This window comes from Triturus cristatus, chromosome 2_1 (assembly GCF_964204655.1).
Source record: "Triturus cristatus chromosome 2_1, aTriCri1.1, whole genome shotgun sequence".
NCBI classification, from domain to species: Eukaryota; Metazoa; Chordata; class Amphibia; order Caudata; family Salamandridae; genus Triturus; species Triturus cristatus.
The window spans coordinates 370575935-371602687 of NC_140581.1; the positions used below are offsets into that span (position 1 = coordinate 370575935).

The 1026753-nt window shown below is 46.4% G+C and overlaps 2 protein-coding genes across 7 annotated transcripts; one reads left to right on the forward strand and one right to left on the reverse strand.

Moving 5' to 3' along the window:
* Positions 1–179692: 179692 nt before the first annotated feature.
* On the reverse strand, positions 179693–743584 carry IL6ST (interleukin 6 cytokine family signal transducer). 6 transcript variants are annotated; one of them, XM_085631350.1, is made up of 19 exons: positions 743489–743584; positions 742994–743404; positions 611054–611159; positions 605760–605840; positions 593082–593111; positions 530911–531222; positions 518911–519031; positions 507305–507468; positions 503989–504137; positions 413079–413238; positions 403774–403853; positions 369372–369585; positions 368352–368534; positions 354250–354351; positions 341320–341466; positions 264301–264441; positions 211303–211399; positions 182619–182700; positions 179693–181109 (listed from the first exon to the last, which is right to left on the reverse strand). In XM_085631350.1, the coding sequence occupies exons 4-19, from the start codon at positions 605824–605826 to the stop codon at positions 180411–180413; spliced, it is 2748 nt and encodes a 915-aa protein (XP_085487476.1). In that variant the 5' UTR covers positions 605827–605840; positions 611054–611159; positions 742994–743404; positions 743489–743584; the 3' UTR covers positions 179693–180410. The 6 variants fall into 6 exon arrangements, with proteins under 6 accessions (XP_085487476.1, XP_085487472.1, XP_085487478.1 ...); XM_085631346.1 differs by adding an exon at positions 513786–513860 and having other exon boundaries at positions 742994–743574; XM_085631352.1 differs by lacking the exon at positions 530911–531222 and adding an exon at positions 513786–513860 and having other exon boundaries at positions 742994–743574.
* A 2801-nt stretch (positions 743585–746385) lies between these two features.
* On the forward strand, positions 746386–748755 carry LOC146865326 (uncharacterized). Its single transcript, XM_085640725.1, has 2 exons — positions 746386–747336; positions 747628–748755. The coding sequence occupies exons 1-2, from the start codon at positions 746910–746912 to the stop codon at positions 748623–748625; spliced, it is 1425 nt and encodes a 474-aa protein (XP_085496851.1). The 5' UTR covers positions 746386–746909; the 3' UTR covers positions 748626–748755.
* Positions 748756–1026753: the final 277998 nt, after the last annotated feature.

Consider the following 1026753-nt stretch of genomic DNA (forward strand, 5'->3'; position numbering starts at 1 on the left):
CTCTAGTCACAGGGTTGAACCAATAGTTCAGTGGGATCATGTGTCCATTGCAAATAATTTAATGGAATAGTTGCAGATTTCTAGTTTATATAACGTAGCTCAGTGGATTAATGCTTCTGTTGCAAAAATCCCTATTCAAACGGAATGTCACAAGTTACATTGAACCACATCCTGAGACAACTGGGCCAGGAGGACCCTAAAGAACACGGACTTATTGTTAGGTATGAAGCAAACGGAGCAGTTGAAAAGAAAAGAAACAAGCATTGGCATAGCCAATAGGTCTCGCTTTTGGGACCTTATAAGTATTAAGTGATGCAGCACAATATCCTTGGTGCAACAACATCAACTGTTGCATGGCTAAACACTTAGGGGCATATCAACAAGGCGGCGATAAAAGATAAAAAATTATCGCCGCTTTAGTGCCAGTTTCCGGCGATAAAGCGGTGATAATTTTAATGCCCTATCAACAAGGCGACGCTAACCCCTGTTAGCATTACTTTTCCGGCGATAGCGACCGGAATTTTATCGCCTTTCAAGCCAGCGATAATTAACGCTAATGACATGCAAAGTAAGCGTTCCTGACTGAAATTTCACGAAAAAAGTCGCTAACACAGCTGCTCACTATTATCAAGGATATCGCCAAACTGCTTAGCTACAAAAAAACGCACGCTAACTCCCGCTAACTCCAGTTTTTAACACCTGATAAAAACCTGACTTACACTGGAGATAAGTGGGAGTATATAAGGGAGAGTCGGCCCGAGCTTCCCCAGAACAGCCACAGAAGCCATGGAGGTAGTCATAATGCAGATTGGAGTCTCACCAAGGCAGCAACAACAACAACCACCGCCAATGCCACCACCACCAGGACCACCAGCACCCATTCAGTGACGAAGAAGACAGCGGGCACTGCGCAGACGTGTCTACCTCACAGACTTAAGGCCAGAGGAAGTCATAGTCCACTACAGGCTCAAAAGGTCATCCATCCAGCACATCCTGACCCTCATTGCCCACAGGCTGACGCCACCAACACAGCGGACAACCAACATCCCTCCGCAGACAAAACTGCTCGCTGTGCTACACTTTTTGGCCTCTAGGACATTCCAACCAACAACAGCCAGAGTCGGTGGAGTATCACAGGCAGCCTTCTCAACCTTCCTCCCCACTGTCTTGGATGGCATACTCAGTCTGATTCCTCAGCACCTTCACTTCCCCAACACTGTGCAGGAGCAGATTGCCATTAAGCAAGGATTCCATGCCATTGCTGGCTTACCAAAGGTGATCGGTGCAATTGACTGCACACATGTACCATTTGTGCCCCCTGCGGACAGCGAACACATCTACCGCAACAGGAAGCACACCCATTCAATTAACCCCTTCGACGCTTGTGACGGAGCGGTTCCGTCACGTGCGTCGGTTGCGCTGTGCGCATGACGGAACCGCTCCGTCATGGCCCCGCCCGCGCACGGAATCTTCAGCGCGGCGCGGAAATCCGCGCCGCGCTGAAGGGGTTAATGTACAGGCAATAGTGGACCACCGCAGACTGTTCACAAATGTCATTGCCAAATTTCCAGGGAGTGTGCATGATGCATTCATCTTCCGACAATGCATCATAAACCAGCGCTTCCAGGATGGCACATATGGAAATGCATTGCTTGTCGGTAAGTACCAACTGAACTCACCACATGCTCAAAAAACACAATCATGTTGACCCATCAAGAGGGAGGATGTTAATACATTGCCTAGGTACTGATTGGGGGGGTGCACAAAATGCATGGGCACATGCTGATGTATTGTGTACGAGGATGAGGTATACAGGCTCCACTGTGTAGAGCACGTCTACTCATAGTATGGCCCACGTGCTGCCAGCGGCCTGGCAAGACTTTCTTGTTGTGCCGTGGACCTTGCAGACATTGTACCTGTGTGCCATGTCTGCAGATTTCATAAGAGTGCCACCAAACACTGCCGCACCAGCGCAGACTCCGAGAGACTCTGCACCATGGGGGATGTGCGAGTCCAGCGATAGTCAGAGTGGAGATGCATGTGCGCCAAGAGGTGTGTGTGCCCAGGAAGCTGTCCCAGCCCAGGCTGCCAGGGGGGGAGGTGACAGAGGGAGAGAGAGGCAAGGAGACAGAGGGATGAAGGCGACAGAGGGAGGGAGACCGAGGGCGACCGAGGGAGGGAGACAGAGGGAGGGAGAGATAGAGCAAGGGAGGGAGAGACAGAGCGAGGGAGGGAGACAGAGAGAGGGAGGCAGAGAGAGAGAAAGAGAGAGAGAGATGTGTGTATGCCAGGTCTGGTGGCTCAGTGAATGAGGGTGTCCCTTACTCACTAGCCCTGCCCCCTTCCCCACTGACCCCACCCCCACCCATGCAGCACACTGCCACAAACCACAAGGCAAATTTGGGACCAGAGAGAAAGTATGTGAGTACCCATGGTGTAGAGTAACCCCCAGTACCTGGCCATCTATGTACCTAATCAAAGTCATCCGGACTGGTATCCCAGTCCGGTGTGTGGTCGCAATGTTGATGAAGATGATCATGTTGCAGTTCTTGTTGCCGGTGACCTATTAGGGTGACCCAACATTTCACAAGTACTCACACATGTACAATCAGTGTGTCAATTCTGAGCTTTGTCGTGACCAAGGTTGTAACAATGCATTTTGATTGTAGGAAGTGCAGAGTGTGGCAAATGTGCATGCATAGGCCGGAAAATGTGTAATGAAACCACCATACAGCGCCATTGGTGTTGACTGCAGTGTTGTTGGTGCTTCTGTTGATGGTGTCTAGTAGCATCTCCTCTCTCACTCTGCCAAACATATTTCTCATTCTCATCCCTGTGATATGGTGTGTCATGTGGTTGCCCGATGAGTAAGTGGATGTCTATCCGGCCACTACTTGTATGTTGAAATAGATAGGTCAAATGCTAAACAATTACAAATGCGAAAAAGTGTGGAAAGGTGAGCCATGCCATGTGTATCAGCTTGGTGAAGTGTGTGGCCAGTCAGATCTGGTCAAATAAACCACATAGTGTAAATGATTAGGAGAAGTGGTGTCATGTGAGTTTCATGCCCTGCTAGTGACAGATGACCCAGGCCATGAAGTTTACGTTGTGTCAAAAATTATTGTTGATGCTGTTTTCAAACCTTCACTGTCTCCAGTGGGCCCTGCAGGTGAGGTGGCTGCGGACTGTCCCTCGTTATCTCACGGAACATACAATTGCATGGCTTGTGTGGTGTCATAGGTCGGCCATCAGCATGAGATGCATGTCTGAATGTGAGCTGTATCATTCGTGGCCGATGTCATTTTACCATTCATATGGCGGTGACTGCGAGGAGTGTGGATCAGTGCCCTGGCTAGATGTCAGGAGAGCCAGGCTGCCTGTTGGTGTCTGTGGTTTTAGGGCAGGTCTCAGTTCCATTGTGTACATTTGTGGTGACACGTATGCAACTATGCAGCAAACACAAGCTAAATGGCTGGTCGGACGATCAACACTGAGGCAATGTACTCAGCATTGATGCTGCTAAATAGCCAGAAGCAACACATGTCTAACCTAAGTCTAAAAATTGCTATAATCACAAGATAATAAACTGTCAACACTGCCAACATAGGGGCATATCAGCAAGGCGAGGCGATAGAATTATCGCTGCTTTTGCGGCCGTTTTCGGCCGAAAAGCGGCGATAATTTTATCGCCTAATTATCAAGCTCACGCTAACGCGTGAAAACTTGCGTTAGTGTAGGAATTCCTAACGCCCAGCTTTGCATCTCTAATGAGATGCAAAGTGGGCGTTCCTGACCTGAAATGACAGGAGAAATGTCGCTAAGCGACATTTCTCCTATCATCAAGCCCCACGCTATGAAGCATAGCGGCAAGAAAAGTAGCGATAACCCCTGTTATCGCTACTTTCCTTACGCCCGCTTCAGGACTGACTTAGTCATGATATCCTATGGAAGGTGGATATCATGGCTAAGTTTGTGAGTCCCTATCATCAAGCTAACGCCATATTGCGTGAGATTATCGGTGGGTTTCCCGCGATAATGTCACGTTAGGCAGTTAGCGTGAGGATTTTTATTGCTTTTGAGATAAGCGTTGCTAATAGCACGCTATCTCAGCGATAAAAATCCACGCTAGCCGGCGATAATTATCCTAGCGCTAAGTGCGCTTAGCGATAATTATCGACGGTTGTTGCTGATATACCCCAAAGTAGGCCTATTGAATCATGTACCCATCTATCCCTCATATGTCATAGGTGATCAAGGATATGCTCTCTGCCCGTGGATGATGACACCCATACGAAACCCCACCACCCAGGCACAGAGGCAGTACAATGCTGCACATCGATGCACACGTGGTATCGTGGAGCATACATTTGGCGTGCTCAAGCCACGTTTCCGTTGCCTGGATATTACAGGTGGCAAACTGCTGTACAGCCCAGAAATGGTGAACAAAATAATACTGGCATGTTGTGTATTGCACAACATTTGTGTCCGCACAAATGCCCCCTGGATACAAGTGCCTGCAGCACCGGGCGATGAACAGGATGATGACGAGGATCAGCGAGGTGGCCCACACCCCACAGCCACTGCGGCTGGAATTGCCCGAAGGGACAGGATCATAAATAATTACTTCACATGAGCACATCAGATTTTGAATGATAAAAGCAAATACATGTATGTATTAAGGGACCTCAAGTACTGTTTGTGACAATAAGCAAACTCAACACACATACCCTGTCTGCAAGTTACTCTCCTGAATCAGTATAACACTATGAAATGTTACCATTGTACAATAATTGCAAATAAGAGTACCAAAGTAAAATCATGCTGTGTATGTTTCATCATCCCAGAGAGTTGCAATAGTGTGTCAAGTGTGCACAAGCTGACTTTACAATGAGTAAAATCGGGCACACAACTCATCAATGGTTTTGTCAAATACTATGTAATTCACGATACACAGGGTGTACTTGACATGATAATTTATAATGTATGGTCTAGGAACTGACAAAAAATGCTTTGATTGGTAAATCCGTTGTTAAATATAACTGTTAAGGCCGTGATAAGGGGGCCAAATCAGAATATTGGGTGTGGAATGGGGCACTAACCTGAGAAGTGGGTGTGGAATGGGGCACAATGTGGAGAAGTGAGTGTGGAATGGGGCTCAATGTGGAGAAGTGGGTGTGGAATGGGCCCAAATCTGAGAAGTGGGTGTGGAATGGTGCTCAAATATGAGAGGTGGGTGTGAACTGTGTGTCCCAGCAGAAAAATGGGTGTGAATTTGGTGCTCAATTTGTGTCCTAATGTGTCCTAAATTGGGTGCATATCTTAAAAGTGGGTGTGAACTGTGGGTCTAAGCTGTAAATTGGGTGTGAAATGGTGCCAAATGGGGGAAAGAAACTCTGCATGCATCCAAGACATTGAATGAGCCAACAGCAAGGCTCACATACACACCATCCCTAGACACCTTCATTAAGACCGTCAACACCGGTCACGATGTTTAACAAATTGGCTCATTGGCAGTATGACCCAACAGACAAGATGAACTATCTGACCATCTCCCTGCAACCCGTGGTGGACAAAGTCACTGAGAGATCCATAAACACCCAGCTGACTGGATACATTGAAGAGAACTCCTTCATGGACTACTCCTAGTCTTGTTTGGGTATCAAGCACAGCACCAAAAACGTACACCATGCTGACAATGCTTAAATATGCATGCCACTTGACCTGTGTCACATTGCGGACAACACATCCTACTACACCTCTATGCAGCCTCAAACACCCTCTCACACACCACACCCCAGATGCCAGACACCACCACAAAGGGATACGAGGAACAGCCCTCACCTGGATCCACTCCGTCTTTCCCGCAATAAGCCAAAGGACCCTCACCCACCCCTATCTCCTAAACCACAGGCAACAACTGCAGAGTCTCCTCCACCTGCTTCAATACCCTCTGTATGCTCAACAAGATCTACAGATGGATCCCGACAGACACAAGGAAAACAGTCACCCAGGCCCTCGTCAGCAGCAGACTCGACTACGGAAATGCACTCCACGGCTGAGCCACCACCAAGCTCATCAACAGACTGCAAAGAATCCAGAATGCCTCTGCACGCCTGATCCTCGACGTCCCGCATCACAAACACATCACCCCCCACCTGAGGAACCTGCACTGGCTCCCCGTCGATAAAAGAATCTCCTTCAAACTCCGGATTCACACACACAAGGCACTCCACAAGACCAGCCCGGACTATCTCAACAGTAGACTCTCCTTCTACGTACCCAACAGGAAACTCTGCTCCGCAGACCTCTCCCTGGCTACCGTCCCATGCATCCGTAGTACCAGAGCCGGAGGCAGATCCTTCTCCCACCGCGCCGCCAAGACCTGGAACACCCTCAACCTACGACAAACCAAAGACCTTCTAACCTTCAGGAGACGACTCAAGACCTGGCTGTTCAACCAGTAGCAACAGCATCCCCCCCTCTCCCCACCCTCAGCACCTTGAAACCCTTGCGGGTATGTAGTGCGCTTGAAAAATTATTTGATTGATTGATTGATTGCTTGAGTACCACATGGAGCGTCACTAAGACACACGTTTTGCTATATGCACATGTCCCCACTCACTGCCATTGCTAGACAGCACGGGGTAAGCATATCATCCAACACAGACAACACACAGCTCATCCTCCCCCTCATGAATAACGCAGAAGACACAAAAGCCATCTCCCAGGAATGAATGTCGGAACTAGCAGATTGGATGACACACCTCTGCATCAAGATCAACTGTGAGAAGACTGACCTCCTCATCTCCGCTCCATCCACATCCGCATGGGACAACCACTGGTGGTTGTCTGCCCTTGTGAGCCCGCCCTCAGTGACAGACCATACACGCAAGTTTGGCATCATCCCAATCCACCATCATCCTGCCCAGCCAGATCTACTAAATTGCGTGCTACAGCTGTCTACAGATCTAACCAAATCCATCACAATGGATAACCCCAGGATGCATTAAAATTGTCACAAACGCACTCATCCCCAGCAGACTGGACTACTGCAACAAACTCTACGCAGGGAGATACAAAATGCCACTACACAAGTTCTAACACAGCCTGAAAGCTGCAGACACACCTGTCTTCAGAAACCCACGTCCCAAACACAAGAGGCAACACATACAGAACATCCAATGTAGCACCGACAAGGCGAAAGTAAGCCTTAAACTACTCTCACACACCTACAATTCACTACACATCATCAGGCACAAAGATATCCACGAGAGAGTCAACCTCAACATCCCCAAGAGGAACTGCTGCTCTGACAACCTTGCCCTTGCAGACTCGACCGGGATCGGAAAATCACAAGGCAGAGGAAGAGCTGCCACCTACGTCGCCAGCAAAGCCATGGACGAGATAAAAGTCAACTTCAAACAATCTCACACCCAGCATGCTTACATGCGGAACGACAAGACATGGCTATTTGGCTGAGGCGGAGCTGCACTCCCACTCCCCTACAGCGACTTGGGAGCCTCAAGTGTGAGTAGGGCACATCATGCCCACCCTTATTGTCGGATTGATCTCCGCACATACTCATCACCTACAGACCACCCCAGGTGAATAGTGCCCTTACAATTCACATCTCTTTTTTGAATGAATGTCTGTGAAATTACTATGGGGCATATTATCTAGGACGGCGTTAAAAATTATCGCCGGTTTAGCGGCAGAAAACTGCTGCTAAACCGGCGATATTGAGCTTGATAATATGCTCTATGGAATTCCCATAGAAGGCCATGTTCTGGTGTGAACATGGGCTTCTATGGGAATTCTCAAGGGCATATTATCAAGCCCATTATCGCCGGTTTAGCGGCGGTTTTCTGCCGCTAAACCGGCGATAATGTTAACGCCGTCCTTGATAATATGCCCCCAAAAGAGGTGGGGATGTGTAATGTCACATGCCATTTTGGGTGTCAACTGTCTTGGAACATAAAAGGTAGTCTGTGTATGCCCCTGATAAAGTGTTGTCTATGGAACAACAATTCCCATTCTGTTGGGCGCAGGGGGATACACAGTAGCTGGGCCTACAACGTGCTCCGACTCTTGCCTTTACAGCGAAGCTCAAATATTCAACACTGTTGGATGAGACGGCTAAGGCGCTGGACGCCTGCTCAAAACTGAGCCTCACATGGTTTGGATGCATAGCGGGAGTGAAAATGTAGATTCTTCCAACCATTTCCTACGTATGTCAATTTGGACACATGGTGTTCCACCCCTATGCACTCACACAATTGAAAGTCCTCATTAATAAGTCTGTGAGGGAGGGCAAGCGGACTTGCCTCTCACTTGTGCAGCTTACATGGCCGAAAATGCAAGGTGGCCTGGGATTGCCCCTCATTGGTGGCTACTAAAAAGCCACATGCCTTTGATATATAGTTGAATGGAATAGGCTGCTATCGGAGAAGCAATAGAACTTCATGGACCAGTCTGTGGCGGGCAAAAACATCTGGATCTAACTGTGGCTAGCCCATAAGCACTGGCCCTGGGGCTTGTACTCTTTGCCGGTTAGGGCGCCCACCCACAAGGTCTTGGACAGGGTGGCAGTATGGAAGGGGTGGACCTCTTTCCCCTCACCGACGAACTACAGTGTGGATAACCCAGACTTGCCCCCGGGACAGGAATCAGCGATATTCCATCGCTGGCAAAAACAGGGCTGCAAGAGCATAGGGTCTATCTTTGATCTAGAAGGGCTTGTGCCATATCTGCGGCCCCTACAGGATTATGATTTTCCCACTGCTGATGTGTATTCATAATGCCAAATAACACACTGGGTCACGGGACTCGACGTTGGTTACGTCATATGCGAAGTGGTTAGCGCGTAAGGAGGACAAACATTCCCTCATATCTGAGCTGTAAAAAATGCTTTTCACCAGTCTGAGTGGTCAGTGCAAAAAAGTGCAGGTTTTGTGGGAAATGTAGCTGGTGAGTCCAATTTCATCGAAGAAATTGGAACGTATCCTGTATTGCGCGCACCACACTGCGCACAGTGGAGCGGGGGCTGGAACCTCCTTCAAAGTTTGCTCTCATTGGTGTTGCACACCTGTGAAACTACATGTCTGGGATAAAAGCAAGCCAGATCGCAGCTGTCGGGGATGCTGGATGACTGGTACCCTTGTGCACTTACTCTGGCATTGTCCAAAATTGAAAAGATATTAGGGTGAGTCCTTAGATAACATAGATACAGCGTGCGACATTGCAATGCACTCTCCTTGGCCTTTCACATCCGAAGGCCTTCCCACTAACATCCCTCAGGGGTAGGCAAATAGTCCCAGCATTGCTGGCGGACAGGCAGGTTATCCTAGCACAGTGGGGTACAGTGGCAGTTCCAGTGCTCCTGTCCTGGTTACAACGTCTAAGGAACCTATTAGCGCTGGAGCGTCTGTCTCGGGGTGCAGAGGGAAGGGTGAGAGATTTTGCAACTCTGTGTTGCCCCTTTGTGATTTCATTGTCCAGAGATATGTGGGAAGTCACATGCCCAAAGTACTTGCAGGTCTGACGCATTCCACCAATGAGGCAATCATCCTCCACCGCTCACCCAGTGGAGTGACGATGGGGCTCCCTTCCACACATATTGTGTATGCTTACTATCATCTAGGTAGGCTGCAACCAGTGCGGAAGGTGGGGTTGTGGGAGGGTTATTGGGGGAGGGGTGTCTTTTCTCCCTTGTTCTTGATTGTTTTGCTTGTCTGTTTTACATGGTTATTCTTTGGAAAATGGAAGACGCTCTTAGTGGCTTGTTCGCTCTTCCGGTATGCGGCCGGCCTCCGGGTTGCGGCTTAAACGCTGTGTAAATGCTCATAATGCTTGCACGGCCGGCATCCGGATGTAGTCAGCAAGCTGTGTTTGCCAAATTAGCCTGCCTTCCTATAAAAATATATAACCCTAAAATGGAGTCTGCCTTCATTGTACAAACCTATCTTCACATTGTATTATTGTGCTGTGACCAGAGTTTTAGCCTGCATGTCCATCATTGCTATAAAAATGGCGGGGAGTGAGATTCTTATCTCAAACACGATGATATGTCCCCCGCGCATTTAAAAGGACATGGCTGGACACACTCCCCAATACTGTATCAGCATCAGGCCAGTAGCAGCCTCTTAGCGTGAAGAAACACATTGCAAACTATGAAACATGCCGCATACACATTACAGTAAGCCTATGGACATTAGCGGGCCCTTAGCATGCAGATTCTGATCGCATGTATTCAGCCTGATGACATTAGCTGCCCCTTAGCGTGCAGATTCTGATCGTATTAAATAAAACATGCCGCATACACATTACAGTAAGCCTATGGACATTAGCGGACCCTTAGCGTGCAGATTCTGATCGCATGTATTCAGCCTGATGACATTAGCTGCCCCTTAGCGTGCAGATTATGATCGCATTGAATAAAACTGGACGCATACACATTACAGTAAGCCTATGGACATTAGCGGGCCCTTAGCGTGCAGATGCTGATCGCATGTATTCAGCCTGATGACATTAGCTGCCCCTTAGCGTGTAGAATCTGATCGCATTGAATAAAACTGGACGCATACACATTACAGTAAGCCTATGGACATTAGCGGGCCCTTAGCGTGCAGATTCTGATCGCATGTATTCAGCCTGATGACATTAGCGGCCCCTTAGCGTTCAGATTATCATCGCATTTAATAAAACGGGCCGCATACACATTACAGTATCAGCCTGAGTACATTAGCGGCCCCTTAGCGTGTAGATGTTTGTCGCTTTGTACAAAAACTGCCTCTAACACACAGGAAGTGATGTATGCCTGCTTCCTATCTCCTTGTGTGTGGCATTCACTTTCACTTTCTCTTTTGAGCACATTGTGGTTTATTTGGCTGAGTGCGGAGGTGTTTTGTGGATTGTGCTGGTGGAGAGTGGATTTTGGAGTGTTGCTGTGTTGCTGTGTCCTGTCTAAAGTGTATTTTTGAATTATTTCACATTTTATTTACTTTTTACTGTCTACTGTCCTCAGTCTTGTTGTGTTTGTTGTGGGTTATTTTCGTTTACTGTCATTAGAGGGTTTTCTTTTGGTAGTCTTGGGTGAGAACTGGGGTGTGTGGAGATGCCGGCGGTGGGAAGGTCAGGGCAGATGTCAGAGGGAGCATTGGGGGGCTTCCTGTGGCTGGGGCGGTGCTACCTGCCTCTGATGCTGGAGAGGGAAGGACGTATCCTCCAGGGCTACGGTGTGGCTGTGCGGAAGTTGCGGTGGGAGCGTGTGTGGGTGCAGATGCTCCGCTGCTTCAAGGTCAACAAGACCGTGCGCCAGTGGAAGCACCGCTGGCAGGACATGCTGGCACGGGAGGCCGACCTGTTGGACTACACAGGAGTCATGCCTGGCATCCAGGGTGGTAAGTACCAATTCCCTTTTTGTCCATGACTAATGTTACGTACATATATGAGTGACGTGTGTGACAAGAAGATATGATGTCTTAATGCTGTCCCAAGACCGTGACACTGTAACAACGTGGTTAATGCAATGCAACTTGCTAAAAATACTTGCGCATGATGGCCTTGACTTTGGATTTGTAGGACTCACTCTTCCCACTACAGTGTGTGCAACAGTACGGAAGGTGTTGGGATAGTCAATCAAAATACCCATTATTGATGTGCGCCATGCAGTGCAAGGTGGAGTGACGATTGGCGTTGCAATGACCGCGTAGATTACGTTTGCCACTGGAAATACCACATAAGAATGGAGATCCCCAGTGTTAACCATCCCAAAATACACATGCTTAATGTAAGCGTATACTCAGCAGGAAGGGTTGCAGGGGCGTGGCGGTGTTTGCATGTTGAAGTATAGCAAGGGGTGTGTCTGTTGAAGAGCAATGTTCAGAGTTAGTGCTTGGAGATGGGGAGAAACGTTGCCTGTCAGAGGTGTAGCGGAAGGTTGCCACAGGCCATGTCTGCAAGGTAGGAAAAGGAGCAGACTCACAATCTGGTCTCTCTGGGGCGGGGGAACACGGCATAGGCCAGCTGGTCGGATCGTCGGGTCCTTTGATGTGCCATGGAAAGAAAGTTGTACATTAAGGTATGTTGGCCCAGTGTTGTGGATGGCTGTGTGAGCCTGGGTGCACATCTTGAATGTGACTCTAGCTTTGATGTGGAGACAGTGGAGTGTGCGCAGGTGGTGGGAGGTGTGACAGGGGCCTGGCAGTGTGAGGATCAGTCCTGTGGTTGCATTTGAGATGTCCTGCAGCTTGCGGATGTTTTTCATGTAAATTCTGTCATGGACTGTGGTGCTGTAGTAGGGTGAGCTATTGCACAGAGCATGAGTGAGTGTCTATTTGTGTTTGAGTAGGAGTCATTTGGCTATCTGACATAGGAGGCAGAGTGTGTGGAAGCACGATGATGAGCCCGGATAGATCTTGCAATTATCTTGTACATCGAAGTCCATGATGGATTACATGTTGCCTGCCTTGTCCGTGTTGGGGTGTGGGTTCCCCATGCCGTGTAAGGACCCTGTGTAATTCCATGCGTGGAGGTTTTGGAGGATGATGGATACTTATCTTTTGTTGTTGCTCACTTGTATGCAGCTCTTTGACATTCATTAAGCAAGCTCTGCCATGGCTTTGCAATACTTGTGTTTGTCGGAGTTGTGTTAGTTGGATGTGTCGAGGAGGAGTTGCCAGTCGTATGCCTATGATACAATGTTGAGTCCATAGCTAATCCCCATTGTGGCGTGCGGAGCCATGTAGATGTCAAAGATTGTAGGGCTGAATGAGGATATCTGCGGGACTCCACGGCTGGTTGTTGTAGGCTCCAAGACAACAGAGGTGTGTCTGACCCACACCGTATGTACGTTGAGGAAGGAGCAGATCCAGTTGAGGGCCTTGTCTTGGATCCCTTTGTTGTGGAGTCTGCATATTGGTGGGCTTTGTGAAACAGTGCTGAACGCCGCAGCGATCGGTCAACGATGATGAGTAAAACGGTTTTGTTTTGCGCTCCGTGTGGATGAGGTGCCTTGATATTGCGTGACACAACTCATATGTGCAGCTCGGCCAGCAGTGATGTTTTGGCTGTGCAGCCTCTGCTTCCACAGGTTCGTGTGTGGATGCCTTTCAAAGTAGGTCCAGTCATGTGGCCAACATGAAGTCAACACCACAGGGATGTAGCATTGTCTGTCACTGTAACAAGTCACATTGTGAATATGCCACATTTGCTGGGGTTTGCTAACAACACCTATTTGCGTTTGTCCTCTCACGGATGGACGCCAACCTATCCCTGCGGGTGACATCGACCGTTTCCGGGACCCACACGCCACTGGTGAGTAGTGACAAAAAATATTGGCATGTTGTGTGGTCATGAGTATCTGTGCCAAATGCAACACGTTGTTGATTAGCAGTATGGGTGTGTATCGCATGTCAATTGCCTACGATGTGCAGAGGTATTCAGCCTTTCCGATCTGTGTCAAATATGGTAGTTTAAAGGGATACAATGCATCTTATTCAGAGTTGTGACTTTGTCCATCAACAGTCAGTGATACACATGTCAATGTATGTGCCTATTTCCGAGCAATTAATGCTGCCAACAAGGCATTTACACTGCAGTTGTGTTGTCAATAGGCCACTAGCATTTACTCCCATGTTCATTTGCGCAGCCTAGGCAAGATGGCATACTTACATGCGGTAAACATCGTCCAAGGGGCGTGCAGTGGGTGTAGCATTGTGCACAATGAGGCAGTGCTATTATGTCTGTACGAGGTCAGACATCTTGGCACAGTGATACCTAAGGTATGCTGCATAGCACAGAAGCAGAAGTGGCAGGGTGTAGCTCAGATCCAAATTTGTCAATGGCGTGTTACACAAACACATTCCATAGATGTGTACGTCAATTGAAATTTGATATTTGCGCACTGCAATGGTGTTGACAGGCTATATCCGTGTGGACATTCCATGCTGGAATCAGGATCATGTGTACCAACTCATCTGACACAATTGGTGACATCACTCAACACACATTTCATACGTATGCATTAGCTATGCATCATTTGATGTCACATAGATTGGCAAATCCAGCCTGCGGCAACAATATCTGTGTGCACGCATTAGCCATAACAATTACACAACCCTCATGACCCCAGGGTGCCATTACAATGTGTAATCCATTGTAACAGTTTGCGTAGTTGATGCATGCATGTTGATCTCTACTATGTAGTGAGAGTGGGGGTTACAACACATGCATGAGTGGCAGTTGTGGGTCAATGATGTATCCCCCTCGCAGTGGATGACTATCACCAATTGCATAGTAATGGTGGAGTGAGTAAGTGCCTAAGTCAGCATTCATACCCCAAACATGTTTCCATGTGTGCGGCATGATGCAGCATGATTGCAAGTGTGAGTAGGGCAGTCCCAGTCCTGTTATTGTGCATGTAGTGTGAGACTACAATAGGTAGTTATTCACACCTGCACACATACACCCTTGCCTGTCTTGGCACTGACTTGATTTACTGCACACAGTTCCTGGGGGACACACATGGCTGCACATGTGCATTGTACTTTTGATGCAGCTGTCTGTCACAGGATGGGAGAGGGTTGTGCTGTGCACGTAGGGGTTATGCCTCCCGAATGAAGTCAATTGTACATGTCACCCACAGCCCGGTTGTCCAATGGTGCCATGTTTGTAGCGTGTCCTTAGCTTTCAGTTGTGTCAGTGCATGTACCATGCCATGCACTGTCATGTCAGTATCCACAGCATGTAGTTATTGAATCATGCGTAGACATTGGGTTTAACAGGTCAGTCCTTGACTTAACAGGGTGAAGCGGATGTGTTGCCGCCCATGTTGTTTTTAACTTGTGATACAGATCTCATGTTGGACGGTTACATAGTGTAGGGGACAGAAAACTGACATAGATTTGTTTTCTCTCAGACAACATGACACCTGAGGAGCAGCACCGATTCCAGGTCGCCAAAGACGGGTACCTCCACGTGCGTAAGGTCCATAAGGGATTTAGAATGATGGCAAGGAGGTATTGGGCCGAGAAGAAGGCAGAGACCTGGAAGTCGCTGCCGGAATGTGTCCTGACCGGCAGCGGCAACATACCAGCAACCTCAGGTGCCAGTGTGGGCTCCCAACCTGTCAATCCCCCTGCCGCCACACCCGCACAGGTGCCAGGCCACCATGCGCCGCCACCTGCACCAGCACCCGCTCCTGCCCCCATGGATCCTGGACTGTCCCAACTGATACAGATGGTACAGAACAACACAAATATCCTCCAAGACATACGCCGGGAATTTCTCTACCTCAACCGGCATCTACATGAGATCCGGACACACCTTGGACTGCAATGAAGACTGCCCCTGTTCTCACCCCTCCCCCTCTTCTCCCTTCCCACAATGTCCCTATTTTAGTATTATGTTGTGTAATGTCATAGTTGTGTGTGTTAGTTAGCATAGTTTTAGTGTAGGCTTAGTTAGGATTAGCTTTAGACTTTTTTACTTATTGAATGTTATAGGATTTGGGGATCGGTTTCATTTATCTTTGGGTGGGGGGTTGATGTATTTATTCATTTTCTGTGTTTGTAAATAGTTAGGTAAGATAGATTTAGTTAGTAAAAATATTTGTAGTTAGTTTAGGGCTAGAGTTAGGGTCATAGATTAGTGTAGGGTTGTTTTATATATATTATTGTTGAATAAATCTTGTTAATTTTAGATTTCTGCTTGCACTTATGTCATGGCTGATGTGGGGGAGTGGGGCTTGCCCCATTGTGTGCAACTCATATCATCACTGGAGTAATCATTGTATGTGTAACTATGGTCCTGACCTCTCACTCTGCAGGATGGATTGAGGCCAGATACCTTAGATGTGAGCACAATGACCTTGCATGTCTGATAGATTAGCAATTATGATTTACAGCCTACTCTGGTGACAGTTCATTGTGACCTCCAACATCTCACATGTTCCTGGGCATGGCCAATCGATCTTCATTCCATTCATGCTGTTGGTCATTTGTGGGTCCATTGTTAACGTCACATGGCACGACAGTGTTAGAGAGTTACATGAGTTATATGAGACTGAGTCATGAGTTTGGAATAGAGGTCACTCACAGGTGTCTTGGAGTATTAGCACTGTTCGGAATACAGACTTAACTTCGAGTTTCTTGCTTTTGTGACACACTTAATCATTACAGTTATGCTTTTGGACCTGATGATGTTTGTTTGCAGGCACACAGTCCTACTGCACACAAGTGGTGACATGCTGCATTGCTCCCTGTACCAACAGTGCCATAGCCACTCATCCCAGCTGTAACTTTCGCATTGTCTCATGGTGATGACACCCTTGTAATCTTGCCGCTGATTCAGAATATATGCTAAATGCAGTTCAACTGACATCCGTGGGCACATTGCCCAATATGTGTGCACTTCATGGCAGTGCTCAGAAGTTGCTTTGGCATTGTTTGTGCACAGGTAGGGGCTGACTGACGCTATGCACTTTTGCTTCAGTAAGTATTGTAAAATCAACTTCAGTGTGTCTTGCTTTGTAGTTCCATGTATGTATGTTAGACCTGTGCCCTTGGGTCTCCTCAGCAATGTGAATCTGTTGTGAAGACCTAGAGATGTGACATGCAATGTGCTACATCACAACAATCTTTGACCAACACGTCCTGTGTAAGGCGATATGCCAGGAGATTATGCTTTGCTATCCTTCTTGGTGACACTACTTGTGTCCTGCAACAGACTTGTACATGTTGTCACACATGCATATTGTGAGAAAGTGGCTAGGTATATACTGTTCCCAAATAGGTACAGTGTGAACAGAGTCCACAGTCACCAGAGTTTTGGCAGAGGTTAAAGTTAGGTATAACCTTACTCTCTAAGGGGCATATCAGCAACAACCGGCGATAATTATCGCTCAGCGCTCTTAGCGTGAGGATAATTATCGCCGGGTAACGTGGATTTGTATCGCTGAGATAGCGTGCTATTAGCAACGCGTATCTCCTCAGCGATAAAAATCCTCACGCTAACTGCCTAATGTGAGATTATCGCTGGAAACCCAGCGATAATCTCACGCAATGTGGTGTTAGCTCCGCTGATAGGTACTCACAGGGGATATCCACCTTCCATAGGATATCATGGCTAAGTCAGTCCTGAAGCGGGCGTAAGGAAAGTAGCGATAACAGGGGTTATCGCTACTTTTCCTGCCGCTATGCTTCATAGCGTGGGGCTTGATGATAGGATATCGCTAAAGCGACATTTCTCCTGTCATGTTAGGTCAGGAACGCCCACTTTGCATCTCATTAGAGATGCAAAGCTGGGCGTTAGGAATCCCGACGCTACAGCAAGGTTTCACGCGTTAGCAAATGTTAATTTTTTATCGCCAGCTTGTAAATATGCCCCCAAAGTGGTAGCTTGGTCAAGCAGTAAGGCAGTATCAGAGGACAGTGTAAAGCATTTGTTGTACACACTCAGTCAGCAAATGGTCTCACACACTCAAGAACTGAACTCTTGGCCAATGGTTTTTATATAAAAATATATGTTTTTTTTTTTTTAGAACCAACAATAGGTATCAAAATATACTTCCTCAGATTGAGAGGCTTTAGTTACATACTTTTGCAATATGCAATTGACTTTGGTAGGTAATAGTTACAAGCTGTTGCAATAGGCAACACAATTTCAAACACAATAATACATTGAGCTCAATGTGAGTTTGAAGTTATTTGCAATAGATTACTTCCAGGATTACTTTTCTAATTCAAGGACTGGATCCTAGATTCAGTCCTGGGCAAGGTCTTGGAAACATGTGAGTAAATTCGTTGTAGTTGCTGTTGTGATTTTCAGGCAATATTTTGCTATTTCGAAAGTTGACACAGAAGAAATTTAACAGAAAAACTGGCAATGATTTCCTATGGAAGAAAATTGTGTTATTGGTAAGTACGGTTGTGAGTGCTTTTCAGGGTCAGTGCTGGGCACCAAGATCCAGCAGTGGGATCTCTCCTAATAGCAGGTGAGTATTTCCGTTTTTGTTGCTTGGTTGATTTTAGGCGAATATTTTAACTTTTAGAATCTCCACACTTAGAAGAAATTTCTCATGAAACCAATCAATGTTACCCTATGGAATAAAATTGGGCTATCGGCTTTTGGGTAAGTACTCGACTGGCAGAGTTAAGGTTCTGGCCACAGACTCAGGGGTCCCCCAGGGTCAGGTTGGTACAGTTGTTACACCCTCTGCGGCACTGTGGCGGACGGGGGCAGAGTGAGTTCGGCCCGATGTTTTCCTATGGGAGGCAGGGGGGCCTTGGTTGGTGGCTGCTGACTAGCAGGCCATGCAGCTGTGGGAGCTGGGCTCCTGGTCACTTGCTCAGGGCAAATGGGGAAGTAGGTAGGAGTAGAAGTTACACTGCCAGGACCACTCGGGCGGGTGGGTGCAGGGTGCCTTTGACCCTTCGTGCGCTCAGTGGATTGCAATGGGAAAGCTTCAGGACGAACATAGGCTGCAAGCTCGGGTCGAAGATTCTTCATGTGCCCCCACCACTTTGGGAGGTAATTTGGGAAGTTGGAGGGTGGATATGTAGCCAGGAGTCGGGCACAGGGGGCCGCAGGGCGCCGGGTGCCGGGGTGACTTTTGGTCTTGGGAAATCTTACCCTCTGTTGATTGTGGTTAGGGGGTCCCTGGTTCTGAGGCTGCCGGCGTCGTCATGAGCGTCGAGGTGAGACCTTGGGGGCCAGATTTGGGGTCACAGTCGCCGGGGTGGACGTCATCTGGGTCTTTGTCCAGTCCGGCACAGGCCAGGCTTGGCCGGTGCAGAGTGTGCAGGGTTTACGGTTCCGGGATGATGCCAGGGGTTAGAAACTTGCTTTGAGCAGAGCTACTGCTCATGGGACTCCCAGATGATCAGAGTCACAAGGTAGCCAGGTCCTCCGGGGTTTGTGAGGTTGCTGGCCACAAGTGGGGCCGGGCTTTGGCAGGAACAGGTTCAAGGGTCAACAGGCCGGTATGGCTGGGGCCAAAGCAGTTGGTGTCTTCCTCTTCTTAGCAGCTGCACGGCAGGTTTTCTTTCTTCTTGCTCTTCTTTGCTTTTTCTGAATCTGGAGAAGGAAGGTTCAGGGTGCCTCTAAATACTAGGTTTAGTTGCATTACAGGTAGGTACAGGGCAGGGACCAATGGGTCCCTGCCCTGAGGTGGGTACACACACTATCCTGCCACTCACCTGTGGGAGTGGGCCAGTAGCCTAGTCCTGATTGGTCAGGGCTTCCCATCTTCAAGATGGAGAGCGCCCGGAGATGGGCTTCACCTTGCCTCCCCCGCCTGAGGGTAGGGGTGGGCAGAATGGCACATCCCCTGTCCTTATTTTGTGTTTCCGGCCAGTCTTCCCGCCAGAGTGGGGGTCAGAACCGGGGGGGGGCAGTTTTCTGGGTACAGCAAGTGGCCTGGAGAAGCTCACAGAGTCAGCATGCCTTTGAAGCTTTCCCCTGGCCATCCTGGGGCAGGAGACCTAGCACCTCGCCCAGGAGAGCGGGGGCTCTCCACCCTAGGGTCCAGCAACATGTCTGATGTGTGGCAGCCTAGGCAGTCTCCAAGACCAGGGGGCATCTCTAAGATGCCCTCAGTAGTGCTTTGTACATTAAATCACACACTGGCATCAGTGCGGGTTTAATGTGCTGAGAAGTTTGATACCAAACTTCTCAGTCTTCAGTGTTCCCATTATGGTGCTGTGGAGTTCGTGTTCGACGAGCTCTCTGCACCATATACTCTTAAATGGCAGCACTGCACTTACAGTGCCCAGGAATGGACCTAAGTACTGTAGGTGCAGAGGGCTAATGCTCCTGTGCCCACACCACTGACATAGGGCACCCAGCCAGAGGGGTGGATGATGTATGCCAGGGCAGTGTAGGTTGTGTGCATGCAACACAGGGATGTATGCCATGTCGACTCTTTGTTTTGCCTTGTACCCAGACACTCTGCCTGCAAGGGCAGTGTGGTTGTGTTAGGGTACAGGGCCTCTAAAGGTGTCACAATAAGTGCTGCATCCCTTAGAAGCCTTCCCTTGGCACAAGACCCTGGGTACCTAGGGTACCATTTACCTGGGGCTGACATGTGGCCAGGGTTTGCCAATTTTGATTTTTAGTGTTTAGGGAAGGAACATAGGCCCTGGGCACCTGATTGGCAGGAGTCCAGGGCACACTCAGTCAAAGTCCATTCAGCAGTTCAGCATAAAGTGGGGGAATACCATGTAAGAAATATGGCACTTTCTCACACATATGTCATACATGTCGGGGGGTCAGAGTTGGTACATTGCTAGATTGTGCTATCTGATCAATGCGGTCAGTGCAATTAGGCCCGTGTAATCTCGCGGGACCCCCTGTGCCCCCTCTTCACTGTCTGACTCCGGTTGTCTCATCTGTGCCGTCATCGCAAGTGTTATTTAGTTTGGCCCACTGTGCCCCCTTCTGCCGGGTTTCGTTGTATTGCTCATTTACATTTCTTACCCTGTATTTGGACACGTGTTTTTTAAACCGCCTCCGCTCTCCCTTCCCGCCACAGTATCCCCTGCTGAGCCGCACAGCAACACGCACATTCGTACCGCCCACATGCCAGGCTGATCCTCCCACCTCCCCTTCCACTGACGTACATCCACGCCGGGGCCGCGCAAAGTGCAGGAACATCCTGGGCCCGCAAACGCAACTACACACGTTACCACTACGATGCTAGCACACTCAACGCCCTCAACATACTTCCTGCCCGGAACAGAACACACACAAGGACACCTCTCCAGCCGGAACTGCATTGTTACCAGCATCCGATTTGCAAATCCACCCACTGTGTTGGAAGCCAACTACCTCAGATGCATTGTCCCCAACACCAGTCACAGACGCCAACACACAAGTGAACTCTGGGACCTACTCAACTCAACCTCCCCAGACATGGTCTCCATGACAGTGACCTAATTGTCCCCTCCTCGGAACACTACCTCGCCATAGCCATCCTGTGCAGCTACAAGATCAACCACAGGGACCGCACCAATGGAGTAGGAGTAGGAATTCCCATCTTCAACAGGAACACATCAGAGCCTCAACCAACAAAGACAACATCCTTATCAACGCCGAACACCTGCACTTCCAGATCCACACCAATCCCAACACCACCCTCAGAGTAACCCACGTCTACAGAGCCTCCAGACCCCAAACACAGTTCTGCAACTCGATCACCAACTTTGTCAGTACACACGCCCTCACATCCACAGACTACATCCTTCACGTTGACCTGAACTTCCACCTCATTTACATTAACAGCACCGTATCCACCACCCTGATCGACAACCTGGCCAACCTTGGCCTCATACAACTTGTCACAACACCCACTCACCACAACAGCCACACGCTTGTCCACATATTCTACGCAAGCTCCCACGTCTACTCCAAACACACAACCAACCTCCACTGGAACGAACATCGATGCATCAACTTCGCATTCCAAAAAGACACCACGCGCCACCACACCCAACAGATCCACTGGCACTGCTGGAGCAAAGTCACAGAAGCACAGCTAACCAGCAGCCTTGCCTGGAGCACAACCACCGACACTGACTCCACCGCCCAGAACCTCAGACAAGGGATCGGCGACTGCGCCAACACACTCGCCCAGATTAAGACACACTCCAACAGACACACCAGCAAGTAAGCCAGCAGGTTCAATGCAGAACACCAGGCCTCAATGCTGACCTGCCATGAGCTAGTGAAGAAATTGCACCATGAACAGACACTGGACAGCTACGCAACCCACAAAGACGCCACACGCAGACACCATCACCTTCAACCTAGTGAAAGAACTCTCCAACACCAGCTCCAACACCAACACCATCCCACCTTTGCAAGACCTCTGCAACTCCTTTGGCACTTTCGTCCATCGCAAGGGTGCAGACATCCACGACAGCTACAACGCCACGACTGCCACGAATGGCACTGAGACCTCCATCCCCACGGACTGCATACGCACCAACCCCCTGCTCTCCTGGACCAACATAAATGACACAAACACAATGCACATCTGGTACAACATCCACTCCGGATCAACGTCAGACACATGCCCACACCACATCTGCTCCAAAGCCAGCCCCACCATCGCACCCCATTTCCAGATGGGCATCAACATCTCCATCGTAAATTCAACATTCACGTAGAGCTGGAAGCACGCCGATATCAACCCCTTACTCCACAAACAAAAGACTGACCCCAAGGACCTCCTGAACTTACGCACCATCTCCCTGCTACCATTCCTGTGAGGGGTCATTGCGAAGACCATCAACAGACAACTGACCCATTAACTCTATGGGAACAGCATCCTGAAACCGTCCCATTCACGCTTCAGCGGCAACTCCTGCAGCAAACTGGACTCATTTCCGCCACCAATGACATAATGCCACAGATGGACAACAGTGAAACAGCAGCACTCATTGGCCAGGACCTGTGATTCGCCTTCAACACTGTCTTGCACCGCACACTATGCACACGCATACACGACACCGAGATCAGAGATAAGGCTCGTGACTGGACAAACTCCTTCCTCTCCGGCAAAACCCAGTCCGCCCACCTCCACCCTTCCTGCTCAGAATCCACATTAATCATCAGCAGCTTACCCCAGGGCTCATCCCTCACACAACATTGTTCTACATGTACATGTCACCAATCGCACACGTTACCTGACTGCACAACCTCAACATCATCTCCTACGAGAACGACAGCCAGCTGATCTTCTCCCTCACCATGGCCACCCTCACTTACACAACCAAACACCATGTAGGACTGTAAGACGTTGCTGAGTGGAGGAAGAACTGCCAACAGGAGATAAACATCGGACAGGACAGAAATGCTTATCCTCTAATCCACCCCCTCCGCCTGGGACACCTCCTGGTGTGCGGCCGCCCTGGGAACAGATCCAACACCAACCAACCACGCACGCAACATGGGGTTCAACATCAACTCTACTCTCTCCATGCCAAAGCAGGTAAACGCCGTCTCGTCCTCCTGCTTCATCGCCCTCCAGATGCTTGTCAAGTTCTACAGGTGGCTTCCCACGAAACATGGAGAACAGTCACACAGGCACTCAGCAGCAGCAAGTTGGAATACGGTAACACCCTCTATGCAGGAGCCTCGACCAAACTCTAAAAACTACTTAAACGCATTAAAAACGCCTCTGCACGCCTGGTCCTCAACATCCCTCACCGACTGCACATCACACCCCACCTGGGAGACCTGCACTGGCTCACCGCCAACAAGTGTATCACCTCCATGCGCCTGAACCACGCACACAAGCCACTCCACAACACCGGACATGCATACCTCAACAGACGACTCAGCTTCTGCACCCCAAACCAGCAGGTCCGCTACACTGACATTGCAATCACCACAGTCCCCCGCATCTGGAAAGCTAACTCCTGTGGAAGATCATTATGCCACCTCAACGCAAAGAACACTCTCCTCACACTCCTGCGGCAGGCACAGCACATGCTAACATTAATGAGACTCCTCAAGAACGGGATTTCCAAGCAGTGGCAGACTCCCACCCCCCGCTCCTTGAGACACTCACAGGTTAGTGGTGCACTTTAAAGATGTTGTCATAGGAAAATTAGCTTGATTGCTTTTGCACATACACGGTCATCTCACTGCCTATCCGTGTCAGGTGACACATGCACATTGATTGTATTTGCCTTGCTGGACCTTCTTGTGAATTCACAGCCCCTTACTTATTGCCTTACTTAAATACTTGATTGTTCATGGAAACACGCACCTGTGTAATTTAAGGGAATTTATTTAAAAGACAAGGTTTGGAATGGGCCAGAAGTGGCCCAGAAGACACGGGATTGGCAGGATGACCGTTGGAGTAGCAGGCAGAGTCCATTGTGAATGACCGAGACAGGGGAAGAGGCGGATTTTGCAGTGCCATTGTCAATTAAAAAAAGGAGATTTGCTGTAGGTCAATGTGTGGGTCCAAGCTGTGTGTTGGTGGACGTCGGAAGACAGTGGGAGAGGAAGGTCAGTGGAATGATGGTATGTACAATCCGATGGTGTGACAGGCCTCTGTACATCACTGCTAGCTGGACTTGAGCATTACCATGGTGGCAGTTTCATCCTCAAATTCGTCCGATGATGTGTCATGTGTCTCACATGTGGGTGGTGGTATGGTGGGAGCAGCACTGTGAGGCACAGACACATCAGGGTGCGGAGCTGAGGATGTGGATGCGAAAGCAGCAGATGTTGTCGCAAGACCGTGGGGAGGTAAAGATGTCATATGAAGGAGCATGGCCTGCCATGTCCGTTCCAGATTGTGCTGGTGTTGAGCCGTGGCAGCCATCTGTTGGAGCTCCCTACGCTCCCTGGCCTTCATTATCCCTGACAGTCTGGATAATGCAGCACAGACACCACTGGAGCTATCCTGCCGAGACAGTGTGTCTGCTCTCCGGATCAGGACCCCAGCAATGTCATCCAGGGTGCGTTGGATGTTATTGAGGGGAGTGTGGATGTCTGACATCCTCTGCATGTTGTTGTCGAGGCGATTCAGACACCCACTGAGCTCATCCAATTTGGCTGCCAGGCTCTCCAAGCCCACCCGCACATAGTCCCATGTCTCACGTTGGACCTCAACACCATGGTGTGAAAGGCCGCATATGGGTTGCCTGGGTCCTGTGAGGCAGCTGTGGTGGGAGGTGCTTGCTGCTGGGTGGTTTGTGCATGGGGTGGGCTAGGCGCAATGCTGCTGGGTAGCCCTGCTCCTGGAGTTGGTGTGTCAAAGGAATCGAGGAGACGCTGAAATTCATCCGCATTGATGGTGGGTGTTTCCGACGAGTCATCGTGGCGGAGTGGGTCGTCCTGCTGTCCAGGAGGTGTTGTCTCTCCCTCTGAAATGTTCATGGGAGATACAGTTTAACAGTGGAATCCATGTATGGGCATGCATTATTTGACTTAACAATCAGACTGAGGGAGACTGTACATTATAGATATTTTGTACAATATGCATGATAGTTTCTGGATGGCGATTATTTCGGAGACATCACAGATGTGAGGGTGTACTTGTACATTGTAATATCACAAGTTGCCTAGGTGAGAAATGTGTCTTGACAGTGTCTACACACAAATGCTACCTGTTGTGTCCTGGTTTGTGTTATGTGAATAATGCAGTCCGCAACACCTATTAGGCAATGTTGATGTACTCAGATTAGTATGTGTGTACACTGCATTGTGTGATGGTGGCACCTGCTGCCTTTGTTTAGCTACCCCTTGTCACTTTCATGAAATGGGCCTTTGACTTCTGTGTATGGACAATGCAGACATGTGGAAATCTGTGTGGATTGTGTGTCCTTGTCAGAGTTGTGACACTTGTGCATAGTAGGTCATCAAGTGTCTTGTTCACTTCAAGGGTTGTGTGTACATAAGGTTGTGACAGGGTGTGACATGCTCCCTTGAGGATGTGTTCCACACTCCGCAACATCAGTAAGGTGTCCTGCACCATGTGAATCTCTTTGTCCTGCAGGCATTCTATCCATCATGCCCTATCACATGCCTTATCAGTGTGGCTCAAGGAGTTGCAGCTTTGCAGGGGCTTGCACATGTGCATGTGTTTTGTGTGCTATTAGTAATGTGTGATGAGTGCCCACTTTTGGCACATTGGCAATGGGAGCCTACTTGGGGGCATGTTATCATGGACGGCCATCAGTGGCGTAGCTAGGGGGGCTGTGGGGAAGTCCGCCCCAGGCGGCACTATTTTGGGGCGGCCGCGCGGCACTGGTTGCCCGTTGCGGCCGCGGCAGCCTTTTAGAATTTATTTGGGGACACTGTGTCCCCAAATAAATTATAAAGGCCGCCGCAATGGGCCACCAGTGCCGCGCTCGCCCAGTTTGAAAGTGCAAGCGCTGCGCGCACCTGACCTGCTGTTTTTTGTAGTAGCTCACTGCTAGTGCGCCAGCGCCAGCAGTCACAGTGCTTCAAAAATTGCATCCACAAGGTCCCACGTTTGTGTTTGTATGTCCCAGCCTCCAGGGCCGTCAATCAATCTTGCAGCACGCGAGCGCTACCAATGACGACCCTGGGCCGACATTAAATGATTTATTTTGGCCAGCCCTCGCGATGAGAACGACGTAGCAGTGACGCGTCACGCACTACGCGCTCTCGCGCTCATTCTGGCCTGGGGCAGTCAGTGGCAGTACTGCTCTTTGGGCGATTTGCTGGCTCTGGAGTCTGGCTGCTGATTAAAGTGAACGAAGTTCGAACCAACCACTCCTGCCTGCCATAGAGGTAAGAGGAGAGTTTTCAGAGGGGATATTTAGTGAGTGGCAGAGTGGCAGCATAGCTGCCAAGGTTTCAGATGTGACATTTTCTCATAACTTCAGATTCTTCAGTGTAATTATGATTGACATTTCAACGACTATGAGCATAGCTGCCAAGGTTTCAAATTGCTATGTGTGACATTTTCATAATTAAATTGTAATTATGAGTGACATTTCAACGACTATGAGTGACACTTTTTTGCAAGCAAAACTCAAGCAATGAAGGCGAGGAAAACATATATATATATATATATATATATATATATATATATATATATAATATATATATATATATATTTCATTCAAAGGTGTCCACCAACGGAGATGCACTCAAACACAGGCAGGAAACCGCAAATCCCAGCAGAGTCCTTTATTTAGACAACAACAGGCAGCATCCCCAGTGCAAAGTTAGCCCTACGCGTTTCAGAGCTGAAATGCTCCTTGTTCACGGGCTGTATGCAAATTGGCAGTTCTGCGCAAGCACTCGTCCTGTAATTGATTGCTTTTATACCCTCAGGTGGGTAGATGACAACGGCCTCCTGGGACTCGTAGTGCCTGCCCCATTCCTCTGCCTCGAAGCATACATAAATATTTAACAAGCTCCAATGAGCCTCCGGGTTTGGTGCCAGTGAAAATGAAAGTCAAACCTGCATTTCTGCTTTCGTGATTCCAGTGTATCTAGAATCAGCAGTCCACTAGATTATCGTGGCGGTGCATCGTCCCCGACCTGGACTGGCCGGAAATAATTCATTCAAAGGTGTCCACCAACGGAGATGCACTCAAACACAGGCAGGAAACCGCAAATCCCAGCAGAGTCCTTTATTTAGACAACAACAGGCAGCATCCCCAGTGCAAAGTTAGCCCTACGCGTTTCAGAGCTGAAATGCTCCTTGTTCACGGGCTGTATGCAAATTGGCAGTTCTGCGCAAGCACTCGTCCTGTAATTGATTGCTTTTATACCCTCAGGTGGGTAGATGACAACGGCCTCCTGGGACTCGTAGTGCCTGCCCCATTCCTCTGCCTCGAAGCATACATAAATATTTAACAAGCTCCAATGAGCCTCCGGGTTTGGTGCCAGTGAAAATGAAAGTCAAACCTGCATTTCTGCTTTCGTGATTCCAGTGTATCTAGAATCAGCAGTCCACTAGATTATCGTGGCGGTGCATCGTCCCCGACCTGGACTGGCCGGAAATAATTCATTCAAAGGTGTCCACCAACGGAGATGCACTCAAACACAGGCAGGAAACCGCAAATCCCAGCAGAGTCCTTTATTTAGACAACAACAGGCAGCATCCCCAGTGCAAAGTTAGCCCTACGCGTTTCAGAGCTGAAATGCTCCTTGTTCACGGGCTGTATGCAAATTGGCAGTTCTGCGCAAGCACTCGTCCTGTAATTGATTGCTTTTATACCCTCAGGTGGGTAGATGACAACGGCCTCCTGGGACTCGTAGTGCCTGCCCCATTCCTCTGCCTCGAAGCATACATAAATATTTAACAAGCTCCAATGAGCCTCCGGGTTTGGTGCCAGTGAAAAGGAAAGTCAAACCTGCATTTCTGCTTTCGTGATTCCAGTGTATCTAGAATCAGCAGTCCACTAGATTATCGTGGCGGTGCATCGTCCCCGACCTGGACTGGCCGGAAATAATTCATTCAAAGGTGTCCACCAACGGAGATGCACTCAAACACAGGCAGGAAACCGCAAATCCCAGCAGAGTCCTTTATTTAGACAACAACAGGCAGCATCCCCAGTGCAAAGTTAGCCCTACGCGTTTCAGAGCTGAAATGCTCCTTGTTCACGGGCTGTATGCAAATTGGCAGTTCTGCGCAAGCACTCGTCCTGTAATTGATTGCTTTTATACCCTCAGGTGGGTAGATGACAACGGCCTCCTGGGACTCGTAGTGCCTGCCCCATTCCTCTGCCTCGAAGCATACATAAATATTTAACAAGCTCCAATGAGCCTCCGGGTTTGGTGCCAGTGAAAATGAAAGTCAAACCTGCATTTCTGCTTTCGTGATTCCAGTGTATCTAGAATCAGCAGTCCACTAGATTATCGTGGCGGTGCATCGTCCCCGACCTGGACTGGCCGGAAATAATTCATTCAAAGGTGTCCACCAACGGAGATGCACTCAAACACAGGCAGGAAACCGCAAATCCCAGCAGAGTCCTTTATTTAGACAACAACAGGCAGCATCCCCAGTGCAAAGTTAGCCCTACGCGTTTCAGAGCTGAAATGCTCCTTGTTGTTGTCTAAATAAAGGACTCTGCTGGGATTTGCGGTTTCCTGCCTGTGTTTGAGTGCATCTCCGTTGGTGGACACCTTTGAATGAAATATATATATATCGCCAGTAGATAGTTATAGTTAGGACCGTGTTTCCATAGGAAATCTGAAAATTCTATTTTGAATAACTTTGGCGCCGGTTGACGAATCCTCGCGAAATTTCCAAAACTAATGGGGCGCTCCGCTCAGCTCCTACCCTGAAAGTCTCGGGGTGATTCGTAAAGCGGGGGCTGAGAAAAAAGGGGGGTCCCAAAACACGTTTTCCCCACGCATTTTACCATTGGACCTTTAGTCGAAGGTACAGCCCGAACGGCTGAACAGAATTACTTGAAATTTGGCAGAGAGGTAGTCCTCAGGTCAGGGAAGTGCCTTTTGCATATATGGAGTCAATCTGTTCAGTAGTTCCTGAGAAAATTGCATTTAAAAGCACATACATATCTATAGCCGCGCACCGTGCGCGCACCGTGCGCGTACCCTAACGTGCGCGAGCGTAATTCTGATTGGTGGTTACATGTCAGTCAACGTTCGAATCGGTCGAAATCAGGAAGTGTCGGCCGCCATTTTGTTTGTTGTGGGTGCGAGAGTGAAACAGAGAGGTGGCGAACGTGAAAAGGGGGCAGGGTAGAGAGTTCCTGACCCCCTAGCCTTTGTCAGGGGGTCCCTAAAGGACCACGAAGGGTGAAAAAACATTTTTTTTTTTTTTTTAAATCACGGGGCGCGCACCGTGCGCGCACGGTGAAAAACCATTAAAAAAAAAAACGTACAAATTCACTTAAAAAACCATAGGTTTCACGCACGGTATAGTTAGGAATTAGCATTTAAAAAACCTTGCAAATTCACTTAAAAAACCATAGGTTTCACACATGTTATAGTTAGGTGGACATTTCACTCGTAAAAAACCAATGAAATTCACCCGTTATAGTTAGGTCAGATAACTATAACTCGCACGACCGCCACTCTATCACAAGGATGTCATCAGTCATGTCATGAGTGATGCCACTGACCATGTCATGAGTGATGAAATATGTGACGTCATGAGCACTGGATTGCGGGCGCGTGAGTTATAGTTATCTGACCTAACTATAACGGGGGAATTTCATTGGTTTTTTACGAGTGAAATGTCCACCTAACTGTAACATGTGTGAAACCTATGGTTTTTTAAGTGAATTTGCAAGGTTTTTTAAATGCTAATTCCTAACTATAATGTGTGTGAAACCTATGGTTTTTTCAGTGAATATATATATATATATATATATATATATATATATTCACTGAAAAAACCATGGGTTTCACACACGTTATAGTTAGGAATTAGCATTTAAAAAACCTTAGAAATTCAGTGAAAAAACCATAGGTTTCACACACGTTATAGTTAGGAATTAGCATTTAAAAAACCTTAGAAATTCAGTGAAAAAACCATAGGTTTCACACATGTTATAGTTAGCTGGACATTTTACTCGTAAAAAACCAATGAAATTCCCCCATTATAGTTAGTTCAGCTAACTATAACTCGCGCGCCCGCAATGCACTGCTGATGACGTCACATATTACATCACTCATGACATGGTCAGTGACATCACTCATGACATCACTGATGACATCTCAAATGACATCACTGATGACATCACTGATGACATCATCCTTGTGATAGAGTGGCAGACCTCCTCTTCCCCTAATATAACCTTTGACACACACATTCAAAAATAGAGACTAAAATTTACAAAACAATGGACATACCAATAACAGTTACAACAACCTCTTCAGTAATTCTAAGATCCACATACACATCCACTCATTCACCAACAGTCCAATACAGTCACTCATACATGTACTCACTTATCATATGTACTCATACACCTATACATCCTGTTACACAATGCCACTCATCCATAGAGCAACTCACACACATAGTCACTCATGCTAATAAAGAATCAAACATACATTTACTTGCATATACAGTTATACACACACCACCACACTTACTTCTACGGAAACTTACACATACTTAGTCTTTTAAACAATCACTTATAGAAACACATACTTATTCATACAGGAACTCTTTCAATCTCTCACTCTCACATATACTCACATATATACACCAATAGTCACATATACTAGTTTTAAACATATGTAGTTACTCATAAAGACACTATTGAGACAGTCATTCACTCACTAACACACCCATACACACACTCATCCACCCATGCAGTCCTGCACACATGCTCTGTTCAACACATACAAACAGTGAGTCACTCATTCATGCACCTATGCACTACGTAATACCCCCCACCGAACCATGCAGACACTCAGACTGATACTCAAAAAACCAACTAATAACCTATATAGACACCCATGTAGCTACTCACCAACCCATGCAGCCACTTATACACAAAGTGAGAGACTGATACAGATATTTACATATTTAAACATTACTCACTAAGCCATGTATTCACTATGATACACTTAATCAGTCAGTTACACAATCAATTTTTCAAAAACAAATCATCCATTTAGACACTTATATACCCATTTATTCTTCCATCGACCTTGAGATATACATATATAAAACATATTTAATTTTCAGAAAAACCCACATTCACTGGATGATGTCATCAGTGATGTCATTTGAGATGTCATCAGTGATGTCATGAGTGATGTCACTGACCATGTCATGAGTGATGTAATATGTGACGTCATCAGCAGTGCATTGCGGGCGCGCGAGTTATAGTTAGCTGAACTAACTATAATGGGGGAATTTCATTGGTTTTTTACCAGTAAAATGTCCAGCTAACTATAACATGTGTGAAACCTATGGTTTTTTCACTGAATTTCTAAGGTTTTTTAAATGCTAATTCCTAACTATAACGTGTGTGAAACCTATGGTTTTTTCACTGAATTTCTAAGGTTTTTTAAATGCTAATTCCTAACTATAACGTGTGTGAAACCCATGGTTTTTTCAGTGAATTTGCAATTTTTTTTAAATGCTAATTTTTTTTTTTTCTTCTATTTTTTCTAACATATTTTTATTTTAATTTTCTTACCTTTTATAAAGACTATGATTTAATTTTTTTAATTCTTTAATATGTTTTTTTTATATATTTTTTAAAATAAACATGTAAAATTTATTTGCAGTACTTTTTTTCTATTTTGTTTTAAATTTTTTTAGTACGCGTACCGTAAGCTCACGGTAAGCGTACGGTTTACGCAACGTCCGTAATTTTCCTACGCTGCTTGCGTATAGTTACGCAATTTGCGTAGCCGCGCGTACTCCGCGTGGGACGCGTACGCGTGTACGCTACACGCGCACGTTACGCGGAAGTGTCGGGTAGTGACTGTTATGCGCATGCGCGCAAGCGCGTGTCTTTTTTACGCGCATGCGCACTTTTGCCGTAAGCGTACCGTAAGCGTACCGTAAGCGTACGGTAGGTCATGTGATCATGAAACACAACTTTTGATTGGTTGAAACTACTTTCAGTTCTAGAACTCTCCTACACCACACCCATTCCCCTCATTTCTGCTTGTGATCCCTTGGGAGAAGGAGCTGGTTTGTCTTTGGGATACGATGGCAGAACAGCAGAGCTCTTCTGAGAGTGAGGCTAGCACTAGCAGCACTGTCTTGAGGCAGAGATCGAGGAAACAAAAGCCCTCTTATGTATGGGATTATTTTACTTTTCCTGAAGGCCAGCAAAAGGTAAATGCACCCTTAGTGACTTGTAAGCTGTGTAAGCGTGTACTTTCTAGAGGTAATCCTAACAGGAAGTATTCCTTTGGGAATCACACCATGAAGAGACACCTCCAGGATGTACACAGAAGGACACATGGTCATCTTTTTGGAGGTAACTCTTCAGAAAGACAAGCCAGTACATCCACAGCAGCTCAGCCTGGACCATCATCTGCAGGGCTGACTCCTTCTTCTGCAGGTCAGGTGAGCCCTTCATCTGTGGGGGGAGAATCTCCTTTTGCTGGCCCTCTGGAAATCAACCCTCGATTTCGGAAGGTTGATATTCGATGCACATTTTGTCAAGATCTAATTTGCTATAGGGAGACCAGTGTTTCCCTAGTGAACAACAAAATAGATCAGCACATTTGTCGCTTTGAATAATTTTCCCATGCTTCCTTTCCTCTGTCCCTGCATGAACACAACGGTTCTTTTAAGAGCCAACCTTATCTTTCATCTTTTTTTTACATATGTTTTTAAAAACTTTTTTTTTTTTTTTACCGTACGCGTACGGTGCGCGTACTTTTTTTTTATTTTTTAAAAAAAACACTAAAAATCAATTATCACATTACAAGGTCCTTGAGAGACTACAATTATTATTATTGACTTACCATACTCACTCAAAAAAATATTTATTCATTTGTTTTTAAAAAAAATAGTTTTAAAAATGGTTCTAGTTTTCGAAATTTTTCTATATCTATCTGGAAAAAAAGAAAAAAGTATTAATATTTTTAAAACATTTTATAATACAGTACACATATTTACATTTTTTTCCAAAAAATATTTTTGCCTTATTTTTGCTGTTTTCAGAATATATTGCATTTCACTATAAATTGTGAAAGCAATTGCATTCATCATTTTACAGCGGGCAAAAAAAAATAACAATCACAAAGATTGTATTAAAAAAGCCCTGATTCTTTTTTTACTTAAACTTAACATTATAGAAATGCATAATATTCTAAAAAAATATCATCTAATACCAATACTTATTTCTTTAAAATACCGTCTGATATGTTTGTTTCAGAAGTATAATCACAATATTATATCTCAAATAACTCCAAAATACATCTGATTTCATTTCCTTTAGACCAAATAGTAATTTTAAATTTTTTTTTGGAATAAATTTCCAACGGTAATCCAATAAAATTCTAAAGTTTAATTTGTCCAGATCTCACCGATTCTCTGTAACATTTTGGTTCACGAAAATTTTTTGAATAATTTATTAAGTCCACAATAGAATTGGTTACTTTTCCGCATGGCCAAATAGTAATTTTTTAAATCATTTTTGAAAAAATTTCCAATGGCAGTCCAATAACATTCCAAAATTTAAAATGTGCAGAAGTTACCGATAATCTCTAAATTATTGGTTTTTCAAAGTTTCATTAAAAATTTAAAAAGTCCACATTACAATTGGTTATCTTTCCATTAGGCCAAATGATAATTTAAAAAATCTTTTTTCTACAAAATTGCAATGGTAATCCAGTAAAATGGTAAAATTATTTTGTCGAGATCTTGCCAAATCTGTCTAAAATTTAGGTTTCAGGAAGATTAGATAGGAATTTGCTAAATCAAAAGGCAAATGTTGTTTGAAAATCAATTGGGAATCATTACACAGTGTCCAGCCTTTTTCACATTTAAGATAAACTGTGTAATGTCCAGAAGTAACAGTAGGTCCATCATGGAAAATTATTGCAACAGTTACAAAAGTTTTTCCTGAAATTGATAATTGCTGTCCTGTAAACTTCTTTATTAAAGTATCCAATTTTGAACCATCAGCTCTACATCGTTGCATCATTAAAATTACATACTGTCCGTATTCCTTTAAAATTAATGTTGAAAACATGTCAGAATTACACTCACTACATTTCATGCTATGATTAGCATCTTTAACTAATTTTGCAAAAGTGACTGTTTTACTCTCTGGCAATGTCAAATAAATAAATCTTTCATTATCAACAATAGAGCCACATATATTATAACAATTATCACAACTATGTTCCCATTTATAAGAGAGACCAAAAAAAATGTCAATGGGAACTCCTTCTTCTTCCACTACCTGAAGAAAATACATCAAAAATTCATGTGCATCTTGCTGTTCATTTTGAGAAAACTGTGTTCGTCCTGAACATACATCTAAAAGTTTTCTAATTTCAGTAGCACTTTCTATTTGAGTTTTATCTTTACTCAGCTTTTGAAAAAGGAGACTCAGCTCTGAACAGAATCTTTTTCCCTGATTTACTATTATCTGCTCTTGCAAACTTTTCAGATAAAATGCAACATTCAGCACTACATTTGCGTAGCAGTTGACACCAGAGCTATTTTCAAAATGACATCCTACAACCTGTTCTTCATTTTCCTTTTTCTTTTTGCTTGCAATTACATCACTCCTCTTTTTTTTCCTCTTCTCTACATCTTCATTACAGATATTCTCATTTTTTCTTTTACGAGAAACTACACGTTTCTCCAACACAGGATACTGACCTAAATGAGGAGCATAGCTTCTTCTTAATCTATTATACTCCTTTACACAGTTTGTATCAGCACTAACTTTTGAGTCATCAAAGTCTATCATGAATAAACCTGATAATGTTTTCACTCGTGACAAAGCTACATATGCCATACCTTCTTTGAACACAGTTGAACCAATGTTCACAAATGCACAATCTACAGTCAATCCTTGAGACTTGTGAATAGTTACAGCATATGCTAGAGAAAACGGAAACTGCTTCCTACGTACATATAAGTCTTTCACAAGCATAAAACGTACTGTACAACGACAAATATCTTTAACTTCTTCTATCTGATCAAATTTTATTTTTAAACATTCAACTCCTTCTTTTTTCTGGTAATTAATAAAACCCACAACTCTTCCCATCGCTCCATTAACTAAACCTTTTTCAACATCCAAATTTCTCCTTAAAAATACTCTACAGTTCATGCAAACATATAGATTTTTTTCTAATCCAGCTGTTTTGGAGATGTTCTTCTCTAGTGAGTCCAATTTATTTTTCAGTTTGCCTGTTACTGTGACACTAATTCTTCCATCCTCAATTTTGTCCACTGCTTCCAATTTCCTGATCTCTTCCTTTTCCAATTTCAAAAGCTCCTCATTGAATATTGAGCATTCACGTAGAGTTGGCATTAAGCAGATGACACTTTTGTTTTCTGCAATGTTCTTGTATATCTTCTCTGCAACTATTTCTTCCTTTGGAAATAAATTATGTAGCAGCCGACTCTGTAATGTTTTTTTGCCAACTTCTGTGAGTAGTCCAATCCTGATATCTTTCAGAATACTTCCATATTCTTCATCGTTTGCTTGCCTCATATTAGTAGTAAGTTCCTTGTACTCAAAGAAGGACCAAATATTTGTATTTCCGATGCTTCCCAATGACTTCTTCGTGTCTTCATGTGTGACAGTATTAAACACTGGTTGTCCTTTAACTGGAGTAAGTTGCAAAAGATCTCCAAAAACTATGACGTGTTTTCCACCAAATAACATGTCATAGTCTGTCTTCAAAATTTGCTGCATTCTTAAATGCACAAAGGCAAGCATTAAGTTTGATACCATGCTCACCTCATCAATAATGAGAACTTGCATCTTCTTCAATACTCTTGAAACTTCCAAGGATGCTTCTCCAGTTAGCTTGTTGAATTGTATTTTGTTCTCATGCTCCACTGGTAACATTAGCAAACGATGTAAAGTGATTCCTTTTATGTTATATGCTGCTAACCCAGTTGGAGCAGTAACCACACAAGACAAAGTAGAATCCGTTTTTTGCTTTAGGTAGCTTCTGATGACTTTTATTAGGAAACTTTTTCCAGTTCCAGCTTGTCCGCTTACATACATCCTGATTGGATGAAATGATGTGCATGAGCACTCTTTTTTTTCATGTAGAAATCCGTGATCAATTTTGTTTTTGATCTCTTCATAAATTTGTTGCTGCTCTTGATTCAGTTGTCTTTCCAAATTTTCTAAGTCTATAAATTCTTCTTGAGCTTGATTCATAGCCGTTTCCACTTCATTCATGGCTATTGATGCTTCATTTTCAATGATTGGTTGTCCTAGGGGATCTTGACTGAGTGTTCCTGAACTTTGGCTGTCCTGAGAACTATCTCTAGCGATTTCTGCTGCAATTGTAGTTTCCTGATCAATTTCTTTATTTAACATTTGCAGATAAGTTGAGAATGTACTGCATTGTATGCTGTCTTTGCAAGCATTAAAAGAATCTTCATAGCTCTGGAATTCTCCCAGTAGTTCATCCTCTGTACGCCATGGTTTAAACAACTGTAAAAGAGCCAAGTAGTAAAATTCCTTCTTGTCAGTAGTGTCGCAACTCAGCTTCCGGTGATTTATCAAACTTCCTTTTGTTTGCTTCACCAAACATCCTTCTTCACCAACGACTTTATATTTTCCATTATTGATGTCTTCTGTGGCTTTCCGTGAATAAATGTAGTTCTGCAGCACTTCATAGAGACACATGTTCTCCAGATGTTGACTTCTCTTGGGATAATATATGTTCAACATGTTTGTTTTCAAAATATCTGTACTTTCTGGGTCATTCTCGGCCAAATATTCAATTTCTCCTACAGATTTCAGTACCCGATTTCTCATTGCTGCAAGGCCTAAACTTGCCCAAATTATTCTTCTTGACTTCGAGTAGAGGCTTGCGGAAGATAACCTATCTGAACATTCGTAGGATCCAATTTCTCGATGCGATAACATCTTCAAACTGAAACTGTACAGCTTCTTACTGACAGTCTTCTCGTGAGAAATCTCTTCCCACATTTCCTTCAATTCTGTTTTTTCTGATTTCGTAATGTAAGACGTTACATATCGAGCAACAGCAATGGAATTGTCAGCTACATACTGTATATCCATGTTAGCGTTCCACATGGATAAAATGACTGGGTTGTAGTCATTTATATTTTTTGATTCTTCTTTTCTTTTTAGGTTGTAGGTATTCTTAGGTGATTTTCTTGTGATAGTATGTCTCACAGCTGACATAAAACTGTTGACTCTTCCATTTGAAAGAACAGGTCTAGGAAATCCAAATCGACATTTAGTGTAGTATTTTTCTTTGCTCTTGTATTTCCGTCGACAGTATTTTCCACACCGATGACTTTGGAAACGTAAAACTTGCTCCTTTAACTTGTTCTCTTCTGTGCTTTTTGGTATAGCACATGTTGCATATTCTTCAATGTAAGATAACACTGCTTCATCAGCATCTGTTCCAAACTTTGGGGCATCCTTGATCCACAACAGCATATGAATATGAGGAGCACCTCTTGCCTGGTACTCTTTTCTCCAAAAGAAATCCACTACTTCTCCAAGGGGTGGATTTTTTTTATTGCAGATGAAGGACATCATAGCCTCAAATCTATGATTGAAATATCTGCAAACATTAACCGGATCCAATGAGCACAGTTCTCCTGCTGTCTTGTATTCGATGTTTTTAATGTTTGAATTGGCCTCTCGTAGAAAATCCAGTAAATCATCCCAAGCGTACTCGGCACAGCTTAGGGTAAGGAACCATGTTGGTGTTCCTAAATTCCGTAACATGCATTTTAGTTCACCATGGCGTCGGTACCAATATTCATTTGTCCCACGCTGACAAGCCATCAGATTGATCAGTTGTGTTTCCAAATGATCATCTCGGTGCTGCACTTTCTCCATAAAATCCTTAGCAGACACATTTTGTAAATGTACTCCACTTTTTAAAATGTGATTTACTGCATAAGACAGTGCAGACAAGTCGCTTTCAAATAAAAGATGGAACAAATAAGGAATACTTTGTCGAAATCTGGGATCTTCAGCATATAGTCTTGTAGTCCGATACTCAGAAGCTGGAATCTGTTCTGGACGTTCATCGTATCGTCCTCCTTTTCCTTTAGGAAACAGCTGGGGAAAACATCGAGCTTCCAAGCTCTCCTCCCATACACTCACGGGAGTTCCTTTTGCTTTCTTCATCTGAAAGAGATCAATATTGTCTCCCATAACTTCTTTCGAATGAAGAGGATGTATGCTAAAATGTTCATAAATTTCTTCTTCCTTTGACTTGTCCACTTTTTCAATTTGTCCAGTTGGTATTTCTGTGTCTTCTTGTAAATCTTCTTCTTCTTCTTCTTCTTCTATATAAATTGATTCATACCATTTGTTATTTTTTTTCAAATACAAATTTGCTCTTTGTACTTTCCGCACATCTACCAGCTCCTGCCAAATCTTCTTATTCTTTGTAGGTACACCATTAACCAGAATAATTAATGGTTCAGTTTCCAAAGTATCCGCATCAATAGTTTCCATATTTTTTTTCAAATCCAAGGGCAAATACACCACTCTACCTTTTAAACCTCTCAGTAAATCTGAAGGAGGTAATTTACCAGTTTTGGGCTCCATACGTACTATGGTCTGGAACGGATGAACACATTGAATGAGTATAGACTCATATGTATTTAATTCAGAAAGTTCAGCAGGAATAGCATCCAATTCTAAATTATTATGTACAGCTCTGGTCGGCATTCTATTTTCCTCTAACTTGTTGTAACGGTATTTACAAATACGCTGATCTTCACCCAATTCAAAACAATTTTCTAGAAATATATATGTGGCAAAATCCTTCCACTTATAATTATCTTCATTTTCACTCTTTCTGTAGAGATCAACATTCCTAGTTTGTTTTCTATAATGAGTTCTGCGGCAACAAATACAAGTAAAATTTGGTCTTTCATTAGAGACTATTGCAAATTTTGTTATGTGATCATTAAATGTGTTACTTACAGAGGGTTCTACATTCTCTTCCACTTCTTCCTCATTTACTGTGTCCTTCTCTGCACTGTTTTGTTCAGGACCAAAGTAACAAAACTGAATTTCATCAACAACCTTCTCAACATCTGATACTGTTCCTCGGAACAGAGCCCTATTCAATTCATTTAACTTTATTGCTGGACTTTTGGCAAAATACAACCGTCTCACAAACTTTCTCATTTCAGTATGATGAACAGCCAGCATCCTAAAATGATGGAAAACACTATTGCACACTTTTCTAGATAGACAAGCCAGAGAATGACCCTGCAAACCAGTATTCTCTCTCACTCTGCATGGATCCAGACTTTGAAGCACCTTAATCTTCTGTTTTACACTTTTTTTACTATATTCTCTTAGAAACTCTCGAAATTTGTCAATAGATTCCTGACGCACAGTGCAAATACTACTACAATTCCAAGTGTACACTGGGGCTTTAGGACGTCTCCCCATTGCCTCATCTGCCATCACTTGTACCTCATCTCTTGGAACCATTATCTCCTTCTCCATTATGCAACCATTTGTTACTTCGTATGAACGACCTCTGGTGTCAACTGCATGCAGCAAACTATTACTTTGAAAATAGCTCTCTTCATTAAAAAAAGGTTCACTACTTGAACTATGCATCCACTTTCCTAAAAACACTTTACAAAAGTTTGTTCTGTTCACTACTCTTTTCCTTTTGCTATGTGATTTCAGTACATTAACCATTTTGTCTAATGTACGCATCCTATTCAAAATTAATATGAATAGTTTCCTTTTTAATTCTAATGCCTTTGCTGCAATGGCTTCAATTTCTTTTTTTCTCTTGTAATATTTTGCCTTTTGCTTATATTTCTTCACATCCTTTATCAAATTGGACATAACTCTTCTCTGAAACATTTTTCTACGTATCTCTTTAAACGCTGTTTTTCTGTTTATGTAAATCTTTTCAGTTGCAGAAGGTATATTTGCATTAACTAAATTCTCAATTTTTTCCTGTTCTGTTCGTTTCGTAACATTCTTTCCAGTACAGACATTTTGTACATTTTTCCTTGTTTTGAATATATTTTTAAGAAATAGTTTTTTCTGCTTACCAGAAGATTTTTTCTTTTTCCCAACATGAGCATCTTCTACTAACTTTGGTCCTCCAGTTGTCTTCAAATATAGTTTTTTTTTTAGCGTTTTTTGAACTCTGGATTTTGTAGGCATCTTAAATTTTGTTCACTGCTCTTCAGCAATACCTGAAAAAAACTAAAAAAAAATTCCTTTATTGTATTTAAATATATTACTACATTTCTTTTCACAATAGTCACAAAACGAAATTTCTATGCCAATTTGAATGCACACTAACTGCTCTTTTTTTTGGGCAAGTGAAAATCACTTTTACAAACTGTCACATTATGAAACCACTTTTCAGATTTTTTAAAAAGCCCATGTCCAGACTGCTACACTGCAGCAAGGGCAAACAGCCTTAGTGATGCTGAATGTATTTGCATTACAGACTGAAACCTGAAAACCCCACTCGCTTGTAAATACTGTGCATGATTATACATGGCAAGCACATGGGTGTGTGCTAAGAGTCTGCTTCTTCCCCCAAAAATTCGCTCCCCCTTTCCATCTAATGCAACTGTGAAATCACCAGAGCAATACGCAATAAATCTCTGCCTATAATTCCTCTCTGCACACAGAGTCATGTTTTCACATTAGTCCCAAAACGAAATTTCTTTGCCAATTTGAAAGCACACTTACTGCTCTTTTTTTTTCGGGGCAAGTGAAAATCACTTTTACAGACTGACACATTATGAAACCACTTTTTTTGATTTATTTAAATGCACATGTCCAAACTGTTTTTTCAGACCACCACCATGTGTATTCTCGGTGACTGCCTACACTCCAGCAAGGGCAACCAGCCTTAGTGATGCTGAATGTATTTGCATTACAGACTGTAACCTGAAAACCCCACTCGCTTGTAAATACTGTGCATGATTATACATGGCAAGCACATGGGTGTGTGCTAAGAGTCTGCTTCTTCCCCCAAAAATTCGCTCCCCCTTTCCATCTAATGCAACTGTGAAATCACCAGAGCAATACGCAATAAATCTCTGCCTATAATTCCTCTCTGCACACAGAGTCATGTTTTCACATTAGTCCCAAAACGAAATTTCTTTGCCAATTTGAAAGCACACTTACTGCTCTTTTTTTTTTCGGGGCAAGTGAAAATCACTTTTACAGACTGACACATTATGAAACCACTTTTTTTGATTTATTTAAATGCACATGTCCAAACTGTTTTTTCAGACCACCACCATGTGTATTCTCGGTGACTGCCTACACTCCAGCAAGGGCAACCAGCCTTAGTGATGCTGAATGTATTTGTATTACAGACTGAAACCTGAAAACCCCACTCGCTTGTAAATACTGTGCATGATTATACATGGCAAGCACATGGGTGTGTGCTAAGAGTCTGCTTCTTCCCCCAAAAATTCGCTCCCCCTTTCCATCTAATGCAACTGTGAAATCACCAGAGCAATACGCAATAAATCTCTGCCTATAATTCCTCTCTGCACACAGAGTCATGTTTTCACATTAGTCCCAAAACGAAATTTCTTTGCCAATTTGAAAGCACACTTACTGCTCTTTTTTTTTTCGGGGCAAGTGAAAATCACTTTTACAGACTGACACATTATGAAACCACTTTTTTTGATTTATTTAAATGCACATGTCCAAACTGTTTTTTCAGACCACCACCATGTGTATTCTCGGTGACTGCCTACACTCTAGCAAGGGCAACCAGCCTTAGTGATGCTGAATGTATTTGCATTACAGACTGAAACCTGAAAACCCCACTCGCTTGTAAATACTGTGCATGATTATACATGGCAAGCACATGGGTGTGTGCTAAGAGTCTGCCTCTTCCCCCAAAAATTCGCTCCCCCTTTCCATCTAATGCAACTGTGAAATCACCAGAGCAATACGCAATAAATCTCTGCGCACATGGGTGTGTGCTAAGAGTCTGCTTCTTCCCCCAAAAATTCGCTCCCCCTTTCCATCTAATGCAACTGTGAAATCACCAGAGCAATACGCAATAAATCTCTGTTTTTTCAGACCACCACCATGTGTATTCTCGGTGACTGCCTACACTCCAGCAAGGGCAACCAGCCTTAGTGATGCTGAATGTATTTGCATTACAGACTGAAACCTGAAAACCCCACTCGCTTGTAAATACTGTGCATGATTATACATGGCAAGCACATGGGTGTGTGCTAAGAGTCTGCTTCTTCCCCCAAAAATTCGCTCCCCCTTTCCATCTAATGCAACTGTGAAATCACCAGAGCAATACGCAATAAATCTCTGCCTATAATTCCTCTCTGCACACAGAGTCATGTTTTCACATTAGTCCCAAAACGAAATTTCTTTGCCAATTTGAAAGCACACTTACTGCTCTTTTTTTTTTCGGGGCAAGTGAAAATCACTTTTACAGACTGACACATTATGAAACCACTTTTTTTGATTTATTTAAATGCACATGTCCAAACTGTTTTTTCAGACCACCACCATGTGTATTCTCGGTGACTGCCTACACTCCAGCAAGGGCAACCAGCCTTAGTGATGCTGAATGTATTTGCATTACAGACTGAAACCTGAAAACCCCACTCGCTTGTAAATACTGTGCATGATTATACATGGCAAGCACATGGGTGTGTGCTAAGAGTCTGCTTCTGCACCAAAAAATTCGCTCCCCCTTTCCATCTAATGCAACTGTGAAATCACCAGAGCAATACGCAATAAATCTCTGCCTATAATTCCTCTCTGCACACAGAGTCATGTTTTCACATTAGTCCCAAAACGAAATTTCTTTGCCAATTTGAAAGCACACTTACTGCTCTTTTTTTTTTCGGGGCAAGTGAAAATCACTTTTACAGACTGACACATTATGAAACCACTTTTTTTGATTTATTTAAATGCACATGTCCAAACTGTTTTTTCAGACCACCACCATGTGTATTCTCGGTGACTGCCTACACTCCAGCAAGGGCAACCAGCCTTAGTGATGCTGAATGTATTTGCATTACAGACTGAAACCTGAAAACCCCACTCGCTTGTAAATACTGTGCATGATTATACATGGCAAGCACATGGGTGTGTGCTAAGAGTCTGCTTCTTCCCCCAAAAATTCGCTCCCCCTTTCCATCTAATGCAACTGTGAAATCACCAGAGCAATACGCAATAAATCTCTGCCTATAATTCCTCTCTGCACACAGAGTCATGTTTTCACATTAGTCCCAAAACGTAATTTCTTTGCCAATTTGAAAGCACACTTACTGCTCTTTTTTTTTCGGGGCAAGTGAAAATCACTTTTACAGACTGACACATTATGAAACCACTTTTTTTGATTTTTTTAAATGCACATGTCCAAACTGTTTTTTCAGGCCACCACCATGTGTATTCTCGGTGACTGCCTACACTCCAGCAAGGGCAACCAGCCTTAGTGATGCTGAATGTATTTGCATTACTGAGTCCAACCTCAAACCCTTAAACTATTCTTTTTTTTTCCAGTACACCTTAATTTATTGTGAAAACATACTCCATATTATTTTACATGTTCCTCACATTTAAATTTCTCCCAAAACAGAAAATGATAAACGCAACTACAACAAAAACAATTTCCATTTCTATTATTCATTTCTTAAGTTACCACATACATCCCCTCTCAAACTGTAAACTCACCTTTAAAATTAGTTAGTTGTGAAAGAAATGTGACACTCAAACAGCAGATTATCAGAGCCAGGATCTCTGTTGTGTTCACCTCTCTCCTCTCAGCAGAACCAGATAATGGCAAACTTTCCCTCTATTTTTCCACACATATACATGTAAGTTTCAAATCTCAGTGCTTCCCCCTTTTTTTCAAATGTAATCACACATTTCTATTGGTTGAAAACCAACCCTTTTCCAAAAGTACCCTTCCCCCAACTTGACTTCTGCCTAGTACCCTTCCCCCAACTTGACTTCTGCCTGCTACCATAGCAACAGCTCATGGAACACTGCTGTGTTGAGTTAGGTCAGAAGTTCGCCAAACAATGTTTCAATTCCACAGAGCAAGAGTGCTTGACTTTTCAAACCTAACAGCAAATCCATAGTACTGTTCTTTGGTTACACATTTTTTTGTACCAATACAAAACATGCTTCTATTAATTTACACATACAGCCTAGTTTTTATTCTAGAATGGTATGAAACAGCCAATCAGTTCTTTTTGTTTTGAAAAAAATATGTATGCCTCCATTTCCAAACTGTCTTTCTTTTCATATTGCCATTCTACTGAAAGACACCTCCTGAGTGCATCCAGATCTCCTTTGAAGATGTTCACAGTGTGGATTGTAGGGCACAGCTATGTCTTCTGGAGTGAAAAGTTTGCAGAGAAAACAGATATGGTGAGAGACCTTGCTTTGCCAAATGTAGACATTAAATGGATTGGTCAGAGAGGGTTAAAGTGGCACCAATTGATGCCATTGGTGAAATCCTTCATGCAAATCCAACACCCTGACCTCATAATAGTGCACTGTGGTGGCAATGACCTAGGCACTTTGACTGGGGTAGGTCTGGAAATGCTTATGAAGGACACCTTTGCACAACTGTTTTCACTTTTCCCTAAAACTGCCTTTGTGTTTTCCAACATATGCCAAAGGCAAAAATGGAACTGGTCCAATCATTTCTGTCCACAGATTGACAAAGCAAGAAAGCACGTCAACAAATCTGTTTCTGCTTTCCTCCGTGACTATGGTATGGGTGCCATTTACCACAACAACTTGCGTTATGACATGCAAGACATTTATAGAGGAGATGGTGTGCACTTCAATGATGAAGGGAACAGAGTCTTCCTTTTGAACCTTAGACTCTGCATCGGTACTTACTTGTAAGTACCACTAAAAAAATGACTTCATAAACACAACAGCTCTTTTTAGAGCTCCCTAATATCTAAACTCTTAAATCTGCTTTTCATTTATTTTTTTTTATTTTTTTTACCGTACGCTTACCGTAAGCTTACCGTACGCGTACCCCGTGATTTTTTTAAAAATCAATAAATGTTTTTTTTGTACTTTTCTGTCCTTCTTTGACCCCCTTACAAATGTTAGGGGGTCTGTAACTCTCCTCATTGCCCCCTTTTCTTGTTTTCACTCTTTTTTTTCAGAGTGAAATACACAAAATGGCGGCCGCCGCTTCCTGGTTTCGGCCGATTCGAATGTTTACTAAGATCTAAGAGCCAATCAGAATCGCGCTCGCGCACGCCACCGTACGCTTACGGTAAGCGTACGGTAAGCGTACCGTAAGCGGGCTCAGATATATATATTGATTTAAAGGCTATTTTCTCAGAATCTACTGAACAGATTTACACCAAACCTACAAAAGGCACTTCCTTGACCTAGGGACTACCTCTCTGCCAAATTTCGAGTAATTCTGTTCAGCCGTTCGGGCTGTAGCTCGTTCTAAAGGTCCTATGGAAAAATGCATGGGAAAAACGCGTTTTGGGACCCCCCTTTTATCTCAGCCCCCACTTGACGGATCCCCCCGAGACTTTCAGGGTAGGAGCGGAGCGTAGCGCCCCACCTATTTTGAGAAATTCGCGAGGATTCATCGACCGGCGCCAAAGTTATTCAAAATAGAATGTTGCAGATTTCCTATGGAAAAGGGGTCCTAACTATAACTACCTACTGGCGGTCCGCCAGTAGGTAATATATATATATATATATATATATATATATATATTACCTACTGGTGGTCCGCCAGTAGGTAATATATATATATATATATATATATATATATTACCTACTGGTGGTCGCCAGTAGGTAGTTATAGTTAGGACCCCTTTTCCATAGGAAATCCGCAACATTCTATTTTGAATAACTTTGGCGCCGGTCGATGAATCCTCGCGAATTTCTCAAAATAGGTGGGGCGCTACGCTCCGCTCCTACCCTGAAAGTCTCGGGGGGATCCGTCAAGCGGGGGCTGAGATAAAAGGGGGGTCCCAAAACGCGTTTTTCCCATGCATTTTTCCATAGGACCTTTAGAACGAGCTACAGCCCGAACGGCTGAACAGAATTACTCGAAATTTGGCAGAGAGGTAGTCCCTAGGTCAAGGAAGTGCCTTTTGTAGGTTTGGTGTAAATCTGTTCAGTAGATTCTGAGAAAATAGCCTTTAAATCAATATATATATCTGAGCCCGCTTACGGTACACTTACCGTACGCTTACCGTAAGCGTACGGTGGCGTGCGCGAGCGCGATTCTGATTGGCTCCTAGATCTTAGTAAACATTCGAATCGGCCGAGACCAGGAAGCGGCGGCCGCCATTTTGTGTATTTCACTCTGAAAAAAAAGAGTGAAAACAAGAAAAGGGGGCAATGAGGAGAGTTACAGACCCCCTAACATTTGTAAGGGGGTCAAAGAAGGACAGAAAAGTACAAAAAAAACATTTATTGGTTTTTAAAAAAATCACGGGGTACGCGTACGGTAAGCTTACGGTAAGCGTACGGTAAAAAAAATAAAAAAAAATAAATGAAAAGCAGATTTAAGAGTTTAGATATTAGGGAGCTCTAAAAAGAGCTGTTGTGTTTATGAAGTCATTTTTTTAGTGGTACCTACAAGTAAGTACCGATGCAGAGTCTAAGGTTCAAAAGGAAGACTCTGTTCCCTTCATCATTGAAGTGCACACCATCTCCTCTATAAATGTCTTGCATGTCATAACGCAAGTTGTTGTGGTAAATGGCACCCATACCATAGTCACGGAGGAAAGCAGAAACAGATTTGTTGACGTGCTTTCTTGCTTTGTCAATCTGTGGACAGAAATGATTGGACCAGTTCCATTTTTGCCTTTGGCATATGTTGGAAAACACAAAGGCAGTTTTAGGGAAAAGTGAAAACAGTTGTGCAAAGGTGTCCTTCATAAGCATTTCCAGACCTACCCCAGTCAAAGTGCCTAGGTCATTGCCACCACAGTGCACTATTATGAGGTCAGGGTGTTGGATTTGCATGAAGGATTTCACCAATGGCATCAATTGGTGCCACTTTAACCCTCTCTGACCAATCCATTTAATGTCTACATTTGGCAAAGCAAGGTCTCTCACCATATCTGTTTTCTCTGCAAACTTTTCACTCCAGAAGACATAGCTGTGCCCTACAATCCACACTGTGAACATCTTCAAAGGAGATCTGGATGCACTCAGGAGGTGTCTTTCAGTAGAATGGCAATATGAAAAGAAAGACAGTTTGGAAATGGAGGCATACATATTTTTTTCAAAACAAAAAGAACTGATTGGCTGTTTCATACCATTCTAGAATAAAAACTAGGCTGTATGTGTAAATTAATAGAAGCATGTTTTGTATTGGTACAAAAAAATGTGTAACCAAAGAACAGTACTATGGATTTGCTGTTAGGTTTGAAAAGTCAAGCACTCTTGCTCTGTGGAATTGAAACATTGTTTGGCGAACTTCTGACCTAACTCAACACAGCAGTGTTCCATGAGCTGTTGCTATGGTAGCAGGCAGAAGTCAAGTTGGGGGAAGGGTACTAGGCAGAAGTCAAGTTGGGGGAAGGGTACTTTTGGAAAAGGGTTGGTTTTCAACCAATAGAAATGTGTGATTACATTTGAAAAAAAGGGGGAAGCACTGAGATTTGAAACTTACATGTATATGTGTGGAAAAATAGAGGGAAAGTTTGCCATTATCTGGTTCTGCTGAGAGGAGAGAGGTGAACACAACAGAGATCCTGGCTCTGATAATCTGCTGTTTGAGTGTCACATTTCTTTCACAACTAACTAATTTTAAAGGTGAGTTTACAGTTTGAGAGGGGATGTATGTGGTAACTTAAGAAATGAATAATAGAAATGGAAATTGTTTTTGTTGTAGTTGCGTTTATCATTTTCTGTTTTGGGAGAAATTTAAATGTGAGGAACATGTAAAATAATATGGAGTATGTTTTCACAATAAATTAAGGTGTACTGGAAAAAAAAAGAATAGTTTAAGGGTTTGAGGTTGGACTCAGTAATGCAAATACATTCAGCATCACTAAGGCTGGTTGCCCTTGCTGGAGTGTAGGCAGTCACCGAGAATACACATGGTGGTGGTCTGAAAAAACAGTTTGGACATGTGCATTTAAAAAAATCAAAAAAAGTGGTTTCATTATGTGTCAGTCTGTAAAAGTGATTTTCACTTGCCCCGAAAAAAAAAGAGCAGTAAGTGTGCTTTCAAATTGGCAAAGAAATTTCGTTTTGGGACTAATGTGAAAACATGACTCTGTGTGCAGAGAGGAATTATAGGCAGAGATTTATTGCGTATTGCTCTGGTGATTTCACAGTTGCATTAGATGGAAAGGGGGAGCGAATTTTTTGGTGCAGAAGCAGACTCTTAGCACACACCCATGTGCTTGCCATGTATAATCATGCACAGTATTTACAAGCGAGTGGGGTTTTCAGGTTTCAGTCTGTAATGCAAATACATTCAGCATCACTAAGGCTGGTTGCCCTTGCTGGAGTGTAGGCAGTCACCGAGAATACACATGGTGGTGGTCTGAAAAAACAGTTTGGACATGTGCATTTAAATAAATCAAAAAAAGTGGTTTCATAATGTGTCAGTCTGTAAAAGTGATTTTCACTTGCCCCGAAAAAAAAAAGAGCAGTAAGTGTGCTTTCAAATTGGCAAAGAAATTTCGTTTTGGGACTAATGTGAAAACATGACTCTGTGTGCAGAGAGGAATTATAGGCAGAGATTTATTGCGTATTGCTCTGGTGATTTCACAGTTGCATTAGATGGAAAGGGGGAGCGAATTTTTGGGGGAAGAAGCAGACTCTTAGCACACACCCATGTGCTTGCCATGTATAATCATGCACAGTATTTACAAGCGAGTGGGGTTTTCAGGTTTCAGTCTGTAATGCAAATACATTCAGCATCACTAAGGCTGGTTGCCCTTGCTGGAGTGTAGGCAGTCACCGAGAATACACATGGTGGTGGTCTGAAAAAACAGAGATTTATTGCGTATTGCTCTGGTGATTTCACAGTTGCATTAGATGGAAAGGGGGAGCGAATTTTTGGGGGAAGAAGCAGACTCTTAGCACACACCCATGTGCGCAGAGATTTATTGCGTATTGCTCTGGTGATTTCACAGTTGCATTAGATGGAAAGGGGGAGCGAATTTTTGGGGGAAGAGGCAGACTCTTAGCACACACCCATGTGCTTGCCATGTATAATCATGCACAGTATTTACAAGCGAGTGGGGTTTTCAGGTTTCAGTCTGTAATGCAAATACATTCAGCATCACTAAGGCTGGTTGCCCTTGCTGGAGTGTAGGCAGTCACCGAGAATACACATGGTGGTGGTCTGAAAAAACAGTTTGGACATGTGCATTTAAATAAATCAAAAAAAGTGGTTTCATAATGTGTCAGTCTGTAAAAGTGATTTTCACTTGCCCCGAAAAAAAAAAAAGCAGTAAGTGTGCTTTCAAATTGGCAAAGAAATTTCGTTTTGGGACTAATGTGAAAACATGACTCTGTGTGCAGAGAGGAATTATAGGCAGAGATTTATTGCGTATTGCTCTGGTGATTTCACAGTTGCATTAGATGGAAAGGGGGAGCGAATTTTTGGGGGAAGAAGCAGACTCTTAGCACACACCCATGTGCTTGCCATGTATAATCATGCACAGTTTTTACAAGCGAGTGGGGTTTTCAGGTTTCAGTCTGTAATGCAAATACATTCAGCATCACTAAGGCTGGTTGCCCTTGCTGGAGTGTAGGCAGTCACCGAGAATACACATGGTGGTGGTCTGAAAAAACAGTTTGGACATGTGCATTTAAATAAATCAAAAAAAGTGGTTTCATAATGTGTCAGTCTGTAAAAGTGATTTTCACTTGCCCCGAAAAAAAAAAGAGCAGTAAGTGTGCTTTCAAATTGGCAAAGAAATTTCGTTTTGGGACTAATGTGAAAACATGACTCTGTGTGCAGAGAGGAATTATAGGCAGAGATTTATTGCGTATTGCTCTGGTGATTTCACAGTTGCATTAGATGGAAAGGGGGAGCGAATTTTTGGGGGAAGAAGCAGACTCTTAGCACACACCCATGTGCTTGCCATGTATAATCATGCACAGTATTTACAAGCGAGTGGGGTTTTCAGGTTACAGTCTGTAATGCAAATACATTCAGCATCACTAAGGCTGGTTGCCCTTGCTGGAGTGTAGGCAGTCACCGAGAATACACATGGTGGTGGTCTGAAAAAACAGTTTGGACATGTGCATTTAAATAAATCAAAAAAAGTGGTTTCATAATGTGTCAGTCTGTAAAAGTGATTTTCACTTGCCCCAAAAAAAAAAAGAGCAGTAAGTGTGCTTTCAAATTGGCAAAGAAATTTCGTTTTAGGACTAATGTGAAAACATGACTCTTTGTGCAGAGAGGAATTATAGGCAGAGATTTATTGCGTATTGCTCTGGTGATTTCACAGTTGCATTAGATGGAAAGGGGGAGCGAATTTTTGGGGGAAGAAGCAGACTCTTAGCACACACCCATGTGCTTGCCATGTATAATCATGCACAGTATTTACAAGCGAGTGGGGTTTTCAGGTTTCAGTCTGTAATGCAAATACATTCAGCATCACTAAGGCTGGTTGCCCTTGCTGTAGTGTAGCAGTCTGGACATGGGCTTTTTAAAAAATCTGAAAAGTGGTTTCATAATGTGACAGTTTGTAAAAGTGATTTTCACTTGCCCAAAAAAAAGAGCAGTTAGTGTGCATTCAAATTGGCATAGAAATTTCGTTTTGTGACTATTGTGAAAAGAAATGTAGTAATATATTTAAATACAATAAAGGATTTTTTTTTTAGTTTTTTTCAGGTATTGCTGAAGAGCAGTGAACAAAATTTAAGATGCCTACAAAATCCAGAGTTCAAAAAACGCTAAAAAAAAACTATATTTGAAGACAACTGGAGGACCAAAGTTAGTAGAAGATGCTCATGTTGGGAAAAAGAAAAAATCTTCTGGTAAGCAGAAAAAACAATTTCTTAAAAATATATTCAAAACAAGGAAAAATGTACAAAATGTCTGTACTGGAAAGAATGTTACGAAACGAACAGAACAGGAAAAAATTGAGAATTTAGTTAATGCAAATATACCTTCTGCAACTGAAAAGATTTACATAAACAGAAAAACAGCGTTTAAAGAGATACGTAGAAAAATGTTTCAGAGAAGAGTTATGTCCAATTTGATAAAGGATGTGAAGAAATATAAGCAAAAGGCAAAATATTACAAGAGAAAAAAAGAAATTGAAGCCATTGCAGCAAAGGCCTTAGAATTAAAAAGGAAACTATTCATATTAATTTTGAATAGGATGCGTACATTAGACAAAATGGTTAATGTACTGAAATCACATAGCAAAAGGAAAAGAGTAGTGAACAGAACAAACTTTTGTAAAGTGTTTTTAGGAAAGTGGATGCATAGTTCAAGTAGTGAACCTTTTTTTAATGAAGAGAGCTATTTTCAAAGTAATAGTTTGCTGCATGCAGTTGACACCAGAGGTCGTTCATACGAAGTAACAAATGGTTGCATAATGGAGAAGGAGATAATGGTTCCAAGAGATGAGGTACAAGTGATGGCAGATGAGGCAATGGGGAGACGTCCTAAAGCCCCAGTGTACACTTGGAATTGTAGTAGTATTTGCACTGTGCGTCAGGAATCTATTGACAAATTTCGAGAGTTTCTAAGAGAATATAGTAAAAAAAGTGTAAAACAGAAGATTAAGGTGCTTCAAAGTCTGGATCCATGCAGAGTGAGAGAGAATACTGGTTTGCAGGGTCATTCTCTGGCTTGTCTATCTAGAAAAGTGTGCAATAGTGTTTTCCATCATTTTAGGATGCTGGCTGTTCATCATACTGAAATGAGAAAGTTTGTGAGACGGTTGTATTTTGCCAAAAGTCCAGCAATAAAGTTAAATGAATTGAATAGGGCTCTGTTCCGAGGAACAGTATCAGATGTAGAGAAGGTTGTTGATGAAATTCAGTTTTGTTACTTTGGTCCTGAACAAAACAGTGCAGAGAAGGACACAGTAAATGAGGAAGAAGTGGAAGAGAATGTAGAACCCTCTGTAAGTAACACATTTAATGATCACATAACAAAATTTGCAATAGTCTCTAATGAAAGACCAAATTTTACTTGTATTTGTTGCCGCAGAACTCATTATAGAAAACAAACTAGGAATGTTGATCTCTACAGAAAGAGTGAAAATGAAGATAATTATAAGTGGAAGGATTTTGCCACATATATATTTCTAGAAAATTGTTTTGAATTGGGTGAAGATCAGCGTATTTGTAAATACTGTTACAACAAGTTAGAGGAAAATAGAATGCCGACCAGAGCTGTACATAATAATTTAGAATTGGATGCTATTCCTGCTGAACTTTCTGAATTAAATACATATGAGTCTATACTCATTCAATGTGTTCATCCGTTCCAGACCATAGTACGTATGGAGCCCAAAACTGGTAAATTACCTCCTTCAGATTTACTGAGAGGTTTAAAAGGTAGAGTGGTGTATTTGCCCTTGGATTTGAAAAAAAATATGGAAACTATTGATGCGGATACTTTGGAAACTGAACCATTAATTATTCTGGTTAATGGTGTACCTACAAAGAATAAGAAGATTTGGCAGGAGCTGGTAGATGTGCGGAAAGTACAAAGAGCAAATTTGTATTTGAAAAAAAATAACAAATGGTATGAATCAATTTATATAGAAGAAGAAGAAGAAGATTTACAAGAAGACACAGAAATACCAACTGGACAAATTGAAAAAGTGGACAAGTCAAAGGAAGAAGAAATTTATGAACATTTTAGCATACATCGTCTTCATTCGAAAGAAGTTATGGGAGACAATATTGATCTCTTTCAGATGAAGAAAGCAAAAGGAACTCCCGTGAGTGTATGGGAGGAGAGCTTGGAAGCTCGATGTTTTCCCCAGCTGTTTCCTAAAGGAAAAGGAGGACGATACGATGAACGTCCAGAACAGATTCCAGCTTCTGAGTATCGGACTACAAGACTATATGCTGAAGATCCCAGATTTCGACAAAGTATTCCTTATTTGTTCCATCTTTTATTTGAAAGCGACTTGTCTGCACTGTCTTATGCAGTAAATCACATTTTAAAAAGTGGAGTACATTTACAAAATATGTCTGCTAAGGATTTTATGGAGAAAGTGCAGCACCGAGATGATCATTTGGAAACACAACTGATCAATCTGATGGCTTGTCAGCGTGGGACAAATGAATATTGGTACCGACGCCATGGTGAACTAAAATGCATGTTACGGAATTTAGGAACACCAACATGGTTCCTTACCCTAAGCTGTGCCGAGTACGCTTGGGATGATTTACTGGATTTTCTACGAGAGGCCAATTCAAACATTAAAAACATCGAATACAAGACAGCAGGAGAACTGTGCTCATTGGATCCGGTTAATGTTTGCAGATATTTCAATCATAGATTTGAGGCTATGATGTCCTTCATCTGCAATAAAAAAAATCCACCCCTTGGAGAAGTAGTGGATTTCTTTTGGAGAAAAGAGTACCAGGCAAGAGGTGCTCCTCATATTCATATGCTGTTGTGGATCAAGGATGCCCCAAAGTTTGGAACAGATGCTGATGAAGCAGTGTTATCTTACATTGAAGAATATGCAACATGTGCTATACCAAAAAGCACAGAAGAGAACAAGTTAAAGGAGCAAGTTTTACGTTTCCAAAGTCATCGGTGTGGAAAATACTGTCGACGGAAATACAAGAGCAAAGAAAAATGCTACACTAAATGTCGATTTGGATTTCCTAGACCTGTTCTTTCAAATGGAAGAGTCAACAGTTTTATGTCAGCTGTGAGACATACTATCACAAGAAAATCACCTAAGAATACCTACAACCTAAAAAGAAAAGAAGAATCAAAAAATATAAATGACTACAACCCAGTCATTTTATCCATGTGGAACGCTAACATGGATATACAGTATGTAGCTGACAATTCCATTGCTGTTGCTCGATATGTAACGTCTTACATTACGAAATCAGAAAAAACAGAATTGAAGGAAATGTGGGAAGAGATTTCTCACGAGAAGACTGTCAGTAAGAAGCTGTACAGTTTCAGTTTGAAGATGTTATCGCATCGAGAAATTGGATCCTACGAATGTTCTGATAGGTTATCTTCTGCAAGTCTCTACTCGAAGTCAAGAAGAATAATTTGGGCAAGTTTAGGCCTTGCAGCAATGAGAAATCGGGTACTGAAATCTGTAGGAGAAATTGAATATTTGGCCGAGAATGACCCAGAAAGTACAGATATTTTGAAAACAAACATGTTGGACACATATTATCCCAAGAGAAGTCAACATCTGGAGAACATGTGTCTCTATGAAGTGCTGCAGAACTACATTTATTCACGGAAAGCCACAGAAGACATCAATAATGGAAAATATAAAGTCGTTGGTGAAGAAGGATGTTTGGTGAAGCAAACAAAAGGAAGTTTGATAAATCACCGGAAGCTGAGTTGCGACACTACTGACAAGAAGGAATTTTACTACTTGGCTCTTTTACAGTTGTTTAAACCATGGCGTACAGAGGATGAACTACTGAGAGAATTCCAGAGCTATGAAGATTCTTTTAATGCTTGCAAAGACAGCATACAATGCAGTACATTCTCAACTTATCTGCAAATGTTAAATGAAGAAATTGATCAGGAAACTACAATTGCAGCAGAAATCGCTAGAGATAGTTCTCAGGACAGCCAAAGTTCAGGAACACTCAGTCAAGATCCCCTAGGACAACCAATCATTGAAAATGAAGCATCAATAGCCATGAATGAAGTGGAAACGGCTATGAATCAAGCTCAAGAAGAATTTATAGACTTAGAAAATTTGGAAAGACAACTGAATCAAGAGCAGCAACAAATTTATGAAGAGATCAAAAACAAAATTGATCACGGATTTCTACATGAAAAAAAAGAGTGCTCATGCACATCATTTCATCCAATCAGGATGTATGTAAGCGGACAAGCTGGAACTGGAAAAAGTTTCCTAATAAAAGTCATCAGAAGCTACCTAAAGCAAAAAACGGATTCTACTTTGTCTTGTGTGGTTACTGCTCCAACTGGGTTAGCAGCATATAACATAAAAGGAATCACTTTACATCGTTTGCTAATGTTACCAGTGGAGCATGAGAACAAAATACAATTCAACAAGCTAACTGGAGAAGCATCCTTGGAAGTTTCAAGAGTATTGAAGAAGATGCAAGTTCTCATTATTGATGAGGTGAGCATGGTATCAAACTTAATGCTTGCCTTTGTGCATTTAAGAATGCAGCAAATTTTGAAGACAGACTATGACATGTTATTTGGTGGAAAACACGTCATAGTTTTTGGAGATCTTTTGCAACTTACTCCAGTTAAAGGACAACCAGTGTTTAATACTGTCACACATGAAGACACGAAGAAGTCATTGGGAAGCATCGGAAATACAAATATTTGGTCCTTCTTTGAGTACAAGGAACTTACTACTAATATGAGGCAAGCAAACGATGAAGAATATGGAAGTATTCTGAAAGATATCAGGATTGGACTACTCACAGAAGTTGGCAAAAAAACATTACAGAGTCGGCTGCTACATAATTTATTTCCAAAGGAAGAAATAGTTGCAGAGAAGATATACAAGAACATTGCAGAAAACAAAAGTGTCATCTGCTTAATGCCAACTCTACGTGAATGCTCAATATTCAATGAGGAGCTTTTGAAATTGGAAAAGGAAGAGATCAGGAAATTGGAAGCAGTGGACAAAATTGAGGATGGAAGAATTAGTGTCACAGTAACAGGCAAACTGAAAAATAAATTGGACTCACTAGAGAAGAACATCTCCAAAACAGCTGGATTAGAAAAAAATCTATATGTTTGCATGAACTGTAGAGTATTTTTAAGGAGAAATTTGGATGTTGAAAAAGGTTTAGTTAATGGAGCGATGGGAAGAGTTGTGGGTTTTATTAATTACCAGAAAAAAGAAGGAGTTGAATGTTTAAAAATAAAATTTGATCAGATAGAAGAAGTTAAAGATATTTGTCGTTGTACAGTACGTTTTATGCTTGTGAAAGACTTATATGTACGTAGGAAGCAGTTTCCGTTTTCTCTAGCATATGCTGTAACTATTCACAAGTCTCAAGGATTGACTGTAGATTGTGCATTTGTGAACATTGGTTCAACTGTGTTCAAAGAAGGTATGGCATATGTAGCTTTGTCACGAGTGAAAACATTATCAGGTTTATTCATGATAGACTTTGATGACTCAAAAGTTAGTGCTGATACAAACTGTGTAAAGGAGTATAATAGATTAAGAAGAAGCTATGCTCCTCATTTAGGTCAGTATCCTGTGTTGGAGAAACGTGTAGTTTCTCGTAAAAGAAAAAATGAGAATATCTGTAATGAAGATGTAGAGAAGAGGAAAAAAAAGAGGAGTGATGTAATTGCAAGCAAAAAGAAAAAGGAAAATGAAGAACAGGTTGTAGGATGTCATTTTGAAAATAGCTCTGGTGTCAACTGCTACGCAAATGTAGTGCTGAATGTTGCATTTTATCTGAAAAGTTTGCAAGAGCAGATAATAGTAAATCAGGGAAAAAGATTCTGTTCAGAGCTGAGTCTCCTTTTTCAAAAGCTGAGTAAAGATAAAACTCAAATAGAAAGTGCTACTGAAATTAGAAAACTTTTAGATGTATGTTCAGGACGAACACAGTTTTCTCAAAATGAACAGCAAGATGCACATGAATTTTTGATGTATTTTCTTCAGGTAGTGGAAGAAGAAGGAGTTCCCATTGACATTTTTTTTGGTCTCTCTTATAAATGGGAACATAGTTGTGATAATTGTTATAATATATGTGGCTCTATTGTTGATAATGAAAGATTTATTTATTTGACATTGCCAGAGAGTAAAACAGTCACTTTTGCAAAATTAGTTAAAGATGCTAATCATAGCATGAAATGTAGTGAGTGTAATTCTGACATGTTTTCAACATTAATTTTAAAGGAATACGGACAGTATGTAATTTTAATGATGCAACGATGTAGAGCTGATGGTTCAAAATTGGATACTTTAATAAAGAAGTTTACAGGACAGCAATTATCAATTTCAGGAAAAACTTTTGTAACTGTTGCAATAATTTTCCATGATGGACCTACTGTTACTTCTGGACATTACACAGTTTATCTTAAATGTGAAAAAGGCTGGACACTGTGTAATGATTCCCAATTGATTTTCAAACAACGTTTGCCTTTTGATTTAGCAAATTCCTATCTAATCTTCCTGAAACCTAAATTTTAGACAGATTTGGCAAGATCTCGACAAAATAATTTTACCATTTTACTGGATTACCATTGCAATTTTGTAGAAAAAAGATTTTTTAAATTATCATTTGGCCTAATGGAAAGATAACCAATTGTAATGTGGACTTTTTAAATTTTTAATGAAACTTTGAAAAACCAATAATTTAGAGAGTATCGGTAACTTCTGCTCATTTTAAATTTTGGAATGTTATTGGACTGCCATTGGAAATTTTTTCAAAAATGATTTAAAAAATTACTATTTGGCCATGTGGAAAAGTAACCAATTCTATTGTGGACTTAATAAATTATTCAAAAAATTTTCGTGAACCAAAATGTTACAGAGAATCGGTGAGATCTGGACAAATTAAACTTTAGAATTTTATTGGATTACCGTTGGAAATTTATTCCCCAAAAAAATTTAAAATTACTATTTGGTCTAAAGGAAATGAAATCAGATGTATTTTGGAGTTATTTGAGATATAATATTGTGATTATACTTCTGAAACAAACATATCAGACGGTATTTTAAAGAAATAAGTATTGGTATTAGATGATATTTTTTTAGAATATTATGCATTTCTATAATGTTAAGTTTAAGTAAAAAAAGAATCAGGGCTTTTTTAACACAATCTTTGTGATTGTTATTTTTTTTTGCCCACTGTAAAATGATGAATGCAATTGCTTTCACAATTTATAGTGAAATGCAATATATTCTGAAAACAGCAAAAATAAGGCAAAAATATTTTTTGGAAAAAAATGTAAATATGTGTACTGTATTATAAAATGTTTTAAAAATATTAATACTTTTTTCTTTTTTTCCAGATAGATATAGAAAAATTTCGAAAACTAGAACCATTTTTAAAACTATTTTTTTTAAAAACAAATGAATAAATATTATTTTGAGTGAGTATGGTAAGTCAATCATAATAATTGTAGTCTCTCAAGGACCTTGTAATGTGATAATTGATTTTTAGTGTTTTTTTTAAAAAATAAAAAAAAAGTACGCACACCGTACGCGTACGGTAAAAAAAAAAAAAAAAAGTTTTTAAAAACATATGTAAAAAAAAGATGAAAGATAAGGTTGGCTCTTAAAAGAACCGTTGTGTTCATGCAGGGACAGAGGAAAGGAAGCATGGGAAAATTATTCAAAGCGACAAATGTGCTGATCTATTTTGTTGTTCACTAGGGAAACACTGGTCTCCCTATAGCAAATTAGATCTTGACAAAATGTGCATCGAATATCAACCTTCCGAAATCGAGGGTTGATTTCCAGAGGGCCAGCAAAAGGAGATTCTCCCCCCACAGATGAAGGGCTCACCTGACCTGCAGAAGAAGGAGTCAGCCCTGCAGATGATGGTCCAGGCTGAGCTGCTGTGGATGTACTGGCTTGTCTTTCTGAAGAGTTACCTCCAAAAAGATGACCATGTGTCCTTCTGTGTACATCCTGGAGGTGTCTCTTCATGGTGTGATTCCCAAAGGAATACTTCCTGTTAGGATTACCTCTAGAAAGTACACGCTTACACAGCTTACAAGTCACTAAGGGTGCATTTACCTTTTGCTGGCCTTCAGGAAAAGTAAAATAATCCCATACATAAGAGGGCTTTTGTTTCCTCGATCTCTGCCTCAAGACAGTGCTGCTAGTGCTAGCCTCACTCTCAGAAGAGCTCTGCTGTTCTGCCATCGTATCCCAAAGACAAACCAGCTCCTTCTCCCAAGGGATCACAAGCAGAAATGAGGGGAATGGGTGTGGTGTAGGAGAGTTCTAGAACTGAAAGTAGTTTCAACCAATCAAAAGTTGTGTTTCATGATCACATGACCTACCGTACGCTTACGGTACGCTTAGGGTACGCTTACGGCAAAAGTGTGCATGCGCGTAAAAAAGACACGCGCTTGCGCGCATGCGCATAACAGTCACTACCCGACACTTCCGCGTAACGTGCGCGTGTAGCGTACACGCGTACGCGTCCCACGCGGAGTACGCGCGGCTACGCAAATTGCGTAACTATACGCAAGCAGCGTAGGAAAATTACGGACGTTGCGTAAACCGTACGCTTACCGTGAGCTTACGGTACGCGTACTAAAAATTTTTTTTAAAAAATAGAAAAAAAGTACTGCAAATAAATTTTACATGTTTATTTTAAAAAATATATAAAAAAAAACATATTAAAGAATTAAAAAAATTAAATCATAGTCTTTATAAAAGGTAAGAAAATTAAAATAAAAATATGTTAGAAAAAATAGAAGAAAAAAAAAAAATTAGCATTTAAAAAACCTTGCAAATTCACTGAAAAAACCATGGGTTTCACACACGTTATAGTTAGGAATTAGCATTTAAAAAACCTTAGAAATTCAGTGAAAAAACCATAGGTTTCACACACGTTATAGTTAGGAATTAGCATTTAAAAAACCTTAGAAATTCAGTGAAAAAACCATAGGTTTCACACATGTTATAGTTAGCTGGACATTTTACTCGTAAAAAACCAATGAAATTCCCCCATTATAGTTAGTTCAGCTAACTATAACTCGCGCGCCCGCAATGCACTGCTGATGACGTCACATATTACATCACTCATGACATGGTCAGTGACATCACTCATGACATCACTGATGACATCTCAAATGACATCACTGATGACATCATCCAGTGAATGTGGGTTTTTCTGAAAATTAAATATGTTTTATATATGTATATCTCAAGGTCGATGGAAGAATAAATGGGTATATAAGTGTCTAAATGGATGATTTGTTTTTGAAAAATTGATTGTGTAACTGACTGATTAAGTGTATCATAGTGAATACATGGCTTAGTGAGTAATGTTTAAATATGTAAATATCTGTATCAGTCTCTCACTTTGTGTATAAGTGGCTGCATGGGTTGGTGAGTAGCTACATGGGTGTCTATATAGGTTATTAGTTGGTTTTTTGAGTATCAGTCTGAGTGTCTGCATGGTTCGGTGGGGGGTATTACGTAGTGCATAGGTGCATGAATGAGTGACTCACTGTTTGTATGTGTTGAACAGAGCATGTGTGCAGGACTGCATGGGTGGATGAGTGTGTGTATGGGTGTGTTAGTGAGTGAATGACTGTCTCAATAGTGTCTTTATGAGTAACTACATATGTTTAAAACTAGTATATGTGACTATTGGTGTATATATGTGAGTATATGTGAGAGTGAGAGATTGAAAGAGTTCCTGTATGAATAAGTATGTGTTTCTATAAGTGATTGTTTAAAAGACTAAGTATGTGTAAGTTTCCGTAGAAGTAAGTGTGGTGGTGTGTGTATAACTGTATATGCAAGTAAATGTATGTTTGATTCTTTATTAGCATGAGTGACTATGTGTGTGAGTTGCTCTATGGATGAGTGGCATTGTGTAACAGGATGTATAGGTGTATGAGTACATATGATAAGTGAGTACATGTATGAGTGACTGTATTGGACTGTTGGTGAATGAGTGGATGTGTATGTGGATCTTAGAATTACTGAAGAGGTTGTTGTAACTGTTATTGGTATGTCCATTGTTTTGTAAATTTTAGTCTCTATATTTGAATGTGTGTGTCAAAGGTTATATTAGGGGAAGAGGAGGTCTGCCACTCTATCACACGGATGATGTCATCAGTGATGTCATCAGTGATGTCATTTGAGATGTCATCAGTGATGTCATGAGTGATGTCACTGACCATGTCATGAGTGATGTAATATGTGACGTCATCAGCAGTGCATTGCGGGCGCGCGAGTTATAGTTAGCTGAACTAACTATAATGGGGGAATTTCATTGGTTTTTTACGAGTAAAATGTCCAGCTAACTATAACATGTGTGAAACCTATGGTTTTTTCACTGAATTTCTAAGGTTTTTTAAATGCTAATTCCTAACTATAACGTGTGTGAAACCTATGGTTTTTTCACTGAATATATATATATATATATCAAAAATAACCACATCCACCAGCTTCAATACTCCTGCTGCCGCTTGCGAAGTAGTACACAAACCAATTTAAGGTGCAATTTTTCATTTATTTGCCCAGAGCGACGGCCATAACGTTTCGGCTCTCCTAGAGCCTTGATCACATGACAGCGTTGTGCTCGTAGAGCCACATATTTAAAGTGCTAGTGCTTGCTACGTTCAACATCACATGGGGAGGTCACATGAGGGTTTTTTTTTCCTTTTCCATAGACATAGTAGAAACAATATAATGATTTCATACAAACAGAGCTCTTGTTGTCACTGGGATAATACACCAGAGAGTAGATAGCAAGAACAATTGTAAAAGATAGTTGTAAAAAATACAAATGTATCTTTGCAATGCTCAAAAGTAAATCATATTAAAAAATAGCAGCATAAATGCCCATACATTCTAAAACATGATTGTATATCATTATTACCAATTTAACTGCAGTAATCAAAATGTAGAAGCAAACTATTGTTTCAAATACTAAAAATAATCAAAAGTAAAAACCATATATTTGATATGATGTCTACTATGACAGAACGATAAATATGTATTGATACCCCAAAATAAATACGCCTGATGGAACAGAGTAGCTATGTAAATAAAGTGCATATGTGCCAGTGCAAATAAAAAACTAATGAATGAAATATGTTCTATATAACAATGATTCGAAATCGGACACACCCACCGGTGTGCCACATTTGGGATAATACCACATCTAGTAGCTGCGAACAATAAAGTTTTATAGGAGTAGGTATGAAATAGAATTAACGATTTAATTGGAAACGGGATGGCCGGATATGGATAAGGGAGGTTTCATAGCGTGTGAGGCTTGAGCAGTGTCTCCAAGGGTGGCATTGTACAGGAATGATTGACGGATTCAGATGTGCAAATACGCAAGAATTGCCAATACAGTACAATATGTCAAAATAAGATAAATAGTAAAATACTAAATAAATAATTGCATTATTAAAACAATTAAATAGATTAAGACACAAGACTAAAAAAGTTAAAGATTGCCTACTGTACATCTGATTCAAATTCCATATAAATACATAAATAAGACACAGGGTAAAATCCAAGGGGGCGACCAGAATTATATCGTCATCACCAAACGGAAACCTAAGCTCATTTGAATTAAGATTGGATAAAAGATGATTTTAAGTGCTCAGTTATATAGGTCGAATTTAGCCCAAGCATGCGTGCAGATCCTCAGTCATGTTTAAACCAGTTGGGGTCTTGGTAATTAATTGCAGGATATAGCGTGTTTCTAATCGGCGCAACTTGGTCTCCCGATCCCCTCCCCTTCTGCTAGGTACAATGTAGTCAATAACAAAATAACTGAGTCCCTTGATGTCACTTCTGTGGGTTTCTTTAAAGTGCCTAGCTATGGGGTAGGTATTATCTTGGTTGGAGATTGCGCGTAAATGTTGCAGCACTCGTTTGTGAGCCGCTAGTTTCGTGCTCCCCACATAACTGAGATTGCATGGACAGGTTAGGACATAGATCGCATATTCAGTTTTACAAGTTAGCAACTTGTTAATCTTGTGCTGTTTGTTACTGAATGGGTCCAAGTATGTTTTTGTGTTAATACCATGGACACATGCTTTACAGGTTTTGCACTTGTAAAATCCACTATTCAGTTGCAGCCAGGAAGTTTTATTGATAGTTTCAGGACTCGTATTAACCAATGCTTCTCATATTGAAGGGGCCCTACTGTAGGTGATCAAAGCTCTTTGTGGGAGCAAAGGGCCAATTATTGGATCACTCCGTGCAGTGGGCCAATTCCTGTTAATTATTCTCCGTATTTCCATTTGCTGCTTGCTGTAGCCCATAATGAATCTAAAGGCATCGGGTGAACTACTGTCCTTCCTCCCCTGATTAGTCTGGGTTGTGGCCATACTGGTGACACTGATAGTGGATGTTAGTAATTCATCTCGGCTAAGGGCATTGGATCTAGCAATGGCACTATCAATAACGCTTACAGAGTAGCCTCTCTCCCTAAACCTTTGCCTGCTTAGTGACTGAGCTGCTTTAAGGTCCTTTTCATTTCTACAAATACGTTTGAGCCGCAGCATTTCACCATAAGGTATACTCCTAATCAGGTGGGGCGGGTGGGCACTGGATGCATGAAGGGTAGAATTGCCAGCAGTTAATTTGCGGAACAATCTAGTTTCTCGTTTGCCTGCCTGTATATAAACTTCAGTATCTAGAAATGTAACACTGGATTGGCTGCAGGTTGCTGTAAAGTGGAGGTTTAAGTTATTGACATTAAGGTTCTCAATAAAATTGTGTGCCTCTTCCAAAGACCCATTCCATATAACAAAGAGGTCGTCTATAAAACGCAACCAGACTATCACATTTTCTTTAAGGCTTTTGGCATAATCCATCTGAAGTATCGTTTCCTCCCAGTAACCCATGTGGAGGCAGGCATAGCTTGGGGAAAAGCTAGCCCCCATAGCTACGCCCCTCAGTTGACGGTACAGAAGGCTATTAAACATGAAATTGTTGTTCAGCAGGCAAAATTCAAGCATCACGATCAGCATCTCATTATGGGTTTCAAATAGAGCGGGTTTCCTTGATAAAAAGTGTTTGATGGCATGAATGCCATCGTTATGCCCAATACTCGTGCAGAGTGAAGTCACATCAAGGGCCAGCATCCAGTATTCATCTTTCCATTTAACCTTATTGATCTTGCGCAGAAAATCCCCTGTATCTTGTACATAAGAATCCAGTGATTTTACAAAGTCCTGTAAGAAAAAATCAATATATTGTGATGTTTTTTCATACATGCCGTTCCGGGCTGAAATGATGGGTCTGCCCGGGGGTTTGCTAGAATCTATGTGCACTTTCGGAATAAAATACAGGGTGGGGATGACTGGATTGTCATTGTTCAGGTAATTGTACTCCGTTTCAGATATGAGCTTATGTCTCCTCCAGCTCGCCAATTTGCTACCAAATTCGTTGTTGGATGCCTGTATGACTGCCGCAGTTGTGCGGGTATAACAGACCCTGTCATTGAGTAGATCGAAGGCTTCATGATCATAATACTCCTTTGTTAACAAGAAAATATTGCCCCCTTTGTCACTTTGACGGACAACGATCGTCTTATTGCCTTTGAGCTTGGAGATAAGTTGATGGTATTGCTGTGTTTGCCGATTATATCGGCGTCGTCTATTTAGAGTTTGCATATGCAGTGTTTTGATTCCTGCAATTACATTTTCATTGAAAATATCAAGGGCATCTCGTGGCATAATAGGGTTATATGTCGATTTGGGTCTGAACGAGGTAACCAGCCCCAGCAGGTTAATACCAGTCCGAGGATTAGCTTCATTATTTCCGCCTGTACCCTCAGTATCCCATAGATCCTGTATGGCCTCCTGCAGGGATGTTTCATGTGCAATGTCAACAGTATTGCGTTGATTATTTTGAAGTGCAAAAGATTTCTTGAGCTTCATCTTGCGTACTGCTTTATATAGGTCGAGGCGCGTGGCGGCATAATCAAAATCATTTTGCGGTGCATATGATAAGCCTAAGGAGAGAATTATTTTATCACCCTCCGATAGTTCCAATGGCGTCAGGTTGATAATGGTATTGGTATTCTCAAGGATTACTGGTTCTTCGCCCAAAATCCTCTTCCTCTTCTCCTGTTCAAGCTTGAGGCTCCTCTTCCTCGCCCTCTGCCTGGATTTATAGTTTGTTTGTTTGCGTCGCGATCCATAGTTGCTGGCCTCGGGCGTAGAGTTTGCCTCCTCTCCACGCATAAAAAATTCATTTCTTGAGCTGGAGTCGGTTTGGGAATCGCACCTGCTGCCAGATTACCACGCAGTTCTGATTCAGAGTCACTGCCGCCCAGGGAACTGAGGTCTGATTGAGTGGTGTCGTTGGTATAGGTAACTTTGTTCACATCCCTGCTGGGAAGACTTGCTTGGGGTTTCGGAACACGCAATGAATCATATTTCCTTGCGAACGTGAAGATCTGTCCCAACTGGTAGTCGTTGCGATCACGTTGAAATTTAAATGTCTTTCGTTCCATAATTTTCGTCTCTTCCTTCTTGAGCCTGGCCACCATATCATTCCTCAATCTCGTTTTTTCTTCAACTTTATCAATTTTGTCAAGATCCTCATTTAGTTAATCAATTTCTTTAAGTAACTGGGCCCTATCGATATCAGCATATTTTATTAGAATTAACACCAGCTTACGCAAGGACTCCAAGTTCGTTTCTGCCCATTCACGCATTAATTCAGGGTTCGGATTTTCATAGCTGGGGGCCGTTAGAATGCGTAGCCCTCGAGGAATCCGATTCACGTCAATATATCGTTGGAGGGATTTTGACTCCCACCACTTACTTTGTTCGCTTCGTAGCTTCTTTTCTAGTATCCTGAACTTGTCTTTTAAAGAAGTGTCCTGAGTGACCACATCCGTGGTGTGTCCGTTTCGACTCACTGTCGGCAAAGGGAGGCTGTCAGAAAACATAGACAGTGCTGCAGCCTCCCGTTCACGCACGCTGTCCGCCGTCATGCTCAAATATGGGCTCCCTTGGTTGGCGTGTGGGGGGTCTAATAAGATTGTATACATAAACAACCGCAACCGCCCAGCGCCGCACCAATACTCTCAGCTTCCCCGATACCTCAATAGTAGATTCAATGGAGTCTCCGGTCCCTTTCCTGCCGTGTCGTCCGACCGCAGCTAGAGAGGGCCTCCTCCGTCGTATTTCCTTGCAGTCCGTGTCCACAGTCCTGCCGATGACGGTATTGCGGGGGGTCAGACGCCAATTCTTCCTTTCGGGAGTATGCACATCCGGGTATAACCTGGAAACAGTTTCACTTTTTTGACGCCGACCAAACGTCGGAGAGGGTTCCGTGTATAGATCGCGTGAAACCAACTGCGATCGCATATATCAAAAATAACCACCTCCACCAGCTTCAATACTCCTGCTGCCGCTTGCGAAGTAGCACACGAACCAATTTAAGGTGCAATTTTTCATTTATTTGCCCAGAGCGACGGCCATAACGTTTCGGCTCTCCTAGAGCCTTGATCACATGACAGCGTTGTGCTCGTAGAGCCACATATTTAAAGTGCTAGTGCTTGCTACGTTCAACATCACATGGGGAGGTCACATGAGGGAGGTTTTTTTTCTTTTCCATAGACATAGTAGAAACAATATAATGATTTCATACAAACAGAGCTCTTGTTGTCACTGGGATAATACACCAGAGAGTAGATAGCAAGAACAATTGTAAAAGATAGTTGTAAAAAATACAAATGTATCTTTGCAATGCTCAAAAGTAAATCATATTAAAAAATAGCAGCATAAATGCCCATACATTCTAAAACATGATTGTATATCATTATTACCAATTTAACTGCAGTAATCAAAATGTAGAAGCAAACTATTGTTTCAAATACTAAAAATAATCAAAAGTAAAAACCATATATTTGATATGATGTCTACTATGACAGAACGATAAATATGTATTGATACCCCAAAATAAATGCGCCTGATGGAACAGAGTAGCTATGTAAATAAAGTGCATATGTGCCAGTGTAAATAAAAAACTAATGAATGAAATATGTTCTATATAACAATGATTCGAAATCGGACACACCCACCGGTGTGCCACATTTGGGATAATACCACATCTAGTAGCTGCGAACAATAAAGTTTTATAGGAGTAGGTATGAAATAGAATTAACGATTCAATTGGAAACGGGATGGCCGGATATGGATAAGGGAGGTTTCATAGCGTGTGAGGCTTGAGCAGTGTCTCCAAGGGTGGCATTGTACAGGAATGATTGACGGATTCAGATGTGCAAATACGCAAGAATTGCCAATACAGTACAATATGTCAAAATAAGATAAATAGTAAAATACTAAATAAATAATTGCATTATTAAAACAATTAAATAGATTAAGACACAAGACTAAAAAAGTTAAAAATTGCCTACTGTACATCTGATTCAAATTCCATATAAATACATAAATAAGACACAGGGTAAAATCCAAGGGGGCGACCAGAATTATATCGTCATCACCAAACGGAAACCTAAGCTCATTTGAATTAAGATTGGATGAAAGATGATTTTAAGTACTCAGTTATATAGGTCGAATTTAGTCCAAGCATGTGTGCAGATCCTCAGTCATGTTTAAACCAGTTGGGGTCTTGGTATTTAATTGCAGGATATAGCGTGTTTCTAATCGGCGCAACTTGGTCTCCCGATCCCCTCCCCTTCTGCTAGGTTCAATGGAGTCAATACCAAAATAACTGAGTCCCTTGATGTCACTTCTGTGGGTTTCTTTAAAGTGCCTAGCTACGGGGTAGGTATTATCTTGGTTGGAGATTGCGCGTAAATGTTGCAGCACTCGTTTGTGAGCCGCTAGTTTCGTGCTCCCCACATAACTGAGATTGCATGGACAGGTCAGGACATAGATCGCATATTCAGTTTTACAAGTTAGCAACTTGTTAATCTTGTGCTGTTTGTTACTGAATGGGTCCAAGTATGTTTTTGTGTTAATACCATGGACACATGCTTTACAGGTTTTGCACTTGTAAAATCCACTATTCAGTTGCAGCCAGGAAGTTTTATTGATAGTTTCAGGACTCGTATTAACCAATGCTTCTCTCATTGAAGGGGCCCTACTGTAGGTGATCAAAGCTCTTTGTGGGAGCAAAGGGCCAATTATTGGATCACTCCGTGCAGTGGGCCAATTCCTGTTAATTATTCTCCGTATTTCCATTTGCTGCTTGCTGTAGCCCATAATGAATCTAAAGGCATCGGGTGAACTACTGTCCTTCCTCCCCTGATTAGTCTGGGTTGTGGCCATACTGGTGACACTGATAGTGGATGTTAGTAATTCATCTCGGCTAAGGGCATTGGATCTAGCAATGGCACTATCAATAACGCTTACAGAGTAGCCTCTCTCCCTAAACCTTTGCCTGCTTAGTGACTGAGCTGCTTTAAGGTCCTTTTCATTGCTACAAATACGTTTGAGCCGCAGCATTTCACCATAAGGTATACTCCTAATCAGGTGGGGCGGGTGGGCACTGGATGCATGAAGGGTAGAATTGCCAGCAGTTAATTTGCGGAACAATCTAGTTTCTAGTTTGCCTGCCTGTATATAAATTTCAGTATCTAGAAATGTAACACTGGATTGGCTGCAGGTTGCTGTAAAGTGGAGGTTTAAGTTAATGACATTAAGGTTCTCAATAAAATTGTGTGCCTCTTCCAAAGACCCATTCCATATAACAAAGAGGTCGTCTATAAAACGCAACCAGACTATCACATTTTCTTTAAGGCTTTTGGCATAATCCCTCTGAAGTATCGTTTCCTCCCAGTAACCCATGTGGAGGCAGGCATAGCTTGGGGAAAAGCTAGCCCCCATAGCTACGCCCCTCAGTTGACGGTACAGAAGGCTATTAAACATGAAATTGTTGTTCAGCAGGCAAAATTCAAGCATCACGATCAGCATCTCATTATGGGTTTCAAATAGAGCGGGTTTCCTTGATAAAAAGTGTTTGATGGCATGAATGCCATCGTTATGCCCAATACTCGTGTAGAGTGAAGTCACATCAAGGGCCAGCATCCAGTATTCATCTTTCCATTTAACCTTATTGATCTTGCGCAGAAAATCCCCTGTATCTTGTACATAAGAATCCAGTGATTTTACAAAGTCCTGTAAGAAAAAATCAATATATTGTGATGTTTTTTCATACATGCCGTTCCGGGCTGAAATGATGGGTCTGCCCGGGGGTTTGCTAGAATCTTTGTGCACTTTCGGAATAAAATACAGGGTGGGGATGACTGGATTGTCATTTTTCAGGTAATTGTACTCCGTTTCAGATATGAGCTTATGTCTCACCCAGGTCGCCAATTTGCTCCCAAATTCGTTGTTGGATGCCTGTATGACTGCCGCAGTTGTGCGGGTATAACAGACCCTGTCATTGAGTTGATCGAAGGCTTCATGATCATAATACTCCTTTGTTAACAAGACAATATTGCCCCCTTTGTCACTTTGACGGACAACGATCGTCTTATTGCCTTTGAGCTATATATATCAGTAATTACACCCATTTGAGCAAAGAGAAACTCTAAGAAGACTAAAACTGGTGCAAATGTCTGAGCCTGTGGACTCATAATTACAATAACATTTTGAAAATATCACACCTAGCAATCTGAAAGCTTGGCAGCTATGCACTTTGAGGCTGCTCTTTATCAACTGACGTTGGAACTACACAAAACAACAATGTACAGTAGAACGCTTCTTACTGTGTATCATCTGTGACTTGTCCATGCACATCAAGGGTTGAATCTCTTTGGCAGTACCCCCATATAAGTCATGTAGATTGAACAATTTTCTTCTCTAATGTATAATTTATATGTAGCTTACTCAAATTATTTTAACTTATGTTGGTAATATATTTTAATGGGCACATCTAACAGGGGGTCACAGTAGTGTAGCACAATACAGCCCATCCCATAATCTCCATGATTATCTCATGTACATCCAGGGTTCTATTCCCTGGCTTTACATCCCTTCATTTTCAGTTTGATTGTTATTGTCTTCTTTAATTTAGTCATAATGTGTGATATTATTTTGGCAATATATTTAAATAGACACACCTAACAGCATCTCATGTAAGTTTAGCATAATGCAGCCTACCTGGTTTGCTCAAGACTCACCTATGTACATCTACTTCCTTTAATCTAGATGTATTTCACTTGTATTTTAGCAGCTGACAATCACACTTAACGTGCTTCATGTCGTCTTTGTCTTGTATCTATTTATTTGCCCTGCACATTTCTTTATTTCGAAACATTGACCATTCTTGGCCCACATCAGAACCTCACTGTGGTAGAACATGCTTCTCCACCTATCAACCATTAATCCCCAGGGCTTGATTCTCAGGTAGCATCTTTCAACATTCCATTGCCTTGTTTGCTTTCTTTTATTGTAATTAATTTTCTAATTACATTTGTGATGGTTAACCCTTAAAGTTGCGCCGAATCTCTGTATTTCCACAAGATGACTTTACATTACACACATTATGCAGCAACAGTGTTTTGTGCAAGTGTGTTAATGCGTCTCACATGAGTGTTGCAAACAATCCAATCCAAAAAAGCTTTATCCGACACTTTGTCATAAAAGCATTTTACATATGTATACATGATTATTCCGGAATACAGATAAAATCTAGTAAAATATGTGACAAAGAGATAAATATCCTGCAATAATTATTACCACTGGAGCAGGTTACAATTAAAAAGAGTTAAAAAATTGCCTTAAAAAACAGATAATAAAAAATTGCAATAAAAAAATTGTACAGTATCATCATTTCTTTTGTTCACTTACAGTTAATTTTGACAATAGAGTAAATCTGCTGCCTGGGCAATATAATTTTCATTGTGTCAATCAATCTACGGCTATCTAGTTTTAAACAGTCAAATTTGCTCGTGTTATTGTAAGTTTTAGCCTTATTACCCACGCCCACCCCAGAAATTTGGCAGCTCCTATAGAGATATACGATAAGGTGCTAGTACGTATTATCCTTTCTGCCTTCGCGCTCTTCCTCGTACCCAACATTTTACATATAGGTTTCAACCAAATCCGGCGCGGGGCTGCATAAGCTGGGCACACATATAGCATATGGACAATAGTTTCACTACATGATGAACAAACTGGGCACTTGTCATCAACTGAGCTCGACCACCTAGATGTAAAAGATTTAAGAGGCAGCGAGCCCACTCTCAGCTGGAAATACAGTTTTCTATCCAACGGTTTGGTTATGGTGTCCCAGTAGGGTTCAAAGACAGGGCTGTCCTTAAAATTCAAAAACAGACCTGTCAATGAAGATGATTCACTATATCTTTGGGTGTTATGCACCACTACCTCCCAGTACCTTTCTTTTAATGCTTTTTTTGAGGGAAAACATGCTGAGAGTGGATCCAACCAGAGAGAATTCATCCCCATGCTTGTAAGTACATCCCTGACTCCCCGCAACCAAATTATCTTGTGGAAAGTATCAGAATGAATAACATCTATAAAACTCAATGCATACAACTTCAATTCCGGTGTGGTCCACAATCTATGCCAGTATAAAACGGGGCGTAGTTTTGCAATATCTGATATGGACTTTCTGCCAAGCTCACAGAGCAGAGGGCACTGTGGTGTACTTTGGGGGATATTGGTGATACTACGCAGGAATCTATTTTCAGAGACTCTAAGTTTGGGCATATTCTCGAACCCCCAGACTTCGGCACCATAAAGGGCCGCACTGACCACTTTCATGTCGTAAACCCGGAGCACAGGTCGCATAGGTTTAGTGAGTGACTTTTTGTGCTCCGCATTTAGCGCACCTGCCAGTTGCCGATGTTTGAGTGTGGCAAGATCAATTTGCTAATTCCACTTCATATCACTCTGAATGTTTACCCCCAAATAAGTGAACGTTCTAACTTGGTCCAGTGGTTGGTTATTCATAAAAATTTTTCCTTTAAAACCATTATATGAATTAAAAGTCATAAACTTTGTCTTAGATACATTGATTTCTAGACCACGAGCTGTACAAAATTCTTCAAAGATAAGCAAAGCTTGCTGAAGTCCGCTCGGGGTTTTTGAAATTATCAAGGTATCGTCGGCGAACATTAAAATGGGTATTTTGGTTCCTGCAAGTGTTGGGGCATCAGTATTCACGGATGATATGTGATCCACTATGCCGTTGAAAACAACGAGAATAGGGTGGGTGACATAGCGCACCCTTGGCGCACCCCTCACTCTACTGGGAATGTACTAGTGTCCATGCCCTGGGACCCCCATCGGATTCTAGCTGAGTTATCCTCGTGCAGCCTAATTACTATTGATAAGAGTTCACTTGGCAACCCTAGGTCTTTCAAGGTTACCCACAATTTGGTGCGTGGTACTAAGTCAAAGGCCGCCTTCAAATCCACAAATGTGGCATAAAGACTGCCTTTGCTCAGAAACACTACTTTCCATTAAATAAGGATAAAGCGAAACACCTGATCAATGGTGCTAGTGAATGCCCGGAATCCGGCTTGCAGAGGGGACAATATATTATTGTCGTCTATCTAATCCTGTATCTTACTTAGCACTAACCTACCTATGATCTTCTGTAATGAGTCTATCAAACTTATGGGTCGATAATTCCCAGGTAATGATTTATCCCCTTTTGTATATACGGGGACTATTATCGCACCTGCAAACAATCATGTCACTGGCCTCCTCCAGGCAACAAACTATCTTATCTTATGCTGCGTGCAGTCTATTTTATACTGTGTGTAATACACTATTTAAATTAATTGCATACATACTCTGCTTTCTGTCACAGGCTGTGCCCTCATAGCACCATAAATACAAGTCACTATTCTGTGCACCAACAAGGATTCAAATCAGTGACCCTCCGGCTACAGACTTAGACATCTGAGGTGATCAAATCAACCAACTGAGTTTTCTGGCAGCGCAAAACATTTCCAGTTGAGCTAAGGCTAGGGAGCCTTTTAGCCATTTGAAGGTCCTTATTTTCATTGCTTTACAGTCTCCTGCTGAACTTCCATCTATCGTACCCTAACCCAACCCTCTTTCACTTCTATACAGTTGTTTTTGAAAGATAAAGAATCACAGGCTTCGACACTGTTACGTTGGTTTTGGGTTCCCAGAGCATATCACGTTTGTGCAGGTCCACACTGCTTTAATGGGGGGACCATGATGTATGGTCATTTAATATCAGCTGTAGATGATGGATCCCTGAACAGTGTCATGTATGGGAATGTTTGCATTGTGCTGAGGGGATTACCAGGTAATTGTTCACGCAGCTCTCTGATGGATGTCACATGCGGTTTTTCTGAGTCCCCAGATAGATCATGCAGTCTGTGTGTTCTCTTTTGTACTGCCAGTCACCGGTGTATTCAACTGTGTAGCCTCGGACCGTGTCATGTATGTGCATGTAACTTGCATGATCGAGGTAACTATTAGCGGCGATACTACGTGTCTCTCGGACCTCTTTCAAGTGCTTGCTGTCCTTTTTCCCCAGACCCCCCTCCCTCCCTGGGGCGGCAATCTGAGGAATAGCCCCGGGCACCACAAGCTCTAGCTACGCCTCTGACGGCCATGGTGTTATCGGCGCTTTAGCGGCAGGAAACTTCCGCTACAAGCGGCAAAGATGTTCTGGAAAATATGCCGCATAGAATTCCAGGAGAAGCACATGTTCTGGTGTGAACATGGGCTTTGATTGGAATTCTCTACAGCATGTTATCAGGCACATTATCACTGCTTTGGTGGCAGTTTTATGCCGCTGAAGTGGCGATAATTTTAAGAACGTCCTTGATTATATACAATGTGTTTTTTCTACAAAGCTGTACTGTGTAGGTCACATGTGTCTCTAAGTCGCTTTGGCTCCTTGTGATTTGTGTTGTGTGCATTGCGTCTGTCATGTTTAATCTGGCATGGTTTGCTTCCTGGACTTGTTTTGGATTACCCTTTCAGAGTAAGGTGCAGCATGTATAGCAATTGTTGTTGCTGTCTGAGCAGACAGTGTCCACACCCATTACCCACAGATTTGGTCCCACATGTGGAGTTTGTATGGCAGTGGTGGGCCGTTTTGTGCATCATACCAGGCGCTGACATTCTAGACTCTGCATGAGCGCTTTGATTTTAGAAGGGGGGACTACATACTCCATGCAGCGATCACAGCGGATATTCATGTGCATTGTAAAGGTGACCAAGCAGGACCTGAGCTTTCTTTAGAGTGCCAATACATATTGACAGCAGCTGTAAAGTTTAAGGCAGTCACATGCGTGTACATGCGCATGGATCTCGTAGAGCTGCCCCCTTTGGACATACTTAATTGAAATGGGAAGTAGATGTAGGGAGAGAGATACCGGAAAGGGCTTGTGCTGAGATTGCAGAGTAAGCATGGAGGTGCACCAGGCACACCCGCTTCCAAAGGCTTCTTTTTAATGTTTTACATCGCCTTACCTCACACCGGCAAAGTCAATGCATGTTTCTACACTGACTCATGGGAATGCACAAGGGTTCAGGGAGAGGGGGAAAACTTCCCTCAAATGATTTGGGGGTGACCAATTTGGGCTACTTATTGGACCGTAGTGATGACACTATTGAAGGTGTTGATGGACAGGGAGGTAGATCTGGCGTTGGGGGCTTGTATCCTACATTGCTTCCCACACACGGCTCAAAGTGGGATTGCCGCAAGTTTATGGATAGGGGATTATTAGTGGCAATGAGGGGATATTACGATGCACTGGAAGGCAGGTAGGGCCACAAATTTAGATCAATGGGAGTGAGAGTTCACCAAATGGGCAGAGTGTGATGGGATAGTTGGGCTACTACTGGTCAAGGGTACGGTGAGCAAGGGATTACTTGAGGCGGCTAGGCTATGGGCCCATTTCTTTGGACCATTGGTGGACGAAGACAGCGAGAGTGATGTCAACACTGAGCCAGGTGAGCTGGTACCAGGGTAGGGCCTTTATAGCCCGTAGATGTAACCATTCAACACCATTGTAGACATGCATGGTGGGTGAATCTAAAGCGGCAGCCTGTTCATTGTGGGGCATATTTACAATAACTGGCTCAAGCGTGACGCAGCTCCAGCAATGGTCTGGGGGGCCCAATCTTCTGTTGTGATGGTGTAAGGGGTGCATTTTGGCAGCATGCTGCGTCTCTATGTGATGTGGCACTTATTTTGTGGTCTGATGATGTACTTGGACTGTGTTTTTCTGACGTTTCAGTGCACATTGCAATGTCAGTGTGTCCATCAAAGTGTGTCCATGCCACCATGCACAGGGCTATCTGGGACCTGAACCACAGTAATTGTGGGTATGCAATGCTATTTATTGTACATGTGTGTGATTGTGGCCATCCACCCCCGTCCACCCACTCCATAGTTTGTACTCACCCTGTGGTTGTGTCTGGTCACCTACAGCAGTGTCCCGACCCGGCACTCCAACCACCGTCTCCTCGTGATGACTTGCGCCACCATTTCTTCCTGCTCATCCAGCTCCAGCTGGGGCCCAGGGCTACCACCTCCAGTGGCCATGGCTGCCCTCCGGTTGTCGGCCATCTTCCCCTTAGTGTTCTTTTTGCTGTCGTTCCAGCGCTTCTTTACCTCCTTCATGGTCCTCCTCTTCCTCTCTCCCACAGCATTGACCTTTGCTGTGATCTCCTCCCAGATCTATTTCTTCCTGGACAATGGCACTGTCCTCCGGATAAATAGCTCCTGCTGGTGTTCAGCCACCAGGCCATACAGGACCTGATTCTCCTGGTGGCTAAACCTGGGGTTCCTCCTCCTCTTTGCCTTCCCCTGGCTCTCTCCCTGCTTCTCCTGGCTGGCTGTGGCGTTTGCTGTGGGCTCCGCGCTTGGCCCCGCTGCCTCAATTTCTCTGGTCTCTCCTCTGGTATCCATTTTGTTTTTCTTTTTTTTTTTTGGCCTGCTTGGGGGCCTTTTATTGTGCATTTTCCCGCTTGCTGCGTGCAAAATGCAGGCCTGTTGGCAATTGTCGGGCTGATTTTGGAGATTATTGGCTTAGCGTGACTTTTCGCGGCTTAGCGTGCATTTTTTTATCGCCGCCGCTAAGATTTTATCGCCATCCATTGGCGCCGGAACTGATAGCTATCGCTGGCTAGCGGCGCCTTGATAATACGTCGCTACTGTGGCGATAAAAAATGGACTTCGCCGGCGATAAAAATTTTAGTGCTAACAGCGCTTAGCGATAATTATCGCAATTTGTTGTTGATATCCCCCTTATAAGGTCCCAAAGGCGAGACCTATTGCATCGTGTCGCAAGCACGACGCAACTCCAGCAATGCTCAGGGGCTGCTGTCGCGGGATGGAAAGAGGCTCTGAGGCAGAGGTAGAGACTGAAGTTGTTTTTATTGCTCGGAACACTCTTTTCTTGTATAGGTTGGGTCTGTAGAAGGGGAGAGGGGAGTCGTCCTCTGGTTCTGTGTCGGCCCGTTTGGAGGGGGTCTTCTTTCCTCTTATTCTCCGGTCCAGGATGCCGTATTCTCCTTGGAAGGGGGCAAAACTCCGGTCCGCACGGTGCGTGTAAAAAGAGAAGGGAGACCGTTTCAGTCTAGTGCTCAAGATGTACATAAAAGTGAGGGGAGGGGGAGTGAGGAGGTACACCGTGTCCTTTTTCCTATCCTAAGTGTCAGGGAAGTGAGGGAACGGGTACCGGGAAATGAGTCTCCTAGGGTTTAGTTATTTTCTGCCGACCCGCCCAACCCGAGATACGAGCCCGTACCTGCTGGTGCCACGCTTCTCCGGAAACGTGGTAGGGCGAGTCACCGAGCCGTTGGCCTCCTGGCTCCGCCGTCTGTGTCCTCGTTCTGGGGGCTGCTCTCTCGTCCTTTCCGTCACTCTCCGATATCTCCTCTCGGGGTGCTCGCGTCTCTCTCTCCTCTTCGTTCGTCCTCACGCACACTCCTCTCCCGGTGCTTCCGCGATTTGAACACCTTCCTTCCTCGGCGTCATCAAAGGGGGCGTGGCTGGAGACAAGTTTGTCCCAATTAAAGAAACAGGGATCTTCAGTGCCTGCCGTACTTCTGAGGTCCGTTGTCCGGATTGGCGCTTCGGGCTGCTAGAGGTAAAGAGGGGAGAGGGGAGTGTTCACACAGTCAGACCGTAACCGTAGGCTGCCTTCCCGTCCAGGGCTTGATGCCTCGTTACAGCCTCCAACGGAACGCCCACCCTGCATATATTAAACCTGACGCAGCTTTAATGTAGCGCCGGGCTTTACAACGTGACGCATCTCCCTAGATGCGTCACGTTGTAAATAAGGCGCAACATAGCACATGTTTTACGCCGCCGCTGCATCACAGAAGTGACACAACGGCGGCGTAAATGTCTCGCAAGGGGCTTGTAAATCTGCCCCTTTAATTTGCCATACAATAAAGGGGAAAAATGGGTGATTTGTTGAGTGAATGGAGTCTCAAATATACAACTTGCTTCCGTTTCTTTTCAGAAATATGCCATTTTGTGGCTAAAGGGCCACACAGATCTCAGGCTTCCTAACCCACTGAGCTTTCTTCCCACCTATCTTGAGATAAGCCTGCGGCTGCTCAGAGGGCAGGGGATTAGGAGCCATTCATCTGTTCTTACGATAAACCTTCAGGGGCTTACGGGAGTCATGAAAATTAAATAGGGTCGTAGCTGGGACGAACAGAGACTAAAATGTCAGCTTTAGGTTGTTCTTCAAGCTCAAGGAACGTCGACCGCCAGGAAGAAGTTTTCGTCGAAAGTGGTCCCCTTAATGGCCTGCGACTCACCGGTCCTTTCCCTCGCATCCTTTGAAGCAGGGAAGCCATGGTGGCAGGTGACGAACAGCACCAAGCTTTCCTTACACAAACCATTACAGGATGTGATGCAAATGGAAGACATAAACTGGGAATTGAGGTGTGGCAGCAGAAAGGTGTGGAGTCACCAGGGTGGAGTCACGAGGTGTGGTGACTGACAAAGAACTCAGGGGCATATTATCAAGGACGGCATTAAAATTATCGCGATCATTTTTAACGCCGTCCTTGATAATATGCCCCATATATATATATTTCGTAAGAACTTTGCCCTACTTAGGGGCATATTTACAAGGGCTGTATCTCCGCTTTTTTGGCTTAAAAAGCCCAAAAAGCGGAGATAAAAATGTCGCCCCATTTACAATAGGGTGCTAACATGCATAATCGCATGTTAGCACCCTTCTTCCCAACGCTTCCCTCTGCATCTCTAATGAGATGCAAAGTGGGCGTCACTGAGCGTTCCCCGAATGGACTACCTTGCAAATATCGCTGATGTTCACATCATGATATTTACAAGGCAGCCCACAGGATTTTAGCACACTTTAGATTTTGCCGAAAACGTCCGTTTCCGCCAAAAACTAACATCTGCTAAAATCCAGACTTACCTATGCTTTACATAGGGGGTGGATTATGCTGATACGACCACAGGGTCGTATCAGCAAGGTTATCGCCGTTTTGCAGGGAACATCGCTGGAAAACCAGCGATGTTCCCTGCAAAACAGCGATAACCTCGCTATCTCTGGAATTTACATACATTCCAGAGATAGCCAGCGATAAAAAAGTTATCGCTAAGCACGGCCAGCGATAATTATCGCTGGCCGTTGATAACATGCCCCTAAAATAAGCAAAAATGACAAATGTGACCGCAAAACTGTTCTGGTTTACTTCATTGGCTACTAGCAGACTGCACTATAAAGTACTTTATGGGGTTAAGAAACCTACTGCAGGAGGAGGAGCCTAGCGCGCAACCAAGATGGCCGCGTAGGTGCGAGGCTCCCGAGGACCTCCGCGACCTCCTGCATAAATCCTGACAGAATCCTGTCCCAGATGAGGGGACTGTATTTGTGAGCCCGAGCAGAGGTGACGCCCGTTTTCCGTTTTTAAATCGGACCTCGGACACCGGCAGGAGCATCGATTGAGGTTTGCGGCCTTCTCCACACCGGCCCCCCGTACTGGAGTTGTGGGGCGATCCGGACACAAAGTGAACAACAGCGGCGGGCAAGGCTGGGTGACTCGCGTACCCCGCACTTTCACTTTCGCTTTTGCGCCCTCCCTGCTGCCAGGCGAGGTTGGGTTGCGGGGCGGTGTGCGGTGGTGTGGTCTCGCTGGGGTGCCCTGCCGGTCCGCCAGCTGCGGTCCGTCCTGCGGAGCGGTGGTCGCTCCCCCCTGGACCCCTTGAACTGGATTGTCGGCCCCCCCCTTTCTTGAGGAGACTGACTCGTCTTGGGGATCGAAACCATGTCCACAAAACAAGATGGCGATCGGGCTAAGATAAAATCGACCCGCCGTGGCGCGGCCCAGCAATCCAACAGTATGGACCGCTACACCCTCCAGAAGGGATCCCCAGAGGCGCCGCGTAGGTCCCCTACGGGCCCGACTGATGCTTCCGCTCTGCCCACGGACCTGACCCTCCGAGACGTCATGGGCGCCATCGCCGAGATGAAGGCCTCGGTGGACCAGCGCTTCGACACTCTGGCGCAGAAGATTGACTCGGTCCTCGTGGACGTGGGCCTCGTGAGGGCTGATTTGTCTAAAACCAACGACCGGGTCGACTCTTTGGCCCACTCTACCACGGGCCTCACAACGGACGTGGCGGCCCTCCAACAGGAGGTGCGCAGGCTTGGCCAGGCGAGCGCCCTGATGAATCGTCGGCTGGAGGATTCCGAGGGTCGGGCCCGGAGGAACAACGTCCGCATTATCGGGGTGCCGGAGGGACGCGAGGCGGAGGCGGCGGATCTATTTGTTGAGGACCTGGTTCTCACCCATCTCCAGCCTCGGGGGCTGAGTAAATTCTTTGCGGTGGAGCGTGCCCACAGGGTCCCCGGGGGTAGGCCTAAGGTTGGAGCCCCTCCGAGGCCTCTCATCGCCCGGATCTTCAATTTTCGGGACAGAGACGCTATCCTACAGACTTCCAGGCTACAAGGACCGGTCAAACTTGACAATATGGACATCAATTTCTATCCTGACTTCACTCCGGCAGTCCAAAAGCAGAGACTGAGCTTTCTTGGTGTTAAACGTCGCCTAAGGGACCTGAATCTCAAATATGCGATGCTTTTTCCAGCTAAGCTGAGAGTGGAGGTGGATGGCCACACGCACTTTTTTGATCGACCCGAGGTGGCCGGGGACTGGCTAGACACTTTGCCCGGAGATCGGGGCCGGGGGGGGGGGGGGGGGGGTGCGGTTGGTGGGGAGGGCCCGCCGGATCAGGACTGAGGGACTAATGGTAGGCCTTGCTCTGGACTGCGTTGTTGTCACTATTGACTGTTAGGGTAAGTTCCCCTCCTGTGGAGGTCGTGTGGGGTCTCTTGGGGGATCTCCCTCCTCCTCTGGGGGACTAGTTAGTTTTCTTATCTATGGGGCGACAGGCACACTGCACTTTGGGGGGGCTGTTCGGGCTCATGCAGGGGTGCAGGGTGGGGGGAGTTCTGTTGGGTTGGGTGGGTTGGGGTGGGGTGGGGTTCGTTTCTACCGCAAGGCAAACCCGTTATTGTATTGTTGTTTTTGAGATGCTCTGGGGGGGACAAATGATGGCTTTGTTATGTGATGGGGGGTAGGGATTTGACTTTGTTATCCTGGAATGTTAACGGACTGGGTGATAGGATCAAGCGGGGTGTGGTCCTGCAGTATCTGAAACGGATTTCGCCTGATGTGGTCTTTCTGCAGGAGACACACCTTATTGATAACTCCTTTTGTGCCATGAATCGCCGTGGCTTTCGATTGGTGGCCCACTCGGGCTTCACATCAGGCTCACGGGGGGTGGGCATCATGGTCAAGACCTCGCTCCCGCTAAAAATAGACGAGGTGCGCCATGATGAGAGGGGACGCTACACTGTCTTGGTGGGGAGGATGGAGGGCAAGGTAGTTGTCTTTGTCTCTGTGTACGTCCCACCGGGGCTACAGTCCACCACCTTTGCAGATCTGGGACGCCTCCTCCTTGACCTCCCGGGGGGGCTTCTGGTGGTTGGGGGGGATTTCAATGCGGTGGCTTCTGGGACTATGGATCGTCATCCCCCTAGGGACCTCCCCCGGGCACAGGCGTGGTTAGCGGGCCTTTTAGACACACTGGGATTGGTGGACTGCTGGCGTTTAAAGCATCCCGCCCAGCTGCAGTACACCTTCCATTCGGGTGCCCATGGTAGCCTCTCGCGGCTTGATTATGTCCTTGTCCCTGCGGCCTATGCTGGGAGGGTGGGAGAGGTGCGCCATCTGGCGCGGGGTATTTCAGATCATTCCCCGCTCCTATTGCACTTGGGTGTCTTCCCGAGGGGAGAGGGCAGGGTAGCCCCAATCAATGCTTGGTACCTGCGTGACCCCACTATTCGTGCTGACCTGATTAAATCATTGCAACGGTATTTTGAGGAGAATGTGGGGTCCGTTCCGTCGGCTATCTCCCTGTGGGAAGCCTTCAAAACAGTTCTCAGAGGGGAGGCCCTCTCCTTTATCTCCCATGCCCGCAGACGCGCACAGGAGGAGGTGACCCGGGTGGAGGCCGAAATTACTGAATTGGAGGGTGGTCTGGGGAGTGGGGTGACTGACGCGGCGCTGCATGTTCTACACCTTAAACAGGCGGCCTACAGGGCCCTCGTCACGGAGGCGGCCAGGGGCCTTAGCAGAGAGCAACAGGGGCGACTGTACGATGTGGGTGATAAGGCTGGCAAACTGATTGCGTGGTTGGATAAGAAGGAGAGAGCTAGTCGTGTGGTCCCGCTGATTGAGAGGATGGATGGTGTACGAATTACTGAGCCGGAAGGCATTGTTTCTTGCTTCGCGGATTATTTCCGCGAGGTATATTCTCCGGTCTCTCCCTGCTCGGAGGAGGATTCCCATGCCCTGCTGCGGGACATCGCGCTGCCCTCGCTTTCAGTGGAGGACAGGGATTCGTTGGATGCCGCTCCCACCTCGGATGAAATCGCCCTCGCCATACGCTCGGTCGCCTCGGGCAAGGCCATGGGCCCGAATGGCCTTCCTATCGAATTGTATAAGCTGCGACCGGATGTACTGGCACCTCACCTCCGCGCGATGTTCCTTGCGGCCCACTCGCGGGGCTCCCTCCCGCCGGACCAGCGTCTAGCTACCATCGTGGTTATCCACAAGGAGGGGAGACCGCGAGACCGGGTTACATCCTATCGGCCGATCTCGCTCTTGAATGCGGAGCCTAAAATCCTCGCCAAGGTGCTTGCCAACCGGCTGGTCGGCGTGGTGGGCGATCTGGTCCACCAAGACCAGTCCGGCTTTATTCCCCATCGCAACACGGCCCTTAACCTGCGGCGCTTGCACGGGGTGCTCGCGCGTGTTCCATTCGTGCGGGAGCCGGCCATCTTGGCGTCCTTGGACGCCACCATGGCGTTTGACACGCTCGAGTGGCCGTACATCTGGGCGATGTTGGCGAAATTTGGATTTGGCCCGGGATTCATCAGCTGGGTCAAATTGTTGTACTCTGACCCATTGGCGCAAGTGGTGGTGAATGGTCGAGTCTCGGCCCCATTCGTGCTGGGACGGGGCACGCGACAGGGTTGCCCCCTGTCGCCGCTCCTGTTCGCACTGGCCTTGGAACCCCTGGCGGAGTGGCTGCGGTGGCACCCCTCTATCCGTGGTCTCCGTTGGACCCCTGAGTATGAGGACCGCGTGTCCCTCTACGCCGACGACATCCTGTTGTACTTAGCCTCCCCGCGTAAATCACTGACTGTCCTGGTCGATGTTCTGCGCTCCTTCGGCCGTAACTCAGGTCTTGTCATCAACTGGGCTAAATCCTGTGTCTATGTGCTTTCCGGGGAGGCTCCTGTTCTCCCGCGGGGCTGCTTGATCCAGATTGCCTCGCAGGGGTTTCGTTACCTGGGCGTCTATATTACGCTGGACCCGGTGGCCCGCTACGAGCGGAATTTGCTTCCCCCCCTCCAGCGCTTGAAGGAGGACGTCGCGCGCTGGCGGCGCTTGCCGCTTTCGCCGCTCGGCCGGGCGGCATTGTTCAAGATGATGTCATTACCGCGCTTTCTGTACGCTCTCCAGAACTCGATGGACCTGGTCCCGGCGCGTTACTTCCGTGAGGTGGAGAGTTTGCAGCGCCGCCTGTTCTGGGACGGGAGGCCGCGTATAGCCCTGGCAAAGTTGACGCTCCCGTGGTATGACGGAGGGATTGCCCTCCCGGATATTAAGCGGTATTACTGGGCCTCCCAATTAGCTGCAATTAATCACGGCCTTTACGGGCCCGCCTTAAACCCGGCATTTGAAATGGACAAGATGCTCCTGCCCGGTGGCGATTACAATCGAGCGCTCTACACTAGCGTGCCCAATTCCCGCCTGACGGGACCCACGCGTGTCATGGTGCGAGTATGGCACGCGGCCAATGCAGCTATGGGATGGAAGGACCGTTTGACCCGGGCGTCACCGTTGTATGCGTCTGAGAGGTTGGGCTCCCTATGGACCTCGAAGGGCTTCGATAGGTGGGACACGATAGGCATTAGTACAGTGGGGGACCTCTGGACGAGGGGAGGATTCAAAACATTCGAGACACTGCAGGCGGAGTTTCAGCTGCAGGGCAGTGAATACTTTCGATACCTGCAGGTCCGTCACGCACTGGGTTCTGTCTTCCCAGACGTGGCCGCCATCCCGGAGTCCTCCCCACTGGAGGATAGAGTGCTAGATGGCCACGTACCGGACAGCACGATCTCCCTCATCTACAAGAAGTTGATTAATGACCGCTCGGGCTTACTGACTGGGCTCCGCGAGGCTTGGGTTGCCGATGGGTTGGAGCTGGACGACGAGGACTGGATTTCCGCGGTGGCCTCCCCGAAGGAGGTGGCCATCCCGGCTCGCCTTCGCTTCGTCCAGCTTAAGATACTTCACCGGGTGTACATGACGGGGCCAGGGCTTCTGCGTATGGGCTATGCCGAGGATGGACTGTGTAAGCGTGGGTGCGGTGCATTGGCGACTTTTTTACATATTCTGTGGGAATGTCCGAGGGTGGAGCGATTCTGGCGTGGTGTGCATGAGGTCCTGCGAGCGGTTACGCATGTCGTGCTGGTGCCTGAAGCGAGGAGATGCCTGCTGAATGTGTGGGAACCGACCGACTACTCGGTTCCGCAGACGCGATGGGTGACGCTGGGTTATATGATTGCTAAACGTGACATCGCTCAACTGTGGGGATCCCAGAGGCCCCCGGCAGTGTCGGCCTGGAAAGAACACATGGATTGGTGCATGTTCCGAGAGAAGGTGGTGTATGTGGCGCGGGGTAAGCCTGGGGCGTGGCTGAAGGTGTGGGGCCCCTGGAACGCCTACCGCGGGGGTATTTGCGAGCCGCCGTTGTTGCCTCCCGCTTCACCAGCTCCGTCCCCCTAGATGACCCCCTCCCTCAATCCCGGGCACAGTGTTTTCCCAGTCCCGGACCTATTCCCCTTCCCCTCCTTCGATTTTAGTGTATGGTTGGGGTCCCCCCATTTGAGGAGCATATGTTGTCATTTTCGCTCTCGGGTTGCCTTGCGGGTGTGGTTTTATGTTGTTGTGTTGTATAAAACGAAACCGTATTGTGGGCTCAGAGTCATGTGGCCCACGTTGTTGATACCTCCTGCTTTAGCGTCTCTGTAACGCCAAGTGCCTTATTGTATATATGTCATTTATTTCTGTCACTTTAGCGGCCGGCCGGAAGGTTGTAGGCCCATACCTGTATATATTTGAGATTGTAATAAACGGTTTCAACAAAAAAAAAAAAAAAAAGAAACCTACTGCACTGATCTTCGTTTGCACAGCAATTTCCAGAGCATTACAATTGCAGCATAACTCTGGTGGTTCATGCACTTGCTAGTGAGAACTGTGGGGCATATTATCAAGGACGGCGTTAAAATTATCGCCGGTTTAGCGGCAGAAAACTGCCTCTAATGCGGCAATAATGGGCTTGATGATATGCCCTGGAGAATTCCAATAGAAGCCCATGTTCACACCAGTTTTCTGCGCTATAATTTTAATGCCGTTCTTGATAATATGCCCCACAGTTCTCACTAGCAAGTGCATGAACCATCAGAGTTTGATAATATGCTGCTAAGTGATTTTCGCAGAGTCACAGGATGGTGAGCCGACGCCGAGGCTCGAACCCGGTTCCTCATCTGCATGGCTACATCCTCTCTCCTTTGAGTCATCATAAAACAGTATGGAGGATTAGTGCACCCGTTGCCAGCACAACGTGTAACAAGCAGGTCACTGATGTATATTTTATGTTGATAGCTCAGTGGGTGACTGATTTTGTCGCAGAGACCCTTGTGTTTTCTGCAGGTCATACATTACAATAGTTGTACTACAGCACTGCGGGTTATGAGCCAGCATCAAGGAGCTACATGCATATTACAAGGCATAAGTTCCAAACGCGCTGCGTAGGTGAGACCTAAAAATGACCAGTACGTGCCACCCAGGCCCAGTCATCCTTATAGCTTTGGAGTCTTGAAATAGTCTAAGGGGCATATTATCAAGCAGGGCGTTAAAATTATCGCCGCTTTAGCGGCAGAAAACTGCCGCTAAAGCGGCGATAATGGGCTTGATACTATGCCGCAGAGAATTCCAATAGAAGCCCATGTTGACACCAGAACATGGGCTTCTATGGGGATTCTCAAGGGCATATTATCAAGCCCATTATCGACGCTTTAGTGGCAGTTTTCTGCCGCTAAAGCCGCGATAATTTTAACGCCGTTTCTTGATAATATGACCCTAAATTGTCACACTTTTAGGATGAATGTGAAGTTTAGTAGTTGTGTTGTTACTATCATGGGTAGCATGGTAGGGGCGATGTATGGTGAAAGCTGCAGTGGCCTTCAAGTTTTGATGATAACCCTGGAACGTACTTTTTTTTTTGTACAAATCAAGCACTGCCTCTGAGTCAGTCAATCAATCAATCAATCATAGCATTTGTAAAGCGCACTACATACCCGTGAGGGTCTCAAGGCGCTCGGGGGGGGGAGCTGCTACTGTTTGAAGAGCCAGGTCTTGAGAAGTCTTCTGAAGGTCAAAGTCTGATGACAAAATAATACCTATCTACCGGGCAGTAGTGTCATTGACATCTGCTCCGTGAGATTTGATGACGCGAGGCCTCGTCAATAATGGACACTTTGGCACGTGGCGCTGCCTAGTTACCAGAGGGGCCTGGCCCGCTCCAAGAAAGGCGTTGCTGGTGAGAGGGAAAGACAAGAGCATCTGGGCGGTGCGGCTCGTCAGAGATCCTCTCTGCTAAACATGGCGGGAAGGGGGAGCCGGGGCGAGAGGAACGGAGACCAAAATCATTTTTTCTTCTAAGGTAATTTACATATTCTTCGTTTGTCCCTTGTCACACTTCCTAAGCTTTCAAAGTGGCTGTATGTGTCCTACTGTGGGTATTCAGCATGGGGGAAGGGCTGGCCAAGGCGGATCTCCCACAATTACTGACAGCATGACTGACCCACTGTTGTCTGTGGGGTAGCATGGGATTTATAGTCCAGTAGAATTCAAGAGAAAACTGAATAATAGTGCTTTAAACTGACTGGAACTCGCGGTTTTCCCCTCCTGAGTGCCGGGACTTCTCCTTGGCCAAGGAGGGTACCGGTGCTCATAGTGTCAGCCAAGCAGACTCAGATGTATTAGTTCTGTACTTTATCCATGTGATTAGATGCAGAAAGGTACTGATTTGCATTATCGCATTGGTGGGAGAAGGGGGGGGGGGAGTGGAAAGGACCAGTCACGCACTCATAATCAACCACGCAGGCTCAGATTAGAACCTGAGCAATCATTTAAACTGTACTTTTGAAACAGGGGTCTTACCAGCCATGTCGCAGGATGCATGGAGAAATGTTCATTAATAACGGCATTGTGGATCTCCAGGACATTGGCAACTAGCGCGCGCGCCTCGCTCAAAAGTGGGGGGAGTGCAGCAGGGACGCGCAGCATTTCCCTTGCGGGAGCGAGCGCGATAAGTGCTACCAGATGGTGCGGCTCGCTCCCGCAAGGGAATCGCCAAACGTGCACGCGTTGCCATTCAAAGCAATGCAACGCGTGCATGTTTTTGACTGCAATACTGAATCAATTTCAAAAGGTCTTTTTCCTGGGCATCGCATGCGTGCTGCGTAGGCGAGACCTAAAAAAACCTATAGCACCCCTTAATAACATTTGGGTTGCTTAAGCTCGTTAAAAATAAATCTTAACATTTTTTTATATATTTTATAGTTACAGAGATATGGCACACGACCAGAGTGCCAATGATCGACCATAAAAATAAATTAGGAAAACAAAAACAATGCTCTATTTGCTACTTAAATGAAATGAAAAGTCTAAGATATAGAGGTGCAGTATTATTTCTCAGTAATACAGTTTAGCACACTTACTAAGTGGCGACCAGTTTCTCAAACTGGGGCATCTCAGACTATAGTGTGAAGCCAATGGACACACTGTGTGACCGAAGTCGTGTTCTTCTTACCTGTATCATCTTTCCTCTTGCTGCATTAAGCATCCATCTGTGGTAGTTTACGCCACTTACATGCTCATCGCCGCCCCCACAATCACAGCTTCTAGACATTCAGTTATCAATTGCAAATTAACTAACTAACTCAGGGGCATATCAACAAGGGCTGGCGATGTAATTATCGCCGCTTTAGCATCCGTTTTCGGGCGAAAAGCGGCGATAATTATATCGCATTATTTACAAGGACACGCTATCGCGTGTTTCCTTGAATCAGCTCCTGTTTAGTTCACGCCTCGCTTTGCATCTCTAATGAGATTTGCAAAGTAGGCGGTCCCTGCAAAAACTAAGGGAAAATGATCTCTAACTGCGGGGCATATCATCAAGGGCTTTATCTCTGCTTTTCTGGCTTTAAAAGCCAGAAAAGCGGAGATAAAACCAACGCCCTATCAGCGAGAGGGTGCTAACATGCGTATTAGCACCCTTTTACAGTACGCCTACCTTTGTATCTCTAATGAGATGCAAAGTGGGCGTTCCAAACATACACTACATGTCAGGAGAGCAATAACGCGTCTTTGCGCTATCAGCAAGGATGCCCTTGCATTTTAGCAGACGTTAGTTTTTGGAGAAACCTGCTGTTTTCTCCAAAAAATAACGTCTGCTAAAATCCTGACTAAGCCACCCCTAACATTGGGGGTGGATTATGCTGATATGACCACAGGGTCGTATCAGCAAGGTTATCACCCTTTTGCAGGGAACATCGCTGGGAAACCAGCGATGTTCCCTGCAAAACGGCGATAACATCGCTATCTCTGTAATTTTTATAGCCCTGGAGCAGCGCGTTGATGATAACGCGCTACCAGGGCGATAAAAAGCAGAGATAGCCAGCGATAAGAAAATTATCGCTAAGCACGGCCAGCGATAATTATCGCTGGCCGTTGCTGATATGCCCCTAACTAACTAAAAATCCACGGTGAAGCTTAAGAGTCTGTGAAAGATACATGGGCAGCAATGGTAAAGAAGTCCAGTGCTTTTCTGTGGCATGCTGGGATTTGATGTCCTGTTTATTCTATTCCAAATTCGGGCAAACATGTCCCATAATCAAAATAAAATTCCTGGACTGCATGGCCCTACCTGAACTCGAACAAGGCTATTTCCAGCTGATCAATGTTAAATTCACTTGTATAAATGACATTTGTTTGGGACTGCCGCAGGGGATTACAGCCCCCCCCCCCCCCACTCCCTATCCATCTCAAGCCCAGGAGGAGGGACTCTAATGGAGGGCAAGCGCTTATACAAAAATGCTTTCCAAAGCGCACACACTCACGAGTGTTGGCTAAGTTTTAACAAACTTTTTTATTGTCACTGTCAGGCACACATTTATCATCTAAAATCAGAATTAAAAAATGGTTTAGGAAGTCCGGTTCGGACGCCCACACAGTGATTTTGGGAGCCTTTGGCTGCTCTCAAATGAACGTTGGGCTCACAGATTGGGGGGCATAATAACAAGGGCTTTATCTCCGCTTTTTTGGCTTTAAAAGCCAACAAAGCGGAGATACAATTATTGCCCTATTTACAAGAGAGTGCTAAACATACATAATCGCATGTTAGCACCCTTTTTCCTAACGCCTCCCTTTGCATCTCTAATGAGATGCAAAGTGGGCGTCACTGAGCAGTACAGCCTTCCAAATATCGCTGATGTGCAGATCGCGATATTTACAAGGCTGCCCCAGCATTTTAGCAGACGTTAGTTTTTGGAGAAAACCGCTGTTTTCTCCAAAAACTAACGTCTGCTAAAATCCTGACTTATCCATCCCTAACATAGGGGGTGGATTATGCTGCTACGACCACAGGGCCGTATCAGCAAGGTTATCACCCTTTTGCAGGGAACATCACTGGAAAACCAGCGATGTTCCCTGCAAAACAGCGATTTCCCCCGCTATCTCTGGAATTTTTATCGCCCTGGAGCAACGCATTTTTGATAACGCACTACCAGGGCGATAAATTCCAGAGGTAGATGGTGATGAATAACAAAGCGCTAAGCACGCTTTGCGTTATTCATCGCGGTTGCTTGCTGATATGCCCCTGGATGTGTTAGAGAGGCACGAGGATTTCCTGAAAAAAATATAATTCAAGTTAGAATCTTTCCAAAAACTAAAACCTTACATTTTGATGCAGAAAAAGTACGATATGAAGATAATTTAGTCTGTGTGCAGACAGGGGACGGCTCCCTCATTTTAAACAGGACTGGAGGAATAAAAAAGTGTAGAATATGTGCGAGGAATTTTCCCTCAGTGCTAAAATAACATGTTTTATTCAACCCAACACTACTGCTCTCACACAATCGATCTCAGAAGGATGAACAAGAGATTATCTTTAGAAAGTAAGTAAAGCTTCTGGCTTGCAAGTTAAAGAGTTCTCTGTAACAAAGCACACAACCCACAGAACTCATTTCCACTACAGGGGCAAGCGTAGAGAATAAAAGGACAGCACTAGTTCACGTTACACACGATGAAAGCAATGGGAGTTCCGAGGATAAAACCGGAGACCAGGCAAGGAACGGGCAGACAGGCGGACATGCCTGCTCCTTGTTGTCTTCCTGCCACCACATTAGGGGGCAGATTTACAATGCCCTTGTGCCACTTTTGCGCCGCTGTTGCGTCACTTTTGTGTTGCAGCGGCGGCGTAAACCATGCGCCACGTTGCACCCCATTTACAACGTGACGCATCTAGGGAGATGCGTCACGTTGTAAAGCCCTGCGCCACATGAAACCTGCGTCAGGTTTCATGTGGGCGTTCCAGCACAGGGGGAGGGGGGCGTTCCGGCGCAGGAACACCTCGGGAAAGTGACGCAGTGAAATCTACAAGATTAAACGCAGTCACTTTTCTGACGCTGGTGCGTCAAATACTTATGCCTGCTTCAAGCAGGCGTAAGGTGTGACGCACCATGTTAGGGATAGGGCAGGTTGGAACAGTGTGGGAGTTGCGTCACGCTTGCGACACAACTTCAGCACTGCACCAACATTACACCAGCAGATGCGTCACGCATCTGCTTATCCTTGCGCCACGATGCACCGCATTGTAAATGCGGCGCATCAGCGGTGGCGCAAGGGCAAACTTGCGTGACACATCCTCCCTGGCGCATCCTTGCTGATTTGCAGGGATGCACCAGAGAACGTAAATCTGCCCCTAGGTTTCTATGAATGTCCTGTTTTAAAAGCGAAGGGGAGGAGAGATGCACACAGGAGGTAGAAGAAGGAAAACAGACGCCACAGGTGGGGGAAGCAAAACTGAGGGGCAGGTGGGAGAAGGGACACAGAGGATGTGGGTGAGGGCTCACAGAGGACATGGGGAAGCAAATGATAGAGAGGGCAACATGTAGGGCACGGGGAAAATAGCAAGGGGCATATTAACAAGCCAGGCGATAAAATTATCCTTGGCAAAGGCAGGAGTCGTAGGATTTGAAGAAAGCTGTTTACTCGGACCAGCAAGGTCAGAGGGGCTTCTCCTTTGGAGGAAAGCAGGGGCCAGTCTGGAGCAACCACACCAGCATCGTAGTTTTCAAAGTTCGTCGCCAAAATGGCCACTAGCCAACGGGCCAGGGACCGGGCAGGCGCATCGAGATACAAAGTGCAGAGGGGCCCCACGCAGATTGTGGAGATGCTGAAGGGCTCACCTTTGGTGCAGATGCTGCTCGGATGTTGGGCTTCTCAGGACCCAAAGCACAACTTGGAGGAAGCCTCTGTTGTTGCGCTTGCAGCTTGTCGAGTGTCTTTTCAAGATGGCTGGCTCCACGTGTCTCGGTGCCTCCACGGGTTCCTTCTTTTCAGGGACTGTGGATCGGGCTGTGAGAGGTCTGGAGGTCCAGGTCTTGTCGGTCTCTGGGCTCGGGCTCCGGCAGGAGGCGGCGGCAAAGCAGACGTCGAGTTGCTGGATGGTGCTTGCGTTAGCAAGATGGTCACTCCCTGACCATAGGGGAGATTTCCTTCTGTCCTCTGTGCAGCAGAGCGTCGAAGTTCCCGTCTTCTTCTTTGTAGTAAGTTGATTCCAGGATGTCTGAAGTCTTAGGACACAGCTCCTACCTTTAAGCGGATTCTAGGGGCCGGACTACCTGCTAGGTCCCTCCCTAAGGGTGGGACCAGGAAGGGGGGTGGTTACACCCCCAATCCGGTTTGAACTGGCATATGCACCGAGGCTCCTTGTGAGCCTCAGGCATGTCTGATTCTATTCAAGCGCTACCTGACCTGAGAAAAATAGAGATTATGACAAAGCCTATGTGTCCCCTATGTGTTCCCCAACGTTTTTGTGCACATGCATGTACGCCATGCATTTTCCCTCCATGGCCTGTCAACCATGATGCCTATGCTATAACGTGGCCTGCCATCAAGTCTCCCATGAGAGAAACGACAAATCTGCACTGAGGCCTACACGTTTTGCATCATGTTTTCCTGCACTCGTGCCATTTTCATGAAAGCCCATCCTGTGGCTCAGCCGGAGCCCGAAAAGAGGTTTCAGGCCGCAGACGCTCTGAGAGCTGCAGCTGCGTATCCTTGGCCTCGCACACTTGGGCCTCAGCCAAAGGGGCCCAGTCCGGGGTGCCGAGATAGTATTGAGCACGATTATCTGCTTACTCCTACTGAATGACATTCCTGCCTGGAAAAGGAGGAATAAACAAAACCCGCCTGCAAAGGATAGAGCCTAGCCTTTCTGTCTCCTTTCCAAGTGATTGCAAAGCTCACGTCAGTGAAAAGCCCATAGCCCCCATGTAAGGCCCACGCAGTGAATAAAGAAATAGAAGCCACATCGGCTCTTGGTGATGGGCAACCTATGTCACAGATCAGTTCCTGCTCCGGACTTTAGATATCAGATAATACAAGATGTGCTGGTCGTCCTGACACTGAAGGCCTCTCTTCCAGACTCCCCGACTGCACAGCAGCCTTCCCCCAGTTACACGTCAGTTACACGTCATGCTCGAGTTGAGCACAAGTAAGGCAAAGTTCCAGTAAAGTTCCAGCTGATCACGCAACCCCCTCCAGGTACCCACCCACCTATGACACTCACCTATGACTCATCAAGTGGACGCCCACATGGACACCCACCTTCACGCCTACTTACACGCCCACATGCTCTTATCTCATTCTCTCTTGCTCTGCCTGAAGCGCTCCTGCTTACGTATAATAATGAATGTATATATACTGTACTCTGTGAATAAAGTGGCAGAAGACCCTTCCTGATCCCTTGTGGTGATGGAACCATTCTCCCTATAACTCGAGTTATTGGAATAAAGCCCTTTTGAACCTGATACCACGGACTCAGCCTCTTGCTTTATGCATGATCCTATTGATACCTATAGAAATTATGAGTGCGTAATACTTTATTTACGACATTATATGGTGCCCGAAAAGGGACGAATCCCCTTCCCCACGCGCCAGAGATGAGGGTCCAGTTTTGCCCCCTTCTACAGCCGTGACGGACTTCAAGTGTACACGTCGCGGGTTTTCCCGCCAACTCCCTCAGGCCAACGAAGGAGACGGACTGCGACCAGGCATCCATACGAGGCGGTGAGGATTGCGGATCGTCCCGACCCAGAGCCCACCCTGCGAGAGAGCTGTGTCCGAGGTTTCTAGAGATCCACCAAAGATACGCCATTCCCGTGCAGCGTCGAGTGTCCGAGGCCTTCAAGTTCTGCTTCCCGGTGAGTTTCATGGGGGTTGCATAAAGACGGGTTCATTTAATGAACACGGTAAAGACGTGTCTCACTTGTGAGACCGGTATGGTTGTGCTGTATTCCAGTGCATAGAGTTTTCAAGTATTCAAGTGCATGCATAAAGTATTCAAGTATTCAAGTATTCAAGTATTCAGGTGCACCGATTCAAATGTATGAATGTTGTTGTCTTAGTCAGGTTCAGTTAGGTTTGAATGTGTCAGGTTTGTATGTAAGATTGTTTCATTGTGATGTTTTTGTTTTTTGGTTACATTTCAACATGCCGTTGTTTTCGAAACTGCGTAAAATATGTACCAGGAAAGGTGTACTAGAGGAATCAGTTAACATTCCGCCTAGAGACACACCTGGACATTTCATGTACTGTAAACATGGTTTAGATGCCGTGTTGTTTTTAGAGCTATGGGTGGATTACACGAAGGATTTAGAGACACAGTATAGATGGCCTATCACGGGAACATGGGATGCGGAATGCATTATGAAGGTAGAGGAAGAGCTATGGAAGAGGAAATGTAGACCTGCTCAGAAGGATGCCATTGAGTTTTGGCGCAAGGAATCACATAGAAGAACAGAGAAAGAGTTCCACAAAGCCGAGAGAAGTAGACAGGAGTCTGAAAAAGCCAAAGAAAAGAAGTTACAGGAGGAAGGGGAGCGGGTAGAAAGAGAACAGGCTGAAAGAGAAAGAAATACTGTCGTTGCTGGTATTTATCCCGTCCTTTCAGAGGAACTAGCAAGAGTGGCCCCAGTAGAAAGACCCGTTAGAGTGCCACCGCAAGTACCCCGAAAGATAAGACCAACAGCATCCGAAGCGTTTATTAACACCTACCTAGAGGAATCCCCACCAGCATACCTAGACGGATCTTTCCCTGCACCCCCAACACAGGCCCAGCTCCAGGAGCTCGAGGACGGCGGGGAGGGATCCGGGACAGCATCAGGAGGGGGGCCGACTGTAAAAGTTGACATCTCCGAATGTATATACGATCCAGATCCAGGAAAGGGCAATATGCTTGTGATGTCACTACGACTTAGACGAGCAGTCGCATATTTGGAAAAATTACCAGATATGGATAAAGACCTAAAGAAAATGTACAAATTCAGAAGAACAGGGGAGGGTCCTGAGTGCATAGCAGAGGCCACACAAAACAGAAAAGTAATTATTAAGAACTATATCCTTCGTTTCCTAATTAACTGTCTGATCAGGGAAAAAGACGAAGGTGACGGGGACGTACATCCTTGTTATATAGGTTGGAGTGATCATATAGATGCCGGTCAGCATGATAAATCAGGACAGACAGACAGCATGTTGACCAAAAATCCGAAAGGCAATAATAGCCTCACACAAAGCAGGACCGGACGGAAAGGCTGAGTCATCCTCTGATGACGAAGCCGGGGACAAAGACAAAGTACTATACGTGGGCCATGCCCGACAGTTCGAGAGGCCCAAGGGCATCAATTACCGTAAACAGGGAACGGCTATAAAAGAAAGATATTCCCTTGAAAGTTTATTCCAAATTACCGAAAAGGCCCTGAATAAATGGATAGGTAACGACCAGCCCCTCACCCCGACCGAAAATGAATTAGCACGGTCAGCCACCCTGTGGGTGTCCCAATATGATACATATAATAATGATATAGTAGCCCAAAGGTTCTTGAGCCTCCCACCAAACGAACAGCGCATAGCTGGTGTTTACATGGTCCAACATTTGATTACGTTGTCAAAAGGAAATTGAGAGGGGTGTAGCTAGAGAAAGAGCAACACCTGTGATTTGATGACACCCCTAATGTACAAAGTGTTAACGAAAAATAATTAGTGATCGGTTAAAAGTTTAGCTTGAGAAAAAATTGTGGGTATTCCGAATTTGCAAATTGTTCAAGAATACAGGTTTGTGTTCTTGGTGGTTCAGTGAGCCAATGTGCTGGGTCCAGACGGTTGTGGGTCCTGATTCACGCTGAACATGCAGAGACTCGCACCTATTAGAGGTTGATAAAATAAGTACCATTGTGCGAAGTAATACCCAATCTCTGCTCTGTGCTAGTAAGTTATGTGCTGTACATTATTCACCGTGAGCGTTTTACTAATCTGAGATTGGAAAAATAAGATTACGATCCCCTGAAAACAAATTGTATATCAAAAACAATTTTTCAATAGGGCGAATTATTGCAGTTTATATGGAATTGGGAAGACTTTTTGTCTTTGACAGCTTCAGAGTGAGGAGAAGGTGGGGGCTAAAGAGCGCAGAATGTGATGCAGAAATCGAAGGCAGATTCTGACCTTGAAGCCTGTAAGGTGGGGGCTAGGAAAAGGAGCGGAAAACGGGAGGTGAAATCACTGCTTAGAAAGCTTCTCTGACATAGCATCTGTGTAATGCCTGCAGCCGGAGAGCCTTGAGGGCCAGGAGTAGATAGAAAACAGATGGCTGGCAGCCCAGGCTCAAGCCGGGCTGAGGGGCTATTTTTAGCTTCTCTGATACAGATAGGGCAGCTGAGAAATGAAACTCGAGAAGCCTTCCTTTGTTCTATTCTGTGCAAGACTAGTGCCCCAGGAAATGTCTACTGAAAACTGTTGTTTTTCTTTCTTAACTACTGTTGAATTGATTCTAGAACAAAAAGTAAAATGATGCTCTTGCTTGATATTTTAAGGGCTATATGTCTATATAAAAACGATTTTCAAATTCAGACAATTTTCACAGTGGAAATTGTGGCCCAAAGCTGCCACCAGTTGGATTGGCAAAATGATCCAAAGGTTACAAGTATGAGAAGAAACATGAGATATGCGCCTTCAAATAGGAAATCGGGGTACATTGTGTTGAAATAGATGCATAACACCTTTCCAAAAAGAAATGTTTGTGTGTTTTTCATTTTTGATTATTCTTGCTGGTCCTGTGTGTCAGAAATAACACAGTCAGTCCAGCTGACAGCTGCTCATCATTAAGATGACCTTCTGTCAGATGGGGGGTGATTAAGGCAGGAAAGGAAAATCAGTTATTGATTATAAGCCTGACAAATTAAGCCTCTGAGCTGTAGGTACGGTAATTGCGCATCACTGCTCATTTATATATGTTATTGTAATTTGTCTATGCTTTCTGTGCTTGGTATACTGATGGCTTGGCATATGTATTTTATATATGTTTTGTTTTTGTGTCGTATTGACCAGTCTGTTTAGCATTAATACAAGTTCTCCTGTGCAGTACAGAGATGGTCGTGACGACGTCAATCTTTGCGCAGCGCTTGGCTGGAACTTGTTCACAATTACTAAATTTCACAGACATGATATTACCATTATCATGTTGTTAAAATAGCAGACAACATGTTATCAGTGTATGTCTAATTGGTATTGGAGATGAATAAAACAAAAAAAACAAAAAAAAGTTATGCAAGACTAAAATATGTGTCACATGACTGCCCTTCTCTTATAGACAGGCAGCCTCGGTCATATGTTTCCAGATTGGACATTAAGGAACCATTATGATCTGTACACTCGCATCTTAACTCTTGAAATGCCTGTTTTAAATAAGGACTGCCACCCCAGAGTGACAACTCTGCCTTTTAGAATGTTGTAAATGGGCTTTCACAAATGAGGCTCGGTATTTAGGGTAATGAGAAAATATCTGACAGGATTTCCTTTTTCAAGTTTGCTTTAGTAAGCTCATTCTTGTAAATGGTGGCGCCAAAAGTTGACATGTTTTTAAATTAGGCTATTGGGTTTGGGCTTCTGAAGGGAGACGTTTGAATATGAAAGGCGAGGGATGCAGCTTATTGTATAGGTGGAAATTATTGCAAAATGACTGGTTTCTTTAGCAGATAAATTATTAATTATGAAATTATCAACATTAATAAATGTTCTTAAACTTGGTTTTCCAAATATTTAGGAAGCTTAGCATTCCTATTAGGGCCTCCTAGCATTAATATTGACTTCAGGTTGGTGTAGGTTCACATAATAGGGACATTTGCATATGAGATGTCATTTGGCCAGCCTATGAGCTCACACAATGAGGTTTGTACATCTGCTAGAAGGATTTCTCGCCATTTCAAATGCGCTGTGCATCTCCTATAATTTTGCTTACGCCCAGTTGCTACACACAGGGTTTGATAGTGTTTGACAGCAGTGAAATCTGTTTCAGATTTCCTCCTGTCAAAAAGGGGGGAAGGAGGAGAATATTGGCTTCCTGCTGGCCCCTGAGGAGGTTCGCTTCCCGCTAGCCCCTTAGAAATTAGCCCCCTTAGAAATTAAGCCGAGGAAATAGGTATGTTGCTCTTCCCTTTTTCTCATGTTTTATTGTGATCTTTCAGGGGAATTAGTTGTGGGCACCAGAACGTATTCAATTGATTTCTGGCCTTTCACAGCCCAAGACACAAAAGGAGGTACGTGCATTCATTGGCCTCACTTCATATTGCAGGCAGTGGATTCCCCAGTATGCTTACATAGCCAGGCCCCTAATACAGTTAACGACACAGGAGGCAGCTTCTACTAATGTCCTCCCTTGGACACAAGAACACACTGTGGCATTTGAAGAATTGAAAAGAGCTTTATGTCAAGCACCAGTTTTAGCAACCCCTGATTACAACAAATCTTTTATGCTTTTTGTGACAGAGCGGGATGGAACAGCACTATCTGTCCTCACACAAGATCATGCAGGAAAACACAAGCCCTGTGCTTATTTTTCTAGTACATTGGACCCAGTAGCCCAGGCTTTGCCTGCGTGCCTAAAATCTGTTGCAGCAACGGCCTTAGCAATAAGACAAAGTGACTCGATAGTGCTGGGCCACCCCCCTGACAGTACAAGTACCGCACGCAGTGGAGGTTCTCTTGAACCGGACACAAACCCAACACCTGACTATAGCAAGACTGACAGGTTATGAGCTGACGTTATTTCAACAACACATAGAGATCAGACGATGCAACATACTGAATCCTGCTACTCTTTTGCCCTCTAGTATAGAAAACGTTCCACCACATGACTGTGTTGAAGTGATACATACCGTGACTAAACCAAGACAAGACTTGACAGATGTTGCACTCCCAGACCCTGACCTAACACTCTATGTTGACGGCTCATGCATGAGGACGGGGGCGGGAGAATTAGTGGCAGCGTATGCAGTGACCACTGCTACTGAAATCATAGAGACTAAAAGAATAGACATACTGTCAGCACAAGCAGCAGAGCTCATTGCTCTGACACAAGCATGCATAAGAGCTAAGCACTTGAGAGTAAACATTTACACCGATTCACAATATACATTCGGGGTAGTTCACGATTTTGGAGTACTATGGAGAGAAAGAGGTTTCTTGACCTCTCACGGGGCCAAGCTACAGCATGGCCCCCTTATACAAGCCCTTCTGGAAGCGATACATTTACCGACAGCCATAGCTATCCTGAAATGCAAAGCACATACTAAAGCCACAGATACCATTTCTCAAGGCAATGATCTGGCAGACCGAACTGCTAAACAGACAGCTCAGACCCCACTAGACATGACGAACTCACAGATACCATCAATGACCAAAGCCATGACAGTCAGGGATCCTTCCAGGGATGTACAAGACATACAGACACATGATACTCTAGACGAATTAAAGAACTGGTCGGAACAAGGAGGGGTACTGACTGATCAGGGTTGGATGACTAAGGGCAAGGCAACATGGTTTCTTCCTGATTCGATGGTACAAGTGATCATAAATACCGCACATAGTCCTGCACACTTAGGAGAGAAAGCAATGCTAGACAGCTTACAGAATATCTGGTTCAACAAGCACCTGCGTGCAGCAGCGAAACAAAAGGTCAGAACATGTATGATCTGTTGCCAATTCAATCCAGGTAAAGGCATTCCGGTGGAACAAGGTGGATTCTCTCCACCTGACCATCCTTTTGAAGTCCTCCAAATGGATTATATCCAAATGAACAGATGTAGAGGTTACAAATATGTCCTGGTAGTTGTATGTGCACTCACAAGATGGACAGAAGCTTATCCGGTCCCTGATTATACTGCTGTAACTACCGCCAGACAATTGGTGCGAGAGTTTTTCCCACGCTATGGATTACCGCGTGTCGTATATTCCGACAACGGTCAGCCTTTCTCCTCTGAACTCATGAAGCAGGTGTCCCTTCTGTTAGGGTATACCTGGAAGTTTCATTGTGTGCGACATCCTGAAGCAGCAGGCCTTGTAGAAAGGCACAATCAGACCCTAAAGACAAAACTAGCAAAGATTTGTGCAGAAAAAGGTGTAGATTGGACGGTAGCCCTGCCGGTTGCCCTCTTTTACATGCGAATGGTAGCCCATTCTAGAACTGGCTTATCCCCCTACGAAGTGGTCTTTGGTGGACCACCGAATATGTGGGGCACTCCGATGCCTAAAAAGATTACTGATGTTGATAGTAACATGCTGACAGATTACCTGGCTTCCTTAATGTCTGCACTACTCTCTTGTCGTTCGCAGGTTGCCGCCGCCTTCCCTGACAACACCCAGGTCAAGGAACACTCCATCGCTCCTGGGGATTATATTTTAATAAGGAACTTTGACAGGACGAGTCCTCTTGAGCCGAGGTGGAAGGCGCCGAAGTTAGTGCTATTGACCACAAGGACAGCCGTTAAAGTCGAAGCATGGAAAGGATGGCTGCATATACATCACTGCAAGCGCTACTTCGGGAATAACGACTCTTTTAAAAAAGAAACGAACTTTTCAGACTTTGAGCCCCCTTTACTAGTGGAGACTCCTCAGCAGGAGTACAAAGATAAACTGAGATCTAGAAAGCCAGACCCCGTTTGATCAATTAAGTCCACTAGGTGGTGAATCGGTTGAACATGTATTCTGACTTGCATAAGATCTCGGACAATGATAATGATAAAAAGAGCAAGATGAAAAGCCAATACTGTAAAATATTACGTGGTAGATGTATAGTGACTTTGATTTTTCTATCTCTTCTGTGCATCACGATAATATGTATCAGCTTAATACTGCATGCTATTTTTCCTCCTATTGCCTCACTCTTACACTCCTCCACTAATGATACCATAAAGCATACATTTAGTGATCTGCCATCCTATGAGCTATCCTATCGACTTGCCCTGCGCAACAATACCTTTATTCAGATGCTGCACCATTCACATCAGACTAGCAATGCTACAGACTGCTGGGTCTGTGGCCGACTTCCCCCGTATCAGAAGGTGAAGGGAGTGTTGCCTCTTTTCCCTTTTCCGTTCTCCCATAATGGTTCTTGCGGAGCATGGTTTGCCTTAATGACATCCATCAACGGTGATGCCAAAGAATGTCAAGACAAGGAGTGTAGGGGTGACTGGGTATGGGGTAACTTGAATAAAGTCATGAATGAAGCATGTTTCCCAGACGAAGAAGGTCTTCCCCAAAGAAAAGGTACAGATCTAGAAAATGAAGAGTATCAGCAAGGAAATGCGACTCTCGACTTTATAATGTTGAATGTCAAGCCCATACACAATGTAGGTCCATCCTCAATTACAATCCTGCCAGTAAAAGGGGACTTGTGTGTCAGAAAAGAAGGCTCAGTACATTTGGGGCACAGCGAGTGTAATACTATAATAGAGTTTAAAGACAAAGGAAAGTCCTATTTCAGAGCATCACGACACACCTACTTTATTTGTGGCCAGACAGCCTATGTACAGCTGCCCTTAGACTGGGGTGGGACGTGCTACATATCATTTCTTTTACCACCCGTTTTCTTGGCCCCATCGAACTATCATCAAGATCACAAACTAGCACTTATCAGACACAGACGAGGGCTCGATGCCTCCGGCATTGACCAGACCGAGACAGCTTGGGAGCAATATACAGATTTCAACAAAGGATTCTTTTTCTTCATAGGTCCCGTCCAGAATAGTAAACTTATCCGTAGGCTAACAAGGATTCTAGAAACAGTTGTAAAAGAGACTGCATCAGCCCTGGGGAACTTGACCCAGGAACAGTCTGCTATGAGAATGGTCGTTCTTCAGAACCGCCTTGTTCTTGACGTCATCCTGGCGGATAGGGGCGGGGCTTGTAGAATCATCGGCTCCAGCTGTTGCGTTTTTATTCCTAATAACGCACCATCTGTATACAAAGCAATAACAAGGCTCCACAAGATTGCCCAAAGCATACATCAAGACCCAGGCACGTGGACTTGGTCCAGTTGGCTCTGGGGAGTAATATCGGCATGGGGATGGAAAGTGTTGACCGTCTGTGGGTTAATACTACTAATGGTATTCAGTTGTTGTCTATGTCTGCAGTGTGGCCCGGCCATTTGCGGCCTGTGTGCTACTGCATGTGTTCCACGTCCCCATATACAAAGCATTGAAAATGGAAAAATAATGCTGCAAGAACAGATCGACTGTCTCATGAGAATAGATGTGACATGAAGGGTCCACTAGGGGACAAGGAGGGAATGAGAAAAATAGAGATTATGACAAAGCCTATGTGTCCCCTATGTGTTCCCCAACGTTTTTGTGCACATGCATGTACGCCATGCATTTTCCCTCCATGGCCTGTCAACCATGATGCCTATGCTATAACGTGGCCTGCCATCAAGTCTCCCATGAGAGAAACGACAAATCTGCACTGAGGCCTACACGTTTTGCATCATGTTTTCCTGCACTCGTGCCATTTTCATGAAAGCCCATCTTGTGGCTCAGCCGGAGCCCGAAAAGAGGTTTCAGGCCTCAGACGCTCTGAGAGCTGCAGCTGCGTATCCTTGGCCTCGCACACTTGGGCCTCAGCCAAAGGGGCCCAGTCCGGGGTGCCGAGATAGTATTGAACACGATTATCTGCTTACTCCTACTGAATGACATTCCTGCCTGGAAAAGGAGGAATAAACAAAACCCGCCTGCAAAGGATAGAGCCTAGCCTTTCTGTCTCCTTTCCAAGTGATTGCAAAGCTCACGTCAGTGAAAAGCCCATAGCCCCCATGTAAGGCCCACGCAGTGAATAAAGAAATAGAAGCCACATCGGCTCTTGGTGATGGGCAACCTATGTCACAGATCAGTTCCTGCTCCGGACTTTAGATATCAGATAATACAAGATGTGCTGGTCGTCCTGACACTGAAGGCCTCTCTTCCAGACTCCCCGACTGCACAGCAGCCTTCCCCCAGTTACACGTCAGTTACACGTCATGCTCGAGTTGAGCACAAGTAAGGCAAAGTTCCAGTAAAGTTCCAGCTGATCACGCAACCCCCTCCAGGTACCCACCCACCTATGACACTCACCTATGACTCATCAAGTGGACGCCCACATGGACACCCACCTTCACGCCTACTTACACGCCCACATGCTCTTATCTCATTCTCTCTTGCTCTGCCTGAAGCGCTCCTGCTTACGTATAATAATGAATGTATATATACTGTACTCTGTGAATAAAGTGGCAGAAGACCCTTCCTGATCCCTTGTGGTGATGGAACCATTCTCCCTATAACTCGAGTTATTGGAATAAAGCCCTTTTGAACCTGATACCACGGACTCAGCCTCTTGCTTTATGCATGATCCTATTGATACCTATAGAAATTATGAGTGCGTAATACTTTACTTACGACAGACCAATACACAAAATCCTGTCTGGGGTGGTGCACGCACCTCCCCTGGCAGGAAACCCTTTGTCCACGTCTCCCAAGCTGGAAGGACTCCCAGCAGCAGGAGGGCAGACTTGTGTCTGTGGTGGCTGCATCCATTTTGTGGAGCTGAGGCTATGTCTGATTTTACCCGGGTTTCAGGTACTGTACATGTCGTGTCCCTCTAGAAGGGTGGAATGCTAACCCCGTCGCCAGAACTGGCGAGGGGTTAGTATTCCAATTCGTATGACACCTTACTCGACATGTTTTGATAAAGCCAAACCAAAGATAGCATTTAACCGCGAGGTTCATAATGCACTTAAGAGTATATGGTATGACGATATCTGGAAACGGTAGAAGGAAGTTGTTCCGACCACTGCAGACAGGCTCAGCTCATGCCAGAGCACCATCTCACATGGAACCAAGCACTCTGCCTTCAGGATTGTTAAGGCCTGCCATAGGAGTGACTTATAGGTTAACATGTGTCCCATTTAAGGTTAGGTATAGGTATACTACACCTAAGTAAGAGGTGGTTACACCAACTTACCCCAGCTGAGTGATCAGCCAGTTGTGTCAAACTTGTTAGGCCAGGCCAGGGGTGGCACAATACATGCTTCAGCCCCTGGTAGGCCTTAGATACACCAATGCCCTGGGTACCTAGTGTACACTGGTACAGGGGCTCACAGGGTGATCCAATTCCAATTGGTTATGCACCTATAGTGCATAGTGTCAATTTAGTAGAGAGCACAGCAGGCTGGGGGTCTGATTAGCAGGCCCACAGCCTCAATATGTCAAAAACCAGTGAAGCAAGAAGCAAAAACTTGGGGTGACCATAGAATAGCAGACCATACTCTCCTACACAACCCCCCCCCCCCCAAACGCAGGGACATTAAACTAACCTTGACCAGTCTCGTCTTCATGTCCTAAGTGGAAGTACCTGGAGAGACCATCTGCATTCCCATGGTCTGTACCTGGCCGGTGCTCCACTGTAAAGTCCATCCCCTGTAGGGAAATGGACCACCTAAGCAGTTTGGGGTTTTCACCCTTCATCTGATTTAGCCACAAGAGGGGCTTATGGTCGGTCTGAATCTTGAAGTGAGTGCCAAACAAGTATGGCCTCAGCTTCTTCAGGGCTCACACCACAGCAAAGGCCTCCCTCTCAATAGCTGACCAATTCTTCTCTCTGGGGGTCAACCTTCTGCTAATAAAAGCAATGGGTTGGTCTTGACCATATACATTAAGTTGTGACAGCACAGCTCCCACACCCAACTCAGAAGCATCTGATTGGACAATAAACTCTTTGGAGTAGTCAGGACTTTTCAGGATAGGTGCAGAGCACATGGCCTTCTTCAGGTCTTCAAATGCCTTTTGACAGCTTACTGTCCACTGAACCTTTTTGGGCATCTTTTTGGATGTCAGATCATTAAGAGGAGTCACCATGGACCCATAGTTCTTAACAAACTTCCTGTAGTACCCAGTCAAGCCCAAGAACGCTCGAACTTGAGTCTGGGTGGTTGGAGGGGACCAGTCCTTGATGGATTGTATCTTACTCTCCAGTGGTTGAACTTGGCCTCCACCTACAAGGTGGCCCAAGTACACAACCTTACTCTGCCCTATCTGGCACTTAGAGGCCTTGATAGTGAGGCCTGCCTTTTGCAGAGCCTCAAGTACCTTCTTCAGGTGGATCAGGTGATCCTCCCAGGTGGAGCTAAAAACAGCAATGTCATCAAGATATGCTGCACAAAAGTCATCCAACCCAGTAAGGACTTGATTCACCAACCTTTGGAAGGTGGCAGGTGCATTCTTCAGACCAAAGGGCATCACCACAAATTGGTAGTGCCCACCTGGGGTTGAAAATGCTGTTTTGGCCTTAGACTCCTCAGCTAATCTGATTTGCCAATAGCCAGCTGTCAAATCAAATGTGCTCAAAAACTTAGCAGAAGCCAGTTTATCTATGAGCTCATCTGCCCTTGGAATAGGATGTGCATCTGTCCTAGTGACAGCATTGAGTCCTCTGTAATCCACACAGAACCTCATCTCTCTCTTGCCATCTTTGGTGTGAGGTTTGGGGACCAGAACCACTGGGCTAGCCCAGGGGCTCTCTGAGGGCTCAATGACACCCAGTTCCAGCATTTTGTGTACCTCAGCCTTTATACAGTCCCTGACGTGGTCAGGTTGTCTGTAAAGTTTGTTCTTTACAGGGAGACTGTCACCAGTGTCCACCACATGGGTACACCAGTCAGTTTGACTAGGTATCAGTGAGAACATATGTTGAAATGATTGTAGAACCTGTCTACATTCAATCTGCTAATGCCCAGTGAGGTTGCCTCCAAGGGTCACTCCTTCAACTGAACCATCTTCAGGGTTCTGAGACAACAAGTCTGGGAGAGGGTCACTCTCTTCCTCCTGTCCCTCATCTGTAGCCATGAGCAAGCCCATGTCTGCCCTGTCAACATATGCTTTTAACCTGTTAACATGGAGTACCCTGTGGGGACTCCTGGAGGTGCCTAGGTCCACCAAGTAGGTAACCTCTCCCTTCTTTTCCAGGATTGTATGGGGTCCAGACCATTTGTCTTGGAGTGCTGCTGGGGCCACTGGCTCCAACACCCATACCTTCTGTCCTGGCTGATACTCAACCAAGACAGCCTTTTGGTCATGCCAAGCTTTCTGTAAGGCCTGGCTTGCCTCAAGGTTTTTAGATGCCTTCTCCATATACTCAGCCATCCTGGAGCAGAGACCAAGTACATAGTCCACTATGTCTTGTTTAGGCTTTTTGAGAGGTAACTCCCATCCTTCCTTCACTAAACACAGTGGGCCTCTCACCGGGTGCCCAAACAACAATTCAAAGGGGCTGTAGCCAACTCCTTTTTGTGGGACCTCTCTGTAAGCAAACAGAAGGCAGGGTAGAAGGATGTCCCATCTTCGCCTGAGCTTTTCAGGTAATCCTTTGATCATACCCTTTAGGGTCTTGTTGAATCTCTCAACAAGCCCATTGCATTGTGGGTGATAAGGGGTGGTGAACGTGGAGTTGACACCACATTCCTTCCACATAGCTGTCAAGTCTCCTGACATGAAGTTGGTACCTCTGTCAGAAACCACCTCCTTAGGAAACCCCACTCTGGATAATACTCCCAGCAGGGCCCTGGCCACAACAGGAGCTGTAGTGGTCCTAAGGGGAATTGCCTCTGGATACCTGGTGGCATGATCCACTACCACCAGTATAAATCTGTGCCCAGATGCACTGGGGGGGTCCATGGGACCCACTATATCTATCCCGACTCTTTCAAAGGGAACCCCCACCACAGGTAGTGGTATTAGGGGGGCCTTTGTTGTGCCACCTGATTTGCCACTGGCTTGGCAGGTCACACAGGAGCGACAAAACTCCGTAGGTATCTTCATTCATGTGAGGCCAGTGAAAGTGAGGGACAAGCCTGTCCCAAGTCTTGTTCTGGCCTAAGTGTCCTGCTAGAGGAATATCATGGGCCAAGGTAAGAAGGAAGCCCCTAAATTGCAGAGGTATAACCAACCTCCTGGTTGCACCAGGTTTTGGGTCTCTAGCCTCTGAATAAAGGAGCCCATCATCCCAATACACTTTATGGGTACCTTGAGCATTCCCAGCAGCCTCAGCAGCAGCCAGCTGTCTGAGGTGTTCAAGAGATGGACAGGTTAACTGAGCCTGCCCCAAGTCAGCCCTGGAAGGTCCCCCTGTCCCCAGAAACTCAACCTGATCAGGTTCAAGCTCTTCAGGGACAGTTCCTTCAGGGTCCTCTAGATCATCTTCCTGGGAAGGCTGATCATCACTTGGAGGCAGGGGGGAAGGCACAGCCTTAACCCTCCTGTTCTTCTTCTTGGAAGGTGCTTGGTCCATTGTTCCAGGATCCAAGACCTGAGGTTCAGTGAAGCACTTTTTGGCCTGTGACCTGGTCACAGCAAGGACATGTGGTGATATACCTAACATCTCTGCATGTGTCCTGTACTCCACTTCTGACCATAGAGAACTCTCTAGGTCATTGCCCAACAAACATTCTACTGGGAGGTCTGCACTAACCACAACCCTTTTGAGGCCAGTTACCCCTCCCCATGATAAGTTAACAATAGCCACACTATGAGAAGTAGTGGCATTGCTGGCATTGGTCACCAGGTAATTCTCACCTGGTATGTACTGTCCAGGATCCACAAAGCCCGGTGTCACCATAGTGACACTGGCACATGTGTCCCTGTAGGCTTGAGACACTTTTGCATTTATTAAAGGAGTCTGTCTGTACTTGCCCAGGTTACTGGGGCACACAGTCAGGGACAAATCCATGTCCCCATCACAGATCAAGACTGCCTGTGTAAGGGTTCTGTCTAAGTCAGAATCTCCTTCAGTTCCCATAGTGATTCCCACTACACCCTTTGTCTGGGGACCAACACTGCTAACAGTAGTACTGGGAGCAGGTGCCTTAGGGGCAACAGTGTTGGGGGCTCCACCCTTCTTACAATCACTAGTCCAGTGAGTTGTATTCTTGCAAGATTTGCACCAGGGTTTCTTTGGACCTTCTTTCTTCTTCCCTTTAGGTTGTTGGGACCCACCCTCGTTAGTACTAGTTTGGGGCCCTGTTGAAGACTTCTGGTCTTTGGATTTCTGATCTCCACCCTTTTGGTCTGTTTTCTTCTGATCACCCCCTTGGCCCTGGTTCTGACCCATTTGTCTGCCTTCTTTCCCAATTCTTGGGGAGAGGTCAGATCTGAGTCAACCAAGTGTTGATGCAGTTGCTGGTTCTGACGGTTATTTAAAATCTGTTCTCTCATCATCAAATTGTACAATCCTGTATAATCAGACACCTTACTTCCCAGCAACCAACCCTCCAAAGCCTTAGTGGCACATTCAATATATTCAGACCAGTCCTGAGTCTGTGTCTTCTGGGTATCTCTGAACATTAACCTGTACTGTTCGGTGGTTAAGCCTAACCCATCAACCAGGACACTCTTCAGGGCTCTGTAGTTTCTGACATCCTCCTCTCTAATAATGAGGAGTCTATCTCTGCCTCTACCTTCAAAGGAGAGCCATAAGATTGCTGCCCACTGGTCTTCAGGAACCTGCTGCACTTTGCAGGCTCTCTCAAGAGCAGTCATCCACTTGTGGATATCATCCCCACTTTTGTAGGGGGGCACAACCTTGGACAGGTTCCTATTGTCAAAGACCCTATCTTTGTCCCTAGGGACAGTGCTGCCACCAGTGGGTATAGACCCACCCTCTCTAGGTTGCCTAGCCTTGCTCAGTTTCTCTTCCATCAGGGCTACTTCTAGCTCCTGCTTCCTGATCCTCAGCTGGGCTTCCTTCATTCTGGCCTCATGTTCCCTCCTCTGAGGGCTGGTCATCCTTCTCTTGGAGTGACCTTGAGAGCCTCTAGAGGCATGAGAAGCATTAGAGTCACCTGAGTGATTCCTCTGCCTCCCAAACCCCTGGTTAAGTCCACTAGGGAGATTCAATGGGGTGAACCCATTGTCAGTCCCAAGTAGCCTTAAGTTAGCTGAGCTAGGTCTAGCACCTGGCACTGGGCTATCTCTCCCATCTAAACTACTACTACTGTCAGATTCACCCCCTTTGTCATCCCTGTCCCTATGCTGATTCTCATCTCAACTAAGGGGCGCCTGTTGGAAAGGGGTACTTCAGTAGCATCTTCAGAAGGAGGGCCTCCTGTTCCTGTTCCTGTCCATAAGGGGTCTAACTGGGAGGCTTTCTTGAGAGCTCTCTGATCTTCATCAACTTGTAAGAGTTCTCTGAGTTCAGCAGAGGTAGGGTTCCTGGGCTGTTTAAGGCCCCTGATATTTGCCAACTGCCTGAGCTCATTTTGATTTAGGGTAGCAAAGATGGTTGGTGCTCTTTGGGGGTCACTCTCGACAGAGATGGGTACATTGGACCCCTCTGCCCCAGCTATTGCTCTTAAGTGTGGGTGGATGTGTTGCAACTACCTACACTTGGGTTTTCCTACTAAACCTATCTAGTAGTTGTAGTCAGGGTGTGCTACTCCCTTTGCTCTACAACAACTAAGTTCAGTAGAACTTAAGTATATAACTATTCTTGTTTTATATGTACCTAAAGGTACCTGTATGATCTTTCAATTGGTAACAAAGAGATTACAGAGGTAAAACACAGCAAGCTCAAATCCAACCGCTGCTCACCAATGTGAGAAGTTGGCCTGGTAGATGATGTTCACTAGTTAAAGTGACCACCTTGTACCATGCCAAGCAACCCTTATGGTGTGGTTGTAAGTCAACCTTTTCGGACTAGCTGCCCTAGTGGTAGCGTAGGCTAAGCAGTCTTTGAGGCTAAACTCGTTAAAGCGTGTTAAGCAAGCTGTTTTACCATATGTAACCCCCTTTTATACCAATGAAAGGACACCACACAGATATATATTCAAAATATATATGTATTTATTACTCAAAGTATCCCCTAGACTCTTTATGAGCACAGGAGCACAAATCGTTAAACAAGAAAGTATTACAATATACAGAAGTTGCACTTTATATGGATAGGTCCTGGTGGCCGATCAAACCATATACTAAAATAGTGGTATAAGTACCACGAACAGGAAAGGGAAAAGGCCTAGGGCCTCTAGAATCGCTGGGCCTACAAGGGGCTAACTTCAGTTAGTGACCAGGAGGTCCACGGGTCGCGTGTGCAGTGAGGAAAGTTACACGCGCGCTCCCATAGGTTTTCAATGGGTGCGTAAATGTTCAAAAGTTACTGCTAGAAGGGTCTTCTGGATGGACTACGAACTTAAGAATTAAAACACAGACACTAGAGAGGTTTCTCTACACTTGGGCATCGGAGTACCAGCTTTACCTCACCCACAGGAAGCGGGTGCATAGGTCTCGAAGTGCGTCGGGTTTCGTCTATCTGTTCAATGGAGCCTGATGACAAAGATGCTGCAGGCGGTCGGTCCAGAAGAGATGCGGTGGATCCAAGGGTGGATCGGAGTTGTAGAAGACCTGAAAGCAGAGGGGACAGTGTTCACAGTCACTAGCCAGTGACCGGCGTGGCACCAGGTAGGTACCAGGCGATGTCGGGTGCAAACAGGTGAAGAGGTGTAGCTTGTCTCCGCAGCCACGTGGTCCCTGAAGGTCGACGACGTCCAGGAGTCGGTTCACGAGCTGTCCCATGCAGGCTTTCGCTGTCGGCGGTGTCGGCGACTTGAAAGAAGCAAACAAGCCTTGGCAAAGGCAGGAGTCGTAGGATTTGAAGAAAGCGGTTTACTCGGACCAGCAAGGTCAGAGGGGCTGCTCCTTTGGAGGGCAGCAGGGGCCAGTCTGGAGCAACCAGACCAGCATCGTAGTTTTCAAAGTTTGTCGCCAAAATGGCCACTAGCCAACGGGCCAGGGACCGGGCAGGCGCGTCGAGATGCAAAGTGCAGAGGGGCCCCACGCAGATCGTGGAGATGCTGGAGGGCTCACTGTAGGAGAGTAGGGTCTGCTATCCTATGGTCACCCCAAATTTTTGCTTCACTGGTTTTTGACATATTGAGGCTGTGGGCCTGCTAATCAGACCCCCAGCCTGCTGTTCTCTCTACTAAATTGACACTATGCACTCTAGGTGCATAACCAATTGGAAGTGGATCACCCTGTGAGCCCCTGTACCAGTGTACACAAGGTACCCAGGGCATTGGTGTATCCAAGGCCTACCAGGGGCTGAAGCATGTATTGTGCCACCCCTGGCCTGGCCTAACAAATTTGACACAACTGGCTGATCACTCAGCTGGGGTAAGTTGGTGTAACCACCTCTTACTTAGGTGTAGTATACCTATACCTAACCTTAAATGGGACACATGTTAACCTATAAGTCACTCCTATGGCAGGCCTTAATAATCCTGATGGCAGAGTGCTTGGTTCCATGTGAGATGGTGCTCTGGCATGAGCTGAGCCTGTCTGCAGTGGTCGGAACAACTTCCTTCTACCGTTTCCAGATATCGTCATACCATATACTCTTAAGTGCATTATGAACCTCGCGGTTAAATGCTATCTTTGGTTTGGCTTTTTCAAAACATGTCGAGTAAGGTGTCATACGAATTGGAATACTAACCCCTCGCCAATTCTGGCAACGGGGTTAGCATTCCACCCTTCTAGAGGGACACGACATGTACAGTACCTGAAACCCGGGTAAAATCAGACATAGCTTCAGCTCCACAAAATGGACGCTGTCACCACAGACACAAGTCTGCCCTCCTGCTGCTCGGAGTCCTTCCAGCTTGGGAGACGTGGACAAAGGGTTTCCTGCCAGGGGAGGTGCGTGCACCACCCCAGACAGGTAGGGCTTGAATAGAATCAGACATGCCTGAGGCTCACAAGGAGCCTCGGTGCATATGCCAGTTCAAACCGGTCCTGGGGCACACCAGCCCCGGACCTGGGGCGAGCTGGGCATAGGATTTGGGGTGTAACCACCCCCCTTCCTGGTCCCACCCTTAGGGAGGGACCAGGAAGGTAGTCCGGCCCCTAGAATCCGCTTAAAGGTAGGAGCTGTGTCCTAAGACTTCAGACATCCTGGAATCAACTTACTACAAAGAAGAAGATGGGAACTTCGACGCTCTGCTGCACAGAGGACAGAAGGAAATCTCCCCTATGGTCAGGGAGTGACCATCTTGCTAACGCAAGCACCAACCAGCTACTCGACGTCTGCTTTGCCGCCGCCTCCTGCCGGAGCCCGAGCCCAGAGCCCAACAAGACCTGGACCTCCAGACCTCTCACAGCCCGATCCACAGTCCCTGCAAAGAAGGAACCCCTGGAGGCACCGAGACATGTGGAGCCAGCCATCTTGAAAGACCCACGACAAGCTGCAAGCGCAACAACAGAGGCTCCCTCCAAGTTGTGCTTTGGGACCTGAGAAGCCCAACATCCGAGCAGCATCTGCACCAAAGGTGAGCCCTCCAGGATCTCCACGATCTGCGTGGGGCCCCTCTGCACTTTGCGACTCGGCGCGCCTAACCGGACCCTGGCCCGTTGGCTAGTGGCCATCTTGGCGACCTAACTTGAAAACTACGATGCTGGTCTGGTTGCTCCAGACTGGCCCCTGCTGCCCTCCAAAGGAGCAGTCCCTCTGACCTTGCTGGTCAATACAATCAGCTTTCTCCATTCTTCACGACTTCTGCTTTTGCCAAGGCTTGTTTGCTTCTTTTGAGTCGCCGATACCGCCGACAGCGAAAGCCTGCATGGGACAGCTCGTGAACCGACTCCTGGATGTCGTCGACCTTCAGGGACCACGTGGCTGCGGAGACAAGCTACACCTCATCACCTGTTTGCACCCGACATCGCCTGGTACCTACCTGGTGCCACGCCGGTCACTGGCTAGTGACTGTGAACACTGTCCCCTCTGCTTTCAGGTCTCCTACAACTCCGATCCACCCTTGGATCCACCGCATCTCTTCTGGACCGACCGCCTGCAGCATCTTTGTCATCAGGCTCCATTGAACAGATAGACGAAACCCGACGCACTTCGAGACCTATGCACCCGCTTCCTGTGGGTGAGGTAAAGCTGGCACTCCGGTGCCCAAGTGTAGAGAAACATCTCTAGTGTCTGTGTTTTAAGTCTTAAGTTCGTAGTCCATCCAGAAGACCCTTCTAGCAGTAACTTTTGAACTTTTACGCACCCATTGAAAACCTATGGGAGCCCGCGTGTAACTTTCCTCACTGCACACGCGACCCGTGGACCTCCTGGTCACTAACTGAAGTTAGCTCCTTGTAGGCCCAGCGATTCTAGAGGCCCTAGGCCTTTTCCCTTTCCTGTTCGTGGTACTTATACCACTATTTTAGTATATGGTTTGATCGGCCACCAGGACCTATCCATATAAAGTGCAACTTCTGTATATTGTAATACTTTCTTGTTTAACGATTTGTGCTCCTGTGCTCATAAAGAGTCTAGGGGATACTTTGAGTAATAAATACATATATATTTTGAATATATATCTGTGTGGTGTCCTTTCATTGGTATAAAAGGGGGTTACATATGGTAAAACAGCTTGCTTAACACGCTTTAACGAGTTTAGCCTCAAAGACTGCTTAGCCTACGCTACCACTAGGGCAGCTGGTCCGAAAAGGTTGACTTACAACCACACCATAAGGGTTGCTTGGCATGGTACAAGGTGGTCACTTTAACTAGTGAACATCATATACCAGGCCAACTTCTCAGACTCACCTTTGGTGCAGATGCTGCTCGGATGTTGAGCTTCTCAGGACCCAAAGCACAACTTGGAGGGAGCCTCTGTTGTCGCACTTGCAGCTTGTCGAGTGTCTTTTCAAGATGGCTGGCTCCACGTGTCTCGGTGCCTCCACGGGTTACTTCTTTTCAGGGACTGTGGATCGGGCGGTGAGAGGTCTGGAGGTCCAGGTCTTGTCAGTCTCTGGGCTCGGGCTCCGGCAGGAGGCGGCGGCGGCAAAGCAGACGTCGAGTTGCTGGATGGTGCTTGCGTTAGCAAGATGGTACAAAAGGGGGTGGTGATGGACGGAGCATCAGAAAAAATCAAATACTCACACCCAGTCAACAGATCTGGGTTTGATCCATCACCGTTCTTTAGCCCACTCTGCCACCCCAGTTCAGCCATGGCCATATGCAAATCAGTCTGACCCTGTGCCTCATGGGAACAGTCCAGCCCGAACTGCCAAGCCATGCCTTCCCTGGACCGGAAACAAGCTTCCTAGGACCGGTTTCTGGCATTTCAGCCGTCTTCAGCCAGGCTTGCTTGAATCCAGTGGCAAAGTGAGCAAGGGACTCACGTCTGAGCATACCCTGCCAACTTATGGCGAACAAAGCGGTACAAAAGGGGGTGGTGATGGACGGAGCATCAGAAAAAATCAAATACTCACACCCAGTCAACAGATCTGGGTTTGATCCATCACCGTTCTTTAGCCCACTCTGCCACCCCAGTTCAGCCATGGCCATATGCAAATCAGTCTGACCCTGTGCCTCATGGGAACAGTCCAGCCCGAACTGCCAAGCCATGCCTTCCCTGGACCGGAAACAAGCTTCCTAGGACCGGTTTCTGGCATTTCAGCCGTCTTCAGCCAGGCTTGCTTGAATCCAGTGGCAAAGTGAGCAAGGGACTCACGTCTGAGCATACCCTGCCAACTTATGGCGAACAAAGCGGTACAAAAGGGGGTGGTGATGGACGGAGCATCAGAAAAAATCAAATACTCACACCCAGTCAACAGATCTGGGTTTGATCCATCACCGTTCTTTAGCCCACTCTGCCACCCCAGTTCAGCCATGGCCATATGCAAATCAGTCTGACCCTGTGCCTCATGGGAACAGTCCAGCCCGAACTGCCAAGCCATGCCTTCCCTGGACCGGAAACAAGCTTCCTAGGACCGGTTTCTGGCATTTCAGCCGTCTTCAGCCAGGCTTGCTTGAATCCAGTGGCAAAGTGAGCAAGGGACTCACGTCTGAGCATACCCTGCCAACTTATGGCGAACAAAGCGGTACAAAAGGGGGTGGTGATGGACGGAGCATCAGAAAAAATCAAATACTCACACCCAGTCAACAGATCTGGGTTTGATCCATCACCGTTCTTTAGCCCACTCTGCCACCCCAGTTCAGCCATGGCCATATGCAAATCAGTCTGACCCTGTGCCTCATGGGAACAGTCCAGCCCGAACTGCCAAGCCATGCCTTCCCTGGACCGGAAACAAGCTTCCTAGGACCGGTTTCTGGCATTTCAGCCGTCTTCAGCCAGGCTTGCTTGAATCCAGTGGCAAAGTGAGCAAGGGACTCACGTCTGAGCATACCCTGCCAACTTATGGCGAACAAAGCGGTACAAAAGGGGGTGGTGATGGACGGAGCATCAGAAAAAATCAAATACTCACACCCAGTCAACAGATCTGGGTTTGATCCATCACCGTTCTTTAGCCCACTCTGCCACCCCAGTTCAGCCATGGCCATATGCAAATCAGTCTGACCCTGTGCCTCATGGGAACAGTCCAGCCCGAACTGCCAAGCCATGCCTTCCCTGGACCGGAAACAAGCTTCCTAGGACCGGTTTCTGGCATTTCAGCCGTCTTCAGCCAGGCTTGCTTGAATCCAGTGGCAAAGTGAGCAAGGGACTCACGTCTGAGCATACCCTGCCAACTTATGGCGAACAAAGCGGTACAAAAGGGGGTGGTGATGGACGGAGCATCAGAAAAAATCAAATACTCACACCCAGTCAACAGATCTGGGTTTGATCCATCACCGTTCTTTAGCCCACTCTGCCACCCCAGTTCAGCCATGGCCATATGCAAATCAGTCTGACCCTGTGCCTCATGGGAACAGTCCAGCCCGAACTGCCAAGCCATGCCTTCCCTGGACCGGAAACAAGCTTCCTAGGACCGGTTTCTGGCATTTCAGCCGTCTTCAGCCAGGCTTGCTTGAATCCAGTGGCAAAGTGAGCAAGGGACTCACGTCTGAGCATACCCTGCCAACTTATGGCGAACAAAGCGGTACAAAAGGGGGTGGTGATGGACGGAGCATCAGAAAAAATCAAATACTCACACCCAGTCAACAGATCTGGGTTTGATCCATCACCGTTCTTTAGCCCACTCTGCCACCCCAGTTCAGCCATGGCCATATGCAAATCAGTCTGACCCTGTGCCTCATGGGAACAGTCCAGCCCGAACTGCCAAGCCATGCCTTCCCTGGACCGGAAACAAGCTTCCTAGGACCGGTTTCTGGCATTTCAGCCGTCTTCAGCCAGGCTTGCTTGAATCCAGTGGCAAAGTGAGCAAGGGACTCACGTCTGAGCATACCCTGCCAACTTATGGCGAACAAAGCGGTACAAAAGGGGGTGGTGATGGACGGAGCATCAGAAAAAATCAAATACTCACACCCAGTCAACAGATCTGGGTTTGATCCATCACCGTTCTTTAGCCCACTCTGCCACCCCAGTTCAGCCATGGCCATATGCAAATCAGTCTGACCCTGTGCCTCATGGGAACAGTCCAGCCCGAACTGCCAAGCCATGCCTTCCCTGGACCGGAAACAAGCTTCCTAGGACCGGTTTCTGGCATTTCAGCCGTCTTCAGCCAGGCTTGCTTGAATCCAGTGGCAAAGTGAGCAAGGGACTCACGTCTGAGCATACCCTGCCAACTTATGGCGAACAAAGCGGTACAAAAGGGGGTGGTGATGGACGGAGCATCAGAAAAAATCAAATACTCACACCCAGTCAACAGATCTGGGTTTGATCCATCACCGTTCTTTAGCCCACTCTGCCACCCCAGTTCAGCCATGGCCATATGCAAATCAGTCTGACCCTGTGCCTCATGGGAACAGTCCAGCCCGAACTGCCAAGCCATGCCTTCCCTGGACCGGAAACAAGCTTCCTAGGACCGGTTTCTGGCATTTCAGCCGTCTTCAGCCAGGCTTGCTTGAATCCAGTGGCAAAGTGAGCAAGATGGTCACTCCCTGACCAATATTGGAGATTTCCTTCTGTCCTCTGTGCAGCAGAGCGTCGAAGTTCCCGTCTTCTTCTTTGTAGTAAGTTGATTCCAGGATGTCTGAAGTCTTAGGACACAGCTCCTACCTTTAAGCGGATTCTAGGGGCCGGACTACCTGCTAGGTCCCTCCCTAAGGGTGGGACCAGGAAGGGGGGTGGTTACACCCCAAATCCTTTGTCCAGCTCGCCCCAGGTCCGGGGCTGGTGTGCCCCAGGACCGGTTTGAACTGGCATATGCACCGAGGCTCCTTGTGAGCCTCAGGCATGTCTGATTCTATTCAAGCCCTACCTGACCAATACACAAAATCCTGTCTGGGGTGGTGCACGCACCTCCCCTGGCAGGAAACCCTTTGTCCACGTCTCCCAAGCTGGAAGGACTCCCAGCAGCAGGAGGGCAGACTTGTGTCTGTGGTGGCAGCATCCATTTTGTGGAGCTGAGGCTATATCTGATTTTACCCGGGTTTCAGGTACTGTACATGTCGTGTCCCTCTAGAAGGGTGGAATGCTAACCCCATCGCCAGAACTGGCGAGGGGTTAGTATTCCAATTCGTATGACACCTTACTCGACATGTTTTGATAAAGCCAAACCAAAGATAGCATTTAACCGCGAGGTTCATAATGCACTTAAGAGTATATGGTATGACGATATCTGGAAACGGTAGAAGGAAGTTGTTCCGACCACTATAGACGGGCTCAGCTCATACCAGAGCACCATCTCACATGGAACCAAGCACTCTGCCTTCAGGATTGTTAAGGCCTGCCATAGGAGTGACTTATAGGTTAACATGTGTCCCATTTAAGGTTAGGTATGGGTAAACTACACCTAAGTAAGAGGTGGTGACACCAACTTACCCCAGCTGAGTGATCAGCCAGTTGTGTCAAACTTGTTAGGCCAGGCCAGGGGTGGCACAATACATGCTTCAGCCCCTGGTAGACCTTAGATACACCAATGCCCTGGGTACCTAGTGTACACTGGTACAGGGGCTCACAGGGTGATCCAATTCCAATTGGTTATGCACCTAGAGTGCATAGTGTCAATTTAGTAGAGTGAACAGCAGGATGGGGGTCTGATTAGCAGGCCCACAGCCTCAATATGTCAAAAACCAGTGAAGCAAAAAGCAAAAATTTGGGGTGACCATAGGATAGCAGACCCTACTCTCCTACAGATGTCCTTCACATCTAACATGGGTTTCAATTGGAATTCCATAGAGCATATTATCAAGCCCATTATCGCGGTTTTAGCGGCAGTTTTCTGCCGCTAAAGCGGCGATAATTTTATCGCCTGGCTTGTTAATATGCCCCCAAATTAGTAAGAACAAATTGAAACTGGGGGTAAAAGCACACAAGCACACGCTTTACAGGTAATTAGTTGTGTGCATTCTGCACTGCAGCTGCAGCAGCTTTGTGCGAAGTTCACTTGCTCAGACTGCATCCAGAGGGCAGGGGTGAAGGCTCTGGATCAGTGTCACGCCGGGGCCCTTTCACGTCGGGCTGTAAAGCTTAATGTTCTGTCCGTCAAAGCATTTAAACACACAGAGGAGGGGGCGTGGCCAAGATGGCGGAGTGAGCGGTCGCACTCTCTGTGAGCTCCTGAAACCCCAGGCCCTTGGACCGAGAATTTTAGCAGTATCTCCCCCATATCTGCTGGGAGATCGCGGGGAAAGAAGGGGACTAACAGCGACCCGGCGGTGGGACTCAGCGAGGCCCCCGAACGATATCGCAGGAGGCCGCGGAAGGCAGGCGCGGGACGGAGCAGCAGGGAGGGGCCGAGAGCCGGAGCCTGCCGACGCGGACCACGGTGCGGAGCCAAAGCACTCCCGAGGCTGGGCCGGCGAGAACCAACCCCGACTGCCGGAGTAACCGGGAACGGGACTGCCAGAAGAACCTCACGGGGAGAGGTCGATTGAAGACGGCGGGAGGCGGAGCCGAGGCCGGGGCCGGGGCCCGGAGCCACTACACGGCACGGAGCCGGGGGCGTGGCCTACAGGCGGACAACGAGGTGGAGAGCGACAGCGGAGCCACGCATCGGAGGCCCCGGTGAGGAGGTACTCTGGCGAGATAGCCTGTGCGGCAGCCGGTCCTGGGCTCCGCGGGGGACACGACGGATGGCCCCGCTAGCCGCCTGACGTCAGAGGAGGAGCGGCAGAGAGGTACAGGGCCCAGTGAGGAGTGCGGAGGAGCGTGAGGGGTGAGCGCGGCAGGAGAAGAGGTCTAGGTGCACCCGGCGGCCTGGCCAAGGGCCCGGCACGCATCTGCCTGGGGGAGTCACCCCTGTATTGCTTAGAGATGGACAGTTCGCCTGACGGAGCAGCCGGTGAGCCCCGGAGGGCTGCAACAGCGGAACCGGGCCCGGATCGGGCGATCTAGGCCCCTGGGAGGACACGTGGCATCTTCCGAGGAACGGCCAGGGGCCTGCGGAGGGCGCCACCTGCGTAGCCGGGGGCCGGGTGGAGGACCTAGTGTATCCGGCAAGACTCGGAGTGGACGGTTTCCCTCCCCCCCTGGCCGGCGCTGTTCCCTGGGAAGGGCTGCAGAGAGAGAAAGTAGGCCCCACGGACTCGTGCTGCCACCCAGGGGTGAGAGGCAGCAGCACCGGGACTGAAGGCCCGAGAGAGGAGCAGGCTGAGGAGACCCTCCTGCGGTGTGTCACGTCAACGGGCCCGAGAGGTGAGGTGTGGGCTCGGCGGGGCCCTGGCGGTGGTGGGCTGGTGCCGCCCGAACAACCGACGCAGCAGGAGGACGGGTGACCGAAGAAGCGTGGAGCGAGCCCCCGTGGCCTAGCGACGCCGGTGGGCGGGTGGAGCACCCGAGACACGGGAGGAGCCGGCCGCCCCCTACCAATGGCGGGCAGCAGAAGCAGCAAGAAGGGGGACCGCACTCTCCCGGAGTTGCTCAGCAGGAACCACCAGAGGGTGGACAGGGGGCAACCGTCGCCGGCTCCTCCGGGGGTGCGCAGGAGACGGACGAGAGAGAGCCGCCGGTGACTAGAGCCTTCATGGATTCACTCTTCAGCTCCCTTAGGGATGACTTTCAAACGCTGAAACAGGAGGTCGCCGGGGAGATGCGAGAGGTGCGCAGAGAGGTGGACGGCCTGGGAGAGCGGGTGGCTTCCGTGGAGGGTGCTGGTCAGAGGAGGGACGAGGACATTGAGCAGTTGCAGCAGGAGGTGCTGCGCCTCCGAGACCAGCAGCTCGACCTTCAAGCCCATAATGAGGACCTTGAAAACAGATCCAGGCGGAACAACATTCGGGTCCAGGGAGTTCCGCACGCGGACGAGGGGTCTGATGTGACTAGCTACCTGCAGAACCTGTTCAGGGAGATCTTGGGAGAGGCGACGGACTTCCCCATCCGGATTGACAGAGCACATAGGGTGGGCCCGCCGAGACGCACGTCGGCACCACCGCCGGATATTCTGGCCTTTCTACCGGACTTTCCACTCAAGGAGCGCATCTTGGCTGAGGCAAGGAAGAAGCCATCCCTGACCTTTCGAGGACACCCAGTGGCTTTGTATCAGGACTTATCTGCCATAACACTTCAGAAACGCAAAGCTTTCAGGATTGCCACAGACTTTCTGAGGGAGCACAGCACGCCCTACGCCTGGTGGCACCCCTTCCGACTCATCTTTCGGTGGAATGGCACTTTGCACCAACTACGCTCCCTGCGGGAGACCTGCGGGGTATTGGGCATTCCTGAGACGGAGGAAGATACGGCTACGCCGCACCGGAGGCGCGTTACCAGAGACGGCTGGCAGCGGGTGACGGGGCGGAGCTCTTCTGGCCGCACCGAGAGGCCGGACTCACCCACCATCAGGGCCGGCATGGCCGGCGCGGTGCTCGAGGTGGCCAGAGACACTGCCGCTGGTGACGTCACATTGACGGCGTAAGAACACTCCGGGGGGAGATCATCACAGCTTACTTCACTCTGCAGGTTTGGGGGCTCTGGGGGTGGAGGGGGTAGCGGGGAGGAGACGGTGGCTGGACGTCCACTTAAGTTACTCACCACAGACTAGTCCCTCGTGGGACTCGGCTGGGACTATGGTTCATTGGGGTTGGGGGTCGGGGGAGGGAGGGAAGGGTGGGGTTTGGGGTTGTTCGACTGTTGTCCAAGGGGTTGCTTGTTGGGGGTCGGGGGGGTTCGTTTAGGTTGTGGGGCTGAGAGAGGGGAAGGGAGTGGTTGGGGGGTTGGGTGGGAGTGTTGGGGGGGCTCGGGAGGGGAGGGGGGAACGTCCAGTGCACCACAGGGATTACGGCCGCCTTGGCGGCGCTCTTGAGACGGACTCCGAGCCTGCGGAGGCTTTGCGCTACTTCACCTGTCCTTCCCTATGCCGCCTACCACTCTTAAGCTCGTGACACTTAATGTTCGGGGCCTCAACAACCCGGTTAAGCGGCGCGCTGTGTTATCCCTACTAGAAAGCACCCGAGCAGACATCTGCCTCCTCCAGGAGACTCACTTGTTGCCTCGGGACAGCCACAGGCTCCGATCCCACAAATTCCCAACTCAACTCTTCTCTTCTGGCAACACTAAGACGGCGGGGGTGGCGATTTTGGTGGCCAGGCAGTTCAGGGGAGAGATCTTGCACAAACAATCCGAACAGAAAGGGAGACTATTAGCCTATAGGTTCAGGGTGGGGGGTATCCACTTCACAGTGGGATCTGTGTATAGCCCAAACGAACAACAAGAACGCTTCTTACGCGCAGCTTTGGAAGACGTCACTGCCTCACAGGACAGGCACATTATCCTCGGGGGTGACATCAATATGGTCTTTGACTCGGCCCTAGACAGATCCGCGCTTCGCTCTCCGCAGGCGGGGGAATTCTCGGCCGGGTGTAAGACACAGCTGGCGGAGCTGGACCTCCATGACCTCTGGCGCCGCATGCATCCTACTGATAGAGACTATTCATACTACTCCCACGCACACAAGACCTACGCGCGCCTGGATCATTTTTTGGTCACCGCGCCGCTATGTGCGATGGCTACCGCGACAGAGATGGGGGTGGTCTCCCTGTCTGATCACGCTCCGGTCATCGTCGAGCTTAGACTGCCGCCGATCTCGGGTCCACCGCGGGTTTGGCGCCTGCAGGACACATTGCTGCATAGGAAGGCAGTAGTCACGCAAGTGATGCATGCCATTCAGGACTACCTGTCCCATAATGCGGATTCCAACACTTCGCAAGCGACACAGTGGGCTGCCATGAAGGCGGTGATACGGGGGGAGTTTATAGCTCTTTCCTCAGCCGACAACAAGGAGCGGCGGCACAAGAGGGAGGAGCTCACCCAGCGGGTCCGCGAATTGGAACAGGTGCACCGCAGGACAGGGGCTCCCCGGGTATGGCGGCAGCTAAAGGAGGCCAGAAAGCTCTTGGCGGCCCTGGACATGGACCGCGCGGAGTACGCGGCTTTGCGCTTACGCCATGCCTACTACACGGGTGGGGATAGATGTGGCCGGCTGCTGGCGAACAGGCTTAGAGCAGCTCGACAACAACAGTTAGTGAAGGAGGTCTCCGACTCCACGGGGTCGATGGTTACGGAGGACACCCATATAGCTGAGGCTTTCCGGGGATTTTATGCGGACCTCTATTCGGGGGACCCCCCGGATGCATCGGCGACGGCGGCCTATCTGGACTCGATTGCCCTCCCCTCCTTGACGCCTTTGCAGGCGGAGCACCTTGACAGGGATATACAAGTTGAGGAAGTGATTTCCGCCATCGCCCGACTTAAACACGGGAAGGCCCCGGGGCCGGATGGCTACACATCCCTTTTCTACAAAACGTTCTGTGCGACGCTGGCCCCGCTTCTCACGCGCCTCTTCAACTCCTTCACTGCTCCCGGGGCCATCCCACCGGACCTGCTGCAAGCCTCTATCACGGTTATCCCCAAACCGGGGAAGGACCGGACGCAATGTAGTTCCTACAGGCCGATCTCACTCTTGAACGTGGATCTTAAGCTGTACACTGGGATCCTAGCGGCCCGGTTGGCTCCCCACCTACCGGGCCTTATAGACCCAGACCAGGCGGGCTTTGTCCCGGGACGGCAGACGGTAGACAACACCAAGCGGATAGTTCACCTCTTAGAAAAAGCATCACGGATCCCAGGGGAGAGAATGATGCTCTCGGTGGACGCGGAAAAGGCGTTTGACCGCGTCCACTGGCCTTTTTTGGAGCAGGTTCTGCGGAAGGTGGGGATAGGGGACAGATTCCGATCATGGATTCTCAATTGCTACAAATTTCCGACGGCAGCGGTACGGGTGAATGGCTACAGCTCCAGAAGTTTTGCCATTGAGAGGGGCACGAGGCAGGGTTGCCCGCTGTCGCCCTTGCTCTTCGCCCTGTACATGGAGCCTTTCGCCCAACGGGTGCGTCACAACCCAGCAGTGAAGGGGGTGAGGTTCGGAGGCTTCACTCATGCCATTAGCCTGTATGCGGATGACGTCATACTGTCGCTGGATGATCCGCTCACTGCCCTTCCGGCGTGTATCGAGGAGTTGGACTCCTTTGCCGCGGTTTCGGGATTCAAAATGAACGTGGGGAAGTCAGTGGCGTTGGATGTGTCGCTCAAGCCAGCTACTAGGACTTCGTTGCAGGACCTCTTCCCGATGCTCTGGTCGAAAGATTTGGTGCCTTATCTCGGGATTCAGCTGGCTCCCACCTTGCCGGCTATGGTGGCGGCTAATTATGCCGCTTTGGGCAGGAAGATTCGGGAGGAGATAGGCCGGTGGGATCGCAGCACCTTGTCATGGCTGGGCAGAATAGCTGCCATCAAAATGACTGTTTTGCCCCAGATTTTGTATTTGTTTAGGGCGTTACCATTGCAGCCACCTGCAGGCTGGATCCAGCAGACGCAGTCGGACCTGGCTTGTTTCATATGGCGGGGCAAGAAGCCCAGGATGAAGAGGGCGCTCTCTATGCTTCCGCCGGAGGCCGGGGGGCTGGGGATCCCGGACCTCCGCAGGTACTTCCAGGCAGTGTAGTCACGCTACTTGGTGGAGTGGAGTAGGTGGGAATCCGACAAGCACTGGCTTTTTCAGGATCAAGCGGTGGCGGGCAGGCCCTTGCAAGAGGTGCCGTTCCTTCGAAGGGCTCACCGCCCGGCGAATCTATATGCCTCCTTCGTTACGCGAGTACCCCTACGGGTCTGGGATGCTACCAACGCTGTGCACGGCCTGACAACATTCCCTTCACCTCTCACACCCTTGCTGGATAATCCGGACTTCACCCCGGGACTGGAGAAGGGGGCCTTCGCTCTCTGGCGGGAGGCGGGGTGTCGGGCCCTGTGTCATATGTATGACCCGGAAGGGGTCATCCCCTTCGTGCGCTTCAGACAGGAGTATGCGCTCCCGGAGACCGAGAGGTTGCACTACCTACAGGCTCGCCACTGGGCGCTGCATCCACAGGTGCGAGAGACGGCTGATAGGAGACTTCTCCCGTATGAGCGATGGCTTCTGACTCGCACGTCCGACGCGAAGCTGATCACCGATCTCTACAAGCTGTTACAAACACCCTCCTCCCACTTCTATAATCCGGGACGGGAGCGCTGGGAGAGGGAATTGGGCAGGTCGCTGAGCCATAAGGAATGGGAGCAGGTGGCATATAGGGCCAGGCACTCGGCGTACCATATGGGACTCACTGACACGTTCACCAAAGTCTCGACGTACTGGTACTACACCCCGGAGCGCATACACGACATGGATCACAGCAAGGACGCTAACTGCTGGAGGGGATGCGGGCGGGTGGGCACACTGCTACACATCCTGTGGGGCTGTCCGCTCCTCGACTCTTATTGGAAGGAGGTGATAGACGATATCGACTCCCATTTTGCCACTGAACTGCCGCGCTTCCCCGCATACATATTACTGGGCCTCCCGAACGGGTTGATGTATCCCTTGAAATCCCGCAGGGGTAGACAGATAGCTATTGCACTGGGATCGGCGATGCAGAACATCCTCGCGCACTGGCGCTCCAAGACACTCCCCACTGTCACGGGCTGGCTTCACAGATTATGGCATGTGTTGGGGATGGAGAAATTGTCGCTTACACTGGCAGGGGATATAGAGCAGTTCAATGATCTCTGGCAGCCGTTTCAGTCCCTGCTGGTAACTGAATTTAGGGAACTGACCTGCCCGAGATATCTTCGCCTCCTGCGGCTTACGGCCCTGGAGGAATCTGCCTCTTAATTGGGAATGGGGTGGAGTCCCTCTGGGAGAGACAGGGAGGGGGAGACGGAGAGGATCAGACCCACGCACTGGACGGGGGGAGGGCAGGGTTTGGGGTGGGGGTATGGGAATTAGGGGTGGGGAAGGATGGTTCGGGAGGGGGGGGAACTGTTTTTGATTGTTACGGCACTGTTTATCATCGAGGGTCACAGCGGACTGCCGTATTATTAGAATGTTCGCTACAGGGCCTCCAGCCCGGCTTCTGACTTCGCCGCTGTACTCGTATACTCACGATGTGTCATATTGTTTGTTTCTATGCATTGCAATAATAATAAAAACATTTTAAACCTAAACACACAGAGGACAAAAACGCCCCTGCCAGGGAAGTGAGCATCCAGGGCGCACCGAGCGCCCTCTGAAAAGTGATACTATGGACAGCAAAGCAGCACTGTGCGCCAGCGAGCGGCGAGGGGAGGGGGAAAGAAAAAGGAGTGCATCGAAACAAAACATCTGGCCCAAGGATCCAAGTAGTACGGGCAATCGCCAGGGCTGGAAGATATGCAAATCAGTCTAACCCTGTGCCTCATGGGAACAGTCCAGCCCGAACTGCAAAGCCATGCCTTTCCTGGACCGGAAACAAGCTTCCTAGGACCGGTTTCTAGCATTTCAGCCGTCTTCAGCCAGGCTTACTTGAATCCAGTGGCAAAGTGAGCAAGGGACTCACATCTGAGCATACCCTAACAACTTATGGCGAACAAAGCGGTACAAAAGGGGGTGGTGATGGACGGAGCATCAGAACCAATCAAACACTCACACCCAGTCAACAGGTCTGGGTTTGATCCATCACCGTTCTTTAGCCCACTCTGCCACCCCAGTTCAGACATGGCCATATGCAAATCAGTCTAACCCTGTGCCTCATGGGAACAGTCCAGCCCGAACTGCCAAGCCATGCCTTCCCTGGACCGGAAACAAGCTTCCTAGGACCGGTTTCTGGCATTTCAACCGTCTTCAGCCAGGCTTGCTTGAATCGAGTGGCAAAGTGAGCAAGGGACTCACGTCTGAGCATACCCTGCCAACTTATGGCGAACAAAGCGGTACAAAAGGGGGTGGTGATGGACGGAGCATCAGAACCAATCAAACACTCACACCCAGTCAACAGATCTGGGTTTGATCCATCACCGTTCTTTAGCCCACTCTGCCACCCCAGTTCAGACATGGCCATATGCAAATCAATCTAACCCTGTGCCTCATGGGAACAGTCCAGCCCGAACTGCAAAGCCATGCTTTCCCTGGACCGGAAACAAGCTTCCTAGGACCGGTTTCTGGCATTTCAGCCGTCTTCAGCCAGGCTTGCTTGAATCCAGTGGCAAAGTGAGCAAGGGACTCACGTCTGAGCATACCCTGCCAACTTATGCCGTCCATCACCACCCCCTTTTGTACCGCTTTGTTCGCCATAAGTTGACAGAGTATGCTCAGACGCGAGTCCCTTGCTCACTTTGCCACTGGATTCGAACAAGCCTGGCTGAAGACGGCTGAAATGCCAGAAACCAGTCCTAGGAAGCTTGTTTCCGGTCCAGGGAAGGCATGGCTTGGCAGTTCGGGCTGGACTGTTCCCATGAGGCACAGGGACAGACTGATTTGCATATGGCCATGTCTGAACTGTGGTGGCAGAGTGGGCTAAAGAACGGTGATGGATCAAACCCGGATCTGTTGACTGGGTGTGAGTGTTTGATTAGTTCTGATGCTCCGTCCATCACCACCCCCTTTTGTACTGCTTTGTTTGCCATAAGTTGACAGGGTATGCTCAGACGTGAGTCCCTTGCTCACTTTGCCACTGGATTCAAGCAAGCCTGGCTGAAGACGGCTGAAATGCCAGAAACCGGTCCTAGGAAGCTTGTTTCCGGTCCAGGGAAGGCATGGCTTGGCAGTTCGGGCTGTACTGTTCCCATGAGGCACAGGGTCAGACTGATTTGCATATGGCCGTGTCTGAACTGGGGTAGCAGAGTGGGCTAAAGAGCGGTGATGGATCAAACCCGGATCTGTTGACGGGGTGTGAGTGTTTGATTGGTTCTGATGCTCGGCCATCACCACCCCCTTTTGTACCGCTTTGTTCGCCATAAGAAAGTCTCCCAGCCATGGTACAACGAAACCCTCAGGACATCTAGGCAGGAGTACTGCAGGCAAGAACAAAAATGGAGAAAAAAACATGAGGTCAAAGAGAAAACTATCTATAAAAACAAAAAATGCATTTTAGCTGCTAAAAGTTACTACTATTCAGAGCAAATAAAGTTAACCTGCAACGCCCAAAAAACTTTATTCCAAGTCATAAAAAAACTGGTAACACCAACCAGCCCCAACATTGTCATGCCAAATAAAAAATTCTGTGATGCTCTGGCCATGGCGTAACGAAAATTGAGGGGGCCTCCCTGCAAGGTAAGTAGAGGGGCCCCCTCCGGGCTCAATCAGGAGCTATCTGGCCAGAGTGCAGTGCCAAAGGGGGCCCCCTGGAGCTTGGTGCCACCCCGCGCTGCGGGGGCCTGTGTTACGCCCCAGTGCTCTGGTCGACTTCTTTCAAGAAAAAGTAGCCAACATCTTCAAAAAATTCACCGCAGGCAGAACAGTCATCTAACCGAATGGACAAGCTCTAAACCCCACATCAGCCACATTCTCTACCTTCAAGGTTCCCTTGGAAGAACAACTCATGAAACTAATTCCAGCCATTAAATCTGGTGCTCCACAAGACCCTTGTCCACCTAAAATAATGCACATGACCCCAGCACAAGTGGCACAACATCTGGGGCAAATCTTCAATAACATGTTTGCGGGGGGAGTTTTTCCTATGCTATGGAAGTCTGCCTCCATTCTGCCTTTGTTAAAAAAGCAAAATCTAAATGCCATGGACAAAAACAACTATCGCCCCATCTCTAGACTCCCTTTTGCCGCAAAGCTAGTGGAGAAGGTAATGAATGAACAACTAGCAGAATATATAGAGGAAAACTATTTGCTGGAGGACACACAACACAGGTTCAGAAAAATCACAGTACTGAATCCGCTCTGGGGTTAGCCACCGAAGACATCTGCAAAATACTAGACAAGGGAGGGACAGCAGCTTTAATTTTGCTTGATCTCTCTGCGGCGTTTGACACGGTCAACCATGAGATTTGGTTGACCAGCTGCGGAGCCTGAGAATAGAGGATACAGAACTAGACCTACTCCAATCCTTCTTCGCCAACAGACAACAAAGTGTGGCGCAGGCAATTTAACTTCCAGGCCTTTCTTCCTGCCCTGTGGCTCAGCCCTAAGCCCAGCACTGTTTTACCTTTAAATTACACCATTGGCAACACTTATCAAGATATCTGGGGGCATATCATCAAGGCGGCGCAAAAAAATTATCGCCGCTTTTGCGGCCGTTCTCGGCTGAAAAGCGGCGATAATTTTATCACCTAATCAGCAAGGTCACGCTATCGCGTGAATCCTTGCATTATCGCCCTTTCCCCAAACGCCCATCTTTGCATCTCTAATGAGATGCAAAGTGAGCGTTTCTGCCCTAACATAACTGGAGAAATGTCGCTAAGCGACATTTCTCCAATTATCAATGGGCACGCTAACCTGCAGAGCGACAAGCAAAGTAGCGATAAAGTCTGTTATCGCTACTTTCCTTACGCCTGCTTCAAGACTGACTAAGCCATGATATCCTATGTAAGGTGGATATTATGGCTAAGTATGCCTTGCCCTATCAGCAAGCTTTCGCCAAACTTTATGAGAGTATTGCTGGATTTCCAGCGATAATCTCACATTTGGCAGTTAGCGCTTGGAATTTTATCGTTTTTGAGATAAGCGTTGCTAACAGCACGCTATCTCAGCGATAAAATTCCACGTTGCCCGGCGATAATTATCCTAGCGCTAAGTGCGCTTAGCGATAATTATCGCCGGTCCTTGATAATATGCCCCCTGATTTCTCCTTAACGTCTTATGCAGATGACACTCAAATCTTGGTGTCATTAGCAAAATCTTGACAGTAACTCGGGTTCTGTCTTCAGAACCTGCATGTGTAATATAAGCAATTGGATGGACAACAACTGTCTCAAATTAAATGCCACTAAAACGTAGGTCATTATTTTTGGCAAGATCCTTCCTACTGGACGCCGGAGTGGTGGCCGCTAGAGCTGGGCGTCATTCCCAAACCAACTAGCAGAGTAAAAAATCTTGGGTTCCTGTTAGACAAAGAAATGAAGCTGAAAGACCAAGTAAACAAAAAGACATCCACCTCATTCTGCTCCTTGAGGCTTGTAAAAAAGATTGAAAAATTCCTGCCACCTGAGCTTTTGAAAACAGTAGTCATCGCACTAGTACTTTCTATTGATGGTGCAAGGACTCGTTTATGTGAGACTTGCTTTGATTCAATTCACTCATTTAATTTATTAACATGAATTATTAATTGTGTTTTTGTGATTAATCCTTGCACATTATATTTACATAAATAAGACAGAGAAGCTTGCTTATGTGTTGTCTAACCAGTAATACGGATAGCGGTCTAAAAGCGCGGCTGTAACAGGGAAAATTCTACTGTGCATGCGTCAATTACATCTGCGTAATGTGATGTTTAACAGCTTTGGAGGGAATTTCTCACGCATGAGCAGAATGCACTAACATGGCGTCTTCAAGACCCACATGCATGGCACCTGCTTTGCTATTTAGAAAACGCTTTATTTACTAAGAGCTAATGCAGGGAAAGTACTAAAGGGAAATGAGTAGAGATAGGTGGTATACAGTAAATCATTAATTTCTTGAATTATTATTTTCTCTTTTGACCTTTTATTAGTTCATATTTTGGGCCTTCTTGCCAAAACCCGACTGATTGAGTGAAAACCTTCTGCGCATGTGTGACCGCTACTTCCCCTGGAAGAATGATCCCATGATTGGACCACATCCAAGGCCACTGATCGCTAAACCCTGGGAACCCAGCTGTCCGAAGTGCATTGGCTGAAGTCATATGAACATTATTAATAAAAATGTTTCAACTGTGAATAAATTCCGGTGGGAATAACGTAAAATGCATATTAATAAGGGGATGGGTTTGGGAACAAAGAAAAGTGCTATGCTATCATGGTGTGATGACAGAATTGCCCTTGCCTGTGCAATCAGAATTCGTATTTTTATGAGATTGCAACTTTAGGGGGTGGTAAAAGAAATCCCAAAAGGTATAATTAAGGTAGTTTAGTTAGTTGGGGTGTGCGTGATCCTGAGAGAATGCTGAGAGGAAAGATGCTGTCGGAGTTATTGATGATGCTGATGCTGTAAGATGCTGAAGAAGATTCAATTAGAGAAATTACCTATCTAAAGCAATTGATTAGAAGAAGATTGCGGAAGAATCTCGAGGAGGAAGAGAGCGTCAGAGAGGGGTGCGACGTGTTCGGCGGTCTAGAGAGGTTCACTGTCCTGTCCTGATTCCTGTCCTGAAGTCTTTGTCCCTGATCTTTCCCAGGGACCCTTACCAGCCCTTTGGCCAGGGGGTTGGTCTTCACACCATCTGTGGTAATTATAAATTTTGTATATTTCCTGATGTACTGCTGTTTCTATCCTCTCTTTCCTGAGCAACGTCAATCTATTGAATTTGTGAGAGTATTTGAATTGATTGAATCTTCCTCCCTAATGATTGATGGTGTCCGTGGTGTCTTTGAATGGTTCACTCACATTTAAACATAAGATAAAGGTTTTGAAAACTTCCCGAGTCTGTGTTTATTATTATAGATTAATTATTTTCAAGAGAGGTCATGTGCATCGTCACCATCAACTAGTTCCAACTAATTTGGTTCATCGACCAAATGGAAAGAACTTATTGATCAGTGATAATAATTAGGAGTAAAATACGAATTACTGCAGTACTGATCAATTCATGAAATAAACAAACTTCCCTCCAGCGGCTAACCAGGTGAATTTGAGTGTATGTGTTATTGATGGGCCCAGGTGAATATATGGTATTGGAGTATCTGTTGTTGGTACGCCGCTGGATCAGTTTTCTGGTTGAAGAGTTATGGTTATTATTGACTAGTTTGGTGATGAGTATTGATTATTTATTTATGTTTAACAAATCCGTTCGCATCGCGTTTTATGTTGTCTGGAAACACAAGTACAGTGATACCTGGAACTCCAGGGAAGGAATAGCGGGTGGTAAATGGAAGCCACACTGCTCTGAGGTTACTCATCTGTTGGAATAGCACTGAGAAGCTATGCAGGGCTAGCAGTGTTAAATTAGGGAATATTTTGTATAAAAGTGAGAGTGATTGATAGGAGAGAGTTAGCTGGTAAAACTTTGGTGTTATATCACCTAGAAAGGGTAACACTGAAGGAGTAGCAGGATCTTCCGAGCTAGAGTGACAGCAAAAGAGTTCAATGGTGAAACTTTGGTCTTACATTACCTAGAAAGAGTAACACCAAAGGAGTAGCAGGTTCTTCTGAGCTTGAGTGAAGAGTAACTCGAAGTTCTTATTCAATGAAGAGTAAGCGGAATGTGTTACTTGCAGTGAGCAAAAGAAATCTATCCTCTATTTAGTGGAACAGGCAAAGTAGCGAATGTTTTACGTTGTAACTAATGAAGAATTTAATGAAAAGCATGGAGAAAAGTTATCGTATTACCTTGTGAAGGGAGGGTCAGTCGCCGGACTTAGACTGACGTCACAGTGTGCCGCGCTGGGATTGGTGGAAACAGCGGGCGTGTGTGACAAACGTAGATTATGAAGGAGGGGTCAGTAGTAAGGAGTGATACTGACGTCACAAGAAGGCCGCGCTAGGATTGGTCAAACCACGAGCGTGAGCCAGAGTTTGATTGGTTGGGAAAATAGAAGCTACTTTAGGATTGGACAAAGAGAAAACAAAATTGTATGCGAAATTGGGAAAAGGCTATTGTAGGGATCGCCAGATTTTTAGGATTTGCGGAATACAATTTTATACCTCGATGCTTATCTAAAATGCATAGAGAAGAGAGAAAAATGTCAGTAATAAAAAGAATTAAGAATTTCTTTAAGAAAGACAAGCCCGTATTGACTAGAGAGGGGATTCTTATCCTTCCACCAAAAACACCTGCTTCATTTATGATGATGGAGAGAGGTTATCATACCTGTGTATGGTTGGAGAATTGGGTAAACTACACCACAGGTGATGGAGTCTTAGCTTTCTCAGAATATGCTACATTCAATGGGAGAGTTCTTCAGAATTTGAGAATGAGAATGAATGATTTAGAACCAAGTCCTAGTTATATGAGAGAGAGAGAAGCGCGGAAGAGGGAGTATTTAGGGAGTTTTTCCAAGATATATGAATGGATCACAAGAAGATCAGATGAAACAATGGAGAAGAGCTATGGTATCAGAAGGGTTATATCCAGTGTTGATGGCTGAAGAACAGACAGGTAGCAAGTGTAGAGAGAAAACAAAGCACATGAATGTGACAGGGTATGGTCAAGCAGAGGATGAATTTTTAGAGGATATTTTAACTGAAAATCCTCCCCCATATCAGGAAGGACTCAATATAGTAGTCACTCCAAGTGCTCCAGTATTAGGAACTCCTTTAATTCCACACATTTTGCATGATAATTCAATAAATAGAGTACTCCAAGAAAAGGAAATTGAGGCTCTGAACAAAACAAGAGAAGAATTGATACAGAAAATAAATCAATTGAATTTGCCTGCAGATGCCCTGACAGTACCTGTAATTATAGGTCCTGTTATACCATTATTCGGGAATAAAGCTAATATTCAAAATTCTCAAACTGTACCTGCCCCAACAAGCAACCACAGAACAGAAATAATAATAACAGAAGATCAAATCAGTGAGTGCAGTTCAGTCATTTCATTAACGGATCTCCCTATAGGAGAGCCAGTAATTGGAACTCCAAAAAGAAGTTTACCTGATCATGGGAGGGAAAGAGGGACAGTGGCACCTTCAATCACTAAAAGAACAACAGTGGTTACCCCAGAAGATTTGGAAAGGTGGTCGTAGAAAGATGTAGTTCAGTCCCAAAGATTTTAGACATTTATAAAACGAAAGTGGAGTTAGAGGAAATGATTGCTGGAAATGTGGGATTAGGGAGATTGAATGATTACAATGAATTAGAATTGTGGTTTGTATGCAGGAGTATTACACGAAATGCAAAGGTGTATCATGAAAAATTGATGGAAATGGCTGCAGAGATTGGAGTAGACATAGGGAAGTCTAAGGTGTTTCAAAAGTGGAATTCACAGACAACGATTTGGAAAACATGAATGTGTATGGTAGAAAATTACAAGTAAAAGAGCTAATGAACATTTTGCAGAAATGGGGAGATATGGACAAGTGGAAAACTAGGTGGACAAAAAAGAAGGAGGAAGCAAAGGCTAGGGAAGCGTCAACATCTGCTTTCTTACTGAAAGACAAAGAAAAGGTAGAGAAGTTATGTCCCATGAGAGAAGTACCGGGTGGGGGATATGTTCATGTCCCATGGAGCAGACAGGATATTTTGTCATTTACAAATGATTTCCCGAAATTGAGAGAAAAACCTGTGGAGTGGTACAAGCAGGTTGAGGTTTGTGAAGGTTTCAAAGGTTTTGTTGAAGGACCTGGATGGTTTGTTTGACATTGTGGTACCGGCAGATTTGTGGACAGAGTGTAAAATTACAGTTGATTGGCCAAGTGAGGAATATCCAAGAGAGGCTAAAACAGGAGCACCCTCAGATGATGTGATGAAAAAGTATCACCAAGAGATTACTTTTTTAAAAGGGAAAACTCCCCCAAAAGAGACAGATTGGGTAAGATAGACAGGACAACTCAAGAATCAAATGCGTCTGTAAATGCCTATTATGAGAGGCTGTTACATGTGTTCAAGCAATACAGTGGTTTTGAAAATATTGTCGATAAAGACATGGGACATTTTGTGTATCGGTTTGTGTATGGCTTGAAACCAGAGATTAGTCAGATGATTCAGCAGCATATGCTTAGCTGGCAAAGCAAAAGCATTGATGATATTTTAAAGTACGCCAAATATTGTGGTGACGATATTGAGGCCAGACTTCAAAAGTTAAAAGAGAAAATGATGTGGGCACAAGTGAAATTGGCAGAACAGCAGGAATTCAAATTAAATGCAGAGACTGACAAGGAGTTGAACCAGAGTGATCAGGGAATGAATGGTGGTAAATTGAGAGGACGAATGAATAGAGAGCATGCGAAAAAGAAGTTTCCATGTTACGGATGCGGAAAGCTTGGACATTGGAGAAATGAGTGTAAGAAAATTCAGAATAATAATGGGCCAAATCAAAATTTAAACCCACAGACGCAGACTGAAGGGGTTGTGAATCAGACACAGCAGGTAGTCAATCCACAGTATCAGGTACCTCCAGCTCCTATGCCAAACTTTGTGAACCCCCAAAAACAAGGTATGGACGCCGGATTTCCAGGAAGAAGTGGTAAGAAAAATTCTGTGATTTCACAATATCTTTTGAAAAGTAATGACAGTCACTTAGATGATTGACGGTGCCTGAGAGGGGAGGAAGAGGAGTGCGTACTTGACGCATCCTTGCCGGTAGATCAGTGAGGTCCATTTATTGATGGGAAAGTGGGAGGTAATGATATCACTTTTCTATTGGATACTGGTGCGACCCGTTCTACTGTGAGAACAGCAAACATCCCAAACCTACCCCTCTCGGGAGATAGTATCCAAGTTGTTGGTGTTTCAAACCAACAAATTAAAACCCCACTTACAAGGCCAATGGAGGTGCATATTGGTAATTTCAAAGATATGCATCAATTTATTGTTTGTGATTCCAGTCCTGTAAATTTATTAGGTAGAGACCTGCTGTGCAAAATGAATTGCACAATCTATTGCACACCGGATGGTGTTGCTTTTCAAACCCCTGATGAAGATCTTATCTATAAAGTCATGCTTGCCAAACAAGGTACTGAAGCAAATGAATTTTCTCTGATGACCCCAAATGAATTACCAGAAGAATTGAGAACTACAGTGAACCCAGAAGTATGGGATTTTACAGGAAAAGAAATTGGATTAATGGCTACATCCAGTAAAAGTGATAGTGAAAGAAGGTGCAGTTCATCCAAATACTAGACAATACAAGATGAGTCCAGAAGTAAAAGCAGGAGTTGCTTTAGAAATTAAGCGGAGGATTGAACAAGGCATTCTAAAGGGAATAATGAGCAGTCCTTGTAATTCGCCCATAATAGGACGTAAAAAGCCTAGTGAAAAGTACAGAGTAGTACAGGATTTGAGAAACAAATAGAATTGTGGTGCCTTGTTGTCCAGTAATGCCAAATCCTGCAGTGATTTTATATCAGATACCCTGGAATGCAGGCTGGTTTACAGTAATTGATTTATGCCAAGCTTGTTTCTCTATTCCTTTGCATCCAGATAGTCAGTATCTTTTTGCCTTTAAGGTTGAAGACCGTGTCTTGGCATGGTGCCAAGTTCCTCAAGGGAATAATGAGAGCCCCTCAATCTTTAACCACATCCTGAAAAAGTGTATGGAAACACTAGTCATGCCCCGAAAGTCTGTCCTGGTGCAGTATATTGATGACCTGCTGGTCGCATCAAGGGCTTGCGAGGACTGTGCCACTGACTCAATTGCATTATTAAACCATTTGGCAGAAGGAGGACACAAAGTATCTCCTGAAAAATTGCAGTTTTGTAAACAAGGAGTAAAATACTTAAACCACACCTTAGAAAGAGGAGTCAGAAAAGTAACTACAGAAAGAATAAAAATAATAAAACAAATGTCACTACCTCACACTCAAAGAGAAATGAGAATGTTTCTGGGAGTAGTTGGATATTGTAGACAGTGGATTATGGGATTTTCCTTGTTGGCAAAACCATTAATCCAAATGACCCGAAAATGTGCAAATGACCCAATTGTTTGGACTGATGAATGTGTTGAGGCATTTATAAGATTACGAGACTGTCTGTGTGAGGCCCCTGCTTTAGGCATGCCTGACTACACAAAAGAATTTGCATTGTTCTGTTGTGAAAGAGAAAATTGTGCACTTTCAGTTTTGACTCAAAGGCATGGAATGAGCAGACGTCCAGTAGCCTATTTTTCTACTTCTTTAGACCCTGTAGCTTCAGCTCTACCTGGCTGCTTAAAGGCAGTTGCTGCTACTTGTATGAGCTTAGAACAAAGTGAACCTATTGTAATGGGACATACAGTCAAAGTTTTCGTCCCACATTCAGTTGAGATTCTTCTAACCAGAACTCAAACTCAGCACCTTACTCCCAGTCAGATGACTAAGTGCGAAAGAGTGATTCTGGGAGTAGAAAACGTGACAGTAGTGTGATGTACAGTATTAAACCCCGCAACTCTACTGCCAGATCCCACCTGTGAAGAGGTAATGGATGAAATAGATCATGATTGCTTAGATGTAACAGAGCTGAAAGACCCAGATCACAAGCTATTTGTAGATGGCTCTTGCCTGAGAATTGAGGGAGAAGGACTTAATGCTGCTTTTGGAGTTTGCAAAATTTCAGGTGTAATTGAAGCATCCCATTTACCAGTAGTAAAGTCTGCACAAGTAGCTAAATTGATGGCTTTGATTAAAGCATGCAAATTTGGGAGAAATTGGAGGATAACCATATTTACTGACAGTCAATACGGTTTCGGGATTGTGCACGCAAAGGCCAGATTTGGCTGCAGAGGGGATTGCTGACTTCTTCAGGATCTCCAATAAGAAATTGTAAAATTGTGAAAGAGCTATTGGAAGCAATTCAGTTGCCAAAAGAAGTAGCATTGGTCAAGTGTGCTGCTCACCAGTCAGGAAATGACTATGTGACGGCCAGTAACCAATATGCTGACCAAATTGCTAAATATTGTGCAAAAACTAATATGGCAGTGAATCGAAAAATTGAAACAAGTGAAAACAGATGCCAGCTTATGTTTTTCTCAGCTCCAGAAACATGGGAAGAGGTGAGGCAGCTACAGGACGAGGTTGAGGTGAGCGAAAAGGAAATCTGGTTAAGGGCAGGTTGCATCTGAGGAGCAGAAGATGAGGTTTGGGTATACCCGGACGGTAGGCCAGTTATGCCAGACTGCTTACTTTCCCCAATGGCCCGATTGTATCACGGTGACACTCATGTAGGCAGGGATGCCATGATTAGACTTTTCTGACAAAATAGGTATAATCCAAAGTTCAGGGTGGTCGCTGAGAGCATTTGTCAGAGATGCTTAATTTGTCAACAGCAAAACCCAAGCAGAAAAACAGTAGTCAGTTGGGGAAAAATTGGAAAGGCCGAAGGTCCATTTGTGAGACTACAGTTAGACTTCATTGAGTTACCTCCATGTAGAGGGATGAAGTATGTCCTTGTTATAGTGTGTTTGTTTTCACGATGGATGGAGGCATATCCCACTAGGAGAAATGATGGTCTCACAGTTGCTAAATTACTGTTGAGTGAACTGATCCCACTTTTCGGTTTCCCAGTCACTTTGGAATCAGATAGAGGACCTCATCTTAACAATGAGGTAATTCGATTAATCTGTGAAGCATTCAAAATTGACCTGAAACTGCACTGTGCATACCACCCAGAGGCTTCTGGAGCGGTTGAACAAATGAATGGCACAACCAAATCGAGACTGGCTAAAGTGTGTGCATCCACATCATTGTCATGGCCAGATGCATTGCCTCTTGTGTTGATGGGACTCCGAAGTATTCTGGATATGAAAACCGGACTAAGTCCCCACTAAATCATCATGGGAAGGGCAATGAGACTAGCCTTTATTTCTGGAAATAAATTGATGAGTATAAATGATGATTTGGTATTAGACTATTGCAAAGGATTGGCTGACCTAGTGCGTTCTGTCTCTCACCAGGTTGTAGAAGACACATTTGCCAGGCAGCCAACGCAAGCACATGATTTGAATCCTGGAGACTGGTAGTGAACAAACACGCCAGGAAAACGTGCCTAGCACCGAGGTGGGATGATCCTCGTCAAGTCATACTGGTTACTACCACTGCAGTAAAGTGTGCAGGATTAGCCAATTGGATTCATGCTAGTCATGCCACTGCCCAGACTACTGACCTCCCTGTGCCTCTTATGGTTGGCGCACTCCTCTGCCAAGTCGATTTGCTTATCTGGTCTTCTTTGTTGAGAGACATGGCGGGTGCAGGTATGGTACCGAGACTTCTGAATCGCATCTCTCCCAACCTAAAGCCTGCGGGCCAGAACACTTTCAGAATCATATATCCCCCGAACCTTTCAAAAAATGCTGCAAAAAACTTCAAACATAGACTTCTCAAAACCCATCCGGAAACCCTTATCTCAGACCCCTTCTTCTTCATCAATAAAGGTGCTACCATAAATGATCTCATCTTCTACACTAAACGCCATGCTCAATTCCGGAAGGCCATTTACTCTCTCCTTAAGATCTCCTCTTCCCTTAAAACTCTTCATGATCTCAGAGTGATAGTTGTGCCCTCCTTAGCCTGTACAGCGGAAGCTACCATTTCAATTTACAAAAACGGAACGATCCTTATCCACGCTTCTGACCGTAATCTTATGCTGTTTGACAACCTTTTCCCCACCATCATGAAGACAGTTGCCAACTTCAGTGCCGCCCCTCTTGGAGATCATGGCTCAGCTATGGTCCCCCTGGCTGTGCAAACTCTATCTTCTGCCTCCCTACCATCAGCTGCTAACACTACCTTGGTCCCGAAGGGCCCCCTGTAGCTACCTCCACGCAGATTATGAATTCCACAGCATTACACATGGTTCCGAAGGCCCCCCTCTAGCTACCCCCACTCAGATTAACGATTCCACTGCATTACACGTTGTCAACGAGCCGCGACAGCACGCTCTGCTCGAGAGTCTACATTCTCCCCACCACTCACAGTTAGCTGGTTCTAATTCTCCCAGGGCCACTGGCCAGAACGCTGTTCGGTTTTGCCCCAGGATCCCTGCCCCCAGTCCAACCAGCAATCCCGACCAGGTCCGACAGGCGGACATGGGTCACCTGCTGTCCGTCCCCTCCCCCCATCCCACACATCCCCCCATGCACACAGCTCCATCTCACTGATTTCCCTGCCCCTGGGCCCACTCACATGCCACCTGCCCCATTCTTCCCTTCCCCCACTAGCTATCCTCTGCCACAGGGCTCCCAGGACCTAACCTCTCATCCCTAATCATACACTTCCTTGGAAACCCGTCTTAATGAGATTTCACTCTGCCTGCAACAGCTCATGGCTGATGTACGTAGCCTTTCTCGCATTACTGAGGATCTGTCAGTTAACTCCAGACTAAGCCGCTCCATTATGACCAATTTCCATCTACGCTCGCTCCCAGACTGTGGCTGTACCCGGCGCCCTCCCTCCCCCATCCGTGGCGAAACTCTTCCCACTCCACCCGCGTACCCCATAGGTGTCCCTCCGCTCCGCATCCTAATGACCCCTATCGACCCTCTTGTGGTAGATCGTGATATTCACTCTCTCCTACTCTCATATGAGCTGGCACTTCCCTCCTCCCCATCTAACGTCCATATAATTGAATCTATCCCTCTGGATCCCTTCAGGGAACCTAGGCCAACCTTAAGAACTTTAAATGTGAACAACATCATGATAGTCCCCCCCACTCTACCTCCAACACCGGACACCGTGCATCCACATCATTGTCATGGCCAGATGCATTGCCTCTTGTGTTGATGGGACTCCGAAGTATTCTGGATATGAAAACCGGACTAAGTCCCCACTAAATCATCATGGGAAGGGCAATGAGACTAGCCTTTATTTCTGGAAATAAATTGATGAGTATAAATGATGATTTGGTATTAGACTATTGCAAAGGATTGGCTGACCTAGTGCGTTCTGTCTCTCACCAGGTTGTAGAAGACACATTTGCCAGGCAGCCAACGCAAGCACATGATTTGAATCCTGGAGACTGGTAGTGAACAAACACGCCAGGAAAACGTGCCTAGCACCGAGGTGGGATGATCCTCGTCAAGTCATACTGGTTACTACCACTGCAGTAAAGTGTGCAGGATTAGCCAATTGGATTCATGCTAGTCATGCCACTGCCCAGACTACTGACCTCCCTGTGCCTCTTATGGTTGGCGCACTCCTCTGCCAAGTCGATTTGCTTATCTGGTCTTCTTTGTTGAGAGACATGGCGGGTGCAGGTATGGTACCGAGACTTCTGAATCGCATCTCTCCCAACCTAAAGCCTGCGGGCCAGAACACTTTCAGAATCATATATCCCCCGAACCTTTCAAAAAATGCTGCAAAAAACTTCAAACATAGACTTCTCAAAACCCATCCGGAAACCCTTATCTCAGACCCCTTCTTCTTCATCAATAAAGGTGCTACCATAAATGATCTCATCTTCTACACTAAACGCCATGCTCAATTCCGGAAGGCCATTTACTCTCTCCTTAAGATCTCCTCTTCCCTTAAAACTCTTCATGATCTCAGAGTGATAGTTGTGCCCTCCTTAGCCTGTACAGCGGAAGCTACCATTTCAATTTACAAAAACGGAACGATCCTTATCCACGCTTCTGACCGTAATCTTATGCTGTTTGACAACCTTTTCCCCACCATCATGAAGACAGTTGCCAACTTCAGTGCCGCCCCTCTTGGAGATCATGGCTCAGCTATGGTCCCCCTGGCTGTGCAAACTCTATCTTCTGCCTCCCTACCATCAGCTGCTAACACTACCTTGGTCCCGAAGGGCCCCCTGTAGCTACCTCCACGCAGATTATGAATTCCACAGCATTACACATGGTTCCGAAGGCCCCCCTCTAGCTACCCCCACTCAGATTAACGATTCCACTGCATTACACGTTGTCAACGAGCCGCGACAGCACGCTCTGCTCGAGAGTCTACATTCTCCCCACCACTCACAGTTAGCTGGTTCTAATTCTCCCAGGGCCACTGGCCAGAACGCTGTTCGGTTTTGCCCCAGGATCCCTGCCCCCAGTCCAACCAGCAATCCCGACCAGGTCCGACAGGCGGACATGGGTCACCTGCTGTCCGTCCCCTCCCCCCATCCCACACATCCCCCCATGCACACAGCTCCATCTCACTGATTTCCCTGCCCCTGGGCCCACTCACATGCCACCTGCCCCATTCTTCCCTTCCCCCACTAGCTATCCTCTGCCACAGGGCTCCCAGGACCTAACCTCTCATCCCTAATCATACACTTCCTTGGAAACCCGTCTTAATGAGATTTCACTCTGCCTGCAACAGCTCATGGCTGATGTACGTAGCCTTTCTCGCATTACTGAGGATCTGTCAGTTAACTCCAGACTAAGCCGCTCCATTATGACCAATTTCCATCTACGCTCGCTCCCAGACTGTGGCTGTACCCGGCGCCCTCCCTCCCCCATCCGTGGCGAAACTCTTCCCACTCCACCCGCGTACCCCATAGGTGTCCCTCCGCTCCGCATCCTAATGACCCCTATCGACCCTCTTGTGGTAGATCGTGATATTCACTCTCTCCTACTCTCATATGAGCTGGCACTTCCCTCCTCCCCATCTAACGTCCATATAATTGAATCTATCCCTCTGGATCCCTTCAGGGAACCTAGGCCAACCTTAAGAACTTTAAATGTGAACAACATCATGATAGTCCCCCCCACTCTACCTCCAACACCGGACACCCCCATTAGTCTCAAATGCGCGCTCCTAAACTGCAGATCGGCTGTTAAACACGCAGCGGATATTGCTGATCTCATCCTTGTCCAGGATTTGGACCTTGTAATGTTGACCGAGACATGGCTAAATGACTCAGCCGCTCCCATCCTTTCTAATGCCTCCCAACTTTGATATCATTAGGTTGGACAGAACTAGCTGTCATGGGGGAAGAATCACTTGCTTACATCGTAGTAATTTAAGAGTCATTCATACCGACCTCCTGCCCATTGATGTGACAGGGGGCAAGAATCACTCATGCAAACTGCACACATTCTACCACCCCTCGAGACAATCTTCCTTTCACAGAACAGATTATGGACATTATTTCGGCCAACTGGGATTTCCAAGGCACGCAGTTCTTCCTGAGTGACTTCAACCTCCACTGGAACGATGTAAACGATGTGCTGGTTAATAGCCTTAAATCCTTCCTACTTGACCTCAATCTTATCTAAATATGTGACAGCCTTATGCATACCACAGGAGCCACGTTAGATCTGGTTATTGGTAAGCCAGACAGTTTCCACCTGGAGTCGATCCTCCCAAGTGAATGGACATATCACTATTGCATCACTTTCATCGTCCATGAATCGGTAAGAGCAAGCAGATCCCAACCTAAGAAACTTCGGGGTATATCAGCAACAACCGGCGATAATTATCGCTAAGCGCACTTAGCGCTAGGATAATTATTGCCGGCTAAAGTGGATTTTTATCGCTGAGATAGCGTGCTATTAGCAACGCTTATCTCAAAAGCGATAAAAATCCTAGCGCTAACTGCCTAACATGAGATTACGCTTCATAGCGTGGGGCTTGATAGGAGAAATGTCGCTTAGCATGCTGGATCACAATGAGTCGTGCATACTGATCCTTCTCGACCTTTTGGCAGCTTTTGACACTGTCAAACATGATCACCTAATTGACCTCCTAGAACACAGGATGTGGCTATCGGGCCGGTTTTAAGCTGATTCTCTTTGTTCCTTCAGAACAGATCCCAGTGTTTCAAGGTGGATCAATCCTTGTCCCACCCTGCACCAGTCACCCTGGGTGTTCCACAAGGTTCAGCTTTGTACCCCACGCTCTGTAACCTGTTCATGTAGTCTCTGATGGAAATTTTAAAATCATCCAGCATTCACTATCATATGTATGCGGATGATACCCAACTATACCTGAAGATCACCTCCCCTGAAGACATCCAGTCCCTCAACTCAGTCCTGCTGGAAACACAAAGCTGGCGCCTGAAGCTTAATGCTCTTAAAACGGAATTCCTACTGATCTCACCCCACAACCAATTCCTCGTCATGGAACAATGGCTGAATCAGCTAACTGCTCTTAACTGCAGTCCACACCTCGTGGACTCGGCCTCATCTCTGGGTATCATTTTAGACAAAAGCCTGAACATGCAGAAGCACATCAGTTCCCTCACCAAAGGAGCGACCTTAAGACTGCAGTTGAAGGATTAGTGATCTCAAAGCTGGACTATGGCAGTGCAACACTCTGTGGCCTGCCTAGAGTGACGATGGCTTCTCTTAGGGCTACCCTTAATTCCGCTGCTAGGCTTTAAACTGGTACTAAAAAATACCACCACATCTCTCCTGACTTGTGTGAACTGAATCGGATTCAGTTAAAAATTGCATGCATGGCTCACAAAGCCATCCACTTCAAGACCCGGCTGTACCTAGCGCAGAAATTGGAACTCTCTTGTGGGTCTAGAGCTTCCAGAAGCGCCAGCACCCTTTGGCTTAAGCCTTAAAAATTCAAGAAAAAAAAAAGACGTACAACGAGCCTTCTCAGGGTTGGCTCCGAAGATCTGGAACTCCCTTCCCCCTGAAGTCAGGGTGAACCCTTCTACTGTCCTCTTCAAAAAAGAGGTCAAAGGGCTCCTGATGAAGAGATTTCTGCCTTCGGATTCGGGTCCATACACGTTGTCTCTGGCTCTGCCTCCGGGTTCACGATTAGATCGGACTATGCTAGACTCTGACTCTGCCTGTGGGTGTGTTTACTTCCCTCACGAGATTGTTGGACTATTCTACACTTTGATTTTGTCACCTGTCTATTCTGCTTTGTATGTTTATACCCTCTGATGCATAATCTGTATTATTCCCTTATGATGCATAATTTGTAAAGTGCTCTGATATCCTCGGTGGTCATGTTCGCGCTACAAACAATTTTCTAAATAAATACATTTAAAAAATACCAAACGGGTACCAGCTCCTTCTGAGACTGAACAACTGACTGAGACAGTTGAAGTAGCTGAAGGTTGTGAAGTCGAGTAATCTAGAGAATTGGATCCTGAAATAGTAGACCTAGAACAACCGAGCACAAGCCAGGAGGGATGGATACCAGAAATTGATATACCTGAAATAATTGTCCAAACAAGAAGCAAAACAAGGTTAGACAGACAGGACGATAGTGAGGACTTGATAGGTGTCGAAGAACATGCTGAGGACGAAGAGAACGAAGCAAATCCAGAAGCTGAGCAGGAACAGACAGGGAAAGAAGAACACACTCAGGTAGATGAAATTGAAACTAATTTCAATCCTGGGGAGGGACAGTTAGGAGAAGAAGAACATGGATGAGCAGCAGTCAGGCAAATTGCAATAAGACCTGACTAGGACCAGTTAGGAAAAGAAGAACAAGTTTGGGTGGAAGAAGAAGGACAAGCTAAAAACAGTCCCAAACAGGACCAACTAGAAGAAGAACTTGTTCATGTGGATGAGATAGTAAACAAAAGACCTGAACAGGAACAGATAGAGAGTGAGTCAACTGCAACAGAACAATTTGTACCAAACCCCAATAATAATAAAAGAACATTGAATAAAGACAAAGAGGGTGCTAGTGCAGTACAAATGAAAAGAGCCATAAAAGGTGACAACTGGCCAGGAGGAGTAAAAAAACCGAGATATGTTCTGAAAAGGATAATTGAAAAGCCAGAACAAGTGAATGAGATCTCAAGTCAAACCCGAACAAGACAAAAGAAAGAAAGAAACCGACGAAGAAGTCCGAGATTGAAAACTCTGAACAATAAATATCAAGGCCCTGAATGGACCTAGATTATATTGGAAGAGTTTGAAAATCTGGACATAAGATAGGAATCTGAAAATCAGAATCCTACACCAGTGAAAGAAAAAGAGTGAGATTTCATTCAATTAAATTCTGAAAATTCTGGGTGCTAAAGTAAGAGGAGAAATTATCCTCTTGGATTAAAATGTCTAGAAACAGAGTTACTGAGCAACCGAAACAAAATTGTGTACAAAGATGTTGTAGAGCATTCATATGTAGTATTATAATAGTGATACTAATATGGTTACTTTTAACAGTAGCAGTTCCGGTACTAATGACAACAAACAAGAAAAATTACACAGGTACTAATGAGAATACAGCTACATATAAAAGAGATAGGGTAGAATTACAAACAGCAGATGAGGCAGATATCCATCACACAGTGACAGATAATGACACATCTTTAAATCTCTTCACAAAGTTATTAATAGAGTATGTTGACACAATGGAAGTTAGTGATTTTTATGTCTTATGAAATTACCAGCATCAGTATCAGAGGGAGTCACATATCACATACCTTTGACATATGGTATATCATGTAGTGTATTAGTGAGTCTGTTTTATTAGTTTGTATTTTGGGCCTTCTTGCCATAACCCGACTGATTGATAACCTTCTGCGCATGTGTGACCGCTACTTCCCCTGGAAGAATGATCCCATGATTGGACCACATCCAAGGCCATCGATCGCTAAACCCTGGGAACTCAGATGTCAGAAGTGCAGTGGCTGAAGTCATATGAACATTATTGATAAAATTGTTTCAACTGTGAATAAACCCGGGTGGGAATAAAGTAAAATGCATAATAATAAGGGGATAGGTTTGGGAACAAAGAAAAGTGCTATGCCATCATGGTGTGATGACTGAATGCCCCTTGCCTGTCCAATCAGAATTCGTATTTTTACGAGATTGCAACTTGAGGGGTTGGTACATAAATCCCAAAAGGTAGAATTAAGGTATTTGGGGTGTGCGTGATCCTGAGAGAATGCTGAGAGGGAAGATGCTGTCGGAGTTATTGATGATACTGATGCTGTGAGATGCAGAAGATTATTCAATTAGAGAAATTACCTATCTAAAGCAATTGATTAGAAGAAGATCGCGGAAGAATCGCGAGCAGGAAGAGAGTGTCAGAGAGGGGTGCGACGTGTTCGGCGGTCTAGAGAGGTTCACTGTCCTGTCCTGAAGTCTTTGTCCCTGATCTTTCCCAGGGACCCTTACCAGCCCTTTGGCCAGGGGGTATGTCTTCACACCATCTGTGGTAATTATAAATGTAGTATATTTCCTTATGTACTGCTGTCTCTATCCTCTCTTTCCTGAGCAACGTCAATATATTTAATTTTTTAGAGTATTTTAATTGATTGAATCTTCCTCCCTAATGATTGATGGTGTCCATGGTGTTTTTGAATGGTTCACTCACATTTAAACTTTAGATAAAGGCTTTGAAAACTTCCAGAGTCTGGGTTTATTATTATAGATGAATTATTTGCAAGAGGTTATGTACATTATCACCATCAACTAGTTCCAACTAATTTGGTTCATCGACCAAATGGAAAGAACTTATTGATCAGTGATAATAATTAGGAAGAAAATACAAATTACTGCAGTACTGATCAACTCATGAAATAAACAAACTTCCCCCAGCGGCCAACCAGGTGAATTTGAGTATGTGTTATTGATGGGCCCAGGTGAATATATGGTATTGGAGTATCTGTTAATGGTGCGCCGCTGGATCACTAGGATCGACTACTGTAATAGCCTCTATCTCAATCAGGTCCGTGAGGGTAGTGGACGTCTGTGCTCGAATGCCTGTATAGAGCCATGTGACTAGGTGGCCAACCCCCCACATATAGTAAAGTAGATCGTGTTGTGGGGGCTTGCTGCGTTGAGGCTCTCATGTCGCCCTAATATAGTGCACAATCATTGCATGTAGCAAGTAAAGATGATCTGGTGCGCCAGTATTCCGCACAAAGGTGGCATGGTCCAATAGGACAACGTGTCAGATTTAAGGCTCTTTGCCAGGCATACACATCATTGCATGGACTGGGGCCAATCCGTTTCAAGGAGAAGCTCAAATGGTGGAATACCAGGGAGTTCTCTTCCCTCAGGCTCTGCTATGAACCTGACAATCCCCCCTTTTAAGAGGACCACCTGGGGAGGGAAGAGCTTTTTCAGGACCACAGCTATCCTCTGGAATGGCCTACCACTGACACTAAAAGCCGACCCCCTCTTTACTCGCTTTCAGAAAGGCCCTGAACACCTGGCTCTTCTCCCAGGACTGGGGGCCAGATGTACTACCATAGTGATTTGCGACTCGCAAATTGCGACATATTGCGAGTTGCAAATCACAATGTACAACAGTGTCTGAGACACTGTTTGCGATTCCCAATGGGGTCGCAAATTGCATGCCTCGTGAATATTTATGAGGCACTCGCAATTTGCGACCCCATTGGGAATGGCTGGCCCTCCCTGGTATGGTGGCCTGCTGGGCTCAGCAGACCTCCACGTCTGGCACTGCTTTCAAATAAAGCAGTTTAAGTGCAGCCCTCTTTCCTTAAAGGAAAACAGGATACATTTAAAAAAATTAAAATGAAACGTTTTCCTTTCATTTTTTAAGGGTAGGTAGTGTTCCCTGGGACCACTGCCTGCCCCTAAATAATATTTTACCCCTGCATTCACAAAGGGACCCCTTCCCTTTTGCGAGTGCTTTAACACCCTTCTGAGAAGGGTGGTAAACTGCGACTGTTTTGTGACCGCAATTGCAGTCGCAAAACAGTCATACATAGGGCTCAGACTCGCCATTAGGAAGGGACAACCTCAGAACGCCCCTTCCTATTAGTGAGTCGCTAATCCTATTTAGCGAGTTGCAAATAAATTGTGACTCGCTACATAGGGTTAGTACATGGCCCTTTTGTATTTTGCATGTACAAAAGGGTCGCAGACCTGTTTGGACGTGCAAAATAGGTTCGTACATCTGGCCCTAGGAGTCATCGACGCATCGGCCACAACCCCCATCAGCTCCTCAGTTACAATCGATTCAATTCCGCCAAGACGCCCTTGGGCAAGAGTTGGCGCTTTTTAAATAACAAATCAAATCAAAATCAAATTAAATCCGGCTCCACCGACCAGAGGTATTCCATTCAGGCTGGAGTCTCTGCCCTATTCCTATGAGCTAGGATTTGGCCCCCACTGGACCCTGATAAAAACCAGCCTCTAGACTACACAGAAGACACCAGATGTGAGGAGATCTGGCAGAGACCAGTGGTCTGGACATCTTTCCAGATACTGGCTTGTCCTCTCCTTCTACCTTGGCTATGGAGCTGGGAGCCTTATTTGCAATGGCGGTGAGATGAGCGGCTGAAGTCCTGGACCTTCTTCTGCCCACTGTGTCTGTCAAGAAGAATGTCTTGACGAGGTGCTTCAACTGGGAGTGACCCCATCTGAACTGCTCCTCCAGTATAATGAAACCCTGACAGATGTCCTACGTGGGGCCTAGTCCATTCCCTACACCGAGGCTCCTGTGAATAATTGCCTGTCGCCATTGCCTCACCTCAGGGGACCCCAGTTTCCTCACCCGGGACCCCAGTTTCCCCACCCAGCACCCCACTCCAGAGATCTTGGTGGCCCAATCCTCCTCTTACAAAGTACATCCTGTGGCATTCCCTACCACTCCACACTGCATGGAATCCAAGAGGCTGGATACCTTTGGGAAGAAGAGGTTTGCTTCCACCAGCCTGGCACTTTGGTTGGTAAACACCTCATGCCTTTTTAGGCCAATAGTCACACTCACCCTGGGACTTGGTTGCGCATGTGCTGCCTGTGGATCCAGAGGAGGACCGAGACATACTCTCTCAGGCAATGGCTGATGGGAGGGATGCAGCTAAGTTCACCATACGTTGTGGACTGGATACGACCGACTAGCTAGGCAGAGCAGTTCCATCGTCGGTGGCCCTTGGGCACCATGCCTGGTTGAGAACCGCTGACTTTTTTGGTGATATCCAAGCCTCAGTTATGGATATACCCTTGGATGGCAGACTCTGGAGTGCTTCAAGAATAGCAGAGCTAAGGCCAAGTCCTTGGGCTTTTCTATGGCCCCTCGCCACAGAGGGAGCTTTCAGCTCTGTTCCTACTCACCCAGCCACTGTGGCACGCAAGCTTCCCAGCCCCTGCGTGGGCAAGGTCACAGTACTCACAGACCTCATGGGTCAGATAGCCAGAGGTGGGGCCAGTCCACTGTCCCCCTTGCAGCCACAACCTCCAAGCCTCTTTAGTTTACCCTCCGACCATCATCGGCACCCAGTGGGTAGTATGATATGTCATTACCTGCAGCACTGGATGTCTATAACACCTGACCTCAGGGTTCTCCAGATTGTCTGAAAGAGCTACTCCCACCCATTTTTGACTAACTCTCAACCCATGCCACCCACTTGTGACAGGCTGACGTAGGGACACATTTGCTCCGTCAGGAAGTGGGGACTCTCTTGGCTAATGGTACCATAGAGTGGGTGCCGGCTTCCAAAGTAGGTAATGGTTGTTATTCCAGCCACTTTCTGGTGCCCGAAAATGATGGAGGACTTCATCCTATCCTGCAACCTCTCAGTTTCTTCCTAAAAAAAGAAAAATCCAAAATGCTCACATTTGCTAAAGTCTGTCTGCTTTGAACCTGGGAGACTGGATGGTAGCGGTGGACTTACACGACACATACTTCCACATTCCCGTTCTGCCTCCCCACAGATAGTACTTGCGATTTTCGGCTGGCCACAATCACTTTCAGTTTGCCGTGCTCCTCTTTGGCCTTACCAATGCCCCTTGGGGGTTCACCAAGGCAATGGCAGTGGTTGCAGTTCATCTGCGGAGATCAGTGGTGCAAGTCTTCCCCTGTCTCAATGACTGGCTGTTGAAAGCGGGCTCGCCCCAGGCGGTCCTCTCCCACCTCCAAACTTTGACCGACCTCCTGCATTCTCTGGGATTTGCTATCAAGGTACCGAAGTCACACCGGATCCCTTCTCAGACACCTTCTTTCATCGGAGCTGTTTTCGACACAGATCAGTTTTGGCTTATCCTCCCATACAGAGAGTTCAGGATATTCCTATGATACAGATATTTTAGCCTCTATCCTGGGTTCCTATGAGACTGACTCTGAGGCTGGTGGGCCTCATGCATCTTGCTAGTGACGCACGCTCATTGGTATATGTGGGCTCTGCATTGGGACCTGAAGTTCCAGTGGGTGCAGCTTCAGGAAAATACCTCTAACATAGTCCAGATCTCAGAGATCACTGTGGAAGACCTGCAGTGGCGACTTACGGACCACGATGGGGTCATCCGCAGACTCCTCTCCCTATCCCTTCCCAACCAGATCTGATGGCAGTGACAGATGCGTTACTCCTGGGAGAAGGCGGCCATCTACGAGTGGTGGTGATCAAAGGACTCTGGTTTTTGGCAGAATCCAGACTCCACATCAACCTATTGAAACTCCATGCGATACGATTTGCACTGAAAGCTTTCCTACCCTCCATCAACAGAAGGCTAGTGAAGGTGTTCACAGACACCATCACCATGTGGTACTGCAATAAAAAGGGCGGGTGAGGTTGTGGACCCTTTGCCAAGAGACCCTGCGTCTCTGGACATGGCTTGAACTTCAGAGCATTTCCCTGGTGGTTCAACACCTGGCGGGCTCCCTGAATGCCAGACTGGATAAATTCAGCTGACGATGACTAGTGGATCACAAATGGTGTCTCCAACTAGAGGTGGTGCAAGGTCACTTGCAGCAGTTGGGAGAACCTTGGACCGATCTGTTTGCCACCACCGATAACGCACAATGTGATCACTTATGCACGCTGGAGTTTCCAAGGCAGCTATAGTTTGAAGACGCTTTTAGTCTTGAGTGGAGCTCCAGCCTGTTGTACGCCTTTCCACAATTCCACTCCTGCCCAGACTTCTCAAGATCAGGAATGACCAGGACCAAGTCATCCCTGTGGCTCCGGACTAGGCTCAGAGAGTCTGGTATACTGAGGTGTTGAGCATGTCCACTGGTCGTTCAATCAGGCTGCCCCTTTGGAGGGGGATCTTCTGTCGCAGCAGCAGGAGAAGGTTCTTCACCTAAACTGGTCAACACTCTGCCATCATGCATGGAGATTGAGCGGTGATAGTTGACAGCTTTGGACTTTCCACCCGAAGTCTGTGATTTTATTTTGGAAGCTTAGTGTACCTCCACCAAAACGGTATACGCCGGCCATTGGAGCAAGTTTGTGGCATGGTGTATAGCCAAACAGGTTGACCCCTTATCGGCCCCCTTTTCACAAGATCTTTTGTTCTGCCTTACACTAGCCCAGCAGGGCTCTGTATTGGGCACATAGAAGGGTTATTTGTCTGCTATATCCGCTTTTCTGCAACTGCCAGATCAGCCCTTCCTCTTCAAGTCCCCTTCGTAAATAGGTTTCTTAAATGTCTGCAATATGTTTCCTCCTACTCCCTTCTTTATGCCCCAATGGGACGTTAACTTGGTTCTTACCTTTCCGATGTGCGCTCTGTTTGAGCCGCTTCATACCTTCCCTCTTAAGAAAGATCTGAGGTAGTAATGCATATGAGAGCGCACATCAAAAAAGATTATTATTTTCGAGTTGGGTATGCAGTAGTACTTGTCAGAACAAGAAAATAGGTCACATAGCAAGATCAATTAGTGGTGCCACTCGGGATAAAAGAGTACCCTACTACCTGGGTGCTAAAATGCATGGGTCATGCAAACAATCCCCGTGCTAGACAATATTTGAATAACGATATCCCGGCACTCCAAAGTTACAGTTGCAATTTGTGTTGGTTATTAACCACAAGAGCATAGAACAAAATATTATCAATGATACTGGCTACAGAACAGATTAGGTCCTCACAGTAATATGTAGAAAAAAGGATAATTTAATTGCGAGTTTTTACAAAAATATGAAGGAATCGCAATCATGAGTACACTTCAGAAATCCCTAATACAATGGGTAACAGTCAATATTTCATGAAAAGAGACCATGCGGTCTCCAAATCTTAGTCCAGATGGATAACAGCCGACACGTGTTTCGTCACGTATAGTGACTTCCTCAGGGCTGCAGAAAAAATATCAAAATCTTAATTGACTGAGTAGAATACATCATGCGATTAATACATTCACTTTTCTAGTTTTTACTAATCTTAAAAAACTTATTGTTATAAAATTGGAGATTCCTAGAATAAAGAATGGGAAAAAAAGAGAAACCCAAGAAAGAAAGAATTTTTATAAATTAAAAGAACCTACTGAGTATGTAGCAAGCCAAAGGAGTGATATCTAGCGATCAGAAATAAGTAAGAAAAGAAAACAATATAGAGAAAAAATTATTGTTTATCCCATCACCATACCAAGTGTGAAAAAAGTGGGTCATTTAATAACAGTAGCTAGGTAAGTATCTCAAGTCAAGCATAGGTACTAACCTTTTATTATAAGTTAGTGGAGATAATATCAGTAACAGTCGTTTGTTTAGACTTGTTCCCAACGATATTTCCAAAACTCCAATCAAGAATAAGGGAGATTCTGTATAAAGTTCAAAAGAAAGCTACATTACGGATAGACAAAATGACAGAGAACCAATTAATATTAATATATATAACCGGTTGAGAGATTTAAGTATTTGATTTAGAAAAAAGAGGGTAAGTCTCCCGTAATCATTACCTTTATAGTTGTTTATAGGTATTGTCTGTTTCCTAAAGAATGGTTCTGGTGTTTGTACAACTTGTCTTGAAGATTATAGAGTCTCCATCAGTTGTAACTAATATAAGTAAAAAACAAAAATGAAATAAGTGTAAAATTGGTATAAAGAGACAAAGAAAGACTGAGTAAGTCTAATGCATAAAAGTGTACATTGTTATACCTAAGGTAGAAGAATTATAGACCAAACTGTGATGTGCTATGGTCAGAGTACTTAGTTATGTTGTCTTTTCGGATAAGTGGACGTTGTCACATTCCTCGTGTGATTATTTAATTAATGGTTCCTAAATAATGAAAGAGTAATAGAAAAAATGAGATCTCCAAACACAATGATCATTTCAGTTAAAACAAGTTGTTAAAAACCCTCTTACTTCATATGGTCATTGACTCCGCCATGCTACGTGGGGTCAGAAAACCGGCTATGGTGAGCCCTGCAAAAGAAAATGGGTCAGGAGAAAGGATGTATTGAGATACACGAAGGTAATGTTGTTTTAAGAATATATTTCAAGCTAAGCATGACTTCCCTCTTAGGCTTATCACCAGCAAGATGGGCTTTCTGGTGGTAATTACATCTGCCCGGAGGTTCAGTGAACTGTAGGTACTGTCATCTCAGCCGCTGTACTTTACTTTTTATTCAGATAAACTGGCCCTTCGGACTCAAGCATCCAGTCACCCCATTCCAAGTAGGCCAGTTCAACATCTTGCCTACCTTTTACTCTCTGCCTCATAGCTCTAAAGGAAGAGGAGTCAACCGGTTGGATCCAAAAAAAGCTTTGTCATTCTACATTGACTGCACAAAACTGTTCTGGGTGGACGATCAACTGTTTGTGGGGTATGTCAGGGTCCAGAAAGGGAATGCCGTGTAGAAATGATCTATCTCCCAATGGATTGTACTCTGCATTAAGATCTGCTACGCACTGGTCAAGAAGCAACCCCCTGAGGGTTTGGGTGCTCATTCCACAAGACCCAAGGCTGCGATCCCCTTAGCAGGTGGAGTTCCAGTCCTGGACAACTGCCAGGCAACGATGTGGGCCGTGAGACACACATTCACCAAGCATTGCTACCCAGACAGTCAGGTCAGTTCGGATGGGCACATTGTCTGTTCGGACCTGCAGAACTTTCTAGTTAAAATTTTTGCAGACCTGTTAGTAGTGACCTCAGTTGGTTCATGACTTTCTCTAGTGGGAGATGGATTGCCTAGTCTGGGCATAGACTCTGGCTGGCACCGCCTTGCTCTCGACACTTCAGACTTTGGCGTTATACAACTCTAAGGACCAGATTTCAGCCATGACGCAAAATGCTAGTCGGTTATTACAAAGCCACGCAAGGGGTAATTTGTGCCCCCTTACTTGGCCTTGTAAAAAAAAATGTAACGTAACGCAGCAGCTTCCGCTGCATTGCTTTACATTTCATTCTGGGAGGTGTTCAATGCGCGGGACATGGGCGTTCCCATGCATCCACCCATGGATTTCATGCAATCCCAAACTTACAAAGGCTTGTAAAATATGTGATTGTATGAAATCGCCACACCTCCCAGAGGCTGGCATAACGAGGAGAAAAATCCTATTTTCTCCTCGTTATTTCTTCTTTATACGTGACTGAAATCTGCAAAACCCATAGAATGAGGAAAATGCCTCAAGAAATTGTTTTTTTGCAGGAAGATGTGCCGTCCTGCTCCACAACAATTCTTCTTGTAAATCAGGTACCCTTGCACTGTGGTGCAAGTGTGCCTGCATTGGCGCTGGGCTTCCTGAAGTGTGCAAGCACTATGAGTGAGAAGAAGTATACCATATCTTAGTAGATATGACGCATTTCTTATCTCTCTTTCAAGCAACGCACCACAGCAAGTTGCCTTGCTACACTGCGTTGCGTGAAAGGTTAGTAAAATTGGTGCCAATTTCTTATCTGCCTTCTCTTACCCCTTTCTGGGCATTTAGTACAAGTGTTCATTATCCTGTCTGATTAGCCCTTCTTTGAGGTCCAAAATTACTAACGTTTTGAGTCATGGTTTCACTACTTTTTGGCACTGTTGTGCAAGTGAGATTGCATTGGTGCTAGGCTTCCTGAAGTGTGCCAGCACTATGAGTGAGCAGAAGTATCTTAGTAGATATGAGGCATTTCTGATCTCTCCCTCTCGTGCAATGCAGCATAGCAAGTTGCCGTGCTATGCTGCGTTGCGTGAAAGGTTAGTAAATCTGGTTTTAAGTTCTTATCTGCCTCCTCTAACCCCTTTCTGGGCACTTAGTACAAGTGAATGTTCTCCTGTTTGGTTAGCCCTCGTAGATGCTGCATTCTGAAGCACAAATAGAATTCAAAGGTTTGTTTTTGTGCAGGAAAGTGCCCCTTCCTGCACAAAACTAATTCTGTCTGCAACACAGATACCCTTGCACCACGTAAAAAGGGTGCCTGCTTTGGCACTAGGCAGCACAATGTGGGCGGCCAACGCATGACAGGAATGCACTGTATCATATTAAATACGGTGCATTCCTGCCCTTTCCCTTATACACAGCGCAGCACAGCAAGATGGTTTGCAGCGCTGCGTGAAATTATGATAAATCTGCTCCCCTGTGCCTATCCGGGTTGCACACAGGGTATGTCCCTAAGACAGCCTTCTGACCTTTTAGGGAGGCATGAAAACAACTCCAAGGAAAGGAGACAATTTATTTATTTGAAGGTTTTATATAGCGCGAACATCAGAAGCCTATGCGGGAGAGAAGTGTTACCTCTCCCTGGCAGGGATCACACAGGTGTTAGCTCAAAAGGCAAGCTTCAAAGGAGATGCAGGCCCTCAAGGGCAAATGGTGAACACATGGGAGAAAGGTTACTCTATTGTTTATGTAGACAAGCTGGCACTCGTGAAAGAGATGTGCCGTGTAATGTTAAATACAGCACATTCCTGCCCTTTCCATTTCATCCAGCAAAGCTAAGTGGCTTGCTGTGTTGCGCTGTATGAAAGTTTGATAACTTTGGGCCCCAGTTTTACTACAGGCAGTACACTTGTGTTTGCGCCAAAATGGTGCACCTACCCGAGAGAGGAGTACCAAGGCGAAAAAGATTAATTACTCCTTGTTACCTCCTCTTTCCATATTTGCTGCATTCCACAGCACAGATAAAAAGAGGAATATGCCTCTGAGGATCGTTTTTATGCAGGTGTCCCTGCTGCACAAAAGCAAGCCTGCCCATAACACAGGTACTCTTGCACCATGGCGCAAGGAGCCTGTGCTTGCGCTAGTGCCAGCGCTATGACTAAGCAGAAGTGTGGTGTACGTTAGTAGATATGGTGCTTTTCTGCTCTCTCTCTTTCACGCTGCAGTAAATTACCTTGTTGAGATGCATGAAAAATTAGTAAATCCGGACCCTAGATTATTGGAAATTAGTGCACATTGCCTTCAGGAATATTTACCACGTGCACTGCTTTTTCGACTGGAAATCTGGGCCTGGATGGGGCAGTGAGCCGGGCAGGCCCTATCTTAGCACTGGCTGCACAGCACCCCCTCCCCCACATCACTCACCTACGTTCCTAGTATTGATGAATGGTTGGCATTTTGCCCTCCGTCCTGTGTATGGTCTTACTGTTCTGGTTACCAATGACAAGCTTTGAGCAGGGTCATTCTCCGCTTCTGTGGTTATCACAGCAGCAATGATACTCCTCCTTTTAAGGCTGCATAGGACCGACTAGGCTTTGCTCTTGAAGACGTGCACATATCTACTATCTATCACAATGGCATGACTAGGCAAACGCTCTATAATAACTTTGAAAATCAGGGGGAAACACACTGCTCAGGTACAAGAGGTCCACATAGTCCCGTTTCAGGAATCTCACTTAATGCTAGGAGGAGGCGCCAAACCTCAAGCGCAGGGGAGGGCTAATCTTCTCTACTAACTTCTCAGATTACCCTAGAAGGGCTGTGATCTGGGTGAGGGAGGGAGCCCCCTTCAAGTCAGGAGCTCTACAGATAGACAGAGTGGGCTGATTTGTCTGGGTTGAAGGCAGGTTTAATGGGACTCCTGTGGTGCTTGGCAGAATTTATGCACCAAACATGGAGCAAAAAGCATTCTTGTGCTGGATGTTGGAGCAACTCGCCGTGAGTTCACATTCAATGGATACTACTTCAATGATATGTTAGATGTTACGCTAGATAGGTTGCTCCTGCTGATACCACAAGCACAGACTGGTCACAATGAAAGGGCACGGTCACACAGGCTCACGCAATGATTCTTGTTGGATGTAGGAAGGGCATACAACCCAGGGGTTCGGCTATACTTCTTTTAGTCCACACGTCTCTGTCTCAGACTATCTGGGTAGAACCATTTCGGTTTGAAATTCATTGTCACTGGGATTGACTTGGAGCAGCGCCAATCCTCTTATCCCCTGATGGTGGCTTCCGGTCTCTGCGTTAGAAGACACAGGGGCATATTTACAAGCCCTTGTCGCCACCACAACGTCACTTTCAGTGACGTTGTGATGGTGATAGGGGCGTCACCTTATTTACAAGGTAGCATTAAGCCACTAAACGTGGCTTAACGCTGCCCTGTAAATAATGCACCCTTTCACGTTGTATTTAGCGTGAAAGGGGAGGGCAATGGGTGTTGCAGTGGGCGTTCCACCACGCCACCCATCGATTTTGACGCTGCCTCCTATTTACAAGGCCAGTGTAAATAGGAGGCAACGCCAACATTAAGACCAGGGAAAACCTGGTCTTAAACAGGCAAAACGAGGAGAAATGCTTTATTTCTCCTCGTTTTTCCTGTTTCCATGTGTGCTGCCTTGTGCAGCACACATAGAAACAGCAAATTGCATAAGATAGTTCATGTGCAGAAAGGTTCCCCCTTCCTGCACATAAACTATCAATGAAAAAAATGTTGTTTTGCAACTTCTATATGTGCTGCATTAAGCATTTAAAGATTGTTAAAGTGCAGGAAGGGCTATCCAGTTTCATAACATTATGGATAAGTAAATGCCTTTCGATGTATAGTTTAATGTTTTTATATTTACGTCTAATGTGGAACATTTACATTGCTTTTATGGTTTTTATTTTAAAACCAATTAATATAAGGAATGAACAAATCTTAGCACCACGATCCCATGCGCTTGAGTATGTGCGTGTATGCTAGCGGAGTGATGTGCAGCATATGGGTGTATGAGAGAACTAGAGACACAGGCCTGTGGGTTCCATTTTGGAAGCACTGAACCTGTTCATGTGCACAAGATAACGGGTGAGGGTGCTATTCCAGATGGTGGAAATGTATTGCTGACATTCTTGAGAAGGGAGACAAATAACCCAGGGAAAGAGGAGACAGGCTTCACCTTATACATTTAATTGGGTCCTTTCTGGTACAGTGGGCTGCTGACTAGTCTTCCTGGAACTGCTATTTGGTGGCTGGTTGGGCTGGAGGTTGGAAATGCAGTATTTGTTGCCAGGTTGTGAATGATCCATACAATGGGGCTGCCCTGTGTCTCTCTTCCCAATTCCAGTCAGACGTGACAGTCAAGGTGCAGACTGTTCATACCTCTGTGTCAGCCACACTTACAAAGATCATGAAGATATACAAATGGCTGGTCTCATCTAATCGCCCCTTCACACTCCGAAGAAAAGAGACTGCAGTCCCACCCTTCATCCCCCCAAACTTCCGGATAGCAGTGCCCAGGAGCACTAATCAGCACAGTCTTGCAGCAAAAGAACCTAGTTGAATTTCTTTTTTTATTGATATCCAGTATACATAAAAGTATTCAACAGTACACAGATATAGCAGAGACAAGATACTGGTTATACATAACTCGCCCAATGTTACACCCATTTTTCTACAATTACACAGAGTATGAATGATGACTGATGTACATCCCACTTTACCATTGTGGCAACCAACAAGTTAGGTTCCTAGCCCAGTATCAACGATGGGCACATTTATTATTCTTTTACACAGTGCAAAGCAGGAAGCCACTGTGCTGCCTTGCGTAAAATGGCAGGAATGCACAGCATTTACCATTAAAAGGCACATAACTGTCTTTTACTGGAGCTGGCACACTTTTGGCTGCCTAGCGCCAACGGAGGCAAATTTAAATCATGGTGCACGGGTGCCTGCATTGTAGGAAGGATTGTTTTTGTGCAGGAAGGGACACCTTCCTGAACAAAAACAATCCAGAGAGGCATTTTCCTCTTTCAATGTGTGCTACAGAATGCAGCAAATGTAGAAAGAGTAAACCACTAAAAGATTTTTCTGCTGAGTACAGTTCACTTGGGGAGGCATAGTATTTTGACGCAGACTCAGGTCAACTAATAATGGCAAATCTGGGAATGCATCGAAATCCATGGGTAGATGTGTGAAAACACCCATACTCCAACAATGGAACGCCTCCCTGCCGCAGAGTAACTCAAGGGATGATTTGTGCTGCCTTGCGTTACTCTAGATATATCAAGCCTGGCGGGGACACGCAAGGTGGCCTTGTGTGGCTTGATAAATCTCACTAAGGTTTTACATCGCCCTTGCACCTCACTGTGTGGTGCAAGGCGATGCAAAACCTTGATAAATATGGGCTGATATGCTCGAGGTATTAGGAACAAATAGAGTCTACATACGCATTTATCAAATATGATACATCACACATAAGTAAGTATAGTCCGTTCTCAAGAGACGATGTATAGGTACCACGCAAACAATAAATCTGCTGTAGAAAGTCTAAACCAGACTGTCTAGATATTGTCTGAGAGGTCCCCAAATGTCTCTTGTCTGGCCTGATGGAGATTGCAGCTCTGAATGTTTCAGCCATTGTTGCTCCAGTAGGCAGCATCCCTCAGCCAGTCTTCCGTAGTAGGGGTTGAACCCTTGTTCCATGAGCCAGCAGTAACAGTACCGCTGTTAACCTTCTTGTGGGTTTGGGGACAGATTTAAAACATTTCAGGAGCATTAGTTGTAGGGAGGAGTCAATGCGTATGCCGGGTATTTGGCTAATGCCCCATGCTACCTCCTTCCAAAAGGACAGTATTGTCTGGCATCCAACTCTAGGTGTAAAAAACACAGCCATGCCAGCTAGGCATTGAGCGCATTAGACGGTTTGTTAGGGTCCATGGAGTGGAGGAGCTTTGGAGTCCAATATATTCTATTTATGAACTTAAAGTGGAAAAGCTTCTGCATATAGTTTATAGAAATAAGTTTGGCTTGTGTGCAACAGAGGGTCCATGCTCCATTTCCCAGGCCCTCCCCAAGGTCTTGTTCCCACTTAATGTCCGTCACACTATCTGTGCGAAGAATGCCACCAGTGTACATCTTATAGGGGTAAGATATCTGCCCTCAAGTGGCTGGCACAGGGATAAGCTGTGCTAGGGAGGGTACGCCAGTGGCTTCTTGGGGAAGAATGCCAAAAGTGTACATCTTATAGGGTCAGATATCAACCCTCGAGTGGCTGGCACAGGGATAAGCTGTGCTAGAGAGGGTCGCCAGTGGCTTCTTGGGGAAGAATGCCACCAGTGTACATCTTATAGGGGTCAGATATCAGCCCTCGAGTGGCCGGCACAGGGATAAGATGCACTAGGGAGGGTACTCCAGTGGCTTCTTGGGGAAGAATGCCACCAGTGTACATCTTATAGGGGTCAGATATCAACCCTCGAGTGGCTGGCACAGGGATAAGATCCGCTAGGGAGGGTACTCCAGTGGCTTCTTGGGGAAGAATGCCACCAGTGTACATCTTATAGGGGTCGAATATCAGCCCTCCAGTGGCTGGCACAGGGATAAGATGCGCTAGGTAGGGTACGCCAGAGGCTTCTTGGGGAAGAATGCCACCAGCGTACATCTTATTTGGTGGGATATCAACCCTCGAGTGGCTGGCACAGGGATAAGCTGTGCAAGGGAGGGTACTCCAGTGGCTTCTTGGGGAAGAGTGCCACCAGTGTACATCTTATTGGGTCAGATATCAACTCTCGAGTATCTGGCACAGGGATAAGCTGTGCTAGGGAGGGCACGCCAGTGGCTTATTGGGGAAAGTGGGCCACAGATCTGAAGCTGCAGTCTGACTCTAAAAAGCAAGTGTGTCAAGAGCTGTAATGTGTCCATTATCGTAAAGTGTTCTAGAGATAGGAATTTACCATCACTTGAAAGGAGCCCATTTTTAGGTCTCGCTTACGCAGCGCGCATGCGCTGCGTAGGAAAAAGACCTTTAGCAATTGAGTTGGTTTTGAGGCCAAAAACGTGCATGCGTTGCATTGCTTTCAATGGCAACGCGTGCACGGTTGGCGATTCCCTTGCGGGAGCAAGCAGCGGCGCCATATATTATCAATTATCGCGCCTTGCTGCTCGCTCCCTCAAGGGGATCGCGCAGGCCCCCTCCTCTCTCCCCTCCCCTTGCTGCCGCGCATGCTTGTGCTTGTTTTGTTTCCTTTTGCATATATTGTATGGTATTGCTTTCTCGAAAATAGGAGACAGTACGAGGATAAAATGCATCATAGGAATGCTAATGATATTTTTATATACAGCGCTGCATACCGCACTAAGCGCTGTCATCGTCTTTGCTTTCTTAGGAAATATAGTCTCACTGCTGGCCAGCGTCCTCCAGAAAGCCTATTAATGTGCTATTGTTGTGCACGTGGGCCGGTCTGCAGACCAGGCCGGCCCATTGGCCTGCATGGGAGCCTAAGAATAGGTCACACTCGCCCTCCTTGTAGAAAGGCACCGACCGTTCCTCGAGAGGATTCACCGTCACTACTGTGCACGCGGACAGCGGCGGGGCTGGCGGCCACGAGCCACCGCAGGGCTCTGTTTGTGTGCAGGAGCGGAGGATGTAAATGAGCCTGGAGCGACTGTACAAATAATTAATGGCAGGGACACCGTAACGTGCGCTGATGAATGACACTTCCTTCTCGCGTTCCGCCCGCATCGATTAGCGCCGCCTGCTCTCGTTGCTGCGGGGGGTAAAGAGGTGATGGCAGCTCACCTGCCCCCTTGTGTTAGCCTTCCTCAGCTCGAGGTGGTGGCTGTAGCGCCGTTGTAGGAGAGACAACCAGTGTCCCCCAAGCACTACTCTGTGCATCACTTGCTCTGCGTGGCTCTTGGTGCGAACTAGGGGGTTGGCAGGGGTGTAGCTGTCAATAGTGTAGCGGGTGCAGGGGCATCAAGGCCCAGGGGTATGATGGGCAATTTTCAAAGCAATGATGGCTTTTTCACTACCACACCAGGTGGTGGTAGCGGTCTGGGGGGGGGGGGGGGGGGGGGGGGAGAGGTGTTGTTTCTTGCATATTGCATGGGTGTGGCGAGGCACCCATGCTAGGACACTGCCTGTCGGAACTTGAACAGATGACGGAGGTTCCGCGAATGCCTTCAGGGAGTAGACATGGTGTGCCGGCCCAGCTGCTGGTGGGCAGCCTGTCTGTTGGTGCCCAGGCTCCGGCCTAGAGTTCTCGGCCCATTGTTCACAGAGAGATCTCCAGCCACCCGTCTGCCTGAGCTCGGCTCCTCTCTCGGAGGGGGTGGGAGATTCCGTGAGCAACATTTAGTGCAAGAGAGGGCCTGGACAACACCAGTTTGAGGTCACCAGCTCACCCGACTTGTCAGGCGTGTGCATGTGATCTGAACAAGGGTGCACTATCAGATATGCATGATACGTGTGTGTGTGCATCTGGTGTGTTGTATCTTGTGTGTGCACTGTGAATTTTCTTAACGCTGTACTGCTGTTCTTCTGTGTCAGGCAAGTTGTATTCATTAATCTGGGAGTGTTTCGTGTTTGGCATTTGTGTGCATCTACTGTGCGAATGCCTTGTTTGCGCCTTGTATGGGTTTGTGTCTATATGTGCGAGGTGCCTATTGTCTGAGTGTGCTTTTTGTGAGTTTCAGGTGAGCATGTCATGTGTGTACATTGCGCTCCCGGGTGTGTGCAGGTGAGTGTGGAATGCGGTTGATAACGTGATGAGCACTGGGTGTGGATCTGTTGGGGGTGTTTGTGCGTGCCATTGAAGTGGTGTGGATCTGCTATGGTGTGTGTATTGGACATTGCTGTAAATTACTATTCTTTTCTGATATAGCGCCTCATACCACACACCTGCCATTTGAGAGGACTATAAATGTCATTACACAATTTAATGGTACCCAGTTTACTCAAAGTGGAAGGATGAGCCGGGGATTTGAACTTGCTCCACATTTCAGCTGCAATTCACCGACTGTTTCAACAGCAAGCACTCAACCAACCGAGCCACCTTCGGCTTTTGAGCTCTCGCGATATAAGCGCGAGAAATTATATGTCTCTTTTGACATGCAAGTCCTTTCAGGAGGGTCAGTACTAGGACTGACACACGTGGCATGTACAAGAGACCGCTCACACACATGCATAGCCCCTTTAACAAAGGTAAGATTCGGAGTGGAAACGTACCCATGCGTAAAATGTCACAACGTCAGTATATCCAAAGAATACCCGTTAACTAGTCGATGCGCCCTGGCATGCGTCATTCCGCCTCGTCATTTGTGCGTGAATATCAGGGGTGATTAACATACATTTATTTTAACGCAGTGATAAAATATGAATATTGTGCTTGCGAAACTCCGAAACGTGGTGTTCCACATGTTTGACATACACAACGAAGACATGCCCCACAGAATAGTAGAACCGGGGGACAGCCTCACATCACCACAAAGCCAGACTGCCCAGACACATACCATGCCTGGCGTTTTACGCGTAATTATGGTTTCGCCTCACTTGCCACCTAATCCATGGGCCATGATCTAATTCATGGCTTGCAAAATTCAACAAAACATTTTATTTCTAGCTCAAACTGATCAAAAGGTAATAAAAAATGCCCCACTTGGTGATGTGCAGTAGCAGACCCTCTGCAAAGGTTATCTGGTCAGTGTTTAGTTGCTGATTGCAGTATCCGCTTATTAATCGATACTAATAAGGTGAAACTTTAGTCCAGAGTGTACTAACGCTCGTTAAAATGTCAAAATAGTGAATTTACCAATTTCCACAGGCTCCACTTTGCGCCACATAATCTGCCTTATCCTGCTGCATGAATTAGTCAACCCTGAAGCATAATTTAGTCATCCATTGCAGAACTGGTCCAGTTTCCCTAACCATACCACTAAAGAGAGATACAAACTTCACTAAGCAGAAAGCAGGCACTGTGGCACACAATGTGGTGGACTTTTTTCTCTGCCTCCACGCGTCCACAATGGAACAGAGAAACAGGCCACCTGTTAGAAAGTCACTGATAAGGTGAACGCAATGGTGGTGGAAAAACCTACGGTGGGAGAGAGAGAAAGAAAGTGGCAGGATGAGAGGAGGCATGTGAAGAATTAGTTTGCCAGTGCCCATGTGGTAGCTTTACTCCCTGGTGGGAGGATGTCCAGCATGTAGCAGCATATCGTGGACACCATGCACCATCTGTCTGTTCCCGAGAAGAATGTTCTTGCAGCATGTTGCACCATGCAAATTTCTTCTGGAAATTCAGGTCCAGGCTACCCTCTGATGGATCTTTAGTTCCGGTTTGGGGCTGTCACAGCAATCAATACAATTAATTAATGCAAAGCATGTTTGGACCCACAAAGATGACAAAGAGTATTTGATTTGCAAACCATGAAGGTTTTACTAAAAAGATTAGCAAAGTTACAAATTCAAACCATCTAATGAGTTGTAAGGCAATAGCCATTGCATGAAGGCATTAGCCAATATAATTCAAAGCAATCTAAACCATAAATGTAAAGACTGTTATAAATGTGTCTCAAAATAAATCAAAGGAGACTCAGTTTTCCCATAGAAGGGAAATCCCTACTAATTTAAACTAGGAAAAGGTCAGGAAAGTTTACAAGTCAGGCAGAAGGTGTCAGCATGGAAAGCCTCTGAAAGACCAGATATATAAATTAAATAAAGCTATGTCTAGTAAGCGGGGAAGGCATCCTCCCAAAAGTCAATTAAACTTCTTCGGCCAAGAGAACAAGCATTGGCATAGCCAATAGGTCTCGCTTTTGGGACCTTGTAAGGATTTAGATATGCAGCACAATATCCTTAGTGCAACAACACTAACTGTTGCATGGCTAAACACTTATAAGGTCCCAAAGGCGAGACCTATTGGCTATGCCAATGCTTGTGTGTTATTCCCACTGCTCCTGTGCCTCTTTTTGAAAAGAGTGGGTGCTAGGGTCAGGTCACTGGCGATGTTAAGGGACAGCGAGTAGAGACAGTGTCATTCAGCCCACCAGCGATTGTCCTCTGAGACCAGCCGCTGCATCGCACGCGGTGGATCAGCTGGCGAGGTTTAGTGGCTTATATATTGCTATTATGGTGATTAGCGTTTCTATAGCAACCTGTTTTTTTTTTTTAATGTGCACGTGTGAACTAATAGGCTACAAGTTTTATGCTCTTTTTATCATTAGCCATGGTAAGAAATGTTTTTTTTTATTTAAAGCGGTTTGCAATGGTTTTAATTAACTATGCAATTCAATACACTTGAATATAAATCGGCTGCACAGTGGGGTTGTGCCACATGATAGCAGCGTTCTAGGTCAGGTACAGCAAAGCTCCCTCTATTGTAAGGCATGGTGAGTTCTGTCCATCTCAGCCTAGGATGTGTGCCGCAAAATAGCAGTCTGTTCAGATGTGAGTGTATTTTTACTGAGGGACAGCGGGATGTTCAATAAAACATTTTGGGGCGTACGATCATTTTTTAGTGCTACTCTTCCCGCTAACGACCTTGCATCTATGCACGTGCTCGGAGATTCGACTTGGCCGGCAAATAGTTAGCCTGTATTAGCGCATATCTGTGTCTTGAGACAAGTACACCAGATACATGACCAGTCCCTCACATCAACTGAGTGAATATTGTGTTACTGGTTGTATAGCCACAGCTGGAAGTTGTATCATTTCCGATTGCCCCCAGTTTATGCGGACTCCAGACAATCCACCATATCGAGCTACTTGCTGAGAAGTTCTTTAAGGTGTGCCCAGGTTCTTTTAGAAAGAGCATCACATCATCGGAGTACATGGACAGCGGGGCACGTCTACGAGGGAACGCTCTGCCTCTGTGAGCATGATGCGTTCCTAACCAGGCTGCCAGAGGCTCCATCACCGAGGCAGAAAGGAGGGGCAAGATAAGGCAGCCATGATGGGTTCCCCTTTGAATGAGGAGGGTTTTGTGGTACATTCATTGGCAGGTATGCGCCCCGCCCTAGGGGGGTCTGTGTATAGTAATATAACATGGCTCATTACTGTACTGCACAATACTACGGACAAAGAAGACCATACCAGAAAGTGAAAAGCGAGCGTCGCAACGAGGAACACAGATATGCATTTATTCCAGGATGCATCTCGTGAAGCAGCGCAAAAACATTCCTAAGTTAGATGTTGCCCTGCCCGGTATCAACACAGACTGACCCGCTAGCACCAGGTTACTCATTAAGGGGTTCAGTCTATTACCTGCCACACGGCCAGGAACATCTTGTCAATGTTCACAAGGTAGGACTGGCAGTCTTGGGTGCACATCCAAGGTTTTTAGTCGTCACTGTCTCTCATATGCTCGGGGGTCGGTTTCCAAGACTGAGCGCTTCTTCACTCAAGCCCCTTAGTCTTTGGGTCAAAATCGCATTGTATTCCTTATAGAATTGAGAAGTAAGCCAGTTGGGGCCTGAGGGTTCCCCCTGCATGCCTTCAATTGAGTCACGACTGCTGTACACTGATGGGTTCTTGCAAAAAGTCGCCCATTTCACCCTCTAATCAGGATAACACTATTCAGTCCAGATAGCTAGTTTTGGCACCTGCCTTGTGGTGGTTGTAGAGGTGTATACATCTGTATAGCATGGTTTGAAGGCTTGGAGTACTTTAGTTCAACCGGGTATATTGTTCTCAGGGTCAGTTTTTAAGGGGTGTGCTAGAGTAGGTTTGCAATCCTGCTTTAGAAGCCACACTAAAGTCCTGTTGTGGCGTTCACCCTCTCTGTATTTTCGAGCATCAAACGTAGAGCCAAGCTAGTAGAGTAAAACACATGCTTCCCAAATGTTTCTAGGAGCTTTAGTTCCCGGTTTGGTGGAGTGATATTGAATGCATTTTAAGTGAACTTACTCGTTGAGGCCTGCACTCCCAGGCTTTCTGAAGTGGTGGTTAAGTTAAAAAGTCAGGATCCCCTGACGTCCAGAACAAGGCTTTACACACGACCCAAAAAGGGTGTCTGTAACGGTCTGTTTGAATAGTAGAAGTAAAGGCTCCATATTGGTTTGCCCAGGCTGAAGCACCTCTGTGAGACACTAGTCTAGTCTTTACCTCCATTGTTGGCATTGTACGTAAAGGGCCTCGGCATGGCCATTACAAAGGAGGCACTTTCTTCTGTAGCGGGTTTGATGGAGGAACTAGTACCTTGTCTAGTAAGGAGTTCAGGCCACTGGCACTTTGGAGGTACTCAGACCATTTATTATCGGTATAGGTTAGGGCAACTTCGTCCCCAGGATCATAGAGGTCGTTATCAGAAATAGGTCCAAATGAGGCATGTGGTGTGTGGGCCCTTGCATGTGGTAAGGGCAATGTTCATTGAAAATGTCAATGTTCTTCTGATTTCGAGGCATGCAAAGGGCTCACAATAAAGAAAGGAGTGGGAAGTGCACTATGCCCAAAAGGAGCATGGCAAGCAGCACTGAGGAACCTGCAGGGCATACAGGAAAAGAAGCGGCCTGGCAGGAAGAAGGAGTGCAGCTGCAAGGCTGAGCACGCTTGGGATTCATGAAAAGGACCACTCAGGAGGGAGCATAAAAAGCAGCATGATAGAACCTGTTTGATAGGCTTGGAAAGGTGTACCCCACCAGAAGCACAGAGTGCAGTGAACGCGGTAGGCTAGAACCCACCAGGCATGCATTAAAGGACAGGCTGTGCGGAGCAACACAAGAGTGGCGGCCAGCAGCCATGCAGCATTCAAGACCTGGCGCGCAGAAGCTGATGTCACTATGATGAGGAGGCACTACTTTTAGAGTATTTACATCCACAAAATGCCCATGGCTGATATCAACTTGCTGTTACCAAAATGCCATTGACTGATAGCCCTAAGATGCAGTGCCCAAAGTCAGCAGAACAGTGGCCAATGGCTGAAAGGGGCTGTCCAAAAGATCCTTTCTGTAGATGTAGGTGTGTGCAGTGTGTGTCTTAAGAGGACAATAGCTCTCGCAAGTGACGTAGACAAAATCTAAAAAGAATTGTGTGGCTTGACAGGGAACAAAAGGCAGTGACAACTGTGGACAAGACTAATGGGCGACGCTTGCCATTCTTATCTAAACGTCATGACTTGAACTCAGTGCAAGGAAAACTAGTTCCACATTTATTAATTATTAGGGCAGGTGCAAAGCTAAGCAGCACTTCATGACATAAGTAAGTCTGGGCGGTGAACTCTGCTCCGCTCGCGGAGATTTCCACACTCCGCGTTACGCAGAGCTCGCAGAGTTTATTCCCCTCGCTCGCGTTCATCAATGTCAAGTTAGCGAGCAAAATTGAATATGCTACTTACCAGTATGCATCTGTTCTTGGCATGTAGGGCTGCTGACATTCATATCTGTGCATAGATCGCCGCCTAGTGTTGGGTCCGGATGATTGCACATTGTTGTCCTGGAAGAGTCTTCGAAGTATCCTGAGATGGGTGACTCCTCCCCTGGACCACAGTGCGCATGGGCATCCTCTCCATCCCCAGATTGTTTTTCGCCATTGTGGCAGTGATGGAGTAGATACAGGAAGTGATGACCATGCTATACAGTAATTCTGAGAGCTGCAGCTGCGACAGGCGCCGGGGAGGAGGGTGGACGATATGAATGTCAGCAGCCCTACATGCCAAGAACAGATGCATACTGGTAAGTAGCATATTCAGTTCGAGGCATGTGGGCTGCTGAATTCATATCTGTGCATAAAATACACAGCAGTACCTCCTATTAGCGGCGGCTACCCGTGCCAGCTGCAGCAGTCTGAAAAAGAGTTTTGAGAACAGCCTGTCCTACAGCTGCCTGCTGTTTTGAGTGTACATCTACACAGTAGTGTTTGGTAAATGTATGTATAGTGGACCATGTGGCTGCTCTACATATTTCCTGTAAAGGAATGTTTCCCAGGAAAGCCATGGACGCCCCTAACTTTCGTGTTGAGTGGGCTCGTGGTGGAATCGTTAATGTGCGTTTAGCTTTTTGATAACAAATTTGGATACATTTAACGATCCATCTGGCTATACCTGTTTTGGAAATGGTGTTGCCTTTGTGTTGTGGAGAGAAGGCAACGAAGAGTTGTTTAGTCTTCCTAAAGTGTTTAGTTCTGTCAATATAGTACATGAGGGCCCTTTTTACATCTAGTGTGTGGAGCATCCTCTCTGCGACATTTTGTGGGTTTTGAAAGAAAACAGGCAGTTCAATGGTTTGGTTTATGTGGAACTGTGATATTACTTTAGGCATGAATTTGGGGTTGGTACGTAGTACGACCCGGTTTGCATGAACTTGTATGAATGGCTCTTGAATGGTTAGTGCCTGGAGTTCACTAACTCTTCTTAAGGAAGTGATGGCAAAAAGGAAAGCCACTTTCCAGGTGAGGAATTGAATCTCACAAGAATGGAGAGGTTCAAAGGGTGGACCCATTAGTCTGGTGAGGACCAAGTTGAGGTTCCACACCGGTGCTGGGGGGTGCCTTGGGGGAATCACCCGTTTAAGTCCTTCCAAGAAGGCTTTGATGGCAGGCACTCTGAATAAAGAGAGGTGCTGCCTGTTTTGGAGATAGGCTGCTATTGCTGTTAAATGGACACGTATTGAGGTGTATGCCAGATTGCATCGGTATAGGTGTAATAGATAGCAGATTATGTTCTGAATAGATGCGTCTAGCGGGTTAATGTGATTGGTGTTGCAATAAATGACAAACCTCTTCCATTTGGCTGCATAGCAAGCTCTGGTAGTGGGTCTCCTAGCTTCCTTAATGATCTCCATACAGTCAGGTGGCAGGTTTAGGTAGCCAAACTCTAGGACTTCAGGAGCCAGATTGCCAGGTTCAGCTGTAGCGGATCTGGGTGCTGAATTTCTCCATGGTTCTGCGTCAAAAGCGCGGGTTTGATCCGCAGCCTTTGATGCGGCACCACGGAAAGTTCCAGGAAGGTGGTGTACCATGGCTGGCGTGCCCATGTTGGAGCAAACCAGGATGAGTGTCAGTGAGTGCTGTCGCAGTTTGCGTGCCACCAGCGGTATCAGCGGCGCTGGGGGAAAAGCGTACGCAAATCTGCCGGACCAGTTCATCCATATCGCATTGCCCTGCGACTGTGGATGTGGGAACCTGGCGGCAAAGCTTTGGCATTTTGCGTTTTCCCTTGTGGCGAATAGGTCTATTTCTGGATGACCCCACTGCTGGAAGTACGGTTGGAGTACTGATGGGTGTAACTCCCACTCGTGCATCTGGTGGCTGTGTCTGCTGAGCAGATCCGCCATCTGGTTGTCCCTGCCTGGGAGGTGTTCCACCATGAGGAATATGTTCCTCTGAATGGCCCACTTCCACATGCTCTGAGCCAGATGAGACAACTGTGGAGAGTGTGTTCCTCCCCGTTTCTGTATGTAGTACATGGCAGTCATGTTGTCCGTCCGGATCAACACGACCTTGTTGCACAGGTGTACTTTGAATGCTTTCATCGCCAGGAAGATTGCCATCAGTTCCAGAAGGTTGATGTGCATCTTCTTTTGTTGTGTAGTCCATAGTCCCTGCACTGTGTAATTGAGTACATGAGCTCCCCATCCCTGGAGAGACGCGTCCGCTGTCAGTATTATTTGTGGAACAGGCTCTTGGAACGATCGGCCCTTGCAAAGGTTTTGTGGATTCCACCAATGTAGAGAGTTGTATGCCCGACCGCTCACCAACACTAGGTCTTTTAGTTGCCCGTGAGCCTGATTCCATTGACGTGCTAAGCACTCCTGAAGCGGGCGCATATGTAGTCTCACGTGTGGGACTATGAAGATGCAGGAGGCCATCATGCCTATCAACTGCATGAACACTCGCGCCGGAAGGGAGTGTTGAGGTTTGAATTTTGAGATCAGCAGTTGCATGCTGTTGATTCTCACTAAAGTTGGCTGAGCTGTGGCAGCCAGAGTGTTGATTGTCGCGCCTAAGTACTGTTGTACGTGCGCAGGTTGGAGACTTGATTTTGGGTAATTTAGTGAGAATCCCAGATCGTGAAGAAGGTGAATGGTGTGGGACATGTGGGTGGCACATTGTTGTGCTGACTTGGCCTGAACTAGCCAGTCGTCCAAATAAGGGAAGACGTGAATGTTTTGTCTTCGCAGATGCGCGGCCACTGTCGCCAGGCACTTGGTAAAGACCCTGGGTGCTGTTGTTACTCCGAAGGGGAGAACTTTGAACTGATAGTGATTCCCTTGAATAGTGAATCTGAGGTATTTCCTGTGTGAAGGGTGTATTGGTATGTGGAAGTATGCATCCTTCAGGTCTAGCGTAGCTAGGAAATCCCCCTGACTGAGTAGTGGGAGAACCTTTTGGAGGGTGAGCATATGGAAATGCTCCGATAGTATATATAGGTTTAGGGGTCGCAGGTCTAGGATAGGTCTGAGCGAGCCGTCCTTTTTTGGGATCAAGAAGTACAGAGAGTACACCCCTGTGCCCTGCTGGGCGATGGGCACTACTTCTATGGCCCCTTTTGCGAGCATAGCAAGCACTTCTTGCTGGAGTAAATCTAAGTGTTCGGCTGACATAGGACGGTGCTTTGGTGGTATGTTGGGTGGAGTGGAAGTTAGTTCCAGACAGTACCCATGTTGAATGATGTCCCTGACCCACCTGTCCGTGGTGATGTTCTTCCATGCGGACAGGAACAGCTGGAGTCGTCCCCCGACAGGTGTTAAGTGGTCGGGGGGTAGGGAGAGGGCGTCACTGTTTGTTCTTTGGGGAGGACCTGGTGTTGCCATATCCACGTCCCCTGCCCTTGGTGCTGGATCCACGATATACACCCCTGTTGTTTTTCTCGTAGGTGGTTTGTGTGCCGCCTTTAGCATACTGTTGTTGTGACCCCTGACCCCTTGACGTTCCCCTATTTCCAGTGCGACGAAAGGAGCCACTACGGAATTGTTGCGTTTGTAGCGCCCCCATAGATTTGGCAGTGCCTGTGTCTTTTTTTATTTTCTCTATGGTAGTGTCAACGTCTGGGCCAAATAAAAATTCCGTGTTAACTGGTAAGTTGAGGATATTGTTTTGGATCTCGGGTTTGAAGCCTGAGATGCGTAGCCAGGCATGGCGTCGCAGCATGACACTTGTGTTTATTGCCCTGGCCGCTGTGTCAGCTGCGTCTAGGGCGCATTTTATGGACGCATTAGTGAGGAGTTGTCCTTCTCTAATGAGGAGTTCCGCTGACTCTTTATACTCCTCCGGTAGATGTTGGAGCAGTGACTCCAGCGTGTCATAATGTGACCTGTCATAACGTGCCAGGAGTACCTGTGTATTGGCAATGCGCAGGATATTCGCTGCTTGCGCTGCAACACGTTTGCCCGATGTTTCAAGGACCTTTGACTCTTTGTCTGGGGGAGGAGCATCACCAGTCGTCTGTGAGTGGGCTCTTTTGCGAGCGTTGGCAACCACCATAGAGTCTAATGGCAACTGACCCCTAATGTATTTAGGGTCACCAGGTGCAGGCTTATATTTCTTTTCAATCCTGGGGTTTAACACCCGGGCTCTTGAGGTGTCCTTGAAAATGTCTTTGGCAGGCTTCAGAACCCCTTTAAGCATGGGCAGAGTCTTGACAGTCCTTTCTGAAGATGCGAAAGTGTCAAGCAGGAAGTCCTCCTCAATGGCGTCATAATGTAGCTCCACGCCATGATGAGCAGCAGCCCGTTCAATAAGGGCATTAAATGCGGCCGTGTCCTCTGTAGGAGACGTTTTAATATTGTAGAGTTGCGCATCCTGAGTATGTGGCGTGATACTTTGGTCTGTGGGGTCATCCCATGCCTGATCAGGGTCTTGTGTTTCATCGGGATCTGCGTCCCCGGGGTAGATGGTATCGTCCCCACCATATTCCTGCATTGGGTCCGATTCAGAAGGGGTAGGAGAAAAGGACTGCGGATCTAGTTGGAGGGGATGGAAGTGTTCTTGTAGCACTGGTTCCTGCTCCGCCGGTAGCTTGCGTTTAAGGGGAATTTTGTATGGCACCTCTTCCCTGACTGGCGTTATTTTGCGCTTGTGGAGCATTAGCCTGCCAGTGTCGGCGTCGATAAATTGTGGCCCTGAAGAGCCTTGCTCTGTTAGGCCAGAGGTGGTGGACTGTGTGTGGAGGACACGTGTCCGAATTTGAAAGAGTTTCGGTGCCGATGTCGGTGGCAGCCCAAAGGTAATGTTGGGGGGCTCCGAGTGCACTCTACAGGGTGAGGTAGCGTCGGGACCCGAGGTGGAGTGGAGGGCTACCCGGTCCCGGATGCGTTGTAGAGATGTAGATACCTGCCGCACAGCAAACTGAGATGGTGGTTTGGTGGGCATCTTGGTAGTAGGCGTGGAGGCCGACCCCGACTTTTTTGTCGGAAGGGGGTCACTGGTTTGAAGGGATGAATCGATAGTCGACGTAGTCGAGGACTTATTCGGCATCGGTGCTTTAGGCGTCGACGTAGCCGAGGCGGCCATTTTGACTGCGGAGGTTACAGGCTTCGGTGTCGGCGCCTTGTGGTGCCCGAGGGCACACTTCTTCTGTGCGTCGACCGCGTCTGCTGCGGTGAGCTCGGCGCCGAAGTCTCTCTGTACGCGTTCGTAGCCGACGACTTTTTTCGGCGCCGGGGCAGTGGACTGTTTCGACGCCTTTGATCCGACCACCACCAGTTTCACTTTCGATTTTGAAGGGACTGGAGCGATGGATGTGTTTGGGTTTAACAACCCGGTCGTCTTTGGTAATAGTGGCTCTTGCATAGTGTTCGATGCCGGGCCAGAAGGCGGGGCCGAGGAACCAAGTATTAGGTCTTGGGTAAGGCCCGAAGGCGATCCCTCGACCGGAGCCTGACGACGATGTACAATTTCGGCCTCCGTTTCGACGGATTGGCCTAGCTCCTCGGGAGAGCTGTCTTCTTCGGCCCCATAGGCTTCGTCGAAGTCCCCTACCTCGTCGACGGCTTCTTCACGTCGAAAGAGCACTTCGTCATCGTCGTCCGATTGGGAACCATGCTCTGAAGCGGGGCTAGATACTATTTCTTCCACGCTCTCGGTGTCCTCGTCCTCGGTGCTGAATATATTGGTGGGTGCGGGCGCTGCCTGCTGCGCCTCGAGCCTCGCTGCCCGTCGGTTCCGCAGAGTTTTCTTGGATCGGAACCGCGCGCAGGCCATGCATTTCGATTCGTCGTGATCCGGCCAGAGACATTTGTTACAGACTGGGTGGACATCGATGTGAGGGTACTTGGCGTGGCACAACGGACACCTCTTGAACGGAGTCCTCGATTCCATCGTCGATCGAGCGTCGAAGTTTGGACCAATTCGGGCCGAAAGTTGGAAGAGGGTGTGGAACACTAGAACTAGTAGTCGACACCGAACGGTAACTGTACCGACGAAAACTATAGGCCTTTTGGCCTAAAACTAAGTATTCCGAAGTTGAGCTAAGATAGTTGCATCCGAACCCAATGGCGGAAAAAAACAATCTGGGGATGGAGAGGATGCCCATGCGCACTGTGGTCCAGGGTAGGAGTCACCCATCTCAGGATACTTCGAAGACTCTTCCAGGACAACAATGTGCAATCATCCGGACCCAACACTAGGCGGCGATCTATGCACAGATATGAATTCAGCAGCCCACATGCCTCGAACACACCTTCCGCCGAGATTTTTCCTTGTCAATATCAAGTTGGCGAGCAAAAGCGTGGAAAATCAACCTCCCATTGCGATTTCTTAACGCAGGCGGTCAGATTTCTCAATGCGAGTGGTCGCATATGCTTGCGACCGCTCGCATTGAGAAACTGTCCGTATACGTCGAGAAAGCTGCAGCTCGGGTATAAATCTCCTCGAGCGGCAGAAAGGAAGCAACACCCACTTGTGCTGTGCATGGTGCGGTTCGCGATGATAGCACAATGCAGCCACGCACCTGGTACTGAAAATCATTGCGAACAGCATTTATTCAACGCACTCCGCCACTTGAGGAGCTCCACTTAGTGCGGCAGAGTTTTTTTTGCACTTCGTAGAGTTCCATGTAGCAGAACTCCGCCCAGGCTTAGACAAAGCAATTCAAATGGCAGCATCAAACAACTTTCTGATACAAACTATGTTTTGTACTGTAAAGTTGACAAGGGCACAGAGGAAAATGGCTCTGCATATCAACAAGTCAACTGTCCTCATTGGTTATGCAAAAAGGGCATAACGAGGAAGAGACATTGCAAACACCCACATTGTCATGGAAAGCCAGATCTAATAACATAGCAAGACATGTCTTTGCAGGAAATCATAATACCATCGGAAATCAGACATAAAAACGGGGTAAGCAAAATATATCCAACAAGTAAGATGTGTCGTGAAATCCCACATTTACATGGCACACCCTTGGGTGGGGATCCTAGCACTGCAATTTGAACGGAGGGCGTATCTCAAATACAAATCACATGCAATCTAGTGATGGTCACACCACCCTAAATAACACTGACTAATCTTTTACCCTTTTGGCCATTAGGCTAACAAATGATTTAATCTGCAATATGTTATAAGAAAGAAAAAAGACAGAGAAAGAATATAGACGATAGTCGTCTAACTGCTTAACATAATAACATTTAATATGATACACAATGGCTGTTTATTACTTTACTTCAAGGTGACATACAGTATTATAAAATGTGAATAAGTGACGAACATTGTAGAGCATAACTAAGGTATACAATTTAAGGATTATAATATTTGGATAGCATGCCTTAGCTACCATAACTAGATGGCCAAAAGCTGAAAACGTATGGATCTGTTTTCCATACTTCAAACTCAATCAGATATATTGGTGTATTTAAAAAAATTGCCTCCCCATGATAGCAGCATTACAAAAAAATCTAAAATATACTTATTGTAGGGAAAATATGGATACCATTTTACTTCTTATTTTCCTGAAATACATTTGAAATGCATTAGTGTTGAAATGCAATTTGTATTTTCTTGAAATACATTTGAAATCCATTAATGTTGAAATGTCATTTTTATTTTCTTGTAATACATTTGAAATGCATAAATGTTGAAATGTAACCAGAATGAGCATGGATGCATAATACTTTTCTTTTTGCCTTTTCTGGTGGATCATTTATGCATAAATCATTCATTTGACGTGGACCACAAGCACAGAGTTCATTAAAGAGGAATGACTGCAACATCCTTGTGCAGCCACTTCTCTCAGAAGTGCCAAGAGGTAATTCTGAGGTAAAAGTCGCCTCACCATGCCATAGAAGAAACCGCATTGAATAAGTAGACTATTTTTAAATACGTTAATGAAGTCAGTAATGCAGAGAGATATTACTCTCTTTAAAATTATATCGGCAATTGTGCTCCTGCACAATTGAGGGAAGAGGTGAGGCGCCGCGGCCAGGGCAACTGACGCTGGAATCTGGGGCTCACGGTTCGATCCCCGGCACAAGGTCAGCCCAGCACCATGTGACTCTGGGCAATAGCTTGCTTAATCTTCCCCACGGCCCCCAGCGCCGGGATGCCTTCGGGTAGCTGTTTGCGCTTAACAAATACTGGATTTACATTTACAACCTTGAAAGCGCAAATATGTTGTATATTTAGGTTAATATAGCCTCCTCTTCCTTTCTTCCTTTTCCTGAATGTAAAGCATTTCAGTCCTAATAGGCACCCAAACAACTTTTTCCATCTCCTTTTTACCGCCAGCATCAGAGTTGCTAGGATACATTTTCTGACACCATGTGTCACATGAAAGAGCCCAGGAAAATCACTCAAAACATCGACACAGCTCCAAAATAGTACCCCTGAATCAGCAATTAATATTAAGTACTATCTAAAAGGCACAATGAAATGTCCCTAAAATCGTAGATGACAGAGTTGATTTTTATTTTATTTATTTATATTGGTCAACACCATGACGAAACTCTCTTGCAGCTCGGGAATGGACAGTTGGAGAGCATAAGGAAGATACTATATAAAAGGAGATTATAACCACCTTTGTCAATGCAAGTAACGATGTAACAAGATTAACATTCACTGGCAGGGTGTTGGAGAGGTGTAGGGAAAAAGACTGCAAATCTATAGTCCCCAAGATTGGCATCTACTGCTGGGGAGACAAACTGTAGCTGATCAGCTGACCGTAGGAAGCAAATCTGCTCATACCAGACAGACACTTTTCTCCCGGTAAGAAAGAGGCTAGACATGAGGCTATTTAAATGTTAAGCACAGAAGAATGAACATTGGCCTCCGAAGAAAACCATGGAGAGAATTTTCACATATTGACCCCAAGTGCCTTTGTTTGACGCCAAAGACTAGAAGGACCACAGTTTTCTGAACTAACTGCAGCACTACTGTGATTTTAGATCCAATTTGTGTTCTCATGACTGTCTGATGGAAATTGTAGACCTGGGTGGGAGGTATAAAAGGGAGTACTCTCATTAGCTAGCTAAACATGAACAGGGAAGTGTGCACCACAGGAAAATACCTCATCTAAAGGAAGGAAAATGAAACGGTGTGGGTAGAAGGGACGGCAGCCAGGTTGTTTACAGAGATGCAGGGGACAATATAGCATATGTCTGTCTATCTTAGTTGTGCTCCAACCCACTACTGCCACTATCTCCTGGTTCTTTGACATCACAAAAGATATTCAGCATTGCTAATGCTGGCATAAGAAATTTTCAACAAAAACAAACTTATGTTATTTCTTTTCCAAGTTTCTAATGTTACTGTGTAATACTATAAGAAAATTATAAATAACGAAACAGTTAAAAAAAAAAAACAACAAAAAAAACAAAATGAATGGTTCCTTACTGTGTAGAACGTGCATTACAAATTCAAGGCTAAGGTAGAGCAAACAATCTTATGCTGTGTATCAACAAGCATTTAAATAATGGCACAAATAACCCCCAGGAACTGAACACATTATATATTCTTAAGAATATAAATTCTTGTGAGCTACGATTCATGTTTTCTCTGCTATCAGAAAAAAACATTTGTAAAGTAAAAGGTGAACCTGTGCTTGAGAGCACTAGAACACTGCACACATGCCACATTCCTTCAACAGGGAAATAACATGATGCTACACTAGAAAGGTTAACTATGATGAACGATTCTTTTGAAAGAGGCGTTTAGTGCTATATTTGAACATTCCATCTGAAACATGTACCTCCAGGTTCAAAATGTGACCTAATGGCAAAAAGTATTCTGCTCGAAATTCTTTAAAAAAAAATATATATATATATTCTTACAATTTATCACTGCTGTTAACCAAATCATGTGTAAAGACTTTGTTATTATATATGGTAGGAGATTGACAACAATGAAAAGGAAGGATTTCTGTACTTGTGTAAAGCACTGTAAGATTTTCCTTCCGTGTATAACCAGGGTACTGCATTTTCTGCCAAAATTTCCAAATAAATGATTTCAAATTCCGCATTTTGAAGCGATAAACTTTCAACCGACCCAGCATCCAATAAGACACTACATGCATAACTACAGGAGCCTCCAGATCTGCTTGGTAACACTGCTGTCACATTCCACGTTTCTACATCAGGCTGATTGCATCAAACTGATGTTCCAGTTTTCAACTGGATATAACCACACTTAAAACAGAAAGTGGCACTAAGACAGTGCTTCAACATGGAGTATGAGGTAGAAAAGCAGCAGTTAACACATCTAAAAGTCACATATGTAAACCAATGACCAGCAAATCCAAAGTAAATACTTGACAAACCTAAATATCGTTAAAAAGTATGTCCGGAGGAAAACAAGAAATTAGTCACCATTTAAAATTTTCACGAAGCACATGCAAAGACTATAATAATAGATTTCATCTAACTTATAAAGTTACTTTACGGTTAAACTGAGCTCAGATAAGAAAAGTGTTAATTTGAAGGTTGATAACTGCTGCCTTTTCTGAAAAAAATAACAATTTTGCAAAAAAACTAAAAACAAAACAAATCATGTTTGACTAGAGGTTTGATGGGTTTGCCACTCAAATTTCGTGAAGCAATGTTTTCTTACGTGCACAGCCAATAACAGGGAGATGCCCACAATTCGAGAAATTGGACTCCGCTTGAGAACTTCTAGATTTAATAGGCTGGTCGATGGATGATTTTTGCCTACTCAGAGAAACCAGTGCTGCAGGTTCTGGAACCTCTTTAAGAAAAAAAATTGGTTGAACTGATGAGTGCAATCCAAAGGGTGACGAGGGTAAATATAAGAAGAGTGGTAAATGCCTTTATTCTTATGAATAAAGTCTTGTTTGACCAGTCAAGAAGCCCTAGGCAAACGTTAAGAATAGCATCCACACTTACTAAAATACATCACTATAAAAATTTCACAGGGACAATATGGTAAAGCTATTAAGATTAAATAAAACTGTGAGACTGGCTTGGAATAGCACCATCAAGAAACAAAAAGTCCTCATGGTTGAGTTTGAATGGAAAGAAAGATGTATTTGGTGGGCATTACAGAGGAAATGGTGATCAAAATTGGACAATTTCAGAAGTTTTTAGTTTTTATACCTTATCTATGATGTTCTTAACCCAAGGTATTTTACTGCCTATAAATATAGCCACCTCTTTGACAGTGTTTATCTGAATATAACACTAAATTGCACTATTTTATCACCCCGTCATAATTATTATCTAGATCGGTGGTAAATAAGGACTTCAATGTATATCACCTTACTTTTGGTGGTGGCAAGTCAAGCAGGGGAGGCAGCGCCTCGAAGGAAGCAGAGCGCAGCCTCGATCAAGGTTGCAATGGCGCCACCTTCGAGTCAGATAGCACAATGGGTACCTCGTCCCCCAGTGTCGCTGGAGTAGACATTTGTGTCGATGCTCCAGGACCAGGCAAGAGAGTGGCGCTGGAGGCAGAGTTGGAATGGGAGCAAAAGGAGAGACAGTGATGGATTCGAAGGGGCCAACTGGCGCCGAGGGCAAACCCAGGTGGAAGGCGTCTCGGCTAAATGCTACCCGAAAACATGCCAGAGGGAGTCAGTAAGGATACAGAGAGTATAAGCATGGCCTTGCATCACTCTTTGATCTACCTCGGTGTCTGGGACAGCTCTGGAAACTTTGGTTATATGTGGCATGGACTTTGGGAGCAAGATCGAGAGGCATGGTAACACCCTCACGCCTTCTCAGGAACTGTGAGAGTAGCGGGAAGGGCCGGAGTCCTGCTTGGACTTTTTATGACATTTTTTTCCGACTTGCCTGAAGAACTGGAGACCTATGATGGCCGACCTCGGGAATTACTCTTGGACTTCATAACTGGGAACAAGTCCAGGGCAGAACCTTCGACTTGGACTGTCCTCGTTGCTAAGTTTTCCAGCGCCTGGTGACATAATTTCACCTTACGGTCTCACGTGGCATTCGGGTTTACCGATGAGCAGTCACTGCAGGCCTTTAAAGTTATTGCTGAACCCCAGGCACCACAGGCAAGTCCAATGAGGATCTGTCACAAACACTTGTTTGCAGCAGTCCTTAGAGGCTATTACGAGGAGAGGATAATTCCCTTGCACACTAGATTTACAAAAAGATTTTATGAGGTAAACTTGTCTCTGATTAAAGAGAGGTAGCTATTAATCCAGGGCTAATGGTGCAGAAAGCAAAGAACTGATGTCAGTGCTCTGGGGAGGCATCTACATAAGTCCCACACGTAACTTCTGGAGCTAAACGTCACCACATACCAACACGCTGAGATATGCTCAAAATTTTCTGGGTCTAGTCAGATGCCAAGTGAACATTCAAAAGGTGAGGAATCTGCGGTTAGAAGTCTCTATTAGAAAAAAATAATTTATCCACATGCTTTTGTTTCCATTACATCAACCTATATACACACAACCTGAAAACACACACACACATATATATATATATATATATATATACATTTCTTTGGCTGGCCAGTTAGGAAGGCACATCTAGGGAAATTGAATACAAAGGGGCAATTAAAAGACTATTTGTTCCTGAATTTGAACTATATGACCATATGTGATCGGTTTGGAAGTATGGATGTAATTTAAGCAATAGTAGACAATACAGAAGGCTACATTCTAGAAGACTGGTACATGTCTTGAGGTTGTGTACCTTCAGCTAAGGAATTACAGCAGAATTCACTCCACCTACACTGGAAAATATTTAAGATGTGACAAGCATTGTATAAAGAAAAAACTTTGGGGTTTGTTATTAAAATTAGAAATATTCTTCAATAGCTGAAATGTTAGGCTTCCGTAACTGTGGAACAACATCAAGCACCCATAAAACTCCTTTGTTGATGCTTAGCAGTTTCTTAGCCACAGGTTAACCGTATTACTACGGTTCCACACACCATTATTAACATTTAATGTCAATTTTATGCTACTGAATTCTAACTGTAGGCCAACGGAAGTTTAGATTAGAAAGTTTCTCCCACTGTCCGAACCATGTTTCTTACCATTTTAAAAACTTGGGTAAGTAAATCTTTGGTTCAATAAAAGTCAGTTTTGTTATAAATGCAATAAAAGCACAAATCAAATATCCCAAAGTAAAGCAAGGCAGTCTCTGTAGTGCTTCCAGTGATATACTCTGTGGTTCGGGACTGGCAACCTTTTCCCATTTTCTTGAAATACTTGTAGGTTACACTTGTCCAGTTAAAGGGAAGAACAATAAAACATTAAGTGTTGAAATAAAAGGCCAACTAACAGTCAAAGTAGTTGGTGTGTCTGTCACATTTCTTCACTGCGGCATGTATCCACCCTTCCTTACAATCTGTGGTAGGTAACTTTTTGTCTCCTCGCATGCAGCTGAATTTGAGTCCATTGTTTCACAATCCACCGCCACTTCCCCTCCAGCATGTGAAACATTTCCTGTGGGGCCTTCAAGCAGCTCCTCCACCGGCACAACACTATGATGTCCAGCAAGAGCATCCATGTTTAGTGACATCTGTCCATGAGACTGCTCCCACTGTGGCCCTTCTAGGCTCCTTTCATCTTGGCCACAGTTTTGTTTAAAATACGGGCTACTCTGAAGCTTATATGCACTCCGTTCTGGAACTTGCTGGTCATCTGGCTTTTCTTCTGATTCAAGCAGTGGCTGTGTTGATTCTGACCTTGAGAATGAATGTGCAGGAAGACCAGGCTTCTGGTCTCGGTAACCAGTGAGAACGACGGTTGAATATTGTACAGTGCTGGAGGTGGTCTGTGCAGATTCACTATCCTCACTGTCGGAGACACTCTGTCGAGGAGATGACATACCCGACGACCCTCCTATGCCACTGCTGTGCCCTTCAGAGGTACTCATTTCCTTTTTCAGAAGGTCCAATGGCTTCATGTCCTGCTCTGAAAAAGATTTTTTGTCATCTGCTGTAATTTCAACCACACTGACATCTGTAAAGTTTTCTTCTGGGTAGGCCTGATTCTTTGAGCTGAAGTTGTGCTGCATACAAAACAACACCAATTAGTATTTCAAGCAATGGTACACTGACATTTGTTATGTACATTCGTATGGAGACTTTAACGAACAAGAAACAAGCAGAGAATGGCATCAGCATGCTGTGCACTACATTACTGTAATATATATTTGAAAATCAGATTAAAGGATACAAAATGACGAGTTGAATCCTAAATACAAATAAAAACTAATTTTCCATCCCAAAAATCCTGCTATAATTAACAAAAAAAATCAATCAAAATAACATTCAGCACAATATATTTGAATAGATTTCTGTAAAAACAATCAGCATTTAGTTGAGAGAAAATGTTGAGACTTTCTGGCATAACACGTTGCACATTCTTAACTTTATAAGAATACATTTACAAAATATACAAAATGAAAAACAAGAGGAAATTCATCAAAGAAATGAGAATTAAAAAAGTATGATAAAAGCGGATGTCTAAAGTACAAAAATTATGCTGAATTAGAGGATCATGGATGATGAGTTTCAGTCATTTAGGGAATAACTTGATTCAGAAGTATTTACTGCTCAGTCCGCATAGGCGCCTTAAACCATCACAGCTATCTTGAGCACAAGTAGGGACTGCGAAGGCAACAGGTGAAGATCATGACAGATGGCTGTTACAAACTTAAAAGTCAAAATATGAGAAGAAACGTTTTGCACTTACTGAATGTATTTAGCAATAGAAATGGAAGCTCTGCATACAACAAAAAAATACCACTGATATAACTGAAAAAAGACAAAATGGTGCTACTCTTACGGCCTCATCTCTATGAGTCTCAGAGTCGCAGGCCAAGCCAGAATGAGATTATGGAATTAAACAGTCAAATTGGGTGGCAGTCTGGTAAGACAACATGTACACATGATCCCACTTATGGAAACTTGAAGCCAGTGCACAAAAGAATGTCAGAGGGATATCCTGCTTGAACTGAATTTAAGTTTGGGAGTAGAGAGGCAATCATTCTATAGAGAGAAATCATTCTTTAGGTGTATGGAATCACATTTCCAAAAGGATGATTCTTTACTAAAAGATTGTTTCATGGATGACATTGAAGACTACTCTACAGTGTCATCCAAGAGGGCTTTCCATCAACAATATAGGATGTAATTGGTTTCATTTAGGGACCATAATGGCACAGAGGCACTTGGTGGGATTGCGATTTGAGCAATTGCTGTACCAAGAAAAGTAGAACATCTGCTCTGTTTAACTCGAAGCAATGAGGTTTACCTTTTGCAAGGTGTTCTCTATAGTTTACAGAGGGTGCAGAATGACCATCTCTTAGCTAGGGGCTAAATAGTTAATTATTAATCCTGGATATATGTTCAAGATCAGAAAGAGGCTTAGTCTAAGAGAACAGAATGACTTAGTTACAGAGAATGTGCAAAGGAAGAAAGAATGTGAGTGAAGGATGCACATTAGAATTTTAGTTATTTAGACTAAAGACTGTATGCAAACAACTTATTAAAAGAAACTGAAAAAAATGACATACCCGAGTGGGAGTATGAGGCGACAACTTTACTATTGTGCTTTTTGAAGGATCAGGTATATTTGGCCAAATATACTTTTTTATCCTGTAAGAAAAAATAAATCAATGACAAAAAAAGCATAGAAATGAGCAATTGACCATGATTTTATAACAGTAAAACTAATTAACCAAAATAGAAATATAATTGATTTAATTTAATAATGCAAAATCTGTTTTCACATTTTTTTTATTTAAGTAAGACGGCTTAAGAGGGTGATTTATACAGGCTGTACAAATTCAACACATTCTATATATTTCGAATGATTCCCTAACACAAACAACAAAAGAATCCAAACTGTGAGTGATTTCCTTAAACCACCTTCAGATCTGAGAATCTGAATAACGACTATTTTTCTCATTTTATATTATTTTTTTTCACTAAATCAAATGTATTACTTTCTCTCTGTGATCAAAAGGAAGGATCTAGTTCAACAATATCCCTCTGTATCTACAAACATCATACATATCTATCATCAAGTAAACATTATAAATTCAGTCATACATGTTGGTTTTTCAGTAATAATCACTGAACCATTGGAAATTTTAACCCAGCATAGTTTCACATTTCAACATGATTTTCAATGCTATTATGTCATCAGAAAAAATAACAAGTTTACACATTGTCAACAACATACTTTGTTTCGGCACTGGTCCTCAATTTCACACACTTAACACCATCTTCGTAACAATTTTTTTCCAAGTTCTGCATTCATATATCATTACACTGTGGGATGTGGAACTTGCAAGTCTGGCAGTCTCGTTATTCTAAAGAGGATGACAGGCCTCTGTCTGCTCCAAATCTTCTAAAGCTTCAGTTTGTAGCTATCCCATGCTTTCCCAGGGTGTAAGGAGAGCTGCAAGTTCATAATTATCCCTTGATCTCCTAAGGAGTAAAACTTGTATTCGGCAACTTTCAAACAATGATTTTAAATCCGTAAATTAGTTGAGAATATTTAGTAAAGCTGGAAACCTCCCTGTTTTCATTAAATAAGCAGTAGTGTCTGAGCCTGTAAGGCCTGTCTAACCCGAGGAAAAGCTCTGCTATCTTGGGTTTTAGATTGGGAGATTTGCATAACCTTTTTCCCATCTTCCTCTTTCCAAGTAGATTCAAGATCATGCATCGGAGAATAAATTTCAAAAAGGCAGATATGCCAGCCCAGGGAACACCATGAAAGAGCTAATGAGCGTATGTAGCAGACTGCATTATAACCAACTGACAAGACAAATGTTTTAAAGAGTCTAGAAGGGTACACATCTCGGAGATTTCTAGGTTGTATATATGAAGAAATTAAGCACCGTAAGAAGCCCAAGCATGGTGAAGTGAAAAGAGCCAGCAAGCAAAGATCTCACCTGCCATAATGTGCACTCCCAAACCTATTTCAACAACTTGTTTCTGACCTTGTGTATGAAGGCCAGTGCCTTTCTTTTAAAAGGAACAACCTTACACCCTTGTATAAGTCTTACTTTGAGCTAGATAGACGTGGTCCTAACTCTAGATTAGTATTAGTTTGAGAAAGTTTAGAGTTGTGCATATGTAATGTGAAGGTGCTTGAGTTGGATGCAGAATTTACCAGTCAGTAATTATTTTCAGCATGGGTTAAATATGTCAGAGAAGAAGCACTTGATAGAGACCTCTAGTTGCAGATTCCTTCCCTTAGAATTATCCTGAGACATCAGACTCAACCCTGCAACTTTTAGGGCAGTACATTTGTGCATCAGTAGGCGGCTGCGTTCAGCTCTACATCATCCGTGCCAGATATGATATGCGGGGATAAGCACCACCCCAGCACGCTGACATCAGTTACTTTTTGCGACCTTTACACACCAGAAGCGCAGAGCCATGAAAGTTACTGGTGTGCAGCACTAAGGACCTCAAAAGGGTAGCCTATGTGGAGAAATCGGTTCTCACAGTGGGGAGGATCAGTAAGAAATCTGCGGCTAGGCAGAGTCTCTACCAGAAAAGGCGTTACCGAAGGTAAGTAGCTTGATCATCTGATAGAGACTTCTTACGCAGATTCCTTCACTTAGATTAGATACCCAAGCAATACCTCTCCGGCGGTGGGTCTGCAAACAGATTTAGACCAGGAGGTCTTGGGGGGCTGAACGGGTAAAGTGCCCGTAACGATGGACCTGACTGTCCAGGCAGGGGTATTTAGTGAATGGGTGCAGAGACATCCACGTTGCTGCCTGACAGATACTCAGGACAGGAACTCTGCCAGCTAACGCACTGGCCGCCGCCTTTGACTTAGGTGGAATCAGCGTGCAAGCCCTCAGGGGGTGGCTTCTTGGCCAGCGTGTAGCAGATTTTAGTTCAGAGCACTATATGTAGTGAGATGGTCCCTTTCCGCATGTCCTTTCCTTGCTGCCCCGACGTACCCAACGAAAAGTTTTTCGTCCACCCGGAACTCTCCAATACGGGCAATGTAGAAGAACAATGTTCTTTTCGCTTCTGGCTATGGACTCTCCTCTTCTTTGGAAGGGTGAGGCGGGGCAAAGAAGTTAGGCAAGGGGATATGTTGGTTCACATCAAAAGATCGTCACCACTTTCAGGCGAAAGTAGGCATGGGTTCTTGGGACCAGTTTGTCCGGGTAGAAAGTTGTATAGGGAGGGTGCATGGAAAGTGTTTGGATTTCACTGACCCTCCAGGCTGATATTAGGCCACCAGAAAAACCATTTTGATGGTGAGTACATGGAGTGGACAGTTGTGAAGAGATTTGAAAGGAGCACACATTAGAAACGTCAAGGCCAGATTGAGGTCCCATTGGGGCACGATTAATGGTAGTGGAGGGAACAAATGTTGGAGTCCCTTTAGAAAATGAGTAACAATGGGTGACTTTGAACCAAAAAATTGGACCGTAAAGCACAAGAATGCCGAAACGGCTGTAAATTAACCTTTGAACGTGGCAAAAGCAAAGGCTTCCTGGGTCAGGAAAAGAATAAACAACAAAACTTGGGATAAGGGTGTGGATGGGGTTCAAAATTCTTGAAGACACACCAGGACATATTTGTCCCTAACGGCAGGCGAATACTGTCTTGCGTGCAAGAAAGGGCAACTTCAGGACCAAAAAATCTTGGCTAATGATGTATTCTATTTTTTAATAAGATTCTGTGCCTATCCCTTTGAGGGCTTATTCGCCACCCCTCACACAGTAATTCAAAAAGATTATGTTAATTCACAGGGATATCATGAACCAAGTTATATATTCAATGAACCCTCAAATCCTCTCCCTCTCCAGGACTGTCAATGTAAAAAAAGACACTAGCTATGACTCCGAGGATATGGTCCCGGGCGGTGTGGGGTGAAGCCTTTCTTGCGCCGTATCGGAGTCCGGTATGGTGATGGGGTTGGCATAGTCGGCACCGGGAATGGGGGCACTGGAGCAGGCTCCAAGGAATGTTGCTGTCTAGCAGGTGAAGCCACTCCATGTGCGACACCAGCTCCACGAGACCCGACCAGTGCAGAGGGTGAATCCAGTGGGGGAAAACCATGGGGCTCAAACACGCTCCAGGGGTGTTGGGTTGCCCAAATATAAAGTACATGGCCTCATAAAACTCCTCGAGTTGGGCGGGGGTCACTCTGGGAAGCTCTGGGAGGTGCCGAGCAGACCCAGACATGGAGTCTGTGGTGGAAGCGTGAAAATGGGGCCTCAATTTGTTTCGTTCTCGTGCTTATCTCAAAACGTAGACCAGCATGCTGAAGTTAAAGAGAACTGACTTTTTTCTGTGGGACTTACACAACGAAGACTTCGACTGCGATGACAAATGTTGACAGCGGCTCAGCAAGCAGTCTCAGGGCCTTTCACGTGATGGGGATCTGGATCGTCACTGGGTAATTTAATGTCTGATGGCGAGGAGCTTCAAGGAGTGTTCCCACAACGTCTTCAGGTGCATGAAGCGCCAGTTTTTGCAGGACTGTTCCAAGCACCATAGGCAAACCAGGTGTCTTTGATCTGTCTATGATAGGCACCACAGCTGTTTATTTGGGAACACACGTCTCGACTGCACAGAGACAGGGATCCCGTGAAAGGAAGGGTTCACTAAGAGACTGACTGCCCATGAGTTTTTACCAGGGAGAAGTGTGTTAACGGATTATTTTGAACCACTCGAACGAAGTTTGACGGCTTTTGAATCACCCTTCGTCAACTGCAGAAGTGGAGTAAAATAACAGTTGTGATAAGACTGTCCGAGGTTGGAGAGTTCCACTCAGGCCATGAAGCAGGCCTTTTGGCAAGGTTTCCTTTGGCCCCCAGTCCTGATGAGGCCCAAACTAAATGGGCTGAAACGCGTTGACCGGATACAGAAAGAAGCCCTGTACTATTTGAATTCATGTGTAAAAGAAAAAATTGCAACACCAGTAAATAGTGTAATAGGGTGCAATGACAAATACCCTAAGAGGTGTTGATACGAGGGCGATCTTGATTAATGTGAACTGCAAATTGTATTTTTGGTGCTTTTAAGTTTACTTCGCAGCACAACTAATATTAGGGCTCCAAGGATTCTGTTTTCCGATTTCAGATACATAAGCGTATTGTTTATATGTATTTTTCATGTCTTGTAAGTAAATGTGCATTGTTCATGTGATAAAGAAACACACATATATATATATTAAAAACTGGATGTATAACGATATACATCAGACCTACAACCTAGTGTGAGTGTGGTTTTGAATTAAGACAATTGGTTGGTTAGAGAATAATTTCTCATTGATGGATTAATTTAGGGTTCCATTAGCTATAGAAATAACTGTTGTTGTATCTATTCCGCTGCATTATTTTTATTTTTGCCTGGTTTGATAGGCACCACAGCGGTTTATTTGGGAACATCCCTAGCACACCAGGAGGCAAGGTCTAAAAAAAAAAAAAACACCCCAAAAAAAAACGTTGACAAAACGTCAAATACAGTCAGTTAAAAAATTACTGGAGGAGCTCTCTCTAAATCGCTGATTGGCACAGAAAGAAAAGAACGGACGTCAGCACAATGAGGTGGCAGAGCACCGCACATCACTTCTGGCTTGGCCGACGCCAACAACGTGGAACGGAACACCACCACCTATTGGCATGCAGAGGAACAGCTCAAAAACTTTCTGGATCCATTCGGACATCTGAGGATAATTCTGAGGTAAGGAATCAACGAGGCCGACACCTGACACAGAAGGACTGGGACAGAGTACTGCTATCTCTGGGCCAACTCTCTTGCAATGCTAAGTTTCAGTATATCCAACATAATATTTTACATCAGGCCTATCTCACTCTGGCGAGGCTACACAGAATATTTAGGTATCAACTGAATTGCCCTCAGTGTCAGGAGCCTGATGCAGATATGGCACATATGTTTTGGAACTGTTCAGTGGTGGCAACCTTTTAATGCGAGAGGTTGTTTGCATGCTGTCTGACATTACGCCATGGGCTGACCTCCTCACCATGGCATGCAGTATATTTGGACTGTTTACACGAAAGAAAGCTGGGAGCGCCCTGAATCAGTTTACAGAGCTCACAGATGCATTGCCATGCATTGGAAAGCCAACTCGTTACCTGGGCTGGGGCACTTGTAAGTGGCGACAGTTAAATGGGGCAGAGCAGATTCAAATGCACTTAGACGTGAAAGAAACTTGTGGATTGCGCAGAACTCCTTTAGCTGCGGATTAGGATACTTTGTTACATGAGTTTCAGGCGGGTAGATGTGGCACCCTAATTTAGCACCTGTCCCCATTATATTGCGCTTAAGTAGCGCAGGGGTGGATGACGAATGGAGTTGGGTTATGGTGGAATTATATCATTAAAGAAAATCTGTAAGCTTGTTATGTTTTTTGTACCGGGATGTGGGTGCATGGAGAATGGACGATAAATATCTTGAGATACTTGCAATTACTATACTTGAATCTGAGCACAGTTATGATTCTCAGTTAAATATGTTTTACAGTTTTCATATTGAATTGATTACTCCTGTAAGAATTGCTATATATTGCACTTTATGTACAGGGGGCATAGTGGGACCAGCAAACGTGGATACATTACAGATCCGGATATTTGTTCAGTGTTTATTCAATGCTTTGATAAAACCCAATAAAATGGTAAAAATAAAAAAAAGGAAGGAATTTGCAGCTGAGTCTTTCAGATACTTTTTCCTGGACACATTTGACATATTCTGTCAATATTGACTGACTGGTGAATTCTGCATCCAACTCAAGCACCTCGACATTACATATGACTCTGGAAAACTAATACACATCATAGATTAACTCACCTACCAAAACCTGGCACATTGGGGAAACCATAACCATCAAATCAGTTTTCTATATTCTGGTTCACTTTGGGACACTGGGAAATCCTGATCTTTCTAAATTAGAGTTGCTGGGTACTATTGTTCAGTTCACTGAAGGCCATGCAGGGGCGGGTACTCCGTAATGGCCGAGGAGCGTCGCCCCACTGCCAGCAGATGATAAATAAAATGATGATTAAATATGGTTATTATCTTTTTATTTATCTTTTCTTACGTGGGAGAAGTGGGGCCGGGCCACGACAGGCAGGAATGGTGGGCACTTACAATCGTGCATGTCTGTTTGGCCGGCCGTCCTAGGCTGGCCAGATATGTGCACTTATGTTTCTCAAACCCAGCTGTGTTGCACAGCCAGGCTGGAGAAATGCCACAAGCTCCAATGCACTGTTTGAGCGGCAAACGCGGCCGCTCAGACAAATCCTGGCGCTGCTCTCTTACTATGACAGAGGTATCTGGATTGGGTGGGGAGCCTGTGCCTTCAGGCTCGTCCACTTCCAGAGGAGGAGAGTAGCAGGCGCAACGAGGCCGCAGCAGGAACGGAGCGGCAGGCAAGTGATTTTTAATTTTTTTAAATATCACAAACCCCTCACCACCCTCCTGAGCCACCCTACCAGGATCGATTGGCAGCAGCCGCCACTGATGCCATGGTATTCTATTTGACCCAGGGGGTTAGTGCAAGGTTTATTCTTGGACAGTGTTGAAGGTTTAGAAACTAAAATACAGTTACCAGAGTGTGAAAAAGTTTACCTCCAATCAGTATAAGATTTATTTTATTTAGAGAAAGGAGAAATCATAGAGCGAAACAATAAAAAAAAAAAATAGTAGTGACAGTTCTGCATGAATTCCCTAATAGGAGAATCCTGAGTTCGGAATTTTTGTCCAAGGTTATGAGCGTGCCTAGGAAAGTGCTCTTCAGCAAATGCAGCTTCTATTTTCTATTTGGTAATGCTGGTGACAACAGAATATCAGATGCATACTGATGCATCCTGAAGTGGTCTCGCTGGTGAGATTGGGCCTTAGCTTTCCTTATAGCTAGACTGAGGCTTATATAGTGACCACAGTGCTAGGCTGGAGGAAGAGTACACCCTCTTGCCAAAGGTGTCCAGCTTTTTGGATTACCTATCCAGTGGACTGGTAGGGAACGCACCAGGGTTGACTTTTGAGGTGAAGGCTAGACAGAGGCTTATGCAATGATGTTGAAGGAAGGTGCACATCTTAGAATAATCTCAGGCCCACACAGGACAGCTAGATTCAATCACAGGAACCCACCACTTAAACAACAGTGTATCCCAGTCCACAATAACTTTATGGTTTCTGTTTGATTGTATTTCTATCATTGGGGCTTTATTGGGGTATACAATCTTCTGAGATAAATATTCACAGCATGACCATCATGGTCAGACATATAGGGTGTTCTCTGCTGGGTGGACACTGGAGGGCCAGGACTGAAACACAGACATAAATCTGTGTGGTGGCCACAAAGAAAGGAAGAGTGCTTCGGACAAACTGTATTAAAGGTATTAACTTGCACAAATACGTTTTTGTTTTAACTCTCTTCTATGTGTACTCAGCCCCTAGAGGTGTGACATGCACAGGTGAGACTCAAAAGCAGGGCACGAAAAGAGGCAGAGGGCATTCTATGCAGTGTCACAGCTTCATCTTGAATAGATTGGGCAGCAGTAGCAGCATTGACAACTCACCACAAGTTCCTCATTCACAAGGGGTTGTAGGTACTCACTATGGGCATCTGTAGGAATCTGGGCTTCTCTTTTCAGATGGTCACCCCCACACACACTATTTGCGCACATTTTAACTACTAGTAACTGGTTTGCGACTCGGACAGTACATTGAAGCCTGCTAACGAGGCTCCAGTGCCAGTGTTATTTCCCCCAAAATTAAATGCTTAATTGTATCCCAATTGTCAAGGACTTTAGCACTCCTGCAAGTCTCTGGTAAATGGTACCCATGGTATCCAAGGCATGGCAACTAAAGAGTGTTCTGATGGGTTGCAGCATATATTATGCCCCCCAAGGGGATCAAAACAAAAACTGCATGCACACTGCCATTGCAGGATGCATCAAAGGGGACAAGCTCTTCTGAAAACACAACACTGCCCACTTCCTGTGTGCAATGCCCAAATACAATTCATGTTCTAGATGTATGTCATCCCTACAGCAGGCCTTAGAGCCCTAAGGCAGGGTGCATTGTAATACATGCGAGGGCATATCAGCATGAGCAGGTATGCTCCTTTGATGCCTCGTACCATTACCAGGGCATTGCAAGTGATCAAGCAGCCATGTGAAAGGTATGTACTGGGCACCGGCCATTACGAGTTAGCTAGTTAAATAATGGCTACACTGAAAAAAATGGGGTTTGGGAATCAAACACCTCGTCTCAATAAATCTATACTGATGCTAGTATCAGATTTTTTGTGACATGCACCCAGATGGCACCTCACAGGTGCCCCCTGAAAACCTACTAGCCCTGTAGTGTGCTGGCTGACTGGTATCACCCAGCCTGCCAACAAAGACAAGTTTCTGTACCCCTGCAGGTGAGAGCCCACGTTCTCAGAGGCCAGAAACTATGCCCGCGCCAGAGGAAGGTGTTCACACCTCCTCCATAAGGACGGCTAGTGATTTACCATATGAAAGCCAGAGGCTTCAAACCCTCTGCCTCCTCTGATATGCAACCCTGGCTTCCTCCTTGACTTGGGGAACGCCACCCACTGTCCTGGGGCCTATTTGGCACCAGAGCAGGCGAGAAATTAGACAGTCAGTAGATGTGTTGCACTTTCAGGCTAGGCACACTCCTAATGTGGGCCTCCTGAAGTTGACAGACAAGAATGGGTTTCACCATTTTAAATTTAGAGAAACTAGGAACTCTGTATCAGGAAGTGGTCATATAGGGGAAAGTAGTCACCACAGGGTTAAGTAACCCATTGGCTACTACTATACATTCCCCAAATTCAGTATTTAATGGTTCCTCTGACACCAGGAACTCTGATTCATTTACCTGGGAACAGAAGAAGGACAGAAGAGAGAACTGAGGAATTACCCTGAACTTGGTGTCAAACCCTGCCTTGTTGCTGGTACCTCGACAATTGCACCGTCCAAGCTTGTCCAAAAGCTGTGCATCCTGCCAAGCCCTTGGATGACTGTTCAGCACTTCAACAACTAAGCAGCATCTTGCTTGGGGTGGAGGAGCCATACCCCTGCAGGCACCAATCACATCAGCCTGGTCCACCATGTTGTTGGCCATCGGGCCCACCGAGGGAGCAGCACTTTAGGAAGAGGTCTTCCTGGCTCTAGGAGGTCAGTTCCGTCCCCCTGTCGAATTTGGAGACGCCAGGTCCTCCAGGAGCTGCACAACACAAATACTCAGGGTACCGGAGCATATGCAGCAGCCAAAGCTTGTGGAGTGTCCAGCCCGGGCACCACCGACGCGAATGCTGATCTGCAGACGAGGGACTTCAGGATCAACGAGGCCTGCACCGAGAGTGGCCCTGCTGCCTTGTTTTCTCCCCCTCTCCAGGTGACCCAAGTAATGCAAGAGCCTCTAACGCAAGCGACTTGCTGGAAGAAACACCTTTGCACCTGAGCCACACAGCCTGAGTTAACGTAAGCCGACGGTGTCCCCTTGCCCCAGAGACACTTACGAGCTAAGCCTCCCCCCTTTGGGTTCTGACGGACTGGTCTCCAAATCCCCACTGGTAGCCTCTCTTTTGCAGGTAAGCTTCCATTGACTAACACGTATCGCTCAAGGTTACCAATGCGACCAGTAACTCTGCACCCTGACTCTGCAGGGGCAGGTAAAACCGAACAGCTGGTGGATTCTTGCACCTTGGCCCCTAAGCACCTGAAGTCCCAAAAAGCAACCTCCAGAAACGCTCACAAGTATATGTATACCATGCATATTTCTCCCAAAGAATAACAATACCGTGTTCGAGGCTCATACCTCAAAACTGTTAGTTTGCTATATTTTTTCCTTCATTTAAAAATCCTATCTCCGAAAATACTTACCGGATTCTGATGATGGTGTCTAAAATTATACAAAGTCTGAATTATTTTTCCAAATTGGTTTCGTATTTCCTTTTTCAGTGTTTGCCTCATTTATAACTTTGTGGGTTCAACAAATGCTTAACACTAACCCCTGATAAGCCTAAGCTGCCTTACCATACTACCAGAAATAGAGCACTTGGGATTATTGAATTAAGCCTTGTAAACCAATAAGGGTTGTCTTTACCTTTTTGCATGGTGTGCCCTTACATTGACACCACAACATAAAAAGCCAGCTTCCTACAAGCACACAGCAACTTGGAATCATGTCTCTTGAGGGTACATTCAGGCTGGTTCTCTACAGTTCTTTCCGACTCTCTCTCATTCATGGCAACAGCAAGCTTGTTTTCAATCCTAAATTCCATACAAGCAAAGGAAGACAGCAATAAGGTTTCATTTATTTTATTCAGTCTCTCCTCAGTGCAGGCAGACAGAGTGAACGGTGAATTCCTCGGATGGGTTATGACACCAGCTTATGGCAGAACTGTGGCAGTGGGAGGCAAACTAGCCATCTACTAGGGCGCTGACCTACGTTCAAATATTTGGAGGTACCCAACCAAATAACGCACACCATAATATTGACAGTATCTCCTAATACAGGGTAATGGAAAGTATCCCATAATATCCAATGCATATTGTGAATTTTCTAGAGAAGGGCCTTAGCTATTAAGAAACTTATGTTATGGCTGTAGCTCTTCTATCTGCGGAAGTATATGGGAAATGGCCACAATGCCAGCTGTAAGCTTCCTTTTTTATTATTTTAGGAAGGTGCGTGAGGTGAGGGATGAGTGTCTACTTTAGTTCCCATCTTCTGGTAGGCTACAAGCTGACCAACTGGTACTTGTTGATGGCAGTATATTCAAATGCAAAGACTTCCTTTCTGCTCCTTTGCACTTTTGAGGATCCACCTCAGATCCTCACAACAGTCAGATATTGTGCTCTACGTAAGGTAGAAGGGTGCATTGGGAAGCATTTGTAACAAGCTCTGCACACCACTGGACCAGCATACCTAAACAACTGCATACACTCTCACCAGCCTAACAGACACCTATGCTCAGCCTCACTCTCACATCCCCCGCATACACAAAATCAGATAGGAGGTTGCTTGTTCTCCTGTGTGGCATCCAAAGCATGAAAAGACCTCCCACAACACATCAGAGCCTCCTCCTAACTTCTTGAGTTACGCAAGAAGTTGAAGACCTGGCTCTTTGAATAGCTCTGCGGGACCCACGTCTACACACCAGCTCAATCAGATGGATACCCTCCTGGGTGATTAGTTTGATCTACAAATTGGCATAACATAACACAATAGAACATAAAAGGCAGCAGGGGATTGAGTGAATATGGGCCTGGCAAACTCAACATCTGCTTATTGGCGACCCCAAACCTGTAGACAAAGGTACAAGAATACCAGAAAAGGGGAACTTCACACCCTCATTCAAGCACAACCTCCATTCACAATGCACTAGACAAGAGCAAGGATTATCAGTCATCAAGAAATTAATGGATTTACATATGGGAGACTGTAGCATCCTGCATGAGAAACTAGGTCTATACTCCTGAATTATGATCATCTGCCACCAGTTTCTACACAAGCCTGTTAGGAAGAAAGCCGCCTCTACTACTGAGTCCCGCACTCCCCTGGTAAGCAACAACCTACAGCTATATGGAGAACATCTCACAGGATTTGAGCATTCATCGTTGGGCAGAAAAACCTCTAGCCAGCAAGGATGAAAACAGGAGCAGGAAGGCTCATGGTACAAGGGACATCTTACCATTCACAAACATGCACTAGAGAAGGGTTATCAGTTTAGCCTATATATGGAAGACTTTACTCACACATCTGTCACAAAAAAAACTGATTACCTTCCAAATAGAACAAGGAACCACTGCGTTTTTCAAATCTTCTATCTCTTTTCAGCAAGTACGTAAGGTAAATAATTAACAATGCTTTTGCTAAAGCCAATCTAATTACTCCTACTCAAGACATCAAGCAGTTCGGGGGCCAGCTGCTTCTCAAACAGTAAAAACTTAACTTAGTTTCTTCTCAGGTGTATTTATGCCAATATAGTGGTTCTTGCAATGCAAGGCCCTCACAATGTACTGCAGGTTGTTCTTCAAAGTAAATCACATGGTGTCCCTAATTAGCAACACTGTTCTTGCCGAAGTTCCTGCAGAGGCCAACAGGAATACTCACGTTTTTCTCTAAAGGGCAGAACGTTTCCGAACTAATATGAAAGTAGCTGGGGTCTTGTCTGCCATTTGCCACATCTTTTTTTTGTTGTTGTATGCAAGTAAAAAAAAAACAATGTGCTTATTATATGGTACCTTATATGTCCCCACATTGATCAAGGCTTTGTTGCTCGACTTAATTATCACATTTAATGGGAGTAACCTGGTTATTCTGTCAAACCGTTCCTGTATAGGGGCCCTGGGACAACGACAGTGGCAAAACACTGATAGCTCACCGCATAAATCACAAAGTTAGCTTGAGCAAATTAAGTCCGATACACCGAGCACCAACTACAACAGGTCTTACTCATTCTCCATCCAACAACTACTTCACACTGTGCTCTGTAATGAATAACTGAGTAATGAATTAAAAACTATCCATATGTGATAAAACTAGGCACTACCTCACTTTCAATCTCACATAAGCAAAAACATTGTTTTTACACTCTTACAACTTCACACACAGCTTCTACTAGGGTACTGCAATACTGTAACTTATTCAGTGGTGTTATTGAATCTAGGGTTAGGGTCTCTCTTTAGGTCCGTCACACTTTTCATGCATCTAAACTGAACTAAGGCGTGCATAAAAGTAACCTGTGAAAGTAAAAAACGAAAATCTGATTCACAGAATCGGGTTCAGTTGACCTTTATGCCAGCAGATTTAATTTACAATAGTAGAACAAGCATTTGCAATGCAATAGGTCTCGCATGTACACGAGTTTGAGCTATTGACATTACAAATAACAATGCCTTGTATTTTAGTTTTAGTTTTTAAAACATAAATAAAAGGCATTGTCATTTATAATGCCTGTAGGAGAGTAGGGTCTGCTTTCTATGTTCACCCCCACTTTTTGCTTTTGCTTTACTGGTTTTCGACTTAGATGTGGCTGTGGGCCTGCTAATCAGACCCACAGCCCTGCTGTTCTCTCTCTAAATTAATACTATGTACTTTAGTGCATAACCCATTTGGATAGGATCACCTTATTGGCCCCTGTACAGTGTACCCTAGGTACCCAGGGCATAGGTGTACCCTAGGCCTACCAGGGGCTGCAGCATGTATTATGCCACCCCTGGCCTGGCCTTCCATTTTGACACAACTGGCTGATCACTCAGCTGGGGCAAGGTCGTGTAATCACCCCTTGCTTAGGTGTAGTATTCCTATACCTAACTTACATATAGACACATCTGTACCTATCAGTCACTCCTATGGCAGGCCTTGACAATCCTGGAGGCAGAGTGCTTGGTAACATGTGAGATGGTGCTCTAGCATGAGCTGAGCCTGTCTGCAGCTTTCGGAACCTTGTCCTTATAGCTGTTCTATGATATAGCCTACCATATACTCTTAAAGTGCCTTATAATCTTAGACGGTTATGGTAACTATGGTTTGGCTTTATCAAAACATGTCGTGTAAGGTGTCTACCACTAGGGAATAATACCCCCATGCCATTTCTGGACATGAGAATATTATTCCCCCCTTCTAGAGGGAAAGACATGTTAAAATCATACTTCAACTGTTAGCCTCTGACCAAAGCCTCAGCATCACAAAATGGATGCTGCTGCCACGACACAAGTCTGACCTCCTGCAGCTGGGAGTGATCCCAGCCAGGGAGGCCTGGACAATAGGTTTCCTGCTTGGGGAGGTGCTAGCACCTCCCCAGACAGCCTTTAGTGTATTGGGGCAGGGTGGGCTGAAAGGAATGAGACATGCCTGGGGCACACAAGGTGTTCCTTGCATAGTCCAGTTCAAACCGGCGCTGGGGCACTCCAGCCCCAGCTCTGGCGCGAAACTGGACAAAGGGAAGTGGGTGTAACCACCCCCTCCCAGGTCCCACCCATAAGGCGTGACCTAGCAGGTATCCCAGCCCCCCAGATTAGTATAAGAGTGGGAGTTGGGCCTCAAGAGATTAGATTATCCTGAACCTGCAAAACTGAACAGAAACTCTGGACCTTCGACATTCGACGAAAGAAGAAGACTGAAGAATCTCCCTTGTAGCCAAGGAGTGGCTACCCTGTGCAAACAGGCACCATCAAGAGACTGCCCTTTGCTTTGCGACCGTTCTACGAGGAACCGACTGCAGAGCCCGACCAGAGCCTTGACTTCCAGACTTCTCCGACCCTCATCCACATCTGCAGCAGAGCTGAGATCCGTGGAGGCGACGAGCGACGTGGGACCGGCTACCTGGGAAAAGTGGCTAGTAACTTACAGCGCAGCTTCTGAGGTACCCTCGAAGTTGTGCACCGGGGATTGAGAAGCCCCAACCCCAAGCACCATCTGCACCGAAGATCAGCCCCCCACACTCCACGAGTCCTGCGTGGGGCCCTTCAGCATTTTTCTGCTTGCCGCGTCTGTCCGGTTGCTTGCCCGCTGGCTAGTGGCCTCTGTGACGACGCACCCTGAAATCTTCTGCGCTGGTTTGGCTCCTCCAGACTGGCTCCCGCTTCTCTGCAAAGAAGAAGCACCCCAGACCTTCCTGGTCTGCACCAGAAGCAAGTCCTTTGTTCTTCGTGGGTTCCGCTTGCCAAGGCTTGGTGAGTCCTAGTCCAACTTCGACGCCGCCGACAGCAAGAGCCTTCGTGGGACAGCTCGCCTCCTGGTCCTGGTCGTCCTCGACGCTTCCTGGTCCTCCTGGCTGCAGCGACAAGCTTCACCTTCACCTGCATTCTTCACGACATCGCCTGGTTCCTTCCTGGTTCCACGTGGTCACTGGCTAGTGACCTTGACTCTGTCCCTTCTGCTTGCAGGTCTCCTCTCTTCTTGATCCCAGCCTTGGGATCCACCGGACACTCTTCACTGACTGCCTGTCAGCATCTTTCTTCAGGCATCCATAGGAGTCGACGACGAAAACGACGCATCTTCACCCCTATGCACCCGCAGCCTGTGGGCTAGGTAACTTGGGTACTCCGGTGCTCATCAGGATAGTGACTATCCTAGTGTCTAGTTTTCAAGTCTCAACTTCCTAGCTACTCCGGAAGTGTCCTAAATCTACCGTTTTCTAAACTGTACTATTGCTATTGACTTTTACGCATTACGCGTGAGTGTTTCCACTCTGCACACGAATCCCGTGGGCCTCCCACTTCCTAACTAACGCTAGTGTAGTGTAGCCCCAGCGATTCCCTAGGCCTAGGCCTATTCTATTTCCGTGACAGTGGTTCTTATACCACTTACTTAGTATATGGTTTGCGTGGCCCCTAGGGCCTAACTGTATTACTTACCTGTGTGACTTACTGTATGCATTAATAAGACTGTGTTGTACTTACCTCTAATCTCATAAAGAGTGCTGAGGGTTTGCTTAGAATAAATACACTTTATTTTATATATATATCTGTTGTGGTGTCCTTTCATTTGGTATTCAAGGGATTATATATGGTATCACAGCTGGCTTCACATGCCATTCAGAGTTTAGCCTAAGACTGCTCTTGTCCATGCTACCACTAGGATAGCTGGTCTATAAGGTTGACTTTACAACCAATCACCATAAGGGTATTTGGACTGATATAAGGTGTACACTATAACTAGTGACATCATACATCAGGCCAACTTCTCACATTGGTGAGCAGCGGTTGGGATCTGAGCTTGCTGTTGTAATACCATTGTAATCTTGGGATACTAAATTGAAAGATCACACAGATATTGTCTAGGTACATATAACATAGATTATTATACTTAAGTCCTACTGGACTTTGTAGTTGTAGGTTGAAGGGAATAACACACCCTGACTACAACTACTAGAAAGGTTTAGTAGATACAACTAGTGTAGGTAGGTGCACACACCACACCCTCACTAGATCATGTCTCTGAGAGTAGATCAAGTAGATGCTCTCTCAGGAGGATCAGGTCTGCAAAAGATCCCCTCTAGATATGATACCTTAACATTCCAGGAGATGAGACAGTTGTGTACCTCCAGAGGAATAAAACAGGGTGCAAACCCTACCCTCCTTCAGTTAAGACAACTCCTAGAGGAGTATGATGCTCAGAGGGCATCTCAGGCAGGTGCCCTAGGCACAGAGGAGGGTCTACCCACCACAGAGGAGTCAGATGGGGCTTCAGATGGGGAGGTAGACAGCCAGAGCCAAGTAAGGAGACTTAGCCAGGCTAACTTAAGTTTACATGGGAGTTTGCATGGGGTCCCCCCATACAGACCCACAAGTAGGCATTCACAGAGAAGCAGGAGGGACAGATCCCCTTCAAGGGAATCCATCCACTCCCATGTCTCTAGCATCTCTAATGCTTCCTCTCACAGGGGAATGACTTCACCTGAGAGAAAGGAGCATGCAGCCAGAATGAGGGAGGCTAATCTGAGGATTCAGAGGGAAGAACTTGCCCTTGCCAAAGAGAAGCTTGCTCTGGCTAGAGAGCAAAAGTTAAGTGGGTTAGAACCCACTGGTGGCAACAACATTCGTAGAGATAGAGACAGGCACTATGATAATAGAAACCTGAGCAAGATTGTCCCTCCCTACAAGTGTGGGGATGACATCCACAAATGGATAACTGCTTTGGAGAGAGCTTGCAAAGTACAGCAGGTACCCCAAAGTCAGTGGGCAGCTATCTTGTGGCTCTCCTTCTCTGAGAAAGGAAGAGACAAGCTCCTCACAGTTAGTTATGAGGATGCAGATAATTACACTGTCCTGAAGAGTGCTCTGATTGATGGGTTTGGCCTAACCACTGAACAATACAGGTTGTTGTTCAGGGATACCCAGAAGACACAGACTCAGGACTGGACTGACTTTGTAGATTGTGCCACTAAGGCTCTGGAAGGCTGGCTAATGGGAAGTAAGGTTAAGGACTATACAGGATTGTATAATTTGATCATGAGAGAGCAAATACTTAACAACTGTCAAAACCAGCTATTGCATCAACACCTGATTGATTATGATCTGACTTCTCCCCAAGAATTGGGAAAGAAGGCAGATAGATGGGTCAGGACTAGAGTTCAGCAGAAAAACCAGAACCAGGGCGGTGATCAGAAAAAGGCAGACCAGAAAGGTAATGAGCAGAAACAAAAAGACCAGAAGTCTTCACCAGGCCCCCAAAAGGCTCAGGGGGAGGGTGGTTCCAAAAAGGATAAGAAGAAAGATGGCCAAAAGAAACCATGGTGCAACTATTTTAAGTCCAACTCACATTGGTTTAGTGAGTGCACCAAAAAGGATAAGCCCCCAGCCACCATTGCCCCTAAGGCAACTGTACCCCCTAGTTCAGCTGTAGGTGGTGGTTCCCAGCAAAAGGGTGTAGTAGGGTTAACCCTGGGAACCGAGGAGGATTCTGGCCTAGTCAGAGTACCTACTCAGGCTGTTCTGATCTGTGATGGGGACTTAGCTTTGTCCTCTACTGTAGGCCCCAGTAACCTGGGCAAGTACAGACAGACACCTTTTATCAACCAAAGAATGGCTCAGGCCTACAGGGACACTGGGGCTAGTGTCACAATGGTGACACCTGCTTTTGTGGACCCTGGACAGATCATACTAGGTGAGAATTACCTAGTGACCAACGCTAGCAATGCCACTACCTCCCATAGTGTGGCTATTGTTAACTTCTCCTGGGGAGGGGTAACTGGCCTCAAGAAAGTTGTTGTTAGTTCAGACCTTCCTGTAGAGTGTTTACTGGGCAATGATCTTGAAACTTCAGTTTGGTCTGAAGTGGAGTATAGGACCCATGCAGAAATGCTGGGGATGGATGCACATGTCCTTGCTGTGACCAGGTCACAGGCCAAAAAGTGCAACACTGAACAAGTGCTGGATCCTGAAACTATGGACCAGTCACAATCCAAGAGAAAGAGCAGTAGGGTTAAGGCTGTGCCTTCCCCCCTGCCTCAGGTAGTGGATCAGCCCTCCCAGGAGGATGATTCTGAGAGCCCTGAAGGAACTGTCCTAGAAGAACTTAAACCTGATCAGGTTGAGTTTCTTGGGACAGGGGGACCTTCCAGGGCAGATCTGAGGCAGGCTCAACTAGACTGCCCCTCTCTTGAACCCCTCAGACAGCTGGCTGCTGCTGAGGCTGCAGGGAATGCTCAAGGTACCCATAGAGTGTATTGGGATGAAGGGCTACTGTACTCAGAGGCTAGAGACCCCAAGCCTGGTGCATCCAGGAGGTTGGTCATACCACTGAAGTTCAGAGGCTTCCTTCTAACCTTGGCCCATGATATTCCACTTGCAGGACATTTAGGCCAGAACAAGACTTGGGACAGGCTTGTCCCTCACTTTCACTGGCCCCATATGTCAGAAGACACTAAGGAGTTTTGTCGCTCCTGTGTCACCTGCCAAGCCAGTGGCAAATCAGGTGGCACCACAAAGGCCCCCCTCATACCACTACCTGTGGTGGGGGTCCCCTTTGAAAGAGTGGGCATAGATATTGTAGGACCAATGGACCCACAGACAGCCTCTGGGCACAGATTCATACTGGTGATAGTGGACCATGCCACCAGGTACCCAGAAGCAATTCCCCTGAGGACCACAACAGCTCCTGTTGTGGCAAGGGCCCTGCTTGGAGTATTCTCCAGAGTGGGCTTTCCAAAGGAGGTCATTTCTGACAGAGGTGCCAACTTTATGTCAGGATACTTGACTGCAATGTGGAAGGAGTGTGGTGTTAACTATAAGTTCACCACACCCTATCACCCACAGTGCAATGGGCTTGTTGAGAGATTCAACAAGACCCTAAAGGGAATGATAAAAGGATTACCAGACAAGCTTAGGCGAAGATGGGACATCCTTTTACCCTGCCTTCTGTTTGCTTACAGAGAGGTCCCACAAAAGGGGGTTGGCTACAGCCCTTTTGAGCTTTTGTTTGGGCATCCTGTAAGAGGACCCCTGTGTTTGGTGAAGGAAGGATGGGAGAGACCTCTCAGACAACCCAAACTAGACATAGTGGATTATGTACTTGGTCTCCGCTCCAGGATGGCAGAGTATATGAAGAAGGCTTCTAAAAACCTTGAGGCAAGCCAAGAACTCCAAAAAGCTTGGCATGACCAAAAGGCTGTACTGACTGTTTACCAGCCAGGACAGAAAGTGTGGGTGTTGGAGCCAGTGGCCCCAGCAGCACTCCAAGACAAATGGTCTGGACCCCACACTATTGTTGAGAAAAAGGGAGAAGTCACCTACTTGGTGGACCTTGGGACTCCCAGAAGCCCCCACAGGGTGCTTCATGTCAACAGATTGAAGGCATATGTTGACAGGGCAGACATGGGGCTACTCATGGCTACAGATGAGGGGCAGGAGGAAGAGAGTGACCCTCTCCCAGACCTGTTGACTCAGAACCCTGATGATGGCTCAGTTGATGGTGTGGTCTTTTCTGACAGCCTCACTGTCCATCAGCAACAGGACTGCAGACAAGTTCTGCAGGCCTACAGACATATGTTCACTCTGACCCCAAGTCAGACAAACTGGTGCACCCATGAGGTGGACACTGGTGACAGTCTGCCTGTGAAGAGTAAAATCTACAGGCAACCTGACCATGTCAGGGACTGCATAAAAGTTGAGGTACAAAAGATGTTGGAGCTGGGAGTCATTGAACCTTCAGAGAGCCCTTGGGCTAGTCCTGTAGTCCTTGTGCCAAAACCTCACACCCAAGATGGTAAGAGAGAGATGAGGTTTTGCGTGGATTACAGAGGTCTCAATGCTGTCACTAGGACAGATGCCCACCCAATACCTAGGGCAGATGAGCTCATTGACAGACTGGCAGCTGCTAAGTTTTTGAGCACGTTTGACCTAACAGCAGGCTACTGGCAAATCAGACTAGCTGAGAGTGCAAAGGCCAAAACTGCTTTCTCGACCCCAGGAGGACATTATCAATTTGTGGTAATGCCCTTTGGTTTGAAGAATGCACCTGCCACTTTCCAAAGGCTGGTGAATCAAGTCCTTACTGGGTTGGATGATTATTGTGCAGCTTATCTTGATGATATTGCTGTCTTTAGCTCCACCTGGGAGGATCACCTGGTCCACCTGAGGAATGTTTTAGAGGCCCTGCAAAAGGCAGGCCTCACTATCAAGGCCACTAAGTGCCAGATAGGGCAGGGCAAGGTTGTATACCTGGGCCACCTAGTTGGTGGGGGTCAGGTTCAACCACTGGAGAGCAAGATCCAGACCATAAAGGACTGGGCTCCTCCAACTACCCAGACTCAGGTCAGAGCTTTCTTGGGCCTGACTGGGTACTACAGAAAGTTTGTTAAGAACTATGGGTCCATAGTGACACCACTTAATGACTTGACCTCCAAGAAGATGCCAAAGAAAGTTCAGTGGACAGTAAGCTGTCAAAAAGCATTTGATGACCTGAAGCAGGCCATGTGCAGTGCACCTATTCTGAAAAGTCCAGACTACTCCAAAGAGTTCATTGTCCAGACAGATGCTTCTGAGTTAGGTGTGGGAGCTGTTCTTTCACAACTGAATGTAGATGGTCAAGACCAGCCCATTGCTTTTATAAGTAGAAGGCTGACCCCTAGAGAGAAACGTTGGTCAGCTATTGAGAGGGAGGCCTTTGCTGTGGTTTGGGCCCTGAAGAAGCTGAGGCCATACTTGTTTGGCACTCACTTCAAGATTCAGACAGACCATAAGCCCCTCTTGTGGCTAAATCAGATGAAGGGTGAAAATCCCAAACTTCTTAGGTGGTCCATTTCCCTACAGGGGATGGACTTCACAGTGGAACATAGACCTGGGACTGACCATGCCAATGCAGATGGACTCTCCAGATATTTCCACTTAGAACATGAAGACTCAACTGGTCAAGGTTAGTTTAATGTCCCTAAGTTTGGGGGGGGGGGTTGTGTAGGAGAGTAGGGTCTGCTTTCTATGTTCACCCCCACTTTTTGCTTTTGCTTTACTGGTTTTCGACTTAGATGTGGCTGTGGGCCTGCTAATCAGACCCACAGCCCTGCTGTTCTCTCTCTAAATTAATACTATGTACTTTAGGTGCATAACCCATTTGGATAGGATCACCTTATTGGCCCCTGTACAGTGTACCCTAGGTACCCAGGGCATAGGTGTACCCTAGGCCTACCAGGGGCTGCAGCATGTATTATGCCACCCCTGGCCTGGCCTTCCATTTTGACACAACTGGCTGATCACTCAGCTGGGGCAAGGTCGTGTAATCACCCCTTGCTTAGGTGTAGTATTCCTATACCTAACTTACATATAGACACATGTGTACCTATCAGTCACTCCTATGGCAGGCCTTGACAATCCTGGAGGCAGAGTGCTTGGTAACATGTGAGATGGTGCTCTAGCATGAGCTGAGCCTGTCTGCAGCTTTCGGAACCTTGTCCTTATAGCTGTTCTATGATATAGCCTACCATATACTCTTAAAGTGCCTTATAATCTTAGACGGTTATGGTAACTATGGTTTGGCTTTATCAAAACATGTCGTGTAAGGTGTCTACCACTAGGGAATAATACCCCCATGCCATTTCTGGACATGAGAATATTATTCCCCCCTTCTAGAGGGAAAGACATGTTAAAATCATACTTCAACTGTTAGCCTCTGACCAAAGCCTCAGCATCACAAAATGGATGCTGCTGCCACGACACAAGTCTGACCTCCTGCAGCTGGGAGTGATCCCAGCCAGGGAGGCCTGGACAATAGGTTTCCTGCTTGGGGAGGTGCTAGCACCTCCCCAGACAGCCTTTAGTGTATTGGGGCAGGGTGGGCCGAAAGGAATGAGACATGCCTGGGGCACACAAGGTGTTCCTGCATAGTCCAGTTCAAACCGGCGCTGGGGCACTCCAGCCCCAGCTCTGGCGCGAAACTGGACAAAGGGAAGTGGGTGTAACCACCCCCTCCCAGGTCCCACCCATAAGGCGTGACCTAGCAGGTATCCCAGCCCCCCAAATTAGTATAAGAGTGGGAGTTGGGCCTCAAGAGATTAGATTATCCTGAACCTGCAAAACTGAACAGAAACTCTGGACCTTCGACATTCGACGAAAGAAGAAGACTGAAGAATCTCCCTTGTAGCCAAGGAGTGGCTACCCTGTGCAAACAGGCACCATCAAGAGACTACCCTTTGCTTTGCGACCGTTCTACGAGGAACCGACTGCAGAGCCCGACCAGAGCCTTGACTTCCAGACTTCTCCGACCCTCATCCACATCTGCAGCAGAGCTGAGATCCGTGGAGGCGACGAGCGACGTGGGACCGGCTACCTGGGAAAAGTGGCTAGTAACTTACAGCGCAGCTTCTGAGGTACCCTCGAAGTTGTGCACCGGGGATTGAGAAGCCCCAACCCCAAGCACCATCTGCACCGAAGATCAGCCCCCCACACTCCACGAGTCCTGCGTGGGGGCCTTCAGCATTTTTCTGCTTGCCGCGTCTGTCCGGTTGCTTGCCCGCTGGCTAGTGGCCTCTGTGACGACGCACCCTGAAATCTTCTGCGCTGGTTTGGCTCCTCCAGACTGGCTCCCGCTTCTCTGCAAAGAAGAAGCACCCCAGACCTTCCTGGTCTGCACCAGAAGCAAGTCCTTTGTTCTTCGTGGGTTCCGCTTGCCAAGGCTTGGTGAGTCCTAGTCCAACTTCGACGCCGCCGACAGCAAGAGCCTTCGTGGGACAGCTCGCCTCCTGGTCCTGGTCGTCCTCGACGCTTCCTGGTCCTCCTGGCTGCAGCGACAAGCTTCACCTTCACCTGCATTCTTCACGACATCGCCTGGTTCCTTCCTGGTTCCACGTGGTCACTGGCTAGTGACCTTGACTCTGTCCCTTCTGCTTGCAGGTCTCCTCTCTTCTTGATCCCAGCCTTGGGATCCACCGGACACTCTTCACTGACTGCCTGTCAGCATCTTTCTTCAGGCATCCATAGGAGTCGACGACGAAAACGACGCATCTTCACCCCTATGCACCCGCAGCCTGTGGGCTAGGTAACTTGGGTACTCCGGTGCTCATCAGGATAGTGACTATCCTAGTGTCTAGTTTTCAAGTCTCAACTTCCTAGCTACTCCGGAAGTGTCCTAAATCTACCGTTTTCTAAACTGTACTATTGCTATTGACTTTTACGCATTACGCGCGAGTGTTTCCACTCTGCACACGAATCCCGTGGGCCTCCCACTTCCTAACTAACGCTAGTGTAGTGTAGCCCCAGCGATTCCCTAGGCCTAGGCCTATTCTATTTCCGTGACAGTGGTTCTTATACCACTTACTTGGTATATGGTTTGCGTGGCCCCTAGGGCCTAACTGTATTACTTACCTGTGTGACTTACTGTATGCATTAATAAGACTGTGTTGTACTTACCTCTAATCTCATAAAGAGTGCTGAGGGTTTGCTTAGAATAAATACACTTTATTTTATATATATATCTGTTGTGGTGTCCTTTCATTTGGTATTCAAGGGATTATATATGGTATCACAGCTGGCTTCACATGCCATTCAGAGTTTAGCCTAAGACTGCTCTTGTCCATGCTACCACTAGGATAGCTGGTCTATAAGGTTGACTTTACAACCAATCACCATAAGGGTATTTGGACTGATATAAGGTGTACACTATAACTAGTGACATCATACATCAGGCCAACTTCTCACAATGCCAACAACTTAAACTCGCATGAATGCAAGACCTATTGCATTGCAAATGCTTCTTCTCTCTCCCGTCTTGGATGGCCTCCCCAGAAGTCGACTGATGGCTTTGAGGCTACTGAAAGCATAAAGTCGCGAGGTACATTTAAAATAATTTTTCTACGCTAATTCTGATAGTGTTACATTTCTCAAACCCAGAATAGATGATAGAAAGCATTTTGTGAAAGTTTGGGCCACAATGGGCGTCGTGCACAACTGATGCATGCGTATAACATACAGGACACTGTGCCGCCAAAAAAGTTTACAACACCGCCTCCCTCTAGAGAGCTTCTTGCATGTACTCGGAAAACGGTCCTGGGCTGAATGTACTTTGCACAGTGTATATATCCCCACAAAGCTTCACTCTCTCAAGCTTTTCCCAAGCAGTCGATTACATACCTCGGAGTGAAACGATGAGCCAAATGCGCTATAAAACGTGAGATTCAATTAGAAAGCGCTATTTCCTGCAATGGTACCAAGGGCGCCCTAATGCAAGAAAGGAACACGTCCCCCTGTCATCTGGTTTGGTAAAAACAAGACAGCTATGAGTGGGATGCAGAGAGCCCCTAAGAACCCTGGGCCTCGGTGCTCTTGCACCTGCTGCGCAATTGATAGCTACACCGTAGCAAGAACAGAGGGCTTCCGAGACCCCAGTACCCTAAGTGATGGAGAACACCATAACCACCCGGTGCGTGCGGGTCCTACAATTAGCATTCATTGTTTGCATTTTATTTTCTTGTAGCATTGGTATAATGCTACCAGCTCGCGACCCCTTCAGTCTAAGAAGGGTGTTTCAAAGCTATCTCAAGCGTCATGCAGAGATGCCTAAAACACCCTCTGATGAATATTTTATCAAAATGAATTGTACATTTATTTCTTCCTATTCTAGTATCTATATTGGGAACACCTTGAAGCAACCAGTGATTACTTTGTGTTGGCGCAACCAGTGATTACTTTGTGTTGGCGCATTAGCAAACAGCAAACCTGCAACACTCATGGCACTGGTAATGCCTGAAATACGATTGGGTGCAACGCTTTAAGGAGTATGATACAAACTCTAAACTATAACAATGACATATAGTGGTCATGGGACTTCAATGTGCATCGACACCAGCCAGCTCTGTTCTGCAGAGAATCTTGCCCTGCATGATGCCTTGAATAAAGTTTAAACAGATGGTTTTAAATACCGTTTTCCTTACATATATTTTTAATGTGTGTGATTTGTGAAAATACAATACAGACATTTTGTAGACAAATGTTTTTATGTTTCATACAACATTCATCAAAAAGGTTTCTTTTTGATTAAAACAGGACCTCATATATGAGAAATGGGAGGGGGAGGGGGGTCACAGAGATTATTTGCACTAACATGCACCAACATCGAAATTCTTACAAATTTGGACAATCAAATTCAGCGAGACCAGTGGTCCTATGAAGAATTCAATGAAGGAATAATTCCATCAACCCGTAAAGAAATTGTGTCATTGAAACTTAGGAAGATTCTGCTATTTATGGGAAGTTTAAGTGATATGATAAAATTATTTATAGAGCGCACGTACACCAGCGGTTTCTTGGCGCTTAGCAGAGATGCGTTGACATGTGTAGTGAGAGTTAATTAGTTATAGACCTGGGAGAATAGCCAAGTCTTAAACTGGGGGTAAGAGGTAAGTAATGTTAACTTTTTCAGGGAATTTTATATTAGCAATATACGTCTCGGGACACAGACCGGTAAATGCGCTTTGATGCTACTGTGCAGTGGTATGAAGAGATTTTAACCTAATACTACTCGTCCCTGGAGATCCTTGTTTTTCCTGCAGGTGAAGCCCAGTTTACAGCAGCTGTAAATCCTCTTCATGTAGTGGAAGAGATGCTGGTGGGGAAAGACAGGGCTGGGGGGTCCCGGGGCAGCAGTGCGCACCCGGAGCTTAAAGGCAGCTTCGTCATACAGCGCTGCCAATTTGCTTTGCCCGCTGCTCCAGGGCTGGCTCATGTGCAGGCACCGATACCGCCGGTCCGCTCTGCCGAGGTCATTGTAGTCCACTCAGAGACCCACGTCCTCGGGTCTTCCGGTGGGCCAGTGCCGGGTGGACACTGTGCTGTGTTTGGCGTAGAGCCGCAGGGCCCGGCCCTGCTGGAGGAGAGAGCACAGACAGCAAAGGGCGAGAGCGTCCAACATGACACGGCACAGAAGGCAGTGAGTGGGTGAAATGCAGTTTGTGAGGCAGCATAACATAACCCAGCATGTTCAGTGCCCGTAAAAACTGGTCCTAATAAAATAACAAAGAAATAACAACTAATCCACTAATTAAAATATGGAGGTTGGCAGCCGCGTCGTGCACAACAAAAGAAACGCGCGGCTGACATACTTAACGAAAAAGAGTATCGCGTGCTGCAGATGCAACAATTAGGGGGGAGGGTGTGGGGGAGGGCAGGGGGTAGCATTGCGGTCTGGGAGGCGGCATAATGTAGCATGAGGAGTGCTCGTAAAAACTGCTCCGAAAGAAATAATACCGAGCTAAACTTAAAGCGCGGCGCGCATATTGTAATTTGAATGCCGGCGCTGTGCTTTACATAATGTGCTACGCCTGTAAATGTCAAAGCTATGAAGCGTCTGCTGGCGCTAAATCATTGTTTATATTTAAAATGTCTGGAATGATGGGGACTTTCAAATTTTATCAATTGTTATGTGTTTGTATCTTTGATGATCGAAATAAAGATTATTTGATTTATAAATCATTACCATGAAATAAAATAAGTAGTCATCAAAGGAACTAATAAACAAGTACAGCGTAAGTAAACTGTACTTAGTCGGTGCTGCCTCGGCAGAAAACGGAAATTACGTGACTGATCGCCAGCCAACAATCAGCCACATAAGAAGGGCAATGCCAGAAAGACCCAATGGCAAGTGGCAGGACAAATGACCCTCCATATTTTGTTTACTACAGGTCTTGCGACAGCGCATGCGCTGTCTAGGCTCGACCTAAAAACTACTAGTACGGCAGATTTTACTCAATACTACATTTAAGGGTATTGCATGAAGGGAGTGACGGGCTATGCAAAATGCACTGTACTCTTACATTCGTGGGCATTCATAAATATTTTGTAAGGACTTCCCCGTGCTGGAATTGAAATTATAGCTACCTCAAAAAGTGTAATTAATGGGTAGGAACGGACACCCCGAATTCCCATTTCAAAGGATTTTTTCCCCCCAAACGAATGGGGAGGGGTCAATGTTTTCCTTATGAAGAAAAAGGAAAAAGCAAAAATAAAATAAAAAGGCTGCAACTTTTTTTTTTATCCATACAATGTCAGGTGGATTGGCTACTATGTAGGCAATTTGATGGCGCAGACAAGGAGGGACTAGAGTATGCGTAGAAATTGATAAGTTACATACATTTCCAGCGTGCACTCAGGGCTTTCGATGAATCCTCAAAACTTTAGAATTGTACACAATTACATCTACAATCCATACATTTTTGACTTTTCCCTAACTCTTAGAAAATCCACCCTTCAAGTCAACATTTCCTAATCTGATTCTTCCAATTAATTTAATCTCTGCTATCTGATTCACTTGGGATCGGGGGTCAGCAAACACTTTCCCAATGTGTCAAACTTCTAGGAATAATAAAATATCAGGATTTCATCCCATGATACAATGAAAAGCTATCCTACTCATACTAAGCAGTCATATTTTATGCGTATATTTCAGATGTTTCACAAAGTAGTACTATCTCACGACTACAACGCAAGTTAATTATTCTTTTGCAGAGAACACCGCCAAGCCCCCGATGTTTTTTATTTACTCCTAACCTCCCTGTACTATTACTCACCTTTAGACCCTGAAATAACCATTACTCCCTTGATTAGTAGCCATCCCTAAAACCTAAAATTACCTCTACCTCCCTTTACCTCTACTGAAGCCTAAACCCTAAAGCTATCCTTGCAACCCTTTACCACTCTCCACCACTTAATCATAAATTTACACTTACCTTCCTTTACTACTACCCACCTCTAACATTACCCTTACTTTACTACTGCCAGCCCTAAACTCTAAAATTACCTTTATCTCCATTTACCACTACCATAAAGTTATAACAAGAAATACTTACCTGTGTGGCAAAGGCATGTATGGTACAGGTACAAATACTTACCTGAATGATGAAGACTGCATTGTAAAGGCTATTTACCTCTTTTGTGCATAGGCTGGCTGATGTAATTAAAGTATGTATGTAGTGTCTTGGTACATGATTCAAAGCAACCAATTGAAATGCCATTTGAGGCACAAACGAAAGTACTAGTACGAACTTACAGAATTTTTAATAAAGAAAACGGATTAGAGAATTTGAAATAGTCAGTTTAGCAAATCATTTCCCGTAGCTGGCTGATCTAGTTTAGTGAACTACAAACGTTTTCTAAATGTCATAAAATGTATTACAATTATCGAAAAAAGGGGGTCTGTGAAGTAGGGTAATGCTTATGCGAACACCCTAGTAAAATGAAAAGTCAACTTTAGAAGCCAAAATATTCTAATACTGTTGCTTCTATGTAACAGTATGATACTTACAGGTTTCGGTTGCTAAAGCAAAATATTATTCCAAGGAGAATGATTAGCAGGACTCCTATGCAGCTAGGCACTACTATAGCTTCAATTTCTCCTTTAGCTAAAAAAAAAAAAAAGAAATGAAGGCAATAAAACATCAATTATAATAAACAGCTGCACTTAATGCACGTAATAAATGCTTAGCAAGGGTACCTCATGACAGAGCAGATCCACAACTTAATAACCCAAATTAAATTTATATTACACGAGGTACCCATTTTATAGTTGTGGTATTTATAACATACTACACAATACCATGCGCTCCATCTGCACAAGACCCAGAATGGGCATCTGTGAACTAAGAAGATGAAGGAAGAAGAAAAACAGAAGACCCACTCTTAATTTACTCCCTCAAAGTGAACAAGCTAATGAATTTACTGTTGGAAAATGGCTGATGGCCATCTTGGAATGGCAAATTTATAAAGTATAATAACTCCACAAAGGCCGTCAGTGAGTTGGAATGCATGTGCATGCAGCTCTCTTGGAATGCTTTTTGCTCTACTGTACAAGACTTTTTTTCCAAGATGATTGCTCATGTATGCTGACCCCGGCCATCGACAATGGCTATTCTCATAGTACAACAAAAAGTGTTCCAAGAGCACTGTGTTTGCACATGGGGGCTACTGCAGTGGCTCATCGTTGACTTTCTTTTTTTATACGTAGTTATTCATTTACAGTATATAAAGAATAGAAAATGGATGCTTCACACATGCATGGAGAGCAGAAGAGGGGAAAACAAATAAACAAATAAAACAGCGGTATGTGGTGGGAAGGAGAGGCACGCATTTAGATCAAAAGCGTTAATCCAATGCATCAGGTGTTGGCGGACAGCTTTTTGGCTTTGTCAATACTCGTTTTGTTATGGTTGTTGTAAAACGTAATTATTTGGAGAGCTACTAGGCCCTCGCCAATATAAAACAAAAATTGGGTAAAAGGCGAAATACTGTTTTGGTCCAAAAAAGCACACTTGGTTACAGTAGTCTTAGGGTTCCCATGCATGTTAACAGCTCCCTGGGTCTCAAAGCAATGCCGGCTCCCGCAGAAGGTGAGGAGCCAGCAGGGAATGCAAGGGCCTTCAGGCTCATCTCTGCTGTCCCCAACGGAGAGGCAACATCGCACGGGATGAGGTCCCTGGGGCCGAAATTGGCCAAGCAACCCCCTTCCATGTTTAAAAAAAAAAAAAAGGGCAGGCCCCGTGGGATGGGGTCCCCGGGGGCCAAAATTAGCTCAGGGAAGGGGGGACAACGTGGCCACCTTCATTATTTAGAAAAGAAAAAAAAAAGCCTAGGCCCCTGAGGGATGGGGTCCCCGGAGCCGAAGTCGGCCTGGGGAGGGAGGCCACATGGCCCCCCCTTCTTAAAATGCTTGGCCCCTGAGGTTGGGGTCCCCGGGCCGAAATCAGCACCAGCGAAGGGGGGCTAAGCAGCCCCCTTCCTTTAGAAAATAAAAAAAAGCCCAGCAACTCGCCGTAGGCCCGGCCCCCTTTCTCTACCACTTTGCAAACGCGCCTCCTGCCACACTGCTGGCTGGGGGGAGGGTGAGGGAGGGGTGGAGTCCCCTTGGCTGCTGACAGTCCTTAGGTACCAACAAGACCTCCAGTAAGCCCTACAGTAGGATTGCTGAGAGGTGGTCAGAGACCACACCACTTTTATCCACCACTTTGCAAATACTCCTCCAAGAGCACTGCTGGTGGGGGGATGAAGTCTCCTTGCCTCTTGAGGGCCTCAGGACTACAGTGGACTTCTTCCCCCAAGCAGCAGTGCGCCAGGAGGTGTGTTTGCAGAGTGGTGGAGAAAAGGGGCGTGGCCCCTGACCACCTCTCAGCAATCCAGCTGTGTGTGTCTTGCTGGCGGTAGCAGGAGGGCTAGCTGGCCCCCAAGGACCCTCAAGACCCAAGGGGACTTATTCCCCAACAAGCAGCGTGCCAGAAGGCATATTTGCAGAGTGGTGGAGAAAGGAAGCGTGGCCACCGAAAACCTCTCAGTAAACCCACTGTGTGGGACTTACTGGAGGTAACAGGAGGGGTAGTTGGCTCACAAGGACCCTCATAGCCAAGGGGACTTCATCCCCCTACTAGTAGCGCACCAGGAGGCGTGTTTGCAGAGTGGGGGGGAGAATGGGTACGTGGCCTCCGACATCTCAGAAATCCTGCTGTGTGGGACTCACTGGAGGGAACAGGAGGAATAGTTGGCCCTCCCCTCCTGTTACCTCCAATAAGTCCAACACATCGGGATTGCTAAGGGGTCTTCGGAGGCTATGTCCCCTTTCTCCACCACTCTGCAAATGTGGCTCTTTGCGCACTACTGGTTGGGGGATGAAGCTCACTTTACTCCTGAGGGACTATGGGAGCCAAGAAGCCCTCCTTGTACCTCCTTTAAGTCCTACAAAGCTGGATTCCTGAGAGCTGGTCTGAGGCCAAGTTCCCTTTCTCCACCACTCTGCAAATGCCATTACTTATTTAAAAAAAACAGAAATTCACTGAGAAAGAAAAAGGTGACAGGGATGTTATAGTTAGGAATTAGCATTTAAAAAAACCTTTTAAATAAGAATCAAAGGTTACAGTGGCTTTATAGTTAGGAAATGGAATTTAAAAAAAAACCTTACAAATTCACTGAAAAAACAAAGATTACAAGAACGTTATAGTTCGGCTCAGTTTTCACTCGTACAAAAACAGCAAAATTCAGCAGCTAACTAGAACTCGAGACCCCGCAATGCACTGCTTATGACCTCACATATCACATCACTCATAACATGGTCAATGACATCACTGATGACATCTCAAATGCCGAATCAGAGTCCCAAGATGACTGCCACCACTTCCTAATGGAAGTGGTGGCAGCCAATCAGAACTCATTTTGAGATCGGTCGGATCCGCGACCCTGCACATCTTTAGATATGCGTAAATCTTTTTTCTTTAATAACTCCCAAACTACTGAACAGATTTACACCAAATTACAAAAAGATTTTTCTGGACCAAGATCTAGCTTTCTGCCAAATTTGATGCAATTCTGTTCAGCTGTTTGCGCTCTAGTCATGTCTAAAATCCCTATGGGAAATTGCATGGGAAAATGTGTCTTGGGGCCCACCTTTTTTCTCAGCCCCCATTTGACGAATCACCCCAAAACTTTCCAGACAGCAGCTGAAGTGAGTGGAAAACTAGTTTTAAACATTTCGTGAAGATTTGTTAAACAGCGCCAAAGTTATTAGCAAAACAAAAAAAGCTAGGTCCTAACTATAACTACCTACTGGCGACCGGCAATTGGTAATCTCTCTCTCTCTCTTTCGCTCTCTCTCGCACGCTCTTTCACCCGGTAAGCATCTGCTTGTGGCATGTAGTGCTGTAGATTCAGATACTGTGCATAATCCTACCAACCAGTGTTGGCCAGGATGTGTACAAGTTGTTTTTCTTCAAAGAAAGTCTTTCGAGTCACAAGGCATTGGGACTCCTCCTCTTGCTGGTAATGCGCAAGGTCATCGGCTATATTGTTAGATTGTTTTCCCGCATGGTGGGTGAGGATGGAACGTGAAGCGAAGCGTTGTATAGAGAGATGTCCATGCAAAGAAAGAGGATTGAGGTAACTGCAACAGCCACAGGTGTGAGGGGAGGAGGGTGGGTGCATGTGAATCTACATCACTACATGCCACGAACAGATGCTTACTGGGTAAGTACAATTTTCCGTTCGAGGCATCTGTGGCTGTGGATACACATGCTGTGCACAGACTGTAAAGCAGTCCTCCCAGAAAAGTGGGGACTAGCCTATGGAAGTTGCAGTAGTTTCAAAAAGTGTACGTAGAACTGCCTGGCCAACATTGGCTTGTTGGCATGCCAGCACATCCACACAATAATGTTTTGTAAAAGTATGTGGTGTTGACCATGTAGCTGCATTACAAATGTCAGCTCTAGGAATGTACCTAAGGAATGCCATGGAGGCTTCTTTTTCCGAGTGGAGTGGGCTCTAGTCAAGATGGTAAAGGTTCTTTTAGCTTTAGAATAGAATCTCTGGATGCATTTAACAGTCCACTTAGCAATGCCTGATTTAGAAAGGGCCTTCCTTTATGGAGTTTGAAGAAAGCAACAAAAAGCTGTTGTATTCTCCTAAAAGATTTATGTAGGAAAGTGGATTTCTGTTGCAGTACCCCCCACACTTTTTGCCTGACTGAAGTATCTTTGACTGAGTATACACTGGAGCGGAAGTTGAGGTGCAGGCTGCAGGGAACCGGCTGGAAGCAGAGAAAGTTCTTCTTCGTCGACCGTGTACAGATTCGGAAGACAGTATTAGAGAGGCGAAGAAGAGATATTTTGTCTGTATTTTAGCTGTGGGGCAGGGGGAAGAGGCAGCAAGTGCGATAGGTTTGATTTTTGCCACCTCTTCTCGCACTTTAGGGTCGTCGGAAAACACTGTCCTTTGTTTCAAAGGCAGGAACCCGCCACTCTTTAATATCCGGCGCTAAGATGTAGCTCTTTGTTTGGCAGAGATGGTGGAAGCAGGAATCCACCACTCCTCTGTGCTTTAATTATTTTGTCTATCTTCTTGAAAATGTGCGGCGTAAGACCTTGACCTCGGTCACAGGCCTGCACTCTCCCCACAGCTCCTGCGATCTGCAGCTGCCTCGGGACACCCTGCCTCGTGTTTGAATCTGCTGCCCTCAGGAGTATTGTCCGTTTGCGTTTTTCTTAATACTGCGCTTGCCTCTGTATTTGTGTGCCACAATTGTTATTTGGACTCTGTTTTTTATTTATTTTTCCTGCCTTTTCTTGCTTTTGCCCCTCTCGCCGTCCCCAGCCCACGCTTCCCGCCACTACCCACTCGGACCCCCCCTCCCCCGCGCCTTCCTTTTCCCGCCTCCCAGCTGAGCATCCCTCCCCTCCCCTACATAATGCAGACCGCTGTGTGGTCATGCAGCGGCTGCGCCGCTGGCGAGCCTATGGCAAGCCTGTCTGCGCACGTACGCGACCAGCGCCAGGAACCCTGGCTCTTCCAGGACCCACCGCTACGATTCTACCACCCTCAACCCCGGAAGACACACCGACTGCGCAAGTGTCTCACCGAACACCACCCATGGAGAGATTGCGCGCAGAGCCTGTCACAGATCCTTCACCACCGACAACAACCCCACCACCACTGAAGGCTCGCCAGACGCATACACCACCAACACCCTGACCTGCATCCTCCTTAACGTGCGATCCCTACACCGACACGCCGCAGAGGTCTGGGATCTGATCGACACCCTCTCGCACGACGTCGCCTTTTTCTCAGAAACCCGGACCAACGCCACCTCCAGCCCCGGCATCGCCGCCACTGCCATCACGGACGGCTACAAGGTCCACAGAAAAGACCACCCCCACCGCCCAGGAGGACTCGCCATCGCACACAAGACCCCCCTCCGACTCTCCACTTCCAGCACAAGTGACCCCCACTCCGGCACGGAACACCTGCACTTCCAGATCCAGACCAGTCCAGGACCACGCTACGCGGCACCCTCATCTACAGACCTCCGGGCCCGCGCACCCAGTCCGCAAACACCATCGCCGAGCTTGCTGCACCCCACGCAATCGCCTCCACGGACTACATCCTCCACGGGGACCTGAATTTCCACATCAACAACCCCCACTCCATCAACTTTCTTGACAGCCTCGCCAACCTCGGACGGAAACAGCTGGTCGACACACCCATGCACAGAGCTGGCCACACCCTGGACCCTATCTTCGAGGGAGGGACCAACATCCGGTTCAGCCACACCACCCAGCCGCCCTGGACAGACCACTGCGTCCATTTCACCTTCAACACCACCAGCACACCCAAGCCCATCCCACGAACGCCACAAAGAAGCTGGAGCAAGGTCACAGAGGAACTCCTCACAACTACCCTCCGCCAAGACCCCCCCCCCCCCGCGCCACAACAGACACTAACGCCGCAATCACGGAACTCCACCGCTGGATCGCCCGCAGCGCCGACATACTCGCACCCCTCCGGCACCCCGCCAAGCAACGCCCACTTAAGGCCACCTGGTTCACCACGTAACTACAAGAAGCCAGACGCTCGTGCAGACGCCTAGAGAAAACCTGGCAAAACCAGAAAACCACAGAAGCAAGGAACACCCACTGGAGCGCCCTGAAGAATTACCACCAGCGCATTAGGGAAACCAAATGGACCCTCATGAAGGACAAAGCCCAGGCCAACGCAACCAACGCCAAGGAACTGCTCAGCGTCATACAGCAGCTCACCAAGCCACCCAGCGAAGCCACGGACATCACACCCTCCCAACAACTCTGCGACAAACTCAACACACTAACATATGATCAAGGTTTTCTACGATAACTACAGCGAACCAACGAAGGACATCACCCCCTCTTCCCCCCAATCGCAGCTGACCAGCCAAAAATCTCGACCTGGAAGCCCGCTACCATCGAACAGAAGAAGATAGAAGCTTTATTCGATACAAAATATAACATAAAAGCAGAATCAATCCTTATACAATTCATGGAAATAATTTGGTATAGAACTAGCAATGACAATTCATTTACAAATTGAAAGATAAAATCCATTTTATATATAAAAACGAAAGATAAAAGAAATGGGGAAACCCCCTAAGATTGAAGTATCATAAAAGTAATATACATCAGTATAGTAAAAAACAGTTCGTATAGGCCTAATCCATATTTTTTAGTGTTAAAAACTTTGAACGTAGCACCCATGCGCATCCCAGGTATTTTGCCACCCTGCTGATCACAGTGAGGGAGGTAGGATCTGTCCTGAGAACACGTAAAACAGACAGATAATTTCTTGAGCCCAGCAATATACAAACAGGTCTTAACCACTTGCTTCTGATATGTCTGTAAATTGGGCAAGCAAACAAAGTGGGCAATGGACTCGGTACGAGCTCCACATCCTGGGCATGGCGCTGCTGCTGTTACTAATGCCAATCGATCGATCCCCCTCCAGCTTGCTATTAAATCATTAATAGGAAGAGTTCCGATTCTCAGTTTCATATATAGGGACCTATCTCTAGGAGTTTGGATAAAATCAAGATATGCTTCCAACTTCCGAACAGGCTTGTATTCCATGAACCGCTCAGTGAGGGTTCCCCTATCCGCATTGGTCTCTTGAACCCCCTCCACCCAATTCCAATAAGCTTTTTTTTTATAACCTGTTTGGCAGGCGGGGTCTGGCTAAACCATGCCTCCCCTAGACCTATGTCAGATAATAGACGCCTCAAATTGGAGATCCATTTGACCCTCTGGCCTATGTCCGCTTGGATGATATCGCTAAAGGCTGCTGCATAGAAGGACAGCTCTGGGGTCGATCTGATAAGGGCCCAGAAAAGTAGAGGGCGGAGGCGTGCAATATCTTTGATTGAACATCTGCCCAGATCTAAATACAGGGGCTTGAATAGAGATTGGAAGGGAAACCAGACCTCTAAAAAAACTTGTTCTCCGATCTCACTAGGTCAGTGGTGTTCTCAAAACCCCAGAGTTCGGCCCCATACAGGGCTGAGGGGAGTGCTTTACCTTCATAAACCACAAGGGCCGGGGATATTGGTTTGCTTGCAGAGAGTTGTTGTTCTCTTAAGATCACCCCGGATACCCGCTTGTGGTTTAGAAGCATTTTTGTCAAATGGGAACTCCACTTCATATCACTAGTTACCCGTATACCCAAATAGTCAAAAGACTCAACTAGGTCTAATGGTTTTCCTTCAAGGGTGATGTTATTTCTAAACCGCTTCGAGGGGGATTTAGTCAACAATTTTGTTTTAGCAGTATTAATGGTTAGGCCTCGCCCAGAACAAAACAGGCCAAATCTATCTAACAGCCTCTGGAGACCACTTGGGCATTTTGACAGCAGGAGGGTATCGTCGGCGTACAGGAGGGTCGGGATTTTTTCACCCGCCAGGACTGGTGCGTCGGCCGGAAACTCCCTCAAATGGTCTACCACCCCATTCACAAAGAGGGAGAACAAGGTCGGCGCCATTACACAGCCCTGGCGTACCCCCCTATTCACCTCGATCCTCTCTGTTAGCTGTCCCTGAGTCCCCCACCTAATCCTGGCATAGTTGCCCTCATGGAGGCGTCTAATAAAATCCAGAACCATGGGGGGGGTATCCAACTCACGCAACACCTGCCAAAGCCTGTGGCGGGGGACCAGCTCAAAAGCAGTCTTCAGATCAATGAAGGCCAAATACAAACTGCCTTTCCCTATGACCATGGTCTTCCAATAGATCATAAAGAATCTTAAGACCTGATCCATCGTACCCACTCGCCCCCTAAAACCAGCCTGGAAGTGCGACAAAATATCACCTTCCTCCATCCACAGCCTTAACCTCATAAGGAGCACCCTGCCAACCACCTTTTGTATCACATCTATTAGACTGATCGGCCTGTAGTTGGCAGGGTCCTCCCTATCCCCCTTTTTATAGATCACAACCACCTCCGCCCCCTTCCAGGATTCAGGGACTGCATGGCCTCTAGCTATAAGGTTAACAGCCGTAAAATAAACTGTGCCCAAGATTTTTGGTCATACAAAAGGAGATCGCCAGGTATGCCATCCTGACCTGCTGCTTTGCCGGGGGCTATATTTCCTATTGCCTGGGCTACCTCCTGTAGGTCAAAAAGTTCTACCGATAAGGAATCTCCCAGTGTATAGGGGTGATGTTCATCTTCTATATATGAAACATCCACCATACCAGAGTATAGGTCATGGAAAGGATCATACCATTGTTGCCCCGTAATATGGTTGGGTACCGGCTCAGATCCTTTACGAGTCCCCTTATTATCTCCCAGAATAGCATTGGATCTTTCTGTCGTGAGGCTGACTTAAGCTCCTGCCAGTGGGCCTCTTCCCACTCGCGCTTTGCTGCCACTTGGGATCTAGCATAGTCCTTCCTAGCCATTCTAATTAAGCCCACATCTTTCCCTCTAAGGGCTATAGATAGCGCCTTCCTCTTACCCCTGCATGCAACTGAATGCCAAGGATTCTTGGGCGATATTCAGTTTCCCTTCCCTGTTTTACTGACCTTGATGGTAAAAAATTGTCCCAGCCTTATCATTAAATTTTGGTAAAAATCAGGAAAACAGGAGTCATGAGTTATTTCTAAATTGTCACCTATCGAGTCGAGCTCTTTGATCTTGTGGTTCAACAATTCAGTTATGCTGAAAAGCTTGTCATCCTGATTTGCAACCTTGCGACATTTAAGCCGACGGTTACAATTAGAGGGCTCAAACTCTTTCGTTACCAATCTAAGGGGCTCCTTTGCTTTAGAATCATTGGGTCCCCATTTATTTTTTATTTGCATACAGAGTGGATTATGATCGCTATCCAGGGTGTCTTTTACTGCCATATCTATGAGATCACCCCATAAATGGACGCTAATCAGGATATAATCTATGCGTGATGGTGAACTGATTCTATTAAAAGTATTAGCCCCATGCTGATCTGAGGGTGTCCGGCCATTTACTGCTCTTAGGTCACATTCGAGCGTTAAGGCGTTCATTTGAATAGCCATTTGGGACCACTTCTTGATAGGGGCTATAGTAAGAGTTGGGATATCCCATTTGTTATCTGTCTCATTCGTGCCCAGCAGGTCCTCACTACTCAATGGTTCGAAGGTACAGTTAAAATCTCCCGCTACAATAATATTAGCAAGAGGATAAAGAAGTGATGACTCTCGATCTAGAGCAGCAAGTGTTGAGGATACTTGGGCCCCAGGAGACCCTCCAGCATAGATATTAAAAAGCTCAATTTTTTTTATTTGTGGTTGAACCTTTAATCGATAAATGTAATAAGTCTGCTGAATCGAGATTACCCGTGGCAATTGACCAATTCAGAAAAAATATTAATCCATATGAGAAGGCCCCCTGATGGACGGCCTTTCCCTGACCAGGAAGCTGGAACAAAAAATGTAGTATAGCCAGATTTGTATAGGAGAACCGTGCTCCAGGTCTCCTGGAACATGCAGACATCGTACTTCTCGATAAGTTCATTCCACTCAGGGAGAGCTAGTTTGGTCTGAAGGCCGGCTATGTTCCACGATAGAACATGGGTCACCCTTGAGGTATGTCTATTAGTCCCCTTCTCTTTAGCCTCGACTACCCCGTCCATCGGCTCAACAGTTCGTATAGCCATCTCCATTCCATTCACATCTAGGCTACCATCGAACACATCACCGCGACCATGCTTAAAACCCACTCAGGAGCTCCCACAGACCCCTACTCACTGCACATATTCCACATGGCCGCTGCCATCGCACCCGAACTGGGACGGACCATCAACGCTTCCTTTGTGGCCAGCATCTTCCCAGACGACTGGAAGCGGGCGGAGGTTAAACCCCTCCTCAAGAAACCGACGGCAGACCCTACGGACCGGAAAAACTACCTGCCCATCTTCCTCCTCCCTTTCGCTGCCAAGGTCACACAGAGACTCGTGAACACTCAGCTGACCACCTTCATCGAAGAGAACTCCATCCCAGACGCATCGCAGTCCGGATTCCGCAGCAACCACAGCACCGAGAACTCTCTCCTCGCCACCACAGACAACATCCGCCTGCTACTCGTGGGGGACACACCGTGGCCCTCATCCTTCTAGACCTCTCCACAGCTTTCGACACTGTCTCCCATCGCACCCTTGCAGCCAGACTTCGCGATGCCCGGATACAAGTAGCCGCCCTTGACTGGATCCGATCTTTCCTCTCCGGCAGAACCCAGAGGATCAGACTCCCGGACAACTCCTGGTGGCCCCCCGCCTTAGGGAACTCACCCACCCCTACGGACCACGCATGCAACTTCGGCATGATCCTGGACTCCTCTCTTGCCATGAACCGCAAGGTCAACGCCGTCGCTTCCACTAGTTTCAACTGCCTGCACATCCTCCTTAAGACCTTCAAATGGATTCCCCCCTTCCTGCAGAAAGACTGTCACCCACGCAGTCATAACCAGCAGACTTGACTATGGCAACGCCCTATACGCCGGAATCAACAGATCTCTCCTTCACAGACTCCAGACCATCCAAAATGCCACCGCCAGACTCGTCCTCGGGACCCCACGCCACGAACACATGACCCGACACCTGCGAGACCTCCACTGGCTCCGGTCGAGAAGAGGGTCACCTTCAAACTCCTCACCCACGCCTACAAAGCCCTCAACAACATCGGACCCAAGTACCTCAACAAGAGACAATCCTTCCACGCACCCAAGAGGAACCTCCACTCCGCCGACCTCGCCCTGGTAGAGGTCCCCCGCATCCGCAGAAGCCGAACAGGAGGGCAAGCCTTCTCCTACATCGCAGCAAAGACCTGGAACGAGCTCCCCGTTAACATCAGACGCTCGCAAACCCTGCACACCTTCAGGAAGGACCTCAAGACCTGGCTCTTCGACTGATCCGGAGCCCACCCCCAGCGCCTTGAGACCCTGACGGGCGAGTAGTGCGCTTTATAAACCCCCGATTGATTGATTGGTTTCCTGCTAACCAGGTTTCCAGTGCCTGTGCTCTTTCCCAAAAATGTACCTTTGTTACCACAATTGGCACAACTCTGGCCCACATACAAGTCCCTTGTGCCGCAGGGTACTGCAACAAAACCCACTTTCCTACAGCTGCATCTAGCTGAAGAGGTTGGCAAAGTTGTTGTCCACTCCTGGAAAGTATTCCTTCAACAAATGGATGTTGTGTATGAGTGCCCACCTCCATATGTTCTGGGCTAAATGAGAAAGCTGAGGGGATCATGTCGGCCATTCTGATGAGGACTACCTTTCCAATGAGGTGGGGAGGGAAAGCTTTTTATGCATGGTGAATAGCTAAAAGTTTTAGGTAATTTATGTGGAGACCCTTGTGACTGGGTTTCCACTGGCCTTGAACAGTCAGGTCCTGTGAGTTTGCTCCTCCCACCCTAAGGGAGGTGGCTGTTGTGATGGTCCTCTGCAGGACTCGATCGAGAAAAAGCCGTCCCTGTAACAAGTTGTTGGTGTTTCAACCATTGCAGTGAGCGATAATTTCAATAACCCACCAACACTAGATCGTCCTATTGACCCTTCGCTTGAGACCATTGGTGTGCTAAGCACTCTTGTAATGGACAGATGTGTAACCCGGCATAGGATAGTATATCGATGCATGAGGTCATCATGCAGAGGAGACGCATAACTGTCCTGACTGTGACTTGTTGGTCTGGTTGAAAAGGAGGGATGACAAAATTGTATCCTGGCAGTATTTGGGTAGCCCATGCCCACCTCGGAATATAGATATGCCCCCAGATAAGGCTGGAACTGTAGGGGTTGGAAGTGGGATTTTGTGGTGTTGATAGTAAAACCTAGTTCGTTAAGTAGGCTGATGGTAACCTGAGTGTGCTGGTGACATTTTTGACGAGTGGCACTCTTGATGAGCCAGTCGTCCAGATAGGGGAAGATGTGGATACCCTGTCTGTGCAGGTGAGTGGCCACCAGTTGGTGTAAACTCTGGGTGCCATAGTGACTTTGAAGGGGAGCACCTTGAACTGGTAATGCATCCGCTGACTATAAATCTGAGGTACCGGTGATGTCCCGGATGAATTAGAATGTGGAATTAGGCATCTTTGAGGTCAAGTGTGGCCATGAAGTTGCCTTGTTGTAGTAGCAGGATGACATCCTGAACAGTGACCATGTGAAAGTGCTCTGAGAGAATGTATTTGTTTAGGAGCCTGAGATCCAAAATTGGTCTGAGGGACTCGTCCTTTTTGGGGATTAGGAAGTATAGTGAGTAAACTCCCATGCCCTGCTGATGATAGGGGATGGGTTCTATGGCTCCTTTATGGAGGAGAACTTGGAGCTCCTGCCTGAATAGCCTTTGGTGCTGTGGATAGAGTTTGTATTTGCGAGGTGGAACGTTGGGAGGTGTGGAAGTGAGCCCCCGACAATAACCATGTTGGACAATATCCAATACCCACTGGTTGGAGTTGACGTTCTGCCAAGCGGGTAAGAACCCTTGGAGACAACCCCTAACTGGTGTTATATGGTTGGGGGGGAAGGAGAGGCAAGACAGGGCTTAGTGGTGTTGGCAGCTCCTTTGGGGGAGCCACCTTTACCTCTGCCTTTCAAGTTGTTTTCTCTGCAGGATCCTCGAAAATAGCCTCTGGGGGAGGTCTGTTGGGTGTGTGGTTATTGGTACGAGGTGGAGGGTTTAGAGAAGGTGGTCTTGGAACCTCCACGGAAGTTTGCCTTCCTTTGCAGCAGTGTCTGCAGTATTTAAGTAGCACCGTATAGTGGTGTTGGATGTCTGCTTTCCTTCAAGAACAATCTTGTAGCCCCTTTTCCTGTGCTCCTCTGGGAGATGTTGAAGGAGTTACTCAATTTCATCCCAATGGGTACGGTCATACATAGAAAGCAGACCAGTAGAATTGGCAATCCGCCAGTGGTTGGCTGATTGCATAGCTACCCTCTTACCTGCCGCATCTATTCGCTTACTCTCTCTATCAGGTGAAGGGGCATCACCAGTGCTCTGAGAGTTGGTCTTTTTATGGGTGGTTGTGACCACTAGAGTCGGGTGGAAGCTGGCCCCGGATGTAGAGGGTTGAGTTAGAGAAGCTTTATATATTTGTTCCAACCTAGGTGTAATGACTAGCATGTAAGGGTCGTGAAAGATGGCGGAGGTGTGACAAAGCATGGCATGTCCAAAGTTTCTTCGAAGGACAGTTGCCGTTTGGATGGTTGAGCGGCAGATTCCAGAAGGCTGATAAAATCTAGCCCATGTGGGGATGTCTCATGAGATGTTTCCGGCGGTCGGCGATCTCTTCTTGCAGTTTATGAAGGATCGGTTAGACAGTCCCCGATCCAACCAAACTTGCTGGTTGGAGCTGATGGAATCAGCTCGGATGCCGCTTTTGGCTTTGATGTTTAAGTTGTTGGCTCCGATGGTCAGCTCATCTCCGAGGAGGGAGCGTCGATGCCGAAGTAGTCAGTCTCGATTTACTCTTCGGCACCGAGCTGGGCGTTCCATCCTAAGATTTTGGTCTGTGTTGACCACGGCCCGAAAGCAGTGGCAAATGAGCAATCTGCCTCCTGTGTTCCAAAGGAGCTGGATGAAACTTTGGAAAGGGATGTTCAGCGTGGGATCGTTGTCGCGGAGGGAGGGGCACTGTACTCACAGCTGGCTGCCCTGCAGAAGTTCTTCAATTTCCAGCACAGAGTTGGTGCTGTAGCCGGGAGGAAAAAGTCCCTTTGTCTGCAGCTGATGCTTGTAGATGGTGTTCCTCCTCAATGTCCTCAGTATATCTTTTCCGCTCCTCTGTGACATGTTGAGATGTTGAGCTCCATAGTCGTGCAGTGTTTTCTTGGAAAGGAAGGAGCGGCAAGTGTCGCAAGCAGCCTCATTGTTCTCGGTGGAGACACACAAATTGCAGACCTGATGGAGATCGGTCCAAGAGTATTTTGTGTGACAGCGAGGACAGTAGCGAAAAGGGATCAGTTCCATCACCGTGAGGATATGGTGGGGGAAATGCGCCTGAAGATGGAAAAAGGCGCAGAAGGGCCCGAGGTCAACAGAGAGCCGCCTGATCGATTCAGGAATAGTCTAACCAAATGGAAGGGAAATAGAAATGAGATCGCTAATGCTGATGGAGGGAAGGAACCGTGTAAATCAAAACAGTGCACCACGACTGTGCCAAACCGGAGCACATGCCCGTAACCAAAGGCGGAAAGAAAAAAATTTGATAATGACGCATTACTAGCAAGAGGAGTTTGGGAAACTGGGTTTTTGTTAGACTTGCCCCCCCCCTCCCCGACTTTGTTACCTTTTTAGCTATTGGATGCTGGTTGTTTTACAATTGGCACAGGACATTAGCACATCTGTAAGTCCCTAGTAAATGGTACCTAAGGCAAGGGTACTAAAGAGGGTCCCTAAGTGATGCAGCATATCTTATGGCTTCCTAAGGGACCCAAACAAAAATTGCACACAGAATGCCATTGCAGGCTACGTGACACAGTGCAAACCATGAGTAAAAACATGATATGGCACACTCCTGTGTGCCATGCCAAAGTCAATGCATATAATATATGTAAGCTACCCCTACAGCAGGCCTTAGGGCCCAAAGGCAGGGTGCATTACATTTTATGTGAGGACATATCTGCATGAGCAGATATGCCCCTGTGATGTCTAGTCCTATTAAAAGATATTTCAAGTGAACAGGGAAGCCATATTTAGGTACATACTGGGCAGTGGTCAAAACAAGTTACCCAGTTACATAATGGCTTCACTAAAACCTATGGTGTTTGGTATCTAACACCTTGTCTTAATAAATCTGTACTGGTGCCAGAACTAGATTACTACATGCATGCAGGGGGCACCTTGGTGTTGCCCCCTGAAACCTTACTAGTCCCTCTTGTGTGCTGGCTGGCTGGTCTTGACCAGCCTGCCACCACAAACAGGTTTCTCACCCCCTACAGGTGACAGCCCTTGGTCTCAGGAGGATGAGAACAATGCCTGCTCTGGCAGGAGGTGTTATCACCTACTTCAGCAGGAAGGCTAGTGAGAATAGCATGTCAAGGTCAGAGGCTTCAAAGGTCACTGCTGCCTTTGATATGTGACCCAGGCTTCCCCCAGACATGGGAGATGGCCCCCCCCCCCCACCGCCTGAGGGCCATTTGGCACCAGGACAGGCTGGAAAATAGATAGTCCGGAGGCGTGTTGCATTGCCAGGCTGGACACACCTCTAGGGTGTGCAGCCTGAAGTGAAGACGAAAGAAAGGATTCCACCATCTTATGTGTGGTGGAATTAGGAACGCTGGGGCAGGGTGATGGCCACTCACCACTGGAAATGGTCATCTAGGGGGTGAAGTGACCCCAAGGGTAAGTAGCCCATTGTCTACTACCCTTCACTCCCCTTAACACCACTAATTTGAGTATTTAGGTGCAGAAATAAGATATGTCTGCTTGAAGAAGAAACAAGGACAAAGCAGAGCCCACCATGCGGTAACTGAGGATTTCCCCATCACGCAAAACCCTTCCTTGCTGCTGTACCTCGACAATTGCACAGACCCGGCTCATCCAAAAAGCGGTGTCACCACTCAAAGCTGTGGAGGAACTGCCAAAGACTTCATCTTGCCAGCAACATCTCCCTTGGAGGAGAGGAGCTGCTTTGTAGTCACGAGGTAGGTGACTCCTTAGGATGATAGTGCGCATGGGCATCGACTCCATCTTCAGATTGTTTTGCCATGGAGGGTTGTGATGGAGTTAGTAAGAAATAGCAAAGGATGTCCATGTGTAATGTATCTAAGTAAGATAGTACTGGAAGAGATAGAGGTTACCGGGGAGGCGGGTGGGCATATATGAATCTACAGCTCTACCTGCCAAGAACAGATGCATACCGGTAAGTAGCAATTTCCGTTCGAGGCATGTGAGCTGTTGATTGTCTACTTGTGCATAGACTATATAGCAGTTATCGCCTTAGCGTTGGCTACCTGTATCTGTTGCACTGGTTTGAAAAAGTGTTCTTAATACAGCCGGACCCACGTTAGCTTGTTGCTTTGCATGCAAGTCTACGCAATAGTGCTTTGTGAACGTGTGTGGTGTAGACCAAGTTGCTGCTTTGCAGATGTCATCTAGGGGAATATTCTCTAAGAATGCCATAGATGCCCCTAGTTTACGTGTGGAGTGAGCTTTAGGGGGAATGGTTAATGTGCGTTTAGCTTTAGCATAGCATGTTTGAATACATTTAACAATCCACCTCGCAATCCCGGTTTGTGAGATTGGATTGCCTTTATGAGGTGGGGAGAAAGCTACAAAAAGTTGTTTAGTCTTTCTAAAGGATTTTGTTCTTTCAATGTAACAAAGTATTGCTCTTTTTACGTCTAGCATGTGAAGAGCTCGTTCTGCTACTGAGTCTGGTAGGGGGAAAAACACTGGAAGTTCTACAGACTGGTTAAGGAGGAAAGGAGACACTACGTTAGGTAGAAATTTTGGGTTAGTCCTAAGAACCACTTTGTTATGATGAATTTGCAGAAATGGTTCTTGTATGGTTAATGCCTGGAGTTCACAGACTCTTCTGAGGGAGGTGAGTGCAACCAGGAAAGCTACTTTCCAGGTGAGAAATTGTAATTCGCATTTATGCAGAGGTTCAAATGGGGGACCCATGAGCCTGGTAAGGACCACATTTAAGTTGGTGAAAGTGGAAGTCTAGGTGGGATCATTTGTGTCCTTCGATAAACGCTTTGATAGCTGGTATTCTAAATAAAGACAAATGTTGTCCGTTTTGGAGATAGGCTGCTATTGCAGCGAGATGTAGTCTAATGGATGTATAGACTAGGTTACATTGTTGTAGATGCTAGAGGTAACAGATGATGTTTTAAATAGAAGCATCTAGTGCGTTGATTTTGTTATTGGTACAGTAAATCACAAATCTTTTCCACTTAGCAGCATAGCAAGCTCAAGTGGTAGGACGTCTAGCCTGTTTAATGATGTTCATGCAGTCTGGCGGGAGATTGAGGTAACCAAACTCTAAGACATCAGGAGCCAGATTGCAAGGATCTGGATGGCTCATCTCTCCATGGTTCTGGGTGAGAAGCTTGGGTGAGAGGCGTAGCTTTTGATGAGGAACTACTGATAGTTCCAAGAGGGTTGTGAACCATGGTTGTCGGGCCCATGTTGGTGCCGCCAGGATCATTCTGAAGGAATGCTGTTTGAGCTTCCGAACCACTAAGGAAATGAGTGGGAGAGGCGAAAGAGGGTAAGCAAATTTGTCTGACCAGTTCACCCATAGCGCATTGCCTTTGGACAATGGGTGTGGATACCTGGATGCGGAGCTTGGGCATTTTGCGTTTTGCTGTGTGGCAAACAGGTCTATTTCTGGGTAGCCCCACATTTGAAAGAATGAAAGCAGTACTTGAGAATGAAGTTCCCATTCATGGATCTGCTGTTTTTGACGACTGAGCAGATCTGCAATCTGATTGTGTACTCCTAGAAGGTGTTCTGCAAAGAGGTATTTTTTTTGCGGAATGGCCCATCTCCATATGCTTTGAGCTAGGTGTGAAAGCTGCAGGGTGTGTCCCTCATTTTTGTATATAATACATTGCTGTTGTGTTGTCTGTACAGATCAGGACAGCTTTTCCTACTAGGTGGAGATCGCTAGCAATTCCAGATAATTTGTGGAATTGTTTTTGTTGAGGGGTCCATATGCCCTGAATAGTAAGATTTTGAAGATGAGCTCCCCAGCCGCTGAGCGATGCGTCTGTTGTGAGCACTATCTGTGGAACCAGGTTTTGAGTGTTCCACCACTGCAGAGTGCGATGTGTGCGGCTGACCACCAACACCAGACCTGTTATTTGACCTTGAGCCTGGTTCCACTGACGTGCCAAACACTCCTGTAAGGGACGCATCTCGAGTCTTGCGTAAGGGACTATCAGAATGCAAGAAGCCATCATCCCTATTAACTGCATGAACACTTGTGCTGGTAATGAGTGTTGAGGCGTACATTTTGGTATGAGGGCTTGTATGGCGCTTATTCTGACTGGGATGGGATATGCTAGAGCTTTTGAAGTGTTTATTGTAGCTCCTAGATATTGTTGTGGACGGTTGGGGATAGGATTTGGAGAGGATGACTGTGAATCCCAAATCGTGCAGCAAGTGTATCGTTTTGCATGTGTGTTGCACACAGCTGCTGTGTGACTTGGCTTTTATGAGCCAGTCGTCCAGATAAGGGAAAACGTGAATATGTTGTCTTCTTAAGTGAGCCGCCACTACTGCGAGGCACTTGGTGAAGAGTGTGTGTGCTGTGGTTACTCCGAATGGGAGAAATTTGAATTGTTAGTGTTGTCCGATTATCACAAACCTGAGATATTTCCTGTGAGTGGGGTGAATGGGAATGTGACAGTAGGCGTCCTTTAAATCTAGAGTGGATAGAAAGTCACACTTTTGGAGTACTGGGAGTACCAGTTGGAGAGTGACCATATGAAAATGGTCTGACTGAATGTATAGATTTAATGGCCTGAGGTCCAGTATTGGTCTGAGAGAGCCGTTCTTTTTTTTGGTATTAGAAAGTATAGTGAATACACTCCTGTGCCTTGATGAGGCAAAGGGACTGGTTCTATTGCATGTTTTTGTAAAGTGAGAAGAGTGAGATGTTATGAGGACATTGTGCGTTCTCTGGGAGGAATGTCTGGTGGAGTACCAGTGAGTTCCAGGCAATAACCATACTGGATAATTTGTCTTACCCACTTGTCTGTTGTGATGGAATTCTAGACATGTAGGAACTTTGATAGGTGTCCCCCGACAGGAGTGGAATGATCAGGGGGAAGCGGAAGGAAGTCACTGCTTGTTTGCAGGTGGAATTATTTTTGCCTCTTCCCCTATTGTTGTTTCCGCTATATCCTCCTCGATAGTACCCCCCGGAGGAGGAAGGTTGATTTTGGTTTTTGTAAGTAGAGGAGGTATTCTCTGATGAAATTGTTTTGGAATCGCAGCTATAAAAGGAGCGACGAAAGGAGACTCTGTTGGAGGGCTCCAATAGATTTGGCAGTATCTTTCTTCATTTGGTCCTGATGAAAGCCTAGATCTTAAATGCTCTGATCTGTATAGGCTGAAACATGTAGACCGTCTTTTGGTTTTTGCTAGTGCGTTTGGTCATTGCGCCAGTCCGCGCTATTACTTTGTTTTTAACATTGACACAGGGATAGTCATTATTAAAGTCATTTGGGTTCCTGTAGTCAATTTTAACTCACTGACTTGCTTTACACTGCACTGCCTATTTTCACCTCACTTAGGACAGCTTCATCGATCTTTAGGAGATCATCTTCCACCAGCGTAGATTAAAACATCCGCGAGCTCCTCCCATAGTTTCACACAGGGAGTAGTAGCTCCTCAGCCAAACCAGGTTTGGTTGAGAGGAGATCCCAAATGATGAAGCATGCCACCACGGTGGGTGATGGGATTATGTCCTCTTTTATAGGACTTTGTTAGTTTAGCTTGGCTTTAGTTTAGTTGCACTCAGACATTTCATGCCCCTTGTTTGTGTGTTGTTTTTGTGCTCTCTTTACCTCTGGACTCTTTTGTTGAGACATTGTTAGTAGGGGGACTTGTCCACTGGTTGTGTGATCCCTCAGACCCTCTCATTAACCTGCTTTCCCGTCGATGAAAGACCACCCTTTTGATAAGTTTGGTCTGTTACACCACTGCATGGGTGCGGCTGTCTACCAACACCAGATCTGTTAATTGACCCTGAGACGGATTCCACTGACATGCTAAGCACTACTGTAGAGGATGCATGTGCAATCTTGCGTGAGGCACTATTGCGATACATGATGCCATCTTGCATGAACATTCTGGCTGCTAAGTATTGATTGGCCTGAAACTGTATTAGCAGAGATTGAATATTATTAATTCTGGCTGCATTGGGAGAGTCTAGAGCTCAGCAAGTGTTTAGAGTTGCTCCCAGATAAGACTGCATTTGGTTGAAGGGCGAGAATTTTTAGCATTGACTGTGAAACCCAATTGGTAGAGTAGATCTAATGTAGTCTGAGTGTGGTGTTGACACTTTTGGTGCGTGCTGGCCTTGGTGAGCCAGTCGTTCCGATATGGGAAGACATGAATTTGTTGTCTTCCGAGATGTGCCGCCACTACCGCTGATGGAGCAAGGACTCATATAAAAGACTTGCTCGGAAGCAAACCTCTCATATAACATGCAACACTGTATTAATTATGTATTGTATAAAATAATATGCACCACATTCCGCATTTTAGTAAAGATGAAGCTTGCTTACGTGTTTTACTAACAAGTAACCCGAGTGAAACTTAAAATAGCTGCTAACGCGGGAAACTGTACTGCGCATGCATTAAATGCATCTACGTAAAATGACTTTTTTTCACTTGGAGGGAAATTTCTGCACCTGTGCGAATGCATCTATAATGGCCACTTGAAAGCTCATGCTGAAACTAAAACAAGCTATTTACTAAGTGCTAATGCGGGGAGAGCCTTTATAAGTAAATGGGATTAGAGTAGAGATAGATGGTATACAGTGAAATCATTTTATTTTGAAATTAATTTGTTTCTTTTTGACCTCTCTATTAGTTCGTATTTGGGCCTCCGAGTGAGACAGAAGTCCATACTACACGTCATTTTCACGCATGCGCAGTAATAACGAGCCAAGAAGCCACAATGTCGTTCTTGAATCCTGTCCAAGGCCATCCTTGTAACATGTCCTGGGAACCTACTGGACATCCTGAATGATGAACAGAAATGACTGTCAAATGTATACTTTTGTTTGATAAAGATGTGAATAACAGGTGGGAAATAAAGCTTGGGAATAAGAATTAAGGGGCGGGAACATTAAAGAAGGAACCAAAGAAAATTATTAAAACTTAGCATGGTGTGATAATCATTCCCCTTTGCCTGTCCAATCAGAATTAGGGGTTTTATGAAACTGAAACATTAAGGGGTGGTACATGCCATTAAAAAGGTATAATTGAGGTAGTTTAGTTAGATAGAAGGGCTCGTGATGCTGAGAGATCGGGATGCTGTCCGAGAGCTGAGCGAATGCTGAAGAATCAATTTGCAGACTTAGAATTTTAAGCCAAAAAGTTAGAAGAAGATCACGGAAGAATCAAGGAGGGAATAAGACAATTATTAGAAGAAGATCACGGAAGAATCAAGGAGGAAGATAGTGTCAGAGAGGGGTGCGACGCAGGCGTCGGATCTAGAAGAGGTCATCCAGTCCTGAAACCTGTCCTGAAGTCTGTCACCTGATCTTTCCCAGGGGACCCTTCCAGCTCCTTGGCCAAGGGTTTTTTTTTTTTGTAAATCTGTTTATTCAGGTTAGCAAGTCAATGACATTACAGTTATGGACGTATATAGCCTCAGCAAAAGCAGGCAAGTTCTGAACCAATCAGTCACTGTAAATCAGCATATAAACAAATATTGTTTTTCTTTTACCCCAAAATCTACTTTTACGTAAACCTAACCAAAACAACCAATGGTACAAACGGAAAGTAGCAGAGACAAAACATATTGTTCTAGCAATTGAGGAGCAAAACCTTCGAAGGAAGCATCTCATATGTAGTAGTTGTATACAGCAGCAAAAAACACACCTATAGATCGGACTGCGGCACAGTGTAATAGGCACGGGCTTACGCCTTGTAGTATACGGACTCCGGGATAGACATTTTGCGGCATGTCACCCCCCAGACAACGGGGCCCGGTCTCAATCCCACCACCCGCAGTTGACTGCATCGAATTGCGAAAATGCCCAGAGCTCAGCAGCACAGGCGAGCGCATCCTCCCAACCGACAGTGTCAACCCATATCGTCAGAGACCTCTCCAGACACCGAACGTGTGGAGTTGGGGGAGCCAGCCCCCTCCCGTGACCACTGCAGAAAAGGCTCCCAGATGTCTCTGGGCCGGGAAGCAACTGGCATCGTTTCCCAATAGCAGTCAAGTTGTGTGTTACCATATGTTACATCCTTCACCCACTCTGCAAATTTAGGCAGGGATCTACTACCCCAGCGCACCGCCACTTGTCTCTTAGCATAGAGGAGCAATAGCGCATGTAATTTCCTAGTCTTTGGTGGACTTGGCCAAGGGGTTGGTTTCCACACCATTCTAGGTAATTATACTTCTGTGTAGTATATCATTGTACTGCTCTCTCTATCCTCTCTTTGCTGAGTACTGTCATTGTGAAACTTCGTTCTAATATAGGTGACTGATTATTGAAATAATTGACTGGAGTTCGTACAGTATTTTTGATTTTGGCTCATATGAATTTAACTAGATAAAACATTTAAACTTTTCTTGAGTCTGTGGTTATATCAATATATAAGGAAAAAAATTCTAATGTCCTTTCACCATCAACTAAATTCAACTAATAGGTCCATTGACCAGAGGAAAGAACTTTTTGATCTGTGAAAGATTAGTTAAGAATGACGTGTAAATAATCTCATAAAAAAGCATTTTATAAAATTGACCCCCACTGGTATTTACTAGCCTATGTGAACATGTGTGTTTATGAGCCCAGGTGAATATATGGTGTTTGAGTACCTGCGGCTGGTAACCCGCTGGATCAGTTTTCTGGTAGCAGAGATATGGTTATTATTGACTAGTTTGGTGATAATTGATTACTGATTTATGTTTTTAACAAACCTGTTTGTGTTTTGTTTTATGTTGTCTGGAAATTCCCGGGAAGTGAATAGCGGGTGGTAAATGGAAGCGACACTGCATTGAGGTTACTCAACTGTTGGAATAGCACCGAGAAGCTATGCAGGGCTGGCAGTGTTAAATTAGGGACCATTTTTGTATAAAAGTGAGAGTGATTGATAGCAAAAGAGTTCGCTGGTGAAATTTTGGTCTTATATCACCTAGAAAGGGTAACACCGAAGAAGTAACAGGTTCGTCTGAGCTTGAGTGAAGGGTAAGCGGAAAGTTTTACTTGCAGCAACAGAAATAAATTATTCTTTGGATTTAGTGGAACAGACAGAGTAGCAAATGTTTTACGTTGTTATTAATGAAAATGTGATGCAAAGTTGTAAGAAAATACGTTTTCGTGTTACCTTGTGAAGGGAGGGTCAGTTGCCGGAGTTGCACTAACGTCACAGAGGGCCATGCAGGGATTGGTTAAAACAGGCGGGTGTGTGACTGATGCAAATTTGTAAAGGAGGGGTCAGCAGTAAGGAGTGATACTGACTTCACAACAAGTACGCGCTAGTATTGGCTAAACGAATTGCGTGAGCCCGAGTTTGATTGGATGAAAGAATAGAAGCCGCACTAGGATTGGTGAAACCCCCAGTGTGAGCAAGAATCTAATTGGTTGTCAAAACTAGAAGCCGTAATAGTATTGGACAGTGGAGTTTGTATGTGGAAATACGATCCGACATTAAAAGGGAATCACGAGACAGAAGGTATTTAGGATTTGCAAGAGACGAATATATAAAAAGATCACCTAAAATGTACGGAGAAAAGAGACATTTTTTGTTTATGCAGAAAATTAAAAATTACTTCAAGAATGATAAACCCATGAAGACTAGAGAGGGAATTCTTATCCCACCACTGAAGACACCTGCCTCATTTATGATGTTGGAGAGGGGCTACCATACCTGTGTGTGGTTAGAAAATTGGATAGAATACACCAAAAGTGATGGAATGTTAGCTTTCCTGGAAAATGGTTGTAAGAAAGTGCCCTCTTTCTTGCATGGTATGCCCCCACTTTTTGCTGAATTGCTGATGTACTTTGACTGGGTGTGCCCTGGGCTCCTGCCAATCAGGTACCCAGGGCCTGTGTTCCTTCCCTAAACCTGCATTGAAGCCTAAACCCAATTGGCATCTCTGGCCACATGTCAGCCCCTGGCAAATGGTAAAACAGGTACCTAGGGCACTGTGACCAGAGAGGGCCTCCAAGGGCTGCAGCACTTATTGTGCCAGCCTTAGAGGTCCTGTACCCTGACACTCACACACTGCCTTTGCAGGCTGAGTGTCTTGGTGCAGAACAAAACAAAGAGTCGACATGGAATACATCCCTGTGTGCCATGCCCACAAACCACTGCCCTGGCATACATCAGTCACCCCTCTAGCTGGGTGCCCAATGCCAGTGGTGAGGCCTGTACCCCTACAGTGCCCAAGTCCAATCCTGGGGTCTGCAAGTGCAGTGTTGCCATTAAGAGTATATGGTGCTGGGAGTTGGTCATTACAAACTCCACAACACCATAATGGCTACACTGAAGACTGAGAAGTTTGGTATCAAACTTGTCAGCACATTAAACCCACACTGATGCCAATGTGGGATTTAATGTAAAATGCATGACAGAGGGCATCTTAGAGATACCCCCTGAAATCTGACCAACTACTAGTGACCTGACTGAGTGGCTGCGTAAGCTGCCACCAACAGACATGTTTCTGGATCCCTGGGTCGAGAGCCTGCTGCTCTCAGGGGCCTGAAACAATGCACATCCTGGAACGAGGTGCCAAGCCTCCTCTCCCCGGATGGGCAGGGTTCACGAAGGAGAGGCTTCAAAAGCCTGCCGCCTTTGTGAGCCTCTCCAGGCCATTTGCTGCTGGTTCTACCCTCCACTTTGGGCGGGAGAACCAGTGGGAAAAATAAGTGAGGAAGGGAGGTGTGCCCACCTCTGCCAGCTCCACCCCTCATGTGGGGGAGGCGAGGTGAAGCACAACCTTGAGTTCCCGCCACCTTGAGGATGGGGGGACCCAGCCAACCAGGGACAGGCTCTTTCCCCCCTCCCACAGTAGAGTGGCAGAATAGGGCGGTGTACCCACCCCAGGGAAGGGACCCATTGGTCCCTGCCCTTTACCTACCTGTAACGCCCCTAAATTTAGTATTTAGGGGGCACCCTGAACCTTGCTTCCTCAGATTAGAAACCACAAGAAAAGAAGATAAGAAGAAGGAACAAAGAGCTGTGCAGAGCTAACAAGAGGACGACACCCACTGACTTGGCCCCGGCCCTACAGGCCTGTCTCCCCTCGAACCGGCTCCTGCGAAATCCCGGCGTGTCCTGCAACCAGCAACCTCACAAACCCCGGAGGACCAGCCTGCCTTCACTTCAAGGACTATCTCCCGAGAACACCGGACGTGTTTAAACTGCAGCTTCTGGTGCCAGCCAGGAACCGCAAATCCAGCACACATTGCACCCGCCGACCCCGGCCCGAGCTCGAGTGACCCAACACCATGAGGCGGTCCAACCGGTGATCCTGACCCGAGATCCGGCGACCCCTGACCTGCCTAAAGCCTCCAGATGACGCCTGCAGCTTCAAACCAGAAGACCCCCAATACTGCGACCAGAGCGGGTAAGAAAATCTGACGCGAAAAGGCACCCCTGCACCCGAAGCCCCCCGGCCTTGTGTGCCCAAACCAGCAGTGCCTAACAAACCCACGACATCCCAACTTGCCCCTCGAAGTGGTGGTCGCACCCAAAAGGTCTTCGTCCCCGAGCCTGCAGTCCTTCTTCAAACCGGAGGATCTCCATAGAAAACCACAGGGCACCCGATATCGAAACAGCACTCTGCACCCAGCCACCCCAGTGCTGCTGAGGGTGCACTTTTGGTGCCTACTTGTTTTCCCCTTTGCCGTGACCTAAACCCTAGGAGCTTTGCTCCCACAGCCGTGTGGCCTGCTAGTCAGTAGCCACCAACCACCAACCGGAGACCCCCTATCCTCCATAGGATAACATTGGGCCTCAACAGAGTACACCCGGCCGCCCTAGTGCCGCTGAGGGTGCAACAACAGTGCATCACTGATCCTGGGGGACCCCGGAGTCTTAACTTCCACAGTCGTTTACTTACCTCCAAACCGATGACCTGTTTTTCTTCCATAGAATAACCTTGACAATTTTATTTTGAAAAAACAACTAAGTGTGGACTTTTGAAAACTTTAAATATTCTTTAAAAAACGTAACAATAACCTAAACGCATTTTCTCAACTGTTTTCAGGAAATGTCCCAGTGCTGAATCTAGGCATCCAGCACGGAGTTAGAAAAAGTATTGTAAAAGTTACTTACTTGCAATTACTGAAACAGCCCATTCATTTGAATGTACTATATCTACTACTAAGTGTTGCAAACTGCTTCCTTAACAGTAAACCAAAACCAGTATCATTTCTACTGCAACTTTCACACAAGTAATTTATTACTGCAAAGTATTTTTATGCTTACCTGTACCAGGCTTGCTTGGTTCTAGAGATAAAACAACAGTATATATTTTTTATACAAAAACAATTGGCCCAGAGTTCAGTTCTTGAGTGTGTGAATTAATTTGCTGACTGAGTGGGTACATCAAATGCTTAACACTGTCCTCTGATACTGCCTTACTGCTCGACCAAGCTACCACTTTAGAAAGTAAGGTTCTATCTAACTTTACCTCTGCCTACCTCTGGGGACTCTTGGAGTCTATACACACTGTACCTCACTTTGGTTCAGTATATATAGAGCCAGTTTCTTACAATGGTACGTTCAATGGGAGAATCCTTCATAATTTGAGAATGTGGATGAAAGAATTAGAGCCCAGACCTAGATTAACACAGTATGAGGCATTAGAAGAATGGGAAACTGAGTCATTTGAGTACGACAGATCCAGAAGTAGTAGAAGTTCTAGAGGATTTTGCCCTAAACAGATGCGTGAAACACGAGAAAGTCCGATGAAACAATGGAGACAAGCAATGATTACGGAAGGACTGTATCCTGTATTAATGGCTGAGGAACAGTCAGGGGCAAGTGTACAGGGAAAACTAAGCATTTAACAATGACAGGTTGTGTGGAATCAGAAGATGAGTTTATGGGGGACATCCTTACGAAAAATCCTCCACCATATCAGGAAGGACCTAGTAGAACTACTCCAAGTGCACCCGCCTTGGGAACACCTTTGGTTCCACATGTTATACATGATCCAATAAATGGGAGGGTACTCCAGGAAAAGGAAAGGGAAGCAATAAATAAAAATAGAGAAGAATTGATACAGAAAATAACCCCATTAAATACACACCCTGAAGCATTGACTATACTAGTGACTATAGGTCCTGTTGTCCCATTGTATGGGGATAAGATGAATTGTCGCACACCACCAGTTATGACAACTCCCATAATATAACCTAGAAAAGAAAATATAATAATTGAGGAACAAGCAAGTCAATGTGATTCGGTAATTTCATTAATGGATTTGCCGATAAGAGGACAGATAAATGAAACCCCGAGAAGAGTAACACCTAGCTGTTCAAAAGAATTACAATTACAAACATCTACAGGAACTAAAAGTGCCACAATAGTATCCACGGAAGAATTAGAGAGATGGGCACAGGGAATAGACAAACCGAACCAACAACCAAAGATTTTAGATATTTACAAATTGAAAGTGGAATTGGAAGAAATGATAGCTGGAAACGTGGGACTAGATAGGCTAAACGCTTACAGTGAAGAAGAGTTACTGTTCATCTGTAGAAGCATCACTAGAAGTGCAAAGATATTTCATGAATGATTGACAGATCTTGCCTCCGAAATGGGAATTGAATTGCAGATTAAGGAGTTAATGACCATGTTACAAAAGTGGGGAGACTTAGACAAATGGAAAGCTAGGTGGATGAGGAAAAAGGAGGAAGCACAGGCAAGTTGAACAACATCTGAATTCTTGTTGAAAGAATTAGGAAAAGCAGAGAGATTGTGCCCAATGAGAGAAGTTCCAGGAGGGGGATATGTACATGTTCCATTGACTCGACAAGATATTTTGCCATTTACTAATGATTTTCCAAAGTTAAGAGAAAAACCAGTTGAATGGTACTGGCAGGTTGAAAGGTTTGTGAAGGTTTCTAAGGTTTTGTTGAAAGATTTGGATGGTCTATTTGACACAGTGGCGCCTGCTGATTTATGGACAGAATGTAAAATCACAGTTGATTGGCCTAGTGATGAGTACCCAAGAGATGAAAAACTGGAGCCCCTTCAGAGGAGGTAATGAAGAAATATCACCAGGTGGTCACTTTCTTAAAAGGGAAAATACCACCAAAAGAAACAGATTGGGTAAAGATAGATAGAACAACCCAAGAAATAAAGGAGTCTGTACATGCTTATTATGAACGTCTATTACACGTATTCAAGCATTATAGTGGATTTGAGAACATCGGAGATAAAAATATGGGTCATTTTGAGTATCGGTTTGTGTCTGGTTTAAGACGAGAAATTTCCCAAATGATTCAGCAGCATATGTTGTGCTGGCTGGGAAAACCTATTGATGAGATTCTAAAATATGCCAAGTATTGTGGAGACAATATTGAGAATAGACGTAAAAAGTTGGAAGAATAAGTGATGTGGGCACAAGTGAAATTGGCAGAACGTCAAGAGCTTAAATTAAACTTTCAGACTGATGATCAAGGGAAAGGACAGGGTCAGAATGATAATAATGGGGGAAAACCAAGAGGATGAATGAATAGAGAGGAAGCAAAGAAGAAATTTCCTTGTCATGGGTGCGGAAAATTGGGACATTGGAAAAACAAGTGTAAAAATATTCAGAATAATAATGGCCCTAATCAAAATTTAAATCCACAGACACAGAATGAGGTGATGAGTCAACCGCAGCAGGTTGGTAATCAGCAGAGTCAGTTGCCACCTGCCCCTATGCCAAATTTTGTGAACAGAGCAAAGTACAGTGCGGACACCGGATTTCCAGGAGGAAGTGGTAAGAAAAATTCTGTAACTTCACAATTTCTTTTGCAAAATATTTACACCCATGAGGATAATCAATGACTGTGCCTGAGGGGGGAGGAAGAGTAGTGCGTGCTTGGCGCATTCTTACCGGTAGATCAGTCAGGTCCATATATTGATGGGAAGGTAGAAGGAAAGGAATATGCTACTTACCAGTATGCATCTGTTCTTGGCATGTAGAGCTGCAGAGTCACACACTTAGGATAGTAGATCGCCATCTGGTGTTGGGCTCGGATGCTTGCAGGTTGTTGTTGTCTTCGGAAGAAGTCTTTGGTCACGAGATAGGTGACTCCTCCCCTGGACGACAGTGCGCATGGGCATCAACTCCATCGCTAGATTGTTTCATGTGTGTTGTCTAAGTAAGACAATGCTGGAACAGATACAGGTGCCGGGGAGGTGGGTGGGCGTGTGTGACTCTGCAGCTCTACATGCCAAGAACAGATGCATACTGGTAAGTAGCATATTCCGTTCGAGGCATATGTGCTGCAGATCACACACTTAGGATAGACTATATAGCAGTATCTCCCCTAGCGGTGGTCACATGTATCTGTTGCAGCAGTTTGAAACAAAGTTTTAAGGACAGCCTGACCCACAGAAGCTTGTTGCTTTGCTTGTACATCAACACAATAGTGCTTGGTAAAGGTGTGTGTTGTAGACCATGTGGCTGCCTTACAAATATCTTCTAAGGGAATGTTTCCTAAGAATGCCATGGAAGCCCCTATTTTGCGTGTGGAATGCGCTCTAGGGGGGGGGGGGGGGAGAACGGTTAGTGTGCGTTTAGCCTTGTTGTAGCATATTTGGATACATTTAACTATCCACCTAGCTATCCCAGAATCGGAAATGGGGTTGTCTTTATGTGGTGGAGAGAAAGCGACATGCGGAATGATTTGGTTCTGTCGATGTAGTAAAGAAGGGCTCTTTTAACGTCTAGGGTATGAAGAGCTCTTTCAGCTACCGAGCCTGGATTTGGGAAGAATACTGATAACTCTATTGATTGGTTAAGATGGAACGGAGATATGACTTTTGGAAGGAATTTCGGATTTGTTCTAAGAACCACTTTGTTACGGTGTAATTGTAAGAATGGTTCTTGTATGGTTAAAGCCTGGATCTCACTTACCCTTCTGAGGGATGTGATAGCGATAAGGAAGGCCACTTTCCATGTGAGGAACTGTAGTTCGTATTTATGCAGAGGTTCAAATGGGGGTTCCATGAGACTTGTAAGAACAATGTTTAGATTCCACACTGGAGAGGGTGGTAATCTGGGAGGAATAATTATTTTTAGTCCTTCCATGAAGGCTTTGATCGCAGGTACTCTAAAGAGTGACAAGTGTTGTCTATTTTGTAAGTAGGCTGCAAATGCTGCTAGGTGGAGACGTATGGATGAGTATGCCAAATTACATCTTTACAAGTGCAGTAAGTAGCAAATGATGTCCTGGATGGATGCATCCAGTGGGTTTATATGATTGTTAGTGCAGTAAATGGCAAATCTTTTCCATTTTGCAGCGTAGCAGGCTCTAGTGGTAGGTCTTCTGGCCTCTCTTATAATATTCATGCAGTCTGGTGGTAGGTTGAGATAACCGAACTCTAGGACTTCAGGAGCCAGATTGCCAGGTTCAGTTGACCTGGATCTGGGTGTCTGATTTCTCCATGGTTCTGGATTAATAAGGACGGGGAGAGATGCAGTTTTTGGTGTGGCACTAGGGATAGTTCCAGTAGTGTTGGGAACCACGGTTGGCGTGCCCATGTGGGAGCTACTAAGATCAGTTTGAGAGACTTTTGCCTGAGCTTGCGTACCACTAATGGAATGAGTGGAAGAGGCAGAAAAGCGTACGCAAATCTGCCTGACCAGTTCATCCATATTGTATTGCCCTTTGACTGCGGGTGGGGAAACCTGGCGGCGAAGGTTGGGCATTTTGCGTTTTCGTGTGTGGCGAACAGATCTATGTCTGGTTGGCCCCATTGTTGGAAGAAGGGTATTAGGACTTGGGGATGTAGTTCCCATTCGTGGATCTGTTGATTCTGTCGACTTAACAGATCGGCAATCTGATTGTGAACCCCTGGAAAGTGTTCTGCAAGTAGGTATATTTTCTGGGGAATGGCCCATCTCCAAATGTTCTGTGCGAGCGGGGACAGCTGGAGAGAATGTGTGCCCCCTTGTTTCTGTATGTAATACATGGCTGTCATGTTGACTGTCCGGATGAGGACAGTTTTGTTTTGGAGATGTAGTTGGAATGATTTCAGTGCTAGGAACACTGCTAGCAGTTCTAGGTAATTGATATGGAGCCTTTTTTGTTGAGTTGTCCATTTGCCCTGAGTGGTGTGGCCGAGGAGATGGGCTCCCCATCCTGAGCGATGAGTCTGTTGTCAGCACTATCTGTGGAAGAGGCTCTAGGAACGGCCGCCCTTTGGAGAGGTTTGTTATGTTCCACCATTTGAGAGAGCGATTTGTGCGGCTGTCCTCCAACACCAGATCCGTAAGTTGTCCGTGAACCTGGTTCCACTGACGTGCTAGACATTCTTGCAAGGGGCACATTTGAAGTCTGGCATAAGGCACAATGAAGATGCATGACGCCATCATGCCTATGAGTTGCATGAACACTTGCTGGAAGAGAGTGTTGGATTTGGAATTTTGCGATAAGAGCTTGTATATTGGTAATCCTGGCTGGATTGGGATATGCTAGGGCTGTGGAGGTGTTTATGGTGGCCCCTAGATACTGATGTATGTGAGCATGTTGGAGGTGAGATTTGGGATAGTTTATTGTGAATCCCAAGTTGTGTAAGATTTGGATGGTTTGGTGAGTGTGTAGAACACACTTGTTGAATGACTTGGCTTTTATAAGCCAGTCGTCTAGATACGGGAAGACATGAATTTGTTGCCGTCTGAGATGTGCTGCTACTACTGCTAGACATTTTGTGAATACTCTGGGTGCGGTTGTTACCCCGAATGGAAGGACTAAACTGGTAGTGTTGTCCGTCCACCACAAACCTTAAATACTTCCTGTGGGCAGGATGTATGGGAATGTGAAAGTAGGCGTCCTTGAGATCTAGGGTGGTAAGGAAATCGCCTTGTTGCAGTACTGGGAGCTCTTGTTGAAGAGTGATCACATGAAAATGATCTGAGTTGATATACAGATTTAGTGGTCTGAGGTCGAGTATTGGTCTTAGAGTCCCGTCCTTTTGGGGGATTAGGAAGTAGAGTGAGTATACCCCTGTACCCTGATGTTGTAAGGGAACTGGTTCTATTGCGTGTTTTTGAAGCAATGAGAGAACCTCTTGTTTGAGTAGTGTAAGATGGTCTGGTGACATGGAACGTTGTTTGGGTGGTATGTGGGGGGGTAGGGGGTGGGGGTAGTTGTGAGTTCCAGGCAGTAACCATACTGGATAATTTGTTTGACCCACTTGTCTGTTGTAATGGAGTTCCAGACAGGTAGGAACTGTGTTAGTCTTCCCCCGACCGGAGTGGAATGGTCTGGGGGGAGTGAAGGAAAGTCACTGTTTTGTGGCAGGGGAGGTGCGAGTGTTATTACCTCGACCTCGTCCTTTGTTGTTGTTTCCTCTGTATCCGCCTCTAAAATATCTACTGGGGGATGTGTGTGTGGCGGTTTTGAATGTAGAGGAGGTGTCCGTTCCAATATTTTTGGAGGCTCCTCTGTAGAAGGAGCGCCGAAAGGAGCCACGTGGTTGGGGAGACTGTAATGCTCCCATGGACTTAGCCGTCTCTGTGTCCTTTTTCATTCTTTAAAGGGCAGCGTCTACTGCTGGCCGAAAAAGCTGTTCCTGATTGAATGGCTGACCAAGTATAGTAGTTTGTACTTCTGGCTTAAAGCCCGAAATGCGTAGCCATGCATGGCATCGAAGGAGCACACTTGTGTTAATTGCTCTAGAGGCGGAGTCTGCGGCGTCAAGTGCACATTTAATTGCTGCATTTGAAATGAGCTTTCCCTCTTGAATGAGGTCATTTGCCTGGACTTTATATTGGTCTGGCAGGTGTTGTAAGAGAGTCTCTAATTGGTCGTAATGGGCCCTGTCATAGCGTGCTAGTAGGGCTTGGGTGTTGGCAATACGCCAGTGATTAGCGGCTTGTGTTGCTACTCCTTTGCCAGAGGCTTCCAATAGTTTGGATTCTTTGTCTGGGGGTGGTGTATCTCCTGTGGTTTGGGAGTTGGCGCATTTTCGAGCATTGGAAACGACCAAAGAATCCAAAGGGAGTTGCCCTTTGATGTAATTAGGATCTTCCGGGGCAGGCCTATATTTCTTTTTGATCCGTGGGTTGAGAACCCTGGCACGAGCGGGGTCTTTAAAGACTTCGGGGCGTGTTTTATGACTCCTTTAATCATGGGCAGAATTTGTACAGACTTTTGAGACTGTTCGAAAGTGTCTAATAGGAAGTCTTCCTCTGGTGCGTCTGAGTGCATTGTGACGCCGTGGTATATTGCTGCTCTATTTAATAATTGGCCAAACCCCAGGTGATCGTCAGGAGGCAATGGTTTTGAGGGATATGGCTGAGGGTCAGGCATGTCTGGTAAAGGGAATGCCCAATCATCCAGTGGTGAGGTGTCTGGATCCGTGAACGGATCATTAGGATCACCCCCACCCCCTAGGTCATCATCATCCTGTGGTGGTGGAGTATGTGATGGAGAAGGTATAGGTAAGGGTGGTGTAGGCAGAGGAGGTGGGTTAGTCGGCAGTATAGGAGAGCAACGAGGGATAGGGGATGTTGAAGAGTCCTTCCTGTTTACAGGAACTGGGGCAGGTGGTGTGTCCAGTTTCCGTTTTTTACATGGCACCGTGGTGACATGTCCAGTCTTGGGGTTGATATAAAAAAAAATTCTGCCTTGGGTCGATTGGATCTGGATGAAAAAGTTCTTGTTCTTCAGGAACAGTCTTTGTTACCGATTTGTTCGGTTCGATCGAGGTTTTGGTTGATCGGTAGCTTGTTTGGCTTTAGGAGGCGTATGAGAGTCCTTAGCCGGTGGTTTCGGTACCGATGATGGTTTTGGTGCCGATGTTGTTTTCGGTGCCGAAGGTGTATCTGTGGGCTTGGGAACCTTCGGTGCCGGTGTGTCTATCGGCCTTGGTGTTTTCGGGGCCGAGGGCTTCGGAGCCGATTTCGGTGCCGAGTGGTCTTTTGTCTTCGGTGCCGAATGGACAATGACATGTGGTTTGCTTGGTCCCGAGCTACCGGAAGGCTTATGTTTCTTCGGAGCCGAACCCGGAGGCGGGGCTTCTGAAGGATATTTTCGGTCTCGACTGGGGCCAGCAGGCGAAGTCTTAACCAATGCCTTTGGTTTTGGTGGGGTTGGGGCAGGGGCAGTAGTACTCACACGTTGCCCAGGAGTGATGGGGTCGTCTGAGTCGTCTGCTTCGGAAATTATTTGTAGATCTTCGGAATCTTCTTCCGGGACATCGGGGTCTTCATCAAAGATGTCCTCTGGTTCCGGAGCTGGTCTCTGTGCCATGATGTGGCGTCGAGCCCTTCGATCCCGAATGGACTTTTTGGATCGAAAGGATGCACAGGCTGGACAGCTGGACTCGTCGTGTTCCGGTGATAGGCACAGGTTGCAGACTTTGTGGTGGTCACTGTGCGTAAATTTAGATCCACACTGGGGGCATTTTTTGAACGGCGTCCTTTCCATGAGCCGTAGAGCTCATGGCGTGGCTAGGCCTAGCAGCCCGCGTCGACGTCCGGAATCGAGCCGATGTAATCGATGTCGAGAATGAAGGTGCTTCGATTTTGTGTGAAGTTTTTCGCTTCGAAAGGCTTGGAATTGATATTTCCAACCGGAGCGGAAAAGTTGCATCTGAACCCAATGGCGGAAAAAACAATCTAGCGATGGAGTTGATGCCCAGGCGCACTGTCGTCCAGGGGAGGAGTCACCTATCTCGTGACCAAAGACTTCTTCCGAAGACAACAACAACCTGCAAGCATCCAAGCCCAACACCAGATGGCAATCTACTATCCTAAGTATGTGATCTGCAGCTCATATGCCTCGAACAGATATTACCTTTTTGTTGGACAATGGTGCTACCCGTTCTACTGTGAGAACAGCAGACATCCCAAATCTACCCCTCTCAGGAGAAGCCATCCAAGTAGTAGGCATTTCAAACAAACAGATTAGAACTCCAATCACAGAATCCATGGAGGTGCACATTGGCAATTTCAGAGAGATGCACACATTTGTGGTGTGCGACTCTAGTCCAGTAAACTTGCTAGGAAGAGACTTATTGTGCAAAATGAACATCACAATTTATTGCACACCGGATGGTGCTGCGATTCAGACCCCCGATATAGTCGGTATCTACAAAATAATGTTAGCAAAACAAGGCACAGAGGTAGACGAAATGTATTCAATGATATCAATCAAAACCGCAATAGCTTGTTGAGTTTCCATAGCCATCATCCCAAAGCACTAAGGGAAAACCTACCATATGGACAATTTCTTAGAATCCGCCGTAACTGTAGCAACATCCGCGAATATGACACCCAGGCCAACACCCTGACGAAGAACCTCAAACAGAGGAACTACCCGGAGACGATTGTGAAGCAAGCACGTAAACGAGCCATGAATAATAATCGCCAAGCACTGTTGGAGGATAGGACCAAGGAACCCGACAACATCATCACATGCGTGACAACTTTCACACCACTCTCTAATAAAATCAAGAACATTGTGAATCGCAACTGGAGGATTCTTAATACGGATGGTCTGACAATAGAACGCCCTAGATTTGCGTTCAGGAGAACCACAAACTTACGTGACCAATTGATCAACACCAGGCCACGATCCAAGACTAACCGCCAGGAACCTACCTTATGGGATCTCCCTGCTGTGAAGGGCCACTACCCCTGCGGGATGTGTAGCGTGTGTCCTTTCACCAAACACACCACAACCCTCAATCTTGACGAATTTACATGGGATCAACGTAAACACACGAACTGTAACACCAAGAATTGTGTTTACCTTATTACCTGTCCGAGCGCACTCCGCTATGTTGGGATGACTACACGACAGGTCAAAATGAGGATCAGTGAACACAGAAGCACGATCAGGCGGGGCAGAACGGCCACAAGACTAACTAATCATTACATCGAGAAAGGCCATTCATGTGACGACATCAGATGGACAATACTGGATAGTAACCAGCTGTGGAGTAGTACTTCTTTACTACGCCGAGAACAACGATGGGTACACCGCCTACGAACGAATGAACAAGGTCTCAATGATGAGATACCATGGACTGAACTGTAAATCTATTACAATCTTAAGACATCATTCAGCCGATATGCCAGTTATATACATCTCTGGCCACAAACATACAAGCCACATTCCCCCCTCCTGAGTAACACACTAGGCCTCCTTTTACCCCTTCTTGGATACACCCTTGGATGCGAGTTTTTATAATTGCATACTGAACAATAAGAGTTTGGGTGCATACATTTTTTTCAGGGGCTAACCGTTAAGGATTTTTGTCTTGTGTACATTGTTGATCGGGGAAGAGAACGTCACAATACGCTATTTTCCCTAGGATCTTACATACAAGCTTATCACTATACGTGAGTACTTCATGAGACGGGGTGAAAACCATCTCATTGTGACTATTACTCTGACAATCATGTACCTTAAGAGACTGTCAACACAACCTTGCCCCGCTCCTGGACCCAGGTCATCTCTTTCTACCAGCATTAGATGACCGGCAGCACTGTACACAATCAGATATTGTGTTTCGAACCACAACACACATTTGCCCCATACTTACATCTTCCTCTCCCCCTCCCCGTATCATTGTCCGCATACCCTTTCCCTCCGTGGCATTTTGATTGGAATATGCAACTTTATTTTAAGTTAACGAGGGCACATATACACGTGCGTCTGCCGCGCATGTGCTAATAATCAGCTGCCGAGGCATCACACATGCGCACAATTGGGAGGATTCTATACATGCAGACAATATGTCCCAAATAAGATTGACATGACACCTTACATCCGATCAAGAACTACTCTCCTCATGGAAATCCCATCACTTTATTGCATTTTGAATTAACTGTATAACTATACTTTTTTAAGGAGGGAGATGAGAGAACACTTATATACACACTGGCCACGCATGCGCGAAGACCACCTGTCTGGGCTTCGCGCATGCGCATTATCGAAAGACACCCGGACACACACCTGTTACAGATCATGACCGGAAACGGGTACCGCCTTAACGAAACTTGCCGGGACTACAAATGGAGCCTGCATCAAGACGCGGTTCCATTCCAGACAGGAGGACGGTTGGGGTAGGTTCGTCAGAGCCCACATCAGAGCAAAACTGTAAGTAGCACTGCACTCGAGGCTGAATTTAGGGTACTGGTCGCTGACTTTACCAATATTTAGACCACAGGGTCTAAACCTATCAATATGCCATTACTCACTGGGGCTTCCATTTATTCCTCTCTCAGCACAAGAAGGTGTGAATGCTCGTCCCCTAGTCTATAGAGCAACTTACTCTTTAAACTTAGGTGAGTGTTGTGATATGTACATGTGGGGTTTCTGCAGTGTGGCTCAGCGATATTAATGGGGGATGAGCTGCTATCACCCCCACTCGATCGCCGTTGAATACTCACCCGTATAACAATGTTGAGTGCTCTGGATATTATCAGACCTTCCACGGGAGACTTTTGGGATGAGTGGGTGACTCCGATCGGCGGCGGGAGGCCACCCACACTAGGATGCCTATCCTGTGGCTGGTCACCCTGTTTGCTTATCGTTGAGACCCCACTTCCCAGTCACTCGTGAGTGAAATTTGTGTTTCATGCACACCACTGTCTTGTACTCAGTCTTTATCTATTTGTGTTCAGTTTAAGGACGAAATTTGGGGCAAGATTACCCCAAAAAACCTTGACATATCGCCCTTTTTTTCTTTTCTTCTGTTTTTATGTTTACCTAGGCATATATCCAGGAGCGACTTTCAATCTGACAGAACAGATAGCAGGGCCAGTTTGACCTTGTACGCCCGTATATACACTGTGGGTACTATCCCCCAGATCACTTTTATGCACACTTCACTTCTTAGTTGGTCCTGAGGAAGCGCCACGGATCCGGTTGGACCGCAGGGGCGCGAAACATGGCGACCACATTGTAGTTACCGGATGGGACATTAAGCCCACTAGGGTAACACCCAACCTACGGGTTTTTTAGCCTTTCATTGGTGCCATTCCCTCGTCTTTATTAAACAATATCCTTTGAGCAACCCTTAGACAATTTTAACATATCACGTCACACACACTACTGCACCACTACTAGTTTTAGGACCCAGACCACACACCCGCATGCACCAAACGGCGCTTTCACTAAAAAGATCTCCGCTAAAGTGACCCTTCGGGGGGACCCGTAGGGCATTGCAGCACCGGCCCGACGAGGTAAAAAACGCCCGATGATGAAGCATTACACCTCCCGGGGTGTGTGAGGGCAACAAGAGAAAATAAGCTCTGCTTCCCCTCCCAACCCTTGGTTCTTATATAGCCTAGGACCCTCTTATCGTATGTTTTTTTAGTTTCCTTTTCTCTACTTCTTTGGAACAGTGTTTCCTTTTTTGATTGATATAGACGATACACGGAGCACAGACACTGGACCATAAGAAGCTCCTGGTCCCTCCCTCTCTTTTTTCATATAGATGTATTCAATGATGACAAAAGATGATTTACCAGATGAATTAAAAACGACTGGGAATCCAGAGGTGTGGGATTTCACTGGAAAAGAAGTAGGGTTAATGGAAAATGTGGATCCAGTAAAGGTGACTGTAAAAGAAGGGGCAGTCTACCCAAATACTAGGCAATACAAAATGAGTCCTGAAGTTAAAGCAGGTGTTGCATCAGAAATGTATCGAATGATTAAACAAGGCATTTTAAAAGAAATAATGAGCAGTCCTTGTAATGCACCTATAATTGGCATTAAGAAGCCTAGAGGAAAGTACCGGATATTTCAAGATTTAAGAAAAATCAATAAGATTGTTGTGCCTTGTTGCCCTATAGTGCCGAATCCAGCAGTGATTCTGTATCAAATACCATGGAATGCAGGATGGTTTACTGTAATTTATTTATGCCAAGCATTTTTCTCCATTCCTTTACACCCAAACACCCAGTATCTCTTTTCATTTCAAGTTTGAGGACCATATTTTCGTATGGAATCGAGTTCCTCAAGGGTATACAGAAAGTCCTTCAATATTCAATAACATTTTGAAAAAGTGTCTAGAAACACTAGCGATGCCCAGAAATTCAGTTCTAGTCTAATAAATCGACGACTTGCTCATTGCATCAAAGTCACAAGATGATTGGGTTACTGATTCAATTACTTTGTTGAATCATTTGGCTGATGGTGGACACAAAGTGTCTCCAGAGAAATTACAATTTTGTCAAATTGGAGTCAAATATTTGGGACACCAAATAGAAAGGAGTGAGAAAAGTGACCCCTGAACGAATAAAGATAATAAAACAAGTGCAGTTAACACAAAACCAGAGAGAGATCTGAATGTTTCTTGGTGTAGTGGGGTATTGTAGGCAGTGGATTGTAGGTTTCTCTTTGTTAGCTAAACCACTAATACAGATGACACGGAAACAGGCAAAGGACCCAATAGTTTGGGATGATGAAAGCATGGAAGCTTTTGTGAAATTACGAAATGGTTTGTGTGAAGCTCCAGCTCTAGGTATGACAGACTATACAAAATAATTTGCACTATTCTGTTGTGAAAGAGAAAATTGTGCCCTTTCAGTGTTAACCCAACGATGATGCGACGTCCAGTAGTGTACTTTTCTGCTACCTTGAACCCTGTAGCATCAGCATTACCTGGCTGTTTAAAAGCAGTAGCTGCTACTTGTATGAGTCTTGAACAAAGTGAGTCCATTGTGATGGGACATCCTGTGAAAGTATTCGTTCCACATTCAGTGGAAATTCTTTTGACTAGAACACAAACACAGTACCTTACCCCTAGTCGGATGACTAAGTATAAAAGAATCCTTTTAGGAGCAGAAAACGTGACAGTGGTCAGGTGTACTATACTAAACCCTGCTACTTTATTGCCAGATGTACGTGGGGAAGAGGTAAGAGATGAAGTTGAGCATGACTGTCTGTATGTCACTGAGGTATGTACTAAGCCTCGTCCAGACATACAGGTGGAACCCCAGAAAGAATCCGAACATGAGCTATTTGTAGATGGCTCGTGTATGAGACATGAGGAAGGAGGATTAAGAGCAGCTTATGCTGTATGCACATTAGCTGGAATAGTCGAAGCATCCTATTTATCAGGAGTCAAGTCTGCACAAGTAGCCTAATTGATAGCTTTAATTAAAGCATGCAAAATTGGGAGGAATTGGAAAGTAACCATTTACACTGACAGCCCGTGTGGTTACAGGGTTGTGCATGATTTTGGCCAGCTCTGGATGCAGAGGGATTTCATGACTTCTTCAGGATCCCCTACTAAAATGTAAAATTTGTGAAAGACTGTTGGAAGCAATACAATTGCCAAAAGAAGTGGCAGTGGTCAAGTGTGCTGCACATCAGTCAGGAGAGGACTATGTGGTAGCTGGTAATCGATACGCTGACCAGGTTGCCCAGTACTGTGCCAGAAATAAAATGGCACTAAACAGAAAAATTTAAACAAGTGTAATCAGATGCCAACTTATGCTACTCTCAGCACTAGAAACATGGGATGAAGTGAGACAATTATAGGATGAGGTGGAAGTGAGTGAAAAGGAGGAGTGAATAAAAAACAGGGTGTCAAAGGAGAACAGAGGATGACGTATGGATTTACCAAGATGGCAGACCAGTGATGCCAAATTGTTTACTCTCTCAAATGGCCCGAATGCATCATGGAGACACACACGTAGGCAGGGACGCCATGATCAGGCTCTTTAGACAGGATTGGTACAATCCGAGATTTGGGGCTGTCGCAGAGTCTTTGCCAGAGATGTTTAACTTGTCAACAAATAAACCCAGGCAGGAAAACAGTGGTAAGTTGGGGAAGAATTGGAAAAGCAGAAGCACCATTTGTGAGGTTGCAGATAGATTTTATCCAATTAACACCATGCAGGGGATTGAAGTACGTCCTTGTCATAGTTTGTTTGTTCTCACGGTGGGTGGCGACATACCCTACTAAAAGAAATGACAGCATAACAGTTGCCAGACTGCTGTTGAGGGAGCTAATTCCGCAGTTTGGTTTTTCAGTAACTGTGGAATCAGATAGAGGCTCTCACTTTAATAATGAAATAATTTGGTTAATCTGTGAAGCATTTAAAATTGAACAAAAACTACACTGTGCATATCGCCCAGAGACTTCCGGAGTGGTAGAACAAATGAATGGCACAATCAAATCAAGATTGGCAAAAGTGTGTGCATCCACATCACTGTGTTGGCCAGATGCATTACCTCTTGTTCTGATGGGACTCAGAAACATTCCTGATAGAAACACAAGATTGAGTCCCCATGAAATTCTCATGGGAAGAGCAATGAGACTAGCATTCATACCAGGACACAAACAGTTAAGTATAACTTATTATCTGGTACCAGACTATTGTAAAGTATTGGCTGACCTAGTGCGTTCTGTCTTTCACCAGGTTGGAGAAGACACAGTTGGTAGGCAGCCTGATCAAGCACATGATCTAAATCCCAGAGACTGGGTGGTGTTGAAGAATCACACCCGAGAGTCGTGCCTAGCACCCAGGTGGGATGAGCCACGACAGGTCATACTGGTTACAACAACAGTAGTGAAAATTGCAGGTTTGCCTAACTGGATACATGCCAGTCATCCCAAAAGAGTACCAGCTCCTGAGGAAAGGGAACCACAACTGACACAAGCAGTTGAGGCCACTGAAGGTTGAACAGCTGAGGAATCTAGAATAACAGATTCTGAAGTAGCTGACCAAGAACAACCAAGCACAAGTCAGGAAGACTGGATACCAGTAGTCGACATACAAGATAAAATGAGAAGTAGAACCAGATTAGAGAGGCAAGAAACTACAGAGGATCAGACAGGTGTAGAAGAACAAGCTCAGGAAAGGGTGAATAAAACTGTTGGAGATCCTGAGCAGGATCAGACAGGGAGAGAAGAACACACTCAGGCAGAGGTGAACCAAAACATTCACAGATCTGAGGACAGATAGACCTTGAAGAACACGTTCAGGCTGCAGAAAAGCAAAGTGCCGTAAGACCTTAGCAGGACCAGTTAGGAAAAGAAGAACAAGTTCAGGAAGAAGAAGAAGTCAAAATAAGACCTGAACAGGACCAGATAGAGGTAGAAGAACACGTTCAGGCAGATATAGTCACAATAATAATCCCTGAAGGAGGACAGATAGAGAGGGACACTGAAGAAGCAGATAATCAAATTGTGCCACAACATAACGAAAATAAAAGAATACTTGAAAGAGACGAGGAAAGTGAAAGTGTAGTACAAGCCAAAAATGTCAGAAAAGGTGATAATTGGCCAAGTGGTGTTAAAAGATTAGAATTTCCCTTAAAAACAGTAAGTGAAGAACCTGAGCAAGTAAATGAAGTCTCTAGTCAGTCTGGGGAATTGACTGAAAAACCCAGGCGAAGGAGCCAAAGACTGAGAATTTTGAATAATAAATTCAAAGGTCCCGAATGGACCCATGTGATTCTTGAAGAATTTGAGAATCTAGATTTGAATGAAGAAAGTGACGAAGAAATAATTGCAGAGCAGATTGACGAAGGAGAAGTGAGACCCCCTTGAAGATCAAATAAATAAAAATTCATAAAGTAGAGCAAAGAACAGAAGAGAAATCTTCTTAACTTAAAATGGCTGATGATAGGGTTGTTGGAAGACCAAAACAAAATTGTATAAAGAAGTGTTGTAGAATATGTATATGTAGCATATTTTTAGAACTCATATTCGGGTTAGTATTAACCATAGTGATCCCTTATTTGATGGTGACAGAAAAGAAAAATAACACAGATACTAATGAAAGGGTGGCTAACATAAAAGGAAATAGAGTAGAATTAGAAGCACAAGATGAGATAGATTTACATCACACTGTGACAAATAATGACACTACTTTAAATGTATTCACAAAGCTATTAGTTCAGTACGTAGACACCATGGAAATTAGTGATTGTTATGTATGTATGAAATTACCAGCATCAGTAGCAGAAGGTGTCGCCTATCACCATTTACCATTAACATTTGGTATTTCATGTAGTATATCAACTAGTTTATTTTATGTAACAGGAAAATTACAGTATTATTATTCAAATGGAGATGTACGATTTTCAGAGGTTCCTATTCGCAAGAGTATTATTCCAGTTCTTAGTACTAAAGATGCAGTTTATGGGTGAATATTTTTTAACTATGAAAACAATAGATATAGCAGAAGCACACAAAATCAATCTAACATGTTCATTACATGAAGAAGAAAAGATATGTTTGAATTTAGTAGAGGAAAGGAGACAGGACTTCCAAAGAAAGGCTTCTGAAAAGAAACCTCAATGGGCTGAGAAAGAGAAAATATATACAGCTGGCAAGACTCATGCTGCAATGTCCCTAGATTTTGAAAAGAAAGGGAAGATCTGCCTCCATAGATTAAAGACTGACTAGAACAATGTATTTATTGGTTTCAGTGAATATGAACATAACTTTTTGATAATTGGAGGATGGGGACTAAAAGGGTGAACAGATCCAGTATTTCTTGGAGTCTATTATGTGTGTGGGAATAAAGCTTATTTTAGGTTGCCTGCACGTTGGTACGGGAGTTGCGATTTTGGAATAGTAGTCCCTAAAGACTATCATGTGAAAAGAATCACTGGAAGCAATGAAAACACCAACGAACTAACCCGTAGGAAAAGAGCTAGTTTTTCAGAAATAGTAGGTGATATATTGAGTGCATTGACACCTTCAGTGGGAGTCATTCTGAATTCACGAAAAAGTTATCAGTTATCCACAGTAGTTGATCGTCTACCAACTGATACTGCTGGAGAGTTCTTAATGATCAATACATAAATGGTTGCAATTAGATCAATGGTTTTACAAAATAGACTTGCTCTTGATATATTATTGGCAAAAGAGGGCCGAGTCTGTAAAATGCTGAAAGTGCAACATTGTTGCACTTATATTCCAGATAAAAGTATAGAAATTGGAGGATACATTACAATATTTTGAAACTGGAAGAAGATTTGAAACCACTGGAAGTTGATAATGTATGGAAGAAATTAACAAATAGCATTACCTCAATAGGGACTTGGCTTACTAATATAGGCAAAAGTTTTATAGGCCAAGTAATACTACCTATACTTGGAATAACAATATTAGTCTTCGCAATAATGACATGGTGCAAATGTTGTAGAAAGAGAAAGATATGAAGTAAATGAAAAGGGAAAGAAAAGAAAGTATGAAGAAATCCAGTTAGAAGAAGTGAAAGGCGAACTATATAAGAAAATGAAAAATGTAAAAGATAACAAGCATTTGCAATGCAATAGGTCTCGCAGTTGTTAAGAGTTTGAGCTATTGGCACTGTAAATGGCAATGCATTTTATTTATGTGTGGGTTTTTAAAACATAAATAAAAGGCATTGCCATTTACAATGCCAATAGCTCAAACTCGTATAAATGCGAGACCTATTGCATTGCAAATGCTTGTTTCTAGTTACAGTCACATGGAGCAGCTGATAGCTTCACATTCCCGTCACCCCCACCCCAGAGATGAAGGCTGGCTGCAGTTTTATGGCAGGCTGCCCTTCCTGCCAGAGCGGGTGTGGAGGCCATAAACGCAGCTTGGAGCCTGGTTTGATCTCGTGTAATCACAGGAAGCCCTTGTCTGTTTGCTCAAATGTTGTAAATTCCAGAAATGTGCTTTCTCAATGGCTGTGAATTTCCAAAGGGCACCTCAAGAGGACAAGAAAAAATATATATTAATTTGGATATTCCAGTCCCTAACCCCATACTAAACATCGGTCTGTACATTGCCCAGTGTAAATCCTCAATGGAACGTTGAAGCTAAAATGAACGGACCAATCAAAAAAATGTTATTGCAATATACATTCTTGTGCTTAATTCAACGTCCAAAGGTTTTTGTGAGTACTACAATGAATAGTTATCTCAAATCTACGTACCATTGAGAAGTAATATGTTATGCATCTCACAAAGCCAGCCTCACCCATTCACACAGTGCTACTGTTTCTTAAACGATGGATAAGGATGCCCCTTGCACTGACAAATTTAAGACTGAACAACATGATCGTTTTGCTGTTGACAACAAGCTCGTTTCTTTGCATAATTTGGAAGAAAACGGGGAAGAAAAATGACATATTAGGACAGGTCACCAAATATATCCTGTATTTCAGAAAGATGATTTCTGCACTTAACATCGCTACACTAGTGTTATTGTAGGCCAAAGTGGAAAGCATAGGCCCAGACAAATCTATGTGCCTCCCCCCCATACATCTTCATTACAGTTAAAAACATCTAGGAAAGTCTCTCGGTCCAATCGGCCACTTCACACCTCTTGCACACACTGGGCATTGCAGCAAGTTCCCCGTGTGTTTACACCACCATAAAAGATGCTCAGGGGACCAGTCACCTTTCCCAAGTCTGATGTGTACATAGTGGCATGAATTCTGCCGCTTGATCCAAGAAGGATTTCTACAGTACTGCGAAGTACTGTTGAGGCAGACACTGCAACGTTCATAAAGGCCTCTGTACCGTCTTCTGGATTTGGAATGCCATGCGCGACAAGACTTACTTTTCTTCAGTTCCCTCTTTGAAAGAGGCCACTTTCTCCTGCAGAAAACTAGAAGTCGTCCAGTATACGATTTGCTTTCAAAACCAGACAATGAAATCGTATTTTGGGGAAATTAAACCACTGCATGGGATCCTCACCCCTGACTTGTTGGGGGTACAGCAGTATTTGCAATTATGTTATATAACAGTAACACTGAGACCACATCTTGAGCTGTAGAGCCACCAGGTTCATGCACTCTAGTGTCGTGTTCTGACGAATGCTTGCTGGTAGCAAGACTTCTTTCTTCACTGCCTGTCGACCGCAGTCCTCGCGGGTGAGTTCAAAGCATATCCAGGGCCCACAAAAGGCGTTTTTGCACCTTTCTTCGGTAGCATACATGTCCCTTATCTCTAAATGCCCTAGGCATGTTTTTGTGTGTTTTGATTGCTCAACTACAGTGTACTGCATTCAGTTTATTCTTTTTCTTTTTGTGGTTTGACTAATGGCAGCTGCAGTCCGAAATGCACGCAGGATCCTAATCAAAAACACTTTCACATGGATCAAATTACAATTGTAAGCAGTTGCCTGCCGTTTAACGATGACAACTACCTGCACTTACTATTTTGTCTTTTGGAAGATGGAAAACATTACTTGGTAGACTACTTTAGGGACCCATACCATAGTGATAGGTAACCATCAGAAAAAAAAGAGTGTGTGCACCAGAAAAGTTCTCAAGGACTAGTGGGGGTGGGAAGAAAGACAAATACAATGAGGGGCACACACTAAAATACCCAAAGAACACGGGCACAACAACGTGCAACACAAAGTTTCCTTTATTTACATTTAATCAGAGAGAGATGTATTTTGTAGCAAACAATGCTAGCACTATACGAAAATCCTATATTATGCCGTTTCCTTAATGTCCAGTCTATGAATACTTGGTCTCAGTGCGTTGCAGCTCGCACGCCCTGCATTGATGCTTTAGGAACACATAACAAATGAATTACAAATATATCTAAAAACTCTATTAAAAGATCCGTTTTTATGAAAAGCAATACCAATACATATTAGATTATAATTTTCATGAACGCCAGTTTCGAACAAGCACTGCTTGAGAGCTGGAAACTGGTTTGAAAATCACTGCATGCAATAAAACGTGGAAACCCTGAAAATGGTGAAAGGGAGACGGTAGCCCTATTGTATGAAGGGGGACAACATGCTTCTCTGCCTCCAGTTAAGCGGGAAAACGAGGCCGCTGGGTTTCACAGCTCATGGGAGCCATCTCTCCTCTTGATCTGCCAGCTTGATGAAACCCTGTTTATGGGAATCTGAGCCCTTCAGAGTAGAGATGGCGTTGCTTATAAACAGACACAACATTGCTGGGCCACTTGCAAGATCAAAAGAGGCTTTAAACACGATCAGCGAAATTGATTTATGCGCCGTTTCAGTAACATTCAGCTATCGATTTCACCACTTATCAGTATAAACATATATACTGCAGAGGTATCATTACCAAAGGCACTGGAGTTTAACCCATGGGAAGCGGTAAAGATAAGACTGCTCGGAGAACGCAGTAGCATAGCCGGCCGCGAATGTGAAAGTGATCGCGATCACGATAAAACATCAAAGCGGCCGAGCGGCCGCGAAAGTGAAAGACAACGAGTGCTTTCAGACTGCCAAATGGTGCACGCGCCCGGCACACATGCACAGTAGTTGGCGGCCTGAAAGCACTCGTTTGCACTTCCAAAAGTGCTTACTACAAGTCTCGCCAGAGCAGCGCTAAAGCGCTGTCTCAGGCGAGACCTAAAAATGAGGAAGGAAATAAAAAGACCAGAAATGGAATTGAGATTTGTTAAAATTGGCATCTGGTTAGGTGATGGGTAATTTTGTGATGGCACAAATGCCATCAGAGAGGGGATTGATGGAGCAAGGACTCATATAAAAGAGACTTGCTCAGAAGCAAACCTCTCATATAACATGAAACACTGTATTAATTATGTATTGTATAAAATAATATGCACCACATTCCACATTTTAGTAAAGATTAAGCTTGCTTACGTGTTTTACTAACAAGTAACCAGAGTGAAACTTAAAATGGCTGCTAACGTGGGAAACTGTACTGCGCATGCATCAACTGCATCTACACAGAATGAAGTTCTTTCGCTTGGAGGGAAATTTCTGCACCTGCGCAAATGCATCTAAAATGGCCGCTTGAAAGCTCACATGCTAAGCATCTGTTTTGCTGAAACTAAAACAAGCTATTTACTAAGTGCTAATGCGGGGAGAGCCTTTATAAGTAAATGGGATTAGAGTAGAGATAGGTGATATACAGTGAAATCATTTTATTTTGAAATTAATAGGTTTCTTTTTTACCTCTACTAGTTCGTATTTGGGCCTCCGAGTGAGACAGAAGTCCATACTACACGTGATTTTCACGCAGGCGCAGTAATAACAAGCCAAGAAGCCATGATGTCGTTCTTAAATCCCATCCAAGGCCATCCTTGTAACATGTCCTGGGAACCTGCTGGACATCCTGAATGATGAATAGAAATGACTGTCATATGTATACTGTTGTTTGATAAGGATGTGAATAACGGGTGGGAAATAAAGCTTGGGAATAAGAATTAAGGGGCGGGAACATTAAACAAAGAACCAAAGAAAATTATTAAAACTTAGCATGGTGTGATAATCATTCCCCTTTGCCTGTCCTATCAGAATTAGGGGTTTTATGAAACTGAAACATTAAGGGGTGGTACATGCCATTAAAAAGGTATAATTGAGGTAGTTTAGTGAGATAGAAGGGCTCGTGATGCTGAGAGATCGGGATGCTGTCCGAGAGCTGAGCGAATGCTGAAGAAGAATCAATTTGCAGACTTAGAATTTTAAGCCAAATTGTTATAAGAAGATCGCGGAAGAATCGAGGAGGGAATACGACAATTATTAGAAGATCACAGAAGAATTGAGGAGGAAGATAGTGTCAGAGATGGGTGCGACGGAGGCGTCGGAACTAAAAGAGGTCCTCTATCCTGTCCTGAAACCTGTCCTGAAGTCTTTGTCACCTGATCTTTCCCAGGGGACCCTTCCAGCTCCTTGGCCAAGGGGTTGGTTTCCACACCATTCTAGGTAATTATACTTCTGTCTAGTATGTCACTGTACTGCTCTCTCTATTCTCTCTTTCCTGAGTACTGTCATTGAGAAACTTTGTTCTAATATAGATGACTGATTATTGAAATAATTGACTTTTCCTTCTTGGAGAAACGGAGTTCGTACTGTATTTTTGATTTTGGCTCACATGAATTTAACTAGATAAAACATTTAAACTTTTCCAGAGTCTGTGGTTATTCCAATAATAAGGAATAACATTCTAATGTCGTTTCACCATCAACTAGTTCCAACTAATCGGTCCATTGACCAGATGAAAGAACTTTTTGATCAGTGAAAGATTTGTTAAGAATGACCGGTAACTAATCTCATAAAAAAGCATTTTATAAAATTGACCCCCAGTGGTATTTACTAGCCTATGTAAACGTGTGTGTTTATGGGCCCAGGTGAATATATGGTGTTTGAGTACCTGAGGCTGGTAACCCGCTGTATCACCGCCAGACATTTTGTGAATACTCTGGGAGCAGTACTTACTCCGAACAGGAGTACCTTGAATTGATAGTGTGTTCGTGCTATTACAAATCTGAGGTATTTGCAATGAGCTGGGTGAGCCAGAATATGAAGGTATGCGTCTTTTAAGTCTAGTGTGGACATAAAATCGCCTGGCTGTAGCAGTGGAAGGACCTGTTGAAGCGTGACCATGTGGAAATGTTCTGAAAATATGTACAGATTTAACGTCCTTAGAGTTAAAATTGGTCTCAAGGAACCGTCCTTCTTGGGGATTAGAAAGTACAGAGAATACACACCTGAACCTTGGTACTGTAATGGAACTGGTTCTATAGCTTCTTTTGTTTAAAGGGCTTGTACCTCTCGTTTGAGACGCTGCAGGTGTTCTGACGAGAGTTTGTGAATGCAAGGTGGAATGTTGGGAGGATTGGTGGTGAGCTCCAGGCAATAACCATGTCAGATAATGTCTCGCACCCTTTTTTCTGAAGTTATGGATTGACACATGGGGGGAAATAGTTGAAGTATTCCCCCAACAGGTGTTAGATGATCGGGGGAAGCGTAGGCAAGTCACTGCTTATTGGGAGAAGGGGAGCTACGTGTTGACGAATGTCCTTACCTCTACCCTTAAAATTGTTTCCATTGTACCCTACTCTAAAGAAACCTGTACAGGGAGAGGGGTGCGTGTTGAACTTGTACGAGGAAGTGTTGGGGTCTGAGAATGTAGTTTTAGACCCTGCTCTATAGAATGAGCGACAAAAGGAGCCTCTGCTTGAAGGAGATTGCAGTGCTCCCATGGATTTAATCCAGTCAGTGTCTTTTTTCATTTTTTCTAAAGTCTCATCAACCTAAGGTCTGAAAAGATGTTGTTTGTTAAAAGGAGTGTTAGAAATAGACTGTTGTATTCTGGTTTAAAACATGAAATTGTAAGCCAGGCATACGGACTTAAGAGAATTCTGATGTTAACTTCTCTTGCTGCAGTGTCAGCAGCATCGAAGAGCACATCTAACAGAAATATTAGATATAAGTTTTGCTTCTTTGACTAGCTCCTGTGCCTTTTTCTTGTGCTCTTCTTTGAGGTATTGAAGTAGGTTTTCCATCTCGTCCCAGTGTTCCCTGTCATACCTAGCTAGTAGGCCATGCGTGTTGGAAATGCACCAGTAATTAGCAGCTTAAGCACCAACCCTTTTATTAGATGCGTCGATAAGCTTTGATTCTTTATCTGGGGGAGGTGCATCTCCAGATGTCTGCGAGTTTGCTCTTTTACGAGCGTTGGAAATTACCAGTGAATCTAGAAGGAGCTGTCCTTTAATGAAAACCGGATCAGAGGGTGATGGTTTATATATATATTTTTTCAACCCTAGGTGTTAAAATTCGTCCACGAACAGGGTCCTTAAAAATGTCACCTGCATGTCTCATATAAAAAAATTGTCATCTAAGCTCTCTTTATGCAGTATAAAACCATGATATGCTGCTGCACTGGAAATTAGCTCTAGATAGGAAACATTATGATCTGGAGGTGAAGGTTTTGCAGGATAAAGCTCTGGTTCATTATCCATAGGTGAATCAATATTAGAATCATCCCACGGATCTGTAGGTAAAGGAATATTGTCATCAACATCATTTTCATTCCCATCTCCTAAATCAAGCTGTGTGTGAGGAGATCCCGGTGGTGTTATGTGTAGTGGATCTGAGCCTGGCAGTATTGGTAAAAGTGAAGATGGTGGAAGTGGTGGAGGGGATGGGAAAGTAGGATAGATAGGACTTGTAGCAATGTCTTTCTTCTTCTTAAGGGGGATCTTGTATCCAGTGTCCTCTGAACTGACTTTCCTTTTGAAAGGCGTTTTGGCTAATATATGTCCAGTGTATGGATTGATGTAAAGCTTTTTCTGTTTTGGATCCAATTTGTCTTTCATAATTTCTAAAATTGGTTAAGGGGGATCTGAAATATCTTCTTTTGATGTAGGGGCCAAACGTTTCGGTGCCGAACCGGACTTGTCCTTGGAAGCGGAAGGTTTCGGCTCCTAAGCAGACTTTTGTTTTGAAGCAAAAGGTTTCGGCTCCGGAGTGGACTTTTGTTTCAAAATGGAGGATTTCGGCTCCGAACTAGATGTGGCTTTCGGAGCAGAATGTTTCGGGTCCGAAGACTATCTGTCTCAGCTCGATCCCGAGCAGGAAGGCTGGACTACTTGTTTCGGTACTGGGCCCGAGGGCGGGGCGTCAGAAACCTCGTCTGGGTGCCGACCATGGCCTGATGGCAGAGATGGAGGCGAAGCCTTATGTTTAGTGGAAGATAGCTTATGGGGTGCGGGGGTTTTAGTACTCACGACCACCTGTTCCGCTGGAATGTCTTAGGACTCCAATTCGATCTGTAAGTCTGAATCGGATCCTGCGACCAAGAAGGCCTCTTCTTCCTCAGCTGTGGCTTCATGTTCTGATTCTTCTCTGAAGATATCTGGAGTATGTTGAGTGCTTTGGTGCTGCATTTCTCGGAACAACCAACATGCCTCGCAATTTTCTCCCTTCTGCTCCGGTGAGAGGCACAAGTTGCAGGCTTGGGGTAGATCGGTGCGAGGGTATTTGGAGCGGCACAGAAGACCGAATTGAAACGGGGTCAGTTCCATCAGCAAACGAATGGACCGATGCGGCTAGGCCTGAAGGCCGTCCACGATGTTTTCAATCAAAGATGAGACTTTCCCGATCAAATGGATACGCGGAGAGAGGGAAACGTGTATGATAACAATACCGTCGAGGATACAGTGGATTGCCCACCGAGGGTAACCCAAAAGACTGTTTTGAATCTGAGTGCAGCAATACACGTCCTAACCCGATGGCAGAAAAAAACAATCTAACAATGGAGTCGATGCCCATGCGCACTATCACTGAAAGGAGGAGTCACCTTACCTCATGACTACGAAAGACTTCTTCGAAGAAAAACAACTTGCAAACATCAGGACCCAACACAAGTTGGCAGGAGTATGCAAAGCATGTGCATCTACAACGCACATGCCTCGAGCAATAAAGATATATTTCCTCAAAGAACATTGCAATATTGTCAAATATTGATAAGTAGGATTGTCTCTAAAGAAATGTAAAAGCATATGCACAATGCTCAAGTTCTTAATTTTAAATGCAATGGTTGGTCTTTGTCCACACCCTTACCATCTTCAAAGACGTAGGTATATTTTGGGGAGTAGACCTGTACCTGGTCTGAGCGCTTAGTTCACTGGGATTGGGGACAAGAGCTGGAGACATAGACCCTTTCACTCTAATTTTTTTTGTAATGTGACCACTCTTCGCATATAAAAAAATGAAGGAGCAACTTATTAATGACAGTCTGGAATAAGTTACACCTACTCAAAGAAAAACTTTGTGGATTCTGCTGAGTTTTCTGGGTTCACATTATTTCCTCAGCCACAGAAGAAAACAAAACAGCAAAGAATAAACACACACTCAGATTGTAATCTAAATGGATGAAATTGAAATCTGAAATATTCTACATTCATAATATCCATGTTTAACTCACCAAACTTTAGCGTAGTAAAGGTTAGCTCAGGACCATCCGTATCTCCTTTCTCCGTGGATGCCCTCATACGAACCATGTACAAGGTATCACCAGTCAATGGAGAGAGAGAATATTCTGTCACGTTAGGATCCACAACAACAGCTGAAAGAAGTTAAGTACAAAAGCATTAAAAAAGAGAGATGATGATGCTTGTTGTTGCATTGTGAAAGCAGATGGTTCAGAATATTTTACCATATTTTTTAACATTAAGGCAGGTGACTAAAACAGTGGTATGTGTGTGTGGTTGGATTCTGACATTTAACTGTTATGTAAGAAATGTAAAACATGTTATTCAAACACTAAGATTATACAGCATATTGTCAAACAGTTGCCTGCACAATTGTGTTCCATCAATCCTTCTAGGTGGGGAATTAAAACATAAATAACCACATTTGGAGGAGGCAGGCTGTGGGATTCATTTGATTGTTCTGCAGAGGAGTCTGAAGAACAAGCACTTGAGGTCGTAACATCCTGCCACAATGACTACATGCACCTTCTTTTCCATACAGGGTAGCAAGAACAAAAATCCTTTTTTTAATCTGCCTTCAAGAGTCCAGATAATAAATACAGCTAAGGTCCTACAGCTATGAATGGAATACTTAACTTGCCCTACCAGGTGAGATATTCATTAGCGTTTCCATTTAGGTACCTAACATTATGTTTATTTGGGGTACCAAATCAGTGTTGGTAGAAGCAAGAACAATACAACTAAAAAGAGCTAGGTAGAGAAGACAACATATGTTTTACAAAATGCCAAGAAGAGGTATCAGATAATGGTGGCATTTAAATGTATGAAGCTACAGATTTATGGTTTATAGAACACTAACAGGGGTTAAGAGCTTTCTGTAGGTTTACTAAATTAACCAAACCAAAAACTGTAACTTAAACATTTCTGTTTGCTAAGTAGCAGAAAGTAGTAAAATAAATCAGTAGGCCATGAAGTACTGTGAGTTAAATTTGACAAATAGAGAAAAAGGGAAACCAGACCCCAGCTCCTAGATACAATGTATGACAGCCACAAGTGTCGCGATTAGTAGCATTACCCAGGTAAAAGGCATGGAGCGAGTCTACCAGCAAAACAAATATAAATAAAAAAAACACACACAAGACATTATACCAAAAAAAAACCCAAAAAAAAACATGTCCACCCTCCACCCCACCTCTCGTCCACCAACTGAAAACCCTCGGAAATGGGAAGGGAGGGATTAGAAGACCTGCAAAGGATCATCTTAATCTGGAAGCTCTACGCGAGGGGGCCTTCTGTGGGATTTGCGTGTCAGCCAGGCGAAGTAGTCTTAAGTAGCGGGGGAAAGTCAGTTCCCTTTTTTCAGTGATAAGGAGGGTGAGGAAGGGACGCCAGAGCTCCGGAAACTCAGACCCTCTGCCCGCCAGAGTGAGAGTGAGCTACTCCATTCCCAATACCAGCCAGAGTCGCTGCAGCCATCCAGAGTGAGGTGGGGGCAGAGGGGAGCGCCAGTATGTTCTGAGTAGCCGCACCCAGGGCGATGGCAATCAGGCGGCCTCTTCAGGATTTTAGGGGGTACATCAGCGGATTAGGCAGGCCGAAGAGGACGTAGGCTGGAAAGCGTGGGAGTTGTGTGTCCTGGTGGGTGTCTATTTCGTTCAGGATGTGGGACCAATATGGCTGAATGCGGTCACAGCTCCATAAAAGATGTTCTAGGGTACCCACAGCCCCTCCAACACAAAGCACTCTGGCGGGGATCAAAATGATGGAGGCGCTCCGGCGTATAATACCAATAGGTAACCACCTTAGTCAATGTCTCAGTGAGGCCTGCGTGGTACGCTGAGTGTCGAGCCCTGTAATAGATATTGTCCCAATCCTTATGAAAAGGGGGGCTTTAATTACATTTTAAAGTTGGCATACCCACCACAATATACAAACAGCACAATTAATAGCAGTAAAATTATTAGGTGCGAAAAGATACTTAAAATGAATGCAAATTCCCACAATAAACATAAAAAACAAATAGACACTAAAACCTAGCATTCATTGTACATTATTTCTCCAGGTACAATTCAGATTTTTATTTACAAAGCTGAGATTTAAGCTATACCTATTACAAAGTAAGAAGAAAAGATAGAAAATGAGAGGTCTGATGGATCTCTCCACCATATGCTCTTGCTGTCTGGTAATGACAGAATATAAAACACATTTCTTGTTCTTTTTGCACATACAAAAGAAAATCCCCACATGTCCTGAAGACAGGTTACTAACCTCACCAACTTACATCGTATTACATACTATCCATTCAGAGATAAATATCACTAAGAAAGTAGATGACTTCCAGCTTTAGGAGCAAATCTGCAAGAATAATCTTCTACAAGAATATCCATCAGCCTTCAGAACACGCTGCAGCACTGAGACAGCCACAATTCAAGTGGCTGACAAAACTGTCCTCAACAGGAACAATCCTTGCCTCCTCGTCCTTCTTGACCTATCTACAGCCTTCAACACAGTCGACCATGCAGCTCTGATCAACAACCTGAAAACACCAGGGAATTTTCAGGCACTATCTTGAAAAATTTCAAATCCAAATTCACAAACTGGTGCTAGCTTGTATTAACAGGTTCCATAAGATCACAGACACTCACTTTCGCCAGTCATCTTTAACCACTACATGGAATCTCTGAGATCCATTCCTGAAGACATGGGCATCAAGATCAATCATATGCAGATAATACCCAATTGGCTCTTACTAAAAAAAAATATCCTCATCTGACAAACAGAGATCAAGTTCCTGGCTCAAGCTTACCGATCAATCATATGCAGATAATACCCAATTGGCTCTTACTAAAAAAAAATATCCTCATCTGACAAACAGAGATCAAGTTCCTGCCTCAAGCTTACCGAATTGTGGATGTCAACTAGCTTCTGAAAGCTTAACATCTTTAAGACTGAATTCCTCCTACGTTCTAACAGCACTAAACAGGTTTAAGCCTAGCTTTCCAACTTAAACCTACCGAGGTTCATACACAAAAAGGGACCAAACAAAATGTCTGATATTCACCTTCAACACAGATATACAATTGAAGCAACACACTGCAAGGAAGACCATGACAGCTTGGTTCCAAAATCGCCCTCTTGAAGAAATTGAAGCTATTTCTCCCAGAAGATCCCTTCAGAGTAACTGTACAAGGCATAGTAATCTCCCATCTGGAAAGGGGCAACGGCCTGCTCAGTGGTCTCCCCGATACCACCACAGCACTCGTGAACGTGATCTTACACATAGTGGCACGGCTCATCAAAGACTTGAAGAAATTCAACACATCACCTTCACATCAACTGACAGATCTACACTACTTCCCTCTACTAATCCGGATCATCTTCCACACAAGCACTATCACTTATAAAGCCCTCAACAAGACCCCATGCTTGCCTGGAAAAAAACTAGCTTCGTCAGGGAGACAAGGCCAGACCAGGAGCCTGGATATCACTAGCCTGCAGATGAAATACTAAAAGAAGGGAAAGAAAACCAGAAGGCAAGCCTTCTCTGCTTCAGCTACAGGGATCAGGACAAGCACCACTATGGACATCAGGTCAGCACCAACTAGCCTTTAACTAAGAAAACAGATAGACACATCTCTGCAAGGGAGCACTACCACTGATCTGAGACTCTTCCCTTGAACTTCCTCCAAATAACTGTAACCATACGTCTGTTTAGCACTCTGATGATCTCAACATTGGCTTGTGCGCTACTGATGCTGTACATACATACTCCTCTCAAAACCCCTTCCTGCTACAACCTATATAAATTAGAGGGTGTGGGATTCCTATTGCCCAACACCCAGGACATATTGTCTGGGGTCAGGGACATCAAGTTTACATGTTAATTTTGTCCTTTAGGCTAGTAGGCCCAACCCATTACAACACTTTGGCTGTCAGCTCACAATACCACATCATGTATCTGTGAAAAAACATTGTCTGCAGTTAAGGTAAGATTTCTATCTATATATTCATGCTGCTTCTGTTTATGGTTCATTAAGGCAAAGTCTTTATTAATATGGTGATCGCTCTACAGAAATGTGAGCTCGGCTTGCACTACTGACTGTGGTTCCAGTATAAAAACGCACACAAGTTTGCAAAATTTAACAATTTGATGCTATCTATAATGCTCCCAGAATGCTCTGTTATAAGATGTAAATATTCACAAAAGCCTAAAGGCAATATTGATTATTCTTTGCTTTCAAAATATCCGTACTGAACCGCAGGAACAAAAAACAGGCAAACTAAAGGTGAATAAAACAAAGCAGGCTTTGGATGTACATGGGAGATTGAACCCGGTTTTGCTTCCACCTGTGACTTCGGATTTTTGGGTCACTTTAAAGAAGCATATTAGTGATCTCTTCTGACCAGGTCAGAACATAACCCTTTAGTGGTGTACCTATTCAACAGACTCCTGCAAATGTATCTTCTCAGTCATCTGAATCAGCTATGCGCCCATCTGCTAATACAGGGGGGAAAAGCGTAACATTGATGGTACTACTAGTCACACTATGGTAGATAACTGTATAATGCTGAACACTACGGCCGCTCCCACATCAATCACCGTGAAATGCTAGGCCTCCACTGTGAGAAAGTGGCTCTTTATATACTGTTCCCTAATAGGTACAGGGTGTACAGAGTCCACAGTCCCCCAGAGGCTGATAGAGGCCAAAGTTGGGTATGACCTTACTCTCAAAAGTGGTAGCTTGGTCGAGCAGTAAGGCAGTACCAGAGGACAGTGTAAAGCATTTATTGTACACACTCAGTCAGCAAATGGTTTCACACACTCAATAACTGAACACCAGGCCAATGGTTTATATATATAACATATATGCTTGTTTTATTTTTAGAACCACAAAGGGGGTAAAAATATACTTTCTCAGAATGAGAGGTTGAATATAAATACTTTTGTCTTAAGCAATAAATTTGTGTAAACAGTCACAGTTGGTTGCAATAAACAATCCTATTTCCTAAACATAACAATGCATTGAGCTCAATGGTAAATTCAGGTTATTTGTAATAAATTACTTTTCAGATTACTTTTGGAATTCCAGGTCTGGCTCCTAGATCCAGCCTGGGGTCAGTATTCACAATCAAGTGATGAAAGTCGACTTAATAACTGTAATGATTTTTAAATAATATTTAGCTATTTCAAAAGTTAGCACTTAGAAAATATTTCAAAGAAAACATTCAATGGATCTCTATGGCAAGGAATTCAAATTGCAGGTAGAGCACTTTATCGTTACTTTAGTAATCCAGGACTGGGTACCTAGACCCAGGACTGGGGTCCTTGTCAAACACAGGTAAGTAATTTCGTTTGCAGAAATGGTACGATTTTAAAAGAATATTTCAAATTTGCAAAAATAGACACTTAGAAGAAATTTCACAGAAAAGCAGACAATGGTTTCCTATGGGAGAAAAATGAGTTAGAGGTAAGTATAGTTGTGAGTACTTCTCAGGGTCAGGGCTGGGCACCAAGATCCAGCACTGGGAGCTCACCTAGGAACAGGTGAGTAAATTCGTTTTTGTCACTTGGCTGATTTTTGGTGAATTTTTACAGTTTTGAAAAGTTCACACTTAGAAGATTTTTGAAGAAAAAGCCAGTCAATGTTACCCTATGAGGAAAATGAAGTTAGCGGTTTAAGGGTAAGTACTCGACTGGCAGAGTTGAAATTCCGGGCATAGACTCAGGGGTCCCCCAGTGTCAGGTAGGTACAGTTGGTTCACCCTCAGCGGCTTCAGGACGGCCGGGTGCAGAGAGAGTTAGGCCCAATGTTATCCTATGAGGGATAGGGGGGCCTTGGTTGGTGGCTGCTGTCTGGCAAGCCACGCGGCTGTGGGAGCTGGGCTCCTGGTCACTTACTCAGGGCAAGTGGGGAAGTAAGTTAGTGTAGAGAGTGCACTGCCAGGGCCACTCGGGCGGCTGGGTGCAGGGTGCTTTTGAGCCTTCGGGCGCTCAATGGAAATCAATGGGAATGTTCCGGTTTGGAAAAAGACTGCAGGCTCGGGGACGAGGATGTTTCCGGTGCCACCACCACTTCGAGGGGTAAGTTGGGTAGTTGTAGGTTAGGTGGGTACCCCGGGATTGGGCACAGGGGGCCGCAGGGCGCCGGGTGCAGGGGTGCCTTTTGACGTCGGGAATCTTACCCTCTGGTTGATCGCGGTTGGGGTGGCACTCGGTTCTGAGGCTGCAGGCTTCGTCCGGGATGTCGAGGGGGGTCCTTGGGTGCCGGACTCGGGGTCACAGTCGCCGTGGGGTCGTCCTCAGGGTCTTTGTCCACTCCGGCACTGGCCAGGCTTGGCTGGTGCAGAGTGTGTTGGGTCCGCGGTTCCGGGCTGCTGCCAGGAGTTAGGAATAGGTTTCTCGAGTAGAGCCTCTACTCATGGGAGTCCCAGGGGCTTAGAGCCAAAAGGTAGCCAGGTCCTCCGGGGTTGGTGAGGTTGCTGGCCGCGGGAGATGCCGCGCTGGTGCAGGTTCGAGAGTCGACAGGCCGGTAGGGCTGGGGCCAAAGCAGTTGGTGTCTTCTTCTCTTTTTAGCAGCTGCAGGGCAGGTCCTTGGTCTTCTTGCTCTTCTTGTAGTTTTCTATCTGGAATCTGAGGAAGGAAGGTTCAGGGTGCCCCTAAATACTAGATTTAGGGGCGTTACAGGTAGGTGAAGGCAAGGGACCAATGGGTCCTTGTCCTGGGGTGGGTACACCCCCTATCCTGCCTCTCTCCTGTGGGAGGGGGGCAGTAGCCTAATCCTGATAGGGTAGGGCCTCCCATCTTCAAGATGGTGAGAGCCCGGAGATGTGCTTCACCTCGCCTCCCCCACCTGAGGGGTGGGGTGGGCAGGCTGGCACATCCCCTGTCCTTGTATGGGGTTTCCGGCCAAGCTTCCCGCCAGAGTGGGGGGTTGCAGTGGCCTGGGGAAACTCCAAATGGCGGCCTGCCTTTGAAGCTTCCCTTTGCTCATCCTGGGGGAGGAGATTTCTCACCTCACCCAGGATGTGCATTGTTGCAGGCCCGGGAGAGCAGGGGCTCTCCCACCCAGGGGTCCAGCAACGTGTCTGCTGTGTGGCAGCCTGGGCAGCCTCAGAGCAGACGTGGATTGTAAGTTAGCTGTAAGGGGGCATCTCTAAGATGCCCTCTGGGGTGCTTAGTACATTAAATCCTACACTGGCATCAGTGTGGGTTCAATGTGTTGAGAAGTTTGATACCAAACTTCCCAGGCTTTAGTGTTGCCAATATGGTGCTGTGGAGCTCGTGTTTGACAAGCTCTCAGCACCATGTACTCTTAAATGACAGCACTGCACTTACAGTGGCCAGGAATGGACCCGGGTACTGTAGGGGCACAGGGCTCCTGCTCCTGTGCCCACACCATAGGCGTAATGCACCCAGCTAGAGGGGTGGCTGACATATGCCTTGGCAGTGTAGGTGATGGGCATGGTACACAGTGATGTGTGCCATGTCGACTCCTTGTTTTGTCCGGCACCCAGACACTCAGCCTGCAAGGGCAGTGTGTGTGTAAGGGTACAGGGCCTCTGAGGGTGGCACAATGAGTGCTGCAGCCCTTAGAGGCCTTCCCTGGCCACAAGGCCCTGGGTACCTAGGGTACCATTTACTAGGGGCTGACATGTGGCTAGGGTTTGCCAATTTGGAGTTTGTGTGGTTTAAGGAAGGAACATAGGCCCTGGGCACCTGATTGGCAGGAACCCAGGGTACACTCAATCGAAGTACATTCAGCAATTTAGTAAAAAGTGGGGGCATACCATGCAAGAAAGATGGCACTTTCTCACACAACCCCCCCCCCCCCCCCCCAAACGAAAGGTGATGAGACTAACCTTGTCCTATGGAGTCTTCATTGTCTAAGTGGAAGAACCTGGAAAGTCCATCTGCATTGGCATGGGCAGTCCCTGGTCTGTGTTCCACTTCAAAGTCCATTCCCTGTAGGGAGATGGACCACCTCAGTAGTTTTGGATTTTCCCCTTTCATCTGCATTAGCCATCTGAGAGGTCTGTGGTCAGTTTGAACTAGGAAGTGAGTGCCAAACAAGTATGGCCTCAGCTTCTTCAGGGACCAAACCATAGCAAAGGCCTCCCTCTCAATGGCATTCCAACGCTGCTCTCTAGGGAGTAGCCTTCTGCTTATAAAAGCAACAGGTTGGTCTTGGCCTTCATCATTGGTCTGGGATAGGACCGCTCCTATCCCTAGCTCAGAGGCATCAGTCTGCACTATGAACTGCTTGGCATAATCTGGAGCTTTTAGAATTGGTGCTGAGCACATTGCTTCTTTTAGGGTGTCAAAAGCTTTTTGACAACTAACTGTACAGTTAACTTTCTTTGGCATTTTCTTGGAGGTGAGTTCTGTGAGGGGGGTCACAATGGACCCATACCCCTTCACAAACCTCCTGTAGTACCCAGTCAAGCCAAGGAATGCCCTGACTTGGGTCTGGGTTGTTGGAGCTATCCAGTCCATGATGGCCTGGATTTTGGGTTGTAAGGGTTGTACCTGGCCTCCACCTACAAGGTGGCCCAAGTACACCACAGTGCCCTGCCCTATCTGGCATTTGGATGCCTTGATAGTGAGACCTGCACTCTGCAGAGCCTCTAAAACCTTCCCAAGGTGGATCAGGTGATCCTGCCAGGTGGAGCTAAAGACAGCAATATCATCAAGATAAGCTGCACTAAAGGATTCCAACCCAGCCAGGACATTGTTCACCAACCTCTGGAAGGTGGCAGGGGCATTCTTTAACCCAAAGGGCATCACAGTAAACTGATAATGCCCATCAGGGGTGGAGAATGCTGTCTTTTCTTTTGCTCCTGGGGCCATGCCAATCTGCCAGTACCCTGCAGTTAAGTCAAAGGTACTGAGAAATTTGGCAGCCCCCAATTTGTCTATCAGTTCATCTGCTCTTGGGATAGGGTGAGCATCTGTCTTGGTGACAGAGTTGAGCCCTCTATAGTCCACACAGAACCTCATCTCTCTCTTTTCACCCTGTTGAGGTTTGGGGACCAGAACCACTGGGCTAGCCCAGGGGCTCTCTGAAGGCTCAATGACCCCTAACTCCAGCATCTTGCTGACCTCAGCTTTGATGCTTTCCTTGACTTGATCTGCCTGTCATTAGATTTTGTTCTTGACAGGTGCACTGTCACCAGTGTCCACATCATGGGTACACCAGCTTGTCAGACCAGGGGTCAGGGAAAAGAGGCTAGCATATTGTTGCAAGACTTGCTTGCAGTCAGTCTGCTGTTGGGCAGAGAGGGCGTCTGAAAAAATCACACCATCTACTGACCCATCTTTTGGGCTGTAGGATAGGAGGTCAGGGAGTGGCTCACTCTCTGCTTTCTGTTCTTCATCAGTCACCATCAGCATGGTGATGTCAGCCCTATCATTGTAGAGTTTAAGGCGGTTCACATGGATGACCCTTTTGGGTGTCCTGCTAGTGCCCAGGTCAACTAGATAGGTGACCTCACTCTTTCTCTCTAGGATAGGGTAAGGGCCACTCCATTTGTCTTGGAGAGCCCTTGGTGCCACTGGCTCCAAAACCCACACCTGTTGCCCTGGTTGAAATTCAACCAGTGCAGCTTTTTGGTCATACCAGTGCTTCTGGAGCTCCTGGCTGGCCTCAAGGTTCTTGGATGCCTTTTCCATATACTCAGCCATTCTGGACCTTAGGCCAAGCACATAGTCCACTATGTCCTGTTTGGGTTCTTGAAGAGGCCTCTCCCATCCCTCCTTTACAAGACACAGTGGTCCCCTTACAGGATGACCAAACAGAAGTTCAAAGGGTGAGAAACCTACTCCCTTCTGTGGCACTTCCCTGTAAGCGAAAAGCAAGCATGGTAACAGGACATCCCACCTCCTTTTGAGTTTCTCAGGGAGTCCCATGATCATACCTTTCAATGTCTTGTTGAACCTCTCAACAAGGCCATTGGTTTGTGGGTGGTAGGGTGTAGTAAACTTGTACTGCACTCCACACTCTTTCCACATGTGTGTTAGGTAAGCAGACATGAAGTTGGAACCTCTGTCTGAAACCACCTCCTTAGGAAACCCCACCCTGGTGAAGACACCCAGGAGGGCCTTGGCTACTGCAGGAGCTGTAGTAGTCCTAAGTGGAATTGCTTCAGGGTATCTAGTAGCATGATCCACTACTACTAGAATGAATTTGTTCCCTGAGGCGGTGGGAGGTTCAAGTGGACCCACAATGTCCACACCTACCCTTTCAAAGGGGACCCCCACCACTGGTAGTGGAATGAGGGGGGCCTTTGGGTGGCCACCTGTCTTGCCACTGGCCTTACAGGTAACACAGGAGCTGACAAACTCCTTCACCTTTTGGTGCATCTGGGGCCAGTAAAAGTGACTCACTAACCTTTCCCAAGTGTTGGATTGCCCCAGATGTCCAGCTAGGGGGATGTCATGAGCCAAAGTTAGGAGGAACTCCCTGTACTTCTGTGGCACTACCACACTCTTGGTGGCTCCAGGAGTGGGGTCTCTTGCCTCAGCATACAGTAATCCCTCTTCCCAATAAGCTCTGTGCTCTGGTTTGCACACACACCAATTCAGGGATGCCCAGCATGGCTGCATGGGCCTTTAACTCAACCTCAGCCCAGGCTGAGGTTTCCAGATCATTTCCAAGCAGACATGCAGCTGGCAACTTTGGAGAGACCACTACCTGTTTCAGGCCAGTAACCCCCCCCCCCAGCCTAATGTTACCATGGCCATGGGATGACTAGTGGTGACACTGTCAGCGTTGGTGACTGGGTAAGACTTCCCAATCAAGTATTGCTCAGGGGAAACCAGTGTGTCTTTCACCATAGTGACACTGGCACCTGTATCCCTCAGAGCTTCTACCCTAGTTCCATTCACCCAGGGGTACTGTAAGTATTTCTTTAAGTTAGGGGGCCACACAGCCACAGTGGCAAACTCCACTTCTCCCAGGGAGACTAAACTTGCTTCAGTGTGTTCCCAGATTTGCTCAGGGTACACCTCTGATCCCATTTGTATACTTGCTGCCCCAGGAGTAGCTGTACTGGGTGCCTTAGGGGCTTTGTTTTGGGGGCAAGTTACAGTTAGGTGTCCCTGCTTTTTACAGGTATTACACCAGGCCTTTAAGGGATCAAAGTTCTTCCCCCTATATGGTTGGGGCACATAGGGAGTAGTTTGGGTCCCACCCACCTGAATAGGTTTTTGGGGCCCTTTGGAAGACTCAGACTTTTTATCTTGGGGATTCTCACCACCTTTCCCCTGGGGAGGTTTTGTGACCACTTTCTTTTGGTCACCCCCAGTGGTTGTCTTGGTCACCCTAGTCTTGACCCAGTGGTCTGCCTTCTTTCCCAATTCTTGGGGAGAAATTAGACCTAGGTCTACCAAATGCTGATGCAACTTTTCATTTGTGCAGTTACTCAAAATATGTTCCTTCATGAATAAATTGTACAATCCAGTAAAATCCTGCACACCATGTCCAGCTAACCAACCATCCAGTGTCTTCACTGAGAAATCTACAAAATCAATCCAGGACTGGGTCTGGGTTTTGTGAGCCCCCCTGAATCTAATTCTATACTCCTCAGTGGTGAATCCAAATCCCTCAATCAGAGCTTTCTTCATGAGGTCATAGGATCCTGCTTCTGGCCCAGAGAGTCAGAAGCCTGTCCCAGCAGTTACCAGAGAACAGTTCCCACAGGAGTGCCCCCCAGAGAGGTTTCTTTACTTTCCTGATATCACAAGCCCTCTCACAGGCTGTGAACCATTTGGTGATATCATCACCTTCCTCAAATTTAGGGACAATCCCTTTGGGGATTTTAGGGTCAGAAGTTTCCTCCCTATCCTTGTTTTTATTATTGCTGCCACCATTGATGGGTGCTAAACCCATCTCTCTCCTTTCCTTTTCTAGGGCCAGGAGTCTGGACTCTAGATCCATTCTTCTGGCCAGCCTCACAAGGCTGTCCTCTTCACTGGGGGGTCCCTCAGTGTTGTCTCTGGGACCAGAGCCACCTGTGTGGTCTCTAGGTGCCCAGATGCTATGTCTTGAGTTGGAGGGTATGGGTGCCATCTCCTCCCTAGGGAATAGTATGGGGAGGTTGTTGTCCACCTCCCCTGTTTCCCTTTCCTCATCTGACTGGCCATCACCATGTTCAGATGGGTGGTCTTTAGCATACTCAGCCAGGAGCTCCTGGAGCCCTTGTTTGGTTGGATGCAGACCCATTTGTAAATTTTTGAGTTTACATAAGGACCTCAATTCCTTGAAAGACAAGTGTAAGTAAGGTGTGAGGTCGAGCTCCTCCACCAGGTCCAGGTCATTATTATCACTAATAGCTGGGTTTGTTTGAGACATTCTAACCTGACAGTTCTAACCCTCTACCCTGACTATAGTGACTTTTATGTTTCTAAAATTCTAATGGGACTTAAGCAAGGCCCTAGCAAGACTTTTAGTAATTTTGGAAAAACCAATCAGAATTCTAAAGGCAATTTTTAAGAGTTCTGTCGTGTGATCAGATGGTAACCAAGTAGTCCAACAAATGCAAGTTTGTATCCCACCGCTGCCACCAATGTGAGAAAGTGGCTCTGTATATACTGTTCCCTAATAGGTACAGGGTGTACAGAGTCCACAGTCCCCCAGAGGCTGATAGAGGCCAAAGTTAGGTATGACCTTACTCTCAAAAGTGGTAGCTTGGTCGAGCAGTAAGGCAGTACCAGAGGACAGTGTAAAGCATTTATTGTACACACTCAGTCAGCAAATGGTTTCACACACTCAATAACTGAACTCCAGGCCAATGGTTTATATATATAAAATATATGCTTGTTTTATTTTTAGAACCACAAAGGGGGTAAACATATACTTTCTCAGAATGAGAGGTTGAATATAAATACTTTTGTCTTAATCAATAAATTTGTGTAAACAGTCACAGTTGGTTGCAATAAACAATCCTATTTTCTAAACATAACAATACATTGAGCTCAATGGTAAATTCAGGTTATTTGTAATAAATTACTTTTCAGATTACTTTTGGAATTCCAGGTCTGGCTCCTAGATCCAGCCTGGGGTCAGTATTCAGAATCAAGTGATGAAAGTCGACTCAATAACTGTAATGATTTTTAAATAATATTTAGCTATTTCAAAAGTTAGCACTTAGAAAATATTTCAAAGAAAACATTCAATGGATCACTATGGCAAGGAATTCAAATTGCAGGTAGAGTACTTTATCGTTACTTTAGTAATCCAGGACTGGGTACCTAGACCCAGGACTGGGGTCCTTGTCAAACACAGGTAAGTAATTTCGTTTGCAGAAATGGTACGATTTTAAAAGAATATTTCAAATTTGCAAAAATAGACACTTAGAAGAAATTTCACAGAAAAGCAGACAATGGTTTCCTATGGGAGAAAAATGAGTTAGAGGTAAGTATAGTTGTGAGTACTTCTCAGGGTCAGGGCTGGGCACCAAGATCCAGCACTGGGAGCTCACCTAGGAACAGGTGAGTAAATTCGTTTTTGTCACTTGGCTGATTTTTGGTGAATTTTTACAGTTTTGAAAAGTTCACACTTAGAAGATTTTTGAAGAAAAAGCCAGTCAATGTTACCCTATGAGGAAAATGAAGTTAGCGGTTTAAGGGTAAGTACTCGACTGGCAGAGTTGAAATTCCGGGCATAGACTCAGGGGTCCCCCAGTGTCAGGTAGGTACAGTTGGTTCACCCTCAGCGGCTTCAGGACGGCCGGGTGCAGAGAGAGTTAGGCCCAATGTTATCCTATGAGGGATAGGGGGGCCTTGGTTGGTGGCTGCTGTCTGGCAAGCCACACGGCTGTGGGAGCTGGGCTCCTGGTCACTTACTCAGGGCAAGTGGGGAAGTAAGTTAGTGTAGAGAGTGCACTGCCAGGGCCACTCGGGCGGCTGGGTGCAGGGTGCTTTTGAGCCTTCGGGCGCTCAATGGAAATCAATGGGAATGTTCCGGTTTGGAAAAAGACTGCAGGCTCGGGGACGAGGATGTTTCCGGTGCCACCACCACTTCGAGGGGTAAGTTGGGTAGTTGTAGGTTAGGTGGGTACCCCGGGATTGGGCACAGGGGGCCGCAGGGCGCCGGGTGCAGGGGTGCCTTTTGACGTCGGGAATCTTACCCTCTGGTTGATCGCGGTTGGGGTGGCACTCGGTTCTGAGGCTGCAGGCTTCGTCCGGGATGTCGAGGGGGGTCCTTGGGTGCCGGACTCGGGGTCACAGTCGCCGTGGGGTCGTCCTCAGGGTCTTTGTCCACTCCGGCACTGGCCAGGCTTGGCTGGTGCAGAGTGTGTTGGGTCCGCGGTTCCGGGCTGCTGCCAGGAGTTAGGAATAGGTTTCTCGAGTAGAGCCTCTACTCATGGGAGTCCCAGGGGCTTAGAGCCAAAAGGTAGCCAGGTCCTCCGGGGTTGGTGAGGTTGCTGGCCGCGGGAGATGCCGCGCTGGTGCAGGTTCGAGAGTCGACAGGCCGGTAGGGCTGGGGCCAAAGCAGTTGGTGTCTTCTTCTCTTTTTAGCAGCTGCATGGCAGGTCCTTGGTCTTCTTGTTCTTCTTGTAGTTTTCTATCTGGAATCTGAGGAAGGAAGGTTCAGGGTGCCCCTAAATACTAGATTTAGGGGCGTTACAGGTAGGTGAAGGCAAGGGACCAATGGGTCCTTGTCCTGGGGTGGGTACACCCCCTATCCTGCCTCTCTCCTGTGGGAGGGGGGCAGTAGCCTAATCCTGATAGGGTAGGGCCTCCCATCTTCAAGATGGCGAGAGCCCGGAGATGTGCTTCACCTCGCCTCCCCCACCTGAGGGGTGGGGTGGGCAGGCTGGCACATCCCCTGTCCTTGTATGGGGTTTCCGGCCAAGCTTCCCGCCAGAGTGGGGGGTTGCAGTGGCCTGGGGAAACTCCAAATGGCGGCCTGCCTTTGAAGCTTCCCTTTGCTCATCCTGGGGGAGGAGATTTCTCACCTCACCCAGGATGTGCATTGTTGCAGGCCCGGGAGAGCAGGGGCTCTCCCACCCAGGGGTCCAGCAACGTGTCTGCTGTGTGGCAGCCTGGGCAGCCTCAGAGCAGACGTGGATTGTAAGTTAGCTGTAAGGGGGCATCTCTAAGATGCCCTCTGGGGTGCTTAGTACATTAAATCCTACACTGGCATCAGTGTGGGTTCAATGTGCTGAGAAGTTTGATACCAAACTTCCCAGGCTTTAGTGTTGCCAATATGGTGCTGTGGAGCTCGTGTTTGACAAGCTCTCAGCACCATGTACTCTTAAATGACAGCACTGCACTTACAGTGCCCAGGAATGGACCCGGGTACTGTAGGGGCACAGGGCTCCTGCTCCTGTGCCCACACCATAGGCGTAATGCACCCAGCTAGAGGGGTGGCTGACATATGCCTTGGCAGTGTAGGTGATGGGCATGGTACACAGTGATGTGTGCCATGTCGACTCTTTGTTTTGTCCGGCACCCAGACACTCAGCCTGCAAGGGCAGTGTGTGTGTAAGGGTACAGGGCCTCTGAGGGTGGCACAATGAGTGCTGCAGCCCTTAGAGGCCTTCCCTGGCCACAAGGCCCTGGGTACCTAGGGTACCATTTACTAGGGGCTGACATGTGGCTAGGGTTTGCCAATTTGGAGTTTGTGTGGTTTAAGGACGGAACATAGGCCCTGGGCACCTGATTGGCAGGAACCCAGGGTACACTCAATCGAAGTACATTCAGCAATTTAGTAAAAAGTGGGGGCATACCATGCAAGAAAGATGGCACTTTCTGACATGACATCGAGCAACAAGAGGGACACGCTATACTGAAGCACGAGAGAACCAATACCTTGAACACCATGTATAAGTTAAACATGAACCGCAAGCACTCAAATGCGAAATAGACAACCCTCTTGTCTGGCGCTCTGCAATTCGCTTAGAGATACATTTCTATGCAAGAAGATTCTCATGGCATAAAGCTAATACGGGCAAATAAGAACGAATTTTAAGAATTTCTGACCCTGTATATATTCAAGCAGTCAGTCTTCGTGCAGTGTGCACGAACTAAGGACTCTTATTTCATTATATAGCCACCACAGAGGTGCCAGCCTAGCGATCCAACTACACAATCTGTGTTGAAACAGAACAAAAGTAGCCCCTCTACGGTTTTAACTCTTTGATGGTCCTGAGGAAGGTGATCTTAATCATTCTATCACCGAAACGTGCGTAGACCAGACCAACCATTTTGACAACTGGAAAATAAACTCATATGGATCAACTTAAAACCGAAGAAATAAAGAAAAAAAGTCACTCTGAGAAAAATGTCAACAGAATAAATACATTGATAGATAATAATTAAAAGAAAACATTTCCAGTTGTTAAATATATGTTTTATAATCCCTTTTGTGTACATTATGTAGTATGTGGTATGGATGTTGGTATGTGAGATTAGGTAGCTAAACCTTTATGTTTATAATTTCTTTTGTTGTTCTTTGAGGGGCACTGTCAACTATTTAGCATTATTTTTGCTTTAGGCAACGATTAAATTGCTGGCTACACTGATTGATTATGCACATGTATGTTTTTTGTCAACTCATGTAAATCACAAAACAAAAAAACAAAATTGAAAATGTTATATGAATATATATTTTTGATATAAAAAAATCATGCTTTACTTTTGATTAAATAATAAAAACAAAGAAAAAGCACCTATGTTGTGAAGACAGTATATTTATGTGGAACACTGGGGGGTTTGTTACATTGATTTAGAGATTTTTCTACATAGTTAAATGAGATAGGTCGGTTAAGAGGTTCATATTCCAATACTTTCTCACATCCACCCCTTGAACAACACTCAAGAGGGATGGTGTGGGAATCGTACCTTATACCAAATACATCACTGTGATAAATCTTCCTCCAGCTTCCTGTCCATTTGTTATGTTTCTAAAAAATGTACCCCAGTTATCTGCAGACACGGTTGAACCACAAGGCTCTCTCAGAAAAAAGGTTCTGTTTTGTTTAAAAAGTTCTGTTAACTCACAGTGGGATCTACGTAAAGAAATCATACTGGTACGGAGAGTTGGAGGCATTGAACTATTACCAAGAAACTACTTGGGAGGTACTGTTATTATAAATGCGCGTAATCCAAGGTTTGCTGGAGACATCTTGGCCCAAGTGAGAGAGGGTAGGATGAAGCCTAGTGTTATGAAGTTACTGATGCTAGGCTATTTTTACAGGCACTTGCAACCGGCTGCTCTAAAGAATTATAAGTCTATGGACAATCGCTACCTTTGTTACACACCCGGGCCTAAATATACTTACCACTTAGTAATAGATTTTTGCCCCGGTCTGGCATGGATGGAAATGATTGACTTCACAGGGGAAAAAATCCTGGACACAGGTGTATTCCCTTCTGAGACAAGCAATACTGAGCCCAAAATACACATTTACATGGGGCGAAAGTCCAGGACACAGGGATGTATCACCTTCCGGGTCAAGTAACCTTGAGTTGAAAATACACGTATCACACGGGCTTGGAACATCGGCCAGTTTGCCGATTAACAGTGGAGGTGTCGAAGGCACCTCACTGTTATCCAGGGATTAGTTCAAAACTAAAAAATGAGGACTGGTTGTCCTTTGTTGGCAAATTTGTCTTAATCTGTTGCCAGGAGACACGGGCATTGATGCAGTAGCCTTAAATGGGTATAAATCTTATTGCACAGCTGCATCTCCAGCTGTCGCCGGAAGAGGGTAAGAGGGCCTGGTTACCTTTGTGGCATGTGCCATTAGAAACCTATAAGTGGAAGTTTTAGTCTCAAGACCATGTTTCCAAATTTACATCTTCATTCGCCAAAGCAGTATAATATTCTTTTAGTCAATTATTATTTTAATTTTTTTTTTCAGCCCACTCATTAGGCATTATTGATGAATTGGGGGAATTAATCACGGAATTTGCAAATAAAGGACAGCCCGTATCTCAATTATATGGGAAGGGGATTTCAATATCTCTAAATGTCAGTCTGATGGGGAACGTATATGTTAATGCTCGAGGCGAAGACACACGTTATTTTGTTCTTTCACTCTATGGAGAGTCCCTAAATCAGTTAATTTTATCCTACAATGTAACTTTCTCATCTAATTTTCAGGATAGTGGGAAAGGAAGCTCACCCACATTCACAGGGAGGGGGAAGGGCAGTGTTATAGATTTTGTCCTGTTGTCCGGGGATGTAGAGTCGTATCTCAATTGTTATGAGGAGTGATCATTACCTTAAAGTGACCATAATCTCATCCTCCCCACCTGACAAGACTGTACCGCAAGTGAATTTTTGGGCAAACTGGGGGGTCCGCATAAGGTAGGGCTCTCTTGATCCAAAGAACTTCCTTGTGGATTTAATCATCACAAATTCAGATGCGATCTTGGGCTGCCTTTCTGCAGAGAATTACCCTGGGAGAATCCTGGTCAGTTTTCATGGGATTAGCAGAGCAGTCTCTTGTGGGCTTACTAAAGAGCACAGCAGCCATTCCTGGTTTAGACACGAGTGTACTGCTGCACTTAAGGGGTTGAAGGTGTCCACAAATGCCATCCTTAACAACTGGGGAAATTAGAGAAGCCAGGTTTAAATATGAGCAGGCGTAACAGCAAAGTAAAACATGCATTAAGGCACTAGCCTGGGAATACCTAAATAGAGCTGTACAGCTGAAAGACTTAAGACCACTGCGCCCTCCACGGCCTGGTCGCCCCCACGCTGCCCGCCTGCTCTGCCTGCCTCCTTACCTGCTGCCTGCCCGACCTCGGATCCCCGGCGCCCCAGCCGCCGCAGGGCCGCCCGACCTCGGATCCCCGGCGCCCCAGCCGCCGCAGGGCCGCCCACCAAGCCCGCATAGGTTTTCCCGCCGTTCCCTGCCGCGACCCCGCCCCCCCGCCTTCCGATTGACCCCCGCGCTCCCCGCCTCCCAGCAGACCCTCCCTCCCGGCTCCCTTCTTATGACGCCCCCTGAGCGACCGCGCAGCGGACGCGCGCAGCGGGAGCACCGATTGAGCGCCGAAGGTGCGCCAAAGGTAAGCCCGTCTACGCCCGTCCGCACCTGGACAGCGCCCCGCGCCAGGACCCCTGGCCCCCGCAGACCCCAGCCCACCCGCCGGACTTACGACGCCGCCACCCTCAACGCACTCAACACCGGCCGAATCCCAGGATGCTACCGAGCCACCCCGAGACGCACCCACGGACCCTTCAGCTGCCACTCCTGCAAGTTCACCTGCATCCGGACCTGCACTGCACCAACACTCACCAAGCCGAACACCAGCAGCAACCACCTGAAGTGCATCCTGCTCAACACCCGCTCCGTCCACAGACACGCCGTCCAACTCTGGAACCTCCTCGACACCACAGCTCCGGACGTCGCCTAACATGGATGACCGCCTCCTCAGCGCCCGACATCGCCATTGCCATCCCAGAGGGCTACAAGATCACCCGGAGGGACCGCAGCAACCAGACCGGAGGAGGCATCGCCATCATCCACAGGAACACCATCCGCATCACGACCAACACCGACGACACCGTGACATCCGCCGAACACCTGCACTTCCAGATCCACACCGACCCCAAGACAACCCTCAGAGGCACCCTGATCTACCGACCCCCGGGACCCCGCACACCATTCAGCGAAGACATCGCCGACTTCATCAGCCCGCACGCCCTCCCCTCCGCTGACTACATCCTCCTCGGGGACCTCAACTTCCACCTGGAGAACGACAACGACCGCAACACCACCACCCTGCTTGACAACCTCGCCAACCTCGGACTCAAGCAGCTGGTGACCACCCCCACCCACCTCGCCGGACACACACTCGACGCCGTCTTCTCATCCCGCAAGGACATCGTCTTCAGCCACACCACCGGACTCCACTGGACGGACCACAGCTGCATCCACTTCAGCTTCAGAAGGACCACGATCCACCACCACCAGCCACAGGTTGCACGAAGAAGCTGGAACAAGATCACAGCCGACCAACTCGCCGCATCCCTGAGCCAGCACCCTCCCGCCAGCTCAGCGAACCCCAGCCAGGCCGCCGACAACCTCACGAAGTGGATCAGCAACTGCGCGGACGAACTCGCCCCTCTGAGGACCCCGCCCAGCAGACCCGGCAGCAAGAAGGCCCCTTGGTTCACCGACGAACTCAAATGCTCCAAGAAGAACTGCCGAGCCCTCGAGAAAGCCTGGAGAAGAGACCCAACACCGGACAACATGACTACCCTCAAGCTCACCACCCGAAAGCACCATCAACTGATCCACGCCACCAAGAAAACAGCATTCAAGGACCGCCTGGACAACAACGCACACAACAGCAAGGAACTCTTCAACATCATGAAAGAGCTCTCCAACCCCAACGCCGGAAACAACGACATCACCCCATCGCAAGACCTCTGCAACTCCCTGGCCTCGTACTTCCACAACAAGATCGCTGACATACACAACAGCTTCAGCACACAAACAACGCCCCCCACGACCGCACCAACGCCCCCCACCACCACCCTCAGCGCAGGACACCGATCAACACCGAAGACACCATCCGCACGATGAACTCCATCCACTCCGGATCCCCAACCGACCCCTGCCCTCACCACGTCTTCAACAAGGCCGAGGCTGTCATCGCACCCCACCTGCGGGACATCATCAACACCTCCTTCGACACCGCCACCTTCCCGGAGAGCTGGAAGCAAGCCTATCTCAGCGCTCTACTAAAGAAACCAACAGCGGACCCCACCGAACTCAAGAACTACCGCCCCATCTCGCTCCTCCCGTTTCCAGTCAAAGTCATCGAGAAGACAGTCAACAAGTAGCTGGCCGCCTTCCTCGAGACGAACGGATCCCTCGACCCCTCACAGTCTGGCTTCCGGGCCAACCACAGCACCGAAACCGCCCTCATCGCTGCCACCGATAACATCCGAGCCCTGCTGGACAACGGAGAAACAGCGGCCCTCATCCTCCTAGACCTCTCCGCGGCATTCGACACTGTCTGCCACCGCACCCTAGTGCAGCGCCTCAACAACGTCGGAATCCAGGAGAAGGCACTGGATTGGATCATCTCCTTCCTCGTTGGAAGGACACAGAGTTCGCCTACCCCCGTTCAGATCTGCAGCAACAGAAGTCATCTGCGGCGTTCCCCAAGACTCCTCGCTCAGCCCCACCCTCTTCAATGTCTACATGAGCCCCCTTGCGGCCATCGCACGCCAACACAACCTCAACATCATCTCCTACGCCGACACACAGCTGATCCTCTCCCTCACCAACGACCCCGCCACCGCCAGAGCCAACCTACACCAAGGGATGAAAGACGTAGCCGAATGGATGACGACCAGCCGCTTGAAACTGAACTCAGACAAAACGGAAGTCCTCATCCTGGGCTCCTCGCCCTCCGCCTGGGACGACTCCTGGTGGCCCCCCGCCCTGGGCACCGCACCCATACCGACAGACCACGCACGCAACCTGGGCTTCATCCTGGACTCCTCCCTCTCCATGACCAGACAAGTCAACGCCGTCTCCTCGTCTTGTTTCAACATCCTGCGCATGCTATGTAAGATCTTCCGGTGGATCCCCACCGAGACCAGGAAGACGGTCACCCAGGCCCTCGTCACCAGCCGTCTGGACTACGGCAACGCCCTCTACGCCGGAACCACCGCCAAGCTCCAGAAGAGACTCCAGCGGATCCAGAACGCCCAGGAGTCCCCAGACACAGCCACATCTCCAGACACCTGAGAGACCTGCACTGGCTCCCGGTCAACAAGAGAATTACCTTCCGGCTCCTCACCCACACACACAAAGCCCTACACAACCAAGGCCCGAGTTACCTCAACAGCCGCCTCAACTTCTACGCTCCCAAACGCCATCTCCGATCGACCAGTCACGCCCTCGCCGCCGTCCCCCGCATCCGAAGAGCGACAACAGGAGGAAGGTCCTTCTCCCACCTGGCCGCCAAGACCTGGAACTCCCTCCCTCCCGACCTACGCCTGACCCAAGACCACCTCTCCTTCAGGAAGAAGCTCAAGACCTGGCTGTTCGAGCAGTAGCGGACCCCCCCCCCCCCCAAGCGCCTTGAGACCCTCCGGGTGAGTAGTGCGCGTTATAAATGCCTTTGATTGATTGATTGATTGGGATGTGGTCAATCAGCCCTTTTTTCAAGATAATCCATCCTCGGAGATAGACTGTCACATCTTTGAGCAGGACTGGGTAAATCTTTATTCCCTAGTTTTTAACCCAGACAAATTGGATAGACAAGATACTAAGGCTAAGAGTTTGGTCCTCTATACCGTAAATGATGCCTTGATAGTGGACCTCAGTGATCTATCCTCTGTAACAGAAACTATCATGACTGCTGAAAACGGGAAGGCCCCCGGCCCCCAACAGGGTGCCAACTGATTTGTTTAAATCTACATTGAGTTTTGGGCCCCTATTGGTCAATTTTGAGGACTGTCTAATTACCTCTTGGACAGAGTCCATATTAGTTCCCGAAAAAGGCAATAGTATTTATCTTCATGTTATCAGCCAATCTCGTTGATAGATTCAACTGCAAAAATGTTTGTCCATGTCATTTTAACAAATCTGTAAACATGGGCACAGAGCAATTCCTTTTTTCCCCCAGTACAATAAGGCTTTCAACCAGGACTGGGGACTATAGAACAAACCTAACATTGATTGTGAATAAATACGTCAAGGCCAGGAGGGGAACCATGCATATGGCTTTCATGGACCTTTGACCTCATAGTTAGGGCTCTGTTGTGGGACTTGATGGAACAGACAGGAATTGATCCCCTCCTACTTGACCTTATCAAGCGTTTACATTGGGATACTACAACTAGAGTGCAATATATACAAGCTGAAGCTTACACAGCCCCGATAAAGGTCCTTTCTTTGTTATATAAACTCTTTGGATTCAGGATTGAAATTATGTACTAAAGATGGCACCAGAATTGGCTCCCAGGCAGTCAGTCCCCGATTGCTGTAAGCAGACTTTGCGGTACTGCTAGCTCGGACAGCAAATGGCCTCCAGAAACTTTTATATGGGTTTGGTAAATTTATGCAGCTTTTAAGACTTAGAGCAAAAGTCTTTTATTTAGTGTCATGTGGCCCTAAAGTATTAAGTCTAAAACTTTTTTTATGGAAGGGAGACCCATTGAGAAAACGCTTACTTTTAATTATTTAGGTATACCATTGGATACGAATGGGAGCTGGGATATGTTAATTATCCAAACAGCACAGAAAATGGGGGCGTCTGGAGATGCAATATTTAGATTTGCCAAAAAACTGGGTTAAAAGCCGATTCCGGAGATGATTCAGCTATATAAAAGTAAATGTTTGCCAGAGGGCATTTATGGGGCTGGTGTTTAGGGTTACGTTGCCCAAGGGAAACTTCAGGTTGCTGAAAATAGTTTCTCGTGTGGACTTTTGGCTGTCTCAAAATCTACTGAGAGCCTTATAGCACACATGCAACTGGGTGTAGGTTTTATCGAACATCAAATCAATATGGCCAGCTTCTTTTATGCCTAAAGATATGGAATTTCCCTATGGACAAATTTTCACAGCATGTGATAGCCAAACTATTTTAATTTAGAGAACATGACTGCCGTTCCATGGTTGGTTTATGTAAAAAACACTTTCTGTAGCTTGTGTCTTAGAAACCGTTTTGACCACACTAAAAATATTGGAAGCAGGAATAGTAATAGGGACATTCAGATCCTTAAGAGAGGAAACAAGACTTGAGAAGCTGTTAGACATGTCATCTGTTATCAAGTACATGCAAATCTCCGCATTAATAGACCCGGAGCCTTATCTCAGCTGAATAACTAAACCTGAACACTGATTTTATCTTAACAGGCTGATATTGAACACAGTCCACTTTCTTGTGGCCTTTCCTATGGAATGTACTTGGTATGCATCTCTTCTATGTTGCCCATGTCACACAGCCAGTGCCCAATCTACTGAGCACTTATGCTTTTTTGCACTTTGTATCAGTCTCTTAGATGGCATTTTTGTGCCAAAATCTTTTTTTTAAAGTATTTTTTATCTTACAGGGAGGGACTAATTTATTTGCAGAATGTACCTTCTGTTGAAATTAGCATTGTTGTTCTTCATTTTATCATTATTACAATCAAGCTAAGAATTTTAGCCTTTGGATAGATAATCATCCACTGGAGAATGATTATTGTTAATCAATTTTAAATGGTTTTACAGATTTTATGCATTTTTAACATGATCTAGATGATTTATGGTGATGCTGACAGGCTCTTAAGAATAGTGATGTAATTTATCTATTTTTATTGTTCTTATTCATGTTGTAAAATACAGAATGTTCATCTTGTGCTTTTAAGGACTTGAGCATTGGCTGAATAATTGTTCAGGCTTTTCCTTGAAGAAAAACATTATACTAAACTGTAATTTTAGGTACTATTACTTCAAGCCGTCATTTAGTAAAATGAGTTTGATACATGCTAGCATTCCCCAAAAATATTAATAATGAAAAACCAGTTTCAGCAAAGTAAGGGAAACATGAAAATAAACACGCATTGGCAAAGACAACAGGTCGTGCGCTGACTGCTACCTTTTTGGCTTGTTAATGCGTGTTGTGTTTCAACATAGTTTCTGCATAACTTTATTGTTGAGGGATCGACTGGGCCATTACACCTATTAGCCACAAAAAAATTGACTAAAAGCAAACATGTTTTTATTGTCACAAAAAAACACAAAGGAAAATAAATCTTTATAGCTAGTTGTGATAAAAATATCTATTTTTTCTTTGAAATATAGAAATTCACCAAAAAACCAAGGGGTAAGGTTAACGCTATTGTTAGGTGAATTTCTCAGTGACATTAACTTTTGAATTAAAATAAACACAAAAAACCACCAGTTTTATTTAACAGTGCTAACTTTAACTTGCACCCCCGCCATGCACTGCTTATGACCTCACATGACATCACTCATTACATTTTCTATTACATCATTTATGACATAACTGATGACAAATGATATCATTGATGACGTCCTCCAATGAGTGTGCTAGTTTGTTTTATAGTTTACATAATGGCAGGTAAGTACCACATTACTTGTCTACCTAATTGTGTACAGCATTGGCCCAGTTAATGGGTATAAGTGTTCACAAAACACATCTGCTCCTTGCACCGCAGGATGTGTAGAAGTATTGAAAATGTTTTACATTTTTGTATTCAAAAGTAACTATGTGCAGGTGACAGTTGACTTGTGTTCATTATGTTCCACACAAGATTTTTGATACTGCAGAAAAAGTTTTCAACAAGAGTAAGATTCTACGCAACCTTGAGTTATTAAATTGAATTGTGTCAGCATGACTATTTCTACCAACTTAGAAGACTGTGTGCACCAGGTACTAACCTATGCACACATGCTTGTTTTGCTTCAGAAGATGGACTATCTCTAAAGTTTTCACGATAACCTAAAGGGTGCAGGTAGTAGAATGTTTAGCACCATCAGATCTTGGTTATTTTTGAGTAAATCGTGTCTTTTTTTTTTTTTTTTACAACTATTGCATAGAGTGTACACTGTTCTTAGTACTTTTTAACCCCTTCCATGCTGCGCAAATTCCGCCGCTGTGCTGACGGTTTCTTGCGCGGGCGTGGTCATGACGGAACGGTTCCGTCATGAGCACAGCTCAACCGTGGCTCATGACGGAACCGTTCCGTCATGAGCACCGAAGGGGTTAATACTCAGTGATATATTTACTATAAAAGTTTCACTGTTTGTAAACAGTGCGGTATAAAGTAAACTTTCTCCATAGAGTAAGCACTGTTTACAGCACCCAGTTCTCTACTGATATCTACTTCATTTCTCAATGTAGGTTTGGTGAGTTACAGGTGTTTGATACGGATAAAAGCTGTCCGTAGTAGGTCATTTGTTTTGAAATGATTATTCACTATTTTTTAGAAACTGGGCTTTCTCTGACCAGTTGAATACAGATTGAACACTGTACTCAATGAGGGTTTCCTATATATCTGTAGTTGATTGTAAATGTGAACTAGCTGTGTGTGGTATAAGGTCAATGTTGCACATAATACATGCTTTCTACACATTAGGGAGTTGTGTCTCTGATTGCAGTAATGATGTTTGATATTCTTCTGAGCTATTTTGTACTTACTGTCAAGTCTCTAATGCCATAGTAATTTACAGAGCAATACGCAGCAAAACGAAGTTTGGAGGATGTCACCAATGATGTCAAACTATGTCATAGAAATCATATGTGAGGTTATAAGCAGTGCATGGGGGCACAACTTATAGTTAGCACTAACTGGTGAATTTAAGTCTTTTTTTTGTTCAAAATGTTAATGTCACTGAGAAATTCACTGACCTATAACCTTACTTTAACCTTTGGTTTTTTTTCCCAGCGAATTTCCTGTTTTTATTTTTAAGTTAATTAATTTTTTTTTTTTTTAGTATATGTATAGTAGAATAACTAAGCAACATATACTTTGTGCAGCCATTATTTTAAAAGAGAATAACTTTGTATTGTAACTTAACGGATGTGCATAGTGGGGGTTGTGGAGGGACTGACCTCTCCTTTCAGACCCCTCTCTCAAATGACAGGTGTGTGTAGTAGGGTGTGGGGAGGGACTGGCTTCTCCTTTAAGACATATCTTCCAGATGACAGATGTGCGTAGGAGTGTGTGTGGAGGGCCTGGCCTCTCCTTTCAGACCTCTTACTCAGATGACAGGTGCGTGTAGTAGAGGTAAGCATGAACTGGCCTCTCCTTTTAGAGCTGTCTCTCACATGATGGATGTTGGTAGTAGGGTGTGGAAATGGACTGGCCTCTCCTTTGAGACATCTCTTTAAAATTACTGGTGTGCATAGTAGTGAGTGGGGAGAGACTGCCCTCTCCTGTCAGACCTTTTTCTCACATGAAGGGTGTGCATAATAGGATGTGTGGATGGACTGGCTTCTCCTATGAGACTTCTATCTCAGATGACAGGTGTGCGTAGAAGGGTGTGGGGAGGGATTGCCCTCTCCAGTCAGAGTTCTCAGATATGGCTGTGCATAGGAGGGTGTGTGCATGGATGCGCCTCTCCTTTCAGAACCCTCTCTGGCTTCTCTACCGAGGCCTCTCTCTCAGATGACAGATGTTCATAGTAGTGTGTGGAGGGACTGACCTCTCCTTTCAGACCTCTTTCTCAGATGACGGGTGTGCGTAATTTGGTGGGCCTAGCCTCTCCTTTGAGACATCTCTCTCAAATGACAGGTGTGGGGAGGGACTGCCCTCTCCTGTCAGACCTTTCTCTCACATGATGGGTGTGCATAGAAGAATGTGTGAATCAAGTGGCCTCTCCTATCAGACTTCTCTCAGAGATGACAGCTGTGCATAGTAGGGTGTATGGGGAGTGACAGCCCTCTCCTCTCGGTCTTCTCTCTCTCAGATGACAGGTGTGCAGAGTAGAATGTGTGAATGGACTGGCTTCTCATTTTCAGCCCTCTCTCTCAGATGATGGGTGTGCATACCAGGATGTGTGTAGGAAAAGCCTCAACTCTACTCATAACTCTTCCCAAGCAAATAGGCGTAAATAGGAGACTCTGAAAACACCATCTCCACTAAGACTCCTTCCTGCAGTAACAAGTGTGCATACCAGAGTGTATTCAAAGATCACCTACTCATTTTTCACTCTCTCACGAGATCATAAATAAAAAATAAAATAAAAAATAACCTTCTATTCATCGCAGTACCGATCTCTTACACACTTTCTCTCAAAAACAAGGACCACAATATGCATTCCTACTAGTAGTGTATTGAGAACTCATCTACTCCTTTTTACTGTTCACAATCCTGCAAGAGTCCTGAGAGACTGTACAAATTAGTTAAAAACAATATACATTTATTTTTACTGTACAAATGAGTTAAAAACAATATACATTTATTTTTTTCACAATAGCTATCCCTTAGACACCTCTTTGAATCTAAGGGGACAACATACCTTTCTTCTTCCCCCTTATTTACTTAATTTCCAAAACACCTCCAATTTTTCACAGTAAACAGTAATGGCGGCAATCTAGTTTCCTGGCAAATTTGGTGCAATTCCGTTCAGCAGTTTTTGCTGTAACCTATCTTAAAGAAGTCTATGGAAAATGCATGGAAATGTTATGTTTTGGGGTTCGCGTCAACTCGCCCCCCCCATCCCTTGTTGGATCACCCAGAAATTTTCAAGGTTTTAAGGAAGGAGCGGAGGTGGATGAACTCTTTTTTTCTTTTTAAAGTTTTGTTTCGTGAAGATTCCTCAAATGGGGCGAATATTACTAGCAAACCAAAACAATGCTCTGTCTATGGAAGAGCAGACCTAGCTAAACTACCTAGTGGTGACCACCGCTAGGTAATATCTGTGTATTTAGGCCTGGAAACTGTACTCCTACTAAATTGTTTGGACATGAATATTAGCGTGAGCAAATATGCATGCGTATGTCTGCGCAAGTGAAAATCTGCTGAGCATTTGAAAGGTCACTTTCCCTAAACCCCCTTTTTTCCCATTTTGGAAAAAGTTTTACTTCGACCCTTGTCACTAGTAAATTTCCAACCAAGGGACACAAGGATTTTTTTTACAGGAAAAGTATATTTACGAAGCATCCTGCCGCATGGACCAACAGATATTCTATAAAATTCCACATCCCTGAAATTATCATCTTTCTTCTACCTGCATCATACTCACTATGTGTTCCTAATCTTCCCCTCTCCTTCTTTAGCAGTACATTGCTTCCTATAGCTATGCATGTGCATTACAAATATTAACACGCACACAAAAATACACATATATATGGAAAATGTTAGTTACTCTGTAAGCATCCGTTCTTGGCAAGTAGTACTGTAGATTAACATGCTGTGCATATTTCTGCCCTCTAGTGTTGGACTCTAACGACTACAACTTGTTTTGCTTCGAAAGGAGTATTTTCGAGTCACGGGATCTGGTGACTCAATCTATTAGCGACAATGCCCATGTGCATTTGCCCCATTGTTAGATTGTTTTTTCCCCGCACAGGGGGTGTCACTGGAGATAAAGGATATAGATGCAATAAAAGATGACTTTGCAAAGTAGGAAGTAATAGCATGGTAAAATAATAATAGAAAGAAAGCAAGAGTGTCTTCAACAACCACAGGCGCTTGGGAAGGAGGGTGGGTGCATGTAAATCTACAGCAGTACATGCCACAAACCGATGCTAACTGGATAAGTAACATTTTCCATTTGTGGCATGTGTAGCTGTAGGTAATATGTTGTGCATAGAGTGTAAAGCAGTCCTCCCAAAGTGGTGGCTCAGCCTGAGGATGTTGCAGAGGGTTGAAATAATGTGTGCAGAATAGCCTGGCCAACTCTAGCCTGTTGCCTGGCCAGGACATCCACACAGTAATGGTTTGTACAGGTGTGCGGAGTGGACCAGGTAACTGCTTTACATATGTCAGCTAGTGATATATTACCCAAGAAAAGCATAGACGCACTTCTCTTTCCCGTAGAATGAGGTCTGAGAGGGCAGGTAGAGACCTCTTAGCTGTAGTGTAACAAGTTTGAATGCACTTGATAAACCAGTCTGCAATCCATGTCTTGGAAGTGGCACATCCTTTATGTGGCTTAGAGTAGAACACGAACAGTTGCTGTCTTTCGAAATAAAATTGTTCTATCAATGTAGTAAATTAATGCTCTTCTGACATCCAGAATATGTACAGTACAGTCAGCTACACACTCCGGATGTGGAAAGAAGAACGGCAATTAAATTATTTGATTAATGTGGAAGCTGGAGACCACCTTAGGGAGGAATTTGGCGTTGGTTCTGAGAACCACACTATTATGATGAACTTGAAAAAATGCTTCTTCCAATGTAAGACATGTATCTCATTGTCTAAGAAAAGGTATAGCACTAAGAAAGCTACCTTCCACAATAAGAATTGTAATGGGCAGGAGTGATGTGGCTCATAAGGAGGGCCCATGAGGCTAGTGAGAACAATGTTAAGATTCCACACCGGAGTGGGAGCCGGCTTGAATAACTCGTTTTAGGCCTTCCATGAAAACCTGAATGACTGGTACGCTGAAGAGTAAAGCGTGCTGTCTATTTTGAAGGTAGACACCCACAGCAGTCAAATGCAACCTGATGAAAGTGTAGATGAGGCGTGACTTTTGGAGGTGAAAGAGGAAACAGAAGATACCTTGTACCAATGCCACCAACGGATTAATCGGATAGGCTGCGTGTGCTTCTTTAAGAATAGACATACATTCCTCTGGAATGTTGAGGTAACCAAACTCTAAAACCTCAGGAGCCAAATTGCAAGGTTGAGTTACTGAGGATTGTGATGCCCGAGTCCCGTGATTTTGTGTAAGAAGGTCTGGCCTGTCGGGAAGCTTCTCGTGGAGAACTATTGAGAGCTCTAGTAGGGTGTGGCATCATAGCTGGTGTGCCCAGGTTGGAGCCACTAAGATGAGGCTAGTAGACGTCTGCCTCAGATTGCAGACTACAAATGGTAAGAGTGGGAGAGGCAGAAAAGCATAAGCAAATATCCCTGAGCAGTTCATCCTTAGTGCATTGCCCATGGACTGTGGGTGTAGAAACCTGACTTCAAATTATTGGCATTTTGCATTTTCGGTTGAGGCGAACAGATCTATACGAAAATGTCCCCACATTGGAAGTACGGGAGGAGAACCTGGAGTTGGAGTTCCCACTTGTGGACTTGTTAATGCGTTTAGCTGAGCAGGTCAGCTAAATCGTTGTCCACCCCAGGAAAGCGTTGGAGAAGCAGATACACTTTGTGGTGTATTGCCCACCTCCAGATTCTCTGTACTAATGTTGAGTAAGGATAGAATGTGTGCTCACTTGTTCCTGTAAGTAGAACATGGCAGTCATGTTGGCTGCGTGTACTAAGACTGTCTTGCTTTGAATGAGAGAGCAGAACGCCTGAAGGACAAGTTGAATAGCTAGCAGTTCCAGATGATTGATGTAAAGGGACTGTTGGGCAGAAGACCACATCCCTGGAACAGTGAGATGCGCACTCTATCCAGTAAGTGAGGGGTCCGTGGGGATGGTGACCTGCAGAATCAGGTTGAAGAAGGGCTGCCCTTGCATTAGGTTGCATACAATCCATCATTACAAAGAGCGATATCTGCAGCTCTCCACCAACACTAAATCTTGTAGATGACCCTCTGCTTGACACCATTGTGCCGCTACACAATCCTGTGCCAGGCGCAAGTGCACCCTGGCATGGGGAACTATGGCTATGCTGTTATGTTATAGAAACTTGTATAGCGCGTGTATACCCGCGGGTGTCTTGGCGCCATCATTCCCAGCAAGTGCATCATTGTTCTGACGATCTGTCTGAAAAAGAGTCAGTAGGTTTCGGAAAGCCTGAATCCTTGCAGGGCTGTGGTAAACCTTTCCCACACGTGCATCTAATATTGCACCTGGAACTGGCTGTACCTGAAGGAGTTGGGATTTGGTGAACCTTAGATAGTGCAAGGTGTGGATGGTGGTCTGGGAATGTGCCAGATATTGTTAGTTGATAGCACACTTGATCTGCAATGTGAAAGTAGGCGCTCTTCAGATCGAGGGTTGTCAAAGTCGCCTTATTGCAGCAGAGGAATTACACCTTGTAAAATCACCATGTGGAAGTGCTCCGACTGAATCTGAGATTGGAGATCGAGAATCAGTCTGAGAGATCCGTCCTTTTTGGGGATAAGGAAGTAAAAGTAGTACAATCCCTTTCAGTGGTGCTGTGGCGGAACTGGCTCTATGGCTCCTTTGGCAAGTAGGGACTGTATTTCCTCTTGCAGGAGGAGCTGATAGTTTAGGGTCAATTTGTGTCTGCTGGAGGGATGTTTGGTGGTGGCTGGATGTGTTCGAGACAGTACCTTGCCTTAATAATGTCGAGAACCCATCGATCCAAGGTGACTTCTACTCAACAGGACAGAAGACCCTGTAAACTTCCCCAACAGGTATTGTGCAATCGGGGGAAAGGCTAGATGGTCACTGTTTGGGGGAGAGCAGACCAATTGGGGGGTAGTGCACTTTCTTCTGTCCTTGTTGGTATTATCCCTGTATCCCCTCCCTAAAGCACCCCACAAGGGTGATTGCTGCATGGGACTGGAGAAAGTGGAAGAGGTCTCTGGAACTGGGGTCTTATAAGCTCTGCGGCAATGTGAGTAGCAAAAACAGCCACTAGGAGTGGGTGTCTGCAAAGCTCCCATGGCTTTGGCAGTTTCGGTATCTTTTTAAATTTTCTCTAGCATCTAGTCGACCTGAGGGACAAACAGCTGCTGACCATCAAAAGGGATGTTTAAAAGGTTTTACTGTACCTCTGGTTTGAAGCTGGATAATTGAAGCCACACATGGCGGCTTAAAGGATACTTGTATCCCCCCTCTCTGGCATGTATTAGCAGTATCCAATGCCCAGTGGATGTTGGTGTTGGATAGGATTTTTCCCTCCACCACCAACTCATGTCTTCTTTTACGATACTGCTCTGCCCTGGGAGATCCTGGATTGGTTTTGCACGTGATCCCAGTATGCACGATTGTACTGGGAGAACAAGCCTATAGAATTGGCAATATGCCAGTGAGTCGCAGATTGCCCTCCAAGTCTGAGATACGATCTTCTAATCTCTTTGGTGTGTTGGACATATTCGCTTTCAGCTTTGCCAGTCTTTCATGCAGCTGAGCAATTTCCACTGCCTGAGATGCTTTAAAGTCCCTGATCTCGTTCAATATGGTTAATATCATGTTTTGGATTGATGCTTCTCCTCTCAATGCTTCTCCAGAGATCTGACTCCACCGGGCTTTAAAGGCTCACTTGTTTTCCACTCGAGCCCCGCAAAATATTCTCTACTCCCTTAGTGGTTTGGGGGGTGGGGGGAGCGGCTTTGTAAGCATTTTGCATGGGGTTTGTTGCATCTTGGATTTGTAATTGTATCAATCCAGTTTCATCTTCATTGCCTGGTTGCAAAGGATCTTTAGTCTTACTCATGGTCCGATGTTTTGGGAGTTTGTGGAAGAGAGGGTATTGCCTGGGGCTAAGCAGAGCTTCATCATTTGTATTCTGCATTTCCTCATCTATGCTTAGAGCTGTGCTTCTCTGTGCCCCTGTTTGAGCATCTGGTGTAAGACTATGTGCACCCTTCTCTAGCTCCAGATCTGACATATACTCCTCAACATCCGATAGCTCAATGAGTTCATTCTGCTCATACTGTTTTTCTTTCTCGGCTCGCGCCTTAGTCTTCAGTTCCATCCTCTGTTGCGCATTTCTCTGTCCTCTTTGTACCCCTCTTGGAGCCAGAGAGGGCGTAGTTGCCTGACTGGACATCTCTGATGTTTCCTTTTTTTCACCTATTTTAGACTGTTTTGTGTGCATTTTGATTTTAGGTGCGGGGTACTATTTCTTTCAGTTGTATAGTATTTGTGTGTTTATATTTTTTCCCGGTGGGCGGATAGCTGGTGGAAGAGTAGGAGGGATAGTAAGGAATATAAGTATCCCAATGTTATCTGGCGCTTAACCTACTGTCTTTAAGTCTAAGTTTTGTCGGTGTCTTTTTTTCCGGCCAGCAGTCACAGCATTTATATTGACTTTACCTCAGAGTGCTCAGAATACTTTTTTTTTTTCTCTCACCCCCCCCCCCCCCCCCCTCCCCTTCCCTTCAAGGACCTCTCCTGCAGCTTACAGGCATATGCCTCCTTATTAAGAAGGGGTGAGGGGGAGGAGATCACTTGCGTCTTTCGCCTGGCTGCCAGAGCGGGCATCAATCGCTGACGTAGTTAATATTACTCCTCACCACACCCGAGTGCAGAGAGAAGAATACTGCTCAATACTTCCCGCCATGGCCCCAGGAGCGGAGACGGAGGTCGCCCTCAACAGCGGAGTCGGTGTAACGAGGCCGCCACACAGCTGGCTTCAATGCACTCAAGCCGCCATGTAGGAGTGAGGCTGCTTCATCGCGCAACACGCCGATAGCGGGAGGCAAGTGGAGCCAGCTGAGTCATAACTGAAGCTGCCAGCAGTCTGCCGTCCTCAACAAAAGTATGGCGGTATGACTGTACCTCAATAGTTCTCGTTTTCCCCTCTGACCGACGCAGATGCCGATGCCATGCGGTAGCAGTCACGGGAGGAATTGCTGTCTGTCCGTCGGTATTCGGAGTCGGACCACGGAGAGAGACCGGAAGCAGGAAACTAGGAGTGGGTGGAGCATAGGGTGAGCCTGCCGGTGCTAGCAGCTACGTGTGTGGGCCACGCCTGCCATTCCCACTGAGTCGCAGATTGTGCTGCTATTCTTGTCCCTCCGACATTGATTTTTTTACTCTCTCAGTCTGGAGGAGGTGTGTCCCCTGAGTATTAGCGTGTTTTCGGCCCGAATGCACTACCAAGTACTAAGGAGGTAACTGGCCTCGTAGGTATGGTGGGTCAGTAGGTGGTGTTTTAAACTTTATCAACCCAGGGTGACAATTCTTGCTTGAATTGGCTCCTTGAAAAAATATCAATGAATGATGGACTTGTAGTGTGTGTGGCTATTTCAAGAAGTATTATGAACTAGCAGGCATAGCCCTGGTACGTAACAACATAGCAGAAAACGTACTTACCCCCAGAAAAACAAACTGTTTTTAAAATGAACTCAGAAGCGATCACAAGCAGTTCTCGAGGAAGTTTATTCCAGGCCTTAGCAACCAGGTAAAAGAAGGCTCTGCCGCTCCTTCGAACACGCTTAAAGTGTGGGATAACCAAAAGCGAATCAGAAGCAGAGCGCAATGATCTGAGGGGAATATACTGAGTGAATCTCTCCACTCTCCACCAAATACCCAGGGCTGGGAAGAAAAACTGCCCTATGAACCATCGCTTGTGCTTTGAATAAAATCGTTTTCTAAACGGGCATCCAATGTAGGGCCTTGAGTGCAGCTGCCGTTGAAGAGAGTCTAGGCAGAAGAAGACGTAACCTGGCAGCTGCATTTTGGACCAACTGCAGGCAAATCGTCACGAGCGTGCGCAGCCCCTAAATACAAGACATTCGCATAGTCCAAACCCGAAGGGATCAAGGCGTGGATCATTACTCTTCTCGCCTCCAAAGGCAGAGACATTTCTTGATAGTCCGGAGCAGCAAGAAGCATTTGCTTACCAATGCAGAGATCTGAGCCCTCTTAGAGAGGGTATTATCCAGCTTCACCCCTAGGTTTTTAGCCACGAGGGAAGGTGGGCGGCGAGGCTGGCAATGTAGGGGGATAAAGATCTTCCCATCAGATGGACTCTGCATTGCATTTAAGTCGGCTGCTCTTCATCCAGTCAAAGACAGCTCGGATGCAGTCAGTGAAAGGAGCTGCAGCAGAGGCAGGCAGGGCCTCAAAGGCAAAGAGCAGCTGAGAGTCAGAGTAAGAAATGATTTTACATCTAAATGGCTCGACAACAGAAGCCAAGGGGGCCAAAAAGACGTTTAAAAGGGTAGGACTAAGTGAAGAGCCCTGCGGGATCCCCTGGTTAACAGCTTTGATCTCCGGCAAACTGATTGGCCTCTGGCAGTCAGAAATTACTTGCTCCAATCCCACACAGAACATCCACACCCACACTCTGAGCGGAAAGACGGTGCAGGAGGATAGATTGTGGAATGGTGTCGAAGGCAGCAGAAGGATCAAGCTCGGATGATTGCCCGAGTCCAACATCCATATAATACGGTCAGGTATTTACAGAACTGCTGATTACGTACTATGATGGGAATGAAAGCCAGGCTAACTGGGATGTAACCGTTTACCTTCCCAAAGATACTCAGAAAGCCAAGCGTTGACTTGCTTTTCCAGCATTTTTGTAAAGACAGGAAGCAGAGAGATGCACCTGTAGTTGAAAAAATGTATGGGTCCAATGCAGGCTTCTTAAGCAAAGGGACCACTTTGGCAAGTTTGCAGAGGTCAGGCACAACCCCTGAAGAAAGAGATTACAAATGGGGTTGATCACAGGGTCAATAATGTCCACAGCCTCTGCGAGTAGAATTGTTGGCAAGCATCAAGGGGGGACCCAGATTTTGCATTTAAGGATGACATCCCTGCGCTGTTCCAAGGATATGGTCCTTAACTGAATAAGCTTATGGCTGCACAGATCTAGATCCGAATGGCAGGCAAGAGGGGGAGACACCACCACGGGAGGCAGTGCTTTCTGAATGTCAGAAATGTTAGTTGTGAAGAATGTTGCCAGCCCATTGCAAAGATCTTGAGAGGGAACAATAGCTCTATGACGGGATTGTGGAGAAGTAAACTTCGCAATTTGGAAGACAGAATGGGAGCTCCACTGATAAGCTATGAGAGGCGATTTACATACAGCTTTGCTGTCTGCAGAACATTCCTTGCGCCAAATGTGCTCAAGCTTTTTACAGGCTTTGCATACCTCAGCCAAGTGTGAGGAGTGCCACAGTAGGATCTGCAGTTTTCCTCCTACTTCTGCAAAGGGGCTACCGCATCCGCTGCCCTAAGAAGCCAGACGTTGACTGCCTCTACATTAAGATTGACATAATTAGTCAAACGTGGGCATGTGTTAGAAAGGAGGTCCACCCAATCTGAACACTTCACCCTCTTCCATGTCCCAGTGGAAGTACGCTCCAATAACCTACTCTGCTGATCAGGGGCCACAGAAATCCAATTAAAGAAAATCGGGTGATGGTCATACCACAGGGCGGGTTTGAGAATGCAAATTGTTAACAAACAGTTGGAAAAGATAAGATCAATAGTGTGACCTGACAGATGAACCGGTGGCAAAACCAGCTGAGGCAGATTCAAAGCGAGCATACGCTCGTCAGCGAAGAAGCAGACTGGGCCTGAGGGTCCTCGACATGCAAATTAAAAATCCCCTAGTATGGTAAAATTGGCCCATTTCAGAAGATGAGGGGCCAAGGCTTCTTCAATAGAATCAATGAAATGCCCAGCGGTACCCAAGGGAAGATAGGTAAGTGCCCCTGAGAAAGAGGTTTGAGCACAGATTATGAAATGGAAACCAAGACTCTCTCCTCCCTTAAGGTCACAGCTAAAAAAAATGCATGTATGTGGCTGTTTAAAAGCTATCACAACCCCTCCACCCTGTTTATAGTATCTATCCCAGTGAACACCCCTCCGGAATAGCCATTGCGATGTCCAGCGGGAAGACTAATCCAGCCAAGTTTCTGTCATGAAAGCACATCCAAGCCCCCGTCACTAAGATCATCAAAAATGTAGCGGGCATGTTTGTGCAAAGACCAGACATTAATAAGAAGGGCCAACACCCATCAATTGCCGGGTTAAGGACCCCTTTAAGCTTAGGCAAGTATTGGAGTGAACACCGAGTAGCAGACAAAGTTTCCATGACAAAGTCATCCTCCTCATATTTAACATGCATTTCCACGGGTGTCCTCTGCAGGACCTTATGGTACGAGGTAATCTCATCTGGGGGTGATGGCTTCTTAGGGGACAGATCTGTGACTGTGTCCGCTGGGGGCTCTGCATCATAACCTGGACCTTCCAGGTGGTACTGTGGGTCATAAAGCTCAGAAGTTGCCCTGGGACTGTCCCTATTCCCTGAGTGTATGGAGTTGTATGGAGAACCCGCAGGCAAGGGAAGAGAAGTAGGGGAAGGAGGAGAAGGTGGGGGAAAGCGTAGAGGGATGAGCAGAAGGCAATGGAGATGTGGCTCTATCATGTCTCTTAGCCTTATTCGATGTAGGTGCCACTGGAGGATCATGGGCCTCTTCGAAAGCCAATATCCTTTTATGAGGAGGAGGGTCTTTGCACGACTGTGGAGACTTTGCTAGGAACCACCTTGTACAGAGCTGAATGTGTATTTGGTTTTGTTTGGCATCCAGATGTGCTTAGAGCCGGTGCAAGATCATTACCTAAGAATTCTCCTAAGCGGCAGAGGATGCAGCAGGAGAAGGTCTGGATGGAGCCGCTTAGGGAAGCTGACCAAAGAGCTTCTGGAGTCATTCCCCTACAGAGGTGGCCCCAACTTGTCTGGGGGCATAAAAACTAACATGAAACCCTTTGTGAGTGTGCTAAGGCAGAGCCCTTGGGATGCATATGTGTGTTAGGTGACTGCTCATCCCCCCCATCTAGACAGAGATGGCCCGTCCTGCCAACACATATTCCCCCTTTGTCTCACTGTCTGAGTGTAAGATAAAAAGGCCAACTCCCAGCTACACCTAGTCATGTGACCCAGGATACCGGCTGCACGCACCAAATGGTTAGGACAAAAAAATGCCATTATAAAAGTGGTGTTTCGAGAACTGTGACTTTAAATCCTACTTCACCATTAAAGAGAGTTTTAGTTACAATTATTTAGACAGCAAACTCAACATTTCAAACAACTCCCAATTGTAAGTTATCACTTATTTAATGTAATGACGTAACTCAATGCTATCCTATGGGAGAGACAAGAGGCAGGCCTTGCAGCAGTGAAAAACAAATGTAAGTGTTTTTCACTACCAGGAAATTTAAAAGTGAAAAGTACATGTCCACCTTTTCAAATACAATCCACCCTGCCCAATGAGTTGTTTAGAGCCTACCCTAGGGGTGACTTATAAGTAGGAGTGCATAAGCCCCAGCTACCACTTACCTGGGCTGGACCTCCAACAATTTAAGGCCCTTTCGGATCAGGCGTTGTTGCCTCGAGCACCCACCTTCTTCACTCTCACTCTCTGCTCCTTCCTGTGGCCCTTCACTTCTGTACCCTTCTCTTTGTCCTTTCCATTTTCTCACCCTTTTGCCTCCGTCCTTCCGCCCCGTTCTCTATTCTCCACTCTCTCTCACTGTGCCCGTTTTCCACTCTTCACTCTTTCTTTGTGCCTCCTTGGGCCAGTTTTCTACTCTCAAGTCTCTCTCCTTGTGCCTCTTTTTTCCCTTGTGCCACTCTCCACTCTCTTTGTGATTTTTATTTGCCAGTTTTCCTTGTACCTGCTTTTCCTTTGTACACATTCTCCTCTAGGTCCTCCTGCGTATTCCTGCCCTCTGTCTCCCAAGCTTTCCCGCTACTTACCTGCATCTCACTCATGTGTCTTCACATACCTCCTGCACTCCACTCTTCCCTGGAACCACCCTCCGCCCCTCTCCCAGAATCTACTGAATGGCGGCCGTTGCGCAACCCCATTGAGCAGGGCCTAGGCTCCAGCTCTCACTTACCTGTACTGGTGCTCCGACTAGTCAAATGCTCTTTCGGACATAGAAATCGCTGCCTCGAGGCCCCTCCTCGTCATTGTGCTTCTTTTCTCTTGCTCTCTGCTCCTTCCTCCCACCCTTCACTCCTGTACACTTCTCTATGTCCTTTCCACTCTCTCTCGTCCTTGTGCCTATTCTGCATTCTCTACATTCTCTCTTTGTGCCCATTCTCCAATCTCTGTGCCCCTTTTTCACTCTCCACTCTCTCTTTGTGTCCGTTTTCCACTCTCTCTTTGTGCCTCTTGTGTCCTTGTTCCATTCTCCGTCTAAGTGTCTCTTTTTGCCTGTTTTCCTTGCGCTCGCTTTTCCTCTGGTTCCTACTGCGCTTTCTTGCCCCCACCCTTTCTCACCTTCCCCGCTCCTTTTCAGCACCTCCCTCAAATGCGTTCTCCTGCTTCTTGCACCCTGCCCACCCCTAACGCCGCGCGTTTGCCCCTGGACCTACTTAATGTTGGACACTGCACGTCCGTGTAGCAGGCGCGCCTAAGGCTGCGCACCGGTCGTGCCTGGACTACACCCAGCAGCACAGAACCTTGTTTGACCCAACGCAACCACTACACATCCTCCCTCTCGCTGCCACATCGGCTGCTTCCTCTCCTCATTTCGCTCCACAGTAGGAACATGCTGCCATCAGCTAAAAAAACTTTATCTCACTCTGCGACCTTCAAATTCCATCTTTACTACCGAAAAGATTTCAAATCCAATGCCCTACTCGAGAGCATCCAGATCAGGGGACTCACCCAGATCGTGCAATGCTGTACCCACAATGCAAAAACAACAGTTGATGGACAGAATGCAGAACAATGTCATAAATTCACCCCAGTACAGAGATCTGGGCCTAAATCCATCATTTTTTTGCTCACCATGCCGTTCCAATTTAAACCCAGCCATATGCAAATCAGTCTTGACCCTGCGCCTCATGGGAGCAGTCCAGCCCGAACTGCCAAGCCAGGTCCTCACTGGACTGGAAACAAGTATCCTAGGACCGGTTTCAGGGCTTCACCCCTCTTCAGCCAGGATAGCTTGATTCCAGTGGCATGGAGGGCACGGGACCCACGTCTGGGCATACCCTTCCCACTCAGGGTGACCAATGCAAAACAAGCATTGGTATAGCGAATAGGTCTTGCTTTTGGGACCTTCTAAGTATTTAGTTATGCAGCACAATATCCTTGGTGCAACCACATCAACTGTTGCGTGGCTAAACACTTATAAGGTCCCAAAGGCGAGACCTATTGCTATGCCAATGCTTGGTGTGGTTGTGTGTGTGTGTGGTTGCGTGTGTGTGTGTGGTTGCGTGTGTGTGTGTGGTTGCGTGTGTGTGTGTGTGTGTGTGGTTGCGTGTGTGTGGTTGCGTGTGTGTGGTTGCATGTGTGTGTGGTTGCGTGTGTGTGTGTGGTTGTGTGAGTGTGGTTGTGAGTGTGGTTGTGTGTGTGGTTGTGTGTGTGGTTGTGTGTGTGTGTGGTTGTGTGTGTGTGTGGTTGTGTGTGTGGTTGTGGTTTTGGTTGTGTGTGTGGTTGTGGTTTTGGGTGTGTGTGTGGATGTGTGGTTGTGCTTTTGGGTGTGTGTGTGTGTGTGGATCTGTGGTTGTGTATGGGTGGTTGTGTGTGTGTGTGTGTGGTTGTGTGTGTGGTTGTGTGTGTGTGGTTGTGTGTGGGTGGTTGTGTGTGGGTGGTTGTGTGGGTGGTTGTGTGGGTGGTTGTGTGGGTGGTTGTGTGGGTGGGTGTGTGTGGTTGTGTGTGTGGTTGTGTGTGTGGGTGTGGTGTGTGGGTGTGTGGTGTGGGTGTGTGGTGTGTGGTGTGTGGGTGTGTGGGTGTGTGTGGTTGCGTGTGTGTGTGGTTGTGTGTATGTGGTTGTGAGTGTGGTTGTGTGTGGTTGTGTGTGTGTGTGGTTGTGTGTGTGGTTGTGTGTGTGTGTGGTTGTGTGTGTGGTTGTGTGTGTGGTTGTGTGTGTGTGTGTGTGTGAGTGTGTGTGGGTGTGTGTGGGTGTGTGTGGGTGTGTGTGGGTGTGTGTGGGTGTGTGTGTGTGGTTGTGTGTGTGTGGTTGTGTGTGTGTGTGTGTGTGGTTGTGTGTGTGTGTGGTTGTGTGTGTGCGGTTGTGTGTGTGGTTGTGGTTTTGGGTGTGTGTGTGGATGTGTGGTTGTGTGTGTGGATCCGTGGTTGTGTATGGGTGGTTGTGTGTGTGGTTGTGTGTGTGTGGTTGTGTGTGTGGTTGTGTGTGTGGTTGTGTGTGTGGTTGTGTGTGTGGTTGTGTGTGTGGGTGTGTGGGTGGTTGTGTGGGTGGTTGTGTGGGTGGTTGTGTGGGTGGTTGTGTGGGTGGTTGTGTGGGTGGTTGTGGGTGGTTGTGGGTGGTTGTGTGTGTGGTTGTGTGTGTGGTTGTGTGTGTGGTTGTGTGTGTGTGGTTGTGTGTGTTGTGTGTGGTTGTGTGTGTGGCTGTGTGTGTGTGTGGTTGTGTGTGTGTGTGTGTGTGTGGTTGTGTGTGTGCGTGGTTGTGTGTGTGTGTGGTTGTGTGTGTGTGTGGTTGTGTGTGGTTGTCTGTGTGTGTGTGGTGTGTGTGTGTGTGTGTGTGTGGTTGTGTGTGTGTGTGGATGTGTGTGTGTGTGTGGATGTGTGTGTGGTTGTGTGTGTGGTTGTGGTTTTGGGTGTGTGTGTGGATGTGTGGTTGTGTGTGTGGATCCGTGGTTGTGTATGGGTGGTTGTATGGGTGGTTGTGTGTGTGGTTGTGTGTGTGTGGTTGTGTGTGTGTGGTTGTGTGTGTGGTTGTGTGTGGTTGTGTGTGTGGTTGTGTGTGTGGTTGTGTGTGTGGGTGGTTGTGTGGGTGGTTGTGTGGGTGGTTGTGGGTGGTTGTGTGTGTGGTTGTGTGTGTGGTTGTGTGTGTGGTTGTGTGTGTGTGGTTGTGTGTGTTGTGTGTGGTTGTGTGTGTGGTTGTGTGTGTGTGTGTGTGGTTGTGTGTGTGCGTGGTTGTGTGTGTGTGTGGTTGTGTGTGTGTGTGGTTGTGTGTGGTTGTCTGTGTGTGTGTGGTGTGTGTGTGTGTGGTTGTGTGTGTGTGTGGATGTGTGTGTGTGTGGATGTGGTTGTGTGTGTGGTTGTGTGTGTGGTTGTGTGTGTGTGGTTGTGTGTGTGTGGTTGTGTGTGTGTGTGCGCGTGGTTGTGTGTGCGTGGTTGTGTGGTGGTGTGTGTGGTGGTGTGTGTGGTGGTGTTTGTGTGTGGTTGTGTGTGTGTGTGGTTGTGTGTGTGTGTGGTTGTGTGTGTGGGTGGTTGTGTGTGGGTGGTTGTGTGTGGGTGGTTGTGTGTGGGGGTGTGTGTGTGGGGGTGTGTGTGGGGTGTGTGTGGGGTGTGTGTGCGTTGTGTGTGTGCGGTTGTGGTTGTGTGTGGTTGTGGGTGTGTGTTGTGGGTGTGTGTTGTATGTGTGTGGTTGTGCGTGTGTGTGGTTGTGCGTGTGTGTGGTTGTGTGTGTGTGGTTGTGTGTGTGGTTGTGTGTGTGTGTGGTTGTGTGTGTGTGTGTGTGGTTGTGTGTGTGGGTGTGTGTGTGTGTGGTTGTGTGTGTGTGTGTGTGTGTGGTTGTGTGTGTGGTTGTGTGTGTGTGTGTGTGTGCGGTTGTGTGTGTGGTTGTGGTTTTGGGTGTGTGTGTGGATGTGTGGTTGTGTGTGTGTGTGGATCTGTGGTTGTGTATGGGTGGTTGTGTGTGTGTGTGGTTGTGTGTGTGTGGTTGTGTGTGTGGTTGTGTGTGTGGTTGTGTGTGGTTGTGTGTGTGGTTGTGTGTGTGTGGTTGTGTGTGTGTGTGGATGTGTGTGTGTGTGTGTGTGGATGGTTGTGTGTGTGGTTGTGTGTGTGTGTGTGGTTGTGTGTGTGTGTGTGGTTGTGTGTGTGTGTGGTTGTGTGTGTGTGTGGTTGTGTGTGTGTGGTTGTGTGTGTGTGTGTGGTTGTGTGTGCGTGGTTGTGTGTGTGTGGTTGTGTGTGCGTGGTTGTGTGTGTGTGGTGTGTGTGGTGGTGTGTGTGGTGGTGTGTGTGTGTGGTTGTGTGTGTGGGTGGTTGTGTGTGGGTGGTTGTGTGTGGGTGGTTGTGTGTGGGTGGTTGTGTGTGGGGGTGTGTGTGGGGTGTGTGTGTGCGTTGTGTGTGTGCGGTTGTGGTTGTGTGTGGTTGTGGGTGTGTGTTGTATGTGTGTGGTTGTGCGTGTGTGTGGTTGTGTGTGTGGTTGTGTGTGTGTGTGGTTGTGTGTGTGTGGTTGTGTGTGTGGTTGTGTGTGTGGTTGTGTGTGTGGTTGTGTGTGTGTGTGGTTGTGTGTGTGTGTGTGTGTGTGTGTGTGTGTGTGTGTGTGTGGTTGTGTGTGTGTGTGTGGGTGTGTGTGTGTGGTTGTGGTTTTGGGTGTGTGTGTGGTTGTGTGTGTGGTTGTGTGTGTGTGTGTGGATCTGTGGTTGTGTATGGGTGGTTGTGTGTGTGTGTGGTTGTGTGTGTGTGGTTGTGTGTGGTTGTGTGTGGTTGTGTGTGTGGTTGTGTGTGTGGTGGTGTGTGGTTGTGTGGGTGTGTGGTTGTGTGGGTGGGTGGTTGTGTGGGTGGGTGGTTGTGTGGGTGGGTGGTTGTGTGGGTGGTTGTGTGGGTGGTTGTGTGGGTGGTTGTGTGGGTGGTTGTGTGGGTGGTTGTGTGTGTGTGGTTGTGTGTGTTGTGTGTGGTTGTGTGTGTGTGTGGTTGTGTGTGTGTGTGGTTGTGTGTGTGGTTGTGTGTGTGTGGTTGTGTGTGTGTGGTGTGTGTGGTTGTCTGTGTGTGGTGTGTGTGTGTGTGTGTGGTGTGTGTGTGTGTGTGGTGTGTGTGTGTGTGGTTGTGTGTGTGTGTGGTTGTGTGTGTGTGTGGTTGTGTGTGTGTGTGTGTGGTTGTGTGTGTGTGTGTGTGGTTGTGTGTGTGGTGTGTGTGTGTGGTTGTGTGTGTGGTGTGTGTGTGTGGTTGTGTGTGTGGTGTGTGTGTGTGGTTGTGTGTGTGTGTGTGTGTGTGTGTGGGGATGTGTGTGTGTGTGGTTGTGTGTGTGTGTGTGTGGTTGTGTGTGTGTGTGTGTGGTTGTGTGTGTGTGTGTGGTTGTGTGTGCGTGGTTGTGTGTGTGTGGTGTGTGTGTGGTGTGTGTGTGGTGTGTGTGTGGTGGGTGTGGTGGTGTGTGTGTGGTGGTGTGTGTGTGTGTGGTTGTGTGTGTGTGGGTGTGTGTGTGTGGTTGTGTGTGGGTGGTTGTGTGTGGGGGGGGGGTGTGTGTGGGGGTGTGTGTGTGGGGGTGTGTGTGTGCGTGCGGTTGTGGTTGTGTGTGGTTGTGGGTGTGTGTTGTATGTGTGTGGTTGTGCGTGTGTGTGGTTGTGTGTGTGTGGTTGTGTGTGAGGTTGTGTGTGTGTGGTTGTGGGTGGTTGTGGGTGGTTGTGTGAGGGTGGTTGTGTGGTTGTATGTGTGGTTGTGTGTGTGTGTGGTTGTGGCTGTGTTTCATGAGCTGTAACTGCTGCACCCACCATAGCGCTTTGAGATCTAAAGCGCTACATAGGTCTAATCGATGAACCAGTCGCCAACATGCTGTGCTTTTAAAGAGAATGTGCCAAAAGTTTCCAGCTAAGCACATCATGTCCTCATGAAAGCGCCAACGAAAGGACTCCCTGAATGGGGCAACGGACATGAAGCAGCCGCTGCGATCAGAAATAAACACTGTGAACGTTGTCCAGTTTCACAGTAACATTTCCTTAATGTTCTTTAAGTCACAAAACAGTAATACTAAAAGCATCTCAAAATAAAGGAACACAAACATCGAGTTTGTGGAAAGAGAAAGCACATTGTAAGTCAAACGGGCGCAGCAAAGCATTAACTCAACATGTTCTTTGATGTTTGATGTTCTTTGAACGAGAACATCAAAGGGGCGCCGCGAAAGTGATCGCGGGCGAAAGTGAAAGTGATCGCGTGCGCTTAATGAGCATGACGAGGTTTGCCAGCCTCTGCTCCTAAGCGCGTGCCCGCGCACATGCACTGTAGCTCTAGGCTGGCCATGGTAGCAATTTTTGAGCCCACACAAAAAGTCTCGCCAGACCAGCGCATGCGCTGGGTCAGGCGAGACCTAAACAACAGTTGATGGACAGAATGCAGAACAATACATTCACCCCAGTACAGAGATCTGGGCCTAAATCCATCGTTTTTTTGCTCACTATGCCCTTCCAGTTCAGTTGAATGGGGGTGAGTGCTTGCAATGTTCAACACTCCGTCCATCATCCCCTTTGGTTTTGCTGCGTTCGCCCTAAGTTGGCAGGTTATGCCCAGACGTGGGTCCCTTGCTCACTTTGCCACTGGATTCAAGCTAGCCTGGCTGATTAGCCTGAAACCGGTCCCAGGATGCTTGTTTCCGGTCCAGGGAAGACATGGCTTGGCAGTTCGGGCTGGACTGTTCACATGAGGCACAGGGTCAGACTGATTTGCATATGGCCATGTCTGAACTGCGGTGGCAGAGTGAGCTAAAGAATGATGATGGATTAAACCCAGATCAGTTGACTGGGGGTGAGTGCCTGCATTGTTCAACACTCCGTCCATCATCCCCTTTGGTTTTGCTTTGTGTACCCACAATGCAGGCACACCCACAACCCCATCTTCACAGCCAGCAACAAGGTCAAGTTCAGCCACCTCACTCCACTCACTTGGACAGAGCCCCCTCCATCATCAAAGCACCACAACCCCCCACAGTCAAGGCTACTAACAACCTCTGGCGTAGCTGGAGCAACATAAAGGGCATAGACTGGACCAACACCCTCATTGCCCACCAATCAAACCTGATCAGTGACCTTCATGCCAACATCATAGCCTTCAACAGCTGGATCACTACAGGCAACCTAGCCTCCCTGATGAACGCCAGACACTCAAGAACCAACACACAAGCCAGCTGGTAGAAACTCCAAAAGCCACTGCAAACAGTTGGAGAGAAGAGAGAGAGCCTGCCGGGACACCACTGCAAGAAAAACAAGTACGCTCTCAGGAAATACCAAACCCAACTCAACGATGCAAGAAAAAGCCCTAGTTCTCAGACTGGAAAACAGCCTGACACGGCAAAGAGCTCTTAAACATTGTTTAAGAATTGTCTAACCCCCCCGGCCGCCACTAACTCCATCAACCCTTTGCAAGCTCTCAGCAAAATCCTCATAATCTACAGCAACTTTGACCCCTAATGCAAGATACAAGAACTCATCAAATAGCTGCCCACCACCACCAAATTGCAAACTGGAAACTCCTCACCCCAGAAGATGCCACTGAAATCAAGAGAACAATCCACTCCGGGGGCTCCACCAACCCTTGCACCCACCCCATCTATAACCTAGGAGGAACTCTAATCAGCTCCCACCTCACCATCTTCTTTAACACTTTCATCCAAAGTGGAACCTTATCGGACAACGGAAAACACAAGGAAATCACAGCTCTCCTGAAAAACACATGGCAGACCTAAATCGACCATCTCACGCCTGCCCTTTCCAGCCAAAGTTGTGGAGAAACAACTAGAAATCTCGCAGCCTGGATTCTGCAGCAACTACAGCACGAAAACCGCTCTCATTGCAGTAACCACGGACATCCGGACCATCAGGAACAAAGAGGAAACCGCAGCACTAGTACTACTTGACCTCTCTGCAGACTTCGTCACCGTCTCCCACAGTAACCTCATCACAAGACTCCACAACTCCAGAGTACATGGACCTTCCCGGAGATGGCTGGCCTCTTTTCTCTCTGACAGAACTCAGCTAGTCAGGCTCCTGCCCTACACTTACGAACCCAAGAACCTCATCTGTGGAGTCCCTCAAGGATCATCGCTGAGCACTACCCTCTTCAACATCTACATGGTGCCACTTGCCCAAGTCATAAGATCCCTCGGAATCAACATAGTCTGCTATGCAGACAACACCCAGTTCATTCTCTCCCTCACAGACAACAACCACACCACCAGGACCAGCTTCACCATCTGCATGTCAAACGTAACTCGTACATCTGAGAGACATCTAGCCGCAGATTCCTTAACATAGAATAGATACCACAGCCATACCCCAAAGGGGATGTGGGTCTGCGACATTAATAGACAGCGCCATGCATCCGATCTGGCAACAGAGTGACGGGTAAAGGGGGGAGGCTGTGGTGGAACAGCCCGACAGCAACCCAAGCAGCTCGGAGGAGCAGAAATAACGGGATGGCAGATATCCTAAAAATGCCAGAATGGCGCTAAACCATACCCATATTAACAAGCATTGGCATAGCCAATAGGTCTCACCTTTGGGACCTTATAAGTGTTTAGTTATCCAGCACAATATCCTTGTTGCAACAACTGTTGCATGGCTAAACACTTATAAGGTCCCAAAAGCGAGACCTATTGGCAATGCCAATGTTTGTTTACGATGTTGCTGGGAGCGATGCTGCTGAATCATGGAGAGCAGCAACAGGCATTTTCAGCAGCAACGCGGCTGGAAGAAGGAGGCGCGAGGCAGGGATGGCGCCTGGGTGCAGAGGCAGGAAAGGGAGGGGGACACAATGCAAAGGGAACCTCATAGAAGGAGTGCAGAGACCTTAGTAAACAAAGGAAGGCTGAACACTGCACACTTTGAAGGCACAAGCACACTGGTCCTTTGAGAATTGTCACATACAGGAAATGGCTCTACAGCCAACCTTAAAAAGTGCATTTGACCCCTTACAGCATTAATGTGCAGCAGATGGTTATGTTAATAAAATGGGCGTAGGCAACAAGTTTGATGAAGCATACCCTCTCGCCTCGGTTTGTTCAGTACTAAGGCACGTGCTCACTTATTGCCAAAAAATGGTGAATGGACATCCTATACTGTGACGAAGCACAAATGTAGAATAAGACATCATAGAGAGTCTTGTCTTATCACGGGAGCCCAATCTTACGAGACTCTTTGGACAATTACTTTCACTAACGTACGAGCCTCTTTGCTGGCATGACTCACTCTGCACGTGAAAATAAAATTTGTCAATCCATCGAAGAGTCTCATACACGTATATTTCCCTTTTGTTACAGTCCCCTTTTTTAAGCCTTAATGGGCTATCAGCTGAGAAATATGAATAGTAAGCAACACACTGTCTCTTGCCACCTATTCACACACTGAAAGCCAAGCGGGGAAGTGGGTGAGGAAAAAGGAAACTCACAAAATGCCAAAAAAGCAAACGAGGCTAAGGGTAACAATACGTACAAAGCCCCCACGTGCTACACAAATAGAGGACGACAGAGCTGGTAAAATTCGAAGGGCGGGTCTGCGTCGTCTCCCGTATACTGTGTGCGCGGACCAGCCAATAAGGGTCACTAGACGTAGAAGACGGATTTTTCAGTAGAAATGCAAAAGAGAAAAATAACGTAATACGCCAGTCACATTGTGACTAATTTGAGGAAAGGTAGAAGTACTTGTGGTCTTCGCAGAGCCGTAAGTCTTCAGGGCAGGCCGCGTCACAGTTGTGATGCAAAAATGTCAAGTTAATTCCAACAAAACGCCTACGGAACTTGAGGCTATCTATTTGCTCTCTCTCAGTGGGCAGTTTAACCTATGACTTCCTACAACATGCCCGCGCAGCTTGCGCTGACAGGGAGGGGAGAGAGGAGGGGGCCTGCGCCAGTTTCCCTTGCGGGAGCGAGCAGGAACCACATGGCATGCGTTGCCATTGAAAGCAATGCAAGCGTGCACGTTTTTGGGGCCAAAACTGAATCGATTACAAGAGGTCTTTTTCCTATGCGTGCTGCGTAGGCGAGACCTAAAATGGGGGCAGGTAGCATGGCTTGAGCCATATACCAGAGCACAGAAAGAGAGAAAGAAAGAAAGGCCACTCTTCGCTTAATGGCGCACAATCAGGACACCGACTCAAGTTCAAAAGAACCAGAAGAGATGCAACCAGAGCCTAACAGACTAGCCCATAGAAGGAACGCTGATGGAGTAGGCGGCAAAAGCAAGAGCTAGAACCTGAGCAATGCGATTGGAATAGGCGGCAGGACAGGAAACACGCCAATTGTACACCCAATTCCAAAAATGAGAAAAAGGGGCAAATCGCATCAATGTTAAACCCGCTGAAGCAGGTAAAAACACGCAGCAGGCAAACGGCCACAGAGACCTTAAAGTGGCTTACACAAAAAGCTTAAGAGTGCCCGACCGGGCAGTATGAAGCCAAAGCGAGAAACAACCCACAATAGAGACTTGCAGGCAATAGTGAAGGACCACGGCCATCATAAGAGCTGTCCCGCAGGCGTAGCGTTACCAAATGGAAGGAGCCTTAGAATCCGAGACCAAACACTCCCGAAAAGGCACGTACGGTGTAGAACACGAAAAAGGGAGCATTTGTTAAAGTGGGAAATCACCCCAGTAAGCGGAAGGCAACTTGCAACAACTCAGAAAAGCTCCCCCACACATCGCAGCCCTGAAAAGAGGTGGCGATGTAGGAAGAGGAATACCAAAGCAACATGCACATATACATAAATGTATAAATATATAAATATGTAGAGACAGAACAAGCCAAGAGCATGAACATGTCCATACTGGAGCATACCTACTACAGTAAGGGCAGGTAGGAGCCGTTTTTGAAGAGGAGAGCAAGAAACCTCTCAAGGAGGTGGAACAGGCAACAGGCAGGATGACCATGGCGCAAGAAGATGACACCAGGGAAAAACATAGAATGCCGCACAACGGATCACCAAGCGACGCATGGAGCCCGCGGGATCGCCAGGCCCAGGTTGGATAAGCAAAGCTATATAATAGCATACCAGCACCCCGCATGAAGTATGCATACCCTAAACAACTGGGGATACTTCTTAGGGCAATAAGCCAAGCCAATAGAGCGCAGTAATGAACCGAACCCGTGTGACATTACCGAGCTGAGCCACTGGCTCAATACCACAGTCAGAGGACCAGACACAGCAATCTGTGGAACACGGACCAACTGGCAGCCCAAAGCAAAACGCATCCAAGGGATGCCAACAAAAGGGTAATCACCCTTGACCACAGGAAAAGGAGACGTAAGGCTCACCGCCCATGTGAAACACAGAGCGCAGCTAGAGGATGCGACATGAAAAAGTACCACCACGGAAGAAAGGTCTAAGACAACCTAAGTTGGAGGACGAAAGCCCGCAAGGAGCCTATGAACCGCCAACTCGGCGTGAGCATCAAACCGCAAAACCCCATCAAAGGGTAAGTCAACCAGTCGCTCCCAGATATTTTCGGAGAAGACACTGTTGCGTAACCAAGGGTGACGCCTTAAGGCAACAGAGCACGTCATAGCACGTCCCAAAGAATCTGCAGTATCTAAAGCTGAGTGGATTGTGAATTCGGCAAGGTCGCGGCCATCCCGGAGGAGGCGAAGGAGATCAACCCGAGCACCTTCAGAGGTGGCCGAAGGCAAAGACTCTGCAGAGTCCCAGAGGGCAGAAGTAGCCCGTGCTAAAACACACATTGTATTCAAGGATCGTAGGGCCGCACTAGTGGAGACAAAGACGTTCCTGCCCCATGACTCTAGCCATCGGGACTCCCGAGAGGGAGGAAGCATTAGAGGAGGCAGGGAGGGGAAAGCAGTCTGCAACACAAACCCTTGCATATCAGGGTGTACAAAAAGACAGACAGGACCATGCGGAGATGGACGGTGGCAGTGCAAAACTGAACGAGCCCCCGGATCACCTGAAGCCGGCCGGACCCAGGTACCTAAAAGGGTATCATAAAGGGAAGCCTCACAGGGTAGAAGCGGCTCCACAGTCCCGGATCCCCAATGAAGAACCTCAAGCAAGGGGTCAACAGATAAGGGGGCAGAAGGGGGGTGCATGCTTAAAATGCGGATAGCCAATGAGACCACCCTCAAAAAAGCCGCACCGGTCTCGGTAGCCCTCCGTGGAGGAGACAACAACTCATCAGTGGGGGAGGGTTTTAAACGGACCCTCCCCAGACAGCGAGGGTGCGACCAATGTTCCAGAGAAGGGAGCCCCATTGAAGAATGAGGATCCTGACGTTGCTCCTGGGGAGGCGAAGAGCCTGCCGGATCTGGGGGAGGCGAAGATCCTGCCGGATTTGGGAGCTCCCGAGGAAGCTCGTCAAATTCCAAGGGGGGCACAGGCAACAGTACGTCCGGTGACGGTAGACGAGAAGACGGCGCCGAACGCCCTCCCGAGGCTTCTGGAGAAGAGTCCATAATTCTGCGCCGACACGGCGCCAAAGCGACGCGAGTGGGCGCCAACCCCGCGTCATTAGACGCCGACTCTGCTACGTCCGGCGCCGACTCTACGCCATCAGGCGCCAAGACTATGATAAGCTCCCCTTCAAATGAAGGAGCAGATGCTGGAGCCGGCGTGGAAGGCTTTCGGCGCCGGCCCGGCGCAGACTCCACCTTATCCATGCTAGGCTCCGACTCCGGGGAAAGGAGCGAGGGTGGAGCTGAGGAGCTGAGCCTCTGATGCCAGTATGGCGCCTACCCCGGCTCCGGACAGGCAGCCGCCTGCCCGGCCCGGGGAATATGAACAGGCTCCGACTCCAGAGAAAGCAATGGAGGCGGAGGCGAGGAGGCGAGCCCCTGGTGCAGACACCGGCTCCAGACAGGCGACCGCCTGACCGGGAGCCTGGGGTGTACTCCGAGCAGGGCTATGAGCACCAGCAACCATGTGCGGCGCCGCAGGGAACCCAGCGGGGCTATGTGGCACGGCGGAGGAGCCGTGGGTCGTAGAGGGGGACCCCGGCGGGCCGCGCCCGAACGACTCCACGTGGACCGCAGAGGGGGACCCAACTGGTCCGTGCCCTAACAGTACCACATCTCAGACGTCCCTGGGGGGTAGAGGCTCAATTGACGCTGAGGGCGAACCCATCGGCAAGTCCGTCGGAGAGCCCACAAGAAGCAGAGGCCCCGAGGACGCCCCAGGGATGGGAGAGGGCCCAAGGGAGGCCTGCAAAGCTGCGGCACATGCCTTCATTTGGGCCCGAGTCACCCCCACACCCGGAAAGGGTGGGTAGGGCAACTGCTAGGAGCGCACCTCCGGAACGTTCCGGGAACCAGAGCTCCTAACAACCGAAGAAGGGGAGGTCGAAGACCTTGGCGACAAGCGCCGCGACTTACCAAGTGGCGAACGGCGGCCCTGGACCCCGGAGGCCGAACGACAGCGGGAGGGACCTGCTGTTGAAGAAACCAGGGGGCGAGACGACTCCGACCTGGACAACCGCGCGGAGAGAAGCTTCATACGGCGCTCGCGCCAAGACTTGGGCTTCAAGTGTTGGCACGCCTCTCAGTCCGTGGAGTCATGGTGCCAGCCCAGACACCACATACAAATAAGATGCGGGTCTTTCGCGGACATTTGTCGCGAACAGGAATTACAAGTTTTAAAGCCCGAAGGCATCGCACACTGTTCCCTGACGCGAAGCGTCGACAAGGCCTGAAAACAGGTCAGAGGAACTGCTCACTCCGGATCCGCGTTGCACGTGGAAAAGAAGGAAACTGACGTCAGTGTGCCGGGACGGACTTATATGACCTCGCTGACGTCACGTATGTGGACGACGTCAGTGCGGGGTCGTGTGGCGCCATACCCCGGCGTGCAGAGGTGCTGCTGCAAAGTTTTTTCCAGATCCAGTCTGATGCCTAGGGATATTCTAAGTTAAGGAATCTGCGGCTAGATGTCTAGATATGGTACAATAACCAGTACCAGGTACCAAAGGTTGCAGAAGTTACAACAGGAGATCTACAGATTAGGAGCTGTACCTGTGACTGTTTTTAACAGTGAAGATGTTGAGAATTTCAGGTTCCTTAATACCACAGAAGAACAATCAGCACTAGCAGAGTCAGATAGTGACAAGTCCCCCTTGTCTGAAGTGTTAATTAAAATAGTTCTTTCACAACCTGATCAGTGGGGTTGGGCACAAATAATGTCCACCATACAGGGAAGTAGAGTCAAGCCACATTGTTACTAGAGAATGATGCAGCAAAAACTAAGGTAACACAGGATCATGCACAACAACCAACAATGTACACCATGATGTGTCAAGACCAAATTACCTTTTCATACAGGGGAGCACAAAATTTGCTAAGGGCAAAAGATATGAGGCAACACAACCTTGTTGTAGAATGTTCAATATCATCCTATGGCAGTGTCCATAGAGGACACAGCCAGACCAACTCACATTGCCAACAAAGCCTCAGCTACAAATGATTGCATCCACTCAACCCACTCCTACAACCCCTACAGCCCAGGGATTCCTAAACATCCATAAGACATACAGATCCATTATCACTACAAACAAGATGGATGTAGGCAGGGTCAAAGTATAGGCAGAGACTAAGATATTGAGCGGTCCGGTGCAAATAACATTTTTCCCCATTCTTAGTTAATGCATACCCAAGTACTGGAGTAATTAAAGCACTACTGGGGCACAATGTGATTGCACCGGCACAGGTTCTACACAAACTGCTGGCCAATAGCAAAAAAGACAAACACTAGAGGACAGCGAGATTACTGCTTATGTGCAGATTACAGATAACTAAATAAAGTTCTAGCCTCTAATACATAGGTAGTGGCCGCTTTTCCTGAACTTATTGCAAAGAACAACCCCAAAGCCACAATACACTTTTCACTGGATATGAGAAATGGGGTTTGGAGTTGCCCCCTCATGGCAAGCAACAGAGAGTATACCGCCTTCCACTTCTACATGAATATGTAGGTCTTTAATGTGATTCCCTAGAGTCTGAGAACAACAAAAAATGTTTCACATTATAGTAATAGAAACCCTAGCAAATATCATCTGGCACTTACGTCATACAGTATGTGGATGACTACCTGTTTGCCAGTGAATATGAAGCACAACACCAGTCTGATGTTGCTGATGTATGCAAGTTATTACAGCAGGATGGGCTACTGATAAATAACAACAAATTAACGCTAGCAAGTCCCTCAGTAAAGGTTTGAACTTCATGAGATACCAGAAAGGAATATCCAATGCACAGGACAAGTTGCAGGATACAACAATGCTGCCCCTACTCACATGTGTAAGTGACATTCAGTCCCCGTTAGCAATGTTGTTTTTTTAAAATACCTTCATACCTTTATTTGCACTCTATGCTATACCCCTGTATGACCTATTGCATGCCAAAACAAGGATGTGGCTAGAAGAACATACTTAAGCAGGTGCAAATTTAGAACGCTGTTTACAGGATGCACCATAATTATTCAGCACCAACCCTGAACTCCCATATTATTTATTGTCCATCTAAAAAACTGACACTATGGCAGCGATAATAATTGCATTTGCTGGGAGACAAACATGTTACGATTGGATTTGATTCTCAAATGCTATGTCCAGTAGAATAGCACTACACAGAGTGTTTTACCGGGCACTGGCCAGATTCCAGTAAGTTACTAGTAACCCACAAATAATTAAGAGACGTTCCAACTGTTAAGAGAACTACAAGAAAGAGATACTGAATTTGCAAACATTCTAGGGGAAGATCATACAGCATTCACAGGACAATGGAGCAATTGTTTCTCCTAGGGTGGGGTGTTGTGGCACCCACACACTGCACAGTTCACTCAGGAAGGTCAAAAAGTGGCCACACAAGCAGATCAATTGAGGAATGTTCACTTTAGAATGCCCATTCAAAAATGGAACGGATAATGTTACTTACCCAGTAAGCATCTGTTCTTGTAGAGCTGTAGATTCACATGCTTTGCATACTCCTGCCATCTAGTGTTGGATTTGGATGTTTGCAAGTTGTTTTTCTTCGAAGAAGTCTTTCCAGTCACGAGGTAAGGTGACGCCTCCTTTTGGTGATAGTGCACATGGGCATCAACTCCACTGTTAGATGTTTTTCCCACAGAGGGTAAGAATGGAGTTAGTAAGAATAGAATTGAGATGTCCATGCGTATGTCTGTGAAGTAATTATTGCAACAACTACAGGTACCCGAGGAGGCCGGTGGGCACATGTGAATCTACAGCTCTACATGCCATGAACAGATGCTTACTGGGTAAGTAATATTATCCGTTCGAGACATGTGGGCTGTAGATCACATGCTTTGCATAGATTATACAGCAGTATACTCCCAAAGCGGTGGCTAAGCTAGTGGCGTAATGAAACCCGAGTGGGCCCCCCTGCAGGGTGCGTGGAGGGGCCCCCTCCGGACTTAATCTGGAGCTCTCTGGCAGAAGTGCGGTGCTGAGGGGGCCCCCTGGAGGTTGGGGGCCCCCTGGAGATTGGGAGCCCCACCCAGTACGGCGTGGGCCTGTGTTACGCCCCTGGGCTAAGCCCGAGCTGTTGCAGTTGTTTGAAAGTACAAGTTACTTACCTTCGGTAACGATGTATCTGGTAGAGACGATTCTAGCCGCAGATTCCTTAACGTAGAATTAGCCCCAGGCGTGAAACTGGATCTGGAAACTTTTTTGCCACAACATCTCTGCGCGCCGGGGGCGGTACCATGCGAACCCGCCCTGACGTCGTCCACGGACGTGATGGCAGCGAGGTCACATAAGTCCCACCCCGGCGCGCCGACGTCAGTTTTCTTCGGGGAACTTTTCCGCGCCACAACGTGGAGCCATCACAAACAGAGTATGGGAACAGTGTGCGAAAAAAATCAGTGAAACAGAAAGGGAAGAAGCGAATGTGAGGCACAGCACCATAGGGACAGTGCCAAGCACTGCGTTACTGAAAGTCATGGAAAGGAAAGAGCAGAGCACCGCTCTGAGAAGCAACCCTGCAAAGCGAAGGTGATATCCTCCCTGGAGGAAGAAAAAACATGTGAAAAATGTTGTGGCAGACGACAGAAAGTCTGCAAACACAATCAATAACAGTGAAGGACAACATGTCCGGAACAGATGAGCAACGACAAACCACCCCAAGACAACACTATCAAGGAGTGTTGTATCCCCTGTAAAAAGCTAAGGGCTGAGGCACAGCCAAGAGACCCCAATCCAGAGGATTGCAGAGGAGTCAGAAACCCCAAGCAATGAAACAAAAGGGAGAAGATTATGAGTAGGCCCCACACTGGAAGAATCAGGGTGCAGGGATGCAAAAGTACTCATGAACCTACCGTCCAATTACCAGAAAAGAAGGAGTGGAACAAATAAACTGAACGAAGCATCCCGCCACGGAGGAAGAGAAAGAGCACCTGCGGAAGACAAATGCCACCCGAAGGGAGGCGAGTGCAGAAGACCAAGCTGAAGGGTCCTCGCAGAACGGGGAGGAAGGGCGGGCCGTGAAGGAATCTGCGGCTAGAATCGTCTCTACCAGATACATTGTTACCGAAGGTAAGTAACTTGTACATCTGATAGAGACTACTAGCCGCAGATTCCTTAACGTAGAATAGATACCTTAGCCATACCCAGAGGGGAGGAGGGTTGCGAGAGAACCTCACCAGCTTGGAAGAACACAGGGCCCCAACAGGGGATGTGTCATGGGGACAGGAAGGACGGTCCAGCCCCCTCCAAGCAGAAGTAAGCAAGAACAAGGAGAAGGGAAGGCCAGGATACCACAAGCCTACCCGAGGAGCAAAGGGCGTCCGCCAGAAAACCCGGAGGGACAGACCGCATCAATCGAGTACCAAAGGAAGTAAAAAACCACCCGCAAATCCAAGGAGGAACGGAGGCAGAGCCCGCCTCAGGAGAACACACACAGCGAAGGGGACAGCTGAACGGGTGTCAGCCCTGAAGTAGGGAACAAGGCAGGAACGCCTCCACAGCCGACAAGCGCAGACGAGAGAAGTAAGACACAGACTCGCAAAGCTCCAGCAAAGCAAGGGACAGGAGCACACGGTTACACGCAGAGGACCCCAGAGGTGGACCATAACTACCAGGCGTGCGCAGCAGACAGCTGGTAAATACCATGAAGTAGGGTGCCCAGAACAAGTCGAGCGCAAGACGAAGACAGAGGCAAGGGTACCCCAGAACAAGTCCTAGAGAAGGACCGTACCAGTAGCACCACCCGGCCCACGAAGAGAAGTGGGACCGGCCAGAAGATAAAGAGGAGAAGAACCCCCCAAGAAGCAGCCGGGGGAACAGGCAAGCCCTGTAGAAGAAGGATAGAAACACCATCGGATACTGAGCAGGACAAAACCTGGAGCAGAGCAAGAAAAAGAGAGACCGCACCGAGCGGTATACAGTGACGCCAGGAAAACGCAAGGAACCCGAGAAGGCATCCACACGCGCACAGCTTAGGACAGAGCTATACAATAGCCAACACGTACCCCACCTAGGGTAGGACACATCCCCAAACAAAACATGGGAACACTTCTTAGGGAAACCCGCAGCAGAGGTCAAGAACATAAAATACCTGTGGATAGCACCACAGGCGGCTTACCAATCAGCCAAAAAATACACAGATGGTCCAACCTGAGGACAACAGCTTCAACAACAGCCAAAAATCCCTCACCACAAAAGCTGAAGGGCTGAACAGCAGCCAAAAGAACAGAGGGGCCAACTTAAGGACCCTGAAGGCATTCCAAGCCACACACAGCACACAGACGGGCCAACCGAAACACAAGGCCCCAAAGAGAAAGGTGGGATAAACGCCTCCCAGAAGACACCTGAGGACCGACAAGCCGAAGCTTATGGAGGGAGAGGAGGACGGAGAGGAGGACGGAGCCCCGCAAGGAGTCGTTGAATAGCGGAGTCCGCGTGGGTGTTTAACAACAGAATCCCATCAAAAGGCAGGTCAACAAGACACTCCCGAATATTCTCCAGAAAGACGCTATCTCGCAACCAAGCATGGCGGCGAAGGGCCACAGAACTCGCCATAGCGCCGGCGAGAGAATCACAGACATCCAAGGCCGAACGGAGAATAAATGCAGCTAACTCCCGACCATTCCGCACATGGTGCCGCAGATCAGCGCGGGCACCTTCGTGGGAGGTACGAGACAGAAGGGACTCCACGGAATCCCACAGGTCAGAAGTAGCCCTGGCCAACACAAAAAGTGTGTTGAGTGAGCGCAGAGCAGCACTAGTGGAAGCGAAAATGTTACGCCCCCAGGAGTCCAACCACAGGGCCTCCCGTGACGGAGGGAGCAACACCGAAGGCAAGGAAGGAAAAGCAGTCTGCAGGACAGGGTCTTCGGCAGATGGGTGGGGAAAAAAGGCAGACTGGATCGTGCGGGGCAGGACGGTGGCAGTATAGGAGCGGCTGAGGCACCGGATCCCCCGTAGCAGGACGCCCCCAGAAGAGAGTTGTGGAGCGAAGCTTCAGATGGGAGAAGCGGCTCCCCTCCACCAGAGCCCTGGTGGAGAACCTCCAACAAGTGGTCCGTTGGGAGCGGAGCGACCGGGTTGCCCAATTGCAAAATGCCGGTGGCCGTGGAGATGGCCCAGACAAAGGCTACACTCGACTCCGTAGGGCGTCGTGGGGGGGAAAGCACCTCTTCCGCGGGCGAAGGCTGCAAACTAAGCCGCCCGTCCCCGTGCCCTACTGGAGGAAGAAAAGGCCAGCCCCTGTAGGATGGAAGACTTATGGATGAGAGAGGGGCCTGAGGGGTCTCCGGAGAAGGCGGAAAAGCATGCGGGGCAGTCAACTGCAAGGTGCGAAAGAGTGGGTCCGGAGGCTGTGGACGCGGAGACGGCGAAGAACGCGCCCTGGAAGCCGCCGGGGAATATGCAACGATGCGGCGTCCAGTCTACGGTGAAGAGGAGACGACAATCCTCCGGAGAGGAAGGGACATACGGAGAAGACGGTGCCGGGGGGTCCGCCATGGGCACCTGTGTGTCCTCGATCTGCGCAAAAGTGTCCACCAGGGGTGCCGAGTCGACCTCCACCACCACGTGCCGAGTCGGAGAAGGGGGTGGGGTCAGAGCCGAAGCGGCCAATGAACAGCACCGAAAAGGCGCCGGCTCGACCTCCGACGAGGCAGCTGCCTGCGCAGAGGACCGAGAGGGGCTCGGGGAGGCGCCCTGGGTCCCGGCCTCCACCCACAGCGCCGCCAGGGCCGGGGAGGAAAGCCGTCGACGCCAGACAGGCGTCGGCTCGGCCTCCGGTAAGACAGCCGCCTGCCCAGAGCACCGAGGGGGACTCGGGGACGAGCCGCGAGTCCCGGCGCCCTCCTGCGACACCACAGGGTACCCCGTGGGGTTTTGCGGCGAGGCAGGGACGCCGTGGGTCAAAGAAGGGAACACCTTAGGGCCGCACCTCGACGACAACACACCTCCAAAACCTGAAGCTGAACTCGTCGGCGCCGGGGGCGAAGCCGCCGGCGAGTCCGCAGAAGGCCCAGCGCATGTCAAGGGATCCTCGGACGTCTCAGGAAGAGGAGGGCGGCCCAAAGAAGCCGGCAGAGCTGTAGCGTAGGCCTTCATTTGAACCCTTGTCGCCCCAATGCCAGGAAACAGTGGATAGGGAGGTGACGGCCAAGGGCGCACGTCCCGAGAGGAACCCGCGCCCTCTGCAGAAGGAGGACAGGGCCTCGGTGGCAAGCTGCAGGACTTACCGGCTGGCGAGCGACGCCCGTAGGGCCTCAGGGAAGGACAATGCCGCAGCCGGAATCGGCGGCCTCTGGACCCATCTGAGGTAGGAGACGGATGCTGTGATGAGACCGATCTGGACAAGCGGGCCGAAAGCAATTTCATCCGGCGCTCCCGCCGGGACTTTGGCTTGAGATGCTGACAAGCTTCGCAGTCCGTAGAATCATGGTGCTTGCCCAAACACCACATACACATAGGGTGAGGGTCCGTCAACGACATCTGATACGCACAAGAAGCACACATCTTGAAACCCAAAGGCATTGCACACTGTTCCCAACGCAAAGGCGTTAAAAGAGGCCTAAAAACAGGTAAAGGGAACTCACTCCGGATCCGCGTTGCACGCGGAAAAGAAGGAAACTGAAGTCAGCACGCCGGGGTGGGACTTATGTGACCTCGCTGACGTCACGTCCGTGGATGACGTCAGGGCGGGGTCGAGTGGTACCGCCCCCGGCACGCAGAGATGCTGTGGCAAAAAAAATTCCGGATCCAGTCTCACGCCTGGGGATAATTCTACGTTAAGGAATCTGCGGCTAGTAGTCTCTATCAGATCAGTGTTTTAACTACTGCCTGGCCTACAATAGCTTGTTGCCTTGCTAACACAGCTACACAACAGTACTTGGTGAATGTTTGCGGTGTAGACCATGTTGCTGCCTTACAGATGTCAGCTAGGGGAATGTTCCCTAAGAAGGCCATAGTAGCCCCTATCATGCGAGTGGAATGCGCTCTATGGGTATTATCAAAGTTCTTTTCGCTTTCACATAACATGTCTGGATACATTTCACGATCCATCTTGCACTGCCTGATTGAGATATGGGGATTGCCTTTGTGTGGTGGCGAAAAAGCAACAAATAGCTGCTTTGTTTTGCAAAATCTTGCTCTTTCCACATAATATAGTAGAGCTCTTCTAACATCAAGTGTGTGTAGAGCTCGTTCTGCTACAGAAAGGCTCTTGTATAGTTAATGCCTGGAGTTCACCAACTCTCATTAGTGAAGTGATTGTGATGAGAAAAGCAACCTTCCATGAGAGGAATTGTAATTGACACCTGTGCATTGGTTCAAATTGTGGACCCATTAGCCTTGTAAGGAGTATTTTAAGTTCCATACTGGTGCAGGTGGGACTCTTGGTGGCATCACTCTTTTTAATCCTTACATAATGGCTTTAATCACTGGTACTCTGAATAGAGAAGTGTTGTTTGTTTTGTAAGTATGCAGCTAGATGTAAGTGAATGGATGTATAGGCTAGTCCAGATTGCTGTAAATGTAACAGATGTTTTGCACAGAAGCGTCAAGAGGATTGATATTGTTACAATAGATAAACCATTTCCATTTTGCTACATAACATGCCCTAGTAGTAGGTTTTCTAGCCTCTTTTAGGATATTCATACAGTCTGGTGGTAATTGTAAATAACCAACTCTATGACTTCAGGAGCCAGATTGCCAGGTTGAGTTCTTTGGGATTTGGATGCCTGATTTCTCCATGGCTCTGAGTGAGGAGACTGGAGGTGAGATGCAGCTTTTGGTGCGGAACTACTGACCGCTCCGGCAGGGTGGTTACCAAGGTTGACGTGCCCATGTGGGAGCTATGAGATTCAGTATGAGGGATGTTTGCTTGAGCTTCCGAACTACCAGAGGAATGAGTGGGAGAGGCGGAAAAGTATAGGCAAATATCCATGACCAGTTCATCCATAGGGCATTGCCTTTGGAGAGAGGGTGTGGGAACCTGGAGGCGAAGCTTGGGCATTTTGCGTTTTGTACTGTGGCGAACAGGTCTATGTGAGAAAATCCCCATTCTTGAAAGTAGGGGAGGAGAACTTGAGAATGAAGTTCCCACTCGTGGATTTGCTGCCTCTGTCTGCAAAAAAGGTTTGCAATCTGATTGTTTACCCCTGGAAGATGCTCTGCCAGAAGATAAATCTTGTGGTGTACAGCCCATTTCTAAATGGCTTGTGCTCAGCGTGACAGTTGGAGAGTGTGCCCCCTCCCCTGTTTCTGTATATAATACTTAGCTATCATGTTGACCGTGCGGACTAGTACAACTTTGCCTATGAGGTGAATTTGAAAAGCTCTCAGCGCTAGAAACACTACTAGTAGTTCTAGGTGGTTTATATGGAGATTTTTGTACTTTACATTGTGTAGCTGAGCACACCAACCAGTGAGTGATGAGTCTGCTGTTTGCCCTGTCTGTGGAAGGGTCGACAAAGGGCAGCCCTTTGGATACATTTTGTGGGTTCCACCACTGAAGAGCGATGGGTGTGGCCATCTACCAATACTAGATCGGTCAACTGATCCTGCAACTGGTTCCACTGACTTGCTAAGCATTCGTGAAGAGGATGCATGTGAAGTCTTGCATGGGGAACACTCACGATTCAGGAGGCCATCCTTACTAGCAGGTGCATAAAGACTCTTGCTGGTAAGGATTGGTTGGGTTAAAACTGAGTGAGAAGGGACTGAATACTGAGGATTCTGGCTGCATCGGGAGAGGCTAGAGCTCTTTGAGTGTCTATGGTGGCTCCCAGATAGGCTTGTGTGTTGGAAGGCTGTAGATGAGACTTCAATGCATTTACTGTAAACCCTAGTTGGTGCAGTAAGTGAATTGTGGCTTGAGTGTGTTGGAGACACTTTTGGTAAGTGCTGGCTTTGATGAGTCAGTCATCCAGGTATGGAAAGACATGGATGTGCTGTCTTCTCAGATGAGCTGCGACTACTTCAAGGCATTTGGAAAATATCCAAGGAGCAGTGGTGACTCTAGACAGTAGAACTTTGAATTGGTAATGATGACCCGCTATCATAAATCTGAGATATTACATGTTGGATAATTCCTAACACCCATTTGTCTGTAGTTATGGATTGCCAATTGTGGAGGAATTGTAGAAGACGTCCCCAACAGGTGTTAAATGATCGGGGGGAAGGGTAGGCAAGTCCCTGTTTGTTAGGGGAAGGGGAATTACGAGGTGTGGAACCCTTGCCCCTACCTTTGCCGTTGTTACCTCTGGATCCTACTCTAAAGAAGCCTCTTGAGGAGGAAGATGGATTGTTGCCTTTGTACAAGCCAGCAGTACTGTCCGAGAATGTGGTCTTGGACCCCCACGGTAGAAGGAGCGACGATTAGGAAGAGACGGTAGGGCTTTCCATTGATTTAGCTACCTCAGTGTCTTTCTTCATTTTCTCCAACGCCTGATCTACTTCGGGCCCGAAGAGATGCTTTTTATCAAATGCAGTATTTAAAATGGATTGTTGGACTGCAGGTTTAAAACCAGAAATCCTTAACCATGAGTGCCGCCTAAGTAACACACTAGTGCTAATCTCTCTAGCTGGGGAGTCAGCAGCACCTAAACCACACCTTCCTTCTTGCACTAAGTCTTGAGCATTAGCCTTGTGCTCATCTGGGACATATTGGCGCAATTTCGTCCCAGTGCACTCTATCATACCTGGCTAAAAGGGCCTGGGTGTTAGCAATACGCCAATGATTTACCAGACGCGTCTAATAATTTTGACTCTTTGTCCGGGGGGAGGGAAGGGGGGAGAGGGGGCATCTCCTGTGGTTTGTGAATTGGCCCGTTTTTGGGCATTAGAGACAACCGGAGAGTCTAGTGGTAACTGCCCCTTAATAAAGACTGGATCAAACGGAGCAGGGTTATATTTTTTGTCTATTCTGAGAGTGAGAATACAAGCACGAACAGGGTCTTTGAATATATCATCGACATGTCTCATCATGCCTTTGAGCATAGGGAGAGTCTGACTAGATCTGTGTGTGCTACTCAGAGTTTCAAACAAGAAATCTTCCTCTAGGGATTCTTTGTGTAATTGTACCCTGTGATATACTGTAGCTCTAGCAAGTAATTCTAAATACCCTACATTGTAGTCAGGAGGGGAAGGCTTTGCAGGGTAAATGGCTGGGTCATTGTCTGTAGGTGAATCAGTGTTGTAGTCTTTCCAAGGATCTACAGGTAAAGGATTATCTCCATGGTCATCAGGTTGTGGTGGTGGAGAGTTAGTTGGTGTGATAAGTAAATGTTCTAATGTCAGCGAAAGTGGTGTGTGGGAACGTGGTGGAGGAGGAGGAGAGGGTTAGTACTGACAATTTTCCTCTTCAAAGAAATAGTATAATGTATGTCCTTTGACTCAGGTTTGCGCTTCTGAGGAGGTCTAGTAAGAAGATGGCCTCTATCAAGATTAATGTAAAGTCCCTTTTGTTTTGGGTCCGATTTGGGATGTGGGACTTCAATAATCTGATTATGCAGCTGTGGTGGAACATTTTTCTGTTTCGGCATGGACGACTTCGGTGCCGGGGTGGAATGACTTTTCAGCGGGGAAAATTCCAGTTCTAAAGCTGGTTTCGATTTCAGCGTCTGGGATTTTGGCTCCGAAGCAGTCTTCTGCTTCGAGCCATAAGGTTTTGGCTCAGTGCCCGACTTTGGCCGACACAATCCTGAGCCGAAAGTCTTAGCGGCGTGTTTCTGTGCCAAGGCATGGCATCAGAAACATCTTCTCGGTGCCGACCGTGGCCCGAAGGCGGGGTGGAACCGAAGCCTTTTGCTTGGTCGGAGTTGGATTTTGAGGCAAGGGGTCTTCAGTACTCACGGGACGTTGACCTTGCGGTCAGCGTCTTCCATCTCAGAGTCCGATTCCAGAATAGATACATGTTAGTCCTGTTTTTCTTCGGCCCCTTGCGCATCAAATTCCTCTTGCTCAGATCCTACACAGAAGTTGTCCGGCGTGTATTCGATGTTCTGGCTTTGCATTTCACAACGTCGAGACAGACGATCGTGGAGTGTTTTCTTCGATCGAAACGATCTGCACGCGTCGCAGTCCTGTTAGTTTTACTACAGAGATCATCACAAGTTGCACACTTCGTGTGAGTCAGTGCGCGAATGCTTCGCGTGACACTGAAGACAGAATTTGAAAGGAGTCCGATCCATCAACTGCGAGGTGGACAGACGCAGATAGGCCCAACGGCCTTCCCTGAGTTTTCCGATCGAACTAGAGATTTTCTTCAACCAATACGATATGCAGAGAAGTGGGATAAGCGTCTGGAACAATACCGATGCGGGTAGAGTGGATTGCGCACCAAGGGGAACCCGAAGAACAGTTTCGAACCGGAGGTCAGCAATACATGTCCAAACCCAATGGTGGAAAAAAACAATCTAACCATGGAGTCGATGCCCATGCATGTTGTCACCGAAAGAAGGAGTCACCTTACTTTGTGATTGGAAAGACTTAATCTAAGAAAAACAACTTGTAAATATCCGGAACCAACACTAGATGGCAGTATGCAAAGGATGTGATCTACAGCTCACATGCCTCGAACATGATTGTATGCGTCTCTTGGGAACTACAGCAACCCTAGGGGACAAAATGCTAAAAATAGGTTACTCAACATCAGGTGGAGTCCCTCATGTGAAAAGGATCTACAGGGTCATATTAGCACGTTTGATCTGCTTAAGAAATGATCATTACGCAACAAGTCGAAGGGTACCCTGCAACAGCTACAACCAGAGAAGGACCTTGGCAAGTAATGCACAAGTTTCTTACCTTCGGTAACAATATTTCTGTAAGAAACATTAGTTAGTTATAGATTCCTTACCTTAGAATTATCCCCAGGCGTCAGACTGGATACGGAAAGATTTTGTGTCAGCAGTACCTCTGTGCTTCGGAAGGTGGCGTCGGTCGGCTCCGTGTTCGTTGGCGGTGTCGTGGTCCCCTGGATGACGTCGCGGCAGCTACTTAGACGCTGCCCTCGCCAGCTGACGTCAGTTCTGTACACGAATTTCCGCACCAGAAAAGCAGAGCCATGCAAGACACTGACCACTGGTGCACAAAACTAGGGCCCTGAAGGGATGTCCTTAACCCTAGAAATCAGTTTGTAGAACAGGGAGGATGGGTGAGGCGGTAAGGAATCTATAACTAACTAATGTTTCTTACAGATATATCGTTACCGAAGTTATAGATTCCTTACCTTAGAATAGATACCCAAGCAATACCAGCCCCGTGGTGGATCTGCGAACCAAAATCACATCAGAAAGTCCTGGCGAACAGAACGGCCAAAGAAGCCATTCCTACGGACTTGGCTGTCCAGGCAGTAGTGTTTTGTGAACGTGTGCAGTGATGCCCACGTAGCCGCCTGACAGATGTCATTTAGGGGCACTCCTCTTCCAAGGCAGTAGTGTCTGCCGTCGCCCTGGTGGAGTCCGACTGGAGGCTCCTTTTGAGCCAGAGAGTAACAAGCCTTAATACACAACACAATCCATCTAGAAATGGTGCATTTGTGTACGGCCTGACCCTTCTTTGCAACCAACAAAAAGTTGATCATCCACCCGGAACTGTTTTGTGCGATCCAGATAGAAGGAGAGCGCACGCTTTGGGTCCAGACGGTGGAGCCTCTCTTCCTCCTTTGAAGGATGCAGAGGCGGAAAGAAGGTGGGCAAAGTAATGGTCTGCCCGCTTTGGAACGCAGTGACCACCTTAGGAAGAAAGGATGGACGGGTCCTGAGAACCACCTTGTCCGGATAAACAGACAAGAAAGGAGGTTTAGAAGAAAGAGCTTGGAGCTCACTCACTTGTCTAGCGGAAGTGATGGCTATCAGGAAAGCATTGTTAAGAGTTAAGAGGCGTAAAGGACAGTTATAAAGAGGCTCAAAGGGAGCGCACATCAAATAAGGTAGTACAAGATTCAAGTCCCACTAAGGCATAACGAATGAAATTGGAGGAAAAAGATGCGTTAAGTGTGAGAAGTTGGCCTGGCATATGCTGGTAACTAGTTATAGTGGCCATCTTGCACCAGTCCAATTCGACTCTTATGGTAGATAGGTTTAAGACAACCTTTTAAAGAAAGCTATCCTAGTGGTAGCTGTGGAGAGCAGCCTTCAGGCTAAGTCTCAGAGGAATGTAAAGCAGCTTGTTTTACCTTATAATCTCTTGAATTACCAAATGAAAGGACACCACACAGGTATATATATAAAATATATATGTATTTATTTCTAGACACACTCTACTAATCTCTTTATGAGATTACAAGCCAGGAACACATTCAAATATCAACGTTTCACAATAAGTTAAGCACAAATATGGCTGGGGCCCTAGGGACGTACGCGACCCTATACTAAAAATGAGGTTTAGGAAAGTCGACTTGCAGAATGACAAGGCCTAGGGCCTGTAGAATCGCTGGGGCTTCACTACTGCAGTGAAAGCAGGTAAGTAACAGACCCACGGGAGATGCATGCAGTGTGTGAACACAGCCCCGGGTTCCCTATTGACTACAATGGAGCAAGTCGCGGTTTGATTTTTAAAGTTTTAGGGTACTTCGAGGAAGTCTACTAGCAAGCCACTTACAAGGTAAGTAATTCGAGGGCCAACACACACTAGAGCACCGGAGTGCACGAGTTACCTCACCCAGGGAAGCCGGGTGCATAGGTGTCTTTTGGTGTCGGGTCGCGTCGCTGTATTCTATGGAGACCAAAGAAGATTTGCTGCTTGCGGTGACGGAAGAAGTGTCCGGTGGAATCCAAGGCTGGATTCGAGATGCAGATTACCTGAAAATTGAAGGGACAGTGTTCACAGTCACTTGCCAGTGACCCGGGGCCAGGAAGATGGATGCCCACGGATGTCGGATGATTTTAGGTGATCAAGGGTGTTTTGACTCTTCGCTCACGAGGTCCAGGAGAGATCGACGATGACCAGCAGCTGGATTCGGAGTGTCCCACGACGTCTGCAGCTGACTGAGGTGTCGGCAACCGAATTGGAGTCAACAAGCCTTGTTAACAGCAAGTCTCGTGTAGAGTGAAGAAAGTCGATGGTGCAGACCAGCAAGGTCTGAGGGACTCACCCAGCGAGGGTGAGTGAGGGCAGACCTGGAGCAACCAGGGGAGCCCTTCGAGTCGATAAGAAATGCTTCACAGGAGCCCACGGTCACTCTGGACTGGGTAGGCCTCTGATTTTCGCTGCAAAACCTGCTGGAGGCTTGGGCCACAAGTGGTCCAAAGCACAAATTCGTAGAACGTCGTGAAGGGGTTGCACTCGACAATAGTGCACGGTACCCGGGTATTGCTGTTCCTCGTCACTCGTGGGGTCCACTCGCCTAAGCTCTGCTGGGGACTCACAATAGCCATCAAGAAGTCAGGAAATCCACTTCCGGGGCTGCAGGGACTTCGGACTCCGACGGGAGCGGGAAAGTTTGCGACCGTTGATTCAAGTTTTTGGTGCCTGCCAAGCAGGGGAGTCACTCCTTGACTCCAAGTGAGATTCTTCTGTCTGTCCAAAGGTAGTGGAACGTCGAAGGGCCAGGATTCTTCTTGGTAGAGCGTCGTCCAGGGTTATCTACTTTGCAATGGCAAGGTTTCCTATCTTATACTGAAGATAGGGGAGGGACTAGCTCTATGACCACTCCTCTGGGAGGGTCAGGGTAGGGGGTGGTTACACCCACTTCCCTATGTCCAGTTTCGCACCAGAGCAGGGAACAGGTAGCCCCAGAACCGGTTTGAGCTGGCATATGCACAGAGGAGCCTACTGCTCCCCCAGTGCAGGACTTCAAAGCACTCTAGGAGTGCACCCACCCAGCCCCAATACACTAAATCCTGTCTGCAAGGTGGTGACACCTCCCTGTGACAGGATGCCTATTGTTGGGCCTACTCCACTGCCAGTTTCAGTCAGCAGCAGGAGGGCAGCCCAGTGTCTGTGCTGATGGCATCCATTTTGTGATGCCAGGGCTCTTTCAGATTTCTACCGTGTTAACACAGTGGGCACATGTCGTCCCCTCTAGAATGGTGGGATCATGCTCTCACACCATGGACTGATGTGGGGGTATGATTCCGAGTTGTTTGACACCAAACACGACATGTTTTGATGCAGTCATTCCAAAGTTAGCATTTATAATGCACTTAAGAGTATATGGTTTAACCGCATCTACAAACAGCCACAAGGAATAGACCCTGCCAGCTGCAGAGGGGCCCTGCTCAGGCAGAGGCACCCCCTCACATTGTAAACCAAGCACCCTGCCCTCAGGATTGACAGGGCCTGCCTTAGGGGTGACTCATAGGTTTATATGTGTGTGTATGGTGAGATATAGAAACCTGTAACTCAGTGAGGAGTGCTAACACTACCTCGCCCAGGCTGCAGTAGCAGGCCTGTGGTGTCAGATTTAGTCTGCTTCCCAGGGGTGGCATAATACATGCTTCTGCCCCTGGTAGGCCTGTGAAGTACATATGCCCTTGGTACCTAGGGTACCATATACTAGGGGCTCATAAGGTACCACAGTATCCAATCACTAGTGCATCTAGTATGCACTCAAAGTTGTTTAGAGAGAACAGAGAGACTGAGGCCCTGATTAGCAGGGACCCAGCCTGACTATAGCCAGAAATCAGTGTATACATCAGAAAAAAAGTGGGGGCAACATAAGTGCAGATCCTACTCTCCTACATTAAGCCTTTCAAGAAACGGTTAACTACCGGGGACTTGAAAAGAGAAGGCTGATCTGGCAGACGAAGGAAAGGAGAGATGGCAGAAAGGTAGCCCTTGATAGTGCCCAGAGCAGAGCCCTGCTGGGCTAAAGAGAGAAGGAACAAGAGTCCTTCGGAAAGGGGCAGATAGAGGATCCACAGCCTTTGCTGTGCACCATGCCACAAATGTGTTCCACCTGCAGGCGTATACCATCTTTGTGGAGGGACGCCTGGCTGTCAAGATTATGTCACAAACTTCAGGAGGCAGGTCGAAAGACGTCAACTGCCGCCGCTCAATCTCCACGCAAGGAGGTGGAGACTGGACAGGTTGGGGTGGAGAACCGTTCCCTGCTGCTGCAACAGAAGATCCTCCCGAAGAGGCAGTCGGATCGGAGGATCGATGGCCATGTTGAGCAGCCTGGGATACCAGACTCTTCTTGCCCAATCCAGAGCCACAAGAATGACTTTGGCCCGGTCGCGCCTGATCTTCAGCACTCTGGGCAAAAGTGGTATAGGCAGAAAGGCGTACAACAGACTGCAACTCCACTTGCGACGAAAAGCGTCGCCGAGCGAGTGCCGCCTTGGAAATTCCAATGCGCAGAATTGCTGACATTGCGCGTTCTCTTCAGCGGCGAACAGATCTAACCAAGGCTCTTCCCACTGTTGAAAGAGACCTTGCACCACCTCCGACTGAAGAAGCCATTCGTGATCCATCATGCACCTGCGGCTGAGTTTGTCCGCCCTGGCGTTCAGAGAACCTGCCAGGTGTTGAACCACCAAGGAAATGCCTTGATGTTCCAGCCATGTCCAGAGGCGAAGAGCCTCCTGACATAGGGTCCACAACCCCACCCTGTCCTGTTTGTTGCAATACCACATGGCGGTGGTGTTGTCCGTGAACACCTGCACTACTCTTCCCTGGACAGAGGGAAGGAATACCTTCAGTGCAAAGAAGAATCGCCCGGAGCTCCAGAAGGTTGATGTGAAGCTCGGACTCTGCTGGAGACCAGAGGCCTCTGATCTCCGCCTCTCCCATGAGGCCACCCCATCCCGGAAAGGAGGCATCCATCACCACAGTGTGGACTGGTTGGGGAAGGGAGAGGGATCTGCCATTGACCCAATTCTGGTTCGTAAGCCACCACTGCAATAGTCGAGAAGTGCCCTCCAAGATCTGGACGCAATCGGACAGATTACCCTGATGCTGCACCCACTGGAACTTCAAATCCCACTGCAGAGCCCGCATATGCCACCTGGCATGATCGATCAGCAGCATGCAGGAGGCCATGAGGCCCAGCAGCCTTAGGGTCATTCTGACCGAAACCCGGGACAGAGGCTGAAAGATCTGAATCATAGCCTGAATATCCCAGAATCGCTGTTTGGGAGGATAGACCCAATACTGCGTCGTGTCCAGAACCGCTCCGATAAAGAAGTGCTTTTGAGAGGGAATCAGGTGCGACTTCGGCACATTGATGGAGAACCCCAGCATATGCAGGAGGTCTGCCGTAGTCTGGAGGTGGGCGACGACTGCCTGGAGCAAGCCTGCCTTCAGCAACCAGTCGTCAAGATAGGGGAAGACTGAAACCCCTGATCTGCGCAGATGAGCTGCCACCACTGCCATCACTTTCGTGAACACCCGAGGGGCGCTGGTGAGGCCAAAGAGGAGCACGGTGAACTGAACATGCTCGTGGCCTACCATGAATCGCAGGTAACGCTGGTGGGCTGGCAGGACGGGGATGTGAAAATAAGCATCCTGCAAGTCCAACGCTACCATCCAGTCTTGCGGGTCAAGGGCAAACAAGACCTGAGCAAGCGTCAACATCTTGAACTTCTCCTTTCGGAGGTAGCGATTGACGTCCCTGAGCTCCAAGATAGGACGCAGGCCCTTGTCCAGAAAGTAGTGGGAGTAGCAACCACAACCTACTTCTGGGACAGGAACACGCTTGATGGCTCCCTTGGCCAAGAGAGCTGAAACTTCCTGTTGGAGAAGGGCCAGATGATCATCCGACATGCGGTGGTATCGCGGTGGCACGGCTGGAAGGGTAGTCTCGAAGGGGAGGGAGTAGCCCCTTCGGACTATTTGCAAAACCCACCTGTCCAAGGTGATGGTGCGCCAGTGGGGGAGGTGATGGAGAATCCTGCCGCCCACTGGCGTTTGATGGGCCTGAAAGGTCGGTTTTGGAGGCTGCTGCAGAGGGGGGATTGGTGGACTGCCCGGCCCGCTGGCCCCCGGAACCACGACGTTGGTTCCCAAGTCCCCGGAACGGTAAAGGTTGGGTAACTTGCTGCGGCCTGTGGCTCTGGGTGGGACGTAGTGGGGCACCCCTTCCGTAGCCACGAAAGGGGCGAAAAGCAGATTGCGCCGGACAGGAGGAGAGGCCCATGGACTTGCCGTAGTCCGTGAGTCCTTGAAGCGCTCAAGGGCATTGCCTGCTTTGTCGCCAAAAAGGCGACGGCCATCAAAGGGCATGTCCATCAAGGTGATCTGGACATCCCCTGAAAAGCCAGTGGACCTCATCGAGGCATAGCGGTGAAGCGCTATCGACGTTGAAATGATCCTGCCCAGAGAGTCGGTCGTGTCCAGCCCGCAATGGATCGTAAACTTGGCTGCATCTCTCCTGGCGGCGACAGCCTGGGAGAGCACTGTTGTGGCCTCCTACGGACACTGAGGCACCACCCGCATGCCTCGTCGGATCGGCCGACGAGGAGAAGTCGAAGAGCGACTATGCTTCTTCGACTTCTTCTTATGCTTCGACTTACCCGACCCCGAGTGCGAAGACTTCGATGTCTTCGAGCCGGAATGGCGATGGCTCCTCGACCTCCCTCTAGACCGGAACCTCGAACAGCGCGAAGCCGACTGCCGGTGTTCAAGCAGCTTTCGGGACTGCTCCCGCAAAGCCTTCGGCGTCAACAACTGGCAGTCGGAGCACGACTTGGGGTCGTGGTCGTACTCCCGGCAAAAAAACACACGTGCTGCGGATCCGTCACCGAGATCACGCGATGGCAGGAACTGCAGGCCTTGAAACCGGGCATCCCTCGTGCACCTTATGGTGTCAAAGACTCGAGAAAAGAAAAGTTGAGAAAAAATGTGTCAAAATATGACTGAGGTACCGCTCTTCCTGGATCTGAGCTGGCTGGCGCGGAAAAAAAGAACTGACGTCAGCCTGCGAGGGCGGCGTCTGAGTAGCTGCCGCGACGTCATCCCGGTGACCACGACGCCGAAGACGAACGTGGAGCCGACCGACGCCACCTTCCGACGCACAGAGGTACTGCTGACGAAAAATCTTTCCGGATCCAGTCGGGCGCCTGGGGATAGTTCTAAGGTAAGGTAAGGAATCTATAACTATTGTGTCTCTTTCAGATATACATTGACTACTTAGGCTCTTTACCTAGAAATAAGACAGGCAAGAGGTACATCTTAGTTATAATGGATAGTTTCTCAAGGTGGCCATAGTCATGATATGAAGCAGACACAAGAGAAAACATAACATAATATATATACATAATATGGATTTTGCACTTTTTTGAACAGTTGACAGGTTATACAAGAACGGCGTACACTAATGAGTACAAGAACTATAGCTTAAGACATTTGTCTAATATATTAAGGGCTCATGCCAAGGTATTTAAACCTGGATTTTAGTGTGTGTCATGAATAATATAATAGCATGTTTGCACAAAGCTATGGCAGCTATACAACAACTTTTTAGGTATAAAATCAATACCATATGTCATATGTACTGTACTTGTTATTTTAAAGGGAACGAATTGAAAGTCTTTTTAGAAAAATGTATTTAAACATATTTCTTTTAAACTTGAAGGTGAAGCTCCCTTTACAACATCGATGAATATGTTGTCTATGTCTATGATTATAACCATGTGATGTTCAAATGTACTGGTCACTTTAAAAAACAAAAAAATGTAACGAAAGTATTTAAGCAATCATGCACCGAAAAGCGGGCGAGCATGGGTGTGTAAGGGAGCGGAATAAAAACATTAGTGCACTCATCTGTGGTCCGTCCTCCGTTGTTGCAAAACGCCGGGAAAAGAAACGGCGTATGGAGTTTTACTCATACATATATAGATATATATCATATATGATCCCCGCCACACTACTGAGAAAGAAATCGGGAACACGGACTCCACTTGATTGATAGATATCTATATATATATATTCACTTAAAAAACCATAGGTTTCACACAAGTTATAGTTAGCTGTACATTTCACTCGTAAAAAACCAATGAAATTCCACGTTATAGTTAGATCAGGTAACTATAACTTGCGCGCCCACAATAAACTGCTGATGACGTCACATATTACATCACTTATGACATGGTCAGTGACATCACTCATGACATCAATGATGACATCTGAAATGACACATTGTGCATTGCGGTCGCGCAAGTTATAGTTACCTGATCTAACTATAACGTGGAATTTCATTGGTTTTTTACGAGTGAAATGTACAGCTAACTATAACTTGTGTGAAACCTATGGTTTTTTAAGTGAATATGAAGGTTTTTTAAATGCTAATTCCTAACTATAACGTGTGTGAAACCTATGGTTTTTTCAGTGAATTAGTACGGTTTTTTAAATGCTAAGTTATGTATTTATTTTTAATTTTTGCGCGCGCGGTGCGCTTCGCGCACCGTGCGCGCACTGTGGGCACTCGGTGCTCTTCGCGCCCACGTTGCGCATTTCGTACCGTGCACGCCTCGCCATTTTTAACAAAATATCAATTGTTTTTTTCTCCCTTGGGGGTCCTTAGATTTATATATTAAATGTGATTGTTAATTCATTTTTTTTTTTTTTTTACCGTACGCGTACGGTAAGCTTACCGTACGCGCACTCCGTGATTTTTTTTTAAAATTATTAAATTTATTTTTCATACTTTTTGGTCCTTCGTGAACCCCCTGACGAACGCTAGGGGGTCTGCAACTCTCTTCGTTGCCCCCTTTTCATGTTATCAACCTTTGTTTTTCAGTGCGAGAGACAGAAAATGGCGGCCGATACTTTCTGATTTCGACCGATTCGAATGTTTACAGTCATGTAACCACCAATCAGAATTGAGCTCGCGCACGGCACCGTACGCGTACGGTAAGCGTACGGTAAGCGCACGGAGCGCGCTTACAGATATATATATTGATTTAAATGCTATTTTCTCAGGACCTACTGAACAGATTTACACCAGACCTGCAAAAGGCACATCCCTGACCTGAGGACTACCTCTCTGCCCAATTTCAAGTAATTCTGTTCAGCCGTTCGGGCTGTAGCTCGGACTAAAGGTCCTATGGGAAAATGCATGGGGAAAACGCGTTTTGGGACCCCCCTTTTTTCTCAGCCCCCGCTTGACGAATCCCCCCCGAGACTTTCGGGGTAGGAGCGGAGCGTAGCGCCCCATTAGTTTTGAAAAATTCGCGAGGATTCGTCAACCGGCGCCAAAGTTATTCCAAATAGAATGTTGCGGATTTCCTATGGAAACACGGTCCTAACTATAACTATCTACTGGCGACCGCCAGTAGATAATATATATATATATATATATATATATATATATTCCCATGGGCATGGAAGGAGAATATAGACTCCAGCATGTGCAAAGGCAATTCATAATGTTAGCTATTTTCACTGTAGTTTGTATGTCTATTCTATGTGTCAACAGCTGTAAAAGAAAAATCTAACAAATTACCACTGGCTTAACAAAACTCGAGGTGGCCCCCTGCAAGGTACATGGTGGGGACCCCTCCAGACTAAATTGGGAGCTCTCCAGCCACAGTACTGTGCTTAGGGGGGTCCCTGGTCAAAACCCAGTCAGTTTGTAAATACACTCGCCCTCCTCAACCTGTGGTCATAAATCTGACAAGAACACAGAGTTGGCTGAAACGCAATCCTTGCATCTCTGAGACATGAAAAGAGCATTAAAAAGAACAACTCTGAGAATAAACTCCTGCAACTTGTGCAGCTTTTTGGGATTTCCTAACAAGAGCTGCAGTGTAACTTGGAAATAGAGAGACTTAAAAGGACATTGGGGAAGGCTAGAACCTTGGAGTGTGTTTGACTTCATTCGGGAAAACGGTGTCTATTGTGATTCACCTTATCGCAAAGAACGTGAAAACTCCGGTGGCGCTTGAACTCACTTCCCAATCAATGTGCTGGATTCAGATTTTGAGCAATCCCACGTTAGGATTGCAGACTAAGTTTCACAAGTGCCGAGGTTGATAGTTGCTGTATTAACAAGTAAAAGGATGTTACAAACGGCATTGTAGCAGTTAGAAAGTTTAAGGATTCAAGAACGGGGAATGAAAAAGAGCACATTCGTTCCACCACCTTGTCAGCAATGCACCTATTGTGTGGCCTTTAATTCCCCTTTGGCTTCTGTATCGTTGAGATTGATGCTGGCTATGTTCCTCCGGTGTGGACAAACATGATCTTTATTCCCTTTTCTACTGACCTTGTTCCATCTTCTGAGAAGCTAGCCATTGTTCTTTGATTGGTTTATTTTTTTTAAATGACAAGATACCTTTCTGACCAAATTAAGTTATTCATCTCTGGTTGGAGTTTGGGTTTTGTCTCTCCTATATTTGCTTTTCACCTCTGTGGTCTACAAATTCTAATAAAAAAATATAACAATATAACAATACTAATTTGCAAACCCCATCTGCTGACAGGTGGTTTCGTGCATTTTCTAAAGTTCCTCTAGAGCCTTTCATGGGCTTCTCTAGTAATCTGAAGTTCTAGGACCGTTCTTGGATGAAAAATGCTTGACCCTTTTACAGAGACTATTTTTTATTATGATTAATACTATCAATGGTGAGCATAAGAACAATACTGGCCCGTGTTCAAGATGTCTAAGTGCTAAGAAATCTCTGGACATCCCTCAAAGTAATAAAGGTACAAAAAGCAATATAATATACGCCACTTTCATGGAACTGGTGCCCTGAGAATATAGTTAGAGACAAAAACATGTTTGTAGTGGGAAGACTGATAGAAAGACAGAGGCACCACCTTTAATTCTGATACAGATAAGTGCTGGACAAAGTCCTGTATTCAGTATTGATCAGTCTTACATCACCAAGTCAAAGTGAATTCCGTGGATCTACTAGTGTTTGGATTGACTAGGATTTCCATCTTGCCTCCAGAGTTGTAATAAGGTTACTGTAGAGTGAAGGCAACACAGATAAAAGAACTTCCTATGCTTCAGTTAATTGGCAAATTCTAGACAAATTATGGACTGAGATGCTAGATAAGCTCTCAGGGCAAAACCACAAGACAGAAACTGCTGGTATTTGGATGCTGAACAGGATCAGCAAATTCAATAACTTTACTCATGTTTGTGCTGAAAATGATTAATAAATGGAGAAGAGGATACATACGCAAGATATTTTAACAGCAGAACTTACATGAAAGCGAGATTGGAAATGTAATAGAACTACAGAACTATTTATTCCTGCTGATTACCAATACTTCACCACAAACCCAGTGTTGCAAGAAACTATTAACACTGTTTCAAGACTAAAAAACTAAAAGCCACAGGAAAAAAAGAGCACACAGAGGAACAGGCAGCATTTTCACTCGCTTACTTGAGAAAACTGAAAATTGATAGATGTGCAACATATGAAGAGAAGACGAAGGTGGAGATAGGTATGCAGTGTATTGTTCTTGATATTTTAATAGGTTCTCTATCGCCTACACTTATTTCTAGAGGATTGTAGATTCACATATGCAGATCTATAGAAGATAAATTAAGTAAGAAGAGACTGGTACTTCACTGTGTTTGAGGAAACTACACAATAAGCTATGCAGCAAGTAGATATCAGACTCAAATAAATCGAATTGGTAAATTGTAGTCTGAGAAAAAGTAAGTATAGAAGATATGTATCCTGGTTGATTATAACAACAATTATTTTTAAGACAGAAGTTCTGCTGTTCGGATTAAAGTTCTCATTCTTCAAGGTCTCTGAAATATTAAGGCAAGTGCAGAAAAAAACACGCATTTGTGTGTTGTTGTTTACTTACAAGACTCATTCCCATTGATTGACCTGTAAATGATTGTGTAGTTTGTTATAAATCCACGTTGGTCATCTAATGGAACTGGACCCCATACCAAAGCCACTTCATATTTTTCAACTTTCTTTGTGCGAATATCCGGTGCTTTTGCAGGGCCTAAAATATGAAAAAATAAAACATTCAAACAGAAATACAAGTTCTAGGAGCACATCTTCCTGCTCCATCGAGACAGATGTGAAATTATGACCAGAAATACACCACCTGGCTTACAGTAGCTGATGTGGAGTGATAGAGAGAGCAATGAAGAAGGACATGGGGAAAGCACACTTTCTGGCTACCACTTCAACACTCCATATAAAGCCCTCTACAATCCTGGTACTAGATACATCCATGGGAGCTCTCATACTGGACTACTCCATCCCACCTTTACCCAAGCACTATGCAGACACAGATGGCACAGGCACACCTCTCTCTCACACACTCAAACGCAGTAAGAAGCTCAGTTACAATATACTATATAAATCCTTATCATGGAGACAGAGTAGACTATCCTCGGCTATTCTGTGTGATAGTAGAAAAGGTCTGGGTACCTCAACTACCGATCAAATGCCACGGACCCTTAATTGTGTTATGGGTTGGTATTGGAGACAGAAGTCACTTATGTTCAACAAAGTTTTACTTGGCAACAGTCAAGTAGAGTCTAGAACTCTGCTGGGGTATTGTTAGACCTGTCATCTGGCGTGGTTTCTCCAGTCTTTTTGCTTCTGACCTATTTGACTGGGAGCTGAACTTCGTAATTGCTGGTTTTAGGACTCTGGACACTTTACCACTGCTAAACACTGCTAAAGTGTATGTGCTCTGTGTCTAAAATGTAATGGCATTTGTTTTCTCCATAACTGGTATATTTTATTTACTGGTAAGTCCCTAGTACACTACATGTGCCCAGTGCCTGTAAATCAAATGCTACTAGTGGGGCTGCAGCAATGATTGCGCCACGCACATGAGTAGCCCTTCAAACATGTCTCAGGCCTGCTACCGCAGAGACGGTCTGCGCAGTTTTAAACTGCCATGTCAACCTGGCAAGTTCACCTACTTGCCAGGCCCAAACTTTCCCTTTTATTACATATTTGTCACCCCTAATGTTCGCCCTAGGTAGCCCCATGGGCAGGGTGCAATGTATTAAAAAATAGGACATGCATTTTTGAGTTTTACATATCCTGGTAGTAAAGATCTACTAAATTCGTTTTTACTAAAGAAAGGCTTATCTCTCTCATAGGTTAGCAATGGAGCTGACTTGTAACACTTTACAAGTGTAGCTTCCAATTGGGAGCGGATAGAAAGTTGGAGTTTTGTATCTCCAGATTCTTCATTTAAAAATACAGCTTTAAGTGAAGTTGATTTTTAAATTGCAGGACTGAAAATGCCACTTTTAGAAAGTTGGCATTTTCTTACTTTAACCATTCTGTGCCTCTGCCTGTCCCTAGAATACACGTCTGAGTCAGGGTGACAGCTGGGCTTTGTGAATGTATTCTAAACAGTCACACACAAAGGGAGCAGAGGTGTGCTATGCATACCCTGATGGCCCATCACCAGGCGGATGGGTCTTTCTGAGCTAGAATGGTGGGAGGAGATGACACATGCACCTAAAAGGGCTGTGCCTGTCCCCACACAAAGAGCTGCATGCCCCCCTTGTAGTGTGTCTAGAGCCAGAGACAGCAAGGGCAGGGTCTTATGCACTACAAAGACCCTTCTTTGCAGTCTCCCTACTTAAAAGGCTAAAATGGATTGAAGTAGTGGACCTCTGACACCATATACTCAGAACACTTCTCGACTGAGGGCATTCTGCCAGGAAGAAGTGCTGTTGTGCTGCCACGAGGGACTACCACTTTGCTGCTTACTTTGCTATGTTGGCCTGCTGCCCTGCTTCTTCTTGCCTGGGAGAGAGAGGACTGGACTTTACTCTCAGTATACCGCTTTCTAAGGTTCTCCAAGTTCTTTACTGAGCTTGCCTCCTGCTGCTGACATCTCAGGAACATCAAAGACTTCACTTGCATCTAGCTGCCAGCACCTAGGCTACTCTGCTGTGAGTCCAGACCTGCCAAGTGGTGCCAAATTGGGCCCTTGGAGGCGATTCTGGTGCTGCAACCAAAGCAATCGACGCATCGACTCCAAGCATCAGTTTGGAACCGGTGCACCCTGCGAGATCGCCGCTGCCTGCAACGAAGCTCACCAAGTGTGCGACGCACCGACGTTAACTTTCAACGCCGCCCTGACTTTGACACAGCGCCTCTGAAGACCCACCGCTGCATGAGTCTCGTACAACGCGCCACTGACGCCCGTGATGCACTGTCCTGACTCTGATGTATTCACGGCCCTGCATGACTTTCGACTGACGGATCGCCTTCAGCTCAGCGGTTCGACTTAGACGCCAAGGAATCGATGCACCTTGCTCTTGACATCGGCGCATCGTCGACAACGCATCACCTTCAGGAAACGAGGCCTTGCACACGCAAGTGACAATACCTCCTCTGCTTAACGCATCGTCCCGGAGCGGAAAAGCTTCAATGACCTTGCTTCACCTTAAAGAACCGACACCTCACCTGCATCCGTATAGCCTCACCTCCTCTGCACGACCCTCTGCACGACACGTCATCTTTGGTTTCCAACACATTTAATGTACTATAAGGGGGTCTGCGTGATTACTGTATCCGGCCTGCACTCCATCACGGTCAGACTGAACTTTAGCATTTGTCCCGGTCATGTGAGGCAGAATAGCCCCAGTTGGAGCTACTGAATTCTAAGCTCTGCATTTGATTTAATCTATCATATCTTGGCGTGTGTGTGTGTAAAATATTTGTCATGTTGGTCTTGTTTTACTCAGATACATATGGGCTATTGTTCTAAACTGGTGTGGAGTAGTTCTGTGGTTATACTGTGTGTGTGCACAAATACTTTACGCGTTGTCTCTTTACTTTAGCCAGACTGCTCTGTGCCAAGCTGTGAGAAAGTGGCTCTGTATATACTGCTCCCAAATAGGTACAGTGTGTACAGAGTCCACAGTCCCCAGAGGTTTGGCAGAGGTTAAAGTTAGATATAACCATACTCTCTAAAGTGGTAGCTTGGTCGAGCAGTAAGGCAGTATCAGAGGACAGTGTAAAGCATGTGTTGCACACACTCAGTCAGCAAATGGTCTCACACACTCAATAACTGAACTCTAGGCCAATGGTTTATATATAAAAAAAATATATACATGTTTTATTTTAGAACCAACAATAGGTATCAAAATATACTTTCTCAGAATGAGATGCTTTAGATAAATAGTTTTGCAATATGCAATTGGCTTTTGTAGAAAGTTACAGATTGTTGCAATAGGCAACACAAGTTCAAACACAATAATGCATTGAGTTCAATGGAAGTTTTAAGTTATTTGCAATAGATTACTTTCAGGATTACTTTTGTTATTCCAGGACTGGATCCTAGATTCAATCCTGGGTCAGTTCTCAGAAACAAGTGATAAAAGTCGACTTAGTTGCTGTTATGATTTGTAGACAATATTTTGCTATTTTAAAAGCTGACACTAAATATTTCATAGAAAACAGTCAATGATTCCCTATGGAAGAAAATTCAAGTTGCAGGTATAGTATGTTCTCGTTACTTTTGCAATCCAGTACTGGGTGCCTAGACTCCGTACTGGGACCTCTATCTAAAGCAGGTAAGTAATTACGTTTTCACAGTTTGTACGATTTTTAAAGAATATTTGAAGTTTGCAAAAAATTGACACTTAGAAGAAATTTCACAGAAAAACAGACAATGATTCCCGTAGGAAGAAAATTGGGTTACTGGTAAATACGGTTGCGAATATTTTTCAGGGTCAGTGCTGGGCACCAAGATACAGCACTGGTAGCTCACCTAATAACAGGTGAGTATTTTCGTTTTCGTTACTCGGCTGATTTTTGGTGAATATTTTAAGTTTTGAAAACTCCACACACACAAGAAATTTCAGAAGAAACCCGTCAATGTTACCCTATGGAGAAAATTGAGTTATCGGTTTTCAGGTAAGTACTCGACTGGCAATGAATATGCTACTTACCAGTATGCATCTGTTCTTGGCATGTAGGGCTGCTGACATTCATATCTGTGCATAGATCGCCGCCTAGTGTTGGGTCCGGATGTTTGCACGTTGTTGTCCTGGAAGAGTCTTCGAAGTATCCTTGGATAGGTGACTCCTCCCCTGGACTACAGTGCGCATGGGCATCCTCTCCATCCTCAGATTGTTTTTCGCCATTGTGGCAGTGATGGAGTAGATACAGAAAGTGATGACCATGCTTGCAGTAATTCTGAGAGCTGCAGCTGCGACAGGCGCCGGGGAGGAGGGAGGGCGATATGAATGTCAGCAGCCCTACATGCCAAGAACAGATGCATACTGGTAAGTAGCATATTCAGTTCGAGGCATGTGGGCTGCTGAATTCATATCTGTGCATAGAATATATAGCAGTGCCCTCTATTGGCGGCGGCTACCCGTGCCAGCTGCAGCGGTCTGAAAAAGTGTTTTGAGAACAGCCTGTCCTACAGCTGCCTGCTGTTTTGACTGCACATCTACGCAATAGTGTTTTGTAAATGTGTGTGTAGTGGACCATGTGGCTGCTCTGCATATATCATGCAGGGGAATATTTCCTAGGAAGGCCACGGAAGCCCCCAACTTACGTGTTGAGTGGGCTCGTGGTGGAATAGTTAAGGTGCGTTTTGCTTTTTGATAACAGATTTGAATACACTTAACTATCCATCTGGCTATCCCTGCTTTGGAGATGGCGTTACCTTTGTGGTGTGGGGCAAAGGCAACGAACAGTTGTTTTGTCTTCCTGAAGGGTTTAGTCCTATCGATGTAGTACATGAGGGCCCTCCGTACATCTAGTGTATGTAGTGCCCTTTCTGCAACCGTTTGTGGGTTTTGGAAGAAAACTGGCAGTTCAATAGTCTGATTCATGTGGAACTGCGATATTACTTTGGGCATGAATTTGGGGTTGGTACGTAGTACGACCCTGTTGGTGTGAACCTGTATAAATGGCTCTTGAACGGTTAGTGCCTGGAGTTCACTAACTCTCCTTAGGGAAGTGATCGCTACAAGGAAGGCCACTTTCCAGGTAAGGAATTGAATCTCGCATGAGTGTAGAGGTTCAAAGGGTGGACCCATCAGGCGTGTGAGGACCAAGTTGAGGTTCCACATTGGAGCCGGTGGGTGGCTTGGTGGAATGACTCGTTTGAGTCCTTCCAAGAATGCTTTGATGGCAGGCACTCTGAATAGAGAGAGGTGCTGCCTGGTTTGCAGATAGGCTGAGATTGCGGTCAAATGGACACGTATAGAGGTGTACGCCAGATTGCATCGATATAGGTGTAAGAGGTAACAGATGATGTTTTGGATGGATGCGTCCAGCGGGTTGATGTCATTATTACCGCAATAAATGACGAACCTTTTCCATTTGGCTGCATAGCAAGCTCTGGTAGTGGGTCTCCTGGCCTCCTTGATGATGTCCATACAGTCAGGTGGCAGGTTGAGATAGCCAAACTCTAGGACTTCAGGAGCCAGATCGCCAGATTCAGCTGTTGCGGATCTGGGTGCTGAACCTCTCAATGGTTCTGCGTCAAATGCGCGGGTTTGATCCGCAGCCTTTGATGCGGCACCACGGAAAGTTCGAGGAAGGTGGTGTACCACGGCTGGCGTGCCCACGTGGGAGCAACTAGGACGAGTGTCAGGGAGTGTTGTCGGAGTTTGCGGGCCACTAGCGGTATCAATGGCGCTGGGGGAAAAGCGTACGCAAATCTGCCGGACCAGTTCGTCCATATCGCATTGCCCTGCGACTGCGGATGTGGGAATCTGGCGGCGAAGCTTTGGCATTTTGCGTTTTCGCTTGTCGCGAATAGGTCTATCTTCGGATGACCCCACTGCTGGAAGTACGGTTGGAGTACTGATGGGTGTAACTCCCACTCGTGCATCTGGTGGCTGTGTCTGCTGAGCAGATCCGCCATCTGGTTGTCCTTGCCAGGGAGGTGTTCCGCCATGAGGAACATGTTCCTTTGAATGGCCCACTTCCACATGCTCTGAGCCAGATGAGACAACTGTGGAGAGTGTGTTCCTCCCTGTTTCTGTATATAGTACATTGCGGTCATGTTGTCCGTCCGGATCAACACGACCTTGTTGCATAGATGTACTTTGAATGCCTTCATGGCTAGGAAGATTGCCATCAATTCCAGAAGGTTGATGTGCAACTTCTTTTGTTGTGTTGTCCATAGTCCTTGCACTGTATAGTGGAGTACATGAGCTCCCCATCCCTGGAGAGACGCGTCCGCTGTCAGTATTATCTGTGGGACAGGCTCTTGGAATGGTCGGCCCTTGCAAAGGTTTTGTGGATTCCACCAATGCAGAGAGTTGTATGCCCGACCGCTCACCAACACTAGGTCCTTTAACTGTCCTTGAGCCTGATTCCACTGACGTGCTAGGCACTCCTGAAGTGGGCGCATATGTAATCTCGCGTGCGGGACTATGAAGATGCAGGAGGCCATCATGCCTATCAACTGCATAAACACTCGCGCTGGAAGTGAGTGATTGGGTTTGAACTTGGAGATCAGCAGTTGTATGCTGTTGATCCTCACTAAATTTGGCTGAGCTGTGGCCGCCAGAGTGTCTATAGTCGCACCTAGGTACTGTTGTACGTGTGCGGGCTGGAGATGGGACTTTGGATAATTTAGTGAGAATCCCAGACTGTGAAGAAGGTGAATGGTGCGGGACATGTGGCTTGCACATTGCTGGGCTGACTTCGCTTGAACGAGCCAGTCGTCTAGGTAGGGGTAGACGTGTATATGCTGCCTCCGTAGATGTGCTGCCACCGTAGCTAGGCACTTCGTGAAAACCCTGGGCGCTGTTGTCACGCCGAAGGGAAGGACTTTGAACTGATAGTGCTGCCCCTGAACAGTGAACCTGAGGTATTTTTTGTGTGAGGGGTGGATGGGTATGTGAAAGTACGCATCCTTGAGGTCCAGTGTGGCTAGGAAGTCTCCCTGCTTGAGAAGCGGAAGGACTTGCTGTAGAGTGAGCATGTGAAAGTGCTCTGAAAGAATGTACTGGTTCAGGGGTCTCAGGTCTAATATAGGTCTGAGCGACCCGTCCTTTTTTGGAATTAAGAAGTAGAGGGAGTACACTCCCGCACCCTGCTCGTGGATGGGTACGACCTCTATAGCGCCTTTTAGAAGCATACTTTGCATTTCTTGCTGTAAGAGCGTTAAGTGCTCTGAGGACATAGGACGGCTTCTTGGTGGTATTGTGGGTGGAGTGGAGGTTAACTCCAGACAGTAACCGTATTTTACAATATCTTTGACCCACCTGTCCGTGGTGATGGAATTCCACGTGGACAGGAACCTTTGTAGCCTTCCCCCGACAGGTGTTATGTGGTCGGGAGGAAGGGAGAGGGCGTCACTGCTTGTTCTTGGGGGAGGACCTGGTGTTGCCGTAGCCGCGTCCTCTGCCCTTTGTGCTGGAGCCACGATATCCACCTCGGGTGTTTTTATCATAGGTGGTCTGTGTATTGCCTTTGTTATATGTTTGTTGTGACCCCTGTTCTCTACCTGCTCCCTTGTTTCCGGGGCGACGAAAGGAGCCGCTCCGAAAGGACTGAGTTTGTAGGGCGCCCATGGACTTTGCAGTGTCCGTGTCCTTTTTTATCTTTGAGGGTGGTGTCAACCTCTGGCCCGAATAAATAGTCGGGGTTGACGGGCTGGTTCAGTATATTGTTTTGTACCTCAGGCTTGAATCCTGAGATCCACAGCCAGGCATGTCGTCGGAGCATGACGCTTGTGTTTATGGCTCTGGCAGCCGTGTCTGCAGCATCTAGTGCGCATTTGATGGAAGCGTTCGTTAGTAGCTGTCCCTCTCTGATGAGCATTTCTGCGCCTTCCTTGAACTGGTCTGGGAGATGTTGGAATATTTGCTCCAGTGTGTCATAGTGCGCTCTATCATAGCGAGCAAGGAGCGCTTGAGTGTTGGCTATGCGCCATATGTTGGCAGCTTGTGCGGCAACTCGCTTGCCAGAGGTTTCCAACACCTTGGACTCTTTGTCCGGGGGAGGAGCGTCACCTGTCGTTTGCGAGTGTGCCCTCTTGCGTGCATTCGCTACGACGATGGAGTCGAGTGGTAATTGTCCTCTGATGTAAGTAGGATCCCCAGGTGCTGGTCTGTATTTTTTATCAATCCTGGGGTTTATCACTCGTGCCCTGGTGGGTTCTTTGAAAATGTCCTTGGCTGGTTTGAGGACCCCCTTCAACATTGGCAGAGTCTTTACATGTCTTTCCGAGGATGCAAAGGTGTCCATTAGAAAGTCATCTTCAATGGTATCAGAGTGAAGCTGTACCCCATGGTTATTTGCAGCACGTTCAATAAGAGCGTTTAACGCCGCAGTATCCTCCGTAGGAGATGTTTTTGGCCCATAGAGTTGTTGGTCCTGTGCATCGAGAGGTGCACTGGGGTCTGCAGGGTCGCCCCAAGTTTGATCAGGGTCCTGCTGGTCATCAGGGTCCGTGTCTACATGGTAGGGGACTTGGTCATCCATGTAGTCCTCCAATGCATCCGTATCGGAGCGTGTGGGGGAGAACCGGTGTGGATCCTGGTAGGATGAATGGAAGGGTTCATAAAGGAGAGGTTCCGATTCTGCAGGCAACTTCCTTTTTAGTGGGATCCTGAAAGGGTGCAACGGCGGCTCCGAAGTTATCCTTCGGTCGTGGAGAATCATCCTGCCAGTGTCGGCGTCGATGATACGTGCCGGAGACGTCTCAGCAGGTGTGACCGTAGGTTGGGTGACCCGTGTTCTGAGTTGGAACATTTTTGGGATTGTCGACGGAGGCAAGCCGAAGGTAATGTTGGCCGGCACCGAAGAGGCTGCTGGAGCTCCGATCGAACCGGAACCCGACGTGTCCTGGAGGACAGCTGTGGTTTTGCTGCCTTGCGTCGCACCAGGTCGTACTTGGGGCGCCTTCGAGGCTTTGGCACCGGCCAGGCTCGTAGAGGCGGCCGTGGATTTTTTCGGCGCCGGCGGTTCATCGAGTCGAGGTGCAGAGATCACCGTCGAAGTCTTCGATACCTGAGGCTTAGGTGTCGTCGAGGGAGCGATGCGAGACACAGCAGGCGGTACGGCCCTTGGTGTCGTTGGTGCCGGTAGCCGAGCAGGTTTGTCGGTGCCGATGGCTTTTTTCCGTTTGTCGACTCCAACGTCGCCCGCTTCAAGTTCGGCACCGAAGTCCCTCTTGGTGCGGTCGGTGCCGACGCGGGGCGCTGGCGTCGAAGGCCTCGATCCGATCAGCGCCACTTTCAGTTTCTGTTGAACCGGAGCAGCTTTCGGTTTCGGTTTTGTGGTAGGGAAACCGGCCTGTTTATGTAGTAATGGCTGCCGCTGAACGTCCGAGGCCGGGCCCGAGGGCGGGGCCGAAGAACTGCGGGATGGGACTCGGGTAAGGCCCGAAGGCGATCCCTCGACCGGAGCCATAGGCTGTGGCACTGGTGTTTCAACGGTTTGAACAGGTAGGCCTTGTTCATCATTGGAGCTACTCTCTTCGGCCCCTAAGGCCTCCTCGTCGTCTCCTACCTCGGTGTCGTCTTCACCTCTGTGGAAGAGTGACTCGTCTACCTCGTCCGATCCGGGTTCGTGTTCGGAAACGGGACTGGAGGGCAAGACTTCTAATTCCTCGACGTCTTCGGCCTCGTCGAAGATGTCTGTTGGGGCCGGTGCCGCGTGCTGCGCCTCGAGTCTCGCCGCTCGTCGATTCCGCAGAGTCTTCTTGGAACGGAACCGGGCACAGGCCATGCATGTCGATTCGTCGTGGTCCGGCGAAAGGCATTTGTTGCACACCGGATGGACGTCGATGTGTGGGTACTTCGCATTGCATACCGGACACCTTTTGAATGGCGTCCTCGATTCCATCGTCGAAGTAGTTGATGGACAGGTAAATGCGAAAAAAGTCGGTGCTGAAAGTTAGTAAACTAACAGGATTGTATCGAAACCCGATCGATAAACAGTACCGACGCAAACTAAAGGCCTTTTGGCCTCGAAAAAAATATTTTCCTAACTTGAGCTAAGATAGCACATCCGAACCCAATGGCGGAAAAAAACAATCTGAGGATGGAGAGGATGCCCATGCGCACTGTAGTCCAGGGGAGGAGTCACCTATCCAAGGATACTTCGAAGACTCTTCCAGGACAACAACGTGCAAACATCCGGACCCAACACTAGGCGGCGATCTATGCACAGATATGAATTCAGCAGCCCACATGCCTCGAACAGTTAAGGTTCTGGGCACAGACTCAGGGGTCTCCCAGGGTCAGGTAGGTACAGTTGTTACACCCTCAGCGGCACACGGGCAGCCGGGTGCAGAGCGAGTTAGGCCCAATGTTATCCTATGGGATGCAGGGGGGCCTTGGTTGGTGGCTGCTGACTAGCAGGCCACGCGGCTGTGGGAGCTGGGCTCCTGGTCACTTGCTCAGGGCAAATGGGGAAGTAGATCGGTGCAAAGGTTTCACTGCCAGGGCCACACGGGCGGCTGAGTGCAGGGTGCTTTTGAGCCTTCGGGCGCTCAATTGGTTTCAATGGGAAAGCTCCGGTTTAGAAAAAGACTGCAAGCTCGGGGACAAAGATTCTTCAGGTGCCACCACCACTTCGAGAGGTAAGTTGGGTAGTTGGAGGATAGGTAGGTAGCCAGGAGTTTGGCACAGGGGGCCGCAGGGCGCCGGGTGCATGGGTGCCTTTTGGTGTCGGGGCATCTCTAAGATGCCCTCTGGGGTGCTTGGTACATTAAATCCCACACTGGCATCAGTGCAGGTTTAATGTGCTGAGTAGTTTGATACCAAACTTCAGTCTTCAGTGTTGTCATTATGGTGCTGTGGAGTTTGTGTTTGACGAGCTCTCAGCACCATGTACTCTTAAATGGCATCACTGCACTTACAGTGCCCAGGAATGGACCTGGGTACTGTAGGGGCACAGGGCTCATGCTCCGTTGCCCACACCACTGGAATAGGGCCCCTAGCTAGAGGGGTGGCTGATGTATGCCAGGGCAGTGTAGGTGGTGGGCATGGCACACAGGGATGTGTGCCATGTCGACTCTCTGTTTTGTCTTGTACCCAGACACTCAGCCTGCAAGGGCAGTGTGTGTGTGTCAGGGTACAGGGCCTCTAAGGGTGGCACAACAAGTGCTGCAGCCCTTGGAGGCCTTCCCTGGTCACAAGGCCCTGAGTACCTAGGGTACCATTTACCAGGGGCTGACATGTGGCCAGGGTTTGCCAATTTGGGTTTTAGGGTTTTTAGGGAAGGAACATAGGCCCTGGGCACCTGATTGGCAGGAGTCCAGGGCACACTCAGTCAAAGTACATTCAGCAATTCAGCAAAAAGTGGGGGCATACCATGCAAGAAAGATGGCACTTTCTCACACAAGCTACCAGAGGGTGAGCACAGGTAAACCGTTAGTGTGCACTACACTTACCCTGACTAGTGTGAGTCCCTACTTGGACAGGGTGCATACCTCTGCCAACTAGAGACCCCATTTCTAACAGGTAGAACTCATGTACAGCACCTGCCAAACGTTTCTTAATATTGGTTATTTGTGCTTGACAATTTATCAGGTCTGTCAGAATAATGAAATAAGGAGATAGTCAGGACTTAGAAACTACACTCTTCATTAAGGTACAGTTGTTATTACCCTATTGAAAGATGTCCAATAGGGCTCTTGGTTTGGCACTGGTTTCTGTGAATTCCTATAGTGTTAATGCTTTATTCAGTACCACTCTGTTTTGAGACTTTTTCTCTGGAAGACTGCAAACTCATTGCATATACACAGTGATGGTTCCCCTGAAATAGGGTGCACTGCAATGAGTTGATCCACCTTACTCCCAGATGATTATGTTCTGCCAAAGCAGTGGGCTGATGGGATTTGTCTCAATTTAGTGGGCTGAATCTGTCTTTTTCTCTTTGGCTCCCAGTTTCTTTACATATTGACCATCTCCTCTTTTGTTGTTTGCGTATTTGATGGGGGTTTGGAGTTTGCCTGGTCGTTAAAGATTATTCCCCTTAGACCCTCCATGATTATTTTTTGTTGGTAGTGGGAGAAACGGTCCCATTGGAACCAAAATGGCTTCTATTAATGATACGGGGCGATGCGGATTGGTCCAGATATGTGGAAATATGGCTGGCTCTATCTGCGGGGGTGGCAAAACATAACATAGCCAGGAACTGGGGGGCGCCTACACAACTGCAGGTGGAAGATTGTAAGCGAGATCTTGACTGGTGTCAAAGAGCAGAAGAGACGGTGTATAAAAGTAGGAGATGTGTCAAGAAGTGGGAAAAGGTGTGGGCACCATGGCGAAACGACAGGGAGTTGAGGGAGTGGGATTAATGGGGTGACAGTGCTGTTCTCTTTCAGTTATAGCTCCATACTGTCATTACTTTTCTGCGTCTGATACCTGATGTACTAATGGTAATGCTTGTGTATGATATGGTTTTTCGGCCTTTGTTAATAAAAAAGATTTCCACAAAAAAAAGCACAAGCGTATTCTACAGTAATACCTTTACATTCACAGCTTGAATGCCTAATTAATATTTTTTTTTAAATCATTAAATATCTATAAGTAGTAGTTTATTAGTAGGAGAACAGAAAATAGCACACTGCTTTCCCACAAGCCAGGTGTTACTGTGCATTCTCTTTGGAAACTTTAAAGTAGTGATACCACTTTAACTTGGCTGTACATGTTTGGATGGCAGTGGGTACTCTTCTTGAAGTACCAGCATCAAACTTATCAGTACAATTAAAAGTTACAGTAAACAGAAGACAACATGCAGTAAATACAATACATCGGCGCAACAGGGTGGATGAACCATAATTGGATATGACAGTCAAAAGATTTGTACTTACGTCCCTGTTGAAGATAAGCTTCTGTTGATTGTACTACTCCATGTCCCTTATTATACAATGGATAAACGCTGATTATATAGCGCTTCATTTCTTCAAAATTTCCTAGTGCAAAATAATAAAGACTTTTATTAATGAAGAACCATTGTGGCTAGTTTGTATTTAATTTTAATTAGTCGTGATATTGAACACCAATGCAGAGAACCAGTAAATTACAACCTTTTTTCTAGGGAAAGCGGTCCGTGGTAATAACTAAAGAATAAAGAAGCAATTCGTGCATAAAAGCAAGCCCTCAATCTTGTTTCAGATCTTATAACAGCCAGTGCTCATTTACCATATTTGGCTGAGCCTCCCCATCCTCAGATTGTGGCCCGAGACAATAAATGCTCGTTTCCAAGTGCCACAGGCTGCAGTGCACAAACGTGATCATTCTATCAAGTTCTTCTGACCTGACATTATCGTTTTATTATTCAACATGAATGCTTTTTTAAAAGAACGTTAATGCTAACCTAACATTACTTAAAAAATATCAGTACTCACTTTTTGCAAGCATGATAATCGTGCCAAAACAATATTTCTAAATTTAAGATTACAACCTAAACCCTTTATTTTAGAAAGCTATGGTGAAGCCAAATTAACTATCCCAAATAGAAAGCCAAATCCAGAATGACTAACGAGGAAGGGGTAAGAAACTTTGCTTCTGAATAGCAAATAAGATAAAATAAAAAGTCCAGAAAGAGAGGTAACTTGTTATAGTTACGTGAAAACATTTTATAATTCAGAAAGAGGCCACTTTTTAAAAGGTTGAAACATGGCGTGTTCCGCAGAAATATATTTTCCACATATACCTCTCGTGAGACGATGAATGGGCATGTGTTGCCAGGTGAGAGTCGACGTTACCGACTTACATATGGATTCAGTTATAGGTCGATCCAGCCGAACATTTACAGCTGTAGCAAATGACGGTAATTTAGGTAATGCCCATATGCTTCTCCTTGGGTTTGCTTTGTTTGCACTAAGTTGGCAGGGAATGCCCAGATGTGGGTACCTTGCTCACTTTGCCACTGGATTCAAGCTAGCCTGGCTGATGAGTGGTGAAATCCTGAAACCGGTCCCAGGATGCTTGTTTCCAGTCTTGGGAAAACCTGGCTTGGCAGTTTGGGCTGGACTGTCATCACGAGGAACAGGGTCAAGACTGATTTGGATGTGGCTTGGTCTAAACTGGAAGAGAGCTAAAGAATGAGGATGGGTTACACCCAGATCTGTGACTGGAGGTGAGTGTTTGAAAAGTTTCAGCGCTCTGTCCATCATCTCCTTGTGTTTGCTTTGTTTGCCCTAAGTTGGCAGGGTAAGCCCAGACATTGGTCCCTAGCTCACTTTGCCACTGGATTAAAGCTAGTCTGGCTGATGAGCTGTGAAACCCCGAAACCGGTCTCAGGATGCTTGTTTCCGGTCAGGGAAGACATGGCTTGGCAGTTTGGGCTGGACTGTTTCCATGAGAAATAGGGTCAAGACCGATTTGCATATGGCTTGGTCTGAACTGGGATGGCAACATGATTATATATATATATATATATATATATATATATATATATATATATATATATATATATATATAGAGATATATATAGAGATATATATATATATATACACACACAACACTTCTCTGGCACAGAAAAGCTTTGAAGCCAAATTCCGAGGAGTCCAAGCACTTTATTAAACACAATATCTATCCCGGCGCGTTTCAGCTCTGCTTTCGAGCTTGCTCACGTGAAAATTGAAACTTGCTTTCTGAAATTACCATGTATTTAAAGGACCCCTTAATTGAGTGATTCACAGGGACTGAATGTCATTTACATCAGCATGCGCGGTGAGTTTGAATCAGCACTTAGTATTATCCTGAAGCGTTTGAAATCCTTCATACAAACAATGCATTAATGTCATTTTTAAAGCCAGTTCAATGCGCAAATTAAAAAACAGTTGCACAGACTGCAAGCATACCATGGCTGAAAGTTGAACATTGCGTCTTTCTTCACAAGGAATCTGAGCCTGAGCTTTGAAGCCAAATTCCGGGGAGTCCAAGCGCTTTGTTAAACACAATATAATCATTTGGTAGAAGGCAAAAATATCTGCCCCAACACGTTTCATTAAACACAATATAAGGCTCACAGATTCCTTGTAAAGAAAGACGCAATTGTCAACTTTCCGCCATGGTATGCTTGCAATCTGTGGAACTGTTTTTTCATTTGCGCATTGAACTGGCCAAACTCTCGGGAGTGGGGTGTTCGGAGAGAAAGAGGGGGTCGCCCGTGGCCGGGCGATGGCGGCAGGCCACGTTCCTGTCCACAGGAGCCCCTGTGTTGGGCCTGGACCAAGTGCCCAAAAGGATGTCAGAAAGTGCGTCATTAAAAGGCAGCAAGGGCTCCGAAGAGGTTGCCGCCGTTTGAAGCACTTCTGTCAGGAGGTTAGTCCCGACGGCCACCGTAGGGAGTTCGAGGTGGAAGGCCTCGGCTGCCCTACGTACTACCACTGCGTAACTTGCTCCCTCCTCCATAGCCATGGTAGGAGGAGACAGCATGCAAAGGTCAGGTGAGGTGTCAAGACCACTGCTATCCCCCAAATCCTCTGCCCAGTCCGGATCATAATCTCATTGCTGTGTGAGAGGGTCCTCAGACCCCTCCCACTCCTCCGAAGTCTGCGAAACAGGCTGAAAATAAGGAGGACGGACATAGGGGAATAATGGCGGCGTTGGGATCGGCGCCAATCCGGCACCGTGTCTGGTTCAGGGCTGAAATTGGGGACGACGTCGTCCCAAGGAACGGGCGACGTCTGAGGTAGTGCCGGTGGGGTGGATGTCGATGGAGGTGTTACAAGGTCAACCGGCGCCTACTGGGGTCTGATCCCGGGGGTCCTGCGAGGCCGTAGCCACCGGTGACGCTGGGGTCTGGAGCCACCGGCGATGGAAGGACAGGACCCCAAGTTGGGCCCGCGGGGCCTGGAGGCGCACCGGCGAGGACCGACGGCCCATAGACTCGGGCTATGGCAGCAAGAAACTCTTGCACCCGAGCAGGCGTCGCTGGCGGACCTGGAAAAGGTGGGTAAGGCCAGAGGCGACATCGCAAGGCTCCACCGGAGCCGCAGGGGTAGCACCACCTGCACCCTCAGCCGCGACGGGAAGTCGAGGAGCGACAACGCTTCTTCGACTTCTTTATGGAATGCTTCGACTTACCTGACCCCGAGTGCGGAGACTTAGATCCAGAGGATCCGTGACCGGTCCCTCGACCTCCCATGGTACCGGAACCTTGAGCAGCGCGGAGCCGACTGCTGGACCTCCAGCAACTTTCGGGACCGCTCCCGCAAAGTCTTCGGCGCCATGGCCTGGCAGTTGGTGCACGACTTGGAGTCGTGGTCGCGCTCCAGGCAGTAGAGACACACGCGGTGCGGGTCCGTCATGAGGTGACAGTCCCCACAGTTCTTAACCTCTTCAGTGCCCATGACGAGATAGTCTCGTCATGGAGCACGGTTGCGCTGTGCCCATGACGAGACTATCTTGTCATGAACCCCACCCACTAGTACAACGCCCGGCACAGGAGGGGGAAAGGGCGTGGCACTGAAGGGGTTAAAGCCGGGCATCCCAATGACACCAGGAGTCGATCGACTCGAAGAAATTGAGACAAAAGGACTCCAAAAAACTCAGTCAAAAAGTGACTGGGGGTACTTGCTCTTCCCAGATCTGCGTTTGCTGACGCGGAAAAAGAAAGAACTGACATCAGCGTGCGTGGGCGCGTCAAAGTAGCTCCAGTGACGTCACCCGAAGACGCCTACCGATGCGCAGGGGTACTGCTGACGAAAACTTTCCGGATCCAGTCTGACACCTGGGGGTAATTCTAAGGTAAGGAATCTATCACTACGTTTTTCTTTCAGATTTGTGCTGCTGCGCAGAGCCACACCCCAAAGTGGTGGCAGGCCTAGGTGGCTAAGGAGTGCACAGAGGGAAAGTGGTGTGCTGTGGTGAGAGCCTTGAAGGTCCCTGGGGAAGAACCCAGTTGAGAGCACTAGGGATGGACAGAAGGGCATATGCGAAAACCTATAGATATACAAAACCCTATAGCTAAGCTATTGCTAAGAAGGAGGAGGCGTCCGTGCTAGAAAATGTGGGAAGGAAGCAGGAATTCTTATTAACAATTCTTGAGGTCAGAGGCCAAGAGCAAGTCACCAGGAGATCAGCGAGAAACAAACCATGCTGAAATTAGCCCACTGGGGTCCGACTTACCTTCCGTTGGCCTTACAGCTTGATTACAGCTAAGCAATGCCATGAATGAGTGACATGTGATTTGCAAGCAACCAGAAAGCCCAAGGTAGCACGGGCTTTGTGCAATCCTGTGTCCATGAGAAACTGTGCTAGGTCTTTCTACTGTGGGCCGAGCAATCAGTTCCATCTGTGGTTCTGTTTTCCGTGCATCAAATAGAACCTTTGAGGCTTGGCATGCGAAGAATGCGCTCTGCACAAGAAGAAGCGTTCCTGGTAAGCCATCATCCAGGTCTTCTTGCTCCTTCCTGTTGCAGCCCACAGACATGCACTGGCCACATCAAAGGATACAAAGATATACAGCGGGCAAGAAGGAAGGCGTCCCTGCAGCTCAGGGGAGCCCACCATATGTTGGAGAAGCGTAGTTCATGTTGGCAAAAGATTTCAGGGGCACCAACATCGGAAAGTTGTATGGCCCACTAAAAGAATAAAATGAAACAATCATTGGCAAAGCCAATATGTCTCACCTATGCGAGAGCTCTTAGCTTTGCCAGTCTTTTAGCCATGTTGTACAGCAGCGGTGGCTGCTGCTTAGCATGGCTAAAAGTTAGCTACGTGGTGTAGAGGAGAGTGTAGTGTAGTGACCTAAGGTGGAGTGGAGTGGCGCAGAGTGGAGTTCACTTGAATGGAGAGGAGTAGAGTGGCAAAGCGTAGGTTGGAGAGACAGAGTGGCAAAGCGTAGGTTGGAGATACCGAGTGGCAAAGCGTAGGTTGGAGAGACCGAGTGGCAAAGCGTAGGTTGGAGAGACCGAGTGACAAAGCGTAGGCTGGAGAGACCGAGTGGCAAAGCGTAGGCTGGAGAGACCGAGTGGCAAAGCGTAGGCTGGAGAGACCGAGTGGCAAAGCGTAGGCTGGAGAGACCGAGTGGCAAAGCGTAGGCTGGAGAGACCGAGTGGCAAAGCGTAGGCTGGAGAGACCGAGTGGCAAAGCGTAGGCTGGAGAGACCGAGTGGCAAAGCGTAGGCTGGAGAGACCGAGTGGCAAAGCGTAGGCTGGAGAGACCGAGTGGCAAAGCGTAGGCTGGAGAGACCGAGTGGCAAAGCGTAGGCTGGAGAGACCGAGTGGCAAAGCGTAGGCTGGAGAGACCGAGTGGCAAAGCGTAGGCTGGAGAGACCGAGTGGCAAAGCGTAGGCTGGAGAGACCGAGTGGCAAAGCGTAGGCTGGAGAGACCGAGTGGCAAAGCGTAGGCTGGAGAGACCGAGTGGCAAAGCGTAGGCTGGAGAGACCGAGTGGCAAAGCGTAGGCTGGAGAGACCGAGTGGCAAAGCGTAGGCTGGAGAGACCGAGTGGCAAAGCGTAGGCTGGAGAGACCGAGTGGCAAAGCGTAGGCTGGAGAGACCGAGTGGCAAAGCGTAGGCTGGAGAGACCGAGTGGCAAAGCGTAGGCTGGAGAGACCGAGTGGCAAAGCGTAGGTTGGAGAGACAGAGTGGCAAAGCGTAGGTTGGAGAGACAGAGTGGCAAAGCGTAGGTTGGAGAGACAGAGTGGCAAAGCGTAGGTTGGAGAGACAGAGTGGCAAAGCGTAGGTTGGAGAGACAGAGTGGCAAAGCGTAGGTTAGAGAGAGTAGGTTGGAGAGGCAGAGTGGCAAAGCATAGGTTGGAGAGAGTAGGTTGGAGAGGCAGAGTAGCAAAGCATAGGTTGGAGAGAGTAGGTTGGAGAGGCAGAGTGGCAAAGCATAGGTTGGAGAGAGTAGGTTGGAGAGGCAGAGTGGCAGAGCGTAGGTTGGAGAGACAGAGTGGCAAAGCGTAGGTTGGAGAGACAGAGTGGCAAAGCGTAGGTTGGAGAGACAGAGTGGCAAAGCGTAGGTTGGAGAGACAGAGTGGCAAAGCGTAGGTTGGAGAGACAGAGTGGCAAAGCGTAGGTTGGAGAGACAGAGTGGCAAAGCGTAGGTTGGAGAGAGTAGGTTGGAGAGGCAGAGTGGCAAAGCATAGGTTGGAGAGAGTAGGTTGGAGAGGCAGAGTGGCAAAGCATAGGTTGGAGAGAGTAGGTTGGAGAGGCAGAGTGGCAAAGCATAGGTTGGAGAGAGTAGGTTGGAGAGGCAGAGTGGCAAAGCATAGGTTGGAGAGAGTAGGTTGGAGAGGCAGAGTGGCAAAGCATAGGTTGGAGAGAGTAGGTTGGAGAGGCAGAGTAGCAAAGCATAGGTTGGAGAGAGTAGGTTGGAGAGGCAGAGTGGCAAAGCATAGGTTGGAGAGAGTAGGTTGGAGAGGCAGAGTGGCAAAGCATAGGTTGGAGAGAGTAGGTTGGAGAAACAGAGTGGCGAAGCACAGAGCGGAGAGACAGAGTGGCGAAGGACAGAGTGGCGAAGGACAGAGCAGCGGAGAGACAGAGCGCGGAGAGACAGAGCGCGGAGAGACAGAGCGCGGAGAGACAGAGCGCGGAGAGACAGAGCGCGGAGAGACAGAGCGCGGAGAGACAGAGCGCGGAGAGACAGAGCGCGGAGAGACAGAGCGCGGAGAGACAGAGCGCGGAGAGACAGAGCGCGGAGAGACAGAGCGCGGAGAGACAGAGCGCGGAGAGACAGAGCGCGGAGAGACAGAGCGCGGAGAGACAGAGCGCGGAGAGACAGAGCGCGGAGAGACAGAGCGCGGAGAGACAGAGCGCGGAGAGACAGAGCGCGGAGAGACAGAGCACGGAGAGACAGAGCACGGAGAGACAGAGCACGGAGAGACAGAGCACGGAGAGACAGAGCACGGAGAGACAGAGCACGAAGAGGCGTGATGTGGAGAGGAGTGGAGTGATGTAGTGTGGAGTGGAGTGCCGTAGAGTGGAGTGGAGTGGCGTAGAGTGGAGTGGAGTGGCGTAGTGTGGACTGAAGTGGCGTAGTGTGGACTGAAGTGGCGTAGTGTGGAGTGGAGGGGCGCAGAGTGAAGTGGAGGGGCGCAGAGTGAAGTGGAGGGGCGCAGAGTGAAGTGGAGGGGCGCAGAGTGAAGTGGAGGGGCGCAGAGTGAAGTGGAGGGGCGCAGAGTGAAGTGGAGGGGCGCAGAGTGAAGTGGAGGGGCGCAGAGTGAAGTGGAGGGGCGCAGAGTGAAGTGGAGGGGCGCAGAGTGAAGTGGAGGGGCGCAGAGTGAAGTGGAGGGGCGCAGAGTGAAGTGGAGGGGCGCAGAGTGAAGTGGAGGGGCGCAGAGTGAAGTGGAGGGGCGCAGAGTGAAGTGGAGGGGCATAGAGTGAAGTGGCGTGTAGGAGCATAGAGTGAAGTGGCGTGGAGTTTAGTGGTGTGATATTGAGTGGAATGGTATAGAGTGACGTGGAGCAGCGTAGACTACAGTTGTGGGTATAAATAACTAGTCAATAGAGACAGCCGATAAGCGACTGTATGCTTGTATTAAAAGTAGGAAAGCACACTGCATGTCCATGAATAATACCAAAATGCTTACAAAATAAAAATAATAGTGCATTGCAAAATGATGCGGAAGAACAAAGACAAGGAGGAACACATGTACACAGCTCATGCCACAGGGACGAGCTAGCACGAGAAAGGAAGGGAAGCCTACAGGACATAAGCAATCGAAACATTGCAAATGAGAGAAACAACTCCCTGGGCCCTGAGAAGAAAAGTGGAGGGGGAGCGCTGTTGCACCCCATGGCGAAGTAGGGCAGGGCCCCAGGACCCCATTCCCGGTGAAAAAAGTAAAGCTGGGGAACCCTTTTGCGCCCCCAGCGAAGATCCTAATGGGCCCAGGACTCCATCCCTGGCGAATGAAGTGAAGCTGGGAAGGTGAAGGTGCTAGCGGGCCCTGGACCCCATCCCCGGCAAAAGAAGTAAAGCCGGGGAGCACTGTCGCACTCCCCACAAATATGCAAGTGGGCTCGGGACACTGTCACAGGGTCCAACAGATAAGATAGAGTTGGGGGAGAGCCGTCACGCCCCTGGCAGCCTGGAAGGCCGCTGCAACACACGCGTTTGCTCACAGGAGCGGGCAGACCAGATGAGATGTGCCGGCTCCCGCAGCAGCACACAAGTGTGCTGGCCATGTGGGAAGCCAGCGAGAGCAGCTGGGGATGGGCTCCCCGATCTGCTCTCCATCATGGTGAAAGGCTGCGGGGTGCCTGGGTGGGACCTGCCACCACAAAGAAAGAGAAGCTTTGGCGCAAAGCTGAGCTGCGTGATTTGGAAAAAAAAGAAAACTGTCAAGAAACCAGCGTCGCAGCCACGGTTATAAAATTCACCATGCTCGCGAAGAGCACCCCATAATGCCCTACAGCGATTCTCAATTTTGCTGCAACTTCACAAAGAAACCCCTTGTTTGCGGCTTGTGGTGACCCCAGGAGAGTGGAGTCAACACAAGAATATTGCTCAAGTGTGGGGGGAGATGCAGAAGCAATGCAGACTCCAACCAAAAGAAATTCACCCATACCCCACCTTAAGTTTACGAGGACAGGAAAAAGATAACCCTTCAAGGGTTTTACCTTGTTTTGAAATTTTCCACTGCTGGAACGTTTGTTCAACAGCTCGGAATGATGGATTATGGCTGCAACCAGTTGTAGTCTGAAAATGGTTAATGTGAGCTTTTCATGTCACGATACGCCCTCAAGAAGTGAAAGGTGGTAATTACACATGCGCATTTACCAAAGTAATGTCCTTTGGGAACTGTGTGTAAAGTTCAGTATTCTTTCGGCTGCAAACAGCCTGGGGTGAGAGCTATAATTGCATACATGTGATAATAATTGTTTTGCCTTCAGGGGCTATTTTAAACGTGCATATTTCATGCTAAAAATAACTTTGATGGCACAAATGACTTACACAGGCATATGCATATTCTCTTGTGAATGCTTGAATTAAGTAATGATGCTGACAAGCACTCACATGCCAAGTAAACATGTTTTATTGCCAATATTAGGTGTGTGCTCATTCAAAGTGATATTATATTTTTGCATTTCTAATAATGATTACACCTGCCCATCAGCTTATGTATATTTGTAAATAGCTGCATAGTACTGAGGAGAGAGAGAGAGAGAGAGAGAGAGAGAGAGAGAGAGAGACAGAGAGAGACAGAGAGAGACAGAGAGAGACAGAGAGAGACAGAGACAGAGAGAGAGAGAGAGAGAGAGAGAGAGAGAGAGCGAGAGAGAGAGCGAGAGAGAGAGAGTGTGTGTGTGTGTGTGTGTGTGTGTGTGGTGTGTGTGTGGTGTGTGTAATAAATGTACTTTTTCCTTTTTCATAAGAAAAAGCACTGACTGCACAATTATTTATTGAGTGTTATTATTGTGCATCTGTGAATGGAGATTACTAGCCACACTGCCTCCCTTGAGTAGGCCTTGGACTGTTCTGCAATGCAACCCTATGAGAGTCAACCACTGCAAGAGGGTGTTTGGTTACCGGTGGTGGACAAGTGCATATCCATTACTTGTGCAGGCAACACAACTAATAACCCATTTTTCCTACAGCAAGTGCTCGGGCAGAAGTCACCAGTTTCACACTACTCACAGATGCTTACCTTGTGTGAAAACCATGGGAGTGTGCAAACCATGGGAGTGTGCAATCTCCAAGTGTTGAAGAGGTCACGGGTGTTGCTACCCAACCAGGTGAAACCAAAAAGCGACATCTTTCTTTTTTATATCTAAATAAAAGTGTCAATGGGAAAGTCATTTGGCTGGGCTTAAGTATAGTGAAAAAGAAAGGTTTAGCTTATTTTAACCTTTTCGGTGCTCATGACGGAACGGTTCCGTCATGAGCGTCGGTTGAGCTGTGCTCATGACGGAACCGTTCCGTCATGACCACGCCCGCGCAAGAAACGGTCAGCGCTGAGCGGGAATCGGCGACGCATGGAAGAGGTTAATAAAGTTGGCTAATGGTTTGCAATGGAACATTTACTAACAAAGGCTGTTTCGGCTTGATATTTTTAATATGAAAACAACTCACAAAGCTAGCAGACATACCCTTTTACAAGTGAAGAGCCTTTTATGTGTTTGTTATGGGCATATTTAGGAGTGTTACTGTTTTTAGGGGCGGGCCTGTTGGCATAGAAATTGAAACTGGCACCTCACGGTGGGAGATTTCATTATGGTACATGATGCAAATGATTATGCACATCCCTTTCAGAGCGGCTTCGAAACAATATTTACATCTACTATCTTGTAAATATTTAGAGTTTTGTGCGCAATAACTAGTTGTGCATATGGAAAATGCTACTTACCAGTATGCATCTGTTCTTGGCATGTAGAGCTGTAGATTCGTATACTTGTGCACAGATCGCCATCTGGTGTTGGGCTCGGATGTTTCCACATTGTTATTGTAGAAGTCTTTGTAGTCACGAGATAGGTGACTCCTCCTTTGGTTAGTAGTGCACATGGGCATCGACTCCATCTCCATATTGTTTTCGCCATAAAGGGTGATGATGGCGTTAGTAAGAAATAGAAAAAGATGCCCATGTGTAATGTATCTAAGTAAGATAGTACTGCAACAGATATAGGTATCCGGGGAGGCGGGTGAGCGTATACGAATCTACAGCTCTACATGCCAAGAACAGATGCATACTAGTAAGTAGCATTTTCCGTTCGAGGCATATGAGCTGTAGATCGTATACTTGTGCATCGACTATACAGCAGTACCCCGTCAGAGGTGGCTACCTGTATGTGTTAAAGTAGCTTGAAAACATTTTCTTAGTACAGCCTGGCACACACTAGCTTGTTGTTTTGCCTGCACATCTACACAGTAGATTTTTGTGAAAGTGTGCAGAGTAGACCATGTTGCGGCTTTGCAAATGTCATCCATGGGGATGTTTCCTAAGAATGCCATGGATGCCCCTAGCTTCTTGCGTGTGGAATGCGCTCTAGGGGGGAATGGATAACGTACGCGTTTCTTTTTGATAGCATATTTGGATGCATTTAACGATCCATCTGGCAAGTCCAGCTTTTGATATAGGATTGCCCTTATGTGGTGGTGAGAAACCTACAAAAAGTTGTTTAGTTTTCCTGAAAGTTTTTGTCCTTTCGATGTAGTAAGGAATAGCTCTTGACGTCAAGCGTATGAAGAGCCCGTTCTGCTACTGAGTCTGGTTGAGGAAAAAAGACTGGGAGCTCAACATACTGGTTAAGTTGAAATGCCGAAACTACTTTAGTTAAGAATTTAGGGTTTGTCCTAAGAACCACTTTGTTGTGATGTATTTGCAAAAATGGTTCTTGTATGGTTAATGCTTGAAGTTCACTCACTCTTCTAAGTAATGCGATCGCCACAAGGAAAGCTACTTTCCATGTGAGGAACTGTAACTCGCATTTATGTAAAGGTTCATATAGGGGACCTATGAGCCTAGTAAGGACTAGGTTTAGATTCCAGACTGGAGAGGGTGGAACTCTGGGAGGAATTATCCTTTTAAGGCCTTCCATGAATGCTTTGATGGCAGGTACCCTGAACAATGACCAGTGTCTGTTTTGTAGGTAAGCTGCTATAGCAGCAAGATGTAATTGTATGGATGTGTATGCCAGATTACATCTTTGATCGAGGTGAGGTTGTTTTCCCAGACAGGTATTGCTGACATTTCACATGTTGGAGGAAGGAGACAGAGACAGTGAAGTGGGGAGAGAGGAGACAATGCTCCCTTAGAAATCCGATTAGGCCTTTTGCTGGGAGAAGCTGCTGAGTGCTCTTATTGGAGCACTACCATTTGATAGATAGTGGGGTGCGGCTGGGGCAGGATTATAGTCGCAGCATTTTGGAGGGAGAAAGGTTTGTTAGGAGAGGCCAGCCTTTTATCTTTTGCCGGCTCACTCTTCAGTATGGACGATGACAGCCAGGTGCTAAAACACAAATGATGTGTCAGGAGAGTAACTTGTGAGGGACACTTGAAAGGAGAAACACCCTACACCAGTCCAAAAATTCAGACAGTGGATTCACATCTCTCATATGTTTTGACTGTATAAAAGTAGGACGCACTAGACCTAGGACTCACTTGCTGTCCCATTTCCAAATTCTCTATAACCAAGGAAGGGAGTGCTCCACAGGGTACTTAGGGAACTACTGTGCAAGCAACCAGAGTTGGTATCTGCCTGACAGCCAGCTTCCCAAAGATGAGGGAAGATCACTTGTGTCTATCCCTTGCTGCAATAGCTGATTACCTATCCTAAAGCAATCCAGCCAGCCGGCTGAAGTGTGAGCTTGGCATGCTAGTTCTACAGCAGCTTCAGAGGAGTATGGAGATTGACCTGTGCGCCCTGGAGTCGGAAGGCTCCAGACTCTCCTGCAATTCCTGGCAGGAACTGTGAAGACAATGCATAACCTGAACTGCAGGGCCTGAAGTTATCGACTGAGGGGTGATTTGAGCCACAGTTCAAGAATGGTATGTGGAATGACTTGAGCCGCTGCAAAACAAATAATTTCCTGAGGCACTGCACAACAAGTAATCGGCTGTGGCTAGACTGAGCTCTGACCTCCCAACCACCCGGTCAGTAAGGTCCACCCGGCATCTCACCTACTGCGAAGAACCTCGCCTACAAGTGGCCATAACTATGTGGACATACAAAGCCCAGATGGGGTTGCACCACCCACACCTGTGGAGACCCAGCACCCCCGAGACACCTTTGATAAGCAGAGCAGCCACATACGTGACTGTGGAGAAGCCCCAAAAAGGAATACTGGTTTGCGCTCAGCCCAGACGCAGGGGAGCAGCCAAGCCAACAGGAAGCAGGGTGACCACTGAGAATCAGCCTGATCTACAGACTCGCACATGGATTGCGTGACAAACAGATTAACAAATATGTGCTATCTTAAATGTGTTGGAGATAAAAATGTACCTGAACCAATTCTTACTACATTGTGCCCAAAGGAGAGAGAATATACGAGAGCCAGGGAGGTCCACAGAAGGGAGATGCACCAATGGACTCTAGAGCAAAGACACTACACTGCATCGTATACATATCTGTGCGCCATATGGACAATCCTTTATAACGATTGTGTGCTTGTTTAGGTCAGGATCAACCACACTACCTGAGGAGCCTTCATTGGCAGTCAAGAGCTGAAGGTGTTGTACCCAGTTTGAAGAGCCATAGAGGATGAACTTTGGGCATGAGAGGTAAACCACCCCAATCACCGAGATTGAGGCCCCGAAGAAGTTGCTTGCCCTTTGTCTTCCAAACGGAGTCGAACACTTGGATCCCAGTTCAAGGGTCGTGGTATTGGGGCCCCAAGACACCAGATGTCAAGGGACCATATAGATACTGCTGTTTGGAGGAAGAAGGGTCATTTATGAGAGCCTAGCCTTTTACCTTTCTCGTGATCAATCTTCAGTGTGACTGATGACAGCCAGGTGCAGAAACACAAAGGCTGTGTCTGGAGAGTAGCCTGGGAAGGGGACCTGAAAGGAGACCCACCCCATACCAATTGTAAAACTTCAGACAGCAGATCTATATCTTCTGTTTGCTTTGATTCCACAAAAGTAGGACTCACTTGTCCCATTTCCAAATTCTCTATAACCAATTTAGGTACTGTGCCACAAAGTACTTAGGGGACTAATGTGCGATCAGATAAGGTGTTTACCTGACCGCCAGCTTCCTGAGGAAAGCTTGATTGACCGGAGACTTCCCATACAAGACTTTTCACACTGACAGAATGGGGGAAAATGCTTGTGCCTTGAATCTTGGTAGAACTTCTAGCCCCAAGCCATTCACTGCTTGCTAAGCTTATCAATAGGAATCCATAAATGACTAAGTTCTACACATATTGTAAAATGCATTATTACAAATGGGGAAGAGCTTGGTTTCTTTCTAACAGTGGAGAAAAAGCACAGTTGGCAGGGAAGCAATTTTTTAATTCCCAACTCAAACTTTTGTTAAAATAAAAATGACCCCTTAAAAACTTAAAAATTACCCCTCAAAAAAGCTCCTTGTGAAGTACTTGGTTCTTTTTGCCACTGCATGGTACAGGGAATTTTGTCTGACTTTATACACCACTCAATCACATACGCCTTCACAGATGCATTGGGTGCAGTCCACTCCACCCAAAGCTGCTTGTCCTTCGGAAATGCTCGAATATTCTTTACAGGTCGAAGTCCTACAAAAGGCAAGGAGCATAATTAGCAGGGTACCCTGGGAATGGTACAAGTCACAGAATTAACAAAAAGGCATTTTGTCAGCTTAATATTCATACCTCATGATCACAATGTTTTGCTTTTCAAATTGGTCTCCGGTATTCAAATATGTATCAGTGGGGAGCAGAGTGTATTAATAAATGAGATTTCACCTGGTTTAGTGAGAACAAAACACCAGTCAAGAACAGTGGAGCCATTTTATGTTGTTATCCCTCACAGTACAAATTATTACAGTGCAAATTATTTGGTCAGTATTCCTCTCTCATTGAGCCAGGTCCTGTGACGTAACGCAAAATGATTGGACCACCCTGCAGAATATGATAAGGGGCCCTGAACTCAAAGAAATCAATTGGTATTGGGCTGAATGAGGGCTCCCTGAAAGGGTGAGGGTCCCCCCCAAAGTGTTGAGGGCCCACCTGCGCCACAGGGGCCTGTGTTACACCCCTGACCAGTTCCAAGTCCTGCTTTCTATCCCAACAAATGTAGCAATCATAATACTGCTCTGAAGCATTCAAGCAATCTGGGGTGCCTACTTCTGGGGCTCCTCTTGAGGTACTTGGGCTGTAAACATGCATTAGGAAAGGATTCTGACTTAATGTGTCTGCGACCATATACATTTTCTAAAATTATGTAATTATACAGACTTCTTATTCACAGTCATTAATTAGATACAATTTCTATCTTTAAATCCTGATGAGAATGAATTGTCAGACAATAGTTCTGAATACAGTTGATCTGTTTCTAACAAAGGTTAAATGTACAAGGTTAAAATAAAGTAAGACGCTCCCCAGGATACGCACCTTTAGAGTTGCTTGCACTGATATGCAAGATAGACTTTGGAGATTCACCAGCACTATTGTAGGCAGTCAGGTTTATATCGTAGGCCTCGTTAGTGAGCATAAGATCAAGATTTGTACTAGTTGTATTATGCATCTCAATGGAACGTGTTATTTGTCTTGTGACTATTATTCTGTACCCCAACACTGCACCATTGGCATCAACGCGCTCCAGTTCCTGAAACAAAAATATATTTCACATTGCTTTGAAAATTATTTAAGCTTAGTTAATTAACTCAGGATTTCTGGCAGAAGGCGTTCGATATGGTTACTTAACAGTATCGACTATAGAGAGTAACTTTCATAGTTTGGTTTTTATGTCCTTTAATTCCTTAAACGTGTTTGGTTGACATTACAATACAGTTAATGCTTTTATAGCATTTGCACCTTAAACATACAACACGTTTCTAAGCCCTGATGATTCTGCTCACATGCGGGTAGAGGTATTTCATTTAGTTCTCTACTAATGTGAAGGTATGTACTTAGATAATGAAAGCTGTTCACCACTGATGTATCTAACACAATGATACATTAATTTCTCCACTGCTGTGCATCAATAGATGCTGCATAGACTGGGATTCCAACGCATGTAGGGCTTCATCACAGCAGCATCTTGCCAATAAAAGAGCATAGTAATGCAGAAGGATTAGCAGACATGCAGAGGAGCATGGAAAAGCACTGACGAAAACATAAACCATTGTAGGGAGCTGGCTCTGTATATACTATACCAAAGTGAGGTATAGTGGGCACAGAGTCCGGTGGAACCCCAAAAGGTAGGCAGAGGTAAAAGTAGATAGCACCTTACTCACTATTTGTGTTAGTGTGGAAGAGCAGTAAGGCTGTATCAGAGGGTAGCGTTTAGCATTTGTTGTACACAATCAATCAGCAAATGATATCACCCACTCAAAGACTGAACTTCAGACCAATTGGTTTTGTATAAAAATATTCTTTTTGTTATTTTATTTCCTAGAACCAAGCAAGCCTGGCACAGGTAAGTGATAAGTACTTTGCAGTAATAATACAGTTTGTAAACAGTTCGTATTGCAGTGGTATATATACTTTTGGTTTGATTATGTAGAACTACTAGTAAGGCAATGCTTTGAAATATTGTACATATACTTTGTATTGGCTTTTCAGTAGAATGTCAAGTAGATTACTTTACAGATTACTTTTCTTACACACTGCAGTATACCTGGATACTGCACTGGGACGTTTCCTGTAAACAGGTAAGTAAAAGCGTTTTGGTTATTTTGTTACGGTTTTAGAAACCTTTAAAGATTTTCCGACTCCACACTTCACTTTTCACAGAAAACAGGCAATGTTAGCCTATGGAGGAAAATAGGGATATCGGTTCAAAGGTAAGTATTCGGTTGTGGGAGTTGGTATTCTGGGGGTAGGCTCAGGGGTCCCCCAGTGTCAAGCATGCACTCTTCTTACACCCTCAGCGGCACTAGGGCGACCGGGTGCAGAGTGCTGAGGCCCAATTTTATCCAATGGGGGACAGGTGCCTCCAGTTGGTGGCTGCTTACAAGCAGGCCACAAGGTTGCGGGAGCAAAGCTCCTGGACTTAAGCTCAGGGCAAACGGGGGTTCAAGCCAGCACGCAAGGTGCACCCTCAGCGGCACTGGGACGGCCGGGTGCAGAGTGCTGTTTTGGCGTCGGGCGCCCTGTAGCTTTCAATGGGGTGTCACCAGTTTTCAAACACACTGCAGGCTCGGGGACGAAGGTCTTCTGGGTGCAACCACCACTTATGGAAGTAAGTTGGGATGCTGGGGGTTGGTTAGACACCGTCAGTTGGGCCACCCAAGGCCATGGGGCGTCGGGTGCAGGGGTGACTTTTAGGGTCGGATCTTCTTGCCAGCTCCTGGTCGCGGTTGGGGGGAACTTCGGGTTTGAGGCTGCAGGCGTCGGCTTGAGGTAGGTCAGGGATCACTGGATCTCGGGTCTGGATTGCCAGGGAGACCTCCTTGTGGTGTTGGGCCACTAACTCGGGCTGTGGGTGTCGGGTCCAGAGTGGTGCAGATTCGCGTATCTTGCCGGAGCTGGAGTCTGTTGGTGAACAAATCAGGTGTTCACGGGAGACAGAGTTTTCTTTTGAAGGCAGGGCACGTCCTCGGGTTCTTAAGGCTGCTGGACACACCGGAGTTTCGCTTCTGCAGGTTCGAGGTAGGGACAGGCCGGTAGGGCTGGGGCCAAGTCAGTAAGCATCCTCCTCTTCTTAGCTTCGGCAAGGCTGTTCGGTCCTTATTCTTCTTTTTCCTCTGAGTTTTTTTGTCTGAGGAAGCAAGGTTCAGAAGTGCCCCTAAATACTAGATTTAAGAGTGTTACAGGTAGGTAAAAGGGTTGCTACCAATGGGTCCCTTCCCTGGGGTGGGTACACGGTCCCTTCCCTGGGGTGGGTACTCCCCCCATTATGCCACCCTCCAGTGGGAGGGGGGCATAAGCCTTACCCTGGTTGGCTGGGTCCCCCATCTGCAAGATGGCAGGGACTGAGAGTTGTGCTTCACCTCGCCCCCCACCACCTGAGGGGTGGGGCTGGCAGAGGTGGGCACACCTCCTTTCCTCACTTGGGTTTCCCGCCCAAAGTGGGGGTTAGAACCAGTGGTGACCAGTTTCTGTTAGCAGCAAAAAGCCTGGGGAAGCTCACAAAGGCAGCAAGCCTTTGAAGCTTCCCCTTCGTGGACCCTTCCCATCATGGGGGAGGAGGCTTGGCACCTTGTCCCAGGATGTGCATTGTTTCAGACCCCTGAGAGCAGCAGGCTCTCGACTCAGGGATCCAGAAACATGTCTGGTGGTGGCAGCTGAAAACAGCCACTCAGCCTGAACACTAGTGGTAGGTCGTATTTCAGGGGGCTTCTCTAAGATGCCCTCTGTGTGCATTTAGAGAACCATGAGAACTGTGTTGTTACAGAAAAGAACGTTTTAACAATTGTATGTATGCATTACAGATGGGATTTGTACGCAGTGTGTATGGTTGCGGATGAGAGGATAAGTTATTTTATTAATTCCAATCTTGTTTTCATTGAAACCTGTGTTGAAGAAAGGGAGGATGTACAGTCAGTTTAGACAACAGTAACAATTTACAAAAGAAAGATGATATATATATATATATATATATATATATATATATATATAGATACATTGATTTTTGTATAGAAATATAAAGAATATAAATAAAAATCACAATCGTCTGAGCCATACATGTTTGTGTGAGAGTTTTTCATTAAATTTAAATTGAAAGGTTGACTGGAGTTCCAATTTCTACTAATAATCTTTGAGAAAACCTCCTGGAGGGAATTAGGATTTTGCCTCAAACATAACACAGAATTCAGTATATTCAGCACCAAAATAATAAAGGTTTTTAATAGTTAATTTTCTTCCATTGCTGTACATGCATGTTTTATTAAAGGTCACCTAAAGTATCCACACTCAATTTTATAAATTATAAATGAGATACATGCACAAAAGGAAAAGTGGAAACAAATGGAAAAACAACATATTATTAGAAGACAACATGCCCTTCAAAATGACTCAATTACTCTAAGTAGTTTCATATAGCCCCCCTGTCTAGTGTTGCCTGAACAGCACTTTATCTTCCTTGACTGTCTGTTTTATTTCTGTAAGAAATTGGGCTATTAGTTGTGAAGGATGTGAGCCCTTCACAAGTAATAAGTCTGCAATTGTCTTTTTCACTGGGAACTAAGTACCACATTGTGACATTTAACTCTCTGAAGATAGTGAGGCAGAATAGTCCAAGGCCTACTCTGGGGAGGAGGTGTGGACTAGTAACCCCAGCTCGCTGGTACGCAAGGGCAACACTCTAAAAATTATTGTCCACACTGTGCTTTTCTTGTAAAAAGGAAAAACACTTTAAAATGCACACACTACTAAATACTACACATTAAATTACAAATATGAAAAATAAAATAGATGGGAATAATGTTGGTGACACCTCCAAAACACATTATACACCTAGTGAGCCCTAAATCATATAACCATAATACCCTTCACCTATACGAGAGACCATATCATCCTATAAGGGGGTGTCTTTATAAGTAAGGCAAAGCTATTGGCTTTGTCAGGGTGTCACCACACTGGTAAAAGCGACAACATGTTATGAAATTTTTAAAAATGGGAATTGTACATATATGGAATACATGTTCTAACCTATCACTGAAATCAATAGGGAGAGTATCAACATTCAACAGCATTCATTATTTGGTAACCTTGTATTGTCAGCCATCCATCTTGTTAATAAAGCACTGAATTCATTAATATGTGTACCAGAGTACTTCTTTTACCATACTCCTACTGCAGCTCAAAGACTAATTAACAGGGGATACTGCACACCAGAGCCCTGGTGCAAAAGCACCAGATACTAGAGTGCTTGAACAATTGGTATATTCTCCCGGAGTCAGGGACACAATTCCCTGAGAGACTTGGGTGGGTTTTATTATTTTAATAAAAACATTCTGGAGCGCTGCTGCACTCTCCGCAGTCCCCCATATAAATTTGCAGAACTGTTGGTGGTGCCTCTTCCCTTCCTCGGGGCACCATGAGAAAACTATGCAAATTTTGTTGTCCCTCACAGGGGCTTATGGAGCTCTCCATGGCCCCGGGTGTGCACACTTGATCAGTGGACTTCTCTGCTCTGTTCCTTATGTACTGCAGCCTTGCTATATGTGTTTTTTGTTTTTAGTTCTGGGTTCCCAATTCTACCATGAACACCTATGAGCATATTGCCTTATTGGGGGCAGATTGGGGCACCCAATGCACCTATGGCCACTGCCAGTTCCCAGAGTGCCTTCCTGACTTGGCTCAAGAGCAGGCAACACTCTCTGCGGCTCCAATGTCAGGTGATTTGGTCAACAATTCTCTAAATTACTAGTTTTTGGCCCATGCCCTGAGGCGAAAGCAACTTGGCCTTCTCCTGCCAGCGGGCAGGAGGCTGTGTGCTAATGCCCCTCAAATACGGGTATGGGTGCAGAAAACACCACACCGTGATGGCATCCCGGCTTCTGTCCCCTTCTTTGCCCAGGGGGTGGGGTCTCTGGGACATTTGTGCGTCAGGCTCCAGGGATGGGGTTCCTGATGCAAAGGTCTGCTTAGAGAGGGGGCCCCACATATGTCTCCTTCCTAGGGAATATCATTTGTGAAGAGCTGCAATCTATCAGGTACTCCGCTTCTGATGCCAGTTTCTTAGAGCCCTATAGGGACCAACCTGGTGTCATTTTGCTTCTAGTGTCCAGCCCTACCCAACAGGGGCATTTTCTTCAGGCTTGCTGACCTCTAAAGGGGTGTTTTTTGATGGACCTGCTTTCCGCCTGGCTTGTGGTGCTCTCTCCTGCTTGTGAGACATATTGTGCAGCCCCTCCGCAGCCAACAAGCAGAACACCCTCTCTGGCACTCTTCCCAGACTTCATGGCTTTGTCTGCCTTGCAGGGCAGCTGTGTGTCAGTGGAGACAGAAGTAACCTTCCTGATTCATGAGGGTGGAGGTGGACGGGGCGAGGTCGGTCCCCTAGCTGCATGACCAGTCTACAGAAGACCCAGGATTCTCCTGCAGGTCCATTTCCCCCCCAAGTGTTCCTCAAGGGAGTAAGGGAGCCAGCATCACTGGCCATGAAGAAACCCATTTTTCTCACCTATCATTCTAGAAGCCTGGTACCCCTGACCAATCCTACGGTAGTACATCATCACTCAATGTCAGAACCTTCACAGCATTATGGGACATTCCAATTTGGCAACTTAAGTTGCTATGGAAAGAGTTCCCTTGAGAGTTTCAGATCTAATCTCACACAGCTGTCTGACCCCTTCCCACCACAACTTCAAAGGGAAGCTTCTGAGGTCTAGCTATTCTTTGTTTCTGTGGTCCAGGGCTGCTCCAGCCCTGATGCAGTATGACAAGCTAATTAATAAATGTAGATTTTCCCCTTGCCTTACCTTCCTTTCCCAGGAACGGGGTCATGCACTTTTAATGGCTCTATTGTATGGGGAGGCCTTTGATCCTCCTGCTGGACAGCAGAGTAATTAACGTGGCGCAGTAGGGGGAACAGAGGCCTGTAATCTGACTATGAGCTGAGGCAGAGAAATATGACAATCTTTAAAGTGTCATAAGGACTGTAGCTATGATGTAAGGGACTGTGGATTTAACCTCCGGTGCATGTTTATCCCTGGATAGACACCTCACGGGACCATGCAGGCCTAAGTAACTGTACATTAGTGCAGATGTTGCCTAAATGGAATACCCAGTGTAAGCACCACAGACCTTCAGTAAGCACTACAGATCTACACAATGAAAGACTCATATTTTAAAGGCTACCCCAGGTCAGAACTAATCCTACAACAGTACTATTAAACACACAGCTTGTGGGCGAATGTGATCACAGGTTTGCATGTAAACAGCCCACAGCCTCTTGCCCTAGTTGCGAAGCAGCGGCCTTATCTTAAAAGGTGGACACATAGGCTTAACTCTCTCAGTTATTTACCGTGAATTTAAAGTGAGTAATACTCTGGTAGTGAGGCTTCCACACAGTAAAAAGCCCAAAAACAGGTAGACGAAGTGTAAAATCCAGGGGGATCATGGTGGCGGAGCCCACTTTGCAACAATCTCTTACATCATAAAAGTTTGTTTTTCTGCCATTGAACCCAACAAATTAAATAAGCATTAGCAAAGCCAATAGGCCTGGTCATTTTTAGTCATAGTGCCTCTTCCCTGAATGGGGAGTTTGTGTGTCGTCGTGTGGCAGGGTGATTGTTGGAATAAGTAAAGGGTTGGAGAAATTTTAGAGTGCATGAATGAATGAGTGAGTGACAGTGTGCTTTGCTAAATATGCACTTTCTTCAGTAGTTGACTGAGGGCCTAGATGGATGGCTAGATGAACGGGTGGTGTATGAATTGATTAAGGAGTGCCTGGATGGACTCGGACAGGTTACAACAATCTTCAATACTGAGGCATCAGAGAGCAGTAAACCTTAAGATCTCCCCAGGCAAGGATCCTCAAAAACAGAGCTAGTTAAACTGTGGGATAGGCCTCCCGTAGAAGGGGGCATAAATTGATGTAATCGGAGTGCCAGGTGCAGGCCAAGAGGAGCATTTTCTTTTTGATAAAACAAATTTTTATTCGGTTTACAGAAGGAATGCACCAGCCAATCAGCACCGTATTTCAATAATCGAGGATTACATACACAATTTCTCGTCACCCAATGTACAGACATTAATAAAGCAAAAGTGAGATGAAAACATTCAAAGCCCTCATGATTAGACCCCCCCTGCCACTTCCCCCAAATTCTGCGGTATTTCTTAGAGCACCCACATGCCACTTACAGAACTTTCTCCTGTGTGGCGCACCAATCCACCCCAGTCCGCCAACTCCCCACACTTGGGGGTTCAGGGCATTTCCAGGAGGCCGCAATGTCTCTCTTAGCTACCACCATAGCTGTACTGAAGAACAGTTTTTCATTGCGTGACCCGTCAAACTCATCCGTGATGCCCAGGATCGTGTGCTTAGGGTCGCGTGGAACCCCCCCACCCTAGAACCTCAGAGAGTAGTTCTTCGATGCCCTCCCAAAATCCCGCCAGGCGGGGTCAGGCCCAAACCATGTGAAAGAAGTCAGCGGGGTCAGAGCCGCACCTAGTACAGGCTGAGGACGGACTAAGCCCCGCGCGATGAAGGCGAACAGGGGTGAGGTATGCGGCATGTAGGTAGTAGAGCTGCACCATGCGCAGCCTAGCCGAGGCGGTAACCGTTCTGTGAGCCATAAGGGCGTCACGCCAGTCTTCTTCTTCTTCCAAGGGGCCCACCCAGCCCTCCCATTGTGCCCGCAGTCGGTCCAAGAAAGTCTGGGTGTTGTTAACCAGTGTATGGTAAATGCGGGAAATGCCACCTCTCCCCAGGTCTCCAAACATAATCTGGGCTTCAGGCGGGCTATGGTCTGGCAACCGTGTACCTGGTGTGAGCGTAGCGCATGCCGTAGCTGGAGGTAGCGAAAGAATTGCGAGTGGTGCCGCAAGTATCTAGTCTGGAGAGCTTCAAAGGAGCGTATGTGGTCCCCCACCCAAACGTCTCCCAGTTGGGTGATATCTATGAGATCCCAAGCCTCAAAGCCCCGGAGCCCGGTTACTTCCTTGAGCCAGGTCCCGTGCCACAGGGGTGTACAGCGGGTCAGTGTGTGTGTCCAGTTGGTGTACCGCAGTGCTGCCCGCCAGGCCAGTAACACCGAGCGCGTCCCCTCCGGAAGACGGGAAAGAATCGGGCTTCCATATAGGAAGGACTGGATTCTGGCGAGGCCCAGCTCCCCTAGTTCGAGTCTTAAGGCCGGATCGGACCATTCCTGTTGAACCAGTCGTGTATGGAATGAAGTCGCGTGGCTAGATAATATAGATAAAGGGGAGTCATCCCCAAACCCCCGTCAAATGAGGGCATCCTGCAAGTACTGAGCGCCAACCTGGACCTACCCTTCCCCCATAAGAACCTGCTGGCCAAGCCGTCGAGCTCACGGAACCAGGCCCTGGGAAAGCACATGGGGGTGTTCTGAAGCATGTAAAGGAAGCGGGGAAGCACCATCAATTTAAAAGAGGCCACCCTCCCCATGGGGTTGAGGGGCAACGACTGCCACCGCTGGAGGTCCACCCTGGCCCGCCTCACCAGTGGAGTGACATTGAGGGCCCAGCTGAGCTCAGGCAGCAAGGTCACCCAGATCCCCAAATACTTGAATAATTGACTACGTCGAGGTATTTCGGATTGCCAGCCAAAGCAGTCCCGGGCAAGGGGAACCAGGACCGATTTGTTGGGATTCAAACGGAGGCCCGAGGCCTGTTCAAAGGATTTCAAGATACGAAGACAATGGGGGCCAGACCGGGCATGATCTGCCAAGTACATGAGGACATCGTCTGCGTAGAGGGAGATTTTATCCGGTTCAGCTCTGGGCCATTCCCATCCCCACACCCGATCGCAAGACCGCATCAAGGATGCCAAGGGCTCCATCACTAAGGCAAAAAGCAGCGGGGAAAGGGGACAACCCTGCCTCGTCCCTCTACAGACCGAGAAGGGCTCCGACAGAACTCAGTTTACTAGAACACGAGCCCTCGGGAGGACATATAGAACCTTGACCATGGCCCAAAAGCAGGGACCAAGTCCCATCATGTCAAGAACATCTTGAAGGAAGCCCCAGTCCACCGAGTCAAAGACCTTCTCAAAGTCCACCAGGAGAAGCGCAAGATATCGGGTGAGGAGGTGGCGATGTGCCAAGGCGGAGTGCAGTCTGCGAAGAAGTGTCGGGTGCCGCGAGAGGGCATAAACGCAAATTGATCAGGATGGACCAATGTAGACAGGAGGGGCTTGAGTCGCTGGGCGAGGAGGGTGGCAAACAGTTTGACGTCGGTGTTGATGAGGGAGATGGGGCGGTAATCTGCGCACTGTGGCGAGGGAGGCTGGGATTTCGGAAGGACCACTATAGTAGCTCTGTCTGTTTCGTGAGGAAAAGAGCCTTTCTCCACAGCCTCGCGAAACCGTGCATCTAGGTGGGGGATGAGAACATCCCGGTAGTGAGCATAGTATTCTTGAGGAAGGCCATCTGGGCCCGGTGTCTTGTCGGATGAGACAAGGGCAATTGCTTCTCCAATTTCCCCACGAGAAATGGGACGGTCCAGATCGGCCTGAACAGCGGCGTCCACACACGGAAGGTGGCCACCCTCCACGTCCATCAGGTCCGTAAGGGACAGGGTTGGGGTTCGGGCCTCGTGTAGCCTGCGGTAGTAGGCAGCAAAGGCCTGCGCCATCTCCATTGGGGCACGGCATGGTGACCCATCTGATGCAGCTATTTCAGGAATTATACAGTTCGCCCTTGGGTAAGTAGCTAGGCAGTGAAGGAGCGAGCCATTCTTGTCGCCCCATCCATACACCCTGGCCACGGAGGAGCGCCAGAGGAGTTTGGCAGCATCCAGCGACAACTGCTTGATCTCCGACCGGAGCCGGGTCAGAAGTCGTGTATCAGAAGCATCTGGGGATCGTGCCGAGGCACGTTCAAGGCGCAGGGCCTGCGCCTCCTGCGAGGTTATCTGCTCCAGTTGGGTTTGCCGCTGGAGCTTGAGTTGGCCCTTAGCGACCCCCCTAATCGTAGCCTTGCCTGCCTCCAATGGGGTGCCTGGAAAGGACACGGAGCCCTCGTTAGAGAGAAAGTACTGTTTTAGTTCCTGCTTCACTACTTTCCTGAAATCTTTGTCCTGAAGAAGCAGGCATTTAACCTCCATGTTTGCCAGACAGAGGCCGAGGTGGGGGGGACCTGTACGGATCATCACTGGCGAGTGGTCAGAGATACCTCTCTGAAGAAGCGAGGCATCTTGAATCAAAAGGCAGTCCGTCGAAGGAACAAAGATGGCATCAATGCATGCTTGTGTGTGGTGTGGTGCTGAGGTGTGTGTGAGAATTGCTTAGAGTGAGGGTGTCATAGTTGCCACGCGTCGCATAAACCCAGTGATGCGGACCAGGACCTCAGCTGCTTGGCTTGTGCAATTCTACCGGGGGACAGAAGGCCAGTCGTGTCGATGTGGAGTGATGAGACCGCGTTAAAGTCGCCCCCAAGGAATGTGGGGCCCGGGGGGCAGAGACGCCAGGAGGTCAACAGACTTAGCTAGGATCGTCATCAGCATCGAGGGGGGAGTGTAAAGGGACACCAGGTTAAGGGGGTTGCCGTTTAGTGTGCCACTGAAAGCCACGAAAGTGCCCTGGGCGTCAAGAGTCATTTGGACAGTCACCAGAGGAAGGGAGCGTTTCACCAGGATCACCACCCCTCGGGAACCCCTTGTAAACCCCGAGTGCCACACTCTATATATGTCAAGTAAATGTAAATGTCAAGGTACTTATAGAGCGCACTGTCACCAGACGGCCACCTTGCGGTGTCGCCTTTGCGGTTTCCTGGCGCTGATACTCATACCGCTGTGGAACCCCTCCTGGCTTTCCCTGTGAAGTGTCCACTCCTGGGCACCCCCAGGGTGAAGCCAGGCATCCTTAGCGCTGTTGGGGCCGGTGTGGAGGCTAAGTAAGCTATTGCCCAGAGTTGCAGCGTGGGGCCCGTGATTAGAATAGGCACGAGGCGAGAATAGACAGGTCCGAGGAAATTGAGCCCGAGCCCCGCCGAGGCGGGAATCAAACCCTGGTCCCTGGCCAGAACTCTGCTTCAGGGTCTGCCGCTCGAACCATTGAGCCACACTCCTCCACATCTATCTTAGCCATACCGCGTTAAGAAGGGGCAGTGATTACCTAGCAGGTGGGTTTCCTGTAAAAGTAAGATGTCCACTCCTAAACGCTGCGCGTATCTAAGGACAGCCATGCGCTTAAAGCGGTCCAGGAGGCTATTAACATTCCAGGACATGATGCGCAGGGGGGCGTTTATTAATGGTGCGTCGGGCATGATGTGTGGGTTAGCAGTGGGACCACAGGTCTGAAAGGGGAGGACCGGTCTGTCTGTCGTATCGGGTGTACGTCAGGGTGCTTCATGAATGCTGGTGTGGAAGGACTGAAAAACAAAAAACCCACAATTGAGGAAAAAACTCTAGACAACGGTCCCGCCCCCCACACCCTACACTTCAGGAACGGAAGCATCTGTCACCCTAACAACAAACCAGAGAGAGAACAACCAAACTAAAATGCGTGGGAATGGGAAAGCGTGGAGGACCCCTCCTCATTGCCGGATGTACATAAACGAGACCATCAGGAAGGGAAGGAATGTGATGAAACCAGGCGCACCCTCCGGCCGCGGAGCCAAGCCCGGCAGGCAGAGGTGAGCTCAAGCAGGGCCTTTCAAGAGTATTGGGCTGCATGAGAGGTCTGTATCCGGGAGAACATGCAAGGAGGGTCAAGGCGAAGCACCCCCATTGGCCAAGTGATCAGATGATCCTGAGCGCCTCCTGGCGGAAGGTACGTCAGAGAGCAGTATCGGAGGGAGTGGCAAGGTGGGGAGTCCGAGCGGGTCCGCCTCTGTCCACGGCGCCTGCGGGAGTGGTAAAGTTGGGGCCGGGGAGCAGGAGGTGTGAGGCGAGCAGGACCTTCCCCGCCCCCCCGTTGTGAAGCTCGTTCATCAGAGTGCAACAGGCGTTCCTCCGTCGCCCAGGTTCAGGCCTCTGATGGGTTGTTGAAAAACAAGGTCTTGTTGGCGAATACCACTCGCAGGCGTGCCGGGAAGAGGAGCCGGTATTGGATATTGAGCGCCCTCAGCTTTTGTTTGACGTCATCAAAGGAGCAGCGCCGGCTCTGGACTTCGCGGGTGTAGTCTGAGAAAATCATGATAGCACGATTGTCGTATAGGAGCCGTTGCTGTTTGCAGGACTCTGACAGGTAGGCGTCCCAGTCCTTGAAATGCAGGACCCGCATTAGGATTGGTCGGGGGCCGCACCCGGAGGAGGCTTAGGGGCCAGGTACCGATGGGCCCGCTCAATCGCGAACCAAGGAGAGAGTGAGCCCTCAGGGACCCATGATCTGATCCATTTCTCCAGATCTATTTTAGTTTGGGTGGCAGGAGTCTTTGCCGACCTGTCCGTCCTGCCCATGGTGGCACTCCAATGAGCTGCAGAGCCTGGGTACTCTGTAGGTGTATCCCGGAGTGGGGGGAGCCAGCAAGTCCCCGTGGGCAGCTCAAAGTCAAGCGGGAGGGACAAGCAACGCCAAGGCACAATTAGGATCCGGCCACCGCCGCCCGGTGTGCGGCCTACTACGCCGTCCCAGACAGAGCGGGTCTCCAGGAAGGAAGGGGGGGGGGGGGGGAAGACGGCTTAAGTCTAGGCCCCAGGGCCGCAGGTAGGGCCCCGCTGATCGAGGCCGCAGCCCTCACAACTCAGGCGGTAGCAAGGGAGGCAACAAGATGCCCCGTTTTAGAGCCTAGAGTCCTGGGTGCAGCGACGTGGGGAAGGGGCCACCGCCCAGCGCCACAAATGCAGATCAGTAGGCCTCTACAAGCAACTTAATGGGTGCCCCTCGGTGCCTGCGGCCAAAAGCCCCAACAGCAGGTCCCCAGTTGTTGACGCAGCCCGGAGGGGAGGAATCAGGATGCCCACAACTGGATACCACAACACCCCCCCCGCTCACCTTCTCGGGCCTCGTTGGTGACAAGAACCCTCTCTCTCAGAGGGTCACACAGCTGGTGGGGGTCCACAGCACTGGTGGCATCTGCCTGGGTCCGGGGGGGTAACACGGCAAAGGCAACGCTGGCCCAAGCCCCTCCCCGCAGGCCGCAGCCCGTGTAGGCAGCAGCCGCCGCCCGCCGGACCTTACTGCCCAATATGGCAGCCAATCTCGCGGCCGCTCCTCCAGGGAAAATCGGGATAGGAGCACAGACTGGGCCCGAGGGCAGGCTGCCGAAGGAGGCAGGAGGAGAGAAACAGTAGTCCTCACAGGCCGAGAGCCCCAGATGCAAGTCCACAGCCGGGAGGCCCCATCCACCAAGCACCGCCCACCAGTCTCCCCGCTGCCCGGTGCGGCAGCCGAAGGCGCTGCCCCCCGCTGGGGGGAGGGGGAGAGCAAGCGAGGCACAACAAGAATGTGGCCTAAGAGGAGGCCGCGGCCCCAAGACAGACCGGGCCTACATCCCCAGCCCCAACAGGAAACCAGCGGGACGAGAGCACAGGCTATGGGCACCGCTGCAGGCCACAGTTTTGTCAAAGCCGCTCGATGCCACTGGGGCAGCGGTCGGGACCTCCAAGCTCCCTCCGCTGTCCGAGACGACAGCCGAAGCCGCAGCCAGGCCGCAGGATAAAGGCCGAGATGCGGTCGGAGAGCCTCCTCCACAGAACAGGCCGCCGGATCGTCACAAAGCAGGACCGCCCCTCACCGTGATAGCCGGGAGTCCAAGAAGCACGGGGGGGGTGAACGCCTCCCCGGTCCGCAGATTCTCCCCCGGGCACCGCAGCATCCGATGCCAATCAAGGCGGAGCACCTCGATGTCTGCTCGGGCTGCAACTTACGAAGACGGAGTTGCTATCCCAGCCACGAGGCACTGCCGGATCTCAGCAGCAGGGCACCGAAACCTGAGGTTTCGGACATCCACGGTATCGCCGGAGATGCAGCGGTAAGTGGGATGCAGCAATTAGGTCCAGATGGCTCGGGCAAGGGCAGGATTACAGGCGGAGGGGTCCAGGAGCACTCTTACAGTGTGTCCACCATCTTGGCTCACCAAGCCACGTTCTCCACCAAGAGGAGCATTTAGAATGCTGTTGGGGAGCACAGACAATCATAATGCTGAAAAAATGCTGTGATTTCAGCAAAGGAAACAAAGTGGTCTGGAGCCATTCTGTGATGGGCTATCAGTAACTTCTTGTTCCAGTCATATCCTGGCCAGAAATCCGTGCCAAAGAAGCAGTGCTTCAAATAATTACAAAGTCTTCTCCACCATTTCTGATAAAGGATCACACTGTAGGCACTTTTAGGGAAACCAGTTTGCCAATAAAGTGTTGGCAATCTTATTGGAGTGTGTTTTTAAAAGGATAACAGAACTTTACTGAACTTAGGTTAAATATTTGATTTACTGAATATATTGACAGCTCCATTTCTTGTGAAACTCACCAGAAAGTCTTGTATTTTCACAGTGAACAATGTAAGGACGGGCTCAAACATTCCAGGATGCAAAGTGCTTTTACCTTAAATGCCATCACTGTTAATGCAGCAAAAATACATGGATTAACGCAGACGCTGCGTCGGGAAAACAAAGCTCAGCGAGTCGATGCGTAGATTTTCTTTGTTCTTTTGCAGCAAAGCCTCCTTCGGGGCCTTACAACTGGAACGGACACTACTTGTCAGGTCAGAACTCCCAGCAGAGGAATTTAGGGGCTGCAGATTAAACCATTGATGGCCCTGAGACTTCTTAACAGGAGGCAAGCATGCACAGCCCTTGGAGAACATCGGCAAGCAGGATGTAGAAAGCAAAGTCGTCATTTAACTGCCCAAGACAGAATCAACAGGCAAACACAACAAAGCACACAGGAAAGTGGTAGTCCATCCCAACAGCTTCTCCAGCTCTTCTTCTTGGCAGAATAATCTCTAAGTCCAGAAGTGCTCTAAATTTATGTCACGGCGTAGGTGGCGCTAACCAATATGGCAGCACCGAGGTGAAGCTCTGGGATGCTTGCCCCTCGCATCCGTCCTGTCTCCTGCGGAGCCGTCCTAGGGCCGATCTAATGCCCGCCGACCACTGAAGACTTGCTGCCCCACCTCCGGTGAAGATTTTGGCCGCCTACGGGCCGCCGGAGTCGAGATACGCGGCCCGGGAGAAGTACCGGTGAATGGAACGCACTCGGCCGGTTCCTCGGCCGGCAGTGCACTTTAAGGGAGCCCGTGGCGTGCCACGAGGGAGGTAGGCCGCGACACGGCCTGAGGCTGACCGGGAGGCGGAGGAGAGTGACGGGAGCGGGCAAGCGACCTCAAGTAAGCTGGGGGGGGGGGGGGGACTGCGAATGGTGCGCACCCCCGGAGCTGTTGCGGGATGGAGGCCCACGAGGGGTGACGGCGGGGCCCTGTCCGGCGGGCGGATCGGCCCGAGCGGGGCTGGGCTGTGCTGGGAGTGTCTGATCTTGCTGGAGCTGATGCCCGCTTCCCCCCCTGGATGCTACAACTGGGCTGCTGCCGCCTGAGGAAGCTGGCTCCTCCTGGCCCCCCCCCATCTACTTGCCTGGGCTGCCCGTGGGGGGGACTCGGACCCCTACCATCGTCCCCGCGTGCAGAGTGGTGGAGTTTCCCTGGCGCCTGCAGCGCCGGTGTGTGGAATAGCTGTGCCTGACCTTCTGCGTTGCGCCACTGCCTGGGCGCCATCGTCGTCGGCGGGCCTCGTATCCCTTGCCCCGTGCCGCACCTGGACTGACGGTCCCGGACCTCCGTGCTGTGTGGGCCGTCCGAGTGACCTGGAGCGGGGGACGGCGCTTTGGAGGCCCGTGGGCGGCGCGCTGCGGGACGAACTTTGCGGGCAAGGGCGTCAAGGCGGGACCTGAGGTGCGATGAGGGCGGCTCGGCCCTGACCTGGCTGGAGGGGGTGCGTGCCTAGCGGACTTGGGGCGCTCATTTGCTGGGGCCGGGAGGCTTTGTACCCCTTTCCTTCTCCGCGAAATCTCTGTTCTTGGCCCGGAGTGAGGAACTGTTTCACTTGGCGGGGGGGAGCAGCCTGCTGGTCCACTACAATCAATCAATCAATCACAGACATTTATAGAGAGCACTACTCACCCGTAGGGTCTCAAGGCGCTGGGGGGAGGGGGGTGCCGCTACTGCTCGAACAGCCAGGTCTTCAGCTTCTTCCTGAAGGAGAGGTGGTCTTGGGTCAGGCGTAGGTCGGTCGGGAGGGAGTTCCAGGTCTTGGCGGACAGGTAGGAGAAGGACCTTCCTCCTGTAGTCGCTCTTCGGATGCGGGGGACGGCGGCGAGGGCGTGGTTGGCTGATCGGAGGTGGCGTTTGGGAGCGTAGAAGTTGATTCGGTTGTTGAGGTAGCTCGGGCCTTGGTCGTGTAGGGCTTTGTGTGCGTGGGTGAGGAGGCGGAAGGTGATTCTTTTGTTGACGGGGAGCCAGTGTAGGTCTCTCAGATGTCCGGAGATGTGGCTGGTTCGTGAGATGTCGAGGATGAGTCTGGCTGAGGCGTTCTGGATCCGCTGGAGTCTCTTCTGGAGCTTGGCGGTGGTACCGGCGTAGAGGGCGTTGCCGTAGTCCAGTCGGCTAGTGACGAGGGCCTGGGTGACGGTCTTCCTGGTCTCGGTGGGGATCCACCAGAAGATCTTCCGTAGCATGCGTAGGATGTTGAAGCACGCCGAGGAGACGTTGTTGACTTGCCTGGTCATGGAGAGGGAGGAGTCCAGGATGAAGCCCAGGTTGCGTGCGTGGTCTGTCGGTTTGGGTGCGGTGCCCAGGGCGGGAGGCCACCAGGAGTCGTCCCAGGCGGAGGGTGAAGAGCCCAGGATGAGGACCTCCGTCTTGTCTGAGTTCAGTTTCAGGCGGCTGGTCGTCATCCATTCGGCTACCTCTTTCATCCCTTCGTGCAGGTTGGCTCTGGCGGCGGCGGGGTCGTCGGTCAGGGAGAGGATCAGCTGGGTGTCGTCGGCGTAGGAGATTATGCTGAGGTTGTGTTGGCGTGCGATGGCCGCGAGGGGGCTCATGTAGACTACAAAGGCCTGCGCGCCCGGCGCGTGCCCCGGGGAGCCCACCATGGCAAAGAGAGGGGCCCCAGACCGCCGGCGGCATCCCACCAGACGAAGATCGACCGGTTCGCGAGCTCGGAACCATCGGGCGCGGGCGGAGGGGAGGTGCCGGCCCCGAACAAGGACTTGGCCACCATCCTGCAGGCCATTTACGCCTCTCGCACATCCTTGGAGGGGATGGTTGGAGAGGTGAAGGTGGACGTTGCGCTCTTGCGGCAGGACCTCCGCAATGCCACGGCCCGCATTACCGAAACGGAATCCCGGATCTCCACGGCGGAGGACGGCATTCGCCAGCTGCAGGACCAGGTCCGGGAGCTCACCACCCACTCCAAGGAGCTGCACTGGCGGGCGGAGGATGCCGAAAATCGTGCCCGTCGCAACAACCTCCGCCTGGTGGGCTTTCCGGAGGGGGTCGAATCGGGCCGAGCCGACGATTTCCTGGAAGCCTGGTTTAGGTCTTGGATGCCGGCGGCCAATCTGTCAACTTGGTTCGTGGTGGAGAGGGCGCACCGGTCACTCGCGGCCAAGCCTCCTGTGGGAGCCACCCCGCGCCCCTTTATTCTTAAAATCCTCAATTTTAGGGACAGAGACGCTATCCTGAGGGAGGCGCGGGTGAGCGGCCCTTTGACCTTCAACAACCATACTATCATGGTCTTCCCGGACTACACCCGGGAGGTCCAGGAACGCCGCCGCTCTTACACAGAGGTAAAGCAGAAAATGCGCTCCCTGGGCCTCCAATATCAGCTTCAATTCCCGGCTCGCCTGCGCGTGGTTTTCCAGGGCAAGACTCTGTTCTTTGATACTCCCAGAGCGGCTTGGACTTGGCTCACCGAGGAGAGACCTCTGCGTCCACCCGGAGGGGGGTCGCCCACCACTGTGCCCCGGGCCCACGGTGCAGCTGCGCCCCAACGACAGCGGCGCAGGAAGCGCACACACTCCCGGCAGAGACGGGGCGCGGCGTTGGCCCGGACCCGGTCTGCGAGCCTCTCTGGAAGAGCAGTGAGGGATTCCTCCGTCTCATCTGGAACATCATCTCAGGCGGCTGGGGGGTCCCGGCGCCGTCTGTCACCTCGGCCGAGCGAGCCTCTTATCCCCCACAACGCGCAGATTGATTTGTCGGACTTATCCCGCAGCCCTGCTATATGACTCCTTATTTGTATCCCGTGTCTGCCCGGGGAGGCGACGACCTTGCCCGAAGGCGGGGGTGGGGGGCCTCAGCAGTCTCTCACTTTCTCCCGTAACTACCTAGGACGCTTCAGTGGAATCCGTGCCTCAGGAGGGGTCCACCACGCTCTCTATACCCGAACGTCCACGTTTGGGGTTCTGTGACTACTGGTTCAGTTAGGGCGACAGATGCTTCCGTTCTTGAAGTGTAGGGTGGGGGGTTGGTGTTGGGGTTTTGTTGGTTGTTCCTCCTTGGGGGATTGTTTTGTTGGGTTTGGGTTTGCTTTCCATTGCTCTTATGCAACACCGCGTATCGCATGTCACCACTGTGCCCCACGCAGCCGCCCCTGCGCGCTCCACCGCCGCTCGCACTGAGCCTCTTGTACAGCGCCGCGCTTCGCATGCCACCACACTGCCCCATGCAGCCGCCCCTGGGCGCTCCAACGCCGCTCGCTTCACTGCGCTGTCCGCTGGCTTCCCATAGAGCGGGGGCCGTAACTCCGACGTCCCCTGGCAGCTTCACTCCCGGCGCGCTCTCCTCCTGTCGTTACCATGGATGACATAGCTCCCAAGGCCCAGCTGCGTATTTTGTCCTGGAACGTGAATGGCCTACTGGACCGGCTCAAGCGCACCGCCGTCCTTAAATATGCCCAGCGCGCGGAGGCAGACGTGCTCCTGATTCAGGAAACCCCCCTGCTTGGCGAGAACTGTCCCTTTCTTGCACGCTATGGGTTTGATCGGGTGTTGCACTCGGGGTTCGCACGCGGATCGCGGGGGGTCGCAATCCTGCTGCGCCGCTCCCTCCCTTTTGTGTTTGCTCGGGTCATCCATGACCCCCTTGGCATGGGGATAGCAGTCTGCGGCGTGCTTGAGGAGAATCCGCTCAGCCTCATCTCCCTCTACGCGCCGCCTTCCGGGCTTTCCCAAGCCTTATCGCAGGCCTCATCTCTGCTGGCGACTCTGCCGCCGGGTACTGTTGTTCTTGGGGGACACTTCAACGCCGTCATGGTCCCACAACTCGACTCCTCGGGTCTGGTTTCGGCGCCCCGGGCCGCGCGGGCGAGGCAGCTGGCGGGCTGGGCGGAGGCTCAGGGTCTATGCGATGCTTGGCGGACCTGGCACCCGCGCGCACGGCAGTACACTCTTACCTCGGCCGCCCACCACACCCACGCGCGCATTGATGCGATCTTTGTCCCCCCCACTGATTGTGTGAGTATTCAGGACGTCCGCATCCTCCCTAGGGGAATATCTGATCACTCTCCGGTCTTCCTCGGCCTGGGACCCCCGCCCCGAGTGGCTCGTCAGATGTGGCGCTTCAACGCTTGGTTCCTCCAAGACATGACGCTCCGTAAGGAGGTGGGGTCCGCGTTGGCGCACTACTTCAGCGACAACGATGGTTCGGTCTCCTCTGCGGGCACCCTTTGGGAGGCCTGCAAAGCTACCATTCGGGGGGGCAGCCAAAGCACATGTGGTACGGCACCGTCAGAAGCAACTCCAGTGCCTCACCGCCTGTGAGGCCCGGGCGCTGCGACTGGAGCGCTCTCTCTCTGAGTCCGACGACCCGGCAACTGCGACTTCTGCGTGAAGAGATTCGGCAACGGTCGCTTGATGCGGCTAAACTCCTCTGGCAGTCCTCGGTGGCGAGGGTATACGGGTGGGGCGATAAGAATGGGGCGCTGCTGCATCGGCTGGCTACTTACCCCAGGACATCGCGCATCATCCCGGCGGTGGCTGACTCGGCCGGAGTGCTTCAATACTCTTCTGTGGCAATAGCGGATGCTTTCGCGCAGTATTACTCGCAGCTTTATCGGGCTCGGGCGTCGGAACTCTCCCTGGCCTCCTTGCTTGCCGCTAGTGACCTGCAGCTCCCCCGCCTTCGGTCGGACGAGTGGGAGAGTCTGGAGGTGCCCATTTCTCCCGAGGAGATTGGGGAAGCGATAGGGCGTACGTCCGCCGGGAAGACCCCGGGACCGGACGGCTTCCCCCAGGAGTTTTATGCCACCTACAGAGAGCACCTGGTCCCGCGGCTGGATGCTCTCTATGCAGAGGCGGTCGCCAGGGGTTCCTTCCCTCCGGAAGCCGACATAGCCACTATTGTGGTCCTGCCTAAGTCTACGCCGCCTCAGTGTGATCGGTCGGCCTATCGGCCGATCTCCCTTATCAACACTGACATCAAGCTTTATGCAGCGGTCCTGGCCCAGAGGCTCCGGCCCCTCTTGTCGTCCTTGGTGCATCCGGACCAATGCGGCTTTATGCCAGACCGGAGCACTCGTCATTGCCTCCGTCGCCTTCACGTCGCCCTGGCCCATCGTCAGCGTCTATCTCCCTATCTTACCCTTCTGCTCGCCGATTTTGAGAAAGCTTTCGACTCGGTTGGGTGGCCCTACTTGTTCGATGTCCTGGCTCACATGGGTTTCGGCCCCAAGTTTGTGGTAATGATACGGCTCCTTTACGCGCACCCCCGCGCCAGAGTGCTTGTTAACGGGGCACTGTCAAAATCGTTTCGGATCGGCAGAGGAACACGGCAGGGGTGTCCGCTTTCGGCCCTCCTCTTTGCACTTGCAATGGAGCCCCTTGCCGCCTTGATCCGAGCGGACCCTCTCCTCCGGGGCTGGGAATGGCCGGGTCTGGAGCCGGACAGAATAGCCCTCTACGCGGATGATGTCTTGCTGTATCTCAGTGATCCGGCGAGCTCGGGACCGCGCGCGCTCCAAATCTTGGGCCGCTTTGGCCTTGCGTCTGGTCTCTACTTAAACCCGCGTAAATCGGTCCTTGTACCTTTGCACCCCTCCCGGGAGTGTTTTGACTGGCAGGACTCTATTCCCCTCCGCCGGTTGTCCTTCAGGTACCTGGGCATCTGGGTTTCTCTTCTCCCGGAACTGAGCTGGGCTCTCAATGTGACCCCCCTGGTCAAGAAAGCCAAGATAGATCTGGCGCGATGGCAATCGCTCCCGCTCAATCCGCTGGGGCGGGTGGCGTTATACAAAATGATGAGTCTCCCCGGTTCCTTTACGTATTGCAGAATGTCCCCGTTTCCTTCCCGCGGCCTTGGTTTCGCGAGCTCGATAGGTTGGCGACCAGATTTCTTTGGGGTGGCGGGAGACCGCGGCTAGGTCTGTCGCATGCCTACCTTTGATGGAGGGCTAGGCATGACCAATCTTTACCTCTACTACCTGGCCACCCGCCTCCTGGTCGTCCATGACTGGTTCGGGGGGGGGGGGGGGGGGGGATGGTCCGACCCGGCCTACAGAGTGGAGTTGGATGCCCTGGGTTTTTCCCGTCTACAAGACCGCCTGTACGGCGCCCCTATCCCCACCTCCTGCCCCGACATCACTAAGGCGGTCTTCCTGGCTTGGCGAGCGGCGCTCCGCCATACCCGGTGGACCGGGAGGCTGACCCGCGCCACCCCGCTCTGGCATGGGGCGTGAATGCGGGAGGTCGCGGAGCTGGAGGGTTTTAAACCTTGGGATTTACTCGGCATCTCCCAGCTGGGGGATGTCTGGCGGGGAGGGCGCATGTGCTCATTTTCAGAGCTACAGGCACGCTTCTCCCTCCACTCGTCTCAATTTTACAGATACCTGCAACTGCGACACGCTATACACACCTACACCCCACTGGACGTTAGATTGCCGGACCATAGCCCCCCGGAGGCACAGGTCCTGCTGGGCAACCTGGGGAGGGGGAGTATCTCCAGGATACACCGTTCCCTTGTCAACAATACCCCCACGTCCCGGGAGGGCCTGAGGGAAACCTGGGAGGAGTGGGTGGGTCCCCTGGACGAGGTCGACTGGCGAGATGCCCTCATGGCCCCCAGGCTGGTTACGGCCTCGGCTAAATTGAGGCTCATTCAAATCTATTACCTCCACACTGCATATCTCACACCGGCTCGTCTGCACCGAGCGGGCCTCTCAGTTGACGCAGATTGCCCCCGTTGCGGCTTTGCCCCGGCGGACTTTATCCATATGGTGTGGTCTTGCCCAGACTTGGGGGGCTACTGGAGTGGCATAGAGGCTGACCTCACGGACGTTTTGGGGTGGGTGGTGCCACATAACCCCCGTCACAGCCTACTGGGTATCACGGATGGCCTAGACGGCACGCGCGCAGAGAAATTATTTCTTATGACGGCACTCATGGTGGCGAAGCGAGACATTGCAGCAGCCTGGAAGAGCCCACAACCGCCTAGCTTGGCCAAATGGAGTGCTGGAGTGGACTGGTGCGCGGCACAAGAACGGGCTCTCTACCAGGCGCGGGGCTGTCTTAAGAAATATCGTAGGGTCTGGGGGAAATGGCTGGGCAATGTATTATGATCGTGCTGTTCGGGGGGGGGGGGGGGGAGGCGGGGGGGGTGGGGGAGGAGAAGGAGTAGGTTTGGGTCGTGTGGTTGTACGCTGGTGGTTCGACAGGCTCTATGTGGTTTTTTTTCTGTTGTATCATTCAAAACAATAAAACTTGTTTATCAAAAAAAATGTATGTCACGGCTCCTGTACGTATTCTGCCTTTGAAGTAGGCAAACTTCAAAGGAAATTCTTTGTAGTGACAAGACCCTGCCTTTCCCTGACCTGGCTCCAGACACACTACAGGGTGATGGGTGGAGACAGCTTTGTGTGAGGACAGGCACAGCCCTATTCAGATGTCAGTGAAAACTCCACCCACCACTCTAGCGCAGGATGACCTAACAGCCTGGTAATGGACCATCAGAAAATTCAGGACACACCCCAGTTCCCTTTGTGTGACTGTCTAGAGTGAATGCACAAACAGCCCAACCATCAGTCTAAACCAGATGTGTATTCCACAGGCAGGCAGAGGCACAGAATGGTAAAGCAAGAAAATACTCACTTTCTAAAATGGGTATTTTCAAACACGCAATCTAAAAACTAACTTCTCTAAAAGATGTCTTTTTAAATCGTGAGTTCAGGGACCCCAAATCTCTATGTCTTCCCAATTGGAAGTTACTCTTGTAAGAGGTTGCAAGGCAGCTCCAATGACAATCTATGGGAGAGATAGCCCTTGCAATGGCGAAAAACAAAATTGGCAGTATTTTACTATCAGGACATGTAAAACACACCAGTACATGTCCTACCTTTTAAATACACTGCACCCTGCCCATGGGGCTACCTTGGACCTACCTTAGGGGTGCCTTACATGCAGTAAAAGGGAAGGTTTGGGCCTGGCAAGTGGGTGCACTTGCCAAGTCGACATGGCAGTTTAAAACTACCCACACAGACACTGCAGTGGCAGGCCTGAGACCGGTTGCAGGGCTACTCATGTGGGTGGCACAATCAGTGCTGCAGGCCCACTATTCGCATTTGATTTACAGGCCCGGGGCACACCAGGTGCACTTTACTAGGGACTTACTAGTAAATCAAATTTGCCAATCATGGATAAACCAATCTCCAATACAATTTACACAGATCGCATATGCACTTTAGCACTGGTTAGCAATGGTAAAGTGCACAGAGCCCTAAAAACAACAAAAAGGGCCAGAAAAAAAATAGGAGGAAGGCGGCAGAGAGTTTGGGAATAACCCTGCAAAAAGGGCCAATTCCAACACAACCACTTCCAGCCTAAAGCCAAGGCAGACTAATCAATGCCTTGCTGGACTTCCCTGCTCAAGGCGATTGAACATGGACCCTGGTCTGCAACGGCAGGGCCACGTTCCAATTCTACATCTCTCTGAATCTAGTAGTATTCCTCCATTCATACTCAGTGCCCACTAATCTAACCCATGGGGAATCCTTCTACTCACCTGTAGATCCCATCTGTGCAACACCTAACCCTGCTTTGCTCACAGATGTCTCCCACCGAATAGGCAGACAGTACCACCATGGCCAACACAGTGGTGTGGCCCATTCCACTCCCGGGGTGAGACTCCTGTCCCCAAGCCAAAGGCAACTCTGTCCACAAGGACAGTAACCCGCAGTGGATACAGACAGCTGTCAGTGACAAGGGCCAGGCCTCTGGCTTTTCAGGGCTTTCTAACCTCTGTGGTTTCTCAGGAGTTGGGGGTAGACCCAGGTGACTGGCACACTTTGTCTACTCTCCCTCCCACCAGTTTAGGGGTGGCATCCTGAGACTGGTCCTCCAGCCCAGGACCTGTACCCTTTGGCTAGACAGGAGACCGGGGTGGGCACTCCCACACCCTGTCCACCCCCCCCTCTTGGGGCCCTGTACCCTGCACTGAGGAGAGGTACCCTCAGAATCCAGAACTGTCAGGGAACTTGTAGTAACCATCCGGCACAATTCTCCCACCAGTTCAGAGGTATGACTCCCAGTGCCAGATCCCCAATCCACCTCAGGGACCCTGCACACCTCTGGAGCTACCTCATATGCGTGAGCCCACTGGTGTATGTCGCCTCCCTCCTTGAAATCAGAAACCAAGTCTTGGGTGTGGGGATCTTTTCTTCAGTACTGGACATGGTACTTTCGCTGCCACCATCTGTACTGGACTCCAGCTCATTTAAGCTCAACTACTGAGCTAAAAGGGTCTTTCCTTCCTCCATGGCCCATTTATCTTTCCCCTCTGAGTTTTGCAAGCTCCAACTGCAGCTTCTTCTCTGCCTGGCTTCACACATGTCCTCTAGCTACTCTGGGGACAGAACTTTGCAAAAACACTGCTGCCTGCCCTGGAGGGTACCTCCCCCCTCTCCCCCCAGCACAGCGTGAGCCATCACTTGATCACCAGCCACTTTTTCCCCCACACCATCCATTAGATGCTCCTCTTACTCCATATGCCCACTGGCATTCCTGGCAGCTATTCAGGCCCTCAGTAGCTCCTCCTTTTTAGTGAGGCCCTTAAACTGCAGTCCTTGCAGATTGACTTAAGTTGAGACACAGTGTAGGTTTCCGGCCTATCCTCCTCAAAAAACAAATCTGTAGGTGCAACTGATGATTTTCTAGACTGAGACATGATGGTAGTAGAAAGTTTACCAGTATCAGAAACTCTAGAAGACAAAAAGAAAAAACAGTATGTGCTCACGTAATGGTCTGAGATGTGGAGTAGTGTACACCAATCACTGTATGTAAAGTACAAATCCTATCCCACCACTGGCACCAATGTTAGAAATGGGGGTCTCTAGTTGGCAGCGGTTTGTACCCTTATTATAGTCAGGGTAAGGGAGTGACACACCCACCCCATTGGTAGCTTGGGACGTGCAGTCAGGCTTATCTCAGAGGTAATGCGTAAAACAAACAAACAAACACAAACCAACAAAAACACACACACACACCAACAAAAACACACACACACACACCCACACACCAACAAAAACACACACACCCCAACAAAAACACACACACACAAAAATATAGGTATCTGAATAAAACAAGGCCAAAAAGACAAAATCCAACATATACAAGTAAAGATATCACTTTTAAACGGTTCAAAATAGTTCAGTCCATAGGACACTATGGATGCATCACTTTGGTCACGTTGGCTTCCATGAGCTACCTGTGGAGATGCCCACATAATCAGAATGGAGTTGGAGGCATCCCTTATTTTGGGCTCACTGGGATCTGAGGTTCCACTGCAGGGGTTGCAAGTGCCATCTGGCATTCGGGGAGACTAGGATGCATGAGGCCAGGAGACCAAGAAGTCTCGCAGCTATCCTCACTAAAACCCAGGATTGATCCTAAAACATTGGACTCAAACCATGAATTTCCTGGACTTGCTGTGGCAGAAGAAAGGCTCTCTGATTACCACTGTATCCAGAATTGCCCAGGTGAATGGAAGCCCCTACAGGAGTTTATTCATCATCTGAAGCTGGTCTACTAATGCGTGTGTTGAGCCTGCCTTTCGCAGCCAGTCGCACACGAGAATAAATATTCTACCAACCTCCGAAGATGTGCAGCAATCGCCTCCATCACATTCGTACTTTCATAAAAACACCTAAAGGGCTGAGGTAAGGCTGAAGGGGAGTATAGTGATTTGAAAGTGTTCTTGGCCCACACCCAACTGCTGATAACGACTATGGAAATTCAGGACAGGTATATGGAAATATGCGCACTGAAAGTCCAAGGACACCATCCAGTCTCCTGGGTGCAGCGCTAACATGATCTAAGCCCATGAGTACATTTTGAATGTGTCCTTGCTCAAAGGCATTCAGCCAGCTGAGGACCAAAATAGGCCTGAGGTCTCCTTCGGGTCAAAGGAGGTAACATGAGTAGCATACTTCTACCTTCTCCGGGTCCAGCAACCATTCAACAGCACCCTTGGACAACAGAAGAATAACTTTCAGTATTAGACTTGGGATGTGCTCTTATAAAAACCACGCCAGAGTCGGAGGGAAGTGGGGTGAAGGGCAGGGCAAAGCCCCATTGAACAATTTGTAAGACCGATCTGTCTGACATCATGAATCTCCAACTAAGGTGGGCCATGTCACCAATGGGCCATGCATGAGCTTGAGAGGGCAAACTAAATCAGCTTGATAACAGCTGCAGCAGGGTAGGAAGAACTGGAGAATTGCTATCCCTGCTGGATTGAAAAGTTCTGCTGGTGCCACATCCATGGGCTAGAAAGGACCTGTTTGGCTGTTGAGATGAAACACGCTGGTATTGTCTGTAAGCTAGTCCCCTGGAATAGTCCGACTTTTCTGTATTGATCAAGAACTTGCTTAGCACATGTCAATTGTCCCAAGATCGTCCTGTGGTTTGACTATCCCTGAATCATTCTAGAGCTAAATCAGTCCTTTCTCCAAGTACCCTGGAGCTGTTGAAGGGCATGTTCACTAAGGACACTTGTACGCCTCAGAAAACCCAGGCATGGCTTCTGAGCGCGACATCAGTGCCAATAGCTCTGAAAAGGAAGTCTGTAGTGTCCAGACCAGCTTGGAGCACATACATAGCTGCGTTCTGACCATCATGTAAATTTTGGGTTAGTGAGGCCCTAAGGTCATCTAGGATAGCCAGCAAGATGGTGCTGGACATGTCGGATAGAGCATGGGTATACCTGCTCAGAAGGCAAACTGCATTAATAGATCGGAGTGCTAGTTTAGCCAAATAAAACATTATCTTTTCCGAATAGCGTCAATTCTTTTTCATTCTATATCCGGAGGGTTAGCAGAAAAGGAATTTGTATCAACTTTACTTGTTGAAAATTGAACAGTCTAGGGTGCTAAGTTAGGAAGTACAGGAACCGGACTATGTCACCTAGCCACAGGAAGACTGACTGATGGGTATGAACCTGGAAAAGGTGCATACTATCTATCGCTCCTTTCCTAGTATCATCCCTCAGAGTGAGGACCAGAGGCCTAATTCTACTACTAATGTGGTTCTATCCACATTTCCTGTAATTTCAGAGGTAGAGTTCGATAGGCTGGTGGCCAAAGTAAAATCCGGGTCTCCTGCTGACCCGCTCAGTTCAGAGAGTCGGCTGCTCTATGTCTTCCCCCCGTGCGCCAACTCATCAATCTTTCGTTCTCTTCAGGGACAGTACCAACTAAGTGGAAACAAGCCTATGTCACTCCTATCTTGAAGAAACCCGCCATGGACCCTCTCAAATTGGAGAATTATCGTCCGATTTCTCTTCTCCCAAGGGCCGCGAAGGTTGCGGAGGCTCATGCCAATGGAATCCTGACTAAAAACATTCAGACTGCCAATATCCTGGATTCCTCCCAGAATGGATTTCGGGCAGGTCATAGCACAGAGACTGCTCTCCTTGCTATGACGGAACATCTGCGCTCCGTGCTCGACTCCGGTCAAACTGCGGTGCTGGTGTTACTCGACCTCAGTGCCGCGTTTGACACGGTCTCACACTCGATACTGCTGCAGCGTCTGGGAGAAGCAGGTGTCTCTGGTTTAGCACTTGAATGGTTTTGGTCATTTCTATCAGGTCACTCATTTCGGGTCGCTACACCTCCATTTGAGTCTAAACCCTATTTCATCGAGCAGGGAGTGCCTCAGGGGTCGGCACTTAGCCCCACGTTGTTCAATCTGTATGTGCAGCCGCTGGCTGCGGTCGCCAAGCAGTGGGGCCTAACTATGGTTTCTTATGCTGACGATACGCAGCTGGCGGTTGCACTCAGTGGGGACTCCGACTCTGAGGCCCCTAGGTTCAGGGAGGGTTTCACAGCAGTGGCTGGCTGGATGACTGCTAACTGCTTACAGCTTAATGCCAAGAAAACAGAGGTTCTTATTGTTGGTAAGCATAGCAACCTCTGGGGTGCTCAGTGGTGGCCTTCAGAGCTGGGTTCAGCTCCCATCTCGGTACCCGAGGTTAAAAACTTGGGTGTCTTTAGTGTGTCCGCCCTCAGTTTCTGCGGACACACTAAAAAAGTGGCTACTGCTTGTTTTGGTATTTTGCGTGGGCTCAGGCCAATCCTGAATTTTTTTTGACGCCCCCACTAGACAGTTGATAATTCAGGCCACCATACTCTCGCGGCTTGATTATGCGAGCTCGCTCCTGTTGGGGGCCAATCAGGCGGAAGTTATCCGGATGCAGCGCGTACAGAATGCAGCGGCCAGAGCCCTGGTGGGCCTACCTAGGTCCTGCTCTGCGAAGGAAATAATCCGGAAACTCCATTGGCTGCCCATGGCTCAAAGGATTAAGTTTAAGACTATGTCTTTCCTACAAGATTCTTAAACTGTCCTCTCCCCTGATCCTAGAGCATCTTCTCACCCCCTATGTCCCCTCTCGTTCTTTGAGGTCATTGGGTCAAAATCTGGCTACAGTTCCACGGTTCAAACGCTGCAGAGCGGGAGGGCGTTCCTTTGGCTATCTAGCGGCTAGGCTTTGGAACTCATTACCAGCTCACATTCGCGCCCTAGATGATTTGCTTACGTTCAGGAGGGCTATTAAAACCTATCTTTTCCCCCCTGGACCTTAATATACTGCATGGACCTTAATACACTGCCCCGTTGCTACTTTTTTCTGTTTTTTTCTCTGTTCTGTATGTATATTCCTTCTGCCAGTCAAATCGCCGGGACGCCCCTTTGCTGGGGCAGCTGTGCGCTATAGAAGATGAGATAACATAACATAACATGAACAAAGCTTAGCCATAAGGACATCACTAAAGTAGGCAGAAGGACATCACTTAAGTCTTCATTTAACGGCAATAACAGCTGAGATGAAACTAGCCCTGGGTGAAGAGCAACCAATATGTTTGTTTTCATATCTATAGTGGACAAATGCCATTCCAAATGAAGCGCTTTCTTCCGTTGGTGGCCCGTGAGTCTAGCTCCATTTCACAAGATGTGTCCAGCCTACTCTAAGTCTGCATAAACGGAACCCTCAGCATCAAGAGTGGGTAGCAACCTGTACCCTTTCACATCATCAGTGTCTTGAAGAACACTGGCTGATTCTTGCATTGGGTCCGAATCAGAAACAAAAATAGAGCAAATCCTCTGCTGGTATAGACGTTGGGGCATGGACTTGTATGGAATCTGCCTGCATAACCACCAGTTACGCTTTTGTTATTTATTTGTGTGAAATAGGCCTGGATTGAGCCAATGTCAAGTTGGTATCAGAGAATGCCGTAGGGATCGGATCATTGATCAGCGTTTGCGTTTTCCGAGTTGGTGGCTGTACAGAAGGAACTAGTGTGGGCTTTAGCGCCAGGGTAGAGGCAAGAGATAGAGTCGGTAAGGGCCAGGTAAGTACCACGGGGACCGACCCACCAACGGAAGTCCGATTTAAGATCTTTGTGGGGCACAAAGGCTCTCCAGAGTCAGCCAGATTTGCACCAAGATCTGCAGCATGGCCTTTTTGAATGCTGCTATTTGCCGTTTTGCTGTGGGGTCAATACTGCCTCGGGGAATTCGAGGCACACCAGAACAAATTGTGGAATCAGTTTTTATTAAGGAAACACTGGATGTATTTTTCTTAACACCCTTCCGCTAGATTTCAAGTGGCAGTATGGGGATGAGTCCAGCTTGGATTTCATGTGCTTGAGGGAAGATTTGAACTCTGGCTTGCCAGAAGACTGACTGAGAAGTGGACTTTTCACAGGAGTGACCTTGAAACCAGGACCATGACTTGGAGCATGAGCTATTGTTCAAACACGGACCGTTTTTGTGTTTGGTGACATAGCATGTTGCCTCCCAGGTCGGAACTGTTTTGGGATGCATGAGGGCACACTTGTTTGAGGGTCATACCTGGAACTAAGCACCACAGACACACACAGTATAGGTCTGTAACTGACATCTCCTTCCCGCAGTCTTGGCACAGGCTTAAATCTGTCATATTTGGTGGTGACATTATTCCCTAGCTGCAAGAAAGTAGGATCTGCTTTTATGGTTACCCCCTCTTTTGCCTGGTGTTATGCTGTTTCTGACTAGTCCGACTGAGATCCTGCTAATCAGGACCCCAACCTCTGTGCTTACTCCCCTAAACTGGCATGGTAAGTACTTAGGTACACCCCAGATTGGCGACTGATCTCCTTCTAAGCCCCTAGTATATGGTACCAAGGTACCCAGGGCATAGGTACACCAGGGGGTCTACCATGGTCTGAAGCATGTATTATGCCACTCAAAGGAGACCACTCAAACTAACTACAGGCCGGCCATTGCAGCCTGTGTAAGCTGGTGCTAGCACCACTTACAACAGATATAAGTCGACTTATATCTGAGGTCACTACACTTAAAACCCATATGTCACCCCTAAGGCCGGCCTTTCAATCCTGAAAGCAGTGTGCCTGCGTGAGCGCGACACCCCTACAACTTTTCGGAGTCCATTCTCCCGGGTTGTAAGTGCATCAGTCATTAGGATAAATACAGTAGCCATGCGTCATTACGTGATGACCATCTGTAAACTGGCTGTAACGAACCCTGTCATGTTTGGTATCAAACATGTTAGAAACATACCGTATGATTCCATGCACTGTAAAGCTCCTTCGGGAGGCACTCAGTGCTCCCGGCACCAGTACAGAACCGGACAGCAAGCTAGGGCTGCTGCTGACCAGGGACATAGGTCTGCCCTCCTGCTCCTGAGCCAAGCTTGAGCAGGGGAAGGCAGAAAAATAGATATCCTCTCACAGGAATGTGCGACCACATCCCAGACAGGGTTAGGGGAATTAGGGCAGGGTGGGGGCGCTTGCCAGTGCCACTGAGACTGCTTGCAGGGCATATTTGGCGCCCTCCTTGCATACTCCAGTTCAAACGAGTTCAGGGAGCGGTTGGCTCCCGCTCTGGCACGAAACTGGACAAAGGATATGGGAGTATCCTCCCCACTGTCCGACTCCTCCTCTGGGAGGGACCCCTGAATCGTCCCAACCCTTTCCTTAGGGTACTAAGGGGCTTACCTGTGAGTGGGTGGGTCCCTCGATTCGTCGTGGGACAAGATTCAGATCGGACACCACTTCATCTTCGACCGTCTGGGCACTCTGGACTTTGCTAGAGTTTGCTCTGGGCACAGACTGCAACTGGGAAGACTCCTGATGCTCCTGGTCCCGTTGTCCTGTTCATCTGCTGCAACGTCTGTGCCTGTGATCCATACAGGATCTTTCCAAGGCCTGTGGACATCCAAGACACCTGAAGGAATCTCCTTTAAAGTGAAGAAGTCACTTCCCTGCATCTGCAGGCACCGCAACAAAGCTGACTGGTCTGCTGATCCTGGGCTCCCACGGACTCTGAAAGGCTCAGCAACACAGGTGGTGGTTCTACAACTCCCTGGAGGCCTGCACTGTCTTCTCACTGAGTTTGAGGCCAGTATCCCTCGTTGGAACCGCAGGAACCGAACCCCTGTGCTTCACGTTGACTTGCTATTGTCAAGGCTTGTCGGCTCTCTTCACTAGAGATCTTCGGGCTCCAAGAAGCTCCAGCCTCAAGCATCTCCTTTTACCAAGATCTTCGTCCTCACCGCATCTCTTGCACCGTGGGCCTGCATTTTTGGTGAACTGCTCGAGGTCCTCTTGCAACTCCTGGGCCTAGGGCTTGTGGGTCCTCTTGAGGGTCTACTTCGACTCCAGTGGGCTCCCATGCTTGCTCGGGGCCTGCTCCGACTTACCTGTGAATGGCGAGTCACTTGGACTTTGCTAGTCCTGACACTGCAGCTTTTTTCGCCTGCTACGTTTTTTGCAGTTGCCAAGGCTTGTTGGAGCTCCCAACGGACACCGACCCCTCAACTTTCAACATCCGACGTGGTACAGCTCGTGAACGGCTCCTGGTCTTCCACATCATCGCCTGTTCCATACAGCTGCAGCTCTAAGGTCAATGCTCCTGCATCACCCGACATTGGTAAGCAATCGTCTTCCGTGCCTCCTGGTCACTCCTGAGTAGAATAGTCTATGTTGCCTCTGCTTGCAGGAACTTCTCATCTTTAATCCACCTTTGGGTTCAACTGGACACGTTCACCTTCTTCGCCAGTGGCATCTTCCTGAAGTCCGGTACCCACGGGTGGGATGGCTCGCCAACCTTCTGTCTTCCACAGGGTTTCTACAGGGTCCACTAGGAAGGTGCCTACTTCTTTAAAATTGCAACTGCGACTTACCAATTGACTTGAATTGAGCACGTGGTCGTGTTCCCACTCTGCACACGGCCTCCATGGGGTTCCTGGGTACTTACCTCAGGTGGTTCATTGGGTCCCCAGCGCTTCTAAGTCTTCTGGGTACAGTCTTGACTTGAGTCGTGGTTCGCATCCCACTATTTTAGAATATGGTTTGGTCACCCCCTGGAGACCATTGTGTGTTTGTGCACTCACCTGTTTTATTTGCAAAGTATCATGTGCATTGCATTATATCTCCAGGTAGGAGATCTTGTTATGTGTTCGTGTCTTGTAACAAATACCTATTTTTATAAATACACTTTGTGGTTCTTTTTCACTTAACCTATACCAATAAGATTAAGATCTGGTAAAACAATCTGCTTTACACTCCTTCAGGACTAAGGCTGAAGGCTGCTCTCCACAGCTGCCACTTAGAGAGCTTTCTAAGGTTGTCTAAGATGACTAAAATCACCATAAGTGTTGTCTGGATTAGTGCAGGGTGCTACACTTACACAAGTGACCACCACATACTAACCAAGCCTCCTACACTAGCACACGGAGAAAGGTTGTATAGGTCATTGAAAGACCGACAAAACTGGAAGTGGAGCTCCATATCTATGTCAAAGGGCACGGAAAGAAAGGAACTGATAGGGGTGAGGTTTACATGAGGCTACAAGTGCCACTTCGGGATTGGTAAATAATCATTGCAGAGCACACAGCACCATCTTTCAGCACGCAGAACCACTGGTGAAGAATTCTCCAGATCTAGTCTAATCTAAAGGTGAGGAATCTACAATTAGAAGTATCCATCAGAAAAGATTGCTCAAAGCAAGATAACATTCAATAAGGATTAACTGTTTATTTATGGTGGATTAGAAACTTTTTGCATTGTATAGTTGCAGACGTTTTATATGGTGCGGATATTTATGCCCGCTTTGCTTCACAGATGCCATTAAGTATTCCCTTATTTATATTTCATTCATCAATTTTTTTACTTTCTCTATAATTGTTCTGTAGATTCAGGTGTCGTTGAAGGGTGTGCCCGATACTTCCATCTGTGTGAAACATGGAGGTCACAAGTTCCATTCCTGGAATGGCAAACTCAGTCATTAAAATGCTGAGGACGATAAACAACTGAGTTGTATTATCAAGGTACTATTACTATCTTTGATGTACATTGCTTAGACACTACAAAAACTAAATTACTTTCTATATAAAATTAAGTTTTAGGAAACTCACGGGCCAACAAATGCAAACGCTAGAATGACTGAGAATACCTTCTAGCACAGTGGACGATCTGACCTGTGGTGGAAATAAAAACCTAAGCAAAGATGTGTCTTTCAATGAAAAGTAAGCTAGTTCTACTCAGACCACTTTATCTATAACAAAAAGCAACAGCACTCAACACATTTGAAACCTTTGATTACATTTAAAAATCTTTAAAATGTTTCAAAGGTGCCGTATCAACCGGATCATTTTGAAAGTACTTTATGAAATGGACACCAAAACTTTGAAACACTGGTTTAAGAGAATATGGCTACATTTGTGGGAAGAAATGCAGAAGTAGGCCCCTTAAAGGAGAAATCTTGCCTGACCCCCCCATCCCCCCCGAAAAATATTAATTACCTTCCATTTTAGACGAAGGTGCCGTTTTCCTTCAGATTCTGAAATAAACTCTCGCCATAAATCCGGTCCTTTTGAGGGTTCTGTTTGAAAATAAATAATAACTTGTGTCACTGCAGATGCTAAATCTTAAGTTTTCCTTTGCTGTAACACTCCAACTCCTAGATGCTAAATCAAGTTCAACAAATTATTGATGCTTCCCTTTTTATAGCTATATTTAAAAAGAGGTTCTAAATTCTGTTCAATAGTTGTACAAAAAAGTTTATTAACGTTCAGCTCTGTAAGTAACTACTTAACCTTTTCACAGGCAGGATGTTTGTACACCTTTGTGACAGGGAATGGTTTTAAAATAACATCTGTATATAATAATGTACGTTGTTTTTTTGGGGGGACATGTTTTGGTGAGAAAGCTACATCAATATCCTTTTACAGATGGAAGATATAGTGGAGAAATGTCCGTTTTTTTATTGAATTTTCTAACTGTTTGTTGCATTTCTCAAAATGAAAAACCTAAATCCAGGAATGCTAACCACGTAAATGTTGCCCTGAATGTCTATAGTCTGAAAACATCAAATATGGGAGTGTTTGCTATCAATCAATTATGTTACATCAAAGCTGATCACGCAATTCTGGGAGAACCACTCATTATGGTGCACTGTTATTTGATGACCGATATACAATACAAAAAACTATTTAAAAAGTATAAAACGATGGATTTTCTGATTCTGAACAACCGAAGGCATAGTTTGAAGCGAGTCTGACCTTCGATGCCCTGATTGGCTAGCAGAACAAACTCAACATGATATTTGGAAGATTACTTTTTTTCACAGAACATTGGATCCTACTCTCCCCTCTAAGTGTCTCTCATGCAGAAGGGCATCCTGGACCAGGCTTGACCCAACCTGTGTAGTTGGCCTATTGCTTAAGACAGGAACAGGCCGAAACATTGACGTGTAAAGACTGCATTGACAGACAAATATAGTAGAGCGGTACCCCTTGGTTTAATCTTAGGTCCAAGAGAAGGGGGAAAAAGACAATCAAAACCTGTAAAGGACCTCTTGCAAAACCTATATTGCTTTTAACTATAGCCTTTGGCTTACACAAACCCCCAAGAGAAGCACATGTTCCTTCCCCCAGAAATATTCTTTAGAAATGGCAAATTTTATTAAAAAACATTTTTTATTTTAAAAAAAAAAGTGAAAATTCATTTATGTGTTAATTTCACAAATCACAGCATGAATTCTTGCAATTAATCCAACAAGGTTAAACATAAGTATACACAAATAGAATCAGATGCAGAACTATTCTGAATCGCTGCCCTACCCCAACAGATTCATACAAACCAGCATACACACTCTATAACATACCAATCATTCACTCTGACATACTGCATAGGAGTAAAAAAAATACAAATATGCTAACAAATGGAAACCGACAGTGTATGTAGACAAAAAGTCCTATCATTTGTTATATTGAAATATACTGTATCATTTCATTGTTGAATATATACATCATAAATATCTAATTTCCTTTTTATCATGTATTTCACTGGTCAAAGGCTGACGTACGTTTCGGTGAAACATACATTTTTTAAACCACCTTCACCAGGACCAATGATTCAATTGTACACAATGTGTATTAAAAGAGGGGGGGGGGGAGGGGGTGGGAAGCAGGGAAATCTTGGATGTCCTTATTCCAGTCATAACCCGTGGCTTCAATATATCCTACGGGCCACTGAGGATAGAGCAAGGAGGTCTTCTACTTAATGCCTCGTGAGAGAACACTGCAGAATTAGAAACCAATTTTCTACGTTACTGAGTATCCCTCAAACATGTCTTTGGGTGGAAGCTGGAACCTGGAATCATTTCATCATATATGATAGAAACAGGTTTTCATGAAAGTCCAGGTACGAGCGACGCCTGGTCTCCGTGCATGGGATGTGGACTCAAAACAGCGGCGTAGCGTAGGCAAACATCCGTAACGCTCAACCAAATTTGCCATGTCTAAAGAAAATTTCTTGAGGAAGGAACATGTGCTTCTCTTGGGGGTTTGTATAAGCCAAAGGCTATAGCTAAAAGCAATATAGGTTTTGCAAGAGGTCCTTTACAGGTTATGACTGCATGGACAGTACACTGACTTCATAAAGTCTCCATTGTTACCTGTTCATGTTCATTACAATAGGCCCACATAGGTGAGGTTCTATTTTAAAGGAAGAAGTGTGGAAACACTGGGTGATGGCACTGTTACTTTACATCACAAATTCAAGAACTTTGTCACAGAAATTGAAGGAATACTGTTTTAAACCAAAGTTCAAAGTTTGCAGGGAATTTGGGGAAGAATAAATGATAGCATCCACACAAGCCACGCCACCAGAGACTCCCACAAGTCTAGTTTTCAGAAGTGTTGATGGTTGGTATTTTTTCTTGGGATCGAAGGACTCCAAGTCCAAATACCTCTACTACAAAAATCACCCCAATTATAAGCTTCTGTCTTGCCCCTTCCACAGTTGCTTGCATACTTGGGCCTTTCTTGTCCCAGATGATGAGCGGTCACACTTTTTGGGTACTGGTATACCGTGGAGAAGTGTGGGAATGCAGAATATGACATGACGTGAGATTGTGTATTGAAGTTGTCTACACTTTGATCAGTAGTAAAAGAAAGCTACTTTTCAAATTACTGGTATTACGGAATTGAGAATGGTTAAAAAGACAGTCTGTTCTTAAACTCAGATTTGGCGATGACTGCAAAATATATAGTTTCTATTCATCACATATCCATGTTTATTAGTATTTCTATCGACAAATAATTCATGGTGAGTGCAGAGTGACAAACAGGTTAGACCACCGATTGATTATTGGCTCTCGGTATTATGGGATTTTGAACTAACTACAAACGCTACACAGGTATGGCACACAATTCTGTGCAACTTGCAAAATAAATAATCCAAAGTCTCTAGCTCTGGCTGGGTCATAAACGCGAATGTCTGTGCTTCAGCAAGGAGTCAGACCTTGTTGGATTTCTTTCATCAGGCTATTGAAAAATTCTAACATTTGTCTTCTTACTGGGGAACAGACTGGGTCTGTGCCAGGCACCCAACCCCCATCTGGGGGAAGAAGAAAAACAAAACGAGCAACGGCATGGACACAGACACAAACACCAAATAAATACATAAATTAGTCACAAGGCAGTCCAGGCGACACATTTACAGGATGCACATAGAGGTCATTATTGCAGCTAAGGGGTTAGGTGGAAGTCCAGTGTGAAAAGAAATGCAAGTCTGTCTCATACTGATAAGTTACTTCAATACAGTCCAACCTCCATTGCCACCATTTTTAACAGGGACAGCAGGAATGTCAATTACTATACAGGCAAGTTGTACACTTCAAGCATCAACAAAAATGGGGTATCGGGAAATATACGGAACAATCACCGACTATCAAGAGCATCAAGTGCTTTCACGAGATGAGCACAATGTATTGTTTTAAAACATAGCTGGGCAAGGGTCGGCTCCATGTCAGATACTCAGGAAAACTACGAAGCAAAACCACTAAGCAAATAAGTTCTGTTTAGATTAATTATGCATTATACTAAAATTAGAATGCATCCGTCTTCCCTAGACCTAAGCTGGACACCCCTAGTTTGAAGGTAATGACATGTTTCTTCATGGCCGTTGTAGTATCCTCATAAATGAAGTCCAACTCAAGAAGTATGGTATAAGATGAGTTCTTTATTACAACCCCCCGCACACGGGAATAACACCACCAACGCTGACAGTCTCCACAGCAGAACTGTCTTACTACAGAACTCACACACACAATACATTCTACAATCTAGAACTGTATGACTCTTATACATCTTAAAGCTATATACTACACAATCCCCCTTCTTTAATGAAAACAAAAAAAAACAAAAAAAAAAAAAATGAATAAATAAATAAATAAATGTAACTTAAAATCTACATATTATTAAGTACAATCAAAAATTTCTAGCAATTTTGGTTTCTTGACAATTCTACCACTAGACGTTTTAACAATGTTTTCATCGCAAGACACTTGTGGTAAAACAGGATCCTGAACATTTTGATGATTGCCCCCCAGAGAAACATTTTCATCACATGGAACCTCTGGAACAGGAACACTATCTGGAACAACACTACAATCTTGTGAAACCTCCAAATTAACATCAGAAGATATCCTTTGATTAACATTTTCATCATTTGGATTAGAATCATCAATATGTTGTGACAATTTACATGTATCTAGCCACCAAAAATTCTTGCATTTGTTCCGCTCTTCAGATTCAGAACTATATGAAACTGGTGCCAGACGACTACAATGCCAAACCTCACCATTTTGAAGTAAAGCTGTGTTATTCATAACTTTGACAACCAATTTGGGCTCACTAAACTTGCTTTCAGTCTTAGACACTTTCCTAGCACTTTTAATTCTAACCCATTGACCACTCTGTAAATTAACTTGTTTAGTACCATGTTTTAAATCATAATAGGACTTGTTTCTCATTTGAGAATCTTTGATATTCTCTCTTACAACAGGAATATCACACAAAACCATCCCACTTTTATTCAACCATCCTGGATTAATCTTTGAATGGGGAATCCTCCCTCTCATTAAGGAAAAAGGACTTTTACCAGTAGTACCATGAATAGTACTTCTATAGGCCCAAAGGAGTTTTTTTAATTCTTCTTCCCAAGATAGGTCACCTTTGTTAGCAAGTTGTATGACACCCTTAATACTGCGGTTAGCTCTCTCAACAATACCATTGCCACTAGGATGATATAATGCTGTGAATCTCTGTTGAACCCCAGAAGCACTCAGATAATTTTTCATCTCACAGGATTTGAACTGTACACCATTATCAGATAAGATAAACTTAGGGAAACCTTCTCTTAAAAAGATATCATCTAAGAATGTTATCACTGTTTTGGTAGTGATGGTATCCACAACACACATTTCTAACCATCGTGAAAAGGTATCGACGAGTACCAAAATGTATTTCTGCGAATTATCATGCCAACAAATTGGTCCCATGCAGTCAATGGCTACAACTTCCCAAGGAAAATTGGGGCAACTAGGAGAAGCTAAAGGTGGATTGAAAGTTTTCAATGTTTTATCCGAAACTTCGCACTTAACACACGATCTTACACACCTTTCTACATCTAAGTCAATCTTAGGCCACCAATACAGTTCTTTTAGACGCAATTTGGTGCGAGTGATTCCTGAATGCCCCTCGTGACCTAAACTAATTATTTTATTCCTTAAGTTTTTCGGTGGTACAATTTTGTCACCCCGTAAAACAAACTCGTCTGAAAGACTCAGTTCATTCCGAACTTCCCAAAAACCACGCAAGTCATCATTCACAAATTTTTTATCAATTCCATTCCATCCTTTCATAATTAATTGTTTAAGAACAAGTAGAATTTGATCTGAATTCTCTGCTTCAAGCCATTCCTCTTTACTAAAACTGCACTGGACTTTTGACGAAATGTGAGCTACTGAGAATTCATTCCAAGGATTCATATCGAGCTCAACTAAAGGTAAAGACATGCGACTCAAAAAATCTGCAGTAAAATTTTTAGCCCCAGGAACGTATTGCACCTCGTACATGAAATCTTGCAATCTCATTGATAACCTCGCTATCCTGGCTGTGGCACTGGTTAACCCTTCAGTGGTTAGTAACTTAGTCAAAGGCTTATGATCACACCGTAAAATAAACTTCCTACCCCAAAGAAATTTTCTAAAATGTTCTAGGGCCCACACACAAGCCAGGGTCTCTCTTTCAACAACTGAATAACGTTCCTCAGTAGGGGTAAGGGATCTTGAAGCAAAGGCAATAATAACTTCTGCATTATTCTCACCCAATTGTGTAAGCACACTCCCTAACCCCTTGCTACTGGCATCAGTGGTGACAATAGTTCGTGCACCAGGGTCAAATCCTTGGAGACTAGGTGCTTGCGCTACAGCTTTTTTTATTTCTTCAAAAGACTTTTGACATGAATTACACCAAATAAATTGTGCCTTATTTTTGAGAAGAGATCTCATTACACAAGTTTTTTCTGAAAACTTGTCCACAAATTTAGAGTAAAACTCTGCTAGTCCCAAAAAGGATCTAAGGTCTTCTTTAGATTTGGGAGGGGGAGCATCTTTAATGGCTCTTACTAAGCTGGCCTTGGGTCTAATACCTAAAGAACTTACTTCATGGCCTAGGTAAGTTACACTATTTTCTGCAAATTTACATTTTGAAAGCTCCGCCGTAACCCCTTTATTTTGTAAGATATTCATGACTTTCCTTAAACGCTCATCATGAACCTTCTTATTAGGACCCATTATAAGAATATCGTCCTGAAAGAAAATTATACCTTGCATATCACCCAGAAGTTCGTACATAAGCCTTTGAAATACCGCAGCCGCGGATGCTAACCCAAATGGCATGCGACGAAATTGGTAACAACCAAAAGGGGTACAAAAGGCTGTAAGGTGTTTACTCAATGGATGTAACGAAACTTGATGATATGCACATGACAAGTCAATTGTTGAAAACCATTTAGCCCCTTTGGTGAGTGCAAGCATTTCATCGATTCTCGGGAGAGGAAACTGATCAACAATTATATTCTCATTCAAATATCTCAAATCTATGCACATGCGAATTTTCCCATTAGACCGTCTAGCAATCACTATGGGAGAAATCCATTCAGATGCCTCAATTGGTTCAATAATATTTGCATCTAATAATTTCTTTAATTCATTTTTAACCTCATCTCGAACAATTAATGGAATGTGTCGTACTTTATGAACTCTAGGAACTGCATTGGGTTTGGTCAAAATTTGGTGCGAAAAACCTTTAAGGTTTCCAATGTTGCCACTAAACAATTTTGGAAACTCTTCTAAAACCCATTTCTTAGTATTCTCCGCTTCACACATGACAAGCACTTGCTCAGGACTATTCGGATTCAAAATGATACTTAAAGAACGTTGGTCTCTCCAACCTAAAACTGAAGGCCCATCTTGAGCTACATACAATTTACATAGTGCTCTTCTACCCTTGAACTCAAAAATTAAAGATCTGAAACCCAACATATCAATTTTTTGCCCCGTGAAACTTTCTGGATTCACATCAGTGGGTTGCAATTGTGGACCAATGGCATTAACAAATTTGTCATTCCAAACTGATTTAGCAATGATAGTGAAAGGAGACCCAGAGTCCGCTGCAACCTGTAACACCACACCTCCAAAGGAAATCATACATAAAGGTTTGTTGCTATCATTGCTCGTAATATTGACCACAACATGTTTGGAATGCCGCTGGAAATACTCGAGTTCTCTGGAGAGTCTTCATCTTCATTGTTGTCTGACAAATCTGAATTGCTGTTAGTGATGCAACTTACATGTGATTTTTTATAACGCTTCCTTCTACAAACTTTAGAAAAATGTCCCACGATTCCGCATACAGAACATTTTGTAAATTTAGCAGGACATTTTTCAAATCTCGCAGTATGCGCAGTACTTCCGCATCTGTAACATACAAAGCCGGACTGAGAAGAAGAATTTTCCTCTTTCTTGGTGTAAGGTGGTTTCCAATTGCTTTGATACGATTTAGATTGTTTGTACGTAATACTTTTGTCTTTTCTGGTGTCAGTAACTTTATTAACAGTGACTGTCTCAGTTGAATGAGAAACAGCTTTAGCACACCTTTCTGACAATTCCGCCTTCTTAACTAATGTAATGATGTCTTTAAGGCTAGAGTCACCCTCAATCCAGAGTTTGTCTTGGATACTTTTATTCTTTGTACACATGACTATTTGGTCTCTAATCATGTCGTCATGTAAAGCCCCAAATTTGCACTTTATGGCAAGATTCTTTAAAGCGGAGACATAATCTTCGATTGATTCATTAGTCTCCTGTTTCCGTTTATAAAATGTGCGTCTAGATACTGCCGCACACACAATAGGTGAGTAATGCTCATCAAGATCAGCAATTGCGCACTTGAACACGTCAACATCTGCGCTCCTCTCATTTTTCTGCATCTGATTATATACCCTGAGACCTTCAGGTCCTAAACAATGCATTAAAATTCTTTTTTTCCTTTCAGGAGACATAATACTACCATTATCCTCCAAGGTAGCAATGTAATTAATGAAATACTCTTTCCATTCTTGCCATTTAATAACGGGTTCTCCAGGATTAACTAAGAATTCTTTTGGATTGCTGAGAGTTATGCTGACATTTGTACTTTGTGAGTTCTTGCTTGCAGTGGAGACTGTGCTAGATTCACCATCCATGTTCACTTAATTTTAAATGTCTACTATAAATAAGTATGGCAAATAATAAAATGGTAATGGAGGAATTTCTATGCAAAACGGTAAATTTCTTGAACTGAAAACTGTCTGAAACGATGTTCCGATCGAAATGCTTCACTTGTATTGCATTTCTAGCACTGATCAGATAACCAAGATGGCCGCCAGGGTCACGTTGCGTGACCTCGTAACACACGTAGACTGACGTATTGCGCGTTGCTCTGCCACCAGCTAGAAGCGTCTTTCAAAGCAAGCTTACGCGCTGAAGAATGGACGTCGTCACTCGCGCGAGGTAAGCAATACTGAAGTCTTAAAATAACTGCCGCACTTTCAAATATACGCAGCACTAGCGTTGGCAGGGTTGACTAAATGGATAAACAAACAAAAAGAAAACGATCTCACGGATCGCTAGCAAGCGCAATTGGACTCACGCACAAGTTGTAACTTCCGTTGTGATTCCTTTCGTCGTATAATCCATAAATTTTCCCAAATTGAGTCTGAAATCACGCACTCGTTCCAAACGTTGGCAGGGGGCTGAGCATCCTTGTCGCCAATTCAATGTAGTATCCTCATAAATGAAGTCCAACTCAAGAAGTATGGTATAAGATGAGTTCTTTATTACAACCCCCCGCACACGGGAATAACACCACCAACGCTGACAGTCTCCACAGCAGAACTGTCTTACTACAGAACTCACACACACAATACATTCTACAATCTAGAACTGTATGACTCTTATACATCTTAAAGCTATATACTACAGCCGTCAATATATAATAGTATTGAGAAAGATTTGGAAGTACAAAGTAATACATTTCTTTAGTTTCAAACAGCATGGCAATTTAAAATTATGTGTTTGGCACAGGTATAATCTATAAATATGGAATTGCCAAATGAAGAAATCATGTTAATAATTCTAACTAGGATGATATGCAACTACAGGTCAGGATATTTTAATGCATATATCACAAAGATCTGCTGTTAACATGCTACTTACTAGCTTCTGTTGTGACAACACTCCTCTCTGCACTCCAATCACTCCAGAAGCCCTGACCATCACCATTCATACACCTCAATGAAACAATATATTCTGTATATGGCTTCAGCCCTTGAAGCGTGAATGAGGTTTTCTTTGAACTTGTGTCCTCAGGTGGCACCTGCAAAACAAAGTTAAAGGCACAGTGAACTGGATCTTAATGTCAATATTACATGACCGATTCACAAATATTCTTTCAAGGAATGTGTCTTCCTAGAAATTTAGGAACAAGTTAATCTTATGTCAGAGGTAGGATACACTTACTCACATAAAAATGATCATAAACAAGATCATAGGTGAGTACATTTAATACAGTTTAAAGCTATAAGATGGCACATTTAAAAAACATTAACAATCATTGCGAATGCTAACAAGTCTAGCATTAATGTGCTAAGAGGTGCAAACTGCACAAGTTTACATTTTTGTCTAGCTGTGTTTTATGTTAGTGCATTAAAGTTCGTTACATCACTTACCTTGTACTTATAAAATGCCCCTCACCATACACTGACACAGAGAGCTCACCATACACAAGCAAAGAGCTCAGCCTTCTCTTACAGAGGCACAAAGCTCCCCTTACTCTCAGAGGTTCACTTCACGCTACAAATACACAGGCAAACTGTCCAACCCTCACACACACTGCCTACCCACACCCCTCACTCACACATACGTACTGAAACCCTACAGCCAAACAACCAACTCGGCGCTCACACAAATCAGCTTGTACTCATGTAGCTTAACCACTCACACTGAACAAACACACACACACAAACACCCCGCACCCCCACCCCCTTACCAAAAATGCAAACTCATGTTTCATATCTACACAGGCATAGAGCTCAGCCGTACATACAGGCATGGTGCATACCCAAAACAGGCAAGGCATTCAGTCTGCACAACCCCCCCCCCCCACTTACCCTGCACTCACACAGGTCCAAAGCTGCTGCTTCAGTGACAGCTGCATTGCCAAGCTAGACTTCACACTCACAGTGGCCCACCACTTACCCAGCATTTCATTGTTCCAAAGCTCACCACACAGAGGCCATCGCTGCTCACCCAGCAGGCACTCAGATGGGCCTGCGTGAGTGCAAAGTGAACAGCAGGCTTATCACTCCATACTCACCCTGCACTCATGCAGGCCCACTGCTCACCTCACACTCTCACAAGACAACTGTCCATCTGTGCTCACATTGACCTACTGCTCACCCAGCAGTCACAAACGCCCACCTTTCACCAAACACTCAGAGGCCCCATTGCTTACCCAACACTCACAGGTCCACCATTCACCCTTTACTTACACATGCACAACACACTGCTCCCTCTGCATTCTCACAAATGCCACTCACTCAGCACTCATATGCTCACCTAACCTTACACACACACTCCCCATGACCCACTGCAGGACACAGAAGGGAGGAGCAATCTAGCAGTTGGGAGATAGAGACGGGTACTGCAGTGTGCTTATTTGATGGACATTTATGGTACGTTATTTAATGGACGATGGCTGACCAGTTATAGACTGGGTGGGTGGTCTCTGAAGCCTAGAGCAATCAAAGTACCATGTGGGCAAAACTGCTAAAACACTGGCACAGGATGTGACAGACTGGAGATGCAAAGACGAGATGACATGGACAGAGGATGACATGCTTTGGATGGGATGGCATTGATACTGGGAAGACTCTCACAATGATGGGATACCCAGGGAGAAATAGACCAAATCCAGGACAACAAGAATGAACAAAGGGAGACAAAGTCAGAAATTTGGATAGATGAATAAGTCTAGGTGGACAATGACATGGATGTACATGGACTCGGAGAATCACAAACATGTGCGCACTTATGGCAAAAAAAGACATGGAATGCTTGTTTCTAGTAATACCTCGCTGCTCTTTGTACGTCTAGCATGTACAGTGCCTTTTCTGCTTGATCTTTGGGTCTGAGAAGAAACTAGGCAGATGAATTGCTGGTTTGACATGGAACCGTGATATAATATTTGGCAGAAAGTGTTTAGCTGTTCTCATAACTATTCTGTCCTTGTGTATTTGTAGATAGGGTTTCCTGGATTATTAATGCCTGCAGACCGCGTGCCATGCGCAGTGAGGAAATTGCGATTTGGAATGCTGTTGTTAGGGTTAAAAACTTGAGTTCTGCCTTGTGTAGTATTTCGTAATGTTCCTTCATTACTTGTATTAGGACCAAACTGAGGTTCCACAATGGCATGGGTACCGCTCTGGACGGGGCTATTAATTACTGTTGAGATTAGGAAACTTCTCCCTATATGACCCTTTGCATAGCCTACTAATGCGCCAAGTGTATTTTAAGGGAGGCTACTGTAAGTTTACGTCCAATAGATGTATTATGTATCTAATTACTGTATTATCCTGTGTTCTGCTTGTTTCCAGTTGTTACTTTAACATCCCCAGACGTACCTTGTCCACTTAGCCTTCCAACATTTTCTTGTGCTTGTTCATTAAGCCTCTTTCAGAACTTCCATGGATCTCTTTGGTAGATTTAGGTGCTTAAACTCTATGGACTCAGAAGCTGCTCATTTCTGGGTGGAGTACCATCCTCTTTTGCATTGAGAGGAAATCGTGGAATCTTGCTAGGCTTATTAGCTTTTCTTGGGCCATCTCTACCAGGTCTAACAACCAAGTTCCTCATTGCGAAGCAACCAGGATCAATGTTATCTGTGATTGCTTGCACTTTATTACTAGCAGTATGAGGGGAACTGGCAGAAAAAAGTAAGCAAATTTCCCTGACCAGTTTATAGACAGGAAATTTCCTAGGGAGTGGTGGTGAGGGTGTCTGGATGCCAAGTCACAACATATTGCGCTTTCGGGTGTAGCGAACAAGTCCACCTCTGAAGATCCTTTGGAGCTCTTGTTGATTTAGTTCCCTCGTGTGAGACTAGCCTGTGCTTCTACGTTTTCCACTCCTGATAGGTGAATTGCGATTATGGTGATCTATCTGTGGATGGCCCATCTCCACATTTTCTGTGCTAATTTGGATAATGCATATGACCTTGTCCCTCCCTGTTTGTTCAGGTACAACATTGTGGCTGTCTTGTATGTTTGTACTTGCACAGACATCCCCCAGACCTTCGTCTGAAACTCTTTTAGGGCTAGGAAGACTAACTTTAACTCGAGAACATTTATGTGTTAAGTTGCCTCCTGTACCTTCCATAGTCCTCTGATATTTAGATTCCCTACGGGAGCTTCCCATCCTATGTGGGATGCATATGTGGTGATGGTCACAGCTGGAGTTGGTTGCAAGGAAGACCCTCCCAATGCTATGTTATTCTCTTTGCACTATGTCATCCCCTCTTGTACGCCGAGTTTTAACCACTAGATCTTCTCAACTGCCCATTACTTGTGACCACTGCTTTTGTACCAATTCCTGTGGTGTTCCCATGAATAACTCTGCACCTGGAATTTGGGTAATGCAGCTGGGCCATCATGCCCATCATCTTTCGTACTGTCCACACAGTTAAGATACTGCCCCTTGCGGTAGAGGCGACCTTGCTCAGTTATTGTCTGAATTCTCTTGGGGGTTGGAAAGGCTCTGGCCTCCACTGTGATGATCTTGGCTTCTAGGATCACCTTTTCTCTCTCTGAGTGTGATGATGTTTTTTCTAGGTTGATTGTGAAACCTAGCTTAAGCAACGTGTCAATGACAGTTCTTATGCTTCTCTTGTACTCAAAGATTAAGCCTGTCTTTACAAATCAGTCATCTAGGTAGGAGTAGCCCTTTTCTTCCGAAATACACTGCTACTAAAGCTAGGCAACTGGTAAAGGATCTAAGGTGCTGATTTTATACCAAAAGGAAGTACTTTGAATTGGAAGTGTACTTGGTTTATGACAAAGCGTGGGAATCGCTTATGCCTTTGATTTATGGGGATATGTAAGTAGGTATACTTCAAGTCTATAGTTACCATGTAGATGTTTTCCCGTAGTAGTGGGATGATTTCCTGCAGCACAGGCATCTTGAAGTTTTGCTTTTTTAATGAATTTGTTTAGGAACCAGAGTTCCAGAATTGGTCGAAGTCATTTGGCAGGTTTTGGAACCAGAAGTATGTGGAATAGTTTTCCGGGTAAAAAATATTGAGTGGGGAACCTTTTCTATTGCTGTTTTTCTGTACAACTTCTTTTAATTTGTGTTGAAGGTATGCTTTTTTCTCATTCATGTGTATTTTATTTTTTGGTAATGCAACTGGTAGTTTTCTTAGTAGATCTATGGAGTGACCATGTTGTATGATGTTTAAAATCCACTTGCCTGATGTGACTTTTTTCCATTGCAAGATAAAGTGTTCTATTCTACCCCCACTGGTGTTTTGTGCTGGGGCATTAATGAACAGTTACTTGTTGGAGGAGCTCGCTTCCCTGGACGGTTTTTCCATTCGTCTGGCTCTGCCCTGAAAGGGCTCAGATTATAGCGATGGAAACTGCCACTGTTGTGAGCTTTAGTGCTTAGCTGGTTGTTGGTACAGTGACTGTGCTGCTGAGCTTTAAAAACTTCCTTTTCCTGCGACTCTTCTCATTAGAATTGCTCTTCTTGGTTGGCCTCGGAACTGCAGCGCCACCCATATCCTTTGCAGTGTTGCCTTTTTAGGTCGAGCCTAGAGGCAGCACGCATGCGTTGCTCTGCGAGGCATGTTGTTAACCCTCTGTGTGGTAAGGCCAAACCCAGCACTTTCCATTTGTTCGTTTGTTTGATTTCAAAATTGCGTTCCTTAGATAGGTAAAATGCTGCTTTTTGTCCAACCTTTGGGCATTATTTCACTTTTGGGGCAACTGCCCATGTTACATATGCCCTTACTGTGGAGAAGTGTGGCTCAATGATTAGAGCGGCAGACCCTGATGCAGAGGTCTAGCCCAGGACCAGGGTTCAATTCCCCGCCTCGGCGGGTCTTGGGCTCAAAAATTCGACTGACCTGATAATTCTCGCCTCGGTGCCTATTCCAATCATGGAGTCCCACTCTGCAACTCTGGGCAATAGCTTGCTTAATCTCCACAACGGCCCCCACAACGCTAAGGATGCCTGGCCTCCACCTTGGGGGTGCCCAGGAGTGGACGCCTCACAGGGAAAGCCAGGATGGGTTCCACAGCGGTATTCGTACAAGCGCCTTGAGACCCTTGCGGGCGAGTAGTGCGCTATACAAGTATCAATTTATTTTACTGTCCGGTTTATATATCCTTTGTTCAACGCACTCATTTATTGCCATAGCCCGCGCCGTTTCTCGCTTGCCCGCTGCTGCTCTCTATCCCTTTAAGGATATCTATAATCTACTCTGAGTGTGAGCACAACCCGTCCGTGTTGCCTTTGACCTCTCTTCCTTGTCCCTCCGCCTCGCCCTTTTCTCTGTGCGTAATAATTTGTTGTCTCTATAACGTTTTTTTAATTGGAGAAACAATAGGTGATTCGCCAACATCGGCGCTGATCTATTTTCGGTGTGAGGACAGCAGCTGCTGGAGGTCTCGCGCGCTCCTCCTCTCAGCATGCTTTCACAGCCTTATTTCCTCCGGCAGGCGGCTCCGGTTTACTGCTGCACGGGCCGGTCGTTCTTCCTTCTGGTAGGTTTTATGCCGTGGGCTCCAGTTCTGTGGTCATGTGATGCAGCTATCTGACCTCTTAGATCATGCAGCAACCTCAGTGCGACACAATATGTTGATTCGGAGGGGAGGCCGCCCCTAATGCTCCAGAGGGTTCTAGCACGAAAATGCCCTTGTGGCACGTACCGGCCATTACATTTCTCTCCAACTTGATTAGTCTAGCTGCTTTTAAGCAACCCTTTTCGCCAGGTGATTCCTTGTTTATAGTGCATCAAACTAAATATGACCTTTAAACATACAACAAATATTATTCGGCTCCTAAGGCTTTCTACCCCAGAATTGGCCTCAAACCTTCTAGTTTGGGAATCCGGGAGTATCTTGAGTAGAAGAAGAAATCTACATCATCAAGATGTTAGTGTGACAGGGAGTGGGGCAGCAGGGGCTTCATCACAATTAGTAGGGAATAACATGTCAGAAGTCAGAGAGGAAGAGGATAGCAGATGCCGACACCCACCATACATTGCCTCTTGTAAGGACAGTATGAAAACTGTTGTTGCTCTTGCCCACAATCCTTCATTTAGGATCATAGAAAATAAGGACTGTAGCTGTGGACTTTGCAAAACTATGAGTGGCTATATTTGGCTGGGGATAATAGGCCTAAAGGACCTTACTGTTGCCTTACTCTACTTAGTCAGTTCTAAGGATGCATTTGTTTTGCAACCAAACAGACAATGATGGGGGCGTGGCTAACCGTCTAAGATGGCGGACATGGTTTGGTGAGGCTCCTGACCCTGGGGGGGGATAATCCTGTGCCATCCCCGGGCACGGACCTGCTCTTGGAGATTTAATCGCAGTCCTGCGGCCATCAGATGCCCACGACACAAGCCTGCCGAATTTGACCTGATCGGAGCGATGGCTCTGCCGGTGGGCCGCGCCTGCCGGGAGCTGCAGACCTGTGGCCTACCCGCCTCAACGCCGCTGATGCACCGAGTATCCTGCTGGCTCTGGCGGCTCTGGCCCCCCGCGATCCACACCGTGCTTGGAGGCGGTCTTCGGCTGGCTGCTGGGGTACATCGGACCCGGAGATACAGAGCGGAGGAGCGCGGTGGTGCCTGAATACCGCGGGGGACGTCTGGCGGCCTGCAGCGGTGAGGGCTGAGGACTTCTGCTGACGCGGGCGCCCTACGCCGACTTCTGCGCTTTGATAGCGCCCTACGCCGCTGTGTGCCGCACTGTGTGGTGCCCAACGCTCTTGCCTCCTGATACTACAGCCCGTTGCCTGGCCGGGTGGGGTTGCTGAAGCCAGCCACAGCGTCACCGCAGTGATACTTCCAGGACCCAAGCTGCCTAAACCCTTTGACCAGAGTGGTGCTCCAGACAGATACCTGCACAACTACCGCAGAGGCCTGCCTGCCCCCGAGACCAACAGTGCTGCAGCAGCGTGGCCCCTGCCTGCCTCTAGGGGCGCGGGGCCCCCGTGGCTGGGCCCTGCAGCCAGCCCCACTCGAACGCCGAGCTTTGTGGACCTTGGAGTGACTGCCCATCGTGGGGGGCTGCGACGGAGGATCACAGGAGACAGCGAGAGGCAGATGCAGACCCCAATCCTCAGGTGAGTGCGGGCAGGTCGTGCCGTGTGCGGGAACTGATGGGCGTCCTCCCTGTGCACAACTGAGATAAACGGCGCAGAGAGTGTGGTGGGCTTATCTATCTTCCTTTACACTGGTCCTGTACCTGGCCCGAAGCGAGTGCAGACGGAATAGTGCCGCCATACCGGACTGGCTGTGCGATGGTGCGCGGCGACCTCCACAGACGTGGCTGTGCTGGGTGGCAACGGGTGATTGGCAGTCTCGCCTCCCTCTGATCGGGTCCACCACCTGGTCTGAGGTTGGGGCGATGGGAACTGCACCACGGAGTGTCTTCATCTTGTGTTTGGGACTGTGTACTGCAGTGGCGTGCATGTGGTGTTAGCGGCTGGGCTGCACCTAATCTGGTCCTATTCTGTTTGGCACGCCCACTAATTTACTGTGCCAGGACAGCGGCGCCCACGTTAGAAACCGGCATACACCAGCCTGATTGTCTGTGCTCTCTTTGGGGACAGGCCGCACCGCACAGCCACTGAAGAAGTTACTCTGTGGGACGATATCATCATGCTTGTGACACGCATTGTTCATACAGTGCACGTCCAGTGAGAACTTGTTGGTGCCATGGGGAGACTTAAGGTGAAGACTTTGGACAATCATCCTGTTACAGGGGGCTCAACAGATGTACCAGAAACTACCACAAGACCCTCATCACCCGGCTCCTCCTCCTCGAGGTCCCGCCTGATAAACTTGACCTGATCCTAAAGATAGTCAGAGACTCCAGTAAAGTAATAGAGCAACAGATCGGAACCCTGGCTTTACATTCCTCCGGGCGGACCATGTGAAACTTGCTGACACGGTCCACGCGCATGAGAAAGCCCTGGCCAGCGTGGAACCTCAAATTACAGAACACACTAAACAGATACAAGAACTACAACAGCAGGTCCACGGCCTACAAGACAGGATCGAAGATGTGGAGGGCAGGAACCGCGTGAATAATATACGCGTCATAGACTTCCAGAGGGCAGTGAAGGCCCCAAAGCTTCTGACTTCATAGAAACCTGGTTGCGAAACCACATAGCCCAGAAGGGTTTGTCGACATACTTCTGCGTGGAGAGAGCCCACGGGATTCCTACTGGAGCGCCAAGAGCTGGAGCACCTCTGCGACCCTTGATTGTTAAAATACTGAACTACAGAGACCACGATGTCCTATTGCATAAAGCGAGAGAAAGAACGCAGATACAATTCGAGAGCCATCGAATCTCGCTTTACCCTGACTACACAGTAATGGTGCAGAGCCAACGCTCTTCCTTTCAAGCAGTGAAGAAAAAACTACGAACGGTCCAACTCAAATATGCGTTACTATTCCCAGCTCGATTTGACAGTCCGAATGATGCGGAGGAATGGCTGGAAGTGATGAACCTTGAATCGAGCCAAGATGGGTCGTCCAGTTCTGTAAATCACAGCCCCACAAGATCTCAGGGCCGTGGCCCTCGCCATGCCGCCAAGGGCCTGCACAGCTCCGCCGCCACTGGTCCTACACATGAACAGATGATAGGCAGCAGGACCGAGTCACTGGCAATAGCGAACTCCTTTCGCGACGACAATCTTAAGATTGTGTCTGACTCGTCAGAGGACAGCACCATCCTATCAGACTCCGAGCATAGTATCACCCTGTTCACATCGGTGACACCTCAGACTGTCGATGATCTGGTGGATGAATAACAAGGCGTTCCTGCTCACTTTGCTTATCGATGCAACAGGGACACACAAGCTATATGGCAGAGCTAACAAGCCTACATGTATCCTTTCCTTTTCTCTACCCAACTCGTGTTAAACAGAACTTGTCATGGACCATTAGTTTTATCATTAGTTACAATATTAGTATCTAAGGCCTAAACTGCCTGATATGGTCTCCCTGTTCAGGTTTGATGGACTTGTCAATATCATGTTTTATGCCGTGTGTATGTCTAAGGCGGCTAGTTATGTTAGACAAAAATGCTCATATGTACCCCCCTCCCCCGGTCCCGTTGAGCTACCAGATCCTTTGTAACTACGCAAGCAGCATTAGGAGTGGTGGCTGCGACCCCCGACGAAGCAAACGCACTGTTCTATGCTGCTTGGACGTTTTTGTTATTTGTTTAGCCCAGCACTGTTCAATAGCTGAGCCAAGTATTATTAGTTTGAAGGGGAAGGGGCACTCCTGGCCTGCGATAGTTAATGGGCTCCGAGTTAGGGGGAGCACCGCTTACATTATTGACTCATGCCTGACCACTTCACCACTTTAGGTTCATATAACTTGCTGACCTGGAACGTGCGGGGACTTGGCGCCGTGCATAAACGACATCGAGTCCATGCCTACCTCCTTAGACGTAAAGCGCAAAAAGTTTTTCTTCAGGAATCGCACCTTACTGACTCGGAGGTCTTGAAGGTTCGAAAGAAATGGAGTGGCCACATTTTCTCTACTAACTACGCTGTTTTTGCACATGGCCATATGGATTCGCCACGGTGTCCCCTTTACAGAATTGGACTGGCGCACAGACGAACAGGGTAGGTACATATTGCTGAAGGGAACCCTTGATGGCCTACCAGTGATTATGGGTAGCATTTATGCCCCGAACGTTGATCAGGACAAGTTTTTAAATCAACTAGGCATAGCCCTGACGGGGTGGGACACATATCCCTGGATATTGGGAGGGGACTGTAACACTGTCTTGGACGTGGACTTAGATAGGTCGCATTCCCCACTGCATGGAGCTGGCGCCAACAAACAAGCTGATGCCCTGAAAACCTGGACGAGTGGATGGGGACTGAGTGATGTTTGCCGAATGCTACACCCTACACATAGGGAATACTCCTTTTATTCTCCAGGACACCAACTTCATACTAGGAGAGATAGGTTTTTGTGCTCCATTAACATCGCCACCCAAATACACCAATCCACATACCTGGCCAAGACCTTCTCGGACCACTGCCCTTTAGAGATCACCATTACATGGGGCAGGGTGCCTACCCCGGTCCCCACTTGGAAACTGTGGCCCCAACTACTGGAGGATGTCCCCTTTCGTACCACGCTATCTGCAACTATCACAAACTATTTTTCTGAGAACTGGAACACAGCTTCCTCTAATCTAATCGAATGGGATGCACTCAAGGTGGTCGTGAGGGGCATGGCAATTGGGTCGAGAGTGGGGGGCCTTGTAGGAGGTACATAGAAACCTTATCCGTATAGAAAACCTAATGACCGAGCTGGAACGCGTTGCAGTAAGTGACCCAGGCAAACTGTCCCCTTTACAGGACGCACGCATTCAGCATGTGGAGATCCTTGAAACTCTCCGAGTTATTGACTACAGGGCATTTACACAATTGAAACACACTGAGGCTGATAAATCCAGATCGCTGTTGGCTCGGATATTGCGGGACAGCCCAAACACTCCATTCATCGCCCGGATTAATGTACCTAACAAGGGCATGGTCCACACTCAACTTGAGATAAACAATGCTTTTTGTAATCATTTCAGTGATCTTTATAACAAACCTGCACACATCGATGACACTTTAGTGGATGATTTTTTTAAACAGCTTCACATACCCATGTCTTAAAGCAGACACACAAAAGGCGCTTTCAGGCCCCATTACTAGACACGAAAAATGGGCTGCTATCAACGGCCACGGGACTCAACGGCCTGCCCATAGAATTCTTTGAAACTTACTCAGACGCTCTCGTTCCTAAGTTAGAGGAGCTATACAAGACAGCATTGGAGTACGGTTAATTACCCCATTCCACCATGCAAGCCTTAGTCATTTCACTCCCCAAACCTGGACGAGACGGCACTGACCAATCTAGTTACCGGCCCTTACCTCTATTAGCGACCGAACAGAAGATCCTAAGTAAAGTCTTAGCTAACCGACTCCTGCCCTACCTCACTACCCTAATTCACAAAGACAAATGCGGGTTTCTCCCCGCACGCAACACTTCCCTAAATCTCAGACGCTTACATCATATCATGCTGGCTACCCCAGCGAATTAGGACAACGCTGGCTCTATAGCGTTAGACCTACGCCAAGCTTTCGACTCCATTACATGGGGGTACATGTTCGCAGTCCTGATATGAAATATTTCACTCGACATTGCTGTCCGTGGACCATTCTATTCCTGTGAGAAGACGAAAAGTGATCCTGTTACCCTGAGAGCATTGAAATCTGATTGGCTGACTGGAGACGTAAGGAGAGACATGTTGCAAAAGCTTTAGAATGTGTTGTCTTCAATAGTGCGTGTTACTTGAGTAGACCCAGATTTATTTTACCCAGATAATTATCCAGGGACTTCGACTTTTCCATTATACCCTTATTTCCCGCTACTTTTAGACTCGTCTGAGTTTCTTGAACCTATCTTTATGGGAAGGTCAGCTTTGAATTATTTTTGATCTATTGATCTGACTTGAATGCTGAAACTTTATGCTTTTTCTCCCACTCTCTCAAACTAGTACTCTTTATGGGTTCTGACTGACACTTTTTCCACAATTCTTAAAATTGTGTTTCTTTCCTTTATGGAATGCGCTTAACACATTATTTTTGCAGACAAACATTGATCACTGATTATGTTCATATTCGATAATCAAGATTAATATGAATTAACTTGTGGCATAATGGAGATAATTTACTAAAAGATTTGATAAATAAAACCCTTTAACAAATACCGAACTCTCTTTATTGACTGAAAATAGATTAGTGATTCTGATTATAATTTATGTGATGCATAGCTCCTGATCTTCCTGATCTTCTGTAAAACAACAGCAAAGATCCATCAGCTTAGAAGTGAGCAGTGGGTTTAGTCCAGATTCTGGAAAACTGAAATTTGTAACAAAGAAAATAAAAAAAATCGCTGCCGCTACAGCAGGAATGATAGCAAAGGATGTTTATGTTATAAGAGGGGCTATAAATAATTACCAGAGTTAGAGTAATGCCCGACTCCAGAAGCCCAAAGCCCAGAATTTGACGACTAACAAGGTGCGGTTTCGAAAGTAGTTGCTGTATTGGAGGTGTGAGTATTCATAGGGTTATGTGTTGTAGTTCTTGATATTGTCGTGTGTTGAAGAATAGTATTGAAGGAACTGGTAATGTGTATGTGCTAACTGTGAAGAGGTTGAAGAGATTATTGGACTCCGAAGTAGTCTAAAATCCTGGGATACACACATAAGAGTTGATTTATGATTTTCTTATCTGCTAAAGATTTGTGGGTTAGATCATGAGCTACCGTCAACTACAAAATTAAGATAGGGATTCGAACAAATTGTTGTGAATTTGCTAATACTGACTGGTGTTGGCAGAACCAAATTGCACAGAAGGTGAAGTTTCACTGATTAGGGCGATTTCCCGCTGGCCAAGATTTCATTAAGCCTGGGCGGAGTACACGGAGTTACGCTACGCAGAACTCTGCAAAGTGCAAAGAAACCTCTGCCATGTTACACGGAGCGCCGCCAGCGGAGGAGTGGTTTAGAAAAATGCAGTTCACTGAAATTTTCAGTGACGGGTGTTTGTCCACGCTGTGAAATTATCACGAACGGCACTGTGCACAGCGCAAGCAGGCGCTGCTTCCTTTCTGCTGCTCGAGTAGATTTTGTACTCGAGCAGAAGCTTTCTAAATGTGAACGGACAGTTCCTTAAAGCGTGCGGGTGCGAGCATATGCCGTCACTCGCATTGAGAAAAAAGACCGGCCGCGCTGAGAAATCTCGCCAGAAGGTTTATTTCCCTCACTCGCGCTCGCCAACTTGATGTTGAAGAGCGCGAATGAGAAAAATCTTGCTGGGAGGTGGATTTTCCTCACTCGCGCTCGCCGACTTGATGTTGACGAGCGCGAATGAGGAAAGATCTCGCAGGGAGGTGGATTTTCCTCACTTGCCAACTTGATGTTGACGAGCAAGGAAAAAAACTCGCTACTATATGCGTGCGGAGTGCAGAAAACTCTGCTCCGCTCGAAGCGTTTGGAGAGTTCACCGCCCAGGCTTAGATTTCATTTGCATGTGTAAAAATCTTTTTATGTGAAAAAGTCAGAGGGCGTCAAAATTTAAACACTCCAATTGTTGAATTAATTTTGTTTTCTTTAGAGGAGCAGAAAAAGATTGTTTATTTACGCTTGCTTAAAATTGTAGAATTATGCTTATGAGAAAAAATTGTAAAGTAGAGTGAACCGCTGCAAGGAGTGAGATCTGTCGTCACAGCGTACTGCACTAAGATTGGTTGGTTGGTGTACCATCACACTATTGGCTGATTACACAGAGTGCTGCACTGTTATAGGGCAACTGTTGTGTAAGTGCTGCATTAAGATTGGTTAACGAGTCTTCAAGTATTAAAGCCATAACAGGATTGGAGAGAAGAGATCTAACGTTTAAGGAATAGAAACAGAACATTGAGAATTTGAATTACGTTGCTTGCTATTTGTTGAATAAACCCACGTCCCACCCCCGCCTCCTGCCCAGAAATGAGAACGTTGTTGCCGTGTACTCTCTCCACGCAATCGGGAAAGCCCGTGGTGGACCAGGGAGCAGAGCGGTTTGTGTCGCGGGTCAGAAGAGTGCCAGGTAAGGGAACAAAGTACAAGTGCTGAGCAGTATTTCTCTAAAATATTAAAAGATTTGGTTTTAAAAGTTTCACAGCGAGGAGAGGGTAAAACCACTTAAAAATAGCCTTACTGCGATGTCTGGCATGTATTTAGGTAGGTTAAGCAGCTGGACTGCTAACCGTGTGACCCCCCCTCCCGCCTCCTGCGAAAGTTGTTGCAGTGTACTCCCTCCATGCAATCGAGAAAGCCTGTGGTGGACCAGGGAGCAGAGCGTTCGTGGAACAAAGTACAAGTGCTGAGCAGTATTTCTCTAAAATACTAAAAGATTTGGTTTTAAAACTTTTAAAAGTTGTACAGCGAGGAGAGGGTAAAACCACTTAAAAATAGCCTTGCTGCAAACGCGCATCATGTAACTTGTTGTTCACATGCATTCTGTCTTGCTGCACACAATCAAACTAGAATAATGGTCTTACATAACAGTACCTGGAGCTCAATTTAAAATGGATCACCAGTATTAGATCTCTAATAATCACAAATATAACATGTATTAGGGAATCATCAATAGGTACTGTTCCGTTCAGCACAAAACTCCGAATACAACCCATTTGTCATAAGTACGGTATAATTGATCATCTTAGACCAAAAAAGCAAAAGGAAAAACGCTAAAACAAGTAATAAAACAGGACAGACTAATTGAACTAATATTTTATGTCAATCAAGTCTCTGGTACTATTGTATATCCCGTTAGAATTTACAGTCAGGAACAAGCAATATCTCAGTCCGGTCCATGCTGCTAGCTCCTATAATCAATATTTACATGTGTCGCCGCAAACCAATCAAAGGAGGGTTACAGTATAACAATCACAGTACTAAGAACAGGAACTATAATGGGTCACTGATAATCCCAATAGCACCATATGGACTGTGAAAGCATTACTGAGTTCAACTAAATTCAACTATTTTTAACACACAACACAGAGCATCCCCGTGTATCATTTAGATATTAAGCATACACACATCACGTACACAATAAGCATCAAAACATTGCAATATGTGTAGGCTGGCAATGGATGGTATCACCGAGTTTGAGTTTAATTATTCAGGAATTAATAAGATTTGCATGCATATTGATTGTAGCAAACGGTATGTAATTTATGGGATCATATGTAAAAGTAAAGAAATATATACATTGGAAGCACTATTAGGCCCTTACTAGAGAGAATTTCAGAACATTTATGTGCATTATAACATTTTAAATACTTAAGAGGACACTCTTGGAAGAATTTAACTTGTGATTACTATTACGGAGCTCAGGAGTATTATTCATCTGTTATATCTAATGTTATACCTGCACAAATTGAGAATATTCCTACAGTGATGTCTCCAGGTATTACTACTTCTACTGTAACTGTACCAACACCTGTTATAATAGCATAGCCATTAGAGATTCACAAAATAACTGCTACAATTGTTTTCCAAATGCATCAATTCAAGGAGCTGTTGGTAGAGCACCAGTGACCGGGTTGATCCAGACATCGCAGTATTCACAGCTTGTTGCTTGGACACCACGGCAAACAGTTCAGTCACTGGGAGGAGGATTGTCTTTACAATGCCAATAACTCTGTACAAAACCAACCAATTTAAAGATGGGATTTTTATCCCCATGGTTTGAAGAAGCTGCAGAGAATAAAAAGGCAGGAAACTAAGAAAATCAGGTTCCCACTACACAGCAAACAGAGGAGAGACTGTTAAATGTCCCGAAATTAAAAATAGAATTACAAGAAATAATCAGAGGATGTTAAAATCTTGAACATGTAAATCTGTATCAAGAAAAAGAACTGATATATTTGAGCAAAGAAATTACTAGACATGCAACGACTACTCATGATAAATTAAGTGAATTAGCCAGGAAACATGAAGTCGATATATCAAAAAGTGTTCCATTTCAGAGAATTTTGTGGGTACAATTTGATGATGAAGCTATTGAAACAATGCGTTCTTCAGGAATGAGATTACACATCACTGAATTAGTGAAATATGTTTGTAGGTGGAGTGATGTTTTGATACACTAGAGAGAGAAAATGGCAAAGAAGAATGAAAAGAAACAATCTGAGGCAGTAGAAGAAAAATAATAGGCCACCATCAGATAAGGAGAAGCTTCAGCTTTTCCTTTGAGGGAAATACCAGGTGGAGGGTTATGATCATGTACTTTGGAGCAGAGGTGATCTTGCAGCATTTAAGAATAATCTTCCAAAATTGAGAGAGAAGCTTGTGCAATGGTAGAAGCCAGTTGACAAATTCATAAAAATTTCGAAAGTGATGTAAAAAAGATTTGAATGCGTTCTTTGATATTGTAGATCCAAGTTGATTGTGGGCAAGTAAAACTGCTAAACAATGGCTGTGTGCAGAACCAACAAGACATGCCCGCACTAATGCGCCATCTCCTGCGGTTTTAGATAAATAAGATGAGGCGATTAAATTTCTGAAAGGAAAGTTTCCTTAAAAAGATATTGGCTGGATAAAGATAAAACAAATCTCACAAGAGCTGAAAGAAAGTGTCAGTGCATGGTTACTATGAGGGATTGCTTCAGGTGTTTCAGCAACACAGTGAATGAGAGCAACCAAAAAAGAGTGATATGGGATTCTTTGTTCTTGGGTTAAGACCAGAGATCAGTCTGTACATACAACAGAGTGTGATTTGCTGGCAGACAAAACCGTGAGATGAGATTCTGAGTTATGCAAAATTTTGTAGTGACGAACAAGAAAAGAAGCAGAAAAAGCTAAAGGAGGAATTCCTGCTTGCCCAGACGAGGTAGGCTCAGAAAGGTATTCCGAATCAGTTGTTTGTAGGAAATCAGGATGGAATGCAAGGTGTTGGGTTGCAGACTCAAGGTGTTAAGGAGGAATTGGTGTTTCACAGGGCAGAGGTAGAGGTGTTCCAAATGGTCCGAATCTGGTGTAGATGTTGCAACCCTGAAGAAAATGACCCCTTGTCATTTCTGTAACAAAATTGGGCAGTGGAAGAGGGAGTGTAGGCCTAATCCAGATAGAATGATTGGAAATGGCCCAGCACAAGCAGGAAATCAAGTTCAAATGCAATGTGCCCGTTCAGCAAATGCAAGTGGTAATACAGAGACCGGATCAAATGTTGCAGGTTCCACAAGTCCGATGATCCCACACAATGTGGAGAACCCCAGATTTAATATTAATCAAATCCCGAAGACAAATCCAAACCCGCTTCAGAACCAGAATCAGAACCCATTCCCTACAGTAGACAATGACAGTTTTGGTTCTGATAATTCTCGACAATGGTACTTGAGAAGGAAGGAAGATTGTGTAATTGGCGCAGTCCTGGAAGTAGGCCAGAGTGGGCCATCTACAGATTGAGAAGTTTAGGCCTTCAAGTGTCATTTTTGATTGGCACCGGTGCTACCGGTTTAACTGTTAGAACAGCGGCAGTCCCAGACAAAGAAGATCAAAGTTGTAGGAGTTCAAATAAACAGATAACAAACCCAATTAAAAATAGGTTCATTTGAGTAAAATCATCAATTCGTTGTATGTGATTCTAGTCCTGAAAACCTGTTATGGGGAGATTTATTTGCAGGTTAAATTGCACTATTTACTGTGGAGAGGATGGTGTTGAATTCCAGACTCTTGATGAAGATGTTGAATGTAATTGGCCCAACAAGAAACAGCTGTAGGATTGTATCCCGTGAGAACTGTAGACATACCTCCTGACTTAAAAGAAACTGTGAACCCAGAAGTATTGGACTTTGCAGGGAAAGATATCAGAAAATTAAAGGTCCAAACAACAGTAAAATCAAATGCTGTGTATTAGAGAACGTCACCATATAATTTGACCGCAGAGACAATTGCAGGAATAACACTAGTAGTTGAAGACATGTTGAGGACAGGGATTTTAAAAGAGATTTTTGGAAGCCCTTGCAACTCTCCAATCATGGGCTGACAGAAACCTAATGGAAAATACCAGATTGTGCAAAACCTTCGGAAGAATAACGAAATGGTTACTCACCAGTAGGAGTAGTTTTGCAGCTTGAAGAATTTTCTGGATTCACATGCTGTGCATCATTCCGCCATCTAGTGGTTGGGTCCGGAATGGTCTTTGTTTTTTTTCTTGTTTTGGTCGCAGTCGACTACCATTTGGTGCCAAGTACGTCCCCTGAGTGACGTCAGACGGTATCCTGGAGGTCGACGTGCGTGGTGGCCATCTTCGGATTCTTTTTTCTGTTCTCATTCTATTTTGTAATCCTTGAGATGGTTATTGCATAACTGATGTAGTCCTTTGCTTCCCCCACCTGTTTGTTTTCCTTCTAGGTGAGGCCGGGTTGGTCGCATGTGAATCCAGAAAATTCTTCAAGCTGCAAAACTACTCCTACTGGCAAGTAACCATTTCGTTTTGCAGCGTGAATCCTTTTCTGGATTCACATGCTGTACATCAGATTATGTTGTGGTTTCTCTTGTGTTTGGGAGGCTTTGGTGAAAGGAAGCACTTGCAAACAGGTGTTGAACCACCCTTTGTTCAATTTGAGCTTCCTTATTCATTTGTAAATCCACACAGTAATGCTTTGTAAAGGTGTGTGGTGATGCCCATGTTGCTGCTGGGCAAATGGAGACAATGGGTACACTGGCCATAAAGGCTAGCATTGCTCCTTTCATTCGAGTGGAGCGATCTGTTGGTTGAATTGTTAGTTCTTTTTTGGCATTGGCATAACACAATTGGATGGCTTGTACTAACCATCTTGCAATAGTTGCCTTTGTGACAGGTGATCCTGTGTTGGTATGTGCGTAGGCGACAAACAATTGTTTTGTCTTCCCGATGTGTTCTGTTTGCAAATATTACAATGAAGCCCTCCTTACATCCAGGGTATGGAGGCTTCTCTCTCTTTTAGTCTTTGGGGTTTTAAAGAAAACCAGCAGGAGAATGTTTTGGTTTAAGTGATACTTAGATACTACTTTTGGCAAAAACTGTGGGTTAGTTTTCAAGATCACTTTATCCTTCTGGATTTGCAAGAAGGTTCTGGAATTGTTCATGCTTGCAGTTCACTTACTCTTCGTAGTGATGTTATTGCAATGAGAAAGGCTGTCTTTAGAGTAATGAGTTTTAGATCCGCTGTATGCATGGGCTCGAAGGGCTTTGCCATTAGTTAAGAAAGTACTGTTTTTAAGCTCCATGTGGGTACTAGAACTGGTTTTGGTGGGGCAATTCTTTTTGCTCCTTCTAAAAAGCTTTTGATTACTGGTCTTGTAAATAAGCTTTTACATGATTTTCCTCTTGTGTATGCCACTATGGCAGCAAGGTGCATGTTAATGCTTGAGTAGTTGATGTTGCTGTCCAAGAGGTAAGTAAGGTATATAATAACAGTTTGTGTATTGATTGAACTGTTTTTCTTGTTAGCGGTGCACCAAGTGGTAAAGCGCTTCCATTTTGCTGTAAAGCATTTTCTTGTTGACTGTTTCCTTGCCTGTTTATGATTTCCATGGTTCGCAGAGGCAGATTAAGGTGCCCAAATTCTATGCAGGCGCCGAGCTGCTAGGTGTAACGTTGTTGGCTCTGGATGAAAGATCTGGCCCTGTTGCATTGTTAGCAGGTCCTTTTCTGCTTTGATCTTGATCATTTCTCCTCTGGATAGTTCTAGGAGGGTTGAGTACCATGTTTGGCTTGGCCATTGAGGAGCAATGAGAATCATATTTGTTCCTGGGATTTTTGCTTTTTGTAACACTCTTTGCATCAGGGGTATTGGTGGAGAGGCGTAAGCAAATGTCTGTGACCAATTGAGTGAAAGTGCAGTTCCCTTTGATCGGTGGTGTGGAAACCTTGAGGCAAAGGACTGGCATTTTGTGTTCTGCACTGTTGCAAACAGGTCTATCACCGGTGTTCCCCAGATGTTAAACAGGTACTGAACTGTTCTCTGTTTCAACTCCCATTCATGGGAGCAGTTGCTCTGTCTGCTTAGTTGGTCCGCTGTAATGTGGTCTACTCCTGCTAGATGTATCGTCTGTAGGTTGACTTTCTGAATAATTGCCCATTGCTGGATTTCCTGTTTGCGCAGGGAAAAAGACCTTGTCCCACCCTGTTTGTTCAGCTAGAACCCTGTTGTTATATTGTCTGTTTGAATTAATATGGTTTCCCCCTGAATGTGTTTCTGGAATGCCTTGAGTGCTAGAAAGACAGTTTTTATTTCCAAAAAGTTGATGTGCTTTGTGGAATCTTGTTCATTCCATTGTCCATGAACTTTCAGCTGGTTGCAATGTGCTCCCCAACCGTTGATGGATGCATCCGTGCTGACTGTCACAGATGGAGTTGGGTCTTTGAAAGGTCTCCCCTGTGCTATGTTGTTGGATGCCCACCAATGTATCTCTGCTTGCACCCTTTGCATAACAACCACTGGATCCTCCCAACTTCCTGTGGCTTGAGACCAGCTGTTGGTCAGTCATTCTTGAAATGGGTGCATGTGTAGGCAACGTGAGGGATACATGATGCCATCATGCCCATTAGTTTCATGACCTTCCTCACTGTCAGAGACTGACCCCGCTGGTAGAGGGTTGTTTCTTGATAAATTGCTTGTATCCTGGCTTTTGTGGGGTATGCCTTTGCTTTCGCTGTATTTAATCTTGCTCCCAGGAAGGTTTTTTCTCTTTCTGGTGTTACTGAAGATTGTTTGTGGTTTATGTAGGAACCTAGTGTTTGTAGCATCTTGATTTTTTTTTTTTAACATGATGGTGACATGTTTGTTTTGAATGTCCCCTTATGAGCCATTCGTCTAGATTGGGGTAGATGTGGATCTTTTCTCTTCTCAGGTGTGCCACCACTGCGGCTAGACATTTTGTGAACACCTGTGGAGCTGATATTATTCCAAACTGAAGTACTTTGAATTGGTAGTATGTTCCGTTGTGCAGGAATCTTGGGTACTTCCTGTGGTTTTTGTTCATGGGGATATGCAAGTAGGCGTCTTTGAGGTCTATTGTTGCCAAGTAATCCTCCTTTTAAATTTTGTGGTATTATTTCTTGGAGGGTGCACATTTTGAAACGTTGCGTTAGTATGAACTTGTTCATCTTAAGTTGGTCTTAGAGTTTGATCCTGTTTGGGTATTAGGAAGTATGGGGAGTAGTTTCCTGTGAACCATTCTTGTTTCAGTACCTTTTCTATTGCCTGTTTTAGGCATAGTTCCTTGATCTCTGCGTTTAACAGTGTTTGTTCAGATCTCAGTAATTTTCTTACTTTTGGCGGGTTTGCAGGTGGTATTTTTGTTAGCTCTATGCAATACACGTATTTTACGAAATTTAAAATCCAATTGTCTGTTATCCTTTCCCATTGTCTGTGGAATAAGGCTATCCTTGCCCCCACTAGTGTTTTGTGTGGGTCCCTTTTTGTGGTTGAGTCAGTTTGAGCCATTTCCTCTTCCTCTAGAGGATTGATCTCTTCCTCGGCCATTGCCTCTTCCTTGAAAGGGCTGCTTCTGTTGTTGCTGCCAACCTTGGTAGCTTGACTGTTGACCCATTTGTTGACCTGGGTTCTGCCCTTGAGTTTGTTGTGCCATCTGCTGTCCTTGCTGTTTCGTTGTCTTTCTTAATTGGATGAAGGGATTCATCAACCTCTTTGCCAAACAGAGATTCTCCATTAAATGGTCTGCTGATGATGGAGGTCTGAACCTCCTGTTTAAAACCTGAGATTCTGAGCCAGGCATGTCGTCTTAGGATGGTTCCTGTGCACATCTGCCTGCTAGCAGTGTCTGCTGCATCTAAAGCTGACTTTAGACAGGTGTTTGCCACATTTCTCCCCTCCTGAACAATAGATTTTGCCCTCTTTCTGTCCTCCTCAGGGACTTTGTTCAACAACTCCTCTATGTCATCCTACTGTTGGTGGCCATATCTATGCAGTAGGGCATTTGAGTTGTCAGTACGCCACTGTGAAGCTGCCTTCTTTTCTAGCCTTCTACCCACCATATCCATCCTCTTACTTTCTTTTTCTGGTAGAGGCCCGGTATTGGAGACTGTATTTGCTCTTCTCCTGGCAGCGGCGACAATAATAGAGTCAGGTATTGTACTTCCCAGAATATATTTAGGGTCCTTTATACTTTTTCTCCACTCTGGGGGTTACCCCTTTGCTTGAGGCTGGTTCTTTTCCTTGAACCAGAATACTGAGCCGCATTGGAAGGCATAGTGTCCCTTTAGTGGCTGGTGCCAGTGTTTCTAGTAATAAGCATGTGTCCCCTTTTTCTTCCTCTAAGGGTACACCAAATTGATTTGCTGCCGAAATGATCATGGCATCATTACGTATCAGACGAGCCGCGGTGTATTTAGGGAAGATACCAGGAATGACTGTGCATCTAGATAATATATACCATTTTGTCCAAACAGGGCGAGATTCAGAATGTATTAACAGAGCTATGGAATACCAGAAAGTGGAGATACAGGGGGAACTGTTACGTTTCCTCATAAATTGTGTGATCAGAAATCAAGACCGACCGGGGGTAGACCCGGAAGCAATGCAAACTCTTACCAGATGGAGTAAGAATATATCAGAAGGGAGACATGATAAGCAAAATTGTATAATAGCCATGTGCCGAAAGATCCGTAAAGAAATAGAACGCCTACACGAAGAGAGATTAGCGGTAGACCAGTTCGAACAAAGCGAGGAGGAAGGATCAGGACTGCCCACAGGACAGTCAGAAACCATAGCCTATGTAGGTAGAGGAAGATCTTGTAATAGTACTAGATGTTTTATTGACCCGATACGTCCGATATGTGCAGATAATAACAGGAATTTCCAAACACCTATAATAAATATAAGGTCCCCCGAGCATTCGTTCCAAGCCGCTGACAAATTACTCCGAGAACGAAGGGGTTATCATTTTCTCGATTCTATGGATGAACAAGAATTAGCCAGGTCAGCCGTTCATTGGGTTGACAGTGCCGGAAAGTATGGTGATGATACAGTAGCACACACATTTTTGAATTTCACCCCAGATGAACAGCGTTTAGCTGGGATTTATATGATTCAACAACTCCTTATACTATATCAGAGTCAACATTCAGATCCTGGTCCCTTACCCGAAATACTGACTGAATTACTCACGAATAGATGGAGAGGTTCAGGTACTAAGTTAATTAAAGAAATACTAGAATCAAGAAAGCAGTACATTCTTTTTGTATGCCCAGAACATGTCTCACTGCCCATCAAGGAAAGAACAACGTATTACATGGACAGACAGAATCCTTTACGAGAGGTACACCCAATAAAAGGCGAGGACAATGAGTTTAAACGTGTATTTGTATATACGCCCATATCGAAAATAGAATTGTTACAAATGAAGAAAGTGGTACCCAGTCATGACAAAGACCCAGCGGGTTTCCACCGAGAAATTAAAGACATGTTACTCATGGGAGAGTATACCTATCCCGACATTAGGACAATATTAAAGGTATTGATGCCTGCTGGCATTTATGAAAAACTCAAGGAAAAAGAGTGGGAGGTGGGGGGTCAAAAGATAGAATGGTCAGCATTAGAAGCAGAAGAAAAGGCCCGAACTGCAGGAGCAGGGCTTGGGGATAAAACTAAAGCACTACCAGGTTTACTAGTACAGGTACTGCCACGTTTATTAACTACGAAAAAGGAAGACTGGGGTACAATTTCAGCCTGTAAACAAAAGCAAGATGAAGACACTAGTGATTTCTATGCCCGATTTGAAAAATGTTTTGGTATAAATAGTGGCATAAAAGCAAGTAGCGAATCATACCCACATCTGTTTGTGACAAAATTAGTTGAAAATTCCTTACCCCAAGTGAAGAATAGAGTATTAAAATTCGAGAGTACCTGGCAAGGTAACACCCCATCACAAATGTTACAAATGTTACAGTATCATCACAATAGAATTAGAGAGGAACAAGAACATGAACAAAGACGCATGAAAGACACGAAAATGAAAATGCTAGTCTCCCAGACAGTTCCAGCTGAAGGACATAAAAAGGGTACGACACAGTCCAGTGTTTCGGCAGGTCCTGTAAAAGGGACATGCAACTATTGTAAACAGCCAGGTCATTACGTACACGATTGTCCAGTTTTAAAACATAATATCGCCATAGGTAATACAAAAGAAAGACCACGACCACCTAGACAGGATCAGAACGAACAAGGAGCCCCGCAGCATGCACAGTCCATGCCAGCTCCACCACAGTCTATACAGTTTGTGCCAGCTGCACCAGCGCTGCCTGTTGCTGCCACACAAACCACGACACGACAGCTGTACCAGACCGCACAGTACGACTATCCTGATTATCAACGATACGCATGAACCAGCCTAGAGAGGGAAGTTGACTTACCCCTTATTGAGGTCCCTGTAGACCAAGAAGGACCTTATGTACATAGTGAATTATTAGGCCAAGATAGAAAATTTTTACTCGATACAGGGGCAAGTCGAACAACCATAAAACGTAGTGAAGTTCCAGGGGCACCCCTCTCAGGCTCACAGAATATTTCCCTTGGTTTTTCAGGAAAACCTATTGTTAATGAAGTGTCACAGCCTCTTCCACTTACGATAGGACCTTTGACCCGAACTACAGATTTATTGCTTACTAAATCATGTCCAGAAAACTTGTTAGGTATAAAAACACTGAAAGCTCTAGGAGCTATAATATGTTGTTCTCCGGAAGGAGTAAGATTGTTTTTACGTGATTTTAAAGGTCACTATGTGTCTAGAGACATGGATCCCCGACTGCAGACTTTACCTACACATCTATGGGCACAAGGCCCTACTGATGTTGGTTGCATGAATATTACACCATATCGAGTTACACTAAAGGCAGGAGTGGTACTACCACGAATGCGACAATACAAGTTACCACCAGATGCTGTAGTGGCTTTACTGCAAATCATTGACGAGCTCATTGCCCAAGGAGTGGTTGTGGAAACAGATTCCAATGTATGTAATTCACCGATAATTCCGATTCTTAAACGAACAGATCCAAAGGCCCCGCCAGTATATCGATTGGTTATTGATCTGCGCGAATTAAACAAGTGCATTGTGCCACAATTCCCTGTGGTCCCAGATATCTCGTCATTACTGACAGCTATTGATTCCGAAGCAACATTCTTTACTGTAATTGATCTCAAGAATGCCTTTTTCAGCGTCCCAATAGATCCGGAAAGCCAATACTTGTTCGGATTTAGTTTAAATGGACGTAGCTTTAAATTCTCACGCGCACCTCAAGGATTTACTGAAAGCCCCAGCATCTATAGCCAAGCACTGAAACGAGAACTCGACAGTATCCACATGCCAGTTAACACTGCCTTGCTTCAATATGTCGATGATCTGCTGATCACCGCTAGAAGCGAACCCGAATGTGAGAAAGCTTCACTGACAGTTTTACAATTTCTAGCCGAAAAGGGGCACAAGGTGTCCCCTTCTAAGCTGCAATTCTGTGTCCAGCGAGTTGTTTATCTTGGACACTCGCTGTCCAAGGAGGGAAGGCAGCTTACACCCGACCGCATTCAGTTAATAGCTAACATGCCAATACCCAAGACACAAAAGGAGGTGCGGGCTTTCATAGGCCTCACTTCATATTGTAGGCAGTGGATCCCTCAATATGCATTTCTAGCAAAACCACTCATTCAATTGACAACACAGGAGGCAGCCACATCGACTGTTCTCCCTTGGACTCAGGAACATACACAAGCTTTTGAAAGCCTAAAGAAAGCTTTATGCCAAGCACCTGTTTTAGCAACACCATGTTACAATAAACAGTTTACACTCTTTGTTACAGAACGCGAAGGTACTGCCTTGTCAGTACTCACACAGGAACAAGCAGGATCATACAAACCATGTGCTTATTTTTCTAGTACATTAGATCCCGTAGCTCAGGCTTTGCCTGCATGCCTAAAATCAGTGGCAGCAACAGCTTTAGCAATAAGACAAAGCGATGCCATAGTGTTAGGACATCCATTGACAGTTCAAGTACCACATGCAGTAGAGGTTCTCGTGAATCGAACGCAAACACAACACTTGACTATAGCGCGACTTACAGGGTATGAATTAACATTGTTTCAGCCACATATAGAAATAAGACGTTGTAACACATTGAATCCTGCCACACTTTTACCTGTAATCGGAACAGACCCACTAGCTCATGACTGTATTGAAGTTATTACAATCACGACGAAACCCAGACAAGACTTGACGGATGTCCCATTGTCAGACCCAGACCTGACGTTGTATGTAGATGGTTCATGTATGAGAACAAGTACAGGAGAGTTAGTGGCCGCTTACGCAGTCACAACAGACATTGAAGTCATCGAAACAAATTGTATAAATACCTTGTCAGCTCAAGCCGCAGAGCTCATCGCTCTGACACAAGCCTGTATTCAAGCCACAAATAAAAAAGTCAACATATATACTGATTCACGTTATGCATTCGGAGTTGTACATGACTTCGGCGTGCTGTGGCGAGAGAGAGGTTATTTAACTTCTCACGGTGCCCACATTCAGCACGGACCCCTCATTCATGCCTTATTAGATGCGATACATCTACCCACTGCAATATCAATTATGAAATGTAAAGCTCATACGAAAGTTACTGATATCATTTCCCAAGGCAATGATCTAGCTGACAGAACAGCTAAACAGACTGCTCAAACTCAAACATCCGACATGACAAAGACAATAGTCCTGACGCCAACACATTGTATGACGATTAAAGATCCTACTCTTGACGTAATTGACATACAGACACATGCTACACCAGATGAAATAAGGAAATGGACTGAATTAGGAGGGATCCAAACGGATCAAGGATGGATGATGAAGGAAAAGTCTGTGTGGTTCCTTCCTGATTCAATGGTCCAAGTTATAATTAACACTATACATAGTCCAGCGCATCTAGGAGAAAAAGCTATGCTAGATAGCATTCAACACATTTGGTTCAATAAACATTTACGAGCAGCAGCTAAACAAAAAGTTCGTACCTGTATGATCTGTTGTCAGTTCAACCCAGGAAAACGCGTTCCCGTAGAACAGGGTGGATTTCAGCCTCCTGATCACCCTTTTGAAGTCCTCCAGATGGATTATATCCAGATGGAACGATGTCGAGGATTCAAATATGTTCTCGTAGTTGTCTGTGCTCTTTCCCGTTGGACAGAGGCATACCCGGTTTCAGATTACACTGCCCCGACTACTGCCAAACAGTTGGTTCGAGAATTCTTCCCACGATACGGTTTACCACGTGTTGTCTACTCAGATAACGTCCAGCCGTTCTCATCCGAACTAATGAAACACGTTTCACTTTTGTTAGGCTATCAGTGGAAATTCCACTGTGTCCGACACCCCGAGGCAGCAGGTCTCGTAGAAAGACATAATCAGATCCTGAAAATCAGATTGTCCAAAATATGCAGAGAGAAAGGTGTCGACTGGGTAGTAGCGTTACCAGTTGCACTCTTTTACATGAGAATGGTAGCACACTCTCGAACAGGGCTATCCCCGTATGAGGTGATCTTTGGCAGACCACCAAATATGTGGGGGACGCCTATACCACGCAAAATAACTGATATTGACTGTAATATGCTGACAGATTACTTGGCTTCCTTGATGTCTGCACTACAATCTTGTCGTTCACAGGTAGCTGCAGCTTTTCCTGACAACACTGAGGTGAAACCCCATGACGTAGTCCCGGGGGACCTGGTCCTGGTGAGGAACTTTGATCGAAAGACTCAGCTGGATCCTAGGTGGAAGTCGCCGCAGCTGGTCTTGCTCACCACAAGGACAGCCGTGAAGATCGAGGGCAGGAAAGGCTGGATTCATTCAAGTCATATCAAGAAATTTCATGGACTACCATCGGATATAAATACCACACCTCGTGTGTCTTCCCCCATTGACTCAAAACTTCCTTTGGTTGAAACAAGTAATTACGAACATTATAAACTAAAACTCAGGTCTAATAAGTCAAGCAATTTGATTGTTTAAGTCCTCTCCAAGGTGAAGCGGTTGAATTGTCTCTGACATGTATCCCTTAGACCTGAATAGAGAACAATCCCGAAAAATGTTGAAACGACAGGCGTACTGTAAATCACTGCGTAGTCATTGCACAGTGACGTTATTAATTTTGTTTTTCTTAAGTCTTTTAATAATTACTGCAAGTATATTGTTGCACATATACTATCCTATTTCTAGACATGTTTATAATATTACTGCTGAACATTCTTTTAGTGAATTACCTCCGCTTGAGTTGTCTTATAGATTTGCGCTGCGCAATAACACGTTTATTAGTATGTTACATCATTCCCATCAGGTTAGCAATGCTACAAATTGTTGGATATGTGGCCGACTCCCTCCCTATCAGAATTATAAAGGAATTCTACCTCTCTTTCCATACCCGTTCACACACAACGGCTCCTGTGGAGCATGGTTTAGTTTAATAAATTCCCTAGATTCGAATTCTGCAGTTTATCAAGATAACTGGGTATGGGGAAATTTGAACTTAGTTTTACTTAAAGTCTGCTACCCTAACAAGGAGGGACTTCCCAGGAGAACAGGAACTGATCTAGAAAATGAAGTGTATGGATTAGGTAATTTTACGCTTAATCTTATGATCCTAAATGTCGAATCCGAAGCTACTCCAATTTTGCCCGCTATGTCAGTATTTCCAGTAAAAGGTGAATTATGTGTAAGAAAGAATGGTTCCATACATATGGGCCATAGTAGATGCACCACTGTAGTAGAATTTAGTGATCAAGGCAAGTCTACATTTAGAGCTTCCCGCCATTCCTATTTCATATGTGGTCAGACGGCATATGTACGTTTGCCTCTAGATTGGGATGGTACCTGCTACATTGGATTTCTTTTGCCACCTGTTTTCCTAGCTCCTCCTGATTATCACAGAAATACTCATTTAGTACACAATAGAGAAAGGAGAGATCTCCCAATAGTCGATTACACTGAAACAGCATGGGAAAAATACACAGATTTCAATAAAGGTCTCTTTCCCTATATAGGTACCGTTACTAATAGTAAGCTGATACGTAGATTAACTAGAACCCTTGAAGCAGTAGTGAACGAAACTATTTCCGCCTTAGGCAATTTAACAGAAGAGCAGTCTGCTATGCGGATTGTTGTGCTTCAAAATCGTCTTGTCCTTGACGTCATCCTGGCCGATAGGGGCGGAGCTTGTAGGGTCATCGGATCAAGTTGTTGCATTTTCATACCAGAAAATTCGCCATCTGTATATAAAGCCATAACTCGCCTTCATAAGATTGTAAGCCAGATACACCAGAACCCAGGCACCTGGACTTGGTCCGGTTGGTTTTGGAGTGTATTATCTACCTTTGGATGGAAGGTCCTATCCTTCCTAGGTATTGGCCTTCTCATACTATTCAGTTGCTGTCTATGTCTACAATGTGGACCAGCGATCTGTGGTCTGTGTGCCACATCGTGTATTCCACCACCAAGATTTCATTCATCCCAGAAGAAAAAAGAAGAACAAATGATGCTATATGAACAGATCAACGGATTGATGAAGATTGATATCTCTTAACGGGCAAGTAGGGGACAAGGAGGGAATGTGGAAATATGGATTTTTCTGATCAGTTATGTCCCCTATCTTGGACCCCAACGGTTTCATGTATGAATCACAAGTACATGTATGTTCCCTCCAGTTCCAGTTATGAAGACGCAAACACATGTGCGTCCACCGTCAACATGTCCTCTTTCAGATCCGCCATGAATAGGCTGGATATTCCATTCCTAAGTATGAAAGGCCACCGGCTTTATATGGTTCACTTATGCCATTTTACAGTCCAGGCAAGTAGGCCCTGATTCTGTCATCAAGCTTTTCTTGCCTTCTGCCTCTGAAAGCTCCAGTCTGAGCCTGCATCTGTGACCATGAACTTTGTCTCATTCCCTGCGCGGCCCACGAAGCCTGACATCAGCCTGTTGCCTGCCAAAAACTGTATTTCACCTTCGAAATTATCTGCTCCGTTCCCTGCCCAATGCATTCCTGTCTAGTAGTTTAAGTAAACATTCTTCCAGCTACCGAACAAAGGCCCGGCTTCTCTGTCTTTATGCAAGTAATTCATAGCCCTATTATTATGGAAGATTTCCGCCCTCGCATCTAGTGTAGACACTTAGACGCTTGTACACGCACTAACAGACCAGAGCCTAGCTGAGAGAGCAAGATCCGAGGTATACAGAGGCCCGCCAGGTGTCCAAAGTGTCCGAAGTTTTCGAGTCCAGTCCGGTCCAGTTCAGTTCCGTTCCGAGGCCTTCCGTTTCCGAGCTACCCGGTGAGTACCATTACTGGGGAGGCGTTCTGACGTGCACATAGGTTGTGCCGGTCAAGACGGGTTTGGGTACACAAATCCGGTCTGCACTGTTTCAGCAGTGTATCTGTACTGTTTAGCAGTATATCTAGTATATCAAGTATATAAATTCAGAATAATCCAGATAATGCCGAGTATTATGTTTAGTGATTAAGTTTTCCTTAGATCGTCATCATCATTGTTGCTCAGTTAAATGTTAAATGTTTTAAATACGTTCTGCATATTGTGGTATGAATGACTGTTCATTATTGTGTTTATTTGTATTAAGTTTGTTCAAGATCAAGTATCAGATCAGTTCTCAATATGCCGCTCTTTTCGAAATTAAGACAGATCACAACAAGAAAAGGGGTACTCGAAGAAGCTGTTCCTATTCCTCCTAGGGACACTCCAGGGTACTTCATGTATCATAAACATGGCTTAGACGCTATATTATTTCTTGATTTATGGGTGGACTACACCAAGGAATTACCAGAAAGTCAGAGGTGGCCCGCAGCTGGGACCTGGGATGCAGAGTGCATCATGAAAGTAGAATTTCTGTGGAAATATGGATTTTTCTGATCAGTTATGTCCCCTATCTTGGACCCCAACGGTTTCATGTATGAATCACAAGTACATGTATGTTCCCTCCAGTTCCAGTTATGAAGACGCAAACACATGTGCGTCCACCGTCAACATGTCCTCTTTCAGATCCGCCATGAATAGGCCGGATATTCCATTCCTAAGTATGAAAGGCCATCGGCTTTATATGGTTCACTTATGCCATTTTACAGTCCAGGCAAGTAGGCCCTGATTCTGTCATCAAGCTTTTCTTGCCTTCTGCCTCTGAAAGCTCCAGTCTGAGCCTGCATCTGTGACCATGAACTTTGTCTCATTCCCTGCGCGGCCCACGAAGCCTGACATCAGCCTGTTGCCTGCCAAAAACTGTATTTCACCTTCGAAATTATCTGCTCCGTTCCCTGCCCAATGCATTCCTGTCTAGTAGTTTAAGTAAACATTCTTCCAGCTACCGAGCAAAGGCCCGGCTTCTCTGTCTTTATGCAAGTAATTCATAGCCCTATTATTATGGAAGATTTCCGCCCTCGCATCTAGTGTAGACACTTAAACGCTTGTACACGCACTAACAGTCAGTATAGTCAGTATAGAATAAGATTCTACTCTAAGAGACCTCTCTTTTGGATAACATAGTTCTTTAAACATAGGATGTTAGATATGATTTGGGATTAGGTTGACTTGACCCTCCAGACTTCTGTCGCCACATGTAGAGCTAAATGTCAAGTCCCCTTCACCCCCTAGTTGCACGTCAATCACACGTCATGCTGCTGCGCGCGCATTTCTGCCAAGTATTTCTGCTGACATTGCGAAATTCTTTCATGGAACCACCCTATTATGACATCACATCTGATGACGTTCCCTAGTCACACCCAGTTACGCCTACTTTTTGCTACGCATGAATGTATTATCCACACTATCAATTGTTACGCCTCTTGCATTTGCTTCACTGTAATGCCTATTGTATAAAAGTGATTAATTATCAATAAAGTATGTACTTCACTTCCTGAACCTTCGTGGTGATGGAACTTGGAGCAACCGATTCGAATCGTTCATTGGAATAAAGCCCATTCCGAACCTCTAATACCACGGATTCTGCCTCTTATTTACTGAGCTATTTTTATTATGTTTCTGTATCAAATTAAGTCCCGGTAATTAAATTATTTACCACACTATGTTGTTGGATGCCCACCAATGTATCTCTGCTTGCACCCTTTGCATAACAACCACTGGATCCTCCCAACTTCCTGTGGCTTGAGACCAGCTGTTGGTCAGTCATTCTTGAAATGGGTGCATGTGTAGGCAACTTGAGGGATACATGATGCCATCATGCCCATTAGTTTCATGACCTTCCTCACTGTCAGAGACTGACCCCGCTGGTAGAGGGTTGTTTCTTGATAAATTGCTTGTATCCTGGCTTTTGTGGGGTATGCCTTTGCGTTCGCTGTATTTAATCTTGCTCCCAGGAAGGTTTTTTCTCTTTCTGGTGTTACTGAAGATTGTTTGTGGTTTATGTAGGAACCTAGTGTTTGTAGCATCTTGATTTTTTTTTTTTAACATGATGGTGACATGTTTGTTTTGAATGTCCCCTTATGAGCCATTTGTCTAGATTGGGGTAGATGTGGATCTTTTCTCTTCTCAGGTGTGCCACCACTGCGGCTAGACATTTTGTGAACACCTGTGGAGCTGATATTATTCCAAACTGAAGTACTTTGAATTGGTAGTATGTTCCGTTGTGCAGGAATCTTGGGTACTTCCTGTGGTTTTTGTTCATGGGGATATGTAAGTAGGCGTCTTTGAGGTCTATTGTTGCCAAGTAATCCTCCTTTTAAATTTTGTGGTATTATTTCTTGGAGGGTGCACATTTTGAAACGTTGCGTTAGTATGAACTTGTTCATCTTAAGTTGGTCTTAGAGTTTGATCCTGTTTGGGTATTAGGAAGTATGGGGAGTAGTTTCCTGTGAACCATTCTTGTTTCAGTACCTTTTCTATTGCCTGTTTTAGGCATAGTTCCTTGATCTCTGCGTTTAACAGTGTTTGTTCAGATCTCAGTAATTTTCTTACTTTTGGCGGGTTTGCAGGTGGTATTTTTGTTAGCTCTATGCAATACACGTATTTTACCAAATTTAAAATCCAATTGTCTGTTATCCTTTCCCATTGTCTGTGGAATAAGGCTATCCTTGCCCCCACTAGTGTTTTGTGTGGGTCCCTTTTTGTGGTTGAGTCAGTTTGAGCCATTTCCTCTTCCTCTAGAGGATTGATCTCTTCCTCGGCCATTGCCTCTTCCTTGAAAGGGCTGCTTCTGTTGTTGCTGCCAACCTTGGTAGCTTGACTGTTGACCCATTTGTTGACCTGGGTTCTGCCCTTGAGTTTGTTGTGCCATCTGCTGTCCTTGCTGTTTCGTTGTCTTTCTTAATTGGATGAAGGGATTCATCAACCTCTTTGCCAAACAGAGATTCTCCATTAAATGGTCTGCTGATGATGGAGGTCTGAACCTCCTGTTTAAAACCTGAGATTCTGAGCCAGGCATGTCGTCTTAGGATGGTTCCTGTGCACATCTGCCTGCTAGCAGTGTCTGCTGCATCTAAAGCTGACTTTAGACAGGTGTTTGCCACATTTCTCCCCTCCTGAACAATAGATTTTGCCCTCTTTCTGTCCTCCTCAGGGACTTTGTTCAACAACTCCTCTATGTCATCCTACTGTTGGTGGCCATATCTATGCAGTAGGGCATTTGAGTTGTCAGTACGCCACTGTGAAGCTGCCTTCTTTTCTAGCCTTCTACCCACCATATCCATCCTCTTACTTTCTTTTTCTGGTAGAGGCCCGGTATTGGAGACTGTATTTGCTCTTCTCCTGGCAGCGGCGACAATAATAGAGTCAGGTATTGTACTTCCCAGAATATATTTAGGGTCCTTTATACTTTTTCTCCACTCTGGGGGTTACCCCTTTGCTTGAGGCTGGTTCTTTTCCTTGAACCAGAATACTGAGCCGCATTGGAAGGCATAGTGTCCCTTTAGTGGCTGGTGCCAGTGTTTCTAGTAATAAGCATGTGTCCCCTTTTTCTTCCTCTAAGGGTACACCAAATTGATTTGCTGCCCTTTTAATATTGTCATTATAGAAAGCAATGTCATCTGGAGGTGAAGCTTGCGAGGGATACCTGCAAAGCTCTTCCTCTGGGCTCTCGCTGTCGAGGTCGTTCCACTCATCCTCGAAATTTTCGGCGTTTTCCTCCTCTTTCAGTATGTCTCCGTATGACTTGGGTTCTTCGCCTCAAGGTTCTGGTGTTGGAGGGGAGTCGAAGATACCTTCTTCCTCTTATTCGGAGTCTTCTGCCTCTTTGGCGTGAACATTCTCTGCTTCGGAAGCCGGTGTCTTTGGGATTGGAAAATCCTTCAGTGGGGCATCAAAGTCCTTCTTTTGTAAGAGAGCTGTCATTTCCTCCTTGAGTCTTCTCCTTTTCTTTTCGACCTCGAGGGTCCTCTCGGCGTCGGTGACCGGAGATTTGTTTTTCTTCCCGACGTCAGTCTTCGGCGGTGTAATGCCCTTTTCTTGCGAGTTCTGTGTTGACCCTTTGTTACAGCGTGTTCGGCGATTTTCCCTCCTTGGTAACCTTCGGTTGGGTCCCGTGGGGTTCTTTTCATCGCAGCTGACCCTCGATTACCTTTTTGCTCGGCGTCGGGGCTGCCTGGTGTGCCTTAAGTTAATCACCCTCCGGTTCCGACAGGTGTTTGTGGTGTCTTACCTTCTCCGTCTCCTTTTTCCGAGTCCCCCTCCAGGACCTCGACGTCCGATGCTGGTGCTCCATATTCTTCCTCGTCGCTAGAGAAACCCAGGTCTCTCAGGGAGGTTTTCTTCGTTACCTGTGACATTGTGGCATAGTGGGCCTGTCTTTGATTTCAGCGTGTCCTTAGCGTCTTCGGCAGGAACGCAGCGCAGGCCTCACAGTCCTTGTCCTGGTGGTCCTCGGGCAGGCAGAGGTTGCAGACGTCGTGCGGGTCACGTTGAGCATACTTGTGGTGGCACTTGGGGCAGAACTTGAAGGGGGGATTCTCCATGGCCCCTACCTCGCCATTTGTGGACCGGAGTGGTCCTCTGGTCCTGCCTTCGGTTATGACGTTGATCAATGATAATTTTTCTTCGGTAATCTTCTTTTTAGAAGTTTTTGGGGAAAATTTGAAAGTTTCTTCGGAGCTTCCCATCTTGCTTCCAGACCCAATGGCGGAAAAAAAGAATCTGATGATGGCCACCACGCACGTCGACCTCCAGGATACCGTCTGACGGCACTCATGGGATGTACCTGGCACCAAGTGGGGATCGACTGCGACCAAAACAAGAAAGAACAAGCATTTGCAATGCAATAGGTCTCGCATTTATAAGAGTTTCAGCTATTGGCATTGTAAAATTACAATGCCTTTTATTTATGTTTTGGTTTTAAAACAAATAAAAGGCATTGTCATTTACAATGTCAGTAGCATAAACTTGCATAAAAGCAGTGTGCGGCGTGCAGCAGTGTGTGGCGTGCAGCAGTGTGCGGCATGCAGGAGAGACACGTGGAGGGTGAGGAGAGACACGTGTGGAGGGTGAGGAGGAGACACGTGTGGAGGGTGAGGAGGAGACACGTGTGGAGGGTGAGGAGGAGACACGTGTGGAGGGTGAGGAGGAGACACGTGTGGAGGGTGAGGAGGAGACACGTGTGGAGGGTGAGGAGGAGACACGTGTGGAGGGTGAGGAGGAGACACGTGTGGAGGGTGAGGAGGAGACACGTGTGGAGGGTGAGGAGGAGACACGTGTGGAGGGTGAGGAGGAGACACGTGGAGGGTGAGGAGAGACACGTGAAGGGTGAGGAGAGACACGTGTGAAGGGTGAGGAGAGACACGTGTGGAGGGTGAGGAGAGACACGTGTGGAGGGTGAGGAGAGACACGTGTGGAGGGTGAGGAGAGACACGTGTGGAGGGTGAGGAGAGACACGTGTGGAGGGTGAGGAGAGACACGTGTGGAGGGTGAGGAGAGACACGTGTGGAGGGTGAGGAGAGACACGTGTGGAGGGTGAGGAGAGACACGTGTGGAGGGTGAGGAGAGACACGTGGAGGGTGAGGAGAGACACGTGGAGGGTGAGGAGAGACACGTGGAGGGTGAGGAGAGACACGTGGAGGGTGAGGAGAGACACGTGGAGCATGAGGAGAGACACATGTGGAGCGTGAGGAGAGACATGTGGAGCATGAGGAGAGATGTGGAGGGTGAGGTGGATGGTGAGGAGACACGTGTGGAGGGTGAGGAGAGACGTGGAGGGTGAGGAGAGACGTGGAGGGCGAGGAGAGACATGGAGGGCGAGGAGAGACATGGAGGGCGAGGAGAGACGTGGAGGGCGAGGAGAGACGTGGAGGGCGAGGAGAGACGTGGAGGGCGAGGAGAGACGTGGAGGGCGAGGAGAGACGTGGAGGGCGAGGAGAGACGTGGAGGGCGAGGAGAGACGTGGAGGGCGAGGAGAGACGTGGAGGGCGAGGAGAGACGTGGAGGGCGAGGAGAGACGTGGAGGGCGAGGAGAGACGTGGAGGGCGAGGAGAGACGTGGAGGGCGAGGAGAGACGTGGAGGGTGAGCAGACACGTGTGGAGTGTGAGCAGAGACACGTGTGGAGTGTGAGCAGAGACACGTGTGGAGGGTGAGCAGAGACACGTGTGGAGGGTGAGCAGAGACACGTGTGGAGGGTGAGCAGAGACACGTGTGGAGGGTGAGCAGAGAGACGTGTGGAGGGTGAGCAGAGACACGTGTGGAGGGTGAGCAGAGACACGTGTGGAGGGTGAGCAGAGACACGTGTGGAGGGTGAGCAGAGACACGTGTGGAGGGTGAGGAGAGACACGTGTGGAGGGTGAGGAGAGACACGTGTGGAGGGTGAGGAGAGACACGTGTGGAGGGTGAGGAGAGACACGTGTGGAGGGTGAGGAGAGACACGTGTGGAGGGTGAGGAGAGACACGTGTGGAGGGTGAGGAGAGACACGTGTGGAGGGTGAGGAGAGACACGTGTGGAGGGTGAGGAGAGACACGTGTGGAGGGTGAGGAGAGACACGTGGAGGGTAAGGAGAGACACGTGGAGGGTGAGGAGAGACACGTGGAGGGTGAGGAGAGACACGTGGAGGGTGAGGAGAGACACATGTGGAGCGTGAGGAGAGACATGTGGAGCATGAGGAGAGACATGTGGAGGGTGAGGTGGATGGTGAGGAGACACGTGTGGAGGGTGAGGAGAGACGTGGAGGGTGAGGAGAGACGTGGAGGGTGAGGAGAGACGTGGAGGGCGAGGAGAGACGTGGAGGGCGAGGAGAGACGTGGAGGGCGAGGAGAGACGTGGAGGGCGAGGAGAGACGTGGAGGGCGAGGAGAGACGTGGAGGGCGAGGAGAGACGTGGAGGGCGAGGAGAGACGTGGAGGGCGAGGAGAGACGTGGAGGGCGAGGAGAGACGTGGAGGGCGAGGAGAGACGTGGAGGGCGAGGAGAGACGTGGAGGGCGAGGAGAGACGTGGAGGGCGAGGAGAGACGTGGAGGGCGAGGAGAGACGTGGAGGGCGAGGAGAGACGTGGAGGGTGAGCAGACACGTGTGGAGTGTGAGCAGAGACACGTGTGGAGTGTGAGCAGAGACACGTGTGGAGTGTGAGCAGAGACACGTGTGGAGGGTGAGCAGAGACACGTGTGGAGGGTGAGCAGAGACACGTGTGGAGGGTGAGCAGAGACACGTGTGGAGGGTGAGCAGAGACACGTGTGGAGGGTGAGCAGAGACACGTGTGGAGGGTGAGGAGAGACACGTGTGGAGGGTGAGGAGAGACACGTGTGGAGGGTGAGGAGAGACACGTGTGGAGGGTGAGGAGAGACACGTGTGGAGGGTGAGGAGAGACACGTGTGGAGGGTGAGGAGAGACACGTGTGGAGGGTGAGGAGAGACACGTGTGGAGGGTGAGGAGAGACACGTGTGGAGGGTGAGGAGAGACACGTGTGGAGGGTGAGGAGAGACACGTGTGGAGGGTGAGGAGAGACACGTGGAGGGTAAGGAGAGACACGTGGAGGGTAAGGAGAGACACGTGGAGGGTGAGGAGAGACACGTGGAGGGTGAGGAGAGACACGTGGAGGGTGAGGTGGAGGGTGAGGAGAAACAGAGGTGGAGGGTGAGGAGAGACCGAGGTGGAGGGTGAGGAGAGACCGAGGTGGAGGGTGAGGAGAGACCGAGGTGGAGGGTGAGGAGAGACCGAGGTGGAGGGTGAGGAGAGACCGAGGTGGAGGGTGAGGAGAGACCGAGGTGGAGGGTGAGGAGAGACCGAGGTGGAGGGTGAGGAGAGACCGAGGTGGAGGGTGAGGAGAGACCGAGGTGGAGGGTGAGGAGAGACCGAGGTGGAGGGTGAGGAGAGACCGAGGTGGAGGGTGAGGAGAGACCGAGGTGGAGGGTGAGGAGAGACCGAGGTGGAGGGTGAGTAGAGACCGATGTGGAGGGTGAGGAGAGACCGATGTGGAGGGTGAGGAGAGACCGATGTGGAGGGTGAGGAGAGACCGAGGTGGAGGGTGAGGAGAGACCGAGGTGGAGGGTGAGGAGAGACCGAGGTGGAGGGTGAGGAGAGACCGAGATGGAGGGTAAGGAGAGACCGAGGTGGAAGGGAATCAGAAGTGGAGGAGAGAGAGAGGTGGAGGGTGAGGAGAGACAGTGGTGGAGTGGGGGGGAGGGGAGGATATCTCTTTTACTTCCTCTCCTAGTGTAAGGTAACGTCCCCTATCCCCACAGGCCCTGCCGGGGCCAAGAGCAGATCACTGTTCGCATCAGCCGTCACCCGAGACTGCTCCGTACTTGTTGGTAAATAGAGGTTCACTATCTGTTGATAATGGGATTCACTTGGGGGGGGCTGACTTACCTCCTCCACCCCCAGGGCCAACACTGAGAAGGCATCAGAGACCTGGTGCTGCCTATGCTGCAGTACTGCGAGAGAGAGGGATGGGGGGCGGGCAGAGGAAGAGGGAAGAGGAGTGGGGTTAGAGAAGGGACAGGTGGGGAGAGAAAGAGGAGAGAAGGGACAGAGACAGAAAAGGAGCAAAAAAAGAATTAGAGAGAGTAAAGAGGAGAGTTGGGGAAAATGAAAACATTACGAGAGAACATGTAGCAAAGAGGTGGAGAGAGAAGATGGGAGAGAGTAAGGACGCAGCCAAGAGAGAGGGCAGAGACAAAAAGAATCGAAACAATACAAAGGTCTTTTCCAAACTCGTAAATAACCACGGGCCAAACAACTGATCTGCAATGAAGCATCCGAATCCGGTATATCATGACGTTAACTATGCAATAAAAAATCAATTTAAAAAAAAATAAAAAAATCACCAAAAAAAACGTATACACCATGTTGACCCTTTTCCATGCAACATATTCTAAAACGCCATTCTCATTCATACATTCACAGCAAACCTGTTCACAAGAGTGACAGAAAATGTGGTATTAGTGTTACATTTTTGTTTACATCCATACCCGCTCACTTATGCAATTAAAGGATTCATGACCACACGGTTAAACAAAACTTACTGATTGGCCTTGCCGTGAAGGAGAAACACGTGTTGACACACACTCCCGATCTGTGAAACGTTCACCCCACTTTCTCGAAATTGAAACCAGTGCATGTGTCCGACAAACTTCCTGCCGCTTATCTGAATGCACCAGTGGCAGAAGATAGTCACTATCTTGCAACAACACAATTAAAGGGAGGCATGTCTGTCTCTCCCCACCGCCACATGTCTGAGTCTTACTGTCTCATGCGAGATCTCCCTCTAGGAGACAGCTGACATCGACTCTTCCCCTGAGACAGTACGGGAGATGCGTGTGTGTGCATAGTGCGTGTGTCTATATGTATATATCTGTGTGTGTATGCATGTGTGTGTGTTTGTATGTGTATACGTTTGTGTATGCATGTGTGTATGCATGTGTGTGTTGGTGTGCAAGTATGGGTGTGTCATTGTGTTCATTTGTCTTCATGGATGTGTACACATATGTTTGTGTGTATACCTATGTCTGTGTATGCATGTTTGTGTGTATGTATATGTGTTTGAGTATGTTGGTGTGCGTGCTTGTTTATATGTGTATGTAGGGTTGGTGTGCATGTATATGCATATGTTTATGCATGTCTGTGTGTTTGTATATGTTCATATGTGTGTGTAAATGCATGTGAGTGTGTTTGTATGTGTGCATAGTTGTGTATGCATGTGTGTGTTGGTGTGTATACATGTGTGTGTTATATGTGTATGTATGGCCGGTGTGATGGTATGCAAGTATTAGTGTGTCAGTGTGCTTATTTGTCTGCATGGATGTGTACATGTGTGTTTGTGTGTATACCTATACCTGTATATCCATAATGGCGTGTATGTATGTGTTTGTGCATGTTGGTGTGCATACATGTTTACATGTGTATGTATGACTGGCGTATTGGTGTGCATGTACGTGCATATGCTTACGTAAGTTTATGTGTGTTGCTGCCTGTGTGTATATGTGTTTGTGTGCATATATGTGCACGTGTGTGTTCGCGTGTGTGTCCTTCACACGCGCCTCCATTGGAAACCTACGCCAAGCGCGAGTTGAGATATGGTAACAGCCAGTAATTCTGTCCGACTCCCGAAATTGTCATAAAATACATTAGTAAATGCATGAAACAAATTTTTAATTTCCATTTATGCGGTTTCTAGTAAAGGAGGGGTTCAGCCCTCGGTGGAGGGGGGTTAGACGGGGGTGCCCCGCTGGGTTCCAGAACTGTGTGCTCACTGTAACACAACTCAAACACCGTCTTTTGTCACACTCGTGGCCCGGCGCGTTGTGTATGGGGTCGGGCATCCTTCTGAGCCGTCCTCTTGTGTAGCGCTTCGAATCCGGAGGTCGCCTGATTCTAAACGCTTTCACGTTTTGCCTGTAAGGGAACAGGGACTATGAGAGCGAGGATTTCTCAGCATTGCTTCCTCCTGGCCATGTTTGACACTGCACACGTACAAGGAGGTACATTAAAAAGAGAGTAGGACATCCGGGTATTAGCGAGGGTTTGCGAAGTGTAGGGGGGCTGTCGAGCATCGTTCGCTGTAGTTTCCAGGTTCACCGAGACGAGTTTCTCTCTTGCCTATTTTCCTTGGATACTTTCCTTCAACTCATTCATATACCGTTGACGAACCCATCGAGCTGGTTACGGTGAAGAAGGGTCATTCCCCAAAGTTGGTTGGCGAGACCACAGCTGGCCTGTTGATGCTGTCAACCCTCTGGTGCTCGGTAAACACTGAACTGGATTGCAGAGACGTCTTGCCAACTTGAAAGCGTTCTGTAGAAACTAGAATGGAAATCTGGCGGGAAAAACAAAAAAATCTTATGGTCGGCAAGAAAGTGAAAAAAAATGTAAGTGTCGCTTGGTAGGCGAGTGGGGAGAAAGAGAGAGTCGGAAAACGAGTATGGGAGTCATGGTGGATAACCGTGGACCTCACAAGCAGGCAGAGGGATGGGGGTGATACTCACGGACTGCTAGCGCCTGCTGACGGCCTTTCTCAATGAAATGGCGCCGGAGCCAAGGGTCAAATTAACAAGCCCGGCGGAGCATGGCGCGCGCGGGGGAGCGCATTCCAGGCGGGGGGGGCGGACCCTTTGAAGTGCGATGCCAAGCGGATTGCATGGCGGCACGATGTGCGTGATTGTGCGCGTGCTAGCCATGCAATCCGCTTTTTGCGAGCACTTTTAAAACCCCCTTACAATAGTCTTGCAAGCGATCGCAAGGCGAGACCTAAAAAAGGTTTTAAAAAAGAAAAAAGACAATTCCGGACCCAACCACTAGATGGTGGAATAATGCACAGCATGTGAATCTAGAAAAGGATTCACGCTGCACAACAGCATTGTTGTTCCATGTTGTCAGTTGCTACTTGTAAGAACGAAACTATTTTTTTTTCCTTTATTCATGCGTTTGAGAAAGAACAAAATGTACAGTTCAACACATGTGGTCGAGTAAGAACGAAAGTTGACACGTGGGGGTGGGAGAAGAAGATTTAATCTCCAATAAGGCAGCTTAGACAACCACCTTGATAGCCATGCCTGGTAAGCTCCAATCGTCACCTCGGATTGCCCAAAAGGAACATTCCTATATGAAATTCCACAACTAGAACACTACACACCTTCCCCCTTCCCAAAAAATTGAAGAAACACAAAAAAGAACATTTAAAAAACTGATGCATGGAAAGTAACTATATACAAAATGATAGTGAACATATAATACATAGGACATCAAAATCAGAATTGTTTAAATTAAAACTGAACAAAATCTTTCAGTTTCAAGGACAAATACTTAATAAGTGAACTTTTCCTCAGTTCCACCACATGCTCTTCACTCACAGGTTGACTATTGCATTGTACCTCTTGATTACCTAAACCAGTGGTTGGAGCAGTGCCCTGCCTAACATCAGATTCACCAATGACCATATCATTCAAACCATCACACGTGTCGCACAAGTTACTACTTGTGTAACAATATATCTGTAAGAGACATTACTATAGCCTTATAGCCCGCCGTAGCGGGCTATACCAGCTATTAAAGGCCCGCTGCAGTGTTAAAGGCCCGAGCCGAAGGCGAGGGACTTTAACAAAAGCAGCGGGACTTTAATAGCGGTATAGCCCTGCTACCAAGGGCTATAAGGCTATTAGAACATTCTGCCACTAGAGGGCAGAATGTTCTAACAAATTAAACAAAGCCGAGCTTCGAGAGGCTTTTGTAAAACATTGGAATGTTGCTTTGCGGGCCTTTACCGGCCCGTAGAAGCATGGAGCACTCCATTGTCTACAATGGAGTGCTCCACATTCCAATGTTCTAATTAGTGATAGATTCCTTACCATAGAATATCCCCAGGCGTCACACTGGATCTGGAAAGTTTTGCTAGCAGTACCCCTGCTCGTCAGTAGGTGGCGTCCTGCGGCTCCGCGACCGTCGCTGGAGTCATAAGCGCTGTGATGACGTCACGGAGACTACTTAGGCGCGCTGACGTCAGCTCTGTACATGACTTTCCGCGCCAGGAACGCAGAGCCATGCAAGAAACTGACCACTGGTGCCAAGAAACTAGGGCCCTGAAAGGGATGACCTTAACCCTAGAAATCAGTTCGCGGAACGGGGAGGATGGGTGGGGCGGTAAGGAATCTATCACTAACTAATGTCTCTTACAGATATATTGTTACACAAGTAGTAACTTGTGCATCTGAAAGAGACACGTTAGTGATAGATTCCTTACCTTAGAATAGATACCCCAGCAATACCAACCCCGGTGGTGGGTCTGCAAAAAGATTACACCAGAAAGTCACGGAGAACAGAACGGCCAAAGAAGCAGTCTCTCCGGACCGGACTGTCAAGGCAGTAATGCTTGGTAAACGTGAGCAGCGAAGCCCACGTAGCTGCCTGACAAATATCCTGCAAGGGGACACCGCATCCCAAGGCAGTAGTGGCTGCAGTTGCCCTGGTCGAATGGGCACGCAGCCCCACAGGAGGCTCCTTCTTAGCCAAGGAGTAACATGCTTGGATGCACAGAACGACTCACCGCGAAATGGTCCGTTCGTGCACAGCCCGATCTTTTTTGGCGCCCACGTAGACAACAAAGAGCTGGTCATCCACCCGGAACTGCTGCGTACGCTTCAGATAGAATGCGAGCACACGTTTTGGGTCCAGAAGGTGGAGCCTCTGCTCCTCCCTTGAAGGATGCGGAGGCGGAAAGAAGGTGGGCAAAGTCATGGGCTGCCCGATGTGGAAGGCAAGAAAGAAGGACGGGTCCTTAAAACCACCTTGTCTGGATGAACCGAAAGGAAAGGAGGCTTGGAATAAAGAGCATGGAGCTCACTCACTCGTCTGGCAGAGGTGATGGCTACCAGGAAAGCCGTCTTGACAGTGAGAAGACGCAAAGGACAGTTATGAAGGGGTCCGAAGGGAGCGCACATCAGATATGTCAAGACAAGGTTTAAGTCCCATTGAGGCATTATGAACGGAACAGGAGGAAATGTGTGCGTAATGCCTTTCAGGAAACGGTTAACAACCAGGGACTTAAGAAGAGAAGGCTGATCTGGAAGCCGTAAAAAGGCGGAGATAGCCGAAAGATAACCTTTAATAGTGCCCAGAGCAGAGCTCTGATGGGCCAAAGAAAGAAGGAACAGAAGAACTTCAGAAAGAGGGGCAGAAAGGGGACCCACAGCCTTCGCTGTGCACCATGGCACAAACTTGTTCCACCTGCAGGCATATATCGTTTTAGTGGAGGGACGCCTGGCTGCCAGAATGACATCACAGACTTCGGGAGGAAGATCGAAAGCTGTCAACTGTCGCCGCTCAATCTCCACGCATGGAGGTGGAGGCTGGACAGGTTCAGGTGGAGGACCGTCTCCTGCTGCTGCGACAGATCCTCCCGAAGAGGCAGACGGATCAGGGGATCGATCGCCATGCTGAGCAGCTCGGGATACCAGTATCTTCGTGCCCAATCCGGAGCCACAAGGATGACTTGGGCCCAGTCGCGCTGAATATTTTTCCGCACTCTAGGCAGAAGTGGTATAGGCGGAAAGGCGTACAATAGACCGCAACTCCACTCGCGTCGAAAAGCGTCGCCGAGCGAGTTCCGCATTGGAAATTCCAACGCGCAGAACGGATGACATTGTGCGTTCTCTTCGATGGCGAATAGATCTAACCAAGGCTCTCCCCACTGCTGAAAGAGACCTTGCACCACGTCCGAGTTCAGACGTCATTCGTGATCCATCAATCACCGGCGGCTGACTTCGTCCGCCCTGGCGTTCAGAGAACCTGCCAGGTGTTGAACCACCAAGGTAATGCCTTGATGTTCCAGCCATGTCCAGAGGCGCAGAGCCTCCTGGCATAGGGTCCAGGACCCCACCCCGTCCTGATTGTTGCAATACCACGGTGGTGTTGTCCGGGAACACCTGCACCACACTTCCCCGGACAGAGGGAAGGAATGCCTTCAGTGCAAGTCGGATCGCCCGAAGCTCCAACAGATTGATATGGAGCTGGTACTCCGCCGGAGACCAGAGACCTCGGATCTCCGCCTCTCCCAAATGGCCTCCCCATCCCAGGAGGGACGCATCTGTCACCACTGTGTGCTCCGGTTGGGGAAGGGAGAGGGATCTGCCATTGACCCAATCGCGATTCGTGAGCCACCTCTGCAACTGCTGTGCAGTGCCCTCCGAGATCTGGACATGATCGGACAGGTTGCCCTGATGTTGCGCCCACTGGAACTTCAGGTCCCACTGCAGAGCCCGCCTATGCCATCTGGCATGTTGCACTAGCAGGATGCAGGAGGCCATCAGGCCCAGGAGCCAGAGGGTCATCCTGACAAACCCGGGATAGAGGCTGAAAGATCGGAATCATAGCCTGAATATCCCGGACTCGCTGCTTGGGAGGATAAATCCGAAACAGCGTCGAATCCAGAACCGATCCGATGAAGGGGAGCTTCTGAGAGGGACTCAGGTGCGACTTCGGCATGTTGATGGAGAACCCCAGCAAATGTAAGAGGTCGGCCGTAGTCTGAAGGTGGGTGACAACTGTCTGGGGCGAGCCCGCCTTCAACAACCAGTCGTCGAGGTAGGGGAAGACTGACACCCCTGACCTGCGCAGGTGAGCTGCGACCACCGCCATCACAGTTTTGAACACCCGAGGGGCGCTGGTAAGGCCGAAGGGAAGTACGGCAAATTGAAAATGCTCGCGGCCTACCGTGAACCACAGGTAACACCGGTGGGCCGGCAGGACGGGGATGTGAAAATATGCGTCCTGCAAGTCCATCGCTACCATCCAGTCTCCAGGGTCGAGGGCAACCAAGACCTGAGCCAGAGTTAACATCTTGAACTTCTCCTTCCGGAGGAAGCGATTGACGTTCCTGAGGTCCAAGATGGGGTACAGGCCCCCTTTGTCCTTCTTGGGGACTAGAAAGTAGTGGGAATAACAACCACGTCCTACTTCTGGCCAAGGAACGCGCTTGATGGCCCCCTTGGCCAAGGGGGCCGTAACTTCCTGCTGGAGAAGCAGCAAGTGATCCCCCGACATGCGGTGGCACCGAGGTGGCATGGTGGGAGAGGAGGACTGAAAGGGAAGAGAATAACCCCCGTGGATGATCTGCAACACCCACTTGTCCGATGTGATATCGCGCCAGTGGTGGCGGATCCTGCCACCCACCGGCGCGGGGTGCTCCATAATGCTCGGATTAGGAAGGTTTAGAGGTAGGAGCAGCGGGGGCAGAGGTGGACTGCACCCCACGCTGATTCCCAGAGCTGCCCCTAAGGAAGCCGCGGCCGCGCTGAGGCTGGTTCTGCACAGGCTTGTTGAAGGAACGTGCCTGGGTGCCCCTGCCTTGGCCACGAAAGGAACAAAAACCAGGAGTGGCTGGGCTCTTCGTGGAAAGACCCAAGGACTTGGCCGTGGCCCGCAAATCCTTAAAGCGCTCCAGCGCACTGTCGGCCTTATCGCCAAACAGGCGAGTGCCATCAAAGGGCATGTCCATGAGCGAGCTCTGGACGTCAGGTGAGAACCCAGTGGATCGTAATCAGGCGTGGCGACGCAGCGCCACAGTCGTAGAAATCGCCCTGTCCAACGAGTCAGCGGTGTCCAAACCACACCAAATGGCGAACTTAGCCGCATCCTTACCCACAGCAACCACCTGGGAAAGCACAGCATGGACCTTCTCAGGACACTGAGGTAACACCTGAGCAACCGTGTCCCACACCGCATGGGAATAGCGGCCCAACAAGCAGGCGGTGTTCACCGACCGCAGCCCCAAGCTGGCCGACGAGAACAACCGCTTACCAAACTGCTCCAGCTTCTTAGAGTCCTTATCCGGTGGAGCTGTGGGAAAGGCACTCTGCGACGTCGAGGCCTGGATGACCAGACTCTCAGGCGTGGGATGAGTGGTCAGAAACGCGGGGTCGCCAGGTGGTGACTCCTGGCGACATTCTTAGCCACAGGGGGCCCTGTGGCCGGCCGCGACCAAGTGCCCAACAGGACGTCCGTGAGGGCATCGTTGAAGGGAAGCAGTGGCTCCGACGAAGTCAACGCCGTCTGCAGCACCTCAGTAAGGAGGTTAGTTTTGAGGGCCACCGTAGGAAGATCAAGGTTGAGGACCTCAGCAGCCCGACAGAGCACCATCGTGTAGGAAGCTCCCTCCTCCATCATAGGTAGGGGGGGGGGGGGGGGGAGGCAAACCTCGGGTCAGAAGAGACATCGAGGTCGCCGACGTCCTCCAGATAGTCTACCCAGTTCTGCTTGGAGTCACATTGACGGGCAAGAGGGTCCTCGGACCCCTCCCAGTCATCCTCCACCTCCGTTGCAGAAGGAACCGGTCGCGGCGGCAGAGCCGGAGAAGGGACATACGGCGCCGTGAACGGCGCTGACCGGGGTCAGGCCGGCGCCGTATCCCAATGCGTATCCCAGGTAGGAACTAAATGGTCCTGGAACCGGGGCAAGGGTGGAACGAACGGCACCCACTGCGGCGCCGGAGGCGGAGCCGAGGCCTGCGCTGAGGCCGGAGCCAGCAGCGCCGGACCTTGTGGCGCCGCAGCCAGAGCCAACGGCGTAGGATCCTGTGGCGCCGAAGCTGGATCCGCCAGCGGCGCAAACGGGCCAACAGGATCTGGACACAGGACCGCGGTGCTCGAAGGCGCGCTGGCGGGAGCACAAGGACTAAAAAGGCGGTCCATGGTGGCAAGAAACTCTTGCACCTGTTGGGGAGTCGCCGACGGACCAGGGTAAGGCGGGTAGGCCACAGGACTCCCAGGCTCCTAGGGAGCCGCAGGGGTAGAACCCCTGTCCCTCTCGTCCGCATCCGAGGACCGACAGGGGGACGTCGGAGATCAAACACGCTTCTTCGACTTCTTTTTATGTCGTCGCTTACCGGAATCCGAGGGCGAAGACTTGGAGCCCGAGGAGCGACGACTGCGGCCCCACGAGCGGTCCCGGGAACAGTCCCTGGACCTGGAGCGGCGTTGGGACGAGTGCCGGATCTCCAGCAGCTTCCGGTGCCGCTCCCGCAAGGCCTTCGGGCCATGGCTCGACAGTCCCTGCAGGACCGGGAGTCATGTTCGGTCTCCAGGCAATAGAGGCAAACCTCATGGGGGTCCGCCACCGACATGTTGCGACGGCAGGCCCCACAAGACTTAAAGCCAGGCATCCCTACGTGCACCAGGAGAAAAAAGGGGAGACAAAAAGTCTCAAAAGAGTAGTCAAAAAGTGACTAAGGTACATGCTCTATCCGGATCTGCGCTTGCTGGCGTGGAAAATGAAAAAACTGACGTCAGCGCGCATGGGTGGCGTCTAAGTAGTACACCACCTACTGACGCGGATGGGGTACTGTTAGCAAAACATTCCGGATTAAGTCTGACACCTGGGGATATTCTAAGGTAAGGAATCTATCACTAACGTGTCTCTTTCAGATACAAAAACCAGCAGTCCATTCACAATTCTCATTAAGATTACTATATTGATATTCCCTATTCGGTTTTACTCTGTCCTTCGAGACTTCAGTGTATCCATTACTATTACTGACATGCGCCTTCTCTTTGACTTGAAATTTACACCCAGAAATAAGTCTAAAATTCCATATTTTCCCACCTTCTACTATCACAGCCTTACTAAAAACTTCAACCACTCTCACAGGATCAGACCATTTAGACAACTTCTTGTTTAACAATCCGTCCAGTTTAACACGGACCATATCCCCTACTCTCAATTTTGACTCCTTCAGCTGATTCTTAGAACCATCATCCCTCATCTTCTCCTCATCTTTACAGGCTCCCTGACTTTAGTAAAATCCATAACAGTGGCATACAAGTTTTTCTCTTTCAACCGCCATGGCATGAGTTTAGATCCTGGGTTCCTACCTCATAACATATCAAATGGGGACAACCCTGTGACAGAATTAGGTGACGTGCGATATGTCAGCAAAGTTGCCCGTAAAGCATTCCTCCACAAAATACCACTCTAAATAGCTAGCTGAAAAGACTCCTTAATGACTCTGTTGAAGCGTTCTACTTGACCATTGGCTTAAGGATGATAATTAGACACCCTCTTAAGTAGAACACAACATCTTAAGAAACAATTCAAGTTCCTTGCTTACAAATTGTGGACCATTGTCGGAAATATATTCCTCTGGTAACCCTTCACAACAAAAAATGTCATCCAAAAACTCAAAGACCTGTGCAGAAGTAATCTTTTCCACTATTTTCAGCTATGGCCACTTAGAAAAGTAATACACAAGCACTTCCAGATCCACACCGACCCGAAGACCACCCTCAGAGGCACCCTGATCTACCGACCCCCGGGACCACGCACCCAATTCAGCGAGGACATCGCCGACTTAGTCAGCCCGCATGCCCTCCCCTCCGCTGACTACATCCTCCTGGGAGACCTCAACTTCCACCTGGAGAACAACAACGACCGCAACACCAGCACCCTGCTCGACAACCTCGCCAACCTTGGTCTCAAGCAGCTGGTGTCCACCCCCACCCACCTCGCCGGACACACACTCGACGCCGTCTTCTCATCCAGCACAGACATCGCCTTCAGCCACGCCACAGAACTTCACTGGACGAACCACAGCTGTGTCCACTTCACCTTCAAAAGAACGGCGATCCACCACCACCAGCCTCAGGTTGCCCGTAGAAGCTGGAACAAGATCACAGCCGACCAGCTCGCCGCCTCCCTGAGCCAGCACCCTCCTGCCAGCTCAGCGAACCCCAGCCAGGCCGCCGATAACCCCACGAAGTGGATCAGCAACTGCGCGGACGAACTCGCCCCTCTGAGGACCCCGCCCAGCAGACCTGGCAGCAAGAAGGCCCCATGGTTCACCGACGAACTCAAGAGCTCCAAGAAGAACTGTCGAGCCCTCGAGAAAGGCTGGAGAAGGGAACCAACACCGGACAACATGACCACCCTCAAGCTTGCCACCCGGAAGCACCACCAACTGATCCGCGCCGCCAAGAAAACTGCATTCAAAGACCGGCTGGACAACAACGCACACAACTGCAAAGAACTCTTCAACATCGTGCAAGAGCTCTCCAACCCAAGCACAGGAAACAACGACATCACCCCATCGCAAGACCTCTGCAACTCCCTCGCCTCCTATTTCCACAACAAGATCGCAGACATACACAACAGCTTCAGCATTCATCCGACGCACGCCACGACCACAGCAACGCCGCCCACCACCTCCCTCCGCGCCTGGACTCCGATCAGCACCGAAGACACCGCCCGCACGATGAATTCCGTCCACTCCGGATCTCCGACCGACCCCTGCCCTCACCACGTCTTCAACAAGGCAGACGCTGTCATCGCACCCCACCTGCGGGACATTATCAACACCTCCTTCGACACCGCCACCTTCCCCGAGAGCTGGAAGCACGCAGAACTCAACGCTCTACTCAAGAAACCCACTGCGGACCCCACCGAACTCAAGAATTACCGCCCCATCTCGCTCCTCCCGTTTCCAGCCAAAGTCATCGAGAAGACTGTCAACAAGCAGCTGGCCGCCTTCCTCGAGACAAATGGATCCCTCGACCCCTCACAGTCTGGCTTCCGAGCCAACCACAGCACCGAGACCGCCCTCATCGCTGCCACCGACGACATCAGAGCCCTGATGAACAACGGAGACACAGCGGCCCTCATCCTCCTAGACCTCTCCGCGGCATTCGACACGGTCTGCCACCGCACCCTAGTACAGCGCCTCAGCAACGTCGGAATCCAGGAGAAGGCACTGGATTGGATCATCTCCTTCCTCGACGGAAGGACACAGAGAGTCCGCCTACCACCGTACAAGTCAGAGGCCACCAAAGTCATCTGCGGCGTCCCTCAAGGATCCTCGCTGAGCCCCACCCTCTTCAACGTCTACATGAGCCCCCTCGCGGCCATCGCACGCCAACACAACCTCAACATAATCTCCTACGCCGACGACACCCAGCTGATCCTCTCCCTGACCAACGACCCCGCCGCCGCCAGAGCCGATCTGCACGAAGGGATGAAAGATGTAGCCGAGTGGATGACGACCCGCCGCCTGAAACTGAACTCAGACAAGACGGAGGTCCTCATCCTGGGCCCCTCGCCCTCAGCCTGGGACGACTCCTGGTGGCCCCCCGCCCTGGGCACCGCACCCAAACCGACGGACCACGCACGCAACCTGGGCTTCATCCTGGACTCCTCCCTCTCCATGACTAGGCAAGTCAACGCCGTCTCCTCTGCATGCTTCAACATCCTACGCATGCTACGGAAGATCTTCTGGTGGATCCCCACCGAGACCAGGAAGACCATCACCCAGGCCCTCGTCACCAGCCGACTGGACTACGGCAACGCCCTCTACGCCGGTACCACCGCCAAGCTCCAGAAGAGATTCCAGCGGATCGAGAACGCCTCAGCCAGACTCATCCTCGACATCCCACGTAACTGCCACATCTCCGAACACCTGAGAGACCTGCATTGGCTCCCCGTCAACAAAAGAATCACCTTCCGTCTCCTCACCCACGCACACAAAGCCCTCCACGACCAAGGCCCGATCTACCTCAACAACCGAATCAACTTCTACGCTCCCAAACGCCACCTCCGATCAGCCAGCCACGCCCTCGCCGCCGTCCCGCGCATCCGAAGAGCGACAACAGGAGGGAGATCCTTCTCCTACCTGGCCGCCAAGACCTGGAACTCCCTCCCGACCGACCTGCGCCTGACCAAGGACCACCTCTCCTTCAGGAAGAAGCTGAAGACCTGGCTGTTCGAGCAGTAACGGCACCCCCCCCCCCCCAAGCGCCTTGAGACCCTACGGGTGAGTAGTGCGCTCTACAAATGCTCTGATTGATTAAAGCATACACATCCTTGCCAGGATGGGTTCCCAACTGACCCAAAATGTCAATCCCTAATTTTCTCCAGGGCCCTGGAGCATATTCGATAGGAGTAACACAGACAGATAACGGTTTGACAGATTTGTCACTTGTCGCGCAAGGGGCACATTCCCTGACCCATTTGTCAACCATGCCATCAATACAAAGGCCTCAGTAGTATTCTCTTATCCTTCTTTTAGTAGTGGACATTCCCATATGACCCTCATGGGCCACAGCACAAATCACCTCGCTGGGTTTCCGTGGTGGCACAATTTTGGTTCTCCTCCTAACAATGCCATGCAAAAACATAAGCTCCTTAATAATGTTGAAAAATTAGGCCAGTTCCCCACTCAACTTCCTCTCTTCCGGCCAACCATTCTGCAAAAACGTCTGAACTTCACTCAAAATGCAATCTTCTTGCATAGCTTCTTTCCATTTTTCTTCAGAAATGGCTTTAGCAGTATGCTCCTTCACCCAGGCTCTATTGACATAATCCATGGTATAAGCAACATCACATTCCTCCACATCCTTGATCTCAGTTACATCCAATAAAGGTAAATGTGACGTACATTTGCGTGAACATTAGTACGCCCCGGGACATATTCAACCACACATTGGTATTCCTATAATTTAGCGACCAGTCTAGCTAAGCGAGCTGTCAATATTCTCCCCCCACCAGCTGCTAACATATTAATTAAAGGCTTATCATCAGTTCTTAACTGAAATTTGGTTCCCCATAAAAACTGACAAAAATGTTGAGCCGCCCTTGTGCAAGTTAGCAATTCCTTCTCAATGGTGGAGTAATTGCACTCTGATCCACGCAGCATTCTTGAGGCATATGACACTACATATTCACCAGTACTGTTCATCTGCATGAGCACAGCGCCCAACCCCACACTACTGGCATCCACAGATACAATACATTCCCTGCCAACCACATATGATTTTAAGAATGGTGCAGAAACTATCTCCTTTCTCAGTACATCAAATGCCAGCTGTTGGTCTTTACCCCACAAAAATTCCTTTTTTTTTTTTTCACTAACTGTAATAATGGATGCACTTTTGTAGAATAATCCTGTACATATTTACCACAGAATTCAGTCAAACCTAAAAATGACAACAATTGTTCTTTAGTCGCAGGTGCATTAGAAATGCTCTGCACATGGTTGAGTTTGGGCCTGATGCCTTCACTAGACATTTCATGACCTAAATACTCAACTTTGTTCTGCCTGAATTTGCATTTTGAAAATTTCTAAGTCAACGTTTATCTTGCACTCTTTTCAATACATCTTCCAAATATCTGTCATGTTCTGCAAACGTTCTCCCAAAAAATAAAATATAATCTTGGAAAGCAACTGCTCCCTTACTACCTTCCAGAATCTTTCATTGACCGCTGAAAAACTGAGGTAGCGCTTGTCAACCCAAACGGCATTCGCAATAATTGGAACATACCTTCTGATGTCACAAAAGCTGTTAAACGTTTGGATTCCTCATGCAGTTCCACTTGGTGGTATGCGCTTGCTAAATCAATAGTGGAGAAAACAGAAGCACCAGACAACGTAGATACTAATTTGTGTATATTAGGAAGAGGATGTTTCTCAATCCAGATCTCCTTATTTAAGCTGCGTAAATCCACACACAGGCGGAGATCCCCAGTACCTTTTAAGGGATAACACAAAGGGAAACACCCAAGGCGAACATTCTATGAGTTCAATTATTCTCTTCTCAACCAAACCATTTAACAGGACTTTCAGTTTGTCGCGATATGCCAAATTTACATTTCTAACCCTGTGCCTAACAGTTATCGCCTCATCTTTATGTATGACTTTATGTTTAACATTTACATATTTCCCCAGAGATCCGTCAAAAAGTTTTGGAAACGTTTCCTTAATCTCAGAGACAAACTCTTCACTGTTACCTATAACAACAAACAGAAGGGGTAGCATTGGGACCCATTTCTTGCTGATGAGGCTATCCCAAAATAGACACACCCATAGTTGCCACATACACCTTACCTCTAGTTCTTCTTCCCTCAAAATCCAAATCTGCCCACATAAACCCTTCCAAATCAATGTTGTGACCCGAGTATCCACCAGGTTGAATATCAGGTGGAAATAATTTCTTCTCACCCCACAGCTCATTAAACAAGCTTTAACGAATAATCCTGTACCAAGCACATGAGTCAACCATCACAGATACGGATTTGTCATCAATTACTACTGTACATCTGGGAAAACCTTTGCAATTGACGTAACCAACACACAATAAGGAGTTGAATTCAGCAGGTGCTACATCTGCATCATAATAGATATAGTTGACACTTTGAGATGATTTGTACACTTTTCAAAATGACCTCTTATTTTTACATTTGACACACTTTGTCCTACGCAAGACACACTTTTAAGCTTCCTACGTGGTTTAGACTACCACACCTGTAACAAATAATAGTATGTTTCTTCCCATAAAATCTGCCGTCACACATTTTCACATCAGCTTCCTTCGTGACTGGACTAGACTGATTCTTCTTCATCCCGGTTTGAGTCCTTACTACTGAAACATCAGGTATCATGAACTTTGATACTTTGACCTCTGATTTCACTAACAAATTTCTCAAATTGTTCAATACCCTTAGCTATGTTAACCACCGCACTTAAAGAAGATTCAATACCCAACCATAATCTTTCTTGAATCTTTGTGCTCTTAGTCTTCATCAATATTTGGTCTCTTAACACTTGTTCGTAAGCACAAGACCCTGCCAAAGTACGTAGTGCGGATACATAATCTTCTATAGACTCATCTTCCTTCTGAGCACGTGAATAGAATTTGAACATCTCCATCACAATGTTAATTTTCCTTCCAAACTGGGCATCCATTTGTTTGATTACCAGTTCAAACACATTCATGTCCCCCGCACCCTTTACTGGAGGAAGGTTGTTAAACTCCTTCAAACCTGCACCACACAGACAATGGTTTAGCAAAGCAAATTTCCTTCTGGCGGAACAATCTTCCTCAAGTACTTCTATTTATACTTAAAACATAGTTTGGATTCCTCATGCAGCGACATGCACTGCGGAATGATTAACTGTTTTCGATCTATGTCCGGCTTTCTTTTCTGTTCCATTGTGTGAGGACTGCCAGATCTTGTTCTCTTCTGTGTTCAGAGAGAAAGTTTTGGATGCTCCCAAATTCCACAGGGCATACAGAGAGCCCATCCATATACAATCAAATCTCTAAAAAGATTCTTTAATCACTGAAGATGCCTTACAGTTCAGTTCTCGTACAATAGACCAATGACCTACTTGTGGCATCAGATACACAAGAAGCTTGTAGACAGGATTCAATTGTAATGGCTGAGAATGCACATAAAGTTACTCTAGGTAAACTGCAATACTGTCAAAAAGAAGTCCAATACTTTGGACATATCATTGAGAAAGGTGTCACCACAGAGAGTGGAGACTATCCTTGAGATGAATACACCCAGAACACAGACAGAAGTCAGAATGTTTTGGGGAATGGCTGGCTACTGTAGACCGTGGAAATCGAGATCTTCCCTAGCGGCTAAGCCTTCACTGAGGCGGACACAAAGATTTGCCTGATATGCTTCCATGGGACAATGAGTGCTTAAACGCTTTCCTAGAGCTGAAAGAAAGCCTCTGTCATGACCCGGCACTAGAAATGCCTCAGAACAGTAAGATGTTCACATTGTTATGCAGAGAGAGGGAGGGCTGCGCTCTCTGTGCTTTCTCAGATGCATGGAGAAGCAATCAATCAGGGAATTGTAAGCGCGCTACTCACCTGTGAGGGTATCAAGGCGATGAGGGGGGGGGGGGGGGGGGGGGGCTATGGCCGCAGATCTGTTTAACAGAAAAGCCAGGTCTTGAGGGTCTTCCTGAAGGTGTTCAGGGAGGGGACGCGTCTGATGTCTGCTGGTAGCTCGTTCCAGGTCCTGGCTGCAATGTGAGAGAAGGATCTTCCGCCTGCTCTGGCTCTGTGGATGCGCGGGGTTTCGGCCAGTGCGAGGTTGGAAGATCGGAGGTTTCTTTTGGGTACGTGGAAGTTGATTCTGTCGTTGAGATATTTGGGTCCATTGTTGTGTAGGCATTTGTAGGTGTGAGTGAAGATTTTGAAAGTGACTCTTTTCTCCACGGGGAGCCAGTGGAGACTTCGTAGGTGTTGCAACAAAAACAACTGGGGGGGAATGCCTGCATTGTCAGCATTCCGTCCATCATTTGTTTGTTGTAACGCTTTTCGCCCTAAGTGGGATGGGTATTCCCAGACGTGGGACCCGTGCTCGCTACGCCACTGGAGTCAAGCTATCCTGGCTGATGACGGCTGATAGCCAGAAACCGGTTCTAGGATGCTTGATTCCGGTCCAGGGAAGATATGGCTTGGCAGTTCGGGCTGGACTGTTCCCATGAGGCACAGGCTCAAGACTGATTTGCATATGGCCATGTCTAAACTGGGGTGGTGTAGTGGGCAAAAGAACGATGGATTTAACCCAGATCTCTAGACTGGGGGAGAATGCCTGCATTGTCAGCATTCCGTCCATCATTTGTTTGTTGTAACGCTTTTCGCCCTAAGTGGGATGGGTATTCCCAGACGTGGGACCCGTGCTCACTACGCCACTGGAGTCAAGCTATCCTGGCTGATGACGGCTGATAGCCAGAAACCGGTTCTAGGATGCTTGATTCCGGTCCAGGGAAGATATGGCTTGGCAGTTCGGGCTGGACTGTTCCCATGAGGCACAGGCTCAAGACTGATTTGCATATGGCCATGTCTAAACTGGGGTGGTGTAGTGGGCAAAAGAACGATGGATTTAACCCAGATCTCTAGACTGGGGGAGAATGCCTGCATTGTCAGCATTCCGTCCATCATTTGTTTGTTGTAACGCTTTTCGCCCTAAGTGGGATGGGTATTCCCAGACGTGGGACCCGTGCTCACTACGCCACTGGAGTCAAGCTATCCTGGCTGATGACGGCTGATAGCCAGAAACCGGTTCTAGGATGCTTGATTCCGGTCCAGGGAAGATATGGCTTGGCAGTTCGGGCTGGACTGTTCCCATGAGGCACAGGCTCAAGACTGATTTGCATATGGCCATGTCTAAACTGGGGTGGTGTAGTGGGCAAAAGAACGATGGATTTAACCCAGATCTCTAGACTGGGGGAGAATGCCTGCATTGTCAGCATTCCGTCCATCATTTGTTTGTTGTAACGCTTTTCGCCCTAAGTGGGATGGGTATTCCCAGACGTGGGACCCGTGCTCACTACGCCACTGGAGTCAAGCTATCCTGGCTGATGACGGCTGATAGCCAGAAACCGGTTCTAGGATGCTTGATTCCGGTCCAGGGAAGATATGGCTTGGCAGTTCGGGCTGGACTGTTCCCATGAGGCACAGGCTCAAGACTGATTTGCATATGGCCATGTCTAAACTGGGGTGGTGTAGTGGGCAAAAGAACGATGGATTTAACCCAGATCTCTAGACTGGGGGAGAATGCCTGCATTGTCAGCATTCCGTCCATCATTTGTTTGTTGTAACGCTTTTCGCCCTAAGTGGGATGGGTATTCCCAGACGTGGGACCCGTGCTCACTACGCCACTGGAGTCAAGCTATCCTGGCTGATGACGGCTGATAGCCAGAAACCGGTTCTAGGATGCTTGATTCCGGTCCAGGGAAGATATGGCTTGGCAGTTCGGGCTGGACTGTTCCCATGAGGCACAGGCTCAAGACTGATTTGCATATGGCCATGTCTAAACTGGGGTGGTGTAGTGGGCAAAAGAACGATGGATTTAACCCAGATCTCTAGACTGGGGGAGAATGCCTGCATTGTCAGCATTCCGTCCATCATTTGTTTGTTGTAACGCTTTTCGCCCTAAGTGGGATGGGTATTCCCAGACGTGGGACCCGTGCTCACTACGCCACTGGAGTCAAGCTATCCTGGCTGATGACGGCTGATAGCCAGAAACCGGTTCTAGGATGCTTGATTCCGGTCCAGGGAAGATATGGCTTGGCAGTTCGGGCTGGACTGTTCCCATGAGGCACAGGCTCAAGACTGATTTGCATATGGCCATGTCTAAACTGGGGTGGTGTAGTGGGCAAAAGAACGATGGATTTAACCCAGATCTCTAGACTGGGGGAGAATGCCTGCATTGTCAGCATTCCGTCCATCATTTGTTTGTTGTAACGCAACAAAAACAATGGCTTCTTTTTCGAATACCCTTGACCCAGGAGCTGCAGGACAGGTCAGCTGCCTTAAATCGGTAGCTCAGGTCAGAGCCAGTATTGGGAGATGTGAGAACATAATGATGGAACATCCTTTAACTGTTATGGTCACTCTGTAGAAATATTGCTCACCAGAACAAAAACCCTGTACATGACAAAGAGCAGACTCACAAAGAACGAGCATAAGATCCTGGCTGACGAAAATATGGTTTTAAAACTAGGTCAGATTTAGAATCCGTCAACTGTGTTATCTATAAAAAAGGACTTCAATGGAGAGGAGGTTGAGATGATTGCCTAGGTGTCACGGATTTATGCACCAAGCCAAGGCCAGACATAAAAGATGAACTCTGATTTAGCCTGTTTATGTAATTTTTGTTGATGGCTCATGTTTGAGAAATAAAGAAGGTACCTTGAGAGCAATGTCTGTACAATTCAAGAAGTTGTAGAAGCTTCATGGCTTTGAGATGTTACCTCAGCACAAGTTGCAGAATTAACTGCCCTTACAAGAGCTTACAGTCTAACAGCCCAATTAAGAGTGACTATGTTTACAGAAAGTCAATATGGCTTTGGTGTGGTCCAGGATTTTGGACAGTTATGGTCACAAAGAGGTTTCATGACCTCATCTGCCATGCCCATTTGAAATGCGGGGCATGTAAGTAAACTGCTCGTTGCACTGCACATGCCAATAGAAGTCACAGTTGTTAAATTGTTGTGTGCAGATTTAGATTCCGTATATAGGTTTCCCGATTTATGCCCTTATATAGGTACAATTCACATTGCCCTTATTTGGACATAGAAATCCGGCCCTTATTTAGACATTGTCCGTACAAACCAAATACAGGCATGGCCACCTACGTCCGTCCATCCACGTCACAACGAATTCTTGGAAAACCAGACCCTTAAGCCTTTAGGAATTTCCCTCAGCTTGAATATTGATTTCTCCAAGAACTCATTAAGTATGCATGAACATCTATTCCTTAGGGGTTCATTCATGACGTTCCTCTGCCCGACTTTCACGTCAATACTGGCATTCCTAAATACCTTCAAGGTATAAATATACCAGCACTTGCCCTGGTAAATTGCGGTTCCCGGAGGATTCGATCCAACCCAGACTACGTGGTTTGCCACGGCAAGTTCGGAAGGAGATCGAGTTCCAGCCTGATGCACTGACCTGACGCTGCCATCCTCCTCGCAGAGAATCCAGCTCCAGTGCTCTCTGACTTCCCTTGCGGGGGAGTTAGACAAGCGAGTCCAGAAAAGAGATTCCAACCTCGCTCATTCTCAGGCATGGAGCAGACTAGAACTTAAGAGAAACTTTTGGCAACTCTTGGCTAAACTAAAAATATAGCTAGCTATACTTTAGAAATAGCACCTACTTCAAACCTCGTACTGCACTTAGGTTAGGTACACTGGGGTAGAACAATTTAGAAGCATCAGATGAGGATCACATTATAGTTTATGTTAGTTATGTATGTATTTTGATTAATATATGTCATAGCTACAAACCATGCTATTGCAGTATTATTTTATCTTACTCCTAACCTTGTACATATTGTACTTCGCAGCCTGTCTTACGATTGTAGCAATTCATATCTCTTGCATGAGAAATGACTGTTGACCAAACCCTTTTATTGAAACGCCCGTCTCTCTATTTCTGTGCAACTCTGTAGAAACGAAGCATGCAGGATTAACTGAGTGAAACTTATCTATTGTTTCCACGATTCTGAGACTGTTCCGATTCTAAAGGAAAAGAAAGTTGTCATGTTTATGCGGTTGTCAGAGACTAATCCCTTCTTGTATATTCGAGAAGTTTCTAGTGACCTCCGAGTTAGCTGGCACACACAAGTAATTAAGTTTAATATACTCAGAGACATACTGACCTTAGTCCTATGTCAAATCTATAGTGTATGTTATTCCAATGCGCAGAGCCTATCAGGGATATAGGAACTACACTACAAAGCGCCCAACAGTTTGGTAAGGCACTAATTTAACGCTAGATACTGAAGTAACTCAGTCATGCTTTTCTCAGAGACCCTCTACTCACAAAACACCATAAGACGTCTGGAGTGGGTAGGGATAATATCCACCATAGCTGAGTAGGACGAAAGTCCTATGTATTAGCTGTTTGGTTTTGTTCAACGTTGAAAGGATACAGTGTTCCAAAATATTGTGCTCCAAAATATTGTGCACCTGATCTTTGTTCCCTTGAAACTTGCTCTGCATTTTTCATTTCAACATGTCCGAAAACGGCACAAACACCGATGCTGGTGGGGCTGCAGCCGACCAAGTCGCAGCAGCTTTTAATCCTACAGGTTTTCAAGAAACCGACAAGAATGCTATAAACATCCATCTAAATTTAAGGAGAGCCATCACTCTAAAACTTATAAAACATGATCTAACACCAAGAGGTGGTAGAGCAGTCTTTGTGATAGAGGCACATGAATCTCACCAGACAGAGGTATTCTACTCATGGATAGTATTCCCAGAATCAAATCCAGTAACACACTTGTTTCACTTCTACAAAGAAGATGAACCACCTGAGGAATATATTCCTTTCGAGGATATTGAAATTCCACTCACATACCAGGAGCATGAGCTCTGGTTTAAAGGCGCCCTAAAACATTACAATCACATTACCAGGCTCGGTCCACTAGGTAGACCAGGAGCAGCATGGCCGATTTTAGCCGGCTACACACATGACCCGGACATTGAATCAATGTAAGACGAGCAACTACTTAAAAACATACAAAAACTAATAGAACTATACAGTTAAACCACAACTGTCTGAAAGTCCTGATAAGCTCTTTCCTAAAACACTCCTACATCTTCTAAAAAGATATGGGAAAATAGCAAACTGAATTCCAAAGAGAAGCGTTCTCATTCCAGAGGCAGGTCTGCTCCACAGAAGGAGCCCTCTGAAAGGAGGTACAACCTCAGGAATAGGGATGATTTGAGAAAACCTGACAGATATCAAGGTACTGATACACGTTCCTCTCGTACCTTTCAGATATCATCACAGACATCCAAAAGAAGAGGACGGTCAGAAAACAAGGAAGAACGCGTGAAGTCCAAAGACGATCAACACGTTCATAAAAATAAAGCAAAACCTCAATTCTCCAAGAAAAAGGTAGCAGGTCTGAAGATCAGACATGCCGAGAATACGGAGAACCCAACTCAGGAACTGAGAGTGGGCCCAGACCATGCTGGACAGTGCAGCAGAAGTTACAATAGCTTGCCAGAACCTGAAGGGAAGTTGAGATTGTAGACACCAGGGTTAGTTCTCCACATAGGTTGTATGAAGTAACACTCCGGATGGAGGGAGACATACCAAGAAAAGTGAAAGCACTCTTTTGGGAGCATCTTTCAAAGGGTTATGATATACTTCTAGCAGAAAAGGACTGGCCACCAAAGTTTGTCAGGGAGTGCCCACATGGCGAGAAGGGTAAGTTACTTACCTGTAATCCTAGTTCTCTTCCAGGGGTATCCTCATCAAAGTCATAAGCACTGAATATTCCCGCCCATGTGCGGGGACCCCGGAAATAATAAAATTATATATGTAAAAAACATACATATATACAGCTCTGTATATGTATAAACATATATCATTTTTTCCAAGCAAATGCAGCTCCCATAAAAGGCTAGGCAATGTAAATATACACATCCAATAACACACATATATATATATATATATATAAAGGTATAACAATACACCTAAATCTCTTTTTTTTTTTTTTTTTTTTAATGAGGTAAACACTCATGAGAAAGCAAAAAATAAAGAGAACAAACTGTGGAAAAACACAGATGTACAACACATTGCCAGCCTGCAGGCTGCATTGCAATATAATACCATAGAGACTAAAAAGCCCTGTACAGGTAAAAACTGGCACCGTGCCTTTAAGGCAGCCCTGACTTCCATATCCCATCATGCCTCAGGGGTGACAGTTAGGTCAGTTGTTCTTTGCGGGACCGTAGTCCTAAACACAAAGATATATCCTTTCCATAATGAATAATACACCTCTTCTCATTTGCCTGGGGAGGTGGGTGGGTTGCTTATGACTTTGATGAGGATACCCCTGGAAGAGAACTAGGATTACAGGTAAGTAACTTACCCTTCTCTTCCAGGGGATCCTCATCAATAGTCATAAGCACTGAATAGAGTAGCAAGCTCCCCTTCCACCAGCAGGCAAATGAAACTAAGGTTGTATCACCCATGGAGAAAAAGAATCATGAAAATGATTATGTTTGGAACAGATTCCTCAAGGAGGCTTGTCCTACTTGAGTGTCTGCTCTGGTGTCCGAATCCAGACAATAATGCCTGGTAAAAGTGTGGACAGATCTCCAAGTGGCTGCCTTGCAGATCTCGGAGAGTGGGACATTATTGAGAAAAGCCGCGGTAGCCGCTTTTCCTCTTGTCGAATGCGCTTTAGGGCGCGCCCCCAATGGTTTCTGAGCCAGTTGGTAGGCCAAAGTAATACTAGAAACAATCCACCTAGCAATGGAACGTTTGGATGCAGCAAAGCCCATACGGACAATCCCATAGTTCACAAACAATTGGTCAGATTTCCTGATATTCTTAGTCCTATCTAGGTAGAATTTTAGGACCCTTCTGACATCCAGAGAATGCAACGCCCTCTCTGCCGGAGAGGAGGGGTTGGGAAAAAAGGTTGGTAAGGAGATGGCTTGGTTTACATGAAACTCCGATACCACCTTGGGTAGGAACGAAGGGTGAGTTCTCATCACCACCCTATTTAGATGAAAAACAGTGTAGGGTTCTTTAGAACAGAGGGCCTGTATCTCACTGACCCTCCGTGCTGAAGTGATGGCTATTAACAATGCTGTCTTCCATGTGAGGTGCTGTAGGGTAGCCTTATGAATAGGCTCAAAAGGCGAACCCATGAGCTTCGACAGAACCAAGTTTAGCTCCCAGGAAGGAGAGGGAGGTCTAACAGGGGGATAGACTTTCTTGAGTCCTTGCAAGAAATCCTTCACTACCTGCACTTTAAAAAATGACTGCTGTGAAGGCGAACGCCTGTATGCTGTTATGGCTGCTAGGTGAACCTTTATGGATGAAAATTTCAACCCTGCCCTTGCTAAATGTAGAAGATAGGGCAAAATTACATCCTCCTGGCATTTAGTGGGATCATAATGATGCTGAGCACACCATATATAAAATCTTTTCCACTTACAGAAGTAGGAGTGTCTTGTCGAAGGCCTCCTGGCTTCCTTCAGTATGGACATACACTCTTGAGGGAGGTTCAGATGGCCATACTGGAGGACTTCAGGAGCCATGCTGTTAAGCTCAGCGAGGGAAGGCTGGGATGGTAAATCTTCCCCTGCATCTTGGATAACAAGTCCGGCCTGCACGGCAGCCGCTTGTGGGGGCGGATCGACATGTGTAGGAGATCCGTGTACCACCACTGCCTCGGCCAGTCCGGTGCTATGAGTATCATCTTGGCAGATGAATTCTGTAGCTTGGTCACCACCTTGGGAATTAGTGGGAGAGGCGGAAAAGCGTACACAAATGTCATTGACCAATTGATCAAAAGGGCATTCCCTAGGGATCCTGGTCGATGGTATCTTGAGGCGAAGCCTCGGCATTTTGAGTTTTGCTCGTCCGCGAAGAGGTCCACTTGCGGGCGCCCCCATTCCCCGAAGATGTCTTCTAACACTTCGTCGTTGATTACCCAGTCCTCTGGCTCTTGAAAATGCCGACTGAGCAAGTCTGCTTGCACGTTGAGTTCTCCTGGTAGGTGCACCGCTTTCAATGAGATGTTCCTTGCTAGGATCCAGTGCCACAGGGACTGAGCTTCCAGCGAGAGCGTTCTGGATCGAGTACCCCCCTGCTTGTTCAGGTAGTACATTGTGGTGGTATTGTCCGTCTGTACTAGAATGGTACTCGTCGTTATCGCAGGTAGGAACGCTTTGAGGGCTAGGTGGACCGCCCTGAGCTCCAGCATGTTGATGTGGTACAACTGCTCGCTGCTGGACCACCGTCCTTGAGTTTGCAGAGTCCCAAAATGCGCACCCCATCCCTGAAGGGATGCGTCGGTGATTAAGGTCTGAGTTGGGGGCTCTTGATGGAAGGGAATCCCCACTTGCAGATTCCTTGGCTTCAGCCACCACTTGATTGACTGTTTGGCTGCAGAGGAGAGGCAAACCTTTTCTTCCCACAGGGAGTTCCTTTGATCCCATTTGTCCTCGAGATCTTGCTGGAGAGGACGCATCCTTAGCCTGGCATTGGGCACTAGGAAGATGCAGGATGCCATGGCCCCTAGCAGAGATGAGATTTGCCTTGCCGACGACAGATTGCTGGTCATAATCTGTCTGCCTTTTAGCATAATGGATGACTGTCTTTCCTCCGAAGGAAACACTTTTCCTACTACGGAGTCTATAGTTGCACCCAGGTAGTGGATCCTCTGCGTTGGTGAAAAATTGGACTTTTTGACATTCACTCTGAGACCCAACCTGCGACATAAGTTCAGGCATAGCGACAGCTGTGTCCGCACATTCTGTGGTGATGAGCCCTTTATTAGCCAGTCGTCTAGGTAGGGATAGACGAAGACTCCTGCGCGCCTCAGAGCAGCCGCTACTACTGCCACGCATTTTGTGAATACTCGAGGAGCTGACTTCAGGCCAAATGGGAGGACTTTGAACTGATAGTGAGCGTTGCCTACCACAAACCTGAGAAATTTTCGATGATTCCTTATGATGGGAATATGGAAATATGCATCCTGAAGGTCCAGTGAACACATCCAATCGCCCATCCGGAGAAGAGGATATATTTGGTGGAGCGCCAGCATGCGAAATTTTTCCTTTCTTATGTGCTTGTTCAGTTTCCGTAGGTCTAAAATGGGTCTGAACTCCACCTTCACACTTCTCTTTAGGATGAGAAAATATCTGGAGTAAACTCCCTTTCCTCTCTGGTTTATGGGCACTTTCTCTATTGCAGATTTGAGTAGTAGCGTCGCTACCTCTTCTCTGAGCTGCTTTAGATGCTGGGATGACTTGACAGGAGGAATCGATGGGGGGTGACTTCTGAAACGAAGCGAGTACCCATGACGCAGTATATTGAGTACCCACTTGTCCTTTGTGATTGTCTGCCACTCTGGAAGATGATGCGCAACACTTCCTCCCACCGGAGCGGTGGACAGCATCGGAGGAAGCGGTTTCTCATTGCTTCCCCGGTGCTTTGTTTCCAGCATTAGACTGCCTGTTGTTACCTCGTCCCCTGGATGGCTTGCGGGACTGGTATTGCTGTTTCTTTTGACCTTGCTGGTCCTGGTTCTTTTGCCAATGAGGGGTTTGAACCCTCTGTTGGTAATTGCGCCTGTCATTTCCCTTGCGGCGTCGAAACTCTTTTCTCTTTTCAAGCCCGACTGCTTTCATGGTCTCCAGCTCTGCTTTCATACGGGCCATTTCCTCGTCTGCATGGGACCCAAAAAGAGAACTACCGGAGAAAGGCAGATTTAAAATTCTTGCCTGCGCTTCCGGTTTCAAGGCCGTCAATCTAAGCCAGGATGTTCTTCTGGCTGTGACTCCATGTGCATATTCATGCGCTGCCAGTGTTGCCCCATCCGCCGCTGCACTTATGATCTGGTTAGAAACCAGACTCCCCTCATGCAAAATCTCTTCAAAGTCCCGTCTGTCCTCTGATGGAACTTTTTCAATGAACCTCTGAAGAGAGTCCCATAGTGACCTATCATAGCGCCCCAGAAGCGCCGAGGCACTTGCCACCTTCAAGCTTGAGGATGCTGAGCCGCAAACTTTCCTCCCCCAGGAGTCTTGCGTTTTACTGTCCTTATCTGGTGGCACCGTTGAAGATCCAGCTACTGCATGCGTCTTTCTGGCAGCGGCGGTGATGACAGAGTCCGGTGGAGGATCTGTTTTAAGGAATAGCGGATCCTCCGGAGCTGGACGGTACTTTTTTAGAATTCTCGCCGGCGCCGTTTTGGTGGTTGCTGGCGTGAGAAAGATATCCATTACCGGTTGTAGCAAACCGGGGACTAATGGCAATAACGGGCGTGTCACTGTGCGTTCATGAAGAGTTTCAAAAATTATGGATGCGGTGGTCTCCTGAACCGGCATAGGGATATTTAATTTTGTAGCTCCTCTACACAACACTTCTTGAAATGTAGAAATATCATCTACCGGAGATACCCGAGAGGGTGGCGTCTCCGAGAGTGTCGGTGAATAATCCCTTTTGGATGATCTGGAAGAAGGGGAGGTAGAAGGGGTCCTACGGCGCCTTCTCTCTGATCTGGTCGACTCTCTTCTGAGGGAGGCAGACCTGGATCGCCTTCTTGGTGCTCGAGAGTGACTTCGGGATTCTCTTTCTCGAGATCTTGGTCTGATCGGTGTCGCTGGGAATACCACGCCCCTTATTCTTGTTAGCGATGCCTTTATTGTGTCTGTCATAGCAGGGTCCTGAGGCATCTCCCTTACGGGACTCTGAGGCACAGCATTGTCCTCCTCCTGCGAACTTTCTCTTGCAGGAACTGGAGATTGATGTACAAGCTCTGGTGATCCTGACCTTGAACCTGAGCCCTCTGATCCTGAAGGCGAGATAGAAATGATACGCGGTGACTCCGGAGCTGTATATATCAGTCTATGAGGAGATTTTCGCCTTGAGACTGGTCGAATCGTGAGGCGAATATGTGAAACCTCCTGCGTACCCTCAACATAGGGCTGCCTCGACGGTGATAGGCCTATCACCGGAGATCTTTGACTCGAATCTTCGAGGCTCCGAGCTTCTTGTCTCGACGTCGAGATTATCTTCGACGGAGGCTTCATGTACCTCACCAAAGCTTTGGAGACCTGTGAGGACGGAGGCACCTGCCTCGACGTCGACTCCGACGGAGGCACCTGCCTCGACGTCGACTCCGACGGAGGCACCTGCCTCGACGTCGACTCCGACGGAGGCCTCTGCCTCGACGTCGACTCCGACGGAGGCCTCTGCCTCAACGTCGACTCCGACGGAGGCCTCTGCCTCAACGTCGACTCCGACGGAGGCTCCTGCCTCGACGTCGGCCCTGACGGAGGCGTCTGCCCCGACGTCACTCCTGACGGAGACTTTTGTCTCGACGTCGAATGCTCCGACGACGTCGAAAGCCTCTTCGCCGTCGAACGATGTTTCCTCGACGGCGATCTTGATCTTGACGGCGATCTTGGTCTCGACGTCGACTGTGGAGATCGCCTACGTACTTCTCGCGACGTCGAATGATGTCTCGCCGACCTCGACGTCGAACGATGTCTTTCTTTCGACGACGAACGATATCTCTGTGCAGACGTCGATCGATCTTCTCTTGACGTCGACAGATGCTTTTTCGACGTTGAACTGTGGCGCCGAGACCTCGACGCCGAGCTTTTAGACGCCGTCGACGTCGAACGCATCCGCTTCGACGCTGAATCTAAAGTCGACGACGATTTTCTCTTTGCAGCATGACTTCCCCTTGACTCCTCACCTCTCCGCGACGATCCCGCCGCTGGAGTCTTCGACGCCGAGCCCGACGTCGATGGGGAGCAAACAGGGACCAACTGCCTCGACGTCGACCGTTCTGCTAGGCCATACAGCCTAATCCTCTCCCTCTCCTTTAAAGTCCTTTTGGAAAGGTCTTCACAATGACGACATGTTGCTGGAGAGTGAGAGTCCGGCAGACAGATGATACACACCTCATGTGTGTCTGACGCAGCCTTCTTTTTTCCACAAGATGGGCATGGAACAAATAAAGAAGGCATTTTTCTGACAAAACGGCTGAAAAATCAGTCAGAAAAACACAGGATACTGACTTCCTCACAGAAGTTGTAAGAAGAAGTCCAAAAAAATCTTAAAGTTGTAATAATTCTTGACTAAAGAGTCAAAAAAGAAGAGAGCTGAATTCCAGGGTCCTGACTGAAGGAGCCGGAAAGAACAACTGACCTAACTGTCACCCCTGAGGCATGATGGGATATGGAAGTCAGGGCTGCCTTAAAGGCACGGTGCCAGTTTTTACCTGTACAGGGCTTTTTAGTCTCTATGGTATTATATTGCAATGCAGCCTGCAGGCTGGCAATGTGTTGTACATCTGTGTTTTTCCACAGTTTGTTCTCTTTATTTTTTGCTTTCTCATGAGTGTTTACCTCATTTAAAAAAAAAAAAAAAAAAAAGAGATTTAGGTGTATTGTTATATCTTTATATATATATATATATGTGTGTTATTGGATGTGTATATTTACATTGCCTAGCCTTTTATGGGAGCTGCATTTGCTTGGAAAAAATGATATATGTTTATACATATACAGAGCTGTATATATGTATGCTTTTTACATATATAATTTTATTATTTCCGGGGTCCCCGCACATGGGCGGGAATATTCAGTGCTTATGACTATTGATGAGGATCCCCTGGAAGAGAACATCATTATGCCTGCCTTCTCCAACCATATTCCAGCTCATTTAAAATATACATTAGCCAGGAAATGGGCAGTAGCCCAAGCCCTAGCACTGTATAAAAAGCATGTAGGATGGGATGAGGACTCACCTCACCATAAAATCCAGTTAAAAAAATCAACCGACTGCACAAAGGCAGTACCCAGTTAAGCTAGAAGCTAAAAAACAGGTCAGGGAGATTTTAGATCAACTTGAATATCAGGGGGTGATTGAAACATGCACCTCATCAATGAACAATCCTTTGTTTCCTGTCTCCAAACCAGACAATACATATTGTCTAGTTTTGGATTACAAACACTTAAATTCTTGTTGCCAAACATTTGCAGTGCAAAATGCACACAGTACAACATTAATGAATAACATTGTGCGTAAAAAATATAAAACCACATTAGATACTTCAAATGGTTTCTTTTGTCAAAATATTGCACCAGAAAGCAGATATTTGAGCGCTTTCTCAATAATGGAGACCCAGAGTCAATGTTGTCGACTGCCCCAGGGATTTAAAAACAGCCCGGGGTTATTCTCAGCAAGGGTAACAGTTACTACAAACTTATGATGACGAGGCATTGTCATATGTCGATGATATATATCTGACAGACGATGACCTGGATAGGCACTTGAACAGGGTGAGCACGATAATATTGGGCTTCGCTGCAAAGGGTTACAAATTCAACTTTAAAAAGTCAAGAATTGCCCACCTCAACGTCCTTTTCCTAGGATATGAACTATCAAGTGAAGGCAAAAGCCTGGCAGCCAACTTTTAAGAAAAGTGTGGGCTGCTCCATCCGCCAAAAACGCTGAATAATTTACAGTCAATTCTAGGTTTTTCTGAATTTTGGAAGAATTTACATTTTAAATTACGCAGAAAGGGCTAAACCTCTCTACGAATTAATCAAACCTGATTTTAAAATCACACATTGGACACAAAAACACACAGAAATTTTGCGTTCACTTCAAACAGACATGTTCGCAACAAAATACTTGCAAACACGCGTAAACGTACGCAACTTAGTGATCCGAATAATTCCAGGTCAATGCGGATTCACCTACTTAACTTTTAACGAAGGTGAAAAAGTACCCATTGCATACAAATCCCACTTGTATACACAATCAGAAATGAAATTCACTTCTACAGAAAAAATTCTGACAGCATCTCAAACCGCTGTAGCAAAAGAAATAGCCCTAGCACAGGGAAAACGCATTATGGTCGTGACTCCTGTACCAGCCTTAGAGGCAGTCACAAAAGCTAGCATTCCAAATGCAAAAGCTTTACATCCGAGATGGATACAATGGGTTAATTCTCCTGCTGCAAATGATGATGAATACGAATTTGATCCATATTTAAAAACACAAGCATTCTTGATCCATATTTAAAAACACAAGCATTCCTGCAATATGAACACGAATGTCCTCTGCCTACTGAAATTCTCCCTCTTGACCAGTACAAATTTATAATTTATACTGACGGATCTGCACAGCCCGCTGCGGGGAGTAAACAAGCTTACAGTGCAGCGTGTGCTATCGTTAAAAGGTCGCATGCAAGATGGCAAATTCAGACCAATGGTCACAAAAACCCAATCTCTAGGGGATTGTACAGCTCAGCGAGCTGAACTACAGGCATTTAAGATGGCACTTGAAAATACGGATCGCGAATTCCCCACACTAATAGTGTGCGATTCTCTTTACAGTGTTCAATCTTACAATGAATATTTACAGAATTGGATTCAAAATGGTTTCAAAGATGCAAAAGGTGGCACAATCAAGCACAAATTGCTTTGGGAACAAGTAGTTCAGTTGCGAAACGGACTACAGAACACTCGCGTGATACACACGCTGAGTCATTAACGTGATGGCGTTCACGTTGAAGAGAATTCATTGGCTGATGAAGCCGCGAAAGGGGCTGTGCAAATGGCTTCCGTAGCTGCAATCACTCGTTCAAAAACGAAAATAGACAGCGAAATAATGCTGTCTGTCACGGCATCAAGCAAAGGCAGCGGTGCGGCATTACCTAAAATGTTTCCACTCAAATACTCATATATAATTGATGCGAACAATGTTCTGTTTGCTCGAATCCCTGGAGTGGGGGATAGAGTAATTCCAAACATGGAACATAGACTAGGGCTAATCCTAGCAGCACATGAAGGGTTTGCCTCTGCCAATGCAGTTGTTTCAGCCACAGTAGCATTATTAAAACAAAGATACTGGTGGCCCGGCATTAGGAGACAAACTAGAAATTATGTTTTGGACTGTGAGATATGCCAGAAGATGAAAGTCTCTAGTGTGAAACGTCCTGCGCAGACGCCCCAAACCATTAGCTTATTTTTACCTGGACCACTGCTGTCCCTTACAAAGGGATTGGAACTATAAATATATCATGATCTGTCGATTCGTGCTCTCGGTTCCTACGGATGTGGCCTCAGCGCACAACTGATGCTCGAACTGTTATAAAAGATTTGTGCGTCTTTATCGGCACATATGCAATAGGCACACTACATTCTGACCAGGGTCCTGTGTTTAGCTCTAGGGCTTACAAAGAAGCCATGGCCAGTCTAGGCGTAGCATTGCGGTATTCTTCTCCGTTTCATCCTGAGGGAAATTCTGTTGTGGAAAGAAAAAACCGGGACATAAAGCAGTCTATAACAGCTAGGGTATTAGGTTCGGGTGATGGGTGGGTCAAACATTTATATGGGGTCCAGCGTGCATTAAACAATTTGCCAAGATGTTCTCTAGGGGGTGTCACTCCATGGGAGGTCCTGTTTGGGACTAGAATGTTGGTTCCGGACTTAGATATGAAAGGCACAGTGGTGGAAAACAAACAATTTGATATCAAAGATAGCTTGGCTGTTGTACAGGAATTAAATGATTTAAGAACGCAACAAAGCAACGTGATCCTGAAGCCATCCCCCACTGAGAAAAATCCGCCCATCCCAGCAAGGCCTGTTAGGATCCCAAAGCTTGGGGATATAGACAGAGAAAAGACTGCGGACAAGAAGGAATTTGGGCCTTCTTACAGACAATCAGTACCTGTCCTAGCAATCCACGGATCAAGAACAGTACTTTTGCCGCTCCTTGCTGGTAAAAAGGAGAAAAGATTTGTGTCCATCGACCTGATCAAACCACACTATGTGGTCGATACTGAACAGTAGGCCAAGTGGACTCCGCAAATGTAGCAGACGCACTCCTCTAGCTACAATCCAAGAGGTTCAAACTGAGAGACTCCTCACCTTTGAAGATTCGACAGTAAGAAATAGAGGACTAAGCAACAATGCTATGGACCTTGTACCTCTTGAAACCCAAATAACAGTTCGTCCTGATACGCATGTCTACAACGAAGTAACAAGTGATCAACTGGTTCCAGTGAAGTCAACAAATCCTGATGCAATTCCAACCATTGACAGAACTGCTTCTGGCTTTTACAGATTATCTCCTAAAGAGAAAAACAGACAAACTCAGGAAGGATATCCGCCTATTTACCCAAGAACGCGCATATCCATACCTGACTGCCAATTTCTATAACATCCCAGAAGACCATGTGTCCGGGAATGGCACCCCCAGATGGGGCAATAGACGGGTCACCACCTTTTCGGACACGACTGACTCCGAAGGTGAGGGCCCTAAAAATTTTTGACCCCAATTACCAGCCTAGACAGGATGCCTCTGAAAGACAGGCAATGCCGAATCGTTTTTTAGGCAACCGCAGGGGGAATTTCCGCCCCAGAACACGACACCAACAACAGAGGAACTACCATCAGGGTCAGGCCCAGCCGCAAATGTACATCCAGACACAACATCAACAATACTGGAAAATGTAAAAAACATTCCTGTCTTCAACTTGTCCACCACCGATGTTGAGCCTGAAGCCTTGAATCTTTTATCTAGGGGCTTGTCTTTTGTCCCCACGAGTAGCTTCAATAAATTTGAATTCTTAAAAGACCTACATTCATTTTTTCGTAAAATCAGATTAAAAAAGTATTTTCTCAATAGTTCCCCCCCCTGGAACTGATGATAATGTGTCTGGTTTGAAACCTCCGTCCAGCTTCACACCTATTTTGGATGTAGTTGGACCGGAGGTCGGAATTTTTGAGAAGGCTGTGACCAATAAGATCAATAAAATCATTAAATAGGTTCCCAAATCTCCATGTAATCTCTCCTTGGTAGAAAATAACACGCTTTTATCCCTAAAAACCAACCAAAATCTTACCATCAAGCCCTGTGACAAGGGTGGAGGTATTGTGATCTTTGATACTCCCTCATATGTTGAGAAAATGAACACCCTCTTGGCTGCCGATGGACATTACAAACAAATTGTAAAGAACCCTGAGCCCGCCCTGAAACAACGTATTCTGTTGATGGTTAAGGATGCAGTTGATAAGGGATACATATGCCCCACGGAAGCGGAATTTTTGACCCCTAGCCATACTCGTATGCCTATCATCTATGGGGTCCCCAAGACCCATAAAAATGTCCTTGACCCCCCCACTGAGGCCCATTGTATCCACGATTGGATCAGCCACGGAACCCCTCTCCAAATATATTGACCGCTTTTTACAACCTATGGTCAATAAATTGGAATCCTTTGTCAAGGACACTGGTCACTTCATGTCCAAAATTGAGGGAACCCCCTACTATCCTGATAGGGAACTCTTGGTAACTTTGGACCTTGAGTCCCTTTATACTAATATCCCCCAGGAAGGAGCCCTTACGGTCATGCAAGAGATCTTGTCTGTTGAACCGGATATCACCAACGCCCCCTTCATCATTCAATGTCTAAAAATAGTTCTCTATGAAAACTATTTTGAATTTAATCATTGTTTCTTCAAACAAATACAAGGAGTCAGTATGGGGGCCTCATGTGCCCCTAGTAATGCTTGTCTATATATGGGACACTTTGAACACAAAAACATACATAACAAAATGGCCCCGTTTTATGAGAATGTTCAAGCATGGGCCCGATTTATTGAGGACATCTTCTTTATCTGGAAAGGCGACCAAACTACTCTAGAAGATTTCATTTTGTGGATCAATGCTGCTGATATGAATCTCAAGTTCACGGCCCACTCCAGCAACCTGCAATTGGAGTTCCTTGATGTCTGGATTAAGCATAACCTAAACATACTTTATGTATCATTATTCACCAAGCCTACTGCTAGAAACACGCTACTGCAGTATGGTAGCTACCACCCTCGCTGCCAAAGGGATAGCATCCCGTTCAGCCAGTTACTTCGAGTACGAAGAAACTGTTCAGGCATTTAGGATTTTCTTCAGCAAGCTGATGTCCTTAAAGAGAAATTCATCCATCGAGGTTACCCCCCCAAATTGATAAAAGAATCCTTCAAAAGGGCGAGATACTTTAACCGAGATACCATGTTCCTACCTAAGGAAAACCAAACCACGGACAAACTGGTCTGTGTAACGAAACATTCCAACATTGATCATAAATTGAGACAGACGATCAATTCATGTTGGTATCTCCTCAACATGGGCAATGAAGATGACATACTCCCCAAACCGATTTTTGCCTTCAAAAGAAATACAAATCTTAAAAACTATCTAGTCAAAGGCAAAATGCAGGAAGCATCCGCTCCATGCCAAAAAGCCATAATTGGCTCTGGACCTATTTTAGGCAACCACCGGTGCGGCAATTGTCATGCTTGCCCCAATGCTCTTATTGGTGACACCATTGATACCCCTGAACGCTCGGTCAAGTTATCAAGGATGACGAACTGTCGTACTTCTAACGTCATCTATGTCATCATTTGCCCTTGTCGTTTAATCTATGTTGGTGAAACTGGACGTGAGTGCAGGATCAGGATTGGGGAACACAAATCCAACATTCGGACAAAGAAATTGTCCGCCCCCTTAGTTCCCCATTGGCTGGAGAAGAATCACTCCGAACTAGACAAGTGGTCGATTCTGGAGAAAATCGTGGCCTATCCTGGCAATGATCCTACTCTGATCCGCAAAAAAAGAGAGGGGTTTTGGATCTACCTCCTTAAGGCGGTGAGCAAGGGCCTAAATGAACACTGTCCCTGGGAGAACGCGATAATATAACCGTTTGGTGCATCGGTTTCTTTCTCCTTACTTGATGGGTTGGCCAGGATTTCTTTGACCTGTTTCAATTTCTTCCCCCTTCTTTTTGCTGAACCTTTTGACTTGGTTTTTTCGCCTACCGTTTATCGGGTCTACCTCTTTATCTTCTCTACCGTTCTTTGTTCCTTTATGTTTTTGATTCTTGGATCCCTATTAAATTTATTTCTGATCCTTGAGCCTCTGCTCGATCTCGTGTCCTTTTTTTAGATCCTCCCCTGGCCACTTTTGTGATACTCTTTGGTGATATACACACATCGTGCCTAAATAAATAAACATTTACATTCTTATTTCTTCTCCTGGCACGACATGTGTCGTATCCCCTATTCTGTGAATAGCCGGGAAAATTGCTATATTTTTCAGTTACTTTGACTGCCTTTCATTCATTCATTTTTTCATTTACTTTGAATATTTATTTTCCGTTTGATCTTGTCGGTTGATAGGACAACTGGTTTGTCATTCCTAACTCCGTTTATTTACCTTTACAAAATGTCCACCTTCCTGTTTTTGTATCCCGCAGTCCTCTTTATTTTTATCCCCGCAATGAATCCAAGCTGCCAATTGGCTAAGTCTATCGGCGGAAATGGCTTATTACGTCCGTACGTTCCTCCCCACATTACCCGCCATCGGAGGAAGTTCGTTTAGACGCTAACCCGGAGACGAATCCCTTGCTGAATGCCGATCTACTTGACCATCGTGGTAAGCGTTCTTTTGAAACCCGTTGGGATACTACTTTCCTCGTCTCTGTCCATATCTGGCATACGAAGTTGCTTTTTGATCCCTCTGTTTTATGTCTGAAGATTAGTTTTCTGCCCTTGTGGGACCCCATATTAGTTGGATTTACATGACTATCGCCTTAATATATCTGGCGAACCATGGTTTTTTGCCAATATGTATTCATCCTAGTTATTGCAGCGAGGTTCCTCTAAACATTTATTTTTAGTATCCTTGTTTCTCAAAAACCTCCTTTTCGGTGGATCTCTTTCCCTCTATAACATGATATATTGCATTTCTTCCCCATTAGAAACTTTTCAATGATTGGAATACCCACTCCTTCTATATTAGAGGCTTGTTGACTACACTCCTTTTTATTAACTAGGAGGTATTCCTTCTTCGTTCTCAGTTTATTCTTATGTTATTTAGGCGTTGCCATTATATCTTTTTTCTCTGGTCATGTAGTTTACCCATTTTGTTCTAATGATCCTATATTTCCCTAGAGCCTTCTTAGGCACCAACCCTGACTACTGCGGTGGATTGGCGAGGAAAGAGAGAAAAAAATATTTTCTCCATTTACTATATCTACTGATGAGAACTCATATACGCAGTACTTATCCTGGAAACTGATTATCTTTTCCTTCGGTTTATATTGGTACGTTACCCTCTTAACTTTTGTTCACTGGTGTTAACTTTATCCTCCATTAGATCCTTTATCATTGATTACCAACGACATTTTCAAATCTTTTACTTTTCATCACTTTCTTGGATAGATATAGTGCAGGCTCCTTTGACCTTCCCTGAAGTATACTACATATACTGTGGAACTGCTGCAACTTGATCGCCCTAAAAGAACACGACCTTTAGGTATCTTGTGGTACTTCCTGAAAGAAGCCCCTTTAACATATCTTGTCCTGATGGGCTATAAGGTTGCCACACATATCTCTCTGATCTAATTCTTCTTTGTTTTCTAAACAGTTTTATTGGGTATCTAGCACGATTTCTTTATCTATTTTTTATTTTTTATCTTTTACTATTTATCGTTCTATTTTTCCTTATTATCTTTTTTATTAATATTTTTTCAGCTTTTTAATTCCTTGAGGACGCAGTTTATTCTGAGGAGTCTCTTCTTTGGTCCGTGGATCTATGCACCATTTATTCATTATTTTCTGCACGCGGGAAAATATCCGTTCTGTTTAATTTCCTTTACCTTTTCACCTGCTCCCTGCTTGTTTTTGCACTCTATTCCAAATTTTACTTTGTTATGTTTATCTCCTAATTGAGCTTCACCGCCGTGGCACACCTGAAGTGACTAACTTTCTTATTTTTAAAGAAATTGTGTATATGTATAGACAAAAATATGATGATACAAAAAGTTGTTAACTCTTCTTGAGGAGCTTATTACTTTCTTTAATTTAAAGTCTCCTTGTGTCCTGAAAATGTTGATCCCCCTTTTTTGTCTTTGATCACAGGTGTGTTTGTCCAACACTATTTGCTTATCTTTGCCCTGATGAAGGTGTAGCCCTGGTTGGGGATTGACACCGAAACGCGCGTTGGCGTTTTCTAGATCACTGGGTAGCTGAAACGTCACTACCCATATCTTGTGAATGTCAACCACCAAACTGCTATGTAATCACCTTATGGCAGCTCTACGATTCTAATGTGTTTTTATCTATGTGAACTAAATTTGTATATGATTGCGGTTTGTGAATGAGATGTGTGGGACTGAGTTATTACATTCTTGTGAATTTTGAAATGTTATTTTACTAATTCAATTAAATAATCTTGATCACACTAGAAAATCAATAAAGTTGAGTGTGATTCAAAGACATTGCTGTTTATCTGAAGATTGTCCTGGTCTGCCTACGGTGTGTGGTCACCCATCCCTGGACCCTTTACAGGGCCTTCTTGAATTACTTTGGCAGGTAGTTTTTCCTTTTTGGTGGGGCCCGGCATTAGGAAACCGACTAGAAATTATGTTTTGGACTGTGAGATATGCCAGAAGATGAAAGTCTCTACTGTGAAACGTCCTGCGCGGACGCCCCTGTTAATTTCAGATAAACCATTAGCTTGTTTTTACCTGGACCACTGCTGTCCCTTACAAAGGGATTGGAACTATAAATATATCATGATCGCAGTGGATTCGTGCTCTAGGTTCCTACGGATGTGGCCTCAGCACTCGGCTGACGCTCGAACTGTTATAAAAGATTTGCGCGTCTTTATCGGCACATATGCAATAGGCACACTACATTCTGACCAGGGTCCTGTGTTTAGCTCTAGGGCCTACAAAGAAGCCATGGCCAGTCTAGGCGTAGCATTGCGGTATTCTTCTCCGTTTCATCCTGAGGGAAATTCTGTTGTGGAAAGAAAAAACCGGGACATAAAGCAGTCTAGAACAGCTAGGGTATTAGGTTTGGGTGATGGGTGGGTCAAACATTTATATGGGGTCCAGCGTGCATTAAACAATTTGCCAAGAAGTTCTCTAGGGGGTGTCACTCCATGGGAGGTCCTGTTTGGGACTAGAATGTTGGTTAGGGACTTAGATATGAAAAGCACAGTGGTGGAAAACAAACAATTTGATATCAAAGATAGTTTGGCTGTTTTACAGGAATTAAATGATTTAAGAACGCAACAAAGCAACGTGATCCTAAAGCCAATCCCCACTGAGAAAAATCCGCCAGTCCCAGCAAGGCCTGTTTGGATCCCAAAGCTTGGGGATATAGACAGAGAAAAGACTGCGGACAAGAAGGCATTTGTGCCTTCTTACAGACAATCAGTACCTGTCCTAGCAATCCAAGGATCAAGAACAGTACTTTTGCCGCCCCTTGCTGGTAAAAAGGAGAAAAGACTTGTGTCCATCGACCTGATCAAACCACACTATGTGGTCGATACTGAACAGTAGGCCAAGTGGACTCCGCCAATGTAGCAGACGCACTCCTCTAGCTACAATCCAAGAGGTTCAAAGTGAGAGACTCATCACCTTTGAAGATTCGACAGTAAGAAATAGAGGACTAAGCAACAATGCTATGGACCTTGTACCTCTTGAAACCCAAATAACAGTTTGTCCTGATACGCATGTCTACAACGAAGTAACAAGTGATCAACTGGTTCCAGTGAAGTCAACAAATCCTGATGCAATTCCAACCATTGACAGAACTGCTTCTGGCTATTTCATGAACTATGAAATGTTTTCTGAGGATCCCAGCGAGCCGGAAACAACGCCAGTACAAAGAACTTTCAAAGAACAAGCAACAGACTTTTTTCAACTCTTGAAAAAGACTTATCTGATTTCACCATGGACTGAACTGTGGATTGTTTTGGCAATATTCTTCTTTCTACTTTGGTTAGCTCTGGTATTCACTCTGGGAATGCTGATTAATGGAAGATATATTCAAATGGACACAGCAAGTAAGAGAGTGAACTTACTTCTCCAGCCACACAAATCATCCCATCGTGAAGCAAGAGACTTGTCAGCAGTGAACATCACAGAGATTCCTATACCTGATGGTATAGTTTGGGACAAAACAGAATATGACATTATTGGCCCGTCGGAGCTTTAAAATTTCATTAAGTGACTTTATTACCTCCAGTACCTTTTCTGATGATTGGGACTTTGAGACTGTTAATAATACGAAGTCTGATCTAGAGATGTAAATTGCATTTACTAATAATGAATATTTACAAGGTTCATCAGACTATGAACAACTGTATTGTTATGACCACTATGGTCATCATTTCTTGCATAAATCTGCAACACCTAGAAATGTATTTATGTATAATCAATGGGAACATTGTACTACACCACCGAAAACTGCCTGGGGTACTAAAGATTGGCAAGTACAGAGAATAGAAGCTTTGTTTAGAGCCTGTATCATCCCTGAGCAAATTATGTTTTTGAACGACACTGTCCAACAAACATCATGCATTGGAATAGCCAAGATAAAACACATGAACACTCCGTCTATACCTGCACCTACAAGTGAAAGCACTACACAGGGAGAGGTCGACGTACATACTATTTTGAAAAATAACAGATCAGATCCTGAATGGAAAAAATGGTTGCTCTGGCCCTTAGACACAAACTGTCAAGATAGATTCCTGAACAAAACACAAGGTTTTACCTTTCATAGGCCAGACCCACGTTATGTCCAAAGACAGCATCCGGGGGTAGTAACAACTTACAGTGTAGGGAAACTTTGCCTTGATTGGCTACAGAAAGCTACATTAGAGGATGTAAAACAACACTTAACTTTACTTCAAGAAGACGCAGACCTTAGGGAATTCTTGCTAGGACCAAGAAAACCACGTCAAAAACGTTTCATGCCAGTATCTACGCTGCGTATAATAAAGCATGGAAGGTCACCCAAGCAGAGACTGCAGAACAAATACGAGAAATTGATCGTATTAATTTAGAGAAATCTCTCTCTGTAGTAGACAATGGGTTAACGACTGTCATCCAGGATATATTCTTTGGACAGCATTGTATCCTCTGTCATAGACATCATGGAACAAGAATTGGTCATGTTGCAACATGGTCAGTCACAGCTACGTTCTATCATGCTATTAAGCTGGACGCTTCAAAACCTGCTTTCTGGCTATGTGCCCTGGCGTTTAATCAATACTACGTCACTGTTTGCAGAATTCAATCTCACTGATAAACAGATCAAAATGGCACAAAGGGGAGCAGACTATACAGTGCTGAGCATTGAAAAACTGGAGAAATTACCATTCACAGTGGCAGAAAAACCAGCTACTGAGTGGATCATACATGGTAAGATTTCTCTGCCTGTTACGACTTTCCATTTTTAGTATTGCCTAAAAAATATTTCGGCAGGCAAATATGAAAGGTTGGGTAATGAATACATCAAGACATCCTGGGATTTACCTTACACACACACAAATGTTGGAATGGGGGACTGTGAACACGCACTATGACACGGGGCCTGTGACGGTTCCACTACAAACTTATCCTGCCATCTGCACAGTTCACCGGCAGCAGTGATTAATCCAATCTTTGGTCAACTTTCAAATGGGAGTTACATTATGTTGAATGATCACAGCTGCTGTGGCATGCTGCCAGGTATCCCGTATCTAGTAACGGTTACATCCAGGGTCACTTGCTGTATTATGTAAGTCTTGTTTCCACAAATAGACATAGTCAGGAAGTCGCCTTTATGGCCTTCACTGAATATCTCTTCTATACGAATTGATACTCTAAGCAGAATGAAAGCCATTCTTTTACAAAAAACTGTGCCTTTGACCTCTGCCAAAGAAACCTATAATCTCCAAGTCGCAAGGACTTCTGCGGAGATACATACCCTTTTGTATACAAACTGCCCTGTGCATTTCTCAGAAATGTTAGGTCGTATCTTAAACATGTCTGATACGAGCGGTATTGTACATGTATTTAAGAACGTGTGTGCGGGACTGTTTGCACCTTTTCAAGCAGTCATCAGAATTTTTCCAAACTTCGTGCACTCTGAGGTTTGGCGGACTGCCGCTCCTTTTAGCACTCGTTGCAGCGATACTATTTTTGCTCCCACTGCTACGATATGGCAAGCCAAATCACCACGACACCCAGTTCACCATGGAAAGAACTCTATTGGAGATGAAGTGTCGTAAGCGAATCGGCCAAATTCTGGGTTTACCTCATCTACGAGAATTAAACACTACTTGGTTTCTGTCATTCAGACCAATCTGGCAAGATTGCATCTTACCTGTTCTACGCTGCCTGCTATGCGGTGAAGAATGCATGCTGGACATTTGTCTGACACTCCCATCAGTCATGCCTACGGATAGCGATACTCTGCTGGACCCGATAACGGCCCATGCTATGTGTTGTCCCCAGCAGCTACCAATCCTGATGGTGGCATTCATTGAGATCTCAGAGACGCAGCACGCTACTGCTGAGGTACGAGAGGAAACACCAGGCGCGCAGGTAACATCCAATCCTAACATTGTTGATGCTTCCCATGCTGAAGATGATAGTTTGCATCTATGTGCTGTTGATCTTCTACACGAGGTTTTCCAACTCTCACCCACAACGGTAGACGACTTGTTGTCTACAAGTTTAGAACATTTTATGTTTTCTCCATCCCCACACACTGACTTTTGATTCAAGCACACAGTGTTCCGGAGAGACTCTGAATTTGGCCTCCATTCTTTTTCAAACATGCTACTGACTTTGGAACTTTTTTCCCCACGATTAATTTTTTTTCTTCAATTTTGTATTTTTTCATTTTTTGGCACAGTAATCTGCTTATAGTAGAACTATTCATAGAGAACGGACTTATTTGATAACACTTCCAGGGACAGTATGCCACCTTGTCATGTAGAACAATTTGACTTGTGTAACTGGATATGAAATAGTTTCGGCCCTTTTTCTTCTGTATTTACGAGCCATTTCATCACATGTATATATATTTTGGTTCATTCATTTAGCATTCCAATGTAATCCTAGGCTTAGAATGGAACATTACCTTTTATATGTACAACACTTTAGGCATAGCAATGGTTTTGTAATGTATTTTTTAGAACATATGTTTTAGATATGTTTTTAGCTTATTTTAGCAAACCCATGCTCTGTTTTAAGATATGTTTAGAACGTTTAGGATTTAGTAACGTTGTTCATACGGAACTGGAGTGGGTGTTGTGTGCAGATTTAGATTCCGTATATAGCTTTTCCGATTTCTGCCCTTATATAGGTACAATTCACATTGCCCTTATTTAAACATAGAAATCCGGTCCTTATTTAGACATTGTCCGTACAAACCAAATACAGGCATGGCCACCTACGTCCGTCCATCCACGTCACAACGAATTCTTGGAAAACCAGACCCTTAAGCCTTTAGGAATTTCCCTCAGCTTGAATATTGATTTCTCCAAGAACTCATTAAGTATGCATGAACATCTATTCCTTAGGGGTTCATTGATGACGTTCCTCTGCCCGACTTTTACGTCAATACTGGCATTCCTAGACACCTTCAAGGTATAAATATACCAGCACTTGCCCTGGCAAAATGCGGTTCCCGGAGGATTCGATCCAACCCAGACTACGTTATTCGCTACGGCAGGTTCGGGAGGAGATAGAGTTCCATCCTGATGCACTGACCTGACGCTGCCATCCTCCTCGCAGAGAATCCAGCTCCAGTGCTCTCAGACTTCCCTTGCAGGGGGTGGGGGGGGTGGGGGGGGGGGGTATGGGGGGTTGGGTGGTTAGACTATCGAGGCCAGAAAAGAGATTCCAACTTCTCTCATTCTCAGTCATGGGGCTGACTAGAACTTAGAGAAACTTTTGGCAACTCTTGGCTGAACTAAAAATATAGCTAGCTATACTTTAGAAATAGCACCTACTTCAAACCTCGTACTGCATTTAGGTTAGGTACACTGGGGTAGAACAATTTAGAAGCATCAGATGAGTATCACATTTTAGCTTATGTTATTTATGTATGTATCTTGATCAATATATGTATTCGCTACAAACCATGCTATTGCAGTATTATTTTATCTTACTGCTAACCTCGTACATATTGTACTACGCAGTCTGTCTTACAATTGTAGCAATTCATATCTCTTGAGAAATAAAACTGTTCAATAAACTCTGTAGAAACGAAGCATGCACGATTGACTGAGTGAAACTTATCTATTGTTTCCACAATTCTGAGACTATTCCGATTCTAATGGGAAACAAAGTTGTCATGTTTATTCGGTTGTCAGAGACTAATCCCTTCTTGTATATTCGAGAAGTTTCTAGTGACCTCTGAGTTAGCAGGCACACACGTAATTAAGTTTAATATACTCAATAGAGACATACTGACCTTAGTCCCATGTCAAATCTATAGTGTATGTTATTCCAATGCGCAGAGCCTATCAGGGATATAGGAACTACACTAGAAAATGTGCAGCTCACAGAAGTGGCAAGGTATACGTCACAGTTGGAAACAGATTTAAGGACAAGGTTGCATAGTATTGCGCACTTGTTTCTGCACATTTAACAGGGCTTACACAAATAAATCTAAAGAGGACACAGTCTTCTTGATGTTGTCAGTAGCTGATACATGGGAAGAGCTCAAAAGATTGCAAGAAGATGTTTCAGAAGCAGAACAGAAGGATTATATCAGAGCAAGATGTGAGAAAATGCAAATGACAATGCAAATGACATTTGGATGTCAGCAGATGGAAGACTAGTACTTTTCTTTTTTTTTGTGATAAACAAATTTTTATTTTTGCAAATAAACATACAAAATTACATGGACAACCGTCCAAGCGAACTGGCATCAGAAGTTATCGTCTACGATCATTGACATTCAACAACAAGACCTCCCACCCCTTTCCTGACTGCCTCACTCCCTCCACCCACATTGACACCCCTAAATTATACCCCCTAGCCACTTCCCCCATACTCTGTTAAACTTCCGAGGACAGCCCCGCGCTGAATACATCATGCGCTCCTGCGTTGCACACCAATCCACCCCCCTCCTCCACGTAGCACATTTGGGTGGGTCAGACCGCTTCCATGCGGCCGCAATATCCCGTTTTGCTACCACCAGAGCTGTAGTTAAAAAGAATTTCTCATGACGGGAACCGTCCAGACCGTCCGTTATCCCCAACAGGGCCATTCTGGGATCATGGGGAACCTCCCACCCCAGTGTCTCGGTTAGCTCAGTCTCAATCTCACCCCAGTAGGTTCCCAGACGCGGGCATGTCCACACCATGTGGAAAATATCCGCCGGGTCTGCCCCACAACGTGCACAGAAGGCATCCGGAGAAAGACCCGCACGGTGGAGGCGTTCCGGGGTCAGATAGGCGGTATGCAAAAAGTAAAGCTGGATGAGCCGCAACCTGGCCGAGGAGGTGATCGTCCTAGGCGCCATAAGGGCCTCCCTCCAATCGGCCTCATCCAGTGGTCCAACCCAGGCCTCCCAGCGCAACTTCGCATCCTCCCAATCCGTAGGGGTGTTATTGAACAGGGTCCGGTAGATACCCCCCCTGCCCAGAAACCCCATCATCACCTGCGCTTCTGGTGGGCTATGATCAGGGACCCGCGAATCAAGAGGGACGTGAGACCGAAGCGCGTGGCGCAGCTGGAGATACTTATAAAACTGTGAGGGGCACAGCGAGAAGCGAGCCTGAAGCTCCCGGAAGGAGCACATGTGACTCCCTCGCCACAGATCGCCTAGACAGGAGATCCCAAGGAGATCCCACGCCCGAAATCCTTCCAAGCCCGTGATCTCCCGCAGCCAAGTGCCATGCCAGAGTGGTGTAACGCGGGTCAGTTTCCCCGACCACCGGGTATGTCGTAGAGCGGCACGCCAAGCCAAGAAGGGGGCCCGTACAACGTCCGGAAGCGACCGAGGAAGCGTCGCCCCGTAGAGCATGTTTTGAATAGAGGGGAACCCCATTAGCTGCACCTCCAGCCTGTAGGCCGGGCCGTCCCACCCGCCCGAGAACCAGTCATGGACCACCAGGAGTCGAGTCGCAAGGTAGTATAAATAAAGGTTGGTCATGCTCATACCTCCATCGTGCGATGGAATCCGGCACCGGCCCAGGGCCAGGCGGGCCCTGCCGCCACCCCATAGAAACTTGGTCGCCATACTATCCAAGTCCCGGAACCACGGGCGGGAGAAAGAGCAGGGCGTGTTTTGCAGCATGTACAGGAGTTTGGGAAGGATCATCATCTTATAGAGGGCAATCCTCCCCAGTGGGTTCAGCGGGAGCGATTGCCATCGCGCCAGGTCCGATCTGGCTTTGTTAACCACGGGAGCCACGTTAAGGGCCCAGCAGAGCTCCGGTAAAAGGGTGACCCAGATTCCCAGATACTTAAAAGAAAGCCTCCGGAGGGGAATATCGGACTGCCAATCGAAGCAATCTCTAGCCGGGTGCAGCGGAACCAAGACCGATTTCCTGGGGTTGAGGCGAAGACCCGACGCCCGACCAAACCAGTGAAGAATCTCACGCACAATAGGACCAGAGGTAGCCGGGTCTGAAAGGTAAAGGAGGACATCGTCCGCATACAGAGCTATTTTATCGGGGACCATGCCCGGCCAAGCCCACCCGCGGAGAGCAGGGTCCGAGCGGACCAAAACCGCCAGAGGCTCCATTGCCGAGGCAAAGAGGAGGGGCGAGAGTGGGCAGCCCTGACGCGTCCCCCTCCCGGTAGGAAACGGGCGAGACAGAGCCCCATTCACCAACACCCTAGCCCGTGGAGCCGCGTATAAGATCCGGACCATGGCGCGGAATTGAGGCCCGAACTCCATCCTCTCCAATACCTCATCAAGGTAGACCCACCCCACCGAATCAAAGGCTTTTTCGAAGTCGACCAACAACAAAGCCAGGTAGGGAGAGAGGCGTGCTCGGTGAGCCATGGCGAGATGCAGGCGCCGCAGGCAATGCCGCGTGCTTTTCTTTTTTTTAACAGAGTTTTTAAATATAAAACTTGACCGGAATCGGGTATCAGAGCACTTTACATAGCACCAGTTGCATTACATGAGGATATATTCATTTTTTGTTAGGCACGGGGAGATTAAGTGATTTGCCCAGAATCATAGGAAGTTTGCGTCATTGCCGAGACTCAAACCCTGTTCCCCAGATGAGGTCGACCACCCTAGCGGTTTATTGTTTTCCATGATATACTTCCATGGTCCAACACATCTAGAAAGCAATGCAATGCTGAGATTATTCAGGCAGAATTGGTTTAATGCCAGATTTAGGATGCTGGCAGAAGAAGTGTGTCTTTGCTGTGTGACAAGTCAAAAGATGAACGTAGGGTAAAGAACACCAGTAACATGAAGTCACATAGGGAGATTAGGTAGTGTGTTCAACATAATACAAATGGACTTTATCAAGATACCGGTTGGCAATGGGTTAAGATACATCCTGGTTATAGTGTGCACTTTCCCTCGATGGGTGGAAGCTTACCAACACAGAAAAATGACAGTGTTACTGTAGTAATTTGCTGTTGTGAGAGTTAATACCTAGGTACGGATTAATAGTTTCTCTGGAGTCAGATCATGGGACTCATTTCAACAATGCCGTCCTAAGAATGATTTGTGCAGCCTTACTGATAGAGCAGAGATAACACTGCAGTTATTGACCAGAAGCCCCGTGAAATGTTCCATTTAGCTGTTCAACAATATAGTCCTGGTTGGCAAACGTTTGTGCTTCCACATCAGTGGAATGGCCAGATACTTAACCTTTGGTGTTGATGAGTCTCCGAAGTATTCCTGACAGGAAGACAGAGTTATCTCCCCATGAGATATTGATGGGGCGTGCATCGAGACTGCCTATTGTACCTGCAAATGCACTTCTGAACATCACTGATGCGATGATACTCGATTACTGCAAAAGACTGGCTGGTGAGGCGTGTTCTCTCACCTGGCTGAAGCTGGTACCTTAAATCCGCATAAGTAACAGTGGCTCAGTGACTGGATGAAAGTCAAGAAGCATATGCAGAAGTCTTGTTTGGAACCAAGATGGAAGGGTCCTTTCCAGGTGATTCTGATCACGAACACCGCCGTCAAGTGTGCTGGAGTACCAAACTGGGTGCATTCATCGCACACTCAGAGTAAGAAGTCCATATGAAGAGATGGTGTTCTATGAGCCAGAACCAAGAGCACTGGTGACAGAACCATCGGAAGTTGGATAATTGCAAGGAGCAGTACTGCCAGAGAGACAGCAGCAAGAAGGAGAGAGGGGTGAAGAATGACAAACAGTCACACCAGTCCAGGTTCCTGTGATTTCACAAAGTGGTATTGAAGTCTCTGGAGAAGGAGGAGAAGAAACAAGATCTCAAACTGATAAAACAGTTGAGACAACACCAGACCAAAAAGATGATCCAGGTGAAGGAATAAGTACTGGATTGAGAAGAGTCACCCATAATGCTGAATGGCCACAGAATTATGGTCTAAGGAAATTGAGATCAAGTGTGTTAGTGGATCGCATACCGCCAACAATTGCTGAAGAGACAAGAGTCAAGTGACACAGAAAATCAGCTGACACCAAGGTTGAAAGAAGTAAGAGTCCCTTGTGGAAGATATTCTGCGCCTGAACAGATGTACTACACAAATCAGGTGTTAAGTGTGCCAGTGGACTGTTAAATTATTACTGATAAATTTTGCTTAACGATCAGACTACAGACAAACATGTTTTCTAAATAGAGCTAGATGCAAGATTATTGTGGCATTACATTTTTAGTATTAGTGTTCGTAATCTCATCAATATTAATGGGGTTTTATTTGACACCAGAGATAGAATAGCCTATATCTAAACCTGAAACTGCAACATCCGCACACACAACAGATGAAACAAAATTAAAGGCATCATTTATGAGCTACATGAAAAAACATAACTCTTAACATCTATTCTAGGTTAGTTCAAGAATACACACAGGCACTTGAGGCAAATGATTGTTATGGCTGTGGCCACTAACCTTCATCAGCTGAAGAGGAGGCATCTTATCACCACATACCTTTGTCATATGCAATCACACATGGCATTTTGCTTACTTTAGTATATAAACAAGAAGAGTTTGAATATTTTTACTCAAATTATGACTTTCTAGAGTTCCATTACAAAAGAGCATTAATTTACATCAACATGCAAAATAAATGGTTACAGCTTGGCATTATTTCAGACCAGCCATGACTTTAGATAGAAATAAGGCATAGGAAAACAATGTAACCTGCAGAATGAGACATTTAGAGAAAGTTTTCAGAATGACATTAGACGAGTACAAACATTTCACACAGTAAAAACAGAGAGGAAGACATCTTGAAAAATGTTTGTAAGAAAGATGCATTTAAAAAGAAAATGATCTATCCAAAATTAAAACTAACTTTAAACAGGAGACAAAAGGAAAAAATATGGGTTTACAAAAGAAGTCAAATTAGAAATAGACATGCAGGAATTAGTAACTGTGAACACACATTTGAAATTATTGGGTGAGGGTACATGACAAGTCTTACAAGGAGAAGAAACAGTTATTCTAGTAGTTCATTTAGTTTGCAGGCAGGATGTTTATTTTCAATGGCTAGCTGACTGGCAGGGTTTGCTATTTAGCTTTGCTGTTTCCTAAGATGTATCATGTATAAAGTACAGATGCTTGAACAATGATGCGATCACACAGACCTACACTTAGCATAGGTGAAAGAACAACTAGTTTGAGACATTTTTGGAGCAATCATGCCACCAGTGGGAGTTATTTTAAACAATCAAACAATTCAAAAGCTTTCAACAGTTGTGAAAATGCTAGCAATCAGTACTTCTGGATCTTTATTAGTTGTAAATGCAGAATTAGTGACTATTAGATCAATGATTTTACAAAATTCCCTAGCATTGGTCATTTTACTCGCAGAAAAAGGAGGTGTCTGCAAGATGCTGAAGACTCAGCATTGCTGCTTATTACATACCTGACGAAAGTTAGAAAATTCTAGAATTCACAAAGAACATTTCTGAACTGAAACTTGAATTAGAACCATTAGAGACACCTAGTGATTTAGAAAATGTAGGTCAAAGAGTTTCTGTTATTGGAAATGGATTTGCAACCACTGTATATATACACACAGAGTCACAAATGACCCTCTTAGCCAGTTAATCACAACAGGTCATGCGCAATCCATATAAATTGTCATGGTCATCTGCGGGCTCCCTTCAGAGGATGATGGAGATCTCTCAGCTGACTTTGCAGGGGAGAATATCCCCAAATGTTAGATGAGGCAACCACAAGGGCCTCTTTACTTGTCGCAAAGATCTTATGGCTGTCACCTCCAGTATTCCATTGTATTGTTGATGTTGAGTTACGCAGATGAGGTAGCATTTCAGAGGTGCACGGTGATAGCCCCAGTTGTTTGTTCGTTGTTGAGATTAGTATTGTTTAATCCAGTCCTATGCATTTTCTGGTTTGAAAAAGAAATGTGATCGCTGTAGAGCTGTGATCCTTAGCTTGTTGGGAATTAAAAGCGCATATTTAAGGCCTAGCTCTCTTAACATTTTCTTGACGTTTATGAAGGATGATCTTTTTTGTTGCACTGCTAAGGGATAATCTGGAAATATCATAAAGTTTGTGTTTTCAATCTTGAATCGGCCAGTGTCTTTTGCATCTTACAGCAGTGCATCTCTGTCTCTGAAATTTAGGATGCATAACACAATGGGCTGGGGCACATTACCAGGAGGGGACCATCTGGTGGGCACCCTGTGAGCACATTCCATCGTGAAAAAAGGTGCTGAGTCCCGGGGTGGGGAGGGGGCACTTATTTTTAGAGCCGTGATTCAACACACAATTGGGGGGGGGGGGTGTGGGGTGCCCTTCCAACCCCTCTGGAAGCTGAACAATGTGCAAATTATTACGAAGAGCCCTACCATACAAGTTCACAGCCCTCCCTTTCAGATGCGGTCTGGCACATCTTGAAGGGTCTTGGAGTGGTCCAGGGTTGGGGGCTGTTGGGCTTAAAGAAGTGTACTGTTGGCCCACACTTTTCCAGAGCGTTTATGCTGATTTTCACGCAAAATATCAATGTCTTGCACCACTGTGTCTAACTTTTGTTCCAGCACTGAGTGGCTCTCTGCAATAGCTTGAAGAATAAGGTACAATTTGTCTTCACTCACACGTGAACAGGTGGCATTGCCCCTTATCCTGGTCATGGTCCTTGTCGGGGGCTTGCAATAGGTCCATAGTCGCCTCACCATGGTTGTAGTGTGGCAATGGGAGCCAGCAGCCTTCTGTACCCATCTCATACGGGGAAAAGCACAGCCGCAGCACCAGAGTGCTCAAAGTTAATGTCTTGTGACAATGTGGGGGCAGGTGTCTGTCACAGCTCCAAGCTGCCTCAATGGTAGAGGGGCGAAGTACCAGCTTCAGGCAAGCCACGCTCCTTCATGGTGCCGACTCATTATTGTGGGAGGGAGGGCACGAGCATCCAGGCAGGCCAGTTTTCTTTGGCCAAAGGTCTGAGCGGCCCAATAAGCAGATGTGGGGAAGGGGGGCAGTTATTTAAGCCCTCAGATACAACAGTCCGCAGACGCAGCCCGACGTGTGACAGGGAAGTAGGAGTCCTTTGGGGGCCAGGGCAGGCAGCTCACCTTTCACTCCAGGTTCCAGAGAAGTGGGCCTAATGCACCCGGTAAAGTGGCAACCACAAGATGGTTGTCTGCCAAGGCAATATGATGAGCACCAGTCAAGCTCCTGTAGCTGCCGGAGCCGCTCCCAGTCCTTCAGGACAGTGTTAAGGCACGGTCGGCCCAGATGGTGCATTATCCGTTAAGCAATGCACTATGCAGGGAGATTAAGCGGTCACAATTTTGGTCCATTAACCACATCCCCTCTCCCCCACAGCAGTGTGCAGCTATACTCCAAGATCTTTCAATGAATGACACATGAATGAGCTGTCTAAACTGATCTGAGTTCCCACAAATATCTGTAGTGATCACCAGTCTGCAGAATGCGCTGCCTTATTCCATTCTTGACACCAAAAATAATCCATTGTTCGAAGACTTAAAGATCTGGCTCTCCATCCAAAATCTCTGCACTTACAAAAGTGCCTCCCAGACTTGGTGCTTTTGGTGCGAAGAGGAATCAGATGGCAGGCAAACAAGTAACATAAAATAAATCAGATGTAAGGAATTTCAAGAAGATAATCTACAGAAAACTAAGATAGTAAAAGACAATGCCCAGTCCATAGACAAAGTAATAAAGTCATCCTGGTGCACTGTGAAAAAAGAGCTGAATTGAGATCACCAGCGTACATTTTAGTTTCTTCAGCATACTTCAATAATAATGATATTTATTCCTGCACATCAGGTTTCTTTGTATGTCGAAAATGCTGGTAGGCTGTCCATATGGCAAACTATGCTAAGAGGCTAATCTCAATTGTAATATGATGAGACACTGCTGTCCAGCAGGCTCAAAGCAAACGTGATTTTACTTAATTATCATGCAAGATTGCTTCATTATTTAGTATACACATCAGCAGTCTGCAGGTAATTAATTATTATAAAATATATACAAATTTTACCTCATCCCATTCCATAGTATTACTGTTCCTGTACCGAATGATGTACTTCAAATCAACAAAATCAACTGGATTATGCCATTCAATTTTTATGGCATTGGGTAATTCTGGGACGGACTTTAAGGCAGAAATGATTGGAGGCCTGAACTTCACTGCAGAGAAAAACATAAAAGAATTAAGTGAGGTGTTTAAAAAATGTGTAATTAGATACTTAATAGAGTACTACAGTAAACTGGTGGAGAAAAAAAAAGGTAAAAAATAAAATAGTTACAATTTGTAAAGAGCACAGTAGCAATCGAATTGTAACTGGGAGTAGACAATCATTTTTAGCACATTTATTGGCTCTAACCTTACATTACCCTCAACAAACATGAACAGATTAAATGAAATGGAATTTGGAGAACGCTTTAGTGACTAACTATACGCTATACAAATGTCTACACATGACTTTCAAGTGCTGGCTCATTTATCCACTCAGCTATCCTATCACCTGCCTGGATTTAAGTTTTTGCTGTAAATACTATGCAATGGTGAAGATAAAAGCCATTTAAAGAATAATTTCACATTGTAATATGACGGCAAAATACCCCGCCATCCTTTATTGCTTGAAGATGGGATAGATAACTGCAGCTCCATACTCTACTTGTCCCAAATACAATTAAAATATGCAGACAATGTCATCACGGTTACATTTTCTGAGGAGACTGAGAAGTCTAAAATACAATGCGCTGTACTTTTTCTATGTTTTTTGTAGTTTCTTAACACTTGCGCTGGAGCCTCTTGTATGCAGGATGCAACAAGATGCACTGATAATTGGTGTGGGTTAGAGCCCACATAGGGATGATAGAATATTATGGTAGAATATTATGGTATGCTGTCCTGCTATGTGACGGATCTTTATCCCTACATTAACAGAATCACACTGCAAAAAAAAAAAAAGTCTCCACACTACTATCAATAGTAGTACGGTTTGGCCAAATCATGCTGTCCGCTCTCTTGCAAAGTTCTCCAACATGGTTCATTGCACTATTTAGCAATGAAAGGCATCTTTGTAAAATGATTTCCATTAAAATGGTACTGCAAAGATCTGCTGCTTCATAACCTGGGCTCCTTTGGGTTCCCGGAGCACACTCCCAATAAAATGAAAATGTATACATGGCATAGTCAAGACACACTAATACACTTGAAGTCTTGTCAAAGCAGGGAGCAATAAATTGGAAGGTGGAGAACACATTTAACTTATACACTGTCAGAACCCCATTCAGAGGGACATGGGGGAAGCAAGGATTACTAAGCCTACCCGTGGGGGTTGAGGCCTTTTACTCCAGATGTCCCAGGGTCTGACCTACTACAGAGCCTGAGCAACTTGGCTAATTACCCCTTCAGCAATTGACTCTTAGGGTTAGCATGGTCCAAGTAGTTAAAAGCTCCTTCAGGGCAGGGAAGTTGAATACAGGGGGTGAAAATGGGCTCAACTTTCAACATGTGTACATCAGCAGCAATAAATGTCAGCCAAATACTTACTTTTGTGATGAAAGAAGTATTATATTTAACCACTACTAACACAAATGGAAATACGATGTTCACAATCAACTACACAGTCCCCCAGAAGTCAGTTCTCTAGTGTTTCCTTAGGTGGTTCCCTGACTCTCACTCACTCCTTGCTCCTAGCAATGGTGGTTATTCCCCATTCACTACAGGCAACATTCAGGGTAAGTCCCACTAGTAGTCTGCGCATTAAGCGTTCACTCTTACTTTGTGTTAAAGTCAACAGTGTTTCAGTACTATCTAGCAAACAAGTTCTCCTGGGGCTGACTGGCCCTTAATCAGTCTTACCCACACCTGCAGAATCTGAGCAACCAGAGTCCCTGAGCAAACCCCTTCAGTGGGAACTGGAGCTGCAGCAGCTGATTCAGGTGAGTTTGCTGACACGGCCCAAGCGAGTTGCACTCAGCAGTCGTAGAGTTCTTCAAATGAGGTAGTGCTACCTCAGCAACCAGACATTCTTTGGAGCACCTGCCTAGACCCTTTCCTTTTGAGCCCTCTCTCTGAATCAAAGAGCACCCTTTGAAGTGTACGATAGGGTGGGGAGAGGATGCCTGGCTCTCTTTTCTCCAGTGTGTCACATCCAGCTTATAGGAATGCAGCAATACACAAAAATGTGAGGGGGATTCCTCTACCTGAACCCAGTCTGCCGTGGATTGCGCGATTCACAGGCACACGTACGCACAGTACATGCACTTAATATACACACACAGTGAACAGCGCAGTATCCTTCATGTACTGTAACACTCACAGGCAAACATACATCCAACACATACATTTACCATGCAAGCACTGCACAGCACTATACCCTTCACGTATTGTACCACTCTGGCACACCAACGTTCAACACATGCACTTACTATGCACACAGTGCACAGCGCTACATCCTACGTGTATTGTACCACTCACAGGCACACATACATCCAGCGCAGGTACACCACTTGTACGCTGTGCAGCACTCCACATCAACCCAATGTAGTCCAAGGGGTGAGTTAAGCACTCAGCAGTAGAACTTTCTGTAAGCGAGCCTGTAGACCTCACTCCAGTGACACAGGTTGAAGAAGCCCTGCTCACTTCTACTGATCACAACACGGTATACTGCTACCAACGTACCGCGCTGCTTAGCTCCTGGTGAAGACAGTAGCCTTCCACCACTATGAGGGCAACGCTTTGGGTACCCTTTCCAGTATAACAGGATCGCAATCCGTGAGACAGGCCTATGTCATGGCACACATGCATGATCTGTGTATGCCTACAACAATGAAAATCAACATTAGGGATCCAGACATCAGTACAGTTGGAGCACTCAGGGGATGGATAAACGTCCATGACCACGTGAAGGGTTTTTCTGCCCCAACATGCACAATATATAGGCCCCCTTCTGACAGAGAACATAATTGAACTGTTTGTGCAGAAATATGACATAATAAGTGTATATGTGAATTAGTACAATGAACTGCTACGTATAAGCTCTTCACGCCTCCTGTACTAAAAATATAAATACAACGTGTTGCTAAACTCATTTTTATAACGTAGAGAATATTTACAGTTTTGTGACTAGTGTGAGCATAATTAAAATGATACTAACTATTTAAATCAAAAGAAAGCACAAGTACATTGATGGAGATTATATCATGTACTACTGATTGTATATGTAAATCCAGTGAAGAAACAAAAGAAGTGTCTACTGTATTAAAGAATTATTATACCTTTTAATGGAATCAAATTAAATTATGCTTTACATTTATATTATTTGAACGCCTAGTTACGTTACCTATAGTTATAGGGTCCAGATTCAAATGATCAGATTCCACCTTCCCAAGGGCATTCTCAACTTCCACCCAGATTTCTGTGTTAACATAGATCTGAAGTTTTTCATTTGGGATTGTACAAGTGTTATTTGTAGCAGCTTTGCATTCATAATCTCCTCCCTTCGCCCTAAAAACAGGAAAAGCAATGCACAAAATGTTAGCAAATTAACATTTTGCAAATGAATAAAGAACTTTTTCCGAAAAGTAAGGTTACTTACCTGTTTTTTTTAATCTCGACTTTTACAGAAATGACATACTGTGCATAATTCTGCCATCCAATGGTGGTGCACGGAACATCATTTTATTTTTTTACCCCAAACGAAAAAGAATGAGTCTCGAGCATAGCTGTGTTTCGAATAGCTTACTATGACCAGAAACACACAATTCCAACACCAAAGACACCATCAACTGGTATGCACATCTGCTATTTCTTTCGAAGGATTTTCTACTTTAAAACAATTAAAGAAAAAAAAAAAAATCGTACTTAATACGGCTGACAATGATGTGCAAAACGCTGTGAGCCAGAAAATCCACGAGAGGGGCGACAATACACTTTGCGACAATACACTTTAACAGGATGTGGTGTCCCCTCTTGAATTAAACAGAAACCAGACACTGCCTATGCAATCACTAGGAATCAACTGCTTCACTGAAGGGAATACCAGCACAGATGGGTGTCCTACCGTCAACTTATTCGATGGGGAAAGATTTAAAGGGAAAGACGAATGCGAGCTGCAGAGAATAACCTTGATATGTCTATACGTTTCATTTCTTTTCACAATTTTGTAATAAAAAAAACAAACGAAAAATCTAAACGTATGCAAGAAGTAGCAATAATGGGAAATATGCATCAGAATCCGAATAGTTTTTATCTAAACACATCAAATCATGTTTCTATGCGTGCCCATGTGTGCACCACCACACATTCACATGTAATGCCGCCACATATAACAAGCATTTGCAATGCAATAGGTCTCGCATTATTAAAGTTTGAGCTATTGGTGTTGCATTATTTAGCAATGCCAATAGCTCAAACTTTAATAATGCGAGACCTATTGCATTGCAAATGCTTGTTATATTGAGCTGATGCCATCATCCAATGCAGTTTGTTCGTGTACCTCCCTCCGCTCCATCTCCACGTGACACATTGAGATAACCGAACGGGAGAGAATGTTGGCCTCAAAGGCAGCTTTGCTCTATATTAGCCCATTATGCGTCCTCGCGCTTTAAAAAGTACTGAAATAAGGCAGAAGCCGTTATTTCACGTACATCAATATTACCCAATCCTAGTCATATTAATAGCTTTTCTGATGCTGCACATTCAGATTCCAAGTATTAAAGAACGTGGCCGTACATAGCAGAGATCATGACGAGGTACGACAGGGGCAAGGGTGTAATCATTAAAAAGTGAACTCCTCTGGTGCATCGTATCACACCTTCACGTGTGTGTACTGTCTATTCATGAAACATTTCCAGGGCTCCCAAATGAGTGGTACCCAAAACCATAGTGACGCTCTGGGAAAGAAACTCCAAGAGTGGACTTTGTATTGCTTAGATGTCTGTAAGCGTGTTTGATTGGCTTTCCGTCACTAATATGTTGATGAGAGTTTCCCGCAGCCCCATCAATGGGGAGCTACAGCCGGCCACAAAAAAAAAAGCAATCGCGAAACTGAAAGCGGTCGCTTTTGAAAACAAAGCCGCGAGTGGTGCGCGCGCCATATGGTTTCAATTATCGTGCCCATGTCTGTGCACGATAATTGAAACCATATGGCAGGAATGGGCGAGGGGCGGAGCAATGCGCCCGCCTTTGGCCTATTGTGTGCTATTTTAAAAACGAACACGCAGGCAAAGGCCAATAGCAGGCTACAAAACTAAAAACACACGCACAAGCGTGTACATTTCCAGGGGTCTGTTTCAGAACCCCGGACAAAAGCACTCTCGCCTGCGCGAGCACTGCTACGCAGTGCAACGCAGGGCGCGAGCCATAAAAAGTGGCAGGCGGATGGAGAGGGAGCGTGGGAGGGAGAAAAGTTTAATAATAATATTCATATTTTTTTTAAAGGAAGGAGCTACCTGAAACTGCCAGCGACAACGTGCCTTGGTGTTCTTCTTGGTCCCAGCAGACACTGGGACAGCATCACAGACTCCATGAGCAATCTCCCCGCTGCTCTCATGCAACGCTGGGATTGGCCTGAGCAGGCTGGATTGATGCTCTTCTAAGACACAGGGAGTCGGTGTTGTTTCTCCAATCCGGCTATTCAATACAGCTGGGTTAGAGAAACGTAAGTGCGCAAGTGTGTTTGGCCGGCCTGAGACGGCCGGCCAAACACACATGCACACTTAGAAGTGCATGCACCAGTTCTCCTCCCCCTCTCATGGCCCCAGCCCCGCCCCGCCCCTCTCTACACACGATGGCTAAGCCAGCTGCTAAAAAATAAAATGATGATAGAATATCTTTTTATGCATCAAATAATATCCAACCAAACAGACTGGTCGACAAACTCCCTAGAGTATTAACAATCGGGAGTAAGCCCTGGTTTTAGTTTTTTCCTAAGACACATTCTTTCTGCCTCATGCCTGGAGAGGATGCATGTTGAAGAGCTGCAGTCAGGCGGTACCTAGCCACCAATTACTACATTAAATTAACGAGGTGCTCCCCGAGGGGCTTTTGCAATTGCAATCACTGCCGGTATACGTTTGAATACAAATCAAGGCTGCACTGTGTAAATAACCCTTTCATGAATATTGAAGTGGAAAATTAGATGAAATGTTATTTTAGAGAAAATTCAATGCTGCATGGGATGTTTTACAACAAAGGTATCTGCTGTATCTGAAGTGTGGTAAAATCCTTCATTATGCAACAGCGCCTGGTCTTATCACAGAGAACAGTTTGCTCATTTTTAAGGAAACTCCTACTTATTTACTACTTTTGTAAACCTTTACGCTCTTCTCTTGGCTTCTTCACACCAGTTTGCACGGGGAGGGTGAAGATCAGATGCGAGGTGTTCGCACAAGGGAAGCGCAGGGTTGATTCCACGACCGCTCATATCAAGGAAAACAAGATGTGAAAGCCTTTGTGACATGGAGCTTCGCTGAAGATCCCACAGTGCCTGCTGCAAAGAGGGCATCGAGATCAATCTCGGTTTATTTGTAATATATTAATAAAATATATCATAGTACTTACATCACATTGTTGATATAGATCATGCATTCAAGGCACTCACTGGGATCCACTACATAAAGAGCGGTTCACTTTCCCAGCAGAAATGTCAATAGAAACCGTGACGTCACCCTCAGGATATTGCACACTGCTCCATTTCAGAGTATTTCCAGGTCAAGAAAACCTGGAAAGCAGAACTTGACCCAGGTCCACTAGAAAGCACATGTAGAAAGCTGAGGTAGAAGCCATGCAAGTAAGTCAAGAGCTGAAAGGAAGCACGATTAAAAGCAAAGAGCTGGAAGGAGGATGTAATCTGCACTACACTCAAGGGATTATTACACGTATTCGCTTTGTTCCTACCACATTAAACACAGACATGGTTTATTAAGTCTTATCATTAAAATAAATCTTGAGTCTAAACTCCGGTATTAGAAGAACATTTTAGGTTAAAAACTTTTCACTACTATACACGTATAGACTGCAGTCTTTCATTGCACTAAACAATATCCTCCCTGAATGCCAAGTTATCCTCTAGCAGTGAAGTTGTCCACTTTTAAAAAGTCCTGAACTAAAAAAGAAATGTGTGGAATATTAATGTATCTCCTGACATGAAGACACTCTAGGGGACAAGCATTTCCTGGACATTTAAAAAACACACCTGAAAATTAAAGAAAACACTGCAGTGGCATTTCCTTCAACCAGCCCATGAGGCACAATCTATACAGTACAAATGAGGCTACCCTATTATTCTGTAATACACACAAATACAAATATAATCTACGGGTACAACTTAAGCAGGGATATTAAGCAGGGATATTAAACTCCTATAGCCCAACGCCCAGGACATATTGTTTGGGGTCAAAGGCAACAGGTTTTCATGTGTATTTTGTCCTTGGGACAAGTAGGCCCAACCCCCTGCAGCAGAAACCCTTTGGCTGCCAGTTGCAGTACCACATTATGGATCCGGGAAGGGCACTGTCTGCAGTTAAGGTAATGTTTTTGCCCATATGTTAATGCTGTTCAAACTTGTATTTATCGTTGATTAATTTAAAGCTTATATTATTAGGGTGAGCGCGCTAAGTAAATGTTGTAAGCTCCGACTGCACTACTGACAGTGGTTCCAGTATAAAAATGTGTACACACGTTTTCAAAGATTAGCAATATGAGGCTATGTATAATGCTCCCAAAATGCTCTCTGATTTGATGCAAATATTTGCAGAAGCTTGAAACCCAGTTTGATGATTCTTTGCTTCCAAAATAAAATGTTCATAAAAAAACAAAGCAGAAAAAACATTTTGCTAAACTACTGTAAACTTTCAGGTACCATTTCTTTGCAGCATCATTTAGTAACATGTGTTGATGCATACTAGAATTTCCTCAAAATATTCATAATGGAAAATAAGTTTAACCAGTTTCAATAAGATTTTGGGAAACAAAAATAAACAAGCATTTGCAAAGCCAGTAGGTCTGAAATTGGTGGTCAGCTTTTTAGTTTTGTCAATGAGTGACTTGTTTTGGCACGGTTTTTGTAAAACCTTATTGGTGTGGGAGCTGCCGGAACCTCACCATTATAACAAACATTGGAAAAAGCAAATATTGTGTTTGGTCTAAAAAAACACACTACTACAGTAGTTACTTGCACTGAACAAAACTACTTTGTGTGCCGATATGCTCCTTGTGAAAGAGTAGAATGCTATCACTCTCAGTGAAGCCAGCCGATACAGAGAGAGAGACTGAATTTTAATAAACACAAAAGGTCACGGTCAACGTCAGACCAAATTAGGGGCCCCAATTATTAAAGAAAGACTCAAAGTTCACCCATGGTATATGTCCTTTCATTAAGTGCAGCTGTACAACTTTTGTGAATTCCCAAGAATATACAGAAGTAGGACAAGAAATAGTACTCCTAGAAAATATTTGGGAACTACATTTTAGCATGAGCAAATCTGCATGTTTAGATTTGCTCATGCGAATATCTGAGTGTTTGCAAGTTCACTTTCCCTCCAGACACTTTTTTCCCCAAATCTGGAGGAAGGTTTACGTCTGCCATTGTCAGGAGTAAATTTCCAACATTTCTTAGTATGGGTTGTTGAAACCCCTTAAAACATTTCAAGTTAGTAGGTTTGCACAGACTCAAAAGGGCATTCTAACCTTGGCACTATTGCTTGCCACTACCTTCAGCCCTAGTATGTGTATCTGCGGAAACGTGGCAAGATAAGGGGATTGCAAGTATCCAAACACTACTCTGGTATTAGCCATGGCATATTTAGAGAGACTATATCAGCGGTCTTATATAATGAGATTGCTGCCATAATTTGTCGTTGCACTACATGGCACCAAAGGGGCAAATGGATTTTGTTACAGGACAAGTAGATTTATGAAGCAACCTGCCCCATGGACAATTAGATATTTTATTAAATTCTACACCCCTGTTAAGTAAAGTTATGAAAACAGGCAGGTGTTTTCCTGCGATTCCTTTCTCCCTTCTTGCCACCATGATAAGGTTAGAGAGGAAGTCAAGGAGCTTTTTTTTTTAATGCATCTAATCTTTGTGAAATTTTGTTTCGAACTTTACAAAAATGTGTTTGGTTCGCTCGGATTTCTTTTACCTCTAACTACATTTGTTTTCTTTTACTCTTTTTTGCAAGGATGTTGCCTCTTCATGATGCAGCCCTTAAACATCACAGTCACCTTGCTTGTATGTGGTGTTCCCCATTTTTACTTCCTCTTGATGATGCAATAGAATTAACGTCTCTTTTTATTCTAGCTTCTAACTTTGCATTTCTTGATGAAAATGAAGAGTAACGTTAAATGTACATTCTTTAATCTTTTCGTTTAGCTATTTAATTACTTTGTTTGCATGCATTATTTACAGGCTTTACTTTCTGAATATGCCTGGCTAATAGATTTCTACTCTTTTTTTTTTTTTTTTTTTTGTTATGACGCTTTGTTCCCATTGTGTTTTTACTGGAATTTAATTATAAAAGCATTGCAAATTTATAAGATTGGTATCGTTCAACCCATGGACCAAGGCTAAAATCTAAATTAACTTAAGAAAGAAAATTAAAGAGGAAGCATGCTTATGCCAGGATTTCCTTAAAAATCTCCAGGATACTACTTTTCTTTGAGTCTCACAGGGAAAAAGAGGTAATTAGCTTTGGAATGTGATGGCATGATTCTCGTGGCTAATTTCCTTTGACGTTAAAATGTATTTCCTTATACTTCTGAGGATAAATCAAAGTTGGGGAACAACGTGTTGCATGCGTTAATGGAGAGTTCCTTACCTGGATATTCTATTCCCCGGAGCCTTAGTACGCAACAATCGGGAATCCAAGGTAGTCCTCGATGCCCCAGTCACCCTAATGGCAGGCAAAGACAATATTATCTCTAGGGGCCATTGCAAAACCAATCTAAATGCTCCCATTAAGCAGCTGAATAGCATGCTCACAAGATAAAGAAATGGGCTGCAGTATTCTGTTTAAAAACGAAGCTCTGTGCAAAATGTGATCATAGGAAAACTGTCAATTGAAAAAATTTAAGAAAAAGAGGCTTGGCCTTATAGAGATGTTAATTAGAACACCATAATTCAGAACAATGTGTCTACTATAAGCTATTTTTTACATCATATCTTTAAACGGCAAAATTAATTCAAATTTGTCAAAATTTTGCTTTGACAATATTTCTGGTCTCGGCTCCTGCTGAAGTAGATGAAAATCACAAATCGACTTCTTAGACCAGGAAGGCATTTAGCAGAGGCACAACTGCACAGAGGTAAAGCAGAGAAATTGAGCATGCATCTAAAATGACCTAAGCATACAGAAAGCATAGGACACAAAGTTGTAGTTGCCTCATAGGCGGTCATGCAATGTTCTGTAACAAACAATACTTTAATCTCCACGTTTTAATGCACTGTCCTGATTCATTCAATACTACGTAGGACTGCATTATTCTGGCACTCGATCTCACTTTCAACATCAAACATTGCTCTCTCGCTAGCCAGGCAGAAAGGATGCAACAATACAGAATTGTAGGTATCGCATGAAAATGTTTAATTAAACTATTTGCCAAAAAGGAGATTTTTCCGGCCACTTTTGTGTCTACATCACACGGCCATGTAAAAGCACTACAAGAACCCAATTTACGTCATCATTAACCGATTACACAGTTTTAAGGATGATGCTCATGGTTAAGAGTTCGCTCACACGTTGCTGAAAATAATTGTGTCAAATTATGAAAGATATAAGAAAAGGGGCACTCTTATCAGAGGCTGTAGTAAATAGACAATGGGTCAATCCTGTAATGTTACTAAGGGTCAGAGGGTACATGAACTTAGTTTGCAATATTTGTAAATTGATGTCTAGCAACAGAGCTTGCATACCGACCAAAAAGACCCTCTACAACAGGTTCCAACCTTCACAATGTCTTTGAAAGGAAGTCCAGTTCTTACTAACAGAAAGCAGCATTTGCAAAACTTGCAGATATGAGAACCAGACAAAACAGCATTCAACGTACAGTTAAGAAAAGATCATGCTTTTCTCCTAAACATTTTTGGCTAAGAAAGTACAGTTGCTATATATATATATATACATATATATGTATATATATATATATACTTCATATGAAGTATACTAAATCGTCGACCACTTCTGAACTGGTTCCTTTTCTCCAAGCCAATGAACTCCAAGTAAAAATGAACATGATAGGGGCTTCATCTTCAACATCATTATTACCGAGCAAGATTGTTTAGAAACCACTGACAACATCAACTTGGAATGGTCCAATCATTTTCTAATCTGCTTCTTCATACCCTTCCAAACTACTGGACGTATGGCTCAAAACAAAGGATAATATACAGAGGGCTTGAACTAGAGACATCTAGAAAGACAATCTGGGCTTATCAATTTCTTTCTTCTTAACCAATCACCAGCCTCCTACCACACAAGTCTCCCCTTTGAAAAATAAAATTCTTCAAACAAAGCCATAATAAATTATCTCAACCCTCTATCCAGGAAGTCCCTTAACACCACAAACAACTTCACTAAAGTGTTTAGAAGAGCTGAAAGACTAGAGAATTACCGAAACTCCTATTATTTAACCAGCCCAAACCTAAAAGAAGATCGCCATTCTTACAGCAAAAGCAACATGGATTAACTCTCAATTTAACCCAAGAACAGAACTAATGAACTGTTTGAAATTATCAAAATGTGAAATTAATAACGGCCTGAAGCTTTCAGAGGGTAAACATTTTTAATGGCAAAACTCTATGTTCACATCCCATTCGTTTACTGTGCTTTTCCTTTTCACAAACATTTGCAGTTTCCTTTATTTAAGCTAACCCTTTTTTACTTTAGAATAATAAGCCTTTATTCACAAAAAGCCATTGTTACAAGTAAAAATAAATGAGTACAGGTCTCCAATAGACTATGTTCATAGAACTTTACATAAAGGCGGCGTGGCCAACCACAACTCAAAATGACCACTGAACTGGGGAGCTCTCACTCCCAAGCTCCAAGATCCTTTGTAATGCGGCTTCCAGGATCAAATTATACTGAGCAACCAACTGACTTGGTGAACATGGAAAAGAGTTTCGTTTGGATGCAAGGGAGTGGGGCTTAAAACTATCCCCCAGGGGCCATCTGGACTAGAATGGAGTACTCTGGCCTGGTATGTATAAGCGCGCCCCATCTGATGAACCAGAGCACTGGGCTCGGTCGGGTTGTGGGTGTGCCAGGGACAAAGCGTGGCCTGGAGATGGTAGGCCCGGATCATGTCGACTTTAGTGGGCCCCTGGAACTGCTGGAGTGGCCCTCTGCTGATGCACCTAGAGGATACAGCAAGCCTACAGGGGCTCCTTGCATTCTGCTTTGAATAGTGAGCACATCTTCTTTGAATAGTGAGCACAAGTACGAGAAGCAGTTATTAACACAATCCTGAAATCAGGATGAAAAAAAAACTACAAATCCTACTGGCCATTATTACTTATGAACCTTGACAATAAGATCCTTGTCTGAATAATCACTAAACATCTAACCATGCTGATGAGCAGCATTCTGCTTTATTTCAGGGTGAGCGATCTTAAATGTATACATGCTATTTGCCCTTCTACATCAGATCTGACCAGAAATTGAAGCGCTCTCTGTGCTCCTTGACGCTTCCAGTTTTATACTGAGGCCATTGCTAGAGTATGCATTAATGGGCACACTTCACAGTCATTACTGGTAAACAGATGTACTCAGCACAGCTGTTCCCCCCTCTTCCCTCCTTTTTGCTTACCATGGAACAGCTTGCGACCTGGCTAAGAGAGAGACCCTTGCATCAGGGGATAACTTTTCCGAGCAAACATTTCGCTGTATGAACATCACATTTTGTCCTTTCTGAAAAGTGAGTGAGTTTTCAGAAGCAATAATAAGTGAATTTACGAGGGTTGAGGGGTTATCTGGAATACAAACTGACTGAGGAAAATCGGAGATGCTCCCACTTAAGGGGGTGACAAATAGACAGACTTCTGAATGACCACTGCAATAGTGCAGATACAACAGAGAAAAGCAATCGATGCTAAGAGTACGGTCCGACAATAGAAGAATTAGTTAGCCAGGTAAAGAGACCCTTTAACATTACAGTTGTCAATGGCAGGCATGGTAGTTCTGGTTCAAATTATGAAACTGCTTCTTTTTCTTTGTTTGTTCAACAACAACCCCATTTTGTTGGGGAAACACTTCTTCCTTAGGTTAAGATCTTTTCTGATTTAATTGGTATGGCGAGGCTACAAGCCTAAAGTGAGAGGGGATACCCTTACATTACAATATTCAATAGGGGGATGTACAGTTCCAGATCAGAAATATATTATCACACTGCACAATCCCATTATGTTGTATATTGGCTTGATTCACATGGTCATGTTCCACACCTCCAAAAAGAGAGAACAGATCACTGAAAGAGAGCTGGGGACTAGCCTTTGTGTCAGACTGCCCAAACCAGCCCAGCTGAATCAAACTGTTGGCTGTAGGAACCCGTCAATATAAACTGTGTCCAAAATGGCTGACAAACTGCAGATGTGCTCTCTGGCCCTCCGACTTTTCAATAATCCCGCTCTGCCACAGACACTAGACAAAAGGGTATTTACAGCCTTAAGAAATGCGATCCTTCACCTATGGGCCAGTTATACATGGATGGCAGAGAACAATTTTGTGGAAATATAAGCATAAGTGCATTGCACATATTTGCGCACCTCAAAGTGAAACATGCCACGTCGGCGCAGTGCCATTCTCTCCTTAACGAGTCGGGTAAACATCCCCCATCCCCACTATTGCCCAGGATTCAGACATTCCTAGACATAGAGGGTGGGTCTCTACACTTTATTGATTATATTCAGACTTGCTGATGAGATCTGGAAGTAATACTGTGCCCATATCAAATCTGTGTCTATAAACTACAGGCACAAATGACTCAATTTTAAATTCTGAACAGGCTTGTCTGTTACCCAGTTTTTTTCCACAGAATCGAACCCACCAGGCCCTGGCACTGTGAGTGATGCAGGACCCACCCTGCTGGATTCTTTCACTTGGCTTGAGACCCCTTGTCAGGGCTTATTGGGCAGGCACAGCGCAAACTGCCGATGAGGTAAGGCTTACGTCCGACGGTGGTGCTGACACAGCGAGTGGGGTGCTCCTGGATGAAAGGCCTACCCCAAGAGCAGAAAGCTGAATAAAAGTTGCCACAGCCAAAGGTGAACCAGCTGAGATCTATGCAGCCATGCAAGCGCCACAAGCTTGACCAAAGATAGATGGGGCCCATTAGGAAACTATCTAACCACCTATGCCAATTTAGAAAGTAGTGCTGAGAGAAAGGGGAGTTCAAAGTGTTAATAAAGGAAGGTTTTAAAAAAGCTACTCAACTTCAATGGCTGAAACACCATGCTACTGTTGTGAATACTGCTTCCCTTGATAGGTAGGAAGTGCAGAAAGGAATGTTTAATTCAATATACTGTTAACAGTTCAGAAAAGAATGCCTGTTCCAACAAGGTACTTGACCAGTGTCCTCAATAATTGTTCGATACACGTCAGTACCTAGACTTTGCTCTCTAACTGTAGTTGTAATTCAATAAAACAGATTTATAATTAAAAAAAAAAAGAACCATATACAACAATACTGTGTAATTTCAGGTGAAACAAATCTGTTATGTCCATCATTGCTGTATTCACCACACTGGACGCGATTTGCACAGCAGTTGATGCCATCAACAAACCTAACCCCTGCTTCACATCGAAAGCAGCTACTAACAGAACAGTAACATTCAAACCCAGGTGTGTGTGCGTCTGCCCATTGCAAGCCTAGCATATACAACCAGCACCTCAGATTGCATTTGTGTCAATTACAATAACATTTGGGAAAATTACAATGTTACGTTACCATCGGGTTCTCAAGATAAAGCTTGTATTCAGGAATGTCGGCCTTCCAGGATTCCACGTGCACATTGAAATATTGTCGTAAAACATAATGCAGGTGAGATTTTCAGGTTTATCGGGTGGCACTGCATGAAGGGAAACAAAGTGATATACAGTGATGTTCAAGCAACTTACACTACAGAACAGGCATTTACATTCTGAAGCTGTCAAACTTGCTTAAAGGAGTCAATCACAGACAAACATGTGCACTTGTTACTTTCATCCTCTGTGCCAACCTCACTCCCCCATCTCTCTCCCCTCCGTCCTCTCTCTATGCACCCCAGCAGAATGCCTGGTGCCACAAGGCAGCATTGAGAATGCCCTTGATGTCGCCTCCCATCGTCCCTCCTAATATTACTCAGTGGCACACAAGCCACCAATTAGTGGTATCAGTTTTAACCTGGATGTTTCGGTTACAAATTATGAATCGGAGGAACTCCAGATGTAGCCATGAGGTATTACATAAGTAAGAGGTTTATTTAAGCTTAGATGGAGGGTGGTAGTTACAAGATGGTAGTTCATCAATTCAGTAGTCAAGGTAGTACAGGCCCCACCAGGAGCAGCATCCTTGCTGCTCAGCTCACAGTCTCCAACTGTCTCTGTCCACACAACCAGGCACTCCAACATTCCACTCCCCCATCAGCATTCTAACATTCCACATACACATCACATTCATACTGGCTGAGCAGCAGGGAAAGGAAATCAAGGTATAACAGTTTCCCATCATATGGTGACAGAAGGTATTAATTAGCTTTGCCAATGTTGGAGGCTTTTAAACTGCCAAAGTTCGCAAATAGTGGCGTCCAGCTGCGTTAAAATCAAAATTGTCCTTGTACTTTCAAGATGACTGCCATGTTGAATGATACATTGCATCATGTCACGGCAACGCACATGACGGCGCAGGAATGCAACGCAGCTGCCATCTTGAGGGTATAGATATCAATGTTTTCATAGCTTTTTTACTTTTAACATGGCCAGTCGGGTACTGGCAAAGTAGACTGCGTTATTCGCTCAACATTGGTAGGAGACTTATTGGATTTGCTTGGTTTTTAAGCCACACGGGTACGGGTTATTATAGAAGAAAAAATGTAATATCTCAATGTTGGACCTAACGTCCTTGGGGTAGCTTGGCTCAGGCCGAAAGGCTTTTACTCCAGTATTGCATGTCGTGCTTGCCTCACACCCAACTCACACCTTAGCGCGACACCACTTAAAAAATGATGCTACACCGAATATTTATAAAGTTGAGAAAGTCTTTATCTTTCCTTCTTAAACGTGGTTAATCAGTTTCTTTTTTATCCATCACATTTCAGGGTAAAACATTTCATTGCATTTAAATTGACAGTACCATTCCCTTCTTTACTTTAGTACAGCAGATACTTAAACGCCCTCTGAGGTTTCCATCCTGCGCCTTGACTCTGGAGCGCTAATTTAAATCCTCACAGACAGCGCTCCACAACATTTACATATTACACGTTTTCAGATAATCATTTAGTCTACACGGTGCTCCTCTAACAGATGGTTTCCCTAACTGCTATACTTCCTGAATCTTATACTGTCACCAATAATCAACCCTTTACATTTAGATACTAAGCTGGAGAACGACAATGCTGCTGGCAGACAATTAGTTACATCTAGGCCGTTTACTTGTAGGTTACTTTATCACCAAGACTAATACATTACAGTTAAGCAGTACATATGAACTTTTGCTGTTACTAGAAATTAATCTGCTACTTGCAGCGCTATGCTTGAAATTCTTATTACGTTGACTGTAGTCTCACGTGTGGTTATGCCAAAGTGCCAGTATTTATAACTTGAACCTGGCTTCTCCAAGGGACCAGCAACCGGGTCTAACAGGTCATCATCTGGCCTTAAAAGCGTACTCTCCTGTACCTTCCCCCCTTTTATAATGCCCAGCTTACTGTTTACACCTTGAGTCCTCCTCACGGAAAGTTCAGCAGTGCCGGGAGGTGCGTTCCCTCTTCTCGCGGAACGGAGCTCACTCGTTGGCAAAGGGAGACCTCACTAGGGGGCGAAAACAGCGCACACCCACCGACCACCTCCCCCAAGGGCTTCCCTGTGGTGTGGTCTCCTCAGTTGACGGAAGCCTCGCCCTTCCGCTACCTCACCGTTGCTGTTCCCACTCCTTAGCGGACTCTACAGGCCAGGCGCTGTCTTAATTCCACTCCGCTTCTGCTGGGAGGCGCGCCCGCAGCCACCAGAAGCAGCGCGGCTTGCGGGGGCGCGGCCTCCAACCTCGACCGGCAACAGTGGGGCGGCGCTTCTGCGTCTGCCTCTCTCACGTGACACCAGGACGGCGGCTTCAAGGCCTGTCACGTCCCTTTCTTCCTGAATACAATTCTCCTCACCCCCACGGATGCGTCGCCTGCTCGCCAGTCACACTCACACGAGGCCCGATTCCTCCCACAGACCTCTCGGTGTCAGCAGACAACTTCCTGAGGAGAATAGGTAACCTCCTGACCTCTGGGTGGCGGCGGTGAAGGTTCCAGGTAGGGACTCGTAGAAAAGGGGGGGGCTGAAATTAAGGGTGCCAGGTTCACACCGGAGCAGATGGGTAGGCCAACCAATCTCTTGATTATTGGGCACGGACACCTCCCCTTTAGTCAGGGTCGGTGGACAGTCGCTAGGGCTAGTTTGATTCGAAATCCCAGGCAACAACAGGGATGAGGGAAAGGTAGTCCCAGACGGCGATTCTTCCCCTGGTCCTCCTTCAGGGATTCTGACTACACGGAGGCCCCCAAGGTAACGATGTCCCCCAAAGTCATTGGCTGTGATCAGGGACAGGTCAAGAGGTTGAGGGTGGTGTCAGCTGATGAGGGAAGTCACGCAGACCCTAAGACCTGTCAATACCCTATCTAGCGCAGCCACCTCCCCACTCAGGTGCCTTACTCCTGACTACCTCACAGCTCATCTACCTCCTAAAATGGCCGACCCCCCCTCACCTCTATTTATAACCTGGGGCCTGACTGGCCAGAGTGGTCCAGAAGGTTCCGGAACCTCTCATGGCAGTCTATGGCCCAGGTTCTGAGGCGATAGTTGGGACCACCATTTTGTGAAACCACACTCCCCCTTCCTCCATTTCTTTAGTGAAGCACCTTGCGCCTCTCCCTCAGATAGTGACAATGGGGCGCCCAGAGCCTCTACACCAACAAGCATTTGCAATGCAATAGGTCTCGCATTTACAAGACTTTGAGCTATTGGCATTGTAAATGACAATGCCTTTTATTTATGTGTTGTTTTAAGAACAGATAAAGAAAATGCACTGTCATTTACAATGCCAATAGCTTCAACTCTCTCAAATGCGAGACCTATTGCTATTTGAAAAAATAGTGCTCGAAGGCTGTAATTAAAGCCTACAGAGTAACAACACTCGTAACAGGGGGTGTCGCCATGGGAGGTTACAAAATGAAACAAGGCGTTACTTAGGAGGGACTACTAAGCCTATTGACCGATGAACAGCCACAGTTTACAGTGGACAATGACACAAGCCAATAAAAAAATATGGGTGGAGAGTGGGCGGAGCTTCCAGTCCCCACCTGAATACAGCATGCCTTGCAGAGCAGCGAATAAGCTGCCCAGGCTCGTCCTAAACAATATATACTAATGTCCCTGGCCATAGGACACATTAAGTACCTCTGTTATGCTGTGAAGTTAAACAAATGGAGGCAGTTGGGAGGAGGGTCTTGAGTTAGTCTCTTGTCCAGGAGTGTAATATTTGGGTCACAAAGAAGTCCATGCTTGCCAGCCCTTTTCCACAGCCCGAGCCTCCTTTCCTGGAGTGTGGTTCCAATCCCAGAGAGGATCACCCGCCTCTTAATGTCTTATTTTAAGTTGGTCTCAAGTAAACTTCCCATTCATTGCCACAATTAGGAACTTCAGCAATCTTTTAGGTGGATTTTTCAATATTTTCATCCGTGTGTATCCATATGTACTTCCTTGCACATTTATTAGTATATATCTATATTTATTTTGTGTTGTGTCGAAACAATGAAGTTGTAACTCCCATATTTATTTGACCAGTAAATGCGCTAACGCTGCGATACAGTTCTGTTTTTAGGACTAGACGCTGCCAACTATAATACAACAGTACACTGATAAATATTGTAAAACAAACACGTCCACATATGAAATTATTTGAAAAATCTCACACATTTTACTTCATCATGCTGTCATTGTGGTAATCTCCTGGTAGTCATGATAAACATCATGGGTAATCACTCCAAAAAAGACAGATTTTCGTTTTTTTCCCATTTTTAAAGATATATAACATACGTGAAACACATTGATTTTTGTATGAATACATGTGTATAGATCCGTGCAACAAAGAATTTAGATTCTTACTTACTGGGGAATTTTCTGGTTCAAATGGCAGGGTTGAAACACAGGCAGAAAGAAGATTACACAATGCTGAGTACAGTGTTCCTGCATAGGAAGCAGAATTTTTAAATCAGGCTTCTCGGGTGCTAGCTACTTACATGGCGGAGGTTCTGCGCCCATATGTCAATATCATAATATTATGAATAGAAACTCCGCAAAACGTTTCAGGTATTTAAATTTATCTCAGTAACCCTTGCTAGTATTACATACGTGGTGCTTTAATTGCATACTTGTTAACAAGATAGCATGCCCTGATGAAGGCCCAAAGCTTGGCGAGATGAAATGATAATAGACATTGGCCCCATTGTGCTTCGTGACCAGTCATGTGCAGATGTTTCACTTCACAAAATAGTTATATTTTTATTCTGGAAAGAAGACTGATGTCTGAGATTTAAATTTAAAGATAAGATGTGGATCTGTGTACTCTTAAAAATTAGGGCAGGAGCAGCTAACTTGTGCCTATAATACTCAGTGGTCTGGTGTACCTGTACATTACCGAAAATCTTCTTTTCAACACAACAAAAAAACTGAAAAAAATATTTTAATGAGAACTATGATTGTATCAGACTTTGGTAAGAAGTATTTTGGGGTTTATATATCGAAAGCTTAGGAAGTACTAGGACCAGTATACATATCTCATAGGCATATTTGCTTGGACGCTTAACAACACACAATGTTGCTCTCAGCGATGAAGAAGATGGTTGACTTTCAGGGAGGAAGTGCTGACATCTCTAAAAGCTTCTTCTGTGCTGCCCCCGTATTGTCCTAAATGTAGGAGCTATGGCAGAGCTGCTGTGCAGGTTCATAGGGGATAAACTCTGTAAATCAGACGAACCTCTAGCGGCCTGAGTGGTGGGGGTGTGGGGGGCGACGGAGGTTGTGCACTTCGGCTACAGGAAGAACAACCATTTTAAAATCCAATAATTCTCGCCCATTGGCTTTGTCAGTGCTTTTTTCAGATGCTATGACCTGTCCGCATTGAAAAATGTAAAAAATGCTTGTTTACGGACGCCAAAGAGCACTGGCAAAAAAGAAAAATGATATTGTGTATATGTGCAAGAGTATTCACGCATGCACACATATGCATCATGATGTTACTCTGGCCCAGCATGAGGACATATCTGCATGCATCACCATGCATGGCGCTGTTACATGCTAGCAGTGCTTTCCTACCCAATTTCAGTGATCTTGGCCCACTTAGGGCTCATCCAATTTAAGTATCTACACAGGGTTTACTACATACCACACAGATTGTGCCAGATGGGAAAGGTCCAGAGTACGGAATGCCTCTGATGCAGAGACCCCTGGGATAACTGGATAGATATCATTTGGGAATGCCCGAGCATACAACAATATAGGGTAGATTCCTTTCCACACTAGAGGAAGTCCTTGGCTTCCCAATCGATGATGACGCGACAAGGTGGTTCTATTGGTTGGGACGGCCTCCGAGGACAAAGTATTCTGGTGGGAGTAGGGCGTGTACTCTCTAAAAAGGACATTGCCAAACATTGGAGATCAAAGACACCCCTCCCCCTCCCCCCCAATCAGGGAATGGTTGCAAGGGGTGGATTACTGCACACTTGCTAAACAGGCAGTCTGCAAGTCGTGAGGCTGTCCCCAGCAACACAGCAAGATATGGGGCTCTGCTTAGAACACTTTCAGATCCCTTAAACGTGGAGAGAAACAGTGGAGCTGGTTCCTTGGACTATGTCACCCTAAAGATGCACAGATGTACGGGGTGGAGGAGAACGGGGTGGCAGAGAGTGAGTGGATATGTAATCGTCAGACTGTTATACATTGTTTTAAAACTGTGGGCATTGAATGTGTCCTGGATGTAACTCATGTACCAGTCGTTGGTTTTTGTTATTGCAAAACAATAAGAAACATTTTGGAAAAAAATAAGAAGCAAGCATATAAGATCGAGTAGAAAGACAACACAACAGACTGAAAGCACACTAAAGACCACACTAAATATTGATATTTTCCACAATAACTCGTCAACACCAGACCGCCAAAAGCTGTCTGTGTGCAAAACCTAATAAAAGGTTCACACCATTCAATCTTTCAACCTACAAATTAGTGTGGAATTGAAATGAGGCCCTAGCAAGGAGTCAGAGTGTTGCCAAAAATGCAGCCAACAGTGTTTTCTAGAGCTAATCCCTCCCTCTTAACCGCGACAGGCCGTCAGAGCACAGCACATCTCCTACCTGCAACATCCATAAACCAGAATCCTCCCAAAATAAAGCAGTTTCATTCTTATGCGATGTAGAAACACACTGGTTCCGTGCGAATAATCAGAAATGCAAATAAAGGCAGTCCCAGCATGACCTGTGACCTTCACATTGCCCCAGCCTCCTCAGTGGACAAGTCCAGAAGCTAAAACTGTGACATTTTGTCTGTGGGCCGGAGGTTTAGCACCTTAGCTACTGCACGGCGCGTGCACTCGCGTGACCCTCCTCTTTGTCATGACCGATGGTATCCGGGTGAAACTAGCAGACGAGGGCACGTGACTTCCTGTCCACCGAGGTCAGCAGCCGGAGGTTTACGGATTGGCCCCACGTCCCGCACAATGGTCCGAATCCCCGTCGCTGTCAATTAGCCCCGTGTCATGTCAGACACCTGTCGTGGGGTTTTTAATCAAAATCTAGTTGGATTATAGGATTTTGGAGTAGGGCAGACGTCCAATTACTGCCCCTTCCAGCAGAGCATGACGGAACCACCCAACAGACAGTTTTCTAACGGGCCATAGTGACCACACCGTCATCCGCTCCACTCAACACGTATGCACAGACGTCACCCAAAGATTACACTGACACATTCGTTATGGGTGAAGAACTGCTGCAGGTTTATTTCATACAACATAAGTATGACGATAGAGTGGGTTATCTTACGGGCGATCCAGGGCAAGCAGCCCCTCGCTGCTCCGCCCGCCTTGCGAGCCAGCACGCACGGTGGGTCGATGCCCGGCAGTGCGGCACATTTTTTTCAGATCTCCCTTTGGATCACGTGATCTGTCTAATACTCCCGCCCCCTTTTAACAGGGGCGGAGCGTGTTATGGCACACCCCCGGTTGGTCAGGCCCCCCAACCGCCCGAAGGACTAACGGGGCGCCGTCGCGGTCTTCCCAGAACCTTACTGTGCCGGACAGGGGCACCCTTACTGTACCGACTGTCGCAGAGGTACCCTTACTGTACCCTTCTGCCTCCAGATCGCCCTGTAACTCCGCCTGCAACACAAGAAAAAACATTATAACATTCCAGTTGCGCGCTGCCTATGCCGCGCAGGGTAAGCGGAAAGGGTGGGATCTCGCGCGGCCAGGAGTGTACACAGGAAGCAGAGGGCGATCTACGGGGGCGGGAGGCTTAAATAGGGCCTGGCCCCGCCCAGCCCAGTGGCCCGCCTCCCCCAGCAATGCCCATTGGGGGCCTCCCCTCCCCAAGGCGCGGTCTCTCTCTCTCGAGAGAGAGAGATGGAACAGGGGGGAGGGAGGGGGGGGAGGCTCCGACGGGTGGCCACTAGAGAGCTGCCCTGCTGATGTCCCCCTGCGTGGGACGCGGGCAGCGGCATTTTCATTGGGGAGGGGAGGGGAGGGGTGAGGTAGGGGGTATTGCCTCTCCTGTACCTACGCAAGGCCCTTTTCTTATGGGTCCTGGCAGAGACAGAGACCGTGGAGCATCTGAGGTGGGTACTTTCATTTTGCACCGGCGTCTGCGTGCTTCAGGTACTAATGCACTCCACCCGGATAAGGAAGTTAGTTACTCCTTGTATTCTTTACTCTTCCGGGATATCGAGGACGGGCATTACTCCAGGGGTGGGTATTATGTGTGGACTTCCGAATTGTAAGGCACAGCAATGGCATATCCAGCCAGAGATGTCCCTTTTAAAATAAATTACGGGCAGGTCAAGTATGGAAATGAAGCACAGACATACAGCTGCAGGCTGTAACTGTAAAGTGGATTTATGTAGCGCTCAATAGCTACCCCTGGCGAGGTGCTGGACCGCTTTGCCGTGATTAGCACGTTACTCCAGAACACAAGACTAGAGGTTTATAGTAGCTGTTAACACATTTTGCAGCCGAGACACCACTCTTACAGTATTACAAGGCTTATGTGGCATGGCACTATACTCAAAGTACCACTGGACAATACCGTCTTTTGGAATGGAGATTGTGAGTGCTTGGCAATCTTTGTAAGCGTGCCTTATTTATTGATTGATTGATTGATTTATTCGTATTTCTATATAGAATGTAACAGAGCCACCTGGGCAGCTGCGCTTTTTTGGAAATGTACAGGATGTCACATGGAATACATGCAAATTATACAAAGTTACAATTGACACACAATAAAGCGCGTTCAGAATAGCGCCTTTTGGCAAAAACACCTATATGAAATATATACATCTACATTTTCAGAATTTCCACTGGTTCCAATCCAGACGTCACAGGGCATGGAGTCAATCTTGTGACAGAGAATAGGTAGAAGTGATGCTGAAAAAGTAGGATTTTATGAAATTTTGTAAAAGTATCTTACGAGATATTTTTGTATGTACCGGGGGTGGGTGGAATTCCAGACTTTGGGCGTGCTCCCCGAGAATTGTTGCTTTAAAGTTCTCGAGGTGCTGAAGGTTGGAGCCCCAAGCCAGAGAGTGTTAGCCCTTCGGAGGGAGGGGAGCCTTCCAAGGCAAGGCAATCTTTTAATGAATAAGGGAGTCTTCCGGCTCAGTGTGAGACTTTATATACTATACAAGCCAGCTTGAATAGAAGCCATGCGGAGGGCTCTGGCCAGGCGATGTGTTCACATCTCCTGGTTCATGACACAAATATGGCCAATATTTCTCAAAGACTCTGAGCGCCAGATTCTTTGAGACTTGTGATCAAACCTGTGCGTGAATTGTAGAAAGAAAGAACAAGTGGCCATGAAGTCGTTCGAAAGGGAAATGGACACCAGCCATCTTCAATACACCAATGCACAAGGGTAGCTGCAGAAGCGCGCCGGTGACACCGCGTGGTGAAAGCATAGTAGTGCCAGCAGAATGATAGAGTATGACAACAAAGTCCGAGACATGGCTTATGTAAAACCTACTTGACTTTTCATTTTGAACGTGGAATTACTAACGTCCAGAATCAATCAATGGTGTAGCAAATCATCTAATAAGTAATGCTTGGGCTGTGCAGTGAAATGTATTTTGTGGGAGAGGTAGGTTTGAAACTGCACCACAAAGCCACAGAAGCAAGTATAAAGGGAACCTTTTAACGAAGGAGACTCCGTGTCAACATATGGCTACCAGAGTAAACAAGACAAACCCGGCGGAGCGTGGCGCGCGCGCGCTTGGGGGCGGGGGAGCGCATTCCAGGCGGGGGAGCGAACCGTTTGAAGTGCTCCCAAAAAGCGGAGTGCATGGCGGCACCAAGCGCGTGATTGTGCGCGTGCTAGCAATGCAATCCGCTTTTTGGGAGCACTTTGAAATGCCCTTTTACAATAGTCTCGCTTTGCGATAGCTTCCGCGATAGCAAGGCGAGACCTAAAAAGAAGTTAGTGGACAGAAAAAAATGAGGGGGTAAAGGGGAAAAAAAAAAATGAGGAGGGAACAGCCTGAGGGCTGACAGGTCTAACACTCAATTTTTAATTAGAGGTGCCACTAGTAAACACAAAACCATTTCCATGACTATGATAATTCCGAATTCCGTCAGACTCTGCAGTATTTTAGTCTTACCAGTCCAAAAACAAACAGTCAAACCTCATTTTGATATCCTAACTTTTTATTTATTTTAAACCGGTCTGAAAAGGAACATTTTTCAGGACAAGTCATCAAAGCATTCACGGATGTATTAACAAGACCCTTATCACACAGGCAGGCGCAAGTACACTAACACACAGACATGCCAACACACCATACTCAACTACGCAAATCACAACAGGAATCCACATACATTGGATCATCTATCTCAGCAGCCTTATTAGGGCACCAGAACTCCCAATATAGGGCACCATGCCGTCCTTCATGCTCCTATCCCCTCCTAAGGGCATCTATTGGTGCTAATACCTTCTTTCTCCAGCACTGAATCTTTCAAACCTTCACATCAGACTGGGAATCTCTGATACATGTAAACAATAAACAGTTTTCAAATGTTCATAGGCTTCAACAACAGTGTTTGTTCATTAGCACTGCCACCACATTTGAAGCAATCCAAACTTCAGCCAATGAGGTGGAAGTGCTGAGCTTTCCTACTTTCACTAGAGGCCACCAAAGCTCACGTTTCAAAGTGTGAGAAGAGTACATATGGATGTAAGTGCCAGTGCAGAGGTCTGTACTGTAGTTGGTACAGGCCCAATAGCAGCTGTAGAGGGGGCAGGCTGAGTCGGGGTGGACACGTCGGAGGTAGTTTGACTGGAGACTCCTGTGGCTCTTTAGGGTCAGGAGGCGTGCCAGAGGGCACATGAAATGCGCTGAAAATCTGCAGCATGACCTCCTTCAAGGATTTTATGTGCTGCAGGGTCGACAACAGCTTAGAGACTCTGGATTAGCTGGGACCAGCTTTGGAACTGGTTAAGATTCCAGGAACTGTGAAGAGATGGTACCCTTATCTTGACCCCCTCGTGCCTTCCCATCTGATTTAGAGTGGCAGGATGGGGATAAGACCAACTTTTTCTTTTTATTCTAATTTTTGGGCTTTTACATACAGGAAGACAGAATGGAAAGTGGAGTTTTTGCAGGAACAGCACCGAGAGCAGCACGGCAACAGGGCCAGAGACTTGGAATTACACCATGACCACTTGTGATTGCCACAGGATGGTCTTTGGATGCATGAGGGCACATTTGTTGCACAACTTAAGATTTGTGCATGGAGACCAAGCACCAGCAGCAGACTTCTTGTGGGTCTATGACCAACATTTGCTTCCTGTTGTCACAGCATGTTTGAATACTATCGTTGTCGGTGGGGCATCATTCTCTAGTAAAGTGTGAAATAATTTGTAAATTTTCAGATGACCAAAAGAGAGAGTAGAGCCCCAACTCCGCGTTGAATGGTGCAGAAAGAAAATAACTGATATCAGCTCACAGGAGTGGCGCTTATATGCAGCTCCACTCTGTCATTTCCGGGCGATACAAAGTCACACAGCACCAATTACTGGTGCATGGGAGCATTGCTGAAATATCAAGTCTGGAGCCTGGAAATATGAGGACACTGCAGGTAGGTGTATCTATCAGAAAGAGAATTCAAATCGATGAAACTATTAAAAAAAAGTATAGGACTCTGAAGCCGACCATGAAATGCACATCTGTAAATGTTGCAGGTTAGCATCTTCTGCTTCAAGGTGTTCATCACAATCGTCTTAAGTTACAGAAACATGTTTACTGTAATAGGAAAGTCACTGGAGAGGCCATTAAAGGTAGAGAATTAAGTATTTTGAAGAAGCAATTGTTAAGAGAACTGCAGCAACAGTGACTATGTCACACAACATATAAACTTGCTAGTATTGGTACGGATCAGTACTCAACAAAGCAAACTATTATTAAATGAGATCAGAAATTATTCAGCATGCAAGAGATTGTTGTGGGTAACACTTACATCCCAATGTTAAGAAAATTCCATAAAGACTATATGGAGTTTGTCCGAAGGCAAGAATGTTGCATGTAATAAAACTATCCATCAACGATGTGACGTTCAGTGTGACACTAGAAACTGTTTTGTTGATTGTAGCATATTGTTCCTCTGAGACATTAGCGTGCTTAACTTTCCAAAAGATGCCCTTGGCATCTTGGTGATAACGGCTGATGCATGTCTCGCTCAGAATGCAATAAGCAGTAAACTGAGAGCCAAGTGCCACAGTTGGAGACTCTGGGATGATTTGTGCACAAGATCTTACCAGCTGCGCAGGAGCTGAAAGAAAAAAAAACACAATAATATAAGTGTGAGAGTGTCATATGGTGCTGCTGGTCTGGGTCGAGTGAAGCGCAGAAGGGACAAGAGCAGAACTGCTAGATAGGGCGGAAGCACTTATTTGGCCCGCCAGTAGGGGGGAGACAGGTGGGGTCAGACTCAAGAAATGTCGCTCAGGAAACTGTTGCACCATATAATATGATATCTTCAGACCTCTTTTCTGCCCTACACACCCAAGACAACAGTACTGGCCTGCAAATAGAGATTCCTAATGCTGTGGACATTAAGGTGTCCTATCCAGAACGAGGGTATTTTAACACATTGACAGATTAGATGGTATACCGTTCAGCGTGTATACAGCATCAGGACATACAGCTGTAAGGCCGCTTTAAACTATCCGAATTTCGTCTCTAGTAAAATATATCCTTGGAGGACGTTTATCAGGATACTTTGGGAACACTCTATTTCACGTCATCCAACCCACCCTTTCTCCTGTCCCATTTTGTCCTCAACACGAAAAGGGAGTCAGGGGTGTTGTTTATCAAGCTTTAATATGGCAACGTAATGGTAGCTGTCTCCATTTGTCCTGGGCAGGAGTCTGTCTACTATTGGCAATAAAGCAGCACACCATTCACATCAGTGTTCCTAAATCCCAATAGCATGACGAACCTGCTACGTCCATAGAAAATTCAGACTTAGACCAACCATATTCTTCCTGCAGACCATCGAACTTTTTTCAGATTTAGACTAACACAAGCAGCTCATTTCTGATAACATAATCAGATCCCACCACTCAACACATCCAGATTTGTAACAATTCTCGTTCTTTCCCCTACCAATGGAGGTTTATTTTGTAAATTTCCCTTCCCAATTCACATTTCTAGTGACCAACGCCATGCCCATACCACCGATTCTTTAATATGAGGGAGTTCAGACATAGCCGTTTACCCTACAGTCAAGGCCTAGTCCTAGCTGTCCATAACACATCTATCGGCAACAAGCATTCTCTTGAGGAAAAAGCCAACTCAATCATAGTTAGCTGTGTCACTCAGTACAATTTAGAAATACCGGGAAGTGAAATTCTACCATCATACCAAGAGCTCTTCTGGTATATACCCCTATGCCAGAACAAAGATCTAATTATTTTCATTCCTCAGATCGAAACCATTGAGCTCTCAAAAGACACGATACATAAAAGTCTCCAAAAGCACATCCCACCCAAGAAAGGAAAGTGGGAACTTCCTCCAGCGGAATGCCACGTTCTGAAATGATGACAGCAATCCACCCAAGCTTTCAACTTCTGAGCCCCAACTGCCTCATCCAACCACAATGCAATGAAATGAGTTGGATAGGACGGCCTCCTCTCGGGGACCACGGTTTGGTGCCTTGATTTGCAGTACTGGAACAATCTCTACTTCAGGGTACCTGCCATTGCAGCTGTACTGAAAATAGATAAATATGCCACATTCGGATTAGACCCATTGCTACGCACCACTACACTGCAATCTTACCATGCCACGTGACTAGCCAACTGGTCATTTCTGCTGTACCTGTGCCCCAGTGCCGGCGCTAATGCAAAACAGACATTGCCTACGGCCTTTCCTCTGATCTAGGGAAGGGAGCAGTGTAATGATGGAATGAGGAAGGCAAGACATTTTAGATGAGGCATCTTAGGAGCACATGCTTGTGGAGAAACGTTTAACAAGAATAACAAAGGGAAAAAACCAAAAGATGCGCCTGAGGAAGGACTAGGATTATGGTTAAGAATGTCTATGGGTGCATATGATTGACCTGAATCAATATTGACTGCCTGAAACTATATTGAAAGTTTTAAATGTTTAACTTAAAAAGTCACTTGCCGTACTGTGGATGCACATGCCTAAACCTACACAAAGTACAACCTAAAAGCCCATGCCAACCAACAAGACCAAAACTAGGTCAACTTCCTAAAGCATCACAAAAAGATCATAAGTGGGTAGTAGCGAGTGTGAGCAATAGCATGCATACTCATAAGGTGATTTTAAAAACTCCAAATATATTAATAGTCTAAAAATAAATTACTTGCAAACTTTTTATTTGCTTCGATTCCTACATGCATCTATACAGCAATGGCAGTAACATCTGAGATTTATGTGCTGGGGTGCACCAATTAATCAGAGAGATACATCTAGATTTATGTAAAGATTTATGCTAGCAATTAACCATTCCACTTCACCTTACTATCCTATGTCGCCATCTGTAAAATATCTTATGCCCTTAGATCAAAATTCACGTCCATTTAAAAAACACAGATGCAATAAAGACATTGGATTTCAGACAATACATATTATCAAATAAAAGGAACACATCATAATAAATGCAGTACTTGGAAAAAAAAACCAGAATCGTATTAGAGAAGGTGCACGTGGGAACAGTTACAAAAACAGTGTAACTAAAAGTGAGTGAATCATTTGTAGAGCACAACACCCGCAAAATGGTACCTTGGCGCTAAGACTGGCTCAGGAGCACAAGTTACTTACCTTTGGTAACAATATATCTGTAAGAGACATTAGTTAGTGATAGATTTCTTACCTTAGAATTACCCCAGGCGTCAGACTGGATCCGGAAAGTTTTCGTCAGCAGTAAACCTGCGCGACGGAAGGTGGCGCCGTGCGGCTCCGCGTCCGTCGTAGGTGCCATGTTTGCCGGGATAACGTCGCCGCAGCTACTTAGACGCCCACGCGCGCTGACATCCGTTCTGAACACAACTTTCCGTGACAGGAAGGCAGAGCCATGCAAGATACTGACCACTGGTGCATTGAAACTAGGGCCCTGAAAGGGAGGACCTTAACCCTAGAAATCAGTTCGCAGAACAGGGAGGATGGGTGAGGCGGTAAGGTGCATCTGAAAGAGACAAGTTAGTGATAGATTCCTTACCTTAGAATAGATACCCCAGCAACACCAATCCCGGTGGTGGGTCTGCGAACCAAGATCACACAAGAAAGTCATGGAGATCAGAACGACCAAAGAAGCCGTCTCTCCAGGCTTGGCTTTCCAGGCAGTAATGCTTAGTAAAAGTGTGCAGCAAGGCCCACATAGCTGCCTGACAGATGTCTTGTAGGGGGACACCATAACCCAATGGAGTAGTAGCCGCTGTCGCCCTGGTAGAATGGGCGCAGGCCCACCAGAGGTTCCTTTTTAGCCAGAGAATAACATACTTTTATACACAAGACGACCCAGCGGGAGATGGTCCTCTTGTGTACAGCCCGGCCTTTCTTGGCGCCTACGTAGCCAACAAAGACCTGGTCATCCACTCGGAACTGTTGTGTGCGAATTCAGGTAAAATGAGAGCTCACGTTTTGGGTCCAGACGGTGGAGCCTCTCTTCCTCCCTGGAAGGGTGCAGAGGCGGGAAGAAAGTGGGCAAGGTGATAGTTTGCCCAATGTGGAAGGGTGTAACAACCTTTGGCAAGAAGGAAGGACGAGTGCGGAGCACAACCGTGTCCAGATGAACAGACATAAAAGGAGGTTTACAGGAAAGAGTCTGGAGCTAACTCACGCGCCTAGCGAAGGTGATAGCAACCAGGAAAGCAGTCTTCAAAGTCCGCAAACGAAGAGGACAGTTGTGAAGCGGCTCAAAAGGAGCGCTCATCAAATAAGTAAGAACCAGATTCAAGTCACATTGTGGCATCACAAACGGAATAGGAGGGAAAAGGTGAGTAATGCCTTTGAGAAATCTACTTACGACAAGGGACTTGAAAAAAGAGGGCTCATCAGGGAGCCTGAGAAAGGCCGAAATTGCAGAAAGATAGCCCTTAATAGTGCCCAGAGCAGAGCCCTGCCGGGCCAAAGAAAGAAGGAACAAAAGGACTTCTGAAAGAGGGGCAGAAAGGGGATCCACAGACTTTGCTGTGCACCATGCCACAAATTTGTTCCACCTACAGGCGTATACCGATATAGTGGAGGGACGCCTGGCTGCCAGAATGATATCACAGACTTCAGGAGGCAAGTCAAATGGAATCAACTGCCGCCGCTCAATCTCCACGCATGGAGGCTGGACAGGTTTGGGTGGAGGACCGTCTCCTGCTGCTGCGACAGAAGATCCTCCCGAAGAGGCAGTCGGATCGGGGGATCCACGCTCATACTGAGTAGCTCGGGATACCAAACTCTTCGAGTCCAGTCTGGAACCACAAGAATGACTTGGGCCCGGTCGCACCTGATCTTCTTCAGCACTCTGGGTAGAAGTGGTATAGGCGGAAAGGTGTACAAGAGACCGCAACTCCACTCGTGACGAAAAGCGTCGCGAGCGAGTGCCACCTTGGAATTTCCAACGCGCAGAACTGCTGACATTGCGCGTTCTCTTCGGTGGCGAATAGATCTAACCAAGGCTCTCCCCACTGTTGAAAGAGACCCTGCGCCACCTCCGAGTAAAGACGCCACTCGTGATCCAACATGCACCTGCGGCTGAGTTCGTCCGCCCTGACGTTCAAAGAACCTGCAAAGTGTTGAACCACCAAGGAAATGCCTTGACGTTCCAGCCATGTAAAGAGACGCAGAGCCTCCTGACATAGGGTCCATGACCCCACCCCGCCTTGCTTTTTGCAGTACCACATGGCAGTGGTGTTGTCTGTGAACACATGCACTACTCTCCCCTTGACAGAGGGAAGGAATGCCTTCAGTGCAAGCAGGATCGCCCAGAGCTCCAGAAGGTTGATATGGAGCCTGGACTCCGCCGGAGACCAGTGAGCTCTGATCTCCGCCTCTCCCATGTGGCCGCCCCAGGAGGGTCGCATCCGTCACCACAGTGTGCTCCAGTTGGGGAAGGGAGAGTGATCTGCCGCTGACCCAGAGCTGGTTCATGAGCCACCACTGCAACTGTTGTGCAGTACCCTCCGAGATCTGGACATACTAGGACAGATCCCCTTGATGCTGCACCCACTGGAACTTCAGGTCCCACTGCAGAGCACGCATATGCCATCTGGCATGATTGGTCAGCAGGATGCAGGAGGCCATGAGGCCCAGCAGCCTCAAGGTCATCCTAAGACAAGGGCCGAAAGATCGGAATCATAGCCCGAATGTCCCGGACTCGCTGTTCAGGAGGATAAACCCGAAACTGTGCCGTGTCCAGAACTGCTCCGATAAAGAGGAACTTCTGAGAGGGAATCAGGTGCGACTTCGGCACATTGATGGAGAAGCCCAGCAAATGCAGGAGGTCGGCCGTAGACTGGAGGTGGGAGACGACTGCCTGGGGCGATCCCGCCTTCAACAGTCAGGCGTCGAGATAGGGAAAGACTGAAACCCCCGACCTGCGCAGATGGGCTGTGACCACCGCCATCTCTTTCGTGAATACCTGAGGGGCGCTGGTAAGGCCAAAAGGGAGCACGGTGAACTGAAAGTGCTCGTGGCCAACCGTCAGCCGTAGGTAACGCCGGTGGGCCAGCAAGACGGGGATATGAAAAGAAGCGTCCTGCAAGTCCAACGCTACCACCTAGTCTTGCAGGTCTGGGGCAGACAAGACCTGAGCAAGTGTGAGCATCTTGAACTTCTCCTTCCGGAGAAAGCGATTGACATTCCGAAGGTCTAAGATAGGACGCAGGCCCTTGTCCTTCTTTGGAACCAAGAAGTAGTGGGACTAACAACCACGACCAACTTCTTTGTCGGAACGCGCTCAATGGCCCCCTTGGCCAAGAGGGCCGCAACTTCCTGTTGGAGAAGTGCCAAGTGATTCCCCGGCATGCGGTGGTACTGAGGTGGCATGGCTGAAGGGGTAGTCTCGAAGGGGAGGGAGTAGCCCCTTCGGACTATCTGTAAAAGCCACCTGCCCGAAGTGATGGTGTGCCTGCGGGGGAGGGGATGGCGAATCCTGCCACCCACTGGCGTCTGGTGGGCCTGAAACACCAGACTAGGAATGTTTGGAGGCAGTGGCGGTAGGGGAGGTGGTGGACTGACCCGCCGGCTGGCCCCTTGACCCACCTCGGCGGGTCCCACGTCTGCGGCTGCTCTGAGACTGTTGCTGCGCAGGACTGTGGCTTTGAAACAAACGTGTTTGGGCACCCCTTCCCTGGCGAAAGGGGCGAAAAGCAGAAGCCGAAGGAGTGCACGTGGCCGAAAGGGCCAAGTACTTGGCCGTAGCCCGCGAGTCCATAAAACGCTCCAACGCACTATCTGCCTTGTCGCCAAAAAGGCGAATGCCATCAAAAGGCATGTCCATCAGAGTATTCTGGACAACCCCAGAAAAGCCGGTTGTCTTCAGCCAGGTGTGACGGCGTAGCGCCACTGTAGTGGAAATCGCTCTGCCCAGAGAGTCGGCGGTGTCAAGGCCACAAGGAATCGTGAACTTGGCTGCGTCTCTTCCCTCAGCAATAGCTTGGGAGAGCACCGTCCGGGCCTCCTCCAGACACTTAGGCAGCACCTGCGCCACCGTATCCCACACAGAGTGGGAATAACGGCCCAAGAGGCATGCGGTGTTCACAGACCAAAACACTGAACTGGTGGAAGAGAAAATCTTTTTCCCAAATTACTCCAGTTTCTTGGATTCCCTGTCCGGAGGTGCGGAAGGGAATGCGCTCGGGGACGCAGAGGCTTGGACTACCAAGCTCTCAGGGGTAAGATGTTGGGAGAGGAAAATGGGGTCGCCCGGGGCCGGGCGATGGCGTCTTTCCATGTTCCTATCCACAGGAGCCCCTGTGTTGGGCCTGGACCAGGTGCCCAAAAAAAACATCTGAAAGTGCGTCATTGAAGGGCAGGAGCGGCTCCGCAGCGGAAGCCGTCGGCCGGAGCACTTCTGTCAGGAGGTTAGTCCTGACAGCCACTGGAGGGAGCTCGAGGTGGAGAGCCTCGGCTGCCCTACACAACACCACTGAATAAGTACCACCCTCCTCCGTAGCCACGGTAGAAGGAGACAGTGTGCCAGGTTCTGGACAAAAATCCAGTCCACCTGCGTCCTCAAAATCCTCTTCCCAGTCCGGGTCTAACTCGCATTGGGCTGCGAGAGGTTCTTCGGACCCCTCCCCGTCCTCAGTAACCTGCTGGGGAGGCGGAAAAGGAGGAGGAGGATGGAGAAAGGGATAGAGGATGGAGAAAGGGATAGACATTCCCCATCAGCGTCGATCGACACCGGTCCGGCACCGTCTCCATGTCGGGGTGGAAGCTGGGGACGGGTAGGCTGTCAGCAAATGCGTAGGCACTGCCGGAGCCATGGGGGTGCACCACACACACGACACACACGACACACACGACACACACACACACACACACGACACACACACACACACACACACACACACACACACACACACACCCTCAGCCGTGTCGCGCGACAGGCTAGGCGAAGACCGACGTGACTTCTTGTGCTTCGCCTTATCTGACCCCGAGTGCAAATACTTCGGCGAACGATGGTGGTGGCTCTGCGACCGGTCCCTCAACCTTGGCCCAGCAGTTGGGGCTCAACGCGGGGTTGTGGTCGCGCCCCAGGCAGTAGAGACACTCACAGTGCGGGTCCGTCACAGACATCGTGCAGGGACAAGCCTCGCAAGACTTGAAACTGGGCAGCCCTAAACACCAGGAGTCAAAGACTCAAAAGAACAGAGACAAAAATTCCCAAAAAACTCAGTCAAAAATTGACTGGGGGTACGGCTCTCTCCGAAAAGAAAGAACTGATGTCAGCGCGCAAGGACGGCATCTAAGCCGCTGCCGCGACGTCATCCCAGCGATCATGACGCCTACGACGGACACAGAGCCACACGACGCCACCTTCCGACGCGCAGGGGTACTGCTGAAGAAAACTTTCCGGATCTAGTCTGACGCCTGAGGGTAATTCTAAGGTAAGGAATCTATCACTAAAGTGTCTCTTTTAGATCTTTAAAATACCCTAGAAAGACCTGAACCTCCACCAAGAAAAGACTGTGCCTTGTGTCTTGAGGGTTCTGCAAATGTTTCATATGTCCTAGTCTTCGATGAATCTCCAAAAGTAATTTATTCCCCCTCTGTGGGACCATAACTGGAAATGATATACCTCCACTCGTGCGCTTGAGCTTTGGAATAAATCGCAAGAGGACATGGCTTCGACTTTTGACCCGGATGCTGTTAGGGCCACATCCATGAAAAGCTCTATGGGCAAGACAAAGGGCCTTGAACTGGATGCGTACCACCTAGACTCGGTTTAATTTGCAAAAACAAAATGGCTGGACTGCCATGTTTGGACTCCTTGAAAATTGTGAATAGTGTAAGCTGGGAGGTATAATAACTTCATTCAGGCGTCCAGGTATGTTCTTATCTATTTATTAGCATCAGTAAATCAGCTTCCTAACTTTACTAGTCCCCAGCTATAACTGAACTGTACTTACTTGAAAATCACCCAACCTTCCATTCCAGAATGCCTTACATCACAGTGTGCATTACACCACATCATTACATTTCTCCCCCCTCCCACGGAAAGAAAAGAAAAATGAAAATAAAAAATAAAAAACAAGCATTTGCAATGCAATAGGTCTCGTATCTGCTAGAGTTTGAGCTACTGGCTTTGTAAATTACATTGCCTTTTCTTTATGCTTTTGAAAACCTGAATCGGTGCGTAAACACGGACTTTGTCGTTGCATACGATAAGCTTCACTTTGCTTCCCGTAAGCAAGGACTACAAGTACAAATTGCGTGTTTAAGCATCGCTTGTAGTTTTTCAAAACTTATAAATAAAAGGCAGAGGTAAAATTATTTGGGAACAAATTTTGAGTTTTAGCCCACTAATAACTATGAGTAATCACTATCTTCAAACTGACATTTTTTGTTTAAAAATATGCAATTAATGATTGATGAATAAGTAAAACCCTTACACAGAAATGAATGAAATGAAATGAAATGAAACGAAACGTGGATTTATAAAGCGCGAATTGCTGCCCTGAGGCGTTCAAGCGCTACCCGAAGAGTGTGATGAATTATCGGAGGCGAACAGCCGGAGTTAGTTCAAAGAGGTAAAAAGAAAGGTCTTTAGTTGTTTTCGGAAGGAGAACAGGTTGGGATTGGATCTCAGCTGAAGGGGAAGGAGGTTCCACAACTTGGTGGCGTTGTAAGAGAACATCCTGCCGCCAGCTCTCGCTCTCCTGATTCTGGGAACTATTGCTTGGAAGGCCTGGCCGGAGCGAAGTTGTTTCCTAGGCTGGTATTGTGAGGTGAGATTGCAGCAGATTGCCGGTCCTTTGTCCCAAAAGGATTGATGGGCAATACACATTGCCTTGAAGGTGATTCTTTGTCGGATCGGCAACCAGTGCAGGCTCCTCAGCCCAGGTTTGGCTGATAATCTCCGTGGCAGCTGTAATAGAGTACGAGCAGCGCAGTTTCGAACGATCTGCAACTTACGAAGTGTATAATCGGGAGCACCGAGGTACAGGGAGTTGCTAAAATCCAGTCGGGACTGGATCAAGCCTTGAACAGCAACTTGCTCGGCCTCCATGGGTAGAAGTGGAAGCACTTTCCTGAGTATCCTGAGAAGCCCAAAACAGGTCGCCGGCAGCCTGGTAGCCTGGGTGTCAAAGGTTAAGGCTTTGTCCAGCCATACCCCCAGGCTTTTTATGTTGTCCTTAGGTGCAGGCGGAGTGCCTAAGCAAGGGGGCCAGAGGGGGTCGAGGATCGTTGGAGTGACAGGGCCCAGGAGCATCAGCTCAGTTTTATCCCCATTAAGTTTGAGGGAGGATCTCGTCATCCAGTCTTTCACATCCTCCAAGCATTGCCTTAGTCCCATTTGCGTGGATCGGCTATCATCTTGTGTCAGGGATACCACTAGCTGAGTGTCGTCCGCATAGGAGATGATCTTAATTCCAAATGGACGAACAACCTCAGCCAGTGGTTTCATATAGATGTTAAAAAGCGCAGGGCTTAGCGAAGAGCCCTGCGGGACCCCACAGCTCAGGGGTTTGCTAGTGGAAACAGTATCGCCCTCAAAGATCTGAAAGGATCTCTTGCTCAGAAAGGATTTCAGCCAGCACAGTGCCCTACCTGAAATTCCCACTTCAGAGAGGCGGCAAAGAAGCACATCATGGCTAACGGTGTCAAAAGCTGCACTCAGATCAAGGAGGATCACTGCCACTGATCCGCCTTGATCCAAGATCCTTCTAGTTTCTTCGGTGACCGCTAATAAGGCAGTCTCCGTGCCATGTTTTGGTCGGAAACCAGTTTGGGTGATATCCAGCAGCTGATTGGTCTCCAAAAAAGCCATCAGATGTATTTTAATGTGCTTCTCCAGAATCTTACTCACCCAGGGGAGCAGCGAAATGGGGTGATAGTTGCTAAAGTCGCCTGGATCCAGGTTGGGTTTTTTAAGTAAAGCCCGGACCATAGCCTGCTTCCAGGAAAGTGGGACTCTGCCGGAGGTAATAGAGGCATTAAGGAGGTTCTTGATGGTGGGAAGAACGACCTGGCTAACGGAGATCATAGGCTCTGGGGGAGCAGGATCGCAGGGTGACCCTGATTTCACTTGTCGTGCTAGGATTTCCAGGAAGTCCTGTTCTATCAGAGGGAAGTGTTCCAAGATAGCCATGGATTGATGGGGGGGCTTCCGCCTGACAGGACTGTAACTGGGGAACTGGATGGGAAGCAGTGTCAGAAAATGAGGAGTAAATTCGAAGAACTTTTTGGTGAAAAAAGACAGCCAGGTTGTTGCAGTGAGCTAACGATTTACAGGGTAGTGTGGAGGGTGGTGGGGGTTTTGTGACGCTATTTATAATTTGAAAGATTTCTTTAGGCTTTGATTTGGCGCATAGGATTTGAGTGGAAAAATAGGTTGCTTGAGCAAGTTTGATCTCATCTTTATAAGCTCTGATTGCGTTTCTGTAGAGAGACTTATCCTCCGAGGAGAAACCTAGGCGCCACCGTCTTTCTAATTTCCTGCAATGTCTTTTTTTTCCCCTAAGATCCTCGGAGAACCAGGGGGCGGTTTTTTGTAGACGCTTCGTAGTGATTTTATAACAGGGGAGTGTGGCCTCAAGAGAGTGCAGGATCCACTTTTCATAGTCTTGATTGGCGATATCGGGATCCGTGTTGGGGAGAGGGCAGGAACCAACAAGGCTGCTCGACCAGGATTCCACCAGGATTCCACAGGGAGCACAGTTTCTAAAGTTTTTGGCACTGGGGGTTAAGCAAGGTGATTTGCCGATAGACCATATGAGAGGGACAAGAAAATGGTCCGTCCACGGAAGACCAATAGGTCGCCCAGCCCTTAGCTCAGGGCAGTTGCTGAACAGGGGGTCCAAAAGATGGCCCTTAGTGTGGGTGGCAGAATCTACCAACTGCTCCAGTTGTAAAGCCGCTAAGTCATTGGTCAGCTCGGTGGCGATATGATCACTGGCTGCATCAAAATGGAGATTGAGGTCACCTAGCAAAGTATAATTCGAGAGCATTGTGACCGATTCGGCCAGGATCGAGGGGAGGGTCATGTGAAACTGCTTAGGGGGGCCCGGAGGTCGATATATCAAGGTGCCTGAGAAGCAGTTATTAGGGGAGAAGTCGATGCTGAAAGCAAGGCTTTCGCAATCAGGGATTGGGTTATCAATGCATCGGCAAGGAAATTCTTCTTTATGTACTATTGCTAGACCACCTCCTCTCCCGACGGACCGATCCTTCCGTGAGATTTGAAAGCCTGGAGGTAAGGCTGAAACAATGTCTGGGTCAGAGTCTGGTGTCAGCCAAGTTTCTGTAAGAAAAACTACATCAGGTCTATATTCCTCCAACATAAGGGCAATTTCGGTCCTGTGTTTGTGTAGGGACCTACAATTTAAAAGTAGTAGGTTAATCCTGTTTCTTGGCGGGAGGCTGGATAGTATGTAGTTTGTGTTTGCATGAAGGGCAAACCACAGGCAGGTCCAATACATGGAAGGAGTGCAGACAGTCTGTTTTCTCAATATAGCGTAGGCTCAGTAGGTGATCAGAGCTATAATGCCTTGTATGGCCGGGCAGAGGGACAAGAATCTTGGCCCCTGGTCCCGGACAGTCGCGGACGGGCGCAGACGGACTTGCCTTTGGCGCGCTCGCGCTGGCATTGAATTTATGCGCCCTGCCTAATGAGCGACTAGACATCTGTCCGCTCCCTCCACCCAAAATGTCAGCCAAAATCTCCCTGCTAGTCCTCCTTCACCGCGTTGGAGTTAGCGGTAAGGGTCCGGACGGCAGTGGAGTGAGGAGGCTAATGTCGGGTGAGGTCAAATTTGAAGGTGCAAGCGTGAGGAGCACGCCGAGGAAGTCAGGCAAGTGAAACACACAATGATTAAAAGAAATGCAATTAAAAGACAGTACCTCCCGGCTTCCGCCTCAGGAGTGCTTCAGAACAACCTCTTGTGTGTATCTACTGCCTCCAAACAAAGACTAATGACCAAATGAGTACACGCAGTTACCAGTAATTGTTTTTGTTTTTTAAGGAACTAATTGTGGTCAGACATGTTGCTTTAAACTTACTCTTTTCTCATTTCCGACACTACATAATGCATTCTTTTTGGATACAATCCTTGACAATAAGTCACTCACTACTAGAAGAAGCTTGTGCAAAATGTTAGAGAGATAAAGACAAGTCACACTAACGGCTAGGTCCATTTTTAATTATTAGTTAATATAGTCTGACAAGGGGCTGCTGCAAACCATAAGAATCACTTTTTTAGGCAAATGTGTGTAATACACTTTAGAGAAGAATAAGTTACTAGATAAAAGGCAACAACCAAAAAGTTAGGAACACAAAGGTTCTACAGTGTAGTGCCAAAATACTGAACGTCCATAACGTACAGTAAAATGAAAAGCTGAACACAACATAAAAGATGGCAGAGGCCATGGGTTTTGAGCTTAGCATGATGAAATGTTTTGTCTACTGAGCATCAGCTGGTTTTGGTGGGAGGGATGTGAAAACATGTATGAAGGTTTTTGAAGTATTCTAAAGCATAACAAGCATCGGCGAAACCATCAGGCATCAGGACTTGCCTTAATGTGCCAACATGCACAAACGTAAGCATTTCCACATACTTTATGACATGTCATTCTGTAACCTCCTGCATGGCACCACAGGGTTGCCTCAGAACAAATGGGAAAAAAAGGACACGGAAAAGTGTTATTTGCATAGGGATGCCCAATCTGCATCTTTCTGAATGTCTCGCCTTAGGTTCTCAAAATAAACCCAGACTTACAGGCTTCACTAAAAATATATTTTTTTTCTGGGGCAATTAGTATGATCTTTCCGTCGGTCCCATGTCTGCCTGCAGTACCACAGAAATCAAGTTGCACCTCCATGAGAAGACCATGATAAGCCTAAAAGCAGTTAATGATGTAAGTGCTCCGGGTCAGGATTAGGGTTCTAGCAGTTTGACTGGACTGGACCGGGCATTGAATATAGTTGTTCTACTCCCGGAGGGGCACATTACAAATAGGACTGAGAAGACCATGATAAGCCTAAAAGCAGTTAATGATGTAAGTGCTCCGGGTCAGGATTAGTGTTCTAGCAGTTTGACTGGACTGGACCGGGCATTGAATATAGTTGTTCTACTCCCGGAGGGGCACATTACAAATAGGACTGTTATTTGGTCATATTAATTACCAGTGGCTGTTACTACTGTGCACTTTGTAGTTGCTGCACCTTCTGCCAGGGGACCCTGCTGAGGTTACAGCTGCGATGGAAGCTGTAACCACCGCTATGTTGTTTTGTGTGAGGGCAAAAGCACTGGACACAAACAGCCAAAATGCCAGCGTTCATATGACAAGCTAAAAATATAACCAAATTGCTAGTTATTTCAAGCTACACCTACAACGCAAGTCTTCCTAACTAAGCGACTTCATCCAACTACAGGCAAATGAATTGACCATGCACCGTAGAGATGCAATCAACATTCCAAAGCCCTACTCTCACATGTTTTTGTGAACTAAAGGAAGTTCACGCTTCCTTATGAGCAGCTGTCTAAAATCACTTGGCCGTCTCTAAAACCTCACTGTTTTTGTTACACAACAGTAACACTATAATGGAAGTCTCAGAGAGTTGAACTGCCTGTCGCATTGGTTGCATCATTTGTAACGAATCTGTGTCTTCTAGAAATATAGTTCCCCCATGCTGCGTTGCAAAGGCACTCATGCAAATCCGGTTGTAAATCGGTAAATAAAAGTGATTTCTTTCTCTGAGAAATTCAGTTTGCCCCTGCACTCTCCGAGGTCAGATGTTTTTTGCGCGGTAAAAGGAAGCCGCAACCCGGGTCCTTTACTTATGAGAAATCATTTTACGATTCTCCTGGAATCTGGAAGGGTGAGGTAATGCCTGCTGGCCCCGTCAGAGTCTGTTTTGTTCTATTGTTCGAGGTGCGTTTTTAGCCTCGTGTCCTGACTGCACCCTGGAGCATGTGATGCAGCCAATGTTTAGGCGCAATGCAGTGAGCCCGTCGAGGTGGACGTGGAGAGGTGACAGTGTCTGAAATGTTCATTTGGATTTGCACTGGTTGGCAGCAGTATTGTGTCACGAAATGACTCGCCCCCCCTCCTCCAGAATGTGATGAGCGCCCCTATGTCTCGCATGCGGAAAGGTAGGGTGACCAGATTCTCAAAACAAAAACGGGGACAGGTCATAGACATAGAAGCAGGACTAAGGTTTGCAGTAACCATTGACATAAAAGTAGGACCATTTGACAGCTGTGATAAACAAAGAAAAAGGACTATGACAGCTCCCTCCAAGACCGAGCTGAAGCATTACAGATGACAAATCAGAGGTCTTTTAATCGGCAGTAACCATTAATTCCATTTAAACAGACTTTGCCTCAACATTTGCTTTAGTTGGTGACCAAATTCCCAAGTTTGTTTTCTTATTAGATAAGTATATATATTGTGATGTGATTGTTAACTGAACAATAAAGAAAATTGCACAATCGAAGAGGAGTTTGTGCTCTTGTTTTTGCCACGAGGAAGTGAACGAGTGCATCGCTAGCGAGTTTGATATATATATATATATATATATATATATTACCTACTGGCGGTCGCCAGTAGGTAGTTATAGTTAGGACCACGTTTCCATAGGAAATCCGCAACATTCTATTTTGAATAACTCTGGCGCCGGTCGACGAATCCTGGCGAATTTTTCAAAATAGGTGGGGCGCTACGCTCCGCTCCTTCCCTGAAAGTCTCGGGGGGATTCGTCAAGCGGGGGCTGAGATAAAAGGGGGGTCCCAAAACGCGTTTTTCCCATGCATTTTTCCATAGGACCTTTAGACAGGGCTACAGCCCGAACGGCTGAACAGAATTACTAGAAATTTGGCAGAGAGGTAGTCCTCAGGTCAAGGAAGTGCCTTTTGTAGGTTTGGTGTAAATCTGTTCAGTAGATTCTGAGAAAATAGCCTTTAAATCAATATATATATCTGAGCCAGCTTACGGTGCGCTTACGGTACGCTTACCGTACGAGTACGGTGGCGTGAACGAGCGCGATTCTGATTGGCTCTTAGATCTTAGTAAACATTCGAATCGGCCGAAACCAGGAAGCGGCGGCCGCCATTTTCTCTCTCGCACTGATAGTCATGTTAAAAAAACAAAGCACAAAAACATGTAAAGGGGCTGTTTAGACAGCTCCCACACACATAGCCATGTTGAGGGAGTCCCCAAAGGTCCCCCAAGGCCAAAAACGGAATTTTTATTTTTTCGCTAATTTCGCCGATTACGCTTACCGTACGCGTACGGTAAAAAAATTATTAAAAAAAAAAAATTATCCACATTCTCCCCACCCCGTGCGCAATTTGTGCCCGAAGGGCACCAATTGTGCATGGCTTATTAGAGATGACAAACTGAAATAATAAAAAAAAAAATAATAAAAAAAAAAATATCCACACTCTCTCCACCCCGTGTGCAAATGGTGCCCGTAGGGCACCATTTGTGCATGGCTCATAACATTTACGAAAAATTAAAATATTACCTTTCGAAACGAAGTGCATCATATGTCCTCCATGTGCGCACGGTGCGCGAAGCGCATCGTGCGTACATGGCCCATCTAGCGTAACGTGGGCACGCGGTGCGCGTAGCGCACCGCGTGCCCACCGTGCGTGCACGGCACTAACTGCGTAAAGTGGGCGCGCGGAGCGCAAAGCGCACCGCGTGCTCACTGTGCGCGCACGGTGCGCGAAGCGCACCGTGCGCGCACGGAACGAACTGCGTTAAGTGGGCGCGCACGCCACGAATGGCGTAAAGTAACTTAGCATTTAAAAAACCGTACAAATTCACTGAAAAAACCATAGGTTTCACACATGTTATAGTTAGGAATTAGCATTTAAAAAACCTTGCAAATTCACTGAAAAAACCATAGGTTTCACACATGTTATAGTTAGAGGAAATTTTACTGATAAAAAAACCAATGAAATTCCCCCGTTATAGTTAGTGCAGGCAACTATAACTCACGCGACCGCAATCTTCTGCGGATGACATACGTGTCTTTATGAAAAAAAAATATTTGTAATATATGTATAGCTAAAAATGTATGGAAGAAGACATGGGCAAATAAGTGTCTAAATACAGTATTAGCATCAGCAGAGGATTGCGGTCGCGTGAGTTATAGTTGCCTGCACTAACTATAACGGGGGAATTTCATTGGTTTTTTATCAGTAAAATTTCCGCTAACTATAACATGTGTGAAACCTATGGTTTTTTCAGTGAATTTTATATATATATATATATATATACACACACACACATTCTGTCATCGTCAAAATCAGATACTGCTGTTTGGAGAATACTCCTTCCCATAAAGCACTCCCCCTACGTTCAGCGCAGTTGACTGAAATATAAATAATGTTTGCTTTATTTAAAAAAAAACTTTCACATTTAAAGACATTCTTGCTTGAAGAATTATATACACAGGGTAAAAATCCATAAAGTAGGACCAAACTGAAAGACAGCTAAAAATGCTGTCTGATGTACAAGGCCTATTGTTGCATTGCACAGTACTTATCTGAAGAATGGATTTGCTGCAGCACCATATTGTCTTGCATTAACCGATTATGGAACTCACTGCAGCTTTGTTCAAAGTTGACCCTTGTGATCAACAAGGCTTTTAGAGTCTCCAGTTCCATTCGGTTTCTTTCATCAGTCCACGTGTTATTCATAATGGAAAAAATTCTTTCCACTGGAGCATTAGTTCCTGGCAGACATAATGCAAACTGGACCATCATGCCAATGTTCTTAAATGTCATATTATGAGTTTGGAAATGGGTGAATATTTCCACCCACCGATCCTCTGCAGTCTTCTTCTGGTCATTCCATGCGGCAAGTCTATCTGCTGTGTATTTTCGTACACAGGTGACTTCATCAAAAAGCTCAATTTCATCTATCTCAAGTGTGCTTGATACAGATTGTACAAATAACAGAGACATTTCAACATTATCCCAGACAGGAACAGCATCAAGATAGATCCAGGAAAAAGATATCAAGTCAGAAAAAAAAGCCCCCCACTCTTCCAAGTAATCAATACTGCAATTGTAGAAAGCACATACAGAGTAACATATTTTTGTTTCTGGTGAGAGTCCTTGTTCTTTGAGGGATTTAATAAGCTCCTTCACCCTAAGGCCCATGAAGCAGGCATCTCTCCTTTCCTTCAATTTTTCTATTAATTGTGTTATTTGTCTTGCAACATCTATGGCATTTGCATGCTGCTTCTCCATCTCCTTTATTGTGTCACTAAAAAGAGCCAGTTGGTTGCGCAAAAACCAGAGCCAGATTTCAGCAAGAGGGTTTTCAAAAAACTTGACAATTGCTGTTGGGGGATTTGCTTGGGACAAAAAATACGAACGTAGGGCTGGGAAAAGTTTTAGCACCCTGTCAACTGCAGGCAGTAGGGAAAGCCAGCGAGTGTTGCTTGTACTTAGGAGTCGTTAATAATCTATATCAACAAACTCCCAAAATTCTTTCAGTTGTTCAGTTCGGACAGTGTAAATGTGGAAATATTTGTACAATTTTAACACAAAAGATTCGATGTCCATTGGCAGCCCATCAGCGGCGGTTTGCACTGCATTATGGACAATGTGTGCTGCACAACCTATTCCAAGTACTTTAGTATGAGGAATAGCTTCCTTAAGCTTACAGAAAACATTGTTCTTTCCTGCTCTAACCTTTCCCCCAAAGTTTGTATTAGTATTATCTGCACAAAACCCAACTACTTTTTCAAGCAAATTACACTTTTGAAGGGCATGGTACAGTTGTTCAAAGAGTATTGCAGATGTTTCACCAGGAACGGAGGTAACCTCTAAAATTTTCACCTTAACACCCTCAAAATACTTGAAATACCTAATCACAATTGGTATTAATTTAACTTCTTTCCTATTGGAAGCATCAATAGACACAGATATACAAGCAATACTACTCAAGTCAGAATTAAGGTCCATCATTGCGAGAGGAGCCAGTCATTTTGTAATCAAGGCTTCAGTCTTGGTGCGAGCACAGCAAAACTTTTCATCATACAGTTTCCGAATCAATGCTGATGTACAGTCCATTGACCGAAAACTGTGGTTATGTTTAGCAAGATGATATGCTAATGTACCTTCAGCAGCAGCCCTACTGAGTTCAGCATGTCCAGGGGTTGCCTTACCCAAAAAAGTGGTAATGTTGCTGGTGCTGCTTGAAGATTCGGCCCAGAACTTGTGTTTTTTTGTCTGTATGTACCCCTTTATATTAGCCTTTCCACCATGGCCAATGGAGAATGTAGATTTGCAGATCTTGCAGAGCACGGTGGCATTACTGTTCCCGACCTTGCTCAGAAAGGGGAAAGATCTTTGCATCTCCTCGCTGACGGAACACTGTCGCTTAGGCATCTCTCCGGTAGGTAGGTAGGTAGCTATCCTTTCTGTGTTTTAATTTGGAGAAAAAAAAAAGTAATGTAACTATGACGCCTACTGACAAAAAACTGTAACCAAGTTTCATATAAAAAAAGTTACGTTTACGCACATAGCAAACACATTCTTCTTTTCAAAATATCCATAATGAAGCTCCAAGGACAAAATAGTGCCCATAAGTTAAAAACATTTCAGAAGGGAGCATTCATCAGCATTGTTGAAAAATACTTGCAGCAATCTCTTGAACGCTGAAGATAAAAATCTGATGAAAAATGTCCAAGAAGTCATTTTTAACATTTTGCCAGTTGTGTGATCATCCTTGCCAATTGGAGATTCTGGTATCAAATACCACAGTGCAGTAAAGTGTTGCCAACTTAGAAGCTCAATTTATGATTGGAAAAGGCATTTTGGGATGTTACTATTGTTCAATTTGTTAATTAGTTGAGGTATCAGTGATTAATTTGATGGTTTAAGGAGAAGCAGTCAAATCAGACAATTGATTTCCACCTTATATACTGGTGTTACATGAGAAAAATATTGAAGATCCAAGTACAAAAGGAAAGGGCATGTTGAGGCTTTCTTTTAGCCTGAGGAACGCCATGCAGCTTGAGATTTTGGGTGTTTTGAGTAACCGAATTTTGAAAAAGCTTAACGTGATTCAATATTGTTTGGCATCATGAAGGCTTGAAATAGCTGAAGTTGGGTGGAAGGATTTCCTGAACAGGAGGCCCCAAATATGTCTTGCCCAGAGCTCCAAAGTCCATAAGATGGCACAGGGACATGTAACCAGACATGTCACACAATGGCACCGAGAACACATTGACGCAGTCCTGGGATTTTCAGATAATTCATTGCTATCCGGTTTGCTCATCTGAGGAGTTCAATGGAAGCAAACCAAGATTACAACACCCAGAATGCAACAAGTTGTGCCAAGAAAGACCCTGACAGTGATTGATGTGACCACCGTACAGGCACAGACCTCCCAAACCACTCTATTTGCCTGTGTGCCAGTCTGCCTCCCCTGCCAATGCACCACTCCAAGCACAGCACTCACACGAAAGAGGTGCAGAACAGCATTACCAAGGAGCAGTTGCATTACATGAGGACACATTAATTTTTTTGTTAGGCAAATAAAAATACAACTTGACTCAAGATACACAGCAATAGGACTGTAAAATCTGTTTCTTTCAGACAAATTTGTATTTCAGAAACATCAATATTCTAGTTATGGCTACGCAAGAAATCATTCTCACTAAATTCAGTCTGCCTCAGAGAGTGACCAAAATAGGAACACTGATTTTTCTAGCTACATTGTTTTTACATTCTGTGTGGGAAACTGGCTATAGAAATTCAAACCCTTAAACAATTCCCCATTATTATAAAGAACCCATTAAAAAAACTTCAAATTTATGCAGGAGTTTGCCAAGGTGATCACCGGGCCTTATGTATAATAAGTTGTCCTCCTCACAGAGCCTGTGTCGGGAGGAGTGACAGGCTTAGTGAGGTTAGAAGAATACAAATGCATCAAACTGCACATGCTGGGAGTCCAGCGAATTAAAGATGAAATGCACCTAGTTGACATTTGCCATCCTACTTCAAAAAGAAAAACGGACAATGGCTGAGCAGTGTATTAACAGGTTTGACTAGACAATTGTCGATTTTTCCCCTCGACAAACAAGCATATATTATTAATTCTTTTTTTATTATGGTTGTTCAGTTTTACATAATGTCTTCTTGGTTATATATAAGGTTACAAAAATGCTTATAGCACCTTTTTATTATATATTTTCAACATGCTTCATATCAGCCAAAATGCTCCACAACATAGCTTGCAGACATTGGCAAAGCCAATAGCTCTGGCTAAACACATATATGGTCCCAAAGGCGAGACCTATTGGCTATGCCAATGCTTGTTCTTTTTAATGTACCGTTCCAAGATGGCAGACGCTCATCTTGGAGTGGTAAAATTAAAAGCTTTAAAAAAGCGCACAAATGAGCATCATTTAGAAAGGCGCAGCCTGCAACTGCCGAGCCCACTCTAAGTATTGGTATAGTACACAATTCAACAGCAGAAAGTTAAAAGTTGGCTGTATGCTAGACCCAAAAAATAGTAATCCACCATACCAATTATATGGATAGGTTACAGACTTAGGGGGTTTAATTTTAGAGCTTTGAGGTGTCAAGAAACTACCCTTCAAATGTATAATTATGTGACAGAATTGTACAATGACGCCACACGTTAGATACACTTCATTTGGACCTGAGAGCAAGATCTGGAGGAAATATCTGTGGTGGTATTTATGTTACCTCTGAGCATTACCTCCGCTTGGTAGAAAATGGAATGGGAAAATGTGAATAACCTGCGCTATCACCAGCCCTCTATGATGCGGTGTAATTGCGTGCCTGATGCCTTGGCCGTATTACCACCATTAATTAAATGCGGTAAAATATATAGTGTCTCCTAAAGGATGGGTGCCTGACGTCTGCTGCCAAACAAAGGTCAAATGCGAACAGCACAGGCACAAACAAAATACCTGAGAGACACCCATACTAACAATCCGAGATAGGCAAAACCTCCAACAAGAAACAAAGATATCAACTACTACAAACATAATACTGATAATGGACTGAAGCTCAGATTGAGTCAAACACAAGCTCCAAATAAAAGCAGAAAAACATGAAAAGCACAAGAAGTGTCAAATATATTAACTTGGACTTATGGATGACTGCAGACGTTTAAATATAACATCTGACAATCAAGCAGCATTACAGTATTCCGCAGTGTTGTTATACACGTCAAATAATCAAAAGTGCCAAAAAGAGTCAGTCCCAACAAAAATATAAGAAAAGTCGTTTAGGCAGAAGAGCCAGTGCTAAGAGTCCCACAGAAAATCCAAAGATCGTAAAACAAAAAATGAAATCCACTGAGTGTTGCAATTAAACAATGAGAGATGAACGAAGAAATCATAATAACCCACAAGAAACAAACCACACACCCATGTGAAAAAAGAAATAGTCAACATGAGTTGAAAGAACTGGCAACTCTATAACGCAAGCAATTCTATTCTGTAAATACCTTATATTAAAAGTTGTATTTCAGCAAGTACACCCTTTCTTCTCACATATATCAATAGTCAACGGTACAAAAAAAGCTGAGCAACATTACAAAGTACCAAAACTATTTCTTGCAGCGCCTAGAAACCACAAAAGCGCTATATAAAGAAGTTATTTTCCGTTATTTTTTGCTGTTTGCTTTGCTTCTGGCTCGAGGGTTTATACTTACATAGTGTACAAAAATATATGCGGTGTATCCGAATCAGAAATGCAACGTTAAAAACGATATTGTCAATGGTGCTCACGTTTACGTGGAAACATAAACGCACATTAGCATAGTAAATAGTTTAGAACATATAAGATATAAAACTCTCAGGGTTAAAATACTTACGTTGCGGGCTTGCAGGCTGGGAGGGCAAGGATTCCTGGATGATGCAGCTCTGATGCGAGGCAGGGTCCCGACGGTGCTGGTAGGGCTAGGGAGGCATCACGAAGGCGTCACGAAGCTGCTGCTGGATTCTACTGTAGTTTAACCCCTTCAGCGCTGCGCGGATTTCCGCGCAGTGCTGAAGGTTCTGAGCGCGGGCGGGGCCATGACGGAACGGTTCCGTCATAAGCACAGCCCAACCGACGTGCATGACGGAACCGTTCCGTCATAAGCGTCGAAGGGGTTAAGAGTGTCCGACCCTCGCTCCCTTTAAGGCAGAGCAGGGTCACAGTGGAATCTTGCTGCAGGCTTTTAAAATCAGGGTCATGCCGGTCACAGGTGGTTCTAACCAGCTGCATGATGACGTAGGTGGCGCTGTGTAGACAAAGAGAAGGGAAATCCCAAGAGAAAATGTCTCTCTTCAAAGGATTTCCCTTCCTGCTACAGCGCTCACCTCAGTGACGTCATGCGCTGTGCATACAGAGCATGCGCGCAACCGGAACAGTAAAAAAACGGGACATTTCTTTGTTCAACCCAGACACTGTTCTAAAACGGGGACATTTGACTCCATTGGAGTAAAGTGTCGGGACACGGGGACATTTCACAAAAAACGGGGACCGTCCGGGCAAAACCGGGACGTCTGGTCACCCTAGGAATGACCAAGAGATAAATATTAGGTCAGAACTGTGCAGTACTGAAAATAAACTGTTTATTATCGCAGCAACCAGTTTGTAATCTGTTTGTACTGCAAAGCAATGTCGTTGTTTTAAGTTTCCCTTTTTTGAATTTTACACCGACTTGTACAAATTAACATAAAAACAACCCTCGGAGAGGAGTCAGGCACGGAAATGGTGTTTACACAGGCCACCTGTGCATTCCTGCGATTACTGCTCCAGGGATTTGGAGGTTTGTGTTGCTCGTGCCTTCTCGGGGGGTGGGGGGGAGGGGGGGAGGGGGAAGGGTGAGGTGTCTGGCGCTGAATAGAATCGAATGCTGCATGCCGGTTTGTGTTGCTCGTGTCTTCCCCACATGGCGTTGTTTACACAGGCCACCCGTGCATTGCAGCGATTACTGCTCCAGGGATTTGGAGGTTTGTGTTGCTCATCCCTTGGGGGGTGGGGGGGGGGGGGGGGGGAAGGGTGGAGTGTCTGCCGCTGGATAGAATTGAATGCCGCATGCCACACATGAATTCGGGCAACTCAAGTGATGACTGAGAGGTTTGTGTTGCTCGTCCCCGGGGGGGGGGGGTGGGGGGACGACTGAATACGTGATGTGTGCAGGTGTAAACAAGCTTTCGTCTTTGTCAAAGTCAGCCGTGTTTATTTTCGCATCGCGATTTCACTTTAAGTGAAAGCGCGATGCGAAAGTAAACACGCGTTTGACTTTGCCAAAGCAGAAAGCAAAACAAAAAGTGTGTCGGGAATAATAAAGGAGAAGAGTGTCAGGCCGCTGGTAAAAGATCGAATCCCGGTGGGCGTGGCTAAAAGGAGACTGGGTGGCAACAAGCAGTGATTGATATGCCTTGCATGCAATCATTGCACTGCCTTCAGCATAATTCGTGACGCCAAACGACGCGCACGAATGAAAGCTGAAGGTGGAGCTTGGACGAGGCTTCTGGAATCGTATCGATTCCAAGAAGCCTCGTAAGTCGAGAGCAGCGCATGCACTGCTTACGTCACGAGACCTAAAAAACATTTAGCAATTTTCAATTAAGCGAACAGGTTTCTTGAAAATTCTTTCAGATCTTCTACTTAGTTTGTCTTGAGAAGTATTTGTTTGAGTATTTTCATATTCAGTAAAATTGGCTTTTTTAAAGAATGTCTTATTTCTTGTTATGGTCTTGCTTTCATTTTCTGCAGTTAGTGCTCTTCCACAAACTTGTTATTTCCAAAGGCATCAGGTGAAATCTACTTTGCGATTTTTGTATTTGCGGTTGTTGAACCAAAACCAAATCACCCACTTTGTATTCTTGGTTGCGACACTTGCTTTTACTTTCTGCATAATATTTCATTTTTTCTTTTGACTCCTTGTCTTTTTTAAGCACTTCACTATGAACTTCTGGTGGGTTTGCTGGCAAGTGCGGTAGACGAGTATGCCTTGATTGTCCAAACATTAATTGTGATGGACACATTCCAGTAGATGTGTGTGGAGTATTCCTATAGTCTCTTAACACTTGACATAAAGCTTGATTTATTGAGACTTGTGTTAATTTCGCTCTTTGCACAGCTTTCTTAATGGTAGCTGTAGGAGAGTAGGGTCTGCTATCCTATGGTCACCCCAAATTTTTGCTTTTTGCTTCACTGGTTTTTGACATATTGAGGCTGTGGGCCTGCTAATCAGACCCCCAGCCTGCTGTTCTCTCTGCTAAATTGACACTATGCACTATAGGTGCATAACCCATTGGAACTAGATCACCCTGTCAGCCCCTGTACTAGTGTACACTAGGTACCCAGGGCATTGGTGTATCTAAGGCCTACCAGGGGCTGAAGCATGTATTGTGCCACCCCTGGCCTGGCCTAGCAATTTGACACAACTGGCTGATCACTCAGCTGGGGTAAGTTGGTGTAACCACCTCTTACTTAGGTGTAGTATACCTATACCTAACCTTAAATGGAACACATGTTAACCTAGAAGTCACTCCTATGGCAGGCCTTAACAATCCTGAAGGCAGAGTGCTTGGTTCCATGTGAGATGGTGCTCTGGCATGAGCTGAGCCTGTCTGCAGTGGTCGGAAAAACTTCCTTCTACCGTTTCCAGATATCGTCATACCATATACTCTTAAGTGCATTATGAACATCGCGGTTAAATGCTATCTTTGGTTTGGCTTTATCAAAACATGTCGAGTAAGGTGTCATACGAATTGGAATACTAACCCCTCGCCAATTCTGGCGACGGGGTTAGCATTCCACCCTTTTAGAGGGACACGACATGTACAGAACCTGAAACCCGGGTAAAATCAGACATAGCCTCAGCTCCACAAAATGGCTGCTGCCACCACAGGCACAAGTATGCCCTCCTGCTGCTGGGAGTCCTTCCATCTTGGGAGACGTGGACAAAGGGTTTCCTGCCAGGGGAGGTGCGAGCACCACCCCAAACAGGATTTTGTGTATTGGTCAGGTAGGGCTTGAATAGAATCAGACATGCCTGAGGCTCACAAGGAGCCTCGGTGCATATGCCAGTTCAAACCGGTCCTGGGGGACACCAGCCCCAGACCTGGGGCGAGCTGGACAAAGGATTGGGGGTGTAACCACCCCCCTTCCTGGTCCCACCCTTAGGGAGGGACCTAGCAGGTAGTCCGGCCCCTAGAATCCGCTTAAAGGTAGGAGCTGTGTCCTAAGACTTCAGAAATCCTGGAATCAACTTAACAATAAGAAGAAGACGGGAACTTCGACGCTCTGCTGCACAGAGGACTGAAGGAAATCTCCCCTATGGTCAGGGAGTGACCATCTTGCTAACACAAGCACCATCCAGCAACTCGACGTCTGCTTTGCCGCCGCCTCCCGCCGGAGCCCGAGCCCAGAGACCGACAAGACCTGGACCTCCAGACCTCTCACAGCCCGATCCACAGTCCCTGCAAAGAAGGAACCCGTGGAGGCACCAAGACACGTGGAGCCAGCCATCTTGGAAAGACACTCGACAAGCTGCAAGCGCGACAACAGAGGCTCCCTCCGAGTTGTGCTTTGGGTCCTGAGAAGCCCAACATCCGAGCAGCATCTGCACCAAAGGAGAGCCCTCCAGCATCTCCACGATCTGCGTGGGGCCCCTCTGCACTTTGCGACTCGACGCGCCTGCCCGGTCCCTGGCCCGTTGGCTAGTGGCCATCTTGGCGACTAACTTTGAAAACTACGACGCTGGTCTGGTTGCCCCAGACTGGCCCCTGCTTACCTCCAAAGGAGCAGCCCCTCTGACCTTGCTGGTCAGAGTAATCCGCTTTCTTCAATTCCTGCGACTCCTGCTTTTGCCAAGGCTTGTTTGCTTCATTCGAGTCGCCGACACCGCCGACAGCGAGAGCCTGCGTGGGACAGCTCGTGAACAGATTCCTGGACGTCGTCGACCTTCAGGGACCACGTGGCTGCAGAGACAAGCTACCCCTCTTCACCTGTTTGCACCCGACATCGCCTGGTACCCACCTGGTGCCACGCTGGTCACTGGCTAGTGACTGTGAACACTGTCCCCTCTGCTTCCAGGTCTTCTACAACTCCGATCCACCCTTGGATCCACCGCATCTCTTCTGGACCGACCGCCTGCAGCATCTTTGTCATCAGGCTCCATTGAACAGATAGACGAAACCCGACGCACTTCGAGACCTATGCACCCGCTTCCTGTGGGTGAGGTAAAGCTGGTACTCCGGTGCCCAAGCGTAGAGAAACATCTCTAGTGTCTGTGTTTTAAGTCTTAAGTTCGTAGTCCATCCAGAAGACCCTTCTAGCAGTAACATTTGAACTTTTACTTTTGGGAGCCCGCGTGTAACTTTCCTCACTGCACACGCGACCCGTGGACCTCCTGGTCACTAACTGAAGTTAGCTCCTTGTAGGCCCAGCGATTCTAGAGGCCCTAGGCCTTTTCCCTTTCCTGTTCGTGGTACTTATACCACTATTTTAGTATATGGTTCGAGCGGCCACCAGGGCCTATCCATATAAAGTGCAACTTCTGTATATTGTAATACTTTCTTGTTTAACGATTTGTGCTCCTGTGCTCATAAAGAGTCTAGGGGATACTTTGAGTAATAAATACATATATATTTTGAATATATATCTGTGTGGTGTCCTTTCATTGGTATAAAGGGGGGTTGCATATGGTAAAACAGCTTGCTTTACATGCCAAAACGAGTTTAGCCTGAAAGACTGCTTAGCCTACGCTACCACTAGGGCAGCTGGTCCGAAAAGGTTGACTTACAACCACACCATAAGGGTTGCTTGGCATGGTACAAGGTGGTCACTTTAACTAGTGAACATCATATACCAGGCCAACTTCTCACATTGGTGAGCAGCGGTTGGGATTTGAGCTTGCTGTATTTTACCTCTGTAATCTCTTTCTTACCAATTGAAAGATCATACAGGTACATTTAGGTACATATAAAACAAGAATAGTTATATACTTAAGTTCTACTGAACTTAGTTGTTGTAGAGCAAAGGGAGTAGCACACCCTGACTACAACTACTAGATAGGTTTAGTAGGAAAACCCAAGTGTAGGTAGTTGCAACACATCCACCCACACTTAAGAGCAATGGCTGGGGCAGAGGGGTCCAACGTACCCATCTCTGTCGAGAGTGACCCCCAGAGGGCACCATCCATCTTTGCTACCCTAAACCAGAATGAGCTCAGGCAGTTGGCAAATATCAGGGGCCTTAAACAGCCCAGGACCCTACCTCTGCTGAACTCAGAGAACTCTTACAAGCTGATGAAGATCAGAGAGCTCTCAAGAAAGCTTCTCAGTTAGGCCCCTTAGGGACTGGAACAGGAGGCCCTCCTTCTGAAGATGCTACTGAAGCACCCCTTCCTAACAGTCACCCCTTAGGTGAGAATCAGACTACAGATGATGAGGATAAGCATAGGGACAAGAATGACAAGGGGGATGAGTCTGACAGTAGCAGTAGTTCTGATGGGAGGAATAGCCCAGTGCCCAGTGTTATACTTGGCACAGCTAACCTAAGGCTATTGGAGACTGACAATGGGTTCCCCCCATTGAATCTCCCTAGTGGACTTAACCAGGGGTTTAGGAGACAGAGGAATGACTCAGGTGACTCCAATGCCTCTCATACCTCTAGAGGCTCTCAGGGTCACTCCAGAAGAAGGATGACCAGCCCTCAGAGGAGGGAGCATGAGGCCAGAATGCAGGAAGCTCAGCTGCGGATCAGGAAACAGGAGCTAGAAGTAGCCCTGATGGAAGAAAAACTGAACAAGGCTAGGCAACCTAGAGAGAGAGGGTCTATACCCACTGGTGGCAGCATTGTCCCGAGGGACAAAGATAGGGTCTTTGACAATAGGAACATGTCCAAGGTTGTGCCCCCCTACAAAAGTGGGGATGATATCCACAAGTGGATGACTGCTCTTGAGAGAGCCTGCAAAGTGCAGCAGGTTCCTGAAGACCAGTGGGCAGCAATCTTATGGCTCTCCTTTGAAGGTAGAGGCAGAGATAGACTCCTCACTGTTAGAGAGGAGGATGTCAGAAACTAGAGTCCTGAAGAGTGTCCTGGTTGATGGGTTAGGCTTAACCACTGAGCAGTACAGGTTAATGTTCAGAGATACCCAGAAGACACAGACTCAGGACTGGTCTGAATACATTGAATGTGCCACTAAGGCTTTGGAGGGTTGGTTGCTGGGAAGTAACGTGTCTGATTATACAGGATTGTACAATTTGATGATGAGAGAACAGATTTTAAATAACTGTCAAAACCAGCAACTGCATCAACACTTGGTTGACTCGGATCTGACCTCTTCCCAAGAATTGGGAAAGAAGGCAGACAAATGGGTCAGAACCAGGGTTAAGCAAAAGAACCAGAAGCAGGGCCAAGGGGGTGATCAGAAGAAAACAGACCAAAAGGGTGATCAGAAATCCAAAGACCAGAAGTCTTCAACAGGGCCCCAAACTAGTACTAATGAGGGTGGGTCCCAACAATCTAAAGGGAAGAAGAAAGAAGGTCCAAAGAAACCCTGGTGCAAATCTTGCAATAATACAACTCACTGGACTAGTGATTGTAAGAAGGGTGGAGCCCCCAACACTGTTGCCCCTAAGGCACCTGCTCCCAGTAGTACTGTTAGCAGTGTTGGTCCCCAGACAAAGGGTGTAGTGGGAATCACTATGGGAACTGAAGGAGATTCTGACTTAGACAGAACCCTTACACAGGCAGTCTTGATCTGTGATGGGGACATGGATTTGTCCCTGACTGTGAGCCCCAGTAACCTGGGCAAGTACAGACAGACTCCATTTATAAATGCAAAAGTGGCTCAAGCCTACAGGGACACATGTGCCAGTGTCACTATGGTGACACCAGGCTTTGTGGATCCTGGACAGTACATACCAGGTGAGAATTACCTGGTGACCAACGCCAGCAATACCACTACTTCTCATAGTGTGGCTATTGTTAACTTCTCATGAGGAGGGGTAACTGGCCTCAAAAGGGTTGTGGTTAGTGCAGACCTCCCAGTAGAATGTTTGTTGGGCAATGACCTAGAGAGTTCTCTATGGTCAGAAGTGGAGTACAGGACACATGCAGAGATGTTAGGTATATCACCACATTTCCTTGCTGTGACCAGGTCACAGGCCAAAAAGTGCCTTACTGAACTGTCGTAAATAAAATATTACGCGTTCGGAATTTCTATATATCAATATGATCATGCATGAAGCAAGAGGCTGAGTCCGTGGTATCAGGTTCAAAAAGGGCTTTATTCAAATAACTCGAGTTATAGGGAGAATAGTTCCATCACCACAAGGGATCAGGACCAGGATTCTCAAAATATATATTCTTCCAACTTTATTCACAGAGTACAGTATATATATGTTTGTAATAATATACGTAAGCAGGAGTGCTTCAGGCGGAGCAAGAGAGAATGAGATAAGAGCATGTGGGTGTGTAAGTAGGCATGAAGGTGGGCGTCCACTTGATGATAATAGGTAAGTGTCATAGGTGGGTGGATGCCTGGAGGGGGTTGCGTGATCAGCTGGAACTTTACTGGAACTTTGCCTTATTTGTGCTCAACTCGAGCATGACGTGTAACTGACGTGTGAAAGGGTTGCTATGCAACCGGGGAGTCTGGAAGCTAGGCCTTCAGTGTCAAGACGACCAGCACATTTTGTATTCTCTGATATCTAAAGTCTGCAGCAGGGACTGATTTGTGACATAGGTTGCCCATCACCAAGAGCCAATGTGGCATCTATTTCTTCATTTACAGCGTAGGCCTTACATGGGGGCTATGGGCTTTTCACTGACGTGAGCTTTTGTAATCACACAAAAAGAGACAGGAAGGCTAGGCTTTCTCCTTTGCAGATGGGTCATGTTTATCCCTCCTTCTCCAGGCAGGAATGTGGTTTCGGTAGGAGTAAGCAGATAACCGTGCTCAATACTGTCTCGGCACCTCGGTCGGGGCCCCTTTGGCTGAGGCCCAAGTGTGCAAGGCCAAGAATACGCAGCTGCAGCTTTCAGAGCGTTCTGAGGCCTGAAACCTCTTTTCGGCTCTGGCTGAGCCACAATAATGGAAATGCGGGAAAACATGATGCAAAAACGTGTAGGCCTCAGAGCAGATTTGTCGTTTCTCTCATGGGAGACTGGATTATGGCAGGCCACGTTATAGCATAAGCATCATGATAGACAGGCCATGGAGGGGAAATACATAGGTTACATGTATGTGCACATGAGTGGTGGGGGACACACGGGGACACATAGGCCTTATAATATTTTAATTTCCTCATTCCCTCCTTGTCCCCTAGTGGACCCTCATGTCATATCTATTCTCATGAGACAGTCAATCTGTTCTTGCAGCATTATTTTACCATTTTCAATGCTCTGTAAATGGGGATGTGGAACACATGCAGTAGCACACAGGCCGCAAATGGCCGGGCCACACTGCAGACATAGGCAACAACTGAATATCATCAGTAGTATTAGTCCACAGACTGTCAACGCTTTCCATCCCCATGCTGCTATTATTTCCCAGAGCCAACTGGACCAAGTACACGTGCCTGGGTCTTGGTGTATGCTTTGGGCAATCTTGTGGAGTCTTGTTATTGCTTTGTATACAGACGGTGCGTTATTAGGTATGAAAACGCAACAGCTGGAACCGATGACCCTACAGGCCCCGCCCCTATCCGCTAGGATGACGTCAAGAACAAGACTATTCTGAAGAACGACCATTCTCATAGCAGACTGTTCCTGGGTCAAGTTCCCCAGGGCTGATGCAGTCTCATTAGCAACTGTTTCTAGAATCCTTGTTAGCCTGCGGATAAGTTTACTATTCTGGACGGGACCTATGAAGAAAAAGAATCCTTTGTTGAAATCTGTATATTGTTCCCAAGCTGTTTCAGTCTGGTCAATGCCAGAGGCATCGAGCCCTCGTCTGTGTCTGATAAGTGCTAGTTGGAGATTTTGATGATAGTTCGATGGGGCCAAGAAAACGGGTGGTAAAAGAAATGATATATAGCACGTCCCGCCCCAGTCTAAGGGCAGTTGTACATAGGCTGTCTGGCCACAAATAAAGTAGGTGTGTCGTGATGCTCTGAAGTAAGACTTTCCTTTGTCTTTAAACACCAGTATAGTGTTACACTCGCTGTGCCCCAAATGTACAGAGCCTTCTTTTCTGACACACAAGTTCCCTTTTACTGGCAGGACTGTGATTGAGGATGGACCTAAATTGTGTATGGGTTTGACATTCAACATTATAAAGTCGAGGGTCGCATTTCCTTGCTGATACTCTTCATTTTCTAGATCTGTACCTTTCCTTTGGGGAAAACCTTCTTCATCTGGGAAACATGCTTTATTCATGACTTTATTCAAGTTACCCCATACCCAGTCGCCCCTACACTCCTTGTCTTGACATTCTTTGGCATCACCGTTGATGGATGTCATTAAGGCAAACCATGCTCCGCAAGAACCATTATGGGAGAATGGAAAAGGGAAAAGAGGCAACACTCCCTTCACCTTCTGATACGGGGGAAAGTCGGCCACAGACCCAGCAGTCTGTAGCATTGCTAGTCTTATGTGAATGGTGCAGCATCTGAATAAAGGTATTGTTGCGTAAGGCAAGTCGATATGATAGCTCATGGGATGGCAGATCACTGAATGTGTGCTTTATGGTATCATTAGTAGAAGAGTGTAAGAGTGAGGCAATAGGAGGAAAAATAGCATGTAGTATGAAGCTGATACATATCATCGTGATGCACAGAAGAAATAGAAAAATCAAAGTCACTATACATCTACCACGTAATATTTTACAGTATTTGCTTTTCATCTTTCTCTTTTTCTCATCAGTAGTATCCAAGATCTTATGCAAGCCAGAATACATGTTCAAACGCTTCACCACCTAGTGGACTTAATTGATCAAACGGGTTCTGACTTTTTAGATCTAAGTTTAGCTTTGTACTCCTGCTGGGGAGTCTTCTCTAGTAAAGGGGGCTCAAAGTCTGAAAAGTTTATGTCCTATTTAAACGAATCGTCATTTCCAAAGTAGCGTTTACAATGATGAAGATGAACCCATCCTTTCCGTCCTTCGACTTTAACAGCGGTCCTCGTGGTCAATAATACCAACTTGGGCGTCTTCCACCTTGGCTCAAGAGGGCTCGTTCTATCAAAGTTCCGTATGACTACGTAATCCCCAGGAACGAGGAAATGTTCCTTGACCTGGGTGTTGTCAGGGAAGGCGGCAGCAACCTGCGAACGACAAGAGTAGTGCAGACATCAAGGAAGCCGGGTAATCTGTCAGCATGTTACTATCAACATCAGTGATCTTTTTAGGCATTGGAGTGCCCCACATATTCGGTGGTCTACCAAAGACCACTTCATAGGGAGATAAGCCTGTTCTAGAATGGGCTACCATTCGCATGTAAAAGAGGGCAACCGGCAGGGCTACCATCCAATCTACACCTTTGTCTGCGCAAATCTTTGCTAGTTTTATCTTTAAGGTCTGATTGTGTCTTTCTACAAGGCCTGCTGCCTCAGGATGTCGTACACAATGGAACTTCCAGGTATACCCTAACAGAAGGGACACCTGTTTCATGAGTTCAGAGGAGAAAGGCTGACCGTTGTCCGAATATACGACACGCGGTAAACCATAACGTGGGAAAAACTCACGCACCAGTTGTCTGGCGGTAGTTACAGCAGTATAATCAGGGACTGGATAGGCCTCTGTCCATCTTGATAGTGAACATACTACTACCAGGACATATTTGTAACCTCTGCATCTGTCCATTTGGATATAATCCATTTGGGGGACTTCAAAAGGATGGTCAGGTGGATGGAATCCACCTTGTTCCATTGGAATGCCTTTACCTGGATTGAATTGGCAACAGATCATACATGTTCTGACCTTTTGTTTCGCTGCTGCACGCAGGTGCTTGTTGAACCATATATTCTGTAAGCTGTCTAGCATTGCTTTCTCTCCTAAGTGTGCAGGACTATGTGCGGTATTTATGATCACTTGTACCATCGAATCAGGAAGAAACCATGTTTCTTTGCCCTTAGTCATCCAACCCTGATCAGTCAGTACCCCTCCTTGTTACGACCATTTCTTTAATTCGTCTAGAGTAGCATGCGTCTGTATGTCTTGTACATCCCTGGAAGGATCCCTAACTGTCATGGCTTTGGACATTAATGGTACCTGTGATTTCATCATGTCTAGTGGGGTCTGAGCTGTCTGTTTAGCTGTTCGGTCTGCCAGATCATTGCCTTGAGAAATGGTATCTATGGCTTTAGTATGTGCTTTGCATTTCAGAACCGCTATGGCTGTTGGTAAATGTATAGCATCTAGAAGGGCTTGAATAAGGGGGCCATGCTGTATCTTGGCCCCGTGAGAGGTCAAGAAGTCTCTTTCCCTCCATAGTACTCCAAAGTCATGAACTACCCCATATGCGTATTGTGAGTCGGTGTAAATGTTTACTCTCAGGTGCTTAGCTCTTATGCACGCTTGTGTCAGAGCGATGAGCTCTGCTGCTTGTGCTGACAGTATGTCTATTCTTTTAGTCTCTATGATTTCAGTAGCAGTGGTCACTGCATATGCTGCCACTAATTCTCCCGCCCCTGTCCTCATACATGAACCGTCAACATAGAGTGTTAGGTCAGGGTCTGGGAGTGCAACATCTGTCAAGTCTTGTCTTGGTTTAGTCACGGTATGTATCACTTCAACACAGTCATGTAGGGAAACGTTTTCTGTACTGGAGGGCAAAAGAGTAGCAGGATTCAGTATGTTGCATCGTCTGATCTCTATGTGTGGTTGAAATAACGTCAGCTCATAACCTGTCAGTCTCGCTACAGTCAGGTGTTGTGTTTGTGTTCGGTTCAAGAGAACCTCTACTGCGTGTGGTACTTGTACTGTCAGGGGGTGGCCCAGCACTATCGAGTCACTTTGTCTTATAGCTAAGGCTGTTGCTGCAACAGATTTTAGGCACGCAGGCAAAGCCTGTGCTACTGGGTCCAATGTACTAGAGAAATAAGCGCAGGGCTTGTGTTTTCCTGCATGATCTTGTGTTAGGACAGATAGTGCTGTTCCATCTCGCTCTGTCACAAAAAGCATAAAAGATTTGTTGTAATCAGGGATCGCTAAAACTGGTGCTTGACATAAAGCTCTTTTTAATTCTTCAAATGCCACAGTGTGTTCTTGTGTCCAAGGGAGGACTTTAGTAGAAGCTACCTCCTGTGTGGTCAACTGTATTAGGGGCTTGGCTATGTGAGCATACTGGGGAATCCACTGCCTGCAATATGAAGTGAGGCCAATGAATGCACGTACCTCCTTTTGTGTCTTGGGCTGTGAAAGGCCAGAAATCAATTGAATACGTTCTGGTGTCAGTCGCCTACCCTCCTTGGATAGCAAGTGCCCAAGGTACGCCACTTGCTGTTCACAGAATTGCAACTTCGAAGGGGACACTTTGTGCCCCTTGTCAGCTAGGAAATGTAAAACAGTGAGTGATGCATTTTCACAGTCAGTTTCCGATCGTGCAGTAATGAGAATGTCATCTACATACTGTATCAGTGTTGTAGTGGTAGGCATATGAATACTGTCTAGTTGTCTTTTGAGTGCCTGACTGTAGATGCTAGGACTTTCCGTGAAGCCCTGTGGTGCTCTTGTGAATCTGAAGCTGCGGCCTTTTAAACTGAAACCAAAAAGATATTGGCTGTCAGGATGTATTGGGATACTGAAAAAGGCGGTCTTCAGATCGATAACTGTAAAGAACGTAGCCTTCGCATCAATGGCAGTCAATAATGAAGAAATGTCCGGGACCACAGGGTACTGTGGCACCACACATTTGTTTAATTCTCGCAGGTCCACAACTAATCTATAGACAGGTGATGCATTGGGATCAGTTCTTTTAAGAATACGAAGAACAGGTGAATTGCATATGTTTGAATCTGTCTCTATCACCACCCCTTGTGCGATGAGTTCATCGATAATTTTCAGCAACCCTACTTCAGCTTCAGGTGGAATCTTATATTGTCTAATCCGTGGCAGCACCACTCCTTCCTTGAGGGTGACCTGGTATGGTGTAATGTTCATGAAACCTACGTCAGTCGGGCCTTGTGCCCATAGGTGCTGTGGTACATTTTGAAGCCTGATGTCAATATCTTTCATAACAAAATGTCCCTTGAAATCACGTAAATACAGTCGCACTCCTTCTGGCGAGCAACAGATAATCGCCCCCAGTTCCTTTAACGTTTTTATGCCGAGTAAGTTTTCTGGACATGATTTAGTAAGCAGTAAGTCTGTTGTATGTATTAGTGGACCAACTCCTAAAGAGACTGGTTCTGAAACCTCATTGATAATAGGCTTTCCTGAAAAGCCCAGGGATATACTCTTTGAGCCCGAGAGGGGTGCCCCTGGAACCTCAGAATGACTGATGGTAGTTCTACTTGCCCCAGTGTCAATCAAGAACTTTGTATTCTTTCCTTGTAAACGTGCATGCACATGGGGACCCGCTTGGTCCACAGGAACTGGAATAAGGGGCAAGTCGAATTCCCTCTCTGGGCTTCTTCACGAATATGCTTGGTATTCTGGATAGTTAGTCTGAGCGTGCTCATACATTTGTGTTGTGGCGTGGGCTGGTGCAGGTGCATGGACAGGCGGCGGCGGTGGAAATGTATCTGATGTCTGATGTGTGTTATTTTCTTTGGGAGGATAAGGACGTGGCTTTGTTTTACCTATCGCTATATTGTGTTTCAGGACCGCACATTCATTTACGAAGTGGCCTGGCTTCTTGCAATAGTTACAGGTCCCATTATTTTGTTTCGTGCTGTTCTTGTTCGTGTTTGTGTTTGCCGGTGTCGATTGGGCCACCAGCATCTTCATCTTTGTGTCTCTCATGCGTCTCTTGTCCTGGTCGTGTTCTTCTCTAATTCTGTTCTGGTGGTATTGTAACATCTGTAACATTTGTGAAGGGCTGTTTGCTTGCCAAGTACTCTCAACCTTCAGTACCCTATACTTCACTTCTGGTAGGGAATTTTCTACTAGTTTGCTCACGAAAAGATGGGGATATGAATCACTACCGGGCTTAAGACCACTATTGATAGTGAAACATTTCTCAAACCTAGAGTAAAAATCGCTAGTGTCCTCGTCTGGTTTCTGTTTACAGGCTGAAATAGCATCCCAGTCTTCTTTCTTGGTAATTAGTAATCTGGGCAAAACTTGTACAAGGAGTTCAGGTAGGTCTTTAGCTCGGGGACCCAGACCAACCCCCAGGCCTCTTCCCTCTTCCTCTCTTTCCAACAGATCCCAGCGGAGCCTTTTCTCTCCCACCTCCCAGTCCTGTCCTTTCAGCTTCTCGTAAATACCAGCAGGCAATAGTACTTTTAATAACTTTAGAATGTCAGCATATGTATATTCTCCTAAGCGAAGACTGTCCTTTAGTTCTCGGTGAAAACCCCCCGGGTCTTTATCATGGGATGGTAACATTTTTTTCATTTCCAGTATCTCTAATTTCGACATGGGGGTGTAGACATACACCCGTTGCAGTTCATTGTTTGCATCCTTTACAGGATGAACCTCTCGTAGGGGGTTCAGCTTGTCGTATGACTGTCCCTTAACCTGGGGTGGAGCGGGAAGCAGGGATCTAGTCACGTATACTATATACTTGTGTCGCTGATCCAGAATGACATTAATCAGTTCAGTACCCATGTTCATCCACCTGTCTAGTATTATGTCGTCCAGCAACTTATACAATAGACCAGGACCAGAATATTGACTCTCATATAACGTGATCAAATGTTGGACCATGTAAACACCAGCTATGCGCTGTTCGTTTGGTGGGAGGCTCAAGAACGTTTGGGCTACGATATCGTTATTATATATATCATATTGGGATATCCACAGGGTGGCTGATCGTGCTAATTCATTTTCGGTCGGGGTGAGGGGCTGATCGTTACCTAGCCATTTATTCACCGCTTTTTCGGTGATCTGGAACAAACTTTCAAGGGAATATCTTTCTTTTATGGCAGTTCCCTGTTTACGGTGATTGAGGCCCTTGGGCCTTTCGAATCGCCGGGCACGGCCCACATAATGTATTCTGTCTTTGTCCCCTGCTTCGTCATCAGATGATAACTCAGCTTTTTCGTTCTGGCCTCCTTCGTGTGACGCTATTATTGCCTTTCGGATTTTGGTCAACATGTTGTCTGTCTGGCCTGATTTATCATGCTGACCGGCATCTATGCTGCGGAGGTTCTTGCCTCTCTTATCAGAGGAGCACAGGAGGCTGACGGTGCAGGCTCTGATAGGCCCCAGGTTGGATTATGCCAACATTCTTTACCTGGGCCTGCCAGAGTACCTGCTACAAAGGCTTCAAGTTGTACAGAACGCGGCGGCCAGGGCCATCTTTGGCCTAAGTAGACGGGCCAGCGCCTCTGGGTTGTTGGTGGCGTTACACTGGCTACCCATCCGCAAACGGATTGCCTTTAAGGCTTTGACCCTGGCCTACAAGGCGCTCCATGCGGTGGGAGCTAAACATCTTCAAAAGAGACTGACCTTTTACCATCCGACTCGCGCGTTGAGGTCAGAATCTCTACTCTTGGCGGCTGTTCCGCGTGTGAAGAGGGCTCGCCTGGGGGGGCGCTCTTTCAGTCTGTTGGCCCCACAGATGTGGAACGCACTACCGCTCCCTCTGAGGGGGGCTTTCACTCTCCTTGATTTTAGAAGAGGTCTCAAAACCTGGCTGTTTTCTCAATAGGTCGCTCAGTTGCTTGTTTTTTGTTTATCTTTTATCTTGTTTTTAGCCGTGTTGTGTTATTCTGAAATCTGTTTCCCTTACCTAAAAGCGCCGGGACACTCTTTTTGAGTAACTGTTGCGCTATATAAAAGAATAAATAACATAACATAACATAACTATGCGATCACTCCAACCAATATAACAACGGTCTACGTCCCCGTCGCCTTCGTCTTTTTCCCTGATCAGACAATTAATTAGGAAGCGAAGGATATAGTTCTTAATAATTACCTTTCTATTTTGTACAGCTTCTGCTATACACTCCGGACCTTCCCCTGTTCTTATGAATGTGTACATTTTCTTTAGATGTTTATCCATATCTGGTAATTTTTCTAAATCTGCGACTGCTCGTCTAAGCCGTAGTGAAAACACGAGCATTCTGCCCTTTCCTGGATCTGGGTCATATATACATTCGGAGATGTCTACTTTTACTGTCGGCCCCCCTCCTGATGTTGCCCCGGATCCTCCCTATGCTGGTGGGGATTCCTCTAGGTAGGTGTTAATGAACGTTTCGGATGCTGTTTGTTTTATTTTTCGGGGTACTTGCGGTGGCACTCTAACTGGTCTTTCTACTGGGGCCACTTTTGCTAGTTCCTCTGAAAGGACGGGATAAATACCAGCAACGACAGTATTTCTTTCTCTTTCAGCCTGCTCTCTTTTTACCCGCTCCCCTTCCTCCTGTAATTTCTCTTCTTTGGCTTTTTCGGACTCCTGTCTACTTCTCTCTGTTTTGTGGAACTCTTTCTCTGTTCTTCTATGTGACTCCTTGCGCCATAACTCAATGGCATCCTTCTGAGCAGGTCTAGATTTTCTCTTCCATATCTCTTCCTCTACCTTCATAATGCATTCCGCATCCCACGTTCCCGTAATAGGCCATCTATACTTCGTCTCTAAATCCTTCGTGTAATCCACCCATAGTTCTAAAAACAACACGGCATCTAAACCATGCTTACAGTACATGAAATGTCCAGGTGTGTCTCTAGGCGGAATGTTAACTGGTTCCTCTAGTACACCTTTCCTGGTACATATCTTACGCAGTTTTGAAAATAACGGCATGTTGGAATGTAACCGAAAACAGAAATCACAATGAACAAAAAAAAAAATAATAAATCACAACGAAACAAACTTACACAAAAACCTGACACATTCAAACCTAACTGAACCTTACTAAGACAATAAAATTCATACAGTTATATCGGTGCACCTGAAAACTTGGACTTTAATTCTTGAAACATTAATTCTTGAATGCATGCTCTTGAACATACCGGTCTCACAAGTGAGACACGTCTTTACCGTGTTCATTAAATGAACCCGTCATTATTGCAACCCCCATGAGAAACTCACCGGGAAGCAGAACTTGAACTTGAAGGCCTCGGACACTTGACGCTGCGCAGGGAATGGCGTATCTTAGGTGGATCTCTAGAAACCTCGGACACAGCTCTCGCAGGGTGGGCTCTGGGTCGGGACGATCCGCAATCCTCACCGCCTCGTATGGATGCCTGGTCGCAGTCCGTCTCCTTCGTTGGCCTGAGGGAGTTGGCGGGAAAACCCGCGGCGTGTACACTCGAAGTCCGTCACGGCTGTGAAAGGGGGCAAAACTGGACCTTCATCTCCGGCGCATGGGGAAGGAGATTTGTCCCTGTTCGGGCGCCATTAATGTCGTAAATAAAATATTACGCGTTCGGAATTTCTATATATCAATATGATCATGCATGAAGCAAGAGGCTGAGTCCGTGGTATCAGGTTCAAAAAGGGCTTTATTCAAATAACTCGAGTTATAGGGAGAATAGTTCCATCACCACAAGGGATCAGGACCAGGATTCTCAAAATATATATTCTCCAACTTTATTTGCAGAGTACAGTATATATATGTTTGTAATAATATACGTAAGCAGGAGTGCTTCAGGCGGAGCAAGAGAGAATGAGATAAGAGCATGTGGGTGTGTAAGTAGGCGTGAAGGTGGGCGTCCACTTGATGATAATAGGTAAGTGTCATAGGTGGGTGGATGCCTGGAGGGGGTTGCGTGATCAGCTGGAACTTTACTAGAACTTTGCCTTATTTGTGCTCAACTAGAGCATGACGTGTAACTGACGTGTGAAAGGGTTGCTATGCAACCGGGGAGTCTGGAAGCTAGGCCTTCAGTGTCAAGACGACCAGCACATTTTGTATTATCTGATATCTAAAGTCTGGAGCAGGGACTGATTTGTGACATAGGTTGCCCATCACCAAGAGCCAATGTGGCATCTATTTCTTCATTTACAGCGTAGGCCTTACATGGGGGCTATGGGCTTTTCACTGACGTGAGCTTTTGTAATCACACAAAAAGAGACAGGAAGGCAAGGCTTTCTCCTTTGCAGATGGGTCATGTTTATCCCTCCTTCTCCAGGCAGGAATGTGGTTTCGGTAGGAGTAAGCAGATAACCGTGCTCAATACTGTCTCGGCACCTCGGTCGGGGCCCCTTTGGCTGAGGCCCAAGTGTGCAAGGCCAAGGATACGCAGCTGCAGCTTTCAGAGCGTTCTGAGGCCTGAAACCTCTTTTCGGCTCTGGCTGAGCCACAATAATGGAAATGCGGGAAAACATGATGCGAAAACGTGTAGGCCTCAGAGCAGATTTGTCGTTTCTCTCATGGGAGACTGGATTATGGCAGGCCACGTTATAGCATAAGCATCATGATAGACAGGCCATGGAGGGGAAATACATAGGTTACATGTATGTGCACATGAGTGGTGGGGGACACACGGGGACACATAGGCCTTATAATATTTTAATTTCCTCAGAACCTCAGGTCTCGGATCCTGGAACAATGGACCAAGCACCTTCCAAGAAGAAGAACAGGAGGGTTAAGGCTGTGCCTTCCCCCCTGCCTCCAAGTGATGATCAGCCTTCCCAGGAAGATGATCTAGAGAACCCTGAAGGAATTGTCCCTGAAGAGCTTGAAACTGACCAGGTTGAGTTTCTGGGGACAGGGGGACCTTCCAGGGCTGTCTTGGGGCAGGCTCAGTTAACCTGTCCATCTCTTGAACCCCTCAGACAGCTGGCTGCTGCTGAGGCTGCTGGGAATGCTCAAGGTACCCATAAAGTGTATTGGGATGATGGGCTCCTTTATTCAGAGGCTAGAGACCCAAAACCTGGTGCAACCAGGAGGTTGGTTATACCTCTGCAATTTAGGGGCTTCCTTCTTACCTTGGCCCATGATATTCCTCTAGCAGGACACTTAGGCCAGAACAAGACTTGGGACAGGCTTGTCCCTCACTTTCACTGGCCTCACATGAATGAAGATACCAAGGAGTTTTGTTGCTCCTGTGTGACCTGCCAAGCCAGTGGCAAATCAGGTGGCACAACAAAGGCCCCCCTAATACCACTACCTGTGGTGGGGGTTCCCTTTGAAAGAGTGGGGATAGATATAGTGGGTCCCATGGATCCCCCCACTGCATCTGGGCACAGATTTATACTGGTGGTAGTCGATCATGCCACCAGGTATCCAGAGGCAATTCCCCTTAGGACCACAACAGCTCCTGTTGTGGCCAGGGCCCTACTGGGAGTATTCTCCAGAGTGGGGTTTCCTAAGGAGGTGGTTTCTGACAGAGGTACCAACTTCATGTCAGGAGACTTGACAGCTATGTGGAAGGAATGTGGTGTCAACTACAAGTTCAGCACCCCTTATCACCCACAATGCAATGGGCTTGTTGAGAGATTCAACAAGACCCTAAAGGGTATGATCAAAGGATTACCTGAAAAGCTCAGGCGAAGATGGGACATCCTTCTACCCTGCCTTCTGTTTGCTTACAGAGAGGTCCCACAAAAAGGAGTTGGCTACAGCCCCTTTGAATTGTTGTTTGGGCACCCTGTAAGAGGCCCACTGTGTTTAGTGAAGGAAGGATGGGAGTTACCTCTCAAAAAGCCTAAACAAGACATAGTGGACTATGTACTTGGTCTCCGCTCCAGGATGGCTGAGTATATGGAGAAGGCATCCAAAAACCTTGAGGCAAGCCAAGCCTTACAGAAAGCTTGGCATGACCAAAAGGCTGTCTTGGTTGAGTATCAGCCAGGACAGAAGGTATGGGTGTTGGAGCCAGTGGCCCCAGCAGCACTCCAAGACAAATGGTCTGGATCCCATACAATCCTGGAAAAGAAGGGAGAGGTTACCTACTTGGTGGACCTAGGCACTCCCAGGAGTCCCCACAGGGTACTCCATGTTAACAGGTTAAAAGCATATGTTGACAGGGCAGACATGGGCTTGCTCATGGCTACAGACGAGGGACAGGAGGAAGAGAGTGACCCTCTCCCAGACCTGTTGTCTCAGAACCCTGAAGATGGTTCAGTTGAAGGAGTGAGCCTTGGAGGCAACCTCTCTGAGCATCAGCAGATTGAATGTAGACAGGTTCTACAATCATTTCAGCATATGTTCTCACTGATACCTAGTCAAACTGACTGGTGTACCCATGTGGTGGACACTGGTGACAGTCCCTGTAAAGAACAAACTTTACAGACAACCTGACCACGTCAGGGACTGTATAAAGGCTGAGGTACACAAAATGCTGGAACTGGGTGTCATTGAGCCCTCAGAGAGCCCCTGGGCTAGCCCAGTGGTTCTGGTCCCCAAACCTCACACCAAAGATGGCAAGAGAGAGATGAGGTTCTGTGTGGATTACAGAGGACTCAATGCTGTCACTAGGACAGATGCACATCCTATTCCAAGGGCAGATGAGCTCATAGATAAACTGGCTTCTGCTAAGTTTTGGAGCACATTTGATTTGACAGCTGGCTATTGGCAAATCAGATTAGCTGAGGAGTCTAAGGGCAAAACAGCATTTTCAACCCCAGGAGCACACTACCAATTTTTGGTGATGCCATTTGGTCTGAAGAATGCACCTGCCACCTTCCAAAGGTTGGTGAATCAAGTCCTTACTGGGTTGGATGACTTTTGTGCAGCATATCTTGATGACATTGCTGTCTTTAGCTCCACCTGGGAGGATCACCTGATCCACCTGAAGAAGGTACTTGAGGCTCTGCAAAAGGCAGGCCTCACTATCAAGGCTACTAAGTGCCAGATAGGGCAGAGTAAGGTTGTGTATTTGGGCCACCTTGTAGGTGGAGGCCAAGTTCAACCACTGGAGAGTAAGATACAATCCATCAAGGACTGGTCCCCTCCAACCACCCAGACTCAAGTTCGAGCTTTCTTGGGCTTGACTGGGTACTACAGGAAGTTTGTTAAGAACTATGGGTCCATGGTGACTCCTCTTAATGATCTGACATCCAAAAAGATGCCCAAAAAGGTTCAGTGGACAGTAAGCTGTCAAAAGGCATTTGATGACCTGAAGAAGGCCTTGTGCTCTGCACCTATCCTGAAAAGTCCTGACTACTCCAAAGAATTTATTGTCCAAACAGATGCTTCTGAGTTGGGTGTGAGAGCTGTGCTGTCACAACTTAATGTAGATGGTCAAGACCAACCCATTGCTTTTATTAGCAGAAGGTTGACCCCCAGAGAGAAGAATTGGTCAGCTATTGAGAGGGAGGCCTTTGCTGTGGTGTGGGCCCTGAAGAAGCTGAGGCCATACTTGTTTGGCACTCACTTCAAGATTCAGACCGACCATAAGCCCCTCTTGTGGCTAAATCAGATGAAGGGTGAAAACCCCAAACTGCTTAGGTGGTCCATTTCCCTACAGGGGATGGACTTTACAGTGGAGCACCGGCCAGGTACAGACCATGGGAATGCAGATGGTCTCTCCAGGTACTTCCACTTAGGACATGAAGACGAGACTGGTCAAGGCTAGTTTAATGTCCCTGCGTTTGGGGGGGGGGGGGGTTGTGTAGGAGAGTAGGGTCTGCTATCCTATGGTCACCCCAAATTTTTGCTTTTTGCTTCACTGGTTTTTGACATATTGAGGCTGTGGGCCTGCTAATCAGACCCCCAGCCTGCTGTTCTCTCTGCTAAATTGACACTATGCACTATAGGTGCATAACCCATTGGAACTAGATCACCCTGTCAGCCCCTGTACTAGTGTACACTAGGTACCCAGGGCATTGGTGTATCTAAGGCCTACCAGGGGCTGAAGCATGTATTGTGCCACCCCTGGCCTGGCCTAGCAATTTGACACAACTGGCTGATCACTCAGCTGGGGTAAGTTGGTGTAACCACCTCTTACTTAGATGTAGTATACCTATACCTAACCTTAAATGGAACACATGTTAACCTATAAGTCACTCCTATGGCAGGCCTTAACAATCCTGAAGGCAGAGTGCTTGGTTCCATGTGAGATGGTGCTCTGGCATGAGCTGAGCCTGTCTGCAGTGGTCGGAACAACTTCCTTCTACCGTTTCCAGATATCGTCATACCATATACTCAAGGGCATTATGAGCCTCGCGGTTAAATGCTATCTTTGGTTTGGCTTTATCAAAACATGTCGAGTAAGGTGTCATACGAATTGGAATACTAACCCCTCGCCAATTCTGGCGACGGGGTTAGCATTCCACCCTTCTAGAGGGACAGGACATGTACAGAACCTGAAACCCGGGTAAAATCAGACATAGCCTCAGCTCCACAAAATGGATGCTGGCACCACAGACACAAGTCTGCCCTCCTGCTGCTGGGAGTCCTTCCAGCTTGGGAGACGTGGACAAAGGTTTTCCTGCCAGGGGATGTGCGAGCACCACCCCAGACAGGATTTTGTGTATTGGTCAGGTAGGGCTTGAATAGAATCAGACATGTCTGAGGCTCACAAGGAGCCTCGGTGCATATGCCAGTTCAAACCGGTCCTGGGGCACACCAGCCCCGGACCTGGGGCGAGCTGGACAAAGGATTGGGGGTGTAACCACCCCCCTTCCTGGTCCCACCCTTAGGGAGGTACCTAGCAGGTAGTCCGGCCCCTAGAATCCGCTTAAAGGTAGGAGCTGTGTCCCAAGACATCAGACATCCTGGAATCAACTTAACAATAAGAAGAAGACGGGAACTTCGATGCTCTGCTGCACAGAGGACTGAAGGAAATCTCCCCTATGGTCAGGGAGTGACCATCTTGCTAACGCAAACACCATCCAGCAACTCGACGTCTGCTTTGCTGCCGCCTCCCGCCGGAGCCCGAGCCCATAGACCGACAAGACCTGGACCTCCAGACCTCTCACAGCCCGATCCACAGTCCCTGCAAAGAAGGAACCCGTGGAGGCACCGAGACACGTGGAGCCAGCCATCTTGGAAAGACACTCGACAAGCTGCAAGCGCGACAACAGAGGCTCCCTCCGAGTTGTGCTTTGGGTCCTGAGAAGCCCAACATCCGAGCAGCATCTGCACCAAAGGTGAGCCCTCCAGCATCTCCACGATCTGCGTGGGGCCCCTCTGCACTTTGCGACTCAACGCGCCTGCCCGGTCCCTGGCCCGTTGGCTAGTGGCCATCTTGCCGACTAACTTTGAAAACTACGATGCTGGTCTGGTTGCCCCAGACTGGCCTCTGCTTCCCTCCAAAGGAGCAGCCCCTCTGACCTTGCTGGTCAGAGTAATCAGCTTTCTTCAATTCCTGCGACTCCTGCTTTTGCCAAGGCTTGTTTGCTTCCTTCGAGTCGCCGACACCGCGGACAGCGAGAGCCTGCGTGGGACAGCTCGTGAACCGACTCCTGGACGTCGTCGACCTTCAGGGACCACGTGGCTGCAGAGAGAAGCTACCCCTCTTCACCTGTTTGCACCCGACATCGCCTGGTACCCACCTGGTGCCACGCTGGTCACTGGCTAGTGACTGTGAACACTGTCCCCTCTGCTTCCAGGTCTTCTACAACTCCGATCCACCCTTGGATCCACCGCATCTCTTCTGGACCGACCGCCTGCAGCATCTTTGTCATCAGGCTCCATTGAACAGATAGACGAAACCCGACGCACTTCGAGACCTATGCACCCGCTTCCTGTGGGTGAGGTAAAGCTGGCACTCCGGTGCCCAAGCGTAGAGAAACATCTCTAGTGTCTGTGTTTTAAGTCTTAAGTTCGTAGTCCATCCAGAAGACCCTTCTAGCAGTAACATTTGAACTTTTACGCACCCATTGAAAACCTATGGGAGTTCGCGTGTAACTTTCCTCACTGCACACGCGACCCCTGGACCTCCTGGTCACTAACTGAAGTTAGCTCCTTGTAGGCCCAGCGATTCTAGAGGCCCTAGGCCTTTTCCCTTTCCTGTTCGTGGTACTTATACCACTATTTTAGTATATGGTTCGAGCGGCCACCAGGGCCTATCCATATAAAGTGCAACTTCTGTATATTGTAATACTTTCTTGTTTAACGATTTGTGCTCCTGTGCTCATAAAGAGTCTAGGGGATACTTTGAGTAATAAATACATATATATTTTGAATATATATCTGTGTGGTGTCCTTTCATTGGTATAAAGGGGGGTTGCATATGGTAAAACAGCTTGCTTTACATGCCAAAAAGAGTTTAGCCTGAAAGACTGCTTAGCCTACGCTACCACTAGGGCAGCTGGTCCGAAAAGGTTGACTTACAACCACACCATAAGGGTTGCTTGGCATGGTACAAGGTGGTCACTTTAACTAGTGAACATCATATACCAGGCCAACTTCTCACAGTAGCCATTAACCTTTCTACCATTCCATTAGCTTGCGGCCACATAGGAGTCACTCTCCGATGCACAACCCCCAGATAATTCATAAATGTTTTGAATTCACTTCCACTGAAAGGAGGACCATTATCAGTTATTAGCACATTGGGTATACACCACGTAGATAACAATTCATCAAGAACTGGAAGCACTATTGAAGTCGATAATGCCCTGAATCCAAAGGGCCATAAAAATCTGCTGCCACATTAGCCCATACAGCATCTGGCAATTCTGACATGTGAAGTTCTTGTGTTTCTTTTTCTCATGATGTGCATTGGCATATATGACACGATTGAACTACTTCTTCCACTTGCTGGTCCAACCTTGGAAACCACATTTTCTCTCTTAGGAAATTTTTAGTAGCAGATATACCTCTATGGCTTTCATGAGCCAGATTAATAACTTTCCTTTGTAAACAAACTGGAATAACTATTTTGTTTCCTCTCAACACTATGCCCGAAGAAGCTACAGATAATTCTGCTTGTATATTTTTAAAAGCCAATTTTTTACATTTGGCTTGAAACGACTTGCAGTATTTATTAGTCTCCAGTTGTTCTCATGTATAATTGTGATTATTTCTTGAATGGTATCATCTGAATGTGTGGCTTCAATCAGTTCTTTTTGCAAAACAACTTCAAGTATTGCTGACTTTATTAAAAACAGATATATTCTTCTGCCTCCAATTGTTGTCTTTCCTTTGAATCACAGGGATGCCTAGACAGAGAATCCGCAGGAATGTATTCTTTTCCAGGTTTATGAATAATTCTGAAATCGTAATCCATTAAACTCATTCCCCATCTTTCTATCCTTGGAGGCATCTTTGTTTTTGGGTTCCCAAAAATGGAAATGAGGGCTTGGTGATCTGTTATTATTACAAAAGGTTTCCCATGGATGAAATCATGATAATGTTCACATGCCCATACGACCGCTAAACTCGCTTTCTCAGGCTGAGAGTATTTTTGTTCAACTCTGAAAGACTTTTGCTGGCATGAGATATTACATATCTTGGAGTTTCTCTTCCAGGTTTGTGTTGTACAAGCATAGCACCTAGCCCTACAGGACTGGCATCCAATACCAATTCCGCACACAAATTTGCATCAAAGTATTTTAAATTTGCTGCCATAGTTATTTGTGACTTTATTTCTCTGAACGCCTGTTCACAGCTTTCATTCCATTCAAATCTTCTACCTTTTCTTGTTAATTCTCTGAGAGGCAAGCTTAGTGTTGCACAATTATTTACATACCTTGCACAATAACTGGCCATTCCCAAGAATGATCTCAATTGTGTTATGTCGTTGGGTTTTTGTACTGTATTCAGCGCAATTATTTTCTTAGGATCTGGCTTCATTCCGTCACGAGAAAATATATGGCCATAGAATGTTAGTTCAGTTTTGTTTAGTTCACATTTTTTAAGATTTAGAGTCAGTCCAGCTTTAAGAAGTTGTTGACATACATTATCTAAGGCCTGATCATGTTCTTCTTGGATTTTTTCCAAAGACTAGGATGTCATCACTATAGTTCATGCTGTTTTGTACAGGTCTTATGATATTTTTTATGACTTCTTGAAATATTTCAGCAGCAGAGCATATGCCAAAATTCAATCGTTTATATCTGAAAAGACCCAAATGTGTTGAGAATGTTGTAATGTATCTCGATTGACTATCAATTTCTAGTTGGTGATAACCCTTACATAAATCAAGTTTTGAAAAAACAACTGCACCATTAATATTGCTAATCATATCGTTTAAATGAGGGCCTGGGTATCTCTCTCGTTCAATTGCAGTGTTTGGAATTCTCATGTCCACACAAATTCTGATGTCCTCAGTGTCATTTTTGGGAACAATTACAATGGGAGATACCCAAGGTGTTGGGCCTGTTGCTTCTTCAATTATGTCTTCTTTTAATAGTGCTTTGAATTCTTTTTCAACTTTTGCTTGCATGTGAATAGGGACTCTTCTGTGAGATGAGCTACAGGCTTTATTGTTTCATTTATATGTAGAGTTATTGCTTTGTCTTTCAATTTCCCTAAACCATCAAACAATTTTGGATATTTTCGAAGAACAGGGTGATTTGTTGTTAAATTACAAGTGACTGCTAATAGCCCCATGAATTGAGCAGTTACATTACTCAGTAAGCATGGCCCTGGAACCACTCCTTGTATAACATGCATTTCTTCTTTACTGCTTATTTGTTCATGTATTAGAATTTCTTCAAATTTTCCTAGACAAGAGCCAGGATGTTTTGCACCCCATTGAAAAAAACTTACATTTAATGGTTTAAGAGGGGGTTGTTCAGTCATTTTTGCATATTCAGACACACACATTATATTGCAAGTTACACCACTATCCAAAACGAAAGGTACTTTTTGAGAACCTACAAAAAGATCAACAGAGGTTGCTTTTTTAATGTCTTCCTTTCTAATCATATTTAATTGCTGAATTTCTTCTTTTTCTTGCATCATATACAGCCTCTCACCATGTTCAAAATCTTCTTTAGATTCTTCTTCTTTCTCAACTCCTTCCATTTCTCTTATATATTTCACGTTTTCATATATTTATCCTTTATTGAAATTAAACTGTTTATTTCCATTTTCCTTTCTTATTCAGTTTCCTTTTTTTTCTTTTTTAAATCTGCACATACTTGAAAAATGATTATATCCGCCACACTCTTTACATTGTTGTCCCATAGCTGGACAAAATTTTTGATGGGGAAATTGAAAACCACATCTATAACACAGTCTTTTCTCCTTGTAATGTGTCTCCATTTTCTTTTCGCCGTTTGTTTTCCATGACATTTGTCTTACTTGTTCGAAAGTTTTTATTCTTCCTTCTTCCATGTTTGTGGCATGTTTTTCAGCTCGTAATTCTGTTCTTGCCATACGCAGAATTTCTTGAAGATCATATGTTTTTTCTAAAAGTTTTTTTCTGAAGTTTTTTGAGCTGCAGCCTTGTATAATTCTTAGTCTTATTGCTTCTTCGTTATTAAATTGATCAAATTCACAAAATGTTACTAGCTTTTTAAGTCTGGTGACAAAATCATCCATTGTTTCATCCTCTTTTTGACATGCTGTACTAAAATTGTATCTTTCAAAATCTAAATTTCTATGAGGATCAAATTTGTCATTTAGACACTTCATAAGTCCTTTATAGGCGTTTCGTTCTTGTTGAGGAAATGTAATTATAAGGTCTTCTACTTCATCTCCTACTAAATTAAGTAAGAAGTCTTTTGCCTGTTCATCAGTGTGATTTTTGCATGTTGCATTTAAAAAAATGCTCAAATCTCCTTGTCCATTTCTCCCATCTTTAGCAACATTTTGTTGTTCTGAAAAGTCAAACGGCAGAGGTCTCCTAAAAACAGGGCTTGATATTTTCCCTGCATCATTTTCTTCATCATGTATATCAGAATTCATATCTATTATCGCTTCCCTGTCTGTCATGGTTGTAGCTGTTTGCTATATTTTATTAATATTTATTGTTCCTTTTGTTTAGTTAAATGCTTATTTTCACTTATTTATTGATGTACATATATATGTGCCTTGTTAACTGTTGAAAATTTGCTGTGTGCATCAGCGCGTTAAAAACTTAATTGTTAATGCTGTACCCACAATTTGTATTCGATTGCTGTGTGCATCAGTGCGTTAAATACACTATTGTTGATGATCCACACACAGTTCTTACTCGTTCGTATTGTAACGATATGCCTGACTTTAACATGGCCGACTAACGTGAGGTACGTCGTACGTCACGCACGCGTATGCGTTTGGCCGAAATTCAAAATCTGATCCAATTTCCTTCTTATGTGCTCCTATACGCTTCCTTGTCCTTACTTGCCACAGGTGCGTATCTACCGAGCGACTGTTTTCAAACACAAGAAGAACAAAGTTGGAACCGAGCGACTGTAGTCTTCAATTACGAAAATAAAATTGGAATATCACTCACCGCATTGAAGTCCTAATTAAACGTTCAGGAGAAATACCGCATCTCACCGCCTTCAGCGTCGCTGAAAGCTAATTTCTACCACACTTTCCTTAACATGACAATCCCGCTTTTTAGCATGGAGACGCTTCTTTTTACGGATGACCGACCGGTTTCAAGTAGCGCATCAGGACACTTGGAATGAGGAATCCTTAGCAGCGCTTTTTTTCAGGTTCTTTCCAAATCATCGCCAGTATAATAACTTAATTCAGGCGTCCTGGTATGTTCTTATCTATTTATTAGCATCAGTAAATCAGCTTCCTAACTTTACTAGTCCCCAGCTATAACTGAACTGTACTTACTTAAAAAAAATCCCCCAACCTTCCATTCCAGAATGCCTTACATCACAGTGTGCATTACATCACATCATTATAGGAGGCACAGACTCTGGCACTCTCAAATACGAAGAGCTATCCATTTAAAATGTTACTTTCAGTTACGGCTTTACCATTGTCCCTCCAATTCAAAATTCAAAGACAGGTGATTTTTGGACCACAAATGATTTGGGTCGGGTACAGGAAAAGCAAAAGATGCTTATATAAATATATGGGATAACTTTTCTAATGGAGTACAAGTTATGGGGATCTACTTGTGTGAAAAACTGTGCATATAGGGTCAGAGCAAAATACATGACTTGAAGATTCTTTGATTGCGTATTATGTCCACAAAGTATTGTAGGAAATTGAATATGCTACTTACCAGTATGCATCTGTTCTTGGCATGTAGGGCTGCTGACATTCATATCTGTGCATAGATCGCCGCCTAGTGTTGGGTCCGGATGTTTGCACGTTGTTGTCCTGGAAGAGTCTTCGAAGTATCCTTGGATAGGTGACTCCTCCCCTGGACTACAGTGCGCATGGGCATCCTCTCCATCCTCAGATTGTTTTTCGCCATTGTGGCAGTGATGGAGTAGATACAGAAAGTGATGACCATGCTTGCAGTAATTCTGAGAGCTGCAGCTGCGACAGGCGCCGGGGAGGAGGGAGGGCGATATGAATGTCAGCAGCCCTACATGCCAAGAACAGATGCATACTGGTAAGTAGCATATTCAGTTCGAGGCATGTGGGCTGCTGAATTCATATCTGTGCATAGAATACATAGCAGTGCCCTCTATTAGCGGCGGCTACCCGTGCCAGCTGCAGCGGTCTGAAAAAGTGTTTTGAGAACAGCCTGTCCTACAGCTGCCTGCTGTTTTGACTGCACATCTACGCAATAGTGTTTTGTAAATGTGTGTGTAGTGGACCATGTGGCTGCTCTGCATATATCATGCAGGGGAATATTTCCTAGGAAGGCCATGGAAGCCCCCAACTTACGTGTTGAGTGGGCTCGTGGTGGAATAGTTAATGTGCGTTTTGCCTTTTGATAACAGATTTGAATACACTTAACTATCCATCTGGCTATCCCTGCTTTGGAGATGGCGTTACCTTTGTGGTGTGGGGCAAAGGCAACGAACAGTTGTTTTGTCTTCCTGAATGGTTTAGTCCTGTCGATGTAGTACATGAGGGCCCTCCGTACATCTAGTGTATGTAGTGCCCTTTCTGCAACAGTTTGTGGGTTTTGGAAGAAAACGGGCAGTTCAATAGTCTGGTTCATGTGGAACTGTGATATTACCTTGGGCATGAACTTGGGGTTGGTACGTAGTACGACCCTGTTAGCGTGAACCTGAATAAATGGCTCTTGAACGGTTAGTGCCTGGAGTTCACTAACTCTTCTGAGGGAAGTGATCGCTACTAGGAAGGCCACTTTCCAGGTAAGGAATTGAATCTCGCATGAGTGTAGAGGTTCAAAGGGTGGACCCATCAGGCGTGTGAGGACCAAGTTGAGGTTCCACATTGGAGCCGGTGGGTGACTAGGTGGAATGACTCGTTTGAGCCCCTCCAAGAATGCTTTGATGGCAGGCACTCTGAATAGAGAGAGGTGCTGCCTGGTTTGCAGATAGGCTGATATTGCGGTCAAATGGACACGTATAGAGGTGTACGCCAGATTGCATCGATATAGGTGTAAGAGATAACAGATGATGTTTTGGATGGATGCGTCCAGCGGGTTGATGTCATTATTTCCGCAATAAATGACGAACCTTTTCCATTTGGCTGCATAGCAAGCTCTGGTAGTGGGTCTCCTGGCCTCCTTGATGATGTCCATACAGTCAGGTGGCAGTTTGAGATAGCCAAACTCTAGGACTTCAGGAGCCAGATCGCCAGATTCAGCCGTTGCGGATCTGGGTGCTGAACCTCTCCATGGTTCTGCGTCAAATGCGCGGGTTTGATCCGCAGCCTTTGATGCGGCACCACGGAAAGTTCGAGGAAGGTGGTGTACCACGGCTGGCGTGCCCACGTGGGGGCAACTAGGACGAGTGTCAGGGAGTGTTGTCGGAGTTTGCGGGCCACTAGCGGTATCAATGGCGCTGGGGGAAAAGCGTACGCAAATCTGCCGGACCAGTTCATCCATATCGCATTGCCCTGCGACTGCGGATGTGGGAATCTGGCGGCGAAGCTTGGGCATTTTGCGTTTTCGCTTGTCGCGAATAGGTCTATCTCCGGATGACCCCACTGCTGAAAGTACGGTTGGAGTACTGATGGGTGTAACTCCCACTCGTGCATTTGATGGCTGTGTCTGCTGAGCAGATCCGCCATCTGGTTGTCCTTGCCAGGGAGGTGTTCCGCCATGAGGAACATGTTCCTTTGAATGGCCCACTTCCACATGCTCTGAGCCAGATGAGACAACTGTGGAGAGTGTGTGCCTCCCTGTTTCTGTATGTAGTACATTGCGGTCATGTTGTCCGTCCGGATCAACAGGACCTTGTTGCATAGATGTACTTTGAACGCCTTCATGGCTAGGAAGATTGCCATCAATTCCAGAAGGTTGATGTGCAACTTCTTTTGTTGTGTTGTCCATAGTCCTTGCACTGTGTAGTGGAGTACATGAGCTCCCCATCCCTGGAGAGACGCGTCCGCTGTCAGTACTATTTGTGGGACAGGCTCTTGGAACGGTCGGCCCTTGCAAAGGTTTTGTGGATTCCACCAATGCAGAGAGTTGTATGCCCGACCGCTCACCAACACTAGGTCCTTTAACTGTCCTTGAGCCTGATTCCACTGACGTGCTAGGCACTCCTGAAGTGGGCGCATATGTAATCTCGCGTGCGGGACTATGAAGATGCAGGAGGCCATCATGCCTATCAACTGCATGAACACTCGCGCTGGAAGTGAGTGATTGGGTTTGAATTTGGAGAGCAGCAGTTGTATGCTGTCGATCCTCACTAAATTTGGCTGAGCTGTGGCCGCCAGAGTGTCTATAGTCGCACCTAGGTACTGTTGTACGTGTGCGGGCTGGAGATGGGACTTTGGATAATTCAGTGAGAATCCCAGACTGTGAAGAAGGTGAATGGTGCGGGACATGTGGCTTGCACATTGCTGGGCTGACTTCGCTTGAACGAGCCAGTCGTCTAGGTAGGGGTAGACGTGTATATGCTGCCTCCGTAGATGTGCTGCCACCGTAGCGAGGCACTTCGTGAAAACCCTGGGCGCTGTTGTCACGCCGAAGGGAAGGACTTTGAACTGATAGTGCTGCCCCTGAACAGTGAACCTGAGGTATTTTTTGTGTGAGGGGTGGATGGGTATGTGAAAGTACGCATCCTTGAGGTCCAGTGTGGCTAGGAAGTCTCCCTGCTTGAGAAGCGGAAGGACTTGCTGTAGAGTGAGCATATGAAAGTGCTCTGAAAGAATGTACTGGTTCAGGGGTCTCAGGTCCAATATAGGTCTGAGCGACCCGTCCTTTTTTGGAATTAAGAAGTAGAGGGAGTACACTCCCGCACCCTGCTCGTGGATGGGTACGACCTCTATAGCGCCTTTTAGAAGCATACTTTGCACTTCTTGCTGTAAGAGCGTTAAGTGCTCTGAGGACATAGGACGGCTTCTTGGTGGTATTGTGGGTGGAGTGGAGGTTAACTCCAGACAGTAACCGTATTTTATAATATCTTTGACCCACCTGTCCGAGGTGATGGAATTCCACGTGGACAGGAACCTTTGTAGCCTTCCCCCGACAGGTGTTATGTGGTCGGGAGGAAGGGAGAGGGCGTCACTGCTTGTTCTTGGGGGAGGACCTGGTGTTGCCGTAGCCGCGTCCTCTGCCCTTTGTGCTGGAGCCACGATATCCACCTCGGGTGTTTTTATCATAGGTGGTCTGTGTATTGCCTTTGTTATATGTTTGTTGTGACCCCTGTCCTCTACCTGCTCCCTTGTTTCCGGGGCGACGAAAGGAGCCGCTCCGAAAGGACTGAGTTTGTAGTGCGCCCATGGACTTTGCAGTGTCCGTATCCTTTTTTATCTTTTCGAGGGTGGTGTCAACCTCTGGCCCGAATAAATAGTCGGGGTTGACGGGCTGGTTCAGTATATTGTTTTGTACCTCAGGCTTGAATCCAGAGATCCGTAGCCAGGCATGTCGTCGCAACATGACGCTTGTGTTTATGGCTCTGGCAGCTGTGTCTGCAACATCTAGTGCGCATTTGATGGAAGCGTTCGTTAGTAGCTGTCCTTCTCTGATGAGCATTTCTGCGCCTTCCTTGAACTGGTCAGGGAGATGTTGGAATATTTGCTCAAGTGTGTCATAGTGCGCTCTATCATAGCGAGCAAGGAGCGCCTGAGTGTTGGCTATGCGCCATATGTTGGCAGCTTGGGCGGCAACTCGCTTGCCAGAGGTTTCTAACACCTTGGACTCTTTGTCCGGGGGAGGAGCGTCACCTGTTGTTTGCGAGTGTGCCCTCTTGCGTGCATTCGCTACGACGATGGAGTCGAGTGGTAATTGTCCTCTGATGTAAGTAGGATCCCCAGGTGCTGATCTGTATTTTTTATCAATCCTGGGGTTTATCACTCGTGCCCTGGTGGGTTCTTTGAAAATGTCCTTGGCTGGTTTGAGGACCCCCTTCAACATTGGCAGAGTCTTTACATGTCTTTCTGAGGATGCAAAGGTGTCCATTAGAAAGTCATCTTCGATGGTATCAGAGTGAAGCTGCACCCCATGGTTATTGGCAGCACGTTCGATAAGAGCATTGAACGCTGCAGTATCCTCCGTAGGAGATGTCTTTGCCCCATAGAGTTGTGGATCCTGTGCATCGAGAGGTGCACTGGGGTCTGCAGGGTCGCCCCAAGTTTGATCAGGGTCCTGCTGGTCATCAGGGTCCGTGTCTACATGGTAGGGGACTTGGTCAGCCATGTAGTCCTCCAATGCGTCTGTATCGGAGCGTGTGGGGGAGAACCGGTGTGGATCCTGGTAGGATGAATGGAAGGGTTCATAAAGGAGAGGTTCCGATTCTGCAGGCAACTTCCTTTTTAGTGGGATCCTGAAAGGGTCCAATGGCGGCTCCGAAGTTATCCTTCGGTCCTGGAGAATCATTCTACCAGTGCCGGCGTCGATGATACGTGCTGGAGACGTCTCAGCAGGTGTGACCGTAGGTTGGGTGACCCGTGTCCTGAGTTGGAAAATTTTTGGGATTGTTGACGGAGGCAAGCCGAAGGTAATGTTGGTCGGCACCGAAGAGGCTGCGGGAGCTCCGACCGAACCGGAGCCCGACGTGTCCTGGAGGACAGGTGTGGTTTTGCTGCCTTGCGTCACACCAGGTCGTACTTGGGGCGCCTTCGAGGCTTTGGCACCGGCCAGGCTCGTAGAGGCGGCCGTAGATGTTTTCGGTGCCGGAGGGTCATCGAGTCGGGGTGAAGAGATCACCGTCGAAGTCTTCGATACCTGAGGCTTAGGTGTCGTCGAGGGAGCGATGTGAGACACCGCAGGCGGTACGGCCCTTGGTGTCGTCGGTGCCGGTAGCCGAGCAGGTTTGTCGGTGCCGATGGCTTTTTTCCGTTTGTCGACTCCAACGTCGCCCGCCTCAAGTTCGGCACCGAAGTCCCTCTTGGCGCGGTCGGTGCCGACGCGGTGCGCTGGCGTCGAAGGCCTCGATCCGACCAGCGCTGCTTTCAGTTTCGGTTTCGGTGGAACCTGAGCAGCTTTCGGTTTCGGTTTTGTGATAGGGAAACCAGCCTGTTTATGTAGTAATGGCTGCCGCTGAACGTCCGAGGCCGGGCCCGAGGGCGGGGCCGAAGAACTGCGGGATGGGTCTCGGGTAAGGCCCGAAGGCGATCCCTCGACCGGAGCCATAGGCTGTGGCACTGGTGTTTGAACGGTTTGAACAGGTAGGCCTTGTTCATCATTGGAGCTACTTTCTTCGGCCCCGAAGGCCTCCTCGTCGTCTCCTACCTCGGTGTCGTCTTCACCTCTGTGGAAGAGTGACTCGTCTTCCTCGTCCGATCCGGGTTCGTGTTCGGAAACGGGACTGGAGGGCAAGACTTCCAATTCCTCGACGTCCTCGGCCTCGCCGAAGATGTCTGTCGGGGCCGGTGCCGCGTGCTGCGCCTCGAGTCTCGCCGCTCGTCGATTCCGCAGAGTCTTCTTCGAGCGGAACCGGGCACAGGCCATGCATGTTGATTCGTCGTGGTCCGGCGAAAGGCATTTGTTGCACACCGGATGGACGTCGATGTGTGGGTACTTCGCATTGCATACCGGACACCTTTTGAACGGCGTCCTGGATTCCATCGTCGAAGTCGTCGATGGACAGGTAAATGCGAAAGCAGTCGGTGCTGAAAGTTAGTAAACTAACAAATTCTATCGAAACCCGATCGATAAACAGTACCGACGCGAACTAAAGGCCTTTTGGCCTCGAAAAAATATTTTCCTAACTTGAGCTAAGATAGCACATCCGAACCCAATGGCGGAAAAAAACAATCTGAGGATGGAGAGGATGCCCATGCGCACTGTAGTCCAGGGGAGGAGTCACCTATCCAAGGATACTTCGAAGACTCTTCCAGGACAACAACGTGCAAACATCCGGACCCAACACTAGGCGGCGATCTATGCACAGATATGAATTCAGCAGCCCACATGCCTCGAACAAATCAGTGAGGTACCCAATACCAGAAGTTGAAATGCTCCTGAAAAGTGACGGCAGCCTCTCAAGAAATCCTCAACAGTGAATCCAGATAGACAATTCAAAACCTGTTTTACATAACTAAATATTACACTACTCAAATCTACCTGTATTAAGACCAAGGACTAACCCGGCAACATTTGCGTAGAATCTAAATGGAATTACAAATTGCTCCATGGAAAATCATCGCTTGTTTTTTCCCTGGTAGGAGGCACTCGACTCTATCCCTAAATCAGGTGTGGTATCCTGGTTTGGGTGCTATGTATCTTCCTCACTTACCTGTCTTGCTGCTCAGCCAATGTGGATGAATAATAGAATGTTGGTGTGTGTGATGCAATGTGAGAATGTTGGGGATGCTTGTGGATGGATGTCAGTTGGGAGATTGGGCTGAGCAGCAAGGGAGCTGCTCCTGGTGGGGCTTTCATTATTATTATACTTAAGAGCTGATTCTTCTGTAAACCTGAACAAGAGATCTAATAAACCTACTTTAATCATCATACATCGACTACATCCATGCTTATTACATTTGGCGACGATTGGATTGAACCTACACCTGAAGAAACTTCATGAAACTCCAAGATCTACAAGCAAGATAAAAGAATTCTTTAAAAAGCAACTCGAGCTTACTGGCACCCCGACTAAGCCCCACCAGTGACCTTCCACCGGTCGCCCTCAGCGGTAGATGTGCCAGTTACTGCCTGCATACAATTTAAGTGTGCCTGTCCCTGACTGTTCACAGCGTCACGCTTCTTTCTGCCTGTCTCTTCTTGCCAGTGAGACCACTACCTGTTCAATGTGGAAAAGCGTCAGGGACTACTGAAATTTCCTGCCCACAGATCCTGTTTTGCTGCCTTCCTTCATCCGTCAGAGAGACAGAACTGACGAAGGAAATCAAAACCAGGACAAGAAATGCCTACCGGGTCAATGAGTCCTGATCTGCATCAGAGTGATGAAATCGGAGTAAGAGTTGTGTGCTGCCACCTAATGGAGGAGTCATGTTCAAGGGAATTAACTTTCTCGTTTTACTTTCTCATAACGGTCATCAGGGAAAAGGATTCCCCAGCGCTGCAATGGTTTACCAGCAGCTACAGACGTGAGGATTTACCAACACGGTGAGCTAAAACTGTAGCTAAGCCCTACAACTTTAATTATCAGCAGCAATGGATTTCCTCGACTGCAGTGTTTTAATTGCTACAGGTCTACAATTTTGTTGTCATGATTAAAGTACTTTCATTCCTTAACGTTATTAATTTTAAATTCACTTCAAAAGCAAAGGTTTTCACGCCTGCAGCGGTTATCTAACTTGTCACATATTTCCCGGTTCGCTGCTCTGAAGCAAGTTTCATTTAGTCAGTATTTTTTAGATTCTCTGCTTTATTTATTCAACTTTGCGCTGGAGGCTTTCAACCTTGGCTGACCCTGCTTGGCTATATTCAACTTGGATGTTAGGTATGATATTAATATTTTTCTTACCATCGAGGCAGTTGAACCGCCACCAGTTCATTCAAATGTGTCTCGTGCTTACAGCCAGCACGTTCCTTTTGCGCGTGCAGCCCTGCATGAACAGGACATTTCTGAGTTGTTTCATCGCTTGCTGTGACGCTTCTACGACGTCATCAAAGATGCGCAGTTGCTATGGATGCATCGTCTTTGCCTTCAACCTCCCCGCACGACGTGGAAAGCGTGCCGCCATCTTTGCTTCGGAAAATATTCTCACCCTTCATGCTTTTCAGTTAGAAGCCTCACTCACGCACTGCTCGGATGTCCCTTCATCAATTTCTGTGATTATTCGGCAGTGTGGATGTACTGCAAGGTCCCCGGAATGCCTGATTTTATTCATTTAGCAATCACTATCCCTCATTTGAACTTCGTATTTCAATCCGGGTACTGTTTTAAATGTTTATTCGTTCAACATGGGTGATCTAAAACGACATGCATATTTTGTTCATGCGAATTCCCAGTTGTAATTTAATTGTTTGCATTCGCACCATCGTGTGAATATTTGTACGTGGAATTTTATTCACTGTTTCTGTTTAGAGTTACAGGTGTAACATGTATTTGATTGTTTCCACTTGTGCACTTATGCATATTTCTAGTGCGTGGATTGGTTAGATTGTATTAGCTTCATGGCTATGTGACATGCCACCTTTACGTGGATTTGTCACCTATTCTGTTTTAATGGATTTCCTTACAGCATTTTGGTTTCGCAAGTTTAGTAAGGACAGTGTTATGGATTTAGAATACTTTTTAATAGTCTTCTGACTATGTGATCTTTAGCGCATGATATTAAATGTATTTAATGTACAGTGCTATGCGCGTGCATATGAGCATGTGACCGTCCACCTTTCTTTAATTTAGTGCCCGTGGATTCGTCACCCACTTGTTTTATACAAGTGATTATTTTTTTCTATAAGTACTTTGCATGTGACCTTCCACCTTTCTTTCATTTAGTGCCTGTGGATTCGTCACCCACTTGTGGTCTACAAGTGATTATTATTATTTTTTCTATAAGTACTTTGCATGTGACCTTCCACCTTTCTTTAATTTAGTGCCTGTGGATTCGTCACCCACTTGTTGTCTACAAGTGATTTTTTTTATATAGTACTTTGCATGTGACTTTCCACTTTTACTTAAAATTCTGCTCGTGGATTAGTCACCTACATGTTTCTAACATGTATGTTCACATGTTCCTTCATGGGAATTGTGATTAAGTTTGGTATGTGGTAGTAGCTATTAGCTATAATTTTCTATAGGTGTTTTTCACTTTCACATGGTACCTGTGAGTGACTTCACACCTATTTATTTACTACCTATGGATTGATTTTAATGTGAGTAATTTCTTGTGCTTTTAAATTTCATTTTTTTCGTTTCTCTGTTACCATCACCATACTGGTCTGGCCAACTAGTGTGTTCTGTTGGTGACATAGAAATCAATTATTGTTATTGTTTAAAAATACTGGCGCAAGATTTATTTATTGTCAATATGATATTTAAAGGGGGAAGAGGTGGTCATGTGATGCGACATTCTTTGTTTATTCGAATTGAATTGATTTATGGTTTTACTGTATGTTTCAATTTTATAATGACCATGCTCTATCCTTGTATTTTTATTTGTTGCGTTCCTTTAAGGGGGAAGGTGTGTGGTATCCTGGTTTGGGTGCTATGTATCTTCCTCACTTACCTGTCTTGCTGCTCAGCCAATGTGGATGAATAATAGAATGTTGGTGTGTGTGATGCAATGTGAGAATGTTGGGGATGCTTGTGGATGGATGTCAGTTGGGAGATTGGGCTGAGCAGCAAGGGAGCTGCTCCTGGTGGGGCTTTCATTATTATTATACTTAAGAGCTGATTCTTCTGTAAACCTGAACAAGAGATCTAATAAACCTACTTTAATCATCATACATCGACTACATCCATGCTTATTACATCAGGTATTTATTAATGTGTATGCGCTGATGGCTATCCCATTAGAACATGTGGAAAAAAGTCCAGCCTCACCCAATCAGATGTTTGTTCAAGAATATAAGCTCGGCAGACCATTCTGTAAGAATTCTACCTTTTAACCCTTATTTCTGCTTTGCATTTGGCTTCCCTGTAATACTTGTATTTTATTTAATGGTATCTACTTTAATTGTTGGTTGGTGCAACGGGTAAGTAAGTACAGTCTTCATACCTTTAGCTAAGGGGAAAAAACGATTTAAATTTGAACGTGGTACAAACAGCATTGGGAGTGCTGGTTAAAGGAACTTTAGAAATAAAATATTATTAGAAAACTGAATTATTGCATTTGAACAATAGTTCACTTTATTGACTGAATGAATACATGAAACAAACACATACCTAGGATGGATCTTTCGGTTTGCATGACCGTGTGCGCGCATTAGATAAGTGATGATTATTCTATTATTCAAAGCTGTGCTTACTTGAATTACATCACAGAACAACATTTCAAGCAATACCCAGACAGCTGAAAAACAATAAGAGCACGATTCACCTGGTACCAAACTAACTTTATAGATCACTTTGGCATTGGATTCCAAAAACAGTAGTATGCAAAAGATCCCTAAAGAAATCCATGTTAATCACTTTTACTGATCATGTCCTACTAGATGGCTAGAGCATGTTGACATACAAAGGATCAAAATAGTGTTTCTTACCAGTGGCATCTGTCCCCAGTGTGTCTGCTCCTGTAAGACAGAAGTCTGTGTAAGGCGTCACAGTGGGATTTGAAGGCAATGAGAGAAACTAGATAAGAGTTTCACTAGATGAGTGGAAAATAATGAGAAACCATAAAAGGGAGAAAGAAAATGAATACAAGAATAAGGAACGCGTGGGATGCATTAAAACCACATATTAGGTAGGTTGCACATTAGTAAGCAATTCAAAGGTATCAGAGTGCAAGAGAAATTCAAAGAAAGAAGTGAAGCGAAGTACAGATGATAAAGGCTGTAGAAAAAGGCTGCTATTAGAGGAAGGGTGGTGGCAGTAGAGACAAGAAGGGATGACAAGATGATAGTGATGACAGAGGTTGAGGCATACTGGCATGGGGATAAAGAGCTGGCAGAGGGATGCAGAAGATGGAGAGGGAGGTAGCAAACTGGTGATGTTCACGGTGGGCAGCGGGTGTTTGGCAGAGCAAAGGGAAGAGGAACATGGCAGAGTGGAACATGGTAATAGCAGAAGGTAAATGATTACGGACCGCGGGAAGGAGATGAAAGATTATTGTAGGGATTTGGATTATTATTTGAGGTGGGTAACTACCCTCCTTAAGGAACTATCACAACCCTTGTCAGGGAGAACCCTAAAAATGTCACCAAATTAACCTGAGTTCAACCTCCTAGTAGTTATGGCACAGAGCAGAAATACTTAACTTAGGGCAGCGTGTAAAGTATTTATGCAGTAGCAAAACAGTAATAATGTCAAAATGCAAACCAATAAAATTCACAAACCAAATTTGGAAAATAGAGCACATTTTAATAAACAAATTGACACCAAAATGAAAAAAATCGAATAAGTGGAGCCCGATATAGGATTTATTATTTTAATAGTTGTAAGTAGTAATAGCTCCAAAAAAAGCACCAATTATAATGGTTGCTGTAGACCGGCGCAATTTGAAACTAACAGCGATAGACGACTTTCCCCTCCAGCCCTGAACAGCCCCCTCGCTGGCAGACTTCAGAAAGACACTGAAGCACTGACTCTTCGACAGAGACACAGCTCCCAGATACCCCTGGAGGGTGACAGTGTTGCGCTTCACAAATGCTGTTTGATTCATTGAGGGTGAGTCGGTAACACCAACCAGGTTTGTTCTGGTCACATCTTTTTTACCTTCGGATGTAGTCTTTTAAGCCCCAATCCACCACAACAATAAACTTCTAAAGCCCTCCAGGACACCAGGGGAGGCACTGAGAGATTCAAAGTGTGTCAGGCAGGGGCCTATAGCAGGGTCCAGGTACAGCTGCCACTAGTAGCTGCGTATTTCAAGGACAAGGCCTCTTGCAGGTTGTTGCCTCCCTGTAGTTACATAGAAGATGAGCAGGCTGACCTCTGTAACCCATGTCTTTGTCCTGGGTACAAGAGGGAGCGTGTCCGGTCCTTTAGGGTTAATATCAGTTCACAGACAGGCGGTCCAGTCCTCTTCTGAACTTCCGCAGGTTCAGAAAGTGTTCTGAAGTAGGTGCCTGGAGATGCCACATTTAAGCCTGGTACTAGCTTGTTGGTGGGGGGGGGGGGGGGGATTCATCGGTCCTTCTTAACCAATTAAGTAAAGGTTCCCAGGCCCTGAACTTCCTACTTTGCAGTAGTTACTCTTTGCCTTACTGCAAATAAGCCCAAAATGCAAAGTGTCATGGTAAATCCAAGATGTTGAAAGCTTTCAGCCACACTCATCTAGTGGCACTTTACCTTTAGGCACTGGGCACACTTTGTAAACCATATACTAGGAATGTATAGGTCACTTAAACTAAGTTTAATGGGGGAGCACAGGCACTTTACCACTGGTTAGCAGGGGGTACGGTGTACAGAGTTCTAAAGCTAAAAAACAGAAATAGGGTCCAGCAAAGGCAAAAATAATTGGGGTGAACATGCAGAAAAGGTGTATTTCCTACAATTATGTAATTAAGTGCCCACTGCGAATAACTACCATTGACAAAGTCAATCGGTCTTCTCTATGCGAGATCTACTGGCTTTGTCATTTTCTTTTTTTTTGCCACGTTGTACAACTTTTGTACAAAAGGATTATTATATCAGAATATGGTCTGTAATATTATAATATGACATACTTTTGTATAGTATGGTATGGCCTGTCATTGTATGTACGGTATTGTATGGTATGGCCTATCATTGTATAGTACTGCCTGTCATTGTATATGGTATGGTATGGTCTTTCATGGAATAGTATGGTATGACCTGTCCTTGTATAGTATGGTATGGTATAGTACGGACTGTCATGATATGATATGGTATGGTATGGCCTGTCATTGTATAGTATGGTATGGTATAGCCTGTCATTGTATGATATGATATAGTATAATATGGTTTGTCATTGTATGGTATGGAATGGAATGGCCTGTCGGTGAATAGTATGGTCTGGTTTGTCATTGTAAAGTACAGTATGATATAGTGTGGCCTGTCATTGTATAGCATGATATGATAGTCTATGTTACAATGTACACAATAAGCTACGGGGGGAGCTAAAATGGAGCAGCCAAACAAGCAAAACAAATGCTTTACAATATAATGGTATTTTTGTGGTAGAATTTTCTACCCAACCTGTAAATTTGCAAACAACCCAAATTTAAAACACATCCTGTTTTTTGCATAAAATATTTTAATCATGCCCAGGATTTCCTGTAATTTATTAAACAAGAACCAAAAAAGCACTGATACAAAGTAAATGAGTGATTACTTAATAGTGATAGTGCAAAGCTATTAAAATATCGATCAGGTTGGACTGCACAAGGCAAAAAATTATTGAGAATAAGGGATAATGGTGTGGGCTTATAGAGAATAGGGTAGATGAGAAATAAGAAGTTATCAATGAAAAGAATGCTAAAAGTGGGAACAGAAGGGATTAATAGAGTACCTCATAAGAAGGACAGCAAATAAGACGTTATATGATATACAATAGTCAGGACAAAGTAAGGCAAAGGATAAGTAGGGAGGGTACTGGGGATTGGGAAAGAGCAAAGCTAGGAATAAGCAGAGTTAAGAAGGTGTGGGGTTAGAAAACTAATATTATAAGTAGAATGTCATTGTGAGTTTAGAGTATGTTCATGTAAATAATAAATACATTATAATTGCAAACTTAATTCATGTGAAAAATGGAAAAACATTGTCCTAGAAAGAAGCTACTGTTTGTAAACTCAAATTGTGGCTTACAGCTAGAATAAGAAATAACAAGAGCAAATATTATGTTATTATAAATTGCCGTTGGAACAGACAGAGGCTTGAATATTTCTAGATACATAGACAGATGCAATGTTTACACTGCTTTGCGATTAAACAGTAGAAACAGTCTCCAATACAATCTGTAGTGTTCTTTGTATGCCATTTTATTTTAGCCTTGCATTGTCTACTTTATTTTCGCCATTTAATGCAGGAAATAAATATAGCAACCAAGAGAATGTGTAGGAGTGAGTTTCTACAGTTCAATTCCGAAGAAGGGTAAGCGTTGCACATTCAGATGGGGAGCTTTGCACCAGCAGAAAGATATTCGCCATCCTAGGGCACAGCCTACATATCAACAAGCAGCGCAGTAAACTCATGTTAATATCACGTATATGAACAATGACAACAGTAATTTAAAAGAAAACCGAGTCGCCTAACAAACGTGACATTTGAGACAGTTAAAGGAACATAACTAGAGCTTAAAAACCATAGTAAAATATTAAGGACGTAAATAAAGAGAGAAAATATTTTATTGCGACAGAAATCCAGCAGTTAAAGTGTTAAATGACAATACAGGTCGACGAGTAAAGGATATGTTAACAAAGTCAGAAAGAATAAGCAAGTACAAGGAAAAAAAGGTTTGACAGAGAAGAGGTCAATGTATTGCTAACGAATTTATATAAAGCTACATAACCCTGACAAGGTTCAGAACTAAAAAAAAAAAAAGGACATCCATGGGGAACTGCTTGATTTGGAAATGACTAAACTGCATTGACATGCACTTTACATGAGCACCAGATTACATTACACAAGATCAGATTCATTTCATTATTAGCGCATGTGATTAAGTGATCTCCTAGAATCAAAGGATGTTGAGCTAATGCCAGGCACAAACCTGGTTCCCCAGATCCAAAGTCAGCAGGTCTGGCCATTAGGTCACATCCATATTTCTCTTAAGTGTGAAAGCCATACACAAGTGGTATGGTTGTGTATGATAACTTATAGTGAGCACATTCTCTGTTGAAATGGCTTTGGGAAATAAAAAAAACAGCAGCACAAATACTGGAAAGATCACCTGGAGTCTTGCTTGGGAATACTTGCAATGGGTTGTTTTAAAACTGCAAAAACAACAGTTGATGGACAGAATGCAGAACAATGTCAAACATTCACCCCAGTACAGAGATCTGGGCCTAGATCCATCGTTTTTTTTCCTCACCATGCCGTTCCAGTTTGAACCCAGCCATATGCAAATCAGTCTTGACCATGTGCCTCATGGGTACAGTCCAGCTCGAACTGCCAAGCCAGGTCCTCCCTGGACTGGAAACAAGCATCCTAGGACCGGTTTCGGGGTTTCACCCCTCTTCAGCTGGGATAGCTTGATTCCAGTGGCATCACCATGCCGTTCCAGTTTGAACACAGCCATATGCAAATCAGTCTTGACCCTGTGCCTCATGGGTACAGTCCAGCCCGAACTGCCAAGCCAGGTCCTCCCTGGACTGGTACCATGTCGTTCCAGTTTGAACCCAGCCATATGCAAATCAGTCTTGACCCTGTGCCTCATGGGTACAGTCCAGCCCGAACTGCTAAGCCAGGTCCTCCCCGTTTTAAAACTGGACTTTGGGACATTGTTGACACCTTTGCACTGGTACACAAATGGCTCTAATTGCTTTAAATATTACTTACATAGAGAGCAGGACATTCACGACCCAGTCAAAATCATCTTGCAACCCACCAGTGGGTCACGACCCACAGTTTGGAAAACACTGCTTTAATGAATTCTTTTGTCCGATAGAGCAGGTCTGTATAGGGATCACCCAGAAGTGACACAGGTGTAATGGCAGTAATGGCCGATGCGGATGCTGTATATAATCTCCTGAAAACTACAGAAATGTACTGGCTGGAGACAACCAGGGTAAACCTATATAGCAAAACAAATGACCCTCAGTGGCCTACAGGAACGCACTGAAAGAAAACGCATCATGCGGCTCGTCGCCCAAAACTCCCGATAAAAATGGTACCTCACTTGTGCCATTTTTTATTGGGAGACTTGGGGGAATTCTGAATGGGTTGAAGTCTGTGGCTCTCCACAAATTCTAAAACTTGCCATCACAGAAATGTAAAGAAAATGTGTTTTGTTTTTAAATGTATTTATTTTTACTAAGTTTAAGGTTTACAAGGGATTCTGGATAACAGAACCTGGTGAGAGCCACACAAGTCACCCCCATCCTGGATTCCTCTGGGTGTCTAGTATTCTAAAATGAATATGTTTGCTAGGTACACTAGAAAAAAGTGATGTGTCCATGTTGCGTGTTGGGCCGTTTCCGATTGCATGCACTAGGCCTACCCACACAAGTGAGGTATCATTTTTATTGGGAGACTTAGGGGAACACAGAATAGTAGAACAGGTGTTATTGCCAATTGACTTCCTTTGCATTTCAGCCTTCCAAATGTAAGACAATGTGTAAAAAAGAAGTCATTTTGAAAAATCGGAATCGAACCACAAGAGAACAGGATCATGTACAGCAAGAGAATCTAGAAATGGTTCACCCTACAAAATCGCCCTTTCGGCTTGTTGTACCTCTGTTTAAGTACCCAACATTCATCATACTCTCTCCAAGGCCTTGCCAATGTTTTCCAATCTCTCTGAATGAATATAAATGTACCACTTTGATACACAAGAACATTAAGTATTAATGCCCTGCCCCTTCCTACTGACCCGACTTTTGAATACTCTACAAACACTTTCATCTAAATGAAAAACATACTGGGGCATATTAACAAGGCGGCGCTATAAAATTATCGCCGCTTTTGTGACCGTTTTCGGCCGAAAAGCGGCAATAATTTTATCGCCTTATCAGCAAAGACACACTATTGCGTGTTTTGCTGACTTAGCGCCCGTTTCCAGCACGCCTAACTTTGTATCGCTAATGAGATGCAAAGTAGGCGTGGCTGTAAAACCAACCAGGGAAAATATCGCGAAGGCAGCTTCGCGATATTAACAGGGAAGGGTAGCGATTATTTAAATTGTGTTAAGTATGCCTTAACGCAGGAATTTAACGTCTGTTAAATTCCTGACTAAGGCATACTTAACATGGGGGGTGGATTCTGTGGCTAAGACCACAGGCCCTATCATCTAGGATATCGCAGTTTTCCACCATGGAAAACGGCGATATCCACACTATTGCTGGAATTTTTATCGCCTCGGCGATGCACGTTGTTGATAACGCGCTAACCGGGCGATAAGTTCCAGAGATAGCCGGCAATAAATATGCAAGCGCTAAGCGCACTTTGCGATATTTATCGCCGGCCCTTTTTAATATGCCCCTCTGTTCTCTTTCCTGTGCGCATGGTCTATCTATTTACCCAGATAAGAGTCTTCCCTGTGGCCAAAAGCTAGTTATGAAATGACATCCCCCGACGAGTTAATTGGGCTCCCTGGTCCATTATTTTAACAGGCCACTTCCGCATTTCATCACTGAGTCACAGGCGGTTTTCGCCAGATTGGGCAACAACTATCCGTTTCATGTACTGACTTGTGTACCAGTGGTACTGTTTTTATTGAGCTTTTGTTTAGAAGTAGGGAATTTTTAGCAGTGCACTACAAGTATTCATTGTTTTAAAGACACTATGAATTATTGAAGTCACGTACACTCGTTAACAGTATCCACGCACCACGAAATGTTTTGGTTAAAAAGTGGGCCACATTACTCAGTTATTTTGCACAACATTTTGCCAGATGTCTGGGAAAGAGTCGTCAGCTTCTACTTACTCTGCTGGGCTTCCAGTACATAGTCCATATTTTTGTAAGATTGTTGTGGTGACTAACCTATCCCCGTCAATCCCTCCTCGTTTTACCCTGAATGCTCTTGTGCCGCCATCGGCTTAGCAGTATTTTGCCGGCCGTATAACAACAAGCAACCAGCCGCGCACACAACGTGCAGTGAGTGCACTCAATCACGCACGCAGCCACTGTACCACGCACAATCACGTTAACCCACTGTAATATGTGGTAACGTATTCTTATGTTGTGTTTTCTTTAAGGAATCTTTGTAAGGAATGTTCTATGTAGTAGCGTTCTCTTCCATAGAATGTTGATGTGGGCATTATTTTAGAACCTGCTGTTAGCAGGTGGTCGTGGGTCCTGTTTATTCATTAAACTACATTTAATCTTTTGATATATCTCACGTTGGAATTCTTTATGAAGAGCTTGCTACATTTTATGGCGACGATTTGGGATTGAATTTGGACCCACTGACACTGGATTTAAGCGAGACTCTTGGTATTTACCGCAAGAAAAGAAAATTGGATTCTTTTTTTTTTCTGCTGAACCTTTTGAAGACCAGGATTTGCATGGTAATGTACTTTCTTCAAAGTGAAGTGGTGTGAAGTTGCGCATATAGCCTAATTTTGCCAAGCGCTTACTGTGTTTGTTGCGCGGAAGGTGAAGGGCTTGACGGTAACATGAGCGGCTGCCCGACGTGTGTGTAAACGGTTTGATTTCCGTGATCAAGTGTCCGCTTTCTAAAAGTTTCACCGGCACTTGTATTGAATACTCAAGGATCACGATCATAACGTACCGTAACTTCACCGTTGACTGCAGTTTCGGCTGCATTATTCGAGCGACTTTCCTTTGCCTGCATCCTTTGAAACTTGCTGCGCGCTCTTGGAATGATCTCCGTTCTTTGTAGAAGCGTGATTGACGTGTGAAGTCACACGCAAGGTCACACAACGTGACCCAACGTGCCTCCATTTTGTTTGGAAGTTTATTTTGGTAACCTAGCAACTGCAAAAACATCGTATTAACGTGTTTTTACGCATTTATCAGCCTTTTAACACTTTTTTTTTTATAAATGCTTTATGCAGTGGCTACATGAACAATATTGATATATTTGGAGAACTATAGAAATATTCACACAATTGAACTGTGCATTGGTCATTTTTACCCTTTTAAAGTGTTATGGCTTCCAGTAGCAGTAACAATGTTATGCAACCACCTCCATTTTTAGAATTACCTGGCAAGCCTATCAAACCTTGGCACAAATGGTTTAGAATTTTTGAAAACTATCTTGAAGCAATAGATGCTACCAAATATTCTGCATCACGTAAAAAAGCATTATTATTTAACCATTTGGGCAACGATGGTCAAGAAGTTTTTGATAATTTGCCTATAGTTCCTGCACCTTCACGAGATGAATCTTGGGATGTATTTAAAGAGGCCTTAGCACGTATTGGAAAACAGTATGTAGATGAACCGTCGGTTATGGTCGAGAGACATAAATTCTTCAAACGTAAACAATCTTCTGAGGAATCCATTGAAGACTATCTTGCAGTATTGCGTGTTTTAGCCTCTAAATGCGTTTTTGGAGATTATTTAGATACTGCTCTTCGTGATCAGTTGGTTTTTAATTGCTTCAACAAGAAAATTCAGGAACGCATTTTGACTTGTAAGAATCCTTCTCTAGATTAAGTCATGGACATTGCCAGAAGTATTGAACGTTCTGTTGTCTCTTCAAAAATTTGATCTGAATCTGCTATGCCTACAAACTCTTCTAATGTGGCTGTTGTGGAAATGACTTCTGGTGTTAATGAAACAAATGTACACTTGGTCTCACATAAGAATGTCGTTAAAAAAAGTTATGATAAAAGGGTTTGTGGGACCAGCTATAGATGTGGTTCTAAGTTTCATTTGGGTAACTTCCCTAATTGTCCTGCTCAAGGTAGGCGATGCAACAACTGCAAAAGAGTTGGACATTTTTATAATGTTTGTCATGCTAGCAAAATGAAGGTTAAAGTTAGTCAACTTGATGTTGAAAATTATATATTGTCCGAAGCCATTAGCAACGTATCTCTAGCATCAGTTGAAGTCAATGCATTAGGGAACTCGGAGAAACGTTGCAAAGGTCCCTTGTGTGATGTCAAAATTGGGGCTATCGATTTAGATGTCATGGCTGACTCGGGGTCTCCCATAACAATTCTAGCTGAAAAAACTTTTCACAAATTTTGGTCAGGAAAGTTATTGAAGTCTACTACGATTAATCCTAAAGCCTTTGGGGAATACGACAATCATGAAGGGTTACTTTGATGATAGTATTTTATTCAAAGGAAGAAATATTTACACAAAAATGTATGTGGCAGTCAATGGACGCGACATCTTGGGATGGCAAGATCAAGCTAAGTTAGGAATTATACTAAGACCAGGACATGATGAACCTGTCACTATCGGCGAAATGCCGATTCTTGCAGTTCAGGACACTATTTTGGATAGTTTTGCCCAGAAGTTGCTAGATAAATTTCCTGATGTATTTTCAAACAAGGTTGGTTTAATTAAAAATTTCGAACACACTATTAAATTAAAAAGTAATGTTATTCCTGTGATACAGAAGGTTAGACCTGTGCCCCTTTCAGCCAGGGAGGATCTTAGAAGATTACTTAATGATATGTGTGCTCAGGGAATAATTAAGCAGGTAGAGTCCTCTGAATGGATTTCTGCTGCGGTTGTCGCACGAAAAAGCTCTGGGGACATACGCTTGTGTGCGGATTTGAGAGTCCTCAATCGGAACATTCTTGTGGATTGCCATCCTCTCCCAAGAATACATGAAATGTTGGCTAGAATAGGTGGAAGTAAGTTCTTTTCCACCATTGATTTACGTTCTCCGTATCATCAGATACCTTTATCTGAGAGTGCTCAGCATCTTACTACTTTCGTAACACCTTTTGGTGTATACATGTACAAGCGGATGCCGTTTGGATTGGCATCTGCAGCCAGTGTATTTCAACGTTTAATGGATGAAATTTTGGGAAATCTTGTTGGTATACAAACTTTCCAGGATGACATTTTAGTGCACACAGAGTTTGGAACAATATGTTACATTGTTAGAGGTTTTAAGAAAGCTAAGTTTGCATGGGATGACAGTGAACATTAACAAGTGTAAATTTTTAACGCAGGAAGTTAATTATTTAGGACATAACATTTCGGCAGAAGGTATAAAACCGAAGGTTTCCTTGTTGAAGGGTATTAATGATGCTAGTGTTCCCAATGACAATGATTCACTTAGGTCTTTTTTAGGCTTAAGTGAATATTATGCAAGGTTTGTTCAGGGATATGCTGTCATTGTCCAACCTTGGAGAGATCTTTTAAAAAAAAATGCCAAATATGTTTGGTCTGACGAGTGTCAACAAGTTTTTGAATCTGTGAAAAGATTAATTATTTCAGCTCCAGCTATTAAACCATTTACATAAGGAGCTAAATGTATAATTACTGTGGATGCAAGTGCTAAAGGTTTGGGGGCTGTTCTTAGCTAAATAGTTGGAGGTCAGGAGTGCACTATTGCTTTTGCTTCATGCACACTAAATATGGCTGAAAAGATCTATAGCACAATTGAGCGTGAAGCACTGGCATGCTCTTGGGCATCAGAGAAATTTAAAATGTACATTTGGGGAACAAAGTTTGAGCTGCACACCGATCACAAACCTTTAATATATATGCTGGGTGATAGTTGTTCAAATAAGGCTTCTTCAAGACTTATAAGGATATTAGCTAGATTACAGGAGTTCAATTTTGAGATAAAGTATATTCCGGGCGGAAGAAATGTAAGGGCTGATTGTTTATCAAGGTTACCCGTAACAGGAGATGATGTTGATGATGGTAAAAAAGCGGAATGGGATGATATGGAGTACGTATTCACTGTTAATGACAGTAATGAACAGTTCAAGATATCAGAAAAAGATTGGTTGGAGTGCTGTGACAAAGATGATTGCATGGTTCAAGTAAAGAAGTGTCTCATTGATGGTTGGCCGTGTGATAGGGGCATGTCCACAGATTTAAGATGTTTTGCTCAGGTTGCATCGGAATTATCCCTAGTTAATGATATTTTGCTAAGATAAGATTTATTTGTTCCTCCTGTTGGCCTTAGATCTAAGATTGTTTCATTAGCTCATGAGGGACATTTGGGAATATCAGCTACAGTGAAGAAAACCAAGCAGATTTATTGGTGGCCAGGAATTGACGGACATGTTAAGAGGTATGTGGAAATGTGTGCGGAATGTTTATGTTCTGACAAGCACTGGAGAATGTCAACAGCTCCCTTATGTCCTGTTACGTGGCCAAACAATGCATGGGAAAAAATTGGTCTTGATTTCACAGGTCCGTTTAATGTTTTTGGTTGTGACAAAAGATTTCTAGTTGTTGCCATTGACTACTACTCAAAGTGGTTATATTTTTCTTTGGTACGCTGTGCGGATTCTTCTTCTGTTGTTTTATTTTTGAAACATTTGTTCAGCATTGAAGGTAGAGTTAAGGAAGTAGTTACTGATAATGGGTCCCATTTTGTTTCTGAGGAATTTACAAATTTTCTCAGTAAACATGATGTTAAACATATTAGGGTACCATTGTATAGTCCAGCTTCTAATGGACTGGTGGAAAGGGCCAATACATTAATTAAAGAAGATGTGCAAACAGCAGTTGCTAACAAACTAGATGTTGTAGATTTACATTTCAAGGTTTGGAATTACAATATCACTCCACAAAGTACCACTGATGTCGTTCCTTTTGTTCTGTTAAGAGGGCGAAAATCAGTTTCTGCCATTAGTCCAACTTGGTTATTATTGACTTACATGTTGTGAGAGAACATGTCAAAGGGAAACAGAATAGCTATAAACGGAATTATGATAGGAGAATGCATGTAAAAGAAGGAACATTAAACATTGAGGATTGGGTTTTAATTAAAAAACCTAAGAAGGTTAGTAAAGGACATTCCAAGTTCTCTGAACCTGTAAAAGTTTTGAAAATTAATAAGACAGCGGTTTTACTACAGGACAGAGGATGGTGGAATAGTAACGCTTTAGTGAAGGTAACTGAGGAACAAGCTAAAATCATTTTACAAAAAATGGATTTCTCTAAAGGGGGTGAAAGACAGGATTGGTTTGATCTAGATACATTAACACATTTTAATCAAAATTGCGATAACTTTGACACAGGTGATTTTCAAAATAATGCTGAAGGGGTTGTACCACCATCTAGTACTATTCCTGGTGGTGGTGGAGACAATTTGATCAGAAGTAGTTCAAGAGTAAGATCTGCTCCTATACACTCCAGAGATTACGTGTACTATTGATTAGACATTCTTTATGTAAATGTGTTTCCTTTTAATTGCATTATGAATTTTATTGTATTTTATTTTATTAAGGAAAGGGGGGGGGTGTAATATGTGGTAACGTATTCTTATGTTGTGTTTTCTTTAAGGAATCTTTGTAAGGAATGTTCTATGTAGTAGCGTTCTCTTCCATAGAATGTTGATGTGGGCATTATTTGAGAACCTGCTGTTGAGCTGTTAGCAGGTGGTCGTGGGTCCTGTTTATTCATTAAACTACATTTAATCTTTTGATATATCTCACGTTGGAATTCTTTCTAAAGAGCATGCTACACCCACCTCAGGGACGGGTCTTACCTAGGGTGAAGCAGATCACCAGTGGAATCAAAAGAGCAGAGAGCATACTGTGCTTGCGGGCAGCCATCCCGAGTTCAATCCCTGGAAAAGACCAAAACAACTGTTTAATGTCACAATTAGTCAAAGAGATGTTGATTGTTAATTGTTCAACTTCAAATCACAGATATATATTCAACATCGTAAAGAAAAGGTGCAGACCAACAAAGTGCACTGCTTCCCCTTCCCACGAAGAAAAGCGCTAGACTGGGGCACGATGGCTAAAATCGACAGTTCAGGAAGAATATTTATTGCAGCCACAAGCTGTTTCCCTATCTGAACAGTGCTTACATTTTAAAGATATTCACAAAGCCGCTAAGCAAAAATATCACTCAGGACTGAACAGGAATGTCTATACCAGGTACTACTGTTTACCTATTTTAATACCTAATGTAATTCACACACATGGACGCTGCTCTTTCAAGACAGCAACAGGAAAGTGAACTAATGCAATGGAGTAAGCAAGCAGCAGTGGTGAATAAATCACAGTTCATGATAGGCTAAGCAAAGAGAGGAGCCAGCTGGATTGAGGGAAAGGCAATCAGTCAAATTAAATAGTGCCAGCAGGGAGGCAAAGAATGAATGAGGTTGCAAATCCTTTGGAGGTCCTACAATAAAAAAAAAAGAGTTAAGTCATGTTTTACTAAGGCATTATAGAAAGTGGGGCCGTAGCTGGACAGCAAAATGTTTTATTGGCACAAAAAATGCTTCCAAACGTCACCGCAAAATTGGAATTACATTTTTATAATACAAATAAATATGTGGTTTTCGTCCACGTGCATCTGAGTTCCACTGTTTTGTGCCCTTGTATTTTCGATATCACTTGTTTTACGTACCAGCAGCCAAACACAAAACCTACCTTCTTGCCTCCTCCCAGATAACCATAATGTGTGAATGTGCATGGAATGGTTTTTCTTTTGTCTAAGAAAAATCATTCCAAGATGGCAACCATACGTAGGTATGTGCGGCAGCCATCTTTCAGTGCTTTTCAAGATGGTCGCCATGCGTGTGGACGCACATTCGATGGCCCATTGAATGTTTTTTCCTAATACAAAAGAAAAAAAACTTGTGTGCTAAAATGTTCACTATTGAAAGGCTTTCTGCAGCACTGCATGAATGAACCATTGTGTTAAAGCGAAACCGTGATCCAAAAGAGATCACATGCGCAGTCAACACGTGAAACTTGGCGATGGTTAAGAGACAATTTACAAATAACTCAAGCAAAAGAGCCAAGTTTTAAAGTCTTTACAAAAAGTCAAACGGTTGTCAATGCTACGTATGGAAATAGGTAAAGGATTCCAATATTTAGCACATGGAGAGAAGGAGCTCCCACTTAACCAAACATGCCTGACTCTGAGCAAGACTAGAAGATTTCAAGGTCCTCTGTGAATCAGAACTGCAACACTTCAGGCAAATAAAAACAGGGCCTTACTCCTGGAATGCTTTGTGACAAGCCTAACTTTTTAGGGTACTGGGAGCCATGCACGTTTTTCAAACTGCCTTAAAGTCCTCTCCTAGAAAGACCCGGGAATAATCAGACTGCAGTATTCTGAATGAGTTGCAACCAATGCAGCACGTTTCGGAAGGTCAAACAGCATCGCCACAACAAATTTGCAATGAAGCAATCATACAATTGTTGAACATGATGTGGGCCAGGGCAGAACCCTGGAACACACAAGTTCTCAAATCTCAGAGCAGTGAGGAGGCAGGGTAACCGGCTGTCCACATTCCCTGAATAAAGGTGCAACCCATCCTAGTACCGCCCCTTCCATCCCAGTGCCACTGCAAACTCCCTCCGTCTAAAGAGCCGAAGGAGATGAGAGGCCATTTTAAAGGCCACTGATAGGGTAAGAAGCAGAGCAGCCAGGCCCTCGGTGTCCAGGGTACTTAGGATGTCATAGAAGTTAGCAGTAACAACTACCTTCATTCCAAGTCCTGGATGAAAGGAGGGACTGGGATCCCAGGAGAAGGAGGCTGAGTATTGACTGGAACTGAAGTAATCTTGGCCAGGTAAGAAAGAAGGGAAATAGTCCTGAAGACCGCAATTCGAATCAAGAGGTTTCTTGCACATCTCCATAAGAGAGAGGACAATATCCGGCATGGACAGAAGAACAATGTGCACAGGTGATGGATGGGTCAACAGGGGAGCTGGACTTCGTGGAGTTCAGAAAATTACAGGTGATCTATAAAGTACAATTTCAACAGCAGCTAAGCTGAAAGGCAAGGATACCCCTTTGGTGCCGGTTATAGTAGACAAAAAGAGAGGGTGGCCAAAGATGGAAATTACTTTCTCATCAACGTGCAGTGAAGATTGTTTTACTAAATAAGGCCCTGTGTTCTCTCCATGGTTAACAGTCTGGACAATATTTGGATATCTTTCATACTGTTAATGTTTAAGAAATGTTCTGATGCCATATTCTGTCATACTTAATATTTCTAGGCTTAGGCAACATTTCTGTTACACCGGTGCGATCTCATGTAATTTCCAGCATTTCACATAACACTGGCTGAGCAAAATTCCCAAAATGATGTCACTACAGCTGTTCACGCAAATCAAAGACAATTAACTCGAAAATACTACAGTTAAAGCACAGGAATAATACGCACAACCAGAACGAGCCCTGAATGGTTCATGGCAATTGTGTTTTTTTGTGCTTTTTTGCACAAAAAGGGACTATTTTGCACTAAAATACAGTGCTAAATGACCGGGAATGTCTTTTGTGTAATTTTTGGGAAATGTTGCATAATTACACAAAACAAAATATGCTAATTTTGCACACCCCTCATATTATTTTCTCTATTTGCAGGTTTAAAAAAAAAGGTAGAAATATTGACTGCTTGATGCAGATGGAATTCTGACGTGCTTTTAGTCTGAAGGAAGGATAGTGTAATATGGACACAATAGTTTGTCCATAAACAGAGGACCAGGTGATCAGTGTGCTCAGTGGGCCATCAATCCATAAAATCTTAAAATAAAACCCATGTTACAATAGGAAGCCAGTGCATGTACTTCCAAAGTTTTGTAACGTGTATCCATCTACAAGAGTTATAAAGTCGGAGAGCACCTGCGAGTAAAATAACAAATGAACTCTCCATAGGGGTCGTGTCGGCCGATAAGACTTGAACTATAAAACCAGTCCCCTGCCATTAATTGATTGCACAAGGAAGACAAGGTTGGTGATTAGCAGTGGTTAGATAACTCTTCAGTATGGAAAACCTGGAAAAATAGTGGACATAAAAAATGCAGTGATAAAAAATGTAGACTCTGACAAACCAGAATCGCGACTGCAAAACATGATTCATAGGTGGGTGGACACACTTGAGTGTATAGATGACCCATTCAAGTAAAGTGCATGCACTCATTACTTGTACATGGAGTAGATTTTCTGATACATTCACAAGATTGCGTTATTGGCAAACAATAGAACTATAGCCAGCAGGACAGAAATACTCTACAATAGGAAGGCATAAATCAGTATTTGAATCAATTAGCTAACTTGTTTCCTGTGTTATGACTGCACTGGGCTGGAAGTCTAACCTACAAGTGCGAGGAAAATTATCCTGAAATTTCACAAGACATTCTGTAGTCTAGCATTGTGTGTCACAAACTATTTGAGAAAAGGGGTGGGCGATAGGAATATCTTGGAGTTAATGGATCCTGTGTACAGCTCTAGCACACAGAGTGGTCCCATGTTGAGATAAGATACATTTTATGTGAAGCATCTGCTCGGGAAGTTCACTTAAAAGAACACTTAAAAGAACTGAAACACACTTCAAAGCAGATTCCACAAAAATCGATAACAAGGGCATTGTAGACTTTTAATAACTTTTTTTAATATGCGGCTTATTGCAGTTTTGTGCAGCTACTTCACCAAGCAAATAACGGATGTAGGAATAACAGAGTAAAGTTAAGTTGTCTCTAGGGAGGACTCAAACGTGCGGTCTGCTATTCATAAGAGATGTCAGCAGCGAGCCAACAAAAAACCTTGCACAATGTCAGCAGCCTGCCAATGCAAAACCTTGACAATGTCAGTAGCGAGCAGACGCAAAACCTTGCACAATGTCAGCAGCGAGCCGACACAAAACCTTGAACAATGTCAGCAGCGAGCCGACACAAAACCTTGAACAATGTCAGCAGCGAGCCAACAAAAAACCTTGCACAATGTTAGCAGCGAGCCAACACAAAACCTTGCACAATGTCTGCAGCGAGCCAACGCAAAACCTTGCACAATGTCAGCAGCGAGCCGACGCAAAACCTTGACAATGTCAGCAGCGAGCCTACGCAAAACCTTGACAATGTTAGCAGTGAGCCAACGCAAAACTTTGCACAATGTGAACTGATAATCTCAGATAGTCTTGGTTAGCTGTGAAGATCCCCCAGCCTGAAAAACCAGAGGTAATTGAATTATGACATTTATTTTGAACACGCCACCCAGGAGGAGTAACAAGCATTTGCAATGAAATAGGTCTCGCATTTGTGTGAGTTTAATCTATTGGCATTGTAAATGACAATGTCTTTTATTTATCTTTTTTGATAATTAACACATACATAAAAGGCATTGTCATTTCCGATGCCAATAGCTCAAACTCTTTAAACTGCGAGACCCATTTCATTTCAAAGAAGCGGCCGCCATTTTCCTGGGCTGCTTGGAAAGTGAAAACGTGCATGGCGCTCTGAATGTAGCAGGAAAGCATGTCATGCCTGCAGTAGGAGAAACTCATTAAAGAAAATAGTGCTTACAGACGAAATAAGAAATACCGTGTAACAACAGAAGTATAAGGGCCAGTTCTCATAGGAGGTTACAAATGAAGATAAGGCAGTTCTAAAAAGGGACTAACAAGCCTGTTAACTAATCAGAAGCCAGCATTTACAAAGGACAATGACACAAGCCAATTAAAAATATGAGCAGAGAGTGGGCGCAGCTTCAAGTCCATACTCTAATAAAGCATTGGTCAGGTTTGACCTAAAAAGTAGGTAGGTCTCTTGGCTGGTAATCTAAAATGCACTTTGAAAGATAATCCAGTAACGCTTACAAAACAAGCAACACAAAGTTTCCATCTGAAATGCTGCAACATTGATATCCAAGTGGTAGAGTATATTCACACTGATTTTGCTGACTCACGGGCCGGGAATGAATGACTTATTTGATTAAAGAATATATTTTGCATAAATTATGAAGATATGCTTTGAGAGTTATAGGGCGTGGTGCTGCATATCTTCCTTGACAGAAATACGACACTGCCAGGGCCTGTCTTACCTTATTGAAATGCTTTCAAATAATCAGCTGTAGGGGAGTACGTTCAGCAGTTTGGCATATGAAGGCACACCAAATGTAAAGTCTGTTTTTCGGTTCACTGCAAGCCCTGAAACGAAAAAACAACACGTTATTTTACTTTCGTTTAAGAAGGTGCAGCAATGATACTTCACAAAACTATGACAACTGCAGAAGCCTGCACGTAAAATAAACCACATATGGCTCATTTCCCACCACAGCCAGCAAGGGTTTCCGTGCAATCCAGAACAACTCTTTAGGGGATACGAGCTCACAATATGGCAAAGAAACAAAAACAGCTAGCGAATGTAACAAATACTGAGCCGTGCAATGCTAGGCTGCATGTGGACCTGCTCAGTGTAGTACTACTGCAAAGCACAGCACACCAATATATGTATGAGAGGGATATGGTCTAACGGCTAGAGTGGTTGACTTCGAAGCTGGGGAACCAGGTGATAGATAGATAGATAGATAGATAGATAGATAGATAGATAGATAGATAGATAGATAGATAGATAGATAGATAGATAGATAGATAGATAGATAGATAGATAGATAGATAGATAGATAGATAGATAGATAGATAGATAGATAGATAGATAGATAGATAGATAGATAGATAGATAGATAGATAGATAGATAGATAGATAGATAGATAGATAGATAGATAGATAGATAGATAGATAGATAGATAGATAGATAGATAGATAGATAGATAGATAGATAGATAGATAGATAGATAGATAGATAGATAGATAGATAGATAGTACTAGTTAGGACCTAGTTTCCATAGGAAACTCGTTTTTTGTTTTCCCAATAACTATGGCGCCGGTTGACGAATCTTTGCGAAATTTTCAAAACTTATGGCCCGTTACGGTCAGCTCCTATCTTGAAAGTTTCGGGGTGATTCAGGAAGCGGGGGCCGAGAAAAAAGGGGGGTCCCAAAACGTGTTTTCTCCATGTTATTTCCTATAGGAATCTTTAGACACGGCTACAGCCCGAACTGCTGATTGGAATTACACCAAATTTTGCACAAAGGTAGCTCTTGATTCAGAAAGAGACCTTTTTTAAATGGTGTAAATCCGTTCAGTAGTTCCAGAGAAATTAAAAAAATAGAGGTAAAAAAAATCAATTTCCCATAGGAAACTTGAGACACGGTTACAGCCAAAACTGCAGAACGGAATTACACCAGATTTGGCAAAAAGGTAGCCCTTGGTTCAGAAAGAGACCTTTTTTTTTTTAAATGGTGTAAATCCGTTCAGTAGTTGCTGAGAGACTCAAAAAATAAAAGTTTTGATATATAGAGGAACGGTGGATCCGCGCACCCTCCCGATCACGAGCTGCATTCTAATTGGCTGTCAACACTCCAAACCAGGAAATGTTGGCAGCCATCTTGTGCCTTGGTAGAACCGAGGCACAGGAAACCAGGAGAAACAAACGTGTAAAACAAGAAAAGGGGGCAGGGTAAAAACACCCTGACCCCCTAGGCCTGCTTAGGGTGTCCCACAAGGACCCCCTGGGCCAAAAAAGCATTAAAAAAAAAATATCGTCGAGATGCGGAGGATCCACAGATCCTGCCGCGATGGAAAAAAAACTAAGCGCTGGCTCCCACGCTTCGTTATTATTGAGCACCCGGGTGAGCCAAGTCTCGGGGGCAATGTTTATATTGTAATGGGGGGCCCAGAGGGGCCCCCCAGCCACAGGGACCGCCACCCCCCAGGGCTTTCTTTACATATTTGCGGGGGGCACATGGCCCCCCGGCAGCCGCGGGGACCGCCACCCCCCGGGGCTTTTCATAAATATTTGCAGGGGGGCTCATGGCCCCCCCGCTGCCCCGGGGACCGCCACCCCCCCCCCCCGGGGCTTGTGTTTAAAATGGGTGGGGTCCTCCAAGCCCCGGGGACGCCACCCCCGGGGCTTTTCTAAAATATTTGCGGGGGTCACATGGCCCCCTCGCAGCCCGGGAACGGCCAACCGGGTCTTGTTTAAAAAAAACAACAACAAAAAAAACTACCTGTGTGGGGGGGGGGGGGGCTCGAGCCACCCCCACGCCCCGGGGACCGCCACCTCCCCAGGGAACTAACTATACAAATTTGGGGGTCCTTTATGGACCCCCGAAACCCGGGGACCACCACCTCCCCGGGCTTTGCCAATGTTGAGGGGACCCGCGTGGCCCCCCCTCCTGGAGCCAGTGATGGCCCTGGGGAACGCCACCCCCCAGGGCCGGCTCCTGCAGTATCCCAGGGTGCCCACCCCAGGGACACTGCTGTTTGCAATGACAGTGCGGGGCATTGCAAACTCTGCTTTGCTTCATTGAAGTGAGAGCAAGGAAACCTACTCTCGCTTCAATGAAGCAAAGCAGAATTGCTTTTCCATAAGGGGAGCTGCATGTCAGCAGCTCCCCTTATGGAAAAGCAATGCCGGATCCCGCAGGGAGCCGGCGGGACCGTGGGGGGATTGGGGACCTCCCCACGGTCCCCAACGGATAGGGCCGGCTACAGGGGATGGGGTCCCCGGGGCCAAAAGTGGGCCACGTGGCAAATCACATGAAAGGGCACCTATTCACTGGATGATGTCATCAGTGATGTCACTGACCACGTCATGAATGATGCAATATGTGACATCATCAGCAGTGCATTGCCGGCGCGCAAGTTATAGTTAGCAGAACTAACTATAACGGAGGAATTTCAATGGTTTTGTACGAGTGAAATGGCCAGCTAACTAGAACATCCCTGAAACCTATGGTTTTTTCTGTGAATTTCTAAGGTTTTTTAAAAGCTAATTTCTAACTATAACGTCTCTGAAACCTGTTTTTTTCAGTGAATTTCAAAGGTTTTTTACATGCTAATTTTTAAATGTGATAGTAGTTATACCTATTTTTCTGTACTGATTTTCTACAGTTTTTTAACTGTTTATTTATAAATATTTTATTCATTAAATAACAATTTTCAGAAAATTGCAAAAAAATAAAATGTAAAAAAAATTCAAACTGAAATATTGATTAATTTTCTTGTTTTCATTTTTTATTTTAATATATTTATATTATTTTCTTAAAAAAAAAAACAAATTTTTTTTGGATTCGCACACTCAAAAGCGTACACATCACGGTGGGTGCACGCATTCTAGCCGCCATTTTAGAAAAGTCGTGAAGGATCCGCGTACGGTGTGCGACGGCTGCGTGTTTTTCAGTTACATCATATACATTTAATAGAACATGATGTGCGCGATTGGTATGCGACCAGTCAGCGACTCCTGCTCCCGCGCATTCGCGACACATGCGCAATACGGTACAAGATGCTTGTTCGGTTGCGGGTCCCGCGTGACGTCATATACGTGCTGGGGCGCGCTGGGTGCGCGACTCCCGCAAAAAAAAATTATGTTCCAAAATGATATGTATGTGTCTTTAATATACATATTAGGGCAAGAGATTATCTACGATATTCATAGAAATAATATATTTGTACTCATAATAAACATATTTTTCAATATATTTTCGCGAAGTCGGGTGAGTGCAGAGAACCAGGTCAGCAGAGCTGCTGTAGAGCCAGAGAAACCAGGTCAGCAGAAGAGCTTAAGAGCCAGAGAACCAGGTCAGCAGAGCTGCTTTAGAGGGAGAGAACCAGGTCAGCAGAACTGCTTTAGAGCCAGAGAACCAGGTCAGCAGAGCTCTTTAGAGGGAAAGACTCAGGTCAGCAGAGCTGCTTTAGAGCCAGAGAACCAGGTCAGCAGAGCTGCTCTAGAGCCAGAGAACCAAGTCAGCAGAGCTGCTTTAGAGCCAGAGTACCAGATCAGCACAACTGCTTTAGAGCCAGAGTACCAGGTCAGCAGAGCTCTTTAGAGGGAGAGAACCAGGTCAGCAGAGCTGCTTTAGAGCCAGAGAACCAGGTCAGCAGAGCTGGTCTAGAGCCAGAGAACCAGGTCAGTAGAGCTGCTTTAGAGCCAGAGAACCAGGTCAGCAGAACTGCTTTAGAGCCAGAGAACCAGGTCAGCAGAGCTCTTTAGAGGAAGAGAACCAGGTCAGCAGAGCTGCTCTAGAGCCAGATAACCAGGTGAGCAGAGCTGCTTTAGAGCCAGAGAACCAGGTCAGCAGAGCTGCTTTAGAGCCATTAGAGCGAGAGAACCAGGTCAGCAGAGCTGCTCTAGAGGCAGAGAAACCAGGTCAGCAGAGCTGCTTTAGAGGGAGAGAACCAGGTCAGCAGAGTTGCTTTAGAGCCAGAGAACCAGGTCAGCAGAGCTGCTCTAGAGCCAGAGAACCAGGTCAGCAGAGCTGCTTTAGAGCCATAGAACTAGGTCAGCTGAGCTGCTGTAGAGCCATAGAACTAGGTCAGCAGAGCTGCTGTAGAGCCAGCGAACCAGGTCAGCAGAGCTGCTGTAGAGCCAGAGAACCAGGTCAGCAGAGCTGCTTTAGGGCCAAGGGACCAGGTCAGCAGAGCTGCTCTAGAGCCAGAGAACCGGGTCAGCAGAACTGCTTTAGAGCCATAGAACCGGGTCAGCAGAGCTGCTGTAGAGCCAGAGAACCAGGTCAGCAGAGCTGTTGTAGAGCCAGGGAACCAGGTCAGCAGCGCTGCTCTAGAGCCTAAGAACTAGGTCAGCAGAGCTGCTGTAGAGCCAGAGAACCAGGTCAGCAGAGCTGCTGTAGAGCCAGAGAACCAGGTCAGCAGAGCTGCTGTAGAGCCAGAGAAACCAGGTCAGCAGAGCTGCTGTAGAGCCAGAGAAACCAGGTCAGCAGAGCTGCTTTAGAGCCAGAGAACCAAGCCAGCAGAGCTGCTTTAGAGCCAGAGAACCAGGTCAGCAGAGCTGCTCTAGAGCCAGAGAACCAAGTCAGCAGAGCTGCTTTAGAGCCAAAGAACCAAGTCAGCAGAACTGCTTTAGAGCCATAGAACCGGGTCAGCAGAGCTGCTTTAGAGCCAGAGAACCAGGTCAGCAGAGCTGTTGTAGAGCCAGAGAACCAGATCAGCAGAGCTGCTCTGTAGCCTAAGAATTAGGTCAGCAGAGCTGCTCTAGAGCCACAAAAACCAGGTCAGCAGACCTGCTGTAGAGCCACAAAAACCAGGTCAGCAGAGCTGCTTTAGAGGGAGAGAACCAGGTCAGCAAAGCTGCTCTAGCTGACACATACTGACTGACACGGACACCGACTGACACGGACACCGACTGACACGGACACCGACTGACACGGACACCGACTGACACGGACACCGACTGACACGGACACCGACTGACACGGACACCGACTGACACGGACTGGGACACCGACTGACACGGACTGGGACACCGACTGACACGGACTGGGACACCGACTGACACGGACTGGGACACCGACTGACACGGACTGGGACACCGACTGACACGGACTGGGACACCGACTGACACGGACTGGGACACCGACTGACACGGACTGGGACACCGACTGACACGGACTGGGACACCGACTGACACGGACTGGGACACCGACTGACACGGACTGGGACACCGACTGACACGGACTGGGACACCGACTGACACGGACTGGGACACCGACTGACACGGACTGGGACACCGACTGACACGGACTGGGACACCGACTGACACGGACTGGGACACCGACTGACACGGACTGGGACACCGACTGACACGGACTGGGACACCGACTGACACGGACTGGGACACCGACTGACACGGACTGGGACTCCGACTGACACGGACTGGGACTCCGACTGACACGGACTGGGACTCCGACTGACACGGACTGGGACTCCGACTGACACGGACTGGGACTCCGACTGACACGGACTGGGACTCCGACTGACACGGACTGGGACTCCGACTGACACGGACTGGGACTCCGACTGACACGGACTGGGACTCCGACTGACACGGACTGGGACTCCGACTGACACGGACTGGGACTCCGACTGACACGGACTGGGACTCCGACTGACACGGACTGGGACTCCGACTGACACGGACTGGGACTCCGACTGACACGGACTGGGACTCCGACTGACACGGACTGGGACTCCGACTGACACGGACTGGGACTCCGACTGACACGGACTGGGACTCCGACTGACACGGACTGGGACTCCGACTGACACGGACTGGGACTCCGACTGACACGGACTGGGACTCCGACTGACACGGACTGGGACTCCGACTGACACGGACTGGGACTCCGACTGACACGGACTGGGACTCTGACTGACACGGACTGGGACTCTGACTGACTGACTGGGACTCTGACTGACTGGGACTCTGACTGACTGGGACTCTGACTGACTGGGACTCTGACTGACTGACTGGGACTCTGACTGACTGGGACTCTGACTGACTGACTGGGACTCTGACTGACTGACTGGGACTCTGACTGACTGACTGGGACTCTGACTGACTGACTGGGACTCTGACTGACTGACTGGGACTCTGACTGACTGACTGGGACTCTGACTGACTGACTGGGACTCTGACTGACTGACTGGGACTCTGACTGACTGACTGGGACTCTGACTGACTGACTGGGACTCTGACTGACTGACTGGGACTCTGACTGACTGACTGGGACTCTGACTGACTGACTGGGACTCTGACTGACTGACTGGGACTCTGACTGACTGACTGGGACTCTGACTGACTGACTGGGACTCTGACTGACTGACTGGGACTCTGACTGACTGACTGGGACTCTGACTGACTGACTGGGACTCTGACTGACTGACTGGGACTCTGACTGACTGACTGGGACTCTGACTGACTGACTGGGACTCTGACTGACTGACTGGGACTCTGACTGACTGACTGGGACTCTGACTGACTGACTGGGACTCTGACTGACTGACTGGGACTCTGACTGACTGACTGGGACTCTGACTGACTGACTGGGACTCTGACTGACTGACTGGGACTCTGACTGACTGACTGGGACTCTGACTGACTGACTGGGACTCTGACTGACTGACTGGGACTCTGACTGACTGACTGGGACTCTGACTGACTGACTGTGACTCTGACTGACTGACTGTGACTCTGACTGACTGTGACTCTGACTGACTGTGACTCTGACTGACTGTGACTCTGACTGACTGTGACTCTGACTGACTGTGACTCTGACTGACTGTGACTCTGACTGACTGTGACTCTGACTGACTGTGACTCTGACTGACTGTGACTCTGACTGACTGTGACTCTGACTGACTGTGACTGACTGAGACTCTGAACGACACTGACTGAACGACACTGACTGAACGACACTGACTGAACGACACTGACTGAACGACACTACTCACTCCCTTCTACTCTCTACTACTCACTCTCTACTACTCACTCTCACTCCTCACTCTCTACTACTCTACTACTCTCTATACTACTCTCTACCACTCACTCTCTATCTACTACTACTACTCACTCTCTACCACTCACTACTCACTCTCTACCACTCACTACTCACTACTCACTCTCTACCACTTACCACTACACTCTACCACTCACTCTACCACTCACTCTACCACTACTCTCTACCACTACTCTCTACCACTACTCTCTACCACTCACTCTCTACCACTACTCTCTACCACTACTCTCTACCACTACTCTCTACCACTCACTCTACCACTACTCTCTACCACTACTCTCTACCACTCACTCTACTACTACTCTCTACCACACACTCGCTACTACTCTCTACTACTACTACTACTCTCTACCACACACTCTCTACTACTACTACTACTCACTCTCTACCACTCACTACTACTCTCTACTACTACTCTCAACTACCCTCTACCACTCACTCTACCACTCACTACTACTCTCTACCACTCACTCTCTAATACTCTCTACCACTACCTCTATCACTCACTCTTCTACCACTCACTCTACTACTCACTCTCTACTACTACTACTCTCTACTACTACTACTCACTACACCTCTCCCTCTCCACCTCTCCCTCTCCACCTCTCCCTCTCCACCTCTCCCTCTCCACCTCTCCCTCTATACCTCTCCCTCTATACCTCTCCCTCTCCCTCTGACTGAACGACACTGACTGAACGACACTACTCACTCCCTTCTACTCTCTACTACTCACTCTCTACTACTCACTCTCACTCCTCACTCTCTACTACTCTACTACTCTCTATACTACTCTCTACCACTCACTCTCTACTACTACTACTCTCTAATACTCACTCTCTACCACTCACTCTCTACTACTACTACTCACTCTCTACCACTCACTACTCACTCTCTACCACTCACTACTCACTACTCACTCTCTACCACTTACCACTACACTCTACCACTCACTCTACCACTACTCTCTACCACTCACTCTACCACTACTCTCTACCACTACTCTCTACCACTACTCTCTACCACTACTCTCTACCACTACTCTCTACCACTACTCTCTACCACTACTCTCTACCACTACTCTCTACCACTACTCTCTACCACTACTCTCTACCACTACTCTCTACGACTCACTCTACCACTACTCTCTACCACTACTCTCTACCACTCACTCTACCACTACTCTCTACCACTACTCTCTACCACTACTCTCTACCACTACTCTCTACCACTCGCTCTACTACTACTCTCTACCACACACTCGCTACTACTCTCTACTACTACTACTACTACTCTCTACCACACACTCTCTACTACTACTACTCACTCTCTACCACTACTCTCAACTACCCTCTACCACTCACTCTACCACTCACTACTACTACTCTCTACCACTCACTCTCTAATACTCTCTACCACTACCTCTATCACTCACTCTCTTCTACCACTCACTCTACTACTCACTCTCTACTACTACTACTCACTCTCTACTACTACTACTACTCTCTACTACTACTACTCACTACACCTCTCCCTCTCCACCTCTCCACCTCTCCCTCTCCACCTCTCCACCTCTCCCTCTCCACCTCTCCCTCTACACCTCTCCACCTCTCCACCTCTCCACCTCTCCACCTCTCCCTCTACACCTCTCCACCTCTCCACCTCTCCCTCTACACCTCTCCACCTCTCCCTCTCCACCTCTCCCTCTCCACCTCTCCCTCTCCACCTCTCCCTCTCCACCTCTCCCTCTACACCTCTCCCTCTACACCTCTCCACCTCTCCCTCTACACCTCTCCCTCTACACCTCTCCACCTCTCCCTCTCCACCTCTCCCTCTCCACCTCTCCCTCTCCACCTCTCCCTCTCCACCTCTCCCTCTACACCTCTCCCTCTACACCTCTCCACCTCTCCCTCTACACCTCTACACCTCTCCCTCTACACCTCTCCACCTCTCCCTCTACACCTCTCCACCTCTCCCTCTACACCTCTACACCTCTCCCTCTACACCCTCTCCACCTCTCCCTCTACACCTCTCCACCTCTCCACCTCTCCACCTCTCCCTCTACACCTCTCCACCTCTCCCTCTACACCTCTCCACCTCTCCCTCTACACCTCTCCACCTCTCCCTCTACACCTCTCCACCTCTCCCTCTACACCTCTACACCTCTCCCTCTACACCTCTCCACCTCTCCCTCTACACCTCTCCACCTCTCCACCTCTCCCTCTACACCTCTCCACCTCTCCCTCTACACCTCTACACCTCTCCCTCTACACCTCTACACCTCTCCCTCTCCACCTCTCCCTCTACACCTCTCCCTCTACACCTCTACACCTCTCCCTCTACACCTCTACACCTCTCCCTCTACACCTCTACACCTCTCCCTCTCCACCTCTCCCTCTACACCTCTCCACCTCTCCCTCTCCACCTCTCCCTCTACACCTCTACACCTCTCCCTCTACACCTCTCCCTCTACACCTCTCCACCTCTCCCTCTACACCTCTCCCTCTACACCTCTCCCTCACACCTCTCCACCTCTCCCTCTACACCTCTCCCTCTCCACCTCTCCCTCTACACCTCTCCACCTCTCCCCCTCTCCCTCTACACCTCTCCCTCTACACCTCTCCACCTCTCCCTCTCCACTCTCCCTCTACACCTCCCTCTACACCTCTCCCTCTACACCTCTCCCTCTACACCTCTCCCTCTACACCTCTCCACCCTCCCTCTCCACCTCTCCCTCTCCACCTCTCCCTCTACACCTCTCCACCTCTCCCTCTCCACCCTCTCCACCTCTCCCTCTACACCTCTCCACCTCTCCCTCTACACCTCTCCACCTCTCCCTCTACACCTCTACACCTCTCCACCTCCCCTCTACACCTCTACACCTCTCCCTCTACACCTCTACCTCTCCACCTCTCCCTCTACACCTCTCCCTCTACACCTCTCCCTCTACACCTCTCCCTCTACACCTCTACACCTCTCCCTCTACACCTCTACACCCTCCCTCTACACCTCTACACCTCTCCCTCTACACCTCTACACCTCTCCCTCTACACCTCTACACCTCTCCACCTCTACACCTCTCCCTCTACACCTCTCCCTCTACACCTCTACACCTCTCCCTCTACACCTCTACACCTCCCCTCTACACCTCCCCTCTACACCTCTCCCTCTACACCTCTCCCTCTACACCTCTCCCTCTACACCTCTCCCTCTACACCTCTCCCTCTACACCTCTCCCTCTACACCTCTCCCTCTACACCTCTCCCTCTACACCTCTCCCTCTACACCTCTCCACCTCTCCCTCTACACCTCTCCACCTCTCCCTCTACACCTCTCCACCTCTCCCTCTACACCTCTCCCTCTACACCTCTCCACCTCCCCTCCACCTCTCCACCTCTCCCTCTCCACCTCTCCACCTCTCCCTCTCCACCTCTCCCTCTCCACCTCTCCACCTCTCCCTCTACACCTCTCCACCTCTCCCTCTACACCTCTCCACCTCTCCCTCTACACCTCTCCACCTCTCCCTCTCCACCTCTCCACCTCTCCCTCTACACCTCTACACCTCTACACCTCTACACCTCTACACCTCTCCCTCTACACCTCTCCCTCTACACCTCTCCCTCTACACCTCTCCCTCTACACCTCTCCCTCTACACCTCTCCCTCTACACCTCTCCCTCTACACCTCTCCCTCTACACCTCTCCCTCTCCACCTCTCCCTCTACACCTCTCCACCTCTCCCTCTACACCTCTCCACCTCTCCCTCTACACCTCTCCACCTCTCCCTCTACACCTCTCCACCTCTCCACCTCTCCACCTCTCCACCTCTACACCTCTACACCTCTCCACCTCTCCACCTCTCCCTCTACACCTCTCCACCTCTCCCTCTACACCTCTCCACCTCTCCCTCTACACCTCTCCACCTCTCCCTCTACACCTCTCCACCTCTCCCTCTACACCTCTCCACCTCTCCCTCTACACCTCTCCCTCTACACCTCTCCACCTCTCCCTCTACACCTCTCCCTCTACACCTCTCCACCTCTCCCTCTACACCTCTCCACCTCTCCCTCTACACCTCTCCACCTCTCCCTCTACACCTCTACCTCTACACCTCTCCACCTCTCCCTCTACACCTCTACACCTCTCCCTCTACACCTCTACACCTCTCCCTCTACACCTCTCCCTCTACACCTCTCCCTCTACACCTCTCCCTCTACACCTCTCCCTCTACACCTCTCCCTCTACACCTCTCCCTCTACACCTCTCCCTCTACACCTCTCCCTCTACACCTCTCCCTCTACACCTCTCCCTCTACACCTCTCCCTCTACACCTCTCCCTCTACACCTCTCCCTCTACACCTCCCCCTCTACACCTCCACCTCTACACCTCTCCACCTCTCCCTCTACACCTCTCCCTCTACACCTCTCCCTCTACACCTCTCCCTCTACACCTCTCCCTCTACACCTCTCCCTCTACACCTCTCCCTCTACACCTCTCCCTCTACACCTCTCCAATTTGTTAATGAAATAGAAGAGGATTTGAGAAGTCACTCAAAATGTGCCCTAATTTTCCTTTCTGCAGCACTAATCATACTTTCTATGGCAAAATGAACCCCCTCATTGTGCTCCTTTTTAAATTAAATGTTTTAAGAGTTACCACTTTATTCCAATCAAGATGGCGTCAGGTGTGCCATACGTTTGTCATAAGTAGGAATGTTAGCGCTCTAGTTGTTCTTTGGAACACTCTGGGAAGCTGCAGTATAACACAAAGGAATCAACTGACAGTCTCTGCCCTTGTCGGATGTACATGTTTTACTGAGAATGTCAGACTTAATTCTCACATGACTGAGAAAGATAATGTGAATTTACAGAAAATATGCTCTCAGTTTAGCCTATAGAGCATCTTCCAAACCTCTGTGGGAAAAGCATGAGAATATAGTTCTCTCAAACATGATTCATATCATCCCGGCAGAAGGCTTTTTCACATGGTAAAATCACCTTAGAACATACCACAGTTCCCAAAATGAGTATGGTACCATCAACAAATGATTTATAATGTAACTAAAGTCTTAAAACCTTCTATTAACTACAATGCTTTTTAATGAGGTGCTATCATGTATATTGGTCCGAAGATGGCTGCCAACACTTCTTGGATGAAGTGCTGACAGCCAATCAGATCTCACAATGAGATGTGTGGTTAGGCTCTGCCCAGATATATATGTGATTTTACTTTTGATTTTCTCAGGAACTAATGAACGGATTTACATCATTTAAGCAAAAGGCACGACTCTGAACCAAGGTCTACCTTTCTGCCAAATTTGGCATAATTCCGTTCAGCAGTTCGGGCTGTAGCTGCGGCTAAAGGTCCTATGGGAAATTGTATGGGGAATACACGTTTTGGGACCCCCCTTTTTTCTCGGCCCCCACTACACGAATCCTCCCGAGACTTTCAGGATAGGAGCGGACCGGAGCTGGCCAAAAGTTTTGAAAATTTTGCAAAGATTCGTCAATCGGCGCTAAAGTTATTGGGAATAGAATGTTGCGGATTTCCTATGGAAAATAGGTCCTAACTATAACTACCCACTGGCGACCGCCAGAAGGTAATACGCGCACACACACACACACACACGTAATATATATATATATATATACACACACACACACATACATACATATAGAACAAACCCTTTCTTCCTCAAAAGAAACGGTACTCCAGGATGCTTTACTTTGTTTATTTTGCAACAAGAAGCCAAACACCAACGCGTTTCGCCATTAAGGCTTGTTCACGGCTTGCGGCATCCCTCCCTGAGCCTTTGCAGGACTATGGACTCAATAAAACAGGGCCTGTCTTTTTTTTTAAGGGGAGGGGCATGAGCCAATAGTGGCCCCGGGGACCGCATTTCCAAGGGCCTTACATGGGCGCCTAGGTGCCCACCCACGTCACACACAGCACATTATTCCGAGAGCCGCAGGGGAACAGGGGACGACCCAGGGCCCCTGAATACACCTATTCTAGGGGCAGAGGGAGTCAGAATTGCTCCCGCCCAGCAGAGACATCAGTTTTTAATTTTTCCCGTTGGGCATGAGCAATCGGAGTTTCTCTCCGCAAGAGCGCGGGCCCGAGAAACAAAATCTTCTCCCACCCAGCAGGAGTATTTTGAAAGCACCTGCCAGGTGGGCGCAGAAATGTTTCCCTGCCATGCTCATGTGGGTAGGGTAGGGAAACGGTCTCCTGGGGATGGGCTCTCATAGTAGAACAAGACCCGGGGATGGGATCCCCAGGATATTTTACATGCTATGGGGTGGTGGGGGCTGCGCGCCCCTTTCATTTTGAATTGGCCCTGGCCAATGATGTCTCCTGGGCCTCGAAGAGGCTCAGGGAGAGGGAGTCGCGGGCCCCTGTCCCTTTTATTTGACACGGCTTCCCTGGCCAGACCACTAGTGCTGGGGGGTAGGGTATTCCTATCCTGCCACCTTATATCTTTTTTTAAAGTAATTCCCTCGTAGCCACCCTCCCAGATATACAAATATTTTTTAACCATAATTTTACAATAACTACTTAACGAATTTACACAAACTCACAAAAAGCACGTTTCCTGGACCAAGATCTACCATCCTGCCAAATTTGGTGAAATTCTGTTCAGCAATTTTTGCAATATTGCATTAGAAAAAAGTCTATGGAAAATGCATTGGGATTTTGCGTTTTAGGACCCTCCCTTTTTCTCGGCCCCCGCTTGACGGATCACCCCTTAACAGCACATTTTTGGAAAGTTTTGTGAAGATTCGTCAAACAGCGTCAAACGTAATAGCAAACCAAAAAGACATTTCTTATGGAAACGCAGTTCTAACCATAAAAACCCAGTGACGACCGCCATTGGGTAATTATGTGAGTGATGAAATATGTGAGGTCATAAGCAGTGCATGGCAGGGTTACAACTTAGGAAGCTCAATAAACTTTAACTAGTGAATATCAGTTATTTCCTGTTTTTATATTATTGCAAGGACTAACTAGAACTCCACTTTCATCTTTTTTTCTGATTTATATATAAAAAAATGTATACAGTGGCAGTTGCAACTGAAGTTGTGGTTCAGCTGCACTTTATATTCAAAGGCATTTTTTGATCTGCCTATAACATTAGCCCATGAACGGATCTGCACCAAACTTGGCAATCGTTTCGTGTAAGAAATTAAACAAGCCATAAGAGAGAGCCTGCTACCAAAATCCTAAATCGTGTTGTACCCCTCGCTCAGGTGAATAGGGAAGCCTACTGGGTTTTTAAAAAAACCCTCACCCACCAACACTAGTTAGTGGCATGCGTCATCCATAGGGTGCCCATCCAAGATACCTTGTGCATCTGGGTGTGCTTCAACGCCCGAGTTAGAGGAGCAGGTTTTATTTCGTTTTGCAAGCATCAGGAAAGTATAATTACCTCAAGGTCTCCCATCACTGAAGGTGATATTTAATTATGGGAACATTAGGTAAGGTTAAAAACATAGGTGGATGTGGGCAGAAACTATTATGATCTCCCACATCCCAGGGGAAAAAAGTTTTAAGGGGGAAAGAGGCTGACAAAAAAAAAAAAATAATAAAAAGAAGATTTTCACCCATTGGCCAGGCTTTCGACCAAACCCTGCTGCACGCCGCCAAAGGTCATGCACAACAGGGGTTGTGCGCTCACAGTAAGGTGTGGGCTTCTACAAATACATCCTCGACCCCTCCCAATCCAGATTCCGCAGAAACCACAACACCAAGACCACCCTCCTGGCCGCTACAGACGACATTCGCACGCTCCTCGAACAAGGCCACACCGCAGCCCTCATCCTACTCAACCTCTCTGCATCCTTCGACACAGTCTCCACGGCACTCTCGCAGCCAGACTCCACATCGCCGGAATACAGGGCACCGCCCTCGACAAGCTCTGCTCCTTCCTCGGCGGCAGAACCCAAAGGATCAAATTCCTGCCTTTCCTCTCCGAACCCACAGAGTTCAACTGCGGAGAACCACAAGGATCATCGCTCAGTCCCACGCTCTTCAACATCTACATGGCCCCCCTTGCCGCCATCGTCAGACAGCATGGACTCAGCATTGTACCCTACACCGACGACACCCAGCGCATCCTCTCCCTCATGAAGGACCCCGAAACCACCAGACTTCGCTTCCAAGAAGGAATCAAAGACGTTACAGCTTGGATGAGCAGCAGCTGTCAAACTCAAATCAGCTTGGGACAACTCCTGGTGGCCCCCCCGCCCTCGGTACCCCCCACCCCCACAGACCACACCCAGACCCTCAGCATCATTCTCTACTGCTCCCTCACCATGACCCGACAGATCAACGCCGTGGCCTCCACCTGCTTCAACACCCTCTGCATCCTCCGCAAGACCTCCAAGTGGATCCCCTCGGAACCAGAAAGAGTTACACACACACTCATATAATAAGCAGACTGGACTATGGAAACACCCTCTACGCTGGAATCAACAAATCCCTACTACGCAAACTACAGACCATCCAGAACACCGCGGCCAGACTCGTCCTCAGCATCCCCGACATGAGCACATCACCAAACACCTGCGAGACCTCCACTGGCTCCCTGTCGAGAAGAGAGTAACCTTCAAGCTACTCACCTACGCCTACAAATCCCTCCACAACATAAGACCCAAAAACCTCAAAGATAGAATCTCCTTCCAAGTACCAAAAGAAACCTACGCTTCGCCTACCTCGCCCTAGCAGAAACCCTGCACATCCGCAGAACCAGAGTGGGTGGAAGGGCCTTCTCCTACATCGCGGCCAAAGCTTGGAACGAACTCCCAGTCAACATCAGTCCCTCCCCTACTCTGCACACCTGCAGGAAGAGCCTCAAGACCTGGTTCTTCGGCTGAACCACAGCTGCACTCCCCCCACCCAGCACCTTGAAACCCCCTGATTGATTGATTAGGAGGGGTCCAGTAGAAAGCCCTGCTATCCCAAAGGCCATTGCCATCGTAGGTTGTCCAGCCACAGGGGGCAGTACATTTGGCTTGGTCACTATACGTGGCCTTCGGAGGTTGACAAAGTAAATATTATTTTTTTTACCTGGAAAGTCACTGAAAAAACTTGGTTAAAAATTGATTTAGGAGTTTGGCTCAAATGAACACCACTAAAACTCTCTAGTTATGGTCAAAGTGCACAGCATAATTTGGGTCACCCGCCATGGTGAATACACAACTTATCGCAATGGCACAGGAGCGCAAGACAGACTATAGATGTGTGGATTCTTTTTGTGGGTTGCAAACCATAAATGTTAAATTTCAGTGGTTCTGCCCTTTTGAGCGAGAATCATAAATCGGTTTATACTGTGAAATGTGGGTATGTATATATATATGCCTGTATGTGTACATTATATATGTATGACACAAACACACGAACACATATATATATACACACACATTTTACAGCAAAACTGTCACAAATAAAGCATTTCCTATGGAAACGCAGACCTAACTACAGCTATATTATATATATATACATACATACACACATATACACACACATATATGCGCGCACACAAATATATGCGCACACATACATATGCACACACACACATACATATACACACACATAAATAGTTAAACTGGCACATGCATCAACAAAGACTTTTGCGATTCCTTAATTGCGATTTTTAAGGAATCGCAATTAAGGAATTGCAAAAGCCTATGCATGTAGGAATCGCTATAAAAATAGCGATTCCTACAAATTCCTTAATTGCGACTCGCAAATTGCGAGTCGCAATTAAGGAATGCCGTCCCATTCATTCCTATGGGCCTCCAGGCCCATAGGAATGAATTGGAGATTGCATGAGCAATTTGCGAGTACCAATAGGTACTCGCAAATTGCTCATGCAATTTCAAGGGTGCAAGGGTGTCAAAATGACACCCTATTGCACCCCTGAAATTGATCTGTGCACATATGTTGCACACACACACGCTCTAAGGGCATGTGTGTGCGCAACATGAAACTTTGAAAAATGCACAAAAGTGCTTTTTTCAAAGTTTTTGCAAATTACCATGAAGTTCAACTTCATGGTAATTTGCTCCCCCTATTAGCGAAATCGCTAATTTTTTTTAACTTTCATGCATTGCATTTAAGGAATCTAAATTTGGGATTCCTTAAATGCAATCGCAATTTAAGGAATCGCAATTTAGAGATTCCTAAATTGCGATTTTTGCATTTGGGATAATGCATCCCAAATGCAAAAATACCGGTCACAAAGGGGCAGATTCTGAGAATCTGCCCGTTTGCGACCGGTTTTTACATTGATGCATGTGCCTGATAGTTAGGTAGTTAGGTCTGCATTTCAATAGGGAATGCCTTTTTTGCTTTGGTAGTAATTTTGTAGTCGTCTGACGAAACATCACAAAACATTAAAAAGTGGCTTGTTTTGGCTAGTTTGTGCATGGAATTAAACCAAATTTGGCAAAAAGCTAGATATCGCTCCAGAAAGTGTGCTTTTGTGATTTGGTGTAAATACCTTCAGTAGTTTGAGAAATTAAAGATAAAAAATATTTGCATATATGGACAGTTTGGTTCGAGTGCCTCTCGTGTAAGTTCCTTTGAAACAAAACCAATTTTAAAATAGAGTGTTTTGATTGGCCTAGTAGGTCGCCCCTCCTCCCCCCCTCTTGGGCTAACTTGCTCCCACAGGACTAGGGCTCCAACGAGAGCGAGTGATCCAATTGGCTGGCCGCAACATGAGGAAAGAAATGCTGCAGTAGCCTTGACCGGACATTAGGACTTTGTCCACGTTTCTGAAGTATTCTGAAAAAGACATAAGGGGGCTGCGTAGCGATACCTTGCCTTGTAGCCCTTGTGGGGAGGTTCCAGAGAACCCCACGGGGCCAAAGTAATAAGAACAACATTTTTAAAGCTGTAATCCCACGGGATTGCGGCACATTAAAAAATTAAATGCCAGCTTGAATTTTTTCATTTAAGTAATTTGACCCCCAGAGTAGGTGAAGGCTCAGGAGTATAAATAATTGGAGTGGGAGGGTATGAGTGGGAACACCCTCTCCAAGCCACTCCCTGCTCCTGGGATTCCATCATCTGGAGCGGAATGCACATTAAAGGCGAGTGGGGCATGCTGGCCTCTACTGGACCCCAGGGACTGCATTCCCAGGGACGAATACTAAATAGAAGGGGAGGAGGGGCATGTCACTTTTCAGCTCGGTGTGGATGCCACTAGATAATCCTATGCTTAAAATCTTTGCTGTAAAAATATCAAAAGACTTTGTTCACTTGTTAGCTTGGCATGGATAGCACTGTTCTAATCCTGTGCTTAAAAAATCTATTTTTCTAGCTGACATTTCAGGTGAGCAGATTCAGAGTATCTGTAATCTATTATCCTGAACAGAAATCAGACTCGACAGCTCAATCGCCCCATTGATACAAAAACCACCATGATAACTACCCCTCAAGAGTCATTTACAGAACTGAGCTCCCCAAAAAGAATTAAAGACAAAGATATCCTACCACTGAAAAAACAATGCCAAATGGTCTGATTTTAAACCTATGACAGAAGAGGGAAGTCTTCAAAATAATCAAACTGGAAGCCCACATCCCACACTGCTGAACCCCTCTCGTCCACTCTAGTATATCCTCACCCACATAATCGCCCCGTTTTAGACCAATATCAATGCCTCTCTCGCATCAGGCCATGTACCTGACTTACTCCAACTAGGCCAAGTCACACCCATTATAAAAAAAATCAGGGGCGGACCCGAATTACCTCAACAACATCAAACCATTCACCAGCCTTCCGTTCCTACTCCAACTCAACCAACACATTGAGGAAGTCAACCTCCATGACACATTCTAATCAGGATTCAGGAAAGGATGTAGCACGGAAACTGATGCTCAATATATCAGCGGGCACTCACAGATTCCAGATGAAAGTGACTCCTGGAAAGGATGTAGCACGGAAACTGATGCTCAATATATCAGCGGGCACTCACAGATTCCAGATGAAAGTGACTCCTGCCTCCTAATTCTACACAAATTATCGGCTGCATTTTATACAGTAAATCATCATGCTTTACTCAAGACTCTCAGGAACAGCACTGGTATCAATGGCACAGTCCTAAGATGGTTCAGGTCCTATCTGCAACATCAGTCTCAGCAAATAAAAATCGACAGCTGTCTCTCGCGGCCAGCTCTAATTCCACAAGGTGTACAAGAAGGCTCAATCCCCTCCCCAGCCCTTTTTAATCTCTTCATGGCACCCCTCAAAGCTATTCTAATTCAAGCCGGGGTCAAATATCACTTTTATGCTGATGACACAACTCTACTGCAAAATAGCTTCATCCAGAGGTACTGGTCATATAAATACCACACTAAATAAGATTAATACTTGGTTAAACTCCAATCACCTAAAGCTGAACCCCAACACGAAGGAACTACTCCTCCTCTTCCCAAAAAAGAACCTCTACCAATCTAATGGGTCAAGAATCTGGATGCCCCCAACTGTTCTTTCACTTTCGAAAAAAGTCACCCTGGACCAAAACCTGTCTATGAGAGACATCAACACTTCTGCCAAAGGGAAGTTCTTTATGCTAAAACATCTCAAAAAAATCAAACCAATTATGCCACCTTAAGATCTAAAGAATGTAGTGCAATCACTTGTCCTCTCAAAACTTGATTACGGCAATGCCTTACTCACAGGGATCCCGAAAATCCACCTTGCATCCCTAAGAATAACCCTCAATGCCGCTGTTAAGACTCCTCACAGGCACCAAAAGATTTGACCACATCTCACCTGCTCAAGAGTCTAAATTGTTAGAGCGCGTGGCCAGCAACATGGACAAGTGAGACGTGTTCTCACGAAGCTCCGGCCAAAAGCTGAAAGCCAATGATAATCCGGCAGTCCCGTGATGGGTAAGAAGTCACCCTGAATCGGGAGTACATCAGCAACAACAAACCCTATTATAAATGCAGAAAAAAGGGGTGTAAATATAAAGAAAAGTCGCCGACGGTGAAAACGATGCGGAGACAGGCGGATTCCGGCCTGGGCCTAGCACGAAGGATGGGGAGCACACTATCACCCAGGCCGCGGCTGCAGAGAGGCAGTCATCTTAAGCACACACGAGGACCGGAGACGAGCAACAGGTGAGACTGCCATGGGCCCTAGGAGACGGCGGACCCGAGCAGAGATCCTGGATCTGTGTTATTAGGCCTCGAGGAGTTCGACGAAGAGGCCTGCCGAAAAGAGGAGAAGGCCGCGCCCTCCACCGGAGGCCAGCCGCCATATTCTGATGAATCAGTGAGGACCTAATAAAACTAGAAAAACGTATCCTGGCCCTAGAGAAACAACATATTATGCAGAAATATTTCTTACTACTTAGACAACTACGAGACGCACAAAATGAACACAAGGATGTGGCATGCCAGGCAGCTAAGGCACAGGCCTTAGCGACCCTTCCTAGATTTTACGATGTAGGGGACAAGTCAGTGAAACTCCTGGCCTAGCTTAGTAAAAAGAAGCAGAGGCCAGGAGGGTAGAGTGCATAACTGATGCACAGGGATGCACACATGTTAAAGATGATCAGATTATGAAGGACTCTGCGTTATACTACAGAGACTTCTATGAAGCCCGCCCTCTGAGGAACCCGTCTGCCATTAAAGAATACCTGGCAGAGGTGCATACCCCGATACTTGATGATATGGACAAATTTAGACTGGAGGGAGACATCTTGATTGAGGAGATATAGGCTACCATAGCTAGATTACACCTAAGGAAGACCCCAGGGCCCAATGGCTTTCAGGCAGAGTTCTATACGAAATGCGTAGATCTCCTTAGCCCCCCATTTATTGAGTCTTTTCACAGAGGCATAAGTAAAGAGAACCCTTCCTTTAGATCTTTGTATGGCTAAAATAATACCGATCAACAAACAAGGGAAACCCAAAGACAAATGCGAGTCCTACCACCCAATATCCCTCCTTCATATGGAGGTAAAGATAGTGGCAACTATCCTATTGACAAGCCTACACCAGGGTATAACTACCCTGATACACTGTGATCAATCAGGTTTCATGCCGGGCCACCAGATGGAACCTATGAAAAACACATAACTGGATGATGAAGGTGAGAAACCGTGACACCCCGCACTTACTAATATCGTTAGAAACAGAAAAGGCGTTTGACGCAGTCTATTGGCCCTTTCTGGAGGCTGTCCTGATTAAATTCTGCCTAGGTCCAAAATTTAGGAAATGGGTGGGATTATTATACAAGGATCCGAGGGCAAATGTTCGGGTGAACCTCTCAGGAATTCCCCATAGGGCGTGGGATGAGGCAGGGATGCCTTTGTCCACCCTGTTCTTTGCCATGACGGTATAGACACTAAAATGTATGGTTCATCACAACCCAGAGATACATGGTTTCCAAGTCAGTCCGGAGGACTCTAGGGAAGAAAATATTTCTCTGTATGCAGATGATATTTTTTTATATGTTACCCACCCAACACGATTCCCATTTTATTTGACACAATAGATACAAACGGACAAAACTCGGGTTATAAAATAAATTGACATAAATCCGTGATCTCCAGTCCCGGGGAAATGATAACATGGCCCATACTATCCAGAAATGTTCAAATAGCACATAACTGGTTTACATACTTAGGAATCTTCCTTGCTACAGATAAAGACCTATGCTACCGAAAAAAAATCTTAAACGTATACTGACGAAATTCAAGGAAAACGTTCAACGATGGAAAACACTACCGCTCACTATACTGGGTCGGGAAGCCATGTTTAAAATGATAACTCTCTCGCAATTTCTCTACGCCCTATAAAATACATACTACTCCCTCCCATGATCAATATTTTGCAAAATAGACGCTGAAGTACATTTGCTCTTGTGGTTACGGAGGCAACACACACTGCAACGCAATCAATACAATGTAGGGATATCACTGCCTGACATGGAGGCCTACTACTGGGCTGAACATCTAACACCAATAAACAACTGGATAAACGCACCGGGCGACCACCCAACATATAGGTTAGAGAGAGGCATCATGCAACAGAGAACATTCCTCCATTACCTATATGGCGGCAGGGGGGTCAGGGAACTTCTCTCAGCCACACAGACAACGACAGAGGCCTGTGGAAGGGTAACCAAAACAATGGGATCATAAAATCACTAAAGAAACACCCCTGTGGCACGGGAACTGGTGAAAGAGCTAAAAAGAACTGAGAGGATTAAGGAGTGCGATACCATCTGCATTTTTACGATAGGAGATATTATCGATAAAGGTACCCTCAAGAGCTTTAGTGCTCTCAAGACTGAATTTTCATTACAACCAAACCAGTTTCTTAACTATGCTCAGTTAAAACATGCATGGCATGCAGAAAACATAGAGGACTCCCCCTTGCCAGATTATGTGCCATTAGAGGGGAGACTACTCCAAGAACATCTCACGACAAAGGCAGTATCGGCCACCTACAAGACTCTAAACAATAATGCCCCAGACAGACTAGGAAAAGCGAAAGACATTTAGAAGGCATCATGGAAAGTATGCTCTTCTCTGAGGAACCATGCAACTTCTGTTGAATTGTGTTAATGTTTAAATGCAACAAAATAAAAAAAATCTTTTTATTTTTTTATTTTTTAAAAAGACATGAGTTTCAATTGGCTCCCAATAAAAGGAAGATATATCTTCAAGACAGCTTGTATCACACACAAAGCCCTTTACACTGCAAATCCTAAATATTTAGAAAACAAACTTGCAAGAGCAGGTAGAAATCAGGCTCTAAGAGGCTCCAACTCACTCCTTCATATACCTCCCAAACTGAACAAAAAATCAAATCCAGAAACACTCCCTCTGGGAACGCTCCATGGATTGGGAGCTCACTTCCTAAATACCTCGGCTGTAATCTAAACTTGTTTCAAATGGAACGTCAAATCACTATTAATGGACAAATATTTCAACTCGCTCCCCTGTACTTGCTACACCAACAATGAACATTCGATAGGGTAATCCTGACTCAATGTAGCGTTTTAATCTATCATCATTACCCAAGAGGGAAAATGTTGTACTATGTGTTACTTTTTGATTTACTTATATAATGTTTCAGTTTTTTCTCTCCTCCAGGATATATTATAGCAACTTTGAATCCGCCTATTACTAGTCTTGTAAAGCGCTTAGATACCTTTGGGTCTAGCTAGCGCTATATAAAACTCAAATAAATAAATATGTGGTGTTGTAGGGTGCGCCATATAAAAAGGCTGCTCTCCACCTAAACCAAGAAACTACCCAGAGTACCCTGCTTCCTTCTTTGCATAATTTATGCAGCACTTAAAGGGTATTGTCCCTCTCTCTCTCTCTCTCTCTCTCTCTCTCTATATATATATTTATTTATTTATTTATTTATTTATTTGACAAAGTCCATACTTCATCCGGCTCATTTATTCAATTTGAAAAACTCTGCTGGACATTGTAATGCGTATTGATACTCCGTTGGTGGAGACGCTACATCCTCAATCTTACTTTGGGAATAACACAATTCCTAAAAAGAGACACTTCTAACACGCAGTGCAGCCATTTGTATGGCAGCTTGGCTGAAGGGCTAAGTCTTATGCTGTCTGTGATTTTAACTACGTATGTCTTCACCTCCATGTCCGATGAGGTCATGTGCAATATAGATCTCTTGACCAGCTCATTGCAGTCTAGACAGCGCAATGTTGTGAATGCAGTGGTGTGCAGTACATGAAATACACTAATGCATATAGTATAAAACTATGCATGTTTTGTTATGTATCATTGTTGAATGTGTGGTTCGACATGGCATTGTTTTATAGACACAGGATGAAGTGTTTCCTCACAGTTGCACATTTAAGGAGGCAACTGCTCATCACAGAACCACTGCTAGTTTAAGTATTATGTGATGGCAGCACTCTGTAAAGTTTCACTAGTTAAGTTGTAATCCATAACAAGGTACTGTTTAAGGGCTTCTGTAGCTGAACAAGAATTTCTTTTATGAAATCCAATTGTTGGGGGGTTGAGAAACATGTTTTGAGTCCCTATGTCCTGTCTTTGAACATTCCCTACAAGTCACTGTGTGACAACTGTTTATGTGACAGAGCCGACATGCTAAAAGGGAGATACTGGCTGGTGCTAGAGCCACAGTTGTCCTTTTTAGGTCTCGCCTGAGCCAGCGCTTTAGCGCTGCTCTGGCGAGAGCTTTAGTAAACGGGGGATTTGGAAGTGCAAACTAGTGCTTTTCAGGCCTCCAAATACAGTGCATGTGCGCCGTGTGCGCGCACCATTTGTCAGCCTGCTGATCACTTTCGGGGCCGCTTTGATGTTCTCAGTGAGCCGTGAACATCAAAGCGGCCCCGAAAGTGCTCACCATATGCCAGCCTTCCCTGTGTTGCTTTAGCACTCTCCGCCCCCCCCTTCCATGTTACCCGTGTGGCTCACTTTCTCTTTCATGGCCGCGCAGCGTTAATTTCACGGCCGTGCGGCCAATGCTTGTTTTTAAAGGTGTTGCAGTCTATACCTACCGTCGCCTTCATTTTCACTGGCACCCACCCCCCCCCCCTCGCCCCCCATTTTGGCAAATCTATACCTCTTGTTTTAAGCTGCTCTTAGACCAGAAGCTGACCGACTGAGTGCATGCTGCACTCAGTATCTCGCTCATATGGAGGAAAGGCTGCAAGGCCTCTGCTGTGAATCAAACCGTGCCCGACAGGCTGCACACAAGTAGCAGCAGAATGTGTAGTAGTGGTACCTATAGCTACCTCCGCCCCATGTTCATTAAGCAAAAGGATTGATAAAGCAGCCAATGAAACACTCGCTGCTGAAACATGCACGTTTCGGCAGGTCACCCGTTTAAAGGCTGGGAAGGTACAGTCCACCCTCTGTACTTCTAAGTGTACCATTAAATTGCATCATAGAACAATGTGTTATTAACAGACTGTGCTTAGAAACAGCAGACCTTATGAGGCACTATACAAAACAAACTACAACAAAGGGCCCTTTCAGCCACTCCGGGCCAATGGACTTTACACCCTTTGTCTAGTCATGTCTCCAAGCATGGCGTTCTGAGAGAGGAGGTACTGTTTTTTTCCACTCGATAGCCATCAGGCTGACAGCTGAGGACAATGAATTTAGTAGACATTCATATGACACCAAAAAGCAAGGACGTCCCCATGTTTTGTATTTGCTCCCCCTCCCCCCAAACTATACCGCGCCAAGAAAAGGGGTAGATCGCTTTGAGACAACTCTTTGGTTAGGCTTTATAGATTAAGAAGTAGCGTAGGTGTTTTCCATCGTAAGGTGCTGTATTAAAACAAGCATTGGCATAGCCAATAGGTCTCGCTTTTGGGACCTTAAAAGTGTTTAGCCATGCAACAGTTGCATAACTAAATACATATAAGGTCCCAAAAGCGAGACCTATTGGCTATGCCAATGCTTGTTTTAATTAAGTTTCTTTAGACACGTTTTTGGAACAGTATCTTGAAACAAGCACTGCCAAACTCAGTAGATCTGGCCTGCACTATGAGACCCGAGTAAATCTTTAAAAAGCCTGCGAGACAAAAATAAATTATTGATTTCTGTATTTATTTATAAAGTTTTGGATAGCGCAAACAGGACCCTAGAGGGTATCAGACAGCTTTACATTATTTATGTTATGTTAGTTTACTTTTGTATAGCGCTAAATCACCAACCGGTCTCCAAGCACTTCAAAAGAGGGAGCAGCCAGGCCCGTAGGCTGACGCGTCAATGGTAGTGGAGGGAAGGGATAGTTAAACAGTATTCAAGGCCTCCTTAAAAAGGACCGTCTTGAGTTTTTTCCGGATAGGGAGGAGTGGCGGTTCCATACGAAGGTGGTCCGGTAGCTGATTCCAAAGTTGTGGGAGAAGGACAGAGTTGTGGGAGAAGGACAGAGAACGCTCTGCCACCTTTGGATACAGTTTTACAATGTGGAATAGACAGGAGGCAAGCCTGTGATGATCTCACTGTAAGGCCTGGGACGTAGTTCTTGAGGCAGTCTTTAATGTATGTAGGGCCATTTCCATAGATTGCTTTATGGGCAATACAGAGGCCTTTAAACTTCGCTCTTTGTTTGATATGGAGCCAGTGTAGCTTACACAGGAGGGGGGTGGCGTGGGCACTTCTGGGGAGCTTGAATATCATTCTGGCTGCGTCATTCAGCACCACTTGCAGCTTATGGGTGAGTTTTTGGGGGAGGTCGATGTAGAGGGCATTCCCGTAGTCCAGTTGGGAGACAATTGTTGCTGATACGATCATCTGACGGGATGATGTTGAAAGCAGCAGTCTCATAAGCCCTATACAGGTTCCGACCACTGTGGTGACTTGGTTGGCCATGGATAGTTGGAAGTCTATTTTAATGCCCAAACTTTTCACAACTGGTGCTGGTGTGGGGGTGTTACCCAAGTCTTGGGCCAGAAGAGATCGTTCCAAGGGCTGTTTTTTGTTGGAGTCACCTTGATTTCAGTTTTATCTGGATTGATTTTTAGTGAGTTTGTCGTCATCCAATTCACTATAAATCTTAGGATATTTTGTGTCCGCTCCTCGGAGTGGGTAGAGTTGTCAATCCTAAGGATGAGTTGAGTGTCATCCGCGTAGTTAAAGATGTGGCATTCCATGCGGGCTAAAGCTCCTACCAGGGGCTGTAGGAATATGTTAAAGAGGAGCAGGCACAGTGCAGAGCCCTGAGGGACTCCGCAGGTGAGAAGGCCCCTATCCGATACCTGCTCCCCCAGCTGCGTCCTCTGTGACCTACCTGACAAAAATGATTCAAGCCATTGGTATGCTTCCCCAACTATGCCCAAGTTCGAGATACGGGTCAGTAGTTGTTTATGGTTGATCGTGTCGAATGCCGCTGATAGGTCCAATAAAATCATGGCACTTGGAATTTTGTTGCCGGCCATAATTCTAAGGTCATCGAGTACAGATAGCATCACCAGTTCCATGCTGTGGTGGGCTCGAAAGCCCGCCTGTTGTGTTTGGAGTAGCTGGTTGTCCTCCAGGAAGGTCGAAAGTGTTTTCAGAACGTGTTGCTCTATGACCTTTGCTAAAAATGGCAGTTGGGAGATAGGCCTATAGTTCTTTAGATTGGGGTCATCGGCTCCTGGGTTTTTTAGCAGGGGGGTTACTCTGACCTCTTTCAGGTTGGATGGTAAGTAGCCCATCTCCAGGGAGTGGTTTAATACCTTGAGGATCTGGCTTTCCATCCCTGTGAGGGCCATTTGAAAGATCCTAGGGGGCAGGTATCTGCAGGTGAGCCTGATTTGGTGCGGTTCATTATTGAGGTTAGGGTGGCTGACTCCAGGTAGGGGAAGTTTAAGAGTTGCTTCCGGGGCTGGGAAGGGGCCTGATGCTGTACTGGGGGGCTCTGGAGGATAGGGGTATTATCGATCTCCGAGAGGATGTCCCTAATTTTTTGAGAAAAGAAGGACTGGGAAGCATTGCAGTCTATGGCGCGCTTGCTGATTTAGCTTCAGTTTTGTGGCTAAGTTCTTTTAGAATTTGGAACGTTTCTTTTTGTTTGTTTGTTGCCTCCATAATTCTTGCCTCATAATATTCGGCTTTCCTAGTTAGGATGGCTTTTTTTATACGAGGTGGGCAGATTTTTATATATTGCTAGTTTAGTTGTGTCCTAGATTTTGCGCCACTGCCTCTCAGCGAGGCGGAGGCTTTGTTTCATTTCTCTCAAAGTCTCATTAAACCAGGGGGCTCCCTTTCCCTTGGCTCTGATTTTTTCCCTTCGCTCTGGTGCAACTTGATCTAGGGCTTTACACAGAGTGTCCGCGAGTGCTTCGCACTCTTGGTCAGGGTTTCCTCGTTTATGTTTGTGTTTTGGGGTTGAGAGCCTAATTAGAGTGTGCACTAATTCCAGCACCTCGATTTCCTCCATTCTGGGGGAGGTTAGGGCAGTGGGTTACCAGTCGGGACCCAACAGCTAACTAGCGAGTGGTCGGACCAGGCGCAGGGGCTGATGCCCACTATGCTTGCCCGTGGTTGTGAGATCCAAATAAGATCTAGAGCATGACCTTTGAGATGGGTAGGACCGTTAACCAATTGATGAAGCTCCATTGTGCTCATCAATGACTCGAATTGGCTAGCGGGAGGGTATTTTGGTATTTTATCCCAGTGGTAGTTAAAATCGCCCAAACACCAAAGGAAATGATGGACGGAGTGTTGAACATTGCAAGCACTCACCCCCAGTCAACTGATCTGGGTTTAATCCATCACCGTTCTTTAGCCCACTCTGCTACCCCAGTTCAGACACGGCCATATGCAAATCAGTCTGACCCTGTGCCTCATGGGAACAGTCCAGCCCGAACTGCCAAGCCATGTCCTCCCTGGACCGGAAACAAGCTTCCTAGGACAGGTTTCTGGCATTTCAGCCGTCTTCAGCCAGGCTTGCTTGAATCCAGTGGCAAAGTGAGCAAGGGACTTACGTCTGAGCATACCCTGCCAACTTATGGCGAACAAAGCAAAAACCAAAGGAAATGATGGACGGAGTGTTGAACATTGCAAGCACTCACCCCCAGTCAACTGATCTGGGTTTAATCCATCACCGTTCTTTAGCCCACTCTGCCACCCCAGTTCAGACATGGCCATATGCAAATCAGTCTGACCCTGTGCCTCATGGGAACAGTCCAGCCCGAACTGCCAAGCCATGTCCTCCCTGGACCGGAAACAAGCTTCCTAGGACTGGTTTCTGGCATTTCAGCCGTCTTCAGCCAGGCTTGCTTGAATCCAGTGGCAAAGTGAGCAAGGGACTCACGTCTGAGCATACCCTGCCAACTTATGGCGAACAAAGCAAAAACCAAAGGAAATGATGGACGGAGTGTTGAACATTGCAAGCACTCACCCCCAGTCAACTGATCTGGGTTTAATCCATCACCGTTCTTTAGCCCACTCTGCCACCCCAGTTCAGACATGGCCATATGCAAATCAGTCTGACCCTGTGCCTCATGGGAACAGTCCAGCCCGAACTGCCAAGCCATGTCCTCCCTGGACCGTTAAAATCGCCCACCAATAGAGATCATTGAAGCTTGGGGATGATCTAGGCGGGCGGTAGGCAACCATGAGTAAGAGGCATGAAGATTTCAATAAGAGTTTAACCGCCAGCAAATCTGCGTTTTCTAAGCTCTCTGCCATTGTCTTAGTGACTGTTAGCCATTTGTTAAAGATAATAGCTACTCCACCGCCTCTTGTTTCTTCTTGTCTAATATGCCAGAAGGCGTCAAAGTCATCTGGGAGGGCGGCAATAATGATGGAACAGATGTATTGCTCAGCCATGTTTCTGTCAGTGCCAGAATGTCTATGTCTTCCCTCGTGGATTCTGTCAGTGCCAGAATGTCTATGTCTTCCCTCGTGGAGAAGTGAAAAAACTTCTAAGTGGTGCTTTTGTAGGGAGCGCGTATTAAGGACAGCCACCTTCAATCCAGGTGGGCTGTTAGCTACATTGATATTTCGAGTAGTTGAGCACGGGGTCCTGGGGCTATCTGTTCCATTAGTCCTAATTATTTTATCAGCTTTCAGTTTGTTAAGGATGTTGTTGCTCAGAGCATAGCTATCTGTGGCTAGGGTCCGAAGTTCGGCCGCCGTGTAGGTCAGAGTTTGTCCAGGGGGTCTGGCCCCATGACGCGGATGGGCTTGCCTTCGGCGCGCCAGCGGCACGCCCGCTGCGCACGTCCGCTCCAGCACGTCTATATCTGCAATTCCCTTCCACCCACCAACCAATCAGCTCTGCTGAGCAGCAGCAGTTCCCCCCCCCCACCAATTCCCCCCCCCCCCCCATGAGCGCTAGACCGCGTTTGAAGGCGGAAGTGCTGGGAAACTAGGAGGTGCTGGCGGCGAAGAACTGAACAGATTCAGGTTACATACGTATGATTTTCAGGTAGGACAAGTGAAATACAGCAATTTAAAAGCAGTTTTTAAAAACAATTCATGTACACTTCAATACTGGTTTCTAGCAGCGAGGTGAAGCTAAAACCAAATTAAAAGGTGCAATTTTACATAGGTGCTTGAGCAGCGTTTAAATCCCAGCTGTCAGCATACCCCGAGGACTGCCTTGCAAGCTTTGGCGTGTCTCATGTGCTGCGCGTCCGCTCCAGCGCGTCTATATCTGCAATTCCCTTCCACCCACCAACCAATCAGCTCTGCTGAGCAGCAGCTGGGCAAGGCCATGCGCTAGAATAGCGGGCGCCGCCATTATGGCGGTCGCACCGGTCCCCGGGGACTAGGAGGAGGTGGGAGCACTCCCACCTCCTGTGAGGGTCCCATAGGCGGTGTACCAAGGGGCGTGAACCGGAAGCAAGTGCTTCCGGTTCACTAGGGCACCCAACATTGTGCGTATGACCGGTTTAGTCCGGCCTGGCCCGTGCCGCCTCTTAAAAGGGGGGTGCGGGGAGCAGAACATCCTCTTGTTCTTTGCTCCCCGCAGGCACAGCACCCGGGCCACCAGCGGCCCGTAATTTGTTTTCATTTTTTCCCGCTGCAGGTTACGGAAGACCGAGGAGGAGACCTACGGTTCTTTGCATTTGTTGGCAGAGTGGAGCGGGCCGGCTGTGAGCAGCGAGGGAGCAGCGGAGGAGTCTACTGAGAGGCGGCTGAAAAACTCGTAAGCACAGAGGGAAAACGCGAGGGCGGCGTAAGGAGAGTAGGCTGCTGTGGCTGATCAGCTGTGTGTGAGGTAATCGGTGCGTGTGTAAAGCGCACAATATTGTTCACGTTCAGCGAGTTTCAAGAGAAGTTTGCTTACCGGTGCACTTTCAGCCCTGCGCACCCCCTTTTCCTTGGCCCCCTCTTCTAACCAAGCCGGTCTAATTATGGTGCTAAAGGGGAGCCACCGTAGCGGGGCTCGCTCTCGAGCCCACCCTCTGCTTTTTTATTAACGGCGAGATAAGTTTATCGCATGATCCAGCATAGGGTGTCCGTTCAATGCGACGGAACGTGTACATGAGGTACTACGGTACTTTTCAGCAGCAAGCGTCCACAACCTGTATTTTAAGCAAATCGCGTAATCACCCCCGTACCGGAATGTGTACTGTAAATCCGCTGCTCAGGTAAAGCGCTCCAATACCTTCGGGTCGAGTTTGCGCTATATAAATATACCCGCTCTCCAGCTATGGACGCGCGTACATGCTGATTCACTGTTGCCTGGAAGGCCGTGCTTCGCACATTGCTCGTTTTTCTCATGAGTGTTCAAACCTAATATTGTCAAATAGTTTGGTGAACTGCAATTCGTGCCTCACGCCAGGGGTAAGGATGAGCTTGTATGACGGGCACGTCTCTAACGTTGAGGAGGGGACCCGATCGTTTCACTTGGAGTTTGATTTGACCCTAAGCTTGGGCGACCGTTTCTGTAGGTTTTGGACGGGTATATCCAGGGGAAGACAGATTGGTGGCTGTTAATGCTTCGGTGACTTCTGAGCAAGGCACCGAGGTACCAAGGCTGAGCGCCACCTTGCACCTGCTGTCAAATACATAAATGTCAAAAAATTTCGAGAACAAGATGGGAGTCGAAATTAATTTTTTCGTATTATGCCTTATAACATACAAAATGTCGCAGGAAAACGTTTTTATGCTTCCATCAGACCTCAATCTGTGTTTCCCTTAACCCCTCCTAGCACCTGTGCGAGGTGCTTGAAAACATGACTTTAGAAACCAGCTGCTTGCCTGCACCGTGAGCCTGTTGTACATTAGTGGAAACTTTAGCACGCGTGTTACGAGGCAGATGTGGCAGTGCGCCTGGTCATCTAGTCGATTGTGGGCTGCTACTGCAGACCCGTGACTAGGCGCAGCCCGTAGCATGCGGGGACCGCTAAGGAATCAACGTGGAAATATTTGAATAGGCATTGTTAATTATGTTTCCCATTGTAATCTCTAGTAAAGCATTTAGTGGTTTGTTTAATTAGCATCTGAGGCCAGTGTACTTGTGCTCCTGGCATATAGGTCAGTCGTGTGGGTTTGTTCTTCGTGCCAAATCGACTAGCAGTGTTTTCCCCTCAGTGCACTTCCACTAACTGCGGTGAGGTCTGGGTCGCATAACCAGTTTGTTGCTACCGCCCTCACATAACACGTTTTACCATGCGTCCCCCTGCTACAAGCTAGTGCTATGTGCCAGCATTCCACCAGTGTGGTGGTATTTTGCAAGTGATGGTGTTGCTCATAGTAGGGGTTTAAGGTTTATTAGCCTGCCTCTGTGAAACATAGGAGGTTATCAGCGGGCAGCTATTCATCAAGCGTAATGTCAGTTTTGTGAGCACATCATTAGCTATTTTGAAATGATTCAGTGGGGTTTCACTTTTTATAAAAGCCTTCCTCTATGTAATTACTGACGTGCTTTATGTGTATGCAGGCCAAGCCCTCGACCAGAGACTGGTCAGGTGGTTTTATGGCTCAGAATTAAAATTGGGTAGCAGCAGAGCTCTGAAAGGTTTGTTTTTTATGTTTTAACTTATTTGAATATGATTCTGTACTAGTATGAAAGATGGCATGCCAGAACTGGCTTGATATCAAAAGCTATTTTAGCTGTGGACACTATATGGCATGTGTGCCTTTGCGGCAAGCCAGTGCTGTGGGCCAGAACTGCCGCCAGTATTGTGGTATTTTTGCACGTGCTGTGTGCCCATGTAGGCCATAGGGCAGCCATTGGTCGGGTGCAACAACAGTTTTTGAGATCACGTCTAATTTGAAAGGGGTTCACTTTTGTTTTAATAGCCTGCCTCTGTAATTATTGACACGCTGTAGGTATGCCCAATATGTGTTGTCATCGGGCAGCCATTTGTCGGGGGTAACATCAGTGTTGAGATCACTTCAATAGCGGCTTAGAAACTGCACAGAAGGTTTAATTGCAAAGGGGTCCACTTTTTTAGTAGCCTGCCTCTGTACTTACTGACACGCTGTAGGTATGCCCATAGTAGGTTACCATTGGGCAGCCATTTGTCGAGTGTAACATCAGTGTTGAGATCACTGCAATAGCTGCTTAGAAACTTCACTGGAAGTTTAATCATAGAAGGGATTTCACGTGTTTTGGAGCCTGCCTCTGGGTAATTACTGATGCGCTATGTATACGTGAGCCAGGCCCTCGAGCAAAGATTTGTTCCTGTGGTCAGGGGGTGTCTATACCTTGTTTGAAGGAGTAAGGCAGGAGGTTGCGTAATCTCCCGGTGCCTAACAAATATGAATGTGTCCTCATATAATGCTATAAAGGCTATGCCAAAGTGCCTCCAATACATTGCTAGGCTATTGGTCAAATACGCTCTGAGCCCAGATCTTGTGATCTGGCCCCACCTGTGCAGTGGGCGCGAGTGGGTCTCAGCTTGTCATGGATAGATTTCAATGGCCACCAGCTAACGCAACTGGTGCTACGCTAGTGCTCTCATTGAAATGTCTTTTTTCAATGTCCCACAGGTTATGCAACTGATACTACGCTAGCACTCTCATTTGGAAGTGTGAGGTACTGGTACTAGGCTTAGCGCCCTCAAAGTCTCTCTGAAAATCTGATGTTCTTCAGGTAATACAGCTGGGTATGCTAGGCGCTCTTAATTGGATTTTGATTACAATGTTCTTCACTTAATAGACCTGGTGCTATGCTAGGCGCCCGCATTGAAAGCCTAATTTCAATGTTCCTTACGTAAGGCAACTGGTGCTATGTTAGACGTTTTAATTTAATTGGAAGTTTGATTTCAATAGAAAGTGCAGAGTGGGTGCCAGGCGCTCTCATTGAAAGTCACATGCAATGTTCCCTATCTAGGCTAATCTAAATGGTCAGAATTGAAAGTCTGATTTCAATGTTCCGCAAGTGAATGTACCTGGTGACATGCTAGGCGTTCTTATTTGGTAATATGATTTTCAATGTGCCTCACCTAATGCAAATGGCACTATGCAGGCTATGCTAAGCGGTCAGAACTGAAAGTCTGATTTCAATGTTCTTCAGTTAAATGTAATCGGTGCTATGCTAGGCGCTCTTAATTAATATGATTTTCAATGTTCCTTCACTTAATGCAAATGGCGCTATGCTGGGCAACGCTCTTTTTGTCAATGTAAAGTTTTAAAAGCTCTACTTCAGCCAGCCAGCAAGGTGTGTGTGTGTGTGTGTATGTGTGTGTGTGTGTGTGTGTGTGTGTGTGTGTATAGATATATATATATATGTGTGTATATGTATATGTGTGTGTATATGTATATATATGTATGTGTATGTGTATATGTGTATATATATGTATATATGGTATATTACCCATTATTCTTGTAGCTCCACAAACAACGCCTTGCAAATGCGAACAGGTCACGGCTTGTTAAAACGTGTAGACAGTCTGGTTAGCTCGCTCTAATTGCAAGCCCCAATTTTTGTGCCAGAACTTGCTCGTGGAGTACGAATGTGTCTGGTCAATATGAAGCGCGAGTAACACAATACTACGCATCCATGAAGGGTCCATTAGTTTGCCATGGGATGGTCATGGACGTTTTTTCCAGAGTAAAGCATGACTGCTTACTATGGACATTAAATCAAGACATTCCAAGCCGGGGTGATGTCACGTCAGTATACTCCAAGTCTTTGATGTCCGTCTCGGAGGCACCTGCCTCTGTTTGGTCAATTACATACAGTATTGGTACTTGTAATGTCACTACATCCCAGGCCTTAGACCCTCAAGTGTTCTCTAGGCACGCGTGGGGGGTTACAAATTTGAATGAGGAATCTGTCAAGTAGACATAGGCACGCGAATATGAATAGGAATTAGGAGGCTGTTGTCAAGTAGCATCTATGCACCCATCGCAGGGGCGCGTATGCATTGGAAGCTGGTTATGTCACACTATATCTCTGCACCTGTGTGCTGGTGCACGTTCACCAGATATGCCTGTGGTTTGTCACACAGTATCTATGCAACCTGGTACTCATACACTCGTGATCACTTACGTATTATATCACACAGTATTTTGGCAACCTTGGGCCTGAACGCTTAGGCATTAGTATGTCTGTGTCGTGCCACACGGTGCCTATGCGCCCGTTTTGTGCTTGTGCAACCAATCTTTATTTACCTGGGGTTCGTCATCCCCCCCCCCACCTTTTGTGCTCATGCACTTATATTATTAGGTATTTTGTAACACAGTTCCTCGGCGCCCTTGTGCCCGAACACTTATGCAGTGGATGTCCGTGTTTCGTGTCACGGTATATACGCTTGGGCGCATTGCGGCATTAGATGCCTAGTTCATTTCTTACAATACCTGCGCACCCTGTATTTTTACACTTTTCGCACTGGATACGTATGTGGTGGCACACAGTACCTATGCAGCCGTTTGCTTGCGCACTCGATGTCCGCGTTGTCACACCGTACCTCTGCAACCTGGGCTGAGGGTAGGGAAAGGCGTAAGGGACCCAGAAGGTATCTTATCCAAAGGCTAGGAGCACTAATCATCTGTGTTTTAGGTTCCTTTATGTAAGGTGGATCCTTGAAGGTGACACCTGGTAAGTGACCCATACCGCAATGATGGCGAGCTGTCAGGGCCGCTTCTGCTACGTGGCGATGGGTTACGCTGGTTGGATTCAGCTGACGTGCTGTAGCCCATTGGTTCTGTTGCACGTGAATTGCAAGTTTCTTTACCCTGTGACTCAGGGAGAAATTTGCATCAGTACACCGTTACATAGTATCATGTACAGTAGGGAGGATTTAGCCTGTCAGGAGGGCAATACACAGACGGATGTGCTATTTTCATGTTTGCTTGCAGTTGCACTAGGCCAAGGTGCGTAATTTGGGAACAAGAGTATAGTTTCATGGACATGCACCTAGGGGGTAAAAACCAGACTTGCCTGGGGCGAAGAGTTTTTAGTTGAGTCCATTTCAGGGGCAGAAGAGTTACAGGTTTTGCCAATCCATGATGCAGTTTTGGTTTCAGCTGACTTGCTGTAGCCCATTGGTTCTGTTTCACAGGAACTCCAAGTTTCTCTAACCTGTGACTCAGGGAGAAGTTTTGCATCATTACACTGTTACATAGTATCATGTGCAGTAGTGTACATTTTAGCCTGTCAGTGGGGCAATACAACGGATGTTCTATTTTCATTTTTCCTGCAGTTGCAGGGGGCCAGGGTGCGTAAGCGAGGAACAAGAATAGAGTTTCAGGGACAAGGCAGACGGCACGCAGTGCCAGGCAGGGGACGGGGGAGCCACGCTGGTAATAGAAGGTAAGGGACCACAAGCAACCCGGATCTTGCTCCTAGGGGGTAATGACCCGGCTCATGACCCGGCTCGCCGGGGACAAAGGGTTAGTTGAGTCCAGGGGTGGGCGAGTTACAGGGCATGACCTTCCTAGTGGGCTGAGGGGGAGGACAGATAGTCGGGCAACTATGCTGTCCTGTGGCGGTAAGGTCATGATTGGTAAGCGTAGTCTTCGGTCCTTAGCGGTCAGAACTATGTAACTCCAGGGGCAGTGACAGCCGGTAGGTAGGCTGTCAGGGTGCGGGGGCCGGGGGAGACACTCTTCTCAGTGGGCCTGTGGCCACCCTCGCACGCGCATGCGCATCAGGGCGCAAGTATGCAGAATTTTGCAGCCACCGTTTATGGAGTTTAAGGCACAGGGCGTAGGGGGGGCCCGGGGGAGAATATCCGTCCGATAAGCTGTACCCCCTGCGCATGCGCAAGCCTACTCCGGCAGAGTAAATGGTAGTTTGCTCGGATCTATAGGCTGCCAGTCATTGACCTTGCCGTAGTCTCTAGAGGGGACACGCAGAATGTGAATATATGCATGGTTAGATTTACGGTAGGAGTGTCGTGTGTATTAGCGTTTAAGGTTAGCCATGTTACATCATCTGTCTAACAATGTATCCGGGCTTTCTGCGTAATTGTACGTAACGTGAATAAATATTATTTTTTAATTTTGAAATAAATACGGCCGGGGGGATTACTCCCCCCTAATCCAAAAAGTAAAGTTGGTGTGGTCTTATTAATTGCCTTGAGGGAGGGAAGGAAACCCCATCCGTACAAGGGCTGCGGGTACAAAAGGTAAATAGGGGACTCGGGGAGTACCAGGCCATATGGGCAAGGCCGAGCGCTAGAATAGCGGGCGCCGCCATTATGGCGGTCGCACCGGTCCCCGGGGACTAGGAGGAGGTGGGAGCACTCCCACCGGCGGTGTACCAAGGGGCGTGAACCGGAAGCACTTTAGTGCTTCCGGTTCACTAGGGCACCCAACATTGTGCATATGACCGGTTTAGTCCGGCCTGGCCCGTGCCGCCCCTTAAAAGGGGGATGCGGGGAGCAGAACATCCTCTTGTTCTTTGCTCCCTGCAGGCACAGCACCCGGGCCACCAGCGGCCCGTAATTTGTTTTCCCCACCCACCATCCCCTAAGGCAGGCAGATTTTAAATATGTTTCCCGGTAATGTAAAAGCTTTGTTCTTTTAATTTTCATTTTCATTGCAGGTATCTCAGGAGAGAAGATTGAATGTAAATCTGATGATTTGGTGAATTCGTAATAAAATTGTCGATATTTGTAATTATGTCAGTACAGGATTCTTTAATTCAGTGTCTAGGTAGCTGAAATGTGTAACAATTATTAAAATCTCAGTACATGAATTTTTGTTTCGGGTAATAATGTCGTATTTACTTGGGTGTGTCTCCGGTCAGGCGGTAAGGTCATGATTGGTAAGCATAGTCTTCGGTCCTTAGCGGTCAGAACTATGTAACTTCAGGGGCAGTGACAGCCGGTAGGTAGGCTGTCAGGTTGCGGGGGCCGGGGGAAGACACTCTTCCCAGTGGGCCTGTGGCCACCCTCGCACGCGCATTCGCAACAGGGCGCAAGTATGCAGAATTTTGCAGTCCCCGTTTATGGAGTTTAAGGCACAGGGCGTAGGGGAGACCCGGGGGGCCCGGGGGAGAATATCCATCCGATAAGCTGTACCCCCTGCGCAAGCCTACTCCGGCAGAGTAAATGGTAGTTTGCTCGGATCTATAGGCCATCCCTCTCCTCGTCTCTCGAGCGTCTACTGAGGACCTAACACGCCCCACTTCTGCCATTCTCGTTCCAGGCAGCGGCAGCCGGGGACACCGGGAAACACCCACGTGAAATCGATTTAGGCCAACTACTTCAATTAGACACGGGGATGACAGCCGATATAAACCCCGCCCTCACCCTGGCATTTGCACATCGGGGAGACCGACGAGCGGACGTATAGGTGGCAGGACGCGATTATCGCGAGTAACAGTAAGAGTATGCCTGAAGTGTGTGGTGGTAGCGCGAGTAAGACAGCATGAGTATGTGATATGTGGAAATGACTTCACTCGTTTTTTGAGGCTGGCTAAACATGAGAATTTATCGCCTTTTTACATAACGTTTTTGTCTGAAATGTTTTCTGTTACAGCTGAAACACAGTTGTGGTTCTCTTCTCCGCCTCTTCTCCCATGAGGCTACTTGTCCATATTATTAGGGTAAGCCTGGTGGCAGCATTGTCTACCACCACAATTTTTCGCACTAGTGTCCACAAATAGAGTGCCACTGAGTCACGCACACACTTGTGTCACGCACGACACTCAATGCATGCATTGTTTTGTCTTTTTTCCTTTTTACAGGTACAACCGACCCAGCGAGTTACAATGCCTTTTATTAAAATTTTGTTTCAGGCTTCACTATTGGAAGCATCCCTTAGATGGTGAAGTGTGACCCATACCACACTCCCGCAGTGGTGACACACTACCAAATGTGGTAAGAACGGAGCCCATTATTTCTTTACTTTTAGGTCCTGATGAATGCCGCGGACCCTTCGGGGCCACCCAGGCAGAAACATGTCGACCATCCACAAGATCACTCATTAGACGGTTGGGACCAATAAATATCCCAATTTCCGTCACTCTTATTTTAATATCATATAGTTTTCACTTCACATTAAAGAATTGCTACTGATAACTATAATGATTTTTAATTTTAATTTCACTCACATAGTCACGGGCCCCCACTCCATCACTTAGAAGTGCATCCTTGTCGTCAAGTGTATGCCCGTCCTCCATCAAACGAAGGTTTTGGAGGGCGAGGACTGGTCAATGATGAAGCATGACACCAGGTGGTGTGTGAGACCAGTCCATATCTTTTTGTGAGATGCCCACACTCACGACGTTCTTGTAGCTCGCTTTGGGTTATCACACTGGGAGCAGCTCTTTTGTGAGGATCATTTAATATTGGAGGCTGCTGCTCCTAGAACCCCACGCCTCTAGTTCCCCCCTCCACACACTGTGTGGAGTTTTCTTGTGATTGAAGAACGGATCTATAGGCTGCCAGTCATTGACCTTGCCGTAGGCTCTAGAGGGGACACGCAGAAAGTGAATATATGCATTGTTAGATTTACGGTAGGAGTGTCGTGTGTATTAGCGTTTAAGGTTAGCCATGTTACATCATCTGTCTAACAATGTATCCGGGCTTTCTGCGTAATTGTACGTAACGTGAATAAATATTTTTTAATTTTGTAATAAATACGGCCGGGGGGGGGTTACTCCCCCCTAATCCAAAAAGTATAGTTGGTGTGGTCTTATTAATTGCCTTGAGGGAGGGAAGGAAACCCCATCCGTACAAGGGCTGCGGGTACAAAAGGTAAATAGGGGACTCGGGGAATACCAGGCCATATGTTCCCCCCTGAGCACTAGACCGCATTTGAAGGCAGAAATGCTGGGAAACTGGAAGGCGCTGGCGGCGAATAACTGAACAGATTCAGGTAACATATGTACGATTTTCAGGTAGGTCAAGTGAAATGCCGCAATTTAAAAGCAGTTTTTTTTTTTAATTCATGTACACTTCAATACCGGTTTCTAGCAGTGAGGTGAAGCTAAAACCAAATTAAGAAGTGCAATTTTACATAGGTGCTTGAGCAGCGTTTAAATCCTAGCTGTCAGCATACCCCGAAGACTGCCTTGCGAGCTTTGGCAAGTCTCTCTCATGCGCTGTATACAATGGATCTATAAGATAAACAATTTAATGTGTGGTAATGCCATGCATTTTTGAGATGTAAAACAGCCCCCCGAGGCACTGCAGTGCAAGCGCTCCATAGCAGGCAGAATGATAAACCAAACCGCCAAAAGAATGAGGTGAAACAGAAATACTATGCTGTGCTAGAGACAAATCCAACTTTTTTGAAGCAATTATAACAATATGTTAATAAAGCGCACTGCTGTAAAGATAGACCCAACAATGATTTAGTGAAACCCTTACTCCCCTACCTATTGTGGCGAGGCTACAGTAACGGCAATGTGCATAGTGCCATGATTGTGCACTTGTTTGGGCAGCAAAGAAGCACATGCTGGAAACTTGCTGTAGACTTTATTCTGTCGATTTAATTTGCAAATACAATAAACCACCCAAGTTGATGACAATCAATACATAGGACTGTTTGACAAGAGCTAGTCTGCATGCCTCAGAACCAAAAAAAAAAAAAGGGGGTGGGGAGGGTACGGTTTCGTCTCATTTTTAAAGATGGACACATTGGAGCAACATTCGAACTCCACACTTTACTCATCCAATGACAAAAGGCCATATACCATTTGCAGGATGATAAGATGCGGTCCTTAACCTTGCAATGCATAGGTAACATGTTTCCCTACTCTCAGATCTTACTGGATGCGATTAACATCTCCACAAGCAGAAATTTGAAACTGGTCAAATGAAGACCAGGATTCGGAGTGATGAAGATGATAGTAGGTGAGAAGGCCCATCTGTCTCTCAAAGCCACAACAGAGAGGTAAATACTACCTATATACAACAGTTGCAAACATGTTCCATCAATGTAAACCGGTGCAGCTTATATTGGACACTGCATAAATTAATATGTAGACATGTTACAAGCGTGGATTTTTTCAGTACGAAAGGATATCCACAGAGCCAAAAGAGGACTTAGTCAACACTAGTTAACTTGGCTCTTGCTAAAATTGAAAAATTGCCTCAAATCTTGAGGTAATGGAAGATTTAGAATTTTTCGCTCTTTTAACCACTTCGATGCTCATGACGGAGCGGTTCCGTCATGAGCATCGGTTGGGCTGTGCTCATGACGGAACCGCTCCGTCATGAGGACAGCCCCTGGGGGAAGCGCTGGCGCTCCCCCCTGGGGCATCGATCGTGCCCCCACAGACGGGGATGGCAGCGGAAGAGTTTCCGCTGCCACCCCCGAGCCCCCCCACGCTTCCTGGTGACGTCAGCGCGCACAGCGCGCGCCGGCGTCATCAGGAAGCGCTCGGACGCCTGGAAGCCATTTGCTTCCAGGCGTCCACAAAGGGAGGGTGAGTGTTGTTTGCTCCGGTGGGGCGGCGGGGGCCTTTTGGAGTGTATTGAGGCATCGGGGGAGAGGAAAGAGTATTTCCTCTCCCCTGATGTCTCAATACAGGGCATTCCTGCTCCACGATCGCGCACAGCGTCGCGATCGTGGAGCAGGGATGCCCCACTAGACACCAGGGATGTGTGTTTTTTTTATTTTGGAAGCGACCCCTTGGGTAAGGGTCGCTTCCTGGGCCCATAAATTATTTGAAGACTTTTCTGCCCCCTCTGGGGGCAGATCGGTGTTTTTTTTTCGCCGTTTCTGCTCCCAGGGGGGGGCAGAAAAGCCCACTAGACACCAGGGATATAAATATTATTGTAGGAAGCGACCCCTTGGGCAAGGGTCGCTTCTTTGGGCCCCTAAATTTTTTGAAGACTTTTCTGCCCCCTCTGGGGGCAGATCGGTGTTATTTTTTTGACGTTTCTGCTCCCGGGGGGGGGCAGAAAAGCCCACTAGACACCAGGGATCTAATTATTATTGTAGGAAGCGACCCCTTGGGCAAGGGTCGCTTCCTTGGGCCCCTAATTTATTTGCAGACTTTTCTGCCCCCTCTGGGGGCAGATCGGTTTTATTTTTTCGCCGTTTCTGCTCCCAGGGGGGGGCAGAAAAGCCCACTAGACACCAGGGATCTGATTATCATTGTAGGAAGTGACCCCTTGGGCAAGGGTCGCTTCCTGGGCCCCCTAATTCTTTTGAAGACTTTTCTGCCCCCTCTGGGGGCAGATCGGTTTTATTTTTTCGCCGTTTCGGCTCCCAGGGGGGGGGGGGGGCAGAAAAGCCCACTAGACACCAGGGAATTAGTTCAATTAAAAATAGAAGTGACCCCTCGCTTCCAGGGTGCAATTTGTTATATGTATTTGGCTCACCCGCCCCGGGACGGAGAAGCCTTTTTTTTCCTGCCGTTTTCTGCCCCACCTGGCACACAACCCGATTGACCATTTGGGTAGTGACATAGCATGTTATAATGTTTATTGTTATATTTTTTGTGAATTGCAATTGTAATGTTTTTTTTTTTTACTTTTTTGTTCTAGGTGAAGGCTTTTCCTCTTTTCAGTTTGCCGTTTTGTTACTGGTGGTTCTGCTGTTTGTGTAGTTTGGTAAGAGACTTTTTTTTGTACAATGCAAATGTGTTTGATTTCTCTGCCTGTTTTTTTTTGCAAATGGTGTAATAATAGCAGTATGTTTGGTTTTTGAGTGTCAAAAACATTTTGCATTGGTGCTCGATGTGTATTTTGTTGTCTTGTGAGTAATTTGTTTTTTTTTCTTCTTTCTAGTTTGATATCGTTGGTTTTTGCTGTGTCACTGCAGAGTTGGTTTCTGGTGAGTGCAGCTGTCTCTTGTAATTGGATTGTATAGTTTTTGAGTACATTGATCTTTGTGATAAAGGTACACATTTCTTTACTTACTTGGTTTGCACATTGTTGGTTGTTGTTGACTTGTTTGTGCAGTCTTCTATCTTAGTAAGTATAATGGCTAGCCGCAGGATTACTGCTCAGCAGGTTGTTGGTTTGCTGTTTGAGTCTTCCTCTGACCATGGTTCAGAGACTGACTCTGCATCTGAGGGAGAGGAGGCAGGGGACGATTCTGGCAGTGAGTTTTCTCTCCGTATGGGGTCATCGGATGATGAAGATACTCTTAGTGCGGATGAAGTGCCTGTGTTAGAGGAGGAGACTGATGTGCCGATAGTGCGGCAAGAGGCATCTGGGCTGCAGCCTGGGGCTGCAAGGCTTCCCGTTGGTGTAGTGCGGCAAGAGGCTTCTGGACTGCAGCCTGCGGCTGCAAGGCTTCCCGTTGGTGTAGTGCGGCAAGAGGCATCTGGGCTGCAGGCTGGGGCTGCAAGGCTTCCCGTTGGTGTAGTGCGGCAAGAGGCATCTGGGCTGCAGGCTGGGGCTGCAAGGCTTCCCTTTGAAAGTGATGACCTCTGGGTTGCCCCTGGCATGGTGCAGCCGGCATTGCCAGAGTTTACTGGTGTTTCAGGGTCTAGAGTGAATACTGAAAACTTTTTGCCGGTAAATTTTTTTCAGTTGTTTATGGACGATGTGTTTTTGGCAGAGATTGTTGAGCAGACTAATTTGTATGCCGAACAGTTTTTGAGGGACAACAGTGCCAGTCTTAAGCCACACTCTAGAGCTACCCGGTGGACTCCCACAAATGTTGAAGAGATGAAGAAGTTCTTGGGTTTAACTTTTTTGATGGGCTTGCTAAGGAAGCCATCAATGTCTTCATATTGGTCTAGCAGTCCCTTGATGGCAACGTCTATTTTTCCGGCAGTCATGACTCGTGACAGGTATTTGCTTCTGCTTCGGATGATGCATTTTGTTGATAATGGTTTAGCATTGCCACGAGATCACCCTGACTGTGACCGTCTTTTTAAGATTAGGCCTGTCCTTGATCACTTTGTTGATCGATTTTCTGAGATTTATGCCCCTGGGAAAGAAATTGCAGTGGATGAGTCTTTGGTGTTGTTCAAGGGCCGCTTGGTTTTTAGGCAATACATTCCTAGTAAGAGGGCACGCTATGGAATAAAGCTGTATATGCTGTGTGACAGTAGGACTGGATATGTCTCTAATTTCAGGGTGTACACCGGTAAGGAATCTAGGATTAACCTCCCTGGTTGTCCGTCCACTTTTGGAGTGACTGAGAAAATTGTTTGGGAACTTGGTAGAGGATTTTTTAACAAAGGCCACCATTTATATGTAGATAACTTCTACACTGGTGTTCGGTTGTTCAGGGAATTGGCCAAAGTGGACACTCTTGCTTGTGGCACAATCCGCTCTAACCGTAAAGGTTTCCCGAAAGAACTTGTTTGTCAAAAGCTTGGGCGGGGACAGTGCAGTGCGTTGCGTTGCCAGGAGCTTCTTGCTGTGAAGTTTACAGACAGGAGAGATGTCTACATGCTGACTACCATCCATGATGAAAGCACTGCACCTGTGACTGTTTGGGGTCAGGTCGCTGAAGCGCGCAAACCTGTGTGCATTTTAGACTATAATAGGCACATGGGTGGTGTTGACAGAGTAGATCAGAGGTGGGAACCTTACACTGCTCTTTGTAAGGCTTACATTTGATACAAGAAGTTGGCTATCCATTTTTTCCACTTGGCAATGTTTAATGCTTTTGTTGTGTTCCAGGATTTTTGCTAAGTTTCAGGAGTCTGTAATAGGCAGCCTTGTTGTAGTAGAACAGGCAAGTGTTCCTAGAGTTGGAGTGGTGGAGGATGTTACTAGATTGAAAGAACGCCACTTTCCAGATCACATTCCTCCCACACCCGCAAAAGATTTTCCCAGTAGGAGATGTAGAGTCTGTTGGCGAAGAGGTTCGCGGAAGGAGAGTCGTATGAACTGCCCCGACTGTCCTTCTCATCCTGCACTGTGTCTCCCTGCTTGTTTTAGAGCGTACCACACGCGAAAGAATTTTTGGGAGCATTCATGAGTGGTAAAGTGAACTGCCTGGTCTGTATTCTTTGGATAATTTGATTCTGTTTCAAGGTTGGTGTTAGTGCAATGTATTTAGTTGCTGATTTTCTGTTAGAAGATTTGTATCTATTTGCGATTTGTTTTTGTTTTTATTTTTTTTTAAAAAAAATCCTAAATGTGATGGCGGTGTGTGTAGGCTTGCGCTTGGCTGTTGGTGTGTGTGGACTGGCACTTGGTTGGTGTTGTGCGTGGAATGGTGCTTGGCTGGCGGTGTGCGTGGTCTGGCGGTGTGCATGGACTGGTGGTCTGCGTGGACTGGTGCGTGGCTGGTGGTGTGCATGGACTGGAGCTTGGCTGGCGGTGTGCGTGGAATGGTGCTTGGCTGGCGGTGTGCGTGGACTGGTACTTGGCTGGCGGTGTGCGTGGACTGGTGGTGTGTGTGGACTGGTGCTTGGCTGGTGGTGTCCGTGGACTGGAGCTTGGCTGGTGGTGTGCGTGGACTGGAGCTTGGCTGGTGGTGTGCGTGGACTGGAGCTTGGCTGGCGGTGTGCGTGGAATGGTGCTTGGCTGGCGGTGTGCGTGGACTGGTACTTGGCTGGCGGTGTGCGTGGACTGGTGGTGTGTGCGGACTGGTGCTTGGCTGGTGGTGTCCGTGGACTGGTGCTTGGCTGGTGGTGTCCGTGGACTGGCGATTGGCTGCCGGTGTGCCTGGACTGGCGATTGGCTGCCGGTGTGCCTGGACTGGCGATTGGCTGCCGGTGTGCCTGGACTGGCGATTGGCTGCCGGTGTGCCTGGACTGGCGCTTGGCTAGCGGTGTGCGTGGACTGGTGTTTGCCTAGCGGTGTGTGTGGACTGGTGCTCGGCTGGCTGAGTGTGAGTAGTGACTTTCTGCTGGTCACTACACACACTGCTAGCTGAGTGCCACTCCACGCAATCCATCAGCCTGTGTAGTTGCTGTGTCTGGATTGTGGGCGTGTGAAAGTGATGGGCCCTTGAATGGCGCTGTGTGCTGGTGTGAGTTTTGTTATGTGATGGGCCCGCGGCTGGCGGTGTGTATGGTTTTGTATGTCTCACATGTATGAAAGGTGTATGAATGGCCTGTAAAGAGGTTGGTGCCTTGTCGTGACTTTACAGCTCACGAGCTGTGAGTCAATGGTTCAGTTTTTCGCCCTTTCAATTATTACCAGTGCATTTCATTTATGTGAAATCACTTGCTAATACAATTGTATCTACTGAACCATCACTCACCCTCGTGCCAAATCCAACCAGTATGTGTGTGTGCTTGCGGATTAGATGGCTGCGCAGTAATATTTGTCTTTCTGAAGCAGGGTGTACCTTGTCCCTTTTTGGTGAATTTTGTAATGTGTTGCTTTTGTGCCTGGTGGTGCGAATGGTCTTGTTTGTATCACGTATGAAAGGTGTGTGAATGGCCTGTAAAGTGGTTGGTGCCTTGACGTGGCTTTACAGCTCACGAGCTGCGAGTCATTGGTTTGGTTTTTTGTGAATTTAATTATTGACAGTGCATTTCATTTTTGTGAAATCTCTTGTTAATAAAATTTAATACACTGAACCATGACTCGCCCTCGTGCCAAATCCAACCAGTATGTGTGTGTGTTTGAGGAATAGATGGTTGTGCAGGAATCTTTGTCTTTAGTTTCTCTGCCAAGGTACACTTTCCATGCAAGAATAACCCACCAACTGTAGATATTGTCGAAAACCCATGGGAGTTCATGGTGATGTCTCTCTTGTGAATTCCCCAAAAAATGTTATCCCCAATGCCCTGCAAACCTCAAAATGTCTGCCACATTTTCTTTGCAATATTATTCCAAAATTCTCACGCTGTAGGAACAATAGTTAATCTGGTTTTGCAAGGGGGGTCACTTTGGTTTTCGGCCCGGTGCTCGGCGGCCATCTAGGGAAACCTACCAAACCCACACATTTCTGAAAACTAGATACCCGGCGGCTTCCAAGGAAGTATGGCTTGCGTGGATCCCCCAACGTTTCCTTACCCAGAATCCCCTGCAAACCTCAATTTTAGCTGAAAAAAAAAAATCACTTTTTTCACACATTTTGGGGTGGGAAAGTTGTGGCATCACCGGGCTCACACAAATTTACCACCACCCAGCGTTCCCCCAGGTCTCCCGGTAAAAATGGTGCCTCACTTGTGTGGGAGGTCCAAGTACCTGCGGCAGGCAAGGGCCCAAAACGCAGTGATGCGACATCAAAATGGCCTATCGCAAAACCACCTGGTTTTGCAAGGGGGGTCACTTAGGTTTTTGGCCCGGTGCTCGGCGGCCATCTAGGGAAACCTACCAAACCCACGCATTTCTGAAAACTAGACACCCGGCGGCTTCCAGGGAGGTATGGCTTGCGTGGATCCCCCAACGTTTCCCTACCCAGAATCCCCTGCAAACCTCAATTTTAGCTGAAAAAAATCACTTTTTTCACACATTTTGGGGTGGGAAAGCTGTGGCATCACCGGGCTCACACAAATTTACCACCACCCAGCGTTCCCCCAGGTCTCCCGGTAAAAATGGTGCCTAACTTGTGTGGGAGGGTCAAGTACCCGCGGCAGGCAAGGGCCCAAAATGTAGTGATACGACATTTGGGATAGGCAATGTTGATGTCGCCTCACTACGTTTTGGGCCCTTGCCTGCCGCGGGTACTTGGGCCTCCCACACAAGTGAGGCACCATTTTTACCGGGAGACCTGGGGGAACGCTGGGTGGTGGTAAATTTGTGTGAGCCCGGTGATGCCACAACTTTCCCACCCCAAAATGTGTGAAAAAAGTGATTTTTTCAGCTAAAATTGAGGTTTGCAGGGGATTCTGGGTAAGGAAACGTGGGGGGATCCACGCAAGCCATACCTCCCTGGAAGCCGCCGGGTGTCTAGTTTTTAGAAATGTCTGGGTTTGGTAGGTTTCCCTAGCTGCCGGCAGGGCTAGGGTTCAAAAACTACAGCTAGTCACTTTGCCAAAAAAGGGTCATTTTTCACTGCAAAATTGAGGTGTGACCACGTTGTGTTTTGCGCCGTTTCCTGTCGCGGGCACTAGGCCGACCCGCACAAGTGAGGTACCATTTTTCTCGTAGGACTTTGGGGAACACGGGGTGGGTGGAAATTTGTGGATCCACGCAGATTCCAGAACTTTCCATCCCAGAAATGTGGGGAAAATGTGTTTTTTTTTGTCATTTTTTTACGTTTGCAAGGGATTCTGGGTAACAGACCATGGTGGGAGGCAGTCAAGTCACCCCATCCTGGATTCCCCTGGGTGTCTAGTTTTCAAAAATGTATAGGTTTGCTAGGTTTCCCTAGGTGCCGGCAGGGCTAGGGTTCAAAAACTACAGCTAGTCACTTTGCCAAAAAAGGGTCATTTTTCACTGCAAAATTGAGGTGTGACCACGTTGTGTTTTGCGCCGTTTCCTGTCGCGGGCACTAGGCCGACCCGCACAAGTGAGGTACCATTTTTCTTGTAGGACTTTGGGGAACGCGGGGTGGGTGGAAATTTGTGGATCCACGCAGATTCCAGAACTTTCCATCCCAGAAATGTGGGGAAAATGTGTTTTTTTGTCATTTTTTTACGTTTGCAAGGGATTCTGTGTAACAGACCATGGTGGGAGGCAGTCAAGTCACCCCATCCTGGATTCCCCTGGGTGTCTAGTTTTCAAAAATGTATAGGTTTGCTAGGTTTCCCTAGGTGCCGGCAGGGCTAGGGTTAAAAAACTACAGCTAGTCACTTTGCCAAAAAAGGGTCATTTTTCACTGCAAAATTGAGGTGTGACCACGTTGCGTTTTGCGCCGTTTCCTGTCGCGGGCACTAGGCCGACCCGCAGAAGTGAGGTACCATTTTTCTCGTAGGACTTTGGGGAACGCGGGGTGGGTGGAAATTTGTGGATCCACGCAGATTCCAGAACTTTCCATCCCAGAAATGTGGGGAAAATGTGTTTTTTTTGTCATTTTTTTACGTTTGCAAGGGATTCTGGGTAACAGACCATGGTGGGAGGCAGTCAAGTCACCCCATCCTGGATTCCCCTGGGTGTCTAGTTTTCAAAAATGTATAGGTTTGCTAGGTTTCCCTAGGTGCCGGCAGGGCTAGGGTTCAAAAACTACAGCTAGTCACTTTGCCAAAAAAGGGTCATTTTTCACTGCAAAATTGAGGTGTGACCACGTTGTGTTTTGCGCCGTTTCCTGTCGCGGGCACTAGGCCGACCCGCACAAGTGAGGTACCATTTTTCTTGTAGGACTTTGGGGAACGCGGGGTGGGTGGAAATTTGTGGATCCACGCAGATTCCAGAACTTTCCATCCCAGAAATGTGGGGAAAATGTGTTTTTTTGTCATTTTTTTACGTTTGCAAGGGATTCTGTGTAACAGACCATGGTGGGAGGCAGTCAAGTCACCCCATCCTGGATTCCCCTGGGTGTCTAGTTTTCAAAAATGTATAGGTTTGCTAGGTTTCCCTAGGTGCCGGCAGGGCTAGGGTTAAAAAACTACAGCTAGTCACTTTGCCAAAAAAGGGTCATTTTTCACTGCAAAATTGAGGTGTGACCACGTTGCGTTTTGCGCCGTTTCCTGTCGCGGGCACTAGGCCGACCCGCAGAAGTGAGGTACCATTTTTCTCGTAGGACTTTGGGGAACGCGGGGTGGGTGGAAATTTGTGGATCCACGCAGATTCCAGAACTTTCCATCCCAGAAATGTGGGGAAAATGTGTTTTTTTTGTCATTTTTTTACGTTTGCAAGGGATTCTGGGTAACAGACCATGGTGGGAGGCAGTCAAGTCACCCCATCCTGGATTCCCCTGGGTGTCTAGTTTTCAAAAATGTATAGGTTTGCTAGGTTTCCCTAGATGCCGGCAGGGCTAGGGTTCAAAAACTACAGCTAGACTCTTCGCAAAACAAGTGTAAATTTTCAGTGTGAAAATGTGGTGTGTTCAGCTTAGGTTTTGAGCCACTTCCTGTCGTGGGCACTATGCCTACCCACACAAGTGAGGTACCATTTTTATCGGGAGACTTAGGGTAGTTCAGATTTGTAAAGCAACTGTTATTACCTATTGAGTTTGGATGCATTTCTCCCTTCCAAATGAAAGACATTATGTAAAAAAAAAAAAAAGTCATTTTGAAAAATGACCAATAATTGTCATGCAAGTATGAGTATTCCCAATTTCGAAAATGTGCAAATATGCACTGTTTCTAAACTCTGTAATTTGTTCCCATTTCAGAAATACATAGGTGTCTTTCATACCGATTTTTCCATGTATACATTTTCCCACAATAATTGCTATATACCCGGAACAAAAAAAAAAACATTACAAAATGCTGCTCAGTTTTTCACTCTGGGTTCGTTGGGCTCTTGGTGAACCTACAAGTCCCATATATCCCCACAACCAGGAAGGTCCAGTGGATGTAACGGTACATTGCTTTCTAAGAGATGTGATAATTAGAAGTTACAGGTGAAAACGTTGACTCAAAAGGTTGCTTTTTTCAACTAATTTTTAATTTTTCCTATATTTAACTGGTAGTTTCTATAAAGAAACCTTGATGGATCTACACAAATGACCCCTTGCTGAATTCAGAATTTTGTCTACTTTTCAAAAATGTATAGCTTCCCAGGATCCATTATTGTTTTTGTACCCATTTCTACCATTAACTGGAAGGAGGTTGAAAGCACAAAAAATAGCAAAAATAGGGTATGTCCCAGAAAAATGCCAAACTGTAAAAAATGTTGGTTTCTAACAAAATTCTGTCATTCCCTAAAAGCTGGAGAAATGGTGATTTCAGCCCCACAAACCCTTTTTTGATACCATTTGCAGAGAAAAACCCAGAAGCTTTCATTTGCAGCCCGTTTTTCCCATTTTTCACAAAAAAAACAAAATGTTGCTGTATTTTGACTAATTTCTGGGAACCCTCTAGGAGAATCCACAAACCCTGGGTACCTTTAGAATCCCCAAGATGTTGGAAGAAAAGGACGCAAATTTGGCGTGGATACCTAATGTGGTCAAAAAGTTACAGGGGCCTAAGCGCGCACTACCCCAAATAGCCCAAAAAAGGCTTAGCACAGGAGGGGAAAAGGCCTAGCAGCGAAGGGGTTAAAAAAAAATGCATTTAATCACTTTTTCTTCAGATGCAAAAATCTCGCTCTCAATCAGTGCAGGAAAGCAGGGGGAACTCGCGGATCCTTGTTTCGGCTGCTATTTCTGTGCTGCATCTGGGATCCGGCTGACCCACAGAAACATGCTGAATTTGACCAGGTGTCATTTTCCCAGTAGAGCCCGCGTGTTGCCTGCTTTCTATTTGGAGCGCCAACCTGCAGGCAGAGAGGGGACTTTCTTATTTTAATACCCAGCTGGACCCAAAACAAAGCCCTGATTAAAGGGCCATCAGCCTTCCTTTTTTGGTCGAGCATGGCGGTGCATGTGCTGCTCTGCAAGACATGCTGTATTCAGATATGGACTTGAAGCTCCGCCCACTCTCCACCCATCTTTCTTTTCAATTGACTGCTGTGACTGTCCTTTGTAACCTCACATCAGGACTGGACCTTATACTGTGTCCTTACAGTATAGCTTTCATTTACCCTTCAGGAGAAAGCTTTGCTTAATTAATCTAAAGAGCACTGGTGGGAGGTGCGTCTTACAGTGCATTGCTCGCCCAACTACTTTATAGTTACTTATTAGCTGAAACTTTGGTCCGTCGCTGTATCTCCCTATGCCTTCCCTTCACCCCTCCCACAACACTGCTTGAAGGCCCCTTGCCTTCCCTTAATCTGCCTGTGCATCCCCCTCCCCTCTCCCACAACACTACCCCTCCGAGACCAAGTGTCCTGTGTTCATATGGTGTTTATGTTGTGAAGGGCCGGGGCCTCTGCTCTTTGTCTGGATATCTTCCATGCTGTCCGTGACTTTCTCTGGTCTTGCCCTTCACATCCATCCGTGAGACGCAATTACTGCTTTTGCTATAACGTAATGGGAGGTACTTTCTAATTATAATGGGCAACATCTGTTTTTTTTCTTTTATTGAAAAGAGTGACGATCGTATCATTTACTGTGCTCACACCGGGTCAGCAGTGTAAAAGGATGGCTAAATTGCATTTTGCGACTGTGTTGTTTTCTATAAAAATGTAGGCTTGTCAGTTTTCTTCGGCACATGTTAAAAATATCTGCAATATCGCATGAAAACAGTAGTATATCTTCACATCTGCACATCGTTTTTTCGTGTAGAATCTGTGACTGCGTTCATGTACGTTTAACTTGCATTTGCAGACAGTTGCCCTCATATATAACGTCAGCTACAATCTTTTTGTTAAGTTTCGACAAAGTAAGTGGATGGTGAACAATTTGGATGTTTCATTGTGCGCATCCGAAGTGTTTGTAATGGCATGTGCGTTGTGTGTGTCCCTGTCTCCATCCTGTGCATGCAACAAGCAGGTCATTGTATTGAACTACTATATGTATGTACCCTGGGTGTTACCGTGCTACATTGAAAGTGGTAGTGTTTATCCTCCGTGTATATGATGTGAACACTGCACTCAGTATATGTGCCACGTGCGTGTCACTATCACCACCTGGGGTGTGGCACTGTCAGCGCCTTGTGTGCGTCATCATAATGGCTATGTGTGCCTCCAGTTCTCCAGTCACGGATTCTCCTTTAGCCACTCACTTCTTTCAGGTATGTTACCTTAGTTGGTTTAATGGAGTCAAAACAATCATCTCCTAGCCACAATGCACCAATCTGTTTAATTAAATAGCCGTGCTGAAAACCTGTTGTCCATGTGACATTGATTCCTCTGTTCACCCAAATCTTGATACTTACACCATGTCTTTGGCAGTACGTGAATGCATACGGAGGCTCTCTGCACATATTGTTTATTCATATGTGTAATTGCTGTGCAGACTAGGGATTTGCTATTCTTCAACCTGTGAGATGTTTGGCATGTCATTATATACACCCTGTATGTTACTTGTTATAAATGTAGTTTTAGTGTATGCTCCCATTTGTGTGTCATTGTCTTTATTCTCGGTGTGTTACTAATTTTACCAATTGTGTCACAATCATGAGTAATTACATAAATAATTATTTAAATGTCACCAACTATTTGTTTTATTGTATTCTTTCCAGGAGCTACTCATCCCAGAGTAAAATGTCAGAGCACTTTACATCACACAAACGTGCAGTAGATCATAAAAGTGTAAATCAATGTACTGGAAATATTACGTAAGACAATAGGAGTTATATGGTGTAATAGTGTATGAACCACATATCCAGACTTGAGCCATTATATGTTAAGAGTGAATGGTCGAGAGAAACACAAAGTCAAGATATAAAATGTAACAAGGGGATTGAGGCTGTCTGAAGTACTAAGACTTAATTACTTCTCACAGGAACCTCTCTTTGCAATCTCAGAATAACAGCAGCTTGGGAAAGAAACAATAAGGATCTAAACCCATGACTTAAAGTTTGCATGCAGTTCCTTAATGCCGGTGAATAGATCACTGTGCTATATTAGAAGGGTTCCATTATAGAACCTGGAAGCAACAAAATTATCTGTGTCCAAAGCAGTAGACCACTCACCTATTTAAATAAAACACAAATGTGTGATCGGAGTCTCATACAATGTGCTTTGCAGTAGGCACATTCATCCTCTATGCTACTTTGAGTCAAAAAACAGAACTCTTCTAGAACCAGGATAACTAGAGTTATCTTACTGCTTCTATAACCCTCTCAACAGTGCTGGGCACACACTGATATCTACTGCAGGTGTCTTAACCCTGTAAATTAATTTAAAATGTAGCCTCTTTGCAACCAATTAATTCCAGAACAGATTTACTGTCACATATGTCCTCTATGCCAATTTCTTAGCAGCAGATATTGTTTTTTTAACAAATGGATACGTTGACAGTCAAACTGTGCTTTCCAAGCTCCGCCCCTCATGACTCCGATCCTCTTTCCCCGTCACACCATGACCCCTAATTTATGGGTTCCCGGAGTATTTTTTTTCCAATTCCAGCACTGCTCTCAATACCAAACGAGCAAATGACAAACACTGGCAAGAAAGGCTTCCACTTATGGGAATTATTTATGGGACTGGCCTTCCCAGTCGGGGCTGGCAATATTTCCCAGAAAATATCAACCGACGCAAAGTGTAAGCAAAATTGAGAATACCCTTTTCAGCATGCAACGCTTCCATACTGTAATGCCTGAGCTATCACTCAGTCTCTTAAACCTTAAAAACATAAGGCATTTCTGTGAAGCAACCCACATAAAAGCTGAAAATAGTCAAACAAAAAACTATATGCCTGTCATTTGAAAAATACACACGGGGATATAGTCTGTGTGAAAGAACATACACTGTATTCCAAGTCCTGAATGTACATTGAGACCCACAATCCTTGCACACTAGGATTATTATATTCATATAGAACCATTAGTTAGAATACATTTTGTACGGTACATGCAAACTTCACCCTTGAACATGTGGTTATACCTGCCCAACAACAATACAATACAAAATAAGGAACCAAGAGATTGCTTTAAGATGATATACATGACTGTGATCTGAGGTTCCGTGAGAATCGTAATGACATTTTTTGGGTTTGTTTGAATATGGACGAGTTTGGTATCTACGAACCGCAAATGACGAGTTTAGTGGGTGTACGCGTTTTCGCTACGCTACTATGTACGGTTCGTCTCATTCCTGGGTGTGTCCATCTGAACCCTCGGGTTCCATTTTAGATACGGCATCCATTTTGTCTCTTGCCCTCAAGTAGTCAGCGAACGGACACTGGCCGCTTCGTGACCCTGGGATTCCCAGGCTTTCGCGGAAGACATGTGTTCCTTTGAAGGTGTCTTTATGATGAGAGGGATGACACTGTAAGGGCAGATGGCTCCGCCCGAGGCTCATCTTGCCGTGCTAGTCTATTGTTTCAGTCGTGCATGCATTAGGCACGAGTCCTTTGATCCTGCAATCAAGTTTCCGATATTGCTCTCTACACTCTTTTCCAATCTGTTGTCCATCCTTGTTTTTCCTTTGCACCTGTTTCTGTCCCTTCTCCTAATTTGTTTACAGTCAGAATGGAATGTGCTTAAATGGGGATAATGTGCTTTTACAGTTGGGAACCGGCAATGCTGCTGTAATTATGTTCCGGGTTTCTGAAAACATGAATGCGACCCTTTTGAAGTTTACTGTGGGAACTGAGTTGTAACCTTTTGTTCGCCATGTTGTTCAATGACGAAAATGTGTATAAAAGGAGCGATCCACTTTTGCAATTTGAAGCAGTCTCTCAGAACCTACACGTTGTGTACTTCTTGCGATTTCTGTATCCCTGCAGTAAATAAATACTGATCTTTGACGCCGCAGGAAGTGTCCCGTGTCTCTGTGTTTTGTACGCCGGAACAGGTAACCCACGAAGGTTTCAGGTGTTGTCCCCGGCACCGCTGGGCCTTAGAATAGCCCAGTCCTTCAGTTGGCGCCCAACGTAGGGCGACATCAGCGGTACCGGTCCAAAGCCCGACGATCGCGAGGAACTTCGTGTGAAATCTCCGAGGGAAGGTGCACCCCGCTTCATCGATCCAGTTGTCGAAATAAGTGGTCCGAAGACTTTTCCCGCGAAGATTCCCGCCTCCTGACGGCTGCGACGGACTGATGCCCTGACTGTCGACCTGTTTTGGCGCCTGGCGTAGTCCTTTGTACGGCGAGACGATAGACGGGCCTTCCTGGTGACGCCATTGCTCTTTCAGTTAAGTATTTGTGGGTCGCTCCCAGAGTCCATGGTTTTGTAGTTCCTTTGTGGGACGGTTACTTTGTATTTTTTGTAACTTGGTTAAACCTGGTTGTTTGCATGGTTCCATTGCATTTGTGGTTCTTAGTTGTTGGTTCTTAGTTGTTGGGTTTTATTTGACAATTGCAATTGCCAAAAATCGAGGGTCTTGCATTTTTTTTGCGAGGACATCGTAATTTGATAGCCCTTGAAGTTTGTAAACTCGGTTAGTGTGCACGATGCCTGGCCGTAGTACTTTGTTTGGTTTCCTTAAATGTTGCAGCACGGATTCCCGACTGGAGGATTCATGTCCGATACCTCCAGTTGGAACTCCAATTTATGAGCTCTATAGTCGCCACGGAGTAGGTCCTATCGTATATAATGAATATTGGATTCGTTACACTAAAAATGATGGTGTTCTTAGTTGGCCATCATATGGTAGTTTCGAAACTGCAATATTAGATAATCTTGAAGCTAAATTGTTTAAAAAGAAGGCTAGGCCGGCCATGTTTGATTCCTTTCGGTTATGGCGTAAAGAGGCCAAGCAGGAAGAAATCAAACAGATTAAGAAAAATAAGAGAGAAGGTGTTATTACGGTAATGCGAAATGCAGACCAGTATCAGTGAGACAAAGACGAGAAGGAGCAGGAAGTTTCTGCTAGACTGCATCATATGGCGGTGGATAAATGTTATCCGGTTTTACCGTCTAGTTCTGATAAGAAGGGAGAGGAAGCGGTAGAGGATCCATTATTGTCTTATCTATTGAAATCACCACCTCCCTATGCACCAGATACTATGGGTCCTGTGATTCCTCCTGTTCCTCAACCTGTTGTTCTGGCGGCTGCTGGTCAGCCTGTCGTTCCTCCTGTTCTTCCGAATCCCCTTGTGCCGCAAATTGTCCATACTCCTTTACCCGCTCTTCTTCCTACTGCTCCTTTGCCAGTACCTCATCAGCCTATTGTTACTACTACTCCTGCTATCCCGACTACTGCCGTTTCTACGTTTACTCCTAATGTTGTTGCTCCTGTACTTCCTTCTTCTTCCCCTTCTGTTCGTAGTCGTATATTTAATGCTGTCGCTAATCTCTATCCTCCACTTTTTGGACCGATACTCGGGTCCGATCTTTCTGATGTCTCTCAGAGGCGCAGTCAAATTCCCGATGGTAGAGAAAGGGAGTCGTTAGTGAAAATGGCGCGTAAATGGATTAGGCATCCTGCGAAGTACACTTCGCGTATAGTTTGAGACGTTTTCTCAGTTTAATGAGCCCACACAAAGATTCGTGTTTGAGGAAATGTGTACATCTTTGAGAGAAGAGTGGGATAATGATGCGGTAGACAATGTACCGCCCGAGATCACTGAACTTCAGAATCAGTTTTCGAATGGTATGATTGTGGGTGGTAATGTTCGACGTGCTTTAGAGCGTTTGTTATCTTTTCGATCTACAGTACAACCTCGAGCATTGTTTAAGGACGAAACTGAGGAGTAGAGGGCACAACCTGGTCAGTATCCTATGCGGGAAGTTCCCCCAGTATGGATGCCAGGTGATCCTGCTGCTAATCCTGCTATTCTACCACACTTTCAGAGAGTTTGGATACACCTCCCATGGAAGCGATCGGAAGTTTTGCAGGTAAAGCAAACTTTGCCTGACCCCCGCAAAAATCCGGCAGGTTATTACAAGGAGTTATCCCAATTAGTGGATGCTACTGTTATGAACCTTGCCGATATCGACATGTTGTTTGGTAACGTAGTACCTCAACCGATTTGGGCGAAAATCCATCAAGAGAATCACGCAGCTGAGTTAGGCGATGATTGGGCTGCTCTTGCGGCGGCCGACGGACGGCAAGTTGGTGGGTCTAAACCTGAACAGATCATTGAGAATCTGCCCCAGAGGATAATTACACTTATGAAGACACTTATGCCAGCAATAAGAGTTAATTGGGACAAATTGTCTGCGTGCAAACAAAAGAAGGGCGAGAGTGTCTCCGATTTCTTTACGAGATTTGAGGAGGCATTCATCGATCACAGTGGTCAGGATATGAGCTCTGAGGGAGGTCAGCGATTGTTTGTTGATAAATTTGTGTCGAATTTGTTGCCTGAACTAAGCAACAAATTGAAGAATTCTGAAAGTTCGTGGGCCGTTTCTACCACTGCTCAAATATTAGCCACGGCCCAATACTACGAAAATAGAGAGAAAGAAGAAAGCGAACGCGCAGATAAGAAAACAAAGGAACTTAAAACTAAGGTCTTATTGCAGCAAGCGTATCCTCCGCGCTCGAATCAAAATGACTCGCAACAGCAAAATCGATTACACTCACAGTTTTCTAGATCGCAGTCGCGTACTGACTTCTCTACACCTCGATCTATGCTGGGGTATAATCAATGCGCATATTGTAGGGGTGTGGGCCATCTGAAGTTTAATTGTCCAGTTTTGCTCGAGGAGGTCGTAGTGGTCCTCAACAAGCGTCACGTGGTAGAGGTCGCGGTGTTACTCAGAATCAGAATGAGCGTTTTGCCACTTCATCAGACTCGCAAAATTGCTTTGATCAGCGGGATTCATCGTCTGGTAGATCTGCACAGTATCATGTGGATGACTATTATGTCGAGCATGATGTTGATGCTGATGGTAATTACTAGGACAGCCATAGACAAATAAAGGGAGTAGTATCAGTTCCGGTTGATCATAGAGGGCCTTATGTCGCAGTTGCCACATTGGGCGTAGTTGAGCCTTTTCTGTTGGACACTGGTGCAGCGAAAAGTTCCATCATGCATTCGAAACTCCCTGGCGCGCCTTTGTCTGGCTTAACAAATGTTTCCGTTGGATTCTCTGGCGCCCCCGTTAGCAATCCAGTTTCTAGCCCTTTGCCCCTTACAATTGGGTCTCGTGAGTTAGAAGCTCCTTTGATTTTGACTACTGGTTGTGGTGAGAATCTTTTGGGCCTGGATTTGTTGAAGCGGTTGTATGCGACTTTGTACTGTTCTCCTGCGGGAGTGGAGCTTACGTTGGGTCAGAGAGTGATCTCTCCTATGTATTTGTCGACTGATAAGCTCCCACCGGAATTGAGTTCTCTTCCTAAGTCTTTGTGGGCGACAGGTCCCAATGATGTGGGCCTGCTGGATATACCACCTTATGTTGTTCAATTGAAATCCAACGTGCGACTGCCACGCATTCCCCAGACTCGTATCTCTCTTGATGGAGAACGAGCACTATTAGCGATCATTTACGATTTGATCGATAAAGATGTCATCGAGGAAACTCGGGGTAATGTGTGTAATAGTCCTGTGTTACCTATTTTGAAACGAACTGATCCATCCAAGCCTCCTGTGTATCGTTTTGTTATTGATTTAAGGGAGGTAAATAAAATTGTTATTCCACAGTTTCCCGTGGTGCCTGACATTACAGCTTCTGCGTCATGGTTTTCGGTAATCGATTTGAAGAATGCTTTCTTTAGCATTCCGATTGCTGAGGAAAGCAGAGATCTATTCGGTTTCTCATTAGGTGGTCGCAGCTTCAGGTTTAAACGCGCACCTCAGGGCTACTGTGAGAGTCCATCGATCTACAGTCAAGCTCTTAAGAGTCAACTTGATGCGTTTGTGTTACCGGCTGGTGCGGCCTTGATTCAGTACGTTGATGATCTGTTGGTAGCTGCTGACACTGAACAGATTTGCAGAACTGCTACAGTGTCACTGTTACAGCATCTATGTGACTTACATCACAAAGTGTCACCTTCTAAATTACAATATTGTTGTCAAGAAGTAACCTATCTAGGTCACTTATTGTCAAAGGAGGGAAGAAGGTTGACCCCAGAAAGAATTGCAGCGATCGCTCGAATGACTGTGCCAACAACTCAGAGAGATGTGCGTGCCTTTCTAGGTATCACGTCATACTGCAGACAGTGGATTCCAAACTTTTCACTGTTAGCGAAGCCATTGATAGTTCTCACGTGCAAGGATGTTTCGATTCCTTTGCCATGGACGGAAGAATGTCATAAAAGTTTTTCTGAACTGCGTGATGCGCTGTGTTCGGCTCCTGTGTTAGGTACTCCTGATTACAGTAAACCATTTACACTATACGTTCACGAGAGAGAAGGTTGTGCGTTGAGTGTTTTGACGCAACAATTTGGTGGTAAGCAGCGTCCATGTGCATATTTTTCTTCGACCTTAGACCCGGTAGCTAGAGCGTTGCCGAGTTGCCTGAGAGCGACAGCTGCGGTGTCTATTCGACAATCCGCAGGTCTGGTCATGGATAATATGCTCACAGTGATGGTTCCGCATGCGGTTGACACTCTCCTGAATCGAACAAAAACTCAACATCTGACGAGTGCAAGGTTGTCTGGTTATGAGTTGACACTTTTGGCAAGTCATATACAGATCAAGCGTTGTAATGTGCTGAATCCGGCGACATTGTTGCCGACTAATGTGGAATCAAATGATGTACCACCACATGATTGCTATTTACGAACTGAGGAAGAAACGAAGGGTCGTGTGGACCTGAAAAACACTCCATTGATAGACCCCGATGGCACTTTGTATGTTGATGGTTCATGTTTTAAGTTGCCGAATGGTGATGTGACGACTGCGTATGCTGTAGTGACGTTGAGTACGGTTGTGAAAACTGCGAGATTGAGTCAGAATTCAGCGCAAGCGGCAGAGTTGATTGCGTTGACAAGAGCGTGTGTTTTGTCTAAGGGAAAGCGAGTGAATGTGTTTACCGATAGTCAATATGCGTTTGGTGTTGCACATAGCTTTGGTCGATTGTGGAGAGAAAGAGGATTTATGACATCACATGGTACGAAGATCCAACACGGACAGCTCGTGAACGATCTTTTAGATGCACTTACATTGCCTAAACAGGTGGCGATCATTAAAAGTAGTGCGTATCGAAAGGTTACGGATGATGTTGGTCGTGGTAATGCATTTGCGGATGAGATTGCTAAGGAAACGGCTAAGAATCTTGCAACCCGAATGTATGTTACGAGTTCAGTGAGGTGGCCGACGGAGACTGGTATGTGTGAAGACACTGTTGAGAGCGTGAAAGCAATTCAGAATGAGGCCACTGAAACTGAAAAGAACAAGTGGAAAGAAAGCACGGGAAAGTTAGACACGCATGGATGTTGGGTTGACTTGTCGGAATGCCAGAGGTGGATGTTACCGGATGCATATGTGCTAGCCGTTGTGACTATGGCCCACGGCTTGTCACACATTAGCGCGAAAGGTATATGTAAGTTGTCCCTCTGCCTAATCTGACCTTATCGTGGAGCATCCTGCTGTTGCCTTGCCAGCGCTGACCACCTGCTGTCCTGCAGTCCCCCGCCGCCGCCATCCACACCAGCGGCCGCAGAGCGGGGACAGGGCAGAAACTACATCCCCCAGCATCCCAAGCGCCACCGGACCCGCGGACGTCCCGTTCGCTCCACGAGGCGCTCAAAAGAACGACGCTGCCTCGGTGGAGTGGGTCCCTCTGCCTAATCTGACCTTATCGTGGAGCATCCTGCTGTTGCCTTGCCAGCGCTGACCACCTGCTGTCCTGCAGTCCCCCGCCGCCGCCATCCACACCAGCGGCCGCAGAGCGGGGACAGGGCAGAAACTACATCCCCCAGCATCCCAAGCGCCACCGGACCCGCGGACGTCCCGTTCGCGCCACAAGGCGCTCAAAAGAACGACGCTGCCTCCGCGTCGCGGGACGCGCGCGGGCGACGCCGGGCTGAGCCCGGGCAGAGGGTGGGCCGTCTGTGGCCGTCCGGGGCAGGAGGAGGCAGGGCTGGGCGACCCCTCGTGCGAGTCATCAAGACCATCAAGGTACTGTGCTATGGTGCCCTACCTATCCTCCCATGCTTAGTGTGACTGTCGTACATCATCCAGTGTGAATCACTACCAAGGACTAACAATTATTATTATACACCTAAATAGTTTTATTGGCTAAATCCCTAAGCATTGAGAAACTGTCATTTATTGATATATCTTGTGTTATCTGCTTATGGCCAAAAGGAAATCTATGGAAGGAGGTGGGGGCAGCTCTAACAAAAAAGGGAAAAAGGCCAAAAAAGTAACCCATGCGGCATCCAACTGTGTGCTGGATAGGATTGAAGTTATTGTCGATGACTGCCAAGCGCTCCTAGAGGCTACTAGTGCTGTATCTACAGATGTAGGGGACCAAGCAGAAGATCATTCTTCCAGCATTCGCAACCGCACAATCCCAAGCATGTTTAATAGAACTAGACAAGCTCCATCCACAATAATCCCTCCCCCTACATCTAATGACCTTGTGCCTAGCCTGAATGATAAGGAGGATAATTCGGACCCCATACTCAATACCGATTCGCAACTCTCTACTGCTTCACTTGAGCTTCCTTGCTCCAATAGATTTGCTATCCTGGAAGATTTGGAGGAGGAAACGCTTGCATGTCAAGACCCTGGCCCACCTATCTCTAAAGTAGTTCAGACTCCCTGTTTTCAGGGTGCATCCATGGAACAGAAAATCGACCAACTTCTTAAAGAGATAGAATTCCTGAAAAACATAGTTATGGAACTGAGTAAGAGGGTCTCCCCAACTCCCATGCAGCAGACCACACCAAGCAACTTTGGGATCCCAATACCAATTGTACCCGCAATTTCTGTCCAGTCTGGCCTTTTGCCGATCGCCCACAGGGGGAGCCACTTAGCTTCTAACATGATTGACCCTATTAGAAAGCCACCTTTGCCTTCTGCCAGCAGCAGCAGTAAACCTTTATTTAGTGATATTGCGAAATCTCAATCAACTCGTAATGCAATTCCATCTACTCCATCTATACTTGAGGCTGCTGGACCCCCAAGATCTATTTCTCAGGAGGCCCAGCTTTGCTTTAGAAGCAATTACGCACTACACCCTATCCCAAGAGACCTGCTGACCAATTCAAACATAGCCTACATGGTTAAGGTCCCTAGACTTACCATCACCCAACCCTACGAAAATGAGGATTCACTTAAAAATAAAGCTATACACTGGGTCAGGCATGTCAGGGGATGTAGGTCTATTATTCGTGAGGACATTATTAAGGCTAGAAGAATCTCACGCCACAATACCCAATTTGATTGTATTGAGCTTTCACTCTCTGATACGACTTTGGCTGAAAACTTGGCTCTTTTAGAATATCGCTCTTCATCCCCAGATTATTCTTGCATCCAGTTAAGACGTACTCCGCTCTGGGTCCCAAGAGGTCATGAGTCACAGGACAGAAATAGGTTGGCAAGCAATGATTCCAATTTGAACAGGGTAGACTGACTGGCTCAAGATCTTCCCTCTAAGCCTTGTTTTGTGGAGTCGGTCCCTACCGCTGATATACACACTACTGCACCGCCCCAAAATTCACCAATTTCATTGTCGTCCTCCCCGTTTTGTGAGCTGTCCCCCCACAATCAGGCAACTACAGCTCTCGAAAATTCCAAACCATCTCTTAACTTTGTCTCATGGAACATCGCAGGGCTTGCCAAAAAACTCCTGATCCCCGATTGGCACGATTTCATAAACACCTTTGATGTCTGTGCATTCCAGGAAACTTGGAGCACAATCCCTTTACATAAATCAGGGTTTACTACATATTTTTTACCGGCTATAAGTTCAGGGAAAGGCCGCCCATCGGGGGGACTACTTGTGTGGGTAAATATTAAGCACAATTGGTCGGTACAGACCCATAATAATGTTTCCCCAGATTTACTACACTTGACTATAAATGGTCCACATGGCGGTCCTATTTTAGAATTTTTTAATATCTATGCTAGAGGTACTGTAGGAGGACAGACATCCCAGACAATCTCTGCCCTGGACCATGAACTAACTCATATTGATCCTAACTCTAGTACCATTGTTTGTGGCGACTTCAATTGTACCTTCGAACCCCTAGCCTCGGAAGATTTATTGGGGTCCAGTGAATCTGACCGTAAGTGGGGAATCCCGCCCTTAGAGCTCAGCCCAATCAAGAAATGGTCTCAAAGGGCTATTCAATTGAATGCCCTTACGCAAGAGTTTAATCTACGAGCAGTGAATGGCAGATCCATATCTGACAAGAGCGGTGCTTTTACTTTTAATAGACTATCTACTCCATCTCGAATAGACTACATCCTTGTTGACATCTATTTTTGGGGGAACATTTTGGATATGGTTGTTAAAAATACCATAGATAGCGACCACAATCCACTGTGTTTACAACTTAAAGATGTTTGGGTGACCCCGCACCATGTGAACAATCAACTCCCTTTGATGGTAACCAAGGAAATATCATTGGCAGGATGTAACAGACGCCTTAAATGGCATGGGATATCGCAACACGAGGGGAAGCTCGCATCCATTAAAGATATATTAGCTAGGAAACATATTGAGCTTTGCGATGCTAGCAAGGAAACGAATGATCCCCAACTCATATCCTCCCTTTACCATGAGACTATCAATAAGATAGGGGAATTCTTCATTCCGGGGGAGAATTCCCGCCGTAAGGTGGACCCAACGTTTAGTGCCAATCCTTGGTACTCTAAGGATTGCAGAAGGGATAGAGAGACCTTGTCAAAAGCCCTAAGAAAGCAAGATAGAAACTTAATTAGGAAGGCGAGGCGAGACTACTCGAGATCTTTGACAGTCGCCAAACGAAATTGGGAGGAAACGCACTGGCAGGAACTCAAAGAGGCAGCATTAAACCGAAATTCAACGGTTTTCTGGGACCTATTAAATCGAGGCAAACGGGCCAAAACGACTAGTATCCCCAATCATATAGCGGAGCTGCAATGGTTCAACCATTTCTCTGCTATATATGCGGGTGAGACAGCCCATGTGGTTCCTGTGGAGGACGACCTGCCCCTTGCCACTAATTTCCCTGTTGAGACCAATTTTGGGACCCAAGAAGTGATCCTTGCTATTAAAAGCATTGCGCCGGGCAAGGCGGCAGGCCCCGACGGCCTACCTGGTGACCTTCTTTTACATGATCCAATCCCGTGGGCTTCTTTTATCGCTGTTGTAATGAACGCTATAGCCAAGGGCTCTACAGTACCTGAGTCTTGGAAAGCTGCAGTAGTGATTCCAATTTACAAAAAGGGCAATAGGGAGGACCCTGCCAACTACAGACCTATTAGTATAATCGATGTGATACAGAAAGTGGTTGGCAGGGTTCTCCTTATGAGGCTGAGGTGTTGGATTGAGAATGGGAATGTTTTATCACACTTTCAAGCAGGTTTTAGACAAAAGGTAGGCACTATGGATCAAGTTTTTAGATTTTTTATGATATACTGGAAAGTGGTAGTTTTAGGCAAAGGCACTTTATATTTAGCTTTTATAGACCTAAAGTCTGCTTTTGACTTAATACCCCGTCATAGGCTGTGGCAGGTTTTAGCTCATTTAGGTGTCCCCCAAGAGATTCTTGCCTTTTTAAAGCTTCTCCACGAGAATAATCATGCTAACATTAGATGGGGTGACCAGGGCCAGCTTACAGGAAGTGTCGCGGTGAACAGGGGGGTACGCCAGGGCTGTGTCTTAGCTCCCACCCTGTTTTCTCTTTACATCAACGGGGTGGTGGATCTCCTTAGGGAGGTCCCAGCAGACGCTCCAGTCCTGGCGGGCGAAAAAGTCCCCAGCCTCCTGTTTGCCGACGACACTCTCCTGATTTCCAAATCCCCGGCTGGCCTCCAGAAAATTCTAAATAGGTTTGATTTATTTTGCAAATCCCATGGCCTCATCATAAACACAGAGAAAACCAAACTAATGGTTATCAATCCTCCGCGACGCTTCAGATATGCCTTTAGTCTGGATGGTACACCGTTAGACATCGTGGATTCCTTTGACTATTTAGGCATACGCATTGCAAAGGGGATGAAGTGGAGCTCGCACCTGACCAAGATGCTTCTATGCCACAAGAGGGTGTCTGGTGCCATTATTAGAGAACACCTCTCTACCAGTCGTCCAGTGGCACCGGCCCTTGTGGTATATGAAGCACAGGCATTATCTAGCTCCTTGTATGGGGCAGAAATCTGGGGCTATGAAAACATCCATGACCTGGTCTTGTCCGAGAACAAATTCATGAGGAACCTCATTTCTGTTCCCACTTCATCTCCTCTGAAACCCTTGTTTTATGACCTAGGCAGACACTCTATCCAGGACATTGCACGCCTTCGACCCCTACTCTATTGGGCAAGACTGCGACGGACACCAGAACTTGCCAACTATGCTGCAGGCTTAAGTGAACTCATATCAGCAGATACTGGGAAGAGGTTAAAATGGATCTCCTATGTCAAACAAACGCTGAGGTCCATTGGCTACGAAGACTGCTGGGAATCACAGACACCCCCTTCGAAACAGGACCTCAAGAAGGCCTACTGGAGTTGGGTAAACACAAGAGAGCTCACCATTGTAAAGATGGGGAAACTGAGCGAAGCCTTCTTTGAACACAAATCCCTCATCAAACTCGAACCCTATCTTGATTTTATTCAGACTCCCCTAGACAGATCACTGTATGTACGCTTCAGATTGGGGTCCCTTCCTCTTAACTGTGTTACCGCTGGATGGAAGGGATTCCCTCCTATTTCTGTTGGCTGCCCCAGCTGTACAGCACCTAAGGAGTCTATTCCCCACTTTTTATTTGCCTGTTTCCAATATAGAAGAGCAAGAGCCAAGTGGCTGAGACCGATTTGTAGATTACTCGGTAGTCGTGACTACCGTATTGTGTTACGCATCCTACAAACAGATACTTCGTCCCTTACCATTGTTTGTGGTATTGCTAAGTACCTGGGTGCTGCTTGGATACTGCGGAAGAAAAATCTTGCACGATAAATGTATTAAATTTCCCACATGATCAGTTCTTCTACCCACCGTCTATCTGCTATAATGAATTTTGGGTCCTGTAGCGTTTTGTACTTTGCACATATTGCTTTTATCCACTTTTACAGTCTTTTTAGATATATTTATGACGATTGTTTCTTTTATTATCTAACTTGATCTTTTTTATTCTTCTGTATGTTGTGCTTTTATGATATTTTTTATCGAATAAGGCTTTACCTACCTATATGTAAGTTGTTCTCCCCTGTATGGAAGAATGATGGTATTGCTAAATGTGCTGAGAGAGTGGTTAAGAATTGTATGGTGTGTTTGATGCATAATCCTGGCAAGGGCACCCCCACTCCACCCGGCCATTTTGCTCCTCCTGCCTGTCCCTTTGAGGTTATCCAACTGGACTTCATCCATATGGAGAGATGCAATAATCTGAAGTATGTTTTAGTTGTGGTTTGTGCGTTCTCCAGATGGATCGAGGCCTATCCTCTTAAGGATAATACTGCCCTGTCTACAGTGAAAGTCCTACTGAAGGAATACTTTCCTCGGTATGGAATGCCACGGATCGTGTGGTCAGATAACGGAAGTGAGTTTGTGGGAAGCGTGATGCAGAGTGTGTGTAAGGGCCTTGGAATTCGACAGAAATTCCATAGCGCCAATCATCCTCAGGCAGCGGGTTTGGTTGAAGGGTACAATGGAACTCTGAAGCTAAAACTTGCGAAGATACAAGCTACGACTGGTTTGTCATGGCCTGATGCCTTGCCTCTGGCTCTCTTATCGACCAGGGCGACTGTGCACTCTCGAGTAGGGCTCAGCCCATATGAGATTGTGTTCGGCCGCCCTGCAAACATTTGGGGAGTCCCGAGGCCTAAGGCCTTTGATAGTCTTGAGTATCCAATGTTAATTGATTATCTTCATGATCTGACTGCTAAACTGAGGTTAATTCATCAACAGGTCTTTGAAGCTTTACCGGCACAGACAAAGGGTCCTGGACATCGGCTCCAACCGGGTGACTGGGTTGTTACCCGCAATTTTGGCAGAAAACGCAACTTGGAGCCGAGATTTGTGGGTCCATTCCAAGTTTTGCTGGCTACAAGGACTGCAGTTCGGTTGGAAGGCAGAAAGAACTGGGTGCATGCCACCCATACCAAAAAGGTTCCGATCCCTTCACCAGCAGAAAAATTGGGTGAGAACTGGTATTGCGGCAACGGAAACCGAGACCCCTCTATGTTTTGTGCCGTTTAGTGATGCTCAACCTGTAGGAGACAATTCATTGCAGCCAGACACATCGTCGAGTCGTCAGTTTTGGAGAACTCAAGGTCTTAATTGTCATCTGATCGACTGAACACTGTTTCACAAGTTGAACAATTATTTGAAGAGCAGACTCGACCTGGAAGAAGTCGATATTTTCTTCGTTCACATGACAAAGACTAATAAAATTTTTCTCATATTGTCCTTTACTGTTGCCACGAACAATAAGAACAATTGCATCCTTTACTGATTTTCGAGTTCCTTTTTACGTGTGTTTTTTACAGCTAAGAGATCTTTTATTGAGTTGGGTGTTTGTTTAAGAAAACCTATCATCCGGGTTGACCGTAGGGCCGTGCGGGTACTTCTTTCTGTTTAGCAGGTTCATGACACTAGGTCGGTTACTTTTTGTCGATTCCTGGGAACTCCTGGGAATTGATAATCGCTACTCAGAACGAAGTGCGTCAAGGACGTCACGGACGGTTTTTAGAGGATGGCGTTCTCTGAGCTGTTGGAAGTAGAAAGGATGTCGGCGCAAAGATCAAAATTGCATAAGATTGTACGTACAAAATGCTTTTTGTTTCAGGTATTACTGCTGTTTCTTACTGTTTCTATGCTATTGGTGGGTGGAGTGTATTTCGGAATACAGTCGTTATTGCCTTCCATTTCACCTACTTTTTCTCCTAAACTAAGTTCTATTACCACTGTTTCCCCACATTCCTTTCATCCTTTGCCCCAACATGAACAGGTTAGACGTGCGGAATTCATGAATAACTCCTTCGTTCAACTCCTACATCAGCATCAGTTGGTGATGAATACTACCAACTGTTGGGTGTGTGGGTTAATGCCACATACCATGGATAGGGGTATTCCGTATTTGGTTCTTCCTTACAGCTCCCAGGGCTCAGCTCGAGCATTCCAAACTATGTTCCGTAGTGCACTAGACTCCTACCCCAGTCGAGAGCCACGTTCCGTAGACTTCGGTCCTGGTCCGTACCACAAGCCTTTGGCGATAGCGATTGCTGATTTAGATAGAGATATTTTTGATGCCTCGCTTATTCCAGATGAAGAGGTGCAAGCATATAAAGATCTGAGTGAGGCTGAGTATAGTATGTCAGTGGGTGATAGACAGCTTAAGAGCTCGTCTCCAATATGGATCGTACCTCACCTCGGTAATTTCTGCTTGAAAGGTCTTGGTCGAAATCCGAGAGCTCAACTTGGGAAGAGTGCTTGTACTGATACGTATGTTCTACCGATGCTCTTTTCCCCTGTTTTCTTGACTGCCAAGGGTACCTATTTTGTATGTTATGAATGTGCATATACATGGTTGCCCCGTGACTTCTCGGGTACCTGTTATATTGCTAATCTTTTGCCACCGACTTTTACGGTTGCCTCAGACTATCACAAAACTAGAGTTGTGAGAGGCGTTATTAGCGAAGAGGACACTGCCGGTCAAGAAGCAGGAGATTTCTTTAAGGGTTTCCTGCTGTTTTGGGGACCTATGGTTAATAGTAGGAACCTGAGACAGTTGACCCGTGTGGTAGAATTGACTGCTAACATAACTGCGAGTGCTCTTGGTAATTTAACAGCAGAACTTCAGGCAGATAGACTCATGACGTTGCAGAACCGTATGGTTCTAGATGTTGTTCTTGCAGATAGAGGTGGTGTGTGCAAAGTGATCCATTCGAGCTGTTGCATTTTCATCCCTGACAATGCTCCAACTGTTTACCAAGCCATCTCGAAGTTAAATAAGATCTCCGAGTCCATACACGTGGACGAAGGTAATTGGACACTTCTAGGATGGTTTTGGGGCCTGATATCAACTTGGGGTTGGAAGATTCTGATGATCATAGGGGTTGTTGTAACGTTTCTGTTCACGTGTTGTCTTTGTGTGCAGTGTGGTCCTGCCTTATGTGGCCTCTGTGCTACAACGTGTATAAGACGGCCATCTGTTACCAAGGAGACATTGATGGATAGAATGATGTTCCAGCAACAACTGAACGATTTGATGAATATCGAAATTGATTCTGATCTCGACTAGTGCTTGCCTACATGAGGGCAAAAGGAGCGTCTGAGGTTCCGTGAGAATCGTAATGACATTTTTTGGGTTTGTTTGAATATGGACGAGTTTGGTATCTACGAACCGCAAATGACGAGTTTAGTGGGTGTACGCGTTTTCGCTACGCTACTATGTACGGTTCGTCTCATTCCTGGGTGTGTCCATCTGAACCCTCGGGTTCCATTTTAGATACGGCATCCATTTTGTCTCTTGCCCTCAAGTAGTCAGCGAACGGACACTGGCCGCTTCGTGACCCTGGGATTCCCAGGCTTCCGCGGAAGACACGTGTTCCTTTGAAGGTGTCTTTATGATATGGTGGATGACACTGTAAGGGCAGATGGCTCCGCTCGAGGCTCATCTTGCCGTGCTAGTCTATTGTTTCAGTCGTGCATGCATTAGGCACGAGTCCTTTGATCCTGCAATCAAGTTTCCGATATTGCTCTCTACACTCTTTTCCAATCTGTTGTCCATCCTTGTTTTTCCTTTGCACCTGTTTCTGTCCCTTCTCCTAATTCGTTTACAGTCAGAATGGAATGTGCTTAAATGGGGATAATGTGCTTTTACAGTTGGGAACCGGCAATGCTGCTGTAATTATGTTCCGGGTTTCTGAAAACATGAATGCGACCCTTTTGAAGTTTACTGTGGGAACTGAGTTGTAACCTTTTGTTCGCCATGTTGTTCAATGACGAAAATGTGTATAAAAGGAGCGATCCACTTTTGCAATTTGAAGCAGTCTCTCAGAACCTACACGTTGTGTACTTCTTGCGATTTCTGTATCCCTGCAGTAAATAAATACTGATCTTTGACGCCGCAGGAAGTGTCCCGTGTCTCTGTGTTTTGTACGCCGGAACAGGTAACCCACGAAGGTTTCAGGTGTTGTCCCCTGGCACCGCTGGGCCTTAAAATAGCCCAGTCCTTCAGATCATTAAGTTGATATGAATGAAAATATTTATAGAGCACAATTAATACTCAAAAATGGACGTCCTGGTGCCAGAGGATACACACAGGCAGTCTAAAGGTAATTAGGAGAGGTTTTTGGTAATACTCCTCACACTTCAGACAGTGTACTCCAAAGCTGGTTGCGAAAAAAGGATAGGATGTGCCATCTGAGTGGCTATGTAAAATGCAAGGAGTGGTCACTAGGCTGACAAAGGAAAATCGTTAGGAACATGACGGACAATAAATTTGAAACTTCAGTCTGAGATAATTAGGCAAGAGTTGGAGATGGCTCAGTGTGCAATGTAAAGTGTCTTGAAAGATACTCGCTTATGGATGGGAAACCAATTAAGGGGCATATTTACAAGGGCTTTATCTTCGCTTTTTTGGCTTACAAAGACAAAAATGCGGAGATAAAACCAGCGCCCTATTTACAAGAGGGGGCTAACATGCATAATCGCATGTTAGCACCCTTTTTCCCCCAACGCCTCCCTTTGCATCTCAAATGAGAGGCAAAGTGGGCGTTACTGGGCGTACCCCGGATGGACTACCTTGCAAATATCGCTGATGTTTACATCGTGATATTTACAAGGCAGCTCACATGATTTTAGCAGATGTTAGATTTTGGCGAAAACTGCAGTTTTCGCCAAAATCTGATATCTGCTAAAATCCTGACTTAGCCATCTCTAACATAGGGGGTGGATTATGATGATACGACCCTGTGGGTCGTATCAGCAAGGTTATCGCCGTTTTGCAGGGAACATCGCTGGAAAACCAGCGATGTTCCCTGCAAAAGGGCGATAACCTCACTATCTCTGGAATTTTTATCGCCCTGGAGAAACGCGTTGTTAATAACATGCTACCAGGGCGATAAATTCCAGAGATAGCCTGCGATATTATCGCTAAGCACGGCCAGCGATAATTAATTATCGCTGGCCGTTGATAATATAGGGAAGACATGGCTTGGCAGTTCGGGCTGGACTGTTCCCATGAGGCACAGGGTCAGACTGATTTGCATATGGCCATGTCTGAACTGGGGTGGCAGAGTGGGGTAAAGAACGGTGATGGATTAAACCCAGATCAGTTGACTGGGGGTGAGTGCTTGCAATGTTCAACACTCCGTCCATCATTTCCTTTGGTTGTTGCTTCGTTGATAATATGCCCCTAAGATCTTTTAACAAGGGTAGAAATTTAAGCACGTGGGGGAAAGATTTAGTAGCAACAGGGCGGCAAAGTTTTGAACACATATTAGTCTATGAAGGAGAAAAGTTGATAACCTAGAAATAAAGATAATTCCTGTAATCCAGATGCGAAATGATTAGTGCCTGGATTAGAATCCCACGCTGGTTCAGGGAGAAAGAGAACAATGATTGGGAGCATTGAGAAAAGCACTACTGCTACCAGACTGACCGCAGAAGAAAAAGAATATCTGGGGTAAAAAATTATTCCAAGATTCCTCACTCAGAGAGATGGAGATGGGTTAGGAACAAGTTCAGCTTGCCAGCAGGAGGACGATCAGATAGATGGACGTGTTGTTGCCAAATATGAGAGCTAAAGTTTTTGTCTCCATTCAATATAAGGCAGACACACCCCCTACCCTTATAAAATGTTCACCCCCTCTCACATCTCCTGTTTGTTCCAAGTCGCCATAGACACAGTTGGCCTGAGAACCGGCCCGGGAGGGCAGCAATGGAAATGAACGAGAGTAGAACTAAGAGTAATGCAATTACTGGTAAGTAACAGACGCATTACCTCCTCGTCCCTCCCGCTCATTTCCATTACAAAAACCAGGATAACTGCACCAAATTCTGCACAGCCAGAAGCAAAAAAGGCAATTTTTTTTGTCAAACAAACAAGCAAAGATAGCCCAGCTATAATACAGAGGACAAAACATTCGAGCCAAAAACCACCCCCACATTCAGACAATGAACCAACCGATAGTGAGAAATAAAGGGTTCGGCATGGCCCAAGTGGCAGCCCTGCAAATCTCAGACAAAGAAGCACCCTGAATCTCAGCCAAGGATGCCGAGATCCCCCTGGTGGACCTCACCTGGAGCCCCAGAGGAGACAGGAGACCAACCTGCTTGTAGGCCAAAGTCACCAAAGACTTAATCCATCTAGACAAAGTTTGCAAAGAAGGCTTCAAACCCCTTTAAGCCAGACCAAAATTAAAGAAGGCTTCAAACCCCTTTAAGCCAGACCAAAATTAACACCAGCCGGAAATCCTGAACTCTGGATAGATAAATTAGAACAGCACGCCGAACATCCAGCGCATGCCACCCAACCTCCCTCGGAGACAGAGGATCAGGAACGAACTCCGGGAGGATGACTTTCTGCTGAAAATGAAAAGCGGAATTGACCTTAGGCACAAACCCAGGCCCCGACCGCAGAACCAACCAACCCTCAAAAAAATTCGAAGAAAAAGGAGCCCTGCAGGACAAATAACCCATCTCCCCTATGCGTCTAGCAGAGGTAATCGCCACCAGAAAAAAAAAAGCTTCAGAGTCAAAATCTGAAGACCCACCGACTCCAGGGGCTCAAAGGGAGGATACTTCAGCGCCTGCAGCACAATCAAAAGATCCCAGGAAGGACAAATCCACACAGGACGAACCCGCAAATTCCCAAACCCCTTAAAGAATTTAACCACCAACCACAAAGAGTTGTTCATATTATTCCAGGGACCACAGAAAGCACGAATGGCAGCCCATTGAACATTTAAAGTGGAAACAATTAAACCTAGAGCAAACCCATCCTGCATTAACTCTAGAACCAGCGCAAGCGGAGCATGCAAAGGCCCACAATCACACCCTTCACACCACTTTCCAAACGTAGCCCAATGACGAGCATAGGAACTCCGGGTAGACAATCTCCTACTGGCCTGAATAGAGAGGGAACAACATGGGCAGCTGCAATGCAAGTTTCCTCATTCCATTTATGTAGCACTATTCTCCCCTCACTAAACGCTGAGGCACCTATAAAGCATGTTTAACATCATCAATCCTAACTTCACCCTACAGAAAGCGGTACGTCACAGGCAGCAACCATGCAATCGCCTCTGTCACAACAAACTGGCAGAGCATAAGTCACAGCAAGTGACAATTGTCTGAGATACGTAGAAACATTACACGTAACTTTGCAGTGACTTAACACAGCTTAGAGGCTTAAGCTCTCACGGGACACAAACTCGTTTCCCAGTACGACGGACTTAACTTTTTTAGTCCAATGATAACCGAGTTGAGTCTGCAAGACGATAATAGCGCATGGACACTCCACACTGGTGATGGTGAGCTAGTTAAGAAGAGTTATTGTTACTTAATGCACTATGGCAGCTCACAATGTGTAGTTTTGTTTTTAGAGCTCTCCCCCTTCCTTGCTCGAACTCGCCTTCAACCCGTGCCTACTAACAGAAAATACAGAACCAGCTATCCCATCCCCCCCTTTTACTGCTCACGCCTGGAGCCTTTCACAGGAAGCTTGGGTGCAGACACTGGACAAAAGTTTAAAGTACTTACTGCAGTCTCGAACGTCCCTCACTGTCCAGAGGGGGTTATCGGCTGCTCTCATCACAGCACAAGCCCTCACTCTCCAGGTGAGCGTCGCCCCCACCATGTCTAAAGGGGTAAAAATGCCTAGAGCGGTGCTTGGCAAGAGTTAACAAATAGAAAAAGAAGCTCTGGATATTGCGCAAAGGCAGCTGCTTGTTTACATTTGCATCGCGCTTTCACTTTAAGTGAAAGCGTGATGCAAAAATAAACAAGCTGTCGCCATTGCAGAAAGGCTGGTGTCCGAGGTGCACTACAGATAACAGCAGCATCGAGAAGCGAAACTAGTAACTTCCGAGATACATAGAAATAGGAGATGTGTGGCAGCAAAAAATACTGACACAGAGAAGGGACTTGCTTTCAAAGGGCATGGGGTAGTTTAAGAACTAGTGCGTCAACTTATCTGTGTTAAAGTCCCAAAGCAGGCGCCGTGAAAATGACATACAGAAAGCGGAATGTAATTCTCTAGCCACCCAGAAAGAGACTTTCTATTTTCTTAAGGACACAGAGACGAGGATTATATGTCAAGTAACGGATAAGATGTTAAGAAAAAAAAAAGAAAGAAAAAGCAACTACGCAAGCCAAGCACACCTTCGAATGACGCCCAAAGATGCAGAAATCCTACTAAAACAAGCCTGTTACCATATGAAAAGCGTTCTCACAGTGCCCAATCAGAGAGCCGGACTGGCACGTGCAAGGCAGCGTGATGAAGCTTCTGATAAGAAACTTCGTCACGACAGCCGTAATGCAGGCGAGCCAGCCCGGGTGGGCCGGCCCAAAAAGACAAAGGGAGTCAACACAGAAGCCTCATTTTCAATGGGAAGCCACCGTTTACCATAAATGGTGACGCTACCCAATGAAAATGAGGGGCGGAGCATTAAGCCCCCTTCTGAAATATACTCACCCACAATATGTCTCGCATGCGCGCTGCAACGCAGGTCTGCGAGGCCTAAAAATGGGCACACCGATAGAGCAGTGGATTCTGAAAACCTAGGCATAGCCCTGAGTCTCTGAAATGCAATTAACATATGTAAGAGGCTCGAACAGTAACCCATCTTTCGTCACCTCTATTTGGGGCCTCAAATCTCCAACCAGGAACGAAGCAAGATGCTTTTCTCACAGGAGGTTATCAAATGTATAAAATGAGGAGACCAATGCAATTTAATCTTCCAAGCAAATGAAACAAAACTTTGGAGTTGCATCACTTTTAGTTGAGAGCCTTACAGGGACCTGCCGAGTTTAAAAAAAAAAAAAAAACTCCTGCAAACAGACAAACCCAACATCGTGACTATTTTAGATACGGAGATGGGACAGCTTCCACATGGAGCTTCCAGAGCACCAAGAGAGAATTATGAATCACAACATGGAAAGGGGCAATTTGATGCAGTATATTTCTAAGGTAGCTCCTTAAGTAGATAGGGGAGTCTTTCCTCAGTGAGAGTACACACATTTTACAATAAATCTTACACATGCTGGAGGATATGTAGGACGAGAGGCTGCATATCCCAAATATGCTCTAAAATTAGTAATTATGGCACTAAATCCTAGATGGTGAATTTGTCGTTCCTAATGCTAAATCTAATCCAAAAATAAATCTAAAAAGTTGTAAATTAAGTGACAGAAAAAAATATCTAAGAGAAGTTACATAATTCAATGCGATCTTACATTATCGGCACCATTTTGTGTTCTATAGTTGCCTATTTTCATCTCTCAAAATGCAACTTGACTTTAGTTTAAGTTTTAATCAGGTTTCTTGTTGAGAGTAGTTGTTCTCCTTAATTCTATGTCAGGACTGGTGGGGAAGATTGGGCATTTCACTTTTATTTATACCTTCTACAGCAGTCGGTTCAAAGTTAAATCAGAACTAACAACTTTCATGTGAATACTATATTTCCCATTGTCAGGAAACTAGGTCATAAACTCTAAAGAAACTACTGATCACCATTTGCAGTCCATTAAATAGTGCATCCTCTTGTATTCCTGCTCGGCCACCAGTTAACTGCTCTGTAGGGCTCTGTTCCAATATATGTTTGCTAGTTCACATACTTGTGGATTCAGTTGTTAAGATTGTTCCATACTTCACTGGCGCTCTCTCGCCCATTTTGAACTTTCCCTTAATCTCTCCCCCGTGTTGGAGTCAATTTGAGGATAATTCCCATAAGTATAGCAATCTAGCCTTCTGCAGGGCCTACTTCTCATCTTACCTAAAGCATGACCGCTCACTGGTCCAATAGGCCTAAATTTTGCATGATGCGGTAGAGAAGAGCTTTATCTGCACAGTAGGACTTGTTCAGTGCTGATGGTTTGGGCTAAGTGCCAGCATCTAAACGTCTTGACCGGGTGGGGCTTCAGCTAATTGTTGCTGTACCTATCCAGCAAGCTGTCCATCCTCGCTGTTGGCAGTGCCCTACACAACCACAGAGTCTCCATGCATGCGGACACAGAACATAAGAAAACAGCACAGTGCCCCGATCCCTGTGCAGACCACCTATTCTCGTCTTCTCTCGGCCCCCATCCTATTTAGCCCCAAAGGACACTCTCGACACCCACAAGGGTCTGTAATTTTACATGGATCTGAAGCATCATGAGAGGGTACAGGCTCAATAAATCTAACAGGCAGCTAAAAATCTGAGCCACATTAAGTAAGAAAAAAAAAACAAGAAAAACAAGACCAGAAAGAGTACTAAGAACTTGTCTGTGACCTGTGAGACAGCGCAAGGGGTACCCTCTTTATTTTGGTCTGGGTACAGGATTACTAACCCACCAGGCTGGTGTCTAATGGCTCAGATCTCCATGGCTAAGTACAAAGGTGACCTCTATGAGGAGGCCAAAAAGGATAAATATATTTACCCCCTTGGGGTGGATATCTAGAGGTTCATAGACTCCTCTATTGAAAAAAGGCAGTGTCCCAGAGAAGGCAGATCTTGCTCCAAGTAGCAGGATGCCCTGAATGCCTGCATGTGGGGTATGAAGAGGGTTTGGGGGAATCTGAACGGTCCCCAAAACCTCTGAAACCCCAGCGCACTTCAGCAGTGTCATTAGACAAGGCCAAGTGGAAACAAAACAATGCTGTCCACTCAGACATATTAGAGAGACTATGGGGCACCTTCTTAAAAAAATAAAATAGACACATACCCCTTACAAGCAATCCTCCGCTCAGGAGGCGGACAAGAACCTTGACCAAGGTCATGAGGAGGGTGATACAGATAGAAATAGTTCGGGCAACTCCTACTTGCTCACAGAGGAGACTGACCCAGCTAACCATGGCACCTGGTAATTTTATATTTTCACCTCAAATACCAACAGCCAATTTATGCGATAACTTACAAAGCAGTAAACCCCAACTACACCCCCCCGCCCGGCCCAGTCTGTCTCACAGGTGGTGGTAAGGGACTCAATGAAGGCTCGAGAATCTCTTGAATTCCCCAAAAGCTGTAATTGCACAGATATCTTTGCGAAATCTGGAGAAGTTTCTGAAATTATTTCATCAATTCTTGTTGACTTCAAGAATTCTCCAATGACAAACTGGTACTCGGAAAGAAACCTAAATCCAGAAGGCTCATCTGCTACACCACTAATCTCTTTATCAGCTCGTACAACTGGGACCTTCAGACCTTCAAATTAAACCAAAAGTGCCACTATCTCCTCTCTCAAAATTAGTATGTCTGGCCTGCCCTATAAACGTGAAGTTTAAAAAGAAATGATAATTCTGACAAAGATAAACTAACTATATTCCCACGCAAAATTACACACACCGGACTTGGAAAAATACACAACTGCAGATCATTTGTCTCAGCAGGAAGAGCGGATAGAAAATTTTAACTTATACTGTAGACCTCCAACCTCCATCCAGGCCTAGCCTGCAGTTTGAACTGCAAACTGCACACTCACATCCATAGATTCCCCACTGGGACCTGTAAACAAGATGGCACAAAACAGGTCGTCCAGATAGACCTTCTCATTAATTAATAATAACAAGAAATTATTGGTCATGCAACTACTAAGAATATGAAGGAGGCATCCAAAACTCACACTTTTAAAGACCCATGTCCAACTGGCTTAAGTCTTAGGCCAGGAAGAATAGCAACCAACGAACTCATCACTGTCCCAGTGGAAAACTTCGAGAGGGGGTGGGGGGGCGGTTCTATCAGAGGAAGCAGCAAATGCAGGAGTTTAAAAGAAATTAGATTATCCCACCCCAAAATTCTGCTTGGGGAAGCCATACTTCCATTCACAATTAACTGAAGGATCACAACAAACTAAAGGTTCACATGAACTATCAATCACATTAGGTCAAAACAATTCATATTCTGGCTTATAAAATATTTATTTACTGACCAGGGCTTAGAAATTGAAACTACTATAGAGGAGCTCTATATCAGCACCGCGGAGCCAACGGATCTCCAAAGTTCACAGCCTGACAAATTATGCCAATAAGGTGACCCCACATCCAATAACCCAACCCACATTAATCAGTTCCATCTAAAGCTGATCTGTCACCAACGACAACACTGGAAGGAAAACACAGCATTAGGCAATAATTGCAACCTGGGTAGTATGAGGGGAATCAATCAGGTGGCTTGTAGAGCGCGACTACTCACCCGTAAGGGTCTCAAGGTGCGGGGGGGTGAGGGGATGGGGGGGGGTGGACTGGGGTACACTGCTGGTCCGTCTAAGGCACTGTGGTTCAGTCGACGAGCCAGATCTTGAGGTCCTTCCTGAATTGAGGCAGTGACGTTGATTGTCTGAGGTGGAGAGGGAGGGTGTTCCAGGTCTTTGCTGCAAGGTACGAGAAGGATCATTCTCTGGCCGTGGTCTTGCAGATACATGGGATGGAAGCCAGGGCCAGTTGGGCGGAGCAGAGATCTATGGTGGATTATTGGAATGTGAGGCGGTGGCTAAGTAACGCAGGTCCCACTTTGGGTAGGACTTTGTAAGCATGTGTGAGGAGCTTGAAGGTGACTGTTGCTGACAGGGAGCCAGTGAAGGTCTCCCAGGTGTCCGGTGATGTGGCTGTGGCAGGAGAGGTTGAGAATAATAAGTCTGGCAGAGGTGTTCTGAATGTTCTGCAGTTTCTTGGAGTTTCTTGGGGATGCCGGCATAGAGTGCGTTGCTGCCGTAGAGTGCGTTGCCGTAGTCTATTCTGCTGCTGATGAGTGTGTGGGTCACCATCTTTCTGGGCTCGGTGGGGATCCACTTGAAGATCTTTCAGAGCATGCGTAGCATGTGGAAACAGGATGATGAGATGGCGTTGATTTGGTGGCTCATCGTGAGCTAGGAGTTCAAGATGATTCTGAGGTTTTGTGTGTGGAAAAGAGCCTGGAGTGGAGCTGGCTGTCATCAGCATTACTAATGCTTAAAATCTCCTGACCAACAAAATCAAGCAATCATTAGACCTCTGCCACAAAAAGGCACAATATTAAGTTGGAATATTGCAGGACTCAAACAGAAGGCTGGCAATAAATACTGGGAGGCCTTAACAAGAATGACCAAGATATGTAGCGCCATGAGACTCTTGCTGAGTGATATGCGCGCTATATAAAGTTTCCTTTGATTTGATATGTTGCTTCTGAGAAATCTGGTCCTTAGTAGAAGCAGCAATGGATGGGTTTATCCCCTAGTGTCTGCCAGTAATAAACCAAGGGAGGCCAAGCGGGAATCTCACTAGATCGGTCTGTGTAGCATTAACCTTCAGGATCGAAGTACATGTGACGCCTAATAACAATATGCGTTACAACATGCAGCACCTCATCCTGAGGAACAATTTTCTAACCTAATATATATTGAGCACTTGTTATACTTATATTTTCCATTAAGCTCCTAAAAGAATTAGAATCTACTATTAATCAATCAAATGCCGGACTGTACGAAATAAACTCAAGCAAAACATGCCTTGTAACGGCGATATATGTTGTGATTTCAACATCAAACCACACGAGTCTTTTTTGGATGTACATATAGAAAACTAAGAACATGTTTGTGAACTTTAGGGACTAAAAAAAAAAAAATCTTATTCACTACAAATATCATTTCTTGCAGACAATACTTCATAGAAACATGCAGAGCAAAGAACAATGCAGGCACTATCGACTACATGCTAATTATTGCAGGTGCATGGCATATGATGGAGGACATAATTGTGAACAGTCGACTAGAAAGCGATCATGATCCACTTGTTGTAATCATTACAGTCCAGAACTATATTTACAACTGTCGTAAAGTGGAGCCTCACTAAGCAACTTGACAAACCACATTTAGGAAAATTCAATAGACATTCATCTCGGTCAACCGTAAGTACTGCGAACGATACTGACACAATCCAACATGAAATACTCTATGCAAGTTAGAAGGAACCAGAGAGGAGGCTACATGCTAATTATTACAGGTGCATGGCATATGATGAAGAACATAAAAGTGAACAGTCGACTAGAAAGCTATCATGATCCACTTGTTGCAATCATTACTGTCCAGAACTATATTTACAACCGTCGTAAAGTGGAGCCTCACTAAGCAACTTGACAAACCACATTTAGGAAAATTCAATCGACATTCATCTCGGTCAACCATTAGGACTGCGAACGATACTGATACAATCCAACACGAAATACTCATTCTGCAAGTTAGAAGGAACCAGAGAGGAGGCAGCTGAAATTCTCCTCAGCTACGAGCCTTTGATGCATCTGGCTCCCAAACTGCAACTGAGAGATAAAGCCTAAAACATGGTTTGGCGAAGAGTATCTACATGAAAAATAAATACTAAGGGAATTACTGCGAACAAGGCGCCAATCCCCATTAGGTAAAGAAAAACTGAGGAACTTATAGAAAGACTGTAAAGAAACAACTAGAAAGTAGAGCTTGGGACCAGGTGAAAACAGCTGTATAAACACAACAGGTCAACACATTTTGGGCCTTAGTAATATGGGGCTCTGAGGAGCTAGAAACAACCTTAGACACGAGTATCAGCCCATATGCACAGCTGGATTAATTTGCATCAATCAACACTATTGTCAGTGGAACACAATTAAGTGAACCGCGAGAGTGGTCATCTAATAAACTGGACATGGAATTCAAAACTGATGTGGTATCAACCGATAAGCATACAAAGCAGAATACCTGCCGACCGATTTCGAGCTCATGTTGACTTGTTTGGCCCGTAATGAAAGCTGTGTTTAATAATGTTTCTCAACAGGGAAGGTCCCATGCTTCCGGAAGTCAGCTAGAATCATCCCAATATTGAAATAAGGATTGGCAAAGCCAATAGGTCTCACCTTTGGCAAGAGTTTTAAGTAATGCTGTACACCATGGGTATTCGCAATCATTTTTACAGGGGTCAAAAAGTATGGTCTGTGGTGTGGCCAAGGGCTGCATTCATGGTAGGGGTCAGGGAAGAGGTGGGTGTAAGAAGGGTGAAGGTGGAGCGAAGCCTGTAGACAGTATGAACTGCGAGGAGTGCATTTATTTTGACGTTTCATTCCATACTGCTCTCTAAATGCATCCCTTAATCTCTAGAAGAAACACAGTATTGACAGTGCTGTGTTGTTATGTATCAAAGTAGCTATCCCGCTACCGCATCCTGGAGAAAGCTTTCTCTGACTGCTATTTCCATTAGCAAAAGTGAAGTGTGCAAAGGAAGTAAACGGATTATTGAATCGGAATTAAACGTTATTTTAGGCCTCACAATCTCCTCATTCCTTTAGTCTCTTACTTGCAAACATTGGGGATGCTTAGAAATAGTCTTCTTTAAGGTAGCAAGTGCTATAAAATATCTACGACGTAGACTCACGCTCTGTCAAGACTTGCACTATTAGCGGCCACTGAAATTATGCAGTATGTCCAGAGGTTCAGGAAGTGTAATATAAATAACAAGATTAGATTTTTCGGTTCCGTTTTTGGAGAGGTTTGATTTGCTAAGTCTGAGTACTGAACACCTACCTCAATGCCACCCTGGTATATCACAGACTGTGCTGTAATGCTGGTATAGATATTGGCACTCCTTGTATGTGTGCTATTTAAATGCTGCATTTACCACTCAATACGGCATGATAAATGAGAATCAAACTCAAAAAACAGTGCTTTTGAAATCTCGTTATGAAGTAATTGGGGGGGGGGGGGGGGCTGGTAAAATCAGCGTGGTGTCCAATATATACCACGAACATAAAACTACTGCCTCGCAGTATGATGAATTGATGTTCAAACTACTTTACCCTATGCAAAGTTCACATAAAATGGCAGTTTTTGGCTCTTCTTGGTGTTAAAGGCTTCTCCTCCAAATCCCCCCAAAAATATCACAGGAATATGGTAATCGTTGCATTGTATTTGTGAAGGGAGGGGGGGGGTCTGGAATAAACCAGCTTACCGGTGAAACCAAATGTTTTGCATCATGCTTTGCCAATTGTTTTTCTAACTGAAATGTTTCTCTTGTGTTTTTTAAATACAATTCATAATTCCCCAAGCGCTAGGTTTCTTGCACAGCAAGATGACTGCCTTCACATTTGAACAATTATAAGCCAATGTCTTAAAACATCAGCTGCTGGTGTGAATTGCACCTTTGTTCAACCCACTGTGTCCCAGCAGAAAAGGGTCAATAAAAAGTTGATGCATTTTAAAATTGGCGACGATCACACACTATATCACTCAATCTGGCTAATTTCAATAGATATGTGCCAACCCATATAGGTCTCGAACTTATACAGTGTAACTGTCCAATAATTGAATAGGATTACTTTGCCCTGCACGACCTATTCGAATGAATGTCCATACCACTGATATAAGATTCATTTGGACCTGTCAGTGGTTGTACACTTCCCTGGGGCAAAAGGCCGATTCCATTAACAGCCTGCTCCGAGGGGCTCTATGATGATGGACTGCAAATTATGATTGTGGTTTCTTTAGCGTTTAGGGGACCTAATTTCACGTTTATAGGCAATTAATTTTGCATATGAAGGTTGTTTGTGGTTCTGATTTTACGCTAAATTGACTGCAGTTTGGGAATAAATGGAGATGAATAATCTTCGCCTCCAGAACGAAAACGTCCCCTTACAAAAGCTACGAAATTGTAAATCCACCCGCCTTACTTGAATTTTCCTTTCTCCCCCTTTCCTGTTCTGCCCCTCCCTCTCGATTAAACTATCAACAAACCATTTGACTTTTCATAAGAGATTTGTGTTTTTCAACCTAGTTGTAGCATTGCGCCACGGCATAAATGAGGCCAGGCTGACCATTCAAACGTTTACAAACAGTCTGCAACGTATTAATTTGCAGTTAACACAAGCGGGGCACATCAGTTACGAAGTAATCTATAAGCATCGCTAATCGGTCTGTAGGAAGACTGTTATATTAAAAAACACAAGGCATACATTCAAACAGCGCTACAAATCTCTAAAAACTATAACCAAGTGCAAAAAGGTTAGAGTACAATGCAAACAAACTCAGAAGAGAGATGCCCACCGTTTATGTATGAAAGAAGAACGTTTTTGTATCAGCAGCACTAACGTGTTTGAGCTTTTTGCTTATTTTTTTTATTTGTATGTACTAAAACTGAAGAAAGGCCATAATTGCGTAACTTGAAAAAGTTCTTCCCTTCACATTAGTTTCACACCCTCACCCGCCCCCGGCGGTTGAGAAACCGAACGGAGCTGTTCACGTCTATAATATCACACCTCTTTGCGGCTAGCAGGGCCTCCTACAGAGGGGCTTCCGCGCGGGGGAAATAATCTAGTCGACGAGTCAAAGCTGGTCATTGTAAAATAGCAAATACATAACCTGCAATTAGGTTTTGCTTGTGGGGGTTGGGGGTAGTTAGCTACAAGGCAAATGGTGGCAGCTGTAGTGCACGCACGCACGCTCCTCACACCTGCAAGCATGGGAAGAGAAAAAGGACTGCCTAACACCTACTTCTCCCACTCTCTATTCTATTTCAACACTGTGGTAGCGGACTGGCAAACTTCTCCGGCGCTCCTCCCGAACAGTGACAGGAAGGGCTAGCTTCTCGGGCTCTCCCCCGCTTCTATTGTCCCAAGCCAGTGAAGCGGCGCTCGCCTGTCTCGCTTCCATCGCTTCCACCGTACAGTGAAAGGGGCCGTCTTCTCCGTCTCTCTGCCCTTCTTCTACCTCACGGTGGAAGAGAAGCTCTCGCTTTCTCTTTCCCCTTCTAGTTACAGCGGAGTGACCGAGACGCGGCAGTCTACGGCAACGGGCACACACTACAAGCCAGGATTCTGCCTCCATGTAACTAGAGATGCACGCGTTGTGTCTTAAGGCGAGGGGGGGAGGGGGGGGGGGGAGGGGGGGGGGGACTACCATGCCACCACAAATCCATTTATATGGCACCTGTCCTGATCCTAAAGTTCTCAGGGTGCAACTCCGGCAGCCCGTGTACTCTACACTGCAGGAAATAAAGAGGTTTTCACAACCGCCCTCTGCCTTTATTTCCTTATCTGCAAGTACGGGAGAACAGAGGGGCATATTAACAAGCCAGGCGATAAAATTATAGCCGCTTTAGCGGCAGGAAACTGCCGCTAAAACGGCGATAATGGGCTTGATAATATGCTCTATGGAATTCCAATTGAAGCCCTTGTTAGATGTGAAGGACATCTAACATGGGCTTCAATTGGAATTCGATAGAGCATATTATCAAGCCCATTATCGCCGTTTTAGCGGCAGTTTTCTGCCGCTAAAGCGGCGATAATTTTATCGCCTGGCTTGTTAATATGCCCCTTGGAAACTTGCTCAATTCAGAAACCGCGCACTATTAAAACAAAACAAAAAAGACAGATTACTCAACAAGGTAGGTCATTTATGGGGGTGAGCGGACAGAGCTACCGCCACTAGTATATGTGATCTGTAGGATATTTTTTTTTTTTATCAGTTATTACATCTAATCCCAGCTTTACCACTATAACAAAATATGCTGGCAAAAAATACTGCATTAAAAATCTTGTCTGGGCGTTGGCAGGCAGCGCTGGGCCTCTTCAGAGAACCACCCATTTGTGTTGTAGCGGAAAGTCAAACTGTGGAACCAGGAGATGAGGCTTTTAATCCATGACTGGCCAAGCAACCAAATATTGTAATCTCGTTTTTGAAAATATTCCTCTGCTCCAGCGTTGTGCAAATAATTATAAGCACTTGGAATCAAGGTGATATATGGCTGTAAATGTATGATAAGAAAATTGGACTGAAGCCTCAGAAAAACACACAAATACCACCATAAGAAGAGGAGTTGGCCTAACGGCTAGGGCGGTCGACCTCGAATCTGGGGAGCTGGTTTCGAGTCTCGGCAATGACGATTCTGGGCAAATCACTTAACCTCCCCGTGCCCGACAAAAATTAATGTGTGTCCTCATGTAACGTAACTGGTGCTATGTAAAGCGCTCAGATACCCAATTCGGGTCAAGTTCGCGCTATATAAAACTTTGTAATAAAAAATAAAAAAGGACATACTACTCACCTGATCTGAGGACCTACAAATTACAGCTGAAAATATACAAAATATGATGGTTCCCAAATCACATTTTTTCAGAGCCTATACTAAAGAGGCATATAACGACGCAAGTCAGTCTTTCTTCAGACTGAAATTCTTTCTCATCCAACTTCCTTAGCAATCAGGGCATCAGCATTTCAGGCCTTTTGTGGAATGCTTTTCACTTACTTTGACCCTAAAGTTTGTGTGATCTACAATAACATTAAATGCAGTCTGAAGCATGAGCACAAACTTTTTTATCTGGCTCACAAGGCAGCACAAGTTCACTAAAAGAATAGTTTACTTCCCCCCCCCCCCCACTCCCCAACGAGAAGGAAGTCAAAGAGGCTCCCACCAATAAAGAGGAAGTCAAAGATGCTATCTTTAGCACCAAGTTTGGCTTTGCCTAATTATCTCTGCCAAGTGGTCGTGTTGAGGAATCTCACCCCAGGAATGAAAACAAAGTCTTATTTCAATAAACACCAGCCTGTCCCGAATAGTGGTTTTTACTAGTGAAAACTAGCATGGTTTCTCCACCCCTACACAAGGACAAACATGACCCATTAGATGTGGCTTACTATTGTCTTATTATGCTACTCTCTGCACGGAGCATGATACCAGAAAATGTGGTTGCTACCCTGCTGCCAAAATTTCTTGAGGAGCCCTTTGTTCAATGACTAAGAGCTAGGATTCCGCCTAGGTTTTAGCTCGACCAAATTTGATGATCCATCATTGACACTGAAGGCTGCTACAACTAACACAGTTAAAACGTTGCGCTCTTAAAGGGAGGAATGCCGTATTCACAAAAAGTATATCGAAATGGTTATTACGCATCCTCCAGTGGGATAAATCATGCATGGGCTACTGAATCCTTGATCATAGATACAAACAAACCATTCACAACTTGAAGAAAGCTTACTTTCAGAACCACATCACAGAATTTTTTGGGAAAGATCTTTGTGGCGCATTAGTAATTTACAGGTCCTACTATGACTCTGTGACAATTGAAATCGACAATATCATGGCCTTTTAGTACCACAAGCAAATCAACCACTGAAGAATTCTACTAAGTCGCACCATCTTATGTAAATTCATAGCTATTTCTGAGTGGGTGACAATCTACCCACAGTTGCTTTGTTAAAATTATCAAGAGGGCAATTCGTTTATCTTTTACAAAATTCAATGCAGGGTTGGTAAGTGAATTCCTTTTAACCAGAGAAAGTCCATGTATCTTCAGAACACAACCACTAAAAACACACAATGTTCTTGTAATTTGGCCTCGAAGCTGCCGCGCGTTAAGGAGGAGGTGAGGTCCTGAACTCTGCTGCAGCTGTCTCTGCTGGGTCATTTGGCGATTTTTAAGATGTATCACTGCCTTCTATGTTATAATACCTACAGAACTTCCCATATGCTGTCCCCCACCCCCCCCCCATGTGGTTTCGACAGAAAAATACATTTCTGACTCAGTTACTTTGGGGAGGGGGCGCGGCACGCGTTGAGTTTTGGAAGTGCTTTCAGTCCACATATTGTGGCGGTATTGCTGCACCATATGTATGCTCTTATTACGCCGTGAATCATTTACTAATCATCAATGACTGGTGATATCGTGCACAAGATGACCCTGCATAAGCGACGGAGAGGTGGGTGATGGGTGACACTTTCCTACTTGACTACCTCTGTAGTGGGGGGGGGGGGGTTGGCTGGCTGTGCGACCTTCATCCGACAACTTAAACTGTTATACTCACACGGAGGCATTCCCTTTGGCAGTGGTGAAGATTGACTCAGGGTACACCTCTTTGGGACGGTAGTGTTCTTCACCAGGTGGCATCGCTGAGTGGGTTTCAAAAGTGGGATGACATAGGAATCTCCACACTGGAAGACATTATGCGGGGCACGGTACTGAAATCATTTCAGGATCTACAGTGTGACTATCATTTACACCGTAGCCAGTTCTATACCTACAGATGTGCCACGCCATAGCCCTTTATCTGTGAGATCTTTAGGACCTCCCGGAGTTCAACCCACTGGAAGGTAAACTCTTAATGGGTGACTTGGGGACACACAAGATAAAACAAATTTACCAATCCCGGATCACAATTTGCACCACCACACTGCCTGCTTGTCGAGTTGCATGTCAAGGGGACGTAGCTACTATCGATAAGGATGATTTGACAGAGGCCTAGAGGCCCCGTGTGCGCCAGAGATTTCATCCAGTCATCGTCAGATTCAGTTAAAATATCGGCTCCTTTTTGTGCCTTCGCTGTTGGGCCGGGGAGGTCACTTTCTTCCATACCGTCTGGAGTTGTGTGGCTTTGGAGCATTTTTGGCGAGGGTGACGTCCTGTCTTGGAGAGGTCCTTTCCTAGGAAATCCCATTAGACCTGAAATTACTCTTGCCTCATAGCAGTGAGGGGATAAGAGGCAACAGATACAAAAGACATCTATTATTTTTAGGTCTCACACTAGCGAAGAAGTATATCGCCAGATTGTGGAAGGCTACTACATCGCCCTCCGTGGATGCCTGGAAGAAGGATATTGATTACTGAATGGGGCTGGAGGTCGCAGCGTTTCTGGTGCGAGGATGCCTCCAAAACATTCAAAGATTTGGCATCGGTGGTCCGATTACAGAGGCATATTCCTGGCCCCGGTTCCCATCCTAGAGTCCAAACTTGAGGCAGAAATACAACGTTTTAAGGCAGGGCCTTGAGACTTTGCAGAAGGGCCTTGTTCTGTACCTGCATGATGATTTTATTGCTGAATTGTGGGGTAGGTTGGGGACCAACTGTGCATGCTGTTGTGTGTCTACTGTTTCTGAGAATTTGTTGTATGATTTCTTATTTCTGTATGTAGGCTGATCCGGCCTGAATATTTTGCTAAAATCCAATAAAATCTATTGTGAAGAAAAGAAAAAAAACCCACACAATGCTGATACATTTACCTTGGTAAACTACTAGCCTGTTCCTGGCATCCGATGAATGGCAAAGATCTTGCAAACCACAATGAATGTCTCAAATCTCAGAAGATCTTTGTTAACTTCGAGTAAAGTTCCCAGTTCCAGCACGGAACGAAATTACCTCACCTGAATTTTAGGAACAAACTGCTTACTGACAGGATCAGAGTCAGACTTGTATCTTCATTCTTTTACATCTCTATATGACATTTGAAAAGGGTAACCAAATCATGTTCTTTTGCTGCTTCTAGCACTTCTATAGAGTAAAAGGACCTGCATTTCCGTATTTCAAATTATTCCTCCCTATTTTCACCTACCAAGTTAAATGCGGTTTTGTTGTATCTGCTTTCAGCACTGCTAAATCTTTAACATATTCCAGGGCTCTGTACTATTTCCGGTTTTCGGCAACATTAACCTGACACCTCTAGCCTATAATCCTAAATAGGTACAGCAGTGTTTATCATTTGGATTGTTAACATCAGTAATGGAGGAACTGAGGAATTAGTGCAGTGCTGTGGACTAACACTGAATTGTGAATAGAGAACACCTGGATAATTATGAATGCATCTAAAGCAAGTCTTCTTGCTAGATCAGGACCTAAACACATTTCTTCATAATACTGGGGGTCGCTTTGTTGCGTTGCATTCTTCCACCTGTTCATGGTCTGCAGAATACTACCAATGATGCTGCTGCATAATGAGATTGCCCTGGTCGTCACTAGGAATAATTACTACACAAGTTTACATTAGCATCCAAATCAATCTGGGGAAAAAGCCAGTTCCAAATACAATGCTAGCTCACCCTAAAGCTATTCTACATGCTGCAACTTGACTCATCCCAGGAGCAAAGAAGTCAGAACCCAACAACCCCATTCTAAAAGAACTTCATTGACTTCCCCTTTAGAATGGCCCATATCTATTATAAAATACTCCATATGTGATCTCGCACATACTTGAAATTGGGCAGAGCGGAGAGGAAGGAAATACAAGAAGTAAATCCTGGCTTATTCCTTTGCAATTTTATATAACACAGACAAGTCTGAATGCACGGCAGTGTGCCTTACATAAAGGTGGGTTTACTAAAACAGTTTTGGGCATTAAAGCGTTTCAATATAGTTACATAGGCTTAACACCAAAAGCTTGGAACAACCTGCCTTAACCCATAAGAGGTAATAATTAGAGGTAAAATAGTGTTTGAATAAAGGAGTAGCAGACGTAAGAAAGCTTGGATATTATGTTATATTATATTTGGATATCATCACATATGTTGGGCAACATAGGGTAAGACAATACATGGAAGAACATGTAAAGGAGGGGGGGATGGTTATAAAACGTAACACTTTACCTAAATCATATGAGGGCCATTCATGGGTGGATGCGATGCAGAAACGGGCTCTTCAGCTCTGTTGACCGTTTCATTGGACTAGGTTATTTTAATAAACAGTAGAATCGGGTATCAGAGCGCTTTACACGAGCACCAGTTTCGTTACAGATGGACAAATTCATTTTGGTTAGGCATGGGGAGATTAAGTGATTTGCCCAGAATCATAGGATGTTGAGCGTCGTTGCCGAGACTCAAACCCAGTTCCCCAGCTTCGAGGTCGACCGCTCTACATCCTCTCCCCAATCAGGAGGCCCTTTTAGAACATAAGCCATTGCATACTCAAGAAATAGTAATATTTCGGATTCACTTTGCAAAGAACACTGCGCCTCTGAACCGTGATAATACTGGAACATCCATTAGTGAGGTAGAGATTCATTGACTTCTGCCACTTGGTCTTAGTGGACAACCTAAGTCTAAACACCTCTTTTTCCCTCACAGTTCGATATAATCACTGGATATATAGTATCCAATATCAACGGTAAACTACCTACAAATTATTTATTGCCCCAGGATGCAGACAGTAATTTCAAGCGGACATCCTTTTTTTTTTTTTGCAACTACTGCTTACCAGAGGAGACCATCGTACACTAAGAGTAAACGTGCATCAAAAATATATCTTCTGTAGCAAACTAAGGCCATTTAAGAAATAAATGAACTAAAGGGAAGAGGCACTTGATGCGAGGACTTTGCCAGGACTAGTGCCTGGTGTAAGTAGGAAAGATCGTCAATCATGAGCAGTGTTTTGTATATTGCTAAAGCAACTCAACCTACACTTAGAGCTCGAAGAATGGACTCAAAGAGCACCAGTCATAGCCAAAAGCAGATTTTTGCTGTTCGAAGTGGAGAACCAAGCTATGAACATAAATAAGCCTGCCTGCGAAACATAGCCTGTCTTATCTAGTTAAAAACGAGTTTCAAGATGATTGACAATATGGCCCAATATGATCATCGTTTAACTTATTGCTTAAGGGACAATTTGATAGACATGTCTACTGGCTAATGTTTGGCTACTAAAATCAGATTTAACTGAATATCCTTTCATGGTTTCATCCGCAGTACCTCTCCAATGACACTTATTAGCTACAAACTGCCCCAATTCTAGCATAGTGCAAAAGAGAACATCTATTTACATATAATTACTCTGATTATATATTATTATAGAAGCGAAAGCTACAGAAGTGGGGGTGTTAGCTGCAACTGTGTTGGGGATAAACATAATTTTTCTTTTGTTTCTGCTCCTCACAAAGATTTGGTGCCATCTTTGCAGAAGAGACGTATCTGTTCAATGGCAGAATCTCATGGAGGAAACAAAAGAGCACACGGTTTCAGCTCCATGTACTGCTAGATAACACCAAACACAACATATCGAAAAGCACAGTTTCACCTCCTCACATGTGCTGACGAAAAAGCAAGATGGAGGGAGTGGATGTGGAAGTGGTTGACCATGCCCTTAATATAGAGGGCCAAGGTGAGTAGCACTGTAGACCTCAGCCAAGCCTTTCTAGCATGTGCAGCAGCCTCCGGGCACATAACCTGCACAAAGTCCTCTCCCACCCACCCAAACTAGCTACAAGAAGCCTGAATAAAGGTTTCAAAAGTTAACCCTTTTGAGTAACAGCCAGAACCGTTCTGTCAGAGTAAAGAAGATTGCGAGAGAATGGTTACAGCAGTGCTTCTGTACCGATTCATGTAGGGACATTTGTATACGCTGGTATTTTAATGTGCAGGCCGTGGTTTTATTTGCTTGCGGCACTTCTGCAATATAATATTTGCTCGCATAGCACAATACATTGTGCACAAGAATTACATTTTGCAAAGAAACACTGCATTTTCTCACTTTGCAGAACATTGTTGGAGGGAGTTCTTCCAATGTGGTCGAGTGACGGTATCCCTTATTACAGCAACATATAAGAGTGTTTTCAAGTGAATTAGTCTAGACGGTACTTCCCATTAAGAAGTAGTCTTAAAAACGAAAAAAAAATGATGGCAACACTTTTCTTGCTAGAGTGGAAAGACTAATAATTGCAGGCTACATAAGAGTAATAGCCAGCGATTGTCTTACTTTGGCATCTAAAGCAAGCAGGAGAGCACTGTAATGAACTTTGAAAAAGGCACGTATATCTCACTTACCACTACAGTGGGTACTGGGTAAGCTACGAATACAGTGGTGCACGAATCTGGAACACCAGTCATCTGAATCTTCCACAGCGGAAAAACTCCATTAACATCAACGAAACATGATAAGAACTTCTTTTTATTTTGTAGTAGGCTACTACAAGATAAAAATACGTTTTTATAATGAGAAGATCATGAATAAAGACATCCATTTGAAAGAAACAATACTCGGAGTCTGCAGATCATACGTTTAATGTAATGCCTTAATGTCACACTTTAAATTCATCTGTATATGATTGCAAAAAATGACACAGGGTGTGTGCTGAATCAGGTTTCGTTGAACTTAAAAGAAATGTTAATCCCCTGCGGTGTGGGGCGGTGTTGAACAATGTAGGAGCGGGGGAGGGGGGAGCAGCTGAAAATTAAGTCAGATGTGGGAGGATGGGAGAAGTAGTGCACGAGGGACAGAGCAACATGGGGTGCATGGTTTAGCACAGGGAGAAACACGATCGAGAGCAGCAAATGAGGAAGAGATCAACACAGAACGGGGAAGGGGCGATCTGGCAAGAGCTAGAAGACTCCTGTACTCCGATGGAGTGCTTAAAAAGAAAACAAGCATTTGCAATGCAATAGGTCTCGCATTCGTGAGAATTTAAGCTTTTGGTATTGTAAATGACAATGCCGTTTATAAATCTTTATAAACACATAAATAAAAGGCATTGCCATTTACAATGCCAATAGCTCAAACTCTTGTGAATGCGAGACCTATTTCATTTCAAAGCAGCGGCCGCCTTTGACCTGGGCTGCTTGGAAAGTGAAAGCACGCATGACACGCTGAATGTTGCAGGAAAACATGTCATCCCTGCAGTTGGAGAAACTCATTAAAGAAAATGGTGCTTACAGACTAAATAAGACATACCATGTAACAACAGAAGTTAAAGGACCAGTCCTCACGGGAGGTTACAAATGAAGACAGGGCGGTACTAAGGAGGGACTAAAAAGCCTATTAACGAATCAGAAGCCAGCATTTACATTTTCTGTGTTATAGCCAATAATGTATTCGTCTGGTGAACGCAGAATGTAATCGGCCTGCTAAAATAACTAAATTAAAAAAAATACCTGGGATGAAGGGTTCCACATATTTCTGACAAATATAGCCTGCTAAGAATTGAACAACAGGGTTGTTCACCTTGGCTATTTTTAAAGCAGCTAATTACTTTCCCCGGCAGCTGGAACACACATGCCATTTTTGACGCCCGTAACTGAAGAGAAAGTTATCCAGATAACTAGTTTGCCTACAAGATTTAAAGAGAAGTTAGGCTGCATAGTTAGAACAATGCGGAAACGGCATTCAGTACAGGAATCCCTCACAAGTGTAGACAGGTGTCATGTGTCTACGTGGCCTACACGGACCAGTCTTGGAAGCAGACATAAGTACCCTCCGACTGCTTCTTTATAACAGGGGCTGACCTGTCGCTATCGCCTTACACACCGCGGCTTGTCGGGCACAGGCTCCCATTCATTCCACCGTCCCTGCCAAGAACTGACAGGGGTACAGGACTTAGAGCTTCTTTGTGCCCCGAGCAACTGCCCTGCGACCACCTCTCAGCAAAGGAGGCAGCTTCGGCTCAAGAAGGCAGGGTGGAAATGACGCAGCTACACAGATTATCTATCACCCACGGGGCAAAAAACTCATTTGATGACCAGATCTGCCACAGCTCTTCCTCCTTAAGATTCAAACGGATCCTTTTCTCATACCCTCGCCTCTACCCTGCTCCCAGAAGTGCCTTGAAGTGGCCAACAGGTATCAAGCACTACACAACACCAACACTGGGGAACAGTACACTGAACGTGGTTTACTAAGAAATCCGCATCGCTCAATCGGTAGAGACATGAAACACATGAGCACAAACAATCTTGTATTGGGTGTCCCAAATCCCGCTATCACGCTTCTCTAACTCCAGCATCCCTACAAGGTTCAGGTTCAAAAAGACGTTTACTTAGACATTTGTCCGTAAAACATTTTTTTTTTTTAAAACACACTTCACAATTAAAACATTTAAAAGGAACCAAAGCCATGGCTGCTCTGTAAAGTTCAGAAATCAAGTGATCCCCCTCTTTGCTGGTAATCAATAACGTTAATGGCGGGAAGGGCCTGGATGTCGGGCTTAGCTTCAGCGCTGCGCGACCATCTTGGTTGGTAGCCTGCCCATGCCCCAACCACATCACTGTGAAGAAGAAGCACAAACACTTAGTGCCATGAACCGAAGCACATATTTTGCTTATGGCCAAGTGATATAATATTAGATGCAGTAATTTGTTTCTGCTTAAAATTCCCTTGAAGAAATTTTAAAATATCTACTCATTTAGGAGAAGAAAAAAAGCTGCGGTTTAAAAAAATGCAGTGTATGTGATCTTCCCTTTGCTGAAGCAAAGTTTCCATCATATAAGAGTCTTATGAAAAGGAGTCAGAAGATGACATTTGAGTTGTAAGTGGTGAACATAAAAAGGCAAACACTCCAAATATTGCAAAGCAAATGCAACAAAAACACTGGCTTCTCTGGGAAGTTCTCATCCTGGGCTCCTCACCCTCCGCCTGGGACGACTCCTGGTGGCCCCCCGCCCTGGGCAGCGCACCCAAACCAACAGACCACGCACGCAACCTGGGCTTCATCCTGGACTCCTCCCTCTCCATGACCAGACAAGTCAACGCCGTCTCCTCGTCTTGCTTCAATATCCTGCGCATGCTACGTAAGATCTTCCGGTGGATCCCCACCGAGACCAGAAAGACATACACCCAGGCCCTCGTCACCAGCCGACTTGACTTTGGCAACGCCCTCTACGCCGGAACCACCGCCAAGCTCCAGAAGAGACTCCAGCGGATCCAGAACACCTCAGCAAGACTCATCCTCGACATCCCCCGACACAGCCATATCTCCGGACACTTGAGAGACCTGCACTGGCTCCCGGTCAACAAGAGAATCACCTTCCGTCTCCTCACCCACGCTCACAAAGCCCTACACAACCAAGGCCCAAGATACCTCAACAGCTGCCTCAACTTCTACACTCCCATCCGCCAGCTTCGGTCGACCAGCCACGCCCTCGCCACCGTCCCCCGCATCCGAAGAGCCACAACAGGAGGAAGGTCCTTCTCCTACCTGGCCGCCAAGACTTGGAATTCCCTCCCGACCCACCTCCGCCTGACCCAGGACCACCTCGCCTTCAGGAAGCAGCTCAAGACCTGGCTGTTCGAACAGTAGCGGACCCCCCATCCCCAGCGCCTTGAGACCCTCCGGGTGAGTAGTGCGCTATATAAATGTTTTGATTGATTGATTGATTGACTGGCTCTTTGTTTATTGTATCTTTAGGTCTATATGCCAGTATGTCTCACTTTAAGGGATAAAATACTGCAAATACATTACAATTTTATCATGACAGTAAAGTAAAACGAACCAATGCAGAAGGGCAATTAGTGAACAGGACTGTATCTATATGACAATCTATGACATCCAAACAGCATGCACTCCATGAACAAAAAAGCCATACGTCTGCAATTAAAATGTGGCTGTGGCAGCAAAGTAAATACATCAAAGTACATGCACTAGCTCTCATTTACATTCTACAAGCCCTGCTGCATATGCTGTCCATAACAAAATAGCGACTACTTGGTACCCCATCCCCAAAACCTAAACTAAACACAAACGGTAAAATGTAGCCATTCTTGAAATTCCATAGCATTGACTGACACCCCATTCAAGCAATGGCAAGCTATGAAAAGCAACTGACCGACAACGGCTGAAGGGGCAACCCAAACCCCTCTTTGTAATTCTTAGTGAACTTTTTTCATGAATCGACACATGTATTCTTTGAAAGAGCTAAAGCTGCCTGTAGCCAGACCTAAAAAGACTTTTCAGCTACCAAGATATACATATATTAAAGGAAGCCTTGTACATCTGGTCAACACCTTTTTGAAATTTCGTTCAGTAGGGTTTGCTAAAGCAGTGAGCAAAACTTCATATGGGACTTGGGGAATATCATTTTTTTTTAAAAATCACTACCCCTTTAATAAGCACCTCACCCCTTCCTGCAAAGAAGCGCTGTTCCTGTGTTGTTGCTGTCTGGCCACTTCGCCACGCCTCGCGGCCCCCGCTTCGCGGGCGCCGCTCGTAGGCTTAGACTCTCTCTGGGGAACAACCTTTCTGCCTCCCTTCACGTGCTTTGAGCACCAACGCGCCCCTTGCAAGCTGTCATCTGGTCAACAGGGGTAGAGGCGGGACTGCGAGGACCAGCTGCGGCCGATCCACGCCGCTAGGAATGCTGGTCCTCGCAGTCCCGCCTCTACCCCTCCTCCTCCTCTTTAAAATCTGTGTGGAGTGAGTGAGCCTTGGGACCCTTCCTGCAAAGAAGCGCTGTTCCTGTGTTGTTGCTGTCTGGCCACTTCGCCACGCCTCGCGGCCCCCGCTTCGCGGGAGCCGCTCGTAGGCTTAGACTCTCTCTGGGGAACAACCTTTCTGCCTCCCTTCACGTGCTTTGAGCACCAACGCGCCCCTTGCAAGCTGTCATCTGGTCAACAGGGGTAGAGGCGGGACTGCGAGGACCAGCATTCCTAGCGGCGTGGATCGGCCGCAGCTGGTCCTCTTCCCGCCCCCTCCTCCTCCTCTTTAAAATCTGTGTGGAGTGAGTGAGCCTTGGGACCCTTCCTGCAAAGAAGCGCTGTTTCTGTGTTGTTGCTGTCTGGCCACTTCGCCACGCCTCGCGGCCCCCGCTTCGCGGGTGCCGCTTGTAGGCTTAGACTCTCTCTGGGGAACAACCTTTCTGCCTCCCTTCACGTGCTTTGAGCACCAACGCGCCCCTTGCAAGCTGTCATCTGGTCAACAGGGGTAGAGGCGGGACTGCGAGGACCAGCATTCCTAGCGGCGTGGATCGGCCGCAGCTGGTCCTCTTCCCGCCCCCTCCTCCTCCTCTTTAAAATCTGTGTGGAGTGAGTGAGCCTTGGGACCCTTCCTGCAAAGAAGCGCTGTTTCTGTGTTGTTGCTGTCTGGCCACTTCGCCACGCCTCGCGGCCCCCGCTTCGCGGGTGCCGCTTGTAGGCTTAGACTCTCTCTGGGGAACAACCTTTCTGCCTCCCTTCACGTGCTTTGAGCACCAACGCGCCCCTTGCAAGCTGTCATCTGGTCAACAGGGGTAGAGGCGGGACTGCGAGGACCAGCATTCCTAGCGGCGTGGATCGGCCGCAGCTGGTCCTCTTCCCGCCCCTTCCTCTTGTTTTTCCTTCATAGCTTGTGTGGACAACGCGCACGCGGGACGCGCGCGGGGCAACGGCCGGGGCGAAGACCGGGCTAAGAGCGAGCCATTTGAGGCCGTTCGAGGACGGCCCAGGCCCATCCCCCTTATTGCTCCTAACCTGCTTGTTATTGTATCATCGTGCTGAGACAGGTTAGCTTAAACTGAAGCTCCCTAGTTAGCAAGTCGAATGACGACCCTGATCTCATCGTAAGCACCATGAGTACTAGGATGACACGTAGCAAAGCCTCCAAAGGTGGTCCACAAATCTGTGGCCCTATGGACGACTTCATCACCCGCACAAATATAGCCATCGATGAAGAAATATCTAAACTTCAAACCCGGGTATCCCTAGAATTGGTAGCTGCACGTAGGCTGTCCGAGGTAATTGCCCTCTCGAAAAAATCATCCCTAGGACATATAGCCTCTGCTGTCACTCCAGCACGCCCTGCCCGCCCAAATAGTATTACCACCCAGGTTGATTTACACCAGCCCCCGATTACTTCCACCCTCACTCCGCCCTTAGAACAATCACGCATTACAGAAGAGCTAAGTTTCGCTGCACCTTCTCACGCCCAGACCCCCACCCTTAATCCCCTTTCCCAAGCATTCCCAACTACTTCCCGTGTTAGTGGTGCACAACCCAAAAGAAAACGCCAATTACGCTCAGCCTACTCTCGTAAAAAGGCAAAGGTCGCAGTCTCCCACCAGCTCACAATGACCAACACTCAGGCACGTAATGCTTTACCTGAGGGTTCCTTGAGCACACAGTCAGTATGCCAAAGTATGGGAGAGGGTCCAGCCAACACCACCCCAGTAGACGAGGGGGCGCAGGTACAAGACCAGGGAAGGAATGATAAGGAATTTATAGATCAAGTCTGGGAAACATTAAAAAAACTTCTCTCACCACTCGACTTAAGATTGTCTAGGATAGAAAACAATCTACTCGAGATGGAGAAGAGCATTATTGCTCTGGCCACTCTTGGCCTGAGAAGTCTCGAAAACCAGGGCGTGTCCTTATCTGACCCACTTTCGCCAGCCCCTGTTTTGCAAGCTGAGCAGCACCCCCCACCAGTACCTGTTGCTGTAAGGCCTGTTCCTAAGCCGAGGACTGTGGCTGTGGATCAAGTTTCCATAACCGCTAAACCTCAGGCTACCAAACCGCAGATTCCCACACGGAACTCTAAGCCTGGAAAAGTAAATCCAAACCTGGTAGCATCCGCCAGACCCCAGCCTGCCGAAACCCAGGGTCCTCGTCCAAAAGAAAATTTTAGAGGAGGCTATATAGACCTTCCACCAGAGGCCAATGACTATGTGGTCGTGTTGACAGGCGTCCCTGTGATTGGCACTGACCAACACGAAAACCACTGGTCATTGAAAAATAAAACTATGCACTGGCTTAACGTCAACAGACCGATTCCCAATGGCAAAAGAAGCCGAGTAATGATGGTCCGTAGAATACCCTGGGTGGGCCCAACCAAGAAATCTAAGCAAGGGGACTGTGTAGTTGTAACTTTTGAAGACCCACATACGGCGCACCATATCTGTTCCTGGCCAACTAGTGAAGATTCTTTAGTCATACCAAGGCCGCTATCCTATTTTTACCCCCCACGCCAATTGCATACCCAAGCGGATAACTGGTCCTTGGTGCAGCACCACCCATGGAACACCCATCCCATGAGGCAAAAGAATACTCTTTTACACTGGAATGGCCTTTCAACCTACAATAGATTTGGAGGCCTGGAGGAGGTCGATTGACTTTCTATGTTCCCAGCATGCCCACAACTAGAAAAAGCATTGTCTCCACATGTTATAGACATAATTGGAAATCCAACCAACGGCCCTCCAACTAGCCAAGCCGGGCTTCTGACTCTCTTGCCCCGGGCCATGGAATCGATCAAAATGGCCATTTTAGATTGCAAAAGAGTGGAAACGAGGCCAGACAGCCCCTGTTCGATCCCCCCTCCTCCAGTACAATCTAATCCAATGGAGATCGACCTGCCTGATAGAGTTGCCTCCCCAGGCGATTCTTCACTGAAGGTCTTAAGCTGGAATGTGGCTGGCCTTGCACGTAACTTTGATAACCCGGAATGGAACACTTTCCTGGCACCCTATGACATTTGCTTGCTACAGGAAACATGGTGCCAGGAACCTAGACATAGAGTGGGGTTTTCGACCTTCCATGTTCCGGCTGTATGTCACCAAGGTTCTAAAGGACGCCCATCCGGTGGTCTTCTCATCTGGATCAACATAGCACTAGACCTCAGTGTTTCTCAAAGGACCACCGAAACACCTGACCTTCAATGGCTAACAGTGCACTACAAAGGGGGAAGGAAACTAGAACTATTTAATCTCTACTTAAGGGGCATTAGGAACGGAGGATCTCTAAACTCTTTAGGCTTAAGTAACTACCTGTCTGCCTGTGACGCCGACTCTCTCGTCCTGCTGGCAGGCGATTTTAATTGCTGTTTTGAGCCTTTAGCCAAAGAAGATATTCTGGATACCAACGAGGAGGATAACAGGAGGGGCATCCCTATTTTGAACCTCGAACCGATCCCTAAATGGACACAAAAGGCGATCGATGCTCTTTGCATGGAGCATAACTTGAGAGCAACGAATGGGCGTTCTAAATCAGATCCCATGGGTGCCCATACATACAATAGGACGGGCCACTCATCCAGAATTGACTTTGTTATGCTCAACTATAACCTCTGGCCATATCATCAAGACATGGAGGTTATAGAGACCTGTGACAGCGACCACAACCCTCTCGCTTTAACCATTTCTGTCCCCTGGCAAACTGGGTCTCAAGAAGCTACTAATCAGTTATGGAAAGCTTCACATGAGATTCTTCCCTCAAACTGTGGCAGACGTCTTAAATGGGCAAGAGTCTCAGCGGATGAGGCTAGGATGTCACAAGCTGAAACCATCTTACTAGAGGCTGAATCTAGGCTTGATAGCACGAATAGCGATAGCAAGATGTTTTTATCGTTATTTACGGAGACTGTAACGGCACTAAGTGGGCTGTTCATCATTCCCAAACCCAGCTCCAGAACTGCTTCAAAGGGGGCCCTGAGAACAAGTGAAAAGTGGTTCACAGCCAAGTGTCGACTTGCTAAGGGTGATCTTGTTGCTGCAGTAAAAGGAAAAGACCAAGCTACCATCAGGTCTGCAAGGAAACTTTATAGGAAAACTGTGACTGAGGCCAAGCGGACATATGATTTCAACTTTTGGCGTGACCTAACGGAGGCGAGCACAAGGAAAGATGCTAAGGGGTTCTGGGACTTGCTAAGATCAAGAGACAAGCCCATTGATCAACAACTGACTTGTAATATCCCTGGTGTTGCCTGGTTTGCCCACTTTTCGAAATTGTATTCGGCTCAGATAGGGCCTCCGCAACCAGACCCGCTCCCAAGGCTCAGTTCCACAGATCTCCCACCAAATGAAGTCCTATTTACCACCTTGGAAGTAGAGAAGGCAATCAGGTGTATTGTTTCTAACAAAGCGGCAGGACCTGATGGGATCCCGGGCGACTTGATAAAAAATAATCCCCCATTTTGGAGCAGATTAATTGCTGCTCTTCTTAATGAGGTTATGTTGGGGGGGTCTTTCCCTGACTCTTGGAGGGGCGCTGAAGTAGTCCCCATTTTCAAGAAGGGTAGCAGGGAAGACCCAGCCAATTACCGCCCCATCAGTTTGCTGGATTCGACGCAAAAGGTAGCGGGGAAAGTGGTATTGGGCAGGATTCTGGAGTGGGTGGATGAAAATCAGATATTGTCTGATTTCCAAGCGGGTTTTAGATCAGGGACAGGCACCGTCGAGCAGACATTCCGCCTTTTAATGCTCTATTGGAAGGTAGTGGTGCTAGGAGGGGGCAGCTTATACTTAGTCTTCATAGACTTAAAAACAGCCTTCGACCTGGTTCCAAGAGCATTATTGTGGAAGGTCCTTGACGAGTTAGGTCTACCTCCCTATTTGTTGGCCTTGCTGATAAAATTCCATGAAAACAACTTTGCCCAAATCAGATGGGGTGCCCAGGGAGAAAAAACCCCGTGTATTCCAGTAGACAGGGGCGTCCGCCAGGGGTGTGTGCTTGCCCCCACTCTGTTTTCGCTTTACGTCAATGGAGTGGTGGAGCACCTTCTTCAACATCCTGCAGATGCACCATCCCTGGCTGGAAGGAAAATCCCGACGCTCCTGTTTGCGGACGACACCCTCCTGATTTCGAAATCACCTGCAGGCATACAGTCACTACTTTCCAGCTTCAAGGCCTTCTGTGACACCAAGGGACTGGCCATAAATATTGGCAAGACCAAATTTCTTGTCCTCAACCCCCCTAAGAAATCTGTTAAACCCCCCACTCTAGACTCTGTCACATTAGAACGGGTCAAAGAATTTGACTATCTAGGCATACGTCTTTGTGATAGTATGAGCTGGAAGGCCCATCACCAAAAAGTGTTTCTAACCCATAAGAGGGTTGTTGGTGCTTTACTTAAAGAGCAGCGTGCTTCCTCCATAAAACCTATTGGGGCACTTCTTGATATTTATAGGGGTAGGGTTGTGAGTGCAGCACTGTATGGCGCAGAACTTTGGGGTACCCAGAGAGTGGATACTTTGGCCCACCTAGAAAATAAATTTCACAAAGATCTGATGAGGCTACCCCAGAGCACCCCCACAATCCCCCTCTTGCTGGACGCAGGTACCCGTCCAATCTGCGAGCAAGCTAAATTACGCCCCTTACTACTATGGTCTAGAATTTGGAACGTCCCCGAACTCCACAGCTATGCAGACGCCCTAAAAGATGTACTGTCCTTACCTGGCTGGCATAAGATCACCTGGCTCAGAGAGGTCAAGAGGGCATTATACAAGCTCGGTCTGGGAGCTGCGTGGGAGAATAAAACAGCACCTCCTAAACAAGAACTGAAGAAAGCTTACTGGTCTTGGGTGGATAACGAGAGACTTGGTAAATCAAATCACCCAAGATCTGTTGCCAACTTCTTGATGGTTAAAGATATCCCCTCCAGAGAACCATATTTGGACTTGATTCACAGTTCACATGATAGGGCATTATATTTCAAATTCAGGGTTGGGGTCTTACTTTTATGTCAGTTTACCTCTACCTGGAAACCACCACTGCAAACTGTACCCTATTGCCCATTCTGCGAGCTAAAAATCGAATCTGTCGCACACTTTCTATTTGAGTGTCGAGTCTATATGGCCCCTAGACGGAGGTGGTTGAAGCCTCTTTGTAGGAGCCTGGGAACTCGCTCACATCTGGAAGCTATAAGAATACTGCTCTCAGATACAAGACCCTTTTTTGCCATTTGTTTGGCTAAATTCCTAGGCTGGGCTTGGCGCATAAGATCTGCTAAACAACTGACGATACAGTAAAGTGTCCCTTTTTCATTTTTCATAAATTTTAAGATTATCCCGTGTAAATATGAAATGTTTTTAATGGTAATATGAATTGTAAATTGCTTTGTTTCGACCATTGTTTTTATGCTGTCATGTTTTGCTTTTATGATATGTTTCTATATCGAAATAAAGCTTTACTACCTACCTACCTCACCCCTAAATGCCCTTCCTTCACAGCAGCAAGCACAGTTAACCCCACACTGATCTGTACAAAATGTGACACGAAAGAACTTAATTGAACATGCTGAGACCCACATTTCTTTGTAGATTGGACAAACATCACCCCCACTATTCGAAAACCAAACCAATAAAAGGTATTTTCCAGGGGAAGTAAGACCACAATAACTACAGAGCCACTGTTGCCAACTCTCTCACATATGCATGTTTTACAAAAAAAAACAAAAACGGGAGAGTTGGTCACACAGCGTTGGACCATACAACCAATAGTTCACATTTGTTCAAATGTTTGTCCAATCCCATTCATTCCTCCATTCAAATATGCGTTTCTACATAGTCCTGTAGAAAAGAGACATCTTTCCCGAATCCATTAATTACCAACAAGGCAATGTATGGAGATGTCACCAGATCATGTATTAAGCTAGGGACTAGGAGCTAAGAAAAGGGTAGAGTAAAAGTGGGAGATGGACCAGTCCTGAGGTTGAAAGCATACTGGCTGCATTGCAGTGTCTGTCCTTGAAGAAAGAGACCCTGAGGAGGAGAGACAAGAAGAAATAAGAGACATGACTCACTCATCATAGTTTGCCAAAGAGTGCCCTGGGCGTGTTCAACAGGTGGGGGTAGAAGGAGTCGTTGGAGAAGGGAGAAAAATGAGAAGAAACAGTTGATCCCCTCATCGCCTGCGCCTGGGATGCAGGAAGAAGTGGTGATTAGAAATGGCTGATGCCGTCTATACAGCTGTGCGCATATGTGGTGCAGAAGATGCCACAAGTAAATCTCTTTGGGTTCTAGAATTGGGCAGGCAGCTACAGAGAGAGGTTCAGAGAGAGAGAGAGAGAGAGAGAGGCTATGTGGTGGCCATTCATGCCAGAGATGTTCTCATTCAACAGGTCTTCCAAAACATGGCCATGCATACACAATATATGTTTTTATTTTGTGGTAATCTAACATAAAATACATGGAGGATGGGGAGAGCAGGGTAACACAAAGGGTGCAGTAGCTCCTATGGTTCAGACAAGATGGCTACTTTGTCAACGTACATGCTCATCATGATTTAAACAAAACAGGGGGGGTGGCTGTCACAACAGCTATGGATGGAGTTATTTGATCCGACCACCTGTGAGAAAGGCATATCTCTTGGGGAGACACCGATTCTGGAAGCCAAGAGTGAATTGAAACAGACCTCCACTGACACAAAAAGTGAATGTGGAATCCACTGATGCAGATATGGCTTCTATGGATGAAAAGTAGCCCAAAATGGAAAGTGTTATGCAGAAGAACACTGGAAAATTCAAGAAGCTGGTGTCCAAGGTGTAGGTGGCACAGGAGGTCAGTAAGGTGCTGCAGGATTTTATGGAATGTGCATCTGATTCATATGCTGACTCAGAGAAACTACCTAGTGGTAACCTACGAGATTCAAAAACGGACCTTTTGGGGTGCCAAAATAACTGTTGCAGAGGAAGCCCTTGGTACCCTGACACAGTGGGTTTTAGACAGAGGGATCCTCCCTGTTGACAACTCCACATAATGAGATCAAATGGGAATAGAGAGACAGGACATACAGTCATCACAGAGCGGAGGCAGAGACCAGAGAAAGAATCCTGAAGCTAATCGTCTAACAGTAACAACTTGATGGCAAGCAAATGTTGATGTTCCCAACAAGATGGCGGAGACAGCATATTCTGGAAAAGGATCTGTTCCAACTGAGATCCATTACATCCATGTGACATCCTCCCACATTAAAAGTGACTCACGATGGTCAGCATCATGTCTTTACCAAGCCACCAAACATTTATTTAGAAGCAAGATATAAAGAAGAGGGCATGCTGCATTTATGGGTGGATCATTTGTTTGGTTGACACACAGGCTGGTCACGGAGCAATGAACAATTCTATTAGGGTTTGTATTTTTTGTTCAGCCTAGGGTTAATTTTGAAAGACTTCTGACCAGTGTGTTCATTATATAGCTTGGAAGCTGCTAAGATTGTTCTTCTCTTTCCCACTCTACCCTCCTACCCCCCACTCTTCTATTCCTTTTGGGGTAGGAATGGAGTACGTTCTTTATTAGGGGACTGCGTATTATTCCATGTCCCTGGCAGGCAAAATGTTATTGCTACATACAAAAATATTTGACCTCAATATTATTGCCTGAAGACTAAAAAAAAAACAGAGCAAAGTTCATTAAAGAGGAGGAAGACGAAAACTTTAGGAAATAAAGCAAGGTTCGACCAAAACACATTAGGGCAGGAGGACCTGTCAATCCTTTCACTATTTCAGAGATGAGAGCAAAGGGTTATAGGGCAGGAGGAGGTGCAACAGTCGGAGGAACTGATAAGTTAAAATGTGGCAGAAGAACAGTGAGAAATGGTCCAAATATGGCAACGGGACTAAAAGAAAAGTAGGGCGAAAGGCAGAGTGGCTCAGAAGATGCACAAGGAAGATGGTAGAGAAAGAAGCCACAGAGGAAAGGTAAACTGTTCAAGAAGGTTATGGGTCTTGAAGGTAAACGGTGCCAAGAATGAGGAGGAACTCAAGAGACAGGATAGTCAAGAAAAAAGAAAGGAAAGGCAAACGAAAAATCACAGGCAATGGAAACAAGACGGGGGAGATCAGGGAAATGGACCAGCTAGGAGAAGAAGTGTGGTGCGACGTTTATCTTTTGGGTGATGCCGTACAACAGCATGGCGAGAAGAGAGAGAGAGCGCAAAAAAAAAAAGAGGCATTGATGCAACCACAACGGTCATGTCATTCTGTAGCTGCACGCATGCATGCATGATGACGTGTTGATGAATCATTAATGCATATTTTAGAGGCAAGCAAATGAGGGTGACAGTAAAGTCAACAAATGGTAAGCAACTGATGGGGCGTAAGCCCCTGTAAGCACTTAGTAGGCCCACAATAGGCTTTTGCCACAGACCACATGTGCTGTCCAATAGGCTCGACCTGAAAAAGGGGTGCCTCCTCTCAGTTAAAACAAGCATTGGCATAGCCAATAGGTCTCGCTTTTGGGTCCTTCTAAGTATTTAGTTATGTAGCACAATATCCTTGGTGCAACCACATCAACTGTTGCGTGGCTAAACACTTATAAGGTCCCAAAGGCGAGACCTATTGGCTATGCCAATGCTTGGTGTGTGTGTGTGGTTGTGTGTGTGTGGTTGTGTGTGTGTGTGCAGTTGTGTGTGTGTGTAGTTGCAGGTGTGTGTGGATGTGTGGTTGTGTGTGTGGTTGTGTGTGTGTAGTTGCAGGTGTGTGTGGATGTGTGGTTGTGTGTGTGGTTGTGTGTGTGTGGTTGTGTGTGTGGTTGTGTGTGTGGTTGTGTGTGTGTGGTTGTGTGTGTGTGGTTGTGTGTGTGTGGTTGTGTGGTTGTGTGTGTGTGGTTGTGTGGTTGTGTGTGTGTGGATGTGTGGTTGTGTGTGTAGTTGCAGGTGTGTGTGGATGTGTGGTTGTGTGTGTGGTTGTGTGTGTGTAGTTGCAGGTGTGTGTGGATGTGTGGTTGTGTGTGTGGTTGTGTGTGTGTGGTTGTGTGTGTGGTTGTGTGTGTGGTTGTGTGTGTGTGGTTGTGTGTGTGTGGTTGTGTGTGTGTGTGTGTGTGGTTGTGTGTGTGTGTGTGTGTGGTTGTGTGGGTGTGTGTGTGTGGTTGTGTGGGTGTGTGTGTGTGGTTGGGTGTGTGTGGTTGTGGTTGGGTGTGTGTGGTTGTGGTTGGGTGTGTGCGTGGTGTTGTGTGCGTGGTGTTGTGTGCGTGGTGTTGTGTGCGTGGTGTTGTGTGCGTGGTGTTGTGTGCGTGGTGTTGTGTGCGTGGTGTTGTGTGCGTGGTGTTGTGTGCGTGGTGTTGTGTGCGTGGTGTTGTGTGCGTGGTGTTGTGTGCGTGGTGTTGTGTGCGTGGTGTTGTGTGCGTGGTGTTGTGTGCGTGGTGTTGTGTGCGTGGTGTTGTGTGCGTGGTGTTGTGTGCGTGGTGTTGTGTGCGTGGTGTTGTGTGCGTGGTGTTGTGTGCGTGGTGTTGTGTGCGTGGTGTTGTGTGCGTGGTGTTGTGTGCGTGGTGTTGTGTGCGTGGTGTTGTGTGCGTGCGTGCGGTTGTGTGTGTGTGTGTGCTTCACACCATTTTACTGCCACTTCTAATCGCAGGAAATAATCATCAATGCACCAGATACTGCTCACAACCTAGAATTTTGTTCTGAATCGAAGGGGTTTGTAAGCAACTTACAAAATACAATAGAATTCGTATTTTATAATATGCTTAGGAGACCCACGTGAAACTCTAGAACATCGTTCTGCGCAGGAAGGCACAGTCCACAAACTCAACTTTTGAATTTCATATAACTGTTCGTTTAATGCTTAGTGTATGTATTGCGCAGAGGACTTAACTGGAATAACGAAACCTAACCTTGTGCAATGTGTTAACTGGTGCTCATATAAAGCGCTTCAATGCCCTTGGGCCAATGAAGCGCTATATAAAATAGCAAAAAAACACCTATGTGCAGTTCCAAGCACGTCTGCTTGATGTCCGTCACTTATTATAAATTAGGCCGCCATCTTGTCGCGGCAGTAGCAGTGTGCAATATATATGCATAATACGTTTAAGGACAGTTTTATTGAAGGTGAATGCATTTTTTGGTCTTTAAGTCACTACAAACGACCGAAAAGCCATAGAGAAACATTAAAATACATGTACTGCGTCGGAGAAAAAGTTCAATGTCATTATTTTATGTACTATTTGTATTATGTTCACGTTAAAAGAAAGTTTATAGTAAATCCGAAGCTTATGCACGTTGATATTTTGCCAACTTCAATGGTTATATGACGTAAAACTATATTACCTAGGTCGTCTGAAAAAGGCTTTCCGCTTCAAGTATGGCCCGTTTTCTAATAGCTAGTGAGGCAGAATATCTAGTGCCTTTTTTTTTCTACCATATGTAGACGGGGCGGGCTAGTGTCTGAAGTGGCGTGAAAGTCTGACGGGAAGATGGCAACAGACAAATTGAAGAGCAAAGTGACTTCTGCCTTCAAGATGCATGGCTTGGTCCTGCGAGCGTGAGTGTCATCTGAATGATAGGGCAGAGGTAAAGCGGCATGTGTGCGAGTGAGCGGATACAAAGTAAAGTAGAGTTTGAGGTTGAATTCGGAACATCATACATACTGGAAGCCTACATAATCTGAGTCTTGTGTCTTCTATTGACTGAGTACATCGCAAGTGAAAGTGATCGCGGGCGCTTAATGAGCATGACGAGGTTTGCCATATGGTGCCTCTGCTCCTAAGCGCGCGCCCGCACACTTGCACTGTAGCTCTAGGCTGGCCATGGTAGCACTTTTTGGAGCCCTCACAAAAGTCTCGCCAGACCAGCGCATGCGCTGGGTCAGGCGAGACCTAATAAACGGGTGGTGAAAGCTAATAGATGTCAAAGAGAATTAATCGACTTGTGAGGAGGAAAGAGTTGACAATGAATTATATTTTCACATGCTACACTTGAACGATGGGTGCTTGAAGCTAGTCAAGTATGGTTCAGGCCCCGATGCAGCTGCACAGTTTCAAACTTTGAACGGTTTACCAGACCGCTCTGGTCTATACATTTGTATCTGATCTATAGACACCTTGAACGGTTTCAAACTGGGAGCCAGTTTGCCAGGGCAGTAGAAAGTTATGCTGGAAACAAGAGGATAGTTTGGAGGGTAATGTAAAGTATGCATTATTATCAGAACCCTTATCTGGAGAACAGGTTTACTCAAGGCCTGAAGTGATAACAGGAAACTGAGTTTGGAGGTCAGAACAAAATCCTTCTGTGAACTGCATGCCTGGCTAAATCGGTCACAAAGGCAGGGTTGCACTGTTCACTACAGCCAAAAAAGATTTAAGACTTATATTAAAAGGTCAAATAAGGCATTTGCCCACAGTTTTGCTTTTGCTGCCTGTTAAAATGTTTATTTCCAATAAAAGAAACATAACAGAGTAACACTGGTGTTTTCAAGCAGAAAATGTAAGTCACTTATACAATAATTAATCCCTCATGTAAAAGCATTTTCCGATTCTGCCCCTGGACTAACTTAAATATACATTTTCATATCGACTTTGATTCATTGCAAAATAAAGGTATGTCATAATTTAAGTCTATATTAATACGTTTTGGGGGAAAACACTATTGCATTCAAGGGACTTCTGTTGGTAATTCATGTACTACAAGTCCAACATCATTTTTCTGCATTATCACCGTGGCAAATTTACTTGTAAGTTACAACCTTCTGCAGTTTTCGATACACTTTAGTCAGGACACTATAAACACAAGAACGAAGAAGTGCAAAAAAGAAAAGAAAAGAGCAACATGACTTCTCCACTGGATGACTAGGGAGACTTCCAATGGGACAACAGCGCACAAAACATAGGCTATTGCTCCTCCCCAAATAAGGGGAGACTTTCAGCCCATATGGAAGAGATATAGATGGGGTGGGCTGGTTACCCCCAATCTCCAACGGCACTGGAGCTGAATTTCCACTACATTTGAAGGTTGTTCCACAGGGACCTTTAGTATGAGTATATATGTGATATATTACCTACTGGCGGTCGCCAGTAGGTAGTTATAGTTAGGACCCCTTTTCCATAGGAAATCCGCAACATTCTATTTTGAATAACTTTGGCGCCGGTCGATGAATCCTCGCGAATTTCTCAAAATAGGTGGGGCGCTACGCTCCGCTCCTACCCTGAAAGTCTCGGGGGGATTCGTCAAGCGGGGGCTGAGATAAAAGGGGGGTCCCAAAACGCGTTTTTCCCATGCATTTTTCCATAGGACCTTTAGACAGAGCTACAGCCCGAACGGCTGAACAGAATTACTAGAAATTTGGCAGAGAGGTAGTCCCTATGTCAAGGAAGTGCCTTTTGTAGGTTTGGTGTAAATCTGTTCAGTAGATTCTGAGAAAATAGCCTTTAAATCAATATATATATCTGAGCCCGCTTACGGTACGCTTACCGTACGCTTACCGTACGCGTACGGTGGCGTGCGCGATTCTGATTGGCTCTTAGATCTTAGTAAACATTCGAATCGGCCGAAACCAGGAAGCGGCGTCCGCCATTTTGTCTCTCGCACTGAGTGTTATTTATCAAACATGATGCCCAAAAACATGTTACGGGGCTGTTTTGACAACTCCCTCCCACATAGTCATGTTGAGGGAGTCCCCAAACATCCCCCATGAGCAAAAACGGTTTTATTTTTTTTTCGGCAATTTCACCGAGTACGCTTACCGTACGCTTACCGTAAGCGTACGGTAAAAAATAGAAATAAAAAAAACACTATCCACACTTACCCCACCCCCTGTGCTTTTGGTGGCCGTAGGCCACCAAATGGACAGGGCTTATTACATCAGTAAAAAAACTATATTTTGGCAACATGAAATTATAAAATCGAAATAAAAAAACACTATCCACATTGACCCCACCCCCTGTGCTTTTGTTGGCCGAAGGCCACCAAATGTACAGGGCTTATTAAAGTTGATAAAAACCGTGCACGGAACGCACTGCGTTAAGTGGGCGCGCACGCCTCGAATGGCGTAAAGTAACTTAGCATTTAAAAAACCGTACAAATTCACTGAAAAAACCATAGGTTTCACACACGTTATAGTTAGGAATTAGCATTTAAAAAACCTTGCAAATTCACTGAAAAAACCATAGGTTTCACACATGTTATAGTTAGCGGAAATTTTACTGATAAAAAAACAATGAAATTGCCCCGTTATAGTTAGTGCTGGCAACTATAACTCACGCGACCGCAATCTTCTGCTGATGACATATGTGTCTTTATAAAAAAAAATATTTGTAATATATGTATAGCTAAAAATGTATGGAAGAAGACATGGGCAAATAAGTGTCTAAATACAGTATTAGCATCAGCAGAGGATTGCGGTCGCGTGAGTTATAGTTGCCAGCACTAACTATAACGGGGCAATTTCATTGGTTTTTTATCAGTAAAATTTCCGCTAACTATAACATGTGTGAAACCTATGGTTTTTTCAGTGAATATATATATATATATATACACACGGGGAAACACTACTTACAACGGGCCACACCCGATATACTGTAATAGCCTATGGCTATTACAGTATTTCTGCCAAAGTGGGTAATAGATCGGGAGTTTACCCCACAAACTGCCCACCCCAAGGGAACAAAAACACCAACAGACACCAGGGAAAAACATTTTGGCATCAGTTCGCACACCCTGCCACCTGACTTTGTGAACCTACCAATATTTCTTTCCCTGGGAGACAAACTGGTGTATTTTTCTCCAATGTGGCTGACAGCACCACTGCACACTATGGATGTATCCACAAGGTCTCAGCACCGCAAAGCAATTGCAAACCAAGCAGAGGGGAAATGAGACTCGATACGAAAAACATCCCCCTGACCTCCCTTCTGTTCTTGATAAAATTCAAAACTATGAACAGGGCTACAATCTCCGATCGGCTGTGTTACACCAGGAAGAGTGTATTAAAAATCTTATACCTCCTGGTCTATCACGTATATAGGATATTCCATCTACAGTTGTTCTACCCCCTGGGGAGGCAAAATGGTGGGTTTACCAAAAATCTGCCCCCAGTAAGGTAGAAAGCCCCACTAGACAGAAGGAATATGTCCACAAGAGACCTACTAAATGTCATGGGGTAAGGAACAGCCCATACTTGCATTGGGTCACACCGTACCCTGTTGCACCAAAGGCAATGACAGTTTTTCTGCCGCTCTCGGAGGGACAGACAAGAGAGTTTACCCCAATAAGCCCACTCCAGAGAGACAGAACGTGCCAGTAAAAAATATTTTAAATAAAAAAAGAATGAGCTAAGGAGAAAGTCCTTCCTGGCATAGGGATGCACACTCAGCCTTGAGGCATAAGCAGTCTTTTCGAACCCCTGAGAAACAAAGCAGGAGGGAGGGGTTTCCTCCCAAGCTGCCTGCTCGAGGGAGGCAGGAAGCACTAAAAGGTGGAGCTGATCTCTCTTAGGAAAGCCAAGAATTCACCATGGTAGAACAGATTTCTGCGCTTTAACATTTCCCCCAGGAGAGAGGAAAGCAGAGACACGCTTGGTGCCAGGAAGCCCAGAGTCTCCACTCATTTCCTTTTTTTCATTAGCTTAACCAAAATGATTCTTTGCGTCCATTGGGCATTTTAGGCCGCTCGAGGGGTGCAGATGAAGGATTAACTCCGATTTGCCCCACAGGTGAGCTGAAATGCAGATGGTAGGCATAGGCCAGAACATGGAATATCTTTTGTCAGGAAGTCCATCTCTCTACACATTTTTTTTTGTCCAGTGACCAAAAATTAACTCTGGTGTACAGGAGCAAGTCACGATTCTCAAAGTTGGCAGACTAGGGGTGAGGAGGAGGTGGGACACCTCTCCAATGGGGATAGTTTCAAAAGGATTACTACTCCCTAACTGAAGAATGTTCCCCAAGCTGGAATTATGGGACTCTGGAAGGATTGCTTTTGTGTTTTGTAAAAATATTTTATTTTTCCATCGAGCAAGTCACTGGAACTGTGTCTATTGGGGCATTTTCTTACTATCACCCACACCTATACCGTAGTGTTTCCTCCAGGGACCCCACACCTTATAAAACTTCCTCGCGCATCCTCAAGCCTTGAATGTGACCGTTTAGGCTGCCATGTACAAGTCCATCCCCATTTTCCATTCCCGCAGAGTTGGCTGCTCTGAGGCTCCCCAATATTAGGCCACATCTCTTTTTGCCACTAATAGGCCCAGATTGCTGAAAAGATGTTTGGCTTGCGGAGCATCAACATCTATGGGCATACCCAGGAGGATGTATTTTGGGCCTGCTGGGATGGATTCCCCCAGTACCGTACCTAACTCTCTCAATATATCAGTCCAATATGATTGTATGGTGGGACAATCCCAAAGTGTATGCCCCACATCTTAGACAGCGAGGGGAAACCCACTCTCCCAAATTTGTGTAGGCGGACCACATCGTAATAGACCCGGTGTGATATCTTAAATTGGATAAGTCTTAGCCGGGATTTGATCGCCATATCACTCGGTTGCATCAAGGCCACCAACCAGTCCGTGTCACCCAGTTCTCCTACCTCGCTTTCCCATCTTTCTCTCAGTTTCTTTAATGAGTCGGGCATCTTGCAGTAAATCGTCTTATACATCCAGGACATCGCTTTTGCCTCCAACTCCCCCTTGAGTAGTCTCCCCTCTAGGGGTGCATATTCTGAAATCTCATCTATGGCTAGTCCCTCCACATTCCAGGTGTGTTTGACTTTTATGTATTTAAAATATTGTGTTTTATTAAGCTGGTTGTCTAGCTGGAGGGAGCAGAACGGAACCAGGCCCCCTTCCTCCAAAGATCTCCCAACTTGGAAATCCCATGCCCCAAACCCTTTTAGTTTCCCGATTTCTTTTAGGTCAGTTCCCACCCATTAGGGGAGTCTCTCAGTGACCTTTGTGGGCCACCCCATGCACTTCCCCACCCTTATCCAGGTTCTATTGTCATCTGGGTTGCCAGAAGCAGCTTTCTTACACCCTTCCCTCCATGTAGTGATGTAGTATAAAATTGGATTCTCTCCAGTGTATAAGTGGAGTGATCACCGGGTGCATGGCCCCAGTCGTTAACCACTATCAAGTGCACCACCGAGTAGTATGCTTGTATGTCTGGGAGGGTTTTGCCTCCATTGTATTGGTTGTGCTGCAGTGTCCAAAGTGCCACTCTTGGGTGCCCCTCGTACCATCAAAGTTTCCAGACCTCTCCTATTCAGGTGAAGATCTGTTCCAGGACTATGAGGTACAAGTTCTGAAGGCCATATAGGAGTTTTGGCAGGGTTATCATCTTGAACATGGTGGCCCTCTCTCGCAGTGTTCGTGGTAATGTCCTCCACTGTTCCACATTTCCGTGTATGTCTGTCAGTATTCTACAGAGATTTCGCTCGAGGCTGCATTCCCTGTCCAAGATAACGTATATCCCCAGGTATTGGAATCCATCCCTATCTACACGCAGGCTCCTTGGCAGATTCAGTGAGTCTAGGTCTCTTTTTACAGGTTACAGGCTTGATTTGTCCCAGTTTATCATGTGACCTGCATGGGCTCCATATTGCTTGAAGATCCTAAACACTCCTGTCAGTATCTCACTCAGGCGAGTGACATGCAGAAAGAGGTCATCGGCACAGAGTGAGGTCCTCTCATCCTCCACCCTAATGCGGCAGCCCGCATTATCTAGATGTGCCCAGTTTATGCAGCCAGCGGTTCAAGCGTGAAAGCAAACATTAGGAGGGACAAGGGCAGTCCTGTTGCGTTCCTCGCCCAATAGAAAAGTCAGAGGATAGCCTCCCGTTCACTCTGACTGAACACTGGCTCTGTTCACTTGCTCTCTATCTCTCTCATGCAGGCACCCCGTCTTTTGCCCAAACCCTCTTAACACTCACTACTATTCTAGGCCTTTGGTTGCCCACCAAGTCTTACTCTCAATCTCTTGATCCAATCACTCCAACGGTTACCCTCAGTCACTTGTTACTCCCCACACTCACATGCTTCTTTTAGGCTAGAGAGAATAGAAGGATAACAAGCAAATCCCTTGTCACTGGGCTCGTCTACCCCATGCGTGACTCCCCCTTGGGCCATAATCTCATTACTTCTCCTTCCGAGTCCCTCATCAGTCCCACCCATTCTGTCTCTCGCCCCCTTAGGATAAAGCACAGTCAACCCCTTCATGGTCAGTGTCTCTTTGGCTGGCCTTCGGCATTTCGGTGTTGGAGATGCAGACCAGTGCATCGTCCTCCATCCCCCACAATGCATCTTTTCCTCCACATCAGTTTGGGGCCTCTGGCTCCCTTGCCGTCAGGTGTCTTCATCAGAGTCAGAGAACCCACCACCAGTTGTTCTGTCATTGTTGAGCCATCCCTGCAATGCGCCCCTGCCTCGTCTCAAACGATTGCGCTTTTGCAGATCAGTTACCAAGGTTTGGGTCTGGCTCCCTTTCCGTTACCTTCTGGGTGCAGCTGGTCCATGCTTTTTAGTGACTTATGTTGTAGTCTTTGTTCGAGCCAGTACCAGGCCTCCTCTGGCATGGCAAAGAACTGTGACCGGTCATAAATAACTTAGAATTTAGTGGGGAAGAGCAACATGTACTGCAGTCAGAGCGAGTGGAGCTTGGCTTTTACAATATCGAATGTCAGTCTCTGTTTCTGGACCTCACAGGAATAGTCTAAGAATATCATGATGGTGGCCTATTCATATTTGATTTCCCCTATCCATCTCACCTCCCTTAAGATCATGTCTCCATCTTGAAAATTCAATAGGTGGGCTATGATGACTCACATGGGTGTCCTGGTGATGGTCGAGCTGCCGATGCCCTATGTGCACTTTCTATCACAAAGCAACTGGGTAATTTCTCCTTTGAAAAGGTGGGTCGAAGCCAATGTCCCAGGTAGCCCACCATGTTAGTTTTTTCTACTCCCTCAGGAAAGGCTGCCAGTCTGATATTGTTGTGTCTTGCCCAGTTCTCTGCATCAACTCTCCAGAGTAGGTCTTTGGTCACCGTTTGCAATTCTTTTTTATGTCTTGCCCATAGCCTGAATCACGTCCTTCAGTTTTGACACTCGTCCCTCTGCTTCGTCACTCGATGAGCTACATTGCGGAGGGCTTGTCTTAACAGCGATACTTCACCAAACATTTCCAATCTTGGTCTCTAGTGCCGATTTACACAGTTAGATTGCATTGATGAGGGTAGATTTGTCAGGAATCACAAGTGGTACATCCACATCTGGTGCAGTTTTTACCACCTTGGCGTATTTGTGTATCTTCCCATGGCAGGGTGGTTTTAGATCCTTGTCTTTCTCCATTTCGCCATTTCCCTAAAACAGTTTCTACCTCGTCTCCTCAAATGGCAGGGCTTTATTGACGGCTTTATTATCCTCAGGTCAAGTGTCTCTCACACAATGAACTCTTTCACCCTCCCCATACCTGGTGCATGGTGTAGGATGACACTGTGGGGATTATAAAGGCAATCAATAAAGACTATAAGTGTTTTGCTTCCCTTCTCCGGTTCGCCTCTATGGGCTTTAAGTTTTGAGGGCCAGGTTCCATGTTAATCAGCCAATTATGCATTCTTTCTCCACAGTATTTCTTGGCACTAACTGTCATACAATACCTTGGCTGCCCTCTGGATTACCGTCCTAAGTTTGGTTTTGAGTCTCCCAGATGGTAGTCGGTTTGCTGACTCACTTGGCCCCCGCAGTTAATCTGGCCCTCTCCTGTACAAGTTGCTTTACATTCTCTTCCTTTATAGGTGGGAACTGCTGTAGAGGAGGGCAGCTAGTGAGGGCGAACGACCATCGCAACGCATGCCTCACATCACATGCGTTTACGTCGCATGCCGTCACAACGCACGCGACGTTACGACGCGTGCGTTCACTATGCACGACGTTACATCGCGGGCGCCATTACATCGCGGGTGCTTTTAGAACACAGGCGCTGGGACAGGAACGGCGGGGTGACAACGCTGGAACCACGACGAGAGACAGGTAAGGACGACACTGCACTCGTAAGGTTTTAGGGTAGTTGGTGGGGAGTGTAGTGGAGGGGACTGTTTTAGGGTTTAGGGTAGTTTATGGGGAGTGGAGGGGAGGGTTTTAGGGGTTAGGGTTAATAGTAGTGTTTTAGGGTTTAAGGTTTGGGCTTAGGGTTAAGAGTCGTGTATGGTAGTGTTTTAGGCTTTAGGGTTAGGGCTTAGGGTTTAGAGTCGAATATGGGAGTGGTTTAGGCTTTAGGGCTAATGTTAGTGTATGGTACTGTTTTGCCTTTACTGTTTACGCCTTTGGGTTGAGGGAAGTGTCAGGGCGTTGTACTGTGTTTGGGGTGGCCGTGAGGGAGAATTTTGCGGTGTGATCGAATGTGTGGTCTTTGTGTGCGTTTTAAAGGTCTTTTGCATGCATGTGAGGGCGCAGTGCGATGTAATGGTTTGCGTGGTGAATGCATGCGATGTAACGGTGCGTGCTATGTGAGGAATGCGATGTAATGGTGTGCGTTGTGTTTGTTTGCGTTGCATCGTCATACATCCCTAGTGAGTTACCTAATCAGCAGTCCTCCCCACTTCACAAGCAACAAGAGGGGGGCGCATCTTCTTTGCGGATCATCCTCAAACTGGTTTACCTCCAATATTCTGTGCTTATGGAGTACCCACTCCGCTGTGTTTTCTTTCCCCGCTCCCCGTTCCAGCCTCCTTGTAGCTCATGGGTCCCTTGATTTGAAGTAGGCCTCAGCCAGCTTCCCCTTGACTGGTCTTCAAGGCTGATCCCCACAGGTACCTCTCGCTGTATGTGATGTTGTTTAAATGGGGGTGGGGGCTGACTATACAGCCAACTTGAAGTCACTGTCCCCCTTCTTCATGAATCGCCTAGGGCCCTGTCCATTCTAGGCAGATTCCACCCATGATCTTCACCCCCCTCACCTGCGATGCCAATCTAAATTCATATTTCTTTAGGTTGGGGATGGTTAGGAAGGAGAAGTCGACAGGGACATTACCCACCCATGTACTAACTTTGTTCAAAATAAATGCCTGCTATACACCTGGGCTCATATAGGACAAAAAAGGATTGGGGGGGGGGGGGGGGGTTAAGGTGAAGAGCCAGGTTTCCTGGCACAAGATGTCCCTCTCAGGCCACTACCCACCACTTGGCACTTCCACCTACCCTTGGGGAGCACATGGACGTACTACTCTAAACCTATGGCATAGGTGAGGTGAGTAGCACTTAGTACAAGAGATCTATTGTTTCTAAAGGTAGGGAATTTACAAGACTTGCGCAAAATGGTCTAGTTTCTGGCTCCCTTCACACCAGACCCAGGTATCCCTCATATGAGATTCAAAACGAGCACACGTGTGCCCTACACCACAGTGCAGATAAACACTCAAAAACTTGAATCCATGTTTTGAGAGTTTTAGAACTGCAGTTGGTCATTGAGATTTCAAAAGGGGTATGTGTGCAGTTGTATTTATTTATTTATTTGAAGGTATTATATAGCGCGAATATGACCCTTGTGGGTATCAGAGCGCTTTACAATGGAAGATAGTTGAACAAAAGAACACTGTATGTTATAATTATGTCCTACTATACAAGCAGCCGTTATGAGAGTTAAATACATTGTTCATGTGAGTTTAGTCATGAGAAGAGATTTTACTTCTTTTTTGAAAGAGGCAGTAGAGGGATTCAGTCTTGTTTCTGGGGGGCAGTGCATTCCATATCCTAGGAGCGATTCCAGAAAAGGCACGGTTGTAAGTTTTCTTTTTGGCAAATCATTGTGGTTTTAAAAGATTACTGGAGCTCCTGGAGGATCTGTTGCCACATGAGATCACCAGTTTCTGGGCCAGATAGCTCGGAGTGTTGTGATGTAGGAATGTTGAATTCTTGCTAGCTAGTTAAGAACTCTAAGGTCAGGGAAAATGTGGCAGTTTCTTTTAGAGCCTGTGATGAGTCTGGCTGCTGCGTTGATTGATGCTCTTAGAGGGGCCGCTTTGATGTTTGATCGCGATTGCGATCACTTTCGTGGCCGCTTTGATGTTCTCCATGAGCCAGGTTTTTTTTCTCCTGTTTATTACTTCTATGTAGTAATGGTGGCACCCGTGCGCCGCCATTACTACAGAGCAGTAATAAACAGAAACAAGCATTGGCATAGCCAATAGGTCTCGCTTTTGCGACCTTTTAAGTATTTAGTTATGCAACTGTTGCATGGCTAAACACTTTAAATGTGGCAGTAAAATGTTTGCGCATTAGACTGTGCCAGTTTCATGTTTTTGATATATGCATGCAATAAAAAGTGATTTTTTTAAAGAAAAAAAATAACAGTCACGCCAGTTTGCTGAAGCCAGATATACTGACTTTGCAAATTTAAATAGAGCTCTGGGACGATCTAAGGTATGACATGCATGTATTGTACAAGCCTCCCTTAGCCATAATTCCCTGCAAACGTCAAATGCTGAAGAACACTCAATTTGCACAAGGTTCTGCAGAACCGACCAGGATTCCTCTGGGACTCTATAGTTTTCAGAAATACCGGTGGTTAGTAGGGCTCCCTGGATGCCTGATGACCCTAGCCTGAAATATTGCAGCCATTTCCCTTGGTGCAGTCCACATTGATTTTACATGGCTGCAGTTTTGGCCCTATCCTGTAATATAGGATAGCCCTTCCCCCACTTGTGAGGTATGGTTTCTATCAGTAAAAACATGGGAATGCTGGATTATATCGCTTTTGTCGTTGGCTGAAAAACCTGGTGGGGTAAAGTGGAGTATGCATGGCATGGTAGCGTACTGCCACTACAGACAACACCTTCAATTGAAAGGACGATTACATTTGCACTCACATACAGTTTTACTGATAAAAGAATACATCGCACAAATGATAGTGTGTGGAAATGTCATAACCCAATGTATTGATTTGATCGTAAGAGTAGTTCATTTACAGACATTTAAATTTTGTTGTGTGCTAGAAAATAACACCTGTTTAGCCATCCTCACGCAGGCTCTACTTTGAAGTCAGAGAAAGAAAAATAAACACTGGAAGACACAGCCTGACATTTGACCACTGTCTTTGAATGCATAGCAAATGTGACAAAATAAGAACAAGATTTAAAGGCCCGTTTACAGCAAACGAGTTTGTGGATGAATATAGTAAACGAGAATCCAGAAAGTCAATGTACGCAAATGCATGCCTAGGTCAACTTTGTGAATGTCTCGGAGATGTGTTTACCAAACCAGAGAGCTGCGCTGTCTGGTAGGTTGCGACCTAAAAAGCATTTCACAAACAACTTTGTGGATCTTTCAGTTGTTGCGGTTTTTGATATTTTTGTCCCAACGCTACAATCACCAAGACATCCGAGGCGCTGTACTTATTGAAAGTAGTGTGGGAATAAAGGTTGGTAAGAAATTTGCTATTACATACTGAATTTTGTTTATTTTTGCAAATCACTTTCCATAAACACTTTTTAAAAGAACTCCCTTACTATCTCTTTGCATTACAGCTAATTAATCATTTAGAGCATTACAAATCCCTAAACTCAGTTTCTTGGTACATTAAATAAATGTATTGGTTGTGTGAATACCCATTTTTTTTTCTTCATCATCAAGTGATGCATTGTCGGTACACACTGAAAAATAATTGTGAGCCATTACTCTGTCTGCTCTGGGTATCCCAGGTTTTTGAACAAACTACAAACACTAAAGTTTTGTATTACTTTCTTCAAACTGGCCTTCATTACAAAAAGTTACAGAAAAAAACGTACTCGTATTTATCTTATTCCTCTAGCACTCACTATTTTATTTGCTCATCAATTAACTTCTTTATGAAAACTTTCAGAGAGCTAGACAAATTACCCCTTCCTGAATTCACTTTTTTTTTAAAAATATTTAAGATTTAGGAAAACAATAGAGCTCACCTACTGGTTTCACACCTGGTCCCCCCACAAATTGCAAGTAGATAAAAATGCAAAGATAGGAACTAATGACCACCACTTGGAAACATAGCAATAACATTGTTTGTATTTTCCTCACCGTCTAATTCGTGGAGCTGGGAGACTGGTGATCAGAACAGAAAACCTTTTCGTCGATATCATTTTAAGAAAAAAAAACATTTGCTTGAATACATTTGTCCGCATTCTTCTGAAAGGAACACGTTTTTGTCATATATCGGCTTTTTGCTTAAAGGTAAATTACAAACCCCAAATGAGTGGGAGGGAAACAAGGATAATTGTGGCCAGAGTTTGTTTATACCTGCGGTTTGAAAAGTGACATGGACGACTAGCTTTTCAGTGTTTCTGAATTATGTTTTGTTTAAATGAATAGTTACTTGAAGAAAGAAGAAATTTGGGCAGTAGGTTTATTTTTATAGGGCTACTTTTCATTACATGAAAGCAGGAATTTCCTGCGCGTTACCACATATTCTGAACTACAGCCGCGATGATGTAGCTTTGTTTTGGTGTGTTTAATTAGGCACTAAAGATTCCACATTTAGTCGATATAACTACAACAATTCCATTTCATGTAAAATAGAAAGAGTGAGGATTAAGGCTTTTTTGAACAGGGGTAAGGGTATGAACATGTATTGTAAGAAATAAAATGCCCCCTGCCGTACAGTAAAAGGGTATATTTAAAGTCACCTTTGAGTTCCCTGACCTGATAAAGGAGCTTGGCCTTGTTCTTTTGATTGGTGAAAGACATCCCTAGTAACTTGCACTAGCCTTATATTGTACAACACAGTGGGGCAGATTTACAAGCCCCTTGCGCCTCTTTTACGCCGCCGTTGCGTCACTTTTGTGACGCAGCGGCGGCGCAAAACCAGCGCCATGCTGCGGGGTATTTACAACGTGACGCATCTGGGAGATGCGTCACGTTGTAAAGCCCTGTGCCAGAAGTAGACGTTCCTGTGCAGGGGGGGGGCGTTCCAGTGCAGGAACGCCTCCTAAAAGTGGCTGAGTGAAATCTACAAGATTTCACTCAGTCCCTTTTGAGCCCATGCTGCGTCAAAACCCTGCGCCTGCTTGAAGCAGGCGTATGGATTGATGCAGCATTGTAAAGATTGGGCACCCCAGAGCCTTGCTGGAGCTGCGTTCGCGCTTGCAACGCAACTCTAGCAATGCGCCGCCTTTACGGCACAGATGCGTCACGCATCTGTCAGTTTTTGCCCCATGGTGCGCCGCATCCATGGTGGCGGAGCCGTGACGCACAATAACTGGCGCATCCCTGCTGATATGCAGGGAGGCGCCAGTTATTGTAAATCTGCCCCAGTGTATTTAGCCGATATATAATGTTCCTAGCTGAGAGTAAGCTTTGCCTCCTAAACAGGCCGCTGTTTCCAAAAGGGAGGTGGCTGTCCCACCACTGCAGTCTCTCCTTTCTTAAAGCCCACGCCCAGGAACAGTGTCGATATGCGTGGAAGGTGGTTGGGCTGGCAGTGTGTGGTAAGGATATTATTGCGGGAGATATGGTCACAATTACAAGTCTTATTCTCTGCAATGCATTTTCTCCTAAATCCAGGGCTTTAAGTGGGTCGGGTCCTGCAGGTGCTCAGCACAGGCATTTTACTTAAAAGCAGGTCCCTATCGGGCTCTCCATTTTTGCCCTCACCCTCAGGGTGAAAAAAATAATCTTAACTCTGCAGCAGTATCACCCTTCACTGCCTGTGATGTAACTTTGAAAAAACTCGTTTTAGTTCTTTCACAGTCTCATCATTTGAGAACTGAAGCATTTTCCATAGTGTATACAACAAATCCATAGTTGTGTTTTATTTATTTTATGCAACTAACAACCATTGACAAAGCAAATAGTCCTGGCTAGTTGTAGGTATAATGTTACTTTTGGCAGTGACAGAAACAGCAAAATACCAGTCGAGCGGCACACTATGCTAAGCACACATTTTTAGTTTATGTGTTTTTAAGCCACGCGCATAATTACATCGGCCATGCCTCTTTCGGAGACCCCTCAGTTTTTTCATCCCACTTAAAGCCTTGCCTAAATCTATAAGAATCAAAGTTGCAATATTAAAAATAATACAAATAGCTAAACAAACAAACGTTTAAGACCATGTCTCTACTTTAGGAACCAACATTCACTTGCATTATTTAATTTAATATACAAAGAAAAATGCAAGCAATTCTGCCCTGGATAGTGCAACTTCATCTGCGAGATTCATCATGTTTGGAATCACTAGGTAAAACAATACTGCAAATTACAACCCATTGCATTTATGACCTGTGCTCAGATGGATAATAATTGCAGACAAAAGTGTTTTCACTGCTTTCAAAACTCTGGCCATTGTAAAGAGGCCCAGTCAGAACAAACATCATTAAAGCGTTAAGGTACAGTGAGCATGTAATTTACAGGTCAGCAATCTTCACGCCTGTGTTCTCAAAACACAGTAGCGGAAGAGCTCAGAAAGTTGTCATCGTCTGCGCCTTCGCAGCCAATAGTTGCAAGGGAGCAAAGGTAATGATCAATTGACATGTTCAACACAAAAGCAGCTATTAATGCAAAAAAGTATTCTGAAACACCATCACACTCATACCGACAGTGAAGACAAGTTATTAATATTTAGGAGGCTTTATTTTGAGTTTAAAGAACTGAAATTCCTGCAACTTCTGGAGGAAACTTAATAGGGAGTAATATTCCTACAGTGGAGGAAAAGCTGCCTGTAGGTTTACTGTATATTAAGAAGTTTCTCCAGAAACTGGAGAGTTGTCTTTTCCCTTTAAACTCTAAGGGGCATATCAGCAAGGTGGCGCCATGAAATTATTGCCGCTTCAGCGTCCGTTTTCGGGCGAAATGCGGCGATAATTTCATCACCTTATCAGCAAAGACACGCTATCGCGTGTTTTGCTGATTTAGCGCCCCTTACAACAACGCTCAGCTTTGCATCTCTAATGAGATGCAAAGTGGACGTTCCGTGCCAAAATAACTGGAGAAATGTCACTAGCCGACATTTCTCCAATTATCAAGCTGCACGCAAACAAGCAGAGCAATAAGAAAAGTAGCGCTAACCACAGTTATCGCTACTTTCCTTACGCCTGCTTGTAATTTGACTTAGCCATGTAATCCAATGTGAGGTGGATTACATGGCTAAGACCACCCTGCCCTATCAGCAAGGTATCGCTGGTCGCAGTGCGATTATCACTGGATTTCCAGCGATAATCACACCGTTTTCCAGCTAACTCATGGATTCGCATCGCTTGGGAGATAAGCGTTGCTGATAGCACGCTATCTCCGCGATAGAAACCAGCGTTAGCCTGCGATAATTATTCTCGCGCTAAAAGCGCTGAGCGATAATTGCTGATATGCCTCTTTATGAGGCCCGAAGGATTTTCTGTTCGAGCACTTCTACAACGCATAGAACATCTGGTGTTCTAAAAGGTATACAATGCACGAAGAAATATTAAAGGAGGTAGAAAGGGAAAAGAAAAAAGGAGGAGTGAGTTGAACAAAAAGTTTGGATTTGATGATCTTAGATATGTGAGGCTTAATTGCCAAAGCTTTTTCTTTCGTTGAGCATTATGCATACTTTTTGGGGAGTAAACCTGTTTTACTACTGGGAACTACTCACAGAAAAAATGCTTTGCGAGTCAGGCCTAGATACCGAGGCCCACAAACGGGAAGGGGGTTGTGTTCATATATGAATGAAGAAGTAGGGGGGCTGTGTTAAAAAAACATTTCTATCACTGATGGAAGGACATAAGAGACAAGAGGATGCTATCCAATGTATGAAATGATTATATTATATAGTTTTTAAATCCTCCTCCTGTGCTGATGTACAGACACCCTAGCCCAAATTGTAGATCAGAATAATGCAATGCTATAATGGGTGAAACCTCAGACCTAAAAAGGAGCTAGACTTCCCGTTTCAAAGCTGCAGAAAGTGCATGGTGTTTATTCAATCATTTTTTTTCTTCTGCTATCCCCGGATGGTTGGATCTAAAGACAAACAAGTTTGTCCATTTCACATCATTCACGATAGTCATATCGCAGAATATAATTTTGTTACTTTCAAAAGGAGAGTTTTTGGTAACAGTGGACTTGCAAGATGCATTTTTTCATGTTGCTCTTACGCAGAGCAGCCAACAATAACTCAGGTTCACACTGGACAATCAACATCATGAGTTCAAAATGCTCCCTTTCGGTCAGGCTACCTCATCGAGAGTCTTCACAAAGGTACTTGCACCAGTAGTAGGTGTTTATTTATCTTGATAACTGACTTGGAACTGAATCTCTTTCCAAGGCAGATGCCATTTTGACCAAAATTTGCAGGTGCCTGGAGTCGTCAAAATTTTGTCATCAACCATCAGAAATCCTGTCTTCAACCAGTACAGAAGATGTTTATTGGGACCCTCTTTGATAAGGGAAAGTAGAAGGTATTTCTACCGGAAGAAAGAGAAAAACTTACAAAGTCAACTGGGACGTTTGTTAACTTTTCCTCAGGCATCAGCCAGATCGTAGTTGAGGATACAAGGCTTGATGGCAGCAACAACTAAAATTGTTACAACACGGGCGCACCACCATTAGAAATCCTTGATCAACCATCTTTTCAGGTTCAAGTTATCTGTGTCACAGGAATATGAAAACCTGATACCGGTACCAGACAAAGTGAAGTAGGAGTTGAAGTGGTAGCCAGATCCACAGAAAGGAGTATTTGTTCAATATACAACTCCTGTAGTGTTGATGAAAGCTGCATTCCATTGGAGTTGGGGAGCAACTCTGGGGGACTGGAGAGTCAAGCTCAGTTGGGGTCAAGTTGGGAAAAAAACAGTCCAACAACTGGAAGGAATTAATGGCGATTTGGTACACCTTGCAGTCTTTTGCTCACAAGCTGTTAGGGAAGTAATTTTTAGTTAGAATTTATGACAAGTGGGACTACATAAATAAGGCTGGAAGTAAAAAGAGCAAGACCCTAGCAGCCGCAGCTGATACTATTTGCTCATTGGCAGAGACTAACCTATCACTGAGAACAATGTATTTGCAGGGGGGGGGGGAGAGCAATAAACAGGTAGACAGTCTCAGCCACAATTTGAATCGTCAGTGAAATTCCAAGATAAACTAGAAACTTAGGAGGGGTTGTGGCACATATAATCACACTCCCAGTCATTCCCAAGGTACGGGTGCTCCGCTCCCAGGACTAACCGTCCCAAAGAGAACCCCAATTGCAAACAAATATATCAAAGAATATGGGAGACGCACTCTGGACGTATTATTTCAGAGTACAATGTTACGGAGTTAAAACTTCAGAAAAAAAAAACTGGTCTTGTGGAAAAGTCCAACGGCAGAAAGTAAAGTTGTGGTTGCGTGTGTAAAGGGCTTTACACACGCAACCACAACTTTACTTTATGCTTGTGAATTACATGGGAACTCTTGCTGCTACTGATTTGATGAAGAGATATTACAAACGTTATATGTACAATTTTGGAGTTTTGTTATGTGCCCTGCCGAAGTCCTGTTGTCCATTGGTACGAAACGCATTGGCTGTGTCCATGTCCATTTCGTGATTGAGAAGATAAAAGTAAAGAACAACTTTTAATTCAGATGTATAGTTGTCCATGGTAACCTGACTAAGAAGTTAGACTATAGCACAAAACGAATTTGTTTTTCTGAAATTTTGCTACAGTAACAGACTCTGAAATAATACATACAGAGTGCATTTCCCATATTCTTTAAGATCAATGAAATTCCACTTGAAACAGGAAGTGTTTCCGACCATAAACTTGCTGTTCAGTATGCCATTGTAAGATCCAATTGCATTCCCAAACAATGCCCTGCTTTCGAGGTTTTGCTCGTTGACCAACTGCCATAAAACCTTAGCAGTAGATGCTCTATCACTTCTGCAGCCAAAGGAGATCCTTTATGCTTTTTCTTCAATTCCCTTCCTCCCAAGAGTGCTGCAGATGATTTGGGAGGAAAGGATTACAGTAATTCAGACAGCCCTTTCTGCCCCATTGTTCATGGCTTACCCACTTGAAACATTCGTCAGTGCAGCAACCTCAACAAATTCCACTCCGGCCCTCTCCTCTTCAGTTTCTGGATTGGTCAGAGAGACAGTTGTTCAATCTGCATCTGACACCATAGAAGCTGAGTGACTCCACCCCTCCAGAACATAGGTGTTAATAAGGAAGAGGTTGCAGACATTCGGGAATCCTGAAACATATTAACATTTGTTTCGCATGAAAAACAATGCAGAGCCTCGGAAAAATGTCTGAGGGGAAATTGTAGTATCCAGAACATGTACACCTTTTCAAATGTTAGAATTTCTGAGGGATGGGTTTCTAAAGGATTTAGCTCCATCGTCCTTCGAGTCACAATGGGGAGCAATTAGGGGAATCAGGAAATCATATCGTGATATCTTGCAAATAGTCCTTCTGGCATCTAGGTTAAGTAAAAGCTTTCAACAAAGTAGCCAGTGGATCCTAATTCAGCACTTATGTGGATCTTGGCTGTAGTTCCCGCAGGCGTACAAAATTAACTGTTTGAGACATTAGAAAAAGCAGGTGCTTTGTGCAAAAGTAGCCTTCCTACGGGCAATCACACCAGCCTGAAGATTAGGAGAGTTGGGGGCCCAAGTCATTTCCTATCCTTATCTTAGACTTTTCCTGGATAGGGTGGTGTTAAAAAGAGACCCAAAATTTAGAACTAAAATACAAAAACGTTTTAATTTAGTCCTAAAGATTTTTTTAATCAGTCTGTGTAAAGAACTCTGCTCACTTGGGGGCATATCTACAAGGCGGCGATATAAAATTATCGCCACTTTTGCGGCCGTTTTCGGCCGAAAAGCGGCGATAATTTTATCGCTATATCAGCAAGGTCACACTATCACGTGAAACCTTGCCTTAGCACCTGGATTCCTAACGCCCATCTTTGCACCTCTAATGAGTTGCATAGGGGGCGTTCTTCCCCAGGATAACGGGAGAAATGTCGTATCAAGCCTCACGCAAAGCAGCATAGCAACAAGAAAAGTAGCGATAACCTCTGTTATCGCTACTTTCCTTACGCCTGCTTTGAAACTGACTTAGCCATGATATCCTATGTAAGGTGGATATCATGGCTTAGTATGTGAGGCCCTATCAGCAAGCTATCGCCAAACTTTGTGGGATTATCGCTGGGTTTCCAGCGATAATCTCACGTTTGGCAGTTAGCTCTAGGATTTTTAATCGCTTTTGAGCTAAGTGTTGCTAATAGCACGCTATCTCAGCGATAAAAATCCACGCTAGCCGGCGATAATTATCCTAGCGCTAAGTGCGCTTAGCGATAATTATCGCCGGTTGTTGCCAATATGCCCCTAAGGCGCATATTCTCAAGATTCGGCGTTAAAATTATCGCTGCTTTATCGGCAGAAAACTGCTTCTAAAGCGGCGATAATGGGCTTGATAATATGCCCTTGAGAATTCCAATAGAAGCCCATGTTCTGGTGTTAACATAGACTTCTATTGGGATTCTCAAGGGCATATTATCAAGCCCATTATCGCCGCTTTAGCGGCAGTTTTCTGCCGATAAAGCAGCGATAATTTTAGCGCCAGACCTTGATAATATGCCCCCAAATTAGCATCCAGCGATGTGGAAAATAAGTGGCATATTATCAAGGTCCGGCGTTAAAATTATGGCTGCTTTAGCGGCAGAAAACTGCCGCTAAAGCGGCGATAATGGGCTTGATAATATCCCCTTGAGAATTCCAATAGAAGTCCATGTTAACACCAGAACATGGGCTTCTATTGGAATTCTCAAGGGCATATTATCAAGCCTATTATCGCCGCTTTAGAAGCAGTTTTCTGCCAATAAAGAGGCGATAATTTTAACGCCGGACCTGGATAATATGCCCCTAATTTTCCACATCGCTGGATGCTAATTTGGGGGCATATTATCAACAAATGGCGTTAAGATTATCGCCGCTTTAGCGGCAGAAAACTGCCGCTAAAGCGGCGAGAATGGGTTTGATAACATGCCCTTGAGAATTCCCATAGAAGCCCATGTTCTGGTGTCAACATGGGCTTCTATGGGAATTCTCTGCGGCATTATCGCCGCTTTAGCGGCCGTTTTCTGCCGCTAAAGCGGCGATAATTTTAACGCAGTGCTTGATAATATGCCCCTTAGTACTTTATTGGGAAGAAAAACAAAAGATTTCTACACTTTCACTTCGCTTTTTTGTGTCATACGGGGGAGCAATAGAGATAAAAATGTTATGCCTGCTACTTTAAGTAGGTGGGTTCACCAGACCATCTCACAGGGTTATCTATCAGAAAGACACGATTTGCCAAAAAAAATGTAAAAGGACATTCAACAAGAGCAGTCTCTACTTCTGGGCAGAAGCATTAGGTGTATCCTTGCAAAAGATATGCAGGGCAGCTAAATGGTCCACTTAGAATACTTTTGTATCACAGTAAAGGGTAGATTTGATCCAATTCGAATGGGTTAGTTTTGCCACTGGAGCTTTGAATGTTGCAATTCAGTAAATGCATTTGTAAGGATGTTTATTACAATAAACTCATAGATAAATTAACAATTTATTGTTGGTGTAGTTTTGGTGCTTGGGTGTAACCTCATAACAGGAATGGGATAAGGAGCACAGATTATGTGGTAGCAATCCTATTACTTACTGGTAATCTTTATTAACCTAAGTCTTAGTGATCCTTGTCCCAGTCCTCAATCCACCTTCCCTCATTCTCTGTTGGGCACCTCCAATACAAGTTTAGCTTGTTACTAGCAGGACACCCATGGGGGTGGGTATGGTTTTATAGCCTATGAGGATAACAATAAAACAAAGACTTCAAGTAATATTAATGAATGCTTATGGAAACAACTGTCTGAGGGATGGGCCACTTCATTATTTCAGGGCAGGGACGAGGATCACTATAGCCGAGGGTAATGAAGTTTACAGCCAGTAATAGGATAATTCCCAACTCACTGAAATTCTTTTTTTTTACTGTATATGCTCAGTCCCACGGTCTTCTCTTGTGACTATGAATTTCCCCGTCAGCCACTGTACGATGCATCACAACTTTAGCACAAAGGGACAGATTTACATAGACTTCCGTTTGCAATTTCCTAATAGCAAATTTTTGCAATTCGCTAGTAGGAAATCGCAAATAGCTATGTACAACAGTGGGTTTTACACTGCTTGCGATTCCCAGTGGGTCGCAATTGGCCTACCTCCTTAATATTTATGAGGTAGGTCGCAATTTGCGACCCACTGGAAATCGCTAAGACCAGAAGGATGATGACCAGCAGTTTTCCTTAAAGGGATGTGTATATATATATCTTTCTTTTCATGTTTTAAGGCAGCAGCAGTCCGTGGGACCACTGCCTGCTCTTAAAAACATTTTAGCCTTTAGCAAACATTAAAAAACGGGAAAGGGGTCCCTTAGGAACCCCTTCAATCTGTGAATGGGTCACCACCTACTTGAAGTAGGCGGTAAATTGCGAATGTTTTCTGACCGTATTTCGGTTGCAAAACATTCACACATACCTATGCGAGTCACTATTGGGAAGGGACGCCCTTAATACGGCCCTTCCTAATACTGAATCGCTAACCCATTTTACGATTATGTAATAGGTTACCGAATTGCAAAATAGGGTTTGGTACAAATGGCCCGATGAGTTTGCGACCTGGAAAAATCTATCTTCATCTGGCCATATATCTGCTATGAGTTTTATCACCAACAGTACCATAGATCCCTACCTAAAGATGACTCTCAGTGTAAACCTGTCAATGTTTGAAGGCGCACACCAGTATATGCTGTAGCTGGTGAAAGCAAGATGTGAATGACAATTTAACACACCAATGGGTGAGAAGGGTTGACCCAAAGCCATCTGGATACACAAGTATGTATTTTTATATTTAGGCCTTTTGATTACAAGCACACAACCGCTAAAACGTCTCTTGGTCAGACCAAAATATAGATAAGGGAATCCGTTTGTGCATGGTAGACAGCCTTCATTAGATTATCACATCTGAAAGATGCTACTAGGTGAAACAAATCACGAGTAACGGTTTGTTTGCAGGGCATGTCTGTTGGTTAGTAGACAAAGTATAAAAAATATTTTGGTAAAAGAAACAACTTCCGCTTAAGCGAACTGTGGCTTTATTAAGAATTAACCTGTCGGCAGAATTTCGTATGGTGTACTGTAACCACTTCCTTACGAGGGTCGCTCATTTCGAAAGCACTGGAATAAAAGGGCGCATCTGTGTTCCCCGTCATAACGTGTTCTTCCTTCATTGCACATGAACAGATTGCAAATTTTAATATTAATGCAATCATCGGTCACCCAACGATAGGACCTGTGGGCCTTTCCCACAAATAATGCACATGTACTCATGAATGGTGCTCTCTCACCCCAACAATGCTCAGGGACCAAGGGGCAGATTTATGACGACTGGCGCATCCCTGCATATCAGTAGGGATGCTCCAGTTATTATGCGCCACAGCTGCGCCACCATGGATGCGCCGCATTTATAATGCGGCGCACCATGGGGCAAAAACGGCACAGATGCGTGACGCATCTGTGCCGAAAAGTGGCGCATTGCTGGAGTTGCGTCGCAAGCGCGACGCAGCTCCAGCAATGATCTGGGGGGCCCTATCTCTACAATGCTGCGTCAATCCTTACGCCTGCTTCAAGCAGGCGCAGGGTTTTGACGCAGCATGGGCTTAAAAGTGACTGAGTGAAATCTAGTAGATTTCACTCAGCCACTTTTAGGAGGCGTTCCTGTGCCGGAACGCCCCCACCTGCCCTGGAACGCCTACATGTGGCGCAGGGCTGTGACGCATCTGGGAGATGCGTCACGTTTGTAAATACCCCGCACCATGGCGCAGGATTTGAACCGCTGCTGCGTCACTAAAGTGACGCAACGGCGGCGTAAATGAGGCGCAAGTAAAACATAAATCTGCCCCCAAGTCTTTTGCTACAATCTGTTAGTGACCAATCGCTGCAGTTTGTCATGGCCGAAGCTTCCAGGTCAGATGTGCAGCTGCCCGTGGCCACCAACACCTCTTGCTTACCATGGGACTGGACAGTAGTGTCGTCCAGTCCTATTTACGCAATGGCGAAACAAACCCTTGCGCCCTCAGCAACATAACACTCTATGCCAGTAAAACAGGACTAGATCAGGCTCATGGCCGGCCAGCGCTCTAAAAAGACCGTTTATCTTCTTAGGGCAGGAACAAACAGAGGCAGGATATTCACATCTATCTCTGTGTGCGCTGCAAACTACTTTAACATAACTAAGGAATTCTAACTGTCCGCCGCAGGTAGTGAGCGACCAGACCAGTGTTTTCTGCCACACTCCAAAAAGATAACCACTCACCTGGTTGCAGATGAAGTACTCGTCACATCACACAATCGCGCACACGATGAAAAAGCGACCCTGGAAAAACTGCCCGCTGCAAACCTCTTCGTGAAAGTTGGCACCAATGTCCTGTCTTAGATTTCACGGGACGGGAGAGGACAGGAGTTCTATACCCATGGCACTTCGCTTAGTACGTGCTTGTTAACATTACAGCTGCGCATGCGTCCCAGCGTTGCTTCGATTCCCGCAAGTGAACTGTCGAATGTTCCGGGATATGACGTCACTGGGCAGGCTGCTGTTGAGTGCCTCCAATGGAAAATCCCGAGACTGCCTCACTGATCAATTGTTCCAAAAGTGTCAATCAGAGGGGCAGGAAGTAAGCACCAGTGGCGATTCTGGGAATCTCCTGTGTTTCTTACCCTCAATCACCTAGAACAATAAGAGAGCGGCCGGATTAATTACAGTGACCATATTTTCTCCGGGATTGGGTGAACTATATTTATATCCTCTAACCTCTGCGAGACTCCTTTGTATATCATTTTCATCGCTGCCTTGGCAGCGGAGTTCCATCCTAGCGCCACCTTCTCGCGGAGAGGAGTGTACCATCCCAGCAGAAGCATAACAGGCAGAAGCAGCAGCAGGCCGAGCTGAGAGCGAAGAGCTGTTGGGTCGGTTGAGCATGCTCCAATTTAGCGTAATGCTTGGCAGGCTCAAATACCAATTCTGAACTCTTTCCGTTTACTTTCGTTGAGTATTGTGGGAGTTGCTAAAATCGTAGCACTGTCCCAACTCATTTCAAAGATCAACTTGACTGACATACGGCGCACGTGGTGTTTCTTTACCTGGTCTCTTTTAGGGTGGAATGAGCATACATGCAAACATTTTACACCAGGCAAGTGGGAGTTTTTGATTTAAAAATCGGGGCAATGTACTTTCACTTTTGGCTTACAGAGACAATTTTTGGTGTGAATCAACTACAGTAAAGCAATATGTTTCTTTAGAAAATCGTGATTCTCCCGCCTGAATCGGGTCAGTAGGCACTTATGAAGAAAGTTATTTGTTTTTGCAGTTTTATAAGCGCAAGCTCCACCCGAAGGTATTGGAAGCGCTTTACATGCGATGATGCGCACCAGTTACGTTACACAAATATACATTGATTGTTTGGTAGGCACCACTGGGAAATTAAGTGATGTACCCAGAATCACAGGATGTTGAAATGACACCAAGACTCAAACCCGGTTCCCCAGTTTCAAAGTTTGCAGCTCTGACCGTTACCACATCCTCAAAAGAAACAATTATATTTAATATTCCACGAGCCAAGTGCCAGCTGGTGACCTTTAAAAGTGGGGCAGCATAATTTGTGTCTTGATTTCCAGTGAGTGAGGCTGTTAGCAACCGGGATTCTGGCTGGCAGAGTTATGCGCCCTGTCTCAGCAGGAACTACAATCCTAGTCGCGGTAAGTGTAGTACACACTAAGGGGCAGATTTATGACGACTGGCGCATCCCTGCATATCAGCAGGGATGCGCCAGTTATTATGCGCCACAGCTGCGCCACCATGGATGCGCCGCATTTATAATGCGGCGCACCATGGGGCAAAAACGGCACAGATGCGTGACGCATCTGTGCCGAAAAGTGGCGCATTGCTGGAGTTGCGTCGCAAGCGCGACGCAGCTCCAGCAATGATCTGGGGGGCCCTATCTGTACAATGCTGCGTCAATCCTTACGCCTGCTTCAAGCAGGCGCAGGGTTTTGACGCAGCATGGGCCTAAAAGTGACTGAGTGAAATCTTGTAGATTTCACTCAGCCACTTTTAGGAGGCGTTCCTGCGCCGGAACGCCCCCACCTGCCCTGGAACGCCTACATGTGGCGCAGGGCTTTACAACGTGACGCATCTGGGAGATGCGTCACGTTTGTAAATGCCCCGCACCATGGCGCAGGATTTGCGCCGCTGCTGCGTCACAAAAGTGCCGCAACGGCGGCGCAAAAGTGCCGCAAGTGCAACATAAATCTGCCCCTAAAAGTTTACCTGTGCTCACCTTCTAGTAGCTTCACCCAGATCGGACAGGTTAAACTAAAGAGGTATGTGTAAAGTATTTGTGTGCACACACACACAGTAACAAAGTGAAGACACCACAAAAGTACACCACACCAGTTTAGAAAAATAGCCAATATTTATCTGAGTAGAATAAGACCAAAATGATAAAAATCCAACATGCACAAGTCAATACATGAATTTTGCGATATTAAACCAAAATGTAGTACTTCAAAATCAATAGGTCCAACTAGAGCTATCTGGTCGGGCTTTACCGGAGCAATTCCAAAAGTTCACTCTGACCACGATGGCGCGCGGGCTGGATACAGGAGTCACGCAGATCCACTGACAGTACCCTGTATTTGTCGAATCTCTGGGACAATGCGTTAAGCAAAGTATGGGATGCCTTGCTGTGAAAGGTGATGTGTCATTTCCGAAGTCGGGCAATGCCATATATGCATCGATGTCAAGAGTGTTGTATATCCGAGCTGGGAGGTTGACTTGGGGGAGTTGGCTGATGAGGACTGGATAGAGGCACTGGCTTCTCCCCGGAAGATGGCTATTCCGATGCGACTACGGCTGGTCCAGCTCAAGATTCTCCACAGGGTGTATTTTGACGCCGCATTGTTATTTAGGCTGGGTAGGAGGCCTGATCCACTCTGCCTTCGGCACTGTAATCAGACTGGCACAGTCATACACATCCTTTGGGACTGCCCACGCATACAACAATACTGGACAGACGTCACCGGACAACTGGTCAGGACTTGCGACAAACCTATACAACCATTTCCCACACTATGTCTCCTTAATATCTGGGAAGCAACTGACCTCTCACAGGCGGAGCAGTCGTGGGCCACAATGGGCTGGAGCATAGCAAAACGACATATCGCTCAGAAATGGGGGATGGACACAACACCGCACTTACGGGACTGGGCAAAAGACATGGACTTTTCCATGACTGCGGAAATAAGCAGTGTATAAAGGGAGAGTGTGTCCACGAAAATGGCATCATAAGTGGGGACGCTGGAAAAAATATAGGGGTGAGATCTGCATATCTCCTACGGTAGAACTGAGGAGGGAGAGACAATCGTTGGGGGGGAGGATGGGACGTTGATGGCCCCCGCCCTTGGCAGCCGATGATAGTGCGTACCTACAAGTGAACCTGTAGCGTGTTTTCTTGCTATCATGACCCGAGCACACAGTTGTAACCATCATAATCAGTGTGATGCCGCCAAAGATTGTAGTCCTCTGTGCTCCTGGTGGTCCGAACGTTGCGATATAATGCTGAAACCTTGTGTAACTCTGCCAATGATATCTGCATAATGTCTTTCAAGGCTGCAGTTTGTTCTTAATAAAAACTGTTATAAAAAAAAAATGTTGTGCATCAGGCTGATTAATAAAAATATCTCACAAAGGGCCTCATGTAGGTAAATAAATTTTACCGGTTCTAAAATACCGAGCCGTACCGAATCGGTAAATTAGAATCGGTAAGTTATATGTAGGTAAAAATTCGGTAACAGTTACCGATTCGGTAACATTCGGTAATCACGAATCGGAATTCACCGAATCGGTAAATACCGAGGTGGTATTTACCGAATCGGAAAATACCGAGGTGGAAGTTACCGAATCGCAAAATACCGAGGTGGTAGTTACCGATTCGGAAAATACCGATTCGGTATGTACGGAGTCGGTAAAGAAAATCACATGACTTGACGAAACAGCGAATCCAGTGCAACGACAGCCCACCCAACCTGGAACTGCCCACACCCAGGCAGGTGTACTCAATTAGCCGAAGTGGCCACACCCAGGCAGGTGGACATAATTAGCCGACCCTGGAGAGGCTTGGAGTGCAGAGGAGAGGCAGGGAGCAGTTGCATGTGCGAGCGGGTAAACGAACAGCATGTCCAGCCAGAGAACACAGAAAGACGGAGGGGAAAGGAGGAGGAAGCTGAAATTTAGCCCCAAGGAACTCCAGGTGCTTGTGGAGGAGGTCGTGAAGCAGCACCAGAAGCTGTTCGGCAGGCAATCCCTGCAAGTGCCTGAGGTGGAAAAGCGCAACATATGGCTGGCCATCCAGGCGCAGGTCAATGCTGTGGGAGTGACCCACAGGGACATTGAGGTCCTCAAAAAGCGCTGGTATGACCTGAGGATTGTAACCAAGAGGAAGATGGGCGACATCCAGAAGGAGGCCAGCCAGACCGGAGGTGGAACCAACAGGGCACCTGCCCTCACCGAACTGGAGGAGCTGGTGGCGGCCACAATCGAGCAAGAGAGCGTCGTGGGTCTTGGGGACGCCGACAGCTCTGCCAGAGCCGCAACACACCAAGGTAAGACGAAAGCACAGCAATGTATCCCCCCCTACCCCATCCCACATCCCCCAAATGTGAAACGAGAATCACACTGCAGTCCACACGTGTCAGTGCAGACAGGCAATGCATTTCGGGAGATGTAGTCAGGGCAACACTAACCATGACGTAAATGTTACAGGGCAACAAGGCATGTCACGCACTCGAGGCACAAGGAGACAGGGGACATGTTGGAATGTGAAATTATTTATTGTGCCGCTTGCAATGCAGCCCTTCGGGGACACTGAGCCAATGTTGTATTTCTGTCCACAGATGTGACATCATGCAGGACAGGGCATGCTGCAGGAGAGACGGCACCACGGCAACATCAAACACCTCCAGCCAGCACAAGTACAGACCGGGGAGCAGGCCCACTGGCAGCCGCACCACCAACACAGCCAGCATCGCCGCACACAGAGCCAGCATCACCTCACCGTGAGCCAGCATCACCACCACCAGAGCCAGCCTCGCCACTCATGTTCGAGTCACCGGCCACATCTCCGCTTGCATGCGTGAGACAGAGGAGGCGTCCAGCAGCCAGGCTACGAGCCTTGGACACCTCGTCAGACGACAGCATGGGCCCTGAAGACCGCACCGGGCCCCAGGAAGGGAGCCATGCCACTGTGCCCCACACCTCACAGGCAGCACAGACGGAAACAAGAGGGCGCCGCAGGTCGCGTGTCCAGAGTCCACCAGCACCCACTGACGGCCATGGTGTCTTCTTGGGGCTCGAGGGCCAAATGTTAAAGCAACAGCGCCTGCAATCAAAGGCAGTTATGTCAGTCCAGAGGCACATGCGGGTGATGAAGACAAGCTTAGTCAACATGGACACAAACATTGGCGGCATGGCTGCGGGCATTCGGGACATGTCCCAGTCTATCCAGCAGTTGTGCAGCAAATTAGATGCTGACATCGAAGCACGGCGCCGGGAACGCCAGAGAAGGGACACTACCAGCAGGGCACTCAACCGTCTGGCAACTGCCACTTCCCTACTGTGCCGGCGCTCTGTGACGATGCAGGAGGGCCTAACACAGTGCTGCAGCGACCTGTCTCGGGGGATGGTGCAGGTGACAAGTGCACTAGGGGTGCTATTGACGAGTCAGGCGTCGACAACTGCTGCAGGGGATCCTGCGGAGAGCATCGACACCACCAGCAGCATCACACCCCCCGTCCCAGAAACACGCAGGAGCAGCAGGCGGCTTGGGGTTGGCTCTAGTGAGGATGCACAGGCCGTGCAATCCACCACTGCAGCGCGTATGCGCAAACATTGATGTCGCCCTGCCTAGCCACTTCACAATGGGTGACGTAACCCTGGACATACTCCTTGTATAGATGATATATTGCCAGATTGGCCTGATCATGTGTTCATGGCGTGGTGCCACATTAAACTACGTCATGACTACTCACAACTCGCTGTGTCCCCTTACTTACTCAGAAATAGTTGGATGTGATCTCTGCCCGTCTCTCTCTCCCATCGATTGCAGTTGGCACTCTAGCTGCGTTGCCCTCTGGCTGGCCTGACTCATCCTCGTTGTCCTCAAAATATGTTAGTTCCACATCTGTACCTTTTTTCGTGGCAAGGTTGTGCAGCATTGCACAAGTGGCAATGATCTTGCAGCAGGTGATGGGTTTGTACTGGCGTGCGCCTCCGCTCTTGTGCAGGCAGCGGAACCTGCTCTTCAGTAGTCCAAACGTGCGCTCCACCACATTGCGTGTTGTTTTGTGTGCCACGTTGTATCGTCTCACTCTGGGTAGCTGGGTGTAGGTAGGGAGTGAGGATGAATGACCGGCATGCATATGCACTGTCGCCTGGATGGGTGAAAGGGAACCATCAGTAACATGCCTCTATACACTATGTTTGCATGTTTCAAGGGGCGTCACTGTTACTTACCTAGCAGGTATCCCTCTCCGAATTCTCCGGCACTCAGTCGTGTGTATATCCCACTATTCTGGAAGATGTAAGAGTCGTGGGTGCTCCCAGGAAACTTTGCAACAATATCTGTGATGATGTTCCCTGCATCACAGATCACCTGCACGTTGATGGAGTGGGTGGACTTCCTGTTCCTGTAGATGTGCTCTGTATCTGCTGGTGGACAGATTGGGATGTGGGTACCATCAATACAGCCGAGGACATGGGGGAACTGTGCCATGTGATAAAAGTCAGTTTTTGTTTTCTGCAGTGCAGCCTGTGAGTTCGGGAAGCTTATGTAGTGGTGCATTCTCTGCATCATGGCATCCAGGAACTTCCTGAAGAAACGGGACAGGCAACTTTGGGATACCCCACCCACCGCAGCTATCACCACCTGATAACTGCCGGATGCCAACAGATGTAGGCTGCAGAGCACCTGCACATGTGGGGGTATGGCGTGCGCCCTTCTAACTGGCTGGTCCAGGAGTGGGTGTAGGTCCCTGATTAAGTCCATGATTGTTTCGGGGTGTAGCCTGTACCTCTCATGTATCTCTGCATCAGTCAGCTGGAATAGTGTGATGCGCTGTCTGTAGATTTGTTCCTCCCGTCGCCACACCCTCAGTCCTGCTGCCTGTAGACGTAGGCGCCTTGCAATGACGTACATAGCGGCCATGTTGTCCACGCTGTTGAATTTTGGGTTTGCTTTTATCCATTGTTGATGGTTACCACCTGCTTTTAGTCCGTGTTAATTACCGACTCTTAATTACCGATTTTAATGGATTTCTTAATTACCGACTGCTCCTACATGTCATTTTAAATTTTTACCACTTCATATTTACCACTTCATGTTTACCGATTCGTTAATTCTGTATTCGGTAAATATGAATCGGTATTTTAGAATTCGGTAACTATGAATCGGTATTTACCGCCTCATATTTACCGAAAAGTGGTTTTTGGACTCCTACATCTCACTTGTCTGTATACCGGTCGGTAACGGCATATTTACCGAAAATCGGCCGTTACCGACCGGTATTTCGCTACCTACATGAGGCCCAAAGAGTGGGGGTCTAAGGGATGTAGTTTAAAGACTCGAACAGTTTGTAATCCCCAAATCAACACATGTATACAAAAACAGAAACTGTGAGTCAAAGAAAATTAAGTGACCGTAACAAAACCACTTAGTTAGTACTGATCCAGATTTATCTGCTGTCAATGAGGTGCCAAATATACCAATAGGTGCGTGTATGTATGTATGAGAAAGATTCCCATCACCCACAACAAGTGGCTCGCTTCATCATTTGGGAACCTGGGAACTTCACCAGAGAACCATACTCTACCAGATGGACGTAGATATCGGTTCAACAATGTGTCCCAAATGTATCTGTTGATGTATTAGTTAGATCGAAGGAACCATCGGGTAACTGATAGGGAGTGATGTATGCAGTGCTAGTGATGAAGGTATGTGCAAGTTAAGACCAGTCTTTTCCAACACAGTTATCCATTCAAACTGTTACAGCACTGTCTTGTTTTATTTTGGTATCCAGGTAGCACCTCATTAAAAATACTTTTGTGCCTGGCTAACCAATTTTAACTTGCACATACCTTCATCACTAGCACTGCATACATCACTCCCTATCAGTTACCCGATGGTTCCTTCGATCTAACTAATACATGAACAGATACATTTGGGACACATTGTTGAACCGATATCTACGTCCATCTGGTAGAGTATGGTTCTCTGGTGAAGTTCCCAGGTTCCCAAATGATGAAGCGAGCCACTTGTTGTGGGTGATGGGAATCTTTCTCATACATACATACACGCACCTATTGGTATATTTGGCACCTCATTGACAGCAGATAAATCTGGATCAGTACTAACTAAGTGGTTTTGTTACGGTCACTTAATTTTCTTTGACTCACAGTTTCTGTTTTTGTATACATGTGCATCAGGCTGATGCATCAATGTCAAACCGATGGGCTGTAGGCGATGCATTGGTGTGAAGATGCGCACAGCGGGGAATGCGTTGAAGTCGGGGATGTTGCGTCGTAGACGTCGGCGATACGGTGTCCAAGACCCGTGCATCAGCAGTGATTCGGAGGTGCTGCATCAGTAAATTTGGGGCTGCATTGTAAGTGGAGGTTGTTGTGTCGTGCAGTCGGCGAGCGGTGTCCTCGGCTTCGGTGCAGGCAGGGGCGATGTGTCGATATCACAGCGAAGTGCGCCAGTTCCAACCAACGCATCGACTCTCAGGTGTCGATGCTTTGGTCACTTGGGTTGCTGCAGCCAACCCTTTTTCAAGAGCCTAGGGCTGGATTTGGCACCACTTGGCAGAGCAGGACTCACAGCAGAGGAGCCCAGGTGTTGGTAGCAAGATGCAGGTGAATTCGTTGATATCACTGAAACTTCAGAAACAGGAGGCAAGCCCTTGCAGATCCTTTGGAGATTCAGGATGTAGAGAGTCATGTAAAGTCCTCTCACTCCCAGGCAAGAAGCAGCTGGCCAACGCAGCAAAGCTAGCAGCAAAGTGGCTATCCTTCCTGATAGTACAACAGCTCTTCTTCCTGGTAGAATGTCTTCAGTTCCAGAAGTGTTCCGAGTATATGGTGCCATAAGTTCAGTACTTTTACCCATTTTAGCCTTTGAAGTTGTAAGACTTTAAAGAAATGTCTTTGTAGTGCAGAATATCCTACCCTATCCTGTCCTAGCTCCAGACACACTACCAGGGGTATGCAACTCTTTACATGGGAGGACAGGCACATCCGTATTCAGGTGCAAGTGTCAGCTTCTCCATCTCACTCTAGCTCAGGAATACCTATCAGACTGGTGATGGACCATCAGGATATGCAGTGCACACCTCAGCTTCCTTTATGTGTCTAGAAAAAATGCACAAAGCCTTGTTGTCACTCAACCTAGAGGTGTATTCCAGAGACAGGCAGAAGGCACAAAATGGTTAAAGTAAGTAAATGCCAACTTTCTAAAAGTAAAAGACACACAAATGATGAACAGAATGCAGAACAAATCTAACATTCACTCCGACTCAAGAGATCAGGGTTGAATCAATTGTTCTTTTGCTTACCATGCCACCCCAGTTTAGACAGAGCCACATGTAAATCAGCCTTGGCCCTGCTCCTCAGGGGAACAGTGCAGCCTGAACTGCAAAGCTAGATCCTCCCTGGACAATAAACAAGCATCCTGGGACCGGTGTCGGGATGTGACCCTCCATCAGCTAGGCTAGCTTGACTCTAGTGGCACAGTGAGCCCGGGGTACACGCCTAGGCTTACTTAGAACAAGAACAAGAAAGCAAAGGGCACACAAATGATAACAGAACGCAGAACAAATCAAGCACTCATCCCCAGTCAAGATATCTCGGTTAAATCCATTGTTCTTTTCCTCACCATGCCACCCCAGTTTAGACCCAGCCATATGAAAATCGGTCTCTACCCTGCTCCTTATGAGAACAGTCTAGCCTGAACTGCCAAACTAGGTCCTCTGTGGACCAGAAACAAGAATCCTGGGACCCGTTTCAGAGGTATCACCCCTCATCAGCCAGGTTAGCTTGAAACCAGTGGCACAGGGAGCCCAGGACCCATGTCCAGGCACTCCGGCGCACTTAGGGCGAGAAAGCAAAAGACACATAAAGGATGGATGGAATGTGGAACAAATCAAACATTTATTCCCAGTCAAGAGATCTGGGTTGAATCCATTGTTCTTTTGCTCACCATGCCCCCCCAGTTTAGACCCAGCCATATGCAAATCAGCCTTGACCCTTCTCCTCATAGGAACAGTCCAGCCCAAACTGCCAAGACGTGGGTCACGGGCTCACTGTCCCACTGGATTCAAGCAAGCCTTGCTGATGAGTGGCGATACCCTGAAAACGGACCCAGGATGCTCGTTTCTGGTCTAGTGAAGACCTGGTTTGGCAGGTTTGCGACTCGCAAAATGCAATGTACAACAGTGTCACAGACACTGTTATGATTCCTAATGGGGTTGCAAATTGCCTGCCTCATTAATATTCATGAAGCAGGTGCGATTTATGACCCATTAGGAATGGCAAGCACTCCCAGGGATGGTGGCCTGCTGGGCTCAGCAGACCACCATGTCTGTGACTGCTTTTTAAATAAAAAATGCAAAAAGAACTATTGATGGACAGAATGCAGAACAATGTCATACATTCACCCCAGTACAGAGATCTGGGCCTAAATCCATCGTGTTTTTTGCTCACCATGCCATTCCAGTTTGGACCCAGCCATATGCAAATCAGTCTTGACCCTGTGTCCAATGGAAACAGTCCAGCCCGAACTGCCAGGCCAGGTCCTCCCTGGAGTGGAAACAAGCATCATAGGACCAGTTTCGGGGTTTCACCCCTCTTCAGCCAGGATAGCTTGATTCCAGTGGAATGGAGAGCACGGGACTCACGTCTGAGCATACCCGTCCCACCCAGGGTGACGAATGCAAAAAGAACTATTGATGGACAGAATGCAGAACAATGTCATACATTCACCCCAGTACAGAGATCTGGGCCTAAATCCATTGTTTGTTTGCTCACCAGGCCATTCCAGTTTGAACCCAGCCATATGCAAATCAGTCTTGACCCTGTGGCCAATGGAAACAGTCCAGCCCGAACTGCCAGGCCAGGTCCTCCCTGGACTAAAAACAAGCATCATAGGACCGGTTTCGGGGTTTCACCCCTCTTCAGCCAGGATAGCTTGATTCCAGTGGCATGGAGAGCACGGGACTCACGTCTGAGCATACCCGTCCCACTCGGAGTGACAAATGCAAAAAGAACTATTGATGGACAGAATGCAGAACAATGTCATACATTCACCCCAGTGCAGAGATCTGGGCCTAAATCCATCGTTTTTTTGCTCGCCATGCCATTCCAGTTTGGACCCAGCCATATGCAAATCAGTCTTGACCCTGTGTCCAATGGAAACAGTCCAGCCCGAACTGCCAGGCCAGGTCCTCCCTAGGCTGGAAACAAGCATCATAGGACCGGTTTCGGGGTTTCACCCCTCTTCAGCCAGGATAGCTTGATTCCAGTGACATGGAGAGCACGGGACTCACGTCTGAGCATACCCGTCCCACTCGGGGTGACAAATGCAAAAAGAACTATTGATGGACAGAATGCAGAACAATGTCATACATTCACCCCAGTACAGAGATCTGGGCCTAAATCCATCGTTTGTTTGGTCACCATGCCATTCCAGTTTGGACCCAGCCATATGCAAATCAGTCTTGACCCTGTGTCCAATGGAAACAGTCCAGCCCGAACTGCCAGGCCAGGTCCTCCCAGGACTGGAAACAAGCATCATAGGACCTGTTTTGGGGTTTCACCGCTCTTCAGCCAGGATAGCTAGAAACCAGTGGCACAGGGAGCCCAGGACCCATGTCGGGGCACTCCGGCGCACTTAGGGCGAGAAAGCAAAAGACACATAAAGGATGGATGGAATGTGGAACAAATCAAACATTTATTCTTAGTCAAGAGATCTGGATTAAATCCATTGTTCTTTTGCTCACCATGCCCCCCCAGTTTAGACCCAGCCATATGCAAATCAGCCTTGACCCTTCTCCTCATAGGAACAGTCCAGCCCAAACTGCCAAGACGTGGGTTACGGGCTCACTGTCCCACTGGATTCAAGCAAGCCTTGCTGATGAGTGGTGATACCCCGAAAACGGACCCAGGATGCTCGTTTCTGGTCCATTGAAGACCTGGTTTGGCAGGTTTGCGACTCGCAAAATGCAATGTACAACAGTGTCACAGACACTGTTACGATTCCTAATGGGGTTGCAAATTGCCTGCCTCATTAATATTCATGATGCAGGTGCTATTTATGACCCCATTAGGATTGGCAAGCACTCCCAGGGATGGTGGCCTGCTGGGCTCAGCAGACCACCATGTCTGTGACTGCTTTTTAAATAAAAAATGCAAAAAGAACTATTGATGGACAGAATGCAAAACAATGTCATACATTCACCCCAGTACAGAGATCTGGGCCTAAATCCATCGTTTTTTTGCTCACCATGCCATTCCAGTTCGGACCCAACCAATTGCAAATCAGTCTTGACCCTGTGTCCAATGGAAACAGTCCAGCCCGAACTGCCAGGCCAGGTCCTCCCTGAACTGGAAACAAGCATCATAGGACCGGTTTCGGGGTTTCACCCCTCTTCAGCCAGGATAGCTTGATTCCAGTGGCATGGAGAGCACGGGGCTCACGTCTGAGCATACCCGCCCCACTCGGGGTAACAAATGCAAAAAGAACTATTGATGGACAGAATGCAGAACAATGTCATACATTCACCCCAGTACAGAGATCTGGACCTAAATCCATTGTTTTTTTGCTCACCATGCCATTCTAGTTTGGACACAGCCATATGCAAATGAATCTTGACCGTGTGTCCAATGAAAACAGTCCAGCCCGAACTGCCAGGCCAGGTCCTCCCTGGACTGGAAACAAGCATCATAGAACCGGTTTCGGGGTTTCTCCCCTCTTCAGCCAGAATAGCTTGATTCCAGTGGCATGGAGAGTACGGGACTCACGTCTGAGCATACCCGTCCCACTCGGGGTGACAAATGCAAAAAGAACTATTGAGGGACAGAATGCAGAACAATGTCATACATTCACCCCAGTACAGAGATCTGGGCCTAAATCCATCGTTTTTTTGCTCACCATGCATTTCCAGTTTGGACCCAGCCATATGCAAATCAGTCTTGACCCTGTGTCCAATGGAAACAGTCCAGCCCGAACTGCCAGGCCAGGTCGTCCCTGGACTAGAAACAAACATCATTGGACCGGTTTCGGGGTTTCACCCCTCTTCAGCCAGGATAGCTTGATTCCAGTGGCATGGAGAGCACGGGACTCACGTCTGAGCATACCCGTCCCACTCGGGGTGACAAATGCAAAAAGAACTATTGATGGACAGAATGCAGAACAATGTCATACATTCACCCCAGTACAGAGATCTGGGCCTAAATCCATCGTTTTTCTGCTCACCATGCCATTCCGGTTTGGACCCAGCCATATGCAAATCAGTCTTGACCCTGTGTCCAATGGAAACAGTCCAGCCCGAACTGCCATGCCAGGTCCACACTGGACTGGAAACAAGCATCATAGGACCGGTTTCGGGGTTTCACCCCTCTTCAGCCAGGATAGCTTGATTCCAGTGGCATGGAGAGCACGGGACTCACGTCTGAGCATACCCGTCCCACTCGGGGTGACAAATGCAAAAAGAACTATTGATGGACAGAATGCAGAACAATGTCATACATTCACCGCAGTACAGAGATCTGGGCCTAAATCCATCATTTTTTTGCTCACCTTGCCATTCCAGCTTGGACCCAGCCATATGCAAATCAGTCTTGACCCTGTGTCCAATGGAAACAGTCCAGCCCGAACTGCTAGGCCAGGTCCTCCCTGGACTGGAAACAAGCATCATAGGACCGGTTTCGGGGTTTCACCCCTCTTCAGTCACAGGATAGCTTGATTCCATTGGCATGGAGAGCGCGGGACTCACTTCTGAGCATACCCGTCCCACTCGGGGTGACAAATGCAAAAAGAACTATTGATGGACAGAATGCAGAACAATGTCATACATTCACCCCAGTACAGAGATCTGGGCCTAAATCCATCGTTTTTTTGCTCACCATGCCATTCCAGTTTGGACCCAGCCATATGCAAATCAGTCTTGACCCTGTGTCCAATGGAAACAGTCCAGCCCGAACTGCCAGGCCAGGTCCTCCCTGGACTGGAAACAAGCATCATAGGACCGGTTTCGGGGTTTCACCCCTCTTCAGCCAGGATAGCTTGATTCCAGTGACATGGAGAGCACGGGACTCACGTCTGAGCATACCCGTCCCACTCGGGGTGACAAATGCAAAAAGAACTATTGATGGACAGAATGCAGAACAATGTCATACATTCACCCCAGTACAGAGATCTGGGCCTAAATCCATTGTTTGTTTGCTCACCATGCCATTCCAGTTTGGACCCAGCCATATGCAAATCAGTCTTGACCCTGTGTCCAATGGAACCAGTCCAGCCCGAACTGCCAGGCCAGGTCCTCCCTGGACTGGAAACAAGCATCATAGGACCAGTTTTGGGGTTTCACCCCTCTTCAGCCAGGATAGCTAGAAACCAGTGGCACAGGGAGCCCAGGACCCATGTCCGGGCACTCCGGCGCACTTAGGGCGAGAAAGCAAAAGACACATAAAGGATGGATGGAATGTGGAACAAATCAATCATTTATTCCCAGTCAAGAGATCTGGATTAAATCCATTGTTCTTTTGCTCACCATGCCCCCCCCAGTTTAGACCCAGCCAGATGCAAATCAGCCTTGACCCTTCTCCTCATAGGAACAGTCCAGCCCAAACTGCCAAGACGTGGGTCACGGACTCACTGTCCCACTGGATTCAACCAAGCCTTGCTGATGAGTGGTGATACCCCGAAAACGGACCCAGGATGCTTGTTTCTGGTCCATTGAAGACCTGGTTTGGCAGGTTTGCGACTCACAAAATGCAATGTACAACAATGTCACAGACACTGTTACGATTCCTAATGGGGTTGCAAATTGCCTGCCTCATTAATATTCATGAAGCAGGTGCGATTTATGACCCCATTAGGATTGGCAAGCACTCCCAGGGATGGTGGCCTGCTGGGCTCAGCAGACCACCATGTCCGTGACTGCTTTTTAAATAAAAAATGCAAAAAGAACTATTGATGGACAGAATGCAGAACAATGTCATACATTCACCCCAGTACAGAGATCTGGGCCTAAATCCATCGTTTTTTTGCTCACCATGCCAATCCAGTTCGGACCCGACCAAATGCAAATCAGTCTTGACCCTGTGTCCAATGGAAACAGTCCAGCCCGAACTGCCAGGCCAGGTCCTCCCTGGACTGGAAACAAGAAACATAGGACCGGTTTCAGGGTTTCACCCCTCTTCAGCCAGGATAGCTTGATTCCAGTGACATGGAGAGCACGGGACTCACGTCTGAGCATACCCGTCCCACTCGGGGTGACAAATGCAAAAAGAACTATTGATGGACAGAATGCAGAACAATGTCATACATTCACTCCAGTACAGAGATCTGGGCCTAAAACCATCGTTTGTTTGCTCACCATGCCATTCCAGTTTGGGCCCAGCCATATGCAAATCAGTCTTGACCCTGTGTCCAATGGAAACAGTCCAGCCCGAACTGCCAGGCCAGGTCCTCCCTGGACTGGAAACAAGCATCATAGGACCAGTTTCGGGGTTTCACCCCTCTTCAGCCAGGATAGCTTGATTCTAGTGGCATGGAGAGCACGGGACTCACGTCTGAGCATACTTGTCCCACTCGGGGTAACAAATGCAAAAAGAACTATTGATGGACAGAATGCAAAACAATGTCATACATTCACCCCAGTACAGAGATCTGGGCCTAAATCCATCGTTTTTTTGCTCACCATGCCATTCCAGTTCGGACCCAACCAATTGCAAATCAGTCTTGACCCTGTGTCCAATGGAAACAGTCCAGCCCGAACTGCCAGGCCAGGTCCTCCCTGAACTGGAAACAAGCATCATAGGACCGGTTTCGGGGTTTCACCCCTCTTCAGCCAGGATAGCTTGATTCCAGTGGCATGGAGAGCACGGGGCTCACGTCTGAGCATACCCGCCCCACTCGGGGTAACAAATGCAAAAAGAACTATTGATGGACAGAATGCAGAACAATGTCATACATTCACCCCAGTACAGAGATCTGGACCTAAATCCATTGTTTTTTTGCTCACCATGCCATTCTAGTTTGGACACAGCCATATGCAAATGAATCTTGACCGTGTGTCCAATGAAAACAGTCCAGCCCGAACTGCCAGGCCAGGTCCTCCCTGGACTGGAAACAAGCATCATAGAACCGGTTTCGGGGTTTCTCCCCTCTTCAGCCAGAATAGCTTGATTCCAGTGGCATGGAGAGTACGGGACTCACGTCTGAGCATACCCGTCCCACTCGGGGTGACAAATGCAAAAAGAACTATTGAGGGACAGAATGCAGAACAATGTCATACATTCACCCCAGTACAGAGATCTGGGCCTAAATCCATCGTTTTTTTGCTCACCATGCATTTCCAGTTTGGACCCAGCCATATGCAAATCAGTCTTGACCCTGTGTCCAATGGAAACAGTCCAGCCCGAACTGCCAGGCCAGGTCGTCCCTGGACTAGAAACAAACATCATTGGACCGGTTTCGGGGTTTCACCCCTCTTCAGCCAGGATAGCTTGATTCCAGTGGCATGGAGAGCACGGGACTCACGTCTGAGCATACCCGTCCCACTCGGGGTGACAAATGCAAAAAGAACTATTGATGGACAGAATGCAGAACAATGTCATACATTCACCCCAGTACAGAGATCTGGGCCTAAATCCATCGTTTTTCTGCTCACCATGCCATTCCGGTTTGGACCCAGCCATATGCAAATCAGTCTTGACCCTGTGTCCAATGGAAACAGTCCAGCCCGAACTGCCATGCCAGGTCCACACTGGACTGGAAACAAGCATCATAGGACCGGTTTCGGGGTTTCACCCCTCTTCAGCCAGGATAGCTTGATTCCAGTGGCATGGAGAGCACGGGACTCACGTCTGAGCATACCCGTCCCACTCGGGGTGACAAATGCAAAAAGAACTATTGATGGACAGAATGCAGAACAATGTCATACATTCACCGCAGTACAGAGATCTGGGCCTAAATCCATCATTTTTTTGCTCACCTTGCCATTCCAGCTTGGACCCAGCCATATGCAAATCAGTCTTGACCCTGTGTCCAATGGAAACAGTCCAGCCCGAACTGCTAGGCCAGGTCCTCCCTGGACTGGAAACAAGCATCATAGGACCGGTTTCGGGGTTTCACCCCTCTTCAGTCACAGGATAGCTTGATTCCATTGGCATGGAGAGCGCGGGACTCACTTCTGAGCATACCCGTCCCACTCGGGGTGACAAATGCAAAAAGAACTATTGATGGACAGAATGCAGAACAATGTCATACATTCACCCCAGTACAGAGATCTGGGCCTAAATCCATCGTTTTTTTGCTCACCATGCCATTCCAGTTTGGACCCAGCCATATGCAAATCAGTCTTGACCCTGTGTCCAATGGAAACAGTCCAGCCCGAACTGCCAGGCCAGGTCCTCCCTGGACTGGAAACAAGCATCATAGGACCGGTTTCGGGGTTTCACCCCTCTTCAGCCAGGATAGCTTGATTCCAGTGACATGGAGAGCACGGGACTCACGTCTGAGCATACCCGTCCCACTCGGGGTGACAAATGCAAAAAGAACTATTGATGGACAGAATGCAGAACAATGTCATACATTCACCCCAGTACAGAGATCTGGGCCTAAATCCATTGTTTGTTTGCTCACCATGCCATTCCAGTTTGGACCCAGCCATATGCAAATCAGTCTTGACCCTGTGTCCAATGGAACCAGTCCAGCCCGAACTGCCAGGCCAGGTCCTCCCTGGACTGGAAACAAGCATCATAGGACCAGTTTTGGGGTTTCACCCCTCTTCAGCCAGGATAGCTAGAAACCAGTGGCACAGGGAGCCCAGGACCCATGTCCGGGCACTCCGGCGCACTTAGGGCGAGAAAGCAAAAGACACATAAAGGATGGATGGAATGTGGAACAAATCAATCATTTATTCCCAGTCAAGAGATCTGGATTAAATCCATTGTTCTTTTGCTCACCATGCCCCCCCCAGTTTAGACCCAGCCAGATGCAAATCAGCCTTGACCCTTCTCCTCATAGGAACAGTCCAGCCCAAACTGCCAAGACGTGGGTCACGGACTCACTGTCCCACTGGATTCAACCAAGCCTTGCTGATGAGTGGTGATACCCCGAAAACGGACCCAGGATGCTTGTTTCTGGTCCATTGAAGACCTGGTTTGGCAGGTTTGCGACTCACAAAATGCAATGTACAACAATGTCACAGACACTGTTACGATTCCTAATGGGGTTGCAAATTGCCTGCCTCATTAATATTCATGAAGCAGGTGCGATTTATGACCCCATTAGGATTGGCAAGCACTCCCAGGGATGGTGGCCTGCTGGGCTCAGCAGACCACCATGTCCGTGACTGCTTTTTAAATAAAAAATGCAAAAAGAACTATTGATGGACAGAATGCAGAACAATGTCATACATTCACCCCAGTACAGAGATCTGGGCCTAAATCCATCGTTTTTTTGCTCACCATGCCAATCCAGTTCGGACCCGACCAAATGCAAATCAGTCTTGACCCTGTGTCCAATGGAAACAGTCCAGCCCGAACTGCCAGGCCAGGTCCTCCCTGGACTGGAAACAAGAAACATAGGACCGGTTTCAGGGTTTCACCCCTCTTCAGCCAGGATAGCTTGATTCCAGTGACATGGAGAGCACGGGACTCACGTCTGAGCATACCCGTCCCACTCGGGGTGACAAATGCAAAAAGAACTATTGATGGACAGAATGCAGAACAATGTCATACATTCACTCCAGTACAGAGATCTGGGCCTAAAACCATCGTTTGTTTGCTCACCATGCCATTCCAGTTTGGGCCCAGCCATATGCAAATCAGTCTTGACCCTGTGTCCAATGGAAACAGTCCAGCCCGAACTGCCAGGCCAGGTCCTCCCTGGACTGGAAACAAGCATCATAGGACCAGTTTCGGGGTTTCACCCCTCTTCAGCCAGGATAGCTTGATTCTAGTGGCATGGAGAGCACGGGACTCACGTCTGAGCATACTTGTCCCACTCGGGGTAACAAATGCAAAAAGAACTATTGATGGACAGAATGCAGAGCAATGTCATACATTCACCCCAGTACAGAGATCTGGACCTAAATCCATCGTTTTTTTGGTCACCATGCCATTCCAGTTTGGACCCAGCCATATGCAAATCAGTCTTGACCCTGTGTCCAATGGAAACAGTCCAGCCCGAACTGCCAGGCCAAGTCCTCCCTGGACTAGAAACAAGCATCGTAGGACCGGTTTCGGGGTTTCACCCCTCTTCAGCCAGGATAGCTTGATTCCAGTGGCATGGAGAGCACGGGGCTCACGTCTGAGCATACCCGTCCCACTCAGGGTGACAAATGCAAAAAGAACTATTGATGGACAGAATACAGAACAATGTCATACATTCACCGCAGTACAGAGATCTGGGCCTAAATTCATCATTTTTTTGCTCACCATGCCATTCCAGCTTGGACCCAGCCATATGCAAATCAGTCTTGACCCTGTGTCCAATGGAAACAGTCCATCCCGAACTGCCAGGCCAAGTCCTCCCTGGACTGGAAACAAGCATCATAGGACCGGTTTCGGGGTTTCACCCCTCTTCAGCCAGAATAGTCCAGAGCCAATTCCAGAGACACTACTGTTACCTTTCCTATCTCTTTCCAATTGGAAGTTACACTTGTAAAATGGTACAAGGCAACTCCAATGTAAGGCCCTGCAGCAGTGAAATACGAATTTAAGAGTATTTCACTACTAGGACATGTAAAACTGAAAAGTACATGTCCTACCTTTTAAGTACACTGTACTCTGCCCATGGGCTGTCCATGGCCTACTCTAGTGGGTGAGCTACGTCTACTAAAAAGGAAGGTTTAAGCCTGGCAAGTAGGTTAACTTAGCAAACACAATAAGATGATGAATGGAGTGCTGGAACTTTTCAGACACTCACCCCCAGTCACAGATCTGAATTTCATCCATCATTGTTCTTCTGCTTACTAAGCCACCCCAGTTTGGACCCAGCCCTATTCAAATCACCCTTGACCCTTTTCCTCATGGGAACAGTCCAGACCGAACTGCCAGGCCAGGTCCTCCCTGGATCGGAAACAGGCATCCCGGGACCGGTTTTGGGGTTTCACACCTCATCAGTCAGGCTAGCTTGAATCCAGTGGCAAAGTGAGCACGGGACCCACATTTGGGCATACTCTGGCCACTTAGGGCAAACATAGCAAACACATTAAGACTGGGAGTGAATGTTTGACAATGTTCACCATTCTGTCCATCATCTTTTTGTGTTGCATTTTCACCCTAAGTGGGAAGGGTATGCCCTGACGTGGGTGCTATGCTGGCTACACCACCGGATACAAGCTAGCCTGGTTGATGAGGGGTGAAGCCCCGAAACCGGTCCTGGGATGCTTGTTTTATGGTCCAGAGAGGACCTGGCCTGGCAGTTCGGGCTGGACTGTTCCAAAGGGGAACAGGGTCATGGGTGATTTGCATTTGGTGGGTCCGAACTGGAATGGTGTGGCGAGCAAAATAACGATAGATTAAACACAGATCTGTGACTGGGGGGAATGTTTGACAATGTTCAACATTCCTTCCATCATCTTTTTGTGTTGCAAGTAGATTAACTTGTCAGGTCAAGATGGCAGTTTAAACTGCACTCACAGGCTCTGCAGTGCCAGGCCTGAGATATGTTTGAACGGCTACACATGTGGGTGGCACAACCGGTGCTGCAGGCCCGCTAGTAGTAGTATTTGATTTACAGACCCTGAGCACATGTAGTGCAATGTACTAGGGACTTATTGGTAAATCAAATATGCCAATCACAGACAAACCAACTGGCATTACATTTTAGACACAGAGAACATGCACTTTAGCACTGGTCAACAGTGAAAAAGTGCACAGATCCTAAAGCCAGCAAAAACGAAGCTCAGCACACAGGCAAAACAGGAGGTCAGATAACAAAAAGTCAGTGGAAACTACGCCAAAGGATGCCTGGTTACCCCAGTAGAAAGTGGGGAAATCTACCCAACCCTTTGGGAGTTCTCTTCACTAAGGCATAAAAATCTGGAGAGACCATCAATCAATCAAACAGTATTGTTAAATCACTGCTAATCACCCCAGGCCGTATCTAGCAACTGAGGTCTGGCAGGTCTTAGTCGAAGAGCCAGGTCTTATGCCACTTTCTGAAGTCAGATAGTGAAGGTGCGGTTCGAACGTGGAGGGGTAGCTCGTTCCAGAACCTGGCGGCAAGGTAGGAGACAGAATGACCTCCGCAGTGGCTTCTGTCGATGCGGGTGACGTGGGCGAGGGAGGCGGAGCGCAGTTGTCTGACTGATTGGTGGAAGATCTGGCGTGATTGAGGTATGCAGGTCCTTGGTTGTGGAGGACTTTGAAGGCAAGGGTTAGCATCTTGAATTGGCATCTCTTCAGGATGGGAAGCCAGAGGAGGCTTCTGAGGTGGGGTGTGATGCTGGTCCGATTAGGAAGGTTGAGGATGAGTCCAGCTGCAGTGTTCTGGATGGTTTGGAGTTGATTGAGGAGTTAGGTGGATGTTTCTGCGTAGAGATTATTTTGTTAGTCCAATCCGCTGGTGACGAGATGATCCAGAAGTTCTGGGCGTGGCCGGTAGGGCTGGCTAGGGGTCTGAGTTCTGTGGGCCACCAGGTGTCATCCCATGGTGAGGTGTTACTCCAAGAGATGAACCCCTCCGTTTTGCTCAAGTTCAGCTTTAGGCAAATGACCCTCAGCCAGTCTGCGATTACGGAAGTTGATTCTGGTGGTGGCTGGGTCTTCCCTGAACGAGAGGATGAGCTCAATGTTTTCCACGTAGGAGATGATGTTGAGTCCATGGATGCGTACGACCTCGGCCAGCGGAATCATGTAGACATTGAACAGGGTGGGAGAGCCTTAGGGGATGCCACAGATGATTCTCTTGGGCTTGGAGGTGTAAGGTGGTAGACAGATCTCTGAGTGCAACGGTGATGAAGGAGGCAATCTATTTGAGGGCGTCTCCCTGGATGCCGATGTGGTGGAGTCTTTCAAGCCGCCGATAGGTTGAGAAGGATCAGGGCTGCTGTTTCTCCTCACTCGAGGAGGGTTCTGATATCGTCGGTTGCGATGATGAGGGCGGTCTCGGTGCTGTAGTTGGCACTGAAGCCTGATTAGGAGGCATCGAGTAGGTTGTTTCTTTCCAGGTATTCAGTGAGCTGGCGGTTGAGGGCTTTCTCAGGCACATCGGCTGGAAAAGGAAGTAGCAAGATGCAGCGTTGGCGTGTTCTGTCCAGGGCAGTGTTCCACCATAAAATCTATTCCCTGTAAGGCAGAGGTCTTCAAATGTTTTGATGCCGAGACCCTCTTGTCAAAACGTTTTAGGCGTAAGGATCCCCCTCTGACAAAAATCTTTAGAACCTGGTACTCTTCATCATCAACAACAACTATCGACAACCCCACGTAAAGCCCTTGACGCAGAGTTCAGCAACACAATGACTTGCGCTGCTATGTCTTACATCTATGAGGCCATGCAAAGCCATGCAGGTGGCTTTGCACCCCTTCATAGGTATGGTTGAGAGGCCTGCGCCGATGGAGCATAAAAAACAAGCATTGAAAATGCAATAGGTCTCGCCTTTGATTAAGTTAGAGCCATTTGGTATTGTAATGGCCTGCCATGTCCCGGACTTTACCCCCTAGCAGGACACATTTCACAGGAATATTATTGTTTTGTCATGTTCAGTGGAAAGAAAAAGAATCACAACTGAAAGAATTCCAGCAGCTGTGGCTAATTGTATCAATGTTGAGAATTATTTAAAAAGAAAAATATGGAGTCATCATATTCCACCGGACAACTCAACAGCCTCTCAAGTAACCGGCACTAGTCTATGTTAATTCTTCCCCACTGATTCCCTGATCTCCAGAGGGTGACTGCTCGGGTTCTGCCCCCTGCCCTGCCCAGATGCTGACAACCCGCTGCAGGGGGAGCCGCTTCGCCTAGCACCAAAGTGATACCGGGACCACAAGCCCCAGAAGTCCCTGCCATCGCGCCCGGAGGCGCTGCTGCTGACGCTGTTCCAGCCCGCCCAGGGGGTGTGGTAAATAATTTAATTACCGGGACTTAATTTGATGCGGAAAATCTATAATAATAACTCAGTAAAATAAGAGGCAGAATCCGTGGTATTAGAGGTTCAGAACGGGCTTTATTCCTATACAAAGGAACATAATTCGAATTATGGGCCTTCTATTCCATCACCACGAGAGTTCAGGAAGGAAGGAACAATACATTATTGACAAGTAATCATTTTTATAGAAAAGGCATTACAGTGAAACAGATGCAAGAGGCGTAACAGTTGAAAACAGAGATAAAAGCATACATGCGTAACTAAAATGGGTGTAACTAGGCGTAACTAAAGAACGTCATTAGATGTGATGTCATAAATGGGTGGTTCCATGAAAGAATTTCGCAATGTCAGCAAAAATACTTGGCAGAGATGCGCGCGCAGCAGCATGACGTGTGATTTGACGTGCAACTAGAGGGTGAAAGGGATTTGACATTTAGCTCTATATGTGGAGACAGAAGTCTGGGGTTATGTCAACCTTATCCCAAATCATATCTAATATCCTATGTTTAAAGAACAGTGTTATCCAAAAAGAGAGGTCTCTTAGGATAGAATCTTATTCTATACTGACTATACTGACTGTTAGTGCGTGTACAAGCGTCTAAGTGTCTACACTAGATGCGAGGGGGTAGGAATATTCCATGGTAACAGGGCTATGAATTACTTGCATGAGGGCAGCGAGGCCTGGCCCTTTGCACGGTAGCTGGAGGAATGTTTACCTAAACTACTAGACAGGAATGCATCGGATGAGGAGCGGAGCAGAGCAGATAATCTTGAAGGTGAAATACAGTTTTTGGCAGGCAGATAGGCCGAGTCAGGCACCGTTAGCCACGCAGGGAGTAAGACAAAGTTCATGGTCACAGATGCAAGCTCAGACTGGAGCTTTCAGAGGCAGAAGGCAGGAAAAACTCAATGGCAGAATCAGGCCTACTCGCCTGGACTGTAAAATGGGATAAATGAACCATATAAAGCCGGTGGCCTTTCATACTTAGGAATAGAATATCCGGCCCATTCATGGCGGATCTGAAAGAGGACATGTTGACGGTGGACGCACATGTGTTTGCGTCTTCATAACTGGAACTGGAGGGATCATACATGTACCCGTGATTCATACATGAAACCGTTGGGGTCCAAGATAGGGGACACAACCGACCACAAAAATCCACATTTCCACATTCCCTCCTTGTCCCCTACTTGCCCTTAGGAGATATCAATCTTCATCAATCCATCAATCTGTTCATATAACATCATTTGTTCTTCTTTTTTCTTCCGGGATCTTGAACGAAAACTTGGATGTGGGATACACGAGGTGGCACATAGACCACAAATCGCTGGCCCACATTGTAGACATAAGCAGCAACTGAATAGTATGAGAAAGCCAATACCTAGGAAGGATAGTATTCTCCATCCCCAGGCTGACAACACGCCCCAGAACCAACCGGACCAAGTCCAGGTGCCTGGATTCTGGTGTATCTGGCTTACAATCTTATGAAGGCGGGTTATGGCTTTATATACTGACGGCGAATTTTCTGGTATGAAAATGCAACAACTTGATCCGATGACCCTACAAGCTCCGCCCCTATCGGCCAGGATGACGTCAAGGACAAGACGATTTTGAAGCACAACAATCCGCATAGCAGACTGCTCTTCTGTCAAATTGCCTAAGGCGGAAATAGTTTCGTTCACTACTGCTTCAAGGGTTCTCGTTAATCTACGTATCAACTTACTATTAGTGACTGTACCTATATAGGGAAAGAAGCCTTTATTGAAATCTGTATATTTTTCCCATGCTGTTTCAGTGTAATCCACTATTGGGAGATCTCTCTGCTGTCTATTGTGTACTAAATGAGTATTTCTATGATAATCAGGAGGAGCTAGGAAAACAGGTGGTAGAAGGAATGCTATGTAACAGGTACCATCCCAATCTAAAGGTAGGCGTATATATGCGGTCTGGCCACATATAAAGTAGGAATGACGAGAAGCTCTAAATGTAGACTTGCCTTGATCACTGAATTTTATCACAGTGGTGCATTTACTATGGCCCATGTGTATGGAGCCATTCTTGCTTATGCATAGTTCCCCTTTAACTGGGAATACGGACATGGCGGGCAAGATTGGTGTAGCTTCAGATTCAACGTTCAGGATCATGAGGTTAAGTGTAAAATTACCTAATCCATATACTTCATTTTCTAGATCAGTTCCTGTTCTTTTGGGAAGTCCCTCCTTTTTAGGGTAGCAGACTTTAAGCAAAACTAAGTTCAGGTTTCCCCATACCCAGTTGTCTTGATAAACTGCTGAGTTTGAATCTAAGGAATTAATTAAACTAAACCATGCTCCACAGGAGCCATTGTGTGTGAACGGATATGGAAAGAGGGGCAAAACTCCCTTATAGTTCTGATAGGGAGGGAGTCGGCCACATATCCAACAATTTGTAGCATTGCTAGTCTGATGGGAATGATGTAACATACTAATAAAAGTGTTGTTGCGCAGCGCAAATCTATAGGACAACTCATGCGGGGGTAATTCACTAAAAGAATGTTCAGCAGTAACATTGTAAACATGTTTAGAAATAGGACAATATATGTGCAACAATATACTTGCAGCGATTATTAAAAGACATAAGAAAAATAAAATTAATAACGTCACTGTGCAATGACTACGCAGTGATTTACAGTACGCATGTTTTTTCAACTTCATTTGATTATTTCTTTCTCTATTTCGGTCCAGAGGATACATGTCAGAGACAAATTCAACCGATTCACCTTGGAGAGGACTTAAACAATCAAATTGTCTGACTGACTGGACCTCAATTTTAGTCTGTATAGTTCTGAGTTCGTTTGCTCAACCAAAGGGAGCTTTGAGTCTGTTTTTGAAGAAACACAGGGTTTAGTCTTTATATCGGATGGTAGTCCATGAAATTTCTTGATATGACTCGAATGTATCCAGCCTTTGCGACCTTCGATCTTCACGGCTGTCCTCGTGGTGAGCAGAACGAGTTGAGGCGATTTCCACCTCGGATCCAGCTGAGTCTTCCGGTCAAAATTACGTACTAACACCAAGTCCCCGGGAACTACGTCATGGGGTTTCACCTCGGTGTTGTCGGGAAAGGCTGCAGCTACCTGTGAACGACAAGATTGTAGTGCAGACATCAAGGAAGCCAGGTAATCTGTCAGCATATTACAGTCAACGTCAGTTATTTTACGAGGTATAGGCGTCCCCCACATATTTGGTGGTCTACCGAAGATCACCTCATACGGGGATAGCCCTGTTCGAGAATGTGCTACCATTCTCATGTAAAAGAGTGCAACTGGTAAGGCTACTACCCAATCGACACCTTTCTGTTTACATATTTTGGACAATCTAATTTTCAGAGTTTGATTATGTCGTTCCACGAGACCTGCTGCCTCGGGGTGTCGGACACAGTGAAATCTCCATTGATAACCTAACAAAAGGGAAACGTGTTTCATTAGTTCGGATGAGAACGGCTGGCCGTTATCTGAGTAGACAGCACGTGGTAAACCGTACCGTGGGAAGAATTCTCGGACTAACTGTTTGGCAGTAGTCGGGGCAGTGTAATCTGAAACCGGGTATGCTTCTGTCCAACGGGAAAGAGCACAAACAACTACAAGAACATATTTGAATCCTCGACATCGTTCCATCTGGATATAATCCATCTGGAGGACTTCAAAAGGGTGATCAGGAGGCTGAAATCCACCCTGTTCTACGGGAATGCTTTTACCTGGGTTAAACTGACAACAGATCATACAGGTACGAACTTTTTGTTTAGCTGCTGCTCGTAAATGTTTGTTGAACCAAATGTGTTGAATGCTGTCTAGCATAGCCTTTTCTCCTAGGTGCGCTGGACTATGTATTGTATTAATGATAACTTGGACCATTGAGTCGGGAAGAAACCATATAGATTTTTCCTTCGTCATCCATCCCTGATCAGTTTGGATCCCTCCTAATTCAGTCCATTTCTTTATTTCTTCTGGTGTAGCATGTGTCTGTATGTCAATTACGTCAAGAGCGGGATCCTTAACTGTCATGCAATGTGTTGGTGTCAGAACTATTGTCTTTGTCATGTCAGATGTGTGAGTTTTATTCTGAGCAGTCTGTTTAGCTGTTCTGTCAGCTAGGTCATTGCCTTGGGAAATGATATCAGTAACTTTCGTATGAGCTTTACATTTCATAATTGATATTGCAGTGGGTAGATGTATTGCATCTAATAAGGCATGAATGAGGGGTCCGTGCTGAATGTGGGCACCGTGAGAAGTTAAATAACCTCTCTCTCGCCACAGTACGCCGAAGTCATGTACAACTCCGAATGCATAACGTGAATCAGTGTATATGTTGACTTTCTTATTTGTGGCTTGAATACAGGCTTGTGTCAGAGCGATGAGCTCTGCTGCTTGAGCTGACAAGGTATTAATACGATTTGTTTCAATGACTTCAGTGTCTGTTGTAACTGCATACGCGGCCACTAGCTCTCCTGTACTTGTTCTCATACATGAACCATCTACATACAACGTCAGGTCTGGATCTGTCAATGGGACGTCTGTCAAGTCTTGGTTTCGTCGTGATAGTAATAACTTCAATACAATCATGTGCTAGTGGGTCTGTTCCGTTTACTGGCAAAAGTGTGGCAGGATTCAATGTACTACAACGTCTGATTTCTATGTGTGGCTGAAACAATGTTAGTTCGTAACCAGTGAGTCTCGCTATAGTCAAGTGTTGTGTTTGCGTGCGGTTCAAGAGAACCTCTACTGCGTGTGGTACTTGTACTGTCAATGGATGTCCTAACACTATGGCATCGCTTTGTCTGATTGCTAAAGCTGTCGCTGCCACTGATTTCAGGCACGCAGGCAGAGCCTGAGCTACGGGATCTAATGTACTAGAAAAATAAGCACATGGTTTGTGTGATCCTGCTTGTTCCTGTGTGAGTACTGACAAGGCAGTACCTTCGCGTTCTGTAACAAAGAGTGTAAACTGTTTACTGTAACATGGTGTTGCTAGGACAGGTGCTTGACATAAAGCTTTCTTTAAACTTTCAAAGGCGTGTGTATGTTCTTGAGTCCAAGGGAGGACAGTCGATGTGGCCGCCTCCTGGGTTGTCAACTGAATAAGTGGTTTTGCTAGAAATGCATACTGAGGGATCCACTGCCTACAATATGAAGTGAGGCCTATAAAAGCCCGCACCTCCTTTTGTGTCTTGGGTGCTGACATGTTATCAATTAACTGTATGCGGTCGGGTGTAAGCTGCCTTCCCTCCTTGGACAGCGAGTGACCAAGGTAAACAACTCGCTGGACACAGAATTGCAGCTTAGAAGGGGACACCTTGTGCCCCTTTTCGGCCAAAAAATGTAAAACCGTCAGTGAAGCCTTTTCACATTCAGGTTCGCTTCTTGCGGTGATCAGCAGATCATCGACATATTGAAGCAGGGCAGTGTTGACTGGCATGTGGATACTGTCAAGTTCTCGTTTCAGTGCTTGGCTATAGATGCTGGGGCTTTCTGTGAATCCTTGAGGTGCGCGTGTGAATTTAAAGCTTCGTCCATTTAAACTAAATCCGAACAAGTATTGGCTTTCCGGATCTATTGGGACGCTGAAAAAGGCATTCTTGAGATCAATTACAGTAAAGAATGTTGCTTCAGAATCAATGGCTGTCAGTAATGAAGAAATGTCTGGAACTACGGGGTATTGTGGTACAATACATTTATTTAATTCGCGCAGATCAATAACCAATCGATATACTGGCGGGGCTTTTGGATCAGTTCGTTTAAGAATCGGAATTATCGGGGAATTACATACATTGGAGTCGGTTTCCACAACCACTCCTTGGGTAATAAGCTCGTCAATGATTTGCAGTAAAGCCACTACAGCATCTGGGGGTAACTTGTATTGTCGCATTCGTGGTAGTACCACTCCTGTCTTTAGTGTGACTCGATATGGTGTAATGTTCATGCAACCAACATCTGTAGGGCCTTGTGCCCATAAATGTGTGGGTAAAGTCTGCAGTCGGTGATCCATGTCTCGGGACACATAGTGCCCTTTGAAATCACGTAAAAACAATCTTACTCCTTCCGGAGAACAACATATTATAGCTCCTAGAGCTTTCAATGTTTTTATACCTAACAGGTTTTCTGGACATGATTTAGTAAGCAATAAATCTGTAGTTCGTGTCAAAGGACCAATCGTAAGGGGAAGAGGCTGTGATACTTCGTTAATGATAGGTTTTCCTGAAAAACCAAGGGAAATATTCTGTGAGCCTGAGAGGGGTGCCCCTGGAACTTCACTACGTTTTATGGTTGTTCGGCTTGCCCCTGTATCAAGTAAAAATTTTCTATCCTGGCCTAATAGTTCACTGTGTACATAAGGTCCTTCTTGATCTACAGGGACCTCGATAAGGGGTAAGCCAACTTCCCTCTCTAGGCTGTTTCATGAGTATCGTTGATAATCAGGGTAGTCATACTGTGCAGTCTGGTACATTTGTCGTGTCGTTGTTGGTGTGGCAGCAATAGGCTGCGGTGGTGGAGCTGGCATAGACTGTTGCGGAGCTGGCATGGCCTGTGCATGCTGTGGAGCTCCTTGTTGGTTCTGATCCTGTCTAAGTGGTCGTGGTCTTTCTTTTGTATTACCTATGGCGATATTATGTTTTAAAACTGGACAATCGTGTACATAATGACCTGGCTGTTTACAATAGTTGCATGTCCCTTTTACAGAAACTGCTGAAACACTGGACTGTGTCATACCCCTTTTATGACCGTCAGCTGGAACTGTCTGGGAAACTAGCATTTTCATTTTCGTGTCTTTCATGCGTCTTTGTTCATGTTCTTGTTCCTCTCTAATTCTATTGTGATGGTACTGTAGCATTTGTAACATTTGTGACGGAGTGTTACCTTGCCAGGTACTCTCGAATTTCAATACTCTATTCTTAACTTGGGGCAGGGCATTTTCAACTAATTTTGTCACAAACAGATGTGGATAAGATTCGCTACTTGCTTTTATTCCACTATTTATACCAAAACATTTTTCGAATCGGGCATAAAAGTCACTAGTGTCTTCACCTTGCTTTTGTTTACAGGCTGAGATTGCACCCCAGTCTTCCTTTTTCGTAGTTAATAAACGTGGCAGTACCTGTACTAGCAAACCTGGTAGTATTTTGGTCTTCTCCCCAAGCCCTAGACCTGGACCTCGAGCTGTTTCTTCGTTTTCTAATGCTGTCCAATCTATCTTTTGGTCTCCCACCTCCCAATCCTTTTCTTTCAGTTTTTCATAAATGCCCGCAGGCATTAATACCTTTAATATTTTCATAATGTCGGGATAGGTATACTCTCCCATGAGCAACATGTCTTTAATTTCACGGTGGAAACCCGCTGGGTCTTTGTCATGACTGGGTACCACTTTCTTCATTTCTAATAGTTCCATTTTAGATATGGGTGTGTATACAAACACACGTTTAAACTGGTTGTCATCACCTTTTATCGGGTGCACTTCGCGTAAGGGATTCTGTCTATCCATATAATACGTCGTTCTTTCCTTGATGGGCAGTGAGACATGTTCGGGGCATACAAAAAGAATGTACTGCTTTCTGTATTCTAGTATTTCTCTAATTAACTCAGTACCTGAACTTCTCCATTTATTCGTGAGTAATTCAGTTAACATATCAGGTAAGGGACCAGGATCGGAGTGTTGGCTTTTATATAATACGAGGAGTTGTTGAATCATATAGATACCAGCTAAACGCTGTTCATCTGGGATGAGGTTCAAAAACGTGTGTGCTAGTGTATCATCACTATATTTTCCGGGACTGTCAACCCAGTGAACGGCTGACCTGGCTAATTCTTGTTCGTCCATAGAATCGAGTATATGATAACCCCTTCGTTCTCGGAGTAATTTGTCAGCGGCTTGGAACGAATGTTCGGGGGACCTTATATTTATTATTGGGTTTTGGAAGTTTCTGTTATTATCTGGACGTATCGGACGTATCGGATCAGTAAAGCATCTAGTATTATTGCAAGATCTTCCTCTTCCTACATAGGCCATAGTTTCTAACTGTCCTGTGGGCAGTTCTAATTCTTCCTCCTCTTCGGTTTGTTCAGGCTGGTCTACTGCTAATCTTTCTTCGTGTAATCGTTCTACTTCTTTGCGGATCTTTCGGCACATAGCTATTATACTTAATCGTTTATCATGTCTCCCTTCTGATATATTCCGACTCCATGTGGTAAGAATTTGCATTTCTTCCGGATTTACCCCTGGTCGGTCTTGATTTCTGACCACACAATTTATGAGGAAACGTAACAGTTCTCCCTGTATCTCCACTTTCTGGTACTCCATGGCTCTATTAATACTTTCAGAATCTCGCCCTGATTGGACAAAATGATATATATTTTCTAAATGTGTAGTCATTCCTGGTAGCCTCCCTAAATATATTGCAGCTCGTCGGATACGTAATGATGCCAGCAGCATTTCATCCTTTTTGCCGGGCACAGGATCATATCTACAATCTATTAGAAGTTCCTTAAGCGTGTCGGGAGTTACTAGTTTGGGCGTACGTTGGTGAGCTAATTCTTGAAAGGAAAGTTTATTTACTCTGGGTGGCGTGGAAAAAATGTTTGTTGTACCTCCTGTAGCACCGCCTGGGGTGCTGGGTGTGAAAGGATTCGTTGAACGTGATATAGCAACCATAGGTGTCGGTACAGCTGTAGAAACAGATGTGCTTGCCGGAACTTGTGTCGGAATTTGTCGTTGCGGAGGTACAGACGGAGGGTCTTGGCGTTGAACCCCCTCGGCAGGCGGTCTATGTGGTGCAGTATTAGCATACTCGGGAGCTGCGTCGTCTAAATAAGAGGAAAGGAAAACGTCTTCTGCGGTTCTGGGATGCCCTTTGGGATGTGCTTTTATCGGAAACAATGGGGGTGGCAAGTCTTTGGGTATCTCCAGAGTAGGCTTAGGTAACCCTTCGGCCAGAAGAGGATACATACCATTCAGAAGGGCATTTCTTTGTCTGTCTACTTGTTCTGCTTTTGCTCGGGTACCTTCTTCAATTAGTAGATTTTCTCGCATTTTATCTGAATTCTCCTTACTCTTCTCTTCCTGTCTACGTGCTTTTTCTGTACGTCTATACGATTCTTTACGCCATAATTCAATGGCATCTTTCTGTGATTGTCTAGCTTTCCTTTTCCATAATTCTTCCTCCACTTTCATGATGCAATCTGCATCCCAGGTCCCAGTTGCGGGCCACCTCTGACTTTCTGGTAATTCCTTGGTGTAGTCTACCCATAAATCAAGAAATAATATGGCGTCTAGGCCATGTTTATGATACATGAAGTACCCTGGAGTGTCCCTAGGAGGAATGGGAACAGCTTCTTCGAGTACCCCTTTTCTAGTTTTGATCTGTCTTAATTTCGAAAAGAGCGGCATATTGAAAACTGATCTGATACCTAATTCTGAACACGTTTAATACAACAAAACACAATAATGAACAGTCATTCACACCACAATATGCAGAACGTATTTAAAACATTTAACATTTAATGAACAAAAATGATGGCCATTTAGGGATCTAGTCACTAAGCATAATACTCGACACTAACTAGGTAATTCTGAATTATATACTAGACATACTTGATATACTGCTGAACAGTACAGATACACTGCTGAAACAGTGCAGACCGGATTTGTGTACCCAAACCCGTCTTGACCGGCACAACCTATGTGCACGTCAGAACGCCTCCCCGATAATAGTACTCACCGGGTAGCTCGGAACGGAAGGCCTCGGAACTGAACTGAACTGGACTCGGACTCGGACCGGACTGGACTCGACTCGAAACTTCGAACTTCGGAACCTGGTGGGCCTCTGTATACCTCGGATCTTGCTCTCTCAGCTAGGCTCTGGTCGGGATACTTCGCACTTCTCACCGCCTCGTCTGGGTGTTGATCGCAGCCTCAGTTACCCCCGCTCGGCAGGAGGGAGATACAGGAAATCCTGTGGGTACGCGTTGTTGTCCGTCCAGCTGTGACAGGAGACCGGGCCTGCAACGCACCGCCAGCGCGTGAGATGAGAAAGTGTCCCTGTTCGGGCGCCATTTATGTGGTAAATAATTTAATTACCGGGACTTAATTTGATGCGGAAAATCTATAATAATAACTCAGTAAAATAAGAGGCAGAATCCGTGGTATTAGAGGTTCAGAACGGGCTTTATTCCTATACAAAGGAACATAATTCGAATTATGGGCCTTCTATTCCATCACCACGAGAGTTCAGGAAGGAAGGAACAATACATTATTGACAAGTAATCATTTTTATAGAAAAGGCATTACAGTGAAACAGATGCAAGAGGCGTAACAGTTGAAAACAGAGATAAAAGCATACATGCGTAACTAAAATGGGTGTAACTAGGCGTAACTAAAGAACGTCATTAGATGTGATGTCATAAATGGGTGGTTCCATGAAAGAATTTCGCAATGTCAGCAAAAATACTTGGCAGAGATGCGCGCGCAGCAGCATGACGTGTGATTTGACGTGCAACTAGAGGGTGAAAGGGATTTGACATTTAGCTCTATATGTGGAGACAGAAGTCTGGGGTTATGTCAACCTTATCCCAAATCATATCTAATATCCTATGTTTAAAGAACAGTGTTATCCAAAAAGAGAGGTCTCTTAGGATAGAATCTTATTCTATACTGACTATACTGACTGTTAGTGCGTGTACAAGCGTCTAAGTGTCTACACTAGATGCGAGGGGGTAGGAATATTCCATGGTAACAGGGCTATGAATTACTTGCATGAGGGCAGCGAGGCCTGGCCCTTTGCACGGTAGCTGGAGGAATGTTTACCTAAACTACTAGACAGGAATGCATCGGATGAGGAGCGGAGCAGAGCAGATAATCTTGAAGGTGAAATACAGTTTTTGGCAGGCAGATAGGCCGAGTCAGGCACCGTTAGCCGCGCAGGGAGTAAGACAAAGTTCATGGTCACAGATGCAAGCTCAGACTGGAGCTTTCAGAGGCAGAAGGCAGGAAAAACTCAATGGCAGAATCAGGCCTACTCGCCTGGACTGTAAAATGGGATAAATGAACCATATAAAGCCGGTGGCCTTTCATACTTAGGAATAGAATATCCGGCCCATTCATGGCGGATCTGGAAGAGGACATGTTGACGGTGGACGCACATGTGTTTGCGTCTTCATAACTGGAACTGGAGGGATCATACATGTACCCGTGATTCATACATGAAACCGTTGGGGTCCAAGATAGGGGACACAACCGACCACAAAAATCCACATTTCCACAGGGGGCCTACATAACTGCTCGCAGGAGCCGCTTCGCCTAGCACCAAAGTGATACTGGGACCACAAGCCCTAGAAGTCCCTGCCATCGCGCCCGGAGGCGCTGCTGCTGACGCTGTTCCAGCTCGCCCAGGGGGGCCTACATAACTGCTTGCGGCTCCCACTTTGCGGGAGCCTCTTCGCCTAGCACCAAAGTGATATCGGGACCACAAGCCCCAGAAGTCCCTGCCATCGCGCCCGAAGGCGCTGCTGCTGACGCCGTTCCAGCCCGCCCACAGGGGCCTACATAACTGCTCGCAGGAGCCGCTTCGCCTAGCACCAAAGTGATACTGGGACCACAAGCCCTAGAAGTCCCTGCCATCGCGCCCGAAGGCGCTGCTGCTGACGCTGTTCCAGCTCGCCCAGGGGGGCCTACATAACTGCTCGCGGCTCCCGCTTTGCGGGAGCCTCTTCGCCTAGCACCAAAGTGATACCGGGACCACAAGCCCCAGAAGTCCCTGCCATCGCGCCCGGAGGCGCTGCTGCTGACGCCGTTCCAGCCCGCCCACGGGGGCCTACATAACTGCTCACGGCTCCCGCTTTGCGGGAGCCGCTTCGCCTAGCACCAAAGTGATACCGGGACCACAAGTCCCAGAAGTCCCTGCCATCGCGCCCGGAGGCGCTGCTGCTGACGCTGTTCCAGCCCGCCCAGGGGGGCTTACATAACTGCTCGCGGCTCCCGCTTCGCGGAACGCGTGTGGGTGCCCGTCAAAGCCCGAGGGAGACCGGACTGGGCCACCCCCTTGATGTTTACAAGTGAAGGACATCTGCCCCGTAAGGTACTGTTGACCCTGCTTCCTGTCTGTTCTTGCCTTGTCTCCCCGTGAAATATGGCGAAACGGGCCAAGTGGAAGGATATTCAATCAGGCGGAGGGGGACTCGTGGGAACTTTAGATGCTTTTTTAACAAGAGCGGAGTCAGTGTTGATGCATGAAATCCTCCTAACTGAAAAAAGATTGTCACTGGATACTCTAGTGACCCATGAGAGATCCTCGCTGGGAGGGTTGAGTGGGGCTAAATCACCCGTAAGTGCTTCGCCTGATTTAGAGCTCGCGCCCGCAGAAAGGCAGCGGAGTGGAGAAGGCATAGGAGAGGGGGAAGAGGGGCAAGAGGAGGCAGGCACAAGGAATCTTACTGGGAGTACATGCCAGCAGACTGTTGACACAGGGACCGGGAAACACAGTACTGATAATGGGGAAATGACAACCATAGATAGCATTAACCCCCCTCTGGTCACGCCCAGTAAAGACCCAGCACCCCTGATAATCCTGGACCCAAACCCAGCCGGTGGTCGAGAGGAAAGAGCAGCTCGTACTAGATCAAGTAAGACACAGAGGGCCAGTCTATTTAACCGCGGTGCCGCTCAAACCCCATCAGCAATAAATTATTCAATGGCTAAATGTACAAGGGGAAGAGCCGTTCATAAGCCTAAGCAGAAGCCCAGAGCGAGGAAGTTACCATCTAGAGCAAATACCCTTGACCAGTCAGCGGAGGTAGACAACCTTTGCATAGAGGAACACCCCCAGCTCCCGCGAGTCTGTGAATGTCAGAATGACCTATGGTCCAGACTAGAAACACTGATAGCCATTATGTTAGAGCCTTTATTGAATAAGTTTAAAATAATCGAGGAGAAACTACGATGCATTCAATCTAAAAAAGATTTGCACATGGGGGGGAGTCTTTCAACCCAACAGGTGACAATGGAACCAGCTATTTCCGATACTCCCATAGTCCAGGGTCTTGGGTTACACAATAGGCATAATATGCACGGGGATAGGCCGGGAGCAGGGGGACACAAGTGTACTGATCGTTCACAGGGAGGGGCCATACAGAGGGGGAGCGGTAAAGACATAATAGATCACCCGATCAGCTGAGTTGCCAACATAAGAGGGACGGAGTCACATCCTCCTAATTCAGAGTTAATTATAGAAAACAGGGCTATTGCAAATTACCGACAGCAGAATCGACAGGGGGCATCAGTGAACAACTAGAGGGAAGCATCTCAAGTTATCAATCTCCCCCCAGCCTGTACCCTGTACACTGTGGTTTTAACAGGTGTGCCAGCTTATACACTTAAGCACGAAGAGACCACCGAGCAGCTAATTAATAAAGTAGCTCACTGGCTGTGCAAATTCGCTAGATTCCATAGGGAAGATTATCGGCACATTCTCATGGTCCGCAGGGTCTCGTGGATAGGCAGGTCTCAAAAAGTTTATGGAGGGGATTGTTTAATTGTTACCCTCAGACATCTGGGGTTGGTGCAGGGGATCCTATCACACACAGCTAGGTTATTTGACTTGGAGAACAGCATCAAACCCATGCCATTAGGGTTCTTTTACAGACCAGTGCTAGGGCCCATCGGTGTTAATGCAAGGGATAGCCACATACAAGGTATAAGCGGGAACCCATGGGGAGGGACAATGGAGCTATCTAACGTTTTTACACCATTAGGGGATTTAAATGAAATAGACTGACTGACGGCAAGTAAGTGTGAAGACAGTCTCTCTGAAACCCGTATACACTCAGCCATGATTAGGGAATCGCGCGCAGAGCCAATAGAAGTCCCACATAGGGTCTGTAGGGACCCGCACGAGACAGACCAGATGTGGGTGGGCTTAGTAGAGCCTGGTAGCAAAGATAGTGCACCCCCTAAACCAGAGGTGGACACTGGTCCAGGTCACATAAAGATCATCTCCTGGAATATAGCAGGGTTGGCAAGCAAGTTTGGAGGGCTTTGATATAATATGCCTACAGGAAACATGGGCAACTGAGAATAACTTTTTTATAGAAGGGTTTAAATCCATCTTTCGCCCGGCGGTTAAAGTAAGAGCAGGGCGGGCAATAGGGGGCTTGCTAGTGTTCGTTGCCCTGAAGCTACGCGGCAGCTGGAATGAGCTGGCGTGTGACTCTAAGAAATACAAGGGCTGTCCTTTAGATCGAAATGACTTAGGGTCACCTTAATAAATGTTTACAATGCATCTCAGACAGTTGCCCAGGGCCCAAATAGTCTAGCAGAGTTAAATAGCTGGTTGGAGCATAACACAACGAATCCAAGTGCTACCTCGCAAATGATCTTAGTGGGCGACTTCAACTGTCATATGTGCCCTCATTTAAAGGTGGCCAAAGGTGATTGGTCAGCGTGCCCCCTCACTAAAGGTCCACATTTGGAACATATGGAAAGGGGAAAGGCGCTAACAAGTATTTTATATGCTTTTGGGTTAACTCACACAATGGACATGGCCACTAACAAAGTTGGTTGTGTTGTACCCCCGACATACAAAGGCAGAGGGTGCCATTCAGTGATTGATTACATATTTATATCCCACACATTAGACAGTAGCACAATAAAATTTACCATCGAACATAGCGCGTTCAGCTACCATAATCCCCTGACATTAGACATTCAGTGTTATAATCCATCATGGGGCAGACAGATGGGATAGACTGAGACCTGTGGACCAGGGTAGGAGGCTTAGATGGGCCCAGGTAGACGCAGCTGAATTTAATGCCGTTTTAATTAAAAACGGGGCTAAAGATTTTAGTGACTGCTTAAACCTGGAGGTAAAAGGGGCAGACCTGATGGAGGCTTTTTTTAATATCACGATAAGGGTCAGCAACATGTTGAAGTCAACCACATCGAGACGTATAACGGACAGCCCGCGGTGGTTTGACAGTCACTGTTCGCTGGCCCTGAGGAAACTGAAGGGGGCACTCAAGCAGAAGCCTAGGGATAGGGAATGGGTGCGCGCATGTCGAGCATCCTATAAGCAAGCGGTAAAAAATCGCAAAGGTCAGTTGCAGCGTTTTGCATGGGAGGAGCTTGTGGATGCAGCCCAGTTGAAGGACTCCGCACGGTTCTGGAGGACCATCAACAGTCCTTGTTTCTCAGACCCGAATAAATCTGGGCTAAGTGCGAATATTCTCCCTGAACATTGGAGGCAGTATTTTCAAGGCCTGTATAACCATACCATAGATATACAGGAGGAACCGCAACTAACAGTTTGTTTAGCCAGCAGTGGAACGGTCTCTTTTTCTCTAGCAGAAGTAAGGGCTGGAATAGATGGCCTTACCAGACATAAGACCCCAGGACCAGACGGGATTCCGCCCGACCTCTTTAAATGCAATCCAGTGGTATGGGCGCCCCTATTGACAAGGGTGCTAAATGCAGCAATAAGTTCCTCTATGCCAAGTTCATGGTCGTCTGCAATCATCGTGCCCATTTTCAAGAAAGGGGACAGGGACCATCCGCAATGTTACCGCCCAATATCTTTGATTGATGGATCAGCAAAGGTTTTGGGCCGGGTGATTTTAAATAGGCTGATGGACTGGGCTGAATCCACTAATATAATCACAGACGTTCAATATGGGTTTCGCCCCGGGAAATCTACGGTCGCTCAATGTTTGAATCTTTACCTCATCACGGCCAAATATACATTAGCGAAGGAGGGGGTCTTCTATCTAGCATTTATGGATCCTACGGCGGCATTCGACCGCGTGAACCGAAGAAAATTGTGGTCCCTGATGGCTAGTCCCTAATACCCATAATTAATATTCTGCAGTCTCTGCACCACAATACCTCCGCCGCGGTAAGGTACACTCAGGAGGGGGATATCACAGATACATTTGCATGCTCCAGTGGGGTCAGGCAGGGGTGCATACTGGCACCTTTCTTGTTTACACTGTATATCAACGGGTTAGATGCCGCCCTGCGCGATATCAAGACAGACCTGCCGAGTCTAGGGGAAAGAGCAGTTCCTGTTCTGCTCTATGCAGACGACGCGGTGTTACTAGCCCGTACCCCCCATGGGCTGCAGTTGCTAATCAATGGCTTTGTGAGGTTTATGGAGAGTCTGGATATGTCCCCGAACCTCACAAAATCATACGTGATGGAAATGGGGAACAAGAAAGGGAAATCGTACAATTTCTCTATTGGGACATACACACTAGGTAAAGTTCCAGTATTTTCCTATCTAGGAATAATATTCGACGGCCGATTAAACTTTAAGCATTTACTCAACGACAAAGCCCTGTCCCTGATCAAATCTACAGGTGCAATTATGAATTATGGCCAAAGACTAGGGTATTGGACTCCGGACGTGATTTTAAAATTGTATAATTCAATCTGCTGTGCCAAGGTCTTGTACGGAAGTGAGGTCTGGGGATTTGTAAAGCTTAACAATCTACAAAGGGAGGAAAATAAATACATGAGGCGCTTGTTAAGGATACCTAGCAGCACCCCTGCATTTATAGCGCACGAAGAACTGGGGACCGGGTACATCTCGGATACTATAGCAGTTAAACCCTTAGCATTCTGGTTAAAAATTTGGTTAAGCGAAGAGCTTGGACTGACAAGGATGGTGGTCCAGGATTGTCTTACACTGGACCACGTTATGAAAATCCCTTGGCTAAAATATGTGAGGGATGGTTTTCATATCCTGGGTCGCTCAGCCCTGTTCTCCGATATAGTCACTATAAGTCAGAAAGACAAGACGGGCATCAAAACACTGTATTTAAAGTTCAGTCAGTCACAACGGGAGACTACCGAATTAGAAAAGGAGTCTGTCAGAAATTATATTTTAGTGAAGTCTACCCCAACTATAGCACCTTATCTAATCCTTTTGACCAGTCCACATGAGAGGTTCTTAATAACTCGTTTAAGACTAAATCCGATTGACTTAATCCTGGGATTTCCAGGGGGTTTTATGAGAAACGTAGAAGAGAGAGGGCCCTGTGGCTGCGACGACCTGTCTCCACAGGATACCTCTCATTTTCTTTTTATTTGCTCATATTATACTTACCCAAGGAGAAGGTTTTTAAAGACTTTACTCAGGAATACTGGTATTAAGCAGATTTGTGTTGCCTTATTTTAAAAAATGTCCTCAGATGTTTTTACCCTCCACTGTGTTGAAAACTTTTTAAGGATTGCATTTAAATTAAGAACCTCGAGAGGGATTTGTAATAATTAGAATTGAGTGTGTTGTCACATCTGATCTTTGACAATTTTTATGGTGTTTTTAGAGTTTGTTATTTTAAAACGTACATGTAATACCTTTTAACTTAGGTTGTGGACTATAACGTTAGCAGAGATATCGATATAGGGGAGTAACTTTGATATGTTTAATTCTGTTTTAACATTGTAAATACTTTTATGATTTGTGTCAAATCGAATAAAGAACTATAATAATAATGGTATTGTATGGCAAAGCAAATGGCTTTAACTTAATGAAAGGCGAGACCTTAATGCTTGTTCCTACTTGCCAGCCCCTCGCCTACCTCCACCAGTCAGGCCTCTGCCGCTGTGAGGTCCCTGACCGCCCTCCCCCACCCCGCCAGGTTCGCCGCACTCCCCATGCCTGGCCCTCAGCTCTGTCTTTGTGTCAGCTCCACATTCTCTCTGCTTGCCAGGGCCCGGCCCCACGCAACCTATCTCTAAAAGCAGCCACGGCCCCACCGCCTCACCTCTCTTACTTGCTGCTGCTGTGGCTGTTAGAGACGCTGGCCCCAGTGACCCCTCGGGCCCTTGTTCCCCTCTACCACCCAACCCAGTGTTAGGCCCTGGTGCCTATTTCCTTCACATGCCCGGCAACGTCCTTGGTGGCGACGGCCCCTCTGTCCTATGGTGCAGGGCACTTGCTTCTGGGGACACCGGCACGCCTGCTTGCAGTGACAGCGGCGGTCGCCGCCCAGTGCTTGCCCGGCGTCCGTCCGGTGGCGAGTGGCGGTGGCGCTCCCTGTGCTCAGACCCAGCGGAGGTCCGGGCTGCCTTCCGGTAGGCTGTGACGCGCTTCGGGCAGAAGGGGAGCCCCCACCGGTTCCTCTGCCAGGCTGGGTCTGGCACACACTGGAGCTCAAAGAGCAGAGGGAGTGTAGACTGCCACCAGAATCCCACGCCCACCATAGAAGACAGCGAGGGGGGAGGGAGCAGGTGGAAGGACGGGGGGAGGGCAGAGGGTGGGAGAGGACACGGCGACAGAGAGGTTGGTGGGACAGGAGGATGAGAGGAGGCAGAAGGAAGGAAGAAAAAGAGAAAACTGAGGGGGGCAGAAGGAAAGGGGGTAAAGAAAAGTGAGACAGTAGAGGTCGAGGGTCTGATGGTTTTATAAATAGCTTTAATCTAAAACGCAGTCCACTATAGTACTATATTTATATACATTTATTTTTCCTCAGTCGAAGTCCATACTGATTTTAGTGACCTGTGACTGGAGAAGAGCGGAGTCAACACCAGCGGGAATTGAACCCGCGACTCTCACACAGCTTGTCACTTAACTCGTTCTACTAAGAGACGTGACGAGTGCGGCGCGCGCTCTCTGGATGCGGCTCTATTGTTCCGCGTGTGCGGCATTGGCATGGCAGAGGGGGTGGAGTATCGCCACGCCTGGCTGAGCTGCTAAGGCACGGTCGGCTTTCACTTTCGTCCTTCGCAAAGCTTTCTTGTCTTTATGGGGCTATATGTTTGAAACACATGGCCCCATAAAGATAAGAAAAGCTTTTACCACAAACGTAAAGCAACCGAGCCAGTCCAACTGGGATGGCTCTAAAAGAGAAAACTGTACGTCACTAGACGCTCTTTTCCAATGGCTGGCCACCGTTTAGCATAAACGGTGACGCCAGCCAATGGAAAAGAGGGACGGGGCTTAAAGCCCACTAGAGAAATCTACCCTGACAAATTAAATCTCGCCAGCAAGACTGCGCATGTCTGCGCAGTCTACGCCAGGCGAGACCTAAAAAAGGATGCTCTGGCGATGAAAGCCTCTCATAAACAAGTCCCAAAATATTCTATACGTTTTTTAGGTCTTACACCATCAGGTATCTACATATAAAATAATGGGCAGCGTAAATGAAAAATAAATAAAAACATTTGTTACTCAGTGGGAAATGCACTGTAGTACATTATGAAACATCTATTAGTTAATGCACTGCAGAGATCTGTGTGTAACACGAGAGTCCCAGAATTAAATCTTGATTGGTGCACTGTAGAATAGCGGCGTGTATTTTTTGTGCTACGAGGTCACAGCCTGTGACTGAAAGCACTGTGAATATGTAAGTCATTTTTTAAACTGGCATTACACACGATAAAATAATGCTTCCAAAATATAGATCTTAGTAATATCAGTGCGTATGTAATGTAGGAGAGTAGGATCTGCTTCACATGTTTACCCCCACTTTTTGCTGGTTTTTCACAGTTTTTCGACTTTAGTCTGGCTGGGACCCTGCTATTCAGGGCCCCAGCCTAGCTGTTTCCTCTCTAAAATGATTCCATGTACTTTAGGTACATTACAGATTGGATCTGAGGTGCCCTTGTAAGCCCCTAGTATATGGTATACTATGTACCCAAGTCATAGGTCCCCAGAGGCCTGCCAGGGGCTGAAGCATGTATTATGCCACCCCTGGAAATCCACCCAAAATGACACCACAGGTCTGCTACTGCAGCCTGGGTAAGGTGGTGCATGCACCCCTTACTGTGATATAGGTTACCTATATCAATATATATATACACATATAAACCTATAAGTCACTCCTATGGCAGGCCTTATCAATCCTGAAAGCAGAGTGCTTGGTTCTTATGTGAGATGGTGCCCCTGCATGAGCAGAGCCCCTCTGCAGCGTTCTGAGACCCTTCTCTGATGCTGTTTGTAGTGCAGCCTGACCATATACTCTTAAGTGCATTATAACCAAACGGTAAATGCTAACTTTGGACTGGCTGCACGGAAACATGTCGTGTTTGGTGTCGAACACCTTGGAATCACACCAGTAGCTGGTGTGGGAGTATGATCCCACCCTTCTAGAGGGAGAGACATGACAGCACTGGTATACCCGATAGAAACTTAATAGAGCCCTGGCATCACAAAATGGATGCTGCAGCCACAGACACGGGTCTGGCCTCCTGCTGCTGACCGAAACTCCAGCAGGGGAGGCCTGGACAATAGGTTTCCTGTCACAGGGAGGTGTAACCGCCTCCCAGACAGGCTTATGTGTATTGGGGCTGGGTGGGAGCACTCTCTGAGTGCTTTGAAGTCCTGCACTGGGGGCACATTTGGTGTCCCTGTGCATAGTCCAGCTCAAACCGGTTCAGGGGCTTCCAGCCCCTGCTCTGGAGCGAAACTACCAACTAAGAAAGAGAAGCAACATCTTAATACCTCGCCAAAACTAACAGCAAACTCTGTATGTTTGCCCAGGACTGAACTGTACCATGCAATTATAACGAGCCCCAGTGTGGAAAATACGCTAGTAGACAATGTCCGGAAAGATTGTAGTAACTCAGGAAAAATTGAAAAAAAAAAGCATAAGCTGAGTCCGGGACGTAACGTCATCACAAATACAAAGGCCAATAAAACTCCGACACTAGACAATACTAATGTCTCTCCGTATCTGCCTTTGATATTCCTGGGCCTACTGAGGGAGCAACCAAAATGGAACACGGCTCTGAACGCGCGCCGCAGTCCGAGATCTTCCCAGATAACAAAAAATTGGACTTTATCCCCCACTACGTCTCAAGGGGCAACCATGACTTCCTCAACAGAAGTGTTCTGTTGAAGTTATTCAAGGCTCTGCCCACTCTGAGCCACATTAACTCCAGGGACATTAAAAGCATAGGGTTCTACCAGAATCAGCATTCAGTGGAACTCCAAGAATCAACAACCGCCACGTTCATTGACTCCCTCGTCACTGAACAAATCTGGCAGCAGAGGGTTTCATTTGGAAAATGGGGTATTGAGTTAAAAAAGATCGACCCCCCACGTTATCCCAGTCCACTACACATGCCAAATCAACCAGCGGGCCTGTTAAAAGGCGCCAAAGGCCCGGATAACCGAAGTCTTTTTCCTGGCATAGACTCCACGGTTAGGACAATCACAATCACCCTTGTTCAACCTGAAGCCAGTCAGCCCATTGGACTCCGGCACTTTAATAAGCCTGGAATTTCCCAAACCAGGGCATGAAAAAATCCACAAGTCGCCACAAATTCACCTAAAGGCTACCAAATCTGCTCCTGGAACGTGTTCGGCCTTGGGACGAAATTAGAAGATCCTGACTTCATGGAGTTTATTACACAACACAAAATACTCCTCTTCCAGGAAACCTGGTTAATAAAATCTACTCCCCTAGTAGGTTACAAGGAATTTCAGAATCTGGCCACAAAGGGGACCAATCGAGGGAGAGCAAAAGGGGGCCTCTCCACCTTCATTTCAACCGACATTTCTGGATTCGCCGTTTCCATAGACCTTGATTCCCCCTGGCTGTTATGTGTCAAACTTGACACTCCGCCTTTCAATAGTTTACTGATTATAAATATTTACATTCATCCTGCGTCCAAACAAAAACGGGCAAGCATCAACCACTTATTTGCCTCACTTGCCACTCTAAAACTTGCTTACCCAGACGCTAACATCATTCTGTCAGGGGACTTTAACATGTCTTTATTGCAAGAAACAAATGTCAGTAGGCGGGACACTCTGGCCAAAACTCGACACAACACCCTTGGCAAGCAATGCGCAGCTCACTTGCATGATCTTTCCCTGCGTATGCTTAACGGGCACTGTCCAACTGATACCCCAGCGGCATATACAAGGGTCACTCAAAAGTCAGCTTCAATTATTGACTACTCTTTTATAGATCATAATCTAGCTTCCCGGATCAAAAACTTTCAAATTTTGGATAGCGCAGAGAGTGACCATCAACCGCAATCCTTCATACTCCTAAGCAATAATATAAATTCAACTCTCACTAACGCAAAGTCTCAAGAACTCCAACGCTACAATCTCAAACGCCTTATCTGGAAAAAGGATAATATAAGTGACTTTATGGCAACATGCATTAGCATTTTGGAGAAATGTAATCTCGAACCACCCAGCATCTGGGCCTGGGAGACATTCACCACTGAACTAAACCAAAATTGGTCCAAATTGGCTATTGGCAAAAAAGCAGGCAAACCGGTGGGGGCAGCATGGTTCACCAAAAGCCTGAGAATTCAAAAAACAACAATTGAACAAAAACTTACGAAAACTAAGAACACAGGGCTCACCTCCTACTAAAGATCAATTGCTCTTAATTTCCAAAGCCAAAAAAGACCTTAAAAAAGATATCATGGCGGCCAAGAAAGTATTCCAGGAACATCTTTGGGCAAAACTCCACTACTCTTGCAAACAAAGAGACTCCAAGCTTTTCTGGGAAATCATCAACCAGTTAACTAATGGCAGGAACCGCCACCACAATTCGGACATCATGGAGGACACATGGAGAGCCCACATCGAATCATTATATAACTAAATCTTCTCCCCAGGCACTGCTGATTGTGGCTCCCAACTCAATAACAGAGTTACCATTAGAGATTCAACGAAAAACGAATTCCCCTCGGATTCAGACTCTCCTTTACGGATACTTAAAGAACAAGTACTGAAAACAATAAAAAAAATTAAGATCTGAGGGTTCCCCCGGGCCTAATGGCCTCCCAAATGCCTTGTTTTGGCACAATCCACCATTCTGGGCAGATTATTTGTCCCCTCTTTTTTCGGACATTCTAACTTTTAATATGATCCCTGACTCTTGGAGGGGAAGCATTCTAAGCCCAATATACAAATCGGGTTCTCGTTCCAATACTGCAAACTACAGACTGATCGCGTTAATTGATGTGGAGGCTAAAATTTACGCATCAAACCTGTTGGTAGATCTAGAGGACTGGGTGGCGAGAACAAACCTTATTCCCCCAACACAAACCGGATTTAGGGCTGGGATGGGCACCTTGACGAATATTTCCGCTGTAACACTCATGGCCAATCAAGCCCTTCGTACTTCAAGGCCACTCTACGTATGTTTCATCGACCTTAAAGTGGCCTTTGATAAGGTCTCAAGAGCCAGGCTATGGGCAAAAATGCGCAACTGGGGCGTCCCAGCTAAGCTGCTGGAGGCTATAACCAACCTGTACTCCGAAACGTGGGTCCAGATTAGGAAAGGAGACAGACTTAGCATTACCAAGAAGATCCACACACTCAACGGGTTAAAACAAGGGTGCGTGTTGGCACCGTGCCTTTTTAACATTTATACCGCTGACTTGGACAAGCATCTCCGGTCTATCCAATGTGATCCCCCGAAACTTGGCACAACACCCATATCCAGCCTTCAATACACGGACGACATCGTTTTACTGGCGCAAACACCAATTGGTTTGCAACGATTAATTACTGAACTCGGAGCCTATACCACCTCGGTCCAACTGACCATTAATCATAAAAAAACTAAGGTGATGAGCTTCAACAAACATCATAAAGCTGACCGCAAATTTACCTGGATTTTGGATAAACGACCTCTGACCGAGGTGGATTCATACAAATACCTTGGCTTCCAAATTGATCGCAAACTTATTTTTAACACTCACATGTCCCAAAGCCATACGAAATCTAAACAGCGGCAGTTTGCCTTTAAAACTTTTAAAAACAAACTTGCAGGCGGCTCCACTGGGCACCTATTAAAGGTTATAGCAGCAAAATTCCTGCCTTCCATCTCATATGGCACATAAATCTTGAATGGTAAGGTTGCTAAAGGCCTGAATTTGGAACAGTCAATCCTTTTTAAGAAACTGTTTGCAATCCCCCGCCACATTCCACAAGCCCAAATTCGACTTGAGTATGGTTTAAAAAATCAGATCCCTGACAAACCTGGCATACTAGCCAAGTACTATTGGAGGATGCGGGATGCAGAGGAAAACACACTCGCGCAGTATTGTTGGGCGGAAATTGAAAAGCAAGCTAGCTTCAAAAATTCAACTTTCGAAGCTCTGAGGGCCTCCCTTTCAGCATTGAAGTTAGAGGAGGCATGGCTTACAGCACCCACCTACTCTTGTTTTAAACCATTGGTCAACAAAGCCATAAAACGGCATTCCATATTACTAGACAAAATTGCCTTAGCAAAAAACAAACACTCCTGGGCCGTGATCCAGTCATACCAGAGGCTGCAACCCCAACCCTACCTGCTGGATCACTTTTTCGGACCAGAAAAAACACTTTTTTACTTTACTAAGGCTAGGGTCATACCCATCAAAGGACCTGACCCCAAAATGGAAACACGTATGGCAATCAAAGGAATGTCGCCTGTGTGGAACTTGGGATGAGTCCTTACTGCATCTACTATGCATCTGCCCCGCCTTGGCAGAAATGCGCAAAAAGGAACTTCGGGAGATCTTTAGGAAGGAACAAATAAGAACTTGTAGAGCAGCAGTGATTTACTGTCTCACGGGCTCATCCATCCCATTGTCCTGCAGAGCCATAAACTTTTTTTAAAATGCAGCAAGAGATTTGGCCAACACAGAACCCGTTAACCAACTTGCGCAGCATTAGAATACCTGGTTTTGTAACCATTGAAAGCTCTGCTTACATGTTAACTTTTTAGACTTTTTATAATAATAATCACAATGTATATCCTTGAAAGTTTTATTAATGGTGGTTTTTCCACCCTTTTATGGTTTTTTATGAAATCAAATAAAAGTATATTCTCTCTTGTGGTAATGCCCTTTGGTTTGAAGAATGCACCTGCCACTTTCCAAAGGTTGGTGAATCAAGTCCTTACAGGCCTGGAAGACTATAGTGCAGCATATCTAGCTGATATTGCTGTCTTTAGCTCCACCTGGGAGGATCACCTGGTCCACCTGAGAAATGTTTTGGCGGCCCTGCAAAAAGCAGGCCTAACTATCAAGGCTACTAAGTGCCAGATAGGGCAGAGTCAGGTTGTGTACCTGGGCCACATTGTAGGTGGAGGCCAGGTTCAACCATTGCGGAGCAAAATCCAGACCATAGTGGGCTGGCTTAGTCCAACTACCCAGACTCAGGTGAGAGCCTTTTTAGGCCTGACTGGCTACTATAGAAGATTTGTCAAGGGGTATGGATCAATAGTGACACCCCTGAATGACTTACCCTCTAAGAAAATGCCCAAAAAGGTTCAGTGGACAGCTAGCTGTCAAAAGGCATTTGATGACCTGAAGCAGGCCATGTGCACTGCTCCCATTCTGCAAAGTCCTGACTACTCCAAGAAGTTCATTGTCCAAACAGCTGCTGGAGGCTATAACCAACCTGTACTCCGAAACGTGGGTCCAGATTAGGAAAGGAGACAGACTTAGCATTACCAAGAAGATCCACACACTCAACGGGTTAAAACAAGGGTGCGTGTTGGCACCGTGCCTTTTTAACATTTATACCGCTGACTTGGACAAGCATCTCCGGTCTATCCAATGTGATCCGCCGAAACTTGGCACAACACCCATATCCAGCCTTCAATACGCGGACGACATCGTTTTACTGGCGCAAACACCAATTGGTTTGCAACGATTAATTACTGAACTCGGAGCCTATACCACCTCGGTCCAACTGACCATTAATCATAAAAAAACTAAGGTGATGAGCTTCAACAAACATCATAAAGCTGACCGCAAATTTACCTGGATTTTGGATAAACGACCTCTGACCGAGGTGGATTCATACAAATACCTTGGCTTCCAAATTGATCGCAAACTTATTTTTAACACTCACATGTCCCAAAGCCATACGAAATCTAAACAGCGGCAGTTTGCCTTTAAAACTTTTAAAAACAAACTTGCAGGCGGCTCCACTGGGCACCTATTAAAGGTTATAGCAGCAAAATTCCTGCCTTCCATCTCATATGACACATAAATCTTGAATGGTAAGGTTGCTAAAGGCCTGAATTTGGAACAGTCAATCCTTTTTAAGAAACTGTTTGCAATCCCCCGCCACATTCCACAAGCCCAAATTCGACTCGAGTATGGTTTAAAAAATCAGATCCCTGACAAACAAGGCATACTAGCCAAGTACTATTGGAGGATGCGGGATGCAGAGGAAAACACACTCGCGCAGTATTGTTGGGCGGAAATTGAAAAGCAAGCTAGCTTCAAAAATTCAACTTTCGAAGCTCTGAGGGCCTCCCTTTCAGCATTGAAGTTAGAGGAGGCATGGCTTACAGCACCCACCTACTCTTGTTTTAAACCATTGGTCAACAAAGCCATAAAACGGCATTCCATATTACCAGACAAAATTGCCTTAGCAAAAAAGAAACACGCCTGGGCCGTGATCCAGTCATACCAGAGGCTGCAACCCCAACCCTACCTGCTGGATCACTTTTTCGGAGCAGAAAAAACACTTTTTTACTTTACTAAGGCTAGGGTCATACCCATCAAAGGACCTGACCCCAAAATGGAAACACGTATGGCAATCAAAGGAATGTCGCCTGTGTGGACCTTGGGATGAGTCCTTACTGCATCTACTATGCATCTGCCCCGCCTTGGCAGAAATGCGCAAAAAGGAACTTCGGGAGATCTTTAGGAAGGAACAAATAAGAACTTGTAGAGCAGCAGTGATTTACTGTCTCACGGGCTCAACCATCCCATTGTCCTGCAGAGCCATAAACTTTTTTAAAAATGCAGCAAGAGATTTGGCCAACACAGAACCCGTTAACCAACTTGCGCAGCATTAGAATACCTGGTTTTGTAACCATTGAAAGTTCTGCTTACATGTTAACTTTTTTAACTTTTTATAATAATAATCACAATGTATATCCTTGAAAGTTTTATTAATGGTGGTTTTTCCACCCTTTTATGGTTTTTTATGAAATCAAATAAAAGTATATTCTCTCTTGTGGTAATGCCCTTTGGTTTGAAGAATGCACCTGCCACTTTCCAAAGGTTGGTGAATCAAGTCCTTACAGGCCTGGAAGACTATAGTGCAGCATATCTAGATGATATTGCTGTCTTTAGCTCCACCTGGGAGGATCACCTGGTCCACCTGAGAAATGTTTTAGCGGCCCTGCAAAAAGCAGGCCTAACTATCAAGGCTACTAAGTGCCAGATAGGGCAGAGTCAGGTTGTGTACCTGGGCCACATTGTAGGTGGAGGCCAGGTTCAACCATTGCAGAGCAAAATCCAGACCATAGTGGGCTGGCTTGCTCCAACTACCCAGACTCAGGTGAGAGCCTTCTTAGGCCTGACTGGCTACTATAGAAGATTTGTCAAGGGGTATGGATCAATAGTGACACCCCTGAATGACTTACCCTCTAAGAAAATGCCCAAAAAGGTTCAGTGGACAGCTAGCTGTCAAAAGGCATTTGATGACCTGAAGCAGGCCATGTGCACTGCTCCCATTCTGCAAAGTCCTGACTACTCCAAGAAGTTCATTGTCCAAACAGATGCATCTGAGTTGGGGGTAGGGGCTGTACTGTCACAGTTGAATGATGAAGGTCAGGATCAACCAGTAGCTTTCATAAGCAGAAGGTTGACCCCCAGAGAAAAACGTTGGTCAGCCATTGAGAGGGAGGCCTTTGCTGTGGTTTGGGCTCTGAAGAAGTTGAGGCCATACTTATTTGGTACTCAATTAATTGTTCAGACAGACCATAAGCCCCTCTTATGGCTAAAACAGATGAAGGGTGAAAATCCCAAATTGCTCAGGTGGTCCATTTCCCTAGAGGGGATGGACTATACAGTGGAACATAGACCTGGGAGTAACCATGCCAATGCAGATGGACTCTCCAGATATGTCCACTTAGAACATGAAGACTCAACTGGTCAAGGTTAGTTTAATGTCCCTGCGTTTGGGGGGCGGGGGTTGTGTAGGAGAGTAGTATCTGCTTCACATGTTTACCCCCACCTTTTGCTGGTGTTTCACTGTTTTTCGACTTTAGCCTGGCTGGGACCCTGCTATTCAGAGCCCCAGCCTAGCTGCTTCCTCCCTAAAATGATTCCATGTACTTTAGGTACATTACAGGTTGGATCTGAGGTGCCCTTGTAAGCCCCTAGTATATGGTATACTGTGTACCCAGGGCATAGGTCCCCCAGAGGCCTACCAGGGGCTGAAGCATGTATTATGCCACCCCTGGAAAGCCACCCAAAATGACACCACAGGTCTGCTACTGCAGCCTGGGTAAGGTGGTGCATACACCCCTTACTGTGATATAGGTTACCTATATCACTATATATATACACACATATAAACCTATAAGTCACTCCTATGGCAGGCCTTATCAATCCTGAAGGCAGAGTGCTTGGTTCTTATGTGAGAGGGTGCCCCTGCATGAGCAGAGCCCCTCTGCAGCGTTCGGAGATCCTTCTCTGATGCTGTTTGTAGTGCAGCCTGACCATATACTCATAAGTGCATTATAACCAAACGGTAAATGCTAACTTTAGACTGGCTGCACTGAAACATGTCATGTTTGGTGTCAAACACCTTGGAATCATACCCCCACACCAATAACTGGTGTGGGAGGATGATCCCACCCTTCTAGAGGGAGAGACATGACAGCACTGGTATACCCGGTAGAAACTTAATAGAGCCCTGGCATCACAAAATGGATGCTGCAGCCACAGACACGGGTCTGGCCTCCTGCTGCTGACCGAAACTCCAGCAGTGGAGGCCTGGACAATAGGTTTCCTGTCACAGGGAGGTGTAACCGGCTCCCAGACAGGCTTATGTGTATTGGGGCTGGGTGGGAGCACTCTCTGAGTGCTTTGAAGTCCTGCACTGGGGGCACATTTGGTGTCCCTGTGCATAGTCCAGCTCAAACCGGTTCAGGGGCTTCCAGCCCCTGCTCTGGAGCAAAACTGGACAAAGGAAATGGGTGTAGCCATCCCTCTTTCCAAACCCTCCCATAGGTGGGTCCCCAGAGTATGTCCAACCCTCTACCTTAGTATAAGTATGGGACCCCAGTCCTTAAGACTTTAGATTACCCTGAACAAAACTCTGAAGCTGAATCCTGGACCTTCGACGCTCTGCTTAAGACCAGAGGACTGAAGAAATCTCCCTTGGGGTCAAGGAGTGACTCTCCTGCTTGGCAGGCACCAACAAAACAATTTGCCGGTCTGCATTTCCGAAGCTCCCGCCGAACTCCGAAGTATTTGCAGCCCAGGAAGAGGATTTCCAGACATCTCAGCTGAGACCCGCAGCCTCCGTGAGTAGCTTGGAACCGGTACTCCTGGTCACCGTGCATTTCTGCAAGTGCATCAACTTCTCGACGTCTCTAGAAGTTGTGCTTGGGCTGACTTGTAGCCCCCACCTCGAGCACTGAATCCACAGAAGATTGTTGGCCTGGTCATTCTGAGTGACCCGTGGGACGCCATTTTGTGTTTCGTCTCTAGGTCCCTTCGCGGTCCCTGGTCCGTTGACTGGTGGGTCCCTGAGGGGGTAACTTTGCATTTCCTTGGGCTTTCCTGGTTGCTCCAGATGTGCCCTGACTCCCAACCAAGTGGTGAGTCCCACAGACCTTGCTGGTCTGCAACGAAGCATCTTTCTCATTTCTGCGTGGGTTGCTGTTGCCAAGGTTTGTTGTGTCCAATCCGGGCACCGATGCTGCAGCACTCGACATCCTTTGCGGGACAGCTCGAATCCAGCTCCTGGTCATCCTCGACGCCTCCTGGTCCTCGTGGCTGAAGAGTCAAGCTTCACCTCTTTCACCTGAAATCACCCGACATCGGTGGGCATCTGTCCATCGCCTTCCTGGTCACTGGCTAGTGACCCAGACTCTGTCCCCTCTGCTTTCAGGTTCTTCACATCTTCGATCCAGGCTTGGATCTCTTTGGACGCTTCGTATCTTCACGGCAGCAGCACTTCTTCGCCAGCTCCCATTGAAATCGACGACGCACCCGACACCAAAAGACACCTATGCACCCGGCTTCCCTGGGTGAGGTAACACGAGTACTCTGGTGCCCCCGTGGGTGCTAGCCCTAGAACTTCCTAAGTCCAAAAGGGTTTGGTCCTGACTCATTTCTAAGTGTCCCTAATCTTTAAAAATCTAACCGCGACTTTCCCCATAGAAGCTAACGGGAGCTCGCGGCTGTGTTCACACACTGCACACGGCCCCCGTGGGTCCCCTGTGTCACTACCTTGGGTGGTTCCTTGGGGTCCCAGCGATTCTACAGGCTCTAGGCCTTGTGTCTAGTTAATTTGTGGTTCTTATACCACTATTTTAGTATATGGTTTGGCTCGCCCCTAGGGCCTGACGTGTATTTGTGCTATTTTACTGTGATTGTTGAAGTGTCTTTAGTAATAAATACATATATTTTATATATATACCTGGTGTGGATATCTTTCATTTAGTGACTCAAGAGATTATAGACTGATAAAACAAGCTGCTTTACATTCCTTCAAGACTTAGCCTGAAGGCTGCTCTCCATAGCTACCACTAGGATAGTTTTCAATAAAGGTTGTCTTTAACCTATAACCAATAAGGGGTTGTTTGGACTGATACAAGGTACCCACTATAACTAGTGAACAGCATATATCATGCCAACTTCTCACATATAATGCAATTATTTTTTTTACATAACTGTTTCTTCATCCCCTCCTTAGGGGTACTAAGGGCTGTGTAAATGCAGTTATAATTAAAAGCAAGTACTTCACAGCCCAGTTGTTAACTCTTTGTATAACCACCAAAAAAAAACCAAATCTTTGTCATCACAAAGCTTGGAGTGATTCAATCAATTAAAACCGGAACCAGCGGCCCACATTTGTATTTCATTCAGTCAAGCAGGCACCCAGGCACAAAAGCTTTTCACAGCACAAGACACTCAATTGATAAAACTTCAGCTGATAACTATCTAAATTAGCTGTCCCAGAACGGCTGTCTTTTTCCAAAAGGAAAGCAAACATTTTGTATTGAAGGCACAAGTGAAGCTGGGGAATGCGCAACCCCCTTCCCAGGACTCCACCGCCCCCCTGGGGGTCTTTCCCCACAGATTGAAGACCTCTGCTGTAAGGAGATGGACCACCTCAACAGTTTAGGATTCTCGCTCTCCATCTGCACTAACCATCTGAGGGGCCTGTGGTTTGTCTGAACCCAGAAGTGAGTCCCAAACAAATAGGGTCTAAGCTTCTTCAGCACCTAAACCACAGCAAATGCTTCCCTTGCTACTAATGAATGCTGCAGGTTGATCTAGGCCCCCTTCATTTAACTGTGAAAGCACAGCCCCCACGTCATGCTCTGAGGCATCTGAGGCATCAGTATGCACCACAAATTCTTAGAAGTCAGGAGCCTTGAGCACGGGCGCCGTGCACATGGCCTCCTTCAGGGTTTCAAAAGCAGTCTGGCACGCCAGATCACCTGACGTGGCTGCTTCTTGAAAGTCAGCTCTGTCAAGGGAGCAACAATGGTGCCGTATCCCTTTACGAATCTCCTGTAGTAGCCAGTGAGGCCTAAGAAGGATCTCACTTCTGTCTGGGTCTTGGGTGTTGTCCTAGCCAGAATGGTGCCAACCTTTGGTTGTAGGGGCTGCACTTTGCCGCCTCTACAAATTTGGTGTCACAAGTAAACCACAGAACCCTGCCCTATCTGGCACTTACTGGCCTTGATAGTTAGACCTGGACTCTGCGGGGCCCACAGCACTACTTCGAGGTGGTGCAAGTGGTCCTCCCAACTGGGGCTGAAAACTGCAATATCGTCAAGGTATGTAGCACTGAAATTCTCCAACCCACCCAAGACCTGGTTGACTAACCTCTGGAAGGTGGCAGGGGCATTCTTCAACACAAAAGGCATGAAACGGAACTGGTAGTGCCCTTCTGGCATTGAGAACACTGACCTCTCTTGTGCCCCCTCGGTCAAAGCAATCTGCCACCACCCAGAAGTTAAATCAAACTTGCTGAGGAACTTGGCAGTTCCAAACCAATCAATGAGCTCATCAGCTGTGGGGATGTGGGTGTGCGTCGGTCTTGGTGACCGCATTGATCCCACAGTAGTCCACAGAGAACCGGAGTTCAGGTGTGACACTGGGCAGAGTAGTCTTGGGGGCCAAAACCACTGGGCCGAACCAAGGACTGTTGGAAGGCCAAATAACCCCCAACTCCAGCATCTTGGAGACTTCCTTCTTGATTCTTGCCCTAAGTCTGTCAAACAAGCTGTAAGTATTGTGCTTAGCAGGCAGGCTATCCCCAGTATCCACATCACAAGTGCACCAATAGGTGACTCATGGGGTGAGTGAGAACAGAGAAGCAAACTGTCCCAGCAACTGGCAACAGTCTCTCTGCTGCTCTAGAGTCAAAGTAGGAGAGAGGCTCAGACCCTCTACTGACCCATCCTACTCTTTGGACGATAGGAGGTTGGGGAGAGGTTCACTCTCCTCCTCCACCCCATCATCAGAGACCAAGAGCATGGTCAACTCAGACTTCTCAGAGTGTGGATTGAGGTGGTTCAAGTGCAAGACCCTCAAAGTGTTCCTAGGAGTCTGCAAGTTCACCAGGTAGGTGATGTCACTCTTGCACTTCTTTACCTCAAATGGGCCTGACCAGTCTTGCAGAGACTGGGCTCCACGGGCGCCATTACCCACACCTTTTGACCAGGATGAAACTCAACCAGAGTGGTATTCTGGTCATACCAGCATTTCATGTCCTCCTGGCTAGCTTCTAAGTTCTTCTAGATTAGTTTCCGTAAGAAGGCTGTCTGGATGTGGAAGGCCAGCCTGTAGCTGAATACATTTTGGGGGGCTTCCTGGGAGTTTGCTTCCAGCCCTCGTTCACCAAACTGAGAGGTCTTCTTACCTAAGTTCAAAAGGGCAGAAGCCAACCCCCTACTGCTGTACCTCCCTGTAGGCAAAAAAAAGAAATAGCAGGAGGACATCCCACTTCTGCCTAATGGGTTTGGGTAGACCTATTATCATGCCTTTGAGGGTACGGTCGAATTTCTCAACCAACTCATTGGTTTGGGGGTGTTAAGGAGTGAAGAACTTGTACCTTACCCCGCACTCTTTCCACATGGCCTTCATGTACAGGTACACAAAGTTGGTATCACAGTCAGATACCACCTCCTTAGGGAAACCCACTCGGTTAAAAATCCCCATCAGTGCACTGGCCACGGTGGGCACTATCACTGTCCTCAGAGGGATTGCTCCCTGGTACCGGATGGCATGGTCCACCACGGCCAGTACGATCTTTTGCCTATAGCTGTCTTGGGATCCAGAGGCCCCATAATGTCAATGCCCACCCACTCGAAAGGGGTACTCATGACAGGGAAAGGTTGCAGGGGGGCTTTGCTTTCCCTTCTGTCTTGCCACTCGCCTAGCAGGTAGGAAAGGACCTGTTGAACGCACCTGAGATCTTCCTCATCTGAGGCCAATAAAGGTGGGTGACAAGCCTGTCAAAGGTCTCGTCTTGCCCCAAATGACTAAGGGTGGGCGCCGTGCTCCGCTTTGCCCACGGAGTGCACGTAGCGCTGCAAGCTTCGCCGTTACTTTGTAAACGGCAAAGCAGGCAGTGCTACGCCCACGCCGCTGCGAAGCGGAGCTGCCCGCCACCCGCCGCCCACCCGCACTCATTTTAAAATACTTTAAAGAATATAAAAAGTAAATAAAAGACCTTACCTGCAGTGCGGCGTCCCGGGGCTCCCTCTTCCTGCTTGCCGGTAACTTCTCGCGAGAAATGCGCATGCGCGGGCGTCCGCGCATGCGCATTTGTGTGAAGAAGTTACCGGCAAGCAGGAAGAGGGAGCCCCGGGACGCCGTACTGCAGGTAAGGTCTTTTATTTACTTTTTACATTCTTTAAAGTATTTTAAAATGAGGGCGGGCGGGCGGGAGGCGGGTGGCGCGTAGTGGGGCTACGCGGAGCGCGCAAGTGTGCGTAGATTTTGCCACACTATGCGCTGCTCCACGTAGCCCCACTACGCCCACTACGCCCAGGGTTACAAATGACCTGCCAGTGGCACTTCATACAACTGAATATAGACTTTTATCAATTATTGTTTGTTGTTGATGTATGAAATCTGTTTTTAAATAACTGCGCTGATTATAGCTTTATTTATTAACAATAAATACGACTGTTTAAGTATGGTGCTGTGAATACAATCAGGACTGAGGCTAATGAGTAATACCGGTTTGTGATTGGATGTGGAGACACGTAGGTTTGGGATGTGACTTACCCAATGGGAACCATTTTTATACATTATAGTCCACTATACCGGAGACCATTGTGCCAATAAATAATGTGTTTGCTAGAAGTGTCACCAGTTGCCTGGGCCTCGGCCTGCTGCCGAAGACCCACAAGAGTAAGGCACTCCTGCGCTACGCGAACTCCTCCCTGGAGGGACCTCCATCCTGCTGCCAATGGGTCAGCTCAGGCAGGTTCCCCACTTTCGGACACTTCTTTCCCTGTAGGTTCCGGGGCATCCCCCTCAGGGTCAGTTTCCTCCCGGACCGTGGGAATTTCAGGAGCGGGTTTCCCGCGCCTCTTGTCCTTCCTCTTCTTGGCAGTCACCTGGGTCACTCTTTCAGGCTCTAGGTCCTTCTGATCACCCTCACATGCTACCATGGACCGTGTGGTCAGGCACACCCACTCAGGCTACACCAACATCTCCAAGTGTGACCTGAGCTCTACCTCTTTCCAGGCGATATGCTTCAGGTCATTTCCCAGCAGACAATCTACAGGTATGGACAGACGCACATCTACCCTCAAGGAACCTGAGACCCCCCCCTTCACAGGGAACCTTATCTATTAAACATTGACTTTCATGGTGCAGCCTTCATCCTCTGCCTAGTGATGTTGCTCCACTGACTGTACTTCCTAGTATTTTTTTTTAATTTTTTGTCCTCATTACCCAGCTGTATACCGGTCAAGAACCCATGATCACTTCCCGGAGGCGCCTCTAGTGATCTTTTGACAACCTGGCGTGATGCCCTCTACACCTTGTCATCTGTACTCAACCATTGGTGCCTAATCCGCTCAGTTGGCAACCTTCAGAGTTTTTGGCAGTATAGTGTAGGGGGGTAATCATTGGACTTAATTAGTTGGTGACTGTGCCCACTCCTCATAAGGAAGCCAAAAAGCGTTTCGCTTACATTTATGTGTTCTATCCAGCTTATTAATATGTTTAATTGAGGCCAGCCATTCTATTGTCCTAGGGGGATTTGCTTTGACCCAATTTTTGCAGATTTCCCTACGCGCCAGTAGTATTAGAAAGAATATCAATTTTCTTGTATTTTTTTACAAAGATGTATAATTGTTTATGAGCCCAAAAAAGACCAATAGTTCGCTTACCTGGAGTGCTTCACCAAGAATAGAGGAAATTGTGTTACTTACTTCCAGCCAGAAACCTTGGGTCCCCGGACAGAGCATAAACATATGAATGTCATCACCTTTCTCCTTATTGCATTTAGGACATCTGGCTGGTGTTCCACTCCCCAACTTAGATAATCTGTATGGAGTCCAATAAACCCTGTGAAGACAGAAGAGGTGGTTCCGCCTTAAATTTGCGGGCCGAACTGTGGTGTATAGTAAATCACATGATACTTGCCATAAATCTTGAATCTGTTCTCCTGGCAAGCATTTCTCCCACAGATCCGCCGGCAAGTTGAAATCTCCCTCCGCAGTCTCCATTAGCAGCCAGTAACCTTTCACCACCTCTCTTTTAACGGTTCCCCTAGCTACAAAACTCTCTTCCAGTTTATTGGGTAGTCCTGCTCCACGGCCATCAATAAGACTCCAACTCAACATTTGCAGGTACTTGAATCTCGAGAGTTGGCCGTTAGACAGTGTTTGGATCTCTTCCCAGGGTATTAGGGACCCCTTCATTATCAGTTGACTCCACATAATGATTCCTGCGTTCTTTAATGGGCGTGCCATGAAGTCCTTTGCCCATTCTGGGGATCCAGGAGAGTCAAAAATTGGCGGAAAGCCACTGTGATAGTTGATTTTTAACTCTCTTCTGACTTTGTGCCATGCTTCCACTAAGCTCTGTAGAGTCTTTAAACAAATTTTATTTTAAAAAGCGCGGATCTCCATATTTATGGAGAAAGCCATATTCTCCCCCTTTTATGTTTTTTAACATTGCTGTGTACATCTTTCCTATTTCTGAGTCGTCTGGTCCCTTAAATAACTCTTTCCCACCTTTTAATAGAAAGACACAGGCATAATATGATACGTCTGGTAGCTTTAGGCCCCCCTTCTCGTGTTTATGTCTTAGTTTTTTCCACGAGATACGTACCCCTCTAGAGGCCCAAATGAAGCTAGATATTTTAGATTGAGTTTTTTAAGCCACTCATTTTTAAAAGCCAGTGGGATATTCTGAAAAAGAAAAGTAATCTTAGGGAGGATAGTCATTTTGATGATATTGACTCTCCCACAAATAGATAAAGGCAGGTGAGACCATCCCTAAAGTAGTTTCCCTATTTCCTTGTTGATCCTTTGGAAATTAGATTCAGGGATTTGCTCTATTTTCTCTGTGATTTTTATGCCCAAGTACCGCATTTCTTTTTTAACACAATTCTCTTGCGTGATAATGTTCCAAGCCATGACAATTTTCCCTTAATTGATTTCATATCCTGAAATCTCTCCAAAGCCCGCCGCCAGCTCATACACTTTTGGCAATGCTAAACTGAGGTTAGAAGTATATACCACCAGGTCGTCTGCATATAACCCCACTTTTTTTTGCCAACCCCTGGACCGAAAAGGGAGTATCTCCTCATGCTTCCTGATTTTCTCTGCCAGAGGTTAAATGTATAAATTGAAGAGCAGTGGGGATAGCGGACACCCCTGTCTCGTCCCTCTAAAAATTTTGAATTTTTCAGTTAGCCTCCGGTTTATTAAATGTTTTGCCGTAGGGTTTTTGTATATCTGTTTTATTGCTCTGCAGAAATTTCCTCCTAAATTTGATAGGCTCAATATTTCATGTAGATATGACCAATTCACTCGGTCGAGTGCTTTGGTCGCGTCTACTGTGATGACCGCTAATGGCTCCTTTTCCACAGTGGCTAAATCAATAGCACCTATTAGGCTGTAAGTTAACTCCTTAATACTCCTTCCGCGTACAAACCCCTTTTGATCTTCATGAAGGAGTGCTCCGACCACCACATTTAGCCTATCTGCTAATATTTTTGAATAGATCTTATAATCTGAGTTTAGCAGGGAGACAGGTCTATATGCATCACAGCAATCTGTGTTTTTTATCAGGTTTAAGAATCAGAGTCACAATAGCATCATTACATGAAGGAGGGATCTCTTCACCATTTTCAAAGATGGCCGTGAATAATTCACTAATTGCTGGCAACAAATATTTACTTAATTTCCTAAAAACCTCCGTAGGCAGCCCATCAGGACCCGGTGCCTTACTTGATTTCCCCGATTATATGGCATTTTCTATTTCTTCCTCTGTTATTGTATCATTAATAACATCCTTTTCGGGTTCCGATATCCTATGAGGTAATTCTTGCTCAAGCCAGGCTGATACCCCCTTCCCTGTTATACATAGATCTTCCTTGTATACTTCCTCATAATATTTTAACAGCGTATCCTCTATGCTAGCCCCCACTATGATTGGGCCTCCAGCATTTCCATAGTTAAGTTCTTTTATAAAACTCCTGGCCTGATCACTCTTTATCTTCCAGGCAAGTAGCTTGCAACAGCCCTCCCCATAGTTAAAATGGGCCAACTTGCTGGCTTGCCATCTCTCTTGCAGCCGTCTTTTTACTACCCTAAACAAATCCATCTTAAGGGTTTGAATCCCAGATTGTCCCTCTTCATATTCTACTTCCTTACATTGTATTTTATGTTCCAAACTCTGAATTTTATTTTCTATGCTAATAATTTCCGTCTTTCGCTGTTTGTTTTATATAGCTGAATCGATGTAATCCTACCCCTCAGAAAGGCCTTGTAGGTGTCCCAAACGATCCCTACTGGGGCACTGCCTAGGTTATTATGAAATAATTCCTGGGATTCCAGGCCCAATTTATTTATCGTCTCATCGTCAGACAATACGGAACGATCCATAGTCCATCTGCGTTGAGCCACTACGGTTAACGGGGCTAGCGTCAATGTTATTGCTGAATGATCAGACAGATGTGCTCCCACGTGATTTACATTACACACCTGATCTTTTATATTTTGATCCACCAAAAACAGGTCTATTCTGGACTGATGCCCATATTTCTTGTTATTAAAAGTAAAGCTCTTCGTGAGACCCTTCTTTTCCCTCCATATATCGCATAATCCAAGGGTCTTCATTGTATTTTTTATTAGTGCCCTTGACTTATTATGCATTATGCTCCTACTTTTGATTGAACGATCAAGGTTGTCGTCAAGAACCACATTAAAATCCCCTGCCACTATGACAGGATCGGGAAAGTCCAGCAATTCAGCAAGCAGATTACTGAAAGGAATAGGGTCATCGATATTTGGCCCATAATAGCCAACTATCGTATATAGTTGGTCATAATATTTGACTTTGACAATTACCCACCTTCCAGCCCTATCCACCTTGCTTTCAACTACCTCCATCTGGGGATTGTTTTCAAACAGGATTGCCACTCCTCTTATGGTGAGTTGCTGCTCTGTGCATACCATGCTCTGCACCCATCTTCAGTTCGTAAAAAACTCTCTCATCACATCCCCCGTTAGATGTGTTTCTTGAAGTAAAATAACTTGGGATGGGGAATCTTTTAGATATTGCAATATCCTCTCTCACCTATGACTCCCCCTTAATCCATTTACATTCCATGATAGAAGTTCTGTCAGTGGTTTCTGCTTAGCTGTCATATCTATACTCTTTTTTTGTTCTAATGGCTGTGCTTCTACCTGGGTTTTGCTGTATAATGAGGACTTCATTTTTTTTCTTTTTCTCCCCATGCTCCCACACCCGTGCATCTGACCCCCCCCTATCCCTCGGGAAACACTCCTCTTCTATCCTGATGGCCTAGGCCAAGGGAGTCCCTGATTACGAAGGATTCAATATTCTATAAATACCCCTCCAAAAATAGTGATGAGCACAAATAACCTTAAACTCGGCATTGACACTACTGTATAAATAACAGATTAACAAAAGGATGCTTTGATCATACTCCAGCACCTGATATCGATTTTATAAACTCTTCTGCCTCCTCAACCCTACGAAAGGTCTGCATCTTGTTGTTGAACATTACTTGGAGGCTAGCAGGAAATTTCAGTTGGGCCGTGGCTCCAAAACTTTTAAGAGGCTCAATCAGTTTTCCTAATTCCCATTGCTTGGTAGCCGTTAATTGTGAGATGGTTCGAGGGGAGACAGGCCTGTAGGCCTGGGGCCAAGTCAGTGGGCGTCGTCCCCTTGTTAGCTCTGCACAGCTCTTTGGTCCTTCTTCTTATCTTCTTTTCTTGTGGTTTCTAATCTGAGGAAGCAAGGTTCAGGGTGCCCCCTAAATACTAAATTCAGGGGTGTTACAGGTAGGTAAAGGGCAGGAACCAATGGGTCCCTTCCCTGGGGTGGGTACACTCCCCTATTCTGCCACTCTACTGTGGGAGGGGGCAAGAGCCTGTCCCTGGTTGACTGGGTCCCCCCATCCTCAAGATGGTGGGAACTCAAGGTTGTGCTTCACCTCGCCTCCCCCACCTGAGGGGTGGAGCTGGCAGAGGTGGGCACACCTCCCTTCCTCACTTGTTTTTCCCACCGGTTCTCCCGCCCAAAGTGGGGAGTAGAACCAGTGGGGAGCAGTTTCTGAAAGCAGCAAATGGCCTGGAGAGGCACACAAAGGCGGCACGCCTTTGAAGCCTCTCCTTCGTCCACCCTGCCCATCTGGGGGGAGGAGGCTTGGCACCTCGTCCCAGGATGTGCATTGTTTTAGGCCCCCGAGAGCAGCAGGCTCTCGACCCAGGGGTCCAGAAACATGTCTGGTGGTGGCAGCCTACGCAGCCACTCAGTCAGGTCACTAGTAGTTGGTCAGATTTCAGGGGGCATCTCTAAGATGCCCTCTCTCATGCATTTTATATTAAATCACACACTGGCATCAGTGTGGGTCTAATGTGCTGAGAAGTTTGATACCAAACTTCTCAGTCTTCAGTGTAGCCATTATGGTGTTGTGGAGTTTGTAATGACCAACTCCCAGCACCATATACTCTTAATGGCAACACTGCACTTACAGGCCCCAGGATTGGACTTGGGCACTGTAGGGGTACAGGGCTCATGCACTTGTACCCTCACCACTGGCATGGGCACCCAGCTAGAGGGGTGACTACTTTTGGAATGGTCTCACCTGCCTCTATCTATTTATGGGAGAGTCAATATCATCAAAATGACTATCCTCCCTAAGATTACTTTTCTTTTTCAGAATTTCCCACTGGCGTTTTGCCGGCGACTCAACTTCACGGATCCCTGCTCCTGTGCTCGGATTGCCGGTCTGGAGGAGGGGATAGATCCGAGACAGGGGCGCGGCGAGATACCAGGCAGCAGGGGATTGGAGGCTCTGGAGGACGAAGTGGGAGCTCGTTGCTCTCCGAGCCCAGATGATCGTCGGGACTCGGTGATTCTGGACCCCTGCTGGGCACGAGTTGCGAGAGAGTTCGGAAGAGGCAGAAGGGCTTTGATGCAGCGACCCGGCAATGGAGGTTCCCACAAGCTGAAGGCAGGTACAAAACTAAACACTAGGGTAAAAGGAGACGCTGTGAAGCAGGTTAGCTTGGGCAAAGGTGTTAAATGTCTTAAAACACATGGTGAGGAAGGGCAGGCTGTATCTAAGGAGAAAGTATTTACAGGGGAGGAAGGAGTCAGGGTTGAGGCCACAGTTGAGACTAAAGAGGTTGGGGTAAAAGAAAAGATTACACACGGGACCTTAAGCTGAGTTAATTCCCTCCTAGCTAAAAAAGTGGAAGGAGTAGAGGGAGTAAAGGAGGAGCAAATCCGATACCATCTAAGGAGTGGCATAAGTAAAAGTTGTATGAAGGGGGAGCAGTGTTCTTCAATTTCAAAACAAGGGGGGTCGGGTACAGGAGAGTGGGTAACCCCGAAGAAGAAGAGGAGATCTAAGGTGAGTCGAGAGGCTCAGGTATTAAATCCTAAAATAACCCCCTCTTTGAGAACTTTTTTTAAGGTGGCCACGAAAACATTGCTCTTAAAGAACCCCACTATAGGATCCCTCGACCCTAGACTAGAAAAAGAGGTAGACACAGTCAGCACCTACAGATTTCAGGTCTTGGCAGAGCTTCCGAGTTCTCTGGAATTTCAGTGCCCCAGTCTGGGAAGAATGGAGGCTCATGCAAAAATAACAATTGATGGACAGAATGCAGAACAATGTCATACATTCACCCCAGTACAGAGATCTGGGCCTAAATCCATAGTTTTTTTGCTCACCATGCCATTCCAGTTTGAACCCAGCCATATGCAAATCAGTCTTGACGCTGTGCCCCATGGGAACAGTCCAGCCCGAACTGCCAAGCCAGGTCCTCCCTGGACTGGAAACAAGCATCCTAGGACCGGTTTCGGGCTTTCAGCCCTCATCAGCCAGGATAGCTTGATTCCAGTGGCATGGAGAGCAAGGGACTCACGTCTGAGCATACCCTTCCCACTCGGGGTGACATGGAGGCTCAACCAGTACAACCTGTACAATCCAATTTATCAGCCCAGCCGCAGGTAGCGACTCCCAAGATACTGTCTGAATCCTCTAGTGGAGTACCTAATGAGGGGGCAAGTCTATGTGTGACTGAAAGGTGCCAAGCCGACTTTCCACAAGTACAGCCCCCACCACAAGCCCAGGAGCAATCAGTTGCAGATTTGATCTGCCTATTGACAAACAAGGTTAGAAATAGGTTTGAAACATCTGAATCAAACCAGAAAGAAATTCGGACTGTCTGTGAGAATTTGGGGAAACAATTGAATGATGTGGCAGAAAGAACCTCCCAATTGGAGATAGGGATGAAAGAACTGGTATCTCGAGTGGAGGTTAAGACCAAGGAGATCAGCGACCTTAGGATTAATGAACAACAGTTAAAGGACAAAATAGAGGCAATGGAAAACAACCAAAGAAGATGTAATATCCGGTTCCTCAAAGTTCCGGAAAGAGCTGAAGGAGAAGACATAAAACAATTTGTGATATATCTGATTAAGGAAGGATTTCAGGGCAAATGGACAAAAGAAGAACTTTTTACGGACATGCAGAGGGTACATAGAGACCCATATAGAAGGATTGCTAACAAAGCCAAACCGAGGAAGATTTTGGTAAATTTCCATACGTTTAGTTTTAAGGAAGAAATTCTTCTTAAGGCATTGAAACAAGGCTCTTTGGTCGTAGATGGTATCGGTTTTGAGATTACGTCAGACATCTCACAAGTACTTCCTAGTATTGTCAGGCATGTGGTTCTCTGAACCATCTCCTAGTCACCCAGGGACGCTCTACACTGTCCCCAAAACTATCTGGGGCCTCTCCTCTCAAAGCGCTATACTAGCCTAACCCAGTGACTGCACACTGGATGAGGGCTGTGCCCGCTTGGGACACTTGGCATCTCACTTGAAGTGCCCGGTCTGCTGACACTCAAAGCACTTCAGGGATACCTTCCAGGCAGACCTACTGACAGGGCACCACTTTTTTTTTCCTGTAGGGGGATGGGAGCCCTGACTCACAAAACTAGTTTGTGCCCCTTAAGAAAAGGTTTTGCTTTTATTTTTGTCCCCTTCCTTCTTCTGGTGAGGACCCACCCTTGTGGTGATCCCCTTCAGATACCTTCTTGTGGACCCTGGTGCTGACCCAGTGGTCCGCCTCCTTAGCAAGCTCCCGGAGGTCAGTGAGCTTACTACCAACAAGGTGTTGCCACAAATCTGGAAAACAAAGACTGAACAGGTGCTATTGTGCAATCAAATTATACAGCCCCCGGTAACCCTTTACCTCAATGCCCTTCAGCCAATCATCCAGTGGCTTGCAAAAGAAATCCACACAATCCACCCAGTTCTGTTGGGAAAGCTTCTGACTATCCCTGAATTTCTGTCTGTACTTCTCTGGGGTCAGACTAAGCTTCCTGATCAGGGCCTGTTTCATGGGGGATACTTCATCATGTCACCCCCCTCGAGGGCCAGTAGGGTGTCCCTCCCCTCACTAGGGATGTGCCTCCATAGAGTAGCTCCTCAATCCTCATCAGGGACCTTGTGCATCTGTAAAGCAATCTCAAAGGCCTCAAACCATCTGTCCATGTCGTCTCCCGTCGCAAAGTTAAACACCAAACCATTGGGTATGTGGGCTATCCTGTTAGAGGGCACAGAAGAATTGATGCCACCACTGGACTCTACTTGTTTGGCCATCAAGTCCAGTTCCTTCAGGTTCCTCTCATGAGCCAACTGCTCTAGAGCAAGCCTCTCCTCCATGGCCAGTTTCCTCCCCTCCCTGGCCAGTTTTTGCTGCTCAATGGCTCTCGCAGCTTTCTCCTCCTCCCATTTGAACTCAGCTAGCTCCAATTTTATCTTTCTCTCCTCCCTCATGTCCTCCAGCTCCTCGGGGATAGGCATCTAGATGATACACTACTCCCTGCCTGGGGTGGAATCTCTAACCCTGGAAGATTTTGTCCCGCTCTCCACTGGTCTAAATCATCCTCCTCATCTTTCTCCTCCTTCTCCTCATCCCCCTTCTGGGGTCTCATTCAGTGCAGCATGGGATTCTGACCAGGCTCTCAGTGCATTTTGCAGCTCCACCTTCCTGGTGGTGTTCTTTACAGGCAGCCCAACGTCCTTGGAGAAATCCTTGAACTGAGCCACAGTGTAACCATCAAGTTTAGCGAGCTCAAAATCCATTTTTGCAGATGCACATACAGATGTAGAACCTCCTGTCAGAGACATGATTTTAGGAAAATCAAAAATGTCAATCAGGGAGAATAAAAAAATAAAAAATGCCAATTAAGAAAGGTAGAAAAAAATGCCAATCAAGAGGAATTGATTATAATCGGTCTTCGAATGTGGATGATAGTGTACACCGAATTACTGTAAGGCACTGCACAAACACAAGTCCTATCCTCACCGCTGATCACCAATGTTAGAAATTGGGTTTCTGGTTGGCAGATGTATGCACCCTGCCCAAGCAGGAACCACACCTAAGTCAAGGTAAGTCAGATACACACCCTAAATTAACCTGTGCTCACCCTTTGGTAGCTTGGCACAGAGCAGTCAGTCTTAACTTTAAAGGCAATGTGTAAAGTATTTGTACAACACTTAATACGGTAGAACAGTGCACACCCACACACAAATAATCCACACCAGATTAGGAAAATAGAGCTTCATTTAATGAACAAAACAAGACCAAAACAACAAAAAGCCAATAAGTAGAACTGGAATTATAAATTGTTAAAGAATTTCTTGAAATGCAGTGCTTAGAAATATGAATCGAAAACCTTGGCTATATAGTCGCGCTGGATCAGGTCAAATCTCAAAAGTCAGGCCGACTGCGATGGAGTGCGGGTCAGATATAGGAGTATCCATCGATACCGCCACCTTCCCCGATGACTGAAAACATGTTGAGATAATCCCCCCTGCTGGAGAAACCATCCATCAACCCGACAGGCCTCCAGAGTTCCAGACCCATCTCCCTGCTCCCCTTCCCAGCCAAGGTCATTGAGAAGGCCATCAACGCACAACTCTCTGAATTCTTAGAAGCCAACCATGTCCTGGACTACTCTCAATCCAGCTTCCGAACCAACCACAGCACTGATACTGTCCTCCTCGTCGCCACCAATGACATCCAAGCCCTCCTCAACCAGGGAGAAACAGCAGCCTTCATCCTCCTGGACCTCTCAGCTGCCTTCAACACCGTCTCCCACCGCACCCTAAGAATTAGACTCCACGATGCCGGCATCCGCGACAAAGCCCTGGACTGGATCCGGTCCTTCCTCACCAGTAGAACACAGCCAGACAGACTACCTCCGTTCCTCTCAGAACCCACGGAGATCAGCTGTGGAGTCCCCCAGGGCTCTTCCCTGAGCCATCCCCCCCGCTTCAATATCTACATGCCCCCGCTCGCTTCCATAGTCAGGAACCATGGACTCAACAGCCTCTCCCTCATCAACGAGCCCACAATCAATAGAAACAACTTCAACGGCGGGGGCCCCCGCCACCACTTGGATGAGAGACAGCTGCCTCAAGCTCAACTCAGACAAGACCGAAGTCCTCATCCTCACCTCCGCTTGGGAAGACTTCAGGTGGCCCACCCTATTAGGAATCCCCCCACAGACCACGAACGAAACTTGGGCATCACACTGGACTCCTCGCTCACTATGAACCGCCAGATCAACTCCGTCTCCTCATCATGCTTCCACACTCTTTGTCTGCTTCGAAAGACCTTCAGATGGATCCCCACTGAGGCCATAAAGACGGTCACCCACGCACTCTTCAGCAGCAGACTCAACTACGGCAATGCAATCTAAGCAGGCGTCCCCCTGAAACTCCTCAGGAAACTAAAGAGCATTCAAAATGCCTCAGCCAGACTGGTCTTCAACATCCCCCGCCGCAGTCACATCTCCGAACATCTACAAGAACTCCACTGGCTCCCACAACAAAAGAGTCACCGTCAAGCTCCTCACACACTCCTCCAAAGCCCTCCATGACGCCGGACCAGCATACCTGAATCACCGCCTGTCATTCCAGGCACCCACCAGATACCTTCACTCCGCCCAGCTGGCCCTGGCCACCATCCCTCTGATCCGCAAGACCAGGACCAGAGGCAGATCCTTCTCCTACCTCACCGCCAAAACCTGGAACACCCTGTCTTTCCACCTCAACGTGTGGGGTTGTGGATGGTCGCTAACGCTCGCGCTGAGAAACCTTCCATTCGTGTTGAGGAAGCTGCTGCTTGAGTAGAAAATCTACTCGAGTGGCAGAAAAAAGCGACAACCTCTTGCGCTGCACGTGGTGCCATTCACATTGATTTTACAACGTAGGACAAACACCAGGTGCTAAAAACTATATTGAACAGCACGATTAAACTCACTCCGCTGCTTGCAGAACTCCGTTATTTTTGGTCACTTTGTGGAGTTCCACATCGTGGACAGGCCTATACAGGAGCACTGCAGGGCCCACTGCAAGCAGTACCTTCACAGTGGAGGCGTTGATTCAAGGACCACGATACATAAAGCTATCGAAGACGATGCGTTGGTGCATATCCTTAGAATTATAGGCAATGCGTCGGTTCTGAGTCACGCAGTTGGGCCATGCATCGTCATCGAATCCCTGGCGATTAAAGCATTGTGTCATCGCTGAGCCACGCTGTCGGCGTTGTGATGTCTTCGAAGCAGCGAGGCGTCGGCATCGAAGGGAATGCTTCAGTTATGACTGATGCAAAGTCTACAATGCATTGATTTCAGTAGAGGCAGTCAGAAAACCCACTTCCTAGGGCCCAGGACTGCATTGCCCCCCCTTGGCAGGGTAGGACTCACAGTTGGCAGAATCCAGAAGCTGTAGCATAGTTGAGTGAAGTCTTTGATGTTCATGAGACATCAGAAGAGGAGGCATGCCAGCAAGCCCTTGAAGTCGCTTGGTTCTGGGGATTTAGAGGTGTAGGTCTAGTCCGTCTCCTTACCACGCAAGGAAGACATCAGGCAGCAGGGCAGGCACAGCAGTGTAGTGTAGTTCCTATTTCCCATATAGGCTCTGTGCATTGGAATAATATACACTATAGTTGTGGCAAAGGACTGAGGTCAGTATGCCTCTATCGAGTACATTAAACTTAATTACTTTGTGTGCCAGCTAACTCAGAGGCCCTAGAAACTCCTTGAATAAACAAGAAGGGAGTAGTTTCTCGCAACCGCATAAACATGACAACTTTGTTTCCCTTAGAATCGGAACATGTCTCAGAATCGTGGAAACAACAGATAACAGTTTCATTCAGTCAATCGTGCATGCTTAGTTTCTTCAGAGTTACACAGAAATAGATAGACGGGCGTTTCAATAAAAGGATTTATTGAACAGTCTTGTTTCTCTTGTAAGAGACATGAGCTGCTACAATCGCAAGCCAGTATGCGAGATATAATACGTACAGTGTAAGAAGTAAGAAGAACTAATACTGCAACGGCATTGTCTTCTAGATATGACATATATTCATATACACATACATAAATAGCATAGACTAAAAAGTGGATACTCATTTGATGCTTCTAAATAGTTCTACCCCAGTGTACCTACCCTAAGTGTAGTACAAGGTAAGAAGTAGGTGCCGTATTCTATAGTATGGTAAGCTATAGTTTTGCATATGCCAAGAGTCCCTCTAGGTTCTAGTCAGCTCCATACCCTAGAAAGAGAGAGGTGGGATTCTCTTTCCGGGTCTCAAACTCTAACACCCCGCAAAGGGAGTCAGAACACTGGAAGCTGGATTCTCTGCGAGCAGGGATGACAGCGTCTGGTCAGTGCGTCAGGCGGGGACTCGAATTCTTCCGAACTTGCCGTATCGAGCTGTGCAGCCGAGCCGTGGTTTACCATGGTACGGGAAGGTCATGAATGAACCCCTAAGGAATAGTAGTTCATGCATAATAGATGAGTTCTTGGAGAAATCAATAATCCTAGCTAGGGAAAGTCCCAATGGCTTAAGGGTCTGGTTTCTAAGAACTCGTTGTGACGTGGGGATGGACGGATGTAGGTGACCATGCCTGTATTTGGATAGCATGTGTTGTATTCTCTGTTGGAATGGTCATGTATCTGTGTTCGAAGTTCTGGTGGTGGGGTTCGGAGGTTCGGCAGTTGTGCTGCGACCTCCGGACCTGACCGCCACGGTTTCCTGTGCCTGCATGCATTGGCGATTAAAGAACCTACTTCTTTAACATCATATTCCTGAGCTCATCCTCACTTATGGTGTTAGTCCCGATATTACATTTGGCGACGATCGGGATTCGCCAATCACCTTTGCAGCAGTCCGCCCTCATCATCATAAATTTGGCATCCCTGACGAAGAACAACGTGGAAAGTGACGATCAGATATTACTTACTGCTTTGGAGGATCACTTAGGCAGGTCGTATTTCATATCTTCACCCGCTTTATTGGCTGAAGATTAATTTGGTTGAATAACTGCTTTTTCTCGAGCGCCAGCGCGAGCATTCTTGTGCGCGCTCAGTAGAATTCTTTTCACCTCTACGTCAGCATCCACCTGGAGGTCACGGTACGTAACCTTATGTGCCTCCATTTTGATTTTGTTCTTCATTGTGGGTCTCAGCACGGTGACGCGCACACCAATCCTTACGATTTGAATTGGCACTTTCACTTGAAGAGCGGTGACGCGCACACCAATTCTTATGATTTGAATTGGCATTTTCACTTGAAGTTCATGCCGAAGTCCATGCTCATCTGATTCTATATAATTCCATTATCAGCGCGGTGATGCGCACACCACACATCATTTGTCAGCATTTTGAAACAAATTTATGTTTCCACGTTATTAGCGCATAGTGAGTTCTGACTTACCGGTGATTCGCACAACTCAAAGTTACAGTCTGAAAATTTTAATGTTGATTATTTATTAACAAATGACGGTAATGTGCACACCATATCAACTTTTAATTTTTCCCAGCCTATAGTGCTTTCACTGTGACGTGCACACATTCATATTGCACATCCGGTAAATGCCTGCTATTCTTTACACGTACGTTTCTTTTGAAGTCTACTGATGGCCACCATGCAAAATATTTCTTGTCCTCCTCACTTTCTAGCTGAACCAGGAATAATTAAAATAAAATGGAAACAAGGGTTTAAAGGTTTTGCTAGTTATATTATAGCCTCGGATGGCACAAAGTTTGATCTGGTCAAGAAATTAGCTCTATTGAATAATAATTTAGGTTCTGAAGGTCAACGTATATTTGATCATTTACCTGTCATCAATCAAACTAATGAGAGCGATTGGGATGTTTATAAAGAGGCTGTTTGCAGACTCGCTAATCATTTTAAAGATGAAACAAGTGTCGTAGTTGAAAGGCATAAGTTTTATACCAGACGCCAACTTGAATTTGAAACAATTTACACTTTCTTAACTGTATTAAGAGTCTTAATAGCCACATGTGAGTTTGATGGAAGTATTGATTCTTATTTGAGAGATCAATTAGTCGTTAACTGTTTCAACAAAAAAGTACAAGAAAGACTCCTCTATTGTAGCAATCCCTCGTTAGAAGAAACGTTAGATTTGGCTAGAGGGATTGAGAGATCAGTTGTTGCACAGAAGGAGTTAAACAAAAATAAAAATGAAACTTCCATTGAACCTGTGATGGCTATAGGCACTAAACCCAAAGGTAATAATAACTTCAAAACTCAAGATATAAAAAAACAGAATTTTTGTTATAGATGTGGGTCATCTTCTCATTGGGCCAATGCAAAATATTGTCCAGCTTTGGGCAAACTTTGTGTTAATTGCAACAAAGTTGGGCATTTTTCGAGGATGTGTAAAGTGCCTCTTATAATTGCTTCTCTTGAAACTGTTGAAAATGTAGTTCAATTTCCTGATTCCAATGTCTATGCTGTCAAATGTACAAAAAAAATAGTTTTAGCAATTGGTTCTGAATCTTCTGATGGTGGTCCTTTGTGTGACATTTCTATAACTGATATTAATTTACAAGTGACTGTGGATTCTGGGTCCCCGGTTACTTTTATTACTGATGATCTATTCTTTAAACATTGGAAACATTTACATCTCAATCCTCCGGACATTCGTACCATTGCTTTTGGGGGACACAACATAGAGATGTTAGGCTTTTTCTCTGATAATATCAAATTCAAGGACAGAGTAATTTTCACCAAAATTTATGTAGCAAAGAAAGGATGTAATATACTAGGATGGAGAGACCAAGGGAAATTTGGAATGGTTCTTAGACCTGGCACTTCTTGTCCTATTTCCCTAGTTGAAATTCCTAATTCAAATATTGATCTTCAACAGTTATTGTCTGATCATCACTCTCTTTTTCAAGAAAGATTTGGCTTGGTGCATAATTTTGAACACAAAATTTTATTAAAGAAGGATGCAATACCAGTAATTCATAAAGTACGAAATGTTCCTCTATCAATTAGAGATCAACTAAAACTACATTTGGAAAAATTAGTTTTGGAGAAAGTTATTGATCCAATCGACTCCTCAGAGTGGATTTCTACGATTGTCGTGCCCAAGAAAAAGGATTCTAATGACATTAGACTCTGCATTGATTTGAGATCTTTAAACAAGAACATTTTAATTGACTGTTTTCCTCTTCCAAAGATTCAAGAAATGTTAGCTCGTTTAGGTGATGCTAAATTCTTTTCATGTATTGATCTTAGATCCGCATACCACCAAGTAGAACTTGCTGTTGAATAACGTTCCCTTACTGCATTTAACACCCCTTTTGGTGCTTTTCAATTTTTGAGAATGCCTTTTGGCCTTGCTTCGGCCGCTTCGGTCTTTCAAAAATTGATGTTTAAACTTTTTGGTGAATCAAAAAATGTGTTGGCATATCAAGATGACATTCTCATTTTTTCGAAAACATCTGATAAACATATTAAAATTTTGAGTGATGTTTTGTGCACTGTTTGAAGTAATGGGTTTACTGTAAAAAAAGAAAAGTGTAGATTTCTTCTCAATAACATTGATTACTTAGGTCACCATATTTCAGACATGGGTATTCAACCCAAGTCTGATCTGGTTAAAGCAATTATGGAAAGTCCTGCTCCAATCAATAAGGATCAACTTCGATCTTTTCACGGACTCTGCGAATATTATTCGCGTTTTATTGACAGCTTTTCTTTACAAACCGAACCATTGAGGAAACTGCTTAGGAAATATGTAGAATTCATTTGGAGTGAAGTTCAATCTTCAGCCTTTTTTCAACTTAAAAAAAATTATCTTAAAAGCCCCTGCTCTACATTCCTTTAGGGATGATGTTCAATCCATTCTTACAGTTGACGCAAGCGGTGTTGGTTTGGGTGCTGTTCTTACACAATTGGTTGATGGTACTGAACATACGATAGGATTCGCTTCCAGGTCACTTTCTCAATCTGAACGTAATTACAGTACGATAGAAAGAGAAGCGTTAGCCTGTGTTTGGGCTGTTAGACATTTTGAAACCTTTCTCTGGGGGAGGAAGTTCCTCTTGATCACTGATCATAAACCTATTGTTTTTCTTTTATCTAAGAGTGATCATGATAAACTTAGCCCCAGATTAGTTAGGTTGCTTTAAAAAATGTTCGAGTTTAATTTTTCCATTAAGCACATTCCTGGAGGGAAAAACACACGCGCTGCTTTTCTCTCTAGATGTCCTTTGTTTGATGAGAGTCCATCCACTTTTGTTGATGATAACAAATGTGTTGTGGGTTTAGTAGATGGCTTGGTGGTGTTGGAAGGGGCTAGTACTCATTCTGAATGGATTCAATGCTCTAAATCAGACAATCTGCAGTGTACAATCAAAAAATGTATTGTCAATGGTTGGCCACATGAAAGAACGTTATGTGAAGGCTTACGATCTTTTCACAAGGTGAAAGAGGATCTCACCATTGAAGGTGATATTGTTTTAAGAGGTAATCTAATTCCTCTTGCAAAACTCAGACTTAGGTTAATCAATTTTGCTCAGCAGGGTGACCATGGTATGTCAGGTACTAAAAAACGTTTAAGACTATTTTATTGGTCGCCCGGGATGGACGTTGAGGTTGAAAATTTTGTTGGCCATTGTACCAGTTGTTCTATGTCTGACAAGTCTTTAAAAGTGCGGAACACACCTCTTCATCCTGTTGACATTCCTGATGGTCCATGGGAAAAGTTAGGCATTGATTTTATTGGTCCCATGTATAATCTTCACTCTAATCTAAGATACGCCTTGGTTGTGGTAGATTATTTTTCAAAATGGGTGGAGTGCAAATTTCTTCCCCAACCCTCTACCTTAGCTGTAATTGATTTACTCAAGGATTTATTTCGACGCGAGGGAATCCCTAAGAGTTTAGTCTCAGACAACGGTGTCCAGTTTAAATCTCAAATTGTTTCACGTTTTCTAGAAAATTTGGGGATTAAACATTTGACCGTTGCCCTTTACAGCCCACAAGGCAATGGGATGGTTGAGTGGGTCAACAAAATGATTAAAGAAACTATCCAACTTGCGTCTTTGCAAGGTGAGAACATTCATGAGGTGATTCAGGAAAGACTTTGCAGTTATCATAATACTCCTCATTCTGTCACAGGGATTCCACCCTTCGTTCTTCTCAAAGGACGTTATGGGTCATCCAAACTTTCTCCTTTCTGGGTACTTGAACATACCAATTCTGCTTGTAAAATTCCAGATATCAAACACGTACGTTCTTCTGTGGAAAAGGCTCAAGGTAAAATGAAATCGATTTATGATGCAAATAAAAAAGTGACGGATCTTCATTTTTTGACTGGGGATTTGGTTAAGGTTAGGAGACCGCTTGGTTAAAAAAATAATAAGTTTAAGTTTTTTCCCACTACTCGCATTGTGAAAGTCACCAAACATGCAGTTTTAGTTGAAAATGGAAAATGGTGGAACAAAAGGAATGTGGTTTTAGTAAAAAAATGATGCTCATGTTAATTCTGGTTGTGGGAATCATCCAACTGAACATTTTTCTTATAACCTTCAATTCCATTCGCTCTATTCTTCCTAGTAATACAAATTGCAATGATAATGCTGTTTCACAGGATATTGTTGATGATGAGCAGTCTGTTGTGAATACTGATTCTGATTTGTTGCTTCCGGAAAGAAGGGGGAGTTTGGAAACTTCCACTTCAGTTCTTGATACTATTTCAAGAGGAAGCACAAGAGTCACTCGTGTTCCTCATTATTTGAAAGACTATGTATTACACTGATCTCTTATTTGTTGGTTTTGTTTGTTTTAACTTTCTTTTTTGATGTTTATCTTTATTTGGAGTTATTTCTGTTTTGGTGTTAAGAGGGAAGATGTGTTGTATTCTCTGTTGGAATGGTCATGTATCTGTGTTCGAAGTTCTGGTGGTGGGGTTCGGAGGTTCGGCAGTTGTGCTGAGACCTCCGGACCTGACCGCCACGGTTTCCTGTGCCTGCGTGCATTGGCGATTAAAGAACCTACTTCTTTGACATCATATTCCTGTGCTCATCCTCACTTATGGTGTTAGTCCCGATATTACAACATGGCTAATGCCTAAATAAGGACTGAGATTCTATGCCTAAATAAGGGCAATGCGAATTGTGCCTATATAAGGAAATGAGTTAGGAAAACCTATGTACGGACAACTAAATCGAAACACAACACCCACTCCACTTTCGAATCAACGATAATACTAAATGCTAAACATGAAATGCTAAACATTTAAAACTGAGTACCGCATGTTGCTAAAAACATTTGTAAAAGCATACTAAAATAAGTTTATGGTAAAAAACGTTTTTGCTAGACATGAAATATAAAGGATACTGTACATATTAAAGCAATGTTTCGTTCTAAGCATATGTTTACAGCGAATGCTAAGTGAGTGAACAGAAATATATACACATATGATGAAGTGGCTCACGATTACAGGAGAAAAGGTCAGAGCCATTTCATGTCATGGTCCATAAATGAAATTGTGGTGAATAAAGGTGACAATGTGTCCCTGGAAGTGTTCAAAGAAGTCTGGTCTCTATGAATAGTTCTACTTTAAGCATATTGTTTTGAAATAAAAAGAAAAATTCTAATTTAGAAAAAAAAAAAAAAATGTATGAAAAAGTTCCAAGGTTTTGTCTTTGTTTTGAAAAATGAAGGCCACATTCGTAGCTTTCCCAGTACATGAAAACATGAAATCCTCTATTCCTGTAGACAAAAGATCGTCTACCGATGTCGGTGATAGTTGGAATACCTCATTTAGAAGATTAACTGCACATAAATGTGAAGCTTCGCCAGTTGCAATGTTCGTGTCCAATGTTACCTGTGTGCCTGTTGACCCATCTCGTACCTCAGCAGTAGCATGTTGCGTCTGTGAGATCTCAACAAATGCCGTCATCTGGATTGGTAGCCTCTGGGGACAACAAAGAGCATGGGCCGTAATCGGGTCCAGAAGAGTATCGATATCCGTCGGCATGACTGATGGGAGTGTTAGACAGATGTCTAGCATGCATTCTTCACAGCAAAGCAGGCAGCGTAGAACAGGTAAGATGCAATCTTGCCAGATTGGTCTGAATGACAGAAACCATGTGGTATTTAATTCTCGTAGACGAGGTAAGCCCAAAAGTTGTACTATGCGCTCACGATACTTCCTTTCCAGGAGAGCTTTCTCCAAGGTGCTGGGAGTGACGCTGGTGGATTGGCTTGCCATAGCGTAGTAGTAGGAATAAAAACAGGATTCCTGAAACGAGTGCTAGAATTAGCGGCAGACCACCAAACACCGGGTGCACGAAGTTTGGAATGATTCCGAGGACTGCTTGAAAAGGTGTTAACAGTCCTGAACATATGGTCTTAAATACATGCACAATACTGCTCGCATCAGACATGTTTAAGATACGTCCCAACATTTCTGTGAAATATGTAGGGCAGTTTGTACGTAACGGAGCCTGTATCTCAGCCAAAGTCCTTGCAATTTGTAGATCATAGATTTCTTTGGCGAAGTGAAAGGCACAGGTTTGTTGTAAAAGAATGGCTTTCATTCTGCTTAAAGTACCAATTTGTATAGAAGAGATGTTCAGTGAAGGCCATAAAGGCGACTCCCTGACTGTGTCTATTTGGGGGAAGAAAACTTGCATAGAGCAAGTGATCCTGGAGCCAACCGTTACCAGATATGGGATGCCTGGCAACATGCCACAACAGCTCTGATCATTCAATATGAGGTAACTCCCATTTGAAAGTTGGCCAAACGTTGGATTAATCACAGCGGCTGGTGAATCTTGCAGGTGACAGGATAAATTTGCAGCAGAACCGCTACAGGCCCCGTGTAAACTAATATCCCGACATATGAGTGAACCGCTCAGTGCACTTTTACAGTGTGTACTGCTAAGAAACACTTCACGCCCCCCACTCCAACATCTGTGTGTGTAAGGTAAATCCCAGGATGTCTTGATGTATTCTTTACCCAACCTTTCATATTTGCCTGCTTGCATTTGTTTGAGGCAATACTAAAAATGGAAAGTTGTAACAGGCAGAGTTATTTTGCCATGAATGAGCCATTCTGTAGCTGGTTTTTCTGCTACTGTAAATGGCAATTTTTCCAGTTTATCAATGCTCAGCACTGTATACTTTGCTCCCCTTTGTGGCAGTTCGATCTGATTATCAGTGAGATTGTATTCTGAAAACAGAGACGACGTGTTGATGAAACGCCAAGGCACATAGCCTTCACGCATGTTTTGTAGCGTCCAGCCTAATATCAGAATAGAACGTAATTGAGACTGGCCTTGTCGCAGCAGGACCAAATCTTGTTCCACAATGTCTATAGCAGAGGATACAATGTTGCCCAGTGAATATATTCTGGATGACAGAGTCGTTAACTCATTGTCGACCACAGCGAGAGATTTCTCTAAATTAATACGATCAATTTCTCGTATTCTTTCTGCGGCCTCTGCTTGGGTAACCTTCCATATTTCATTATAAGCAGCATTGATGCCGGCAAATATGAAATGTTTGTGACGCGGTTTTCTTGGACCTAGGAAGAAATCGTTAAGGTTTGCGCCTTCTTTAAGTAAAGATAAATGTTGTTTCACTTCCTCTAGTGTAGATTTCTGTAGCCAATCAAGGCATAATTTTCCTACACTGTATGTTGTCACTACCCCTGGATGCTGTGTTTGATCATAACGTGGGTCTGGCCTATTGATTTTAAAACCCTGTATTCTGTTCAGGAATCTTTCTTGACAGATGTTTGTGTCTGTGGGCCAGAGCAACCATTTTTCCCATTCAGGATCTGAGCTGTTGTTTTGTAAAATTGTATGTACGTCGACCTCCCCCTGTGTAGTGCTGTTACTTGCAGGTGTAGGTATGGACAGTGTGTTCATGTCTTTGATCTTGGCTAACCCAAGGCAAAAAGTTTGTTGGACAGTGTCATTCAAAAACATTATTTGCTGTGGGATGATGCAGGCTCTAAACAAAGCTTCCATCCCCTGCACTTGCCAATCTTTTGTACCCCAGACAGATTTTGTGTCAATAGTGTCTTTCCAAAAGTCGAAACCCTGTCTAGACAGTTGGGCAATAAAGGCTGCAGAATAAATCTGTTTTGTATTGGTTAACATATTTTTCAGTCCTGTTTTGTTTACATTCTTAAAGTAAAACGTTTCCGGATTGGATGTATTGTACCCTGAAAAATATGGAAACTTCATTGCAATCGTTTTTGAGCTACCTCTTGGTGGTGTAGGGCAATGTTCCCATTGGTTATATATAAATACATTGCTAGGTGTTGCAGATATATGCAAGAAATGATGACCATAGTGGTTGTAACAATAAAGCTGTTCATAGTCTGTTGAACTCTCTAAGTATTCATGGTTAGAGAATGCAGCAGACCTTTCTAGATCAGACATCATGTTATTAAAAGTCTCAATGTCCCAATCATCAGAATAGGTACTGGAGGTAATAAAGTCACTTAATGAAATCTTAAATAAGTGTGGAATCTTCAAAAGTTCAGACGGGCCGAATATATCATAATCCGTTTTGTCCCAAACTATACCATCTTGTATAGGAACAGCTGTGATGTTCACTGCTGACAAGTCTCTTGCTTCACAATGGGATGATTTGTATGGTTTCAAAAGCAAGTTCACATTTTTACTTTCTGTGTCCAAGTGAATATATCTTCCATTTATCAGCATGCTCAGAGTCATTACTAAAGCTAGCCAAAGCAGAAGGAAAAATATTCCAGAAATAATCCATAGTTCAATCCATGGTGAAACCAGATACGTCTTTTCCAGGAGATGAAAAAAGTCTTGTGCTGGTTTTTTGAAAGTTCTTTTTGCTGGCATTGCTTCCAGCTCGCTTGGATCCTCAGAAAACATATCAAAGTTAATGAAATAGCCAGAGGCAGTTCTGTCAATGGTTGAAATTGCATCAGGATTCGTTGAAATCGCTGGCACCAGTTGATCATGTGTTACATTGGTGTAGACAGGTGTATCAGGACGAACTGTTATTTGGGTTTCAAGAGGAATGAGTTTCATAGCATTGTTGCTTAGTCCTTCATATCTTACTGCTGTCTCCTCGATGGTGATGAGTCTTTCAGTTTGAACCTCTTGAATGGTAGCTAGAGGAGTGCGTCTGCTACTTGGTCAGAGTCCACATGGCCTACTGCTTAGTATTGGCCACATAGTATGGTTTGATGAGGTCGACTGACACAAATCTGTTCTCCTTTTTTCCAACAAGTACTGTTCTTGTTCCATGGATGGCTAGGACAGGTACTGGTTGTCAGTAAAAAGGCCCAAATTCATTTTTGTCCACGATCTTCTCTCTGACTAGATCCCCAAGCTTTGGGATCCAGACAGGCCTTACTGGGACGGCTGGAATTTCCCCAGTGGTGGTTGGCTTCAGGAACACGTTGCTTTGTTTTGATCTCAGTTGATTTAAGTCCTGTAAAACAGCCAAATGATCTTTGATATCAAATGGTTTATTTTCCACCACTGTGCCTTTACATTCCAGATCAGGAACCCACATTCTTGTCCCAAATAGAACCTCATATGGAGTGACCCCCCCAGAGAACTTCTTGTCAAATTGTTTAATGAGCATTGGACCCCATAAAGATGTATGACCCACCCATCACCCAAACCTAATACCCTAGCTGTTATAGACAGCTTTATATCCCGGTTTTTCCTTACCACAACAGAATTTCCCTCAGGATGAAACGGAGAGGAGTACCGCAATGCAACGCCCAAACTGGCTATGGCTTCTTTGTAAGCTCGAGAGCTAAACGCAGGGCCCTGGTCAGAATGTAGTGTGCCAATTGCGTATGTGCCGATAAAGACTCGCAAATCTTTTATAACAGTTCGAGCATCAGCCGAGCGCTGATGCCATATCCATAGGAACCTTGATTTAGTGTTTTTGTGATTGCATTTGTCCAAACGGACGCCTGCGCGTAGATAGTCTAATGCTGTCTAACAATGGTGTCTATACTGGGCAGGCTACTTTGCAGCCTGGTGTCTGGTGGCGTTCTGCACTGTGATCTCTATTGCAGTCTATGCAGTTATTGATGAAGATGTGAATCAGTGTATTCATTCCAGGCCACCAGTACATCTCTTTTAATGTTAATATGGTTTTAGAGATCCCCTGATGCGACAGACCCTCTCCCAGATGTGCTTCATAAATCAAAGCTGCTCTATGTTCCATGTTTGGAATTACCCTATCCCCAACTCCAGGGATTCGAGCAAACGGAATGTTGTTCGTATCAATTATATTCGACTGGAAATTTTTTAGGTAACGCTGCACCACTGCCTTTGCTTGAAGCATTGACAGCCAATAATATCTCACTGTCTGTTCTGAATGAGTGATCGCAGCTACGGAAGCCGTTTGCATAGCCCCCTTTGCGGCTTCGTCAGCCAATGAATTCCCTGCAACGTGAACGCCATTCCGTTGATGACTCAGCATGTGTATCAAGTGAGTGTTTTGTAGTCCGAATCGCAACTGAACTACTTGTTCCCAAAGTGTTTTATGCTGGATTGTGTTTAATAGAGTCCTTCTCAGGACCTTCAGACAGTTGTGGTTTAACTGGTTTCCCACCCAAACTAACTCTGCCAAATTCTTCATAGGATTTTTCTATTATTCTGGGTAGTTCTTGTTGATGTTCTGTTACATCAAATTCCCTTTAGCGTTGGCGGATCGCCACTGATGCTGCCTCCCTTTAATATTGGATAATATGATTGTTGAGACCTGGTCGAAGTTTTTTAGTAATTTCATACCTAAATTCAGAGCAGGCTCTGCCCTATATTAATTTTTAATTTGTTTCAGGACATCGGGTATTACCGCAATAGATGGAACACCATGTGTTTTAGTATAGACGGCAGCAAAGACTGTGCCCAAAGTGGTGCAGTCCTCCAGATGTGGTGTGATCCCCATTGGTAAACAGATTGTTAGGATGCTGTGTTTCTCAGAAGGGCTAGTATTAGGAAATACTGCTTCGATTTGAGTAATTGTTTTAGCTATCCAGAATGGAATTTGTTCACGTTTTGTGGGCATTTTACCCATAAGTCTGTGGAGTAATTTTTTGTGTATTCCCCTGGTGAGGGGTTTGAGTTGGAATGGTTAATAGTGGTTGGACTGTGAAAGTCCGCATGACATATTGGACTAATACATTTTTATTAACTCTTTAAGTTGAGTGAGTAATTCATCGTCTGTCATCTCTTCGATGTCAGGATGAGGTGTGTAGCCGGCTAAAATCGTTCATATTGCTCCTGGTCTACCTAATGGACCGAGCCTGGTAATGTGATTGTAATGTTTTAGGGCGCCTTGAAACCAGAGATTATGTTCCTGGTATGTTAGTGAAATTTCAACATCCTCGAAGGGAATATATTCCTCAGGTGGTTCATCTTCTTTATAGAAGTGAAACTTTTTTGTTACTGGATTTGATTCTGGGAATACTATCCATGAATAGAATTTCTGTCTGAAAAGATTCATGTGCCTCTATCACGAAAACTGCTCTACCACCTCTTGGTGTTAGGCTGTGTTTTATGAGTTTTAGAGTGATGGCTCTCCTTAAATTTGGATGGATGTTTATAACACCCTCATCGGTTTCATTTAAGCCTGTAAGATTAAAAGCTGTTGCAACTTGGTCAGTCGTAGCCTCACCGGTCACTGTATTATTATCCCCGTTTTGGGACACTGTTTTTGAAAAATGTAGAACAAGTTTCAAGGAAACAAAGATAAGGTGCACAATATTTTGGAACACTGTATCCTTCAACGTTGAACAAACCAAACAGCTAATACATAGGATTTTCGTCCTACTCAGCTATGGCGGATATTAACCCTACCCACTCCAGACGTCTTATGGAGTATGTGAGTAGGGATCTCTGAGAAAAGCACGACTGAGTTACTTCAGTATCTAGCGTTAACTTAGTGCCTCACCAAACAACGTTGGGCGCCATGTAGTGTAGTTCCTATTTCCCTTATAGGCTCTGCGCATTGGATAATAGTTGTGGCATAGGACTGAGGTCAGTCTGCCTCTATCGAGTACATTAAACTTAATTACTTTGTGTGCCAGCTAACTCAGAGGCCACTAGAAACTCCTTGAATAAACAAGAAGGGAGAAGTTTCTGGCAACCGCATAAACATGACAACTTTGTTTCCCTTAGAATCGGAACATGTCTCAGAATCGTGGAAACAATAGATAACAGTTTCACTCAGTCAATCGTGCATGCTTCGTTTCTACAGAGTAGCACAGAAATAGAGAGACTGGCGTTTCAATGAAAGGGTTTATCGAACAGTCTTATTTCTCATGCAAGAGATATGAATTGCTACAATCGTAAGACAGACTGTGAAGTACAATATGTACGAAGTTAGCAGTAAGATAAAATAAGTCTGCAATAGCATGCTTTGTAGCTATGACATATATTAATCAAAATACATACATAAATAACATAAGCTAAAATGTAATACTCATCTGATACTTATAAATTGTTCTACCCCAGTGTACCTAACCTAAGTGCAGTACGAGGTTTGAAGTAGGTGACATGTCTAAAGTATAGCTAGCTATATTTTAGTTTAGCCAAGAGTTGCCAAACGTTTCTCTAAGTTCTAGTCAGCTCCATACCTTAGAATGAGAGAGGTTGGAATCTCTTTTCTGGACTTGATAGTCTAACCCCTCACAAGGGAAGTCAGAGAGCACTGGAGCTGGATTCTCTGCGGGGAGGATGGCAGTGTCAGGTCAGTGCATCAGGCTGGAACTTGATCTCCTTCCGAACTTGCCGTGGCGAACCGCATAGTCTGGGTTGGATCGAATCCTCCGGGAACTCCAATTTGCCAGGGCAAGTGCTGGTATATTTATACCTTGAAGTTGTCTAGGAATGCCAGTATTGACGTAAAAGTCGGGCAGTGGAACGTCATGAATGAAGCCCCAAGGAATAGATGTTCATGCATACTTAATGAGTTCTTGGAGAAATCAATATTCAAGCTGAGGGAAATTCCTAAAGTCTTAAGGGCCTGGTTTTCCAAGAATTTGTTGTGACGTGGATGGACGGATGTAGGTGGCCATGCCTGTATTTGGTTTGTATGGACAATGTCTAAATAAGGGCCGGATTTCTATGTCCAAATAAGGGCAATGTAAATTGTACCTATATAAGGGCATAAATTGGGAAACCTATATACAGAATCTAAATCTGCACACAGCACCCACTCCAGTTTCGTATGAACTACATTACTAAATCTTAAACATTCTAAACATATCTAAAAACTAAGACAGTATGCGAGATATAATACGTACAGTGTAAGCAGTAAGAAGAAATAATACTGCAACTGCATTGTCTTCTAGCTATGACATATATTCATATACACATACATAAATAACATAGGCTAAAAAGTGGATACTCGTTTGATGCTTCTAAATAGTTCTACCCCAGTGTACCTAACCTAAGGGTAGTACAAGGTAAGAAGTAGGTGCAGTATTCTATAGTATGGTAAGCTATAGTTTTGCATATGCCAAGAGTCCTTCTAGGTTCTAGTCAGCTCCATACCTTAGAATTAGAGAGCTGGGAGTCTCTTTCCGGGTCTCAAACTCTAACACCCCGCGAAGGGAGTCAGAACACTGGAAGCTGGATTCTCTGCTAGCAGGGATGACAGCGTCTGGTCAGTGCGTCAGGCGGGGACTCAAATTCTTCCGAACTTGCCGTGGCGAGCCGTATCGAGCTGTGCAGCTGTGCCATGGTTTGCCATGGTAAGGGAAGGTAGATTTATACCTGGAAGGTGCTTAGGAATGTTAGCATAGACGTACATTTGGGTAGAGGAAGACGTCATGAATGAACCCCTAAGGAATAGTAGTTCATGCATAATAGATGAGTTCTTGGAGAAATCAATAATCCTAGCTAGGAAAAGTCCCAATGGCTTTCTAAGAACTCGTTGTGACATGGGAATGGACGGATGTAGGCGACCATGCCTGTATTTGGATAGCATGGCTAATGCCTAAATAAGGACTGGGATTCTATGCCTAAATAAGGGCAATGCGAATTGTGCCTATATAAGGACATGAGTTAGTAAAACCTATGTACGAACATCTAAATCAAAACACAACAGCAGAGTAGGAGTCCAGCAGAGTGACAGTCCTTTCAGTAGCACAGCAGTCCTTCTTCTTGGCAGAGTGTCCTCAGGTACAGAAGTGTACAGAGTTGGTGGTGTCAGGGGTCCAGTTCTTATACCTAGTTGTGCCTTTGAAGTGGGGGAGATTTCAAAGATAGGCCTTTGAAGTGCAAAAGGTCCCTGCCCTTCCTACCCTGGCTCCAGAGTCACTACAGGGTAGGCAGCTCTTTGTGTGGGGACAGGCATAGTCCTATTCAGGTTCAAGTGTTAGCTCCTTCCTCCCATCCTACCCAGGATGGCCCATCAGCCCGGTGATGACCCATAAGGATGTGAATGGCTCATCAGGCACACCTGAGTTCCCTTTGTGTGTGTTGCTGTCTAAAGGGAATGCACAAAGGCTAGCTATCACTCACCCAAGATGTGTATTCAGAGACAGGCAAAGGCACAGAATGGTTAAAGCAAGAAAATGCAAACTTTCTAAAAGTGACATTTTGAGACTTACCACTTAAAGTCCGACTTTACCAAATGTTGTGATTTTAAATTGGGAGTCCAGAGACACCAATCCCAAAATATCTATCTTTTCCCAATGGGAAATGACACTTATAAAAGTAAAACCAATCTTAACCTATGGGAGAGATAGGCCTTGCAGTAGTGAAAAACGAATGTAAGAGTTTTTCACTACCTGAACCTGTAACACTTAAAAGTACTTGTCCAACTTTTTAAATACACTACACCCTGCCCATGTGGCAGTCCAGGGCCTACTTTAGGGGTGACATATGTATGTATTAAAAAGAAGGCTTGGGCCTGGCTGGAGGGGTAACTTGCCAGGTGGAAATGTCTTTCAAACTGCACATACAGGCTCTGTAATGGCAGGCCTGAGGCATGTTTAAACCACTACTTCAGCGGATGGCACAACCAGTGCTGCACACCCACTAGTAGTGTTTCATTTACAGGCCCTGGGCACATGCAGAGCTCTTTACTAGGGACATATAAGTAAAGTAAATATGCCAATTGTTGAAATGCCAATGTTACCATGTTTTTGGGAAGTAATGGTAAAGTGCCCAGCTCACTAAGGCCAGCAAAAATGAAGTCAGCAACTCAGGCGGTCAGAAAGCAAAAAAGTAATGGGAAACCATGCCAAGAATGCCAGGTCTAACAGTGTTGGTCACCCAGCGTGACAAACCGTGGATATAGAAGGTTTGCTCTATGATAATCCTTGTCAAGCCGTTTTAGAAGAGATAGTATTTTGCTTAGCCAACTGTAAAATTGTATACTTTTCTAATTTTATGACTTTGTGTCTGGTGGTTGCCTTGCAGAAAAAGCTTGCGCTCAAAACTGTAGGCCAAAGTTGGTTAGGGTCACAAACTATATGCCTGTTTGGTGGACTGGAAATGTTATATCCGATGCCATAGTCCTGGTCTGCTTAAACATTATGATACAGACATTTGGTCTAGCTCATTAACTGTGAAAAGGATATGCTAAAGCCAATAAACCTTTATCACATTGTGTTGCAGGATATAGACAGGTATTTTGTTACATGTAATCTTACAGATTACTGTAATAGGCAAGGGTTTTGACATTGGCCACCCGCTTTTACGAACCCTGGGATGTTTCCCTGTGATGATTCTTGTTAGGCCTTGTTGAGAGGGATTGGATATTGCTTTGCAAGCTGTATTGTCTACATATTTGTCATTTTTCGTATGGATGATAGTTGCCACTTTATGTGCACTTGGGTAAAGTCTAATGCCAATGTTAAAGTGTAAAGGCTTAATTGGTTAATTTGGAGAAGACATGCCAGATTTCATAAGTTTGATCTGTTTGTTATGAAACACAATGGCAGAGGGAATTTGCCTGAAATACTTATTGTGAAAAGCATGCGTTAAAGGCAATAGGGGCATATCAGCAACAACCGGCGATAATTATCGCTAAGCGCACTTAGCGCTAGGATAATTATCGCCGGCTAACGTGGATTTTTATCGCTGAGATAGCGTGCTATTAGCAACGCTTATCTCAAAAGCGATAAAAATCCTAGCGCTAACTTCCTAACGTGAGATTATTGCTAGAAACCCAGCGATAATCTCACGAAATGTGGTGTTAGCTTGCTGGTAGGGCCTCACAAACTTAGCCATGATATCCACCTTCCCTAGGATATCATGGCTAAGTCAGTCCTGAAGCAGGCGTAAGGAAAGTAGCGATAACAGGGGTTATCGCTACTTTTCTTGCCGCTATGCTTCATAGCGTGGGGCTTGATGATAGGAGAAATGTCGTTTAGCGACATTTCTCCTGTCATGTCAGGTCAGGAACGCCCACTTTGCATCTCATTAGAGATGGAAAGCTGGGCGTTAAGAATTTGTGCGCTAATGCAAGGTTTCACGCGTTAGCGTGACCTTACTAATTAGGCGATAAAATTATCGCCGCTTTTCGCCCGAAAACAGCCGCAAAAGCGGCGATAATTTTCTATCGCCGCCTTGTAGATATGCCCCATAGTCTTTTAAGGATGGATTGTTACTACACTGTTCTAAAGCGTATAAGCAGGTACATGGAATTTCACAGATTACCAATATAGTCAAGGGTTTTGGTGTCGGCTACCCACCGAAACAAACTGTAGTGATAGAAGATGTGGATTACAATAATCCTTGTTAAACTCTTTTAGGAGTATTTTGCTTTGCCAGCTGTACATTTGTATACATTTGTAATTTTATGAGTGAATGCTGGATGTTTACCATTGTGCAAAGCTTACGCTCAGTACATTGGGCTTGAGTTGGTTATGGTGACAAACAAATAATAAAGGCCTAATGAAAACTTACAGTAAAGGCTGTTGGCCAGACATACTGATTTAGAAAAGCATATGTTAAAGTCAATAGGCAGGTTGCTAAACTGGTACTTATGAGGTGAAATCCCTGCCCTCACAGTATTAGCACGTGCAAAAATTATAAAATAATGAAGTAATTCTATTAGGCCAAATTATGCCATTTAATATTGTTGCCACATAACTTAATCAACCCTGCTGCATAATTTGGTGTTTTTCAGCTGCATAATTCAAGTGCCCTGTGCATAGTGTATCATTGTTATACCATTCCAAGATCGCCAACATTTTGGTACTAAATGTGTCTCCCATGCTTGAAGTTTAAAGCAACAATGGACTGTTTGCTCTACCTCGGCAAGACAAACACCCGCTGCTATGTTTAGTTTGTTATTGCAAGCTATATGCCTGTTATGTTTAGATAGCAGCATGTTTTCTTTTTTCCTACTTGCATTTATTTAATCCCTTAGCTGCTAAGCCTTTTCCCCCTGGGTCCTGAGCCCTTTTTTGGCTATTTGGGATACTTCACGCTTAGGGCTCCATAACTTTTCTTTCCACACAAGGTATCCACGCCAAATTTGTGTCCTCTTTTTCCAGCATCCTGGGAAGTGTAATGTACCCAGGGTTTGTGGATTCCCCAGGAGGGTACTGAGAAATTGGTTAAAATGTAACTACATCTTGTTTTTTTCTGTGGTAAAAATGGTGAAAAAGTGGTGCAGAAGAAAGTCTGTTTTATTCCCTCCAAATGGCATCAAAAAAGGATTTCCAGTGCTAAAACCACAATTTTCCCAGCTTCCAGGAAAAGGCAGACATGAATCAGACGTTTTGGCATTTAGACTTGGCCCTCTTTAGCTAAAGTTCCCTAAACGTTTTGCTTTCCCCCTAGACCTTTTTTCTGACGTGGTGTTGCCAACTTAGATGCTTTGAGCACTTTGCCTCTGCTAATCAGTGTCAAAGTGCAAGTGCTCGCTGTATAAAGTGTAATGGTAATTGGTTGTCCATGATTGGTATGTTTGCCTTACTAGTAAGGTCCCTAGTAAAGTGCACTATGTGTGCCAGGGCTGGTAATGCAACTGCTACTAGTGGGCGTGCAGCGCTAATTGTGCCACCCACAAAAGTAGCCTTAAAGAGGGAACTCAGGCCTGCCATTGCAGTGCATGCGCACAGTTTGTTAAACTGCCAGTTTGTTAAACTGCCATGTTGTTCTGATAAGTGCACCCACTTGCCAGACCTTACCCTTCCCTTTCTATGTACATCAGACGCCCCTATGGTAGGTCCAAGGTACCTCCTGGGCGGGGGGCAGTGCATGTGAAAGGTAGGACATGTACTTAAGTGTGTACCATATCCTGACAGTGAAATAATCTCCATTTCATTTTCTTCACTGTGGAAAGGCCATCTTGCCCATAGGATAGAATGGGGAGGCTGTGTAATATGTTTTCCAGCCTATCTTCCCAAAGGCTTAAGATTGAGAGGTGTAGTTTAGTGTGCCTGCACTCACAATGTAATAACACATCTTTTTATGGAGATGGTTTTTGCATTGCCAAGGAAGAAACAACTGAAGAGACTGAAGGAAAGGACTGACCCTTGCTGTGTGTTCTGGGGCTGGCCTGCAGTTTTCTGTTTTAACCAAGGAGAGGCTAAAGGGACTTTGCTGTGTGCTGTGTCCCCCTGCTTGAAAGGACTTTGCTGTGTGCTGTGTCCGGAAGTAACTTATCCCCAAGGGCCCGATGTGAGCTGGTTCCCTGTTGCGGAAACTCAGGAATACAACCGTTTCCAGGAGAGTCTCAGTGACGCTGTGTGCGTGTGCTTTTTGCAGCCTGAGACCCTCGTAAGAAGTGCCCTGTGATCGTGGGCACCTGGAGTCTAAGCAAGTCTCAACGACGCTATGTGTGTGTGCTTCGTGCAGCCTGAGCCCTTAGTGAGGATTGTCCTGTTATCGTGTGCACCGGAGTCCAAGTGAGTCTCAGCGACGCTGTGTGCATGTGCTTTGTGCAGCCTGAGACCTTTGTGAGGATTGCCTTGTTATCGTGCACACCCGGAGTCCAAGTGAGTCTGAGCGACGCTGTGTGCGGGTGCTATGTGCAGCCTGCGACCTTCGTGAGGAGTGCCGGTGATCGTGCACGCGTAGCTCAAGTGAGTCTCAGCGACGCTGTGTGCGTGTGCCCTGTTGCAGCCTGAGATCTACGTAGCATCAGCGGCCCGGACCGGCAGCCCCGGAGGAGCTGAGCTGCCGGCCCGAGCCCGCCGTTGCCAGAGCGGGACCTCGAACCAACCTCATCAAGGGAGGGCCCGAGTCCCACTGCCCGGAATTCACAAAGATTGCATCGGAGGCCTAAGTCACTGGAAGAGGAGAGGAGAGCGAGATTGTAACCCCCCCCAGGTAACGTGTGTCGACACTTGGGGTGGGGTGCGGGCTCGGAGGGAGATGCTCTAGGCCTCTCCCATTTCTGCAGCGCGAGCCTCTGCTTCGGCTCGTATTGCGGCCTCTACTTGCCAAAGGAGTGGCAGTACCGGGGCTGGAGTGCGGAGCTGCACTTTTTGTTCAAACCATACCTGTGTGGGGGCAACTGTTGACAGAGGCTGACTGCGAGTCAGTAGGAGTGGTGGAGAGACTGCCTAAGGCACCGTGATCGGTGCGGGAGTGTATTACGCATTGCGTTATTTCTGCATAACGAACTACCTGATTGTCGTATTACACATTGCATTATTTCTGCATCACAAACTACCTGATTAGTGTATTACGCATTGCATTATTCCTGCATAACGAACGACCTGATTAGTGTATTACGCATGCCATTATTTCTGCATAAATAACTACCTGATTGTCGTATTACTCATTGCATTGTTTCTGCATAACGAACTACCTGATTAGTGTATCACGCATTGCATTATTCCTGCATAACAATCTCCTGATTGTTGCGTTACGCATTGCTTTATTTTTACATTGCAAAGTGCCCGATTCTAACATTACGAACTGCATTATTCTTACATTGCAAAGTGCATGATTCTAGCATTACGAACTGCATAGCATTGCATTTGGACTGCAGTGGAACATTTAGAAGTGCTCATTAATATCGCCAGAACTTACAAGGGCTTGCTGGCCTAACAACCGTCCAGGAGGAATATTACAAATACGCATATATGTTGGATTTATATCGTGTGGTCTTATCGTATATCTTTTTGTATAAATTTACACTTGTTTTTATGAAACTAGTGTGGAGTCCATTTGTGGTGTCATCATTGGGTTGCTGTGAGTGTGGTTACAAATACTTTACACATTTGCCTTGAAGATAAGCCTGGTTGCTCGTGCCAAGCTACCGAGGCGGTGAGAGGGGGCTATCTGAGAAGGTGTCCTTCCTTTCCCTGACGTGGAAACGAGGGTCCCTATTTGGCCTAAGGCACCCACCTCAGCCAACCAGGGATCCTGGGTCTAACAACTGGGAATTGGCCCAATTTTCCAATTTTTTGTGCTTTCAACGTCCTTGCTGCTTGTTATGGAAGGAGGTGTGAAAAACATGGTGGATCCTGGAAAGCTATACATTTCTGAAAACTAGACAAAAATCTGAATTCAGCAGGGGGTTGTATAGATCCTTGAAGGTTTTCCTATAAACAGTTGAAATGAAAAAATATTGAAATTGAGTTGAAAAAACAGGCATTTCTGTATACGGTTTCACCCGCATCTTCTTATTACTATGGCAGATTTTCAAAAGCAAAATACCGTTATCCCGCTAGACCATTTTGTTGAGGGGATAAATAGGGCTTCTCCAAGAACTCGAGTTCCCCAGAGCCAACAGCTGAGCTGCACCTTACAATGGTTTTTCATTGTTTATCACCTATACAGCAATTCATATGGTAAATTATAAACTATGGAAAAGGGTATGTAGGAACACTCTGTATTTCTGAAATGTACACCAGATACTGAGTTTAGGAGCAGTAGTTGTTTGTACATCTTTGAATTTATGGTTACCCAAACGGACGTGTGTTTCAGAGGTCATTTTGTAAAATGTCTTCTGTGTTACACACTCGCTTACATTTGAAAGGCACAACCTTAGAGATATTCAATTGGTAATAACAAATGTTCTACTAATCTATATTTCCACATGCGTCCTTATACAAATGGTACCCCACTTGTGTGGCTGGGCCTTGTGCCCGCAAAACAAAACACCCCTAAACATGACCTAGGACAGTGGTTCCCAAACTTTTGACTCCTCAGGACCCCCATTGAGCCACTATGGAGGCTGTGGACTCCCAAGCAATTTATACTATTTAAATTTCAAACATTAAAACAGTAATTCACAAAAAATACACAAACAAATGCACACCAAACTCAAATTACTAAAGATTTTACTTTGAAAACAATTCCAAAATCAAAAATGTTTAATGGAAAGGTTGCTGCATCTCTGCGACTAACTTTTCAATGTTTGTTTTTATTGCGCAATACGAGGCTGCTGCTCTTGCCAGGGCCAGACTGGAAACCCAAAGAAGCCCTGGCGAATTTTGTCAGACCAGTCCCCGTACGATGCTCACCAAGTTCAGCGAGTGAGCCTGACCACTACAAATAGTGCTATGGGGGGCTCTCCCCCCAAGAAAATAGGAAACAATTGTGCATTCTACAACACATATGTCATTATATATTAAATTGACAATTATATTTATAAATAATATATTAAATTGTATTCGCTTTTAAAGCATATTAAATAATGACCTTACTGTGCACCAGGATACAACAATCTTTGTTGGGGTTCTTCAATGATTCCCTCACTATCACCCTTCAACAGTGCCTCTTATCTCTCCATAGCCCCTCTGTCACATGTATTTCATTTGTTTTATAACACCTCTGATACTAGTATAGTGTGTCAGAGCACTTTACATCAAACACATACAGAGACAATGAATTATAGGTGTGTAAATCAGTGTATAGAAAATGGTACATAAGGCAAAGGGGACTACAAGGTGTAGGATTCACATGTCATCCATACTGGTAGGCATTTTTTAAGATTGCTTGGTCTGGTGAAGCACAAACCCAGGATTCAGAACATAACACAGTTGTTAGCGTTGACTTTAATATTAAGACATTTTTTACTACCCAAACAAACCTTTTTTAGCAGCATTAAGATAATGAAAGACTTGGAAAAAAACATTACTTACTAACTTGTACCATGCAGTTTGCATACAGCTCTTTGATGGCAGTTCATAGCTCACTTTGCTAGATTAGGATTGTAACTTATGAACTGCAGAGTAACAACAGAATTTCTGTGACAAAAGCAGTAACCCACTGAGCTATGCACATAAAATACTGTTTTTTAAATGCATGGTACACGTTCTTTGCAGTAGGCATATTAACCCTCTGTGCTACCTTAGATGAGCCAAAGCTGCTACTAGAGAAAACTCCCAACTCTCTCTAGCTGATACATTAATCACCGGAGTTATCTTGGCACTTTTATTGCTGCCCGAAAACTGCTGATTATACAAGGAACTTTGCAGTGCTTTTAAAATGGCTGCCTGCAGACCCCCTGGGAATGGGTCACGGACCCCCAGGGTTCCGCGGACCACTGTTTGGAACCACTGATCTAGGAGACAACTGATTTCACCCAGCAGAATGCTTGCTTTTTTATACAAGGTGGCTAGCTGTGGATTTTGGACCCCAGCTTGGCCTGCACCTAGGTAAACCTATCAAACCAGCACATCTTTGAAAGCTAGACACCCGGGGGAGTCTACGGTGGGGTGACTTGTGTGGCTGTTACCAGGTTTGTTTTACCCAAAATACAGTACAAAGCTCAAACATAGCTTGACAAACCCCTTTTTCCTTGCATTTCTGTGAGTTAAAGTCCTGGAATCTGCAGGTGCCACAAACATCCTACCACCCAGTGTTCCTCAAAGTCTCCCGATAAAAATGGTGCCCGCTTGTGTGGGTAGGCCAAGTGCCTGCAACACGAAAGGGCGGCAAACGCAAAGTAGATATATTACATTTTCCACTGAAAGACGATGTGTTTTTTCCAATGTGGATAGCTGTGGATTTTGGGCTCCAGCTCAGCCACCACCTAGGGAATCCTACCAAACCTGCACATTTTTTTAAAACTAGACACCCGGAGGACTACTGAGTGGGGTGACTTGCGTGGCTCCCACCAGGTTGTTTTCACCCAGAATCCCCTTCAATGCGCAAACTTTGCCTTAAAAAAACATGTCCTTGCATTTCTGTGAGGAAAAGTCCTGGAACTTGCAGGCAGCCACGTTTTTCTTACCACCCAGTGTTTCCCCAAGTCTCCTGAGAAAAGTGGGGCTTTACTTGTGTGGGTAGGCCAATTGCCCCCAGAACAAAAGGGCGCCAAACGCAAGGTAGACATATAACATTTTCCCACTGAAAAACAGTCTGTTTTTTGCAATGTGGGTAGCTGCGGATTCTGGGCCCCAGCTCAGCAGGTACCTAGGGAAACCTACCAAACCAGCACCTTTCTGAAAACTAGACCCCCAGGGAGTCACCAGCTTTGTTTACCCAGAATCCCTTGCAAAACTCAAACCTTGCCTAAAAAAACAAATTTCATTTGCATTTCTCTGAGGAAAAGTCCTGGAATCTGCCGGCAGCCACAAATTTCCTTCCACACAGCATTCCCCAAAGTCCCTCGAGGAAAACAGTGCCTCAATTGTGTGGGTAGGCAAAGAGGCCGCAACACGAAAGTGCACCAAACGCAAGGTGGAGACATCACATTTTTCCACTGAAAAACAATGTGTTTTTTGTGATGTGGGACGCTGTAGAATTGAGCCTCATGACATGGTCAGTAACATTACTGATAACATCTTTGGTGACATCTCAAATGAGATCACTGATGACATTCTCCAGTGAGTATAAGTATTTCGTAAACGTTTCTGAGATTTAAAGATATATACTAAGCTACTGCATTAGTTAAATTACTATTCTTTCTGCACTACTAATGAGTGAAACTCTTTCTAACGTATGTGACCAGAGTGGTATGTGACTGTCTGTATCCATGTGTGAGTGGGTGTGTGAGTAGCTGTGTGGGTGTGAGAGTGGCTGTTTGGGTGTATTAGTGGGTATGTGAGTAGTTGTGTGGGTGAGTGAATAGCTGTATTGGTGAGTGAGTGGGTATGTCAGTGGCTATATGGGTGAGTGAGTGGCTGTATGGATGAGTGACTGGTCATGTGAATGGCTGTAAGGGTGAGTTAGTGGATGTGGGAGTACTTGTATGGATGTGTGAATGGGTGTTTAAGTGGTTGTGTGGGTATATTAGGGAGAGTGGGAGTGCTTGTATGGATGAGTGAGTGGCTGTGTTGAGAGGCTGGGTGAATGTGTATGTGTGTCAGTGGCCATATAAGTGAATAAGTGTGTGTGTGAGTAGCTATATGGATGCGTGTGTGGCTCAGTGACTGGCAGTATGTGTGATCAACTGTATGAGTACATTTATGGGTGAGTGAGTGGTTGTGTGAGTGGCTGTATGAGTGAGAACATGAGTGTTTGAGTGGCTCTATGGATGAGTGAGTAGGTTGTATGGATCTGTGAATGGGTATGTGAGTGATTGTGTGCATGTGTGAGTGGGTGTATGCGAAGTTGTATAGTAGTGTGAGTGGTTCTGTGGATGATGTCATCAGTGATGTCATTTGAGATATCATGCATGATGCCACTGACCATGTCATGAGTGATGTAATATGTGAGGTCATAAGCAGTGTATTGCGGGGCGTGACTTATAGTTATCTCAGGTAACTATAACTGCTGAATTCCAATGGCTTTGTAGGAGTGAAATCTGAGCCTAATTATTACGTCCCTGTAACCTTTGTTTATTTCAGTAAATTCCTAAGGTTTTTCAAATTCTACTTCCTAACTATAATGTCCCTGTAATCTTTGTTTCTTTCAGTGAATTTCTACTTGTTTGTTTGTGTTATTTCCTAGCTATAACATCCCTGTAACATTCGGTTTTTTAAAGTGAATTTGTAAGGTTCTTTAAATATTATTTCCGAACTGTAACCTGTAACCTTTGAAAGTGAGTGTGTGAGTTGGGTGGGTTGGGTGCATGAGTGTCTCAGTGGATGCGTGAATGAATGTGTGTGTCTCAATGGTGTGTGAATGGGTGTATGCGTGTCTGTGTGGGTCTGGGAGTGGCTTCATAAGTGTTTAACTGGGTGTGTGAGTCGGTCTGTGAATGGGTTCGTGAGTATCTGAGTGGGTGTCTGAGTGGGTGCATGAGTGTCTGGGTGGGTCTGTGAATGGGTGTGAGAGTGTCTGAGTGGGTGTGTAAGTACCTTCATGAGTGTGTGAGTCAGTCTGTTAGTAGGGGCATGAGTGGCTGAGTGGGTCTGAGTGGGTGTAAATGTCTAAGTGGGTCTGTGAGTGGGTGCATGTGTGACTCAAAGGGTCTGTGAGTGGCTGTGTGAGTGGCTGTATGGTCTGTGTGTGGGTGTATGAAATTCTGAGTGGGTCCATGAGTGGGTGTATCCGTGTCTGAGTGGGTCTGTGAGTGCCTGAGTGTGTGAGTTGGTATCTAAGTATCTATGTGGGTATGTCAGTGGATGTGTGAGTGACTCAGCCACAAAGGAACCGCACCTGCCCTTTAATCGAAAAAGAGTCCTCAGTTTTGCACAAAATATTTACCCAAGTGGAATACTTTCTACTGATTAATTTCTAATTGCTACCTCCTTGGGTAAATCCAGTACGTATTCTACACTACAGCTGCGTAATAGAACACGAGGAAATGTCACCAGTGACCTTGTGTGCGTTTTGGCAATGTGATTGTTTCTGGTGCTTCTTTACCTAGAAATATGTGATAACATGAATCCTCTGATAGAGAAGACAACAAGACTACAAAGTGGTAAATCTCCACCAAAAAAGGGCCTTTTCTCTCAACTATATGAAGTAAGTGCTTCCTTGTGTGGTGGAGATGTCCTCATATTCTCCAGCATCATGATCTCCTAGCCAAAATCGCCGAAAACATGCTGAGGGCCACTTGTTAAGCTGTCATTCATCCTGGTAAAAGGCAGGAAGACCTTTGCATACCACTGAGATGGGCAGGGCCAAACGGACGAAGCTTCCAAGTGATTTGTACATTTGCATACTCGTAGTAATTTAAAGGGAGAACTATTGACCCTGCTCCCACCTGTACAGGACAATAAAGAACCCACTTGTCACAGTCACATACAGATTGTTCCAATAGATCAACGATGCAGTCAACTCAACGAAGGATTTCAGATCAATCTTCAATATTGAATTGCAGAGCAAACACATTTGCTTTGCCTTCGTTAAGCCTAGGAGTTAGGATCATTTGTCCTTTACAGAAGTGGATCTTCATGTTATGTTATGTTAGAAAAACTTATATAGCGCACAGCTACCCGAAGGTGTCCCAGTGCTTGCTACAGTCCTCCTAATGTTTGGCCAGAGAGAAATAAAACAACCATGCTTTAAGCACCTTCCTGAAAGCAAATAAATCATTGCAGTTTCTTAAGCCAACAGGAAGTTTATTACAGGCCTTGGCTGCCCCAACGGAAAAGCTTCTGCCTCCCCATCTAACTCTCTTAGAGGTGGGCACTACAATGAGTTTAGCTCCTAATGAGCGTAGAGATCTTCCAGGCACATACCATTGAAATTGTTGCTTCAGATAGAATGGGCCTATATCGTGGAGAGCTCGAAAAACCAAGCAGAGTGATTTAAAAAGTATTCGTTTTTTTACTGGCAGCCAGTGAAGTTTTTTTATTGAACTGATGATGGAAGCAAATTTCGGAGTCCCCATAAGCAACCTGGCAGCTGCATTCTGGAGCATCAGAAGTTTTTGTAAGCTGCGCTCATGAATATTTAAGTAGAGGCTATTGCAATAGTCAAGTCTTGACATAATCAAGGCCGAGACCACTGTCCGCTTGCAGTCAGCCGGCAAAAGGGACAAAACTTTCCTCATGGTCCTGAGAGTGTAGAAGGTAGCAGAGACCACGGCATTTACTTTATCACGCATGTCAAGGTGTTCATCCAGCACCACCCCCAGATTCTTAACTTTCCTGGAGGGTACTGGGAGAGTACCTATGGCCTCAGGCCACCAACCAGGGGTCCAGAGATTAACATTGTTCCCAAACCGAATCACTTCTGTTTTGCCAGCATTCAATTTTAGACAGTTATGCAACATCCAGTCTCCCACTGCCCCCATACAGTCGAGTGTCATCGGTGTATGATGTTAAGCCAAAGCCGAAGGATTCAATCAAGGGGGCCAAGGAGGAGACGTATATATTAAGAAGCGTAGGGCTCAGGGAAAACCCCTGAGGCACCCCACAAGGAAGAGAGAAAGGTTTGGAAACAAACTCACCTAATGAGACAGTCTGGCATCTGTCTGAGAGGAAGGATTTAAGGAGAGACCAAGCTTTATCTCTCACTCCGCAACCCCATAGACGATCCATCAGAACCCCATGATGGACCGTGTCAAAGGCAGCGGAGAGATCAAGCAAGATCAGCACCGCCATTCCTCCCTGGTCCAGCGTTTTCCTAATCTCTTCTGTGGATTTAAGGAGGGTGGTTTCGGTACTGTGACCCTCTCTAAACCCAAACTGGGTGGGATCCAGAACCTTAGCTTCCCATAAGTAAGAACTCAAAGTAGTGTTCATATATTTTTCCACCAATTTAGAAGGCAAAGGTAGGCGTGAAATGGGGTGAAAGCTGCTTGGGTCTTTACTATCTAGGCTAGGTTTTTTTAAGAGTGGCAGGACAGACGCAGTTTTTACAATTTAGGGAAAAGCCCTTCTACGAACATAGCATTAAAAAGAGTAGTAAGCGTCCCAGCTATTGGTTCATAAGCCTTTTTTGCAATTGCTACTGGGCACGGGTCATAGGGTGAGCCTGATCTAGCAGATAAAAGAAGTTTAAAAGTGTCCGGGTAGATTATTGGAGGAAAACTATCCATGGTAAATTTTGATCCAGGTCCTACCTCAATGTCATGGGCCAAGTCCCCTAACGTACCACCAGCATGGTCCTTAAAAGTGCTATAAATGGCTTCCACTTTAGATTGAAAGAACGTGGCCATTTCTTCACAGAGAACCTGGCTGGTTGAGATGATAGCCGGTGGAGGGTGAGCGAGACTAGTAACAACTTTATATAATTCCTTAGAGGAATTACTGGCTAGTTTAATCTGTCCAGCGAAAACTCGCATTTAGTATTAAAAAGCATCTGTTTATATTATAGGAGGCCTTGTTTATATAAAGCTCTATTAGTTGGATGATAGTCCTTCCTCCAGGAACGTTCCAATTGTTTGCATTTCAATTTTTGAGTCTTTAGTTCCTGAGAATACCAAGGGACCGTGGGCTGTATCCTCTTTGGAATTATTAGTTTTTTAGGAGCTAGAACATGACAAGCATCCTCTAACCAAGTAGTGTAGGCAACCAAAGCCTCCTCCACCTCCAAGGGCAGAGAAGCCTGAGTCAAAAATAGCAACTCAGTGAGTTCTTTCTCTCCTACCCTATTCCAAGGTCTAATCTCCTTTGCTTTCCTAGGGAGGGGATCCCTACCCCGACCTCCATGAATGGTCAATTCAAACATAATTGCAGCGTGATCGGACCAGGGGAGAGGTAAAACATTTCCAACAGAGAGGGATAGGGAATTTGAAAAAATCCCATCTAACGTGTACCCAGCCAAATGGGGTTCATGGGGACACCTGCTATGTTTATATTTGTAAGTGCCTCCTGTTGAGGTTGAATTTCTGTGAAATGAACATTAGGGCCAAAATGGCCCTGTAAAAACGTAATGGGGACTACCCGCCCCTCTCCCTGGGCTGATTTCAGCTGTGGGTACTCCATCCCCTGGTGCCCGGCCTTGTCATTCTGGCTGCCCTGGAGCTCACCCAGGGCACCCGTCTGCACCGTTGGGACCGGGGAGGAAACTGGATGCCCCCACGGTCCCTGCTGGCTCCGCGCCTCTCACACATAGGGAGCTGATAAACATGCAGCTCCCTTGGTGTGAGAGCAATTGTTTCATCTGCTTCCCTGCCCGGTTGACAGCAGGCAAGGAAACAAAACTCCACTCCCAGCAAGCGGGAGCGGTTTGACAGCTCCTGCTTGCTGGGACCAGAGTTAGTGTTTGCTCTGACGTACTGCTCCCGCCAAGTCAGAGCAAACAGCTATATCCTGGCGGTGGGCACCTCGGGAGATAAGGAGCTGGGCCTGAGGGGTGGGGGTCCCCAGGGCCATTAATGGGTTCCTTCTCTATGCACGGGCTGGTCAGCAACGAGCAGAAAGAGGCAAAATAAAGGTGAGAAACGAGCAGAAAGAGGCAAACTAAAGGTCAGCAACGAGCAGAAAGAGGCAGAATAGAAGGCCAGAAATGAGCAGAAAGATGCAGAATCGTGGTGTGAGACGAGCAGAGAGAGGCAGAATAAAAGTGAGAAACGAGCAGAAAAAGGCAGTATAAAAAGTCAGTAACGAGTAGAAAGAGGCAAAATAGAGGTCGGAAATGAGCAGCAAGAGGCAGAATAAAGATCAGAAACAAGAAGAAAGAAACACTGAGGAGCCTAGCGCGCAACCAAGATGGCCGCGTAGGTGCGAGGCTCCCGAGGACCTCCGCAACCTCCTACATTTATCCTGAATTCATCCTGCCTCGATTGAGGGGACTGTGTTGGTGAGCCTGAGCTGAGGTGGTACCCGTTTCCCGTTCTCGAATCGGACCTCGGGTGCCGGAGTGAGCACCGATTGAAGTTTGCGGCCTTCTTCTCGCCGAACCCCGGATTTGCGTTGGGGGGTGACCCAGTGGCAAAGTGAACAACAACGGCGGGCCGGGCCTGGCGAGTCGCGTACCCCGCACTTTCGCTTTCGCTTTCTCACCGTCTCTGCAAGTGAGATCGCGGAGCCTTTTGTGTTGGTGTGGCCTCGCTGGGGGACCCTGCCTGCCTGCCTGCTGTGGCCCACCCCGCCGATCTGGGGTGGCCCCCCCGGAGCTCGTGGCCCTGATTGCCTGCCCTCTACGGCGTTGCTGGTGCGATTGTGGGACCAGCGGCGATGGCCACGAAACAAGATGGGGATCGGTCAAAGACCAAGTCGACCCGGCGTGGCACCGTCCATCAGGCCAACAGCATGGACCGCTATACCCTCCAGAGGGGATCTCCTGGCGGACCGCACAAGTCCCCTGAGGGCCCTTCTGATGCCCCGGACTTGCCCACGGATCTGACTCTCCACGACGTCATGGGCGCCATTTCCGAGATGAAGGTCTCGGTGGGCCAGCGGTTCGACACCCTGGCACAGAAGATCGACGCGGTCCTTGTGGATGTTGGCCTGGTGAGGGCCGATCTTTCCAATACCAACGATCGAGTTGATTCTTTGGCCCAAACCGCATCGGGCCTTACGACTGAGGTGGCGGCACTACAACTGGAGGTACGCCGGCTAAGTCAGGCGAGCGCACTTATGGATCGGCGCCTCGAGGATTCCGAGAGTCGGGCCCGGAGGAATAACATCCGCATCATCGGAGTACCCGAGGGACGGGAGGAAGCGGCGGCGGATCTATTTGTGGAGGACCTGATCGCTACCCATCTCCAGCCTCGGGGACTGAGTACATTTTTTGCTGTGGAGAGGGCCCACAGGGTTCCCGGGGGAAGGCCGAAGGTCGGAGCCCCTCCGCGACCTCTCATTGCCCGGATTTTTAACTTTCGGGACAGAGACGCTATCCTGCAAGCTTCCAGACTACATGGGCCGGTTAAGCTGGAAAATATGGAGGTGAACTTTTACCCTGATTTCACCCAAGCGGTCCAGAAGCAAAGACTGAGCTTCCTGGGCGTCAAACGCCGACTCCGGGACCTGAACTTAAAGTACGCCATGCTCTTCCCGGCCAAGCTGCGAGTGGAGGTGGATGGTCGCACGCACTTTTTTGATCGTCCCGAAGCGGCCGGGGACTGGCTGGACACTCTGTCTGGGGATCGTGATCGAGATGGCGGGGGGGGGGGGCGGCGGGAGGAGACGGCCCACTGGACCGGGACTGAGGGGTCAATATTGGGCCTCACTCTGGACGAATACGATGCTACTTTCGATCAAGCGTCTGTCTTTGTACATTCCCCTCCCATGGAGGTTGTGTGGGGTCTAGAAGGGGTACTCTTTCCTCCTCTAGGGGGTCTAGCTAGTTTCATTCTATAGGGGCGACAGGCACACTGCAAGTTGGGGGGGCTGTCCGGGCTCATGCAGGGGTGCAGGGAGGGGGGAGTTTTGTTGGAGTGGGTGGGTTGGGGTGGGGTGTTGTTCGTTTTCACCACAAGGCAATCGTATCATTGTGTTATCTCCACAGTGCTCTCTGGGGGACGAGTGATGACTTCTGTTTATGATGGGGGGTAGGGGACTGAGTTTGTTGTCCTGGAATGTTAATGGACTGGGGGACAGGATAAAACGAGGTGTGGTCCTGCAGTTCTTGAAGCGAATTTCGCCCGATATAGTTTTTCTGCAGGAGACGCACCTCATTGGCAACTCCTTTTGCGCTATGAATCGACGGGGCTACCGCCTTGTGGCCCATTCGGGCTTCACGTCTGGTTCAAGGGCTGTGGGCATTATGGTTAAAAACTCGCTCCCGTTGGAGATTGATGAGGTGCGCCATGACGATAGGGGACGTTACACGGTTTTGGTGGGCAGAATGGAGGGCAGAGTGGTCGTTTTTGCGTCAGTATATGTCCCACCGGGGCTGCAGACGACCACCTTTGCGGACCTGGGGCGCCTCCTCCTTGGCCTTCCGGAGGGGATTCTAGTGGTGGGGGGGGATTTTAATGCTGTAGTTTCCGGAACTGTGGATCGTCACCCCCTTAGGGATCTCCCTCGGGCCCAAGCGTGGTTATCTGGCCTCTTGGATACCCTGGGGCTGGTGGATTGTTGGCGTTTAAAACATCCCACGCAGCTACAGTACACCTTCCATTCAGGGGCTCATGGTAGTCTCTCACGGCTAGATTATGTCCTGGTCCCAGCGGCTTATGTGGGGAGGGTGGGAGAGGTGCGCCATTTGGCACGGGGTATTTCGGACCACTCCCCGCTCTTGTTGCACTTTGATATTTTGCCGAGGGGAGAGGGTAGAGTGGTCCCGATCAATCCCTGGTACCTGCGTGACCCCACCATTCGCGCAGAGCTGATTAAATCCCTTAAGCGCTATTTCTTCACAGAGAACCTGGCTGGTTGAGATGATAGCCGGTGGAGGGTGAGCGAGACTAGTAACAACTTTATATAATTCCTTAGAGGAATTACTGGCTAGTTTAATCTGTCCAGCGAAAACTCGCATTTAGTATTAAAAAGCATCTGTTTATATTATAGGAGGCCTTGTTTATATAAAGCTCTATTAGTTGGATGATAGTCCTTCCTCCAGGAACGTTCCAATTGTTTGCATTTCAATTTTTGAGTCTTTAGTTCCTGAGAATACCAAGGGACCGTGGGCTGTATCCTCTTTGGAATTATTAGTTTTTTAGGAGCTAGAACATGACAAGCATCCTCTAACCAAGTAGTGTAGGCAACCAAAGCCTCCTCCACCTCCAAGGGCAGAGAAGCCTGAGTCAAAAATAGCAACTCAGTGAGTTCTTTCTCTCCTACCCTATTCCAAGGTCTAATCTCCTTTGCTTTCCTAGGGAGGGGATCCCTACCCCGACCTCCATGAATGGTCAATTCAAACATAATTGCAGCGTGATCGGACCAGGGGAGAGGTAAAACATTTCCAACAGAGAGGGATAGGGAATTTGAAAAAATCCCATCTAACGTGTGCCCAGCCAAATGGGGTTCATGGGGACACCTGCTATGTTTATATTTGTAAGTGCCTCCTGTTGAGGTTGAATTTCTGTGAAATGAACATTAGGGCCAAAATGGCCCGGTAAAAACGTAATGGGGACTACCCGCCCCTTTCCCTGGGCTGATTTCAGCTGTGGGTACTCCATCCCCTGGTGCCCGGCCTTGTCATTCTGGCTGCCCTGGAGCTCACCCAGGGCACCCGTCTGCACCGTTGGGACCGGGGAGGAAACTGGATGCCCCCACGGTCCCTGCTGGCTCCGCGCCTCTCACACATAGGGAGCTGATAAACATGCAGCTCCCTTGGTGTGAGAGCAATTGTTTCATCTGCTTCCCTGCCCGGTTGACAGCAGGCAAGGAAACAAAACTCCACTCCCAGCAAGCGGGAGCGGTTTGACAGCTCCTGCTTGCTGGGACCAGAGTTAGTGTTTGCTCTGACGTACTGCTCCCGCCAAGTCAGAGCAAACAGCTATATCCTGGCGGTGGGCACCTCGGGAGATAAGGAGCTGGGCCTGAGGGGTGGGGGTCCCCAGGGCCATTAATGGGTTCCTTCTCTATGCACGGGCTGGTCAGCAACGAGCAGAAAGAGGCAAAATAAAGGTGAGAAACGAGCAGAAAGAGGCAAACTAAAGGTCAGCAACGAGCAGAAAGAGGCAGAATAGAAGGCCAGAAATGAGCAGAAAGATGCAGAATCGTGGTGTGAGACGAGCAGAGAGAGGCAGAATAAAAGTGAGAAACGAGCAGAAAAAGGCAGTATAAAAAGTCAGTAACGAGTAGAAAGAGGCAAAATAGAGGTCGGAAATGAGCAGCAAGAGGCAGAATAAAGATCAGAAACAAGAAGAAAGAAACACTGAGGAGCCTAGCGCGCAACCAAGATGGCCGCGTAGGTGCGAGGCTCCCGAGGACCTCCGCAACCTCCTACATTTATCCTGAATTCATCCTGCCTCGATTGAGGGGACTGTGTTGGTGAGCCTGAGCTGAGGTGGTACCCGTTTCCCGTTCTCGAATCGGACCTCGGGTGCCGGAGTGAGCACCGATTGAAGTTTGCGGCCTTCTTCTCGCCGAACCCCGGATTTGCGTTGGGGGGTGACCCAGTGGCAAAGTGAACAACAACGGCGGGCCGGGCCTGGCGAGTCGCGTACCCCGCACTTTCGCTTTCGCTTTCTCACCGTCTCTGCAAGTGAGATCGCGGAGCCTTTTGTGTTGGTGTGGCCTCGCTGGGGGACCCTGCCTGCCTGCCTGCTGTGGCCCACCCCGCCGATCTGGGGTGGCCCCCCCGGAGCTCGTGGCCCTGATTGCCTGCCCTCTACGGCGTTGCTGGTGCGATTGTGGGACCAGCGGCGATGGCCACGAAACAAGATGGGGATCGGTCAAAGACCAAGTCGACCCGGCGTGGCACCGTCCATCAGGCCAACAGCATGGACCGCTATACCCTCCAGAGGGGATCTCCTGGCGGACCGCACAAGTCCCCTGAGGGCCCTTCTGATGCCCCGGACTTGCCCACGGATCTGACTCTCCACGACGTCATGGGCGCCATTTCCGAGATGAAGGTCTCGGTGGGCCAGCGGTTCGACACCCTGGCACAGAAGATCGACGCGGTCCTTGTGGATGTTGGCCTGGTGAGGGCCGATCTTTCCAATACCAACGATCGAGTTGATTCTTTGGCCCAAACCGCATCGGGCCTTACGACTGAGGTGGCGGCACTACAACTGGAGGTACGCCGGCTAAGTCAGGCGAGCGCACTTATGGATCGGCGCCTCGAGGATTCCGAGAGTCGGGCCCGGAGGAATAACATCCGCATCATCGGAGTACCCGAGGGACGGGAGGAAGCGGCGGCGGATCTATTTGTGGAGGACCTGATCGCTACCCATCTCCAGCCTCGGGGACTGAGTAAATTTTTTGCTGTGGAGAGGGCCCACAGGGTTCCCGGGGGAAGGCCGAAGGTCGGAGCCCCTCCGCGACCTCTCATTGCCCGGATTTTTAACTTTCGGGACAGAGACGCTATCCTGCAAGCTTCCAGACTACATGGGCCGGTTAAGCTGGAAAATATGGAGGTGAACTTTTACCCTGATTTCACCCAAGCGGTCCAGAAGCAAAGACTGAGCTTCCTGGGCGTCAAACGCCGACTCCGGGACCTGAACTTAAAGTACGCCATGCTCTTCCCGGCCAAGCTGCGAGTGGAGGTGGATGGTCGCACGCACTTTTTTGATCGTCCCGAAGCGGCCGGGGACTGGCTGGACACTCTGTCTGGGGATCGTGATCAAGATGGCGGGGGGGGGGGGCGGCGGGAGGAGACGGCCCACTGGACCGGGACTGAGGGGTCAATATTGGGCCTCACTCTGGACGAATACGATGCTACTTTCGATCAAGCGTCTGTCTTTGTACATTCCCCTCCCATGGAGGTTGTGTGGGGTCTAGAAGGGGTACTCTTTCCTCCTCTAGGGGGTCTAGCTAGTTTCATTCTATAGGGGCGACAGGCACACTGCAAGTTGGGGGGGCTGTCCGGGCTCATGCAGGGGTGCAGGGAGGGGGGAGTTTTGTTGGAGTGGGTGGGTTGGGGTGGGGTGTTGTTCGTTTTCACCACAAGGCAATCGTATCATTGTGTTATCTCCACAGTGCTCTCTGGGGGACGAGTGATGACTTCTGTTTATGATGGGGGGTAGGGGACTGAGTTTGTTGTCCTGGAATGTTAATGGACTGGGGGACAGGATAAAACGAGGTGTGGTCCTGCAGTTCTTGAAGCGAATTTCGCCCGATATAGTTTTTCTGCAGGAGACGCACCTCATTGGCAACTCCTTTTGCGCTATGAATCGACGGGGCTACCGCCTTGTGGCCCATTCGGGCTTCACGTCTGGTTCAAGGGCTGTGGGCATTATGGTTAAAAACTCGCTCCCGTTGGAGATTGATGAGGTGCGCCATGACGATAGGGGACGTTACACGGTTTTGGTGGGCAGAATGGAGGGCAGAGTGGTCGTTTTTGCGTCAGTATATGTCCCACCGGGGCTGCAGACGACCACCTTTGCGGACCTGGGGCGCCTCCTCCTTGGCCTTCCGGAGGGGATTCTAGTGGTGGGGGGGGATTTTAATGCTGTAGTTTCCGGAACTGTGGATCGTCACCCCCTTAGGGATCTCCCTCGGGCCCAAGCGTGGTTATCTGGCCTCTTGGATACCCTGGGGCTGGTGGATTGTTGGCGTTTAAAACATCCCACGCAGCTACAGTACACCTTCCATTCAGGGGCTCATGGTAGTCTCTCACGGCTAGATTATGTCCTGGTCCCAGCGGCTTATGTGGGGAGGGTGGGAGAGGTGCGCCATTTGGCACGGGGTATTTCGGACCACTCCCCGCTCTTGTTGCACTTTGATATTTTGCCGAGGGGAGAGGGTAGAGTGGTCCCGATCAATCCCTGGTACCTGCGTGACCCCACCATTCGCGCAGAGCTGATTAAATCCCTTAAGCGCTATTTCTTCACAGAGAACCTGGCTGGTTGAGATGATAGCCGGTGGAGGGTGAGCGAGACTAGTAACAACTTTATATAATTCCTTAGAGGAATTACTGGCTAGTTTAATCTGTCCAGCGAAAACTCGCATTTAGTATTAAAAAGCATCTGTTTATATTATAGGAGGCCTTGTTTATATAAAGCTCTATTAGTTGGATGATAGTCCTTCCTCCAGGAACGTTCCAATTGTTTGCATTTCAATTTTTGAGTCTTTAGTTCCTGAGAATACCAAGGGACCGTGGGCTGTATCCTCTTTGGAATTATTAGTTTTTTAGGAGCTAGAACATGACAAGCATCCTCTAACCAAGTAGTGTAGGCAACCAAAGCCTCCTCCACCTCCAAGGGCAGAGAAGCCTGAGTCAAAAATAGCAACTCAGTGAGTTCTTTCTCTCCTACCCTATTCCAAGGTCTAATCTCCTTTGCTTTCCTAGGGAGGGGATCCCTACCCCGACCTCCATGAATGGTCAATTCAAACATAATTGCAGCGTGATCGGACCAGGGGAGAGGTAAAACATTTCCAACAGAGAGGGATAGGGAATTTGAAAAAATCCCATCTAACGTGTGCCCAGCCAAATGGGGTTCATGGGGACACCTGCTATGTTTATATTTGTAAGTGCCTCCTGTTGAGGTTGAATTTCTGTGAAATGAACATTAGGGCCAAAATGGCCCGGTAAAAACGTAATGGGGACTACCCGCCCCTTTCCCTGGGCTGATTTCAGCTGTGGGTACTCCATCCCCTGGTGCCCGGCCTTGTCATTCTGGCTGCCCTGGAGCTCACCCAGGGCACCCGTCTGCACCGTTGGGACCGGGGAGGAAACTGGATGCCCCCACGGTCCCTGCTGGCTCCGCGCCTCTCACACATAGGGAGCTGATAAACATGCAGCTCCCTTGGTGTGAGAGCAATTGTTTCATCTGCTTCCCTGCCCGGTTGACAGCAGGCAAGGAAACAAAACTCCACTCCCAGCAAGCGGGAGCGGTTTGACAGCTCCTGCTTGCTGGGACCAGAGTTAGTGTTTGCTCTGACGTACTGCTCCCGCCAAGTCAGAGCAAACAGCTATATCCTGGCGGTGGGCACCTCGGGAGATAAGGAGCTGGGCCTGAGGGGTGGGGGTCCCCAGGGCCATTAATGGGTTCCTTCTCTATGCACGGGCTGGTCAGCAACGAGCAGAAAGAGGCAAAATAAAGGTGAGAAACGAGCAGAAAGAGGCAAACTAAAGGTCAGCAACGAGCAGAAAGAGGCAGAATAGAAGGCCAGAAATGAGCAGAAAGATGCAGAATCGTGGTGTGAGACGAGCAGAGAGAGGCAGAATAAAAGTGAGAAACGAGCAGAAAAAGGCAGTATAAAAAGTCAGTAACGAGTAGAAAGAGGCAAAATAGAGGTCGGAAATGAGCAGCAAGAGGCAGAATAAAGATCAGAAACAAGAAGAAAGAAACACTGAGGAGCCTAGCGCGCAACCAAGATGGCCGCGTAGGTGCGAGGCTCCCGAGGACCTCCGCAACCTCCTACATTTATCCTGAATTCATCCTGCCTCGATTGAGGGGACTGTGTTGGTGAGCCTGAGCTGAGGTGGTACCCGTTTCCCGTTCTCGAATCGGACCTCGGGTGCCGGAGTGAGCACCGATTGAAGTTTGCGGCCTTCTTCTCGCCGAACCCCGGATTTGCGTTGGGGGGTGACCCAGTGGCAAAATGAACAACAACGGCGGGCCGGGCCTGGCGAGTCGCGTACCCCGCACTTTCGCTTTCGCTTTCTCACCGTCTCTGCAAGTGAGATCGCGGAGCCTTTTGTGTTGGTGTGGCCTCGCTGGGGGACCCTGCCTGCCTGCCTGCTGTGGCCCACCCCGCCGATCTGGGGTGGCCCCCCCGGAGCTCGTGGCCCTGATTGCCTGCCCTCTACGGCGTTGCTGGTGCGATTGTGGGACCAGCGGCGATGGCCACGAAACAAGATGGGGATCGGTCAAAGACCAAGTCGACCCGGCGTGGCACCGTCCATCAGGCCAACAGCATGGACCGCTATACCCTCCAGAGGGGATCTCCTGGCGGACCGCACAAGTCCCCTGAGGGCCCTTCTGATGCCCCGGACTTGCCCACGGATCTGACTCTCCACGACGTCATGGGCGCCATTTCCGAGATGAAGGCCTCGGTGGGCCAGCGGTTCGACACCCTGGCACAGAAGATCGACGCGGTCCTTGTGGATGTTGGCCTGGTGAGGGCCGATCTTTCCAATACCAACGATCAAGTTGATTCTTTGGCCCAAACCGCATCGGGCCTTACGACTGAGGTGGCGGCACTACAACTGGAGGTACGCCAGCTAAGTCAGGCGAGCGCACTTATGGATCGGCGCCTCGAGGATTCCGAGAGTTGGGCCCGGAGGAATAACATCCGCATCATCGGAGTACCCGAGGGACGGGAGGAAGCGGCGGCGGATCTATTTGTGGAGGACCTGATCGCTACCCATCTCCAGCCTCGGGGACTGAGTAAATTTTTTGCTGTGGAGAGGGCCCACAGGGTTCCCGGGGAAAGGCCGAAGGTCGGAGCCCCTCCGCGACCTCTCATTGCCCGGATTTTTAACTTTCGGGACAGAGACGCTATCCTGCAAGCTTCCAGACTACATGGGCCGGTTAAGCTGGAAAATATGGAGGTGAACTTTTACCCTGATTTCACCCAAGCGGTCCAGAAGCAAAGACTGAGCTTCCTGGGCGTCAAACGCCGTCTCCGGGACCTGAACTTAAAGTACGCCATGCTCTTCCCGGCCAAGCTGCGAGTGGAGGTGGATGGTCGCACGCACTTTTTTGATCGTCCCGAAGCGGCCGGGGACTGGCTGGACACTCTGTCTGGGGATCGTGATCGAGATGGCGGGGGGGGGGCGGCGGGAGGAGACGGCCCACTGGACCGGGACTGAGGGGTCAATATTGGGCCTCACTCTGGACGAATACGATGCTACTTTCGATCAAGCGTCTGTCTTTGTACATTCCCCTCCCATGGAGGTTGTGTGGGGTCTAGAAGGGGTACTCTTTCCTCCTCTAGGGGGTCTAGCTAGTTTCATTCTATAGGGGCGACAGGCACACTGCAAGTTGGGGGGGCTGTCCGGGCTCATGCAGGGGTGCAGGGAGGGGGGAGTTTTGTTGGAGTGGGTGGGTTGGGGTGGGGTGTTGTTCGTTTTCACCACAAGGCAAACGTATCATTGTGTTATCTCCACAGTGCTCTCTGGGGGACGAGTGATGACTTCTGTTTATGATGGGGGGTAGGGGACTGAGTTTGTTGTCCTGGAATGTTAATGGACTGGGGGACAGGATAAAACGAGGTGTGGTCCTGCAGTTCTTGAAGCGAATTTCGCCCGATATAGTTTTTCTGCAGGAGACGCACCTCATTGGCAACTCCTTTTGCGCTATGAATCGACGGGGCTACCGCCTTGTGGCCCATTCGGGCTTCACGTCTGGTTCAAGGGGTGTGGGCATTATGGTTAAAAACTCGCTCCCGTTGGAGATTGATGAGGTGCGCCATGACGATAGGGGACGTTACACGGTTTTGGTGGGCAGAATGGAGGGCAGAGTGGTCGTTTTTGCGTCAGTATATGTCCCACCGGGGCTGCAGACGACCACCTTTGCGGACCTGGGGCGCCTCCTCCTTGGCCTTCCGGAGGGGATTCTAGTGGTGGGGGGGGATTTTAATGCTGTAGTTTCCGGAACTGTGGATCGTCACCCCCTTAGGGATCTCCCCCGGGCCCAAGCGTGGTTATCTGGCCTCTTGGATACCCTGGGGCTGGTGGATTGTTGGCGTTTAAAACATCCCACGCAGCTACAGTACACCTTCCATTCAGGGGCTCATGGTAGTCTCTCACGGCTAGATTATGTCCTGGTCCCAGCGGCTTATGTGGGGAGGGTGGGAGAGGTGCGCCATTTGGCACGGGGTATTTCGGACCACTCCCCGCTCTTGTTGCACTTTGATATTTTGCCGAGGGGAGAGGGTAGAGTGGTCCCGATCAATCCCTGGTACCTGCGTGACCCCACCATTCGCGCAGAGCTGATTAAATCCCTTAAGCGCTATTTCTTCACAGAGAACCTGGCTGGTTGAGATGATAGCCGGTGGAGGGTGAGCGAGACTAGTAACAACTTTATATAATTCCTTAGAGGAATTACTGGCTAGTTTAATCTGTCCAGCGAAAACTCGCATTTAGTATTAAAAAGCATCTGTTTATATTATAGGAGGCCTTGTTTATATAAAGCTCTATTAGTTGGATGATAGTCCTTCCTCCAGGAACGTTCCAATTGTTTGCATTTCAATTTTTGAGTCTTTAGTTCCTGAGAATACCAAGGGACCGTGGGCTGTATCCTCTTTGGAATTATTAGTTTTTTAGGAGCTAGAACATGACAAGCATCCTCTAACCAAGTAGTGGAGGCAACCAAAGCCTCCTCCACCTCCAAGGGCAGAGAAGCCTGAGTCAAAAATAGCAACTCAGTGAGTTCTTTCTCTCCTACCCTATTCCAAGGTCTAATCTCCTTTGCTTTCCTAGGGAGGGGATCCCTACCCCGACCTCCATGAATGGTCAATTCAAACATAATTGCAGCGTGATCGGACCAGGGGAGAGGTAAAACATTTCCAACAGAGAGGGATAGGGAATTTGAAAAAATCCCATCTAACGTGTGCCCGGCCAAATGGGGTTCATGGGGACACCTGCTATGTTTATATTTGTAAGTGCCTCCTGTTGAGGTTGAATTTCTGTGAAATGAACATTAGGGCCAAAATGGCCCTGTAAAAACGTAATGGGGACTACCCGCCCCTCTCCCTGGGCTGATTTCAGCTGTGGGTACTCCATCCCCTGGTGCCCGGCCTTGTCATTCTGGCTGCCCTGGAGCTCACCTAGGGCACCCGTCTGCACCGTTGGGACCGGGGAGGAAACTGGATGCCCCCACGGTCCCTGCTGGCTCCGCGCTTCTCACACATAGGGAGCTGATAAACATGCAGCTCCCTTGGTGTGAGAGCAATTGTTTCATCTGCTTCCCTGCCCGGTTGACAGCAGGCAAGGAAACAAAACTCCACTCCCAGCAAGCGGGAGCGGTTTGACAGCTCCTGCTTGCTGGGACCAGAGTTAGTGTTTGCTCTGACGTACTGCTCCCGCCAAGTCAGAGCAAACAGCTATATCCTGGCGGTGGGCACCTCGGGAGATAAGGAGCTGGGCCTGAGGGGTGGGGGTCCCCAGGGCCATTAATGGGTTCCTTCTCTATGCACGGGCTGGTCAGCAACGAGCAGAAAGAGGCAAAATAAAGGTGAGAAACGAGCAGAAAGAGGCAAACTAAAGGTCAGCAACGAGCAGAAAGAGGCAGAATAGAAGGCCAGAAATGAGCAGAAAGATGCAGAATCGTGGTGTGAGACGAGCAGAGAGAGGCAGATTAAAAGTGAGAAACGAGCAGAAAAAGGCAGTATAAAAAGTCAGTAACGAGTAGAAAGAGGCAAAATAGAGGTCGGAAATGAGCAGCAAGAGGCAGAATAAAGATCAGAAACAAGAAGAAAGAAACACTGAGGAGCCTAGCGCGCAACCAAGATGGCCGCGTAGGTGCGAGGCTCCCGAGGACCTCCGCAACCTCCTACATTTATCCTGAATTCATCCTGCCTCGATTGAGGGGACTGTGTTGGTGAGCCTGAGCTGAGGTGGTACCCGTTTCCCGTTCTCGAATCGGACCTCGGGTGCCGGAGTGAGCACCGATTGAAGTTTGCGGCCTTCTTCTCGCCGAACCCCGGATTTGCGTTGGGGGGTGACCCAGTGGCAAAGTGAACAACAACGGCGGGCCGGGCCTGGCGAGTCGCGTACCCCGCACTTTCGCTTTCGCTTTCTCACCGTCTCTGCAAGTGAGATCGCGGAGCCTTTTGTGTTGGTGTGGCCTCGCTGGGGGACCCTGCCTGCCTGCCTGCTGTGGCTCACCCCGCCGATCTGGGGTGGCCCCCCCGGAGCTCGTGGCCCTGATTGCCTGCCCTCTACGGCGTTGCTGGTGCGATTGTGGGACCAGCGGCGATGGCCACGAAACAAGATGGGGATCGGTCAAAGACCAAGTCGACCCGGCGTGGCACCGTCCATCAGGCCAACAGCATGGACCGCTATACCCTCCAGAGGGGATCTCCTGGCGGACCGCACAAGTCCCCTGAGGGCCCTTCTGATGCCCCGGACTTGCCCACGGATCTGACTCTCCACGACGTCATGGGCGCCATTTCAAAGATGAAGGCCTCGGTGGGCCAGCGGTTCGACACCCTGGCACAGAAGATCGACGCGGTCCTTGTGGATGTTGGCCTGGTGAGGGCCGATCTTTCCAATACCAACGATCGAGTTGATTCTTTGGCCCAAACCGCATCGGGCCTTACGACTGAGGTGGCGGCACTACAACTGGAGGTACGCCGGCTAAGTCAGGCGAGCGCACTTATGGATCGGAGCCTCGAGGATTCCGAGAGTCGGGCCCGGAGGAATAACATCCGCATCATCGGAGTACCCGAGGGACGGGAGGAAGCGGCGGCGGATCTATTTGTGGAGGACCTGATCGCTACCCATCTCCAGCCTCGGGGACTGAGTAAATTTTTTGCTGTGGAGAGGGCCCACAGGGTTCCTGGGGGAAGGCCGAAGGTCGGAGCCCCTCCGCGACCTCTCATTGCCCGGATTTTTAACTTTCGGGACAGAGACGCTATCCTGCAAGCTTCCAGACTACATGGGCCGGTTAAGCTGGAAAATATGGAGGTGAACTTTTACCCTGATTTCACCCAAGCGGTCCAGAAGCAAAGACTGAGCTTCCTGGGCGTCAAACGCCGACTCCGGGACCTGAACTTAAAGTACGCCATGCTCTTCCCGGCCAAGCTGCGAGTGGAGGTGGATGGTCGCACGCACTTTTTTGATCGTCCCGAAGCGGCCGGGGACTGGCTGGACACTCTGTCTGGGGATCGTGATCGAGATGGCGGGGGGGGGGGCGGCGGGAGGAGACGGCCCACTGGACCGGGACTGAGGGGTCAATATTGGGCCTCACTCTGGACGAATACGATGCTACTTTCGATCAAGCGTCTGTCTTTGTACATTCCCCTCCCATGGAGGTTGTGTGGGGTCTAGAAGGGGTACTCTTTCCTCCTCTAGGGGGTCTAGCTAGTTTCATTCTATAGGGGCGACAGGCACACTGCAAGTTGGGGGGGCTGTCCGGGCTCATGCAGGGGTGCAGGGAGGGGGGAGTTTTGTTGGAGTGGGTGGGTTGGGGTAGGGTGTTGTTCGTTTTCACCACAAGGCAAACGTATCATTGTGTTATCTCCACAGTGCTCTCTGGGGGACGAGTGATGACTTCTGTTTATGATGGGGGGTAGGGGACTGAGTTTGTTGTCCTGGAATGTTAATGGACTGGGGGACAGGATAAAACGAGGTGTGGTCCTGCAGTTCTTGAAGCGAATTTCGCCCGATATAGTTTTTCTGCAGGAGACGCACCTCATTGGCAACTCCTTTTGCGCTATGAATCGACGGGGCTACCGCCTTGTGGCCCATTCGGGCTTCACGTCTGGTTCAAGGGCTGTGGGCATTATGGTTAAAAACTCGCTCCCGTTGGAGATTGATGAGGTGCGCCATGACGATAGGGGACGTTACACGGTTTTGGTGGGCAGAATGGAGGGCAGAGTGGTCGTTTTTGCGTCAGTATATGTCCCACCGGGGCTGCAGACGACCACCTTTGCGGACCTGGGGCGCCTCCTCCTTGGCCTTCCGGAGGGGATTCTAGTGGTGGGGGGGGATTTTAATGCTGTAGTTTCCGGAACTGTGGATCGTCACCCCCTTAGGGATCATCCCCGGGCCCAAGCGTGGTTATCTGGCCTCTTGGATACCCTGGGGCTGGTGGATTGTTGGCGTTTAAAACATCCCACGCAGCTACAGTACACCTTCCATTCAGGGGCTCATGGTAGTCTCTCACGGCTAGATTATGTCCTGGTCCCAGCGGCTTATGTGGGGAGGGTGGGAGAGGTGCGCCATTTGGCACGGGGTATTTCGGACCACTCCCCGCTCTTGTTGCACTTTGATATTTTGCCGAGGGGAGAGGGTAGAGTGGTCCCGATCAATCCCTGGTACCTGCGTGACCCCACCATTCGCGCAGAGCTGATTAAATCCCTTAAGCGCTATTTCTTCACAGAGAACCTGGCTGGTTGAGATGATAGCCGGTGGAGGGTGAGCGAGACTAGTAACAACTTTATATAATTCCTTAGAGGAATTACTGGCTAGTTTAATCTGTCCAGCGAAAACTCGCATTTAGTATTAAAAAGCATCTGTTTATATTATAGGAGGCCTTGTTTATATAAAGCTCTATTAGTTGGATGATAGTCCTTCCTCCAGGAACGTTCCAATTGTTTGCATTTCAATTTTTGAGTCTTTAGTTCCTGAGAATACCAAGGGACCGTGGGCTGTATCCTCTTTGGAATTATTAGTTTTTTAGGAGCTAGAACATGACAAGCATCCTCTAACCAAGTAGTGTAGGCAACCAAAGCCTCCTCCACCTCCAAGGGCAGAGAAGCCTGAGTCAAAAATAGCAACTCAGTGAGTTCTTTCTCTCTTACCCTATTCCAAGGTCTAATCTCCTTTGCTTTCCTAGGGAGGGGATCCCTACCCCGACCTCCATGAATGGTCAATTCAAACATAATTGCAGCGTGATCGGACCAGGGGAGAGGTAAAACATTTCCAACAGAGAGGGATAGGGAATTTGAAAAAATCCCATCTAACGTGTGCCCAGCCAAATGGGGTTCATGGGGACACCTGCTATGTTTATATTTGTAAGTGCCTCCTGTTGAGGTTGAATTTCTGTGAAATGAACATTAGGGCCAAAATGGCCCTGTAAAAACGTAATGGGGACTACCCGCCCCTCTCCCTGGGCTGATTTCAGCTGTGGGTACTCCATCCCCTGGTGCCCGGCCTTGTCATTCTGGCTGCCCTGGAGCTCACCCAGGGCACCCGTCTGCACCGTTGGGACCGGGGAGGAAACTGGATGCCCCCACGGTCCCTGCTGGCTCCGCGCCTCTCACAGATAGGGAGCTGATAAACATGCAGCTCCCTTGGTGTGAGAGCAATTGTTTCATCTGCTTCCCTGCCCGGTTGACAGCAGGCAAGGAAACAAAACTCCACTCCCAGCAAGCGGGAGCGGTTTGACAGCTCCTGCTTGCTGGGACCAGAGTTAGTGTTTGCTCTGACGTACTGCTCCCGCCAAGTCAGAGCAAACAGCTATATCCTGGCGGTGGGCACCTCGGGAGATAAGGAGCTGGGCCTGAGCGGTGGGGGTCCCCAGGGCCATTAATGGGTTCCTTCTCTATGCACGGGCTGGTCAGCAACGAGCAGAAAGAGGCAAAATAAAGGTGAGAAACGAGCAGAAAGAGGCAAACTAAAGGTCAGCAACGAGCAGAAAGAGGCAGAATAGAAGGCCAGAAATGAGCAGAAAGATGCAGAATCGTGGTGTGAGACGAGCAGAGAGAGGCAGAATAAAAGTGAGAAACGATCAGAAAAAGGCAGTATAAAAAGTCAGTAACGAGTAGAAAGAGGCAAAATAGAGGTCGGAAATGAGCAGCAAGAGGCAGAATAAAGATCAGAAACAAGAAGAAAGAAACACTGAGGAGCCTAGCGCGCAACCAAGATGGCCGCGTAGGTGCGAGGCTCCCGAGGACCTCCGCAACCTCCTACATTTATCCTGAATTCATCCTGCCTCGATTGAGGGGACTGTGTTGGTGAGCCTGAGCTGAGGTGGTACCCGTTTCCCGTTCTCGAATCGGACCTCGGGTGCCGGAGTGAGCACCGATTGAAGTTTGCGGCCTTCTTCTCGCCGAACCCCGGATTTGCGTTGGGGGGTGACCCAGTGGCAAAATGAACAACAACGGCGGGCCGGGCCTGGCGAGTCGCGTACCCCGCACTTTCGCTTTCGCTTTCTCACCGTCTCTGCAAGTGAGATCGCGGAGCCTTTTGTGTTGGTGTGGCCTCGCTGGGGGACCCTGCCTGCCTGCCTGCTGTGGCCCACCCCGCCGATCTGGGGTGGCCCCCCCGGAGCTCGTGGCCCTGATTGCCTGCCCTCTACGGCGTTGCTGGTGCGATTGTGGGACCAGCGGCGATGGCCACGAAACAAGATGGGGATCGGTCAAAGACCAAGTCGACCCGGCGTGGCACCGTCCATCAGGCCAACAGCATGGACCGCTATACCCTCCAGAGGGGATCTCCTGGCGGACCGCACAAGTCCCCTGAGGGCCCTTCTGATGCCCCGGACTTGCCCACGGATCTGACTCTCCACGACGTCATGGGCGCCATTTCCGAGATGAAGGCCTCGGTGGGCCAGCGGTTCGACACCCTGGCACAGAAGATCGACGCGGTCCTTGTGGATGTTGGCCTGGTGAGGGCCGATCTTTCCAATACCAACGATCGAGTTGATTCTTTGGCCCAAACCGCATCGGGCCTTACGACTGAGGTGGCGGCACTACAACTGGAGGTACGCCAGCTAAGTCAGGCGAGCGCACTTATGGATCGGCGCCTCGAGGATTCCGAGAGTCGGGCCCGGAGGAATAACATCCGCATCATCGGAGTACCCGAGGGACGGGAGGAAGCGGCGGCGGATCTATTTGTGGAGGACCTGATCGCTACCCATCTCCAGCCTCGGGGACTGAGTAAATTTTTTGCTGTGGAGAGGGCCCACAGGGTTCCCGGGGGAAGGCCGAAGGTCGGAGCCCCTCCGCGACCTCTCATTGCCCGGATTTTTAACTTTCGGGACAGAGACGCTATCCTGCAAGCTTCCAGACTACATGGGCCGGTTAAGCTGGAAAATATGGAGGTGAACTTTTACCCTGATTTCACCCAAGCGGTCCAGAAGCAAAGACTGAGCTTCCTGGGCGTCAAACGCCGACTCCGGGACCTGAACTTAAAGTACGCCATGCTCTTCCCGGCCAAGCTGCGAGTGGAGGTGGATGGTCGCACGCACTTTTTTGATCGTCCCGAAGCGGCCGGGGACTGGCTGGACACTCTGTCTGGGGATCGTGATCGAGATGGCGGGGGGGGGGCGGCGGGAGGAGACGGCCCACTGGACCGGGACTGAGGGGTCAATATTGGGCCTCACTCTGGACGAATACGATGCTACTTTCGATCAAGCGTCTGTCTTTGTACATTCCCCTCCCATGGAGGTTGTGTGGGGTCTAGAAGGGGTACTCTTTCCTCCTCTAGGGGGTCTAGCTAGTTTCATTCTATAGGGGCGACAGGCACACTGCAAGTTGGGGGGGCTGTCCGGGCTCATGCAGGGGTGCAGGGAGGGGGGAGTTTTGTTGGAGTGGGTGGGTTGGGGTGGGGTGTTGTTCGTTTTCACCACAAGGCAAACGTATCATTGTGTTATCTCCACAGTGCTCTCTGGGGGACGAGTGATGACTTCTGTTTATGATGGGGGGTAGGGGACTGAGTTTGTTGTCCTGGAATGTTAATGGACTGGGGGACAGGATAAAACGAGGTGTGGTCCTGCAGTTCTTGAAGCGAATTTCGCCCGATATAGTTTTTCTGCAGGAGACGCACCTCATTGGCAACTCCTTTTGCGCTATGAATCGACGGGGCTACCGCCTTGTGGCCCATTCGGGCTTCACGTCTGGTTCAAGGGGTGTGGGCATTATGGTTAAAAACTCGCTCCCGTTGGAGATTGATGAGGTGCGCCATGACGATAGGGGACGTTACACGGTTTTGGTGGGCAGAATGGAGGGCAGAGTGGTCGTTTTTGCGTCAGTATATGTCCCACCGGGGCTGCAGACGACCACCTTTGCGGACCTGGGGCGCCTCCTCCTTGGCCTTCCGGAGGGGATTCTAGTGGTGGGGGGGGATTTTAATGCTGTAGTTTCCGGAACTGTGGATCGTCACCCCCTTAGGGATCTCCCCCGGGCCCAAGCGTGGTTATCTGGCCTCTTGGATACCCTGGGGCTGGTGGATTGTTGGCGTTTAAAACATCCCACGCAGCTACAGTACACCTTCCATTCAGGGGCTCATGGTAGTCTCTCACGGCTAGATTATGTCCTGGTCCCAGCGGCTTATGTGGGGAGGGTGGGAGAGGTGCGCCATTTGGCACGGGGTATTTCGGACCACTCCCCGCTCTTGTTGCACTTTGATATTTTGCCGAGGGTAGAGGGTAGAGTGGTCCCGATCAATCCCTGGTACCTGCGTGACCCCACCATTCGCGCAGAGCTGATTAAATCCCTTAAGCGCTATTTCTTCACAGAGAACCTGGCTGGTTGAGATGATAGCCGGTGGAGGGTGAGCGAGACTAGTAACAACTTTATATAATTCCTTAGAGGAATTACTGGCTAGTTTAATCTGTCCAGCGAAAACTCGCATTTAGTATTAAAAAGCATCTGTTTATATTATAGGAGGCCTTGTTTATATAAAGCTCTATTAGTTGGATGATAGTCCTTCCTCCAGGAACGTTCCAATTGTTTGCATTTCAATTTTTGAGTCTTTAGTTCCTGAGAATACCAAGGGACCGTGGGCTGTATCCTCTTTGGAATTATTAGTTTTTTAGGAGCTAGAACATGACAAGCATCCTCTAACCAAGTAGTGTAGGCAACCAAAGCCTCCTCCACCTCCAAGGGCAGAGAAGCCTGAGTCAAAAATAGCAACTCAGTGAGTTCTTTCTCTCCTACCCTATTCCAAGGTCTAATCTCCTTTGCTTTCCTAGGGAGGGGATCCCTACCCCGACCTCCATGAATGGTCAATTCAAACATAATTGCAGCGTGATCGGACCAGGGGAGAGGTAAAACATTTCCAACAGAGAGGGATAGGGAATTTGAAAAAATCCCATCTAACGTGTGCCCAGCCAAATGGGGTTCATGGGGACACCTGCTATGTTTATATTTGTAAGTGCCTCCTGTTGAGGTTGAATTTCTGTGAAATGAACATTAGGGCCAAAATGGCCCTGTAAAAACGTAATGGGGACTACCCGCCCCTCTCCCTGGGCTGATTTCAGCTGTGGGTACTCCATCCCCTGGTGCCCGGCCTTGTCATTCTGGCTGCCCTGGAGCTCACCCAGGGCACCCGTCTGCACCGTTGGGACCGGGGAGGAAACTGGATGCCCCCACGGTCCCTGCTGGCTCCGCGCTTCTCACACATAGGGAGCTGATAAACATCCAGCTCCCTTGGTGTGAGAGCAATTGTTTCATCTGCTTCCCTGCCCGGTTGACAGCAGGCAAGGAAACAAAACTCCACTCCCAGCAAGTGGGAGCGGTTTGACAGCTCCTGCTTGCTGGGACCAGAGTTAGTGTTTGCTCTGACGTACTGCTCCCGCCAAGTCAGAGCAAACAGCTATATCCTGGCGGTGGGCACCTCGGGAGATAAGGAGCTGGGCCTGAGGGGTGGGGGTCCCCAGGGCCATTAATGGGTTCCTTCTCTATGCACGGGCTGGTCAGCAACGAGCAGAAAGAGGCAAAATAAAGGTGAGAAACGAGCAGAAAGAGGCAAACTAAAGGTCAGCAACGAGCAGAAAGAGGCAGAATAGAAGGCCAGAAATGAGCAGAAAGATGCAGAATCGTGGTGTGAGACGAGCAGAGAGAGGCAGAATAAAAGTGAGAAACGAGCATAAAAAGGCAGTATAAAAAGTCAGTAACGAGTAGAAAGAGGCAAAATAGAGATCGGAAATGAGCAGCAAGAGGCAGAATAAAGATCAGAAACAAGAAGAAAGAAACACTGAGGAGCCTAGCGCGCAACCAAGATGGCCGCGTAGGTGCGAGGCTCCCGAGGACCTCCGCAACCTCCTACATTTATCCTGAATTCATCCTGCCTCGATTGAGGGGACTGTGTTGGTGAGCCTGAGCTGAGGTGGTACCCGTTTCCCGTTCTCGAATCGGACCTCGGGTGCCGGAGTGAGCACCGATTGAAGTTTGCGGCCTTCTTCTCGCCGAACCCCGGATTTGCGTTGGGGGGTGACCCAGTGGCAAAGTGAACAACAACGGCGGGCCGGGCCTGGCGAGTCGCGTACCCCGCACTTTCGCTTTCGCTTTCTCACCGTCTCTGCAAGTGAGATCGCGGAGCCTTTTGTGTTGGTGTGGCCTCGCTGGGGGACCCTGCCTGCCTGCCTGCTGTGGCCCACCCCGCCGATCTGGGGTGGCCCCCCCGGAGCTCGTGGCCCTGATTGCCTGCCCTCTACGGCGTTGCTGGTGCGATTGTGGGACCAGCGGCGATGGCCACGAAACAAGATGGGGATCGGTCAAAGACCAAGTCGACCCGGCGTGGCACCGTCCATCAGGCCAACAGCATGGACCGCTATACCCTCCAGAGGGGATCTCCTGGCGGACCGCACAAGTCCCCTGAGGGCCCTTCTGATGCCCCGGACTTGCCCACGGATCTGACTCTCCACGACGTCATGGGCGCCATTTCCGAGATGAAGGCCTCGGTGGGCCAGCGGTTCGACACCCTGGCACAGAAGATCGACGCGGTCCTTGTGGATGTTGGCCTGGTGAGGGCCGATCTTTCCAATACCAACGATCGAGTTGATTCTTTGGCCCAAACCGCATCGGGCCTTACGACTGAGGTGGCGGCACTACAACTGGAGGTACGCCGGCTAAGTCAGGCGAGCGCACTTATGGATCGGCGCCTCGAGGATTCCGAGAGTCGGGCCCGGAGGAATAACATCCGCATCATCGGAGTACCCGAGGGACGGGAGGAAGCGGCGGCGGATCTATTTGTGGAGGACCTGATCGCTACCCATCTCCAGCCTCGGGGACTGAGTAAATTTTTTGCTGTGGAGAGGGCCCACAGGGTTCCTGGGGGAAGGCCGAAGGTCGGAGCCCCTCCGCGACCTCTCATTGCCCGGATTTTTAACTTTCGGGACAGTGACGCTATCCTGCAAGCTTCCAGACTACATGGGCCGGTTAAGCTGGAAAATATGGAGGTGAACTTTTACCCTGATTTCACCCAAGCGGTCCAGAAGCAAAGACTGAGCTTCCTGGGCGTCAAACGCCGACTCCGGGACCTGAACTTAAAGTACGCCATGCTCTTCCCGGCCAAGCTGCGAGTGGAGGTGGATGGTCGCACGCACTTTTTTGATCGTCCCGAAGCGGCCGGGGACTGGCTGGACACTCTGTCTGGGGATCGTGATCGAGACGGCGGGGGGGGGGGGGCGGCGGGAGGAGACGGCCCACTGGACCGGGACTGAGGGGTCAATATTGGGCCTCACTCTGGACGAATACGATGCTACTTTCGATCAAGCGTCTGTCTTTGTACATTCCCCTCCCATGGAGGTTGTGTGGGGTCTAGAAGGGGTACTCTTTCCTCCTCTAGGGGGTCTAGCTAGTTTCATTCTATAGGGGCGACAGGCACACTGCAAGTTGGGGGGGCTGTCCGGGCTCATGCAGGGGTGCAGGGAGGGGGGAGTTTTGTTGGAGTGGGTGGGTTGGGGTAGGGTGTTGTTCGTTTTCACCACAAGGCAAACGTATCATTGTGTTATCTCCACAGTGCTCTCTGGGGGACGATTGATGACTTCTGTTTATGATGGGGGGTAGGGGACTGAGTTTGTTGTCCTGGAATGTTAATGGACTGGGGGACAGGATAAAACGAGGTGTGGTCCTGCAGTTCTTGAAGCGAATTTCGCCCGATATAGTTTTTCTGCAGGAGACGCACCTCATTGGCAACTCCTTTTGCGCTATGAATCGACGGGGCTACCGCCTTGTGGCCCATTCGGGCTTCACGTCTGGTTCAAGGGCTGTGGGCATTATGGTTAAAAACTCGCTCCCGTTGGAGATTGATGAGGTGCGCCATGACGATAGGGGACGTTACACGGTTTTGGTGGGCAGAATGGAGGGCAGAGTGGTCGTTTTTGCGTCAGTATATGTCCCACCGGGGCTGCAGACGACCACCTTTGCGGACCTGGGGCGCCTCCTCCTTGGCCTTCCGGAGGGGATTCTAGTGGTGGGGGGGGATTTTAATGCTGTAGTTTCCGGAACTGTGGATCGTCACCCCCTTAGGGATCTCCCCCGGGCCCAAGCGTGGTTATCTGGCCTCTTGGATACCCTGGGGCTGGTGGATTGTTGGCGTTTAAAACATCCCACGCAGCTACAGTACACCTTCCATTCAGGGGCTCATGGTAGTCTCTCACGGCTAGATTATGTCCTGGTCCCAGCGGCTTATGTGGGGAGGGTGGGAGAGGTGCGCCATTTGGCACGGGGTATTTCGGACCACTCCCCGCTCTTGTTGCACTTTGATATTTTGCCGAGGGGAGAGGGTAGAGTGGTCCCGATCAATCCCTGGTAGCTGCGTGACCCCACCATTCGCGCAGAGCTGATTAAATCCCTTAAGCGCTATTTCTTCACAGAGAACCTGGCTGGTTGAGATGATAGCCGGTGGAGGGTGAGCGAGACTAGTAACAACTTTATATAATTCCTTAGAGGAATTACTGGCTAGTTTAATCTGTCCAGCGAAAACTCGCATTTAGTATTAAAAAGCATCTGTTTATATTATAGGAGGCCTTGTTTATATAAAGCTCTATTAGTTGGATGATAGTCCTTCCTCCAGGAACGTTCCAATTGTTTGCATTTCAATTTTTGAGTCTTTAGTTCCTGAGAATACCAAGGGACCGTGGGCTGTATCCTCTTTGGAATTATTAGTTTTTTAGGAGCTAGAACATGACAAGCATCCTCTAACCAAGTAGTGTAGGCAACCAAAGCCTCCTCCACCTCCAAGGGCAGAGAAGCCTGAGTCAAAAATAGCAACTCAGTGAGTTCTTTCTCTCTTACCCTATTCCAAGGTCTAATCTCCTTTGCTTTCCTAGGGAGGGGATCCCTACCCCGACCTCCATGAATGGTCAATTCAAACATAATTGCAGCGTGATCGGACCAGGGGAGAGGTAAAACATTTCCAACAGAGAGGGATAGGGAATTTGAAAAAATCCCATCTAACGTGTGCCCAGCCAAATGGGGTTCATGGGGACACCTGCTATGTTTATATTTGTGCCTCCTGTTGAGGTTGAATTTCTGTGAAATGAACATTAGGGCCAAAATGGCCCTGTAAAAACGTAATGGGGACTACCCGCCCCTCTCCCTGGGCTGATTTCAGCTGTGGGTACTCCATCCCCTGGTGCCCGGCCTTGTCATTCTGGCTGCCCTGGAGCTCACCCAGGGCACCCGTCTGCACCGTTGGGACCGGGGAGGAAACTGGATGCCCCCACGGTCCCTGCTGGCTCCGCGCCTCTCACACATAGGGAGCTGATAAACATGCAGCTCCCTTGGTGTGAGAGCAATTGTTTCCTCTGCTTCCCTGCCCGGTTGACAGCAGGCAAGGAAACAAAACTCCACTCCCAGCAAGCGGGAGCGGTTTGACAGCTCCTGCTTGCTGGGACCAGAGTTAGTGTTTGCTCTGACGTACTGCTCCCGCCAAGTCAGAGCAAACAGCTATATCCTGGCGGTGGGCACCTCGGGAGATAAGGAGCTGGGCCTGAGGGGTGGGGGTCCCCAGGGCCATTAATGGGTTCCTTCTCTATGCACGGGCTGGTCAGCAAAGAGCAGAAAGAGGCAAAATAAAGGTGAGAAACGAGCAGAAAGAGGCAAACTAAAGGTCAGCAACGAGCAGAAAGAGGCAGAATAGAAGGCCAGAAATGAGCAGAAAGATGCAGAATCGTGGTGTGAGACGAGCAGAGAGAGGCAGAATAAAAGTGAGAAACGAGCAGAAAAAGGCAGTATAAAAAGTCAGTAACGAGTAGAAAGAGGCAAAATAGAGGTCGGAAATGAGCAGCAAGAGGCAGAATAAAGATCAGAAACAAGAAGAAAGAAACACTGAGGAGCCTAGCGCGCAACCAAGATGGCCGCGTAGGTGCGAGGCTCCCGAGGACCTCCGCAACCTCCTACATTTATCCTGAATTCATCCTGCCTCGATTGAGGGGACTGTGTTGGTGAGCCTGAGCTGAGGTGGTACCCGTTTCCCGTTCTCGAATCGGACCTCGGGTGCCGGAGTGAGCACCGATTGAAGTTTGCGGCCTTCTTCTCGCCGAACCCCGGATTTGCGTTGGGGGGTGACCCAGTGGCAAAGTGAACAACAACGGCGGGCCGGGCCTGGCGAGTCGCGTACCCCGCACTTTCGCTTTCGCTTTCTCACCGTCTCTGCAAGTGAGATCGCGGAGCCTTTTGTGTTGGTGTGGCCTCGCTGGGGGACCCTGCCTGCCTGCCTGCTGTGGCCCACCCCGCCGATCTGGGGTGGCCCCCCCGGAGCTCGTGGCCCTGATTGCCTGCCCTCTACGGCGTTGCTGGTGCGATTGTGGGACCAGCGGCGATGGCCACGAAACAAGATGGGGATCGGTCAAAGACCAAGTCGACCCGGCGTGGCACCATCCATCAGGCCAACAGCATGGACCGCTATACCCTCCAGAGGGGATCTCCTGGCGGACCGCACAAGTCCCCTGAGGGCCCTTCTGATGCCCCGGACTTGCCCACGGATCTGACTCTCCACGACGTCATGGGCGCCATTTCCGAGATGAAGGCCTCGGTGGGCCAGCGGTTCGACACCCTGGCACAGAAGATCGACGCGGTCCTTGTGGATGTTGGCCTGGTGAGGGCCGATCTTTCCAATACCAACGATCGAGTTGATTCTTTGGCCCAAACCGCATCGGGCCTTACGACTGAGGTGGCGGCACTACAACTGGAGGTACGCCGGCTAAGTCAGGCGAGCGCACTTATGGATCGGCGCCTCGAGGATTCCGAGAGTCGGGCCCGGAGGAATAACATCCGCATCATCGAGTACCCGAGGGACGGGAGGAAGCGGCGGCGGATCTATTTGTGGAGGACCTGATCGCTACCCATCTCCAGCCTCGGGGACTGAGTAAATTTTTTGCTGTGGAGAGGGCCCACAGGGTTCCCGGGGGAAGGCCGAAGGTCGGAGCCCCTCCGCGACCTCTCATTGCCCGGATTTTTAACTTTCGGGACAGAGACGCTATCCTGCAAGCTTCCAGACTACATGGGCCGGTTAAGCTGGAAAATATGGAGGTGAACTTTTACCCTGATTTCACCCAAGCGGTCCAGAAGCAAAGACTGAGCTTCCTGGGCGTCAAACGCCGACTCCGGGACCTGAACTTAAAGTACGCCATGCTCTTCCCGGCCAAGCTGCGAGTGGAGGTGGATGGTCGCACGCACTTTTTTGATCGTCCCGAAGCGGCCGGGGACTGGCTGGACACTCTGTCTGGGGATCGTGATCGAGATGGCGGGGGGGGGGCGGCGGGAGGAGACGGCCCACTGGACCGGGACTGAGGGGTCAATATTGGGCCTCACTCTGGACGAATACGATGCTACTTTCGATCAAGCGTCTGTCTTTGTACATTCCCCTCCCATGGAGGTTGTGTGGGGTCTAGAAGGGGTACTCTTTCCTCCTCTAGGGGGTCTAGCTAGTTTCATTCTATAGGGGCGACAGGCACACTGCAAGTTGGGGGGGCTGTCCGGGCTCATGCCGGGGTGCAGGGAGGAGGGAGTTTTGTTGGAGTGGGTGGGTTGGGGTGGGGTGTTGTTCGTTTTCACCACAAGGCAAACGTATCATTGTGTTATCTCCACAGTGCTCTCTGGGGGACGAGTGATGACTTCTGTTTATGATGGGGGGTAGGGGACTGAGTTTGTTGTCCTGGAATGTTAATGGACTGGGGGACAGGATAAAACGAGGTGTGGTCCTGCAGTTCTTGAAGCGAATTTCGCCCGATATAGTTTTTCTGCAGGAGACGCACCTCATTGGCAACTCCTTTTGCGCTATGAATCGACGGGGCTACCGCCTTGTGGCCCATTCGGGCTTCACGCCTGGTTCAAGGGGTGTGGGCATTATGGTTAAAAACTCGCTCCCGTTGGAGATTGATGAGGTGCGCCATGACGATAGGGGACGTTACACGGTTTTGGTGGGCAGAATGGAGGGCAGAGTGGTCGTTTTTGCGTCAGTATATGTCCCACCGGGGCTGCAGACGACCACCTTTGCGGACCTGGGGCGCCTCCTCCTTGGCCTTCCGGAGGGGATTCTAGTGGTGGGGGGGATTTTAATGCTGTAGTTTCCGGAACTGTGGATCGTCACCCCCTTAGGGATCTCCCCCGGGCCCAAGCGTGGTTATCTGGCCTCTTGGATACCCTGGGGCTGGTGGATTGTTGGCGTTTAAAACATCCCACGCAGCTACAGTACACCTTCCATTCAGGGGCTCATGGTAGTCTCTCACGGCTAGATTATGTCCTGGTCCCAGCGGCTTATGTGGGGAGGGTGGGAGAGGTGCGCCATTTGGCACGGGGTATTTCGGACCACTCCCCGCTCTTGTTGCACTTTGATATTTTGCCGAGGGGAGAGGGTAGAGTGGTCCCGATCAATCCCTGGTACCTGCGTGACCCCACCATTCGCGCAGAGCTGATTAAATCCCTTAAGCGCTATTTTGACGAGAATGTGGGGTCTGTGTCATCGGCGGTCTCACTGTGGGAGGCGTTCAAGACAGTGCTCCGAGGAGAGGCCCTGTCCCTTATTTCCCACTCCCGGAGGCGCGAGCGGGAGGAGGTGACCCGTGTTGAAGCTGAGATAACCGAGTTGGAGGGTGATCTAGAATGTGGGGTGACGGATGACAAATTACATGTTCTCCAACTCAAGCAAGCGGCCTATAAGGCCCTCGTCACGGAGGCGGCCAGGGGCCTCAGTAGAGAGCAACAGGGGAGACTGTATGATGTGGGTGATAAGGCTGGTAAATTGATTGCGTGGCTGGATAAAAAAGAGAGAGCGAGTCGAGTTGTCCCGTTGATTGAGAAAACGAATGGTGTGTGTGTCACTGAACCGGAGGAAATTGTCTCCTGCTTCGCGGACTATTTCCGTGGGGTGTATTCCCCAGTGTCTTCCCGCTCTGAAGAGGATTCCCATGCCCTGCTCAGAGATATCGCGCTGCCTTCCCTTTCGGAGGAGGACAGAGTGTTGCTGGACGCCGCTCCAACCTCCGAAGAAATTGCCCTCGCCATACGCTCGGTCGCTTCCGGCAAGGCCATGGGTCCTAATGGTCTTCCCATCGAGTTGTATAAGCTGCGACCAGATACGCTGGCGCCGCATCTCTGTGCTATGTTCCTTGCGGCCCACTCGGTGGGTTCCCTCCCGCTAGACCAGCGTCTGGCTACCATCGTGGTTATCCACAAGGAGGGGAGGCCACGGGACCGGGTCACATCCTATCGACCCATTTCGTTATTGAATGCGGAGCCCAAAATTCTCGCCAAGGTTTTGGCCAATCGGCTGGTCGGCGTGGTGTGTGACTTGGTCCACCAGGACCAGTCCGGCTTTATTCCCCATCGTAACACAGCGCTTAACCTGCGGCGTTTGCATGGGGTGCTCGCACGTGTCCCGTTCATACGGGAGCCGGCCATCTTGGCATCCTTGGACGCCACTATGGTGTTTGACACACTTGAATGGCCATATATTTGGGTTTGGCCCAGGGTTTATCAGCTGGGTTAAATTGTTGTACTCTGGCCCACTGGCGCAGGTGGTTGTGAACGGTAGAGTGTCGGCTCCGTTTGAGTTGGGCAGGGGCACGCGGCAGGGCTGCCCGTTATCGCCGCTCCTTTTTGCGCTTGCCTTGGAGCCCCTGGCGGAGTGGCTGCGGTGGGAACCTTCTATTCGTGGTCTCCGCTGGACCCCCGAGTATGAGGACCGCGTGTCTCTATATGCTGACGATATTCTCCTGTACCTGGCTTCCCCACGTAAATCACTGATAGTACTGGTTGATGTATTGCAATCATTTGGTCGTAACTCCGGCCTTGTCATCAACTGGGCTAAATCGTGCGTGTATGTTCTCTCTGGGGAGGCTCCTATCCTTCCGCGGGACTGTCCTATCCAGATCGCCCCGCAGGGATTTAGGTACCTGGGTATCTTCATCACCCTGGACGCGGAGGCCCGGTATGATCGAAACCTGCTTCCCCCCCTCCAGCGCCTGAAGGAGGATGTCGCGCGTTGGCGGCGTTTGCCGCTCTCGCCGCTCGGCCGGGCGGCATTGTTTAAGATGATGTCGCTGCCGCGTTTCCTGTACGCTCTGCAGAATACAATGGACCTCGTCCCGGCGCGCTACTTCCGCGAGGTGGAGAGTTTGCAACGCCGCCTGTTCTGGGACGGGAGACCGCGTATCGCCCTGGCGAAGCTGACGCTCCCGTGGTATGACGGGGGGATTGCCCTCCCGGATATTAAACGGTATTATTGGGCCTCCCAGCTGGCTGCGATTAATCACGGCCTATACGGGCCCGCCCTAAACCCGGCCTTTGAAATGGATAAGATGCTACTGCCGGGTGGTGACTATAATCGAGCGCTCTACTCCAGCTCGCTCGACGCACGTCTGACGGGCCCCACGCGTGTCATGGTACGAGTGTGGCACGCGGCTAATGTAGCGATGGGGTGGAAGGATCGTTTGACCCGGGCGTCACCACTGTACGCATCTGAGCAGTTGGGCTCCCTGTGGACCTCGAAGGGCTTCGAGAAGTGGGACATGATAGGCATCAGCAGGGTGGGGGATCTCTGGACGAGGGGGGGATTCAAAACGTTCGGGATGCTGCAGACGGAATTCCAGTTGCAAGACAGGGAGTACTTTCGATATATGCAGATCCGTCATGCACTATGCTCCGCCTTCCCGGACGTCGCCTCCATCCCGGAGTACTCCCCTCTGGAGGATAGAGTGCTGGATGGACATGTACCGGAAAGCACGATCTCGTTAATCTATAAAAAACTGATCAATGACCGCGCGGGATTGCTGCTTGATCTTCTCGAGGCTTGGGTTGCCGATGGATTGGAGCTGGACGACGAGGACTGGGTCTCTGCGGTGGCCTCCCCGAAAGAGGTGGCCATACCGGCCCGCCTTCGCTTCGTCCAGCTCAAGATACTCCATAGGGTCTACATAACGGGGCCAAGGCTATTGCGTATGGGCTATGCTGTGGACGGGTTGTGTAAGCGTGGGTGTGGTTCTTTGGGGACCTTTCTTCATATTTTGTGGGAATGCCCAGAGGTGGAGCGATTCTGGCGTGGTGTGCATGAGGTCCTGCGGGTGGTTACGCGTGTGCCGCTGCTGCCCGAAGTGAGGCGATGCCTGTTGAACGTGTGGGAACCAACCGACTATTCGGCGCCACAGACGTGGTGGGTGACTCTGGGATATATGGTGGCCAAGCGCGATATTGCTCAACTGTGGGGTTCCCAGAGGTCCCCGACTGTTTCGGCCTGGAAGGAAAATATGGACTGGTGCATGTTTCGGGAAAAGGTGGTGTATGTAGCGAGAGGTAAGCCTGGGACATGGGTGAAAGTATGGGGCCCCTGGAACGCCTACCGCGGGGGAATCTGTGCCCCGCCGTTATTGCCCGATCCATCGCCTGCCCCGTCCCCTTAGCCGGTTTAGCTCTCCGGTACCGGGCACTGAGTCCACCCAGTCCCTGTTCTGACCTTCTCCCCCCCCTTGATACTCCTATGGATTGGTAGGGTCCCCCTTCTAGGGGAGCACATGCTGCTGTTTTCGATTGTGGGTTGCCTTGTGGTTTGATTTTGTTTGTTGTTATTTATGTTAAAAAGAAACCGTCATGTGGGGTCCGGATGGTGTGGCCATCAACGCGGCTAACTCCTGTACGTTTCCCTTTGCCGCAGCCTGCGTTCTACTGTGTGTATCTTATGCTCCTCTTGTTTGCTAGCGGCCGGCCTGAAGGTTGTAGGCCCATCTTTGTATATTCTTTGAACTTTGTAATAAACGGTTTCAAAAAAAAAAAAAAAAAAAAAAGAAGAAAGAAACACAATAAAAGTCAGCAACAAGCAGAAAGAGGCAAGATAAAAGTGAGAAACGAGCAGAAAGAGGCAGAATAAAGGTCAGAAACGAGCAGAAAGAGGCAAAATGAAGGCAGGAACGAGCAGAAAAAGCAAGCTAAAGGTAAGAAATTAATAAAGAGAGGCAGAATAGAGGTCAGAAGTGAGCAGAAAGAGAGATGATAAAGGTGATAGAGGAGCCAAAAAAGGGTAAACAAAGGTCTGAAATGAGCTGAAAGAGACAAAATAAATGTCAGAAAGGAGAAAAATACCGGGGGGGGGGGGGGGGCCTGGCTTGCCAGCCAACATGGCGGACGCAGGTCCGTGAAGCCTGAGCCGTTAATCCCCCAATCCTGGCAATTTGTCCTGACATTACCAACATTCACGCACCTGCCAGATAAAAAACGGTTATCAAAAAAAGGGGGGGAAAAAGAGGTTTAGAAGTTAGGTTCACCCTCCATCTTGTACATAGATATTAAACAACCTGAACGTTCAGGTAAAAAGGACCTAACCTGGGGGTGTCAGAAAGACAATTGGATTCCGATAAACACCCAAAAGAGAAAGAAAGGGGCAGAACTTTTCCTTTCTTGAGTCCCCTCACTCACCAGGGTTTCCCCACGGCGACATGCTTCATCATTGGGGTCCTCTCAGTCCTCTACGAGCTGAGGCGTGCTGCAACTTACGGATTACGTAGGAGCACTTAATACAAATTATGTGTGGTGCAAGTGTAGTGATATGGAGTGAGACAAGTGAATTAAAATAATCAACTAGTGGGCCAAATACATTTTATTCTTGCTCCTAGCTAATTGGTTAAAAACGGGGTAATACGCTAAAATAACCTACTTTTAATGGGTAAGTGTACTTAGCATATGGTCAACTAGTTTCGAGCTCCCCAGCTCTTCTTCAGGACTACACTGGGACCAGCCCAGTGCAAATACCACTCCTAGTAAACCTTATTACGGTGAAAAACAAGTGAAAATGCTGCGACTAATAAGCATGCGTTAGAGATGATACATACGTAAGTATACGCCTGGCAATGTCTGTAGGATATAAAAATACAAAAAATTAAAGGGAAAAAGGATAATATGCAATGTAAATAGAATCAATGGTGATCACACTATACACCAGTGTTGAGACACTTTTTTTCTCTTTTTTCTATTGTGCCACTGAGTGGTTATCCAAGAAAATACTTGCTTCATGCAGGCGCTGTGCTACAAGGTGAGTAAAAAAGAAGTCTATGAATGCACACAGTGCACATACAAAACATGCGTCTGACAAAACATAACACACACATAAAACTAACGTATGCACGACATTACATACATTTTAAGAAGCAATACTATGCCTCATGGTCAACGGAGGGGGTGTGGAATTCTCGTACACCTAGAGAGATGGTACAAGTAGTCGTTATTAGAGTGGAGCACTGTATTCTTAGTAGACCTTAAGCGGGAAAAAAACGGAAGAAATGCGATCTCCGTGATTAGGGGGAGAGATTCTGGTCTTCCCCCGTGGCGCTTCCCACTTACTTGTACGTTGAAAAACACACTCTGGCACACCTACTAGAGCCCAAACCTCGCGGACCGCATACTGTGTGGTTCTGGGCGAGGTGCTTGTTATCTATGGATGTTTAGTGTGAAAAGCAAAAAAGGACTTCCCGGCGGCGTTCCTTTCCGTGGCGGCCATGTTGGCAAAGGGAAGAGGTATTCTGTTGATAACGAAGCTATATATTTCACAATTATAGCAAATCGTTACTAAATCAAGGGATAGCGCGATGGCTGTTGCTATGAAATATAAAAGATAAAAAAGATAGTCATGCATACTGGATGTCCAACAGTTGCTAGGAAAAAAAGCTGCCATGATGGAACAGTGTGAATCGGACTGATGTTCATGCTTGCAATGGGAGTAAAAAATACATCGAGGAAGGTGATCATGTGATACGCCTTTGTGTGGAAGTTAATCAGGAAAAAGGGGGTAATGTCTATACCCATAAAAAGCTTTTTAGGCTTGTATGAAAAAATATATATGCTAGTATGAAAACACATATATATATATATATATATATATATATATATATATATATATATATATATATATATTGCTCTTAGGGAGATGGACAAATAACCTAGGGAAAAAACACTTTTCAATAAAGTTGCATGATTCAGTGGATGAAAAAAACTGCTTGATTCAGTGGATGGAAAAAATGCTGGCTTCAAAACTGGTATACATTAAAAGTTTTTTTGTATGTATCAGCCTTAGTTAGAAGTGAAATGTCCCCATGGTATATCATCGTTGAGACCATTGTTGTCCGACCGTAGCTTGAAAACCCAACGTTGCTCTTTTTCATGCAAAACTCTTTCAGTGTTGGGGTGGTTGTCAACATGTTCAAGAATGACCCAGCTAAAGTCATTGGGTGTGTGTTGTTGTTGTAGGAAGTGCGTGGTCATTTTAGTGTTATTATGTTTACACCTAAAATTGCTTCGGTGTTCTATCATTCTGGTGTTTACTTTTCTTGTGGTCATCCCCACGTAATGGAGGTTACACACGCAGGTGATAAGGTATATAACCCCTGTCGTGTTGCAATTGGTGAACGATCGAAGGTTCCATGTTATGCCATTGTTATAGGTGACAGTTTTTGTTGCACTGGTGGGAATGAAGCCTTGACGGTTTCATTCCCGGCGAGTTGCACCTGCGGTGAGCGTGTGGCCCTGATGTGGCGGGATTGTGGAGGTCGGGCGCAATCTACGGAACTTCTGGAGAGTCTGAGGAAAAGGTAGGCCACCCCACGCCGGCCTGGGGCGCCAACGGTAGCGGCCCTTGGTGGGAGCAGCGTTGAGCCGCACCCACGGAGTACTACCTGGGGGTCCCTGCTGGAACTGCCCTGCTGTGACCCGGCACCTGTCACCCTCAGTGGTCACCCACGTATCGTCAGGTGCCTGGACGTGTGGCACGATCGACAGCACAGTGGCTGCCCCCGCGGAATACCCTCAGAGTGGACAGTGGCCGTTCTAGGTGCGCGCCAACATTAGCAAACACCTCGTGGACTGCGCACTTATGGCCCAGTCACCAGTGAAGCAGCCGTCTGCCCGGTGGCCGCCCCTGGGGACCTACGCATCACCTGAACTGGCATATAGCTGTGTGGCCTGCCGACCACACACCCCGGCCTAATGACCGATGTGATCATCTGCCACGCCTTCGCCAGACAACTGGAATTGGAGTCTATCCAAGGCCCCCGCGGGTCATCATCGGACGCTGGCCACAACGAACGGGGACAGCCACTACGCTTTGCCTCACCGGACCACACTCACGTGCACCTACCATGAGAGCGGCCTCCCCTGTCAGTAACCTCCTCGTTGTCATACCGCTTCGGCTGGTGCCCACCTGCGAATGCCCACAGCGCAGCAGCTCGTGATGAGTCGAATGAGAGCCAAAATGCAGCAGGGGCCCTTGCGCGGGATTGCTCTGGACCCTTTGAATCTGAGTACTGGTGGAGCGACGGAACCCACGACCACGACCCTAGCAGCCAAAATGGAATCTGTCCTTGCAGCAGTGGAAAGGAGCCGCGCTGGAACACACCAGAACCTCACTGGAAACCCGGTTCGACAAGGTCACCTCGGACTTCACCCTCCTACATCATCCTACACGCTGATCATCGAAAGCTGGCTGACAAAGTCACCGTGCAAGGCCAAACAATTAAGGAGCTCCAGCCTATCACGCAAAGTCAGGCTGCAACGCTGCAAGACCTAATGGATCGTGTTCATGAACTTCAAGACAAAGCAGATGACGCGGAGGGTCGCTCCCGCCGCAACTAGGTTCGTGTGGTGGGCCTGCCGGAAGGCGAAGAAGGTAGACACCCGGAACAATTCACGGAACGGTGGCTTCGCAAACTTATGCCTTATGCCTCAGAGTGAACAGACAATGATCTACTTGCGTGAGCTGTCCATGGTGGTGACCATCACAAGAAAGATAGTTCAGATAATATCATCGGCAGTTTGTGGAGTCACCACTGGTAATGCGAGATCATCTGAAACGATTGTGGATGGCGAGGAGGAGCTGCTGTGTCTTAACTATGGTTGGGTGTAGGGGTGGGCCTATTGCAGCGCATTTCCCTAGCCCACCAACCCGACTCACAGTCCGTTGGTCTCACATGGCGACACCGGTGCTCACACTGTTGACACACATCATATGCGGAGACACTCCGCTGCGATTGCCCTCCTACAGGAAACACATATGACACAGCCTAAGCTAGACAAGTTACGCAAACGCTGGAGAGGCCAATTATATGGCACCACATACTCAGCGCATGCACGGGGCATACTGATCTGGATGCGGGCGGGTACCCCGTTCATCTGTACCGACACAGCGATAGATCCTGCAGGCATTTTGGCTCGTGGAACACTTAACCGTCAGCAAATACTGTTGGGCTCCGTTTACGCTCCGAACACTGACCAACCCTCATTCCTGGTGCAACTGTCCACGTCGTTAGCTCCTTATGCAGGACTCCCCTAGCTGCTGGGTGGGGATTTCAATTCGGTACTGGACGTACACCTAGATAGGTCCTTTCCACCCCTCCGAACCACACCGGCTGTTTCGAACACGCAGGCCTCGCATAATGGCTTTCGCACTGGGCGTTGCTAGATGTATGGCGTTGCCTACATCCTGATGCCCGTATCTATTCTTACTACTCCGCAGTGCATGACCTTCATGTGCGATTGGACAGGGTGGTGGGCTCCCAAACACTGACCCCACTGATTGAGGATGCTGAATATTTGGGGCTGACACATTCTGATCACCATCCCCTGAAGCTGCGGCTGAACTGGGACCCCGGTCGCCCCCCTGTCCCCACATGGCGTCTCCAACCGACCATGCTAGAGCATCCGGAATTTCGTGCATCCCTGGGGACGGCTATCCTGGAGAATTTTGAACTGAATGATGGGACGGCGAGTAGCGCACTGGTGGAGTGGGATGCCCATAAAACGGCTATCAGGGTCCACTGCCTTGGTGCAACGTGGAATATACGTAAACACCTGGCGCTGTCACTCACCCGCCTCGAAACGCAATTCCTCAAATATGAATGGGACGGACGGGGCGGAGGTTGCCACTCCACTCATCTGGCATGCCTTTGGGCGCAGCATGCAGACCTCATGGAACACCTGCGTCGCCACAATTACATGGCCCACACGGCACGCACTCATGCCAAAGCCAACATGGCGGGTTGCTTGTTGGCTTGGCTGCTCAAGCAGGAAAACAACCACGTCCTGATTGGGGCCATACGCACACCCGAGGGACCACTAGTATACACGCAGTGTGAGATACACCAGGTGATGTCCAACCATTATGCGCAACTGTACCGCTCCACGGGCGCTGCTCCGGACCCGAGCTGGAGAGGTTCCTGGAAACTGCCCGCCTGCCCACATTCCCCGAAGAACACCTGGAGTCGCTTGACGACCCCCTCACCTTGGAGGAGATTGGAGAGGCAATCAGCTCCATGGCCACTGGGAGGCCGCCGGGGCCGGATGGCCTCCCTGCTGAATACTATAAGGCCTACCAGGAGTGCCTAGTGTCGAAATTGCATGCCCTTTATTCTACAGCTCTCGAGGAGCGCATCCTGCCCCCTTCAATGCGCGAGGCCTACCTGGTATCCCTGCTCAAGCCAAACAGGGATCCCGTGAGTCTGGGATCATACCGACCCCTGGCTCTGCTTAACGTGGACTATAAAATATTCGCCAAGGTGTTGGCGGAGCGCCTGGCGCTGGTAGTACCTGAGCTGGTGCACAGCGACCAGAACGGCTTTGTACCTAAGCGCAGTACCTCACTGAACTTGCGGCGGTTCTTTAGGGTGGCATCGGATAGTGTACAGAGGTGGCCTAGGGCGGGTTGTCTTGTACTGGACCTTGAAAAAGCCTTTGACTGTCTGGAGTGGGGATATCTCGCAGCGGTACTGATGTGCTACGAGCTGGGCCTGGGGTTTCTCCAGATGGTTGCACTCTTGTACAAGAATCCCACAGTGAGGGTGAAAACTGAGCCCTACATCTCTGCCGCAATACCAATTTGCATGGGCACCAGGCAGGGGTGCCCGCACTCGCCCTTCCTGTTCGCGCTGGCAATTGAGCCCCCAGCAGCGACACTGCGTACGACTCTCGGAGACGGCATCCCCTTAGGAGACGCGACGCATCAGGTGTCACTGTACGAGGATAACCTCTTGGTGTTCGTTAGAGATGTAAGTAACATCCTGGCCAATCTAGAGCGCATATTGCTCGACCCCGCCGCTCTCTCAGGCCTTAGGGTGAACGCCACCAAGTCCTGCCTTTATGCGTTCGGCGGGGATATCCCGAACCCAGGCTATATCCTAGATGGCGTGCGTGTACAGTGGAAAGCGGACACTTTCCGATACTTAGGAGATCAGATATATCGCCAGCCGGCGTACCTCATTGAGGGCAATCTGGGCAGGGCTGTAACAGCGATTAAGTCCCAAATGCGTTTTTGGAACACACTTCCACTCACAGTCACCGGCAGGGTAGCCTTACCCAAGATGGTGATACTCCCCCATCTCCTATACTACTTTGCCAACCTACCAATATATATCCCGGCGGCCTTCTTCACCACACTCACGCAGTCGCTCCGGGATTTCATCTGGGGTACTGCGCATCACAGGAGGGCTCTGCCCAAGCTGTACATGCCCACCGACCAGGGAGGCCTGGCTGCGCCGTGCTTTGAACATTGTTATATGGCAGCGCAGCTACAATGGATAGCCCGCTGGCTAGCAGACAGAGGCCTTGACGACACTGCAACCACAGCATCTCCCCTCTCTCTAGCTGACATTATCAAACTCTTTCACCCCACCGCGAAAGCCTCAACGCCGACACCACTCCTCATGGTAGTGGCCTACAAATGCTACCGCCGCAGTCTCTACCTTACTAGAACTCTGGTCCCCTATGCTCCGGCAATACCATTGGAGGGCTCCCCCAGCGGGCTGGGGGCGCTCACCACTTCTGAACTGGTGGAGTGGCACGAAGCGGATATACAGACCCTGGGTGACCTCTATCGGGACGGCACCCTCATGACGCATTAATTCCTGGTCGACGAGGCGGGCCTGCCACCTGGGCAATTCCTCAGACACCGTTCCCTGATTGTGACATTGACCGCTAGCTGGGGGAACATGAAAGAGGAACCGAGCCAACACCTCACCATACAGTATGTCCATGTTATGGGGCGGGGCAGGCACTTGATTCGGTGGTTTGCGGCCTCCCTACGCACACACGCAGCGTACAGCCTGGAACCGCTCCGCCGCAAATGGGAAACAGACCTAGCGAGGCCACTAGATGATAAGGAATGGGGCAAGATGCTACAGAGTCCAACACGTATACCCAGAAACATGTGGTTCCGCCAAATACAGCTGTTTATACTTCACAGGGCATACCTCACACCCGAAACGATCAACGGATACTTTCATCGCACAGACACGGTCTGCCCCCACTGTGCGGAGCTAGGAGCTGGGCTAGTACACATGCTGTGGAGCTGTCACAAGCTACGCCCATACTGGGAGGCAATCCAAGAGGCGCTATATACATGCACAGGCCGAACCATACCATTTGAATGGCCCGTTTACCTACTGCACCTCTTCTGCAGAACACCATCCACGAAAGTTACCTCCCGCTTCCTCGACTTGGGGCTGGTGGTGGCTAAACGGCTACTCACTAAACACTGGAAGGCGCCGGACCCGCCGCACACACAGGCTTGGAGGTATTCGCTCCAGGCGTGGGCCAAGGCGGAAGGCATAGTTATCCTGAGAGAGGAATCACTGGGACTCCGGAAGACGCCTATTGCGACACAATGGGAAGGCCTCTTACAGGCCTTGACACGGATTGGGGGGGACACTGCGGAGGGACATCCTGTGCATGGGGGAGGTGCTTTCCTGGAGATTACTGTTCTATTTTTACTATCTGTACCTGCATGTATCCTGAAGACTCTGCATAGACTCTCTGCACCATACCACTGGGCCTATATTTCCAAATCATGATGCCGTGTACCGTATCATGGTTCGAATTGGCACCACACCGTCACTGACACCACTGTATGTCGGGAGGGGGGGTTCTCCTGTTCCACAGTACTGCTCATCTGTTCTTGCCTAATACTTTGTGGTATGGTCGATGTTAATTGATGACTGATGCCTGTCTATAAGCTGTAAACTCTCTAAGCAAAACAATAAAAACAGATTTATTAAAAAAAAAAAAGGAGCAAAATACCGGTCAGTGGCGTGCAGAAAGAGGAAAAATATCCCAGCTGGCTCATCAACTCCTGCTGGAGCCAGCATTGCTCTCGCAGACAGGGACCTGGTAAGAGCAGCTAAACATCCAGCTCCTTGTCTGTCAGAGCAATCCTTTCATCTGTTTCCCCTGCCCGCTTGACAGCAGGCAGGAAAACAGGCAAAGGCTCAGCTCTCACCAATGGGAGCGATTTCACAGCTCTTGCTTGCTGAGAGCAGAGTTCTTATTTGCTCTGACTTGGGGTGAGCTGTCAAAGCTCCCACCAAGTAAGACAAAATAGCTATGTACCGGGGGTGGGCACCCTGGGACAAAGCAGGAGCCGTCCCAGGGGGCGGTGATGGTCCCCAGGGCCATTACTGCCTCCAGGACGGGAAAGCACGACCCCCCCTCCTTTAATCTGCATGGGCCGACCCTAGGGAGGTGGTGGTCCCCAGGGCTGTATATAACCGAGGAAGGGGGCTGCTCTCCCAATTAAAAAACAAATATTGGGCCCCATGAGCTGTTATGTAACCCAGGGATGTGGTTGTCTCTGGGGCTCAGAGCAGGTCCACACAACCCCCCATAAATCTTTGTTTAGCCCCAGGGAGGTCATGGTCCCCGAGGCTTATAGAGCCCCTGAGGGGGGCCTTGTAATCCTGCTCCTTTTCATCAATTAAGCCCCGAGGAGGTGGTATCCACGGGGCTCAATGAGCCTTAGGAGGGGGGCCCTATGCGCCCCCTCCCGCTTTTAAAAAATGGCCTCAGGGCCTGGCCCACCCAGGGGTTGTATTCAAAACAAGCACGGGAGCACAAGCTTGGTTTACTAAAAAGATTTTGCTGCAGATTCATGGCTCGGTCCGTCGCGTTTTTGCAGCAATTTATTCTTAAGAATGTGATTTTTGGCCTTGTAGGGTCACATGGGGACCCCACCACCACACCTACACAGAGTATTGCTACCCTGCCCCCTTTTCTTTTTTAGATGTTTTTTGTGGCAGCCAATCAGATCTCACCTTGAGCTCTGTGCTTAGGCTCTGCCCAGATGTCCTCATTTGCTTTCCCTTAAGTTTCTCAACAATTACTGAATGGATTTACACTGTTTAACTGTTCGTGCTAGTCGTGTTCAAAGCTCCTATGGGAATTAACATGGGAAATCCTATTTTTTTACCCCTCCCCCTTTTTCTCGGCCCACGCTTAACGGATCACCCAGAAACTTTCCATGTACAACATTAGCATTGAGCTAAAGATATAGGCAAGTCAAAAAACACTTTTCCTATGGAAACATGGTCTTAACTATAACTACCCACTGGCAACTGCCAATAGGTAAAATATATATATATGTGTATGTATATATGTGTGTATAAATAAAGCCAAGAGTCTCCAAGGGACGCTTTTGGAGTTAACCTCAATCCGGAAGGATTTACCGCATCTGCACCCCAGCATTAGCAAATGGACCCAAGCCTGATCGGAGTGGGCAGAATCCGTGCCGGAGAACGACGCCGATGACTTGAAAGGTAGGGCCTGGTGAAAAGGCTGGGTTGGAGAGGTGTGCTTTGACGAAATTAGAGTGACCCCATTTATCGAGAACACTCTTTCCAGTCATAAAAATTTACGGATAATTGTCCAGCATGTCAGCCGACACGCTGCGGGATTGGGAGGTAGCAGCGGCGGAAATGTCTGATAATGCACTCTCATCAGTGACATCGATACCAACAAGTGCTGCAACACAAGGTAGCAGCACCAACAATTTGAGAGATAAATTAGAAAATTGGAGAAAACATTGATAGAGGAACAGAGTAAATGGTGGGAAGGAAAATCTTTGCAAAGATACCTTGATGTGGGCAGGATTCCACGAGGATTTAGAATTCTATTAGCACCTAGCTATGAAAACCCAGACCCAAACATGATGAAGCAATGGACTGAATGTAGCTTGGACTCATCGAAAAAACGAGTTCAAATTTTAGTCAAATTTGCAGAGAAGGACAGAACAGACTTACAAAATCAAATTGATAAGATTAATGAAGAATTGAGTCTAATGGGGCAGAGTGAAAAAATAAGCAAAATGCGAGAAGAAATGATGAAAAGATTGTGCTAAAATGAAGAAAGAATAAGAGAAAGGAAAGCCTCTAAGTTCCAAAGGGACAAGATAGACTACTAAAATGGTCGAATATTTACGTTCTCGAAAAAATATGACTCCCTTAAAATTTCTACATTTAGCTCAGCAAATGCAGAAACATCGAGCACAGAAACAAACAGGGAAAGATATGCCAACACCTCAAATTCCGATTTAAGTTCGGCAGTAGAAAGTGAATCGGAGTTGGACCCACATAATCCAAATGTGGGCAGGTAACATCAAAGCTTTCATTGGCAGAGGAGTTAGATTTTTTGTGTCAAGATTGGAGACAAACTCCCCACCCAAGAACACAGGGAAACAAATTGGGAAAAGCAGGACCATCGGCTGGCGGCAGAGGAAAAAAGCGCACAGAAAACGAGTTCAGTGCCAAAAAACAAGTGATCCGCAGATGGAAACGCAAATAGCTGAATGTCCAACACCAAATCGCACCATTATTTGGCTAATTTAGATCTTACTAAGGCGGAAGAACAACTCCTGTCCCTGGGACTTTCGTACTGTCCATAGAGTACCTTTAACTATGCCAGCACAAGAATGGAGATTTTCAAATGTGTGCGAAAACTCAAATTGAAAAAATACCATCTACTTCATAACAAAGATAGTATTGAAAATAATGAGCGCAGCAAAACAGCTCAGTCGCCAACATTCAATTTGATCATGTCAGATCTACCACTTTTGAAAGATCTACAAGAACTTGAGGAGGAAAATGAGACCCCAGGTTCCCAACAATACAATCTCAACAATGTAAGGCTGATGGACAACAACAACGATCTAGCTACTCTCATAACAAACAAGAGTAGAACCATCACACCTTTTAAACCAAAACCGACATTCAACCCCATTACACCAAGGGACTCCATTGACATATTTCATGAGCAAATACAGTAAACACAACCATCGATACCATAAACTAATGTCCAAATTACGCAACAACAATCAGATCGTAATTCGCAATTCTGACAAGGGAGGCAACCTTGTAATTTTGGCAATGGATGAATACATGGAAGAAGCCATGACACGACTCAATGACAGAACTTGTTACAAAAAGAGCAATGTATTGTCTCTTAGGGCTATCTATAACAAGTTTTATGCTAAACTACTAGCATGGAAAAGCGCAGGGCTGATCCCCATGCAAGAATACAAATTCCTTAAAAATGAGAACCCTACTGTGCCGGTAATATACTTCATACCCTAAGTCCATAAAAACCCGCTAAAGCCACCAGGAAGACCAATTATACACGAAACAGCCTACTGGAGGAGACATCTCAGTATGTAGATTATTTTCTACAGGAAAACGTGCAGAAACTGCCCTCATTTATCAAGGATACTGGCGACTCCCTCGGAAAAGTGAATGACTTTAAATGGCAAGAGGACTTCCTGTTGTTGACCCTTGACATAACATCATTATATACCAGCATAAATCACCAGGATGTACTAAGGGCATTACAATACTATCTGAAAAACAGGCCGGCACAAATGGTGCAACACAACAAAATGGTTATAAATATGGTGGAAAGTTGTCTGAACAACAATGTATTTATGTTTCATAATATGTTGTGCCAACAAATGCGCGGGGTGGCCATGAGAGCCAGCTTCTCCCCCAGCTATGCATGTCTACACATGGGTTTATGGGAGGAGCTGGTTCTAAGTAACACCTATAGCATGTACACAACCAACAATGTAAAATTATGGTTGCGTTATATAGATGATCTATTTGTAATTTGGCAAGGTACCCTGACAAGTGCACAGATATTTGTCAATGAGATTAATGTCAGTGAAATCAACCTGAACTTCACTGCAACCATTAGTACTGAAACTGTCAATTTTTTAGATGCCCAAGTTTACATTCTCAATGATAAGATCGAGACCAAACTACATCGAAAGGAAACTGCTGGCAATTCGGTATTGCACACAACAAGTTTCCACCCAAGGCATTTAGTTCAAAGCATCCCCTACGGGGAAATGCTAAGATTAAAAAGGATTTGTAGCAATATTACGGATTTAAAAGCAGCACAAAAGGCTAGTAAGATCAGGTTCTTAGAGAGAGGATACTCAATCAAAACAATTCATGATGCAATTGCAAAAAACAATGCCTTAGATAGGCCAGACTTGCTCAAAAACACCCAGGTATACAACCAAACCTTGCCCACAGTGACGAAAAAAAGTGTTAAACCCACAGAAGGGTACGATTTCTTTAGAATAATTTTAAGATACAGCAAACAGGAGGGGGCAATAATGAACATCATGAGACGAAATTGGACTTTAGTTCTTAGTGACGCGGTGATTGGCCAGTCCCTATCGAAAAATCTAGATATAACACACAGTAGGGCAACATCGATGAGGGATTGCACAGCGAAAAGGCTTTTATAAATGCAAAACATGTAAACCCTGCCAGCATGGCATCAACAAAATATCTTACACGATCCCCTTTGGTAACAAAGAACGCAAAATCTCAAAGGCCCCTACCTGCAAAACAGATCATGCAGTATATGTGCTAGAGTATTCTTGTGGCTTACTGTATGTGGGGAGTACCAAGCTTCAAGCACACAAAAAAATACTCCCGCACATCCGAGCAATAACCAGTCAGTACCAGTCATACCCAGTGGCATGCCATTTCAAAGACATCCATAATTCAAATCCAAAACATTTGCAATACTTTCTAATTGATGCTGTGCCACCGAACAGGATGGGGGCATCAGAGAGAGGGTTTTACGTAAACTGTAAACCTGTTACATCCTTGATTCAGATTCCCAAAAACCGGGGGGCTTAATATTACGGAGGACCTGTACACCTGTCTCTAACAACTGTAGTAGTAATAGCAATGTTCCAAAACTGACTAGAGTATAAGCATGCCATGATGCACAAAGTCTACTAAGGAAATGTGGTCATGGACCTTTGAATAATGGGGGTAACAACTTTGTAATAACTTTTAAATGTTTACCTTGGGTGATGTAGCACATGCACTTTCATTCATTTTTCACTTGCACTTAATCAGTTGAGATGATTACTTTATGAGCTATTAACTATAAAGGAAAATAAGTGTAGACTTCACTCATAAGGCTTAAAGAACAGACTTGTTAAACTATCAATATTAAATGACATTTTAAGTCTTTTAAAATGAAGTATGATTTACAAAATGGAAGATCTATATAAAACAATAAGGTTTTTTTAAAAGTTCACCTATGGTTTTTAGTTTTATTAATAACAAAATTGAAACAAAAACAATTATGTATTTATACAATGATTTATTTTATGCACATAAACAACAGTATAAAATGTGATATACCAACAGTTGGTAAAATGTCAAACAAAACCAGTAAGAAGTCTTTTGTCGACACCTATGACTGTTAATTATATGCACTTGTCACTATAAGAAATGGTTTAAAAAGGTAGAATGAAGCCGCAGCGCTTGTCATGTGATCAAGGCCCATGAGGGCTGAAGCCCGTAATGGCTGACAGCAAATAAATATTTTTGCACTTACTTTGTGGTTCGTGCTCTGGTTTTGCTACAAGAATTGAAGGCAGTGGTGGAGTACTTATATATATATATATATATATATATATATATATATATATATATATATATATATATATATATATATATATATATATATATATATATATATATATATATATATATTATCTACTGGCGGTCGCCAGTAGATAGTTATAGTTAGGACCGTGTTTCCATAGGAAATCTCAAAATTCTATTTTGAATAACTTTGGCGCCATTTGACAAATCTTCGTGAAATTTTCAAAACTAATGGGGCGCTCCGCTCAGCTCCTACCCTGAAGGTCTCGGGGGGATTCGTCAAGCAGGGGCCGAGAAAAAAGGGGGGTCCCAAAACACGTTTTCCCCATGCATTTTCCCATAGGACCTTTAGTCGAAGGTACAGCCCGAACAGCTGAACAGAATTACTTGAAATTTGGCAAAGAGGTAGTCCTCAGGTCAGGGAAGTGCCTTTTGCATATATGGAGTCAATCTGTTCAGTAGTTCCTGAGAAAATTGAGTTAAAAAGCACATAAATATCTATAGCCGTGCACCGTGCGTGCACCGTGCGCACACCCTAACGTGCGCGAGCCTAATTCTGATTGGTGGTTAAATGTCAGCCAACGTTCTAATCGGTCGAAATCAGGAAGTGTCGGCCGCCGTTTTGTTTGTTTTGAGTGCGAGAGTGAAAAAGGAAGGTGGCGAACGTGAAAAGGGGGCAGGGTAGAGAGTTCCTGACCCCCTAGCCTTTGTCACGGGGTCCCTCAAGGACCCCGAAGGCAGAAATGTTTTTTTTAATTTTTTTCAAAAAATCGCTGGGTGCGCGCACGGTGCGCGCACCGTGAAAAACCCTAAAACAAAAAAAACAAAAAATTTTTATTACGTAGTTTATTTTAAAATAAATATATAAAAAATATAATAATACATACATAACTTAGCATTTAAAAAAACGTACAAATTCACTGAAAAAACCATAGGTTTCACACACGTTATAGTTAGGAATTAGCATTTAAAAAACCTTGCAAATTCACTTAAAAAACCATAGGTTTCACACATGTTATAGTTAGGTGGACATTTCACTCGTAAAAAACCAATGAAATTCCCCCGTTATAGTTAGTTCAGATAACTATAACTCGCGCGACCACCACTCTATCACAAGGATGATGTCATCAGTGATGTCATGAGTGATGCCACTGACCATGTCATGAGTGATGTAATATGTGACGTCATGAGCAGTGGATTGCGGGCGCGCGAGTTATAGTTATCTGAACTATGGTTTTTTAAGTGAATTTGCAAGGTTTTTTTAAATGCTAATTCCTAACTATAACGTGTGTGAAACCTATGGTTTTTTCAGTGAATTTGTACGGTTTTTAAAATATATATATATATATATATATCCGACAAGACGAACCTCTCCGGTAGGAAAGACGTGAGCCCACAAAGGTAAGTTCAAATCTGCCTTCTTTAATTACAATAAACAAACGGCATTATGCATTTCGGCACTCCGTGCCTTCCTCTGATGCCTTTGCTTGTTTCAAATGAATTGTCCACTTCAAGTAAAGAGCGTCTCTCTGAAATACACGAAGACACTCCTACCACATTTAAAGGGGATGATCTTCAAGCTCGCTGCCCGAGTTTAACTAGCTGCAGTTACACATGTGGAAGTCCTTACCCCAGTGGGCGGTGACTGCAGCTCCCTTAGAATTATGGTCCTTGTAGTGTTCTGGTGGCTCGATCTGCTGACCTTCACCCCACCAACAGTAATCACAGCGTGCAGGTGTGCCATTGCCTGAGTAAGCAAGGGCGCCGCAATACAATAATCACCCAGTCCTCTCGCCCCGCATTACGCTGTGAATTGCGGTGGTTCGGCGTTTTCTCAAGCACCTTGAGATGCACCAACAGTTGCCACGGTCCGCCGAACTCTTGGGGGTGGGGGCTTGAGTGCGAGTGGCCACGCACATAACATCCGACAAGACGAACCTCTCCGGTAGGATAGACGTGAGCCCACAAAGGTAAGTTCAAATCTGCCTTCTTTAATTACAATAAACAAACGGCATTTTGCATTTCGGCACTCCGTGCCTTCCTCTGATGCCTTTGCTTGTTTCAAATGAATTGTCCACTTCAAGTAAAGAGCGTCTCTCTGAAAGACACTCCTACCACATTTAAAGGGGATGATCTTAAAGCTCGCTGCCCGAGTTTAACTAGCTGCAGTTACACATGTGGAAGTCCTTACCCCAGTGGGCGGTGACTGCAGCTCCCTTAGAATTCGTCCTTACCCCAGTGGGCGGTGACTGCAGCTCCCTTAGAATTATGGTCCTTGTAGTGTTCTGGTGGCTCGATCTGCTGATCTTCACCCCACCAACAGTAATCACAGCGTGCAGGTGTGCCATCGCCTGAGTAAGCAAGGGCGCCGCAATACAATAATATATATACACACATATAAATATATATATATATTCACTGAAAAAAACATAGGTTTCAGGGACGTTATAGTTAGTTGGACATTTCACTCATACAAAACCAGAGAAATTCGGCCTTTATAGTTAGTAGAGCTAACTATATCTCGCGCCCCCGCAATTCCCTGCTGATGATGTCACATATTACATTACTCATGACATGCTCAGTGACATCATTGATGACATCACTGATGACATCTTAAATGACATCACTGATGACATCATCCAGTGACTGAGTGTTTCTAAAAAGTTCATGAATGTTATATCTATATATGCCAAGGTATATTGAAGAATGATTGGTTGCCTGAGAACCTGTATGAGTGTCTGTGTGGGTGGGGGGGGTGTGACACCCTGCATGGATGTGTGAGTGGGTGATTCACTGGGTGTATGCATTTATGAGTGCGTGTGTTAGGGAGTGTATGGGTGAGTGAGTATACGTATAGCTGTGTTGGTGAGTGAGTGGATGTCTTAGTGGTATATGTGTAAGTAACTACATATGTAAAAGGCAGTATTTGTGAGTGTTCGAGTATATAAGTGAGTATATGTGACAGTGAGTGATTGTGACAGTGGCTGAATGGATAAGTGTATGCTTATGCCAGTAATTGTTGAAGACAGTACGTATCTGTATGAATAAGTGAGGTGGTGTGTGTATAACCGTATAGGTGAGTAAAAGGCAGTGTAACTAATTCTTTCGGTGACGGACTAGGTTTTTGAGTAATTCTTTGGGTGAGAGGGGACCCGTGAGGCCCCCCTGCCCTTAGTTAATTAAAGCCCCGGGGAAGTGGGCACCCCGGGACATTGCCGGAGCCGGCCCTGGGGGTGGTGTTCCCCAGGGCCATCAAGGGCTCCTGGAGGGGGGCTGTGAGGCCTCCTTCCCATCATTTGTAAAGCCCCGGGAAGGTGGTAGTCCCTGGGGCACTGTGGGGGGGCTCGAGTCCCCCACACTAATTATTACTTTTAGCCCCGGGGAGGTAGCGGTCCCCAGGGCTTGGGGGGCCCGTGAGGTCATACATGGCCCCGGGGACCGCCACCCTCCCAGACCAGCTTCTGTTATGTCCTGGGGTGCCCACCCCGGGACATAGCTGTTTGCTATGGCTTGGCGGGAGTTTTACCGCTCCCGCCAAGCCATAGCAAACTGTGCTCTGCTTTGAGCAAGTGAAAGCATTTTGGTCTTGCTTGCTCAAAGTGGAACACAATTGCTTTGACAAAGAGAGAGCTGCATTTTCAGCAGCTCCCCCTCTGTCAAAGCAATGCCGGCTCCCACAGGAGGCAGGGAGCCTGCAGGGACCACGGGGACCTTGAGGGTCCTCCCGCGGTTCCCAACAGAGTGGGTGACCTGGGTGGGACCAGGGCACCCACAAGTAAGGCCGGGCCCCGGGGATGGGGTCCCAGGGCCAAAATCATCCTGGGGCTGCTTACGTACCTTCCCTTTAAATGTATGAACATTTTGCTTTTTAAAAAGGCTTGGCCCCGGGAGATGGTGTCCCAAGGCTGAAAACGGCCTGGTCGGCCCTCCTCCCTTTAAGTTATTACAATTTTTGTTTTTTAAAAGTATGGGCCCTGGGGGATGTAGTCTCCGGGGCCAAGATTGGCCCGGGCATGGGGCTGTGCTGCCCACATCCTCTTTTCAAAATAGGCCTGGCCCCAGGGGATGGGGTCCCTGGCAACGGAGCCCCCTCCTCGAATAAATTAAAAATAAAATTAATAAAAGACTGGCAAGTTGCTGTAGGCCCTCCCCCTTTCTTTACCACTCTGCAAATGTGCCTCCTGGCGCACTGTTGGTTGGGGGATAAAGTTTCCTTAGATGCTGAGGGTCCAACAAGCCCTCCTGTTACCTCCACCAAGTCCAAAACAGCCTGATTGCTGAGAGGACCTAGGAGGCCATGCCTGCTTTATCCAGCACTCTGCAAACGCACCTCCTGGGTCACTACTTGTTGGGGGATGAAGTCGCCTTGTCTCCTGAAGGTCCTACGGCACCAGAAACCCCACCTGTTACCTCCAGTAAGTCCCACAGAGTGGGATTGATGTGAGGTGGTCAGAGGCCACGCCCCTTTCCCCACCACTCGATGAGGGATTCCTTGGTAAAAAGCAGTCCTGAGGTATTTGCGGGAAACACATGGCTGGCACAGCGAAAAGACTTTTATAAATGCAAAACATGTAAACCCTGCCAGCATGGCATCAACAAAATATCTTACACGATCCCCTTTGGTAACAAAGAACGCAAAATCTCAAAGGCCCTTACCTGCAAAACAGATCATGCAGTATATGTGCTAGAGTATTCTTGTGGCTTACGGTATGTGGGGAGTACCAAGCTTCAAGCACACAAAAAAATACTCCAGCACATCCGAGCAATAAACAGTCAGTACCAGTCATACCCAGTGGCATGCCATTTCAAAGACATCCATAATTCAAATCCAAAACATTTGCAATACTTTCTAATTGATGCTGTGCCACCGAACAGGATGGGGGCATCAGAGAGAGGGTTTTACGTAAACTGGAAACCTGTTACATCCTTGATTCAGATTTCCAAAAACCGGGGGGCTTAATATTACGGAGGACCTGTACACCTGTCTCTAACAACTGTAGTAGTAATAGCAATGTTCCAAAACTGACTAGAGTATAAGCATGCCATGATGCACAAAGTCTACTAAGGAAATGTGGTCATGGACCTTTGAATAATGGGGGTAACAACTTTGTAATAACTTTTAAATGTTTACCTTGGGTGATGTAGCACATGCACTTTCATTCATTTTTCACTTGCACTTAATCAGTCGAGATGTTTACTTTATGAGCTATTAACTATAAAGGAAAATAAGTGTAGACTTCACTCATAAGGCTTAAAGAACAGTCTTGTTAAACTATCAATATTGAATGACATTTTAAGTCTTTTAAAATGAAGTATGATTTACAAAATGGAAGATCTATATAAAACAATAAGGTTTTTTTTAAAAAGTTCACCTATGGTTTTGAGTTTTGTTAATAACAAAATTGAAACAAAAACAATTATGTATTTATACAATGATTTATTTTATGCACATAAACAACAGTATAAAATGTGATATACCAACAGTTGGTAAAATGTCAAACAAAACCAGTAAGAAGTCTTTTGTCGACACCTATGACTGTTAATTATATGCACTTGTCACTATAAGAAATGGTTGAAAAAGGTAGAATGAAGCCGCAGCGCTTGTCATGTGATCAAGGCCCATGAGGGCTGAAGCCCGTAATGGCTGACAGCAAATAAATATTTTTGCACTTACTTTGTGGTCCGTGCTCTGGTTTTGCTACAAGAATTGAAGGCAGTGGTGGAGTACTTCGATATATATATATATATATATATATATATATATATATATATATATATATATATATATATATATATATATATATATATGTATATATTATCTACTGGCGGCCGCCAGTAGATAGTTATAGTTAGGACCGTGTTTCCATAGGAAATCTCAAAATTCTATTTTGAATAACTTTGGCGCCGGTTGACGAATCTTCGCGAAATTTTCGAAACTAATGGGGCGCTCCGCTCAGCTCCTACCCTGAAAGTCTCGGGGGGATTCGTCAAGCGGGGGCCGAGAAAAAAGGGGGGTCCCAAAACACGTTTTCCCCATGCATTTTCCCATAGGACCTTTAGTCGAAGGTACAGCCCGAACAGCTGAACAGAATTACTTGAAATTTGGCAAAGAGGTAGTCCTCAGGTCAGGGAAGTGCCTTTTGCATATATGGAGTCAATCTGTTCAGTAGTTCCTGAGAAAATTGAGTTAAAAGCACATAAATATCTATAGCTGCGCACCGTGCGCGCACCATGCGCGCACCCTAACGTGCGCGAGCCTAATTCTGATTGGTGGTTAAATGTCAGCCAACGTTCTAATCGGTCGAAATCAGGAAGTGTCGGCCGCCGTTTTGTTTGTTTTGAGTGCGAGAGTGAAAAAGGAAGGTGGCGAATAAGAAAAGGGGGCAGGGTAGAGAGTTCCTGACCCCCTAGCCTTTGTCAGGGGGTCCCTGAAGGACCCCGAAGGCAGAAATGTTTTTTTTAATTTTTTTCAAAAAATCGCTGGGTGCGCGCACCGTGAGAAACCCTAAAAAAAGAATTAAAAAAATGTTTTTAAGACGTAGTTTATTGTAAAATAAATATATAAAAAATATAATAATACATACATAACTTAGCATTTAAAAAAACGTACAAATTCACTGAAAAAACCATAGGTTTCACACACGTTATAGTTAGGAATTAGCATTTAAAAAACCTTGCAAATTCACTTAAAAAACCATAGGTTTCACACATGTTATAGTTAGGTAGACATTTTAGTCGTAAAAAACCAATGAAATTCCCCCGTTATAGTTAGTTCAGATAACTATAACTCGCGCGACCACCACTCTATCACAAGGATGATGTCATCAGTGATGTCATGAGTGATGCCACTGACCATGTCATGAGTGATGTAATATGTGACGTCATGAGCAGTGGATTGCGGGCGCGCGAGTTATAGTTATCTGAACTATGGTTTTTTAAGTGAATTTGCAAGGATTTTTAAATGCTAATTCCTAACTATAACGTGTGTGAAACCTATGGTTATTTCAGTGAATTTGTACGTTTTTTAAAATATATATATATATATATATATATATATATATATATATATATATATATATATATATATATATATTTATATATATCCGACAAGACGAACCTCTCCGGTAGGAAAGACGTGAGCCCACAAAGGTAAGTTCAAATCTGCCTTCTTTAATTACAATAAACAAATGGCATTATGCATTTCAGCACTCAGTGCCTTCCTCTGATGCCTTTGCTTGTTTCAAATGAATTGTCCACTTCAAGTAAAGAGCGTCTCTCTGAAATACACGAAGACACTCCTACCACATTTAAAGGGGATGATCTTCAAGCTCGCTGCCCGAGTTTAACTAGCTGCAGTTACACATGTGGAAGTCCTTACCCCAGTGGGCGGTGACTGCAGCTCCCTTAGAATTATGGTCCTTGTAGTGTTCTGGTGGCTCGATCTGCTGACCTTCACCCCACCAACAGTAATCACAGCGTGCAGGTGTGCCATTGCCTGAGTAAGCAAGGGCGCCGCAATACAATAATCACCCAGTCCTCTGGCCTCGCATTACGCTGTGAACTGCGGTGGTTCGGCGTTTTCTCAAGCACCTTGAGATGCACCAACAGTTGCCACGGTCCGCCGAACTCTTGGGGGTGGGGGCTTGAGTGCGAGTGGCCACGCACATAACATCCGACAAGACGAACTAAGACACCATCTGACAGATTGATACAGACATCCAGACCACCTAGTCAGTCACCCATACATACACAGAGATACCTAATCACGCACGTATACAGTCAGTGACACACCTACTGAATCCTCGACACAGACACTCATACACCCACTGATTCATCAATACACCTTGGTATATATATTTAACACTCATAAACATTTTAAAAACACTCACAGTCACTGGATGATGTCATTTGAGATTTAATGAGTGATGTCATCACCGATGTCACTGATCATGTCATGAGTGATGTAATATGTGAGGTCTTCAGCAATGCATTGTGGGAGTGCGAGTTATAGTTAGCTCAGATAACTATAACTGCTGAATTTCTCTGATTTCGTACGAGTTAAATGTCAGCATAACTATAACGACCCTGTAACCTTTGTTTTTTTTCAGTGAATTTCAAAGGGGCATATCAGCAACACCCGACGATAATTATCGCTCAGCGCTCTTAGCGTGAGGATAATTATCGCCGGGAACGTGGATTTTTATCGCTGAGATAGCATGCTATTAGCAACGCTTATCTCCTCAGCGATAAAAATCCTCACGCTAACTGCCTAACGTGAGATTATCGCTTGAAACCCAGCGATAATCTCACGCAATGTGGCGTTAGCTTGCTGATAGGGATTCACAAACTTAGCCATGATATCCACCTTCCATAGGATATCATTGCTAAGTCAGTCCTGAAGCAGGCGTAAGGAAAGTAGCGATAACAGGGGTTATCGCTACTTTTCCTGCCGCTATGCTTCATAGCGTGGGGCTTGATGATAGGAGAAATGTCGCTTAGCGACATTTCTCCTGTCATGTTAGGTAAGGAACGCCCACTTTGCATCTCATTAGAGATGCAAAGCTGGGCGTAAAAAATCCCCACGCTAAAGCAAGGTTTCACGTGTTAGTGTGGCCTTGCTAATTAGGCGATAAAATTATCGCCACTTTTCGGCCGAAAACGGCCGCAAAAGCAGCGATAATTTTTTATTGCCTGTTTGTAAATATGCCCCAAAGTTTTTTTAATTCTATTTTGTAACTCGAACGTCCCTGTAACCTTTGTTTTTTTAGTGAATTTCTAAGTTTTTTAAAAATTCTACTTCGTATTTGTAACATCAATTTTTTTAAGTGAACCTCTAAGATTTTCGTACTTTCTTTCTATAATTGTATATTGTATATCATATTTATATTATATACGACTCATTTTTTGATTTGATATGCGTTTATCAGAAAGTACATTAATAACTGTTTTTATTTTTAAGAATTTTTTGAGTGGGCACAACGTTGTCGGATTTACTGTGGAGAATCTGTGATCAGGAAATGTATTTCACATACAAAAAAATACACTTAAAGACATTTTATAAATAAACTTTAAGTCTAAACATTTAGTAAGATATTGTTTTAACTTTGTTTCTATGATCAATTTAGGAGAAAGCCATCTTTAAAAAATAAAAGTATATTCGTGACTACCGACGTCGTCGCGGTGACGTCGGTAGTTGCGAAGAGCACGTGACTTGTAAAAAGTGTAAAACATATATTTAGACACATTCTACAGTATATTTAACAGTAGAGCTTTATTAGTGTACTTTTCAAACTCATATTTTTGTAGCGAGTTTCTAGAAAACACGTCTTTAAAGACAATTTTTAGTTTTTTCAGTGATGCCGGGCATCGCGATGACATCGGTAGTCACGGACATAGCTTGTGTTTTTAGAAGCGCTAAAACATGCTTATACAGATATTTTAAGTAATGTTTGACACTAGTTGTTCACTGATCTCTTGTTTAAAGTTGCCTGTCTATAATACTTTTTTAATAAAATCACTTTTACTTTGCGATTCCCGTGTTCAAAGCGACAGCGGAAGTGGTGATGACTTCGTTCATCGCAGATACCACATGTTTTACAGAAACTCTAAAACACATATATACACCTATTATAATCGATATTTGACACAAGTTGTTTTCTGCTCTCTTGTTTAAAAGTGTCTGCCTATAATAATTTTTTAACGAAATAATTTTTATTTAGTTCCCGCGTTCGAGAAGATAACAGAGGTCGCGATGATGTCGGTCATCGCGGATATCGCGTATTTTTCAACAACTGTGAAATATATATAGAGATATTGTGAACAAGTTTCAGTATAGCTGTTGATAGTACTGAAAGCTCTGCTTTTGTTTCCATTTTGAAAGAAAATGACTTTAAAATGGTCTTTTGAATTTCCGCTTTCGCGCAGTAACAGCGAATATACGGTAGCAAGTATGTCGGTCACCGAGAATATCACATGACTGAGAAAGCAAGGAATATTATTGGATAATATACTTTTCAGCAAGATGCATAAGAAGTACACACCCGCTTCTCCTTCTTGAATCTTCTTTTTTTAAACTTTATTGAGAGCAGGTAGTTGATTTAGCCTGGTGAATTTTTTGGAGATGTGGATCAGGTACAACAACAGCAGAAGCAGGATGTGGAGGAGGTCGACACAGAAGATCCTGAAGATGTGGAGCCTCCCCAGAAGAGGGCAAGTGTGGCTTTTCAAATCCCATATGGGGAATCAAAAACTGTTGCAAAACTAGTGGAATGCATAATCTGTCAGAAGACCCTCTCTAGAGGGACAAACAGAACATATTCTTGTGGGACGACGTCCATGTTGTATCATCTTAAAACCTATCATGGAAAATGTCTGAAACTAGATATCAAGCAGAGATAAGCTGGAGGGACAACTACATCAGTTGCAGCAGCAACAATTCCCAGCTGGAAAGTCCCTTCAGAGGTCCAGACTACTACTACAGATATGGCTCCAGAGTTTTCAAGAATGGCCACAACTTGCATGGACTGTGGTGTTGTTATAAGTGCTGGTGAGCAGTGTGTTGCACCTATTTGCAATGCTGCAAAAACTCATACATGCTAATTTTCCCCCTTTTATATTTTTTGCACATTTCTCAGTGCACATTTTTCAAGTTCCTATTGTCCCAGTTTCCATTTTAGTTACCATAAGAAAGAACATAAGCGTTTTAAAACTTTACAAAACCACAAAAAAAAATCAAACACAAAAAAAGGTTCCTGTTGGAACTACCTTTTACAGTAAAAAAAGATAAAAGTGTTCATGTATGTTGAAATGAGTGTATGACTGGTGTATGAATGATTGAATGACTGCATGACTGGTGCATAGATCTTTGAATGAGTGCAAGTGTGGTGCCTGGGTGATTCTATGAGTGCATGGGTAGTGCCTGGGTAATTGTATGACCACATGGGTTGCACCTGGATGATTTGATGAGTGCATAGAAACTGCCTGGGTAAATAGATGAGTGCATGGGTAATACCTGGGTGATTGGGTGAGTGCGTGTGTAGTGCTTGGGTGATTGTATGAGTGCACAACTAGTACCTGGGTGATTCAATGAGTGCATGGGTAGTGATTGGGTTGATTGGATGAGTGTATGAGTATATGAGTAGTGCCAGGTTGATTGGATTAATGCATGGGTAGTGCCCGGGTGAATGGATGAGTGTATGGGTAGTGCCTTGGTGTATGCATGAGTGCAAGAGTAGTACCTGGGTGATTGTATGAGGGCATGGGTAGTGCCTGGGTGATTGTTTGAGTGCATGGGTAGTGCCTGGGTGATTGGATGAGTGCATGGGTAGTGCCTGGATGATTGGATGAGTATATGGGTAGTGCCAGGGTGATTGGATGAGTGCATGGGTAGTGCCTGGATGATTGGATGAGTGTATGGGTAGTGCCAGGGTGATTAGATTACTGCCTGGGTAGTGCTTGGGTGGTTGTATAAGTGCATGGGTAGTGCCTGGGTAATTGTTTGAGTGCATGTGTAGTGCCTGGGTGATTAGATGAGTACATGTGTACTCATGCATGTGTACATGTGCCTGGAAGATTGGATGAGTGCATGACTAGTGCCTGAGTGATTCAATGAGTGCATGAGTAGTGCCTAGGTGATTGGATGAATGTATGAGTAGTTATGTTATGTTATGTTATGTTATGTTATGTTATGTTATGTTATGTTATGTTAGCCAGATTTATAAAGCGCACAGATGCCCCAGCAAAGGGGCGTCCCGGCGCTGTAATGGACAAAATACCAGGCATAAGCATAACCAAAGACAGGAGCATAACACTAAGAATCCTGGGGGAAAAGGAAGGTTTTGACGGCCTTCCTAAAAACCAGAAGTTCATCAATGGCACGGATATAAGCAGGGAGAGAGTTCCAAAGCCTAGCCGCTAGTACTCTAAAAGAGCGGCCACCAGCCCTAGCCCTCTTAAAGCGTGGAACTGTGACTAAATGGAGACCAGAGGACCTTAGAGAGCGCGAAGGAACATAAGGCTGAATAAGATGCTCCAGAATCTGAGGAGAAGAATGCTTGAGGATTTTGAACAGTAGGCCTAGAGACTTGAACTTGATCCTCTGAGAAACAGGGAGCCAATGAAGTTTACCGATAGTTTTTTGGGCCGAACAAAATCTCGGTAGGCCGACCAGAGCTCTGGCGGCAGCGTTTTGAACGCGTTGGAGTCTAGAGAGTACGGCCAAGTTGGCTCCTAGCAAAAGAGAGCTCGCATAATCCAACCGAGACAGAATCGTAACCTGTACAATGAGCTGTCTGGTTGGAGCATCAAAAAATTTGAAAGTGGGTCTAAGCCTTCGAAGAATCCCGAAGCAAGTGGCAGCAGTTTTCTTTGTGTGGGGAACAAAGCTGAGACTAGAATCCAGCCAAATCCCAAGGTTTTTAACCTCTGTGACAGGGAGGGGAGTAGAACCAAGCTCCGAAGGCCACCAGTGGTCACCCCAAAGATGACTCTGCTTGCCGACAATGAGCACTTCGTTTTTTTTAGCGTTCAATTGTAGGCAGTTATCAGTCATCCAACGGGCTACTGAGCTAATTCCCTCACGGAACTTAGCAGCTTCAAGGTCGGAAGCCCCACTTAATGCAACCGCCAGCTGCGTGTCGTCCGCATAGGATACCATAGTCAGGTTCCAGCGTTTAGCGACAGCAGCCAGCGGCTGAACATATAGATTGAAAAGTGTGGGGCTAAGAGCCGACCCTTGCGGGACGCCCTGGGCGATAGATGAGATCAAGAAGCACCAGTGCCGCCGTTTGACCAGAGTCGACCAAAGTTCGCAAATGGTCGACCATAAAGAGCAACGCCGCCTCAGTGCTATGGCCAGGTCGGAAGCCGTTCTGAGTAGGATCCAGAATATCCGCGCGATAGAGATGGTTAGATAAGATGGCGTTGACATGAGCCTCAGTCAGTTTAGCAGCCCACGGAAAAAGCGATATGGGGCGATAATTCTCCAATTTAGATGGATCTAGGGCTGTTTTTTTTAAAATAGGCATCACCTGAGCTTGTTTCCAACTAGCAGGGACAGAGCCAGACGTTAAAGATAAATTGACAAGATCGCGCAAAGGAGGGAAACAGAGTGACGCAGATTCTCTAAACTGAGCAGGACGAAGAGGGTCCTTGGGTGAACCTGATTTAACTTTTGCCACAATTTTATTAAACTCCTCCATCGAGAGCTCAGGGAGAGAACACAGTGACAATGTTGTCGTTAGACAAGATTCCTGCTTTTCCAAGGGGGCGGATAAGTCAGGAAAGGAACGATATATGGCCTCCACCTTTTCCACAAAAAAGGCGGCCAGGTCCTCACAGTGAGATGCAGAGCAGATCTCATCAAGTGAAGCTCTGCTAGCTGTGAGATCCTTAAGCACCTTAAAAATTAGTTTGGTAGGATTGGTGCTAGAGTTAAATTCGCGGGAAAAGTAAGCAGCCCGAGTTTTACAGACCGCTCTGTGATAAAGCTTAGTCCTAGCGCGATACTCCGATTTCCTGTCGGGCAGATATGACTTACGCCAAGCTCTTTCGGCTTGTTTACAAGATTTCCTTAAAAGTCGAAGCGCATCGTCATACCAAGGACTAGGCTCAACACGGCGGCATTTAATCTCAGCAGTTGGAATCAGACAATCCAAAGCTCCAGTCAGCCAGTTGCAAAAAAGATCATATCCCGACTCCACGTCGCAAAAAGGACCCAGAGATTGTTGACCAAGGAGCCGATGGAAGTCAGCTAATTTCAGTTTGCTCCATGGGCGTCTCAATGACACAGGTACCGTTGTTCTGTAAGGAGAGTCCTTGATTGTAAGGTGCAGCTCTATAAGATGGTGATTGGTCCACGCCATAGGCTTGGGGAGCAACACTTTAGCCGACGTTAGATTGGTGAAAATGGGGTCCAAAATATGCCCACCATCGTGGGTGCAAAGGCTAACTAGCTGATGTAACTGGAGGGCTTCCAAATCTGCAAGAGTACTGCTGGCGGCAGGAGAAAGGGGAGAATCAAAATGAAGATTTAAGTCTCCAAAAATACTAAAATTAGCAGCCGTTAAGGCCAATGCACTAACGACTTCCGGGAGTGCTGACCTAAAGGCAGCATCTGGGCCCGGAGGTCGATAGATAAGTAGCCCAGAGAAGGTAAAATGAGGGCTGACCGAGATACAAAAATGAGCACTTTCGCAGCCAGCTATGTCCAGGGGCTTCCAGACACATGAGAAGCAGGATTTAATAACGGCCGCAATGCCACCTCCTCTCGAGTTACGATTGTGAGTGAAAATCGCATACTCAGAGGGAAGAGCCAAATTAACCGCCACCGAGGCATCCTCATGTAGCCATGTCTCAGACATAAACAAAATGTCAGGAGCGGCATCCGTGAGTAAGTTATGCACATCCAGATGATGTCTAACTAGCGACCTCACATTGAGATGGCAGATCTTAAGGTTAAAGGGGGCCTGGGATTTAACCGAAGGTGGTGCAGTGCAATCTAGGCACCCCAAGGGGGATTTCCTGTAAGCAGCGATAGAAGCAGGAGCTAGAAGTTTAAATGCACAATCAGAACAATAAAAGGGGCCAGAGAGAGGGTGTAGTGAAGAAAACATACATGGCAAACGATTTCGAAGACTAAGCAGCGCAGTCCTTGAATACCTTAATAATGAGGGAGACTGGGACATAGTGGAGAATGATAGAATCAGCGGTGCCCAACCTAGCCCGGCCTCGGCGCGGATGAGCGCAGATGGGCAGGACTCTGGCACGACTCAGGCACAGAGAGGGCGCCCACCGCTGCGCGTCACCGCTGCGCACTAGAGGGGCTGGCTTAAATAGACTGTCCGCGTATAGGCAGCGTGCCTAGGACCCTCAAGATGGCGCCCAAACAATGTCACCACCAATACACCTACTCAATATGGCGGCGAATGCTCCCCCGACCTCCCAAACCCGAGGACAGGACCCGCTAAGCAGCGGTGCAATAAACAATAACAGTGCAGGTGAGAGGGCAGCTCCCCAGATAAAACCAAGGGTAAAAAATAATAAATGCAACACAGATACAAAACGGGTAAGTTTTAAAATATTTGTAGAGACAGAGCACACCCTCGAAGTAGCGCTACGCGCACGAGTCCTATGGCAAGCTGAGAACACAAATACCTTGTCCGGCTGACCCTCTAGACGGACCGCCTTAAATAGACTGTCCGCATATAGGCAGCGCGCCTAGGACCCTCAAGATGGCGCCCAAACAATGTCACCACCAATACACCTACTCAATATGGCGGCGAATGCTCCTCCGACCTCCCAAACCCGAGGACAGGACCCGCTAAGCAGCGGTGCGATAAACAATTACAGTGCAGGTGAGAGGGCAGCTCCCCAGATAAAACCAAGGGTAAAAAATAATAAATGCAACACAGATGCAAAACGGGTAAGTTTTAAAATATTTGTAGAGACAGAGCGCACCCTCGAAGTAGCGCTACGCACGCGAGTCCTATGGCAAGCTGAGAACACAAATACCTTGTCCGGCTGACCCTCTAGACGGACCGCCTTAAATAGACTGTCCGCGTATAGGCAGGGCGCCTAGGACCCTCAAGATGGCGCCCAAACAATGTCACCACCAATACACCTACTCAATATGGCGGCGAATGCTCCCCGAACTCCCAAACCCGAGGACAGGACCTGCTAAGCAGCGGTGCGATAAACAATTACAGTGCAGGTGAGAGGTCAGCTCCCCAGATAAAACCAAGGGTAAAAAATAATAAATGCAACACAGATACAAAACGGGTAAGTTTTAAAATATTTGTAGAGACAGAGCGCACCCTCGAAGTAGCGCTACGCACGCGAGTCCTAGGGCAAGCTGAGAAAACAAATACCTTGTCCGGTAGTGACTGGGTGACTGTATGAGTAGTGCCTAGGTGATTGTATGAGTGCACAAATAGTGCCTGGATGAGTACATGAGTGTGTGTGTCGTGCGTGGGTGATTGGATGTGTGAATGGGTAGTTCCAGGGTGATTGAATGAGTCTATTGGTAGTGTTTGGGTGATTGGATTACTGCATAGGTAGTACCTGGGTGATTGCATGAGTGCATGGGTAGTGCCTGAGTGATTGAATGAGTGTATGAGTAGTGCCTTGGTGTATGCATAAGTGCATGAGTGATACTTGGGTAACTAAATGACTGCATGGGTAATGTCTGAGTGATTTTATGAGTGCAAGTGCACTGCCTGGATTATTGCATGAATTAATGTATAATTGCAAGAGCAGTGCCTGGGTGAATAGATAAGTACAAGTGTAGTGCCTGGGTGAATGGATGATTGCAAGTGCAGTACCTAGATCACTGGATGAGTGCAAATGTACTGCCTGGGTGAATGGATAACCTCAAGTGTAGTGTCTGAGTGAATGGATGAGTGCAGGTGTAGTGCCTGGGTGATTGCATGACTGCAACTGCAATTCCTGGGTGGATGAATGAGTGCAAGTGTAGTGCCGGGTGATTCTATAACTGTATGGATAGTGCATGCATGATTGGATGAGTGCATAAGAAGTGCCTGGGTGATTGGATCAGTGCATGTGTACTGCCTGGGTGATTCAATGAGTGCATGAGTAGTGCCTAGGTATTTGGATGAATATATGGGTAGTGGCTGGCTGATTGAATGAGTGCATGGGTAGTGCCTGGGTGATTGCATGATAGAAAGGGTAATGCTTGTGTGATTGTATGAGTGTAAGTACAGTGTCTGCATGATTGTATGAGTGCAAGTGCACTGCCTGGATGATTGCATGAATTAATGTATAATTGCAAGAGCAGTGCCTGGGTGAATAGATAAGTACAAGTGTAGTGCCTGGGTGAATAGATGGTTGCAAGTGCAGTACCTAGATCACTGGATGAGTGCAAATGTACTGCCTGGGTGAATGGATAACCTCAAGTGTAGTGTCTGAGTGAATGGATGAGTGCAGGTGTAGTGCCTGGGTGATTGCATGACTGCAACTGCAATGCCTGGGTGGATGAATGAGTGCAAGTGTAGTGCCGGGTGATTCTACAACTGTATGGGTAGTGCATGCGTGATTGGATGAGTGCATAAGAAGTGCCTGGGTGATTGGATCAGTGCATGTGTACTGCCTGGGTGATTCAATGAGTGCATGAGTAGTGCCTAGGTATTTGGATGAATGTATGGGTAGTGACTGGCTGATTGAATGAGTGCATGGGTAGTGCCTGGGTGATTGCATGATAGAAAGGGTAATGCTTGAGTGATTGTATGAGTGTAAGTGCAGTGTCTGCATGATTGTATGAGTGCAAGTGCAGTGCCTGGATCATTGGATAACTGCAAGTATAGTACCTGGGTTAATGGATAAGTGTAAGTGTAGTGCCTGGGTGAATGGACGAATGCAAATATAGTGCTGGGGTGAATGAATGAGTGCAGTGACTGGCTGATAGCATAACTGTATTGGTAGCGCCTGAGTGAACAGATGAGTGCATACCTACCACTTGAGTGATGGTATGAGTGCCTAGGTAGTACCTGAGTCATTGAATGAGTAGAAGTGTAGTGCCTGGGAGATGGGATGACTATATGAGTAGTGACTCGATTAATCCATCAGGAGATTACTGATTTAACTCATGTAATATATCCAAATCTGCAACCACTGTAAAAAAATATAAATAGAGAAAAACATATTAGGAATTCAACGTATTAGGATTTTGGACATTAGGCAACCAAAACACCACACAATATTTTTTCTACAAAATTTGAATTTAACATAGTCAAATGTTTAACTATGTTTTACTGTTTTCAGCTTTCATACTTCTTCTAATTTACACAGTAAATCATTACAAATATGTCATACTGTGCATTCCACTCACTACAAATTTGTTAATACTGGCTTGCTGACAGGTTCCTACCTTAATGAAAACAGCAATTTTTAAAAACTTTTTCTGATGTTTTTATATCTGGTACAGAATGTCCAATAATTATGAAGCAGTCTTCATTTTTCAATATCCTTTTCTAAACATCATCCCTGTTAGGTCAAATGATGTCTAAAATGTTCTTAGTCCATGTACGAAATACATAACACATAGTACTACGTAAAAGTTGCTGTAGCAGAAACAAAAGAAGGAATTTTTTTAGTGGTGAAGAGACTTCTTGGTTGCAACTTAAGGCTACTGATATTATAATACCTCCATTTAGTTTTCATCTGTAGTAATAGAATGTAGTCCTCAAATGTTTTATAAATCCCTTTTCTGCAGTTAAAATTAGTCTTTCATTTCTAACAGCTTGCTGTAGAAAATACCCCTAATAGGCTAAATAATATCCCAGAAACACATAATCCATATACATGTCAACACAATGCCACATTTTCTTGTCCTATATTCTCCTTAGAACTTCGGTTCTAGAACTAGCAGATATGAGTTTGGTAACTTTTTAGATAGTCTTGGTTTGACTGTCATTTGTATGTCATTGCACTCTGTCCATCCTGTTTGACATCTTAAAAATATTGGGGCAGATTTACAAGCCCCCTGCGACACTTTTACACCGCCATTAAGTCACGTTTGTGACGCAGCGGTATCGTAAACAATGCGCCACATTGTGACACATTTACAACATGACGCATCTAGGGAGATGCATCACGTTGCAAATCCCTGTGTCACATTATACCTGCATCACGTATAATGTATGCAGGGTGGACGTTCCGACGCATGAAAGCCTTGTAAAAGTGACACAGTGAAATCTACTAGATTTCACTGAGTCACTTCTACAACGCCACTGCGTCAAAACCTAACGCCTGCTTGAAGCAGGCATAAGGAGTGACGCAGCACAATACGAATAGGCATTCCTAAGCATTGCTGGAGTTGCGTCGTGCTTGCGACATGACTCCAGCAATGCCTTACCTTTACGACAACAGATGCTTGACGCATCTATCAATCCTTGCGCCACGGTACACCGCATTGTAAATGTGACGCATCCATGGTGGCGTAAGGGTTCTTTTGCGTGACACACTTGAACTGACGCATCTCTGCTAATATGCAGAGATGCGTCAGTTCTTGTAAATCTGCTCCATTGTATACTGTCCAGAGGTTATATTAACTCCTTCATAAAATATGTTTGCTATAGTTGTGAAAGTTCTTTTTGAAATGGAAATTTGTCCATCTATAAAGTTTGTAATTTCAGTTTCTAATTTAGTACCATCCACTCTGCAATGTTGTAGTATGACTAAGACATATTTTACCTTTGTAGTAACAACGTAGACCTAAGTTCTGATCTGCAGTTGAGACACGTCATATCTTGATGGGCATTTTTGGTAAAATTTACAAAGGCCACAGCTTTACAATCTGGTAACGTCAAGTAGAGGAATCACTCTGAATTGATTTCAGTGCTAGACGTGAAATCACAATCTTCACAGTAATGGTTCCATTTATAAGTTAAACCATATAATCCATCAATATTCACATCTTTATTTGCTAATAGTCCTATAATTACCACTAAAAATTATTGAGTATCCTGCTGAAGATTTTGAGAAAACACTACTGATCCAGTACAGTCATTTGTAAGTTTTCTTATTCTGGTAGCAGAATGTTTAATACTTCTGTCACTTCTGTAAACTACATATTTGTGAAGACATTCTTTTATTTACTTTTTCTTTAATAGATTTTGTAAAATGAGGCAAATGATACAGTCCATTTAACACTATATTTGCATAACAGTTCACTCCAGATTTATTATCAAAGTGATAGCCTACCATTTCCTAATTTTGCTGTAGTTTTCCTTTCTTAGATCCTTGTTGTTTTTCTTTTTGTTCATCTTTCTGTTCACCCCTGATAGACCGCTTTGATATTTTCCGCTTTGGGCACGTTATTGGTTTTGCAAACACAGGATACTGGCCTTAATGAGAAGCATATTGACCTCTTAACAGATTAAACTCTCTTACACAGTTCACATCATCACTTACTTTCTTCTCATCAAAGTTGATCAGAAATAAGCCGGACAAGTTCTAATTCGTTACAAAGCTACATATGACATTCCTTCTTTGAATACACTACTACCAATAATAACAAGAGCTGTATCTACACTTAACCCTGCAATTTGTGGATAGTTACTGGATAGCTAAAGACACTAGCTGCTTTCAGTGGACATACAAGCCTTTCACAAGTATGAAACGTGCAATGCATCTACCAATCTGCTTAATTTCACCCAAAATCACCAAATTTTATGGCTAAGTATTCTATGTCATTTCTGTTTGGATAATTAATACATTTAATTACTTTACCCAATGCACCATTCACTAACCCTTCTTCAACAGTTAAATTACTACGTAAGATTACACAACAATTTTTACAGATGGGTAACTGTTTTTCTAATCCTGTAGTTTTTTAAATAGACTTTTCTAAACTATCCAATTTCGATTGCAGTTTTTCTGTTAGTAGCACTGTAGCACCTTGATGTTCTATTTTATCATTTTCTCTAATTTCAATGATCTTTTCTTTTTCCAGTTGCAATAATTGTTCATTGTATTTACTTCACTCCTCAAGAGTTGGCATCAATCAAACTATAGACTTCTCTTCCTTAACAAAATTATACATTACTTCTGCAGCTGAAACATTACTTGGAAACAGATTTTTGATGAGACGGGTTTCTAATACTCTCTTTTCTTCTATTGTGAGGACTACCACTTCGATGACCTTTAGTATATCTCCATAATACATATATGATGCTTGGCATATATTTTTAATTAACTATTTTTATTGAACGTTTTCCAAAATGTTTACATTTCCAATGCTTCCTAGTGAATTCCTTGTTTCATTATGGAGTAATTACTTGAATACAGGTTGTCCTTTTATTGGAATTAGCTGTAGCAGGTCTCCAAAACTATTAAGTGTTTTCCTCCAAAAAGCACGTCGTAGTCAGTTTTGAATATTTTCTGCATTCTTAACCTCTTCGACGCCGATGACGGAACGGTTCCGTCATGCACGTCGGTTGGGCTGTGCTTATGACGGAACCGTTCCGTCATGGCCCCGCCCGCGCTCAGAACTTTCAGCACCGCGCGGGAATCCGCGCAGCGCTGAAGAGGTTAAATGTATTAAAGCTAACATTGGGTTAGACACCATGCTGACATCATCAGTAATTAGTAGCTTTTATTTCTATAATAGTCTTTCCACTTCATGACAAGCATCACCAGTAATTTGGTGTATTCTAATTTATTATCATATTCAACAGACAGCATTACTAATCGATGAGGGGTAACTCCTTTCATATTATGTGCAGCTAAGCATGTTGGTGCAGTAACTACACACGGCAAATTGGAATCTGTTGTCTGCTGTAGATAACTTGTCAGTACTTTAATCAATAAACTTTTTCCAGTTTCAGCTTGACCACTTATTTACAATAGAACTGATTTATATGTAGAACATGCACACTATTTTTTCTCATGCAGAAATCCATGTTCTACTTTACCGTGTACGTCTTCAAACATTTCTTTCTGATCTGTATTCAATTGCTGTATTGGTTGTTGTTGTTCCACAGTTTCCTATCTTACTTGCTGCATTGGATTCTCCACCTCATTAATGGCTATTGCAGCTTCATTTTGAATGATTGACTGTCCAAGAGGATCTTGACTTTCAGGTGCTAAACTTTGACTGCTCTGAGAACTATCTTTTAACTATCTCAGCAGTAATTGTTTCTTCTTGTTCAATATCATCTCAACATTTGAAGATACACTGGAAACACAGAGCACTCAATGCTCTCTTTCACAGCCTTGAATGAGTCATTGTAACAGTTAAATTCTCCAAGTAGCTCGCTTTCAGTTCACTGTGGCTTAAACAACTGTAGCAAGGCTAAATTAAAAATCTCTCTTTTGTCTTGAGTTTGGCAACTTAGCTTTCGATGGTTGATTATATTTCCTTTGATAAAAAAAACAGTCCGTTACATCCAACCACAGCAAATATTTCTTCTTCTGTGTTTTCACTGACATTATTTCTGAATGTATAATGTTCAAGTATTTCATAGAAACACATCCTTTCCAGATGAGGACTTCTTAGATATTACGTATCCAGCATGTTACTCTTCAGAATATCTGTACTGTGTAGCTCAAATTCTGCAAGATATTGGATTTCGGGAACAGACTTCAGTACTTTGCTACGAGTATTAGCAAGTCCTAAATTCACCCATAAAAACGCCTCTAGATTTAGAAAACAAACTAGCTGAGCTTAACCGGTTTACACATTCATAACAGCCTATCTCTCTAGGAGAAAACATTTTCAAACTATAGCTGTACAATTTCTTTTTAAGACTATTTTGTGCTAAAATCTCCTCCACCATCTCCTTCATCTCATTTTTCTCTGACTTTGTTATATAAGACGTAAGGTACCAAGCAACAGCAATTGAGTTGTCTGCAACAAACTTTGCATCCATGTTTGCATTCCACATCTTCAGAATCATAGGGTCGTAGTCGTTAATGTACTTAGAGGCCTCTGTTCTTCTAATGTTGCATGTATTTTTCTGTGATTTTCTTGTGAGTGTTTGTCTAACTGCGGACAAGAAACTATTGACTCTTCTTTGTGAGATGACAGGTCATGGGAATCCACAACGACACCTTGTAAAAAATTTCCCTTTTGCTCTGTATTTTCACTGACAGTATTTTACGCATCTATGATTTTGGAATCGTTGAACTTGTTTTCCTAATATTTTGTCACCACTCTCATTTGGGATAGAGCAAGTTACATACTGCTCAATAAAAGACAACACAGACCCATCATTGTCTGTTCAACCTTTGGGGCATATTTTACCCACAACAGCATGTGAATATGGGAAGCACATCTGGCTTGGTACTCTTTGCGCCAAAAGAAATCAATCACTTCACCAAGAGGAGGTTTTGTTTTGTTCAAGATGAATGCCATCATTGCTTGAAATCTCAGATTAAAATATGTGCAAACATTTGCAGGGTCTAGTGAGCACAGTTATATTGGAATTTGCATCCGGCCAGAATGCTAGCAGGTCATCCCGTGCATACTCAGCACAACTGAGGGTCAAAAACCAAGTAGGTGCTCCAAGAATCCTCAACATGCACTTGAGTTCCCCATGACAATGATGCCAATATTCATTCGCCCGACATTGACATGCCATTAGGTTTATTAAATTGTATTCCAAGTGATCATCTTCTTCTTGAATTTTCTCCAGATATTCTCTTGCTGATATATTGTGCATATTAACTCGCTTTTAAAATATGATTCACAGCATTAGAGAGACCGGACAAGTCACTCTCAAATAGTAGGAAAAATATATACTGAATAAACTGACAAAATCTAGGGTCTTCTGAATAAAGTCTAGTTGATCTATATTCAGCCTCAGGAATTTGCAGAGGCTAGTTGTCATACCTGCCACCTGCTCTAGTAGAAAAAAGATGTGGTAAACAGCAAAACTTCTAAACTTTTCTCCCACACACTTAATGGAGCTCCTTTTGCCTCCTTCATTTGAAACAGATCAATGGCATCACCAATAACCTCTTGAGAAGGCAAAGGGTGGATGCTATAATGTTTATAAATGTCTTCTGTTCTGCTCTGATCTATCTTCTCAATCTAATCTGCTGATGGAAATGTCTCATCCTCCATATGTGTGATATCTTGCAGGCTTTCTACATTTATATAGTAAACATTATTTTATATCAGATTTAAAGTTGCATTTTAAACTTTGGTAACATCTACTAACTCCTGCCATATCTTTTTGTTCTAAGCAGGCCCACCATTTACAAGAATTACAAATCCTTCTTCTAAATCTCTATCTACCCCTACAGTTTCAATATTTTTCTTGAAATCTAATGGCAAATACACTACTCTACCTTTCAGACTTTTCTTCAGCTCTGTTGGTGGTAACTTGCCTGTCTTTGGCTCCATTGGATGTATAGTTTGGATGAGAATGGGCTCATGAATATTAAAAACCTTGAAGTGCTTCTGGAATAGAAACCAGTTCTAACTTGTTATGCACAGCTCTAGCAGGCATTTTATTATCTTCTAATTTATTGTAACAGTACTTACATATAACTTGCTGTATGGACAAGTCAAAGCAATCTTCTACAAATAAGTTCACAGCTAACTTTTGCCAGTTATCATTATTTTCTTTTTCACTTTTTAAATACAAGTCAACAGTCCGTGTTTGAATCTTGTAGTGAGTGGGTCGACAACATATACAAATATACTATGGTTTTTCAGAGCACTCTATGTTACATTTTGTAACCTCTTCTTCAAAACTATCAACTTTAATACCTGTGTCCTGTTCTGCAACTCCTCCTATGAACAACTCTTTATTTTCCTTAGACTCCTGCTCAGGACCAAAGAAACAAAACTGCACATTATCACAAACCTTTTCTACGTGTGCCACAGCAGCATTCAAAAGGGCTTTATTCATTTCTCCTAAACATAAACCGGGAGTTTTCATATAGTAACGCCTCCTAACTAAAGTTCGCATTATTGATTGATGTACAGCTTACATCCTGAAACGATGAGAGGTGCTTTGGCACACTTTCTTTGATAAACAAGCTAGTGAGTGTCCCTGCAAATGTGTATACTTTCTAACCTTGCAAGGATCCAATCCTTGTAAAGTGCTTATTTGCGTTTTAAACTTCACCTTTGAAATATACGGAAGGTAAGGTAAGGTACATTTTATTTGCATAGTGAATAAAAAACATTGCAATACAAACACATGAAGTTTAAAACAATTCTGCATACAGTGTTAAAAGATATTTATAATGTATTCTTTTTAAAAACAATACTGTGACTTAATAGACAATCCAGTCAGCTCGGCCTGTTAGTGGTCGAGTTATTTGGATAAGACCCACTACATCTCGTCACGTCTTATGCCAGAGATCAATAAAGGTGCTTCTAAATATTTAGCGTACTTAAAAAGTTTTATAAAGTGCTTGGTGCCAAGCCCAGCGGAGACAAGAAAAAGGACTATCCTCATTCAAGCATTCATAATAGTATTGCTGTTTTGTTTGGATGTTGTCTTTTAATAGATTACGATTCTGGTGTAGGCATTTTCTTTTCCACCACCTTCATAAACTTCACCAGGCTACAGTTCAACTGTGGGTCATTAGGTGCAAAAAAGGCAAGAACTGCTTGTCTTCTGGAGCATAACCCACGTTGATTGGTATGGCGTTTTAGCAAAAGCTTTCATTCTTCCAAGAGCTCTTTACAGGTACATAACAAATACAGCAGTTCTTCTGGCGTGGAGGCGCATAGACGGCAGGAGGAGCCCGCCTTTTCCGTTAGCCAATGCGGAAAATGCTGAATACAGGGTAACAAGCCAAGTCTGTACTTCATGAACTTTATGTAAGTAGTTTTGGCATTACTCACGTCAAGATAATTCTGAGGTACTGGTGAAGAGTACATATTCAGGGTCATCAGCCATGTGACCTTTTCGAGAGGGATGCCTTATCCTCAACCCACGAGAGGTTTTCACCCGTTTTCCAGACTAATTTTTTAAGTGTTGAATTGTTTATCGGAGTATCCCAGAGTTGGTAAAGGCCAGTGTTGGCCAGACTGCTTTTGAGGTATTTGGCAGCCGGTGAGGTGGATTGTTGCTGTAACTCCTTCCATAGATATTCTTTTAGAGTTCCTTGGTTGGATTTCCGCACTTTGTCCCAGGTAATTATGTGCACCCCTTGTCTTGCCAAAGACTGTTTCTGAGCACCAATCTCTAGCCTGATTTGCGCTGGTGAAGTATGTTTGGGCAGACCAAGTATAATCCTATATGCAGCGATGACTGTGTTGTCAAGAGTGTTTGCGTCTCTACCTCTCTGCGCTTCACTTCCGTAAGTAATTGTTGGCAGAAGTTTGGCACGTATCAAAGGTAGGAGCGACGGGCGAGTTAATTTGCTATTTAATGTTTTTAAAGAGATTGCTGAAGCAAGGCCTTTGCCTCTAATGCTGGTTTCTGTGCAATGAAGTGTCCGCCTTTGTCAATCTTCACGCCTAGATGTTTATATTCTGACTTATTCTCAATATAGGTTCTGCCCCAAAACCAGGCTGCTGGTTTCTTCCTGTTTTTGCTAACCGTCATAGCCCTTGTTTTCTCAAGATTTATGGTTAGTTCATTTACTTTAGAATAGTACTGCATAGCGTTCACAAGATGTTGCAAACCTACTTGTGTGTGACTGATCAGGACTATATTGTCCACATAGAGGAGACACGGTAGTGTCAACCCACCTAACCTGGGAGCGTGAGAGTTACAGCTGTTTAGTATCGGGACAAGGTCTGCTAAGAACAAATTGAACAGTGTGGGGGCTAAGACGCATCCCTGTTTGAGTCCTTTATTAGTTAATATGCGTCTTGACAAAAGTGGCCCATCGCCCAACTTTATCTGAACCCATGTGTCAGTATGAAGACTGATCAACGAGTTTAACAGTGTCTTTGGGATCCCCCAGCTGGTCAATTTAGACCATAAGATGTTATGATTTATGTGGTCAAAGGCAGCCTTGTAATCTATAAAGCAAAAATGAAGGGGCATTTTCATTAATTCAGCTTTGTCTATTAGCATTGCCATAGTTAATATATTGGTAGTTGTTTCAACTGTTTTGGCAAAGCCAGTCTGATTTGGTGGAATTATAAATTCTCTTTGGCCCATGCCTGCAGCTCCTCAGACAGCGTTCCTACAAAATACTTTGCCTCTTTATCCATAAGTGCCACTAACCAATAGTTCTGTGGGAGTGACTTATCCCCTGACTTAAAGATTGGAGAAATAATTGATCCTTTCCAGGAACCAGGCAGTCTGTTAAATAACCTTATTTCCATAAACAGTGGTTCCAATGCTTCCGCCCATTCATTTGCATCTTGTTTGCAAAGGAAAGGTGGAATTCCATTCGGACCGGGCGCCCCTTCTCTCCTTCCTTTTCCAATCTGTCGCTTAATGGTGTTGATTATACCCATCAAACCGTCATTTGTTGATGTTAATTGACCTTCAGGTTTGCCAGAGGTTGTATGAACTCTCACTGTCAATGCTTTATTAGTAATAATGCTTTTTGAAGCATTTTCAGTTCTTAGCTCCAGAGACGTTAATTCCGTATCTTGATTAAAGTGATTCTTAAGATAGCTTGCCCATACCTTTTCTGTGATATTAGAAGAAACTCCATCATGTGAGGGGCATATAAATTGGTTTATAGTTTTCCAGAATCTTGCACTATTATTCTTTTTAGTGTCAGCGTGTAGTTTGCCTAGAGATTGTCCTCCACAGATCTGTTGGCTTCCCATTTGTGATTTTTCAGCATTGCCTTTTGCTTCCGCAATAGTTAGAGTTTCGCTTTATCTGATGGATTATGCCGAAGATATCTCAACGTACAGTAGATTGATTTTTTTGTGAGCTTAATCTTCTTTTTATAATCTTGTGAGACACTCTTCATACTACTTCAGCTCGGTTGTACCCGTAGTTTGGTTCTGGTCACATATGCTGCCATGGTTGCTGTAAAGTACTCCCATTTTTCGATTTCGCTTGAGCCGACCCTTGACTTGAAATGCTGTTTTGCGTTTTCCAGCATGCTAATGTTCGCTGCTGCTGCAAACTGAATTCTTTTAAAATTGATGGTAAAAAGTGATTTCTGAGGAGCCAAAGATCGCTCAAATTTGGGCATGTTTATTCTAAGCACAATTTCTAGGGGCTGATGATCACTGTCAGCTTTATTGCCCATCTGAAATGAATCTATGTGTTGAAATAGAGGTAGGGAGATGAAGGTGTAATCTATTATTGTATTAACTTTTGTCGAATTATGTGTTATTGCAGGGGGTTGTCTCCAGCAGATCTTCCATTTATTGCTCTGAGGTTTAAATGTTCGAATTTCTCCAATATCTGCTTCCCAGTTCTTGTTTGAGTAATTGTTCGCGGATTCCCTTGCACTGGGATGTTCCAAATTGAATTTTGCAATAGTACCTCATCATCTGATGAGGTACCCATTAGTTTGAGGTTAAAGTCCCCAATAAGCACAAGATCAGTTGTAAATCTCTCTCCTATACACGCCTCCAGGAATTCACATAATTCCTTTGCTGCCTTTATTTTCTGCTTTGGATGGACATAAGCATTGATTAAAGTAAGATCAATGCCCCCTTTATCTAATTTTGAGGGTGAAGTGAGAAGGTTTACTGCCATTATTGCTGAAGACTTTGGTCCAATTTCCCTATCTATAAGTATACTTGTGACTGAAACATAAGTTACTAGGCCCCCTTGAAGGTACCCATATTTTGCCCTCCTCTGTGCAATGGTAAAGAAGCGCAAAAATCCCTGGAGGTGTGGAGGGTTTATTTGCCATGTTTCCTGTAATACTGCAATGTTGAATGACCTTATGTAGATAACAAAATCAAGATCAATCATTTTATTAGCTAGTCTGTTTACATTCCATGAACATATTCGTAAATGTCCATAATCGCTGGATCTTCATTGTGGAATGGTGTATTGTCAATTTGTTTGGTTATTTATAGTTCTTGCGATCCATTTTAGGTCTGTTTGCCAGCTTGATGACATTGTAGAGTCCTGGTCCCTTCTGGTGCTCCCTTGAGGTGGCTCATTGCTCGTTTTGCTGTGCCCCACTGCTCCTTTCAGCACCGATGTATCTTGACCCCCACCATTGTCCCCGAGTTTAGCAAATCAGGATATCCTGGCTTAATATAAGGAGTGATTGTTATCCCCCAGGTTTTAAAAGTGTGGACCTCTAGAAGTATTTCTGGTGCAATTCATGATGTTATCCACGTTGTTTTTGTTTTTTCTCCTTCCATGGCATCCTTACATTTGATAAATTCAATTGAAACCAAGTCCAAAGTTTGCACTTCATTTAGAGAAGGAATGTGAGATAACAACCGTAGAATATTGCCTCGATTCAGGATGTTTAGAGCTATAGTCTGGTCTGAACTATATAGCACTTGTTTCCCTCCTTGATTTCTTTGAGTTTATGGTCCCTTGGTTGTTTGGGCATTAGGGGGTAGGCTCGTATCTTTTTTTTTTTTTTTAACAAACTTTATTGAGCCATTGTTCTGTGCACATTACAATATAACAAATATCTCTGGCATTTTTCATTTTATTTTGGGTGTAATATTGACTCAACTGTTTCCATAAGAAAATATGCACATTTCAATCCTTATATCCCTCAGTTCCACATTACAGAAATAATAACGCTATGAATATAGCATGCAGGATCATATGTGCATTTCGAACATCTCCAAGTTATCTTGGCTGGGATTTATACTGTTATTCCCAAACTAAATTAAACTTAATCTACCCCCCTCCCTTCCCCTTCCTGGTCTGTCCGTGTGTCCCCATCGATTCCGTGCTATATCCGTGAGACTCATGAATTCCAACCTATACCGTCGGTCTTCCTCCCTCCTCTCCCCAATTGTCGCCGTCTGCATAGTAAATGTCTGATAGACTCAAGAAAGTGGGATATCCAATTGTGAAAGGTCTTCTAACATAATGTCCCAGTCCATAGAGATGGGACGTTTCCTCAACCCCCTCGCCTCCTCTCGTCGAAGTGCCGCGTTTTCCGCGCTACCCCACCTGATTACCTCCTCTTTCCATACATGCAGCGAGGGGGCTCCTTGGTGACTTCCACCTTATTGTGATTGCTCTGATCGCTAATATAAGTGCTAGATCTAGGAACCGTAAGTGGACCCTCTGGGCCTTGGTGCTCTTGTGTAGACCCAGGAGGCCCTCCAATATGTTATCAGTCATTGTGAGATGTGTAATCTCTCCCAGAACGCTACGAATATTTCCCCAATATTCTCTAAGGCGTCTGCAGGTCCACAACATATGAGCAAAACCAGCCTCCTCCTCCCTGCACCTTGGGCAGTAGCTCTGGGCTTCCAGGAACATACAATGTATCCGCTTTGGGGTCAGATACGCCCTATGAAGGACCATATATTGTATAAACTTGAGCTTGGCATTTCGAGAGACCCGTTTGGGGTGTTCCAAAATGCTTTCCCATGCCTTTGCTGTAATTACCACAGCTGCAGCGTCTGCCCATTTCTCACGGAGGTCTGTAAGGCAGATGGAGGCCTGTGATCGGATGCCGGTATACAACCACTTCACTAGGTGTCCACCCCTCCCCATATAATAAAGTAGATGGACCAGGTCATGTTGTGGAGGCTCGCAACGCTGGGGTGCCCATGTCATCTTGTTGTAATGTGCCGTCGTTGCATGTAGCAAGTAAAGGCGATCAGGAGCCCCTGTGTTCCTTACAAATGTGTCATGATCTAGGAGCATACCGTCTCCGAAGAATGAACCCACCTCCGCTACTTCCACATCTGTCCATTCCTGTATCCTAGCCATTGTGATTCTACTGCCCATAACCGGCAGCCCCAGTAGCGGGATATTGGGGGCGTAGGGGGGCGTGGTCGACGTGTACTGTAGGGCCTTTTTCCAACATTGCAGTGCCGCTTTTAACAATGGTGGACCGTCAGAGGGTGGCTTAGCCCTTGGGAGCAGCATGTTATGTAGTGTACCCCTGTCTAGCTCATGAGTGGTGTAGTTTATTTCTTGCAAGTTCCTGCCTGCTGTCCAGATAGACAGCCATTGTAATTGGGCGGCATAATAATATGCTCGGAAATCAGGGACACCCAACCCTCCTTGGTTCGATGCCAATTGTAACTTTCTGAGACTTACTCTGCGCCTGCCTCCGCCCCATATGAGTTCCAGCAAGAGTGTGTCTAGAGTGCGAAATGTGGTCTGGGGAACCATCAGGGGTAGATTAACAAAGAAGTACAATAGCCGGGGCAGCATCACCATCTTGGAGATGGCTATCTTCCCCATCACAGACAGTGGCAGAGAGGTCCAGAAGGAGACACTCGGGCACAGTGAGGCTATGGCCTTCATCAAATTACCTTCTAGTTGGTCCGATGGAGCCCTGTATATGTTAATGCCTAAATATTTAAATGTGTTTAATGCCACGGGAATCTGATAAGTGCCAAATCCGAGTATGTCCGGACGAGGACCTTCTTGGAAATAAAAGGCATAAGACTTTCCTGCGTTAATCGCCAGCCCCGATATAGTCTCGAAGGTGGAGAAGACGACAGGGATCGGGTCCGCCACTTTCTCCAAATCGAGCAAATATATGAGAATATCGTCTGCGTATATTGAGACGAGGTGTGTATTGTCTTGTATGGGAATTCCCAAATCCCCTGCCGACCGCCTCAAGTCTATTGCCAGCGGTTCTAACGCTAGCACAAACAGAAGAGGGGAGAGGGGCACCCCTGCCTAGTACCTCTGTGTATCGCGTATTCTGGGGAGATGTATCGCCCCATACGTGCCCTTGCCGTAGGTTCAACATAGAGTAGGCGTATCCACCTCAGAAAATCTTGGGGGAGACCAAAACGCAACAGGGCTGCGAACATGTATTCCCATGTTATGGAGTCGAACGCCTGATGTAGATCTAATGCCAGACATCCGGCCTTGTCAAAATTCCTGGGAACAGCCCTCTCATTATGTGGTGGAGTCTTCTAGTATTGAGTGAAGTGTCACGTGCCGGAAGAAACCCACATAGGTCACTGTGTATAAGAGTGGGGAGAGCAGGGACCAAACGGTTGGCTAAAGCCTTACTAAGAATTTTATATTCGGTAGCCAGGAACGACAGCGGTCTATAGTTGGACATTTCAGTGCTGTCTCTTCCGGGCTTGAGAAGTGACACCACTATAGCCTGCATTGTGGATTGCGGTAATCTACCGGTTTCCCAAGCCGTCCTATATAGCTCCTCTAGTTTTGGCGTTAAAATCTCCGAATATGTTGCATAAAATTCGATGGGCAAGCCGTCCAGGCCTGGTGCTCTATTACGGTTAAGGCTTTTGATCGCTGCTTTTATTTCATGTTGGGTGATGGGGCCTAAGAGGTCCTTCCGCTTGGCCTCCGTGATCTTGGGAAATTGTAAGTCATCGAGGAAGGCATCTATGAGGCCATCGTCTATGTGCGTTGGTGCCGCATATAAAATACTGAGATGTTCACAAAAAGCTTCATTAATCTCCATTTGAATATGAAGCAGTCCCCTCTGTGGTGCCGGAATACATGTGATTAGGGGTGTCTCCCGTTTATCCTTTATTAACCGTGCTAATAATGTACCTGGCTTATCGGTATACGACGTGTGTTTCAGTTGTGTATATACTCGATAATCCATGAGTCTAAGTGTGTCCAAAGTCTCGGCATGGCTAATACGGGCCTCCTGAAGAGTTGCCCTTTTATCAGCATCTGTCACTGCGATTTGTTCTAACTCTGTCATCAGCGATTCTGTAGCTATAAGTCTTTTGTGTGTTTCTTGGCGCGCCCCTACAGTAGCACTAATTGCCGAGCCTCTAACCACCACTTTGAACGTGTCCCAATCTATGAGGTTGGAGGAGGCTGTATTCCAGTTGTCTGTAAAGTAATGACTAATAGTATCTGACAACGTGGTCCGAAAGGGGCCATCCTCCAGGAATTGGGGCCATAGTTTCCAGTTCGGTACAGGGGTCGGAACCCTGCCCCACGCTAGAATAGCTTCTAAGGGATTGTGGTCTGAAAAAGTCTTGGCTAGGTATGTCGAGTGGTGTATTTGAGTAGCTATAGAGTAGGAACAAAGAAATCGATCAAGCCTAGTATGAAGCTGGTGGACTGGGGAGTGAAAGGAATATTCCCTGTGCGTAGGGTGGAGCATACGCCATGTGTCTATGAGAGCCCAGCCCTGTATCCAAGTATTCAGGAATTCAGCCTGCTTGTGTGTACTAGCTCCGTGTAGTGGTGGATGGGATCTGTCTAATTGAATGTCTAGGACCGCATGACAGTCTCCCCCTAGGATCCAGGGAGTGGCTTCCCATCCCACCAAGGCTCTGCCCAAATCAGTGAAAAATGTGTCTTGATCAAAATTCGGCGCATATATACAACCCAGGGTTAGAGGCAGACCGTCTAATGTGCCTTTTAAAAGTATATATCGCCCCTGTTCGTCTATACGGCGATCCACTTCCACAAACGGGACCCCATGGCGTATCCAAATGGTCGCCCCTCTAGCAAAGGCCGAATAATTAGTGGTGCATAATCTGCCTCCCCATTTTTTCCGGGTTTACGCCGCCTCCGCCTCCATCAGATGGAACTCCTGTAAGAACACGATCTGTGCCCTCCTCCTGAGTATGTAAGCGTGCACTCTGTGCCGTTTGCTCACAGCCCCTAATCCCCGTACATTCCAAGTCAATAGGTTGTATGTGCCTAGGCCGGTTCGTGTATGAGACATATCCGTGTGACATGTGACATTCTCCGCGTAGTGCGGTGCCCATGAATAGGTACAGACCAGGAAATCCCTAACCCTTGTAAACGAACTATAAACGGCGCAGCCAATAAACCATGCTGAACCAAACCAAAACTGACAACATACAGAAACCATAGAACCGTGCATGCGCTTCGTGGGGGGTAAGCGCAGCCAACCATACTACTGTCTGTATGGGTGTGTAACTCTGGCGGCTCTACGGGGCCCCGGGGGGGGGGGCTTTGTGCCACTTAATACGTATTTGTCAGTGCATTGTATAGTCTAAATGTGCGTGTTGGGAACTAGGAGGTCCGCTGGCCTATGCTGCCCGCGAGGACCTGGGGTTGAACTCTAATTTGTGGAATCTGGCTAGTCTGGCTTACCGATTAGTAGGCCCCTATGAAAATAGCATAACATCACAGTTTACAATACAGGCATCGTATATACTTTTAGACGCACAACTCTACAAAATCAATGAAAAAAGGATACTGTCTAATGAGTAAGATCGTGTCCATGTGCAAGCGGTCCTCCCCATGTGAGCCTGATATGGGGAAAGTTCAAGACCGTCCCTCAGCTGTCCAGCAGGCCATCTCCCGTTTGAGGCGTCGCAGTGGGGAAAAGAGTTATGCTATGCTCCGAATCCGAGTGTATGGTGCTGTCTTCCGAGTCCGTCGAAATCTTTGTATTGTCCTCCCGGAAGGAACCAGCGACCGGCAACGCCTCCTCTATCCTTCTTCTTCTGGGCTGGAGTCGGGCCTAGTCTTGCCGAGTCTCTTGGGCTTCTTCTCTGTCTTCTGGGCACCTGTTGTTGTGACGGTATAGGGCTGTGTCGTACCGAACCAGACAGCCTCTCCTGACTAGGACCTAGCTCCATCACCTCAAGCCATTCTCCCACATCTGTGGGGCTGTCAAAGAAATAAGATTTCTTGTCGTGCATGACTTTGAGCCTGGCTGGGAACAGTAGGGCATATTTAAGGTGAGCCGCCCGCAGTTTTTTTCACTGCTTGAAAGGAGGTCCGCTGCCGCTGTACCATGATCGTGTAGTCCGGGTACAATGAAACCTGCTGATTTTCAAATTGGATGTTCGACTTTTCCCTCGCTTTCTGGAGTAGTATGTTTCTGTCCCTGTAATTCAGGATTTTGACTATCAAATGTCACGGGGGGGCTCCCACTTTTGGTGCTCCAGTCGGAATCCGGTGCGCCCTCTCCACGCAAAAATATGGGGACAGACCTTCCGGGGCGACATGTTCTCTAAACCATGTTTCCATAAAATCCGCAGGTCTCCCTCCTTCGCTTCTCTCCGGCAGACCAATAACACGAACGCTATTACGTCGGTTGCTTCCTTCCTTGTCCTCAATCCGGTCCTGGAGTCCAGTAACTTGGTGTTGCAGTTGTTTTATTTGCGTCGCCTGTTCCTTGAGCTGAGGGTCTCTGCTTGTCAGCGCAGTGTCATTGCTTCTCACCATATCAGTGAGCTTCCCTTGATCGGCCCGCAGTAGAGTAAGGCCGGTCGTGAGGACTCCTATCTGCTGTTCCATCATCTTCTTGGAGTCCCGGATTTCCTGCAGTATTAAGTCCAACTTCTCCGAGTGGGACTCCATAGGGGCAGAGGTGGATGTACTCGGTGGCGGTTCCTTGGTGCCGAACTCTTGGGGTCCCCCCCCACAGGTAAGCCAACATCCAAGATTTTGCCCTTGAGTCTGCCCATCATGAAAGCCAATCAATTGTAGTCTGTGTTACTGGTGTTATGGGTCTTCACCACGCACAGTCGGTCTGCCTGGCAGTGACTAAGTCTGTAAATTCCCCTCCTCACCGGGTAGTGATCCGCAGCATCTGCAAGTTCTTAAGCAAGGCCTCTCCTCCTCTGATCACCGTCCTTGTCAACTCGTGATGCCCCAATTTATACTGCAGTCCCTGAGGGGTTTATCTAATTTCAGGCTGGTTTCTGTGGCGCTGCGCCTTTACCTTCCTCCTCAAGCGTCCCCCGCACACTCTCCTCCCCCTACCCGATCAGCTCCAGTACAGCTCCTTCCGCATCGCATGTGCCAGCTGCCGTCACTGCCGTAATGTGTGCAGGGGGGGCGCGAAGAAACGGCATTCAGCGCTCATGCAGTGGCACCCGTAAAAGGTCTCCAGTACTTCGCCTTTACATCCCGCAGCCCATGCCAGCTCCTATGTGTAGCTTCTCCACCGTGCGGCTCCTCTATTATGCGGCAGACCCCGGTGCGGAAAACGGAGGCGGGCAGAGACGCCCGATCCCGGGTCGAGTCTCTGTCCCCGCGTCTCCCTCCGTGCTGTGTCGCGGTGTCGGTGCTCGGCCCTCAGTACCTTTTGGCCGGTCTTCCAGTCTTCCGAGCAACACCAAGCGGGCAAGCCGATCAGGGACAGTGCGGGCCGTAATCTGGAGTGGAGTCCTGTCAGGCCCCGTCAGCAGACCGAGCGCTCGGCTCCGCGATCTCCACCTCGCAGTCACCGCCTCGCATCGGGGATGAAATCGGGTCTCCGATCACTTTGGGGAGACTCTGGGACCTCACTGACCCAACTGTAACGTCGCAGCACGGTGGATTTCTGGATTTTGTCCCCCCCAGTGTCCGGAGCCTCACTACGTTGCGACCGCCATCTTAGGCGGTTGGCCACGCCCCCCCCCACTATGTTGCGACCGTCATCTTAGGCGGTTGGCCAGCCCCCGGGCAGGCTCGTATCTTAGAGCTTCTGATAGTGGCGGGTGTTTGGAGGACTCCATTTTTTCTTCCTCACTTTGAGGTATTACATGCTGTTTTGGTTCAAGCGGTTGTCCTCCACATCCCTGCTAGGAGGGATCTAACGTGATTCCTGATTGTTCTGCAGATGCTTGGATTCCCTGTCTCCATTTGGCCTCTTTGTATGTAATGGGGGCTGCTTGAATATTGAAGGCTGCTTGGATGTCGTTAGTGTCTTTCTACTCACTTTTTATTCTACCTAGCTCCCTATTCTGTGAGCATTGGTCTTTACATTTCTTTAAGCTTGTCACAAAAGTCTTTTCACCATTGGCTGCTCGATAAGTGATGAGTGATGTTGAGGGGTTGTTATTTTGAGGTAACGTCTGGTTAGGTTCAAGAGATTCAACCTTTGCTATAATCCCAAATCCATTTTCCTCTCTATTCTTTAGAGGATTATTGCTGGTTTTTTTTTGGTGTGCGAGTTCTGGTTCTTCGTTCTCAGCTTTCCCAAACTCTTGCATCTTATCTATTTCTTGCATTCCGCTGGAGAAGGTTTGATTTGTTCCTTTCGCAGCTTCTATGTTCTGTTTGAGAATCCCTTTTAAGTTGATGTCATTTTCGAGCGTTAATTCAGTTTGTACTGATGATAACCCAAAAAGGCTCATGAATCCATCTTGATTTGAATTTGTTTTTTGATTTCGGCCTTTACGTCTTTTTGCACGTCTTTGCCTTGCGTTCATTTTGTTATCTGAAGTGTCTCAGGATAGAGGATCGGGATTTTGGTCTGCTATTGTTTTAGTTTTGTTTCCCTCTGTTTTTATAACTGTTTGTTTTAGGTTTATCTTAGTCAAGGGATTCCCTTCATTAGAGTTTTTAGCTAAGTTTGTTTAGTGGGATGATGAATTTCCTTTTCCGGTTTGCCGTCTGAAGGCTGGTTATTAGAACATTGCAGAGCCCTTTTAATTTTTGTACACAAGTCACTCAGCATTATAGGGAGGGAGGATAATTTGTCGATGATCGGGCCGCATCCACAATTTTGATTAATCCCTTGCTTTTGATCATGCATGTTCTGTCAAAATGTATGTAATGTGCCTAACTTTCCGTCGATAGCAACCACAAAGACAGCCAGAGTATTCAATAGCATTAGTTGTGCGTCCATTTTATCAGATTGATATTGGAGAGCCTCTACCAAGAGTTGCACTGTTTTTAACAGACTTGGCCAGGCACTTCCATGATCTGTTTGTTTTGTTGCCCCCCACTTGACCTCCTAAGTTTGTTGTATCATTTTCCTCCCTTTTAGTCTCCCTGACAGCCTGGTGTTCTTGATTCTCCTCGATAGTCGTGTTGGAAGTATTTGCGGGAGTCCCACTCATATATTTATCCTGGGAGTAGGCGGCTACTCTTCCTTTCCCAAAGATAAAAAGTCTTCTGGGTGTTCTGGATTTTCCATGGCGTGGTTTGTTGACAAACCCTGTTTTGCTTGTGTTAATGCTGGTGCTGATAGCAATGTAAAATCTATCACTGAGTCATTCGTTATTGATACCGGAACTGCCAAGGAGGATTCCGTTTCGTTCCCCTCCTTCCTTTCCTTCATGTATTTGTGCTTTGTATTCCTTTACTGCGTAAATTCCTCCTGGCTTCCTTATTCGCAGATCATTAGTACTTCAGTTGTAGCCCAGTTGCCTGTTACATTTTTGCTGTAGAGGGTCCGTCCGGCCGTTGGCAATTCATGTGCATCTATTTGTCCTTCTCCTGGTCCTTCTAGAGAGATTATATTCGCTTTGTTAGTCCCATGTACTTGGAAAGATACGTAGGTCTTTCCTTAATATGTCAATGGATTGCCATCAAATACCACAAACACTACTACAGTTCCATTTGTATCCAGGCGCCTGTGTACACCTTCATTGTACTTCTTCTGCAATAACTTGTTCTACATTTCTAGGTACCATCAGCTCTTTCACTATAGGAGTGGCATTCCTCATTTCATAACATTGTCCTCTTTCATCAATAGCACAAATTAATCTATTATCCTGTAGATAGCTTTCTTCATCAAAAAAAGGTTCGGTACAAGGAAGTATATATCCATTCTCCACTAACAACTGTAAAAAAGTTACTTCTATTCACTAATCTTTTTTTTCTGGTTTTGTCTCCTCATGCACAGCATCATTTTGTCAAGAGTCTTCATTCTATTTATAATCAAAATGAGAAGCTTCCTCTTCAAAGCAAAAGCCTTATCAACTACTCTCTTAACTCATTCTTTTTTGTTTCAGTGCCTCGTTCCTTCTTTTATATTGTTCTTCATAGATCTTTGTAGATTTATAACTACTCTACTACGAAACATCCAGCTTCTGTCTCTTGGTTAAGGTGTGTCCATCTTTGTTACATTCTTTCATGTTCTTGCAATATACACTTTGTCCACTCTTATTCTTTTTTCATAGTTTTAATTTTATTTTCATTATTTTTTTATCTTTGCAAATGCCCACATATATTTTTAAGAAATAACTTTGTTCTCTTGTATATTTTCTTTCACCACTTTTTCTGAATTTTGCCCCTTTTGTGTTTCAGTTCAGCATAGATACTGCAGTTGCTTCTGTTGTTTTATCCTCTGAGCTTTTTGTAGGCATTATAACTGTCTGTACTTATGTAGATATAGTTCTGAAAAAAAAAAAAGTATATTTACATTTTGATTCTAGCCAGTGAACCAACTACTTTAGGTAGTTTTTGAGAATCTTCACGACGACATCATGAAGATCATGAATATGTCGAAAAATTGCAAAACAAAAGCAGACATTCAACGCCCACAAGCACATCCAAAAATATTAACTGGCTTACACATAATACAAAAACAGTTTCCATGTTATGTTGCAGTTTAAATCTACAGATGAACCTAGCTACATAACTACAAGCACTTACTTCAATGTACCAAGCCCAAAGCAAACCACAAAACTTAATTTATTAGTTACCTTTATTATTATAGCACCCTCTCTTACAACACAGCTGCACCATATCTCAGTTCTCACTTATACATGGTAAAAGACCACGTTATCCCTTTTGTAGTAAATTTTAAAATAAACATCAATAAAACTGTAAAAGTACATACAGTGTATCAATTCTGTATAGTCGAAAACACAACATTAGAGCTATTTCTATGCCTCTCTACCACTGTGTCACTGGTAGATTTAGTTTTGGGGTACTTTTCTACTTAGATGCATCAGATTAAAATGTTGGTAATCACTGCATATGAAAATCTGCACATTAATCTGTATCACAGCATATAGCTCACTAATTCTTCTGACTACATACAAACAGTGAGTGACAGGTTACATATATAATTCACCAGATGGTTCTAAAAGAGTACATATTCCTCACTAAAACTTGTAAATACATGTGTTTTTGGTTGAGTACAACAATACTCCCTAGATGATTTGATGAGTGCATAGGTAGTGCCTAGGTGAATACTTGAGAATATAGGTAGTGCCTGAATGATTTCCTGAGTATGTAGGAACTACATTGGTAGTTCCACATCTGCATAGTTACTGCCTGTGTGCTTGCATGACTTTATTGCTATTATCAGGGTGTTTGGATGAGTTCATGAGTAGTGCCTGAATCATTAGATACGTGCACAACTAATGCCTCAATGATTCAATACATGCATAGATAGTGGCTACATGATTAAATGTGTGCTACTCTAGCCCCTCTGTGATTGCATAGTGTATACATGATTCACTGAGTGCATGGATAGTGCATATGTGATTGTTTAAGTGCATACATAGCACCTGGCAGATTGCATGAGTAGTGTTTCAGTGATTGAATGAGTACATGGCTACCTCTCATGTGTTTGGTTAATTGAATAAGTAGTGCCTGGGTGATTACATAACCACATGGATATTGCCTGGATTATTGAATGAGTGCATCGGTCCTGCTGGCTGATTACATGAGTACATGGCTAATGTCTGAGTAATCGTATAAAACCATTGTTAAAGCTTGAGTGATTGGATGAAAGCAACTGCTGTGGTGATTATATTAGTGCAAGAGTATTGCCTCAGTAATTGGATGAGAACATAGATACTGGATGGGTGATAGATTCACTGCAATGGTACTTCCTGCATAATTGGAAAAGTGAATGACTGGTGCCTGAGTGTTTGGAGGAGTGCATGAGTTGTAAGCGGGTATTTGGATGAGTGCATGGGTTATGTCTGGGTGTTTGAATAACTGCATAGGTACAGCCTTGTTGATTGTATAAGAGAATGGTTAGTGCCTGAGTGATTGGGTGAATACATGGGTAGCGGCTGTGTGGTTCAATGAGTACATAGTTAGTGCCTGCATAATTGGAAGAGGGCATGTGTAGTGCTTGGGTGATTAGATAAGTGTGCTACATGCCTGAGTGATTCAATGACTGCTTGAGTAGTAGCTGGGTGATTGGATGAGTACCTGAGTAGTGCCTGCGTGACTGTGAAAATACCACCATTGCTGTTAGATATATGAGTTGTCACTATATGTGTGATTGTTAAAGTCCTTCTGTCACTATAAAACTACCTGTTTTAGTGTATTTTTCCTTTTCTACTAAGCTATGTATGAGTGAAGTCTAGATATCACACTTGAAATATAATTGGATACATGGCTCTGTAGGAGCGTACATTGCTGTGTTACTAAATGCGCACATGCATCAGTAAGTTTCGAAAACTGAAAACAGCAATTGTCACTTTTTCAAAGCACATAATCTACATAATTTCTCAAATATTTGTTATGTGTTTTAAACATGTATTCAGCATTTCTCAAAGAAAAGTTACGGGCCAAGTGAACCTAGCACAAGAACTCTCTCAAGACACTCTGCATGCTTAACTAAACTCAAGAGCATCATCCTACATATAACTATCTGCAACCAGAAAAACCATATCTTACCATCTAAGCATATGCAAACCAGTCATATAAGTTTCAAACCACATTGACAAAATCCTTCCTAATACATACTTAACAAGTATTAGTACTTCATAATTGATACACAGGTACAGCACATTTTCTTATCTTTATTTGTGACAACACTACTCCTGTTTAATAATGTGACTAAAAGTACTACAAATCCCAGAATGCAAATAACAGAGATCTGTCTGTTCTGCACATGATTTTTAGACATTTAAAACATTGTCAGTTTTAAAGACATTGCTCATTGTAACTTTTAACACCAGTATACTGTTGTTTTTCTAAAAAGTACACAGTGGAATATAGGAGCACAAATTCATTTTTCTCTAACTTTCCAAAACATTTGGTACTAACATCTTAAAGATATGCCCTACAAGTAACATACACTATCTATAAGCCACCGATCTTAAAATATGTAAAACCACACACACTGCCAGACACGGTTCATCTTATTTTTTTTTCATATGACTACGATACTCTTCTTTTATCGAAGTCCCATATGCATTTTTATTTTTAATGTCATTTTTTTAAAAGGATTAATATGTTATGTACATACCAGTGAAATGAGTTCATAGATGGTATTGTTGCTTTAGCTCTTTTTGGATAGTTTTGACACTGTCAGGATTTGTAAAAACTAAGCACAAGAATGGTACACCACTCTCATACAAAGCAACTATAAAATGGCAACCTCTTCAACTTTGCACTCTGTGATTATGCAAAAGGCAGCAATGAAATCAAGTCTTTCATTTTAGACTACTCTACGTACACTTGTGAATGGTAAAAATCTGTTAACCCTTTCCCTCTCTTTCAAAAAGAGATTCCTGTCTATGCGTATTTGCAATCTTTTCGTGATCATCACATAGTAATCGCAAAAAAACCGGGAGTCCAAACCTATATTTACCTTCAGTTTTTTTACATTTAAATACTGCAGAACAGTTTACTACATAGTTCTGCATTGGAAATTAAAATGTATAGTTAGTTAAATGTTATTATAACTCCTGAACTTTAAAAACAATGTTGTACCTCTTTACCACCCTTCCCCCCAATACACTCTGAGCTGACTGTGTGTAGCAACGTAGTGGAATCAGTTGGTCACAAGTTCAAAGCACATTCTAGAAGGTCCATGCTACTTCCAAATGAGGTGCAGCAGGTGTGGTTTACTCCACATATTCAAATGCATATCCATGCTTGTATTACATTTATTTTTTAAAACAACACCAATAATAGGACTTCTTGCTAATGCATCAACCATACTACTTAATTTTATTCACTTACATACTGACAGCATCCAATTAAATATCTTAAAAAAAAAAAAGCAAACACCTCCATTTTAACTGCTTTTCATTTGGAAAACTACCTCATTCACCTCCAACCTTCTCCTAACTGCTATTGTCCTTATTTTTGTAAAAAAAATTTTTTTAAATTTATAGGGTGCAACAGCTACCCAAAAAGGGTTTCCCGGTGCCAAGCGGACTAGGTGTAGCTAAAGGCAGTAGTAGAAGGAGTTACTGGTTAAATAACCAGGTCTTGAGGGATCTGCGGAAGCGTGTGTAAACAGTCTCTTTGCGTATGGCGAGAGGAAGGGTGTTCCACCGTGATGGACCTAGGTAAGGGAAAGATCTTCCCCCCATCCTGGATAGTTTGAACCTAGGTACTGTGAAATATCAGAGAGTGGTAGATCGTAGATGGCGAGTGGGGGCATAGGGACAGACGAGGGAGTTAAGATACTGTGGTGCCGTTCCCATTTTGATCTTGAACATATAGCTCAGGGTTTTAAATTTAATGCGGGTCTCCACCCTGAGCCAATGTAGGTCACGGAGGTAGCCAGATATCGGGGTGGCTTTGAGAACCTTGCAAAGTAATCTTGCTGCAGTGTTCTGTACTAACTGTACTCTTCGGGTCACTGCTTTGTTTGAACCAAGATAAAGGATGTTTCCATAGTCCAGCCGAGAGGTGATGAGGGCATTGACCACTGTTTTCTGGGTGTCCCCTGGCAGCATCCAGATGATCTTCCTGAGACATTTCAAGATGGTAAAGCAGATGGCTGTGACCTTTACTGCCTGACGGTGCATGGTTAGAGAGTCATCGATAGTTATCCCCAGATTACGGACATGTCTGGAGGGTTTGGGGAGGGCGCCCATCTCAGCAGGCCAATGTAGTGGGCCCCACAGATCTTTATTTTTGCCTAGGACGAGGACTTCCGTCTTATCACCATTTAATTTCAGGTGATTGCGGTTCATCCATGTAGCAATGTTCCCTAGGCCTGTCTGAAGGAGGGATGTCGAGCCGGGGTCAGTGCTGGAGAGGGAAAAGATGATCTGGGAGTCGTCTGCATACGTAAAAAGAGTTAGGCCTGCTTGTTCTGCTATGTCTGCAAGAGGCCTGACATATAAATTGAAAAGAAGAGGACTAAGGATGGAGCCCTGGGGTACACCATAGCGTGACGGGTAAATGTTGGAAGTAGCTGTGACAGAGAAGATCTGGAAAGTGCGGTCGGTTAAAAAAGAAGTAATCCAGTCCAAGGCTGAGCCACAGATGCCCAGAGACCTCAGTGTGTTGATTAGGACTGAATGGGAGATAGTGTTGAATGCCGCACTAAGGTCTAGCAGTATCAGTGCGACTGTATTACCGGTGTCGAGATGATGGCGCAACTTCTCTGTGACCCCCAACAGTGTGGTTTCCGTGGAGAATCCGGTTCTAAAGCCGGATTGAGAAGGGTGGAGGATTTTGTGAGTTTCGACAAACTTGGAGAGATGGGAGTGAATGTGTCTCTCAAGAATTTTAGAGAAGGCAGGCAGGAGTGAGATAGGCCTATAATTAGAGAGGACACTAGGGTCGGCAGTGGGCTTTTTCAAGAGAGGGGTTACCATGGCGTGTTTTCAATGCTCAGGGACTGTGGATTCAAGCAGGGAAGAATTTAGAGCATTCAGGATGACGGACAGATGAGAGAGGTCCAGCTGTTTTAGTGTGGAGATTGGCAGGGCATCCTTCGGGGATCCGGATTTGACTTTTCCAAGAATGGTTTTCAAAGAGTCTAGGTCAAGAGGGGGCCAAGAGACTAGCTGCGGAACCGTTTGGGGAGGAACAGTGAGGTGTGGTAAGGGTAAGGTCTGGGGTATGATGATGGATTGAGACTGTGGGGTTGTGCTTATATGTGAGTTGGCAATTTCGAAATAAATTTTCTCTATTTTTTGCGTGAAAAATTGGGCAAGATCGTCACATTGACGTTTAGTTAAAGGCAGAGGTTTTGCTAGGGTCTCAGAGCCGGCAAGCTCTTTAACTAAGCCAAAAAGTGTTCTTGAACAGTTTGTAGCGTCCGAGATGGTTTGGTAGACAAAGCTAGCCCTAGCGGAGTTACAGGTGTTGTGGTATAATTTTAATGCTTTTTTGTAGACAACTTTGGAACCAGGTGTGTAGTCTCTCCTCCATCTCCGTTCCAAGGTTTTACATTTAGATTTCTCAGCCTTTAGAGCTTCGTTAAACCAAGGGGATGGAGGTCGATTGTTATTTAGGGGCATATTTATAATAACTGACGCATCCCTGCATATCAGCAGGGATGCGCCAGTTATTTTGTGCCCCAGCTCCGCCACCATAGATGCGCCACATTTATAATGCGGCGCACCATGGGGCAAAAACGGCACAGATGCGTCACGCATCTGTGCCGTAAAAGTGGCGCATTGCTGGAGTTGCGTCGCAAGCGCGACGCAGCTCCAGCAATGCTCTGGGGGGCCCTATCTTTACAATGCTGCGTCAATCCTTACGCCTGCTTCAAGCAGGCGCAGGGTTTTGACGCAGCATGGGCTTAAAAGTGACTGAGTGAAATCTTGTAGATTTCACTCAGCCACTTTTAGGAGGCGTTCCTGCGCCGGAACGCCCCCACCTGCCCTGGAACGCCTACATGTGGCGCAGGGCTTTACAACGTGACGCATCTCCCAGATGCGTCACGTTGTAAATACCCCGCACCATGGCGCAGGATTTGCGCCGCTGCTGCGTCACAAAAGTGACGCAATGGCGGCGCAAAAGTGGCGCAAGTGCAACATAAATCTGCCCCTTAATTTTTTATTTTTGAGGGGGAGGCAAGAGTCAAGAGCATCTAAAAGGCAATCGTATATGTTTCCTGAACGCACGTCTACCGTTGAATCGGATGTGGTTGGGTTGGCGCATAGGAGCTTGTTGAGGACATTTATATTCAGTTGTTTCCAGTCTCTTTTGGGGACCTTAAGAGAGGGGAAAAAAGGGGTAGGGGAGGAAAGGGGCGTTAGGCAGAATTTGGAAATAAAGTGATCTGACCAGCATATGGGCGCTGCAGGGGCACAGTGGATGTAAGGAAGGCTCGAAAAGATGGGGTCAAGCAGGTGGCTGGCACTATGAGTGGGGCCTGTATTTAGTAGGTTAATATTCATAGCTGCGAGGTCAGAAATGAAGTTGCTGCAGGTAGAATTAAGGGGATCGTCAAGATGTAGGTTTAAGTCGCCTAGGACTGAGAAATTCTTGGAATTTAAAAGGAAAGGGGTAATAAGGTTGGGAAAAGATGTGGCCCAGTTGGTGGGGGGTCCTGGCGGGCGGTAAACTAAAACACCGGAAAGTGTGAAATTGGGGTTGAGGGATATTTTAAATAGGGCGGCTTCGCAATTGGGAAAGTCTAACGGATCAAATTTGCATTGAAAAAGATTTTTAAAGATGATGGCTACCCCCCCCCCCACTTTTTGTCACTCTGTCCTTCCTGACGATGGCATAATTGGGAGGTAGTGCTGCTGCCACATCTGAGCCGGCACTCTCATTGAGCCAGGTCTCTGTGAGGAACAAAGCGTCAGGTTGTTCGTCTAGAAGAAGGTCAAGGATCTCCATTTTATGCTTGGGGAGTGATCGGCAATTTAGACCGTGGAAAGTAAAATCTTTGATGGGTCGGACTGACGAGTGAGGGTTGGATCTAGTACCTGGAGATGTGAGGAGGAGGGACTGTGAAGTGACAGGGGCAAAGTTGCAGCAGGGACAGACCTCCTCAGCTTGGCTATCAGCAGTGAACCGGGTGCATTTTGGGTTGACTGGGGCCGGAGAGCTAGGAGTTGTTCAGAAGAGAAATTGAGCCGATTTATGCACTTTTGACTAGGGGTCGTGGCCCCTGGACCCGTTTGGGCGCGGACGGGCGCAGACGGGCTTGCCTTTGGTGCGCCAGTGGCGCGCCCGCTGAGCGCGTCCTCTGCGTGGGAGAAATGGCATTGGTTTGAAGTAGAGAGGAGCTCTAGGTCACGTGACTGTCAGAGCGCCGCCTCCCCCAAGCCTGAGCAGCTGAGAACAATCAATGAATGCGTGCCCACGCCCACACCCTCCACAACAATCAGGGTAGAAGCCTGCGGTGGACCGTGGTGAGAGCGCGAATTACCACAAAGTGCAATTTAAAATGCTGAGTGAGGTATGAGGTTATTTTAAAACAAAGGACAGAGATTTGCTTCTTTTAAAATCGCCAGAGCGCTACAATTTAGACAGCAGCAAGACTCCACTGTGCTTTCAAGATCTCACCCTTCAATTACTGTGTGCGTCCGCTTTGCAGGAGAAATGGCATTGGTTTGAAGCAGAGAGGAGCTCTAGGTCATGTGACCATCGGAGCGCCGCCTCCCCCAAGCCTGAGCAGCTGAGAACAATCAAGGAATGCGTGAACACGCCCACACCCTCCACAACAATCAGGGTAGAAGCCCTGCGGTGGACCGAGGTGAGAGTGCGAATTACCACAAAGTGCAATTTACAATGCTGAGTGAGGTATGAGGTTATTTTAAAACAAAGGACAGAGATACGCTTTTTTAAAAATCGCCAGAGCCCTACAATTTAGACAGCAGCAATACTCCGCTGTGCTTTCAGGATCTCACCCTTCAATTACTGCGTGCGTCCGCTGCGCGGGAGAAATGGCTTTGGTTTGAAGGAGAGAGGAGCTCTAGGTCACGTGACCGTTGGAGCGCTGCCTCCCCCAAGCCTGAGCAGCTGAGAACAATCAAGGAATGCATGCACACGCCCACACCCTCCACAACAATCAGGGTAGAAGCCCTGCGGTGGACCGAGGTGAGAGCGCGAATTAGCACAAAGTGCAATTTAAAATGTTGAGTGAGGTATGAGGTCATTTTAAAACAAAGGACAGAGATTAGCTTTTTTTTAAATCGCCAGAGCGCTACAATTTAGACAGCAGCAAGACTCCGCTGTGCTTTCAGGATCTCACCCTTCAATTACTGCGTGCGTCCGGTGCGCGGGAAAAATGGCTTTGGTTTGAAGTAGAGAGGAGCTCTAGGTCACGTGACCGTCGGAGCGCCGCCTCCCCCAAGCCTGAGCAGCTGAGAACAATCAAGGAATGCGTGAACACGCCCACACCCTCCACAACAATCAGGGTAGAAGCCCTGCGGTGGACCGAGGTGAGAGCGCAAATTACCACAAAGTGCAATTTAAAATGCTGAGTGAGGTATGAGGTTATTTTAAAACAAAGGACAGAGATACGCTTTTTTTAAAATCGCCAGAGCCCTACAATTTAGACAGCAGCAAGACTCCGCTGTGCTTTCAGGATCTCACCCTTCAATTACTGCGTGCGTCCGCTGCGCAGGAGAAATGGCTTTGGTTTGAAGGAGAGAGGAGCTCTAGGTCACGTGACCGTCGGAGCGCCGCCTCCCCCAAGCCTGAGCAGTTGAGAACAATCAAGGAATGCGTGCACACACCCACACCCTCCACAACAATCAGGGTAGAAGCCCTGCGGTGGACCGAGGTGAGAGCGCGAATTACCACAAAGTGCAATTTAAAATGTTGAGTGAGGTATGAGGTTATTTTAAAACAAAGGACAGAGATTAGCTTTTTTTTTAAATCACCAGAGCACTACAATTTAGACAGCAGCAAGACTCCGCTGTGCTTTCAGGATCTCACCCTTCAAATACTGCGTGTGTCCGGTGCGCGGGAGAAATGGCTTTGTTTTGAAGTAGAGAGGAGCTCTAGGTCACGTGACCGTTGGAGCGCCGCCTCCCCAAGCCTGAGCAGCTGAGAACAATCAAGGAATGCGTGCACATGCCCACACCCTCCACAACAATCACGGTAGAAGCCCTGCGGTGGACCGAGGTGAGAGCGTGAATTACCACAAAGTGCAATTTAAAATGCTGAGTGAGGTATGAGGTTATTTTAAAACAAAGGACAGAGATTTGCTTTTTTTTTAAATCACTAGAGCACTACAATTTAGACAGCAGCAAGACTCCGCTGTGCTTTCAGGATCTCACCCTTCAATTACTGCTTAAAATGTCGATTGTTGGCCACAGCTATGTGTACTGTGCTAAAGAGGCAAACGGACTTGGGTTTGCCAAATGTGGAGATTACTTGGTTTGTCCAGAGAGGGTTAAAGTTTCATCAGTTGCTGGCTTTGGTTAAACCCATTGTGGATTGCCAAGCTCCTCACCTCCTGATTGTGCACTGTGGTGACAATGACTCAGGCACATTGACTAAGGTAGGGCTGGAAATCCTAATGAAAGATACCTTTGCAGAACTGATGTCGCTTTTCCCTCACACTGTCTTGGTGTAACTAATATATGCCAAAGACAGAAATGGAAGTGGTCAAAGCACTTCCATCCACAGATTGACAAAGCCAAGAAAATGTTAATTAAACTGTTCCTGCATTCCTCAAAGACCATCACATGTGTTGTATCTATGACAACAATCTGCGTTTTGGCAAGCATGGAATTTATAGAAATGATGGTGTGCACTTTACAGAGGAAGGCAACAGGGTGTTTCTAAGTAACCTGAAACTCTGCATTCGGTCTTATGTGTAGCTGTCATATACACACAATCAACACAAAGGCTCTTGTCAGAGCCACCCTGGTACATGAAATATTGTTTATTTTTTTACTACTGATCATTTTATAATTTAGTTTTTGATAATCTTCCCAACCACATTGCGAAGGTCATGAATACGTCTAAAAATTGCAAAACAAAAGCAGACATTCAACGGCCACCAGCACATCCAAAAATATTAACTAAAAAAATCCATTCTAAACATTGCACTACACATAATACTATATACATGGTTCTTTAAAAACATGTTTAAACTCATGTTTTTGTACTAAGTTTCTTTAAAATCCATCTTTAAGACTTATTTTACGTTTTCGCAGTTATTTCTGGAGTTGCGACGACACCGTTAACTGCGACAATCGCGCCTTTACCATCAAGTAAAAACAAATATATGCACAGATATTACAGTATTTTACACACTTGGGGTTGATTACTATACACTTCAAACTCATGTTTTTCTAGTGTATTTCTAGAATAACCATCTCTAAAACCTATTTCCTGTTTTCGCGGTGAGTCCGGAGATCGTGATAACGTCAGTAACTGCGACCATCGCGAATATGTCGCGAAAGCAGAAAGCAAAAGCAGAAATTCAATAGCCACCACCACATTAACAAATGATAACTATAGAATTAATTCTAACTATCACACTAGATAAATCACTATCTAAATAGCTCTATAAAAACATTTATCAGAATCTCGATATAATACAATGTGTAATAATGATTCACAGATTTTTTTTAATATTTCCACCGATATTCGCAGTATAGTCGCGATATTCATGACGTCCCCGCAATGGTACACGGGGGTCCATGCTGGCGATCACGGCATTATCACGAATATCGTGCACGATTAAACAAATCTATTTTGGACACATAACTTGTGTCACTAAAACGTACTTGTCTGAAACATGGGGCGGGAGTGCCTCAACCCTAACCCCTTATGTTTGCTTTCACAGAAAACGTTAGCCCCAGGAACTGTTCCTGATAGATTGTGACCACAACTTTCTGTTCAGGTTTACTCCAGCCAATCACAGCATTTCTGTTGGTGTGCACTGTCAGGAATAATCGTGATAGATCCGCGTCCAGAGATATCACTATAATTTTCAACTTAAATTTCTCAAAAACTACTGAACAGATTCACACCAAATAGCCAAAAGGCACTTCCATGAACCAACATCTGCCTCCCTGCCAAATTTGATGTAAGTCCATTCAGTGGTTTGGACTGTAGGTGTGCCAAAAGGTTACTATGGGAATTAACATTACAAAGGCACCTTTCATTCGTGCACCAATTTCTCAGCTCCCACTGCACAGATCACCCCCAAACTTTCCATGACACACAGAACCTGCCTTGTCACTTTTCTTGGTAAATTTCATGAAGATTGGGCAAACGACACTAAAGTTATAGCCAAGTCAAAAAACTCTTTTCATATGGAAACTAGATCCTAACTATAACTACTTAACTATATATATATATATATATATTCACTTAAAAAACCATAGGTTTCACACATGTTATAGTTAGGTGGATATTTCACTCGTAAAAAAACAATGAAATTCCCCCGTTATAGTTAATTCAGATAACTATAACTCGCGCGCCCGCAATCCACTGCTCATGACGTCACATATTACATCACTCATGACATGGTCAGTGGCATCACTCATGACATCACTGATGACATCATCCTTGTGATAGAGTGGCGGTCGCGCGAGTTATAGTTCTCTGAACTAACTATAACGAGGGAATTTCATTGGTTTTTTACGAGTGAAATATCCACCTAACTATAACATGTGTGAAACCTATGTTTTTTTAAGTGAATTTGCAAGGTTTTTTAAATGCTAATTCCTAACTATAACGTGTGTGAAACCTATGGTTTTTTCAGTGAATTTGTACGGTTTTTTAAATGCTAATTTATTTATGTATTATTATTTTTTATATATATTTATTTTACAATAAAGTACGTATTAAAAAGTTTTTTGTTTTTTTGGGGGTTTTTCACCGTGTGCGCACGGTGCCCGCACCCCCGCGATTTAAAAAAAAAAAATATATATATATATATATATATATATTTCTGCCTTCGGGGTCCTTCAGGGACCCCCTGACAAAGGCTAGGGGGTCAGGAACTCTCTACCCTGCCCCCTTTTCACGTTCACCACCTTCCTTTTTCACTCTCGCACTGAAAACAAACAAAATGGCGGCCACATTTCAAGTAATTCTGTTCAGCCGTTCGGGCTGTACCTTCGACTAAAGGTCCTATGGAAAAATGCATGGGGAAAACGTGTTTTGGGACCCCCCCTTTTTTCTCGGCCCCCGCTTGACGAATCACCCTGAGACTTTCAGGGTAGGAGCTGAACGGAGCGGCCCATTAGTTTTGAAAATTTCGCTAGGATTTGTCAACCGGCGCCAAAGTTATTCAAAATAGAATTTTCAGATTTCCAATGGAAACTCGGTCCTAACTATAACTATCTACTGGCGACCGCCAGTAGATAATATATATATATATATATATATATATATATATATATATATATATATATATATATATATATATATATATATATATATATATATATATATATATATATGAAAAATGAGAAATATTTTGCATCAATCTCTTATCAGCAGAGACAGCAGTGACCATGGTTGTGCAATAGAAAGATCGCTCACCTTGCTAGGATACGTATAACAGACACGCACTCCATGGAAACTGGGTTTCCTTCTTCAGTTCTTGTGTTTATTGAGTAACTTAAAAGGCACCATGGTCACTGCTCTGTCTCTGCTGATAAGCGACTGATGCTAAATATTTCTCATTTTATGAAGTGTGATCCGAAAATCACAGATGCAATGGGCATCTCAGAAGATGAGGTACTTGAAGATAATCAGGGAACAGCCAGTAGTCAATGAACTCGTGGTCTTCCTGTCTCACCGGAACAAACAGAACCAAGCATCTTACATCGCTCACAAAAAGCAATGCGCAGACTTGCTTGTCTCATTGATGAACTTTAAAGACTCTCACCTCCGTGAGGCTCAGCGTTAAGTGGGGGGGGATGTCATGTTGAAACTTGTACACTAACACCAGAGCGCTTGGACCCTGCTGGTAACGGAGGCTCTGGGGAAGGGAATGTGGTGTGGGAGCAGGAAAAGGAGGAGATGAGTAGTTTTGTAGTAGAACAGGAATATGAGTTGTTCATGCCTAGGGAAGCTGCCTGATCACTAAGAGATAAGAATTAATAAAAAGGGTTACAATTTAAACCCATTGATGTCATCCCATATTTCACTGTGAATACAACACAACAGAGGGAACTGCTCTCCAGATGTCATAGGTAGATGTTGCAGATCCCTTGTGGTAGATTTTTGATATCCTTAAGATCTTTGGTAGAACAGTAGGCACGCGGTTGGCCGTTGGGGAGCACACTTCAGGGCACCACACTTCAGCAGGTCCTCAGCCGAAGCCAGACACTATTCAGACAGTTATCCTCCATGTGCACAACAAAGTCCTCTCACAATGTGCATTGCGCAGTCTGGGTTCTCCGGTTATACTATTGTGTGTCTTTGAAGTTAGTAGTGTTTTAAGGGGGTGTTGCAGGGATTCTTCTTTTGCACAGAACTATGCGCAGGAGACCAGGACCTCAGAGAATTGTGGTGTACCAGAAAACTCCCCCCAGAACCCCTTATCCGACTAGCTTAGTATCTCATTCGTTAACCTAGATCTAGCTAGGTGGTCCCAATGTATAGACAAACCAGAACAAGCGACTTAGATATTTCTCAGGAGTGGTGGGAATCCGAAATACCTGTTCGTACTTATTTACTAGTTCACAACATAATAATACAGACACGGTAAAGTTTAAAGAGTTTATTTTATAAACCTCGCGTCCTAAGATGCAGTACTTTGGCTAACACTAGCAGACTAACAGTACAGATCAGAATCATTAGCATTATTACAATACCATATAGAATGAAAGGAGCAATCATATTATTAATGACAGTGATATTCGACCACACTCCTTTCACTATAATCTAATACATTATTATTATTATTATTAGACTATTAGAAGGTCTCTTAGGCTAACAGGGGGGACCCCATACCGTATAGATCAGCTTAGTAGAATCACATCAAAAGATCAGCTCTCACAGCATGCATCAGCTCTTCTTGTTCGAATGACTGTAAAACCAAACTGTTCTGCAATATTAAAGACGCTTGTCCTTCAAATATTGGCAGCTGTATGCATGATATGTCTAACAAGTGGTACGATCAATCTAAATACAACACTCTGTACCTTCTAGTGACCCAGACGTTCTCCTTTTGAACCACAGATGTCTCGCCTAATTGTTGGCCTTTCTGCCATAGGGCCATGGAATGCATATCTCAATCTTTAAAAATGGCGTACCGCGGAGGAGCGCCAAACTTGGCAGCGCCACGATCCGCCATTTCCATAAAGCAGGGATGCGCCTTATTTACAGTGATACGGTGCATCCCTGTGTTTTCCCTAGCACTGGCGCTAGAAATAGCTGCCTAGAGCCAATGCAGGCACCCTTGCACTATAGTGCAAGGGTACCTGCGTTGCAGAAAATTACTGTTTATGTGCAGGAAGGTGTCCCTTCCTGCACGTAAACAATCAATAACGGCGATCTGTTACTTCTATGAGTGCTGCATTCTGCAGCACCCATAGACGTAACAAATCGTGATTATTTAATGATTTTTTATGTGCAGGAAGGGACACCTTCCTAAACATAAACCTTAATTAATGGCCCTTTGCTCTTTCTATGTGTGCTGCAGAATGCAGCTCACATGAAAAAAGCAAAAACGAGGCAAAATAAAAGTATTTCTCCTCGTTGCGACATTCTAACACTTGCTATTGCTTGGCATTAGTTTTTGGCGCTGCCTCATATTTACACAGCCTTGTGAATCTGGGGTAGCATCAAAATGCAATGGGTGTTGCGGTGGAATGCCCACAATAACAACCATTGCCTGCCCCTCTCATGCAAAGTGATGCATATAAAGGGGACGTATTTACAAGTGCAACTTTTTAAATATGAGGAAGGGAATAGCACCACCAGATCATCGCCAAAAGTGACATTCTGGTGGCGCTATCCCCTTGTAAATAAACGCCTTCGTATCAAAGCCTCTATCTCCAATCTATCCCATTCCCCTCTCAAATGGCAGGGGTTTGAAATTCCCGCGGGTTGCCCATGGTTTATGGTGTCGCTTGGGGAATGCACAGAGGTGCTCCCCAACCCCTGGTGTCCACTGGAGCCAGGCATCATGGTCCATGAGTCTCTTGGAGCTTAGAAATGTCCATAATCTATGAGTGGCATTTTTAAGCGAGTTATGCCAAAAAACCCTTTACCTGGGGAAAGGGTTTGGCATTGCGAATCCATTCATAGGAAAACACCATGAGGCTGCTCTGCTGCAATCCACTATTGCAGCCCAAAGTCATGTCAACCCCTTTTTCATGTTAACCTATGGGAATAGCAGGCCTCATAAGTAGTAAAAACACACATAGGCATTTCTCACTACCTGGGCGCATGTGTGCTACTGCACACGCAGACCTGCATTGGCAGGTTGGACACATAGTCCCCAGCACCAGGAGAGCAAGTGCGCCCGCCCAAGTCTGCACAGCAGTCTGGACACAGGTTTAACTAATACGTATTTCAGTGCACACGCATTTGCCTGCAATGGAGTTAGCACATGCAGTCACGGACACCATAGGTGCAGGTGCGCACATATGGTGGCCTACATGGCAAGGTCAGTGAGAATTTTCCCCGAGCCCAGAGGCCACATAAGCGAATCGGCAAACGCCAGGCAGAAAAAGCCAAAAAGTTCAGGGAAAACTACCTGACGAGTATCAGGTCCAACACTTCTAAATAAGCCTGGAGTGAGTGCTATATGTACTTTGGCCTACTAGTTGGAAGCAATGTAGAGAAGTAGGCTTCTAGTTGCTCATTACAAGAAGCCACGTTTTAATCTATGGAGCTTTAATTCTTCTCTATGCACACTCATCCCATCTATTTGTAAATATTATGGCTGTAAAAGTAAAGTGTCTGATGTTTGGTAGGTTCTAAATAGTGCACCCCAATAATGCCAACACCAGGGAGAGTGAAACATCTATGCCAATTATTATGGATAGCTTCTTGAATACTTTTTGTCAAAATTCTGCAGTTTTGGGACATTCCCATGTTAGGTGCATAAAATCTGTGCACGGGGAAGAACATTGTACTCAATTAGAAGTTAGGGAAGGATTGAATTTCCTGGCTTGCAAGGGGGTACGATATATTTGGTGGAGAAATTTGAAATGAATCTGATGCAGTCTTTAATTTGGAGATAAGGAGCCAATGTGATCACAACAGTACTGCCATTCCATACATGAAAGTACAATACCCAAAGTGGATTCACAGCTCGTTCTAGCTTTAGGCCGAACCACTAGAACCTCGGCCTGTACTATAGAGTATATTTATGTGAGAAAATGTTTTGGCGATGGGACTGTTAGGATCAGGGACAAAGCCCCACATGGCATAGGCTCTTGAGATGATGAGGGATAATGTATTTTGACCAGAGCTCTGATTCCATATTGTGTGAACATACTTAAGGCAGTAGTATCCTCTCGGTTAGTAATAGTGACATAGTCTATAAATGTGCCATCTTGAAACAAATCTTTAATTGTAGTTACCTCCAAGCTACGAATTCTGTACAGGACTGAACATTCAGAGGTCAGTTGATAGAGGGTATGGTTATCCAACTCCTGCTCCGAGGCATATCATAGAGTGCTTGGCAATTGATTCCTGAGTCCTTCCAATGCTGCTTGTGTGCAGGTTACTGAGTTTATCTCAGAATTAGAACATTGCAGTTAAAGGTGTAGGGTGCACAGCATAGATGCATACCTATCAATCTTTTGGGTTAAATTTGTGGGTCATATGAAGACTTTAAGAGGGTGATCACGCTTAGGAGACTAATGTTTGAACTATCTTTAGGTGGATAAATACCAGTAAACACAGGTTAACATTGACAAATATGCTATGTGTTCAGCATGTGGTCAGATGCTATGCCCATTATCACATGAGTGATGATAGAAAATTGTCCTCAAGTATAGCATGTTAAATTACTTCAAATCCACAAACACTATAGGATGCTGCCACAATAACTGAGTGATTTAATTAGTGATGTCGTCAATTAAGTCATTTGAAATGTCATCAGTGATGTTATCAATGTTGTCATTAATATATCATGAGTAATGTAATATGTGAGATCATAAACAGCATATGAAGGGTGTGCAAGTTATAGTAAGTTCACTAATCTATAACTGGTGAATTTCAGTGGTTTTGTGATTTTTAACCACAAGCTTTTATCTCATTTCCACATCTTGCAATAACATCAATTTTACCCTTGGTTTTTTTCCAGTGAAATTCCATTTTTTTTATATGTAAGCTGAAATCGTATTACTATAATGCCACTTTAACCTATCGTACATGGAGTACTACTTACATCCCAAACTGTAATGGTTTTTAAATGGTATACAAATTACTTTCAATATGCACAACCACACTTGCATCAATGACTTATGCTGTTTCCACTCTATGCACCCACATGTGTACACACAGTAACTTTATGCTGTATGTGACAATAGGCTTTTGCAACCAACTTTCTTTTTTTAAATGTAATGGTTTATGGGATAATTTGAGAAGTAATATCATGGATATGTCATTTGAGATGTTATCTGTTATGCCATCAATATGTCATGAGTGATGTAACATATAAAGTCATAAGCACTGCATGAAGTGGTGTAAGTTAGAGTTAGTTCACTAAACAATAACCTTTTAGTCTCAGCTGTTTTTCCAATTTTAAACATTAGTTTTAATTTCATTTCTACAGATAACTAGAACCAGTAGTGGCTGATGACATTTGAAAATGGTAGGGCGTAAAAGGTGGGTTATGTTGAGAGCAGACAAAGTGACAGAGCCCCATTGTCATAAACAGGGCTCTAGGGAGGGGAGGTTTCTCTGAGAAAAGTTTGGGGGAAAAAAGGATCAAATGGTGGATTTTAAAACAAATGTGAAGAAGTTAGTTAGTTTATAAAGCAACTGTAAACAAGTAGTCTTGAAAGTCTGATTCCTAGAACTCCTAACGCATCTTGGGAACAAGTCTGACTTGCTTTAGAAAGTGGATTTTCTTGTAGCAGATACCATACTGTCCCGTTGATAACAAAGTGTACTAGGTGATCAAAAATACAACTCATGAAGCAAACCTAAGTATCAGCCACAGTCAACACGGGCCGCATTTAATATTGATATGAAATCTTAGATTTTCAGATAAAAAGCAAATGCCGGTACGAGAACAATTGCAACAATACAACATCACGGTTCACAACTTACAGAAACTTTGTACCAAGAAATTATGAGATACAATTTATTTTTCAAAATCTGATATACCCCTAGCAGGAACACGTGTTTTTTTTACCTCGTTTTGCTGCTTGCAGAAATCAGGACATTACACTCTCCCAGGTATCCATCTACATCAACTGCAGGACTGCGTGTGTGTGAGAGTCAGTTCTCTTTCCAACAACCTTGTGCGCCAATAAAGAGGTGGAGAGCTGAGCTAACTATAACTCCTGTCCCCGCAATGCACTGCTGATGACGTCACATATTACATCACTCATGACATGGTCAGTGACATCACTTATGACATCACTGATGACATCTTCCAGCGACTGTGAGTGTTTCTAAAAAGTTTAAGAATGTAATATATATATATATACACACACACCAAGGTGTATTGAAGAATGAGTGGGTGTATGGGTGTCTGTATGAATGATTCAGTGGGTGCGTGACTGACTGTATAAGTGAGTGATTATACATGTCTCAGTGAATGTATGGGTGAGTGACTAATCTGTGTGAATGTCTGTATCAGTCTGTCAGTTGGTGTGTAAGTGTCTGCATGGGTTGGTGAGTAGCTACTTGAGTGTCTATATGGTTTATTGATTGGCTGTCTGAGTACCTGTGTGGGTGCTTGAGTGTGTGGGTGGGTGGGGGTGTGTGACTCGCTGCATGGATGGGTTCATGAGTGTATCTGCAAGGGGCTGTATGGGTGAGTAAGTGTGCGTAAGGCTGTGTCAGTGAGTGAATGGATGTCTCAGTGGTATAAGGATGAGTAACCGCATATGTGAAAGGCAGTATATGTGAGTGTTGGAGTATTACGTGACTGTATGTGAGAGTGGCTGTATGGATGAGTGTGTGCTTGTGTCAGTGATTGTATAAGAGAGTAAGTATGTGTTAGTATCTGTATGAATAAGTGAGGTGGTGTTTGTATAAATGTATGGGTGAGTAAATGACAGTGTGATTGACTCTTTGGGTGACTGACTAGGTGTGTGAGTAACTCTGTGGGTGAGTGGCAGTGTGTGATTGTCTGTATGGGTGCATGAGTGGATATATCAGTGGCTGTATTGGTGACTGACTGGGTGTATGAGTGGCTGTATGGGTGAGTGAGTGGATGTGTGTGTAGTCCTATGAATCAGTGAGTGTGTATGTATGTACTGGTATTGGTGTGTATGGTTTCGAGAATGGTAGTCTGAAATTTGGAGTGGGTGTATGAAAGTTTATATTGGGGTGCGAGTAGGTGCATCTGAAATGTTGTGGATGACATCATCAGTGATGTCATTTGATATGTCATCAGTGATGTCACTGACCATCTCAAATGACATCACTGATGACATAATTCAGGGAATGTGTTACATACAAGTTTCAGAGACTTAAAGATGTAAACTAAGCTACTGCATAGGATTAATTACTATTCTTTCTGTACTAATGATTGGTACGATTTGTAACATATGTGATCTGATCTATAGTCCCATTTTTAAAGCGGGTGTACTATTTATCAGTGAACTTAACTCTACTCTGACACATATCCCCTGCTCATGTATGTACATAGTAGTGCTTTGGGACAGTGTAAGCTGCTCATTTAGAATTCACTCCACAGTGATGGCTGAATATAGTTCTGTTTTAAAACATACTGAGCAGTTTCCATAGACCTCTCTTTTGTGATAAATGACTGTAGTAGTAGATTGCAGAACATTTCTCTTTTCACTAAGACCTTTCTCTGTGGTGATGGCTCAGTGTAGTAGACTTCTACCACAGACTCACCTCTCTGCTCACACCTTTCTCCAGGATGAAGAGTAATTTTATTAGCTGTTTATGACACAGTGCCCTGTCCACTAACATCTCTCTACTGGTTGTATGTTGTAGTGTTTTGTCTAAATCTGACCGTTGCCCTAAAACCTGTTTCCAGCTTTACAAATGGAGTTGTTGTGATTAGCAATAAACTAGCCCAGTGTTTCCCAAACTGTGGTCCGCGGACCCCCAGGAGTCCGTGACACATTCCCAGGGGGTCCACCGGCAGCAGTTTTAAAAGCACAACAAAGTTCCTTTTAGAATTAGCAGTTTTCCAGCAACAATAAAAGTGTCAAGATAACGTCAGTGATTAAAGTACCTGCTGGAGAGAGATGAGAGTTTTGTCCAGTGGCAGCTTTGACTTATCTAATGTAGCACAGAGGGTTAATATACCTACTGCAAAGAACGTGTACCATGCATTTAAAAAAAAGAGTTTTATGTGCATAGGTTAGTGGGTTACTGCTTTTGTCACAAAGATTCTTTTGTTACTGTGCAGTTCATAATTGACAATTGTAATCTAGCACAGTGACCTATAAACTGTCATTAAAGAGCTGCTTGCAAACTGCATGGTACACGTTAGAAACATATGTTTTTACAAGTCTTTCATTATCCTGATGCTGTTAAAAAGGTTTATTTGGGTGGAAATACATTTTTTATTGTTAAAGTCAATGCTAACCACTGTGTTATGTTCTGAATCCTGAGTTTGTGCTCCTCCAGACCAAGCACTCTTTTAAAATGCCTACCAGTATGAATGACATGTGAATCCTACACCTTGTAGTCTTGCCTTATGTAACATTTTCTATATACTGATTTACACATATGAATCATTGTCTCTATAGGGCAGATTTACAAGGAAAGTGACTCAGTGTGTGCCGCAAGCCATTTCAAAACACAGGGATGTGATATATTTACAACAATATGTCACATCTCAGTGCTTCCCCCTGCTCTGGCGAAAAAACTGCTGCCATGCGCCTGCACAGGCACCCTTGCATCATGGTGCAAGGATGCCTGCATCGTAGGGAGATTGTTTCTATGCAGGAAGGGCTCCCTTCCTGCACATAAACAATCAGAAATAGCGTTTTTCAACTTCTAAGTGTGTTACATTAGCACACAAGAAACTTGCACAACCTCATTGATTTTCTGATTGTTTATGTGCAGGAAGGGACACCTTACTGTACATAAACAATCACCAGAGGTGATTTCCTCTTTCTATGCGTGCTGCAGTATGCAACACGCATAGAAAGAGGAAAAAAAGAAGCAGAAATGAATACATTTCTCCTTGTTGCGTCTCCCTACGCCCCCCCTGTGGATGCATAGCATTCAGACACATTTCCAGATTTATGCTTTCTAATAAATCTGGAAATGTGTCTGGTTTCATGGGTGATGCATGGGAACACCCACAGCAACACCCATGGAACGCCCCTTTCACGCAAAGTGCTGTGTGCAAATGGGCCATATTTACGAGACCAGGAAAAGTCACGCAGGGTGGCATTTCCTGCCTTGGAAATATGGGGCACTGAAATGCGCCACGGGTGCGTCACTTTTTGTGACGCACCCGTGGCTCAAGGGGCTTGTAAATCTGCCCCATGTGCGTATGTGATGTAGAGTGCTCTGACATCCTACAATGGTATGAGAGATACTTTAAAACAAATGAAATACATGTGACAGAGGGGCTATGGAGAGATGAGAGGCACTGTTGGAGGGTGATAATAAGGGAATCATTGAAGAACCCCAACAAAGATTGTCGTATCCTGGTGCATAGTAAGGTCATCATTTACTATTCTTTAAAAGCTGATACAATTCAATATATAATGATAAATTTGTTGTAGAATCCGAGATTTTCTTGGGGGGAAAGCCTCCCAAAGCCCCCTTTGTAGTGGTCAGGCTCACTCACTGCACTTGGTGTGCACTGTATGGGGACTGGTCTGAAAACATTTACCAGGGCTGCTTTGGGTTTCCAGTCTGGTCCTGGCAGGAGCCTTGTACTGCGAAATAAAAACAACCATTTAAAAGTTAGTCACGGATATGCAGCACTAACCTTCCAGTTTTTTGCAAATTCTTTCAATATAAAATACTAAGGGGCATATCAACAACAACCGGCGATAATTATCTCTGAGCGCACTTAGCGCTAGGATAATTATCGCCGGCTAGCGCCCATTTTTATCGCTCAGATAGCGTGCTATTAGCAACGCTTATCTCATCAGCGATAAAAATCCTAGCGCTAACTGGCTAACGTGAGATTATCGCTGGAAACCCAGCGATAATCTCACTTTAGCTAGTTGATAGAGACTCACAAACTTAGCCATGATATCCACCTTCCATAGGATATCATGGCTAAGTCAGTCCTGAAGCAGGCGTAAGGAAAGTAGCGATAACAGGGGTTATCGCTACTTTTCCTGACGCTATGCTTCATAGCGTTAGGCTTGCTGATAGGAGAAATGTCGCTTAGCGACATTTCTCCTGTCATGCCAGGTCAGGAACGCCCACTTTGCATCTCATTAGAGATGCAAAGCTGGGCGTTACGAATCCTAACGCTAAAGCAAGGTTTCACGCGTTAGCGTGACTTTGCTAATTAGGCGATAAAATTATCGCCGCTTTTCGGCCGAAAACGTCCGCAAAAGCGGCGATAATTTTTATCGCCTGCTTGTTGATATGCCCCTTAAATCCTTTAGAATAGTGGTTCAGAAGAGACAAGACAACTGTCTTTAACATATTAATTGGTTGTAGTAGTTGATAAAAATACAGTGAGCTCTATGCTGTGTGTTTCGCACCTGTGTCATCTTCCTATTCTTAAAAAATGAAAATTATATTTTATGAAGTATGTTGAAGTTTTCTTTGCTGGATGATGTCATCAGTGATGTAATTTGAGATGTCATGAGTGATGTCACTGACCATGTCATGAGTGATATAATATATGAGGTCATGTGAAGTGCATTGCGGGGGCGTAAGTTATAGTTAGACCAGGTAACTAAAACTGCTGAATTTCTATGGTTTTGTGTGCCTAAAACATGAACCTAACTATAACATCACTGTGACGTTTGTTTCTTTCAGTCAATTTATAAGGTGTTTGTTATTCTGTTTCCTAACTATAACATCCTTGTAACCTTTGTTTTGTTCAGTGAATTTCTACACATTTTTTTAATGCTTGTTTCTAACAATAACGTCCCTGTAACCTTTGTTTTTAGGTCTCCGCTAGCGAAGGCTGCGCTTGCGCAGTCTCGCTCGCGAGATTTAATGTTTTTTAGTACGGGGCTTGAACCCGCCCCTCTTCTCCATTGGCTGGCTTTCTAAACGGAGGCCAGCCATTGGAGGAGAGGGGCGTCTGTACGTTTAAGCCCCGTCTTTTTCGGATTCGGGGGCGTGTTTTTTACTTTCTTTCTCTCCTTGTAAACATTCCAGCCAATGGGAAGAGGAGAAAAAGAAAAACACGCCCCCCAATCCGAAAATGCCGCTGTGTTCAGCTGTATCGCCGCCCTCTCATTTCCTTTCTCCGGCTCCATTTTCCAGCTTTTCTCCCTTGGGACCGTGCTTGCGGCAAGCAGGAATGTTCGAGCACATTTTTGGAGATGTTTATTATTAGTTGCTCAAGAGTCTGTAATCGGACGCAGGCTAGGAAAAAGCGAACATTTGACCATATTCCCAAATTTGTGTGATCCTGAGAACATTATCCTGGTGCCTCGGTTCCTTCGTCTGAGCGACCAAGTGAAAACAAAAGCACACTACACATAGTACGCGGAAGTATTGAGTGTTATGAAATATCTAGTCCTGTTATTCCTTCTGCGCTTACCCCTCTAGTCCTTTGTCTATTTTGCCAGTCGAGGGCACAACCTGACAGCCTTCTGCCTCTCGGCCATCCTCGTGCGACGGCCCTGCAGCGCTGCACCCAGAGACACTCTACATCTGCTCGTGTTTTTGGAAGTCGTAAACTGAAGAAACAAACACCACCCCACAGCACATGTCTGCTCCAGCCCCCGCGGGGATAATTGGGTGTCTGACATCAGTGTGCCCGAGCTGATGCCAAGACGGGTAATGTCTGACTCTAGCTACGGAAACCAGACGAGGATGACGTTTATTTAATAATTTCCGACGCTCGTAAACAGGAGGGGATTTACCTTTTCTTATTGGTACCGATAGCTTTCTCAGACAGACGAGAGCGGCGGAAGGGGGCAGAAGCGTCCGTCTCTTTTTATTACATTCTTGAATTGGCGGGATGGCCAACAGGAAAGGGATATGCGTCCCAGCTCTGCACGTTGCTGGCCTGGGCATTTCAGGCAGGCAGAAAACATATCATGTCTACCCAGACCGGCCCGAAGCAGCCTCTGCGGTTCAAACAATATTTTAAGGAGGCTTAATCCATAATCTTTGTAAAATGTGAGGCAAATACTGGAGAAAAAAAAACTTATGGCTGCAACAGGAAACGGAGGGTCTGTGCGATATCTGGGTCTTCAATGAAGTGCAGGTTCTCAAGAGCAGGCATGGGAGAGAGATTTCACGATACTTGGATAAGTGGGGTGGGGAAAAGATGTAAGAGAAATGTTTTAAGGTGCACTGAAGCGGTCGTGGATAGGAAACATCACCTCCTAAACTGTAAAGCTAAACCACGAACTGACACTTAACTATGGCACTTGCCTGCAATTAAAAAGCAGGTAATCATTTAAAATTGTACTTCTACACGAAGACACTTTTTAAAGACCAGGTTGTGCTGCAGAACAACAGCGGCGGGAAAAGGCCAGAAAACAAGATGAGATTACTTTCTGGCATGGATCCTGAATTATGTGCTGATCTGTTAATACCTTATTTGTGCGCTTCCAACAAACAGGACCACATTATAAATAGTAGGATTAAGCAGATTCATATTCAAGGACAAGATGTCCCAGTGAGTTACAAACCTGCGATCTGGAGGCTACAAAAAACTTGTGCTGTTCACCACGACTGGGTGAGATGTTTATTTGCACCAGATCTCCGTAGTCCCATAAGTTTGTATTGCAAAATATCATACTACACGGCAAAATAAATTAGGGAGGCGTAGATCGCCTGGTGGTATTCCACAAACCTCGGACCCATCACTTTTGTCAGATCACTTCACCAAACTAGAAACTGGAAACTTGTCAGACAGAGTCAGTAAAAGCATGGATCTTTGAGCCTCAGACCCTTAAGTGATCCATTATTCTCTACAAGCCAACAGCATTAATTACTCAAATACAGCAACGTACTACACGATGGGTCACTCCAGACAACAAAGCCCTGATACAAACAGGAGATTCCAGTGTACTTTTCCAAGACCAGCCAAACAGTCCCACACATGACACCGTGGCCTGGGGCTAAAACAATAGGGTAGCAGATCACCCATGCGATGACTTCTCAATCAAGTACGTAAAGTAAAAACTATATGAAGTGCCCTTTAGATCCTTCGATCATGCCTCTATGGACTATGTGTTGCCGTTAGGTCCCGTGTATGGATAGGGTGCTCTTTGGAGGACTGATGTATGGCGCAGCTTACTTCACGCCTGTCAGTAAAGCCAAATGCAACCACAAATGGCTACGTACCTGGGAAGATACTGGTGCACTTTCTTATCTTTATGGGGCCATGTGTTTAAACACATTGCCCCATAAAGACACGCGATTGAGGCTTGTAAATACAGGCTGCAGAGCACACCACGATGAGAGTTCTGAACAGAGCTCTGGGATAGAGCAGCGGGCCTAGGGAGGGAACAGAGGAGTAAACCTGGACGCACGCTCATAGTCATGAGCAATGCCAGTAGCTCTAACTTTTACAATGCAGAGACCATTGCATTGTAAATGCTTATTTTCAGTGGTTGTCTAGGTTATTCGAATATAAAATATACTACAATTTCACCTATAAGTTCAATTTAGTAATATGCATGTTTACACATTTGTAAGCACATTTTATTAACACATTTATTCACATTATACATATTAAAAGGACCAATTAGCAAATGAACATAATGTAGCATATGTAAACTTTCTACAAATACTATACAGCAAGTTTTCGGTGTGGGTGTTGTAACTAGGTGTGAGAGTGGTTGCATGGGTGTGCGAGTGGTTTGGTGTGTCTGTGACTGGGTGTGTGATTGACTGTAGTGGTGTAAGTGGGTGAGTGATTGGTTGTGTGGGTGTGTAAGTGGTTATTAAGGTGGGTGTGTGAGTGGCTGTATGGGTCTGCATGTGTGTGTGTGTTTTAGTGCGTTTGTAAATGGGTGTGTGAGTGACTGAATTTGTTTATTAGTTGATGTATGGATGTGTGAGTGGGTATGTGAGTGGTTGTGTGGGTGTGTGTTGGTGGTTGTGTGGGTCTGAGTGGGTGAGAGTAGTTGTGTGGGTGGTGGGTGTATGAGTGGATTTGTGAATCTCAGTGGGTGTGTGAGTGGTTTTGTGGGTCTGTCAGTGGGTGTGTGAGTGGCTGTATGAGTGGGTATGTAAGTAGATGTGTGGGTCTCTCAGTGGGTGTGTGAGTGGTTTTGTGGGTCCTTGAGTAGGTGTGTGAGTGACTATATTGGTGTGTGAGTGGGTATTTGAGTGTCTGTATAAGTGTGTGAGTGGATGTATGAGTGACTGCATGGGTGCATCAGTAGCTGTATGAGGGACTGTTTGTAAGTTGCTGTGTGGGTCTATAAGCGGGTGTGTAAGTGGCTTTATGGGTGTGTATGTGGTTGTAAGACTGGCTTTATGGCTTTGTGAGTGGGTATCTGAATTGTGTATGTGTGTGTAAGTGTATGTGAGTATGTGGAAAGTCTTTGAGTGGATGTATCAGTGACTGTATGGGTGTGTAAGTTGCTGTAGGATGTGTGACTAAGTGTGTGAGTGTCCGTGAGGGTGGGTGAGTGGGTGTATGAGAGGTTTTCTGGGTCTCTGACTGGGTGTGTGAGTGGCTGTATAGGTGTGTGTGGGTGTGTAAATGGGCATGTGAGTGTGTGATGGGTGGGTGTTTGAGTGAGTGTGTAAGTGGCTGTGTAGGCCTGTGAGTGGTATGTGAGTGATTTAATGAGTGTGTCAGTAGTTTTGCTGTATGGGTCTGTGAGTGGGTGTGTAAGTGACTGTATGGGTGTGTACATGGCTATGTGAGTACCTGTGTGGGAGTGGGTCTTTGAGTGCATGTGTGAGTGACTGTATTGGTGTGTGAGTGACTGTATGGGTATGTGAGTGTGAGTATAGATGTCGTGTGTAAGTGTGTGAGTGGTTGTGTTGGGGTATGAGAGTGTGAGTACGAGAGTGTGTGAGTGGGTTTGTGAGTAGGTGTATCTGCTGGATCCGCGGATCTGTTGCAGTTTCACACTGAGGCTGCACTGAGCACTGCTGTGGTCCTTAGATTCTTGCATGCAATTTTTTTTACACATTTTCCTGCCCATGAGGGGTCCCTCACAAACCCCTCCATCAGTCCCCTGGGGTCAGGATACCTGTATCCTGGCCCCTTATATCCTATTTTTATTTTATTTCCATCCCTTGGGAACGGTGTCCCGTTTCACAAAATGGTGGCTGCAACTTTCCTCTCGGGTCAGCTAATCGCAACATTTCTGTTGCCATTTTGATCCACGGATCCACTGCGGTGGATCCACGTCTCAAGATATACATAAATCTTTTTTACTTTAATAACTCCAAAACTACCAAAAACAGATTTACATCAAATTACAAAAAGCATTTTTTCTGGACCGAGATCTAGCTCCTGCCAAATTTGGTGTCATTCTGTTTAGCAGTTCAAGCTGTAGTTGTGTCTAAAATCTCTATCGGAAATTGCATGGGGAAAACGTATTTTAGGACACCCGGCTTGACGAATCACCCCAAAAGTTTCCAGAATGCAGCTGAAGAGAGTGGCAAACTAGTTTACAGAATTTCGTGAAGATACATCAAACTGCCGCAAAGCTGTTAGCAAAGCATAAAATGCCAATCATATGGAAACTAGGTCCTAACTATAAGTACCTATCCTGCCAATGCGCAAAATAGGTAGGGGGAGCGTACAATGCATGGCCAGGCCCCAGAGATGGGCTCTTCGGGGCCGATCACAGCCCGGGAGGGGGCCATGTGACACCCTTACTATTTTGCATATTGGCCAGGCCCCCTCTTACCTTTTTTTGTTAATGGCGGGGGCCCAGATGGTGGTGATCCCTGAGGCCAAAATCGGCCCAAGAGGGGAGCGGTGCCTCCATCCCCTTAATTTTGGATGGCCAGGCCCCAGAGGTTGGAGGTCCCTGGGGCTAAAATTTAAGTGGGGCCACTCATGCCCTGCTCCCCTATTTATTATACAAATTATTGTAACTGTATTTATATAGTGCTTACCATCCCTGATGAGGTGACAAAGCGCTTTTTGGCAAATAGGATGCTTCTCCGAAACCCAAAAAGGATCAGTGGTTGATTAGTATTGGGAAATATGAGTTAATTTGAGCAGTGGACATGCACGTCTATTAGTTGGATTGAATAGGATAATGGAGGGATAGAAGAGTAAAGAGTCTAGAAAGTGTTATTTGGGAGATCATAATAGTAAGATGAGGTTTGGGATGAGTAAAAAGAGAGATGAAGGAGGGAAGAATCTTTTGAAAGGGATGAGGGAAATCATAGTAGAAAAATAAAATGAGGTTTAGGATTAGTCAAAGGAGGGATACATGAGGGAAAAATTTAGAAAAGGTTGTTTGGGAGATCATAGTAGTAAAATGAGGTTTGGGGTGAGTCAAGGAGTGATAAAAGATGGAAGGGTCTAGAAAGGGTTAGTCTGGTGATTATAGTAGTAGAATGAGGTTTGGGATGAGTCATAGAGTGGAGGTAGCAGTTACAGTCTGGGTCCGAAAGGGGGATTCAATGAAGTCCCACAAAGCTGTGCCCTTAGTCTGTGAGCAAGCAGTGTGTGAAACTTTGAAACATCCCAACAACATGGACGTGCTACTGCTACGTGTGTATAATGTTCCTGATATTTAGGGGTGTGAGCTTCTAATGTGTGCTGCGTATAATGCAAATTCTGAATTCAGCTCTCAGGTGAGAGGGTGTAGCATAATGACTAGAGCTGCCGACTATGGATTTAGTGAACCCTGTTCGAGTCTTGGCGTCAGCTCAACATCCTGAGACTCTGGGAAAAACACTTAACCTCCCTGGGGCAGATTTACAAGCCTCTTGGGTCATTTTTGCGCCGCTGTTGCGTCTCTTTTTGTGATGCAGCAGCAGCGTAAAAAAGCGGCCCATTTACAACGTTACGCATCTAGGTAGATGCGTCACGTTATAAAGCCCTGCTTCACATTATACCTGCTTGAGGTATAATGTATGCAGGGTGGGCGTTCCAACGCAATAAAGCATCCTAGAAGTGACGCAGTGAAATCTACAAGATTTCACTGCGCCACTTCTAGGATGCCACTACGTCAAATTCTTAAGCCTGCTTGAAGCAGGCATAAGGAGTGACGCAGCACAATGAAGATAGGCCTCCCCTGCATTGCTGGAGTTGCGTCATGCTTGCAACACGACTCCAGCAATGCATGACTTTTGCGTCAACAGATGCGTCAGAATTTCTGACGCATCTGTCAATCCTTGTGCCATGGTACGGGGCATCCATAGTGGCGCAAGGGTTTCTCAGGGTGGCACAGGGAAAGTGACGCATCTTTACAGATGCATCACTTTCTTGTAAATCAACCCCCTTGTACCGAAAAAATGAATGGGTCCTTGGGACCGGGTCCATGCGCTCGAAGACAGGGTTGATGATGCGGAAGGACGCTCGAGGCGCAATAACATCCGCGCAGTGGGTCTCCCGGAGGGAGTGGAGGGCAGGCACCCAGAGCAATACGTGGAGAGCTGGTTGAGGGGCCTCCTGCCCCAGGGGGTGTTATCTCAATACTTCGTGGTGGAAAGGGCGCACAGGGTGCCGGCGCAGAGACCCCAGCCGGGGGCCCGGCCCCGACCGTTCCTATTCAAGCTCCTAAACTACCGGGACAGAGACGCGATCCTCAGCGAAACTAGAAGAACTGGTGACCTGACTGTGGGCAGTAGCCGAGTCATGCTCTTTCCCGACTACACCGCAGCCGTCCAGCGGTGACGAAGCAACTACATGGCGGTGAAACGCCAGCTGCGGGAGTTGGCTCTGCCTTACTCCCTGCTCTTCCCGGCCCGCCTGCGAGTGGTGGCAAAAGAAGGGGCCCGTTTCTTCGACTCCCCGGAGGACGTGTGGGACTGGCTGGAAGAGTCGGGACAGTGGACGGGGGCAAGGCCTGCTGGCTCGGAGGTCGACGGCCGCCCAGGGAGGCGATCCAGAAGACGAGGGCGCCGGGGGGCGCGGCAGCCGGCGTGGCTGGGACCGGTAGCACCTAGCCCGGAGAGGATCCGGATGGAGCGGCGGGGGGCGTTGGAGGAGGTGGCGACGCTTGGGACGCCACCCGCCAGTGACCGCATGGAGGCCTGCACGCCCAGCGGGGCGGGAGCGAGTGGGGCGTCGTCCCCGTCCACAGTGGTCTCGGAGGACTTGCTCCTGCCAGTGGTGACCCCGCAGATGGCGGACCTGATTGTGTGACCAGATGTCAGGATGCCGAAGGTTGGACAAAATCTGTAGGCACTGAACTGGGGTCGCGCGACTGCCTTGGCGCTGTACTGGATGAATCCGGGACCCTGGGCCCACTCGGGGGGCAGAGGGCCCAGAACTGGGAGCGCCTGGCCCTGCGGGGGCGGGCTGGGTGATGCGAACGCCACCTGACATTGCATCTGTGGAAGCCTCCCGCTGGGGGCTCACATTGGACCTGCACGGCAGTTCAGCTCCGGACCTGATGCTGCTCCTTCCTCTTCCAGTTGGGATAGGGGAGGGGTACTAGGGCCAGGAGGTTGCTATGATTGCACGAACCCCATTTGTTACCACACTGCAATAGCCTAATATTACTTGGCGTTACTGAGGTTTGGACGGATGCCCCGTTGGGAATACGCCCTGTTTGTTACACTGTTTATAATGGTTCTACTGTTTACATGGCAGCGCGTTAACATGCTCCCCCTGACTGTGGCCCCCCCCCCTTTCCCTGGCGCGGGCGCCCTGGCCCCAGCCAGGCTTGCTCACCTAGATTTGCAATGGCGCACACTAACATTGTGACCTGGAACATACGGGGCATGCACACACCGTCCAAGCGCTATGCCATCTTCTCCTATCTGCAGCGACACTCAGTCGGGATTGCCCTCCTACAGGAGACGCACATGTCCTCGACGGAACTGGGCAGGCTCTCTAGGCGCTGGAGGGGGCACACGTACGGCACCGTTTACTCGGCGCACGCGCGGGGCACGCTCATCTGGGTGCGAGCAGGCGTTCCTTTCGATTGCACGGAGGTGGTTGTGGACCGGGAGGGGAGGTACACCTTAGTGCGGGGGAAGCTGAACGGCCAAGAGCTGTTGCTGGGCTCGTTGTATGCGCCCAACGTGGACCAGGCCTCTTTTTTGGCGCGATTGACGCAGCTCCTACACCCTTATGCTGGGCTTCCCTGGCTGCTGGGAGGGGACTTTAACATGGTGCTGGACGTCCAGTTGGACAGATCCTTCCCCCCCCTCCGTGCCACGGTGGTGGAATCTAACGCCCGGGCGCTGGGAGACTGGCTCACGCACTGGTCGCTGCAGGACTTGTGGCGTACACTTCACCCGACGGACCGGCTATATTCTTATTACTCGGCGGTCCATGATCTCCATGTACGGCTGGACAGGATAGTGGGGTCCCAATCGTTGCTCCCGCTTATCGAACAGTCGGAATATCTGGGGCGGACGCATTCCGACCATAACCCCTTATGGCTTCGGATTGGCTGGGTGGCGGACCGCTCGCCGGTGCCCACCTGGCGACTTCAACCGAGCGCTCTGGAGGACCCGGAGTTCCGTTCCTCCCTTGGTACGGCCGTCCTGGCCTATTTTGACGCCAACGAGGGGACGGCGAGCAGTGCCTTGGTGGAGTGGGACGCCCACAAGGTGGCCATTCGGGGGCACTGCCTGGGGACCCAGTGGAACATACGAAAGGCCCTCTCGGACTCCCTGGCACGCCTTGAAAACGACCTCCTGCAATATGAGAGGGAAGGAGAAGGAGGGGGCAGGCACTCACGCAGCCTGGAGGATCTCCGCGGGCAACACGCGGAGCTCCTGGAGCGGCTCCGCTGCCACAATTATGCGGCGCACACCGCCAAAACGCACGCCAGGGCGGATAGGGCGGGCCGCCTGCTGGCCTGGCTAATCAGACAGGAGGATCGCAGGACCCCGATTGGAGCAATCTGTGGGGAGGACGGAGTGATGGTACACACACAGCGTGAAATACATAGGGCCTTCGTAGGCCACTACAAACGCTTGTACGCGACTCAGGGGACGGGCTCCCAGCACCTTCTTGGGGAGTTCCTCGCTCCCATACACCTCCCTGCGGCCACCAGGGAGCATAACGCGGCACTCAGTGGCCCCCTTTCCCTAGAGGAAATTGGGGAGGCGATCCAATCATTGGCGACGGGCAAAACTCCGGGGCCGGACGGATTGCCCGCGGAGTACTACAAGGCATATCGCGAGACCCTGGTGCCGCTGCTGCGCGAGCTTTACAGCAAAGCGCTGGAAGAGGGGCCGCTCCCACCCTCCATGTGGGAGGCGTTCCTGGTCTCCCTACCTAAGCCGGACCGCGACCCCACGGCCCTGAGCTCCTACCGCCCCTTGGCGATGCTCAACGTCGACTACAAAATACTGGCGAAGGCCCTAGCGGACCGGTTAGCGCCGGTGGTCCCGCACCTGGTGCACTCTGACCAGAACGGGTTTGTCCCTGCGAGGTCCATGTCGCTCAATCTCAGAAGATACTTTAGGGTGGCCGGTGAGGCAGTGCACAGATGGCCCAGAGCGGGGTGCCTCCTCCTAGACTTGGAGAAGGCGTTTGATTGCTTGGAGTGGGGCTATCTGTCCACGGTGTTGCTGTAGTACGGGCTGGATGGGGACTTCCTCCGGATGGTTGACCTACTCTACAGGAACCCCATGGTCCGTGTTCGGTTGGGCCCCCATGTCTCGGAGGCGGTGCCGGTGGGCCGGGGCACCCGACAGGGATGTCCCTTGTCCCCGTTGCTGTTCGCCCTGGCGATGGAGCCCCTGGCGGAGGCTCTGCGGACGACCCTGGGAGATGGTATACCACTGGGAGACGCAGTTCACCAGGTGTCGCTTTACGCGGACGACCTGTTTGTGTACGTTCGAGATGTAGGTAGTATGCCGGAGCGGCTGGCCCCGTTATTGCGGTCTTTTGCCACTGTTTCGGGGCTCCGCGTGTACGCTTTCAGCGAGGAGACTGCGGACCCGGGTTACAGCCTGAATGGCGCGCCGGTACAGTGGAGGGGCGGCACCTTTCGATACCTGGGGATACACATTTACCGCTGCCCAACCGACTTGTTTGATGGCAACTTGGGGAGGGCGGTCACGGCGCTCGGGTCGCAGGTGGCCTTTTGGAACACGCTCCCGCTGACAACCACGGGCAGGGTGGCGCTCGCCAAAATGGTCATGCTCCCTCGTCTACTGTACTACTTTGTCAACCTACCACTGTACGTCCTCCCTGCCTTTTTTGGCAGGCTCAACCGGATGCTGCGGGATTTTGTCTGGGGCAACGCCAGGCACAGGTTAGCGCTAGCAAAGCTCTTCTTCCCGACGGACACGGGTCGTCTGGCGGCGCCCTGCTTTGAGCATTACTACCTGGCGGCACAGCTGCAATGGATCGCCCGCTGGTTGGCCGACAGGGGCAGGGATGACACAGCCACGGTGGCTGCCCCCTACTCGCTGGAACGCGTGACCGGGCTTTTCCACCCCTTGGCTGCGGTTACGGGACCGCTGCCGCTCCTCCTAGCTGTGGCGCACAGGTGCTTTAGGAGGGCCTTGTACCTCACGCGCGCAGGAGTGCCATATGCGCCGGCGATACCCCTGGAGGGTTCTCCTGGAGGTGGGGGGGTGCTTGCGGCGGTGGGCGGCGGACGTGCACACGTTGGGGGACCTATACAGGGATGGTGAGCTGATACCGTACGAGACCTTGGTGTCGGAGGACGGGCTCCCACCCATCGGATTCCTCTCGCACCACTCACTGCTGGCGAGCTTGACCGCCAAATGGGGGAGCATGGCTACAGAGCCTGCCCAACACCTAACCATGCAATATCTGCATGTCATGGGAAGGGGCGGGCACCTGGTCCGCTGGTTCGCCGCCTCGTTGCGGGAGCACACGCGGTTGATCTGGGCCCACTCCGCGGCAAGTGGGAGCTGGACCTGGGGAGGCCGCTGACGGACAGGGAGTGGGAGAGGGTCCTCAAGAGCCCAGTGCGTATCCCCCACAATATGCGGTTCCGTCAAATCCAGCTGTTCATAGTCCACAGGGCCTACCTCACACCTGAGCTGATTAATAGGTACTTCCACCGCGCTGACGCGCTCTGCCCTCGGTGCCGTGAGGTAGGGGCGGGGCTGCTACACATGCTGTGGGGCTGCCCTGCGCTGCACGCCTATTGGAGGGCGGTTAGTGGGCAGCTGCAGGGGAGTGTGGGGCGCAGCATTCCCTTTGACTGGCCCGAACACATCTTACACCAATTTACCAGATCGCCCAAGGACAAGGTAGCGTCCCGATTCCTGGACCTGGGGCTTGTGATGGCGAAGCGCCTCATCACCAGGAGATGGAAGGCACACGACCCACCGCACGCACGGGCCTGGAGTTCATCGTTTCAGGCATGGGCCAGAGCGGAGGGGACGGCCATCCGCAGGGAGGACACCCTGGGGCTGCGGAGGGAGCCCATGGCGGACCACTGGGAACAGTTGCTTGCTGAGTTTCGGCGCTCGGAGGGGGAGGGTACCACAGGCTGCACGGGTGAGGCCAGACAGGATGGCAATGGCGCAAGCGGCGGCGCAGGGTAGGCAGCCTCGCTGACGAGATAGCATAGCCCCCATTATCACTGGCCCATAGATGGGGCGTCTGGGATATTTGCACCCATTGGGGCTTGGAGGGTGCTCCTGGAGTTCGGGGGGGGGGGTCGGGGTGGGAAGGGGGTAGGAGCACACCATGCGAATCACTGTAAACGCTGCCTTTGTTATGGGTTCTTCCTTTTGTATTGCATGTAACCTTTTCGACTTTACTGATGCCTCAGTTGTGTAGGCGAGATTAGTTTCCTTGTACGGCTCAGTGGCTGGTGGGTGGTAGTGTTGGCCCCTCCTCAAGAGATGGCATCGGAACTGCTAAGGGTGAAGTGTCTGGATCCCGGGAGGGTGGCGGTGGGCGCGCAAACAGACATCAGGTTGTCCCCCCCCTTTGACAGTCGGCATGATTTACCAGCCTGTATAAGTTTATGTCTTACTGTATGTGAAGCATGATGCCGTACAATATACTCCTGTACTAAAATTCAAACTCAATAAAAACAGATTTGCAAAAAAAAAAAATGAATGGGTCCTTGTGTAACACAACAGGTGTTCATTAAAAGCGCTCCAATACCTGCGGGTCGAGTTTTCGCTATGTAAAACTGCGAAGAAGGGCCTATTACTTACAAACGATGGGGCAGATTTATATCAGACTTGCGCCACTTTTACGCCGCCCTTGCGTCACTTTTGTGACGCAGCGGCGTAAACCCTGCGCCACGTTGCGCCCTATTTACATCGTGACGCGTCTATGGAGATGCGTCACGGTGTAAAGCCCTGCGCCACATTAAACCTGCGTCAGGTTTAATGTATGCAGGGTGAGCATTCCATCGGAAAAAGCCTCGGAAAAGTGACTCAGTGAAATCTATAAGATTTCACTGAGTCACTTTTCCGACGCTGCTGCGTCAAAACCCTGCGCCTGCTTGAAGCAGGCATAAGGCATGACGCAGCATGATAGGTATGGGCAGCCCCTAAACATTGCTGGAGTTGCGTCGTGCTTGCGCCATCAGATGCATCTGTTTATCCTTGCGCCGCGATGCGCTGCATTGTAAATGCGGCTCATCTGTGGTGGCGCAAGGGTAAACTGGCGTGACGCATATTTCCTGGCGCATCCATGCTGATTTGCAGGGATGCGCCAGGAAACATAAATCTGCCCCGTGGTGTCTGGCAAAGAGAGTCCCGGCTCTTCAGACGCACATATGACTGACACTGGATAAAGGGATGAGGATACCTGGTCAGTCACTGGGCTGAGGTGAGGGCACGTGCCATGCTCAAGAAAACACATGCGGTGCACAACGTATCCGCTGTCCAAAGGTCGCAGCGCGAGTTAAACCGAACAACCAGAGCGAGCTAATGTAAATAACACACTTTGGTGCATTTCTGGGATATTTATGAGCGAAGCACATTCCTTCCCACCCCTGGATCAGACAGTGGAAACTTTCCCACACTGGAGGCTCACATCTGAGTCAGCGTTCTGTTTTTTCATGGCCCTCGTGGAAATATTTAATCAAATGAAAATGTTAAATAAAAAGGGGAATTGGCAGTCCAAAGTAATTTTTATAACATGTTCCACTAGAAATGTAATTAAAACCACATACAAGTGTGCACTGTTTTGAAATGAACCCATCGGAGCTGCGAGCCAGCCCATGACGAGATGCTTAATCACTCAGCTGAGAATTAGCAGGAAGGACAGCTTAACTTTGGAAATACATGTTTACTTATGCCTAACAACAATATTGCACAGCCATAACTGAACTGTATACTGCACAGGGTAATCTGTAATATGCACAGTGTCGAGCATTGTGTTTTTTCCTGTAACAAATCAGTGTTATAAACTGTGCCATTTCGATTCAACCGACCAAGACTGCAACTCGAAAGATGCACTTGTTTGGCTTAGCATAAGTGCTCTGTTGCCGACAAATAAACAGACAAGAAACCCAGTACTGGAAACTGTGTGTCTCAAATCACACAGAGTTATCTGGTAACCCCAAATATGCTCAATCAGGAAACGAGATGCGTTTTTTTAGGTCCACGGTTAGATTTGAAATATAGCAGAATCTAAAATAACACAGAAATACACATATCTCGTATCTATATGTATCATACAGACAGGGTGTCTGCCATGTAGCTCTTGGTCATTATTTGCATTCTATAAAAAACTCTTAAACATCAAGGGGCATATTTACAAAGAATTGACGTAAGGCAGCGCCGCATGTCATTTTGCTGCGTTGCTCTATGCTAATTCCAAAGGACAGAAATGCACCACATTTTCAATATATGGTGCACTCTTGTCCTCTCAGCCCACCCCAGCGCAAAAATTGCAGCCGTGGGCCAACACCGGCAACCTTGCACCTGGAGGATTACGGTCGCGTGAGTTATAGTTGCCTACAGTAACTATAACGGGGGAATTTCATTGGTTTTTTATCAGTAAAATCTACAGCTAACTATAACATGTGTGAAACCTATGGTTTTTTCAGTGAATTTGCAAGGTTTTTTAAATGCTAATTCCTAACTATAACGTGTGTGAAACCTATGGTTTTTTCAGTGAATTTGTACGGTTTTTTAAATGCTAACTTACTTTACGCCATTCGTGGCGTGCGCGCCCAGTTAACGCAGTTCGTTCCGTGCGCGCACGGTGCGCTTCACGTACCATGTGCGCACAGTGAGCACACGGTGCGCTTCGCGCACCGCGCGCCTACTTTACGCAGTTAGTGCCATGCACGCACGGTGGTCACGCGGTGCGCTGCGCGCACCGCGTGCCCACATTATGCGAGATGGGCCATGTACGCACGATGCGCTTCGCGCACCGTGCGCACATGGGGGACATATTATGCGCATCGTTGTGAAATGTTTTGTTTATTGTTTTCATTTGATTGATGAGCCATGCACAAATGGTGCCCTTTGGGCACCATTTGCACATGGGGTGGGGAGAGTGTGGATACTTTTTTTTTTTTTTTTAATTTTTACCGTACGCGTACGGTAAGCGTAATCGGCGATTTTTCGAAAAACCTTGTGGGTTGTTTGGGGGCCCGTATATCATTGCTGGGTGATTATTATCTCAATATACTGCCCCTTTACACATTTTTGGGCTTCATTTATGCTGCCCCACTCAGAGTGCGAGAGAGAAAATGGCGGCCGCCGCTTCCTGGTTTCGGCCGATTCGAATGTTTACTAAGATCTAAGAGCCAATCAGAATCGCGCTCGCGCACGTCACCGTACGCGTACGGTAAGCGCACTGTAAGCGCACCGTAAGCTGGCTCAGATATATATATTGATTTAAAGGCTATTTTCTCAGAATCTACTGAACAGATTTACACCAAACCTACAAAAGGCACTTCCTTGACCTGAGGACTACCTCTCTGCCAAATTTCAAGTAATTCTGTTCAGCCGTTCGGGCTGTAGCTGTGTCTAAAGGTCCTATGGAAAAATGCATGGGAAAAACACGTTTTGGGACCCCCCTTTTATCTCAGCCCCCGCTTGACGAATCCCCCCGAGACTTTCAGGGTAGGAGCGGAGCGGAGCGCCCCACCTATTTTGAAAAATTCGCGAGGATTCGTCGACCGGCGCAAAAGTTATTCAAAATAGAATGTTGCGGATTTCCTATGGAAACGTGGTCCTAACTATAACTACCTACTGGCGACCGCCAGTAGGTAATATATATATATATATATATATATATATATACACATACACAATTATATATATATCTCAAACCATATACTGAAAGACAACTACCTTAGTGAAACAAGCGCCTCAGAACTGCTTGGCCCACTGCTGAATCTGCCTTCCACTCCGTGTCCAGACAATAATGCCTGGTAAACGTGTGTACATTTGTCCATGTTGCCGCTCTGCAATTGTCCGGGAGCGAAACCCCTGCCAGCAACGCTGTTGAAGCTGCCATCTTCTGTGTGGAATGAGCGCGCACTCGTTTGTGCAAAGGTTTTCCTGCTTTTTCATGACATAAAACGATGGCAGATGCAATTCATCTAGAAATAGAAGATCTTGAGAGGGCCAAACCTTTCCTGGGTCCAGCATAGGCTACAAGTAGTTGGTTTGTTTTACGAAAAGATTTTGTTTTTATCAATGTAGAATTTGAGACATCTCCTAATGTCTAACGTGTGCAGAGATTTCTCTGCTGCAGTTGATGGGTCTTTGAAATATGTGGGCAACACAATTGGTTCATTGAGATGAAAAGGCGTAGGAACTTTGGGAATAAGCTTTGGGTTTGTTCTGAGAATTACTTTATCCTGTTTGAATTGTAGGAAAGGCTACGCAACCGAAAATGCTTGGAACTCACTGACCCTCCTGGCTGAAGTTAGGGCAAGAAGTAAAGCTACTTTCCATGGGATGAACTGCAATTCAGCTTCGTGATACGGTTCGAACTGAGCTTTTATGAGTTGAGACAAAACTGTGTTGAGTTGCCAAGGAGGCGGCAGATGTTTAACTGGTGGGTATACTCTGAACAAACCTTTTAGGAATTCTTTAATCAGTCTTTGAGACCAAAGCGATGGACGATCTGGAGTCCTGCGGTATCTGGAGATAGCCGCAAGATGTACCTTTATTGATGCATGAGAAAGACCGGCCTTGGCTAGGTGTAGTAGATACGGAAGCATTTGCTCCGGTGAAGAATTAAAAGGGTGTAAAGCTTGTGATGAACACCAATTGCATAATCTCTTCCATTTTGCTGTATAGGTTTTGTTAGTAGAAATTGCTCGAGAACTTGCTGGTATCTCTCGGCATTCCTGAGGAATATCTAACAATTGAAATTCATGCTCATAAGGTTCCAAGCTGACAAGTTTAGAGAGGTCAATTGCGGATGAAGAACCTGTCCTTGTCTCATGGAAATTAAATCCTGAATTATTGGGAATTGCACTCTGGCTTCCACTGACAATTGGATGAGTTCCGTGTACCAGAAATGTCTCGGCCAATCCGGGGCTATCAAAATTATGTGGCATGGTTCCGACCTCATTTTCCTTAGTATCCTCGGAATTAGAGGGAATGGGAGAAGCGCATATGCAAACATTCCTGTCCAGCGAAGATGCAGAGCATTTCCCCGCGATCCTGCTTGTGGAAATCTGCTTGCAAAATGTTTGCATTTTTTGTTGTGCTGCTTTGTAAACAAGTCTAACTTCGGTTTGCCGCCATAGACTGAATATTCGTAGGAGTTGTTCAAGTCCCACTCGTGGCAGATTGAAGGTGATCTGCTTAGGTAATCTTCTCTTGTGTTATGGACTCCAGGAGCATGCTCTACCTGCAGAGCGATGTTGTGCTGTAAGAGCCAGTTCCAAATTTCCTGGGCTTGAGCTAAAAGGGATTTTGACTTCGTGCCACCTTGCTTCAGTAGGTAAAATACTGCTGTCGTACTGTCGGTCCTGACTAGAACCGGCGAGCCGTGGATTCTGGGAAGGAAGGCTTGAAGGCCCAAGAATACTGCTTTCAATTCCAACAGATTGATGGGCAATGTTGCCTTTTGAGTTGACCAATGACCCTGAATCTCTAGATCCTGCAAGTGTGCTCCCCAACCCTTTAAGGAGGCATCTGATGTCATGACGTAACTGGGAGACTGAGGTTCGAAGAGACCTTTTGATAAGTTTTCCCTGATACCCCACCATGACAGTGCGCACTTGATCTGAGTGTTGATAATGAGTTTGTCCTCGAATGAACCCAGGGCTTGAACCCATTGCTTATCTAGAGCTTCTTGCAGTGGTCTCATGCACAGGCGACAGTTGGGGACCAATGGGATGCAGGATGACATCATTCCCAGCAAAGATTTGAAGATCCTGATTGAAGTGGACCTTTTTGATTTTATTGTTGCTGTCAGTTGCAAAATCTTTTGTGTGCGTTCTTCCGAAGGGTATGCTTTCCCTTCCTGAGTATTTAACATTGCTCCAAGGAATTGAAGTGACAAGGGAAGACTTCTCCTTGTTGATCCGAATCCCTAGATCTTGGAATAGATCCATGCAACTTACTAGGGACCGTTGCGTTTCCTGGTACGATGCACCTTTTATCACCCAGTCATCCAGATATGGAAAGATCTGGAGGCCTTGCTGCCTCAAGTGCTCCGCGACCGGCGCCATACACTTTGTGAAAACCCTTGGTGCAGATCTGAGGCCGAAGGGTAACACCTTGAATTGGTAGTGGCGCCCCGCCACTGCGAACCGCAGATACTGTCTGTGCTTTCTGTGAATCTGCTCTAGCTCCGTCCTGGAGAATTGTAGCCGCTTCTTCTCTCTTGTCATCCGGAAGATGAGACAGAATTGGTGCGATGTCTGACCGCATTTGTCTATTGTATCGACTGACGAGTGCCAGTGCGTTTGCTGCCTTGATGTAAGTCGCTGCCATCACTGCGAAGTGCTTTCCAGCCCCATCCATCCTCTTACCCTCCTTATCAGGAGGAGCTGAACAGGCAGAGACCGGATTTTTGGAGCGTCTCTGTGCTGCCTGCGTAACAACCGACTCAGGACGCGGATGTCCTATCAGGCACGCTAGTGATGTCTCAGGAGCATGGAATTTCTTCTCAATTTTTGGAATTGAGGCTGGCACTGAGGCCGGATTTTTCATCAATTTTAGTCCTTCATCCCATTTATGTTGAATTATCGGGATAGCTCTTACAAATTTTCGAGATATTTCTTTGAAATCATATAGAAAACATTCATTCTCTTTCACAGGCAATGAAAGTTCAAACCTCTTCGAGGCTTTTTCTATCAGATCATGGAAACTGGCAATATCCTCCAGCGGCGAGCTTGCCCGCGGTGGCGATGGTGAAGGTGATGTTGGGACAATACGGTGTCATCTTGGAGAATCTCTCCTTCCTCTGTTTGATCTTCGAAATCACTCTCCACGAGGTCATCCCGAATAGTTATTATTTTCGGGGTGTCTACTCTTTGCACTGGGGGAGGAGGTTTTTCTACTGGACCCTGAACCACTGTCTGCGGTATTTTTGCTGTGGTGAAAGCCGGAGCATTGTCATCTGGAAAATGGCGATAATAGCTGTTTATCATGTGCCTCAAATCAGATATTAGGGATATAGGTATTGACATTGACTCCTCCTGGGCATTAGGATTCACTTCCTCCTCTTCTTCATAATTGTAAGCTTGATGGAAAGATTCATAGCGCTTAGAACCCTGTACCGGGCGATCTTTAAAAGAGAATTGTTCCTGTACTTCCTGGAATTCTTCGTCTGACTCTTGACTTTTGATGTGCAGTTAAGAGGGACTATAGGCTACTCCATAAGGCCCTTCTTCCTCAGACTCCTGACAATCCAGAATAGTGGATGGAAGAAGCAGTGACATTTTTGGTGTGGAAAACTCTGCTTTCTTGTCCGTCGACGAGCAATTCGTTTAGTTGTAATGAATGTGAAGGACTTCGTCGTCAGCGATTTAAAAACCGTCACCGTCGACAGCTTGCTCGTTGATGGGATCGTCGCCGGCATAGATGTCGTCGTCGACAATGGTATCACACTCACCGTCGACAGTGTCGTTGTCGTAACTGCCGTCGACGACGTAGTCGTCGCCGAGATTGTCGTTGTCGTCGACGAGGTGATCTTCGTCGGAGTCGTCGACTCCTTCGTCGGCGTGCTGACAGGCATTTCTTTGGACTTCAGCGACGACGGAGCCTTCGTCTCTGAGGTGGTTTTGTGTGGAGTAGAGGCAGAGAAGAAGAGGATGCCTCTCTTTCTTTAGATTTTCCCGATTTTTGTCTTTTTTGTTCCACTTTCTCCTCAGAGGACTCCCTCTTATGCTTCCATAGGAATGTCCTTTAGAATCTCCATCAGACTCCGAGTCTGTGGTTTTCTTTTGAAGCCATAATAATAGGCATGCTTCTCTGTCTTTAAGTGTCTTTGCAGAGAAGGTGCGACAATGCTTGCACTCGTTTGGGACGTGCTTAGGGTACAGACAGTACAAGCACTCCTTGCGGGGATCCTCAGAAAACAATCTGGCTTTCCCACATGATCTGCAAGATCTGAAAAGTCTCTTGTTAGAGCTTTCGGACATTTTGAATAGAATATATGCGAAAAACAGTACCTCCCTTCCAACTGTTGAAGGTCAACAGTTCAGCAAAGAACAAACTGAGCTAGGCTCAGGGAGACTCCTTCTCACACGACGGCAGTTGGAAATCTGAGGTATGGTGGCTCTGCTGGGGATGGTGTATCTCAGGGATGGCAGCTGATTGGCTGTTGTTTGGGCCACATAATGAGGATAAGTGGTTACCCAAGCATATACTTTTCTATGGTTTCTAGGCAGTTTTTTCTTTTACTGCTATGGTTATTCTTTTACTGTGGGACTCCCACCATGACGACGGGGAAGATACAAGCATGTGAATCTATGAAAGATTCAATACTGGAGAACCCTAATAACCTTTATCAAAATAAAATAAAAGAAAGGTAACTAAAAAGAAACACAGGATGGAACATAGCGTCCCAGTTCTCAATTCACAAGACACTTAGGGCTATTTACAAGAGGCAATTTATGAGAGGCCTGTGCCACGGCAGCTACACTTTTAATGACTCTCCGGTGGCGCAGCCCTCTCAATCATATCTACGATCCATAGAAAGCTACCCTGCATGGCTTTTCATGGCCTCATAGATATGGTGTGAGGCATTGCAGCACAATTCGCTGCGTTGCCTCACAGTGCGATGGGGGAGGCGTGCCATGGGTCTTGCGGTGGGTATTCCCACGTAACACCCATGGCATTTGACGCATTCTCAGGTTTACAACAAGCTGTCAACCTGGGAATGTGTCAAAAGCCTACACCTCCCAAGGGGTGGTGCAAGGGTTGTTTTTGTTTGGGAAGGTGCCTCTTCCCCAACAAAAATAACCTGATTTCAACGCAGACACACTTGCATCATTGTACAAGGGTGCCTGCATTGGCACTAGGTAGCAATTAGTGCCCCAGCACAGTAGAAGAGGACAGGAATGCACCATATCTCATAGATACGGCACATTCCTGTCCATTTCTTTTGACGTAGGGCAGAACCCTAGAAAGGCTTGCAGCACTGCCCAGTACCCAACAATTGTAAATGTGAGTCTATGGGGCATATTATCAAGAAACGGCGTTAAAATTATTGCCGCTTTAGCGGCAGAAAACTCGCGCTAAAGCGGCGATAATGGGCTTGATAATATGCTCTTGAGAATTCCCATAGAAGCCCATGTTCTGGTGTCAACATGGGCTTCTATTGGAATTCTCTGCGGCATATTATCAAGCCCATTATCGCCGCTTTAGCTGCAGTTTTCTGCCACTAAAGCAGCGATAATTTTAACGCCGTGCTTGATAATATGCCCCTATGTTCTTTCAGCACACCATCCTCACACTGTGGGTTTTCAAAAGACAAAGACTCTGAGCTTCTGGCTCGGCCAGGGATTAGCTTTCAGGTTGTAAGGGTGGCCACGAGTACACTGTTCACCATTAGGCTGAGGAGGGCTGTTCTCTCATGATGTTCCATTTTTTAATGGCTGCCCTCACTCCAGTGACGATCAGATACCTGAGTTCTGGCATTCTCCTAACCATGGTCACTCACACTCATGTCCTGGTCCCATATAGGATCTCCATTCCCACAGTCATCCTGCTTCCTGGGTGGAATCTGCTGTAACCAAGATACATTTCTCAATACTTCCATTCCCCCTCCCTTGGCCATCACCATAGTCCCCTTTATCTTCACGACTTTCCAAAAGGGGTGAGAAATTTTGACCCAGGATGGTGATCTTTGATGACCACTTGTTCGCCTACTTGCAGGGTGAGTTCTACCGGTCTCCTGTCTCGGCTCACTCTGTCATTGTTAGCTCTTCTTTTCTCCTGAGCCATGTGGGCATCTGCAATAGAAGGCTGCCAGTTTGGCCCAGCTGGCAAGAGATCTTGCGTAGGCCTCCTCATCATCAGTTCACTTATAGAACACCCTGTAGTGCTATTAGGCGTCTGCCTGTTTGCCCTTAGGAATTGATGAAAACAACACTCAGGGTCTTCCCCTGTTGTACACCGATCCTGAGAGCCTTGTTGAGTGTTCTTATAAATCTTTCCATCTCCCCGTTAGCCTGGGGCCATTGGAGAGTGGTGATGTCTGATATTCAGATGGTGAAGATGCTCCCGGAACTCCTGGCCTGATATGGAGGACCGTTATCAGTCTTAATTTCTTTGGGCAGCCTCAGTAATGCAAACATCTTTTCCAAGGCGGGCCATGATGACAAGTGTCAATCTATTATCTAAAGAAATGCCCTAATCCACGCTCACAGATTACCACAGCTGGGAACCGGCGGATTCCTGATGATAGGACAGGTGGTTCACCTGTCGTAATGATGCAGGATTAGCATTTTTTCACTCTCTCCTCCACCAGACGATGCTCCTTTGCTCCTGAGATGTGCTTTCATTTTGGCAATGCCCTGATGTCCTTGGATAGTTAATTAGACTATCCTGTCTCACAAACTTTGAGGAATGACAATCTGATAACCCCACAGAATAAGTCATTCCTTGTTCTCACTGAGTTCGTCTCGGCATCGCCACAGCTGTGTTCTCACTTCTGCTCCTCCCTGGTCAATCCACTGCTCCATCCAAGAAATTCCTTTATCGATGTCCTCTCAGTACCTCTTGTTACTCTTTGCAGACACGCATCTGCAATTTCTGGCAGCGATATCGCTCAGTGGCAGGTCATCTCCATGATCATCTTCATGAACCTCTGTGTTTCTGGATCCTCTTCTCATGGCATGCTCAGATCAGCTATCAGGAGATGATGTGACAGATAATCAGCAGGGTATATTACCTCAAATACGTATTGCTGGACGGCCCACCTCTCGATCCTTGGAGGTCCATTGCGGGCGGCGCAACAAATAACGGCACCAGGGATTTGTGATCTGTCACCATTGGAAAACTTAGCCTCCAGAGGTAGAGATGGAACTGTTTGCAGGCCCAACGAATGGCCAGGCCTTCTCTTTCTATTTGTGTATGTCGAGCTCCCACAGCCCTCAGTGCCCTGATCGCATATGCTATTGGGACCAATTTGCCTTTCCCTTCCAATTGCAACAGTACAGCGCCAAGCCCCATGGGATTAGTCTTCACGATATGCTCTGTTGGACGTACTGGATCAAAATACACCATGGTGGCGTCATGTAGTAGGGCATTCTTGATATCTTTAAATTCCTGCACAGCTTTTCAGTTCCACTCCCAGATGACATCCTCATAGACAGAGCCCTCAGCGGATCTGACAACCTGGCCAATTTGGGAATAAATCTACAACAGTAATTTGCCATCTCCAGCAAACTGTGGACCTTATATGGGTGGCTGCTGTTCTGATAGAGATCTTCTTTTCCCAAAAATTCTATTTTATTGGTGTAGAATAAGCATTTTCAACGGTGAAGGGTCAGGCTACACCTGCCAGTCGTTGAAGAGTGGCTCTCAATCTGGCATGGTGTTCTTTCAGTGTGCTTGAAAAGATGAGAATATCGTTGCTTACATTAATGACTCCAGCCAGGCCAGATAGTGCTTCACGTAGGGCATCCTGAAAGACCTAACCTGCAGAGGACACTCCAAAGATGAGATGTTTGAAGTGATGCATTCCCATATGAGTAGAGAAGGTTGCTATATATCTACTAGACTCCTCCAGTGACAGTAGATGATATCCAGAGTTTAAGTCTAGTGTGGAAAACTGTCTTGCGCCATTCAAATCAGTGATGATCTCATTGATGGTTAGTCTAATATGCCTCTCCCAGCAAATGGCCTTATTGGACAGTCTCATATCAACGCACAACCTAATTGCACCAGGTTGTTTAGGCTTTGGGGCGATGACCAGTGGCGAAACCGAAGACATTTGGCCTGTCACCTTCTCTGTATCCCCAGCACCCTCCAGTTGTTTCAGCTCTCGCTCGACTTGCGGGCGAAGGTGAAAGGGCACCCTTTTGTGGCATAGTGCTGCTGTTTGCACTGTGTCATCAATGTGGCGTTTCACTTGGATGCCTTTTATTAATCCGAAACCTGTGAACAGCTCTGGGAACTCACTAAAGATGCTATCAACATGTGACTGATGAACTTGTCTTGCACGGAATACCAGACCTAAGTCCTCTGCCGCGTGACAGCCTCAAAGAGTTCTGGTGCTGTCCCTGGCCACATGAAATTTGACTCTTGTTTTCGGATTCCCACTGGCGACCTCCACCTCAATGACTCCTCTTAACTGGATTGGGTTCGTACCTCCATATGTGTATATTTTGGCCTTCGTGGGAAGGATCTTAGGCTTGGGGTCTAACTTAAAAAACTGCACTGAATCAATGATGTTTTACGATGCCCCACTGTCAATTAGAGTTGATATCTTCACTCCGTCCACTTCGATTTAGCACTTTGGGAGAGGTCTCTGCCGCTGGTTGTTCGGGCCTGTGAAAGATATAGAAAACACCTCCTCCTCATCATCGTCATCCAGCTGACACCCATTTTCCTAATGCTTCAGTGTCTCGTCATCCTCTGCATCTTCCAGAGATAACTGCAGAATGTCCAGGGGCTTCCTCCCTTTGGCATTTGGCCCAGATCTGACAGTGGAACAGTGACAGACTTTTGCAAAGTAGTTTTGCCTACTGCACTCCAAGCACTGCTTCCCTTGTGCTGGGCATCCATGTGATGAGTGGCATGTCATTCCACAGCTTCCACCTGCCCTCTCATTCTGTCTGGCTACGGCATTCCCCCTTGACCTCGCTTGGCGCTGGTGTGTAGCTTCCACCTGCTCCTCGTTGACCTTCACACACCAGCTAACGTGCGAGTGCAGATTCCATCGCTCTGCCGATGCTGTCAGCAAGTTTATGTAGCCTGGCTAGGATCAGAATTACATCCAGCGTTATTCCAAGCTGCCGCAATATCAACTTTCGGAGGTTGGATGACTTGCAACATTGAATTAGTTGGGCTCTGATTTGACAAGACAGAGTGTATGGTATTTAAAAGTAGAACATATAAATGCTCTCAAGACTATTTTCACTACAGCAAGTTTGACTGTTTCATAGTAAAACTTGGGATGCTGTACTAAATACTAATCTCCCAATCTATGGAATGCGGCAACCTTGGAAAAAAAATCTTTTTAACAGTTGTTAAAAATCCAATTCAATTGTGACATTTAATTTGTTCTTAATATTATGGAAAAGTAACTTCTAAAACGTCACCTTTGCCCTGCCTGAAGTTTCTGGAAGCTAAATCTGAATTTTGTTCTTCCACTTCGGCCAGCCAGCAATAAGCATTTAAATAGCTGTGAAGAAGGTGTGAACTTGCTCCCAGGAGCAAAACAATAGGGTGACCTGAACGGGCAGAGATAACCTCTCTTAACCTGAAAGAATATGCAAGGGGGGGCTTGGAAGATCTTTTTTGACGTTAAAGTGTCAAGATCAGCTTGATTGTTGCATCCTGCTCGTTAGGCCTGCCAGCGCTTTTCATTTAAAACTTGGGATGTACTTTAAAGAGGCCTCCCTTGTCACAGGCAAATGTTAGCTGACACCTGGTCATGGCCTTTCTGTTGTCTACCTATTATGTGTTCCTCATTTGACATTAGTGTCAGAGTCTGTTTTACAGGTCTGCTGGGCTTACATATAACATTCGGGGCTTACTTCAAAGGAGAGAAACAAAATTCCCAAACCATTCGTGTGTGTCACTGTCTGGTTTCTGAAAGCTCAGCTTCTGTTTCTAAGGTTGTTTTTGGTTCTGGGACTGCCTAAAACTGGATTTTAGTGTTAGATGGGGAGGACTCTTGGATTACCATAGTGCACTGGTTGCATACACCTCCATCCTTCAGAGCCCAAGTTTAGTGTGGTTGAAGACACTGGCTATCTTCAAAATGCCCGAAGTGGGTAGCGTCAGCACCGGGAACCTTGCCCATTGGTTAGGGAGTCCCCAGGGTTAATTCCCAGCCACATGATTGTGAAAGCCATAAATGTGACATCTCTAAGCATCCACATTAGAACATTCCTGGACCTATGGAAGATCAGAACAGAGAAGAACCTAGGAGTCTGGACCTGCTTTCTCTCCTGTACCAAGGTCCAAAAATTGGACTAAACGGGTCAAAAGACTGACCTCCTGTTAAAGCTACAATATAAAAGGTACAGGAGGCCTTTTCCCGCAACTGTCCAACTGACCAGTTGGAACTAGACGTGGACTAGACACTACTGTGCCTCTGCTTGACACCCTGGTGCCAATTCCGATCCGGTAAAAACCGGGTACGAACCGTCGGACGGAGCCTTTTCTCCGTCCGACTCGTACCCGGTGCGAAATCCATCCGAAAATGCAAGTACGATTCATACGGAAACACCATTTCCGTACGATTCGAACAAAACACCGACCGAACAGAAACTAAACACAATTCCGATCCTGAAAGGAGCCGACGTGACGTCGGTACGCATCCAGCCTACGTTTCACGAACCAGGAAGTACGATTCGAACCGACGTCATCCCGCACGGAAAATATTTACCGGCTGCCAAAAACTGCCGGGAAATCAGGACGACACACGCAAGGAGCAGCTGGACGCGACGAACAGACATGGACCCGAACCTACGTGCCATCCCTGCCCTCCTAGCAGTCCACCTGGCGTACAGGAACCGACGCAGACGCCGCAGAAGGTCAGCACAACAACCAGGGGCAAAGGGGGGGGCAGGGGCAGGACACACAACACCAACACATGGTACCAAATCACACATGGCCTGGACATACCTGACCATCAGGGCCTGGTCACTTCCAGGGGGTGGGGGCAAGGCCAGCAACGCAAGCGTCCGCCACAACGGAAGTGGATGGTCACGCGAACCGGTACGTACCCTACCCAGGCCGCAAGAGCGTGGGTACGGAACGTACCACGCGTCCCCCTACGTCACTCCAACAATAGCGGTACGGCCCGTACCCACGTCAGAAAGGCCTTGGTACAGCTCGTACCAGCATTGCTGGGGTCATGTAGGGGTACGCGTGGTACGACCCGTAGCCACGCCCCCAAGGCCTGTGTACGGTGCGGACCCCACGGCCCGCAACAATGGTGGGACGCACCGTACCCACACACCAAAGGCATGGGTACGGCCCGTACCCAGGCACGCAGAGCGTGGGCAGGGGTATGTACGGACCGTACCCCCACCCGTGGAAGTACGGCCCGTACCCCCACCCGTGCATGTACGCCCCGAACCCCCACTCGTGTATGTACGCCCCGAACCCCCACCCGTGTATGTACGCCCCGAACCGCCACCCGTGTATGTACGCACCCAAGCGCCACCCGTGTATGTACGCCCCGAACCCCCACCCCACCCTGGTATGTACGCCCCGAACCCCCACCCGTGTATGTACGCACCCAAGCGCCACCCGTGCATGTACGCCCCGAACCCCCACCCCACCCTGGTATGTACGCCCCGAACCCCCAGCCGTGTATGTACGCACCAAACCCCCACCCGTGTATGTACGCACCAAACCACCACACCAGCCGTGTATGTACGCACCAAACCCCCACCCCAGCCGTGTATGTACGCACCGAACCACCACCCGTGTATGTACGCACCGAACCACCACCCGTGTATGTACGCCCCCGAACCCCCACCCCAGCAGAGTATGTACGCCCCGAACCCCCACCCGTGTATGTACGGACCGAACCCCCACCCCAGCCGTGTATGTACGCACCAAACCACCACCCGTGTATGTACGCCCCCTAACCCCCCCCAGCCGTGTATGTACGCACCGAACCACCAGCCGTGTATGTACGCACCAAACCCCCACCCGTGTATGTACGCACCTAACACACACCCCAGCAGAGTATGTACGCCCCGAACCCCCACCCGTGTATGTACGGACCGAACCCCCACCCCAGCAGAGTATGTACGCCCCGAACCCCCACCCGTGTATGTACGGACCGAACCCCCACCCCAGCCGTGTATGTACGCACCAAACCACCACCCGTGTATGTACGCACCAAACGCCCACCCGTGTATGTACGCACCAAACCACCACACCAGCCGTGTATGTACGCACCAAACCCCCACCCCAGCCGTGTATGTACGCACCGAACCACCACCCGTGTATGTACGCACCAAACCACCACCCCAGCCGTGTATGTACGCACCAAACCACCACCCGTGTATGTACGCACCAAACGCCCACCCGTGTATGTACGCACCAAACCACCACACCAGCCGTGTATGTACGCACCAAACCCCCACCCCAGCCGTGTATGTACGCACCGAACCACCACCCGTGTATGTACGCACCGAACCCCCCCCCAGCCGTGTATGTACGCACCGAACCACCACCCGTGTATGTACGGACCGAACCCCCCCCCAGCCGTGTATGTACGCACCGAACCACCAGCCGTGTATGTACGCACCAAACCCCCACCCGTGTATGTACGCACCTAACACCCACCCCAGCCGTGTATGTACGCACCAAACCCCCACCCGTGTATGTACGCACCTAACACCCACCCCAGCCGTGTATGTACGCACCGAACCACCACCCGTGTATGTACGGACCGAACCCCCACCCCAGCAGAGTATGTACGCCCCGAACCCCCACCCGTGTATGTACGGACCGAACCCCCACCCCAGCCGTGTATGTACGCACCAAACCCCCACCCGTGTATGTACGCACCAAACCACCACCCCAGCCGTGTATGTACGCACCAAACCACCACCCGTGTATGTACGCACCAAACGCCCACCCGTGTATGTACGCACCAAACCACCACACCAGCCGTGTATGTACGCACCAAACCCCCACCCCAGCCGTGTATGTACGCACCGAACCACCACCCGTGTATGTACGCACCGAACCCCCACCCCAGCAGAGTATGTACGCCCCGAACCCCCACCCGTGTATGTACGGACCGAACCCCCACCCGTGTATGTACGCACCAAACCACCACACCAGCCGTGTATGTACGCACCAAACCCCCACCCCAGCCGTGTATGTACGCACCGAACCACCACCCGTGTATGTACGCCCCCTAACCCCCCCCAGCCGTGTATGTACGCACCGAACCACCAGCCGTGTATGTACGCACCAAACCCCCACCCGTGTATGTACGCACCTAACACACACCCCAGCAGAGTATGTACGCCCCGAACCCCCACCCGTGTATGTACGGACCGAACCCCCACCCCAGCAGAGTATGTACGCCCCGAACCACCACCCGTGTATGTACGGACCGAACCCCCACCCGTGTATGTACGCACCAAACCACCACACCAGCCGTGTATGTACGCACCAAACCCCCACCCCAGCCGTGTATGTACGCACCGAACCACCACCCGTGTATGTACGCACCGAACCCCCACCCCAGCAGAGTATGTACGCCCCGAACCCCCACCCGTGTATGTACGGACCGAACCCCCACCCGTGTATGTACGCACCAAACCCCCACCCGTGCATGTACGCACCGAACCTGCTATAAGAATGGGGTGTGCAAAACACCCCCAGCAGTGCCCAGACACAGGAGGGGTGGGTGCAGGGTCCTCCCAGCAGTGCCCAGACACAGGAGGGGTGGGTGCAGGGTCCTCCCAGCAGTGCCCAGACACAGGAGGGGTGTGTGCCTATCACTCCCAGCAGTGCCCAGACACAGGAGGGGTGTGTACCTATCACTCCCAGCAGTGCCCAGACATCGGACAATATACCCCATCAACAAGTTCAGTGACCTACAAGGGTGATACCCCAGATGCAGGCGGAGCCATCGCTGAGCCAGCATGGCTATATTGAAAGGCAACCCTCACACATCCAGGAAATGTAGACACAGCACAGCACAGCATTTGGGAGACACCCTGCAGGAAAAATGGCCTGGGCCACAGAGGACGGAACACACCTTGGGACAATGTCACCATACAGTGAGAGCAAACATGACCAAATACCATTTGCAGAGACCTTTGTGATGGCACGCAGATGGCAGGGTACACCCCATGAGCAGCACACTCCAACATTTCACAGACCCCTAACACATTATCACCACCCCAACGCAGGGAGCACCAGCACCAACAGCAAGTCCAGGAAAGCATCAGTGTGCAAAACAAAAAGAAAAGGCTTTATTCAGCAGGAAAATATATCAGAGAAAATGTCCACTATGTACAAGGGCCATGGGCCAGCCCAGCAGCAATGTCCGGGGGGGGGGTACACATCGGGACGTGTGTCCCCTAGCTTGCCTGCACAGTTCACAAGTCCATTTCATCCACAGAAGAGGGGGCATCAGGGGGGAGGGTGGAAACAGGCACCGCAGGGACAGGAGGGGAAAGGGTAGGTGTTGTGGGTGCAGGGAGGGATGAATCTGCCACAGGGGGGGTGCCAGCGCCAAAGGTGGAGGACAGAATGGCGCTGCACACGTCGGCAAGTTCCCCCAGCGACTCCCCCGTACCCAATCCAACCACAGGCCCCAAGGAGGGGGGGGGGGCAAAGGGATGGGTCGCAGCGCCACTGGGGGAGGGTGTGGACAGGGTGGGGGACTCAACTCCCCTGGCCGGGTCCCGCCTCCACCGCTTGCGGGGTGGTGTCATCCTGGGGCTGGGGGGCACACTCGCAGTGGATGATGCTGTCACTGACTGTTGGCCAGGAGAGCTAAGGGGAGTGGATTTGGAGGGAGTGGGTTGTGTGGAATGCGGACTCCCACTGTGGCTGCGTGTTCTACGTTTCCCCCCCGACCCAGTGGGTGTGCCTTCCTCACCCTGTGTGTGCGTGACAGGAGGTGTGCGCTTCGACTTCCCTGGTGGTGTGGTGCCTGTGTCTGTTGGGGTGCGTGCACGCTGACGTCTGGATGTGCGTGGGACAGGCACGGGAGTGGGAATTGTGGATGGGGCAGGGGTAGGGGGTGTTACGCAGCGCTGCAGGAGATCCAGTGCTGCAGTCAGTGTGGAGTCTATGGACCTCAGCAACTGCCGTTGGTCAGACTGCGCAGCCGACATGCCCTCCATGTATGCCTCCATCTGGGTCAGCACCTGGGTGTGGGCATGGAGGACATTTAGCATCGCAGTCTGACCAACCTGCAACTGCCTCAGGATGTCCACAGACTCCGCACTCACCGCAGCAGTGGTGACAGGGGCAGGGGGTGCGGTGCCTGGCAGGAAGGAGACATGTGGGGACCGAGCACGGAGGGAAGGGCCACGAGCATGTGGGAGGCCGGTGATGGAACCTGAGGTGGCGGGGGGATGTGGAGGGCTGCCATCAGCTGGGGGGGCAGACTCCGCCACCTCTGGGAGCTCAGCCTCGGACCCGTCTGCGTCATAGTCTGTGTTGGCAGTCAACAGGTCCTCCGCCTCACTCCCTTCGGCCTCCGTGCCACTCCATGTGCCAGACAGGACAGCACTGCTGGTACTGGTGCTCAATCTCTCCTCCCGGTCCGTGCTAGTGTCTCCTTCCGTGTCCCCCGGCGATGCTGTGGGCAAGGTGAAGAGACAGGAGAAAATCAGACACCTGTACACTTATGTCACATGAGTCAAATATACATAGGTCACATTGCATAGCCTGAAAAGCAACAGGAGTAACACCTACAAAACAATGTACACATGTAGGCCATGGAACACACAGTTTTTCTACCCACCATGCCACTGAGACACAATGGAGATCATGACACAACAGCAAATCACTGCACCTGAAATTTTAGAGAGGAGTCAGCCTCTGGGGACAAATGTGCACAGCACCTGCACCACACTGCGTCGTCAAAAAGGGATGAGCATGAATCATATCCATTTACTCTTGCCGCATGCTGCAAAGGCAATACATGAAACCAGGCCACACATGACAGGGTCACTGCACCTTGAGCGTATGTCCAGTCAAACATCACACACAGGCTAAACCCAGCAAGGAGGATGAAGCTTCTGACATGTAGGCCTTGTACGCACAAACCACCCACACCTGAGACAATCTCATTGAGACGGAGAAAGTATGTACACCTCTTACTCTGGGATGGAAACACATGGCCTCCACTAATTCATGACTGTAAACACACAGCCCCTGGTGGCCATGTCCACACATCATTGACAGGCAAACATCATCAGATTGTCTCAACAACACACACAGGTAATGCCCACTGTGAGTATGCACAAGCAAAATGGGTCCCCCTGTACAGTGGACACATGTAGCAACCTGTAGGTCCTAACAGTTGAGCCCAGGGTACAATGCCACCCTACGCAACCCATGGCAAAGACACAGTGAATGGCCATATTGTTGGATGACGCACATGATACCTAGGAAGAGGTGCCCCAGGGCACAGTAGTGCCCACACTCCTCCATGGTCCAGGATGGACATGACTGCAAATTAAGCAACCGTCCCTGCACTTAGCAGGCCTCCCACTCAGGCACATCATGTCAGAGGGCACACAATTGGACATGCATGCTGGAAGGCTGTACATTTTGGAGACACACCCCTATGTCGTGATTCACAATCAGTGCCAAGTGACATGGACACCACAATGACTGAAATTGGCCATGGCACACGCAAGGTCCCCATACCTGTGGCACATCACCCCCACACATGATGCTGATAGCATAGGGCACCTGCATGAACTGCCTGCATAAATAACCTTGTGCAAGAGTGGCGACAGACCAGGGAACACATTGCAAGGAGGGGAAGGGAGGGAGTGAGAACAGCACTGTGCTACTTTGTGGAGAAGTTGACGCACTGCACAATCAAACCCTGGCAGTGTATCCATGCAACTGCACACTTACATTGGCTGGGGACACACAACTGACACACATGTACCTACCCCCTTCCTGCTGCTGCCTCTCCTGTAGGCGCCTGTCCATATCGGGGAAGACCACCGCCAGCACACGCTTCTGGATGTGGGTCAGACGACGGCGGCCACGGTTCTTACGGCTCTCAGGTGAGTCCCCCAGCAGGAGCCGTGCAATCCTCCTCGTCCAGCACCGGATGTCCTGCCAGCGTTTCCTCACCTGAGACAGGCTCCGCCTCCGACCCTCTGTACCCCTCACGGCACTGACGGCTTCCCTCCAGATCTCCCCCTTGGCAATGGCGCCTACCTGTGAGGATGCAAAAGAGAGAATACATTAATCCACATGAGCAAAGACACAGAGACACACATATAGAACAATCCTCATTATGAACAGGCCATGGTATGCATGCAACTAATTGCACCTTTGTCATAGGGACATTATCCACTGTGGAAGGCCAAATGCACTACGTGCCAGTGGAAGCACACGGGTGGCATGAGGGGTACCACACACTCACTGACCAGGGATCACACTGTGCCTCACAGGCTACACCAGGATTATGTACAGCACCTCACAGCAGTCACCTGCCCCAGCACACTGATGCTACCTCAGCAGAGTACACAGACACACACAGGTACAGGACAATCACATGGCATTGCCAACTGCGGGTACACACCTCACTCTGCCCATGTGCCAGTAGACGTGGGTGTCACAGGTGTGGGGCTGGCTCAGCACGGCATGCACACAGCACTGCTCCCTGCTCACATCCGATGGCCAGGCCATATCCATCCCTCATGCTGCTTGTGTGCAACACTCCCCATATGCACTCACCCACATGACAGGGGACTAACACACACACCAATGTGCAGGGGACGAACACGGCCTTTGGACACTCACAGCACAGGTACACTGAACAAACACACATCCATGGGTACTGACACCTGTCACACTGGGGGGAACACAGGATCACATCAGGACTGTGGAAACAACATCCCCAGGAGGAGTATGCAGGCAGAATGTGGCATGCACCTTGCATTCATTGTCACAGTAGGCACTATGCAAGTGAGGAGTGCACACAGGAAACACAGCATGCTCTGCATGGGTGACATGAGGCCTTCCACACCCTGGGACCCACTCCAAACAACAGTGCATGTCTGTCACACATGGACACAATGCCAGAAGTCACTGTCACACAAAAGGGGCACAGTCTAAGCTAGTGGAGTCTGCACTCACCTGAACCCCTGGTCGACCATACAGGCTCTGGAACTGTGGGAGGATCACATCTATCAGGGCAAGGTTCTCCTCCTGGGTGAATGGCTGTGACCTCTCCACAGTCCTGGACATGGTGCCAGAGGAATCACTATCAGCAGCAGTGGTCATGGATGAATGGATGTGCAGGCAAGTGCTCTCTCATGGGACCTGGCTGCCTTATATATGCCTGGCTGGCCTGTTCATGTATAGGAGTACAGATTGATTGGTCAGTCACATTAGCATCCTACGTTTCATCCAATCCCTTCAAACCTACCCCAGTGTGTGGCTTTGCATGGTTTCAGTTTTGATAATGATGTCAAGTCAACATCCACATTGCAACAATGTAGATTCTTTCAAACTGACTTCTGCTGTGCACCTGGTGCTCAAATTCAAAAATTTAACTCAGTCTCCATGGCAACCATCAGGCATTTAGGCCCTTATACTTGTCCCTCATGTGTCCCCTATGTGTTTTCATACATTTACACACAGGTACGGTGCGTTCCACGCCCTAGGGCACCCCACAAGCAGTGATACCGACCGTACATGCGCTTGTACGGTCCGGATCACAATATGGGCGCTGGCGTATGCGTACGCCACAGTAGTACGGACTGTACACGCGCTTGTACGGTCCGGATCACAATATGGGCGCTGGCGTATGCGTACGCCACAGTAGTACGGACTGTACACGCGCTTGTACGGTCCGGATCACAATATGGGCGCTGGCGTATGCGTACGCCACAGTAGTACGGACTGTACACGCGCTTGTACGGTCCGGATCACAATATGGGCGCTGGCGTATGCGTACGCCACAGTAGTACGGACCGTACAAGCGCGTGTACAGTCCGTACTACTGTGGCGTACGCATACGCCAGCGCCCATATTGTGATCCGGACCGTACAAGCGCGTGTACAGTCCGTACTACTGTGGCGTACGCATACGCCAGCGCCCATATTGTGATCCGGACCGTACAAGCGCGTGTACAGTCCGTACTACTGTGGCGTACGCATACGCCAGCGCCCATATTGTGATCCGGACCGTACAAGCGCGTGTACAGTCCGTACTACTGTGGCGTACGCATACGCCAGCGGCAATATTGGCCCAGGGACCCTATACACGCGCTCCGAGCGTATGTACGGTGCGTATAACAACTGTCAGTGGTGACAGGCGGCACACAGACAGGAATGGAGCGGACAGGTATTGCCAAGGGTGGACACCAATGCATTGTCTGTGCAATACCACCTGTGTGTGACACAGGTGTGTCAGGATGTGATGTGGCACTTTACCCCTGAGGTGTGGGCAAAGCACATGTACGATGAGCTGTGTACACATGTCGTGTGTGATGGTGCGCATTGTACCACACATCCCCTGCACTCCTTTGACATGTGTGCATGTCGTACACACTAGTGGAGCCATGAGTCACTTGCATGTCCCAGTCACGGACACCCGCACCTGTCCCCTGATGCCAGGTACACGGAATATTACATATGACACGTGTATGGCTGCGTTGCATGCTGCAACCATGTCATGTGTGTGGCATGTCTTTCCATGATTTTGCTGTAGGTGTGTGATTCAATGTGTCAGCAGTTGCTGCTGCCAACATGTGTCTGTGTGTCGATGGGCATGGCACACTGTTCCGCACACCAGCCCACATATGTGATTTGCCATGAGGTGTGTATGTATCCAACTACACGGAGTATCAACACAAGTACATATCCACATGCTCCCTATGTATGTTCTGTCTCGACATGTACTCCTCAAAGGCAATGTGTGTGGCCTGTCCTATTCCTATGACATGTGACCAGTGCATATCGCATCCAACTACCTGTCTGTACCATACGCATACTACCTCTGCACATGTGTGGATGTCTGTGAATCCTGTGATGCGTGTGCATGTTCACTTACACTGGCCCACAGCTAGTCTCATGCCATGTCATCGTGATCTTGCCCCCCTCCGTTAGTGGCTGTCCCTTGGTAGGAGTGTAACCTGACTGGCGTTCGTGTCCAGGAACTGTGGCACAGACCTGACTCACAACGTGGCATATGTGTATTGGCTGTGTAACATGTGCTCAGTGCATTGACGATGTTGTTGTACAGTGCTCACTCTTAGGTGTTCCTTCCATTTCACTGCAGGGCTCCGCCTCTCCCTCGACGTATGCCAGACATTGCTGCCCTGCATGAACGGGACTGTATACGCCGCTACAGATTCAGCCAACGGTTGATTGATGAGTTGACTGGCCGGCTGGAAGCACAACTCCTCCCGCGCCACAGGTATCCAAGTGCACTGACACCCAAGTTGAAGGTGATGGCAGCCCTACATTTCCTTGCCACGGGTACGTTCCAACATACCATTGCTGATGTCGGGGGCATGTCCCAGACGATGTTCAGCCGTGTTCTGCATGATTTCTTAGAGGCCATGTTGGTTCACCTGGATGAGTACATTAAATTCCCAAATCGTGAGCAGTTGACAGATGTCAAGCGTGAGTTCTATGCCCTGGGAGGGATGCCCCATGTCATTGGGTCCATAGATGGGACACATGTTGCGTTGGTACCACCACAGGCACAGGAGGTGGTGTATAGGAATCGCAAACATTATCACTCCATTAATGCCCTTGTGGTGTGTCTGTCCAACATGGTGATTTCACATGTCTGTGTTCGCTTTCCAGGATCAGCACACGATGCCTTCATCATGAGGCGTAGCAGGGTGCCAGAAATGATGCTGCAGCTGCGGAACGAGCGAGCATGTATTGTTGGTGGGTAGACTCTGGCAGTTCAGTGTTTGGCGTCATCTTCCAATCTCACTGCCTGTGCTGACACACTTCTGTCCATGATGTTTCCTTGTAGGGGACGCTGGCTATCCCAACATGCCATGGCTGATGACGCCTGTCCGCAACCCCAGCACGGCTGCCGAGCACCTCTACAACAACGCACATGGGCGGACCAGGAGAGTCATTGAGAGGACGTTTGGACTTCTGAAGAGCCGATTCAGGTGCCTCCACAAGACCGGCGGAGCACTCCCATATGCCCCGGTGAAGGTGTGCAAGATCATCATCGTCTGCTGCATGCTGCACAACATGGCAGTGGAGGAAGCTGTTCCACTCATACTGGATCAAGATGACCAGGACCATCCACCCGTGGAGGATGAAGGGCTTGGTGACGGGGCAAGTGATGTGGAGGAGGAGGAGGCTGTGGAGGACATGCGGAGTCGGCTCATACGCAACTTCTTTGCTTAGTGGTGAGTTCCAGTGTCTGAGTGTGCACGCATTGGGCCGTGTGTGGCATGTGTTGCAATGTGTGTGTCCATCTGCATGTCTGCCAAGTGAGTCAGTGGTGTGTATTGAAGTGTCACTCAAGTGATGGCGCAATGGAAGGATGTTGTCTGAGGGTCATCATTGTCACCTGTCATGTTAACAACATGATACGTGTTAAGTACATGCTTGCGGATGTGCTCCTTTGTGCTGAATCCTTGTGTGTCTCTCTTCCACAGGTCCATGTGCATGCTGTCTGCTGGTGGCATTGTTGTGCTCCTGCTACTCCTCATGAACACAGCGACATGTGCTGATTCAGCGTCACATGCACGGGCAAGTGTTGAAATCTCCTCAGGGTAAGGGATGCCTCACGTCGTTTTGGGTGTGTGAATTGTTTGTAGTCTGTGTGCACTTCTCCGGTTCATGTGTGTTCCATTTGCATACATGGTGATCCTACATGGGGAACATGACATGGGGCAGGCTTCACCTGGAGCCATGCTCAGACTTGGTGACTGTCATGTGGCAGGGGATTGGGGATTGTGATGAGGCCATCATTGTGTGTAACACTGGCCTCGGAAACATACAGGTTGCACCGGGTTGACATGGTGTGTGATTGCCCCATCAGGGCCTCAATGGTGTATAGCGGCCTCTCCGTGGCAGCAGGGGGTGTTTAGCTGTTATCCGTCACTTGTGTGCCAGGTCAATGGGATGCCAGCATCTGTGTTGCAATGGGGGGTGCCAGTGTTGCTCCCACATGTACATCCACATGACCTGTGTATGTGTTGACAGAGTATCATTGTCATTCCAACACACATGACTAATAAATTTGTCCCTCTGTCTCCAAGGTGCCTCTTCCCTGTCAATGGTGCCCTGTTGCCACTGTGCGTGCCGCAGGTCTGGCATAGTTTTCATAGGTGGTGCATATGTGTCTATGTGTAGAGTGACAAGATGCTAGGGGTTTGTCAGGGAGTGGGAACTGTATTATGCACAAGATGCACAGTTCCATCCACCTCAAGGCAAGAGAGACCATCCCCCAGGGAAACTACAACATCTGTGTAGAATCCTACCCTGCAGTCTACGGACATGTGCCTCACGACTCCCATGGTACTTGTCCATATCCGGAGTGCATCTGCACAGCTCTGCTACTGCGTCGGGCAACCAGGCCACATCAACGTCCTAACGGGATGGGGGGAATGTTTCACAGCCAGCTGCAGGATGACCTTCTAGATCCACGCCCACACTCATGATGCAGCCCACAACCCCAACACAACCATGTGGCACAGTGATCCTAAACTGCATTCTGGCATCTCCATGCATCCAACCTTGGCCTAGCCACCATTCTCAACATCCGCCTGACGCAAGCATGCTGCACATTGTAGGGACACATGTCTAGACATACCTGGGAGCGGCAAGCCAGGTCACTCCACATGATCCCTGACCTCTGCGCATGACTGTTGCTCCCCTGAATGTGTCTGTAGCCACAGTTGTGCGGGAACCACTCAGCTGGTTGGGCCCAGCACAGGTGAGTTTGGTACTCCATGTCTGTATCAGATGAGACATTGGGACCCATGTGTGTCCTGGGCAAGACTGCGACCCCACGGTTTGGATGGTTGGAGTTAATTCTGAGATCAGGCATGCTTTGACTGTACGACACACACATGTATTGTAATAATGTAGAATCACGGCATCATCTTGTAAGTGTGATTAATTTATTTGTGGTGGGGTACGGGTTTGTGGGGATGACAAGAGGTGCACAGCGGGAGTGTAGAATCCAAAGTTCACTGGGGGAGTTGGTATCCTTGTCGTAGCAAAATGTCAGAGTCCATGCCACAGTCTTCGTCAACATAGGTCAGACAGTGACCAGCAAGTCCATGTGGCAGACAATGTCATGTGCTGCTATTGGGCCAGAGGGCCAGGTGCCAGGCCAGGTGACCTGGGAGATGGTGATGTTCTGCTGACTCTCACAGTCTTTTTCGTGGACGACCCACCTTCCTGCGGGGACCCTCGGAAGCAGTCCGTGACGATGTCTGTGACGCTCCGTCGGATGAATCCTCCTCCTCCTGATCCCTCCCTGTGTCTGGTAATGGCCTTCGCCTGGTGCCACAGGGAGGGTTGCCCATGTTGTCGGCAATCCGACGGAGTACACCGGTCATTTGGGTTTGCACCGCCACGAGCTCAGCCTGTCTATCCTCCATCCTTCCTTGGTGTTGCAGTTGACAGGCATGTTGCTGGGACTGCAGGGTCTTCATCTCCTGGAGGGTCCCCTTGATGTCATTGAGGGTGGACGCAATCTGGTCCATGCCCCTGGTGTCACGCCGGTATGTATCCAGGATGTTGCTGACCTGGGACACTACCGGGTCCTGAGCTGCCTGGTCAGGTTCGCGCCTCCGCCGTCCTCCACTCCCGCCACCCCTGCCCACGTGCACCTGGCCTGCCGTTGTGGGTGCATCGGGTCTCCGGGACCCCTGAGGGATGGCATCTGCGTTGCCGCCTGCCTCCTCCTGGGTGCCCGGAGGACCGTGTCCCTCCTGGGCAGACTGGCTGGGTGGTCGTGTGCGGGCAGGGCTCCTGGACGTCTCCTGGGATGTGGCAGGAATGGGGGTGGTGGTTGGCACAGTTGTACCTGACGCAGGTGCTGCAGGTGGTTGGACACCAGAGGGGCCAGGTTGGTCTGGGTCATCCACGGAGTGGTGAGAGTCATCGCTGGCGGTGGGGTCATCATCCCGCGGAGCCTGGTCCTGTGTGACTTCCCCCCCAGTGTTGGGGGGTGTTCGTCGACGTTGACCTGTGTGTGAGAGAGACAATGTTGACAGTGTCACATGTGGCATCCATGTTGCATGCATTTCTGATTTGGCACTCTTCCTCTGGGTAGTTGGATCTGTCCTGCATTCCTCTCACAGTGCACTTGTGCATGGCTATGTCCCTTGGCCACAGCTGTCAGGGCTTTACGCATGTGTGAGACACAATCTTAGTTGATGCATCTATTTGGGTACACAGTCAGCAGTGTGGTGTGCGGGCGTAGCGAGCCATGCAGAGGCGCCTTACGTGTTGCACTGTACGTGGCCAAATGGTGTTTTGGCAAGGCAATTTGATGTTGCAGGTAGGGGACTGAAGCATTTGTGACAGGGTTCTTACCGACACGGTGGGTGGGTATACTGGGTGTGTGGTTAGGTCTGTGCCTGCAGCACGGATGGACTCGTGCACAGATTGACACATGGACCGGTCTTCATCTACGGAAGGGGGGGTTGAGGCACTGCCAGACCTGGTCTGCATGCACACAGTCCACCGGCTGACGAGTGGACATGGCCACACCACCCAAGGGTGATTTAGTCTCCCTGTGTCTCCCTTCCTCCCTCCCTCTGTCACCCTCCTCCCTCCCTCTGTCGGTCTCCCTCTGTCACCCTACTCCCTCCCTCTGTCTGTCTCCCTGTGTCCCCCCTCTGTCTCCTTCCCTCTCATTCCCCCTCTCCCTCCCTCTCTTTGTCACTCTCTGTCACCTCAGGCCAGCTTCCTGGGCACACACAGTTAGCCGGTCTTTGAATGGCCATTGGCTTGTTCATGTGAGTTAGTCCCTGTTCTCCGGGCACCCATTGGGCAGTGTGTCTGAGTGTAGGCTGCTGCTGTGGCGGTGTGTGCTGAGACTCTATCAGAGCGATGCATCTTCATTGTCTGCTGTTATGTGCAAATTGTGCCTTCAGACCCATGGCATCCTGCATGGCAGCCATCATTTGCAGGCAAGACAGTACTGTGTGGGTACACACAGTTTGTATGGCTGTGCCCTGGGCCATATGGGCTGAGGGCATTGTTGTGTGCTTGTGAGTTGCTCAATGTTAGTTTTGCTGCCCCCCCTCCCAGCATCGACCACATCCTGTGTTGTGTTGGTGTTTTGTGTGGCCTGTGACTTGGCATGGCCCTGATTGATGCATGGGGCATGGAGGTGCCAGTGGCATGTGTGTGTTTGTGGAGTGTTGTTGTGTCCGGTGGTGGCTTGGGGGGGGTGGCATGCATGATTGATTGTGTATGGCATCCCCCCCATGTGAGGTGAGTTGTTTGTGTACTCACCAGGGTCTGGGAGTCCTGGCAGTCCGTGTAGTCCCTCCACCGCCAGCGTGGACATCACCTTCTCCTCCCAGGGATGGTATTGTACCGGTCTGGGGGGCGGCCCTCCTCCAGTGATGTTCCCCTGGTTGTGATTGTCAGTCATCTTCCTCTTGACCGTCCTCCGCAGATCGTACCACCTGGATTGGCACTCGTGCCTGGTCCTTCTGGTTGTCCCAACAGCATTCACAGAATCGACGATCCTCTGCCACATGGCGGTTTTTTCGGATATGCTGGTCTGTCTGACCAATGTCCCAAAGAGCTGTGGCTCGACTCTGAGGATTTCGTCGACAAGGATCTCCAGCTCCTCCTTTGTGAACTTTGGATTCTTGGTGGTGGACATGGCGTGGGGTGTGGTTGTGGGGGTGTGGGTGTGGATGGCTGTGGGTGTGTGGGTGTGGTAGTGGAGGTGTGTGTGTGAATGTGATGAGGGGGTGTTTGTGTAGGTGGTTGTGTGAAGGTATGCAAGTGTGAGGTTCAAGTATGGTGGTGTGGGTCGTCTGTGGGCTCTGGCAGCAGTGGGTCTGTTGCAAAGGCTCATGGTTTGTGTGTGTGGTCCATTTTTATTGGTCCATTTGTGGGTGTGGCTGTGTTTGAAATTTGTGTGGGTGTGTTATGAGGAGTGATTGAGTTTTGGGCCTCTGTTTGGCAGTTTGGCAGTTGCAGGTGAGTGTATGTGATGTTTGTGGGGTTGTTGGGCCTGTTTGGTGGTGTGGGGAAACTCTACTTGACTCTCCTTGTGTAAATATGGTTTGTCCGGGTTCAGTACGTGTTTTTTTGGCGTCAGTACGGTCCGTACATGCACTGGTGGGGGTGCGGTCCGTACATTCCCTGGTGGGGTGGTGGTTAGGTGCGTACATACACGGCTGGGGTGGGGGTTTGGTGCGTACATACACGGCTGGTGGTTCGGTGCGTACATACACGGCTGGGGGGGGGTTCGGGGGCGTACATACACGGCTGGTGGTTCGGTGCGTACATACACGGCTGGGGGGGGTTCGGGGGCGTACATACACGGGTGGGTGTTTGGTGCGTACATACACGGCTGGTGGTTCGGTGCGTACATACACGGCTGGGGGGGGGGTTTGGTGCGTACATACACGGCTGGTGGTTCGGTGCGTACATACACGGCTGGGGGGGGTTCGGGGGCGTACATACACGGCTGGTGGTTCGGTGCGTACATACACGGCTGGGGGGGGGTTCGGGGGCGTACATACACGGGTGGGTGTTTGGTGCGTACATACACGGCTGGTGGTTCGGTGCGTACATACACGGCTGGGGGGGGGTTCGGGGGCGTACATACACGGCTGGTGGTTCGGTGCGTACATACACGGCTGGGGGGGGTTCGGGGGCGTACATACACGGGTGGGTGTTTGGTGCGTACATACACGGCTGGTGGTTCGGTGCGTACATACACGGCTGGGGGGGGGTTCGGGGGCGTACATACACGGGTGGGTGTTTGGTGCGTACATACACGGCTGGTGGTTCGGTGCGTACATACACGGCTGGGGTGGGGGTTTGGTGCGTACATACACGGCTGGTGGTTCGGTGCGTACATACACGGCTGGGGGGGGTTCGGGGGCGTACATACACGGCTGGTGGTTCGGTGCGTACATACACGGCTGGGGGGGGGTTCGGGGGCGTACATACACGGGTGGGTGTTTGGTGCGTACATACACGGCTGGTGGTTCGGTGCGTACATACACGGCTGGGGGGGGGTTCGGGGGCGTACATACACGGCTGGTGGTTCGGTGCGTACATACACGGCTGGGGGGGGGTTCGGGGGCGTACATACATGGGTGGGTGTTTGGTGCGTACATACACGGCTGGTGGTTCGGTGCGTACATACACGGCTGGGGTGGGGGTTTGGTGCGTACATACACGGCTGGTGGTTCGGTGCGTACATACACGGCTGGGGGGGGTTCGGGGGCGTACATACACGGCTGGTGGTTCGGTGCGTACATACACGGCTGGTGGTTCGGTGCGTACATACACGGCTGGGGGGGGGTTCGGGGGCGTACATACACGGGTGGGTGTTTGGTGCGTACATACACGGCTGGTGGTTCGGTGCGTACATACACGGCTGGGGGGGGGTTCGGGGGCGTACATACACGGCTGGTGGTTCGGTGCGTACATACACGGCTGGGGGGGGGTTCGGGGGCGTACATACACGGGTGGGTGTTTGGTGCGTACATACACGGCTGGTGGTTCGGTGCGTACATACACGGCTGGGGTGGGGGTTTGGTGCGTACATACACGGCTGGTGGTTCGGTGCGTACATACACGGCTGGGGGGGGTTCGGGGGCGTACATACACGGCTGGTGGTTCGGTGCGTACATACACGGCTGGTGGTTCGGTGCGTACATACACGGCTGGGGGGGGGTTCGGGGGCGTACATACACGGGTGGGTGTTTGGTGCGTACATACACGGCTGGTGGTTCGGTGCGTACATACACGGCTGGGGGGGGGTTCGGGGGCGTACATACACGGCTGGTGGTTCGGTGCGTACATACACGGCTGGGGGGGGGTTCGGGGGCGTACATACACGGGTGGGTGTTTGGTGCGTACATACACGGCTGGTGGTTCGGTGCGTACATACACGGCTGGGGTGGGGGTTTGGTGCGTACATACACGGCTGGTGGTTCGGTGCGTACATACACGGCTGGGGGGGGTTCGGGGGCGTACATACACGGCTGGTGGTTCGGTGCGTACATACACGGCTGGTGGTTCGGTGCGTACATACACGGCTGGGGGGGGGTTCGGGGGCGTACATACACGGGTGGGTGTTTGGTGCGTACATACACGGCTGGTGGTTCGGTGCGTACATACACGGCTGGGGGGGGGTTCGGGGGCGTACATACACGGCTGGTGGTTCGGTGCGTACATACACGGCTGGGGGGGGGGTTCGGGGGCGTACATACATGGGTGGGTGTTTGGTGCGTACATACACGGCTGGTGGTTCGGTGCGTACATACACGGCTGGGGTGGGGGTTTGGTGCGTACATACACGGCTGGTGGTTCGGTGCGTACATACACGGCTGGGGGGGGGTTCGGGGGCGTACATACACGGCTGGTGGTTCGGTGCGTACATACACGGCTGGGGGGGGGTTCGGGGGCGTACATACACGGGTGGGTGTTTGGTGCGTACATACACGGCTGGTGGTTCGGTGCGTACATACACGGCTGGGGGGGGTTCGGGGGCGTACATACACGGGTGGGTGTTTGGTGCGTACATACACGGCTGGTGGTTCGGTCCGTACATACACGGCTGGGGGGGGTTCGGGGGCGTACATACACGGCTGGTGGTTCGGTGCGTACATACAGGGCTGGGGGGGGGGTTTGGTGCGTACATACACGGCTGGTGGTTCGGTGCGTACATACACGGGTGGGGGTTCGGGGCGTACATACGCGGGCGGGGGGTGGTGGGGTGTTCGGCGCGTATGCGGGCACATGTCTCCATGGTTGCTATGGGAGTTCGGTTCGGACGGTGTTTTTTGCGTACGGTTGTGAAATGGGGAGGACGGGAGGGATCGTACTTGCGCAGTCGGACTTTATTTTTCCGCACGGTGGGTTTCTCGCCCGGGGACGTGTCGGTGACTTTTCCCGACCCGAGGACGTGTGGGGAAATCTTCCCAATGCGATTCGTATGGACTTTTTTCCGTTCGAATCGTACTTGGCAGTTTGTACGCTACTTTGACGATTCGGACGGAAAAAAATCCGGATACGAGTCGGACGGGGAATTTTTTTACCGGATCGGAATTGGCACCCCTGTGTGTCTTCAAGTGCCTCCCCCAAGATCCTCAGGGTTTAGAAGTTTACTCCTGTAGTGGATTAGGACTTAAAGGACTAATGTCAGAAGGTAAAAACTTTGACCATTGCCAAACTAGTTAGTGTATCTTACCTGCACTCCATTATGCCCAAGTTCTACCAGGGTCTATATGGACCTCCCCAGTGTTTACATACCGTGCTCCATCGCAGTCAGCATCAAATTGCACCTAGGTCCTGTTCTGCTGCGACCATTGACAACCATCTGCACTTTGTGCTTCTTGACACCATGTCTACTTAAAACGTTTTTAAAATCATATCTCTGGTTCCCCTTATTGGATTTTTGTCATTTTTTTTTTTAAATGATAAATTATTATTGAGTTTCCATCGAACCAAATAGGCAAAGCCCAGCAGGTATAATACATACAAAATGCAGGGGCTAAAGTACATAGATAAAACCTGTATGGTCTGCAGAACTAAAGACCAAACACAATTTAAACAGCACCCTTGTGAAGCATTACACATACAATGTATATCGATTGCCATCCACAGAAATACAAAATCAGTACACTACTCAGGTGAGTTGCTAACCACCAATCATTCAATGGGGTCATGGGAGGCAGACTGTGACACTGGGGGGAGATCTATACTTCTGTATATGGCCCAGCGGGCCCATATCTTCCCGTGCTTCTGTGGGCACCCTCTCTCCTGAAACACCACAAGTTCAGTCGTCATACATCTGTCCAAAGCCTTTTTCCAGTTGTCCCACTGGGCAGGGAGGGGTCTTTCCAGTGCTGCGCTATGTCCCTTTTGGCTAAAGTGAGACTAATAAATAAAAGGTGCTGTTTATAGCGATTCCCTCCAAAGTCGTCCGTGCCATGTAGAAGTACCAGTCGGGGGTCGAGCGGAACAGTCCACGCCAGGACCTGACCCAGGCAAGACACCACACTGGTTCAGAACGGCTGAATCGCCACACAGCTCCACATCGTATGCAAAAAGGATCCCTCCTCTCTGAGCAGCAGCGGAGGCACAGTGTAATACACTCGGTGGAGATACTTAAACTGAATAAACCTGGATCGAGCAGACACCTCTGAATAACGGGGGCTGGCCAAGGCTTCGGCCAAGTCATCATCTGTGAGGGTCGGCAGAACCGAATCCCATGCTGTTGTGGTTTTATGGATAGTTGTCTAAGCGTGTGTATTGAGTGTCTAGTATATTTGCCTAATTTTGTGGTCCCTGATGTCCCCCATCAAGTTGTCGTATCTGGGGGTCTAGGGCATGTTGAAGCTGTAGGTAACAGTGAAACTGTCATTTATGAAGGTCATAATCTGACTGCAGCCTTTGAAAGGATTTAAGGGTGGTGCCCCGCATGATATCCCCCAGAGTGGAAATTCCGATGAGGTCCCATTTGCGGAAACCGCAGAGCGCCGCAACAGACTGGAAAATGTGCAATGCCATAGGGGAGTGGAGCGAGTCAGTCTACCCCACCATCCCATGGACCGAACCATCCGCCTCTAGATTTGTATGACTGTCTGGCAAGCCGTAGGTAGAGTGGCTAGAGATGCATTACTATACAAGAGGTGCAGCAAGGGGGTGCCGGACAAGGCGATCCGCTCGACTACGTAGGCCGGGATCAACTGCGGCCCATACCACCACTCGTTTATCACCAAGAGGTGCGAGGCAGAATAATACGCTTAAACATCCGCCACTGCAATGCCCCCGCAAAACGTAGATTGCGTACACGTTGAGAGCGCTACCCGAATCGCAACCCTCTGCCAGAGGAACCTGTTCAGAAGAGCATTAAGCTGTGTAAACCATGAAGGAGGGACGGAGTATGGAAAGTTTTGGAGCCGATATGGTAGTTGCGGTAAGGACACCATCATGAAAATGGCGGACCTTCCATATAGAGACAGAGGTAGCTGGGACCAGACCGTCTTCTCGTTGCGAACAGCAGGGAGCAGTGGAGCGATATTGTGTGTCAAGGAGACTGTGGGACACGGCGAGATGAAAACCCCCAGGTATTTGAAGCCAGTATCGGCAATGCACAGTTCCAAGGCCCAGGCTTGGCTCCTCTGGTCCCCGCAAATAGGAAAAAGTGTGGATTTGGATGGATTGGTGCACAACCCAGTGGTTTCACTGAAAACTCGAAGAATTTGGAGGACGCGTGGCCCCGAGAACCATGGGTCCGACATGAAGAAGAAAAGATCATCCGCGTAAAGTGCGATTCTATCGGAGTGCTCCTGTGCCCAATCCATCTGCCGAATCAGCGGGTCCTGACGCACCCATGCCGCCAGGGGCTCTATCGTAGGGGCAAACTGAAGAGGGGACAGTGGGCAACCCTGCCTCGTGCCCCGATGGATGGGAAAGGGAGCAGAGCACTGTCCCACGGCACGAACCAACACGGTGAGGCCTGTGTACAGCAGCCGCGTATAGGCTATAAACCGAGGGCCCAGATTCACGGCCTCTAAGAGTTTGAAGAGGTAAGTCCAACTCAGGGAGTCGAACGCCTTGTCAATATTGGCGAGTAAGACAGCCGCTGGGCGACCCAAGCTTGGCGCTCCCGCGTTGGCATTGTGGACGCGCCTGATGTTATGCCTGGTGGAGCGCTGCGGCATACATAAAGCCCGCCTGGTCAAGGTGTATAAGGTCGTGGATGCAAGACCCTAGGAGCTTAAGCTCAAAGTTCAGCAATGAGATAGGCCGATAGGAGGCTGGGTCTCCTGGGGGACAACCGGGCTTTAAGAATACCACGATCTCGACGTGACGCCAATCCATTGGTAAGATACGCTCTTCTAGGGCTTCATGCAGGGCCTTTAGTAAGCGGGGACCCAGAGACGCCATGCGAGGACGCAAAAAGTCACTAGGAAAGCCATTCGGGCCCGGGGCCTTACCCGGGCGGATACTTGCCTACACCGCCTGCAGATCATCGACAGAAATGGGGCTATCCAGCTGGTCGCGCATTTGATCTGACAGCCTGCAGGGGGGAATATCTGAGAGAAATTCATCTATAAGAGGCTCCGCTAGAAAAACTCGCGCGCCTGGTAAAGGTTGGAATAAAAGAAGGCAAACACTTGGACCACCGCTTTGGGGGAGGTGTACAGTGTGCCATCCATGGCCCTCAAAAGAGGAACCTGTACCCGAGCTAATCTAGCCTGGCACAGCCGATAAAGCATTTGGCTGGACTTATCGCCCCATTGATAAATCCTGTGCTGGGTTGCCAGCTACGCCTCCTTGGCCTCGTCAGTAAGGAGCTGAAGAATTTGTTGCTGAACATGTAGTAGGTTACGTCGTGAGCTGGGGTCCGACCCTCCTAATATTTGCGACTCTAGACGGCTTTGGCGGTCCTCTAATTCCAGCACTTGTGCCAAGCGCTTACGTTTCTCCCCCGTGCGAAAGCTAATGTCAGTCCCCCTAATCGTCGGCTTGAGAGCCTCCCATAATGTTACCGACTATGGAGAGGTAGCCACCTTAAACTGGAGATATTCTACAATAGCTAGACGCAGAGTCTCCTGATACGTAGCATCCCGAAGGAGCCATGGGGACATGCGCCACCTGCATGATGTCCGGGGGGCCTGTAGGCGCAGCTTAATTTGAACAGACAAGTGATCTGAGAGTCCTCTAGCCAAGATCGAGGCCTGCGCTAGTCTGTGGGAGTAACTGCGTGGAAGGTATATGTAATCCAGCCGCAAGAGAATGTGATGGACGGCCGATGCATACGAAACCCCGCCTCTGTAGGGTGCAGCGCGCGCCATGTGTTGGACCATCCTAAAGTGTGTGCGAGTATATGCAACTTGGACGTAGAGGGGGATCTGTCTGGCTGCGCCGCCTGCCATCTATCTTGGGGGGCTATGGTATCATTCCAGTCACCACCTAGAATCGTCAAACTGTCAGGAAGGTCACCCTATAGTTGCGCAATTTTGTCGGCAAATGTTTAGCCCAACGGAGGGGGGGCATAAACACTCCCAAACGTAATTTGCTCCCCAGCCACTGTACCCGAGACTATGGTAATGCACCCACCAGGGTCTAACCAGTGTTTAGAGATGTGGAGCAGCACGCGCCTGTGAATTAGGATGGCCGTGCCTCGTGCACCCCGTGAAAATCTGGAATGGATCTGGAATGGTATGTAGTGGCGAAGCCAAACCTGTTGAGGCAAGGCGCTTTGTTGCCAAGATGTGTCTCCTGCAACAGAAGGACATCGGCCTCATAACGCTTTGCCAGTTGGAGCACCGCCCCTCGCTTGACCTTCTTCAGCAGCCCTCATACATTCCAAGAGATTATGTTTAGCTCTCCCAATGGAGTGTTACCTTTAGATCGCGTCATCCCCCCCACGTCGCCATCTATAAATGTCGATGCAATATCTGTGGCGTGAAATGTGCACGTGTGTGCATAGCAAGCACCCGGCCCCCCAACCCCATCCAAAAACAAGGAGTACCTGTCGCGGTGGAAACAAAACTCAGGCCCCAAATGTGAAGACCCAAGATGTCTCTCCAACCAACCCCAACCAACCCAACATTATAAAACATAAGCCAAGATGTCCAGGGGCGTGGACTGCCATCGTGCCTAAAGCCGGTATAATGGACCCCAGTACTTTGTAGGTCATACCCCAAGGGAGTGCAAATGATCAATGTATGAAGCCAGGGGACCACGTCACTCAGTGGTTGCAGACTGCTCATGGGCTCTCTAGTTGGAGCGGGATCTATGTCGCTGTCTCAACGTGACTCTGTTCTGATGGCTCCTGTGGGACCCCTGCGAGGAGTCCGAATCCACTGGCGGTGGCGAGTGTGGCTTAAGATGTCGCCTCTTGTCAGTCCAGGCAAATACCTCCTCAGGGGAGTCGAAGAAGTACATTTTTTGCATTAAAAATTACTTTCATCCAGGCGGGGAACATCAGCGCATAGGACAGATTTAGTTCTCGAAGTCTGCTTTTGGCAGCCGCAAAGGCTTGGCGCTGCTGCTGCACCAGTCTGGTATAGTCTGGGAATACCATAATTGCATGAGAATTATAGATCATTTTGTCTTTGTGAGACAGGGCAAATCGGAGGATAGCGTCGTGGTCAGCAAAGTTGAGGAGCCGGGCAATCACAGTCTTTGGGCGCTCCCTGGGGGGCGGCTTCTTGGCCAGGGCGCGGTGGGCCCGCTCAATCACAAAGCAGGAGGACATAACATCAGATGTCAGTATGGGCATGAGACAACCAGTGAGAAAGCCATCCATGGAGGTTCCCTTGCATCCCTTTGGAAAGCCCACCAGGCGGATGTTGTTGCGCCATGCCATGCCTTCAGCATCTTTGACCTGCGAGGCCAACTCCCGTGAGACGACCGTAAGCTTGTCGACCTTCTGCCAAAGGGTAGTGACTGTGTCCTCCACGGTGGATACCCTGATTTCCGCCTCTGTGATCCTATCCACAGCCTTCCGGAGGTCCTGGCGAAGGAAAGACACCTCTGAGCCGACTGCCCCGATCTGAGCCTCAAGCTCCGTCCGCGACTGGGTAATGGCTGCTAGCAGGGCCGCGTTGTCTGAGGACGAACCCTCGGTGCCCTCCTTATCTGGACCTGTGGTGGTATACTGGTCCATCGTGGGTTGCTTCGAGGCAGCTGCTTCCTGTTTATCCCGGCCCATGGTTGGAGGAGGGTGTAGGCAAAGGTATGCGGCGGAGAGTGTAGAACAGGGATAGGTAGGTCCAGTGAGCCAGGGCGCCCCCTTCACGTCGCCGTTTGTGTGTGTCTTACATATGTGGATCTTCCAGACCGGGCCCACTGCACCATCCATGGCGTCCCAATCCAATCCGAGGCAGAGCACCAGGCCAGGCCTCACGGAATCCGGCCTCCAAGGCAGCAAGCCGCACCAGGCCCAGCCCAGCCGATTCTGCCGCCTGTGGAGGGCTGCCAAGTAGACCCCCTACAGGGACCAGACTCCAGCCTAGGCGTCCACCCTGGGCAGGTGCAGCCAGGATCTGGTCCGCCTCGATCTCATTTCGGTACGGGCCGCCCCACGCCTCAGGAGCGCCCGTGCAGTGCCAGTACTGAGGGAGTCGCCATCAGTCCCGCCGCTGCCCCTGCGTAACCCTGGGAGCTCCTCACACTTCCGGTTGAAGCCGTATATAGGAGGGAAGGGCAGGCCACTGTGCTGATCAGGGGTTCTGCCCCGGGGCCCAGCACACCTAGGACCCACCTCCGCGCTAACGACGGTCCCGGTCCAGTTCTGGGCCCACCTATTCAGAGCTGGGCGGCAGCAGACGTGGTGCACCGAGGAAACCCCAGAGGAATGTGGGAGGCGCTCACTTCCGACCGGAGCAGGGCCCAGCAATCCCCGGTCTCGCCTGCCAGCAACCTCCACCCAGCCTCTAGGCCTTACCGGCACCTAGATCGTGCGCCGGGGGGGTCCTCCGCCTGCGGGACTGGAAGAGGTCTCCAACCAGGGGTCACCGGCCATAGCAGACGAGCGTGCACATGTACTGCGCTGCTGTGAGCCTCTGCCGCAGCACGCTGTCTTGGGTGCGCGAGGCCTCAGCCCACCCTGCGCTCTTCACCCTCTCACTCTGGGCTGTGGTCGCGTCGGGCCGGACACGGGTCGACAAAGCCGGTCGCTTGCGGCCTAACTCGGGCTCCGTGATGAGCGGCAGAATCCACATCCTGCGTGCCAGATGGTCTCTGGGGTCAGGATAGGCGACGGATGTCTATAATTACGGGCTCAGGCCGGCGGAGCTCTAAAGAGACGCGTCCACCATGCTTGGCTCCTAAGCCATGCCCCCCTCAGATTTTTGTCATTTTGTTTATTATATTTTACTCCAAATTTATCATTGATTTTGGAATTTTTATTGTTTTGCATTTCCACCTAATTTCTGTTGTAATACTGCATAAAACCTTTACAAATTGCCTCCAAGTTAAGCCCGTCTGCTCTGTGTCATAACTACCACGGGGTTACGCTCAGGTTTATTTAGTGACTTTAGTAGTTCAGTCTGACAAACGACTGTAATTATTACTTGAGATGTGTCCTTTCTCCTTCAGCCCAATTTCTTACAGGTACCATAATATCTCTGTTAATGTTTAATAGCAGCGTATGTTCTTAATTCTCACCCTATTGGTTTCTGACAATTAAAAATGTAATTCTTGCCGAGGCAGTTTCCGCTACTAAATTGCTGATGCTGTGGTGCTATCACCTCTGCCTCCACTATATGAGAAGCTTGATCAGACAGGTTGATACATTAATGGTTCGCCACTCTCCTGGATGTTCTCTAGCATCACTTTACCACTTGGGTCACATCTGGGTGACCAGGCACAGTTGCATGAAGGATGCTGCAGTTCCTGTCTACTCACAATTGCTTCTTACCACAAGGTGCTCTGGTGAACCACTTCCAATCTACTGCTTCACAGCAAAAATCTGTACAATTCCCAAACCTGGCTCCCCACCTCAAGCACTTCCCTGTAGGAAGACTTGTCACCAGCACAATGTTCTCCAAGGAAGCAATTGCACTATTTATAAACGTCATAGAATATTTAAGTAGTGTCCCTGTAGGTGGAGGTGACTAGAATTTGTCAGGCATAGAACCCACCGTGCAGCTCACACCATTACGTTTTAGATGCTATTTCCATCTTGCATGGTGATACCTACAGGTAATTTAATTTACATCAAATCATATGTAACACACATTTTTAATGCCCTGGATAGGCAGATGCAGCAAGGGGGGTATAGTGATGCAATAGCAGTGCTACTATAAGATGATAATGCTGTTATATCACAGTAAAATGTAACTATGTGCTGTCAGTTATTTGGAGTATGTATGTCATGGCATACTAATTCATCTGGTACTATAAAGAACATCAGATGACTCACCAACTTAGCAGGTGTAGGCATAAGAGAGTGATCAATAGCAGTTATTCTATTTCAGACTATCGTGTCTACCTACTCGCAGAAGGATGGCCAAATAATAATCTGCAGCTGTCTCAGTTCAAAAAGGTCGTTTTTCATAGCTGATTTGCTTGAAATGTGTATAGAAATAATTTACATGGAGCGGGAGATTGGGGGGTTTCCGTACTCAGTTCAGTCTGTCTCTGAGTAGGGGTGGCTCCTCCGCTAAGGTGGAAGAACGTCGCACCACTGCTGTGTGAGCAGAAAAAATGAAATGATAATAACCAAGTTATTGTCATTTTCTTTTTGCGGGTTCGTAGCTGGGTTAGAGCAGGGCTGAAGGCACAGGGGGAGGAGTGGTTTGCACACTCCAAGTACGCATGACTGCTTGGCCGGCTGTCTCAGGCCGGCCAACCAGTCATGCACACTTTGCATTTTCCCCACCAGGCTGCCTTATACAGCCTGGTGGGGAACATGCCCAGGCCCCCAGTCTCCACTGTGCTCAGACCATCACAACGCTGCTTTACAGCATTGTCTTTGGCTTAGGAGAAGCAATCACAACTCTGCATTGCAGTGTTGTGATTGGCTGTGGGGAGCCTGGGTACTTCCTGGTTCTGTGACTCGCCGGAGAAGTGGAGGACAGATGAAGCCGGTGGAAGAGGTAAACGTTTTTTTTTGTCCTCCCGCACCTCCCACCCTCCACCTTTATTCCCTGCCAGCCACTACTGTCTCTGAGAGGAGAAAGTATAAACACAACTGCTATGTATGATAGAATCTACCTCAGATCTGACTTTCCTAGCATTTACACCCTAATTCCAAGTTGTTCAGTACTGGCTGAGCAGTTACATCACATGCGATTTTACCATTACTGTGCCTTTCCTAGTTTTTGCACTATGGCCCTGATTCCAAGTTGTACAGTACTGGAGTAGCGATAAAATCACAATTATAAGTAAAACCACATGGACTGGGGAATTATCACAAGTGACAGATTTTCTCAGTGGTAAAAACCACACAGAAGTGCCATTCCATGGGTTTTACCACATACATTTACCCCCTGCTCTAAGCAGGTAGGATATGTGTGCGCACGCCTTTAGGTAGGGTGAGGGGTGCAGAAGAGGTTGAGCAGTAGGGGAGGGAATGGGAAAGTATTTTTCGGCAGAGTAGAATATTGCTTTCTACACCCTGTCAGATTAAACCAATGGGAATTAGACTCTGCTGCTAAAGTCTCATGCGATTTTTCTAGCTGGTTTTACCAAATGGAAAAATAGAATTAAACTTTTCGACACTCGGAACAAACCGGTTGGGGAAAACCTAACTACTCACAATCAGCTGGAGCAGAATTCCATGAGGTAATTCCACTCTACTTGACTCATAATGTAGCATTATGGCTACAGAGAACAGAAGTGCAGGATTCCTCATTCCACAAATGTAATTATACTATATGTGAGTAAAGAAGCAAGAGGTTTTTAAAGCGAGGTGCTAAACGTTGGTCCACAAGGGTCGGACACATGCCAGATTACGAGTTATCCTTCTGAGATTCACTTACTTACCTTAAATCTAACTGGGTCTCATTTATATAGTCAGAGGTTATTGTGAAAGTGCCACGTTTCTGACCTTTGGAAGAGTCACACATGCTTAGTGGGCAGCTCCAGAGTACCTACTGAAATGAAAATGTTGATTTTGCTAAGCTTCAAACGAGTAGTTGTTGTAAAGCAATTTGGAGTGTTCTTAAAGGTTAAAGATGTGAAGTTTATTTCAATTACACCAACACCCACAACCAGACGCTCCCGCACCGCACCAGGACTCCAGACAACTGAATTAACGTTGTCGGAACCCTGGAACGCATCGAGCAGCGTCCGATCACGGAACGACTTTCAAACAATGCATAGCCTCGTGATACATCCTCGCGCTACACTCTAGCGCGAGGATGAAGAACAACACATTATAACTTCTCCCTCTTCACCACAAAGAGAAGAAACAACTTATGGAAATAAGGGCAATTAAAATGTGACAAGAAATAATGCAAGAAGTAAAACAAGAGAAATGCAAAAACATAAAATAACATATGAAATCATGATAAGACATAATCATTCAATTTGGTAGGTAATTTTCTATTGCGAATACCTAATTCTGGTGGTGAAGAGTATGTGTCAGCATTAACCACATCAGTGTCAGAAGTGGATGGACCAGACAAGTTGGAACGTGTACCTAAAGTACATGACGTGGCATGTGTAGTTGGAACGCAAGGTGTGGAAGAACGTGCAAATTCAGATGTTGGAGTTTTTAACCAGAAAGACCAGTCACAATTTTCAAACTCCTTTTTGGTCAAATTAAGTAAGGAGCGAGCCTGTGAGACAGAAAGGTGTACTAATGATCTTTTGTTCCACCATCCTTTGACACCAAGTAAGGCTGAACCTTTGCTGACACCGGTAACTTGTACTGGCGGGGAAAATGTCGACAAACCCTTGGTTACTTTTTTAGGATTTTTGATGAGAACCCAATCACCAATTTTTAATTCGAGTGAATCAAATTTTTTCCTCAAATCAAACATTGACTTCATTAGATCTTGTTTTTTTAAAGCTTTGGAAGCCAAATCTTGATTTGCAACATTTCTCTTGTTGTTCTTACTAAGTAACCAATTGGGAAATAAGCTGGTGTGAGCAGTCCTGTTTCTTAATAGTGAAAACGGAGAAACACCTGTGGTACAATGTGGAGAAATGTTATAAGACCACAACTTAGTCTCAAGAAAATCTTCTACATCTTGATGAGAAGAAATGGCCGCTTGAATGACATCTTTAACCAACCTGTTCGCTCTTTCTACTAAACCATTCGAGGTCGGTGAATATAGAGCAACCTTAAAATGTTTAACATCTCGTTCAGCCAAAAATGAACTAAACTTCTCAGAAATGAAATGAGTGCCATTATCTGTAACAATGACGGAAGGTGAACCTTCTACCAAAAATATTTTTTTTAGAAACCTAACAGCATTAGTGGAATTTGCTGAATCACAGAACATATGGTAAACCCACTTGGAATGATAGTCAATCAGCAAAATGAGATATCTTAGGTCATGGGGAAGAACTTCATAAGGACCAGAGAAGTCTAGGCCGACTTTCTCCCAAGGTTTATCGGGAATAGGGGAACAGGATGTAGGGGCGTGTTCATGACTTTCCACTTTTTGTCAGATAATAAACACTCAGGGCACGAGATCAACTTCCACCTGAAGTGGCAGTGTTTGAGAAAGTAGTCTACAATAAAATCATGAACATTACCAAACACGTACCTAAAACTCCTTTCAATCTGAATAAGGAAGAACATATGGCGATGCAAACCCTAAAACAGACATCTAATACAACGGTTAAGGCGAGCGATAAAGGAGGAGGCATTGTTGTTTACGATACATCTACGTACATCTTAAAAATTAATGAAATGCTGGGAGATACACGATACTATTGTCCCATTACTAAAGATCCTACGTCGCAAATTACAACTAAAATACGCAGAATTTCCAACAAAGCATTGAAAGATGGAGATATCTGTAATAAGGAATGGACTTTCCTTAATGTAGAGAAACCAAGAATGGCGAGCATCTATGGGATACCAAAAGTACATAAAAATGCTATGGACCCACCGTTGAGACCAATAGTGACTACTATTGGATCAGCGACAGAACCATTGGCAAAATATGTAGATGCGTCATTATGTGAACACATCTCTAAAACTCCTGCCTTTGTACAGGACACCCGACATATCATCAATTTATTAGAGATACACCTTTTTGCATTGATACCCAATATATGGTCACTATGGACATAGAGGCCCTTTACAGCAATATCCCCATTGAAGGAGCTTTAGCAGCGGTACATTGGTTTATCAATGCCTATAACTTCAAATGCCCATCCATTTTTGTTTTGGAATGTCTAAAAATAGTGTTGGAAGATAATGTATTTGAATTTAACCAACAGCTATATATAAACAAAATCAAGGCGTCAGTATGGGGGCATTGTGTGCCTCCACTGTAGCAAATATTTATATGACCTTTTTTTAATAGAAATTCATCTTTAATGAGGTGGCACCATTTTATGAATCGGTGACCAAACGGTCACGATTCATAGATGATGTCTTTTTCATCTGGTCAGACACGCAAGAAAAGCTGCTTGAATTTATCGAATGGATAAATCTGTGTGAGGTTAATATAAACTTTACTCATAACATTAGTACTGATCAAGTTGAATATTTGGACATCTTCATTAAACATCATATGGGCATCCTGGTAGTTGAATTATTCACCAAGTCTACCGCTAGGAACACTCTGCTACACTATGATAGTTTTCATCCTATGAGCCAAAAAAATAGCATCCCGTTTGGTGAATTTTTACGCCTTAGGCGTAATTGCACGAGCATCATTGACTTTGATGAAAAATCTATTATGATGAAGAAAACATTTTTAGCCAGAGGTTATCCCAACGAAATAGTGCGAGATTCTTATAAAAGGGCTCGTTATTATGACAGACAGCATCTATTAACGAATACCAAAACAAAAACGGATCCGTCTCTGGTTTTTGTGACACGGCATTCCATGCTTAATGCCAGAATTCGCCAAGCGGTCTGCTCCAGTTGGCAAATTCTAAGGGCCCGATTCACAGAACTAACTTAAGACAAAATCCTAAACTTACTACCATTTTGGTATTCACAGAAGGCACTTACTCATTTTGGTATTCACAGAAGGCACTTACTCATTTCGGTATTCACAGAAGTTAGGAGTCCTAACTTTAGGACTCCTAAATGCCTTCTGTGAATACCGAAAGTCTTAAAATTAGGATTTTTCTCAGTTTAGTAGTAGTATAGTTAGGACTCCTAACTTTAGGACTCCTAAATGCCTTCTGTGAATACCGAAAGTCTTAAAATTAGGATTTTTCTCAATTTAGTAGTCCTAAATCTAAATTTAGGACTACTAAATTGAGAAAAATCCTAATTTTAAGACTTTCGGTATTCACAGAAGGCATTTAGGAGTCCTAAAGTCAGGAGTCCTAACTATACTACAACTAAACTGAGAAAAATCCTAATTTTAAGGCTTTCGGTATTCACAGAAGGCATTTAGGAGTCCTAAAGTTAGGAGTCCTAAACTTAGGACTACTAAATTGAGAAAAATCCTAATTTTAAGACTTTCGGTATTCACAGAAGGCATTTAGGAGTCCTAAAGTTAGGAGTCCTAACTATACTACTACTAAACTGAGAAAAATCCTAATTTTAAGGCTTTCGGTATTCACAGAAGGCATTTAGGAGTCCTAAAGTTAGGAGTCCTAACTTCTGTGAATACCGAAATGAGTAAGTGCCTTCTGTGAATAACAAAATGAGTAAGTGCCTTCTGTGAATACCAAAATGGTAGTAAGTTTAGGATTTTGTCTTAAGTTAGTTCTGTGAATCGGGCCCTAAATGTAGACAAATCCAGTGAGGGAGTTACATTGTCTAAACCACTATTTGCGTACAGACGTAATAAGAGTTTAAAAGATCATATAGTACGCTCCAGGATGAAAAATACCACAACCTTCCTTCAAACCATCTTGGAAGGAGCGAAAGCAGAGGTGGGTAATTTCAGGTGTACTTCTTGTAAATCCTGTGTAACGGCCATTGAAGCGCCAACATTTGTATTCAATGGTCAATGTATTTCTCAAAATACTCTCAACAATTGCAAATCGACAGATGTCATTTATTTGATTATATGTCCCTGCAAAATGGGATATGTGGGAGAAACTGACAGATATTAGAATACTAGATTAACAGAACATAGATCTGCGATCAGAACGCAGAAATTGTCAGCACCCATGGTACAGCATTATGTGAATTTAGGACATACTCCAGATGAGATGCAGTGGTATACCCTTGAGAAAATTTGCCCCAAATTAGGTGTATTGATAGAGAGGACAAGAAAAATTAGAGAAGTCTTCTGGATTTTTATTCTTAATACAGCAACATCAGGTTTAAATCAGGAGATACCCTGGGACCAAGCGATTAAAAATAATGGATAATGATTTTCAATTTATTGATTGATGTTAATCTCTGTATTTGCAACAGCGATATAAGGTTGATCCAAAATTATCTGCTTTATATACTCTGGTTGTGGCTTGAACTGTAAGAAGCCTATTATTAGATTTAGGTATCTGATAAATCTTTACATTGTTTGAGGCCATAAAATAAATATAACCGGCTTCTTTTGGGCTAATCTCAAATTTGCTAACATCGTGTAGGCACTAACATACTAGCTCGTTTCAACTTATAATTTGGAAATTTCAAGATGGCGTCTATTCAGATAACACACAGTGATCTGTAACAAGTCCTATTTCTATGTCACTGACCAAGTTAGCTAGCGTGATTCTTAATATTGCACCATTAGGTTCAAATCAGGAGAGACTCTGAGACCAAGGGGCATATCAACAAGGGCTTTATCTCTGCTTTTTTGGCTTTAAAAGCCAAAAAAGCAGAGATAAAACTAGCACCCTATCAACAACAGGGTGCTAACATGAAAATTCGCATGTTAGCACCCTTTTACTCTACGCTTCCCCTTGCATCTCTAATGAGATGCAAAGGGGGCGTTCCAGAGTAAAATAATAGGAGAAATGTCGCTAAGCGACATTTCTCCTATTATCAAGAATATCGCTAACCCTGTTAGAGACAAAAAAAGCAGCGCTAACCGCGGTTAACGCTGCTTTTTTACGTCTGGTATTTTTCTGACTTAGCCATGATATCCTATGGAAGGAGGATATCATGGCTAAGTTTGCCTGTCCCTATCAACAAGGTAACGTGAGATTATCGCTGGGTTTCCAGCGATAATCTCATGTTAGCCTGTTAGCGTGAGGATTTTTATCGCTATTGAGATAAGCGTTGCTAATAGCACGCTATCTCAGCAATAAAAATTCACGCTAGCCGGCGATAATTATCCTAGCGCTAAATGCACTTTGCGATAATTATCGCCGGTTGTTGTTGATATGCCCCAAAGTGATTAAGAACAGTGTAGAATGACGTTTAATTTATTGACTTATGTTGATCTCTGTAATTGTATATCTCAGTAGCAGAGTCATTTTATAGAGCAAACCAAAGTTGATCTAGAATTATCTGTTTAATGGATTTTGGTTGTGGCTCGAATTGTATGAAGCCTATTATTAGTTTTAGGCATTATGATCAATCCTTTTAATGATTGAGGTTACAAAACAAATACAATCAGTTTTGTGGACTAACCTCTAGTTTGTTAACATTGAGTAGACACTAGCATACTAGCTTGTCCTTTTAGGGAATTTTAAGATGGCGCCCATTTAGTTGACATACAGTGAGCTACCACAAGTCTTATCTCTATGTCACTGACTAAATCAGCTTGCGTTGAGTTCACGCACATACCAAGATGGCCGACACATGGTTAGTTGCTGATCCTAATGAGAACGCGCAAATAACGCAAGTGTAGGTTTGTAACCTTTAGGTGTTCGATTATACTATCAGATAGTAACGGGTGAGATTATGAGTTAAGGTCAGATTCTGCTACCCATTAAATACATTTGTAGGCAAAGATAATGTTTATATCCATGATGGATTAGTATTAACTCATGTTATATGTGTGAATCGTAGGCACGGCTTATATTCTGTGTTTATATATTTAAAACCTCAGTAGTGGTGTCTGTTTGGGTAATTTCAGACCTACTAATAATGAGTAAAGATCGGGTACGGATTACATTCAGCGTTTACATATTTAAAATCCCAGTAGTCTACATCTTCCTATGGTGTCAGATTAGGTAACTTCTGATTAATTAATAATGAGTAAAACTCGATATACCAGTCCGTTTTTTATAATTGGGCATGGTTAAGATGGCGCCTATATTGAAAAGATACACTGTTTAATAACTAGAACTATGTTTATGTTATTCACTAGGTTTGTGTTGTGTTATATCGATATATATAAGAGGACCAAGATGGCCGATAATAGGGTGGCAGTCGATTTCAGTAGGAGCGTATAATCAACGCAAATTCAGGTATGCATACTTGGGTGTATCGATGTATAAGAATCAGCTAAGGATGTGAGCATCGGTTAGGATTAAGAGCTACGAATAAATAGTATAAACCTGTGGGCTTAGATAAGGACTATATTTGGGATGGATAAGTAGTGATTGATGTGATGCCCGTTAGCTTTGGAATTGTTTGATATTTAAAAAGTACTCGTTCAAGCTAGGTCTAGCCCAATTTTCGGCGTGACGTTTGATATCTTTTAATAATGGTTATATTTAGTGTATACACCCCTTAGAAATATATACGGTAGGGTTGTTTTTTTGAGGATTGTAAAAAGGAAACTTTTGATTAAACAGATCAGCTTTTCATATACTGATACAGTAACTATATGATATAGCTCCTCGGGACAACACAGATAGATGACATGTACACGCAAGTTTACAACATACCGCTTTGAAACAACTTAAGGGACATGACCTTGTAGCCAATTTATTAATAATTAAATCAGTATATGTGCTATTAAACAGACTTAGTTCCATTTGATCATAGTTCTTACAATGATTAAATGCAATAGATAACCAATAGACATTGAGTATTAATACAGCCCTCATAGGAAAAACTGATTCAGATCGATTAGTTTATTTTTTGATCCATCACATACCAATGATTAACAGGGTGTCGCACTTGTTCTAGCATATCAGCTATGACACACAAAAAAACAAAAAATAGAAATAAGTAGACATTTGTGAAAATCATTTTAATCATGATTAGATCATTGATACCGAATTATTGATTACCCTTTACCCACAGTGCTTAATCCCTGCATGACACGGAGTTTAAGATTATCACTTTACAGTCATTGGCCAAGCATTTTGGAAAATTTGTGCCATATAACAGGGTTAGTATACTTAGGTTAAAACATAAATTGTGTGACTAAACTATAGTTCAATCATTTACCCTTAGAATATGTATGTTATTGATATATTTATATCCCCTATTTTTAGGGCCATTGATACCTGACATCATGCGAAGAATGGGAAGAAAGTACAACTTTCTAATATTTCAATAATCATACACTAAATTGAAATTTAGTCATTTTAAGAAGTGAGTATCTATGGTGTCGAGCTACAAGAAACTCTATTCATACATAAGTATCCATAATTATATATGCACATTGATTTAGTATTATACATAGCCCTTAAACACACCTGGAGATTCTAATTTTCTTCTTCTCCGTATCTTTACTTCTGTTTTCATCAGTTGGCGCTATTACTGAACAGCATTTTGTAACAAGTACGGAGAGGACTGTTGACCAATATTTAATTGATCTATGCTACTGATCAAAGATTAGTACTTTAACAGGTACATTGAATTTACTTATCAATATGGCTATTTGTGTAGATTATTTAACACCTACAAGGCCTTTTTAGATTATTCAATTATATTCCTGTCTCTATCATATATAGACGATTGGGAAATACGATTGGTATCGATATATCTGGCTTGTATGGATAACGTCTACATCTAAAGATATAAGAGGTAGGCGTATAAATTGTAACTCTAATCATGCATAAACAAAATTCTGGAATAAACATTAAATGTGAGAGCGTAGAGGCTTTAGTTAGCCATGTAACATTCTTTGAATTTCATTGCCCCTTAGAAATGGAGTGTTTCAAACTTTCAAGTGGTTGCCTTTGTTCAGTGTGGAAGCCTCAAACTGGATCTTTTTTGGATGGACTATTTGTATGTTAACATTAAAATTTGTAAATAAGTATAGATTGCCACGTTGACTCCTAATTCTAATATTGATTTTTAATTTTTTTTAATTATTGCTTGCATGTAGTATACAACCTTGAGCGGGTTCCTGACGAAGGCTTAGCCGAAACGTGTTGTGTCTACCAACCGCCTGTAAAGAAATAATCATGTTGTGATATGTATACATTGCTCTCTTGAAATGTTCAGTGCCTATTAATCGCCTGTTGAGAAATAATCATGGTTTGATATGTATGAATTGTCCTTTGGAAATGCTCAATTGTTCTTTTGACATGCTCAATATTCATTATTATGATCAAATTTAGAGAATGAAAAAATAGGAGCTATACAAGTGGATTATCTATATCAAGACTTATTGGGAATATAATCTGTATGTATACTGATATTATGATCACCTATCGATTATCACAATTGTATATGTTCATAGCTAGATTAATTTATTTAAAAATAAGAAAACACAACAAAAATATTTTTATATTAAAATAAAAAAGCACAAAAATATACAAAAGATTTTGTTCTATTAGTTTTTTCTAATTTTTTCTTCTCTCTTACAAATGTATGTATTCGCTATGTATAGCTATTAGTATTCTTGATGAATTTGGAGTTGACAGTTAATCTACTGGTTATATACACTGTGCCCGGTGTTTTCTCTTTTTTCCACGAGTCAATATGAAACCTGACCTGAGATTCAAGAGATGGCCACCAATAGTGAGACTTAATAATTTGTGAAGGGTTTGAGATTCCAAGATGACCATGATGTGCAAATTGAATAATATCATTTCTGAGACTGGAGGGAGGTACAAAGGAATCATGTCTCATTACTAAACCATTAACCAATGATAATTCTGCTGCAACCATCTCAACTCATTAGATAGTTTCCAATTTTCTGGCCAACCCTTGACAATATATTCAGTTACTAATTTCAAATTTTCATCCTGATTATGAGCTTCAAACCAGGACTGTTCAGAAATGCAGGGGCATCATTTGGTTGCATCAAGAGCAGCAAGTTATAATGTGTTGTTCTTCATCCTCGCGCTAGAGTGTAGCGCGAGGATGTATCACGAGGCTATGCATTGTTTGAAAGTCGTTCCGTGATCGGACGCTGCTCGATGCGTTCCAGGGTTCCGACAACGTTAATTCAGTTGTCTGGAGTCCTGGTGCGCAGCGGGAGCGTCTGGTCGTGGGTGTTGGTGTAATTGAAATAAACTTCACATCTTTAACCTTTAAGAAGACTCCGAATTGTTTTACAACATTTGGCGACGAGCGGAAGAAGAATCCACCCCAACACCCACCAGCCAAGCTGTACTCACTTTGCCACCTCCTATGTTACTCTCGTTCCTGCCTTGCTGGCATAATCCTGCTTTCCCGAGTTCAGACTCTCTACGATGAATTGGGTTTGACTCCTCCCCTCTGCCTTCATCGATCTGTTCTGATGTGCCCGTTCCCGGACCCCTCATGACGTCAGCTGCTCTCCGCTGGTCGTGTTGCTACACGGATTGGAGCGTCGAGAGGAGATCACCGCGCAAGCGTCGAGCGGCCATTTTCTAAACTTGCAGTCGACACGCATTTATACGCGACTTCGTTTCTTCACATCTATGAAGGTAGGATCTAGCCTGCACTCTTCTGCGTTGACAGGCACACCTTAAACATTATATTTTAAAGGAATTTTACCAGGACACTCCATTCAGGCTCTGAAATCTAACGGTGACAGGCACTCCTTTCGCCTTAATTTTATTTTTTTTAAGCCTGCACATCTCATACTTATGGTTTAACCCTCATCAACAATTTACATTTATTTAATTGTTTATCCTCACATTTACTCTGTTGACATTCGTAAAAAAAAAAGAAAAAAGAAGTGTTTTTTTTCAAATTTTAAATGCTGTGTTATCCTTTTGTGGGAAAGATATACAATACCTTGTCTTTCTTCCATGGCATCATCACAACAGTTTGCGCAACCACCTCCCTTTTTACAGAATCCTGGAAAACCAAGCATTCCGTGGCGTCAGTGGGTAAAGGCATTTGAAAACCATATTGTCGCCATCGATGCTGTTAAGTTTTCTCCTGCACGCAAAGTTGCAATTTTGTATGGTTGCCTAGGTGTTACTGCACAACATGTATTTGAGAATTTACCCAAGTTTCCAACTCCGACTGGTGAGGCTGGTGATGCAGATCATTGGAATTCTTACAATGAGGCATTATCTCGTCTTGCAAATCATTATGATGAAGAACCGAACATAATGCTAGAAAGACACAATTTCTTTAAGAGAAAACAACATGAAGATGAGACAGTCGAAGAATATATCGCACAATTGAGAGTGTTAGCTTCAACTTGCGAATTTGAAGCAAATCCAGACATTTACATACGTGATCAATTTGTCTTTGCTTGCCACTCAAGGAAAATTCAAGAACGTTTATTGAGTTGTAGGAAACCTACACTTCAAGAAACTATAGACATTGCCAAGAGCATTGAGAGGTCTATTACTACTTCCAAAGTTCTTCAGAGTGATCAATCTTCCAGCTCTTTCAAAACGCCATTTCAAGATGCTACCAATTCTATTAATGCTGTTAGTGCTAACAAACCTTTTAAACAAGGGTTTAGGAAAACTAATACTGTTTGTTATAGATGCGGATCTAAATCACACCTGGGAAATAATCCCATGTGTCCTGCCATTGGAAAGAGATGTGTATTGTGTAAGAAAATAGGTCATTTTCAAACCTCATATAGATCTGTTAAAAAACCTACTGGTATCAATAGCATTGAATATTCATGTAATGTCGATGATTGTATAGACAATTTCCAAGATATGGTTGTCTCAATTGAGTGTAACTCTATTTCTACTCCACATTTTGTAAAAGGGCCTTTAGGTACGGCATTCTTTGGTGATATAGATTTCTATCATGGCTGATTCTGGATCCCCAATTACTATATTGTCAGATGTTGTATTTGTAGAAAAATGGCAAGGATCACTATCCTTATTTTAACGGATGTTAACCCAAAAGCATTTGGCGAGTTTGACATTGACATGCTGGGCTACTTTAATTCTAGGTTAGAATGTTTAGGAAGGTCCATTTTCACAAAAGCATATGTTGCAGTCAAAGGACGCAACATCATTGGCTGGCAAGACCTTGCAAAAACGGGTCTTTATTTAATTCCAGGTTCAGAAAACCCAATCGCCCTTGGTGAACCCCCACAAGGTTATTCGCCTGCTGGCCCTTAGAAATGTTCCACATCCAATAACTGACTGTTTAAGTCTCACTACCCACACTTCTGACATTAGAAAGATTTTGGTCAAATTTCCCAATCTATTTTCAGATAAATTGGGAACTGTTAAGGGTTTTTAACACCAAATCACACTCAAGCCACAGGTTCAACCTGTCGTTCACAAGATGCGTCCTGTTCCCCTTAGTGCGAAGGATGAACTCAAGTCAGTTCTTAATTCCCTGTGCAATGATGGTGTTATTGCACCTTCTGACTCTTCAGAGTGGGTTTCTCCCATCGTTATTGTCCGGAAAAATCTGGAGAGGTCAGGTTATGTGTGGACTTGCGCACATTGAATAAGAACATTTTGGTTGACCGCCACCCCCTCCCTAAAATTCACGAACTTCTTGCCAACCTGGGAGGAGCAAAAAATTTTTCAATTACTGACTTGCGCTCAGCCTACCATCAAGTACCATTAACGAAGGATTCACAGGAACTCACCACGTTTATTACACCTTTTGGGGTTTTCAAATATCTCAAACTTCCCTTTGGCCTGGCCTCCGCGGCCAGTGTTTTCCAAAAGATCATGGACAACATTTTTCAGAACATGCCTGGAGTCCAGGCCTACCAAGATGACATTTTGGTTTTTTCAGATAGATGGGAATCACATTTATCAAAGTTATCTTCAGTTTTATCCAAATTAGATGAGGCAGGTATGACCATCAGCGAGTAGTAAATAAGAAGTTAGTCCAATGGCATAGGGCCATCAAAAAAATATATTTTTTTCTCATATCATGTGCTGTAGAAATAGACTTCAACCATTTTCTTCAGGAACAGCAACATTGTCCAGAGAGGGTATTACTAACAGATGGTAAACACTGTAAAGCAGGTGACTGCTGTAATCAGGACAGTGAAACTAAGGGCCCGATTCACAAAGGTACACTTTTATGTATATTTATTACTTTTAGGTATCTCTAAACTATATGCAGAGTTTTACGGCTCCACACTCCTTATACTTATGTGTGCGGAGTTCTCCACCCTGATCGGGAGTCTTCAGGTGCGGAGTCGTAAAACTCTGTACGTAGTTTGAGAATACCTAAAAGCAGTAAACTTATACAAGACCTTACGTTCAGAATCTCAAATGCACGTATTGTCCTTGGAAGTAAATAGTGCACCTTCATTACAACACAGCAGTTTACACCGACCATCAGGGAACAGTCAGTAGCAGGATGGCCAAGCTCTTGTCTTTTGCTATATGAAGTTTAATAGGTAGACTGTTACTATTTCTGAAATGAGGACTACTAGTTAGAAAAGCAGCAGTCTTCTTTTTTTAATAATTACAATGCCTGTAACATAATTTGTTGCCATAGAGTCCAATAAAAAACACAGTATCATTACAATACACAACAAAGAATACAATCAACTTTGGCACAGTAATCATGCCAGCAATGGTTCACCGTCCTAGCAACCAGTGGACAAGTTCTGAGGGTATTACTGGGCTGACATGCTATTGAAATAAAAGCAAATATACCCAGAACTGTACTTTAACCTCACACTTGAGGACATGGAGGGTGACGGCCAACAATTGTTCGTTCGTGTCTAAAAGCTAGCTCTAAAACAATAAAATAAGGTTTATTGGCACTCAGTTCCAGACATGTGTTCTTTATCCCAATGCTGATGATACAAAGACATGGGGTGATTGAGCGACAACCAATCATTGTGTAACAGTCTTGTTTTGGGAAATTTTGGGACGGTGAGCAGACAATGATGATCTGTAAAGGTGACCAGCGCCGGCGATGGAGAACAAATTATCAATAAATAAGGCCACACACATTAAGGTGCCAGTGTGTTTGTCCATTCTCCCCTTTCCGAAGGATTTATGGAAAACATACAGCGTTGGGAAATAGTGTGTCAGTTCCGCCTGTCTCAGGACCAACTTGTGCAAAAGAAACACAGTGGTGATTTTCAATGGAAAATAAACACCCATCCTTCTATGATGAAAGAGACAGTCACATAATTTCCAGAATTCCAATTGGTAAATATGATAGGCAACCCATGGAGTCCGGAGGCTGATGTTTAAAAACTGGTTGTGAAAGACTTGAGATGACGAAGATACCAAACAAAATGGGGAGCTTTGGATCTGCTAAATGACAGATTACCAGTTAAGTGCAAATATGCAGAACCTTTCAAGAAAAAGGTGCAGATGTTTATTAAACAGTAACTGGCTAGAAGTGGTATCTCCAATAGGAGAACTTTTCTTATTTTAGGTCTGGCAAACAAATAGTTTTCCTTCAGTGAATGGCACTTAAAGTGAGCTGCACTCCATAAAAAGCCTTCCTGAGAAACATTTTTGTGACCATCAGAATGACATTTCACACGCACTGTAATATGCCTATAGAAAATAAATGTCTGTCATTGGGATGGATTTTTGAGGCACAAGTTCCAATATATACTTTAACTTTGTAAAAATCCTGTAGAAAGAAAACGTGACTGTTCCACTGTTCTCCTAAAAGGTACCTAGAATTGACAGAACCAAGAAGCTAGCAAACAAGAGTTGTGATAAAAAAAAAAATTCTCTACATTAGTTTCAACTGAGATGTAATTTACTTAAATGGGTGCGTTTGGAAGTTGGATTAAGAATCCAAAAGTGGAGAAGCCAGTATACTGAGGGTCTCATTTATGAGGCCCAATGCGCCACCGGAACATCACTTTTTGTGACATTCCGTGGTACAGGAACCTACTCCATAATTATGAGGAAGCACTAAGCCACTTTTTTTGGGTTAATGCTGCCTCGTAAATATTGTCCCTTTTAACAAAGTTTTCTGCCTTAAAGGGGCGTGCACTGGGTTTTGCTGGGGTATTTTCAGCAATATCCATGGCTTTTTTACACTGTCCCAGATTTATAAGAAATCGTAAATCTAAGGCAGCGCCAAAAACGTATGCCTCCTCGTTTAATGTGTGCTGCATTCTGCAGCACACATAGAAAAAGCCTATTGTGATAATTTTTGGGCTTGAAGGTTTGCCTTTCTGCACAAAAATAATAATCCCTCTAACACAGGCACCCTTGCACCATGGTGCAAAGGTGCCTGTGTTGGAGCACAGCAGCCCATTGTGCGCTGGCGCAGGGGAAAAGGACAGGAAAGCACCGTATCTTATAGATATGGCACATTCCTGCCCTTTTCTATCGCTGTAAGGCAGCAGGAAGGCCGGCGGCGCTGCCCTACTGCACACCCAAATAAATGAGGCCCTACGTTTTTTTTGGTTGAAGTATATAATTTATAGGCCCTCTTAGATCCAGCATATGAGCCTTCTTACTATGGCTGCTTTAGCCCGTATGTGTGCTCAATTAAATAGATGCACTGCACTTGTTTCCTTCTTTTCAAACACAATGAGCGAAGCAGGCACTGTGGTCTTTTAAAGGTTTTTCGCATTACTGTTGGAGGTATACCACGTTATACTTCTCCCTACAAAATATCATCAAGTGTGCCACCATCAAAACTTTGAGGCATATTTACAAGCCCCTATCGCCACAGGACCATTTCTTTTTAACAACGTTACTGTGGCGATAGGCGCTTCACCTATCTGCAAGGAGGCGTTCAGGCATCCTTTCACACTATACTTAGTTTGAAAAGGGTGGGCAATGGGTGTTGCGGTGGGCATTCCGCCGTAATGCCCATTGATTTTGATGCTGCCCCTATTTACAAGGGTGGGGTAAATAGGAGGCAGCGCCAAAATTATGACCAGGGAAAACGTGGTCTTAACATGGTGAAACGAGGAGAAATGCTTTCTTTCTCCTCCATTTTTGGCTGTTTCTATGTGTGCTGCATTGTGCAGCACACATAGAAACAGCAAAACGCCAAGGATGATTGTTCCGTTCCTGCAGATGAACCATCATTAAAAATATGACGACTTGCAATTTCTATGTGTGCTGCACAATGCAGCACATATAGAAGTTTCAAATTGCCATTTGTGACTGTTAGTGTGCAGGAAGGTGTCAGGTACACATAACAATCATTCTCTCAATGCAGGCATCCTTGCACCATGTTGCAAGGGTGCCTGCGTTGGCGCTAGGCAGTTTAATTTAGCCCCAGTGCTAGAGAAAACGCAGGGATGTGCTGTATATTTGTAAATATGGCTCATCCCTGTGTTTTCGGAATGGCCTGCACTGCGTCAGCATTTTGTGCTTAACTCCACGCTCCACCATTCTCATGTAAATATGCCCCTTTGTTTGCAAGCAAAATTACATTAAAAAAGATCTGTTGGAGATTTCTACCGAATATACGCTTTTGAGCAAGTATTTTTCCCACATAAATTAGCCTTCCCATTTTTTCTTTAACAAAATCTTTTTGGGGATTGTTTAAAAAAACACTCTCACCAGCTTTATGAATTTAGCAAAGTGCAAACATAAATCAAAGTTTACCATATCTGTGTACCACTTCTGCATCCTTCTTCATAACAGGGTAGCATCGTTATGGCTGAAAAGATTGTTAACGCCCCAATTACCGATCGAGCTGCCTCAGAACCAGGGAAATCAAAGACCGAACCTACCGACTCAAAGAAGACATAGATGGCTTAAACCCTCCTTCACTGGTTCAAAATTACCAAACAATGAATCAGAAAGCTTAAAAGTAGTTATCCTGTTCAGATAAGCCAAATGTGCTCTCTAACATCCAGATGATGCAGTTTAACCTCAGACGTTGGAGAGTTGGAAAAATTAAGGAAAAATTAAGGTAGAATTATCTCCTGATCCCTGGGAAAAGAAGTATTGATCTTGGAAACAAAGGAAGAAGATGTTTTAAAATATCTCTATCCCCAAATATTCTGCAAAAAGGATATTTGACAGATAAAGCTCCCACTTCGCCCAATCACCTGGGAGAAGTCACTGCCATCTATACGAAAGTCTTAAGAGCTAAGGTCTTGATATCTATACTTTCTAGAGGTTCAAAGCGAGAACTCATCAAAGCTTCTAGTTTCAAAGGAAGGTCCCGGGAAGGGAACTGCTTCCCAGGGGAAGGAAAATATTATTAAGACCCTTCCTCATCTGAAAGGTTTTTGCAAGATCTTCTGAATGGTTTGATTGCTGCCCACTGACGTTTCAGAATAGCCACCTTAAGCCCCAGAGAGGCACCATCTTGAAGAAAAGACTGACTCCTTTTGCTAAAAGAATGCCAGTGCCATAAAAATGATCTGACAGTTGATGATCTCCTAGAAGCTTGAAGAATATTAGTCAGAATTACTAGTACCACTCTATTCAGTAACCCTAGCCTTTCAAAATCCAGGCCGCTAGTTTCAGGTTGGATAGAGCCTCTTGTCGTAACACAGGAAATTGAAGCAGGGAGGGGTTCACAGGCAACCTCCACTCCTCTGACTGCTTCATCGCTACTAGAAGAAAAAGACAAGAGGATCGGGTACATGCCGGAGCAATAATAATTACTGGAGCCCTCTGCCTCCTCATCCTAAGCAAAAATTTGAGAATCAGAGACAAGGGGAAAAAAGCATAAAGAAGTCACCGAGGGCAGCTGCATGAGAGAGCACCCACAGCCCAGGCATGATCCTCCTTGATCGTTAAACAGAAACTTCTCACTTTGGAGAGGAGAAACGTTGCAAACAGGTCTATCACTGGATGCGCCCATCTGAACAATATTTGTACAAGTATCCTTTAATGGAGAAAAAAGTCCACTGAAGATGGAATGACCCTGCTGAGATTGTACATATTGGATATTCCTTGGATATGGATTGCCGAGATGGATATCAGCCCAAGTTCTGCCCAATGAAACAGCTTGTCAGCAATCTTCGCCAGCCATCGTCACTTTCTCCCTGCCTGTTGACATAAGCTTTTGCTGTCACATTGTCTGTTCTGACGTGAACCGCTAATACACTCAGTTAATCTGAAAAGGATTACAGGGCTAACTGTGCAAGTTCCAGCTCTCTCCAATTGGACATTCTCCTGCTCTGGGAGAGAGACCAGACTCTTTAGGTCTAGCGAACACCAAGCCATGCTCCCCAGCCTGACAGACTGGCATCCATTGTAACAATCTTTGGAGCTGGGAGGGAGAGAGGGATCCCCTTCCTTCTTCAACCGCCATATTGAGTCCTCCTGTACCTGGGGAGAAAGAGGAATCCGAGCTGTCAGAGGCTGAGATAGGGAAGCCCAATGTGCTAGCATGTGTCTCATCAGCTTGTGTAAATGGAACCTTGCCCAAGGAACAAGAAACAATGTTGCGGCCAGATCCCCTTGCATTTGAAGCCATTGGAGCAGTTAGAGTTAGAAGATTCTCCATGTGAGATTGAATCTTTGTTACTATTTCTTCCAGATAGGTGGCTACACCAAAATCTTGGCCCAGTGAACCACTGGTCTTGTATTGGAATCAGAATGGACTTTTCTCAATTGATTAAAAAAACGTTCCTTTGCAAAAGGGAAAGAGCTGCGCTTGTATTCTGCCCCCCCAAATCCTCGGATGAAGCATGAATCATTCAATCGACTAGGTCTGGACAAAAGAGTATTCCCTGATGATAAATCAATGTCTTCAATGGTGCCAGAATTTCTGTAAATACTCGTGGGCCCGACTTCAACATGAATAGCAATACTCTGAATTTAAAATGGTGGTTGCCAATGGTAAATCAAACAAATCTTTGATATTTTTCTGCTACAGGTGCATGTAAATACCCTCTTGAAGATCCATGGATGTCATATAGTCCTGGGCGTCCGCCACCAGAATTATAAACTGAAGAGTAGCTATTTTGAATTGTACTGTTTTGACCCACTCTCTTGAGGTCCAGATCTGGCCTGAAGGACCTAGAAGCTTTTTGCCCTAGGAATAAGATGGAATAAATTCTCTTTCCTTGGTGTGACAAGAGAACCCACACAATCGCTCTTTTTTTCTTAGAGGGCTTGAACCCCCATCCACAGTGCCTGGTGTTTTACAGGATCCTTTCAAGACGGGGGTATGGATGGTATCCCATTCAGGAGGCAACTTGCAAAGTCTATATAATAGCCATTCCTGAAGATATTCAATGCCCATTGCACTCTAACATTGTCTTCCCATGCTTTAAGGAAATGAGAAAGCCTTCCTCCTACTGGAAGGGTGGATTCTGCACAGTACTTTTCAGGATTCCCACTGAGAAGGACCCTGCAGAGCTCAGGAATGAGCGGTTGGATGAAGATTTCTTCAGCTGGAATTTACTCAGACCATCAAAGTAGGACATTGAATCTTTTCTGGCCGAGGAAAAAGATGAATAGACCCAATAGCTTTGGGTGGATGAGGATTTTTCCTTATAAGGCATAACATGTTTTAGGTCTAAAAGCCTTTCTAATCATTGTATCTAGCGGGCCCCCAAACAGCATTTTCCCTTCAAAGGAATTTGTTAGAAGAGCTGCTATTTCTAATGAGTCCTCTTTCTAATCTTGCCAAAAAATTCCTTCTTGCCATAACCACAAATCCCGTGGCCATAGTATAGGCTCTCAAGACATCTGAAGATATGCCTGCTAAGAATGAGGCCTCTTGTTCCATCAACCAGAAGTTTAAAGCAGTGTGTTTGTTCCTGAACTGCTGTCGCCCAGTTCTCAAAATCTGAGACTAAAGATTGAGCAGCGTAACCTGAATAGACCCCTGCTTTGAGGATAATATTTTCTGCAGCAAAAGCTTTCTTCAAAGCTCCCTCCACCTTTTTGTCTGTTGTAACTGAAGGCGAGCAGTCCTCGGGACTAATAGCTGTTCTGACAATCCATGTGGCCATAGTGGCATCCAACTTAATACTTATAGGAAGAGGATTTTTTCCTTCCTCGAAAGAATAATGCTTTTGTAAAAACCGTGGCACTGTGGAATGGTTCAGTTCTCGCCGGTCTGTTGTAATTAAAGGTATGATTACGATCTTGGCGGATGGGGTACTCCGTCACAAACATGACGGATATCCCGCCCACCGCATTACAAGTTCCATTGGATATGATATAATTCTAATTTGGTGGACGGGATATCCATCCTTTTTATGATGGCGTACCCTGATCTCCAAGATCGTAATCAGGACCTACGTCTTTTATTCACCCATGAATTGGCAGAGCAAAAATTAGAGGCCTTACATATTGCAAAAAAGGCCCCTAGTAGTCTCTTGTGCAGGAAAACATAAAAATCATAGGTTCTGCCTTATATACTGCAAAATGTTGGGCGCATCTTCTCTCCGAACATATTTGCCTGAAAAAGAGGAAGGGGTATCAGTCTCTGAGGCAGAGGAGTCCAATGAAGGAGAAACAACAGCTTCACCAACATGCTTTTATCCTTGGGCTTATTTTTAGCTCTTTCTTCCAAAGCCATAGAAACTGCTGCCTCAATCATGGCCTGCACCCCTGCAGCAGAAATTAAGGCTGGCGGTTCAACAGGTCTGTCCTTTTAGCTGGAATGGGGCGGGGCCTTCATCATCTGAAGAGGACAAGATGTGTCTCCTCTAAGCAGATCTCTTCCCCAACATCCTTACTGCACAATAACTAGAGGAAAGAAGAACCAACTTAAATACACACAAATACACTGGGAAAAGAACCATTCCCTATGGGAAAGAAGACATATATGCAAGAAAAAAAATTAATAAATCAAGCAGCTCTTTATAGGGCCTTTACTTCATTTTGGGAGCTACCGGCCCAAAGGAGAACACCTCTTTCTCATATGCCACAATGCAGCTACACTGTCCTCCTATGACCTGGAAGGACAACCCTAGCTGCATCAAGCTGGCCGAACTCCAGCCTCACCGCTTGTGAAGGAAACACAGCTTCTGCCTGCCTCATTGACCTCCCAAACAGCACCCTAGCCAAGGAAAAGAACACCAGGTCTGCTCCGCTGTGCTCAACATGCATGTAAATCAAAAAGACTTCCCCCGAAGTAGCAAAGCAGCTGCAGCACCGCACACGGCTGACATGGTAAGGAAGCGTGAGACAGGAAAAAACAGGAGGAGGGGATGGAGGGAGTGTTGTTTATTTCCAATTAACATGGCAATTGATGTTTGGTGAGGCAGGGTGGCCTCATTTTGTAATGAAGGGAAGCGAGGGTAAGTGTGATCAGGTAAATCTTTATTTGTTGCTTTAATTGCACCCTTTTCTCAAGAAAAATTGCCTCTGACTGGCATACAGCACCTTCAGTATTACTGAAGTGTCTAGGCATTTCTAGTGCTTCTGAGTTCTCAGAGAGTAACTACATCCAGAATTCTCTATTTTTACACTTTGAAACTCCACCTACCTGAAAGCAGAAAATAGAACCCTGACCAAGGCAAGTGGTAGTAGTTTCACTTATCTGCTGTGCCACTACCTTCTGCTGTGTAGAGATGTAAAAAGTTTCTCTCTTCAACGCCAGTAGCAAAGAGATGGTAAGTGGCCGGTTCAGAGAGTGAAAAGGAGTGTGTGTTATATAGTTGGTTTTCAGGGTGGAAGGCAGCTGGAAGTATTACTTTAGGAGTGCAGAAACGAGGGAATAACTTAATCAGGTGGGATGGGTTACTGCCCCACTTAGATGTCTTCTATGAGATGTTGGCTGGTGTGAGCCCTGGGCTAGGGTTCGGTTGCCTCAGATGTTTGAGTGGTGGGGTGAGAACTGCATTATTTGTTCCTAAAGAGGCTTATATGGTTAAAACGCAATGGTACGTGGCAGTGGCTGCTGAAAAACCCAAGGACGTTGGGATAAAAAATATATTTCTCATTCTTTAAACTATAAAAGGTTTGTCCTTGGAGACAACTGTTGCATGTGCTCTGAATCGCTGCCAGTGAAAGATTGTCTTTACGTTTTCAGCTTTGTTGTGAACTTTTTTTCAAAGCGTTATGGCTACAGTGATGGAAGGCTGCTACCAAGGATCCTAACACTCACATTGGAAAAAACAGTAAAATAAACCCTATAGGTACTTTGTTTTCTAACTTTGGCAAATGTGAAATTGTGAAAGGAACTATCAAAGCAAAATCAGGTCTACTGAGTTTCCAATTCAAGTCTGAAAATGCTCAAATAAGGCTCTATTGTCAAAAAACGTAACATAGCTATTGACAGAACCTCGATTCTCGTTAACCTGCTTTTCCATCAGGTTTCACCTGCTAATTAGTCAGCCAGATACACAGTGCTGGGTCAAAATTTTAGTGTGATCCAAACAACATGTACATAAATACAGAGGGGCTTATTTACAAGCCCATTATGCTGCAGTTGGGTCACTTTTTGTGATGCTGCGGCGGCGTAATCAATGCGTCACACTCCGTCCTATTTACAAAGTGATGCATGTAGGCAGATGCGTCACTTTGTAAAGCCCTGCGCTACATTATACCTGCGTCAGGTATAATGTATGCAGGGTGGGTTTCCCCTGTAATAAAGTCTCGTAGAAGTGGCACGGTGAAATCTATGAGATTTCACTGCGCAACTTCTATGACTTCACTGCTTCACATTCTTACGTCTGCTTCAAGCAGGCGTAAGGACTGACGCAGGGCCTTTCCATGGGACTCGCCCCATGTGTAATGACACATTGCTGGAGTTGTGTCTTTTTTCTGACACACTCCAGCAATGTGTTGTTACTGCACCACCAGGTATGTCAGAATTCTAGACGTATCTGTTCAATCCTCGCAACACGGAGCGCTGTTTAAATATGGCGCATCCATTGTGTCACAAGGAGGGCGCAATGAAAAGGGTTGCATCGCTTGTTTCACTAGCGATGCAACACTTTTCATAAATCTGTCTGAGCTCCCACCAAGAACTGAGGGGCAGATTTATGAGGTTTTGCCGTAGGGAAGTGCAGCAGGCCTTCCTGCTGCGCTTCCCTACGGCAAAAGAAAAGGGCAGGGATGCGCCGTATCTATAAAATGCGGCGCATTCCTGTCCTTTTCCCCTGCGCCGGCGCACAATGGGCTGCCTGCGCCAACGCAGGCACCTCTGCACCATGGTGCAAGGGTGCCTGCGTTGCGGAGATGAATATTTTTGTACAGGAAGGGAAACCTTTCTGTACAAAAATAATCACAAGAGGTTTTTCCTCTTTGTATGGGTGCTGCAGAATGCAGCACACATAGAAAAAGGAAAAACGAGGAGAAATAAAGATATTTCTCCCCGTTGCGCCTCCCTTACGCCTCCCCTGGGGAGGCGGAAGCTTTTGGCACTGCCTCAGATTCACGATTTCTCGTAAATCTGGGGCAGTGTCAAAAGGCCATGGATGTTGCTGGGAACGCTCCCAGCATCACCTATTGCACGCCCCTTTAACGCAGAACACTGCGTTAAAGGGACTGATATTTATGAGGCAGCATTAAGCCACAAAAAGTGGCTCAGTGCTGCCTGATAAATATCACGCAGGCTTCTGCGCCACGGAACGTCACAAAAAGTGACGTTCCGATGGCGCAACGGGCCTCATAAATCTGCCCCTATATTTTTTCCGTCCAAATGGGAAGGCGCTTTCCTCAGCATTTTTGAACTGATAAGGACATAAACAAGTTAGAAGAAAAGAAAAACAATTCTGGACTTTTTTTCTCCTAA

What these genes read in the sequence shown, in the direction of transcription:
- LOC146865326 (XM_085640725.1), top strand. Translation starts at nt 746,910, where the DNA reads ATGTCCAGCCAGAGAACACAGAAAGACGGAGGGGAAAGGAGGAGGAAG. An exon ending in CAGAGCCGCAACACACCAAG is followed by an intron (nt 747,337 to 747,627) that starts GTAAGACGAAAG and finishes TTCTGTCCACAG; the next exon opens with ATGTGACATCATGCAGGACA.
- IL6ST (XM_085631346.1), bottom strand. Translation starts at nt 605,826, where the DNA reads ATGGCTGCCCGCAAGCACAGTATGCTCTCTGCTCTTTTGATTCCACTG. An exon ending in ACTGGGGACAGATGCCACTG is followed by an intron (nt 531,223 to 593,081) that starts GTAAGAAACACT and finishes TTTTTCTTTCAG; the next exon opens with CTCCTGCGCAGCTGGTAAGA. An exon ending in ACAAGGAGCTTTTTTGAGGG is followed by an intron (nt 354,352 to 368,351) that starts GTAATTTTTAAG and finishes ATTTTGCACTAG; the next exon opens with GAAATTTTGAAGAAATGAAG.